This window comes from Ambystoma mexicanum, chromosome 9 (assembly GCF_040938575.1).
Source record: "Ambystoma mexicanum isolate Mex_15411 chromosome 9, UKY_AmexF1_1, whole genome shotgun sequence".
Taxonomy (NCBI): domain Eukaryota; kingdom Metazoa; phylum Chordata; class Amphibia; order Caudata; family Ambystomatidae; genus Ambystoma; species Ambystoma mexicanum.
The window spans coordinates 1,321,824,370-1,322,906,327 of NC_090931.1; the positions used below are offsets into that span (position 1 = coordinate 1,321,824,370).

Genomic DNA, 1,081,958 nt, shown 5'->3' on the forward strand with positions numbered 1-1,081,958 from the left:
CAGAACAACGGTACTCCCACGTTGAGAAGGAGGCTATTGCCGTACTATGGGGGTGTCGTCATTTTCACCTATACCTCTATGGACGGAGATTTACGTCAGTTACAGATCACAAACCTCTATTACCCATCTTCATGGGCACGTCTTCACACCAGTCAGCAAGGATAACCAAATGGCTGTTGCACCTCCAGCAGTACAATTTTGAACTGGCCTACCAGCCCGGCGGACTTCCTCTCAAGACACCCTCGAGCAGCAACCCCACAAGAAGTCCAAGTAGCCGAGGAGACCGAGGAGCACATATGCCAGGTGGTGCGAGCCATGAGGCCAAAGGCCGTCAGCATCGAGGACATTGAGTCAGAGACCCACAAGGACCCATGTTGCAACCTGGTGAAGGACGCCATCATCTCAGGCGACTGGAAGTTTTTCATGAAGAACACCCACAACAGGACAGTGGAAGCAAAGGTGTTTCTCTCCGGGATATTCACCATAAGACAAGACCTGTCGATCACAGAGAGCGGATAGCTGCTCAGGGGCAATCGGATTGTCATCCCACCGAGCATCCAGGACAGAATAGTGGCACAAGCCCACGGAGGACACCAAGGGATGGCTCGGACCAAAGCTCGAATCAGGCACCGGGTGTGGTTCCCACAGATCGACGAGAAGGTGGAAAGTCTGATAAACACCTGCCTACACTGTCAGATAACCGGGGCTCTGCCAGAACCAGAACCCATTCAGTCAGCGGAACGTGGTCGTGGTCGATGGGATGCAATCAGCATCGATTTCTGCACTCTACAAGAAGGCCTCTACCTCCTGGTGGCCATTGACGACCACTCCCGATACCCTGAAGTCGAGATAGTGGAATCCACAGCAGCAGAGGTGGTTATCCCTGCCATGGAGAAGATGTTTGCAACACATGGTCTACCCATCACCATCAAAAGCGACAATGGTTCCCCCTTTCAAGGGGCGGAGTTCAAACAGTACCTGCACGAACTAAACATTAAGTGCCATCACATCATGCCGAGATGGCCCCAGGCGAACGGCGATGTGGAAAGTTTCATGAGGACCCTGAACAAAGTGCTAAGAGTGTCAAAGGCAAACGCTAGCCCGTGGAAAATTGACCTGTACCGTTTTCTGCGAAACTATCGGTTCACCCCCCACAGCTCGACGGGTGTCCCGCCAGCCGACCTCATGTATGGCACCGTAATAAAGTCCTCTATCCCACATCACCCCAGCAGGACCCCGGACGAAGTCGACAAGGAGCGCACTGAGAGAAGGAGAACGAGTGCCAACGCACACATGAGTGCCAAGAGGAGGGCGAGACCGTCCGACCACCAGGTGGGCGACCAGGTGGTCATGTTGTGAAATCCGACAAGATCTAAACTGGACACCAGATATGAAGAGCTCCCATGGGCTGTCAGTGGGAAGCAAGGGACCATGGTGACAGTAAAAAGAAGACGCCGACAGGTGACACGAAATGAGTTTTGGTTCAAGGCGGTACCACGCAACCTGTGGACCGATGACGAAGGCCACCATGAAGATGAAGAATCTCAGTCCAACGAAGGAGAACCCGCTCACCTCCAGGACGAGGTAGCAGTGGGTGACAGGACGTGGGAGCAGTGGAGCGAGCCGGACACGGGTGAGCCGGACAGAGAAGGTGAGACACCCAGTGGGACAGTGGAGATCAGCCCCAGAGGCGGGCGATATAGTTTGAGAACTGCCACGAGACCGCCCGCCAGGCTCAAAGACTATGTGTGGTAGCCAGCCTCCTGTGAACTGTGAGTAGGGAGGATCCATGGAGGTTTAGTAGTTTCAACTGTTTGAATCAGAGTTCACAATATGTTTTGTTTGATGTTAACCTCATTTGAAATAAAGGAGGAATGTTACATCCGCCCTGCATCCTGCTACGCGGTGACGCAGGGCGCTCTAATAAAAGCCCCGCCCCCGAGCACGGGAGGCAGTTCTGGGCCGACCTGATACCTGAGTGCTGCGTATTCTTTTCGCTCCCGCCGGAGCTGCGAGACACGGGCTGCGCGGCCTTGCTTCCTAATGTCTGATCTCCCCGCGCGCAGAGCCGCGGAGGCTGGATGCAACAGCAGGTTCCATATGATAATGTCCCAGCAAAAATGTCGTCTGACAAAAATGTCACCAAAAAATGGCTGTGGTTTGCCAGGGACATTATCACATTGAACATGCAGGGGACAACCCTGCAACCCCGAAAAACTTTTTTTTCCTTCAAGGGGAGTAGGTGACACCTCTGCAACACCTGCTGCCTTAGACCCCATACATATGGTTACCATATATAAAGTTGCCACAGCCTTTTCCGGCAACCACATGTAAGGCGACCATATATATGGGAATAATATTACCAGATACCGAGGCTGGACGCCCAGGAGCGGATTACGCTAGCCACAGTGTGACACCCCTAGTCAATGTGTCTTTTTTCCTTTTCCTTCTTTTTCCCTTTTCTACACATCGCTTGACCAAAGGTGCCGATTCATTCTGAAACATGTGTTGGCTGAATTATAGCCGATTGCCACAAGCTTTTGACTATGACAATAACAGGTGACATGCTTATGGTTTAATTGTAATGTATTTTGGATAAATCTTTTTGCGCACAAGGAAGGTGTTGTGTAGCAGGAAACCATATGGCGTGTTTTCGCTAAAGGTTGGGTTACTGTTAGGGAGCAAGAAGTGTTGAATTCTGCCCTCTGTGCCATCTTGCTTACATAGGTCACTATTTCTAAGTAACCCCAGTCCTAGGCAGAGGTTGGCGAAGAAAGGGGTGGACAAAGATATATTTGATCATATTCAGAAGGCACAGATTTAAGTTACGAGTGGCACTGGCCCCACAATGCTTAGGGAAATGTCAGGTGTGCACAATAAAAAGGTACGGTGACACACACACACACAGCACATGCGCGATTACCTCGTGGGGACCCCCCCCCCCCCTTGCGCAGGTCTGTGCGTCAGTGGGACAAGAGCGTATAAGTGGCTCTGTGATGTATTTATTTTTAAATCATTGGATTCTTTTCTGGTTATTGCCAGCTAGGAAGCCCTTTAAGAGCTGCATGTCCTGTCGGGGACCTTCTCCTGAGGTGGACTGTGGACATGCACCATCTTTGCCTCCTGTGCCTGGACCCTGATCGCTTTTTTCGAAGCATTGCAAAGGCTGGCTTTTCAATCAAGACTTTACAGGTGGGAAGGCATATTTCAGTGACAACCTCTGGCGATGGTAACAGTCTTTGTAGCAAACAGAAAGGTAAGGATGACTTTTTATTTACTTTGCGTTAGTCAGTGGACAGCCCGGTGCTAGGACTCTGTTCGAACCTGGTCAGGTGGGAGGGGCAACTTAGTAACCTTTCCTCTTTCACGCATGCTCTATTTCGCGGCATGCCCAAAGGGTCCTCAGATGTATACACAGGGCAGGTAAGGCTCCCAGTGTCATGAGTTTACCATTGGCTTCACAGCGCCCCTTCTCAATCTCATAGTCCATATGAATGGCCACTGACAAGAATGTGACTGAGGCCCTGCGATCCCCATAACTCTGGGTCTACTCAAAGTGCTCACATGGGTCTTGAATGCGCATTTTGTTTTCACTTAAGTTTGGACTCCTTAGAACGACTTGACATGAATGTTCAGGAAATAAAACATATATTTGAGGAGTTCGTAACTCAGATAACCGTTTATTGGTTCCATAATTAGGAGAGGGAGCTAATTAAGAAGCTGTTTAATTAACGCATGTGTATAAGTACACAAGAAAAAGCATGTGCTGTTATTGCCATTAAAAGTACAGAATAGAAATATACTGCTATAATATTCAGCAACAAAAACAAATGCAAAAGTTAATGCCATCTTAAAAGCAAGTCATCACATTTGTATTGCTGAAACACAGGCGGTTATAGTAGTATAGTATACGCAGCTGTAAAAATGACAATTACTCACTGGGGTTTAAACTAAAAAGAATATTTGCAGCCTTCCTGCCTGGCTTGAAACGTTCTCTTCTCTTGCTCTCCCTAGTTCCCCAAATGATGCTGTGGCTAGTCAGCCAGAGCCAGCTCAAGGGGGAGATCAAGGGGTGCGGCCAAACAGGGGCGCAGAAAATAAAGGACGCTGCCATCTCACACAATGTCAAGTGTCATGTAAGGTGTCAGTCAATGACTTTCTATTAGTAAGTGATAGTAGTAGATGGGGCCCCCTTTCCTCTTCAAGTACATTTTGACAGGTGGGAATGCCACCTTTGTGACGGCGGTCTCGCCCCCTTTTGATAGGCTTTTGATATGAATTTTAATATCAAAAATGTTTAATATCAAAATGATATCAAAATGCTATCAAATGTATATTTTAATAGGAAGTTTTAAATGTTTTGATATGGAAAGGGTATCATTTATATCAGTTCGACATAAAGTTTATATTAAAAGGATTTTAATATAAATATTAAAATGTTTTTAATATGGGAGCGTGCATGTGCGCTGTTACTTGGTCGAGGGCATAGTGAGGAGAAAGCCGGCGAGTGTGAGGTGTTGGTGACGCCGTGATGATGCGGGAGTGGGCTGTGGCCGTGATGGTATGACGTCATGATGTTATATAAAGCTGGCCTTTGATAAGCCTTTGAATAATTTTATGTAAACTTTATATTATTTATTTATAAAACCAAAGAAAAAATGTGCTATCAAAAAATTTGGTTTGATATAAAAAATATAGATAACATTTTTTTTAAATGTGATAACATTTTTGGGGATATCAAACATTTTTGATATCAGATTTTTTATATCAAAATTATATCTGATTTTTTTTATATCAAAGTAATTAAAAACGTCAATTTTTAATATCAAAATAAAAAAATATAAAATGTATATCAAAATTGAAAATAATTTTAATATAAATATGTTACAAAAGTTTTTATATCAACATTTAACAAAATTGATATCTAAATTATGTCGAATTTTTAATATCAAAATTATATTGATTTTCATATATCACTTTTTTTATATCAAAATGATATCAGAATGTTTTAAATCAAAAAAGTTTTTTGTATATCAAAATTAAAAAATGTGATATCAAAATGTTTTGATATCAAAATTATATCGGAGGGCATGCCCGGGCACGCAAGCGTTTTGAACATGTTATGGTAAAAGCTGCACTATTTTTTTTTTTAAAACAGCTGAGTTACAGGGCTTGTGAATATATAGTTTATATATGTTCTATTCACACAATTCTGCTGCTATATTCATCCAAGGTTGTTTCAGGTATGCTCTGTGTGCACAAATCTGGGCAAAACAGTACACAAATGAAATGACCAAATTTGAAGCAAAGATTTTAAACATTTTGTTTAGAATGCCTAAATCTGTTTCTATTGAATATATTGTTAAGACTGTTGGGGGTTGGTGGTCTCTCTGGTGCCGCTGGCGCAATTGGACTCATGTCAGGGCTTTCTTCTGCACTCCCTCCAAGATCGCGCCAGTGAATGCAGGTAGTGTGCTAGTGTCGAATGACTTCCCAAGATGGACTTTGCCCATGGTCTCTCACAGAAACACTTATCAAGGCTGGGATCCACACACTCCTCGCGTCACTTCTCCCCATTGAAGACGCATCGTAAGTTCCCCGAATACTAGGTACTGTTTCTATTCTCTAATTGCATGTACTTCGTTCACGATCTCTATCGGATCTCTCTCTTTTAGAACGCTAGCAGTAATAGTGTCAGCGTCCTCGCTGAATCCTCGTTTCAGCTCTCCCTTCCGGGAACACGATCACGTTGCTTAACAACGGTATGAAATCACTTCTCTTCGTTATATTTTCTACTCCCTATTGTATTTCAGAAATACTTACGGATCTTTCATCTTACAGAATATCGATACCTTTACATCATCCAACCCACTTCTTCAGAAGGAAGAGACCGCGCGTGTCAGTTCGGTCATTCTCTATGAAGACAGGACACACACGCTCTGCTTGTCTAGCGACAAGGATTATTTGAAGACCTTCGAATCCAAGCTACGGTAGCAACTCTCTCCTTATTCACTCTTTACTAACTCACACGTATTCCCAAACTTAACATTCTATTTCTGCCATACTGTAGGAAATCCAGATCTCAACCCTGTATGCTCAACCTAAATTACTGACTCCCTGCTAAAGAACGAACAGCTCCGCTATTCTGGTACTTACCTTCTTTTCTGAATAAATCATCCATGTCCGTTTCCACACAATCCTTAATCATGCATGTTCATTAAATCCTTTAGATCATCGCCATTTTAGGAAAACCTCCATGATACACGGAACCATGTTCTTGAAGAGCAGTGGTTAACCAGTCTCCTGAATTCCTGCAATTCTCCAGCCATTTGCAGACTTCATCGACCAGGGTTTTCTTCCCCCAAGGGTTTCCCTTGGGGTTCTGGGTCTTATCATGCTGTTTTACAGCAGAGGAGTCGTAGGGCCTTGAGGGGACTTCTCACTTGCTTCTGTTTGCGGTCTGATCCAGGTTAGTGCATTTAGCATTATTTGAATCCAGTTTCTTCTGTGAACTATACAGATTAACAGAAAGTGACGCCTAAAAAAGAATACGCGCTGCATCTAACATGGAACAGACAGTACAACAATGAGTAAATGCAGTCCAAAACCTTACTAGTGAAGTGAAAAATTTCAAACAGGAAAATACAGTCCTACGCCAACAGATGGGTAGGACTCCTCATAGCTCAGATTTTCTGCCGGGTCCTTTGCCCGGGGGTAAATTTGACGGCAATCCACACAAGTTGAAAGAAAATAATTTTTGGACTCCTGCACTGTCCAATTTGCCTTTAAAGGTTCATTTTTTTCTCACAGATCGAGACAAAGTGGGACATATGATTTCTCACCTATCAGGCGCTGCCTTAGCCTGTGCAACCCCATTGGTTACGACAAACAATACTATTCTCGATTCTTACCCGGCCTTTACTCACTGCTTTAAAACTATGTTTGAAAGGCAGGAGATCACCGTCCCCTCTCAAGAACAATTGTTAGATTTTCGTCAAGGTACGCAAGACCTCCTCACTTATATTACACGCTTTAAACAAATGGCCGCCAACACTGCATGGCCAGAGGGTGCTCTTATTACCTTGTTTAGGAGAGGCCTGTCTGAGGATTTAACAGATGAAGTGTCAAGGGTGCCACGGTCAGCCAATCTTGTGAAAATGATTGCCCCCACTATGCAGTTTGATTATCGTCTTCAAGAACGTCTTCACAAATGACGAAAGCATAGAGGGCATTGCTACCTTCCAGACACTTTCATACCTATTCCCAAATCCATTCCTACTGATAAACCAATGCAACTAGCGGTAGCTCGTGGTCCGTTGACCCAGGAGACCCTGATTCGCCATCGTACCAATGGGCTGTGTATGTACTGTGGTTCAAAGGATCATTTGGTCCATGCATGTCCAGTGGCTCCCCCTCGCAAGTCGGGAAATGCTGGAAATGCCGGAGAAGCAAGGAAAATAGTGTTGCAAAATCAATCTACCTATCTTCCCTACCCATATGCTCTTCCCTTGCTATTATGCCCTATCCTCCTCCACCCCCAGTCACCTTCCTTCAACTCCCATAGTCACCATTCCCATTTACCTCCACTGCCACCTGCCCCGACCAGCCCACAGCATGTCTTTCTTAGCCTGCCTGGGAAACATCGAGGGTGATGCATCCTCCACCTCATCTCAGAGGGCTGAGGAGTGGGGGGCCCCCCAGTCTTTGTTCCATCTGAGATGGTGTTCGCCCAACAATGCCTTCCTGATCACTGTTGTTACTCCCAAGAGGCCCCAGAGGTGGTGCTTGTGGTCCCTCCATCTTATGTGAAGGATAAACCCCCCCTCAGAATACTGAAGTAAGGAATAGGAGATTTTGTTTGTTAGAAAATGACATTGCATTTTTGCAGCACATTTGAATTGAGTTGAGGGTGTAAGGGAATGCTAGCATGTAGGAGAGAGTGCTATGGCTGGGAGAGCTGCCTGAGGAGGCAGACTGTGCAGGTTGATGGGATTCCGGCCACCAGGTATCACTCCTGGTGGGGTGTGGCAGGGAGGAAAAGGCCTTGCTCCCCTGCCATGCCCCTATGCATTATTGCTTGGTACATACTGGTTATAATATGCAATTGTCCATGATGACGTTTTGTTTGATGTGTTTACTTTGATTTGCTATTGAATAACACAATTTTGTTCAATAAATGCAGCCTGATATTTTCAAAGAAAGATGTGTGTGTGCTTACTCCTGGCGGGTTCCAATGCTTGTGCTGTTCTCTATTAAACCATGAGTGGGGCATTTGGAATAGCTTATAATGCAAAATGAATCACTTCTAGGGTCACCTCATTTTAGCAGGTACGTCATAGTGAAATTAAATGATTTGTACAAGATCACACACTTCTGTTAAGTGGTGTAGCCAGAATTTGAGCCGAGCCTGAAATTAAGATACTTGACCATGCATCTTCCAAGCTCAACTTGGTACACATATGTGTTGAAGTTTGGTTTTGAACACCTACAATAATACTTAATGTTATACAGATTACGCACAAGTCAAATGATAAATCAACCTGACAATGCATTCATCTTAGTAGAAATGTATTGATGAAGAAATGTATTGATAAAAGAGCATGAGGGGCATTTTGTTTTGAATCCTAAATTGCACAGGAAGGGACCACACATGTTTGCACTTTTTGCAAAAGGGCAAATTCTTTAATTGTTGCTCTACATTTCCACTACGTGTCTGGGAAAGTGTAAATCACTTTAACGATTGTGGGAACCAACCACAATGGATTCCTTTGAAATCTGCCTGCTTTTGACAGGTGTAAATGTCAGACGGATCCCAGAGGTATCCATTGGTGTTCTGCCAACGTAAAATACATGCTGGTAGAAAACCAATCTGATTTGGTCTCCAACCTCACATGCCAAATCATACAAAATGCATTTATCACCACTTATTGCACTCTGCTACGCTTGGAAAATGATCCCCTATGATTGTAGCTTTGTTTTCCCCATCCTGAATGGAAGCATAAAGGCTCCAGCATAGACATTAATGAGAATTTACAAGAAAACTCATACAGGCACAAAGTAAAATGAAATGCATGACAAGATCATTGTTTCACACCACTTGTTCTGTATACTAATCACCCAACAATCACACTTAGATAGCTTGTTAAAACCCTATATAATTTAAAGAAAAAAGTACTACTACCTGTTACCTTTTCTCATCCCTAACTACTTTCTGTTAATCACTTCCTGTTGTAAATAAGTTGCCTCTGTGACACGTTAAAAAGATACGACCTCAGTGGGAGGACCTGTGCATCCCTGGCTGTTTGTATTTGGGGGAGAGAGGCAGGGGTCATGGACATTTTTCCAAGGTCCAAATGTTAAATCCACCTCTGATTGCACTCTTTAGGAAATATTTAAATACTGCTTTTTAGTTTTAAAAGATGTACCCCTTTTTATACTTTGCACGCAACATTATAGGAAACACTCTTCTCTCGTGTTATTTTAAAGGTGCTCTTTATGGGATTCCGGCACTGCCTAAACATGCAGCACCCAGGATTTACATTATACTTTCGAAATAAGACCCACAATGCGCTGATGTATTCTGTTGCAATGCAAAATCTGTTAAGTTACTCAAACAGTATGAGCTTATCAAGTTGGTACTTAGTTTGAATCATGAAACATTCTGGCAGAATAGCCTAGGCTTCCACACATACAAAGATACATTCTATTTAGGTTGGAGCCCCAGTGTTAAGTATGCATGAGAAGATCTAAAACTGGTCCATACTTGCCATCCTAGCCTTATCATTTTCAGGTAGGGGCTTGTTGGACCAACTCAGTGAGGTGCATCTTGATTACCTAGGCGTAGCAAGCAAGGCACTCACATCTTGGCATATACATGTTCACTTCGGTAGACAAACTGAAACCAACATGCATTGACAAAGCCAACAGCTTGGACTTCTGATTAGGCATGGATAGACATTTGCCAGGCACTGGCATATGGGTACCATCTAGCCATAACATGGGATCAGCTGGAAAATGGTGCGAGTACCTGGGCATATGATGGCATTGCCTGGAAAATGTCTAATACCTATAGACAAGCAAAAACTGTTGGCTTTGCGATTGCTTGTTTAAGACAGTTCTTCAGGCAGAGGCATTGACAAAGATATTGCTTATAAAATCAACTAGCTGAAGAGACACATTTTTTTGTATCATACCAGGAGCACATTTACAGTGGCAGTGAAGTATTTAAACACTAAAAGAATGCTTAGATATAACACTGGCTTTCCCTATATAGCAACACGTTTGGTGTTACTTTGTGATAGAGCTTGCTCAAGGAGTTCCAGAAAGGTTACGTTTTGGTGGCGAGAGGCAGGTAGTTGGTGGTAATACCGTGGCTCTAACATAGCCATGGCTAATCATTGAGTGGGTCAATGACCAAATGCACACATACGATGTGTGTTTCTCCTCACATTATATCTCCATCCTATCTGTGTTCCACTGCATGAGTTCTGGCTTGAACCTAATAGGAAAAAGTCTGAATCAATTAGAATCACTGGCATTGCACTGGCCAGCCTTCTTTACCATTGTTTGCAAATCAGCCTTTGCCCATGCACCAATGCGAGAAGCCCTTCCCAAACTGCTAGACCACAAGGTCTAAAAATGCATGGGGTTGCCGTGTTCCACTGCAGAGGGGTCATGGCCTAGCAATTGAGATTGGACTGCACCTTTTGGTGGCAGCACCAAGAGTCATTTGCGAATGGCTTGTCCCCTTCTGTAATTGCACAGACATACTACAGAATTATGGCATGGAATGCTGCACAGAGCAACGGTAGTGGTAATGTTTAATTCAAAGCCTTGCATCCATCACTTTTTATTTTACTACACTGCAGAATTACATTAGCATTACTATCAACCTTATCTTTTTACTTATACACAAGTAGTTAATGCAGCAGAATAAATACTTTGAATGTAATTTGTAACTTCCCCCAGTCAGATGATGCACCTTCTTCAGAAATCTGTGTTCAAGCAACATCATCTGTCATTTATTGTTTGATATAGTTAATCATTTTATTAAGCATGATGTGAAAAACCGCTATATTCCCACAAAAGATAAACATGCTTTAAATTACAGAAAGCAAAACTGTGATTTTAGGTTTGAGAAAATAGTTGTAGGCAGCCTGCTTGAACAAGTGTGCTACCTCACTTATAGATGTGAATGGCCCTCCATCTCCCTGTCATTTCATGGCTGGTGGGGCATACATTTCTAATTCTATATATTTCTAGAGCGCGAACGCCCATAGGCATCAAGGTGCTATATCATTATCTAGGGCATGAAAACAAATTCTGGCCGACCTCTTGCAGTACAGCCTCTCAGAATGATATCTCTGTAGTTGCTGCTGCATGTGTATAGGAAAATCCACCCACACCCATATTTCATCAGGTCCCACTGGCACGGCCTAATCTCTAGGGGGGGCCAGCGGGAGGGTTTGGGGGGCTTGGCCCCCCTGCAAGCGTACCTGGGCAATAGAATTTCCCACTGATGTGAGCTTGGGTTTTAGATTGTCCCAAGTGTCCCCCTGTCAAATGAGAGTGTGCGATCTCTAGCACGATCTTGTGATGGGTTTAGGGTAATACTAACTGAGTTTTACTCAGGCCTTCCCTGGAGGTGTCCTTCTATATAGTAATCCCTGTTTCAGGAAGAAAAAGGGGCTCCCCTTCTCATGTCCTCCTCCCTCAGGAATAACTTGCAAGAAAGCCTCAGCGAGTGCTGGATCATTTCGCTGGGCAAAGGCTAGATCGGGAAGGATGTTAGGTTCCTCTTCTCTTTTTGTCTCAGTGATACGTGTCTCATCGGCCTCTCCAAAGCATAAGCTACCTCTCTGTTTCCTCCGGTTCACTTTCTTCCTCAAAACGGGGAAATAGAGCCTTCTCAAAAATTCCTTGTGCAATTTTGTCCCCAGGGCATATTTCAAACTGAGTTTTGGCATGGTTCTGTAGGAGAACCTTTATGTCTCCCCGAAAGTCTGGATCTATAACGCCTGCTAGGACATCTAAACCAAACTTCCAGGCCATGCCAGATTTTGGGGCCAATCTTATATAACAACCCCCGGGGGGGATTAGAACTAAGTCAGTGGGAATCATCCTTCTTTTCCCAGGAGGGATAGTGGCTTCTCTGCTGCTGCAAATATCAAAGCCTATGGATTTGTTTGTGGCGGAAGAGGGGTCTGAGGCTCTGTGATTACGTTTCTAGAATTTTAGGGTCCCCCAATTTGTCTCAATTGAATCGTATCCCACGCTGACACCATATCTAAGGGAGGCATGGTATCACAAGTATGACACTGACAAAAAAGGTACAATTTGTAAAACCTTTATTGACGTTTCAATGGGGTTTTCCCTATAGCTACGATGGGAGTAGTCTCAGCCATCAAATAATAAATAAAACAGGCCTATTTGAGTCTGTCAAATCAAAATGGCCTATACTAACAGAAATCTAATGCTGCCTTATATTGTGTACACAAAGTGTGAAAAGGAGAATATGAATGCAAAGGAAAGTCGTTGTTCAAATATAAAGAATAAATGTGGCTGAGTCAGTTCTCCTCCCCACGCTGGACAGCACAGAGTAAGGCGGTCCCTGTAGGCAAGATGACACACTTGGCTCCTGCTCTTAACACAAAGGCAGTTCAAGATGTGGATCGAGGCCCGCCTAGCCTTCCACGCCAAAGTCTTACTTTCCAATGTCCAAAACACAGTTCACCAAAATGTTCATGTCAGTCCCCCTCGGTTGGGCTCAGACCTCTTAAAGCAAAAATTCACACCAGTCTCCCGCAGACGGGCTCAGATCTTTCCCAGCAAATGTTCACATCGGTTTCCCCCAGTCGGGCTCAGACCTCTCAAAGCAAACGTTTACAATAGGTCTCCCTCAGTCGAGCTCTGACCTCCTACAGAAAAACCAAACACTTGTAGGGGTTTCCTTCCCCAAGCTTAATTCACCTCCTTTAGGGGTTCCCTTCCCCTAACTTACCTTGTACACCATTGGTCTCCCTCTGTCGGGCTCAGACTATTTACTGATGCCGAAGACTTTAGAATGTGTGTAACTTTTTTCTACAGACCTCTGCAGACCACTTTGACTTTCCAGCGATCAACTTGTACTCTTTTATTATTTGCCCCAGTGCTTTCTGGTCTGGGTAGTTCAATGTATTCTGCAATGTTCACAGTTTACTTTCCCCTTTCTTTCTCTGGGTCAATTGCAATCACTTTGCTTTTACAGTTCATTCACTTTTTTCCCACAAACTTTTCACCTTTTACTGAGACTTTTGAGTGGGCTACTTCCTTTCACCGGACCACTCCATTACTCAGTATCGCTGACTTTACAGCTATCGTTATTTCAAAATTCATTTGCAGGTCTGCCTTTCTTTTGCGTCTCATCCACATGCATGCAAGCTTCAATTGTGTGATATAATGTTGCCACTTCAATCTTTCTTTAACACACCGGTCTCTCGCGTTGCTTGCCAACTCATTGGCTGTGTGCGTTACTTTCATTGTCTTTACTGTCAAATCAGTTTACGAGTCAAGGTTAGTTCCACAGGCTTGGCCTTGCCTCCCCAACTCTGTTGATCACCCGAGAAGGTCGCTGGTGTCCTTGAAACACAATGCAGCTTTCTTGTTTGGTACACGTCCTTCTCCATGTATTTTACGCAGCCTTTTGGAGGCAACGACCTCCTGCAGGGAACTCCTCTGGTTCTCCACCCGTGGCTCTAGTCCCTCAGCCTGTTTCTCTGCTCCATTAAGTTCGCCTTCACCCTCAAAGTTCTGCTCTTACTTGTATTCCACCTTGCTCTGAGTGTGTCTCTATGTGCAGCCTTTTATCCGTTTGAGGCGAGCTAATTAGTATCAGATGTATGCACTTAGAGCCAGGTGCCTGACTTTGCCTGACCCAATTAGCAGGACACGTCCAATGGAATGTATAAGAGTTAGCATTATTACTCTGTCACCCTCTTCCTCGACCCAGTGTTTGTGTGGAAAGGGGGGAGTTGGGACACTGAGAGAATCCTATCAAATAGGAGGGATCATGGGTACGGGAAAGGGAGGAATACCGTGTTTCACCACTGGCTGTCTCACCCCCACTCCCTGAAGTCAACTCACCCAGGTGATCTGCACTAGTCCACCCCCAGGGTCTGGATCCAAAGGCGATGGCCGTGCCCTGGCCACCTGTGAGAGAGATCCCCGGGGACTAGCAGGTGGGACACCCTTTGGTTTCTCACAAGGGCAAGAAGTGATTGCCCATAGAAACCTGGTGAAAGGATAAGCCAGGTAGTAGAAGGTGCAAGTGCTAAAGAGTGGTACTAATAGAAAACAACATGTTGAGTTGTGACATTTGAGGAAGAATTGTGAAAGCTGGTTGAGGAAGAGTTACAATTCTTCCTGTAGTTGATATTGTGATGAACCATCCTGACCAAACTATTTGTTGTTGCCACAAAATATGGTGCTGTTCTCATTCCAGGAGTAGTGAGAGTTTGTGACCTTTCTAAGGTACTTTAATGAAGCAACAGAACTTTGTGAATTTGAGTACAAGAACTTAAGAAATGTTCTGAAATTGTTGTTCAATCGGAAGGGAAAGTCACCAAGGACACGGCAAGCGACATTTATCATATTGTGAAACAAGTCATATGTTCTTTCTTGTTGATTTGAATTGCCATATATTTCCTTTTTTTGTATTTATTGTGCATTAGTTACATTTAAACTTTAAGCACATAAAACCAATTTTCACACAGAATCAAAAATCATCACAAATTCATAAAATATAGATCACAGTTTCCTAATCATCATAAACCCATACGATACAATAAAACCACTATCACTATATAATCCTAACATTTAAAATCCAAAAACCCTTTTACCCTAAGAGGAAAAAACAGATGACAATATAAAATGTATTTTCTTTTTGCTTTGATTGTTGTATAAGTGTGAGGGTTAGATATCCTTTGGTTAGTGTTCCCTCTAGTTTATATTAGACAGGGAAATCCTCGTCAGAGTAGGGATAGTGAGGCGTTTATCCAACCTGTTAATTTAATAAAATGGCAAAAGTTGAAAACTCTCTACAAAGTTGTCCGACACACATTTCTGACCCTTCACATCACATATGGTGTTAGGGTGGGATTGGAATCGGTTGATACAAACTGGGGATCTAATGTATATATGGTAGATTCTGCTCAGACAGAAAATGGGTCGGAAGAAGATTGGCATAGTCATACTCCCTCCTTTCTTAAAGCACAGACTTCCCCTAAGGTCCCCGGTTCAAATACCTCTCTTGTTAGGGAGGAGTTGAATTCTAATTATTTTTTCATCAAGGGGACCGAGCGACTGCGAGAGATTCCCTATAATCAATGGCCCCTTAAGGTGAATATGCGACTACATTTTGTTAAACCCTCAGGGCAAGCCATTACCCCAAAAAGACAGTCATCCAAGGAAAAGATAAACTTCTGATATCCCTTATGTTAGAGATAGAGTTTCCTGTAAATATATTTGCTTACATCATGCCTGATCAAGGACCCCAATTCAAAATACATCCCTCGGTTTCTAGTGGTAAGGAGTTAAAGTTCATGATATTGAATCTTTCATCTCAACCCCAGGAGATACTTAGAGGAGATCGGGTTGGGAGATTAATTTATGTTGTTGCCTGAGATCCTGGAATCAGGAAATGATTAGGCCCTTAAAAACTTCTTATGGGTGGAAATCTAGTATTACTGGCTCTGAAACTGATTAAACAAAATGAATGTCAGTTAAACAGGAAAATATGTTGTACTGTTTTAAAAAGGGAGAAGATCCTTGTCCACCTCTTGAACACCTTAACGGAGAAAGCTCAGATAACTCATGGAGTTCATAATCTGATAAATAAATTGATATTAAGTGTCTGCAGTCCAGTGCTTTGCAGCTTGAGTGTAACAAAGGTGTGCACTCAAGTAGCCCGAACATTTTTTGTCTACTGATTGTTGTAATGTATTGCCCCCACCTTTAAAAACATCTCAAGGAACCCGAACTGATACTTTTGAAGTCCTTACAAAGTATTAACAGATTTGGAGTTTTCTGACGATCATGACCCCCAACGCTTAAATTGTTAACGGTGTGGGAGTTTTGAACACCCTGTATATAGACATTCTTCCCAATTCTTTTCTGTTCTGAAAGACAAATGGAGTAAAGAAAAATGTGAGGTTTCTAGTCAAGATGTCATACACACGCTTTATTAATGTGACAACAAGCCTGGAACAATGCGTTGTACTGGTGAAACAGAAAGGTTATCCAATCTCTGTAGTCATGCAGGATAAAATTATCTGGCCCCAGCTAAATACCGCATATAAAGCTTTTTTTTAAAAAAAACACTTTTTTGCTTTATTATCACAACAACCGTCCTAAATGCTTTTTTTTAAAAAAGAAATCTTCAAGAACCTAGTCAGACAGGAACAAAACTGGGCTCAGGTTTATTGTTGGGTGCTTCCGTAACAGCTTCCATTACAGCTATATTTTTTTTTGTAAACTGTTTTTATTTGATATTCACCCACAACAAATACAAGTGTTGACTTCAGAATAAGGATGTTCGCACAGTTATAGTTATCCGTATAGTACTCAAAAACACAAAACACAGAGGGAGATCAGCAGCCTGAATCAAGAATTGAAGCACAACCAAAACAAAGCCAAAAAACAACAAGAAAACTAACACACAAAAACAAAATAAACCCTGCACAGTCAGTCCCAATCTACTACTCGAACTGATCAATACCGGGGCCTGCCTGCCTCTGCATTGCTGGTGGGCACATGGATGTGAGTGAAGGCTCTGTAAGTATATGCAATACCTGTTTGGTCTTGCATATACTTGGTCAGACGTCTCAGCAATCGCCCACCTATGAAAGTCACACCGCCATGGGTCAACACTGGGTCTTTCCTTCGAATTCCAGGCCATGGCAATCCAGTGTTTGGCAAGCATGCAAATCAGATATTTCGTTCTGGTAATATGTATCATATGTTTACTCCCCGCAGAAACATCCACAAGAGGCAAGCCTCAGGAGGCCACAAGTGCATCTAAATTCCACCATGTGCCACTTTCCCTGCAATTGTCTCCCAGAATCTCTGAATCTCCAGACAACTCCAGTACATACGCAGCATATCGGCCTTATCCGCGCATCAAGGGCAAACGTGCTGTACAGCCCCAGGAAACTGAGTTATTTTGTGTGGGGTCAGCTACGCCCTGTGTGTGACATGCTGATGTGAGAATTTAAAGTGGGCCTTTTAATATGAATCAAATCTGCACCCATTCTGCATCTGTGAAAGGCCTTCCCAGGTCAACTTCCCATTGCAAGTGCACTTTCATAACCGGCCCGCTTAATTTATTTAAAACTAATTCATACTCTCTTGTGACAATATGACCTCCCTCTGAAATATCATACAAAGCTTCTAAGACCGGGCCAGGCTCCAGACTTTTGCAAAAGTTAGGCAAACTTTTCCCAATCTCCTTCAAACGGCCCGAGTGTAATAAGAATTGTCCCTCTTGTATTCCCGATGTCTGGACTCGAGAATTCAAATCCAAAACCTTCCCCCTCCTCCAACAGATCGCTCACCGTAGGCACCACATTGACCTCCCAGCATCTCCCAACCTCCCGTACTGAATGGAATCTTGCGCCTGACAACACCACAGAGGGATATTAGAGGAGTATGGGTCCACAGTGCCCATAAGCCTCCGCACTCTGCACCACAAAGCCCTCCCCACCATTAGATGATGAGGCAAGTTTGAGAGTGCTCTTTCATGTACCCACAGTGCCTCCTTCAAAAAATATTGATTAAAAGAAGGCAGTAAGAGACTGGTGTCTAAAAAAAGCCCATCTGCTAGCCAGCCAAGCTAAGTAGTACAGCTTGAAGTTAGGCAGCCTGCCGCTTCCCCCCCCCACTCCTTCAGCATAGTCATTTTGCAACAGGATTAACATGATCCTGCTTCTCAGTCCTCCCAGGCAAAATCCCTAATGATATTGTCCAATTTAAGAAACATTTTTTTGGGGGTGTTAAAAGGTATATTGACAAAATGGTACAGCAACCGATGGAGCACCACCATTTTCAAGACGGCACTCTGCCCACCGACAACAGAAGGAGCCTTTTCCCTACGGCCCTCTGTGTACTGTGTTCATGCAATGTGAGAAAGGAGTGCCACACATTCACCCCAGGTATCTAAAGGTGTATGTCTCCCAAGGCAACTCCAAATTGGGCAGATGGTGCCGCTGAAGGCCCTGCACACTAGCCAGCGGGAACAAACAGGATTTTGTCCGGCTAACATGTATGCCCGAGAGCTCAGCAAAGCGTTCAATCACGTCCAAGAGATACTGTAGGTTAACCTTGGGATATGTGACACAGAGGACCATGTTGTCGGCATACAATGAAAGGAGATGTGGAACCTCATCCACCAGGACGCCCACCTCCGAATACTATGATCTAAGGTACACTCTGAGGATCTCCTAAGTGAGAATAAACCGCATCGGGGAGAGCGGTCAGCCCTGTCTAATTACTTTCCCCAGCCCCCACCCATTAGAAATCTTCCCCCCGCCCGAGCTCTAGCCACAGGTTCAGTGTACATGAGATGCCCCCATCGCAAGAATCCCTCCCCAATACCAAAATAATGCAGGGTCTCATACAACCAGGCTCATCTGACTGAATCAAATGCTTTAACAGCATCTAAAGAGGCAACTGCACAGTCCAAGTCCAAATACTGGGTACTGTCTATGATATGGTGAAGCGTCCTCAGGTGCCACGAGGTGCTTCTGCCAGGGACATACCCGGTCTGGGACGTGTGTACCAGGGCATCAAACACACTTATGTCTGCCCGCTAGCAGAGCCGTAAGGATCTTACAGTCCTTGTTAACCATGGAGAGGGGTCTATATGAACTGCATTACAATGGTGGTTTGTCCGGTTTAAGCACCGGGACTATGATTGATTCTCGCAGGCTGCAAGGCAATATCCCAGTGTCATATGCCTCATCCAATATTTCCAGGAGCCTAGGGGCAAGCGTTTCAGCATACTCCTTGTAGAATTCCCCTGGTAGGCCATCAGCTCCAGGGTCTACCCAGATGATAGCACTCTTATAGTGGCCAGCAGGTCCTCAGTTGAGAGCGGGGCATCAAGCATTTCCCTAAGGTCTACATCAAGGCTCTGGAACCCTATATGGGACAAGGCTTTGCCAATATCAGGACTGCACATCACCGCACCAGAAGCATACATGGCTTCATAATATTTAGAAAAGACCCTATTAATCTCCTCTTGAATGTGTCTAATGATACCCTTCCCGTCCCGTATGGCGCTAATCATCCCTGCTTATCCTCTCTCCTGCACAGCCACCCCAACAGCCTTGCAGGTTTGTCGCCTTCCGCATGTAACTTCTGCATATATTCTGCAAAATCGAATCTACCCAGCCGATCCCATGCCACAAGAGACTGCTGTCGCAGTGCAGTCAGGCTGCCAGCCTCCACTCCCAGCACCCCCACCCTGCACTCCTCTGATTCATTTTCCTCCTCCATTCTCGTGGGGGAGTCAAATAACTCTGCCTGAAGCCGTCCTATCTTACCTATCGCTTCTCCCCACACCACCGTCTTGTAGGCTTCCCAGAGAGTACCAGTCCTGTTCACACTGCCAGTATTAGCTTCAAAGAAATTGTCCATCACCTTGCCGAGATATCCTCTAAAAGTATCATCTAGCAAGGCCTATGCTCCTAACCTCCATATGGAGGTCTGCCCAGTCTCCTCCGCCATGTAACCATCAGAGGGGCATGGTCAGCAGCATCCGTAAATTCCCCCAATATTTCCTGGCCTCTGAAGATATAATCAGTGCGAGTGTGCACCCCATGGGGGGCGGAGAGGTGCAAGTAAGAGCACTCTCCCTTGTGTGTCACCCTCCATAAGTCTACCAGATACATGAGTCTAGGTAAGATGGTCATCTTTACTGCCATTATCCGGCTCCACCATGATATTGATAATAGATTCCACCTCATTAGATCCCCTTTGATTTTATCTAGTAGTTGGGGATAATTTTGGGCATCTAGTTAGTCTATCCTTCCTGTCAGGGTAATCCCCAGGTACTTAACCCCGCTTTTAGCTACCTTCAATTGTAAGGCCGATGATTGGATGTGCCTTTTATTCCCCGCTAGTATAAGGAATTCGGATTTTTTTCTATTGATTTTCAACCCTGAAAGGGATCCACAAGTCTCAATCTCCTGCGTAAGGATCGGGAGAGACCTTTCTGGGTCTCCCAGGGCCACTAACATGTCATCCACGTATGCGTCAATTTTATGAGTGTGCCCTGCCATATCTATGCCTTTTATTTCTGGCATGTCTCTTATTCTTGCCAGTAGAGGCTACAAAAATATTGGGTATAGGAGGGGGTGAAAGCGGCACCCTTGTTTGGTCCCTCTCTCAATCTGGACTTTCTTTGATAACCCTCCATTCACTGCTACGCGTATTGTTGGGGAGTTATAGTTGGCCCGGTTCATATCTATGAAGGTTTCCCCAATGCCCATTTTTGGCAGTATGTGGAAGAGAAGTGTCCATTCTACGCAATCAAACACTTTCCCTGCGTCTAGAGCCAGCACAATGGCTGGGGATTGTTATCCCTATTTTTTACACCAGATGGATTACTCTCCTGATGTTATCGTGAGTCTGTCTGTTCGGGACAAACCCGGATTGGTCCTGGTGGATCAGCTTCAGAAGGATTTTAGCAAGTCTATTTGCTAGGATTTTGGTGTATAGCTTTGCGCCTAGATTGATTAGCACTATCGGGCGGTATGAGCTTGGAAATAGCGGATCATGTACCCTGGTCGCACCAGCCAAATCGCGTGGAAAGCACTTCTGCACCCCAGCGTAATTGCGTACCCTGGTCGCACCAGCCAAATCATGTGTGAAGGGCCACGCGTACTCCATCCGCACCCCAGCCAAATCGCGTACCCCGGTCGCACCAGCCAAATTGCGTGCAAAGGCCTGCGCATACCTCGGTCACACCAGCCAAATCGCGTGGAAAGGCCCGCGCATAGCCCTTCCATGCCCCAACATAATGGCGTACCCCGGTGGCACCAGCCAAATCGCGTGGAAAGGCCAGTGCGTGCAGCCATCAACCGCAAACACACCACGCAGGCAGCCCACATCGCATGGCCCCCCATCACCCGTGACCATACCCCGCAGGCAGCCCACACCATATGGGACCCACCCATCAACCATCACCATACCCCGCAGGCTCCCACACCACATGGGACCCCCATCCCTGTCCCAATACCCCGCAGGCAGCCCACACCACATGGGACCCCGCCATCACCCGTGACCATATCCCGCAGGCAGCCCACACCACATAGGACCCCCATCACCCGTCACCATACCCTGCAAGCAGCCCACACCACATGGGACCCGCCATCACCCGTGACCATACCCCACAGGCAGCCCACACCACATGGCCCCCCATCACACGTGACCTTACCCCCCAGACAGCCCACACCACATGGCCCCCCATCACACGTGACCATGCCACGGAGGCAGCCCATACCACATGGCCCCCCATCACCCATGACCATACCCCGCAGGCAGCCCACACCACATGGGACCCCCATCACTCGTGACCATACCCCGCAAGCAGCCCACACCACATGGGATCCCCCCATGACCCCTGACCATACCCCGCAAGCAGCCCACACCACATGGGATCCCCCCATGACCCCTGACCATACCCCGCAAGCAGCCCACACCACATGGGACCCCCCCATCACCCATGACCATACCTCACAGGCAGCCCATACCACATACCCCCCATCACCCATGACCATACCCCGCAGGCAGCCCACACCATGTGGGACCCCCCAACACCCGTCACCATACCCCGCAATCAGCCCACACCACATGGGACCCCCCCATCACCCGTGACCATACCCTGCAGGCAGCCCACACCACATGGCCCCCATCACCTGTGACCATACCCTGCAGAAAGCCCGCACCACATGGGACCATCCCATCACCTGTGACCATACCCCGCAGGCAGCCCACACCCCATGGGACCCCCAATCACCCGTCACCATACCCCGCAGGCAGCCCACACCAGATGGGACCCCATCACCCGTGACCATACCCTGCAGGCAGCCCACACCACATGGAACCCCCCATCACCTGTCACCATAACCCGCAGGCAGCCCACACCACATGGTCCCCCCCATCACCCGTGACCATACCCCGCAGGCAGCCCACACCACATGGGATGCCCCCATCACCTGTCACCATACCCTGCAGGCAGCCCACACCACATGGCCCCCTATCACCCGTGACGGCAACCTGCAGGCAGGCCCCGACTCATGTCCCCCCACCAACACCTGTGACAGCAACCTGCAGGCAGGTCCCGTCTCATGGGACACCCCCAATCCCACCTGTGGCGACAATCTGCAGACAGGCCCTGTCTCATGGGAAACCTCCCAACACCTGTGACGGCAACCCGCAGGCAGGCAACGCCTCATGGGACACCCCCCACCCCAAAAACACTTTGGACCAATATACATTAAAGCAGCACCTGTGAAACCGAAAGCCACCACACGCTGCACACTCCCGATGCACCTCAACACCCATCCATTGGTCATTCTCCCCAGTACATGCCCCATGTCATCGGAATCCTAAAATCACACATGCATGCACATTGGTCAACAGCAGGGACACAGAACTGAGTCAAGGAAGAGTGAAACTTGCACTAAACCATCGAGACCAGACACCACTTTGATTCCAACGGGTAAAAATATATTAAAAAATCAGTATTAAAATCATACTCAGTCAAAACAACACATAAAACCAGCATGAATTCAATTAAAAAGCAAAAGAACGAGAAAACCGAAATAAAATGGATGTTGAAAATGAAAAACTATTTACAAACCACCAGGGTCCATTGTCCCAAAACATGTCTTAAAATCCTAACAAATTAAATTTAAAAAGAACTATGTACAGAATGTGGAGAAAAGTCCAGGAACTCCAAAGTAAATAAAACCTACACCTAAAGAACTATATACAATGGCAGCGGGCTAGTCTTCCTCCTCGCCATGCTCCCTCTCAGTCTCTGCCAGGGCATCATTGAACACTGCGTCCACTTCGACTATGCGGGCCTCTGCTTCCCCCTCGAGGGCTTGCAGGGACACCACCATGCTCCTCTCAAACTCCCTGCAAGTCTCCTCGAGGACCTCCGCCCGCCTCTCTGCCCGACGCAGTGAATTCACCGCCCTGGCCACGACGAGTCGTGCCACCTGTGTCCGCTTTCGCTCTGCCCCGATTTGCTGGCCCAACTGCTCCAACGCGGAAGAGATCCTTGTTGTAAGGTCCACGTTTGCCTCCTGCCTGATGGCCGGTACCAGCCCCTCTGCTGTTGAAAGCCCCAAGTACTGTCGCCTCCTACTCTGAGCCTGCTGCTGCCAATATGCCCGGTGCCTACACATCAAGGACAGCCTCCGGGATGATGACAACCCCCGGGGCTGTTGTGCACGTGCCCTTCTCCTTGGTGCCTGCTCTTCCTCCATTGCCATAGCTCCTGTTGCTGTGGTGACCACATCTGCTGTATCCACCTTGACTCCCGACTCTGGCAGGGATGTGATCTCCACCACATGCCCCAGTACAGACACATGCATGCAAACATGTGCATGTCGCTACATGCTTGCACGCATCACGCATTGGAACCCAAGCACCATTGCTGTCACCCATGTTTGAACAGACTCACATGCAGCACTGTCTGGAACATGTACACAGACATCTGTACAAGAGGCATGCCAGACATGAGGCCAAGGTGCACACTCCAACCACACATCAACATGCACATGTACCATGGTGTACGAGAACACATGGACCCTTACCAGTCGACTCCAGACGGAGCTCCAAATCCTGGACCTGGGTGTACAGCGCTGGATAGAATCTCTTCCGGCCCTGATAGTTGTCATTGGTCAACCGGCCCTGGTGCCTCACTTGGTCGTCACCAGCCTTGAGGAAGTGCCTGGCCTTGTTGTGGGTCCTGGCCTTGAAGTCCTCCTAGTGCTTGTGGACATTTGTGTAGTCGCTGGGTGCCACCCCCTCCGCGTTGATGGCACCCACAATGTCCACCCAGATCCTCCTCCGCCCCTCCTTGCCGACTTGCGATGGTCCATGGAAGAGGGCATTATAATGCCCCAGGACTTGTTCCACCAGGATGTCAACTTCCCTAGCTGAGAGGCAGACACCCATCTGCCTCGCTGCCGGGGGGTTGCCAATTGCCTCATGTGAAGTTGAGTCAGACAAGGCAACCCCCGAGGCAGGTGTGGGTGGGCAAGGTGGTCCTGGGGCTGGGCTGTAGAGTGGTGGTAGGGCATGTCGTCGGGATTCTTCAGGATCAGCAGATGTGGTCACAGTGACGGGAGCACTGACAATGGCTGTTCAGCAGGCACCAAATTGCAGGGCACGTAGGCAGCAGGCACACAGAGTGGGCAGGCAGCAGCAGATGGCTTGTAGGAGGCAGCTTGGGGCCCTTGGAGGCAGGTAAATTGGCTGGCAGGCAGGAGTGTGGGTCTTCCGTGTTACTCGTGTGGCCAGCCGGAAACAGAGTGACTCCACACATGCGGAACCAGTGCGTTAGCATGGATTCAGAGGAAAGGCCCTAAGCGCCTAACTTACATGACATGCGCTGAATGTTGAGAGTGGCATTCAGGATCGGGATAAAGTAGTGCGTAGGAGAGCATCACATGCTTGCCGAGTTATAGAGGACGGACGTGTGGACTTCGTTTCCATGCAATCTCTTCACTGCATGCGAGCCTCTTCTTTTGGTGGGGGATTGCCTCTACGCACACACGCGTGTACTTTTGAGGCTGACGGTGAGTTGCGCACACATTTTGCAATCTGTGGGTGCCCCTGTGTGTCACGTAACCCCTTATTTAACATCATTGTAGCTTACGTGTCCCTCGCGTACGTATTTTCTGTGTTGCTGGGTGCCACAGCGTACTGCGTTAGGTTTTTTCTTTACACGTGGGCTGCTGAGGAGTCGTGTACACATTATTTTTAATATTTGGGGTGCCTGTGCGTTATGCGGCCCATTTATTGTTTCCCTAGGGGTGACATTGAGCCTTTCTGGGACACACTGGTACGTTTGACATCACGTACACTGCCCCGTCACTCAAATTGCCCAGGACAATCGATAGCTGCACCTCCCATTGCACCAATCCATCTGTGCCATGACTGGGAGGGCAACTACTGGGAAGGGAGGCAAAGGTGACCGGGGTGGCGGAGGCACCTGAGGTGGCGGAGGCCCCGAGGTGGCGGAGGCGCCTGAAGTGGCGGAGGAGCCCGATGTGGCAGAGGTGTGCGAGGTGGCGAAGGTGCCCGAGGTGGTGGAGATGTCCGGCTCCGTAGAGGGAGAGCCATGCCCCCAACAGGGTTAGGAAGCTGCAGGGGCAGCTGTAGCAACCACCACCCAGCCTCCAGGTCACTCTGGCATGTCCGTGGTGCTCCCCACCCGGTCCACGGAGACTCAGGGGCAGATGCTATCCATGCATCAAAGGGAAAGGGACATGCTGTGCAGCGTCATGGTACCGGCACCCATGGTCCAGATGCAGCAGTGTCACCTGCTGTACGCACCCGCCAGGGTCAGGTAGCTGCAGGGGCAGCTGCAGCAACCACCACCCAGCCTCCGGGTCACTAAGCCATGCCTGTGGTGCTCCCTGCCCCGGTCCACGGAGACGCAGCGGTAGATGCTATCCATGCATCAAAGGGGAAGGGAAATGCTGTGCAGCGTCATGGCACCAGCACCCAGGTACAGCCACCTGCAAGGGGCCCTACAGTCACACCATCAGTGTGTGATGCCACAGCCCAGGCCACCAGTGCTCCAGCCTCTACTGACCCAAGTGGTCTCAACCACTCGGGGTCTGCACAGCCTCATAAGAAGGCATAGCGTGCAGTAGGCAAACAGGCTCAGTCCCAAGGCATGGCACAGGAGACCTGCACGTCGAGGAAGAGGAGGTTTAGTGATGAGGAGCTCCAGGTACTCGTAGACTACATGCAGGTACACTAACATGACATGCTTGTGCAGGCCGGGAGCACATACGCCTGCCCAGTGTATGGCCCACTGGCAGTGTGTCGCTGACCTTATTAAAGCCTTGGGCCATGAGAGGCGCTCAGCTACTGACGGAGTGAAGCGTTGGTATGACATCCGGCACCGAGCCAAAGGTAAGATGGGTGCCAACTACGCCTCTACTCTGGTTACTGGAGGTGGGTTACCACAAGAGGATGAAGAACTCACTGCACAGGAGGAGATCATAGGTGTTATGATTGATGTGGAGCAGATCCAAGGCATGGCAGACCTGCCAATTTATGAGGGAATGTTTGGTAAGTGGTGACGCGTGTGTATCCAGGTCATGTGTATGTTGCTTTGATGACGTGTGTTGGTTGTCTGGCAGTTCTGGCTGCATTTTCATGACTGCAATGGGTGAACTATGTCATGGTTGACTGACACGTGCTTGTTGACCTACACACTGCATATGCACAATGTTCTGCACACCGTGACGAACCCCATCACCACACCTGCTCACTCCTTCCATGTCACTCCGTCCAGGCTCTCTTGGCTCTCTTCCTGCTCCAACCTGTGATGGCGGATAGCCTGTGACAATCTTGCACTCCACACTGGCTTTCTCTCCACACATCTCTGACGTCTCTGAGAGGTCACCCTGCCAGCTGCACCTCCTCAGGGGGATTCCTCCTTTCCTCTCATTCCCCCAGTAGCTCAGTGTCTCTAGAGGACTGGTCATACTTATGGTGGGGTACTGCAACGGCCTATACCCAGATATATTTGCCTCTACCTTCTTCACTCTGCAACTCATCCTGACCTGGACAGTGGGGAGTGTCCTTTTGTCTTGGTGCCAGGTATTGTGTCTCCCTAGGATTGTGATGATGGCACTGGCTCCCAGTGGCTACGACTGTTCATTTTCAATCGCTCTGCATTGTCCACAGGGCCTTATGTGTCCTGGTGCCGCTGTTCCTTCAACTCCATCTTCCCAATTTGCTTCCTTCTCATGGCATTTGATCATCCCTTTCCTACTCCCTCAGGATCAGTTACTTCTCAGAGCAATTAGTTGGTTGTTGATGTATATCTTCGGCTGGGGACTCCCCCGCTACAGCCTCCCTGCCTCAATGGCACTGGAGGTGAACCTTCTCTGGGTCTGGGGGCTCTTATGATCCTTCCTCATGTGTTCTGTTTTCTCTGCCTCCTCTCCCCTGCTGGAGTCCTGGATGACTGAGAGAATGCACTAGTCACCTGCCCACACTATGATCTCCGACACGGCCTCTGAGCCACCAGTTGTACCCATGCACTGCCTCCTTGCCATACTCCACACTCGGTGGCTGTTTCCTGTATCCCTACAACCCTCTAGCAGCTATTGACAGCTGATGTCTGCACATACACTTCCACCAGCCCACTGCATTTACATTGATGATAATGTAGTTGTATTTAATTGGTATGCCATTCCCATGTACTACACTGTCCACTCCCACTTCCAACCCCAGTCTCGCATTCACCAAGCCTATTCACTCGCGTTATGTCAATGTGAGCTGGCCTCATGGGATGGGTGTGTCTGTCTTCACTCTATTACACCACCCTTGCATTGTTGCACCGTGTGAAACCTGTGTGTGTTGAGTTTGCGATTTACATGTCATGTCATGTCACATCCATTGTACGTGGCTCTGGGACAGTAGTCAGCAAGTCACATATCATGCGGTATTACAGATCAGGTACGTGGCATATGTGTTTTTGCATCTGTGATGTTGGTGGCTGAACTATGCCAGTCAGGTGCTCATGTGTGTACCAGGTGCTATGAACCATGCACTACGGGTTGTATTTAGCCCTCCGACACAGGTCCATGGCTGCTTTCATGCTATCCTTCACTTGCATTGGCACTGTGTAGGTGCAGGAGTTTGTGACATGGCAGGTTGATGTGTTACGTGACGGCATTGTGATACCTATGTGTGTGGTCTATGGTATTTACATGGCTCTTCATTTATTTTTCTGTCCATGTGCAGGTGTTGAGGCACTGGATGCAGAGGAGGAGATGGAGGAGGAACAGGTTAGTGGGGCACGACCATCCACCAGTGAAGGACGTGGTGTGGTAGCCCATGAAGTTCCACTGGTGCTACAGACCATCCTGGCCCAAACTCAGTCTGAGTCCGCATCCGAGAAAGCCTTCGGTTCTGGTGGTGAATCAGATATGGATCCCTCTGTAGTGTCGCAGGTGAGTGCATCAACTGTGGGTGCTGTTGCATCCCAAATGTCTGGAGTGGGGGGAATTAGGGGGAAGTCAGTGTCACAGATCAGTCAGGGCCAGTCAGTGCCGGGACGTCCGTCTGTGGTGGTTACGGTTGCAGGGTCACGGTCCACAGTATTGACTCCTGGGGCAGCAGATCAAGGGAGCGATGCATCCTGACATTTGCTTTTAATAAATTATCTTATTTTGATCTTCAAGTCTGTTGTCTGTGTCTTGCTTTGTGATGCCTTTACACTAAATAGATGTTGAACAGGATTTAGGAGTGGAGTTGGCCCTAATCTTAATGGTTACTTAAATGACGAAAGTCAGAGGCTTTCTTGGAATAAGCAGTTGGGCCTGGTCTTTATGGCCAGTATTGACGTATCCTTGGCATTTAATACAGTAAATCAGAATAGACTTTGGGGAACACTCAAAAAATTGGGGTTGCCAAACCATCTGCTAAATATATTGATATATATTCATTCGAACACCAATTTACAAGTGAGGCTTTATATGCAAGGCAATATCTCTGAACCTATTCTGATGAGCAGGGGTTTGCAACAAGGATGCATACTTGCACCAATCCTCTTTAACCTCTATATTTGCAGACATAGGCAAGGTACTAGCAGAATCTGTCTTTATTGCTCCTAAATGTAATGGGTTGAAGCTCTTTTTGTGATGACATTATCCTGTTGGATGCTACTCGAATTGGGCTGCAAAGACATGAACAATGAACTTAATGTAATTAATAGTGGGAATTCTAAAATTATCCAATTCTCAAGTACAAAAAAAGTGAGTCTTTTAACTGGTGGTTAAATAACCAAAAATGTGACTTTAACGATTTAACTTACTTGGGCTTTACTGTTACTGCAATTCCAAATCGGACACCTTTGTTGAACATCGTAGAAAAGAAGGCTATTCAGTTAAGAGCACCAATGAAGTATCTACAGAATCGTTATGGGACATTTTCCATTAGTCCCCTGATTACATTTTATGAATGGAAAATGATCCAGTTGTTGATGTATGTTTTGGAGTCCTATCATCCTTAGACGATTATGATCTCTCTAGATCTGAAGGTCTGATGTGGAGAAAAGTGCTAATGTGTACCAGCAGTATTGATATGCTTTTCAGTTGGGTCTGCGTTCGCTCAATTTTGACCATTTATGGAGAAGATTGACTCTTTGTTGGAGCATGAACACACCACCGCAGAATATCCTTTAGGAGCTGCTTGGTAATAGTCAACAGACACTCAGGGTCGGATTGGCCCCTCTGCCTTTCAGTCCCTGGGTAGTGGGGGCCAGTTTCTGGCCATGCCTGGAAGAAACAAAAAATAGAAAAAAATATATATATATTTTTTTTTTTCAAAAAGCCTTTCATCCTTCTTAGGTCGATAAATGAGTACCAACACAGGGTGGGTGATATTGTAAGCATATTTGTTCTATAAAAAAGGGCTTAAGCGTAAGTGCTATACAGTAACACATTATCATTTGGCCTTGGACGTCTGCTTGGATATGACAATAATTTAGTTGACTTAGGAACAATGCTATTTGATGCCACTTCCTGTTTTGTCAAGGGGTGAAAGGTCGTTTTTCATGATATGTTATGATCGTTTATTTATATAGCGCCTATACACAATGTGTTTCAAAGCGCTTCAAGGCAAGGGAGGGAACAAGGGAAAATACAACCACATTCTTACAGGCCAGGAACAGTAAGGATGTGAAAACATCTCTTACGGGATGTCACTTTCGGTGGCGTCAAATTACATCACTTCCGGTGATGTCATCAGAGGTCAAGGGTCGTGAGGCAAGGGGTGGGCCATTTTTTTGAGGCAAGGGGTGGGCCACTTTTTTTGGGTGACCAGGCCTATTTCTTGTCCCAGTCCAACCATGAACAGAGTACCACTCTTTGCTGCGTAACCAAATGGGAAAATGTTTTGCTGGCGAAAGGCAAAATCTAGGCCGTGCAAAAATCTTTTGCTGAAGCAAAATTGGTGGGAGAACTGTGATGCAGTGAATAGATTAAACACTACTATAACATCCAAAATGAATATAAAAATACTTGGGGACAGAAGTATGTCACCGTATTTGAGGAAGATGGTGATGCGATTTCAGTTTAATATGTTGAAGAAGAGAGAACTGTTATGCATTAGAAAGAAATTAGATCTAGGTGCAGAGCTATGTAGGTTTTGTGCATTACAACAGGAAAATCGTAAACATTTAGCTATGCAATGTAGTGTATTCATGAAGTTGCGTATGTTGTGTTTCAGCCATTTTATTCATGATCCGTTTATTTTAAAGGAGTGTTTGTGGGCTCGGATTGTCCAGGGAAATTCCTTGACTCTTATCTATGGGGAGTGATAATGGGAACATTGCTCTAGTAAACAAATTATGGTGACTCATATGTGATGAACAACTTTTTGGGAGAAATGAACTATAAGAAGACTCTATGGAGTCTTACTATCGATACGATGAGCCATCTTTTCAAAATTAATTGATTATTAACTAAACTTCTAACATTTATATCCGTCATTTTATGACAGTTTGACAGATATTTGTTTGCATTTGAAGACGATTTTGTGGTTGTATGTGTAAGGTTTTTTTAAACCATGAACACACACACACACACAAATAATTCACTCTGTGCTTTTAAAGTGTAGACAAAAATGTATCTTTTATAGCTGTGTGTATGATGCATAATTCCTTCAAGCAAACAACTCACAGATTATGCTGATTGCAGTGCTTTGTATTCTTGGACTTGTAGCCCTGAATTTATAATGGGAAAGGAAAACCACACATTCAAAAATGCAAAGAATCAAATAAGGATGTGACAGGCTCCAGTGGCCTGACATGGGGCAATGCAAGTATTTTTTTTTAATGTGAGCAAAAAAAATATGCACTATCCAAAATATGGCTTTCACCCCCGCGCCAGTGGGCGGACATGGCCGGTAACGGCCCATCAGCCCGAGCAAAGATAGGCCAGAGCAAAGCGAGGGTCTTGGTGAGGGCTGGGGGCCATTACTGGCCATGTCCACCTGCCAATGCGGGGGTGAAAGCCATTCGCACCCCAGGGTTTATCCGGGGTGCAAATGGTTTATTTGTATTTCTCTGGAGATAGGCTGCATTTATTGTGTGATGCCAATCTTCGTGAGGAAAACAAAAAAAGATGGCCACCGCCATAGGGAAAGGTTTTCCATTTCTATGGCGGCGTAGTCTAGGATTGGGAGGAGTGTGGGGCCCGGAGCACAAAACTCTGGTCAAGGAGGTGAGTGAGGGGGGAGGGATGGAGGGAGAGGGTGGAGAAGGGGTATGGATTGTTTTTGGGTGGTGGAAGGTGGGGAGGCAATAGGGAGAGCCTCCCATTACTAAAATGCCACCACCCGGGGAAGGGCCTGGGGTGGCTGGAAACAGCCGGCAGAGAATTAATATTCTCATATGCTGTTCGAGCCACCTGATTGGCTGAGCACCCTTCTCCAGGAGTGAAGTTAAAATAAATCATGGTGTTTAAGAGTGGAAAGGGGAGGCTCATGAGGGCCAGAGAAATGTTTATCTGTATATTCAGTTTCAAAGGAGCATAAAGACAAAGACTTCAGCAACCTTTTTAAAAGAACACTTGTGTGGAAGCAATCTTCTGAGCACACAGCTTACAGTGGAGCTCTTGCTAAACATATAAAGTTTGCATATTTACTTAGTGATGGTTAAATAGTTTCTGGAACCATAAACAACAGCTGGCTATTTAATTTGACATGAAGTAGGGATTCCCAATCCTAGTTGTAACCCTGTTATTCTTTAATTGAAATGTACAATAACATTTTGCTGAAAACATTTGCAATATGAGAATAGAAGGGACCATTCCTTGTCCCATTTCTCCAAAAGCACTTGAATGCACTAGCGTTTCATGGAGGATATTTGGAATAAAAGCCACCAATTGAGCAAGTGGTCCATTTGGATCTTCTCTGATAAATCACTAACTGAACTTATTCGGCCTTATAGCTTCGGGAATCCAATAATTAACTCCAAATTGCTATATTTTTTAAACAAACACATGGCCTATACAATAACTAATTTTTAAGGGAAACATATTATATGGCTTATTTCAGTTTAGATCATTTTTAGTACGAAATTGTCTGAAAATGTCTACTAGATGGCAGTGCTGACTTTGCTTTTGATTTTAATCACTTGAATTCAGGAATCCATGTGTAGCAAGGTGAGCTGTGATCTAATGAACATTTTTGGATAAAACCCATAAAGGCAAAATTACTTTTGGGGGGCAAAAATCAGATGAACTATTATTTAGCTAAACTATGTAGGTCCTCATTCCCCTGTGTCACGATTTAGGATATATATACCAGGCAAGCGACATCAGATCAATTTATGTTGCAGTTACATGATATGATCTTACAGAACTCTCTTCTCAAATAGAAAGGACCTCGTAAAGTGATCATCTCCCCCATGCGACTCACTTTAACTCACCTCAGTATTAGTGAACTGGCCCTGAGAGAGAGCTTGTGCATGTATGGCTCTTGGAGGGATGATTTCACCTCTTTGTCCATATTCCCTTTCTCCAGCTTTTGTCTTCCATTCACCTTTTACACAGGCAATTCGTGGCTCTGTCCATTTGCAGTCTACAGGAGGCATAGCCAGAAGCCCAACGCAAAAAAGGTTGCAAACAGACGCGAGATGTGAAATACATTGGGCTTCCCGGTAAGCAGCCTGCAGAGCAGGTAAGTGGATGGGGCAGGGGTTTGTGGCTAGTGGGGCCATGCAGTAGAGGAGGGGTGCGGTGGGGGTCACCCTGAAAAGGACTGGGGGGGGGGGGGCAGGGACAAAAGACCAACCTTGCGGAGACGGCTTTCACGGGCTGGATTCCACAAAGTTGGTATTTTGTTCACCGATCCCGCGGTCACCTTTGACAGTTGGCATGGCAGTCGCAGTTTATATCCCTGTGGTTGCAGGGTTACCTAAATATGTTGCCCGACCTTCTACCTCAGTGGTCGAAGTGTAAAAAAGAAGTAGTGGACCTATATTCCCTGCTGGCCTGCACGGCTGCCCACACACCCCATCACCACACAACTCCCACATGCAATCCAAACCCCTGAATAAATACACCTGCTGTTTAAGGGAATGTTCAGTGCAGTGCACTGAAGTGCAAGTTTGAACTACTTCCTACACTTTTACTTTAAAACAAAACCATTCTGGAACATAAAAGAAGATGTATGGGAACAGTAAAACCTAAAACAAAAAAAGTAGAGGAGTATCGCTCCCAACCACTCCCGTCCACTTCGACCATTGATCTACCTCCACAATTCAAAGGCATGTCTGAGCACATTTTAGGTCCATCAGGCAACCATGTTTTCATTAATTCTAGTAGCCCACTCCAATGTATTAGAAACAGGGACAAGGTTCTCAATGTGTCACAAGACCCGTCCAATACGTTTTCAATTTTTATTATAAAAATATATTTTTAAAAGACAATTGGGGGGTCCAGATCTGGGATGGTCCTTCTATTCTTTTCATCTTTCTTGAAGGGGAATCCCAATTTTCTAGCCGGCGCTCCCTACTCAAAAAGTTCTGGTGACGGTACGAATTATCTTTGTAGCCAAATGTTCCCTAGCCCTGTCTAGCCTAGCCCTATTATAGGGAGGCCTAAAGGCCATAGCCTTATCTATCTAACTCCCACTCTGACTTTTGCCTTAGTTCCTTCCATTGGATGACCGTCTCTCAACCTTTTTGTCAGTCTCGCCGGTCACCTCTCTCTCCTCACACCATCTTTCTTCTCTCTTTTTCTCCCTCCTGTCTCTAATCTCCAGCTCCATCCTGATCTCATCCACTTCCCTCTTGATCTCACTCCTTCCCACGCTACTTCTGCCTCTTCTCTCCTCTACTGCCTCCCACCTCACTCCTAATACTCCCTCTACTGTCCTCCATCCTCATGCCTCTCGCTCCCTCCTGATCTTTCCTCTCTCTCCCTCCCTCTCAATCTCCCTCTCACTCTCTATCACTCTCTCTCACACATACACTCCTACTCTCAACGCTCTCCTGCTCGCAGTCCAAAATTATATTCAATTGCTCTATCACTCACACACAGACATCCAAATTGGTACCACCCTCTAACATGTGAATAGTTCTCTCCAAATGCACATTTCCCTCTGGTTTCGTGGCCCGCCTTTCCCTTCCCTGACTTCATCTGTACTCCTCTCATTGCAGGCTTACTCTGCTGACCTTTCATACCCCTCCTCCCTGACTGCATGGAAGCTTCTTTCCACTCCCATTGCCTACCTAAATCAGCTTCTGTCCAATCCCTGTCTAAGCTACTCCCTGCCTAGCAAAATGGGTGACTGCAGCCCCAAATTTCAAGTAGCGCTTTCTCTGAACGAAGGTTCTTGCCTTCCATTACCCTTAGCTGCATTTTATGGTAATTGACTGGAGTTTACAGACTGCTCCTTCCCCCTCATCTGCCAACTCGCACATGCTTGTTTTCATGCACATGGGATACAATGGGCCTCATTATAACCCATGCGGGATAGGTTAATGGGTTCTGCTAATGGATGCGGACCCGTTAACACCATTCCGCACGATTACGAGGTCCCCTCCCGGAACCCGGTAAGGAAACCTGGCAAAACCAGGCTTCGCTACCGGGTCCCGCGAGGGGACCAGGGAGCTAACAACGGGCCGGTCGTAATTGGCCCATTGTTTGCGCCCTCTCCCATTCCCATTGAGCCCTATGGGGACTCAAATGGGAATAGGGAAGGTACGGTCCGGGTTCCCTGAGGGAGGAATTACCGGGCCCTCCGAACTCGGAATGGCCCGGTAATTCCCCATTCAGGGAACCCAGTAAAGGAGCCCGGTTTGGCGGAAGTGTGGGATGTCTTAACCCACTAATCCAAGCCCTGCAACATCACTGTGCATTGCTGGCAGCAGAAACATCATAATGGCCGCCGGAAAGCATGCTGCTCTCCAGAAATCACCAGAAAGTGCATAGTGAAAACCTGAAAAATAGGCCACCATCTACTTTTGCCTATGTCAGTGGTAACACAGGAGACGACTGCCAAAACCCATCATTTGGCTGCTCACAGAGCAAAATTTGTAGAAATAATGGCTTACAAACCACCCAAAAAGATCCAACCTCCTTGTTGGGTGGTCAAGATCATTCTCCTTCTAGAATCTACATAAATATAAGGTCCACAGAAGTATATCTATATTTGAACAAAGTATACTTTTGAGGATTGCTTGTTGGAAGAAATCTGTCAAAAATGGGTGTAATACCGTTACTCACCTCTACCAGAAGCTGGCGTTTTAAAACCATTTTGGGTAAAGTTGACATGGAAACTCAAACTATGCCAAAGAAAGACTTGCTAAGAGGTGGATACAATTTAAAACTATATCCTGAAAAGGCTTGAAGGAAGAAATTGTTTAATCTATGTGTTAAAAATGTGAGTTATATTATAAGCAAAGACAATTTATAGACATTGGGTTAAGAGTTAAAGTTTCCCACACTGTGTTCAAACGAATTCCACACCGTCTCCCTGGACAAAGGAACTTCCCCCTGCCCTTGGCTAAGAGATTGACAGGCTGGTGTCAAAAGGAACTGGGAGTGGCACCCTGGCCTGTTGCTCTCAGTGCAGACAAAGGAATCCTTGAGCTCAATAGAAAATGCTAATTCGGGTGTGACTGACAACAAACTGCTAGCAGGAAGAAGGACATGTGACCTCTGAGCCAGCCCAGACTTTGGAGGCAGAGACAAACCATTGTGTGGATTCAGAAAGCACAGCAAATTTATGTTTTAGGAAAATGCTCATCAAATATCGTACCAAACTGACAAAAATGTGAAACTTTGAGATTGTTAAAATGAAAAATTTGCTCACAGTTTAAGACTAAGCTGGACTCCGTGCAATGTTCTGAGACCAAACCCCAGAATTATTCATATTGTAGCTACTGTGTTTATGCCAGGAACCTGACAAATTACAGAAATGTGCCCAGATGGGGGGGTGCATGCATCTATAAAAATTGGTGCAGAAATAATTTTGAGAAACCCACCAAAAGCGCAAAAAGTGGTCATTTCTGAACCAAAGCTCTTAGATTAATTAAGGTACATTTCTGTTCAACTCTCATCTTCCTGTCATGTGATTTATGTGGTATTAACAAGTTGTGTATATTGTAAATATGTGTTTTATGAAAAATAAGATATACTGTACAGAGACCAAGGGGAGTGTTTTTCTCCAAGCCATAAAGATGACACAGGATGACACGCTGATCCTTTCTCCAATCAGGGGACAGGGAATCCTCTAACCTATCAGATCCTTAGAGGGTTGGGCATTGTAGAATGAGCCTCCCCACCCACTTTGGAAATACATTAATAGGGACTGCTGAGGACAGATAGGACACAATTTTCCACTTCTCAACTGATTTCTTGGTGAAGCACCCTGCAGGAAGATCCAGGCTCCAGACATAGATCAGAACTTAGAATCCCTTCCAGAACTTGAAGCAGAAAGGCCCAATCTCAAAAGCTGAACCCTTTTCAGCAGGCCTTCAGAATCTTTTGCAACCTGATTCTAACCCCTAAACTTCCAAGGGGCTCTCACATTCAAGAGCCGGGCTATGCTGTTTTGCTATTCTAGCCAAGAACCCTGTGCTAGAACCAAGATCCAGACCCAAAAAACAGAGCTGTATCCAGAACCCATCAGATCCAGTCCAAGAAGCCGCGCAGACCGCAGTGCAGTGCTGAGAGCAGAACTGAGACCTGTCCGGTGGCGAGAGAATCCCAGCCAAACCCTTGACCAGATCTTGGACGGGGCCCACTCCATTCCAAAGCCATAGGCGTGAGTATCCAGTCTAGAACTGTATATAACCTATCTCTTAGTTTAAAGTAATACTATTCCATCCATTTCAATCTGTACAGAACTGCATTACAGAACCTCTGTTGTCTGTCCTTAATTCTTCTCTCCTCCACATAATTCTTGATAATTGTAGCAATAATCATCTTGGCGCTAATATATATTTTCTGGAGAAAGGCAATCATCTCGTTCAGACAGAAACCATCCGGAGGCGCCTCTGGATAGGAAGCTGGGCTGTTGTCTGGTTTGCGGCTCCATAGACTCTTTAGTGTTAAGAAATCTTTGTTTCAAATCTTCAATAGCGCATCTTTCATTTTGAAATCTTAACTTTGTTTCTGAAAAATCTACCTTCACAAAAACCTCTAACTTTTGAACCGCATGTCCATTTTCAAGCTAAGATCCTAAGCTTTCCAACGAACCCAAAACGATATTCCAGTTCCTGATAGTTTTTCTGTAATCGCGTTTCACGCACGTGGAAAAGTTGCGTTTGCAATCTGATAATCATTCATGAATCATTGCTAGTGTTGACCTGAACCAATCCAAAGTAACTCTCACTTATCCTGAATCTCCTTTAAGTGAAGTAAAATCATTCTAGCCTATTTATTACATTCATTGCAATCACATTCATGAGCCTATTGACCTGCTTTAAAATCATACCTGTTCTCTCTAAGCTTGCTGGGGGAACTGGGATTGAACTGCATTATTGATTGTATTCTTGAAACCTGTGTGCCCTCATTTCCATCTCTTCATATTACATAATAGTGGGGGGGTGAGTAATAACAGGGGGGAAAGTGAATATATTGTCTTTTGATTGAAACTATATCAAGTTTATTTCTGTGTTGCATTGCATTTCCTTGAACCATACAAAGTATTCTCTGCTACATTATTCTCCTATTCCTAACTGATTAAAGAGATTGTTGATATTGTAATATTACTCATTGCTGATTACCGTTCATATGCATAAGTGTGCTATTCAGATATTATTCTATTCATAAAAGTGTGATATATATTGTTCAATTCTTCAAATAAACCTTTTAATTTGCAAAACAAACCTATTTCTTGGCTCAGTGAGGTCGGGGAGATTCAAAGAGAGGGGTGTTATATAAGGGTTCATCATCCAGATTTAAAGAACTTTGACATGAAAATATATAAATAAGGGCTTCCATTGGGCATCCCATACTAAGCATTGACTTGGTTGGAGTGCTGGATTGAAGTCACCTACAGATTGGGGGCTCGGGCGCGGGACATCTGAATTAGGTCTACCACGTGTGCAGCTTAATACAGTGTGCTAACTAATAGGATACATCCTGTTGGGTTACCACGCTGTGTTACGCTTTAAAAGCACCCCTCAAAAAGGAATGCTCTCAGGAAACGGTCTGTTTTGCAAAATAAAATAATAAACATCTGTAAGTCAGGAAGGAAATCAATTTCCAGAATGGCAACATTGGTAGACATCAAGATAGCTAAAGAGCACCTTTTACATAAGCCATTTTTGAGAGGTGAGTGGACTGAGCAGGACCAGAATGCGTGGTTGCAGGCGATCACGCAACAGGTCACTGCAACTGGGTTAGATACCTGGAGTGATCAGGGTCCCTTACATGTGGCCCTGAGTGAACTATGTATGGCCCCTAAGGCCAAGGATGAGCACAACAAGATTGCCAGGGAAGCGGCATATTTATATTTATCTATGAGAGCCATACAGGACAAATATGCTGAAGGCCAAGATCTGGCAAGTAGGCAACTGATGGCATTAGAGAAGGCCCAATCTGATCTGTACTATTCTGAGAAGAGGCTGCAGAGGAGCCAGGAGTCAGAAAACGAAAGTAGGCAGTATCTAATTAAAATAAAAGAGGACATGGGTATCCTGCAACAGGAAAAGGCAGACCAGGATACCATAATTCTGGCCTTGCAGAAGGAGTATCAAGAAGGTTTGGACTCCCTACTGCAGAGCCAGAAAAAGCTGGAGCACCAACTAGATTTCAATAGGGCATGCACAGAGCAGGTAGTCACCCTGCAAAGCCACCTAGATAGAGAGAGGGCAGAGAGCAATACATTATTTCTGAAAGACCTGGACACCCAGGCAGAATTTGAGGAAGAGCGCCAGAAAGTGGGTGCCCTTCAAAGACAGAGGGACGACCTGGCGGCGCAGAGGCAGGCTCTTGCTCAGGAAAGGGATACCTTAGGCCAGGAAGTCTGTAACTTAAAAGGGAAGCTGGAAGAAAATCACCTGGCCATCCAGGGACTGGGTGACCTCCAAAAAGAGCATCAAAACTTGTTAGAGCACACCAGGAGGGTGGAAGATGCTTTGGCAAGGAATGAACAGGCCAGTAGGGACGGGACTCAGGAGCTAAACCTCCTGCAGCAAAGACTGGCCCAGCACTCCAAGACAAACCAGGAAGCACAGAGAGAAAATTAGGCTCTCTGCCAGAACAATGATAGGCTCCAGCGACAGGTAGCCATGCAAGAGAGACTGATAGAGTCTAGTAAGGCCATGATTGAGGAACAGAAAGCTCAGGCTCTTGCATGGCAACAGGGAACAGGGACTGATAGAGATGAGGTTCGCTAGGAAAGGGAAACACCTGAGCATAACCTCAGCAGCCCTAGTACCAGAGGCCTTCATCTCTCCCAGTCCCGGGACTCTGCCACCCCCATGTCCCCTAGCGCACATGAGCCCAAGGCCACGGGGATGGCAGATTACTATCCAGTCAGAAGTATGGGGCTCATAGGCCAGTACCTCCCAGGAATGGATAGGCGGGCATCTGGGTATGAGCACCCAAGTACTGTGAAGTTTAGTGGGGAACCCTAGGAGAGTAGGCCCACCTAGGGCATCCTGAAAACCTCTGCCCAGTTAGGTCAGTGGGGGGGATACCCATCAAATCCTGGGAGCAAGGAGGAATCAGAAGACTCCTCTGAGCGTCCAAGGACACAGGAGACTAGGTCCCCACATTCTGCCAGCCATTCCCAGGCTCGCAGAATCCAGGAGATCCTAGAAGATCAGACGGGCACCTCTGGGAGCAGTGCCTCTGAGTCAGAAGATGAATGGACCAGGGTTACCCGAACCAAAAAGGCCAATAAGGCAAAAAGGGCCTTGCTTAAGAACCCCTTAAAACAGATTAAGGCAATAAGGAGTGTCATAACGCCTTATCACAAGAACGCCAAGTATTCTGTGTGGGAACACTTAGAGCTCTTTGAGCAAATGATGGAGACTTTCCATTTGAAAGACAGCAGTAGCTGCATTCAGTACGTAAAATGGGCATTCTCCCCAGAATACTCCAGTTTCTTTGTGGGGCTGGTGGACCAAAATCATTCAAGATGGTCCGCATATAGGGCGGCTATCTTAAAGCACTTTTCTGTTCACAGAAATCCCCAAGAGACTTGCAAGGCAGCCTACAATTTACAATGTGGGGAGGATCAGGCCCCACATGAATTTGTGCAGGAGTTGAAGCGTGCCTTTGCACAGACTACCAAAAGGCTGCGCACAGACAGTAAAGAATTTGTTAATACGTTTTTCCATGCACTGCCAAAATACATCATGACCGAGCAAGTGAGAGATTTTCATGAGAAAAGGTCACTAGACTGGGTCATTGAACAGGCCACCCGAATCTATGAGGTGCAGAAGCCCATATAAAATACAAATAATGCTCACAAAAGCCCCAAACCGACCAGCACCCCTGCCGCTGTTAAGGTGGCAGAGGTAAAGTTTGCCCCCATTTTAGATTTGGAGATGGGGGGGCCTAAAAACCTGCCTGCACAGAATAATTCCAAGCCCAGAAGGCCCACGGGCCAGTCACAGACAGGGAGCCAAGGAGGTAGTCCCACAAATGGGGTCCCTCACTCCCATGACTATGTAAGTCCCCGCTACAAGGGAAACAGACCCATCCTGGGTTATGTGTGGACTCCTCCAGCCCAAGGGGGGGGATCCAACCAAGCACCTTACCCAGGGAACTTCCCTCCTAACTTCCCCCAGGAGGGCAGAAATTCCCCAAATCCTGGGCAGAACTTTTTCCCCAGGTACCCACAGAACTTCCAACCCCAAAATTATCCATCCTTCTTTCCCCACTTTCCTTAGCCCAGACAACCTAATCCGGGAGAGGGGAGGCCAAGGGTGGAGGGGTACCCACATCTTCCCAACCCGGGGTATTACCAGAGAAGGGATAGCTACCCTTCCCGGGATCAGCCCAGGGGAGAAAACAGAACCCCGTATCAGCCTGAGCGGGTTTCACAGCTTGAGCGCCAGGTCCAAAACATGGCACAGGATCTGGGTCACATGCTGAGGGCTCAGCAGAACCCTCAGATGAGCATGCCGGCGAAGAATGCCTCCAACTCTGGACCTGGTGCTCCGGAACAATGACGGGGGCAGCACCCCGACAACCCACCAATTCCCAGGGAGGAGGCACAAGGGGAAGGGGGGTGTAAAGCCTTGGAGGAAACTTCCTTCCCCACTTATAAACAGCCCCTGGAAACCTAGGAACCGGAAACAAAATCTCCTACCCCTGAAAGTCTGCCACCCAAGGAGCAGAGGGGGGGGAGGGTAGGAGAAACAAAGGACCCAAACAGACCCATTTTGAGGAGGAGGTACAGATCTTCCAATTTGAAGGAGAGGGATCCTCGGAGGATCCTGGGAAAAGGATCTTCTCCTTCAGAGATGGGGGAACTCCTCCCAAAGAAAAATGGGTCCCAAGGGATTCAAGTCCCGACTGGGTAGATTTGGGGACTGAGCTAGCGCCGCCCATCATCCCATCCCAGAACCAACAGCATCAAAACCCATCCTGGTGACTGCCTCCAAAAAGGGGGGGCGGCCCAGAACCAGAACCAGGGGAACTCAAACCTTCTCCCATCTCTAGCTGTCAGATTCCCAAGACTCCCCACAGAATTCTGCCCAAATCTCTTCTCTCTCCATGTCCAAAACTAAAAAACTAGCCCACCAGTTGCAAAAAAATGTGCATTATCTGTGCCCCCTTGCGGAGAAGGAGGGAAGATTCCATGCCCCGGTTCAAGTACAGGGGCAGGGTACAATTTTGGCACTGGTGGAAACTGGATCCCAAGCTACCCGTCTGTCCAAAAAGGCCTTTGATGAGCTAAATTCAGGAAGGGGGGAGAATTACCAAATTCCTCTCACCCCTCTTCCTGGACAACTTCAGAACTTTGACGGGAAGGAAATTCCCGTCGAGGGGACTGCGGATTTGGACATTAAAATTGGGTGACACAAGGAGAAACACCCGGTCATAGTTGTAACTCCAGAGGGCACCCCTTGTTTACTAGGGAATGACCTCCTGCGAAGGTTGTCACCCCTAATAGATTGCGTAAACAAGGTCCTGTGGACCCAGACTAGCCGACCAATAAAATTGAAACAGAGTGTCAACCATGTTAGTTTAAACGGCACATGTCACATGGTTGAACAAAAATCCGACCAAGTAGAATTTCACTTCCAGAACAACCAAATTCCAGACGTGACAGTAATAGCAGTAGGACAACAGACTGGTGATGGGGGGTCCTCTCTATTTCTGAAAATCAACCTTCCTTCCAGTCTAAGGTGGTATTCCACACTGGAAGGAAACACTCTGAAATTCTTTAGCAATCCAAAATCAGACATTCCCACTCCTATAGTCCAGAAAGATGAGCAATCAGCTCAGAGCCTGGCTGATGTTCAGCAAATTGGAGAGCAGATGTTCATCCCAATTCAGTTAAATGAAGGGAAGGACTCGGTTCTCACCCGAGTGTGTGTGAACAACGGTAAGAGCTTCATCAGCAAAGCCATGTTCCACCAACTCCTAAAAGATCCAGCCATTCCCACATTTAGACTCATAGACAAAGGGGAAATGGATCTGGAAGCACCCAATTCCAAACATCTCCTGCCAAGCAGGTGTATGCTCAAAATCTCCATTGGCAACAAGAGCATAGTCCATAATTGTTGGGTCGTGCGAGACGTCACTGCCGCCTTTTACTTAGGCAGTGATATTCTCAATCGCTTTGCCATTAGTTTGGACCTAATAAACTTCAAAGCTTGGTCCCGATTAGCGGATAATCCCATGGGCTTTGATGATCCAGAGAAAGCATTTAGGTCTGCTCAATTGCTACATTATGCAGTTGAAATTCAGATTGGAGAGGAAGTCACCATCCCAGAAAGGGCCCGACAATTCTCCCTGGAAGTGAAAGTAAAGAGGACAGAAACTGAAAAACCCTGATGCTTATATTCATCTCAATGCTTCTCTCCAACAGCAAAGGTTGGGGGTAAACTCAACACCACTAGTCAATATAGAACATGACACCATTCCAATAGTGGTGGATAACAGCGACTTAAAGAGTATCAATCTAGCCGCAGGCACCATTATTGGAATGGCGGTTAATGACCGACATTTCTCCATAGATTTAGGAAATTAACTGTTAGGACCAATCCCCAAGTACTGTTTTGACAGTGACAGTGATGACAACACAACACCAGACAGGATCTTTGCCCGGCATGGGGGGAACTTCCTGGTGTACACTTCCTGCCCTTATGGTAAGGAAGATGTGACTTGTGACTTCAGAAGCGATGTGGTGATTTTCCAGGTCCATGAGGACTGCCCTTCCAACCTGAAGCCACCAGTCCAAATCAGCACTTTGACTAGGGACTTCTCCACCCATCTGGAGGAGGCTGCTGAGATAGCAAAACCAGAAGTCTTTCCAGGCTTCAGGCAGATGGTTGAAGAGAGAGTCAACCTAGCTGATGCCTGTAAGACTCTGGAGCAGAAGCAAAAGTTGAAACAAGTTTGCTTGGATTTTCAAGATCTCTTTACGGTGGACTCATATGACAGTGGTTGCACTGACATCCACACAACAACAATTCCCACGGACCCTGGTATGACTCCAGTGTTTGTGAAGCAATATCGCTTGCCTCTCGCATCAATGGAGTTCCTTACTGAAATAATTAAGAACCTTGAATCCCGTGGGATAATCCGTCCAGTCCACAGCACATTCAATAATCCGGTGCTGGGGATATTGAAGCCAAACGGCCAGTGGAGACTCTGCGCTGACCTTAGGGAGCTCAACAAACGGGTCCATACTTTCTGATGGCCTCTTCCCTACATTGACCAAGGGCTGGCCCAGATCCAGGGGTCACAGGTATTCACTGCAATAGACCTGACCAATGGATACTGGACTGTACCTGTCAGTAGGGAGGACCAATACAAGCTGGCTTTTACCTTTGGGGGCCAGCAGTACACATGGACCCAGACTCCGTTCGGATACCTCAACTCCGGCAATGAATTCAACATTTTCCTACATAAGGCCATGCCGACCTGGGTGAAAGGGGTAACCTGGCTTATGTAGATGATGTCCTCATCAAAAGCTCAACTGTGGAGGAACACATAGCGGAGATCCGTTACGTTCTGACACAGTTGAGGGCAGCCGGAGCAAAACTTTCCTTTCAGGAAGCACAGTGGTGTAGAACCCGTGTTAATTTCTTGGGGCATGCGATTACTCCTCAGGTTCTCTGTCCCCAGGAAAAGAAAGTGGAAGCACTCCAGAAACTGAAGGACCCCACAACTCTGCAGGAACTAAGGAGCCTCCTTGGACTGACTAATTATAGTAGAAAGTTCATTGAGGGCTATGCAGAGATAACCAGACCCCTGATTCATCTTTTGAAGGGGGGGGTCAAGTGGGAATGGGGTCCAGAACAAGCCGAGGCAGTAAGACAACTCAAAAGAAGCATCTCACAAGCGCCGTGCCTAGCTTACCCTGTCAGAAACAAGGAGTTCTTCTTGGAGACAGGGTTCTCTAATACATGCTTGACTGCAGTATTATACCAAAAGCATGACAAGGTCAATAAAGTAATCTCCTATGCGAGCAAAACTTTATCCTCTGTGGAGGAAAAATTCAACGATTGTGAGAAGGCACTCCTGGCAACGGTGTGGGCATTGAAGAATTACCGCCCGTTTATCCAGGGGGAACACATCATAGTGGAGACTCCACACTAGCCTCTGCAATATCTCCACGGTCACAGAATCCGGGCCGGAAATGTGAGTAATTTCAGAATTACTTCCTGGATTCTGTCAATGCAAGGCTTTCCTGTGGAGGTCAGATATGGCCAAAACAAGAAGAGTCCCATCACGCAAGGTCTGGCTGACTGGCACGATTGGCCAGAGAAAACTGTCTCGAGGACGAAAGTCTAAAAATCAAGGACAACATCGAGGCATACCTCAATACCCCACACAAAGTCTTTGAAGAAGACAAGTGTGAGGGAATTCCCACTGTCTATGTGGATGGATGCTCTTACCATGCTGACAACAACGGGGAAAAAGAACTTGTGGCCGGCGTAGGGAATGCATGGGTGAATGAGTCCCCAGAACCTTTCGCTGGGTACAAGATTGGTCCCCGAAGTAGTCAAGTGGCAGAGTTGATGGCTGTGCATCAAGCCATCCTCACTGCTGTCTAACATCAACTCCACAAACTGGTCATAATCACTGATTCAGATTATGTACGGAACAGGTTTGTGGAGCACCTGGTTAATTGGAAAACCAGAGGCATGCTATGTGCTAATAACAAACCCTTGAAACATGGGAAGTTAATTCAAAATATTGATGATCTGGTCACCTCGAATGGGATGACCATCTACTGGAAAAAGATAAAGGGTCATTCCAAAGTAGTGGGACCAGACAAAACTGGAAATGACTTAGCTGATCAGCTGGCCAAAACCGGGGCCATCCAAGGGGATCTAATAGAGATCGAGTCCCTGTTGGGGGAAATCCAGGTCACTCCTATCACTAGGTCCCAGACAAATGCTCACAATGATCTTTCAACTGCACAATGGAGTAAGGAGCCCCCAGATGCTGATTTGATTATGGCTCAAAAAGGGGATCCGATAACTGATAAGTTTTATCAACACATTGAGGACCCTCAGAACTTTTCCCTGACGAATACCAATTTCATTGGGAAAGAGGACCTCAGAGTGTTGATGAAATGTCCAAATTTTGTTCCGAATCCAAGACGGTTTGTTGAAGAGGAAATCCCTAGCTGGCCATGATCAGTGGGTGGTTCCTACCTCATTCCGAAGCCTGATGTTAAGTCACGCCCATGATGCGGCCACAGCTGGTCATAGGGGGTTTCATACAACACTTGAAATCTTAAGAGAGGTTGCATACTGGCCACACATGGGGCAGGACCTCGACCAATACTTGAAGGGGTGTCTTGTGTGTGCACAATTTCAGCCAACATCCCTCACACACCATGCGCCTCTCCAAAAGAGGGGGTTGACACTGCCATGGTCAGATTTACAAGTCGACTTTATTGGGCCAGTGATTCGCTCCTCTAGGGGGAACAAGTACATGTTGACCGTGACATGCTTGTTTACTAAATGGGTGGAATGTCTCCCGGCCCCAAACTGCAAGGCAGAAACAGCAGCTGCCCTGATGATCAATCACATCTTTTCGCATTTTGGACTACCCCAAAGGTTCGAGTCAGACAGAGGAAGCCATTTCACCAGCAAAGTAATGACAAAGAAGTGGGAGATACTTGGGGTTAAAAGGAATCTACATATTGCATACCGGCTAGCCTCTACTGGTGCAGTAGGGCGATACAACAAAACCATTATGAGCATTTTAAAAAAGTTTGTGGCAGATTCTGGGCCAAGTTGGGATATCCAATTACCTCTTGTCCTAATGGCGATCAGATCTACCCCTTCATCTGCAACTAAAATGTCACAGTTTGAGCTGATGACTGGATGCAGGATTGTGCTTCCCCAGGATCTGCTCTACAGGACCCAAGAGCAGACACTGATCAATGCCTCCACAACTCATGCGTATGTTGAAAATTTAAGAAAACACCTTCAGCATGCTTTTGCCTATGCTCAGCGAAATCTAGAAAGATCAGCCGACAGCATGAAGACCCACTATGACTTAAAGACTACCAGGAAAGTATACAATGTAGGAGACCGGGTTTATCTATACAATTTCCAAAGGAACCGGGCTAAACAGCAGACATTTCTGCCTACCTGGAAGGGACCTTTTTGAAATTGTAGACAAGATCTCACCAGTCGCCTACAAGATCCGCATCCCCAAAGGCAGTTTGGCAGAAGGGGAAGATAAGTGGGTCCATATTAATCAGCTAAAGTGTTGCCATCCTAGGCACACTCTGCAGCAACTGGAGGAGTCTTCTGGAACCCCAGAGGGGGCCACTCCAGATCCATAAAATTCCAACCCTAAAATATTCCACATATAGTCTATAAAATACAATAATGCAAATGTCTCCTGATTTATAAAATGTATATGTCCACCCCACTACATTAATAGTGGTGGGGAAATGTCTACAAATATGTTTTCTTTGCTTTGTCATCCTAGGAGAAAGAGAGAGAGAGAGAGAGAGAGAAAGAGAGAGAGAGAGAGAGAGAGAGAGAGAGAGAGAGAGAGAGAGAGAGAGAGAGAGAGAGAGAGACACAAACCATGGAGACTAACCAAGGAGGATAACCCGGGGAGCAAAGATCTGAGGGGCCCGGAGTATCGCTCAATACTCCCATCAGGACTGGTGAGGAGAACCAAGCGATCCACCCCTGATGGAGGAAAAGATGCTGAACGTTGCCATTTGTGGAATCCGGAGAGATGAGGCTGACATCCCAGTCTTGCGAATTTCCATTGATGGAAGATCAATGGCCATCGCAAGAGGGGGGCTCGTGGGATGTCTTAACCCACTAATCCAAGCCCTGCAACATCACTGTGCATTGCTGGCAGCAGAAACATCATAATGGCTGCCGGAAAGCATGCAGCTCGCCAGAAATCACCAGAAAGTGCGCAGTGAAAACCTGAAAAATTGGCCACCATCTCCTTTTGCCTATGTCAGTGGTAACACAGGAGACCACTGCCAAAACCCATCATTTGGCTGCTCACAGAGCAAAATCATTGCAAAAGAAACCCAGCTGGTTTCAAAAATCTGTTTTTATTTGGCGTCAAATTTGTGTAAGTCATGGCTTACAAACCACCCAAAAAAACTCCAACCTCCTTGTTGGGTGGTCAACATCATTCTCCTTCTAGAATCTACATAAATATAAGGTCCACAGAAGTGTATCTATATCTGAACAAAGTATACTTTTGAGGATTGCTTGCTGGAAGAAATCTGTCAAAAATGGGTGTAATACTGTTACTCACCTCTACCAGAAGCCGGCGTTTTAAAACCATTTTGTGTAAAGTTGAACATGGAAACTCAAACTATGCCAAAGAAAGACTTGCTAAGAGGTGGATACAATTTAAAACTATATTCTGAAAAGGCTTGAAGGAAGAAATTGTTTAATGTATGTGTTAAAAATGTGAGTTATATTATTAGAAAAGACAATGGGCCTCATTCCGAGTACGGCGCTAACCAATGGCGCTATTAACGCCTTGGTTGACGCCGTACCCGGACCGGCAGCGCCTTGGTGGATGGCGGAATCACCGCCCCATTCCAAGGTTGGCGGGGCGGTAATTCCCCATTCACCAAGGCTCTTCCCCATTCCCAAATGAGCCCCCATAGGGCTCAATGGGAATGGGGAAGATGCAAATAACGGTGACCGTTCATTACATCAAAGCAGGCGTTAAGGGCGAGGGCGCAGAGGGAACTCGGAGTATGGCGGTAAGGGATTACTGCCACCGGTCTCGTTACCGGTGGCCGCTATCCCTTACCGCCATACTCGGAATGAGGCCCAATGTGTAGACATTGGGTTAAGAGTTAAAGTTTCCCACACTGTGTTCAAATGAATTCCACACCTTCTCCCTGGACAAAGGAACTTCCCCCTGCCCTTGGCTAAGAGATTGACAGGCTGGTATCAAAAGGAACTGGGAGTGGCACCCTGGTCTGTTGCTCTCGGTGCAGACAAACGAATCCTTGGGCTGAATAGAAAATGCTAATTCGAGTGTGACTGACAACAAACTGCTAGCAGGAAGAAGGACATGTGACCTCTGAGCCAGCCCAGACCTTGGAGGCGGAGACAAACCATTGTGTGGATTCAGAAAGCACAGCACATTTATATTTTAGGAAAATGCTTATCAAATATTGTACCAAACTGACAAAATTGTGAAACTTTGAGATTGTTAAAATGGAAAATGTGCTCACAGTTTAAGACTAAGCTGGACTCTGTGCGATGTTCTGAGACCAAACCCCGGAATTATTCATATTGTAGCTACTGTGTTTATGCCAGGAACCTGACAAATTACAGAAATGTGCACAGATGGGAGGTGCATGCATGTATAAAAATTGGTGCAGAAATAATATTGAGAAACCCACCAAAAGCGCAAAAAGTGGTCATTTCTGAACCAAAGTTCTTAGGAAGATGAGAGTTGAACAGAAATGTACCTTAATTAATCTGTCATGTGATTTATGTGGTATTAACAAGTTGTGTATATTGTAAATATGTGTTTTATGAAAAATAAGATATGCTGTACAGAGACCAAGGGGAGTGTTTTTCCCCAAGCCATAAAGATGACACAGGATGACAAGCTGATCCTTTCTCCAATCAGGGGACAGGGAATCCTCTAACCTATCAGATCCTTAGAGGGTTGGGCATTGTAGAATCAGCCTTCCCACCCTTTTTGGAAATACATAAATAGGGACTGCTGAGGACAGATAGGACACCATTTTCCACTTCTCAACTGATTTCTTGGCGAAGCACCCTGCAGGAAGATCCAGGTTCCAGACATAGACCAGAACTTAGAATCCAGATTACAGAACTTGAAGCAGAAAGGCCCAATCTCACAAGCTGAACCCTTTTCAGCAGGCCTTCAGAATCTTTTGCAACCTGATTCTAACCCCTAAACTTCCAAGGGGCTCTCACATTCAACAGCCGGGCTATGCTGTTTTGCTATTCTAGCCAAGAACCCTGTGCTAGAACCAAGATCCAGACCCACAAGCGGAGCTGTATCCAGAACCCGTCAGATCCAGTCCAAGAGGCCGCGCAGACCGCAGTGCAGTGCTGAGTGCAGAACTGAGACCTGTCCGGTGGCGAGAGAATCCCAGCCAAACCCATGACCAGATCTTTGACGGGGCTTGCTCCATTCCAAGGCCATAGGTGTGAGTATCCAGTCTAGAAATGTACATAACCAATCTCTTAGTTTAAACTAATACTATTCCATCCATTTCAATCTGTCCAGAACTGCATTACAGAACCTCTGTTGTCTATCCTTAATTCTTCTCTCCTGCACATAATTCTTGATAATTGTAGCAATAATCATCTTGGCGCTAATATATATTTTCTGTAGAAAGGCAATCGTCTCGTTCAGACAGAAACCATCCGGAGGCGCCTCTGGATAGGTGACTGGGCTGTTGTGTAGTTTGCGGCTCCATAGACTCTTTAGTGTTAGGAAATCTTTGTTTCAAATCTTCAATAGCGCATCTTTCTTTTTGAAATCTTGACTTTGTTTCTGAAAAATCTACCTTCACAAAAACCTCTGTAACTTTTGAACCGCACGTCCATTTTGAAGCTAAGATACTAAGCTATCCAACAAACCCAAAACGATATTCCAATTCCTGATAGTTTTTCTGTAATCGCGTTTCACGCACGCGGAAAAGTTGCAGTGAATTGCAATTTAGCTCAATTTCACCACACATCAAAATAGCTGTTTCTTGTTTTCAACTGCTGAAATTCGTTTTCAATCTGATAATCATTCATGAATCATTGCTAGTGTTGACCTGAACCAATCCAAAGTAACTCTCACTTATCCTGAATCTCCTTTAAGTGAAGTAAAATCATTTTAGCCTATTTTTCACATTCATTGCAATCATATTCATAAGCCTAATGACCTGCTTTAAAATCATACTTGTTCTCTCTAAGCTTGCTGGGGGAACTGGGATTGAACTGCATTATTGATTGTATTCTTGAAACCTGTGTACCCTCATTTACATCTCTTCATATTGCATAATAGCGGGGGGAGTGAGTAATAACAGGGGGAAAAAGTGATTATATTGTCTTTTGATTGAAACTATATCAAGTTTATTTCTGTGTTGCATTCTTTCCCATCATTACATTTCCTTGAACCATACAAAGTATTCTCTGCTACATTATTCTCCTATTCCTACTCCTAACTGATTAAAGAGATTGTTGGTATTGTAATAGTACCCATTGCTGATTACCGTTCATATGCATAAGTGTGCTATTCAGATATTATTCTATTCATAAAAGTGTGATATATATTGTTCAATTCTTCAAATAAACCTTTTAATTTGCAAAACAAACCTACTTCTTGGCTCAGTGAGGTCGGGGAGATTCAAAGAGAGGGGCGTTATATAAGGGTTTATCATACAGATTTAAAGAACTTGGACATAAAAATATATAAATAAGGGCTTCCATTGGGCATCCCATACTAAGCATTGACTTGATTGGAGTGCTGGATTGAAGTCACTTAGAGCAGCCAAGGAGCTAATAACTCCATGGCTACCACCAAACTCGTAATGAGGCCCAATGTATCGGAGAGAGAGAGAGAGAGAGACAGTGTGAGCTAGTGAAATGGGACCTGTATCAAGAGGCCAGTGGTGGGAGTGAAGGGTTGCAGGTTGTTTTACATTATAAGTCCTATTCCCCGTTACCCTGTCTAACTGTCTCCTCTCGAAGGTATCCTACCACCTTACACTGCACACACAACCCCCCCACAGCAACACAAACCGAATGATTTAGCTCTCCTCTTTAGCCCTGTCACACTTACCCACATCAGTGGCTAGCCAGACCCACAGTGCTGTAGTCTATCAGACCGTGTGCTCTTCCCTATTGATAACATACACTCAAGTTTCCCCGCCAAACCCATAGAAAGCAAATAGGCACTCAGGAATCGGGTACTTCCGACCTGCACCCATCAACACCACAGGTTTCGCATCTGCCTTTACCACTGCCCCACTAATGAACCCCACGCCCTTTTTTTCTTAGTCGAGTGCAGCAAGGCCACCAATAGTGGCAGACAGGTGCTATACAAAACCACTTATATCATAATATATCTCGTGGCTGGCATTTACTTTTTAGGATGGGTCCTTAACCCTGCCCACTTTCCACTTTCCATTTACCTCCAGAAAGTCATGAGATCACTATGGTATACCAGGCTGTTCATCTTGGAATGATAACCTATCAGAAAATAATGTATATGGTTATTCTAGGTTTTGATCATTTATTTTAATTTATAAATGTACTTTGCTTAGTGATAAAAGTCTAACCTTCTTTTATCAGTAGAATGTATAATAGAAGTGAACAGTAGAAATAAACATTACATTATTTTTTTTAATGTAAATTTGTAATGTTGGTTCAATTTAATTATTTCTTTTCTAAATAGCTGCGCTTGCAAAAGAAATAAACCCGTCAGCCCCCCGAAAATTCTGGTTTTATTCTCTAGTCGCACAGTTCCCAGCAGCGGCTAGGGTGGATTTTTTTCGCAAGCGAGCACCTGACTAATCTATTCTCACCCACAAAGAAAGAAACAGAGCGATAGGGAAAAAACACAGAGATAGAGAGAGAGAGAAAGAGAACGGAGAGCAGTAGATTACTGTATAAACTAGCATTTATTTGTTTATTTATTGTGCATTTGTAAGGCGCTTATACATCAAGTAAATTGTGTTTCAGAGCGCCCAATAATAGGCTTCAAGGAGAGCTTTTGAACTTTAACAGACTGGAGATTATAACTTTGCAACTTGGGCTGTTAATGTTAACTGGCATCTTTTTAGCTAGGCACATGGCTTTAAGTGAGCTGGTGCCTTCCAGACCAGACCCAGGTAAAGTTGTACATTCTTCCTGGAGACTGGATCCTGCATGGTCCTCCGACTATGTACCACGCCTGAGACGCGGCTGCCTCTAGTCTAGAGCAACATGGACTAACCTTCAATGCCTTAGAGACACCGAAACACACACTTCCACAACTCACTTCTGGCTACAGACTGCTGCTAAAAGGAACCCCTTCTTGTGGTAGAACGCACCTTTCACCTAAGGAAAGACCGTATTGTGGAATTCATGTTTCACTTTTGAGGGTAGTTAGTGGACTGGTTAAATGATACTGGGAGCACAGCTCTCTCATTGTTTTGGTGGCGGGGTCTGCATGTTATACAGTGCTCTATGCAGCAGCCCGAAATTTCTCATTTGCTATCATTCTGGCGTGAATAATTGTCGCGTGCAGAGTTCACGCATATCTCTGCCGCAGGCCCTTTTAACCCCTTGAGCTATCTCTCAGTGATTAGATATTGCACTGTCATGGTTTGTTTTCGTTTCGTGTTTTTTTTTTATTTTGTCCGTTTTTGGACAGTTTGTTACTTATATTTAACACGACTTTGTTAACGAGATGTTGCTCGCTTGCGCGCGAGGAATGAAAATGCGTCTGTTTATTGGGCCACTCCTTTATTTACACAGGACACACCTCTTGCCTTGCGATTCTTATTCCGCGCCAGGCACCTTTTAGGTCCTGTCTTCGTATATTATTATTATTATATTAGTTTAGGCCCCCTTCAGTTCTTCGTCCCCATGCAGCACTCTCTGGCTGGGCGGGACTGTATAATGCCGGCAGCAATGCTTGTGACACGCACTTGTTTAATAGATTCCTCTAGAAAGCCGCCCGCATGAACTAGCAGGGCTGCAAGGAAGAGATCTTCCAGCAGCCTCTGTGACAGCTTGATCCGGGTTGGCAGTATGTCCTGGGACACGCCCACGCAGGCTTCAACCTGGAGCCTGACTTTAATTTACCATTATGCAATATAAAAGCCTTGGCACGTGTTACCCAGAGCACGAGGCGGGCAACTGGGGGATGAGCAGGGAAGGCCAGGCCTCATACCTGCTTTCATGACTCTCCCATCATTATTAGAATGATCTCAGCTTAAGCAATGCACACTTTGTCTAGGCGTCTGTAGCTCCCTGCCACCACGAACATTAAGCCAGAAGAATGCTTGAAACCTTGGAGATGCAAATTCATTCTGGGGGTGGGGGGAGGGAGGGGTGGAAGGGGGAGGGTGACACAAGTCTAAGCTCCAATGATTGGAACCGAAAGTTCTTCATAACATTATTATTGTCACCTTAACTGTGGCAATTGTTCAGCCCATACTCAACGATGTTCAACAATCACAGCCTGTTGTCCACTTCTTAGGGTCTACGCCTCAGCAGTGCAATGTAGGTTACAGACTTTGGAGCTCATATTGGGCTACGCTTACCTGAAACGAAATGTGTAAAAGTTTCGCATTTCTTTTCCGGTGCGCCACATTTTCACTGATTTGTATGGCAGGGAGGAGGGGCGGAACGTAACTTACCTTTCAAATGGATTGTGTCCTCCAACCTATTCCACATCTTGGACATGTAATGTCCAGCTTCAGCTGTTTCGGAAAACGTTTTTCAGCAGAGGGTGCTGTGCGTCGATGGCATCGAGTCGATGTCCCTAGAGGGCCTATGTGGAGGGTGATGTCATCGAAGGGCAGGTATAGCATGCGCAGCGCCCGTTGGCCTCAGTTCTGTTTTTCCGTGACAGTATTTGATTCAATACGAAATTCGGCGCACCTCATTTTGTGACGGCTTGTTACAAGATTCTTCGACTATAATGAGCCTCATTACGAGGTTGGAGGTAGCCATGGTGCTATTAGCGCCATGGCTGCCTCCAAACTCGTTCCGACTTCGCCCTGGTGAATGGAGCAATTACCGGTCCATTCCAAGGTTGGCAGGACCGGTAATTCCCCATTCACCAGGGCCATTTCCCATTCCCATTTGAGCCCCCATAGGGCTCAATGGGAATGGGGAAGGCACTAATAACGGTACCGCAAATTGCGGTACCGTTATTAGCTCCAGAGTCCCTTTACGGGTCCCGTCCGTAACGCCTGGAAAAACCAAGCGTTAAGGGAGGACCAGCAAAGGGAACTCGTAGTAGGGCTGTAACGGATTACCGATACCGGCGCCCTTACCGGTGCCGGTAATCCCTTACCGCCCTCCTCGTAATGATGCCCAATGTCTTCTTCATCGACTCTGTCGACACCCAAGTCCGGCTTCAAAAAATGCCCAAACCACAGGTCCAAGTTGTCTCTTACTGACCTGCACTGTATCTGCTTGGGTGCCTCGGAGAGGACCACGATACGTCCAGTTGTTCCAAGTGTCAGTCCATGACAGGAAAGGCCTTGAGGAAACAGAAGGGGAAATTCAAACTAGGGAAAATCCCCAAATTCCCTAAGCCCCGACCCGCTAGGCCTTCGACAGACCAGTCGTGGGGCGAATCTCCTTAGAGGAAGAAGGCCAAGCGTTCTAGGTAGAGGAGTGGCTCCCACCACTCTTCTTTGTCTTCGGAGAAGTCAAAGAGAAGGCACCGGAGGTCACCTTCATCGACTTCTTCGTCCGACGTCTCCCCCAAAAGGGTAGCTTGCCCTACAAAAAAATCCACCCCAGCTGAATGGGAAGCTTTTCAGTCGGAAATGTTAAACATTTTCATAAAGCAAGGTCATGCTCCTACCGAGCCTTCGAAGGAAGCCGCTAAGTATATGTATCGCCCAAAATCCTGCACGCCCTTGAGCCTGGGAAAACAGCCTGACAAGCATCGGGAGCCCTCAAGGCCTTCATCCGATGATAAGCACAAGAAAGAAAAGTCGAGGTCGAGGTCCTCGACGCCATCGAGACCTTTGACACCGGCGGCGCCTTCGACGCACACCAGACCGTCGACGCCATCGAAGTCGAGCGCCCTGCCTCTGCCAGCACCAATATAGAAACCGTCGACGTCTTCGAAGCCTACGACTTACAAACCTGCAAAAGTGTATGCTCATCTTCCCAAGAAGGAGTTTTTCAAATCGCTCACTTCAATTTTTGAAGAAGAGGAACACTCTGATGAGGAAGATGTTCCTTTTGGGTTACAATATGATACACCCAATGTACCAGAGTGTTTCATATCAGAGGAGTCCAGAATTAAGGACTTGTATGATAATTTACAGTCTGCAAGTGGAGTAGATACTTCACTCAAACTGGAGTTTGGAAGACTTGAGTCTGGCGAACATGTTGACGCTTCATACAGGCACTGAATGTCAAATGTAGTGGAGAACATGGGGTGGAGTAGGCCAACACTCCCTTATGAACAAGATGATCTCACCAATATTTTGGATAAGAGTGCTCAGACTGACCCTGTTTTGCCTTTTCATGTGGCATTCCAAAAAAGGGTGGCTAGAAACTGGGAAACTCCGGAGGCCAATCCGGCAGTTAAAAAGAATCTGACAAAGAAATACCACCCCTGCACTAGTGACCCTGACTACCTGTCGAAACACCCCACTCCAGAGAGTCTGGTGGTGCAGGCGGCTACAGCTACTTTAGAACAAGCAGCGTACTCTACCATCCCTCTTGATGGGGACGATAAGCGTGTAGATGGATGGGCGAGAAAAGTATTTTCCGCAGGGAGCATGGCAAAGAAATCAGCCAACTCCTCCTGTGACCTGGAAAATGTTTGTGTACTCTGTGGGATTGCAATTCTGTGGCGGCAGAGCACTTTCCCGAAGGGGACGAAATGTATGGCTTCTTAGCTATTATTAAGGACGGCAAGGAAGCTAATTGTGAATCCCTTCAATCAGGATTGGATACTGCGGATAGCATCAGCAGATCCATGGCTACCAGCACTGTTATGCACAGATTTGCGTGGTCTAGGCTTCTCAACATGCGTTTTGACGGGTCTCATCTTTTTGGCAGCAAGGCTGACAAGAGCTTTGAGAAGTTGCAGACCTCGAAGGCAGCAGCCAAATCTTTAGACGCCGCTCTTAGGCAACCTCAGCCTTTTCGTCCTAGTAGACAACCTTGGAGAGATAGATCTTTTTGCTACTACTCCTCAGTTGGAAGAGCAAGAGGAAGGGCCAGTTAAAGAGACCAGAGAAGATTTCCCCATGGTGGACGAGGTAGAGGTGCTAAACCAGCTCATGCAGCAGCCTCCTTACCATCGGCCTCTGCAGCAGCTGCCACAAAACCACTCTGAGGTCTTGAGTCACAGTTCACCAGTGGGGGGCAGGCGGTCTCTGCATCTAGAAGAATGGCGGGACATTAATTCGGATGCTTGGTCTTTGGAAACCATAGCCCATGGTTACTGCCTTCCTTTTGCTCCTTGTGCAGGAAATGTTAACCCTGCTAGAGAAAGGTGCTATAGAACCAGTACCCATAGCAGAGAGGAACAATGGATGGTACTCCCCATATTGTTTGATCCCCAAAAACGATGGAGGACTAAGACCCATCTTGGACTTGAGATACTTGAACAAGTTCCTCAGGAAGGACAAGTTCAAGATGGTCACACTTTCTCAGATCCTTCAGGCCCTCCAACTCCAGGATTAGTTGGTGTCATTGGACCTTCAGGATGCTTATTTCCATGTGCCAATCCATCTCAAGAGCAGAAAATACCTGAGGTTCGCAGTTGGCGGTTCTCATTATCAGTTTTGAGTTCTGCCTTTCGGGCTGACCTCCGCCCCTAGGGTTTTCACCAAACTAATGTCAATAGTGGCAGCAAATCTCAGGAGAGGGGGGATTCATGTCTATCCCTACCTGGACGATTGGCTGATCAGGGCGTGTTCTCCCGAACAAGTCTTGGATCATCTCAAAGTCACCTGCCACTCTCTTCACAGACTGGGCTTCTCTCTCAATTACAAGAAGTCCCACATGACACCTTCCCAACAGCTCTAGTACATCGGAGCTGTGCTAAACACATTCTTGGGAAAGAGCTCGCCACCCAAGGTGAGTGCTCAAGACATTCTTCAGATGGTTACCAAATTTCAGAGTGCCCAAAGGCCGTTGGAACAAGTTCTGCAACTGGTGCAAGGAAAATAATGTAGATCCTTTTCTGTGTAAAACACCGGATGTTTTATCCTCCCTTCTATCCTTAGCTAATCTGAGGATCCAGATTGGTACCATTAAAGACTATTTGGCGGTGCTGTCCATTTTTAAGTGCTCATCAGAGGAATGTTCCTATTTCAAAATCCCACTGATGACTCAATTTCTGAAAGGGCTCACTAATTGTTACACTCACCTGGTCTCTGCGCAGGTGTTGGTGTCTGGTGGTAATAGGTGATGCTGCTCGGGACTGCTCGGGACTGCTCCTGCATGGAGAATAGGGGGCGTGAGTATGCCAGCTTGTGCGCCTGATCTCCTTCTCCCAAATAATAATAATAATACATTTATTGTGAATTAGTTCAAATTGAACTTTACACAAACAATATAAAATACAGCATGCATCTAATAAATTAAATTAATACCTACATTCAATCTACACATTACACTTATAGGTAAACATAACATTTAAACATATAACATATAAATTGGAATGCAATGCAATACATGACTGCCTGAATCAGTGATAAAGGTCTCACTTATTATACATCCCATGCAAACCATGCGTACATTGAGGTACCTGAGGCTAAAAGAACTAGCAGCAAGCGACAGGCATGTAAGCCAGGCCCTAGGTGACCACTCTAGTGTCCACTATGGCCAGTTGGTTTGGAAATAGACTTTTGACTCTGCCCCAGAACCTATATAATGCCAGTTGGGTCCCAATAGAGTCCGAATTTAAACAGTAATCCCAGAAGGACTTTCCCTTGATGGTGTCGTAGTTGCTTACCAACTTTCCCAACAGGCACATATATAATGGCCCTAATTGAGGGCACAATGTTAAAACGTGCCTGGTGCTTTCAAGATGTTCCTCCTTCATACAAATACGACAATACCTGTCCTTTACTGGAATACCCAGCCGAGGCCCCGTAACCACTAGTAACCACTAGTACTTGGAGTTGGTTTGTTGTCCTTAACCTTAGTATGAATTGCCGTACCTCCGGGTCAGGGCATAATAACAGGTATTGTTGGTGATTTCTGTATCAATGTATTACATGTGTTACCGCTTCATACCCCTTCAGGGTGGACAAATGGATGTAATTCTGGGTCCAATCCCATCTGTTGATTTTATGTAAAAAGGATTTTTTTAAATGTATGAATGTCATTGGGCACTTCTTGTTATAAGACCAGTCTATTTCGGTTAAAAAAAGACTCATTTAGCTGCTTATAACTGTTACCCTGGGGCGACTTTTCATTATCAAGATTAGTACTGGCCAAGCTAAGTAATCTACATGTAGAAGTAGAAACAGTTTTCAAGTAGAACACACCTCGGGCTCACAAGGCCATATTTTTCAATGAGGTTAAGCCTAGCTCCAACCTCAAATACTGGACAGAACAGGCAGGACCCATACCCAGTACTGCGCGCCAATACTGGCCCTCTAACACATTGAGCCAGTTCAAATCCTTCTCCCAAATTGTGGTACCCGTGGGATGCGCTGTCCCTGGAAAGCTCACCTGTTGATTAGTTTTGGCGAGCACTCTGTCCTGCTGCTTCTGGCAGGGGCGCTTGTATGATCTGGACCGAGTTCCTTCACTGGTCCCTTGCGCGTGGTAGTCCAGTCCTGCTGCGACTAAGCCACTATACTTCAGGTAAGTGTTCCTGTTTGCCTTTGTCTTTCCTCGTCTGTTTTTGTTGTATTGTAAAGTTTGTTGTCTTGTATTACTGTCCGTTCCACTTTTGATGTTTGCTCTTTTGCTTTCTTCCCTTGCAGGTTATGTTGCCGGCCCGGCAGAAGCTGCGGAGCTCGAGGTGACAGCCGGAGGGAATGAAGAACGAAGCTTCAGCGGTATAGTAGACGGTAAATTGTTAACTAGGGGGCACGCAGGGTTCAAATGCGGCACGGCCCTAGGACGGATGTTCTAACCTTGTCTTTCTTCTTCTTCACAGTGTCCGAGTTCGTGGATGCGGAGGGCGGTGCTGCGGCATCGGGATCAAGATCACTGGATGTCAGGAGATGAGTCTGCAGATGAAGCGATGAAGCACCGGTTTCCTGTAGGTGAGTATGCAGGAGAACGCCTGGTTTCAAAGGTAAGTAGGAGGGGCCCCACTGGAGAAAAAGAAATATTATTTTTTTTTCTTTTGAATTCAGTCTTCATTCATAAAGAAATTATTTCTATAACAGAAACAATTTCTTTATGACGGCAGAGTGACTATAAAAAGAAAATTTATTTTTGAAGTCCGAGGGCTCCGCCCTCCCCATGGCATGGAAGACGCTGTGGTGTTGCACCAATACTTGTGTTTAATGTCTTGATTACTCATTACTCCTAGCTCTATTCTTCCTCGTCCCAGTGTGCATGAGAAAGTACTTGTGTATAAGGAACTCTGCCTCATACACAAGTACTGGGATGTGGTAGAGGTACATAGAGGTAATGCCTGACTTATCTACCTGTACTCTTCATTACTCCTAGTCCCACTCTTCCTCATCTCAGTACTTACCTATGAGGCAAGGAACATCATACGTTAGTTGTGGGACAAGGAAGAGTGACATGGAGGTAATTCTGGGCAAAGTAGATGATTTTGGAGGTTGGGATAGGGGTGGTAGGAAGAGCGGATGTGTGGGGGTGGGCAGGATTGTGCAACAAATCATAATGCTGTCCATGTCCAGGTTAAGCAGGCATGATATGTGGTATTAGTGGCTAGAGAGGCATTTTGGTGCAGCCAGTCTAGTCATTCCTCAGTTTGGTATGACTTTTTTTTAACTGGGCATTTCTGATAAAGCAGTCCTGCTAAGTGAATTACCTGGCTAGGCTGCCATTTGGGTGCTGCCAGTCTAGCCGTTTCTTACTGCGGCATTGTATATTTTTCTGGGCATCTGTGATCAAATGATATGATATAAGTCATTTATAATGCGCCGGTACACAAGTGTTTCTAGGTGCGACAAGAAAAGGGAGGGAAGATAGAGGGAGGACAAGACAAACGATCTTACTAAGCCTTGTGTCATTCAGATCGTGCAAGTGCGAGAACGAGAAGTGCAAGGGGAAAGGAAGGGGGGAAGTGCAAGGGAGAGGGGAGGGAAAAACAGGGCAGCAATGCTCGGAGTAAGTGCAGCCAGGGCAGCGTGGCTCTGGGTATTGCAAGGCGAACAAAGGACTGTAGGGTTACAGTTTCAGCCCCTAAGTGCTTGGTAGGCCCAGAGGCTGTGCAAGGGTGACTGATCAAGAAAGAGTCTGGACTCAGTGAGACTCTGAGGGTAGCCAAGCAACCAGTCGGTACAGCGGACAGGTAGGTCAGGTAGGCCAGCAGGGGAGGGAGAGGGAGAAAGCAGAGGAGAAGGGGAAAGTTGTGAGCTGCTTCCGGAACTTCAGGTGGTCCAGCTCAAGTTTGAGAGGGGCAGGGAGGCTATTCCAGAGGGGGCATCTGCAGAGGAGAGAGATCTACCCCACTCTCTGCCTGGAGAAGTGTTTAACCCTTAGAGAGTTGTAGGAAGGGCTTAAGAAGGAAGATATTTTGGAAGAGAGCGTTGGATGTAGTGTGGGCCCCAGGCCCAGAAAGCCTTGTGGACAATGCAAAGGGTGTTGAACTTGATACTTGCAGCAACTAGGAGCCAGTGGAGAGATTTCAAGGCTGGAGAGATAGGATCCCTGGGCTTGAGGCCAAGGATAAGTCTTGCAGTCCTGTTCTAGATTAGTTGCAGAGGGTGGAGAGTAAAGGAAGGCAGATTGAGAAAGAGGCTGTTGCAGTAGTCCAGCCTAGAGAGAGCCAGGGCTCTGGAGACAGTGAGCTTCTGGGGGAAAGTGAGAAAGGGAAGAGTTTCTTTGAGGAGGAGCAGCTGGTAGTGAGACTTCTTGGCGACGTCCGAGATGTGAGGATAGAAAGAGAAAGAGAGAGTGGATTCAAAGATGACACCAAGGTTGTTTGCCTCACAGGAAGGGCCCAAGGCGGACAGCCAGAGTGAGAGAGGGAAAGCGGGGCAGGAGTCCAAATTAGAAGGATCGCCATCTTACTGACATTAAGGCAGAGATCATTGGAGGCACACCAATCCTGAATGGCGGATAGACAGTCAGGAATGAGCGAGAGCGTGGAGGAGTCTGAGGGGAGCCTGAAGGAAAGCGGAGTGTCAGCCGCATAACACTGAAAGTTAGAGGAGAAGTTAGAGTTCAGGTGGGCCAAAGGGGCCTAGTAGAGGTTGAAAAACCATGGTGAGAGGATGGAGCGGAGAGAAAGGACCAAGTTGGTCCTGGGAGGGGCTGTCCAAGAGGAAGGAGGTCAGCCACTGCAGGGCCTGATCCATGATGCCCAGGTTCTCATGGAGTCGATTGATCAGGAAGGCGTGGTTGACTGTGTCTAAAGCAGAGGAAAGATGACTGAGGATGCAGAGTGAAGGAATGCTGGAATCAAGGTTAGAGAGCAGATCTTCACAGGTGTTCAGGAGAGCAGTTTCCATGCCTCTGGCAGTTCTGAAGTCAGACTGATGGTCATGGAGACAACCAACAGATTCAGTGTGGAGAGTAAGCTGGGAGATGGCCCGCTTTTCCAACAGTTTGCCCAGGAAAGGGGTGATGGAGATTGGGCGATAGTTTGCTGGGCAGGCAGAATCGGCAGATGGCTTCTTGAGGAGTGGGTGCATAAGGGAGTGGTTAAGGGGAGAGGGGAACGTTCCAGTGGCAAAAGAGTGATTACAGAAATCGGCCAAGGCTGGAGCGAGGTTGTCAAGATGGTCCTTGATGGTTTTGGAGGAGCAGGGGAGCACCTGTTTGGATGACACTTTCATAGATAGGGCTTGTCTAGAAACCTTATCAGGTGTTGTCAGAGAGAAAGAGGAGAAAGGAGGAAGAGAGGTAGATGGGCCGAGAGAGGAAGAGGGAGAGGAAGAGGAGATGAAAAACAGGAGTTTTAGCAGAGAAGTGAGATGACAGAGCCATACAGAGGGCCTGGGACAGAACAGGAGAGGTAAAGACCGCAACAGGATTGCCCAGTTCCTTGCAGATTTTAAAGAGTTTGCCCGTGTTGTTAGAGGCCACAGGCTGGAATGTGTGTTCTCTTCTTGATGAGTGTTAATGCTTCGACTGGCATTTTGGCGCAACCACTCTAGGTATGTCTAAATGTGGCCTGGCATGCTTTACTGTAACGATATTACGTGTCTACACTGGTCTACATTGTGTATTCAGTTGGACATGTTTTCATTGTGGCATGGCATTTTTAATAGCAAAGTATTAATGTTCCTGTGCACTGTTTGTGACTTGCATCTATTGGATTGGTGTTACCCTACAAAACAATTGCAAACACTCTGGCTTTTTAGGCAAATTTTCTCAGAAAGTGTGCTGTGTATTGCATTAAAACACATATTTACATCTTTCTCCTAGTGCAGTGTGTGGCATATCCCTTCAGCAGCACGTTTGTGCGTATTTCGCAAGCGTGATAAATAATCTATGCCGGCCCAGAGTTTGGTGCGACCAGTGATTTGTTGCTGAGTTGGTGGGGGCCCCCCAGCATGGCTCGCAGGGGGGCCCCCACATTTTGTGTTACGCCACTGTAGGGAGCCAAACCCGATGAGTCCGTTCAGCTCCTGGAAAGTTCTTGTAAAATAAAAGCACTCCTGCACTGAAATAAAGTAAAAGCACTCCTGCACTGAAATACAGTGTTCCTGCTCACATCTCTATATGAGCCTGGCGCCATTTGAGCCAGAAAATTGTTCTGCCTTCCTTCTATTCTCTGCCTCATCCTGGTAAGGAGGAGGAAAGACTTCATAGGTTAGATCCTAGAAGAGCGCTAAACTTTTACATTTTGAGAACATCCAAATATACGGTTTGATGATCCGCTTTTCATAGGGTATACAGGACACAAAGTAGGTCAGGCTGTTACCAAACAGACCTTATCTAGGTGGATAATTTTGGCAATTTCTGAGTGCTACAGGCTGGCAGGGAAAGACCCTCCTAAAGGTTTGCAAGTTCATTCCACCAGGGGCATGGCTACATCTGCAGCCCTTCAAAGGGGTGTTCCTATTAGAAACATCTGTGAAGCAGCAACGTACTCTTCAATCCACACATTTACAAAACATAACTGCCCGGATTCTTCCCATGGTCAGGATGGGGTTTTTGGCAAGGCAGTTCTCTGCTCTGCCCATGAAAATGTATAGACTGTAATTCTACATCCTCCTCCTACATAATACTGCTTTGGGGGTCTATCAAAGATGAGGAATACATTGGAGGACACAATCCATTCAGAGAACGAGTTACTTACCCCTTGCAAAGTTCTTTCGATTGGATGTTCTGGCAAGGCAGTTCTCTGCTCTGCCCATGAAAATGTGTAGACTGTAATTCTACATCCTTCTCCTACATAATACTGCTTTGAGGGTCTATCAAAGATGAGGAATACATTGGAGGACACAATCCATTCAAAGAACAAGTTACTTACCCCTTGCAACGTTCTTTCGATTGAATGTTCCTCCAACGTTTTCCTCATCACCCTCCCAAACTACCCCTCTGTAGAATTTCCCATGCTATTACAGCTTCCGTTCCACCAAGGCTGAGTACTGTCATGCCTGTATTTATGGGAATCTCTGCTGCAAGAGGAGGGGAAAAACAGAACTGAGGCCAACGGGCGCTGCGCATGCTATACATGCACTTCGATGACATCAACCTTGATGGAGGTCCTCGAGGGACATCAACTCAACGCCACTGACGCACAGCGTCCTCTGCCGTAAATATATTATCGAAGCAGTTGAAGCTGGACATTACATGTCAAAGATGAGGAATACATTTGAGGAACATCCAGTCGAAAGAACGTTACCAGGGGTAAGTAACTTGTTCTTCTGCCACTCCCTTGGCCTCGCCCTTTGCATATGCCATAAAAATACTCCAGCATTTGCGCTGGCATGGATTTTCATGCCGGTGCAAATTCCTGAGATTCCTGTATAGCTCACTGGCTTTTTGCAACAGCAAAAAGCCGGCAGACTCCATATGAGGACCAAAGGCGGTGTACATGCTTGAACGCTGCATTTTGCCCTCCCATTTTGAACTCCGCCGTGCATTGCATATACATGAAGGTGCACACGTAACGGGTTCCTGCCGTCAAATTACGGGGCTCTCAAAAATGTGCAGTAAACTTGAGGAATGGCTAATGCCACAAAGCTTCCATGGAATCGCACATATTGCCCTGGCAAAAAAGAATGAGCCCACAATAAAAGAACTAATGGGGTAATTACAGGTTGGGTGGATTTTTGGGTAAAAAAAACATTGGTTGCATTTACCTCCTCCGATGGCAGTATTTCTAAAAAAGACACCAAATTTGCATTAGTCCCAATGCTAACAGTGGTATCGTTGGAATCCTGCTTGTGTTGTTACAGGGATATCATTTGCTTTGATTCTTTATTTTTTTCTTAAATGTGATCGATTTCCACCATCAATGGAAACCGATAATGTACAGCAGTGGTTCATACCACTACTCTATATTTCCACAAAAAGGTCAGTTCTGATCTTTTCATGCAATGCATGCTTATTGTGGCGAGAGGGCGGCATTAGTGACGCCTGTCTTTTCACCCCAAGCCCTTCCCTTCTGTACAGTAAAACATATTTAAAAAATGAACTATTTTTGGGGCTAATTTAACATTTTACTCCCACCTCCGAGGTTCTACAGAACACTACAACAGGATGTTCAAATACGTCCAACAAGTCACTACATGATGTACATTGATACATTTGTTTAAAAAGTTATATAAAAGGTTTCAACAGAGAAATGAACTATCATCAGAAAGCACTATCAACTCTGCAGCAGAGGCATATTTTTCTAATGATGTGTTAATATCATAACCAATGATGACCTTATTTAAATGTCATTTTTCATGTTAGATATATTACAGGGCCTGTTAAAGGGCCTATTGTGTAGTTATGGTCAAGTTGCTCAACTCATAGAAAGAACACTTTTTGGGCGGCTTATAACTTTGGCGTTGTTTGATGAATCCTCACCAAATTTAGGAAAAACCCTATATGGGCACCTCAGAATGATTTTTCGAAGTTTGGTTTGGTTTCATCCATGGGGGGCAAAGTTATAAGGGGTCCAAACATCATTTAAATCCTCTTAGAAACAATGGAAAGAAATGTTGCTTGCGCCTACAGCCCAAACCGCTGGACGGATGTGCACCAAACCTGCGCGAGGAGCAGTGGCTTGGTCCCAAAAGCACGCTTTTGCATTTGGTGTAGTTTTTTTTAATGGCCAAAAAGTAGGTAAAAAACATGTGTGATATATGGGTCCGGTCTAATTTCCTGATTCAGAGTCCGCGGATGCCTCTGGACCAATCAGAGAGCAGCGTGACGTTTGCGTACATCATACACGCCCGATAATTGGTCAATTAAAAACATGAGGTGTGTCAAAACATTTGAAACAGACGCCATGTTGGATTCGCAAACTGTGCCCGCAGTCCAAGGACATCATGGGAAAAACATTAAAAAACACAACATTGCACTTGTCAAACTAATGAAACAATCTCTGGTGAGGTGAATGGGTGATAAGGATGGGATATGGCCATACAAAGCAAAAAAACCAGGCGTTTTTTCATCTCTGAAGTCCCGAACATAGCTGATGTTCGGGGGCATCCATGCATATTTCTGCATTACAGGGTCAGTGAAAAGCAGTTTTTCGATGGCTTATAACTTTGACGCCATTCAATGAAACTGCATGAAATTTTATTTTGCAATAGCATTTTAGACCTGCCCCTGAATAGTTCTGCATAGTTTGATACTGTTTCGCCAGGAGGGGGCAAAATTAGATGAGGGAGTCCCAAAATATTTGAATGGCTTATACATTTGGTGCCGTTTGACAAATCTGATAAGATGATATGATATGGCATTGATAACGCGCCTATACGCAAGTATTTTAAGGCGCGACAAGGCAAGGGAGGGGCAACAGAGGGAAGACAAAGACAACGATCTTACTAGGCCAGGTGACATTGAGATCACGCAAGTGCAGGGGAGGGGGGAAAGGGAAAGTGCAGGGGTATGGGGGATGGGGCAGTGCAATACATAAGATCAACAGTAAAGAATAAATAAAAACAATGGGTAACAGTGCGGCCAGCTAGTGGCAAGTGCAGGAGTAAGTGCAGACATCAAGTGTCAAGAGCTGGTGGGGACTGTAGGATACAGAAACAGCCCATGAGGCAGTGCAGGTGTGCAGCTGGCAGGGGGGGGACCTGGGCCTGAGATCAGAGGGTAGCCAGGTGACCAGTGCAGTTTCAGTCAGGAGTGCAGCAGGGGAGAGGAGGAGAGAAAGCAGAAGCGAAGAGGAACGTCTTGACTTGCTTCTGGAACCAGAGATGGTTCTCCTTAAGTTTCAGAGAGGCAGGGAGGCTGTTCCAGAGAGAGGCCCCAGCCGATGAAAGAGATCTACCACCAACTCGTTGCTTGGAGAAGCGACTGACCCTGAGGGAGTTGGAGGCGTGAGCGAAGAGCTCGAGAAGGAAGATATTTAGGAAGAGAGAGTTGGAGGTATTGGGGCCCCAGGTCCCAGAAGGCCTTGTGGACCATGCAGAGGGTTTTGACCTTAACCCTCACAGCTACTTGGAGCCTGTGCAGAAAGCTCAGTCCTCGAGAGATACGATCCTTGGGATTGAGGCCAAGTACAAGTCTTGCAGTCTTGTTCTGGATGAGTTGCAGAGGGCAGAGAGTAGAAGCAGGCAGATTTAGAAATAGGCTGTTGCAGTAGTCCAGCCTAGAGAGAACCAGAGCTCTGGAGACAGTGAGCTTCTGGGGGAAGGAGAGGAAAGGAAGAATACCTCTGAGGAGGTGCAGCTGGTAGTCTGACTTCTAAGAGACGTCAGAGATGTGAGGAGAGAAGGAGAGAGTGGAGTCGAAGATGACCCCGAGGTTTTTAGCCTCACGGGTGGGAGGAGAGGTTGCACAAAAGTTTGCACACAGATTTAAGACCCATTTCTGAATGTTTTTGCAAAATGTGGGATTTTGTCAAGAGGGGGCAAAATTAGACGGGGGGTTTCAACATTTTTAGATGGCTTATAACTTTTTTGCTGTTTGACGAATCTGCACAATATTTTTCAGAAAGATTATAGGTCCAACCTTGAATGTTTGTGCACATTTTGTGTAGTGGGTGCTAAGTTATATGACTATTTTATGTACGTACAGTTTGACAATTTAAAAATAAATAAAACATGGACGGATTTGCAGCAAACTCATGCAAGGAGCACTGGCAAGTACCCGAAAGCATGGTTTTGCAAATGTGTCAGTGTTTTATTTTTTGAAAAGTGTCATAATGTAGGTACAACAAATTGTGATATACCTTTGGTGACTAAGGTATAGCCTGTGACCATGGGCAGTGGCCAAATTTTCCAGTTCATGGCATTGACCCAGACAATCTGGCTACTGGCCATGACCACAAGGGACCAACAATGGGGTTAAAGTGGACATGGCCACCAGGGAGCAGCTATGTGGTCAAGTTTTTCGAAATTGGGATAGGTTTGAATGAGAAAGAAATGCCAAAGCCCATGCTGTAAGAAAGGCATGGCATCAAAGTAAGACAGATAGTACTGTGATCACAGTTCAAGGGTGTTCATTAAACTGTAAAATGGGTGGGATAAACACCTACTCTAAACCTAAATCTAAGATGGGAGCAAGTTACAACCATCAAATAATAATAATACAGTCCTAGTGGAGTCTAGTCAAATAAAAAGGGCCTATACTAAGAAAACCTATTGTCAATCCTTACCGCTAAGCTACAAAATAGTATGGGATATGTTTACAAGAAAAGAAAGAAGTGTTCACAAAATGATAAGTCAGGATGTTATGGCTGGGTCTCCCTACCCCACGATCTTAGCACGGTACAAGGTGGGACTCTTGAGCACAGCACACTCCTGGGCTTCTCTGGCACAAGCTCACAGCTCCTTTCCTCTATATCAGGGCCTTCTGTGCCCAAGTCTCTTCTTATGCAAAGTCTCTTGCTTCAGAGGGCCTGATGTGTTCAAAAATAACAAAACAAAAGTTCTTTCTGATAACCTTCACGGCAAGTGATTATGCTTCAGCCAAAACAACAACATAAAAGTTCCTTCTGTTAACCTTCATGTAGGGTAATACCTCTTCACCCTTAGACCCCCTAAACCGGGCTCTGATCCTCCTCTTAGGGGTTAGCCTCCTTCAATCGGGCTCATACTAACCATTCATTGTGGACATCCCTGAGTCGGGTTCATACTTGTCACAATGTTGTTCAGTTAGCTTCTTTACCCTTTTCTCTTGACGTCCCTCAGTCGGGTTCACTATTGTCTTTCAATAAAGTTCCGTATTTGTAATATTCAAAAGTCTCAATGTTTTTTTAAACAACCATCTTTTTGTTAGATCCCCCTCATCTGGGCTCTGACCTTCCACTGCACATGGCAACTTTACACAAAGACTTCCGAAGGGCGATCACATCTCGCTGGGTCACTTTGTTAGCCTACAGCAAGGGCGTATTTATATACAATAACCAGTTCGCACAATGTTCCCCTCTGCCGGGCGCAAACTCCTTTATTACAATTCCCTCAGTCGGGTTCACACTTTCTACAGTTCACAATTTCTAGAACGTGCCAAGGACTTTCGAGTGTACAAGTGGTTTGGCTTGACGCTTGTATGACCACCTTGACACCTCACGCCGGCCTTCTCTATGGCTTCTTGGTACTTGTAGTTCCACTATCTTTCAGTTCAATACCTTCCTTGTTCATTAGAGGGGTACCAGCCTGAGACCTTCGTATGAGCGCCCACGTGCTGCCGGATCACTCTATCTCTGGTACCAAGTTCATTCACAAAAGACCTCTGTCTCTTAATCTTCTTGATGTTGCCACGGCAACCTTGAGTCTAACAAAGTCCGGCCCACTATCAGGTTCTTTCGACTCACCGGCTGTGCTGAACTTGTTGGTGGTTCTTTTGCCGCTGGAGTCAAGGATGGTACCACAATGGCAACCGTGTCTCCCCGCCGTGGCCATCAGTGCAGGGGGGTTCCATGCACCGCTGACATCCATAACACCATTCGCCAGCTGCGATTCCCGGTCTTATGCTTCTTTTGTCAGAGGCTTCGTGGGTCTGGGTTAAAAAGGGCAAGGGCAACTCCCTCCTTGACGTCCTTCCAGGTCTTGCTGCCTTTCTCCTCCATTTGAACTGCCGACCTGGAATATCTGCTTCGTTGTGCATTCAGCCTTGCTCAGAGTGTGTTCTTGTGCTATGCCTTTTATCCCAGAGGGAAGGGAAAGGGCAGTCAGGTGTGTGTAGTTGTCGGCAATTGCCTGACTCTGCCTGACCCTTGTGTTGGGACATGTCTGGTAAACGGCTCTGGTATTAGTCCGATGTCATTCACGGTGTGAGAAAGTGTTTGTGTTAGAAAAGGGGGGCACAGTTTCTAATTATCCTACTGGACAGGATGGGGAAAAGGTGTCAAAAGGAAGGGGATACCATGTTTCACCCTTTGGTGTCCCAATTCCACTCTCTGAAGACCCCCCATCCAGGTGACCCTCCCGCACTGGTCCACCCCCAGGAACTGGATCCAATAGCGATGGTCATGTCCTGGCCACCTGGAAGATCCCCAGGGACAAGTAAGTGAGACTCCTTCAGGTTTCTCACATACCCTTCCCCTATGTGAGGTGGATATGCCTCTTTTCTGTCCAGGTTGTACTCTGTTAGGACCGGGAAGAGAACAGGGACGAGAGATGTCCAAGAACTTGTCATGGCCACAGGGCAAGAACCACAACTGACATCACTTAAAGGGTCCAGTTGGACCCAGTCCTGCCTCGTCATGATGCCTACCCCTGGGGACCCAGACCAAGTCCAGCAACCCCGGAAGCAGGCATCAAGTTACTCCAAGCAAGCCCAACAACCCCTGCTAGGGGCTATTTGGGTGCAGTCCTGGCGTCTATGGCGCCAGGCTCATATGGAGAGTCAGTCCTGGTGCCATAGGCAGCAGGCTCATAGATTAAAACTTACCTGATGCAGACCATGCTGCAAACTTACCTGATGCAGACCATGCTGCAAGAGCTCCAAGCCAAAAGAGGCTTGGAAGGGACTACTTTACCTAGGGACTATTTTTTACTTGGGTGGGGCTGGGGAGGAATACATACCTGGGACTACTTTGGAGGCTATTTAAACCACGCCCGAAGAGCAGCACACGCTTCGCGTTATTCTGCATCCAGCAGCGTAACGCTCATCGTGCCTGCAAGTCTGCATCCAGTCTTCTGCCAAGCCCGCCTCGAGTCTGGAGCTCCTAGAAAAAGGGAGAAAGAAGGAGAAAAGGTTAGAACAAGAGCAATACCTTTGATCCTTACCTGTATTCCCGATCCATCGCGCCTTCAAGCTGGAAGAAAGAAGTTATTTTATGAGCGTCGCCTCGCCTGGTGCAGCGCCGCGCTGATCTCACCGGCCTTCGCAGCATCTTTACATTCCACCGCATCCTTCTGCATGTTCCTGCCGCACTCCGGCACCTAAGGGGAAGACAAGAACAGCAAGGTGAGCCAAGGGAATACACAGAGGCAATATTAGTTACCCCCCATAAACTTACCTGATTTTACCACCGGGGGTACTATTCCTCTTCACGGGTCGGCGCAGCTTCCACTGCATCCTCGCCGAACCCCGGCCCCTAAGGGGAAACAAAAGGACAGCAAGGTGAAACAAAGGGACAGACAAGGGGAAACCTCCTCACCACAATAGACTTACCGGATATTACCTTCAGAGGCATTATTCCCCGAGACTTCATACTTTTTCTCAGCGCCTGAATAAGGGAGAAAGCAACAGGTTACATATGGACATTATTTTATCGAACTGTGTTGGTTAATACAAATCCTTACCTGAATATTACCGGTTGCCACGAGGAACTCTTCGCTAGGGTCAAGCTGCAACCTGCAAGGAATCGGACAGAGTGAAAGTCAGACATTTGAACTCTTATGAACTACATACTTACGGTGTCTTGCCGGGAATCTCAGAGTCAATATTGTTCTGGAACTCACCAATTCCTTCGAGCCAGTGAAGCAACTGGTTATCTACGCGCCCCTGCACTCAATGCAGGATGGAGAGCTCGTCTTTCCAAACCATCAGGTGAGACTATAAGAGGTGATATCAAAGGTGATCAGTGGGGAGAACAGCGGGAGTGGGGGGGGGTTAACGCTCAACTCCACGGGTGGTTAATTCCCTTTCTCCATTTGCAGAAGAATATTCCTACGGGCCAAGCAAACGAAGCTAGGTGGGCCAGTCCAGTCCGTCATCTCGGCACTACGTGTCACATTGGTGGAGACCGCAGCTGTCCAGTTCAGATCGACGCCCCTGTGGGAGCCAGGTGAGCGTAACAGAATGCGAAGCCTACCCACAAATTCCCACCCGGGCGTTATGGATACCTCAGAAACTGACCAATTGGCCCAATTACTAGGGGAACTGAGGCCTGAAGTGCATTCCGCCCATCAAGAAACCAATGCTCTTAGGAGAGAACTGATTTTGTCAAAGGAGCGAACTGATGACCTTGCTAGGCAACTACTGCAAAGCCAGACTGGACAAGCACCCCTACCAGGTCCCGGGGGGAAATCCAGCTCCTGTGTCATCGAGTAACCCTGTGCAAATAAACCTACCAGGAAATATTCCATTAGCTCCGCCCGAACGCTTTACCGGAGATCCCAAAAGGTTTGCCGTGTTTATGAACCAATGCCGCTTGCACTTTTTATGCAGACCTATAGCCTTCCCAAACGATCAAGCTAAGGTAGCCTTCGTATTGTCATATCTCAGCGGCAGTGCAGCTGATTGGTCAATTCCACTAGTTACTCAGGATGACCCAATTCTTCGGGATTTTCACAGCTTTCAAATGAGCATGGAAAGACGATTTGCCCGGCACTCCCAAGGACAGGCCCTGGATAATGAACTTTTGTCCCTACGACAGGGTAACCAGGACCTTCTATCCTACATCGCGACCTTTAGTAGGTTGATAGTGGAAACTGGATGGCCTGAGGTAAAACGAATCACGTTATTTCATCGAGGGCTTCGAGGAGAACTCAAGGATGTCTTGGCTCAAGTTGTGAACCCACCTCAAGACTGCGCTGAATATATAGTCTTAGTGGTCCAGTTAGATCACAGACTTCAGAACAGAAAGGCTGATCGAGCCAAGTTTGAGAATCGGGTGTTGGTCAAAACCCACGCTAACCCCAAAGGAGCAGATGCTTCAGAACCCATGCAAATCGGAGGGGTTAAAGGACCCTTAACCCAGAAGGAAAGGGAAAGGAGACGGCAAATGCAATTGTGTCTACATTGTGGAACTTCTGGGCATTTTCTACGGGATTGCCCTGTAAAACCACCCAAGAAGGTGGTAGGAGCTGCTGATAAAAGCCATATGGAGTCATACTCGGGAAACGACCACGCCCGACAAGCGTAGAGGTCCGCTTGCCGAGCTTGAAGAAGGATACTCAGACCTCGCATTTCATCATACCAATGGTCCTCGTAGATCCAAGGCAGCCATCGCGTATGCACGCAGTAAGGGCATACATTGATAGCGGGGCCATAGGAAACTATGTGGACTACGAATTGGCTTCTAGGATGGATCTACCTCTCTGCCGAAAAACCACCTCAGATGTCATCACCACAGTCGATCGAACTGAAATTGCCTCTGGGCCTGTAACTCATTCCACTGCAGAGATGACACTATTGGGTCAAGATGGGCATCGAGAGACTATTGTATTTGATCTAATCAAAGCCCCACAGTTCCAAATAATACTGGGGATACCTTGGTTGGAAACACATAATCCTTGTATTGATTGGCGAGAGAAGAGAATAACCTTCCCGGATTGTTCACAAACCTGTTACCCAAAGAACAATCTGAACGTAGGCCTGGCCACAGTTACCACAGCAGTCGTGCAACTACCTCCAGAATACCAAGAATTCCAGGATGTCTTCCAAAAAGAACAGGCAAACACCTTACCACCTCACAGATTGTACGATTGTCAAATCGCTCTCATACCCGGTGCACAACCCCCTTGTAGCAGGAACTACGCCCTTACGGAACCTGAGAACCTTCACCTACGACAATACTTTAACCGATACCCATTGCCTCTGATCCCTGAACTACTAGACCAAGTGAAGGACGCTTGCATATACACTAAGTTGGATCTCCGGGGGGCATACCATCTGGTACGTGTAAAAGAGGGCGACGAATGGAAGACGGCGTTTCGCACTAAGTATGGGTTATTCGAATACCAGGTGATGCCTTTCGGGTTGTGCAATGCACCAGCAGCCTTCCAATACTTCATGAACGATGTCCTTCGTGAACTCATTGACGTTTGTGTTGTCGTATATATCGATGATATTCTAGTATACTCCTCTTCAGAATCCGACCATGTGAAGCACGTCCGAGCAGTCCTTGAGAAATTGCGCCAGCACAAACTATATGCAAAACTGGAAAAATGCGTTTTTCATGCCACAGAAGTTTAATTCCTTGGGTTTATCCTGACCCCAAGAGGAGTCCGAATGGACTCACGAAAGGTGGACGCAATCCTTAAGTGGCCATCACCAGGTTCAGTTAAAGGAGTACAAAGCATGCTCGGCTTTGCCAACTTCTACCGCAGATTCATCACGGATTTTTCACATGTTGTACATCCCATCACAGCACTCTTGCGAAAAAATAAACGCTTTATGTGGACGGAAGAAGCTGAAAATGCCTTCCAAGAGCTGAAAGCGAAATTCACGTCTGCACCTGTATTAAAGCACCCGCGCCCTGAACTTCAATACATAGTGGAAACTGATGCATCCAGTCTAGCCATGGGAGCTGTCCTGTCTCAAAAGGACCCTGAAACTGGCCAGCTTCACCCAGTAGCATTTTGGTCCAGAAAGTTCTCAGCACCCGAGTTAAACTATGCGGTTACCGACAAGGAGTTATTAGCCATTAAATCTGCCTTCAAGGCTTGGCGACACTATCTTCTCGGTGCCAGGCATGCCATTACTGTGATCACCGATCACCGGAACTTACAGTATTTAAAGACAGCCATGGCCCAATCGTCACACCAACTCCGATGGGCATTGTTCTTTGCCGAGTTCGATTTCGTGATAACCTATCGACCAGGTTGTAAGAATGGTAAAGCAGACGCCTTATCCTGAATAGGGATGGGAGAGGCAGACGTGAACCCAGAACCAGTACCTATAATTTCCGAACAAAGGATTCTTGGCATGACTACTCTACAGACACTAGAGGACATTCAGGTAAAGATCCAGCAACTCTTTGATCCTACAGCCCTGCAGGACTGGGTAAAGAAAGGCCCGGACTACTCTGTCACCAATGACCTGCCTTATTACCAAGGGTGGCTATTTCTGCCACACAAGGAACTACAAAAGCTTGTCATTTCCCGTTATCATGATACCCTAATGGAGGGGCATCCACGTATTGCAAAAACTGAAGCTAAAATTAAGAGACAATTCTGGTGGCCCACCTGGCGAAAGGATATTAAAACATTTGTGATGTCTTGTGGCATTTGCGCCCAAAACAAAAGTTAAAAGAAAAAACCAGCTGGATTCTTACAACCTTTAGACATTCCGCCTACACCATGGCACACATTATCGTTAGACTTTATTACTGATCTACCTCCATGCAATGGTTTTAACACCATTCTAGTTATTGTGGATCTTTTTTCCAAGATGGCCCACTTTATTCCTTTAAAGGGATTACCTTCAGCTTCAATCCTGGCCAAGAAGTTCCTCAAAAACATTGTTCGCATACACGGATTTCGGAAAAAAAATGTTGTCAATTGGCACAAATCGATGTGAGGTTATCGACCAGTCACCACCCCCAAACCGACGGTTAAATGGAGAGGACCAACCAGACTCTCGACCTGCGTTGTATGTTACATCAGACTGAGAGTAATTGGAAAGACATTCTTTGGATTGCCGAATATGCATACAATAATTCAGTACATTCTGGAACTGGACAAAGCCCCTTTTATACCGTATATGGGCACCATCGTCAAACCTCAGACCTTGACTCACCCAAACACTTAGAAATGCCCGCAGTGGACCATCTGCACGCAATGATTACACAGCCTTTAAGGAAGCACCTGCACATTTAAAACAGGCGAAAGAAAAATACAAGGAAGATGCTGATCGGCATAGAAGTGATACTCCACAATACCAGATAGGGGACCAAGTATGGTTAGCCACAAAACATATACCTCTAAAGGGAACACGGACCTTTAACCCCAGATATTTGGGACCTTACTCTATTAAGGCCATTATCAACCCAGTGGCTGTCAAGTTGGACTTACTTGCTAATATGCGAATTCGCCCCGTCTTTCATGTGTCACTTTTGAAGCCAGTGCAACCAGGGAGAAGACTAACCAAGCCACCAGACCCCATCCTTGTAGACGGGGAACCCGAATTTGAAGTGAAGAACATCCTGGACTCCAAGCTGATAAAGTCAAAACTTTTTTATTTAATCGACTGGAAAGGTTACGGACTACAGGAAAGGTCATGGGAACCTTGTGACCACGTTCATGCACCCCGATTGGTGAAAACATTCCACCGAAATGTCCCAGACAAACCGAAACTACAGGGAAGAACGACTTTAGGAGGGGCCTTGGGGGGAGTGCTGTCATGATGCCTACCCCCGGGGACCCAGACCAAGTCCAGCATCCCCGGAAGCAGGCATCAAGTTATTCCAAGCAAGCCCAACAACCCCTGCTAGGGGCTATTTGGGTGCAGTCCTGGCGTCTGTGGCGCCAGGCTCATATGGAGAGTCAGTCCTGGCGCCACAGGCGCCAGGCTCATAGATTAAAACTTACCTGATGCAGACCATGCTGCAAACTTACCTGATGCAGACCATGCTGCAAGAGCTCCAAGCCAAAAGAGGCTTGGAAGGGACTACTTTACCTAGGAACTATTTTTTACTTGGGTGGGGCTACGGAGGAATACTTACCTGGGACTACTTTGGAGGCTATTTAAACCACGCCCGAAGAGCAGCACACGCTTCGCGTTATTCTGAATCCAGCAGCGTAACGCTCACCGTGCCTGCAAGTCTGCATCCAGTCTTCTGCCACGCCCGCCTCGAGTCTGGAGCTCCTAGAAAAAGGGAGAAAGAAGGAGAAAAGGTTAGAACAAGAGCAATACCTTTGATCCTTACCTGAATTCCCGATCCATCGCGCCTTCGAGCTGGAAGAAAGACGTTATTTTATGCGCGTCGCCTCACCTGCTGCAGCACCGCGCTGAACTCACCGGCCTTCGCAGCATCTTCACATTCCACTGCATCCTTCTGCATGTTCCCGCCGCACTCCGGCACCTAAGGGGAAGACAAGAACAGCAAGGTGAGCCAAGGGAATACACAGAGGCAATATTAGTTACCCCCCATAGACTTACCTGATTTTACCGCCGGGGGTACTATTCCTCTTCACGGGTCGGCGCAGCTTCCACTGCATCCTCGCCGAACCCCGGCCCCTAAGGGGAAACAAAAGGACAGCGAGGTGAAACAAAGGGACAAACAAGGGGAAACCTCCTCACCACAATAGACTTACCTGATTTTAACCGCCGGAGGTATTATTCCCCGAGACTTCATACTTTCTCTCAGCGCCTGAATAAGGGAGAAAGCAACAGGTTACATATGGACATTATTTTATCGAACTGTTTTGGATAATACAAATCCTTACCTGAATATTACCAGTTGCCACGAGGAACTCTTCGCTAGGGTCAAGCTGCAACCTGCAAGGAATCGGACAGAGTGAATGTCAGACATTTGAACTCTTACGAACTACATACTTACGGCGTCTTGCCAGGAGTCAATATTGTTCTGGAACTCACCAATTCCTTCGAGCCAGTGAAGCAACTGGTTATCTACGCGCCCCTGCTGCTCAATGCAGGATGGAGAGCTCATCTTTCCAAACCATCAGGTGAGACTATAAGAGGGGACATCAAAGGTGATCAGTGGGGAGAACAGCGGGAGCGGGGGTGGGGGTTAACGCTCAACTCCACGGGTGGTTAATTCCCTTTCTCCATTTGCATAAGAATATTCCTACGGGCCTTCATCTTCTACTGGGGAGAAAGAGAGACATTACTAGGGATATGAACACTAATCATGTGGAAAAGACATTGCTAACTAATACAAACAATAATCATTGTTGAAGAGCACTTACCTTAGAAGTGGATCAGTCACAGCCGGTCTGGGCTACCACGCACATGGGCCAGGGAAGGAACTAGGCTCATATTAAGCGCCCCTGCACTTGAGAAGCAGGATGGCAAGCTCATCCTCATCTTCGCAGGTGAGACTATATGGGCAAACGCATGCTCACCACGTTCTGGGAAGAAGGTTTGAAAACTACAGCCATATCACAGTATCCTCATGACCTCTCGTATCCTTTACAGGAGCAGTGCCAACCATCTGAGCAGTTCGTAACACAGGAGCAGGGGAAGAAGCCTGATCCAGGGGAGTCGGATCCTGGGTTGGCTGCAACCGTGCTGCAACGTCCCTGCAGAGACCAGGTGAACGTAACAGAATGCAAAGCCTCTCTGAATCTCTGCCTGGGCATTATGGAGACCTCGGAAACTGACCAGTTGGCCCAATTACTGGGGGAATTGTGGGCCGAAGTTCATGCTTCTAGACAAGAAACCAATGCCTTGCGAAGGGACCTAGTTGGCCCGTTTACTGGGGGAATTGCGGGCCAAAGTTCATGCTTCTAGACAAGAAACCAATGCCTTGCGAAGGGACCGAATTGTAGCCCGAGAACGAACTGATGACTTGGCAAGGCAGATGCTTCAGACACATGCAGGTCAGGTTCCATTACCGGGGATTGTACAACCTCCCATGCCGCAGCCATCACCGCCAGTCCAGGTGGTGCTTCCAGGGGCAGTGCCACTGGCCCCGCCTGAACGTTTCACCGGCAACCCAAACAAATATGCTATATTTATGAACTAATGTCGTCTTCACTTTCTGTGCCGGCCTGCAACCTTTCCTAACGATAGCGCACAAGTTGCTTTTGTTCTTTCTTATTTAGGAGGTAGAGCAGCAGACTGGTCGATAACATTAGTGAACCAGGATGATCCTCTGCTCCGAAACTTTGGGGACTTCCAACTAGAAATGGAAAGGTTGTTTGCTAGGCACACCCAAGGCCAGGCCTTGGATATCGAACTATTGTCCCTCAGATCTGTTGACTTATACTGCCACCTTTAATCACCTCGTGGCACAGAAAAATTGTCCGGAAAAGAAGAGGACAACGCTCTTTTATCAGGGATTGCGTGGGGAACTAAGACGTGCTAGCCCAAGTGGTCAATCCTCCTGAAGGTTGTGCTGAGTACATTAATCTGACAGTACAATTAGATCAAAGGTTGCAGAATCGAAGAATGGATCGCACAAGGACTGAAGGGAGGTCAGTCTATATGCGACCCCGGAACAATTCAAGCAAAACCCACGAACCAACCGAACCAATGCAGATCGGAGGATTACGAGCCCCTATCTCCAAGGCAGAGCGAGTAATTAGGAGACAACAACAACTTTGTTTATATTGCGGAAAAGCAGGACATTTCCTCCAGGATTGCCCAGTCAAACCCCCCAAAAGAATTTTAGGTGCAACAGACAATGGTAACGAGGAAAAAGAACAAAACCCGGAAATCTCCAGCCCCCGGCATGCGTAGGAGTCCACTTGTCGAGCAAAAAGAAGGACCTCACACCTGGTCATCCCGGTACTTTTGGTCAACCATCAGCAACCAACAAAGGTACGTGCCTTGGAGGCATATATTGATAGCGGTGCGATGGGAAATTATATTGATCAAAATCTGGCCACACAAATAGGCCTTCCTCTTCAGCAAATGTTCAAGTCAGAAATCGTCACAGCAGTGGATGGTTCTCAGCTGTCATCCGGCCCAGTGACGCAGCATACCGACAAAGTCATGTTGAAATGTCAGGATGGTCATCAAGAAGACATCTCCATCGACCTTATTGGGGCTCCCCAGTTTCAGATGATTTTAGGAATGCCGTGGCTGGAAACACACAACCCAAGGATCGATTGGCGAACACGAGTGCTGACCTTTCCTCCAGAATGCACTAACATCTGCTACCACAAAGCAAGGAACTCAAAACGAAATGTATCTTGGGACTCTTTGGCTCCCTACCCCCAGAATATCTGGATTACCAGGATGTGTTCCAGAAGGAGCAAGCAAACACCCTACCTCCTCACAGACCTTACGATTGCCAAATTGATTTGGTGTCCAGAGCACAAATTCCCTGCAGTCGAATTTACGCTCTAACAGAGCAAGAAAACCAGCATCTGAATTCTTACTTGGATCAGTACCTTATTAATGGTTTTATCCGCCCGTCTAAGTCCCCTACCTCCTCAGCTCTTTTCTTCGTACCAAAGAAGGAAGGTGAGTTAGGAACTTGTATAGACTATAGAGCACTGAACCAAATCACCGTGAAATACAGGTACCCCCTACCACTCATCCCGAGCTGCTAGATCAAGTAAAGAATGGCCAAATCTACACTAAACTGGACCTACAAGGGGCCTACCATCTTTTGACGGTTAAAAAGGGCGATGAATGGAAAACGGCATTACAAACCAAATATGGGCTTTTCGAATATCAGGTCATGCCCTTCGGATTATGCAATGCACCAGCTGCGTTCCAATTCTTCATGAACGATGTCCTTCACAAATTATTGGACGTTTGTGTACTTGTGTACATTGATGACATTCTTATTTACTCTACGTCCATGGAGGATCACGTCGGCCATGTAAGAGCAGTTCTTAAAAAGGTTCGTCAACGCCGGCTGTTTGCCAAATTAGAAAAATTATCCTTCCACGTCATAGAAGTCGAATTTTTGGGCATCATGCTTACCCCACGAGGTGTTCACATGGATACCTGCAAGGTGGACACAATCCTTCAGTGGCTGCAACCAACATCCACAAAAGCGTGCTTGGATTTGCCAACTTTTACCAATGGTTTATTTCCAGATTCTCGCAGATAGTCCATCCAATCACTTCCTTATTGAGAAAGAATAAGACATTTCTTTGGTTCCGCCAAGGCAGAAAAGCCTTTCCAGGAACTGAAACAGGCCTTCACCTCAGCACCAGTTCTTCGGCACCCCCGTCCCGACCTGCCATATGTGGTCGAAACAGATGCCTCCAGTATAGCCATGGAAGCCGTTTTATCACATAGAGATCCGGATACAGGACAACTACATCCAATAGCATTTTGGTCCCGTAAGTTTTCAGCGCCGGAGTCAAACTATGCAATTACCGACAAGGAGCCTTCAAGACATGGAGACACTATCTTCTGGGAGCCAGGCACACAGACAAGGTTATTACAGATCATCGTAATCTACAGTATTTAAAGACAGCCAGGGCCCAATCCTCACGCCAGCTCCGCTGGGCTCTTTTCTTTGCAGAATACGATTTCGTTACTACGTACAGACCAGGAGTGTGCAATGGGAAAGCCGATGCCCTATCCTGTATGGGAGAAGACAAGGAAGCCTTTGCAACATCTGAGCCTGTGGTCATTATTCCCCATGAACGAATTCAGAACCAAATCGCTGCAACCACCTCTTTGGAAGACTTAAAAACTGATCTTCGATCTCGGATGAACCAAACTGCACAAAAGGAATGGCTAGCGCAGGGAGACCAATACTCCATCAAGGATGATTTACCCTATTTTCAAGGAAGGCTATATATGCAGGACAAAACATTGCAAAATCAGATAATAGCAAATTACCACGAATCGTTAGTGGAAGGACATCCTGGAATCGCCAAGACTTGGGCCAAGATCCGAAAAGGGCTATTGGTGGCCAACCTGGAGACGGGACGTTGCCCAATTCATCGCCACCTCTGGTTTGTGCGCACAAAATAAATCTCAGAAGCAAAGTCCTGCAGGGCTATTACATCCTTTGGCTGTACCACCTGGACCATGGCATACACTGTCAATGGACTTTATTACTGATCTTCCCCCCTGCAACGGATTTAATACAATCTTGGTTATTGTTGACTTATACTCTAAAATGGCCCACTTTATCCCATTAAAGGGGCTTCCTACTGCTTCTGCCCTTGCCACTGTGTTTTTGGAGCAAGTTGTCAAATTACATGGTTTTCCGTTGGTACTAATTTCAGATCGTGGAACACAATTCGTCTCGGCTCTCTGGAGGAGATGCTGCAAAATAGCCAAGATTGACCTCTGGCTGTCCACGAGTCATCGTCCCCAAACCGATGGTCAAACCGAGAGGACCAACCAGACCTTGGAGCAATACCTAAGGTGCATGCTGCAACAAACTGAAGAGCCCTGGAACCTCCTCTGGTTGACCGAATTTGCCTACAATAACTCAGTCCACACTAGCACCGGACAGACCCTGTTCTATACAGTGCAAGGTCATCATCCTTGAACATCCATCTTTGATTCACTTGACGAATTGGAAATGCCAGCCGTCTCATTGTTGCACAAGACTATAGGGCCTCATTCCGAGGTAAAGGAATACCGGCATCGTTTCCCGTTACGGCCCATTCTGACCCACCAGACTGTTATTTACGGCCTCGTAAAGTACAATGCCGTAAATAGCGGTTTAGTGGCACGCGCCCGACACGCCATGCCGTAATTAGCGGCATGGCGTAAACCGGCGCTGATCCCAAGTAAAGCGGACAAGGAAAAAACGGCCTCCACAAGACCGCAAAGTACCTTAACGCCATGGAGTAAATACTGGCATCGCTGAGACGGTGTTAAGGACCCTGAGCAGTGTTTCCAAGAGGAACAGGTGCACTCAATCAGCACAGGTGGAGGCAATGGAGTCTGGCACAGCACAAAAGGAGCACACACCACACCCCCTCCCATACCAAGATGATACCAATTGTAGCAGCATTCCTGGAGCTGGAGGCCCTGCTTGCAAGGCAGCAACTACAACAACAGCAACTACAACAACCTCAACCCCCACCACAGAGGATACACAGGAGGAGAAGGAGGGTGAGACAGGCCCAGCATGCCCTACCGGTGCAGCCACCATTACCATGCCGGCAGCCCCCAATCCCCCGCATCAGAGCCACCCCCTTCAACCTCACACCAGAGCAGATCCGCACCCTGTACCGGCTTGACTGGGACACCATTACCAGCATAGTGGACATGATACATGATGATACAGTGAGCCGCATAGAAATCCGCACTGCCATCCCCCCTCTACTGAAGGTAGTGTCTGTGCTCCACTTCCTCGCCACAGGCAGCTACCAGCATACAGTGGGGCACATGCACGGCATTTCACAGCCCATATTTTCACGGATACTCAAACAAGTGCTGGATGCCCTCCTCACCCACACAAGGGAATACATATCCCTACCCCGTACTCCCCAAGAGATATATGACACCAAAGCTGCCTTCCATGCACTGGCAGGCATGCCAAATTGCATAGGTGCCATCGACTGCACCCACGTGGAATTAGTGGTCCCGCATGCCATGGAGGTGCCGTATCGCAACCTCAAGCAATACCACTCCACCAACGTCCAGATGGTGTGTAATGCCAGTAAAGCCATCACACATTGCAATGCCCGATACCCCGGATCAACTCATGACTCCTTGGTCCTGCGGAACTCAACACTACCACGCTACATGGAGCGACATGCCGGACGACGTGCCTGGCTGCTTGGTGAGTAACCTGAATGGGCCATGGCAGTGCTTTGGGGCTGTGAGTAGGTCGCCTGCATGCCCCACCTGGGTGGGAAAGGGGGGGGATGCATACCCCACCTGGGTGGGAAGGGGGGGGTTGCATACCCCACCTGTGTGGGGAAGGGAGGGGGATGCATACCCCACCTGGGTGGGAAAGGGGGTGGGGGATGCATACCCCACCTGGGTGGGAAAGGGGGGGATGCATACCCCACCTGGGTGGGAACTGGGGGGGATGCATACCCCACCTGGGTGGGAAAGGGGGGATGCATACCCCACTTGGGTGGGAAAGGGGGGGATGCACACTCATCCCAGTAATCATCTGCGGCCATGTAAGACTAGTACAATTCTCCACCATGAATGCACACACAATGACCTCCTTTCCACTTCCATGCAGGTGATGCTGGCTACCCTCTAAAGCCGTGGCTCATGACCCCGGTCCGCAACCCACAGAACAGGCACGAGGAGGACTACAATAGATCCCATACCCGTACACGGGTGGTGATAGAGCAGACCTTCGGCCTGTTGAAGGCACGATTTCGTTGCCTCAGCCGGTCTGGTGGGGCACTCATCTACAGCCACGAGAAGGTGTCCAAGATCACCATGGCATGTGTAATGCTACACAACATGTGCATCCGTCGGAGCGTGCCACTGCCCCCTGACGTGGAACTGCTACCACCAGATGATGATGAGGGGGAGGAGGAAGGAATGGCAGGACAGCAGCACGGTGCCGATGCACAGGAGGGACGTTCAGTGCGTCAATCATTGATTGGACAATATTTCTGACTCACAAGTCAGCTGAGGGTGTGAGGGTGAGAGGACATTGGGCACTGGGTGTGGGGATACATTTACACCATGCAATGTGCGACATCAAAAGACACAAGCAAAATGAGCAATGTCCACTCTGTTTTTTGGGAATGAACAACCAGTGTATTCAACATTTATGTATGAACGTGTACAACAAAACCACCACCCTCACCCCCCTCCCCCTTCCCCCCAACTCCCACACACACCCTCCCCCCCTCCCCCCAACTCCCACACACACCCTCACCCCCCTCCCCCTCCCCCCAAGTCCCACACACATCCTCCCCCCCCCTCCACCTACCCCTCCCCCCACAACACCCCCACAATAGTCCCATCAGTGCAACATAGGCCACTTGTGTGTGGCAGTATGGTCATTGTGTGCTTCCAGAGCCAGGGGTATCCATGTTCTGCCGGCGGAGTGTGCGCATTGACCGACGGACAGGGCTGGTCTGCGTGGAGGAGCACTGTGAGGGTGGGCACTCCCACTGGGGCTGTGGTCTGGGGGGTGCTGCCTCCAGGGCATCAGCGATCCGGCCCAGCACCTCACAGAGCCGGTTTGTGTTGGCAGTGATGACTTCGCCCAGGGCCTGCAGGTCATTGTGCCACTCCGACCTGGATTCACGGTTGTCCCGGATGAAGTCCTCAATCAGGCCCGTGAGGCGCTGGGAGTGCAATCCATCCATGGCCGGTGTGGCAGATGTGCTAGGCAGCCGTGGTGTTGAGCCTGCAGCCCTTTCGGGGCTTTCTGCCGGGGAGGTGCATCCAGGATTGGCAGGTGGTGCTCCTTGGCCTGTGAGGCCTGGGGTGTCACCCTCCCCGGAGTCGCTGTGTGCAACTTGACTGTAGGATGGGGTGTCTGGGCTGTGCACGATGTCATGGGGCTCCTCCACGTCGGATACGGGAACTGATGTCGAGCTATCTGGCTCCTCAGGGAGGCACATGGCAGCATTCTCCCCTGCCACACTGGACTCCTCTGAGTGCACTGTGGGGCATGTCTCCGTCGGCAGTGCAGGCATGGGTAGGGGTGTGGGTGTGGGTTGTTCACCCTCCATGGGGTTTGCTGGTGCAGTTGGTGTTACCTGTGCCTTCTTCCTTCCTGCAGGTTTACGCTGTCCCCTGGCTGCGCCCCTGGAGGTACAGGGCTGTGTGGCTTCCTGGCCCTCACTTTCATGGCCGCTGCCTGTGGGGGGGAAGAGAGAGATGGCATGAGCTATGATTTGGGGGTCAGCATTTCTTCAAGCCTATGGTATGACAATGGGATTGCAGCGTTTTGTTGACATTTCGGTTGGGAGTCGGACAGTGATCTGGGCTTGGACGGTAAATGCATGCAGGTGTCTGGGTCACTCATGTTGGTGGAGTACTGTGCTGACTCACATTGACTGCCTCTTTGTGTGCTCTGGCCAATATGGGTTGGAGCCTTGCACCTGGCATCAGCCTGGGTCTTACTTGTGACGGCATGATTTGATGGGGGAGGTGGGGGGTTCCCATACGTGATGTGACTGCTTGCCCAGCCCTTGGCGGTGCCTTACATTGGGAATGCATTTACTATCTTCACTCATGACACTCACCTCCATCTGCGGATGACGGGGCACCGCACTCCATCTCGCCGACCCCCTCTATGGCTTCAGTGCCCATCATGTCCGCGCACGTTTGCTCCCAGGGCATCATCTTGATTGGAGAAGCTGGGCCTCCTCCTGTCTCCAGGGCCTGTGTTCGGTTGGCCGATAGGATGGCCCGCACCCTGAGACGGAGGTCATCCCACCGTTGCCTGCAGTCCCTCGTCGTACGGGGTGTTCCCTACGGCGCTCACCCTCTGTGCCATCAAGTCCCAGATCTCCTTCTTCCTGGCAATGGTCGGCCTACGCATGTCGCTGCTGAATACTGTCTCAGCATTTGCGTGCAGGGTGTCCACCAGGCCCTGGAGCTCGTCCTGCGTGAAACGCTCCTTCCTGATGCGGGCGGCACCTTTCTTCAGTGCTTTTGGCATGATACTGGTCACTGATGGCTTTTTTGAGGGTCGGAATATACCTCCGGGTACTGTATTAAGAGGATGGCAGTGGATTGTGTTTTTAAAGATGGCCGCCGCGCTCCTTCCCGTTCCTGTGCGATGACGTAATTTCCGTATCCGTTAATTAGCGGTGACCGTAATTTACGGATACCGTAAATTACGGTCACCGCTAATAACGGACAGCGGAGCTTCGGTGGCGGTGTTGTAATGACCGTCTCGCTTCATGCCGCTAAGGGGTTTTACGGGCCCTTTAGCGGTATGCCGCTAGGGGATTTACCGACATGGCGGAAAGCTTGTGCCCGCGAAGTCGGAATGGTCTGTAAATTGTGGCGTTGTACCAGACCGGACTCGGTCTTTCCGCCATGCCGGTAAAAACCCATACTTACCGTAAACCTCGGAATGAGGCCCAATCTCTCGAACTCTTAAAGAGGCAGCAGAGACTCTGACCTGGGCCAAAGTACAACAGAAAAAGTTTGCGGACGGACACCGAAGGAAGGCCCGCATTATCAAGTCGGGGATAAGGTTTGGTTGGCGTCCAAGAACATTCCATTGAAAGGGCCCCGAGCCTTCCGTCCTAGGTACCTGGGAACTTATCCCATCAAGGCTGTTATTATCCCTGCTGCCATGAAATTGGATTTGCCAGCTAAGATGCAGATCCATCCGGTATTCCATGTCTCTCTCTTGAAACCAATGAGGCCAGATACTCGAGTCGAAACACCACCTGAGCCAGACATCACAGAAGGGGATCCGGAATATGAAGTCAAAGACATTTTGCATTCCAAGGTAGTATATGTATTTGTATTTAGTTTATTTGTAAAGGGCAGCCAGGCCTGTGGGCAACCGGGTGCATAGTCTTACATACACAGATAAAGTACATTACATTAAAGGTTAATGGCATGGGATTAAAGCTCCCAGGTTTACAGGAAGGTGCGAGTGAGTAGACGTCTCTTTGACACTTCAAAGTCATGAATCCCGTGATATACAGACATAGGCAGAGTAAGCAAATAAATATATAGAAAATACAGACATATTCACTAAAATAAGCAGGAACGTAGCATGGAAACAAAGTGAACCTAGAGTTATTGTGCCTGATCGTAAAGAAGTGCATTGTGTGTATTGTGTAAGGAGCCAGGAATTTGGTTTAATCTTGAGAATTTGAAAGGAAGGCTCAGTTCTGATGTGGACAGGAAGGGAGTTCCAGAGTTTTGAGGCAAGGACAGGGAAGCTCGCACCACCTGCTTTTTGCAGTTTGAATCTGGGCAGGATGAGGGTGTGAATTTGTGTAGTACTAGTGGGACGTGTGGAGGTATGAAGAGTGAGAGGGGAGGAGAGGTAAGGTGGGGCCTTGTTGTCCAGGCATTTGTGTGTCAAGGCTAAGGTTTTCAGGGCAATTCTTTGTTTTACTGAGAGCCAGCGAAGTTCTGATCTGACGTTAGAGATATGAGAGTGCCTATGGATATTGAGAGCCGACCTGATGGCATTATTTTGGGTTGTTTGCAGTTTCTTGAGGTTAGATTGACTAGTCCCCAAATACAGTGCATTGCAATAGTCGATTTTGGACATAATAAGTGTTCTAGCGAGGGTAATGCAATTGTGGGAGTTCAGGAAACGTCTGCAGGCAGTGATGAGTTTGCAAGTGTGGGCCGCGGCTGACCTTACTGCATTGTTTTGTCTGTTTAGAGAGAGAGCAGAGTCCAGATAGATGCCGAGAGTTTTGGTATCCTTGGAGACCTTAATGTCATTGCCATCGATGATGAAGGACTTGAAGGTTTGGTGAAGTTTGTTAAGACGTTGAGTTGAGCCTAGTAGTAGGAGCTCCGTCTTGTCATCATTGAGGCAAAGTTCGTGTTGTGCCATCCAAGCTTGAATAACCAGGTAGACGTCATGCACAGCTTTAGTGTCGGCTGTGTGATCACCAGTAATGGGGATGAGTATCTGGGTGTCATCCTCATAGTTAGTGTAGGAGACACCCAGATAGTCGAGCACATCAAAGAGTGGTTTGGTGAACACATTGTAAAGGGTCGGCGACACACAAGAGCCTTGTGGGACACCAAAGTGAATTGGGGAAGGGTCAGCAGAGGCTAAGGGAGAGAAAACCCTCATGGATCTATTGCTTAAGAAAGAGTGGATCCACGCATCGGCTGAGTCTGAGAAATGAGCCACAGTTTTGAGATGTTGGCAGAGTATTTGGTGATCGACCAAATCAAATGCCGCCGAGAGGTCGAGAAGTAGGAGTAGCGCTAATTTCCCATTATCTTTTAGTATCTCCATTTGAGTTTTCAAATCGATCAGGGCTGTTTCGGTTCCGTGTTTGGGGCGGAAGCCTGATTGTCTTAGCCCAAGGAGATTGTTGGATTCAAGATATTCTTGGATCTGCAAGTAGGCTGCACGATCTAGAATCTTGAGCAGGAAAGGGACTGTGGTGATAGGTCTGAAATTGGTCGGAATATTAGGGTCAAGGGAAGGTTTTTTAAGTAGAGGGATCACCCAGGCGTCCTTGAGGTTGTCAGGGACTATGCCTGTTTTAAAAGAGGCGTTAATGAAGGCCGTGATGAAGGGGGCTAAATCGTGCGAGGCTTCATTGATGGTAGGGGCAAGGCATGGGTCGCCTTGGCAGTTGGACGGTATAAGATTTTTTATAATACCTTCTACTTCTGCAATAGTAAGAGGAGAGAAAGCAAATGGTTTGTGGTTCGAGTTGGTCTGGCAAGCACCGACTGTTGGAATGCAAAGGGGATTGTCTGATTGTAGTGAGTTTTGTTTACCTCTAATTTTAGTTTGGAGGGATGCAATTTTGTCCAAAAGAGCTGTCTGTATGTTGGTACACCAATTACTGTCTTTGACGCATGAGTCAGGGGGTGTTGCAAGAGACTCAAGTTCCTTCAGAATTTTGAATAATTCTTTGGTATTGGATTGTGCTGACAGGATGCGATTATTGTAGGATTCCTTTTTTGCGTGGACTATGGCTTCTTTGTAGTTAAGAGTGGCTAAGAAGAGTCCATCCATGTGGGCATCAGATGGGTGACTTTTCCAGCGTGTTTCCGCGCTACGTTTCTCTTTACGAAGCACTCTTAGCTGTGGTGTGAACCACGAATTAAGGTGCGCATGCTGTGTAGGTTTCCTGAGTTTAAGAGGGGCGATGGCGTTGATAGCTGAGAGCACGGCCTGATTATAGGTGTCAGCTAAGGTGGTGGGGTCCAGGCAAGAATCAATGACATTGTTCAAGGTAGGAAGGATGAGGGGGAGTAACTTCTCAGCAGTAATATCCTTTTTGTTACTGGTGGGGATGGCAGGTGCGACAGAGGGCGCGGGTATGTGAGCTGCTTCAATGTTAAAGGTGATGACATGGTGATCTGACCATGCGCATGGTGAATTAGAGCGAAGGCTAATGTTACAGTTGGTGTCGCATAGCCAGTCTAAGGACCTCCTTTTGATGTGGGTAGGTTTTTGTATATGGTGAGAAAATTCTAAGTCATATAGGGAGTTGGCAAGGTCAATGGCAATGGGGTCATTGGGATCTTGGTAACCAAGGTTAAAGTCTCCAAGGAGGATGGTTTGTGAGTTAATTTTAGCTTTGTCGAGGACTAAGGTGGTAATGTTGTCCACAAATGATGTGGAAAGACCGGGTGGTCTGTAAATAAGGTTTATCGTGGCAGTTTGGTTAGCAGATATAGGGAGTTTGATGGAGAGTAGCTTGGCTGATTCCATGTGTGTACTAGGTAGTTCTCTGAGTCCTAGTGAGTTTCTATGGATGAAAGCGACTCCACCTCCTCTAGTAGTGCGGTCGCATCGAGAAATAGAGTAATCTGGAGGAATTGCGAAGGAGAGTGCTGGGCCCGAGGCGTCATGCAGCCATGTCTCAGAGATGGCAATGAGGTCAAGATCCTGTGTCTTGATAAGGTCAGAGATGTCAAGTGTGTGAGCTGCTAGGGACCTTGCGTTGACCAAGGCAGCCTTGATCTGTGAAGCTTTGCCTGGTGAGACTGGGGTAGGCTGAGGCTTAGGTGTGTGTGTAGTAGGAGTCTGGAGGGGCAGGGTAGGCGTCCGGCGTTTCAGGCATGAACTGGGACACTTAGTGTGCCCAGTCAAGCCCAAGAATCTGGTTCCTAGTCTTTTGTTTCTTATGTGGGCGGGGCATGGTTGGTTGGGTGTAGGTTTTTCGGTGAAGTGATCTAACCATAAGGCAGGGCGTTGATAGATGTTAGTAGGCTCAGCGCACAAATGTGGCCGGCGATTGTGAGGAGCAGGTGCAGTACTAAGTCTCAGGTCATTATGCGAGGCTATAGTCGGTTTAGGCTGGTGATAGGCTAGAGGCCTACCAGTGGGGGCCATAGTTCCAAGGCGCAAATTGAGGGCTGCAACTAAGCTAACTGATATGAGGAGGATTGCAAAGGTAGAGGCCCACAGCAGGAGAGATAGTCTTCGTAGAGGGGGCATGAGCCTCAAGTAGGCGCAAAGGTGTAGGGGCATGATACCGATACATAGAGGTAGGTGAGGACCTGGCAAGTATTGATAGTCAGATGTGGTACACCTAGGCTAGATTCAGCAGATAGGTGAGATGCACAGATGGGCTGGGTTGTGCTAATGAGTATCATGCACAAATGGGCTGGGTTGCGCTATTAAATATCATGCAAAAATGGGCTAGGTTGCACAGTCAAATACAGTGCACAAGTGGGCTAAGTTCCACAGTCAAATACAATGCACAAGTGGGATAAATTCCACAGTCAAATACAATGCACAAGTGGGCTAAGTTCCACAATCAAATACAATGCACAAACTAAGATGCACAATCAAGTCCATCGGTCACAATTAATCGCAGCACATATAAGTTAGGATTGACAGCATAATTTTTAGTGAGTACATTCAGAAGCATACAGTAGGTGAGGCATTGAGTATGTAGATCAGAAATCAAATGTGAGTGTGCATATGTAGCGATATTGTGCCTTAGATACTGACAACGAGTGTGGACACAAGTTTAAGTACACCGCAATTAAAGTGTAAGTTTGCTGGAAGCGTGTGTTTAGAAGGCAGTGGTAAACAAGGCTTGAGGCAGTATTATTGATAAACGCGATGAGAGCAAGGCGCGAACATGTGAAGATGAATGAACGCAGACTACGGGTGACCCAGGTGCCAATTGTTAACACGCGGAGAGTCTCCAATAGTGAGAAGGACACAAGGTATGGTGCAGAAATTGTCGTAGCGTCCTAAATGTGTGGATAACAGTGTTTACGGGTGCAGATTGATGGGCAAACTGCAAAGTGATAGGCCTAGGATCTAGAGTTACAGGCGAGTGAGACAGGTGCACGGGTAAGCTCGGGAATCGAATTATGTGGACATGCAGGAAGTATGGGTCTGCATGGAATCTCTACAGTTAAACAAATGCAAGCAGGTTTGGAAGTAGAGAAGTACAATTATGTCTGCACGTTACTTTACATGCCTTTATTGCCGCAATGACATGGGAGATTTGACGTGTGTGCATAGGAATAAGTTGGAGAGATAATGCTACCGTTTGGGGTGTTGTCCAATGGGTAGGGCAGTCTGTTGTACATGGAGCAGGGTAGCTGGCCCCTTGGTCCCGGCAAGCCACTGACATGCAAAAGACAGGCCCTACCCTTAAGAAGCTGGCCTTTAGACGAAGTGGCCGGCTAAAGCCTTCCGGTCGCTTCCTGCATTGAATATCGAACGAGCAGCCAATCAGGTTGTTCCAGGGCACACGCCCACAGTTGCTTAGCAACAGATCAACAGCAGACGGGCGGCAGCCATCTTAGGTGCTCTGCACGTGTTTTCACGGCAGAGCGTGAGGAAATTCAGCGGCATCAACGAGTGGGGCAAGCAGGCAGCAAAGGCTAGTAGAGATGGGGGGCTCAGCTGCAGGCAGCATAAAATGTGGTATGTACTTACCAGTGAGCCAGATGACGTCGGCAGAATAGCGATGTGGCCCGCTTCTCCTGAAGCGGCCTGGATTGCTGGGGGAAGGCTCCTGCCCTCCAGGGAAGGATCGAGAACTGTGACTGTATGATCCAAACTGTACTAACTAATAGATTGGAAGGGTTATGGACCGCAAGACCGAACATGGGAGTCCAGTGAATTTGTCCATGCCCCACGGCTAGTCAGACAATTTCATCGTAATAATCCCACCAAACCAAGACTGGGAGGGAAGATGCCCGTGAGAGGGACCTTGAGGGGAGTGATGTCATGGCCACAGGGCAAGAACCACAACTGACATCACTTAAAGGGTCCAGTTGGACCCAGTCCTGGTGCCTTTGGTGCCATGCTCACGAGAAAGTGTGCTTTGCACACTTATTTCCTAGTGCACATGCTTTTCCATCTCTTAATGAGCCCTCACGTGCACCCAGGCCGGGCGTGGCCATAGGAATGCATGGGGCTACACGTGCAGCATCTTCTGGGAGTGGCAAGGTGGAGCCATCTAGCACATCAAAGAGACGTGGCCGGGACCAGGCTATTTAAGTCTGCCCCACCCGCATGCCAGCGCTTTGTGTTAATCTGCTCATGCAGCATAACCCTCACTGCCGCCTGAAGAAGCATCTTACCTGTTTCCCAGCAACTCCATCGCTGGAGCGCATCTTACCTGATTTCCAGCAAAACCATTGCTGAAGCGCATTTTACCTGATTTCCAGCAAAACCATCGCTGAAGCGCAACTTGCCTGGTTTCCAGCACAACCATTGCTGAAGCGCAACTTACCTGATTTCCAGCAAAACCATTGCTGAAGCTCATTTTACCTGTTTCCAGCAAAATCATTTCCCGGAGCGCATCCTACATACGCATGAAGCGCCTCTTACCTGCTTTCAACAACACCATCTACCATCGCCTAGAGAGCACCTACCTGACTCCAGCAATACTACCACCGGCAGGGCTCCTTACCTGTTCCGCAGTTTGAACACTTACGCTGGAGTTCTTCTTGGCCATCATCCTCGCGGTTACAGGCATCCATCACCCGCCGACAGATCTTCGGACCGCTGCACCTCGTCAGGCGTTGCCAGGCCGTACCTGCAGGAGGAAAAGGATAATTAAGGTCAGAAACCACATAAAGACCATTCACTAAGGTTGCACGCTACATAACCTTCACCCTAACCTTATGGCTCCAAGTTACCATCTATTTGGGGAAATTTCGGGCTCAACACCAGCATCGCAGCTGTGCTGGGCCTTCATCATCTATTGTGTAGAAAGAGAGACATTACTAGGGATATGAACACTAATCATGTGGAAAAGACATTGTTAACTAATACGGACAATAATCATTGTTGAAGAACACTTACCTTAGAAGTGGATCAGTCACAGCCGGTCTGGGCTACCACCACATGGGCCAGTGAAGGAACTAGGCTCATATTAAGCGCCCCTGCACTTGAGAAGCAGGACGGAGAGCTCATCCTCATATATTCGCAGGTGAGACTATATGGGCAAACGCATGCTCACCACGTTCTGGGAAGAAGGGTTCAAAAACTACAGCCATATCACAGCATCCTCACGACCTCTCGTATCCTTACAGGAGCATTGCCAACCATCTGAGCAGTTTGCAACACCGGAGCAGGGGAAGAAGCCTGATCCAGGGGAGTCGGATACTGGGAGGTCTGCAACCTTGCCCCAATGTCCCTGCAGAGACCAGGTGAGCGTAACAGAACTCTTGCATATTCCATTGGTTTGTTGTGACTGATATTGGTAGAGGTGAAGTGATTTTACTGGGTGCTCTACAGTTGCCTATGAATTGGTTTTTAAGGGCTGTTTCGGGTCTCCTGGGCCCAGGGTTTTCACAGTCCCATAGTGGAGAGTTTTTGCAGTAGTATTCTGCTTGCCAAGAACTCAGGGGTAGAAAATCTCCAAATGGAGGTGGAGTTTCCTGTAAGAGAGTAGAGGAGGTAGGGGAATCCCACCCCAGGATGACTTCTTCGGGGAGTCCAGGAATTATGGCTGACGATATTTCACAGGATTCACCCCAGATATTAATGTGTACAGGTATTTTGGGGTTTACTTCATTGTCGCTGTGTACACATGTAACTCAAACTAGGGCCGCATTTGCTCCATATAGCAGTTTGCTTACTACCTGAGTCAATCAAGGCCCTTACTTGCCTCACATTTACCCAGGCCTTTTCGTATCTTGAGTCGGTAGAAGATTGACATACAAAGATACAAAAGGTCTCCAGCTCTTCTTCGGGTTCTTCCCATTCTTAGCCCTTTAGACAACCTATTTCCATAGGTTTGTCCCTTAGATTCTTTGGACAGTGTCTAGCTACATGTCCCATTTCCCTACAAGAAAAACAGACAGGAGGAGGTGGTCTGCTTTCTTTTATTTCCTCCCCTTTGCTTTCATCTTTGGTTCTAGTGTCAGTTCTTCTGATTTATACTTTGTCTCATGGCATTAGCTGTGTAATACCCTGGATTCAGGGTTTGTTTGTCCATTTTCGCCCTGGGGTCTGTGTGGCTGGCCCTTTGCCAACTCATTGAGGAGCTATCCCATCAGAATCCTGCCAGGGGCACAATGTATATTTGTGGATTGGAATAGATGATTCCATTTTCTTTTACACGCCTTTATAATGAGCATCCTTAACAGGGTGCAGTTTGGGTGCTCATCATTCTTATGCTTGAAACACCCATTATCAAGGGCATCTGTGCCCATGTACTCACATGTGTTTTTTGTGGCTGGCAGCCACGGCAGATAGATAGATCTATCACCCAATTTATCCTTCGCCTTCCTTTTTAGGAGTTACCCCCATAAGAACTATGTTGGTGTTACATGCTGCATATTTATAATGGATCGGAATAGGTGATTTCCTTGTAAGCTCACCCTGAGCCTTTCTAAATGAGCGCCCGTTATTGGGCGCACACCGGATATTTAATATATTGATCTGCCTGATCAGAACCACTGAACTCCTGGAGGAGTAAGAACTGTCTCACATTTGTCTCCTCCAAGTAAACAACAACAATTGTCTTTGCCTGGATGATTTGCCACAACTTTGGTTTCAAAAAGACATAGGGGTCTATGATGAGCTCGGCGGTATCCCGGCGATGACTCCGCCGGGATACTGCGAACGCTAATATCCTTACCGGAACTTGGTCTGGGACAATAAGCAATGGATCCCGAGTATGTGGGGGGTGAGGCGAGGCAGGAAGTCCCCATTCCCAGTGGGTCCATTGGAGCCAATGGGACAATTTGGGCATTGTTAGCGCAGCACAATTTGCACTGCAGTAATGGCGCCGCAAATGGTCGGAAAGTGGAGATTTTAAGGTAAACCTCAAACCTCAAACTTCCCGCCCAAACCCGGGATTGGGCAGAGCGGTAATGCTGCAGTTATAGCATTACCTCCACATTTTTACTGCTCCACCCAACCCCTGATTACCCTGTATATTCCAACTCCTCCTGGAGCAAGAACAGGTTTCACCTGTGTATTCTTTAGATGATGACAACTGTCCTTGTCAGGATGTTTTGCCACAACATTGTTTTCACAAGAATTGCCGGAACCAAGGGGCCTTTTCCCCAATCAGCTTTCACAATTCTTTTTCAAATGTCACAATTTAACATGAGTTGTCTCTTTTAGAACCAACCACAGTTCAGCACTTGTATCAACTACTACCTGGTTTATTAATTTGCCAGGCCTTTTTAGGCAACAACTTCTTGCATACAGGTTCACGCGCCTGCCCGTCTACTTCTTCACCAAAAAGAACAGAAAGTCCTTCAGCGGTAACTTCCAACTTAGAATAACAACAACTTCACAAGACTTTTTTAACATCAAACGTAACACTAGTTTCGGGTAAACCAGAAATCACTTTAGTATTCTTTAAGACTACTTGGCAACTATGCTCCTCTCCCTCTGGATAACCTTCTCCAGAAGAGCAGCCTGTTTGCCGCCTTTCTCTCCCCTCTGCACCAACAACCAAATAAGGTCCAAAAGACAGTCTCACTTTTCTTCTATTTTGGCTTTGGCAATGTAGGTTTCTGTCACCTGATGATCTGTGTTTCATAGCACTTAAGCAGCAAGTCTGCAACCATTAAGTCTCCCAGTATTCCCCTCTTGCCTTGAGCAATGTTTGTTATATTGGTATTTCTGGTTGTTAATACACTCTTGGCTTGGGTATTGCTTGTAAGCTTTTAGATCTCCTAAAGTTCCCCCACGGGGTTGATGGGCTTTCCACTGTCTCATACGCTTATTTACACAGTCACCTTGATTCAACAGGTATAACCTTTGTTGGTTTTGTATAGTTTGGTATTCATAAATACTGTTACTGTTGCTTTCACTCATACATGTGAGCACACGGACAGTGTTGGAGTGCTCCAGTATCACTTGCAAGATGTTAACTCACCTAATAAGTCGCCTGATCATGCACTGCTTGGTATTCACAGGTCTTCTGTACTTGTGGCTCCTTATGGGCGGTCAGACAGTTTCCTCTGGACGTCCTCCGCTCAAGCCACTGGGAAATGGAGCTTCTTCTGCTCCGGAGAGGGCAGGTGTAACCCAGCCACCTGGAACCTCTGAAGAGGGCATACTCGATTCACTACTTCTGCATTCTGCTGCACAAACGCTGCATAACGGTTCTTCATCGGGTATGCGTCTCTTGCTTACACTTCCCGCTGCACAACCTCTGCAAAAAAGAGAGTTCAAGGCAAAGACTCTCTCACGACCCACCACCGCTTCAGGCGTTTCAGTGGTCCGGGCGTCTTCTCTCGCCTCAGGCTTCACTCTCAGCTGACACCACAGCCTGCCAGGGTCGGATTGGCCCCTCGGCCTTTCGGCCCGTGGCAGGGCCGAAATCATCCATGGGGAGTGGGGGCTGGTTTCTGGCCATGCCTGGGCCGGTTTGAAAGAAAATAAAATAATAAAAAAATATAGGGTTTTTTCGAATTATTTATTTATTTATTTTTTTTCAAAAAGCCTTTCATTTCAATGAGTGCCAACACAGGTTGGGTGATATTGTATGCATATTTGTTCTACAAAAAAGAACTTAAGCATAAGTGTTATGCAATAACATATCATTTGGCCTTGGACATCTGCTTGGATTCACAGTAATTTAGTGTACTTAGGAACAATGCTATTTGATGCCACTTTCTGTTTTGTCAAGGGGTGAAAGGTCGTGTTTCATCACTTCCCGGGATGTCACTTTGGGGTGGGGTCAAATGACATCACTTCTGGTGATGTCATCACAGGTCAAGGGTCGTGAGGCGAGGGGTGGGCCACTTTTATTTGGGTAACCGGGCCTATTTCTTGTCTCAGCCCGACCCTGCCACAGTCTGGCTGAGCCTGCGCTGCTTCTTCCTCTTCCGCTGCTTTACTCCTTCTGCTGCCTGCACCTGAGGGGGCTTTTTAAGCCTCTCAATCATCCATGATATATAGAAATCTATTCATGGTTGTTAAAAAATCACTTGTGTTACTAACATCATACACCTTTGAATGAATAAAGCCATATGTTCACTTGCCATATTAGTGGTGGCTTACAGCACAACTTATATGTGTTTCTTTCTGTTTCTTCAAAAGCGTTGACTGAATACATGGCCTGTAGGAGGCCTTTTACTGATTTGACCATATGTCTTGTATGATGTATGTTTTATATATAATGTATACTCATTAAAATATGTTTTGATACCAAAATTCATGGTCACACACAGAGTTGAGTGAAAGCTGTCTTCACTTAAGGAGTAGTCACCATACGGCCTAGGTGTTGGGAAGGTGGGTAGCTAGTGGTGAATGTGCTACTATATACCCTTTAGGTGTAGGTCAACTACACTAATTAGTTGACCGCTCCCCCACTATTGATCCTCTGCACCTCTCTTCCTCGTCCCAGTACTGAGGGAATCATGGGACTGGAAGTCCCTGTCAACAAAGTTAGTTATTCTAACTCGTTCTGCTTTGCAATAAGCCATTAAAAGACTAGGTTTCAGGGAAAGATAAATATGGGAGTTCCCCTACCTCCTGAACTGTTTCATCCTCCATGTGAACCTCCTGCAGAACACCACCCACCGGGTCAGGAGTAGGAAGTGTCTGCCTTCCCCTGGCCACATGAGGAAGGTCCCATGTTGAGGTTTTGGGGAGAATCACTACTGTTTCATCACAGAAGATCCTGCTGAGGCAGACATGACTTAACTTCACTACACTCCCCATAGTTATTCCCCAGTTTCTGAGTTAGTGCTGAGCCCATGAGGGAACTGTCATGAATTATGGAGATCGCCACCTCTCCCCAAGGGGGAGGCACCCCCTTTGGGAATAGGGAGGTCAGCCTGCTATGCTTAACCCTCCATAGGGGACAGTGTAAGTGGGATCCCTCTGAAGGTGACACCCCCTTTGTGGACTGGAAAACCTCAGAGAGGGATTTAAGTCACCATCCCTCGCCCCAGACACTAACATCTTCATGGGGTGTGTACGAGCCAAGGGTTATGAAAACCCTATAAACCCTTTAATATAGACTGGCTTGGCTTCTGACCCAACCTTTCCTGAGTCCTCCTCATGGAAAATAGCAGAACAGTGAAAAGACCAGCCCCCTAAAGGCGCGTCATGGGATGAGCCAATCGGGAAGCAGTATCCACGAGGCCCGCAGAGTTCAATTGTGCGGCATAGCACATAGGACGTGTGGCCAGTAGAAGAGAGATAACGCCAGGCATGGAGTCCCGCTCAGTGACCTGCACTGGGAGAGTGTGAAGAGGCCCTGCGGACGAGTAACCACACCTGTGCTGTGCGGCAGCCATAGTGAGAACGGAACACCTCAAAGGACTGAAGCAGAGCTCTGAGAAGGAGCCACCCACAGGATCTCCCACTGGGAACAAATAGGAAACGCTGGCTGATGCAGAGTCCAGTTGACAAGTCGTGTAAGCAGCTCCATGGCAAAGGAGGGCCGGGCACACTACATACCCCTCCCAGGAAGCACAGCTCATGAGAAACAAGTGTGCAGTGGCTCCAGAGGAATGGGAGGCTGGCGGCAACATGCATGTCTATTTTCTCTGTCTCCCTCCTAAAATAATTCTAACCCCAATGCAATGGGGAAATTCAGTTCTCCCGATTTCTGTGAGAGAATATCCCTCTCAGCCCCAGCCACGGTTGAGCACTATATGAAATATTAAACTGGAACTGTGCAAATAGGCAAGGGCCTATAATAAAGAGACATGGGGCGTGGCTCAGAAGCCAGCAGCCATCTCTTTCCTTGGGCAATTACCCAAAAGCCTGTCTTGATTGTTTTGTGTTTCCTTTTATTGAGAGACAGGGAAAGAACATAGGCCAGAATAGGATTTCGGACTGAAGAGCTTTCATAGCCCACACTTGCCCTTCCATGCAACTGTGCCTCCACTGAGCCTCCTGGCCTGTGCAAATCACTGTCCCGAGCGGGAGGAGACACTGACATTGCAAAATGGGGCTGCCCACCATGGTGGGCCCAACACTGCTTCTCTAGGCCTGTGTCACATCAACGCCCCGATCACAGCGCCTCTGCCACTAGTGTAGGGTGTTGCAGCGCAGGAGCTTCTGGGACAAGCTCTGGTGATAAGATCCCGTTACACAGAGACCACACTGATGACAAAGTGCCAGGCTCCAGACCTCTCCAATAATCGCCATTCTGGGCTGTGGGGGTGATGCAGCCTGGAGCTCCACCTTCTCCCGCGTCGCACCACTGATGCAGCCCAGGTCACGGCCAATCCCCAGCCCTCCCAGATCCTGATTTACCCGGAATGGGGTTACCATTAATGCCAGCAGTGTCTCTCTTCTCATTGGGCTGCGCTTCTCAAGTGGCCCAGGTCACCATCTTCTCCCTGTGCTGCGCTGTTCATGTGACTTGGGTTGCCATCTTCTTCACAGATTGCAGTGTTCACCGAGCCGGGATGTTTGGTTAGCTGACCCCATTAATCCTGTCTGACATATGCCATACGAGTACGAGAGCTCTCTCAGACCTCTGGGCACCCTCCTACACACCACATGCATACATGCCACCATTCTCGACCACCTGGGAGGGATATTGTGCCCCAGAAAGCGGGAGAAAGGAATTTCCCCATCGGATTGCATTGGAGATTGAATTATTTTAGGCAGGATTGAGAAAAAATCGGGACTATACTGCCTAAAAAGGGTCGGTTGGCAAGCATGTACTCCCGTGTGCTGCCCAAGGCTACAGCCCCTCTGCAGTCCCTCTCTTGAGTTCTTGCTGTAACTGTCTTCATGCTTTTTCTCTCTCTTGCCCTTCATCCCAAGAGCCATTCCAGTCCACTGATCTGGGTTACCAAAGGGATATCTGCCTATTGTTCCCAGGTGTGTTACATACCTTAAATAAACTGGCCCTCATTACGACCCTGGCGGAAAGTAACTGACCTGACCGCCATAGCGTAAATAGCGTTTCCGCCATTGCACGATGGAGTAAAGTGCGGCTAATTCCGACCCATCGGGCACGAGCATTACGCCATGGCGGAAGTGCAAAGTCCGCGATGGCGGAAATGTCCCCAAAACGCCCCTCACCACCGTCGTACGGCGCCCTAGGTGCAATTCCGCCACCGATCATAGCGGTCACCGTAATGAGCGGTAATCGCAAAATACGGTGACCGTAAATATACGGAAACGGAAGTAAAAACATGGGGCCGGAACGGGAATCAGCACGCCGTACACCTACAAAATCAGAATCCCAACACAACCATTACAAATCCGACCCTGAGACACATCCCAACCCGTAAGCCACCCTAGTTAAAACAATCAAAATGGGAAAAGTTGCTAAAAAAGCGTGCGACCGCAAGCGGCAGGTCCACTTCTCCCATGAGGAACTCACCGTGCTCACAGAGACCCTCCAGGAGAATGCTGCCGTCGTCTTCTCGACGCAAATGACCAGGACGGCACTTGCGAACAAGAAGGCCATATGGGCCCTGGTGGCACAGCGGGTAAGTGCGGTGGGGACCGCACCCCGCAACCCACAGCAATGCAGAAAGCGATGGGACGCCTTGCGGATACGCGTACGGAGCATACTATCAGCCAACCGTAACATTGCCACAGCTACCGGGGGAGGATCGGAATCACCCATCAAGTTGACCCCCTGGGAAGAAATCTGTGCCTCCACCATTGGAATGGAGAGTATAGAGGGAGTCGGAGGGATGGAGAAAGGAGTGCAGACATCCGAAGAATCAGGTAGGTGGGCCAAATAAAACAATGCTAAATCCACAATGTCCAATCATGTGAAGTACCATGTGTCCACATAGTGCAACAGAAACACATGTCCAGGAGAACGTCCACATACATTGGCCTGATAGCGCACTTTAAAAGTCACATTAAATACATAAATAATTAAAAATCCTAAAAACACCCTCTACACGTGCAGCATGCACACCCTAACTGCAGGCTGCAAAACAACTGCATCCTCAATCCACACAAAAATGAAACCACCTCCAAGGCCCTGACCCAAATCACCCTCAGGTACCACCCCAATGCATGTGATACATTGCCATTCCAATTTCCACAGACCCATAAATAACGCTCGCCCTCCTTTACTCCACCACAGGGTCCGATTCAAACGACGAGCTCCAGGACACCCCTACCAGCACACCTGCAAAGAGGGCCAAGACCAACGGCCAAAGACCCTCCACCTCAGCTGCACGGATCAAGACACGGCAGCAGCACAAATCAAGTGGCAGCACACAGGAGGGGACTTCAACAGGCACCCCAGCAGCCAGCATGCCCACAACAGCAGCACCACAGGTCCCCCCAATGGATGCCACAGAAGGCACTGCTTCTGGTGGCAGCAGCACCATAGGTGACACTGCATTAATGGCAGCATGCTCCGACACAGAAAACGGTGCTGTCGATGTAGGACCCATCCATGACCTGTCTCAATCCCCCTGTTCGTTTCATCCCGTACACCATGAGGATACCACGCAGGGGCACCCACAAGACGACGACTGGCCATCCCCCACAAGCCCTGTGGCAAGGCAACATGAGTTGATCAGCCCCTCTGTGACACCACCGCAAATGGCCATGGCCCAGCAGAGGCAACAGTCCCTCGACCAGGTGATCGTGCAACAGCAGCAACTGGCCACGCTCCTCAAGGAGCATGCTGATGAATGTGGGGGTTCTAAGGCAGTCATAGAAACATCTACTGAGACACTTAGGGCACAAATGGAGAGAAGTACAGAGACACTAAGGGTACAAATGGAGAGAAGCACCGAGAGCCTGAGGGGGGAACTGCATGCGACGTCCAAAGACGTATGTGGTGAACTTGCCGCTGTGCGCCGTGTGCTCACTGAGCTCTCACAAACCCTTAGGGACATGCATGGACGTGAGCAGGCAGAGACATCATCCGTTGCAAGTTCCGTCCAGGGCAGCCCCCAACGTAGATCTGGGAGGAACCTGCGCTCCACAGGCAGGGGTGCCCCTGATACCCGGAGAGGGGGCTTGCAATAGCGTCTGCCCACTGACAATGAGCATCTTTGGACACTGGTGTTCGGGGGGGAGGTAGGAGGGTGGAGGGGAGTTTGTTGGGCTTTCTTGGGTGGCGGGTCGATGGGGTGTGTAATATAATTTCACATATGCTATAAACATTACATAATCATCCAATGAGATGTGTGGACATTGATCTTTGTGTACGAGGCCTTTATTGGCGTACAGTCCACATTGTGCATGTTCCAGACACACACAGTGCCACAAGTCCCGTGTCCATGTATCAGCCACCAGGCGTGAGTGCTAGAAGCATGAATCTATGATATTCTGACGAATTTCATGGGCCTCCTGTGCCTCGCGGACTCCTTGAGGTGCTGCCACATCCCCACCCTCATCATGACCATCTTCAGGTGCTTGCAGTTCTGCGTCAGGGGGCATGGGCACATTTCTACGTACGCACATGTTGTGTAGCATGACACATGCCATGACCATCTTTGCAACCTTCTCATGGCGGTACAGGAGTGCCCCGCCAGACCTGCTGAGGCAGCGGAAACGAGCCTTCAGTAGGCCGAATGCCTGTTCAATGACTACACGGGTAAGTGAGTGGGCATGGTTGTAGTCCTCCTCATGCTGGTTCTGTGGGTTCCGGAGTGGTGTAAGGAGCCATCTCTTCAGTGGATACCCGGCATCACCTGTATGTGGACAATAAAGGATGTTTGTGGAATGACATTGCTACGTACGCATCCCCCCCCCTTCCTGCCAGGTCATTGCCGCATCACATACCCCACATTATCATGCATGAAATGAGACTCACCGAGTAGCCAGGATCTGTTCCCTGCGTGTCGCTCCATGTAGCGTGGTATTGTCGAGTTCCTCAAGACATTGAATCATGGGTTGATCCAGGAAATCGGGCACAACAATGTGTAAAGATCCTGTTGGAGTCACACACCATCTGTACATTAAGAGAATGATATTGTTTCCGGTTGCGGTACTGGGCCTCCATGGCATGTGGGACAACCAATTCCACATGGGTGCAGTCGATGGCACCAATGCAACCCGGTATGCCGGCCAGTGCATGGAATCCCACTTTTGTGTTTGTAATCTCCTGCTCCGAGCGTGGTAAAGAGATGTAGTCGTCTGCGTGCTTCAGGAGGGCATCGAGCACTTGCGATAGTGTCCGTGACAACAGTGGCTGTGAAATGCCATGCAACTGTCCGACTGTGTGCTGGTAGGTGCCTGTGGCCAGGAAGTGGAGTACAGACACCACCTTCAGTAGGGGTGGGATGGCGGTTGGGCTATCTATCATGCTGACAAGGTCAGCGTGTGTCATGTTCACAATGGCGGTTATGGTGTCCCCGTCCAAACGGTAGAGGGTGTGGATCTGCTCAGCAGTGAGGTTGAACGGATGAGCTCGGAGGCGTGGGATTGCGGGCTGCCTGCGTGGTGGTAGTGGCTGTGCTGGTGGCCCTTGCTGGCCCTGCCTTGCCCTCCTCCTCCTCCTGCGTCTCCTCTGTGCGGCCGGTTGTTGTAGTAGTTGGTGTTCGTCTTCTTCTTGAAGTTGGAGTACTTGCAGTGCTATCAGGTCCCCCAGGGCCAACATCGCTAGTCCTGCCGGTAGCATTTTGGTGTGGGTGTGGTTGTGGGAGGGGGTTGGGTGTGCAATTTATGTGTTTTCAGGCTGTATAGCCTCCACCTGTGGTGATTCATTCCACCTGTGCCAGCTGCAATCCCCTTTGGGCGGGCACGTCCCGCACACAACGCTGCAATGTGACGCATGGCATCTTGCTATCACAATCATGTATTTAATCCCGATGGCAGTGAAATATTGGTTTATATGTTCATTCTGCTATGGTCCCATTGTTTCACATACTATCTTTGCAGTCGCGAACAAATTTGTGAAGGGTCAGTGGAATGTAGTACTCGATTAACGGTGGACCCTCATGCAGCACTGTACCGAGGTTCACCGACGGGCGGGGCGTCCCATTTGTGAGTGAAGCCAGTTGCCATTTTCACACACTGCCGCACTACATGGATGAATTTGTGATTTCAAGCGGTCACAGATGCCTTATCGACGTGATGTTGCAAATGAGGAATTCGAAGGACAGCGCTTTCGGTTTTCAGCTAGCGGCGAGGAGACGCCCACAGGTCTGACTGCAAATATAACGTTCTATTGTTTAATGTCCTTGGGACAGGGGCCATGGCGAGAATGCAATGATTGATATGAATAGTATGGGATGCGCAATAGCGTAGTGGACGATAAAGCAGGACGTTCCCAAATACATGTTACTTCACAACACTAGAATTCCGGGCTGGAGCACAGTGGATTTTGCAGACTGCATTACGCACAGACTCAATGGAAATTTCAAATGTGATGTGAGTAAATAATCAGGCGTTTTCATACCGGGATGAGGGAATGATGTATGGATGCATGGACAGATGATTTAATTGAGAGTTTGCCATGTACATGGCTTTTCGGAATCTATCCCCTTCCCCTGCGCTATGTGATGCAGAGCTGCCATAGTGGGACCATCGTCTATCTGCCCTTGTTGAACCCTCCCTGTCTCGACGCGCCTTCAAACACTTGTGTCTATGCACGTTACTAATCCCATCTAATGGATTCTGTCTTAACAGACGCATGCACACAAACACTCGTTTGTAATAGTGTTTTCACCTCGATTTATATAGTTATGATTCGCAAGTGATTTTTGGGTGGAAATAATCCTTTTGAGTGGGCTAGCATGCATATGGCTGTAGATTTAGTGTGATCATTGAAGTGAGTAATACAAATGAAGTTCTGATGCCCATACTATTCTTTTTCATTTCATTTGGGTGACAGGTATCTCCTCCCCTTTTGCCGCTGCCATCTGTATGCCACTCCTGCAGATGGCTTTTACTCCCGACACCTGCTGCTTCGAGTTAATCAGTGGAGCACCATTACGATCTTATGGGACGATCGCCAATGGGCCACATGCCCTTACGCAGTACTAGTGGCTAGGAGCTACATATCAACCTTTCAGCTGGACTAGTGCCTACCTAATGGGACGGCCCTGCGGTTCTCGGCGCTTCCATGTTGCCTTTTTGAACGTGAATGTAGCCCCTGTGTACCATGAAGGAACAGGGCGTCACACAAGAAGAAGCTGGTCATTTATTGCGGATGCAGCCCACAGTAATGAAAAATATTTTTGAGTTTATGACCTAATAGCTGTATGGGCTTGGTGAATTTGATGTGCATTAAAATTTGATTCTGATTTCAACCGTGTAGCGTTATTCTTTGCAAGTAATGTAGCATATTCCTATTTGTGGAGCGGTGTATTGTGAGGAGATCTGCATTGGGTTCCGGCTTCTGAGTATAGTTGCGTGGTACTGTACTGGCCGCGTTTGCCTACGAAGCCCAGTAAGGTCAGGGATGGGGCCTGCCATTATGACTGTTTTAATGATGTCATGCTCAGGGGCGGGGGATTAGCTTTTGTGTAACAGATGCCGGTCAGCCAGGTGGATTGGTGGAATGATGTGATTATCAGAAAATGGCTGGTCACAGGTGCCTGTGTTTGCGTGCGTTTCTTGGAGGGAGACTGAGGTCATGTCCATTGGAATAGCTTCTGTATTCGTGCCATCTGTGCCCTGCAGCTCCCATTGGCCCCTCTTGAGATGAGCCTGGCTGCTCAGTCACTCTGCCAACTTGTGTGGTACATGCTTATGCTGATGGTTGGTTTGTTTACTGGAAAGGGTACAGGGCTGGTGCAGTCTCCCTCAGGATACTGCTTTGAATGTTGCCTTACACTGGTGTCAAGCGATGGGGGCCTGTTGTTGTTTTGTCTCATGTTTCAGTTCATATTGCTGTACTTGAACCTTCACATGCCTGTGCTGCATCAGTACGGCAATGGTGCCATGCCAAATATGGATGGCCACTCACAAGGCACTTGGAGCCCCTACATTCATTTGTTCGTTGGCATGCATGGGTGACTTGTACATTTCACTGGTTGCATTGTGTAACTTCATTGCACCTACGAGGTGTTGTGCAATGTGGGCAGGGAGTGGTGTACAGGCACTCAGTAGGGCCATTTACGGTTGGTTCACGATGCCGTAATTCTCACCATTGCGGAATGGTACTTTCCGCCATGCTTGATGGCGTTAAGTAAATGTCCGCTAGGGTCAGCATTCGCGTACCGTTGCGCCATGCTGGTAATTACGGTTTTGCATGGCGCGCGTGCGCGCACTTGGTGCAGTTAGCGTTGGCGTTCACTACGGTGTCGCTGATGGCATCGTACTTTACGGTGACGGGTCATAATCGCACCGAGCGGTATTCGATGGCGGTATTACATTTCCGCCATCGTTTTTCGATTTCCGCCAGGGTCGTAATGAGGGCCACTGTGTTTTAACAACTAATTCCTTTTTTTTTTGCTTATAGATGTTGTATATATGTATAATTCAAGTGTGTTTGAGCCTCGTTGGTGCCAGAGGTTACATTATTTCCTCTCTTTGCGAATATCTGTGTCACTACAGCGTCACTCCCTAGGACACTTAGGGGTGTGGCCAGCTTGGCAGCTGCTCCAATGTAGCCCAGTGTATTTGTTCCCTAGCCTTTGCCAACTGTTCTCCCACCCGCATTACCTCCATTTAGACAGTGAACCGGGCCCAGATGATAATAATAATAATTTAGCATTTATATAGTGCTACGAAACCTCAGGCATCTGAGCGCTGCTTATTATTACCCACGGCGTGTGGGGCTCATTTATCCAGCTCTATTATTATCCACAGTGTTTGGTGCTCATTTATCGAGCTCGGAAGGATGATAGGCTGAGTTATATAAAGAAAGGGACGCAAAGGGGAGAGCCCTTTGAAACAGTGGAACATTATTTGACCCTTTTTCTAGAAGGGCCAGACAGGCAATGAAAGACCTGAAGAAACATAGGGGAAGGGAGGAGCCCTTCCTCTCGTGTGTCTTTAAGTCCTTTGTTTTCGACACATTAGAACTTTATGTTTTGATCTCTGAAAGACATCTACAAGTTTATAGATTACAGAAATCCTCTTGTACATATTGTTTTGAGGGTCACATTAGGGTTTTTGGACACAGGATGGAGGATATTCTTTGGTTTAACATCCTGACCCAGAGGTTCATTCGTTTTGTTGAGGAAGGGAACCCCATCATAGACATAGAGACAGGTAGAATGTTCCCAACCCCTCTTATTATTTTGACAATAAAGGTCCTATTTCATACAGAAACTTGTTAGTGTGTCCGAGTCTTACTCTTGATTCCTTACAGGGCGTAGAAGTAGGAGACTGACACACTGGTGCCATATTTCTGGTCATAACCTTTTGTTGTGCTAAAGTAAAAGGGGAAACCCCTACTTGTCCCTATTACTAAGAAGGGTTTCCCTGCCTCAACTAAATACTAAAGACTCTGTCAGGATGTCCGTCAAACACACGCAGTTCACCGTTGTGTGTCAAAACCTACTTCCTTCCCTTATATTCTAAAACAAAACTAAATAAGGTGGTGTTCTTGCTAATCCAGAACAATGGCTTTGTTGTTCTGGATGAGAAACAAAAGTTCACTTTGAGGCGATGAAAACGAGAAGTTCTTTGAAAAAAAAGGTCAAAACGAAAAAGTCTCAAAAGCTTTCTTGACTTGGCGTTCCACTAATGCATATTGGTCTCGGCAGGATAGCTCAGGGGCAACGCGCTTGCCTTGGAAGCAAGATGACATGGAGCAACACAAGTTCAATCACCGGGTCCGCGCTTAGAAACTGCAGGGTATTAAGCGCGTTATAAATAACCAATTATAATTATGGTAAAAGAAAGACTTGTATCTTCAAAATGTAAGTGGGGTGGCTTCCTCGTCCCCTGACCTTTCTCGGGTTTCGTAATACCTTTCACAGCACCAGGATGAACAAATTCTTTCTTCTGGATTTTACCATGCAGTTCACAATATTAGGGGTGAGGGTGACTCCCTTCCCCTGCTCTCTCGTGTGTCTCTTACAATGCTGAGAGGATGGCTCCCTTACCTGGATTTCTCACACAATGTTCACAACCACCAGAATGGGACAATTACCTTTCCTTGGCCCTCCTCAGGCTCTGCACAATGCCAAGAGAATGGCTCCCTTCTCTTGGCCTTTAACAATGTTCATCAATACCATGGGGGAATGTCTCCCTTCCCCTGACCTTTCTCAGGCTCTTCACAATGCCAGGAGATTGACTCCATTCTCTTGGCTCCTCCCACAATGTTCATCAAGCACCAGGGGGAATGACTCCCTTCCCCTGACCTTTCTCAGGCTCTTCACAATGCCAAGAGATTAACGCCATTCTCTCGGCTCCTCCCACAATGTTCATCAAGCACCAGGGGGAATGACTCCCTTCCCCTGACCTTTCTCAGGCTCTTCACAATGCCAAGAAATTGACTCCATTCTCTTGGCTCTTCTCACAATGTTCATCAAGCACCAGGGGGAATGACTCCCTTCCCCTGACCTTTCTCAGGCTCTTCACAATGCCAAGAGATTGACGCCCTTCTCTCGGCTCTTCTCACAATGTTCAATAAGCACCAGGGGGAAAGACTCCCTTCCCTTGGCTTTTCTCACAATGTTCCCAATACTAGGCAGTATTACTATTTCGCTTTGGGTCCCAGGCCCTGTTTTCCCTTCTGAACACACCTGGTATACTCTCCTGCCAAGTACTGTGTTGTTGGGGATGAGAAGCTTCTTGCTTTCATTATTTGTATTCAGGTCCCAGACCCTAGTTTCTCATCTGCACAGACTTGGTACATTATCCTGGCAAGTACTGTGTTTAGTCTGTTGAGCTGTACTATTTCTGGTCAGGTCCCAAACCCAGGTTTCTCATCTGTACAGATATGGTATACTCCACTGCCAAGTACTATGTTTAGCTTCTTGATTGGTACTATTTCTATTTGTGTCCCATATCCTGGTTTCTCTTCTACACAGACTTGGTATACTCTCCTGCCACGTACTGTGTCTAGCTTCTTGATATGTACTATTTCTATTCAGGTCCAGGACCCTGGTTTCTGTTCTCTATGGACTTGGGATATTCTTCTGCCAAGTACTGTGACGAAGGAGTGGGTATTTTGATTTTAATTTTACCCATACTGCATCATCGCCTTCTGTGCTAGCTTGCCCCTGCCGGTCTCTGAGCATCGCCCGTTACCTTCATTATGTCAGGTGCTTGGCCGGTTGTTGCTGGGGTCCTCTTCCGCTCTTCCTTTGTCGTGTGGCGTCTCCACCTCCCGTTGCCTGTCCTTGTGGGTTCTCAGGATCCGTTTAGTTCTGGATGGTGTAGGAGTTACTCTCGCATGGAGCACCGTTGTTCCGCAGCTTCCCTTCCTCTGCGTTCAACAGTGCCTTCGGGGAAAGGAGTCCCGGTATTCCTGCAATTCCCGGGAGCAGACTTCTCTCGGCTCTCTGTTGGCCTTGCCAGCTTCTCCTTTGCACTTCCTGAGTTTCCCTGCATCTCAAACCGATTGGTTGCTGCTTCTTCTCCCTCTTCTGTTGTCCTTCCTTAGTTTTAATACTCTTACACTGTCCATATAGACTGGAATGCTCACTTTGGTTCCACTGAGCGCTCCTCATGGCTCTGTACATCTTCTCCCTCACAGTATAATAATGATCACTCTCTATTGAGTTTGCTGGACTCTTCCGCATCCCAGTTTTCCTGCATACTTCAGGTAAGTAGTCCCTGCTCTTCCCTGTCTCAGTGGTCCTCACAAGGTTTGGACTAACTACTTTACACAAGTAGATGGAAGTGTGGGGGACTAATACATGCCTAGAAACACTTGTGTACAGGCGCGTTATAAATACCATATCATATCATATTATATTGTGTCCAAGGAATGAGGGTGAGGGAGGTTGGGATGTGTTACAATCATACCACGTTCTCCTTGAGAAGTCATCCCTAGTCCCATAGGGGGGATCCCTCCCCATGAGATCCTCCCACTGAGTACCACCCCCAGGGGGACTACTGGGCAGTGGCCCCAACTACCTGGCCTCAAGGGAAGTGGCTCTCCCAGGGGAGAAGGGAAGACAGATGATTTGTCACAACATATTCTGAAACCCAGCTCTGGAAAGAATACTATTGGCTCAGTTGAGCTACAGTTTAGGAGACCCCTCCTGGTTGGGAAGAATATGGAGTTCGCAGGCAAGACCTTGTCTGAGAGTGAGTCTCCCAGGGCAGGGAAGGGCCCTCGGCACACGTGGTGTTGGCTGGGCTGGGGCCACTGACAAAGAAGCAAGAAACAGGCAATATCTTGCCGATAAATGTGGAGGAGGAGAAGACTCAGACGGAACGTAGTTATTAATGCGACGTGTACCCAATGTGTAAAGATGTTCAATAAATGTAACGATAACACTGCACTTTTCAAGATATGATGATGTAACCTGTGCAAGTTTAAATAAAAATGTTAAAAAGTAAAAATAAAAACAAATAAAAACAAATAAAAGACTTCATAGAAGACTGACTGGATCTCCTTCTCTCAGGACCCAAGAGCTTTCAGGCCCTCAAATGGGAAGGAGCGAAGTTGATCGCAGGGGCAGGAACACATCAGCAGATGGAGCACTTGTAGGGACAGATGAGCCCTGAAACTCTTGGTTCCCATCCCAGAACACTCACACTCAAACAAGCAGCTGATGTGGTCCAAAAGGGAACATACCCTCCAGTCTGGAAGACGACCAACAGGGCAAAGAGTCCAATGGGACTCCTTGCTACAATGACGATTAGGACTCAGTACTGTCCGTAAGATCCACGGCTACCCCCGTCCCTGGAGTCGAGAGGGGCCAGCAGGAAGCAAAAGAGGAGCACAAAGAGCCCCAATGAAACTTCAGAGGATAGGTTCGACCCAGACGTATTGGTTCACCCTAAGTCTTCAGGGTGGCGGCCTCCCGCCAAAGTGACGAGTTACTTGAGCAAACGCCTTTGGATGCTCCTGATCAAGGAGGCCAGAAATTTGCTCAGGGTGGGCTGCCCCATCTACCGATAAGGTGGCAGAGATGCCGGCAATAGACCTGAGGATGTTCACCTTCATGGCCAAGTACTCCAGAGACATAAGGAAGTGTATAGACATGTCGTAGCGCGCCTGTCATGACAAACTCCTAGATGCCATGGGGCCTTTGGGGAAAATCCTATAGATGGCAGAGGAAGCTAGAGAAGGAAATTGACCCGCATGTGCTGTCAGGGTGGGCCCAACGAGTTGTCTGCTTGATTGGAAATGTGAACTGTGCTATCGCAGTGGAACGCCGGAGGTCCATCCTCATAAAGATTGACCGGAAGCTGGAGGAACTGGATTCATCTGAAGCAGCCGCTTCTGCAAAGGGATCACTCTTCGGGGACACCTTTCGTCAAAGACATGGCTACATTTGTGCACACCTTTGTGGCACTGGACAAGTCACAGGCGTCGCTAAAGAGAGCCTTCACTTCTAGACTTTTTGGGCAGGCTGGCAGAGGAAGCAGACGGAGGCCTTACGGCAGAGGCTCTTGGTGGAACTAGGAGGACAGAAAGCTCAATCCTTTCTTCCACACGCGAGGGAGAGGTAGAGACAGAGGATGGAGAGGTGCCAGTAGACATCAGGTCACCACTACAGGGGAGAGCAAAAGCACATACTACCATCGCAAGCGCTCCCAGTGATAGGCGGCAGATTAGCTACATGCCGAGAAAGGTGGCAAGGGATTACTGGGGATGCCTGGGTCCTAGAGACTTTACAGGGCTTCCGGCTGGAATTTTACCAAGACGCCAGACAGGACAGCCCAAGACAAATCTACCTCTCGTAACAAGACCAGCTACTTATGGAAAAAGAGGTTTTAGAGCTTTTAAAGAAAGGTCTTATAAGACCGGCCGACCACAGAGCAGCAGGCTTCGTGAGCAAGCTTTTCCTGGTAAAAAGGAAAAAAAAAGTCAGGCTGGTCATCAACCTCAGGGCACTCAATGCCTCCCTTATTTATTGGCATTTCAAGTTGGAGGGCATCCACCTCTTGCAAGACATTCGGCAAGAGGGAGACAGGCTAGCTCGCATAGACCTGCAGGACTCCTGCCTAGCGTTGCCCATCCATGAGCCCCATCAGCAGTTACTCCAATTTTTCCGGGGAGGTCGGCGATGGGAATTCACCTGCTTTCCATTCTGTCTGTCCTCAGCTCCCTGGTGTTTCACCAAGTTCTTGAAGCTAGTGGTGATAAAGCTGAGCGAGAAAAGTGTCAGGCTAATCATGTACCTGGACGATATGTGCCTGTTGGCGCAGGACGCGCAGCTCCTGCAGGCACAGGTGTCGTAAGTGACAAGTCTGCTAGAAGATATAGGATTTCTGGTGAATTGGGAAGAATCCAAGATCAAGCCTGCATAGATGATGGAATTTCTGGGTTTTGTAATAGACTCAGTGCAGGGGACCCTGGGTCTGCCATTGCAGAAAGTCATTGACTTCAGGAAAGTGATCAGGGCTGTCCTAGCCAAGGACCAGATATCCCTGAGAGAGCTAACGAGGATAGTAGGGCGTCTAACTTCCTCCATCCAGGTGCTCTACCCAAGACTGCTACACTATCGGGCCCTGCAACGCCTAAAGATACAGTATCTCAGAGAGGGATTGTACTACGAACAGAAGATTCCATTGACGCAGGAAGCGAGAACAGAGTTGTCCTGGTGGGCACAGCACATGGAGGCTTGGAATGGAAAGGACATCTTTGGTTCTAGCCTGGATCTGGTGATTGAACTGGACACCAGTTGTAGGGACTGGGGAGCCCGCTGCGGTATGATGTCGACCAGAGGACACTAATCTCCCGTGGAGAGCAGTTTACATATCAACTGCCTGGAGTGTCTTGCAGGCTCCTTTGCAATCAGGAGCCTGACCCAGGACAGAATGCAGTTTCGCATTCTCCTAAAGATGGGCAATGTGTCTGTTGTCCGTTATATCAACCGGCTGGGGGTAACAAGGTCCAGAGTGTTAGCAGAAGTAGCCAAGAATTTCTGACACCTTTGCATGCACAAGGCCTCAGCGTCACCGCGGAATACCGTCCCAAACAGGTGGCAGACTGGAATTCCTGGTAGGTCAGGGACTCCTGTGAATAGCAATTGGACAGGGTGATTTCTCCTCAAACTGATGAACCTCAAGGGGCCGTGTGCAACGGACCTCTTCACTTCCAGGCTGAACTGGCAGTTGCCTCGGTTCTTCATTTGGAGACCGGATCTGGAGGCTGCTTCCACAGATGTCTCTGCAACGCTGGGGGTCCAACACAGATTATGCCTTTCCGCTCTTAGCGATGATCACCAGGACACTGGCAAGGCGTGATGCGGTAGCAGGCGAGGCTGGTTATAGTGACCCCAGCTTGGAGGAGTCAGGCATGGTTTGCCGATCTCCTGGATCTGTACTGCGACAGTTCAGTCCTGCTTCTGGACCGGAAATAGATTGTGCAAGATCCAATGGGGCTGCCGCACTTGCTGGCCCGTCAGGGGTGCTCAAGCTGATAGCATGAGTGATTTCGGGATCACCCATACGCTCCAAGGGGGGAAGCAAATTAAATTAGAATCTTATATAAATTGATCAGACTTTATAACATGGAAACAAAGAAATATATTTTGATAAAATCCTTAGTTTTCTTGGAAAGCAACTATATTCCTTATGAAGTGAGTAAGTGCATAGAGCATCAATAGTCGCACAACAATCTTGGTCAAAAAGCTTCCTCTTAACCAATTCCGGATTCTTCAAAAGATTGTCTTCATCCAAACGCATGGTTTTTAGTATAGATAGCAAATCTGACACAAATGTATTTAGCAAAGAGATACCCTTCTTTTTCCATAATAGCTGGAGAGACTCAAAAAGAGAATTGGGAGGGGGGACTAGCAATTTATAGAACAGATGCATTTTGGCCCATATAGTTTGAGCGGCCAATGATACAGACCAAACTCATGGCGAATAATGCCATTAGGGATAGAAAGAGGGAGACTGAGACTCCACTTCCAAATGTAACCCTCAAGAGAATTAAAAAAAGAACTAAAATAATATAAAGAGCATTTTAAGCCATATATTAAACACGGCACTATTTTAGCCAGATAAAACTTCTAAAGAGTAAGTAACGTAAAACTACATATGGATAAATGTAGGCTCTTCAGCTGAGTTATGTTATGAACAGTTGGGGCTTAACTCTCAATAGACCTTCAGTAGCTCCACAGGGCTCCCTATAAGTAAGGTTAAAACCAAGATATCTGATAGAATGACTAAGTTCCAAACGTGCTTTGTCCACTCTCCAACCCATGACCTTCAACTTCCATTTCTGTCACAATGTTACTATTCCAGACTTGTTCCCATTGACTATAAGATTGTTGTCATCTGCATATAAAGCAAAGGCTGTCAACTTGCGTTGCAATCCCAATGCAGTCAGGTCAAAGAATAGTAAATCGTCAGCAAAAGCCAACCAATTTAATTTCACTGAGTCGAGTCTACCAGGAAAGGAAATGATAGAGTCCCACAAATCCTCCAAATCCGAGAGATAGATATTAAAAAGAAGAGAGGATAAAAGGCAGCCCTGTCTTAGACCCACAGAGGTTTTGATTGGCCTCCATAAAGCGTGTCCTTCGGAATCCTGATCTTAACGTAAGTATTGTGATGAAATAAAAAGATATGATATGATATGAAATGATAGGTTATTTATAACGTGCTTAATACCCAGAGGTTTCTAAGCGCAAACCCGGGGATCAAACTTGTATTGCTCTGTGCCGTCTTGCTTCCAAGACGAGCACGTTGCCGCTGACCTATCCTCCCAAGACCTTTAACCTTTAATAACTTTACCAAGGGAGGGGGAACACCCCTGTCTGACATTTTGTGCCACATTTGTTTCTGTTGACTCTGTTGAAAGCACTAGTTAGATCCAAGTCGGCCATATAAACTTTACAAAGGGTTCACTTAGCAACCGAGGCCCGAATTTGGGTAAAGATGGTTGCATTTAGTGTATTACCAACTCGTATCTGGAAGCCAGTTTGGCTACATGCTAAGATATTAAGTTTTGTTACCCATAACTCGAGCTCCTTCAGGACACTAGCTGCGAAGATTTTACTGATAGCATTGGAAAGGGCGATAGTCTATAGTTTACTGGATCAGACCTATCGCCATTTATTTTTCTAAAGATTGGAATAATTTAAACCAGACTCCACAAAGAAGGAAAGTGTCAGTGGCAGGCTGGAGAGCTGGTTCGTAAGCAGAAAAAAAACCTCCAGGGGAAAAAACCTTAGTGGTTGATGCAGTACAATGCCGAGGAGCTGAATTCACAGCGATGATGGAACACCAATGAAGCAGCTAAACTAATGTCCAGATCAGAGGTACTTAAGCCCACAAGAAGTAAACAAAAACTAAAAGCAGAGCAAAAGGAGGTATGTAACGACTAAAATGAGGAGTTCCAGGAGGCAGGGTGACAAGGCACAGAAGGAGACTGAGTTGACAGAGCACAGAGTGCCGGACTGCAGGCAGATCAGTAGGGGGGAACTGGAATCGCGAGCAAGGCAGAGGAGAGCAAACAAGGCAGAAATGCACGACGGAGAACAACAAACTGCGTGTAGTGCAACCCTGAAGACAGTTGCAATACACAGCTTACCTTTCTCCGAGTGTTCTTATTTCCGGATCGAGGTTTCCTGAACCTCGACACTCGCGTAGTGACGTCACTGCGCTCCGTGCGCAAATGGGCGCCATCTTGATGTGGGAATTTCCATAGGGATACACGGCTGAAGAGGTTCCAAGGACGGTGGTGACAGGTAGTCAGCATTACATCAAGTCCCCCATTTCCAATATCTCTCTGAAAGGATGGCATAAAATAGAGGCCCACAAGTCAGGGTCATGTTTCAGTGTTATTGACACAACTAGACGGTATTACACTTGGAATCTGATCCACACAGAAATCAGGATCAGTGTGGAAAACTTCTTCCCCCTCCTCCTCCTCCTCACCTGTTTCAGTAATAGAGTCCAGGACCTTCTTCCCACCTTTCTTCTTGCTCTTGTGTTTTCATTCGAAGAGGTAGGGTCTCCTTCGGGTTGAAGCCACTCTGCTGCCTGTCAGATAATGGCACGCAAGAGGGACTCCTTCCCACTGGAGTCCAAACAGAGGAAAAAGCCCAAAGGCAGAAAAAAGCTCTGGATGTTTGGCAGGCCGGTGGAATAATGCGACGGAAGGTATTTCCGGCAGGCAACGGATGCAGTGGTTGTCTTTAAAGGCAGGGCGAGTCTCGGGCGGTATGGCAGCAAACAACGTTGGGAAGAATTCCCAAAATAAACCACAGAAGCACCAGAGGGGCGCCGAGAGACAAGAATAGCCCCTTTACTCCTTGGGGTGACACAAGTGCCAGTGATCCGGAATGCTCTGGTAAGAGGAAAGGAAGAAGGGAAACCCAGAGCGCAAAAGCAAGAAGGGTAGCGAATAGCTGGCAAGTATGCAAGGGAATGAAAGAGGAGACGGAACCCAGAGCGGGTAGAAAAACCGGAATGAAGAGGACCAGTGCAGCGAGAGGGGAAAAACAGAGCAGAGGATACGGAGAATGAAGGAGAAGGCAACGGTAAGCGAACCGGGGGGGAAAGAGAGAGCAAAGGAAAAAATAAAGGGCCGAAGGTAGGCAAGCAAAAGTAGCGTCTTACACGCTGGAAAGCAGAACAAGCGTTAACCTCACGAAAACAGAGAAAAACAGTGAGTTGCAACGCAACGCTAGTGAGGAAGGGGAGGAGTTAAAAAGGCGTAAGAAAGAACGTAGTTAGAAAGACTAGACCGGTAAACCGGGAAGGGAAGAACAAGTGAAAGAGAAACCCTAACGGCGAGACAATCGCCTGGCCGGCCAAATGCGCCAGGAGAATCGGCGCGTGACAGTTATTGGTGCTAAATTGTCGGGGCCAGGTGCCCCCTACTATTCCGTATTAACTGGCTAATGTCTTAAAGTTCACAAAGTGTCCAAGACACAGCCTCAGATATCTATAGGAAGAAAGGGTGACCAACTATTTGTAGTTTCCATAAAAGTTTTGACGTAATGCGCAATTCATATATCTTTACTAATTATACTCAATTCATCCACTCTCTCTTTCTCCACACACTTATTTGTCAGTTTCCAAAACTGGGATACGTCTTGTCTTATCAAGTATTCCTTCTATTTCGTAATGCACAGGGCAGAATTGTAACTTACACCGAAAATGTAATATTATCTTTGCCAAGGCTGTACCGGATTGATCTATTAAGTAGATTAAACAATAGTACTGCACCAAGAAAATTAGTACTTTACCATCATGTAAGGTCACAGAGTTTGCACCCCATCTTGCATTTCTAGGCCTGCAAGCCCATTATTTGGTCGGGGTTTATGTAAATCACTGTATTGTCCCATCTCAGTGTATACAAATATAATTAACAGGAATGTAATATTGAAAAGCAATGTGCATAACTTCAGTACATACACCCTTGGATTTTTAGCGCTGTATGGCCTACCACAGTAGTGGATAACGATCAAAAGTTAATTCACTTATACTTGTAATTGTTCCATTGGTCACTAATTATATTGCTAACTACTCTGGTTGGGTTGTGATAGATAAACTAACTAGCTTATAAACTATAGAATAATTAATGTACATGCTTTTACAATGTGATTAGTGATTGACAGAGAAATGCAACACAGATAATTAATCCGTATTGTTCAATTGCAGTGTGGGGTCATATAATGATTAAAGCTCGCACTTTTCTACTGGTATACCTTGAGACTAAATACCTAAAATCTGCATATGATGGTTGGAACTAGTGATGACACCCTGTACCTTGTTTCCGAACAACAAACATGCCAAACAATACTATGAAGGTTCATTAATGAAACTTACTAGTAAATGTCATATTGTAATATGGGGAATATGCTAAAGGAAACAAGCTGGGGTTCAATGGGGGGACTGAGGAGCACTGGATGATGGAAATGAATTTGTGAGATAAATGTGGGTCTCTGTTTAGTTATGGATTGAACAACGTAACCGCCTAAGTATGGACTTGGTCTGATAGAGATCTTGTATAGGTTTGAATCCAGTTCTGAAGGTTTCAAATTTTATAGGTATTGTTTACGGGGTGATGTACTAAAGTGTCACTTTAATGATCTGTGCGATTCTATAGTACTTTTGGTTATGAGGAAGTTTTTTAAAGAGGTGTTAGAGATTGGTCTAGCATCTATAATTTGGCTATCAGGCAAATGGAATAAATGTGAGCATATATTGCTACTGCATGGAAGGGTGTGTGAATATGGGTAACGAACACTATTTTTAAAATAGGCATACCAGGATTACATTGGTATAAATACTGTGAAAGATAAGACCTGAAAACATATGCTTGAAATGCATAGCATTCTAATAAGCTCTAACTGGGTGTGGAGCATGCCTTTTTGAGATCGTTTTATTTTTTGTTTGTTTGTTTAGACTTACTATTACCTATAATCTATCTTTGAATCAATAAAAACATCTTTTTGGCATCTGTGATGGGGATAGGTGGTCAGGAAATAATTGACTTTAATAAAGCTTAAGCACCAGGGGAAGGGGAATGGGAATTCACCTTTAGAATGTTTCAAATTATTTACAGTATTCAAGTTTGAGGAGAGGAGCTTGGAGTATAGGAACATTTGAAATGTTTCCATTGTATAAGGAGTGGAAGTTGAAGCCTGATGCTAGCATTTACTTAGGAGGGTGTGGTGTGTGGGGTTCTTTATTTATTTTAGTACTGGGACTGATAGATTTCCATGAATGTGAGATTCTGAGCTGGAAGATGATGACAAAGACTGACAAAGACTGGAGACGAAATGTGTATAGTGTAATGGAATGTGAATGGAATTAATAATCAATTAAAAAAGAAGATTTTTAATTATCTAAATGATTTGAAGGTGGTAATTTGTTTCTTGAAACTCATTTAATACAGGACGAATTAACAAGCATTAAAAAGGAATGGGTTGGGAATGTATATGGTTCCTCGAGATCAAGAGGTGTTGCTGTTTTGATATGTAAGAATGTTCCAATCCTAATAATGAAAGAATATTCAGATAAAGAGGGTAGAATAATTGCTATGCTCGTGAGTATTCAAGGGGAACTATTGACACTATGACACTATGTAATATTTATGTGCCAACAGTGGACGATGGTTCATTTGATAGGCGTGTGGCACAAACTTTACAAGTCATGAATACACCGAATGTTCTGTTGGGTGGGGACTTTAATGAAGTTCTGGATCCACTACTGGATAAAAGTAAATATAGGGTACAGAAAAGTAGGAATAACCAATTCTTATCACTTCATGCTTTGCTGGAGGAACATAACCTGAAAGATACATGGAGATTAGAACAGCCATCCTTACGGGAATATAGTTTCTACTCTAATGCTCATGATACATATTCAAGATTAGACATGATGCTTACAGTGGGTAAAGTTGCTGAGAATTATAGGACAGGAAGGATAGGAAACATACTTTTTTTAAATGCCCCAGTAGAAATGTACAGGATCTTGCATTTTGAGCTTAAGAGGTCATTCATATGGAGGATGAATACTTCATTATTGAGTGAGGAGGTGTTGCTGGAGAAGATAATTTCTGAAGCAGAACACTTTGTAGAGGAAAATCTGGGGAGTTGGATGCAAAATCAGTGGGGGAAGCCTTCAGATGTACAATGCGAGGCCCGTAGCTACGTTTATCAAGCAGTAGGAAGAAAAGACTAGAAAGAGAGAGGCATGATACGGATACACAGATCAAAAACTATTGCATGAGGTGATGGGGGATCCGAAGGAACCAGAGAAAATGAAGGAGCTATGGAAGCTAAAAACTGAACTGAATAAAATATTGACAGAAAGAGCAGAATGTAGTTTATACCCATTAAAGGGTACCTACTTTGAGAAAGGGGAAACATTTGACCGCTGGCTGGCACACCGTTTGAGGAAATTAGAGTTGGACAAGGCAATAAGATCAATATGGGGTCCTGATAGTTCAGTCACGTTTAGACCCACAGAGATAAACAGAGTTTTCATGAAATACTATGACCATCTGTACTGCAATGAATATTCAGTGTCAGGGGAACTGGAACATTGTGTGGCAAATTTGGAGATCCCGAAATTATTGGAGAAGGAACAAAAAATACTAGAAGAAGAGCTGACGATTGAAGAAATAAGGAAATCAATTGCAGAATTGAATACAGGGAAATCACATGGACCCGATTGTCTACCGCCTGAGTTTTATAAGATTTTGCCAAATTTTGTCCTGAACCTACTGAAAGATATGTTTATGGCGTCACTAAAGGATGGTATCCTACCGCAAACGACTAGGCACGCCATGATAACATTATTTAAAAAGAAGGGAAAGGACGAGATTTTACCATCGAGTTATCGTCCAATCAGCTTAATAAATACGGACAACAAGGTCTTATCTACGATTTTGACCATGGGATTAGGGAGCACCATTACCAAAGTTAATGCACGAAAATCAATCAGGATTCATCCAGAAAAGACATGCTTCTTGTAACATGCAAAGGCTTCTACAAACAATGTCACAAGCCTCAGATGCTTGTGATGATATCGCGGTACTATCTTTGGACACTGAGAAAGTGTTCAATCAAGTTAATTGACATTATTTATGTGCTGTGTTACATAAAAGGGGTAAAGGTGTGAGATTTATATCCTGGATAAAGTTATTGTACTCCAAGCTTGCTTGAGATCTGGCAAATCAAATTTTTACTAGAAAGAGGAACTAGACAGGGGTGCCCTTTATCCCCACTTTTGTTTGTCATCGTGATAGAACCACTGGCTATTGCAATCAGACATGAGAGAATGATAAATGGGGTGAGCTTCTGGGGTGTGGAACAAAAACTGTGGCTTTATACCAACGACTTATTGTTGGTCTTTAAAGATTTAGAGAATTCGTTGCCCACCTTGATGAGAATTCTTTCAAATGTTAATACATGTTCAGGATATAAGGTTAATTGGGTAAAGTCAGAGGTGCTACCATTGACATTAACCTGTAATAAGTAGTGGGTTACTTCGCTTGGTTTTAGATGGTGCTTGGATAGGATGAGATATTTAGGAGTCTGGTTAACCCCAAAGATAGAGGAAATGGTAAAACATGAAAGAATTGCGTGGTGGTTTAAGACAGGATTTGGAGAGATGGAAAGTACTAAACCTCTCCTTATGGGGGAAAGTGAACGCTTTACAAATGAATTCCACGCCAAAGATAAACTTTGTACTCAGTATGTTACCATTGAAAATAGGCACACGATGTTGGTAAGAGTTTGATGGGCTTCTACAGAATTTTCTTTGGGATAACAAACCTCAGAGACTAAAGCTGTGGAAGTTACAGTTATCACTTGAAAAAGGTGGAGTTGGTGTCCCAAACTTTTATGCTTATCATCTAGCGTTCATGGCGCAATTCTTTATTTCGTTCATAGAGAAAGTACCAAATGATTGGACGACAGCAGAAGCTAGTTTTGTAGGGCCTTTAATACCAAGGGCAATTTTGTTAACAACATCAAGACCTGGAAGTAAGGTGAATCCCACCACTGAGTTTCTGAGGAGCTCTTCAGGATTCCCTTCTTGGTATGCATTGACTTTGCCAATACTTGTATTCCATCCAATAGATTTTGCAGTATCTGCCCCATGCACTACCTTTCTTTCACTCCATTCATGAGGGCTCAACACTTGCCTTTAATCTTTTCGGCATTGAAAATTGCTTATTGTAATTTTCTGTTTATTCAGTGTTCAAAAGTACTTGTTTCTGCATTTGAAAGTACTTTAAATAAGTTTTAGTTTGTTCGGTATTCAAAAGCACTTATTTCAGCATTCAAAATACTTGTAATGACTTTCAGTTTGTTCAGTATTCAAAAGTAATTGTTTTGGCATTACAAAAGTACTAGGAATAACTGAGTTTGGTCGGTATCTAAAACAACAATGTTCAATGCGCATTCGCCTGCCAGCCTGGTGCTTCCCATTCACTCACCAGCTGGAGTTTATGGCGTTGCAAGGTCTCTACCATTCTGGTTTCTCGCCTGCTTGAGTAGGATCTTGCTCCTCTCCCAGTAGTTCTCCATGGCATTTCTGCCCAGCAATGCTCTGCATGCAGCCCAGGACTTCTGTGACCACTTTACTTGGTCATGCCGGTCTTCCACACACAATCTGCTACCGGCCTCCTGCTTTCCTTAGCTTTGCTTCCTGCTGCATAAACTGCATTGGTCACCGAGTCTCGAGCGCTCCACTTGCCACGCCACTTCTGGGGAGTTGCTTCCCCGGCTGCAGCCTCGGCCTCCTCTACTCACACCTCCACAGCTAACTCTATTCCAGAGTGGAGGTCGGGTTTTAAAGTGCCCGCCACCATAATGATTCCAGGAAAGACTAGACCGCTCACCATCAGAATGGTAGTTCAGCCTTATTTGTGTTGCCCTTCTCGTCCCAGTACAAAGCTGAGGCTGATACATGTTTGTATTAACAACAGGAGGCTGACATGTGCCTCGATTAACAAAAGGGGGCTGATATGTGGTTGTCTCCTTTGAATGAGGATATGTCTTCCTAGTTGGTCTCTTCCTCTTCCCAGTGTTGAAGTGATGTTTCTGAGGGCTAGTTTGAAGGGAGGAAGGGGTAAAGGGCTGACAGTAGCCTACTGGCTTGAGCGGTACAGGGTTCAGAGTGAAAATGGCCAAAGAAGACAAAGATCCCAAATCTTGAACACAATCACACCAAGCATGCCTCCCCCAATCCCTGAGTCTGGACACAGAGTTTGTTTTTGTCATAGGCCTGCCTCTTTGTTGGACAATAGTAGTCAGCCACACACTCAGCGTTAAAATCTCCCCCAATTATACTATTAGTGGCGTGTCCGGCCCCCAACCAAGCTTCCATTACCTTAGCCAGCTCCTCTTGCGATTTGCCACGGTGACTTTTGTCCAGATTCCAATAAAGGTTTAACAGTAGTATTTCCAGGTTACTCTCTAACAATTTAAGGACCATCGCCAAAATTCCTGGGGATCTATTCTCAAACACGTGGGCCCGATAGTCACTCAATATCGAAGACTATGGCCAATCCCCCAATGGGTCTCCCAAAGGATGCCCTCATGGCAACTTGTGAAAAAGCCTGGAAACCATTCATGGACAAAGTTGAGGAGACAGAGGGCCTCATTACGAATCCGGCGGTAGCCGTGCCGGTAAAACCGGCAGGCTGGCCGCCGGACTCGTGATTTTTCCAACGCCTGGCTTCCCAGAATTACTGGGGTATTACGACTTTGGCGTTCCGGGAAGTCAGGCGCTGGAAAAATTGTATTCCCCATTCCGATTTGAGTTCCATTGGACTCAATGGGAATGGTGATGATGGTAGCACCAGCACCGTTTATAATGGTGCTACCGTGAAAGTCTGCGAGCGGGTGCCGGGCGGGAGGGAATCCGGCCCGCAAACTTGTACTCTGCCGGTAACAACAGTGCCGGTAAACCAGCTTACTGGCACCGTTGTTACCGGACCGGCAGGGTCGTAATGACCCCCATAGTCTCCTGGAACAAATACACATCATACTCCCATATTGACAAATTATTGAAGCCACAACAATTCCAAGACACAACCCTAAAAGGATTAGTGTTAAAGACTATCGTTCATTCATGATTCTATTAAAGAGACAGAGATGAAGTATTATCCCACCCGCGCAATCGCTAGATGTATAGAGAGAGCATGTCTGTCGAGGCAAGGGTGGCATGACAATATGGCAGGCGCAAGCAACGTGGCTAAAGGGATTGCTAGGAGGAATAGCTTTATGACTGCCCACCCAGCAAGTTAACTAGTTCTTGGTATCTGTCATCTATCTCCCCAGGTATGGAGGCTCCTGAAACCACTGAATGGCACCAGCAGGTCGGTGTGAGCCATGTTGACAGTAGGTTGTTATGATTATGTTCCGGTTCTACCATCGTTTGGACATTCAGTTATTACAGAAGACTGCAAGGGAGCAGCGTGAGAAAGAGGAAGGTCTGGGGAGGACACTAAGGGCTATAGGGGTGTCACCCTCCCGATTGGTGGATGGCATCACATGGAGTCAAGAGCAGTCAAGCTTCAACTTAAAACAGACTGACAGTTTCAAGTGTAGTTCTGTTTTTTCTTTCGTTGAAACTTTATTTGTTACATTTGCTGCTCGAGTTGTGCACTAAAAGAGAAAGCATAATATGAGCCTCCTGGTCTTGACATAGAACAAGGCCTAAAATAGGCGGTATTGCATCGCAATTCACTCGACAACCATGATTAATAGCTTTTCATATTATCAATCATGAGCCACTAACTGCAATGTGATTTCAGAGAAGATGAGCATGCTTATGATTCTGTGCACCAGGCTCCAGAACAGCACGGGGCTTATACAAAGGAAAGCAGAGATCCAGGCTACAGGCCCACCCCAATGCTTCCTTTTAATGAGCACTTTGGCAGCAGATGGAATCTGCAGATAGCTGTGACAGCTGTGTGGGAGCGTGTCTCAGTCTTCCACTCTAAATATTGGGAGGGAGCTGTTGTCAGGATGGTACTAAATCGGTTAACCCTATGAGTTCTTCCTTCCTCATCAGCATTTTCCTATTTCATTACTTTTTTGCTAAATTTTGCACACTTTGATTTTGGACGTCCTTTTTTGTTCACTTTTCTCTCTCATTTATTCCCTAGACACTATAACTTTCAATTTTGTCCATTGCCCCTCATCTCTTCTCAGTTGCTCATCTATTCCTTTCTCACACCTCTTGCTTCCTAAATCGATTGTCTTCCAATGTGCTTCTCTTCTCTGCCCACCTTTGCTGTGCTCTGCATTCCGCTCAGACTGTAATGTCCTTAGATTTGATAGGCGTTCATGTGCGCATGCAAAAGTCTATTGTGTGCACACATATGAAAGCATGTGAAGTGCATGTATGTGAAAATCAGAATGTGCAAATGTGAATCTTTGGTGTGCATGCATGTGAAAGGTTATAGTGTGTGTGTGTGTGTGTGAAAATCTATGCTACATGTGAAAGGCTGGGTGTGCACATGTAAGGCTGAGGTCTGTGTGTGTGTGAAAGACTACATTGTGTGTGCAACGCTGCATTGCCCTGGTTTGTGTTGCTGTGGTTATTGTGCATGTTACCATTTTGGCACCATCTTAATTCAATGACACACCCAAAAACTAAGGTCATGGTTAACCCTGCTATTGCCAGGTTATATAGGTCAGACCAAGAGTGCAAGGAATGGGCTAGTCTTTTTTTAAATTAATGTACATGCCAAATGGTGTGCATGCTGACATCAGACTTTCATGCCATATGTGAACTTTGCTTACCATTGAAAGTTATACCATAGAAAAGGACTTCCTATGTGGTCTTTGACACTCAATGGGATGATGGTAAATTGCATTACAAAAATGTTCTATAAACAAGTCGAAAGACAAATAACTTTTGATGTGCATAATAACAAGGGTCATTTTTTCATTATTATATATGAAGCAGTACCTTGAGTGAGCTTTTTTGTGTAGTGTACACAAGTGAACTGAATATCTTGTGGGCACTTCTCATTTTGACAGATTACACACAGTGAAATAAAATTAATTGCCATGGGTCACACGCTTTAGTTAATTGTGAAGCTAGGATTTGAGACCGGTCTGCAACATAAGGCACTTAACTAAATATCTTCCCAGCTTTATTTGGTTTTAAAGAATACTCTGTTGTGTAGTAAAGGCCTGACACTTACAAAAAATCCTCACCCAAGCTGAAAAATATATAAATATGTTAAGAACAAATACTATGGTCATAGCTTTATTTTTCTATTCTTGAATGGAAAACTACAAGAACTAGAATGCAAAGCAATGTGAAGCTAAAAAACACATCCTCTGAGTTTGAGAAATGCACATTTAAGACTTAGACACACATCAAAAGGTATTGTATGATAAGGTCACCTTCTTGTAGTCATTGTTTGACAGACTCATGCTTGCTACTGCATATCATGTGGAGGGAATGTGAAGTGAACACTTGTCAGAAACAATGGTTCATCAGTGAACCATCACTGATAAGGAGATTCCCATTTAAATGTTCTGCAGATAAGATAGTGTGTTAACTATTTGTGAGGCCCTAGTGACAGCCCTGTGAATTTGTAAGGGCAGTGGTGTCCAATCACATGTCCAACAAAAGGCATCCTCTCTTCATGGCACCAGTGGCAAAGCAAGCCTGCAAAGCCCCTAAGCCTCTACTGCTGGACAGTGGGAACATGTCTTGAACTAGCCCTGATTGAAAGGATGGCTATGCAAATTTGCTAATCATACACATTGGATTGCTAATCAAAATATGTGTATTTAGCAGTCTTGACTAATCAATTTGTGTATGCATTGTAGAATCTCTTAACATGTTTCACAATATTTTAAATACATGGTTGTTTGGCTATGAGATATGTCGTTTTATATATCTCTAGTGTGTTTCATTTCAATGCTTAAGGACACCAAATAGAAACAAGTGTTTGGACCGGTCCCCTGGTGCACGTCGGCGTCTTGGGAAAGTCACACCATTCCCACCAGTAAGAATCCATGGACAATACTATAGAAATTCTGAAAAATTATATAAGCTACACTACAGCATGTGGCCATTTGCTCTTCCTGGCAAACAATACGACTGAGAAATGACTCAGAACGTGTGTAATCATTATTTTCAAATGTATCTTTTATTATGGTTATACGAATTATCTTTTAAGTCAATTGACTGTTAAAGAGTTTAGAGAAAAATATCTTCATTTCCGTCGAACAAAGTTAAATATATTGACGTCAATATCCCATATCAATTGCTCATAGTTAAGTGTACTGCTAATATTATGAGTGTCTGTCATTCTAAGATGGCTACATTGTTTACATATGCCGATAGTGGCCCCGGTCTTGCAAGTCCTATTCACGTGACCACACAGGAACCAATGAACACGCCAACTGCGCGTCCACACACCCTAGTTTCTATAGCAATGGACTAAACCAATTGTGCCTGTCTGTGTTGTGCGAAGCCCGGTGGGATGGAGACGCTCGCATCTCCTCCCCCTGCCCTGGCAGGCGAGGTGCTGTCAGCCGGCACACACACAAAGAGCTGCAGCAGGCAGTGTCAGGGGGGCGGCATGTCCTGCGCTGGCAGTGGAGCCGGGGGGCTGACACCGGGAGTCTGGTAGTAGGAGGATGTCTTGTCCTGGATGGGGTTTTTGCATTCGGGAGAATGGCAGCGACTGGAAAACTCGGGACAAGACGCAGAGGAGCAGGAGCTGATACTGGTAAACACTGCAATGGAGCTTGCATTTCTCGTCGCAGCCCTTTCGCCGCAGGTGCTGTCCTGAACGCCCATACATGTTAAGGGGCATTTTCTTTATTTTTGTGCCGAATGCCTTGCTCAGGGGCTACTCAAAACGCCCCTCGTTTGAGTGCCCTCTATTGGCTACCCACAAAAATGTTAGGTAGATGTCCTTAATTTGGGACAACCAATCCACAACATTTCCGAACGAGACCTCACAAAAATGCTTTTCATTAGTAAACCCCCTCCTAAAATTCCACTCGCTGTGACTGCGCACAATCTGCTATATTTTCGCTAATTTGACCACTCAAATGGACTTCTCGTGTGGGACACACAATTCCAAAATACTCCTCTTTGGAATTGGCACACATGGTAATTTTAGACTCCTCTATATATCATGTTATGGGGTTCTCCCCATAAATTCACCTCTCGTCGATCTCATGCTCCCCATTACAAATTATCTTTATTTAAGCCTCCCAACCCCGCTCATTTAGAACCGCCTAGAAATGTTCCTAATCTGCGCCCTGCCGCCCCCCACCCCACAATGTATATGTGCCTGCTGAAATCCAGGCATGCCTCTTTTGTCCACCGAAAGTGCCCTTCACGCGACCAGCATAATAACCCACCTGCCATTTGGACTCGCGTTGCAAGTGTTTTATGTGAAAGATGGCTGGCCTGTGTCTGTGGGTCTGTGCATGTGTGGTTATCAGAGGGAAGGTCTGCTCTGGCCGTTCCCGCTGACTCGTGCTAAAACTTCAGCGCAAACCTGTGCCGTATAATGAGAAGCCTTGACCCAACCCAATAGCTTTGGCTTTTTCACCGCTAGTATATGGGCATTTCCCAGCAGTTTGTGTCAGATGCCAAAGTGTCTGCCATGGAGCCCACCTTGCTCTCACATTCCAGAAATGGCCAGCCACAACCCTGATAATCGCACCGTTCTGTCCTGACCCAGGAGTAGGCACTCGCCAGAATTCCACGCAGGGCAGGCGCGTGGCGTATTCTGTGCACACTTGCAGCACGCTGCTTTGCATGCAGAACTATATGGCAAGTAAGGTGAATGCCGGGAACTTACGTCAGTTGATCTCCTTAGTCCGTGTAACATGTGTATATAACAATAGTTCTGGATATGCCACAACTAATAAACGAGCGTTGGCAATGCCGACATTTTGGGCTTTTGTGCAGACGTGGGAAAGGCACTTTGCATGCGCTGCCGTAATGGTATTAACTGGCCATGAATGGTAACGGATGCAAAATGGTGCGAGTCAGGGGCGTTGCTAGGGTCGGGGGCTAAAGGGGTTATAGCCCCTGATCTTTTGTTGTTGCCCCGGATAGAATCTCGGGAGCTACAGCCAAAAGACTAGCTAGCCCCCCAGTCCCAACAGTTCCGACATCAGCGTAGCCCCGGGTCTTTTCCATACCTAGCAACTCCCCTGGTGCGAGTTCCTGCATATCTAATAGCAGTGCCTGGCAAAGGCCGAATACTTATACACAAGTCAAAACTGTTGACTTTGCCAATGCTTGTTTTCACCAGGAAGGACATGCATAGTGCTTATAAATCGAGTGGCTGAACGCAGACCTGGTTAAGACCTTTTAATTACAGCAGTAGCCTGTTTACAACCCCAATCAAGTAACTCTCAGACTGCTTTGAAAAAACACTGGTAGGCTCTTTGAGTGCAAAGTTTGATGGTAAGGCTTGATTAAAGAGAGCGGAAAGAGTTTCCATGTGTATCTGTTTTGGGAGGGCAGGAACTGGCTGGGAATAACCATTGGGATTACCATGGGTGGGCAAAAAAACAAACACCTTCAAATGCCATTTCTCCCTAGATGTACTCTAAAACACTAGTTTTGCTTATAGGTGGCTAATAGCCCAAACTAACGAGTATGGAGCAGCAAGCCTTCACAGAAATAATACCTCGGCAAACTCGTATGCGAACTGCGGCATCAGTGTCCATCATAGCATGCCTTGGTGAAAGTGGTGGAGGGGTATGCTAATAGGGCTTGGGCTGGTCTATAGGGCAATGCCTGGACCCAAAATGCTAGTGTGGGCCCCCTTTTTTATTTATTTTTTTTGCCAATGTGGCACAGTTTGATGAGTTTCTTCACCATGCGGCTAGTTGTTTTGACCATTGTTACTGAATACATATTCTTCAAAATGCACAACTTGCTTCACATTTTATCAACAAACTCCCCCTTGTGTACTGGCAACAGTCTGTCACAAAATGAATGAATTGCCATTTGCAACAGTGGGCCACTTTTTAATTGGTGCCCGAGTCCGACCCTAATAATATCTCTTATTCTGGGAAACATTGAATATATTTCCCTGTGCTGTCAGAACTTGTCAAGCTCTGCCTAATACAATTCCCACATGTTCCAATGAATTACTATTCAAATGTGACAGCTTGAAAGCGAAGATTGAAATGCATCTTTTTTCTCCGTAAATTACGCCTTTTTGTGCCTATGTAGTGACAGTGTTCTGTCTTGTGAAGTTGTGATGCATAAATGTAGTGGTTTTTTTCCATACATGTTTTGACGGCAGTTGACAGGCACACATGGCACAGTAGACATCCCTGGAAGTTGGCCTCTAGTTCGGAACCACCAGCAATTGCATTGTGGTTATGCAAACTCTCTGAAAATCATACGTTTGCTTCACGTGAGGGAAGGCGTTTGTGTTTTATAAGGAAGCTGCTCTTTTATGCATAGCTTCATCAACACAAGAAGGACAGCTCTTAAGGTTGCACATCATTTTTTTTCCCCCACTGGCTTTCGGGATCAACCGTGTGGTGTAGTTTGGCTACTTAATGACAGCAGCATGTTTCCCATGGGGCATGGTTTGTTTAACAATAAGAAATTTAAAACCAGTTTGCAAAATCTTGTAACAGAAATGTGAGAGACTAAGTCATTTTCAGTAAACGAGCCCACGTGCCTCAGGACTACCCAGTAGTCATTCTGGGTGTGCAAATTAGCTTAAGGTATATGTTGCTACTTCTGAGAAACAGATCAGGGAAAAGTCTGGCACCATTTTGATTGGGGTATGTTTACCAAACGGCATTGTTAAGGGCACAGTGTCTGGTTGTCTTTCATTTCAGTCACCTCATGGCCAACATTGTCTGAAGTATAGACCTCCTGGATGTTATGTCTGAACCTCCCATGTGTATTACCCCTATAAGGGGATGTGCCCCTCCCACGTGTATTGCCCTTTTAAGATGGTCCAGGCTAATAAAAGGAGCCCCTGCAGGTACTCCAACTATGTAACTCCTGTTGTGTGTCTCTCATTGTGGGCCCACAGGCCTGCACCGTGTGATAACCGTCCTGCGGCCCTGGCCCACAGGCACCACGCTGTGTGACCACGGCCCTGCAGGTTCTTGCTGGTCCAGACCAGCCTGGTGCCCATCCCAGGCACCCACCATCCAGGATGTTCCAAGCATCCCCCCCACTCCCGCACCCATGCTGTGCCCCACAACCTCTCGGGGTCCTACCCTGCATCAGTGTCTAGTCAAAGGATCGAATTTTTTTTTTAATTAGATTTTTTTTAGGTTTTCATATTAGTAAAAAAAACGGGTTGGGTGCCCCCCCCCCCCCAAAAAAAAATCAATAAAAATGTTTGATCCTTTGGTTTTCGGTCCTTTGGTGTCGATCCTTTGGCCATTTGACCCTTTGGTTGTCGATCCTTTGCCCTGCAACACCTGTTGACCCCGGCCTATCAGCATGCTGCTGGGCCACCCAGCACAATGAGGCCGGCCGCGTGACAGTTATCGTGTTGTTGTTTGCATGCCCGTGTGCTTGCACCAGCCTTGGGAGGGATGTCGCTTCTTTTATAGTTGGGACTTATATTGTTCATTCGTTATCCCGGGTGTAGGAACAGAAGTGCAGATAAACGGCTGGAACCGCGACATTGCCTTGCTTTTGTTAAATCTACCCTCGCTTTGTGGTATGTCTCACGTAGCAGCAGGGGAGTCGACTTATGAATTTCCCAGGGGGGGCCCAAATACAGGAAGTGACATCACTGGCAGTTATATGACTGCAAATTTGCATGTAGTCGCAAACTTAGTGCAACGGCACGCGGGTTGTCGGGTGTTGGCGCGCGCAGCGCAGAACAGTGGAAAGATTGGCTAGCATGCGCTGCATATACTAAAGTCAAGAAAGGAGATGTAAGCCTTCGAGTTGCATTCCAGTAAGACATCACTGCCCCTACTCCACTGCTCTATAATCGTCCAGCAACACAACTAGGATGGGAGAATGAAATGCTTGCTAAACAGAAGGTACAGCTGCAAGGTGGAGTACCACCACCACCACCAAAAAGAAAAGTTCACAATTCAAGGGAAACGAGAAGTAAAGACGTTTCCCGATTAAAAACTACCAAGCAAGACGTTTGTGTGGTGCCATAGTTCAGTAAAACATCAACAATTCCAACTTGCAATAGTGCTGCTGTAGATTGGCCAGCCACAAGTGAAATTTGCTAAGACGTCACCTCTGGGTAACCAGATAGAGTTAGGGATGTAGCTTAATCTTAAACCTTTCAGTGGACACATCAGATGTGCTGCTGAAGTATAATGCAATCCTGGCTGAAGTATAATGCAAACAGGTGTGGTTTCAGACCTGGGGGGGGGGGTAAAGTAGCGTACAATGTTAAAAAGCAGTTACCCAGGCTCACCCTGCACCCAGGTGATGTTTGAGACTGATGGAAGCACTCGCGTCTAAATGTTGTAGCCATGGTTGTCTCCATGTTTTAAAAACTCCCACTTTCCGGGTTTTCAACATTCATTTGAAACACCGCTTATTCAAAAAATGAAGGAGTCAGTAAAAAAGCCAATGCTGAAAAGCCTATTTCGCACAAGTAGTAAGACCCAAAGGGTAAGAGTGACTGTATAGCAGACCATGCCAATGTAGGATACTCCAGGATTACCTTCAGTCAAAATTCACCCACTGCAATGTTCCTAAATTCAGATTGCAGAGTAGTGTCCGACTGAACCTCAATCAGCTCTTCCTGGGCATCAAATGGATGATGCACCACTTCCTCTGCCAGAAAAGTCTGCATCACCCAGTTATTAATGCCAGCATTTACTTCAGGGAAGTATTCATCAAAGCTGGACCTTAATGTTGCTAGGCGGCTTGCCCAGCTCCAACTGTTCTTTTGCAAAGGTCTAGCTTCCACTTGAAGGCAAATACTTTTTTATTCATTCTTTCCTTTGTGTTCTCATGTCCACAGGAATGCCCCCAAAGGTGGGATTGGGAGTTTCTGGGGTGGTGAGTTCTAGTGGTCTTAGTTTCCTTTATAAAATACACAAATCACATAGTATGTCAACCAGACAATGTATCATTGTGTACAGCTTAAAAAGGGCCACCTGACCCAAAGCAGCACACTAGGAGATGTATTTTGGAACAATCAACATTGTAAACACATCTCTAGTTTAGATTGTAAAGAGTGCTTGTGCTGCAATTACAACCACCCAGTTAATAAAGTCCAGACTTAAAACACTTGATCAGCATTCAGTGAGTAAAATAACCTTATAAAAATAAAATGCAGCTTTGCATAAAATTAGAGAATTTTGGGATTATCAGGCACTGGCAAGCGGGCTCTGCTGTTGCTGTGGGAGAATTGAGACTTGCAATGGCGACAAATTTAAGGTTAATAACTGCCGTTTATCACAAGATGGCAGGCCAGCATAGATCTTAACCACTGAATGCCCACTGAACAGCTATAAACCCTTCTATGTCAGCAAGAGGCTGATGTAGAGGAACTAGTGATAGAAAGCAATGAGGTAATTGTACTGTACCATATCCCGTGGGAGGTGATGCCCCCCCAAGACTCAGTGAAGGCCCGTCGTGTCAAAAGGTTGAAAAGTCCTGCCGTCTCAGTCCCCACAGTCCTAACTTCTCCCCCGCTTAGAGTGGAAACAGTCTGCGGCACACAGCTTGTAATGCAAATCGCACATTTTAAGTGTCAGGACAAAAAACGGAGAACTGAATACATTGCTGAGGTAAATGAGTTCTGACTGGCAACACTGGTAATACCATATAGAGCCACATTATCGCACTGCCCAACTATGAGTTTGAGGGCAAAGGAGGAGGAAAATCCTCCAGCAAGAAGCTGGAGGTATTTCCTCCACCATACCGCCCAAAATAGAACAATTTGGGATATTACCACCAGCAAAATTACTACCAGCAGTAATACCGCTGAAATCCACCATTGAGTCCTATGGACTCCAATTAATGGGGACTTACACTGCCTACCACCACTTGTAATCCGACAGTAATACCGCCAGACCAAGTGGCAGTAATGGTAGTACAGTTTGGTGCATCTCGGCAGATTTACAGGTCACACAGAGACATCACCTCTCTCCATGTTGTCTTTTATTGTAAAGTGGATTACCAGGTTTCAGACCTGTAAGATACCCCTGTCTCCTCAGGTGACTCAGACCCCTACCATTCCATCCTACATAAACTTGATGCCCCCAGACTGTTCTTCTAGTCTACTTTTATTCTACCCATGTAGATCTAGGACCGTCATACTCCTGTTACTTTCATGGATAATTTTACTTCCTGTTCCTTAAAGCCAGGGGTCTTAAACATGTGGCTCTCCAGATGTTTTGGACTATGACTCTTATGATCCATCACCATTGACTATGCTGGCTGGGGCTGATGAGCATTGTAGTCCAACACATCTGCAGAGCTAAAGGTTGCAGAACCCGGCGTCCAAGCAGAGGCCTGGAACTCCATACTGCCACAAGCACCTTATCATTTGACTCTGAAAAAGATACTTTATGCCGGCCCTTTACCCACAAACACTGGTTGTACCTTGGAGCTGCACGCGTTAATAGCACTAGTGCAAGAAACGTTCAGGACGGGCGGTAAAAAGACTTATGTGGGTTTTATGCGGCCTATGAGTTCACAGGGTTTGTTTGACCAGGGAATAGCACACGAGGCATGGAGTTGGGACAGGATGGCAGGTTAGCTGCTGGCAACCTTTCAGGTGGCAACCGTAAACCCATGAAGAGGGAGCGGAGATGTGCAGTGCTTCTTTGCCCCCCTGATTCTCTGATTTGTCAGAGGTACATTTTCAAAGCCTCTCTCTGAATGGAGCATGAGTGCATTCATCTCTCAGTTGACTCACACAGTTATTGTTCTGTCTGCGTCTTTCATTTGTTATAAAACAGCACCCAAGGTTGGTGGCTCTTGGGGGGGGGGGGGGGGCGGGGGGTAGGGAGCCTGGGACGCTCCAAGGACAATGAACTGGCAGCCAGGGGGGTTTAGCAATGCGCTTCTTTTGTAAACAAAATGATCCCCCAAAAAATCTTTTTTTTGTGACTGCACCAGTAAATATCAAGAATCGACTGGGAGAGAGGCTGCAGGAGAGCGATTTCCCCCTAATTTGTATGGTAAAGTAGCACAGATAGGAGAAAGAGGTTGTTTGGCTCTCGACTTACATCTACCTGTTCAGTAGCACACCTGGGAGTGGGTAGTTGAACTGGCTTTGGGGTCCCCGTTTCTCTGTGATAGCATACTCTTGAGGGCATACTTTTTTAATGAACATTTAATTGCAACTGCATGTGTATACCAAGTGCTTAATTTGTAAAACAGTACGTGCCTGTGCCCAAATATGTTCTAGCACTTCTGTGACACTTGGGCAGTTCCACACCAGTGCTGCCACCCAGGGTCAGACTGGGACAAGAAATAGGCCTGGTCACCCAAAAAAAAAGTGGCCCACCCCTCGCCTCAAAAAAGTAGCCCACCCCTCGCCTCACGACACTTGACCTGATATCATCACCGGAAGTGATGTAATTTGACCCCACACCAAGTGACATCCCGGGAAGCGATGAAACATAACCTTTCACCCCTGACAAAATAGAAAGTGGCATCAAATAGCATTGTTCCTAAGTAAACTACACTACGAAAAATATGGTTATGATTTCACTAAGGTGATATACATTTCATACAAGAATGGATCACCATACGTATCATTAATATCTGTGTATAGATCCATATTGTCAAAATACTGTGACTCCAAGCAGACGTCCAAGGCCACATGATAATATGGTATTATATAGCACTTACCGTTGAGCTCTTTTTTTTTATAGAACAAATATGCATACAATGTCACCCAACCTGTGTTGGTACTTATATCGACCCAAGAAGGATGAAAGGTTTTTGAAGAATAAAAAAATGAAAAAATAAATTTGAAAAAAATGAAATTTTCCGATTTTCAAACCGGCCCTTACGCCCCAGGTACGACTTCGGCCCGGCCAGGGGCCAATCCGACCCTGCTGCCACCACCCATCGTGTGACAGAGGCCGGGCCTTTGTGGGGCCTCAGGTTCCATTAGGAGCCTATTCATGAAGACAAAAAAAAACACACACATTCTTTTGCCAGGATGACCATCATCAAGGCAAAAGAAGGTGTGTGCTTTTTCTTTTGTCTTCATTAAAAGGCTCCTAATGGAGCCCGAGGCCTCACAAAGGCCCGGCCTCTGTCACACTAAGCATGTGTGGCAGGGGTTGTGGATCGGGCTGCTGCTTGTTAATGAAGCAAACAGCCCGACCCTTTGGTCATTTATCCTCGTTTATTTTTATTTTTTTTATTTTTTTCAAACTGGATGCGCGCCCCCCCTGGGCATGAGGCTGCGGCCCACCAGAGGGGCGCGCCCCACAGTTTGAATACCGCTGCGCCTAAGCCCTCCCCTCCAGGACCATACACCAATATCCGCGAGAGAAGTGATGCAGTATCGATGGAAAGGGCCATCGATGCTGCATCGCTTCTCTCCGGCGTGGGGGGGGGGGGGGGGCTCAGCCCCGACTTGATTTTGCCCGGAGGGGGGCTCGGGCTCCGGAGCCCCCTGTACTTGGCGCCCCTGCGTGGGAGTGAAGGGAACGCGGTCAGGTGCAATCCCGCATACTCGACAGTGCGCGTGCGCAGGTCGCATGACTTCATCACTTTACTGACAGCTTCTTGGCCAGGCTCCGCACGTGCCCTCGCTCTAGGGCTGCAGGCGGTACTGTCCGGAAAAGAACATGACTTCTGCTGCACTAGAAACCTCACCTCAATATCGCATTATCCACCAATAAGGACCTTGGAGTGTGGCATAGCCCAGAAGGGGAGTCAGTTGGGTGTTCCACCGTCTAGTGTGCCATGCTTCCCACGCTCTTCTTTCAGTTATTGAGCATGACTTCGCCATGCACCTTCAGTGGGCAGGAAATGGGTGGCTGCCGAGTGAGTGTTCCTGGAGGCAAGCTGAGGAATCCAGCACAGAGCTGCGACTCCCCAAATGTCACACAGAAAAGCGAGAGTCCGCGCTTACTCGTCAGCTTTCTGCGCCTGCTCTTTTGGGAGTTATGGCCGCGTGTTGCTTTATGCTGGTGTTGGGCCGAAGGCACGCACTGTCTGTGTGGTGGAGTAACACATGAGAGGGGGGAGGGGGGCGCTGTTATTGTGCGGCACGCTCTGTGTGTCCTACTCCTGCTCGTGACACGTGGAAAGCTCCAGTCACCTGCAACCTATTTCATGATGTGTTTTGTCGTCAAGAATGCAGCAAAGATGGCGCCACTCCTTCAAGCAGAAGCCATGGCAGTGTGGTATTTTTGCCTGTTTCTGAAAAGGGACCGTTTCCATCTTGGTAGACTTGGGCCCCGGGTATGATTTTAGCTTTCCTTGCGGACAGCTGTATTTATTTCTTCAGTCATTGAGACTGCGCGTGTACAGCAATATCTTGTCTCCTTTTCTCTTCTTTTTACCCACACGCGGGGGTGCGCACGACCCCTCCCCCGCCCCCCATCCACATCAGAGGTGCTCTCTGCTCTGCTTGACGGGGTGCAGTAGTCGCTGCTGTGCCCAAATGAAGGATTGCTCTGCAGTGAAAAACAAGGGCCCTGTCGTGCCTTGAAACAGCCGACACCTCCCGCTCCTGTTTCCTGGTGCTTGGAGCCTTGTCGCCCCCCCAGTGGGGAAACCGTGTGCGTCTGACTACACTCTTTAATTAGATTCGTAATGGTGGTTATTATGACGGCAAAGAAGAGACTATAGAATACTGCGGCTCGTGTGAGTTTTTTTTCTCCCTCCCATATTTTGACACCAGCTTCATTGTACTTCTTTTTAAAGCATATATTTAAATGCCGCACTGTTGTGCATTTCGACTGTCTGTGTTTTTGTGTTTAGATAAGATTTGACAAATGGGTGTTGCTCATGTAAACAACTATAGTGTTACTCTTTCTCTGGTACCTGGTGGTTTATGTATGGTCTCGCTATTATGCTGAGCAGAAAAAAGAAATCTCTGGTTTTAATCGCTCAGGGATGAAGACTCGTGAAGCGAGGGGCATTTGCTCAACTTGTTAAATTATTCGGAAATATCTGCAGTATTGACGATGCATTTCTGTTTGATGTTGGCACTGAAATACTTTGCCCGTATATATGTGTGTATGTATATATATATATATATATATATATATATATACACACACATACACTGCCTTAGTTTTGTAGACCTTTTCAGAACAAGGTTCACGAAAACAGAGGCTGAAAGCATGCAAGCTGTAGTTATTTGCCGTCTCTCTCCCTATTTCTGAGTTCACGGCTTTCCCCCTCTGTGGGCCATCTGCTCGGGCGTGGATCTGGCAGGATCCAGGCTGCAAAGCACTTAGCGCCCATTATTAGTTTCCTTTTGGCAGAGCCCTGCTCTGCTCCCGCAGGCTGTGTTGGTAATTTAAATACACCAGTGAGTTATTTGTAAACACAATGCTGCCAGGAGAGGCCTGGACGCACTGATGACACCCGAGTGCTCATAGAATGGTGGTTACTGCCCTCCAGGGCAGCTGGAACCGAAACCCTCCAATCATTAATTTAATAGTAGTTAATGCTGCTCTTGTTTGTTGAATGGTCAGGATGGCGCTGTGGCACTAGACACCGAAGCTGGTCGAGATAAAAACATAAAGTGCAGCCATTGGTACAAGAATCCACTCTCGCTGCCACACCCTTGGGTTTTAAGTGGTTCGGGGCAGCTCTTGCAGGGCAGGGAGACTTTGACTGTGGCTTGAAAGAAGACTTTAATTCCCATGCTCCCCGGAGGTAGAAGGCCCATGGGAGGTGAGTATGTAGTGAGGAAGGTTTCCCCCCACAAGGAAATGAGCGACACCAAAAAGGAGCATTTCCTTTGGCACCCCAGCATGGCGCTTTGGAGGGGTAAAACAAAGGCGACCCAGGCTACTGGATGCCAGAGCCTGGTGAAGGTGGCTGGAGCAGCTAACACACACCTGATAAACAGGTGGTGCCAGCCCCTGACACCAAAGATCTAGGACCCCTCCCATCCCTCCTGGGTACGACATCCTTTCATCCTTTATTTTATTTTTTTTACCGCACATTTTTTTTAGAAAATAATAAAGATTTGATGGGTTTTTTCGTTAAAAAAAAAGCATTGCAGTAAAAAATCCCACAATGAAATGACATGGAACCCCCTGACGGTTGGAAGGGCAGCGGTCCTTTGAAGTAGCAAGAAGTGCTACCTGCGCAGCCGATTTTGGCCTATATCTGGGGGAGGCAGGATAGCCCCTCTTGACATCTTCCTCGTGGCACGGTGAACGGCTTTAGCGAGGACAAGTGCACAGGTACACAAGAAAAACCTCCCACCCACCCCGAAGAGGGGCAGGGGCAATTAGACCCTATCTAAAAGGGCTAAGTGGACACGTAAAAAAAATGGAAATGCGACACAGCCCTAAACGCCTCAAAAAGGGACAAAGGAAAGAAGGTCTAAAATGCATAAGGAATGGGTAAAAATGCGACAGAGTTAACACCTCGGCAAGTGGCAATGCAAAAGAAAATTGAGGGACGAAAGTACGGAAGCAAGTGACACAGATAGTATAACATGGCTCAATGCTGGATCTCACGGTATACCGTTATAGATCCGTGTATAGCTTAATTGAACTAGAATAACCGTCACGTTATTTATACCGTTTTAGGGCCTGCAGCTATTAAGTGAGCTTTTCGATCTGATTGGAAAGGCTGCAGTAAGCAAGTGCTGCACAGTCTGGATCTTGTATTGTGGGATGTGGCGTCTTCCAAGGGGGCCTTGTTTGGCAGACAAGAGCACAGGGAAAGTGAGGCCTCATTAGTAAATGCAGCTTTGATGCTGTGACCGCTCTTTCTCTGTGATCAGTAGTCGGGTAAAAGATCAGTCGATTTGTAGCTTTGGCACCAATTTGAAAGATGGGGAACTACACATCCCAGAATTCAAAGGGGGGAATGAACTGGATGCCCTTCTGATGCATGTCCACAAAAAAGTTGGTTCTGTATACTGTATGAACACTGGCCTATCAGTGCTTTGTGTTAGTATAATAAATTGTCCCCTCCACTGTCCTCCCTGTAGATTTGCACATTGGCACTAGAGTTGTTGCTTCGCTTGATCCTTCACCTGCCTTCGGCATATTGCACTGGTCTCAAGGAGGCTGGACAGATTCTACATTACATTTGAAGTATCCAGAGCAATGGGGTGAGATATTTCTCAGGTCTATCTTCGATTTGTGACACCAACCATGAAAGCATTCCTCTGTCTCAACTCGCATGACAAGGGTCCTAATGCACTCAGACCTGGGGAAAATACTAATGATGGGGCTGTGGTGAGGTGCTGGTCTAGGCCATACTTGTGCCGATATGTATCTTAACTTTGTCAAATGTATTTGTGCCACTATCTTTAAGAAGGTAAAGGAACATGTATCGAAATAAATCAACAGTGGCCATTTAATGCTGTCCTCTTAGATTCGCCACTGACCATGTAATCCTAACATCAGACCTTTATAACACACCAGGAAGATGGTAAACAAGCTATAGTGATTTGATCAATATGCAACCTTTCGGTGAGTGTGTGTTGGCTATAACATTTTGACAAAAGGAACACAATGACTTGGGCTTTCAGACCTCACATGAGTGACTTTTATCCCTTTTAATGGGATAAAGCGTTATCAAAACAAACTTTTATGACTGATCGCAGCGAGGGGTCAGGTGGCCCATGTCATGTGGTTCCAAAATAATGTAGGTCGAGGCCGATTTTCTAAGCAAGGACCTGTGACTGAGCAGCAAGCTCATTGCTCAAAATGTGCATTAACACTTCCACTAGTCACTCTTTCATTCAAAGTGATCAACGAGTGAGCGCCATGAAATACCAAATCTGCAGCAGCCTTAGATTCCTGGAGGATCAGCTAAAAATGTGCAGAGACAAGTTTTAAAATGCTGACAATTTATGATTTTTTAAGAAAATATTTGTTAAGATTAGTAAACTCCACCTGTTATACCGCGATAACCATGATATACAGTAATTTGGCAAGAAGGTTATCTTACCCCCATAAAATCAATACCGTGACACCTAGCCTGGGTCTAATGAAAGTCGTGAACTTGGTTTTGAAGGGCGGCAGGGATCGGCCTCGAGTTGGCCCTACGATGGAGTAGTGTCCCCTTCCACCTGATCCCATGTTCCCCAAATTGTTTATACCACTACTGTTTTTTATGCATAGCTTATTGTCTAATAAAGCTTGTGACCAAATTTTCTACCTTATTTGGCTTGGGACTCATTATTGTTCACGATGATCAGGTAGGAGGGAGGGGCGTCCGAAAAAAAGATGGTTTGTTCTTTTTATCTGACACACCTGCACAGCTTCCTTGCACTATAACACTTTGAGGCTTATTCAGAGCAAGCGCCAAGTGACCATGCGACTCCCTATTACCAGGGCACCACTTTCATAGAGCTCAGTACTCAAGAAGCGCGTTAGTTTCACTCGAGCATACCAGGCTGAAGCAATTATAACAAATTATTTCTAACATTAACTCCAATACCAAAAAAGAGACGATTGGATGGTGCAAGTGGGCCAGGTCCTTTGATACCTCTGGTCAGTGCCAACTTTTTACCATCAGTAATTTGCACCCCCTCGTATAAAGGGAAACCAAAACTAAAGGTCACAGAAAGGCATCCATTATCTTGGACCATGTGGGGCGGCTATAGTTGCCTATTTTTAGCATTTTGGTAATTGTAGTTTTTTCTTTTGCGTTCTAAATGCTGCAATGCAAGTCAGACTGCAAAGAACAAGCTTTGACAAGTAAATCGGTTTGCCTGATGTACAGACCATCGACTAGATACTACTAAAATAAATGGATGGTATTTGGCATTTACTTGTGTAGCATGAGGGCGTGACATGACTGAGAAGGTAAAACCTCTACAGAGGCCATTTTCCAATGATGAGAGGGATGGTACGCTGTGTATGTAGGAGGATGGGGACAGAAATAGGATTTAAAGAGAGGGGTACCCACACCCCACACTCCATAGGGAGGGGGAAAAGCAATTGGGGGAACAAATAAACGCATGCTGGCAGGCTTCTAACCCTACAGCATTTAGACCAAGAACTGACGAAAACAAAAAGCCAAGCCAAGCCGGTGCTCTAGAAGCGGCATTCATGCACCAGCATTAATTGCACAACTGTTTGAAGCAACCAGCGGATTCCTAGCCATTTGCAAAATACTGCTATCAAGCACCCATAGAGTACCAACATTCTCCTCTATTTTATATTGCTTATCTTGCCATTTAAGGGCGAGGTACTCTTATAATTGGTTGCTTTCTCTATGCCCAGTTAGTATTGCAGTTGCAGTTTCAATAATGCACGCATCCTTCTCTTATACCCAAAGGAACACATGCATTTCAATGGAAGGGTGGTCCAGAGAGGGCAAGGAGTCGTACTAAAACTATGTTGCAAGCAGGGAACAAATCCCCACTATACAAGCCTTTTTATACCAGCTGCGTTCTAACATGTTAGACAGTGTTATGAGGGAGGACAACATAATGTGATACATTTAGTGAAGTTGAATATACTCCTTAAATATTCACACCCACTCTGAGGCATGCGAGAATGCTTGGAGTATGATGACTGCTGCCTATTACAGCTGCTTTTCTTTAGAAAGCGGAAGCCTAAAACTCCCTTACATATGCTAAAAGGAAAAGGGGAAACCCGTCAGAAGTGAGAGTTGTGAAGGCGAGCACATCTGCACACTAGGAGAAGAGCCACCATTGCAAAGTCATGCACAGTAAAGCCTCCCCTCGCACAAGCAAGATACAACAGTTGTTTAAACATGGCAGTTTTCAGTATGTGCTCCATATTCTAATGCAGCAGAATGCTAGGGGGGAGTACATACATTTTCAATTCCTAACTTTCCCCCACAATCCCCACCTATGAGACCTTCACTGCAGTCTCGTTCCATACATCTCTAGGGGAAAAACATTGCATGCTGGAATGTCATAGCATAACTATTCCGTAGCTTGACAGTAAAGCACTTGAGCAGTTTGAGAGATCTCCAAACATGTTTTGCATACCTGATGATGATGATGATGATGATGATGATGATGATAGAGCCACTTAAAACCATTGCGAGACAGGTCAGACTTAGAATTATGACTAGCGCTATGAGTAAAATCTGACCAATACGCGCACTCAGGGGTCCCAATGGACCTACAGTACAAGATCCAAAGGTCCTGGCAGTTTTTGGACTGGTGTAAAGGATGCTTACAGTGTGACGAATGTGGGTGATGTTAGTAATGTTTCTTGAGTAACTAGGTATGACAGTACAGCACGCGCTCTTTACGATTGTGCAAATGCCTCCTTATGATATCTACAACATTACGATTCTGAAGCACCATGATTTGGATGGCTACTTGTTCTCGGGATAATAGTCAAGGAGGACACAGTGGCATTTGTAATATCCTCCACTAACAGTGACAATTGGGTCAAGATGGTCTCTATTTATCTGAATACCAAGGACTGGTAAACAAGATTTCTCCCCCACAACAATGTTTTCCCGGGCAATAATTATTCTGAAATGGGACTGGGCAGGGAAGGTGGGAGTGTGTCTCACTGTGGGCAGGATATACTCTATATAGCCACCCCCACCCTCAATGGGTAGCAAGGGATAAGCTTTGTCCCCACAGATGAAATGGGTTCCGGAGTACATAGTGTACATGTTCTGGGAGAATTAAACATTTTGAACAAAGCCAAATGTAACCTTCTTGATCTCTACACTGGAATTGGTGGTCACAAAATTACATTTGCTAGTTACCATGAACAGAGGCCCTGGGTTGGTTTAGCATACAAGACCAATTGCTGGGGAAGAAAGGTGGAGTGTTTCTGGCATAGTGCATACCTGGTCTGGGGAGAGAACATTCAGAGAGGGCAAAAAGGGCATCCCTACATGGTCCTGGGCCTCAGGGCTGGGTAACTACGTTGATATCCAAACAGATATCCCCCCCCCTCCCCAGTAAAAGGGGATGAGTGCGATAGGGATCCTGGAGGATAAGTCGTGTGGTAAATGGGCACAGACCCAGCTAAAGGAAAGCTTAAAAATGCAGGCATACTTCCAGGAGACATGCAAATAAGTGTTTTTCACTGTGATCCCAGGGATGCATAGAGGGACTGTCATTTTAAGGTGCGAGACACAAGTAACTAAGTTCACCAGACCAATACATCAAGTTCAAAGTTTATAGGCTCTGTGAAGTTGCTGCATGTACATATCAAAGTTCACCAGGAATCAGTTACTGACCAAAGAATTCCTTTGTCCACAGTTTACAATCAAACGTTCTAGCTAAAAGTCTAAACTACAAGTATCCAATGTACCAGAGCCACGTGCATTTAAGGGTCATTGTAACAAAAAGAATGACCAACACATGATACCATCAGGGGCCTTAATTTGCAGTTATTGGTGAATCCACCGCAGTGGCCTCTCCTTTATGCCAGTGCACGGCCACCTAAGCGTGATTAATTGTCATTGAGTGGGCAAACCAAGGAGCGAATGAGTTGGCCAGTTGCCACTTTATTTAGAACTATTTGAGTTTTGGGAGCTCTTCGACGGAGTCGGAAAGCGTACTTTTTGAAGGTTGCGTTGTGAGGTCCAGAGGGATTAGATATTGAAGATGGTTGGCCAACAGCGAGATCTGAATTGGAGTTGTTTACTCTGGGATTTCGACCGCCTGATGAATGAGCCTTAGCAATAGCTCCCGCGTGGACTTTACTGTTTGGAAGAGGTTCAGAAGCTGAAGATCCTTCCTCACTACTGAGCATATTGGCTGATCGAGTGCTGCGCTGTCCGCAACAAAGGAAGAGTCTGAAATTGGCAAACTACTGGTGATGTCACTGGTGGTGGTGTTTGTGGTCGTGGCTGGAGCCAAGCCGAGTAAGATGGATCGTCACGAAGGTGATGTCCTCTGAGGAGGCCCTTGCGGTAGTGCGCCGCATGGAGCCGGCATTCCAGAACACTTCACTGTGGAGTTTGTAGTTAAGACAACCTGATATGGGCCACTCCACATAGGCTGGAGTGCAGATTTCTGCTGGTGGACCTTCACCATGACAGTGTCCCGGCTGTAGAGTTTGTAGGGTTCTGTAGCCAGTTCAGGCAAGGCTTTTTGGACCGGAGCATGGAGAGATCGGACAGTTTTAATTAACATGCAACAAGATTGTATCATCCTTCAACAGAAGACTTTGAATGTGGGGGAACTGCTTGAGGTGCAGTTCCCATTTTCATGGGCAGACAGTATGTGTTTACGCTGTGGATTATTGCACATGGTGAACATGGGGCAAGGCTTGGGGCCATTTCAACCCAGTCTCTTTACACACTTTAGACTTAAGGTCCCTATTCCAGCATTCTACATGTGCTCTAGATCGTGGGTGATGAGCGCAATGGAACTGTTGAGTTATTTCTAAAGTTTTGCATACTTCTCTGATAACTTGACCAGCAAGATTGGTACTTCAGTCTCTGTCTATACAGAGGGGCAGTCCAAACCGAGGTATGAGGTATGACGTTTAACAACTGTTTAGCCACAGTGACCGTGTCTGCTTTTCTGCATGGGTTTGCCTCCACACACCCAGAAAATACATCAGTCGAAACCAGACAATAGACCTAATTCATGCAAGTGGGGAGGGGTCTGTGTGCACATGGAACAAGCATTGGCAATGGCAACAGTTTTGGCTTTTGTGTAGGCATGTGAAAAGTATTTGCCAGGCACTGCCTTAGTGGTATTAACTGGTCAGAGATGGTTGCAGGTGCAAAAAGGTGCGAGTACCTGTGCATATAATAGCAGTGCTAGCTAGTTGCCTAATATTTATACACAAGCCAAACTGTTGGCTTTCCCAGTGCTTGTTTTTAACCGGACTTCAGTGAAGGACCGCATAGTGCTTATAAATAGTGGTTGAAGGCAGAACTGGTTAAGATATTTTTATTATACCAGTATCCAGTTAACCGCTCTAATTAAATCTGTATCCAGTGATTGCCTTGACAACCATACCCGTGAAAAAAAGGCATTTAAAAAAACCCCATCAAATGCATTTTTTTCAATGGTTAAGGGTTTAGTTTAGCAAAAATGGGTTCTAAATGTTAAAAAAGGGGGGGTTGGGAGGGGACCCCCATTAAAAAGAAGAGAGAAAATGCATTCAATATTTTGTTTTTTTGTCAATGCTTTTTTTTCAAGGGTATGGTTGTCGATGGTTTGACTGTCGAGGCAATCCCTATAAACCATTAAATCATTAACTCTCAAACACTGGCATGCATTTCCAGCACAAAGTTTGATGGGAATGTTAGATTAAAGTTAGCGCAAAGAGATGCAAGGTGGATGTCTTTTTGGCGGGGAGGGGCATAAAGTGGGTGGGAATTACCATAGGGATTAGCGCATCCATGGGCAGTCAATGGGTGGGTAAAAAAAAAACGAACATCTACAAGCTTTGAGTACCTCGTATGCAATTTTTCCTTAGCTGTATTCCAGTGCATCAGCTTATATGTGGCATATTAGAGCAACCTAATAGCCAAAACTAAAAAGGGGGCACGTTTATTGACTAGCCACACAATTAGTTTGGCCGCAAAGCAAGATTGGGTCATCACACCCTGCTTTAAAGCCCATGGGGGATTAACCCAAACAGATCTGAAAAGCTGGTACAAGTAGACTTGCTATGCATGTTGTTTATATTTGCACTGGGCCATTCACCCAAGCCATGGGCAAAAGAAGATTCTGACTAGGAGGGCAGATCAGCCGGATGGTTATAGGTTTTAAAGGCAGGCTTTTTGGGGTTTTCAGGCTGAGAATGGTAGCTAGCTGAATGCTCCTCATCTTCCACACGAACGGTGGCAAGATCTTCCGTGAAACGAGAAGGGTGGAAAATAAAATCGGACCGGGCAGGTGTTCAGTTATCTTGTAGGAGTTATTCGGTAGTAATGCCAGCACTGGAAGCATAATATAAAGTGATGTATTATGGATAAACTCTTGTATACTAACTTTCAGAAACATTTGGAAAAATTGGTGGGGGGGGGGGTGGGGGTGAGGTGGGTGTCCTCCAACCAAGTTTTAGCTCACTGTACCATTCACAGAAGAGAACTATCAATTTGCAGATCAGCCCGGATCGCCCGAAATGATAGTGGCATCTGAAATGCTAAGCAGTTCCCCTGTAAATAATGGTACCACCAGCAACCTCTAGACATGACCACTCCTAAAATATGGCAACAGAGGGTAAACTGTGTGTCACCTGAATTCAAGTGATATGTTATTAAAGAGCCTGTAGCTGTGACAGCGGCACATGATGTTAAGATGCAGGATTTTAAAGGGTCTAAAAAAAAAAACGAGATGAGCCCTTTGAGTATCAGTGCTAATATGCACAGAAGTACATCACATATTAGAATGGGGAGAGCAAAGCCGGAGTGAAACGCAATCTCTTTGGTAACCCATAAATGCCTATTGTGTAACATGAATGACCCAATACACACATTGTATTGCCAGATCATGAATGTATGTACTTTTGTTGCAGGATGTGCACTTGAAGTTTTGACACTTCATGACCCAGCGCAGGAGCAGTGAATGGCCGCCCTAGGAGGAGCAGTGAATGGCCGCCCTAGGAGGAGCAGTGAATGGCCGCCCTAGGAGGAGCAATGAATGGCCGCCCTAGGAGGAGCAATGAATAGTTTATCGGAATGTGACAAGTAGAATCCTGACCACTGCAACAAATAGCATATGACCCCAATGCTCACGCATGTCCCGGGTCTGGTGCATCAATTCGTGTAAAACCGCCCCTCCCCCTGTATTGTTCTAAGATGGCGACTTAACAATTTCAGTATAATGTGCAGCAAGCACATACCAATAACATGTCCATTATTTCCTGAGAACACAGGTTAAAATAAAGTTTCTTACATTCTACAGAACACGTTAAAGAAAACCATACAAAAGTTCTCAACTTAGGGAGAGAGGTGTAAACTCAAAGACGGATAGCTGCTACAAGGGGCAGCGGGAGACATTCCATTACAGTCAATGCCAATGACATGGATGTGCACAGGTTCATTGTCCGTTTTCAATAGTTAAATACAGGTACATTGTCCGTTTTCAATAGTTAAATATGCCCTAGAATTATTCTGTCCGAGTTATACTATTTTATGGGCTCCGTTCTCACAACACTTGAAAAGAAAGCCTGGATATAATTGCCCTAGGCCTGCAGTATCTGCTTTAGGAAAGCCGAAATTGAACATAGGCATTGCCCTCCAGTAAAAACCCAACCTCTAGACAGCAGGTGGTGTTACCAGTGGCGTAGGCGCATTCCTTGCAATGCTGAAGCTTCCTCATCTGCTCCTCGGGTAGTCTGTTGCAGCAACTTGAATAGCCAAGCCTCCTCGTTTGCTCGTCGGGTAGTCGTACTCTGTTGCAGCAACTTCAATGGTCAAGCCTCCTCGTTTGCTCGTCGGGTAGTAGTACTCTGTTGCAGCGATGTGATTAGAACTAAGCACGACTTCCATTTATCTTCATCAGGGTAGGTGAACGCATACAAAGCGCTGTGCTGCACACTCGCACATCCCCTCCAGCGCCTTTGGCCCAACAATACGATATACGTCAGTGAGTCAGTCATTTCTGAATGGACTATTGCGTTGTAATATATACACCCTATAATATTTGTGATGCTGGTGTATGCAACAGACAAATCCTCATTAGTGTTGTAATTATTACTCTTGCAAATAAGTATATATTTAATCAAATCTTAACATTTTGTATACTTAATATCACTCACAAATTTGCATATTATGTTAATGTGTAAAAAGTTAACGGTCGTGCCTAAACATACATAACTCTTGCATTCTTTTGTCCATACAAACCGTCAATCCCTTTTGCACCCACGCTGAAAAATGCTCCTCCCTTTTCGCGCATGCTCTGTGAAACTGTTGCTGCAATAACGTTTCCTTGCCGGCATTAAATTCATTTCACTAACGTGCAAATCTGTGCAAGCCATGAAACATCTCAATGACCAAACGTGTTACCAAAAGCTACACACAGATCCACTACCAAGGATAAAGGCAGATTGGATGCTAATGAGCCAACACTGGAGAAATCAAGGTCTGCTCACAGATGAAGAATACGACTATCTCAACCCAGTTTCCAATTATCTCAACCATTTACTTAGTACCGAAAATCCATAAGACATACCTCCGCTTGCCCAATAGCAGACCTATAATCAACAGTATAGGATCTTTCACAGAACACATCTCTGAATATATAGATCACCAACTTCAACCTCTAATAACATCACTTGCCTCCTATGTCCGTGATACCAAACATATCATTCAGCAACTCGCAAACCTATATTGGGAACCAGAATTTGTTAGTCACCATGGATGTATCCTCACTATACACCAGCATTCTGCATGACAAAGGACTCCATACCACCAACTATTTCCTCAAGACAAGATCTATTTTCTACCATGACCAAAATATGATCCTAGACATGTTCACTTTGGAAAACAATATTTTCATTTTCAATAAGCAACTCTACAGGCAAACTTGAGGGACCGCCATGGGTGCTAAGTTCGCCCCATCGTATGCCAACCTATACATGGGGCACTTAGAACTTGAGCATGCATGGCAGCACCCATCATTTACGGAAGACATCACCTTCTGGGCAAGGTACATGGGCGACATCATACTCATATGGAATGGCAATAAACACAAATTGGATCAATACTTGCACCATCTCAATACCAATACCTCCAATCTTACCCTAACGATGCAAAGCAGCAAAACAAGTATCAACTTTCTGGACCTCAATCTATATATTCAAAACAATAGGATCTTGACCACACTTTTCGTCAAACCCACAGCAGTCAACAGTACCTTACATGCCACAAGTAATCATACAGCACATGTCATCAACAATATTCTGTTTGGAGAAATGTTATGCATCAAAAGGAATTGTTCCACACAAAAAGAATTTGAAAACCACATACTATATCCTCTTTCCTTAAAGTTGCTTTTTTGTAAGAGACTAGTAAATAGAAGCTACATCAAAACCTCAACAAGAACACAATTGCTACAGGACAAACCAACAGCTCAGGCACGTCTTCACTTTCCCAAGACCAGGTTCATCACCACATACAGTTTGAATAACCATTCAATTAAAAAAATCTTGTCACAAAATGGGAGTATCTTACAAACAGATCAGGACCTACATGACACAGTGGATGAGTATCCAACAATAACCTTCAGGAAAGCCCCAAGCCTAAAAGACAAACCAAGTCCGTCTCACTATCAAGCACCATCTAATACATCAAGCATAAAGACGTCAACTTGGCTACAGGCACCCCTCAAAGGCAACTATAAATGTGGAAACTGCCAGATATGCAACTATTCAGATAATGGAAATAAAATGGTCCAATTGCCTACAGGCAAAACTAAAATCAAGCAACTCATAAACTGTAACTGCACATATGTAATCTATGGAATCAAATGCCAATGCACAAAAATCTACATTGGAAGCACAACCAGGAAACTTAAAATTCGGATTGGTGAACATCTCGGAGCGATTAAAAACAAAGACATTCGATCCCCGATAGCAACCCATTTCCATCACCATGAAGAAGCAGACCTCAACAATATATAATTCTTTGGCCTTGAGAAAGTGAAACCATCACCAAGAGGAGGAAATCATGAACGTTTGCTACGCCAATGAGAAGCTAAATGGATATGCAATATGGATACATGCCACACAGGTCTAAACTCAGACCAAGAACTACATCACTTCCTATAACCAATAATTCTCTCACTTTATCATGATCAGTTAAGATCAGCTGCCCCAGCAATGGATTATACAGGCAATCATCTGCCTCCTATCCCGCAGACAATATATCACACAAACTGTAGCTTTTGTCTCAGTTTACAATACACATAACCTTCACAACTAAACAAATCACTTGGGGAGATAACACAAATCATAACAGGACATAAATCCAAAAAAGCTTGTTTTCACAAAATAACAGCAATTTCCTCAGACATTACAACATAATTAAAATGTTAGGCCTAAAGAAGCCAAATCGGAGAAATAAACAAAATTTGTTAAATTCGAAATGTGTATATATAATTGTAGTACATTTTAGCCCAAACAAATATGGTGGCCGCTATAAACACACGCGCATATTAATGAAATCTAATTAAGCCCAAACCGAAATGGTGGTCGTAATCCAGACGCGCCAATAGGGCATCACGTGAACAACGCGATGACGTCACAACAAGACGCAATCGCATTCAAGAAAGTAAATATTGCAAATCCAACGCTCGTAACATAAGGTGAGTCCCACCAGAGACAGCGAACGAGCATAAACAAAGATCACAAGGTAAGCAAGTAGCGGACTAGGAAAGAATCAGGTACCCTCCTTATCCCTTAAAACAAACACTCAAGTAGAACTTTATATTTAGACTGGGTACCATCCCTAATTTTTCAATTTAAGCATTCAAATCAAGCTCTTTTTGATTGAAATGTTGGATATAAAGTAAAGTACACCACACTAAGCTAAAAACTGATGGCAGCTTACTTTTCTTGCAGGGCAACAACCATCCATAGAATTCTATCAGATAAGCAGAGACCAATAGAATACTTTTCAAAGCTTTACCTCAGACCATGAGTAAGTACCATTATAGCTATACAAACAGCAAATTGCAATTTACCATACAAATGTCTGTATCGTTAAACCCAGTGTCAAACCTAACACATCACACCCATCTCTTCTCCACAAGGTACCCCATCCAGTGATCTTTACATCAACCTTAAGGATACTACAAAATTAAGTACCTAGAGCAAAACGAATAGGGAAACGAAATTCCCTCCCCTGAGGAACCGCCCCCAAAAGGACGGGGAAACGCGTGTTGGGAAATAAGGGAAACAAAATGTCCCAGTGAGAAATCTGGGACCAACAGATGGGGAAACAGAATGTCCCAGCCAAAAAAATAAACTGGGACCAACACAATTGAAATTACTGAGCACCATGCCATCTTCAAGATAAAAGGAAACAGAACCAGTCTCCAATGCATTTATTTTTGAACAACTAATATCCAATTTGGTTCATTATTAACTTAACTCATAACAAAGCTCCAGTAAGGAAACTGGGACCAACAAAACTGCAATTCTTGAGCATCTAGCTCCCTCTACAAAACACTACAAGCCTAATTTGGAACAAGAGTCCCAGTGATGTAACTGCGACTATCCAGTATACAAACTCAGCTTGGAACAATTGGAACAAAAGTCCCAGTGATGTAACTGCGACTACCCAACAAAGTTCACAAAAGAACAATGAGAAATTAACTTATGTACAAACTAAAGGACACAAGTAACATTCAGGTGGAACTATCAGGCTGAAACATGTTTGACATTACTTTGACTTGCATTTTCTTGAAATCTAAATGTATTAAAATATATACTGAACTAAGTCATAATTTGGTAATAGAGTTCTTCATTTCCCAGTGGCAAAAGCGCCAACCAGGGCTGAAACCCTAGCATTAACTTAAAATCTGTGCAGGCGGCGGCACATATTTTCAACGTTAGTAAAGCAAATTTGATGGTGGCGGCGGCTTAAAGCCACCAACACAGATTTCAATGCACATGAAGAAAACCAGTTGAGTGCCAGTGGTGGCTTAATAACATTGTGCAAACCAAGCTGCTGGTGGCATTAAATTAGTTTCACAAATGTTGTACACCATTAATCAATGGATTTACACTTGCATGATTTACTTTTAGAACTGTGTACCTAATACAGGTAAACACAAACCCCATAAATTGACACCGTGCATGGTCAATCTCTTCTGTCTGGGATAAACCTAGTCTGTAAATAAGAAGAGAGATCGATGTTCCTAATTCAAGACAACTCTCTCATAATTGGTGATAGGTCCCCTTAGTCTTTGGCTGCCTGCCCTGAAAAAAGGGACACAGTAACCCTACAAAATTATATAGAACATAATTTATTTTATCAACATCAAATAATTAAATTGTTAAAACCTCAATTACACCTCCATAATAACACAAAGCACCACATAAATCAATACGAAGTCTCCAAAACAATGAAACAGATATCAACAATCGGAATACAACAGACAGAGTTTAACAAAAATGTTGACTACAACACAAATAAAGTGTCCCTAAATCAAACTCCCAACATGTTTTTGTTCATCGCACCACGCTGGTTGAACATTCACCAGGGAATGTCCTTTCGTGTAACATTTCTGTTATTTCCAACACTTTTTTTGATGTGGGTGACTTGCAAGAAACAACTGTACAATTTAAAAACTCTGTATGTTATACTTTTTCCGCCATGTGGAAAGATTACCACAAACTTCTATTTAATGGGATTTTTTTCATATATGCTTGCTCTCATGTAAGCTCCTCTGCCACTTTTGATCAGTAGCCGACCACATGCACTCGGTTCCGTCTAATTCTATTATAGGTAGTATTTCTTCCAATGAAAGACCCGTATTCTATCTAAGGCCGACTGAAAGACAGATACATTTTAGACCTCTGATGTATAAAAGGTCTTGTTCAAACACAATACTACTTCCAATGTATGTACATGAACCAACCTGATTCACAAAGCTGCACGGCATACTGACCATACATTCTGCAATAGCTTCTTACTGTAGAACTGGCCATTTTAAGTAAAGCACATTGCTGTATCAACGATAACAAATAAACAAAACACACAGCTTTTGCCTAACAAAAGGGCTTACTTGTACAAACACACACTGCCCATCATTCACACCATTAACTGCACAGCCAATCGGGTGCTCCTTGCATCAAAAACACTAGACCAATTCTCCCCACAAATCACTAAATTAACATTTTTCAGAGACATTTTAAACCAAAACATAACTATTACAGTACCTTGTTTATTTTAAATACAAAATACAGTAAAATGTGTAACATAACTTGAAAGCTGCAGTAAATATATTTTAAAGCATCAATCAAGTCAAATCATTTTAAAATAACATTAACACATGGTGTGGTGACCGCTATTTTGGAAGTAAAAATGGCTGACAAATTCGCCACACCATACAAATGCAGCCAAAGTGTGCAAAAAGGGGCGTGGTTGGAGTGAAGATGGGTGGGAATGGGAGGGACATCATATAGATTTCACTTTGAGATGGGCGTTAAATGGGTGGGACACGGAGCCAAACTACACAAATCTATCCTCCTATGTCATCTGCATTGAAAAGTGTTAGAAACCTTCATTCAAAGCCCCTTATTTCAAGCTCTTGTGTTAAAGCTCTTATTTTAATGATGATAGTCTCGGCTTAAAGTTAGCGCTTTCAGGGCCACCTATTAGCCACAACTAAAATCGTTGAGTCGAGGTCACCTTTTCGGCTTATGGGGCTTGATCTTGGGGGGGGGGGGGTGGGGGGGGGGGGAGTGGGGGTGGATTGCCAGATGTGAAAGGGAAGTGATTGGTGACTGTGGATCTGCAACACAAACAAGAAATTCATTAGGAACCAGGGGCCCATTTAAGGCTGCTGAGTGAGCTGCACCATCTGTGTATTTCCTTGCGCTGTGAATGACTGAGGGATCATGTCCTTTGCATTTAACTATAGTTGCAGGAAGTAACAATGTAACCATGCATTCAATAAAGCTGATGCATATTTTCCATTTAATAATGGTGTGTCCGTGGTAGTTGAATATCTATGCTGCTTCCAGAGAACTCCCTGAAGTTGTGGACCACCCTGTGGGCGTGGCTGGAGTTGGTGTAGATCGTAGCTGATATAGCTCGGGCCAGAGCACAAGCACAGGTGAGGGCCACAAGTTCAGCGGGCATTGCTGGTTTCGCCATAGGTAATCAATATGCTTTTTAAACCGCATGGGGGCACGGGGGGTTCATCCTGAATAACCAGAGGCCAATTACCTTTCTGAGACACGGTACAAGACCCCTCAACAAAGGATCAGGCCAGGATTCGACAGAGGTACATCAGATAAATCAACCCAAGGTGACAAGAGTGTCTCCACGACAACCTGACAGTCATGCGGCCCCCCCATCTTCTGGGTTTCCTAGCAAAGAGGCAGGATTCAGAACTGAACATTGATTCAAAGTTACATTGGTGGCAGAAAAAAGCAATTTTTCATATCTGGTGAGACGACAATTTGACATATGCTGTTGCAGGAGGCCCCTGCACCAGGGTGTCAGTCTTCTCTATCAGCAGGCCAGTGGCGACAACTCACAGACAAGTGGGGGATCCCGCAGCTACCGGATATGAAGCTATGCTGTCGGAGGGTGCAGGCCTGTTCTCATCACGTACAACCGAGTAAACTCACCTTGAGCGAACCTGTCGTGCTCATCGCAGAACAGTGCAAAGGTCCTTATTGTAATCCGGCAAACCTAAAGCCGGAGCAATTGTGAGTGCTTGCTTAATGCAGCCAAAGGCATCTTCTGACTCTAAGACCATGCCAGTGGGTCAAATAATGTGTGAGGTTCTGAAGGGGCTTAGCTATGGTTCTATAATCCCGGGACCCATTGTCTACAGTAATTTACTATCCCGAGGAACCCTCTCATCTGCTTCCTAGTCTGGGTCTTAGGGACTTTCTGGATCAATGCATTCAGTTCCTGGGACAAATGTCTTTCTGTATTTGGAGAGGAACGCAGGCCAACGGGTATTACCTGAGCCTCTGATTAGATGTGGCAGAGCGATCAGCTGTGAGCTGTACCCATGCCACCAGCCAAGGGACACGATAGCGCTCCGATGCAGACGAAGTTAAGAATGGACCTGGATATACCCCCGTGAGAATGGGTTAAGGGCAGTCTAGGCAAGTGCTACTTCCTCCCAATGGAAGTCAGCACACTTCAGGTTTAGTCGCCATTCGCCCAAAGCATGCGAGTACATGGATAAATGGGACGAATATACACTGAGTGAGTCACCTAGACACTTCCACCAGGAAGGCACATTTGACTTAGACAGAAATATGAATTTCCACCAGGCTTTAGAAATGAAAGGAGCACATGTACACCAATGGCAATGGGACAGTTATCTAGATTGGTATACCAAAGCTACTAAGACAGACTGATCCAGGCATCGAAAGACACTCATGAAAAGCTCCAGGAGCATGTTAAATCCCTGAAAACCGAGCACTCAAACCTGCAGTTACCGGCCCATAAAGCTGGGTACAAAAGATTACCACCTGTAATTAAAGGGGAGCCCACGTTAGAGGAAAGTCCTGAATATATTTTGGACATGCACAGCCCTGTCATGTTAAATGTTCTATCCGGCTAGCCAGACTCTACTCAACCGCCAACCTATCATCAGTCCATCCCAAAAAATCCTAAGGTCGGCCCATTCACCCCGCAATACAAGCTCAGATCTCTAAACTGTTTTCGCCTCCCTCAACCAAGTTTGTATAGTTCCAGAATCAGAGAGTTAATACTAGTACTGGTGCATTTTCGCTTAGACTGCTCGTGGGAGGAGGTAATACTTTATTTATTGTAAATGCCCCTTGGAGCGCTAGGATTTATTTCATATTCAGAGAATTCAAGAAGATCCCATAAGTTCCAGGAGGAGCTTCAGGTCATAACTGATTGCTATCGCCCTACTTTTGTAGATTTTAATCAATTGTTGCAAGCAGTGCTGCCCACAGATACATTTACTTTGCTCAAAGTGGGCGCTAATTGGCCAGCTGAAGAACCTGCCACCACTAGGGATTTGGAAACTTTCACTGATAGACTGGTCAGACTAAGAAGAGTTGCATATGAGCCAAGCAGCCAGAATGTACGTTATGGGTTCTCTGGGACGATGTGAGACTTGGACTGGAGCCAGCGAGAAATGAGGGACGATATGCAGTCTCGTATACAGGGAAACTGAATTGATTAGGTTCTGTGATGAAGGATCAGAAATGTGCTCTGGGGGAGGGGGGGCGAGATGTGTATTGAAGACGGATCTCTGCACAGAACTGTCACATTTGAATAAGCCTCAGAGCAATGCAAAGTGGTTGCACAGAATAGTGTGGTCCCAGTTTCTTCTAAGCAAGAAGCGAGATGAATCGTACATGAGAAGGTTTCTTCTAGAAGACATGGATTCTCATTTGTAAAGGCAATTAATTGAATCTTTAAAATTATCATTTTCTAGAGAAGTGTGACAACTTCATCCGCATAGTGAAGGACTCAATTGATCTTATCAAAACCTTCGGCACAGCTACTAATTGACTTCTGATGAATATACTTCCTGAAAGAGCTCTCCCTCAACCAGCTGGTGAGTGAGCATACCCACTCTTTAGGCAATACGTTAGACCTGATCTTCTCATCAGGTACCGGGGTTGCTGTTTTCCCGGCTATTCGCGTCCTGTGGTCAGACCACTTTGTGTTCCCCTTTACTTGCAACATAGTGTGCCCGGTATCTGCCCCGCAGGCCAAAATAATCTGGTGACGTGGGAGGCATTCAGTTTCCAACTGATATGGTTTCTATTATAAATGCCCATCACTCAGTGCTGTCTCCCGTGGATATGAGTTCACTTGCGGCTACTCTGGGCAAAGTGGCTGACACTCTTCCCTCCCCCTTAAAAAATCGAGGGTGTCCTCACGTCCCTCCCAGCAGTGGTTTACAGACGAGCTGCGGGCCCTTTGCCTGCAACGCAGGCAGATGGAGCGTAAGTGGAGGCAGTTCTATGCGCCCAGGGACAAGCTTGCTTATTCACAGGTTGCCTCCAGTATCACCTTGCTATCCTCTACGCCAACCGCATCTATTTTGCATCCCTAATTTCAACTTCTGTGAACGATTCCAGGGATGGTTTAAGGTGGTTCGAAATCTTTCTATCACCTCTCTGGTTCCTACCTCTCAGGGTCTCTGTAATTCCCTGTCCTTATTCTTTATGGACAAAATTGCTCTATTCGGTCTCGCATTGCGGCTTCTCACTCACCTCCCGTTGTTGATCTAAGGTCATCTGAACCTTCTTCTATTGCATCTTGGTCTGTGTTCCCTACTTTTTCTGCTTCAGAGGTCACTACAGCAATTATTAGTCTTGGGCCATCCTCCCCTCTTGATCCCATCTTATTAAGGACCTCCTTCCCCATCGTGTACATCTGCTGTTGGAAGCAGTTAGCGCGTCTTTCGACCAAGTGATCCCGGCTCCTCAGAAGCTGGCTACAGTTAGCCCGCTTCTAAAGAAGCCTTTGCTGGATCCGCTGGTCCCTTCCAGTGTTCAGCCTATCTCTCTTTCCTTTCCTGATGTAACATATGGAATCTTTGGTCCGGCCTTTACTCAGCATCTTTCTTGAGGAATCTTCTTTCTTTCACCCATCAGTCTGGATCCACCTCGCAAAGCTCTTAAAACGCTCCTCTTCTACGCTCTTTCTTTCGCTGTCTTACAGGGAGCGACAAGGAGCCTCTGGGCGATCGTTGCGCTTTATAAATAAAATCCAATTCAGTATGCTAATGAACAGAAACATGCAGAGAAGATGATGATGATGATGATGATGATGATGATGATATATATGAAGTGCGTATATGTCATGATATGATATATTTTATTTATATCGCGCTCGTACACGGGTGTTTCAGAGCGCGACCAGGCAAAAGGAGGGGAACAGGGGAGAGAACAGAAACAACGATCTTACTAGGCCCAGTGACATTGAGAACATGCAAGTGCATGGGGAAGGGAAAAGGGGTAAAGTGCATGGGAGGGGTGAGAAATTGGAAAGTGCAGAGCATAAGAGAGGATAAAATAAATAAGTAAATTAATAAATATATAAATAAGGTGATCCAAAAACAGTGGTGGTGCAGCCTGTGCGTGGCCAAGTGCGTGGCCAAGTGCAAGGTTAGTCAGATAGGGGAAACTGCTAAGTGCGGAAAAAGAGTGGGGGGGCCTGTATCGGTACAAATACAGGCCCCAGTGCAAGGGGAGGCCAGGAGGCAGTACAGGAGGGTGGCAGGGTGAGCAGGTACCTGGGCCCATAGGGCAGAGGGTGGCCAGGTGCAGCTTTGCTGAGAGAGAAAGCAGATCAGCAGGGGAGAAGAGGGGCAGAGGTGAAGAGGATGAGCTTCTGGGACCGTAGGTGGTGCTCCTCAAGTTTCAAGGTGGCAGGTAGGCAGTTCCAGAGGGAGACCCCCACAGAAGACAGAGATCTACCAAATGCTTGTTTCTTTGAAAAACGACTCACCCTGAGGGAGTTGGAGGAGTGAAGGGCTCTAGAGGGGAGATATTTGCGGAGGGATAGTTGAAGGTAATTTTTTTTTTTTTTTAACTTTGTTTATTTTCAATCAAGGCAGAATGATAATTACAAACAGTATCGGCAGTGATTCTTTAGGTATATAGATCCCCAGTCTCTTATCCCCCCCCCTGGGTTTCCTCCCTCTCCTCGTTCTTCGGCCTTTTTGCTCCTCAGTCTCTGGAGGTGGTATCTTCCCTCCTAGGTTGTCCACTTCTTGCCTCAGCGTCTATGGTTCTGCCTCGGGGGTCCCTTGGTTTTCCAGGATCCAGCGGGCTCGGGTCGGTTTGTAAGTTAGGGCGGGGAAGCGCTGGTCGTATTCTAGCACTGGGGCCCAAATATTCCGGAACCTGTGGAGTATACCCGCTTGTGCCGCCGTCACTTTCTCCGCGATCAGGATGTCCCATAGTTTGGTCCACCATTGGGCTACGTGAGGGCCAGTTGAAGGTAATTTTTAAAGGTAATGATTAAGCTATAAATGAAAGTATGAGATAATGGAAATTAAAACACAAGGCTTAACGGTATTGTTCAATTGGATATCGTTGTACTGTTGACCTAGTGCTCAACGATCCTAAGGATACCCCTGCTAAATCCCTCAAGAATGCGCTTTCCAACCTGGCCTTCACGCAATCTATATCTGACCCTACTCGTATTAAAGGGCGCACCCTCAACTGGATCAGTCATCACAACTGCTCCATACTCATCACCGCCAACACCCATATCCCTTGGTCCGACCACCACTACATCCAATTCAACATGGGAACCAAGAAAGGGCCCCTCTCACCTCCCCCACCGTGCCCAGCCACTTAGGCAAGGAGCTCACGTCTACTCAGTCGAGAAATTAGCACCTTATCTTCTCAAACCCGCCTTGCAGGCCCTGTCCTCCAATAACCCTGAAACCTTAGCTAACACCTTCAAGGATGTCATCACTTCAGCAGTGGACGCCATCGCACCACTGACCCTTCAAAAAGCCAAACAAGCTAACTCGTGGTTCTCCAAAGAACTTCTCGACCAACGTGCTCAAATGAGGTTTGCCAGCTCCACATGGAAAGCCAACCCTTCTGAAGCCACCAAACAGATGTTCAAAGCCATTTCAAAATCCTACAAATCAAACATTACCTCAGCCAAAGCTGCCTTGTTCAATGCCAGGATTTATGACGCCAAGTCGGGTTCTAAGGAGCTATTCACCATCTTTCGGGAACTAGAAAAACCATCTGCTCCCCCCATCAGTCATCAAAGACGACAAGTGGTGCAATAGTATTCAATCTGCCATGCTAGAGAAGCTTAACACTCTCCAAACCAAAATTTGCGGCCACCCAAAAGCCCTCTCTAACCTCATAGCGAACTTGCGCACCATGACCACCTCCTCCCCACTATTTGACTTCAAAGATATCACCGAGCTAGAGGTCATCGCTCTGCTCAACTCCATCAAACCATCTAACTGCAAGGGTGATACCTGCCCAGCTAGCCTCATCAAAGACTCTGCAACTACCCTAGCCCCCTTCCTAACGGCATTTATCAACTCCTTCCAGGCAGGCCATGTTCCGTCTGGACTCAAGGAAGCATGGGTACGCCCACTCCTCAAACCCTCGCTCGACCCATCAGTCCCTGGGGAACTACAGACCCATCACCACTGTACCATTTCTGCTCAAAATCTTGGACAACGCAGCATACCTGCAAGTCCAAAAGTTCTTGCAAGAAAACCGTCTCCTCCGTCTCCTCGGCCTGCGGCATTCTGGCTGCCGACCACGACACGGCACCGAAACGGCCCTCCTAGACTTAAAAGAACCAAATGGACGATCTTAGAGACGCAGGCAAACCTGCTCTCCTATTGCTTCTGGATCTATCCGCTGCCTTTGACTTGGTTGACCACAACACTCTATGCCACCATCTAGCCACCCGAGCTAACTTCTCCACCAAAGCCTGTCAATGGATCACTGCCTTTCTCCAAGAAAGGGCCATGAAAGTCTTCTCTGACTCCGCCTCCACCACTCCCAGCCTCATCACCTGTGGTGTCCCACAGGGTTATTGTATCGCGCCCAAGCTTGACAACCTCTTTACGAGGCCCCTGTTCAGTATCCTTGACTCCCTTGGCATCTCATATACTAACTATGCGGATAACACACAGGTACTTATCCCACTCACGGGCGATTACCTAGCAGATGCCAAAACACTTGCCTCTGTTTACTCTACCATCCAATCCTGGGTGGCAGAGAACTGGCTCTGCCTCAACACTGAAAAAACTGAACTCCTCCTCATAGGGTCACCTTTCACACTGGGTAACCTTGGAGATCGGTACGCCTCGTTCACCATCGACAACCTTCCCATCAAGGTTTCGAACCATGTGAAGACACTCGCAGTCTACCTGGATTTGTCCATGGACCAACAGTTCAATGCTATCGCCGCCTCCTCAGCCTATTACTCTAAAGTCCTCAACGCCGCCCGGCCCTTCCTGTCGCACAATAACTGCCTCACCATTGCCAGGGCAATTATCGGGTCAAGGCTTGACTACTGCAATGCCCTTCTTGTTGGGACCTCCAACAAAAACATTGCCAAATTGCAGCTAGTCCAAAACAACGCACTGAGGGCAGCCACAGAAGACAGGCACACTGGCTCCCTGTCAAAGAGAGAATTGTCTTCAAAACACTTGCCCTCACTCACAAATGCCTTCATAAACTTGCCCCTCCCTACCTGACACACAGAATTACCAAGCACACTGCCACAAGACCCTTAGGATTGTGTTATGCCAACACGATTGTCACACCCAAAACGTGAAAAGTGCATGCTGGTGGCTCCTGCTTCCCCACCCAGGCAGCCATGCACTGGAACGCACTGCCACCCCACTTAAGATTGATCGAGTCACACCAAGCTTTTCGCAAAGCTATCAAAACCAGACTCTTTGTTTAAACTGCCTCTTGCCTTACTATGAATCTGCATAAGTAATACCTGTATCTTTGCTTGTTTCTGTGCAACCATGAGACCTCGGGTCACCTGTCTGTAAATCATAAGTTCTTCTTTTTCTGTAAGAGCGCCTCAATGCCTTATGGGCTGCAAGCGTGCTTTACAAATGCAAATAAATAAATAAAATAATATACATTAGATGAATTTGTTAGAAATAACGAGTTGAATTCATGAAATATTGTGTAGTTGAATTACTGTTTCTCTATAAGGAGGCGGTTAAACATATGCACGGATTTTAATGGGTTTTTATGAGTGATATATTTTTTTAATACAATTGGTAATATGTAAAAACAAAAGGAAATGTTTGTAATTTGTAGACGGATGCTTACCATGTTTTGTTAAGTTACCTGCAGAGACCCAATGTTCCCCATGGTAGGCGCTTGTTTAAAGAAGGCGAGCAAAGCTACACTCTAGGCGACGAGCCTTCTTTGCAAAGTCATGCACAGTAAAGCCTACAAGCTTCACCTCGCACAAGCAAACTTTTGTTTTAACATGGCAGTTTGAGTAGATCCTGCAATCTTCCAATGCAGCAGTATGCTATGAGAGTAAATCCAATTGTCAATTCCAAACTTTTCCCCCACAGCGCAAACCGATATGAAGTCTCATGATTTTCCACACCTAACGTTAACGCAGCAGAGCCAAATTACTTTGAGCAGTTGGTATAGCTGTGCCAGGTCCAGTAGTCTCGGTTAACACAGTAACATTGTATTCAGTTATGTACAGGAAGGCGAGAACGATCCTCTCGGATAGTCTAATTACAAAAAAAAGGGGCCACGCATAGGCGCCAACCAGAGCGCGAGGTTTTGCCACGACTGTCCCAGAATCAGGCCCTCTGACCCATGTAAAACCCCCGTCATGGTTCAAGGGTGGGAGATTCCCAACTGTGAGTGTATAAATCTTCACATTTCGCCTTTACCAATTCATTAAACATTATAAACCAAGCAAACTTTGTTACAGTTGGGCTACTTTATATTTACACGCAAGCCATCAGTTAACGCCCAAATGTGTAGGACTCTGCGATGCTCTCCTGAACTAGCAGACAAGGGTACTGAAATACCAGGGGAATTTATTATTATTATTATAATTATTATTATTATTAACCGGTAGCTCTTGAAAGATGTCTGAAATTGAATGAATCTGAGGATTTGTGCAAGATTACCCACAGTTAAGATGAACGTTCTTTTGCAAATCGTATCCCTCTATGCACACCACTGGGCACACAGCTAAAGTCAAGTGCTTGCAGACATTTGTGTGGGTTGGGTGCTGTACTGTAAAACGATTTCAATTTTCTAGCAAAGTTGAGATGCTTATTGAAAGGCACTTGTGAAATCTGTCTTGAAATACAGTTGGTATGTCCCTTACCGATTGTAGTACCGTTGACTTGTACTTATTCTCTTTATATTCAACAATCATAGTTTGTTATGTAATTAACTTAACATTTTGTTTTTAAATCGTGTTTTGTATTCAAAGTAGTTGAGGTAGGTAGGACTCTGAATAAATGTCAGTCTCCAGTTTCAAGGCACGTCTAAGGGAAAAGGCAGGTAAAGGCCCGCCTGCTCATTTGGGTTAAGGGGAGAAATGTGTTTTGTGTGTGTAAATCGTGCTTAGCCAGTGGTTGGCAGTATACCAGCCTGGTACCTGGTCCTAGACCCCCCCCCCCCCCCGATTACACAGCATTGCTCCTGGGTGATTCGCAATCATTGCAGCCTCCTAGAGAGATTTCAAGAAGGATGTTACCTTGCAAGTACCTTCTCGCACACGTCCTTGTGCCATTTGTGCAGTTAAATGCGAAGCTCTTTAGGTGCACAGAAGCATACAGTGAGCAAGGAATGGATCATTCTCGATGACAGGCCAAGTATGCTCATTCGCTAATGAGAACTGGACGGGAGTATGTGTACCTGAACCCGCCACCCCTGACGGCTCAAGTAAACTACCCAATGTGTGCATTCTTGCAAGACAAACTGAGTCCCAACACAAAGCCTGCTCCACCCCCCTTTTAAACTCTAGTTTATTTTCAAAATGTCAGCTGATTCTACACACAAAAAAGGGTTGCATTTTTTGGGACTTGACGTTTTCTTCATATGATGAATGCCTGCAAAACAATGACTGGAAGTGTGTGTACTTGTCACAGAATGTCAGTGTTTGTTGTGTCTTTAAGTCTTGAAAGAACAGTTGTAAAACCAAGAGGATATGATTTAGGCTGACATTACTTCGCATTCTGTTGTTTGTAGATATCCATCCTGAAAGTTGAAAACAAAACCATACTCCTTTTTTTAGTTTTGGCTATAATGCAGCACGTGGCCCCAACAATAAGCCAATGCTTTTGCATTAGAGTACTGTTACGGAGAAATGGTAAATGAGGAGGGAGGGACACAAAGTTGGTAGCTGTTTGGTTATTTACCCACCCATTGACTGTCCATGGCCATGCTAATCCCTATGGCCATTCACACCCACTTCCTGCCCCTCCACGCCCAAAAACACATATTCCTGGGATTTCTTTGAGCTACCTTTCTCAAGCCTTAGCATCAAACTTTGCTCTCGAAGTGCTTGCCAGTGTTTTTATTGCCTCTTCAAAGCAGTCTTCTGAGAGGTAATGTCTTAACCTAGTCCGCCTTCAGCCACTCGATTTATAGGGACAATGCCTTTATAAATAGGACACGTCCTATTAAGAACAAGCATTGGCAAAGCCGGCGGTTTTGTTGTCCAGTTAATACCACTATGGCAGTGCCTGGCAAATGCCTTTACTCTGCCTACACAAAAGCCAAAACTGTTGGCATTGCCAATGCGTGTTTGTTGTTTTGGCTAAGGTAGGGATTTATATATTTGCGAGCTTGCTTAATGTGAATTGTGTAAGCCTTTTCCGTAGATCAGTATTATTTTGCTCTTTAAAGCGATACACGAATACATTTGTCAGCTAGAGCCCAGAAGGTATGTGGTCAATTGCATAATGTACAGACTGGACTCCAATCTCCGCTTCACCACATTTTGTTTTTAACTAGAAAAAGTACTTGTTCTACGAATGGGTTCTGTAGACAGACATGATAACAGTGATCCTGTAGTTCGCCGTTCTGATTTGCTTATCGCTTGATGTGCTATGCACCTTGACGTGTGTGTGTGTGTGTGTGTGTGTGTGTGTGATACCCCAGAACAGATGTTGGGGGGAGGTGGGGTGAGAGCTGGTTAGACGCTGCATACTGTGACCTTCTGTGCTCTCTCCCAACCTTTCACCGCACCCTGGCGTGGTGCAGTTTGTTGCGGTGCAGATATAACTATGTAACCTAGGGTCTGGACCTCAAGTTTTGTTCCTTGTCTGGTCCGGCCCTTCTACGACAACATTGATGATTCGCTGATTTCAGGCAACCGTCTCATGTGTGAAGATGCTGAAATCCGGTGAAAGGGTTGGGGTGTCCAAATGTAATGTAGCCAGTAATGTCTGGAGTGTCCTAATGGGCAAATATGCAAAATGTGGTGCAGATTAGTGAAACAGTATGGAATTGTATAGGGAACAAAGCTTTGCCACAAACAAATTGTGATTTATATATACCCAACACAACATAACATCAAAACCAAACGCGCAATGGTCACAGCACAGTTGATTACCACATAAGCTGAAAGGCTAATGACCTCGAATGTTCGCCCCCGGACCATAGTAAAGATAATCCCACACCCGCTATAAGGTGAGACCCCATTACAAACTAAAAACTTGGAAATGGCAAACCCCCCCCCACTCACCCCCCCCACTGGGACCTGTTTTCTCGGTCTTTCCTTGCTCTGCAATTGGCCATATCCAGCACCCATTTGGAGAATTTGTGAACCTCCCTCGTCCCCTAATACATAGCAATGATCCGCTTGACCAATGTTGGCACATTTGTGATAGTTTCTCGTAACGAGAATAGGCCGCGTGCTCCCTAGCCCCCCCATGTGTCCAACAACCGATTCGGAACCCATCAATAGAGATTTTATCAAAAATGCCATGTTCCAGAACCTTTTGAATCTTACAACACGCCCAGATGGTGTGGTAAATGTTCCCTGAGCAACACGGCACTGCACAGAACTATCAGCTTCGCCTCTTAACTAAAGTGTTTGTTTCTGGACAAATCATTTAATCTCACTGTGTAATGTTTGCCAAAAGTGGGACCCCGAGTTGTGTGAAGGGAGGGTTCTTGTATTGTGGGAAGAAGGGACAGAATATATAGGTCTTGTGTTATGGGAGTGGGCAGGAAGGATGCGTGGTATGGGTCTTTTGCCTACTTTGCTTGTATCTGGCTCTTATGTGTAGACCGACTCGCTGGCTTGACTCTACCCATGAACCGTCTGGCCGTCCTCACTGCTAATTGTATGTGGTACAGCACTGTTTCCTTTTATTGATTTCGAAAGATTAAATGGCAGAGATCCTGCACACATATTTGAGCTGGTCACGCAGAGATCTCTGCAACAGGCACTCGACTCACTGGCCCGTTGAATAGAAACACATGAAATGGCACTTTTTTCACTGCAGAATAGTTGTAGCACAATTGGACTCGGTACACTGCATATTAATGCTCTATTAATGTTCCTCTCTACCATATTACGTTCAAGCTTTACTGCAGGACATCATAAAAACACCACAATTCTACCGTCACCACCTTCCTTAGATGAGGTAGAAATATGAAGTTGCAGGGCAGTAGATGCTATCAAAGCAGCACTCCAATACCTGATACTTTTACACAAGCCAAAACGGTTGGCATTGCCAATGCTGGTTTTTAACAGGACTTCAGTGAAGGACGCTCTGAGTGCTTATAAATCGAGTGGCTGGAGGCAGACCTGGTTAAGACCTGTTGTAATTACACCAGTAGTGGGTTTACAACTCCAATTCATTAATTCACTCTCCAAAGACTGCTTTAAAAAAAAAAAACCTTGTCGGGCACTACCATTGCAAAGCTTGATTGTGAGACTTGATTAAAGCAAGCTGAAAGAGTTCCCATGGGGAGGCGTTTTGGGGAAGGGGGGGGAAGCAGGAACTGGGTGGGAATGGCCATAGGGATTAGCATGGCCATGGGCAGTCAAAGGGTGGGCACATAACCAAACACCACCTACAAGCTGCATGTCCCTCCTCATAGGCCATTCCTCCCCATCTGTACTCTAATGCAATAGTTGTGGCTTACCGATCCTTTGTCTTGTTCTGAACCACAGCCCATCCTAGTGAATGTCTATGCAAGACTCCCCGGTCACCCGAACACATTAAAAACAGCTTTCTTAAATGCATATTTAAATGATCTGTACCTCAAAACTACTTCCAAGTTCTCAGAAGTGTCTAAAATAAGCAGAGACTTTGATGGCACAGAGCTTCACGAAGCCCACGCGGAATGAAAAGAGAAAGAACACTGCTACTACTCCAAAACCTAACATCAAGAAATAATCACCAACTCCCTCCAACCCGTAGATGTGCATTCTAATATTACACAAGCCACGCAAACTAGAAAGATAGTCGCTGTCTTAGACGGATGTACGTTAAAAGAACATATACCCAAAAACAGAATAGCAAAATTACAGAGCTCACTTGCCCGCATTCTGGATTTCGTTCTTTTGGGATTTTAAGTTTTTCCCCTGCGCTGCCTTTAAGGTGTGTGGGGGACACCCCCACAACCCATAACACTGACCTGGGGGAACGGAGGACACCCCTGCAACCCTCGCTCCCATGTTCGATATTATGGGCTTCGATTTAATCTATGCCGAATGCACACTAATTGTGCATTCGGCATTTTAGATACGATACTTTCGTCCATTTCCGCAATATCAGATTGACAGTGGGTTGTGATTTACAAATATAGGTGGAAGGGGTTAAGATTTATTTTCGTTTACTACTGATAAACTTCCTCTGTTGGAGCAGTCTTAAACCCCTACTCGACAACTGAAACGCACTTGAAAATGTTTGCCTACACCACTTCCTCCAAAGCTTCGCTAGCCCCCAATGCATGTGGTAATTCATATCTGCTGTACTGGGTGACTTCCATTGGGTAGTGAATCACTCGCTCATCAGGTCTGTCTCCCTCCCACACACCGGTATCCAGACAATCGCCCAAAATACTAAAAGGAACAGAAGTTCCCAGGCACAGTCCTTTTTGCAACTTGGTCCCATCTTGACATTCCAAAAAACGTACTTTGCATCCCACAGAAGCATAGACAGGATAGGGATTGAGCGGGCAATGCCCTCCCGGCAGCGCTGTGGGCATTTACTGTTGCCTATGCCGCTGTGGTGGGCCCAACTACATTAGTTTCAGGCCCCACTCATTAGACAATCCTGGCTACGCCCCTGCATCCAGGTACAAGATTCTTCATTGCGAGGCATCGGTAGTCAAACTTGCCGTGGCACGATTTCTTGTAGTTCGAAACGCACCAATACTGCTTTCTTCTTTTTTTTTTTTTAATATATATATTTCCTACTTGTCTTTTGTAACAGCTAATGTGGGGTCTTGCAATGGTTCCAGGGTTGAACATACAGTTTCATGGTTCAAAAAGGGTAAAGCAGCTCTGTGCATAAGGCAGGGCAATCCTACAGGTTGGTACAATATATTTTATCTGGAGACATGTTCTACCTTTTTTGAAGGCATTTCAAGCACCAACAAGGGAAAGCATGATGCTGTTGGTCAACTACGTTGCGTTATGGTCATTGTAGTACTTTGCATCGATTGTCATGAGCCCCATTTGAAGACAGTTTGTACTCACAAGACCAATTTCGAACTGCTCTACAAGCGAATTATTTGCAAGGAATAATTCCTACTGATGCGAGAATAGTTTAATGGCTCTTGGGGAAAGTTTTTATACTGATAGGGTGTTTATTTGATGAGTTATGTTGGATTTTCAAATACTTTTTAGCCATTGTAAAGTTGGAATGAAACCTTTTTTAAAATAATTTTGTTTGATCTAAAATTATCTCTGCTTCCTAATGCCTTAGGGATGCTGGCCCCCTCCTCTACAACCATACACTCCACTTTGTAGGATGTTAAGCCTTATGTTGTAAACTACACTTTTTTTCTTTTCTTTTTCTGGCGGATGTGGAAAACCTCCCAGCCCTTTGATTTAATGATAGTCGCAGCTACCATTGAATCTTGTGGGGTGAGGGTGGATTCCGTTTTTGAGGAGACAGTGTATCAGCTGGGGTGACCATGTAGGGGCTGCTGTGGGCCCTTGAAATTCATGTCGAACAAAGAGTACTCTGCCATATTATACCACATTCCTAGGCAGTGATGCCACCATCTCTGAATGCGCTGTGTATAAAAAAAAAAAAAAAAAAAAAAGTATAAGCCCGTGTACCTAGAAAATACCTTTTGCGTTGAAAAATGTGTGCAAGTTTGAGTTTGCACACTGTTATGCTAAGGTTAGATATAGTGAAAAGAATGTCTTTCTTTCAGGTGAATGTTAGTCTTTCTAATATGTCTATTCTCAGGGGAGGTCGGGGTGGGATTTCAAGTTGCAAGCTATTAGCTGGCCATAGTCTCTCACCTCCTCCATTCTACGCATAAACACGACACCATTTCTTTCTCCCAAAGAGTCAAATCTCACAAGACAATGGCTAGTACAAATGTTGCATGCACCCTGCGTATGTTTATTGTAAGACTCAATATATTTATGTGGCCATGTTGGGGTAAAGCCATCAGGTGTATTTATTACACGGGCTAATGCTGGTAATATTTTTTTCTCTGTATGGTGTAAGACGTCATGAGTGTGTTATTACAATGGCAATACTGACTTTTTTTCTGTCCATACTGTATATTTGCAAAACGTTCAAGCAGCCGGGTATCTATTCTGTTTTTGTGCGTTCGTAGTGAATGTTTTTATTCCTATGCGCAGTTGCCTGTTTCTATTTGCCCTTGTTTTGTCGCACTGACTTGCACACTAATGGAAGTCCCTGCACTTTATCAACGACCAGTAACAATAAAAAGCTATTAAGAGACACATTTCTGAATGAAATGACTTGCCACGTATTAATTGAGTTGCCACAGACCGCAGACGTATGGTGTTGCTGTCACAGCAACCATTCAGAGTGGTTGTGTGTGTGATAATGCCAGGCTTTCGATATGCCTGAGGTGGCATTTTCTTTCGTTTTTTTTCTTTCTTTTTTTTTTCTAACAGCGGATTACCTCCATTAATCATCCCTTCCCACCACGTAAGCGACTGCACTTGCCCTGCCTCCATAAATGGGGGAGGGTGAAAGTAATTATCACTAGTGTTCATAGACCGTGGAGTGCTCTAATATGTCTGAGGCTTCCTCCTCAGAACCACTTTCTCCGTTTCCTCCAATTTTCCCTACTTGTTCCTTTTGGACTTGATAGTACTCTTGCAAGGATGCAAGGCAGACTGGGGGCATTGGGACTCGCTGATAATGTTACCCCTTCAGTTATACACGCCCGAAAATCCAACATGTTGCGGCGTCCATTGCTCTACATCATCCTGACCTCGCAGCACCAGACAAGCAGCTTGCTGTGGAGAGGGAGCTGCGTTCTCCCAGAAAATTGGTGGCTTCACAAAACAAGAACGTATCATTGATGGCCTACTGGTAAACTTTCCAGAAAGATTTACAATGTTGCAGTCACAGTTCTGGCTCTGGAGGCTTGCCTTATGGAGTATTATAACAGATGGAATGCTGTAGAAAGGAAAATTGCAGGCCTGGAGCAAATTTACTCTTTGGACAATTAAAGTGTAATTAAACCTGTAGAAACATCAGTTTTTGGATTGTTTGACAAATATGTTTCGAAACTGTGCCATATTCTTACAGATTTTCAAATGCCACCAATCTGGTCAAATATAACCTACATGGCCAAGTTTCGGATATTCCGGCTGCCACTGAAGATCAAAGGGGAAAACATTCAAATTGTATACCATATTTTCGTAGCAACTCTGCTAATCCTGAACCACTCGGGCCTCAGGGTTCCATCAAGAAATCCTTTGATGTCCATCTGTGGAAGCCTCAAAGCTGCAGATGAGCGTGCTTCGCACTTGTGACACTTAATCATGCAGCTTGTGGAGTTGAGATTCTAACAGCGGCCTCTTGCAGAAGAGGTAATCTTCTCTTAAACCAGAAGTGTATTCCTTTTTTTTTTAGTTCTGGAAAATGAACCTCAAACGAAGTAGGGTGTAGCGCAACTTATCAAGAAAACCTTACTTGAGGTGGTAATGTCTGTACCTGTCTGACAGCCGGTTAGGTTCGATGTGCAGCTCAGTCACTCTAAAATGTTACCATAACTCCCTCCTAAAGAAACCTAACATTGACCATTTGAAATACCTCCCCATGGCAAATTTCCTTTTGTGGGAAATAAACTAGAGGTGGTAACAAGCAACTCCAGATGTATAGTGAATAACGCCTATTCCTCTAGTCTATATTCAGACCAACCAGAGGGACGTATCTGTCCCCCCTAAAGAGAAGGGGGGGTGGAACAATCCTGAAATTACCGGACGATAATCCTGTTGTACCTCTCAGCCGCCTAGAAGTTTCCAGAAGTGGGAAATCTATAACTATTGTCATGAGAAGCGATGATGGAAGTTGGATGGGGTGTGAGGTGGGAGACCTAGCTTCTTCGTATTGTTTGGATTTCCACCCGTTGACTGCCCAGGGCCATGCTAGTCAGACATTCATCCAGTACGATTCCGGCTTATTTTGTTCTTGAATAGTAGAACAGGCCAACTCGAGGTGGATGAATTCCGCTCAAAACCCCATACACTTGCATTCACATTGGCTATTCAATGCTTCATGAAATTGCTCTCTCCTATTTTGATAATGAGCCTCATTACAAATCGGCACAACACCCAAATTATCTTCACTCTCAGCCCTGATGAAGAGGCTCACAAATGCATAATTTATCGATCGCCTTGCGATAATGCAAGACTAGATGAAGGGTGACGACCTCTGCCTAAACTCATCTAAGCCAGAAATAATTTTATTTCGGATTGACAAATGGAAATGTTTCCCTTTTTACTTTGACAACCACACTTATCCCCAGTGTGTCAGAAATAAGAAGCCTGGGGATGATCTTTGATGACAACCTGTTCGCTCTGATTGAGATCATTGCAAGAGCCACTATGAATGAACTCCTCTGTGCAGGGTCATACTGCTTTTACTGGGCATAGCCAACAAGGAATATCTGATGAGGGCTTATTCTGGCCAGGCTGGGCTACTGCAATACCCTTTACCTGGAACTCATGTAGAAACCGATGTACAAAATACAAGAGCCACAAGAATGACCCCGGGCCTCTGTGCCTGAGACCATCTCGCCCAACCTCCTCCCTCTCCATTGGGAGCGAGAAGGAATCCTATTCAAAGTTTTCTGCACAGTCTTTGAGATATCTATCAGAATGACCATGACTACCTACGCCTGGATATCTACAAACCTAGCACCACGAGAAACCAAAGGACTGGGACTAGCCTGATGCTTCAAAACGCCCCACCCCCCACTGCACACTATGCCACAGGGGTAAGAGCCAGCTTTGGAACAACCTTCCCCCCCCCACCATCCGAATAGCAGAGGACCCCAAGAAATTCAGGGAGCTGCTAAAGACTGTTCAAACACTTCAAAAGAGCTTTAAGACTTCAGGCAGTTCTTCACTGGCACTTACACTTACACTCTACTCGACATGCTTGCACGTTTGCTCTGTACTGGGGATACCACTCCTTATATGAACTTATGCGCTTGGATCACTTGGAATGTGCCTTGGTGCAGTGAACAGCCATCTCCCCTCCCCCACCTAATCTTACGCCCCCTGCTCTCCTCTCCCTTCCATGTTTCACCCCCTTCCATCCTCATTCAGCGCTTTGAACTGCCTTGCCCACAATAAGCGTCTGATAAATTCCCCCAATGAAAATATATCCATTTTTTTTTCAAGTGAAGGTTCACCAAACATTTATAGACAACCTCAGAGAAAAACCTTGTTGTCACTGCCCACCCTAAAAAGAGACATTTAAACAGATTTCTAATCCTTGTGGATTATAAACCCTCCACTGTTTTGAGTTCCTGCCTCCCGCAGAATTCCCAGAAATGGACAATATAAAGTTTTACAGGCTAGAGGCATTCTTTTCCACCTCTTTTAGTTTACCAGTTAGGTGGTGCTGCAAGCACTGGCTATAGTCCTAAACTAGCGGCATGGGAAGTGAAATGGGAGGGAGCTGGGATGTGAGCAGCGGGACACAGACTGTAGATATTGTTTGGGTTCCTGCTGATGGCCATGCTAGGCCCAATGGTCCTTCCCACCCAATACTTGCTCCTCTGTGTACAATAACCCCCGCCAGATAACTTTGAGTTAGCTATCTGCTTTTTAGTGATGGTAGTGTTATTTCTAGGTAGCCTTTTAAACGGGAATAGCTTAATTGCAGCTGTTAACCAGCTTCTGGTGCAATCTAAATGGCTCAACGAAGTGTTCCTTCCGCCACTTGATTTATAACCAATATGGGTATTCTTGGGCTGTTCGTTGTACTAAAATGCTGTTAAAAAAAAAAAAAAAAAAAAAAAACGATTTGGTCTATAGTACAGGGATTATTGCATGCACTGCCGCAATATGCTGCGGTACTAACACCATTTTGATAGCTTTTGCCATCTTATGGGCCGGTAGTAAGTACCATTAGGGCAGTGTTCCTCTCACCCAAAAGGTCCGCCCAACTGAGCATGTTCGCCTTTCTATATAGGAAGGCGTTTTCGTGGCCACCAGTGGTTTACAGAAACGGAATCGTTCTCTTTCTCAAAAATTGTTTTCGTGTATTAGAGCAGTGGATGGTAATATGTTCACTTTTCATATAGAATGCTGGAAAAACTCCTAAAAATCATAAGATCTAAACAAACCTGCTTCTTTTATAACGTGGCTACAAATGTCTAATCGGGGCGGTACCCTTGAAAATGCGATGCACACAATCGGCAAATGTTTTAGTATTCTAGCCACAGCCTGCATTATGGCAGAACAGTTTCAGACTACAAACGTTTGCCAACTTTTCTAAAAAGATGGACGTCAAGACAAAGAAACTATGATCGTAATGGTGTGGGTTTAAACATGCTTGCATTACAAAATAATATGTAGTGTACACGTCCAATAACCCAATTGTAAAAATCTTCTCACTTTTCTGTTGGTGCCAGAGGCTGAATACTTGGACATTGTCAAAATAAAATACAAACACGAGGTCTGGAGCCAGAGTGAGCGTTGATATGGGCATCAGAATGTAGGTTACATTGCATGAATTTGAGTCGCTCACAATCGTCCCAGAAAGGGGAAGAAACCGGTCTTGTTGGGTTCACAGACATGTAGTGTAACTGCTTGCCGGTAATTCTCCTCACGCTGGGTCTAGTCGTCTTCCTCGCTGTTCTAAATGAATGGGGCCTCTCTCTGCCCTAAGACGGGGACCAACTCATCGTGCTCCGTTGTCTACCAAGCAATATACTTTATTTATTGTTTGCTTGTTAGGCTCTTATACAGCAAGTAAAATACTGTTTCAAAGCGCCCACAGGGCGAAGGGAGAGAACAAGGGAGTGAAACACCTTACAAAAAACAATATTTAAGAGCGGTGGGAGGAAAAAGGATGAACCTACTATGCCCTGTGAGTATTCAGTGTGTGTGCGTAAGTGCTGGGGAGTCCGAGCTCATGGGTGAGCCACAGATTAAGTGCTATGATCGTGCTACATGGCCAGAGCCTCCGGGGCTGAGGGTGTGCCAATGCAAGTGCTGAGGGTAGACAGGAGCTGGGCCGATTGGGTGTGGGAGGTCAGGGGTCCCGGGGGTGCATAAAGGCCATGGACACCAATCACAGAAACTGTGGGATTTGCCGAGGAGAGTGGAAGGGAAGGAGGAGGTAGAGGAGTCTTGAGGAGCTTTCAGAAGTTAAAGTCCTGCTCATGCCACAGTAGTTGATCACCTTAATGGAATAGGTGAGGCAGGTAGGCGGGGCTGATATGACAGGTGCCAGGAAGATTACACCTGTTAAGTTAAGTTATCCCGACTGTGCCACTTGTGACAGTCGGATCGCTGGCTCTGAGCCAAGTCCTGGCAGCGGCTCTGCAGTACAATAAAGCCAGGCTATCTGGGTAATCTCGCCAGAGCCATGAGCTACCTGGAGGCAGGAGCTGCCAAGTTTCACCTCAAAGTCCCTGGCTTTACCCTGATGTGGGCGATATAGACTAAAATGCTTAGCTGGTGAGGTTACGCTGCTGTCGGATTGTCAAAGCCCAGTTCCTATATGTCTGTCGGGGAAATTCATTACAAACTCAGACAGACAAGGAAGCTAGGCAAGACTTCTAATTGAAGCTATAAGTTTGACCCAAGACCCGGAAGTCTCTTTAGTGCAGGGCCATATGGATTCTAGGAGACAAACCACCAGATTGGCTATTGTGGCGAAACTGATTCATATTCAAAGTGCTGTTGCCAGGAAACAAATACAGTGGGATCCCATATGCCTTGTGAACAGGGATTCCTGCAGACAAATTTGTGCCAGTTGAAGAACTTCCAATGCACACAGCAATGTGTAGTGGTGTTGGGGGATCACTCCCAGGTATACAAGGCCGATACTTGGGGTCCGGACTTGCAGGGCACAACGCCCTCCCCAGGACAAACCAAGGACTCAGTCAGATGGTGAGTACAAACTGTGGTTTATTGCCAATAAAAGCAATGGGGATCAATACAAGAACACAGAAAGATTCCAGTACCTCACATCGTTTCATGGCACGTATGCCAGTTTTGTTTGATTTCCACGTCCTAGTCTGGGCCCGTCTTCAGAAACCTATCGGGCCGAAGGATTGGGTATCGAGAGTGCTATAACCTATACAATCACTGATACCTGTTATTCTACTGGCTCTTACATGTCAGGTGGCTGGCCTGTACCATCCCCAAAAACGATTCTATTACATTGCTGCAGAGTAGTGGCTTCACCATTGGTTCATGCCCCTTGTCATTCACCCCTGGAATACTGAACTGTGACTGGTCAAAGCTGCTAACCCCCCCCCCCCCCTTGCCACCCCAGGCCTGGGACACGATCGAGTGCTCAGCGCACTGTGCACCTCTTCAAGGTGATGTGAACGATTGTGTCTGTATTGACTTGTGTACACCACCTTGCCATACAAGAATATTCTCCTTACGGTAGCAACACTTTGTTGCGATCTGCATCTGGGTTGCTGAGACCGGCTCCCCTTTCTCACCATAGATGACTATCCATTGTATTGCTTGGCTGCATCATGTGTTTAGAGACCACGAATTTGAGCTCTGCAGCTTCCATTTATGAGGATTTATTCAGTTTCCCTGGAGCTGTTCCCTTTGTCTGGGGATTAGAATGTGTCTTCATATCTCTGACCTTGGCTTTGGGCCTGTCTCGCGCGTCTTGCTCTCTGCACAGCCTGTAGAGGAGAAGTTACATGCCTCTGCAGGAAATCCTGGCACCCTACCTCCTCTATGTTGGAAGCCTGAGATTGTGCCATGCTTGATAGCAGCAGTTGTGACCATACCACAGCGAATATTCGAAAGAAGATGCCCACTAAGAAAACCCTGCCAGATCTATTCCCGAAGAGACGACAATCTGAGGGAGGAACTCCCCGAAGGAATATGAAAAAGAGCGAAAGAGAGGCTAGTGGCGTCACAAGAGATGAACGTGACAAACTGATGATACTGGCTGAAGAGAATGTATGGACCATATAGCAACTGTTGGCGAAGTAAACAATCTAAACTTTTATATGCGAAAAGAAGATTGCATGTGTGTGACGCACTGCAGAAAATGCAAGCTGTTCAATAACTGTACAGATGCAGCAACGCAAGTAGAGTAATCTTAGAAGCTGGCTACACGTAGTGAATAGACTGCAGGCAAAGCCGCCATTGTATAGAAGCTGGACATCGGTGTCATGAATTTAGTAAGCATGGAACCATGGAGAGGAAAGGCCGAGAACTGTGTCGTAGCAAGAATTAGGTGAGATTGTGGATCTGAATGGAGAGGCTGTCCGGCCTAGTACCAAAGCTGAAGCAAGCAAAGGCCAGTTGATCTATTCTCAAAGGCAGTGAACGTGAGAAGCTGAATCAGCCCTTATTGAGGTGCAAAGAAAGCACACCAAGCGTGCCAAGTTTTATTCATTTAAGACATTTAAATGCTGCAAAATGGACCAAATCGTAGTCTCCGGTCACGTGAGTGAAGGGTGGAGATAGAGTTGAGCATGGAGTCCTAGAACGATGATAGTGCGTGCTTGCACGCCTTTATATTCCCAGAGACAAGAATACTCTGCAAGGCCAAGTTCAAAGATAATCTTATGGCAGAAGGCATGGGTGATGAGACGTTGGGCTAATTGGGCGGGGAGGTAAAGTGGAGGCCACCTCCTGGCACCAGGGTTTGAGCTTACGTACTGCTAAGTGAGCCAAATGTTCCAGACCTGGCGCGAGCGTGCCAACCAATTGTAGAGGGCCCTATATCGAAGGGCTTTCTAGTTTTGAGAGCCAATGATATACCGTGTACTTAATAGTGTTGAAGATGACGTGTTTTAGAGGTAGACCATGAGTTGTCCACCTGACAGTAGATTGCCAATCAAATTCAAGCCCTTATAGAAAGCATAATTGGATGTTCCCCTTGAGCCTATCGCAACCCCTTGTAGGTTTTTCTCATTTGCCACGTAGTACGACATCCCGTATGACAAATAATTAGTATATAAATGTGTTTGTATGTGATATTTACTAGGAGAAAACTCTAGCAAACGTCCATTGTGAATGTCCATTGTAACTCCCTGTTTTAGACAATTGATATTAAAATAGTAAAACTTTGCCATCTTCCTGAGTCGGTTTGATTATTTGTGTCAGTTATTCTGCGTTCCCATCCATTGCATGCGTGTTATCCAAAGGTCCTTATGCTCAAGCCTTAGACAACTCAGTTTGCCTTTTGTTCATGGCTTCGTGCGGTTTCAACATTGTCCATATAATACTGCGTTCCCTATGGATTACCTATAAGTGGTTCGATCAGGTGTCATATATACTCCTGTATGTCCATGCAAATATTGGGGTTAAGCATCAGAAAGCTTGCTCAGTATCTTTCGTGCCTTGCGGTTCTGCGTTACTGCATTTGGCTAATGACAAAATAATAAAAGCATTGACAGCATGTATTTGTATCTGTCCTCTAGCTATAGAACTGTGCGCTCATGTTCTTTATGCATACGAGTGTGCGTTTATGTGGTCAGTGCGGACTGCATATGTTGTTCATGTCTAAGGCTGCTATGCTGTGGTGTCACGGATGACGTCAGTACCATGCCTTCTTGGGGTTTAGTCGAGGCTGTCCATATAGGTCTCTGTCCACAATCACTGGCTCTTCTCCCACACGTGGGAAGACTTGCATTGTATTTGGTCTTTATGGCTGGCTGAGAGGATATCTTTCAGTGTCCTTATTGATCATTGGTGCACTCGGGATTCGTCCAACATAAAATGAATGTCGGCGAGCGTTCCTAACTCTTTGTTCTGAAAAGAACTTGGGGGGCACGGAGGGGTGGTCTTGGGACTCCCTCATTTTGTCGTTTCCATAATGGAAGTGTGAAGACCATGGGCAGTTCAAGCTTAGAACTGCAAAATGTGGATTTCTGCCTGACGCCAAGAGAGCTGCCTGTGGAAGCTGATAACCCACAGTAAGTTGGGGAACCTAACCCGATCGAACGACTGAACCCTTCTGAGAGCCCCATACAGCTAGAGAAGTATCAAATCCAATTAGGCAAATGGAGCAAGTTCATGCCGTTTTTTAATTTTTTTTTATAAAAGACAAGGTAATGGGAGACCGTCTTCCATGACCCAGCAGTGCAGAAAGGGAGAGTGCTTGATCCCAGGTTAGGGAGACATGGAACCACAGACTCCTGAGGCGAGCAGTCATCCAGAGATTGGTCCACTTGAGTGGGGATGTGTCAAACCCTGATTTTGAGGTTGAAAACTTACTTCTTTAGCCATGTGCTCTATCAGCCTTCAACTCTCCTCATCTAGCTCCATCATCCGATTCCTAACCTTATGCTGATATTGCGAGCAGTAATTGTAAAGTAATTGGTTTTATATATAACACGCTTAATACCCAGAGGTTTCTAAGCGCAGACCCGGGGATCAAACATGTGTTGCCCATGTCGTCTAGCCTCCAAGATGAGCGTGTTGCCCCTGAGCTATCCTCCCAGCAGTAATAAGACAACTGGCTTCTTATAACTTTGATGTATAAAAACATCCAAAGATTTTGTAAGGCCGTGCTGACCAAGACTTGTTAGTGGAAAATTAATTAGAGTATGATTCTCTAAGCAGGAGGTTGTATGCATAGCTGCATTGCAAATTTCTGTCTGAGAAGCCTCCTCTCACTTCTGAATAGGTAATCACCAGGTCAATGGTAGACATGGCCTGAATCATAGGCAGGACAGCCACACCCATTGCATCTAAAATTGTTAGGTTTGACAGATGGATCTAATGGATTATACTTCCAAAAATCTCTTCATGCAGCCTGGGTGAACTCTAAAAGTAATACTAAAACAATAACCAACTCAGACGCTTCCTTTCTTTTTAAGCATATGCCTAATGTCTGATCAACATTCCAACTTTGCAGACATTGCTTTTCAACCAAGGTTGGTAGGAGGAAAAATGTTGTAGGCTGAATGTTGTTCGGGATCAAGTCAAATGATTGAGCTGGAGAGAGACCAACAGGGCGCACGGTAAAGATGGACTCCTAAGGACGATGCTCTCTAAGCTACTCTTGGTTTATATTGTATTTTCCTTGTCCCAGAGTCAGATCCCCATACTCCGGTTTCAATTTTGAGTGAAATGTCTGCCTAGCCTCATTGTTGATCTCCAGAGAACACTCCGATACAGGGGACACAAGAGAAGGGGGAACCTCAGTGGTTTCATATGGGTGTGGAGAAGTCACAGCGCCTCAATGCCCCTGGGCTGCTTGCACGCTATATACATAAATGTAAATAAATAAATAAATGTGCTCCAGTGACAACGCCCAATGAAAAGACTTTTGGTATTTTCAAATGTGCCTTCACAAGTGGCAATGAAAAACCAAATGAAATCTGGGAAATCCGTGGGTCAGGAGGCGACTGGAGTACTGAGCAAGAACAAGGTGCTGTCTTGGCAGTTTCTCTTTTTGATCCTTTTTGTGCCTAAACTGTACATTTGGTGCAGATGGATAATTTCTGAGTTAGACAATGGTCAATTATTTTGGATTTGAGAGAGATCTCTTCAGGAATGTATGGATTAAAGGGTCCACATATTCTATCTTGCCAATATCGGAGAGTTAGTTTGGTTATTGTGGAGTACTTTAGAATTGTGAGTCTCTATATTCCAGAACAGGACACCTTGTCCTCAACACAGATTGGTGAATTTATGTTGGTGCTGAACCTGGCAAGCTTTCTAGGGAAGCTTTGGTATGTTTGGAAGTGTCTGTAACAGAGGGAAGTAGTACAGGCTAAACAGGGGATGCATAAGGGCAAACTGTTAGGGCCCTGACTTTACAGTTTTATTTTTATAAGAGATTTCTGGATGTCTTGGGATCTGAGTTACAGAAAGTTTTTAACGTAATAGTAAACGGTAATGAAATTCAGATCTTTTTGGAGGCCACCTCCAATTAAAGTAATCCCAAAAGAAGGCAGAAATTCAGTAAGAGTTTGTTTATATTAGACCCTTATCTCTATCAAACGTAGATGCCGAAATCTTTACTACACTGTTTGCCATGAGATTAAAACAATATCCCCAAGTCTTACGACTCAGATCAGGTGGGTCACCTTAAGGGTAGGTAAGGAGCGGACAATGTATGGAGGACCATAGACCTTATTAATGTGGTTAAGGCCATCACCTGATGACCTAGTCTTGCTTTCCCTAGACACTGAGAAGGTACTCTGGTCAGCAGTAGGTGCTGAAGGGATATGGATTTGGCCTGCATGGCCCATGCGACAAGCTCTCTTCCGCTCCTACTGCCTTGGGCGGGCAGAATGGGTAATGCAAGTGGTTTTATAGGTTCGCCCTTCTGCCAACCATGTTGGCCTCACTGTGCATGACTCTGTAAGAAAGGAGTGCAGGGTGTCTTAGTTGGATAGTGAGAAGGCAGAAGCAGAAACCTTCAGTGTTGATTGATGCAGGTCGGAAATGCCCGATACCTATGCGTCGATATGAAAATCTGTTTGTACTGACCAGGCAGGTTAGGCATATGGGCAGCCCCCGGATTGTGGCATACAGAAATTAACGGCACGAAAAGATGAACAAAGCAGGGGTGCCCCCCTCTTCTCTTAGCTCTTAATATTGGCATCAAAGATGAGGCAGAATGGGCTTATGAAAGGCGAGCATGAATACAAATTGGGTTTATTTGACAAAGGTAACCTTTGTCTATTTACCCTAGCTAAAGGCCTCCATACCTGAGCTAATGATTGACTTACATAATTTTGGGAACCTATTGGTATATGTGAGGAGCCAGAAATGAGACTCGGATACAAGGGGTTCATAGTTTTGGTCAAAGACTTTTATTAAAATAAAAGGGGGTTGGAAAATGCCTCTGTCCCTGCTCTAGAGGTGTTTCCCTGCCTAAAACAAAACTAAGGGTTTGCCAATTGGCAGAATGGTCAAAGGAAAAAAAATCCTGTATTCAGGTACTATTCTGACCCTCACAATCTAACAAATTTAAACTCCAAGGTGAAAAGGGTAATGGCTTTGGCCTTGAGTGGATTATAAATGTTCAAGTTCAAAAGGAAAATGCGTAACTCCAACGCAAGTTCCAAATGGATAGTTCCTTGTTCCAGAGGGTGGTTTCTCTTCCCCTGGATTTCTCTTCCCTTTTTTTTTGTTTATTCAAAAATGTCAGTTGATTGAGTTTCTCTCAATCAACACAACTGGTTCACAACACAACTTGATTCTTTGCCTTTCTCTTGCTAGGATACCTGTTTTACTCTCCTCCCAGGTTTTCACTCCTCTTCCCTTTTGGTTTCACACAGCCTTCTCAGGACCCCTGTAGGTGTTGTATTTCTTATACATTGTTCAGTTTGTCATTGCCTGGTGTGTTTCCCTACCAGGACTTTCTCACATGAACACTCTTGCAATTGTTGGTATATTCTCCTGCTAGGGCCTTCTTAATCTGCCTATTTTCTCAGTCTTTTCATTCATTATTCCAACTTGTTTTCTCATTTCATTAAGTACTGAGACTATGAAGGTTGTTGATATACAATGGGGTTTTATCATTCCCCTTTTCCAAATATCAAATTTACCATTCCCTGGTGTTCCAATCCTCCACTGCAGGCTTACTGGTATTATGCTTTATATTCCACTTCACCTGGCCTTGCACTGTCTTTTCTCATCTCCTGTGGTATTTTCCCCCCCACACCCAGAAGCGATAGTGCCTCACCAGCAGAGCGGCTTCCCGCGGTTTCTGTATCTTTCTTTCTCTGTTTCTCTCTCTCTCTCTCCCTCTCCTTCTCCCGCTCCTCCTTGCTCCCTCTCCCCCTCTTGCTCCCTCCCCCTTGCCCCCTCTCCCTCCCCCTTGCTCCCTCTCCCTCCCCCTTGCCCCCTCTCCCTCCCCCTTGCCCCCTCTCCCTCCCCCTTGCTCCCTCTCTCTCCCCCTTGCTCCCTCCCCCTTGCTCCCTCTCTCTCCCCCTTGCTCCCTCTCCCTCCCCCTTGCTCCCTCTCCCTCCCCCTTGCTCCCTCTCCCTCCCCCTTGCTCCCTCTCCCTCCCCCTTGCTCCCTCTCCCTCCCCCTTGCTCCCTCTCCCTCCCCCTTGCTCCCTCTCCCTCCCCCTTGCTCCTTCCCCCCCTCCCCCTTGCTCTCTCCCCCCCTCCCCCTTGCTCTCTCCCCCCCTCCCCCTTGCTCTCTCCCCCCCTCCCCCTTGCTCTCTTCCCCCCCCTCCCCCTTGCTCTCTTCCCCCCCCCTCCCCCTTGCTCTCTCCCCCCCCCTCCCCCTTGCTCTTGCCCTCGCTCCCTCGTTCCCTCACTAGCACCCACATCCGGGCTCACACCTCTAACTCCCTCCCTCACTCCACCCCCCAACTTCACCTTGTCCCACACTTCATGAACACTCTTCCCACATACCTTAAGAACTCTCAGAGCCTCCACTCGCCATCTTCACCCCCCACCATCTCACCTACACACCCCACAGGCCCCCACGCGGCCTCTACTGGGGGATGCCCTCACAACCCAACCGGCCCCCTTCTTGCGACCCTAGGGGCCAACCCTCCCCACCCTTATGTCCCACTCTCATTCATACTAGTCAACGCCATATCTGTCGCCAAAAACAGACACGCATTCGTGACTTCATCTACATTGAAAACTCAGATATCATGTTCATCACAGAAACCTGGTTGTCCGACTTCTGACCCATCGCACACGAGGCATTCTCCCCTCTGACTACACGTTATCACAACCGAGATAGGAGAGCAGGCAGGATTACCATCCTCTATAGACACCCCCTAACCATCTCGCACTCGAGGCACAGACGTGCAAGGCAGACTAAATCACTCCTAGTGACATTTCTCCTCAGCCCTTTAGACCCCCATAGCTCTTGCTCATCTACAGACCCACCCCCCCGGCTACAACAGACACTTTGGTAACTCCCCTAGCAACTCCTTAGTGGCCATCCTGATCCTCCCCCCCCCCCCCCCCCCCCCCCCCCCCACCACTCTTAGACAACCTGCAAGCCCTCAACATGACTCAGCAGGTAGGTGTCACTCACACAGCAGGACATGGTCTTGATGCAGTCTTCAGTTCCACCAATCTTATTTCCATGCTCGCCCCTCGACCGCACACGTGGACATACCATTCAGCCATCCCTTTCTCACTCCTGCCATCCTCACCGCATGGTTAACAGTCTACCACCCACACGCATCTTGATCTGGAACAAGATGGTGGTAAACCCAGACATGGCTGACTCCCGGCTCTTCTCTCTTCACAACCAACTACCGGTCAAAGACCTACTGACACTGACACTGACACTGACACTGACACTGACACTGACACTGACACTGACACTGACACTGACACTGACACTGACACTGACACTGACACTGACACTGACACTGACACTGACACTGACACAGAGACACACACCACCCCCCCCCCCCCCCCCTGCCTTTCACCTCTTCAATCTCTACATGAGCCCTCTACCCGCACTTATCTGATCACACAACCTCACATGCTACAACTACACAAACGACACGCAAATAATTTTTGAAGATTCCCAAGTCCGTCTTCACCCCCCGGCCCCCCATCCTGACCTTGCATCCTGTCTCACTGACATTGACCAGTGGATGACCACCCCCCTCCCCCGCTGCATCCATCGCAGTTACCCAGGGGTTGCACCCTGAACACGGACCTGACACTCACTACCCACATTAACACTGTGTTGTGTCTAAGACTTGCTACCTAAACCGCTGCACTCTCCGAGTCATCTTCCCGTACCTCTCCAACCCTTAGAGTCACCGTAGTCTTGTCCATTGTCCTCTCCCTCCTAGACTACACCAACTCATTCTACTTTGTGCCCCTGCCTACCAACTCCAGAAGCTCCAAAGGGACCAGAACTCTGTAGCTAGGCTTCTCCTTGCCCTCTGCCCCAGAGAGCACCCGCCCTCTGTTTCCTCCTTTGGTTCCCGGTCCGACAACGTGCCGCTTTCAGAGCCATGTGCATTGCTCACTGTGCCCAACACAAGACGGCCCCAGAAAATCACCCGCTACAACCCAAAAGACACTGGTGATTCCCCCCATCTTCAAATAAACTAGACTAGGAGGCTCTACCTTCTCCGTCCAAGCCCCCACTATTTGGAATTCAAAGCCGCTTGACATCTGACGTATTGAGAACCACTTGGCATTCGGCAGGGCCCTCAAGACATATCTATTCCCCTTAGCACCATGACAAAGCCTGCCCTTTTGAGCTACCCACTGACAATAGGCAGGCAAGGGCAGCAAGGAACTTCAGTCCATTTACCGAATGATGGTAAGAACAAGCTAATAACCTCCAGGAAAAGAAAGGAGAAAGTCTGTGTCACATCTACGAAAACAAGAAGCCAGCCTCAGCAGATGGTTGCGTATCACACGCCATGCTTATGGAAGAGAGCTTGGATCAGCAACACCGAAGGTGCCATCAGAGCCTGAGAAGGGCCGAAAGAGAGCATACCTCATGGAGAGTGATTGTAAATGAACAAGCAAAGGGGGTCAGAGAAGCCCATAGCCCACAAGGGGCTGACCAAGAGCATATCCCTAGACTGGGTGAATGAGAGCGAACAAACGAAGGGGCCGAGCCCGGAGGATAGCTCAGGGGCAATGTGCTTGCCTTAGAAGCAAGGTGACACAGAGCAACACAGTTTCGATCCCCAGGTCCTCTGATGGCATACCCTTGGACTGGGCAACCAAAACGGCACAATGCCAGGGGCTAGAGAAGCCTGTATTCCGCCAGAGACCAACCCTAAGCCTACCGGAAGACCGGGTGAACGAAACCGCAGCAGGAGAAGTCTGTGAGGGCCAAACAGAGAACATGTCCCTGGATGGGGTGACCTAAACTGAACAGCCAACCGAGCCAGAACCACCCAGGGCTAAGAACAGTATAAATCACGAAAAGGTGAAGAAACCAAGAACCGGATCAGGGAAGCTTGGTATCTATCTGGTAACATCAGGTGTGAGAGGCTGGAAGGGCCCAGGAAATCAACATTCTTGGATTTGGGGTTACTGAGACACCCACTGTTAAATGCACCTATCCCTGGAGAAGAGAAACTCCGAGAGCTGGATGAGGTCATTGTGTTATTTATTTATTAACACCACAGGAACTTTGAGAGACACTTTTTTTGCTTCATCCTTCCTTTGATTTTTGCAATTCAATAAACTTTCCGAACACTGGGCTTGAATGTCGAAAATCAGCGACCACTACTTTCTTCTCCCTCTGCCTTTTTTCCTTCCCTTATTTGTGAGACATCCTGACGAGCACCTTTTTGTTGTTTTATAGGATAGTGGACTCATCTTGGAGGTAGGGATTAGAAGAGGTTTTCTTTATTTTTCGTCAATAAACTAGAGTTGAACTATGCCTTTTGTGTCCTCCTCTGTCTGACCTACCACAGGTAGTAAAGGGGCTGAGCTATAATACTTCTGCAGTCTGGCCTGACGAGCTAGCCTATGCCACATTCTTATTATGCAGTGGAGCAGATTGTCTTCAATCTGCATATGCACAGCAGCCCTTATGAGTTTCTTCACAAGCACCATCTTTGTGGCTGATAGCATTTTGACTTTGACATAAGGCCTGTTTTCCGGTTGGCTTAAACGGGAGATGTATATTGCTCCTTGTGGGGTGAGACAATGTCGTTCTGGATTATTAATAATAATAATATCTGGCACACCCATCCTTTTTTAGCATATGGATGGATCAGTGTCTCCCATTTAGCATGTACATACTACCTTGCTTGCATGTTAAGGAAAAGGTAAACATATCTAGGTAATACCACTATTTGTATCGGAGGTACCCACCCTACCTCTGATCAATAAGGTAAGGTTGCACATCGGTCAACCTGCTCCTATAGGCGTTTGATGGATGTTCTGAAGTGTGTTTGATCTAGCTTTGTCCCTACTGTCAAATGCACCATGATATCGAACTCCCTTTTCCTTCCATTCCCTATCAAAATCAACTCAGTCACTGGGCAAAATCTAATGGAAACCACCTCAATGAGGAAGCATATTCTAATGAAAATGAACAGCCAAAATGTTGCCCATATAAGGGGGACGCATACACCATCTTTAGTAGAGTCTAGTAGTACACTGGTATTATTGCTGCCACATCGCTTTTTGTTTTTTCTTATTCTGTCTTCGTTGCTCAGCACTAAAACTTTTGTAACATTCTATGGTAGGCCATCTGGCCCATGGTCATTGAAAACAATGAGGAAGTATCCTGTCAATGGCCACCTTGTGCACATCTAACCAGAATGTTTAATGAACCAATAGGTGGACCCCCTTTATTGCACAGAAAAAGAGAATATCTTTGTTTATCTTATTGCTTCCCAAGTTTCCATGTTGGGCATTCACCAAGTGCCCCTTGCAGCACTGACAGATTGCAACCTTCTAGGTAAGCAAATTCATTATACAACTTGATGCCTCCAGAAGAACAAGTTGGGAAAATGATTTACCAATTTAGGTCCACGTCACCTCTGGATCCTATTACCCTGAAAGTCTTAAAGATCGGAAGAGATTTATTATACACTCTTACTGTTGCTTTGAATCACTCTGAGTGCGCGCTCTATTCCATCAGCCTGGAAAAGTGCTCTAGTGACCCCACTTCTGAAAAAGTCTTCTTTGGAATCCTACACATCCAGCTAATTCTCGCCCTATTTCGCTCCTTAGATTTCTTATGAAAGTCTTAGAAGCCATAGTCCTGCCTCAATTAAGACATTTCCCGGAGGAGGCTATGATTTTGGATCCTTTGCAGTCTGGTATTCGGCCTGCAATGGGCACCAAGTTTGTATTGGTGTCGGTTGTTGACCTCACAGGGGCGCTGGAAGAGGGTGCGGTAGGATTTCTTATTCAGTTGGATTTATCTTTTCTTTCAGAATGGTTACAATCCCTCCCCCCCCCCCCTCCCTATAGGTCCACCTCTACTATCCTCACTTGTGGAGTTCCCCAGGGTTTATCCCACAGGCATTACGCGGACCCCGTGGTTGCTTTGTCTAGAATAGTGATAATGGACTATTGCAACTCCACCCTTTTTCACTGCGGACCCGTGAACGTCATCGTGGAGGCTCTCCGGCTCCCTGTCCTGATCGTGCAGCTCGCCATGACTACTGGGGTAAGCCTGGTTGTCACCTCATGTGTGCACTACAATTCGGAACGTTTTTGGGGGCTAATGCACAATGAAAACATCTGCGCTTGTAAATTCACCAGCACCAAAAATCGCGCAATGCTTGTGTGTCCCACGCCCGCTGGCCCCCAGGATTTGTGTTGCTGCCCCCCCCCCCCTCTGTTCCCCTGTGTTGTTGCTGTGTGCCCCTCCTCCCTTCTGCCTCCCCACCCCCTTTTTTACATTGCTGGAGTTGTCTTGATTCACAAAGGATTCACCACCAATGACTTTTTGCCCATGTGTGGATTGACTTTGGACACCTTGACTTGCAGGGCTTCAGCCACTCAACTCTCATGCTGGTCCTTCCCTGGATCTCCCATTCAGGTTGGTCCTGAATCATGCTGTGCCTTTTTGGCTTTGTGAATTCCTTGCCTACATTTTGTTCCCTTGCAACATTATGTGCCTTACTGACCCCTGCAATCTGTTTTTGCTCTCCCCTCTGCTTCTCTGCTCTTTTCACTGTTTATTCTGTTCTCTTCTTTTCTCCCTATCTGCCTCTCCCTCTCTCCCTTCTTACTTCAATGCACTTACTCTATCTCAATGGTCCCTGCACCTAGCATGATAGTATCTGTTGGTCTCCTCCCCCTCTCCTCCTCCAGCACTATCTGAAATGTCGTCAAGCCTAGTATGATAGCTGCTCGTTTTGACCACTCCCTCTTTATCCCCTTCCCCCCCACTCCCCTCCCTCACATTGTGTAATTCTCGGGCTCTACCAGAAATGTTGTCTGGCCTAGTACGGTAGTCGCCTGTCTGTTTCCCATTACCTTTCTATTTGTAGCTTAGCACTTTCACTATATGAATTGTCGCTAGGCCGAGTATGAGTTTATTTTTTCTTCACATTCTTGTTGTTCATGGCCTTTAAGAATGTTTGTATTTTCCCTTGTTCCCTCCCTTGTCGTGAAGCGCTTTGAAAGACATTGTGTATAGGTGCTATATAAATATACCATCATATCATACTGGCTCACCAAAATATCACCTGAACATTTTTGCAGACGTCGCAAGCCCGGCTACCAAAGTAGGCTCCTGTTTCTGCTACGCTTCGCAATTTTCACTGGCTCCCGGTTGAGAGCAGATTGAAGTTTAGGGCTCTGTTTGATTCCTATAGCCCTACATAAACTGAGTGTGCTATATCTACAGGAGATGATTATAGCCTATGTGCCTACCAGAGATCTTTGATCTGCTAATCTCCATCCGCTGCGGGTTCCAAGGTTTTGTAAGGTTACTTGGTGGCAGAACCTTTTCAGTGGCTGCCCCTATTCTACGGAACACTCATCCACTTGATGTAATACAGATGGAAGACTACACCAATTTCCAGAAGGCTCTTTAAACCTCCCTCTTCCCTGTTTAAATGAGAATGTGAGGTTACCACATTGACATTCTCATTTACCCTTTACCAGCCGATCCTTCTGTGGCTCTATATTAATTCTTGGACTGGCTCCCTCAGGTACTAGAATCTCAGTGCCAGGATACCTTTGGGCGGTAGAGCGATTGACAAGTACCCAATAACATAACATGCCTCTCATTACAAGTAATTACATTTAGCCTGACTCGCAGCCCCAGCTCCTAGCTTGTTCATTTCGCCTGTAGATATACCATTGTATGCCAATCACTGGAACTACTCTCCCTCACTAGAACTGGGCCAAAGTAACTGAAAAACCCCTGACCCTGCCAACTGTTGGGCAGAATTATATGCAGTACCCTTTGGGAACACTACACACAGTTAAGACTACAAGTGACAGTACAATTTCACCTTTGGTACAAGCCTGTACTACAGTTGTAGTGGTAGCAGTAGCAGAGCAGCAAGACTCATCTCAAGAGAAGTGAGCAGTGCAAATAGTTACACAAAGGACAGCAATTACTATGATTCAGGCAAACACTGACACAAGGTTTCTAAGTAAAAGAATATATATTTATTTACTCAACAGTTGTATAACATTTCACTTTTCTAAGCAAGTTAAAAATCACAATCATAAATAGACCACACCACTTCCCTTAAATTCCAGACAAGTTAAGCTCACAAAATGAAGTGGGAGCAAAATGGCACTCCAGCAATTTAAAAGGGAGGGAAAAACAAAGTTATTAGAAATTTGGCAACACCAACAGGTAAGTAATCGGAGTAATAGAACAAGAGAGGCTACAAGGTTAAAATCTGATAGAAAAGGCTTAGGGCCAACGTCAATGGTTCAAAAGTCTTTTGCTCAAGATAATAGGTTCAATGTAGTTTGCAGTAAAGTTTGTGGCACAGATTCCGGACGAGGTTGGTTGGTTCAAAGAGAAGAGGACAAGCCCTCGGATTGGAGAAAGATTTCAAACACTTTCACCGCTGCTGATCGAAACGGACAACCGGATTTGCACAGTACCTTAAAACGGGCGGGGAGCTGAGGTGGATGTTCCCGGTGGTTCCTGCAGGCTCACGGTTCCTGAAGTGACTGTCGGACTGACAAGAAGTAGGAAGACTGGAGGGTCCTGCGTCACCCAGGGAAGAAACCAGCAGCAGAGCAAAACAACAAATAAAAGGTGTGCTCCTTAAAACCCAAGCACGGTCTGACCTTCCTGGCTATCCGGCCCACTGTAGCTCTGTACAGCGAACTCGACCAGAGGAGGGGTCCTGGCTTGTAGTTTGGGCAAACTGGTTGGTCCCACCAGCTCAAGGGAAAAGTTTCCTGGAGGATCTTCTGTCGTCGGATTCGGACCTGCAGCAGGGCTTCACCGGGCGGTTCAGTCGTGGTAGGGGTCCTCTTCTTCCAGTTCCTCATTGGTTCTTTCATTCCAGTGGCGACTCTGCTCTTCCAGTCCCAGAGACCTGCTTTTTATGCAGTTTTCCCCCATTCATACAGCCTGGCTGTCAATCACACAGCAGGGTGGCTGGCCTGGCAAGGCCAGTCCCCTTAGCCAATCAGACAAGAGTGTGACTTGGGTTACTAAGGCAACCCATGGCAGGGGTCCGAAGATCCCTCCCTCACATCCTGCCCACCTAGATGATCAGGCGCCTTAAGGAGGGCTTCTGTGCAGAAGCCCGCAAAAAGACAGCGAACAAAGGAGTCATCCCCAGTTTGGCGCGCAGAGTAAAACACGAGAAAGACTTTAACAAAAAGAAATGGTGAATAAACCCAGCCGGTACCAAAATAAAATGTATTTGGTCAAGCGGGTTTATACAATACCACGTTTATATAATATAATCGCGGTAGGAAAGTTAGGGTAGATACCACTGCCAGCAGCCAAGTCTTGGTGTTAAGGGAGCGAAACAAGGCTCCAAGAGGCACAGACAAAAAGGGATAATAATTAACCCTTTCCAGTACTCCATGTAAGATGGGGTGTACTGGGTCTGCAGTTTAAAGTGACTATATAAAGTTAATGGCAAGTTTACCTGTTTCTGGGGGACAGTAGTCAGCCCCAGAAAAATGGAGTCAGTGGGAAGTCTCAGACACCCCTGTGTCGCTGCACTGAAGGTGCTGTGTAACGCACACAAAAAGTGGTGCACATGGTGTAGGTGAGGTTCCAGTGCCCAAGATCACACACACAGTGAAAATACATACAGCAAAACACATGTAAGAGTGGAAAAAAGGCTCACCCTCTTACCAGCTGAAAAAGATAAATCCTAGAAATCCAGCAAAGCGGCTGGGGGACTCTTTAGGTAAGGGAAATCAGCCATTTATGAGAATTCTCCCTAACACCAACCATCGACCATTGCCCATAACAACCAAAGCATCTTCAATAGAGTGATAACAACCATCCACTGAGAGTATCCCAAAGCACTTCAGCAAACCTCTGTGAAAAACCTGAAGGTGTCTCACCCGCTAGTCCCGGGGATCTGTCCTCCAGGTGGCCATGACACGGTCATCGCTTTTGGGTCCAGTTCCTGGGCGTGGACTACTCCAGGAGGAACACCTGGATGAGGGGGGGCTACAGGGAGTGAAAGTGGGACACCAGATGGCAAGACGCAGTATCCCCTTCCCTCTGTGGGATGTATTGACCCACTCCGCTATGCGGCATCACCCTGCCAGTTATGGTGAAAGAAACGGCAACAATGGCGGCAAAACCCTTGTGCACGCCAAAAACCTATAAAAAAACCATGTGCTTGGCACACAAAAATGAGGGATGCACAACCTGCGACCCATGGTGCATGTGCAGTGGAATAGAGCACCCCCCGCAGAAAATGTGCCATTGGGCTCCATGACCAGCAAACGGAGTGCAGAGAGAGAAGCAGCACTTTGTAAGTGAAACCCCAAAATGTGCCCACAAATGACACCTGCTTTGTTGCTAAAAACTCCAAAATGCTAATCACAACACTTCTCAACATTCAAAATCTTGCCTGGTGCTAAAAGTCATGTATCTAATGAAGTATTGTGAACATACAAAGTCGTAATGTGAAGAGCAAAACATTCTTCAGACAAACTGGATTGTCTGAAAACTGACAGCCTATGCCAAAATCTGGGTGCAGTACCCTGGGCTACCTGAATGACAGCTGTCAGATGAGTTACCGATGAAACTTTAAAGTGAGCTAAAACTAAAAGTCTGCTGGATTAGGAAACATAAAAAGGATTGTTGCCAAAAAGGAATACAGATTTTAGTTGTGTTTTTGATCCCACAGATTTTAAGGCTAAGAAAGTAATGGATTTGTTTGATGCAACAAATGTGGTTTTGGCTGGATTTAAGAAGTTAATTAGCCTGGTTGAGCTGCAAGAACTGGAAAAGCAGGTTTTTTTTCTCCTAGGAGGAGGGCCTTCCTCTCAGCAGAAACTCACTGGGAGATGATAATTGCGGGTTAGAACAGACTCTTGTCTACAGAAAGAGAAGGAACAATGACGAGCCTTGCAGCCCAGGAACTGGAGGTGTGAAGGTGGTCGTAAACTCTCCTGGAAGGAGCTTCCCCCAAGGAGGGTGATGCACTGGACTCCCAGCAGAGACAAAGTGGTGGAGCCAAGCAACCATCTGCTGTTAAGAATGAACAATTTTTAAAAGACTCATAACTTGTTATTCAAAGGGGTGAAATATATAAAGGACAGAGTTGAATTTTTGGCTGCACGTGTGAAGAGGCGGTAGAACTGTGTGACATGTTCTGGACACGAATGGCAATATATGTGGTTTTGAGCGAAATGTATTCATGTTAGAATTGTGAAAATTCACACGCACACACATTTGTGGAAAGTTGCATAACATTTGGAAATTGTGTTCATAGCGAAAAGGACAACATTCTGTAGAAAGTTGAAACAAGATTCCACCGCTGCAGGGTTTTGAGGAATAGCTGCTACATAAAATGTGACCTCTTTGTGTGTGTGATTTGTATAAAGGTGACCAATGTAGAAATGTACATTTAGTATCAAATATGATTTTGAGACCAGTGGCTAAAGGGAGGTCTCTGAGGACTGTAAAGCAAACCGTAAAATGTGACATCCTCCGGCCTTTATTCAATCACTCAAATTGCAAGGCAGAGATGAATTTTGATCCTATCCCAGCTCACAGGGTCAAGTTTAGCTTTTTCATGTCATTGTAAAGCATAAATAGAGACAGCTGACAGCACATAGGGACTCACAGATCCACTCACTTTCCACTCACTTTCCTGATTCCCGCAAAGCACTCTGGTCCAACATTCTACATCCAGCTTTAACATTATTCCAGATCCAGAGGCCAAGACTCTTGTCAGCAATAGAGAACTATCGATTTCCAGCAAGGCCCAAATCCTCAAATTTATTCTCTCCACCCAGTGAAGCGCTGTGTTGTGTGAGAAGGCCTTCTGAACCAGTATCCAGAAATTCTCTGGCTTCCCACCACTAGGCTTGCCTGAGGAACTCTCTATCCTGCTGATGAAAATACCCACAGACTAGGAGGTCCGATCCTGTGCAAACCGGGTGACCGGCCTAGCTGATCCAGTACCGTGCTTGATGTGCTGTCTTTCCTAGACCAGACCCAATCCAATGACCAGAGCTGACGGTCCAATTTAAAACATTTCCTGTGAGTATCAATAGGAAGAACTGTGGCCTATAGTATATTTGCATTGTTTTATCCTTATCTCAAACCCATCCTATCTTTCATTCAGAACCAGTATTTTTAGAACTATCTTTGCGCTGACCCTTTTCTCATCTGAAAAAGTAGCATTTCCACAGTAGGCAGGTTACATTGATCACGTGACTGTAAGATCCCTCTGTGGTATTCGCTTTTTCATAGTCATCCTCTAGTGTGAACAAATCCATCTTTCATTTTCTAAGTGCATTTCTGTTTTCCATTCTTGCGCCTATTTTACAAAACGACCTTTACTAAAACCTCTAACTCCCTCAGTTTTTATGATAGAAACCTCAACTCCTACTTGTACCTGACATCTGTAGCTATTCATAGAACCCACAACCGCGTTGCAAAACAGTGTGATTCTCCCGTTCTCATGAATATCGCGCATGGGAAAGTTTGCTGCGAATTACAATTCTGAGAAATTTTTACACGTGTGTGTTAAGACGGATTTCTGAACTCCGTCCTGGTGGCGCAGAAGTTCAGAAGGCCAACCTAATTACTTGGAACAGGGTAACCTCTGGACGAGCCAGACCAATCAAGGTAGCGATCGCGGCGGTCAAGACTAGGTCTCAAGAGGGGTGAGGGTGACTGAAAGCCCGCAATGAGCACACAAAGCAAGATCACTTACAAACTACTCCAAACAGGTGTTATATAAAAATATATACACATTTAACTTAAGGCCTTTAAAACAATGACCGTAGCGAGAAAATCACACTATCACGATATTAAACCAACACATACCATATCAACACAATATATATACAAATATGACAGTCGCAAGCGTTATATGCACGAAATGTGTAGTCCACCTGAAAGGGAAGGAAAACAGGCAGTGCGATACAATGCTTAGACTCAGTTCGCCTTCAGAGGCACCTAACTAGATGGAAGTCCGAGCCCTGCGAAGAGTGGAGCCTTGTGCTCAAAGTACCTGCACGCGCTGGCGCCAACAGGCAAAAGGAGAAGCTCTTCAAAGGAAGTCAGGCAGTTCAGTTTAGTGTATAAAGAAGAACAAGTTCCGCGACTCAAGTGCAGCCTCCACAGTGGGCAGAAGCAGAGCGCGAGTACGGACAAGGGTGCTGTTTTACACAGCGGGGAAAAGCAATGGGCTCCTGCAGGAGGGCGACCAGATCCTAGCTATGCTACTCACCGGTCCCCGATGCAAGCAGACCCATGCCCGATGCAAGCAGACCCAGGCTTCTGCGCGTCAGTTTCAGCAGATGGCAGGTTCAGAAGAGCAGGGAACGCCTCGTCGTCGTGTTGAGTAAAAAGACGTCCCAATCGAAGAAACCCGCACAGTTTTGTCACCACAGCAGGGCAACGGAGCGGCCGTGTGTATCTGAGACAAATGTACACTACTCACTTCAGACCTGGGAACGCCAAGTGTACGAAGCGTGTGAGAGTGACAAGGACTCGAAATACTACACAACCTGGCGGCGGTTACAGAGCAAGACTCCCGTGTAAGCTGGTCAGTCAACTGGATGGCCCAGAGACGCTTCCGAAGGCTTACTGGCAGGAGATGGTGTAGATGCCGAGAATAGCTGTCCCCGCTATTCCAAGGGTCGAAGTACCAGTACAGGCCTTCTGGTTCGATCAAAGGTGAAAAGGGTTTCACAAGGCGACAGCAGTGCAGAGGAGGAGTTCTTCAGCGGGTCACCAGCGATTCCTCGGTCCAGCCTCTTGGTTGCAGGATACTTGGCTCCTGTATTCCTTCGTTCGTGAGAACTCAGGAGATCGACATGGTAGTGGTGTTTCCAGCCCCCTCTTATCCACGGTTCCCTTCGCGCCAAAACGGAGGGGACCCAATGGGAGATCCGCTCATCAACACTCACACCATTCGTGGACCAATCACAGACCACGGTGGTCCCAGGCATTCACACCACCCTAGACTCTCTGGCACCCAGGATGTGTATTGGGACCAGACAGCCCAGCCCACACTCTGGAGGCACACACAAGACATGTAGAAGCCCGCGAAAGCATCCGTGTTTCGCGGGAAAGTACATGCCCAAATAAGGAAGGCCCCGGGTCGGCTCGACCTGGGGAAGGTGAAGGGAGCAAGACGTTCAGCGGACAGGACAAAGGAGTCTCGTGGTCTGGCCATTTTGGGAGCCAGGCCACCATTTTGGGTTAAGCGCAGAAAACGCGCTTAGAATGCCAAAAGGAGCTCAAAATACAAAGAAACGATCGCTGCCACCATTCCCGTCCCTGAATTACTTGCACCGATCAGATACAATCCTAAACGAGTATCTATGGCCTGTAGAAGGCTAGAGACCCAAGAGAGCTATAACTTAGCTTACAGTGCCCTCTTGTGTCATGTTGCACGAAAGCCGCAACATGATAAAAGAAACTACGGGAAACAGCGTTCCCCGGTACTGACTGTCTTAAGGGCATGTCAGTTTCCCCGTAAGAAAGGAGCGAAAGCCCAGAGGAGTGCGGCAGAAGGCTGCACTTCTCTGGCAAAGTCAAGAACAAGGTGAAAAACAACAGCAAAAAGTTTAGGGGTTGCCACATGGAAGGAAAATTACCTACAATTACGTAATCTTTCCTAACAGTGTGGAATAGCTTTAATTTGTTAACGACTTGGACTTTAAGATTTCAAATGCTTTCTTTAGACTAAATCATTGCTTGTGATTGTGTGCAACTGTTCAAAGCGGCTCCCATAGGAGTTTATAACAATTTAAGTATTTTTGGCCATATTTGGTGTTTTTGCCCAATCAATTCTAAAGATAATTTTAAAGCCATGCCGATAGCTGAAAAGTCACTTCGTTTTCTCTTGTGTTTTACGGGGGAAGGTGGGATTAATATTCTGTTTTGATTTGTGCTATTACTGAATACCTGCTCTCTCCTCCCATCTCTTCTCTTTACATTGCCTATTGGAGGGGGGCGGGGGGTGGTTGAGGGGTGTTGCAGGGGGAACCTCTAACCATAGTGCTACCTGATCTGAACCAACGCAAGTATTTTCTGTGCTGCATTTGTTTGCTCATTACTCATTCCTAGTGTATTAAAGACATTATTCAGTGTTCAGTCACTCCATTGGTGATTGTTGTTTATCTATTAAAACATATTGTGATTACATTTTAAACACATAAATATTTTACTTTGCAAACTAGCCTGATTCCTGGCTCAGTGTGACCGGGGGGCGGGTGGGTCTCAGGAGAGGGGTGTGATATGAGTGGTATATCGTTCAGGATATTGAACTTATAGACAAAAAGAAATGAGGGTTTCAGTTGTGCACTACATGCTGGGCTTTGACTTGGGTGTATCCCGGTTTGAAATCACTTAAACCTGTAACGCCTTTACCCCATCCTACCTGGTAGGATACTTAGGAATTCAGCCCCACACACCCCTTTCCAACATAAACACTTTCCCATGGATAGCTCACTGTGAAAGAAAACCGACTTAACACTTGAGCCGTATACCTGACGTGCCCCACTGCAATGATCAGGAAATGACTGGTCATTGCACACACCTGACTTCCATCATACTTCCCCACACAGATAAAAGGTGAAGCAGGAAAGCCCACTCTGAGCAAGCCGAAGCACATGAGGAAGCGGCAGTTCCAAGATGGCAGTTTAATACAAGGTGGAAGATGACAAGACCGAAGAGGATTGCAAGGAGGGAAGTTCCTTGACCTTTTCACCGAAAGCCTGCATCTTTCCGGAGCCTTCGTGAGTAAGAAATGTAAGACCCGGAATCAAAGATGAAGAATCCTGTATAGTGTCGCAAGTACCTGGGGCTCTCCTGCGTCGACAGTCAAGGCGGTGAGAATTGATTGCCGCCGTGGTACTGTCTTTGGCTCCTACAACAAAGCGGTTCCACTGAAGCCAGCACAGCCTGTGAGTTGGGGAGACTGATACCAAACCGGTCTGTGTGGAAACCAAGGTTGCAAGCAGCAACATTGTTTAAAGAATATTGAAGAGAACAGTGCATGAAGCGTATGTAGCGAGCGCCACGAATGTAATTAAAACAGATGTGTGATGGAACTTTGAAGCTAGGATACAATACCATACACAGCGGTCCAGCACCACATGGGTGCTCATTCGAATGTCTGTTAGGTATCCAACGAAAAGGTAAGGTGACAAAGGTTAAAACAAGTGGAATCGTGAAATCGTAATGGTCCTACAACGGGTCAAGCCCAAACCCTGTGCACATTCGAAAGTCTTCGATATTTGATGTAAAAATGACATTGGCCCGAGCCCGACTAAGGGAGACTAACTGTATGAAAAAGGATCTGAGGGGGATGCGGGATGAATAGTGAGTCACCCAAAGTGAATACTTGTGCAAACCTGAAGGCAGGGAAGAACTGTGCTACGCCAAAGTGTACCACCTTGTCCCGTGCTCTAAGAACGTGGGCAAGGGACGCCAACTGCCCGAACATCCTGACATATCATTTGGTGAACACTTCTTTTTTTTTTTTTCTTCTTTCATGAGCACTGCCCCACATTATTTGTATTTAGTGGCAAGGATTGGCAATAGTATTTTTTTTGGTATAGGCCCTTTTATTTTTTTGACGTGACTGCATTATTTGTTTGTCGTAGCTTGCTCCCATCAGTAGATTTAGGCTTAGATGGGTGTTTATCAAACTCTTTATTGAAGTTCAACAAACACCCTTGAACTGTGGTCCCTTTATGTCTGTTTTATTGTTGATGCCATGCCTTCCTTACACCTCCCACCCATCTCGTCACTCAGTGACTTCCTTAGCCTGCCAGTGAAATCGCTATCCATACCAATTCAGTCAGAGGCCAGCTCTGCTCCAGTGGCCCCCTTCCGAGACTGATTCCTAGACCCTTTTCAAAAATAATCAAAGTAAACCAAATGCTTCTGACACATTAGGGTAGCCTGACAACCAATGCATCACACTTTTCCATAGTATCTGATGTCCAAACACTAGAATCACTAACTTGCAGAAATCAATCAAGTGATAATGACAACAGCTAAGGGTGTATGGTGACCAAGACCCTAGTGGGGTGCAGACTACAAATAGCCTGTGGCTAGGAGTTACTTGTGATTTGGTCAGCAAGGAGCATGATCCCTGGAAGTGGGTGTCTTTTGAGGATCAACACAAGGGTGTTGGGTCCCCCATAAGCTAGCCACGTACATGGTTTTCTGTTACCACTCCATCCGGATAAGGTTGGAAAAGAATTCTTGCACGTTTTTGTTAAAGCCAAAACTCCATAGATCTTTTAGGAGTTCATCCGACCCATGCCTTTCCGGATTCAGGTGTGACAATAATGCCAAGAAACCTTCCTTTGGTGGGAGCAGGCAGACCAGAAGTGACCCCTACAGTCTTTAATTCTTGCACCAATATTTTGATTCTTACCCATCATGTGCACCATTGTGATAGGGTGTCCCTAGTGTCTAAGTTTTGTTGATTCATTTTTCCATTGGCTTTCTAAAACTTCTTCTGTAGACAGATGAAACACACTGAACCTTATTTTCTCATGTGGAGTGTGGTCTGTTTTCTTTCCTGTGGTGCCAGTATCCAATACATTTGATAAGATGATGGCACTAGATTGGTGAATGCAGCTCATATCCCTCAAGTCTAGGTAGTCCCCTGTGCGAGACGACTGTCTCTTCAGAATAACTATTAATGTTTATTATTATTATTCAAGATTTCAGCCATCCCTTTTTAACATAAAATCAATACAAACCGTAATTGGCAGACACATTATGCCAGAAAATCTGGCAAGGTCCTATATAGTGACTAGAACATCATTCAAAGTGGCCTAGGAGAACAGCTCGCTCCTCAGAGATCTCCTTACTTGGGGCTGCTGTTCAAAATGTCAATAGCTTTGTCAAAAGACGCTTGGAAATGAAACTTGTGGTAGATAATCTTGAGTTTAACTGGGAAGCACATAGTGCAGCTAACCCCCTTGTTAATCTTTTTACCATAAACAAAATCTACCCTAGTTGACCGGACAGACTTAATGTAGTTGGGGAACATCAGAATCTTAGATGAGAAATGGAATGAGTTTTTCCAGGTCTCTTGCTGACTTCAGGATCAAGCCACGGTTCCTCTAGTTGTTGCTAGGGTTTATGGATCTGGGTTGACATCCGGGAGTAGCTCGTTAGCCAGCAAAGTGTAAGGTTTCTCTAACTGAAATTGTAAAGAAAACACAGGCTTTCCCAGCTTTTTTGGGTAGGATTATCTTAAGAAAATGTCCATCTGCCCAAATGTGTAGGATTCTGGAATGCCAAGGATTTGGATATTCTTGCCTTTGTCATTTTTGGCCTTGACCGCAGCAGGGTCTGACTTGAGTTTTTTTTTTGCTTTCCCAATTCTCTGCTTCACATCTATTCTGTCAAATAGTTGTTGGATCTTGCTGTTTAAGACCTAAACTTTGCCGCCAATACGTGGATCTTCTTCTCAATTCTTGATTTACTTTTCTGACTCTCCAACCTCATTGCCTTTAGGTCACCAGGGCCCTCTCCTTTTTGACCCTTGGTTATAGCTGTTCAACTTTCTTTTACACTCTGAGATTGTTACAGGCTAGTTGGATGGAAGGTCTCCAGCCAGGCCTGCCCTTTCTGTGAACCCTGCATGTTGCCCTGTGTTGAGCAGGTACAGCCTCCATGTGCGCGAGATCCGGCATCCAACCCCCGCATCTCTCGGACCTCTCAGATTGCACTTCGAGAGTCTTGTGCTATCATATCCACTAAGGATAACTGGGTGGTGAAGGGGTGGCAGCAGAGTGCAAAGGTGTGCCCTTTAGTGGAGTCATTCTTAATAATGATCCAAGGGCATTTTGTCATGATGGGAGCAGAGACGGAGATTTCAAGGTCCCTAGCCATAGTGCCACCCCCACTGGGTGAGACGCCACCAAGTATGGATCCAAGTGGCAGTGAGGGGGAGGAGAGTAAATCGTAGTGGAGAGCTGCCACTGGCATTGCCTCAAGGCCGACCACTGGGGTGCACCAAGATCCACAGGGCACCCTTAGACAGTAAGAAACCTCTGGGGCTACTACTAATTATGCCTGCACCCTTTACTGTCCACCAAGTAGTATGTAACGTTCACTCCTCAAAATGCTCCCCCTCTGCAGTGACTCAGCTCTGGGGAAGCCTGAGGTTTGCTGGCTCCTGAGTGTTTTCTTGAAGACAGCTCTTCAGCTTCACATGGTTTGCTCAGTTGCAGAGAAGAAAGCGATTTTATTTCCTCACTACTATACCCACATCTGAGTGCTGCAGCACCTCTAAACTCCTTTGTGCCCATACCAACTAGCCTTCACAAGGTATGTGGGGTACATTTAACCGTCCAGCAGAACTCCCCAACATCACCAAATCACATCTCAGCAGTCCCCAGCAGAATGGCTGTGCTGTCTCAGTTGAGCACGATCGCTTTGCATTAAATCTGCGCTTTGCAGTCTCCAAAATGATGGCTGTGCCGTTTTACCAGCCACACATGGGGCAAGATGAAACCCAGAACACCCCGAGAATTTCTGCCAGTATTTTCTTCAATTGCACCAAAGAAAAGAATTCAAAGGCAGCACTGCTATGCTGCCAGCTCAAAAACCTTTCACTGAGAGAAAATATACTGCCTTTTAAAATGACTCCGCCCTGATACTTTCATCTGTTCAACAGTAGACAGTTCTGATCCAGTGAGACCCAGCTAGGTCCCTCCATATTCAGGTTGAGCTCCAGCAAAAAGGGGGCATTTCTCATTGAATGACAAGCTGTGTCAGGCAAGATCAGTGAAATAACAAAGAACTTCACTCCAAGCCTATGGAAAAACGCTTGACTTTTTGAAACAAAATATCACAGCTAAACTCTTCACAAGAAGCCCCATCTCTCTGTGCTTATGTCAGTTTTAGTGGACCCTTGCCTTTAACAGATTCCTGTGTATGAGAAATTGACTAGGGCTACAAATAATGTTTAGAATCTAGATGTAAGAGAAAACTGCATCGTGAAGTGACAGCAAAGGAAAATTAACCACGTGTAAAATGGTGCTTTTTACAAACAAGGAAATGCCAGTTTAAAAGTACATTTTTGAATTAAGGTCCTGTCCTTGCATAGAAAGGTGAGGGGGGGGGAGTTTGTTTTGAAACATATGTAGGATATTTAATTCCAACAGTTTTGCTTTCTGGTTCAGGAAATCAATACATTGGCTGAAGTCACAGAACAGGTTTTTTCCTGGCCTGGCTTCAAAGGACTTTCCTTCCTGGGAACAGGATCTGCCTCCCTTCCAGGGGACAGCCCCCGGGGCATATGAATAGGCAAGGGTGGTGGATCTGGCACCCTTGTCAGTCTCTGTGGCAGTGCTCCAGCCTGGTACAATGGATTTCTGGGACACATAGGTGTGACTTTTTAGCAGAACCTCCCCTCAACTCAAACTTGCGAGCTTCTAAGGCAAATCCATTGCAGCATTGGACTGAGGCTGGCTAAAGCCTGACCTTTGACAGGGGGTTGGTAAGTATGCCCTTATTTGGAAGACATTGCTGGTCCATTTGGGGCAAAAGACTGTTCTGAATTAATAAACTTTAAGACTTTTATTTCTGCAACCGGAAAAGGCAGGAATACGACAGTTTAACAGTTTAAATGTAATTTTGGTGGCATTACAACAAGACATTGTGGCTTTCCCCAGCATGTGGGGGACGCAAACGGCAGAAAAATGTAAATCATGGGAAAAATATACATGGTACAACTTTAATGCAAACCTGCTTTGTGATAATTGGTACACATCTAAAATTGTAAAATTTTAGATGAAGCTGTTCCCACTAGAAATGGCGAAAGATTAGAACGGCGAAAGCAATATCGTACAAATGTGGGAATTGGAATGACATGTTCAGTGTAAAAGCCTGGAATCTGCCTATGTGATTTTCAAAAGTGCTATAACTGTACAAATGTGCAATTTATGTCATAACTGATTTAGGCTGAACAAACTGTGGGAGGGCCATTGGCCTTGTAAGCACACCCCATAAAACGGATGTCATGTCCCTAAAGTCCAACCGGCTGAAAGGAAGGCGGTAACCGTAACCCCTGACCAATCCAGTTGTTAAAGGCATGTCGAGCCAAAGGGCTGCCCCATTAGTAAATCCTGGTATGTCATCCGCTTTATAAAAGGTGGAAGCTCGGAGACAAAGGACACACTCTTCTGAATTTTCCAGCTCCTGCGCATCCAGATATTCCATATTCGCGCTACAAGATTCCAGATTCCACTGCAAGGCCAGAGCATAGCTGACCATATCCAGGCAGGACCATTGATCCAGAAAAACCCCACACAAAATCCCAATAACTCTGGGAGAAAGGGGAAAGGTGGCCGAATCCTCATTGAAATTATCCAGTACTACCTGCTTCCCTGCTACCCGCTTTATCCAGCTGAAGTGTCGCTGTGCTGTGGCCAGACCTTTGCCAAGCTGTTTTCTTCTAGGAGAGCACGCCGCTGTGACCAGTGGCCAGATATTGCCTCGCTGACCAGACACTCAGCTCGCTGTCCAAAATACCCCATTCAAGTGCTTGTTGGGAGTATTTCCCTTCCCCAACAACCACAAACTGCATCCTTTGCTCTGTTACCTTGTAATAGGTCTAATCCCGTAGAAATCCCCTAACTTTCTTAGCAGAAAACCTTAAAATTGTCAGAATCCTTTGTGCAACTGTCCTTGATTTCCAAGTGTTCATGCCATTCTTCCACTCATTTCTGTCCTTGTGTAAGTCCTTAGTACGATTTTGATTAAATAAATTAATTCTCCCTAAAAGAGGCACACAGCGTGAAGGGGTTAAAACTCCAGCTTAACCTTCTTTGTCCACGGCTTTTATTTTTAAAACCAAATTTTCTTTCCTTTTGAGAATCTCATCCTGTCAGTAATTTAGTCACTCTTTCACTTTCATATTATCCCTGTGATGTGCATCTGTCACTCAGCATAAAAAAAACGCATTCCAATTTTGTCTATTCAACCCGTTTTTCAAACCGTTTTGATATTTAAACCTGTGTAAATTAGCAAATGCAATTTCTACGCATTTGATTTTGCTGCACTGTTTTTCACTTCAAAGTTGATTTTTTGAACTGTATGCCCGTTGTTGGTACCTTGCCTTGTAGTTTTCTAGTGTTCTTACATCCCTGATACTGTTATAACTCATATTTACCACATTCAGTCAACCACACATGTAAATGTAATATTTAGTAATTCCGAGTGCTATTTTGTGCAATTGCAAGGGTCTTTAAATCCCTTCTCAATGCCATCTCAATCTGAATTCTTAGGAAATAAAGTGTAGGTGCTTTTAATTGTGCGCTGCAACCTAGGCCAGTGGCAAGAGTCCTGGGCTGGTGTGTGACGTCCGATTGGAATCCTTAACAGTACTTTCAAGCCACGGTGTAAGCACAGGCAGGTGTAAGGTAGGCATGTTATCAACAGTAAGACAGACCCAAGTGACCCCACAGTTCAAGGGTGTTTATTGAACTTAAAAAAGGGTTTGAAAAAAAAAATGCCTATCTAATCTAAATCTACAGATGGGAGCAAGGTGGTGTTCTCCCTTCACCACGTTTTTCAGCACAGGATAAGGCGCTACACTCTAGCTTAGCCCAGTCTCTGGCTTCTCTAGCACTAGGATACAGTTCAATCATTCACAACAGGGCCTTCTGTGCCAAAGTCTCTGTCTTTCAAAGTCTCTTCATTCAGAGGGCCTGATATGACCAACAATAAGTTATTTTCAGATTTTCACACGTACTCTTCACTATTCAGCCCGGATTCCCTCAGCCAGGCTCAGATCAACTTCATATACTTTTTCCTCCATTATCAAATACTTTAGAATGTGCACAGGGCTTTGTTTGAACCATTGCAGCACCACTTCCTTTTCACAATTCTTTATCACTTTTCACATTTGCCACCTTCCAGCTGGATACCTAACAGACTCTCGAATGAGCACCCATGTGGTACCGGACCGTATCTTGGCTTCAAAATTCAATCACTCATCTGCTGTTTAATTATGTTTGCATCGCTTGCCACATATGCCTCATACACTGGTCTCTTCAGTTTTCACTGTACAATGTTGCCGCTTACAACCTTGGCTTCAACACAGACTGATCTGGTATGAGACTCCCCAACTTCAGTTGTTGACTTCACTGGCACTGCTTTGTTGTAGGAGCCAAGGACTGTCCCACGGCGGAAAACGATTCTCCCCGCCTTGACCATCGACGCAGGATAGCCCCGGATACCTCTGACACACAATGCAGGATTCTTCACCCTTGATTCCTGGTCTTACGTTTCCGATTCTCGAAGGTTCATGAAAGTAACAGTCTTTCGTTGAAAGGGTCAAGGGCACTTCTCTCCTTGCACTCCTCTTCGATCTTGCCATCTTTCACCTTATATTAATGTGTCATCTTGGAACTTCTGCTTCATCATGTGGTTTGCCTCGCTCAGTGTGCTTTCGTGCTCCGCCTTTTATTGGTGTGGGGAAGTGTGATGCAAGTCAGTTGTGTAATGATCAGTAATTGCCTGACCCTGCCTGATCATTGTATTGGAACATGTCAGGTATACGGCTTGGGTGTTAGTCCGTTTTCTCTTACAGTGAGCTGTCCGTGAGAATGTGTTTGTGTTGGAAAAGGGGGAGGTGTGAGGTTGAGTTCCTAAGTATCCTACCTGGTAGGATGGGGTAAAGGTGTTACAGGGAAGGGGATACCGTGTCTCGCTATCTTGTGTCCCACTTCCACTCCCCGAAGACTTCGCCCAGGGGATCCTCCTCCACTGGTCCATCCCCAGGAACTGGATCCAAAAACCATGGCCGTGTCTCGACCACCTGGATGACAGATCCCCGGGGACCAGCGGTTGTGACACCTTCAGGTTTCTCACATAGGGCAGGATGATGGTTTGGTGTTGATGATCACCCTTAGCATGGCAGTAACTTCGAGGGCTTTTAGTCAAGGGATCTCAAGTTATGGGGGAATCGCCAGCATTGGCACCCTCTCCTCTTGCACCAATCACCCCAGGGGTCTCACTCCCCACCCCCAGTCCACTTTGGTTGGCATGGCAGTTTGCCCTGTAAGGAGATTGCCAAGGATTACCGGCAACCATGCCGGGAGTCCCGTAAGGCTGTGGCTCTCTTTGTTGCTACCCTCTAGCGTTCCCCCTTTAGGCGCATCTAAACCAAACTATAACCTCTACACTGGCTCGGACATGCCCTTCTTCTCAGATGTATTAATCTCCCACGTTTCACAACTGTAGACCCTTCCTCAGAGAACCCAAAAACACCCACTTCCTCCTTTGCCTTCCCCATCACATGTTCCTTATTTCTAACCGTGCCTCTGGGTAAAGTGCTTTTGTAATTTAAGGCGTAAAGAAAAAGGCAGATAATAAAAAAAAAAAAAAAGCCACAATGAATGGCAATTCGGCATGAGTTATAGAAAACGATTAAACTTCCAATCAAAGTACAGCGGGAAAAGAAATGAGGCTGCGGCTCAGTCCATGGCAGGAAATTAAAATCTGACCGATAACAAAACATGGTTTTCTAAATGTATGGGTGAAATCTACATTCTGGATTTTATTCCTACTTGATATTAAAATGACTTGAGATGGGGCCTCCTCTGAAGAGTGTAGATCAATTATTGCCTTCCATAATTGGTGCTACGCTATTGAGGGATGCCGTGCCGAGGAATCAATTTTGCCAATGGAGGGAGGGATGACTTTTCACCATTACTCTGCAGAACATGACCAGAGTGCTCTTTGACATTGAACTGGCAGCACCAGATTACCCACAGTTCTGCATTACAAAAAGTTCACCCTGCCTCCAGGAAGGGTGTTTCGAATGTATCCTTAAATTAAAATAGAAATGGAAATGTGTATTGTAATTTCAAGTCGGAGCGGACAGGGTTGTGCAAGGAAAATGGTATACCTGCCCTTTTAATCTTTATATCTAAACATTGAAGCGGCTTTACTGTCAATGGCTGTTTATAGGCCTCCAACGCATTTGACATCTCTGTAGCTCTGAAGCAAGATGGGTAGGTTCAGGCTTTACTCATGTTATCCCCCTGAGTTGAAGGCCATATGGATGAAGCGGCTTTCACCATCAGCACATGCAAGGGTATCTCCATGTATGTGCAGTGATATTATTGACCTCCAGTCCACATGCTCCTTCGTATTGGGGGGGGGGGGGGCTGGGGGTTGAATGCTTCTCTGCCTGTGGCCAGTGCACATCATGAAGTATCCATCCACCTTGCTTGGGTTGAGTTACGGCTCTGCCCTGGCATAGTTTTCCACAACCAAGAAGGGCATGAGCATAGTAAGGCAAAACCAGGGAGAGAGCTGGTGATAACCAGCCTCCCCAGTAATTGTGTGCCTCTTGTATGGCCGGTGTGGTTTCTGCATCCCTCATGAGTGGGAGGCTCAATATGGACACTTAACACTGTGGGGACTGGCGGATGCACTTGAGCCGAGTTCTTAATAGACCAGTGAGGTAAGCAAAGCCACTCCATGTCACTAACTTTGTATCCGTTGACTGCAGTTGGTCTCCCTATGGGGGGTCTTTTGCTAAAACAAATTGACCCTCTCTTTTAATATACTGATTGCAGCCATGTTTTTAGCCAAGGTAAGTCGTACTGTCTTATTTGCCTCAGTATTAAGTTTTGTTTGTGGGAAATTAATTATAAGCATATTAATGGGGTATGAACTGGGCTAGAGGAACAGCCTGGTGGGCTGCCTCTCTCCACGATGTCTACCAATGACTGCTGACAGTTTTGCAGGGTTTATTCCCCCTATTTTGACCATTTTTGAAGCCTGCAGAGTCATCCTCCCATTGGTAAATTGCTCTAAGTGCAGTGTAGGGGGAGCAAGCCAATTTAAGGTAAAGATCAGAAAAGTAACAAGGGCAGAGCAATAGGACAAAAGTGCACAGCTCGAGAGTGGGTCATGAATGCCTGTCAGGCTAGCAAGAGCCTTGGAGTTCCCTATTCCACAGCTAGGTCCTAGACATATAGGGGAGCATTTATTAACATGGTCCTCTTCCGGCTGCAATGCAGTGCCGTCAAGGAAGACCCGGACTACATAATGTAATGTGTATAAAATGGGTTCTATGTGAAAATGTCCCTAGGAAAATGTGTGAAAGTCAGTAAGAAAATCATTCAGTTAAAGCAATGCAAAGTCCGAAAATGCTGTCGGTCATATGTTTGCCAAAAAAGCTATATTTAAATGCTCAAAACCTCAAGGCTGCAATCCTAGCAATGACTCAACCCTCTATTAAACCTCCATAATCGCCCTAAATCCATTCCTAACCCTTACCTTAACTCTAATTACAACCTCTATTCTATGCTGAACTCTTGCCTAACACCTTAAACGCAACTCTTAATGCTTACCCTATGCTAACCCCTATGTTTATTCGAACCCCTGTCCTATGCCAATTTCACTCGACATCTCCAAAGGCCCTATCCCTGTAATACTTACAGAAACCATTACTCTATTAGCCCTAGCCTTACCATAACGCATACCCTAACATTTACACTGAGACTTAATCTACCCTAACCAAACCCCTACATCAACAGCCCTCAAACAACCACCCTGACCCTAACCCTTATGCTATTTTCAACTCAAAATGTTTAACGCTAAACCAGGCAAGCCCTTCTTAAACCCAACTTTTACCCTAGAAGCACTGCATTTCTTTGACAATTATTTTGCTTTTTGTGTTTTTCACTGCAGTGGTATCATTGCCACAATGTTTTCACAGTCTACATTTTTGTTGGAAACCTTTTCACTGTATACCATTAAATGATTCGACCATGGAAATGTACTTCTAATTATTTAGATTCTTAAAAATTCAGACATATAGCTCTCGGTTGAGTTGGATGGATGATTATACGTGCTACATGAACATCTACATCTATTCTCTCAATCTATAGCAACCGGAGACTGACCGCCAGTTACACTTAACGTGTGAACATGTTTTCCTGTTAATCGCACAGCCCGCCCCCTCACGCACCGAAAATTTATCATGTAATGTTCACACTATGGCCTACTGAATTCCTTGACCAGCCACAAAGCTTCTAGGCCAGGACAAGGGTAGTCTGGGGCTTTACGAATGTCACATAACATGACTGGCCCTACAACATTCCTCATTAATACCCAACCAAATGTGTGATAAATAGACTAGCTTTTGCTAACTGTGCCCCTTCAGACTTTTCCACTCATTCCTTCCATAAATTCTTGAAATAATGTCCTTTTACAACATTGGCCATGGTTGGCCCATCTGGACGTAACCTCATGTTCCCATCAGTGCAAATCAAAGTAAATTTAGAGATGCCAATACTTTAAGCTCCAGCATGTTCATGACACGAGTTAATGGGGACGATTATGCTGTATGCTTATTGGTGCAATAGTTACAGCGATTCAACTCTGAAAGGGACATACACAGCATGCAGTGGGGAAATGCGGAATGGCTGCCTAGGTAGCAGTGCAGTGAGAGGTGTATGGAGCTGTTGCAGGAGGTTGGGCGGCTTAAGGCTGCATGTTTCAGATGCGATCTATGTCCTATTTTCATAAGTGTTACGGATTTTTGTCATACCCTTTATAGGTTTGCAAGGACAAATGATGACGGTGGGCACCTCCGCTGTATCATGTTGTATTCTGACATGTTATTGTCCTTTAGCATTTATATTACCCTAATCACTACTGGAGAGCTGTTATTGTCCAGGCTTTTCTGGACAGTAGTGCATTGTTCACCCAACAGGGAGGATAGTTCGGGGGCAACGTGCTCGCCTTGGAAGCAAGATGGCATGGAGCAATACAGGTTTGATCCCCGTGTCCGTGCTTGGAACCCTCAGGTTATTTATTACGCGCTCAAAACCCAATCATATCACCTGGTGGGGGAAATGGTTGGTATGAGAAGCAGGAGTTTGATAGAAATGGACAGAAAGCTGGGTAGGTACATGAGGACTCTCGTAGGATAATGTAGGGCTACGGCTGTAATCCTGGTCACTACCAAAAACGTGTTTATCTGTTACAACAGCATTAAAACCTGCCTGCGGTGGCAAGTCACTCTCTGTGATGGCAGTTTCTAGTACATTTGTTGTGTGGTACTAGAGCTGGTCAATGCATGTTGTATGATGAATTCGAGGGCTGCTTAAGCGGCCCTTGAAGTGTGTTAAAGGTTCACGTTCCTGTTGATGGCGCCTGGCTGGGGCATGTACATTGTGAACATCCAGTTTCATTTCGTATAGGCATGTTGTTGATGGTGGGTCTTTTCTGCCTATAAACCTTCCCAACTTGCTTCATAAGGAAATTAATTCTGAAGGGTAGCATTGACTAAAACCTGTATGAATTGAAACTTATAGACAAGGCACTAATTATAACCCCCTCGTGTTGTAACCATGGTTTGTGATCATGCAACATTGTCATGTTGGGAATCCCTCTGTTTAATAAAATTTAAAATTTTCCTTTCAATACTCACACTGACATATAGATATATCTTCTTTTTCAGTGTTTGGCGTATTAAGTCACGTGACGACGTGCATGTTCTTGCATTCTCTGTAGAGATCAAGGTTAGGTTTTACAGCTGCATGGAGCACTCTACATGCTCCCATCCACCACCCCCATCTATGGGACCTCACTGTATTAAGGGGAATTGAGTTACACGTTCCATGGCGGTACTGAACTAGTGTTACTCACCACTCCGTGGTAGGTCAATGACGTGGATGACTGCCCTTGGAGATGATGGGTGTACAGGAATCGATATTAAGCCTTCCGTCCCAGCTCTCCTGAGTACAAACTCAGGCTTCCTCAAAGAGGAGCTCTTTTCTACAATGTACCTCTCTGCTATTTCGATTGGAACAGACGGAGGTGTCAATTGAATAAAAGAGCGGGGAGAACACGCACCGCCAATACCAATGCTGTAAAGAAATACAAGAGATGTTATAGGATGCAGAGAAAACAACCAACCAATCAATACAACAATATTATACAGGTATTGGAGTGGATCTTCCCTGGGATGATCAACAAAATGAAAGAAATAACCTTAGTGAGTAAACGCAATCTAAAGGAGGTTACCTAAAGTATTGAACCCAAAACAACAGACCTGAACTGTGGGTAATTTCTAGGATTGATATGGTCCAGGAATGGAAACGACAGGTGAAAACAACAAACGGGAAGGTTGGTATAGGGAAGTAAACCCGGGCGGCACGAGGGTCGCACTAGTTATGGGTTGGTGCAGAGTCAGCAAAGCGTTAATATGCACTGGATGGAGAGTCACCAATTATGGAATTGTAATCAGAGTCCCAAAGTTCAGCCAAGGAAATGCCCAATCTGTTCAGACAGAAGATGAAGTGACAGGGGAGCATAGACCGGGCTCACCCTAAATAGAACAACTATGTGTTACCTGAGAACACCTTTATCCAAATGGAGCGCGGAGCAGCTGAGGAGTCCCGGGAGGAGGGTTGCGGGAATCGAAGTGGAGCGCGGAGCAGCTGAGGAGTCCTGGTGGTTCGCGGGTAACCTATGAGGAGGAGCTCGCACCGTGGAATGAGTCCCGCGTCAGTTGTCAGCAGACTGGAGTTGAGGTACTGCGAGGGCCCCAGGAAGCGGCGGAAACAATTCCAGAGAGAAAACTGAAGCAGTCCGGGTCAGAGCCGTTACGAGCAATGGAAGTGCCAGAAAGGGAGGAGACTAAGCAATCCGGGAGCCAAGCGAGGGTCAGAACCAGGAAGTCAAATTAGAGGTTTGTGAGGGGTTCTTACGAAGGGAAAAAAGACAGACAAAGCCGCAGTAGTTAGCAGCGGCGAACCTCTTGAAAGATGGTGAATTTAAAGCCGTTGCGGCGGCGTGTCTTGCCATACGTCTCCCACGTACAGAACGTGTCAGCTGACACAAACTCTGCTGTAGTTTGTACAGGCGCCATGGCAACCTGTATCTGCTCCAGAATGGAGCCTGCAGACATGCCGTATTAATCCAGGAAGCCCGAAGTGTAACAACTAGAACGGTTGTCACATATCTGGCACAAAGTGATGGCAGTGGTGCAGGTGCTTTCTCTAGTATGGGGTCGACTGCACTTGGTGTACCTCCTCTTAGGAAGGAGGTTGGACTTGCCTGTGTACACCAATAATGACATTTTGCTCTTGTTTAGTAAACCCCAGATGGTATAATCATTTTTATAAAACCTCACACACTTTTTAGTGATGTATATGATCGTGAATTGAACTAAGACGGATTTATTTCCCACATCTTCCAGCTTGAAAAAACAATATAAATGTTATGTTTATATTGCAGAACAACGAGAAGTTCGCCAACCTATATTGACATTTGTTGTCATGAATAAACAAATAAATCCTATCATCCACCCCTGAAGAATGTTCCAGAACAAACAGAGCAGAAACATGTTGGGTTTTTGGATGGCAACAATCTTGTAGTCGCTCAGTCCATCTTTTTAGATTTTGTGATTGATTGCACTTATATATATTTTTATCAAGTTTGTGTGGGCACTGTTTAGTGTTTTTTTTTTTTATTTGTGATATATGAAAATGTTTTGTACTTGGTAGGTCTAGCATCTTTGTCACATGGTAAAGGTTTAGCTTTGATTTTTGTAGCATTAATTTGGTAGTGTATGTCTTGTATGTTATGTTGGTTTTTGGTGACTTTCTCTTTGTATATGGGAGACAGTAAATGTACACATTTTTGTTTTCAGTGATGATGCTCTCTAAATACATTTTTACATTTATTTAAATTAAGTCCTTTATATATTTTGTGAATTAAGTTTCTACATTTATTTACAGAACATCTTTGTGCTCTTGTCTGGAAGTAGCTTTTTTTTTTAACCACTTTTTGTTTTGAGCAACACACAAAAGACAGAAAAGCAAAGACATCTTACAATCTTAACAATGCAACCAGATTGCAAAAATCATAACATTGTCAAGAGATATACAGTACTATACTCAACTTCATGAACACAAAGAAATTAATAGCAATCACAAAGTACCAATTTACAACCGGTTTATCAACTTTTGACGCTTCACAAACAAGACAAGACAACATCGACGTGCACAACAGACAACTCCAAATAACCATTAAACCAACCCGCCAAATGATGTAACCAGACTAATATAATATAAGTGGTATTGGACCTTCAACTGTACAATTCATCAAAAGACCCCCAAAGTCGGGAATAAGAACCCTCCCTACCCTGTTTCAAAAACATGACTTTTTCATAGTGTGACAGGGTTTGTACATCCAATAACCATTCTTCCATTTTTGTTTTCTTTCTTGACTTCCAGACACGTAATATTTGTTTTGCCGCTATTACCAAAACTCTATTGATCCAGTCTGTTCATTCCCTAGCCCTACCCCACCCTTCCTCTATTTGATAACAAAATTGTCGAAGAGAAAGTACGTGGAAGTTGCTCCCCCACCACAATGTCCAATCTATCTAATATATCCGACCAAAAGTCAGACACTCTTGAGCATACCCACATCAAATGCAACAAAGTACCACCGCCACATCCACATCCCCAACAAGAATCGGTTTCCAAAAGACCCAATCTCGCCATCCTAGACGGCATCCAATACAACCTGTAAAGAATCCTCTGCCTAATGTATCGTAGTCCCAGATCCATTTTTGCCTGTACCCCCACGTGAATCAGATATTCCCACTCCTTCATAGGGATAACTATGTCAAGATCCTCCATCCAAGCCTGGCGAAGCTTGTCCCAGGCCTCCACTTCCGACCTATCCATCAGCATCAAATTAGTATACGTGGAAGTAGCTTTTTGATATGACTATATAAGGATAATATATTGCAGGAAAAGGATTTTTGTGTTATGTATAATGTTTCGTCACCAGATTTATTTTTAATTTACCTTTCCATTAATCTGAGGGTGCCAAGCCAAGTTACAGAAATGCCAGAACCCAGAGTTGGCTGTGTGCATGAGAATTTTGGTATCACAAAGGGCAAGTGGGGATGTGGAAGAAGGGGATTGTCCACATCCGCCTTTTGCCATACCCTCTTGGCCGCATAAGGCATGACTCCCTCTGTAGCTCTGTCCAACATGTTGATTCCTAAATTTGAACAGGTGGTTGAAACCATCAAATCAGTTAGAATAATTAAACGGAACTATAAGTCTAATAGTGAACGATGGAACTCATTGCATGGGCAAAACTGTATCTTTGATATTGAAATGCATGCAGCGAAAAAACTGCTTAGATCTAGTATAAGAGAGCTCCAAGCACAGATGCTGCTGCTAAGATACGTATATCCAAACCGCAATATAAATGATTGCTTAGACGCAATCGTAAAAGCAAAGAGGAAGAGATTTGGCATAACCTTGCATTTCAGGCAAAAATAGTCAAGTAATGTGGCCTACTGTAAACAATACTAAAAAGAAAACGCTGTCTATTGACAGTATGTCCGAGTGTGATTGGGTAGCATACGTAGAAAAGTCACAAGGTACAATAGTGAATGATGAAGTAAGTGGTCCTAGTGATGTAACTGTATGAAGTCGCACATACACGCTTGAAACTCTAACAAAACTAATTCGCAATCTACCCAATTTGAGAGCAGTAGGCCCAGATGGCACGTTCGACTATCACCTGACAAATGGGCTGAGCACTAAATATTCTATTCCAATGGATCGGAATTAATACGCAGATCCCGGAACCATGGCAAAGAAGTATAATTTTACCGGTTATAAAAAAAAGTGGAACGAACCAACCAACTATAGGATGTTGGCGATGCTTGAAATCCCTGCTAAAATATTTGCCAACATTCTACTTAGAATTAAATCAGTGGATTACCATTCACCATATCCTGCTACCATATCGGGTTTTAGATCAGGTTCATCTACTTTCTATAATATTGCGATCATAGTGGCTGCAATTGAATACTAGTGGATGTTTCGTAAATTGGCATTATATGTAGCTTTCATAGACTTTACTGCAGCTTTTGACACAATTGTGCATAGTCGACTCTGGGTTAAATTAAAAGCCTGGGAAATTCCATCAGTGTTACTATACATGATATAACTATTATATAGCGATACCTCTGTAACAGTGCGTCTCGATGCAGTAGGCACATTGTCTGAATCAATCGCAACATTGTGTGGAGTCAAGCAAGGCTGCATATTAGCAGCCACGCTTTTTAACCTCTACCTTGCTGATTTCATGAGATGACTTGGAGACTCATATAAACAACATCAAGATCGGAACATCAACATTAGGCTGGCTAGGGTATGCTGACAACCTCCTGCTGCTAGATTATACACCTAAGGGACTTCAAGTAAAGCTTGATGCACTTGAAAGATTTGCTGCTATGAATCATGTTATCATCAACATAGGAAAAACTAAGATAATGAAGTTTCATGGCAAAGTAAAATCCATTAATAAGACCGGCAAGTGGTCTATTAACAGACAACCGTGGTCTATTAACAGACAACCGTGGTCTATTAACAGACAACCGATTGAGATTGTTGACCATTATAAATTCTTGGGTGTTATTATTGATGAGCTTTGTTGGAACTCGCACTGGCAAGAAATAAAGAGGAGAAACATGAAAGCGACGATGGCGTTGTCATTTTATAGGCTGTCAAGGACATTTTTCTATAAGCACTAATTTTAATGTTCTATTCTGCAAAGATTGTTTCAGGTTTATTATATGGTGCTGAAATTTGGGGATGCTACTTTTTTAGGAGAATTGAATTTGAAGCCAAAATGTTAAGGATACTGCTACGAATGCCTAAATACATACTTCGAGAGTACATATTATTGGAATGCAATATAAGTAGTGTAAGCAGCATAGTAGAATATAAGATAGCTACACTATTTGTGCAATTGATTAGACTAGACAACGATATGTTTATTGTTGATCTGATAAAACAGTATGAAAAATTAAACCACCAACAGGACTTAATAACAATCCATATATGGTGTTTTACATACAGTAAATGGGCCAATGAAGATATCCATAGCTGGCCATTATATTCTATTGCTAAGATCAAAGGCGGATTGAAACAGTCAATTTATGGCCACAATAGAGAACAAAACAAGGTCAATCGTGCAACCAAAACTAATAGCGGCATGTATCTAGAATTTTGGTCTGAGATAATGTGTAAACCAACCTATAAAATTGCTTTTCCCGACTGCAAAACGATCAGATGCTATCGGTTTAAATTCAATATGTGTAATACCTTGGAAATCTTAGGAGCAAAAGTGGGAATTCAAAAATAATTTAGATATTGCAGGCTATGTAGAGTGAAACTCATTCAATCAGCCAAACACATTTTATGTGGCTGTGAATGTTTGCTTTCTCTGTGGGTAAAATATGTATTAGCATGTTATAATTCGAAGACTAATGGAAGCATAACTGATATATGGGAAACACTGCTGAAGGGTAATGACATGAACTAGATTTTTTTATATGATGAAATTTTATGATGTAGTTTTATCCATTTTAAAAGAATTGTCATCTGGCATTTTGTTAATATGAATAAGTTTTATTATGAGACATTTTAGATTACTGTTAAAGATTTGAATTGATGGAATGTATGTATATGTTTGTATATGTAAAGCCTTGTAAGCTGTGTGCTTATTATCAATAAATAAACAATATCATTGCCCGACCACCAAACCTTTATCAAAGTCACCACTGGTGAGAGGAGCGAATCAAGCTCCCAATCTCTGGCACCAATTGCTTCAAACAACTGCAGCTGCCTACACTCAACTTCTATCATACAGATTACTGCATCCTCTTGTGCAAGCATGAACCAATCCACCATATGTTGGAGCAGAGTAGTAGAATTGGAAAATTAGGGGCACCCACCCCCCACTCCTTGCCGGGACCTGCAATGTCCTCAGAGCAACCTTAGGGTGACTTCCACAACAATTTCCGCAAGATCATATGCCTCCTGCAGAAGTGCCCACCGGGTATTGGCATAATTTGAAAAACCTACTACAACTGTGGCAGATCTATCATTTTAACAGCGATCCGCCCTACAATAGCAATCTGCTAAGTTCATCCAGAACTTAGCTGATCTATCGAAAGTCACCATACCCTGTTCCACATTATATTCATACACACATTCCCAGTCACTTCTCACTTGTAACCCCAGATACTTTAACCCATTACTAGGGGTATCCATGCCCAAGAGCATCAACTGCGCCCCACATTTTCGTTACTGTATAGAGGACCGATTTAGAACGATTAATCACTAGTCCAGACAGTTGGCCAAACTCCCTGATCATGTCCAAAACCACCTCCCAGGTTAAGTACCGGATCCCGAACGTATAGTAACATGTTTTTATACAATGAAATACAGTGCCTTTCAGTCCCCATAAGCAGTTGCACGGACATTGGACTTCTACGTTTAACCCTTGCCATTGGTTCAATAACTAGTGCAAAGAGCAGTAGTGATGGCATGCACCCCTGACACATGCCCCTTTGCAACGGCCATGTGGCTGACCCCACGCTTTCCAAGACCATTCATTGACACGTCCAACAAATGGACTGGAATGCTTTATATGAATCTAAGCTGACTGCAATTTCCTCCTTTGAGTCTCTATATCTACAATTAATAACGAACTCCTTGGATTATGCACTGTGCTCCATTCGGGGGTAGAACCAGTCTGGTCAAGCTGCACTAGCTCTTGTATCAACAGCTTCATATGGTCCACCAATATCATACACAAGATCTTTATATTGATGTTAATCATGTACAACGAGCTGCACTCTACATCTCTACCAGCCTTGGGTAAAACAACCACCAGGGCCTCTAGTAAGGGACCTGGGAACCTGTCCAGTGCCACAACCTCCAAAAAGACTTCCAAAAGCATGGGGGCAAGAAGATCCTTGTAAGCTTTGTAGACTTCCACTGCAGTACCATCAATCCCAGGTGTCTTGCAGAAACCCAATGTAACAATCGTGCGTTCCACGTTCTGCTAATTAATCGAAGCGCCCAGTGCCTCTCCCTGCTCCTCAGCCAATCTGTGAAGCCCCGCCTCTGCCAACCATTCAGCGGTCTGTCAGCCCCAAACCCAAACCGTTCAACACAATAAAGACTCCTGCAAAGCCCTGAACACTTTTTATATGTCTTCCTGATCTGGTAACCTTGGAACCAGTTGCGAACCGTACACCGCAACATGAGCGTCAACCACCCTCCCTATTCACCAGCCAGGCAAGATGCCTCCCCATTCTATCACCTTCAGTGTTTTCTCTTGCCAAATATCCAGCGTAATCAAAAGCACCAAACTTCTCACACACTTCATTATGTTCACCCACCGCCTTCACCTTCAGAGCTTGTACAACCCCCCCACCTTAACATTTATTGCAACTGTATTATGTCCTGCTCCAATGGAGCCATTGTGCCACTTAACGCCCTATGGACTGTCACCTTAGCCGAAATATAGAGGCATCTGATCAACACCTTCAACGACTCCCATTCTGTAGATCTAGCGGTTCACCCCCAGTTGCATTCCAGAATAATATAAGCTCATCCGAGAGTCCGTACAAAAGCCCCATCCAACAACGCATCATTCCTCACACAGTATTATCTCGATCTGCTGGAGGAGACCTGTAGAGGACTCCTCCAGAAGACCTGTCAAATTGTCCAATTCCATATTGTCCCGGCTATATTGGGTCTAACATTGAACACCTCCAACAAGGGTTCAGGATCCCTGCATACCAGCAGCCTGAAGACAAAAGTCTGGTTTATCACTTGGACACTCAAGCTAGGTTGGATGGCCCCTATTACTGGAACTGTTGTAATAAAGTATGATTTATGACAAACGCATGAATGTAGTATTCCTTCATATTGCGGATGTCAAATAAAACCCTGTTACTCATACCTACCCGTGTGTAAGCCTTTTGTGTTTTGCAACCGGCTACCCAGGCACACAAGTTACTTTAAAGGATGAACATGGATTTCGAAGATGCAGGAGGAAACCAACTTTGAGGGAGTTGGGTCAGTGGTCATGGAAGGAAAGAACAGCTCAATGGAGAGGGAAAGTGGGAAAAACCACAACGTACTGAGTACTATAGCTCAGTTCCTGATCAAAGTCTTACTCCAAGATGACGCCCGCCAAGAGTCAACTGGGGAATTTAGTTAAAGTTGTTCTTGAAGGATAAGTTCCAAAAATAGCACCGTAGCTCTAGAACTCTTGAAATGTATGTAGTTTTAAGAATTTTGAAAGAGCCCAGAATATGTCAATTTTTGATGCCACTTCAATAATCCTATCACAACAATGTTTTTAAAGGCACCGCTGGTCAATGGCTTCTCGGCCTTTCATGTCTTTGCTAGGAAATCAGACGGGGGTTGGCCTAGTGGTGGTCTGGCCGTTTTGATAATGGCAAAATCGACTTTAGAGCCACTGCGAAATATGAAGCTGACTTTGTTAGTGGTAGAAATTGATGTGACGGATTCCCCTGTAGATGTATTATTGGGGATCTGTATTTGTTAATTATCAAATCAATAACATAGATGAGGTAATGGATTTGTTGGATCTGGTGTTGGAAAATGCTTTTTTGTCCAATCCAAATTATAATTGTTGGGGGTGACTTTAATAGTCCTTGCCATAGTCAACCTAGCAATGATCGTCCATCTCGCAAAGGGGCAATGGGAAGGCAACGGTGTCAATATTTTGCCAGTTGGAATTTAGGTCTGAGTAATTTTGCAGAGGATGCAATCCAATACACTTGGCATCGGATGCATGGTGAGTCTATGATTGATTTTATTTTTTTATTTTTTTGTGTCCCTAAATGAGGGTAATCATGATTCAAAATGTGTCATCAAAGATGCAGGCCTTAGTGACCATTGTATTATTTCTACCTTAATATCTACATCTAATCATATTGGAGTGTGAAACCGTCCCAGAATTGAGCTTGCTTGATACAAAACATAAAATTCTCTGTTTGCTAGAACAAGTCTTTGGGCCTTCTTTTGATCTACTCTTTGTCAGATATACAAATCTTTGAGGAGAATAGATACTATTCAAGGGCTGATCTTATTTGGCTTGGAGCTCATAATTATATTATTAGAGAAGAACTGGCCAAGCTTACCGCCCGCTTTGCAAATAATAAGTCTGGGCTATTGTATGCATATTCTGCAGAAGTTGCTTATCTAAAACGTAAAAAGAATAAGGATATCTGCTCACTTATAAAGACTATGAACTCAACTGAGAATCTTTTGAGAGGTAAAAAATATTTACTGTTCTCTTATAAAAATGTGATTATAATTCTTAGACATAAGGCATATTTAGCTACCAATCATGCTATGATCCGACATCTATGCAAGAGAGACACAAAAAGTATACGGCGATTGTTTAATGAACGGCTAGTGCAAGCGAATGATGGTACGGATTATGCTATTCCCGCTCAGTCATGGTTGAATCATATATCGCATGCATTTCATCTCCCTCAAATATTTTCTCATGTGTACTTTGAGTTCACTAAGCTGGAATCGTTCACACAAATTTCTTGGTCAAATGATGACTTTGTATGGGCTGTTAGACAATTAAACCATTTGTATGCCTCTGGCCCTGATGGGATCCCTGTATGTAAAATGCTAGAAATCAGGATGGGAGATCCATAGACAGCTGTCTTGTTTTGAAGCTATTTTATTTTGCCTTCAAAACGATTTTGCACAGATAAATCGAATTAACCATTTACAGGACTTTCGATAAGCACAAAAGTATGGACAGATGTTTTTTCTTAAGGGAAATACAGGTGAGTATAGTCCTCCAATTATCGAGAGACAATTTCCACAGTGGTACATGAGTATACAATACAGGTAGGTAGTGACATAGAACTTGTGCAGGGTGTGACCCAGGACTGTAGTAGCTCCAACACTATCCATCAACACATATATACAAAGGTTGTGCCACAAAACCTCGACAGGCGTTTCAGCCAAACAGGGCTGGGTAAGGGCCCGTGGTGGTAGTGGTGGTGGCCTTCATCAGGATGATCACTGGTAGTGGTGCTGTCCGTATAGGTAATCGTCTGCAGTGGTGCAGCGGGGACGCTGTGCTTGGAGTCCTGTTATGGGTACTGGACTCTGGGAACCATGTGTTCAGTGAGCATGGGAAGACTTGTATGATTCGGGTCTCCTTGGCCAATAAATACAGCCTTAGGCCTCTAGGAGCGAATACAAAAAATGGCGTCTGCACTCCTTGTGGCTCTGGATTCACAAAGAGTGAGTGACAAATTATTTGATTCACAAATACATGATCATAACGTGCTATCCATCTACCAAACAGGTTTTAGAAAACACATGGGCACCTCCATTAAATGCAATGATTTTGGCACAACTATTGGCCAAGGTTCAGATATCTCGGCAGGATCCTGTGTACTATTGATCTTAGCTCTGCTTTTGATTGTGTTATCCGAAATATATTGTGGGTAAAGATGCTCAAAGTGGGCTTTTCGGCCCATTTGGTTCAATTGATTGCATTACTCCATCAAAATACTTGTTATCGAGTAAGGCTAAATCGAGAAGGCTCTCCTACTTCTGAGATCCCTACTTGTTCTGGGTTAAAGCAGGGGTGTAATCTCGTGGTTACTCTTTTAAATTTATATCTTGTGGACATTGAGGAGATCTGGCAGCATATAATTTCCTTCCCAGTAAAAATGGGGCTTTTTTGTATTAATTGGCTTGGTTACGCTGATATTCTTTTTTCTGATAGAACACCATTTGGCCTACATAATAAGCCAAATGCATTTGCAGAATACGCGGGTAAGAATAATTTACGAGCTAATACTGTAAAATCTAATACATTTTTTTTCCACCAGCAAAAATTAATATATCGCTTCACCTGGTCCCTCAATGGGAATCCCATTGTACAAGTTTTTTTCCACTAAATATTTAGGGTACGACATTTCAACAGAGCTTACGTTTGATAATTGGAAAAAGATGATTAAGAGGAAGGTTCGCCCCCTGACTTCTCAACTGTCAATAATCTATAAAAAAATTCTGTAAATTCTCTTTTGAACCTCCTTTACAATTTTATATACTTAAAGTTGAAGCTATCCTTTTGTATGGCTCGATCTTGCTTATATGATATTAACATCTATTTGAATACAATACAAGGTGGTATCTGGAAGCAGGTGCTGAGATTGGCAAAATCTATTCCTAATTCTTGTATCCAAATAGAACTGGGTTTGCTAAGCTTGGCATCAAGATTACAATGGAGGCAACTTAATTTCTATACTAAAATGATTGATTCTCCTCAGAATTCTTTATATCAAGAGTTTGCAAGAATGGCTGTAAATTCTAACCTAGTCTCGGTGGTCCTTTTTCAAAAAAGAATGGAGTAGCGATTATTGAATGTCGGGATTACCAAGGAAGATCTTTGCATGCGTCCAGCTTTCTGCAAAAAAGAAATGTATGAACATGACTGGTGTATGGCTGTAGGTAAGACTTGCACATATTCTTTATAAGAAATGTTCTAGCTTCATCCACAAAAGAACCCCGGGAGCTAGCTATATTCTCTTTTTTCCATGTAATAAAACAAGCGAATTATACATGCAGTTTAGACTAAACCAACTCTATACTCTTGAGCGTATACAAAATTGGGCTAACACTGGGGCAATAAGTTGCAGATTTTGTTTAATTGTATTGCAACCAGAGACCATAAAACACTTGGTAATTTACTGCCCCTTCTTTGAACAATTTAGGGTGGCATCTTTGGGGGCCACCTTGGTCAGAGATACTGTTAGCGAGAGAATTTCTATGGGCAAAATGTATGTCCCATCCGAATAACTCCTTCATGATTAAACTGTGTGGCTTCATTGCTACTATTGAGACACAGCTATGGAATTGGTATCGGAAGAGAATTTAGTGACTGATTGAAGATGAGGGCGGGGGCTAGGCCAACAAAAAAAAACCTCATCCTGCACTGTATTAAAATCAGATAAAGTGTTGTTAAACTGAGATAATGTTAACAATTTCACTTGAAACTCACACATTTATTCCATGATATGATTTTTTTTCTTTTGATTTGATGTAAAAAATAGATACTGGCTGTGTAAGTTAGACTTGAAAAAGCTATATGATCTGTGGATTTTATTCTATAAACTGCTAAAGACTGTCTAGAGGACGGTGATCTTGTTTGTCTGTTTTATAATTGTTTTTGTTTTTAATGAACGTTTGATGCATGTACAAAATGGACATTTTAAAGGTAAAAGTTGCTTAAAAATGTGTTAGATAATATGGAAGCAACTAGTTTCCATAATACCCCGCATACAATTGTGTTTAAATGTGAAAAAAGACATTTTCGAAATTTGCTTTTTTTTTCACGCAGTGAACACAGTTTTGGGGCCAGAACATTAGCAGATGATCCAATAAGGTCTTGATCAGTTTCTGGCATGAGCAAAAGATCCCCAAAGGAGAAGTCCAGCCTGTTCAAGGTAGCCCTTGGATGGTGGGTGAAAGTTCAGTCCATCAAGGACTAAGGCAAGAGGTGGGGTGCCTGCTCGCCCAAACTCCAGGGGGGGGAAATGCCTACATGCTGGTAGGCATGTGCTGAAGCTACCTTCAAGCACTTGGGAAGGTGGCCTGCAGTGAGAGGGTGACAATATCTTAACGAAGAAGCAACCTGAGAAGAACCAAAGAGGTGAACTGTCCGCTCGCTCCATGTCATGAACTGTGCAAGAGTAGGCAGCTATGAGATTGTCCTGTTTGTCAATAACCGCTGCATGCAGTTGAATGTAATTGGGTATTTATAACGCGCTTAATACCCGGAGGATTCTAAGCGCAGACCGGGGATCGAACCTGGGTTGCTCCACTTTGTCCTGCTTCCAAGGCGAGCACGTTGCCACTGAGCTATCCTCCCAAGTCAATTTAACAGGACATCTTTTTATAATGGGTACACTTAGACTTCGAAATCTAATTATCATAAAAGTGAATTACTATTAATCAGTTTAATGAGTACATGAAGAGGAAGGCAATATAAACACTATACAAGAAACATTCATACATGTATAAACATTTCTGAAATCAAATTACTATAAAAGATACCCAGTAATTTTACCGAAAGCAAAACTGATGCATTTCACCAAAGTACATATCGAAAAACAATGAAAATATTAATTAAATATATATGGGGTTAAAATGGGTCAGGATGGGGTTGCGGTGGCGTTATAAGGGTAAAAATAAAATGGGTGACTGGTTGGTGGGGGAACGCCCCCGAATTTAAAAAAAATTGTGGTGTTTTTCGGTTTTATGTTTGCGGTTAAATGTACCACTCTGAAATCTGGGCCTGTAAAATCACATTTAACCCTATAAAATTGGAATCAGAAACTTAAGTGCGACAACGCTGTAGTAAAAGGACGAATACTACGATTCATGCTTCTACAAACCAGCCCAGTGATGATAAATCATCGATCCCTTTGACTCACAGGAACTGCGCCACTTCGGCGCTGCCGGGTCTCTGACCTTCTTGTTATGAATGTTTTCCTAATCTGCTGACTCATATGTTGCAGCAGCAAATCAAAGGGGCAGCTCTTCTCTAGTCAAGCGCACGCTGCACAAACGAATGATTTCCAACACATGGCGCACATGGCCAGACACGCATGGATTTGTGCGAACATGGCGGCGAGCTGAGGGGTTTGGGGACGTGCGCGCGCAGCGCAGTCAAGGTTTGGAGATGGCCCTCCATTTTATTTACATTCTAGATTGACGCATCCATCTACAAACGTTGAAGTCGCTCACTGTGGTTGTCAGCTTTGCTTAAATCCCCTGGATAAAGGGGTTTCTTCCATTGTGTACTTCCACTCTACCCAACCAACCTATGCGTTTTCCCTTTTTGGGGGTAAACCTTTTTATTGACGGCACCTTATCTCTATACAGCTCAAGAATCTTTATTTATTTAGGGGGCCTCGAGGGGCAATGCTTTTTTAAAAATGTTTTGTATTGCACCATTCTATCATTAGCCAAGATGATATAGCCACCATATCGTATCATAATGCAAAACATTTTTTAAAAACCTTTCTGTGGAGGCCTGATTCAGAGAGTGGTGTTGTGGTCCGGCCAAGGACATTAGGCCACCACTTCCATCAACCTAAGGCAATCACAAATTGAAGAATTACTGGTAATGGTGTGTGGCATGTGACCCACATCTTTCACCTGGAGAGATGCTGCAGAGTTAATCTGGGCTGTGGGGACAGGCAGGGGCGTTGCTAGGGGGGGGGCTAAGGGGGCTATAACCCCTGATCTTTTGGTTGTAGCCCCGGATAGAATCTCAGGAGATGCATCCAAAAGACTAGCCAGCCCCCAGTCCCAACAGTTCCGACAGCAGCGTAGCCCCGGGTCTTTTCCAGACCTAGCAACTCCCCTGGGGACAGGGGAGCGGCAAAGAATGACAAAAAGAAAACTTTACTCTTACTGTACCCACAAATGGGGTACAGCTTTGAACGGGGCTCAATTGCTTTCATTTATGAATCTTTGATTCTGTTTGGCAGTCACGGGTCACTGCCCACACTCCACCGTCAAGCTGACATGGTGTCCGCTTTTATTTTGGGTCACACCTACAACAACAAACGCCTTCCCATCCCCCTCGGCTCCCACAGACAGCCAACAGTCTTTGCTGCCCATTCTCCGCCTTTCCTGATTACCTGTAATGTGTTCATGCATGCAGAAACATGGGCATCCTCTCTTTAGGACAAGGGGTGCAGTCATTGGACAGTCTTCTTTTGTGAGATTACAAGGTGACGTGATTTACTTCGGGACCATTGTGAAAGTGGGGCCTTTCTCTCTAAACAAGTTCAGAATCGACTAACTGTGCAGTCATAACTATACAAATAGTGATCGAAATTAATTGAGATTGTAGACTGTTTTATATTTTCATGTTTCGATTCATGAATATTATTATTGGATTAAATACTTACTTTGTATTGGATTATGTATGTCAATATGGCATTCGATAACTATCCCCCCCTCCCCCCATCCCCGTAGTATGAAGTCAGCACTCATTTATGTCTGGGATGACTTTCTAAAATCCGCTGGCCAAGGAGCGCGCTCTATGCTCATTTTACTCAGTTTCTTTGTCTCCTCAGACGCAGTGAACCTCGACGTTCTGCACCAGTGTCTTAAATCAGCAGCCTTGGGTCTCAGATCATGCCCTGAAGTGGTTCTCCTTATTTCGACCCGAACATGAATACAGCTTCTGATTAGGTGATCTTATGCCCTCCATTGGAGCTGTCACTAATGGTATTCCGCAGGGTTCTCTTGTTTTTTTAATGTTTAATGTCTCTATGAATCTGATGGGATAATCTGTGTCCTTCCTATGCCGATGACCACTGCATTTAAGGCTCAGATGATCAATTCACAACCAGCTCTCTCATCAGTTGGAAGCTGTTGTAGAGTGGCTGTTAAGTTGAAGATCTCTGACTAAACACCACCAGAAAATAATGAATACTTTCTTCTCCTGCCGCCACTTATGTTGGAGAAACTGATTCCATGTCTGTAAGGGACATTTGCAACCATGATAGGGACTTTGTTCAGATAAGCTCTGTTGTCAGCAACTGTCCCCTCTCCATCCCCATCTCAAACACCCCTCCCTTTCATCCCGAAAACTCATCCATGGTCATCTGTTTTAACCTACTCTGATTTGATGTTTGGGAGTGCCGTTTATGCCAGTCTCCCAAATAGCAAATCTGCTGTCTGCACTCTCCAAAGAGTACAGAATATGCCAGTTCATTTTACATCTAGTTTAGAAATGTAGCAGTCTGTTGCCTCACAGTTTAAGAGGCGACGCTGTTTCCAGTTTGGTTCAGTGTGCCTTTACATTATCTGCCTCGTTTTAAAATGCCTCAGCAACGCACCAAAATGTGCAAGCGGAGTGCAGCAGTGAGTGTGGTTTGCTGTGGTGCTCATCAAGTTGGAGGTGTTCCCTAACCAACATTGCTTAAAAACTGCCTCCAGTGCTTAAAAACTGCCTCCAGCGCGACAGCGTGGAGTGCAGCAGTGAGTGTGGTTCGCCGCGTGGAGTCAAGGTCACTGTTATTCTTTGCTTCTTATTTCCTATTTTACCCCTGGACACTTGATCTCCACCTAGTGTGCCAGCCTAAGTGATAGTTATTGGCATATACTGCGCAGCAACTGTGGGCTAGACTGCTTTTTGAGCTGCTCGGCTGAGTAATATCCTCTGTCATTTCTTTATGCTAAGTAGCAACTGCGGGCTAGACTGGCCTTTGAGCTGCCGTACGTATTTTCATTTGCAAACTTTCGCCAGTGTGTCTCATTCATAATATGATTCACATTTACAACTTAAGTGGGGCGTTGGGGGACGACTTGAGAGCGCCGGAAGTGGAAGAGATTACGTGTCCTGGCAATAGACCAGTCAACCATTCAAAGTCCATTTTCAAGCCATTGCTCACTGCATAGTCTCGAGTGCTAATCTTAGATGAAAATTTCATCAAAGATGATCAAGTCCCTTCGTTCTCAGGGTTAAATGGAAAGGTGGAAAGTGAAAATGAAGTAATGACGGTCTCCACACTAAACTATTTAGCTGTGGCAGACGTCTTGGCTACAAACATTGAACGCACTCACGGCCACCACCCTAAAAAAGACTATCTGATTTCTTCCTAGTGTGGAAGAGCCGTAGCCTGAATGATGATGCTCAGATCAAAATCACGCAGTTCCCTCAACCAGGGAGGCAAGGTGATAGACTCAATAAAGGTCATCTATCTACGCCGACAGCGTGGCGTGGGGTGGGTGGGAGGTGATGCTGATTTGCAAATCGTATACAACATGTAATTGGTTATTTATAACATGCTTCATACCCAGAGGTTTCTAAGTGCGGACCCAGGGATCCAACCTGTATTGCTCTGTGCTGTCTTGCTTCTGAGGCGAGCACATTGCCCCTGGGCTATCTTCTCTCCAGACACGTCTTTTGAGCTAAATGCCATTTCAGTTTCCAGGATGGACTCTGTAGAGATGAATCAGAAATCCAGGAAAGGTGGAGACGACTGAGCAGCGCCCCAAAGGACTCCTGTAGGATCAGTGTTGATGTGGATACGACCCTCGCACTTTCTGCTTTACATTTCGTACTAACTTCTCTGGTGAAGGTTTTTGAATCATTGAGAAGTGAAGTACACCAGCATACAGGAATCCTCATGGAATTGACAAAAGACATGGAGGAAAGTGAAAGCACCTTAGTGGGCTAAATAAACTGCTATAAATTTGACCGTTGAGGATGCCCTGTTATAGATCAAATTGGACTCCAAACAACAATCAAAAATCTTGACGACTTTGCTGGGTAATTGGGAAGAATGGTGATCTAAGATCTCTGAATGAGATGAGGAAAGATATGAAACTGGAGTCTCCCTTCCAACACGAGTCATTCTAGACATGGAATCGACAAAGTAACCCAAGAGGAAATTGTTTACTTTTTGGACCATAAGCCCCTGTCCGTGTCAACCATGGAGGAATTTGTGCGATTGGCACAGATATGGGAGGAGAATTACCAAAAGAATTTAAAAACTGCATCACAGCGTATAGGGGGAAGTAATCCAGGGAATAAATCAACAGTCAAGTTCCAAGCTGAATGGTAAAACCAGGAAGAAATGGAGAAGACAGCAGGGTCAGTTATAAAACGGAAATAAAATGATCTTTGTGAGTTTGGTTCTCAAGAGTTGTAGAAGTGGGCAGAACAGAAGGGAATTCTATCAAAACATCAAGTGGGTTTTCAAAGGGGTCTCTCTACCTCATTAAATGGTTTGGTAATGAGCACAGTCATTTTTAAAGGGTGGCCTGACACTCAACAGTGCTTGGATTGATCCATCCCAAGCCTTCCATACCGTTAAACATCTGTGGGGTAAATTGAGGAGCTGGGGTTTACCTGAACCCCTTTAGCTACATAAGGATTCCCAACTCCAGGTAAGGCTTGACAAAAAGGGTAGACTGTCCAGTGCTATCAAGATGGAGGGGGGGGGGGTAAGACAGGGATGTATTGTGGCTCCTTTTCTCTTTAACTTCTACCTATCAGACCTGGCAAAGAAGCTAGAGGCTTCATATCGGCAAGTCTTAAGATTGGGAATGAGAGAATTAACTTGATTGCCTATGCAGACAACATTGTGTTATTGGAATATACCCAGATTGGGTTGCAAAGCATGCTAAATGCTATAGAGGTTTATGCGAGGTTGAAGTACTTGATTATCAACCCTCCTAAAGTCTAAAATTGTGGTATTCAGTGTCCACTTAAAGTTCTATTCTAGAGGACATGTCGTGCACCATAGAGTAATATGTGAAGTCGGGTGCACAGGGTGTAGTGTTCTCCACACATCACCCAGTGCCAACCTGCCCATGTGGTCTAGGGTGATTCGTGCCACTCTTGTCAGTGGTCTAGATACCTTGCCCAGCCTTGTATGTGAAGTATGGTGTTGAAATCACCTCCCCATAAACGGGGATGAGTGGATACCGCTCCAATATAGCTGCAATTGCCGCATAAAAGCCTGGGTAGTCCAGGGTTGGGGGCCATATGTGCTCACAAGGCGAGTTTCTGTAGCAAGTAATCTGCAATGAGTGATCACATATTGTCCATCTTGGTCCACATGGAGCCCCAACAAGTGAAATTTGAGTCACTTGTGTAGGTGTGAGAACCTTTTACCACAAACGCAGCAGTCTTGAGCACCGGCCCTATTATGTAGATCTTTGACCAACACCTTCATGGTTCCCTGTCCAAACTGCTCCAGAAGACCTGAAGTTATTACCTCTGTAACACGGTTGAAGGCCGTCGCATTTTGGGAGGACACGTTTGAGAGCCTTAGTTGTTGCTGCCATCTGAGCCTTGAGCATGTTAATGTCATCTTCCGCCATACTTATTCGGTATTCCACCTCCTTCATCCTAGCACTCAGACGTTCCATCTTGGCATTCAGAGTCCCAATAGTGGTCGTAATGTAGTACAATTTATTCATGGAGATTAATCCAGATTGCATACTCTCCCATATCAGGTGAAGGTCAGGGGCATCTTGGCCACACATGTTCAAGGGTCCGCTGGCCTTTGCCTCTGGGACCGTGCGAGTTTTGGGCGTCTGGCGAGTCAACGCCTCCATGTTGCTGTTTTTTCGCATCCAGCTTCTCCTGATGAGGAACCAGTGTGTGGCCCAGGGGTTTTGAGGGGTCCTGCGTCAGTGGATCTCATAGGCGTGCGGGACCCAATCCGTCCAGGGGTGATCAGGAACAGACAATACTCCTACAGCAGCAAGGGGAAACTGGAGCGAAGAAGGCACAGCTTAATGTAGGTCAGTACAGGCAGGGTATTTCAACCGCAGCTCTCCAGCGGTAGCAATAATCGCTGGCCAGCCGCTGCTGCTGTGCAGCTTTAACAGCAAGCCACAACACTTTCATGGCCCTGCAGCTCAGGCTTCAGAAAGGGGTTACTGCGCAGTGGTTGGGGTGCAGTTTGACAGTCCTGTATAATGCAGAATATTGGACTAATCCAAGGTCCTCTCCCTCTCCCCAGCTTCGTATGTGGCTGCCACAAGCTTTGGGGGCTGTAGTTGGAAGTCTCCTTTGGAGCCAGTGTGTAGATTGAAGGCTTACCTTCATGCAAGAGGGTTTGGGGGGAGGGTAGACTTGCAGCGAAAGGCCCTCTGTTGTCTGCAAGTGGCCGGATTCTACCAATTCTAGGGTTTGGATACTGCTGGGGCCGCGGGGCCTGCCGTGGTGGATAGAGGCAAGGAAATGTGAGGCAACTCTACCTTAGCGGCTCACGCAGCAAGGCAGGAATTAGTCCAGCCATGCCGTGCATATGATTCCATGCAGTCACAGCGATAGACCACGATCAGCTGCATAGAGAAGCTGTGCCACGGATGGGAGAGTCCGGGAGGTCAATGCAGACGGTGCCCCCCGGTCGACAGCAGACCACACGGCAGGTGCCAAACAGAGGGATATCTCCATAAGTAATTCCTCCATGCACTTCAAATTTCACCAGCACGCTGCTGGAGGGTTCCGACCGCTAAATTAATGAATTGCAGCAGTCACTTTTGCTGGTGAGCGGATGCACAAAAGCACCCCCCTCTTAACACCTCTGTTTTTGATTGATTAATTAAAACAAAGGTAGCTTTCTTATAGCCAGTGGTGGATGCGTTTCAGGCATTTCGATGTTGCTGTTTTTAAACTGGGCAAGTGATTGAGTATACACATGGATTAGCAATGGATATGGAGAAGATTCTTTAGTGAAAGCAAGTGAGACCGAATATGTTGGGTTATGTGGAGTCTAATCTAATTTACCAGCCTGTTTGAAAGAAAGTATAATTCCTGGCCATTCTCTGAGGAGTATGAAGAGGATCTGCTGGTCCACCATGTGCTAGTCCGTAGACCGCTAAAGGAGTAGTTTGACTGTATGGGCTTCTTCATTCCAAGTGCGTCACAGTCCAGACCCCCTAGACTCGAGCATTTCATTAACGGGCAGTGCCCACACCTCACTCACCGAACTGCTCAATTCTTTTCTGGTGTCACTGCCCACACTCTCCTATGAGTATGTCTTCACAGATGTGATCAGTACTTACTTGGCCCTCCAAGATTGTTTGAGCCTGACCGTCATGAAGGTATTTACGCCTATTTCCTGTAGTTGCTTGGTTACCCTTTCTGTAGGATTTTGCTTCTGAATGGCAGGTTAGGTATAGGGCACTAGTCTGGGTCCAAAGGGACATTTTTCAATCATGAATTGAGTTTCCTATTGGAGTATTTGGCACAGTGCCTTTTTGAAACTGAGGCATTGTCTAAAGAAGAGACATCTGGAGTGAGTGAACTTATACGTTCCTTGATCCAGGCAGCGTTGCATGACTTTAAAAGTCTGTTAAATGCTTTGCTTTTCATTTATTTAATTTCTTTTCATTTGTAAAGTTCCTCAGCCTACGGGCATCGGGCGCTGTTGCGGAACCAGTTACATATACGCATCAAAAGCAACCAAGATTATGTACACACAGAACTCATAGTACAACAGACACGGGTCGCCGATCTCCCTTCGGCTAAGGTACTTAGCCGGCTGAAGTTCGATCTTGGCCAGAGTTCTGCTCGATGGGAATCATTTTACGCCAGCATTTTAGGGCTTTGTGGAATGGCCAATATGATGTTTTGCTCTTAGTGCAGTTGGGAGGGCGTTCCAGTTGATCGTTGCCACAGTAGGGAAGCTAGAGCCTCCTCCTCTGACTCTTTTCACTTTTGGTAGGGACATTTGGTGAGCATTGTTGCTTCTGACTGGTCTGTTGGATTTGGATCTCACAATCTTTTGTGACGGGAATTGGGGTGCCGTTTTAGAGGGGCATTTGTGTGTGATTGATAGGATTTTAAAGATGATCCTTTCCCAAATTGGGAGACAGTGCACTTCTTTCCTCATGGCCGAGATGTGGTCTCTTTTCGGGATGTTGAGCGTAGCCCGTAGGGCATTGTCCTGGATTGTCTGTAGTTTTAGTTCTGTTTGGATGTTCCTGCAAATGGTGCCAGTGATTGGTATAGCAATTATTAGGCAGCTAGATGGAGACAGTGTCTGGCATTGTTGATGAGCTTGGATATGTATGCTGCTGACAAGGCGATCACGTTCATTTGTTTGGTGAGGGAGAGAAGGGCATCTAGGTGGAGGCCTAGAGTTTTTATTGATGTTAAGATCGGCATCTGAATCCCGTCAATGATGAAGGTGGAGAATTGGGGGGGTGGGGGGGTCGAGATTCTTGAGAAGGGATGAAGAACGCACTAGTAGGATCTCTGTCTTGTCATTTAGGCACAAAAATGTTCTGCCATCCAACCTTGGTTTGAGTATGCGCTGTTAACAATACGGGAGTCTTCCTCCTATCTACCGGACAGGGGATGAAGATTTGGTTGTCATCGGCATAGCTCATGTAGGATATGTCGATGTTATCTAAGAGGTCGAAGAGGGACTTGGTGAATATGTTGTATGGGGACGGCGGAGATGCAGGAAATTTGTGGGACTCTACACAGGGTGGGTATGGAAGGTGCGCTGGCCAGGTCAGAGCGCACGCTCTAGTGGATCTACCCTCCAGGAAGGATGCTACCCAAGATGACGCTTCAGGCGAGAAGTTGGCTGCGTATGTGAAGTGGTGGCATAAGGTTTTGTGATTTACTAAGTAAGTCGAAGGCAGCTGATAGCTCAAGTAGGAGGAGCAGCATGGGATTTCCCTCGCATTTGAAGACGTCTAGCTGGTTTAAGTCAAGGAACACTGTTTCTGTGCCGTGGCCCGGTCTGAAAACTGTTTAGTGCATTCCAAGGATGTGGTTGTCTTCTAGATAGAATTTCATTTGGGCATATGCTGTCCTGTCTAGAATTTTTAGTAGGAATGCTACTGTGGTGATGGGACGGTAGTTGTTAGGGATAGACGGGTCGAGTTGTTTTTTATTATTTTTAGCAGTGGGAGGACCCAGGATTCTTTAAGGCTGGCTGGGACTCAGCTACTTGTGAAAGAGGCGTTGAGGAATTTGGTGAGGAAGAGTATTAAGTTTCTGCGCAATCCTTAATAATGTTAGCTGGGCACATGTCCCCTTAACACTTGGACAGTTTTAAGTTTGACTGTATCACCTGGGTGCGGCTCACTCATTTGAAGGTCAGGAAGGAGGAATCTAGAAGTGGTGGCAAGATGGAGTGAAACCGTGAGGAAATAAAATTTTCGTTTACCTTGGTGAGGAGCAGCTCTGGTTTTGGTGTCTCCTCTTCCACATTGTGTAGGCTTTACTCCTAGAGGGGGCTACGACAGCCTTGTTCTTAATGCCATCCTTTGCTCCTTTGCTACAGGAGGGTCAAAACTGCAATTAAGCCTGTCCTAAAGGTAAACCGTGAGGTTAATAATGCACTCATTCGACTGCGTATGCGCAACACGCTTATGAGGATGTGAGCTATCTTGTTCCTGAGTGGCTGCTAGCATCCTGCTGTAATATCCTGGTTCCCTGAGGTTTTCCAGGGTGGAAAGTCCCACGCACCAACGGTGGAACAGTGTGGTAGCAATTTGATACCTTCCTGACACAAATCTGTGCCAGGAGGCCTGCGGGGTGTCGATCGTCTCTGCCGGAGGGACGGCGGGCGCCATTTTAGCCACGCAGCCTGGCCCGGGTGCACAGAGGACTGCCCTTTTCTGTCACTGCAGGCACTGCCGCACCGGCCGCCCACCCCGTGGCCAATTTTGGCGGTGAGGGCTGTGGGGAGTGCGAGATCCACGGGCCCTGGCGCACTCACTGGAGATGATGGCTACATCCTGCACCCCCACACACCTCCCCGGTGGACCAGTGACGATCGACGGCCCCTTACTGGCTGGCAACTACTCGGACTGTGGTCTGCTCTGGATCCACCAGAGACTTGACCTTCATGAAGGATCGTTGGGCCGGGACCACCGGCATGATGCACAACTGCCTGGGTTCCGCTCCCTCTGCTTGCTAGAAGACCAAGCCACATCTCTTTGTGCATCGCTTCGCCCACTGGATTGGGGTCAATCACAACTGGGGACTTGCCGGTTTGCGGTCTGGAGCTGGGGCAGGCCATAGAAACCCACGCCCCTGGAAGGGCAGCAGACAGAAGGTGAGGGAGAGAGGGGACATTGAATGGTCATCATCTGAAGGAGTTGGAGGATAGTTTTTGAAGCCTTATACATCCTGGGAGAACCACGGGAGACCCGACAGAGCGTCGGGCTGTGGTGGGTAAGCTCGCTGACCCAGCAATGCAATAACTACATTTGGGAAATTAACTGGAAATAGGCGCCGATTGTAGGAAGCATTGGACCCAAAAAGGGAGACCACCGCTGTGGAGGGTGTGCTGTCTAGGCTGTGTGATATCCTGTCTTCCACACCAGACCAGGTCAGGTCCCAAGAGTTAGCGCCACAACCCCATTTCCTTCCAGGAGTGAGCATTTGGTCAACTTTGCTAGAAAGCGCTCTGGGGCCCGGAGAAAGAAACACAATAACGCCCAAGATTCGCTGCCGGTGGGCATGTTGGGGAACAGCTGAACTAACTGCACCACTGCTATCACCAAGAGAATGACTGAGTGGGGTTATCGCATGAAACCGTGGGAGCCAGCAAGGGACATCGCTGTAGTGAGCCCTCACTCTGTTTCGACTCGTCCGCAGCCGGAATCAGGGGCTGGAATCAGGCTCACACAATGGTCAAGGACAAAGTCAAATGGCAGGCCCTACAGAGCAAAATGGACCACTTCACAGTGGGCGCCCTCCAAAGGCCCATAGCCTAAGCCTCGGAGACCGCAGATATGAGAGACTAGATGCAGGCCCCGCCGATCTCTTGCACTGATGTCATGATAGCCATTGGTGGATGGAGGTCATCGGGGAGGTATAAAAGGCTCACCAATCCTTCGACTCAGTGAAAAAGAAGCTACAGTCTTTGTCTATAAAATACACACTGTTCTTTCCAGAACAGCTTAAGGTCCACCATGAGGGGGTCACCCACCTGTTCTACTCGCTGAAAGAGGCATGGGAATGGCTGGAAACTCAAAATTCTTAATGGATCCGTGCTACCACGGTCACCGAGGGGGCTACAGGGGCAGAAACCAAGAGGCGACCGATCCCTTCCCCTGTTGGACTCCCAAGTCGCCAAACCATCAATGGCTGTACAGACTGGGGAAGACTGGGATGAAAACGGAGGACCAACACCGCCATCCAGGATTCCGAAGTAGACTGGCGCCATATGGGGATCCTAATATTAGCGGCCGCTGACCAATGTGTGATTTGTATTTGCAGTCAGGTGGATAGCCCACAAATGTATTATTTCGTTGTTTGGTGCCGAGATGGCGCACCTTCCAGTTACAGGTTCTTTAGGGAAGTACAGAGAGGGCTGCAGGGACTGTTGGTTTACTCAATTGTTCATGATTGGGATAAGGCTACAAAGGGGGAAGGTTCTGGGTGTTTGCACTTAGTTTGTTTTGGTTGGTCGCATAGCTTGGTGGAGGGGTTGAAAGCAGGGTGCAGACAGGCATTTTGCCAGCTCCAAGTGAACTAATGTCCAGGTCCAACAATCCTGGGATCTGTGGGTCAGGCACTGTTTTAGATGCCACCGGGGGGCCCTTGGGAAGAAAGCAACTGAGCTGGGTGTGGGGGGAGGGACCTATCCCATGACCCAACATTTCCCCGGACTCCACTGGCACATGAGGTACCACTAACCCTGCTCACATGGAATGTCAATGGACTGCGCTTCAGTATTAAACACAGACTGGTACTCAAATTCCTAAATTGAAATTCACACCTGACATTGCCCTCCTCACAGAGATGCAATTAATTTGCACAGATTTCATTTTTTTTTTTTTTTTTTTAGAAGATCCAACTATGCAACGGCCTTTCATGCGGGATTCTCTAGAGGGGAAAGAGGGACAATGATCCTCCTACATAAGTGTCCCATTTCAGTTGCGTGGGTCTAGTTGGATCCGAGAGGGCGTTTTGCGGCGGTAACTGGAGACATGGGGGGCAACATCTGGGTTATTGTAGCAGTATATGCGCCCCCACCACTCACACTCTTGAATGATCTCCAAGTGGCAATGCTTGATAAACAAGCAGATTTCTGGTGCTGGGGGGAGACTTCAATGAGGTGATGAAGTGGATAGAGACAGAACTTCTAAGGGTACTAGGAACACCGATCTCTCGACTAAATTAAACTCCTTCGCGAAGGCGCTTGGGCTGGCTGACGCACTGGCAAATATTGCACCATACGGACTCTGGGTTCTCCTTTTCTAATGCACATAAGTCCCTGTCTCCTCTAGACTACTTCTTTGTCCTGCAAGACGTGACGCAGACTGGTGACTGTTAAGTATCTTGTTAGGGGCATCTCGGTCCACTCCACCTCCATTATAGCACTAAAACACAACCAAACCCACCTGGCGTCTCAATGCATATTACCTTGGCATTCCTGGGGTGGTAGATGGACTCTCCTAAAAAAAACAGCTGAATATTTCTCCCTAAACGAAGGCTCTAACGACGGTCTGATTACGCTGTGGGAAGGCCATAAAGCGGTACTCTGTGGGGAAGCTCTCTCCCTGATGTCGGCCCACCACCGGCAACAAACCTGCAAAACCACAGAGGGAGAGGAGAGCGCGCAGCTAGGGTAGAAGAGTGGTTCCTCGCATCAGGGCCGTGTACCTCATGTGAAGCCCTCATTACAGCTCAGGAGGTCCTAAGAAATTTGGGGTTGGACAACGCGAGGACTGCTCAATGGACAGTACGCAGTCAGATGCATGAAACGGGAGACAAAGCTGGGAAATCGCTGGTGTGGCTAGAAAGGAGAGACAGGAACAGGGGGCATGTGCGGGCCATACAGGAGACCAGGTCAGGACTATTGATTGATGACGGTGAGATTGCAGAGGCATTTGCCACCTTCTGTGAACATCTCTATTCCCCCCCAGACCACCCCCCCCCGATGTCGTCACTGGGAACAGAGGGCTCACACTTCCTAGACTCAATTACGATTGCCAGGCTCTCAGAGCACCAGATACACTAACTGGAAGCAGAGATCACAGAGGAGGAGGAGGAGGAGGAGGAGGAGGAGGAGGAGGAGGAGATGATGAGCCACATGCACTGCATGTTCGTATGCTGCCGGGAGGAAGGGCGACTCCTCCAAGATCTCATGAAGGCAACCATTGTGGTGATTACCAAACTGGGGAAACCACCAGAATTCTGTGCCTCCTACAGGCCAATATCGCTAATCAACGGAGAAGTCCAGGTTCTCGCCCCCGGATCTTAGCCAACAGACTGTTTAGGGGTTAGACACTCCCTTGTGCATCCAGACCAATGTGGATTCATGCCATCTAGGTCCACTCGCATGGATTTACAAAGGGTACAGTTCGCTATTGATCAAGCAACCGTGATGGAAGACCCACTTGTACTCTTGTCTGTAGATTTTGAAAAAGTCTTTGACTTGGTGGGATGGGCTGCCTTTATGGGATATTATGGGTCAGAAGGGGTTTTGGGACCAGCTACATGTTCTGGTTCCAATTACTATGACTCCCCCGAAGTGATGGTACAGGTTAATGGGACTTCTTCCAGGGCTTTTGTGCTGGGGTGGGGAACTAGGCAGAGTTGCCTCTTCGCCCCCCCCCTGCGATTCAGTGGCCATAGAACTGCTTGCAATCAAACTCGGGACGGCAGGAGAATGGACAGGATTTGTGTGGCCACAGGGAGGTGAAGACCGGGTCTCACTTCATGCTGATGACCTGCTCATTTATATGAGTAATCTAAGGACCTCCTTCCAGGCAGCATCTAATATCCTCATGGAATACCAGGAATTCTGTGGCATCAGGGTGAGTAACCAGAAAACTGTACTCTTTCCCCTTCCGGCTGGGGGCGAGGCGATCCCACGGCACTGCCCATATTCTGGCTCCATCCAGAGCTTCGAATATCTGGGCATCCACGTAAGCCCTAACTCTGAAGAGTTCCTCCATCTTAACCTGAAACTGGTAATAGACAGACTTGGCATTGACGTGACCCATTGGCAATCCCTCCCACTAACGCTAATGGGAAAAGCGTCCCTCTTCAAAATGCTGTCACTCCCGAGATTCTTATGTTCTCCAGAATGCCCTACTCCATATCCCCCACACGATCTTTACATTTGTGGATATCCTCCTTCAGAGACTCCTATGGGGAAGGAAGCAACCCTGCATAGCCCTCAAAACCATACAGCGCTCTGTCTGGGAAGGGGCAATTGGTCTTCCCTGCCTCCGTACTTACTACTGGGCTACACAGCTGGGAGTGGTGAATGACTGGCTTCACATGGACCCGGGGCTCCCACACTTAGGGTTAGGGACTAGGAACATGGGCACAAATCCACCCCTCCAAGTGTTATATGGGATGGAAAGAGATGCCAGATATGCCGAGGATGACAAAGCACGTCCGCCAAATCTGGATAGACTCATCACATTGGTTGGGGCAGGAGACCAACAATGGACCAACCCCTATGGAACATGCACATCCCAGAAGTCCTAAAAATGGGGCACTTTACAAGGTGGGAAGAGTTGGGGATACAAACCCTCGCTGATGCGGTACAAGATGGGCACCTCTTGCCATTTGGGGTCATGCGGGAAATGTTTGTGCTGCACACTGGAGAATTCTATACACACCTACAATTAACACATGCCATCTGTGCCCAGTTCTCCGTGTTGAGTGAGATCCCAAAGTGCTCCCCCTTGGAAGCCAACATTCTTCATGCTAGAATCCCGACAAAGGTTACATCTACACACTACCAAGTACTTACCGCCTTCAGGGCACAGGAACTATCCTGGCTCTGTGAGAAATGGGAGAGGGTGGTGGGCCCGCTGGAATAGGAAGAATGTGTAGAGGCACTAATGTTCCCAGGCGATATAGGTTTAGATGCCAGACTCCGTTTATACCGTATAACATATTGCATCAGGCCTACCACTCCAGTGCAGCGATGGCAAGATGGCGGGGGCTAGTAGATAATGGAGACTGCCTGAGATGCTGAAGGTTAGAAGGAACTTTCTACCATATGGTATGGGAGTGCGATATAATACATGACTTCTGTCGGAGATGCATCCTCGGGCTGGGAGGATAGCCCTGGGGCAATGCGCGTGCCTTGCGACGATACAGAGCAGCACAGGTTCAATCCCCAGGTCCGCGCTTAGAAACCTCTGGGTATAAAGCGCGTTATGAATAACCAATTACAAATGACAAGATCTCTAGTGTTTTGGTGTCCCCAGTTCCGCAGGACCCGAAGCTAGTAATACTGGGGCTCTGGGGGGAAGCGGAGTACACCAAACATAAAGACATTCCTCTCGGTGGCGTTGGGACTGGGGAAGAGACTTACGGCTGCTACGTGGGGATCTTCAGACAGACTGAGCTTTGGCCGCAGGGTCAATGAAATGGACCGATGTGCATCCTTGGAGAAACGCATTTACAAAGCCAGGGGTTGCCCTGGGAAGTTTCAGAAGGTCTTGGGGAAATGGACAGGGACTGTGTGAATACTCGGTACGACAATGCCCTATGGGGCTGAATCTATTGGGCCCTGGGTGCGCGGTGACGTAGGGCATTCCTCGCCCCTCCCGCCCCCCCAACCCCTTTACCCTGAGCCATGATCATACTACTGTCTTACAAATGTGGATATACTGTATTTTAGCAATGCAAACTTGTTTTGGTTCATGCTGTAAACCAATGAACAGGTTTATAAAAAATAAAAATAATGCACTCATCCTTTTTGTATCCGATTTGTGTACAGTGAGCGTGCTTAACAGCATCAAAATGGGAGCTGAACTATTAATAATGTAGCGTGGCCATTCGGTTGTCTTGTTGCTTATATCATTGGACGCAGTGCTCTTTTCCCAAGGCTGCCTGCTGAGCCTTTCAATAGTCGCCTCACACCCACATAATGTGATGTCACGTCACCTGCTATGCATATTGACTGTGATCAATTTCACCTCTACTTAACTCTTTGTAAACTTCGCCTCTGAATGACACACTTGATAGCGAAATGTATCGACTGCTCACGATCTCCTTTGTTTGGCTTATTAGTGTGAAGAGGTGTTGGTTATGAGAGCGCATGAATCACCAGGAAGGCAATGAATGCTGCGCATAATCACTTTGACATTTCCAAAGTATTGCAGCATGTACTCTAAATTCATGAATGCAGCCTGTACCTGTTTTTTTGTTATTTCGTTCACTGGGAAAAATAGAAAAGCAGGTGACAATCCTATGGTTTTTTTGTCTCCTTGCCTAATGACTGGCATTTTTTAGACCCCACTAGCCCTCAATCTTTGTGTGTGCGCTTGAGCATCTCCTGTTATTGGTGGACTAGTTGTTGCCTACAAGGATTCACTGATGTCTGCTCTCGTTGATGTTACTCGCTGTACACCTGTCTGCCTGCACTGGATAGAATGGTCTAAAATATCGGACATCTATTTTTTAAATTCTTTTAAACGTGTATGTATGTTGAATTTTCCCATAATTATCATTTGTGTTCACATTGAGATGAATCTGGTGATCTTCCCTGGCATGGTCTCTCCCGATGTGGCTAGGGAATGTGCGGCCGCTCCCTGACCCAGGGGGTTGCTGCCTGTGTCATGACCCACAGAACGTGCCCCTTTTGGACTTCATGGTCCTTATCACAACGGGGTTTGCACTCCTTGGTACTCCAACATGGCCGTCTAACGTGAAACGCCTTCCTTGGTCTTCATGTCGGATGTAGCGTAATCCACAAATAGACCGCGGCCCCGCGTGTCTCAATGCAATTGCAAGTAGCGACTAGACATGTGCTCCGTAGTTCGCTGAACTGTTATCCTGGTTCCTGGACCTTCTAATACTATTCCCTTACCCCTCTTCCTTCTTCCTTGCTTCCTGGACCCATGTGCCGTACTTGCGCACCTTCTTCGTTTCCTGGATCCCCGGAGTATCTGAATCCCGGAACTCTGAACGCACGCTGGAACCAGAAGATTCTCGCGCTGGCTTATACAAGACCAGGTCCGTGCGTAAGAAGACACCGCCCAAGAAATCCTGCAAGGATCGCTCTCAGGTGAGAAAGGGCGAATTCTGTGACAGCCTGAGGGTGGACCATGTGGGGGTGAGACAATCCTAAGGGGAGTAAGGTGGACTCGCCAGATGGAACGCAGTATTTCCGCCAATCAAGGGACCCAGCACTTCCTTCTTATGACCCTCAGAGCAATCCTTCTGCTAAAAGTCTCTTAAGTTGTCCTCTTACCAGTGCCCTAAAAAGTACTGGCATGAGGAAGAGTGAGTCACCTAAATGAAGATCACTTCCCAGTACTGAGATGAGGGAGAGGAGTAAAGTAACAATGGTGATCATTCCCCTTGAGAACCGCTGTCAGTGGTCTAGTCTTTCCCCCAACAACTGAGACTAAGAAGAGGAAGGACCTAGCAATGTGGAGCACGAGAGACTGAATCCAGTGAGCGTTCTAGTGTTTCCCGGAAACGCACCTGTACCTGGGAAATTTAAACAACTTGGGCAGAAAATTAGCGACAGGTACTGTGGCAACTGGTGAGAGAGAGTTGCACTGTTCAGCAGGGAGTCGGCAAGCCAGTACTGGTGTGGTGGAGTAATTTGGCTCGCTGCCGAGTGAAGGAGGAACTGTGGAAATGAGGTGCTGCTGGAATGCCAGGAGCAGATAGAGAACTCGTGTGCGTTCGCAGAAGCAAGGGAGAAGCAGTTTGCTAACCAAAGCCAGCAGGACAACAGGCGTGTCTGGAGAAAGCCACAGAGGACCGGTGAGCGAGGGAAACAAGATTGTGAAAGAGGGAGAGAAGCAGGAAACCTTCCTTGACCGACCACCAGAGAAGAAACCAACACCTGCAGAAGCCGGTGAGTCCTCCTGAGAGCAATGGGGTCAACGGAACAGATCAACAAACGTGCCAAGGGAATGTACTTGAATGTTACCTTCATGTAACTGATGGACGCAGAAAAAGGGAATTTGAATTGAAAATTAACACTTTGCTTGTACACAGTGTCAATACGAAGCAAGCAGAAGAGAGGTAATCTATCGAGGATACATGATCAAACCAAATATGCAAACAAGTTTGGGAGCTGGTGAAAATCCCATGAGTGAAACGGAAGTCCTGACAAGAGAGTACACCAAGCAAACCTCAAGTGTGTAATACGGCAGAGGTCTTGGCAGGGCAATATACCAGGCAATTGAAGAATATTGCAAGAAGATAGTGTGGTGTGCTTGGCCAAGAGGGGCCCAAAGAATGTAAAATCAAAGGACTATTGTGCAATTGTTCTGTTTGGCCAGAATAGGCCCCAAAGCACTACGGTGTATGGACATTTCAAGGAGTGAAGACAAATGCAGGGGATTGGACTAACCGCTGGACTCGAGAACTTTTATCCTTGAGGAAACCTTGGTTTAAATTTATTTTTCCTTTTTGATCACTTTTTCCAAACCGCTCAAGGTTAAAGACGAATCCCCTTTCCACTTTGTAGTGTGAGGGTCAGAGTAGAACGTTGGAGACAGGACCATTTTTTGTTTTTGACATCCTGACGCGGACAGAGCCTTAGTTTTTGTTTAGGTAGGGAAATCCTCTTAGAGTATGGTCAGAGCGACCTTCCCCTAACCCCTTATTATGTTATAAAGTCTCCAACCAAAAACATGCCATGCCTAACTTGTGTCCACCTCTCATTTCTGACTCCTCACAACATATAGCACTTCATGCCATATCGCGCCCTTTTCTAAACACTGCAATAACCAGAGTGATTCCTTACTTTAGTGGTACTCTGTTTTATTGGCCTTGAAAGAATTAAAGGCTGAGTCGACACTGTCTGCAGGATTCGAACTTGCAAAGTGCAGTTTAGGCCCAGGCCGCTTAACTGGTGAGCTGTCCGCCTGGATCTACGTGGAAATAGGTTACAGAGTTGCATATGAGGTAATGGACATTGGGGTTTCACTGTAGTGCCAAACCATTGTTGATCTTTTGGGTGCTTCCGTCCAAGCATCTGTAAAATGTATTCCATAGATGTGTGCCGTGGCAAACCATTTTTTACAAGATTCTTCTCCTGTAAAATGGTGAAAAAATATTGTCTGGTTTGGGATTTTTCGTGCCCCTTCTTTTTGTTTTTTGTGGCCATTCAGATTCTTGAAAATGGCTTTTAATTGTATCTTTGTTTGCGCTTCCTTGGGTAGATGACTGCACTGGATTAGTGATTCTGGGCAAGAAATGTTGGACCCTATAAAAAGCTAAATAAAAAATCTGAAGCATCCACTTTCCAATTTACCATGAAAGTTCTCTTCGCCAAGCTTAACCGAGAATTCAAAAGAACATTTCATAAGTGAACAATATGAAGTGGCTGCGCCTGTATTTCTATGCCATCAGTCGGTAAACTGATATAATAGGTCAGCCGGTTGGGCACTCGCTCCGGAAATCTGTATAAACTGCAGGTCGTAGGTTCGTATCCCGGCAAGACAAACAACCTTTCATTCTTCCGAGGTTCATAAGAGTACCAACTTGAGTTGGGTGATAATAATTGTATGTAAATGTACAGCGCATTGGCGAAAACTCTATATGATTATCAAATCATTAAGTTCTTGTATATTTCCCAACTCTTGGGTTTATAAAGAATCCATGTTCAGTGTTTGTGTGGGCCCAAAAACCTACTACAAAAAGGCAGGCCTTCGATTGACTTTTCTTGGCATACTAACCACGTTATTTTAATTATTGTTTAAAGTGCGGGCCTAGCTCGAGAGCAGAGAAGGGCTGTACGGGGTGTGGGCAGCCAGTGCTTGGGCTGGCATCTATTAACAGTAGCGCAGTAATGTGCGTTACAGTCTGTGCGTCGATTGGGATTAGTATTTGGTCAATTGTTGAAAAAGCCACGTTTTGATAGATTTTTGAAACTGGAATATTGTCGGGCATTCCGAGCTGATACCAGGATTGAGTTCCAAAGGGTGGGTGCATGACCAGACAAGGATTGTTTGTGGGTCAACTTTGCAGACGAGTTGATTCAAGACAGTTGGTAGTTTGCTGTGTGAGGAGCATGTGCCACCAGATATGTGGAGCTTAGTCACTACATATTTGTGTAACTTTCAATTTGCTTACAAAGAAATGGGGAAATAACTCCAGAGATAGCTTGCAAAGTGAGCTATTAACCTTGTTTTATGGGAGCGAAGAGCAGTTAAGGGGGAAATACTTTTTTCATATTTCCGTGTGAAAATATTCATAAAATCTTAGAGAAATCAAGGGCAAAGAAAGTCGTGGCTGTTGCATTCCGACACTCCTCAATGTGATTATACCACACTTTTAATGTAATAAAACCCAATCTATCCTGTAGCATCTCTTAATCCCTTTCTGTTTCCAATAACTGTCTGGATTTTAAGCGTAATAGAGGCCTTGGTGCTGCATTACAGCCTGTGAATTATCCACATAAATCAGGCGGTTGACCAACGCTTTTTACAACACAAATTTGATTGAGCATTTGGAAGATCAGGGAGTAAATAATGCACGTCGGAGGCCTGCGTGCGTCCTCTGGGCTAACTTCCGTGATTCACGCCTTCTTTCGCATTATATGTCCTGTGTTGCCCACACAGAGTGGGAGCTGCCAGGGCGTTGCGTCATGATGGCCCTGCATGCTGCCTCAGCCCTGCAACACACACGTGGAGGCTGCGTAAATTTGCCTATAGTTCGATCAGTAGGAAAATGAAGAAGTGAGGGTACGCTTTAGTTAGATTAGATGCTGAGCTATTCACATCACCCAATAGCACTTAATCCTTTACATTAATCTCTTCAGACTCTAGTCCGTGAGCAAACCTCATGTTATTGGTTTGAAAGTGAATTGTGTGGGCACGGGTTTCCACGTGATCAATCCTGCGGTTTAATTCCCAGGGATTTATCAAAGATTTAGTTTTTTAAGTGACATTTACATGGTAGCGTTTTTGGACAACCAAGACGTAACAATGCATGTTATAAAATGCCCATAAATTGGAAATAAAACGTAAATAGATTGCACTAAAATGACTAATAGGTGAACGTTATATTTATTACTCCTTCTCCAGTTTGAAAGGAAATTAGTGGTACCTTTTTAATGACCAATCTGCCCTGAAAATATTTAAGTATTTTTGGAACTATCGAGGGGACTCGGTCATGCAGAAATGAAACATTACCTGAAGGATGAGTGATGTTTATTTGTTGTTTGGTGTCTTTGATTTATCGTTGGCAGTGGGAAGTTGGCACAACGCTTTCCTCTAAACTGTGCTATCACTTAACGCGCGCACACACATTACATGTGGCTGCAATACAACCTTAATCACTTATTTTTCACAATAGTCACGATTTATTACCACGCCGGTATGCACATGCACTCCATTGAAGTGTTCTTGTTTAAAGTCACCAAAGCAAAGAATGCTCTTTATCCTGAATGTGTAGGTTTTCACCCTCACTTGGCACTGGACACGATCTGGTAAAGCTTTGGCAGTTTAGGTACAGAAAACAAATTCAACTTGACTGCTATCTCTCTCGGATAAGGCGGTCACGAGCTAGCAAGCCTAGGAGAACTAAATATGCCAAAAATAGTCCGTAGGCGCCCTATGGACTATTTGTATATTGTTTAAGGTACTTACAAGGTACTTACATAGGATGGAGTAAGGCCTAACTTGCCCTATGCTAAGGTGGGATTTCCCTACCTAAAGAAGACTAAGGATTCTGTGTCAGGTAGTCCAAAGCAAAATGCCTGTGTCCAAAACCTATACTCTCGTCTAACTGTATACAATGTGTAGGTGTCCGCATCAACATGAATAGTGTTCAGAGTAAAGTTCAGAGCTTCCAGCCCTTGGCTTGCAAACAGATTGCTCTTCCCCAAGTTCAAAACATTTCACTAAGCATAGGGGTTCCGTTCCCCAGGAGTTAAAATCTTCCAGCTTTTCAAAACAATTCAAATCTTCCGGGCACTACCCAGCTCTTGTACTATTGGTACTTTTCACAAGTTCACAAAGGCAGTTCAGTTTCTTAACATCAAAAGTTACATCCGAGTTTATTGTAGTATAACCACAATCTTCTGCCTGGGTATTTTCAGTGGCCTTTCTACACAGGAGTGCATTCGATCTGGGCGCAGTTGTTGGACTACACGGCCCACCCGTTACAGGTCACTCAACCGGTTCCCCCTTCCTTGCTGGATTTACATCAACCGAGGCCACTGTGCCAGCTTGACCGTGCTCTGTGATTTCTCCACCTTTTGTCACACTCTCCAGACACTGCACAGTGGTTTTGTTCATCACAATGCACCTAATAGACTTTCTTACACTCCCCTGGCTCTTGCCTATATGGCTTCATAACATGCAGTTCCTTTAGTTCTCCTTTTGGCTTTTGTCCATGCCTGGTTTCTCATTTATTGCAGTTCACTGTATTTAGGCAGATTGCCACACTTTCTTTCGCTCAGTTTAATGTTCAACATTTCTCAAAACTTGGTTTCTCTGTTCGTTTTTCAAATGTTTCTCATTTCTTTCACTTTTTTCAGCATACAAACAGTACTTGTCTTTCACTTTGTTTGGCGCTCACAAATGCTTATATTTACTTTCACTTCACTCGGCATTCATAGAAATGCTTGGTTCTACTTAAATCAATGTTCGTTGCTTGCATTACAGATTAGCCTGCCGACCTATGTATTCCCAGTCTGGAATCAATCAACCTGTCGGAGTTTACGGCTTTGTTGCAAGGTCCTTGACCACCACATGTTTTCTTCCTCCTGCACCAGCCCTAGTCTCTTTTCCCAGCGACTCTGTGGCTTTGCACACCTGGCGATGCTCCTGCTGCAGCTCGTGGCTTGCTTGACCGCTTTGCTCAGTCACGCCGGTCTTCTTCCTTCGGTCTGCCACTGACCTCCATTGTCCTACAGCTCTGCTTCCTGCTGCATAAATTCTGCATTCTTTTTTGGGTATCGAGCGCTGTGCTGGCCACACCGCTGCCGCCTGCATCCAGCTTCTTCCACAGCGGCCTCTGCCTTCCAAGCTCCCTCTCCTTCCTCAGCTGACTCCATTTACCAAAGGGTGTCAGGTTTTGAGGCCAGGAAAGACTAGACTGCTCACCATTAGAACAGTAGTTCTGCTTTACTCGTGCTGCGATCCTCCTCGTCCCAGTATATAACTGAGGCTGATATGTGTCTGTATTAACAAAATGAGGATGTCTTTTGTAGTTGGTCTCTTCTTAGTCCCAGTATTGAGCTGGTGTATCCTGGGACCAGTTTGGAGGGAAGTACAGGGAAAATGCTGGCAAAAATCGACAAAGGCTTGAGGGATGGAGGGTTCATTATGAAAAAGAAATGGGGGGGGGGGGAATACAATGTTTCACTTAAGGACATCCTCTCACCAAGTCTCCTCCACCCAGGTGATCCTCCCTCGCATATCCACCCCAGGACTGGGATCCAAGAGCGATGGCCTTTCCCTGGCCACCCGAGAGGAGGATACGGCGGGGGAAAAGTGAGGATGCCCTCAAGTTCCTCACAGCCCCAAATTATGTGCCTGTGTTTAGGAATGCCTCATTGCCGAAGCTTATCCAGATCTTCATCGGGTATGTGTGGCCTGGCGAAGATCCAGACCAAGTAGCCAAGGGGAACTGTATTTAGAAAGCTGTGGACTGTGAGATGGAGATTCTAGCACACGTAGCTGGGGGCAACTGCATGTTCAGGTATGAGTGACAACAACCATGGCATTTTTGGAATCTGGCAGTGCCAAATTGCTGACAGCTGATTTGGTATTCCCACTCAAATTCTTTACCCAGAGACAAGTACAGATTACACATGTAAACTAAGAGCGGGAAGTGTATCCAAAGAACAATCTGGTCCTAGAAATGGAGTGGACCAACTTTCCTGTGAAAGTGACTGTAATGCCAGAGCTTTCTAAGGGTTCGTACTGGGAACAGATCAAAAAAATTAATTCCTGTTTGTTAAAATCGACTGGAGGCCAAAAGGATAAGTCTCTGCTGAAGGAATGCCTCAGCCCCGAATTAGGTGTTTTATTCCTCCTCAGTGATGGAATGCCCTGAAGATCCGGGGAAGAGCTCAGAATGGCCCTACAATTTCCTTTCCAAAACCACGGAAAAGAGAGAAGCTCTTGCCCACCAGGGGGCAGCATCCCATCCCATGGGTATGCAGTGTTAATAACGAAAAATAAGTAACGACAAACCTTTTTAGTGACGCCTGAATAATGACAAGTCCAATGTTTTAGTAAAAGTATATTTTGGGGGAGTCGGGTAAGGGATTAGAAGGGGTGGGGGTTGTTGGGGGAGGGTAAGAAAGCTGTAGAAACAGAGGGCGTGGGGGCACCCCCCAAATTAAAACGAATAAATGAATAATAAAATGACTTTTCGTTATTCAAGTGTCACTGAAAATGTATGTCGTTAATTTGGTTGTCGTTATTACCACATGGAACCCATCCCATGTACTTCTGCTCCGGAAGAAGAATCACTTCTCTGAGGAGAACCCCAGGAGGGAGGAGCCATAAATCTAGGGGGAACCAACAGAAGGGCAGGAGATGTCTGACGGTCTCTGCGGGCCACCTAGAAACAAGGACTTGGGCACTCTGAGGGCCAGTGGAGCAGTGCTTGGAGCTGGTAAATTGGGATTCCTCATAGCTCCCTCCCAGCACTGGCAAGAAAGATCAAGAACAGATATACCCCCTATACATCTGGTGAGGATCTGGCCGGCTCCAGAGAGAGTCTGATTGAAAAGGTGGTGACTTCTCTTCTGTCTATGACTTTATGCTAGAGCATTGCTGCTTTTTTGGCAGTTTCCCAAGTTGACGTGCTCCAGTTCAGCCTCTAAGGGTTTCAACAGTGGAACAAACAGTTCCTTTTGTCCCCCAACTTATGTTCTGACCCCAACCGATTTGACTTCAGATTTCTCCTAAAAGCCCATGTCGTGTTTATCTATTTCAGCCATACTGGGTCCAGGTCTGAAAACAAAAGCACCAAGAGGCATTTGAGTCGACTCTACAGTCTGCTATATATGGTCACACTCCCTCGTGTTGTCAGATGCCTGCAATACCCATGTTGCATTAAATGCAATTGCATTGGGGTTGCATTAATGTCCTTGGCAACATTTTGTAGGATCTGCCACCTTAAAAAATATAAAAATATTGTGTAACTTAAGACCTTGATAAGAACAAATATTACACCTAAAAGCCTAATTCGTACCGAAAGGGCCTGGCCCTATTTCCTTTTCACATTTTAATCACAGAATGACGAACGGTATAAGGAGACTTTCCGAATCCTGTTATTGAAGTTTGGAAATGCAGAATGTAAATTGGCTTGTCCCATTGAGAAGGAAAAACAAATTGGATGTTTTAGTTCTCTTTAAAGATGATCTGGGATATGTCTTTAGGGTATTGTAGTTATATCATGCACTACCATTGCAGACTGCATCGTTTGAGGGATCTATTAGCAGTCTAAATGAATGTCTTGTCAGACTTAATAATGGTGCATAATTGCTCATGGAATAAATTGTAATGAGACTATTAACTACTAAACAGCGCTGTCTAGTTGCCAAGGAAAATGATCTGCGATGAAATGTGTTTTTCCTTAGCGAAACTAAAGTCTGTTTTCAATTAAAAGCAGTCCTCAAATAATCCCTAAATGAGTATTTGATAAGGATGTAGTAATAAGTGGATCAAAGACATTTTGTATTGAACAAGCTCAAAATGTGTCAGATTGTTTCAGACTGGTTTTTCAAGGGCCCTCCTGTCCAAAATGGTGCATGTTTTCTCCTTTGGGAAAGCTTGACTTTGCTACCTTAGAACTACTTGGAGTTAAATCAAGACTTGAATGTGAGTGGGAAGATGTTCCAGTGCCTGTATCCCACCAGGAGAAAACACCTCTGAAACTAATAAGCATGTCTGTTTGTTGAACAAGGGCCTTGCATACAGCTTTGCAGAGACCCATCCATAACTTATAATATAAAATTATATTTTAGGCAAATGGGTTGTGTAGTACATACTTTGCTTTTAAAGGAAGACAATGGGGAATCTGGCAAAGTAAATGTTATGTAACTGGTGTATGCAAGGTATAAAATAAGCAGTCACATAGCAATTTGCTATGCAATTCTGTAGGTGGGCTAATCAAATTGACACTCGAGTAGCAAAGTTAGCTATTTAAGTTACCCTGTTCAATGACCGCACAGCTCACCCTGCAATCCTCTCTTGCCCCTCAGGGCTCCCTTCACCATCTTATCTCTGTTCTCTGCAAGTTCAAAGGGGCTAATGGAGAGAGTGCAGCAGTAATCTTCTTATCCACTCTTAAGTACCAAAGACATGTTTGGGAGTGCTAGGCAAGAATTTATTTTTCAAATAATTGCAAACCAGAAGTAATTTGGATGATAATTCTAATCTGATTATCATGCCTGGCAAAGACCAGTATGTGTCATCTTTATTTTTTTAAATGACAGTCATGCAATTCCATTCCTAAAAATGTAAGTTGTTACATAAGGCATACTTACAGTATTGATGCTGTAAAACACTGCTTTGTCTCCATGCTTTAAAGTAAAGTTTAGGTTAGTGTACCTAAATCTCAGTGTCAAACTATTCATTTTGTTGGGTAAAATGCATCACCTGGACGAGTGAACACTTGAAAATGTACATGATCACATGCTTTTTAAAGACAAACCTAGTTCTGAAAATTGCTGGTTGTAAACATCTGTGCAACTGGTGCTCAACTCATGAGCTGCCCCCTTACGCCTTGACATTCTATCTTATCACCCGGCTGCTTTATACCAGCTAACATGAAAGTGAGATGGCTGCAAACTACAATATTCCCTGTAGTTTGCCCAGTTCTCTGCCTGCTACGCCACCCATTCTGCTTAGTGTCTTTCTTTTCTCTTACATAATGAATGCACAAAGCTAGCTAGATGTTTATGCCAAGTAGGGATCAAGTTCCATCAAGTCTGTACTTCGACAGATCCACGACATTACCATACACTGATTTGCCTCCCGAGCTTGCTTTGCTCTAATTATGATTGCATTATATATTAGCACCTGCAGGAGCACGCTGGCCAAACAGTTATCCGAGCCTTTTTATCTATTTGTGACCATTCATGAAGCTAATCTTTTACATTATACAGACACTCAAGCAGGGCTCACAAAATATTTTTGACCACTTGAATGATCAAGTATATTTTATGATGGGTGAGTACGTTTTGCAAGGGATGTTTGAAATCTTTATTTAACATTCAGTTTGTTTGCACTAAATGCCAAATAAAACTTTCACTGTGAATGGCTAGCCTCTGGGTGGCAGCAGTGTGCCAAACATGAAGTGGCTTTGCGGTGACATGCACCATTTTACAGAAAGTGCATTTATATTTGTTGTCATCCGTTGCTGTGGGTCGAGTGCATGTCTCTTGGGTCGAGTAGGTTAACTAAGTTGCTTGACCTGCAGGTCTAGATGAATTTTACAGCATTTGCAAGGCCTGACTCCTCTCATTAATATCTTACTTCAGTGGTACACAAGACTGCTGTATTGTTGCTCATTTTATGTCTTGGGTACAAATAACTTCTGGTGATACTAAACATATTAGTACAACATTGCTAATCAAATTGGTTTGTTTGCTAACTAAGAAAACTTTATTTACTTTAATTGGCACACTCTGCTAATCAATTTTTGAAAACAAATTTAAGCCTTCGGTATGTGTGTGTTAGAGTTGTATTATCTTTTAAAGAATATATGGTATCCCTCATAGCTTCTCTGCCCTCATTATGAGGGTAACATTCCCAAGAATACACTCAAATGATTGTCTATGGCCTGAAGGGATTAGTTTTGTTTGTCAAATCTTATTGTTATAATCTTCCATTTACAAAGCATGACTCTCCTGTCTCATTTTGTTTCCTCTTTAACTGAAACTCAATATGAGTACTCCGTCCTAATATCCTAATTTTCTGTCTGTCGAGGTCTGTCTTCCTTGCATACTTTCTCATTCAAGCATGATGGAGGTTTATTAAAAGTGTTAAAGTCCTTTCATAACCCCTGGCTTTCCTAATGGTGGCTGCAAGGAGACCACTCATTCTTATAGGCTGGTCAAAGTGGCTCCCCATTCATGTAGGGTTGCAAAGATCACAAGAACAGCGCTGTGGTCAAGCCAAGCCCGTTTTTGCTAAAACCAAATGCCTCACATTTAAGAATTGATGCACTTCCAGGCATTTCCTGGGCAACTGAGCACGTTTGAGACAAATCTATGTATGCCCCTACCCGTAATGCCACGCGGAGAGCAATCACACTCCCAATACACCATATTTTGACTAACCAACCTCGATGAATGCTGACAAAAAGAATGTCGTGGCTGCCTTGGTTTGCTGTCATCTGACAGATGGGCCTCCACAGGAGCAGACCCTAACCAACACACTTACCCCAGAACCCCCAGAGCTTTCAGCATATGACCAAAGGTCAGCATGGTGGAAGAGAGTTGTGCCAGATCAGCGGTGGGCTTGCATGAGGCTGGTAAAGACCGGAGGACATGTTCAAAGATGAGAGCAAGGGACAAAACCCCTAATCGTTCCCACTTGGTTGATGGATGCGTTCGGGTTCATTTTGGTTCGAACTACAGGCGATGGTCCAGTATTAAACCATATTGCAATTATGACTTCAGTCTGGTGTCCTAGATCTGACCAAAAGGGTCTATTGTAGTTGCAAGCAAAATTGACCTAAAGAGTCAAGATTCACAATCCAGGAAAGGAGCAACTATTCGGGAACGTTATGGCGAACCTTAGATTCAACTAGAGACAAGATATGGAGAATGGGATTACCAATTGGCCCAGAGCATGCCAGGAAACTCTATCCTGTCCCAACTGTCCCAAGAGAAGGCCAGGGTCAGGGTCAGGGAACAAAGTACTGTATAGTGGAAAGTGGAACACAACAACTTCTGAGAGGACTGTTGTGAAACATAATTTCCTAGACCATCAGGATTTTCATACCCCAGTTCCGCCATTGGTCCTTACGAGAGCTCCGTGAGTGGGTGACCCAAGTGAATCAAGAAGTACTACCAAGAATGGTGAAGCAGCATCCCTGGCCTCCCATCGGCATGCATTCTTCAGCCCTCTGCACCCGGGCCATGGTTCCTGACATGGTCACGTGCCGTCGTTCCACATGTGATCCCATTGCTTTAGAAGAGTGCAGGGGCTGTCTCTTCTACCATTGCCCCATGGTGAAAGGCTGGTGGTTTAGATGTACCCTCCAATCCCGGCCCTCACCCTCAATGTCTGGCATATCTGTGACAGTCGGCCCACCAGCACTGGGAGAACCACAAGAACCATGCCCCCTCCGATCTAAGATGAGTGCCCACATTGTGCCAGGAAACCCCTGTGGACAAGGCTGTGATATAGTATGGACTTTTTGTTTTTGTTTTCTTTAAGGTGCCACGTTTAAGCAGTCAAAGATAAAAACAAGTCTCCGAAGTGCTATGCTGTGTGTTCCTTCTGTTCAAAAAGGTTTCATATTCCGTATTGCTGGAGTAATTAGCCAAATAATGTCCTGTACTGTGCACAGTAGGTTCCATTGTGGATCGATTCAGATACGGTATCTTATTAGCAGGCCGAGCTATGATATAATAAACACAAAACCCTCAACGTGACCTTTCCATGAGTGACAGTGAAAAGGGGGTCTAGCATGGGTGGGTACAGTGGTAGGGATAGTGAGTACAAAAATGTTAAATAAAAATAGTGTTGGCTAAAGAAGATCCACTACTAAAAAAGGGAGCGCTGTTGGCTGACAGTCTAGTCCTGCCTCTTCCACGCTTTTGTCTGCCTCACAGGCCTCCTCTAACATCTCCACTTGTCCATATATGCGTTATTGCCTAAAATGAAAATCAAGGCCTTCTGTTCTGTGCTCATGAGGGATCAGGATTGTTTTTTCATGGGAAGCGATGGTCAGGGTTTGCTGGGAACTTTCCTCCTCGGGAGTTTTGAGGCACAGGACCGCAAGACTTGACTGTTTTGGGGATGCAAACAAAAAGCTGGTAGATGTCTGACCATTTCCAGGTCCAGTGCTCGGATACCCTGCACAATGCACTTGGCACGTCTCTGCTTATCACGTGAGAATCGACACAATTATTGCCTGTAACAAGAGCTCTGGTGGTGGTGTCACAGAATGTGCCCACACATTTGCTGATTTGAAGCCAGCCTCTGACCTGCCAAAGTTGTTAGCAGATTCTGATCGATGGTTCCTGTGGTGGCCCGCCTCCAGTCACCGGGGCGGGCCACATCCAGTGTCGGGGGATCACCCGAGGACACACGTGCGCTGCAATCACGCAGCGGATTGAAGGCAGGGGACACCCTGCGACGTCCGGGTCACCGGACCAATTGGTACCCCAGCGTTAGCAGCCTCGGCACAGGGGGCACCCAGTCCGGTGCTGCAAGCACAGGCCGGACCTGCTTACATAGACAGCTAGTTTGCAGGACATGGGTTTTCGAGACTGAAGGCGCAGGAGTAGGAAATGCAACATTTCGAGACCTGGTCTGCGTACCCAATACGATCCCTGTGCCACCCCCTGCCCCTCACCCCCCTCACCTCCCTCACTGCACACGCAACCTACCTTTCCTTATTTGCGCATGCACTTTTCTGGTGTCTGAGAATGTATTGGGTGGCAGACCTTCACTTTTGCTCTTTCACTTGACTTGTGCCCAAACATTGAGGTACTTGGGCAAATGGGAGGAAAGTGGGCAGGAGTGGTTTGGTTGCACTGTGCTGGTGAGGCTCAGTACAGAGCTTTTACCCATTGCCATGATTGAGAGTGCAAAATTTGCACTCGCCACTAGCCATCGGCTAGTAATAGTGGACTCTTGGCGAGTATAAAAATGCTGTGTTGTGCGTATGTATGGAATTGAGATGGCCAGGGACTTTTTATGGCTGGCTCTATAGCTTGCTGCATGATTAAAAGGCAGTAACCTATGTTGGAAGGGAGGGCATTGATGTCAGAAGCCAGGACTGACTAGTGTAGCTAGTAAGGAGGGCTGGGCTGTTCACAATGTACATTGCTTGTGTCTATAATCTGGACATCAAGGACTACGGTTGCCAAAAGAGACCAGTCTTGAATTGCGATTATTTGCCCACCGATTGAGTGCATTTTTACTATCTCCTTTTCCCAAACTCCCTTTCATCTGTCAGTAGTGGGTGGGTGGCACCGCTCGCTCCCGTCACCCCCACACCACACTCTTCCCTTCCGTCTGTACTGCACTTCATGCCACACTTGGGTCAGGCTCGGTAGCCAGCTACGCAGTCAGTGAGCCTGAGTTACAACGCGTTTTTCAATGGGTTTTCCCATTGAAAGACACTTTTGTAAATCAGGCCCATCATCTCTCTATAGCACTAAGGCTGAGAGAACCTCAGGAGAAATCTGCTGTAGAGAACATCTTAAGTCATGGTAGGACTTGCGTCCCCTATTAACTTGCTGTGTTTAGTCACCTTTATGCATTAAACAAGATGCTTGATCGCCTCTGTGGCCAGAGTCCTTGGGTTGCAATGCTATACTTCACCCCTCATCCTCCCCCATTACACGGGGATCCAGTAACTAGGAAATAAATTAGGGTGCAGGGCCTACACCCACGTCTTCAGTTTACCCTAGGAATATAGGGGAAATCCCGGCTATTGGATGGTATAGATCCCTTTTTCACTAAGCAGAGTAAAACATTGCAGTCAATCAAATCTTACTACTAAGTGATGGGCAGTTACATTGTAATTTCTTTGCTTTCCCTCCTTTTTCTGACCGACTCAGTAATGGTCAAAATTTCTTAATGTACAGGACGCATGGGCGTTTAACGAGATCTTCAGGGTCCATAGCTTCCGTTGCGTCCCGAGGGCATGGTCTATAAAGATATTACGTCCCTAAAAAATTAAACAAAGGTTGAACAAAAAATCAAAAGGACACCTGTCTGAAGTGGTTTCTGGGAACTGTAAAGTTCCCAGCAACTGCGTCCAAACGTGATGAGGTGGAAGGAGCATGAATGAATGAGTAGCTGGGCCACGTATGTCGGGTATAGCCTGGCAAAGGCTGCAGGGAAAAGGGGGAAGGGGGAATCCACCCACCCTACACCCTAGCAAGGTAAGTAGTGGTGGGGGGGGGAGGGCAGTTGATTTCACATTCCCGGGCTGTGTCTGTGAGGTGCACCCTGTACACAATGAGAGCAGTGCTGGTAGGTGGTGTCATTTTTCCAGTCCGGACCGTATCTGTAAGTTAAGGTCCAGGTAATGTGGATAGCCGTGCTGACAGCAAAGTTGTCGGCACAGTGCTTCCTCATAGCTGTAGCACTGTGCTGACAACCATGGCTGCATGGCTCTCAGCGCAGCACTCCCGCAATGCGAGGGAATGGCTGCTGAGAGCCATGCTGTCTGGCAGCGAGCCTCCCCCCCCCCCCATCGGCCAATCTCCAGGCTATACGGCATTTCAGAGCCGTAACAGCTCGTATATCCTGGAAATTGGCCAATGGGGGCGTGCCATGTCACGTTCTCGGGACTTAATACCAATTAATGATTTTTCTCTTCTTCTGGATGATGTAGAAACATTGATCTATCCTTTCCCCTACATATGCTTGTTTTAGTTCTTCACTGCACCATTTGCAAGTTTTTACATTCAAGTAACTTTCTCCTAGGTTACACTTAAGTCTCCTTGATGCTTAAACCCATCCGGAGTCTTCTACTCTAAGCAACAGAAGGCCCGGTATTGTCCTAACTGATGCACGCTGTGCAGTGCCATTTGGACTTTGCATAAGAACTCCTCTAAGTCCATGCCCCGCTCTATCCCACTTGTGTGGTGACCCTATGAGCCAATGTCTGCTTCAAGTTCCTTGCAGTCAGTGTCCGTCTACTTTTCAAGTTCCTTCCCACCCATCTTCACCACCAGAGGCTCAATGCTGAACAGCCATCACCATCTTTGTCTTTGTAGAACTATAGCAGGAATGTCAAATCTATGCAGGTCTATGAAAATGAATGTGATCAGTTTGCAGTCTAAGCCCCGGATTACATGGTTTCAGTCCTGTGGAGTGGCCCATAACGTAAGCCCTTTGGCAAAGGTCAGTTGGCCAGGCATCTCTGATCTCATGCCCACTTCCATGTGATCCTTGATGCTGTGTGCCTGTTGTAGCCTTGAAGCTCAGATGGTTTTGGTTACCTCAGCAGTGTGTAGTGAAGGCATGGTATCAACAGTAAGCGGGACACAAGTGACCACATTTCAAGGGTGTTTATTGAACTTCACTTGGGTTTGAATAACGTCTATCTAATCCTGAATCTAAAGATGGGAGCAAGCTACGACCATCGAATAATAACGCGGTCCTGGTGGTGTCTTGTCAAAATAAAAGGGCCTATACTAATAAACCTATTGCCAATCCTTACCTCTAAATACAAAGTGTGGGAAACAATGTTATGCTAAAGAAAAGTGTTCAAGAAATGATATGTCTGGATATTCAATCCGTTGGCTTCACTTCTCCATGTTTTCAGCACGGGACATTGCGGCACATTCGAGCTTAGCACAGTCTCTGGCTTCTCCAGCGCAAGGGTGCAGTCCAAAACTTCAACTTCATGGCCTTCTGTGCCAAAGTCTCTATGCCATTCATAGTCTCTTCTTTCAGAGGGCCTGATGCAACAAATTTCCTTTCCTTTTTGTGTTTCACACATACACAATTTTGTTAGGGTGATTTACTATTCACCTCAGATCCCCCTTTGCCGAGCTCAGATCCGATTTGACACAAAATCTTTAATCGGTCTCCCTCTGCTGGGCTCAGACCAATTTATCTGTGGTAACACAAAACTTGCGTTAACCCAAAGCTTGCAATTGATCTCCCTCTGCCGTGGTCGGTCCAACTTTATCTACTTTCTTCTAAACTTTCTTTACAGTATCAATATCGAACACTTTTGATTGTGTGCAGGATTTTGCTTGACTCGTCACAGGACACCTTCGATTCACAATCCTTTGCCACTCTCACTATGGTCAACTCTCAGTTGGATACCTTACAGAGACCTTCAATTGAGCACCTATGCGGTGCCGGATTACTCTGTCAAAGGTATAGTATCTTGGTTTCAAAGTTCAATCGCTCCTCTCCAGTTCAACTTTACTTGCAATGGTTATCACAAACATTTCATAAAATGTTCTTTCTGACGTTTGCAATACAATGTTGCCGCTTGCAACCTTGGCTTCAACACAGAGCAGTCTTGTATCGCTCTTAGCACCTCACCGGCTGTGTTGATTTCACTGATGCTGCTTTGTTGTTGGAGCCAAGCATAGTATCATGGCAGCTGGGGATTCTCCCTGCCTTGATGATCGACGTGGGAGGGCCCCAGGTACCTCCGACAAATAATGCAGGATTCCTCAGCCTAGTTTCCTGGTCTTATGCTTTCTATTCTCGAGGCTTCGGGAAAGTAATGATTCCTTGTCAAAAAGGTCAAGGGAACTTTCCTCCTTGCGATCCCCTTCTGTTTCGCCATCTTTCTCTTCTTGTTAACCTGCCATCTTTAAACGTCTGTTTTCCTGGTGTGCTTTGCCTCGCTCAATGTGCTCTTGTGCTCTGCCTTTTATCCGTGTCGGGAAGTGTAATGGACGTCGGGTGTGTGTGATGGTCAGTAATTGCCTGACCATTGTATTTGGACACGTCCGGTATACGGCTTCGGTTTTAGTCTGTTTTCTCTCATAGCGGCTGTCTGTGAGAAAGTGCTCATATTGTAAAAGGGGGAGGGGTTGAGTTCCTAAATATCCTACCTGGTAGGATGGGAGTAAAGGTGTTGTAGTAAAGGGGATACTGCATCTCACCATCCAGCATCCCACTCCCCGAAAACCCCTCAACCAGGTGATCCTCCCGGACCAGTCCATCCCCAGGAACAGGATCCAAAAGCGATGGCTGTGTCCTGGCCAGCTGGATGACAGATCTTTGGGGACTAGTGGGTGAGACACTGTCTGGTTTCTCACAACTGTGATTTGACAAATATTCTGCTGCACTGCTTTCTGCATGTTTCTCACTGTCGTATTGGTATTAGAGTATTTGTCCCCCCATATGTGTTGTACACCACCCTTTTTAGATTGTGATGTAAACGTCTCTAACCTAGTTGTTTGGAAATTGTATTCCAACAGCTCCTTAAAGATGTAACATGCTAGGAAAGTAATTTGGAATGCTTTTAGGTCACTAGCAGACACTCTGAGATTCCACAACCCAATCAATGCTTTATCCGCCTATCAAAATTAAACCTCGCACCTCAATAGCGACACATTTTTTGGCGCAACAAAAGCAGAATCCTATAATTCTTCCTTTTGGACTCGCCTCTTGTTTTAAATTAAACAACTTTCTGCCGGTAATCCCTTACCGCCCTACTACGAGTTCCCTTTGCGGGTCCTCCCGTAACGCCTGGTTTTTCCAGGCGTTAAGGACGGGACCCGCAAAGGGACTCTGGAGCTAACGGTACCGCAATTTGCGGTGCCGTTATTAGCGCCTTCCCCATTCCCATTGAGCCCTATAGGGGAAGGGCCCTGGTGAATAGGGAATTACCGGTCCCGCCAACCTTGGAATGGACCGGTAATTGCTCCATTCACCAGGGCGGAGTCGGAACGAGTTTAGAGGCAGCCATGGCGCTAATAGCACCATGGCTACCTCCAACCTCGTAATGAGGTCCCATGTCATTGTTTTTCAATTTTGTATAGCTTTCACTATGAATCAAACCGTCCTAAACACTGTAGTGCCCTCCTAGAGTCTGACACAATATGTAAAATCTCTAATTCTATCCATGTAAGGACCGCTTAGGTTGTTGATGCTCGGTGGTCTGAAATGCAACTACACTCCTGTGGGTCCCTGTCAGAACCCAATAGCTATGATAACTATATTTACCCATTGTCTTTCTTCAAACCGTATGTCTAACCCCATTAAAGGCCGCTTTGGTGGGATCTGTGATGGGGCACACTTTACTTATTTGTATCCCTCAGCCTCTACAAATATGCTGTGTGCCTTAGCATAACTAGCCTAGGCCATGAGGCCATATTGGGCACATCTCTTGAAAGCAATGGCCTATACATGTTCTCTTTCACAGTTTTCTCTATTAAGCAATTTTGTTCTTGAACTCTGCAGAGAAGTGAAGTATTCAGGGTGTCCATCTCGTAGGCTCTGACCCAAAAGGGCCTTTTTAGAGGAACTTTTGTAGAGAGGCAGATGTACTTGTCAGCTATAGTGCCTGCCCCTTCACCTACGTCATATTGGAAGAACAACAAAAAGACACTGTGCATGACACCTGATATCGTCACAATACTGCATCAAACGTATGAGAGACTGTATGCGCTCAGACAACCGCATCGAATGTACCCTCGAACTGATGTGGTCGAAGGATGTCTACATGCACCATTGAACATAGAAGAACTATGAGTGAAGTCTGACGAGAGTAAACTGACGTCCTAAAGAGGAGACATGAGGACACACTGAAATTAAATGCAAATCATATACACTGAGAAGATAGGTGGGAAGAGATGCAGTAGATGTAAATGCCCAGAAACTCAATGTAGATGAGACCTATATAGAGGCTTGCTGCAGTAGAAAATATAACCTAGGTAAAGCGGCCATGTTGAAAAGCTGGATGTCAAGACTGTATAAATAGTAAGCAAGAAGCCTGAAGGAGAGAGGCAGAGGCTGTAGAAGCTGATAGGCTCAGGGAAACAGCTTTTCGGAGGGAACGACGAATATCTGTTTGGCTTGGGATTAAGGATGCCACATCGGGAAGTAATTGCAAGGCGTAAGAGCAGTTGACGGGGATAAACTACATATTCACAACATATTTTTTTCTTAGATTAAGTAAAAGAATGATCTATGCAAGATGGATCAACCAAGTGTCCAGAGGCTAAGAGTAATGGCACCCAGTATAATTGAATCAGATGGCACTAAATCAAAGGTCAGAATGGACATAATCGTGGTCGCCTCACATGTGGTGCAAGAATTGAAAACGAGGCCTATTCATTAAGCTCCAGACAAAGTTAGAAATGTACCGTTCTTCCCTTAAAAGTCCAGAGGAAGAGAACAGTCAGCAAGGTCAACTACAAAGAATCAGCTTTGGCTTAGGGCCTAACTCAAGAGAGCTGGTAGGCTAATTGGCCAAGTGGGCAGTGGTTGGACGTTGTTCCCCTCACCTGGGTTTCGTTTTGCTTATGTGCTGCTAACGAGTCGACTGTCCAAGGTTGAGAGAGAATGCCAACCAATCCGGAGGGCCTATGTAGCAATGGACCATACGTTATTGCAGACTCCAATCCGCTGCTGTTATTTTGCTGTTAATCTGTAATATACGTAGTGTAGGGAAGGCATGGTATCAAACATTGAATATAGACACAAGTGATCAGTTCAAGGGTGTTTATTGAACTTCAGTGGGTTGGTTGACTGCCTATCTAAACCTAAATGTAAGAATGGAAGCAAGTTACGACCATTAAATAATAACGCAGTGCTAGTCGAGTGTCAAAATAAAAGGGCCTATACTTATAAACCTATTGCCAATCCTTATTTCTAAATACAAAATGGTTTGGGACAATCGTGTATGCAAAAGAAAGTTGTTCAAATATGTCGGGATGGTTGAGCAGTTGACTTCCCTCGCCCATGTTTTCAGCTCAGCTCCAAAGAATCTCCTACATCGGGGATCAGTCATTGGACTAATCACCAACCGTAGGAGATTCTTTGGAGACTAGGCCACCAGCGTCTGCAAAAGCACTACTCAGTGCAGTATGTACAGAACAGCAATGGGCATCACACCTTCAACTCCCAGACCTTTTAGAACTACTAAATTCCCTTTAAAAAGGCCCTTATGTGGTTGAAACACTTGTCAGCACCCCAAGTAACAATAAAAGACCCAATGACATAAAACTTGGAGCGAGAGTGCTCTTCATTTACATATTGAAACCAAGCTTTGTGCCGAAACGACAGATTGTGACAAACTGTACGCAGCGCCGCTATCTCTTACTGTAGAGGCCCTGTCGCACCAAACAAACACCAAAGTTCCTTTCTTATCAGGATTTTCACATTCACAAGTTCTCGCTCCCAGTGTTAATCTTTGAAGCACTTCACGCTTTGAAACACTTGTGTATAGGCACATTATGAATTCCATATCATATATCATGATGGGTCTCCCTCCCCCGGGCTCTGACCCCTTTTTACCACAATGTTCACAATTGGTCTCACACGTTCGGGCTCGGACCATGGAATCTCACTTCCTAAATTTTGCTCTTGATATCAAAAATTGAAGACTTTCGATTGTGCAATGGGTTTTGCTTAAACCGTTGCAGGACCACTTTGGCAAGAATATTGTATGAAATGAATCAATCTTCTACTTTCGCTTCTGCCACTTCTTGGATGAATACTTTACAGAGACATTCGATCTAGCACCCTTGTGGTGCCGGACCACTGTGTCATTGGTATTGTATCTTTCTCCTTTAATATTTAAACATTCATCTGCAATTAAGCAATTTTCAGGTCTTTCGTCACACTCTTTTCAATCTTCGTTCTTGCACTCATTATTCAAAGTTGCCGCTTGCAACCTTGACTTCAACACAGAACCGTCTACCCAACTCACTGGCTGTGTGGATCTCTGTGGTGCTGCTTTGATCTTCGAGCCAAGGACGATACCACACTGAATGCTGTTCCTACTCGACTCGGTCAGCCTTGTGGGAGGGCCCCATGTTTCTCCTACACACAATACAGGATTCTTCAGTCTGGTTTCCTGACCATATGCTTTCTAATCGGAAGGGTTCTGCAAAGTAACGGCTTCTCGCCAAAAAGGTCAAAAGTATCTCCCTCCTTGCGTACCCCTCTTGGTTTGCCGTCTTCTTTCCTTCTTTCAGCTGCTGTCAGGAAAGTACTGTTCCTTCGTGTGCTTTGCCTTGCGCAGCGTGTGCTCTCATGCTCTGCCTTTTTTATCTATGTGGGGAAGTTTAATGGAAGTCGAGTGCGAGTGATTACCAGCAATTGCCGGACCTTGCCTGACCATTGTAGTGGGACTTGTCAGATACAATGCTCGGGTGTGAGTCTGTCTTCTCCCAGAACGAGCTGTCTGTGTGAAAGTGTTCGTGAAGGGAAAGTGCGGGCGGTTGGGGGAGAGTTTCTAAATATCCTATCAGGTAGGATGGGGTAAAGGTGTTACAGGCAGGGGGATACTGCGTTTCGCCATCAGGTGTCCCACTCCCCGAAGACCGCTCACCCAGGTGATCCTCCCTCACTTGTCCACCCCCAAGAACTGGATCCAAAAGCGATGGCCGTGTCCTGGCCACCTGGATGACAGATGCCTTGAGGACTAGCGGGTGAGACACATTCTGGTTTCTCACATTAGTCTGAGGTGGTTGAAGGCCTCCCTGCCAGATAAGGGTCAGCCAACTAACACCTAAACGAAGTATAGGTATATGTTCCCCTAACCAATCCCTCCTTTCAAAAGGTTTTTACTATTTGCCATGTAGGATGACGTCCTAGCTGACTTACATTGAGGTATAAAGTTTTTGTGTAATTTAAATGTACCCGAGAATGAGTGAGCTGCAATCTGTTTGGTCACCAGGTTTCCCTACTTTATTGAGCTGATGATAAAGTAGAATTGTGCCATATTCTTTGAGTCTGTCTGGTTATTTGGGTCTGAGATCGTTTATTGGCATCAGTGTCCTTGAAGGGAGCCACAATGCCCCACCTCTGGTAAATGACACTTTCCAAAAGCCTCCTTCTCTCGGCCGTCATTTGCGCGTTTGCCGTTTGTTTGCTCAGCCAGATTTTTTATCTTCGGGCCTGAAAGGGACACCACAGGAATTCATGGGCCATGACTATCACTGGGGCGGGGGCCATCCCTGCTAAGAACAGGCTACCTTCAAGCTGGAAACACGATTGTTTTCCAAATGTGCATCTTAAACTTGTCTAGAAAGACATTTCCAAACTAAAGCATGCTCTTAAATGTACATAATTTTAAAGAAAAGTAGTGAATGTGTTTATTTTTTCCGTCCGACTGCCACACAAATACCTTGTACATTTGTGTGCCCCCTTCCTTTTGTGTTTTGTCACAGGATATATTTCTAAAGCTGTTATACGCTTGCCAATCTGCTAAATCACAAATAAATGCTTCTATTGTGCTGACAGCAGTTATAAGGAAATTGAACTGTGAGTTCAATTGGATGCCAGCTTTTGATTTTCACCATGGTGGCAGAAATTACCCCACCGTCACCCTGAATATAAGCAAACTACCACCTCAACCCATCCTCTAGCTGATACCATTTTATAGCACTTGTTAATTTGTTTTTAAGGAATTGCAAAAAGTCTTAAGATTTACAGCCAGTTTTAAATATATAACATCTTAGCAACAGTCACTCAACCTGCTGAGCTATCCTTGTAGCTTTCTATTGTAGGACATGTCTATGGGTCTCTTAATGTGTTCAAAAGCGCTGCATTAACAGTGCAGTTTATGTACATGACTTCAAAGTCAGCAATATTTAGTCTCCATCTACACTGACCCTGTGCATAGATTCATGTATGGTGTACCAGTGGCAGCTTCTCCATTATGGGAGAGAGGTGCGGACCCATGGGCACCCTCGCTTATTATGGAGGAGCCAAGGAGCCAGCCCAGTGTAAACACTGAGCACTCCCTCAGCTGCTTTTTCAGTTGAGGGAGTGCTCCTCGGCTGGCATGAACTGTTAAAGGAAAACGCAGTTTCCGTTTGACACTTCTGTTCCCCAGCCTTGCATATCTAATGAGCCATGCAAAGCCAGGGGTGTTTCGCTTCCCCCCAGCATTGCTAGGCCCCCTGAGGATGCTAGCTGAGCAACTGCATGTTTGTATGTGCGATGGGAAGCGCTATTGGGTCTACCCGCACATACAAACAGATTGGGGTCACTTCGTCATCAGTGCTCCGGCTCTTGCGTGCATGTGCATGAGCCGGGAAGTGCTCTTTGCTTCCTGTTGATACTACGCAGAAGGTGGAGCGCTGGGAGGCAACATCAGGACCGGGGCATAAGGTATGTTAATTTAAATGTTTATGCTTGTGTTGTGTGTAATGAATGAGTGTATGATGATGGGTGTCGTGTGAATGAGCGACGCATGCTGCGTGTGAAGGTTGTGTGAAGGTGCGTGCATGTGTTTGTACTATGATGTGAAGCTTATTTTGGCCAGTCTAGCCATTTCTTACTGTGGCATGCCTTTTTGTATTGGGCATCTTTGAAAAAGTACACATACTAAGTTTTTTTTTTTATTGCTATAATGGCATTTTAATGCAATCAGTTTGGACATGTTTTCAAACTGTGGCACAGCATTTTTAATGGTAACGCTAACTGCAGTATGTTCTTACGCGGGGGTACTGCTATATTTTGGCAGAACAAGCGTGGACATGATTTCTTATAGTATCATTAGTGGCATTATGCATGAATCGAACATGAATGCGCTTAAATGGAAATACTGGCTTATATTGGTGCAGCCAGCCTGGAAATGTATGGGCGAAGCCAGTGTGAATATTTTTCATACTTGCATATATTGTGGGCAAAAGAAACCTGAAAATGTGTTGATGAAATGCTGCCCTGACTGTTGGTGACTTGCATCTATTGGATTTTGCATGCTTTACAGTACAAAACTAATTGCAAAACAAGTGTTGCACCATTTTAATGCATTATAAAAATATTATATATATATGTGTGTATATATATATATATATATAAAATCTGGGTGGGGAGCTCCCAACTCCTCTTAATTGGTTCGGGCTCCCTCCATCGGTCCGTCACACTGGCATATTTGGGGGACTTTTTGATGCCCCTCCCATTCAAAAAGTCACCAGCCACCACTGGGATGTACAGCCAGAAACTGAAAACTATGAACAATTCTTCTGGGGCAAAGTGAGATTCCTGCAACCATTGCATTTTAGGCCGGGAGGATAGCTCAGGGGCCACACGTTTGTCTTGGAAGCCAGACAATGCATAGCAACACAGGTTCCAATCCCAGTCGCGCTTAAACTGTTCTCTGGTATTAAGCGCCTTGTAAAATAACTATTATAGAGAACCAAGGGAGCAGTTGCCTCCTTTCTCTGTACTTTGTGATATTTCATATGTTAAACAGACAGTCCTGGACTATCATTTGAAACTGAGGTATAAGGGATATCTCTTCTGTTAAACTGACTAGTTTTGACTTGCTATTATTTAAAGCTGAGACGGAAGTGATGTCTCTTCTGCTAAATGCCCCTTCGAACTACACATTATGTGAAGCTGTGCTGGGAGTGATGTCTGCTTGAAGTAAATAATGCAGTAGCTTGCTGACTGCAAGGGCATTTTTGCAACTGTTGAACATGAGTTGACTTTTTAGGATGTATATCAACTTGATGCAAACATTTTATTGCATTAAGCCTACTCTGAACATGCTTAATGACACGTTTTGTTTTCAACCAGATTGGTAAACTATAGGTATACTTAAACCAGTTTGGCCTATTGACCCTTATTTGGTGTGCCACCACCCCGCCGCGCCATGTTGCATTTTTGCCCCCCACCAATACTGATTTCTAGTCCCACCACTGTTTAGTGGTAATTCCATCTGGCACTTGGAACGTTCCAGGTGCTACTGCACACTTTCTTAGCCATATGCTGTGTCTGCAACCGTTTACTCTCCAGGTGTTTTTGGACTACAGCTTCCATCAGCCCCAGTCAGTATAGTGAATTGGGAGGGATCATGGGCGGTATAGTCCAGATATCTAGAGAGCTGCATGACTCAGTCCTACACAATCTTTTATGTACTGAGCTGTTTTATGTACTGTGCAGCCTGTTAGGTTTTGGTTCAAGCTGTTTGAAGCCACAGCATAAACGTTTAAACTAACAAGCAGCATGTTGGTGAGGTAACCGATTAGTTGCTGTTAGCAGCATTGTACTTGCAACCCTTTGGGGGCATTTAGGGAATGGCCGCTTTTCAGAGGATCCGTGGAGCCCCCCCGTATTAGCACGCCTTTCATGGAAGCTGGACGCGCACATGCGTGTATAATCCCCTGGCCCCAGTAAGATTGCGTACAGAAGGCACCTCGTCTGCAGATGTGGCGTAGTGCATTACCGTGATTGATGGCTACGAGATGGCCACGGCTAACGGGAATTAGCAGTTGGGAGAGATTTAGTGCATCGGCCGAGGGGAGGCAGGAGGCGATTGACATGAAATATGTTTTTCTACCGTGTGCTTATTGTATTGTGTTGCAAATGTGCCGCGTAAATGGCATGCGTGTAGAGCCGGGCTGCTCGAGAGAGCCGGGCACAGAATTCATTGGAATCCGTCATATTATGCTTTTTCTACAATGTGTATCATCTTTTGTATTTCTTTTATAATCTATGGCGGGTAATGTCCACATTCTGATCTTAATACACGAGCACTTCATTTCTAAACACCTTTTTAGATGGAGAATCCACTCATGTAAAGACTGAAATGGAAAAAGGACATTTCGTAACATTCAGCAAAAAGAATCATTTTAACTTGCCCGCTGTTAATTATTCTAAACGAATACAGCTGGACATGAGCAAGTCAGCTGCTGTGTGAGAACGAGCAAGGGTGCGGAATCGATCACCCCCCGTTGGAATATACAGCACTCTGCTTTCTTTGCATATGGCTTCCTGCTCCGAGGCGTATCCCCCAAATGTGTTTTTTTGGGGGGGGGGGCTTTTTCATAGTCTCATCTCCAGGTCAGCGGCAAAGGTGTTCGGCTAATCTTGAGCAATGGGAAGTGGTGAGGGGGGCTTTTGTGGTGGGGATCCATTGCACCCCGGCTTCTGCTTCCCTGCATGACAGATTTCCAAATATGAGCAAGTGGATTACAGGAAGCTTCAATTAAAAGAAAGTATATTTCATACTCTTGATTGGCAATAGCATGTTCTGGTATGCATCCCACTTGTCCACGTGCACATGATTGGTCCGCTGCGGCTGGGGTGCCATGTTTTGCATTTACAGCGTGCCCGCAGCAGCACATTGGGCATTTTGCCATGGCTGCCAGCCAATGGACTAATTTGTCCGCCTGGGCCCGGGTGCCGTCTGATTTGCATAGAGGAATAGCTCTCCCTGAACGTCATTCCCCAGCACAAAGGAAGCCGGGGGATGGATGATGCTGGCAGGCCTGGAGCCATCTGCGGCGCCAATGTTTGGCTTCTGGACTCTGGCGGCGCCACTTGCCTGGAGTCGCCCTGGCCGGCAGCAGAGTGGCCGCTGTGGGTCAGAGCTCCTGTCCGTGAATATCTTAAACCGTCAGTGGCCGCCCTCAGTGGCTCCTTAAATCAAAACGCGGATGGCGGATGCTTATGAAATATTCAAGGAGTTGTTATACTTGCGCTTACTGCCAACATTGATCGAGGTCGGGTGGCTGAAACTCGGCCTGGATAGGATCTGGGCTAATCATTTCTCCAGCTGGCACGGCTTCTGCCAGTGTTATTCTAGTCTTCTAATTTGTTTTCTGTAAATGGAATATCCAGCACCCAGTGAATCACTGAGTGGCGAATTCTGACAGCTGTTCACTGCCGCCTTCCCATCTTTCTACAATCTTGCAACCTGCTTCAAGTCATTATTTCTGGGATAGTAAACCTTTTAATTACACACGTGCTCTGCGTATTACTTGATGTCTTGTTCATGGTTTGTATGCTATTGTCACTCTAAGCATGGCTCAAAAAACGGTAGGTCAAAAGAAAAGGAAGGGGATAGGAAAGGTGTGGCAGGGTGTATGGGGAGTGCTGTGTGTTAGACCTTGCGGTCTAAAAACTGCAAGTTTTAAAACTTGCGGTCATTCAAAATGAAAGGACGCACACCAGCTAAGTTACATGCAACCTCTTTATTTAACATACAAACGGATACTGAAATGTCCTCCCTCGATCCCACTTTTCTCTGTCACATCCGCTGGTGACGTGCTGGGGGAAAGCATTGTCTTAAAGGGCCAGCTTCCCATAACAACACTCCCGGACGAATGTCTTTGCGAGGGTTAACTGCAAACTCATCAACTGTGGCTTAACATCCTTCCGCTAGTCTTGGTGGTCTGTTAATGACCCTTTGGGGGTGTCCTCGTGGCTCTTGAACCAAGCCACCGTCGGTGTCGTCAATTGGGTTCATCTGAGTATAACCTGAGGTTCGAGGGGGACCCACTCTTCATCGTGTCTGTCAGTGTTCAGGGTCCGGGTCAGGAGGCGGAGGTCTCTCCTTCTCCTCTTCTCTTTTGGCATCCTTGAACAAAGAACTGTTACTGGTTACCTCCTTTGTGTCATTGGCTGCTGTTATCATTGTCCCTTTTACGGCAATCACGTGCAAGGGCTCGGGGCAAACTGTGAGTCTGTTTTCTTGTTCCTGCTTTGTTGGACCCACACTTCGTCTCCTACCTGGAACTCCTTTGTCTGGACTCTTCTTCTTTCGTCTGTCTCAGCTCTGGTCTTTTCCTTGCGTTCAGCATCCCTTTGGATGACCTCTCGATCTGGTTCAGGCTGGATTGCTGACGATTCTGGTGCGAACTTGGTACTTCATCATGAGTTCCGCTGGGGTTTTGTTGGTGACTTTATGGGGTGTGTTGCAGTAATCTCTCGGCATTCGACATAACGCCTGATGCGGGGTCTAAGCCATCAATGCATGCTCTTTGCAATTGTACTGGGGAGACCCGCGGCCGGCCCATAGAGTCAGGGTTTGCTCCGAAGTACTTTAAGACGAGCTAGCTGCACCTTGAGATGGATGGGGGTGTAGATTTATTACTCCAACACCAATCAATAAGGACAACTCGGTGGTTTGGCAAAGGGAGTCAGTTTAATGACCAGTACAAAAAAATGGAGTCGTGGCCATCAGCAGTGATGCGATAGTACGTCTCGCTTCAACTCCAACGAACTTCATACAAAACCTAATTTAGATACTCAAAACGCATCGTAATCTGATGTGTAACACTCAAAAGTTAACATGCAATTCTATTGGTTAGGAAAAGGTAACTTTAATATAGGCGCCATATCTGTATATGGTAACGGAGTGAGGGGATTGGGTGAACACTATCAGGTGGGCAACTAAGCCCTTCCTTCAAAAATGACTACTGTAGACGTCACTAAAGGTACGACGTCCCATTGGTTCTAACTATAGGACCCTAGATTATTTGGTCCATTGTGATTGGGTTGGCATCAACTCCATGCATACATTTCCTTCCACTTTGCTTAGCAGCATGCAGAACGGTCGGCCAGGTGCAGGGTGTCCCCCAATTCACACTGCCTTCCTTCAATCCATCATCACTTTATGGGCTGTCAATTAGTTCACTGTGGTTGGTCTCGAAACTGCATCTTCTTGTCTCAAAAGTTCCAATATCTGTCTGGGCGGATGCCAAGCATAGGTGTGAACCCGTGCTCCTTCTTGTTTGGATGGTCACTTGCCACCACTCCTTGAATTTGCCTCGTTTCTCTCAATTTTGTGTATTTGATTTTTCGTTTCACCCGGTACCTGCCTACGCCACCTTATCTCGATCCTTCAGAGGCAGGATATTCTGTTATTAGCTTAATTTAAAAGTAGCTACTGTTCATAGCTTCCATTGGTATGACCTTGACTTCCCGGGGACAAGCTGCCTCTGCCGAGTTTCGATTCAACCTTCTTTTCCTCGTGCTGCTAGAATATGAAACTTTTTGCGTTGGGCCTATAGTAACCTGGGTTGGTTCTGCTTTTCATGCAAAGTGGACTCGCACTTATATAATGTGCTTTGTTTTTGAGGTAGATTGTGTACTATGGCGCTTGCCCCTCTATTCTTCTACTTGGCATAGCAAGCCGCACTGTTTTCTTAGCTTTCTTGCGGTTACAAGCATATGTACAGGCGTTAGCTGATTGATAATTTTCATCCTGCTTACAGTTAGTTTCCTTGTATTTTAACATTGCTTTCTTCTTCTAGGTTCACGATATCCTTATTCATGGCGTTTGTCCTTTTAAATTTTTTTAAAATTTTTAAAAAAAGATTTTTATTAAATTTTACAAACAAACAATAAACCAAACAAATAGTGCATGTTCCAACAGTTTCAATACACTTTAACTTCCTAACCACTACTCCCTCTACCCCACACCCCCTTGCGAGTCTATTGCATTGAACCTTCAGTTTCCACACCCTGTGGTTCAGTCACCTCCTCCACAGGCTCAGTCGAGTCGTCCAATGACCCAAACAGTCCGGCTATCATTGATTTCCAGGCCATCAGGGACTCATTCTCTCCCCCCCCCCATTGCTACACGCTTCTTGCCATGCCGTGGTTTCGGCTTCTGCCCATTTTTGCAAGTCTTTCCACCACACCTCTATCCTTGGCACTTGGCATGACTTCCACCCCATGGCAATCCTCCTTTTTGCTAGCACATAAGCCAGGTCCCTTAGTTTGCTTACGTGCCTGAGTTTCTGTGGTCATGGGAACCACCGTAGCAGACAGGCCCACACCGTATCCACTACTATCTTGACCCCTCTTCCTTCTAGTTTCTCCTTTACACCCCTCCAGAACCTCTCTCTGATCGGGCATGACCAGAACATATGCACCATGCCTGCGTTCTCTTCGTCACATTTGGGGCATGCTTGCCGACCTGCATTCTCGAACCTAGATATCCTCCAAGGCATCATGTAAGCCCTGTGTGTTATGTACAACTGTATCTGTTTGAGCCTCACGTTTCTAGACACCTTCTTATGATACCCCTGCGCCCTTTCCCACATCCCATCTCCCATTTGGGCCCCAACCTCCGTTTCCCAGTCCATTCTCAACTGCGTGACCTCCTTCCCCACTTTAGAAATCAACACCTCATACAGTCTGGAAATCTCATGACCCCCCCTCAGCTATATCATATATCACGTCTATGGTGGCATCCAATTCTCCCTCCAGCACAGTTTCAGGCCATGTTCTCTTAATCCTCTGTACTATTCTGTGGTACGTAATGTACTGGCCTTCATGCAACCTAGCTACTTCCCGCAGCCCCTCAAAAGTAACACTAGAGCCCTCCTGCCAGATATCCCCCATCGTTGCCACTCCAGCCGGTTCCCAGTGGGTCCGGAGTATCAGTCGCAGCTGAGCGTCCGCCCCTGTCAATACTACCAATGGCATCTGCGTTGAGCATGGGGACGGGTCCCCCATCATTTGGCATGCCCTGCGCCACACCTTCCACCCTAGTAGCATCATTTTAGGGCGCCCCCCCATTTCCGCTCTTGGTGCCCACATGACTTCTTTCAAATACAAAGGTGCACAATCACGCCCAAACAACCTGTGTTCGGAGGTCTCTTCATCAGATAGCCATTTGGCAACATACTGCAACTGGCTTGCCACATAGTACGCCTCGTAGTTGGGCAGCTTAATTCCCCCTTTGTCATGGAAGTTCTGAAGCTTCCACAACGCCACTCTGTTTCGCGTGCCGTGCCACAGAAAGTCCCTACACATGCTATTTAGTTTGGTAAAAAAAAAACTAGGAATCAGGTACAGTATATTCCCAAAGTAATGTAGGAGCCTCGGCAGGACCACCATCTTTAGCATTGCTTCCCGTCCCATCATCACCAGAGGCAGCTTTGCCCAAAACCGCATGCACTTCTCGATGTTTCTAATGGCTACTTCTGTGTTACTTATGCTCCTCTTCCAGTGTGGTATATATTAATCCCCAAGTACTGAAACGTGCGAACCGCCCATGGTGCTTGCAATACAGGTAATCGCTCCGATGGAATCCCCTTGTACCCCCCCAATGGGAACATGCTGGACTTCTGGGGATTCACTGCTATACCAGACAACACAGCATATCTCTCCATCACTTCTAGGATGTACTGGAGATTTTCTTCTGGGAATGGTAGGTACAGTAGCATGTCATCTGCGTATAGGGAAATCGGGTGCCGCTCCCCTTTCACTTCAATGCCTCTAGTGTCATATTGTTGCCTCAGATAGATCGCAAGAGGTTCCAGGGCCAGTATGTAGAGCATAGGAGACCACGGGCATCCCTATCTAGTACCCCTGCTAAGATGCCACCTCTCTGATATCACAGATCCTGTCTTAACTCTAGCCAGCGGTTCACTGTACAAAATCTTCGCCCACCTCACATAGCCAGGCCCTAACCATAGTGTTTTAGGGCCGCCAGCAGCCACGGACACTAGACGGAGTCAAAGCCCTTGATCGCATCCAAGGACCCGATTGCCATTTCCTCATCCATTCCACTGCCAAACTGAATGATCCTCTGGAGTCGCCTATGATTATTGGTGATGTTTCTATGGGGGACATAGCCCGTTTGATCCGGATGTATTAACTTGCTAATGACCCTCTTCAGTCTATTCGCCGAGACTGCAGTTAATATCTTGCCGTCTTGGTTCAGCATTGACTCAGGTCTAAAGGAACCACAGCTACGCCCAGGTTTATTTGGTTGAGGGAGAGGTACTATGACAGCCTCTCTCAGTGACTCCGGTAAGCGGCCCATCTTGAATGCTTCGTTTATCATTTCTAGCAGCGGGGGGAGGACCTCTTCTATACATACCTTATAAAATTCGCTTGGGAGACCATCTGTCCCCGGGGTCTTACTAGTAGGCAACTGCCTCACCACCTCCCCCAGTTCTTTCAGGGTAATCGGGGAGTCCAATTCCTCTCTTTCCTCTTCGCTTATCTTGGGCATCCCCATATCCTCCTCGTTTCCTCTATCATTACATGGCTGCTTTCCCCATCTTCCCCGTATAACCCTTTATAGTAATCCACAAACGCTTGATTAACTCCCTCCTGGGTATCCTCTACGTTACCATCTTCCCTCTCTATAGTTCGAATTGTGGCTCTGGGGGTCTCGCTCTTATATAACCAGGCAAAAAGTCTCCCCGGTTTATCGCCTCCCGCATGCTCTCTCTATGTACCTTTTATAATTAAGGTTACACAACCTCTCCCAGTATTCCGCACATTTTTGCTGTAGCTTAAGTATCAAATCTAGTTTCTCCGCTGTATCGTCACCGGCTTTTAAGGCCTCTTCCAATTTTGCTTCTGTCTCCCTCATTTCAGCCGAAACCCCCCCTGTAGGCCCTTGGATTTCGCCATTGCCACCCCCCCTCATGGCAACCTTAAAGCACTCCGATAATGTCCCCGCCGAGTCCACACTCCCAGTGTTGGTTTCAAAATAGTTTACTATCTCCTCCCACAAGTCCACTCTAAAGAAGGGGTCCCTCAACGCCTCCGCTCGTAGGTGCCATGTCGGGATCCTCGCCCTCGGGGAGGGGGGGGGGCAATATTGCCATGCAAGAATCGGGGGCGAGTGGTCCGAGAGGACCCTGGCCCTGTACTCTGTGTGCCATCTCCGCTATCATTTCAGGTGATGCAAAGACATAGTCCAGCCTCGTTGATAACTGCTGTGGAGCCGAGTAATGCAAATATTGTCTTTCCCCAGGGTGCCACTCTCAATGCATCTTCCAGCCCAAAGTCATCAAGCAGTGTCTGTAGCGCCCTGGCTGCAGGGGCCGGTCTATCTAATTTCCCATCCGATCTATCCACCCTCGGGTTCAGTATGCAGTTGAAGTCCCCTCCCCAGATCACCGCGCTACCCACACACACACTCTCAGATTCGCACTCTGTGTCCTAATGTACGCCACTGTGTTTTGGTTTGGGGCGTACATGTGAACAATACTTCTCTCCCTGTTCTCTACCAATCCCCTCAGCATAACCATCCTCCCGTCTGTCTCAGCCACCACTTGCAACCGCTGAAACGGGACATGTGGAGCTACCCATATAAGTACTCCTCTTGCATAGGCCGAGTAAGATGAGCCCACCAACACCCCTTTCCACTTTCCCGCAATCATGTCCATCCTCTCACATGTGAGGTGGGTTTCCAGCAGCAATGCAATATCTATTTTCTGCCTGCGCAGATACAGCATAACCTTGTTCCTTTTTAAATAGCTATTACGCCCCTGCACATTCCATGTGAGTATTTTAAGGTCCCCCATGGCCTGGTATGGTCCCGTTCCCTCCCCCCCAGGTATCGTTTAGCATCAAGTTCCAATCCATATAGGCTTGCATCCCATTCTAGAACCCATTTAACCAAAAACACACCAAACTTCCTGTTTCCTCTACCCCCGACCTCCCATCCCTTCCCCAACACTCTTCCCCCCCCCCCCCCAACTGTTGCCCAGCTCCATCCCTGGATCTCAGGCTCCCCCGCATCTAGCTCTTTCCGGCTTTCACCTGTACTCTAAGCTCCGCAGGGTGAGGCCACCCTAGTGGCCAACCTACTACAACTATAATTCGGGGGGGGGGGGGGTAGGGTACTTCCGCCCTGCGCTCCAATAGCACATCAATTAACTACACATTGCCAAACAATTTAAATATATGCAACTGCCACTATATTCCAGTCTATCAAGTCTCACACAATCAGCAATATGTAATCGAACATCAGCCTCATACGGCCAGGCCCAGCGTTCTCAGCCTTCGCCTAGGTGCGCTCGGGATGTTCGCTCGCCGCCCTAGCAGTATGCATACCATATCTGAGTCACTTTTCGCGTCCATTGTGTCTCTTCCGTGTCTTGATCCAGGCAGCCCTGCAGATCCAGCCATGTTGTTGCTTCTTCTGGAGTGTTAAAAAAATGCAATTTGCTCTTATGTACGACCTTCAGTTTCGCAGGGTACAGCAGCATATATTTTAACCCAGCTGCCCATAGCCTCCTTTTGATAGTTACATAGCTGTACCGCTGCCTTTGGACCAGCATAGTATAATCCGGGTATGCCGTGATAGTGCTCGAGGACCTCTCAATTGTTCCGCCTTTCCTGAAAATATTCCAATATTTTCTTGCGGTCTTTATAGTTCAGTATTTTAGCAATTATTGCTCGTGGAGGGGCCCCTGGTCTCGGCTTCCTCATAAGGGCCCTATGTGCGCGCTCCACCGCAAAACCCTGCGACAGGGCCCCGATTGCTTGTAGGAGTAAGTTCTCAATGTAATCAGTCGGGTCCTGGCCTTCTTCACCTTCCGGCAAGCCCACCACGCGAATATTGTTTCTCCTCGCTCTCCCCTCTGCTTATTCGGCTCGAGACTCTAAGTTGGCCACTTGTTGTTCAAGGACATGGATCTCCTTTGCATTGTTGGTGCTGGTGTCCGTGTTAGATTTCACCGCACCCTCGAGGCAGCTTGTGCGTTCCGCCAGTCCCCTGACATCTTGTCTCAGCAGGGAGACTTCGATGCCCACTGCTTCAATTTTAGCTTCCAGGGAAGTGCGTAGGTCCATCATCGCAACCCCCCAAGATTCCTTCAGCTCCGTGATGGCTTCTAAAATCTGATGATTATCAGCCGCCGTGGCGCCCTCAGCCTGTGCCACCGGGCCTTTGGTTGCGCTGGCCGCAGGAGACTGCTGTGTTTTCGCAAAAATATCCATCGTGGGTTGTTTGTTCTTATTCTTACCCACGGCCCCTCGCACCGCCATATTCCAGTCTCCGTTGGGTCTCCCTAGCGTCTGAGTGTCTTCCCAACCGTAATTTCTGCTCTTTACCGACCATCGTGGTGATCTCCAGGCAGTCGCGACATCCTCTCCACGCTGCTAGTTGCTGATCAATGCCGAGCGAGCGCCGCTCGTGCTTGTCGTGGTGCGGCCTGCATTTTCACACCTCTGTTGCCCTCGGGCCCCTGCTGTCTGGGCCAGACCACAAGCCTCCACGACCCAAGGCCCACAGCCCCCAGGGGTTTTGTTCCGTCTTCACCTCGCCATTGCCGTTCTTTCCCCGTGGCCGCCGCCGCCTCTATTCGTCCTCTTCAGGTACCCCAGTGTCGTTTCCTTTGTTGTCGGCCATCTTGTGTAACAATGGACCGAACTGCCACCGTCGTTCGTCGAGCAATTCCTCTAGACTCCCGCTTACGATTCTCTCGATCTTTACACAATGAGCAGAGCATACATTCCCGTGCGTGTGTGATCAATTCTGGAACCAATGGCGCATTTTCAAAGGTAGTTTTTTCGGATCATCTGTCGGATCCTCCAGAGCTACACGGAAAGCACATCCTACTCCATGGCTACTCAAGCCACCCATGGCGTTTCTTTTCACATCATCCTTTGGTCGTCATTTCTTCTATGGGTGCGTTAGTCCAGGCCCTCGTGACGTCAACATTCATCTTCCCTTAAGGATTTTTTGGTTTCTTCCTGGACAGTATTTAAGCAATCTTCATTTCGTCTCATCTGCTGGTAGGGGTTTCTCAATGGATACCTTACTGTCCATGGTTGTCTGGTTATTGGTACAACAGGTATTGTTCTTCTGATGGGTACTGGGCAGAGCCCTACTGCGGCTCTCTGCTGGTTTATCTGCTCATCATACGTCACATATTTTGGTGTGAATGTTCCTAGTACTCCAAAATGGTCAACTGGAGTGCAGGCTTTATTTGGGACCTCCTCTACAGTCTTCTTGATCAAGGCCATGAACCTTTCTGCCATCCCGTTAGCTTGGGGCCAGCGTGGCATGATCTTTTGATGAGTAAACCCCACCTGTCTTGCAAATACTCCGAATTCATGTCCACTGAAAGGCGGACCATTGTCAAACTTTATGGTGTTTGGGATCCCCCATTTGCTGATGACTTCATCGAAGATGGCAGCTACGTGGGTGAATGCTGTGGATTGCACATTCTTTACTATGGGGAATCTGGAGTGTTCATCAATGAAGAGCAATAGGAATTCGCCTGTTTGAAGCGGCCCATAGAAATCCACTGCTACTCGCTCCCAAGGGGGTTCCGGGATTTTGTTCGCCCTGAGTGGCACTGGAGGTTCTGCCTTGGCCGTGCACTGACAGGCTACAGTTTTTTTACCCTCCGATTGACCATGTCATCCAAGAATGGGAACCAGATGTGACATCTGAGCTGTCGTTTGATATTGTCAGCGCCCCGATGGTCTTCATGGGCGGTCTTGATTCCTGACAAGAGTATCGCCGGAATGACTATTCTGCAACCCCTTAGCAGGATTGACTTGTCCTGGACAGCCATTTGTGTGTGTACCTTGGTTAACCTTTCAAGTTAATCCCTGCAGGCACCAGGGTGTCTGAGCACTGCACGACGAAAGTGTTTCCACCTGTTATTTTCCGTCAGGCTTATTGCTAAGGCCATGGAGGGGCCTGCTGATGAAGCCGAGGCTATGGTCTTAATCGAGATGGCTGGGGCAGTGCGTTGGCAGTTACATAGCTGATGTACTCGGCGTCACCAGGCCTGGGGACTGGTTTGCCGGTCGGGTGCTGCGACAGGTAGTCGGCCGGGTTGTTCTCACCGCCCGTTCAATGGACGATCTCGAAGTCTTATTCCTGCAGGCGAATGCCCAAGCACTCTATCTTTGGGGGCATTTTTGTTCGTGGGTTCCCAAAGAGGGACAGCAGAGCATGATGGTCCGTGATGATGGTGAACCTTTTCCCGATTTTATAAAATTGTGGAAATGTTTGCAAGCCCAGACGGCTGCCAAACTTTCTTTCTCTGCCTGAGAGTTAGCGGACTCTGGGGGAGCCAGTGCTCTGCTGGCGTAGGCTACTATGTGTCTCGGGTTGGTATCAGGGCCACTGGTTTGTGCTAGAATGGCACCTAGGCCCACCGGGCTGGCATCTATGACAATTTCAGTGTGCCAGTCTGGATCGAAATAGGCAAGCTTCCGGGCCTCAGCTGAAGCCTGTTTGATCGTATCATAAGCCGCCTGGCACTCGTAGGGCCAGACAAATGGGACCTCTTTTTGTAACGGGTGCCTCAGAGGTTCCGTGATGGTGGCAAAGTGGGGAACATATCGGGTGCAGTACCCCGCCATCTTCAGGAATTATCTTACGTTGGCAACTTGGTTGGGTTTCCGCAAGTTGACAATGGTGGAAACTTTGTCTGGATCAGGGGTCATGCCATCAGCTGAGAAAATATGCCTGAAGAATTTGAGCTTGGACTTACTGAATTGACACTTTTCGAGATTGAAGGTCAGTCCTGCATCCTGCACAGTGGCACAGGCAGCACGGAGGGCTTCGTCATGTTCTTCGCGAGTCTTCCCAAAAACGAGGATGTCATTGCTATAATTTAGTGTCCCTTTTACAGGTCTGATGACCTGCCTAACGGCTTCATGGAAAATTTCAGCCGCCGATGAAATTCCAAAGTTCAGACATTAATAGCGGAACGGTCCATCATGAGACGCAAATGTGGTTATCACTCTTGATTTGGGATGGAGTACCATCTGATGGTAGCCTTGGTTCAGATTAAGTTTTGAAAAGAGATCCTGGGTCCTGGATGCCGTTCCCTTTGAATGGCCGTGTTGGCCACCCTCATGTCCACACAGTTGTAAGCAACCTCCTTCCTTCACAAGTGGAGAGACCCATGGTGTCGGGCCAGTGGCCGGTTCATGGATGTCATCCCATAGGAGCTGATTAAGTTTGTTGGCCACTGCAGACTAGAGGTGGAATCCAACCCTGCCCGATTGTTGCGGACCGGGTGGATTGCCTTGTCAATGTGTAACTTGACTGGAGGACCCTTCATCTTGCCCAGGCCTTGGCACAGAAGTGGGAATTCCCTCAGAATGTCGTCTTTCGTAATGGTTGGACTCATGGGTGGTTTGTGATCCATGTTGTAGATGTGTCCTTGTGTTTCGCATCCGGGTGCTGTTGAGCGGATGGTGTCTCCTTCTTGGATATGGATGTTGAAGAGGCCTAGGCATGAGGCTGTCTTATAAATCGGTAGGCATCACTCCTTGGTCAGGCTTCTTATTACGTGGATGATGGTTGTTGTTGACTTGTCGCTGTGCATGAGCCGTCACTTGAATGACCCAACTTTGTGCAGAGGGGTGTCGGCAACACATTGAAATATTCTGGAGGACGTCTGTACAGTGTGGGTTTTCTATGGATTTGTTGAAACTCCTTCCCTCCGTGGCCCCTGAGTCAATGAGGAAGCAAAATTCTCTGTTGCAAATGTCTACCGGTATTCGTGGTGCTTCTCTTGCCTCACTGTCGTCCATGAGATTCCCGAACTTGTCCTGGGACTATAGATAGTATTGTTCACTTTAGTAGTCCTGGCTAAATTGTGGCACGGCATGGTGGCTTGGTCGTGATGGAGGTGCACTGTCATATTCGTCGTGAATACGTGGGTTCAGATCTTGTGGCTCATATTCCTGGGGGTCATCTTCTGGATAGAGTTCTTCAACAACTCGCATACCTTCTTGGTCCTTGTTGGAATGGGCGCACCTGGTATGACTGACTTTGTGGTGCTCTTAGAAGTGATCTGTATTGCGGAGATGAGGGTGTCCATGGTGTGGGAAAAGGTCTGCCTTCTCTGCAGACAGTTTGGAAATGTCCTTCCTGCCTGCAGTTTCCACACTTTTGGGTGAGTGCGGGGCATGAACCAGCATGGGGGGGAAGGCCATGCCGCACCTGTAGCACTGCGTTGCATCCTCGGGACTGATGAATAGGTGGGTTCACTGGTCCTTTTCACCCCCTCTTGCATTACTTGTGTGAACTGCTGCTATCACATCACCTATGTCCTACTCAAGCGTCGCCGTGCTAGTCATTTGCGTTGCTTCTTTGTCCACCCTTTCGAGGAGTCTGGCCATTTCGCTAACTTGTTCAATGGTGATGAGTTTCTTGAGAAGCTGTTTCTTCAGTGTGGGCAAGAGACACCCTTCTATTACTCTTACGCGAATGGCCTCCTCTAGGGAAAATGCGTGAAATTGGCAGTGTGCCCCTTTAATTTGTAGTCTGGTGATGAATGAATCCACGGTTTCATCTATGCGTTGGTACATTGGTTGAACATGTACCTTTCATAGTCTGTTAGGTTCTATTAGCAGTCTCTTGTTGAGGGCTGTGATTAATGACACAAAATCAGGGTGTTCAGCCGCCGGGATGGGTTTGATCAATGTTTTATTTCAGTTCCAGCAGTATTGATGAACATGCTGCGTAGGTGTGGGGACGTCTCTTCGCCTGCAGCTGCTATAAAGTTGTTGAAATCCTCAAGCCATTCCACCCACAGGGGGCGTTAATCTGCCTGTGGGGTCAGTGAAAACGGTGGGGGCATGTGCCATGCAGTGGCCGTCGACCTCGTTGGTGGCGGGGCCTGCCCAGCATGATCAGGGGACGAGCTCATGATGGTTGGGTCCTGGGGTGGCCCTGGGATGTTACTTGGCCAGGCGTCCCTTTCATGTGACAGGTGTCACCTCTCACTGTGAATGTTTCCTCTTGTCCTCTGGTTTCCTCTTGTCTGAGAGACCGAAAAAGGGTGGCGTGCGTGCGTTTGGCCTTCCACACGCTTTAGGCTGAGTAGCGCATGTTTTGAGGCAGGACTAGTGGGGGATGGGCAGCACCCACCTCGGACCACTTTGAAGACAGTCTGATGGCTCCTGCCACTGTCAATGGGATGGGGAAGCGTCACCTGCAGGGCCCTGTGTCCTGCTAATTCCGTGCGTCATCCAAGTAGACGGGGGGGGGGGGGGGATAGCGCACGCCCCTTCCTGGTTAGTCCTGGCCTTGTGCTGTGCGTATGAAGCAGCTGGTAGAAAGGGGGGGGTGTGGTCTGGGGTCACACCTCTGCAAACGGGCGTCGGAGGAGAAGGAAGCAGGCCGTGTGCCGGACTGGCTCGTCAGGACAGCAGGATCCCTGGTGGGAGTTCAAAGGAAGGCCAGAATGGTCCGACGCCTGATGCGCAGTGGGATTACTGGCGTTGAGGGGGAGACGCGTGGCAGGATTGCCGGCGCGTGAAGGAGGATGATGCCGGTGTGCTGGACTCACCTCATCGCCAGCTGTTAGACCCTGCGGTCATCCAAAATGAAAGGACGCACACCAGCTAAGTTACATGCAACCTCTTTATTTAACATACAAATGGATACTGAAACTCCTTCTCTCCGTCACATCCGCTGGTGATATGCTGGGGGAAAGCATTATTTTAAAGGGCCAGCTTCCTGTAACACTGTTCTTTTGATTGCTTGTATAGCACTTGTACTGCCCTTTAGGCTTATTCAAAGCACTGCTCCCAAGAAGAGGGAAAGGGATGACTGGGGAGGAAAGGAAGTAGCAGGAAGAGGGATGGAAAACAAGGCAGGGTTTGGGGGTTGGGGGGGAAGAGGGGATCATGGAGGAAATATGAAATGTACTGGGGTTTTAGAGACGCTGATAGGAACTTTAGTTAGTTGATACAGTGCTGCCAATCAAGAAGTAGAGGGAAGAGCCGGATATGAAGGGTATATCTGAGAGATAATGACATGTGCCACTTGGTACTTTTTAAAAACAATCCAGCTGCAATAGGTTTATAAGGATGTATAGGGTACATAACTTTTATTCTACAGTGTGCATTTCTGAACTCTTTGCTTTTGCATTTTTACTTTTTCCATGACATAGCTTTGAACATGTAAACAATCATTTTGTTTACTACCTCAGGGGTCCTCTTTTCCTTTTGGAAAAAGCTTCATGTAACATAACTGCTGTATAATGACGAAGGAAGCGATGTCCACCACTAGCCTAAGAGCAAAGGCAATGGAAAATGAATGGCAAGAACCCATTTTAGCAAAAAGGCTTTTTCTTTTTAAATACAAAAACATAATTTTCTGTTAAGGAGAATTTTCATTTCAGTGTTAAATTCCTCCGACCTTAGAGACCCCCAGCTCTTTTGCTGGACTTGGGCCTTTTTAATTTTAACACTGGAGGGAATGAGACCTTTTTCTCACTCATGTGTTTTTACCTGATTTGGATTTTGTGTTTTCACTGTTGTGGAGTTTGACAAACTCCACAGGCATTTGCTTTTTGTATGTTGACACACAGCCCCTTCAGTGCAGTGTCACTAATTCATCCTTTGAGTTTCTCTTAGGGTTTAAATACCTTTTTCTTGGGAGAACTACAGTTCCCAAGAACAGTAAAGTGAAATCGACTTCACTTAGCTTTTCTCTTTGTAGGTCCAGCACACACCATTTTATGTGGAGTGCTTGGGGGTTACTTAGTAGCCCCTTATCCTACACTATCATGTAACATTTTTTGTTAACCTCACTACTTTGAATGGCTGGTGGTAGTGGTTTAATTTTTCCTACCATTGATCTTTTCAGCCGCAGGCTGAACCCTCGGCTTCAGTACAGCACCCATGGGTGACAATTTTGTCAAAATGCCCCTGTCTTCTTTTTTCGCCATTTTCTGTTTGTGAGGTCTTTCTTGGCTTTTCTCTGTGCGTTGAGACAGGTTTGATCCCTTTGTTTGTTCTGCCTTTGGTGCGCTTCATCCCTGATGCCGGTGTCTGGAAGGACAGGATGTGAGGGAGGAGCCTGAAACTCTGCGGTCCTTTGTCTCTAGGAATGCCTGAATGAAACTAGTCCTGTTTGGCTGGCTGGCTGTCCTAAAAGTACAGCCACCGTGCTGTGTGATCGACGGCCTAGGCTGTGCATTAATGGGAGAAACCTGCTTAAAAGGCGAGGGTTTTGGGACTACAGGCAGAGTCGACCACTGGAAGAAACATCCGACGAAGAAACTGAGAATCCGCTGCAACCTCCTGGACATATAATTGCCTGGTGAAGCCCTGCTGCTGTGCTGACCTCCTTTTCACCTTTGACGGAGAAGCTCCAGACAGAACGATTTCTCCTGTTGGGTTAGTGGGACCAACTAATCCCAAGACTAACTCCCGTTGGGCACCATCCCCGACTTGCTGTGCCTCTGTTTCTGCAGAAGCCCAATTCACGGTGTCGAGTGTCCCTAGTCAAGTGCAACGTCTGCCGCAGAACAAATCTGGCTAAAAGCTCCAGGAGCCTCATAAGGACCCTCCAGAAGCAAGACCTCCAGATCCAGTGTCCCCTCACCAGAGTGCAGGACTGAGGGAGGGCGGAAAGTCCAACTGGTGTCCATTGTTCTGCATCAGTCCTGTTTAGGAAGTGCTGAAACCGCAAAGTGCTGCTGACCCGAAGAAAACCCGTAGCTGCAGACAACGATCCTGAGTACCGCCGTAGGAGCCCTCCAGCCATCCTCCCTCTTGTCCCCATGACCGAGGCTCCATAACCAGGGCCTGCTTGGCTGTAGTGAGATGAAATCGAGCTGGACTCCTTTCTTCTAACCAAAGGTACTTTTTCATGCTTGGGGTACTTACTTTCTCACCTTAAGTCGTGTGGTCACCTGCTTAACTTTTTTGAGTTGATTTCAACTCCCTTTGCAAAGGCTTAACAACCTGTGTTCCTACAAGTGATTTATCTGAACTCTCTAACTTTGGCAGGACTATTAACCAAGAAGTGCATCAGAATCATAGACTTTGTCCGAATGACTTTGGCTGTCCTGGCTCCCTGAAGGCACTCTTCTAAATCCATTGACTTTGATATTGCTTGTCCCTCATAGGTTGTATACTGTTACTTCTGGGATATGCTTATCTAGGCTTCAATGGAGGATTCAGTGGTCCTCATATGCTCTGAGAAACTGTTCTAACCTTTTTTTTTTAACTTCCTTAACCCTTCCTTTCTGCAACTCAGAAGTTACAAAAGTATTGGTGTGATATATAAATGCAAATACTATCCTTGTGATTGAAGTCACCTCAGGGTGTAGAAATGTATGAAGCATATTCAAAGATTATCCACTAGCTTGAATAATTCTGGAAAGTAATTTCAAAGTTTACTTGCATTATTACTAGCAATTGCCTTTTTAAAGAATGCTTATTTAAAACTGATGATTAACTATTTATAACTGAAACCTTGAGTAGAAGTGCTACTTGGCTACTTAAATTGACTGATTCCATCTGTACAGCTCTACAACTCACATGTACCCCTCTTGAGATAGGCCTGGCTTCTCAGTCACTCTACCAACTTGTGTAGTACAGACCTCTACCAAAAGGTGGGTTACCTAATACTAAACAGATAAGTCTTGTGTAGTCTTACAGTGTGACTGCACCAATTCTTACCTAACGCATTCCAAAGGGTACAATTCATGTAACCACACTTTGATAACTGGTTACTTATGCTTTGCACACACTGACGTCAGTAAAGCTATGAAATGAACAAAACACAAGATGGCTGCTGCACATTATTCTGTCTGTGATTTCTGTGCTTTCGAAGTTGCATGCTAAAATGGCCTGGGTTGGCATGCCATGCCAGTGCCACTATGGGCAAATTATTGCATTATTTCGGACATGCCTGAGAGCACATCAGAGTACAAGCAAGACGGTGTAAGTATGGCGTATTGGTCCTGCATTAGGTGACATGACCCTGTACCTGCCACTTAAACGCTGCACAACGTCTTCAGTGGACCTTCCATGGTCCTCTGTCTAAAGTGCAGCGACATGGTGTATATACCTTGACGGAAGCATTGAGGTCTAGTATGGGGCTGTTCCTGCAGAACTCTTTGGCCACAACATTGGGGAACTACTTTTCCCATCTCAATCCTCTGAGTGCATACGCTCAATTGTCTGAGACGCGTAAAGGCTTGTAAGACTAGAACCTTCAATATGCAGAAGTATCACCAAACCCATGCTCAACCAAGAAGTGTTTGCTTTTGTTGCTCTGCGTCTTAGTTTAGTTTTCCTGGAATTCGTGCATGGTAATTGGCCTGGCCATCGGCTACTATTGGATTACCCCCTTGTCTGTCTGCCAGTTTTAATATCGGACCTCAGTGTAGACCCCAGATTCCCACTGGATCAACTCCTCCTTGGTTTGATTTTGCACATTTCCTTGACCCACTCTCAGCCCCGGTTGCTCCCAAACTAGTCTCCTTGCTCAATTTTTCCCAAGGCATCCTGCTTCTTGCTGCCCCCTCATTGGTTCCTTCTGGATCTGGTTGTTTTCTCTGGGAATTTAATCCCCACTGATTCTCTCCTGGTGCTTCTTTCTCTCCAAAATCTGGTGTTTCCAACTTGTCTGTGGTGTCTTCCTGCTTCCGCGTGCCATCTTTTTGGCCTCTTATCTTGCGCCAGTCTGTCTGGTTGGGACTCTGCCCCCTGCGTCCTTGTGCCTTCGGCTACAGACCAGTTGCCAGTGCTCCTCCTCTTCAGGAGGACACCTACGTAAGTATCACTCCAGCCGGAGCGTTGTGCGATTCCTTGGGGTTTTTCCTACTCTTTTCAGTTTGGCACGACTCGCCCTTCTGTCTATTCACCTTGCAGAAAGGGAATTGGTGATCCGATGTTTTTTATTCTGCCAGCTTTACTTCCGCCACTGTGCATGCTCTCTCTCATGAAGTTCTGGGAAAGGGCTTTGAGGTTAGGGCGGTCCCAGAGGACTATCAGGTGGATCCGGGAGCGGGGGGGGGGGGGCTGCAGTCAACTTCGATCCTTTGGAATGTTCCCTGCCTGTCGAACCCTAAATGTGGTGCACATTGTGGCACTGTAACATCCGCAGAGCAACACAGAGGTGTGGGTGCCCAGCATGGGTGCGGGGGGCTCGGGCACCTGCGCTTGGAGGGCAGTTGGAGCTGTACCCTTCCAATCATGAAGCTGTGCTGCTCCGACATGCTGGAGGATCCGTCATCTTGCCTGTGTAATCCCGGGATGGTGCTCTGCTGCTGTCATGGGGAGACCTGGCAGCACATTGCTGCACATGTTCAGGTTCTCCTGTATTTCCCACCTCCCAATCTCCTACATACCGCAGAGCCATTGCCCATCACTGTGATGTCTTTGTCTGATAAATTATGCCATTTTTGATATTTTGTGCGCTAGCGTCATTGCTTTTTGTATGCTGAGTTAGTTTAGTTACGTTTCCAAACCATTTTTTTGTATTGATATTTCTGAAACCTGTGAATCCGCTTTGACGTGTATGTTGTGCACGTTTTGCCATCTATTGATTGGTCCTGAGAATTGTAAGTTACTTCCAAAATACAAGTGGGCGCCAAAAATGGGGAAATTAGTAGATCCTCTTCAAAGTCACGGGATCAGGTTGTATCCCTCAGAGAATGACTGATCTACTGATTGTTTGGGCCTCATTCCCCAACACCAATTTATTTCATGGAGAGAACCCCTTTAAGTTTTGCCTGCAGCAATCGATGTCTGCCTCGATCATGCTGAAAAATCTTGCCCAGCATGCAAAGGGTTTATGGAAAAAACTTTGAAGAATATGCATATGCTATGCCGGGCAGCACTTGCTATGGATGCCAACCAACCCAAGGCAATAGGGTAACTCGAGGATGTAATCGGGGCAGATTCTGTGGGGGAGGGATTTAAGTTGCACTCCAGAGAAACAGAGCCAACTCAGACTTTGAAAAGAAGACCCCATAATGGTGCAAATGCAGACGACCCCATTTGCAGACCACTCGCTTCGCAGCGTGCTCAGGAGGCTTCCCTTGCTGTTCTGTTGGCTGGAGGGCTACTAAACCCAAGGTACCTGAAGATGTCCAAGGCCCTAGAATACAGCCTGTGACCAAATGACGTGCCAAGGAGAAAAAGCCCGTACACAAATATGCTGAAGGTTCAAAACACCATAATCGTACAACCACTAAAAACACAGATGAAGAGCATGGGGCAGTTATACCTGAACATGGTTCCCAATGAAATTACCCTGAAAAACGACTGTTCATACAATGCGCCGACCAGCACGCATCGAAAATCCGCTTTCCAAACATGGTGCCCAAGTAGGCCTTCTAAATCATGACCACCCAAAAAGGGGATCAGAAAATCAAAAGCATGTACAAGCAGCACGCTTCGAAAAACCCGTCCACCAAAAGCACAGCTCTAGATAATTAATTCAAGTAGAGCGACCTCAAAAATAAGTCTCCCTATGGCCGCACATTCTATACGCGCAGCGTGGTTCCATAGACCAACCAGGTGACCGTTTCAAAACACTTTTTGTCAACGCCATTAGGGCAACCCACTGCACTACACACTTTGAAGACTGTAATCCAGCTGAGGACTCGCTGCCATGCACAGCCCTGGAAGGGAGAGGTAGACGCCAAGAGGGGTGGGAGGACGTTGGCGAGGAGGGATTTAAGGAAGAGTCGGCAAAGGGGATATAGAACCTAGATGAGGAGAGCTCGCCCGCACCCCTGAGCAAGCTCAGCAAAGGATCGGCCCCATTTCAGCGAGGACACCCAACCTTCTTCTTTAATAAACATGCAATGCTCTGATGACTACTATACAGGTATGTACGCTCCAAAGGCACTCCCACCCGATGACCAAGAACCAGAGAATTACCCAATGGTGTTTCCAGAGGACACAAACTGCACCGTCCGATTCACAAACTGAGGATCAAGCAACCTATGGCATTATCCAAATGTGTGGCTGCATGCTTGGTGCAGAGAAAACATGAGAAAGGGACTTTATTTAATATATACTTGAGGGTCCTATGTCAGTTGCAAAGCATATCCCAATGATGCAATCTTTGGAAAAGCAACTGAAATCTGCTATGGAATCGCCGACCACTACAAGGACCTAAATGGCAGACTAACAAATGAATACAAACCATGGTCCTCTCGCCCAAGCACCATTCAGGGCCAGGCAATTACACATTCAAGGGTCATAGCTCCTACAAGAAATAACTATACAATGTGTTAATGGCAAAGATGGCAGCCCTTGCATTCCCATTGGGATGCTAAGGGGAACTCCTTAAAGACCTATCTGACAATCTACAGCGATCGGCAGAAGCTATAACTGCAAGAGGACAGTCGGCTGTAGGCACGTTTACTAAAAGCAGCCTTGATGCGGCAACGACTGTTGGCTGCCAGGCAGACAGTGCAGTGGTTTTAAAGTGCTGCTCTTGGTTACAGATAACTGGCTGCAAACCTGGAACCCCAAGAAATCCATAACCATTTAGAAGGCCATAAAATATCAAGACCCTCTCAAAGCACTAGGTCAACTCTCAGGGCATGGATCTTTCTTCAAGGTTTGACCAATTACAGGAAAGGGCGACCATTCATAAGACTGCCTGTGCTAATGACAGTTGCACCAGATACCACCCTCCAAGGTTAGGTGAGCACACCATCACCAAATTACAACTCGGCGGAAGTGAACAACGCAGTAAGCACAATTGCACATGAATGTATCCGAGCAGCGCAAACGCAAGTTCACAAAAAGAGGGTCCTCCATAAGAATTGATAACATAACCGCAATGTTTTATCTGAACAAATGAGACCCATTCTCTGACACTATCCCAAACAGCGCAGAAGATTTGGCTTTTGTGCACCCAGAGGAACATGGCTCAAAGAATAGCATGTCTGAGGGGTGGCCAATTTACTGGTCGACAGTCTCTGTAGAAATGTCCAGGGACACAAGGGAGAGCTGAACACAAGAGTACTCCAACACATTTTTGACAGGTGTGGTACTCCTGGCCTTGATCTATTTACAGTACAAACGCGAAACACCACCACTTTTCCTCCAGGTTCCCAGCAAAGGGGTCCTTGGGGGCAATGCTCTTTGGATGGTATAGTCATCCGGAACATTTGCAGATCTTTCCCTTGCACCCTTGTCAAATATTGCATAAAATACCACCGGACAGCATGACTATCATCCAAATTGTACTAACATGGGCTTGACGGGTGTGATATCCCTACCTATTGCACATGGTGGTAGAACCAATGCATGCTGTTAATAGAACATCTGACCCCTCCGAGCGCACACAGCCACCGCTTGGCTGTCTGGCTTCTCAGGTCATAGAGATTGGACACTTAAATCTATGGGAATGTGCATGGACAACCTCGGGGAACACACAAACCTAATCCTTACACATGTTGTTTTAACAAGTGGAAAAGGTTTGTCGTTTAGACATTAAATCAATCTTGTTGATTGCATACCAAAAGACTTTATGGCGTTGCTGCTATACCTCCCAGACCCCTGGTTCGTGTTCTTCTCTCTTAATGTCCACCTTGCAGCATTTGCTGCATGCAGTACTTTTCAGCACAGCGTTTATGGTGGATGGTAACTGTAGTTAGTCTTCATGGAAGGAGTTAAAAGAATACTCCTGCCAGCCATCCGGCCAATGGAAGCTGGGACTTAAGCGTGTTCTTCTACAGAATAATGCTGCTGCCTTATGAACTAATCCAGGAATGCTTGATGAAGCATCTTGCAAACAAAGTCGTTTTCTTAATTGCTGTTCATATCCAAATTTCACTACAGCCAACCCTTAGCGCTCCTTCCTTTCTCCCAGAAACGCCTGCAGAAAAATCTTTCCACACACTGGGCATACAAAGAGCAGTCCTACTTACGTGGGCAGAACAAAACAAATCTGTAACGTGACCTCGTTTTCTGTTTCCTTTGCCATAGTGCAGGAAGGCAGCCTGGTAACCACATCCAGTAATGCCAAATGAATGGTACAATGTAATTTAGAGTGCTTAACTCTTGCACAAAAGACACTTAACAGCAACCCCAAGGGCACACCATCAGAGGAGCTGTAGCAACACTTGTGTTCCTATCCAAGAATCTGCTAGGTATTACTTGCAAAGTGGCAACAGAGTTCAGTGCACACATTTACCAAACTCTACTGCATAGATACACACAGGAAAAAATGTGCAGGTGGGTCAAACAATGCTATGTAACTTGTTTCTTGCTATATCTTTACCTTGTCCACCTTGACACACAAACACTGTTTCCTAGTCTATGCAAAGCGGGAGGCTCTAAACAGATTCACAAGCCCCAAAAGACCAACATTACTTAGAGTAATTGTCTTTCTGGTGCTTATAGCTGTTAAGTCACATGTGCCCACCTAGCCTCCCAATGGTAGTAACACAGGCATGCTACAAACCGGATTACTCTCATGCAAACACAACCTGCTCTCAGTCCAACACAATAACCTAAAACATCTGCGGGCATAGGCACTGTGGGGGATTCTGGAAACCTACACATGTACAAGATGGATAACCTGAGGAGAAGAACCCTGTCAATGTCTGCTTTTAATGTGGAAGTAAACAATTTTAGACTCCAGACTATCCCCTAAATGATGTCATATAATATGAAAAGCATGCGCCTCGAAACAGATGCAAGCACCAGACGGTCTATTATTGGGTAAGTAATAGTTATATTTTTCACAAACACACAAATGCATATAAAACGCACACAATTGCCGTTATTAACTAGATTTCCATTTCTCTTAACTCTCCGGTCAAGCAGGATGCTGTTGTCCGATCAAGCAGGATGCTGTTGGTTGAAGGTTTTTAGGCACTGTTGGTTGAAGGGATGCTTCTAAATATTTTACCACTGTAAGCTCGGACACCGCCACTTAGCTTTGTAAGCCCGAGCAAAGCAATGAGAATCAGATAAACATACTTGAACAAACATCCTAAAGCCATCAAATATTTAAATGCTGATGGCATCTAGACACACAGGTTTTTCCCTTTTTGGAACGATCAGCATTGCAACACTATATTAAAATTATCTGAATTTACCCCACGCTCTGCAGTGGTTATAGCATCAAATTACAACTTTAAACAAAGTAACTGTGTGTTTGCAGTCTATTTGATTGAATCCTCCTGCAGATTATACTATAAGCAAAGTTACTCGATCTGCAACATAAACACTGAATGAACATGAATCATAATTTAGGACACATTTTCCTAAATCTTTTGTTTCTAGACGTTTTACATCATGAAGACGCAATGACTCTTGACTACAATTTATATTCGGTGTACCTATTACGGGAAAGCCAAGGGGTGGTGACTGCTCATATTAAAAACAAGCAGTCTTTTTGGTTTGGTTTTTACAATTGCTTTGCCCTTTTAACCTCAGTGAAAAATGTCCTTTGTATGTATTTAATGGCTGGTTTCCAATCCTAGAATTCTTCACGTATAATACGTTAGCACTGTCCATCAGTCCACTTAGTGAAGGTAAGCAGTGTCAGCTTTGACTGGTGGCCGGATGAACATTGCATGCAACGTTTAGTTTACACATTTGCAACTGCCTGGTATACTCTCCCGTCAGGCTTTCTGAACTCACACATTTCCAATTGCCTGGTATACTCTCCTGCCAGGGCTTCTTGAAAACACACACTTGTAGCTCCCTGGGATTCTTTCAAATGTGAGCTCCTGCTCAATCTCCCACATTTGATTCTGCTTTTTAGCCTCATTGGCAAATATACTGGATTTCTTATATATGGCCTCTTTAGTGCCTCCATATGCTTGCAACATGCATTGCCAAATTTGAGTCTCTCCTTTTAGAAAACTGCTCTTTTAGTCTTTCTCTTTCCGGGTTTAGAAACCGTTCCATTTCTCTCTCTCTCTCTGGTATCAGTCTCAGGCGTTATTTCAGTTTGGCGCGGCCGCCAATTCCCCCTGGTGTTCCCTCTGTCCATTGGTGGACTTGCCGGTTCTCGAGGGTGTCTGTCGCTGCTTCTGCGTTCTACCGGTGATGGTCTCCTGCTGCTTTCTGCTTTGCAATTGTTTCTTCACTGTTTTCCTGCTTCCTGAGGCTGTGCTTTTCTGCTTCGTATGGGTTTCCGGTGAGCAAAGCGCTGTTCTCAGACACTGGCAAACGCCCAAGAGCCCTCCCTGGCTTTTGGCGTTATCGCTGTGTCATCCGCTGTCAACCGCCTTCTCCTTTCAGGTTCTCAAGCCGGTTTGCTCCACCGACTGACTTCCAGATATCACTTCACACGAAGGGGAGCAACTCCCTCCTGCCAGCAGCCTGCCTGCGTTTCTTACTTCGGCAGTTTAAATGTCCCGTACACAGGTGTTCGCTCTTTGCCACTAGAGCACTGCCTGTGCTCGTGGATACCTGTGCTCTGCATTACTCCACTCTTCTTCCTCGTCCAGTGTTTTGGGGATTGTGGGAATAGTAGTCCCTTCCTGAAAACACTGTATGAATGTTTGCAATGGGGTTTAAAGGCAAACTAGGTTTGGAAGAAGAGTAGGTGGAATTGGAAAACCTGTGTTTCATAATTTTACAAGTCCAGTTACATTTTGAGAGTTGGACTTTGCGGTGTAACAAAATATTGTTACTACTCTCTCTGGGGGGGGGGGGGCGCGAGTGTAACCATAAGTTTACGAGTTACTACTCCAACATTGGCCTCATAGATACGATTCCCTAACCTCAGCCTGCCCTTTTACAGCACAGGGTCATGGTTTGCTTAAAAAGAGAATAACCAAACCAGTGATTGAAGTGAGCGGTAATGGTCGGGAGCGGTGTTCCACAACATTTATTTTTTTCTTTTTACCATTCCTCTACTTTTTACAACCATATTCACCATTCTATACAGAGGATTTGTCCATTCATGTCCCTTTTGGAATAGGAGCCTTAGTTACTAGTCACTTAGACTAATGCCCCAGCTGCAACACCTGGTCACATGTTCCACTGTGATTCCGCCTACGCTCTCCTCTGCCGAGACCACAGTTCCACTACTTTTTTTGGTACACTTCTACCACTGCACCAAATATGTCACCCATTCCCCCCCCCCCCCCCCCTCTCTCCTTTTCCCGTTTCCCTCCCTGCCCCTTCTCAACAGTGGCAGCCTTTTATTGGAATTCTACAACATCACAAAAGGGACAACATGCATCTGGCTAGACTGTCTCTTTCCGGGTAACTCCCCAGCATTTTAGCCTTGTACCTTTGCTTCGCTTTGTGGATGGCTCTCTTGGTTTCGTGGTAACTGCAGTTGAATAAGGTCTTTATGCTGTTGCAAAGACTCTCCTTGCAGTTCCAGACTGTCTTATAAAGAATTGCAGGCTTTCCAAGAGGAGAGGTGGCTCAGCAGGGTTTCTAAGTGATGGTTTCATTTCCTGTATCGGGGACTGGTGCTTCCTCCCATGCAAGTCCTACTCTCCTCCCTTTAACCATTGCTCACTCATAACTGGGGGCCTAGTTAAAAGGCTTTGGTTTGTCGCTGGGGGTAGCTGCTAGCTGATTTCACCACTTTTCCAGCGCAAACCCCTTCCTCCTCCCACTGTCTCAGACAGGAGTGGACTGGGAACCATAAGAAGCCCTGGAAATAAAGTCCAAAGTGGCCCCATATTACACATTTTCAGCAAGCTCAACCATTTTCCTAAGGGAACATTAGGAAATGGTACAAAAGAGGCCCATGGTGCAGAGGCCTACCGGTAAATCGCCAGAGTTCCCTATAGGCCAGCCCACCCCTGATCTCACAGATAGGTGATCAATGTCCTGCTTGCTCTTTTTCACTGGGTCTTTATCGCCAAGACAATACTCACTGGTGTTCTACTTTGTCTTGTACTTAACCTAGACTTTCCCCAACTATGTGGTTCTCCGCCTCCACTAGTCTTTCTTCCTTTCTGCAGATGTTAGTTTTCCCTTTCGTCGTCACCTTTCCTCTGGAAAGTTTGTCCTCCACCCTGATCTTTGCTCCTCCACTCGCCTCTCAACCTTCCCTTTTTATGATTACCTTCTTAACTCTTCAGCACTCTCCCCTCCTACTTCCTATTTGGCCCGCACTGCCATCTTCCCACCTCCTTCGTCTTCAGCACCCCTGTCTCTTTATCTTTGATCGCCTGTTTCTCTTTTGACTTTCCTCACTTGTCCTCACAGCCTACCTCTACCTCCTTTTACCTATTCACTTCATTTTACTCCTCCAATTCCTTCTGCGCTCTCTCCTCCTTTTCCCCTAGATCCCTATGCACCTTCACCTCCTACCCTTGGTTTTTCCTGCACCATTCCCTCTTAGCAGCTCTGCCTCATCCTTCTTTTCTAACTCCTTCAGCATCGTCACTTCCTCCTGCACCTTCCGCTTCATCTCTTCACCTCCTCTCCACTACTGCAACTCCTTACATCTCTTCTTTCTGCACTTGGAATTTTCTAGCCGTGATTTCCTCTCCCTGGGCTAAGTCATTCCCAAAGGCCTGCAACTGGGACTCCTGATTAGCTTCCATGGGCTTGGCAGGTGCCCAATACATTCCCCTGTTTAGATTTGATGAATTGGTTTGTATGTGTGGCTATGCTTTCGGACCAAACCTTCAAGAACCGGGTCTGCCATCTTCACGTCTTTCAAGAGGCTCATGCGCAGTCAGAGACGGGCACAGGGGCAGGGTGCCAGCCTGCTTCTTGCACGTCTTTCTATTTACTACAGTAGGCTTAAGCAGGTTGTTGAGGCAGAGGGGGCCCCAACACTCCCCAGACACACATGTAGTGGATGCTGGGGCCTGGTCCCCCTAGGTTTTCCACTCCAGACCCTCAAGGTCGGGCAGGAGATTTTGTCACAGGTGGCCCTTTAAGTGACACTGATTCAAATGGGAATATGGTGACACTGGCATTGTAACGAGATTGGTCTGGCACGCTAAATGGCACCGAAGTGTGGGCTGATGGACTGGGCATGCGCTTTGACACTGATGTGATAGCTGATGGTTAGTTAGTATTTGGTTCTCACACAACAGTGGGGGGGGGGGGTTGCATACCAGCCAAAACTATCCAATCCCACCTTAGTATACAAGGTGTGTTCCCATATAAAGTGATCAACAAGAAAGTCCATTATATATTGTATAGTTGGGTAGAAAGCTAGCTAAGCCTTTGGGAGAAAGTTATTTTCCTTGGATCATCTGGCTGTACACCGATTCTATAAAGGAATGAAAGGACTGAATGACACTACATTGACCATGAGAAAAGTGAGTGAAACGCCCCCCTGAAAGCTTATGTTGTCTCTGGCAAACCATTGCATGCAACTCTCTGATATTTATAAAGTGTTTACCTAGGTAGACAGCAATAGGAGCCTGGTACGTAGAGATCTGTTCTACACAAGGCAAATGATTTGCCCGTCTGGATGCATGGTGGACATGAGCGGATCTGCCTCCTGGTGCATTGTGGGTCACAGTGCTGTGAGATATTCCTTGAACATTAAGGTCTTGAGGACATTCTTGAACTGCAAGTGGATTGTGTTTTCCAAAGTGCAGATGCATAACGGGAAAAGACTGATTTTTCAGTTATTTTTTGCCTTCCAAACATTATTTTCGGTTCTAATTCTGTGACGTTGCAGCTTCTGCAATTGCGCTGGCCTCCTGAGATAATTATTTTATCGGTGAGGTGATGCCTGATTTGTATGTGATACAAGCTGTCTTAAGAATATCTGGGCTATGGGTAGCCAATCTACCTCCCTCGGACGTTTTTTGATGGAGAAACTTTGTCTGACTGTGGCATGATGTATTTTGATTGGTGCGGGGCTGGTGTCGGGGATGCCAGAGAGGAGATTTTCTGAACCCAGGGTGTCGCTGCAAGGGGTTTTTGCACCATGATCATGGTTGGTATTAGGCCAGGAGTTCCTTTTTGGCGATGTGGTGATTGATGGACAAGTTGCATTTAATGCTGACTTCTCCTGATTTCGCTAGCCATGTTTTAGTTCATTTTGACTTTCTGAATTGCTGGAGAGCACTAACACAGTTTTGATGAGGTTCAGCTTCAGATATGGGCTAGATATGCAGGATTCAAAAAGCGTGAAAAAGCATTTTAGCCTAAAAATTTCTACAATGCGGCTGACCTTCATGTGTAATTGTCATTTGCGTATTGATTCGTAGCGATGCTCGGTTCACTTAGTTCTAAAAGCTCCATATAATAGTCTGCTTGGTAAGTCTAAAATGCCATGGACTTGAGCTTTAATCAAGACCATGTTTACTGTGTGAATTTACTCCATATTTGTGACCAAAGATGTGTGTGCTGTTCTGTTGGGCACACCAAGTGGAATTCTCTGTGATCATAAATATGTGGGGCAGCCTTCTAGTGATGTCGGGGGATTTATGGAGGGTGGGGGGATTCCCCAGTAGCCCTCTGATGTATCGGCATGGTGGGCAGCTCTGATGTGGGAGCTCCGAAAATGCGTGAATTGCATTCTAATATAGTGCCCCTGGAAAAGGAATTGATTTGAGCTTCTTGTGATGGCAACACAGTGTTGCTACCTGACGATTTGGAAATCTGCCATGGTCAGATTGAATTGCACTTAAAATGAAATGGAACAGGCCGGAAAGCCTGTTTGCTATTTGCTGGCATTCCTTCTGCTCCATAAACTCTAGCCAGATGACAATTCTCGTATATCCTTTTGCAATCTAATAAAGGCAGGGGTACTTCCCAGTAGTGCATTTATTCAGACTGGACTGTTTGAACAAGTGACCCAGGCCCAACATGGAGACTTGGACATGATCGATAGTTACCCTTTCCGTGTTTCCTGATCCAGTCTGCATCACCTGCAGGCAGCTAAGCAAAATTATTTTTATTCACGATGATTTCACATGTGCGAGCAGGTTTATAAAATTGGTTGGTCGGGGACCATATAAATTGAGTCCAAGAGCATCCTACTTAGTCATTTCTTTTCCCTAGATCTTCCAGGTGATGCATCACTGCTAGTCTCTTGTTGACGATGCATTGAATATAAAGTGAGATTTCAAATAGGATGTAAATAGGAATATCCAGAGCTTTGCAAATACTCCTGTTCATAGAATGTAAATGAGAATTCAGAATATTAAATGCTGGTTTTTGTGTGCAAGGTTTGTAGATGGAGTGTGATCCCTATCGTTTAACAATATTTCAATACAGGCTGGGCTCCAGCATCCAATAGTGTGCAGTTGGTTGTGAGTAAATGTTGATGATATCATCTTGCTATTCTCAATTTAGAAACCACTTGCTGCATTCACGAAATGAGAGCGTATTTAGATAAAACCATTTGGTATGATGTCTTATCATGCGTCCGTCAGTCATGAGTATCACATTTATTTTCTTGGGTTGGAAAGAAGCAAATCACTTGACTTCTGCCTTCCAAACATTGTGCCATTGCTGTCTCCACACCTCTCCCGTTCACACATTCGTATGTGAAAAGCGCAACGCGGTCCCCCTTGTGATGAGTTTGTTGCCAGTGACCTTTCAGACTACATCCATCAACAAGATTCTGTAGTAAATCTTGTCCTCGATAGATGTGTGTCCTTCTTTTTTTATTTTCTTCTGAAAGACCTCCGCTGAGGATCAATGTCAAACACAAGAGGGGCGTTCCACAAAATGATATCAAATTGGACTCTAAGGAAGAAACCGAGGAGAGTCGATTTGGCGTTCCTCGTGAGTTTGTTCTGCTTTTTAGCAAAAGCCATGTCCTGTTTCTCGAGCCGAATCTTCTAACTTGAAGATGTTAAAGCACTGACCTTTTCGGAATCGTTCGGGGTGTTCCTTGCTTTCATGCCTGATGTCTCTTGAATGTCCCCATTATCCTTCTCCCAAATGGCGCCAAGTGCAGGGGCCAATTTTAAAGGTCATTTGGAATGGTTTATCTGCATGTCAGTGCTGAGCTGGGAATCTTGCAGATCTTTGATCTTCCCGTCACTGTCGAGTGCCTTTAGAAATGGGTTTACTGTTCTAAAAAAAAAGGCTTAATGACATGGTGGCTGAATGGCTTCAATGGGAAATTGCAGTAATTGCATGTACTGCGTGATAAGGTTGCGACACACTTAACCAGCAGGGATGGGGACAGATGGCATGACTGTCCAGGTCTGCAGACTGCATATACCGTGAGAGCCAAAAGCAGTGTATTGTAACAAGGGTGTCATTTGGGGCCAGCAATTGCTAACCCTGAGGTGCTTGTTGCACATAGTGTGCACCACTTTTCAGCCCCTGCATATACCAAATACAGCCAAGTTACATCCAGATGCATGCTGGTTACAGATGCAGGCGCTGATGTTTTCATGGGTCCAGGAGTGACGTCTCGTAAGGTCTTGGAAAGGTTCTACAGGTCCGGAGAGGAGTTACGGTGTTAACAATGCATTTCACTAATGTGGAGAATTTGCAACTGCCTAAAATGGCACCCCCTGAATTTAGGTTTTTGATTATGCCCTATATGGTGTTGGCCAAACATAGAGAACCCCTTTCACCTAAACTTGCTGTATTCAACTACTTCATTTTTTGGTTTTTTGCTATATTCTGCCCACCACAAAAACCCACTAAACTCTGTCCTCTGGGTGACACTTCTCCCATGACTCCCACTTTCATGGCAGTGAAGTCATGAACACACTATCACATGGCAACGTCCCATGCCTGTAGCTAGTTTAGCTAAAGTTATTTCTTCCTTCTCTACTATAGTAGCCTCCACCTGAGTCTGAATAGCAGTCACGTCTCAGATATGATCCTTGGCTACATCAAATACTAAACCCTCCGGTCTGGGGTTTCATAATGATGACAAATATTTGTATTCAAGCTCCATTGAAAGTTATTAAATGCATTTTAACTTTGTCATGCAAAATCACTGTGGATATCCTCAAACCTCGCCCTCCCCCCCTGCTACTTCCCAGTGGGCCCATGAGCTCAAACCTTAGCTAAGTGTGCCATGTTATTGGGTTCATTGTGGGAATTGTAGCCACTGCGTACATCTGTACTTTTGGGCATGAAGTAACATTGCATTTCAATAACTAAACTCCAGGGTGTTTTTGTACAACCTGTGGACGTTTCTAAGCGTTTCTTTTCCCTATTGTGGTTGCTGAAGAGTCGCGCACTGTGAGATCCTAGCAAAGCAAACACTATTCCTTAAACCGAACCCAAAATGTTTCCCAGTTTTAAAAAAAATCTTTCATAATGCCAGGGTATCACCAGAACCCTCGAGTCATCACAATACATTATGTAAAAATGAAGTTAAGCCAGAAAACCCAGGTAGAAGGAACACCATAAAGCCAACCAGAAGCATTTCCAAACTCGGGGCCCAAACGGAAAATTTACAAGAGAATAACGCCAAGATATTTTCTTAATGGGCGTTTCTTCACTTTACCATTGATGAACAAGAGAGGACGCAAATCTCGTTCCTCAGGTGAAGCATCCAAAGGAGCCAAAGACATGGTCTGTGTTTCGCCTTTTTGTTAGGGTGATTGCGTAGACCACATTTCTTACTATTGCTTAAGTAGGAGGGATGGCCCACTCCGACTGCCTTATGTGCAGTTCAGCAAGGTTCTAACTTGATGTTATGTTACTGCTCTTTGCACCATGATCTGCTGCCATTTGCATGGTTTTGAGTTGCTCTGTGAGATCTGAAAGCGAGCGGGGGAGGGGGTGTTGGGTACCTTGGGGGTGAGGTAAAATGCAAGGTAGCTTTCCTGTTCTGTTGTTGCGTGTGCATACCAGAGTACCCTGGGCTGTGTGTGTATTGGTCTGTTTCTGTTTCTCGGTGTTCCTTGTCGAAAGCATAGAAGCATGTGTCCAGAGGAGATCCGCGTGAGTCTGTGGTGCCTGTATGTTTTTGTAATTTTTTTTTTATTGTATATGGTTAAAAACACAAAACATTTCGACCTTTTACAATAGGAAAACACCAATTCAATATCACAAAGATACAGTACATAACATTTCTCAATATTAAAATGGACCAAATTCCTTCGAATTCACATATAAAACCACATAATATGTTACAGAAACAAAAGCAAGAAGAAAACAAAACGGCAAAAAACAAGAAAGCCTATCCCCAAGTATAATGAAACTAGATGTTCTTATATGGATTATCTCGGAAAAGTAAAATCTCACACGGCTACAGCTACGGAAATGTGCTTTAATCCGAACAATCGTTCCCATAGTGTCATTATTAATAAAATTCACAGAGAAAATGTCATCTAAAATATAAAATGCGATTATATAGAAGTGGGGGGACACAAACATCATTTGTTTCCAGTTTACTTAAGTCCCCACAATTACAATTCTGAATGTAAGATCAGATGTCGGAAACCCTACAGCTTAGAGAATAGATTGACAATATTCTGCATACTGCCTCATCGCTGTTTCTTTATTTTGCTCATACAGGGCGGCAAGATCACCATACAAAGATTGTTCCAGGGGATCCACTATTTTTTGCATGAGATTTCCATTTACCTTTAGGGATCAACGAATTCATGACAAATTGAAAACTAATTGCCACCACAAGGGTGCAATTCGGAAGCTTAAACTTCCTCCTCCAAATTGGTGCCTAAAGATCATTTGATTTCTCGAACACCCAGGGCTGCATAATGTTGATGCTGTAAAGCAACTTCGGGATCACTTTTCCTTCATAAAATGTAAGTAGGGGCCATGGTGAGCATTTCCCATATTTGCAATTTATTTTACAGGGGGTGTGCGACAAAGTCCTACTATAGCAAACATTATTTTGGGACACTAAGAGACAGAACTGCTGTGAGACACTAGGCATCAAAATGAGTGCAACACAAGATAGGGTGGGACACACTGGAAGGCTTTGTCTCTTAACCTAGTAATGGGCCGGTTTCCATCTGGCCAAGGGAATGTGGGAAGGGTGACATAGCAAGCAGGCATCACCCATGCATTTGTCATCTGGGCAGTGTGCATAATGCTAAAGTTTTCCCATTAACTCGTACTAGGATGCCCGCAGAGCATGGCCATAGCATCTCGGACAGATCTATGCCCTGAGAAGAGACCTTGGCTCAAGCCAGGATTCTGAGGAAGTGACAGGTCTGCCCCTGGGCTTCCCTGGGTCCTGCAGATGTGAGACACAAATGATGAATCCAAAGCATAGCCCTATGAGGAGGGAAGTGTGCAATTGAGAGTATGCCCAAACATTCTTCTTCACTGGGATTTCTCACTTGTAGGGAATGTAGGCAATCCCATGCTGACGTAGCACAATCACTTGCAGTGTAATCCAAGATTGTACAGACAAGGATAGGATGGGACTTTATCTGATGTTTGGAGACTTTTAAAAGCCAGGAATTTTGCTAGCAGTTTTCTCTTGATTCCATCCATTGGATTCCTTTTGAAGATGTCCAACTATCTTGGAGAGACTAATCACCCCTGTAGGCTGGCTTCAGTAGTGAGAACCAACGGTTGTGCAGTATCTAGATCCACACCTACGAGTAGGTGATCCACCATTGTAATCCTTAGTATCAGGGTGTCATACTGAATAGACTCTGAGGGCCAGTGGCAGAGAACATGGCTGAACAAAAGATTCAGATAAAGTCTCGCCTATGCCACTCTGAAAATATGGATGTCGCCATATCGCCCAACACCTGAAGACAGAAACTTAAGATTCTGACCATCAAGGAGTGTTGATTGACGACTCTGGAGCTTGTGGTCTGGACAAAGATGACCGCATCCTAACCATGCGAATATCGCATCCAGGCCTATAAACTCTAGCAACGTGAGTGGGTACCTGCTGTGACTCCTTCGAATTGATGATCCTCTCATTGCGACGTAGTTAATTATGAACTCTTGAGTGTTTTCCAGTGCCTACCAGTAGGATGAGCCTGTCACCCAAGTAGGGACCCTTTAGTGTATATAAGGGGGGACATCGGAGGTGCCAACAGCTTTTGTGAATACTGTCCAATTCTTCTTTAGGCCTAAAAAGAAGACCAGAAAATGAATATGCTAGCCATTCATTGCAAAGTGTACGAACTTTTGATCTAAAGGATGGATTGGAAAGTGGAAATCTGCATTATCAAGATCTATAGGTGCCAACGCAAAATTTGGAAAACAGCATTGCAATGGCATCTTTGGACAAATCAGGAAAAATGTGTTTATATTCTTGAGATCCAGAACCAGATGAAACAGTTTCCAACAGTATTTATTTATTTGTATAGTCCTGGGAGCCCTTGGGCATCAGGGCGCACAAATACACGGAAGGACTTTTGATAGACGGGATAGAACATACAAGCATAAGATTTCAGAGTTTTCCTAGTTGGTGCATACTAACCCATTTTAAACAGTAACGTTTTCAATTGAGGCTGTTAGTCGAGGTTTGCGTGGCAGCGCATTCCACATCTGTGCAGCCCTCGTGGGGAAGGCTCTGCCGAGTTCCCAGGCCTTTCTGAATCTGAACGTTTTTATTGTTCCCAAGTTAGCTTATCTTAGAGCCTGGTTGAGAACGTAGGCAAACATCCGGGTCTTTAGATAATTAGCGGCATCCCCATAAAGATATTTATGGACATTGTTGGTTGTTTTGAAGTGGAAACGAGACACAATGGGCAACCAATGAAGGAATTCTCTCCCAGCAGACACATGTTCCCGTCTGGGAATGCCCTTCTTGATCCTGACTGCATCGCTTTGGAGCCTTTGCAGCCATTGGATGCATTTTATTTTTTGGCCCAACCAGCAGGGAGTTACAGTAATCAATTTGTGATAGAATAATGGCTCTACCAATCGAGGCACTGTTTTCTTCTGAGATGAATGGTCGCATATTCCTCATCAGTTTCAGGTAGTAGTTGCACTTTTTTACTGTGTCGGTAGTCTGTGCCTCCGTGTTAATGTCTGCATTGAAGAATACCCCTAGGGTCTAACTTTGTGCGCCACTGTGATAACGGCATCTTTGATACACCAATGTCTGTATTTGTGACCCAGTTTTGCTCTGGCCGCTGGGCTCCCAAATTATAGCAGTTCGGTCTTTGATTCATTGAGGCAGAGCCAATGCTTTGTGTCATCCAACTCTCTATTGCATCAAAGAGCCTGGCCAGGTTCTCAATGTCCTTTCCATGATCTCCACTGATCTCTAGAATCAGTTGGGTGTCATCAGCATCGTTTTTAAACATAACTCCATATGACTCAAGCAAGTCACAGAAAGGCCTGATGTTGAGATTAAACAGGTTTGATGAGATGCAAGCACCGTGTGGAACTCTGCGCCAAATGGGGGCTGACTGCGAAGAGACCCCATCCCATGAGATTGTGGATTGCCTATTGCATAGAAAAGATTTAAACCAGTTCGTAGCCTGGGACTCGCACTGCCCTACCTTCACGAGTTTGTCTATGAGGTGGTTGTGGTCTAACAGATCAAACGCTGCTGATAGGTCGAGAAGGATCAGAAGTCCATTCTTTTCCCTGATCAGCTAGTTCTATCATGTGTGTCTGCAGGTCTAGCAGGGTGGTCTCCGTACTAAAATGGGCCCTAAAACCTGATTGTTCATTATGAAGTATTTGTGCTGTCGCCAGGTATCCCTGAAATTTGTTTTTGTGGCCATTTCATCAAGAATCTTCAACAGGATGGGCCTTCGATTCTACACATCCTTTGGATCCAAGCCTGCCTTCTTTACTAGTGGCGAGACAGTAACTATTTTTATTTTGTCTGGTACTGAGGCATAGTCAAAGGATGAGTTGATCAGTCTTGTGAGAAAGGGTGCAAATTCCTTGCTATGCTCTAGGATGAACGTGGAATGCATACTTGACAAGGTGGAGTCCATTTCCAGGATAGTCACGTGTTTGAATACAAAACTTGGTTAATCGCATGGCCCATTCAGGGTGTCTACTGCCTGGGGCTGTTTAAGTGCTCTATTGTCTAAGTCCTTTTCAATTTTATCCCGAGCAAATTTGATTTTGTTTGCAAAAGCCATTTGCACATCATTAGTCCTTTTCTGTGGGATGAAAGGGGTGGGATAGGGAACAGTAAGAGTAATGAAGAGAAAGCTTGCCCGTCAATGTGCACTTTGGAGATGGTGCATTTCTGCATGAGAAATATCTCAGCCTGGCAACATCCTGAAGCAAGGGCAGTGGCTGGGAAGAAATACTTGCTGGTAGAAAAGTGTTGCAAGGTATTTTACTGACCCCGGAGGGCATGCTGAGATTAGAAGCTGAGAATATCTACACCTGACACGAAATTCAAGCAAAGGAGGAGAAATAATTTCTGGTAGGAGATTTCGTCAATGAGTGATCAAGGTGTTGTGTTCCTAGGGCAGAAGCTGCCAAGAATTGGCTGGACACTATCTCTAAAGCTTTCTATTGGAAGCAAGAGGCGTACTGGCCACTGTAATCCTGAGACTATACCTTCGCTTTGATTGGGGAATTCTGGGAAGATTAGTATTCCCATAGTTGCAGTGCTTTGAATTAACCCATCTTGGCACTGTTTTGCTTAGATTGTTATCATGGAATAATATCCTGTTTTTTTGTTTGTTTAAAGACCACACTTCGTAAGTTGATCAGAACCTTATCCAGACCAAAAACAGAAAGCTTGTTTCAAGTTTAGTTATGACTCTGTTAATCCTACACCAGATATCGTGGAGATTTTTTTTTTCATGATCCCATGATTGTGCTAATTTTTTTACACGTACCGTTGGGTCCAGCACAGAAAGGAGCAAGATGTTTATTTTTTTTCTATTTTTGTATCTTTGCTACCTGTTTGTATTGACAATTCATTTAATTTCAAGAAATGCTTACTGCAGCAATTCATCATGAGGCTACTGCAGGAAAGGAATGTTTCTATTTCTGCAATGTTTAAACAACATGCTTTTGAAAGTGTATATTCAGGGCCTGATTTGTGGAACGTTTTCCTATGCGATTGCGCCATTATAAAATACTTCCATGAATCAGGCCATCAGTGTAAATATCACTTCTATAGTTAGTAGAAAAATGTGTTGTGCAGGATTATTTTGAATGGGCATCTGTGCCGAGTGGCTGCAGTGCCCATTTCCGTAGTTCCTGGCTGCTCAAGGACGTTTGAGTCATTACCACATAGAGATCGCGAACATGCACTCAGACAATGCGAGTGTTTGGAGTGCAGTTAATAACAACTGGTATTGACTGCATTCGGACTAAAAAAGGAGACAGGGAAACCATGCAATTTCCACACAAGAATTATTTTTGCACGACGCTCACTTTCTGGGGCCATCTTTTTCCAATTACAACATTCAATTTAACACACCAGAGAAACATTGTGACAAGTCCTTGAATGGTGTCACTTCTCCCCTAGGCGGAGCCGCTTCACATGAGGCCGGGGAGGTGAGGCCACTACCCAATAGTCCCCTTGGGGGTGTTACTCAGCATGGGACTAGGGACGACTATCCGTGGAGAACGCAGTATATCCAGACTATACCACAACCTACCTAATCCTCCTACCCTATACAGTTATACAGGGTATCCTAGTTCCCCACACGTCCATGTACTTGTGTAAGGTAGGTAATCCAACCTCCTTAAACGGTATTGAGGCGAGTAAGAGTAGGGACTACATATGTGAGTCATGAAAGACTGGGACGAAGAAGAACTCAAGTAACCCAGTTTAGAATAACAACAGTACCAAGATGAAGATGAGGCACAGAGTAATGAATGCTCTGCAGAACCAAAAACAGCATTCAAGTCAATATGGACAATCTGTGAGTAACTGGAACATAAAAAGGGAAGGACTAAAAATAGCATTCAGGCCCTCCCTCAAGGAGCCGCAGGTAGTTGGCGGTGCAGCGAAGGGAGACTGAGATGCGAGGTGAGAAGATAAAGCCTCTGAAAAGGGTCCGAAGAAAAAGGAGCCTTCTCCCGACTGGAAGCAGGCTGTTGATCCTGAAAGAAGAAAACGGACTACACGGTCCACATCGGAAAGGCAGGCCAGCAGGAGCTATGGCGATGCTGCAGCGGACCACGTGGAGAGCATGGGATGGAAGAGATAGTCCTGGGACCGGCCAGAGCCCTACGGAAGCTCCCTGGAGGTAGGGGCTTGCCAGGGCTAGCTGGTGGGGACAGAAGGGTCTGTGGACCTATAATGGATGGTCGTACCCTAGAGAACATGGCTGAGAATAGAGCGTAGTTAAGAGACTTTGAACAAGCAATTGCACCTGAAGTTAAGGGTCTGGGACCCCCAAGTACAAAAAAGAAGGTATAGCAGTTCTATGGACAATAGCAGTACCTGGCAGGATAGTGAAACAGGTCTGCTATACAATCAGCAGAGAAGCCTAAGAAAGACCAGGGGACGGGAATCACTCCCTTCTGGTGTTGCGAGAAGCTGCAGAAAAGCCAGTGGAAAGGGAGTCATTTCACCTGGAATTTTGAGAAGCCTGAAAGGAACCAGGGAAGGGAGTCATTCCCCATGGTGCTTAAAAGACATGACATCTGGTATTACGCAAAAGACACCTCACAGACGGAAGTCTGAATAAGATCCATGGGAAGAGAGTCATACCCCCTAGGATAGAAGCGGAACACCTGGAGAGGGGGGGGAGATACTCTCCAGGGATACAACAGTAAAATCAGAAATCATGGTCAATAAGGAATACTGATGTTTTGGGAGTTGAACCAAGAACCTGTAGTCCTCTTTAAGACATTTTACTTGGAACTTTTTCACCTTGGAAAAGGATCGTGACCTGGGGAAGGGAGGCATTCCCTCGGAACAGTCCCTTGTTTCACTGGAACCAGAGCTCGCTCTCCAGAAGAAGGGAGCTATTCTTCTGCACAAAGAAGACTCACCAATCCTTTAGTTAAAAAGTGTAAGGGAAGGAAATAGGTTTCTGTCAAAGGACGGTGAACTTTTTATTTCCTGGACATCCTGACCGTATCCTTAGTCTATCTTATAGAGAAAATGTTTACTTTTACATCGCACCTAATCATGTTACCGTTCCTGTTCAACCAAATTTGCAATTAAAATGCTCATTTTATGAGGCAAACCTGTTATTTAAATACTACAAAATATAACCAGGTTTAATTTACTAGCTCACTTTGTGTATTTCCTTTACTCAATATTAAACATTTATTTACCTCAACTCCAAAACATGTTTTGCTTTTACCACTGTGTGCTAATAGCCTTGTAGACTTCGAGAGGGCTCCCTATCCTTAAGGATAATGACCCTTAACCATCTTTTGGCCCTCGGCTTCCTTTTCGGGGCATAACATAGGGCCTGGGTCACCACCCTGCAAAAAATTACCTCACCCTCTGTATATAAGGCATGTTGTAACCTCCTTTATCAAGAGGGTGTCAACTACAGAAGGGTGCAGTTTTCATATAAATATTTAAAAGGTCTGTTTTGTTTTGTGATGGGCACTATTGGTTTACACCGTTCTTTTTTTAAATTTTTATAGCAAGGCAAACCGGAGCTCACAAGTGCATTTAGGAAAAGATTAACGGGTGCTCCAAATTGTTTGATCCCTCAAATGGTGGGGTCTATTGTAAGATTCTGTAGAGGCTGGCAAATCATTGCTGAAATCCGTTTCGAGGAATCCTGACTGAGGAAACCAAGCCGTTAGGCATTTTAAAAGCTCACTTGAGACTCACATTCACATTTCCATCTGCAGGTCTGACCGTGACGATTAGAACTTACCTTCACGCCCATGTGGGAGCTCATGGGTAGGAACCTAAATATTTTGTGCTCGGCTTCTTTGAATCCAAGTTTCAGCCTACCCTCTTATATTGTGTTAATATCTGCCTAAACAGCTTTAAGAAAACACCTATAAATCACTAAAACGTTATGACCTGCCAACCACAGAAGCCTGTTACCAGAGACTAGAGAAGACACACCAGTATATTAATGGAGAAATAACAATACAGCGAAGATCCTTGAAAGAGAACAAAAACTTCTAATATCAATTAAGGAAATAAATTGAGACACAAGGGAAATTAATGGACAGTACCACCCTTCTTCAGACTGAAAAACAAAGAATGGGGCAGATTGTTCAAATTAAGGGAGAGGTATGGGCTGATTTCTTTCTTATGCCTGCGCTTGTCACACGAGTTAACACTTTGTTATGGTAGTCATAATGGGTAAAAGATGTGGATATCATGATAATATAATCTAACTTTATTTTATGTGCAATTATCTGCAAAATCTTTTCTTCTGTCCCTTTTCTCCTGGCCCCACTTTCCTCTCCTCCTCTGTTTGCTCTTAACATTCTCTCTAGCGCTCCATCCCCTCAATTCCCCTTTTTCCTATCTTCTCGTTGGTGTCTTGGACAGATATACCAGCACTTTCCCAAGGGACCTTGGATTATGTACACCACCCCTGCCATACCCTCAGTTGTTGCCACTGCTGCAGAAGTCAGGGTCTTCTATGAGTGCTCTGTGTAATGCAGACTGAGGAACACGACCGAAGCACCTGCTATCCTGCATTATCTAATTCATTCCTGGATCTCTACTGGTGCAAATTGAGGGTTGGTCTGCCTGTAGAGAGGGTCACTGTCAAGCCCATCGTGTTGTCCTGACCTCATAACTTTTATGAAACAATCAGTCTTTGCTGCCAACATATCTACCACCTGTCATCTCTGGCGGAAAAACCGAAGATATGATTTAGCTAGTTGTCTTCTGGGATCCGAGGGACCCTAAGGACCAGATACTCCACAGGAAGCTCCTGTGCTCGCAGTTGTTTTGGTATCAGGGCATCTGAATAGCATACTGATCCCACCAGACAACTCGCTCCTCCATTCTGCAGGGAGACCGATTCGTTGTTCCTGTTGCCACAGTGCATGAGGCCTTGAATGATTTCTCATGCAAAGCCCCGCAGAGAGAATCCTGTTTGGGACTAGCACCTGCTCATTCAGACTCTGCCGGCTATACTCGTTATAGCAGCCTCCATCCTCTGGCTGAATTGAAGTTAGAGGGTGCATGCGCTTAACGTTCCTGCAAAGGACTGCAGATTGCCCCACGTTCGGCACAGGCAGATTGCCCCATATTCGGCACGGGAAGATCACACTGTGAAGTGGTTTGCCACACATTTGCAGGATGGTGAGGGACCACACTGTGAGGTGGAGCTGCCATTACCCTTCTGCTTGACTTCCAAAAGACATTAAGGCTCTATAAACCGTCTGTCTCTGCTAATCCAGGTCCAATTGCTTTCAGTTACTAGCAGGAGATTAAGGATTGGCACCTCGTAGAGGGCCAGGGAAATTCCAGACCACCCAAACATTATTATAGGTATCACATTAATGAAGTGTCCTATAAAAGAACCTGGGCTCTGCAGAGAGTGTGGCAGACAGGTACAGAGACTAGGGAGTGGATGAGCACCCACCGAAAAGAGATCAAATCATATATTTGGGGGGAATAAAGGCTGGCTAGGAAAACTGCTAAAGGGAAGGCCTATGTGTTACTTGGGTCAGTGTCTGAAAAGCATTGTGAGCCGGGTATGGAAACATAGTGAGAAATAGCTGTAAGACTGGCCCAGGAGGACAAGTCATAGCTGGTGGATAACTCATGGCATGACAAAATCCTAAGGAAGGAAAGTGTGACAAGGTATCCTACTGGCTCAGTAGGGCATCTGAGCTTAGAGGGTGGAACAGTTTACCCCTCACATGAACCCCAAGCAAAGGGGGAGAAATGCTTGCTGGTATGAGATTTGGACAATACGTCTGCAGGATTCTGCCGCCCTAGGACAGTCGCTGTCAAACACGTGGCTGAACACTAGATCCCAGGTCTGTGTGTCTGACGAAATAAGTGTACTGGATGTATCATAGAAGTTTATCCCAACACTATACACACAAAATGAATGAAATTAATACCATGTTTCCTTTTGATCCTACGCCAGATATCTTTTAATCTATGTGCTCTCTCACCTTCTTTTGTAACTGTTTTACATGGAAAACACATGTGCTAAACTCACTGGAGCTGCAGTTGAAGCCTCATGAAGAATGTGCACTCTTCTGCCTTTTTCCAGCATTCCCCTGCAGGATTTCTCATTTGGAGCGCTTCCGAACCCCTTGCCCTATTCCTGTTGGCTGACCCTTTAACACTGAGATCCTCCGCAAGCCTTGCAATATTCTTCCCTGTTTCACCCATGCATTCTACCACCTCTTGAGTATTTTTGTATGGTACGAGGGCTTCTGGGATGGAGGGCTGAGAGCAGCACAGATGGTTTTGTGATGTTAAAGCAGCTGTAGAAGACAAAGGGTAACTCTGTCCCTCCCCTTTTTCTAGCAATCATCAGAACAGCAGAAAATACAACTCCTCCCTGCACTTGAAGCCTCTGAGCGCTTAAGAGGGCCACGGCATACAACTTCATTAAAGGATTAAACGTTACTGGGCACAAGGACACCTAGCAAGAGCGAAAGATGAAGATGCAGTGAAAAGGTAAGAAAAGACTCTGTAATGAGAACGTATGCAGAGGTTGGAGATGGGGCCAAGTGGTTAAGGTACTACAGTACAATCCTTGTTTTGGAAAATTATCCCAAATTGTGTGATGCTGGACAAAAGTTATGACCCACTAAATTGAAGGAAACTGGTGTGTTGTGTGGAAAGAAGGAATTATTCTCATTATAAATTACATTTTTCACACTATAGTCACACCTGTAGCTTTATGGGGTGCAATTAAAGGCCCCAAACCAACAGAACTGCAGGGCCATGTCATTACCAAAGGAAAAGCAGCATTTTAATTGACAAAGGCAGAAGAAATTGAAAGGTTCCTTTCTAATTAAAAACTGGATTTTTAAACACTGACACCAAAACGGCTTTTCATGTGTGTTTGCAAGTTAAAGCAAGACATGAGAAAAATGTTCCCCTGCCAACATAAAGATGTCAGTGAAAAGACATGGTGTTGACAGAAAGTAATGTATGTTATGCTTCATGTGCAAAATACAGATAAACATTTGAAAAGAAAGGTCCACTTGGTTGACATGAAATGTTCCTGTAGGCCTGAGGCAGACTATACATGTCTTTCTGCAGTGGATATCTAGAGAAAGCTAAAACAAAAATCTAATCTGAGTGCAAAGTGGAAAAACACATCACTTTGCTGGCTGAGAAATAAATGCAGCATTTTCACTGAAACTGCCACCCATTGAAAGGGGGTTTACTGTGACAATTCAGACCCACTTTGCAGCAGAAAAACAGCTGATTATTAAAAGTGTACTTTATTAAGGACTGAAACAGCCCTGTACTTTCAGCTGTCACCTTTAAATAGAAAAACAATGCAGTGTGAAAAAGAAGAAAGTCATCGATGCAAAAGCAAAGTGAACCCTGATCAGTAAAACACACAGTATGTCAAAGAATAAAGGCTGATATTAGAAAATACAATATGTGAGTTCCTCTCAGGAAAAGACACATGCTGGGACTCTAGGCAAACTTCACAAACGACTCCCACCCCCCGGCAACTCCCAACTGAAAGCCTGGTTTGTGCATCCCAACTGTTTACAGCTGCAATAAAGTGTGGCTGTTAAGACTGTTGAAAACCAAGTGTCTCCCAGGCTTGCTGTCTCTAAGCCCAGCTCTTGGTAGGACAAATGGCCTTAGCCAGTGCAGGACAGGAATGTAGAAAGGAGTTGCAAAAACGGGGGCTGCAAGCAAGGTGGAACTCTGAAAGAAATAGAAGCTTTTCAGATCAAAATAGGTGTTCCCTTCAGATAAGGGGACAGGAGGCCATATGTCTGCAGTGGGGGATCTCTACGTTGGCCAGCGCATTCCAGGTATTTACGATCTGTAACGAACTTCAAACAACAAAGAGACTAATTAAAAAAAACACTGGTCAAGAGTGAAAAATGGCCTGGAGGATGGGAATATCATATTTGCACATATGAAGATTCCCCCTTGAGTATAAAAGGCCTATTATAACTTGGGCCTTTTTCCCAGCAACCACAAGTCGTGCTGCATTGATTTGTGTCATTTTTTTAGATGATTTCCAGGCGATTTTGTTGACATAAAATTCAACCACCTGTGACTCGGGGAACTGTAATGTCCATCTAAAATGGGGATCTGGCTGATATGAAACCATCCCGAAATTAAGAGTTGACAAACTGGTGGGGGTAGAATTAGGTATGTGGGAAATAAATTGCATGTTCCTAACGATTAAGCTTTTTGTAAAAACATCAGAAAATTGCCAAACTGCCATGCAACATCGCGAGTACCCGGTTGCTTTTCTTTTTTTTTTTTTTATTCCCCAGGATTAGCTGAAACAGAATATATACATATATACAGTTACTAGTAAAATGATGACGTTTTGCCAAATATTTCACATGAGATCAAAACCAATCCTTAGAGAGGGGATGGATTTGGGAGCAGAGAGAAGGGTAACTGTCCAGTCCTACTGGCGAAAACTCTTGCAGAGAACTGCCCAAGATTGTAAACTTGATGGTGTCATCACTGGTATATAAAGTGGATGCGCTATGAGGAAGGAACGGGGCTGCTGAAATGTACCATCTGACAGCTGCAAGGAAACAGGAGAATGCTGAGCATTGCATCTTGGTAAAGCTATCTATTGCTGGTGATGCCTAAATAATCTGACTGGGCCCTATTGTGAAGATTGGGAGACCATCCTTGAGAATTGAGTGACCAGAACCATGCCCTGTCCTCTATGAGGGTACTGAAATGCAGTTGGCTTGCCTTGATTTTAAACGGAGGCTTTCAATTTGAGTACAATTGAGCCAATTGAAACCAAAGGTGGGGGAATCTGCTTGCCTTAAATCCTTTCCTTCCATATTGAGCAAGGGGCAAAACTGGGTAGATCCTTAACCTATTAAACTAATATGAATATAATTAATTCCCCTTGCCAGAACACCACAGGTGTTTTTGTCAAAATTAACAAAGCTCATTTCCAGTGTAAGCTGAAAACTATAGACTGTAATTTAATTTGGCAATCTTTCTGTTCAGCTTCCAATTTAAGTGGACGGGGGGTCTGAAATCCAAAATTCTTCAATCATCCCAATTTTTCTGTAAGACTTCCCCAGCACTGACTAATGTGGGGGATCTGAAAATCCCACTGCTAAATCACCCTGCCTTTATTTTTAGCAAAGGTGTGGGTGAAATAATAATTATGCATTTGTCCAAATGTGTACACCAGCCTTTTAAGCGCAGGAAAATCGAAATTGCACAGCACGATATCTGTAAATTGATTGTGTTCACTGAACAGCACTAATTATTTCTTGAAGTGAAATCTGTAGAAAGAAAAGTATTGTAATGTTTGTCTTTCCCAACCTATTGGCGTGATTTTTATTTGTATGACAAGAGGTTAATTGTGAGCCACAAAGAAGGTGGCATATGTATTTTAGTGTGATTTCTATTACCTATGATTCAAAAAAATGGAAATATATTTTCCATGCACCGGCCTGGTTCTTGACTCATTGGTAGCTCAGGGGGAGGGACCCAAGGGGAGTGATATGAGGCTGAAATAGTGCTGAATAAAAGAACTGACATTAACCGTTTTGTGTGTCACACCTAGTTTAGGGAGGGAAGGAGCTCCATGTGTTGCGGGTGGCCTCTGAATAAACCGTTGCAGCTTTTATTCTACAGAATTCTAATCCAGGAGGTGTAATCTGATCAATATATTGAACACATTAATATATGCTGCAACAATAAATGGATGTTCCGCAAGTTCACTGTGAAGAGCCATCACTGCGTTGTACAATGTTCAAATGTACTCGGTTTCATTTACTTGTAAAGGTGTTACAGTACGTAATCTAAATATGTACACAACGTTAATTCGGAAACCGCTGTCAAGATAGCTCACTTAGGTGAGTGCTCACCTTGGATTTGTCCTTTCCCTACATGAGACAATTTTTCTGGCTGCAAGACTATACCTACCATTTTCTTAACCAGAATGGTACTATTACCGGCAATGACAGGTGAGGGTTAGTACATTGTTCCAGTGAATTGAGTTCCAGATAACAGAACGTGCACTGTATTATTATTATTGTAATGAGAACAATACTAGACAGCACGATGTACTGTTAATAATTAGCGCATGTCCGACATTATTGACCTCCTCTGAGCCAATCTGACTGTTCCGAATGTAGTCAATATTTACTATTATGGACTGCATTCTGATCATTCTGATTTGAGTAGTGTACTGTTAAACATTAAAGTATTTTTCTGTATTTAAGAAACAGGCATGCAAAAACATAGCAAGATTTACTCCAGCAAAACACTCCCTCTCTGCAAGTATCTTTGTTTCACTGTGCCTTGAATGCGACAGACAGGCAATTTTGATGCACCAAAGTGAAAGGTAAAACGTGGAAAAATGCTTTCACTTTCATATACCTTAACCAACGCACTGCACTTAGAAGATCTAGCCGAGGGACCTAGATGAATTTTGCGGGTAGCCAATGTACTAACAAACCCTGCTCCCCTCCCGCAAACTGGCCAAGTTCTACATACGCCCAGGGGCCAGCCAAACCACACACTTAACACACATCCAACATAACAACACACTCCCAGACACTAGGCCTTACCCCACTGGATACGATCAGCCAGTGCACACAATCAACTCACTTATAAAGTGGATACGCACAGATGCCAGTTTCTCCTGGTTCAGCAAAGATCAGCAGAAGAGCACAACCTCTAGCCTATCGCTCTCCCTTACCCTCTATCCCCCCTCTTTCTTACATTATCCCATGAGCACCTGGAGCCAATGACGGTGGTAACGGTGCACAGTCTAAGACAACATATAGAAAAACAGTTGATCTGGAAAAAGTACATTAAGTGTAATAAAGAGGCGAGGCGTGCAAATGGATTACAGAGCTTTATTTCCGCGGCCCCCAGAGGTCGGACCACAGCAACCGAAATAGAACGGGGAGGTGGGAAGGTTCGGTCAGGATGGGGCTGGAACACTGGGCTCGTGGGAGCGGAGTCCCACGAGCTAGATTAAGCATAACATAACATCTCCGCTGTTAGGAAAACAGAAAAAGGGGGGGGGGAAGGAGAAGGGGTTTATGCATATGGAAACTGTTAATAATATAAGAAGTCTTGATTGAAGTTTTGTATGATCTTCCGATTCCTCTTCGATAGTCTGCTGTTGAGGTTTTTCTCAGTGTCCATGTGAGAGCTGTTGTCTTCGCGTTGGCTAATTTGAGATGCTCCGGTGGAAGGAGGATTTGACTGATGGATTTCCCAATGGTGTGTGCTTGGAGGTACTAGGTCTGTGAACATCTGTTATCTTTACTATGTTGTCTCCTGACCACTTCTTTCCATCATCAAGTGTGACGGATTTGCCGTGACATTGGATGACCTTCTGAGGAGGTCTGAACTTACTTTCGGACTTGGATGTTTTTTTTGGTTCTTTGACGCAGACCCAGTCTCCTGCTTGCACTCGCACTTCTTTTACTGCATTTTTGGAGTCGTAATGTGTTTTGTATTTTGTCTGTTTCTCGATTGTCCTCTTCTGGATTTTATCCATGTTAATCTTCACTTCTCCACCATTCATGAATATCCAAACTGGTCTTAGACGATTGGTTGCAGCTCTACCACGCATCAGGGTAAGTGGCTCGATGTTAGTGGTGGTGTGGGGTGTTGTTCTGTACGCACACAAGGCTTCCTTGAGGGTTTCTCTCCATGGAAGAGTGTTGGCGATGGCCAGCTGTATTATGCTCTTTATAAGTCTGTTCATCCTCTCCACCAATCCATTTGATATAGGATGGTATAGGGATGTTGTTAGGTGTTTGATGCATCTGTGCTTGAGGAATTCTTGAAATTCAGACGATATAAACTGGGATCCGTTGTCTGAAACCAGTTCCTTGGGATCCCCTTCTCTGTTGAATATTTCTGTCAGGAATTGTGTTACTTTCTTGGATGACACGTTTGTTTCAGCTATTCCCCATTCAGTCCACTTTGAGGTATAATCTATGAGCACTATTATATATATTTTCTCACTTTCAATGTTTTCGAAGGGGCCCATAATGTCTATAGCAACTTTTGACCAGACTTCTTGGGGTGGTTCTATTATTTGGAGAGGGGTCTTCCTTACAGTTTTTGATTTGTCGCTTGAGGCACATGCGACGCAACTTTTTACAGTTTCTTCTGCTTCTTTCCACATGTGCGGCCACCAGTAATTGCTCCTGAGACTATTTTTCGTCAAACTTCTTCCCAAATGACCTTCATGGGCTAGTTCAAGTAGTTTCTCTCTAGGCATTACAGGTGGAATTTCTTTGTCTCCTCTGAATGTGTTTTTCATTCATACTTATTTCGTCCTTGAACGGTATGAAGTTTGTTAGGATGTCGTTTGGTTTGATCCAGTCATTAATTATGGCTTTTCTCATTTCTTGTTGTTCTGTGTCATTGTTGGTGATGTTCAGCCAATCTTCTTTGGAAATGGCAGGATTGATAGTAGCTATGATGTCTTCTTGAGGTTGATTGGTCTCTTCTTCCTGGTTGGTAGAGAGTCTAGAGAGGCAATCTGCTACTGCATTTGATGAGCCGGGAGTGTAGCAGACTTGGAGGTTGTATTGCATGATATCGAGAAACCAACGCCTGATTCTTGGCGAAATGAGATGTGGTGTCTTGCATTGAAGGATGTTTACTAACGGTTTGTGATCAGTTTTGAGTAGTATAGGTAAGCCCCATATTAAGTTCCTGAAATGTTGTAAAATCCATTTCACCCCCAGGGCTTCTCTCTCTATCGTTGAATAATTCAGTTCGGCGCCTCGCAAGACTCTTGAGGCAAAGGCAACGGTCACAATGTTTCCCTTTTGCTGTTGTTCTAGGACATCACCAAGTTCATATTTGCTGGCATCGACGGAGATGATGGTCTTAGCCTTACAGTCGAACATTGCTAGAGCAGAAGCCTTGTTAATGTCGCACTTGACTTCCTCAAACTCCTTCTTACATTCCGTGGACCATACAAACTTGGTGGCTTTCTTTAAGAGGTTCCTCATGTGTTTCGTCTTGTTGGCATAGTCGTTTACAAACTTTGAGTAATATTCGGTCATGCCGAGAAAACTCCTGAGTTGATCCTTATTTTCGGGTTCGGCGATGTTTATTATGACATCCATGAGTTTTTTCTTGGGGCTGATTCCCTCGGCGTTTATGGAGTGGCCAAGATAGGATACTTGGTTGCATTTTATGTTGCACTTTTCCAATTTGAGGGTGAGTCCACTTTTTTGGATTACTTGGAGGACACATGAGCTTGGCATCATGTTCTCTTTCGTTTTCGGCAGATATGAGTATGTCATCCTGAAAACAGTGGACACCGTCGAGACCTCCAAACAGGTGCAACATTAACCGTTGAAAGACAGCTGCGGCTGATGCGAGGCCAAAAGGCATCCTATTAAACATGAATGCCCCCAGAGGTGTCACGAAGGAAGTGAGATTTTTTGAGTTCTCCTCCAATGCAATCTGATGGTATGCCGACGAGAGGTCGAGGGTGCTGAAGTATGTGGCTGGTTTCATGGTTGCGAGGAGTTCTGATATGTTAGGGAGAGGGTGTCTGTCCACCCATATGTTCTTGTTCAAGTCACGTAGGTCAACACACATCCTTATCGAATTGTCTGGTTTGCCGACAAGGACAATTGGTGCGAGCCACTCGGAACTCTCAATGGGTTGGATGATGTTTTCCTCACAAAGTCGGTTGAGCTCTTTCCTCAAGGCGTCTTTGGTGCCAAAGGGGATTCCACGAACACGATGGGCTACAGGAACGGCGTCCTTCTTCAAAACTATCTTATGTTGAAAGCCTCGGAGGAGTCCCACCTTGTTGTTGAATACCTTTGGAAACATCTTGGCTAAAGTGGACTTTATGTTGGTGGGCTCCAAGCTGGTTGTAGCATTGGTGTCGCTCAGCACACTCAGGACTGGAACTTCTTCTCCAGGGTGGATCTTTATTCGTAAGGCAGCTTGCTCCTCCCAACCAACAACTGAAGAGCCATTTTTTGCCACGAAGAGTTTACAATATGTCTCTCTCTCAAAAAATTTGAGTTTGACCCAGGTATACCCAATTATTTCGATGGGAGTCTTGCCATAACCTGTGGCCTTTATTGGCGTGCAGCGTAGGTCCTGTATCTTCCTAGAGAGAGTTCCCAAAAATGTTTGGACATCTACCATTGTATAGGGGGAACCTGTATCTACCATTACTTGAAGAAGTGTCCCATCTACATGCATGTCGACCCACGGGCCCTTGGCGTCACGTGAGGAAGTGATGGTGAGTATTTGTATTGGAGGGGAGTCTCGGTCGATGAGCAGCATGTTATCGTAACTGGGATCATCTTCTATGTATCTCACCGAGGCAGATCTGATGGATGGGCCTCTATTGTATCTGGGAGGTCTGGTTGTTCTACCCCTGTTACTGTTGCAAACCTTGGCGAAATGTCCGCGGCGGCCACACTTGTAACACTCAGCATTGTTTGCGGGACACGTCTTCTCAGGGTCTTCGTGTTTGAACCATCCACATCGTTGGCAATGGGCAGGGTCCCTGAAGTCGTTGGATGGACCCTTTCCTCTCCTGGAATTGGTTCTTGAGCCTCGGAAGGCTGGGGCCTTCCTGACCAAGGCGAACATATTCTCAGTGTTGTCAGCATCTGGATGGGTTCCAACGGATTTCACCTCAACACAATCTTTTTGGGCGAGTCTCTCCTTCAGGCAGTGGTCACCAAACTCCTTGCTGCCTCTATGGCTTGGTCCAGGGAGGGATTCTTTATCTGCCATAGTTTCTGCTGAATACGAGGGTCCACTACATTGAGGACAAGCTGGTCCCTCAGATACTCATCGCTGACGCCAGTGAATTCACACGTTGACATCAGTACTCTCAAGGATGCAATGTAAGAGTCGATCGACTCACTCTTTTGTTGCTTCCTGGTAAAGAACTTGTACCTCTCTAGTACAATGTTGGTTTTGTTACCAAAATGTTTGGTGAGCTTGGCTAAGGCCGTGTCGAATTTGTGGTTGTGGTTGCCATCACCTCCAACGTCGTCCGGTTCTGGTAGTGCCCTAAACAGTCTTAGTGCCTCAGCTCCTATGCAGTTCAATAGTGTTGCTTCCTTGAGGTCATCGTTGAATTTGTTGCCCCCAATGGCTCTCAGGTAGATGTGGAACCCGTCGATCCATTGTTCCCAGGGAGAGGCTGGTGTCCCAGGGCACGGGAGAAATTTGGCCGGATGGGGGATGTTTTGCATGATGGAAGATGTGAAGCTGTGTTAAAACTGTGCTGAAAACTATGTTAAGAAGCAGGCTGGGAAGGAAACATTTTTTTTTAATTTTTTTTTATTGCAAAAGTCACTGGGTAAGAGAAGGCGTTATTTGTTTTCTTTTTGTGGAAAGTGTTTTTTTTTTTTTTTTTTTTTTTTTTTTTTAGAATCTGGTTTGAGTCTTGCTCTTGGCTTTTATTAAAAGCAGATGGGACTTTTGTGTAGACAAGGATTTGTTGGTGGCTGTGGAGGAACGAGAAATGCTCGATAATGTTGTCAATATGACAACAGGGACAACAACATGGCTGCCGTAATGTCACTATGGTAACGGGGACAACAAAATGGCTGCACGTGATGTGCTTTGCGGTCCTTTCTTTTTTTTTTTTTTGTTGGAGCTGCGCGTGGGCGTGATGGCACGTGACGAGGTGTCTGGTGCCCAAAACCCCAGTTAAATCGTACCTTGTTTGCTGAGAGGGTACCTGTTCTGCGGCTGCGCCGCCCTCTACCCGGAATCGGGGAGGAGCGCGGCCGACTGTGTCTGCGCCGACCTCGACCCGGATCGGGGAGGGGCGCGGCCGTATGTGTACAGCGGCGGCAACGGAGACGGGACGAGGCTGGTAGCTGAGGCAGTCCGCTGCGCTCCGGGGGCCGGTTCACCTTCTCGTCGCCAATGTAATAAAGAGGCGAGGTGTGCAAATGGATTACGGAGCTTTATTTCCGCAGCCCCCAGAGGTCGGACCACAGCAACCGAAATAGAACGGGGAGGTGGGAAGGTTCGGTCAGGATGGGGCTGGAACACTGGGCTCGTGGGAGCGGAGTCCCACGAGCTAGATTAAGCATAACATAACACTAAGCTTACAGATAAAATGCTTACCTTCCAAAAACAACCTTTTTAATTAAATACTACAAAATATAACCACAATTTACAAACACTGTCCATTCACTTCACTCATGATTTAAACCTAGGTGTTTTTACATCACCATCACAACTCCAATAGCCTTCTAGACCTCAAAGGGGCCATTAGTAATTGGGATACTGACACAACCATAAGTTGGGGCCGTTGCCTTTGTCTAGGGCCATAATTAGTTGGGGGCGATAATTCCAGAATAATGAACCCTCCCTGGTTCTAGAAGGCTATATAGTATGTTCTCAAGCCACCTTCCAAGCACTCGCAGATTTCTGTAATCTTGCTTCAACATGGTCCCATAAACCAGAGCGTCCCTTGTGCAGCGTCCAGTGTTCCCGCCGCTCTGTCTGGAGTTATTCTGCTCTTTTAAGTGCTCTGTGGAGGTATACCTTCGCTATATCCAAGTGCCCAGAGGGTGCCCTCGACACCCACTTTCCGAGAGTGCCCGCTTTGCTCTTAAAATGCAAGTAAGATGGCGAACGAATACCCACTGCAGGGATCTTTGTACAGCTTGAATGTCAAAGACTCGATTCCTGGCGGGTCCACTAGACCCCATTATCCTTTCAAGATGGTGCCATACAACACACGTGTTCGTGTCTGTTTGTCTGGTCTATTATGCTGACAGTTCCCTCCGTTTTGTGATGTTCCACACTTGCTCACCTTCACTGTGAATAGCCTATGCTTCCTCAAAACTACTACACGGGGAAATGGTGCCGTTATATTCCAAGGCCAGCGCCCAACGCATCATCGAGCCCCTTGATTCCCCTCCGCCCCCCCCCCCTCTCCAGTCCCTGCTATTCTTTGTGGCTACGTCTGCCTCTTTCTGGGTACGCATTGGTGAGAGACTGCCTGCTTGTGTTTATCCCTGGTAGGGTGAGTGGCTGCCCGCGCGTTCAATGCCGCGGGTGTGCGCGACACCTGTCAATGTCTCTCGTTTACACATCAGTTGGCACCTTTTCAGGAAAAAAAACAAATATAGGGACTGCTGAACAGCTGCACTGCTGGGTGGATTCTCATTAGTGGATGCTAAATGTACCCAACTAGGGATGGAGCCTGAAACATGCACTCAAACCTGTTACATGTTTAACTCCTCAAAAACCGTGTGCTGATGGGTACGAGTGGGGTGTTGGAGGTGGTGCGCCCGATGGTGTGCTTTATGGAATAAACCTAGCACTCCTAGTGCTGTGGCATGATCGAGAAGCCGCCCACCTCCGGTGCTGGATCAGGGACTTAAAAGGGTCCTGCGCCAGTCAAGAGTGTGGTGCGGATTATTTAGATGGGGGGGGTTGGTGGAGAAGGCCTAGGTGGTAGATTTTGTGCAAGTTGCCTTGGAGTCGAAAGTAGCTCTCCATCGTTAAGCAAACCAGCCTCCTTCAAGCTGCAAGCGGGAGACAAGTGGATCTCAAATGGCAGCTATGCCTTCCTTTCTGGGTACAATAACTGCAGGGGGAGAACTCCTTCATCTTTTATAACCCGCTTAATGGCGGAGAGCAGTCTCTAGGCGCAGGCCCGGGATTCGAATTCGTGTTGCTCTGCATTGTCTTGCTTTCTAGACAAACGTGTTGCCCCTGAGCTATCCTCCAGGCACATTAACCACAGAGGTGCGCCAGGTCCAGATAGTGCTATTACAGAAAAGACCTGCTGCTGGAGGACTACGTCATGTACAAACCTCTACTACTGTTAGACATAGAGACGCCCCATGGCAGTGGTTATTGGGGGTTATGGTGTGGGCGGTGCAGTCGCACTAATTGGGATTCATGCACACAGGAGATCACAGGCAGGCTGTGTAGTGCCTTGGACTCTGTGGATTGGGAGGAGGCTAAGTAGACTTCCTAGGCTTGGTACACCGAACAGCTCAGTTACTCCTGTCCCTGAGTGGGCATCATCTTGGCCTTCGGGCATTAGTTGCCAGCTGCTACCCTTCAGGACTTCTTGTTCATCGCAGCACAAGGCGCAGGCACTCCTGCCAGCATTTCAGGCAGAACAGAAAGGCAGAGTTGTGCAGACAGATCGATAAAATGGGGGGGGGTGTGGGGGGTGTGTGTGTGTGTGTGTGTGTGTCAGTGACAATCTTTTAAAAATATACATATAACTGGATTAATTTGTAATTCTAGTCCTACATTTAAAAGCAGATTAGGAGCAAGACGTTTAAACTTTATAGACTATGCCCGAGGGCTGTACAAGGGCCCTGAAGACCGAGTTAAAGGCCCGACCGCAGTGGGGGGCAGCTGAGGGGTTGGGGGAGAGGTGCGGCCTGATGCAGAACTTGTTGGCGGGGGGCAGAGCCATCCCCCTGAAGGTAAAAGCGCAGGGGTTGGTGGTGGGGGGGGGTTTAGTGACCAGCAATGTCTGCCATGTGCAGCCTAGGTGAGGAATGTGGGCGAGGAGGCGGGTGCGGGGCTCTCATTAGGGTGCTGCCGTAATGAGAGAGTGCCACACTGAGAGCTCTCCCAGCTGCGTTGTTTGAGAAAGTCACTGCTCTCCTCCTCCTCATTTGCTAATTTGCAGGGCATTTAATAGATTTCTGAGCGATACTGGCTCTTATTGCCTGGAAAATGGCCAATGGAGGAGTGCCATGCCACTCCCCAGGATTATAATCTAGATTATTAATCCATACGAGTGAGACTTTCTCTAAAATTCAAACTGAAATAAATTACTGCTGGGTGATTGTAGTTTTGGTTGTTAATGGAAATGAGGCACATGTAAGTGGGGAGGCTTGGATTAGACCCTAGGTTTCCATCCATATTTTGCAATTTAGACCACATAGTATACCTCATCTCCTGATCCAACAAGTCCATCTTGTATACTGTCAATAAATCTGAATTGCAAAGCACCAACTCACAAAATCAAGCAACCTGACAATATATTGAAAATCTTTAAAAAGGAACAGGTTTGTGAAAGCTCACTTGTTCATATAAAAGAAAGGGGCAGAACCGCCTCGGCACTGTCCAATTTAGGTATAGATTTCAGCATCAGTCACTCAGGCTGGTAAACTACCTTTCCAGTCTTGCACTCCACTTATCAAATAACTTCAGAATGATATGCGGACTGAGCCTCAGATACTGCCCAGTAGCGTATCAGTATATTTGGCGTTTCAAGGTCTTCAACTACTTAAATTTAAGTACAGAATATTCGAGAGCTCGCTGATCTGAATGCAGAGGAATGATAGGAAAAGTGTGAGAGCAGGAGAGACGAAAGGAAGAGTTGATGAAGTGAGAAGGGTGAGAGCCATTTAGAGATCAGGAGAGGGGGCAGCAAGCACTAAGAAGGACTCTGGCTACAGTAGCGTTGCTTGCATGCAATACGTGTATTTCATGACCCGCAGCCAAGTGGGAGTTTACAGTGACGGCTGAGAGGCCCACACAAACTGGGGAAATGTGTGCCAGTGTGCTGAGCCCTACTGCCTCCGAGGTGGGTCAAGAAGGATCCTAAGCAAACGCAAAAGTGATTGTTGGATGGCGTTCGAATCAGAGGTCAAATGAAGGGCCCCTGCTTAGCACCTCAAGACTTTTTGAGCCTTCCTTCACACCCCAAACCTCTAACACACCAAGATTTAACATGCACGTTTGCATGGGTTCATGGTGCTTTATTAATAGCTTGCACAGGGGAGTTGTGTGTGTGTGTGTGTGGTGTTCCAGTGGCGTGCACAAATAGTAAATGTGTTCTCTGCCATCCTTACTGGTGGCACAGAATTACCGGAGGGTGGGCAGACTATCTGCTGTAGACCCAGGGTAGTCATGGCGAGGCACAGAACCGTTGGGAGTCGCTGCTGAACCAGGAAACTGGTGGAGATCATCGGTGGGGCTTAGGCTCGGATGGAGGGACGTACCCCGAGTGGATGGAGCGGGAAGGGTTCTGGCCCCTTTGTGTCGATTTATCAGAGTTGTACGCAGAACTGCACGGAGATCAGGAACTATGAAAGACACTACCGGGCAGTGCAGAGAAGGTGGTGTTGGAACCCAAAGCCATCCTCGACAGTGCAGACATTCTGCATCCATGTATATGCGGAGAGGAAAAGCCACATTGCCAAACTTATGTAAAAGGGTCTTCTTTGACCCATATAGTAAGAACTCTAAATGGGAAGAGCAGAGCGATATTGTCAGGGCTGATGGTAGCAAAGATGCCTGACCTCACGGAAGGCAAACCTATCCCTCTAGTATGAGAGTTGCATAAGGAGTTTCACTACCTCCAAACCAAGGTGTCTACACTGGAGAAAGAGCTTGACACCATCAGCTCCAGGGTTACTCCAATGCTGGCTGACATTGAGGTACTAGAGGTGAACAGCAAAGAGATTGATGTTGGAGTGAGTCGGATTGAGAGAGTTCAGGAGAGCTTCAAGGAATTTCAAAATTGTGCAGCCAGCTCCATTCTGCATCTGGAGAAGAAACTTGAACCGCTGTTGAATCTGAACTGAGCAGCTAATCCGAGACCTCTTGGGGCTCTTGCACAAAGGGAACGATTTGTTTAAGGGTTATATGGTGAACCGATTTGCACACATTATTCAGTCCAAAGTTGCTTTTGGGGATCGTGCCTTCATTAAGAAGCCACAATGTCTGGTATTGAGGAGGAAAAGGGAGCGTGACTGGCAGGAAGGGAATGGTTCTGGTGAGGCTTCAGGCCCCCAAAGAGTGGGAGCAAGTAATGCATTCCACAAATAGAAAGACCCCGTCCACTCACTGATCAAGTAGCTCCAAAATCTCTGGTAGGAATTGGTGGGTCTGAAGGTCCAAGGCTCAGTAGGGCAGCTGGCCATACTGAGGGTCACCTAGAAGGACCAGCTCTTCTCCCAGGTTAACACTTGTGACAGGTTTTATTGGTAAACCCAAGTCTGGAATTCGTGTCCGGAAATGTTAGCGTTGTGTCATACCTCTCTGTGCACTTGGGTATTTGGTTGATGTTTTCATGAGGTACCTCTCTGGCTCCATGGCGGTTTTTAAATACTGGCGACTTGCCACTTTCTCTTACAGGTGTCAGGTGGTTCCTGCTGCTATTAATGTTGGTGACAACAGCAAACTTTGAGTATAATACCAGAGTTCCGATGCAGGGTTTATTTTGTAGGTGGTATGTATTTGATAATAAATATCTGGTGATTGTAGATTTTGCTTTTAAAGCCTAGTAAAATATATATATTTTTTTAAATAGGATTTGAAACATTTGGTATAGCGAAGGCCCAAAATCAAGTATGTTATATCCATTGAGGCCGTGTCCCAAACAGAACAGATCTGTGAATTCTTCAAGCCTCTCCCCGGCTCGAAGAAAAGGTTTTGTGATTTTCTTTAATGCACCCGAGTGCCAGGGCCTCTCCTGCCTTTGGGTTCTGGTAACCATTGCAGCCGGTGTTTCATGTGCCATTTAATGCTTTCCGACTTTTCCTGGAATGTTCGACTTCTGCACGTGTCTGTCTAGCCTGCCCTCCTTCCGGTGTGCTTGTGATTGATTACTACTGTCTTTCTGGTTTCTGGGAAAGAGAAGGAATCTGCAATGGTGCAGTTTTGTTGAATAGTTTGTTGGGGCAATGTGATCAATGGGCCATCTAGGTCTTGAAGAACACAAGCCTATTGCAAAAGCTAAATCTGGGAATGAATTATTTATAATGCATTTGACTTGTTAGTAAATCGTTGTAAAGTTGAACATTTGTCAGAAATGGCAGAGATGGTCGCCGCCACTTTGGAAGGGGAGTATTGGTTGCAGTAATGCTGTAACATTTTCTCCATGCCCATATTCAGTCCACTTTTTGAGATGCACAGCCTTTATTTTTATATGTATTTTATTCGTGTAAGTGTGCCATTTACATGTAAAAGAAATGGGCCAATACCACAAATGTTGTTTTAAATATATTCACGCATTTCACATTTTTTTTTCCCTTAAGCCCCTTTTGAAGTCTAAAGGGTGTTGGGCACGTTTTTAAGGATAAATAGTGTCCTGGCGAATGTATAGCAGATTATGTAAATGCCAGAGTTGGGGTCTGCTGAAAAACTCCTCCTACATTTCTTTACTAGACTGTGGCCATTGGATTTTCTTGAATTTCCCGCCAAGTTTTAGACTGGTTTGTTAGTACTGCTAAAGCTGTGATCAGGCTCGGACTGGCCAATAGGGAAATAGGCCCATGGCCAAACAAAAACGCAAAATTCTGGTGTAGGTAATATTTTTTTTGGGGTCAAACTGGGCCACTTTTTTGGCCAATGTGGGCCAGTTTGAGTTACTTCACTATGCAGCTAGTACTTATGACCAGTTTTGCTGATTAAATAGTCTTTAAAATGCACAATGTGCATCACCTTTTAACAAGAAATTCCCCGTTGGGTACTATATAAACAGTGCCACAAAAGGAATGAATTGCCATTTGCAACTGTGGGCCACTTTTTCATTAGTGCCCGAGACCATTTTATGGCCCAGTGCGACCCTGGCTGTGATGTGGTCATACCTGTTGAAGCAGTAAGTAGTCCCAGTACGTAACCGGCGGAGACAATTGCTCATGCAAATATATTTGCAACACTTGCTGGAAAAAAGGTCGCCACAATAATTCCTGGAATCCTTTCATAGGTCCAATTAAAGTGTGACATTTAATAGGTGATTTACGCAAACCGTAGAGTAGCGTGCTGCCTTCTAATTGGCTCACACCATTAAATTGATAGCGTGGAGCTGGTGGCTTTTACTCCTCGCCTCATTCTGTGTCTTAAGTCAGATGTGCTAGTCCGGACCATGCTCGTTGATCGATGAGAAAAAAAAAAAACATTGCAGCCGCTACATACTTTCTTGCAAAACACTATCGTTTTAACACACTACAAATATCTACCAAGTTACAGAAAAGAGATTCAGAATGAAATCTTGACACACAATTTGTAGAAACAGAAAAAAACTAGTGATTAGATGTAAAGGGGGAAAAAGATGCAAAAAAGATTGGTGGACAGAAGGTCTTACCTGAATTTCTTGCTTGATTGGTGTATTTGTATTTTGTTTATATAGCTCGCCTGGCCCAAAGGCCTCTGGCCCTCTGGGTGTAATTTAGATGATACAGGTGGGAGCGAGCCAAAGAACAAAGCAATGAACGTGAAATTTGGAAGCTGCAAGAAATGGACCAGCTGCGTTGCCAAACCAAATTTGGAGAACTGTAAAGCTAGCCCTATATTAGAAATGGACTTCTGGAAATAGCATATCTGTGCGGGGAAGACCTAAATGGGGATTACTACAAAGAAAGAACAACAAACGCTAGTGCAAGCGACCAATCGGGTGCTAGAATCTACAGTAACATTTTGAGTTTTTGAAAGGGTAGTAGTAAAGGGCAACATTTTTAAAGTCAATTTAACATAATCACACAACTGATTGGATTTATTGCTGAATGATGGTCAGTGGTTGTATTAAAAACCAAGATTATGGATCACAGATGGAGGAGGAATGTAAGAAGGTGGAAAATCCATCTTGAAAAATAAGTAAGTCGCACACTAAGATGCCCATTATTTCATGTAAAGGTTGTAAGGCCACAATTCGAGTAGAACTGGTTAATTTTGTCTCTTCAGGTCTTGGCTTTATGTATGTCATTGAGTCTCAGACTCGTATCAATTAGAATTACTAACTCTTCATGTTCCAGCATGCTTTGCAGGGTTCAAAATTAAGATTCGATGAGCAGGAGCTAAAGCCAGATCCTGGGTGTCGGGCATCACCCCAAAGCTACTACCGGGGAACCAGAAGCTACCAGGTAGCTGCTACTTTAACTTGTATGAGCCATTGTGCTGAAATGGGTATTCCATGTTCTGTAATTCTTCTTTATAAATCTTCTCAGAACTCCAAGTTGATGTCACATACACATGTTTGTATATCACGAGTTTGCCTGAGGAGGCAAAAGTAGTTCCTGGTAGCTGTTGGTTTCAAGTTAGCCAGGCTCCTGTAGGGTAGAAGCTAAATAGCTCCCCGCAAATTCGACACTCTGCTTTGTCTCTTCTTTTAGCCACGCCCTCAATTGGTGCTTGAAACTTTGTCTTCAGGTTCCAGGATTCAGCTTTTCACTTAAGTGTCTCAATTTGCTACAAGAACATTGGCTCAGAGTTTCACCATACAGCGTCACTCCTTCAGTTGAACTCCTGGTGAACTTCAGGAACTTTTATCTTTTCACTCATATGCTCAGCTGGCTCTAGGATTGTTGCTACAGCGTTTTAATTGGCAGCATTTCCTATTGCAATCACTTTGATCAATGCTGCACCATTTACAGTCCCTCCTGCCTTTAGGAACTTTCCCACCAGATTCTCAATTGTTTTGAACAGGTTTCAGCCTGGCTTTCTTCTGTTTTTTGCTCTCTGCAATAGTGTGCTTTTGCAGCCATCCCCGACCTGTGCTCCGCTTGCCGTGCCTCGGTTTTGTTGTATGCTAACTCAGAGACGTCTTCTGCTCATAATTCATCAGCATCTAGTTATCCAACTCTGCCCCTCTCTCCATCTACCTTGGCAGAGCTCCAGACTTCTTCTAATTGCGAGTGAGAATTCTCATCCTTACTGCTATTTTTGGGCCTTGTGTCCAATATCTGTTAAGGCTTCAGGAGTAATAGACTAGTATGAAGATGTTTCAATGGATTGGGAGGGCATTGGAGCACTTAACGTGGGTCCTGAATATGAATCTCCCTCTGGCTTGCATTCCCTCAATCTGGCTTGCGTTCCCTCCCTCCCTCTGGTTCGCGTTCCCTCCCTCCCTCTGGTTCGCATTCCCTCCCTCCCTCCCTCTGGTTCGCATTCCCTCCCTCCCTCTGGTTCGTGTTCCCTCCCTTCTAGCTATGCCCCCACCTTCCCTCCTTCTATGTGCCCCCCCTCCTTCTGGCTCGCCCCTCCTACTCCTTCTGGCTCGCCCCCTTTCTCCTTTTCTCCTTCTGGCTCGCCCCCCCCCCCTCCTTCTCCTTCCCGCCCTCTGGCTCGCCCTCCCTCCCCCTCGCTTGCCATCCCTCTGGCTCGCTCACCCCCCCTCCTTCCCTCCCTCTGGCTTGCCCTGCCTCACCCTGCCTCCCCTCGGGATAACCCTCCCTCCCTTGGGCTAGCCCTCACTCCATCCCGCTCACACTCCCTCCCTCTGGCTCGCCCTCCTTCCCTCCCTCTGGCTCGACTTCCTGCTCCCTCCCTCCCTCGCCATTCCTCCGGCTTGCTCGCCCTCTTGCCCGCCTGCTTGTCCTTCCTCCCTCCCTTTCTCTCTCATTGCAGAGAGTGGACTTTGGTAAGCGTCTGAGTCCTGGCAAAACTTTAAATTCGATGTCCCTCCTGCTCACTCTCAAACTCCTCGTTGGGACTGTTTTGTGAACATGTTACTTACTGGAAACGGCTGTTTCTCTGTAGGTCCCTTTTGCTCACAATACACATTTAAGGGTGTTTGTGGATGAATAGATTTGTATCTATTTACCGGATCCTCGCTGCAGTTGTGCTACCAGTTTTACTTTGTCTTCACGCTCCGGCATGACGCGTCTTTCCTTTTAATCTATCTGACTCTAGAATCGTGTTCTTCGGGTTCCAGAATTCAGTGTTTCTCTTTTCTATCAGTTTCTCTGTTGGATTTAGGAACTCTGCTGCCTCCAAGTGCTCCTCCATCCACCTAAAGTGCTAAATATGTGAGGTTCCCTCAACTCAAAGGAAGACCATGCCCATGAGGAGGCCATTTGAGGATCCTCTGATTCCCTCGGGTTCCTCCAACAATTTGCTTCTGAGACCCCATGCCCCAGCCTTCACCCGAGTGCCTCTTTGGGTAACACCCATTCATACCAGAGTGTCTTCTGTACACATTCTCGCCTATGCCACCTACTTTAAATTTGTGAATCCGTGGCGTGGTTGATCATCATGACAACCTGTGCCAGTAGACTCATGGTTTTGACTGGTGCCTCCCCCGGTTCAAAGATAACCTGCACTCTAGAGCCATAAAGACCTGTTTCCAAGACCTTGGGATGAGGCCATGAGAATACAAGGAGCTCCGTCGCCATCTATTGTAGCTAGGAACCCTGATCAAGCTCCAACATGAAGCATTTTCAGTCAGTCACTCTTTAAATTGACTCTGGACTTTAACTTCAGGGTCCAGCATGTAGTGTTTGTCCTTTAAGTTTACCATTTGATGAGTTGGCTCTAGGAACATTACCTTCAAGTTGGTTCATGCTGCCTTTCTCCTCTTGGTCAGTTTCTCAGTTGTCTTTATTATGTTTTGCCTTAGTCAACCTCTTCCGATCCTGTAGCCCACCCCTCGATTCCCTCTTTACAATGGTGGACATCCACAGACCTTTCTCCAACTGGGATTTTGCTGACTTCTGCATTACTGTCTTCAATGCAGTTCGCTTGCTGAGACCTCCTCAGCAAGGAATCCTCAAAGCTCTGTGGGGTTCGAGTAGCTGGTGTTCCGCCTCCCCCTTTAACTTGCTTGCCATAGCAGTGGTTTACAGGACTTTGTTTATTTATTTGCATTTGTATAGCGCACTTGCAGCCCGGGGGCATCGAGGCGCTGTTACAAGAATTTGTAGGAATTTTGATTCATAGGTTAGATAGGTGACCAGAGGTCTCTTGGTTACACAAACAGAACTATAGTTACATACAGATGCATGATAGGAAGCTTACTTTTACAGATTGATGGCATTTACATTTCAAACAAAAAGCTTAGTTTTAATAGCTTTGCAGAATGCTTGGGGGGACTCGATCATTCTTAAGTGAGTGGGTAGTGCGTTCCAGTGGGTGGCGGTCAGAGTGGGGAAAACTGGAGCCCCCACCGCGGACTTTACGTGTTTTTGGTGTGAAAATCATGTTGGAGTAGCACTTCCTTAGGGGTCTTGTGGCAGTGTGCTTGGTGATTCTTTGGGTCGAGTACGGGGGAGCAAGTTAAGGGAGGCATTTGTGAGTGAGGCCAAGGGTTTTGAAGACAATTCTCTCTTTGACCGGGAGCCAGTGGCCCTGTCTTCTCACTTCGGAAATGTGGTCTTTTCTTGAAGTCCCTGTGGCCACCCTTAGTGCGTTATTTTTGACTAACTGGAGTTTGGCCAAGTTTTTGTTGGAGGTCTCAACGAGTAGGGCATTGCAGTAGTCCAGCCTCGATCCAATTAATGCCCTGGCAATAGTGATGCAGTTCGGGCGTGATAGGAAGGGTCTGGCAGTGTTGATAACTTTAGAGTAGTAGGCTGACAAGGAGGCAATGGCATTAACCTGTCTATCCATGGTCAGATGGGAGTCCAGGTAGACTCTGTGTCTTAACGTTGTTGGAGACCTTGATGGGAATATTGGCAATAGTGAAAGATGTGTACTGTTCACCGAGGTTACCCAGGGTAGAGGGTGACCCTATGAGCAGAAGTTCTGTTTTTTCACTGTTGTGGCAGAGCCAATTATCTGCCATCCAAGATTGGATGGTGGAGTAGATGGTGGTGAGTGTATTTGTATCCACTATGTAATCCCCCGTGAGCGGGATGAGCACCTGTGCATCATCCGCATAGTTGGTATACAATATGCACAGGGAGTCAAGGATGCTGAACTGGGGCCCTGTAAAGAGGTTGTAGAGCGTGGGTGCGATACATGAACCTTGTGGAACTCCGCATTTGAAGTGGCTAGGTGTAGCAAAGGTGGAGTCAGAGAAGACTTTCTTGGCCCTCTCTTGGAGAAAGGAGGTAATCCATTCACATGCTTTGGGGGAGAAGTTAGCCTGGGTTGCTAGATGGTGGCACAGAGTGTTGTGATCCACCAAGTCAAAGGCTGCGGATAGGTCCAGGAGCAGAAGGAGAGCAGGTTTACCTGTGTCTCTCAGATCGTCCATTTGGTTCTTTAAATCCGGGAGAGCCGTTTCGGTGCCATGTCATGGGCGGAAGCCAGATAGCCGCAGGCCGAGGAGACGGTTGTCTTCCAGGAACTTTTGGACTTGCAGGTAGGCTGCTTTGTCCAAAATTTTATGTACCAATGGTACAGTGGTAATGGGCCTATAGTTCCCAGGCACCATTGGGTCCATGGATGGTTTTTTGAGGAGTGGGCATACCCACGCCTCCTTAAGTCCAGTAGGAAAGTGGCCAGCCTGGAAGGATGAGTTGATAAATGCGGTTAGGAAGGGAGCTAGGATATGTGCAGAGTCTTTGAGTTTGGCTGGACAGGCATCTCCCTTGCAGTTAGAAGGTTTGATGGATTTGAGCAGGGCGATGACCTCCAACTCAGTCATATCTTTGAAGTCAAACAGTGGGGAGGACTTGGTCTTTGTGGGCATGGGGGATTTACTGTGCAAGTTGGCTATGAGGCTGGAGAGGGCTCTTTGATGGCCGCAAATTTTGGTTTGAAGAGAGTTTAGCTTGTCTAGCATGGCAGATTGAATACTGTTGCACCAGTTTTCATCTTTGATGAGAGAGGGAGGAGGAGAGGATGGTTTTTCCAATTCCCTAAAGATGGTGAAGATTTCTTTGGACCCTGATTTGGCATCATAGATCTTTGAATTGAAGGAAGCAGCTTTGGCTAGGGTGATGTTGGCTTTGTATGATTTGGAAATGGCTTTCATGACATTTCTGGTGGCTTCCGATGGGTTGGCTTTCCATGCGGAAATGGCAATCCTATTCTGAGAGCGTTGGTCAATGAGTTCTTTTGAGAACCATGTGTTAGAATTTTTGGCTTTTTTTAAGGGTGAGTGGCGCAATGGCATCAACTGCTTGGGTGAAGATATCTTCAAAGGTATTAGCTAGGATTTTTGGGTTGTTAGAGAATGGGGCCTGCAGGGCAGGAATGAGAAAATAAGGTGCTATGTTCTCAGCTGTCAATTGGCGCAAGCTCCTCGCGAGGGCTGCTGGGCAGGGGGAGATAGGCTTATGGGGCCCTTTTTTAGTATTGAGGTTGAATTGAATGTAGTGATGGTCAGACCATGGGATGGGAGTGTTGGCGGTGATTTGGATGGAGCAATTATGGTGGCTGATCAAGTCGAGTGTGCGCCCTTTGAGGTGGGTATGGTCAGATTGCGAGAAGCCCACAGTGGATAGGGCTTTCTTGAGGGGGTTGGCGTGGGAGTCCTTGGGGTCATTGAGCCCTAGGCTTAGATCGCCCATGAGCATGACTTGAGACGTCTTTTTGATGTTGTCAGACAATGAGACACTTTGTGTGCTTGTGCCATGTCATCCCCGCTGTTCCTTATGGGTTCAGTGTCGTACATTCACTGATCACTCCCATGGTTAGCTGACCTTCTTGTTTTGTCCTCCGCTTCCTCATCTGCATCAGGGTTCCCTCTTTACTCGCAACATATCTCACTGATTCCTGCCCGTTCTCTGGCCCCACAGTACCACAGACCTCATAGGACAATGACCAGTGAAGGAATCTCACAATTGCATGCCAATCTCTTTTATGAATGGTACTGCACCACATCAGACAAAATGAGATGTATAGAATTACATGACACTTGAACACTGAAGAGTGCTAGATGTAAAAGCTTTGAACTAATCATAATGGCTGGGAATTTGCCTGGAAAACTTTGTTTATTCCATCATTTTTCAGTGTGTCTTGTACCATTAACTCTGAGTGACTTTAGGACCTGTACACATGCGCCCTCAAATGTGGTCTGTTTTGTGCTAATTAATTGGGCAGGGCTCATTAAGCCCTGAAAGCCAAATTCCTGGGAACCCTGTCGCAGAACATTTTTAGGCCAACAATCTAAACGAGGGAGAAACTACATGAAAATCCGGCTTGGTCCCACCCTAACAGCTAGTTGCATCTCCTCCACCCGAAACCACAAGCAAACCCAGATATGAATCTTAGGGATGTGGGTTTGCGGAGGTGGAGAGATGCCATCCATGCTTCCATGTTAGATAGAAGAGAGCTTGGACTATACAGCACTTAGTGTCATTCACCTTTAGGTGTGATTTAAATTTAAATAAACAAATTATAGAACGGAGGGGTATAGTTCAGAGCGATAAGAGCAAATTACCAAGAGCAGAACATTGCCAAACCTCAAAAGAGATTGACGCAGGGAAAGATAAAGAACCCTTTACGAGCGAGGGGAAAAAGTAATATGAACATTCTGAACAAACCGTATGTAAAATCTTAAGAGCATGTAAATAACCGAGAAGAGTAGGATGAAATCCAATCTGTAAAAAATAAGAGATCAAAGGGCGCGAGTATGGCAGGGCATGTGCCTTCCCCACTGCAGCAGGAATTGGGGAAATGTAGCGAACAAGCAACTTTTATCTGCCATGACGCTGACATGGTGGCTTTGGCACCTTCTAGGCCTCCTGCATGTCCCGTCAAGGTATGGCCGGACGTACCGGAAGATCTTTGTGGTGGGGGTGATATGAAGTGGGAACCATAGGTGTCTGCCACTGTACGTTACCCACTGGAAAAATCGAGAAGGCTCATGGGTCCCTAGGTGGCTGCCAGACGAGGGAGAAAAAAAAACTTAGAAGCGGGGTCAAAAACATGAAGTCTAGCAGTCCAAAGACATGGCAGTTGACCCGAGGGAAAAGGGACTGGATAATGGTGAAGGCAACAAGGTCCAAGCAAAATAACAGGAATACTGGCGGAGGCAGCAGGGTACAGGGAAGGAGAAACCGAAAAGGACTGGAGGTTAGGCATGGGGTAACGGAGGAAGAGGAAGAGAAGCACGGTTAACAGAAGTGTTGGTAACATGCGAGGAAACCTTGATGTTGCAATTTTTTTTTTTTTTTTTTTTAACCAAAGTTCGGATCTGTTTTAAGGCAAGGAGATGTCCTCCTCTTTTGATGAGGTCATGCCGTTCCGTGTGTTGTTGCAAGGGGCCAGACTGCATCTTGGGAAGGTTGTTGATCCCTTATGGTGGCCATCTTGGAATGGGACTGTCTGGGATGTCGGCAGCGCTGGGGGTAAGTATACAAAGCAACTGTGGTGTGGGTACCAGAGAGACGAGTCTCCCCCACCCCGAGTCATGACACGCCCTGGCAGCATGCCTAGCGAGTTAAAAAATGCACAAATCTCAGCTTTACTTTAGCAGACCATAGGAATCGCACTATATGTTGTTTTAATCGGGATACATCGAGTTAGGGTGAATTTTCCACCAACCCCATATCTGGTGCGCAGTTTTTTTTTTTTGTGGAAAATGTTACTTACAAAAAAATATACATCCGAAAACTTAAACAAGAACAAACAATATTATCCATTTTAACAACCATTGAAATATATACATTACATCGTCCCACCCCCCAAGGAGTCGCTACAGTCATTGTTCAAACCTAATATAACAAAAGAAATGTACCCCAGATCTTTTCGAATAAAGCGTTTTTCTTCTCCCTCCGATAAAACACCTTTTCAATCCCTGCCAACATATGCATCGCTTCTATCCACGTCTCAATAGTAACAGGATCAGATGATTTCCAAAGTTTTAATCGGTTTCTTCCCCACCATTGCACCCGAAAAGATCCTTTTTTTTCTGTGATGTAGCCAAATTTTCCAACATGTCATGGTGCGCACAGTTCTTATTTATCAAACAAATGTATATTTATGAACCTGGGACACCACTTTATCAGTATTTATTGCTTATAGCCTTCCTCCCCTTTCAAGACAAATGCACAGGTTTGCGCAGAAGATCTATTTATGAATGAAATAAAAATAAAATAACCAATTTAAAATATAAACAAATTGTACCGCTTTTCCATTCTCTATGAATTCACAATGTCAATGATGAGTGATAATGCCCTAATTGAATTGTCAAGCCTGCATTTAACTTGAATGTAGACTTTTTAAAGCACACACCTCACCATATGTACATTTGGTTTACTGTAAGCGCACATTCACCATATGTTGAAAAGGGACTGAGGATTCAGGACAAAGACTTCATTTTCCAGAAAACTAAATTAAATCTGATCTTTCTTGCCTATGTAAATTGCTCTAATTCTCATTTATTGAACATAAACACCTCCCCATGTGTCAGTATTTCAAAAAGCATTCATGAAAACTCAGTTTAAGGGTAGACTACTTGACTTCCTGCATGTAAATCGCTTGCAAAAAGCAAAATGTGTATTTAACATGTTTGCTTGGTTTCCTTCAGTGGTGTTTCTATTGCATTAATATGTAAAAATGCACATTTGTCATTTTTAATGGACAACTTAAAGTGGGGAAAAATGGGTGGCAGTTAAAAACTGTTGCTCTTTTTCCATGAATGGTTCAGAGCTAGAAAGGGGGCCCTGTTCAGTGATCTAACCTGGGAATTACTACTATTACATTATTCTTCTAGACCTGCACAAAGTCAGATATTATGTTGTTCCCATTCTGTACTTTGACAATGGGGCCCATAGTTACAGGCCTGAGCATAGTGGGGGCATTAACGAAGGCCCTGGGGGCATTACCTTATGCAGTAATGGCCCACAGGGGAGGGGCTTATTGCCATTAGTACCCTGGCCCGTTAGACCGGGGTACCAAAATCATTTTTTTTCTGTTCTGAAACTGGAAAGGGACTACACATAATCCGTTCGCCCTTTCCATGGCGGCCATTCAAAAAATAGGAAAAAATGTAAACAAATAAAATGGCCGCCATGGAAAGGAAAGAAGGCACTACTTCCCTCGTCCCTTTCCATGACGGCCTGTCTCAGATCAGGAGTGGACGTGCTGGGGACAGAAGTGTTCCCAGGCCATCTGCTCTCGAAATGGCCAGAAAAGGTAAATGGGGTGGCGAGGGAGGGCAGGGAGGGAATTCTGTGGAAGGGGGTGGGAAAGATTTACCGGATTCCCTGGTGAGGAGATATGGGGGCCGCCAGCCCTAAGGAGGCTCGGGGCAGCGGGATTACTGTGTGGTGATGCCCGCATTCTGAGTATCCCCATGAGCTTGGAGGCCGCCACCCCCCACCCCCACCCCTCTCTCGCCAGGTACTAATTGGCCATTACACAGGAAAGGAGTTGGGGATCTCCCAATATAAACACCTATTGGGTCTATTTGATCAAATCCAACGTTTCCAGAAGCACTTCTGAAATATTTACTTATGTCCCATGATGTGCAGTCAATTGGCTATGCAGAGAGTGAACTGTGCGTACCACTTCCCGGTATAGGTAAAGGTTAAGTTTAAGGTGATGGGTTATATGTGGGTCACATTAGAACTTTAAAGCACCAAAAGAGTCTAATTAGCACCAATCTTTCCTGCCAGGTGCCTGTCAGAAAACGAGTGAACCCAGGCGGTTACTACAGCAAGATGGCTTTATCAAGTATTATACTACATATTTGTATGAAGTAACACACTTTGGAAATGCTGTTGGGTGTGTTTTTAATAGCAGGCACAAACATTTAATTTATCGTCCAATGCATTTCTGATAATGTATTCTGAAACATTAGAATAGATAAGACAAGTAGGAGATGAGGAGGGGGAAAAAAAAACAATCCTCTCATTCCACTGTTTTTTCAAGTATTGATAACGTATTCTGATTCTCTAATCCAGTCTTACTTGCCTTGCTTGTGTTCAAGTTTAAAATAACAAGCTGACAAAATATAATGCAGAGGTACATAGATGATATTTTCGGAATGTTTTATGTTTTTCATTTGGGGGCATTGTAGCATTTTTACTATCCAGCTCCTATTGATAAAATCTACACGTAGTCTCACTGTTTCATGAAGAAAGCAGAAATAAGTTAGGCCTCAATGTGTTTTTTACTGTTCTATCAAATGCTGTGCTGTTCATCACAGATGGACTGTTCTCCATTTATCGCATATTGCTGTATTCTTCCTTGTAAATGAACAGATTTATTTTTTGGACCTTGTCATTTACTGTGAACGTTCACACTTAAGTTCTAGCTTGTCTGCTGACATCACAACGTTTCCGATGATGCGGTTTCTTTCAAATGCTGTATGTAGGATGCAGTTCATATATTTATTTTACAATGGATTCTCATTTTTATCCAAAATTTCCCTACACCTCCAGTCTGCTAACTTTTTGGATCTCTGTTCCTCTTACTATCAAAGTTAATATCCACTGACGCCCTCCCAACCCCAGACCATTATAACCAAGTCGTGCCTACTTCGTCGCAGGCCACTTAAGAGGCTGCAGGTTCATAATGTGTCGTTCTTTCAAGACCGCAACACACCCATTTTCTGGAGTTGAAAGAAATGTTCTTCCACTGTGATACAGACCAAGCTACTGATTCCGACAGCCACTGCTAGTGTAAGGCTCTACATAAACAATAAGGGCAGCAAACTATAATCTAGTGACAGTGAGCATTAAGCCACAGCATAACCATGCAAGCAACCCATCTGGTGTGTAGAGTATTCAGAAGCAGGCTTTCTCAGAGTAACGTAACAGAACCACATCTGAAAGTTGGATGAGGGTTATGGCTATGGTGCTTGGCTGGGGTCTGCAGTTTGACTGGGTTACCACGCGAGCCAATGCAAAATGCGCACACAACACCATTGAGCAGATTGGGCTCTTGTCCACCCTCTGAAATTCTGGGCTATGTTGACTAGACCTGGCTGACCTACAGAGCAGTGGCCGGACAGAATAGGACACAGACATTAAATGGCGCCTGGGCTTTGCTGTTACTAACGTAAAGCATTTAATTATTTGCACCTGCATTCATATGCATACATCTTTAGACAAGTGAAATCGTGATGTGGTGGTAGAACTTGCATGCCAGGGGAGTGATTGGGGGCGGAGGAGGCAGGAGACAGCTAATTCTCACAGCAGTTCTTAAGTGTGGTGTTTCAGACTAAAAGGAGAGAGTTAACTGCTTGTAACATTGAAGCTGCACTAGAATAGTCTCAAGTTTGCCCCTCCTCCACAGTCTCTGAAGTTTGCATCTCTCCCAACATTTTAAGGGTTAGCTCCCCCCTCCCCCCTGACGTTTGCATCTAACTTCACCCCTGCCTAGGGTATGCTTCTCTCGGGGCCTGTGCCGGGTCTTTGGGGGGCGTTTTTGATGCCTCAGCTTAAGCTTTATGCCACACCTCCCCACCCGCCCCCCCCTCCTCAAATGATGAGTGGATGCCTTTACAGTTCAGGCTGTCTCCAGATTGCTCGCTCATTCTGGTTGCCGCTTACGGGCTGGCGAGGTGCTGCTCCCTCTACTTATGTAGTATTCTAAAGCTTGCAACATTTTGTATTGCCTGTTGGCACTTCGTCGGCCCACTCGCACGTTTGTCGACATGGTTAACGTTCCCGAAATCGGCAGTTTTTCGCTAGCGCTCCCAGAGCGGTGCAGTGGTCCTCTATTGGTTCATTGTGTCCCTGCCCCCACCCCCCGCACCCCCACAGCCCAACCCTCCTAATAATGCAACCTCGGTCTTAATGTGTTGCTTTTGCTGTCGAAACTTTTACTCGGTCTTTTCAGCATTTCTTATCGGCACTCGTGGTACACAGATGTGGCTGTCTGCTCTCCTATCCCCAGTGCATTCTGCAATGCTGCTGCTTTCCTTTTTCCACTGGGCCCTTGTAGTCATGGCGCCTCCATGTATACTCTGTATACTCTGAAGCTTTGCAGCTATTGCTTTCATGGTATGCTGAGCAGTGCTGGAAATGAACAGCATTTACCGGGGGAACTCCCCCCCCCGTCCCCCCCCCCGTCCCCCACCCTTCCTGTGCAGGGGATGGGGGTAATGGGTGGGAGGAGGGGGGCAATTTGTCGGTATTGTGGGCGGGACTGATGCGCAGGTGTTGAATATTGTGGGTGCATTGAATATAGGAGCCTGGCTGCTTTGCATAAAGGCAAAGTCCATTTTGGGAAGGTAACAATGGCCTCCAATTTATCAAACATTTCTGTAATAGACTATAGTAATTCAAACATTCATTCCTTCTGAGAATGCAATGCACACTTGGTATGGTGCTAATTTCATCTGTCAGAATAGTCACCCTGACAGTAAAATGTGTGCAACGCATGAGACAAATATACAGCTTTGGGTTGCATATCGCCTTTGCATTGGGAGTCGAAATTCGTGCAGATTTCAAACGCACAGCAGACTTCAGAACGCCAGCATTAAGGAGATTTGCGCTGTGGTAGAAGTGTACCAAAAAAAGTTGTGGAACTGCAGGGAAGAGGGTAGGCGGAATCATAGTGCAACATTTCACAAGGTGTTGCGCCTGGGCATTGCAATAGTTTAACTAATAACGAAGGCTGAAAGCTCGTAATACAACTTTACACTTGCACACACAGGGCCATGAATGCACAAATCATCTAAGTAGAATGGTGAATATGGTTCTAAAAAGTAGAGGAATGGCAAACCGATCGAAATAAAAGTAGTGGAACACCGCTCCCGCTCACTTCGATCACTGCATTTGCGGAACTGCGGTGTAGAATGCTTCATCAACTTGGAAGGGTGGGTTTGAGCCTAGGGTCTACACAGAACGTCGCTGCAGCACTGACCTGTGTCCGGTGACTAAACCTTTGCTCGCTGTTACGAAGTGGGTTGGGACGGGTGCTAATTTTATGCCAGACATGTAAAAAGTATTTCAATGGCCTCGTACCCATGTTTTCTATGAAACGAGATGGAGGGAGATGCTCATGCAAATAAGGGAGCCAATTTCACTGCATTGAGCAGATACTGAGCAGTGACTTATCCTGCGGCGAAACTGCCTGAAGTGTGGGAAGATGTGTGCATAGAAACGAACATCCATAGATTTGATTTTATGCAGCGCATCATACACCGAACGCCACGGTCTTTTTTTAATTCGATTTTTACTTGCTTTGAATAGTTTTCAAAAATGGGCTTCATTTGAATCTGCAGGCTTTTTACTGAAAAGCTCAGCAGATTTGTGGCAAACTAATCGCGGAGGAATACATTCCCACCAAATGTAATTTGTCAGCCAGGCGCGAGTCGGCGTGGCCGCCAGCGAGGAGTTGCTAGCCTGGAGAGGAGTCAGATAACCGCAGAAATACACAGACGTTCACGCTCCAGCGAACACTTCCATTTCAGGGCTGCCTGCAGCCGTCATCGCACGCTTGCTGTCTGGCGGCCGCCGCTGGGATTTGCAAGTATTACAAGACGTGAAAAGAGTGCGTTTAAGTGAAAGGTGGAATAAACGACGACAGTGCACTGGGAGGCAGTGCGGGGGCGCGAAGCTGAAGATGGATTTTTTCTTTTTTATGGGAGAGTCCTCCTTTTGTTTGCATCTCGCGTGTATTATTTGAATTACCAATGATGCGTTTGTCCTGTGGAAAGATTTCGCACGGGTAAAGATGCAAGAGGAAAGAAAACAGTACTGCGCCACTCTGAAGAACATGTAGCAAGTGTTGAGACAGTAGAAAGGCGCCATTGCTGTACAACTAATCTGCCACTACTCGCTTGTCCATCCTCCTGCCCTAGTCCTCGTTTTATGGCGCCATCCCGCATCTGATATGATATGATATGGTATTTGTAACGCGCCTATACACAAGTGTTTCAAGGCGCGACGAGGCGGGGGGGGGGGGGAAACAAGGGAAAGACAGACAAACGATCCTACTAGGCCAGGTGTCATTCAGATCGCGCAAGTGCCGAGGTAAGGGGAAAAAGGAGAAAGTGCAAGGGGAGGAGGTGGGGGGGAAAGTGCAGTACAAGGTAAGTAGCGTAAAATAAATAATGAATAAAAAGGGCCAGCTGGTGGCAAGTGCGAGGTAAGTGCATAGCAAGTGCTGGGAAGGGGGCTGTAGGGATACAGTGACAGTCCCACGGTGCAGGGGGGGGCCAAGGGAGGCAGTGCAGGTGGAGAGTGGCTGGGCCCTGGACCGAGGTCGCTGAGAGTGGCCCAGATGCAGGTTAAGTGCAGAATTCAGTGGGGAGTTAAGCAGGTTTAGCAGGGGAGAGGGAGAGAGAAGGCAGAAGCGAAGAGGAAGGTTTTGAGGTGCTTCCGGAACCGGAGATGGTTCTCCTCAAGTTTCAGGGAGGCAGGAAGGCTGTTCCAGAGGGAGGCCCCTGCTGCGGAGAGAGATCTACCCCCATCTGGGGACCTCCCTCCTGCAAGACGTAGCTTTAAAACAATTAGAAATTCCTCCTGACAGGAGGCAGACATCCTGACAACCTCTCTCCCCTAGGTAGTTATTAATTCGGCCTCTGGATAATTCAGTCTGTAGCTATTGGTGGTTATGTAGCCCCCTTAGCTGCTGAATCGGCAAGGGTGGAGTCTGGGTAAGACCCCATAATAAAATGTGCATTCTAGATGTGATCACAGGAAGAGCCAGCAAAGGTGGTCTGGAGATCCTGTGGTTCCTTGTTGAATACACCCGCCAGGAGGCCTAGGGATGGTTAGACTGCTGAAGCACCTCAGAATCTAGCGCACCGGGCAGTGGTAGCGATACGCTGCAGCGGCTCACTCATACCGACAAGAGAACACCAGGGAGTGCAGCAGGTGTAAAAGCAAGCACTGCTTGCTTGCTGGAGGAATCTGGGGCAAAGGAGTCTGTTGTTGTCGAAGATGGTACTTCAGGGATGAGGCCATGAGTATATTTCATGCAAGCCTTTATTGACAGTTAATCAGTTCAAGTGTCTCGCACACCTCCAAGCACATGCATGATACAAGACACCCACGGGCACCTCACTCCTCCCACGATCAACATCCATTCAAGTGCACACACTCCACGTTCTCGGAGCCTGTATCCACAAAGCGTTCATCAACATTCTGCCTTCAGTCAGCGTGGCAACCAGAGGCGTCGCTGGGGGGGGCGGTATTTAAGCGCTATAGCCCCGGCTCTTTTGGTTGTAGCCCCGGATAGAAGCTCTGGGGCTACAACCAAAAGGCCAGCTAGCCCCGAGTCCCGACAGTCCCCACATTAGCATAGCCCCATATCTTTTCCAGACCTAGCAGCACCCCTGGTGGCAACCAGAGCACAACAAGCATAAAAAGCATAGCATGCGATCTTTTCTTTTCATGTGCCTACATAGCCGGTGCACCCAATTGATCTCTCGTGCACTCCCCACCTCCCATTTTGTTTTCCTAGATCCAAGGTTTGATTAAGAAGTCAATTTAAAGACCATTTTGGGTAACCATTAGCAGAGCCACCATACAAATGCTCGAGATGGTATTTTATTTGTATCGCGCTCATACACAAGTGTTTCAGAGCACGGAATAATAATGACGATGTCGGCTGCCTTTCTATTCACAAACAGGGCGCGGAAGAAGTTTATTTATTTTTACCATATTAAAATATGAGTTTGTTTTCCTTAAAGTGCACAGCCATTCAATGCAGAAAAATGTCGCCTACAGCAGTTTCAGGTGACATCTGTGTACAGTGTCACTATCCTTGAGCAGGTAGAAACATTCTCCCTTGAGAATGGAGGGCACCCAGCAAAATAAACCTGCCTGGAATCCTAATAGTAATGTCACCGCCCCCCCACCCCCCCTGGCTCCCCCACCAAGGCATTTGACGATCACTACCCATCTATATTGAAAGTGTGTGGTCCGGTTTCTGCAGCACCTGCCTCAAAAGTTGTTAGCAGATGGTGCAATGGATAGACATTGGTGTCAGACTTTCATTTTTACAAAGAGTACATGTCGCCTGCATTCATACCTGGGTCTTTTGTTGATCAAGACATTTCCACATATACGTATAGCTCGAGTGGTCATTTATATCCAGTGAAGACTGCCTTTTTTTCTGAGGCTCTGGGTTTTGTTTGTACCACTAGTTTAAGTAGATGGGTGAAAAGTGTAACATTTTCACATATGAACAGATGGGCACCTGGGACGTAGTAAAGAATTGAGTAATATGCAGACATAAGCAGAGGCATTTACACAAGGAATCTGGATGCCTGTTGGTTTTAATGGATCGAACCTTTAGAGAGATTTTTCTTGGTGGTGGGGGGAACGTTGGGGGTATGGCAATGAATATTAATACTGAAAATCCTAACTACCCATGTTCTGCCTGGAGTTTCACTACTCCCATTATTTGAGACCAATGGGGTCTGGCGTAATGAGTGTTCTGCTGTTCTACAGCTCAACTTCTTATCCAGGCAGTGCAGATTTACTCTCCTAGTGCTGGCTGCAGATTAGAGAGGGGGCACCCGTTTGAACGTTACCCCAGTAACCTACAAAACACGGACTATTTTGCTTATTAGCGGCTTGAAAAGATATTTCAAAAGTGAGGTCCCTGGTCTTGTACTAATCTGGACCATGTAGATACCATTTTTCTGTGCTGCATCCTCACACATAGTACTTACAGGGGCAACAGGTCCTGCACTGCCTTGTGGGGCATTGGATGGATGTAAGAAGCAGGCCCTGAATTCTTGCCGATTCCAATATCTGACTCTGTAATAAATAGCCTAAATTAGCCGTCACAGCACAAGAACCTTGGGATCTGTATTTCATTCACGATTGTGGACTCTTCGGTGTAAGATTAAAAAAGCCAGTGGATCCCTTGGGAGTTCCCCAATGTTGGCACCAAGAAGATAAGAACTAAGATAATGGGGGGGGGGTTGATTTGCTTAGCAGTAGTTAATGGGGTTTGTTCCCAAGCACTAGTGTATAACACGAAAGGGGGGCAGTCAATCCCAATAAATGCGCTCAAACGAGCAAAGGTGGTGCTCATGAGCCATTATGTGGCCTGTGAAGTCTCAGGAGGTAAAACAAAGGCTGGTGTTGTCCTGTTATCTCGCAAAGCAAAAAGATTCTTCCTAAACCATATGTAGATTTAGACTAATACCTGGGCTTGTCGTAACAAGGATAAAAAAGGACAGAGAAGGCTCTATTTATCTGTCCTACACGAAGGGGGCGATTCATGGAATTAATGTGCGCCGAAAATTCCCGCGCAGAGGTGCCAAAAGGTGCGATTCGCAGTAAAAGTGCGAAAATTGCAGGGAAACCAGCGCACATCGATTCATGGAAGTCCGTGCGCGAGAAAAACATTGGATGTGCGCTGAAAGTGCGCCGCGCACGCCGGCGCACAGGCCATCCAACAGCGTGCGCCACGGCCACTGCGAAATCGCACATAGCGCGGCGCACATCACAAAAGTAGGCGGAACACGGGGCGTAACACTCGGAATGGGGATTACGCGTGAAAATATGGGCGTCACGGGGGAAGTACAGGAGGCAAGTGTGCGGAACGCCCACACGTTCGCCTACAACCCGTATTCATGGAATCGCATAGGGCAAACCAGCGCACGGTGAAAGACGCGCACAGGGCCAAAGAAGTACGCCACAAGAAAGCAGGCGGTAGCGTCCCTGCGCCTGAAATAAATGTGCGCCAAAATGTGCGCTAACAAAGCACCCATATACAGCCATGATGAATGGTCCAGACAGTGGCCCTCTAGGACAAATGAGGTGCAAAGGGGTACCGACAAACACGGACACCCGCTGTGTGAAAAATGGCGTGTGTGTGTGTGTGTGTGTTTTTCTGGGTGCGCGGGAAGTTCCACACGCAATTAGCCTGGGTACGTGTTTCGGGGTGCGTGGGAAGTTCCACACGCGATTGGCCTGGGTACGTGTACTTCGGGGTGCGCGGGAAGTTCCACACGCGATTGGCCTGGGTACGTGTACTTCGGGTGCGCGGGAAGTTCCACACGCGATTGGCCTGGGTACGTGTATTCCGAGGTGCGCGGGAAGGTTCACACGCGATTTCAGCAGGGTACGTGTATTTCGGTGGTGCCGGGGAATGCTACACGTGATTTGGCTGTGTGGGTCCTCCCAGGTGTTCCCTCTAAACCCTCCACGGCCCCTGCAGGCAGCCCACACCACAGGGGACTACCCTGCACCCATGCTCATGTCCCACAAGCAACCCATCCACCATGGCCATGCCCCCCCGCCAACCCACATGTCACCTTGCACTACTGATCACCAACACATGTCTCCCATCACCCCCATGCCCCCAGCATCCAGGGGCACCCTCCACCAGGCCCCCACACATGTCTCCCTGCACCCCAACCCCCAGCAGTGCAGGGCACCCTCCACCAGGCCCCCACACATGTCCCCCTGCACCCCCACCCCCAGCAGTGCAGGGCACCCTCCACCAGGCCCCCACACATGTCCCCCTGCACCCCCACCCCCCAGCAGTGCAGGGGCAGCCTCCACCAGGCCCCCACTCATGTCTCCCTGCACCCCCAGCAGTGCAGGGCACCCTCCACCAGGCCCCCACTCATGTCCAACTCATGTCTCCCTGCACCTCCACCCCCCAGCAGTGCAGGGGCAGCCTCCACCAGGCCCCCACTCATGTCCCCCTGCACCCCCACTCCCCAGCCGTGCGATTTGCCTGGGTACGTGTATTCCTGGGGTGCGCGAGTAGTCTCCCATGCGATACCATCAGGGTACGTGTATTATGGGTCCGCATGAACGTCCACACGCGATACCAGCAGGCTACGTGTATTACGGGGTTCGCGGGAAGTTTCACACGTGATTTTGCAGGGTACGTGTATTTCGGGGTGCGCGTGAACTTGCACACGCGACTGGGCATGTGAGAGTGGGGTACGTGTATTCCAGGGGTGGGCGGGAATATGTACTCGCGACTGGGCCTGGGAGAGCGTGTTGCGTGTATTCCTGGGGTGGGCGGGAAGATTCACACGGTCGCCTACAACGCGCCGAAAAATAAATGGTCCAATCCTGAAACACGTACGCCAGCATGAAGCAGGCGTACGTCGACCCGCGCAGCATAAAAGTGCATGCAAGCAACAAACTAGCTCAGACACCAGGATGAATATACCGTTCCTAGCAGCAGTGGCCGTGGGTTACCAAAGGAGGAGGAGGAGGAGGAGGATAGTGAGGGCCCGAATTTTCACTCCCAGAACCAGCCTTTTTGGGATGCCTGATGACCAGGTGTATGGGAGGTACAGGTTTCCACCACACATAATACTGGACCTGGTCAGTGAGTGGGAGGATGACTTCACATCACCCACCCTGTACTCCCAAGCACTCAGCCCCCTGGAGAAGGTCCTTAATGTACTGCACTTCTTGGCCACAGGATCATTTCAGCGGACAAGTGCCATAGTGGGTGGGGTGTCACAGGCCACGCAGTCATGCTGCCTACACTAGGTCTTGAACATCATCACTGCACACCCATCAGTCCGCAGGCACATATACCTGCCCAGGACACCTGCAGAAAGGCAGGCTGCCGCCCTGGATTTCTACGGTGTGGCACAATTCCCCAAAGTGCTAGGTGCCATTGACTGCACCCATGTGGCACTACGTCCCCCCAGGACATCTGAGCACATCTATAGGAACCGCAAGCACTGGCATTCCATCAACGTGCAGGTAGTATGTAATGCCAAGGGAACCATCACCTCAGTATATGCCAACTATCCAGGGTCCACCCACGACAGCTTCATTTACCGAATGTCTACCCTAAGCCGGGACCTAGAAGCTGGGCGGCATGGCGATACATGGCTGATTGGTGAGTATGAATGCCACTGCACATGCATGCATGTCAGATGCAGAGTTATGTCACTACCCCACTAATTATACCCATCACCTCCTCACCAGGGGACAGTGCCTACCCTCTGAGCACCCACATGATGACGCCAATTCGGAACCCCATCACGCCTCCTGAGGTAAGATACAACACAGCCCATATTGTAACCCGGGGTATAGTGGAGCGCACATTCGGAGTGCTCAAGTCACGCTTTCGCGCCCTTGACCGTTCTGGCGGGCAGCTGTTATATGCGCCCCCAGTAGTGTGCAGGATCATAGTGGCAGCATGTGTCCTGCACAATGTTGCAACACGCCGGGGCCTGGCTGTGGACATGGTGGTGCCCCCACATCCCCAACCACATGCACGCCCGCTGCGCATGGGAGGGGAAAGGGCACGGGGTGAGGCAGCCCGTACGCAGCTGGTGGCAAATTACTTCACATAGAAATCGCACCCCTGTGGAGTGCACACAGCCCTGGCACATACCATCTGATAAGCAATGATGACTCGACCTGACAATTATGACGAACAAAGGGACAATCAACTGTCAGAAGCATAGCAGCCTGAGATTGTTCATGTGGAAGTGTCACAATGTGTGCATCCCTACCTACACAAACACCACCAATGCAGTGTCATCAAAAGACACACTTCCATGCTGCAGAAATGAATACCCACTTGCAAAATACTACATGAGAACAGTGCCATGTCACCCAACCCCTCCCGGCACGGCCACACAACACACCATGGCATGTCATGCAATGTGAGAGCAAACAAATTAATCCCCACAACATGCCCCAAGTGTCACCAACTACAGTGTCCCTAATGGAAACATGGCCACACATGAAATGCTCTCAGTAATGAAGGACCTACAACACACATTACCAAATACTTACCAAGAATACCAATCACCTACACAACCTCCAACCTACCTTAAACATGACATTACAGTCTTAAAAAATTGGTAGCCTCACTACCTGATAATGCCAGCACTTCGAACACTTCCAAGTATACAGTGTTAGCGCCACGCAAGAGTGTAGGTGCACTGCTTACAACATAGACTCCAGTTCCAAGGTGGACCGCCTTGTGAAGACATGAGAAATGGACCTGCAAATTAGGAGGATGAAAGGGTGCAGAGGCACATATCAATACACCATGCAGTGTACAATACAACAACAATATGCACTATGAATGTATACACAGTATTGACTACAGACTGCCCACACATCAAATCGGAGTCCAACGTCACCATGTACGTCAATGTCACTTGGGCACACCCTTTGCAAGCCCATGGAAACAGGAAGCAGGAGGGGTGTGTCACACAAACCCAAGCATCTGAACCAAATTCACGACAAGCCTGCATGTGCCCAGCCACAATACAGCGTATGCCCACGGGAGCCACACAAGGCAACACGCTGTCCAAAAAAAAAAATGTTTAAATCAAAAATGCCCATTAATGGGCCCGGTGGGTGGGGGAGGCCACCCAGGAGGTCCGAGGACAGGATGCACACCAAAACCCACCTGTGTGGATCTTGCGAAAAGAAAAAAAAAACACCTCCATGGGCTCATGGCCTGCACGGCTACCCTATTGTGAGAGAATCACTGCTGTCGCTCTCCTCACCCTCTGCAGCTGGAGGTGGTGGCACTATGGGAGGCAGCCCACGCAAAGCCCTGGTCTGTTCCTCCATGGCAGCAAGCATGCAGGTGTGGAAGGTCTCGTTCTGGAGGATAATTGTGCGTAGGTCCCCATGCAACAACTCACGGGATGTCCGGACCTCCGCCCTAGTTGCCTGCATCTCAGCTGAGAGCGTACTTGTGAGACGCTCCAGCTGCTGTTCTGTCCTTCTGTTTGTTGAAGCCTCAAGCTCAACAAGAGTCGTCCTGAGGTGAAGGAGTTCCACCCTCAGGGCTTCCCTGTGGCCCTGGGACTTTATGGAAATGGCTTCCCGCAGAGTCGCCAGTGCCGCCCGCCTGTCCCTGTCGGACGCCAACATGTCCTCCCTGTGTGACTGGCAGATGGAGTCTGTTGCCTGCTGTAGTCGCTCCATCAGCCTTTTCGGGGGGGACAATGGAAGTGGCCACCCTATCCATGGCCTGAGCCATCTTTGATGATGCTGCCTGTTGGGTTGCCATACCGTATATGGATTGCTCCCATGCGGTATTGCCAGGTGGCGGACGGCCACCACGTTGGCGGGCACCACACCTGTCTGGGGCAAGGCGAACTGCGCCTTGCTGTGCCGGCACTGCCTGAGGCTCCAGGACTGCATTCCCCCTCTGATCTGCTGGCCCAGGAACAGGATCAGATGTTGCAGTGTGTGACCCTGCATCCATAACCACCAAAGGCGTACCTGCCAACACTGACATCCCCATTGAGGGTTCTAACCCTGGTGCAGGTGGGTCAGACAGAACAGAATCCCTCCCAGGAACACTCACCTGCGACGGCACATAGGTCTCATCATCCGAATCGACACCTGAATACAGCTCGGGGGAGGTGCAGCCAGAGACACCCCTTGAGAGCACGACCTGCAGCAGCTGTGGGGTCTCACCCACCACCACACCACGTCCCTCACTGGTGGTCGGTCGGGCCTGAGACCCCTCCTGGGTCTGCACCATCTCCACAACCCCAGCAGTATCAAGTGCGTCATCCCCTGCAAAGACATAAAAGAAAACAAATGGAAACAGGCATTAGCACTATGGCACACAATTAGGGCTGAGAAGCTACAGAAACAGTACTTGATTGACACATGTCCCACATAACTAAAACCCTCCCATGCATGCACCGTCACTGCGTGTGAAGGGGAGGCAGATGGCACACATTGATGACACCAAGATGGAAGATGAACACATTTGCTGCATGCTGCCTAGCAGTGGCATCACACATTGGCCTGTGATTGGCAGGTCAAATACATATGCCATCACACAGATGGCATGTACCCTAGCCATAAAGTGAAGAGGGAGAGGAGGGCACCAATTGTTCATTCAGTCTAGTTTGCTCAAGAAATGGATTTTTTCATTGAAATGGTTCAAATGTTTAACCTGGAGCTGCCAGTCCAAAATGGTCCTATAGCACAGGGACATGTCTAAACAAATCATTTCCAGGGAACAAAGTCAGTCCACTGTACCATAGCCATGTCAGACATGGAACAATAGGACTGAGAAATGCCTAGTAAAAGTGGTGGTATGCAAACAATCTGCCTGAACGAACAGAGGAAAATAAGCAACAATGTTGTGGCAAGATGACACTTCAAGGGCAACTGGCGTGGTGTTGGGCTGGATGTCTAATGTTGGCAGAAGGGATACTGCTATACCCAAATGCTGGTGCGCAGAATGTATTGGATGAGGCACATGGGTGACCCAAACCACTCGGGCACACACACCCTCACCTGGCACCCAAACAGAAGCCCTCACACACACACACACACACACCATGTACATGGATGACACACACATGCATGTGCACTCACCGGACAATGCCTTGTAATCTGCCAGTTCTCCCACGCCTTGGATCTGTTCCTCCGTGACGTAGGTCCCAGCAACCTGCTCATGTGGAGTGAGTTCTATGTCCTCTGCTGGAGACCCACCTCCAGTCACTAGAGTAGCGGCATGACTTGAGGCCAGCTTATTCTTTGTCCTGCGCTTCAGGTCATTCCAGCGCTTGTAGCAGTCAGTAGCTGTGCGCCTCACGATTCCAAGGGCACTTATGATTTCCGCAATGGTCTGCCAGTGTGCCTGACGTTGTGCAGGTGTGGTCTTGGATCCTGCAACAATCACCATTTCGCGGTCATGTGCGGACACATACTCTACAAGTGCATTCAGTTCGGCCTCATTGAAGCTGGGCTTCCTTGACAGGCCGGACTGTGTAGCCGTGTCTGGGGCATCAGCCTGTACTGGACGAGCACTCTTCCTCTTCCGCTTGGAAGGTGGTGGGGATCCTGAGTGTCCTACGCCGCTCTGGACACTAGGGGCAGGAGCCCCGGTGGACTCTGTACTAGGAGTGTGGGATTGCACACTCAGCATGGGAGTTGGTGCAGGCATTAGCTCAAGTGTGATGGTGTCAGGGGGAATGTCAGCATGATGGACTTGGACCGACACTGTCCTGGCTGGGTGTGTGAGAGGTGGGGTGGATGGAGCCGCAGCTGCCCCTGCAGCCTCCCCAGCCTGCCTACACGGGGCAGCAGATGACCTAGCTGCCCCTGATCCACGTGGCCTGATGACACCAACGTGCACCGGCGCACGTGGCTTAGACCGGCTGACCTTGAAGTCAGCCATAGGGTCACCCTGTGCCAGGTCTGGTTCCAGTGGGCTGTTCCAACAAGGGCTGAGCATGGATGGTGTCAGCCACATTACCCTCAACCGGGGGGGGGGGGGCATGGGTGTCCCTGACTGCTCCTCCACACATGGGGGGGCTAGGGGCACCCTGCAAGTCACGGCCACGTCCCCTACCGGATCCACCACGGCCACCATTTGGGGCTCAGCCACCTTTGCCACCCTTACGGCTTGTTCGCCTCCCAGCCTTGGCACTGATGTTATTGTGCGTATGGGAGTCGATGTGAACTATTGTCCTGGGCAATTGGGGGTCAAAGGGGTTGGGTACCAGATGGTAATCGTATCCTAGTGCTCTAGAAAGGCTGTATGTCACCCCTGGGGAAAGATGACGGGTCACGCAACGCACAGGCACCCCAAAAAAGGGAAGTAAGGTGCACGCAACCCCTCCTAGACCACGTGTGTGGAAAAATAAACCTGCACTACGCTGTGGCACCCAGAAACACAAGAATGAACGTATGCGTGTCACACGCAGCATAGAATGACCTCTGAAGGGGTATACGACACACGGGGCAAGCACAGATGTTAAATACGTGCGCGACTCACCGTCTGCCAGGAACAAAAGCGTGAAAAATATGCGCGTGTGCGCGTTGGTAACACCCCCGCCAAAAGAATTGTATGCTGTCTGAGGAGACAGGACAACAGTAGAAGGGAACGCTGTTTGAGGAAACAGGCCCAGGAAAAAGAGAAAAAGCTGTCAGAGGTAACGAACTTGAAACGCCGTGAAGTAAATCGCGTGTGAACCGACAAGAAGTACAGATTTCACCCACTCGCTCTCCACGAAAAGCACGTACAAGGAAATGGCGTTCTACACGTACCTTTTATACACACGTCAGACGCGCATACGCGATGAGGCCATTTCCACCAATTACACGCTTTGACACTCGGACGTGTATATTTTTTTTACACGCGCCATTCTCTACGGCCATGCGCGTAACGCCATAGCTGCGCATGGGGGCCTTTGGGCCAATGAAATCGGGTATGCGTGCAGACGCGCTTACGCGCTAAGGGCCTTTCCTCGAATTACACGCAGACGTGCCTGATTTTCACGTGCCAAATCACTCCGTATCAAGCTGGTCACGCGTAAGCACACGGAAGACCACGCTCCTGCCCAGAAAGCCGATTTACTGCCCCCCAGAGCCCTGAGCACGCTCCCACCTGCCATCTGCTGCTGCCTGACTGCCTGCTGCCCACGTGCCCTGCCATTTGCTGCCTGCACATCAGCCAGGGGTGCTGTTGCTGTGACCACCCCTGCTGGAACCGGAGACTCCCGACTGGGCTTCCATTGCTCCACAGCCCAGCCCCAGGACCCAGTTGCCCACCCACTCCTGCCTCTGGGGTTGTCATGTCGGGCACTGCAACATCTGGCACCACTGACAACCCCCGGCCAGAGAGGCAGCGGGGCACCAGCTTCAGTGCCAGGGAAGTTGGTGTCCTGCTGGAGCAAGTCCTGGGGCATTATGATGCCCTCTTCGGAAGTGTGCGTGCCGACAAGGAAGGACGGACTCGGATCTGGACGGACATCGTGACTGCCATCAACGCGGAGGGGGTGGCAGTCCGACTATTCCATCATGTCAAGAAGCGCTGGGAGGACTTCAGGTCCAGGACCCTCAACAAGGCCTGGCGCCTCTTGAAGGCAGCGGATGCTAAGGGCCGCCGGGGCCACTTGACGGAAGATCAGATGAGGGTCCTGGAACGCATATCCCCAGCGCTCCACATCCAGGTCCTTGAGAGGCAGACCCGTCTGGAGTCGAGCGGTAAGTGTACATGCATCATGATTGTAAGTTGTGCGTATGGTGATGTGCCAGTAGTGTGCCGGTTGCACATCTGTTTGTATGGGGCCGAGTATGGGTGGGGGTGTACAGGGCCGTGAGGCTAACACATGCGAGGGCTGTCATGTGTGAGACATGGATGGTGCTTGTGTGTGTAGGCTTGCATGCCAAATTCAGTTGTGTGGGCACACATGTTTGGATGAATGTGTATGTAAGTAGGCATGTTCGTGATGTCACGCATGTATGTTGTTTTCTGCTGCATGTATCAGCACTGTGTACATGTGCATGTGTGTGTATTTGAAAAGGGTGCAACAGTGATGCAACATGGATGCATGTGACAGCGGGATGTGGAAGCCTGATTGGCAGATGTGACATGGATGCCCATCTGAACACTGTGACAGTTGGCTGAGGTGTACACATGCATGCAAGTGTGGTGTGCGTGCATGTGTAGTGCACTCCCTGTGTTGCATGTGATGTCTGGCTCACCTTTGCCTGCTCATGCTGTTGTATGTGTATGGATGGTGCTGGCAGTTGCGATGTGGCTGTGGTATGGCTCATGTGTGCAAGTTGAAATGACGTGTGTTGCCAATTGTGATGCCATGTCTGAGGTTTACCAATGCCACTCATGTGCAACTGTCATGTGTGTATGTGTCCATTGTACAGTGCCCTGATGCCTGTTTTATTTCTCCCTGTCTGCAGCGTCAACTGATGAAGAGGGCGGAGAAGGTGCTGTGGAGCACAGCGGCGGGGATCGCACCGCCAGCCGAAGATGCAAGGCCCGGCTCCCCTCCCAGGTTGTGATCTCGTCGGGGAGTGAGGAGTCCGGGGCCGCGTCCCAGGCCGCAGCTGCCAGGGGGAGGTCCAAGAGGCGGAGGTCGGAGTTGGACTCCTCGGCAGCAGAAGGGGCAGCTGGGACCCCACAGGGCCCAACGGGGGAAGATGGCACGGAGTCATCCAGGTTGGTGGGGGGATTTGGTGGAGGAGGAGGCCATGCAAGCAACGGAGACGGGGTCTGGAGGTGGGGATTCCACTGGTGCTAATGGTGCAGTGCAGGTCCAGGGACAGGAGGCAGCACAGGTCGCCGCGGAGGCGCCTGTGTGCAATCCTGTCCCTGATCCTGTCACTGCATCATCTTGCACCAGCAGGGATGCCTATGTCCAGACCCGTTTTCAGGCAGGGGATGCACTCACGACAACTGGCCTTCCTCTGCCTGCGGACGTGGCTATCCGTGTCCGGATTGATCCTGTCCTGACTGGTGTGGCGTTGCGTCATTGGGCCATGCGAGGTGACCTGCAGTCTTTTCATGAGGAGACTGCACGTCATCTCGAATGGCTCGTTGACCGCGTCGGCCTACTGGGACAGGTCACCCAGGCCGGATTCCTCCGTTTGATGGGGCTTGCTCAGACCCCCTCCTCAACTGAACCCCCTATGCGCCAGTCGTCCTCCGTGCCATCTTCCCACCCATTAGTCACCTGGGTGCCCTGTGGAGCTGCCTCTGACGGTGCGGCCAGGCTGGTTGGAGGAGGCATCCCTGCCACAGTCGGGAGTCGAACGTCCAGCAGGGGTGGCCACATCAACGACTGCACCCCAGCCAGCGGAGGATGTGCAGGCAGCAGGAGGCAGTGCACGGGCAGAGGCACAGCAGCAGAAGCAACGTGGTGGGAGCCATGATGGCTCAGGGCCTTCGACATCGGAGGGGCAGGCATCGGCCGGAGGGCAGGAGGACCCAGGACGGGTAGTGTCTTCCGTGTGGCAGCGGTTGGGCCACGCCATAGATGCAGAGCGGCAACGGGCGGAAGAGGCACGGCTCACGATGGTCAGGGCGGAGAACTCCATACAGAGGCCCCTGAGGCGGGCCGAGTGCCTCGAGGCAATCCGCAGGGAGTTTGGGGTGAACATGTGGACGGCCCTGCGGGCCCTCGGGGCCATGGAGGAGGACCGCCTCTGGGACATTGAGCAGGAGTTCGATGATGCCCTGTCCCGGAACATCCCGAAGTGAGCCGTCGGACTAGCCCGCTGCCCTTGTAAATAGTTATATAGTTAGTGTTAGGTTTCCTTTGGTTTTGCATTTTTTTTGGACCTTTGGGAGAATGGGCCACATTTTTGTATATATTTTTTGTTTTTAGGTAGTGTTATTAGATGGGTTTCATTTCTTCTGTTGGGATCATGGACCCTGGTTTGTTTATCTGTATATAGTTGACTTTTGGATTTTCATTTTTTTTTTATGATTTACCAATGGAGCAATGGTTTTCGATTTTAATTTTCCATTGGATTTACTTTTGTGGACTGTCACTTTGGACACCTTTCCTTTGGATTTTGATTTGTGGTTTTGCATTATTTCACAGACCTGCTTTTTTATTTTTAAATTTCCATTGTTTATTTTTGATTCAATTTATGTTGCTTTTAATACATGTTTTTTCTTCAAACTTCAATGTGTAGTATCATCTCATTGGTTTCATGCATATCATGATATGGGTTTTGACATTCACTGACACCCATTGGGTGTATGTGAGGGACATGTGTTCATTTCCAAACTTGCAATTGGGGTTCTATCATGTTATTGCCATTTCTAAGTGGGTGGATGCAATACTCGGGTGGGTGTTTGGCATTTGGAGGCTGACCATAAGGGCCGGGGATCTAGATTGTGATGACATGTTGGCTGGGGGACATGAGTGGGGGCCTGGTGGAGGGTCCCCTGCACTGCTGGGGGTTGAGGGTGCAGGGAGACATGAGTGGGGGCCTGTTGGAGGCTGCCCCTGCACTGCTGGGGGGTGGGGGTGATGGGAGACATGAGTGGGGGCCTGGTGGAGGCTGCCACTGCACTGCTGGTGGGTGGGGGTGATGGGAGACATGAGTGGGGGCCTGGTGGAGGCTGCCCCTGCACTGCTGGGGGATGGGGCTGATGGGAGACATGAGTGGGGGCCTGGTGGAGGCTGCCCCTGCACTGCTGGGGGATGAGGGTGATGGGAGACATGAGTGGGGCCTGGTGGAGGGTGCCCTGCACTGCTGGGGGGTGGGGGTGATGGGAGACATGAGTTGGACATGAGTGGGGGCCTGGTGGAGGGTGCCCTACACTGCTGGGGGGTGGGGTGATGGGAGACATGAGTGGGGGCCTGGTGGAGGGTGCCCCTGCACTGCTGGGGCGTGGGGGTGCAGGGGGACATGAGTGGGGGGCTGGTGGAGGGTGCCCCTGGTTGCTGGGGGGTGGGGGTGATGGGAGACATGAGTGGGGGCCTGGTGGAGGGTGCCCCTGCACTGCTGGGGGGTGGGGGTGGTGGGAGACATGAGTGGGGACCTGGTGGAGGGTGCCCCTGCACTGCTGGGGGGTGGGGGTGATGGGAGACATGTGTGGGGGCCTGGTGGAGGGTGCCCCTGGGGGCTGGGGGTGCAGGGGGGGACATGCGTTGGTGGGCAGTAGTGCAAGGTGACATGTGGGTTGGCTGGGGGGCATGGGCATGGTGGATGGGCTGCCAGCCGGACATGTGCAGGGTAGGCCCCTGTGGTGTGGGCTGCCTGCAGGGGCCGTGGAGGGTGTAGAGGGAACACCTGGGAGGACCCACACGTGCAATTCACGTGTGGTGCTCCCCGTGCACCCCTGGAATACACGTACCCTGATGGAATTGCGTGTGATACTTCCTGCGCACCCCTGAAATACACGTACCCTGCTGCTTTTGCGTGTGATACTTCCCGCGCACCCCTGGAATACACGTGCCCTGATGGAATCGCGTGTGTTACTTCCCATGCACCCCTGATGTACATGTACCCAGGACAATCGCGTGTGAAACTTCCTGCGGACCACTGAAATACACGTTCCCCACTTGCCGTTTGCTGTTTGGCAGCCCTGTGAACTGGTCCAGGGTTAGCGCAGCCCTTTGCGATGGTTTGGAAATTTTGAAGGCTTTTCCTTGCGCAAGGGCGTTCTTGGGGGCGTAACTGGCGCTGCTGCAGGGTCGCTGCGCCACTCTGCGCCACGGCTGGTTTCGGAGGCTAAAATCCATGAATACGCTGTGCGATGAAAAGGATTTTTTCGCACGCGGCTGGCGCAGTGTATCGTACGGGGACACTGTGCGCCAGCCGCGTGCGCCACTTTTGTGCGTATTTCTATGAATTACCCTGGAAATCCCTAGTCAACCCTGGTGTGCTGCCTGTCTAACAGTGGGCAGAATAAGAAGTGATAAGTAACTGTATTTTTAGGTATATTTTTCTCCTAATTCGTCGACCGTCCGCTTTATTAGAACATACTGAGGGTGAATGTTTCCCCAATTGAAAGCTTAACTCCTAGTTAAGAATTAAAACCAGCTATAAAGACTAAGCCACCGGGTTAGACGTTATGGTTTTTAAGTCTCCCTGTTGCTATAGCGTTGTTTGTGGCAGAAAGCCTCCCACCATCTCCAGTGTGTGTATAAACCAGTTTCGGTGGTCTATGTGGTTAATGCCACCTTCTTCAGGACTGTTCTCTCTAGTAACTGCAAGGCTTATCTGCTTTCAGTGGTTTCAACTCAATTAGCAACTACTGATATGTATCCAAACTCAAGGTATCGTACAAAAATGTCGCCCTCATTTGTCCGTCCCCCGCAGTCGCTGCGACTTTGGAGGCGCACAAAATGAGGGTGATATTTACTGTGCCCAAGCAGAGCAGGGGTTGCGGGGTTGTCCCCCGCTCTTCCTGGGCACAGTAACGGGGGTCTGGGGTGTGCCCCGCTTACCAATTCGAAAAGCTGGGGACACGTTAAAAAATAAAAAAACAAACAAATGAAAAGCACTCTGCTGCGTCAGCTTCAACCCACGTTAGTGTGAGGAGCTGACACTGCAGGGATCGCAGAGAGCGGGCAGCACACACAGAAGTGTGCCGCCCTAAAGGTAAGTGTGTTTGTGTTGGGAGGGGGCACAGTGATCCATATGATCACTGCGCCGCGCCGTAACTGCCGTCGGCATTTTCGGCGTCACAGTTGGGCGGCGCAATGATAACATAGATCCCAAACTCAATTGTATAATTGGAACGATCTCGCATTCAATTGTTTAGGGAGACCTTCGATCGAAACCTAGAAAAAAATAAAAAGAGAACAGAATCCCTACTTGTGTTTACAAACTAGCACACAATTGGTTTTGCAGACTATTGGGTAAATACACATGAAAGAGATACTCACAGGTCACGGTTGTGATTATGGTTCAAATTGGTTAAAAGTAAATAACCAAGTAGTTTGGAAGTGGTTAGTCGCACAATTTGCTGTGCTGCGGACCACCTAGGAGGGAAGTGACATAATGCACCACATTAAGCCATAGGCCTGTACAAATATATGTAGAGTTATGCTATGGTGCACTCTTTAAAAATAAAATACAAATAGTTTTATGCGTAATGGATGTTACAGCTATCTATAGATAGTGAGCAGTAGCTATCTCGCATAGCCCATATGGTGGCATAAAGAGAGAGTGGCTGTCAGGTTCTGGCCTGGTTACTTGTTTCTTTGCGTTCTTTTCCTCGTAAGAATAAACAGAACGTGGATCAGCACTCTCTCCATACCCGATTCCATAGGTTTCATGGATATGGGTTGCCATGGCGACTTTGGCATCCTTTGCGTCCCCCGCGTTACGGGCGACGTTAGGAACGCGTTTACTTGGCAACCTACTTAAAGACTTCCGGGTTGCCTGCTCTTTGCTTCTGATTTTGAAATCAGCCGCGACTACATCTTGTGCTTCGTGTTTCTCCTTGCCCTTTGCCCTTCCTTGCTCCTTTACCTTTTCCTTGGTATTTAATGTGCACCGAACCCAGAATGCTCACTTACCAGTCTCTGCCTGCCGCTTGGAATCTGCTTGTCTACATGTGTACCGAACCCGGAACGCTCACTTACCAGTCTCTGCCCGCCAGTGGAATCCGCTTGTCTACACGTGTACCGAACCCGGAACGCTCACTCACCAGTCTCTACCTGCCGCTTGGAACCTGCTGGTCTACACATGTACCGGACCCGGAACGCTCCCTTACAAATCTCTGCCTGCCGCTTGGAATCTGCTTGCCTCCACTTGCATCTAACTTGGAACTCGAATTTACAATCTGTCCATTGGATTGCTGGCATATTTACCTCTTCAAGGAACACCTCATCTTGGTTCTGAAAACCTACCAATTACACCCAAGTGTACGAAAAGCGTGGAACTTGAGACTGCCATCCTGCTCTAGTCGTTAGGCGTCCTCGTGCCGGCGGGATAGAGTTTGGACTAGAGACTGCCTCCTTCCGCTTAGGCATCCTTGTGTCGTCGGTTCAGGTACTACTAAACTGGGTGTTGCTTTGGTACGCCATCTACGTCAGGACCAGTGGTAAGCATTCAATTTCATTCTGTCAACTACTGCCCTTTTCCCACTGCTTTTTTTATTGTTTCTAACGAGTAACATCACTCTCTCTCTCTTGTGCTTTCTCCTAGTCCACATCTTGGCTCAGCCTTGTTATTTACTTCGACCAGAACATCCTGGTAGAACCCTTAGTCTGGTCAGTTCTAATCAACTGCTTTCCCTTCTACTGTATCTTGGTTATAATCCGTGATCTAATTTATTCCTCTTGTTTTCCTGCAGCGCCTGGTCGTTCGTGTGGTGTCCCTTATCTTTCGGCTAATAGATCCCTCTGTAATTACCTTTGGTGTTCAGAGGGTTATATTTGCAGAACGAATTCTACTGCTACACTACGGGTCCAAGTCTGGTTCCATCTCTACGGATTCTGAGAAACCTTACAGTGGCCCGTAGTATGAATGCTCAACATTTCTGTAAATGGCTCCCATCAAAGGCTTGTCTCTGTACACATGAACCGCCAGGTTTTATAAATAATTTGGAAATTGTCAGTGTGGGATTAGGACAGCATCAAAGCTTCCTATACTAATAAAGCCCTTGGAATTAGATCAGCAACTAGCTATTCTCCGTAGGGTGAAAGAGTATATTTCTGTGCCAGGATTTCCTTACATTACATTACTGCCACAGTAATACAGAGTGCAACACGGAACAGGGTTCTTCGTTACCAATGTAGTCTGCTACAATTGTAGCAAGTGTCCGAAATGTACTGGTAGTTGAACATAACAAACGACCCCAATATTGAATAAGTCAATAAATGTGTATAGACTTACCCGCAAACAGCGGATTACTTATTTGCCTAGCAGTGCATGTCAGAAACTTTCCACAAGGGTGCACAGCGTTACTTTGTTACTTCCGTTTCCATGGTCACTGTGCCTGCAAGATGTCTCGTAGAAGCACAAAATGGCAGAACGTGGTTATACACCATGGGTGCCATCTTGGAAAAGGATCAGTCCAGAGTTTACAAATGGAAAGGGCATAACATGTGGGTTTGTGTCACGTTCTCAATGAACCAGGTATGGTCTGATGGGGGGGGGGTGGATCTCGTTCTTGATCACGTCAGGCTGATCAATCGTGTGAATGTGGAGCCATAAAAACATAGTATTACATGGCAAATATCAGTTAAGCGTTCCATAGCAAGCAGTTGTACTTCCTTTGTGTTCCGTTTCACAGTAGTGGATGTAGCGCATGGTCTCGTGTGAGCAACGAGATGGAAAGGCAGGATATGCCAGAGTCGGTGGGCCGACCCTTTCGGTAGTGGCACCTCCACCCTCGTTAAGGGACCCTCACTGCGCTCCAGCCCTTAAATTGGGCAGCAGGCCGTTACCTACAGGGTCAGCCCACCGCGTCAGTGCATATCGTCTCCATACAAAGTCCTATGTGCTTGAGAGTCGGGGCCTCTGTGATAAAGCGAGGAGCTGCAGCAACGAGCTACCGCGACTTTAAGTGGAGTCCCCTCCCTACAAATAGTGACTCCAGGCGCGAAGCGCCGCGCGGAGTCCCGAGTAGAGTCCAGTCTGCTCCAGTCTACTCTGTTTCTTTCATTTAGCGAGGAGCTGCAGCAACGAGCTACTGCGACTTTAAGTGGAGTCCCCTCCCTACAAATAGTGACTCCAGGCGTGAAGCGCCGCGCGGAGTCCCGAGTAGAGTCCAGTCTGCTCCAGTCCGCTACAGGACGCGAAAGAGAGGGGCTCATGGAGAAATTCATGGCAGTGGTTCCTGGCCCGCTGACCCGCCAAAAGACCTCACAACAGCGGCGGCAGCTAGATACTGCAAAGCCCCATGAAGAAAGCAAGGTAAGCGGTCATAACGAACATTCTCAAAGTAATAAGGCAAGCACACAAGTAGTGCTCCCGCTAACTATATCGGCCGCTAGATGCCGGGCGGGAGTATCTGAGACTAGCTTCAGGCCGCTGCCACTGTCCTTGTCATTTACTAAACGCAGTGAAAGTAACAAGACATTCTTTGAAGATCGACAAATAGAAGAAAACAATGCTTCATTTGCATCCCCGTTTGATATCACTGGTACGGAATTACTCGAGGTTAGAAATCCAGAGCATGACATTGACACTCGATCAAAATCGCCACAAATTGCATCAAGCGATAGAAATCGAATAAATAACCTGCTTAATAGCTTCAAAGAAGCTGTACATCCATTTGCGCAAATATCACTGCAGACAGATGGGCTAGAAACAATCACAAGTATCTGATACGCCAGTGGTGCAATTCAATAAGCCAATAAATGTAACGGATTCAAGTAGCGAGTTACAAAATGGCGCAAACGACAGTCTAATTGACCTCACTTCAAATAACTGCGTCTCGTCTGCTTGCATTGACTTGCCTGTAGCTGAGATTGAACTGTGCAATAAAGCAGCCATAACAAATAGCACAAGCTGCATTTCCAAGCAGTGGGAGAAAACGCAGGTTGAGGCTTTAGAACTCCCATCTAAGAAATCCAACTTGAACACGAAAATACCAGCTGGTCCTAACCTGCTCTCAAATGAATTAGCAGCACGTGAACTCCGTGAACTCCGGTCAACAGAGCGATTAAAAACGGACTTTGAAGCAATGAAGGAAAGGCTAGATGAGAGTTTTGCAAAAAACTTTCCATCTCCCTCCACTGCACAGTCTCAGAGACATGGAAAGCTAAAGGAATTGCAATCAACGAGAAACACAAATGACGTTCACTTTAACAACACGAAAGAACGCACAAGTACACCATATAGGAAACCAGATACGCCATTGTTCGCAAAGAGCATACTAACAATATCAAAAAATCTGGAAGAGAACTTAACAGAAAATGACAGTGCAGCAATGCCGAATCTAAGGAGTGCAGTGGGTCATGTTTCCTCAGGTACTGGTACAAAAACACAGCTAGAGATGGAAAATGGAAATAGCCTCGAATGTAATCTTTCCACTGCGGCAACTTTACAAATACATAATAATGTATTGGCGGCCACAACAATAGCCCTTACACCATTCACAAAATTATATGAAGCCTTGTATGAAGCAATAAAGGACCAAGGCGCGATGATCGGAAATCTGGAAACAAAACTAACGACAATGGAATCTGTTAATCAGCATCTTCAACATCGATTAGACATAGAAGCAGAAGCATCCCTAAAATGGCAAAATCGCTTGAGTGACATTGCAATCAAAGAACTGACGGATAAATCTGAACTGATAGAGGCAGTATTAGAATGCACAAAGTGGATCCGTCATAATGCAAGAAAATCTACTGCAACAGAGCTGCTAACGTGCAACCACAATACTAAGTGTGAGATGAACCATGTCCCAGTATCACTCACTTCAGAGAAAGAGTCCTCACAGATCACGGAAAAAAAGACCAGTCAGCTGATTGCAACGAGTAACTCGCTACAGGGCTCTTTAGAGTCTATTCAGCAGGCCTCTGAAATAGCAATGTCAAACAAACTCCAAGATTTACAAGGGATGGCAAAAGTACCACCTGCGACTGCTTCTCCTCTCCAGCAAGAAAAGTCTCTATCGCTAAGTCCTTCACAGTCTGGTAACGAACCAGCTCAAAGACTATTAGAAACTGATAATTCTCAAATAGCTGGTGTTAACAATGAGCAAGTTCCAAGTTCAACTTTGGACGCAAAAAAAAAAAGCAAATTTCCTATGACATATTTACCGGTCCTGCCAAAACCTTGGTGTCTGATGAGAAGGTAGTCCCACAAGTGCAACAAAAGAACATAGTAAAAACTAAGCCAACTAAATCGAATGGCATCCAAATGAGAAAGTCCAACAGCTCTAAGAAATTTATAAGGAACTTATCAACACCTCCGAAGGTGGGACTCTTTGAACGCAATGGAAAGGCTCCATCACAAGCTTTATCAAATTTTAATAGCGAAACGAAGACTATTAATCATGAGTACCACACAGATGCACAAAAGAAAAATCCCAATAAACGTCCAAGAGTTGAATTGGAAGATGGAATAGACTCTCTATCAAATGTGTCTGTTGAGCTATGCGATCTATCAACTTATTCAGTAGAAGGAGAAGAGTCAAAGTTAGCTGACTGTATTGAAGACCAGTCAATTACATCTAGAAGACAATCATTGGGGATTGTGAGTAATCCAAATTCACGATCAAATGAAGGAAGAAATGATTATAAGCTATGTACGTTAAATCCAAAATTGACGCAAGCTCAGCAAAAGAAACTAGCTAAAAACTCTTCAAGCGAGGTGCATCAGAATAAGAACGAGTGTCAGACATCTGTTTGGAAATTAGAACTTGAAAACATATTGAGTAATAAAAATGAAGTAAATCTCAATCGAAGAAATGTAATGAAACTCCTACACTGTATTCCCTCACTTAGGACAATAACCTCGGAAGACATCTTGATTGTCGAATATGTGACTGAAAAACGCTCTGATTGGGTGAGACTGCACATAGTCGCAAATAATTAAAAAAACGTTATTGGCAGCAAAGGATGAATTACTCTTCTTTGGATTTGAGCTGTCATCTGAGATTGAAATTGAATTAACTGACAATGAAAAGGTAACTCATGAGCATGATAATGTCCATTGGAAAGGAGAGAGACGAACAATTGAACAGAATTCAAGAAAATCAAAGTCACCAATAAAAAAATCTACAAGAATGGACGTCATGCACAAGAGAAGATCAGAGAACTCTAAATCGAGGCAACTCAATCATCATTAACAGCAAATAAAACACAAGGAGGTTCGTTCATCTCTGATTTCATGGAATACAAGGGGTTTCATACATTTATTTAATGAATTGCCCTTTACACTTCGAGAAAATCTAGCAATTTGTTTGCAGGAAACATGGTTACGAGAAGTGCCTGTCAGAGATGGATATGAAATCTTGTTAAATCCTGCCGGAAAAAACTCTAAAGGCCGTCCGTACTCGGGGCTAGTGACGATGATAAAAATCAATAACGCATGGAAGGTGATCAGAAGTGAAAATCCAAATCTATTCGTGCAGAGCACACTATTGCAAAGCACGCAAAAGAAAGATATGAAGATCTCTCGACTATTGATCATAAACACATACTGGAATCCGGCCATGATCTCGACCAAAGCATTTATAACATCAGTAACAGCAATAATTGATATCTGTATGGCTGACCCAATAGATCTGACAGTCATTATTTGTGGAGACCTGAATTTTTCATGGCTTGAAAACCCAGAATGGCCATCGCCCCACACGTCTAATTCAAAGTCACAAAAGATAGCCCGTGGGCAACGCTGGAAAACCGAACTGGAACTAAGAAATTGTCAAATGCTAAATGGAAATGTTAGAGGAGACATCCCCCCGAGTTATACTTGGCACCGGAATAATTCATTTAAAACATTAGACTACATTTGGTCTACAAAACATTTGTTATGCAAAATTGATCAGCTGAGAATTATAAGAACGGAAAATAGCGATCATGATGCTCTTAAGCTAACCTGGAGGATGCCCTCCGAAACCTTGGCAGCATCACAAACAGGGAACCTGGAGATTAACAATGGGGCGAACAGATTGAGAATCAGCAATCAACAAATAAATACTCTAAAGAAAACCTTAATGTCTGATGTGAGAACGACAAGAAGTAAAATAAATTATGCGCCTTTGCTTCAGCAATTTAAAATCAAGACACAAGGGAATAAAATCATCTCGCGATCGAATAAACATGTCTACAGTGCAACAATTAGTGCAGCAAAAAAAGCACTGCACAGAGACATCAGAAGCCTGAAAAAAAAGCTAGGCACGCAATCATTCAATGCTATTAAAAAAAGAAAACAAAAATATCGAAATTGGCTGAAGTCCTTTGCTCTAATTCGAGATCAAGAAAGAGTGGAAACGATACTAAACCTCATTAAGAAACACAACACCAGAGAGATATGGACAATTCTAAATCAAGGATTGCTAAATCAAAACGCTATGATGGCAAATGGAATTAACTCAAAGATGTGGGAGATCCACTTTAGACTCGTCTTCAAAAAATCATCTAAAAATGTGATGCCAATAACATCAATGAAGAAGACTAAATGGAATGTGTGTGAATCAGCGGAAGATATCCTGGTGGCAATTGAAAGTTTAAACAACTCGAGAGCAGCTGGCCCAGACGGCCTAACTAATATCATGCTTAAAGAGAACAAGGTAGCATGGTCTCAATATATTGAAGAAATCTTCGCAAGAATTGCCAATATAGGAGAATTGCCAAATTCATGGAGATCTGCGATTGTGGTTCCGATTTTTAAGAAGGGTAATCTGGACGATCCTGCTAACTATCGCCCGATTGCCCTTCTAGATACTATCGGAAAGATTTTCGCAACCTTTCTACAAAAAAAACTGTCTAAATGGGCTTCTAATGTTGGGATAGTGGACCCCCGTCAGACGGGATTTACACAAGGTGTTGGTACAGAATTAAATCTAACCCTACTAAATATACTAAAATTGGAAGCCTTACAAAAATCAAAAAATGTATTCCTTGCTTTTGTGGACTTACGACAAGCATTCGATAGTATTAATCGGAACCTACTGTGGGACAAACTTCAGAAATGGTCGTGCCCAGCCGAATTACTCGATCCTATAATGGCTTTACACGAGAACACAAGAATCAGCGTTCGTATCAACACACAAGGAGGTCTCACAAATGAAATTGAAACTTAGAAAGGTGTAAAGCAGGGATGTCCTTTAGCAGCCACGCTCTTCAAACTATTTATGGCAGACCTACCTATATCATTACAGGGAACAAAATGCTTTCCCCCGAAAATAAACGGGCAACAGATCAGCTGGGCCATCTATGCTGACGATTTGGTGCTGATAGATTCAACTCCGATCGGAATGCAAAGACTTCTAAATTCGCTTCAATCGTATCTCCAAAAAAATGATCTTGAAGTGAATGTAGCGAAAACAAAAATCATCGTATTTGGCCCTCAGCAAGGACACCGAAATAAAAATTTCAAATGGTTAATCGACGGTGAACAAATTGAAATTACTTCCACCATTCGATATCTAGGAGTCCTATTCAATAAATCCATTCGTGAATGGGACTGGGCTCAACAACTAATTGATCGTATGCGAAAACTGTCTCTCCAAGGAGCAAAGATACACGCCGAATATGGAAAATTCTCACTGATTCCAGTTTTGACCTTCTATCAACAAAAAGTGGTGCCGACGATAACTTTTGGGAGTGAATCCGCCTGGAATTTGAATCAAGACATTTGGCCACGATTGGAAGGAATTTTTTGGCGAAAAATACTAAAATTACCGTCAAACATTTCTGTGTTGGCTATCCGTTATGAGCTGTCAATAGAATCCTTATACGGAATAGTTCTGTGGAGATAGGCAGCACTATTGAGAAAAATGTATCTACCTACATCCGCTATTCCATATCATATCTTGGCTCCAACCAAAGAATTCCCTCACGATGGTCTGGTTAAGAGCTGGGCAGATAAAATAAGAGCGATTTTGCATCACGCCGGCATTAAGCTAGAAATACTTTTAAAGCTACCGCAGATTGCTAAGAAAAAGCTAAGATTGTGGATCTGGATTCAAGATGAAGAAAAACGAAATTGCCTCGCTTCTTCTTTATATAATGGTCCAGTAACTCATGGTATTGATTTAACAGCAAAATATCTAAAACTATTCCCATCACGATACCATCGTGATCAGTTTTTAAGATTAAAACTAAATCTCTATAAAACAAAGGAGATGCTATGGCTGAAACGTGATAAAGAAACTGTTTCCAATTCATGCAGATTCTGTAAGACACACATTGAATCCTCCAAACATTTGATAATTGAATGCACGGAATTAAAAGACATAAGATCTCTCTTTCTAAATAACTTCATCCCGATAACCGGAAATATGGAAGAGTGGTGGTGGACACTGTTATCTGGAAATAATACCCATTTAATTTGTGCGGCAATTAACTTTATGGATAAGATTCTAATAATGCCCTAATATGTAGCAGCTAAGGATTTGAACTGCACAAAGACCGAGGCTCTATGATTGTATTGTCTTCTTTTGTTGGAATCAATATCGTTTTTTATAGATTTAAGAATGAATGTGGTAAAAAAAAAAAAAAGAATGTTTCTACTAAGGGAAAACGTGTTTGATGTGAATTGTGATAAAAGTTTAGTTAAACTATATGTTACAATAAAAAAAAAAAAAAAAAAAAAAACACACAAGCAACGTATGGAAGAATGAGGACATAGTGAGTGTAGAAAGCTTGAGGAAACGTTGTCAGATAGGGTACGCTGATCAGTTTAGATTACGTTGCTTATCACAGAAGCATTCTTTAGCTTTGAAATCTTGGCAAGGGGAATTGGAGACACAGCCTTGATCTAGTATTTTCCAAAGACATCAGGTCTTTGGGAAGGTTAATAGTCTTATAAATGCCTCTGTGAATGGCTGATTTTGAGATCACCTGTATGCCTAGAAGCACCATTCGGACATTTTCTTTGGCGGCGGGGGGGGTGTGGTGGTGGTGGTGGTGGTGGTGGTGTGTGTGGTCATCGAGACCCAAAATACCATGCATGTATAGTCCTCTTACCTCTAGTACTTAGTTCTACAAATGTAAACCCATATACTTTACATATAGCACGTTAAGGGATGAAAGGGGGTTAATACTTTAACAGCCAAATCGAGAGGGCCACCAAAAATGAGGATTAGATTATTTTTATAATACCGTTTACATATGTTTCCATTAAACTCCTAAAAATACACTAATCCAAAATAACCTACTGTTCGAAATGATAACCCACATTTCCACAGATGGCAGGCTCATTCAGAGACTTAAAAATAAAATACAGATACAATGGGGAGTACAAGCTGAAATTCCAACCTCTTGTAGGAAACTTCACGGACCCTTATGGGACCCGGAAAAAGGCCAAATGTGTAGGTAAGTAATACATTATTTAAGTGACGTTTTTCAATGCAGTAAAAGTTCCTCACAGGAAATGATGGGACAAAATCTGTAGACACAGCAGTGGTTATGGAGAGAAGACTGGTAAGTGAGAGTTACCTCACACATGTGGAGAAGGCAGCAATCTACCCAAGGGAATGCCAGAGGGGGGCCCCCCTCTTCAAGAGTTTCAGGTTCGAAAACCAGAAGCACCAGGAAGAATAGAAGCAAAGCGGGATTCAGGCCATTGTTCACCGATGGCAAACCATGTAGAAGATGGCCTGAGGAAACCCACAACTACTGATCAAGAATAGCCCACCAGCCCAAAGGTAAGTACCCCACAGTGCCAGTTTTGGAGAACACTGCTCAGGATCGGCGGAACAACCCATTGAGTAGAGATCTTCCGTTTACAGGTCCAGTTATGCCACCTAGGCTTGTGAACCCCAAACCAACGACGACTGAGATAACCCGAAAGAACAATCGGCCTTCCCAGAAGGGTGGCTCATCATCCAGGAGGGAAGGCAACCGCATTTATGGAACCCACACTGCAGAGGAACCCAGCAATGAGTTACAGATGGCAAAGAGTAGGATTTAAAAAAATAAATCGGTAACATATAATGGCTTCAAAAAAGCATATTGGACACCCAGTGTGGAAAAATAGGCTGCATTCCAGCTGCCACCTGTCTTCTCACTAAAGCCAATGTGGCTTGACAAAATCACACTAGGGCCCAAATCGGGTGCTTACAAAGCACCCCATTTCTAGGAGCTATATGGGATACCATAGGACCATATACTAAAAAGAGGTGGCAGCGGGACTTAAATAGAAGTTCCCCTGACAAAAATGTTAGAGATCCTAGAAAACCTAAGTGGAAAAAGCAAATAGTTTAGGGGGTCTCATAAAATGGAACCGCATAACACCTAAAAATGGAATTCTGCCCTAACGGTACCCCAGCTCTGGAATTCAGTTTTTTCTGGTTGTGTAAAGATGTGCTGGTACTTTGTCAGGCTGAGTGCTTTCTGTGATGTTTAATCCACTGTGGGGGGCGTCTTTACTGAGTGGGTGCAGGCAGTCCTATGGAGCAATTTGCACGGGATGAAGCATGCATTATGAGACGAAATCATGGTGGTAGGTGGCTGGGGGGGGCATTGTGTCAGATGACAGTGCATTGTGGGTTATGTAGTCCTATATTGTTTCCTATAATATGTAATGGGGGTAGTGCATTCTACGACATGTACTCCTGTACCTTTGCAAAGGGTTAGAGAGAGTGTACTGTTGGGGTGGCGCACAAAGTGTGGTAGTGGCTTTTGGGATGTGTGCTCTTGTTGCGTCTTCTGCTTTTAAAAAGGCTGCATGAATGATGGGAATGTTTAGTTATTTCTAGCATGTGTTGGGGAGTACCTTGACACATGATGCATTTGAATGGAGGGCAAGAGCATGTGATGTGCTTTACCTTTCATATTTAGGTTGTCCATGGGCACCTGATGGTTCTACCGACATAAAAAGTATCTGTGCCTATGAGGATGGGCTGGAAAGTGCGCTTGCAGTAGTTGGGCAAATCTTTCTCTCCCAGGCCTTTTATGTCATTTGAGACTGCATTGGAAATTTACTGATCGTTCCTGGCGTACCATGCCAGTATATGGACTTATGGGGCTATAAGTGGCGTCAAAGAAAGCTAACCTTTTTTGACTTTGTCAATGCTTGTTTACGATCGTGCAAAACCCTATTCTAACGCTGACATTCTTTCGATGCTCCCAGCTCCTGTGTCTACTTCCGGGTCAGTCCGTTCCTTGCCACTTATTCAAGTGAAGTAGACCAGCAAGAAATCCCATACGCTGCTGCCATGGTAAGTGTTCATGATATTATGAATCGACAATTACTTGTTTCAATCTTTAAACGTTTGAATTACAGCCCCCTGCCCACTAATAGAATGTACATTCCCCATAAAACAAAACCAATCCATATTTGCGCTTGCTCATTGTGTCATGGAAGTTTTCATCTCAACCTTGTTTGGGATACTCCTCACGTAATTTGCTCCTTTAATAACGCGCACAGGATCATTCTGAAAGGATGGTTTTATCTTTAGTACAAGCACCATAAAATTGGGACAAGGTGAGCAGAATGGCTACTTGTAAAGCATTGTGTACTCCTTGATCTGTCCGGAAACCGCACCTTGGTCTGTGGATCCCAACTCGATCCTCATTTTGCACGGTCTCCAGGGCCTGCCCCTTTTTGGACATCCCGCCTGTTGCACAGATTTGAAGTGCATTCTAATATACTCCTCTAAAATATCTACATCTGTTCGTAGAAGTGTACGGAAGCGTGAAGTGCTAACCTTGAAGATGCTGTGGCACTCATGGAATGGAAATGGAGCGCAAAGGGTGCAGAGGTCCCCGTCATCCAGCTAAGCGGACCCTGCTGGACCACTCCTTGGAATGCTAAATGGAAGTGGTAAAGCTTTATGGGAGAGCACTTTTTTTTTTTGGGAACAAAAAGATGGCACACCATTTTGACCCCCTCATTTGGCAGGGTACCCCTTTCTTTTGTGTCCTGTCCCCACAGCAGTTTCAGCGAAGTTACTCCGCAGATCTAATAGAATAAGCATATATTCCGTGACGGTTACAAAACCAAAGGGGCAAAATAATAGATGGGAGGGGGGGGGGAGGTGAACGTAAAGCATAGTTATGACCGCTCCTTCGCTCTCAGTTCCATTCCCAGGGTATCTTCCCTAACCCATAACGAGCATCAATGCCTAGGGTGGGCCCGCCACAAGCTCCAGTACGAACAAGCTAAAGCAAAGTTCTTCTCTTAAAGTGGGTTTACCAGTCTTGAAGGTCTGGGCCCCTCTCATGGCGGTGTTGGTAGTGCGGCTGGGGAAGTGACACCATCACTCACACTCTTGGATGTCCAAGTGTCCTCTGTATTTATATCCAAAATGGCTGTTCGTCTTCTTCCTCCTCCATCTTCCCGGTAGGATTCTGTATAAAAGGGTTGCACACGCTGACATCCAGATCTGGGCGACCACTGGAATGAGGATAAGGGATCTCGCTTGCCCCGCGTCGTATTTTTAAAAAAAATAATATGGTGCACTTATTTAGCAATTTAACAGAACATTTTCTGTTTGGCTTTATGGTGCAAAATGGCATGTCAAACCTCGTACCACAGTACATGGCCTCTAAATAGGATATCGCCTTGCATCTCTTCGGGAGACCACTGGCCCAGCTACACCTTCACTGTTTTGTCAGCTGCACTCTGTACAGCACTCTGTTGCACCCCAGCTACGGTTGCATTGTAAACTTGCATACAGAGGATGATGTGCGTGCTGTATGTGGTAGACCTCATGCCTCTCAGCGGGGGTCATTTTTTATTCTCCCTCCCCCCATGAGCATTGAAGAAGGTTCTAAAGACGGGCATAATGTGCTATATCTATTAACACCTTTTTAGCGATCTGGGTGGGGGGATATGAATAGTTTTTGCAGGTGGGACCAGGGCATGCAACAGGATGTGTGCCTGCTGTTCATTCGTGCACCGCCTGCAAAAACGTTTGGTTATATGTTGGCATGACGTTTTCATGCTGGAGTAAAACCAATGGATTCTTAGGAACACCATCTGTTATCAATTGCTAAAAGCGGGCAGATTATATAGGAATTCTCTGTGCGGGCATTTACACTTTTTTCGAAAGAAAGTGGGGGGGAAAAGGCGTAACTGAGATTTCTCCTGTTTTACCACTGTTTTCCACTATGTCTTTGAAGCTATTATAATTGCACAGAGGGAATCCATTTGCAAGTAAGTGCAAATGAAGACAGCCCACTCTGTTCAATTAGAACTTTATGCAAAATGAGGCCCTGTCACCTGCCCACGCAGTGCCATCCATTTGCAGAGAACTTTGGTGCAGCATAGCCATCACTGTAGCACAGTGATCCTTCTGAACTAATGCCCAGTACTTGGTGCCTTTGTGATTCCACTTCTCATACCAGCTTCGTTCTCTTACAGGTTCTCTTACAGGCTGCTACTGGGACTCAAATCCCCCTGGTTCTATAGAGATGAAGTCCCACAAATTGGGTTATATAGCGTTATAGCGTTCTCCTCACGCTACCACTCTTTCCTCCTCTATCTCTGCCTGGCATATCTCTTTTCAATGTTTGGGAATCGTGGGAGTTCCAGCACAGCAAGTTTGATGTAATTCCCTGAAGGCCCTACCACGGCCTTCCTCCTCCTTGCCCTTGAGTAGTCTTTTTCAGGCTGAAGAAAGACACTGTTAAGAGGGTTTTTCAGAAGGTACTCTGATGCAGGGTTCTGAGAGGCCAACTCCATTTTTTTAAAGGTGGACAAAAAACGTGGTTCTCTTCCTCGCTACCTTCAAAAGTTTCCAGACAAGGGAATAATAACTTTTTAAGCCTCGGGCTAAATCTAGCCCACACTGGGGAAATTTCGGCCAGAAGAAACTTGGGGGGGACCAATCAAAAAAACTCTGTAGACAATGCGACTCTCCAAGCCTACAATCCCTAAAACACCTTCTATTGGACTGCAAAGGAACTTGGGAAACAAGACTGTTGTTGCTTAGGAGATTTGTGGCTAAGGAAGAGTCTAATATCAGAGTTTTTCTGGGACAGGCTGATTGTCGGTCTGGAGACCATGTTGACGGCAACAATAGTAGAAGTAATGGAAAAATGCTCTTTTCTATCATAAAGGAAATCATCCGCCCCCGGAAAGAGCATTGCCAGGTTGTGATCGGTCCCCTTCGTTGCCCCTGGGCTCTTCTTGTATTTTTATTTTTTTTTCCTTTTTATTTTTTGCGTTCTTCCCTCGGTCTGCCCGCTGTAGTTTTAATTCTTTAATTCTTCTATTTCATTGAGCTCAACTGTGAAAAATGTCTTTCTATTTTTTCAAAACCAAAACAAATAATTTAAAAAAGAGAGGCCAACTTGGGGGTCCAATCAAGGTTTTACAAATAAAATATCATATTGTTAAAGTCTAAATAAACTCTCAATGGTTGAGAGGCAGATCTTTAAGGGTAAAACACTGGAGGAGGTATACTTGGTGAAGAGTACAGCTGACATCGACAAGACTGGGAAGTAACTGAGATCCCAACAGGAAGGATAAAAAAAATGCTCGAGTTATCAACGGGTTGCATCAAGTTAGAGACGTCTAAAAGTAAGTAAATATTAACATCCGTGTGGGGTGGCGATGAAGATCCACCCACCTCACAATAGATGAACACTGTTAAATTGCAAGCCAATGCAAAGTAATGTTTCAGTCTTGGAACTCTTGATTGATTCTGGGAGCTATCTGGAATAGTTAACCAGAAAAAGAACCCTTGTGTCCGTGATGTGCACAGGTTTCCTGGCAAGGATCCTGCCGTACAGCCCAGAACTGCCACTACAGTATATGTTACAAGTGAAAGAAACTGAATTGATGGGATAATAATCCTAGACCAGGATTGTGCTCTGGACATTGCATTAAAAAAGTGACGAAAGCAAGTGTAAAATGGCCCAGTCAACATGAACGCTTGAAGCCTGCCCAGAATGGAGCACTCTAAGAACATTAGGGTGAGGGGCAGCACCTATGGGGCTTTGCTTTCTACAAAGGTCACCTTTTCTGAGAATAACCCTTGGCAGGAATGCATTGGAGGAAAGTGGTTGCAGGCCTGGGGCGTTGTTTTGCTTTGAAGTCTGTCATACCTCAGAGGTTTGAAATAAGTAACCCGAAGAGCTCTACTCGTGAAGTGCCTGTTTCCTTCATGCACACCTCACTCATTACCCACATTTTATTGTAGCACCATTGTACATTTTAAATATTAAAGAATTTCAGAGGGATACTTGGACGGATGCTGTCTTACTGAAGACAATAGCCTTTATGTCCCCATGATTCCCATCCAGTGACACGGACTGGTCCTTAATGAGAAGCAACATTTGACAATTCGTCATGAAGATATTACTGCCTTTTTTTGATTTTTTTTGTTGTTGACAGATTGAGTCCCCACCCCTTGTTTAACTCTCTGAACATCGGCCAACTGCCATTGCTCTTACCCTCTGCATTTATTTGGTGCCCTGAAGCGGATCTTTTTATGCTTGACTCTCTCTGTGCACATTTAATGAATAAATGATGTTCTGTAGCCATTAGGCTTGTAAGTCTAAAGTGGGGATATGCTCAATGTTGGCTACTTTTACAGGCAGTGGATCATTGTGGCGAACCAGAAGAAGGATTTAGACGCATAGAGTACAGTCACAAAAACGACCTGTTGGCGAATCGGACTCCTTGTATTTGTTTCAGTTGTCTGCACAGGTGTATGCCTCTAGTTTGACTGTACAATACAATAGTAAAGGATGATTTGTTGATGGTATTATCTTTGTTGTGCCAACTGGTTAAAATCCTCTGTTCAATTCTTTCCATTTTTATCCTGTTTTATGCCAAGTTTTCAATAGGGTGCCTCCGAGGTGAGAGCCAAATGATTATTTTACACACTTAATAGTTTGCAATAGTTATTTATTTAATGATTTCCATTTTTTGACTCTCAACACGTGTTTCACCTCTATAGTTATAGAAGGCTCATCCGGAGTGTATCTAAGGGTATTCCACAATAATATTTCAAGATGTTTCAAAGTGAGTAGTTCTATTTGCCTGTTTTTCTTTTTAAACAGTTCTGTTTGAGATCCCTATCCTCCAAATTTTTGTTTTTAGTAAGGAATTGCTTAAATTAAGCCACACAAGTGGGGATTAAATTGCCCCCAGACAGGTACAGCCCATCCGATGCACATCATAGATATTCATGTCGTTTTTATTAAAAAATAAGGCAAACTGCATATCTTGCCCTACTGCTATCTGGAATACTCCCTACCTAACAAAACTAAATAAGGGTGCTCATCTGTCAGTGAGTCCAAAATGAAATGTTCCCATTCCAAAATCTTCCTTTGTACTTGCCCTATCACTAAAAGTAATAACTAAAGACTGCCATTTTATATACTCTCTGGCACGCCACCTTTTGGCCTGCGGGGTGTGAGGCCTTTCCACAAGGGCTTTCTCCAGAACCAACATTTGTTATCTTTGTATTTTTGAAATCCGTCAATAATTAATATTGGTCTGAACTGAAAGGTTACTCGTGAGCACCTGTAGTTAGTAGTACACATTTCCTATTAATGTTTCCTGCTATTTGCCAGACTTTCTAAGGACCTTACTGTCTGTCTCATTTTCTTTCTGAAAATAGTCTTTTATGATGATTCTTCTTTATTTTCATGTCTAGTTTGTCCTTCTACCGAGGTCTGCCTCTGTTAGGACTTGGTTTCTTTTGTTCCTTCTTTTCTATATAGTGTTTCCACTTATCCTGGTGCCTTTCCACTGGTTTACTCCTCTTGTTCTCTTCTAATGCTGGGCTTTGTACTGAAACATTATCAGTTGACTTCCGCAGCCTTTTCTTAAAATGTTCCAGTGTTCAACAAATGTAAAACTTGGTAACTTCCTGGGTTCCTCCCAGTACACACTCTTGTAGTTTCTCAGCATTCCACATTAATTAATTTCATAGTTATTCTGTAGTCTCTGTTGCCTCCCCCTCTCTCGTTCCACCCAGGTACTTTCATTCCTGGGGTCTAGGTTCCAGGGTCGGGCGTCAAACCCTAGCAGCTTTGCTCAGGTTCTGCTACCATCTTCCGGACTCTGCCGCAGAGTTGCTCTTTGCATCTGAGAAACGCAGGCTGTTCAGCGTCGCTCCTACGGCGGGACATTTCATTTCTCCTGCTCCTTTTGGTTTTGGCGTCATTTGCTCGGCTGTAGGCCCACCATGGATCTCCCATGGTTATACCACCACGATGGACTCGCCCCTGCCTGCAACATCTGTCTTCTGGCGTTCTAGGCTGGCATTCTTTCCTTTGCTGACCACTGCAGAATTGACAGTTCCTCATTGCTCCACCACTCCAAGGCGTATCTCTTTCTCTTTCTTTCTCTTTCTTTCTCTTTCTTTCTCTTTTTCTCTTTCTCTTTCTCTTCTCTCTTTCTTTCTCTTTCTCTCCTCTCACTCTCTTCTCTTTCTCTCTTTCTCTTTCTCTTTCTCTTTTTCTCTCTCTCTTTCCTTTCTCTCTTTCCTTTCTCTCTTTCTCTCTCTTTCTCTCTCTCTCTCTCTTTCTCTCTCTCTTTCTCTCTCTTTCTCTCTCTCTTTCTCTCTCTCTTTCTCTCTCTCTTTCTCTCTCTCTTTCTCTCTCTCTCTCTCTCTCTTTCGCTCTTTCTTTCTCTTTCTTTCTCTCTCTTTCGCTCTTTCTTTCTCTCTCTCTCCCTTTCTTTCTCTCTTTCGCTCTTTCTCTCTCTCTCCTCATCACAGTTACATATACGTCAGAATGAAAATGGGCATTCCATTTGGCTTCAGATATCATAGTTGATCCAGCATTACCTGAAGTCAATGGAAAAGAAGACTTTTGACTTGGTATTGAAGATAATCCCACATAAGCAGATATTGTTGCAGGTATAGGGAGCTCGTCATGGGAATGAGTTCTTGTACCCTAGAGGGGAGTCACTCCCAGTGAGGTCCCATTTGCCCAGACTACCTGGGAGGGTCTTGCGGAGCAGGCTCACCTCCCTAGACTCACAGCGGGTGGCTTTTTTTTTATAGCATCCTTGCCAGTGTAACCCTTTTTCACTCACTTAAGTTATTGGTCTGGTCGCCCGTAAAGGCTTCCAAACCCAGAGGGAGTTCTTAAGCACCCTATTTGTGTCCTAGAGTAGTTGTCACCGGGCATTGGTTTTAGCGGGTAGGCTGGTGGCAACTGTTGTTTGTTTCATCAGGAGTGCAAGCAGATTTACATCATTGATACCCCAATGTACCTTTTTGGTAGCCATTGGGATACTAATGCATAAGTCCTACTAGTGGGCCATTTTGTTTATAGGTCTTCCTTTGTTCAGGCAAATCTCAAATCAGGCTAAAAATGGCCGCTGTGCACACGTGAGCTCTGTGGCGGGTCAGAAGAAGCAGGCTGACACAAGGACATGTTTAGTGTTCTTTATTGGTATTATACGAATAAGGCCTATTTTTCCCTATCGCTATAGCGGGTTTTGCTGCCTACTAGGAATTCTGAAATGAAGATGACCTCCTTCCAAATGTATTCTAACTGACCCTACCGCTATTTGACTAATTTAAATAATGCTAGGAAAATGTCTCTTCCTTCTGGTTGTTCTCTTATGGCAATGTCTTTGTGTTTGATATGATATTTTATTTGTATTGCGCTCGTACACAAGTGTTTCAGAGCGTGACTAGGCAAGGGAGGGGAACAAGGGAGAACCCAGCACAACATAAAAACGATCTTACTAGGCCCAGTGACATTGAGAACGCGCAAGTGCAATGGAAAGGGAAAAGGGGGAAAAAGTGCATGGAAGTACTCATAGTACTCATTAATAAAATCCCTTCAGATAGCCTCTTGTCACCTTCTGGACAAGGTCCTGTAGTTCCTTTATAATGTACTTAGGTTTGCTGTCCCCTCTTGCGATAGTTATTTCACAGGGCTTTATAATTCTTTCTTATATTCTCTTCCAGGTGTATATGCCTTTCTGATCTCTGTAGCTCTGGTCTTTAAGTTGGCTATATGTTGCAGCCATGTGAGCCTTCCCGTTTCTTGGTGTGGCTCAGTTTGATCACTTCTTCACTCTCCTATTTCACTTGACTTCAGTTCCCATTTAGATTCCCACCCCTCTTCCCCTTCCCAGGGTGTTTGTCTCCAGTTCTTAACACGTTCTCTTTCAGGCTTACTCACTATTCTTGGGATCACCTTAATACAGTTCAACTTTGCAGGCTTTATATTTAGGGACTTGTCACTTTCACTGGGATGGGTTTCTCTTGGTATCCATTGCTTGATACCTTCCCTCTTAGGCTTATTTGTTGTTCTCATAGTCACATTTATACAGTGCCACTTTATTGGCATTCATTTCAGTATCTCATCGATGCACCATCCACATCAGCAGAACCCACCAAAACCAGATAACCGAGATACCACAAAGACGCACTGGAGCCTGTGCTCCAGTTAAAGATGGCCGCCGCCATCCCGCTTTCTGAGTACTCGGCAAGCTCAGCTTAGCTACCGGAATCTTGCAGCAGCGCTTCAGCATTCCAGGGAGGCCAACCACCCAAGATACCTTGTCAGAAATTTGGGGAATATTCAGGCCTCGGACTGAACACTAACAAAACTGAGATATTCCCCTTGACAGAAAAGACTATTGAAACTGTCGAACTCTATGGTCTAAAATGGGCGCCCCAACAGGTGAAGTATTTGGGCGTAGAAATAGCACGCAAGCCCAGAGTGGGTCCGCTCCCTTAATTACGTAGATCTTGCCGATGCACTCTGTGCCAAGATTGACCGCTGGAATCAACTCCCTATATTGCTTATGGGTAGGGTAGCCTTAGTGAAAATGCTCATACAACAGAAACTCTTATCTCTTCAGCACAGTACTGCTGTTGTCCGGTAGGCCCTTCCTCTTGAGAATACAAAGTGCATGCTCGACATTTGTGTGGAAGGGGCAGGTGCGCGTCATTTGGAAGCCCCTCAAAATGCCGTATGAGCAGGGAGGGCTGACGACTCCTGAGTTCGAGCTATACTTCTTGGCTGCGCAGGCTTATTATGCGATATATTGGACGAAGTGAGGGCCCGGTTCGTCACATGTGGCATTGGAAACACAAGGGGGTGACCCGCCCTCTTACTTCATGGGTTGGTTGAGGGGAAGGCAAGGAGTGACGGTCTTGGTCGTGCAGCAGGCATGGGCTAGGTTGGTAGGCCTCTCTAAAGGTTCCATATTGTATAACACGGACATTCCTATTTGGAGCCCACCATATTTACAGCCAGCACGTGATGGGGACCTAGCCAAACACTGGCGAGACGGGGGGCATATCACACTTTAGAGATTTGTTCCACAAGGGTCAATTTATTACCTGGGATGAAATCAGGGCAATCATTGGCGACACTCCACTGCAGAAATTACAATAGCTTAGACTCTGCTCTGTACTAGCAATAGTGTGGAATGAATTTCCTAATGAACCGCCCTCACATCCGAGCCTGAGATACGCACTAGCTCCCGGCACAGCAAAAAAGACGGCCTCAGCACTATATAAAGTGACAGTCCTGGTCATAAAAGCGTAAACACCAGACATAAAAGGGAAATGGGAAAGAGACCTAGGGATCACTCTCACAGAAGTGCACTGGATGCAATTATGTAGGTTGACAAAACAAATTTCCTATAACTCCAGGTACAGTCTAAACCAGTTCAAGATATTGAATAGTCCATCTCACCCCTGCACGTCTTATGAAAATGTACACTGCGGCTGAGGGGAAATACCCAAGATGTGGGAATGAGGATAGGGATACAGTTCACATGCTATGGTCTTGTGGTGCATTGAATGAGTATTGGACGAAGGTGTGCGCAGCGCTAGAAAACATGATTGACCAACATGTCATGTAGGACCCAGGGTCCTGTCTACTGAGCTATGTGGGTAGGATGAACCCCATCCAGCGTAGGCTCCTCAAATTGGGTCTGTTGTTGGCTAAGCACGCCATTCTGATGAGATGGAAGAGTAAGGTAGCCCCCCCACCCCCCACCCCCCTCGGTGGAAGACTGGGTGAATGTCATGGGCAAATGACAATGAAGTTTATTCTGGCTTGCTCTCCTTGACGAACCAGCCTAAGGACATTTGGGGAAGATTTAGGCAATATCTACTAGATAAAAGTGAAGAACAAACTGGTCACAACGCAATGCTATGTACCTAAATTGAGACTGTTCGAATATGAGCGTCATACATTAATCTACCATGTAAGTCATGTATGGCATGTTTTGTTGTAACTCTGTGCTATGTTAAATAAAGGTTTAAAAAAATAAGACTGCAATCTCTCCTTCCAGCAACATATCAAAAAAAAAGCACAAGCCCCTGGAAAAAACTAGGATTCTTCTGGGCGATCAACCTTTCCTCCCACCTGAGGATATCAACCACGGTCATGGCCCTGGTAAACCTCCACCTTGAAGGGGGGAACACTCTGCTCAGTGGTGTCTTGGCCCAGTGGTTCTCTTCTATATTCTTCTCACTAAACCATACAGGTTGAGTCCTTGATAAACATTCATTCCTCTTATCAGTCTTTGTAGGATTCTCATTCTTCTCACAAGTTTGCCAGGCACTGAGGCAAGTAGGATTACTGGGTTGCACTTCGGGCATTGCCCTATAGGCTAGTGCGAGCCAGCTGATGAGCATTAGGACTACCACCAGTTTTTCGACCTTCAGCAACCTGTAAAATGTGTGTTTATCAAAGTTCACTAAATGTTTTTATCTTTCTCTGCCACTTGTCAAGCATCCTGAAACTGTCTCGAATACAAAAACCTCTATTGACTGCCATTTTCCAACTAAACCAGCATAGATGCAAAGAATAGTGTTGCAAATAAGGATTCTGAAACAAGGTTTACTTCTGGTGAATGCTTCAAAACTCTGTTAGTAGCAGAAGTGATGACATGCACACGGGTGCCTCACATTCCATCTACGAAAGTCACACAAAGGGTATCCAGGAGATTACAAAAAATTAGAGACACAGAAATCCTTTTTGGTAAATTTTATGTTCGCTGTCCACGAACATAGGCCCACAGCCATGCACCGATTCTTACACCCCTTGCAAACAAGCAGCCTGACCTAGGTCTTTCCCAGAGAACAATAGCCTTAAATACCTCCTTGTTAAGGATACTTGACTGAAGAATGCTGCAAGTCATCCCTCCAGAGTGAAAGAATGTGGAATGAGAGACACTTCTGGTTGGGCAAGTCTGTCAAGTGTGCTCCTTGAAGCCAGAACATTTTTTTACAAGTTTAAATGTATTGAAAATATCAGACTGGAAATAAACAAACTTCTCCAGCATGGGGTCTGGCATGGATTCACATGCTCATGAATATTCCCCGTCAGGCTGGGAATCCTCGGTAAAGAAAAAACCAGTATCAGTTTCGTTTCTGATCTGTCTTTCGTAGTAATAACCAATCACTGATCTCTGCGTCATACTGACCACAGCCAATGACTGCCCTCTACCTAAGCCCCGCCTCTGGCAGCCATCTTCAGATTTTTACCGCACGTTCATGTGTTGGGATCCTCGTGCTATTGCTCTCGAGCGTTAGTGCTATTTTTTCACGTTTTTTTCTCAAAAACTTCATTTTTTCGGTCAAAAGAGCCTCAAGCTCCACCGACTCTCTATCCGATCAACGGGGACCCGTGTCGGATTCGTCTGCGCCCCTCAAGGGTGAAGATTCATCGAGCTACGCTTTTGGACGACTCCAGAAGTTTCTCAGGCCCAGTCATGGCCCAGGAGAAGGGAAGCTCGACGCCCGGAAAGCTGTTCAGGGTCTGCCCTGGATGCCAGCTTCAGAACGTCTTCAAGGAGGACGAACACTCCTTTTGTCTCTACTGCCTACATGAGGACAAGACGCACGTGGAGAAGGACTGTGCGTTTTGCGGCAACATGTCGGAGCGGACCATGAAGGACCGCCATCAACGTCTCGCCAACTGGCTAGAAGGGAAGAGCCCGTCCGGCGAGAAGAAGAAGAAGAAAACCGAGCGGTCTTCTAAGACCTTTGAGGACGCCCCGGCGACGGGGGTCCAACATAAGGCCAAGCACCGCGAGTCCGCTGGCACCGGGAGCGCCGAACGGTCGGGCTCTACGGGCGCCAGGCAGGGCACACCCTCCCCGGCACCATCAACCACGAGCCAACGCTCTGGGTCGGGTAAGAGGAAGGCCGAGCACCCGGCGAAGCTCCTGGAGAGGCCCTGGTCGAGCTCGAAGGCGGAGGGGGAGCGAGGCGGTGTCCCCCCCTCAAGGATAAGGCGGTGAGCGCACCTAAGGTGGTGAAGGCCTTAATCCATCCGGCCAAGCCCTCTATCGAAACTGTCGCGGCGGCCCTGGCTCAGCCTGTGCAGGCTACACCAGTGGTGGCGACCTCGGGGCTCAGAGTCTCCCTGCCACCTCGGAGGGAGTCCTCTTTTGTGCCCATCGATAGGACCCCCGTGAAATCCCCCGAGGGGAAGAGAAAGGGGGGGCAGGGCGTCGTCGTAGATTCGGCTTCAACCTCGGAGGAGGAATTGGTCGAGGTCTTAAGCCACGGGCTCGGCGTGGAAGAAGACCGGCCCGTCGGGATGGATCCCGACGCAGGTGACGACGACATGTCGAGGGTACCGACGGGGCCCCTGATCGCCCGTCGGATTCCCCTCTGCCAGCACCGCAAGACAACTCGGCGGCCATTTTGTTGGCTATACAGTCCTTATGTTCAGAGATAAGGACGAGACTACCGTTGCCGACGGAGGAACCTCTCCCGTCTGGGGACCCAGAACCGGGACCTTCTGGTGTCCCCCCTACTAAGAAAAGAAGGATCCACCCTCCACCTCCTTTTCAGCCGTCGCGCCCCGTCCAGCCCTCCTCCCCGTCCACCCGAGGGGATGATACGGGGACTGACACGGCAGCGACGGGTACGGACGACGAGGTATACGACGAGGATTTACCGTCGTCGCCTCCCACCAGGGCTTCTCCGCCCGACGAGATTGGATCGTTCCACTCCATGATCACCAGGGCATCCGAGCTTTTCCAACTCTGCCCTGAGGAGAAGAAGGAAGGTTTCCTTTATCAGCGGCGCGAGGCCAAGAGGAAGACGGTCCTCTCAGTGCCTCTATTGGACGACATTTGGGATGAGGGCCTCACCCTCCTCAAGAACCCTTCCACGACGCCAGCTAGAAGAGACCGGTACGAGAAGAAGTACCGGGTCCCGGACACGGCCCCCCTGTGCCTCCGGGCGCAGCCTACCCCGGACTCCGTCGTCTCCGCGGCGGCCAGGAAGAAAGCGGGGGGAGGTGCGGCCTCCACATCGACTTCCCCACCGGACGGTGAGGGAAAGAAATTGGACGCTATGGGACGCAGAGTCATCTCGTCGGCAGCGACGACGATTAAAGCGGCCAACGCCTTGGCTATCGTGGCCCGCTACGATAGGGAGCTCTGGTACAAACTGGCTCCCCTGCTGGACTTCCTGCCGGACGACAAGAGGACAGAGGCCCTGGAGATCCTGCAGGAAGGTGAGGTGGCTTCGGACCACGCCATTACCGTTGCGACGGACATCGCCGACACTGGGTTCCGCCAGTTGGGCAACGGCGTTTGCCTTAGGCGGCGTGGATGGCTCAAGGCTACGGACTTCCGTCAAGACGTTCAGACCAGAGTCCTGGACATGCCCTTCGATGGGAACAACCTGTTTGGGAAAACAGTGGACGATTCCCTTCAGGCCATTAAAGCGGACACTGAGACGGCCCGGGCCCTGGGAGTTCTGCAACAACGACGGACGCCCTTTCGGAGCAGCGGAGGCAAGGGCGCCTCCAAAGGTTCCGGCGGCGGTTTCTCCACCTACCGTCAAGCGGCCCGCTCATCGTCTCAGGAGGCCTACAGAGGACGAGGCAAGTCTGGCGGACCCCGCCGTCGTCGCCAAGGAGGTCAAGGCGGCAAAGCCTCGTCGAAGCAGGATTGAACCGGCCGTGGGGTCCGGCCCCCACCGAAGCACCCCGGTGGGAGGCCGGCTGGCGAGCTTCGTCAGCGTGTGGGAGTCCATCTCCACCGACCGTTGGGTGCTGGACGCCTTGGCCCGGGGCCACGCGCTCGAGTTCCAGAGAAGGTGCCCGCGCGTCCCCCCCGTGGCCAGGAAAGAACTTCACGTCCCTCAACTTCTCCTGGAGGTAAAAGCGATGCTCAGGAAGGGCGCCATCGAACTCGTCCCAAAGAGGCTTCGGGGCTCCGGAGTTTACTCGAGATACTTCCTCGTGAAGAAGAAGACAGGGGGATGGCGCCCCATCCTGGACCTGCGACGTCTGAACAAGTTCATCAAGGCGCAGACGTTCCGGATGGTCACCCTCCAGCACGTCCTGGGTCAGCTGGAGGAAGGAGACTTCCTGTCATCGTTGGATTTGGAGGATGCCTACTTCCATATTCCCATCCTAAAGGGGCACCGAAAATTCCTCAGGTTTGTGGTCCAAGGGCGTCATTACCAGTTCAAAGCCCTCCCCTTCGGACTACGGTCGGCACCCAGGGTATTCACCAAGTGCCTCGCACCGGTGGCGGCGCAGCTGCGCCGCGAGGGGGTCCACGTCTACCCCTACCTGGACGACTGGCTCATCCGAGCCAAGACTAGGGAGCTCGCCGTGGTTCACACGGCAAGGACCGTCCAACTTCTCACGGACCTGGGATTCTCCGTGAACTACGCCAAATCCCACCTGGTACCCGCGCAAGACGCTCTGGTTCTGGGAGCGAGGCTCAACACAGTGTCTCTTCTGGCCTCCCCGTCGGAGGAGAGGACCAGGACCATCCTGGGCAAGGTGCAGCGGATGTTGGTGGCCGACGCGGCCAAGGTGAGGTCCATCAAGTCCCTCCTCGGAATGTCTTCCTGCATCTACCTCATTCCCATGTGCAGGCTCCGGATGCGCCCGTTGCAGGAGTTCCTGGACGCGCGCTGGATCCAAACGACGGGCAGCTTCGAGGAAAGGATCACACTCGACGAGAGTTTCCGACGAGCGATCCGGTGGTGGGGCACCCGCGCGCATCTGACGGCGGGCTTGGACTTCCAGACCCCAGCCCACCAGGAGACAGTGACCACGGATGCCTCCCTGGAAGGGTGGGGAGCGCACACCGAAAATCTGCACGCAAGAGGCCTTTGGCTCCCGACGGAGAAATTCCTACATATCAACGTCCTGGAGCTCCGTGCAGTGTTTTGGGCCCTCAGGTCCTTCCTTCCGTCCCTCAAGGGCAAGGTGGTGAGGATCTTCACCGACAACACCACCACCATGTTTTACATCAGGAAATAGGGCGGAACCAGGTCCCCAGCACTGTCCAAGGAGGCGCAGGACCTGTGGCATTGGGCCATCGCCCAAAGGATATTTCTGGTGCCGTTTCATCTGGCAGGGATAAAAACACCATCGCCAACTCACTCAGCAGGGAGCTGCGCTCGTGCCACGAGTGGGAGCTACGGCAGGATCTAGTGGATCGCCTCTTCCGACGGTGGGGCACACCCCAGATCGACCTGTTCGCGACGGCGACGAACTCCAAGTGCCGGAGGTTCGCCAGCAGGTTTCCCCAGGCGAGGAGCATGGGCGATGCTTTCTCGTTCCCCTGGGAGGGCCTGTTCCTCTACACGTTCCCTCCCTTGCCACTGCTAATCCGGCTCGTCAACCAGCTCAAGAGGTCACGGTGCAGGATGATCCTCGTCGCACCTGCGTGGCCGAGGCAGATATGGTTCCCGGACCTTCTGGACTTGTCAGCGTCCCCGCCAATCAAGCTGCCAGTGGACGCGGATCTACTCTCCAGAGAAGGAGGCGCCATCCTCCACCACGACCCGAAATCGCTGAACTTGCAGGCCTGGCTCCTGCAGCGCTAGAGTTTGGAGGATACGACATACCGGCCGACTGCAGAGAGGTTCTTGCAAAGGCCAGGGCGTCCTCGACTCTTAAATGCTACGGACACAAATGGAAGAGGTTCTCTGTCTGGTGCCACGCACAGAAGATTAACCCTCTACGGATTACGGCCCCCCAAGTACTGCCGTACCTGCTGACGCTGGCCAAAGCTGGACTGGCACACGCGTCCATCAAGATTCATCTTGCTGCGATCTCCCGATACACCAGAACCACGGGGCGGACGTCCTTGTGGTCTCATCGTCTGGTGAAAGAGTTCATGAAGGGACTGTTCAGATCGTTCCCGCCGGTGAAGGCTCCGGCCCCGGCGTGGGAGCTCAACGTGGTGCTGACCAAGCTCATGGGACCTCCGTTCGAGCCTCTGCACTCAGCTCCGTTGAAATTTCTGTCGTGGAAAACAGCGTTTCTTGTGGCCATCACCTCCGCACGACGAGTGGGAGAGATCCAGGCCCTTTCCTGCAAGGCCCCGTACTTGACTTTTCACGCAACGAGGGTAGTGCTCAGGACGCACCCCTCCTTCATGCCCAAGGTACCGTCGGACTTCCATCTCAACGAACCCTTGGTGTTGCCTGTGTTCTTCCCGCCGCCTTCGTCGCCGGCTGAGAGGACTTTGCACTCGCTGGATGTGGCTAGAGCGCTAAAGTTCTACGTGGACCGCACGAAGTGTTTTCGGAAGACGTCACAACTCTTTGTGAACTTTGGACCTGTCAATCAGGGGAAGGCTCTCTCGAAGGCTTCCATTTCCAGATGGCTCTCCGGCTGTATCATGTACTGTCACCGGTTGGCAAACCGACCGCTGCCTGGCCGTCCGAGAGCCCATTCCACCAGAGCAATCGCAGCTACCACGGCGTTCCTATCTGGTGTGCCCCTGCTGGACATATGCAGGGCTGCTACGTGGAGGTCGACGCACACCTTCACGAAATTCTACTGCGTCGACCGGGATTCCAGGGAGGAGTCCAGGGTCGGCCAAGCAGTGCTGCGCAACCTGTTCGCCTGAGGTGAGCCTGGTGAGGAGGTAAGATGCTTAATGTTGAGTTTGATGTGATGCTTAATGTTGAGCCTTTGCCACCTCCTGTGGTTGTACATGCGTGTACTGCTATGTATTCTTTATTCATGAGCATGTGAATCCATGCCAGACCCCATGCTGGAGAAGGAACAAGTTACTTACCTGTAACTGTTGTTCTCCAGCATGGGTCTGGCATGGATACACATGCGAACCCTCCCGCCTACCCCTCTGCGGCTCTTCACTTGGTCATACTGCCACTTCACGTGCTTCCAAATCTGAAGATGGCTGCCAGAGGCGGGGCTTAGGTAGAGGGCAGTCATTGGCTGTGGTCAGTATGACGCAGAGATCAGTGATTGGTTATTACTACGAAAGACAGATCAGAAACGAAACTGATACTGGTTTTTTCTTTACCGAGGATTCCCAGCCTGACGACGGGGAATATTCATGAGCATGTGAATCCATGCCAGACCCATGCTGGAGAACAACAGTTACAGGTAAGTAACTTGTTCCAACTCCATATATGAGCAATAAGAATTCACAACAACACATCTTTGAACTTTGAACAGTCACTTTCAAGGCTCCATCAAACACCCTGTCCCTCCCTCCCCTTCACCCCCTGACACATGAGCAGTTGGTTGCACAAGTAAATCACACAGAGGAAACCTCCCAAAATCCACTGCCATGGGCCATATAGATCCTTTAGTCCCTTACCTTTGTACTGTGCCCTCTCTCGACATCGTCCCCACCCCGGTTGTCCCGAGGTAACTGCAGGCATGTATTTCATGGTAAACGGCAGCCATTTTTGTTGTTCCACAGTGCCACTTCCATTGGTCAACTCTGTAAGCACTTCCATCTCATATCTATGCCTGGCTGCCGACACCCCCTCCCTCCTACCCGAAATCGTCTTGTTCTTGCATGCCCTAGTCACCACCACTCTAGCTACTATTAAGAGGTTACGCACCATGTGACTCGTCCTTGCTTACTTCCCATCCTCTTCGTGTAGACTAAAACAAACCACAAGGGGCGCTAAGAGCTTGTCTATGCCATCCAGATCACAAACCCAGGACAAGACCTTGCACCAAAACAGCTGCATTTTCGGACCGGACCACCATGCGTGCCAATAAGTGCTCTGCGATCCACACCCCTTCCAAAAACGTGGGTCCACCACACCTCTCTCCCCCTCACCGAGTACATTCGCGGCAGTTTAGCTGGCAGCAGCTGCCATCTATGGATTGTCTTAATAGCATAACATTTATGCTGAGAGGATATGGAGATGGTCTTTGTGGATCTACACATTGTCCTCCACACTTCATCCTTCAGTTCCACCCTGTGGTGAATCTAGTGATACTGCTACTGACTCTCTGCAGGGAAGCTTCTCCTACCTGGCCAGGGAAAGGCAGTAGCTACCCGACTCTGAACCTGGGGGGTGGCTATCTGCAGGAAGACTGCAAGGGGGACGGCCTACTTTAGAGAGGCAAGGGATTATTAAAACAGAATGACCCTTCAAGTGTACTTTTGAGCAACACTCGTGCACCTTTGCAACATGTCTGCATGGTTTACTGTAACATAGATGAAGAATTCCCAAGTCTGCTTAATCAACCTCCCTCTTTACCTTCCCCTCTCCTTTTTAGTACTAAGACAAGGAAGAGGGATAGAAGAATGATGACTAGAAGTGGGAAGAAAACATTGTGCTCTCGTCTTTGGAAAGTATTCACGAAGGCCGAAAAGTTTAAAACACACACGAGCAGAGGCTGCAGGAGAACGCAGCTTCTGCTGACACTTTCTGGAACGCTGAGCTCAAGTGTTTTATACATAGCTCCACAGAGGCTGATGAGAGGGACGAGGGACGAGCGAAGAGAGTGGAGAAGTGTGCCTCTTTGTTGCGAGAGGCAGCCCGAGCTGTCATTAGCGATGGAGAGGAAACGGTTCATACCCCCAGTCAGTGCGAAGAAGTAAGAACTAAGAACGTGAGGTACACTGCAGGTGCCCGGTAAGCCCAAAGAGAGTGGGTTACCATAGCGCTTCGAAGTGAGGCTCTCGTGTCCCTGAAAACACGAGAAAGAGTGATTGAAACTAGTGGAGAAACTAATGTGACCTGTGATATGAAAAGGACAGTGACCCAGTGTTTGGGGATACAACATAATACAAATATGGACAATCTTATGAAAGGATCAATGATCCGGTGCTTGGGAAAATGAGACTGATAACCTGAACAGTTTGCAAAAAGTGTCCGAGAAACCCAGTACTTGAAAAAGGTGATTGATATAATTAGGAACTTGGAGGAGAAAGGGTCGGTGACCCAGTATTAAAAATACATTATTTTGTGGAGGCAAGAGTGATTGAAGAGTGGAAAAGCACTGGCAGGTTAGTGAACCAGGCCAACAGTACGTCTGGGACTCACCCCGAGGTTAAGAGTGGAACATTCTGGTAGGAGGGTAAACCAGGAATAAGGAAAGAAGTGAACTTTATGAAACATTGTGGCAGTAGAGTAAACAAGAACAAGAAGCGAAATATTGTGAAACGGTGAAAAATAATTGTAAAAGGGAAGAACACAACCCGTTTGGAAACTGAGAAAGTTGCAAGCACCCTGGCAGGAGAGTACACCAGGGTAAAAAGGAGGAACTATCAAAGGACAGGAGAATAGTCCTACCCCTTTTAAGCTTTAGACCTACAGACAGACCCTCCAGGATATTGCGGCATGAAATGGTAAATTTTGCGGTACAAACCTTTATTTATTGCAGCATTTTCGTGGCACATTTTTTATTCACATTGACTGGAGGGTGTAAGATTAGCACATTGCAGGAAAGAGGCAGTGTGCAAGTCTACACGAGAGCCAGGGTTTCATTCTTTGTACATTTTGTATCAATTTAATAGGAAGAGTCATAGATATCTCTTGCTTGGCAGAAAATTGTTTGGATTTGTGTCGGGTTTAATGTGCATGCTTATTTAACATTGACAGTATTGATCATTATCCATTGTAATGCTGAAAATATTCCTCTAATCCCCAAACCACCACACACCTCTCTCACCAACACACTTTGCAGGCCTCACCAATTCCCCATCACAACTTGCATTCCCGAACCTCTCACTCTGTCATACACCTACTCAGTTGCTCCGTCACACTGCCAAGTCACAATTTGCATCCCCAGTCCCTGTCTCACTCCAAGTTATACTCCCAACTCACACCTTACGCTCCCCAATTCATCCAGCAGTACATAGTCCTTCATTCTTTAATGCTACTTCTGCATCGTGCATCCTTTGTCCCATTGTATCGCACTCTTCCCTCATCCTTTCTCCCAATCTGCAGTTCAATGCCACTTTCCGGCTAACCACTCCCTCTGTGCTTTTTTGGCAAACTGCTCCCCCTGAGGCCACTCTATCTCTATTTTCTGTACTTCCGCTCCCTCTCTGATTTCTGGTGTGCTGCCCGACTGCTTCCTCTCTGCCCTCTTGCTCACTGTTTCCCCCTCTGACCCACTGCTCTGCCTCTGCTTTCTTGCCTACTGCTTCACATCTCACCCATCACCCGCCTCTCTCTCTCCTGTCCATCTCATATTGTGTAAAAGAAAAAAAGAAAATGTAAAAAGAAATTGCATTACAAAGTAAGGAAAGTCCCGATCATGCAGTGACACCCACCGCGTGCCTATTCGAACAGGCGTATAGGGTTGACTACAATTTCTGCACATTTAAAAGCACATCTTGTTTGTAAATTTGGGATGCGCTTTTAAATGTGCAGAAAAAAACCCCGATTTGCGCTGGGGAGACAATGTATAGCCCTGCCCCATGCACCTCCCGAGCGGTAACTCTCCCAGGTGAGCTCCATTCACCTGAACACTGGCTTTTGGCCCGGAATACAACTTTCCCACCCACTCCAGCACAAAGCCTAACTTGTCCAGGACCTGCATTACAAATGCCCACTTGACTCAGTCGAAGGCTTTTCCTGCATGCATTGCCAGCAGAAAGTGTCCCCCCTTTTGTCCCATGGTAGCAACATCAAGTCCAGGGTCTTTCTCAAGTGTTTAGTGCTTATAACGCACCGCAGCCCGTAAGTATTGGGGCGCAAACCGAACATGAGGCAGAAAAAACTGATAACAACATAACGCACAATGGAAAAGCAAGCAGCAATGGATTGTGAGTCAAATGAGCCAAGTCTAGATCATTATTCGGCAGGGAGTTAACTGTGCCTCACATAGCCCACTTGGTCGGGGTGGATATGTCGCGGCAATACCATCTCCAAGCTTGATGCGAGAATCTTAGTGAAGATCTTTGCATCTATGTTTAACAAGGACATTGGTCAATATGAAGAACACTGCACAGGGTCCTTACCTTCTTTTTAAGATTACCACAATAAATGCCCTTAAAAAGGAGGATGGCAGGTTGTGAGCCCCCTTAAAATCATTAAAAAGCTTGGTTAGAAATAGGGCAGAATATCCAAGTATGTTTTTTAGGAAAAGGATGAAAAGCCCGTCTCCCCTGGCACCTTCCCAGGCTTCAGGCCCTTGAAAGACTGAGCCACCTCCTGCCTGGATATTGGGCGATCTAGATCTGTCACCTCCTCCTCCGTCAAACTGAGTATCCACCCCAGCTAGGTACCCAGCCATCTCAACCCCCCCCCCCCCGACCACCCGAAGATATTTCTGGTGTATATAGGGCCCTATAGTATGCAGCAAAACTAGCAGCTATATCTTCCGTTTGATAGAACACCCAACCTCCAGCTTCTCTAATCTGCTTGAGCGTTCTATCCAACTTTTGTCTCGTGATCTTGTTCGTCAACATGGCCCCAGCCTGATGACTATGTCCGTAATACTTTTGCTGTACCCCCTTTAACATTTTATGAACCGTGTTGTACCCCACCCAGTTCTTGCTGTTTATCCCTTGTTTCGGCCACTATTACCTCCTGATCCCCCTCCCCACGCTACATTTCCTCCCTAGGGGCCACAGTCTTTTCCCCCGTCTTTGCCTCTGCAAGTCTTCTAATCCCCCTCTGCAATCAACAGACCCCTGGTAGTAGCCTTGGCCGCCTACCAGATCACACCCAAATCAACTTCCCCATATCATTAATGCAAAAAAAGTGTTGCAATTCATCCTGAAGGAAATCACGAAAGAGACTGTCCTTCAAAAGTCTGTCATTACATAACCATCTCTTCCTCCCGCCCCTTCGGTCGACACCTACCTCAGGTAATTTCCATCTGCATGATCTGACCACCTCACCACCATGACTTGCACTCCCCGTATCAGATAGCTGTGCCCCTACTCATTAATAACTAGTCATTCTTTGTAAAGAATCCATGCAGGTGAGAATAAAGTGTAGCCCCCTGGCTCCTAATGAAACCCTCCAAGTGTCGCACCACCCGAGGTATCTAACCCTTCGTGCAGAAGACACTCACCCTTAGTCTGCATCTGTCGCCCTTGCCCTGTCCCTGCGCTCCACTCCAAGTCTGGGCCTCGTATAGAATTGAAATCCCGCTCCACCGCCCCTCCCCCAAGATGTGGATACCCTCCGCCCACCCCTAGATTGTGTCCAACGCCGCTTCTATTAAGTCCCAGGATCCCTGATTTCATGCATATATGTAGCCACGGTCATTACCCTCCTCTGGAGCTTGCCTTTCCCCATCAGGCGCCTCCACTCCAAGTCTGGTTTCACCTGGACCTCCTCCAAGTAGACTCCTGGGTGAAATATGACTAGTAGCCCTGGCCTAAGGATCTCCCCCAGATGCTAGCTTCCTCACCTCGACAGAAGTGCATCTCCTGGGCCATCAGTGTGAAAAGCCCTTGTGACCTAATTTCCCTTCCCACTAGTGACCGCTTAGTGGGGGAGTTCCATCTCTGGGATCACAGCCCACTACCACCACATACTTCGTACCTCCCCCTAGTGTGTCTGCCCCATCCTGCAACCTCGGTCATTCCCCCCCCATTCTTTTCCCCCAGGTACGGGCCCACCCCTCCTCCTGAGCTTCCCCCTTCCCATCACCTATCGGGGAAACCCGTCATAGCAGGCGTTCTCAGGAGGGCCACCCATGTAGACGCCTGGAAGCCTCCAGGCCGTCAAAGTGTAGCGGACCCTCTGCCCTGGTGCAAACTCTATTTCCCTTCCTGAGTTAAACCCTTACAAACATGCAAACAAACCAATCCCTGAATACCCTCTCCACTCATGCCCCCATTTTTTGTTAGGCAACCAACAATGCATCCAGACCTTAATCTCCATCCCTGAGTGACGTGCTGCAGCTCTTGGGCCTGTCAACTTCCTGAATTTCCTGGATCCCGACAGCCTGTCCCTTGTCCACTTGTTATTAAAAGCCTTCTCTGTCCTGTTTCTCTTTTTTCCCCCCTGTGATTGTGGGTGAGACAGTCCCGCCTTCAGTCCCTCCAAGACGTCCGGGATCTCTGCTGCATCCGTTAGCCTGTGTGCAACCCCCTGATGCTCAAAGGACAGGGAAAAGGGGAACTCCCACCTGTAGCTAATGTCCCGCAATGTTGTGAGGCGCCTATAATCCCTGCTGCGGAAGAACCTGCCCCTCGATCGGTCTTTGAATATATGGACCGTGGAACCCTCAAAGCTGATTTTCTTCTGTTGCTTAGCCCTCTTCAAGATCTCCATCCTTTCTTGGGGTATTAATGACACTTGGCCAGGGCCGATCTGGGGCACTCCCCTGGCTCTGTGAATGCAGTCAAACTGAATCTTCCTCTGTGGTTCCCCTCTAAGGATGTGAAACATCAGTCGTTCCACTTTCCACTCCAACTCCCTTACTGACTCGCCTTCTCTGCCTGACAGGCCCCAGATCTGTATGCTATTGCAGCTCTACCGGTTTTCCATATCATCTATTCGGAGTGCTGTCCCCTTGTCCCTCTCCTCCAAGGTCCGTAGGCGAGTCTCCATCTATACCTCGAATGTCCACAGAGAACTGGTTGTGCTCCACTTTTTTCCACCCTGGTCTCTATAGAGTCCACCCACCCCCTGAGTTCAGCAAGGGATATTTGTAGGGTTTTTATTTATTGTAAAACACTCAATATGTCTGCTTTTGTGAGGGCTTTGCCTCCTCCCATGCTCGCTGACTGTGAGAGCACCTCCATGGATTCAACCATTGATATAGAACAAGCAGGTCTCCAGGCCTCACCTTCCCAGTGTCACTGAAGAGTCTCACCAATGCTCTCCGTCCGGGGGAGCCTGAATCCCCGGTATCCTCTGCTATTCTTAATTTCCCACCCTGGGAGTAGAACAGCTGCCGGTTTCTGCAGCCTCTCACCCCCTAATGGCACCCCGACATGCGTATACATTGCTCCTCAGCCACTCGCTGATGGCTCCTCTTGGGCAGCCCCACCAGGGAGGCCACCTTTCCGGCTCGGCTCACCATACTATCGCTCTCTCCTTGCAGCATCCCACACAACCAGCTTGCCTACACCTGGGCCCCTGATGCCTGCTGCTGTCCTCTGGAGCCTTACCTTCTCCACCTCAAAGGGGATTGGCTGCAGTCTCTCCTGGCCGCTGTTTCTCGCGGCTCTGCTTTGGTACTTCTTCCTTTGACATAGCCGTACCCCCTTCAGAGGGTCCAGCCTCCTCATGTCTCCTGACAGCGACCACTCCAGCCTGCTCCGTTCCACCTTCCTGAATGCTCGGTCCTCCCTGGGCCCGACACTGCGTCCCGGTGGCATCTGCACTCCCAGCTATTTCCTTGGTCGTCTTCGCACTGTGCAGCACCCTCCCTTATTACTGCAGGCCTATCAGCCTTTGGCCCGCTCAGCTCATACTCCACAGGTATAGCTGCCAGGGCTCCCATCAATAGGCCGATCCAGCCATTTCTTGCTTTCCCTGGGGCTCTCACCCCTGGGGGAGGGTCTTGCACGCTACCCCATGGTTAGGACTGCACTCTCCTACGCTTCAGGTCCCTGTTCTTCTCTTTGGGGACGGTCTACAAAGGTACGCCTTGTGGGGGAGACCGGGGCATGGCGTTCAGGCTGCCATCTTCTCCGCGCCCCCTGCAGGTCTTCCATCCAGAACATTTAACGCAAAACCTTTCACTGTCCCTACAGGGCAGTTTGTGTCATGCTAAATATGTAATTGCTTTAAAATGATACTGTGGAAGTATCAAGGCTTCTTAACAGAGGACTGCTGTTCACCGACTTCAGGCTAGGATTCCTGATAATCTGTGAAACACATTTGGGGGAAACCCCCACAATGATTGGATAAAGAAGATTGCAGAATGGAGATAGAAATGCCTTTTACAACGAATGGCAATTTCTGAGCAAATTATACAATGATGGAGGACGGGCCAGATAAGTTCGGAGTCTAGTCGGATCAAGCCGATCTGTTCTCGGGCCTTACTAGGGAAATATTGCAAAAATCCCAGTTCGGTAATGACCGTGCATCTAAACAGAGCTGTTGTCAGTGCCCATAAGAGTAACTTGAATTTGTCGTGAGAGATATTGTCTTAGTTGGTTAGTAGGTGGTTATCTTTGCACCATAAGTGCTGGGGGCAAAGGTGCCAACTTCCCACTCTGGTTTTTAGAAACAAGTGCAATTGCCTTGCTTTGCCCACACGCATCACTGAGGCTGCAGTTTAGCATCGTTGCATGTCCGAGTCCCACACGGTCAACCTTTGCGCCACCACTGTCCCACTGGAGGATACCAAGTGAAATTTGACATACAAGCCAATGAGCTGTAGGGCCTATCGCTTTGGTTTTGAGTGTGGATGACGGCGGAGTGCTAGCGGTAAATCGAAAATCTTTGATGTTCCAGAGTGCCCCAGTCATCGCCTATACTTTGTTGGGACTAAACAGGAAGAGTAGCTCAGTAGGTTGTGACATTTGCTGAGATGTGTATGCAACTTTACTGCATTGGACCTGTTTGAGCCCTTGTGTACCCAATGCCATCCTTTATTTTTTTGGGGGAAGTGAATTATACTTGTTTTTATAAAATCACTCTATGATGTCTTCAGGTTGATATATCATATAAGTTGGCGCTTTGATAGCAGTTTGTAAGTTCTAAAACTAAAGTGTAGACTAATCTGCTGTCTAAATTGTAAACTTTGGATCCAGGAATTCAGAACTCTAATCCTTGCTCCCCTACTTGACATTATATGATCCTGTGCTAGCAGCTTTACCTAATTGTCCCTTATCTTACTTAAATGCCAAAATTGGGTATCCCCAAGCAGTGCTTCTGTTCAGTGCGAGTTTTGTGTCTCACTCCTACGTTAGTTCATTGTGGAAAGTGTTGATCCATACATAACATTTATATAGTGCACACTCTAAGCAGAAATTACTCTTTGCTCATATGTGGTAACATCACTTGTACATCGTGGCTCTGAAAGAAATTGAAAATAAAGTCAATTTTACAACTGAATGGCACGTGTTCTAAATGTTACGTACACTTCAAAATAGGCAAATATTGTATTATTTTGCATTAGGCCACCTGCTATGTTATCTAGCAACATCCCTGCTAGGAACTTCACCGCTACACTTGGCATTTGAAGGTGTGGCATAGTTCACGTATTCCATGGAACTGCCCTTAAATAATATGTTATGCCTCCAATTTCTCCTGAGAAATGTGCACTAAAATAACCTTGATTCAGGTGTTTGTTGTTGAACCGAACTGCACACAAACCTCCTAGGAGTGGTCTGGTTCATTCCATCCGTCGCTTGCTTCTATTTGAAAGGGGATTTCTGGCATTTTACCCTTTTCTACCGAAATGACCCCTCACGGATTCCCCCCCCCCCCCAGCCCTGACAAAGAAAGCATACTAGCTTTACTTAAGTGGTCATTTAGGGTTTCAGCTCCACCGCTGGCCGTCTTTCTTTGTTCTCTAGTGCAGTGGACAATAAACATGCCCCCGTCTCCTTGCATTGCTTCAGCTATGTTTTTGTTTCCACATAAGCAAGAGACAAACTGAAACGCAGCTGAGGGCATGCACACATTCCCCAAGGCAGGGGTCTGCAACATGTGGCTCTCCAGATGTTTTGGACTACAACTCCCATGATACTTCACCATCAGCTAGCCTGGCTAACATTTCTGGGAGTTGTAGTGAAGAACATTTAGAGATCCAAAGGTCCCCTGCCCTACGGGAAGCATTGGTCTCCACCAACTCCACAAACACTCTGAATGGTGCTCGGGGATCCGACGTGCTTGACCTTGCTTTCAGATCTTGGGTGTTCAGCAGGGCATGTGTTTGGGGAGTAATGGAGTTAAAGGTGTGGCTCCTGTTATGCAGCCCCAATAATAAAACTAGGGAAATCGTCCATGTGCCAGAAAGACACCCTACAGGGATGGACTGGCTTATAGGGAACTCCTGGGTATTTCCCGTTAGGTCTCTGCACTCTGGGCCTCTTTTGTGTGGTAACCGACTTTATTTCCAAATGTTCACATAGGAAAGAGGTCGGGTTTGTTGTTTTATAATTATTTCCAGGGTCTATTTTGGTTCCCAGTCAACCTATCACTTCAATCTAATCCATAAACCACATGGCCAACAAAAGTCCTTTACCTATGTTATACCTTTCATGTGATCAGGTGCGCGTGTCGGGGTTACATCCGTACCAACAAACTGCGTGTACCTCAAATAACTAACTTTGTATTTCCATTTCCCTTTTGCATCAGAAAACCTCAAACTGCACCGCATCCTACTTGTGTTTTTGTTCTTAACATGTGCAGGCAGAGCTGCAGGCAACGGGGCTAGCAAACCTCATTTTGAAATGCCTCGCACCCATCTTCAGCTGGCTAGGTCTGTCCCTGACTGTACTGAAAATGAAATGTTACGAGCGGAATCTCTTGTTCCGTGGTTCCCTCGCCGACGTCCTGAGACTGGGTTCCCGTTAAAGTTCCCCTCTTTAGGAAGGGTCAACCCAATCTCCCGAACGGCAGGGTCATGAGCCCTTTATCATGGGCCCTGTAGTCGTGTGAAGAAGAAGCACAAGAGGATGCTGCGCAGGCACCGAGCAGGCCTTGAATTGCCTCATCCTCTGCTTCTAACATGCCCCTGGCACCGGTCCTGCGGAAGGATGCCATGCTGTCAATCTCCAACTGCCAGCATATTGGGATGGCTGTGGCTGTCCATACAAAGGAGGCATTCTGTTTCCCAGGACCTCACCCTTAGATGCAGTATGCCATCCCTCACACAGTAGTGTGAGTGGTTCCCTAAGCAGGGCCATCTTAAGCACTTTGGGGGCCTGGGGCACGGACACCTCTGGGGCCCCCCTCCAAAAGCCCAAAAGAATTAAGGGATATAGAATATCTAGTGTGCCCCGCCCCGTCTCACTGTAACAACCCATAGCTTGATATGCTGCCTCGCAGAGATCAAAATAAGCATGGTAAACCTCCTTTCAGATACCTTGCACTCTTCATTCATGTTGTGATCAGAGTGATTAACAAGTAGCATTTCAAGGGCAACATTAGCAGTCTATGCGAGGGTACTTGTGTTCAAGCATAGGTACAGCAAACATTTAATCAATAGCAGCCACGTGGAAGGTATACTGGATATAGTATACCTGCAGGGCACAGATTTTATGACAAAGGTACACATAATTCAGAATAGTCCGAGATTAGCTGCCTCAGAGACAGCAAAAGTGCTCAAGCATGGATACAGATGAACAATGGGAAGCAAGGATCAAACTACACATAGCATACCATAGCATAGAGAGTGGATGACGATTTGAAGATACCAGGAAGGTCTGTGTATCCAGACAAACTGAGATTAGTAGTGGGACATGGTTTTCAAGCAGTGTCGCCGTTCGAGAGCAAAGAAACAGGTGGGTCTGGTGTGCAATATATTAATGCTCACTATCATTATAGAGCAAGCAACTCTATATATAGTCAGTGAAACCATGAATGAGTCTTTTTTAAAGATCGTACCGTGAGAACGAAATCACTCTGAAGGGCTGACAATTTTGAAAGGTTTAGGGACTTGCAATTTTAACAAGTGAGGAAATACAAGATTAAATGAGATAACCAGGATCACACATTGATTAAGAGGTGAATCTGGGATTCGTACCCACAATTTCTGGTCTTACCAATTTATTTTTCTAGTATTCACAGAACTGAATTGGAAAATATGAAAATCACATAACCAATATAAACATTTAAAAAACAAAACGTTCTAGAAACATATTATTCAAAATGGGATTGATTCTAGCTTCATTGTCATCAAGGAAAGTATATAAAAATACCAGCATACTAATGGATGCGATCTTAAAAGATTTCAAATAGGTTTCTCTTTTGTGTTGTAAAGCTTTAAATACACCCTAAACACGGGATTGTGCAATGGTATTTAAAAATATGCAGAAAAACCGTTTTGTTGTCACATAGGCAGACCTTAAAATATGCTGGTAAGAAGTCTTCAATATCTGGTCTGCTCTCTTCTCTTCTGTCTAGAACTCCTTCCACTCAAATGGCCTACATGATAGGAAAGATCACGTTATTGGCCAAACAATGCCACCAGTATGTGAGAAGAAAACCTTTTCATAGAAGGCAGTACAGTACTGTCAGTGATATAAGATTTGTCAAGGATCACTGTATCGTCTGCTGGCAAAGCCAGGATCCAAGCATGAACGCTTTGGTTCCACAGTCTGGAATTCGGATACTTAAACACCTCAAACTTTATTGTCATCATTGGAGGTGCCTGCCTAAGTTTTACAACTCCCCATCTAAAAAAAACACTTTCTAGACCATCACCATATTGATGGTATGTTAGTTTCTATAGCAACCACTATCTTGTGCAGGTACATTGGTGATGGTAACACCTGGGATGCTATAGAACAATGTACATTTACATGCAGGCTTAACAACTTCTTACATTGGGAAGGCTGAGTCGGCCCTTGCTGGAATTTGGTATTGTAATCTTGCATGTGAAAGCATATCTCTGCAATGAGTGCTTAACACACTGAGCTATCCTCAGAAACATCGGGACACTCAACTGTATCAATATGTATTTCAACTTTGGCTATTTCACATGATCAATATAATACCCAAAGGAAGGTGAGAGTGCTACAGTTGTTGTGCCACACAAACTATGTATACCACAGTGAACATAGCATTACAGGATGAAAAGATCTGAACAAAATGTACTTGTCAACAACAGACAAATAGGTTTAGCCTTAGCAACACACCATAGAAAATCCTGATGTGGGATACTTAATGTTGTCGACTTAGGGAAACTGACTTTATTTTTTTTAATAACTCTTTCTTGGGGCCCCCTCCCAGGTGGGGGTCCGGGGCAAGTGCCCCTGTTGCCCTCCCATAAAGACGTCTCTGTTCCTAACACTAAAAGCCAGTTGTATTATCACACAGCTGGAATCAACGGGACGGGCCCAGGCATGCACGGGCCAGCCCAGCTAAGCACAACAACTGAATCTGTGAAATTATGTCAGGCGTCTGGTGATTTATTTCTGCGTCGTGGTGTAATGGCAGTGCTTGGAAGGCCTATCTCCCTCTTACAACAACAACTGGTGAAAGGGCCGCAACAAAACCGAAATTTCGGGGGGGGGGCTAACCCTTTGAATATTGGGAGAGGCAAACTTATTTGTGTGTGGGGGGGCAATATCTTATTTATGCCTTCTAATGAGACTATTCTAGTGCTGCTTCAATGTTAGAACCAGTTAATGGTCTCCTTTATTTAACATTTGTATGACGCCTATACAGCAGAAAGTGTTTCCAGGTGCAACAAGACTAAGGGGGGAATGAGGCAGAGGAGGATAAAACAAGAAACAGTCCCACTAGGCCTTTAAGTCTGAAAGCACCCACTTATGGACTGCTGTGAGAACGAGCGGTCTCCTGTCCGCTCTCTACCCTTCTAATCACTCACCTGGCATGCGAGTACTAACCCCACATCACAATTTCAATTGCCTAAAAACATATGACTATGAATGCAGGTGCTAACAGTGAAATGCTTTACGTTAATAATTACAGGGCCTTTGTTAACAGCAAAGCCCAGGTGCAGTTTAACATGTGTCCTGTTATTTTCGGCCAAATGTTCTGTAGGCCAGCCATGTCAAATCAACATAGCCCAACATTGTTTTTGGGGAGGGGGCTGATGCCTGGTCAGCTCAATGGTGTTGCGCCACTGACTGGTGATGAGGGGCTGGCTGAGGTCCGCTGTGGTGTACCGCCCACATTCCTTCGGAAGGCCTTCCTCTGTTTCAACAATCTGGTTTGAGCATCTGTACAGAGTCCCCATGCACCCACTGCTCTGCATGCAATTTGGACCTGTAAAATGTGGCATAACACAAAATGTGTGGGGCCCCTGTGAGCCATCCTGATGGGCCCTCGCCAAGCTCTGCAGCAAAGCACCAGCCGCCCCACACTCTGGGCTGGCCTGGACCACCACACACATGCGCAATACACACAGTGATCATGTTGCTGTATGGGCACACTGCACTAGGTGAAAGAAGTATGTGTTTTAATCAAACCTTAAATCTTTCACTTAACATAGAAACAAAAGGGTTGTGCCTGGCTCCGGGTACACAAATGTGTCAGCCAACTCTGTGCATGTTCAGTAATGTTACACAGTAATGGTTTCATAAGAAAGCATGTTCATGCTGTCTCTGACAGTGTATTCCAGTATCCCATGTACACATATTTTCTTGTTGGCTTTGCTCTTAACGTAAAAATCTCCTGTAACAGGAAGAAAACATGGTGACTGGACCGTTTGCAGCAGGCTTGCTTTGGACCAATTTCCTGTGGCATTTTGACTTTAAAAGGAGAGGTGTGCCCTCTCATTCTTTGATTCGTCTTTCGACCACCACAAGGATACATTTTTGGGTCTTTGCTGGGAGTGTATTTCATTCCAAAGCCCTCTGCCATAGAGCTGAAGACGGAAGGCATCCAACGCAGAGGGGAGCTCTGCTCCGTAACCACCCGCATAGAACAGTGGGCGGGACTGCTGTTGTAACAAGGACTCGCTGCTGGCTGCCCTGGAACCAGCCTCCTGTTCACTGGTGGTGAAGGATTCCTTGTAGGTGCCAGCCAAGATCCCTGGAGTGGATGTGCATGTCGGGTGGACTCCCCTTGGCCCTGGAGACCCTGGATTGGGCCTCGCAGTTGAGCCCAGAGCCCGGATTCCCGCTTTAACCCCCCCACCCCCGTGAGCTACACTGACCCACATTTCGCTGGTCTGTCGAAAGCATTTGTGCAATTTCTCATTGCAGCTTTTATCGCACTATTTTGGATCAAGTCGAAACGCTCACCCACCCGATGCTAAATCACTGCTGCATGAAGCTCCTAGAAGCCTGTCTCACCGTGACCCCCTCCCCCGACCACAATAAGGTCCTAGGAAGAGGTCCCATCCCCAGCTCCACATTTGGGACCATAGTGACTTTTAACCGCCCCAGCCCCGCTGTATGCCTTTTTATTTATTATTATTTTTTTTTCTTTGAAGATATTTTTGGACTTTGACATTGTGCCAATTAAGAGCCCGAACAGTCCTGATCATGTACCCAGATTGCCATTTTGCAACATTCTACATTGTCCCTGTTTTCTTTTAAGGGGTGGGTTTTAGGTAGTGTTTTAGTTGGTTGATGGCATTTTGTTTGATTATAGGTCTCTTTTGTTTGTAGGGCTTGAGACGACATTTTTATTTTGTAGTCTTTGTACTTAATTTGTTTTGGGTTGCCAATGATCAGTTCACAACCCACCTGAAGATCTAGAAAGTCCTCGGCCTGCACTGCCACATGAGGTTGTAGAGGAAGTCCCAAATAAGGCCTGCACTCCCATTGCCTATTTCGAAGTACCAGGAACGTTCACACCAAAATGTGACGTATGATGAGCAAATAAACCAGCAGAGAGCTGCAGTAGGGCTCTGCCCAGTACCTATCAGGAGAACAACACCTGTTGAAAAACCGATACCCAGAAAACCATGGACGGTAAGGTATCCATTGAGAAAACCCTACCAGCAAATAAGAGGAAATGAAGCTAGCCTAAACACTGTCCCGGAAGAAACCCAAAAGGCCTTAATGGAAGACGAATGGTGACGCCACAAGGGCCCAGACTAACGTGCAGAACCAAAAAATGACAGACGAAACGCCATGAATAAGGATATCGTGAACCTAGAAGTGGAGACGATGTTGAAATATAAAGTAACTTAAGGTGTAAAGCAGGATGAAGTTATTCAACCAGCTAACGCCTCTACATATGCTTGAAACCACAAGAAAGCTAGGAAAACAGTGCAGCTTATTATGCTTAGTAGAAGATAGACTGTGGCAAGCGCCACCTATACATATCTACCTCAAAGCACATTATATAAGTGCGGGTCCACTTTACCCAAAAGCAGAATCAACTCTGGTTACTAGAGGCCAAATAGGACAGGATTCGTAGTCCAGCTAAAACGAGAAGAGATGGCTGAATCGAAACTCGGCAGAGGCAACGTGCACCAGGAAAGAGCCAAGGTCAGACCAATAGAAGGAGCAAACAGTAGCTTCGCGGAATCGAAACTTAATAACAGAATAGCATATCTCAGGAAGGCCGAGATAAGGAGGCATAGGCAGGTGGCAAGCCGTATAAGAACTAAATGCACAAATTGAGGGAAACTAGGCAGATTCACGGTGTGAGTAGCACGTGACCATCCGAGCAAGAAGAGGCACAGGTCCACACCTACGCCTGGCAGTCGCCCAGACAGAGAGATCATAACTTTTCCTGACAAGAAGATACAGTTTCGAGGCCAACCACAGCCAACTAATTGACACATAAGGCCAGATGAATCGTGGGGCATCCTGCACCTGGCTGACCATTCTACGTGCTGCTAAGTAAAGTGGAGATTTATGCATGGGGTTGAAGCTAACCCAATCACAATGGACCAAATAATCTAGGGTCCTATAGATAGTAGAACCAATGGGATGTCATAATCTTAGTGACGTCTACAAGAGTAATGTTATAAGGAAGGACCTAGACGGCCACCTGATGGGGTTTATCCAATCCTCTCACTGCGTTACTATATACAGATATAGTACCTATATTAAAGTTACCTTTTCCTAACCAATAGAATTGCATGTTAACTTTTAAGTGTTAAACGTCAATTATGACGAGTTTTGAGTATAAATGTTGTTTGAATGAAGTTCGTCGGAGTTGAAGCGAGATGGACTATCGCATCACTGTTGATTTCCATGACTCCCTGTTTTTTGTACTTGTCATTAAACGGACTCCCTTTGCCAAACCATTGAGGTGTCCTTATTGATTGGTGTTGGAGTAGAAAACCTGCACCCCATCCATCTCAAAGGTGCAGCTATCTTGTCTTAAAGTACTCTGGAGCAATCCCTGACTCTATGGGCTGGCTGGGGGTCTCCCCAGTACAAGGTGAAGGAGGTACACCTTTCGGTATGTGGCAGTTTCATATTTGATTGGGATCACTTCTCGTTTAGCAGTCTTATGGCGCTGAGTAGGATGTTTAGCCACTATTTATCCTTGTACTCCTGCAAATCAATAGTCATTTTATCAGTGCTGGCCAGGAGAATAGGAGGAAACTGAAAAGACAGAGGAGAAATAAGTTGTGTGAACTCAAATGCAGCAGAGACGAGTCAGTGACCTAGCAAAGCGTGCTAGAATGCCTGCAAAGAAATGTATAGAAAACCGTGTGCAGAGTGAATACCGAAAAGAAAGAAGCAGAGGAAGTCCTAAACAATTGTAGACTAGTCAGAACCATAAGAAGGGGAGGGGTAACAGGTCGACAAAGAAAATAAGAAAAGGCGGAAACTCCTGAGACTAAAGTCAAGTGGGGGGAAAAAAAGGAGGAACAGTCGCTAAAATGGCAGAGGTTAAACTGAACCTCGAGGAGTCCAAGACTAGGGAGGACCAGGATCGAGAGATCGAGCTGCAGGATCTGGTATAAGAGCCTGGGAAAGCTGACCTGGAGCACAGCTGAAAAGTGTCAATAGGAGAGCTGACCTGACTCAATGTCTCTTGTGGAACACCGCTCAAGGATGTCAGGTATGCAAAGGCTCCAGTGGAAAGGGATTGTCCCAGAGTGAGGAGCCTGAGAACAACTCGGAGCGGGGAGTGAGATTAAAAAGAGCCCCAAAGTGGGGAGAGCGTGCAACCACCCCAGAGTGGGAAGGATGCAAGATTGAAAGAATCTGAGTGGGAAGAGACAGGCTTGTACTAGAGCACCTGGATAACGTTCCAGCACACTATGACCTGTAGTTTTTGGAACTGAAACTACAGGTTAACGCCTTTACTAAAAGGGACAGGGTTGGGGCAAGCGGCCATCCCTGCCTAAGTCTTTCTTTGTTGTTTTTGAGCTTTTCTTTTCAAATAAGGGAAGTAAGCTGGTTAGGGGAGGATTTAGGACTTTCTTTCATAGAATAGGGACCAAACTTGCACACTTGGGGAAATATTATTTTGAAATTGAACAAATAAAACCTTTAAAACTGTCTCATTGTCTGCATCCTGATGCTGACCTTCTGTAAAACCCACTAGGGGGAAGCATGGCAAAGTAAGAAATACACTGAGAAAGAAAATATCCCGAAGAAAAAGAAAAAAAAGAGAAAGCATGAGGGGGAGAGCCCAGAATTAAGAAGCGGGGAAAATGAACAAGAGAACTAAGCACAGAGACCCTGTGGATAAGGAATAAGGGAAAGGCCTTGCGACTAGAGGAATCAAGAAGGCTGTTAAGGAGCTGATGCTATTCCTCAGCCGGGAAAGACAAAAGACCCTACAGAGGGAAGGGAGCAAGACCCCCGTGGAGTGTCGGAAAGAGAAAACTTCCAACAAAGGAAGAGAGAGTGGGTGGGGGCGGCATGAAGCTGCTCAAGATTGCCAGGAAAAGGACAGGAGAAAGAATGTGGCACACCGTAACAAGGACATTGACCCAACACCTGGACGAAAGGGTAAGCCAAAGAATTTCTTTAAGATTCATCAACCGATTGGAATCCAGGTGACGACTCAAGAACTTATAACCCTTTTTCTGGAAAGGGCAGTTCTGTATAGGAACCGTGCCAACAAAACCAGGAGGAGGAAGCCTGAAAATGGATCAGAAAATTAGAATCCTTAATTAAGAAAATATTAACTCCTTTGTTTGAAATACTGGTGATCCTGAAACATACAATGAAGACTGTATGAACCAATATCATGTATGTCTTGTGTGACCTCATCTCGGTGCCTTCACAGTGTACTTTAAGCACAGACAGACGCCAGAGAGGTCCTGCTTTTAAGTGACTAAGATATATAGACATGTCTCAGGGTTGAGGGTGCAACAAGGAACATTCAGCCTCTATGTGCAAGACATCTCGAGGCTCTACCTCGCGCCTAATCATTATTCCAAGGCATAGGATGTCTAAAAGGGCCAACATGTCAGATCAGATTGACAATACCAATCACCTTATGGTGCTGAAACTCCAAAGAGTCGCTTTTTACCTCCAGTGAACATGAGCAAACAAAGATATCTGGCCCATCCCCACGGTTCCATGAAACCTAAACCTCCATCCTCTGTCAGGATTTGCTTGGACATGCATCTCCAGAATAAAGCAATTGTGACAACACCATCCAGCACCCGCAAAAGATGACATCATGGAAGGCCTTCACAGTGCAAAACTGTTCTTCCAATTGGATTTAAACACTGGATATCGTAAAATTCTCCAGCATGGTCTCCCTTAACTCCACCCCTGGAGGCCATCTTCAGATTCTTTACTGCACGTTGAGAGTCCTCTCCACAGTTCTTACTCTATGTGCCGACTTCTTTCTACAGCTACAACTGTGATATAATTTTGAAGAATCAGATGAGTACTTTCTTATTGCAGGATCTGGGAGCTCATGGGTTCACTAGGTACTCCACTAGAGGGGAGCACAATGTAACTGTTTCCTCGGTTATAGTCCTTTGAGGTGTTCAACCCCTCTCCCCACCATGAAGCAGAAAAGCCTTTCAAAAACCTGCTCTGAATGCAAATTGAATAACATCTATGTGGCGGGCAGTCATGAAGAATGTCTTTACTGGCTGTATCATTCCACAAATTGGACTCCTGTCACATTTGTAAACTTTCAAATAAAACCCTGAAAAACACAGTGGATGCTAGTGGCCTGGCTTGATGAAGGCATTTTAGCCTCAGACTCTTCTTCATTGAGGAGCGCTGTTTCACTGTGTCGTAGCAGATAACCGGACAGAACCACCTATTCTAAGAGATCAAGATTCCATGAAGGCACCAGAGGGAAAGGGGTGAAGAGGGATGATTCCACCCGAACTCAGAGGGGTCTTGATGAGTCCTCGGTTTCTCCCAAGCCTGCACCTTCCTCGTCTGCAAAACAGTCAGTCCACTTAATCGATGAAAAATCCATCTACAATGACAACTACTATGGGCCTGTCCTTCAATTTTATAGCCCCGTCAACTGTAGAGGAGCAGATGTGTAAGTCACTGATAGAGCCCACCCCCTCACCTCCGTCATATTGGATGAAAGACAAGAAGACACTGTATGACACCAGTTATTATCCCAATACCGTATTGAGTGGATGAGAGATGGTATGCACTTTGACAACCGTACCGAATATACCCTGAACTGAAGTAGTAGCAGGAGATTTGCTGATACCACTGAATATTGAAGAACTGTAAAGAAAACCTGACGGGTGCAAAATGACGTTATAAGGAGAAGATAAAACACAGTGAAACTATATAAAAATACAATGAAGATAGAACTGAAGAAGCAAAGTAACATGCATACAAGTGAGGAGAATTCATATATACAAAGAAGATAAGTAACCAGATGAGTAATACACGTATATACGCAGGTTTGTTGAGTCATATAGACGCTTGCAGTAGAAAATAAAACACAGGTAAAGTGGCCATATTGAAAAGATGGACACTGGCTCTGAATAATAGTAAGCAAAGATCTCGAAGGAGAGACCAGGGCTGCAGAGCTGGCAGACGCTGGAAATACAAATCTGTGCATGAACAAGGAATGGCTGTTGGCTGGAGATCATGGATGCCACAGCAAGAAGTAACTGAAGTGTACAAAGGGAGTCAACGAGGATAAGCAATGTACGCCAGACATATTTCTCTTGGATTAAGTAAATGAGCGAACATTTGTCAATGCCAAGTATGTCCTAATTTACTAGGACTATGAAAAGCATATGTGGCACGGAGCAACCAAGTCTCCAGAGGCCGAAGAAGTAATGACACCTGACCTAATTGAATCAAATAGCACTAAATAAAAGGTGAAATGGACAAAATCATGGTCTTTTCACACGTGGTGCAAGACCAGAAAGCAAGGCCTATTCATGAGCCCCAGATGAAGATGGAGATGTACCTTAACTCCCCTTTAAAGTTCCAGAGAAGAGAACATCCAGCAAGGTCAAGCACAAAGGAGAAGCCTTGGCTGAAGGCTTGGATGATGAGATGGTAGACTAATTGGGCAGTACTCTGACTTTGTTCTCTGCACCTGGGTTTTCGTTTTGATTACGTGGTGCTAGTGAGCAGAGTGTCCATGGTTTAGAGAAGATACCAACCTATCATGAGGGCCTATGCAATAATGAGCATACAAGGTTGCAGGGGCCAATCTGCTGCTGTCGTGCTGCTATAATCTGTATTATATGTAGTCGGAGGGAAGTTCGAGGCTAGCCTGCCTGATGAGGGGCAGCCAATAATGTTACTAAGACTTAACAAACATATAGGTAAATATGTTCCCCCTAACCATCCCTCTGTCTGATGGGTTTTATTATTTGCCACATTGGATGATATCGCTGATGCACATCGATTTAAAGCCTGTGTACCTGAAATGTAAGTGATGGTGTGGACTACGATTTGTTGTTTGCCAGGTTTCCCTACTTTATTGAGCTGATAATAAAGTAGTAGTGTGCCATATTCTTTGTCTGTTTGGTTATTTGGGTCCAAGATTGTTTATTATGGTAATCCTGTTCTGCGCATGAGAACGCTCCGAAGTGTTAATGCACACAACGATGGTCTTTGCTGACTGCTTTGTTCATGACGTATAGTCCTAAGCTGTCCAGCCACCGTTGACTACCACACTGTTGGTGGCTAAAAATATGGTGACTCCACAGTGCACTTGTAGACGACCTTGTCCACGACCACTTCATTCACAGGTTCTGGGATGGTCCTATTGACAACCTCATTGACTACCATTACTTCATCATCATCCGCCATAGACTAGTCTACCTATAGAGACGACAGAACAACTTATTTTTTTTTGTTAAATTTTATTTATTAAGCTTGACAACACCGAGAGGAAGCGAGCAACATAGTATGACATGTGATGACATATACAACAATTGCAGTCAAAATTCAGCATTTTATACATGCAAGGTGGCAATAACCAGGTAGCCCCAGGGCCCGGCGTGGACTGTAAGCAATACACCAAATCAAGAGATGGCAACGGTGGGAGAGGAGGGTGCGGATGATGCATCCTCAGAGTCCGCAGAAAGAGTTCATATAGGAGCAGAACTGTGATCATATGTTCCTGGGCCTGGAAAGCAGTGGCTGCTGACTGGACAATGTTTCCTCCATGTCTGATGCCCACGTTACAGATCTGAGCCATTGAATGTGTGAGGGTGCTCCAGGACGGAGCCAGCATAGCAGGCTACGTCGTGTATCGAGGAGCATGCAGAGACCTGCACGCTTTTTAGAGTCACGGCCCAGATCAGGAAAATCGTAAACGGGCAACGTAGCAGAGATGGGCTAATCGTGTGGTTTAGGACTGCAGATATAGTAGAGCAAACCTCTTCCCAAAACTGAGCTAGGTGAGGGCAGGACCAGCAAGACCCCTTTCCAAAATCTATGACCATCATGGTCTACATCCAGCAGGACGTTCATTGCAAAAAACGTGGTCCCCAAAAATATGCGCGATGGAGGTGTCGTAGTTCCAGCCCCACCATAGGGAGGATGGGACTGATCATTACCACTCTCTGAAAGCAAATGGAAAGAGCACTTGTAAAATAGGGTAGGGTCAGGAGGGATAATTCTCACCTCTTTGCCATTAATGGAATCATGACTGTCCTAATTTACTAGGACTAATCTGTATTCTATCAGAGAAAGGTACCTATTATGCACTGTAAGCTATCAGAAGTAAGGCTGAGACACAACGGTGGCATTCATTTGGGTATAGACTTTTATTGATCAAGAAATGGTTGGGGAAATGCCCCTCTGTCCCTAAAACTAAGAGGGGGTTCCCTGCCTCAAAACTAGTGTAATTGCCAGGATGTCCAAAATAAAACATTTGTTACTGTCGTGTCTGAGAACCTACCTCTATCTCCAACACTAATAACCTAAAACATCTGTGCAAGGATGGTATCTTCTCAAAGGGACAGTGTCCGTTGTGACTTAAACCAACAGAAAAGGTCCCAGCCTTTCTGTTAGTAAAAAGGGATGAGAAAACAAACAACATTTAGATATGCAAGATTCCAACACTAGGGTAGTGCTCTTTTCCCCTAGATTTCTTAACTTAGTTCCCTTTCTTTAGGGCTCCTGAGCTTGTTTGCCCCTTTTGGTAAAATGTCACTGGGCTACTCAGAAGGATATACTTCTTGGATTCACAGTCCTTTATCCCACCAACTTGGCACACTCTGCTATCGAGCATAGGATTCATTTAATCAGTTACAGGGTTTTTGACCCTCTTATTCGCAACCTTGCATGTTGGTGCGGGTCCTGGGCTCTCAATACTTTATATGACTTGGTTCACTCTCCTGCCAAGCAAGTGTCCTCTCTGGAACGGTCTCCCCTTCTCTCACAGGGTCCAGTACCCTCTTAATCTTCGTCACTTTAAACTTTGGTTTGCCATTTGGTTACAGTTTCTACACTCGCACTGAAAGCGTAATGTCGGCTTGTTTCACTTCCCTGCCAAGTGTATAACTCTTCCTGCTTATCTACTTTCACATTCAGGCCCCCAGACCCTGTTGTATTAAACTTCTTATCCTTTTCATGGTCCACAACACACTCCTTCCATTTTCTATGTACAGCCTGTTGCTCCCCCGAACCTCTGGGACCTCCTAGATAACCTGGGTACCTGTCTGTTTCTTTGGCACAGGTACCAGTGTTTCCCATATGGCTGCGTCCCTTCTCGAGCCTCCGGTAGTGATCGGGTGACCGGTGGGATCTACACCGGCTCTGCATACATCTGACACTTCCAGGTGGGGCACACTCTCTGTCGTGCATCACCGGGTCTTGGGATGTCCAGAGGGTTCGCTCAGATTCAGCCAGAGTAGTTGTCCCGTCCCGGACCAAACTCTGCTATTCCCGTTCCTGCGGTCACGTCTGCCTTCGGTTCGCATCTGCCGCGCCGGCACACAGCTCCTGCGGTTCCTCCTCCAGAGGTTCCTTCTTTCTAGTGTCCCAGCTGAGCTCCATTCAAACTCGCCTTGAGAAGCTAAACCGCTCACACTGGTTCACGAGCGTGATCCTTGCACTCCTGGTCATTTTCTTCACAATAAAAGTTCCAAAACTAAATTCATGATACTTTGTACTTTTCAGTTTTGTCTGGTTTATTGGATTGACTGACTTGGCAAAATTGGCTTTATCTAAAGAGGGGGAGGAGGATTTCTAGTTTCAGACTGGTTGAGCTTATTAACGCAGGGTCCTACCACGTTCTCCGATAATGGTTGTCCCTAATCCCATTCCTTACCCATGTGATCTTCCCTCATGCACCACACCAGGGGGATTATTGCAGTGTGGATGCACCACCCTGGTTGCATAGGAAAGATCTCCCCCCTAGGGGAGAAGGGACGATATCCTCTGATTCACCAGAGCACACTTAAAAGCCATGGCAAAACCACAGCTGAAGCATACATAACAGGTTTGCAATAGAACATAGAAAGTAGATTCAACCAATCAGCAGGCTTGAGAGCATCTTCCAATGTAGTCCCAAACCAAAAGACTTTGAATGCCATTCATTTTATTAATTTATTGTGCATTTGTAAGGCGCTTATACTTCAAGTAAATTGTGTTTCAAAGCACCCACAGGGCAACAGGGAGGGAACATGGGAAAGAAAATCAATATAAGATAGAGGCGGACCTACTAGCCCTTGTGAGAAATTCAGCATAGCCTCCCGTATTGCCCATTTAAGCCACCTAGACAATTTAGGGGAAGACACTGGATCATAACGCCTACGAAATTAAACAAATCTGGTCTAGATGTTCTCACATTTGCTGTTTCATATTGTTTCAAATAAGATAAAATACAGAGCTCCGTATTGTCCGGGAAGGTTGGAAATGCAATGACATTTGAACCTGATTTGGTGTGTTTAGTAATATGAAAAGAAACCCCTCATGGATTGATCTTACAGATGTTGGTGTTTAAAGGCTTGAACATGTGAGACCCATCAAAAGGCTACCAGACAATGCAGTATAAGAAATGTGGCCGCCAAATATGCAAGTATTGACATGTAAATATGAGGCCAATTCTGAAATGCTGGCAATACTAAATCCATATCACAGAAAATAGAAGATCTATGTAGTGGGAAAAACGTAACCTTAATGCCCTGTGACAATCTTGTAACCAATGGATGTTCACCTGCCAGAGAAACCTCAAATCAAGTCATAAGTAGAAATGCCTGATCTAAATAGGTCCTCTGTCCAATAGGAGTCTTGTGTGACAGCACTGTTGAAAAATGTGCAATCTGAGTTTACACCAGCCAACCCAGTTTGTACAGGCCTAACTATGATCTGGTTGCCCATGGTTTTTGGAGGAATGCCAAAGTTGTGTTCAAAATGCCTGCAGGTTGTAAGCTATCCCTGAAAAGAGCCATGCCATGAGATTCATTTTGTCGTGTCATATTGTATTTTATTTAATATAGTGCCTTATGCCAAAGCGCTGTACATAAGAACAGTACAAACCATGAAGTCAATATTAAGAGTATTTCAGCAATTGCAAAAAACCTTCACTAACCAGAGAAGAGAAGGTAGGATCATAGAGAGACCCGAAAGGATGAATAAACAGTAATGGAACAAAGAGAGAGGGAGTGTATTCCGGTGTAAGGGTGCTAGAAGAGAGAAAGACCGAAAGCGAGATTGAGCAAAGGGTGTGCGGGGGCCTACAAGAAGATAGTGAGAAGTAGACTGAAGCGAGCGAGTGGGTAGATGGAATGAAACAATCAAAGAAAGATGGGGAGGAGCAAGACCATGGAGAGCTTTAAAAACTAAACATAAAAAATACATTTTAAACGGTGATGAGGAGGCATCCAAGTTGAGCCAAAGAAGAAGAAATAGAATCACGAGGAGCCATCAAACAAAGAACACAAATAGAAACATTAAATACAGATATCGGCAGAGCGAAGCGAGATAGGAAGTCCAAAGAGGGCAAAGGAGCAGTAGAAAAGCTGTGAAAAGATTAAATCAGTAACTTTGTGACTTTAAACGTCATAAACAGACAGGCTTTCCGAATGTTGTACAGATGAAATCGACAGGAATGAGAAGATGGAGAAATATGATGACTGAAAGAAAGATCTGAGTCAAAGAAAAGACCTAGGTTACAGGCCACTGATGAAATGGGTAACTGAGCTGGATGAAATGAAATAGAAGAGGGTGAAAGGGGAGAAGAAATAGTTCTAAATGCTGCACAAACTGAGGTTATTTTCTTTCCTTCTACTACTAAGAAGTTATCTGACATCCATGATTAGATGAGATGTAAACAAGCACTAAGTTTGGTGAATGTCATTGGTGAAATGTAGAAATGAAAGAAAAAGCTGTGTCGTCAGCGTAGAAGTGATGTGAGAACCCAAGAGAAGAAATGACCACAGCTAACGGAAGTATAGAGAGAGAAAATAAAAGGACAAAGGACAGAGCCTTGAGGAGCACACTGAGCCTTGAGCCTTATTTTGTGTGCTCTTTCAGAAGCATCCCAAATGGCGGTAAAAGAATGAGCAGGTTTAGGGATGGGTCTAATGTTATGTGGTACCAAGTGGTGGTTGGTCAAAAGGGTGTAATCAAGATAATTGTCACTTGGAACTGGACTTGTTGGAGGACCGGAGGAATCATCACCGGATTTAAAACTTTTGGAAGTGATTTAGCTCCTGCTGTTGCCTAGGCGAGCTTGGCTAGCTTGACACCAACAGAAAAAAGGAGCTAGTCTTGATATCCCAGGTCAACATGTGCCATACACAAATGTCTACGTAATAGTGATTCTGTATGTTTGGGAAACTATACATAGGAGACTAAATCAGACAGCTAAGGGACATTTGAAGCATGGTAGATCATACATAATGCACAAAACATTTAGAGTTTGTATTTAAGGCACAAGTTAGATTTGTGCAGAGCTATGAATTAGCTCTTGGACATCAAATGATCAATGTATTGCACATGGTGCACATTCATAATGTATCCTTTGTCCTCATATATCAAAGAACAGACCTGTGACTAGGGCTAGCCAACTGAAGATGCATGGACATTTAACCTTGGCCTTGAGGTCTAGTATGAATGGACCTCGTAACTTCTGAAAGTTCTGAATTGGTTCTTTCCAGGAGTAGGAACAGCAATCTGCAATTGTGTTCATATTGGCAAATATGATGTGTGGACCCTCGGTTTCCTGAGAAGACCAATTCTCAGACAGCTGTTGCTAGCTTTCTAAATTTTTTGTATCTGTTACCCCTACTTTAGTTTTATCTGTCTGAGCGTGGAAAGGTTGTCCATTCTCAGTCTGATTTTGTACTGCAACATGTTCTTTGTGATCATTTATCACAAGGATCTCCAGTTTTTATGCAATTGGAATTCCCTCTGAGAGCGTTTCCCTCCAGTGAAGTCCTCACCATGTCAAGACCCCCATCTGATGTAACTGGTATCGAACTCTAATGAAAAAGGAAAATGTTACCCAATCTGAATAGTCTGAATTAACTTTTAAGTGCTGGCTTTTTAACCTCTAAGTTCTCTGTAATGAAGGGGTCCAGGGAATGTCTTGAATGGATGTTGACAGCAAGCCTGCTACCCTTGCTAACTGTTTCAATGTTACCATTTGTGCCGCTATGTAAAATCTCCCTCCTGGAGGACACCCATCGGGGCATGTGGAAGCTGAAGGGTGAAATTGTCCGTCTTTTTTGGTGCTCGTAGAATAGTTGGATGTGAGTCACTGAGATCCAGACGTATTGACTTGTTGCCTGGCCTCAACACTGCAACTGTCCTCATCTTGAAGTGCCAGGACACAATATATTCATTCAGAAACGTCAAGTCTATGCCTGGTAACGATCTCTTGTCTGTCTTCTTTACCAAGAACTTATTGCTGAACTTTTTTTTTTAGTCTCACCGTGTTCGATTGCTTCCTCCTGCCACAACCTCTAAAGCAGTAAGTGCACCTGTGTTTGAACTAATAGAGATGGACATGATGAACGCTTTTGGGTTGGATTCCTGACACATTTTACACAATGGCCTTGAACTGTGTCCAGATATTCAATACTTCTTTTGGTAAAAATCTACCCCCTCCACTCCCCACACACAGCCAATTATGTAAGAAACTTGTACATACTTATTCCTTAACTGTTGTGTCTCCACTTATGCAACCACTGCCCATTTGCTTCCCTCCCTTCTGATAACAGAATGTTGGTCCACTCCACGTGTAACTATAGGGGAATCTTTCTTGGGACCACAGATTTTCTGGAGTATAGTGCTCAGCTGGTCGCGTGGCCAAATAGTTTAAAACCGCTTTCTTAAGGATGTCTGGGCCTTATCAAGTGTGGAGAAGTTTGAAACAAATTTGATGATTTGCTTCACTGTCAAGTCACCAAAAAAAAACCTAATCGGAGCCCCCCAGCCTCTCACTAACTCCCAAAAGTTTAAGATTTCTTAATTAAAATCCCTTTTAGTTCCTGAGTTAGTTTTGTTGGTATCCTCAATTGGAGGTATACGCTACTCTGCTCCTAGCGTTGCACTGACTTACCGTACAACGGCAGGATCGAATAGTCACAAATATGCATCTATATTGACTATCATTGTCTTGGTATTTATATTCATTTCCTTCGCCATGAGATCCCCATTTCCATTATTGTATAGCGCTGCTATAGTATGCCATCACCTCACTAGGACGAATTAGCCACACATACTCATTACACCATAGATTATACTAATTACCACCGAGGTGGGGTTATACTGTTCGCCATTACCTAGCACGAAGGAAGTTTTGTACTATAGTGCGAAAAACTATAGTAGCCACGGTATTCCCAGTTGGATCTATAGATAATCACCTAGCTAACTAGACGCCTAGCTCACTCAGTCCAGAATTGCCCTACTACCCATGTATCCTACTACACTACACTGCACGTAGTACTCAATCGAATGGCCCTTTTTTGCACAACCGTTCCTATAATGGCCACTCTTCTACCCACGCCCCAGCTCAATCCTCAACCTGTGAGCTTGAAACTATCATCCACCCGTACAGACCTAGCACCTCTGTCCCCAGAGGAATGGATCAGCCGCTTTGCCACCCCACCTACGCCACTGATTCCGTGTCCACTTACTACCAGGAATGCTAGACTAGGATCTCGGTTCCTCCCAAAGGAACCAAAAAACAGGCTATTCAGGCCTAAGGTCACCATCAAGCACCCCACTGCCCACTCACCCATCAACATAGTGCCAGACATTACTGCTCCCTCAGCACTCCAACAAAATGCACTTGTCTTCCCAGGCATGAAAGGAGCCCTTATCAACGCTCGATCCTTAGCAGCCCATGCCCTGGATATCGCTGACTTCATCACATCCAACCAACTGGATTTTGTAGCCATATCCGAAACATGGCTTAACCCAACTTCTGGACCCGCTGTAACATTAGCGCTCCCTGACAACTACACTATCATCAGAGCCGATAGAGCCACAGGTAAAGGGGGCGGCATTGCATTTATTGCCAAAACCCACCTCGGCTTGAGAGATTTCTCCAGCACACCACTACTGTCTGCCAAGCTACTCTGTTAAACTACCTCTCACCCCCAACCAGACCCTACTTTTACATCTCATCTACCGGCCGCCCGGCCCCATATCCTCCTTCAAAGATGACATCGCCAATCTCCTAACACAACACACTAAACCAAACTCGCAGATCATCCTACTAGGTGACCTACACCTTGCACTCCACGACCCAAAATATGCAAACGCATCCACCCTTGGGAATACCATCTCCCAACTCGGATTCAAACTTAACATTACCGAACCAACCCACAATAAAGGTAGGACCCTAGATTGGTTGGCAGGCCTCAACTGCCCTACCACTATCCTAAGAAATCAACCACTTGCCTCGTCAGACGACCACGGCATCACATTCTCTATACAGGAGAAACCATCCATCAACACAGAGGTAAACAGTGCCCCTTCCACCATGTCCTGGAAAAAGCGCAACTTAACTATAGAACACCTGCTGCCACTGCTACAGCCCATCAACTCGCCCAACGTTGACAAGGACCCCACCCTTCTAGTGGAAAGGTACAATAAGACTCTGGAACAAGCAATAAATAAGATCGCTCCCCTCAAGCCCTGAAAAGCCAAACCTACAGCCCACCCAAACAATTGGTTTACAGCAGAACTAAAATCACTCCGTAACAAAAAAGAGCAGCCAAAACCATCTGGAGAAAATCTCCATCCACCACCAACAAAGAACTTTGTCGCTGCAGCCACTACCTATAAAACTGCTATTCATAACACCAAAAGGGAAATCTACAATGAAAGAATCCAGAATGCTAAATCTAATACTAAGGAACTTTTTACTATACTTGGGGGAACTAGAGTCACCGGCTTATCCTGCTGACACGTGCCTGAAAGATACCGACTGGTGTGCAAATATACAGAAGACTCGATCAGATAAGATAGCACTATTACAAAATAAAATTGAAACAAACAACAAAAAGTACCTACTAACACAAACATTGTCACAGATTCCCACGTCCACCAAAGCCCACTGTGTACCCCCTTCCAATTTACACCAGTTTCCATCAAGGAAGTAGAAAACATAATTCTTGGGATAAAACCCTCCAACTGCCAAGGTGATCTCTGCCCAGCTTCGATCATCACGGATGGCGCTAGAGAACTAGCACCATTCATTACAGCGCTGATAAACTCATCCTTCAAAAACTGTTCAGTACCCGATAATTTCAAAGAAGCATGGGTCAGACCGCTTCTAAACAATCCTAACCTAGATCCTAGCATCCCCACCATTTATAGGCCTATAACTACCGTCCCCTTCCTTCTAAAAACGCTAGACCGTGCAGCCTACCTCCAAATTCAGAAACATTTGGAAGACAATGATTTACTAGGTCTACGTCAGTCTGGTTTCAGACCCAGACATGGCACTGAGACAGCTCTCCTAGATCTAAAGATACAGATGGATGAATCAAAGGACAAGGGCAAACTAGCTATCCTCCTACTCTTGTACCTCTCAGCAGACTTCGACCTTGTCGACCATAAAATCTTGACTAAACACCTAACCTCAGCAGCATCCTTCTCACTGAATGCTGCTAGCTGGATACAATCATACCTTTCAAACAGAACCACTAGGGTCTTTTCCCCCTCAGCATCTGCTCCGCCAGAGCCCATCAACTGTGGAGTTCCGCAAGGATCTTGCATCTCCCCCACACTCTATAATATATTTACTAAGCCTCTTTGATCGTCTTGACAATCTGGGTGTCACCTACACTAATTAAGCGGACGACACCCAGATCCTCATCACGCACACTGGTTGCTATATAAATGACACAAAAATTATCAACATCTACCTAGAGATCCAAGCATGGATGGCCACCCACAGTCTTTTATTTAAACAATGGCAAGACTGAACTCCTTATCGGCTCCCAAGCCAGGCCTAACAAACTAGACGAAAGCTATTCTGCCTTCATCATTATCGGAAACACTATAAAAGTCTCTAGTGACGTCAAAACACTTGGTGTGTGCTTGGACTCCACTTTATCCCTCAAAAAACAAGTGAACACCACAGCATCCACCACGGCCTACACCAACAAACTTATAAATGCATGTAAACCTTACCGATCAACCAATAGCCTCTTAACACTAGCCAGAGCATTAATCCTCTCCAAGTTGGACTATTGTAACACTCTATTCCTCGATTCCTCCTTACAGAACTTAAACTCAAAGTCCTGCAGAACAACGCCTTAAGATCAGCTCTAAATATTCCACGCTCCAGCCACATCTCTTCCTCCAGGAGGGATGCACTTTGGTTACCCGTACATGACAGAATCCCATTACAATTCCTAGTCATCACGCACAAATGTCTCTCGAACACAGCACCGAAATACCTCACAAGCACCATACCTACCTACAACCTAAAAACGGCTGGAGGATCCAGCTTCCCAGTGCTTGCTGCCAAGTGCTGGAATTCAGTAACGCCAGCCATTAGATCTGAAACCCCATTCTGGGCCTTCTTAGCCAAGACCAAATCTTGGCTCTTTTCCCAATCCACCAACTAGCACACCAGACTAGTTCCCACATTGTACACTGTATACATTGTATATAATATGGGTCTGATTCATGGAACGTTTTCCTATGGGATTGCGCCATTATAAAACACTTCATGAATCAGGCCCTAAATATGCTGCACACACAAACGGAACATCCTTTCATGATTGTATACCCCAGCTACTGATGACTGTAATTTCCTTTGCTAAAAGGTCAGAACCTGCCTGACTTAAGCTACCTGTAAATACATTATCTACTGTGTTGTGACGCTGTAACTATGTAGTTGTAAATATTTATCAATTGTATTCTATTTTGTAACCTACTATGTATTCAAGTACAAGCGCCCAGTTACCCTCAGGTTAGGTGCGCTATATAAGTAATAAACTAAACTCTATTTTTAGTGCTTGTTAAAAACCTGCACAGTTTCTGACCGCCAGTGCATGGAGGTGTGAGAAACCTGAAGGTGTCTCACCCGCTACTCCCCGGAAATCTGTCGTCCAGGTGATCAGGACACAGCCATCGCTATTGCATCCAGTTCCTGGGGGTGGACCAGTGAGAGAGGATCACCTGCCGAGGTGGGGGCGAGGGGTCTTGGGGGAGTGGAAGTGGGACACCAAGGGTTGAGAAGCGGTATCCCTTTCTGTGTAACACCTTTTCCCCATCCTACTCTGTAGGATATTTGGAGGCTCTACCCACCCCACCCCCCCTTTATCCATACGAACATTTTCTTGCACTGTGACAGACAACAGACTAACACCAGAGCCGTTTACCTGACGTGTCCCAACACACGGGTCCGGCAGAGTCCGGCAATTGACAATAACCATGCACACCTGACAGCCCTTTACCTTGCCCACAGGGATAAAAGGTAGAGCACGAACATACGCTTGAAGCAAGGCCGAACGCACGAGGAGACTGCTACACCAAATCGGTAGTTCAAACAGAGAAGAAAGGCAATGAGACCTGTAAGGACGCCGAAGGGGGGATTGCTCTTGCCCTTTTCAACTCCTGTCTGCGAAATCTCTGAAAGAGAAATCCTAAGACCGGGAGATACAGCAGACGTGTGGAGCAGCAGATGACAATGGTACATTTGGGGGGGGGGGGCCCTCTCGCATTGATAATGCAGGCGGAGAGACAAGCTGGCTACCGTGGTACTATCCTTTACTCCAGATATCAAAGAAGCCAATGGGTTCGGAGGAACCTGAAAGCAGGCCGAACTGTGTTGAGCCCAAGGTTGCAAGTAGCAGCATTTATGAACGCGAGGCATACACAAGACAAAGAGCTTGTGTGTATGTTTTGAACGGTGGTCGGTCATTTTTTCGAAAAAATGTCAGAAAAAAAAATGTCGAATTCCGGTTTTTAAAATTATATATTTATTTTGGGGTTCGGGATAAAAAAAATGGGTAAAACAAAAAAAATTTAAAAAGGGGGGTTGGGGGAACCCCCCCCATTTCGAAAAAAAAATGCATTAAAAAAAAATTCAACATTTTTTTTTCGACATTTCTTTTCGGAAAAATGACTTTCGACATTATTGGTTTCGAAATTATGACCATAAACCGTTTTGAACTTTAAAGAAAACAGTTGAAGTTCAGGTGCAGAGGGGTCCGTCGCCACGTGAGCACTCATTCGAAAGGCTCTGACGGGGACCTGTTTTGAAACCACAAGAACCAGAAGGCCCTAGGAAAGGGTGGCACGAGGCGTCAGAGTGGTCCTATGAGGGTTGCACCAAATACCTTATACAATCGAAAAAGTCACTGACCCGTTGCCAAAGTAAAGCTAGGAGAACGGAACCCCGCTTTCCAATAAGGTTGTGAATTGTGGCAAGTGTGAACCTGACAGATATGCTAAGAGCAGGTTTTTCTTCTCATAGCTTTCTATCTGATGAACATTAGCAATGCATGAACTGTGTTAAAATACATGAACTGTGTTAATGAAAAGCCGTAGTGAACCCGACGGAGGGAGGTCCCACACTGCGAGAAGGACACCAGCCCGACGCAGGGAGATCCTGGGGCAGAGAGCAATCGCCCGTGGTGTAAGATCACCAAGAGAACTTTGTTATTGTGAAACACCACAGGCCTTCTAAGGCAAGAGACTTTTGCAAGAAGGAGACTTAGCTTCTGAAGGTTTTTGATATCGCCGAACGGAACTGTGAACCTCATGCTGACGAGGCCAAGGAGTGTGCTGTGCTCGAGAGTCCAGCCTTGTCCCATGTTTCAAACGTGGGGAAGGGCGACCCAGTCATACTATCCTGACTTATCATTTGGTGAACACTTCTTTCTTTTCGGGTGAACATTATCCCAGACTCTTTTGGTAGTTTAGTGGTAAGGATTGGCAATAGTTTTCTTTTGTATATGCACTTTTTATTTGACTAGACGCCACTAGGACTGCCTTATTATTTGATGGTCGTAGCTTGCTCCCATCTTCGATTTAGGTTTAGATTAGGTGTTTATCTCACCCATTATAAACACCCTTGAACTGTGATCAATTGTCTGTCTTTACTGTTGCCACCATGAGTTCCTTAGAGGGGTCTGAATGTTGATGCTGTGCGAGCAACTGCTGGTAAAAAGGAACGCGTGTTGCTGCAATATTGGTGTGTGCATGCAAACAATATTCAGATTAGATGACATACGTCTCCGACCACAAGGAATGATGCTGTGCATATCTCGCATTCCATCACTTTCAGTGAAGGCAATAATCCATTAAAGCCCTGTGTTATGTAGAATGAAGACCTAGAGACTCCATACTATAAGAAAACACACATGGTAAAACTGTTTTTATGCAGAGATCCTTATCTTAAAGGTGTTGGAACAGCGAGAAAAGAGGACTTGCTGCTGCAGTGAAAAGTGACATATACCTCCCTCATGGGCAGGATTGGATTGCCTACAAAGGGGAATTGACTCTGAGGAGGGGATTTGTGGTTTTCTTTGTGCAAAATATTTTCTTGCTGCTGTGTAAAATAAAGGAGAGTGCATAATAGCTGCCTCTGGCCCATGCCATATAATCGGAAGTTCATGCCCCCTTTCAGCTGGATCGTGTCTCTGAAAAATATTAGTTAAGTAGAAGATTCCATTCAAATTCCAGTCCTGTTCCTTGAATAATCCTGATAATGTAATCAAGAGCGAAATCTAAGATGGATCCCACTGGCCTGGGATCCATCTGGCCTGACCACTTAGCAAAACATAGAAGAAAGTAGGTGGAGGGCCGTGCACTCTTGGTTCACCCCAAAGGTGTGTCTGGTTGTACCAGGAATCACTTGGTTCAGATATTGAATACCTTCGTGCTCTCCTCGCATCCTTCTTCGCTTGTTGGGTCATCTGGCTCCCTTGGTTTTTCTCTGTACCAATAACTCACTTAGTTCTCAGTAACGCCACTCTTCTTGTGGCTTTCTTAGTTCATGTGGGTTTCTGTGACCCCTCTGGCTATTTATTCTATTCAGGTTTCACTGGCTCCTGTAACCCTTCTTCTCTCATTCAGTCTCCCTCTCTGGGATCCTGGTTCAGGGTTAGGACACCTTCTTCCCAACTTGCTCTTTCTACTCTGTCTCCCTCCCATCTTGGCAACCCTCGTACCTTTGGCGTTGCAGGGTCTGCTCCAGTGAGGGTGTCTCTCTTTGGCAGCAGTGGCATTCGCCATGGCTTGTTACTCTGAGTTCTTTTCCGATTCCTCTCGTCCTGCTCTCTCGGTGGGAGTGGAAGACTCACGCCTCCCTTGGTTCCTGGTTTCGGCACCAGGCCCCAGAGGCGTAGACAGGGTAGGGCCTGAGCGGGAAAGGCCCACCCACAATCTGTAAATGCCCACTCAGCAGAGCTGAGTGGGCATTTACAGATGTTAATTACACTGTGATGGGTCCAACTAAATTAGCTTCAGGCCCCACTTGTTAGACCATCCTGGGTACGCCTCTGCTGGGCCCACCATATCCTCTGCATGGTTGCGCCTCCAGGTAGGCTTCTCAGGCCCTACAGGTCTTTCTCTGCACCACAGCTGGCTCCGCTGTTCAATGCGTCTCCGCCTGTCGCCGACGTACTCTCGTCTGAGGCCCGCATCCGAGTATGGTTTATCCTCCTCCACTCGAGGTTCGTTGGCTCTTTATTTTTGCTCCTGTAATGGAGAGGGGGCGTATTGTTTAACACAGGCTGTCAAACATGTGGATAGTTCAGAATTCCTTTGAGACGAACGCATAGATGTATTGTCAGCATTACCTTGAGCCAAAAACATACATATATTGTCCGTATTTCTTATTCCCACCTGTGTATAGGGAGTTCCCCATAGGAATGGGCGTCCCTGTGCCCTAAAGATGCCTCACTCCCAGTGAGGTCCTGGTTTCCCAAAAACCTAGGGAAGGTTTGGTTGAGCGGGCTCACCACCCTAGTCTCAAAGGGGGTGGCTCCCCCTTGGGAAGAAGGGATGAATACCCTGGATGTGTCCCTCTTAGCAGTGTCTGAATGCTTTGTCCATTCCTAATGAGATAATCCAGTTTCGAAGTGGCCTGGCCCACCTTCACCTGACATAATGCAAAAAATATCACAATCCTCTTAATCCCAACATGATCAGAAAGGATGTCTGACAGGCGGAAACTATTGGCCAATCTATATTTAACGTACAAAGGCTTTCTGTATAAACTCCTAACAAATGTTAGCGATGGTGGTACGTGCAACCTGTGTGGTAACCATCTTGAATTATAAAAAGATTTCTGCTTCGTTTTAACACATCACCAGCCTGGAAGAAATACAAATGACCTCCAATATTTTTAGATACTTTTACTACCTTTCCATCCAAATGTTTGTCCTGGCTAACTCTCCTCTAACTTCTATGGCCAAATGTGTTTACAACCCTGGGGAATATCTCACATTTTAAATATCAGTAGACGGCCTGACCACAGTGCAATAAGTGTTTCCTAGAATGTGCTGTAGTTCCTGCAAGCCAGTCTGATTCCTTATATACAGCATACTTGAGATTGGTTTAGTCTTGATTTCTGCCCAGTTTAGGTTTGTTTCCGTGAACTTTGCCCTAAGACCCTCACATATTGGGTCATTCTTCATCAGGACCATACACCCAGAGATCTTTCATATGAGGCAGAAATGTCCACAAGTGACAAGTGAAGAATTGTTTCTTTAAAGGTATTTTCGACATGTGTGTACTGTGAGAAACCTGACGGTATTCTCCCACCTACTCCCTGGGATCTTCCATTCAGGTGGCATGGGAAGGGCCATTGCTTTTAGAGCCTGACACTAGAGTGGAGGTCACAGGGATTGGGAGTAAGAGTACCCGAGGACGAGATATGGTATCCCCCTCTGTCCCCATTACACATCAATCCCCTCTCCCTCAGCCCTAATGGGGCATTTTCAATCGCACCCCATCTCCCCCTCCCCATTTCCAACAAGTACTGTGGCGAGGAAGAGGCGACAGAGAATGATGATTACCCGTACTCACAACATAGGGCTACAAAGTGAGGCCTACCATATAACACCTTTGAATGGTCCCACTAATGGAGTCAGACAAGGGCAGGCACCTTTCTCCAACTGTGCTCAACTGACTCCCATTTACTCTCACCTACAATATATAAAGGGTGATTCTGCCAGGATCATTGAGCAAGCTAGGATTGCTGACTAGAACCAGAAGGCCAAGGAGCAGAAGGCAGCAAGGAGAGGAGCCCGGACTAACCGGTGGAGTGTGTGAAGACACGCCTCCAGTGTGTGTGAAGATGGAGCGGGATTATAGGCAGCCTATTGCAGGTGGTGAGACCCTGGCCTTGACCCAAACCTCGACCCAAACCCATGTGAACTTAATTGAACTGCTCGCTGCGCTACTGTGGATGAGTTTTGCGACGCAGAGAGAGAAACTCGGTAGAGTGCAGGTGGCCACAGCAGGAGCATTGTGAGAGGAAGAGCTTGGTGAAGTGAAAGCGGGAATACAGAAACGCGGAAAAAAGGTAATGGCAAAGCGAAGCAAGCGAAAGCTGAAAAGCAGCAAGAGAAAGAAAATGTAAGAAAAGGTGCGCTAGAGGCACGGATGGAAAGACAGACTGCTGGTGGAGTGAAAGCAGCTAAGAGGGGGTGCGAGTGACCCAAGGAGAGGAGCACAGGTGACGCGAAACGGAGAGAGACAGTGAAAGGAAAATGGACAGTCATTAGAGGGCGAGATCAACATGAAACTGAGAAAGGAGTGCAAGCGACCTAAAGGAAATGGAGGGTGCCAGAGAGCATAGTGAAAAGTAAAGAAAGTGTGCAAGAGGCACTGAAGGGTGAAAAGCAGGTGCAAGGGTGCACGACAGGAAACAAAGGTGTGCACGGTACAGAACAAAGTAGAAAAAGGACAGAGGGAAAGTAGTGGGGAAAGAGGTCAAAGAGGTTGCACCTGGGAGGAGCAAAGAACCTGGCGTTCTCAAAAGGCTGCAATACTACCCCCATGTAAGAACGTACAGTGAAAGGTACATCCTGACAAGAGAAACCTTTTGTTTGCGACCAGGGGGACCTAGGCTTGGGGAAGGGGACCCTAAGAGGCCCACAAGGGGCTTTGTTGAACTTTGGGAGGAGGGGCCTACGCTTGGGGAAGGGAACCCTGGGAGGCCTAAATGGAACTGTGAATCCTCAGTTGACTTGCAAAGTAAAACTGTGAATCCTTTGACCCAGAGGAGCCTAGGCTTGGGGAAGGGGGGATCCCGAGAAGCCTAACAGGAACTGTCTTTTTGTTTGGAACTGAAAAGATCGAAGATTGGGGAAGGAAACTCCAAGAGACCCAGCGACCCTGTGAACTGTATTGGTTTGCTGCAAGAGCCCTACGTGGAAGGTTCCAAGGGCGACCCTTTTGAGTCGAGCTATTCTGAACTGGCAGAATCACACCGATTGGTAAGACTACTTAAAACCAGCTGTGGTGTATGTTTTCTTTTTAATCGCCATTTTCTACCTTTTAAGAAGACCCCCTATCACATTTGGTTTAAGATTGAGAGCAAGCATAGGTTTGGACACAGACTAACTTTGGTTTTGACTTACGGACATCGATGGCCCTTAGAAACATCAGTTGAGGGAACAACCCCCTTCGAGTTGGGGCCAGATGGGCATTACACCAACCCCACAAAGTTTGATGATATAGGTTTTCAAACTGTTACTTTTGTGTTTGTGTCTCTCTTGATACCATGCCTGTCTCACAGTACCCAGAGATGCACCGCTTTGCTTACAAGGATAATGCACAACTTTACTCTGTGCTGTATTACGATGGTTTAGGGTTGTTTAGACCTGCAAGTGTAAGCACAGCTGCCTTCAAATGTGATTTTCCTTTATGCCTTCCCCATGTCCTTTTAATTGGCGTGGTAGTCTGCAAGATCTTGTCTGCGAAGGTCTATACAATTCTGATAGCCTCATCCTTTGTCCATCTGGTATGGCCCTCAGAACCTCACCAGGTGTTTATCTCCTGATGGAATGACTATGTACAGTAGTTGTATATCTTGTACTGATCAATATGCAGAGTTCTGCATCCTCATCAGAATTTCCAGCAGTTTCAAAGGTATCCAATTGAGGAAGTAGACCTTTCAAATGATTAGATATGATGGGTTACAACAGCCCTCCACTAAGAAAAAAAATCTGATAATGGAGTTTATTATTATTATTATTGTATTGAGTGCGGATCTAGCTCCGGGAAGCAACAGACTGCTTTACAGATGTATACAACAATACAGATACACAACAGAGCGCTTTACAGATGTATACAACAGTACAGAGCCAAAACGGAGTGCTTTTCAGAGGACAGTTGATTCTCCATCGCTGGATAAAGTGCAATGATGTTTTACTTCACAAGGGGGTGCCTTAAAATGTAATGCAGTGTGCCATACCATGCCACAGGATGACATTCGTTCAAGTGTGTTTTGTTTGCTATATTTGCTACTCTTGATTATTGCCAGTTACTCACCAGACCACATTAGACCAGGCATAATGTTTTTTTAAAGGTTTTATTTAGTACAGTGTTGATGGTGATCTGTGTGTCCCAATTCTTTCAGTCTCTTGTTTGCACTGGTCTGGGAACTTTGTCAATACTCCCCATATAATAATTTGCTTCATATTTTCATCCTTGAAAGTCTGAGTATGGACTTTAATTCCCACCAGGCAATGCTTCTCCTCAGTCTCCTTCATAGACGTCTCTGTGAATGTAGACTTTGAAGGCACGTCCCTGCACGCTCACACCAGACAAAATAAAGCCTGCTTGGGGGGGGGGGGGGGGGGGGGAAGCCCTATACACTTTTGCAAGGTTACCAAGTATTAATTTCTTCCAAAATAGGAATGCATCAGCAAAGAACTCTGCTGCTGCAGAACTTTCTGAGGTCCGTTAGCATGTGCAGTACATTATAAGCACAAAAAGCATCACTAATGATATCGTATACAATACAATTCTACAATACAGATTGGTAGAGGCCTATAGATGTAGGGCTTGCTCCATATAGGATGCAAGGCCATTGGTCCATCTTTAACTGTCCATCTCTGTTCACGTGGGTACTACTGGGCTCGTCGTCCATGGTGAGCTGACCTAACAATGAATGGGCTACTCTAACACACAATGTTCTTCTTACGATTGTAACAATGCACTTGGAAGATACAGGGATGGGCTGGAGGGAGAACAGAGGTCACACTAACTCGCATACACTTCACTTGTTCCAAGACAGATCAGCAACTCCCAAGGTCCTCCACCTTAGTTTTGAGCTTTAATTCTGATGCCACCCTGCCCTTTGCTGCACAAATCACGTGACCCTTTCCTGAAGGCGCGATAGCCTTGTTTTCAGATCTTAATGATCAATCGAGGGGGTCTAAGGGTTTTATGGTCGGTGGTCTGGGCTTGGATGGTACTGTGGCATGTGGGAGTCATGGGATGAAAGCATGGCAAAGCCATATTTGTCATATGGGGATCAATTATTTGTTTGCTTGCTAGGCGCTTATACAGCAAGTACATGTTTCTAAGCGCCCACAGGGCAAGGGGGGGGGCACAAGGGATAGATACATATTGAATACTCAACAGAGGAGGGGAAAGTAGGACGAACCTGCTATGCCTTGTGAGTAATTCAGAACATGGAAGTGCAGCAAGGAAAGGGCAGAGGGGGAAGGTGCTGGAGTGTTCGTGCTCGTGAGTGAGCAACAGATGAAGTGCATGGAGAGGTAAGTGCTCCACGGCCAGGAGCTGTGTTGGGTGTAAGTGCGAGCCTCCCGGCAGAGGGAGTGCCAGGGCAAGTGCTGAGAGAAGACAGAAACTTTGGCGATTGGGTGTGGGAGGTCCGGGCCCAAGGATGCATAAGAGCCCAGGATACCAATCATAGAAACTGTGAGCCTAGCAGAGGAGTGGAGATGGGAAGGAGGAGGTAAAGAGGAAGGTCTTTAGGAGCTTCTGGACTTTAAGTCCTGCTCAAGGCATAGAGGTACAGGGAGGATTTTCCATAGAAGGGAGCCAGCTGAGCAAAGTGATCAACCTCCTGCCCTCTGTTTAGCAAAGCACTTTACACACAGAGTTGGTGCCAGAGGAACGTAGAGGTCTGGAGGGGGAGGATTTAGTGAGATAAAGTTGACGATAGTAAGGATCCCGAGCCCAGACAGCCTTGTGGATGATGCATAAGGATTTGAATTTAATACGTGCAGCAACCGGGAGCCAGTGATGACTTTTTAGGGCAGGAGAGATGAAGTCCCTGGACTTAAGGCCAAAGAAAAGCCTTGCTGCCCTATTCTGGATTAGATGGAGAGGTGGAAAAAGGTAGATTCGGGAGGGGGCTTTTGCAATAATCAAGCCTAGAGAGAACCTGGGCTCGGGTAACTTTGAGCTTCTGGAGGAAAGTGAGAAAAGGGAAAATTCCTCTGAGAAGGAATAGCTGAAAGTGAGACTTCTTGGCAATGTCCTGAGTGTGAGGGAGGAAGGAGGGAGAGGAGTCGAAGATGACTCCAAGGTTTCTGACTTCAAAAGAAGGAGCAGAGGGGAGAGCCAATGGAGGGAAGGCCAAAGTGAAGGGAAGAAACAGGGTGTAGGGGTCCCGATGGGAAGGATCTCAGTTTTACAGGCGTTGTGGGCAGGATGGCCTTGCTTTCTGTTCTGTGGGATGGTACTGCCAAGAGGCGCTTCGCTCCCTTATGAACTTGCAGGGCACATTCTTCCCAGGCGCGAGGGCCTGTAACTTTCTGAACAATGGAGGGGGTTGTGGATCTCTCGGATGTGGGCATGGCGTTCACGCTCATGCAAGGGGCCCAATACTGATGCACAAATTATTGTTGCCGCGCCTCTGCCTAACTTCTAAGATGGCTGCCATTTGCCAAGATGGCGCTCCCACCCGCATCTACCATATAGCTTGTAATGCATGCAATAAGGTGATCTTGCAACCCCCTTTATGCGTATCCCCCGCCCCCTCTGGATGCGCTCTATTAGCATCTAGTTCTTGTTCGGTATCGCCTAGGAGGGTGGGAAGACACTCTCTCCTTAACGACTTCAATTCCCAGCACATGATGGTTTTCCTCAGCCTCTTTGTTTTTTTCTCAGAGCTGTGGACTACATTTCCCAATAGGCAATTTTGTTTCAATTCATCTTTCTTATAGGGCCCGGGGTGCATATGTTTCAATCCCGACCCCCACATCGCAACACTTCTCTCATTTGATTCTTTGCTGACAGCCTCATCCTCAAACAGATGGACAAGTTCAGATTCCAAGTCCCATAATGCTACCATTCTTCACTTTAACATGATCATCTCCTGGACTGGCTTGTGGCGTTATTACTCTACACCTGCTCTCGATCTCGCCACTCTGTTTATCTCACCTCCCCTTCTCCTTCAGTTATCTGCTTCTTGCACCTCAATTCTCACCATATCTTTCATTGTGAGTCAACTGTGTGTGCGCTCCTCACTGTAGCAGACCTCCATCCAAATCCTTGTTCGCACCACGTCACTGTCTGTGCCAGCAGCACTTTCCCCACTATCAGCCTTGAGTCCACGACTCATTATACAAGTCTCACTCCTGGGTATTGTGATGAATTAAGCGGGTTCGTCCAAAGGGAAACCCACCCAACCCCCTCTCCGTGCGGCTAGGAAGGTGAGCCCTCTCCGCAACACCCCCCCCCTCCTAAGGGTAGAGGCAAATGGGATCTCACTAAGGACTACATGGGAATGGCACATGAACAAAACAGCATACATTCCAGAGACCTGAGTGAAGAGAAATCTAAAACCTACTATTTCCAGTCAAAAAGAGGATCTGCCCCTTTTAAACAGAAACCCCCATTTAACTGGGATGAGGAGACTGGAAGAGGAGGCGAAGCCGGCGCGAGTCGAGGCAGAGAGACTCCTACGCATATTATATATGCTAAGGAACTGGGAGGTGTTAAAAATGTGAAGCGGTCAACTTTGTAAAGGTTTTACGTAAGATCCATTTTATTAACTTAAAAGGGTTTAATAAATGCACCCTATCCCTACCCTGAATAGGATTTCCCTGCCTATCAAAATAAACTAAAGAAAACACTCTAACAAAAGGAATTTGTCCCTCACATGTATACATGCAACAAACATATGAACGAAATATATGGCAAGTCAAATATAATAATAAAAATCAGTTCTATCCAACATAAACTTAATAACTGTATCCTTGAAACTTGGGCAATGTTCCTTTCCCCAGATTCAAAGCAGGAATTTGTATCAACAGTTCAGAATTAGGAAAGTTCTGGTGATGAGGTTCTTCTTGCTCCAGATCTCTCACTTAGACTTTCCAACAGTTCAATAGGAATAACTCTTTGTCTCTCCACTTTAGCAAAGAGTTCAACGCTACTCCTTCTTAAGAAACAAAAAATACTTCCATATATTTAGCAACAGCGGTGTGTTGTCGAGATGATTTCACAATGATTCACAAGATTTTGTAGTGGCCTTGCCACTACTTCAGTCTTAAGCCACAACACAGTACTTCAACAACTTCTTCCTGGTCCACCACTAACCTGCCAGGTCTACTACTACAAAGTCCCTTGCCCTTGTATACTCGCCTGTCAGGACTAAAAGCTCCTAACAATACTAAAAGTACTTCTGTTGAACTGTTCACTTCACACAACCTAGTAAAGTCTTTTGACTTTCAACAACTTCAGCAATGAATAGTTCTTCTGAAAGACATAAAATGCATTGGTGCTGTTTATGCCATATGCCACGCAGGTTATGCTCCTCTCCTCCTGAATACATTGTCAGGGGGAGGGGGCAGGGGGGATAAAGACAGTCTTTTGGCTTTTATCCACATCCCAGAACTACGGGCTGAACTATTAGCTATTCTATTCTCTAAAGTCTGTGCGGATGGCATAATGCCGATCTCGTGGAAAACCTCTGGCACTATACATTGCCTATGACTATTGAATACATTGATTATGCAGTCGAAAGTAAAAGGGAATCCCTATCTGTACGTAGCAATGGTTGACACTGTGGAGCATGATCGACTATTGTCAAAATTGAAGGCCTATTGCTGCCTGGACAGCCTTTTACCTGCAGTCCGAGGATTGCATGAAGATACCTTAGTACAGGTCAGATTGGAGAGCAGAGGCACCTTCACACCACCGATAACGACTAGTAGAGGGGTAAAACAGGGCTGCGTGTTGGCACCTCTGCTGTTCAATATCTATCTTGCTGACCTACCTACTACATTGGGGAATGTGAATAATTGCCCTCCCAGACGTGGTGGGGAGAGGGTGGTGTGCATATCATATGCGGATGCTGTGGTGGTTTGTGACCAGACTCTCCGGCTTTCATAGATCTTTAGGGGAATTGCAACGCTATGCGAATCAAAATGGCTCGGTAATCAACTATGAGAAAACCAAGGTGATGCATTTGGCACATAAAGAAATGAGTATACCTATACCTAAGGAGTATATGCTGGGAAATCATGTTGAAGAGGCGAATTATTTTAAATATGTTGGTGTAGAATTAAATACCAAAGGTGACTATGCCTGAATAATAACTAAAGAGGCAAAGATTAGCATTAACAGTGATGATTGGTATGCATGTTGGTGAGAGTTCAGGTTACAGCTTCCATGGAACACTTTTACTCAATAAGCAATGATTTTGCGCCACTATTTTATATGGACGTGAGGCCTTATGCTTGTGTCATATGGCTTGGTTGAAGGTTAAAGAGGGAACGTTCTGGAAAACGATTTTAGGACTGGGTCGCAGTGTACCTATTGAACTGATCAGACTGGAACTAGGACTAATCTCTTTACCAGCGCAGGCATTAAAGAGAGGATGCTTATATATAAAAGCTAGAACCAGGCCAATATGTCCGCTATTAAGTCTACGATGAACTATTGCCAGTGCGGAAAAGAGGGATAGATTCAGAGTTGGTGAAAGCCACATTTGGCAACATTGATTGGAGCCCTGATTGGGATAAAGAATTCCATATTCTGCAAACGAAATGTGTGGTTAAATTGAAAGAATGGGATTGGGCTGCAAACTATACTCATCTTGCCAAATTGAAATGTATGGTGAGACGGTTAAACTTTTGCAGACATTGAAGGTCCCTCAGAATTACCTTAAGCTCTGCTCATCACCAGCTTTACGTAGATTTCTTCTGTTATTAAGAATGAACAAACTACATGTGCTGGTGAACTTAGGCCCAGAACTGGTATTAGTATACGAAGATAGGATTTGCCGTATGTGTGGCCTTGGGGTCAATATTGAAACTGTTTTGGCATGCATTAACTGAATGTCGCACGAATGGTCCATTGTATATGAATATGCTGGGAAAGATTGCCAGTAGTTATGAGAGCACCAAGAGCAAGGCATTTTGGGCCTATTGCTTGAATACCGAAAAATAAATCTGTGCACATCGCGTTATACCATGTGTGGCCTAAGGTAAAGGAACTTATGAAATAGATCAATAATAGCAATATTGTATGGATGTGAATGCTGATTAGGGAATAGTGCATTAATGTTAAGGTATGTAATATTTAAATTATTACATTATAGTCATTTTCGTATGTGATGTTTTGAAATTAGTTCCTAATATCGTTTTTAGGAATATTTTTAGAATAACTATGTGATATGTTGGAACTTAATTGAAATTTTCATTAGGGAAACTCTTAAGGTGTTAAATGAGTGTCATCTTGAAAATGACTATATGTAACACTTGTAATAGTGTTCATATGTATGTTTCAATATGTATGTACATATGACATGGACTTTATGTGGAAAGTTCTTTGGAACTCGTCACATTAATAAAATAATAGTTCATCTTAAGCAACAGCAGTGTTTTGTCAGGATGATTTCACAATGATTCACAAGACTTTGTAGTGGCCTTGCCACTACCTCTTCTCCAGTCTTAAGCCACAACACAGTACTTCAATAACTTCTTCCTGGTCCACCACTAACCTGGCAGGTCTACTAATACAAAGTCCCATGCCCTGGTATACTCGCTTGCCAGGGCTAAAAGCTCCTAACACTGCTACAAGTAATTCTGTGGTAAATTTCAGTTCACACAACTTAGTAAGGTCTTTTGACTCAACAACCTCAGCAATGAATATTTCTTCTGAAAGACATGAAACACATTGCTGCTGTTTATGCCACATGCAACACAGGTTATGCTCCTCTCCTCCTGAATACTTTATCTGGGGGGCTGCTCTCCTGCCACAACAAAGTCTTATGGCTTTCAACCACATCAGTATCAACATTTTCAGTATGGGCTGCTGCTTCTGGGAAAACATAAAACACATTGGCACCATTTGTTACACCGTTGTGATTGCCACATGCAATGCAGATTATGCTACTCTCCTCCTGAATGGTTTCCATCAGAAAGGCAGCTCTTCTGCCACTCTTGTTTTCCCACTCTTGCATCGTCCACAAGGCCTTCTGGGGCCTCAATACCTTCAACTCTCTCTTCCTAAATATCTTCCTTCTCGACTTCTTCACTCATCCGCCTCCAACTCCCTCAGGGTCAGTTGCTTCTCCAAGCAACGAGTTGGTGGTAGATCGCACTCTTCGGCTGGGGCCTCCTTCTGGAACAGCCTCCCTGCCTCCCTGAAACTTGAGGAGGACCACCTTCGGTTCCGGAAGCACCTTAAAACCCTTCTCTTTGCTTCTGCTTTCTCTCCCCCCTCTCCCCTGCTGAATTCCTGGCTGATGCTGAGACTGCACTGGTTACCTGGCCACCCTTCTGTTCTTGGGCCCAATCCCTGCCAGTTGCACGCCTGCGCTGCCTCCCTGGCAACCCCTGCACCCGGGGACTGTTTTCTGTATCCCTACAGTTCCCCCACCAGCACTTATGTCTGCACTTGCCACCAACTGGCCTCTTTTTATTTATCTTGTTTATTTTATCATCCCATGTACTGCACTTTCCCCTCCGCCACCCCCCAGACTTTTTCCCTTTTCGCCCTTTCCCTTGCACCTGCGCAATCTGAATGACACCTGGCCTAGTAGGATCGTTGTCTGTCTTCCCTCTGTTCCCCCTCCCTTGCCTCGTCGCGCCTTGAAACACTTGTGTATAGGCGCGTTATAAAGGCCATACCCTATCCAAATGCTGATAATGGCTTTTTTATCACACTTGCTCTTCTTTGGCTTACACAATTCTTGTTTGATTTTTTTTTATCAACTATTGCCTCTTCTCATAGGCAATAGGGGATATCATTGGTTTGCTTCTTAATTGCCCTCTTTTGGCCTTGGCAATATTGGTTCTTATTAACTTGCTTTTGCTTTGCCCTCGTTGGTTTTGCTTACATTGGTTGTTGTCTATTTCTTTCACTATTGCATATTTTAGTTTTGGCAATTACTTTGATCTTTGTAATTATAAAAATAACCTTCTAATCTGTTCCCAAGGTGGGTATACTGCTTCACTAGCCGCTTTGTATCAGATTGGTATGCAATGTTATTCTCAATCTGCCACTATAGCTTCTGTTCTTTAGTTCAGTATTCTATATTATTAATATTGGCCAGTGGGCGATTACAGTGCGTTCCCGGGTCACGCAATTCTAGTGAACTCACTGGGTGCTGCATACACGTATGCTTGCTCCGCTGCCACTTCTGCTTCCTCTGCTTTCTGGTGCAAGGTAATCTGCTTCTTTTTGCTTCCTGTGGTCCCTGCCTGTCGGGAGAGGAGCATTCCTCCCTCCGCGAGCACTCTGGTGCTCGCCGGCAACCAAAATACAAGTTACTTTGGGGAAAGCTTTTTGACCACGCTTCCCGCCGCACAACCTCTGCATTCAGGGCCCCCAGGGTAAAGGCTTGCTGAAACAATGCTTCCCACTGCGCAGCCTCTGCATAGAGGGTCATTAAGGGTAGAGACCCTCATGAAGCCGGCATCCACTTCACAAGCAGCAGTGACTCTCGGCTTCCCTTCAACTTCTGCTGCCACTGCAACGTGGAGTCTCCACAATTACTCCACCTTTTGCTTCTCCCAATGGCCTGCACCAGTCCCTCTCAGATGTGGGTCATTAGAATCACTAGACTGCCCCTTGCAGTCTAGTGCCTCCAAATCCCTCTTCCTGTCCCAGTATTGTGGGACCTGAAGTCCCCAATGTTCAAATTATATTTTTCTTTCTGCAGTGTTTTTAAATACACTTTCTTCACTTCCATTATTGATTATATTTTCAGGAGGAATGCTAAAACGAGTCTGTGATTGGTTTGGAATCAACAGAATTATCTTTCTCAGAACTTAAGATGGTAATGTTCTGATGTCCACATTTAACTTTTTCTTGGGGACTACAAGAGTTCTTACCCTTATAGATGTGGGCATTAGGAGCGGGAGCTTTACGACTGATAAATGATTGTTAAGAAACGAACTATCAATGTTGGCCAGTTCCCACATTCACAATCTCCTAAGGACAACGAAGTTGTCCGTGCTGATACGTTCAGGGTTCGCTGCTCCCGACAATGCCCTGTATCACTGGCGCATTGGGTCTTTGTTACAGCCCGGACCCGTTTCTCTGAACGTGTGCGGTTGACTTGGAAACTAGGATGCTTTTCGTCCTCCCGTGGTCACGTGCAGCGTGGTACGCGATCATGTGACGCACGGCTCATAAGCTGTTTCAGGAAGAAGCCCGGCGCTTCTAGTTTAGTCAATTTTCGTTGCGAGAAGCTGCTCTTGGTTACGTTTCCTGGTTTCTTGATTATGGTTCTGTCTTACGGATTCTGCCCCTGTCTTGCGCTTTGATTTGTTGTTCCAAAATTTTCGCTTACGAATCACATTCTTGCCTGGGATTATTGAACCCTGCCTGCCGTACGGACCTTCCTTCGGATTGCCCTCGTCTGTTTGGATTCGACAGCCAGTTGCCGACCTAATTTTCTGCTGTACGGACATTCTTTGGCTGCTATTTGCCTGCTCACGTTGCTCATTCATCTGGCTGCTGAATTGCCGGGAGGCTTGCATTTCCATTATACTCGGCGACCCAAAACGTACCGTGTATACACCTCAATCAGCGGAAGACATCATATAATTTCGAGTGTATCTAACTCCATATTTGAACATTGATTCCTCCGTAACACCTGCTGATTGGCTTCCCACTATTCCGTCTGGGCTTCAAGGATAAGTCTCTCTTTCTCTCTGGTCGGAGGTGCATGTGATTAAGGCGTCTTCGTGCCGTCAGGTCCGGTGACATATTGGGACTAGAGACTAGTCACCTTAGCAGTAGGCGTCCTCGTGTCGTCGGTCCAGTGGCTATTTGGGACTAGAGATTGGCCATCCTAGGGCTGAGGCATCCGCGTGTCGTCGGGTTTAGCTTTTCCTCCTCTGGCCAGAGAAGAACGTTTGCATCTCTACACGGCGGTAAGCCTTCATTTCCTCCATTTATTCCTTTTCTGAATGTCTGCTAGTTCCTCATTCTTTCTACCTGCATTCTTGCCTCTTATCATCCTGTATATCCACAGGACAGATTTTGTGTTGTTTATAAGTTATCCTTTGTTTGTGTGCTAACTTTGTAGTGACCTCCTTAAATATCTCTATAGGTCAAAGCTACGCTTGGAATAATTTTGGCTCATCGCTTAAGTCCGAACACCCTGCACTTGGAATATTGCTGGTACGTCGCGCAGGCCCAGATGTCCCGCTGATCTCCTTCTGGTCAATCTCCCAATTGGTGTGTGTGTGGTTTTGTTTACACCCAACTGGTACATTGTCTTGAGGAATTCCACGGCTGCACAACGAGGTCAAGGCTGTTGGAATCCTAACAATGATTGATTACTACAGTTTTCGCAACCCCCATAATTAATAGCTTTGGAACAGAAAACCTCACTCCGACAACAAGCAATTACATATTCTGTCATCAGTGACATCTCTTCCTCTTAGGAAGACAGATACTGCAGCTCACCCAACAGTCTTCCTATTCCCTTGCGACCCTTCTTCTCCCAGGTGACTGTCCCAGCTAATGCCACCCGCAGGGTTAGGATCAGGTAGTGGCTGCCTTCCCCATGCCATGTGGGAGGAGACTTTTGGTAGGGTTTCTGTGAGCACTCTGCAGGATTCATCAAAGAACAGACTGTAAACAAGGAGAATCCTTTAATGGGAAGGAAAGGGAGATCCCCGAGAGGCAAGATAAGACTAGCAAAAGATCCCATCTATTACCTCCAACTTTCTCTTCCAAAACATCTTCCTTCTTGAGCTCTCCGCTCATCCACCTCCAACTCTCTGAGGGGCAAATGCTGCTCTAAGCAGAGAGTTGCAGGCAGATCCATCTCCTCAGCTGAGGCCTCCCTTTAGAACAGCCTCCCTGCTTCTCTCAAACTTGAGCAGAACCACCTACGGTTCTGGAAGCAACTCAAGACCTTACTTTTCGCTTTCTCTATTCCTCTTCCCTGCTGATGCACTGGACTGCTCCGCGAACTGGTCACCCTCTGATCTCTGTCCCAGGCTCCTGCATGTCCTGTTGCCCTCGCACTGCCTCCGGGCTCCCTTGCACTTAAGGGTCTGTATCTGCAACCCTACGTCCCTTCTCTTTGCACTTATGAGCCACCCGCTGGCTGCACTTGCAAATTAACTGAACGTCCCCTGTCCCCACCCCCGGCACTTCTCCCCGATCTGTATGACACAAGGCCTAGTAAGATCGCTATTTTGTCCTCCCTTTGTTTCCCCCCTCCTTGTCTTGTCGCGCCTAGAAACACTTGTGTACAGGTGCGTTATAAATGCCACATCATATATCATATCATATGAGAGGGGGAACCTTAACTATCAGTAAAGAATATCACAGCTAAGGAGACCTGTGCTACCAAGTACAGAAGGTACTTACTTGCAAAGGAAAAGATGAGAGACACAAGTGACTCATGGAAAGCAATCCATAAAGAGGAGATAAACCTCAGAGCTTGTGAAGGAATTACAAGAAAAGATAACAAGAGTGACAAGAGATTATTTTAAAATAACCCACTAGTAAGAAGCTGGAAGCCAAAGAACATCTTGAGAGACAAGACAATCAGGAGAATGGAGACCTTCTCCTGACCTTATTTTTGTTAGAATAGTGGTAGGGTCAGTTAGGATTCTTTATTTGGACAGCGGACCTATTCTGTATTTTATCTTCCCGACGATGGAAGAGCACCGTAGTTGTTTACATAGACAAGGTAAACCCACATAGTGATAAGGAAAGTTAGGCCTCTTTCTTAACATTTAAGAAACTGCCAATCATAATTTCAATACCGTGTCTCTGGCCTGCTTCTGATCCTCCACAGTAACCAGCTGTACTCGCTCTTGTGGCTCTGCATCTCCGCATTTCACAGGGTGAGGTTGCTTTTCTGCATTCTTGCCCCTGTTCACTGCTTCTTTCTCAGACATGTCCATCATTCCATGACTTTTGTTCCCTGGAGTGAACCTCATAGGATTCTGTCATGTTCAGGACTCCACCTTATCCAGCCGACTTCCTCTCACTCGTTTGTCTGCCTTTTGACATTACTTGTGTTCGGGTGTCATCACACGAAAAAAGCCATGAAGAAAAGACTCATAGCTGTTGATGATTCACTGTGTAACTGGTTCAGAGGGCTCATCCTGTCAAGGGGAGGGGTGGGTACCCCTCTCTACCTGGGGAAGGAGAACTACCCTGGTGCTTGACGGAGCCAGTATGAGGGAGGTGGGAGGGCCTCAGTATCACCTTTATTTGCCTGGTTACAAGTAATTGCCCCGTGACTGTCATACAAAAGGCTTGCCAAGGTCTTTTCTCTTCTAGGACCCCAACATCCAGAAGTCCTTGTGACAGAGGAGGGAATAGGTAACTGAGAGTGAAAGGGGCATCTGAGAACGCCAAGGCAGCACAACGCGCTACCGACCAGCAACCAGGGAACTCCATTCCAAACCAAGCACTGAGGAACTTGGAGACCGTGTGTGTTTGAGGGCCACAGTTGCAGAACTACAGTAGACTTGCATTCAAAGACCATGCGCATACGAACGTTAAAACTGCTTGTAATATTTACTGGCCACCATTGCACAGGTCCGCCGGACCAGTGTTGGTGGAGGGGCTGGGGCTTCAGGGGGATTTTAAGCCCTTGCACATTTATGAGATGACTGCGGGCACAGAACAAGGAGCAATGGGTCTAGGAAACCAGGTTGGCCCCAGGACAAATGGGAGGGGAAGAAAGAGTATAAAGTGGTCCCAAATGAGACAGCAGTGTGGATTGTTCGGGTGAGAATAAGGGAGAACAAGTCAGACGGAGTAACCAGGTGTCGAAAGGGCGGTGCAAGCAGAGCATGGAGAAGATTTTAGTGTGTGTGCAAGGTGCGTTATTGGTTGGTGAGACGAAATGGTACGTGTGTGTGTGTATGGTGAGTTGGTGGGACCGAGTGTCCCACAGCTTCTTATGCACTTCAGCTCCTGTCTGATGTCTCTTATGGGCAGAACTGACTAATCAGATTCTGAAGCCCGCATACAAATGGTAAATGGTGACAAGTGCATGTTGCAGTATGTCGCATATTTCTGATGCCAGCAGTCATGGGCATCCTTCTATAAATGGTAACGTTTATTTGTGGGTGTAATTTCAGCGAGTTTTTATTTACAAAGAGTATAGCACACTTTTTGCCATTTGAAAATGTTAGAAACGTTTCGATTGTAATGGCTCTCTACCATGAAACTGCAGCCAAAAAAGCGTTTACGAAATGGAACATCTAGAGCACAGGAATGGTATGTATTATTTAGTTCAACTGTAGTTTTTGTCAGTCACTGCAACCTGTTGCAAAATACCGTTTTGCATATGTAATGTAATGGGCATTTGTATAGCGCCTTTCACCATTGGTATGGTGTATGTCCAAGTATAGGAAAATCGTCAGTGGGTCATAGAATTCATGTGTGCATTTTAGGCAATAGGAGAGTAGGTAGGGGTGGCCATGCCCTTGCTAGTCACCCATGTTGAGGAGGCATGTGGATGGGTGTAGAGAGGTATTCTGGAGAGTATGCGCAAGAGAGATTATCTTTTTTAATTTTTTGTATTTGGATTGGCTGATAGAATCAACATTTTAAATTTACATGGTTAATATACAGTTATTACAAATGAAGAGAATAAAACTTTCATAAAATTGATATGACATTGTTTTTTTTTTAAAGTAAGTTTTTATTAGCAGTTTCATCAAAATACAGAAAATACCAAAAACCAACAAACAAACCCCCCCCCGCCGCCTCAGCCACCCCCCCTTCCCACCCGACCCTTCCAAGAGCAACAGCAATTACAAGTTAGCATATAAACCAGTTGCGACTAATGTAGGGTATATCAGCTTCACAGGGCCCGATAGTTGGCTCCTTGCTCCAGTCCCTCACAAGTCCGATTCATCTTGCGGAGCAATTATGCCAAGAAGCTCCATAGCCTTGGGACACCAAGCACGGCGAGCCCCTGCCTTTAGGTAGGACAGCAAATTTGACCAGTCAGAAATGAATCGCAGGTGGTCTCCCTGGATAGAATAGGTAAGCCATTCTAGAGCTACAAGCGACCAGAGTTTGACCATCCATTCATGTTCCTTTGGCGGCTCTTTGGATTTCCGTTTCCGCACCAAAACCAGGGCTGCCGACATCAGCATCACGTAGAGCTTCCAATCTGCCTTCGCTGTGAGGGTTGCTAAGATCCCATTTAAGCCTATCGAGTCCAACCCTCTATTTTGACCAACCCTAACTCCCAAGACCTGCCTGGACCCAGAAATTATCGATTTTCGGAGACATTCCCACCAGATCTGGGCGCAGGAGCCCTCTGACCCGCACTCCCTCCAGCACATCCTAGACGCATTGGGAGATATTTTATTTAACCTGACCGGAGTCAGGTGCCATTGGAACATCAATTTCAGCCACATTTCCCAAATTTGGATCGACCTTGTGATATTACATTGTTTTGTTCTTACATTAATGTTTAAAACTCAAAATTCACATTTTAGCTTTACCTAATTTCATGAATCTTAAAACTTTTCATATTTAAAACACTTCAAAATAGAAGGCTAAATCTTAAAATATATGCTCTCTACTATACTATAACAATCAATGCATTTGTTAGTCTGAACCTTGCCATTAAAATATCAAATTTCTAAAATATCATTCTGTATTTTACTAATTTCATGAATGTTTCATCCCTTATTTGACTACATCTGGAATTACTGCATCAAGGTAGTGTACAATAGCTTTCATAACAGCAAGCCTTGTGCTGGAGAAAATGAGTGGCCATCTTTCATCACTTTCTACCATATTATGTAGGCAAAACAATTTATCAAAATGTAAATTAGGTTGTGCACAGAGTTGCGGGCAGAGTTTACCACACAATGTTCTAGAGCAAGGTTGTCCAACGTATGGCCCGCGGGCCACAATGCGGCCCGCCAGGCCGTATGTTGGACAATGCTTGAGTTAAAAAAAAAAAATTGTGTTTTTTTTTTTTATTAAATGTGCCTGTGCGCAAAACTACTCTGTGCTCTGTTCGGGACACATAAAAGAACAAGACGAATGAGAATTCCTTTTTTATGGCGAATGCCAATTTCGCCACATTCATTTGGGTCAATTTTATTGCTTTTTTTACCACAAAAACCGGTGGCAGAACCCCTGCACCCTCACTTTCTATATACCTTACCCAAAATTACCATCTATATTTTTTTGGTAAAAAAGCGTAAAACAATGCGGCAAAAAAATGTTTTGTCGAAATTGCCATTCAGCAAAAGTGGGCAATAGCAAATAATCTACACACTCAAGAACAACCTTTTAAAAAAATGCTCTCCAGAAATGTATAGAAAGGAATCCAAATCAATGGGAACCAAAGTTTTCGTTTGTTAGTGGATTGAGTTTGTTCACAAAATGGATCGGAGTACACTTCGAATAGTTGCTGCAGCTCTGTAGAAAAAACGAGTGGTATGATAGGTTATTTATAACGCGCTTAATACCCATGCAGCAGTGATCCCAATCATAAAAGTGAAACAGGCAAGCCCAACAGGTATAACTTATTTTCACTCTTTTGGTAGCGCAGTCTGAGGGCAGCCTATAACCTTCAGGAGAGGTGTGAGCTGATACAGTTGCAACACAAAAAACAATAGTACTATCTTCCCAAAATACCTTAGTTCTTGTCTTTCGGATCTCAGCAGAGCCAGGCTTTTCAGCATCAGACCAGAAGCATGGGTGCCTTTGCGCTGGGCTGGGGTCAAGTCGGAGAGCAGCAGCGATGGGCCCCAATGATGCAGTTCTGTTTGGCAGTGGTGCTGATTTGTGGGTAGAAAACGCTGGGAACAGTAGGCCGTGCCAAGTGGATGGCACTGGAAGACTCGGTGACCTCTGGGCCCTGACAAGGGAATACTTGCCTTTGGCGCTGTGCAGGCTCGGCTGACACAACACGGCATATGGTTATGGCAAAGATGTCAAAGCTTCAGCATTGTCATTGAGCAGAACTCTGAGATTCAGGGGTGGTGGAGCGTCGAGGTCCAGGATGATTATGATGGTGTGAATGGGGCCAGCGCTGAGCGGCTACGCTCAGGAGGGCCATGGGCCCGTGTGGGGCTGACAGGCCAGTGGGCAGACTGCAACAGGCCTGCTCAAGCCATCCTGCTATTTATACAAATCTCGGGCCGAGCAGGGCCTGATGGGAGAAAGAAACTGTGCTACAATCTGCTCTTCTGCTGGGCTCTGCCTGCTGGAGCTTCCCCCTACACGCGGGACAGGCAGCTCTGCAGACGCTCAGAGCTTCCAGGGATTGGAGGCTTGGGGCTGGGTCAGGGCCTGCCTTCTCACCCTTGCTTAGCGGGGCTTCCCAGAACTGACCCAACCCCTGCCCTCTTGCATGCAACTCATACTTAGCTGGCAGGGGAGAATGTGATCTCGATGGCATATCTCCCAGGGTGAGGCTTACCCATTGCACATCGGATTTGCTGACCCCTGCTATGTTCCCAAATGCGGGATACACGACTGCATTATTTCTGGTAGTGGGGGACTGCGTTCGCGCTCTCCCCCCCCCCCCCTTGATTTATTGGTGAAAGAAAAGGTAAAGTGTGCACTAGGCCTGCTAGGTTGCATACTTTTAGATTGTGCTCACATTGCGTTTCTTCAATTAGGTTCACCTTTGGGTGATCGCTTTTCCACATTTTATCTGTTGAATTGAATTATGCTTCTTTCATCACCACAGAAGTAATGTGTATTACAGAGATAAGCTGCCATATGTATTGGGCACACTGCACATGCTCAGGCAGCATCAATCATGCTTTGTACAGGACAATGCTGGCCTAAATTGGGAACAGCCAGCATAGACATGTTGCTACAGAGGCATATTTTGGGTACAACCAGCATGACGATGTGTTACATCAGTGACAGTGCTGTCTTACACTGTGGACACATAGATCATTAAAATGTGTTGTGTTGTAAAATGTTCTTTTCTGCTGTTGGTGACATGGAATTTTCATGTTCCCCTTTAGAACTGACTGTACACTTATGGCTTTTTGGTCACCTTTTCTGCTGTAAAATGCACCATTTCAACCCCTTATTTGAAAAAAAATTCTTGGGGGGGGGGGGGGGGAACCCCCCAAACCCTCCCTAGAACCTTGTAGCTCCCTCGCTACGCTCGGTCGCCCCCACTATTTCAGAAAAATATGAACACAGACACTGAAAGAAATCACAAGCAACTAACCTTTGATCACTGCCCATGACACCAAAAGCTATCCTTGGGGCTGCATGGCTATCACTGCCTGTGATGCTATTGTGTCAAAGGTCACACAATATCGCTTTTTAATATACTGCTTTGGGTGAGGTTGTTGACTTTTGGCTCGCCAGCCCACTGGGTGACAAAAAGTTAATGCTTCGGCCCCACATTCAAAAAGGTTGGACAAGCCTGTTCTAGAGTCTCTTTTTCTAAAGTAATATTACAATAGCGGCAAACATTGGTTTCTTTAGGCATTACATTTCTTCAAGCCAAAATGTCCCTTGTAGGCCACAAATTTAATCTAAACCGTAAATATTTATTTTTGAATTTGTGGCGACGGGCATTTCAATAAATAGCCCGACATTTGTCTGAGTTTTTTAAAACCAAATGTGGGTGTATTAAAATCTTTATACCTTTAAACATTTTCCTCGATTTGTTTATCCAATCACACTGGTACAATTTCACCTTAGCACAAGTTGGATTTTCTATTAAAAGAGTTAGAGTAATATCTGCTTCAGACAAGGCATTAAACACACAATTACGCCATGTCAAAGTAAGAGTGAGATACTATCAAATAATGCGCTATAACACTCAAGAAATTATTTGTTTCCAGGCCTAACAAGCATTTTCGAAATAAACTGCACATTCTGCACAAAACATGTACTGCCAATGACACCAAACCTAATTCAAAGCGCAAAATCGGCATTTCCAAAAAAGTGCTTCTAGTGTATTCCACGTATGTTGATGGTTAAGCAGCATGGTTCCAACTCCATAAATCAGTACAGGGACAACTTTTTGTTCATAAAATAGCATTATGTGCTTAAATGTAAATTTCTCATATTTAAAAACTAGGATTTCTGCCTGCGAAATCAAGGCTGTTAGCTTGTTATCCAAGTTTCTCAAATGAGATGAATTAGATATGCTATTTTATTTTGTACAGTCGTACCCACATATTTGTACTCTAAACAATCTTCAGTTCAACATTTTGCAGAGTCCACTTATAATTAAAAGATTTGCTCTTTCTGGAGTTTTTGCATACCAAAATGTGCGATTTGTCTAAGTTTATAGTTGGCTTGTTTATTTCAACATATTTGGCCAGACAAGTCAAAAGATTTTGTAATCCTATTGGAGACTGAGATAAAAGAACTAGGTCATCAGCGTATAGCAGCCAGGCTATACGCTGATTCCCAAGCATTGGAGCATCAGACCCGATGGGGGGGAAAAAGGATTCTCCGATGTCCAGAATGAAAAAGTTGAACAAAATCGTAGCCATTATGCAACCCTGCTTTAGGCCGCGATAAGTATTAAAAGGAGCTGATAAAAGACCCTCAGTTGTCAATCGCACCTGCATAGTTGTATCAGTGTGAAGCTCTTTGATCAAAGCTATTAGGGAAGAAGGGCATCCAGAGATTTGTAATTTTTTAAATAACAAATCTCTGTCTATAGAATCAAATGCCATCCGGAAATCAATAAGCGTTAAATACAGTGGTTGTTTCCGGATGGCGCTTTGTGATTTCATCATATTCAGAGTAATCATTTTCGGGGCTGTACCAAGCCCAATAACAAAACCCGACTGGAAGGGATCTCTTAAGATTTCTAGCAGACCAAACATTTAGTTCTTTGAAGATGATGCGGCTAAATATCTTCCCAGGAGCATCTAATGAGATTGGTCTGTAGCTTGCTGGTTTCGCCCAGTAACTTTTTTTATATAGCGGAATGGTGATCGAGTGCTTCCATGATTTTGGGATTGTTTGAGTATGTATTATGTTATTGAACATGATTAGTAAAATATCTGCCCACAGTTCAGGAAATTGTTTCAAAGCCAGTTTAGATAAACCCTCCGGCCCAGGAGCTTTCGATCGACTGGCCTTATTAATGTAATACAAAATATCATCTCTATCAAAATCCAATTGGAATGCTGCAGGTTTAGAAGTGACTGCTAAGCACACAGATAAACCAGATTGTGAATAAATATTTTTGTAGTAATCAATCCAGTCCTGTTCACTAACACAATTTGATTGTATTGCTATCTGGTGACCAGCTGTAGACTGATTTATAATACTCCAAGTTTGTGAGGTATTTTTATTACACAAATTTCTTAACATGCAGCTTCCATCATTTTGGTATAATGATTTCATTCCCTGTAACCAGTTCTTGTATTTGGTTTGAATGCGTGTTAGAGTCCTGGCTCTGTGCTCATAAGGGCCTTTTAATGCTTCCCGTTTTTCTTTGCGCACTTGAATTTTCTTGCTCTTAACTTCATAGCTAAAAGTGTGTAGAGTTGACATTTGTTTTTTCCTGTGTCGAATGGACTTTGGCTGAAACATTTGCATGAGATCAGGGTAAACTACATTGGCCTTTTGTCTTGAGTTGCCTGATTGATTTATCTGTATATCATAATGATTTCTAAAATCCTATGTTTCCGTCCAGATGAATCTATTACGTGCAGTGTTTATAATTATCTTACCTTGCATATAATCACGAGAAGGTTTTGTGGGCAAACATTTAGATTCCCATATCATATTCAGTATATTATGGTCGCTCAGATCTGTGTGTAGGGCTTGAAAATATAGCGTTTGTGACATGAGCACCAAATCTACATAAATATAATCGATGATGCCAGCACTAGACTCTCTATGCCATGTTGGTTTTGGATCTGATGAGGGCTCCATTTACTACAAAAAGATTTCTTGATTTAACCAAATGAGACAATTTTTCCAGCCGTGACCGTTCATGGTGGAGATCTGAATCCAAGCAATATAAATTTAAATCACCAGCTATTAATATGTGCCTAATGCTGAGGTCATATGATATTAGATCTAATGTATCATTCATTGTTTCTAGGAACTTGTCGTCAGATATTCCATTAGGGTTCCAGTAAACATTAATAAGCGCGTTAGAGATATTGTTTATGGACAGTTTTATCATTTGGATATACGGGTTTGGTGAAAACCAATTTTCAGATTGAAGTGAAGAGCTCTGCTTGATAGCAATTAAAAGGCCAGATGTAGGTCTACCAAAGCAAGCTTTGTTCGCTGGAACCAGATGTATTTGAACATTATTCCATGAAGGAGTAGTCATAAGACAGTTCTCCTGAAGCATGACCATGTCATGTGATTCTAAAGAAGAAGATTCATTATGTATCATGTGCTTCAAACCTCTTGAGTTCCAGCTAACTAGTGAAATCAAATCATTTTTCTCTTTAGCTAGCTAATATTGATTGGCTTTCTGATTGCAACTGCAGGCTCCATTGGATTTTAACACTTGGTTTCTTGTGGTTTGATTTATCAGATTGCTAGAAGAATTTGATGTACCGGACCTACTTTTCTCCAATTGATTAGATCCTGCGAGAATTACAAAGCCCAAATCAAAAAGTTGCGATTTTACCACCCAGATGGTGTTTAAAACCACCCTGGAGTTTATCCACAGAGTTACTGACGTTCTATTGATTGCATTAGTAAATTCAACTTGCTCAATGTCTATTGTACAAATGTCATCTAAAGCAGAGATCTCTGCCAAGATTGACAAAACCGATGATTGATTTCGGTTATATTGGATTGCAGGGGACGGCCGGCACAACATAGTAAGCGAGTGTATGGCCGGGCGTTTTTTTTACTTGACCCAATGCTTTTTGAGTTTGCACATCAGCAGGTTGGAGTTGTTTCGGCTGACCATTTGGTGCAACTCTCCCATCCAGAACATGAGAAATTGTGGACTCTATCAGTTGTCTTATTTCGGAGCCTGTTAGTGATTGAGCGACTGGACTTTTGCTCAGATAAGTCTTTATTAGAGCTTATTTCTATTTTTCTCATGTCACATAATTGACTGGACGTGTTTTATTTTGTGACTGATGATTTGTTATATTATTGCAACACCCATCCTCAACGGCAATAACATCTGCGTCTTGCGATTTTTCTGTTTTTTTAATCATTCATGCTAAATTTCAAACATTTCTGAGCCGGGTGTGCAGCCATATAATCATCGACTGCTCGTCTGATCTCACTTCGCTGGTTTTCAGCTGTATCTTTTTCAGTGACGGGTTTGCCAGTCTGCATGGGATTTTGTATATTTTTATTTACAGTTGAACCATGCGCTTGGGAAACTCCACTTTGAGTGGATGCAGTCAAAGCCGCTTCCACTAAGTCATCAAGGGTGGCGTAAGCTTTTACATTATCATTCTTGTTTATTGTTGCATTTTGCCTTTTATTCTGTGTCTGTAGCATATATTTCTTATTGCTTTTAAAGAAATCGCAGCATCAGTTCTGGGTTGCTGCAAAATTTTAATAAATTGTTTTGTTTGTGATCAGGAAATAGTTTTAACATTTTTGATATTTGGAGGTTTCTTCTTTGCTGCAACCATTTTTTTTGTTTTCACTACCACTTTCCCCCTTCAAATTTTTCACTCCCTCCAGAGAATAGGGCATAGTTTGGTTTATTCAGAAGTGTATTCTCCAACTAATTTTTCTTCTTGGAGTTTCTGCCTTTTTACTTCTAAATTTCCAGGGACAGTCAGTGATGAGCTCTGGAATGTAAGGTACGGAGAGATTATATAATTTACTTTTATTACATACTCCGTTTTGCAGTTCTGTTTGACAAGCAGCCGATACCCTAAGTATCTTACTACATAAAGGTTTTGTATGAATCTCTAGACTTTTAGAAACCATTTGTTGCAAAACTGTTTTTGTCAATTTGAGTAGATTGCTGCGTTAATTTTTTTTATTTAATTATTCAAAAAGCTTCATCAGTAATTGTATGGCAGAGTTCATTGAGTTCAATGCTATCTCAGTTAATCCATCTGCATCTTTCAAGTACCCTCCAGATCAGACAGAATGTTTATTTCCTGTGGTTTGCGTAGAGTGGGAGCCGCAAAAGAAAGTTCCCTAACAGAGTCCAAAAATAAGTCGGTGACTTCGACAGGTTTTCAGAAAGCCCGTGTGACGAAAAACAAGAGGTATCTAGGTCAATATCTATTACAGCTAAATCTGCAGGCACATTTACCAGTGATCCTTTTCCCAATTAAGGCTGCAGGTGCAGTTTACACATTACAATACATCACGCTGTCTGTGAGTGAAACATTTTCATTCGCAAATATGACATGAGGAGATTTTACAACACTTCTTACCAGTGTCGTTTGTACAGCCAGTTCAACAGGTTCTTGTTGTTTATTCAGGACAATACATGAGGGTTTATTTATCTCATTTCCTGTCGAGTCTGCTATAGCCATTTCACTGTATTTGCTGATTCGGGCAGCATATGTTGCAGGGAGTCTGGAGTTAATTGAGTCAGAAAAGAAGGAGCGCATGTCCGTGTGTTTTGTTGTTTTCAAAGTCGGACAAACGTTAGATGAATTTTTCGTTGCTATGGGAGTTGAACAACTCCGGCTCCTTTTTCGAGCACTCTCTGGAGTGTTCATAAGAGTAGCATTGTAGGAGTTTGTGTGAGCTGCTGTCACGGGGGCATACCAGATTTCAATGATAATATAAACACTTGAAATTGTCACCTCTAAATGATTGCGCAGCCCTGAGCAAATGGTAAATGTCCTATTCAAATTGAGTGTGTAACTGGACAACAGATACGGTGAAACAAAGAGTCCAAAGCAAGTAGATTCTTCAGTAAAAATACGCTGTTGAAACAGATTTTATGAAATGATGCAAAAACAAGACTGCCGACACGTGTTTCGACCCAGAACAACGGGTCCTTTTCAAGGCAAGACGTATGTTATTCAAACTGCGTTGGAAAACCCAAAGCCCTCCTGGGGGGGCAGATATATGGGCCAATTCTAAAGTAGTTGATTCTCCTCAAGAAAATAAGCGGCAAATAACTGAAGCAGTCTCTGTTACTGATACAGTGTGGTACATTCCCAGAACATGGGAGTTTGTTCAAACATTGCAACTGTGAGTTCAGGGGCTGGTTCCCCACTGTGGCCAAAGTCCAAACGCTTCTGACTTTGGCCACAGTGGGGAACCAGCCCCTGAACTCACAGTTGCAATGTTTGAACAAACTCCCATGTTCTGGGAATGTACCACACTGTATCAGTAACAGAGACTGCTTCAGTTATTTGCCGCTTATTTTCTTGAGGAGAATCAACTACTTTAGAATTGGCCCATATATCTGCCCCCCCAGGAGGGCTTTGGGTTTTCCAACGCAGTTTGAATAACATACGTCTTGCCTTGAAAAGGACCCGTTGTTCTGGGTCGAAACACGTGTCGGCAGTCTTGTTTTTGCATCATTTCATAAAATCTGTTTCAACAGCGTATTTTTACTGAAGAATCTACTTGCTTTGGACTCTTTGTTTCACCGTATCTGTTGTCCAGTTACACACTCAATTTGAATAGGACATTTACCATTTGCTCAGGGCTGCGCAATCATTTAGAGGTGACAATTTCAAGTGTTTGTATCTATTAGCAGTTTATGAGGTGACTGCTGGTGCCTCTTTCGTGCAGCAACCCAATCTTATTTGGTTTGTAAGGGTCTCATTGACTTTAGTTTGTCTTCTCAAATTCAGTTCTAACCCTGCGCCTCACCACACCGGCACACCTCAATTTTGTTTTTCAATGATAATATGCCACGTTTCATTATTCACCCCCTAGCACGGTTACTTAGCGGAACTCAACTCCTCCCAAATAGAAGCAAGTACCGGGAAGCACCGACTCAAGAACGCAAACGCACGACAAGCGCGGCAAAGCAGCCAATCGGTACTTCCAGGTACTTGCTTCGGGGCGCGTTCGCCCTTTTGTAATCCCGCCTCCACACGGACGTGAACAGCCTTCAACAACAAAATTTGAGTTTTTGAGGATTCATTGGTTTTCTCTTTATCTTCATGGGGTACTATGAAGAGGTGGCTATTTAAAAGTTCACCTTGTGGGCAATGCAGTCCCTGATACAGTCCACGAGTAAAAGGAAGAAGCAATCCTTAGTCTTTGCACAAGAGTATTGCAGCAATTATCACAATTATCGCGATATTATCTGTGCAGCTAGACTGAATTTTTATTGCGGGGGTAGCCGCATCCTAAGACTTGGGGTGTTGTGCAAAGTATTAGAAATGGAAGACCCATTATGTGTGCATCTAGACAATTTGAACTTGTGTGTAACAAAAGCTGATATCTGGATAAATTAGTATTGGGGCTATTCTCCAAACTAAGGTGTCACTGTAGCTCTTCTTGTATACAGGCCATGAAGCCTAACACGGATGCAATTTATATTGACCGCTTTTTATTATTTTGACATGCTTTCATATGGAGAGAGGGATTCAGCCGGGTGTTGGGGGGGGGGGGGGGAAGGGGAAGAATGTTTAGTGATGGCATTGATGGATCATAGTTCAGCAAAACGGAGGAGGCAGTTATGTCCTAAAGTGTTGTGATAATTGGGTTGTGTTTACAAGGCAGATTTGGAGAACTTCGGGCGCTGGAGAGTGTGGTTGGGTGAATGCTATTGGTAACAGAAAGCAAGGGAATGGAGTAGTCGAACTGCTACTATCAAATGTAAAAATGTGTGGCACCCTTATGTCAAAATGTTAAGAGTTTGTTCTGTCATGTCATGCGAGACTTGAAATAAAGTCACTGAGAGACAGGGTGGTGCCTTACTTGGGAGTACGCTGTTAAAGTATAGTAATAAATACTTCCTCTGTAGTGTAGGAATATACCCGGAGCTCCCTATGCAGACTGTGAAAGGCAGATGTAGATGTACAACAAACAGGGTGGGTATGGAAAGAGATGGCATGTCTTTCTGTATGCAGTGACAGTCTGGCACCCTTTTGTTATTTTATGTTACTATGATTTGACTGTTCTCATGAGGCTATGCAAGTTTTGTTGCTTGTGTAGTGCTTTGATATGATATGACATTTGTAACGCGCCTATACACAAGTGTTTCAAGGCGCGACGAGGCAGGGTGGGGGGGGAACAAGGGGAAGACAGACAACGATCCTACTAGGCCAGGTGTCATTCAGACCGCGCAAGTGCAGGGGGAAGGGAAAAGTGCAAGGGGAAGGGGGGGAAAGTGCAGTACAAGTAAGTAGAATAAGTAAATAAATAGGGCCAGCTGGTGGCAAGTGCAAGGTAAGTGCAGACAAGTGCTGGGAAAGGGGGGGGCTGTAGGGATACAGAGACAGTCCCTCAGTGCAGGGGTTGCCAGGGAGGCAGTGCAAGAGGAGAGTGGCTGGGACCAGGACCGAGGTCGGTGAGAGTGGCCCAGTTGCAGATTCGGTGCAGATTCAGTCGAGACTTTAGCAGGGGAGAGGGAGAGAGAAAGCAGAAGCAAAGAGGAAGGTTTTGAGGTGCTTCCGGAACCGGAGATGGTTCTCCTGAAGTTTCAGGGAGGCAGGAAGGCTGTTCCAGAGGGAGGCCCCTGCCACGGCGAGAGATCGACCCCCGACTTGTTGCTTCGAGAAGCGGCTGACCCTGAGGGAGTTGAAGATGGATGAGCGAAGGGCTCGGGAAGGAAGATATTTAGGAAGAGCGAGTTGAAGGTATTTAGGCCCCAGGCCCCAGAAGGCCTTGTGGACAATGCAGAGGGTTTTGAACTTAATCCTCGCAGCCACTGGGAGCCAGTGTAGAGATTTCAGTCCTGGAGAGATACGGTCCCTGGACTTGAGGCCAAGGACAAGTCTCGCAGTTCTGTTCTGGATGAGTTGCAGGGGGCGGAGAGTGGAGGCAGGCAGATTAAGATAGAGGCTGTTACAGTAGTCCAGCTTCGAGAGAACCAGGGCTCGGGAGACAGTGAGCTTCTGGGGGAAGGAGAGGAAGGGAAGAATACCTCTGAGGAGGTGCAGCTGGTAGTGTGACTTCTTAGAGACGTCAGATATATGAGGAGAGAAGGAGAGTGTGGAGTCGAAGATGACCCCGAGGTTTTTTGCCTTGCAGGTAGGAGCAGGAGGAGGGCCAAGCGAGGATGGCCAGAGAGCTACAGGGAAGGAGGGAGTGGGTGTGCCGATGAGTAGAATCTCAGTCTTACTAGCATTAAGGCAGAGGTCATTGGCGGCACACCATTCATGGATGGCAGACAGTCAGAGATGAGGGAAGGAAAGGAGGAGGCCGAGGGCAGCCTGAAAATGAGCTGGGTGTCGTCCGCATAGCACTGAAAGTAGGGGCACAGAGCGGCGATGCGGTGGGCAAGGAGTGCCAGATACTGGTTGAACAGCCAGGGAGAGAGATTAGATCCCTGGGGAACACCACAGGTGGAGAAAAAGATGTCAGAGAGGAAGGACCCAAGTTGGACCTGGGAGGGTCGATTGGAAAGGAAAGAGGTCAGCCACGCCAGAGCCTGACCAGTGATACCCAGGTCATCACGGAGACGGTTGAGCAGGATGGCATGGTTGACAGTGTCAAAGGCAGAAGAGAGATCGAGCAGAATGAGAACACACGGAGTGTTGGAGTCGAGGTTCAAGAGCAGGTCCTCACGGATATTCAGGAGAGCAGTTTCCGTGCTTCTGGCCGCTCTGAAGCCAGATTGATGGTCATGGAGACTACCAACAGTTTCAGCATGGAGGTTAAGCTGGGAGATGGCCAGTTTCTCCAGGAGCTTGCCTAGGAAGGGAGTGATGGAGAATGGGCGATAGTTAGCCGGGCAGGAGGGGTCGGAGGAGGGTTTCTTAAGAAGAGGGTGCACAAGGGAGTGCTTGAGGGGGGATGGGAAGACTCCAGAGGCGAAGGAGTGGTTGCAAAAGTCAGCCAGGGCAGGAGCCAGGGAGTCGATGTGGTCCTTGATGGTTTTGGAGGAACAGGGGCGAACCTGTTTAGACAAGACTTTCATAGATCGGACTTGTCTGGAAACCTCGTCAGCAGAAAAAAGTGGAAAGGCAGAGAAGGAGGGAGGAGGGGTGGCTGCAGAAGGGCCAGAGGAAGAGTCGGGAAGAGACAGAGGGAGGTGATAGGAGGAGAGTGAGGACAGGATGTCCTGAGTTTTATGCCATAGTAAGGTAACTGCACCAGACTGAGCAGCAGGGAGAATGCAAACCAACAATGTGAACACCAGCAGGCCCAAAGCTCCGCCATCCTTTTGTGCAAACTCTTTAAGGAAATTAACACTTAGTTGTCTTAACAGGGATTGTGCTTGTAAGCCTTCCACTGTGCACGGGTGTCATTGTGAGCCTGAGCATGTTGGAATCATACACAAGAAAACAGGAGAACAAAGCCCTGGGGCTTTCTCCTGCTAAGCCCCGAACGTCAGGGTTCTATAAACAGGAAATGTAGCCCCTTTTTAAATGTGCAAGGTTTTTGAACCATGGTTCCTCTGGGAGCAAAGCACTGGGCCGGGTTTCCCGGAAGTTCTTGATGCCTGCTAGCAACTTTATGGGGATTGTTAAAATGGCGCGTGAGGCAGGATTCCTCTTGGGTTGGCCTCTTCTGGGAGTTAATTTGCATAAGCCAGCCTTGTCCATCTTCCTCAACATGGACTGCAATTACTTTGTCCTGTTAATGGAGGGCAGTATGTGTGCGGTTCTTATGGCCAAACAGGGTCTACTTACCAGATTACATATGAGTCTGCTTTGGGCGTTATGACACTCATAGACGCAGTCCTGTGCATTATTTATCTATTTGTGTTTTGGGGAGTGCCACCTGCCATCTGGTGCTTGCATTAAAGCTCTTGTGATTAGACATTATGTGAAATGACAAAATGACATAATTTTTTGGGGTTTTTTTTTTGTTTTATTTGTGTGTTCAAAAAGAACTTTACAAAAGAAGAAAAAGCTGAAAAGGCTGAATTCCGAAGTAGCTAACCAGGGTGGGACCCTGAATCTGTTACCATTTTCAATGTGTGTTCCAAAATCTTTATAGTTGCCAAGAGGCAGGTTATTCGGTCGCCGCCGATCAATCTCTTCCACCATTTTTCTTCGTCTCACCCTCGATCGTCCACTGTTTTTTTTTTAAAACTTTGTTTTATTGGCATTTTTAATAATACAACAAACAGGCTAAAAAAAAACTGAATCAAAAGGAAGTACAGATTGCTGGCCCAACGACCCGACCCCCCCCCCCCCCCACACCCCCCCCCAACCCCCCCCCTGTAGCTTCGCCCGGATAGATCCCCTTCGTTGGGGGGACACTGCCGTCATTTTATTTGTCTATAGCACGCAAGAAAAGTGGTACGTTGGCTGTCTTTGTGGCTGCAACTCATCCGCCTGTTCCCGGGCCGTTGGCTCCCGGTCCCATCCTTTCTCTCCTCTTAGCTCAATGCACATCCCATCCCCAGGACTGCTGTACACCAAACCAGTTCGCCTGGAAAATACCCAGTTTATTGTTAATCATTGCAGTCAGTTTGTCCATTAGAAACATGTGTTTGACCTTTTTCAACCAGACCTCCTTCGTTGGGGTCTCTGGGCTCTTCCACTTTTGTGCCAGGGCCACCCTCCCCGCCCTCAGCATGGTTTCCCACATCCTTGGGTATCTAAGTATCTCTGTGTTCTCCGGGGGGAGGCCCAGCAGCATTGTCAAAGGGTTCTGGGGGAGCATGTCTTCAGTGATTTCAGCGATCCAGCCCCGTACCTCCGCCCAATATGCCTGGACTTTCGGGCAGTGCCACCACATGTGAGCTCTCGTGCCAACCTGATCACACCCTCTCGGGCACGCGGGAGACACTCCCGTGAACATTTTCGCTAGTTTCGCAGGATCTCTATGCCATCCCTGCAGGATCTTAAAGTTATGCTCCATGTCCGCCGTGAACAAATTCCCATGGAAAGCAATCTTAAATATCCTTGCCCAAGCGTCCTCCGAAATCTCCTCGCCCGCCAGATCGTCCCAGAAAATACGAAACCTCCTCCTCTCCCCTAGGTTGACAGTGTTTAGTATTTTGTACATCCCTGATACCGCCCCCTTCCTAGAGGTTGCTGTGTCCACAAATTTTCCGAAGGGAGTCAGCTGCCTATTCAGGTTCTGTCCCCAGGCTTGGTCGCACAAGATCCCCTTCAAGCGGAGATAATCAAAGATGGAGAGGGCTCCCCGACCCAGGGCTTCTTTCACTTCCTCGTATGGGCGAATTTCCCCCTCCTTGAACATTTGCCCCGCCCATTCCATCCCCGAGTCCGACCAGGCCTGAGCGTTACGGAACCCCCTGCTTCCCAGTCTGAAGGGGTGTCCCCATAGTGATGATAGCGGGGACGGCCAAGTCGTTAGGTGTGCTGTCTGAGGGCCTTCCCGCCAGATCGCCCAGAGGACACCCAGCGTTGGGTGTGATCTTAGTCTATTGGGAATGAATTTACTAGGGGCCCACAGGAGGTCCCTAACTTTGAGTGGGTGAGCGTCCATATCCTCCAGGTACGTCCAGTACGTGCCTAGCCCCTCCTTCGTGTGTTCAAGAAACACTCGCAGCTGGGCCGCACGAAAATAAAGTCGGAAGTCCGGTAGCCCGAACCCTCCCTCCTCCTTCGGAAGGGTCAGGACCGCTCTCGCTGTCCTCGGGGTCCTACCTTGCCATATGAACTCCCTCACTGCATTCTGGAGGACCCTGAACGTGTGTTCGGGTACGTTAGTGGGGAGGGCGGTGAAGAGGTACAATAAGCGTGGGAGTACGTTCATCTTCACGGCCGTCATTCGGCCGTACCAGGACAGGATCATCGTCCCCCATCTCCTCAAGTCCGCGGTGACCCTTGCCATGACAGGATCGTAGTTCGCTGGGGCGAGGTTGGACAGGTTCCGAGTGATGAGGACGCCCAGGTACCGGATGGAGGATTTGCCCACCCTAATCCCCTCCAAGCTGGACATAGGATCCAAGACCGAGTCCACCGTTCTCATGGGGAGCAGGACTGATTTTGAGGCGTTTATCTTGAGCTTCGAGAGGCGCCCATATACCGCCATCAAGGACATAAGGGGGGGGGGGAGCGAGGTTCTCGGGTCCACCAGATAGGCCAGAATATCATCGGCGAACAGGGAGAGTTTAAATTCTACCTCCCCTCTCTGGATCCCCCTGATATCTGGGTGTGTTCTGACCGCTATGGCCAGGGGTTCCATTGCAAGGACATAGATGAGGGGGGAGAGCGGGCAACCCTGCCGTGTTCCCCGCGTAAGGGGGAAGGACTCCGTCAGCCTGCCGTTCACCTGGACCCTAGCCCTCGGGGCCCTATACAGGGCCGATATCCAGCTCATTATATGTGCCCCAAAGCCCATTTTCCTGAGGGTGAGGTCCATAAACCTCCACTCCACTCTGTCAAACGCCTTTTCCGAGTCAAGCGATAAGACGCACGCGTCGAGATCTGACTCCTGGGCGTAATGGAGCAAGTCTATAGTTTTTCGGATGTTATCCGAGCCCTGTCTCCCCCTAATGAACCCCACCTGATCTCCGTGAACCAGCTTCGGGAGGACCCCTTCCACTCGTCCCCCGATCACCTTCGCTAAGATCTTTACATCAGTGTTCAATAAAGAAATTGGGCGGTAGGAGGAGCACTCCAAGGGGTCTCTACCGTCCTTGGGAAGCACCACTATTATCGCCTCCATCATGGAGTCCGGGAGGGTACCTCCTTCCAGCACTGCGTTGAATACCCTGGCCAAATAGGGGGACAGAGCGGAGCAGAACCTCTTATAGAAATAGGTTGTGTAACCATCCTCCCCGGGTGATGTGCCCCCTTTCATACCCCTAATCGCCCGCTCCACCTCCTCCTCCGTGACTGGGCCCTCCAACCCTTCCGCCATTTCTTCTGACAAGGCCGGAACCCGCATTGAGTCCAAGAACCCCTCCATCTCCGCCTCCCTCCCCTTAAATTCGGACGAGTATAATTTCTCGTAGTATTGGCGGAAGGCCTCTCCAATGTGGGTTGAGTCATACCCTATCACCCCCTCTTCACTCCTAACCGCTTTCACCAGTCTGCTCCTCTGTTCCTCCCTCAGCTTCCAGGCTAAAATCCTGTCTGCCTTATCCCCTTTTTCATAATACTTTTGCTTTACTAATTGGAGGTTCCTCTCTGTCTGGTGGAGGAGGAGGTCCCTCAGCTGGAGCCTACAGTCCTCCAAGGCGGTTATCTGGCCACGCTCCAAGGGGGCTGAGGGGAGCCCCCCCGGTTGAAGCCGGGCTATTTTGTCCCTCAGTCGTCTCTCTTGAACCTCCCTTTCCCTCTTTTTCTGGGCACCCATTTTAATCAGGACTCCTCGTAAGGTGGCTTTAAAGGCATCCCACAGGGTGTGCACCCCCACCTCCCCATTGTCGTTCATGTCAAAGAAATCTTTAATGGCCTCGAGTATTTCCTGGGCTCGTACCTCGTCTTTCAGCAAAGAGTCGTTACATTTCCACCTCCCCCTTCGATCGTTTAGACCTCCCCTCGCTATCGTGATACGGACCAGGTCATGGTCGGACCAGAGAACAGGGTCAACCCTATGGCCTGAGGTGAAAGGGTGCAGGATCTCGTCCACCAAAATGTAATCGATCCTAGAGAACGATGCATGAGTGCCCGAATAGAAGGTGAAGTGGGGGGTGTCCGTTCTGGGGGTCGGGATCGTGTCCAGCAGTCCCAGGTCGTGATTGACCCCCTGGAAGTTGCGTGCCATGATCTCGTCCGCCGCCCTAGCGTGCTGCGGGCCTATTCGTTTTCTATCCCGGTTAGGGTCTAAGACCATATTAAAGTCCCCACCCACCACCACAGAGCCATGGGAGAATTGTTTGAGTTTGTCCCCTACCTTTGCCCAGAATAGGGACTGGCCTTCATTTGGAGCATAAATCACCACTAGGGTAATTGGGGCCCCCTGAAGGGACCCCCGTAACATCAAGTAGCGACCCTCCGGGTCCTTCAACATGGCCTCGTTCTCAAACCCTATATTCCTCGATACCAGGATGGCAACTCCCCTCTTTTTGCCTCTGTGAGAGGCACTGAAGACCTCCCCTATTCCCCCCCCCCCGCATTTTGGGCTCCTTACCCCGCGGCCAGTGCGTCTCCTGCACAAGAAGGAAGTCAAGTTTGGACCTCCTGAACTCCCTGCAGACCAGGGACCTCTTCGTGGGGGTATTTAAGCCCTGTACATTTAGGGAACCCACGCCCAGAGAGGGCAGACTGTCAGCCATGATCTAGAACCTCCTCACTGTCGGCCAACGCACATATCACGTTCTTCCTAGCGTGCTCTGTTAAATCAGTATTTTGTCCCCCGTCTCCCCCCTCCCCTTCCCCCCGGGCGGGCCAAAAACAAAACCCTAACTGCCCCCCTTCCCCAAACTGAACAACCCCAACTACGTGACCCCCCCCCCCTTCCCCGGCGTCCGGCCAAGTAGATCCGCCATCTCTGGCTACTGGCCGAACCACCAGCTTACCCGCCGCAGCCGGGCATTCATTCTGAAGCTTGTCCCTATGAGCCCCCCCTCCCCCCCGCTTTGCTGTCCCCCTCCCTGGTTCCATCATACTTGCTGTTCGTATGGGGGCTGGTAGCGGTGAATCCGCTGGTTATTCCCAACGTCCCCCGTGACTCTGCAGGCCTCCCCTGGGTCTCAGCCTTCAGGATCGTTCCGCTCTCCCTCCTTGGACGGCGAGGGGGTATTAATTTTTCTGAATTTTCTCGCTCCGGTTTTGCGTCTCCTGTCCCTGGATGGGCCCGGGCTCCCGAGGCTTCTCTCCCGGGCCCCGACGGGGCCCTCCTGGGGTACGGGTCCCCCACATAGTCCTGGATGGCCATCCGTATGTCGTCCTCCGTGGTCAGGGTCGACCGCTGGCCCATGTATTCAAAGGACAATGAGAAGGGGTATCCCCAGCGGTAGCGGACCCCCTTATCTTTCAACAGGATCGTTAGTGGGCGACACATCCTGCGTTTGGCCAGGGTATAGGCCGAGAGATCCTGGTAAATCGTGATCTGGGCATTGTTATAAGTGATCTCCCGGGCCTTCCTGGCTTCTTCCAGTACCTTGGTTTTTTCAGTGTAGTAGTGGAACCGGACCAATACAGAGCGGGGGCCCCCCGCTCTGTGCACTCTATCGAACGTGGGTTCCGTGGTCATCTCACCGGCGAAGAGGAGGGTGATGATGTCCCTCACCGTGTGCGTGATGTCTCTCTCCGTTTCCCCTTCCTGTTATGGAATCCCGAAGAATCTAAGATTGTTCCTCCTCTCCCTATTTTCAAAGTCATCCATTTGGCTGGACCTTTCCTCTTCTCTCTTTTCCAGGGCCGTTATTCTCATTCCCAGGTCCATCTCCAGGGTCGTCGCTGATGTTTGGTTGGCCTCCACTTGCAATAATCTGTCCTCGACCTTGTCCACCCTCTGGTCTATTTTTTCAAATTTTTGGGCGATGTCCGAGCGCATATCCCTGATCTCCTGTAATACAGAGGCGAAGCCTCTCTCCATGGCAGATACGGGGGGACCCGAGGCCTGTTCTGCCTGTTCAGGTCTCTGGAGGGGACTCTGGCTTCTACTGCTGGACGCCATTTCCTTAAAGCGAAATCCCTGTAGGGTCAGCCGCCAGTCCGTTGGGCCTTCCCCCCCGTCCGTCCGTCGATCTTTGTGGGCCAGAATGCCTGGGCCGCCCCCCTCGGGCCTCCGCGGCCCCCAACGAGGGGGGATAATTCTGTCTTCCCGGGCGGGCACTCGCCCCACCGAGGTCCGGCGGGGGCCTCGCACCCGGGGACTGCCCGTCGTCGCCGAAGTAACTCACGGGAGGGTGGCGTAGTTTCGAATTCCGCACGTGTGGAAAGCCGCGCTTGTCCGCTTGTCCTCCTGCTCCGGGCCAAGCCTTGTCCGAGCTCCGCCCGTCTTGGTGCGGGGCAGGCTATCCCGCTGGTTCCCGGACCTCGGGGGTGCGGAAGCCGAGGGGGGGAGGGACGCGGCTCCGCCCTGGAGGTTCCTCCGGTCCCCGCGCTTATCCGGCGTGCGGCCGCCGAGGCCTAGCACCGCCCCGTATCTGCCCGAAACCACGGGTCTCGTTCTCCTCGATCCCGGGGGCTCCGAGCGTCGCTCTTTCGCTCGCTAGACGCCCGGGGGTTCACCACACCTTTCCGTCCTGTCTCATCCGCCTGGGGGGCTCCGGGGGGGGCTCAATTCTCTGATACGGCCCAGCTACGGCGGGAGCGACACACTCAGGCAGCCATTGCCTGCGCGCCCCCTGGTGGCCTCCGATCGTCCACTGTTAAGTGTTTGAGGTAGACCAGTCTCGGATTCAAGTTTTTCGGGCATGACAAGAGGAGATGACGGATGGATTTAGTTTCATTCTCACACAAAATTACATAATATAACCTGACCTAGCTAGCTACTATAACAAAACCGGAATCCTGTTCCAAAAAATAAAAAGGAGTGAAGAAATACATAAAAAATTTAAAAAACAAGTAAAACTCCATTTAAAACTGAGAAATACGAATCGGGTTACAAGATCTCAATGGGGAGTGGAGAATTAAAAAAAGAAATGCCGGGGTGGAGCAGGGTTAGGTTTAGATGCAAAAATGGGGGAAGTGGAAACAGTGGTGGGGGTGTAAGGGGCACCTACGCAAGAGCAATAGAAAGTGTACACCAGAAACATACATTCAAGTTAACGCACGTTTAAATTTGGGCGCAAAACACACAGATCGTAACAGAACATAATTGCGCAGTATGCCCGTGCAGCTTAAGCATGGCATTGCCTGGCATAACGTGGCACTGTAGCATACCAAGCCTTCGTGAGCATAGCATTTGAAAACACGGCAGAGCATATTGAAGATGGCATAACTCAGTGACGTGCCAGAGCGTAGCAGATCAAACCAATAATAATGGAACCCAGCTTAACAGCAATGCCAAGGTAGCATGCCCCAAATAAGACTTGAGTGGGTGACGCACACCTTTGCACCCCTGCTTCCGACTTGCTGCTTCTAGATTTGGAGTCTACTGCTCTCTAGGTTGAATGGCAGGTCGGAACCCAATGATTACCATGAGGTGGATGGAATATGCAAACCCGCTATTGCACAGCACAGCGACATTGTTATTGCCCCAACCTCTGAATCGGGGCCTCTAAACCCTTGCCTTGGCAGTTGAAGGGGCACTGACGTGAAATTCCAGGTAATTGTGCTATTTTTTGACTGACTAGATCCTGACATTAGGTAAATTAGTCCATTGTGGATCAGCTGTGAAATTAATGATGTTTTGATTGTATACATAATCGCAGGTTCCTCTTTTCCATCCGTTTCTACTTTAGTTGTATTCTGCCTCCGTTGAAACTCATTACGATCTTTCAATTATGCATGCAGCAGTTTAAACCACTTCCTAGCAGCTTTCATGTGTTGTGCCTGCTGCAGTTCTTTACAGTGCTTACATTCACACAGTTAAATATTTATTGCCGCCTGCGATGACCGCATGCTCCTCCACTTTTCACTGAGGGGTCGTTTCTCATCTAGGCGCAGGGAGTGTGCTAAAAAACATGCTTCACGGCGCCTTTTCCAGACGCCCAGGCGCCATGCTTATTCTGGAGTGGGCCTGTCGGCGCAGTGCACTGCACTGCGCAAAACGCCGATTTTTATAGATAACAGGCAGATCGCAAGTCTCGGCAGCATTTTCGTTAAATAGCGGGGTTAATCACAATTTAATGAAAGTGCTGCAGCGAACACCTCGTGGCACCCGTAGTTTACCCTGTATTTGCTTTGCAACTTAAGCATTGGCTTGACATTTCAAATCTGCATTTAGGCATTACTTAACAGCCCTACATTTTTCCGTAAATAACACATGATTAACAGTAAAATGTCATGCGTGATGTAAGCATCAGTAAAAGATATATCACACGTGATATGCATGCATATATTTCTTGCTGCATATATACATACATGTGTGTGCGCTACACACACCACGCACAATGATGTGTGGGTATTCTTACCAGTGCTATCCGTGGCACTCCTCCACACCACCACAAAAGAGGGACTGTGTATGTCTGCCACTTTTTGGCTGACGCTTTAGTGGAGGACTGCCACGAGAATAGGCATGGTAAATAGCCCATAATTGCTAGGTTGGTTTACGGGCCGTTCTAGCAACCGGCACACATATTCCGAAAGTGGCACATTTATTCCGACTTCGGCACAATGCACCAACTTCAGAATAGGTGTTAAATACCGAAAATGTTGCAAATGCTTTCTATGTTTTCAGCACTTAACAGCGTGATGAGAATCGGGGCCTGAATCTCATTTATGTGCGTTGTCGGATTGCTTGGAAATGCTGTTCCTTTCAAAAGACTCCTGGCTGCTCTTAGAATTTGGCACTCAGCACCTTTCAAACATAGCTCATTGAAGACTCTTTCCACTCCACCGTATGCCTTTTTTTCATTGAATCTAGCTTCGGCATGCAGTGGGGAGGCTGTTTCTAAGATACTTTAAGTTTAACATCTACAACACACCAACAAAATGCAAAGCTGAAAAAGATTGCCAAGTGGACGAACGAGGCGCAAATGTATACGTATTAGTACATATCCAATTTTTGCAAACCCAATTTATTATCCATTCATACACACATTTTCAAGAGACTTTCAACGTGTTGTAATCCCTTTTCCCCCTTATGATTTCTTTTGACCGACACTGACACCACGCACCACTGTGGAGCTAATGCAGTCACATGTGTGGCTGCAACACGAGTGCTTATCACACACCCTATCTGCTGAGCTTGCCAGTCCAGTGGGCGCAGAGACAAAAGTTACATCTAACTTTTTGTGTTCCCTTACAATTCATTGAAACGTCTTTTATTTCATGATGCACATAAATCATTCTCTTAACTGTAAGTTTTCTAGAATGTTATGAACATCCATGCATGATGTTGGTGTAAGAAAACAAGTCAGTGCAGCACAGTGTTCATCAATCGCTTGTCATGGCCAAGCTGAGAACGTCACTTTCTCATTTTATGAGAATAGTCCAAACCTAATTGACCTTACTCCTGGCGCATCCAAGGCAGTGAGAAGGTCCACACAAACAAAAAAGCAATAAAAACAAAGTTGCAAGTTATGGTACAGCAAGGCAGAACCCGCTCAGATTTGGTGTACCCTCAATTACAGTCTACGTTGTTGACCAGAATCCTGGGGCTGCTCAATAATGCCATGGCACCATGCCCATTCAGAGGACACCCTGGTGATGGTGACCCTGGCTAATCGAGCAGGAAAGGGGATTGCTGCCATGCGTTTGTGGAATAGATTTAAAACTGGAATTTATGATGGCTTGTTAGGTTTTTAGTTGGTAGGAATATTGATGTTACCCTCGTACATTACATTTGTAATGTTTTTTTCTTTCGGTAAAGGGGTAATGTGCAGTAACTTTTTCAGTCTTTCATGTTACACGCATGTTGGGCAAGTAAAGACCAATCTCGAGGTAAACCATTTTGTCCCTTTTGCTGCAAAAAACCTCCTGGGTTTTATTCTATATTTCAAATTTAAAATTGCGAATTCCTCTGCAAATTAGGGATTTTGGGTAGCAAGGCAGTCTTTTTCGTGTATTTTACCTTCTGGAATGAAAATAATCTAGAACAATAAAAGGAAATGCTATATGAAAGGAACAGGATCGAGGTTTGAATGAGAACACCTCCTCTTTGGCAATAGTGTGCCATAATCATAGTTTGCTCTATATAGCGTTCTCACATAGGTTATCCATCTGATCTCATTTCTGAACAGTGTCAGTTCCCGTTACCTATAACTGATGAGGCTTTCAAGGACAGTGGTCCGATAATGGCTACTTGAGACGTTTATGCCATATACATGTCTGCGTAAGGTTTCCGAAGAGCAATCCCCTCCCGCCTCTCCCGGCAGAGACCTCATTGCACATGCAGGAGCTGTTTTCTCTGCAGTGGGACTGCACAACTAAAATCTAATTTGTGCAGCTTGACAAACTGCCTTGTATACATAAAGGCTGCATCAGCACAAAACGGGCCAGTGTATGTTAATCGCTGGCCACGCCGCGCGAGATCCCGGCCCTTGATCTCGTGCCATTGTAGCTATCCTGCATTTCTCTTTCATTGAGGTGATGATTTCATTGTTCTTCGCTGCCTCGAGAGCTCGTTACAACCTCAAATCAAGGGGACTCTTATTTTGTTTGTGGTTCTTTAACTCTTGGGGATGTATGAACATACTGTTTTAAGTGTGTCCAAGTTGATGAATACTTGATCACTGTCCAATTTTCTTTCCGTTTACAGATTCCTATAACCATTATTCTGGTAATCCTAATCATGTTCTGCTCTCCTTCTAGAGCACTCCCATCACCACCTCTTCCTCTCCCAGGTTCCCTTCTTGCCTGTGCCTCTCCCACTCTGTTTTCTTTGGGGGTTGTCACTTGGACGCCTGCACGCATCGTGGTGTACGTTTCATTAACAGGCTGGTGCCGTGTGATTGATGGAGGAGACACCAATGGAGAGGGATTTGTCTCTGCAGTTCTTGCTTTGCCACATCAAAGGCAAATAAATCCAGCCCGCTACCTGTACACAATTTCTGACAAGCAGTGGTGGTAATACACGCCGCTGCTACCCATCAGGGTGCGAGAGGGGCCAATTGTGTGGATTATCCTGGACAATGAGGTGACTACCATTGTCTTTGAAGAGGTGGCAGCCCAGCCATACATATAATTTGTGCAGCGCATCTAGGGCGTCATGGGGTGGTTGAGAGACTCCCTCTTGTATCGCACTACAATCTTGCACAGATGTATCCAGGGAATACACTGGATGACAGACCCCCTTCCACAAAAGTCTTGCAGTTCTGGTGGGTGCTTCCCGCACGCTGTGGAATAATCTCATCACAGGGTATTTCAAGTGACAGTGTCGTAAGTGCTACCCGCACCCCCAACCTGGTCACGGAAGCTGCATGTACACGAGACTCCCACCTTGGTTGGCAAGAGAGGCCTGCTTGAGATACATGGGCCACCTCAAGGCAACCAATGGGGGAGGGGGAGGGTTAGGGAGAGGTTGTGAATAGGTCAGGGGATTTAGGGAGACTGGAAAGAGGTTGAGGAAGGATGTAATGGATAGGAAGGGGGGCGGGGGGGGGTAAATATGCACAGTATTCCTGAAACTTTCCGCTCTTTTCCAGAATTAACTTTGTTAAAGTTCTCTCTTGTACCCTGTAGTTCACACTCTGTTCCTATAACCTGTGTACATCAATTGCCTCATACTCTCGTTGTACCCAAAATAAACAGTTGCTTGTCGTTGGCCCTTGTGTCCATTTATTGTCCAACCTGACACTGAACATCCATAATCTCAATGGATAACTTGGCTCCTGGTTCCTGACACAAACATTTATGTACTTCATCTGCTCAGTCCAAAACAACACTTCATAGTCCCACACTTCTCATACGTTTGAGGATAAGAGCTGTCTTCATCAGTTCAAGTTGTACTTATTGCCACACTGAAAACAAAAATAAGCTATAAACTCCTTTCTCTTGGAAGACAAAACAAACACTGAGGCGGCACTTATCTGATGTCCCTGAACCTGCATGCGAGTTTATAGGCAGCCACCTAGGAGCAGGAGCTACTGCAGGGGAAGCTGGAGCTACCAGAGATGCTCCTTTAAAGTTTTTGTTCATTTTTGATGAACCATTCGGTTTAAATGTGCATTAGATGTGTTCTAATTCTTCTTTATTCACATTCTCAAATACTCAAAGGTAATGTCAAATGTACATGTTTGGAAAGCACCAGTTGGCCCTAGGAGACAAGCGTATCTCCTGGTAGCTTTTGTTTTCAAGCTAACTAGGCTCTACTATGCTAGAAGCAGGAGCTAAATGGCTCCCCTCAATTTCGAACCCTGTGTTCCATACCATAGTCTTTGCTGAGTTCCTGGTCTTGCTCTGAGCGATTGGAGTGAATATGAATGGCCAGAGTCCTACGACTTACCTTGCTGGCAGACAAACCAAACTCTGGCGTTCGTGTTACACCCATGCAAGCGTTAGATGCCACTGGTGTTCCTTCTAATCAGAAGACCAGATGGACCCTCTGCCTAGGACGTATTGAGATATATTTTGTGTCTTTGAGGGAGACTGATGAAACGGTTAAGAAATCGCTGTTTCGGCACTCCACTAAACTGATGGTTCTTACACTATCGACTACGGCTCTTTTGGCATATTTCAATCTGTTAGTAAATGCTGATATGAACGTTTTCAGATGCGACAGGATCAAAACAAATCACTGGGTGGCCACAATGTCCGACTGTGTCAACTGGTGCCCACTTGCACTCTGCTCGATGAGCTGGGCTGCAATTGATAAAGGGTGCCTCCTAGATGTGTCTTTAACATAAGTTGGAGAAACCAAGAATCCAATAGCAATGGATTCTGTAGTTTGGTTGCTCCTTTGTGCTGATAGAGCCAAGTGGCTACCCATATGGAAGAGGCTTTACACACTTTTTTAAAGTGGAAGAAGTCAATGTGCTTGTAGATGCGCCTTAATCCAAAGCGTAGAGTACTTCGTTACCTGCCAGATATACTACCATCACCTGCATCTGGCCTCGTCGAATACTGTAATGGACCTGTCCCGCAAAGGATAATGCCCCTCCTGATGTCCAATGTGCAGCCACTGTGGAAAGATGAATTGCTATATGGTGTGAAATGCTCAGAATTCTACATTTCATGCATCTTTGGTGTGTATGTCGAAGACATTGAAGTCTTGCTACAGTGTTATAATGCAAACTTCCAAGTGGTGGGTTGCCTAAAGGATCATCATGTTTATTTATGTATTCTTTGCTTGTTAGATGCATATACAGGAAGTAAATACTGCTTCAAAGCGCCCACAGGGCAACAGGGAGGTGACAAGGGAATGTAAAAACGATTGAAATACGTAACAATATTAAATACAGGGGGAGGAGAGACGAACCCACTATGCCTTGTGATTGTTCAGAATGTGCAAGTGCAGAAGGGAGGGGGGGATGGGATAGGTGCTGTGGTGCTCATGGGTGAGCAACAGGGGAAGTGCAATGTAAGGTAAGTGCGAGCCTCCAGGGTGGCGGGTGAGCCGAGGCAAGAGCTGAGGATAGACAGAAGCGTGGGGGGATTCAGTGTTCACCTTTATAATGATGTCCTAGTGCAGCCCATTACCCTATGTCACCTCAAAGTTCCTTTTCATTTGACCAAACAGGTGAAGCAGAAACTCGGCATGCCGAAAGAGGTTAAATCATAGAGACTGTCGGGCACTGCACCCTTGGCCTCCCCAGTAGACAAAACCGAAGGTACCGGATGACGTGCCTATATGCATCGAATGCCCCTTCCTAACAAAGCACTAAAGAGGGAACTCAATATCCTAACAATTTGTGATGTTATTGTTGTCCTGCAAGGGGCCTCAATGCGGGGTATCATGTGATTTACCCCTGCACCTGGAATCGAGGTACATTGTCACTTTATCTTTGCACAGAGGGCTCGAGCATTTCTAGCAGCAGAGTCAAAGCAGCATAAATAAGGTATTTGCTGAACTACAACAGGTTTTGGATGTCAGCCAGGATATTTTGATATAGGTCATCTCTGAGTTGGAGCATCCTAAGACTGTTAGTGGGGTGGCGGGGAGAGGTGTACAAGGGTTATCGCTAAGCAGGAGAAATTTTGACTTGAAGTCAAAGATCACATTCATTTGGTATGTGTTTCAAGTGCCTGGCCTCTCAGCTGACCCCAAGAAGGTGGCATACATTCAGTCTGTACAGGCTACCATCAACCCGTGAATTCTGAAGTTATGGCTGGGTTAACTCCAATTTGCCCAAAATCTTAGAATCTCGCAAAAAGGACTGACCAGGGACATCACTTGAGGACCCTGCCTTCCGGGCTACCAAGCAGGCTTTTGCAGAGGAGACCACAATGGCACATTTCACACCTTCACTTCACATGTGGTATATGCCAGTCCGTACAGTTTGGGTATTGTGATGGTGCAGAAGTACAGGCGGGACAAAATGTGACTAACGCCTGCCAATATACAGCGCTCACAGATACGTAGGAAAAAGATTTGCAAATTGAGTGGCGAGCCTTAGCGCTCCTGACGGATGTTGCCCTTTCCACCTGATCATACCTAGGCACCACATACATGTCATTACGGAACACAAGACCATGACCACAATTATGCATGTAATGGCACCTAGTCGTTCTGCTCTCATTTAAAGATGGCTCTTGCAATGATGGGAAAGGGGAATCACTTTTTTGTACTAAGCACTGAGAATCCAGCGTACCATCTGTCCTGACCCCCAGGAGCTGAGCACATAATTAAAGGTGTGAAGGACATCCTGGTGGAGGACCATGTCAGAATTATCAAAGGATCTGCATAGCTGATCTTCGTTAAAGTGGTTGAACTTGTGGAGGCAACCAAAGTGGATGAATGCTTCCAATTGGTGGTGAGGTGATCTAGTCAGGGTGCTGAAAAGACTTGCCAAGGCAACAAGGACACAGAACAGCTATGGCTCCAATCCAAGAGCTGTGGATAGTGAAGGCTGAACTAATGGTCTTGCAGGAAAGACTGATATTTCATGACACGCACACAGGAGGCTGAACTTCTCTACTGGCAGAATAATTGGTTTTGCACATGTTGGCCCCAAGGAATGACCGAGACAAACTGTGGTAAGGTTTGTTTACCGAGTCTGGAGGCAAGAGAGGAAGTGACAGACGGTTGCGGTTTTTATTAATGGACTAAACAATCCCCCATGATTGAAAAGCCCCCAACAAATTATCCTCCATCAAAGGGAAAGCACCATCTTCCACACTATCTTTTCGGACAGATGAGGATTCCAGTTGGTGGTGGATGGATGCTACCTGGAAATGGAATGTGTACCGTCCATGGCGGTAAGGGTAGTAATCCCTGCACTCAAGAAGATCTTGGCCACTCTTCGATTCCCTGAGTGGATACATTTGGACAGTGGTCCCCTGTTTCAAGGCTTTCTAGGGAGCTAGAAAATATGACTGACTACCCCTGGATGGTGCAGGGACAATGGGGATGTTGAATGGATTCTCTTCTCGGATGGCCAGGCAAAGGCCATCGGTCTTGGATCCTGACCATGGAGATGGAGAAGCGAGGGAGGATCACCTAGGTGGAGAGTCCTTAGGGATTGGGGAGAGGATGGCCCTGAGGGAGACTCAGTACTTCCCCCTTCTCGTTCCATAATGAACCCATAGTCCCAGAAGCCTTTGTGGGATATTGTTACCCCATTTCCTGTGGTCAGAGAATAAGCCTCAAACGCATGAGTGAGAAAGAGGAAGGGGTCCACAGACGAGACATGGTATCCCCCTTTCCTTATTGATGACCAACCTAACCTTTCTCCAACCTTTTTGGGTTATTATAAGTCAGCGCCCCCCCTTTCCCTTCATGTGACACTTGACAGTACTGAGACGAGGTAGAGGCAGCTGAGAGTAATGGACACTATGCCATTTCACCACTTAAGTACTGGGGAAAAAAGATTCCTGCAAAGTGTTGTGAAGGTCAGGCAACCCTTCATGGTCAGGCAAACTTAATTGGTAAAGCACACCTGCAACCTGTTAAAGGGTTGCAGGTGTATAAAATGAGGGAGAAAGCAACAGAGAGAAGCAGCAGGGACGCCTGTGTGACCCGCTTGGAGCCTTGCTTTGGGAGAGGCGAGCCACCGGAGGGAACTGCTGCGAGTCGGTCCGCCATGTGAAGCATGCTGAGACTCTGGTGACTGCAAAGAGAGGTGGTCACGTGAAGCGTGGCGTGGGAGCTGGGGCTCCATGGAGCGGACTGCGGGCAGAGAAGGGAGCCGTGTGGAGAGGCTCTCCCTTTGAACAGAACTGCTCATTACCCTGTGTCAATGAACTGACACAGAAGTGTCTGAGGGACAGGAGTTGAACTCTTGGCAGCAGAAGTATGTGTGCTCCGCGTGGCGGTGAAAGTTATCACTGAGGCCAGTGAGTTTCTGGCAGACGAGAAACCCGGGATAACGGGTTGCGCAAGTGCCCAAACATTTCAATTGTTGAAGTATACTTTGTATCGGAGTGGTTGCATGTCTAATGAAGAAACTTTTTGAAAGTCTTGAGTGCAGAGTATTTTAACTGAAGTAAAACAAATGAAAATTAAACATCGGGCTGAATAGAAATGTAACTTTAAGCAAAACAAATGCACATTGAATACCGAACTGAATAAAAACTTTACAGTTAAGCAAAATCACTAAATGCGGATTTCCGAACAGAATGGAACTGTAAAATTAAGTAAAATAAAGGTACATTGAAGATCGAATTGAATGAAACTTTAAAATTAAGCAAAAGAAAAGCTTATTGAATACCAAATTGAATGAAAGCTTCAAATGGCATGAATACATAATGAGAGCAGAATTAAGAGAAACCCTGAAGTTACACATGTTGTATAAAGACAGAAAATAAAGCTTTATGGGCCAAGGAAATCAAGAGAACAGCCAAGATACCCGCATGAAAACAGTTGATGGAAAAGGGCGTAAGTGTGACAGTCATAAGAAGGCAAGGACATTGTGATGGCGAAGTTAAAACCTTGGGGAAGGGAACCCTGACTGGCTTGAGGAACTAAATTGGTGTCTTGAGGGTAGAGCCTCTGTGTTGCTTGGAGGGCTTCAAGACCCTTTTTGTGTTGGAACTGTGGGAAGGGAACCCCGAGGAATGTTTAAAACTGTCTCACCTTGAACCTAAGAAAGGTAACTTTGAGACTTTGTGGAACTGTTTTACACTAGGGAAGGGAGCTGAAAAGCTGAAAGAAAGCTGCGAGCTGGAAGAAGCTCAGAACTTTATTTTGAACATTTGTTCTTTGTTTACTGACATCCTTATATATTGTGTAGATATAGTTGTGTGGGCAAGTATAGGTGTTGGACACAGACTTTTAAGTTGAACACTTTGACTCAGACCTTCCTTAGTTTCATTTAGGTAGGGAAATCCCACCTTAGCAAAGAGCAAGTTAGGCCTTTTTCCATCCTGACATTAAGTTAATAAAGTGTTTTATTTAGAACTTTTAAACTGTTGTCTGTGTCTTGCTTCATGATGCCTTCACAATAGATTATCGTTTGACATATCCTGAAGGCCGAATTTACTACTTTTCCAATGATTTAAGTTTGCAAGTTACTAGAAATGGCTTTAGGAACAGTGAGATTCAAATCAAATAACTGCACTATAATTTCTTTAAATATCCAACTCAGGACTGTTAAACATCTGATGGATAAAATGTGACATAAATTAGAAGTACGAGTGTGTAGATGTCTAATAAGCACTTGAATCCCTCGAATTGTGAAGGTTTTTTTGTTTAAACATTGCATCTCTCTCCCTGTCACTTGTAATTTGCGCTGTCAGTTATGCGATCAATAATAAGTGATGGCATAAGTGAGATCAATGGTGTAATTGCTGATGTCATTAACATGCTCTAGTTTCAAGTGATGATGCAAGGGATGCCAAAATTGGTGTAATTTGTGATATCAATGTGCTCTAATTTCCAGTGATGTTAAAAGTGATGTTGTCCGTGTGCCCATGGGCTGTGCAATCGGGTGGCTCGGAGTTAAGTTGGCATAACTTCCAACACCTGCTGGATTTCAGGGGGTTTGTTGCATTAAACTGGCACCATGACATCACTTCAACTAAAGTTTTTTTTTTCACTGTCCATGTTTTTCTCTCTCTCTCACACATCCCCCAGTGGGTTAGTCAACTGGGCTGGGTTGGTGGATGCTAGACCTGGAGGACGTATATGAGGGATCACTCGGATCACCCCAACTGCAAAGGGCAATTACAGGAATATTTACACCCCCACTACCCCTGTAGACATGCAACTTCATCCAGGGGATAATGACGGGGACAACTATAAACCCCCTACTCTAAAACTATCCGTAGTCGCCCCCATGAAATGTACCCTTAGAGCAGTTCCTTCCACAAAGTAAGTCCACCCAGAGAGCTATTCCAGATCCTTGTCTAGACCCAAACATCTAGTTTTAGGAAAGAAACCTCTCCATTTAAGTGTACAACATTGCAACATTTGCGCCACTGACGAGCAATCATATCAATGTGTTCCTCTGGCATTGATGCTGTAGGAACCAATTCTCTTTGACGCGCACTCGTGTGGCCCAGCTTTTACAAAGTTGCGCTCCAACACATACAAGCTAACCCATGTGGAGCACGTGAGCAAGGAAAGAAACGCATCTTATTTTACCATTGTTATAGGGGATACAAGCTTGCAAGTTTCCCATGATGAAAGAAGGTTGAAAGTAACAGGTTTCCATGCTTAACAAGGAAAAACTGAATACCAGAGCCTCTAGAGGGAGAATGCGCATCTAGTCCTAGATCTTGTGAAATCCAAAATGGAAGCAGGCCGTCATATAGACTTGGGCTAGCCCCTTCTAAAGTCCCATGCCCCCCAGATACATGCCCCCATGTATGGCTCAGACCTTTTAGACATATGCGTCATCAATAGCCTTAGGCACTGCCCCAGGGGATGGGGGGGGCGTACTATATAAGGCAGATTAGTCTGGCAGTTTGAATTGTAGGAGTTAGAGGAAGGAGTTTTGCCACGAGTGGTGAGGGTAAGGAGTAGCTAGAGGAGAGCATGGCAGAAAGCTTGAGGTTGGAGTTGGTGGTTTGGAGTAGGTTGGACTACGATTTAGGTATCTGGGGAGAAGCGGTGGAGGAGATTAGAGAAGGCGAACGTTGTCAGGGGGAGGAGTGGACGATTTGGTGGAGAGTGGAGGATGCAGACTATTTACAGGAGACTGGGAAGATGTTTCTTCAAGAAGCCAAGGCCCCAGGAGAAAAAAAGGTCTAGGCCCTTAACACCTTTGGCAGAGCAGAACATCCTAAATGGGGAGATCTCATCACTTGGCCTGAGGAGGTGAGAGGAGGCCAGGTAACACTTCTAGCACGAGAGTATCTGGCAGACAAGGTCAGTCAAGGGCAGAACTGTGAGGAAGCTGGATGAAGTACGAGATGGTGCAATATCATCAGGGGACAGGGAGCTTACGCTACAAGGTGTCAGAAGGGGGGCTTTGGGGACTTATGACCCATGTTACAGGTAGGTGGTCAACTGACCAAGAACATCCCAGGCGGCAGCCGCTAGGACTGACCTCCTAGATGTGTGACCCAGAGACTGACGCAAGACCAGAGTGTACTGGCCACGAGAGGCCCTTCTGCTTACTCATTCGACAAGGGTTTGGGAGCCACAGACCTACAGCCGAAGACAAAGATCAGGACTGATTGTTGGATATTCAAGCCAGGGTGATGGACCCATGAACTGTTGAGACACTTTTCGTAACATTTTGCCAAAAGTCGTTCTTATTAGTTCTGTTACCTGTTTGGAAATACACCCAAGTCTAGTTTCAGGTGGCGGATTGGGAAGGAGCCATTGTGACCTATATACATCTGGGGGTTCGTATCACCCCGTGTCCCTGCCTCACCTTCTATGAAACTTAAATAACACAAAAATCCCTTACGAAATGGTCTGCAGTCTGTTAGTTCATTCTGAGGAAGGGTGGCAATAGTATTGAGGGCTTCATAGAAATTTACAAAATTAGTGTTGTCCCTGCAGTCATATATGGCATTGAAACTTTACCCTCAACCTATCTTAAGTGGTTAGTTACATTTGGGGGGAAATTCTTGCGCTACATCTTGCCGGTGGAGGTGCTCAGATGTGAGCTGGGTGTAACCTCACTTAAGACACTTTGGTAGCATAGGTGAAGCAATCTTGGGACAATTACCAGATTGGGCCCATTTAAGCTTGATTCCATGTTAAGCTTGATTGCCTCGGCCATTGACGCTAGCCTGCAAAATAAACTACTCCGATCTGGAGGTAACCATGCAGTCGCATTTAAAAGTCATCTGATTATTTCCTCTTCCAAACGAGTATTGTCCCACTTATCTCCGCCAGCGAAAAGTAAAAACTGCGGATTGGGATTGCTCTATAAATCTGGATAGCCTGCATAACAAAAAGCGATATGCGGAATATGCCAAATCTTGCTTTCCTATTGGGAGCCCTCTGCAGTATCTTTTAAAGCTGTGCTCCTCTTTTGAGACTTTTGAATACTATGGTGCATGGGCTGGCATGCCAAAAAAACTGGTTCCATGGGTTAAAATCGCGGCAAAAAAGGCCTTGAACACAAAATATTGTGGGAAAATTGATGTGGTTTTGACGGCTCAATCCATGTAAAGGATGCAGTGGAAACGCCTGCAACCCCAAGGACCCATTATACCATTTAAGGGGAGAGGGGGACGCCCCCTCCCCTTAAATGAAATAATGAGGTACAGCTTTAACGGGTCAAACCACAGCATTTTGGCGCGATTGTTTTAACACGCAATATTTTTGCTGCAATTTTATCACTGCATACCAAAAAACTTGGAATATGCCGACATATGCAGTGAAGCGGTTGAGACAAGCAGGCATTTCCTATTCGAATGTCCTACTCTGGGCGACCATTACTGCAGAGCATATCAAAAGCTAGTTTCATCCTTAGATGAACTCCACACAGATCAATTTTGGAGAACTATATCGGCTGCATCTTCAGTGGTGATGAGTGGGGCTGCAGCATATGTTTGGAAAGAGGTCCTTTTAAAGCTAGAAAAAAAACATAACATTCTCTTGAAACATTTTGCACTGTCATTATTTACTTATAACTGTCTGGCAAGTGATCGTGATATGCCAAATATGTTGATGAAATAAGTTCTTATTTTAATTGATGCTTTTAATCCATTGCATGTTATTGATTTTAATTAATTGGTTATTGTCATTTAAATTATTTTGTATCTGTGTTTTTCTATAGTGCAAATGTTGAATTAAACTATAAGCACTTAATAAAAAAAATGAAGAAATAAATCTATCACCAAAAGCTACTGGGGTGTCGGATGTTTTTGCGTCCCTATCCTGCTACCCTGTCATTATGATATATATCTCAACAATCACATTCATATCACATCAAATATTCATAATTGCATACAAAGAAATGTGTGTGCATTACAGCGTTGTGTGCATTACAGCGTTAATCTGAATGCATGCACCCTGTATTAATGCATCAAACTCCCTGAACCTTTCCTTGGTCATAGTTGCAGGGCTCAGAATTTGCACTAGCTATTGGCAAGTGGTAATGGACCGTTGGGGAGCAAGAAATGGTTTGCTTTGTTGTGCATGCTGAGTGACGTTTAAAGGATAGTTAGTAGCTTGCAACTTGAAATGTTTACCCCTGATTTTAGTGCTTTCTGTTTTAATATATCCAAAGTAAGTATGGTAAGGGCCTAACTGTTTTGGCATGTCACCCCTGATAGATTTCAACCAGGGAAAACCTTCATCAGGCCTTGAATACTGTTCAATGAGTGGTGGCACTGTTCCTTACTCATAGATCAAACTGGTACAATGCAACTCTCTTGCCAATAAACTAGATTTATAAAGCTAGCAAGGGTGTCGTTTGTGTATGGCTTTTAAATGTCGGGCAAGCAATCTAGAGTCAAATTCTTTCTGGAACCAATGCAGAGCCCCACAGACATCAACACAATTGTGATTTGTAAAACAAATTATTCCCACACCAGCTAACCCAAGAGTCCTACATCAAGGCTATTAAAATAATCCAGTCTGAAACCCTTTACGCTTCACCTTCCTACCACATATGTAAATAGTGAGTATTGATTTGTAAGATATGGTACACCATCTTGCAACTTTCATTACTACCCCTGTGAGCTATTAATCTGCTTCAGGATGCAATCGGATGTATTGACTGAATTTATGAGTTGGATCTCTTCCAAGCAGCCTTTTAAAATACGGTTTGGTGGAAGGACATGAAGCAGTCATTTCCAGTTTTGAATGCTCTTGCACATTACACTATATATTTATAGAGCTTCTATAACGCTAGTCATAAAAACAATCTGTGTCAGCCTAAAGATAATCCCTGGTATATTATATCTACGACAATCCTAGAAAAGTGTTACTGTTTATTTGATCCGCCTTCACCCAGTGGCTTGATCTACAAATTGCCTTTCTGCATATTCCCAAACAAACATGATGACTGAGTGTGCTTGGCATTATGTTTGGGCTTTTGGGGTAGGTGTTTCAAATGTGTCAAAGCTCATTCTGCCCTGCTCAACGAGAACTGCTAGCACAAGAATGCCTGCTAATATATTTTTCGCTGTCTCACTTCGCTTGACTAGGGCGTTGTACTTGCATCCCAATAGCTGACACACGTGTGATATCAGATGGAATGTGGCTGCATTGATGAGTAGTGGCATGCACCACGCCTTAACTCGGGCATGGCTTATATTTAGAGTTTACCCTGCCACTAGCTTGGGCTACTTATGATCATCGTAGTTTTGGTACAGCGGTGCATACCTTAAATGCAGCCCCTCTGCTGCAATTACTTTGCTGCCAAATGGGCAGCTCTGACCTCTGAACCTGCTTGGTGCCACTGGTAGAGCACACGCAGCAAATCAGGATACTGATGCAGCAGGACACAGATTCACACTTTGCTTTTGTCATGGAGCTTATGAAAGGGGAATCTGATCAGGAGATTACCATTTCTGAGACTGAATTACCTGCACACTTTTATTTATTACAAATCAAAAAGGCCAGGGCTTTCACACCCTTGCCAGGTCGCAATTCATTAGTCACAATGAAAAACCTTGAGTGACATTAACAGCAACCTGAGAGGATGGTTAAACCCGAGAAGTATCAGAAAACGCAAGGACCAGGCGGGAGTGGGATGTCGTGGGGCAAGGGACGGAAGGGAGGAGACTACTGGCGAGTACCTGTTACAAGAGCTTAATTAGCATTTTGTACTTATCCAGACTCCTGTGTCATAGGTTTAGGTAATTGTTGAGCTAATCTGCTGAACGTTGTTATTCAGACTAGGGTAGTATGCAGGGCTTAAGACTAGGTTTGAAGTTGGCCTTTTGATAGACTTATGATGAAGAATAGGAATCAAGACTTATAAGTTATAAGAATAGGGTATTTATTTCCATTCCCGGTGAGGGGAAATACTGCATGTACTGACATACAGCCGAAACCCCACTTTGTGTTGTCCCTACCTGGGATATTGGTTGTTCTTTTAATCCTAAACCCAGTAGGAGTTCATCCATTTCCCACTTGTGGGAAGCTCTTAATAAATTGTGAGTGTCAAAACAGAACTACCACAACTTCAATGTAGTGATGAACTGCAGTGCACTCAATAACATTGGATTGTTTGATATTATGGAATGTCCTTTGAGCGAAATTATGCTTTCATATTTGTTTGTCTACTGTCGTATGCACAACTGACAGGTGAAAGATCTTCTGTGGAGCAGAAACAAAGGTATGATATGTCCCTCAAATGAGAAAAACACAGCCTTGAGAGGGGAGATGCACCTTATTAGTCAAGGCATAAACTCAACCGAGCAATAAAGCACATGATGGTGTGTTGGTTTGCTTTCTGAGATAGAGATGATAGCACGCTAGCTCATAGCATAGTTAAGGTTAATACGAATCGTTTATGGAGTTTCCAAAATTAACATTTCCAAATGACTTTTGAATTGCCAAAGTACTTTTTGAAGGCATCTGCACCAACACAGTAAGTTTCAGAATTTGTAACGGATGGTTTCATAGTTTGAATAAAAGTTGTTTTAATTAAGTTTTGAACAGCTTTTAACATGGGTTTTCCCTAGGGAAAAATTCCTAGGGAAAAGAAAATGTTCTTGCCTGCTTCAATTTTCAAGTATTTGGCATGTACCTTCATCTGGCTTCTGTAGTAAACACTCCAGTGACCCTGCCCTGTGCATGTCTCCAACTTTTTTCTCTGATTCTCGCCACTCTAAACTCTTCTATAGTCATCCTTTTGGAGACCTCTGCTGCTTTCGACATTGTCAACCACTCCTCTCTCCGGGACCTTGGTTTTAGCAAATCTGCTTCACCTGGATCATCTACCTAGACGGTAAAGCATTTAAATCTCCTGGAACTCGCAAACCTCTAACCCCAACCCTCTGTCAGCATTGGTGAACCTCTGCTCTTCACCCTCTATACTGATGCCCTAGGAAGACTTATGTCATCCTTTTGGCTTTCATTATCATTTTTTTCCTGATGACACTCAAATGTTGTTCTCCTTTCCTTCACCCTAGCTATCGCACTGAATGGCTCTCGGCTGCCACATGCTGAACTCTTCAAAAACAGAAGTCCTCTTTCTCATGGATTCCAGTGCCACCCACTCCTATCTTCTTCTCACCTGAACTTCTTGCTCCCTAGCCCAAGGATCTGTCTTGGTTTCCTCTTTGATAGCAACCTGCGACACCAAATATTCATCACTACCACTGCTGCTCGTAATAACCTCCAACATTCAGAAAATTCATCTACTCCTTCCTCCCCCTGTACAAAGTCCTCCACTTTGCTAACCGCACAATCTAAAACCTATCCAGATCCTCCATTGCGTCTACTTGCTGACAACATGCTGGCTAGTGTGACAAATTGCTAGGCGACGTCATTCCCTAGGATAAGGCTCTCCAAATGAGATAGGGATGTGGCTGTCTTAACCTCACCACTCCTCAAGCCCCCTATATACAATACTTCACAGGAGACTGCTCTGTCAGGTTAAAGGAGTTGCCCCTTTAAGCCAGACTGAGACAAGAAAGAAGGAGACCTATTTAAGAAAAACCATGTGTTCAAAGACCAAATACTGGGGCGAGGAAGAGATGATGAATACCTCTTCAGACCATGGGGCACAATCTAGTTGTCAAAGCCCCCTGTTGGTTATGGGGAATATACAATGGAGACAGACTTTTTTTGAAACGCAAAGTCCTCCTCAGGAGGTACATAGCAGCAGGAGCAGACCGGAGATTGAAAGCGGCAGGAGCTGTGGTACAGAGAATGCTGGAGAACAAAGAAGGCGAAACAAGGCATTACGGAATGACCCACAAACTATGAGCACCACCAGAGGCCGACATAAGAGCGTGAGAGGTGGTCCCAAATGGACTTCGCTGGGTGGTGTTGGTGCCACCGTCCCGAAGCAAGGTAAAGACCACTACGGGGTACTATCCCGTAGCCAGAGCGATGCAGTACCTGAGGCTGGGGGAAAGATGTACAATGCTTTCTCCGGTACGGCTTGGCCATGAGGATTCTTACCATCCGAGGGGAGTGCAGTGGAGCTCCATTGGTCTCGGGCGCACAGAGCATCAGCGAGAGACCAAGCAGGACCAGGAAAATAGGTATTTACTTGGGCGCAAGGGTCTCAACCGCCAGAAGGAGCGAGTGGGGTGGGAGGGTGTAGCAGACGCGAGAGAGAGACGGCAAGAGCTCTTCTTATTTCCTCCCCAATAAGCCCCACACAGTCATGTACGACAGATCATCAAAGACTGCATTAATAATAACTGTTGATTGTGGGAAGAGAGTGAAACAGTTCCACCCAACTGAAATACTTGATGGGTAAGTGAACCAAGTATGCCTGGCCAATGAATGGCATGCATAGACTTTGGCAGTAGAGTAAAGCAAGGCTATGAATTGGCGTGAAGTTAAATAAAGAGGTATATGTGAGAGAAAGGTATTGGATCTTTCATTTGATTTGAGACTGAGCCAGGTGTGTACTACAATTCCTGGAAACCAGGATTGCTCATCAGGATCGGAGACCCGTTTTCTTCAACCAAACGAAGAGAGACACTTGTATGGACTATAATGAAACTCAAAAGGAAGGCAACACGCCATTTTGAGCTGTCTGCAACTAGGTTTTGAACACCATGATTTGGGAACTTTTGTTAGAGAATTGCAAAGCAAGGCTGCAGGTGGCGAGCCAAGAGACATTTTCGCCTTTCCATGTATGAAGTATAGCTTGTAAGGGACAGATTAGGATTTGAACACAGGACTGTGTATGTAATTTGGACATTCCGACAAGACAGTTTTCACTAGTTTGTTGTGTTGAGGTAGGCACATCCCTCTTACAGACAGGACAAGTTAGGACCTCCTCCAATCCCTGTTTTTGTTAAATAGGCCTTTGCCAATTACCCCTGTGTCCTAGTCTTACTTCGTGACATTAGCCATTTGTAAAAGTGGTGCAAGTCATTTCTGATGAAAATTGACATCCCTGTTCTTCAAATAAATGCAAATATCATGAAAGAAAACAGTTGGTGCACACATATTTTTAAATACAATCTGGCAAATTTTGAGATATTTATGTTGACGGCTGGACCACATTTTTAATGGGACTGCTGTATTATATGGGGCACAGCAATAAGGGTGGAGTGGGAGCAGAGTATAAGGAGTCCATCAAACCAAAGTGCAACTGTCTACAATTGAGGGTTCTGAAATGTTACATGCAAATCACATGCATAGTTGGTAGATGTGTTGGAACATACACTTAGCGCCCATTTCTAATGTAGCCTTCTAATTATTGGTGGGCAATTTAGAAATGACTGCATCTGCATCAAGAAACCATTTGAATTGGGTCATCTGCTCTTACTGCAAAGTTAACAGTAATGTCTTCCTTTCTGTGTCTACACAATGTGCATTTTGCTTTGATGCGTCTTGCTATTGATCGATGCTACAGTTGGCATAATATTTAACTGCTATAGATTTCTGATTAAGAAAATATATTTCTGAAATCTTATATTTGTTTCTTTCCTTAATTTATCAGGTTTTCATGCCATCATTTGGATTGACGTCATTTGAAGCTCTTGCAATAAGGAACCGAGAAACCAAAAATGGAATACCTCAGTAACCACCCTGCTAGTAAGAGCTTTGGGCTCCATCATTAGACCTACCAACCTCCTCTTCAGCTCTAAGATATCAAGTTGTCACACCCATGATCATCTGCTATGACATACATTAGTGTTGACGACCGGCAGGAACACAGCAGACTCATTTTAAGTGTCCAGAATAACCAACTGCATGCAAAGCATGGCATAAGTAACTGTCCTCAGAGTACAATGCACCCATTAAAAAGTATGGATCCCCACGGAATGACTGGGGACATGGCGTCATCTAGCAACGCAGAAACCAGGCTGTATCGCAGCCTGGAGAATATACATTGGGCTACTCTGGCAGATTCCAATTTGTACACTCACTGTCGAAGTGTGGACAGTGAATTCATCTTGCACTGTAAAAGCACCAGCCATTGGTCCGAAGGATCCCCAGGCAGGCCCCCAGTCCAACGCATAGTGGAAGCATGCAGACACATGCCTTTTGAATCCGGCAGAATCCCAATGCAGAGAGATATGCCTGCTCGTCCTTTTGCCAAAGTTTCACAGTGGCTTTTTCCATCGACGGATGAAAGGGTCCTGCACCGAAATGCCAAAAGAGAACTGAAGGAAAAACTCCGGCTCCATAGCGCAAAGGCAGCTGAGCCCAGCAAACCTCTCCGACCACAGGCTTTCTTGAACGATTTTGTCAGCAGCGAAGTTTCCCAACGCAGGACATGCCAACAGTGTAAAAACGGAGGTGCTGTGAACTGTGGCAATGTGCTTGTAGAACCTGCTACCCTTTCTCCAAGTCACGTGCCACTCCTACGGCAGCGGCCTAGTTTTTGCCACCGGATAACCTGCCCGGAGGACATCAAACAAGAGGCAATGAGGCGCTTGAAGCTCAGGCGGCAGAATAGCTCCCCCAACCTCAGCCTCCATATGGCAGAGGTCAGCAAGCAGGTGACTAAATCCAGAACTGAGGAGTCTTTAAGAGAATGCGGGCACCTGAATGCCACACCCGAACCATCCAGTCCAGACCAGAGTAAGAGAGGATGCTGTAAAGGTAGATTATACATCCCCACTTTTGAGGAATTTAAGCGAATGAGAAACAAAGACCCCTCTTCGAACAGAGAAGAGGCGCAACCTACCAACCAGACGAGCACCAACGGTCTAGTGCTCAACATAGAAATCAATCAAAACACCTGTTCAGCTGCGGCACAAGACATTGAAAAGCACAACCTGGATGACCGAGCCAAGCTAAGGATTGCGGCACCTGACGTTGACAATGCTGGCCGGCGCTCCCCCGGTCTGTTCCAATTGCAAGACAATCAGGGTTCTAGTGACAGTATTAACTGCAACTTGACATCCCTTGATCTAAACCAAGGGTTGTTTGAGGACTGCAGAAATCAAAATTTGGAAACTGACAAAGCAGTGGCTCCTATTTGTTCCAGCCCAATTCCAAGGTCACCTCTACAGGCGTTAGCTGTCCACCGGGAGAGCGAGGAAGGCATTTTGCACGAGCTGACAGCGGCGGATGCAAAGATCGCTAGCGGAATCCTTAATGCCGCAGATCGCCGCCTGGTTTCAGAAGCACAGTCCTCCTGCTGCCCATCACTGCTGCTGGAGGCGACTGATCTTTCCGGCTATGGCGCCAAGCTGCAGAAAATGAAGAACGAGTTTCTGGGCTCTGCAATGGATCTCCTCAAGAAAAGGTAATGTTTTATGGCAAAGACAGTTTTATATGCATTGTTCTGGAGGTCCATGGGGGCATTTTCTTGGTTGCAACTTTCTACACAATTGCTGATAGTCTCGAAGATGATTGCCGCTATTTTGCTCAGGGAATTCGTGCCGGTCTGGCTTTAAGCTCACCTGTTTAAATCCAGCTTTGACCAATAGGAATTCGGTAGCTAAATGTGTGGTTTCTTTGATGGCCTCCATGAAAGAGTTGGACTTGTTTCTCTGATCAGCTGCCATTCCAGCTGCTTTTCACAGTCAGTTGTCAATAATTGATATTCCTCTTGGTGACCCCTGAAAAGCCAGAAATGGAGTGGGCCTGAAGACTGAACTGGCCTCTCTTCCTCCATTACTAGCTCAGGTCTCATTGGTGGGGCATTGATGGGAAGCATGTTCTGCCACTGTAATATGTTCTATAGAAACATCAGCGTACCTTTTGGTGTTCTGAACACTCAAAAAGGCCTACATTTACTTACGTGCCCCCAATAAGTGCCCAAAACAGCCTACAGACAGATGCACCCTCATAAAAGTGAGTGGTAGACCATTGCTTTACAACAATATTTATTTATTGCATTTATACAGCTCACACAAGCCCTCAGGCATCGGGGCACTATGGTCCAGTTGCATGTAGCCCATAAGCAGGGAAAGGTCCTTAGTCCATCGGTACATATGTATAGGTAGGGTACAGAAAGAATAGGTAGATACAGGAACAAACATGACAATGCTATGTTCGTTCATTGTTTACGGTGGTGATGGCAGGGCAATATTGTCCTGGAAAGAAATTCGTGAAACCTCCTTTATGATAGGTTTCTCCTCCAACCTTAGTAAATGGAATGCAAGTGTACAGCTGGAAGCCAGATTCGTTGCTTGGCTGTCTTGATTTTATTCATTGTAAAAATTGTGGGTTTTTTCAGCAGTGGCCAGTAGCTGGTTGTCAACATTTCACAGCTGAATTGATCAGGTCGGTCAGTGATGGACGCGTTACCAAATTACCAAATTCCTAGCACATTTGTCAACGGAGGAAATCCATGTCCGCCCCACAACTGCAGAATCCTATTTCATGGGTAAAGTCATGACATAGGATGTCTCTCGCCACAGTGCATGATGGCTCATAATTATAGGATGTCTCTCGCCACAGTGCATGATGGGCCATAACTATAGGATGTCTCTCGCCACAGTGCATGATGGTCCATAACTATAGCATGTCTCTCGCCACAGTGCATGATGGGCCATAACTATAGCATGTCTCTCGCCACAGGTCATGATGGGCCATAACTATAGCATGTCTCTCGCCACAGTGCATGATGGGCCATAACTATAGGATTTCTCTCGCCACAGTCCATGCTGGGCCATAACTATAGCATGTCTCTCGCCATAGTGCAGGATCGGCCATAACTATAGCATGTCTCTCGCCACAGTGCATGATGGGCCATAACTATAGCATGTCTCTCGCCACAGTGCAAGATGGTCCATAACTATAGCATGTCTCTCGCCACAGTGCATGATGGTCCATAACTATAGGATGTCTCTCGCCACAGTGCATGATGGTCCATAACTATAGCATGTCTCTCGCCACAGGTCATGATGGGCCATAACTATAGCATGTCTCTCGCCACAGTGCATGATGGGCCATAACTATAGGATTTCTCTCGCCACAGTCCATGCTGGGCCATAACTATAGCATGTCTCTCGCCATAGTGCAGGATCGGCCATAACTATAGCATGTCTCTCGCCACAGTGCATGATGGGCCATAACTATAGCATGTCTCTCGCCACAGTGCAAGATGGTCCATAACTATAGCATGTCTCTCGCCACAGTGCATGATGGTCCATAACTATAGGATGTCTCTCGCCACAGTGCATGATGGTCCATAACTATAGCATGTCTCTCGCCACAGTGCATGATGGGCCATAACTATAGGATGTCTCTCGCCACAGTGCATGATGGTCCATAACTATAGCATGTCTCTCGCCACAGTGCATGATGGGCCATAACTATAGCATGTCTCTCGCCACAGGTCATGATGGGCCATAACTATAGCATGTCTCTCGCCACAGTGCATGATGGGCCATAACTATAGGATTTCTCTCGCCACAGTCCATGCTGGGCCATAACTATAGCATGTCTCTCGCCATAGTGCAGGATCGGCCATAACTATAGCATGTCTCTCGCCACAGTGCATGATGGGCCATAACTATAGCATGTCTCTCGCCACAGTGCAAGATGGTCCATAACTATAGCATGTCTCTCGCCACAGTGCATGATGGTCCATAACTATAGCATGTCTCTCGCCACAGTGCATGATGGTCCATAACTATAGCATGTCTCTCGCCACGGTGCATGATGGTCCATAACTGCCGCACTGTTGATTATTTCCATTATCCTGGTGAGGTGTTTCTACTTAATTGTATGTAAGGTTCCTAAAATAGACTGTTTTGATAGTCAATAAATACTCCTGACACCATTCAACCTAGGAAAATTGATATTTTTGTTTCATTTATTTGATATTTTTATTTGTATCCTCATTATTTTAATCCCCATGTTGTGCAGTTTTTCTCTTTTGAGATGTTTCCTAGCTCCAAAATTGCATTTGTTCGAGGCTCCCATTAGGCATGAACACATTGCAACACGTGTTAGGTTCGCGTTGGGTATTTAAAATTCCTCCCTGGAAAACCTATCAAGAAATGGGCTGCCCTGCCTCCGCTAAACCTTTGCAGAAAACTTACTTGGTGGGTCAGTGCACCTGCTGCAGAGCACCTGAAGTTTACAGGTTTGAATGCTGGCAGAGCGGATAGTGTCTTCATTTCAAGGCATAACATTAGTTTTATTAAGTTGGGTAATAGTAATATTAGTTGGCCATAAAAAATAATCATTAAGTGTGATATTTAAATGTCCTTTATATTTTGTACTCTCAATTTTAGCGGGTTATCTCCTCCATTCAAGATAAGATGGAAAGTAGTATCAGTCCAGAATCATGGTATTTTGCAATGCTATGCATACGTCCAGGAAGGACTTCCTTAAACTGTGCTCCATCCTAACTTGGCCGAGTCTGTGACTCGGGATTGAGTGAGGATTATTGACATGGAGATGGTCGATGTGCTTGCAGAACCGATGACGGAAGGGTTATGGTAACTAGCTACAGTGGCTGTCAGCGGAACATTAGCGTTGTGCAATAGCAACATGTCACTATGTGATGGATTGATGCAATGTCTTTCCTGCACTTATGAATGCCAAAACACTTGGACCTCATTTGTCAATGTGATCAGGTAAAAGAACGCAAGCTCCATTGGGGCCATGCAACCTTCACCTGTATTTTACTGATAAGTCTTTCAGTTCCCTCCTTTTTGTAGCTGTGATAAAGTTAGTAGCTGGAATGAGAGATTTAAGCCATAAAACACTTTACCAATTCTCTGACCTCACCTGGCCTTGGATATTCAGACAGAGGTTTGAACCAGAACTCCTTGTATGGCCCATACACCGTTTGGTAGTTTGGCTGAGTTCAAGACTTAAGTCCTGCAAGAGTTGATGGGGATACAAAATGCAACATTGCACAATAGTCTTTTAGGTCAAACTGTACCATCCAGAGAAAATAATTTTAAGAGGCCATGGGGCTTCACCATTGCACCATCACTGCCATCTGTTCTCCCTAAAGCAGGGCATCAAGGTAATCACTATTCTGCCTTTTCCTGGCTAGTACGTTAGTTGAGCTACAAGTTGAGCTTGGGTAGAACTAATGCAACCATGTGTATACATGACGCCAGGCCAAGGGCCTTTTAAAAAAGAGTAATTTTGAACCCCTTTTGGTGTTGAGGTTTGACTCTGGTCAGGTTTTGTGTGGGCTCTAGGCCTGACGGTGGGGAGTCCATAAGTAATTTTGAGACTTGAGAAGTGTAGAGGCCATCATAAGTGAACTGTTAAGTATGGGTGGAAATGGAAAACATCCTTATGAGGACATAAATAGGTTACTACAAGAACCTTGGCAAACGATCAGGGGTTGAGTGAATGACTACATATTGTTAAGCAGACTATAACCAACCAGGGTTTTTATGGGGTGTGATGAAGACATGTTAGGACCATCTACGGAGGTGGGAGGTACTCTGGCGGGACCATGGCGTGTCCATGTTATTTCGAAAACCTCAAAGAAGCCCTATTTAGATATGCATAGATATGTGTTGTAACCCTGTATTACCCATACCACAGTGAGGTGTAAGGACGGTTCAAGGGTGTTTGTTCTAATTTTGTGGGCCCGATGTCTGTCCCTCTCTAGTCTTCCTTGGCATTCCTCCTGAACTTGGGAATCCATGACCCCAGGTTAGTTCTACTGACCGGTAACCCTACTGTCTACTGCGGCCTTAGGCTGCTGATGACTCTCTTAGACAATGGTTCTCTAGACTCCCTTAGGGATTTCCTAGCTGTCCCTATCCTAGCCAGTTGTTGATGTTCTGATGGAGTGCCTTGCAATTTATCAGTTGGACACAGGCTTGTTCAGTCACACCCACCCTTACCTCTTCCCTTCTCCATTCTTAGTATCACAGTCCCTGTTCTTGCTCCACCCACCACTCTTCTGTCCATCTGATGTTTTACTCCTCCTATGCCTTACCTCCACCTTTAGTGTTCCGTCCATTTCTTCCTGTTGCTACCACTCCTCCTCCTCTTTGTACTGCAGCTCCCCCTCCTGCAACTACCACTCCTCCTGCAACGTCCACTTCTCCTCCCGCCACTCCCCCCCCTCCTCCTACTACTTCTCATGCTACTACCACCACTTCTCATTCTGCAACTACTACAATTCTACTACCACCACTTCTCGTTCTGCAACTACTACAATTCCCATGGTACCAATCCCCCACTCCACTATCCAGTCACCCGCCTTTCACTCTTTATCTGCCTTTTTCCTGTCACTCCTTAAATTATCTCTTCTACCCACATGTCTCACACATGTCTCGCACGCACGCACTGCAGAATCCTTGTGCTCACTGAAGCAACATCTCACCTTTTCCATTAAACATCTGTGCTCTACTGCTTCCTGCTCTGTCCTGCTAGTATCTTGGTTCTCCACCAGCAACTCCACTGATCTCACCTGGGTAACACGCACAGTGACGCACTTCTTATTTCCTGTCCCATGTTGAAACATCCATCCCCTGTTCTGATTGGCCAGCTCTCCCTTGCCAGTCTTGTTCTATCTTTTTGTTTTTGGAGGTGTATACGTGGTGGAAAGTCATTGACAGGGCGCTAAGACCTACCCACTTCCTCTGCGTGAGCTTGCAACCTCAGATACATGCTGACTAAGCAACTTTCCTGTGCCTGTTAGTATCGGCTCTGGGGCCCAACCACCTTCATGGTGAGTATCTCTACCCTGGGGTTAGGGCCCCGCTTTTAAGTCTCTAGTGGTCTAGGGTGAACCCCATCACTTGCGGTTGGTTGTGGATGGGGAAGATGAACATTGGGTTGCTTCCAGCACTGTATGTATTTGTTTTTGGGATTGTACCAAGTGATGCACGTGCACAAAAAAACATCATGACAGACGGGCTTGAGTTGGGGATCGGGTCCCTCTCTATTGGTACCTGCCCAGTGTCACACTGTGAATCCTCTCCCTCCCCCTTTTAACAAGGTCCGAGTACTATGTTACACATGGCACTTCAGCATGGATATAGTCTACGCGTGTTTCATGCCTGTGATGGCATTTCATCAGGACCGTCAAACCTATGATTACTTACCTGTAATCTTCATTACTCCTAGTCCTACTCTTCCTTGTGACAGTACTTACCTATGAGGAGGCTCTGCCTCCCATACAGGACCGCTTTTCTTTTCTTTTCCTTTGGAGGTATATACTCCCTACTTACCCATAATCCCCAGTTCATTCCAATTCCAGTCAGATCATGGGACCATCCACACCATGGGAGCGCACAGAGGGTTGGCAGTACTGGGACAAGGATGGGTAGGGCTAGGAGTAATGAAGATTACTGGTAAGTAAACGCAACATTATATCCACGTTCCTCTTCCTCGTCGCAGTACTTGACTGAGATATACTAAAGCCAGTATGAAGTGGAAGGGCCCGATGATAGACACCAATCCAATTGATAAATGCAGCAATACCACCAATGTATTGTGCAAAGGAAACAACAGTGATTTCGGCCCCACCCCCACTCCAAAGGAACCATCCATGGGGTTACCAATATTGAGCCGGTAGTAAGTGATAAAGGTATTGGGATCCGCTTAAGTAGCAGACCTGCATATCACGTGCAGCGGGACACCCGGAGCATCCGCACAGGAGGCTGCAATGCCCCAAGTGGAACGACCTTGACCCTCCGAGGAACTAGTAGCCCAGAAACCTGGTATGCCATGGAGATAACGGTCTTTATCCAGTGACTGATAGAAACTACAGACTCACTCGTACCCGCCCCAGCAGCACCAAAGGTCCCCAGGAGGCAGTTGGACCTTCAGAATGCCTCCTTCCTGGCAAGATACGCCAGGACAGCCAGCCGGACATAAACGGCATCACAAGCCATCTCCTCTGGGTTAGGGGGGGGGGTCCAGAAAGAAGGCAGGAAGGACCACATCTTGAATTAAACAACATTTCAAGGACTATTTAGGCAAAAACCGGGGATCAAAACGTAAAACAAGAGAATCTGGGAGAACCCGAAGAAACAAGGGACGACAGAGTAGAGCCCTGATTTCCCCCAAACAACGAGCCAAATTAATAGCAGCCAGTAAAGTGGTCTTGAGTGTGAGGTGTTTGATATCAATGGGATCAAGAGGCTCAAAGGGAGCCGACTTCAACAACCGCAAAACCAGGGGCAAACACTGGGAATGGCTGGAGGAAGTTAAGCTCTTAAGGAACCGGCCCAACAACTCCTCATCCTGCAGGGGAAACCCAGAGCCCCTCTTAAGAGCATTCAGTGCCGCTCACTGGGTGTGAAGAGTAGCAACAACCAGTCTCTTGTTGAACCCACCCTGCAGGAACTGTAGAACCCCTGTGGGCAGCCCTGCCGAGGGGAGCGGGAGGGGCAGGGTACCCGTCTCCTTGCACAAGCGCAGGAAATAAGCCCATTGTTTATCAAAGGCTTTCAGACTAATAGGCCGCTTAGAGTGCCAAACAGTTTCAGCCACCTGGGCGGAAAGGCCCAAGGCTAACATCCTTTCCCTTTCAATAGCCAGACTGGCCAGCGGATCACATGGAGTCCTGACCCCTACCATGTCTGCAGAGAGCAAGGCCACTCCGGAATCCTCCAGACCTCATGAACCCCGAGTTCCAGAAGGGAGGTGAACCACCCTCTGCAGGTCCAGAAGCGAACCTCCAGGATCACAGACAAGGAGCTTTGCCTTTTCTTCTGCACCATCCTGGGGATGAGGGGAATGGGAGGAAAGGCATACAGGAGACCCTGAGGTCACTCCAGGTTCAAGGCATCTACCCCAAGCCTGCACCGCTGGGTACCGGGGAACCTTGGCAGAGGAGGGTGAAGCAAAGAGGTCAAACACAGGAGTCCTGAACCGCTGGCAGATCTGAGTATGTCCTGTTAGACAACACTAACTCCAGTTAGCCCAGGCCCGATGCACCCCACCAGAGAATTCAAGGACTGCAACCCCACCCCCCCAATCAATTCCAGCACCGACGGTGCCCCTCCTGATCCCACTGTTCCTGAACTGTCAGAGAAGCCCCCAGCCATGGCGGTGCCCCGCTCTCCATCAAAGGAGAGATCCGAAAGCATTTACACTTGCTTTTACATGTCATCGAGGACAGGTGCACAATCCAGTACTTTCAGAGACTCACAGGTCCCAAGCTTTCCTCGCCAGTCTCCTGCACTGCCCATGGTCCTTGCGCTTGTTGCAGCATTACTGCACTTTGTTTACGACCCTAGAGAGTGGTATCTCTCTGCACTTAACTCATGTTCCAACAGGACTGGGTGCACTTGATCCCTATTGCCCCCTACCCCCTCTTCCTATTCTGTGCACTGCATGATCTGAATATAACATGCCTAGCAAGATTGATTGTTTTGTCGGTACCTGCCCACCCTGCCACCCTCACACACTGCCCCCGGGCCACCCTTTGCACTGGGGTCTGTATCTGTACCCATTCAGTTCTCTCCCCCTTTTTCTTCCTGCACTTATCAGACTTACCCTATCTGCTGCCTTAAACCCAGCACTTACACTTGCTGGCTGCCCTACCACTGTTTGTTGCCTTTATTATTTATCTGTTTCTCCTTTGCCCTGCACTTTCCACTTCTCCCCCCTTCCGTGCACTTTCCCCCTCTCCCATGCGCTTGCGCGTTCTCAATGTCACTGGGCCTAGTAAGATCGTTTTGTTCTCCCCTATTCCCCTCCCTTGCCTTGTCTCGCTCTAGAACACTAGTGTACGAGCGCAATAGAAATAGAATATCAGTTCAATTCAATACTCCTTCTATTTTCCCCTCCCATGCATGGTTGCGCTTTGAAACACTTTTGTGTATAAGCGCATAATAAATCTGTCAATCTCTGGCCAGGTCCTTCCCCCTCGGCTTCATCATCAGAGTGGTTGGGATCCACTGAGGAAGGAACAGACTCGGAGGAGGAAAAGGAGGAGGAGCAGGAAGAAGATGCAGAAGGACTGAACCGGATTCTTCTTCCTGGTCCCTTCATGCTCTTCAATAGCTTTCCGCATGAGGCACTCCAGCTCCTTTTGAGAAAGAGAACTTCAATTCCATCCTCTTCCCATGGCATCGTTCTGCACTAAAGTCTTCTTAAGTGGCAACATGATTTCGATTTTCAGTGCGTTTCCCCATCTGGAGAAGACGGCAGGTTGTACAGACCGCGAGAACACAACACTCAGTGCTCTGGAATACAAAAGAAATGCTGGAACTGCTGCCCAGCAACTGAGGCTGCCCTAAGAAAGGCCCCCAACCATTCCACCGGCAGCAGGAGGAGCACAAGGGGGCGGGAACCAATCCGCATAGCTAACCTCCAGTCGGGTACAGCCACCACTGCCAGGCACTTAGTATACTGTAAAGCGGGGGGGGGCGCTCACCAGCCCCCTCCCTGCACAGTCGGAAAGTCTGGTGTGCCTGCAGCAGGACTTTGAGAAGCGAGGAGGGCCAAGCAACCCCCCACTTCCCGCACTGTCGAAGGGCTGTGAAAGGAGTGGCCAGTGGTAGACTCTGAGACTGTGGTAGCATCTGGCCGCCCAAAGGACCAGCAAGCCCTGCAGCAGGCCCGAGGGTGCCGCAGGCCCCCAAGTTCAACCGGATCCCAAGCCGCCCCACAGGGAGACCAGGAGTTGCCAAATCTCAAGAGGACCGCCACCGCCTGTTGGAGAAATTGTCCAGGATGGCACTGCTTGTCGCTCCCAAGAGCTCTGCTCCAAGGAAATTAAGTCCCTTTCGGAGACGGGTGGAGGGGGGGGATTGGGGATTATGGGTGTGTAGGGGGCTATATGACTCCAAAGGAAAAAAGTTCCTGTATGAGAGGCAGAGCCTTCTCATAGGTAAGTACTGGGATGAGGAAGAGGAACGTGGAGCTAATGCGAAGTGCTGGTGTAGTGAGATGGGATGGTTGCTGGAAACTGGCCTTACACACCATCCCACCTCGCTGCAACAACATTGAGCTGACCGGGCTTCAGTTCCCGCCCCCACCCCACCTTCCCCCAAAAATGTCAGGCTATGTTGACTGGTCCTGGCTGACCTACAGAGCTGTGGCCGGACCAAACAAGACAGATGTTAAACAGCGCCTGGGCTTCTCTGTTAACAAAGACCGGACAATGTAAACCATTTCATTGTTAGCACCTGTATTCTTATGCATACATTTGTAGGCAATTTTTGTGGGGTTGTACTTGCATGCCCGGGGAGTGATTGGAAGGGTAGAGAGGGGACAGGTGACCGCTCATTCTCACAGCAGTCCTTCAGTGGGTGCTTTCAGACTTAACAGAGTTAACTGCTTGCAACATTGAAGCGGGACTAGAATAGTCTCATTAGAATGCGTAAAGAAGTTAGATGCCCCCCACACAAATACATTTGCCCCTCGGATGGTTGCACCTCTCCCAACATTTGAAGGGTCAGCCCCCTGAAATGTAGGTATCGCGTTGCGCCCCTGCCTACACATCATATTGCTGCAGTGCCGATGACTTGCCTGAGAGGCTTGGAACATGTGTAGATCAGACCTGCCCACCCTCTGAGACGGTACTGGAAATAGGAAAAATGTATTGGGGGGAACCCCTTCCCTCCGTGGGACGGGGGGGCATGGCCCCAGGCCAGATCACCCAATACAATATCTCTTCATAGAACCCAATTCTGACGATGTGCATAAAAGCAAAGAGCATTATGGGAAGGTATGAAGTCACAAGAATCAAAATGGATGTATTTATTCATTTCAAACTACATAGTGTCGGCTCCCATCTCCTGGTACTCCCCTTTTCAGTCGGGAACACCACATAACTTTGTCCCTATTGCCCATCATTTCTGATAAAGCTGTGCCTGGTAAGGCTGGCAGAGCCTGATGAGGCTGTAGGCAAAACGCAGGCTCTAGCATGACCCTCATTTCCGGTCCGTGCCTACCCAAGCAAGGGGTCGCACTCCTTATCCGATGCCTGGCAACATGTTTACACTGGCACAACCAGAGGTGGAAGCAGAATGTGGTAAATCGTCAAGGTGCATACCTTTCCAGGCACCCGAAGAGTGTCCTGGATTCCTTTTCTTTCTCCCTTTTAGCGTTAGCATGGCTTGATAACAGTCCAGTGTACGGTGGTTGGCTGTGTGCATATGTGTCCTAGTGTGTGCTTGGAATTGAGCTTATTCACTTTCAAGCAATGCCCATCACCTGTGTCGCGGCCAGGCTAACGCACAAACGGCCTGGGCTCCAGGGCCAGCACCTTAATCTCGCAATTACTTGGGGAGAATGCATTTCTTTTCTTCTCCTCAGCGCCCTTCCTATGTGTGGACGTTTAGGCAATTAGCGCTGTGATGAGACATTTCCAACTGAACGCCTCCACACAGCTCTAGTTACCCAGCAAATCTGTGCACACTCCCAAGACCGCCTAAGTGAGAAACCCTAGAAAGCTCCCTTATTAAAGTGTAGTTTAGATCCATGATGTCTACTTGCATGCCATGCAAAAAGAAAGGGTTACTAGTTTTGCCTTCTGTCAAAGCATCATTCATGTGAACAAAGCTGGTGGTTTGTGACAAGGTCACCTGCCTGATACTAGTCAGGAAAGGGAAGAGAAGGGAAGCTTATACCACCCAGTAGACTACTGACAGTAAATAGATAGAAAGAAGCTGTGTCATGATGATAAAACACCACTATCGATTTAAGGACTATGCTCACTGAACCTGAAGTAATATGCCAATGAATCTATTGAACCAGCCACAGTATCGCCTCAGAAACTACATACTCAGTAAACCCAGAGAGAGAGAGATACCAACCCATTTTGAATACCGATACATGAACTAAACTACAGGGAGACATACAACCCACTAACCAAAACCTCCCATTTCTGCTTACTTAATTTACAAAAAACCCAAACAGCCACCTCTCTCGCAGCTTACCGCACGGACTTCACCACACTGCAACAAACAACCAACACATAGATCGCAAAAACAGCACGCTAGGACCCGCTTCGATCCTATATGCACACCCAAGCTCAGCGCACAGTGAAAACCAAACTGAAGCTGCCAACAGTACACCACCTCTCCCTTTCCCACGCACTCTTCACCCACTAACCCACCCTGTCCACCTTTTGTTTACAGATCCGCCTCAGTGCCTGGAGACCAACTCCGTTGGTGACGGTGCACTTTATAAATACCTTTAACATTAACTTCTATATAGTGATTCTTTATTCAACTTATTTTAGTGTGTCTTAGAATGTGAAAGTACAGTGGTGTATGTAAAACAGGACATTTTTCAGGTTCAGATTATTTTGCATTCTGGGACTTATAGTTTTCAATTGAAGATGGGAATGGGTCTCGCCATTTGCATCTTGCTGTTTTACACTGCCATGCTTGCATTTTCTTGACTTTGGGTCCAGGGTATGAGTCTCACAATTGAATTTTGCTGCTGCTTATCTGCAGCATAAACATACACTCTAAAGGTCTATCAAAAAACTCTTCTCGTCATTCCAATGGCAAAATCAACCAGAAGAGGGGGCTCGTCTTTCTCAATCCAAGCCCCCAATCTCATTTACCATCCGCTGCATAGATCACCTCGCCTTCAGGAAGGCTCTCCAAACCTTGCTCTTCCCTTCAGCATCCTCACAAACTTAGTCCATCTCCCGGATGAACCATTACCCACCCTGCCAGGAATGCGGGGGCACTCGAGGATTCGACATAGCCCCCCATGGAAGGCATCTCAGTGTTTTTATGATAAGCTCAGCAAGAACACGTCCAACTAAATGTCAGCCTTTCTTCATTGGATCGTCAAGCACTGCATCACAATGGAATATAGCTCTATCCTGCCTGGGGCATGGCCCACTCACCTACATACATCCGCAATAAGCACTGCTCGACTTCACCCACGCAAACCCGCATCACCACCTCACAACACAACTGAGTCCCATGAAAAAATGTGGTCCAGCTGTTCACATAATCTGTTTCCTTTGACTCTCCTACTCTCCGGATAATTTGTCACGGCACCCATCCTCTCATCTGAGATCTTTGGGCTGCTTTTCAGGACCTAGCTACTTCCTACCTACCTTTTGTGCTGGGTAAAATGCACACACACATTTTAGAGATCCTTCCTCACTTCTCTGACTACGGTCTTCCAAAGGGCGTTCATCCCCACAATGCTTCGATGCAGTAGGCGCTATACACATGCCATATAACATAACATGTGGACAATCAAGCTAGATCAAGACGAACAGTTTGTGAGCAATTCACTCTGAAAATAATGCTAGTCAGTCTTAAGGCCATAATGGCTGGTGTTGCTTTTAACACACGGCACAAGATAAGGCAACATGATCTAGCCCTACCGATTGACGTGCAGGGACCACATGGATGTCGGCCAGCAGCAAACCCTCCACAGGACAGTGTTTCTACTATCCTATTAACTCAACATTGTTTAATTGCATTTCAGATATCTTTTCAATGTATTAGCAAATTGAATCACTTCTAGGGACTCCCAATGTTGTCAGATAAGAGATTCAATAATTTCCCAGGGTCACATGTGTTGGTTAAGCAATGACGCCAGGATTTGAGCCTAGTCTCACAGGACTAGCTCTGGTTTGTGCAAATGTGTGTGCTTTGCAAAATAATCCAGCCGTTTTATGCGGCCACTCTCTTGGCTCAGCTTGTGTTTGCCCCTTAGGCTCTAGCCAGACCCCTAGCTCGACCCTGGTTCCCACACCTCTACCCCCTTATGACTTGTGGGCAGTGCTCCAGATAAGATTTTGCAGTCGAAGTATTTCACTTGCTATTTTTTTAACGTTAGAAATAAAGTGATTTTTTTAGGGAGGAAAAAGGTGCCATTCCCAATGGGAGTATTTAATAAGCAAGTAAAATGTTTTTGTAATAAACATTTATTTTCACCTAGTTATTTATGCACATTAAATGATCGTGTTACCACTTCTCAGCAAGCAGTAATAATCGTTTCTTCCTCTGGCACTATGCATATTACTAAAGTTCCAAACATATCCATGGAGCAGCTGGCTCCTATGTGTACATTCCCTATTTTTCTGGGAGTATTTGTCTATTTTTAGGGAGTAAAAATGGCTGATGCAACCCTTATCTGTAGGTCTGCTTGTGGGTAAAGCCCAGAACACTGCATGAGTTCTCTTGTTTGGCACTTTGAAGATTCCACAAACCTTCCATGAAAATGTCATTGTGAAATCTTTGTAGGTTGCTGCACGCACCCATCCGGTGCTGCCTTTCTCTGGGCATCAGTGGGAGTAGGCCAATGCAAGGCCACCGCGGGATTGGCTAGTCTGACTGGAAGCAGGATAGACGTACAGGAGTAGAGCATGAAGTTCCAGGATTGAATGTTACAGCTTTTGCTCTACTTGAGGTGAAGTATGTGGATTTCACTCCGAGTAACATTCCATGAGTCTGTGAGATCTCTTCCGAAAATCCATCTTTCCAGAAGATGTCTGTTGCTAAACAATGCGAGCAAGCATAATCCTGCCTGTTTAAGCCTTCCCTCTGTGGTTTTAAGAAGGACCATCCATTATGTTAATGGCTGCTACTCTTACTTTCAAAGTTGGTTACTCCTGGGTATTGTGTGCTTATGCTTTATTTATTTATTTACTGACTCTGTGACGCTTGTGATTGGTCTGCTTACTTAGTGCTTTTCCCGTTTCCCTTACATCATTTCTTCCATATTTACATTTCACATACATGGTTAAATGTATCTAGGTAATTCCCAGAACTATATTTAACTGAATTGGACTTTTGTATATTCTTTATGTAGATAACCCCTCAATCCATTCCACCGTTTTTATGTGAACTAATGTTTTTTTAGATTTCCTAAAATAATCCATTTCCCTAATCCTCCGTTTGCCCCCTACTTCTCTCCTTTCATTCCTTAACGTTACCCACTGCAACATTTGCGTCTTTGCGTTTCCCCTTTCTCCATGATGTTATTCCCTTGCTATTTATTTATTTATTCACTTATCCTTTTAATTTCAATATGCATCTTTTCTTTACCTTCTTTCTTTGGCAGAAATGTCACCGAGTTTTGCGTTTATCCCTGCAAGTACATGTTCAGGTTTGTTTTTCATTGCAATGTGTTTCATGGAAATATTTTATATTGAAACAATGAGTTGAGACTGTAGGATACCGCATGTTCATGTGGCATTGATGGACGTTCGTTTCTCTTTTTATTTTTTGTATAAACATGTCCTGCTGTAAACTAATTCTAGCTGCAATTTTTTTCGTTTTGCATACAAGCCAAAACTCTTGCATTATAATACAGATATATGGGACATGGGGTGTAAAGAGTGACACGTGGCTTGTGGGTGTTTGGTTATTTACCCACCCATTCACTGCACATGTCTATGCTACTCCCAAGGGCATTATTATCAATGAACAAATTAAAGAATGAAGGCAGCAATGCAAATTCCCAGAAATTGTTCAACTGTGGGGACAAGAATATGTGGAGGAGCGACCACAGACCACATTGACTTCGCCACATCGGCCTGGGTATAGTATTCCCAGGTCCACAACAGAAGCTGTGGGTAAAGAAAACAATATCCCAAGGCGTAGACCAATCCATTTGGAAAACAAACCAGCCAAAAAACTGCATGTCCCATAATTCCCCTTTTGAACAAAACCAAAACCCAGATTGGATACAGGGAGTACAATTTTGGCCCGGGAGGGGTTAAACCATATAGCGGAGCCTGTCAGATCACCTAGGCCAGGAGGAATGCTGGAAAAGACATCCCTGGGCCAGACAGCCCGAACAATGCCAACAAACCAGACAACAAACCAGAAAGGAGCTACATCTACCATAATCCCTTGTTCTCAACAGAGAAACTTCGGGACTGGATTCACAAAACGTGCTTACAGATTTTGACTCAAAATGCTAATGAGGAAGACCGGGCCAACCACAGAAAAGCTTAACACCCTCTCCTTCCCCAAAGGGGGCAGTTTTGGGGAACATGCACCTCTCCCCCATCTGAGATCCAGAGAGGCAGCAAGAAGCCCAGTCCTCCCCCTACAGTTAATGGACACACACACACACAGCCACACTTCCTTCCCACACTACCGGTCACACTGGGGAGGAGGCAACTCATGTCTCCCTCACAACTGTCAACACAACTGAGATGGCATCCCCTGCAGCGATACTGAGAATACAATCACTGCACCACACAAAGGAAACCTGTTTTTTTCCAGATGTCAAACCCACAGGAGTAATGTTTAATACATACCCAGAGATGTTAGACACAAGAGGACACCAAAACAAAGTTCAGAGACAGAAACTCCCCAGCCTGAGATGGGGGACCAAACCATCTGGTCCTTCCTAGCCACAACAAACCCAGACTAATGTTGCATCCAAGATGGCGCCTCCCTTATTTAAAGAGTTTACCTTGAACTCGGGGTTAAAAAGCATCTCTTCCTTGGAGCATGCATAGAGTGGACATGTGGACCCTCTGGCCAATCGGCAAGAGGCTAGTCGGTTTAAGCACTATATAGGGGCCACTCCTATGACCAGAGTGGAAGGGAGTAGGGTGGTAAAACCCCAGGAAAGAAGACCTATAGTATCGTTGTGACGTGTCAGTAACACTTATGTGTAAAAGAAAGCAAACAAAAAGCCATCTGGACACCTAAAATAAAAAAGCTTAAACTTTAATAACCTTGCGGCATCATTTGTTATAACGTGTGACAATTACGACTGTACCTTCTGAGCAAAGTGTCCTGTCAGCAGAAAGAGAGGTGCAGTATTCAGTCTTGTTCTTTCTGACCATGCTGAACCCCCCCACCAAAGTCTTCATTACTGTGAGGCAGTACAGGAATAGCGTTTTCAGATTTGCTTAGAAGTGGAAACTGAATGTGGCCTGTTGCAGAACTTTTGAATTTGGACATCCAGTCCCAAAACAGATCCTCTCTATCGCTTTGCAATTGCTCCTCGCAGAGGTACGTAAGCTGATGCTCTCTTAATTCTGTAGTTGGACTACCTCACTAGTCTCCAAGAGGTTTGGGAAGTGGCTCACCCTTTCTTCTGGATAGTCATCTTCACAACTTTGCCTTTGAGTGGGCTCAATGAGACTGCATGATTTGGTCTTCCCATGCAAGCTTTTTTCTGATATAAGTGATGCATTGCATATAGCGCGTTCTTGCATCTGAATAGAACCTTTGCACTCTAGATAGTAACCACTGCTGTAACGGGGGGCCCTGTGCATGACCTGGGAGGTGGCACCACTACAAAAAAATAATAAAAAAAAAATTCAAAAACAGAAAAAGAAAGTTTCTTTTTGAAGTCACTCTTCCTTCATAAAGAAATAATTTCTATCCATATATATATATATATATATATATATATATATATATATATATATATATATATATATATATATATATATATATATATATAAAAATCAAAAGGCGAAAGAACCACCATTCCTTCAAGTAGCACTTCCCTAGCGTGGATCAATAGTAGCTTTTAAAAAATATATATATTTTAAATAATATATATACATATATATGTGAACAAGCAGTGTGTTTGCCGCAAAACGTGTCGTTTTCGTGTTTTCTTTCGTGTCCTGGACATTTAATAAATTAAAGAATTATTTTTTGCCTGGCAATTCCTGGTTTCCTGCCTCTGTTTGGTGAAGATTACCTGCTCTAAACTGACTGCTTCCTGGAGTGCACTCCATCCTACTTGCACTGTGGTACAAGGGTTTCAAAAGATATATATATATATTTTGCATTAATGAGTGCATGCATGATGCGGCCTGGATATGCATGTGAGTGTATGGTGAAAGGGTGCACACTTAAATGCATGGATGGCTGCCTGGGTGTGCCTGTCTGGTGAAGGGGTGCATACTCAAATGTATGGGTGGCTGTGTGTGTGTATGTGTGCATGTGTGTGTATGTGTGTCCGGGCTCAACAAAACCTACATTTTGGGGGAGGTGGGGCTAACCCTTCAAATTTTGGGAGAGGTGCTAACTCTTCTACAAAATGAGTCTGGAGGGTATTTCATCAAACGGATCCTCATGGCCAGCCCCTCTTACATACCTTCACAACTAACAATAATGCTCTGGGATCTGGATCCTTTCAGAGGAGTAAGGGTCACTTAATTCAATGGAATACGTTTCATAGGGTCTCAAACAAAACATTTGAACGTATCTCTTCATGATTTAAATAACATTTTATTGGTTTTTGATCTTGTTAAAACACTAAAACACATAGGAAACAGCCACAATTATGAAGCACGCCTGTAGTTGATTCAGTGCTGTACAGTTTACTACAAGAAATTGCACATACTAATCATTTGCTCTCAAGACTCCATGTCACCCCTTCATAGTACCCAAACGAACCCAACATGTTTCATTCCTCTGTTTGATAATGCAATCAGATTCTTGGAATTTCATCAGGGGCTAACTGTCTCCTTTTTCAATTAGCAGCAATTACTCGGACCTTCTATTCCATTCTTGTACTGGTGGAATGGCCCGATTTTCTTCATTGTGATGTAACAAGCTTTCATTGCTTCTGTATGACCCAAGTTAACCTGAAACTACAAGAACATTGGTTTCAATTTACCATATGTTCATGTGGTGAACAATATCTTGATGATTGTTACACGATTTTATGTGGTTGCATATTTGCAACTTAATAAAAATCAAAGAACTAAACAAAAAATGCTCTGTGCGCTTTAATCTGTCTTCATCTCTCTTCTTTGCTACCTCCATAGGGAAGACTATCTGTATTAGAGTGAAAGGTAGAGGCGATAACTTCATGGGCTGGGGACAAACCTGTTTGTGTAGGGGCATCTAACTTCTTTACGCATTCTAATGAGACTATTCTAGTGCAGCTACGATGTTACAAGCAGTAAACTCTCTCCTTTTAAGTCTGAAAGCACTAACTTATTTACTGCTGTGAGAATGAGCGGTCTCCTGTCCCCTCTCTACCCATCTAATCACTCCCCTGGCATGCAAGTACTAAACCCACATCACGATTTCAACTGCCTAAAATCTAACGGTGAAATTCTTTTCGTTAGTAATTGCTTGGCTTTTGTTAACAGTGAAACACAGGCGCTGTTTAACACAGGTGTCCTGTTCTGCAACCTAGAAAGTAGCACTATTGCGGTGAATAATCTGTGTGATCAGATTGTGAGAGTATACGTTTTCAGAAAGGAGACGGTGTGAGACCACAAAAGTTAAAAGTTCCATTTTCGGATCACAAAAGTTTTCCCACAAATGTTGTGCCCTCATATTTTTCTCGCAGTCTTCAGAGTAAAACAATTGTTTGATCAGTGGGATCTCTTGATCAAGAGCTTTGCCCAAGGACAATGATTTTGTAGGGACATGTTTTAAAAGCGTTCCTTACTCTACCTCTGCCAGGTCAAAGTGTGTCAACATTCCTTTCCATTTAGAGCCACATGTAAGGTATGTATGCGTTGAAGCCATAACACTATTAACATGTACACTGTGTGCTGCACAGCCCTTGTTTGCTGTCAAGTGGAGGAGATGGCATGGGCTTCCAAGTACAAATATATGAGAACGTTTTGCACTAATGGAGTCCTCAAGGAGTGATTTCTTTTTTCCTCCCATATTCATTGAGGTGTTGCCCACAAACAAACCAGGAAGCCTGTCCGGAATCATTTTTTGACGACCTATGGATTTGAAAACCTCCTCCGTTTGGTGTATGCAGTAAGGAGACAACAACTCACAACGCAAAGTGTCAAAGTACCTCAGCAGCAGGTGGAAGAGTTGGTCATGTGTCATTGCTGCCATCTAAGGATAGCGTGAGTGGCTGGCCTACTGAGACTTCAGCAACGACGTCACGATATCTGGGGCAAACAGGGTATTGATAATGGCAGTGGTCTTGCTCCTAGCAACTGCACACTGTGGGAGCATCTCCCGCAAGGGAGGCCTGCATGATCAGAGGTGGCGATTGGGCGATTAGGCTCCGAAATAAAAGCGGTAAAAAAGGCCCTCACCATTGGCAACTTCGTCTTCACCACCCTGACTGGATGTGCCCTCAAACAGGCTGTTGGCAGGGACCATTTGCTGCCTTTTCAGCAGTCACATGTTTTATATGTAGCACATGTGCTGCACAGTCCCCAAGGCCTTTCTGTGTGTCTCACTGACGCGTCACAGATGCAAGCCTTGCTATATGCAAAATGTGCTCCCTTTCAAGAGGATGCAGACACCGGATACGTATATGCATATCTTTCTGACCACTTGCATGAATACTTATTTTTTTTCTTAATGTGGCTAATTGTTTTGGCACCTTCTCTTTCCTCCATAGTTCAGGAACAAACTCTGGCTGATACTAAGGTCCTGGTTCCTGGGTTCTGTCAAGGTTCAATCCCCTTGCGGCCTTATGCACTTAAAGCCTATTACTGGAAGCCATGGAAATGAATCGGCACAAATATCAATTACATTGTCCCATTTTGGCAAAACCACATTATTATTATTGCTTCCAATACCAAATAAAATGTCTTACTGGTACGGGTAGGGCATGCTGTGTTTTTGTTTGGGTTGTTGGCATCCCATGTGCTTGTCAGCCTGGTTAATGCGTGCACAATCCACTCCCATTCTCCCCATTGCACTCTTAAAATTCAAAACATTCCCTAAGCAAGGATCTGCAACCTCTGGCCCCCCAGAAGTTTTGACGACAACTCCCATCATTATGGGAGTTGTAGTCCAAAACAAGTGCAGAGCCAAAGGTTGTAAACCCTACTGCCATATAAACAGCCGCTAACAAATACACAATTAACTCCGGTAGAATTAATAAATATGCTATTACTGAACAGTGTTGTGCAAGCCCCTTCCTTAACTGGAAACTGGCCGGATGCAAACCCCTGCTACCCCTTTCCATATAAACGCCAGCTAAGAAAAACACAAGTAATCTGGGCTTGAATTGGAGGAATTAAAGGTTTCTGGTCTGCTTTGCTTGCTCTCGTGCGGGCCACGGCCGGCGTTTACGCGGTTGCTGGCTGATCCGGTAAGCGAGGGGCGGCACACAGCACAAGAGGTGAACTCTCAGGCTGCTACAGGCAGGTTAGGTGAACTTTAGCCGGGCGTAACTTTAATTAATGGCCTCGAACAACCTTTTTTTCCTTTCCTTTTTTTTTCAAAAACACCAGTGTAAGACCCTGCGTGCACTTGCTGAAAAAAGTGGGCAGACTGCATCCACCTGCATGTTCACTCTACTTGTGCCCTGATGAGTATCAAGAGTCCACATGGACAAATGATCATACCTTACAACCCCATAGAGGATAAGAATGCCCATTCAGTGTTTCCCAGGTGTTTGTTGCACCTCAACAAATGAAGCCTCCGGAGGTTAGCAGGAAAGGGAGTATGAGGTGTTTAGCAGCTAACAATGACCGCATAGTGAAGCATGGCCCATTGGGGTGCCATTCATTGGCCATCCAATGCCCGGACCAGATCTGTCGGGGACAACAAGTTCTCAAATATTTTCCCAACAACTTATTTATTATTCAACCAACAAAAACCCCTCGAGGGTGATGTGTGTTACAGACTTGAGCATGATCTCCTTAATGGTCAGTAGTGTGTATCAGCTTAGATAATGATGGGGGACTGCAAGCAGTGGTGATATGAGCATTGATCAGCTGTATGGCGCGTTATGCTACTATTTCGTGAGTGAACGGTTTGTAAGAAAAGGGGAGGTTGTGGCTGGCTTCAAAGCCCGTCTTGTCCTACTGTGCCATCTATAAATGCGGATACATTGCTGTGTATCTGGGAGCATGTGGATGACTGCTTGGTGTACGCAGGGTGTCAAGTCCCAAAAATTAAAGTGGGGGGGACTCATCAACAAATGCAATGGGATGTGATGTCGCCAGAAATTAGCATATCCAGGTGAAATAGGCACATTTCATTAAATTTGGCTTTGCATAACCACCCAAATTGCACAGGACGATTGGCATTTGCCTTTCATAAAAACAACACGCACACATAACCAAGAGAGGATATTTTCTTATAATAGTGTTTTTGGAAACGCTAAAAGATGCGCATGTTTTGAACTCCAAGAACCATACAAATGTTTTCCCTGGGACTTGCAGTACAGAAATGCGACATTTTACCTTTAGTTTATTTTTCATCAGGTTATATAGTGCAGTGGTGAGGTGTCCATTTTACAAACCTGCCGACTGTGGTTCAATCCCTGTGGTCGGCTTTAATGCATAAATTCAAAGAGGACATTCATTGTTTCCCATTTCAGCTGGGGGAGGAGGGTGGACTCCGTCTCCGCCCCCCTGTGTACCCTTGACTTGAGCCCTGGGTGCATTAATGTTCAAGTGTCAGCCGGGGCCTGAGCTGGACTACATGAGAATTACTGGTGGGTGGTCTTTTAGTCTAGCATAAGAGTAACTGGAACCATTAGAGCCTGTACAGGACTTCTAAGAGGCTCATCGCTGGCCTGTGTCTGAAGTGAATGCATCGGCTTCTGGAATCAGCCTGCCCTGAGGCACTTGGTCCACTACCTTGCTGGGAAAGTGATTGTATCAGTGTTCCACTTTATGTGCCTGTCCTTGCAAGTTGGTCCTTGTTGTGATGCCCTTCCGTTTGACCTCGAGCTCATTGACTTTGATATGATGTGGCATTTATAACGCACCTATACACATGTTTTGAGGGCGCGATGAGGCAAGGGAGGGGGAACAGAGGGAAGACCGACAACGATCTTACTAGGCCAGGTGTCATTCAGATTGCGCAAGTGCCTGGGAAGGTGGAAAGGGAAAAGTGCAGGGAGAGGGGGGAAGTGCAGTACATGGGATAATAGAATAAATAAGATAAATAAAAAAGAATTTCAAAATAAAAAAAAGGATGTCACAGAAGCTCTAGTATGCAGGAATGGGGAAATCTGTGGCCTTTACCTGTGTCCCCTGGTTTTTCAATAGTGACTCCTGATGCGTGACTTCACCTGCCCAAGGGGTCCTTTTTTCCGGAACCCTCTCAGCAGCTCTTGTTGATGGCAGACAGTGGGCTCTGCAACCTTGTTGTAATGATACAGTTCCACACGGCGGGTGTCTGCTGGATATTCTAGGTGCTAGCTGACGTTCGTATAATGCAACTTTTGGAATTGGGCCACAGCTTAGCAGTGCCTTTTAGCAACTGGTGGGGGGTCTCATGCTAAGGCGGTATGGTTTACTTTTCAACATAACGTACAATGGAAGGTTTTTGCCAAAGAAGCAACTTGGGCCACACCATCAGCCTTTTGCAAGCACTACTTGTCTGGACGGAATCTTCTGATCAGATGCACAGTTGTGCCAGTCAGTTATGTGTTTGGCAAAGTTGGGTTCGCTCCATCCAAGTGCTTTGGATTCTCCCAGAAGTATGGAGGGAAGGGGATGGGATTGTAAGAGTAAAAGTGATTCCAAGTCGAGAGTCCCCTTTCCTCCATATTCCAGCAACCCCTTCCAATCTAAAGCATGGCCATGGGTCAGTAAATCACCTAGGTGGCTAGAAAAGGGGGCTGATGGTTGAGGACTGGGGCGGGGCCTTGTGAGGCAGGCTTTGGCCGTGAATGTGCTACGCTCGCATTATAATAAAAGGACACATTTATTTTTGTGCTGCAAAAAGTTGCTGGCCCCATCCCAGAAGACATAATGGCCCAAAAGTATGGTTGGAAGGGAACTGGGAGTGTAGTAGTCCTTATGGTGATTTTTCTAACTCAAATAATGGTGTGTTTGAGAGCATATGTCTAATTTGTACTATTCTATTTTCATGAAGGTTGTAAGACCTCATGTTAGTGAGAGGAACAGAGTACCTCAGAGTTGATACATTTTTATATACATGTAAGCAGACGGTGCTCTTAAGCAAGCGGTGTTCTCAACAGCTGACGATTTTGCCACCCATCCTGCTGCTGTGCTGAATAGGCCACTGCCCAGACGAAATAAAAACCCTGTCAACAGAAAATGTACTGCCCGCCACTCGGATTGCGAGAGAGATGCCCTCATATCTTGTTTCATTCTATGTGGGTGCCGCCAGTGGGTGGAGTAGGAAGGTAAAATCTTCTGCCCTCTGCCCCTCTTCTCCCCACCCCACACACCGTCCAGGACACTGTATTACTGTGCATTACACAAATAAATACATGAACTGATTCTACAAAACCTGTATTTAGCAGTCATTTAAAATGTGTCTGGGCGTTCATTACATTTTGGGGTTTGTTTTAATAACTACAGTACTTGCATGGAAGTAAATACCTCGCATATATCAAGAACTGCTTCAGCACAATGAAATATGATGTGGATTAAAGGTGAAGGAGGGTAACTGCTTCAACGCAGCATGTGTGCTTTCTGGAGTAAATGGCTTGGCAGCTGCAGGTGACCACACCACTGTGGAATGGGGGGGGGTGGAGCTGTGTTGCTATGTGGCAAATCAAAGATCATCGCTGCATTAAACAGCAGCTGATACTGAAGCCCCTCTAAGATACTCATGCAAGAGCCCAAGCAAAGAGCGAAGTCTCTCTAGCCAGACCCAAAAATGTGCATGCATTGGCACCACATGGGCAACAAAGAAACGGACCACTCGGTTGGTGAAGGTTGTGCTACTACATCGTAATTTGAAAATTGTGTGTAAGAAATGCTGAAATGTGGCCTAGTGAAACATGGTTTTAACACGTACAAGAGATTGATAGCCACGTCCCCTAATGCACATTCTTTTACCATCCATGGGAACAAGACAATATGGCAAAACCTGGAGGCAGACAAATCTGTGTTGAGCCCACCTGCAAGGTTCAATACACTGTTCCCCATGTCTTTGATGGTCACATGTATTTTCCCATGAAGCCCCAGCCCTGGCATGTTTTACATATGCATCAGACTTTTACTGAAATTCTCATATCCTCTGGATGTTGTGATTGTAAAATGTGAGAGATTTCATTATTTAAACCTTTCTGTTGTCACGAAGAACCCAGAAATGGCTGCTCAGAGATTAGACACATAGCAAATGGGATGGTGTTTATTTTCCAAATTTGAAACTTAATTGCATAACGAGAAAAGGGTCCCATTCAAGGTTCATGCATATCTGTTAGGATTGCATAGAGGGAGAAATGTGGATTGATCTTCCTAAAATGAGAGTTCAACTCAAAAGTGGAAACCTTTAATGTAGCCAATACTGGACCTTTGTCATTACTGGGGATTATGATATGCCAGGTTACTAATAAATCACTCCCACAGAAGCCCTTGAGGATTAAGACATTCCTGACGTTAAATGCTTGGGTGCAAACATTTAGCACTCCAATATAAGATAATTGTCAGTTTTGGGAGGTGTAAGATATTCAAGATCTGATGCAACTCTTCGCTTCATCGTGCTTTTCAGACTACTAAATGATCAAACTTAAAAGTTAAAGGAAGTAGATTGACATAGGAATCTCTTTTGCATTGCCCCAGAGGTAACTGCTCAGATCTTATCTTCACATCGCTCAAATAAGGGCATCAAGACATCTCCTTTTTCGCTGCCTTTCTAAAAGTGTGAAATACCTGGATAACTGACATGTGATCTTCATTGCTGCAATCCATCTTCCTCATCCTAGTGATCTCAATGAAATGAGTGCCCCCCCTGAGGCCAGAACCCTTCTGACTCCCACAAAAAATAAATTTTCATTTATGTAATCCTTCCCTTTCTGTGGAAGTATGCTTAAAGGATTATCTCTGACTCCTTTATAGTTACTAAAGCAACCATCCTTAAAAGCATAGGGCATCTTCAGGTGTCACGAGCAGGTGCAAGTACTGGACAAGCACAATGGAAGCAGGGTGTTCTAAATTATCGCTAAGTAGTAGAAGCATTACCTCTTCATTCTCATTAATGGCTTTAGAAATCATCAGACTATACATCATTGTGCTTCTTTCATTTTCTTTCTTTGAACTATCATTTGAATTTTAAATTTTTGAAAAATTATGAAAGTTCTCATGTTACAACAAGTAAATTGGTGCATTACCACATGAGTTTGTATGTAACATAAATCAGTATGCAGACTCAGCAAGCAGATCACACCGGAGCTTTATTCAGGAAGATCAGGGTACAGTTAGGGTTTAAATGGCCCCAGAGCAGTAGAGGCCCTGCGGGCTAGATTCCCTAACACCAGTCACTTCCCACAGAATATCCAGCCCCAGCCTCCAAAGCACACCCCTTAGTTCATGACAGCTAGTACTGCTGGCGTGATTGGAATAAGTACAACATGTGAATGACGTACAGCGACATAAGATATGTTGCTTTTATGTAACAAAAACCTTGGTATGACCTCTGACCTTCCTTGTTGTTGCTGAACAACCTTTGTCACCAGCATCAAACAAGAAACATTCACAATCAGGTCCTCACCTTTCAGGGGTCCTCCATGGTCTTGGCTGTCAGAGGATTTTTTTCCCTAACGCCCAGACAGAATGCACGTTGAATCTTGGCAGCTACCCACAGTACTAGAGCAAGAGCTCAACCAGGCCTGTGTTGCCCGAAGAACTGGAGCCCTAGTGGGGGGCTGCCTTTTAGAGCCAAATAGGAGAGCAGTTGAAATAAGCATCTGTTATGTTATTTTGCACTTATATAGCGCCTTATATAGCATTGGTATGGTCTGAAGGCGCTGGTAGGTTGAACGCCCTTGGGAACCGAAGTTCAGATCAGTAGAGGGAGTAGGGAGAGTCAAAAGGTGCGTGTGAGCACGGGGTATGTGTGCAGCTCGTGCGGTACTCGTGTAATAGCTGCTTCTTAACGGTAGGTGTGGTGGTTGAGAGATCAGGAGAATGTGTTCGTTCTGGCGGGATTTATCCGGAACAGATGTGGCTGCGTTAGGCCTGAGGAAAACGCCTGGCTGGGGGTGTGAAACCAGCAGTGTTTACATAGAGTGATGTGGATTAAGCGGCGGAATGTTGGTATGAGAACAGTTATACCGAATGGTGTCATAGTATCTCTGTGTTCTAGTTGAGTGGTGATGTAAAGGAGAGAGTAAGCGTGGTGGTGTGATATGATGGTTGTGCTCTTTCAACGAGCACACTTCTAAATGTAATTTTCCCAGAAAGGGTACTGGGCGAACTTCTAAATACAATTTTCCACAGAGAGGCTATTGGGCACACTTCTAAATTCAATTTACCAGAGAGGCTCTTGGGCAGAGGGCTATTGGGTACACTTCTAAATGCCGCTTTCCAGAGTGTCTATTGGATACGCTTCTATAATCATTTTTCAGAGATGCTATTGGGAACACTTCTAGATGCAACTTTCACAGCGTGGCTATTGGGGACATTTCTAAATGCAGCTTTCACAAAGGATATTGGGCACTCTAAGTATCCAGGATTCGTGGCACTTCCGTTGATTAGGAGACACTTGCAAAAGTCAATTGATGAGGGAGACGGGCCTGGCAGGGCCGTACACCACCAATGAAGATGCATCCTTGAATTACGGTTCGGCCCACAGCCAGAAGACACTTTGGGGTACGATTGGGCCCCATGATTGCAAAAGAACCAGAATTTCTGTATTCTCTTCGGATTGTCAAGTATCATAGGTGAAAAATATGGTGCAAGAGACGGGACCGCACTTGAACAAAGGATGATAATCGTAGTGTTTGTAAATAAGGGAGCCTGCTTAGGACAGCACAGATGCAGCCATATAGAATGGTATTCAAGCCTACCTAGAGACTCTTGATTGACGTAGAGCCTGCATTAAAAACTGCACATCTAACCAGATAAACCAGAAAATTGCTGACTGAAGCACTGGAAAATTATTGAGGTACACGAGGCATCACAAGTGACTAAATCACCTTGCAATTGGAATCTGGAAATCGGCCATGACTTCGTACTGTTTTATTAAAAGCGCAATGCTCTAAGAAATGCAAGAAATCTCCACCAAAAGCCATGAGGTGACCTGAGAAGGTTCCTAGCAATAGTAGGTTGTAAACCAGAAATGCCCCAAGTACTAATCGCACAAGGACAAAATCAAACCGAGATGGAGATGCCACTAATGGGCTAGACAAAAAAAAGAAAAACAATCCTGACGGAAAGTAGCAAATAGAATTGTGGCATACATTTAAAAAAAATCCTTGTTGTTGTACGTCACCCCTCCTGGGGAGCATGGTAGCTCCCAGGATCTGTCATGGTCACATGGGGCTAACCATGTGACCAAGCTAATAAAAAGGACTAGCCACTTCCGGCTTGTCAGTCGATCAAAGCTGACTCCGGTGTCGTTATTGCAGGCACCATGCTGCTGCCACACCGTGTGCAGGAGGCCCAATGGCGGGGCCCTGCACGTGGACAGTGGCCCTGCTGGGCAACAACGCCCCCCCCCCCCTGAAGGTCCTGGCTGCGCGACCATGGCTGGCTGTGCAACCCCCGCCTGGGTGCCCCCAGAGCCGGGGCTGCAGTGAGCTGGGTGCACCCAACCCACGTGTCCGTCTCTGGTGATCCGGAGAATACAGGGTGCCCCCTGTGGAAAGTCTGCTGCGTGACCGCAGCCCAAAGGTCCATGTTGGGTGACCCCGACATACGCTGTGGCCCGCCCCGGTGATCCAGTAGCAGGCCCCACCACACTTGTGACATTTACTGCGCAGGGTAAGTATCCAATCCGCCAGACATAAAGACAATATTTTAAAGGGCTTCTTATTTTGCAGTTCCCTTAAAACAACTCTCACATCGAGGATTTTGACAATTGTTACATTAAAAAACGTTTTACCTACACAAATGTGATGGGTAATGTTGCAGCTTATTTTTTAGAAACAATTATCAGACTTCATGCTGAGATCTCTTTAAAAATGGACTCACAGGGGTGTGTGGCTAGGCGCGTCATCGACCAGCTGTCTCCCTGAGAGCCTCCAACGGGGAAAAGGAGTATAATGCGTAAAACCCCTCTCCTGGCTACCCAATCTTGATTAAAAAGGCAGCTGTGTGAAGCACGGGGCCCAGAGCTGCTGCCCCGTGTCTCTCCGACCTCTGACAACCCCCTGGAGCCCAAAGATCCAGCAGATTGACTGTGGGGCGCTTGCCTAAGAAATGGCGCCTCCTGGTCTGCCGCCGGAATGAAGGTGTGAGCCATGACCGTGAATTACTCCAGTGAAAGAACAGGGCTGGATGTGGCCGCTTTTCGCTCCTGGCCCGCTCTTCAGCAGTGGCGCTTCGCAGGGTGGCATGGGTGTGCGCCTGTAATGTCATGTCATGTGAGGTGAGGCGGCCGGGGCCCAACCGTCAGAATGTATCAGCAGGCGGCAGTCTGGTGACTGCGAGGTGGAGGGGATCAACCGGTGCCTGACACGACTCTCCAGCCCATCCAGCGGTGCAGGCATGCCCGCTTGAAGTTTCCCCCGGCAGGGACAGCGCAGCGTTTCACTCTGGAGCGGCTGCTGCTGCCCGCCTGTATTTCTGGATCTGGGCCACTCTGAGGCAAACAAGGTGCGTGGAGGGCCACAGTGGTGAAGCTCATGCAGGGGTCACCTCTGAAGCGCTTATGGCATTTGGGGAGATTGTGCCCTCAAAGGAGGTGTATTTTTTTTTTTTGTTTTTGTTTTTTTTGGGTGTGCTCCCAGCACTACATACTGGCAGGGGACGGTGAGCACATGTGTAGCCCTCTACACATGTGCAGCCTCTTACTAAATCTACTTGCCTCTACTCTCTGCCCTCTGCAACTAATCCAGAACAGGACTGCGTGACTTGTCCTTGGCCTCAAGCCCTGGGATCATATCTCTCCAGCTCTGAAATCTCTCCACTGGCTCCCAGTGCATGCAAGGATTAAATTCAAAACCCTCTGCATTGTCCACAAGGCTTTCTGGGGCCTGGGTCCAAAATACCTTCAGCTATCCCTCCGCAAATACCTCCCCTCTCGAGCTCTTCGCTCCTCTACCTCCAACTCACTCAGGGTCAGTCGTTTTTCTAAAAAACAAGCTGGGGGTAGATCTCTGTCTTTGGCTGGGGCCTTCCTCTGGAACAGCCTCCCTGCCACTCTAAAACTTGTGGAGAACCATCTCCGGTTCCGGAAGCACCTCGAGACCTTCCTCTTTTCTTCCACCTTCACTCCCCCTCTCCCCTGCTGATCTATTCTCTCTTGGCACCGTGCACCTGGCCACCCTCTGTCTTTTGGGCCCAGGTACCTGCTCATCCTGCCACCCTCCCGCACTGCCTCCGGGCCACCCCTTGCAGTGGGGTCTGTATCTGTACCCATACAGCACCCCCTTTTTATTCCTGCACTTATCAGACCTACCCTGTCTGCTGCCTTAAACCCTATCACTTGCAAATTGCTGGCTGCATTACCACTGTTTGTTGCTTTTATTATTTATTTATTATTTATCTATTTCTTCTCTGCTTCGCACTTTCCACCTCTCCCCCTTCCATGCACTTTTCCCCTCTCCCATGCACTTGCGCGTTCTCAATGTCACTGGGCCTAGTAAGATTGCTATTTTGTTCCCCCCTGTTCCCCTCCCTTGCCTCGTCGCGCTCAAACACTTTTGTACGAGCGCGATAGAAATAAAATATCAATCAATATAGTTAGACTGCTCCTGTCAGCCACGCAGGACGCTTCTCTCAGCTGTGCCATCTCCTTGTCCGACCTGACTGGGGGTGGTTTTACTACTGGCACGCACTATACGTGAAAAGCCAAGTCTCCGGACACACGTTCTTTCTGGGCCACATCTCATGAGCCCGACAGCCTAAAGTGAAGGTACAGCAGCACAACAGTTTTGACCACCCCATTATGCAACAGCGCCTGGGTGATGTGGCGACCACTCCTCCTATCGTATATCGGTGCATGTTAAAGGCCTGTGACTGCCTCGCATCTGGCAGTGGCATAGCTCCACCAGCACCCTCTCTGTGTCCCATGCTGTATGTAGCCATAGCCTTATCGAGTGTGGCCCGCTGAAAGCTATATTTGGGTTGTGGGGGGGGGGGGAGGTGCGAGGACTTGAGCTAGCAATAAATGGGGCAAACCCTGCCATGGTGAGCCTCCAGTGGAACCACGTCTAAACTCTTCCTCCACCTGTAGCCACGATGGCCAAAACACCCAAATCGGGCAAACATGTAGCTAAACCAACAATGCTGCAGCTTGCTGACAAGACCAAATACAGTCAATTGGTGACGGCAAAAGTTCATGGGGCTGATCCACTCCCAGTAATGCTCCCGCAGATGTCCATCAAATCAGATTAGCAAGAATTACTAGCGGAAATTGCCAAGGAAATCCACAAAAACACAAATGAACTCTCCCACAAGATGTTGGCATTAGATAAGAGGGTCTCGGAAGCAGAGCATCGGGTTTCAGAAGTGGAGGACATGTTATGCGAACGGTCCTACGAGGTGGGCGAGTGCTCTAAAAGATTGGAGGCCCGCTGCGATGCCCTGGAAGATAAGCCGGAGGATGGGGAGAATCGCTCCCGCAGGAATAAGTCAGATTTGCAGCATCTCCTCAGGGGTGAGACGACAAACTCCCTGATTTCCTGACGGACCTCTTTTGATTTATCTTGGAGCTACCGGATGGCTGGGCTATCGAATTTGATAAGACCTTTAGCACCAGGACCCAGACTTCTTCAGCGCAGGGTAGACCCGCGGACGTGCTCTCGCATGTCTACTTCAAATTGAATGAACGCATAATGACTGTGGCTCGACCCTAGTCGACCATCTCCTTCTGTAACAGGTCAGTTTCATTATGCCAAGATCTGGCCTCCACGACTCTGGTGAAACGGAGGGCGCTCCGACTGCTGACTGGTTACGAAGTAGAGGTGACCTACAGGTGGGATTTTTCTACCACCCTTCATTTTGCTTACCAAGGTAAGTGGTGGAATATTCAGACGCTCAAGGAAGCAGGAGGCCTGCTGAATACTGGGGGGTGGGTGGCGGTGGCTGTGAGTCGGTGGTGGAGGGGCTGGGTTCAGTGGGTTACACATGTTTACTGTCAGACTGACATTGGATTTACATTTCGTACGAAGGCGTGTCTTGAGCTGTGATGAAGGGGTGGGGTAATAGTTGGTTATACGAGGTGTTATGAATAAGGTTGCGGTTATCTCGGGTGGGGAAGTTCTATTTGTGATATACAAGGGTTAAACTCCCGGAAGGAAAAGGAAATCTATCCTAAGCAAACTGGGTGATCTGTCTCTCTCAATAGCCTTCTTGCAAGAGACTAATTTGCTAAGCAGCTTGAAAAGCGATTACGCACTTGAGCGTTCCCGAGACTTTTTTCACCTCTGGGGGTGAGAAGAAGCAGGGGGGTAGTGCTACTAATTGGTGAGCAGATCCTGATATCCAAGGTTAAATTCCTACAAGCTTCCCATGGACTTTCTGTGTGTGAGCGGCCTGCTCTGGGAACGCTTCTTCAGTTCAGTTTATTTGCATTCCCCGAACGATGGGCAAGATGGGTTCCTAGAAAAGGTTTTCCTTCATCTATTTCCATTTGCAGAGGGGCAGATTTTTATAGCGGGTGATTTCCACCTGGTGCCCAATCCTCTGGTGGACAGAGCCCTGCCCACTACCAAATTAGATTTCAAGCATGCATTGTCCTTTGGGTCTCTTCTCCGGGAATTGGGGGTGGCAGATGACTGGAGACAATTTCATAGTGAGGAGAAAGATTACTCTTTTCATTCACACGTGCATGGGGGTTTCTCCAGACTCCATCTCTTCCTGATTCATAGCGCATGTATCCATGTGTCTGTGGGGTGGAAATTAGCACCCGGACGCTGTCGGATCATGCCCCGGTGTCGATTACTCTGTTCAGTGGAGTAACTTTGCTGAAAATGTTGGGGGGGGACATGACATCTGAAGAAAAGTTGGCTCACCCAAATGAATAGGGATAAAATGGTGTGCCATGAAAGTTGGGGACACGCACACACCCCAGTTCCCTCTAAAATTACGCCCTTGACTCTGTTCATTATGGGTAGGCCTGACAGACTCCGGCGACCATGAAAACTGTACAACCCAGTACTGAAAGACCCAGTAGTCTGCCGTGCGATGGGTGGGGTAATAGCCAATTATTTTTAGGAAAACAGTAACTCGGGTCCTTGCCCGGGGATTGTCTGGAACACCATGAAGGCAGTGGTTCGGGGTGAACTAATAAGTAAATCTGCAGCGTATACTAGAGAGCAGCAACTTAAGTGGCTGGCCCTTGAGAGAGGAGGTTAAACAGGCCAAGCATGAGCATAAAAGTACGGGATCGTGGATTGCTCTACGTGCGCTGAGGGTAGTGCGTAAGAAGCTTGAGGAGCAACTTGCTGACAGGATGGGCCAGGCAGTGTTAAAGACTAGGCAATTTTATTACGCAAATGGAAATCGGACCAATCGTCTGCTGGTAGCTAAATTAAAGAAATGTCAGAATCGAAACACATTGTTAGCACTGCATGATGATCAGGGTGTGTTGCAGTGTGGCAACGCTGATAAACTGAAGATATTTGAGGCTCGTTTTGGGGGTGGGGGGTGTTTTGAGGTGAGGCTGGGCGGGCTGAAGTTCAGGCCCAATATTTGAGAGATGCAGACCTGCCGAGGTTAACGGCTGAGGAGCGCAAGGCTTTGGAAGCCCCGAATGCAGGTGGGGAAGTGGAATGGGCTATTAAAATGCTGAAAAACAAAGCCCCCGGTCCTGATGTATTTATGGCCTCCTACAAAAGTTTTCGCTCTCTTTTGGTCCCCCCCCCTTGGTGGATCTCTTCAACACATTTTTAGTGTCTGGGAGGGTGACCCCTTCTATGGGTACATCCACGGCTGTACTGATCCCCAAGCTGGGGATGGATCCAACTCTGTGCAATTCCCATCACCCATACCAATATAGACTCGAAGCTCTTCTCCAAGATTCTGGCATGCCGCATGATGGATGTCCTCCTGAGGATTGTAGATGGCGACCAGACAGGGTCCATTTTGGGTTGCAGCATCCATGAAAATGTAGGCAGGTTCTTGATCTACTGGTGGTGGGGCAACTCTTGCGGGCGGACATGTGAATCATTGCGCTAGACGCCCACAAAGCCTTTGACTGGGTGGCTTTGTGTTACCTATGGTGGGGTTCTTGAACATTATGGGTTTGGTCCGGGGTTTATCACATGGGTTATAGCCATCTATCAGAACCAATCACCCTCTCTCTGTGTTAATGGGTGGCTGTTGTCCAGCTTGCCAATAACTAGGGACACAAGGCAGGGCTGCCCGCTATCCCCACTGATGTTTGCGCTGAGCTGCTTGCCTGCCATATAGTAGCCAATGCGGGTGTAGAGGGGATTGGTCTTGGGGGGGAGTAAGCTATAAGGTCTCACTCTACGCAGATGACATCCTGCTCACTCTGCAAAACCCCCATGCCTCATTGACTGAGTTACTATGGGAACTCGCAGATTTTGGTCGGGTCTATGGCTTCAAAATTAACTTTGACAATTCGCATGGGTTGGTTGTTTCCTTGAGACCCCAAGACTGGTCTCTGATTGGCACTCTGGCTCTGATACAATGGTCCCGGGATTCCATCCCCTACTTAGGTTTACTTCTTCCCAGTAGGATTTCAGAGATTTTTCGGTGTAATTTCCTGCTTTGGTTCCAGGAGTTGTCTGATTTAAGTGGATGTGGTCGGCAGGAAATGCCCTGGTTTGGCAGGATGACTGCTGTTTAAATTAATCTTATCCTTTGGTTACTTTATCTCTGTTTAGTGCTGCCTGTTCGTATCCCTGATTCGGAGCTTTGCACACTGCAGGGGAGGATTCTCAAATTCATATGGGGGAATAAGCGGGCAAGAATTTCCAGGAAGGTGTTGATGAAACCCACAGGCATGGGTGGCCTAGGAGAACCCGACTTATTCCGCTATAAGTTGGCGGTGCAGGTCTCGCGCATGTGGTCACCTTGGGTGATGCCGGTCTGCAGCCAAAATGGAAAAGAATCGAGCAAGCTCATTCGGCAGTGGAGTTGATTCATCTCCTGTACGTAGAGAAAAGATGCCTGACATTGGACTGCAGATTTTCACTCCTAACCACATCTAGGAACACACTTTCCTCTGAGGAGGGCACTCCATAGACGAGGAGTGGCTCTGAGGATGGGCCTGCTGGCACCTGTTGGGAACAACATTGGCTTTCAACCAGGGTGTGACAGTAGGAGATTTGAGGCATGGGTACCTGGTTGGTTGATGACCCTTCAGCAATTATACAGGGATGGGCGCCCACTAACCTTTCAAGAGTGTAAGGAAGCCTTTGCCCTGCCCGAAACGGAGAGATTTCGATATGCGTAGTTGAGACACTGGCCTCTCGCTCACCTACTAAACGTGGGAGCCACTAGGCCGCTGTATACTCTTAAGTTAGTTGTTCAGGGGGGGGGGTTCTCTTGGGCCGGGTCTCACAACTATATAAACTGTTGGACACAGGTGATCCGGTGGTGGGCATGCCATCTATGACTAAGTGGGAGGATGATCTTGGAGGGCTAATAGAAGATGAAGCGTGGTTACGGCTCTGGGCGAGAATGCATAAATCCTCCAGATGTGTCACAGATAGGGAATGTTCCTACAAATTCTGTAACAGATGGTACCTCACACCGTAGAGACTTCACCGCATGTCAGCTGATTACTCAGAGAATTGCTGGCGTGACTGTGCAGCATTTTGTTCTCTTTCACATGATATGGACTTGTGGGAAGGTGAGTCTCTTCTGGAAGGAGGTGCTGTCCAAAATCAAGGAGGTCACATGGGTTGCCTTTTCCCATGGAACCCCGGGTGGCTCTACCAAGCAGCGAGTTGGTGGTAGATCTTTCTTCGGCTGGGGCTTTCTCTCTGGAACAGCCTCCTTGCCTCCCTGAAATGTGAGGAGAATCATCTCCGGTTCCGGAGGCACCTCAAAACCTTTCTCTTTGCTTCTGCTTTTTCTCCTCCTCTCCCCTGCCGACTTCCTGGCGGAAACTGATACTGCACTGGTTACATGGCCACCTACTGATCTCGGGTCCAGGTCCCCTCTCCCTGCCAGTTGTACACCTGCACTGCCTTCCTGGCAACTCCCACACTTGGGGACTGTTTCTGTATTCCTACAGTCCCACTACCAGCACATGACACCTGGTGCCTGCACTTACCCTTGCACTTGACACCTGCAGGCTGTACTTTTACTTATTGTTTATTATTCTATTATCCCATGTACCGCACTGTCCACTAGACCCACCCCCCCACCCCAGTACTTTCCCACTTCTCCATTCCCATGCACTTGCGCGATCTGAATGACACCTGGCCATATCATATACGGGCGATGGGATATTCCCCCTGACGGAACCGATGGCCACCCTGATCGAACACTTCCTATTGGCAGCTAAACTATCGCCCCGGACTGGATATCTGTTGAAGGCCTGGTGGTCCAGATGTGCTGGGTAAAAATCTGGGACATCCTGGTGGCGGACAAAATTACTACATTGTGTGAGGGGATGTACAGCAAGTGTGTGTCCATCTGGAAGCTCTTCATTGATTTCGCAGAACATTGCCCAGCAATTGTTGCCAAACCACCACTTATGCAACACTTTTTATTGTTGTAATGAGCCTGGTATGCAAGACCGTGCTAGGATCGAAGGACTATATGGTTTTATGGTGCTGTGGTGCTCCGGGTTGTGGGTTTTATCCTGATGCACAGAAAGTATGGCATTTTGTACCCTCTGTCATTGTGTCTTTTTCAAATGTGATTTTTGTGTTCCCGCATATGTCATTTCCCACAGTATTTTAAATGTTTTTAGAAGTATTGACGGTAGAGTTGAAGGCAAGATGAACCCTAAAGATCAGTACTTTGATCATTGAATTGAGCAAATGTTCAGGATATCCAGTAGCCATCTGTGCTCCCTCCATCTTCAAAGAATTGGCAACTCTCCATCCATTTTACAGTTTCACATCAAACTCCGATATGAAGTGTGTTTCCTATAGATCTATGTTCTCACGTTTTAGAATCTAAAATTCTATTGGAGCAAGCGGCCATACACCTCTCATGCATAAGTAAACCATTAAAACACTTTTTGATTGATGTCCGCTTGAATGCGGTGAGGCGTTAAACTGACCCCCAATTTGTGTTTACTTGTTTGAATCTGCTGCCTTAATTTGATTAGTGTTTTTCTCGAATTCACTATTGCCAAGCAGTAAGGGCTGCTCTATACCTGACAAGATACTTAATTTAACATTGTGACATCTCACGGTAAGGACATTCCTGTTACTATTGTGACCTTGCGCGTTCTTCTGTGCTAGATTTTGATTACTTCTGCAGCTTACCGCTTCTCTGCGCATACAGTAGTTCTATTGAACTACAGATCCCAGCATAACCTGGTCTTCAAAAGCATGTCGGCGGCACGTCGGTGAGGCCGGTTATTGCTGGGCTTCAAAAGGAACTGCATTGTGCCTCGCGTCCATGTATGCTTCCCAGCATAACCTGGTCCTCAAACAAGTGTGCCCACTGTCTCCCATGTTACCCATCTTAGCCTTGGAGCCCCTTACGGTTTTCCTGAGGAGGGAATTTGAAGACACAGGGATTAAAGTAAACTGGGTGCACCATGTTTTATTGTTATATGCAGACGACCTACTATTGGATATGCAAAACCCAGAGGACACGTTGCAGTCATACCTGGAGGTGTTAACAAACTTTGCCAACTCAACCGGTATATCAGTTAGTAGGGAGAAGTATATTTCCCTTGAGAGGTTGGGTTGGAGTGGATGAGTCGCGACTTCTGTGTCTGGGCCTGCAGTGGAAAAACAAAGAATTCAGGTACCTGGGTATAGATATCCACCACGGCGTAGCAGAGACCCACAAGCGGAACACACTACAAGCGCGAGCTGGACTTGAAGCTTCGATTAGATTCTGGGAAAAGCTGCCTCTCTGTGACAGGCAGGGTTGCAGTTCTAAAAAATGGTGGCCCTCCCTTTTTTGCTATACTACTTTGTGAATGTCCCTTAACTCATACCACGGTCCTTCTTTAGGGATTAAACTCTTTGATAGGAGGGTTAATCAGGGAAGGGGGTTGATGGAAAATTGCCCTAGACACTGTACAAAGAGAATATGTGGATGGAGGAATGAGACAGCTAAATTTACTATACAGCGGGACAACTACAACATGTGGTGGGATGGTTGGCAGACCACGAAAATATAGCACACCCTATCCGCAGCAGCCCTGTATCTATTGAAGGTACTATGGCTGTGAAAAAGTAGGATCCATGACCCTCCCATTATTTTGCGACTAGGCAGGAAAATCTGGGCCAAAACCGGGGCAGTACTCAAACTGGGAGAACCCTTTTACATCAGATACAGCTGACAGCCATCTGCGGGAATAACACTGAAGACCTAGTGCAGATTAGGACGTATTGGCAAAGGAAGGGGATAGCAATAGTGGGAGAACTACTGTCCCAGGGCAGGCTGTTGGGACTCCCGGAGATAGTGGATGAATTTGGGGTGCAGTAACGGGCAGTTCCTGACATATTCCAGGATGACGCACACAATACATAGGAGATGGCCAAGCCCCCCAGACGCGGACAGAGCATTGGGGCTCCTATATGGTGTGTCAGAAGGGGGACATGGGGTGTCAAGGTTGTATCCGGGTTTACTGGAGGCCATGCCGACAGAAGTGATCAAGAGAAAGAGTGCATGGGAATCGGATACGGGTAAAATGATAACAGACAGCGAGTGGTCCAGAGCCCTACCATACCAGAAAATAATTTCAAGAAATGCTAGATTGAAGCTTACCCAATTCTACTTCTTAAACAGGGCATACATGACGCTGCAGCTACTGTCACACTTTCTGGCCTCTGAGGTGAGGAGATGTCGGAGATGTGGAACAAGAAGTGGGAATGGGACACATGTTTTGGGGCTGTCCAGTGGTGCAGGTGTTTTGGCAAGAAATTGAACTACAAATAGGAAGGGGGACATAACTAGATCAACATAGTCTGGAAGCTTGGCTATTGGGCATATTCACATGTCCGAAAGCATGCAAGTTATAGAACAGGCTGATAGACCTAGCCTTTGTGCTGGCGAAGAGAAGGATCGCCACGAAATGGAAGTCAAAAGAGGGCCCATTTATAATTGGGTGGTGGGAGGATCTGAAAATGTGTGTGACAGGGGCGGCAGTGTGGTAAAAAGCCATCCAACTAGGGAGGGTAGAATCTTCAGAGAATATAACGACCTGGAATACTTTGCTGCAAAAACTGTTTGGCTCACCAGATGATAGAAGCCCCTGAACCCCCACAGACACCAGCAGTTGGAAATTGACAAATATGGACAATAAGGAAATGCAACCATTGGTAGCTACTAATAACACCCTCTGCAGATCTGAGAAAGTCACAAGCTGTGTTTTATGTTGTTCAGTTGGGGTTAGGGTTGGTAGTAGAGGAAGGAGAGGGTTGGGGCGGGTGAGATTTGGGTTATTAGATGAGTCGAGTGAATAACGAAGGTGTCTAATGACATAATTGTAATGTTAAAGGACATTTGTACCGCGCAATATCACCACCGGAGTGGTCCCCTGGCGCTCTGGCGGCTCTGAAAGAGGGTGGTGGGTGGAGGCTGGAAAAGTGCAAGATTGCAGTGATGTGCTGTTGGCAGCCTCAGCCCGGTGGTTCCGTCGGCTGGGCCTGGGTTGTATGCGGCCGGTAGTCGTCGTGTGCTGATGTGCGAGTCTGTGTTTTTGTTTTGTTGTTGCAGTGTAGTTTGTTGTGCTGGAGGTTTGTGGTTGTTTGGTTTGGAGTTTGAGAGGTATATGCAGAGAAGGAAATTGTTAGTGGTATTGGCTAGTTGGTATCTCTACCCTGGATTGACCAGTTGGATTCGTGTAATCATACACGACTGGGTGCTTGCGCACCTTGTGCCTCAGAAGGTACGTGGCCGTTTGCATTCGAGGCCCCTTGAGCATTTAGCTGTCCTCTCCGTCAGCTCCCTCAGTAACTTTGCATGCTCCTCACCCCCACCCACATGACCAGCGCACCTGCTAGTGTTCATACTTCAGATTGTGTGGTGATTGGGGGTATCTCGTCCGTTCCACAGCCCCGTGGTACCTAGTTGTAGCTGTACGGGCGGTGGGGGATGGTAGGGATTGCCTGGGGTTGTTGCCTCCGTCTCCCTGGGTCTCGCAGGTGGACCCCTGTGTTCAGCGTCAGCCCTACTAGTGCTCAGAGTACTTCAGTCGGTTCTAGGGGCTTGTAAATGTCCTTTCCAGTTGAGTCATTTGTCTTACTGTTTCGGTTTTTAGTCTCTGGTGTTGAAGAGCCAGGTTTTTAGTAATTTTCTGAATTTAAGGTGATCTTTGGTGTTCCTTATTACTTTTGGGATGTTGTTCCAGGTTTTCGCGGCTAAGTGGTAGAAGGCGGTGCCTCCGAGTTTTTTCTTGATGTAAGGTTTTAGTTCCAGTCTGGTTTCGTTGTTTGACCTGAGCGGTCTCGTTGGCTCGTAGATTATTTTCTTTTGTAGGAATTCTGCTCCTTGTCCGCAGATTGCCCTGTGCGTTATGCACATTGTTTTGAAGGTGATAGTGTTTTACTGGGAGCCAGTGTAGTGTTTTTAGGGCCGGGGTGATGTGGTCTCTTCTGGATAGTTTGAGGAGTAGTCTGGCTGCTGGGTTTTGGATCCGTTGGAATAAAACTAATAAAAAATAAAAAACCTGTTCATCAAAAGCATGTCGGCGGCGCTTCAGTGAGGCCGGTTATTGCTGGCTTTAAAAGGAACTCCATTGTGCCTCGCATCTATGTATGCTTGAATGTGGTGAGGTGTTAAACTGACCCCAATTTGGGTTTGCTTGTTTGAATCTGCTACCTTAATTTGATTTGTGTTCGCTCGACTTCACTATTGCCAAGCAGTAAGTTAATATTGTGACCTCACGCATTCTTCTGTGCTAGATATTGATTGATTCTGCAGCTTCCTGCTGCTCTGCGCATTCAGTAGTTATATTGAACTACAGATCCCAGCATAACCTGGTCTTCAAAAGCACGTTGGTGGTGCGTTGGCGAGGCCGTTCATTGCCGGTTTGCGTCCAGGCTTCGAGGACTAAAGCTCTGAAGGTAAGCTTTGTGGATTATGACATCCGCATTGACACCATTGTCCACAGTAACCACAACCATCCCGAGAAGAAATCAAACAATGAATAAATGTATTCAACACGGCCTGATGCCGAGTGTGAATACAACAAAACCAGAACCACCAAGGGACGGTCCCCTCATACAGATTAGTGATTTGTCTGATATGCCTGACTACTTATCGGCCGGTCCGGCTCCCGCTCCCTCATATTCTACATCCCCTAGGTTCATACCGATAATGCCACCTTATGGGTCTTATGAGACACTTAATTCCAACACGTGCCTATTCAATGTTACTGAAGAATCATATCCTAATACTAAGGAAAATGTAGTGATCACAACACATACAGACCCACATATTGTAACCGTCTCTCAGAGGGCCTCTACTTTAATGAAATCTCCTGAAGTATTTGGCCATGGCGGTTCTATGGTCCCTTCTGGAAATTCAATCAGGCCTGACGAGGTTGTACATGACCCCCCCCCTCCCCCCCCCCCCACCCCCAATCTCTTCTCTAGAGATCCATACACAGGAAAGGTTTCTATGCTTGCCCTCTGAGGCAGCCTCAGACCAGCTCACTGCTAGTAGTGTCAACAGTGATAGCTGTCAACTCAGTACTGTGGAAAACACTGGAATCTCATCAGTCATTTCACCTGGGCTGGGTCAGTTGGACTCCCCCCACATTTAATCATATAGGGTATCAGGAATAAGATACACAGGTACAAGTGCTAAAATATGTACTACTTCACACCAGATCTCTGCTGAAACACTGAACTGAAGTTGCTGTTTTCCTGATTGAGCATAGAATTGATATCTGTGCAATAACGGAATCATGGCTTCACGATGCAGCAGGATCTGCTTCAACACTAGCCATTCTTCAGAACTATACGATCCTGAGAGCAGACAGGCCCTCGGGAAAGGGAGGAGGGTTGGCGCTTGTTCGCAAGTCCCTGAACATTCACCCTGCGAGCACCATGGGCATTGATGATTGTGTGACCTTGCATGCCAAGTTGTTGCTTTACCCTAATACCACAGTGAATATCAATCCAAGGTGCTTGTACTAGGAAACCTGAATATAGAGTTCAATGACCTTGAGGATTCTTTAGCAAGATCCACGCAAGCAATATTGGAGGGACTGGATTTTCAGCAACATATTCAGAAGCCAACTCACAATGGTGGCAGAATTCTTGATTGGGTGGCTTCCCATGGTCTATTGATATTTTATTCTATCGTGCCCGTACACAAGTGTTTCCGAGCGCGACAAGGCAAGGGAGGGGAACAGGGAAGAACAAAACAACGATCTTACTAGGCCCAGTAACATTGAGACCGCGCAAGTGCATGGGAGAGGGGGAGGGGAAAAGTGCATGGAAGGGGGGAGAAGTGGAAAGTGTGGAGCAAAGGAGAAACGGATAAATAATAATAAATTTAAAAAATAATCGAGGCAACAAACAGTGGTAGTGCAGCCAGCAAGTGGCAAGTGCTGGGTTTAAGGCAGCAGACAGGGTAGGTCTGATAAGTACAGGAAGAAAAACGGGGGTCTGTATGGGTACAGATATAGATCCCAGTGCAAGGGGTGGCCCGAAGGCAATGTGGCAGGGTGAACAGGTACCTGAGAACAGAGGCTGGCCAGGTGCACGGTGCCAAGAGAGAACAGATCAGCAGGGGAGAGGCGGAGCGAAAGAAGAAGCAAAGTGGAAGGTCTTGAGGTGCTTCCGGAACCAGAGATGGTTCTCCTCAAGATTTAGAGTGGCAGGAAGGCTGTTCCAGATGGAGGCCCCAGACGAAGACAGAGATGTACCCCAGCTTATTTCTTTGAAAATGACTGACCCTGAGGGAGTTAGAGGTAGAGGAGCAAAGAGCTCGAAAGGGGAGGTATTTGCGCAGTGATAGCTGAAAGTATTTTGGACCCAAGCCCCAGAAAGCCTTGTGGACAATGCAGAGGGTTTTGAATGTAATCCTTGCATCCAGTGGGAGCCCATGGAAAGATTTCAGAGCTGGAGAGATACGATCCCAGGGCTTGAGGCCGAGGACAAATCTCGCAGTCCTGTTTTGGATTAGTTGCAGAGGGCGGAGAGTAGAGGCAGATTTAGAAAGAGGCTGTTAGAATAGTCCAACCTAGAGAGAACCAGAACTTGGGAGACCATGAGCTTCTGGGGGAAGGAGAGGAAAGGCAGAATACCTCTGAGGAGGTGCAGTGGAAGTTTACAATGAACAATTCCACTGTAACCCCTTGTCCCTGGTCGGACCATTGTTTCATCCTTTTTCACATTGCCCAAGACACTGCCTCCTTTAAAGAAAAGTACACAAGTAAAGACTCTGTGCCATAAGTTGCGCAAACTGACACCAGCCTCACTGTGTCCATTCTTCTCAACTGTTGACAACCTTTCCTGTCTAGACTAACCAAACTAGCAGTTGCTTATGAAAATAATGACACTGACAGTGAACGACCTGCCACCATTAAAAGAAAGGCTGGTAAAGACTCAGCCTTCCAAACCGTGGTACCCGGGGGACATCCACAAATTAAAATCTGTGAAAGATGAAGAATTTAAAAGCTGGCAAAAGTCTCTCTCTATAGGATAAGGTTAGATACTCAGCAGCTGCCAAAATGTATAAACTGGCCATCTGTGAAGCAAAAACGTTTTACGAGAAACGGATTAAAGGTGCATCTTCAAACTCTAGGGAGCGGTTTAAGATCCTGAATAAACTAAAGGGTCCTTGCCCTCTTTCCGCCGACGCAATCAAGAAAGCCGCTCAATGGTGTCGGAGTATACAAAACTCTATGCGTCTTAAAGTTGAAAACATTAAACTGCCCTTGCCACTAATTTGACCTCCCTATTGAGTAGCATTCTGGTAAGCAGTACAGAGAAATCCACCACATACACACCTAGTTTTGTCTTTTCTGAAGTAACCTAGGCTGTAGTCATAGATGCACTGGAAAAATGGAAACCAACCAACTGCAAGGGTGACATCTGTCCAGCAACAATTGTCAAATCATGTGCCAGTCTTCTTGCTCCCATGATTGCCAAATTTTTCAACCTATAACTTAGAGAATGAAATCTATTAAACAGGCCTGGATTGCCCCTCTGTTAAAGAAAACCCTTGCAGGACTTCAGCAGTGGCAGGCAACTACCTCCCGATAACTAACACACCCTTCCTGCTAAAGATCCTGGATGAAATTGCCCATCAACAAATCCAGGACTCTTTGAATAGTAGGAACATCTAAGCCCAAAACAGTCTGGGTTCAGAAGTCATCACAGTACGGGATCAACCTTGCTGGACCTGAAAACAAACATCCTTAAACATCTTGATAAGGGACAGACTTCTCGTCTGATGCTCTGGACCTGATTGCGAACTTTGATCTGGTTGATCACGCCACAATAGTAACCAGGCTTCAAGATTCTGCTGCCTTTTCCATGGAAGCTGAAAAATGGGTCATGTCCTTCCTGTCGAAATGTACAGCCAAAGTGTACAGTTATGAGGGCGTGGCAGAAGGCTTTGTATTGCCCTGTGGTGTTCCACAGGGATCATGTATATCACCTACGCTCTTCAACATCTTCGCCCTGTCTCTATTCGAAATGCTAGACTTAAAAGGCGTAATATACGCAAATTACGCTGATGACACCCAGTGTCTTATTCCCCTTACAGGCGACTATGCTAAAGACACCGAGACAATCAATACGATCTACAATTATACATATATTTGGTTGTTGTCGAACGGACTTGCACTGAACAACGCAAAAACTGAAATGATGATCATGGGCACATCACAACGGCTTCACAAACTTGGCCCTCTATACCAATTCTTCAAAGTGGCAGATTGTTCATTTAAAACCCTACTTAAGTTAAAACCTTGGGTGTCATACTTGATCAAGAGCCAAGTATGAAAGCTCTTGAGAACCATCTAGTCTCAAGCTCGTCTTACCAACTGAAGCTCCTAGCTCTTATTCGCCCTTTTCTCAACCAAAATAGCTGTGCTACTGTAGCTCGGGCTATTATTGGGTCACATCTGGACTACTGTTCGGACAAAGATAACTTAATCGCCTTCAGGTGGTCCAGGACAACGCAGTCCGTGATGTCTGTGGATTACAGAAACACGATCCTGTATCATCAGCCAGGCAATCTTTACATTGGCTCCCGATTGGGAAACCTATTGTGTTCCATACCCTTTGTATTGCGCACAAAGTTCTCTTTTGGGGAAGAGTCTGGCCTATCTTTCATCACTGCTTGGATGGCTTCCAGCCAGACGTAGACTGAGATCCAACAATACTGGCTTGCTGGCCACCCCCAAGGCCAAACTTTCACTTGTCCTAGAAGGCTGATTTCCTATGACAGCTTCTCGCCTCTGGAATCCTTCACCTCCTAATGTAAGGTCCTGCCCTTCACTAGTGTCCTAAGTGCCAGGCTATTATGCAAGTCTGTGTAAAAAGGATGAGCATACTCGTCCTTGGCACTTAAGGGGTTAAACACTGCTGTAAGACATTATTCGAATAATCTGCTATTCTCTCTTCCTTCTCTAAAATCTGACCCAATTATATTTTCTATATTGTTCGTTGTATGTCCTGTTTGCTCTGTCATGCCCAAGGGCTCTGTTTCACCGCATTTACAAACTAAATAAATAAAATCTGTTATTTCAATAATGAAAGTCCAAAATGCTGCACATATGGCTCATTTTTTTAAATGCGCTTTTTTTTAGGTGATGACTAAAAGGATTTTGAAAGTGCTTCAGCTGTAGGGATCTTCCTGTATGCAATGGGGACAATTATCACTGTGGTAGTATGGGCAAGAACATTCTAGGAAGTCATATAGCCTAGGATGAAAGCACTTTCTATATGTTTTTTTTAAAATCCAGATTGAATTTAAAGAAAAACGTGCCATTGATACTTTGCAAGTATATTTGAATAAGGAAATTGCTAAATTAAGAGGTGATTTAAAAAAAAAAGACATGAAGCCATCATTCCTTACATGTTGGATCATTTTTATTAAGTGTTGGTGTATTCCTTGCTGTTGGAAAGCTGGATTACTACACTGGTTTTTCAGCCTGCTTGCTTGCTTGCTTGCTTGCTTGCTTGCTTTGCTTGCTTGTCTTTCTTCAGAGGTTGTACAGAAGGTAGGGCACTTTGAAAACACATTCTCTAACCTACTGCATTCGCAAAGCCTACCTCAGAGTGTTAGGATAGATTTGCACCTTTTCATAAAATGTGGCATTGGTAGCATCCCTGAAGACCATCGATTGTGTAATAACTTTCCAGACACATCCTACAAGGATTCATTGAAGTGAGCCTAACGCTAGTAAATCTAGTTATGCCATAGATATTCGTGCACAGTACATGTATCCGTTTTGCTTTGAGCGGCTGCTGCCCCCAATGCAGTTTTGCCATCGCCCTTCATCCTTTTAGTAAGCCACTTTCTGCACTCGATGCTCTGATCATTTTTGCTTTTGAGGGGCCGCTATCTAGGATATACTTTGTCTGTTATAGCTTTAATGTAGGATTTTAAGTCGCACCAATTCTTCGCTCCCTCCTGGCTCACGAGGTCTCGACTGTCTTGCTCAGAGATCCTTTCATCAAACTGGCCCAACCTTCCTGATATCCTTTTTAAACAAAAATACCCCTAACCCAGTCTGTCCGCTCCCCACAACTTCAGATTTTTCCAATGCATGGCTTCGAATGGATTGTGTCCTCCCACGTATTCCTCATCTTAGATATCTTGCAAAGCTGGGAGACAAGATCTCTAAGATGAGGAATACGTGGGAGGAATATCCAATCGAAAGAACACTACAGCTGCTAAGTATCTTGTCCTTCTGCAGCTTTCTAACTTTTTCTGTGCTTGCTGCCCAAGAATGGCGCAAGCTTCCATTCCACCTTCATTCTCTTTCACATCTGTCTTTCCGCTGCCATCTCAAAACCCATCTCGTCTCCTGTGCTTTCTAGTCTTTCCTCTCTCCCACACTGTAAGACCTCCTGTTAAGTGTGCGCTTTATCAGTTTATATAGCCTATTGTTAGTTTTGCAGACATTTTTCCATCCTTATCCATAGTGAGGTCTGAGGGCGGGGCCAAGGAGGAGGATCCCCATACGATACCCAGTCCTTTTACCTCAGTCACTGATTTTCTTTACCACACGTTTTAAACCTAATTTTCGCCACAGGTTTGTTTAAGTAATATGGATTGGGGAAGAGGTGGTGTATTGGAGGGTGCGAGGAGTTTCCGGCCACATTTTGCTGCAAAAATCAGTAAAATGCCTGCCGTAAAAAAAAAAGAAACTGCATAGGAACCCCCTATATATTGCAGCAGGTGTGTGTGGCCTGTACAAGGCATGTAGTTTTCTGGGTTGTATGAAATTAGTGATAGCTTGCAGTGCAGGGTCTGAACAAACCTATTGTTACTGGGAATAACGGGTCAACCGATAATGTAAAATATTGTCCAGACAATCGGTAGAGCAATGCAGTCCTCTTCTCCCAGAGCAGGTCAATAGCCAGGTGTTAGGGTTTTCTTTGTAGGTGAGGTACTCCTTGGGTTTGTGGCTAGTCTGTGGTAGAGTGAGTGAGCTTGGTAGTTTGGACTGAAATTTAAGAAACACTCTGGCAAGACCTGTTTTTATGAAAGTGCGATTTAGATTCATAGTTGAGGGTTTGGAACGGAGGACCAATCTTGGTCAGTAGCTTTCATGTTTGCCGCTGAAATCGACAGTCTCTGGATTATTTTAAACTGGGGCTCCTACAACGGTGGTTATTGGCTTATTAAAGACCATCAACAGTAATTGTCCAGGAAGGTGCCCATCGGAACCCTGAGAAGGTGAAATGTGGATGTGTCCATTGAGTTGATTTAGGGAGCCTGCGATGGAGATTATAGGAGAACACTAATATTTTTCACCATCTTGGAAGGTTTGCTTGGGGTTTCCGACCCTGTGGGATATAAAACGCAAATGCCCCCCAAACCCTCATCCCCTGTGGAGTTCCACAAGGGTCATGCATCTCCCCCACCCTCTACAACATTTTTACTAGGGCCCTTTTTGACATTCTGGACACACGTGGCATAGCCTACACTAACTATGCTGACAATACCCAAATCACAATCCCTCTCGCAGGCAATTATGCCGAAGATTCAAACACCCGCAACAATATTTACTTGCGGTTTCAGTCTTGCATGGTGGAGAACCACCTCTGTCTAAACGGTGACAAAACGGAAATCCTACAAGTCGGACCCCAGAAAGCCCTAAATCTGTCCACACTCTACTCTGCATTCCTGATTGATAACAGAGGATGAGACCAGAATGGAAATGTTAAAACCCTAGGAGTGCACCTCGATCCCTCCCTAACCATGTCCCGCCATGTGAATAATAATAATAATTTCTCATTTATATAGCACTAAGAACCCTCTGGTATCTGAGCGCTGCTTATTTCCCACGGTGTGTGGTGCTCATTTATCGACCTCGGAAGGATGAAAGGCTGAGTTTGGCCCTGTCGGGATTCGAGCCTGTATTAGCAGGCTCTGCACGGATGTTAAAGCGAGCGCTCTACTCGCTGTGCCACTTGACCGGCATAAATGCCATCGCCTCATCAGCAACCTACTCAACCAAAGTTCTAAAGGCTGCCAGACCCTTCCTATCAAGAAACAGCTTCTTGACGGGGGCCTGAGCCATCATAGGCTCAAAGCTAGACTACTGCACTGTACTCTTTGCTGGCACCTCCTCTAATAACATTACGAAACTCCAAACAACGCTCTAAGAGCAGCCCTGAACATCCTGAGAAGAGAACACATGTCCGAAACAAGAAAGGAGGCCCACTGGCTTCCCATCCAGGCCTGTATCACCTTCAAAACCCTCTCAGTCACACACAAATGCCTCTCCGCCACAGCCCCCCTGTATCTCTCCCAGAAACTAGTCAAAGCACACTCAACAAAACCTACTAGAACACCTTACACTGACCGCCTAGTCCTACCCATGGTTAAATGCACCAAAGCAGGCAGAGCTTGCTTCCCCTTTCTAACAGCCACACAATGGAAGACACTTCCCCCCTGCTCGCAGAGCAGAAAGATCTTACTTGGTATTCAGAAAAGCACTCAAAACACAGTAGTTCTTCTAATCACAAACTACCGCCACTATCCAGAAAGGCCTGTGCACCCTCATAGACTGTACGGGTAACCTAATCATTCCAATTTTCTTGTATGTATTGTAATGACTTGTACCTCCAACAGCGCCACAGCGCCTCCAAGCTGTTTTGTGCGCTATACAAATAAAATAAATAATAATGGGACAGGTTGGGTATAGGTCATAATCTCAGAGTTTGAATTGGTTGAGCGTTATCCATCGTGCAGTTTAAGTAGGCACTTTGTGAGATTGCTGATGTCTGAATATGGTAAATTGTGGATTTTGAGGATGATTTGCACGTCGCATAGTGTAGAAGATGAAGCCAATAGATCATTTTGAGTCAATGAGAGAGGGCTTAAGTAGAGGTTCAATCGAAGAGGAGAAAGGGTGCAATCCTTTGGAAACCCGGATGGAGTAGGGTGCTAGAGAGGAATAGCGATTAAGTTAACTCGATCAGAGGAAAGAGGAGGTCCTTTAAAGGACTCATTATTGAATATCCATCTGTGCTAGTTGGTTGGTCAGTGCTGCATGGTTCCCTGGGTCAAAGGTGCTGGCAACATCCCACAGTAAAATGGATGCTGCTCGTGGGTGTCTGCCTTGTTCCATCTGTCCAGCCAGGTACTGATGAAGTGTAATTCTGTTCCCCCAGACTGGCCGGAAGCATGTCTGACTTTTCCCAGGCTGTGGTTTATTTCTGAGCTGTCCAGAAGCTATCACCATAAGCTTGGTCAGAAAGTGGCTGTTGGCTATCTGTCTGTAGATGTTTGTCAGGGTCAAGACCTAGTTGCTTCAGGAAAGTTTTAATGAAGGAGATTTTAAATACAGCCGGGTGAGAATATAAATCAAAGGAGGCAATGAATACTGCAAGAGCCACTCCTGATTGCAAAGCATTAAAATGTGTTATACGGCCCTGGGAAGGCGATGCCTGTTGTGACGAATCGTGTGTTTCAGTCCCTTGGGTAGGGAGCCTTTCCTTGTGAGACTAGTGAGGTGAGCCCGCTACATGACATCCTCCCTAGGGGTAGAGGTAAACAGGACCTCGCCGGGAGAGTCTCCCTCCTTGGGGACAAGGACTCTGATTCATAGAGGAAATCCCTAAAACATTCCCTCACAATCCACCAGCTATAGTACAACAACCAAGGGACCTTAAAGACCACACCACTTTTTGGTATTGTGAAATAACACCATTAATCCAAGTAAAAGACTGGTATCACAAATACTGAGAAGAAGAGTGATCGAGCAATACTGAAAATGCAACGGAGAGTGAAGAAAGACTATACCACTACGCCCAGCTGTCTGTCATAAAAAGAGAAGGCAGTGTCAAGACAGGCAGAGAAGCGTGGGAGATTCAAAACTGGGTGGCTGCAGAAGCGAAGTAAAGCAGAGAAGTGCAGCATGCGGAGAGCGACCTGGCGTGGAAACGGGATGCGAGAACGGCTGATAACTAGGGAAACTGGGGAAAGAGAAACCCAGAGAATAAGCCCAAGAGTGTGTGGTGGCATGACCATGACGCAGTGGACTGTTCAGTCCAGCAACAGCTCTGAGACCACGGACTCTCCCTATCAGAGAGTGGATGCCGAGGGAGAGAGCAAGAGGGACAGAAGAGTGAAGCCAACCTGGCAGAGCGAGGAGAGATTCCTGTCCTGCGCACATGCCCTGTGACGCTAACCCCAAGGAAAGGAGCTAACTGCATAGCAGAGATAGAGTACATAAATCATACTTGTCCCAGTGAAAGGAAGAGTGGAATTTAAGTGTGAATCATTACTGGAACAATTGTACTCAACCCAGTAACACTGAAGAGTGGAATTCAGGTGTAAATCCAAGTGTGACTTGTTGCTGGCACAATCATACTCGTCCCAGTAACTGTGCAGAGAAGAATACATTTTAGAATAATTATTGGAACTGCCAAGCTCATTCCAGTAATAGAGAAGAGTGGGAAATAAACTGTCCAAGCCAGGAAAGAGAGTGGACATTAAGAGGAACGAGCATTACTTCTAAAGACACAAGACCGAGACAGAAGGCGCACGAAAGATAAAAGCAATGTGTCAAAGACACATCAGGAAAGCTGAAGAAACCTATTTTTGAACTACCTTAAGATTAAATATTGTAGTGACTTTGCCGAGAAGCAGAACAGAGGAGAAGGGATTCATTCTCCTGTGCCAAAGTTTGCTTTTTGAATAGTGGTGGGGGCAGAGTAGACTAGATTTGGACAGAGGACAGTTCTTCCTTTGAGGACTCACGACGACTGATAAGCAACCGAGTTAAGTTTTGGTTAGGTTGGGGAAAACCCATAGCTTAGGGACAGATATGAGTTTATTTTAAAGGATAACTAGCAAAAGTACCCATTCTCCGAACGGGTTCTGGAGACAGACATGTTAACACTCATTAATTGTTAAAAATTAATCATCCTGCAGGTCTCTGTTCTGCCTATCCCCGGCGTGGTGCAGTTTGTTGCGGTGCAAATATCTCGAAAATCGTGCATCCTAGTACCTTGAAACATGGTTGGACCTTGAGTTTTGTTCCTTGTGTCGGGACCGGTTGAGAAACATGTTTTCTTTCCCTTCCCGGTGAACATGGTTTATGCTTCGTCGGCAGGCCACAAGCCCACAGATTTTATCTTTTGCTGAAATGCAGGGAAAGGGGTTGGTGGTCCAGATGTCATGTAGACAGTAGTGTTCGCAGGGTCCTAACGGGTAACTATGCAAAATGTGGTGCAGATTGGTGAAACGGTGTGGAAATTTATAAGGAACAATGCTTCGCTAAGCCACAAATCCACAAACACATTTTGACTTTTGCTGAAATCCGTGGGAAAGGGGTGGAGTGTCCAAATATCATGTAGCCAGTAATGTCTGGAGGGTCCGAACGGGTAACTATGCAAAATGTGGTGCAGATTGGTGAAACCGTATGGAATTGTATAAGGAACAACGCTTTGCGCTACAAACCCACACACACCTTTTGTCTTTTATATTGCACTGCCTGCGGTAGCGGCCGTGTAGTTATGGTTAAGTTGCTCAACCCATAGGAAGAACACTTTTGGGGCAGTTTGTAACTTTAATGAATATATAGATAAAAACATTTTGAAATGGAAGATACTTGTCTCTGTCCTTCTTCTGAACCGCCACACTGTACACAAAGTGGAATTGCAGGTTGCATCTCGTTTACCTCCAGGGGCTGAGGCTTTGATCCCCGGCATGCCACTTCATGCATCTCTGCTCTTCACTTCATACTGCAGTATGGTTTTGTATTGCAATCGATGTCCCTCTGACACCTGTCTCTTTAGGTAACAGTGGCTTGCATTATATATGCAGAACCTGAGGCCTATTGTCCATGCATTCCTTCATGCCTGTGTCAGCTACTTTGCAAAATGAGGTTGCCAACAAAAGCACCCTCGCTGTACTTCATGAGACAGCTGTACTGCATCTTGATTCTATCCCATTGCCATGCACAGCAGAAGTGGCAATGGCTACCTTTATAAGAAACCAAGTGTGTGTCGGAAGCATCTTGCGGAGTCCCCTGGCCTTAGCCATACTTTTGCTAATTATTGAAGTTTAAAATTATTTATTGACATCCTTCCCCACCCCAACGTCGACCCTCGACACTCGACGACGGCTGGAGAAGACATCGACCGTCGGCTGCTGCACGACGGATCTGGGCCTCGGAAGGCCGCTGGCCTCGGCCCGGGCCTAGTAGGCCGCTGGCCTCGGCCCTGCAAGTAGGGAGAGTGGGGGGTGGTACATACTCTTCACTCTTGGTATATCGGTACACCTTATCTATTTCCTACACTTACCAGCCCGCTGCCTCAAGGTGCATATGGAGGGTACCCCTTTCCAATTCTGCCCCAAGTGCAACCGCAAATACCCTTGGGTCGACAGGCACGCCACGTGCAACCTCTGCTTGCCGAGGGACCACCCCGAAGCGAACTGCAGAGCGTGTAGTAGGTTTAAGCCTAAGACACTTAAGGACCGTTCGACAAAGCGTTGGGCCCACCACGCCAGGCAGGCGGCCATGGCAGCGGAGGGCGCCTTCAACGATGGCAGCGACGCCGTACTTTCGGACGGCGAGGGCATTACGGCGTCGAAAGACTGCCGAGCGCAGGTCCCCGACCTTGGAAGGTTGTCCGGCAGGGCGGCTATGGGGAAGACCCCCGGCGACGCAAGCGCTACACACCCTACACACACTAAGCACACTAAGTCCAACCGAACCTCGACGACGTCGACTTCTCGGAAAGAGGCACAGATAGAACGGTCCGACTCGGTGTCCTCTGGGCGCTCTCGATCGAGATCGCCTCATGACGCAAGGCAATCATCCACTCTTGCCAAGAGTGCCTCGCTCCCTAGATTAACGGAAGTTCGATCGTCGGAAGACGAAGACGACTTCCACCCCCAGGCCGCGCTCCAGGAGACCGAGGCCACAGTTAACACCAGCGAGGCCCCACGCTCGAAACACACAGATACCTCTCCCGACCCTCGACGCCAGGCGTCGAAAGTCTCTGGGGCCTCCAAGGGGCAGGGAAAACATTTTTCCACGCACGGGGAGGGGGGGGAAACAGCGGAAAGCACAGCCTTCCACTCCTGTAAGACCATCCTTCCACCCTAAGCAGACAGACACAAACAAATCTACTGGGACATCAACATCCAGCAAGGGTACCCTTGATAAGTCCCCTAAGTTGCCTACTAAAGTCATACCCTGTTCCAAAGAATGGTCCAGTGAAGACATAGACAGGGTCATGTCAAGGATGTCTTCCTTGGCTGATTTTTATGACAAAAACCCAGAACATTTCGTTTCGTATGACCCTCAAGGGGCCACACCCTCAGGCTCCTCTGATCCTATCCCCCTAAGTAAAAAGGCCCGGTTCGAAAGACCTGAACCCTTCGAGGTGCAGCCTTACTCTACTCCATACTCTACACCCCAGATACCAAGGACAGCCTTTCCCTGAAGGGGACCAGGAGTTTGAAATTATGGAGGAACAAACCGGGACTGAATACTATGCGGATGATGAGGACCTGGAGGAGGTAGAAGATGAGCAGGAAATTTACAGAGTAGATTCCCCGGTAGAGAGCGAAGCCCCAGTTACCGACTCGCCAGTTGATAACCAGCCCCTACTGAATGAAGTTCTCGCTCGCGCAGCAGAACAATTTCACATCGACACCCACGGTGTACAGGAGGAAAGGGACTTCGCAGAAGAGTTGGTGGGAGAGAGGAGGCCGGTCGCTCAGACCATCCCTATCCTTAAATCCATCCAACGTAGAATAGATCCATCCCTGGTGAATCCTAACCTCACCAGAGCCGTCAACCCCAGAGTTGAAAAACTTTTTCGGGCAGCCCAGTCTGACCCTCTTTATATAAGAGGACATCTTAAACCAGACTCCCTAGTGGTTACCAACACTCGGAAGAGGGCTGGGACACCCTTATCGTCGTCGGAAGCTCCTCCCGACAAGGAGAGCAAAAAACTGTACGGGTTTGGCAGGAAGGTAGCCTCAACGTCCGCCTACCAAGCAAGGATTGCAAACTCCACCACCCTGTTGGCAAGTTACAACTGCCATCAATGGAAAGAGGTCGCGGCGCTCATAGCCTCTGCTCCTGAACCGTTAAAGGGCCAGTTGGCTCGGATCTCGGCAGAAGGGAGAGCCGTGTCTGGTTGCATATTAAAAGCAACTTTCGACGCCGCGGACAACGCAGGAAGATTGATAGCAGAAGGTACGGTTATCAAGAGACATGCGTGGTTACGGCAGTCGGGGTTCAAAACAGAAACCCAGGCTTCATTAATAGACAAGCCGGTGGAACCCGATCTATTGTTTGGGAAAGCGGTCGAAGACGCACTTAAGAATGCCAAGGACGAATACGAGACTCTCAAATCCCTTGGCCAGCTTACCAACAAACCCCCTAACCAGAGGGGGAATAGTAATTTTCGTCGCCCACGCGGCCAAAATTCACAAAGAGGCAACTATGCCCAAGGACAGGGTACACAATGGGACAACAACCAGCAGTCTACCCAAAGTTACGGCAGGGGTAACAAGAGAGGTCGTGGAAGAGGCAGAGGCAGCCCCAACAAGGGAGGTGGCACGCCTCCACCAAAGCAGTGACGCTCAGTTCAGGGTCCCTTCTCACGCAACCCCAGTAGGGGGACGCATTTCCAACTTCACCCAGGCTTGGGAAGGGATCACCTCAGACAGATGGGTGCTGTCAACAGTGTCCACAGGATATTGTATAGAATTACTGCAGCGTCCCCGGAACCACCCTCCACGACAAAGAATACACACCTTAGAACATCAGAAGATCCTTCTCGAGGAGATCGCCATTCTGCTAGAAAAGGACGCGATAGAACTCGTCCCAGGACACCAGGTAAACAAGGGTATCTATTCAACTTACTTCCTTGTGCCAAAGAAAGATTTGACAATGCGCCCAGTATTGGACTTACGGCCTGCCAACAAGTATGTCAAGCCCCAAAAATTCCGTATGACCACGCTACAAGAGGTAATCCCCCTCATAAAAAAGGGGGATTACATGGCAACCTTGGATATGAAAGATGCTTATTTTCATATTTCCATGCTCCCAGCGCACAGAAAATACTTGCGCTTCAAGGTGGACAGTCGCCACTACCAATTCAAGGTACTGCCCTTTGGGATAGCTTCAGCACCAAGGGTATTCACCAAGGTACTGGTGGTGGCAGCTGCACACCTATGCAGGGAGGCAATCCCAGTGTACCCTTATCTGGACGACTGGCTCATAACTGGGGAAACCCCAGGAATTTGCAGGTCAAACATTCAGAGGACCATCAACCTCCTCCACGAATTAGGCTTCTCTATCAACGAGAAGAAGTCAAGTCTGGTGCCAAGCACCTCAAAACAGTTCCTAGGAGCAATCCTAGATACTCAGAAAGGGTTGACCTTCCCTTCGGAAGAGAGAATTCGGAATATACTACTGCAAATTCCACATTATCAGTCAGGTCAACAAATAACGGTACGCAAAGCAATGCGGTTACTGGGCATGATGGCGTCATGCATTTACCTGGTCCCCCACGCGCGTCTGCGCATGCGTCCCATGCAGGAATGGTTGGCGAAACAGTGGTCTCAGGCAAGTGGTCAGTGGGACGATCTAGTGGTCGTTTCGCCAACACTCGTACAGAGCTTACACTGGTGGACCAGAGAGAATCTCGCAAGGGGAAAACCCTTTTACGATCCCGAAGTACAGGCAGTGGTGACTACAGATGCATGCCTAACTGGGTGGGGAGCTCACCATCTCCACCACACAGCTCAGGGTCTCTGGTCTCACTCAGTAGCCAAGAACCACATCAACCTGCTAGAGCTTCTGGCAGTATTCCCAGCGCTTCAGGCGTTCAAGTCCCATCTGCTAAACTTGTCGGTGCAGATCCGGACGGACAGCACGACAGCCATGTTCTATCTGAACAAACAAGGAGGGACTCGTTCGCCAAATCTGTCCAAGCTTGCCCAGAAAATCTGGATATGGGCACTCAGACGGAACATCTTCCTGTCATCACATGTTCCAGGGGAGCTCAATTCCCTAGCGGATGCCCTAAGCAGAGACTCCCTTCCAGAAGAACACGAATGGGTCCTTCACAGAGATATCGTAGAAGATCTCTTCTCTCAGTGGGGTTTCCCCACCATAGACCTATTCGCCACAAGCGAAAACAAACAATGCCCAGGATTTGCATCCAGGTTCCCCCAGCCAGACTCCCAAGGGAACGCCCTGTGGATGAACTGGTCAGGGATGTTTGCGTACGCTTTTCCACCAACTCCTCATCAGGAAGGTGGTGTACAAGATGAACAAGGAATCGATGACGCTCATCCTAGTTGCTCCCATGTGGGCGAGACAACCATGGTTTCCACACCTACGCAGGATGGCGGTGTGCGAGCCCATCAAACTCCCAGCCTGGTACAACCTACTGTCCCAGCAACAAGGTCAAACAGTGCACCAGAAACCCAACTCAATGAACCTGGCAGCATGGCTCCTGAGGTCATAGAGTTTGGCCATCTCAATTTACCACAGAGGTGTATTGACATCCTAAAAGAATCCAGGAAACCAAACACAAGGCACTGTTACTTTGACAAGTGGAAGAGGTTCGTTATTTGGTGCCAGAATAGACAAATCAACCCGGTTGATTGCACTCCTTCTAACGTTGTAACATACATGCTCCACCTGCTGGACGCAGGTTTGGTTTTTAACTCTCTGAAGGTACACCTGGCAGCCCTCTCGGCTTACACCACATCCCATAACAGAGTATCGTGGTGGAAAGTACCAGTAGTTAAAGCCTTCATGGAAGGAGTAAAGAGACTTCACCCTCCTATTTCGAACCCACCGCCAGGATGGGACCTCAATGTGGTGCTAGCTAAGCTCATGGGCCCCCCTTTTGAACCCATGCATAAAAGTAGTCTCAAACACCTGACTTATAAAACGGCCTTCTTAGTAGCCATTACCTCTATAAGAAGGGTCAGTGAAATTCAGGCTCTGTCAGTGCAGGATCCTTTCTTTACTATCCACAAAGACAAACTGGTTTTACGCACACACCCTAGGTTCTCACCTAAATTTATATCTAAGTTCCATGTAAACCAGTCCATCGAGCTTCCGGCTTTCTTCCAGAACCCGCAAAGCTCAGCTGAGGTGAAACTACACACCCTTGATGTGCGTAGGGCGGTCCTCTACTATGTAAATAAAACCAGACCGCTAAGGAAAACAGATCAACTGTTTGTCTCCGTAGCTACAGGCAGAGAGGGGGATCGCGTCTCTAAAGGCGCGATCTCGAAGTGGATTATCAACTGTATACAGCTGTGTTACTCTCTTTCTGAAAAAACTCTGCCTTTTACACCAAGGGCCCATTCTACTAGAGGCATTGGGGCCACTCTGGCTTTCATTGCAAATGTTCCCCTCGACACCATTTGCAAAGCAGCTACTTGGAGCTCTATTCACACTTTTACTCAGCATTACTGCATTGACACTCATTCCACGACAGATACACAAGTGGGACAAGCGGTTTTAAGACACCTGTTTGCTCATGACCCTTCTCACATCCCACCTCCATCTTATGGTACTGCTCGCTAATCTATGCACAGCATGTGATCTAAGCAGATTCCACAAGCCTCAGAAGGGATACATTACTCACCGTAATCGTATTTCTGATGCTTGTATCTGCTTAGATTCACATGCGACCCACCCTTCCTCCCCTCCGAGAGAAGGCGCATGATTGCTTGTAGTCTTACCTTTCTGTCTATCTGCTTGGATTATCTGTACTCACGCTACTCCTCATGCTTCCTCATGTCAGAAAAAATACAATCTGAGGATCCTAGACGCGTGAGGGATCTTGGGTACAGTGGACGTCACACTAGGGATAGTATTACTGGCACGCCTGTGTCGACGCCCATTTTCGAGTTTCGAAAAACAAACTGTAATACTCCGCAGCTTCCACTAGATGTCGGCCTATGCACAGCATGTGAATCTAAGCAGATACAAGCATCAGAAATACGATTACGGTGAGTAATGTATCCCATATATATATATATGTGTGTGTGTATATATATATATATATATATATATATATATATATATATATATATATATATAGGCTTGCCATTGTTTTTTCTGGCTTAATTAAATGTTCACATTTGTGATTTTAAATTTGTGATTTAAAACCTAATGTTCTAGCCATGAAAGCATTTGCCTGAAAGGCAATAATGGGTTAATTGCATCTATGAGGCAGTTTCTGGTGTAATAAACTTCTTCACCAAGCGTGCTTTCAGCCAATTGATTTCTAAGCAAATTTGTAGCCTATGCCTGAACGCAGCCCACAATTAAAGTGCGTTGCTTTTTTCATTTTTGTTCTTTGTATATACCTGTAGAGATTAGTATTAATAAGTAGTTATTGTTTTGCATTGAAACAAGAAGCAAAGTCCAGCAATAACATTAATTGTATTGTGGTGATTTCTAGACAGTGGCATAGCCAGGAACTAGCGTGGGAGGGCGTAAGCCCCCTCGCTCCCAAATTGCGCAAGTTTGATGGCTAAAATGCAGCACTCTGACATAACTCTCAGCCTGGGATGTTGATGGGAAAGACAGGCTGCAACAAGAGCCTGCCAACCTCTTCTGAGAGCAAAGTGTTTACATTAAAAATCCTGTGCCAGCCACAAACGCTCAGTGGCACAGGACAGAAGCTTATCGTGCCCATATCCAGTGATTAAGTGGGATGCTAAATCGAGCCGTGGGGGGGTTCTCATTAGGGTGTGTGGCCGGAGTGTGTATTTCGGCCACGCCCCCTTACGAGAGCCCCACCTCGCCAGTGGGGTGCAGAGGCGCACTGGCATTATTACCTTTTGTTGCGCCCAGGCATTTCAGGCTGGGCACACCGAAGGTGTGACACTAGTGTGCCCCAGCTCTCTCACGCAGCAGGCAGCCCTTTCATTCAAGTAGTCGCGTGATTAAAAACCACAGGCTCCTTGAATGAAAGGGCTGCCTGCTGCGTGATGACTCTGTACTCTGAAAAAAAGGAGTAGGGCTGGAGGGCTCAGTCTCTCCCTTTTTCGGAGTACAGAGTCGCGTGGAAGCCGTGTAGCCAAAGCCACCGCTGCACTGGCTGTCTGCAGATGTCAGTACTTCCGAAGTGCTGACACCTGCAGGCAGTCTGCTACACGGCTGCCCGAGGTGTGGTGTGGCTGGGGCTGGTCGGTGTGGGCCCCGGGCCAAGTCCTGCCCATATCCTTATATGCCCCGTGATGAAGCGAAAGACTTAACTGCTCTGCTGATTTTATTAGATGACTCTCACCGCCCAAAGATTATAATTTCTTAGTGAAACTTTGCCTCAAATGGCTGGGTGGGGGGGGGGGGGGGGGTACGGGTCGGGGGAGTGAGAAGGTGGATCTAATGTGCCAATTTACTCTCCTGGTCTCAGGATGGGACAGGGGGTCGACGGCACAATGGGTTAATGCACCTACTGCAGCTAGTTGTGTGGCCTGGGGGCTGGTTCCACCCTCTTTGTAGAACAATGAAATGTATACATCAATGTTAACACTATCTGAATGGGGATCATGGTTTCCCGCAGAAAAGCCAAAACAGTTTGCTTTGATAATGCTTCTTACATTAGGACTGACCTAAAGGCAGCCTGGCAGCACTTTAGTCAGGCTAGTAACCAGTAAGACGGGCCCTTGGTGTGTGGGCAGCTGTTGCAAATAGCCGTAGGTTTGCTGCTGGTCTGTCACTACTGCCCACAGCTGGCCTGGTCTGAACCTCGAGACAATGAATTCTGACAGCACCGAGACTATTGCGAATTGACCAAAGCGGGCCCACTTTCGAGGTCACGTGGCTCTGCGCGGCTCTGCTGTTAATTGGGTTGCTTTCCTTTCTCCCGCAGCTGCAGCGCTGAACCCGATGCCGAGCCGGCGGCCGACGGATCATGCGACACCTGGAAAGCCGATACCCCCTCTGGAGAGGACAACAATCGATCTCCTGCAATGCCCATGGCAACCCCGAGCTACAGCAACCAGCCCGATAATGAGCCGCCCGCCGACCTGCAGCCTGCCAGCCCCAGCGTAAGTAAAACAGCAGCCGCTCTCTGTCGCATGTCTGTCTCTATATGCAATGTTACCCAGGCAGGCGGCCATTGCTGGCAAAGCTATGAGGATACCCATTGGGGTTTAGCTTCCTTTGTAATGACCAGAGAAGTGATTGCAGGATCGCACTTAACAGTTCTGGAAATTTACAAAGAATGGCCCGTTTATTCTATCTGCCCGGTTTCCTGACACGTTTTCCTTCACTGCATGTTTTTACTTCCCGGTTATTGCTTTCCCACTCGCTTTGCCATTTGGGACCTATTCCCGTGAAGTATAGTACTGGGCTATTTAACGCACATATCTGGAAGTCCAGGGCCTTGTCATAGGATGGCCATGAAGGGCTAAAACTTCTGGAATGCACCAGGGTAAGAGTTGGCAAAACTCCAGGAATGGAACCACTTCTCCCTGGAGAGGCCAGTGTTCGAGCCCCAGGTTCCAGTGGGTCTTTCAGAAGTGGATAACATTTTAATAATTCTACTCCACTGGGTTGGGAGTATTAAAGTAAAGAAAAAGTCCAGTGGGAAGTAAGTAATACTGGTGTAATGTAACATCTTTAAAGGTTATTGGATTTGGAGAGGGTGTCCATATAATTAATGCCCACGGTGGCTCCAGCTTGGTTTCAGGAAGCAGACCAGACCGCAAAGAGCCATGGGAGGAGTTACTCCCTCAGGTCAAGATGTTCCCTTGAGTGAGAATGTAAAACCTGAGAGCAGGAGATATATACACAGGTGTTACCAACAGGCAATCGAATGGCTTTCAATCCATTTATCTTCGAAGAATGCTGCCTTTCTGGGACCTGAGCCCCCGAATTGACAGACTTTAGCAGCAAGCTCTTAACTCTGAGAAATCCTGAAAACAACACCTATTGCATATGTTTTTTGTGATTCATGAAATATGAAATAATAAAAAGTCGTTTAGAATCCATTACTAAAAAAGGATAGACTAAGCATATGTTGCTGAGAGCCAAATCTGTGTCCTGTAGGCCAGATCCAAACTCCCAGAGTGAAAACTCAACTCCACAGTCCAACCGAGTGCTTAATTTAACAGACTAATGAGCGGAATAGCTATTTGGGCTAGCCACCTTAGGTTCCAGAAATATTTGGATTAGTGCAACTCTGGTTTGTTTGTTTCTAGGAGCCATCTTTGAGGCTAAACAGGAAACTGGTAACTGGGGTAAGGCCCTCTTGAGTTGCTGTAATGCTCAATGCTCTCTCAGCCCACAAATCCCTTTCCAGTACAGATTTCTCCTTTTCAGGGCCTTGCATGATCTTTACTCTATGCCATAAAGCTTCCACCTATGGCATTTGGGCGGACAAGGACCCATGTATTTGTGGGGCATTTTTCACAACCTTTTCATATGCATGTTATTAGTCGCACAATTTACATTTACTCTTTCACAGGCAAACTAATACCAATATGAATATAGGAACTCCAATATAGAACTGTATGTCATGATTTTTTGGTTTTTGGATGTCTTTGGTCACAGTTGTCATCTCTGTTCAACATTGCATTCAGCAGCCCTTTTTATTGAACACCTGGAGATCTATCATTAGATTTTTGTTAAACTCTAATAACATATCTTGGGTAATATCTGGTCATCTATACGGGAGATTCATTCCACTGTGGTCACACACGAGGAACAGGACTTCCAGCTTTCAGCACCACCACATCCTACCTGGGTCTGTGGGCTGCCCGAATCCTTGACGAGCAGAAACTACTAGCCACTGTAAAAGCTCAGACACAGAAATGGTGCTAAAACTGCGCGTGCTAATCTGCATGCACAGCTCAGAGGGCTGCCACTTTGAGCGCTACAGGTGGACTGGCCTTCAGTATGGGTTTAATACATGGGATCACCATTGTATGCTGTTATTTCTGACATATAACAAACGTGCCTTGCTAAGGAAGACATGTAACACAAGCCAGTCAAAATTTAATCAAGAACCGTAGCAGACTGGCCCAGAAAGGAACACTGGGAATTCTCTTACCACTTTCTACTTTCAGTCATCGTCCTGTTGTCTGTCCCTGGACCCCAATGGAGCCCCAATCCCTCCAGAGTCTATTTCCTTTTTTTTCCTCCATTTTTATTGGCAGTTGTCACATAGCACAAATCACAAATATACATAGTACAATCCCATATTTTCGCTTTCGACAACCAGACTTTTTTCACTTTAAATTTACCCCAATGAAAACCCTCACCGGCAATTCACCCCTCTTCCCCGAGCAGCGTATAATGCGGGTGATACGGAAAATGTCCCAGGTACGAGACACCACGACCCATTCTTTGCAATGGAGTCTACACCACCCTCAAGTTGGACGTCTGGCCCACGCGCTCCAGTCACCTATACCCTCCACCTCCTCAAGGGCGCCATGAGAATACTTTCCCCTCCTCCTCCTCCTCCCCCATGTCACTCACATTCACCTAAGGTGTCCTCAGTCATGACCATACTTATCAAGAAAGGGTGTCCACTCCAGCGCACACGTCGGCCACTTACCACGTAGCTGACCAGTCAGCAGTTCCATCTCATAAATATCCCGGGCTTTCGGGGCCCATTGTCGCTCAGTGGGGAGCAAAGCCCTCTTCCATCCCACTGCAGGCAGGCAGGCACGCACGCGTGGCTAGCAAAAGAAAATAAACCATATGGGGGAGCCTCCTCCACTCCCTTTCGCGCTCCTCAACGCTGAATAGCACCAACTTGGGGACGAGAGTTCTCTCAACGCCATCCAGGGATTTTATCCACCCCAGGACTTCCTTCCAATAATCCTGTACCTTCGCACACCCCCACCCAATATGCCAATAATCTGCCCTTTGATCACAACCCCTTCAACATTTAGGGTCTATTCCTGCAAACATCTTTGATAACCTCACCGGGTAACACTGAGAACTATACAATAGCTTAATTCTGTACAATTTGTATTAACAGGCAATCAATATCCTGTGTGCTTTCTTACATAACACTTCCCACTGCTCAACATCCAACTCAACCCCCATGTGCTTTTCCTATCTTCTCTTGTACATTGTGCCAGCAACGCCCGATATAATTTGTAAATCAAACCCTTCATGGAGACCTCTGTTCCCAATATCTCGTCCGTGGCCGTCGGGCTCCTCTGTGGGGTCCCCTCAGATCCTGGCTTCATTAACGCCCCTTTTAATTGCAAGTATTTAAACACTAACAGTGACCCTATGCCCAAACCCTCCTCCAGTACAGGCAAGCCTTTAAACTCCTCTCTCTTCACAACCTGACCCACCCTTTCCAGCCCTGCTTCGTATCAGTCTTGAAACCGGGCATGGTCCGGAATGCCATCCCGTATCTGGGGTGCCCATATGTGGCTCAACATCCAGGGCCATGTCGGAACTCCCGCCATTTCTCTTTAATCTCCACAATGCCCACAATGGACCCAAGATGCGATGCTCATGTACCTTCTGCAGAATCGCTGTTGGGGGCGCCCATAACCACTCCTACGTTACTGGCCTCGGTCAATAATTTTTGATATGCACCCACTTCCTTTGAGTATCTGCTCTCAGGAGGGTGTGGGGGGGATCAGTGCTCTAAATTGTGCTGATCTATAATAAAGATGCATGTCTGGCAACCCCACCCCCCTCCCTTTGGTTGTATCAGCAGCCTGTAGGGCACCCTTTGTGTCTGCCTCTGCCATATACATTTCTTCAGCTTATGCTTTGTTTACATAAAGTGGACCTCCGGCATTGCAATGGGCAGTGCCTGATAAAGGAAGACTACTTTGGGAAGGAACGTCATTTTGATGGCATTCAACCTACCCAACCACGACAGGGTGAGCCTAAACCATCTTTCCATATCCTCAAAGAGCGTGCTCAATGTCTGGGGGGGGTAATTAATTTGATTATTGTTATTATAAAGATCAATGAAGGGGAAGTGCACTCAAAAATGTTATTGTCCCAAAAGATGGGCAATAATCGAAATCTATATAACACATTTTTAAAGAAAGTTCCTATGTAAAATTAGGAGCAAATGAGGCTCAAAGTGTTTACATGGGAGCATCCCTTTTGTCATTTCAAGCAGCCTCCACTGTGCATTTTAAGCTCTGCTCTGGCGGCAATAATCAAGCAGCAAAAGCCCCCTACTGGGAGCTTTTGCTTCCTGCAGCCAGAGCAGAGTTTAACATGGAGAGGAGGCTGCCTTCACTTTCATTTTACGTTGTCTGTGCTCCCCAAGCCCAGGGAAGCACAGAAAACATAAAATGAAGGGCAGAGCAATTATAAATACTTCGCTGGCTGCTGGCAGAATTTTCAAAATTGCTGTGACTTTCTTTTCTAGTTTCCTGTGCTCAGTATGACACTCAGTATGCCCCATAGCGGAGGGGCTTACCTGGAAGAAAGTGCTGTGTTTTCCAAGATCAACAACAATACAGTTGATCAGGTGGCAATTTTGTTTGATCGCGTTGAAGGCAATAGTGGAATGGAAGTCCTTGTCCCTGTGTAGGAAGTGTCTTTTGGACTCGCCTTCTCCAATTCTTCAGCTCCTAAACGGAACAATACTACGGGGCACGGTGGAAACTTTATTGTGGGGAGCTATTGGAGATCTACGGAAGAAGATCTGAGACTAAATCCACTGAGAGTTTAAAAGAACCTGTGGAGAGATGATTGGATTGTGACATTTTAGGAGGCAAATCTGTTCACATTGTTTTATAACCTAAGAAATAAAGCATGGGCCAATGGTAGTCTCAAGTTATCAGACCAAATCTCCAAACGGCTTCGTTGCAGCTCAGTTTGAGGCTAAGGTTCAACGTATTCCCTACAAGAGGTTCTGTCTGTGCGGCCTTGAAAGAAATAGTCACGTCCAGTGTAGTTTTTGTAAACGACCTGGGTCTATGGAAAACATCAGCCATGTACTGCTATTCTGCACCTCCCTCAGAGTTGAGAACTAGGTTCTTTACAATGGTGCAATCTTTTACTGAGTGGGGAAAGTTTTTCATTGGCCTTATTGAGGATCTATGTGATTATTGCAACCCTCACAATTCCGACAGATGAAAAATGGCAACTTTTTTTTAACCCCTTTACACCACATATACATGCGGGGGGGAGACCCCGCCCCATCCCCCGCATATTATTATATTCTATACCCCCAACAAATATTTGTGATGTAAGGGGAGTGGGGTCTAAAAAAAAAAGTCGTCATTTCTGGCCGTCGTAATTGTGAGGGCTACATTTTGGTACGATTCCCCTTATTGGCAGTATCCTTTTTGGAAAGTGTTTTTAAGTAATGTTATCACTGCGCCGCCCGTAACTGCGCTGGCGAAAATATTGATGCCAATTACGACGTGGCGCAGTGATCAGATAGATCACTGTGCCCGCATTTCCCTTTCTGACCCCCTACCCCACTTACCTTTACGACGGCACAATTCTGTGTGCCTCCTACACCCTCCTATCTCTGCGGTGTCAGTTGCTCCCACTAACGTGTGTTCCAGCTGACGCCGCAAGGTGCTTTTCATTTTTTTTTTCCCTGTACCCCGCTTAACACAATGGTAAGCGGGGGGGCATCCCTGCAACCCCCGTCTCCCGTTACTGCACCCAAGTAGAGCGGGGTACACCTCTGCAACCCCAGTTCTGCTTGGGTGCAGTAAATGTCGCCCCCATTTTGTGCACCCCCAAAGTCACAGTGACTGCGGGGGCGCACTAATGAGGGTGACATTTCGTTACTTTCCTGTTTTTAAGAAATGCTGAGGGTCTTTTGGCTTAGATGCCAAGGGCTTTAATGAGGCTTCTGCACTTTAGGTACGAAGAAGTTGGGGGAGAAGTGTAATGGTTTATTTTTACTCGTGGTGGTGTGCGTTGGGTCCTCACATAGCCTCTGGGCCTTGAAATTGTGGGGAAAAATCGATAAATAGTATGTTGATGAATTTTAATATTTCTTTTTAGATGCTGGACTTTTCAAAGCTATTGAGAATGGTGGAATTGGTTATGTCTGTTTTCTTTGTAAAAAGGTTTTGTAATAAGCCAATAATGCAAAATAAAATAAAAATCCGGCAAGACACGGCCAATGTCATCCTTTGTGGCAAAATTTGAAACGTGGACCCCTGCCAGCATCCTCCCCTCCTGTGATCCACTCGCTACTCTGACTGGTTCTCCAGTCGACATTGTCCCCAGGTTCGATGCCCTTTCCCTCATGGGGGTCCGGGTCCTTTCTGCACAGCTTTTCCGAGCCCCTTTGCGGGCCCCTCCTTCAGCCTTCACATCTGCGTCCACAATCCCCACCCCGATGTGTCCTTGAGGGAAGATGGCGACCTCTGCAACTGCTCCTCACGCACTACAGCAAGGCCGCAGCGCACAGTGGCCAGCTCAAGCCTCACACACAGAATGCAAGGGATGGATCGGTACCCCTCCCTCCTTCAATTCTTACTGGCTACCTGTGGCCGTCTGCACCAGAGTCCGCAGCTGAAGCCGCAGTCTCTGATAAGTTCCCCTCTGCCGGGCAAGGTCCTCTCCTGTAGGTGGTCCACCTTTCGCACCTAGGCTCTGACACTCCTCTCTGTGCTGAGGCAGCCCAACCACGGTTGGTGAGGAACGGCCCCACCACTCCCTCCTCACTCAGGCCTCCTCACTGCCGGGTCTGGCAACTGTCCCCACTCTGCTGTAGGCCCCCACCAGCAGGACAGTGTGCCTGTGAGACCTCCTATTGTTGCCACCACCTCATCCAGTTCTAGTGTGGTGGAGATTCCAGTTACATATCTCTGGCACTTGTATTCAGACTGTGTGTGATACTTGAACAGTCCCTTCTGAGAGCACCTTCCAATACCCATATGGGAGTCTGACTGGCCCCCCCCAACACTAACCTCTTTGGGGAGGCACTCAGCATAAACTGAGCCTGCTCCACTTCTCCCAGTCTCCTTTGTCACCGCAACTGCGCTCTGGGAAGGCTTCTGTGTGAGGAAGGGCCTCCCAGAGCCCGTTTCTGGCTCTGTCACAGCTGCGGGCCCCAAGCTGCAGGTGCTCCTTTCCTTCTTTGATGTCACAGCCGCACTCTGGGCTTGCTACTGTGTGCAGGACCTACCCCCCACCCTCCTGCCACCTCTCGCTGCTCCTCTGCGGTGCAGGCTGGGTTCCCCACCTGCTCACTGCGCTGCCATGGACCCTCTCCCTTCTGGGTCCATCAATTCTCACTTTTGGCCTTACAGCCTCCGAGGCGCTGCATCAACGGACGGCTCCTGCCTGGCAGGGGGTCCTCTGGGACTCCACCTCTTCCTTCTCTGAGTGCTGCAGACAGGCCAGGCCCCACCAGGAGCACTCCGACCCTCTCCAGGGGAGTCGCATGTTCGCTCACCGAACAGGGAAGGGCCTTCTCTCCGGCACTCTGCTGACAGTCGGGTCCGGGCGGGCCCACTCACCAAACACTGCTCCCGCTTGGGCTCTGCCTACAATATTTGCTTGGGGGGGTATAGCACCCCTTTCGCCGTTCTTCAGCACCCATTAATCACTTCAAAACGGTGTAATAAGGCTCCTTATCGCATTGATGCCGGAGGGAGCGGGAGCTGGGTGTTATGCGGCCATGTTTCCCCGTGCCCCCTGGTGGTCTCTCCCCTTCAAAGGTTTAGCTAAAGCCAACCTCTACCCATTTCTTACTCTATCTCAAGTGGCTCACCATAGTTGCTCACGTCTGCTTCATGTTTTACAGAAGCATGAATGGGGACCCATCTCTGTGGTTCCCTGGAGGCTCGCAGTCGCATACTTTGCATTGGTCTCTCGTAAACTCTGCCATCCACCACTCTCTCCAGCTCAGGTCAAGTTTCCAGACCTGATCTTTGCTTTAGTTTGTATCTCTCCAGGTAATCCACCTCCAGGGTTTAAGCAGTCCCAACTTCTTAAACGCTCCAGGCCCGGTACCTTCTTATCTTTCTGATTGTTTTTGGGGCAAATGTAACCATTTACAATCTGAAAAACAAGAAGCCCCATGGGGCACAATCGGCATGTCTTAACCTGCATATTTAAACTTAATTTCTACTCCAAAATCATGCAAACCTGCTGAAAGTTAACTGTTGCACACCATACTCCTTAACACAAGTAGCTAAAGGTTAGGCTCAGATATGTCATGTAGCCTTACACACAGGGTCTTGCAATATTCCTCTGGATTCTAGTCTGCTTGGGAACGAAGCAAGGTCTGAAAACATTAGGTACACTAGGAGAGAGCAGCCAATATCGTGCACACCCAGAATTCCCTGAATGCTAGCAGTGGGAAACAAATCAATTTCAACAGAGACTGCAACAACCTCTGGAAAACCATTAACCGCATTATCCGGGGCAACAATTGGTCATGTTCTGTAGCACCAACAGCGAGTTGGTCAATCCCTGCAGAACCACCCAAAAATGACCAAAAGGTGGAGGGGGCTCAGTTAAGCCCCCACAGGACTGTCGGATAATCAGAGGCTTTGGGATGACCACCCAGACCCATTGGGATTGCCTTGGGCGACCAATTCTCAACATATGCAGTCAGCACAACCCCAAAAGACCACCCTGCGAAATCCAGAAATGTTCAAATCATTCTGCCCAGGAAGCGGCCCCAGCGCTGTCCCTAACAAAATGCAGCTCCACTATGTAGGATTCTTCCCTTAGAGTGAAGATGCCCATGGCTGCCTGCCAGGTGTACTGTGATCAGGTAAGTGAAACAAAAGCCTGAAGAATGTGTGTTAATTTCCAAGGCAAGGCCGATTACATAGCATAGCATAGCATAGCATAGCATAGCATGGCATGTGCATGTATTATTCCTGTTGTGTTTGTATCAAATGTAGCATCCATAAGTGCAGTATGTTTTATTCAGAAGGCTGTGTCCCTTTGTCTTTGTTCTGTAGCACGCAAGTCAAAGTTGCCGCAGGTCAAGCTCTGACATTACCCATGAAACGGCAGACGCCCCCAAAGCTCCAAAGTGCCGCCTGAGACCCCATTTCAGTGACCCAATGCCCACCGATGCCGTGAAGCGGAAGCAGCTGGAGTTGAAGATCGCTGCCGCAGCGCGACTCCATGCGCACCGGCGGCGACAGGATCGGGATGGCGGTAAGGCGCTCTGCAAAGCCAGGGTTATTTTGCATGTCCGATTTCTCTGTGCAGACTAGGGCAGCCATTTTGAGTATGACGATGGTTTTTACCGCCCACCAGATTATGGGACTCGGGTATTTACTGCGTGTGTTACTGAATAGTAAATCGGTTTGCAGTAAATGTCACCAAGTAATGAGTTGTATGTAATTCCTCATAAAAATCCATCAATTTGTGCCACCGCCAAAAAGTGGAGGGAAGAATATGAAAAGACCCCAACCACACATTTGATTTTTTTTTTCCACTTATGTTCATGGAGTGCACACTTGCTCATAAGTGAAACGTGTGCAGAGGAACACTTGGGGGTGCCCACCTACTCGCCCCATATCCAATGTAAAGCGCCGAAGGGTTATTACTGACCCTTCTGAGCACCCGCAGTACATGGTATAGTAGTCGGATGTGCCCCTTGTGTGTACCTGACCCATTCTCATCCCCAAATAGGGCATGGGAACATGTAGATGCAGCTTTTCAGAAGTACAGCATGCGATTTCTGAAAATCTCCATTCTTCACCTCAGTTTACCACCCCCTTTGCCCCCAGCCGCCCCACCCCTTGGGGCAGTAAACTCATATCGGCACACCTGAGCTTTTTCCAAGTGGTAATGCTAGTTCACACATGTGGACATTGGGGTAACCCATGTTTAAACTCATAACGACCTGCTGGGACAATGGGTGTACTTTCTTGAAACCAGAGACGGAAGCCTCCTGCAGTGCGCTCCTGTAGGTGATTCTTGAAAGAATTAATACTCTGAGCAAACATGCCTTTTATTGAATAGAGGGTAGAACTAAGATGGTCACAAAATGTGGCATTTAAAAACAAAGACTTCATGGATCGCGTCTTAGGTCTGGTTGAAGTCAGCCGGAGCTATTGCAATAGAAGGAAAACATCTGAAAAGGGCTCCGGCGTGCTAAAAAGCTGTTGCATGATGCCAGCAGAAGATCGACCCGTTCTTATTGGTGGTTACGTCTCATTCCTTCCATCAGAGTTCCTGTGGCAAGATTGGAAGGCAGAAGGACAAAGCCAAACCATCCCCTCACCCCCACCGTAGCTAGCCGCCACCTTCTGCCTTCTCTGAAAATCCTATTCATGCCCCTCTTCAAACATTGGGAGTCTGTGTGGGTGGACGCATTGGTAGGAGTGGTCAGGCATGAGGATGGTCACGAGAGCGTGCTGGTGCAAGCAATTCATTATGTGTCCAGCTAGACCGAATATTGTCCTAGGTTTTCGCTGCATTCTAATGGCAGAGGTGTTGAGGCAAGTCTGGTTTAAGGAGACAAAGATATTTCGTGTCTTGCTAGACTGAATTTGTCATAGTCGTTGCTGCATTCTAATGTGTGTGGATGGACAGCCGTGCCTGCTGCAGATGCCCACCGAAGTGATGTGTTTATACGTACCCATAAACTCAGATGGAGCTTATCTTTGATCTCGTTGTGTGATCAGATTGTCTGTTTATGGTATGGTAAGGTAATGTTTGTTTGTAAAGCGCCTATACAAAAGGCAAGTGTTTCAAGGCACTCAAGGAGGGAGGGAACGGGGGGGGGGAAACAAGTCATTCAGAGCCCCTGAGTTTCTGAACGATAACCAGTCTGCCAGGCAGAGTAAGTGCATATAATACAATTCAGAGATCATAGATAAGCCAGATAACTCCACTCTATTATCGTTAGTTTGGCTTATGATGTTTTGACCTTTCTGGGTTCTCCGCGCCCTGATGCCCGGGGGCTATCAGTGTGTTACAAGCATACATAAACATAAACAATTAACAGTGTAGATAACAACAAATAGGTCTGATGACGATTCTGCAGTTTTTCCAAGAGCATATAGGCGACACCATGCAGGAGGGGAGACAGGGAGGGAAAGAGAGGATCTTCAAGGCATGATACGTTCAGATCATGCAAGTGCACAGATGATACAGGAGAGGAGAAGGGGAGGACAAGTGCAGGGGGGAATCCAGATACGCCCAGTTGGTCAGAAACTGGGTACTTGCTGAGAGATGTCATTCTCAATGGGTAATTGCCCCAGTGTAGTAGCAGTGAAGCAAGTGCAGGCCCTGAGGCAAGTGCTGGAGGACTGGCGAGGGTGCCGTGCACATGTGAGACTCTGAGGAACTCCCGGCGGACAGTCGACATGCTGTGTGTAAAAGGAGGGAGAGAGGGATAGAGCAGAGCGAGAGGTTAGCAGGTTAGATGGGGAGAGAGAAGGCAGAGGAGAAGAGGAATTTCTTAAGTAGTTTCCGAAATTTAAGGAGATCCACTGAAGATGGAGGGTGGCAGGGAGGCTATTCCAGAGGGAGGCTAAAGATCTCCCTCCAAATCTCTGCTTGGAGAACCAACTCCCTCACAGAAGGTTGGAGGTAGATGAGCGGAGGGCTCGGGAGGGACAGTATTTAGGACGGCATCAGTGAACATAGGTGGTCCCAGGCCCCAGAAAGCCTTGTGGACAATGCAGTGTGAAAAGACAAGCTACCCTCCTGGGCTCTGCTCGGCTCTATAGACAAGCTATGCTCAAAGTTTTCTAAGCACAGATAGACGGGCTATCTTAGTATATTTTCTAGACGTGACAGTCAGGCTACCTTAAGATATCAGGGTCATATGCTTCTCTAAACGCGATAGGCCGGCTGCCTTTATAGCCTTACTATATATCTTCTAAATTCCATAATAGACTACCATCAGGCATCTGCAATATCAAGGATACCTGCATATATCTTTGTGGGACAATGGCTAACTTATAGATCTTCTTAAGTTTAATGGACAGGTTACCATCATATATCTTCAAGCGCAATCGCAAGCTAACATTATGGTGCAACACAAAGTGCCCACTAACAGATCCATTCAAGTGCAGCACACTGCCCACCTCAAATCGATCTAACCTTCACAGATCTTCTAAGTGAAATGTGCTAACCATCACAATTTCATCTAGAGCAGTACATGTGCTAACCTTCCCAGTTCTTAATGTGCTATGCATGTGCTAGCTTTCAGTTATTCATGTGCAATACATCTGCTAACTGTGATGAATGTGATGTCATCCTTCCTTTCCCGGAGGTAGCCTCTCCTCACGTGGCCAGGGGGGGGATGGCAGCTGCTACCTGAGGGTGGCTATGAGGAAGGATCACCTGAGGCGAGGCGACCCTCAGGGAAGTGAACCAACATCATTGGGTGAGACATGGTATCCCCCTTCCCTTTTAGGGATACCCCTTCAGTACCTCATGGCATACTGGGATTAACATCCCTCAATATCCCATGACATCTGGGAATAGAACTTTTAAACATCCTGTACAATAGACCAGAAAAGACTGACACGAGCAAGAAGGCAACCAGAATGAAGGTTGCTTGACTGAAGTGAAGCGAGCAGTGTGGCAGTTGCAGAAATCCAATTGGCTCTGTACGACTCCCTTCTTCAAAGAGGGAGTTCAAAGATGGAACAGCTGAGCAATGCAGGGAGATCCCACCGGCTAGTCCCTGCCGAAGAAGCCTAAGCTGTCAGGTGGACAGGCAAGCAAGGAGCCATGGGAGAAGTGTGGAGGAAAATTCCCAGCTCGGGCTGGGAATTCAGGAGGCAGTGAGCAAGGCAGAGAAGCGGCACGAAGGGGGAGGCGGCGTCTGGAGCATAGCTGAATTCCAGCAGGCAGGAGAGACGATGAAACGGGACGCGAGGCAAAGGAGGAGCTTCATGCTGGCAAGTGAAGCCGGAACGACACACAGACCAGCTCCAGAGATGCTCCACCCGAAGCGCAGAGAGAGGGCGGATGCGGAAAAGGACCTGAGCGGGGTTGGAGAAGTCAAGGGGGGAGTCCTAAAGTCTGCAAGCCCCCAGTAGAAGTTCTGGCCTCGGGAGGGAGCTGGAGAAGGCAGTCCCTAATTGGAATAGGAGGCCAATTTCCTACGATTTACCTCACAAACTGATTTTCATGATCCCAGTATTTGGGGAGATACAAATACACTAGTGGTAAGAGGAACTTGCGGTTCGGAGGCGGGGGCTGAGCATATGCCCTTCCATCCTGAAAGTCCATGAACAAAGTAAAGGAACCTGGCAGGAGAGTATACCAGGTGTTTTTGCAAGTCTGTGACCTGCACCCAAGTTGTGGTATTTGGAAAGAGAATCCCAAGGAAGACTCATGCCCTTAGGATTTTATTTATTTTATTTATTATTAATGTGATACAGTTTTATACAAAATGTAAAAACTTTACACATAAATTACATTAAACACTTAAACTGTAAAATAAGTTGAGATATACAAAAAGAAATCATTATAGACACTATAAAATTCATCACAGATCGATCGTTCAATCGAGGCAGAAAAGAAACAATTATACAGATCAGATCCATAATAAAGTTTTAAATAAATATTATAAGACTATTTGCTAAAGGTAAAACCCCTTATGCATATGGATGGCCACCCTTGTGCTTGCTTTCAAATATGTAGTAGCCTCACGCCACACCTGGAAAAGTGCTAGGTGCAGTTTAGGGTTTAGGGAATTGGTACATTGATTCCAAAAATCTGGGTGTGTGATTTGATCATTGTCATGGACAAATTCCTTCAGATATTTCATATGCCTCGTTTTTAGCCTACTACATTTTGTTAGTACGTGGCATGCCGTCTCCGGCGTAGATATAGACTCACATATTCTGCAGTATCTAGCTGTGGTAGGCAGGCCCATTGATGCGCCACGGGCTGTCAAAACTGGTAAATAATTGAAGCGTAAGAGTAGTATAAAGCGCCTCAATTGGTCCGACGGGCATAGATTTAAATATATCTGAGGCTTCATATAGGTATAGAGTATGAATGTGATGAAGCCATAGCTTTTCAGACGTCCCAGATGAATAAAATTACTCTGCCAATCCCATAGTTTTAAGCGATTTCGCATACTAATAATCAGGTGTTCATTTTCCCTACCCCACTCCGGGGACCAACTGATTTCTTCAATCAGAGTATTAATCTGGGTTTCAAATTTTATCTGTTTGCCCGCAGAAGTATCCTCTTTAAAGGTCCTGAGGAGGTTGTTTGTAGGTCTGTTGTTAAACCTGATGTAGAATTCCAACCTTTTCCTCAGAACCATAGCCTTAAGAGAAAGAATGCCCAGCTCAAGCCTAATCGTAGCCATGGGAATGCATCGAGGGAGACTAAGAACTTTTCTCCAGAACTTCCCCTCCACAAGTTGTAACCAACCAAGGTCCATATTGGTCAGGGACTCTAAACCATATATGACCATGGGGGCCAGACATTGCAGATAAAGTTGGCGAGCTGCCCATATAGAGAAGCCGCATTGCTCACATGTAAATCTATAAATTAATGCTGAAAGTTGGGCAGCCTTTGTTCTACGTTCCTGAATACACCTATGGTAGTTTCCTTTATAATCAAACTCTACCCCTAAATATTTATATGAAAATGTGTATTCAATTTCGATTGGGCCCACCATCATACGAGGCCTGGCGACCCTTCCTGCTGCATATAGCATTAATTTGGTTTTACTGTGGTTAATGGTGAGTTCGTTGGATTCTGCATATCTCCATAACTGATTGGTTGACCTGAGCATTCCACTGAAAGTGTGGTCTAATATCACCAGGTCATCCGCATAGGCCAGTATGGGGCAATGGTGAGAACCTATCTTAGGGGGACAATTGTTTATCCCCAAAAAGCAATTAGGCACATCAGATACAAATATATTATATAAAATGGGGGCCGTCACACATCCCTGTTTTACCCCTCGCTTCAAGGGGATAGGTTTAGTCACTGCTCCCTGGTTATCCAGCCTAACTTGTACGGTGTTATTAGTATGTAGCAGCTCAAGGTAATATAGCAGAGATGCGGGGCAGCCGAAATTCTTTAATTTGTCCCATAAGAGAGATCGATTAACTGAGTCGAAGGCGACCCTAAAATCTACAAAAAGTGCATATAGTGGAGGATTAGTACGTATCAAAGCCTTGTTGCTTAGGGTATTCATGATAAAAAGATTGTGATGTGGAATGGCCAGCCCTAAAACCACATTGGAATTGATCCAAAATGCCCGTCTCCTCAGTCCATTTTTGAAGTTCATTAAGAATGAGAGCAGCAAACATCTTCCCGGTACAATCTAGCATAGATAGTAATCGATAATTCTCAGGATCGTTCCTGCTGCCCTTTTTGAAGACAGGTATAATGATGGCCTCTTGCCAAGATGTTGGTATAGGTCCATCGGACATGATTTTGTCAAACAGAATTTTTAGCAGATTGGCCCAGAACATTGAGTTGTTTCTCATCACTACATTCGAGAGACCATTAGGACCTGGAGCTCGTGAGGAATTTAATTCCTTAATTCTGCATTGTAGGTCCTTAATGGTGACATGAAAAGGAGGAGTAGGAGGATTAGGAGAGGTGGGAGAGTAAGGCTTATTGCTAATCCCGGCATTTCGTTTTTCCAGATGAGATATCCATTTGTCACTGCAAATGGGGTTCACCATATTGGTGATCTTCTTGCCTTTTACCTCTCCTAGAATGGACCATATTTTACGGGAGTTCTTACTACATAAAGATTTAACTGTAGATTGCCATCTCTCCAATTTCCTATGCCTTTTATGAATTTTTAACCATTTTTGATAAGCAGCCTTCAGCTTTCTTATTATAGATGCTTTATCATTGAAGGAATGCAGGTCCTTTCTAGTGGCACGGATTTCACCTCTAAGCTTGCGCTTCTGATCTCTGATGGCACGGTCATAAATTAACTCTTGCGGCAACTTTCCTGCCATCATCCGTATTTTATAGGAACCATGCAAGCCAGAGAAATAGCTGATCCATCCTTCGATTTGTTCAGGCGACATCTGTGAGAATAGTTTAGACTGTTCAAGTCCCCAATCACCGGATGCCATAGATGCCTTCATCACATTTTGTGCTGACCAGGATATGCGATTTAAAGAATGGTTGGCTATCAGCTCTCCTAGATTTGCCATTCTCTCAGTTGGTATATGGGATCCCAAATTAAGTGTCAAGGGATCATGGTCGCTCCAGATACATTCCCTTACTGCCATATCTTCGATGATGTTTGCAATTTCCGCACTCGTGTAGATATAGTCGAGGGTACTTCCACTCCTTCCATTTTTCCAAGTGAATTTTGCGGGTCTGTCATTCTTTGTCCTGCCGTTAATTACTTCAAGATCCCAGCATTCAAAGAAACTACTCCAACATTCTCCCTCGTTATCGGTGTATCTCTGTTTCCAGTAGCTTTTGCTGGCTAGGTTCCGATTATTGGTGGTGCCGCCTCCATAGTTTATCCGGCAGTTTAAGTCCCCTGCGACAATGACAAGATATTTATCATTTGATAACCTCCAATTGCTGAGAAGGTCATTTAAAACGTCTTGTATATGCTCTCTATATGTTGCCCCCGGGGGATTATAGATATTTATTAATAATGTTTCTTCCCAGACCTCTCTTATCCTAAGGGATAAAGCCACGGCACAAATATAATTACTCTCTACTGAAATCATTTTACTTTTGATTTTATTTGACACACCAATGGCTAAACCCCCATAGGGGCGCCCCCTTTGTCCTTTCTTAGCCAGGGTGTGATGGGTTGTGTATCCATCCATGGCCGTGGGCCGTAATAGCCAAGTTTCTTGCAGCAATATAATGGGGTAACTGTTGATGAGTGATAAAGACCCCTTGTCAGTAAGAAAATGTTGGTGGCCATGGGTGTTCCAGCTCAGTAGGGAATAATCTCATGATTGTTGTAGTACCATTGGTAATGAATCGGCCAGCCATTTCAGCGTGTTTTGAATATCCGCCATCTGGACTTTCTTCCCCAAAGGTTGGGCGGGTTTGCAACCATTAGCCTTAGATGGAGCAGGCTCGTCACTTGGGAGACAGGGGTCCTCCTTCTCTTTACAGGCATCCACCTCTATCCCAACTCGCATAAGGCTTTTTTTGTGGGAGCGGATTAATTTAGCTGATGCCATAACACAGCAATGAAGGGCTGTGACATTAGGGTTTCGTACTGTAAGTGGTTCCACAAAAGAAAAATCTTCCGAGCGTATAACACGCAATTGGGGGATCTGATGAAGTTTTATCAGAAGTTCGGATCTTGTGAGCCACTTATCCCTTTTCTTCTGGTTTAGATTTTTAATAACACAAATTTTACTGGCATTAAAGTCCTCATTGTCTGTTGTCTCTATGGGATCATGATGTTCATCTTCCTCATTTCTCGCGTTCCCAGATGAGGAAGAGCAATTTGAGGAATCATCCATTGAGTTATTACTCATATCGTAGTCTTGCTCTTCCAGAATCGTACTGGTAGCTTCCTGAGGTATGTCTGGGATGATCCAGCTTGTTAGAGTTCCTGCTCCTTTATTCGTACGCTTCTTTGTTTTTCGATTCCTTTTTTTTGCTTTTTTGGATCGTACAGCAGGAGCAATAGTGGCTGGCAAGGGGGAGGCTATCTCGACTGCTACATTTTTTGCTGCCTCTCGTCTTAGTTGTCGATGTTGTTTTTTGGTTAGGGGTACTTCAGCTGCAATCTCCTTAGGTTCCCCCAAGTTTGCCTCTTCTGGCTGGATCGTTAACTCCCGACCCCCCTTCGGTATAGGTGCTTTTAGCGGTATTTGGTCCGTACTTTCAATAAAGTTAATGTTTCCTGGTTGAGCTAAAAAATTACTGTGAATTTTCCCACATAGCTTTAACAGAATTTTCAGAGCAAATTGGACGGAGGCCATAGAGGCTTGAAGTTCTGCAATTGCTACATTATTTAAGCTTTCGATAACATTGCTCAAATCTCTACCGGAATGTTCCCGATCTTCCGTGTCAATATAGAGGTCTGGAGAAGCCGATAAACGTCCTGCTACAGGTGCAGTGGGAGTAAGATGAATAGGGTGTATTCCAGACAAATTTGAAGTAGAATTGCCTGTGTGTTTAGGGCTACTTGAGGGTGAAAGTTTCCGGTGATCATTATGAGCCTCAGTCAAAATTTGTGCTTCTACCACTATTGGAGTGAGCTTCTGGGGAATATAAGGTTGATTAAAAGAGGCCATTGATTTTTGGATAGATAGACAAAGGTCAAGAAGTGAGTTATTATCAATATCGTTATAGTTTGTTAAATCAAGAGCCTCATTATTGTTTTGAGGGGGCAAGAGAGGTGGATAGTGTTCATCAACTGTCGGTTTGTCAATGGAAGATGGTACTTTAGGATTATCTTTAGCAAAAAAAGCCGGAATCGTGCCTTTTGCCGCTGCGCCATCTGTTCCAGTTTGTTTATCAATCTTAGGGCTTTCAAGTGGTAAATTATCCAGTTTCCCAGCATTCCCTTTGCGCAAATCGTACCGCGATTTGGCAGGCTTTGATTTACCCATGGTGCTATGAATGCCCTTGATCTGCACTATGGTTTTATGGCGACAATCAGGTTCTATAGAGTGATATGTACACTGTTATGTTTTTTCTCACCTGAGTGACCAATATGCGTACACGAATCTTCTGAGTGGTCCGCACCTTCAGCACGCAACAGTCACGTAACAGTAGTCGGCCTTTACCCCTACCGGGCTTAACGCCGCAAGGGTGATCCGCTCTGTCCTTTGAGGACGTTCGAGATCACGTGATGAGTCACGTGTGGCGAGCAAGCCCCGCCTCCTCCAGGAAGCGCTCAGCCACCAGCAAGAGCCCCTTGTCGGCTCGCAATGCTGGTCTTTAGGTTCGAAGCAGCAGTGTCCGGCCAGAAAGCAGCTTCACACAAATATCACGCCGCTCGGCCGCTCCGCTCTGTCCTTTGAGGACGTTCGAGATCACGTGATGAGTCACGTGTGGCGAGCAAGCCCCGCCTCCTCCAGGAAGCGCTCAGCCACCAGCAAGAGCCCCTTGTCGGCTCGCAATGCTGGTCTTTAGGTTCGAAGCAGCAGTGTCCGGCCAGAAAGCAGCTTCACACAAATATCACGCCGCTCGGCCGCTCCGCTCTGTCCTTTGAGGACGTTCGAGATCACGTGATGAGTCACGTGTGGCGAGCAAGCCCCGCCTCCTCCAGGAAGCGCTCAGCCACCAGCAAGAGCCCCTTGTCGGCTCGCAATGCTGGTCTTTAGGTTCGAAGCAGCAGTGTCCGGGCAGAAAGCAGCTTCACACAAATATCACAAATATTAGGATTTTGAATTGTATTGAATGTTGAAAAGACCTGGGGAAGGGAGTGATTTCCCCTGGAGTCTATGGCAACTCCAAGAGGGGGTTTATACTCCTGCACCATAAACAACTAGGTTATTCCTTTGAACTTTTGTTTTGCTGGAGAGAAACCTGGGGGTGGGAGCCATTCCCTGGAACTGTAAACATTATCCATTTTGTTGTTGTTGGATTTATACCTTTTTTGTTGAATTTGAACATTTGTGCACTTTCCAAGCCAAAGACAATACCCTTAACACCTTACAGTTACTTTTAGAATGAGAGGGCTAGGATAGAATTTCGGGCACATGACATTTTTTGCTATGGACATCTTGACACAGGACAGGCGCTTAGTTTTTGGTTGAGGTAGGGAAACTACCTCCTAGATTAGGGGCAGTGAGCCATTTTCCAACCCCCTTTATTATTTAATAAAGGTTTATACCAATCACCATGAGTCCTCTGCGTCTTCGTCTCTTTCCTGGTTCCTCAGATAACCTACACAATTTCTTCTAAGTGCAATATATGTGCTAACCTACCCAATTCCTTCTTAATGCATGTGCTAGCCTGCACAGTTCACGTGCAATACACCTGCTAACCTACGCAATTTCTTCTGAGTGCAACACATGTGCTAACCTACATGTACTAATCTTCTAGGTGCCATATTGGGCTCCCCGCGTATCGTTGTGCAAGCCGTAGGCTATCCTCACAAGTTTTAGCGCAAAAGACGGGCTAACATCAAGAAACATCCTGGTCCAATACCAAGGCTTAGTGCAATAAGTGGGGTATCCTGACATTTATTTATTAATCGCACTAAACCCAGAGGCATCAAGGCGCTGGATACAGTCTTACTGGATGATCAGCATGGGTTACAGGTTACTGGGTAAGTCAAACAAAGACATAATGAGTCACTTAGTTGGGAAAAAGCGAGGTCTTTCCTGAAGGTCCAGTAAGATTGTTCTGATCAGAGATAAATCTGTTCAGTGCAAAAGAGAGCTGTCCTAATACAGCTTCTAAGTGCAAATCTATCCTCATATCGTCTAAGTGAAATATCAGGGCTACCGGCATACATCTTTGTTCAAATAATCATCTATCCTCAGTTATTCTAATAGCAAAGACAGTCCAACATCATGAATCTTCCAGGTGCTATGCCATGGCCAATTGCAATAGACTGGCTGTTCTAGTACACCTATTGAGCAGAAGAAACTCTGCCCTAATACATCTTCTAGGTGCATTAACAGACGATTATAGGGAGAACCACTCCAATGCACCTTCAAGATATACAGACTGAGTGCTCTGATCAGGATACCATCATAAATCTTCTTCGCATAATGGGCAGGCTAATGTTGAGTCCACACATTGTCCGCCTTCCAAATGCTTCCAGGAGCAACACATTTCCCGCCCCCACAACACTTCCAAGTGCGACACGTTTTCTGTCCCCAAAATACAACTAGGTTCAACCCATTACCTGCCCCCAATATACATCTAAATGTGACAGATTTCCTGCCCCCAAATACATCTAGGAGCGTCACATTTCCTGCCCACAAAATACAACTAGGTGCGTCATATTTACTGCCCCAAAATACAACTAAATGTGACACATTTCCTACCCTCAAATACATCTAGGTGCAACCCATTTCCAGCCCCCAAAATACATCCAAGTGTGACAGTTAGCTCCCAATACATCTAACTGGCTATCTAGGGGGTGCAGTAGGTAATCTGCACAGTGTTCTAGTTTGATGGTGGTAGTAATGGAGAAGTGGCAGCGTGTTTTAATTGAGCACTGTAATGGCTTTGTGTTACCCCCTGTACCAATTTACCTTTGTTGTAGCTGTAGGAGGCTTTGCCAGGTGTCCAATGGCGAACAGGGACCAACAGGGATTGGAGGCTGCCCTAGGAGGGAGGTTGAAATGATGCTCTTCTAGTCACGTGCGTCAGGCTGCAGGCCAATCACGGCCTCCGATCCGGCAAAGATGTGGGGGGAGGCTGGAATGGGGAAGCTGGCCACAGGAAGCTTGGAAAAGGAGAGTAAGGAAACGGGACTGTGCGGCAGGATTAAACAAAGTGAAAATAAAGAATAACCAACCAAAAGGGGGGCACTTGCTAGGGGAAGGAAGCACACATGTGTATGCTGTCCTCAGAATGGAACGAGCTTAACATTGATCAAAATCCATAAGGCGGGTCTCGACCTCCAACCCAAATATGCAGTTTTGAACTTTTCAGATGTTCGATATTATGTAGCCAAAAAAAATGTCTTCGACATTGATTGTTGCTGATCATTTGGGAGGCCTGAGATTGCAGGAGTATTTTCTAACCTTCCTGATACTGTTTTGGTGAATACCATGCAGTCAAACGCTGTTCCAAGACGATACTTGCTCTTGGATCATTCTGTGCCTGCTGAACCTGAGCTCACCACCAGCAACCTCCTTCCTTTACTGCAGTATACTGTACCCTTGATTCCTCACAAAAGAAACTTTGGGATTGAGTGTTTTATTTGTTTTTGTGAAACTGCTCACAGCACTGGCCTCTTCTTAAGCTTTTGTTTGCTGGCTGCTTTCTTCTAAAATGGTTTTGGAAACTGCTGTTGGATTTTCTAGGCTGGGTAGCTGAATTCTGCCTTCTCAAGTCTAGAAGCTGCATTTTATTGCCATTTTGATACAACCAGCTGCTGGTTTGCTGTCCACAATTCTTGCTGGTGCCTTGTGATCTGCTGGCCAATTAGTCACTGTGTCCCTGGATTCTAGTAAGGGCCAAACTACAAGTACCAGAATGCCGCTTCAAAACCAGAACTGGCTGAGAAGGATAGGTGACAAGCTACACATCCTTGGGGCAGACTTAGTGTATTCTCAAGAGGTTCATTATGTAGTTGAGCATTGATTGGGAAGACGATGGATGCAAATATACTAGTTGGTATTCGGTATCTATGGGTTTCAGATGCACTCTGCTACTACATAAAGCTTAGAAAATCAAAATCCATCAACATATTTTGATTCACATCTTTCAGTTTCCAGATTCCATCCATTTCTCTGTTGATAATTGAATCTGTGTATCGTGGTCTGACCACTTTACTATCCCCTGCACGCTCACATTACCACACAAAATCCCACCACCTGCCACACTCCCTCCCCACCCCCCTCACTCTCCACCCAGGCAAACTAAATACATTGCAGACATAGCCTTAGCACCACTCATACCCCCATACCCACCCACACACGCATCCCTCCATCCTTCTCACCAATACAACACCATCATCACACAGACACTTGACAAAATTGCACCCCTCAAATTACAATAACTCTACAACAACCAGCACACACAATGGTCCAACAGTTCCATCTTCTCTATCAAGCAGGAAGCCAGATGCCTAGACACAGCCTGGCATATGAACCCATACTCCTCAACCAGAACACCCCTCTCGGACACTGCTGCAACAAATATATAAAAGCCATATGCAATGCCCAAACCACCCATTACTTCCAAGAACTCCAATCCGCCATCAGTCATACCCAGAAACTATTCAACATGGTCAAGTCACTCTCTAAACCACCACTCACAACCCATCCCCTGCAGTATGCAACGCCCTCGTAAACTACTTCAGCTCCAAAATGCACATCATCAGGTCAGCCCTCCCCTCAGCTTCTCCACTCACCCCCGACTCCCAAAGGTTCCAACCCATGGGACACCTTCAACCCCTCGTCGGCCTCACCCTGGATGATGCATGCCTACCTCAAAATGCATCCAATTGCATCACTACCAACTACCCAACTGCAACTTCACATCACCACAAACAACCTACTCAACCCCCTCAAATGGGGCTTGCGACCTGGACACAGCAAACAGACTATTACGCTGCACTCCCTCAATGACCTCCACAGCATCACAAAGGACACACAACACTACTCGTACTCCTCGACCTCTCTGCAGCCATCGACACCTTTTGCCACACCATTCTACTAGACATCTTATCCGACAGGATAAAACTCTCTGGCACCGTACTCGACTGCTTTACCTCCTTTCTCACTGACCGGAGACGCATTGTCTCCATGACCCTTTATCGACCAGATCCCACCCCTGTCAAGTATGGGGTCCTGCAAGGCTGCTGCCCATTTCCACTCCTCATCAACTTATATGTTGAATCCCTTGGACAGACCCTTGACAAACGCAACATACATTTCCACCAATATTCAGATGACGCACAAATATACCTCCACATTTCATCCCCTTCACAACTCCACACCCTCAAAACCTGTCATCACCGTCACCAGCTGGATGGCCACCCACTTCCTCAAACGCAACCCTTCCAAAACAGGATACCTCCTAATGTGCCACCTGAGGCACAAACCCAACATCACCCCCTGAACCCAAGAACTTGCCACGGGCAACCCACACATTCCTTTCTACATTTGTTAAATCCCTTGATATGATGATATGTTAGGTTATTTATAACTTGCTTAATACGTAGAGGTTTCGAAGCGCGGAGCCGGGGATCGAACCGGTGGTGCTCCGTGTTGTCTTGCTTCCAAGGCCAGCACATTGCCGCTGAGCTATCCTCCCGAGACCTTAGCTTCACCATCAACCCCCACCTTTCTTTCACCCACCACATAGCCAATGTCACCAAAAAATGCAATCTACAACTACACCTCCTATGCAAAATCAGACGCATCCCTCCTCCTGACAGCTTCCGCACTGCAGCCCAAGCACTGGCCATCTCTAAGCTGCACTATGGAAATGCTCTCCTCACTGGATTTACCAACACCACCCTTGCCCCACCCTGCAAGCCGTACAAACCACAGCTGCTAGACTCATCCTCCACCTACCCAAACATTCACACATCACCCCAGGTCTTGGCCAGCTCCACTGGCTCACCGTACCCCAGAGAATTGCCTTGAAAGGACTCTGCATTGTAGTCTGAGCCATCCACCTCAAACTTCCTTCATGACAAACTCAAGCCCATCACCCACACAAACACCATACAAGTCAGCCAACACCTTCTGCACATTCCACTTTGCAAACTCACGTGCACACAAAAACAATAATTTATCCACTTGGCACACAGGACTTGGAACAGCCAACCTCTTCACATACGCACTGTATCCCCCATCATCACCTTCAGAAAGAGCCTCAAAACATACCTGTTTGCCCACACATAACCAGGTGCTCCTCCACGGCTTTCACTTGTCTATGCTAATCTTCCTATCCTTTCCTGAAAACCTTTTGTAACTTATTTATTCAACCCCCACCTTTTCAATATTTGAAACCATGTAAGGCACTCCTAGACCCTCTGGGTAGGGCCAGCGCTAAACAATTCCAATACAATAGCTTTAGGTTCTTTTTTTTTTTTTTTTTTTTTTTGAACGATTCCCCACAGTTCCCAGAAACAGTTGCTGTTGATTGCGCCATCTAGCTGAGCCAGTTTGCTTGTTAGGAATTTAATTTATCTTCCCTGACTATGCAGAGGTAACTTTAGGGTTTTGCTTCAGTTTTTTACTGTCCCTTTCAAACTGGTATCACGTTGGTCATTAGAGTTCACATTTCTTGGGGGGGGCTTATAACTTGAGTAATTCTGATGCTTCCTTGATGAGTAATTTTAAACTGTGACAGTTTGGTTTGTGTGGGCTGGGTTCAGGTTGTAGGTTATATTGAGGAAGGTACTGGTCAAATGTCTTTATTTATTGGAATGGAAAGTAGACATGATTGTGTTACATACTCTTCTGTCCGAAGAAATGTTGTGGGTCGTTTGCAAAGGTTCTTTGGTGGAGCTTTTTTATTTGGTTAGTTAGGGCTGTTTTAATGTATCGAACCTGTTTGGAGGGGGCTTGATCAGTAATGGTATAATTCATGAACCTATTTCAAAACATCAACCATAAGAAACATTAGCCCCCTGTGACAATCGGGGTTCAGGGTGCTCGGAATGTGGGCTGTATTCTATTGTACAAGCCTGAGTTCTGAGCAGCATGGGTAGCCGGCGCCCTTTCCCTTCCACACCCATCCCCGCCCCATCAATTCTTAGCACCCGTGCAGTTCCCTACAGGGGTGCAAATGGTCTTTCTTTTTAAATTAAAAAAAAAATCTACCTTTACGTCGTCACACAGTGCTGGCGGGCCAAAGTCTGTTTTCAAAGTTGAGGAGTCATCAACATTGAAAACAGACTTCATGGGACAGCGTTTTGCGGCTGCGTGCCATGCAGCAAAGGTACGTTTCTGTGGTTTTTTTAATCACCTGTGTTGGGAAATACATGGGTGCTAATGGTGATATGCCCCTCGGTGGCAGTGCAACCCTGTTTGTAACGCCACCGCTGCCATCGTAAATGGACCCTCACTTCGCTCGGGCCCTTAACTTGGGCAGCAGGCTGACCGGGTTGGCCCACCGACTCGGGGCATACCGCCTAGATATTAATCCAATGTAGGTTGAGCTAAGGTTACATCATTAGTTGGTTTTAAAGTTACATTTTATTTTCTTGTTGGTATCCCGCTAGACTTTTTTTCTATTGATGAGCTTCTTTAAAAGTTGATCTCAGTATTCCCTATGCCTGTAGGTATTACAGTTTTGAAGTATTGTCTTTGGCTTGATTGTACACAAATTGTGACATGACCTGGTCACTGTCCGTTCTATTTGGCAGTGAAAACCTTTGGAGCTCCACCTTGCCATGTTATCGATCTGATATGCTTATGCCTCATAGTATTGCAGGTTCCGATTGCTGTTCCCATTTGTTTCCTTATTTTTTTGCTGCAATGCTACACATTAAACGCGTTGTGCTTATTCGTGTGCTTGCTCGTATCGCCCGTTATGAGCGGTATGCGCATGTACACAATATATATTCCTCATTTTTGGACTTCTTAACATCTCGCGTTTGGCTGATGCAATATTGCAGTCATTTTAAGCATCAATAACTCCATAGTAAAAGTGTTCATGGGGCCAAAGATCTCGAAAATCTATCTTTCAGTCAGCATAATGATGCACACGCTAATAAGGAGTCTGGGGTGAGGATACGGGCAGTGATGAGCGAGAGGCACAAGGATTTACATGTGAATAGCAATGATGGACTCGGACATGGATGAGTGATGCAGGGCTAATGACACTGTGACAAGTATGAGGGAAGCCGGGGTAAGGACAATGAGGGTCTGTGATAAGCATGAGGGATGACTGGGTAAGGTTGATATGGAACTGTGACGAGGATGAGATGCCTGAGTAAAGGTAACGAGGGATGCCGAGTGTTAGGATTGTGATGAGGATGAAGGATGCAGGGGGAGGAGAGGGGTTATGAGGGACTGTTAGAAGGGCTGACAGCTGTAATGAAGTACAGTGGCGAGGAGACGAAGGCCGAGGTTAGTGTAAAGGGACTGCAACAAGGATGAGGGATTCTTGGTTAAAGATAATGAGGTCATGACTGACTTTGAGGAGGAGGAATGGCGGTGGATAATGAGACAATGTGACGGGGATGAGGGATGCCGGGGGGGGGGGGGGTGTAATCCATGTCTGAGAAAGACGAGGGATGCTAGAGAAAGGGTAATGAGGATCAGCGACAGAGATGATGGATGCCGGGTTAAGAGTAATAAGTAACTGTGATGAGGAGGGATTCCAGGGGTAATAAGGTACTCTGACTGGGATGAGGGGGTAGGGTAGCAGGATTATGAGGGACTCTAATGAGGATTAGGGATTTCAGTGTAGGGCTAATGAGGTACTGTGGTGAGGATGGGGGATGCTGTGGTTAGTGTAATTAGAAACTGTGAAATGGATGGGGAATGCCGGGGGTAAGCAGTGACTGTGGCAAAGATGAGGGATGCTCGAGTAAGGGTATTGATGATTCGTGACGAGGTTGAGGGATGCCAGAGTAAGGATGAGGAGGGACCGTGACAATGATGAGAAATGCAATTGTAATAAGGGACTGTAATGAGGGTGCAGGAGTAATGAAGGACTGATTATTAGGATTGAGGGATACCAAGGGTATTGAGGGATTGTGACAAGAATAGAGGATGCTGGGTTAAGGGATGACTGTGACGAGGATGACGTTTGCCGGGATTGTGCCAAGATCGAGGGAGGTGGTGACAATAAGGGACCGACTAGGGGTTGGCAAAATTACTGCAGGTGAAATGTAATTGATTAAGTCCTCTTTCAATTTTCATCTTTGCCATCGGTGCAGATTTCTAACGGTAGCCACTTTTAGGTGATAATATTGTGCCCTAAATTTGGGACATTTAAGGCTCCAAAAAGGTTTTGTGGTCCCCTAACAGGCGGAACCTTTGAGTAAAAAAAAAATTCAGGCAAATAACATTTCAGGCAGGAATACGCCAGAATTGGCCACTTTAATTTTATGTTCGAAATTGATGAAGTGGCTCCATTTTCCTGAGAATTTGCCGATTTCTCTGCCGAGCCAATTACAGCTATTTTGCCCAAACCGCATGACCAGGATGGGGGATGCAGTTGTAGTGAGGGACTGTGACAAGGATGGACGATGCCAGAGTAATGAAGGCCTTTTCATTTTTCCACTGTAATGATGTCAAGTTAAACTGGACACTCCCTGGACCCATGTCTAGCCTTGTCCCATGAAGGGTATTTTTGGGGGGGCGAACTAGTTGGAACTTCAGCTCTCAGACCACAGTGATCACCAATCTTGCATGGGGTATGTTGTCACTCAGATGCTTTGTGAAGCAGAAACTACTTTAGATTCGATTTTTTACTTTCATTGTTCTCCAGTTCTCCTTTCTCCATGGCATGTTGGAGCAGCCAGGCCTGCTGAGAAAAGTGGGAGGGGAAAGGGTGCAGTATGTGTCCTCTCCAGTGCTCCCCCACCGCTCCTGTCTCTTTGAGGCTGCTTTGCCTACCTCTGATTGCTTCCTTCGTCCTGTGTGCTGAGGCCCAGCTGCCATGTATGCCCATCAACCTGCTGGCAGCAGTGCTCTGCATAATGCTGGACTTGGCATTTGGGGGTCATTTGACCTGGGGCTTCAGGTCTCTAATGCTCCCTTTGCTCCTGCGCTCCTTACACCTGCTTCTGTGCCTTACATCCACGCCATGCTTTTTTTGCCAACCAAGTGGTCTTTACCATCATACATGCTTTTTGCACCCCTAGTGCTCCTTTTTCAACCATGTGGTCAATTCAAAACATTGTCTGCATACAGTGATATTATTTTAGGTCTTTCAGCACTATGAATACATCTATTGGAGTTTCTTGGCCTAATTTATTTGGCTGATAACTGAACAGCTATTGCAAATAATAGGGGGGCGGGGGGTATAGTGAGCATCCCTATTGCATGCCTCTTTCTAAATATACTGTCTCGTAGAGTAACCCATTAGCTCGTACTTTGGCTGGTAGGGGTGTAAACAATAATTTAATATACTCAATAAATGTGGGGCCAAAAGTGCATTTATATAGCACTCTGAATAGACCTTTCCAGGAGACTGTCAAAGGTCTTGTGCGCATCTATAGAAAACCGTAACAACCTTGCCTGTAGTGTTAATTTGTGACATGCTATTTAATGTTCTGCACATATTTATTGCTGTGCGTCGCCCTGGTGCATATCCAGTTTAGGCTGGATGTATAATCTATTGCATTAAAGGTAGTGGCCTATTAGGTTTGAGTTTGCTGCCAAGAAGCTTGTTAGCATACTACCTAGTATTTGCATTTGTCTGAGGTTCCTGGCGTATTCTCTGGATTATCTTCACCTCCAGCATTGCCATTTGCCAAACTGCTCTTTGGGAGCTGTTGGGTGAAGGTATCCAAATTGCCCTGCAATAAGTTATCGACTCTATGCTCATTGTGGAGTACAGCCTGCGGCTATGATAGAACTTCAATCTTATTGTTGAGCACATTTTTCAGCTGTGTCCTTTATGGTTCTATGTCCCTACAGTTTTTTTTCGAAATCATTTTTTCGAATGGATTGTGTCCGCCAACGTATTCCTCATCTTAGATGTATTCCATCCAGCTTTAGCTGCTTCAGAAATTTTTTCTCGGCAGAGGGCGCCGTGCGTTGATATCGTTGAGTCGATGGTCCCTTGAAGGCCTCCATCGAGGGTGACGTTATCGGGTATACAAGTAGCACACCCAGCGCTCGTTGGCCTCAGTTCCGTTTTTCTGCAGGACGTGTTACTTCGGAGAGTCGGCGCGCCTCGAGTAGTTCTGTGACGCAGTAAATACTGAAGAAGATATTCAATATGTCCTCGTCATGGATCCAGACTACGCCCCCGCGATCGGGATTCAAAGTGTAAATCCTGCGGTTCGAAAATGTCCATCACGGACCCGCACCGGGAATGTCTGTGGTGTCTCAGGGAAGGCCACGACATGGAGGCCTGTACGAAGTGTCAGGCGATGACAGGGAAGGCCTTGCGAGAGAGGAAAGGAAAACTGCAGATAGGTCGTAAACCCGACTGAAAAGCCTCTAGCGTCAAGTCGAGGTCCCTTCAGGAGAAATCTCCTCGACGCGAAAGGCATCGGTCTAGTACCAAAGCGATTCTCATCGCTCTTCATCTTCGATGAAAAAGTCCAAGAAAAGACGCCACTGGTCCCCTTCCACCTCATCCTCGGATGAATCCCCAAAAAGGCTTAAATGGCCCACAAAACATTCTCCCTCAGAGTGGGAAGCATTCAGGGTTAAAATGATGGAGGTGTTTGAAAAAGCTAAGCCTCGGTTCGCGCCTTCTTTGGAAGCCGGCCGGGAGCGTCATCGTTCTGACACTCGTGCGCCCTCGAGCATGGGTGATCGAAGGAGGAAGGATCGGGAAACTTCCAGACGCTGAGCGAAAAAGACAGCTCGAGTCGACCGTTCAAGGTCACCGACGCTCTGAAACCCGATGCACCTCAAAGGGGAAGTCTTCGAAGAGCACCTCGAAGCCGGCTCTGTCGACGACCACTATTTCGTCAGCACCATCAACTCCATCGACGCCTTTGTCGATGTCGACCCGAAGCCCTTGGCGCCAAATGTTCCAAAGGCTCCAGTTCAGCCAACTCAGCCAGAAGCTGTTAAAAATAACAGCAAAAGAGAAGGCTGCAAAGGCTGTAATGCCTTCAGGTTCCACTGATATACCTCTCCCACATCTCCCAGAAAAGGTTTTTAAACCTCTTCCAAGGAAATAATTTTTCAAATCCTTGACTTCAATATTTGTCCCAGAATGCCTGATTTCTGAGGAAAGCAGGATGAGGGACCTGGTGGAAACCTTACATAATGCAAGTGGCATTGATGCTTCGCCTAAAACAGATTTTGGCAGGCCAGAACCAGGGGAACATACCAGTCCCTCATACCATCAACTAATGACAAAGGTGATCGATTATTTAGGATGGGCTAGACCACCAACTCAATTCATCCAGGATGATCTGACCGATATATTGGATCATGGTCCCACCGAAGATCCAATCCTACCCTTCCAAGTAGCCTTGCAAAATAGAGTGGCCAAAAATTGGGAGACTCCGGATTCTATTCCTCCGGTGAATAAATCCCTTACTTCAAAATATCGTCCTTCCAGTAGAGACCCCGGCTATCTGTCTAAACACCCTATTCCCGAGAATCTGGTGGTCCAGGTAGCCACAGCTTCAAATAAGGTGGCGTACCCTTCTGTCCCTCCGGATAGGGACGACAAGCGTGTGGATGGTTTGGCACGCAAGGTATTTTCAGCTGGGAGTATGGCGTTAAAATCAGCCAACTCTGTGGGAGCGCATTGCAATGGCGGCGGAGCACATACCAGAAGGGGATAAAAGGGAAGGATTCCTAGCCATTGTTAAAGATGGAAAGGAGGCCATGCAGGAATCCCTTCAATCTGGATTGGACACTGCAGATAGTTGAGCAGGTCCATGGGCACTAGCACAGTAATGCGCAGATTTGCGTGGTTACGGAAATCGGGTTTCGCACCAGATGTGCAAAACAGTCTTCTGAACATGCCTTTTGACGGGTCTCACCTTTTTGGCAACTAGGCTGACGAGAGCCTTGAGAGGTTGCAGACCTCAAAAGCAGCTGCCAAGTCTTTAGGAGCTGCTATTAGACAACCTCAGCCTTTTCGTGTGTCAGGACAATCTTGGAGGAGACAATCCTATCATTACTACTCCTCATATGGAAAGTGAGATGAATGGCCAGTCAAAGGGGCCAGAGAAGGGCCACTCGCGGTGGACGAGGAAAACGTGCAAAGCCAGCTCCAGCTGCAGCCTCTTTGCCATCAGCGGCCGCAGCAACCGCCACAAAACCACTTTGAGGACTTGCATCACAAGACACCTGTGTGAGGCAGGCTGTCACAACATCTGCGAGCATGGCGAGCCATTACTTCAGATGTTTGGGCTCTAGAAATAATAGACCAAGGTTACTGCCTTCCTTTTCTAACGCAACCTCAAAGCAATCCACCAGGGAGACACCCTTTTGAAGTTTTCAGACACGCTCCTACAGCAGGAAGTTCTAACCCTGCTGGAGAAAGGTGCTATAGAGCCAGTACCTGTAGCGGAGAGGAACAAAGGATGGTACTCCCCTTACTTTTTGATCCCCAAAAAGGACGGAGGACTGAGACCCATCTTGGACTAAGAGGTTTGAACAAGCTCCTCACTCAGGAAGGACAAGTTCAAGATGGTTACTCTTTCTGAGATCCTTCAGTCCCTGCAACTTCAGGATTGGTTGGTGTCATTGGACCTCCAGGATGCTCATTTTCATGTGCCAATTCATCTCAAGCACAGAAAATACCTGAGGTTCATAGTTGGCGACTCACACCATCAGTTTCGAGTCCTGCCATTCGGATTGACCTCCGCCCCGAGGGTCTTCACCAAGTTAATGGTAGTGGTGGCAGCGCACCTCAGGAGAGGGGGATTCACGTCTACCCCAACCTGGACAATTGGTTGATCAGGGCACTTTCTGCCGAACAAGCACTGGATCATCTGAAAGTCACCTGCCACTTCCTCCACAGACTGGGCTTCTCCCTCAATTTCAAGAAGTCACAAATGACACCTTCCCAACAGCTCCAGTACATAGGGGCTGTATTAGACACATCCTTGGGAAAGAGCTCGCCTCCCAAGTCGAGGGCTCAAGACATTCTTCAGATGGTTTCCAAATTCCAAAATACCCAAAATCTCCAGGCCTACGACTTCTTAAGGTTGCTCGGCCTCATGGCATCCTGCATCTTCCTAGTGCCAGAGGCACGCCGGAGGATGAGATCCCTTCAATGGGCTCTAAAGACTCCATGGTCCCAGTTCTCAGGTCAAATGACGAATTTTCTTCAGATTCCGAACAAGGTTCGGCAGGATCTTCTGTGGTGGACTTGCACAGAGACTATCCTAAAAGGTGAACAGTTTTGGCAACCATGGCCGGAGATTACAGTAGTAAAGGACGCCTCACTCATGGGGTGGGGAGCTCATGCCAACGATCTGACAATCGGCGGTCGTTGGTCTCCATCGGAGTCCAAACTACACATAAACCTTTTAGAGCTGAGAGCACTCAGACTAGCGCTGAAGGCCTTCCTGCCCTCAGTCAGGGGAAAGAATGCCCTGATAATGACTGACAACACAGTGGCCATGCATTATCTAAACAAAAGAGGAGGTGTAGGGTCACTACCTCTGTGCAGAGAGGCAATGCGGCTCTGGTATTGGGCAATTCAAGAAGCAATCTCCTTAACGGCAGTTCATCTAGCCAGGGAGGAGAATATGACAGCGGACGCTCTGAGCAGGCAGAGCACGGTGTCCCACGAGTGGGAACTGGCTCAGAAAGTCATTCAAGAGATCTTCGCCCTTTGGGGAACCCCTCAAGTAGACCTATTTGCGACCGGAATCAACCAGAAGTGCGAAAGGTATTGCTCAAGGTAATTTCCCCCGAGAGGAGCCCTAGGGTACGCGTTCGTGGTGGAGTGGAACTTCCCACTATTATACACGTTCACTCTGATTCCCGTCATTCCTCCGGCTGAGATACAAGGATTGGGACCTTCCAGATGATGTCATGGAAGTGTTGCTTTCAGCAAGAAGGCCAGCAACAAAATCTCTATACCGTTGCCGTTGGAAAAAGTTTTGCAACTGGTGCAGAGAAAAGAATGTTGATCCTTTTCTATGTTCCATTCCGGAAGTGTTGTCCTTCCTCTTATCCCTAGCACATAGAGGTCTAAATGTTGGGACCATTAAAGGTTATCTTGCAGCGCTTCCCATTTTCAAGCGCTCGTCGGAAGAATACTCCTATTTCAAAATTCCTTTAATAGTACAATTCTTAAAAGGACTCACCAATGTGTTTCCTCCTTACCCTTTCCAAGTACCAATTTGGGTCCTTAATCTGGTTCTGAAATTCTTAATGTGTGCCCCTTTTGAACCCTTGCACACTTGTCCATTAAGATTACTGACATGGAAAACTGCTTTCCTAGTTGCTTTAACATTTGCAAGAAGAGTGAGCGAATTGCAGGCACTGTCTTCTGGGCCACCCTATACTGTGTTCCATAGGGCTAGAGTGGTATTAAGGGTTAAACCCTCATTTTTACCTAAAGTTGTATCCGATTTACATTTAAATCAGAAAATTGTTCTACCCGCATTCTACCCTCCACCTCATCTTAGTAAGGAGGAGGAAAGATTGCACAGGTTGGCCCCAAAAAGAGCTCTAAGCTTTTACATTTCTCGGCTTTCGAAGCTTAGAGTGGATAATCAACTTTTCATAGGCTACACCGGAGGGAAATTGGGTCAGTTGGTGTCAAAACAAAACCTATCACATTGGATTGTGCTTTGCATTTCAGAATGCTACAGATTGGCGGAAAAAGACCCACCAGAAGGCTTAAGGGGCCATTCCGCCAGAGGCATTGCCTCTTCGACAGCCCTTCAAAGAGGTATTCCCAAAAAATCCATTTTTGAAGCAGCAACTTGGTCATCGCTGCACACTTTTTTCAAAATTCTATAGTCTGGATGCTTCCCAGTGTAAGGAGCTGAATTTTGGTAAAGCAGTTCTATATTCTGCCATATAATGGTATCAAAAATCTACTCCCTCCTCCAGAGAATTTTCTATACTGCTTTGGGAGTCTATCTAAGATGAGGAATACGTTGGAGGACACAATGCATTCGAAGAACTAGTTACTTACCAACTGGTAACACTATTTCGATTGAATGTTCCTCCAACGTATTCCTCATCGCCCTCCCATCCTACCCCTCCGTAGATTTTCCAGGTTATTGCCACTTCAACTCTTGCAAGGCTAATACCCGACTACCGGCCAAGCTATACAGTAGAGCAAGAGGGGGAAAAACAGAACTGAGACCAACGGGCGCCGCGCGTGCTACTGGCTACTTGTATACGACGGAGGCCTTTGAGGGAGCATCGACTTGACGACATCGACGTATGGCGCCCTCTGCCGAGAAAAACTTTCCAAAGCAGCTAAAGCTGGATGGAATACATCTAAGATGAGGGATACGTTGGAGGAACATCCAATCGAAAGAACGTTACCAGTTGGTAAGTAACTTGTTCTTCTGACTAAATTATTTTTGAAAACATTGTTTTTCTTTTTTTATATTTGGGGTATCCCCCTAAAACCTCCTTCCCTATATTATAAACCTTCCCTTGACCCTCCTCCCCAACCTCCCATATTTCAGTGAGTTTTTTTGAAATAATTTAATCCCCAAAAATGATTTTGAAAAAACTGTTGCATCAACACAATACCGTCCTTTATGCTGTTTGGGTCCACCAGGTATGGCGCGTGCACACGCTAATATTAATTTATAGCAATGTTTATAAAGCATAGCTCTGATGCAGGACCAAAGCCTTGCCTATGCAAAACAGCCCGTTTCTCGCCTTTTCCTACGACAGTCCTGTATGGATAAACACTTCTCACTCCACCGGGTCAGTGGCCATAACTACAGGCCTCAGAGAGGTGCAACCCACCCCCTCGATGTCTGTGGCACGCCACGATGCCCGTAGCACCTGGGGCTTCAACGGCACGCCACAGGCCCGGCACCAGCGGCCCTTGTAACGGAGGACCCAGAGCCTCACCTCTGTTGCTCCCCAGAAGCGGACCCCAAAGGAGGCAGTCTGTTTTGCCAACACCGGCGGCCAACGATGGCAACCCTCAAGTTCTGCCAACACCTGCTTGGAAGTTGGCACACCACAACAAGGAACCTCGATAGAGGTCTCCAGGCCAATGGTGCATGTCTCCGGGAGTCAGTGGTACGTCCACCTCTCTCCACCGGCCTGCAACTAGACCTGCAGGGAACTAAATGCTGTTTCCACTTCCTCCATTCTTAGAAGGGCATGTTCATTGTCAGATGCACCAAGGAGGTGGGGCGCTTCAGCAGGAAGCTGCCATCTGACTGGCTGCTCAACAGCGCCTCCTGCAACTGAGTAGTCTCTTCAAAGCTGTGATATCTCGGATTCCCAAAATCTGGAGAAAAAGTAGATTAGTACTATTGCTCAAAAAGGATGTGTGGTTGACCCTAGAAATTATCGACTGATGGCACTGCTCGACTCAGCCTGAAAAATGTATGTAAAAAGTTTGTTAATTCAACTAAATAGATGGGTAGAAGCATCCCAGATGGTCTCCATAGGAGAGGCTGGGTTTAGGACAGGAGCGTGCACGGTTTTCAAAATGTGCTCATTATATTTAATGCAAAAGAAATGCATCTTTTATAGAGCTCTCTGCAGCTTTCGACAGACTATGGTTGAGTTTAGGAACTGCAGCGTTACGTCTACTGTTCTGCAGAACATCGGAATGATGCATGAGAAGGTATTGGTGCAGATCTGCTGTTTACAATGCCCGGATTACAGCCTGTGCACTCGCTGCATCACACAGGGGCATCATGCAGACATCGTGTGCTCTGTGGCACAGTGATCATGTTTCAGCAACAGCTGCGGCGTCTAGCAAGTGTTGCCTGGAAGTATAGTGGAATATAGAATGGGGTAGGGGATCTAAAATGGTGACGGGATTGGAGGGAGTTCAGTTGGAGTATGTTAATAAATGCATGAACATAATAAACGTCGGTGTTTGCAATATTATTATTAATTTTAAACATAACAGCAAGTAAAGCAGGCGTGTCCTTGTTAATCAAGGCATGCTGGCACGATTTTGCGAGGTTCCAACCGAATGTTGAGTGATTTACCAGCTGACTGTCCAGTTCATTTTTCACAATCCCGGGCAGCAGTAGCAAAATTACGACTGAACTATTGCAGTATTGGTTCTGTGTATAGGCTAACCGGGAACGCTACTACCCATACATGCTTGCATTAAAATAAAAAGGACACTACTTCAAACTGAATAAAAACGGTTGCAGTGCATCCCCTAAGCCTATGACTGTGCTAGTCAAGTTGATTGCAGTGGTCGAAGTGCACGAAAAGAAGTAATGGAACTATGTTCCCTGCTGGCCAGCACCCTCTCTCCACAAACCCCATCACCACGCCTCCTCCCACACACAATACAAACCCCCAGACACATGCGCCTGCTGTTTAAGAGAATAAGTACAATACATTGAAAGTGCAAGTTTCAACTTCTTCCTAAACTTTTATTTTAAAAGGAAAACATTCCGGAAAGGTTTCTTTTTAAAATAAAAGTTTAGGAACAGTAAAAACGTAATTTAAAAAAATTAGAGGAGCACCGCTCCGACTGCTCCCCCTCACGTCGACCACTGGTTGACTGACTAAAGGACAAGCTAACTGGAAGGCTGTTAGTTAATCATGAAAAAGGGAAAAACAGATTGTCTCAAGCGAACAGTACAAGAAATGGGTGCCAAGATACTGACGACCTAGTAGGCGGTGTAGAGGACCTGCATGCTTCCCTCGGATAACACCACTGTCCTCCACCCTGGCTGGCCTCATCACATGCCGTTCAATTGAGGCTGAGGACGCTGGTATTTCTGTATCACATATACTTTCTGAGCTCGGTTTGGTATAAACATTTAAGTTTTGGTTTTTAATCCCTTCAATGCCGTTTCATATAGACTACAAGCAAAGTAAACGGATCGCATAGTAAAGTACCCTGCCAGTACATAAATCCTTTTAGAAATGTTAAGACAAAAGAGTATGGTTGTAGCTTTATTTAACAAGCCCTGAATGGGAAGACTGTGGTCCCAGGATGCAAAGTAATGCGAGCCTGAAAATGCAGTCTATTTTACACCACTCTACTTTCAGAAATTAGACTGGCAATAAATGAGACCCCCCCTGAAAAAAGGCAGACTTGGAAGGTAACTGGGGCTCTTGCAGACCCAAATGTTCACACAAGACCGATCCCTGTGGAAGTTACTGCTTGTAGCTGTCAGCGTTATATGCACTGTTGTTCCCAGGTGAATGTAACTGTTTTATTACAATTTTAACCAATTTAATAGCGTGGTCATGTTATGAAGGAAAAATAATTTCTATTTAAATTTACAACTTGATCTATAAGTCGTGGCGTGTTCGACTTAGTAGGGAAATTTACTTTTTAGGCACATTTAGCCAGTGTTATCGAAGTTCTCAGTTGGCATCCTGGACTCTCTGCACTTCATCTCCCATCAGGACTGGTGCTCCCGCACCGGTGCTGATGCGTCTCCTGGGCCATACAGGGCATATCATGCCGTTCAGCGAGAAACCCTGCATGATATTCGGCGTGTACAGTATGGTAATGCATTGAGTGAAATTGTATTTGAATATTATTTGGGTGATTTTAAACTTGACAACACAGTACCTATTGGATCTGGAGAATGTTAACTTTCTCGGATGCCGTGCTGAGGGAGTTTGATTACAATAAAGGCCATCTCTCTCTTCGGACTCTAGATAAAATTGGGTGTTTAAGCCTAGAGAAAAAATCTAATATTAAAGTTCCATCTAAAACTCAAGAAATAATGGAAGGCCGCCTTACTGAACGTTAGGTCAGCAGTAAAACATGCACTTCCGATTCATGATTTGGATTGCCTGTTTATTACAGAAACATGGATTCATGATTTGTTGCAGGCCATGTTTCATTTATTGGTCCCTCAAGATTATTCCATTCAGTTTATAAATAGAATGGCTAGGAAAAGGGGAAGGGTGGCTGTAATTCTTAAAATCTCACTTAAGTTGTCCCATCTAGAAGTGTTAGAATAGGAAACCTCCATACAGATATGAGATGGCTGTATTTGGTGTTCACAAACAAAAGCCATACAAATAATTTTGGATATCAACCACCGGGGGTCAGCAAAAATGTTTTTGAGAAAACTAGACCAGTTTCTCCTAGATATTGGAAGCATATTTAAGGAGTTGCTGTGCGTGGGTGACTTTAATATTTGGTTGGAGGATGTTACATCTCCTGATGCTAGAAAGCTACTGGATGTTTTATCTATTCATGAGTTAATACCATTAGTAACATCTTCCTCACATAGTCTGGGACATTGCCTTGATGTTTTTCTATATAGAGGAGAGTTTATAGAATTCTCAGGTAAACTTAGTTCCTTGCTCCAACCACGCTGCTAGATTGTTTAGTCTTAAGCAGGCTCGAGGAGGGTCTTTGAGGAAGCCTAACCCCACTTCTGTCCAATTTCGGAGGCCCAATGATTTGTTAGAGATATCTGGTAGTGAATTAAAAAATGTATTTAAGCTAGTTAATGCCTCTTGGGCTTGTAATACGTTTTTCAATGCAGGGATGGCGATTATGGATAACATCCGCAATCGAGTCACCCCTCTGCGACAGGGTAAATTTAAGAAAATGTCCAAGTCTTGCTTCACACAAGAACTGCTCACTCTACGTCAACATCTTAGATCGGTGGAAAAGAAATGGAGGAGGGGGTGGGGGGCATGTAACCTTATTGAGATGTTTAAGGTAGCTCACACTGCATACAAAAAAGCTATCTTTAAAGCTAAATCAAATTTTTTGGCAAATAAAATTGATCAGGCAACTAATAGACCAAGAGAATTATACTAAATTCAAAGGTTTAAACGCTCCACCGCGGGAGGAACTAGCTTTCCTATCAAAGCTGCTCACTGCTGGAACAAATTACCCCTTGACCTCAGAACAGAACAACCGTACTTGAAATTCAGGCATAAGATAATCAATTGGCTGCGCGCCAATGACACATAACTTACACCTGCCTCCGACCTAGCCACGACCTACCCTTTGACCGGACACCCCAAGACATGCCCTGTGCGGGGTATATATCTGCACATACTCCTGTATATATTTGCTTTTTGCCACTGTTTCATATGTATATGCTTGTATATAGTCTCACATATATTTGCTCTTCTTGCCGCTGCGTTGTATATATTCATGCAAAATACTGTAACAAGCTTAAGTCTTCATGTAACTCTTGCGCCCGGCTACCCATGGGTTTGGCGCGCATTAACAAATAAATAAACAAACTATGTCATCACAAATTTTGTTGTACCGAGATGTGCATCATCAGCGCTACAAGGTTCCCAGATTCAGATGGATGCGTTCAACTTCTTTTTAAAAAAAAAAAATTGAGGTGATTCAGGAAAAGATTACACAATCATCTTTTAATAAATCTGAGTCTAGAAAGGATTGCAGTAGATCTGTGGAATCTGGTGGCTTACCGGTTGGAGAACCTTTCGGTTTTCCAAGGCAAAGGAAGAGACAGTACGATCTCTTCTTCTGAATTTGAAGCCCACTAAAGATACTCAATTTCCTATGCCATCCTGTGTGGCCAAAAGGCTTGCATCAGATATATCAACTTTTCTGACTGATTTTGTGAACAAATCCTTATCTTTAGGCTTCGTACCGACAATGCTGAAAAAATCAGTGGTTACTCCTCTTCTAAAAATAAATCTAAGTTAGATCCTCAGATCTGCAGAACTATTGGCCAGTGGCAGGACTACCCTGGCCAGATATGATTAACATCTCAATTGCAGGAGTACGTGGAGAGGGAGGCTTTGTTGGACCTTCAGTCAGGCTTCCAGCTTGGCTTTGGTACAGAGACGGCTCTGCTGACTGTGTGGGATGACCTCCGTCAGGTGGTAGATCAGGGAGTGGAGGGGTTATCTCTTCTGATTATGTTAGATCTGTCAGCGGCGTTTGATACGGTGGACCATGGTAGTATGTTGCAACGCCTCAGTGAGATCGGCAATGTCTCTGGACAAGTATTGGGGTGGTTTAGGTCCTTTTTGACAGATCAGGAACAGTTTAGACTTAGGGGCTATCTTTCAGATTCCCTTCCACAGACCTGTGGTGTCCCACAGGGCGCTTCTCTTTTTCCCCTTATTTTTAACTTATACGTGAGACCTCTTATAGAAATCCTGAGGAAACACAAAGTGAAATTTCACTCGTATGCGGATGATACCCAGGCATTAATAAAAATTGGGAGGACAGGGGAGACTTTTGAAATAGTTGAATGTTGCGTGCTTGAAGGAAGTTCAAACATGGAAGTGTTCTAACTGGCTTTTGCTGAATGCTGGGAAACCTGAGGTGGCACTGTTTGGTCCAAAACATCGACTTGAAAATTGTAGGCACCCTCCGTCCCCCTGCTTTTTGGGCTCACATCTGGCTTTAGCAACCTAGATCAAAAAATCTAGGTTGCATTTGGGAGGAGGACCAGGGGAGCAAAGCGCAGCTGAGTGTGAAGGTTCAATCTGTTTTTTGCACCTTACGTTTGTTAAGACAGGTCCTTCCTTTTATATCTTCTAAGGACTATGCAGCAGTTATAGGTACCCTTAAAAACTCACGTTTGGACTTTTGCAATGCTCTGTTGACAGGTATTTCCGATTACTCGAGTCCAGAGACTGCAAATAGCCCAAAATGCAGCCATAAGACATATCTTTGGGGTATCTAAATCTTCTCCAATTTCAGACTTGGGGCGTCACTGGCTTGCAGTGAAGGAGCGGATCAATTTAAAAATCCTTTGCATGGTATTAAAATCATCTGTTAATCAGTTGGCTCCCAGCTATCTTGTTGATAAAAATTAATTCGTTTACGCCGTCTCGCCAGCCGCACTCTGGTCATAAGCTGCTGCTGCAGGTCCCGCCTTCCAAATATGTGTTTAGTGGTGACCGAAGTTTTGGAATATACGGTCCAAAGCTGTGGAATAAGCTCTGAATATTAAAAACATGAACTGCTTTTCTTAAAGCTCAACATCTTTTTTGTTAAACCTGGGAAACTTGGTAAACTGGTTGGTTTGCTTGGGTATCGCTTGTGGAACCTCGTAAGATGCTTCTAGATGATTGACCTCTGGTTCACCCCTTCATGTTCCAGCTGCGCCCAGATACGATTGGGTTCATTCGGTGCACGTTATAAATGGTTCAACTGAATAAGAAAATGCTGTGCGGATACAGATGTAAAAAAGGCAATTACCAGGCCCTTAAGATTCTGACCAGCCAGTCGGTGGACAGGGGGGTCTCTGATGCTTTGTATTTTTTTGCAGCCTCTCCTCAAGAATGCGGTGGAATTAAGGGAGGTTGATCGTGGCGTAAAGGCAACTGGAACATTATGCCTACCATAACAGAGATGCGCTGTGCGTCTCTGCCCTGCAGCTGCTGCCCCCTGAGGCACGCTCATGTCCGGGTTATAAGCGGCTGCTCCTCTGCTTTTGCTGCATTTGGAGAGGATACACAGAGCAACGCTGTTGTGCTGTTCCTCTCTTGCACACAGCAATACTGAAGTCCTCGGGTGTGCTGGGACATTGGTATTTCCCTCTGCTGGAACTCCCTTCACATTTCTGTTCCCTTTGCCACACTTGCACCTACCTCTGTAGGAACATGCGTTGGCTGCATGATTATTGCTGAACACATGTATTTCTAATCCTGTGACTTAGAACAGTGCTGAGCATCTCATTTGTTTAATTTCTTTCTTTCCGTCTTTCTATCTTTGTCACCTTGTTACTTCCTAGCCTCAGTATAAGTGTTTAGCGTAGATGTACTTCATTTTTGAGCTATGTAAAACTCTGTTGTCCAAAATGTCCTTTAAAAATAATGCTGATTACAAAAATGGCGGGGCGCAGTGATCATAGTTCACTTTTGACTGCATCCACATTTCCCTCCCTACTTATCTTTTGGTGCCCCCCGCCCCCCGCAATCCCCCTGCAACCCCTGAGCCCATCACACCGAACAAGGGAAGCAGGGGACACCCCGCAACCCCTGCTCCCCTTGTTCGGTGTAATGGGAGTCGCCATGTTTAGTACCTCTTTTGGTGGGGTTCCCTTCATTTCAACGGTGCATAGTATATTCTATATTTGCACTACTCCCTTTTAGATTGTCATCCCATCACCTTTGGCAGCGCTCTCAGGCTTCTCCTTGCTATGTGGGAGAAGGCCATTCGGTTCTGGTTTCCCCTTTTCCAATCCACCCGTTTTTGGGATGTTTGACCCTTCTGTCTTGCAGCTTCTTAAGCTCAAGTGTGTCAGATTTGGTGGTCATTACTTTGCTTTACCGCTCAAGAAGGGACAGACCTGCCCTGCCTCTTTGTACTGTTTTTTTTCCAGCCCATAAATGAACAGCATTTCATGGATTACTTATTATGCACCATACCATTATTAGCTGCAGCTGCATTGGTTGTGTTGGACAAGAGACCGAATTGGAAGATGGCAAGAAAATCGGACTAATTTACTGGCAGCCTCGGAATGGACTCTGCTCTCATTGCTCTGCTACCTCGGGGACTCTACGAGGGGCTGGCAGGCCTGTTGCAACCAGCCAGAGTGCTTCCCCTGCTCTGTGCAGTCTCTTGTGCCCCAAATGGAGGCAGATTATATATTAGTTTGCCTATTAAACTAAGGTCATCCCTGCAGGCCCAACAGCTGTTCCAGCCTGGAGAGCTTTTGCCCCCATCCCCGCAGTCCAATCCGCTGCTGGTCAGGAAATTCTTTTTAATGTGCATCAGTCTTACCTTGGTTGAACATCCATGAATCAAACACATTAGACTAAGGGGTACAGGATGTCTTCTTCTCAAATCAAGCAATCGTATCAAATATAAAGAGGCCTTTTCCTTGGGGTTAGCGCATTGATGCTAGACTTCTATGTTTGGTGCTAATGTAGGTTGAGCTAAAGCCGGTAATCCTGGAGTCTGCTTCTACACCCCACATAAGATCTTGGAATTCGCACAATCTCTTTCGAGTGCCCTCCTAGGTCCGGTTCGACATTGTGACTGGATCTAGGTTTCATACAATGGTATAACCAAGATGGGTGGCCTAGACAACCCATATGGCCTCATAGGAGCTGTATTTTGAAATGCCTGCCATGTTCTCTTTTTGCCTGGAACAGCCTATGATCCATACCATCTTTATTTACCCGATCTACCGTACAGGACATAGGCCCTCCTTACGAGTTCAGAGTGGTAAAAAGTGGAGGTAGCAGAATTACTGCCACTTTTACCGCTCCACCATATTCCGAATTTGGCCTTGGAGTGGAGGATTTACCTCCAACATAATGCTGGAGGTATATCGCCCAGCTTTCTGCAGAAAAAGCAGCCAAATTACCGCTGGCAGTAATTCCGCCGAAATCCCCGTGGAGTCCTTCAGACTCCAAAAAATGGGAACTAACTTAGCCTACCACCATTTATAATCCAGCAATAAATCTGCCAGACCAACTAACGTAATTCTGTTTGGTGTTATTCCGGTGGATTTGCCACCGGAATATCGCCAAACTCGTAATGAGGGCCCTAATGATGATGGATGCTGACAGATATCCCTGGAGTTACCATTATGCAGGGTGCTCTAGATGGTGTTGCTAGTTATTGGCTGCTACAGTACAGTGTGTGCTGGGTGTCCTCGAGGTTGTTGGGGTCCTACTTTGCAGGGCCTCTGCCGTTCGCCAGATATTTAGCCGGAAACATGGCACTCGCTGCCACATGTCATCGTATTTTTCCTCAAACCTTTCTCTTGCTACTAAAAGAAGTTTGATTGGAAAGGTCTCATGTTAGTTTATATAGCTCTCTCCTTCTCATTTCAAAATGCAAAACCCATTATTGTCAATTCATTTTAAAAGTGACAGTGCCTCTGTTGAATAGTGTACACAGCCATGATCATAAACATTGAATAAAATGCACTCCGTTATATTCAAATGTGGAGTGCTAATCCCTCAAACAGTGTGTACTGTGCCGGAGGGAGCACCGCCCCTCGAGATGAAACCCCATGAAGAGGGCACAATTTAAAATTATACTTTCCTAAAAGTATTTGGGTATGATGTATGGTCAAAGGACCGTCATCTTCCTCTCTGGTATTCCCTCATGAATGTGTCTATTGATCTCCTCTGCCCCCTAATTTCTGTGCACAGGTCACAACCTTTGTTTGGAATGGTGGTAGGGGCTCTGGCATCTTTAAATTAATAATTAAATATAATAATTAAATTAGTTTCACAATACTTTCAGGAATCACAACGCACTTCCAATTAATTGATACTTAAATAAGCTCGCCCTGATAAATCATGTGATCCATTTCCGTCCCAGAGAGGTCATGGTACCCTTCCCTCATATAATTGAAATGGGATTTAACTATTAAGTTCATAGAGGATATTTTCCTTTTCTGGTTGCTTAGAAAATCAGCTGTTGATGTATCGGCAGGAATTTCGAGGCATCACCATGCCCTTACATGTCTGTCAGGACTCTAATGTAAATTGCTTGATTGATGTTTCCTTAACTTTAGTAAGTACACAAAGGTGGGTGGAACAGGATATTCTCTCATGTAAGCCTTGATTTTACCCCTCCCCACATCCAGCCCATTTATCAATCTCTCCATCTGCATTTATTAAGTCCAGAACATGTCTAAGTAACACCTTCTTATCCACCAGCATTACCCCATTTGCACCAGAACCATCATCTCCTGCTTTCATTGTCAATCATGCTTTATCCATGATTTTAACCAACCATGCTTTATCCATGATTTTAACCAACCATGCTTTATCCATAATCCATGATAAGGTTAACCATTGAAAAAGTGGTAAATGGCTTAGGGATATGACCCTTAATTGGTTGAGTTTTCTCTCTGATCGAACACAAATGGTCAATATTAGTCCTTATACGTCAGAACCCATTGTTTGGTTGAGGTGTGCCACAGGGTTAGCACGGTCACTTTTACTGTTCAATCTGTATTTGCAGCCTTTGATGAGGATCTTACAAATGTTTCAGTTAAAATCACACTTGTATGCATGTACACATATATACAGATTTCTGTCAATGTTTCTGGCCCCTCCCTGTCTTGCTAAAAGGTTTAACAAAGGTTCATAAGGGGCTGACTAATAATGTCCTCCAACTCAACCCAAGGAAAACCAAGGTCTTATTGCTTGCGCTAAGATTGTTTCTAGATAACCCACACTTTGTGCTAGCCCTCTTTTACTCTTTGGGCTTCCAACTTCATATGCATCAAAGGTGAGACATCTGTGGATTATATGGGATTCAGAATTCTAATTCTCATCACAGATTAATTAAGTCGCTTGAACTGCCTTCTTTTGCTTTTGCCTACTGAAAAGCGCTCTGCCATCCCCAAACAATATTGGCAAGCGGTTAACGGTACCCTAATCAACTCGTACATTGATTATGGTAACGCTTTATATGCTGGTCTTCCAAACTATCAAGTGTCAAGGCTTCAAAAGAATACAAATGCAGCAGTGCCTCTCATTTTTCAGCTTCCTAAAGTTAACTTCATTGGTTTCCGTTGGAGCAGAGGATGCAGCTTAAAAACCTCTACTGGGCCTGTAAGGGCAATCGCATTGCGCTGCTAAAGTGGCATCAGCAAGTAAGGTGTTTAAGGTCACCGCACAGCAACCTCCTAGCAATTCCTTGCACTCACTGTTTCAGGGGCGATAGACACTTTGCGGTAATTGGTCCCACATTGTGGAATAAGCTCCCTGTGAAGCTACGCAAGGCTGACACGCTATTGACTTTTTTGAGGAAAAAAAAATCTAATTCTCTTTTCTGCTGATCTCTTCATGGTTGCGTTGTCTGCTTCTTGTGTTTTGAAATCTACACCGATCTACAGGGTGTCCTGTCCAGTTCCCTACGTATTAGCGTGTGATAAATATACAAATATAAAATAATTTAAGTGCCCATGCCTATCCCTGATGGTTCATGGTTAGCCAAGCTCTAAAGGATCTGGGAGAACAAATCAAGTCCATGATACTATGGACAACATTTGACCATGGCTGGTTATCCATGGCCTGTCCCTCACTTCAAAACAGACCGCAACGTACATTTTTTCAAAAAGAATAGAAATACAGTTAAAACACCATCAGTTTCAAATAGGTCTTGAGCTATGAAAAAATGTAAGAAAATATCTATACATTGCTACAACCAAATCAAATGTTTGTGACACAGAGGTTAAAATGTGTGTAGAGATATTAGATGATCAGTCGTCATGTTTGTTTATTCCATGTTCATTTTACCTAGTGTGATTTTCTTGGATGATGACCATGGTTAATGATAGTCATCCCGAAAGTGCACAGTTCCAAATACTATTGTGTGGCTGAAAAAGCCCCCTTCCCGCCCCTCCCCACCCCGAAAAGGGATGTCAGCAATATCGTAGTATTCATTGCACACAGCCAACCACTAGGAAATAGGACACCATACAAAAACATGGAAAACATACCTTTCATTGTGCATCAGGGTTTCCTGTTAGGAAAGAAGTGGCTCTAGGGGCAGGTCCATCCTTCAGAGGTACTTAACAATAGCAAGATGATTTAATAGTATAGTAAAACGATCTCAATGGTGCTATATGTTAGACATTTATGTGTGTGCTGAAAACTGTTAGAAATATATTTATTCATGATGGAATTTAATCCTAACTCTTTGTAAATGTGTGTAGGATGGTGGATATGTAAAGATGATCTGCACTGGGCAACAAAATGTGCAGTTCTCTATTCTGGTGGTAGAGGTCTATGATATGCCCTGCATGGCATACGAGTTATGCAACCTGCTCCTTTCACATTGATTGTGTTAATAAAATGATTTAGATTAACTCAATTTTAGGGGATGCATGGAAAGGGGATCATTGGAGTTGGACTAAAATTAATTCTGATGTTAGTCTAGAATCTAGCAATAAGAAGTGCTTAACAATATTAACTAATTGTAAAAGAAATACACAATTTCCTTCCAAACATGAACATCCCTCTTCTTAATTAACCACACCACCATGGACAACCGAAGAACTAAGCAAGGGCCAAATCCCAATTCATCCCAAATATTTATTATTTTCAAACGTTTGTTGCATCTCGTATGCCTTTTGCTACGTCTTACTATTCCCGCACAGTTTATCAGAGGATGATGAAGTGTACCTCTGTGTCTCCCATGAGCATGCCCATCTTTCAAAAGAGCTACAACTAAAATTAATGGTTGGTGTGTATCCTTGGTGGTCAAATTTGAAACATAAGAATGGGTAGTAGAGGGTTGAGCTGCAGTAATACTTAAGCGTACTAGAGAACTGTAAACCTAAGCCTGTGATTTACTGTATTTACAGCAAAAGCATGGGCAAAATTAAGTTGAATTAAATATGCTATACAGAGTAGATCTAAAGAAGTAACGAGTCCTCTTTGTGCTGTGTTGATGAGCTAAAATGTGTAAATACAATGTTCAGTTTGGGCGGACACAGAATGAATATAAAATTATAAAAGGCTACTGTTTTAGATTTCAAATGTTTGACGTAGAAATCATAACTCTTCATAAATGGTGGGAGATATCTACAAGAAAAACAATAACTTCTCTGTTTATCAATAAAAGAGCCAACGGTGTGCAACGAGAAATGATCTAAAGTTGGGTATTTTAGGAAGACATGGTAATTACCCCAGTGAATTCTGAGGTTATATGATTGTAATGGAATAGCCGTTCACCTGAGTAGGTGGGACGCTCACCAGGCTTCCAAAATTAGTGGCTGAAATGATGAATATGAAGGATGTCTCTTGCCCAACAGCATTTTAGCCCTTAGGCACTCGTTCATTGGGTTCCATCAGACCTGGAAGTTATAGGCTTCGGTATGTGCCATGGTCTCTACCACTCCTATAGAAAGTGCCATAACTGAGATGGAACTTGCATGTATTGTCCAATTATGGGCTCAGTGTTTGTCAAATGTTTTTGGATTTCATGCCTTCCGGCGCGATAAAACTGTGCTACATGTTTGCTCTGATGATGGCGGTGTGTACGGTTATACTGGTGTACTGCAAGGATATGTAAACAAGGAGACTGATGGTACTCTTACGTCCCGTCCCCTTGCCTCCATACTGTATGGGCATCCCTTGCGAGGGACGGGTGACGGAACCGTTTTCACCAGAAAAAATCTTCTTCCCCTTTAAATTTAGAGGCACGGACCCGGGAGCATGTGCTCGGCTGACTCGCTCACTGCCGCCACTCCTCAGTCCCCTTTTCTGCGTTGACAGGAACGGGCCGAATTCACCAGCGCTCCTGGGTTTGGCTCCGGCCATGTAATACCACACGCTCTTCCCCGGATATTCTTCTATCTTTGTCTTTTTCTTCTTAATAGGTACTTGGTCCTCCGACGCCACGCTCCTCCCTGGCGCATGTCGACTTCAGCGGGCTTCAGCAGGTGTCCAACCTGCGAGGGGCTCCCCCTACATCCGACCCTCACACCCTTTGCCTCTGCTGCCTTGGCCCAGACCACGGCTGGGAAGGTAGTTCCACATGCAACGCACTGACTGCACGGGCACTGAAGAACATGCTAGCTAGGTGGAGGGAGCTCCTCGAAAGAGCCGGGGAGGGCCCAAAGGACTTTGTCAAACATTGCTCGAGGCCGAAGGAAAGGCTTCTATTCACCATTGCACCCCATAAGGGTGACTCCTGCCCAAGGAAGAGCCGGACCGGGAGGGACCCTTTGGGTTCTAACACTGGCACATGCACCGAGGCTAGTCCAACTACCAGCCTCAGGGCCGAGGGGGTCTCCGGATCCTTCCTGTGCCGAGGGACTGCAAGGTTCTTCTACCTCCCGAGGGGCAACACCCTAATACTGGCATCACATCCAAGGGGGCGCCATCACGCAGCACTACCGGCAGTTCAGCCGGGGGCGATACGCCTTCCAGGCCTAGGCCTGATGTGCGGGATAGGCCTTATGTTGCAATACTAAGCGTCTTGGGCTGTGCTGGGTCCGATGAGCTAGGCACCTCTACTTTGGCACGTGGCACGCAGCTCCACAATATGGCCTCCGCGCCAAATAAAATGGCAGCTTGCCCGATACCCCCCCTCTGGCAGAGCAGGTGGAGGAACAAGTCATAATGTGGGACTAACGTCAACCAGGTATGTGGCCTACGGCTCCCATCAGCAGCGCAGGGCAGATTCCCCCTGTACCCCTGGCAGTGTGTGCCCTGGCTTCAGCAGCCTGTGACCAGCCCATCAATATCTCCTGCCACCTCTGTGGCCTCAGAGTACCGGCTCTTCGAAAGGTTCCTAGGGCTGATGTGAACCTCCCGGATGGGGGCCATCCTCTGGAATGGCATCAGGGACAGAATCCCTCAGGCCACCCCACCAGTACCCATAGTCCTTCCTCCGAGGGCTCCGGGACCACAGTCCCCGGCGCAGATGCCCTGCCCCAGCCGGCTCCTCAGATACCGGCTTCCCCACCTCCCACAGCTCAAGCAGTTACACACCGGCCTCCGCAGCAGCACTGGCTCTGGTCTCCACTCCGCAGGCCACAGTGCCCCGCAGTCCGCCACCAGCTCCAGACCCCCCCCGGCCGAGCCTGGCGGACACAGACCCCGACATGCCATATTCAGCCAGGGCCTTCCACTAACGCCTTGCAGGTTTGGCAGAGTATTTGGGCCTTCCTTAGCTTTAGCTAGAGCAACCCAAGGAGGGGCTCTTAGCAGAGGTCCTCACCCTATGACCCCCCCCCTCCAAGACGGGGATCCCGATGCAGAGAGATATAGTTGCCTTGGCCAAGAAGGGGTGGCTCAAGCCACACTCTGCCCAGCATGTCTACCGGTGCCTCGACGCCAAGTACAGGCAGATAGGGGTGGGGGGGGCGACAGTCTTGCCTTCGGCGCATCATCAACTGCACCCTACAAAGCCAAGCGTGCTTTAGGACGGGACTAGGAGAAGCTAGGCTGGCAGCGCCTGTCATTGTGGAATCCTCCTTGGCCCACATCAATACCTTTGCCCGGGCCAGCCGAGTTGTCATACATGTAAAGGACGGCCTGGCTCTGGGCTACTAAGCTTAATTCTAGTGTCCAGGAAATGCTTACTGGACCTTCCCTTCGAGGGCAGAGACCTATTTCACTCCACCAGAGTGGAGGACTTTGATAAAAGGAGGAACAGCTTGCAAACTGCGAGGTCTTTATCGAGCCTTACGAAGGCCACACTCAAAACCTCACCCAGTCGCAGCCACGCTCTGACAGGGGTGGGCGTTTGACAGGTTCCGAAGCTTCCTAGGGCATAGGTCCAGACGGCCTGAAACGTGCTCCGAGGCAGCATCAGAGGAGACAACAAAAAGGGGGGAGGAAGCAAGGGATTCTTCCAATCTCCCTCCTCTGCAACAGCCTCAGATGAAAAAAGGGCTTGACCTGCCCCTTTGGGTCCACGTGTCTCCGGTTGGGTCAGCCTTGCCCCTCACATGCATTTTTGGCACCAGAAGTGTTCGGACCCGTGGACCCTCTCTGTAGTTTCCACAGGGTACCACCTACCTGTCCCTTCCTCTCGTCCCACAGAGTGGGACAGCAACTCTGTTGGCAGAGATCTGTGCCCTCGTCGAGAGCCAGGTGGTGGAAGAAGTCCCAGCCTCCCAGCGAGTTTGGGGTTTCTATTCCAGGACTTTGCCATACAGAAGAAAAACCAGGCTGGCTTGAGAGTTGTGTTGGACCTTTCCAACCTCAACCTCTCCCTTCCTCTGCAAGAATTCAAGATGGTTATGCCAGGTCTCATCGCGCAGACCCTGGACAGGGGTGACTGGATGTGCTCCCTGGGTCTGAAGGACGCTTATCCACAGGTCCCGATCTGGCAACCTCATTGGCCCTTACTGTGGTTCAGGATCATGAGTTGCCATTTCCAATACAAGGTGCTTCCCTTCGGCCTCAACTCAGCCCGAGGGTTTTCACCAGATTAATGAACACAGTGGCAGCCTCCTCCGGGCCCAGGGCCACCACGTCTACCCATACCTGAACGACTGGCTCGTCCAAGCCACATCCCGGGAGGCGGTCCTGCATACCTCCTCCGCATTGATGAACACACTCCACCACCTTGTGTTCAATATCAAGAAGCTGCAGCCTACGCAGAGCCAGACCTTCCTGGGCCTCATCTGGGACACAAGCTCCGAGAGAGCCTTTCCCACGTAGGACAACGTCAGGGGCCATTAAGAGGGCCGCTACTCACTTCCTCTCCAGGACAGTGACCTCGGCCGGGTGGTACCAACACTTGCTGCGGATCATGGTCGGCGGTCCTGCTGGCCGTACCCCACACAAGACTCAGGGTGTGGAGATTGCAGCTGCACTTCGCAGCCTCATGGAATCAGGAGAAGGGCTCCCAGGTAGAGGCAGTTAGAATTCCTCCGTTCTCCGCTCGGACTGAAACCTGCGGATGGGCAAGCCCTTCCGGCAGCCTACTCCTCACGTCACCGTCACTACGAATTTTCCCTGGAGGGCCGGGGCGCTACCCTTGGCAGCCACGGAGTCCATGGAGTCTGAACTGGGCAGGAGCAGAAGTCTTGCATCAATTGGCTGGAGCTGTGGGCCATTTGGGTGGCCCTCAAGGCCTTTCATCCTCTCTTTGGGGTAAGGCAGTACTTATCCATATGGACAACTCCACCAGCATGTACTATGGCAACAAGCAGGGGGGTACCAAGTCCCCTCCACTATGCAACCTAGTGATCAGACTGTGGGAATGGCCACTGGAGAACATCTACCTCATGGCTGTTCACCTCCAGGGGGAGTCCAACCGGGAGGCGAACAGGCTCAGAATACTGGGAGTGGACAATTACGAGTGGCAATTGAATGACCAGGTGCTGAAGGAGATCTTCCTCAGATGGGGGCTCCCTGAGTGGCTGTTTGCCTCCCTGAACAGGAGATGCCAGCTATTCACCTTGTGGCAGAGTTGGGGCCCCGGCTCTCTGGGCGACGCATTTCAGATACAGTGGAATGGCATTAGGGCGTACGACTTCCCGTCCGCACCCCTGGTCCACCCGGTGGCCTGCAAGATAGAGGAGCCTCGTCACCTCAGCATAGCTCCCTGGTGGCCGGCGAGACCGTGGTTCTCTGAACGGCTCAGCCTATCGGACAGACCTCCCATTCACCTACCGCTGGGCCCAGCTCCTCTCCTGGCACAGCAGGGGGGCAGAGTAGTCCACCTTGCACCTCACAAACTGGCCCTCACAGCGTGGTTCCTGAACAGGTCACCCTGAAACACTGGAGTCTTTCTCAGGCTAACCTAGATATCATTTGGGTTCCAGAAGAAAGGCTAACCGGACCCAGTGCAAGAACAAATGATCTAGATTCTGCCATTAGTCCGACTCTGAAGAGATCGACCCCCTTAAGTGCACTTTGGATGACGTACTTTCATTCTCGGCACACCTTGCCTACGGTGGCATAAGGTGGACACATGCCACACTTTTTTGGCAGCCATCGTGGCTTTCAGGAACTGAGGAGGGAATATTCCCCTCCTCCAACCCGGACATCAAGCGACATCTGGCGGGCCTCCACAGGCTGTACCCACTTATAAAGAAACAACACCCTGTGTGGGACCTCAATGCAGTGTGGAGCGCCTTGGCGCACAATCCATTCGAGCCACTGGCGTTCGCGGACATCAGGCTGGTCACCATTAAGACAGCTCTACTGGTGGGCCTCACCACTGCTCGCAGGGTCGGCGAGATACAGGCTCTGGTGGCATCAGAGCTATACATGACTTTTCACAAGGACAAGGTAGTCTACGGACACACCCGGCTTTCCTACCCAAGGTAACCTCCTCTTTATATCTTAACGAGGAGATCGCCTTACCCACATTCTTCGCTGATCCCTCAGAAGGTCTTGCACTGTCTGGATATCAGGCGCGCTCTTAGGTACTATCCAGACAAGACCAAGGACTTCTGCAATTCAGATGCCCTATTTGTCTCATTCGGTGGGTCAAGGCCTGGCCATCAGGCTTCCAAGGCTTCCATAGCAAAGTGGATGGTTTAATGGCTTGTGCTGCCTACGAGAGGCAGCACAAGCCTTTGCCCTGCGAACATGCATGCCCACGCTGTCAGGGCCAAGGCCACGGCCATTGAATTCCAACGGCATGTCCCGTTGCAGGTCATCAGCAGGGGGGGCCACCTCGGCCTCCCCCTCAGCTTTCTGTAAACACTACTGTTTGGACGCCGCCTTAGATCAGATGCGGCCTTCGGACAGGTGGTTCTAAGGAACTTGCTTGATTAAGGAGGCTCTCCTCTCCACCCTCAGGCTGCATTCAATTGTAATCGTCCATACAGTATGGAGGAAAGGGGATGGGACGTAGGAGTAATTAATAGTAAGTCACTGTAGTGACTAACATGCTCTTAGTCCATAGTCCCCTTTCCTCTATACGTCCCATCATCCTCCCCCTAATAATACTGGAGTTATTAGACAGTGTTGACTGTTGTCGACACGTCACTGGGGACTGAGCAGTGGTGGGAGTGGGCGGAGTCAGGCAAGCGCATGCAAGGGCCGCGCCCCTGTGCGCTTCTAAATTTAAAAGGGAAGATTTTTTCTAGTGAAAAAGGTTCAGTCTCCCGTCCCTCGCGATGGGCGCCTCTAGGGTATGGAGTAAAGGGGAATATGGACTAAGAGTACGTTAGTCACTATGGTGAGTAACTAACTATTAATTTTTATTTATTGAATGTATGTTCAGCGCATGTATTTTTGTTAGCCCATATTCATAGTGCACGCTGTCACTGCAGAGAGGCCTCACGACGCTAAAGGCAGATAAAGGAAAAAGAAAGATTGTATTTGTGCTACGATAATGGTATAAGTATTCTATCTTTCAAGGTGTTTTTTCTTTTTGAAAATGAAATGGTCATTCATTTTTCTTAATGTTTGTAGGCAATTCCATAAATTAGTTGCCTAGTATAAAAGGGTCCTCCTCCGAGCTTTCCTGTATTGATTTTTAGCAAGACTTACAAGTTACCATTTTACAAGCGCATTTGTTTCACATAGTGCGACAGTGGCATTGCCATTAGTGTTTGTAGACTTTGTCATTGATGAAATAGTAACCTATAACATTAAAAGACAGACTGTTTAATAAAAATGGTATGAAAGCATATGAAGTAAAAACCTTGTTTTTCATTGGGTGCATTTAGGTCCAGTTTTGGTTAAAGCCAGCAGTACCCATGGACGGAGCTTCGATAAAGACAACAGCCACATGGCTAGCTATTCCCAGAGGTCCCGGAATCGTTGGAGTAACCTCAGTAGTCTCAGCACAGACAGTGGTATAGTGGGTACAAGTGATGAAAAAGATGACATTGAAATTAGTAGTCCGAGGAGCCCAAAATCTGCAGAGGTGGAGAGGACAGACAGTGGCATTGGCCATGCGCTTGCCAAGAAGTGGAGGAATCGGGCCGCTGAAACGTTGGCATCCTTGCAGGCCTGGGAGGCTCATAGGCCATGCACAGACTGTGGCGAGAGAGAATTTACCTCTGAAATCGAAGCGCAAAGCAGAATCAAGAGAAGGGAAAACTTGTGTGACAAATGCCTGAAGCGCAGGACCGAGCGCAAGGAAGCGGTCCTGGAGTTCATTAACACCGAGTCTAGCTATGGGGAGGATCTGCGGATCATCAAGGAAGAGTTCTACCTTCCAATGCAGACTGCCGGGTTACTAACGCAAGAGCAGCTGTCGGTGGTGTTCAGCAATATACAAGAGCTGATTGACCTCAATGAGAAGTTTTTGGAGTGCCTCCAGGAGGAAATCGACCAAGCGTTTGATCAGGTACGGATCTCTTACATAGCTTTACACTGAACCGTTAATACTAATGGCTAATGCACACTCTACTTTAAAACTGATTACAACATTAATGCTTCATGCTGGGAAATGTAACAAGTAGCGGAAGCCACTTCAAGCACTCTTAAGACCTTAATTACCTAATTAATTTGACTCATTTAGCTCGCAAACAATCGTGAATCTGTGAGAGGCTGGCTGATCTTCCTAGAGTGTAGCCGTAGTACGGGCATGCCTTGTATTATTGCAAATTAAGTCATTTAATATCGTCCTATAAAAAATAAATCTATGGCAGTATTATTAAGAAGGTGCTCCATGCTACAGAGGAGAGAATTTGTGGAGGAACTGTTGAACGTAATTTGAGTGATTTTTATCCCCCCCCCTCTCCACAGGTCTCTGAGCGGATCTGTGGCAGCTCCCCCAGGAGAATCCATGCTTGGAGGACCTTTCTGATTCACACATTAAGGGCAATTGAACCCCACCCACCAAAAGTTATCCTTGTATAAATTGCAATGGTATTTTCCCCCTTCACTCCCCCCCCCCCCCCTCCTTTCTCCTATACTTTCATATGTAGAGGGTGAGCGCAAGCTGATAGGTACTATAGATACTATAGAGAACAGACTGCTGATTGGATACAGGAAGACCATGTAAGTGTCTATCCTCCGCCATCATTTTTGGCAGGAAGATGTTTTTAAATCTTGGGACAGTAAACTAAACAAATGGTCTCAGGATTTAAAAAAGGTGTGTAAAATGATCTTTAGTCTTTGCTACCAAGCTGAGGTTTCTTGCAGCGCTCACTGTTACAGAAGTAATTTAAGCACATTTTACCAAAGCAGCATCCATGGTGTTGCATCGCTAGCATTGTAGTCTGTAGTCTGTAGCCTGTAGCAGTGGTCCCTGCCTTTTTAGGATGGTTGTGTACTGCACCACCTCTCTTTATCCAGATTTTAAAGAGACCATCTCCATGAGTGACAGGAGGCCTTATTCAGCTTCCCTATAACATAAACCTTCTCACTACTATCGATGTGCACTGGCGATGATTGAGCTATCCCTAGCCCACATCCACAGTACAGATTTGTACCCGGCCTCTGGAGCAAAAGCCCCGAAGATGGGCACAAACTGAAGTGCTCTTCTTGGCCTTGTCCCCTCCTCCACCCTATCTTTCACGCAGGCTGGGGGTCCGAAAACAGTACAAATCACTTGACAATTCCCTTTCAAGGTAGAGCTGGTATTCTACTACTTCAAATGAGGGCACAAGCCTAGAACCAGGTACCACGTGGTGTTTTCCTTCCGCAATATCACCGTGCTGAGGAGGAGAGCTAGAACCAGGAGGGCCTCTTTGCTGGTGTATGCAGGAAAGTGGATTGAAAATTGTGTCTGTCTGTCTGTCCCTGTCCCTGTCCCTGTCCCTGTCGCTGTCCGCGCCAGGCAGGACGACTGAGCCCACGAACATCTGTTTTGCAAGTCTGTGCTGGCATGAAATTTGTGCACCATTATAAGCAACAGGAAAAAGTTGGACTGTGCCACTGGCATATATTGTCACTACAAGCAGAATAAAACACATTTTATTCTGCCAATCATGGCAAGTCTGTGTACACAGTATCATATAGGTTTTATAGTGGCATGCTGGCATATATCTGGGCACAGACAGCATGTAAATAGTTGGCCAATACTGGCATCTATTGGCCAGATTGAGCTTGACAATGTTTTTACAGTGGCATGCATTTATAAGCATAGCCAAAAATAAAATGCATTATTGTAGTGGCATGCAGGCATATATTGGTCAGTAGGCATGAAAATATGTTTCTGAAGTGGTAATATAGTACTGGCATATATTGGGTGCAGGCAGCATGGCCACTTACTTTACAGGGCATGACTATTATCCATTGTTGGGCACTGGCAGCATAAACATGTGTTTAGAGGGCAATATTGGCATATATTGTTGACACCGGCCTCATAATACTTTGAACACAGCCAGAATGAAGATATGCTGCAAAATGCAGATGCTTCTATGCCTCATCGATGTCGTGATCTGTCATCTATTGGAGGTTTGCATGGGTTCTCCAGCAAAGGAGATTTGTAGATTGTATTGCTTTATTTAACCAATCTATCTGAAATTTGTACTGTAAAATGCACCATTTGACACTAATATTTTCAGTAATGTTTTGCAGAGGGGCATTCTCTTAAATGGTTCCGACTCGCTCTGTTTGATTTGGGGCAAATGCTTGACCCTCCATTAGTTGTATTCAACTGCTGTCTCTGGCCTATGGTACAGAAACATGGGTTATTTTAATGCATTTTTCAAACACTTCGCTTGCTAGTAATTCAACAGTAGATTAGCAATTTTCATTGATTAATTTATTGTTTGATAGACGTTTACTAACTGTTTTTACTTTATTACTTGGAGATGCAATTATATACAGTATAACAACATGAGCATAACAAGTCCTAACCACCCTTTATATCATATTAATCAATGCTGGCAGTGTATTTCAAGTATCTTGGCTATGCTCTGTCCAGTTTTACAATCATTGATCAATGAATCTGAAAGCGATTCAAGGTCATAAAGGTGTTTACGCTTGAAATGACTAAGTTGCGGGTCATCTGTGGATTCAACATTGTTATTTATCTTCTGCTCTAAATCAATGAAGTGCCCTTTGTGAGTTAGCTAGTGATAATTTGATAATTAGATTGCAGCAGCATACCACTGAGTTTGGTGCACAAAGTACAGGCATACACACATTTTGTAGGCCAATGTTTTTGCTGTCTGCTTGATATTTCTGGGATGTATGTGAACTTACTAATTTCTCCACTAAGGCTGATCTTTACTGCCAGCAAGATCTGCCCTTCAACAGTTCATAGTTTCAAGGAGTAACTCCAGGGCTACATCTCCGTGCAAGGATCTTAGTTCATCTATTTATTCTCTGTATCTCCTTCATTGAGATGGTTATTAAAAATTATAAAATGACACTAAATGTAAAAAAGATTTAAAAAATGCAACAACTTGAGTTATCACTTCTTCAGAAGTTGATCCCGCAGGTTAGGCTCTGATGAACCCATCCGTATCTCTGTGCAGATAGTCAAAGTTCTGTTTTTCCTCAAGAACCCCTTTATTTTGGGTTTGCTGGTCTTTCTTCGAGCTTCAAGTAAGATAATGCTGGCTCCAGGCTTCCTTTGGGGCCTTTTCCGTTAGGAGCCTATGAGGAACTTGGTGATATCTAGTGTCCAGAGAAGGTTGTCTGCCCATAAAGTCCTTATTTCATGGCCCTTGATGAGCTGATTTTTCTGCATACTGTCAGAACTTTGGTTACGTTTTATATCCACTTGCTAGAATAGATGTGTATTGGTTTTTGTTTGAGATTATCCTTCTTTAGTCCTGAGCCTTCATTAATGAGATGACTGTGTTCGCTACTTCTAACATGGACCGACCATGGCCCTTTGAAGTCTTCTTTATTTCACCTGTCAATTTTGACCTTTGAGACAACTGAGATTTGTTTTGTTTGGCTTGGCAAATCCAATCCTTGCCATTGCATAAACATGGTACACACGATGGAGTGAATCCCTTGAGAGGGGTGCTGAGGGGGTGAACATTACAGTGAATGATAAGAGAACTATTCTTTGAATGCTTTGGAGAAAGCAGAGTCTCTTATAAATTGGAGACAAGACTGGGTGTTTAAGATGAGAACATTGAACATGTTGTAGTATGAAGAGGTCACTCTGTTTGAATCCTGTTTGTTCTGGCTAATACTTGCATCATTTATTTGCTCCCAGATGGGCTGGGAAAATTCCTCAACCGTAAAGGCATACCATATCCTGCATCTTTCTCTGATCTCTTATTCGGTTGCAATCTCAGTAGTAGTTGAAAGCATATAGTCCTCAAATCTTAACATTCAGCATGTGAACTATAGTAGTGAAAGGATGCTTGAGTATGCCTGGGTTTCCCAGCTGTGGAGTCAAATGTGTCCAACATCTCCAACAAAAGCCGCAGAGTCCCACATTTTAAGGTAGCATCGCTGAACTTGCGGGTCTATACCATGTAAAGTTCCTCGTTAGGCGACATGTGGGTCACATATGGTCCACCAAACCATTTGCTGCTCCCCTAACTAACCTTTGCCCTGCTGACACAGGGGCTTGCCTTTAGAGTTTAGCTCTTATCTTAACCTTTGTAGTGGTCTTAATTGTACCCAACACTTGACTTTAGAAGGCAAGAAACAGCATCTAAAATCCTACTAAATATCCTTTTGTGGGGGAATTGTTGGCTGCAGCAGAGCATGTGAAAGTACTTGGAAGGAGTCGTAGCTGAAGATACGAGGAGCAACACACATATTGGGTGAGAATAAGGCCGAACTGCAGCAGCTTTGTGGCTGCGACAACCATCTTGAGTTGGTGCCGGCGCCGCAAGATGTCTGATGGATGGCAGCACTGCTGAAGAAGCCCCGACGGCCGTTGCAGTGAAAACTTTGCTTCAGTGTAAGAGGGCCACCCAAGCAAAGCGGAAAGCAAAAGTCTAGAAGATGACAACCTGGGGAGAATTTCCAAGACCCCTTTGGGAATGGGAAGGCTGATAAGCTGAGCGGAAAAATTAAGTAGCCAATAGTGCCCACTTTTTAAAATTGCGCTGAATGGAAAAAAAAGGGCAGTTATTAAAGACTGGCAAAGTGGGTCTGAAAAGTATCTGACGTGAATTGGTGAGATCTTTGTCTCGACGGTGGAGCAGAGAGCTGCTCCGGGTGCTTTACGCTGGTCTGTATTGTTTGGTCAGAGAGGATAAGGGAGAAGTGGCACCATGCCTAAGATGGATGGATGGAGAGCAGCCCTTTTGTATTGCCTACAAAGCAGTCTGGAACAGGACACCAAAATACTTGACAGTTAAACACTACACCTCCGGAGCCTCCTTCACCTCACATAGCAAAACTATCAAAAGGTTGGGGTCTAAGCTAGCCCGTAATGTTAAGACTTGCAAGCAGTCATTCTCCTGCCACGCCAGTGCAAAACACTAAAAACATGGCTACTTTAACAATACCTGCCATACGAATTAAAATCCCCCTCTCCACCAGCAGAGCGATTTGTATTCGGCTTAACAGCCTGGATGGGCTCGACCCTGCTGCCCGTTAAGTTACGCAGGATACCGTGGTTAGTTTGTGTATGGGAGACGTGCACTGGTGTTGTGACAAGGGGCGTAAGCTTCTAATGATGTCAATATTAGGGGCGGCCTTATGATTTACCGCCGCAAGGGCACTTGAGCTTAGGGCAATGGATCAATGGATCAGATTAGCACAAGATGGTGGCTTCCAACGCGTAAGTTTTGCATGTGTAAATGTGAGAAAATCGAAGGTAAGACGCATAGGAAACATTTTTCAGATGGATCAAGATATGCTAAAAAAAAATAATACATGTCCTATCGTATCCATTGCGCCAATACAATTTCGGAGTGAACGTCCCCTTTAAACATTTGTCAAGTTAAAACTCGGGGACTCCTGCATGGGAACCCCTGACAATGCCTGGTTGGGAGACTGAGTCATGTGGTGTCAACATTTGAATGTACATAATAATACTGCAGCATGAACCCTTATTGATAGGTCCTTTGACAGAGGTCTGACATTTAGTGTGTGTGTGTGTGTGTGTGTGTGTGTGCTGCAGTCGCAAAGGTCAGTGGTAGGAGTGTTGGAAGTGACCAGGTTGTTGTGCCTTTATTAGGCTGTTTTCAGACTCTACTACAAGTTTACATGCTTTGCTTTGGCTTTCATGCCTTGTCATACTCTCGCTAGGCCATATTTTGCCATTCTACATGTGGCTTGATTTTATTTTCTTTTTTTTTCTTTTTTTTTATATTGCCGCTCACCCATTCTACTTGCTCACCAAGTGCCCCACTGTAATTTGCTCCCATTTGTCCCACTGTGATTCTGCTCCTTTGTGTCTCACTGTAGTTTTGCTGCTAAGTGTTGCTGCTTTGATGTTTTACTCCCTGTATCTAACTGATTTTTTCTCACTTGTGCCGATTGCTATTAATGCCACGATTTTGTTCCTTGATAGCCAATGTAAGTTGCTTGACTGACTCTTAGATATTGACCATGTGCCATGGTGAATTGTGCCTAGAGACCCCACCAGGACACTGCCCTCTATGTAATCCATACTCTAGGGGTGGGCATACGTCCCAAGGTGATTTGTCTGCTGAGTACCCACTGATGTACACACCCTATGCCTTCCATTCCTCCCTGGGTGCCTCTGGACATCTCTTCACAAGAGCTTTCCCCCGAAGGGAACCACTACTGAAATGTTGCCCAAGGGACCCTTCCAAATCATCGCCATGGGGACACCGGATAGATGCTCCAAGTTGCTCATAAAGTTCTCCACTAACCTCCCCACTATTCTTCTCGCTCTCTATGCTCACACTGTACTCCTAGCAACTAAGTCTTACACATGGCAGTTGAGTAACTTTCCCAACAGACCTCAAACAACACAACGCTACACCCCTACAATCAATTTCCAAGTCACAGTCCCGGCCATTACATCCTAGCACCATGGCCACATAAGGCTACTCTCTGGGCATAATGCCTCTTTGCTCTCAACATAGAACCACCTGCACAAAGAGTTCGAGGTACCTATGGTCTGCAGGCACAGTGAAGCTATCTTGCATTTTCCTTCACCCCACTAACCTATCCCATTCTCTGCCAGAGCATGTGGAGACCATGAACATGGCAGCAGTGAGCATCCTATACCCCAGTAACACAACCTAACATGATAGGGTGGTTTGGGTTGGGTTCATTACGTTTTTTGAAAAGACCACTTCCAAAGTGTTTGTGTTTTGTCTCCGTCAAATTGAATCGAAGGTGGAAAAGACCCGTTGACCTGTAGTGCTTGCCCTACTTCTGCAGGTCTTATTCTTCCAATATTTGTACTTGATTGCAAAGTTGTTTTCAAGACTTCTCCCTTATTTCTTGTCAAAGTCGGTGACATGCTTGCACTCCATGCATCAGCTACTCTGCCTGAATTTTTTATTCTCATGCTTTTGTAGCCCTTGTTTTTCTGGGTCTGGGGCAAGGGTGGACCTTCCTTACCCCAGACCATGGATGAACCACCCTGTAACCACCCCCACCGACCAGCTAGCACATTACACAGAAGAAGAATATTACTTGGTAATTTAAGCATAATAGGAACAAGAGGTTATCACTTTACGTTACGCAAGTCTTAAAAACCTTTCTTTGATCAATAACCTAAGCGCTAATATAGGGGGCATTCATAAGAAACTCCTTCTCACACTTTGTGCACGATAGCATGTGGCTGAAAGCCTTGACTTTGATTATCTCGGTGCTGAAGCTGGAAGGCAGCTTTGGGATTAGACCAAGACAGGATTAATTCCTGCTGAAGTAGTAATGTGTGTATGCATTTCGTAATGAAACTCTTGAATGTGAACTGCTCATGTAAGTTTAGAGAAGCATGTGGACACATTTTCGAGAACTAGTCGAACTAGAGCTGTAAGGGGAACTGTGAATATATCTTGTAGCTTTATGGTAGGCAAGTGCATGCATTTAACTTGGGTGTGCAGTTGCTGGAGCCGTTCTGAGGGTTTTAATGGTCAGTGTCTATTGGTCATCTGTTAGGGGTTGCTCAGAAATAAGGCAGCTTTTTTTAATGTGGCTCTTCTTTCGAAGTGGCCTCTAACATGGAACCAACCCCTCATCAATGGGTCGGGTTCACTCCCTGCAAATCCCCTAACTTCCCTGCCCCAGTCGTTGCTTGCCCATGCCTGCGCGAACCGCTCTATTCCTAACCGGTGCCCATGTCTCCCACCTGCCCGTATCCTCCTTTTGCTCCAAGTCCTCTGCTTACTTGTCCCATGCTGCATCCTACTGGGTGTTGGTCTTCTGCGGGCAGCATTACCTGTGCAGCGCTTCTTTTGTGGGCGCACAGGAAACTCACTCATGAGATCCCACTTGGATGTGTTTAAGCAACATACATGCAGTATTTGTTCCTACAATTTACGAAGCGATAAATTGTTTAGCCCATTATCTGTTCATAGCTTCAGAGAAACACATTCTCGTGGAGAAAGACTGACCCCATATAGAAAAGTGCCTACAATGTAGGTTGTCTGCCATAGGTGGAATTGCTTGTTTATGCAGTAAAATAATGCTACCATTTGAGAGATTACACAGACCACCTTAAATGTTTCCTTCAGGATGAATCTTACATGCAACTGCTCTCAAAATTTCTTTTGGCTAAAGTCATCCTGTGCATTTTGAAGTGAAGAAATAAAAGATGTCCACTAGCGTGGTCCGTAAGCTCCTGCTACTCCTACTGCAAGTTGACAACCTATGATTGCAGTCGAATATCTCGCATGTTCTGATAACTGCTATGAAATAAGACACATTCTGAACTAAACTGCTCCTATGAGGCAACTCTTTGGTTCCCACAGCTATGTTTTGTTAAATACTCTCACGTGACCCTACTTTGGTATGCCTCCAACTGCAACACTGAAATCCTATCTTTCCTGCTCTATTGCTAATTGGCTGTTCACGTGGAAACCTTTTGACTCATGGGTGCTATTTCTGATTGTCCCCATTTCCTGATCATTTACCATCCATTCACGTTCCAGGTCTCAACCAGGTAGTTTAAATGGAGATTCTTCTCTAATTCCTACTAGTATTTTCTCCCTGACTAGTTTGCACAGTTGTTAATTTCTCAAGAAAAAGCAGGCTACGATGTACCGCAGAAAAGGTTGGATGGTAGATAGCCAAATCTTGTTTTTAGTTTAACATAATGGTACTCAACAAACGTTTTGCCACTTGAGCAGGCAGATAAAAAAAAAGATTCCACACGTGACATTTAGATAGATTTCTAAAGATTAGCCATGCGTCACATTTAGATAGAATTGTGGAGATTAGACTGTTGCCATGGGCTGCCCCTTTAAGGCAGACCCACACTGAAGGGACGTCACGGAGGAAGTGACGTTCCGGGACAAAGGAAGAAGGGGGATACGGCAGTTAATGTGTGGAGTTTAAATAAAGCACATGTACCATACCCGCTGGCTCCTGTGTTTCATTTGAAACCGCATCCGTGGTTAACATAGACATACATCACATTTAGATAGAATTGTAAAGATTAGGCATGCGTCACATTTAGAAAGAATCGTGGAGATTAGCCACTGAGAAGACCTTCGAGGAGTGTACCCAATGTACTAACCACCCTGCTCCCCTCATATACACATCCCTTGTACTATACAAACCCCCTGGCTTGCCAAACTACACACAAATGCACACCCAACATAACGAACACTCGCATAAAACAACAAACCCAGGCCCTGGACCTTACCCCTACAGACACAGCAAGCCAGTGCGTACAACCATAACCTTAAATACCATTGAATTTACACACAACACACACCTAACATAACAGACAGACATAAACAAGCAAGCCAGGCACTGCGCGTAACCCTTACGGATACACAAGACAGGCTCAACCACAATCTTAAATACCGGCCAATTTACACATAAAACAGACACACCCGCATCTTAACAGACATTTGCATACTACAGACAACCCGGGCACTGGGCCTCACCCTTACGTATACAAGTCAGTGCACACAATCAACGCATCTGCAACCCAACACACACAGAAGCTAGTTTCTCCTGGTTCTGGATCTATCCTATCCCCTCACTAACCCACGAGTCCTCTTTCTTGCAGAGCTACGTTAGTGCCTCGAGACTGCCCCTGGGTGGTGGCGGTGCACAGTAGAAGTCAACTTGGCATAATATAACATAACGTAACCTCTGGTCACTGACTATTGCAAAACTAAAGACACAAGATTTGCCATAATCTGTAATATGGTTGCACTGTTGACTGCTGCTTGGTGTAGGAAGTGAGGAATCCCTATACAAAAAGTCTGCCTCCCACTTTGTGGACAATATTCGGTATCTGGTCATACCATCGACAACCAAAGCATCGACAGCCATACCATCTAAAAAAAAAAAAAAAAAAAAACATCTAATGCATTTTTTTTTTTAGATGATAAAGGGTTTAATTTAATAAAAATGGGGGTTGAAGGCTAAAAAAAGGGGGATTGGGGAGGGACCACCGATTTTTAGATGCTTTTTTTTAGATGGTATGGCATTGGATGCTTTGGCTGTCGATGGAATGACTATAAACCCAAAATTCCAATATTGATGCAAACCTTGAATGTCTGTCTTGTAATTTGAAACTTAAAATGACCTCATTTTGAGTTTGGATGGACAGCACCCCTGTAGGTAAATATCTGCCCTCATATGCAAAACATATTCTTAATGAACAATCTTATCCATACAGCAAGCAAAAATAAAATGTAAGAAGAAATCCACTATTGTGCATGTATTGTTCACTTAGTGGTTGGAATAGCTAAGTCATCTTCAAGTAGCACTTGAATAGCTAGGAAGCCTGTTAATATCACATTGTTCCTGGTATGATTTCCATTTGCAGAATGCTTTGCAAGTGCTCTTTCGTTGCTACACTACTGATGTTCATGTTTCTGTTCTTAATGCAGGGCGACGACGACCTAATTACTGTCTGCATTGGGGAGATTTTCTTGGAGTTTGTCAACATGCTGCCTTCCTTTCAGACCTACTGCTTGCAACAGTCTGCATCAGTCAACATGCTCAATACCATTGAAAAAGAGAAGGAACTTCTGAGGTAGCTATGCCTAATGTTCATTCAGTCTCAGGAAAGTGTATGTGTGATCTATGCTGATGAAAGCCCATACTCCGAATGCACATGCTTTGTCCCCTTCACTTCTATCAAAGACCGAGGTTAGCCAGATTGAATTCAGCAAATCTTGTCCTCTCACTTATCTCTTTTATGGACTTTGTCTGATACCATGGCCCCAATGTCTGTGATAGGCAACTCTTCTTGCTCCTTTGCTCTATATAGACTAAGTAATAATGTGATTTCCCCCCCTCACCTTTCCCCACCCATGCCGCATCTGAGTATTAGTAGATGTTGGTATTGAAGACTGATTGGACATGGACTAACGGGTTTCAGAATATTTGGGCTACTACATTTTAAAAAACCCCTCATGTAGCCTATGGGTGCTTTCTTTCCAATAGGGGCACTCAAAGTTCTATCTTGATTTGATGGCCCTTATTTCATCTTGCAGCAACTACTGATGTGATCCTTGTTTTACAGTCTGTCTTTCCTGCATTAGAGACCTTGAAAACTGGCCTGCGGCTGACTGGGCTCATTCACTGCATTGTTCTCTAGCACTCTGCCTCCTGTTTAGCTTGCCTACACCCCAGAAATCCTATAGGACAGGAGAATTGAGCAGCAATCTTTTGCACAGAAACAGGAAGAGTTGCCATAGAGCCACATGCACCCCCTAGTGCTTTCTTTTTCGATCTTTTTTATGGCATACCTTCATATGCCACACCGATTTGTAGCCCGAAACATAACAGTAGTAGTTCTGTATCTTTTAAAGCTTTCAATAATGATAGGGTGGTATAAATGGACATGAGGAAGTGCGGCATCTAGTTCTCATTGCTGGTTGTCAGACAATGCTTGGTTAGGTTTCATGCTGATAAACTCTGTGATCTTCAGCCCACAAACACCGTAATGAGGCAGCAAGGTGGCACATAGAGTGGCTGCAGCCCTATAGATAATTTTCTCTAACCCCCTGCTGTGCCACAATAGCCCTCACTCTTTTGTCAAGCCTTTATCTGAATCCCTTTAATGATGACATGCATAGCCTCTGCCCTGTGAGTGGGCTGTGTTGCACTAGGGATAGCTAGAATCCTTTACTCTAATCTAAATTTACTGTTTTCTGGTTTACCTTCGTATTGGTTTTTGTCATCGTCAGTAAATCATCCCTTTTTATTGATCATTTAACCGTATATCATTTTTTAAAAAGTATATATGCATTTTTTAATTTATTAATAATGTGATAGTTTATAAATGAACTTTACACATCATTTCACAAAGAAAGAAAGAAAAAAGATCATGGTAAAACATGCAATTAAGAACATATCATTTCTACATACTTCGTAATCAGAATATAAAAGAACAGTAAAGAAAGTTAAAACTAAGATAATGCTATAATTTTTCCACTTCTCTAGATGTTATTAGCATTTAGCAGAGCACAATTTACCTACCAGGGTTACATTGTTCGCAACTGGTGTTGCTCATTCACAAGTGCAATTATTAAAGCCAACTTCGAGGCGGAGCGCAAAGCAATATTTCCATCCTGAAATGGCCTATGACCCAGCAATTAACGCACTTTTCTACCTCGGATCTTACAGATGGTCAATGTTGTCAATTGGTCTTAGATGGCGATTCCCCCAAAAGATTTTCAATTTTAAGCCAAACGTTAAACATAGCGATTAGACCTTAATGCTTGCGAGCGCGGAACCAAAACATGGGTTCTCTTATGAACTCCAAATCATGTACGTAACTTTCATAACATAAATGGTACATTTTTGTCATGGCAGCACATTCTGTGAGAATATGTTTTGCCAGTTCTCTAATCACTCCATGTTTACATATTCGACAGTATCTTTCCAGGGAGGATTATGCATTATGTAAAATGTGCGAGGCTCCCCATCTGACCATATTGAGCGCCCACTTCAACCCAGACTTATGACCGCCAGAAAAAAATATATCCTATGCCCCATACACCTGGCAGCCTGAATAGAAGCCAAAGACTTAATAAACTGAGTACATTTATGTTCGGCTCAGCCCCAAACCCATAAGTGGAAAATAGCCAACCCCCGAAAGGAAGCCTGTTAGGAAGAAGACTGGAAAGGGGCCCCACATTGAGAACCTAAATATAGTAATAATTCACACAAGTTAGGGGGGATCGAAATGGAGCGAACATCTGCATTAATGTTCCTTTTGAAATTGCTTTAGTTGCTTTTTGTAAAAAAACAAGCCGTGAAATGAACAGCATTTTACCAATCGAAATAATATGAGATCGTATCCTTTAAATAACTTTTCTTTCTTCTGACACGTCTTCTCCCTCAAAAATGAAATCTTTTTTCAATGTAGCGCTTTTTGTTGATCAGAGCACATAGATGGATTACATGTGCAAAAATAATCATTCAAGGTAATATTAAGGCTTATATGTCGGGAACAGTAATGTCACTTCCAATTGGAGTATATCTGGTAGGCCATGAGTAGCAGAGGCTGCAGTCAGTCAGATTTATGGAGGCGCACCGGTCGACAGTAGCATAACGTGACATTTTAATGATTGATGCCCCATAGGTGAATCGGTCCCACACCAATAGAGTGGGACTGAGGACCTCTGGGGGGCGGGGGGTCAGGAAAAGGCACTAGCTACATGTGACCCCTGGAGCAGTAGGATCCCCACTCTTCCTGCAGCATCCCCATACCCTGCAGTCACTCAACCAATGTGCTGTCCCTCAACACCCAATAGGAGAACCCCAGGAAAAGGGTGTAAGGACTCACATGTACAGACTTGCTTGACTCTGCCTTTTTCCTCGGGTCCGCTTGCACGCTAATAGTCTGCACACAGAGCACCTGGGCCATGCAAACTCTGCAGCAGATCAAATTGCGGCCAAGGAAAGCAAACTTCGGTAAAGAGAGGAAGGCAAAAAAGGGGAGGATTCCTCCCTTGAATCTCCTTTAAGGACACAGTTCTTTTGGATATTCAATCTCTCACTCTCTGGACCTCCATTATCCTTCAAACGTGTATGGTTCTTCCCTTTTGCATTGTTTGTCATTGTTTCATAATTTCAAGGAGGGGTTTTTACCCCTGAACTTTCTCAATCCTTTTCCTACCCTTGGGTGTGAGTCCCAGATTTGCTGTTTGCCTTATCGAGGAAAAAATGTATTGGGTCACCGACCCTTTCTTAACAATGTTTATATTGCATCAATTATTCCAGTTCCTTTAATTGTGCTCTCTCGCGCTGTCAGTGGTACGTGGTATTTTCGCTCTCCCTGGGTTTACCTGTCTTTGCTGGCGGCTTCAGCATCCCTCGCATCTTGCCATCATCTTTGCTCTCGGCCCGCTGACTCAGAGTGCGTTTCGCCAAGCCGCTTGAATCTTGCTTTCCCTACCTCTTCATTTGGCGGCTCCAGCTGCCACTGGCAGTGATGCAGTGAACTCCTCTCGACTTGACCCATCTGCATTCGATTCTCATCAGCCTCTGTGCTGTGTCCTGCAGTCTGCTTGCCTCCAGTGTTCCAACCAGCGTCAGAGCAAGACAGACTCAGCCGCAATTTGTCTGTCTCTCGCTCGTTCTGATCAGCTGTCAGTTTTGAATGTCCCAGCATTGGTTAGCATTTTCCAACGACTAGAACGCAGCTTTGGCTTACCACTTTTGGTCATCCTCATTACTGCATCCCTCTTCCTCATCTCAGTACTATGAAAGGGGAGGGGTGTTAATAAGGTTGCTGGTTAGGAAAACCTGGGAATTCTCTGTCTACATTACAATACGCCATACAAGAATGTTTCATAGGCACATGGGTGTCGCTAAGAAATACAGCTGAAGGATTATTCTGATCCAGTGTTTTTGTTCTGTGTCCCTGGAGTTTGCTTTCCCTTACGTGGTCCTCCTGCAGTTAGAATCCCCAGGATCAGTCAAGTAACCCCTTTGTTCATGAGCGCTGCTCGGCTCACACACCGCATTCTCACAGCTGGAGGATGATGACCACAATTTCTTCTCCAGGCTGTCTTTTCAGAAGGCTACAGTGCTAGTCACGTGCCTGTTAATAGGGATGACAAAATGTGGAAGGCTGTTCTTTCTGGTCAAGGATAATGTCATCATAGGTCTTAAAGTGGATTCACAAACTCCTTACACAGTGTCGGGCACAGTTGGGCAGCGCACCTTGCTACAGTTATTCTGGTCAGAACAAGTTCTCATTTCCTGTAAATACATGCTCTTCCTCCTGACCATTCATTAAGGTGGAATGTGATCTCTGGCATACTGAAGGTACATGAGCCTTGTATCATGAATGTATGGCAGTATATGAAAAAATGTACTTTACATCTGCCTTCCTCAGTTAACGTGGTATTGCAGGCCAAAAATGTCTAATCGAACATATTTATTTTCAACATTTGATTTGCCATTTACTGCAAACAAACTTTGTTTGCAGTAAATGGCAACTACATATTACTGTACATGGCTGGCCTTTGGGTGGCAGCATTGCACCAAATATGAACTGTGCTTATGGTGGCATGCACTATTTTACAGAAAGCACTGGTAAATATTGTCACCAGTCACCATGCAGTGAGTGCATTTCTCTTAAATCGAGTATGTGAACTAAGGAACTGACCCTGCAGGTCTAGTGGGATTAAAAAAGAATTGGTGAGACTGGTCATAGTCTGTATACATTGAGCTAAGCCCCAAATATTATGTACGGGGTGGATCCATTTCTTTCCAGGTTAAAGATTTAGCTCCATGTTTCATCATAAATACATGAAAATGATGAATCCCCATTCCACATGGCTCAGGGTTTTCTAGGTGTTATCAGTCTGGGTTTTTTATGTATGCTAAATCTGAAAAGGCTAAATTAATTGGTATTTGCATAAGCACAGAACGGCTTTGTTTAATATTTTCTGCTATGGGATGTCTAATCTAAAATTTGAAACAAACGCTAGAACACTAGACAGCTCTTTGAACTATCATCTACCTTCTAGCATTGTTCATAAACTTGATGAATTCACTCTTCTTTCAGAGACAAATGACTGGCCCATAGGTTCCTTATCTCTGTCCCTTTTTAATTCTTCATTAGAACAGGGAATATTGACACGTTTTTTAATAGGTTTTTCTGGTGTATCCCCTTATGAAAAAGGGCTGCTAGGATTCTTCAGATTTTGCTAATTTTAGGCCTTCTACCACCTTGACATTTTTGGGAAAGTCTCTCGGACTGCATGTGCCCAATTGACTGGGGAACCATCTTTCTACTAATTCTGTACTGAAGCCTTACCAACACTGGGTCCATCCAGGCCCTGGCACAGAAACAGTGATACTCATATTGTCAATGGATCTTCATGTGCTGCCTGAGGGAGGTGCCTGTTTGTTTGTGCACCTGGGTTTATCTGTCTTGTGACATGGACAGATATGAGGCCCTTCTGAACACCTTGGCCACATATATGGGGGTGGGGAAATAATTGTCTGTGACTGGTTTCATACTTCCTCTATAGGTACTTTCAATTTGTTCAGGGCCCCCTACTCTCCTGCTCTGGTTGTGTGTGGTGTGGCCCAGGGTGTTGGTCCTGTCACTGTTGCTATTTAATACCTACTAGCGGCCTTTGCAGTATCTGATTGACTGTTTGACCATCTCCATCCACTAGTACACCAATGATACTCCATTGTATCTTAAGATCCAACTTACTTTGCTGCTTGTGGTAATTTTTTGAACAATTTGAAACTGTTGGGCCATTGCTTTGGTCTGGCCTTCGTTCTCTCCATCATGGCCACTGCCTCCACTGAGCACCGGAGTGCTCTGATTCCGGCCCTGCCGTCGTCATGATTGGTCTGCCCTTGTATCATCTGGGCCAATCACAGGCCGGCAGGTGGTAGCTGGCCCACATCACGAAGACCCTCACTAAGGCTCCCTGTCTGGCCCTGTCCGGGCCTGGTTGGACTCCTTGTCCTCTTACACTTCCCCCAGCAGATCCCTCTGAAAGTCATCTGGGGTTGTGAATGTCAGTGACCTGTTGCCTGGTCTGGCGTCAAGGCACACTTGCATTCGCTTCCGTGAGCAGCCAACTCAACTTCTTCCTGTTTCCCCCTGACTTTTATATTTTGCCACTGCTGATCCATGTGTTTGTAGTCTGCCTTCCCCGAATTTTAATCTAGGTGTTTTTTCATCTGCAGCAACTTTTATTCTGTGTCCAGTTGTGTAGAGTGCCTCCCCCCGCCTCTCGCTCCCCCGCCTTTCACTCCCGCTCCCCTCCATCTTTTTATTATTTCTTGCACTTATTTCTGTTTTTGCGCGTCTTACTCCACACCCTCCCCCTCCCCTTGCTCCTTTCTTCATGTTTAGCTTTTGCATTTTGTAACGATCGTCGGGCACGTGCAATACTCCTGTCATATGTTGTAACAGTTTTGTATTCCTCCTGTATTATGCTAATCCTTGTCTAGCTTCTTGTCCTCCCTGCTTTGGAGCGCTTTGAAACGTTAGTGTATAGGCTCTTTAAATGACCAATAAATAAATAAGAATTCCTAGTCTGATACTCTTCATTTACAAAAGTGTCTGCTCTAGTACACGGGGTCTCTTTATTTTCTTTAATGCTTAATACTTTGAAAACAGATTTTGTGTTTTTATTTTATAGTCTTGTTTATTCTTCTCTGGTTCAGAATTGGCTTGGCGTTCTTTCTTCATTGGGAATGTTGTTGTGGCCAATAAAGATCATACACGCTCTGGTGCATGGAACACAGGGGCTTTATTGCCAACAGGTACACAACCTAAGTCGCAGTGCCTCACTGTGATCTGTGCTGGTAAGTCATAGGCTTACTTGGTGCTGCAGGGGATGTAGTGAGGGATGACATGCCGTGGAATGGCTGGGCCGGTGTCGGGAGCACCGAGGCTGCAGTGGCATCTCTCAGCCACCAGCGCTCAGTCGTGTTGTGCCCCGCCTTCCCTTAGTCTGTCATCTCGCGAGCGGTCAGGTGAAACTTCTCGCGAGCATGTCATCTCTACAAATGTCTCCTAATTTGGGGTTTGTTCACGTTGTGCTGCACTCTTAAATTTCTGCAGTCATATTCCCAAAATAGTTCAAACCTGTCTACATGCGAAGCCCTTGCCAAGTCTCAGACGTTAGGGCTGCTGTTCATGCCCAGGTTATCCCAAGAGTGGACGGCGGGAATGGATTACTTTTGGGTTTCCATGCTGCCACTCTGGCTCCTGCTAAATCCCTCAATTTGTTGCCAGATCAGTGACTGGTAATTGGACATTTGATCATATTTCCCCAGTGTTCCGTGAGCTGCACTGCCTTACATTAACAGATTGAATTTAAGATCTGTTCTTTAGTTTATAAAGCGCTTCATCAGGATGCTCCCTCATTTCCATACCTCTCTGTATAACTAGAATCCGTGACCTTAAAAGGCTTCAGACCCCAAATGTAAGAACTCAAACTTGGAAATCAGGATTTTTCTGTTACTGCTCCCAGGATTTGGGACGCAATGTCAGTTGGAGTGCATACCTGTTCTACCCTTCAGAAAAATGGTTCCATGCAATAATGTCGCCACAAAAATCTCGCCATGCAAAAATATTGCCGAAAAATGGCCATTTTTTGTGGCGACATTATTGCATGGAACATGCGAGGGGCACCCCCGCAACCCCCAAACTTTATTTTTTTTCTTTTTTCTTTTTTTTGCCCTTGTCCCCATATATATGGTCACCCATATAATATCGCCACAACCTTTTCCCGGCGATATTATTTACGGCGACCATATATATGGGGATAATATTAGCAGATATCAGAAATGCTCTGAAAACCTTCTTGTTTAACCAAGTGTTGATGCTTTAATGATATGGTTTGTTGCTGCTGTATAGTTCTGTTATTTTACAGTTGTTTATGAATATATAATATTGTAAGGTCCTTTTGGGTTGGAGTGTGCTCTATCAGTGCAATGAATAGTCATTATTTTAGATTTTTGATTTTTGGATAGCATCACACGAATAGAAAACTGTGGTGGGAAAGAAAAAAAGCAAGTTAGTCCGTAGATGGTTTTGTATTGACACTTCTACCGTACCTCTCTCGTTCTTCTGGTGCAACTTGGCACCCTTTCAATCCCATTTCGATCCGCCTGATTCAGTATTTAGTAAGGCACCAGAACCAACATTGCATTCCCTTCAGCTGCTTGTCGCTGTCTGTATATCCGTCTTCAAGTCTGGTATTATGTTTTTGGTGCTCCTCTGTGTGCTCTTTTATGACCTTACTCATCTATTGGGCTGTAAGATAACTGTTATCCCCCAACTCTACAATTTGAGTGCTTTTTTGACTACTTTAACTTTGGCACCAAAATAGTTTCTCAGGGATTGTCTTTGGGCCAGGGAAGTAGGGTGGTGCTCGTAAAATTCAGTTATTACTTTGAACATTTCTGATACTTTTTTTTTTAAACATCTTTTTATTAGTATGTCAATAAATAAACTTCATCACATTGCAATACAGAGGTGTTTACCAAAACCATAAATTATCATGTCAGTTACAATTTGTCAATACAAGTTACAATTTGTCAATAACAAATAACAGCTAAGAAAAAAAAACACCCACTCCTCATTTTAACTCACAACTTATACACTTAGTCATATAAGGCATTCAATGGTCTCCAAATTAAAGCATAATCTTCCTCTTTATCTTTCGCCTTGATTTCTGATGCATTGGAACTATGAGGTACTCAAAGTTTCAGTTTATCCCTTTTGACTGATTCAATTTCAGAAAAAGCCAATGTTCTGACAAACAAGCCAGGAAGTCAAATATTACCACGGGTTGCACTGTTAATATGGGGCTTCTTGTTGCAGAGCCTCAGACGTGTTCTTAGACTTGCTGGCGATTTTCTTTTGTGCTCATGTCCCTTCCTGGCTGTTGCCAGATTAAGACTTCTACAAATGCTCTTTAGTCCTTCCTCTGCTAAGACCTGGAAAAACTGTATTCAAGAGAAGTCTACAGCCAGTTATTTCCATTTTTTTCATGATTCATTTACTCCCAAAATTTGAGCATGTGAGTATTTTTAGTCTTTGAATTGTGGGGCTTCCTCTCCCGAAAACGTAACTGAAACTGCATGGTTTGGTTTTCTGCATAAGGGTTTGTTTCATCTTTGGTATGATCCCATTTTAATGCGTTCTCTGCGGTCAGCCCCTTATCTACCTGGTAGGTGGAGGCACTATTTTATTAGGTTAATGAAGCACTTAGTTCCACTCTGAGGGTCAACCGGGTACCCCCGGTTATGCTCCCTCATACTTTGCTGGAGCTATGCCAGTGTTGAATATGCACATAAAAGGTGTCGCACTTTAGGCTATAGAGTACAATGAGGCAAACCAAGAGCCTGAGAATCTGAGAGGAATACCAATCGACCCATCTTCAATTTATGATACAGTTGGGACCTCAAGGTGGTAATCCACAGACTTCAGAAAACAATGTGGCTGCATAGATGGATATAACCCTCTCTGACAGACACTCCACCAAACTGGGTTACGTCCTATTGTCTCCCAACCTTCTCAGCTGTGGAGTTCCCCAGGGCTCAGCTCTGTCATTTTGGCTTTTTAATACATATATGTGCTCTTTTGCATCTTTCATTCTGACTGTTTTCAGCTATATACTCGTGAGACAAAACAAATTTATTTTCCAAGATGATTTTGAGGGACTGTACTTCAAAGTTTGCAAAGCTGAAGTTTTACTTTTTAGCACAGCCCGCTTAAGTCTCATACCTTGCATCCAAATATGTCATTCACCCTCCTATAAATTCTCTGGCTAGGAACAGAACGTCAACCACTACATTGATCAGGGTTACTGAAAAGATTTTAAAGTTGGGAATGAATCGTTTTATATTTTAGGGATTAAAGAAAGTCATTACGATTCCAATGTTGCTCATTTTTAGTAGAGTAAAATATATTACAACTTCTAAATAGGTATCGTTTTGTACTGCATACATCTTTGCACCTAGTAATTCATTCAAATGAAAACATGCACATTTCAAATTTTACCTTAGTTACAATGAAACTCCTTCTTTCCTCTGACACTTCTGTGTGTGGATAACTGCAGGGTAACATAAATAGGTGTCCAACACTTGTGGACACTCCAGTCCTATGCACACCTATTATACTGTCAAAACTTATAAGAAAACTGTTTTGGAATTCTAGAATAAACGGTTAGTTTGCAACTTTCTAGAAAGATACTGAATCAAGTCAGTATTTTATTAACAATTCATATAAATAAGGTAATCACATTTCCATTCATGAGTACATTTCCATTTATAAAACATCATGAGAGCAACCTACAAATGAAGAAAAAATGCAAATGATACAAAATAATTTCAATTGAGCTCTACGCATTTCGAGATAACAATCTCTTCTTCAGGAGCTACAAATCAACTCTTCTCTAATTTTTGACAATTTCAATCTATAAACAAATATGAAAGTAGAATGTCAGGTACCTCAGCTTTCTAATGCTTAAATCTTTTGTGACAAGGGATAGTAAACTATGTAATACTTCTCCTCATAATTTCATGTGGTGTGAAGCATAAGTCATCTGAGTGCCTAGTGCAGCTGCGCAGTGGGAATGAGTTAATATATATATATGTCACCTGTAAATGACATGGTAGAGAATTCTGAATCTAAATTGTACTAAAGTTGACTGATGTCAGGAAAAATAAAAAGGATTTACCTTTTTACGCCTCATTATTCGAGCATGTAATAACAATTTTGTGATTGTGGTCATCTCTAGTATGTAATCCTCACTGAATTGTAGTTCATCGTGATTCCATCTACATCGTTCGGCCTGTGGGGAGCATTAATCTCTGAGTGGACATATTAGCATGCTGTAAGTGTCTTCAAATTTAGAGTACAATACTACTTACACATTTCTGTGGCTTTGTTCTAGTCACTGTGCGATTGCAATTAATGGCTGTCAAAGACGGTTATTGGACCGTAGTTTCGGCGTTGCCACATGAGGTGTCGATGAAATACAGAAATCTCGCGAAGTATGTTTAACCTGGTGTATCAGGTTAATTATTGTAAACCTTATTGGAAGAAGCTTACATAATATGATCTGGCCGGCAGTGTACAGCCGAACCCTCTTGATTGTCTGTCTGGCTGTTCATGCTGCTCGATGCTTGGCAGTAGTAACAAAACCGTTCCTAAGCAATGTTGGACGTTATAAAGGACGTGATGTAGTCATGACCATTACGTTCTGTGAAACATGGAAAATGTAGTTATTAGAGTGTGAACCGTTCACACATGTTTGCAATAGGCAATTTCAATCGAGATGTTGAGGCATGGATGATAAATGATTGTATGGATTCAAATAAATAATCACTTTATCAGTTACGTGATATTGTGAAACACCCCCATAAAAATAAGGGGATTTGTTTGAAGATACAGCCTCCTAATCTATCACTGATATTAGGCCATAGATCGAGATTTGTTCATTCATAGGAACTATGTCAAGGAAAATTCCTCATTCATCCAGGATGGTTCTAGGGAGTCAAGTTTATGGATCTAAAACATCTCTCTGCGTGTGATCAAATTGCTGATATTTCCCCCACGTGGTAATTGTCTCTAGAATTACAAATTTGAGCTGTGCTATGGTGTGTTTTCTGAGTTCACAGTGTCGATACACTGGTGACTTGACGTTCTTCGTTCTGATGTTTGATTTGTTTTCGGACAGTCTTTAATTTTTTTGTGTCGTCTGGCCCACGTAGTAATAGCCACATGGGCAGATGAGACCATATTTGCTATCGCAGGTGGCATACTGTTGAAGATTTACTTTTTGTTCTGTATGAGGATGTCTTATGAAATCTCCTTTTTGTACGTTTTTGCAATGGCAACAGTGGAGTCAAGGGAACGTGTCGTATTTCGGTTTATGCATAAACAGTTGTATTCTGTTGTCAAACCTTTCTGCTTTAACAAGGCTGTCCTTAAAATTTTGTGCTCTCGTATATTCCGTTAAAGGTGGTTTCGGAAATAACTTGCATAGTTGAGGGTCTAGTTGGGTGATTTTCCAATTCCTTTAAGTATGCTTGTGATCTGAGTACTTTGTTTTGAAAATTTCATCCGTTAGATCAGTGGAGCATCTTCACTCTTTTTGTTTTCATCAATAGGCTTGCTCGATCTTGCTCATTGCTCTTGAGCATTGCATTATTCAGCACATGTTCAGGAAAACCTCTGTCTAAATCTTTGTATTTGTTCCCCCGCTGCTTCACTGTATTGGGTCTCATCAGAGATGATTCTTTTTAATCTAAGTAATTGATTGAAAGACATAAAGCCCATCCGAGCTGGATCAATCCGGCCATGGAAACATTGAAATAGCATCATATTACATTTAGGGACAGCACTGTCCTCCATTGATTGCCACCAAAGTACTTGTCAAGCTCAAAATGTTAAATGGCAAAATCACTACCTTATGGTTTACTAGGGTTTGGGAAAGTATCTTGGTTTAAAAACACAGCTGATACATTTACAGAGATCCCAGCTCACTGGGGGCAAGCTCACCATACCTTCCTTCTGTGCCCCCTTCAAAACAACACAAGTCATTTGAGTGAGGGTTTGTTGCTTGCAGAGCTTTAAGGGTGCCTTATAACCAGGCTGTGGCCTGATCCTATGGGATGCCATGCTGCATGCTCAATCCTCCAACCATGGGATCATCTCATATGGGTCTCTCCCCTGGCTCCTGCCCTTGCTCACTACCTACTCCCTAGCCCGTTACATTGTCTGCTGACTTCCAAACTCCTCTGTCTTCCTCCTACTGCCACCTCCTGAAGTCTCTTCTCATCCTTTTGTGTCTTGCCACCTTTACTCTTCCCCGTCTCTTGCCAAACTCTTTCCTGGACGGCCTACTTGCTCCAAACACCTATTACATCATCCTCCAAACACCCAAAATCTCCCCTTGCTGGGAAATTCCATTTATACTATAGCTATTCGTCTTTTGGGGCTGGTCTGGGGTTAAAGAACTGCACATGCGTTTCATTATTGCAGCGCTGTAAATTGTTATTGGGAAATCAGTAGCTTCTGCCAATTATGCATTGGCTGCATTCCTCATATAGGAGCTTGTGAATACCTGGCGAAGGTAAGTGTGTTTTGCCCACACACCTCAACTCCCACTGGTGTAGCCTATATCCCTGTGCAAGATCTGTGTTGAGGCTAGATTGTGACTTTAAAACATGAGTTTGTACATGCACTTCAGAATCCGTGGAGCTGCTTTTGAATTGAGACTCATGGTAAGCAATGTTAGTACTTCAGAAATGTCACCATATAACCTTTGAGGCAGCCGGCCCGTCCATTTCGCTGAGCAGACCTTGGAAGGGTGTAGACTTCCCTCTGCAATGTTATGGGTTGTTAAGCAAGGCCCTTAAACGGCTCGTATCTCAGTCTGGTATTGGATAGTCCCCTGCCCAGTGATGGGCGTTGGATGCATGTGCAGGGGAGGATTCCCATACAACCAGTGCCATCATCCATTAACCTGTGGAGGCCCCAGCTCTTTGGTCACCCCACTAAATTTCCCCAGAATAAGACGGGGCACTTTGTCACAGTACCTTGCATCAGTTATCCGTTTGTCATTGAGGCGTAGTGTGAGTCCTGTGATGACCTTCAAACCAGTGGAGGATGGTGTCTTTGAAGGTGATGGCTGGTCAGTTGGTCTGTATTAATTGTCCGGAATTCTGTCCATCATGGTATGTTACAGGCTGGTATGGGCTGGACATCTGTGGTATGTTGGGTGCGGTCAATGTGTTACCTTTATATTGTCCATCGTTCCTGTGGAGAAGTGGATTGATCAAGTTCTGGGAGGGCAGATGATGCAGTGGTTTCTCGGGGCGAGGAGGTGCTCTTCCTTTTGGATGGATTTTGTTCAGAATATTTGTGCCAATGGCACATTTGCAGTTAGCAAGATCCTGTGTATACCAAGGTGTGGAAAGCTTATATTTTTTTAGTACAAATGTCAGGTGTGCAGGGTTGTTGATCGACTGATTTATGGTATGGTTGAGTGTGCTGAGCTGAATGTTGATGATCTCTGAGTGGACGTTCAAGGGGGCCATGGCGATTGTTTCCGATCAGTCCGTCCATGGGGAAGTTATTGAAGGAGTGGAGGGGTGTCGTGGTTGATTTGGGTTGACCTGGATAGTGGGGGCGACGGGGTGTGGCTGCTGCAGTATTGGTGTGGCTGTGTGGTCTGTACATTTCAAGGTGGAAGGAAGGCAGTCAATGGCTGGTGATATGAGTACTAGGTCAGGTATATTGACTTTGTTGTGGGATGGTTCTGACATGAGCTACTTAATGCCTAATGGTGTTGGCCAATTCAAGTAGTCTCATCTATGGTTTTCGTGGTGTCTCGTCTTCGGGCAGATTCTGGTCCCAGAGGAAGATGTTGATTGTATTCACAGATGCTGTTGTGAGGAGGCCTGTGGCTTAGTTGGAATGGTGAGATTGTTGAAGTGGTCCATAGATCAGGTGGAACATGACTGACTGTGATGGAAATGGCAGGTTAAGAGTCTTATGGACGTGGTTGTGTTGTGCTCCTGGCATGCCTAAGTTCTTGTGGATGACTGCAAGCCACCCTCTAGTCTTCTCTGCAGTCCCTGTGTTGAATGCAGTAACCTCTGGGAATCGGGCCAGCCAGGATGTTTGTTTGTTTGTTTTTGTTTGTTTATTAATTTGTATAGCGCACCTGACCCAAAGGTATATGGGCGCTTAATCTTCGAGTTACAGGCAAGGTAGGGTACAATTATACAGTGATGAAGCAAAGGTATACAAGACAGGATAGCAATTCGTGCATAGACAGTAATATAGCAATTCGTGCATAGACAGTAATATGCTGGCATGGTGCAAAATACAATCAAGCAGGAGGTATGCATTCAGTCGTGGTAGGTTAATTGTTGAGTAACCAGGTGATGACCTTAGTTCTGAAAGGTTGGAAGGTGGGTGTAGATTTGATATCCAGTGGAATGGTATTCCAAAGTTGTGAAGCCAGAACTGGGAAGCTGGAACCACCACTTTTGAGGGAGAATTTGGGCACAGTCAATTGTAGTGTATTAGAGGATCTAGTGGTTCTAGTGTTCTGTCTTAGTGTGAATTTGTTGGTGAGATAGGGCGGGGCAAGGCCGTTGAGTGCTTTATAGGTGAGGCAGATAGTTTTTAGATCTATTTTTTGTTGGATGGATAGCCATTTGCATGCGATTCTGGTAGCCGAAATATGTTCTCTTCTGGGAATATTCAGGGCGGCACGGAGTGCATTATTTTGTATAACTTGCAGTTTATTGATTACCGTTTTGTTGGCACCTACGTAGAGACTATTGCAGTAATCTAGTTTAGATTGTATAAGTGCTCTGGCTAAGCTGAGGCAGTTGTTAGGGGAGATCAGCGGTCTACAGGCCCTGATTAGTTTGCCTGTGTAGGCCGTGGCTGAGGCAGTCATATTAATTTGTTTGGCTAGGTTAGTGTTCGTGTCGAGGTAAAAGCCAAGGGTTTTTACACTCTTGGCGATAGTGATGGTGTTGCCGTCAATGGTAAGGCTAGTGTAGCTAGGACTAAGTTTCCGAATGGTGTTGGGTGAGCCGACAAGGAGCAGTTCAGTCTTGTCATCATTCAGGCAGAGGCCATGTGTGGCCATCCATGCCTGAATGATGGAGAAGACTTCATTGATCCAAATGGCGTCCGAATTATAGTTGCCGGTTAAGGTGAGGAGTATCTGGGTGTCGTCTGCTTAGTTGGTATAGGTGACACCCAGATGGTCCAGCTTGTCGAATAGGGGCTTTGTAAAAATGTTATACAAAGTGGGTGATACACACGATCCTTGTGGGACACCACAAGTAATAGGAATAGGGTCGGCCGCTGCTAGGGGTGAGAAGACCCGCATGGTCCTATTGTCCAGGAAGGATTGGATCCATGAAATTGCGGAGTGGGAGAAGTGTACTGCCGATGACAGATGGTTGCACAGGATTTTGTGATCAACCTGATCAAAGGCAGCGGATAGGTCAAGAAGAAGGATGCCAGCTTTACCTTTGTCTTTGAGGTCGTCTATCTGGCACTTGAGATCGACCAGGGCCGTTTCTGTCCCGTGTTGTGGACGAAAGCCGGACTGGCGAATTCCTAGTAGATGGTTTGTCTCAAGGTAATCCTGGATTTGTAGATAGGCCACTCTATCAAGAATTTTTAGTAGGAATGGGACAGTGGTGATGGGTCTGTAATTTGTGGGTAAATCTGGGTCGAGGGTAGTTTTTTTTTAGTAGTGGTAGGACCCAGGATTGTTTTAGATTACTAGGGACCGAGTTATCAGAGAAAGACAGGTTTATTAATTTTGTGATGAATGGGGAGAGATCCCTTGCAGCATCTTTTATAATCTGAGCGGGGACAGCTGTCCCCCTTGCAGTGTGAAGACTGGGGTGAGCTGTCCCCCTTGTGTGTGAAGACTGGGGTGAGACCGTTCTCTGTGACCACGTTTGTATATAGGAGGGAGTTCTGGTGGTGCTGTTGCCAGTGTTTTATGAATGTACTATTGTGGCGTTGGTGTGCATTGAGGTTGAGTGTGGTTGTAAGGTTTGTTAACGGTAGACCCATTGCTGTTAAATAATAAATAATAAAATATAAAAAACTAAAAGAAAGCTGATGCTAGAATTAGAATGCCAGGATAATCCCATGTCACATTCTGGCATTTTGATGAATTAACATCCCTACCTACATTAGTAAAAAAAAAAAGGGACTAGGAGGAACCATCCGACATATAAAGATAATGCTCACGGCAGTCACGGTTTGGTAAATGCAATTGGACGAAAAGTAAATTATGTGTAATTAAGTACTCGTGTGTTGTCAACCCCTCTCGTCTGCCACAGGTTGAATGTAGGAATTGTATAATATCTATGGTTATTAGTTTGGTTTCTTAAATAGCGTTTTTAATGTTTTATAATATAACCACGAAAGACATTTTTATATTAAACATATGCATCTTCCTTAAATTGACATTGTTAGTCTATTGCAAACATGGATTAATAGCTTTCTGCAGATTTTCAGAGTGAACATTGTTCGTCTTGATGATTTCTAGTGCAGTTAATGTCCTGGAGCAACACAAAACAAACCTTGCGTAAATGTTCCGTACTGAGGCCCAGTAGATCTGAATGTGAAACTACCTGGATTGACTGTTCCTGATTGCCCGATATAGCCTGGCAAAGTGGTAAATCAAACCTAATACCACTGCGCCCTTCTGGACACGTGAAAGGGCCAAGAAGGTCACTTTGACGGGACTGCCTCCAATGAGTTCTGGGGCCATGTGATAACCTGAGGGTGGAGCAGTGTGTGCCCACACCCTCCTCTGTCTTAATCCGGGTCCCTTGGTATCCCCCACACTCCATGAGTATTAGAGACCGACATCGATCAGCTGAGAAAGCTGCACCACCAGCATGTCAGTGTTTTTTGCCCTGGCTTCAAAGTACCAATCAATTTGCCATACGCCATATATACATGGGGCACACCCCATGTGTATGCTGCCCCACCCACTTGCTGCGTGCCTGCGCTTTGTGCGCAGGCTCCTGCCCGTGATATTTCTACACCGATGGGAACCTCCACTTACGCTATTGTGTTTCTACATATGACAGTCCTGTCGATTGGCATCCTCCTAGGGAAAATAACAACGAGGAACTATTTTTCAACGTGTTGCCTGCAGCATCCAAAGACATTTGGACACAAGTTTTTGGTAAATTTGGATCCGGCTCGATGAGCCATGCTATATGGTATTCCTCGATATATTTGATAACTGATGCGTACGCATATATGAATTGGCAATGTGTACATACTAGAGTGTATTGCTAATGAATTATTTTTAAATGTAAAATGATCAGCTACAACCTAAAAATGATAATTGAATTTTGGAATAAACACGTCTATTTTGTTTCTCCTTTAGGATATTTCTCAACGTCTCGCAGAATGACAACACTGCTCTCCGTCGCATGAACCTGAGGTCCTTCTTAATGGCCCCGCTGCAGAGGGTGACCAAGTATCCCCTTCTGCTAAGCCGTATCCTCAAAAGTACCATCGAGTACCACCCAGATCATAGCAGTCTATGGGAAGCGAAGAGCCGGATCGAGTCCCATCTAGAGCACATAAACATGAAAACAAAGCAGGAGGGAAACACGTGGACGCTACGTTCCTTCCGTAGAGAAAGCAGGAAGAACCGAGAGGTCCTAAACATTGAGATTCGAGAGACCGCTATCAAGACAGTTGGCTGGTTGAGAGAAGAGACCAGATTCATTATGGAAGGGGCACTGCAACTCGCGCAACCCACCGACGGCCAGTGGGTCCGGAAGGGAAGCAAGGTCTTAAAATTCCAAAATCTGCAGGTCTTGCTCATGGCAAACATGAGGCGACACTCCGAATCCAGCCTAGAGGGCCCATCTCCAGATAGTAGCCCCCACCAGGGACCGGTGAAGGATGCCGTGCTTGTGCTGATCCGGGACAAGAGTAATGGCAAGTTCAGCCTTCTCAGGGAACCTTTGCGGCTCAGTAACTGTGTGGTTTCGGCAGACCCGGACTGCGATGACACTTTCGAACTCCTTGAAATCAGACGGGAGGCATTTGTCTTCCGGGATGGCGACAAAGCACGGACACATCATTGGTTCCGGCAAATAAAGAGGTATTCCAGAGAGCTGGGCTCTTGGAAGAAGCGACGCAATGCCCTACCCAACATAATGATAAGCACAACCCAGGGCAGATTTTGAACATCAGACAAGGGCCTGGTTGTGGGAGACATTATTGTCCAAACACTGAAATCCTGTTTTAGCACAAAAAGGACATGTTAAAAAAGCACTGGATATTGTAACTGTACATGGCTTTAATCATTAATTTATTCAGCTTCTCAGTGATGAAACTGCGAAGGTTCTATAGGGACACAAAACATTAACAATGTGAGTATTACAGTGAATGAAATGGCACGTTGGTAGTTCTTATAAGCACTAACCATGTTGAAAAAAGGTTACTCGAGAACACTATGGAAATGTGATCGATGGGCGCAGCTCATCAGTGTTAATTAGCTGCTGCCATCTAATGTGTTCATGAATTCAAGGTCAAATCTGTCTCTATCTGATGAAGGGCAGTGTAATTAACTTAATTACGGTCTTCTGCTTGACTGATTTAAACCCCCCCTCCCTCTTCCCTTGCAAGTGTCTGTTATTGAAGAGGATCTATGTGTGCAAAGTAAATAAAGCCTGCCCTGCTATACAATCGGACCCGTTTAGGAACATTTTAGGACGAGGGGAAGCAGCAGCCACGGCCAGCGACAGCAGGAGAGACTGTTCTGAACTGGCAACGCCGCTCCACTATGTGTGTAGCTCTGCAAGACCTTATTTTTGCCCACCAAACTTTGTACACTTCCCATCATTTTCATTTTGCAACCCGTTTATGGAAAGAAATGCACAATAGCTTAGTATGTCTTTGGTATCGGGACCCCTAGACTCATCAACAATGCTTAATACACCTTTGTACATGACCCACTCAAATGTGGACGCCGCTGTTCATAGGATGCTAGCCGGTGTCCGTCAAACATTTTTCTTTCTTTTTTTAAAAGGAGCAAATTTAAATTGTATTGTAATTTATTATCATAAACCTTTTTTTTCAATGATGTGAGATGCAGTGTTGGTTCTTGGAAAATACTGTCTTATCTAAAAACAATCGTTAGCAACGTTGGAGTGGTGGATTTTCAATTCATTGTGTGAAGCAAAGAGTCTGACACTTAGTATAAAAAAATATGTTTTACTTTCGTTTTCCATACTAGCCTTGTGCCAAAATAAATTCAATGTCCCCCTGGTTCGGAAGCCGGGATTATAGTAGCTCCAAATGCCTTGCTGAGTAAGGACACAGATTGGGAATTATTTTCATATTTCATTACAATGTGAACTGGAAGACCTTGATGAAATGTGTTTTGCACCTTGGATATGGCTTTGAAGGATTTGGAGACCAGGTAGCCAATTGGTGTATATTTTCAGTGTGCCTGTCCTACTAGGACTTTGCTTCTGAAGGACATAGACATGTTGCTGTCTCCAAACTCAGAATTTATCAAATGTAAAACAACCTTTTCAATCTTTAGTTTTTCGAAGCAATACGGATGGCTATCTCAATTTATGGAATTAGAGTTCCAGGCCAGTGTGTTCTGAAGATTCCTAGTGACATTGTGACAATTCCTAGTGACAGCCTTCTATTTAGAATAGTTGTAACTGTTCCAATGCATAGTAACGTTAGAACTTCGGAGTAAGGCGTAGCCTTCATAAATCTGGAGCGTGGACATAGGGAGATTACAACATGCAAACCGAATTAATATTTCAGGCTTGCAGAGAATAAACACAACATGCACTAAGCGCAAAGCTAATACGTTAACAAGGTCAATGGTAATTGGTGGCCACTAAATAAAATCCCTGATATCAGTTACTTTGCTCCAGAATGTAAGAGAACTGGTTAAAGCAATGCTCCGCTGGCAGCTTGAGACCTAGGAGACTGCTTGTCCTGCACCATATTCACTGCACATTCTTCTCATCACCTTGAGGTGCATGCATTGGAGGGAAGGCGCGATTCGGTTTAGTGGTGGGAATCTAGGGACATCTCTTTATTTTTTTTTATTTTTATTTTTTTTAATTTAATTTAAGTAGTTGAATTATTCTTAGTTTACAAATGAATATTTCACTACAGTAATTTAACTTATTTACAATAAAAATATCATCGTATTCATACACCAATTACAAATGTATACAATGCAAATATAACAAAAGTATTAAAATTCTGATTTCATTCCCAGACATTTTCAGGATTATATAATCCTCAACAAAAATAGAGGACGAATAACAAAACATGTTTTCCATTTATTTCCCCTAATGAATCCGGTCCTCAATCAAAATCATTGCAGAGTTTGTTGCACATTGAAGATGGTAAAACAATATTCAATAATTGAACAATTGCAATTTGTATTGTAATTCTAGCATTAGAAAATAGCATTTGCCATTTTTCAAATGATTCTGAAATACTACTTGGCCCTTGAAGCATCTGCTTTCACGCTATTTAATGCCTCAGTCAACTAATAGATGTTTCAAAGTTTCAGTTTGGGTGATGTTTAAACAATAACGGCAATAATTTTGCTCACAGAAGATAACTTTTCTCCGAAATAGCACGTCACGAGTTTCCCACAGGTTCAGTCCAAATCTAATATATTCCCTGCAGAATACTATACAAGGATATTTGACTAAATAATCAGCCGTTATCCCATGTCTTTTATTTCCAAACAAATGGATATCAAAATCTTTGTGTGATGAGCATTTCATAAAATGTTCTGCCCAGTCGTGTTGGAATATTTTGGTTTTTGCTCAGTCGGGATTTTCCATCAGTAATTGGATTATGATGCTTACATTGCTTAAGACATCCACAGTGTAATCACGCCATTTTTGCGGGTATTTGCTTTTTGATGTTAGTAGATTATGGGCTGTGATTTGCATTATAGATGGTTTACCTAGATTTTCCAGGGACTTGCGAAAATAGGCACACCTCTTCCAATATACGTGTGAGTTGAGTCCTAATTCATAACGAATTATCGCAAGTGGCGTGCTATTTGGTAGTTGTAAAACTTGTTTCCAATATGACGCCTCGATACAGTCCCAAAACTTGCGTTCTTTTGACAAGATGGCTTCAATGCGATATAACAATATTGGAGTGACTTTCATTTTATCATACATAATTTGTTTCATTGAAAACGTACCAAATGTTTTGATTAGTATCTTAGATTGAGCCACCAATGATTGTAACTTAGTTTTCAATTCACACATATATTGCATCAATGTTTTATTGTTTTGGATTGATACTCCAAGATATTTGTATAGGAATGTATTTGTTAATTTGTGCTGCTGCAGATGCCATTCACTTCTGCATGCTTTAGAACCTCGACTGGGATTACAGCTAATGGGTCTTAAAATTGATACTGAGATTATTTGCTTGGGCATACGCATCTAATCGATCCAGCATATTTTGTAGCCCCATTGGCGTCTGTGACGGGAGGACCAGATCGTCCGCGTAAAGCAGGTATGGTACTTGCTGTGTCCCAATTTTTGGTGAATCTCCCACACAATCTGTGAGATGATCACCAATATCCAAAATGTAAAAGTTAAACAGAAATGAAGCTAAGGCACAGCCTTGCTTCAGGCCTCTGTGCGTGGCGATCGGTGGTGTAAACGTGCCATCTAATGAAACTCGCACGCGCATTAATGTATTGGTGTGAAAAAGGGCAATTAATGCTAGTAGGGAGGAGGGATAATTTTGTTTTCTTAATTTTGTCAAAAGTGCAGCTCGGTCAATCGAGTCGAACGCGGCTCTAAAATCAACGAATCCTAAATAAAGTGGTTGTGATGACTGATGAGCTTGGATCATTGAAAGTGCAAGTATGTTAGGAATTGTGCCCAGGCCCTTCACGAAACCCGCTTGAAATGGATCTAATGGTGAGTATTCTTCAGCCCATATTTTCAATTCCTTGAGTATTATTCTGCAGAATATTTTTCCCGGAGCATCTAACAATGAGATTGTCTTCCACCACCATGTCTAGCAGGCCGTTTAGATCTTTAAAGAAACACTCATCACTTATGGCCACAGGATTCCAATACACGTTCAATACAGCATATTTGTCCATACCCACATCTACTCTCACCAACATCATAAAATCATTCGGCATTGCCCATAACTTAGATGTGAGACCATGTTTGATTTTAACAGCAGTTACAAGTCCTGACATGGGCCTCCCGAATGTTGACTTGATGGCAGGATTCAAGAATACTTCATACCCAACCCAGATTGGGGCAGTAAGTAACCAGGTTTCCTGCAAAAGTACTTGTTCAGTTGATGCTGATTGGTATTCATCAGGTGCTTGAACCCTCGTGAGTTCCAACTAACGAGGGAAAAAGGTTGAATGCTTCCAGCATGGCTTAGTTACATCTGTTGCATATTACATTGGCAAACACACTGGCCATTTGAAATGGCATAACCTCCTGTTTTATCTGTTTTGGAATTTGTTTGGGCTGACTCTTAATAGAGGCGGACACTTGTGAAGAGATTTGATCACTACTCAGATGGAAACCTAATTAGACAGAGGTTCCTTAGCACTCCAAATTAGACTCTGTACTACTCTAGAATCCATCCAGAGTTTGATTACATTCAGATTTTTTTTATCAGGAAATTCAACCAAAGCCAGGTCATTCGATCTGATATCTTTTAATATTTGAATTTCCGAGAATATGGCCATTGCCGCCGTACGATTTAAGTCATATTGGGTGGATGGAGGAGGGTTGCAAAACACTAAAGAAAACTGGGCTGGATTGCTTTTGACTTTTTCTTTTTTCAGAGTATTGCTCTTTGGTATTTCAGTTTTTGGCACGCTTTGCTCTGCCAAATTGGAGGTCTTCTAATTTCCCAGCGCATTCTCAATTAGGCGAGTGAATAATCCTGAGAGCTCATTCATCGTTCTTGTGTCGTTTGCTAATGACCCAATTGACTTACTTTCTTGGTGCACACTTTGCTTGAATATTTCTGGTTCTGATGTATTTTGACTCTCAGGGGTGGAGTTGTGTGACTGGCAGAGCTCAACCGCAGAGAGTGGTGTATACTCAGGTACTTTGTTGTATATTTCAATACAGGGTTGCGCATACCCCGACATATAGGCATCAATTGCCTTTCTCATTTCGCCTTTTTCTTGATTATTAGTAGGCGCAGCCTTTCTGTTATTTTGTTGGGACATCCCTTGAGTAAAACTACAAGATTTCCCATTGTCATCCACAGTTGATGCGTCAACTTGGTTTGGTTTCCTCAGCATTATCAGAAGTTTCTCTGATGGGGGGGTAGTCTAGCGCATGGTAGGTTGGAAAAATCCCAAGCAAGTTTTCTTTTTATTGAGCGTTTGTAAGGAATATTTCTTCTTGATAGCTTGAGATACTGCTATATTATTTTTTTGGGGTAATGATATCATTAATGAAGCGTTTCGTTGACCCATTCCCCTGTTGTTTTGGGGTGCTCCTATTTTTTTTTGTTAATTTTGATTAAAAATTTTGACTATTTTTTGGCAACTTTTGCTTTTTGCTTTCTCTTTAAGATCTATTTTCGGTGACTGATTTTCGTCACCTGTTTTAGTTTGATTTCTTTTTTTTAGAAGTCTTGGAAGTTGCCAAATTGAAGATAGAATAACGTTTTCCCTAGGTGGTTGCTGCATGTTCCTTAGGTACCTTCGCATTTGGATCTTGTGACAATGATTCAGCGTTCCATAAGGGATCATATGTAATGGTACTGATACATGGTAGGATACTTGTAAACTCAGTACTTGCTCCACTTTTTGGGGGTAAGGGAGTTTGCAACCTTTCCTCATTCTGATTATGCGTTTGGCATACAATAGATCTCATGGGTGCGTTATGTGACAGCGCTAAATGATTGGACGCCACATGTGGATGTGTTCCTGATTTCGTCAAACCTTGTATGGCAAATATTTTGTACATGAAGGCTTCTTGTACTATCAATCGAATTATATATTTTACCAAGTGTTTGGATGGCTAGATTCATTGCTTGTAAAGTAACCTCTATTGTCCACTCAGGTTTGTGTGTCCCTATAGATGTATTAGTTGCATGTGTATTTGTTTGAGTCCTACTGATCTCAATGCTTGCGGTCGTAGTGACTGTTTCTGATGTTTAGTGCGAGACTTCGGTGAACATTAGAGGAGATTTTGAGAGAGTTTCAGATAGCATTTTGTCAGAGAATACAGAATCATTAAGATCTAAATCAATAATTGCAACGTCCTTTGCGGACAGCGTTAAATAGATGGACTCTGTTGTTTGTGCTGTGACTGGTATATTCTCTAGCATTTCTGTGTCAGATATTGATTGATGGGCACCTGATTTCTTCATGGAGCAATCGTGTTCAATTATTTTTGGCATTTTTTGTTTAATCAAAGGCCTGTCAGGCAGTTCAATTTGTTGGGCAGATGGCAGAATCATTTCCAATCTACTTTTGGCTCTGTGGGCCGATAAGGAACCACTGCAAAACATTCTAATATCCATGTTGGGCGAACCCCCTCTAACTGCTTTGTTTCTAGCTGGCGTAGAATTCAGAAGCATAGACGCATGAGGGGGATGCAAAGGGTTCATTGAGTTAAATGGATTTTGAAGGTTAGATGGCATACCTGTTTTCAGGGAGAGAACCTTTGTGCTGTTATAACACAAATCAGTCGCCTTGTTCATAACCGTCAATGGTTGTTTCACTCACCCTCAATACTATGCAAAAGTATCCAGGAAGCCCCTCCCACCGCCTCCGCCACGAAGAGGCAAAGAGGTACTTGCAGGTACTTCGCTTGGTGCGTGCGCACAGCTGTTTTTGTAGTCAGCAAAGATGAGGGCGTGGCTTCAAACATTGCGAGAATATAAATAAGCAGTTATTACTATGTTTCTCTAATTATTTAAACGTTTTAACGTTTAGAGTCTCTAGTCAATTGCGAATGTTTTTTTACCGTCATTCCATTAAGGACAGCACACACAGGACGATACAGCAGACAAAAATGACGGCTGATCCTGAGTCCCGAAAGCAGCGTCCCGAAGCACATAGGTACTTGCAGGTACTTCGCTTGGTACGCGCACATCTCTTCAGGGCCTGCACAGCACCTTAAGTAGCTTGAGTGATTTGTTGTCCTGTGGGATGATCTAGCTTGCTCCGTTGCCCCTTTCCTTGTACCCATTGAGTGATTTGTTGTCCTCTGGGATTATCTAGCTTGCTTTGTTGCTCCTTTCCTTGTACCCATAGTGCAGTCTCCATGAACTAGTAGGACCCATATTTAATCTAAGTCACTATAATTAAGGTAAGCATTGTGTCCAGACGGGGCTAGTAGCCGTAACCAATATACAGACATCAGAACACCTCAGGAAAGTGCTTTTCAGCTTCTTTTTTAATAAATAATGAGGCAGGTACACCCTCAGAAATTAAATTGTGTGTCCAGGATAGCAAGGTTTAGTGGCTGCACTAGTTGAATGATTATCTTGTACAAAGCTAAGTTTAAACTTTGTGAATTCTTGAAAGCTACAAACTGTTTAATTTCTGAATAAGATGCATTTCTAACAAACTATTTAATAATCGCCACGAATTGCTAACTTCTTGCAAAATACACACACACATATATATAAACTTTACGATTTCTTTCGGGTTAATGGGGGTTTGCATGTACAGAACGTTGCTCTTGGATAGTGGTGTGGCCAGAGTATCCACACTCGGACCCCTCACACCATTATCTGTTTTACAACTGTAGCAACACCGCAACAGTCACTTTAGCTCCCATATTCACTGGCAAGGCAACCATGTAAACCTAGTCTCCAACTGTGTTTTATTTCGTACAGTTCTACCATACATGTCAACTTCTGCCTCCTCGCACTCTAACATAAAAAACAGTTTGGATGGAGGTCATATGTGTATGCATACCCCGTTTGCCAAGTATTCATGTTATATGCTTATGTTATCATGCAGTTAGCCATCTATGACCATCATATGTGTAGGAACACCGTTTGACAGACATTGCCATCGTATGCTTAGGTACTGAAGACAGGTATCCCCTTTGTTCGCAGAGGTATTCATTTGCCAGTGTTGCCAGACATTACCATAATTTGTCATGTATTGCCATGACGTACTTAGCAAACCATGGTTAATAATGGCAATATCTGAGCTAGTATGCATGTAGGTATCACTTAGCAAAGTATTTACACAATTTCCCAGCTGCTGCCATCACATTCCTAATTTGTCAGTTACTAGACATTAACATTAAAGGACAATGGGGCTCATTATGAGTACAGAGGTGTGGAAAAAATTGGCGGTGACAGAGTGGTAACTCTGTTCCATCACCTCACGCTCACTACAAGTTAGGCGGTGAATCGGTAGATTAACCTCCAGTGAAAATCGGCAGAATTACCGCTGGTGGCAATTCAGCTGCAATCCCCATGGAGTCCTATGGACTCCAATAAATGAACAGTAACACTGCTTAAATCCGCTGGACCAGGGTAACAGTAATTCTGTCTGGTGGATTCACCACCAGAATATCGCCAAAATTGTAATGAGGCCCTATGTTATCGTATCATTTGTCAAAATTGAACAGGTGTTTGACGACACAAACCTGGCTCCCCATTTGAAAACCACTATACCATCTATAACTTAACTCCCTCAACCCTCTGACCCGAGCAGAAGTGCAAATCCTGCACCCCACCACTCCTTACTGTGTTTAAGGAGGCTCTCCTAATACCTACTAAGAATATGCACACCGCCAAGCCCAACTACTATGTCAACGTCATTTGCTTTTCTACTCCCGCCATCACAAACTCTCCTTTACATGCCACGCCAGGCTGACCTCAACCCGCCCTTGATCTACTTGCTCCACCCGATTAGCTAATGCCTTTGCCCTCTGTCTAATCCAAGATCTTTATCGTCTGCAATACACTGTCCGCCTTCCTGTCTCTCCCTCCTGCTTCATTCTTTTTCATTCCCCAGGCACCTCTACATTCTATGCATGGGATTTATCCTGGCTATGCTCTTTCTCATGTACCTTGCCCACTGAGTTGGCCCTAATCATGTACACAACCAACGCGGTGCACTCTGTTGCCTCGCAAACAATCAAAGAATTCTCACCATTAACTTGTTCCTAGTTCCCCTCCTGCTTCAAGATAGCCACTGTTTATGGTATCCTCAAAAAGCCCTCTCCTGACACGACAGCCATGCAAACCTTTGGCATCTCTTTTTTGTCTGCCACTAATCCTGGAGCATGTGGTTTTTCAACAGTTATTTGGACATTAACAAAGACTATGAACATCTCTAACCTGCGTTCCACAGTAGTCCATCCATAGAATGGCCGCAACCCATGTCTCCAACTCTTACCTCTGCTCATCGTTTCCAGCTCTCGCCTGTTCCCGTCCTTCATGACATCTCTGCAGGCTTCAACATGGTTAACAATCGCTCACCCCTTCTGACCATGTCTAACCTTGAAATCCAAGACACTGCTCTTGCTTGGTTGGAGTGCCCGCAGCTCCATTTTTGATGCATCACCATTTACCTTGTACACCTCCTTTTATGGAAACCTCCCCTCCTTCTACATTCAAATCTTCTCTTTTTTTCCTGCATCCATGGACATTTGCTTAGGGTCTCTGACTCTTCAAAGAATGAAGTCCTCTGTCACCTGACCCATAATGCCCCACCCCACCTTTTGCCAATATATCCAACCCAGCTTCTGCTCCCCTGTCACCCATAGCTTGCTGTCCTGGGGTTCTCTTTGAAAGCGATCTGATGTTCTCCTCCAATATGTCATCACTGCTACTGCCACTGCTGCAAGTATGAACCTGTGAAACATCAGGAGAATGTTTCCACTCACCTAACATGTCATTAAAACTCTTAACACCACTTTGGTACTCAGTCTTTTGGGCCACCCTTGCTACTCCTTTGCACCACTCAACACAATTCTCAGCTTTGCCACTTGCACTAATTATAACACCCCCCCCACCAACCCACCCATCACCCATGTCTCCATGCCTCCTACATGCTGGCCATCTCTCTATGCACAACCAGTTTTGTTACAAAATTGTGATGCTAGTCTTCAAATTTTATCATGTCAGTGTCCCAGCCCTCAACCTGACTGTCTCTCTTGCTGCTCTCCTCCTTGCTCAATCTTCGTGGCTCACTCACCTTGTGCATTCTGTCAATTGCCCCACTCAGCCTCCACCACTGCAACTCCCTACCCCCTAATATCAAAAACATCTCCAACTTGTACGGATTGAAGTCTGCCCTGAATCTCCATCTCTTACACTGGGAAAGGAGCCTCTCACAATGTGCGAATACATTCGTGCACCCTACATGAGCTCCCCTTTCCAACATTCACTGTATATAAGCTGACATCTCCCAGTAGGTGGTCCTCTTTTACACTTTTTTTTTTTCTGTCCCCAGTTCTTGTTCTGTCCTTCACCTGTCATCTCCCAAATTGTCTTGGGTCAAGTAAGTTTGATTGCAAAGCATCCACTTGAGAAACTGCCCTAGGTACTGCATGCATCACTGTGCAGATTTCTTGTCGAAATACCATGTAATTAATATATAAATACTCACACCATTGGCGATGCTAAGTATTGTCCTAGCGTGCTGAGGTACTTGCAAAATTTGTCAGGTACTGCTATATGCCCATGTACACTTTTTCCAAGTATCTCCATCATAGACCTAGATCCTCACACCATTTGACGGATATTGCCATGCTAGGCTCATGTGCAATAGTTGATTGGTATTTCCATCTTATGTCTCGGTATTTGCTCTATATGCCAGATATTGCCATCACAACATAACATGGACTACCTTTGAATGGAAGACACAACAAACAAACTAGCATCCCTGAAAGCAACATCTTACTCAAATGAACTCTTGCTATCTTACATCCTCAAGGAAACCCAAATTCCCCACACTTGCACTCATCAATGCATGCCTGATTCTTACCCTTTCCGCACTACACTACACAAATAGTTGACTCCTCCCCCTAATCAAGAAACGAACTGTGTAGCCTGATTGCCTCACCATGTACCATCCCATCACATTCTGGCCTGTTTTAGGCAAGATCCTGTTTCCATCCTACTTCAAGCCTGCATCAAAGGCAATCACTTCCATCAGTCAAGCATCAGATGCAGCACAGATACAGCCACCATCCAAATGGTAGACTATGCATTCTACTTACTCGATGACCAACGCTGCTGCCTCCTGGTACTCCTTGATCTCGTTGCAGCCTTCAATGCAGTAGCCCATTGAGCTGCTGCCAACAAGATGCACACAACCATCAGGGCATCTCAGAGAATATCCTCAGTTGGTTCAACTTCTTCCTAGAAAATCATAATCAGTTTGTCCAAATGGATACCTTCAGATCACTACCTAACCAATCCCCTCTGGTGGGCCACAAGTATCCATCCTCTACTTTCAACCTGTACATTGATGCCCTGGAAACCCTCCTCCCCAGCCACAATATCCACATCCATCAATATGTAGACGATGCACAACTGCAACTATAAATATCATCTGTCAGACATCCGCCAACTCAAGGCCTCCCTCTTCCTGATCCAGGCTTGGATGGTCATTGCCTATCTCAAACTGAACCTCACAAGTAAGCAATCCTTCTCTTCTCCTCGCCAAATAAAAAGAAAAGAAATGTGAACACCCCCACATTGAGACTCGGCTATTCATCAAGAATCTTGAAGGCTTCATCTTGCTCCACACCTGATATTGCCCATGGACAGCCACCGCTTCATCAAAACAAACGGGGAAAAACCTAGCATCGGGTCAACTATCCCTGCTGTGAAAAAAGCAGGCCCTTCTTACCAGACATCAACTCTGCAGGCCGTGCTGCTTTCTCACCCAGATGGAGTAAATGACCTGCTGTCCAACCTATTCACGATCACGCTTGTCCAGCTTCATTGCTACCATTACAAGCACACATCGCTTTCATAGCCATCTGCATCAAATACAAAGTCGTGATCATGCATGCTCCCTCACACCTGGAAGACCTCACCATTTCTAGTTCTCAGTGCAACACCAGACCACCGAACCTGAACAGACTACAGTAGTACAAATGCAAAAAAGAAACAAACGGGAAACAGGCATTCTTTATCTATGCCTAGTCTCTTGAACTGCATACACATCACCCTTAATAGCTCCTACTCTCATGCAATTCAGAAGGGTAATCAAGAGCCTTCTCTTCAAGGGGTGCCTTTTACACAACCTTTAAGATGCAGCCTCCAAACCCATCCAGCCCAGTATCCATCCTGACAACAATCCTTTACTAACCTCCACCCAGTTCCACCCCAAACCACCTATCGGCACTGAAACATATTCACAATTAATTTAGAATGATCCCTACATTGGGGGCGTGGCCTGGAGCGCCACCGATGAGGCAGCTCCATTGATGGCCTATGCGTGGGTCCACGGCTTTTACTGAAACTTTTCTGGTTCCTGCTATGCCTGCTGCCAGCGATTCATGAGATGAGGCAGAGGAACTTCCCCTGCATCCCCGGCTGCAACCTGGGAGCTTAACGCCCCCAGGTTCATAAAAAACGCGGCGTGGAAAGCTCCCCCGGGGCCTCGCTCTGCAACCTAAGATGGGGGCCGCAACTGCGAGTCCCCACCCCTGCAGCCTGCCAGCCTCGTCCTGCTTGCCTGGGTCCAGCTCTGGGGATCGGATCCCCTCCAATGCACACCATCGGTGCGCTGTCATCGCCTGCTCCCTCCCGCTCGCCAGCTACATCTAGCACCCAAGTGGGAGCCGCCCGCACTTCCATCTGGCACTGATCCCTGGAGCTGCGGGAGCTGCTGGAGGAGCTCCGCATTGCCAGCGCTCCCCACCTGGACTCGCTTGCCTGCAGGAGCCGCAGGAGGGGCCCTGCTTTATCAGCGCTCCCCACCCGAGTTCGTCTGCCTACAGGGGCCACTGGATGGGCCCCACCTCATTGGCGCTCCCCATCTGGTCTCGCTTGCCTGCTTGAGCTGGGACGCTCCGACCCTTCTTCCCGTTGGGACCTCCCAGCCCGAGGGATCTCGCTGTGGCTCCTCCAGGCCCCCTGCCTCCTTGGAAGTAAGTCTCCCTATTGAAGCCTGAGCTTGCCGGGCCCTGCTAACGAGGCCACTGTGCCTTCCCCGCTGGTAGTGGGGGCGGCAACTTTGCGACCACTGGGCGCCCACCTGGAGGGGGGCTCCTGGCCAGTATCTACAACGTGCCCCGGAGCCTGGAAGGGGGGGGGACTTGCTCCACTTGGGTGGGCCCAAGGGTTTTGACTCCTGCATCGCTTTGCTGCGGGGTCCCCCTGCTCCCTGCCACGGCCCAATCTGCCACCGGCCTCCACCCGGGGGCCCCTGCTGCTGAGTGAACTGGTCTCTCCGGGGCCCGCTGGAGCGGCCCCTCCCTCCTGCTAACTAAGCAACGCCATCGGCTTCCTGGGGCACCCCTGCCCATCTCCTACTGTCACCTGCCGGAGAGAGCCTGCCCGCAGCACCTGCAACCTGGAGTCCTATAGCAGAGGGCGAGTAACGTGTCCGCAGTCTTTCTACCCTGCGTTTCTTCTCCACTTGGGTAACTTCATCTCCCCTTGAAGGAGTGGACCACTCCCCGCTCGCACAACCTCCTGGGGCGCCCCGGCATACCCAGCCGCGCCGTCCACTGTCATCTCCGGATCCCGCAGATACTGGCCGGAATCACCGCACGCTGACACTGGGCCATCTCCCCAGGAGCCGCCCCCCCCACCTTAGAGCCATGACCAAAGCACTGAAACCCTCTAAATCTGCAGACATCTCCACCATGCTGCTAGCCCCGGAGAAGGGGAAGAAAACTGACCCCCCCCCCCTAAACTCACACCTCAGAAAACCACAGAAGACAGAGGGACGCTCACAACCAAGGAGGACCTCCAGGCCTTCATGGCCGATATCAAATCGGAATTTAGACCCTGTATGACTGAACTTGCGGCCAAACTAGAGCCAACGGAGCAACAAGTCAGCAGTATCGAGCAAAGGATGGGAGAGACCAAGGACCTAGTCATGGATCATACCAACTCACTAACAGAGATGCAACGCACCGTCCAGACACTAATGGAGAGTACCGAAATCCTTCAATTGAAACAGGAAGACATGGAAAATCGCTCACGACGCAATAACCTGCGCATCCGAGGGGTGCCCTCTTCAATCTCTAAGGAGCTCCCCGAATACATAAGCACCTTCTTCCAGTCTCTGCTGCCGGATCTGGATGAGGCTCAGCTCCTACTTGATCGTACCCACAGATTGCACCCCCGCCGGGGAACTGACACAGACCCCCCTCCAGACGTAATTACAAGAGTCCACTTTTACACCACCAAGGAGGCCATTTCAGCAATAAGCCGCTCAAGAAATGGACTCACTTTCCAGAGCTCCCCACTACAGATCTTCCAGGACCTCTTAACACTCCAGAAGCACAGAATTCTCTGTCCACTCACGCTCCTCCTCCAAGATCAGCAGATCCGCTACCGGTGGCTGTTTCTCACGGCACTACAATTTTCATACAAGGGTACCCCCCCGCACCATCAGCCACCTTGACGACGCAGTATCAATTCTGCATCCGAACTCCCCCGAGGGCACAAACCCGCCCTTCCCGGGCCGAACAAGCCCTGCTTCGAACATGACCTCCCCAAGCTGAAATGGGCCCCCTGGTCAAGGGTGCAAAGGAGCTGCAAACCCAAATGACGAGTGAGGACTCTCATGATGAACACATAGCGTTGGAACCACCTAAAATCCTTTAAGCTTGCCGCGGACCCCATGCGGTCCATACCCTCCTCCAAGGTGGATGTCACCATGTTACCCTTGGAGAGATTTTCAACCATGCTGGTTATGCTGTTGGATGGCAGCCTGGGTGGCTAGGGGAGGTGCCGATAGTTCAAAATTGGTCCCCCTGGTCACGGTTTGGACCTCCCGTTGGAGACCGATGTTGGAAGTTCACATCTCCTGTTGGAGACTACTTTTAAAACCTTCAGCCACAGGAGAGCCCAAAGCACCAAATCCCACACGGCTATGGCTGACTTAACTCCCCCCGCCCCCCACAGCAAAAGTGCTCGGTGAGCCAGCCCCCACATCTAAAACTGAAGTTCACCAGTCTGAATGTTAGGGGCTTGAGCCCCCCCCCCCTTCTCCCCCCAAAGAGAAAATCCATTCTGCAAAGGCTACAAAATGATGGGACCTCAATCGCTTTCCTGCAGGAAAGGCATTTAATCCCAGCAGACTTTTCTCGCCTACGAAACAGACTCTTCCCTCTTCAATTCTTGGCATCCAACGGAACCAAAAAGGGAGACACCGCTATTTTCTTTGCAAAAGACTTGAAACTCCAGATCCTGGACTCACTACGATGCCAGGAGGGACGCTTTATTGCTATCAAATGCATCATTTTTGGCCAACTTTATACCCTCATCTCAGCCTACGCTCCGAACGAGCACCAGGAAGGGTTCTATCAAGACCTAGAAGACTCCCTCCTTCCATTCATTGAGGTACAAGTCGTCATCAGAGGAGACTTTAATGGGGTCCCGGACCCCCTCAAGGATAGATCCCTACCCCCCAATGTCCAGGGATCTGAAGTTAGCTACAGTCCTGCTTCATCTGTTCCGCACGCTGAAAATCGTGGACACCTGGAGGGTGTTGTCTCCGGAAGAGAAAGATTTCACCTCCTATTCGGACGTGCACCGTACCTTCTCTAGGATCAACCTGCTGCTGGCCTCCCCTCAGATCCTGGCCTTCACAGACGACATGACTATTGGCCCCGGATCCTCTCGGACCACGATCCAGTCATGCTAAACATGCGGTCCCATGACCCAGACCCTCACCGCCAGTGGAGCCTGTATGACCCAATTTTGGGGGACATGACAGTGAGAGACTCGATCGCCAGAACAATTAAAAAAAAATGTTTCGGAAAACCATGACAAGGACACCTCCCCGGCTAATACCTGGGACGCCATGAAAGCAGTGCTTAGAGGGGAACTGATCGCCCAAGACGCTGCATTCCACTAAAAGAAACAGGTGACCTGCGCTATTTTGGAAGCTGAAGCCACTCATAAACGGAAGGGCTGGTCCCCGAAATGCTAAAGGGTTTTACAGATGGCAAGGAAGAGGCTCAAGGCATACTACGCTGATGCCACAGCGAACCTGCTAACCAGAACCAAACAATGGTATTACGTCCATAACAACAAGGCTAACAAGCTGCTGGTCAATAAGCTGGCTAAAGAGAAGAGCAGAAATACCATCTTGGGCTTTCGCGATTCACAAGGGGTGGTCCGGTATGCGGACCACGAGAAACTATGTCTAGCGGTCGCCCACCAGTCGGAGATGACGGCAGTCCCGAGAGACCTGGACGAGCAGCAGTCATACATCCAAGAAGCGGCCCTCCCGCTCCTGACTCCGACGGCGAGAGAAGAACCTGAAGCGCCTATTACAAATGAGGAAGTGGAGGTAGCCATTAAAAGCTTGAAGCCTAGAGCCCCAGGCCCGGACGGATTCTCCACCCTCTTCTATAAACTCTTCCGGCCCCAATTAGTGGCCCCCCCTGACACGCCTCTTCAACTCATTCGCAGCCACTGTAACGGTTACCCCAACGATGCAGGAATCAATCACGGTTCTCATTCTCAAGCCTGGAAAGGATCCCCAGGATAATAGTTCATATAGACCCATCTCTTTGTTGAACTTTGATGCCAATATATACTCTAAGGTCCTGGCCAATCGCATCGCATCGCACCTATCCTGCCGAGCATCATAGACCCGGATCAAAATGGGTTTATAAACCACAGGTCAATAAAAGATAACATTTGCAGGGCACTGGACCTAATAGAGGTCGCCAGTCGGGACTCCCAACAACTGGCCCTGCTGGCGCTGGACGCAACCAAAGCTTTCGACAAGGTGGACTGGTCTTACCTGCACCTCACTCTTGAGGCCTTCAGCTTTGGCCCGACCTTCAGGAAAATGATCCTTGCGAACTATCAGGCCCCTAAAACCAGGCTGAGAGTTAACGGCCGCCTATCGGACCCAATCCCTCTTACATGCAGGACGAGACAGGGATGCCCACTATCCCCCCTGCTCTTCGCTTTGGCCATGGAACCGTTGGCCCAGCGAGTTCGCAAAAACCCGCAGCCCGAGGATCGGTGCCGCGCAACATAAAATCGCCCTCTACGCAGACTATGTATTGCTAACCATTACAAACATCAAAGCTTCCATGAGGACGGCCCTGACCGAAATCCACGGCTTCGGGAGGGTAGTGGGATTCGCAATTAATTTTCAGAAATCACTGGCTCTTGGGGTGGGTCTGAGCCCAGCCGAGAGGGAGGCTCTGGAGAAGCAAAGCCCGTTCCATTGGAGCACCCAATCAATCCCATACCTGGGGGTGCAGATCCCCACTCGCCCAACAAAAGTTTACCAGACTAACTTTCCCCAACTCTTCGAAGAACTGGAAAAGGACCTCACCCGTTGGCAGTCGCAGGAAATCTTTGTTGTGTCGCATCACAACATGCAAGATGAACCTCCTCCCTCGCTTTCTCTACGCCTGCGCCTCTCTCCCAATTTTAATCCCACTTCCTCCCCCCCCTACAGCGGCTCCAAAGGAAGATGGTCGACTTCATCTGGAAGGGCAGGAAAGCACGGATCCCTCGAAGAACAATGATGGCCAGCATGAGACTGGGTGGACTAGGGGTTCCAGATCTCCGAAAATACCAAATGGCAGCACAACAGGCCCACCTTTAGGCATGGGGGCTCGCCGCAGGACGCCCAAAGTGGGTAGAGATCGAACAATCCTGCCTCCCTCTCCCCCTTCGCTTCCTCCCGTTCATTCCCGCCCCCCTACGCAGGAGTTGGCCAGGAGTATTGACTGCTACGAAATAATCGATAAAGGCATGGGAGTGGGCCCGCAGATGGGGAGGTATTCCGGGAGACCTGAGTGCATTATCCCCAATCTTCCTCAACCCAACTTTCTCCCCAGGAGCATATCCAAAGAACTTGAGTCACAGGAGGTCTTGAAACGCTGGGGCAGCTCTTTGAAAGGGACAGCCCCCTAACCTTTGAACGCTGTAAATTGACATTCCAGCTAGCGGAAACAGACAGATTTACCTACGCCCAACTAAGGCACTGGTGCTCCCAGACCCGAGCGGCAGCAATGCGACCCATCACCCCACTAGAGCTAACAGTGAATGACCTGGCAGCCCGGGGAAAGATTTTGGCCCTCTATAAACTATTGCAAGAAGACCCCTTTCAGGCTAAGCCCTCCTATATGTCCTAATAGGCGATGGACCTGGGTCATGCCATAGAGGATCACACATGGGTGGACATTTGGACAAGAACGCGCACAGCATCCCGCTTGCATCACTAATCGAGAATGGTCCACCAACTGCTCCTGCACTGGTACTACCCACCCCTACGCCTTCACCACTTCCAGCAGGCCCTGGATCCTCGCTGCTGGCGTCTCTGCGGCCTCCCAGGATCTTACTTCCACATGTGGTGGACCTGCCCCAGGGTAAAGGAGTTCTGGATCCAATGCTTGGCCACAATAAAGGATGTTACTTGGGTGTCCATTCCGCTAACGCCCAACAGGTCCTCCTAGGGAGCCCGCTCCCAGACGCTTACCCGAGATCAGGGAGGAGGGCGATGCTAATATCCCAATTTTTACTGTGCAGCCAAAATCACGGTGGCCCGCACCTAGAAATCTGCAGAGGGGCCCTTGATGACCCTCTGCTGGGTTAAGCTCTGGGACATTCTGATAGCCGAAAAGGTCACGGCAGCTAAAGCGGGACTGCTTCACTGGTTTACCGATATTTGGCCACCTGTGCTAGACTATGATCAGATCTACCCGGCCCTGACATATAAACCACACCTGATTGCAAGAGCCCTCCACTCTGAGTGATCCCCCGATGCCGGATCAGGCCGAATGAGGCCCGAGAACAATGCCCACGGGGGAACACAAGAGGTGGGAGGAGGGGATATTGTGCCTTGCATGTTGTGGGAAGCTACAAGCAATGTTAATGTATATGCTCCCCTGTGTGCTGATTAATAAAGAAACAAATTAAAAAAAAATCCCTACATTATATGCCGATAATAAATCTTATTTTGTGAGGACTGTTACCCAACCCACCTCTGTTTAATGTATGACTGCAACACCCTACTGTTGAGCAACTATCCATTGCTTCCCACAGCTAGATTTATGCGCAATATATACCAAACATTAAATATGTAAAACAGTGCTCAGGTAGTCCTATAATTTAACAGATATTGGCAATATACTTCCAAATACTCCTGCCAAAATGCGTTGTCAATTAACAAGGTACTGCAGTCATAAAGTAGGTAATGTCTTTTACCAGGCGGGCAAGCCTGCGGAATGGCAGAGTTACAGTGCCAATTTCCACTCCTTTCTGCCACAATGGGAGAAATGCATGATTTGCTCTGCCAATCCATAGCAGCTTTTCAGATATCCAAGCGTGTTCAGCAATCCTGTTTTCCCCCCATTGGACAGCAATCCTCTGTGCCTGTGCCTCAGTCCTACATGCTTTTCAGAAGGAGCAATGTGTTGAAAAATCTTTTGTTTTCCATACAGGCGAGAAAACCTCTCCGTGGGAAGATGAGACCACCGTTTCCGGTGATATTGGTACTTTTTTGTGTTCAGATTGGATTTTGTATTGGTTTTGAGCATAGTTGTTATACTTGGCACGTATTAAAAAAGTAATGAGTAATTACATGTAACTACACTAATTTAGTAGAAGTAAGGAAAAGAAAACTAAATAAAAGTGAAGTCACCCTGTATTTTAAAATGATCTAAACTCTTTCATACTCTTAGTATAAATGGATGTAGTTAACAACAGATGGCAAGAACAGAACTGAACTACAATTCTGTTGGTGGTTTTGGTTCCAATGCTGAATCCCCACTTGGGGACATTTTGAGATCCTAGACAATCGTTTCACCTCCCAGCACTTCAGTTCTCGTATCTATTGAGTTGTGAAACACATGTAACGCATAGATACAGTGCCTAAGTCCAGAGACTATGCCAGCCATGAGGTTCCTGGAAGCCCAACGTATCAGCCTGAGCAAAGCGGTCCTGGAAGCCCTCATCGAGGGTGCTAAAGCGTTTAGCATCAGTCTGTCGCCCAAAAAAGTAGTTGTAAACTGCAGCCTGCGCTTTAGTAAGTGCAGGGTTTCTATGGCACTGTCGCAGTAGTGCTGGCGATGACCATCAAGACTGGAGAGGTAGAGGTGGTGGGAGACATGCATTGAAGTGGTGAAAAGAAGGGAATGTCAACTCGATGGGTGCCTTATCCATAATGTGTGAGGGGACGACGACCTGCCGTGCCCTCGTACATCATAGTGGAGCCACATCAGGACAGCGTAGTGGAGCACAGTCCAAACCGGAGCTGCAAGTAAGTTGCCTTTTTTATGAATTATGATTATGTAATGTGTGAAAGAGTTGAGTGTAGGGTGTATGGGTGCGTGTGTGAATGATGTGTGGGTATGTTTGCATGTGTGTTTGTGCTGGGTCAGGAATTTTATTTTGTTTTGTGGGTGGTGGGTGATTGGAGAGCGGGTAGTGCGGCAACAATGGTCTTTTTTACTAGGCATTTATCATAGATGCCAAATAAAAAAAATGCCATTGCAATAAAGCAAGGATATTTATTATTGCGTGGCTAGCCTGACATTTTGGTGCAGCCAGTATGGCCATTTCGTATCTTGTCATGTCATTTTATTCTGAGTATCTTTAATAAGGTAAGCTTGATGGGTGTTGTGTCTAGACTGGCCTACATTGCGCAGCCGTTTTAGTAATTTTTTTTTTTTACATGATTTCTTATTGTGGCATGGCATTTTTAAAGGCAAAGCCAGCAGGAGTATGTTCTTATGTGGGAATACTGTCAAATATTGGCAGAGCCAGCATGAACATTTTCTTATTGCAGGGTTCTGCAGACTTTTACTGTCCAGATGTGCCGGACTACAACTCCAATCATAGTCAAAGAGAGGTATCATGGACGTCCCAGTCCAATACATCTGGAGAGTCACAGGTTGCAGACCCCTGCATTATTGCATTATAGTATAAATACTGGCATAATGTTCAAAGCAAACAGGAGTATGTTTTTATATTGGAATACTGTCCTATATAGCTGCAGCCAGCATGGCAATGTATGAGCAAAGCTGCTGTGAACATGTTTTCTGCTGGCATATATTGTGGGCAAAGGCATTGTGAAAATGCATTGTGAAATGCTTTTGTGCACTGTTGCTGATTTGCACCTATTGGATTTTTAGATTGGAGTTACCCTACAAAACCAATCTCACACTGTCAGGCTTTTACCTAATGTTTCACAGAAAACGTGCTGTGTAATAAACCATTTTAACCCCTAACTCCACCCCGCCAACCCCCAAACTTGCTTGGGTTGGTTCGGGGCACTTGCTACGCTCGGTCGCTCTGGCATGTTTTTGTGCAATATTGACTTCCTTCAAAGGAAAGGTAGGCATATGGGTAGTGAGCATGGTGTGGGCAGGCACCAGAATGGCGCAGTTCCGGAGAATGGGACCAGCTCTCGGATATGACAAACAGTGACAAAAGAAACCCAGGAGATCTGCAAGAAAGAGACAGAGCCTTGCCACTCACCACCAGACAGCACCAACATTCTCGGTGGTTCAGCAATGCAAAAAGAGGAATTTAGGGCAACTACCTGCTGTTATTGTCTGGCATTCCCCAATCTCAATTGACTGAACTGCCATTATCATTTGGAAAGAGAGTGCTTCGTATTACAAATATTCACAGAAAAGACTAACGGAATCAGAGCTATTTAATGTGTTCCATTTGGTGTACATTGGAAAAGTTCTTTAATTAAATTAGTTCATTTCGAAATGCTGCAAATTCTGTTTGCCGACAAGGGAAGCTGGGCACAAGGAAGTAAACTGATTTGCCTAGGACGTTATGGTTAATGTGCACTACTACACACCTAGCCCCTTTACTGAAAAAACTAAGCTAAAGGAAGGGTCTGTTTACAGCGGCCTACTAAAAACCTATCACCTTCAGTGCAAACACGTTGGTGAAGGGACGTTATGCTTCAGTTGCCCTTAGAACAGCCTAGAAACTTCAGTGCAAAAACCTTTGTTTCAGGAACGTTACAGCTACTTTGCACTAACAACAACCTATTCATACGATAATTACAAGTAAAACCCCAGAAAATCGGCAGTTATGGTAAGCTAAACAACAACCAATGTGCACTCATACTACACACATATGCATGCACGCATCAGAGCAAATTTGACTACCAGACATTATGTCTAGGCCAGGGCACACACAATGTTGTATCTGTAATGCAGCACAGGACACTAACTGCATGCACATCTCACCCTAACGGGCACATCCTCTGAAAGTGACAATGCTGGATCCTTCACTGCACGGACAAGCTCACGCACGACTGCACCACCACAATCCCCCACCACATCCCTGCCAACACCAGCTGAACCACCACAGCCTGCCGCCTTGGCCGCACAGCCAGTTGCACCACAACAGCCTGCTGCCCAACCAACGCAACCTTTCCACATGCCCATTCCACACCAGGCACTGGCCCATCCTGGCACCTTCTCTGATGAGGATTAGGTGGCAGATGGAGGCAATGGCACTGATGACTCACAGGATCACAACCCTTGTCCCACGCCTACCTTCAGCCCCTCAACCTTGCACAGCCCCCCTCCACCACCTATACCCAACATAAGGGAAATGCACGCCCATATTCGTGGGATGGAGGCGAGGCAGACTGAGATGGTGGACTTGGTCCAGCAGCAGCTGGTGGACTCCCGACTGATGTGGGAGTGCCTGCAGGCTTGCAGCCAGTGCTGTTCACATGCTCTGGGCCGCACCACCTTTGCCCTAGTGCTGCTGGCACAAAGGGTTTGGGAGGGCAATGAGGGTGTGTCTGCAGTTGTAGAGTCCCTAACACACACCCTGCAGGCCACACTGGAGTTCATTGGGGACCCAGGGATCTGACCCCCCCGCCCCCCTTCCAGTGCAACCACCTCGACAAGCTCTCACCAGGGCACCCCAAGGCACCGCTACCAGCGGCTTATGGGCTCACCTGCCCATGGCGAGGGCTGTAACATCAAAAAGCAAAGTAAATGACACTGATGCCCTGCATATGTTACACTATGTTTTTAGGTGTGTGGGGTCAGTGTGTGTGGGAGGAGGGGGGACAGGATGATTGTGTCGGGAGGGGGGATTTGCAGGGGGAGGCTCTGGGGAGGGGAGGGTCTGTATGGGGAGGGGGTTGTTTGGAGAGGGGGCACAGGGTGTTAATAGTAGACCGGACATGTGAATCAATGCATCTTGTTTGACACTTGCAGCAATGAGGGGCCATTACTTATTCATGTACCAGAATGTACTGAGTGTGTGCATCAGATGCAGTTAAGGGCATGGGTAGCGCATTGTGGAGGGGGACTCAGAGGAAGTTGTCAATGAGTTCTGGTGGCGAAATACACCCATCCCTGGCATCCATGCGCACGTGCCTGCGCCTGGCTGGGGCTTCCTCGCCTTCTTCATCTTCACCTTCTGGCGGTGGCATTTCCAGAACTGGGGGCATGCATATGTTGCATCTGATGCAGATAATATGCAACCTTGCACAGGCCAGGAATATCTGCCCCACCTTCTCTGGCCTGCACATGAGTGCACCCCCAGACTGTTGTTGGCATTTGAGTCATGCTTTCAATAGCCTGAAGGTCTGCTCAATGGTTCTCCTGGTTCGCACATGCACACGATTGTAGGCCATCTCCTCCTACATCTAAGGATCTCTCAGAGCGGTCATCAGCCATGGAAGCAGCGTATATCCAGAATCACCTGCAAGGGGGCGAACACAAGGTCAGCCATGTCATGCATGTGGCAGGGCAGTGTCTTTCACTTAGCCCGTCTATATCTGTTGTCAAAATCATGCATCTGTTACTGCGGTATGGCCGTGCCTTAATGCACCCTGCTGCACCATGGAACAGCCGCTGTGTGACATCCATTCTGTGCTGTGTTCTGCTCCCTGGGATGGATTGCTGGGGGTCGGAGATGACTTGCCACTGACTGGCCCTAGTGAGCGCTCACCAGTCTGCATAAATATCTTCATGGTCTGGTGTAGACATCACTGTGCCCCTACCACACCATTGACTGCACACACTGCATGACACCCGCAGTGCAGACTAAACATTATTTGACATGCATCAATGCTGTTTGACAGCTTACATGCACAGAAGGCCTGGAGAACCAATTACCAGTTTGGCCACACTGAAGCTGGCAATGGTATAGCATGGACTTCATGCCCCTCTCCCTTGCAATCCTACTGACTTTCAACCTCTACACTACTCACAAAGCAGACCTACCTGAGAGCCAGGAGTCTATGCAAGTGGAAACAATGCGCTATATGAGAACTATTGATGGTCACATTGACGATTACTTTGACATGTGTGAGTGATGGTGCACAACTGTGGTGTTGCCTGTGACTGCAAATTCTACACAGTCAGTGTGTGCATGTATGCACCATGTCCCACCAGGCCATGCGTTCCATGGGCTTAGGTGGCACAGTTTACTGGAACACTTTATTATGTGTAGTGGCGGTGTTAGATTCTGGTATCTGTAATGCATTGCATGTTAATATCCTAATGGGTTGGGGATGGATTGGTCATTGAATAATACTACCATTCTCATGATACTCATGTGAGTTGTCGCCTGTCAATTGGGCATGTGCGCTGGTTGGTCCTGCATATACAGGGAACTTTGGGACATTCATTTGGGCCATCACCCCCCTTCAGCCTCTGACCCGTGCAGCAATTTGTGTGTAGTCGTACATGTATTCACCCAGCATCCTGATCCAGCTGGCAGGGTGCTTTCCACAGGAACATGGAGTCATGGGTTGATCCTGGGTCGCAGGCACAGTAGTGCATGATGGTCAAGTCGGCATTACAGGTCACCTGGACATTGAGTGAATAGTACTGCTTCCGGTTCCTGTACACCACCTCTGAGGCATGGGGGACGAACACCAGCTCCACATGTGTGCAGTCCAATGCTGCCAACACATTGGGCATGTACGCAATTTCATGGAAGCGGGCCTTGGTGGCATTTACCTGTGCCTGGGTGGTTGGGAGGGCGATGTGCTGGCCCACATAGCACAGGAGGGCCTCCAGTACCTGACCAGCACTCTGGAGAATGCTATGCCATGCAGCTGGCTCAGAGTGCTGGAACGTGCCTGTGGTGAGGAGGTGCAGGACCAACACCAGCTTCAACAGTGGTGATATGGCTGTCCTGATGCCAATCCTGCTCCAAATGTCATCCTGGATAAGGTTTATGAGTTCAAGTATTGTCTCCCTGTTGAGGCGGTACAAGCTGTGTATCTGTCTGCCTGTCAGGGCCCAGGGTGTAGCCCTTGTGCAGGGAATCACAGCATGACTCAGCCTCACCACTTGCATCCCAATCATCCTCCTGCTCCTCCTCCACTCCCTGTCCTCCTGTTCCCACTGTTTCAGCTCCAGCTCAATCAGCTGCACGCCAGCGTGCAGCGCCTCATGTCCATAGCTACAACAATGAGTGGCAGCATTGTTGTGTTAGGGAGTGTTTTTGGGATGGGTGTGGATCTTTAGTACTGTTCCTGTGTGTATTGGGTGCACCTGGGTGTATTGGGTGCATCTGTGGCCTTATTTCCCCCACCTGGGCCAATTTACTGGCTGCTACGCAGTGCCAGTGTTTCCAACATGAATTTGCCAGTAGTACAGGCATTGTTTTGTGTGTATCACTGGCAAGTCTTTGCTCATAATGTGTCTGTGTTTCCGTAATGCCGGTGTTACCAGCAGGTGCCAGGAGAGTTGACGCTGCTACCTTTGCCTGTGTTACCGGCAGCGATAGTGCAGTGTTACCAGTGCAGGTGTTTCCAGCTATATGAATCTAGATACGCTGATCCAGTAATAGTGCCGGAATACGGTGCTACCAGCACTTTATTACTGAACCGGCACACTTGTAATTGGCCCCATTGTCTTCAAATTGGGAAGGTGCAGACATGTGTGCTTGCCTGCTGTTAATGATTGCCCTATTGTTTGCAAAGCATTTCTTAAAATCCAGCTGGAGAATTTCATCAGGCCTAGCTTAAAGTTCAAATCTTTACTATTCCTTTGACCCTTATGACTTTTGTATTTCAGGGCTCCTACCAAAGGATGAAGGCTGATTCCTATCAGCTCAGAACACCATGCCTGAGCTTTTGCTGCAATTCATTTGAATGTATTTATGAGTAATGTTAATATTAACTCAATGGGTGTGTGTGTGTGATGAACAATAAACAAGCATGTTCCTCTACAGATGGCTGAACTAATCTCTGGGGACTTTTAAGCCTCCCCCTATTACAATATGTTCAGGGTTCACAAAACTTAACTTGTTGCTAGGTCCACTGGAGATTCAGCAAGAAAACTTCTAAAAACCTGGTTTTGCAGCTCAGTCATTTTCATTCTTGTCGGAACAACTTCCATGCACCATGAAACAAACACACAACATAAAAGGAGTGGGGAACAGGCTGGGCCGCAGCCGAGGGCTGGGGAGAAGAGAGACATCTGACTGAGAAGGGTGGTTTTGGGACCTGAAGTGTACCCATCCTGATAGCGGCCAAAGGTGGAAACGGGAGGAAGATGTGTCGCACTTAATCGGACCAATGAGGGTGAAACTTGTCACACATAAAGGAATAGGGCTGGATGCAGAAATCGGGCAGCCCACAGCCTGACCACGGGGGTACAGGGAACACATTACCCACTGAAGGAACTCATGGGGTCAGTAATTGCTACACTCTGGAATGATTGACAGGAGAAGGGTTATGGATCGCATTTAGTCAGAATAGCGGAAGTAGAAAGTGTACTGCCACTAACACACCATACTAAAAGCTTAACCTTCTGCATACACCTCTCAAACTCTGAACTAAACACAGCCATACATCTACAGCACTACAAACCACATGTACTTCACAACACCATAATAATGAATGAAACAAAGCACACATATCCTTGCCGAGCACCACATGGTGGCCACCAACCGAAAAGCACACCTACCCTCAGTGAACCGTGTATCCGAACCAAAGCTGCCAACTGCACATCACAGCTCGCTTGTTTTTTCTCCCACTCAATCCTACTATCCACCCCTCCACCCCCTTGCATTACAGATCTGCCAGAGCGCCAAGAGACTGCTGAGGTGGCAACAGTTAGCGGTATAAGAACCTTTAACATGACATATTCAACATATCCTGAATAATAATCACATTGTAATTTAAACACTACCATATTTCCATTTCTTCATATTTAAGTACAGATGTGCTCCATTTGAAACACTTAATTTAAGCTTCTAAAATGACAAGAGGGCTTTATTTTACAAGTGCAGTTTCATGTTCCTTTCAATAATGCAAACTAAGTTTTCTTCTGCTTTGAAAAACATTTCTCACATATGTGAGGAACGCATGGTGGTAACAGTAAAGACAGATACAAGTGATCACAGTTCAAGGGTGTTTATTAAACTGTATGCAGGTTGGAAAAACACCTAATCTAAACTGAAATCTAAGATGGGAGCAAGCATCATCCATCGAATGAAAATAAGGCATTTCTAGTGGTGTGGTGTCAAATAAAAGGGCCTATACTAAGAAACCTATTGCCAATCCTTACAACTAATACAAAAAGAGTGTTGGATAGTATTCAGGAGAAAGAAAGAAGTGTTCACAAAAATTGTCAGGATGCAGTAGGGGCCCACTCCCCAATGTTTTGATCATGGGACAAGGTGAGATTGTGGAGCACAATACACTCTCAAGCTCTTCCAGCACAAGATGACAGTTCCATTTCAGATATCAGAGTCTTCGATGGACAAGTCTTGTCTCCCTTCGAGGACCTGACGTATTCAAATAACCAAACCAAATGTTCCTTCAACAAAATGAAAGTTTGTTTCCTTGCTTTACTTGGGGTGAGGATTCTTCACCCCTCGGTCCCCCTCTTCTGGGCGCTGACCCCTGGTTACTTTCAGCCTCCCTCCACCGAGTTTACTATGGCTTTTCTGCAGTTCTCAAATCTCAATGTCTTTTTAAACAGATCGCCATGGACATCCCTCTGCTGGATTCTCGTTTGTCAACACTGTTTCTTGGGACCTTACTCTTCGCCTCTCTTTATTGGCATCCCTCTATTGGCATCCCTCTGTCAGGTTCACTCTTGCCGTTTCACTATTCTCTTTTTGCTTTCAATGTTGGCAGTATTCTCTTCCCTTGCTTTCTCTCAATACAAGATTCACTTTTCTTGCTTTTCTTATTAGTTTGTCGTTCAAAGACTTTCGATTGTACTGGGATTTTTCTAGACCTCCTGTAGGACCACTGAGACTTGTCTTGGTGGCTCTCTTTCGGCCTTCTGGTATCTGTAGTTTCAATTAGCCTGGGATCGACCAGAGTCTCTCGAGTCAGCACCCACGTGGTGCCGGTGCCCCCCTGCAAATAGTCTTCCCTTAACAATTTGTACAGTTCTTTGAACTTCTCTCATTATGCGACTTTCATTCACCACAGCCTAGCTCTTATCGGTTCTCCCTTCGACTCACCGGCTGTGATGAACCGCTTGGCTTTCCTCGTAACTGGACTCAAGGCCAGTACCAGGAGCCTCCCTCGCTCTGGCTTATCTGCGTCGACATGCTCTGTGTACCGTTGACATCTGCTGCAACACACTCTGGCTTTGTCCTCAGTCTTACGATTCACTCTACAGAGATTTCTCAGGTTTGATTCAAAAAGGGCAAGGTCCCATCTTTCCTTGTCAGCCTCTCGATGTCAACCGCCTTTGTCCTCCTCTTGAACTGCCGGCCTGGATAGCTGTCTCTTTGTGCGGTCTGCCTTGCTCGTGCTGTGCTCTCTTGCTCCACCTTTTATCCTCGTGGGGAAGAGAAAGAGCCGTCAGATGTGTGTGATTCTGCTCAATTGCGTGACTTTGCCTGACCCTTGTATTGGGACATGTCAGGTAAACGGCTCTGGTGTTAGTCCCTCGTGTTGTGCAAAAGTGTTTGTGTCCGAAATGGGGGCAATGTTTTTGAATGTCCTACGGAAGACTATGGGGGAAAAGGTGTTGAAGGAAGGGGGATACCGAATTTCACCCGTTGGTGTCCCACTCCCACACCCTGAGGACCCCCATCCAGGTGATCCTCTCTCACTGGTCCACCCCCAGGAACTGGATCCAATAGCGATGGCCATGTTCAGGCCACCTGGATGATAGATCCCCAGGAACTAGCCAGAGAGACACCTTCGGGTTTCTCACACAATGGAAGTGTTAAAGTTCTAACATGCACACCCGTTTCTTCATTTGTAGCAGGAAGCAGAAATGTAAAGATGATCGAAACCAGTCCTTGGGCCTTAAATACGTTTTCACACAAGCAGTTCAATGGAATATTCCTGGTGTTGGCACATTGTGCATCATCGCTATCCCTCAGGTAAGTAGGTAACTATCTGCATCCTCCAGGTTCACGGTTCCCGATGTAGTTTTAGAAAAGCACATTATTCCAGTGCCCCTTCATTTAGATTCAGGCAGTTTAATTTCTCTTTTATGTCTATGTCTGTGTTTATTGAGAGCCAAAGCCCGTAGGCATCAGGGTGCTACATGGAGACAAAATCAGGACAAACTAGACAAAGAAAGAAATGGAGAGGGCAAGAGAGGCCGGCCTAAGCAAATCTAGTTTTCAGATTTTTCGTAAAAGCAAGATGTTTTTTCTTTCCCGCACACATTCAGGCAGTTCATTCCAGGCTTGAGCCATCAGAACTGGGAAGGATCAACCTTTTCCCCTACTTCTATTGACACGCGGGATGGTAAGGCAGTGGGTGTCAGAGGACCGAAGGCAGCGCGTAGGTTTGTAAACTTCAAGTTTCTCCAAGTATGATGGGGCATTTCCAAACAGACATTTATGGCCCAAATATAGTATTTTAAACTGGATTCTGGCAGTGACAAGGAGCCAAAGGTCTCTGTGCCCATGATAACGGATCCTTCCAAGCAATATTTAAAACTGCTCAGAACGCATCATTTTGATTTTTTTGCAACTTGCCTAAGCAATCCTTGTTTACACCGCCCAGTAAGGAGTTGCAGTAATCTAGTCTGGGTAGGACAATTGCGTGGACTCATTTCTCAGTTTTTCTGGGTTACCAGGGAGCAGACCTGTCTCAGAACCCTCAGGTAGTAGTTAGAGTTTTTAACTACATAGTTGACTCGTGCATCCGCATTATGAAAAGCCTCCATATATATGCCCATAGTTTTAACTTGGTCAACAGAGATACAACCCCATCTATATTGAAGCTTTTATAAACTGGGCCCAATTCTTTTCTGGCCTGTTTGGATCCGTAGACCATAAATTCGACCTTGGCCGCATTCTAGCTTGGTCAATTTGTGGTCATCCACTCTTTGATGAGGGTGTGAATTTTGTCCAAGTTCCCCATATCTGCTTTGTAATTTCCACTCAACGCCATAGCTAGCTGGAAGTCATCAGTGTAGTTAACAAAAAAAGCCCCCAATTTTTCTATTTCAACACATAGAGGTTTGATATATAGGTTGAACAAGGACGAAGACAAACAAGCCCCTTGTGGCACCCTACAGAAAATAGGAGCAGAGTCGGATGTCACATCTCCCAACATACCGCATATGGTTATATGTATGTCCAATAGAGTTATGATAAATACTCTTTTTGATATCTTCAGTTACACCTCCTATGGACCGCACAAGTTGATTAATGAATTGGAGATTTGCTCTCTTCCTCTCCTTTTCTTTCGTTTGGATTTACTAATTGTTCATGATTTATGAATGTATTTATTGTACTGATCAATTGTCCCCTTTTTTTCTTTTTCTTTTTGTATGCTTCTCTGTGAATGTGATTTTAAGTTCTCTGTATTTTTACCAAAATTCTGAACCTGTTTGAATAAAGAAAGATGATTTCAAAATTACAACTCGAGTTTGAAATCCTACATGACTGTGTTCTTAGACTTTAAGGATACTAGACGCAATATCATGGTTAGATACAAGTTCTTTATGAAAATAATCATACATTGAAAATTGAAGTCGCTACACAGCATGGACTACATATACCATTTGTGATTATATTTTACCCCCACCACGGCTATCCACGTGGCACCCCTAATTTTGTTAATACATCCCTGAACATGCCCTGGAGTTGCGACCGCAAAGAAAGGACTCCATCCATACTTTGGCTTCATCAAAGAAGCGGCCAACGTGAGTCAGTGTCTTTAACAGCTGTTTATGATCTAAAAGGTCAAAAGCTGCTGATAGATCTAAAGCTATCAGCAAGCCTGACCCGCTCCTTTCCAGGACAGTTAACATATGGGTACGTAGATTGAGAAAAACACTCTTGGTACCATAAGATGTACGAAAGCCATATTGCTTCTTATGGAGGAACGCCATGGTCTGCAAATGATGCTGCATCTGAAAGGTGTCCATTTGTCGATAAACATCAATAGGAAGGGAATGTTTGTTATTGGCCTGAGGTTGGTGTACTCCTTGGAGTCTAGACCCCAGAACAGCTGGTTGGATGCATGCTTTTCAACAAATCCGTTACTTCACCATTGGTCCCAGGGAGGACATTGAAAAGCACATGTGGTTTGTGAGCCCGTTCCTGGTCTATCTTTGTGGGGGGTCCGACTGGGGTTGTATTTGTAGAGAGGAACAAATTCTGGTACAAGCTGCAGTGATTTTCTCCGCAAAGGCATTCTGGATATCAGTGCAGGCCTCTCTATCGGGATTGGAGTCAAAACATTCGGTTTTTCCCAGGATTTGAATAGTTAGACTAATTCCGTTGTTTCATTTCCTGCTTTTGTTGTTTTTTCATTGTAGAAGGACTTTTTGGCTTCTGTAATTTTACATTTGTATTCCTTCTCAATGAGTTTCCAGGCATTTTTGTTTTCCTGGGTTTTCGCCTTGATCCAGTTACGCTTTGCTTTTATTTTTTCCTCTTTAGTGACATTTAGGTCCGGTGTGAACCAATTTTGATGGTTAGGACGCTCTCTAACGATTCTAATTTTAACTGGTGCTGATTTGTTTATGGAAGATTCCAAATGTTAATTGTAACACTTCACTAAATGGTCCGGACAGTTGTTGTAAACATGAGTTCCTCCAAACAGTTAGCTAAGTCCCTCTTTTCGATTTTTTGAAAGTTCCTACCATAGGGCTGACTAGGGAATGTTTACTCAGATAGGGTAGAGGGATCTCCATCTTGGCCATGACAATAAAGTGGTCCGACCACATACAATGTGACGTTGTCACGTGAACTATGTTCATGTTACGGCCACATCAACAATCTAACGTTTGTGTGCGAAGTCGCAATATTATGTACTTGGATATCCATATTATTTAGTGAACGCTCAAAGTCCAAAGCTGCTTTATCTACAGGATCTCCTTTCCAGCGATTTGATTTAAGTCACCCAAAAAAATGGTGGAGCAATTTGAAATGTGTAAAGGAGAAAGCAGCTGAACAATATGCTCATTAAAAAGAGGCATCTCAGTGGGGGGCCTGTAGATCAGAATTAAGTTTATGCTAGGACTGTGATTTGGGGGTGATCTTAGTATGTAAGGTTCTGCACCTGTCGCTGTCTATTCTGCTCTTGTACATTCCAGTATTCTTTTTACAGATAATGGTGACACCACCACAATACCCTCAGTCCCTTTTTCCCCCCCAAAAACATGTAGTCTTGGGGGGGGGGGGAGGGTCGCTTGCTCAATCACAGGCCCATGTGAGTCCAAAAGCCATGTCTCTGAAAGGCACATAATATCAACTTGGTTACTGACAATGTAATCATGGATGTCGGTAACGTGTTTAGGTAGCGACCTGGTGATAAAGAGGGCAAGTTTTAGTGGGAGTGGCTGTGATTCATCCACCTCCATGTTTGGTAAAGACTTTTGCAGGGCTATTGAGTCTTGAAAAATTGCACTGCTTTCTATTCCTCTGAAGTGGGAGGTGTTAGGATGAAGGATTCAAAGAGTTTCAGGTGGAGGGAGAATGGGAGCATTGAATTGGACGAGGGGTGCACTGTCTTCCGCAACTGGTAGGTCATGAGCATTAAGCGCAGCCTTCGGTGCGGAACATACCCCGCAGTCGTTCATATAACGCTGCACATTACTCTCCCGGTGAACCTTCCGGGAGGCTTGCCGGCATTCGAGAAGATGTGCTGCAGTTTCCAAATTAGCTTGTTGCGCCGCCAACACAACCTCAATTTTCTGAGTTATATCCATATTCCACCCCTTGCGTACTAACGGTTAGGAGGAAGAATGCCAGATGATGCCAGGAAATTTACAGCAAGTCTGTGCGTCCTCCCACGGACTTGCTAGACCGTGCGTGCCGGTGCTGATGTGCCTGATAATATCCTAAATACGCACACGAACTTCAATCCTTATATTCCCCTACATTACAGAGAGCTGCCCAAGACGAGCCTACGGACTAGAAAACACTGTCGGGAATGATCTTACGATGGAGTCCATAAAAAATATATTCCCATTAGAAAAACGTGAGCCATGGTTTCATAGGTGTATCCTGCACTATTAGGAACATCCCATATGTGAGGGTCAGCATTGGATACTAAACCCCATATCTACAACCCATTGGAGCCTTCTGCAAGACAGTCATCTGTCCCATTTATGCCAAGCTGGGCCTGCTTTGGGTAGAGCCTGGTGGTTGCTTGGTTTCATGCAGAAGTCCCCAGACCTAATCCAGAACCACCATAAGTCTGCAAATTCGGATTCCAGAAGTCCACAATCGCAGAAATTATTAGATGGAACCTGCTCATTCACCTATGAGCAAGGCTGAGACATGGCCATAGTAAATTGTCTTTGCAAAGACTTTCATTTGTTTATGCCTGCATCCTTGTGTTAGACAACCTTTTCTTGTTCCCAGGGTATCCACTGGCTCTTTTGTTCTGTGAATCCTGCTCTTCATGTGCACTCCCAAATACAGCCAGGTGCCTATTTCTATGATCTTCCTCCCCTGACTTTCTTCTGCAGTACCTTCATTTCACCTGATGCTACCCTCTGAATGTTTGTCTTAAGGTGGGGGCCAGGGCGAGTGCAGTCGCTAAACGTCTTCACCAACCCCCAAAGGTTAGTCAAGGGGTCATCATGGGAATAGGGGGTAGGAAGAGTGGACCAAGATGCTCTGTCTATTCATGTATGTGTGTCTGTCTCCCTCTGCCTCAGTCACAGCTCCCATTTTTGTGTGGGAGTCTGCATGTCATCCACTGGCGTAACAGGGTCCCCTGCACATGGCCTGGGAGTGGGCCCCACTTGGAAAAAAAAAAGATATATTTTTTCTCAACAAAAAAAAGTTTCGTTTTGAATTCACTCTACATTAATAACGAAATTATTTCTGTAACAGAAATCATTTCTTTATGAAGGCAGAGTGACCACAAAAATAAACTTTCTTTTTGAAGGCGGAGGGCTCCCCCCCAACCCATGACATGGAAGACCCTAGGCTGGAGAGCTCCATGACATCGGGTGGGGGGAGCCCTATGACGTCAAAAATAGTTTATTTTTGAAGTCACTTTGCCTTCATAAAGAAATTATTTCCGTTATGTTTCGGTGCTTAGCTGAATAATTTCTTAATGAAGTTAGTGACTTCAAAAAGAAACAATGGGGCTCATTCTGATCATGCTGGGCCGGAAACAACGGTGCTGGTAATCTTACCCGCACTGTTTCTGGACTGGCATATACCTGCTGGGGCCGCTGTACCCGACAGGTCTGACCCTGTCCGGCACAGCGGCCAATATAGGCAGACCCGTCACGGAAGCACCGGCACCGTTAACAACGATGCCGGTGCTTCCTTGTCCCCAATCCCATGGAGTCCACGGGAATGGGGATTACCAAAATTACCGGCACCTGACTTCCCGGCCGCTGTACTTGGAAGAGCCCGGTGGCACCGGGAAGTCAAGCGCCGGTAATTTTTACGGGTCTGGCGGCAACCCGCAGGTAGTACAGGCACAGTTACTACTGGACCCGTAATGAGCCCCAATTTCTTTTTGAAGTAATGGGGCTGCCCTCAACCCCATGATGTGTGTGCGTGTTCGGTGAAAGGGTGCACACTTAAATGTATGGATGGCTGCCTGGATGTGCCTGTATGGTGAAACAGTGCACACTTAAATGTATGGCTGGCCGGGTGTGTATATGGTGAATGGTGTGTGTGCTTGTGTACAGGGGCACAATGAAAAATACATTTCTAGGGGCTAACCCTTCAAATGTTAGGCGAGGCGCTAACTTCACAGGTGGTGGGGAGGGGCAAACTTATTTGTGTGGGGGCATCTAACTTCTTTACGCGTTTTAATGAGACTATTCTAGTGCAGCTTCAATGTTACAAGCAGTTAACTCTCTCCTTTAAGTCTCCTATTCCCTCTCTACCCTTCCAATCACTCCCCTGGCATGCAAGTACTAGACCCACATCGCGATTTCAATTGCCTAAAAAATGTGGCATTTGAATGCAAGTACTAGCAGTGAAATGCTTTACGTTGGTAATTGCTAGGCCCTTATTAACAGAAAAACCCAGGTACCGTTTAACATCTGTGTCCTGTTCTGTCCGGCAACTGCTCCAAAGGTCAGCCAGGTCGAGTCAACATAGCCCAAAATGTCAGTGGTGGGGAGTGCTGAAGCCCAGTCAACTCAATGGTGTTGCTCCACTACTTGTGTTTAATGCCTTGATTACTCCTAGCCCTATTCTTCCTCGTCCCAGTACTTATGTATGAGGCAGTACTTGTGTACTCTGCCTCATACACAAGTACTGGGATGAGGTAGAGGTACATGAAGGTAATCCCTGATTTAGCTAGCTGTAATCGCCATTACTCCTAGTCCCACTCTTCCTCGTGCCAGTACTTACCTATGTTAATGTTAAAGGACATTTGTACCGCGCACTATCACCACAGGAGTGGTCCCATGGCGCTCTGGCGGCTCTGAAAGAGGAGGGGAGGTTGAGTTAATGGGAGGAAGCAGGAAAAGTGCAAGAGAGCAGTGATGTGCTGTTGGCGGCCTCAGCCCGATGGGTCCGTTGGCTGGGCCTGGGGTGTTTGCGGCCGGTAATCGTCGTGTATTATTGTGCGAGTATATGTGCATTTATGTTTTGTTGTTGCAATGTAGTGAAGTTTGTGCTTTTTGTTGTGCTGTAGGTTTTGGTTGCGTTTGGTTTGGAGTTTGAGAGGTGTATTCAGAAGGGGAAATTGTTAGTGGGGTTGGTTGGTTTGCATCTCTGTCCTGAATTGAGGCGCTCGGCTTGCGTAGTCTCCCCTGATGCGTCTCTGTCCTGATCTGGGTCCGTCTGGCAAGGAGTCTCATACGTAAGCTCTGGGCCAAGGAGCTGATTTTGGAGGTTGGGGTAGGGGGTGGGAGGGAGAGGGGATGTGTCTAGGGCGGGATTGTGCGATAAATCATAATGGTTGTCCTTGTCCAGGCTAAGCAGGCATGATATGTGGTATTAGTGGCTAGAGAGGCAGTTTGGTATGACTTTCTTTTAACTGGGAATTTCTGATAAAGCAGTCCTTCTAAGTGCAATTACCTGGCTAGATTGGCATTTGTGTGCTGCCAGTCTAGCAATTTCTTACTGCGGCATTGTATCTTTTTCAGGGCATCTGTGATAAAATTATATGATAAAAGTCATTTAAAACGTGCCTGTACGCATGTATTTATATGTGCCACAAGACAAGGGAGGGAGGACAAGACAAGCGATCTCACTAGGCCTTGTATCATTGTGAGAACAAGAGGTGCAAGAGGAAAGGGAGGGGGGAAGTGCAAGGGAGAGGGGAGAGGAAACCAGGGCTACAATGCTCTGAGTAAGTGCAGCCAGGGCAGCGCGGCTATCGGTAGTGCAAGGCGAACAAGGGGCTGTAGGGCTACAGTTACAGCCCCTAAGTGCATGGTAGGCATGGAGACAGTGCAAGGGTGACCGATCAAGAAAGAGCCTGGACTCAGAGAGACTCTGAAGGTATCCAAGCAACCGGTCGGTACAGCAAACAGGTAGATCAGCATTGGAGGGAGAGGGAGAAATCGGAGGAGAAAGGGAACGTCTTGAGCTGCTTCCGAAACTTCAGATTGTCCGGCTCAAGTTTGAAAGGTCAGGGAGGCCATTCCAGAGGGAGGCACCAGCAGAGGAGAGTAATCTACCCCCACTCTCTGCCTGGAGAAGCGTCTAACACTTAAAGAGTTGGAGGTAGCTGGGTGAAGGGCTCAAGAAGGATGTATTGCGGGCCCCGGGCCCAGAAAACCTTGTGGACAATGCAAAGGGTCTTGAACTTGATACTTGCAGCAACTGGGAGCCAGTGGAGAGATTTCAGGGTTGGAGAGATATGATCCCTGGCATTGAGGCCAAGGATCAGTCTTGCAGCCCTGTTATGGATTAGTTGCAGATGACGGAGAGTAGAGGAAGGCAGAATGAGAAAGAGGCTGTTGCAGTAGTCCAGCCTAGGGAGAACCAGGGCTCTGGAGACAGTGAGCCTCTGGTGGAAAGTGAGAAAAGGAAGAGTCCCTTTGAGGAGGAGCAGCTGGTAGTGGAACTTCTTGGTGACATCCGAGATGTGAGGAGAGTAAGAGACAGTGGCAGGAAGGTGAAGGAAGAGGGCCCAAGGCGGACGGCCAGAGAGAGGGAAAGCTGGTGCCAGGGTCCCATTGAGAAGGATCTCCGTTTTACTGGCATTAAGGCAGAGTTCGTTGGAGGCGCACCAATCCTGAATCGCGGATAGACAGTCAGGAATGAGCGAGAGAGGAGAGGAGGCTGAGGGGAGCATGAAGGAAAGCTGAGTCATCCGCATAACACTGAAAGTTCGAGGAGAAGGTAGAGATCAGGTGGGCCAAAGGGGCCAAGTAGAGGCTGAAAAACCAGGGTGAGAGTATAGAGCCCTGGGGAGCGCCACAGCTAGAGAGAGGTGGCAGAGAGATTGGGACCAGGTGGGACCTGGGAGGGGGAGGCGGTCCAAGAGGAAGGCGGTCAGTCACTCCAGGGCCTGATTCGTCACGTGCAGGGTCTCCCAGAGTCGATTAATCAGGATGGCGGCGTTGACTGTGTCGCAAGCAGAGGAAAGAAGGAGGGTGAGGACAGAAGGAATGCTGGAATCAAGGTTAGAGAGCAGATCTTCATGGGTGTTCAGGAGAGAAGTTTCCATGCCTCTGGCATCTTTGAAGCAAGACTGATGGTCATGGAGACAACTAACAGATTCAGTGTGGAGAGTAAGCTGGGAGATGGCAAGCTTTTCCAAGAGTTTGCCCAAGAAAGTGGTGGTGGAGATTGGGCAATAGTTTGCCGGGCAGGTAGGATCAGCAGATGGCTTCTTGAGGAGTGGGTGCACAAGGGTGTGCTTAAGGGGAGAGGGAAACGTTCCAGTGGCTAAAGAGTGATTACAAAAATTGGCCAAGGCTGGAGCGAGGGTGTCAATCCGGTCCTTGATGGTTCTCGAGGAGCAGGGGAGCACCTGTTTGGACGACGCTTTCATAGATCAGACTTAACTAGAAACCTTGTCAAGTGTTGTCAGAGAGAAAGAGGAAAAAGGAGGGGGAGAGGTAGAGATGGCCAAAGGGGGCCGAGAGAGGAAGAGGAAGAGGGAGAGGAAGAGGAGATGAAGGACAGGATGTCCTGAGATTTAGCGGAGAAGTGAGAGGCCAGAGCCATACAGAGGGCCTTGGATGGAACAGGAGAGGTAGAGACCGCAACAGGATTGACCAGTACCTTGCAGTTTTTAAAGAGTTCGCCCATGTTGGTAGAGGCCGCAGAGATGCAGGCTTTAATTTGTGCTCTCTTCTTGATGAGTGTTATTGCTTTGACTGGCATTTTGGTGCAACCAGTCTAGGTATGTCTACAGATTTTCTACAATGATCCGAGGTGAGTGCGAGGCGCATTGGGAGCCATCCGACCCCGTCGGTAAAACAAATTAGGCCCCCCAGCCCCTGCCTAGCTCCTTCTTGCCCTTCTCCCCCTCTGCATGCCATCCTGGTTCCTTGGCCCCCCCTTCCTTCCGCCCCGCCCACCGTGCCGTGATTGGTTTCTGCAGCGTGTGCATTTGAGCTCAAAAGATTGTGCAGGCCCCGGCCCCCTCATTTTCTACAGTGATCCGAGGTGAGTGCGAGGCGCATTGGGAGCCATCCAACCCCATTGGTAACACAAATTAGCCCCCCCCCCAGCCCCCCTGCCTAGCTTCTTCTTTCCCTTCTCCCCCTCTGCATCCCTTCCTGGTTCCTTGGCCCTTCCTCCTTCCTCCCCACCCACCCACTCTGATTGGTCCTGACAAGAGGACTCCCATTCATTGCCAGTCCTCCCAGGGCAGCCCTCTGCCGGCAGCCCATCGGCTAAGGTCCCAAGGCAAAGGACGGCTCCTTCAGTGACGGCTCCTGGTTGTATCTGCAGGTATCGGCAGGAGAAGCAAGAAGCCGACAACAAGTAAGTGTGGCAAGGGTGGGGACAGAAGCAGTTACTTCACGCCTTACTACCCTACCACTCAACCCTAGAAACTAAACTACTGTAATAATCGTCATACTGTGGTGCCATTGCATTTAGAAAGCCCGCCTAACAGCATTGCTGTGATATTGTTGCTTTGAGAAAGTATGCCGAATAGCATATCTGTGTTGTAGTTGCGCATAGAAAGGGGGAATTCACTGTGGAATTCAGAAGAGTGCCTAATATCCTCTCTGTGCAAAGTTGAATTTAGAAGTGTGCCTAATATCCTCTCTGTGCAAAGTTGATTTTAGAAGTGCACCTAATAGCGTGCCCTGATTGAATTTAGAAGGGTGCCTAATATCCTCTCTGTACAAAGTTGAATTTAGAAATGTACATAACAACATCACTTTGGCATAGTGGAATTTAGACAGTGTCTCTAATAACGTCACTGTGCCAAAGTCTAGAAAGTCTTCCCTACAGCTTATCTGTGGCACAATTGCATTTACAAAATCTGCCCTATAGCTCATCCATGTCATAATTTCAATCAGAAACTCTGCCCTATAGCATACCTGTGTCATAATTGCATTTGAAAGTTGCATCTAGAAAGTCTACCCTACAGCGTATCAGTATCATAATTGCACATAAAATCCACCTAAAAGCATATCTGTGGCGTTGTTACACTCAAACTTCTCCCTAATAACATACCTGTATTCCAGCTTGCTAGAAGAAAGTCTACCCAACAGCGTAACTGTGCTGTAGTTGCAACTAGATAGGCCGCCTATCCTAAGGTCTAGCTATACTTCAAAACCGCCTAAAGGCATATCTGCAGCCTAGTTTACAATTAGGACATTAAAACTTAGAATAAGTGAATAATATCACCCTGTTTAGTTGAACCCAGAAACCATGAATAATCTCACCCAGTGATATAGCTGAACTTATAAAGTCCAAATATAAAGTTTAATTTGCATCTGAAACTGTACCTAATGGCATGTACTGCCATGGTACTGTTAATCACAGAAAGAGTCAACAATTAACATCCGGTGTTATGGCTAAAGTGGGATGGTGTGAACACTATCTTCCAACCTATCTATATCACAGTTACTAACCATGAGTGCACCCACTCCACCAAGGTCTGCCGGAAACGACCCCGTGCACCGCCTCTGCCCTCCGGCCAGCCCTGCCTCCCATCCCTCCCTCCCCAAATCATCCCACCCTCCACCAAATCCCCTTTCCAAACACCAACCCATAGGGGCATGATGGCGAGCCAACCACCCTAAAACCACTGCTCCTCCGAACCCCTCCACCGATCAGCTTACTTTGATCATACCCGCTCCAGCATACCGGGCACACCCTGCCCAGCAATCATGCACCACCCGCTTTTCCCATTAACCCCCACCATCATCCCCCCCGACCACACCCCTTCCCGTCCCTAAAAACTGCATGCCTAGCCCTAGCAAGAACCAAAGCCTCATCCCTCTCCCCCTCTCACCCCCCTACCCTCTTGCACACATCAATCACAACAAAGACACTAAAGAGGAAACGTACCTGGTCCCCCTCAATTTCTCAGCACTCTTCGCCTCCCCTGTCTCGACCCACCACCTCCTCCCCCCTCAATCACCACCCTCCCCCACGCCTCACCCTCCCTGAAACCCCTCTCCCTTGATTTCTCACTGACCGCAACTGAAACTCCTAACCCCCCACACCCTACCTTCAAATCCCCTGTGCCAAACCCAATCACCCTAACACACGCGTCCATCCACTCCCAACCGAAACCCGCCAACTTTTCTGCTCGCCCACTCTTCCCATCGATCATCAACCACCCCACCCCTCTTGCTCTCCAGTTTCCACCCTCCCCCCCAGCCCCCATCACTGCAGCTCCGACACCAACCTCACCTACCGAAGTGAATTGCATCCTATTTAATGCACGATCCGTAGCAAAAAACAGACACCGCATCTTTGACCTCCTCGCCTCTGACAAACCAGACCTGGTGTTCATCACCGAAACCTAGTTCTCTGACTACTTTGCCCCTATCGCCAATGAAGCCCCCCCACCCCTGGCTACTCCCTCATCCCACTGAACCGTCCCTCTAGAGGAAGAGGAATAGCATTCGTCTTCAAGTCTCACTTCCACGCCTCAATCATCGACAACCAACCTTCCATTCCTTCCTGCAAATCACTCCTTGTTAAACTATCCCTTTCCCCTTCGTTCTCACACAGCTTCCTAATAATCTACAGACCACCTGTCTACGATAGACAATTCTCAAACAACCTCTGCGACTCTATTGCCACCATTCAACTAAACCATCCCAACCTCACCCTTCTAGGAGATTTCAACATATGGCTCGACATCCCCACCAACCCTATGACACACTCTCTGGTTGACGGCCTAGACGTGATCAACCTCCAACCCCACATAAACGGCCCGACTCACTATAAAGGACACACTCTTGATGCCATCTTCAGCTCCCACAACTGGATACATCTAAACCCCCCTCCACCCCTATCATCTGGTCCGATCCCTTCATTGTTTCTTTCTCCATTCCCTCACCCGACCCGCTTCCCGTACCCAAACCTGAACCACTGAATCTACGCGAATGCTGGAAAAAACTAATAATCCTTCCTGACCTAGCCGACGCACTCCTCCAGTCTCCTCCACCTACCTGCCAACTCAATAATTGACTAAAACCCGATGCCTTTGACTCATGGCTCAACACCTCACTAATGCGGCTCACACCCTCTTGCAAATCATCAGCCCACCGTGGCCTTTTCCCTAGATGGTTCACTCCTGAATTGAAGACCACTAAACAACTATATAAATACCTAGAACGCAAATGGCGGAAAGACAAAGCCCCCCTGAGCAGATCCACCTTGGCCCGGCACCTTCATCAGTACAAGGCCGAAATACCGAAAGCAAAAAAAGCCCATTACAACTCCCGAATCCTAAACTATAAAAACCCCAGCAAAGAACTTCACAAAACCATCACCGAATTCACCAAACCATCATGCACTACCACCGTCCCGACCCCCTCACAATCGCTGTGCGACTCACTCTCTCTCCACTTTTACACCACAGCTCTCAAAAGAAAAAACACTCTAACCAACAGACTAGCTCTCTTACACCCACCAGGCAACCCACCGCCTGCGACCACTACCCAACCAACGTTCGACTCCTTTAGTCCAATATCACCCAATCAATTTCTCAAACTTCTCTCTGCCCGCAAACCATCCGGCTCTCTGCTAGACCCTTGCCCGGCCACAACCCTGTGCAGGAGAACACACAAGATTCATCATAAATGACTCCCTTTCCTCAGGAATTTTTCCCGACTCATTCAAAACGGTTCATGTCAAACCTCTAATAAGAAAACCTTCCCTCAGCCCTCTCGGGCCCAAAAACTACCGCCCCATCTCACACACACCAGGTTCCTTGCCAAGCTCATCGACCAAACCACCTACTCCCAACTAAATGCCTTAGTCGAAGCCAACAATCTCCTAGACCCCACACAGTCAGGTTTCAGAGCCCGACATGGAACTGAAACCACCCTAACCTCAATCTGGGATGACCTTAAAAACACGGCAGACTCCGCGGGAATGCGCGCATTAATCCTTCTTGATCTATCCGCCGCCTACGAAACAATCAATCACTCAATCCTCCTTGACCGCCTCCACTCCCTAGGACTTCATGGAACCGCTCTCAAATGGATAGCTTCGTTCCTCAAAAATAGGTACCAAATAACGCTACTCTCCACCTATTCCTCCCAAGCCCGACCAGTCAACACGTGAGTTCCACAAGGAGCATGCCTATCAGCCCTCCTGTTCAATCTCTACATGGCCACCCTCCCACAAATAATTCGTTCACACAACATCCTGTGTTACAACTACGCTGATGACACTCAACTAATTCTAAAACGCCTGAACTCAAAACCCAACTGCCGACCTGACCTCGCTTCCTGCCTCCTCGACATGGAGCTCTGGATGACCACAAACCACCTCTTGCCAAACCCCTCCAAAACTGAAATCATGGTATGTGGCAACTCCGAACTTCTTCCACACCCACTACCCAGGCCATCTGCCATGGGCAACTCACCGACTCCCTCTAACTCAGTAAAAAACCTTGGATGCACCCTTGACTCTGACTTAACACTCTCGCACCAAGTCAACATCATCTCAAAGTCCTGCCACTACCACCTTAAAACTCTTAGGCGCATCTTTTCATACCTCTCCTTTCCCAACAGACTCTCCGCGGTCCAATCAATTGTTATATCAAGACTGGACTACGCTAACCCCCTCTACCTCAGAGTCCACGCATACCAACTGAATAAACTACAAAGAGAACAAAACGCTGCAGTCAAACTGCTACTAGTGCTCGGCCCGAGAGACCACATCTCCCCAGCCCTCAAAACTCTGCACTGGCTTCCGGTTGCCCAAAGGGTGACCTTCAAAACCTTATGCATTTCTCACCGATCACTGCATAAAACCGGACCTCAATATCTTCAAGACAAACTAAAACCCTATCACCCTCCTCGTACTCTAAGATCAAGCTCAGACGGCCTCCTAGTCATACCTAAAACAAACTCAGTCAGGTTAGGCGGATCATCATTCTCAGCCTTGGCCCCCACGCTGTGGAATGCACTCCCACCCCAAATCCGCCTCACTGAAGACGTCATGTCATGTGGATGGAACGGGTGAAGTATGTGGATGGAACGGGTGAAGTATGTGGACGGAACGGGTAAAGTATGTGGACAGAACTGGTGAAACATGTGGAAGGTACGGGTGAAACATGTGGAAGGTACGGGTGAAACATGTGGAAGGAACGGGTGAAACATGTGGAAGGAACGGGTGAAACATGTGGAAGGAACGGGTGAAACATGTGGAAGGAATGGGTGAAATATGTGAAGGAACGGGTGAAATATGTCGATGGAAGGGATTAACGGGTGTAGAATGGGTGAAGTGAATGGAACGGGTGAAATGGTAGAACGGATGAAGCAGGTAGATGAACCGGTGAAGTGGGTGGAACAGGTGAAGTGGATGGAACGTGTGAAATGGGTGGAACCAGTGAAGTGGATGGAGCATGTGAAGATGACGTATGTGGATGGGCGATGCATGGAGAAAGGATAACCTGGGTAGAACGCTTGAAAGAAGCATTGCATAAAATAGTTGTAATGCATAAAATGATTGGAGTGCATAAAATAGCTTAGAGTGCATGGAATGGTATGGAGTGCATGGAACGTCTGAAAGAGCATGGAAAAGAGCAGTTTTGAGTGCTTGAAACGGCCATAATGCATGGAACAGTCGGAGTATATGGAACGAAAGGAATACATGGAACTATTCTAGTGTTCCTGATTTCAAACACTTAAGGTAAACCACCATATCACATCTCTACGCTTACTCTCTTCTTTACACCACCACTCAACTAGAACACAGCGATACTATGACACCATTCGGTATAGCTGTTCTCATACCATCATCTGCCTCATACTGCCCATCATCCTAACTAAACACAGCTGGTTACACACCCTCCAGCCTAGGCGTTCTCCTCCGGCATAACGCAGCCAGACACGGTCTGGATGAAAACCTGCCAGAACGAACCACCACACCTACCGCTAAGAAGCAGCTATCACACGAATGCCACACCAGCTGCACACATATCCGGTGCTCACATGCACCTTTGACTCTCTCTATTCTCTCTACTGACTTGAACTTTGGTTCCTGAGGGCGTTCAACCTACCACTGCCTTGAGACCATACCAATGGTACATAAGGCGCTATATAAATGCAAGTAACATAACATGTCTAAATGTGGCCTGGCATGCTTTACTGTAATGTTATTACGTGTCTACACTGGCCTACATTGTGCAGCCAGTTAGACATGTTTTCATTGTGGCATGGCATTTTTAATAGCAAAGCATTCATGGTCATGTGCACTGCTGGTGACTTGCATGTATTGGATTGGTGTTACCCTACAAAACAATTGCAAACACTGTGGCTTTATAGCCAATTTTTCTCAGAAAGTTTGCTGTATATTGCATTAAATTACATATTTATATCTATCTCCTAGTGCAGTGTGCGGCATACCCCTTCAGCAGCACGTTCGGTTATATTGCGCAAGTGTGACAATCTAGACTGGGCCAGAGTGTGGCGCCACCTGTGATTTGGTGCAGAGTTTAGGGGAGGGGGGGCCTAAGCATGGCTCGCAGGGGGGCCCCCACATTGTGTTACGCCACTGATGTCATCAGCAGGGATAAGAAGCTGGAGAATCCAGAGAGACTGCGTAGAGTGGGTTCACAGAGCAGGGTGGGAGCTGCCCTCCAGTGGTCTGTGATGCCTTCGGGACCTGATAGAACGCGACACGTGCCAGCTTCTGAGAAGAGATAGATCCGTGATTAAGTCCATTGAAAGCTGAAGTCAGGGAGCAGACGTCATCTCCAGCGGCCGCAAAAGGACCACAGGATGGATCCTAGGCGTCTAATCTTGACTTGTGCACATAGAGGCCAGGCGTTAACATACGCTTTCACATGACTGTCAATAGAAGGCCACCAAATAGCGGCGCAGGAGGTCTCTTGATAGGCCGTTTTCTGAAGCTTGGCGGAAGGTAGGATTAAACGGCTTTTATTGTAGAAATGTTATCTCTGTTCCGCCTTTCGAAATCCAGGGTCCCTTTCTAGAGAATGGCTTGCCTTATTCACCAGTTCCAGAAAGGTTTTTACTATCAGAAAACGATCAGAAGCGATCAGAGTCTAAGTAGAGCCGATAGGTCCTCATCAGAAGAATACCTCTGGGACAGTAACCGGAGTTCGCGGGTGGCACCCGTTCATAGTTGACTATTGGTTCTCTGTCGTGTTATTCCAGAAATGTCCTATAGATGGCGCTGCATGACAGCAAAACCGCATGTTCCATATCATTCTAAAAGGAAAGGAAACGCAGAAATCAGATGACATGTCTCGAATGAGTATAAAAGCTTAATCTTTAGCATCGAAATCTAGTAATCGTTCAGATTTAATTAAAAATACTTTTCCCGCGCTTATAGCCAAATTTGAGCCGCCAGTCTCCAAAATGAATGGTTTACTGTTATCAGGGTGGCAGAGAAGGGGTGCACAAGTAAAGGCCTCCTTTAAGTTAATTTCTCAGGGGTGCTGCTTTACCTTGAATTCGCTTAAAATGGGGCAGTACTTGGATTTTTCACAGATTCGCTATACTTTTAATTGGACATTACCAGCACGTCCGAGTGGGGTTGCTGGATTTTTAAGGGCACAGTACATATTTCCCTAGGACTAAGAAGCATTGTTGTGATAGTACCTACATTTTGTAAAAGAGCTGCCATGCGTTTAATGGCACCAGATCAGCAAATGTTGGCGGTCCCCGCAGTCAGTCAAACAGTGTGGGCATTGTGGCTCGATGCTCTCAGCCAATCAGCTCCTACAAGATATTTAGTCCTTACCGACCTATATTAGGATGCACCAATAATTCCAACAACAAGAAAAATCCACACTTCTTTGTTTTCAATAAAGCATTTAGTCTCTGCCATAAATCACCTCATAAAGGGATTGTCTCGTACACAGACCCACTAATTAGTCAATTGTGTATTAATGACTTCATTCCCTAACACAAACTGATCATAATCATATTGACAGAGCTTCCTGGGTATGGCACCTTCCCCAGGTGTGTGGTGTAATTGAGAGACCTAATCACACACATAAATCACTTGCTTGAAGGCTACCTACTGTATTGGCAAAAAGGTAGACGTGTGCTGGAGTCGCTAATAAATCCAACACACTTTTTCCAAGTGGTTGGCAGCGGTTGGGAGTGGTTCTCCTCTGTTAAAATTAAGTTTAAAAAAGAAACAGTTTTATTTTAAAACTAAGCCAATCCAGAACTAAGTGTAGCAGGAAGTTGGAACTTGCACTGCACTGAACGTTTCTTTAAATAGCAGGCATTGTTGTTTGGATTGCACCTGGGAGGGGCATGGCAATGGGGTTTGTGGGGAGCTGGTGCAGGCCATACACTTCGACCACTGCTTTTTCCTCTCAGTAGAGGAATTCACAAGGAATATTCCTAATCCCCTTCCCTCTCCTTCAACATTCACATGTCCCCCTCTCCTATCAGTAAATGCAGCAAGCCCGGCACTACCGAACAACTCAGCTCCTCTCACCACCACCAAGCCTCAATCCTCCAGCCATTCGCACCCAACCAAACCGCCCATCCCATGCCACTACTCTGTCGAAGACCTGCAGCCTCCCGCCCTCTCTTGCCAGTCCCGAAACACCCGCAGCCTTCTATGCACCCACCAACAGTATCCCTCCCTTTAGCCTCCTCAGTTCGTCGAATTTCACTGTCCGACCCAATCAACCCTTTTCCCGCCACCACCACCATCCTACCGGCGTCTCCGAGCACACCAGCCGTGCCAACCCTGGACACCCGGAAAAACACTGCCCCCACTATCTCCCACAAAGTCATCTGCCTCCTTTTCAATGCACGCTCCGTGGCCAAAAACAGAAACAGCATCTATGACCCCCTAACCTCAGAGAATCTCGATCTTATCTACATCACAGAAACCTGGACGACCTCAAGCCTATCGCTCATGAAGCATTCCCACCGACTATTCACTCATCACCCACAGCAGACCTTCCAGAGGAGGCGAATTGGCCTTCCTCCACAAACCACACATCTCTATCACCTCCACTAAAACACAACCCAGGACAGCTAATTGTGAATCCCTCCTAGTCAAACTCTATGATATGATATGTGATATGGCATTTATAACGTGCCTATACACAAGTGTTTCAAGGCGCGACAAGGGAAGGGAGGGAAACGGTGGGAGGACAAAAACAACAATCTTACTAAGCCAATGCACATTTAGATCGCACTTGCAAGGGAACGAGGAGGGGGGGAAGTGTCAGGGGGGAATGGGAGGATGGAGAAGTGCAGGACAAGGAAAATTGAAACAAATAGTGCAGCCAACAGGTGGCAAGTGCGGGTCCTCAGAAGGGCAGACGAGTGTCTAATAAGTGCAGGAGCAGGGACTGTAGGTTTACAGATCCAGACCACAAGTGCAGGGGGTGCCAAGAGGCAGTGCAGGTTTGCAGCAGGGCAGACAGGGACCTGGAACTGAGTTCAGAAGGTGGCCAGGAGCCCAGTGCGTGTATCAGGCAGGAGATTAGCAGGGGAGAGGAACAGAGAAGGCAGAAGCAAAGAGGAAGGTCTTGAGGTGCTTCCAGAACCAGAGATGGTCCTGCTCAAGTTTCAGAGAGGCAGGGAGGCTGTTTAAAAGGGAGACACCAGCCGAAGAAAGAGATCTGCCACCAACTCTTTGCTTGGAGAAGCAACTGACCCTCAGGGATTTGGAGGTGTAGAAGTGGAGGGCCTGAGTACGAAGATATCTCGGGAGAGAGAATTGAAGATAGTGCGGTCCCTAGTCCCAGAAAGTCTTGTGAACAATGCAGAGGGTCTTGAACTTGATCCTTGTGGCCACTGGGAGCCAATGAAGAGATTTCAGTGCTGGAGAGAATTGATCCCTGGGCTTGAGGCCAAGGACAAGTCTTGCAGTCCTCTTTTGGATGAGTTGTAGAGGATGGAGAGTAGAAGCAGGTGGATTTAGAAAGAGGCTGTTGCAGTAGTCCAGACTAGAGAGAACCAGCGCTCTGGAGACATCAGCTTCTGGGGGAAGTGAGAAAAGGAAGAATACCTCTCAGGAGGTGCAGCTGGTAGTTTGATTTCTTAGAGACATCAGAGATGTGAGGAGAGAAGGAGAGTGTGGAGTCGAAGATGACCCTGAGGTACAGGTAGGAGCAGGAAGAGGGCCCAGGTTTGGCGGCCACAGAGTGAGAGGAAAGGAGGGAACTGGTGATCCGATGAGGATCTCAGTCTTACTGGCATTAAGGCAGAGATCATTGGCAGCACACCACTCCTGGATTGCGGACAGACAATCCGGGATGAGAGAGGGAGAAGAGGCAGCTGAAGGGAGCCTGAAAGAGGGTGGAGTATCATCTGCATAGCGCTGGAAGTTGGAGCAGAGAGCAGCTATGCAGTGGGTGAGAGGTGCCATGTATTGGTTGAGCAGCCAATGAGAAAGATTAGAACCCTCGGGAACACCACATGTAGAGAGAGAGATAGAAGAGAGGAAGGACCCAAGTTGGACCTGGGAGGGTTGGTGAGAGAGAAAGGTCAGCCAGACCAGGGCTTGATCAGTGATACTCAAGTTATCACGGAGCCGATTGAGCAGGATAGCATAGTTGACGGTACAAAAGCAGGAGAGAGATTGAGGAGGATAAGGACAGAAGGATGGTTAGTGTTGAGGTTGGAGAGAAGGTCTTCACAGATGTTCAGGAGGGCAGTTTCTGTGCTTCCCCTGCTATCTCCTGCCTACTCTTTCACACAGCTTCCTACTCATCTACAGACCTCCCGAATGTGACAGACAATTTCCCAACAGCCTATGTGACTCACTGGCGGCCACTTTAGTTAACCACCATGTTCCCCCCATACTGGGGGACTTCAATATCTGGCTTCACGTACCAAACTACTTCATGATTTTACCCCTGGTCGACAGCCTAGAGGTACTCAATCTCAGCCATTATATCACAGGACCCAGGAACACTGCTGGCCACACCCTCAATGCCATTTTCAGATCTTCACAACTCATCTCCACGTACACCCCTAAACCACTCTTCTGTACAGCCCACTCTGCCATACCTTTCTCTCTCCTCACACCGCCGCCACCCCCAAGGCCTCCTCTACCCCTGCATCTCAACTCAAGTGCTCGAACAAGGTCAAGGTAATACCGGACATGGCTGACCCATAGAGCTCTTGAACTCCTGACTAAATGACTCACTAATTCCCCTGACCACTTCCAAGTCTGCTCCCTCCTGCAAAGGACCTGCCCCCAAATGGTTCAGCCCCCACCGAAATTACAAATCAGAGATCTGAAAGGCCAAAAAAGCCTATTATAATAAAGGATAACGAACTGCCATAGCAACAGCAAATAACTCCACATGATCATCACAGAATTCCTGAACCCATCCTGCACCCACCGCAGCCCTTACTGCCTCCTCACAAACGCTCTGCAATTACCTCTCTGAACATTTCTACAAAACAGCCTTAGAAAGGACAGCCAAGCCACCCTCAACACTAAACTCTCCAACCTGTCTGCCCACCCAACACCCACACTACAAGAAGCAACCGTCCTCCCCCAGAGAACCCTTCATTCTGCTCCTGCAACCCTATCTCGAGCAAAGAGTTTGTCAAACTAATATATCAGCTGACCCTCCGGCTCCCCCCTACTCCCTCAACCCTTGTCCCGCCTCTCTCCTCAAAGAAATCTTCACCTCTGCTTGTGCAGGAGAACTGGTGAATTCCATTCTTAATGACTTCCTCACCTCCGGCCACTTCTCAGAACCCTTCAAAACTGCACATGTAAAACCTCTTCTCAAAAAATCATCTGTCGACCCTCCCCTATCAATTACCTGCAGGCCCATTTCCAACACCAATTCTTGGCAAAGCTCATCGACCGCACTGCGTCCTCAAAGCTGAATGGTTTAGTGGAATCAATCTCCTAGATCTGGCGCAATCAGGGTTCCCTCTGTACCATGGAACAGAAACTACACTGATCTCTATCTGGGATGACCTCAAAGTCACAGCAGATTCAGAAGCATGCGCAGCACTTGTTCTTCTTGACCTCCCGGCAGCGTTTGACACCATTAACCACATGATCCTCCTTGACAGACTGCACTCCCTAGGAATACGACATTCAGCGCTCACCTGGATCGGCTCTTTCCTCACTACTAGACAGCAAATCACTCTTCTCCCCTCTTTCCACTCCACTGCACATCCAGTGAACACTTGAGTACCACAAAGTGCCTGCCTCTCACTTCTTCACTTCAAGCTTTACATGACCCCTCTGCCCAGGATAATCTGCTCACACAACCTCACGTGCTATAACTATGCAGATGACACACAAATCACCTTGAGAATTTCCAAATCAACCTTTGACCCTTGCCCTGACGTAGCTGTATTTTATTTATTATTTATTTATTTGCATTTGTATCGCGCAACTTGCAGCCCGGGGGCATCGAGGCGCTTTTACAAGAATATGTAAGCGGTTTGTCATAAAGGTTCATGCGCCCAAGGCTTCTTCGTTAGTTACACATTACAGGAAACACATTTCATGAAATACAGAGTGATAAGCATGATGGGCAAAGAAAGAGTAACAGTGTGGTAGTGGTACCTCAGAGGAGTGGTACCAGGCTTTTAGTTGAATAGCTTGGTTTTGAAGGCTTTGCAGAAAACTTGGTGGGATTCGATCTGTCTTAGGTGAGAGGGGAGTGCGTTCCAGTGGGTGGCGGCCAATGTAGGAAAGCTGGAGCCGCCTGCACGGGCTCTACGGATTCTTGGCGTGAGGATCGTGCTAGAGTAGCCTTCTCTGAGCGGCCTCGTGGCAGTATGTCTGGTGATTCTGTGGGAAAGGTATGGGGGTGCGAGCTCATGGAGGCATTTCTGGGTGATGGCAAGGGTTTTAAAGACAATTCTTTCTTTGACCGGGAGCCAGTGAACCTGTCTTCTCACTTCAGAGATGTGGTCTCTTCTGGATGTTCCTGTGGCTGCCCTAAGTGCGTTATTTTGTACCAGCTGAAGTTTGCTGATGGTTTTTTGGGACGTTCCAATGAAGAGAGCATTGCAGTAATCAAGCCTTGAGCCGATTATAGCCCTAGCAATGGTGAGGCAGTTCTGGCGTGATAGGAAGGGTCTGGCTGCGTTAAGCACTTTAGTGTAATACGCAGAAGATGAAGCAATGGCGTTGACCTGTCTATCCATAGTAAAACAAGTGTGTTGAGCTAAAGAAGTCCTCTTTTTTTTAAGGGGCTGTGTGGCTGAGGACCAAATGTAAGGGAATATAACAAAAATGCCACTAAAAACAGCTACCTGCCTCTACAGATACTAGGTGTGCCTGGTTGCACTAATTGTTTACAATCATATTGGTCAAAATGATCCAAATAGGAAATGGGAAAGAGATAGAGATCAACATATTTTAATTAATCCGTAGAAAATTAACATATTAAAAAACATAATGCATTTTGTTTAAAGAACATAAAAACAATTAGTGAGAAAAACACCATTTTTCTAGTCAAACAACAACTGCAGGCATCGTCATTGTTTTTGAAAAAGCATGCAGTTGAGTGGGGTTAGTATAAATGTGATGTTGACATTGCATATATCCTCGGTTTATATTTTATTGGACAGAGCCAAGGACCAATAAAATATAAACCGAGGATATATGCAATGTCAACATCACATTTATACTAACCCCACTCAACTGCATGCTTTTTCAAAAACAATGACGATGCCTGCAGTTGCTGTTTGACTAGAAAAATGGTGTTTTTCTCACTAATTGTTTTTATGTTCTTTAAACAAAATGCATTATGTTTTTTAATATGTTAATTTTCTACGGATTAATTAAAATATGTTGATCTCTATCTCTTTCCCATTTCCTATTTGGATCATTTTGACCAATATGATTGTAAACATTTAGTGCAACCAGGCACACCTAGTATCTGTAGAGGCAGGTAGCTGTTTTTAGTGGCATTTTTGTTATATTCCCTGTCTATCCATAGTCAAGTTGGCATCTAGGTAGACTCCTAGGGTCTTGACATGGTTGGAGACTTTGATTGGGATGTTATCAATGGAAAATGATGAGTATTGCTTATCGAGATTGCCCAGGGTGTTGGGTGTCCCTATGAGCAAGAGGTCAGTTTTTTCACTGTTGAGGCAGCGCCAATTGTCTGCCATCCAGGATTGGATGGTGGAGTAGATGGTGGTGAGTGTGTTTAGATCTGCATCATAGTCCCCTGTGAGTGGGATAATCACCTGCGTGTCATCCACATAATTCGTATATGAGATGTGCATGGCGTCGAGGATGCAGAACAAGGGTCTTGTAAAGAGGTTGTAGAGGGTAGGTGCAATGCACGATCCCTGTGGAACGCCACATTTGATGTGGCTAGGGGTGGCACAGGCAGAGTCAGAGAATACTTTCATGACTCTCTGCTGGAGAAAGGAGGTGATCCAGTCACAAGCCTTGGGGGAAAAGTTGGCTTCAGTAGCTAAATGGCGACACAGAGTGTTGTGATCGACCAGATCAAAGGCTGCTGATAGGTCTAGGAGCAGAAGGAGCGCAGGTTTGCCTGAGTCTCTGATATCATCCATTTGGTTCTTTAAGTCTAATAGGGCCGTCTCAGTGCCATGACGTGGGTGAAAGCCAGATTGCCTCAGGCCAAGGAGACGATTCTCTTCCAGGTATTCTTGGACTTGCAAGTAAGCTGCTTTGTCGAGGATTTTAAGTAAAAATGGGAGGGTGGTGATGGGCCTATAGTTCCCTGGAACCGTGGGGTCAAGGGAAGGTTTTTTGAGGAGTGGGCGCACCCATGCTTCCTTGAGACTCGATGGAACGTGTCCAGTCTGGAATGATGCATTAATGAATGCAGTAAGGAAGGGCGCTAGAGTGTGTGCTGAATCTTTGACGAGTTGGGCAGGAGAGGCGTCTCCTTTGCAGTTAGAGGGTTTGATAGATTTGAGCAGGGTGATTACTTCCAGCTCGGACATTTGTCTAAAATGGAACGGAGGGGAGGATTTGGTTGTGGGAGATTTAGGCATATCCTTATGTAGATTAGCTATGAGGTTATTCAGAGCTTTTTGGTGACCGCGGATTTTTGTTTGGAGTAGGTTAAGTTTGTCTAGCATGGCTGACTGAATACTATTGCACCATTTCTCATCTTTAAGGATAGAGGGAGGGGGAGCGGAGGGCTTTTCTAGTTCCCTAAAGATAGTAAATAATTCTTTGGACCCTGATTTGGCGTCATTGATCCTTGAGTTGAACGAAGAGGATTCGGCTAGGGTGATGTTGGCTTTGTAGGAAATGGAAATATCTTTGAAGGCTTTTCTAGTGGCTTCTGAGGGGTTAGCTTTCCAGGCGGAGAGTGCAGCCCTCTTCCGTGAGCGTTGATCAAGCAGTTCTTTGGAGAACCACGTATTGGAATGCTTAATTTTCTTGGCTTTTTGTAGGGTAAGTGGGGCTATGGAGTCAACTGCTTTGGTGACGATTTCCTTGAAGGTGTTGGCTAGGGTTTCTGGATCTTTGGAGAAGGGGGCTTGAAGGTTAGGCACCTGTAGGAACGGGGCTAGGTTTTCGGCAATGAGTTGGCGCAAGCTCCTTGCGAGTGCTGCCGGGAGGGGGGTGATGGGTCCAAGAGGTCCTTTTTTAGTGTCGATGTTGAATTGAAGATAGTGGTGATCAGACCAAGGGATGGGGCTATTAGCGATGATTTGGATGGCGCAGTTATGGTGGCAGATCCAGTCTAGAGTGCGTCCTTTGACATGGGTAGGGTCTGTGATGGCTTGCATGAAGCCCAAGGTGGAGAGGGCCTTCTTGAGGGATCTGGCGTGGGAGTCCTTTGGGTCATTGAGCCCTAAGTTAAGATCACCCAGGAGGATGACTTAGGACTTGTTTTTGATATTGTCGGACAATGAGTGGATGAGGGTGTCCTGAAAGTCTAAGGAAGGACCAGGAGGTCTGTAAACAACATGCATGTTGATAGTGCAATTGTGGGACACATTAATTTTTAGTGGGAGGTAGTCAGAGTTGTGGACCAGTTTCCCTTCCACTTCTCTAATGGCCAGGGTTTCCCATGTCTCACTGTCATTGACAATTAGACGACGATTAACCATCTCCTTCTAAACCCAGGGAAAATGGAGATCATGGTATGCAGCAAAACTGCTCTATTCCCCCAACCGACTCTCTGGCCACCCTCACTCGGTTCTCTACCCCCACCACCACCAACCACCACTTTTAAAACCCTCGGCTGCACAATGGACTCTGACCTAGCTCTGTCTCACCACATCAACAATGCATCCAAATCCTGTCATTTCCACCTGATGTTCCTGAATCATATCTTCCTTTACCTCACCTACCCCCAAATAGACTGACTACAATTATGTCGATTGTCATGTCCACACTTGATTATGCATTCTCCCTCTACCTGGGTATACCGGCCTACCAACTAAACAAACTCCAAAGAGTCCAAAACTCAGCTGCCAGATTGCTTCTGGCACTGGGATGAAGGGACCACATCTCACCTGCTCTCTGCACCCTACACTGGCTCCAAATTGAACGTAGAGCCACCTTCAAAATCCTGTGCATTACTCACTGAGCAGTGCACAAAGCAGGCCCGAAATACCTACAAGAGAAAATTACACCTTACCACCCAACTAGCACCCTAAGGTCAAGCATAACCTTCCTTCTAATGGTCCCCGCCTCCATTTCTGCCAGGATCAGAGGATCTGCTTACTCAACCCTGGGGCCAGCTTTGTGGAACTCACTGCCTGCACGCATTAGACACAGCCAAGATTACATGGTTTTCCGGAACGCACTCAAAACCTGGCTCTTCTCCTAAAACTCAAGGGACATCCCTGACCGTCGACTTACCGACACGTCCAAGAAATGGCTGGGTAACGCTCATTATGGGCCCTTCAACAAGCTCTCAGGCGAAGAGATATCTATCTCCAATTATCTTGATCAACTGTACCAAACCCGTAACCCAAGCACTAATAGCACTTCTGTACCTATCTAGGACTGACCTTGATCTTCACCTGCTCCAGATATGTACTACGCTATCAGTGATGCCCAGCATCGCTAATCCTTCCCATCTGCAAACTGTAGCAGCACTTATGTCCCTTTGTCATGACGGAGGTGTTTTCATTGGCTTCCTCGATCAAGTATACAGTACACTATGCGGGCAAATGATATTTGTCTCCAATTATATGGACCAACAGTGCTAGACTTGTAACCCAAGCACTAATAGCACTTATGTACCAAAGCGATGGCTGGGCTTGATCACTACTCTCTCCAAATATGCACTACTCTATCAGTCCAGGTGATGCCCATCCTTGCAGATCTTACCTATCTGGAAATCTTGGAGCAAAACTTCACACCAAGGGCCTACTAGCACTTATATCTTTGCTAATCCTACCTATCTGGGAATGTATCTAGCAAAACTACTGACGGAGGGCCTCTCCAGGACCTATATTGAAATGATATGATTTGGGTCAGATCTGGCTATCATCATCCAACAGACAATGCTAATAGGCAATTGCAGTCACAACAAAACACACAGAGGACCTAGCCTAATAGCCAAACCCAAAGGGAGATACTATCCCATCGGCAGGCACTGGAAACTCGTCAGGAACAAGGGCCCCCTTAAATCCACACAAATTCAACAATATGCTAAATCTTCCCCCTGCACCAACAACTAAAAGAATGCAGCTATACCCTTGATTAATTTGGCCTAGCTGCACACATACTTATACACCTCCATGATCACCTGGACAGTCTTTCAAGCCCCGGTATACCTTCCCAAAACCGGCGTAGCTGCACACATAATCCCATTCACAAACTCAGTCGCTGCCAGAATGCAGCCACCCAAGTCCAAATGGCCTCGATGCACACATTCTACTGATCTCACACAACCACTGCACCACGCCTAGCTCTAGAATGCAGGTGCACACCACTTAATCTGCAGTGGTGAATGCACCCAAACACGTTACTACACTTCTCTCTCCACTGACCTGGACTGCGGTACCCAAGGGCGTTCAACCCACAGCGCTTTGGAATCATACCAATGGTCAAAGCTGATATACAAATGCCAATGCCCAATTACATAACATAACTTAATATTATGGCTGCCAATCACAGGGATGTCATTTAGGGGTCGCCAGAGGTCGCAACTATGACCTCTGAGGTCTCCCTGGCAACCTCTAAAAACGTTTTTTTTTTGTGTGTAATGCAAGCTCCTGGGCTGTGGCCAGCACCATGTGGCTCTTTATTTCTCGCGTGGTTGGCTTTCTTGTTCAGGCCCTTTAAAAAAAGTCTTAACACTTTCAGCACTGACCCTAAATAAGAAAGAATAGGAATAACAAATAATGTGTCTTTCTGGAATTCTATACAATAATTTCTAGACTCATTAAATGTTCAGGCACACTTGAGGGGGTGAGTCACTGATTTAGTCTGTTCATAAACACCTCAACAATTTTTTCTATATAAAGAGCTTAAGCGTAAGTGCTATATAATAATACATCATTATCATTTGGTCATGGACGTCTGCTTGGACGTCTGCTTGCATGCACAGTAATTTGGTAATATGGGCCTATACACACTGATCTTAACTATACATATCGCGATCCATTCTTGTATGAAATGCACATCACATTATAGTGATATTGTAACCGTATTTTTTTGTAGTGTAGAATGCTATGTGATGCCACTTCCTGTTTTGTCAACAGGTGAAAGGCCGTGTTCCATCGCGTCCCGCGATATCACTTCGGGGTGGGGTCAAATGACATCACTGCCTGTGATGTCATCGGGGTGTCAAGGGCTGTGTGATGTCACTTCCGCTACCCCTGGCATTTTGGTGAAATGACGTCCCTGGCCAATCCTCTAAAAGAGTTACAGACCTGGGGGTAGTGTGGTTACGTTGCCATAGTGAAATGTTACTAAGTGATGCCAGTGGTATGAAAAAAATATATGAGGGCACTGACCTGGGGAAACTCATGCAAACGTAAAAGATGACCAGCCCAAGATATTTCAAGGCTAATATTATTGTTTCCCATTACAAAAGCACATCATCATTGCCAGGCAAAAGTCAGCGAGCACAAACCCCCTCACTGGTTTCATTTCATTCTGACATTTGCAGGAATTGGTTTCAAAACAAGAGCAGAAATGTACAGGACTCGTGCGTCCTTTTTCTATTTTCACCAATATGTCATGATCTAATGGAAGAAGGATTTAGTTTGGCCATTTTAACATACAGAACATTAGCTCTAGTAATGCATTACTGCCATAACAAAAGCGTGTATTTCTTATGCGACATAAGTGAAATTAATCTTGAATTCAGATTTCATAATATAAACAATTTAAATGATTATGACCAATGATAATTTCTTAAATATAGCATATGGCATAATTTTAAATACAAATGGCAACATGATTGGGCAATCTGCAAGAAAAAAATATGATCCCAGGTTCTCAGTCAAGAACAGAACATTAAATAGATGGATGAAGTATACACATGAACGTACAGATCTCTGGTGTATCATGTAACAATCAACTGCACACATAGGGGGTAATTCATAGAATTTAGCGCACGTGTGCCAAACCCCATTTTGACGCACAGCTTATTCATGGATACTAACATCCATAATCAGCCGTGGCGCAGAGTGGCGCAGTGACCCTGCAGCAGTGCCAGTTACGCCCCCAACCCCGCCCCGTGCGCCAAAAACATTGCTCAAATCCATTACATGACGCAAAGGCCAGTGGACCAGCATACAGCCCCCAACCACGAAAACGTGTGGAAAACTCCCGTGCACCACTCGGAACATGCGTACCCAACTTGCGCCAGCGAAATCACGTGTAAAACAACCCACGCACCGCTCGGAATACGCTTACCTCGCTTGCGCCAGTGAAAACACGTGGTAAAAGTCACCCCTTTGGTGTGGGCTGCCTGCGGAGCATGCCCATGGTGGATGGGCTGCCTGCGGGGCATGGTCAGGGGTGATGGGCTGCCTGCGGGGCATGCCCAGGGTGGATGGGCTGCCTGCGGGGCATGCCCAGGGTGGATGGGCTGCTTGCGTGTATACTGGGGGTGCGCGGGGAGTTTTACACGCAATTTCACTTGCGTGAGAGGGTACGTGTATTCCGAGGGGTGCGCGGGGGGTTTCACACGCGATTTCACTGCCGCGAGCGGGATACGCGTATTCAGAGGGGTGCGCCGGGAGTTGTCCACGCGATTGGGCAGTGTGGTCCCTCCCCCATGCCCCGCAGGCAGCCCTTCACCCCTGACCATGCCCTGCAGGCAGACCACATGTCACCATGTACTTGGTAGGCCCAACTCATGTACCCCCTCCTCCCATTGCCAGGCACCTGCCAGCAGGTCCCGACTCATGTCCCCCCACCCAGCCACCCACCCCCCATTGACGGGCACCTGCCAGCAGGCCCTGACTCATGTCCACCCACCCAGCCACCCACCCCCCATTGACGGGCACCTGCCAGCAGGCCCTGACTCATGTCCACCCACCCCCCATTGACGGGTACCTTCCAGCGGCCCCGACTCATGTCCCCCCAACCAACCACCCACCCCGCATTTACGGGCACCTGCCAGCAGGCCCCGACTCATGTCTCCCCCACCCACCCCCCATTGATGGGCACCTGCCAGCAGGCCCGACTCATGTCTGTCCTCCCACTCACCCACGCCCCATTGACGGACACCTGCCAGCAGGCCCCGACTCATGTCCCCCCCAACACCCACCCCCCCATTGACGGGCACCGACACATGGCCCACCAAACAAAATGTCCTAACAAAACAGACCCATGGCCCTAACGCCAACCCAAATCCCCCTTGGCCCCCAGTACAAGCATGCAACCATCTACTGCACCAGCTCCCAAATTACCCATGCCATGAGAGTCTTAAAAGAATCACCATGGCCATGCATAAATGTGCAATAGAGCCACACAGTGGAAACACATGACTGAGGCAATGTTCATTGAGACATGCACAAAACCAATGACAGTACACAACACCAATCATGAAGTAATATGAAATGTATTAAAAAAACATAATGAAGTAACATAATGAAAATCAAACTTGCAAATTAAGAAATAATGAAAGCAATTCCAAAACAAACAAAAAAATCCAATGAAAAACAAAAATCCACAACATGAAAAAAGAAAGGTGGTCCATCGCCAATGTCAATATGAATTAAATAATAAAAAAAATAAAACCATTGATGCATGGGAATTATAAAAAATGAAAGTATGTACAAGTCTTGAACTATATACAATGCAAGTCCAAAGGGTCCATGATCCCAAAACAAAAGGAAACCTACAAAAAAGTCCTATGATAAAAAAACTATATACATAAAGTGGAGCAAAGTCCATGAACTCCAAAGAAAAAAAAACAAAGGAAACCTAAGCCTAAAGAACTATGTACAAAGGCGGTGGGCAAGTCCTACGGCTCGCTTTTTGATGTCCCGGGCCAGGGCATCATCGAACTCCACATCAATGTTCCGGACGCGGGCCTCTTCCCTGGCCTCGAGGTCTCGCAGGGATATAGCCACGGTCTCCTCCAACTCCCTGCGCGTGCCATGCTTGATGATGCCTGTACGTCATCCATCTGCTGGGGTCCAGTTGGTGGGGTGGCCACCCCTGCTGGACCTCCAACTCCCGACTGTGGCAGGGATGTGTCCTCCACCAGGCTGGCTGCTGGCTCAGGGGCAGCTCCATAGGGGGCCCAGGTGATACTTGGGCGGGAAGATGGCACGGACGATGACTGGCGCATAGGGGGTTCTGTTGAGGAGGGGTCACAAGGAGTTCCAGTACACGGATGAACCCAGTGCCGACGACCTGTCCTAGTTGGTTGAGGCGGCCAATGAGGGATCCGAAATGACGTGCATTGTCCTGACAAGAACCCTGCACGTCATCCCGAATCCCACGTTGGCACAACACCCCCCAACTAGGACAGGCTCAATACGGTCACGGCTTGCAGCACTCGCAGGGAGAGGAAGGCCAGTTGTTGTACGTGCATCCCCTCCATGAAAACGGGTCTGGACGGAGGCATCCCTGCTGGTGCCGGATGATGCAGTCACAGGATCACGGACAGGATTACACACAGGCACTTTTGCTGCAACCTGTGCTGCCTCCTGTCCCTGGACTGCACCACTAGCACCAGTGGAATCCGCCTTTCATGGCCTCCTCCTCAACCAAACCCACCACCAACCTGGATGACTCTGTGCCATCTTCCTCCATAGGCCCCTGTGGGGGCTCAGCTGCCCCTACTGCTGCCGAGGAGTCCACCTCAAAACGCCGCCTCTTGGACGTGCCCTTGGCAGCTGCGGCTACGGACGCGGCACCAGGGGGAGTCGCCCATATCCTAGAGTCCACCATGCTCCATAGAAGCTAAGTTATTAGCGCAGTAGCGTTCCTAGCCACAAACTGATATAGCGCAAGGGTGGGCACCCAACGACGCACAAACTCGAGTGCAGTGCATATCATTAGCATATGCAAATTGCCACGTGCTCTACCTATAGGAATCCGCGGCTGGCAGAACGCGACTTGTACTGAAGTCGCACCTCGCCACACGCGTCTAGAAACTCACCCAAGGCCCATTCTATCATGTGTGTTTCTTAACAAATGGTCTTGCATTTACCACGGGGCCGCATGCGGCTGCCTTACCGCATTAACAGTGTATGAACCATCATGGGGACAAGCAAAAGTATACGAAGACAGCAGCAGACAAGAGTGCTTGATTGGGGAGGAGTCACAAAGTTCACGGCATGAATGGTGTTGTGTGTGTGGGGAAAACACACACACAATAGTAACTCACACTCTCTTTGCAGTATTGAACTGCTCATTTTACCAGACCTGAGAGGAGGCCAGCACTCACACCAGAGATAAGTCTCTTTGGCTCTCCTTTGAGCCATTTTGTACAATGTGCATGAAGTACATTGTTTCTCTGATTGAGTATGTGTAATTGTCAATAGTTGTATTTTGTATTTTCACTTCTTTCCCTTGCCCATCCGCCTCCCTTCTCCTGACCCTCTTTCCGGTTGTCCTAAATACCGATGCCTATCCAACCAACGGATCCCTAACCCTCTTTCCCCGCTGGGGTCTCGGAGGCCTGTGTAAGTTTTACCTTGCAGGCACCCAGACTGCAGAGGGGGTGGTTGGTTCATGCCACTCCTGCACCTGGAGACCGGAGCTGTGACACTACCCATCAGTTGTTGCATCCTCATTGACTGTTGTGTACTGAAATGGCTCCCCATCCTGTTGAACCATAGTTCAACTGTGCTACCTTGGTAGTTATTCTATCATTCTGCTTGGACATGTGCTTGGCCATATTCAGCAACTTCAAGTCATCTATTGGAGTCTCTTCCAGGTTTTTTTTGTGGCTACAGGCTTTTTCCCAGGTTTGGGGGTTTGGCTCCTTGGAGTTCTCTGCGATTTGGTAGTTTTACCAGTCAAGGTGGCCTCTGAGGGGGCTGGACCCTATTTCCACGCAGGGTAGAACAAGGAAACCAAGGGGTAGGGGGAATCTGAAGCCAGGTAGACTAGAAGGAAGAAGCCAACAGACCCCAGACACAGTTCTTCTGATGGTCATGGTGATGAGTAAATGAGGGAGGGCCTTTTGTTGTTGGACAGTACCCTTGGGCTACAGTGTTTGGGCACTCTGACATTGTCATTGTGGGGTACTATGTACATGATGTGTTCTGCTGGTCAATGGCTGTTCCTGTGTTGTGTTTACTTTTCAGGTGTCAAGGGATTGTTGAAGTTTGACATTCTGGGGTGGACACATGGCCAATGTTCACATGTGATGTGTACAGGACACTGAGGGTAACTTGATTTCACATGCATGTATTGAGTGCATGTCCCTACTGACACACACTCACACAATGCTCCACCACACATACAACCACCTAATTTTCACGCGTTGTTCCCCATTCCGCGTGTTCCGCCCCCTTTTTGGTGTGTGCGCTACATGTTGTGTGCGTTCGCTGCGCACGGCGTTCGGGGTGTTGAAGTGACGTGTGCGCCACCCACAGATTTGGCGCACATCCCGAGGAAAACATGCGCAGGGCCTTCCATGAATCGCATGTGCGCTTGCTTTTTCACGCTTGCGCCGCAAATTTCGGCGCACATTTGTTCCATGAATCAGCCCCATAGTCTCAATCAGGCAGATCCTGGACTCAACATCGAAATACAAATTTTGCTTAACAATTGAAAAATTGACATACAGTAATCTTAGACTTGGCGGATGAACACACATCCTTAATGTAGGACATCCACAGGTCTGTTTATTTTCAAGATCAGACATTGTTCTGCAGCTAAAGATTTCCATTCACCAAAATGTATTCTCATCAGCACAGACCATGAAGTCATTTTCTCTATATATCCCATGGTGATATAATGACTAAAGAAGCTGGTGGGTTATTTGTGGGACTACAGCTCTGATGGGTAATAATAACAATAATGTATGTAAATATGTGCTATGTAAAGCGCTTTGGATCAAAGCGCTATATAAATATCAAACTATTATTATTCATGTTCTAATATTATGCATGGTCATACGGATGCACTTTTTGTTACATGGGAACATTCTGAGGTAAACTACCCACTTGTGTTGAAATGAAATTATATTTTATTTATATCGCGCTCATACACAAGTGTTTTAGAGCGCAACCAGGCAAAAAGGGAGGAGAACAAGGGAGAACAAAAAAAAAGAAAACAGCGATCTTACTAAGCCCAGTGACATTAGGAAAGGGCAAGTGCATGGAAAAAGGAAAAAGTGTATGGAAGGGGGGGAGTGGAAGGTGCGGAGCAGAGGAGAGAATAGAATAAATATTAAATAAAACAAATAAATAAGGGTAATAAACCATGGTAGTGCAGCCAGCAAGAGGCAGGTGGAAGTTTATCTGATAAGTGCAGAAGAAAAGTGGGAGGGGGACTGTGTGGGTACAGATACAGAACCCTAGTGCAGGGGGTGGCCTGGAGGCAGTGTAGGAGGGTGGCAGGGTGAGCAGGTACAGGGGCCCGAATGACAGAGGGCGGCCAGGTGCACAATGCCAAGAGAAGAAACAGATTGTTGCATCTGAGAATGTCTTTTCCGCCCATAGATGGGTGAGCCCTAGGTCTGGTTCATGACTTCCCTTTTCTTATTTACACAGTGAGCAATTGCCACATGGATAATGCCCACCACGGCTATAAACAGGGCTGGTTGGGAGGAAATCTCAAGGGTATGCAGGTCTGTATGGACCAGTCTGTCCCGAATGGTTGTACTCTTTAAGACAAAAAGTGGCGCTTGTGAATTTGAGAAGGTCCTGATTCTAAAAGATTTTAATACTTCCCAATTGTTTTAGTCTGGTTAGACAACTGTGTAAAAGTATCCACACAAACTAGGTTATCAATCTGCAGATGTATCTTTGTTTTCCTGTAATCCCTAACAGATTGTTGAACACACTTGGGTGGATAACCTTCTTAGACAAGCGTTTCAGCGAGGACAGGTGCTCTCTTTTTAAAGTCTGTTCTGTCTGTACAGTTGTAAATAGACATAAAATGTAGCGTATGGTAAATTGCCTAGAAGGGAAATCGATTCTAAGGAAACTTGGATGGGAACAATCATTCGTCAGCAAAGTACTGCTAACTGTGGGTTTGGAGCAGGGCCGAACTTTCAGGCCCACTGAATCTGAAAATATGGTACTGTCCAAAAAGCAAATTTCATTTTTTAATGATGTTGGCGTGAACTTCGTCAGGTATATTGAGCCTCGCTATGGATGAGTTTGCTTATCCAGAAAAGATGTCACCAATATACCCATGCCAGAACAATGTATGATGGAAAAAGTTGTTCTCTATTGTATATGAATGCTGTTCTTCAAATAAGTCGATGTTGAGGTTTGCTATAATGGGAGCCATGGTGGGTTCCGTGGCTGTCTCGTCTACCTGCTGAAAAAGCTGAGCCTTAAACCAGAATAAATTCTCTGTTAATGTCCGATCTGTGCCGCAATTAGCAAAGGAGCGAATGTCTTCATGCTGATCACTCTGAAAACTTCCGTATGGTTCTTCACTGTTTCCGCTGCTGCTCTCTGCGGAAAATTTGGTTGAACAAAGATTCAATGTCTAATTTAATCAAAAGATTACTAGTGCCATCATATGGAAAAACTTCCACAATAGTAATGATATGTGTATCTCATGTATGATGACATAGGTGAACATGTTCTGTCAAATCAAAATCTGCGAATTTAGAAAGAATTTCCAGAGCGGAGTTGACCCCTAAAACAATGGAGTGACCAGATCGATTCTCTAGATCCTTGTGTGTTTTGGGTAGTTTGTTTATTTATTTGATAATGCGCACCGAACCCTTAGGTAGCTGGGCACAACAGTACAAGAAGACTTAAAGCTTAGTTACAACATATACAGTCAGTGTAACAGCAACATACATGTATACCCTCTGCTCAAATAATAATAATTAGGCATTTATATAGCGCTACGAACCCTGAGGTATCTGAGCGAGCGCCACGGTGTGAGGTGCTCATTTATCGACCTCGAAAGGATGTAAGGCTGAGTTTGGCCCTGCCGGGATAACATTAACATCTTTAATAACCCCCCCCCCCTCCAATATGCCCAACAAGTGACTGTCACTGCCACAGGTGGTAGGTACCCATGTGTTTATATATTTCACGATTAGGATACTTCATATGGACTGCGATAGGACTGTGGTGGGTCCAGTCCTGCCAAGCTCTGCGGTAGGTGCAGTAAATGACTGTGCTATGTGTTTAATATGCAAGTCCCATGAGCAGTACCTGATCTAGTATCTAGCAATGTTAATGTTGCTGATCAAAGGTATGTCTGTAACCTGCAGGTTACTGATTTAAGTCAAAGCTTCCACTTCCCAGCAGGGCATTTATTTAGCTAGAACAATCCGTTCTTAAGATGGATGACTGCTTACCTTGAAGACTAGATCTAGCGTTATCACTCCAACAGAGGCCTCCTTTCCACTGATTATCTGCTGCCAAATGTCTCTACACCCAGACACTACAGCAGAGGTGGCAGAAGGCTTTCAGTAGTTCCACTGACTCTTTGGAACACTCGTACTGTGACAAAAAAAGCTGCTAAACATTGATTGATTGATATTGGGGTGGTCAAAGTGGCAGGGGGCTGCCGTAAACTAATGAGCACTAGACTCAGCAGAGCTACACAGGGAATCCCCAGATGACCCCCAACTGAGTCCCTGAGCTAAGTGAGAGGGCAGTCGCCGGAGCATACCTACTCCTACAAATACAAATGACCATCCTGAAAAGAGGCCCCATGAACATAAGGATACCACTACTCCATTTTTTATTGTGATATTGGTTGTACTATTACAACCTCACACAAACATACACAACAATATTACAAAATTCATAAACTTTAACACATTCCTACAATACAAACATATATATCAATCTAAAAATTCATAGTCTCATTTAAAACAATCATTTAGAAAAAACAGCTGCATTCCAATTATTTCTTAGGCTGTCATTAAATGGCTGTGAATGTCAATCAATTCAAAGTTTACTTTTTAACACCCCAGCACAATGTAAAAGCTGAACCACTGCAATTGTCAGGCTTGTTTCTTCCGCATTCGAAAGACGATAACAAATTCCCATGTGATGAAGATATGGGGGGTTATGTACAGAATGTCCCAGCAATGGCTGCCTGTGAGTTTGTAACTGGACACAGTCCACGAGGATATGCTCGCGAGTTTGCAACACGCCTTCCGCTTGGCAGCTACTACCTGCCCCAGTCTCCTCATTTGTCACGGTAGATCTTACACTTCAGATCTCCCCTGTCGGGAGCAGGGTCAGTCTTTAGCTTAAAAAACAGGTACGGTATTTGGACATTCTTTAAGATCTGCTTGTATGCTACATAAAGGCTTATTCAGAAATGATAAACCTTTATATAATTTAAGGGACAGACCATCCCAATGGTCTTTGTCCATTCGCATTCAAACAACTTTTTTTTTACTCGACTTGGGTTACATATTGGATCCCCCACCACTTGAACCCTCTCCACTAAGATAACATCTGCATGGCGTTTGAAGTTAATTAGGGGGCATGACACATCTGTATCATCATATTCATAAAATCCTCCTATAGTGTATCTCTGGGGAGATCTAATATTTTTTTTTACTATAAAGCCATTATTTTCCAGTCAAGAATACACTGCATGGAAACGAGGCCCAGCTCAAATCAAAGAGCAACTATAGGTGAGCAATCGGGAAGATTAAGGGACCGTTTCCAAATTCCCGCTTCCATGTTATCCCTGTCTAGTGTTCTAGTTATACGGCCAGTTTCCATGCCATATAATACAGCGGGAACAACCTTCATTTTGTAGAAATCGATCATCGGAATGATCGTAAAAATTGGCAGAATTCCCTACAAGTTCTTCTCATCTGTGAGGAAAGCTGTCTGGCTTTAGCTGTTAGACTGCAAACGATTGGCCTTTATTTGGGGGAAACCCAAGTGAATGATGCTTGGCACTGGCTCCGGTGCTTGGTTACCCACCTTCTACGAGAAACCCATCTTTTCTTGCTATTCTTTCTGCAGCGGAAAACATTTGTCTTTTTCGCATCAATTAGTAACGCGTTTCTTTGCAAGTTTATCCTTATGGCCTCGATCAGTCTCTGCAAAACTATCTGAGTTTTATCAAATGAAAGTACGTCATCGGCATACGTAAGGTACGTGGTGGTGCAGAGCCGACCTGGCTCGGACTATTTCCCAAATCTGACAAGTACAGATTGAACAGACATGGAGCCAATACTCTGAAATGTTGCTGTCAGGGCTCCAAGCCTGTTCTGTCTCACCTGCAACGAGCTCTCCTCGTGCAGATATACCAGAATTGACAACAAAGCAGGAGGAATCTGCCAATCACTGAGTTTGGCCCACAGTAATGAGCGATTCACAGAATCAAAGGCTTGTGTGAAATCTATCGTCGCTGTATATATTGGTGTACCGTCTATCCCCCAGGTGTTCTCCTGTGAGCATCCAGTAATGGGCCCTTTCAGAGCAGTCGACCGTCCTCTATGAAATCCCTGTCTAATACCTTTGCAGCCTTTCCATTTGGGTGGCCCAGGTCTCCTGTTCCCTCAGCACTAATGCAGCAAACACCTTGCATTCACTGTCTAATAAGAAGATCTGGAGATAGTTCAGGAGGTCATTCCTGTGTCCCTTCTTATAAATGGGGATCACCATTGAATCCTTCCAGGTGAAGTCTTAGAAGAAATCACGGATGAAAACAAAATATAAAGTATGTGATCATTGTTGATAATGCTAGAGAGCCATTCTAGCATGCTAGCCTGATCCAAATACCCAGCAGAGGAATTAATTCCCTTCACTTTAAAGGAACAAAGTTACAACATTCTGAATTCACCAGCGGTGCCGAAACGTTTCTTTCTTCAGCATCGCTGCTGCCCATAGCGCAGATACAACGCTGTATTAGAATAAATGAAAGTTACAGCCATTATCTGTGTGAGGAACAAAATAAACCAACATTGTTCTAAGGCTCTCACTGGTGTTGCAAAGGTTACAAAATTGCAATTTCTCCACAGTGGGTAAGTCATATTGACACCAAGCAGCCCTCGCCAAAGGATTTTCATGCTGGAAAAACAGAGGGCCCAGTTCAAAGCAGGCAATTTCCATAGGAGTCTAAAGGTGAGGGAAGAAAGACTCACATATGTCCAGGATAGTTATGGAATCCATGATGGGGCCAGGGTTTAACGTAGGTTTAGGCCCGCTCCCTCCCAATCCACATGAACACAGGCACATGACCCGAGAAGACCAGGCCACACTACATGGGTGCAATCCATGTCTCCAAGCACCACCCAGAGGAGGAGAGACCTGGTGGTGGCACTTAAACTGCTCTCTGGTGCGCATCCTCGTCCCCAAAAACGTGGAAAGGGGTGCTTTTTTTAAGTGCAACCACGCAGGTCTGCTTCTTTGAAAACTTAACAAAAGTTTTTATTTTTTTATTTTTACATACTGCAGGTTGGCAGTAGCCAAGGCTTTGAAGTACCATGATGGTAAAAGCCATAGCTGGGCTTCACAGGCTCCAGGTCATTCCCAAAAATAGTGCTAATGGCCCCTTTTCCCTGACAAGTCACAGCTCACTGGGAAAGGGCCATTAGCATTCCAAAGCCCATCGTTCTGTGTATTCCCCACTGGAAATGCCTGCATCGCAAAAACCTGAAACAGTGTAATGCATGCACACTTGCACATGCTATTCAGAAGATGCTTGTGGGAAAGAATTCTGTGATGTGAATACAAGTACACAGATAATTCTGGTCATCTTGTGCAGGGAAGAAATGTTCATGCATCAGGGTGTTGTCATTGTTTACAAAAATCCTTGATTTCAGCAAAAAGGGGTGTTTCAAATGAATGTTGAAAACAAGGAAAGGGGGTGTTTTATAAAAAATGGGGACGAGCCTGGGTACACTTTTAAACGTGAGTGCCACCACCAGGAGGAGAGACCAGACTACAAGAGCCAGCTGGCAAAGTGCGTGGGAAGCTCAAGGAGGATCTGGGGGAAGGTGGTTGGAGAACATTGTCATTGGCGAGCTAGAAGGGGAAATCTGGGAGGAGAGAGTTGGAGATCGGGGGGAGGAAGTCACTGGAAGGAGACGGGGTACCATTTGGGGCGCGAGCTATTGAGGAAGTTTGGTAAGGAGGAGGAGTTGAGGAGGAAGGAGCCATCATTAACAAGGAAAGAGCATGTGTAAAAGATAGGTAGGGAGATAAAGTTGCACAACCCAAGGGGGTGGAATGGGAACAAGCAGACCAATCAGCCAGCGATACCAGGGAGGTTTCAGAAGATCGGGTAATTTCAAGGCCAGCTTTGGAGGCAGGAGGAGGTACAAGACGATGCAAACTCACCCAGGGTCAGGGAGGCTATGATAGGGGCAGTCAGGAGGGAAGGGACCCTAGAAAAGGGAGGTGGTCAGGTGACCATGAACTCTACAAGCCAGGCCTGAAAATGTGGGAGCGCAAACCAGTGTTAAGAAATATACCGCTTTATCTCAGACTGCTGAAATAGAATTGCAGACTGTGCCACGCACGGGTCGTGTTGTCCTGGCTAACACCCCTATCAAGAACTTGGGCGGAAGTGATTTCAGCAACGCCAAAAATCTGCAAACCAAAGAAAGACAAGCCAACCCAACCCAGGAACTCTGTAAAATGCATGTTCTTTCATCACAATGCCTTGTTTCAGAACTCACTATTTTCCTTTTGGAATATCATTCCCACCCTGGGGGACTGTCTTCCCTGTCCAGGGTTGAGGTTGAGAACACTCAACCCTACTTTTAGTTTTTCATTCTCATGACTGGTAGAGGTATTTCAGGTCTTGCAAATGCTTCACAATCAAACTAGACTTGTAGGTCGAGTTCCTTAATTTACATAGCCGACCTAAGAGAAATGTAGTCACCCCATGGTAAAGGGAGACAAAAAATGTTTCTAGTGCATGTCTCCATAATCACTCACTAAATAATAGGCGCAATGCTGCCACCCGGAGGCCAGCCATGCACAGTGCAACATTTATTTGCATTTTCTGCAAGCACAGGTTCGATTCCTGAACTGATTCTTAGAGGCTGGTCTCCGGCATGAAGCGTGATATAAAAACTCAATTTATTCTTATTTTTGTATATAGCAGTCAATGCTATATAAAAACCTCTGTGGGCATAGCTGTCCCACTTGGGGTGACTAAGAAAAACAAAAGGTTAAGATTACATTTAAACCTTCTAGCCCTCACCTATTTTATTTTGCTTTAGACACACTGGGCCTCATTACCCGGTAGGCGGTGAGCCGTGGCGCTATTAGCGCCATGGCTCATGCCGGTAAAATACCGGCACCGCCTTGGCGGAAAGGGGATTTACCGCCCCATTCCAAGGTTGGAGGGGTGGTAAATCCCCTTTCCGCCATTGCCCTTCCCCATTCCCATTTCTGCCCCATAGGGCTCTATGGGAATGGGGAAGGCGCTAATTACGGCACCGCAATTTTGCGGTGCCGTAATTAGCTCCGAGGTCCCTTAGCGGGTTGGATTTTAACGCCTGCAAAAAGCAGGCGTTAAATCCCCAAATCCCCAAACCCGCAAAGGGACCTCGTAGTAAGGCGGTAGGGATTTACCGGTACCAGTAAATCCCTACCGCCATCCGTGTAATGAGGCCCACTGAGTGGGGAGGGTATGCCCAGATGTGGGCCCCAAGCCTGCTTGGCTTAGAGAACAAAGCTGCACCTCACTGCATATGGGCTTTCACCTCTCTGTAATAGCTAGGCAGGCTGAGGAACCACAGTCTGGAGGACTTGCCTAGAGTGATGCCAGAGGTTAGCATTAAGTTTGCAACCTTGTTGGGGAGCCAGCCAATTAGGAGGCATGAAACTTGGGTGGCATCTCCCGATGTTAGCCCGCGTTCCAAGCCACCTGTTGGCCGCCGCCCCTGCCCACCATCTTCCGCCCACCCCCGGATCCCTTTTAAAATCATCCCCCCTCCTCACTTACCTCATTGCAGTGGCGGCACTCGCAGCGGCCGCTGTTCCTTCTTCCTTTGCTCATGCGTGAGGCTGCCATGGAAAATGAAGATGGTGTACAGAGCTCCGCCTTCCCTTGCCATGGCAGTCATCTTTGAACAGTCTTTTCGTTCTGTGAACGGGATGCTGCGAGGTAACCAGTTCACGGAACAAAAATACTTTAAATTATCCCTGTCCCAGCCCACATATCGTTGGGCTGGGACAGGGATAATTTAAACTATTTTCCAAGGCTTGGAATACGTGGAACGTCCTGGGCCCCTCCTTTAAAGTCCTTGCTTCGCTAAGGCCTTTGACTTGTGCCGCTGGGCCATTACCAACCGTTACAGTCCTTGGAACGGGTGCTTAACGCCACATTATAAACCTTCCAGATATCACCTTTTTTTGTTTAGCTTTAGTCACCCCGAGTGGGACAGGTATGCCTGGTCCTGCTGGGCATAGAGACCCAAACTATACCATATCGATTGAGTCCTATGAGGCTGAAACATGTCTGGGGTTCCTTGTGGACTCATGCAGAAGGGATGTGGCCAAGCAGTTTGGGATGAACTGCCCCTTTTAGGGTGGGATCATGCCTTATTTGCATATGCTCTTTCCCCTGAATGTTTTTGATTGGTAAGCTGAAGAACGATGTTCTGGAGGGTTGAACACAGCAATGCCAGAGGATAAGATTATTTCTAAACTTTCAAGCTATCACCTCTTTTGTTTTGCTTTGGACCCCTCTAATGCAGTCACCCTTTTCCCTTTTTAAAGAGCCTCACGTCCCCATACGGCGGCCAGATCCATAGTTTGAAGAACACTGCCCTAGGAACTTTAAACTAATAGTGGGAACATCTTTTTTTGTATTGGTTTTTTTCCTCCATGCTATTGTAGGCAAATTATGTTATGCCTCCCAGTAAAATCTTTGCAATCCGGGACTGCCGTTCTGGATTCCAGACCCGCAATATTCCAAGTCGGCAAAGAAAAAATATTTGCCTGATCAGGTGTGTGCACTTATCATTTTAGTGTTTGCTTGTGTGTGGCATTTCCTAACCATGAACACCTGCTTTTGCGGGCTACTCAAAAAAATGATTCAATGGTAGGCTGTTGTAATGTAAGTCTGGCTTGTGGCTTGTGGGTGACATCACTGGCTCTCTGAATGTGGTGATGTCAGTATGGAGTGCACGTGTGCTGTGAGGTTACTATGGGGTGTCAGTGTTGTTATCTGAACTGGTGTTCCATGTGGGACAGTTGGAAGACATTTGCTGGCGCTAAGGGACGTGCCAGTGTCTCTGTGAACTATCTTACATAATAAACCCACAGTAACTTACCTGCTGGCTCAGGTGTGTCTGTTTGTGGGACCACGTCATTTCATAGGCCTCAAAATCCAGCCAGACATCATCAAACAAACATACATTCTGGATTCTGTATCCTTGGTGATTCTGTTGTGTGCATGATTCGGGTATGAGTAAAGAACTATCATTTATCCTTACACTAGATGTCCCCTTTGACATGGGTGTAATTATGGTTGTGGTTGGGTGGCAGAGGTGTCTGCCCCCCCCCCCAACTTTGGTGGCACTTCAGATGTCCCCCACCCCCATTATTTAGCATATTTGCCATCTGAACAAAACACGCAAGCAGGGCAAGCTGAGGAAACGTTACCAAAGGGATGATTCTCTTAAGATGCAAAGTGAACCTCTCTTCAGTTTATGGTGTCTTTAATGAGGTCTGCTTCTGTAAAGTCACAGGGCTTTGACCTCCGGTGACATCCTTTGTTCATAGCTACCTCTGTGGTCGCCCAGGCCCTCGCTCTTCAGGGGGGTCTTGCAGCCCGCACTCACCTCTGAACTATGAATCGGAGATTGCTGTGTCCCTAGTGGCCCTCCCTGGCATTAGGTTCCATGCAAATTCCTTCACTTGTCTACACGTTGAATGTCAGAAAGACCTCTAATTTAACATCAACAGTTGAGTAATAAGAGCTGACGGGGGCTTTTGTTTAAAAAAAAAACCACACTTCTTTCACCCATAAATCTCCATCCACTCTCAGGACACTTACATGTAGTAAATAAATCACCCCTTACCCATTTTAAACTAATTTATTCCCATGATGTCATGGAGAAAAACAATGTTTTCCCCTCTTTTGGAACTTCACATTTGCTTTATATTGTGCATAATCACAAGCTGCAAGTGATGTTTCTTTAAGCCTTCACATTTTTCTATTTTTTATTTTTTTATTGTGCGCATAGTTTATTTAAACTTTTTTGCACAGATTACAAATATGAACAAGAGAAATTAAAACATCTCCTTTAGAACATATACAATTCCAAAATCAATTCATCAATAAAACAATACAGTAATTAAAACAAAATATTACCAAATAAACGGAATCATTAAAATAACAATTAAACTGACTTGTCACTTCTCTTGAAATCTATTTCATATCAAAAAACGTAAAACCTATCTATTAGGAATCACACATTCCTGCTACATCTTTCATGGCTCGCTTTCATATATAGAAAGCGGCTGCATTCATAACAGCAGACTCTACCCCCATCAGACTAGACCAGAATTGATCGCCTCTTATGTTGTCGGGATGGCTAGCAAGTACTCCATACCCTCTCATGTAGAGATCTGTCAACACTGTACAAGGTCAATATATGTCTCCTCGTTTTGACTGCAGCTAAACAATGTCTGCAGGTCATATCCTGGTTATCTGCATTCCTCAATCTACTAGTAAGGTCCTTGGTTTGCAATATATTAATGCGCAGCTGCATTGTAAATCTCCTAAGCTCTGGATTTGACCATTTGGGTAAGTAACTACGCATTTGACCACGCTTAAAACCCTGAGTAGCAAATTCCCTGTATCTCTCGAGGGTATATAATTTGTCAATGCATGTGATCAAATCATGTTCTTGTGCCTTTCTCTTTAAGATTATTTCCAGGTCAGGCTGATTGAAGGCCCAATTTGGTCAAATATTGTATAGTAAACGCATGAAGATCCTTACGGCGTGGTTCTGGGAGGACGTCTGTTGTTCCTTACCCAGCAGTGGTAATAGATTATTAGATCTACTGCTTGCTTTACCCAGTTTAAAGTGCAACAGCACCTTCTTTACCGACCACAGCAAAGTTAATGATTGCAAGCCATATTCTGATCTGAGTGCTTCCACTGGGACTCCCTGGGGCAGGTGATAGAGCGGAATAACTTGCCCTCAGGTTTATCTAGCCATCTCATATGGGCAGGTGGAAGAACCTCTAAGCCTTCAAATTAAAATGCAGAACAAAGTGCGGAATGATTAGTCTTTAACTACTTAGCATTCCGTTTACTTGTATACTTCCATTCTGGGGGCGTGGCTTGAGCTCATGCTGTGAGGACGCTTTCACCCACGGCTCCTGCCCAGATCCTGAAAAGATACTGCGTTCTTCGAATAAAAGACACAACCGAGTGGCTTTGCCCGTACCGGCGGCCTCGACAAGCATTTCCCCAGCCCCCGGACCGCGGACCGCGGACCGCACAAAACACAAAATCGGAGTGCGGGTGGGTGAGGAGACGACGGCAAAGCGGGGACCCCCCAGGCTTCAAGATGGCCAACGCGACATCGGCTTGGCAGTGAGGGGAAGGAGCGGCTGGGACGTTCGGCGCCATGCAGGCCCGCCGGGGATGTGCGCTCTGGCACACTGAGAAGGTCTGCAGAGGACGCAGGGGGACACAGAGACCTGCTGTGGTGGCTGCCCGGACTCTCCCATGCACTAAGGCGAGGCTGCGGACTCGCGAGCGGAGGCGGGCCGTCTCCTACTGCAGGTCGCCGGGGCTGCCCATAATATGCGCCTGCTGCCTTGGAGCACGGCCATGCGGCCCCCCTGGAGGTGGGCCGCGAAGGGGCACCCGGCCCTGACTGAGGACCGGTGGGTGCAGGCTGGAAGGATCTGGCACCCCCCGCACACGTGTGCAGTGAAAACACCGAAGGGGACAGCAGGTACGTGGCGCACCTGCGCCTCCGCGGCCCACCGGGATAGACTCACACTGCAAGGGGGATGGGGCCTGGTGATACCTGGACACAAACCCCTGTGGTCCCCCACAGGTTGCGGGCGACAAGGGCCATAGCTTGGTGGGGACACGCAACAACGGATGACCCAGAGCTGGGGTACCACTTGCTGCAGAAGCGCTAGGTGGGTTGAGAACAAGGCTTTGGGCAGGGTGCTGAAGCCTACTACCTGCCATATCACGCTGGGGAAACCTCATCTTGCGCTGATCTAAGGGCACCAGAGCACAGATCCTGGGGCAACAAACCACAGCCTCCACAAACCACAGAGGGCTGAGCGGGCTGGGAACCACAACAGAGCACGCTGTGACAGGGATGGCGTGCGACACAACACTCTGAGGGACCCCCACACACGAGGGTCTGATGCATAAACGATACGGAGTGCCCTGGATCTGCTAAGGTGTCTATGACCGACGGCACGGACCCCGGCCCCCTGGGGTGAATATCATATCCAGCCCTGGAGACGGTTTCCAGCACTCGACAATGACGGAGCCCACCAAGGGGGGTGCCTGACACAAAGCGACACCTACCAGCCGCGTGGCCTCAATCCACTGGGGGCACATATTGAGGCTGAAATACAAGGCCCCACGTGGAGGCGATAGTACGTTACGGGCAGTGCTGGGCAGAATCAGAGCACTGCATGAACCGAACAGTGAGGACCACGGCCTGCAGGGCAGGGGTGGAACACAGCATCGCCAACACTGCACCAGGGCACCATACATACACTGCTGCATCCTTGCCGACTGTGCGGCCAGTGAAAAACCCGGAACCCTAGACACAAAACTACGACGAGGGGAACCACCAGATGGAACCAACCTGAGGACCCCCACACGAGTGATACACCGCTGCACGACCGGCAAGGGGCACGTCGGCAGAGAAGAACCGATACCCCCCGCATTCTCAACCGTCACTGGGGACATGCCGTCCACGAAACAGAAAAAGGAATCAACGATCATGGACTCCTTCAATGTCGCCAGACAAAAGGGGCAACCACAAACCGCCCCAGAAACACAGGCATCACAGCCTGCAGAGAGCTCTGTTACAAGGATAATCAGGTGCTCCAGGCAATCGCAGCCCTAGGCACTTTCATCGACACCAAGATCAAGGAGATCAAGTCGGATGTACAATTGATGAGACAAGACATGAGAAACCTCATGGAAAGAGTCAGAATGGCCGAAACGACCCTGAAGGCGACAGCAGAAACCACTAGCGATCTGGGGAGGCGACTGACGGAGCTTGAAAAGAAGAACGCAATGCTGGAAGCCCGAGCAGAAGATGCAGGAGGGCGTGCCCGGCGCAATAATATACCCGTTTTGGGGGTTCCAGAGGGTATGGAAGGGCCCAACCCAACAGACTTCGTTGAAAACATGATACTTCAGGAGATTGAAGCAGAGAAACTGTTGCAGGGGTTCACGGTGGAACAGGCCCACAGATCGCTGCAAGAAAGGCCACCCCCGGGCTCACATCCTCGACCCATGATAGCTAAAATACTGAACTTTCACGACAGGGAAACAATTCTGAAGTTCTCCAGAGAAGGAGAGATCCGCCGGGACAATGCCAACCATAGACCCGGATTACACCCCTGCAGTGCAGAGGGCCCGGAACTCTTTCGTGCCTGTCAAGCTGAAACTCAGGAAATTGAACCTCAAGTACATGCTCATGTACCCGTACCGCCTGAAGGTCCTCTATAAAGGGCGCGCCGTTTTTGCGGCCAACATGTGGCTGGAGCACAACAACCTAGATGATGGCCGGGAAGCAGTCACATGAGGAACGATGGCCCAGTAAGCTACGGGGAGGCGGGTGGAACGTAATAAAGGAAGCTCTCGTGGGCGCAAGCGCAAACCAAGAAGGCCGCCACAGTTTGCTATGAGGCAGGAGCGAGGCAGGAGCGAGGCGGGAGCATCCGAAAGCATACACCCCACGAACCGTTCAGTGTCGGCCGGTTGCTGGCACATCACAGCCCGCACGCCTTGGCCCTGGAGGGCCAGTCAGTTGCAGGGGGCGCTCGAGCGCCACGGACACAAGGTGGCTGCTGAGCGCAGTTATCTAGTTTTGGTATGGTTACAAGTTTGTTTGGTTTTTGTTTGTTTCGATCATGCAAGCGGTGAGATCTCAACAAAAAATGGGGCATGTAACATGAGGAACGGGAGTGCTGTTGAAAGTTATGGGGTCGGGGGTGGACTCAGCCGGAGCAATGGACTAGCTCACCAGTTGGGGCGAGATCAATGGCTGGATGACCCCGGAGCCAACCAGCGGGGTCGCACATACCAAAATGGCCGACATTAGAATCCGAACATGGAATGTCCAGGGTTGGGCACCTACATACGCAGTAACAGAATTAAGTCTTTCTTTAATAGGAAGAAGGTGTCCATAGCTCTGCTTCAGGAGACCCACTTGATGCAACAAACCCTGGGGGTGCTGAGAGATCACTGGGACGGGCAGTGTTACGGGGCTCCCTATTCCAAATATGCCCGGGGAGTGCTTATCTGGATTAGCCCATTGGTCCCGTTCAAGGTGTCGAGCTGGGAGGCAGACCAGGAGGGACGTTATCTGTTGGTGAGGGGATGGATTGAACAGACTGAAATCAGCATAATAAACTCATATTTCCCCAATTACGGAATCCCAAACACCCACTGGGAGCCAAACTAGCCAGCTGCCAAGACAGCCTCTGCATCGGGGGGTGGGGTGGGTTTAACTGTTAGGGACTGGGAACTGGACAGCTCCAAATCACCAGTAACCAAAAACGACGCAGCGACCGGGGAACTTAACGCGCTGATAGAAACCTTGGACCTGGTCGACGTGTGGCGAGCGCTCCACCCACTGGACAGAGAGTACTCGTACTTCTCCCCTCACGCCCCGCGCACCAGAATAGACTATATATTTGTACCCAAACATTACCAGCCACAAATGGACTCAGCTCAATACTTGGGCAGGTCAATATCAGACCACTCCCTGCTGCAGGTGACGTGGAAAGTGAGGGGCCCCAGACCACCCATACCATTATGGCGCATGTCACCAGATGCCCTGACAGACCAGGCTTTTGGGGAGGGGTTACGGGACAAACTGGAAGAGTACATGGAAATAAACGTGGGCTGTGTTGAACAATGGGGCACAGAATGGGAAGCAATGAAAGTGGTTGTCAAAGGGGAGGCCATCCCGGGAGCTGGTGGCATACGGAGAACACTAAAAGCTGAACTGGAAAAATCTGAAGAGGAGATAAAACACAAGGAAGCCAACACCAAAGGGACACAGGGGGAGGAGGAAGAACTAGCCTTGCTGCGAGGAAATTTCTTAGAGGCATGGGGTAGGCTCTCCAAATTTGACTTCACTGTGAAAACAGCCAAATCACACGCTGAAGGTGACAGACCAGGCAGACTGCTAGCATGGTTATGTAGAAGGGAACACCCACGACACCAAATAACTGAAATCAAGGACGAAACAGGCACGTCACATAAAACGCAACAAGACATAAACGACACATTCTGGGATTTCTACTCCCACTTATACAGCCACAACCACCAAGTGACACACTCGGACATATTAGACACACTGGAAGAAATAGGCCTTCCCGAAATAGAGGAAACACATAGAGAGGCCCTAGACGCCGAGATAACTGGTGAAGATATCACTGAGGCAATCAGGTCCCTTGCCTCTGGCAAAACACCGGGTAGCGACGGACTCCCCCCCCAGAGTTCTACAAAACATATGTCGATGTCATCACACCGGTACTGCTTGAGGTCTATCAAGAAGCATTCACCAACAGGGTACTACCGGGGTCTATGAGGGAAACACTAATTGTCCCAATACCTAAACCAACGGAAAGCTGCGACTCATATCGCCCCTTGGCGATGCTAAACTATGATGTTAAAATTCTCACCCCAATCCTTGCCAAAAACCTGAATAGAATAATTGGGGACATAATACACAGCGATCAAACAGGGTTTATACCTGGGCGGAGCACCTCCTTAAATATGCGCAGACTGCAACACATTCTGGCGCAGACCGAGGGATCCCAAAAGGAATATGCTATACTCTCCCTGGACGCTATAAAAGCGTTTGATCAGTCTATTGTGAGTGGTTGCTGGCGGCACTGAGGGGGTATGGATTTGGAGAGGTCTTTATTTGCTCGGTTCGCATCCTGTACACTAATCCCAAGGCCAGGGTGAAAACAGAGAGGTTGGTGTCTTCGATCTGGGACATTGAGAGGGGGACTAAGCAGGGCTGCCCGCTCTCCCCGATGCTGTACGTCCTGGGTCTTGAACGCATAGCGATATATCTTAGGAAACAGTATTTAGATGCGGGCATCTCGATCGGGGGAACGGGGCACCTACTATCACTCTACGCGGATGACGTGCTTCTATATGTCAGGGACCCACATTTAAACGTCCCAGTAATCCTAGATATACTGGACAATTACACCACGGTATCCGGAATCAGCTTTAGCAGATCCAAAACCTGCATATTCCCAATAGCCGGACTGAGAGGGAGAGACCCCAGCACGTTGCCAGCGGATAGCCACAGATGGGAAACTGTCTCGTTTAAGTACCTGGGGGTCAACATTAAACACACGCCTGAACAGATACACGAACATAACACGGCTAGAGTGCTGCATGGCATGATGAACTCCATGAAGTTCTGGGCCAAGCTACCGTTATCATTACTAGGCAGGGTAGCCATCACCAAGATGATCATCCTCCCGAGGTTCCTATACTTCTTTAACAATGTGCATTATTACATCAAGGCTTCCTTCTTTCGCACACTGGAAAAGCTGATCTGGGGGTTCCTATTGGGCGCTGCCACAGACTCACTAAAAACACTATACCTGCCATACGACCAGGGGGCGTGAAACTGCCAAATCTAGAAAAGTACTACCTGGCAGCCCAACATAAACACGTGGGCAAATGGCTGTCCGATGACCCCACCTCGGAGACTATCTTGCTACAATAGTTGGTTGCGCCCACCATACTAAAAGAGGTACTCTGGGTAACTCTTGGGGCAACAGAACACACTCCAATGGTGGTAACTCTGGGGCAAAAGATATGGAAGAGGACACGAACTGTACTAAAAGTCATGCACCCTAAGTCTCCAGAAATACCAGTAGCCGCAGGTACATGCCAGGACAGCGCAGGCTTGCCGGCGCTGCGAAAATGGGAGGGGTACGGGTTATACATGTGGGGAGACATGTATGACGAAGAGGCCTTCAGGGAGTTCAGCTCAATACAAGAATGGGAAGGGGTCCCCGGCAGGCAGTTCCTGTGGTACCAACGGGTCCGAAAGGTGGCCAGAGATGGCTTGGAGGGCTGGCCGGACGAGCCACAGGTCGACCCAATCCTCACCCTGATGTACAACCTTGGTGATGGCTGGCGCCCAGTCTCTAGCCTATATAGCATGCTCATAGATACACCCAACCCCAAGAGCGCAGCGCTAAAAGAACAATTGGAGGAAGACCTGGGCACGACTTTAACGGAACAGGACTGGGAGAGGGCGCTGCGTTACCCCAAAGCAGTGTCACGAAACCACTGGTTCAGACTGATACAGCTAAATGTGCTGTACCGCACTTACATGACCCCACACAGGATAGCTACCTTCAATAAGAACGCTAGCTTGCGATGTCCATGGTGCGGAAGGGAGGAAGCCGACATGATACACATGTTCTGGGGCTGTGAGCAGTTGAGGGACTTCTGGTCACTAATAGAACAAGCATGCAGAGCAGCTTGTTTTGTCCAGTACGAGTGGTCACCAAGAGAGTGCCTGCTTGGAACTTACCCCAGGATCAGCAAGCATAAACATGTGCTCAGATTCATGGACCTCGCATGTATCATGGCCAAGAGAACCATTGCCATGTCATGGAAGAGGGCCGGGGGGCCACAATACCAACACTGGCACAGGGAATTCGAGAGATGGGCGGAGGCCGAACCTAAGGTATGGATGGAGGCGGTTAACAGATCAGGGCCGGATGGTAATGACAATTGGGTTGCCTGGAAAATACTGGTATGGGCTATGTTCCACCCATCCGACGACAAACCCCCATGAACGAACTGCACACCATGAAGTGCCCCCCGCACACCCAGGAGGCAAACTGCCCACCCCCACCATGCAAGAACAAGGGGGGATGCCTCGAAGAAAGGTGCAAGAACTGCACCCCGGACGCCGCTCGATCCCATGTCCCCATATGCCAAGATTGGAGTAAAGAACCGCCTGTCTTGTTTTGTTCTGTTTGTTCGACGGTTATTATCTAAAACTGGCATTACTGCACGATCCTAATCAACCTCATGTAATGCAAAATGTTTTTTACTAAATGCCAATAAAAATATTTAAAAATAAATAAATACTTCCATTCTGAATGGGGGAATATGAAGCCACGATAATGCACCTTTTGCTCAATGTATTTCAACAAGGATTAATATTATTAAATGTCAGATCTGTTTATTTATTTTTGCAAACCAGAGCTAAGATGTGATGTGGTCAGCCAAGGGCCCACAATGCAGACTAGGCTCAAATCCTAGTTTTCAACATAAAGCGTGTGATCTTGGGTAAACAATGTTCTCTTATTGCACCGTATCTGCCAACATTCTTAGTCCATAGAAGTGATTCAATTTATAGTCTACGCCTTTCAAGAAAGCCTCAATCACAGTTTAATAGACAATAACTATTGCTCCACTTATAATATTAGCGACCAATCATATGCACTTCAAAATGTAGAGTGGGACGAAATGATATCCTTTTTTTTGTCAATGTGCTTTGGACATTTTAACAGTTTTTAATGGAAAGGTTGTTTGTTTCTATAATATCTATGAGGAATTGCTAATCCCACTGCCCGCTCTAAACGCTGCGCTGCAGCTCCTCACACTGCCTTACCCACCAGTGCAGGCACCACACGCTGTCCAGCAGTGACAGCCCCTTACATGTTCCATCAGTGCACTAGTGTTACCTTATCCCAAAGATTACTGGAGGTCTAATACTACCACAGCACCAGAGACCTTGACCTAAAAACGCACTACTTTAAACTCTTTATTGTAAACTTTCCTGCAAAATATGCCCGTTCTTCTGCCTTTGCCCCTCCTTTCGCCAGGCTCATTTTCTCCCCTTTTTTCCACCTGCCTCCAACTCCCCTTCAGCTATCGCATCCCCAAACGTTTTCCCCAAAATGACTCCTCTGCCCTTTGATAATGTATTTGCGCATTCAGCGTAGTAGGTGAGATGTTATCAGAGTTGCTAAATACATCTGCGCTGCGTAGGCACTCTTTTTCTTTTTTAAAGTCGCCACTACATGATGCCAAAGTGAGGTCGACCGATTGCAACGATGCTCCCACCAGCAGAGACACTAAATGCCAGAGACAGAGAGCTAGTTGTCTTTTTCAGAAAGAACAGTGATACAAATACAGGCACTGACAAAGCAAACCGCTGTTTTCACATACACATGTGCAGTGGCCCTGGAACTAGGGGTTCTGGGGGTGCTGCAGCACCTCCTGGATTTATGGAGAAAGGTCAAAAGGTAGCAGAATAAAATGCTCCCTTTGAAAGGCATTTCAATAATATGTTTGTTTAAAGACAATGAGCTGCAAAGTGGCTGTAACAAGAATTAATAAATGGTGTCTTCTGGCAAATGACTGTCACTTCGTGTTTATCTTTCAGCTCACTCTCTGGATTTGAAGCAAAATGGGGGCATTTGGAACTTGATTCTAGGGCACTCTTTCAAGGCCCTGAGGAGGGTGTAAAAAAAATGCTGTTTAACAGGTTCTTAATGCATGCTGCCCGGTACAACCACTGACAAAGGCAGCCATCTCTTTTTATATTGAACATATTTTCTTAATATGAAAATGTACTCTCACTATAGTTTTAAAATGTTACTTGCCTTAAAGGGTAAATACGCTCTTTCTGAGTCTCAGCTGAGAGGGCAAGGACTGACTGAGCATACAATCCATACTCACATTTTTTCATGGCAGTGTAAGTTTACCATCTCTACTTAGAAAGGAAACTATGCATTTTATGTGAGAACACCTACAATGGAATTTATAACAAGGCTCCCAAAGTGTGTGTGGCACAATAACCACATTTTCAATAAGCCCGCCATAATACATTTTGCACCTGTCCCCTTCCACTCCAATGGCCTATCTCCGCCTTGACTTAGGACTAGTTTCACTGAAGAGTCAGGTCTTAATACGCAGAGACTTCCTCTATATTAAATCTCGTAGTTCCCCCAATGCCTGTCGTTACATTTTATGGGTGTAAACTATGATATGAAACATTTCAATAACTTTGTAAAACTAAATGAATGGTTTAAAGACATGAGTTGGGGTCGCGATCATACACGTGGTACAAAATGTGTAGTATTGACAGCTATTTTTTTTTTTTAAAGTTTTTATTTTTGGCGGCAGAGGTACAAAGGCACACACAAAGGACAACAAATGTATGCAGCAGTTACATCGTAGAGCAGCACAACAATTACGATACAGCAATCACAGCATATACAACATGGCAGTACCTGAGGAGGAGCAACAGTGGGGCTTCATCCAGTGGGGTCAGAGCCCGGTGGGGCAGGGGACATACCGGACACGGGGGTGTCCTCGCTGAGGTTGTTAAGGTAGATGTTAAATTCACCCCAAATATTTTGGGGGTGAGATTGGGCGGGGAGCGTAGTCAGATAATCTTCCTCACAATTCCGTGCCCAGGTGAGTAAGCGGAGCCACTTGTGATAGGTCGGGGGAGAAGGGCATTTCCAACTCTGGAGTATACACTTTTTAGCGATCATGCAATTTATATTCAGAAATTTGGCCAGTCGTCTGGAGCCATCGGTTTTCCAGGCCCCGAACAAAACCGCCAGGGGGTCAGGATCAACCACGGTGTCAGTTATTGCGGAAAGCGTTTTCAATATGCTATCCCAAAACCCCAACAGCTCCCTGCAGGCCCAAAACATATGCAAATGGTCAGCTTCCTCCGCACCACACCGGGGGCACAAGGCAGCCGTGGTGTGGATGAACCTCGTGGTCCTTCGTGGGGTGTAGTAAAGCCTGTTGAGGAGTTTGTACTGCATGGCGCGGAAGCGAAAGTTGAGGGAGACCTTTTTGGTGTGTAGACACATTTCACCCCAGGCAGCATCGGATATCTCTAGACCGAGTTCGCCCGCCCAATCGTCCCGCGCTCGGAGAACTGCGATAGAGGCATTCTCCTGCAGGATCTTGTATAGTGAGGAGACGACGCCGCAGGCGCCGCCAGAGTTGGCAATGTAAGCAATTGTCGGGTTATCTGGGGGCCTCATCTGGGAATGAGGGCCATGTAGTGCGAAACGCTGCCCGTAGTCTATAGTATTGGAGAGTCTCTAAGGCGGATCTGGTGTGGCCATGTTTCCATGTTTGGGGGTCTGTAAATCTGCCTTTGGGGTAAAAGTCGGACAGTGCCTGGTATCCCAGGGCCCCCCAGTGTTGGGCTAATGCAGTGTCACGTGTGGGTTATAGGCTGGGGAAATCCCACACCGGGAGCCATTTGTAGTAAGGGGAGGAATCGGAAGTTGGATCCAGCAGACGTTTCCAGGCCCTAATGGTCGTACCAACAGGGTCAATAGGAGAGTCAGGTGTGTAACGATGATGTAATATAAGGGACATCATGTTGGTGTCGATAGCCGCAAGTCGCTCCAATTTGACATGCGGCTGTGTCGGGGAGCCGGGGTACCAGTGGGTGGCATGTTGGGCCTGGGCCGCGGTCCAGTAGAGAACCAGGTCTGGAGCCGTGAGACCCCCCTGCTTATATGGGAGCGCCATGTCCGTCCACTTCTTGCGCACTGCGCCGGAATGCCATAGGAACTGCGCGTATAGTGTGTGTAGTTTGGTGAAGTATCCCTTCCCAGGCCATACAGGAACGTTACCGAAAGTGTAAAGGAGCTTAGGGAGCAAGATCATTTTGATGAGAGAGAGTCGACCCGCCATGGACAATGGGAGAGAGCGCCACCTCAACATTTTGGCCTCAGCCGACTATGCTACGGTCCCATAATCGTCGGTCAGTAGGGTAGGTTTAGTTAAGGATATCTGCACACCTAGATATCTGATGCCGTTCGGGGACCAGCAGAGGGGGTACTCAGTGGTAGGTCGGTGGGTAGATTTGGTAAGCGGGAAGATCTCAGACTTTGAATAATTGATCGTGAAACCGGAGTACGTGCCGATGCGCGTGATATCCCTTAGTATGGGATCCATGTGGGTTGTGGGCTCTCTGATGTACAATAGCACATCATCCGCGTATAAGGAAATTATTTCGGGGTCATCTTGGAGCCTAATTCCCTTGCGGGCGTGGCGTGCACGCACATAGTCCGCCATTGGCTCTATTGCGAGTGCAAAGAGAATGGGGAGAAGGGGCAACCCTGTCGGGTGCCCCTAAAAAGCGTGAAAGGGTCAGATGTCAGAGTATTGGCCCTTACACGTGCTACAGGGGAGGCGTATAGCAATTTGATAAACCCGATCGTGTTTGGGCCAACGCCCATTGTCTCCAGCACCAACCACATGTAGCTCCACAAGACCATGTCAAAGGCCTTCTGGGCATCCAGGGTGACCGCCACAGCCTGGGCATCCTAATCTATACGGGACAAAACGTTGAACAGTCTCCTGATGTTATGGGAGGTGGACCTGCCGGGGACAAAGCCTGCTTGATCCTCGTGGACTAAGTGTGGCATGATAGGCAGAAAACGGTTTGCTGTGATCTTTGCAAAGATTTTGGTGTCGAGGTTCATAAGGGAAAGGGGTCGATAGGATCCGCACTCGTCTTCCGGTTTGCCAGACTTGAGCAGGACCGTGATAACAGCTTCACGCATGGAAGGAGGAAGGATGGAGACCCGGAGTGCTTCGTCCCAGACCTCGTGTAGTCTGGGGGCCAGTATGGCCATGTGCTCTTGATAGAACTCGGCAGTGAGGCCGTCAGGCCCCGGCGCCTTGCCCTTGGGCAGATTTGAGATGGCCGTCACTATCTCGTCAAGTATGATCGGGGAATCCAACTGGTCGCGGGTGGCAGGGGATATTTCAGTAGTGGGAATCTGTGCAAGCAACTCTCGCATGTGTTGTTCAGTGTGTTCGGCAGGTTGGGAATACAGGGACCTATAGAACTTTGTGAATACCTCCAAGATCTGTTGATCCGCCCATTGTACATTGTCGAAACGATCCTTGATGGAGGTGATCTGAGTGCGGCCGAATTCCCCCCTCACCAACGCTGCCAGTGTCTTCCCCGGCCTATCCCCTTCGCCGTATTTCCTGGTGGCCAGTGGCCGGCTGAAGTACTGGATTTCACGGATGGCGAGTGCGTTACATGCTTGCAATTCCTCGCTGATTTGGGACAGTATGGCGGGGTCAGCCCTGTGGAGCATTGTTGCTCCAACTGCTTCAATTTGGCTTCGGAGCGGCCGAGGGCCGCGCGAATTGTTTTCAGTAACCCAGCCTCCCGTGAGATGGACATTCCCCTAATATACACCTTAAAGGCATCCCACCGGATCGCAGCCGAAGTGCCCTGAAGAGAGTTGCGCTCAAAGAAGGATTCGATGTCAGCCAGAATTTCAGCTCTGAACACAATGTCCCTGAGGGCCTCGGATTTGAATCGCCAGGTGCTAAGTGTTGGGACGGGCATGCTTAGCTTCACCGAGAGAGTAACTGGAGCGTGGTCCGATAGAGTACGGGGGAGGATCTGGGACCCCTCCACCCTGCCCATGGTTTCACTGGACACGAAGAACAGGTCTATTCTGGACGAGCTGTCGTGCACCGACGAATAATAAGTGTACTCCCGGCCCTGGGGGTGTAATGTCCTCCAAACATCGCGTATGTTAAGTGTCCGCATGTGGCCGTGAAGCCTACGTGCAGCACTGGATAGGGCGCGGGGGGCTGTGCTAGTTCTGTCCAGGACAGTGTCCAGAATGAGGTTCATGTCTCCCCCCCCCATATAGTCTGGATACCTACATAGCCCAGCAGTATATTGGTCACCACATCGAAGAACTCAGGAGAGTCGACATTGGGGCAATATGTATTGACAAGTAAGTATTCTTTGTTCACCAGGGTGCAGTGAAGTATGACGTAGCGGCCCTCAGGGTCTATGTAGCTCTTATGTAGTATAAATTTGATCGATTTATGTACCATCGTGAGGACACCCCTGGATTGGGAGAAATAAGAGGTGAAGAATCTAGCGGGGCCCCATGACGGGGCCATGGTGCCTGGGATATGGGCGTTGGAGTGTGTCTCCTGTAGGAGTAGTACCTTGCAGCCATGCCTGCTTGCAAAGGCCATGATCTTACGAGCCTTGGTGTGATTGCTCAATCCGCGGACGTTCCAAGACATTATGACGGCGGACATTTCAATAGCAGATATATAAACTCACAGTGCACATGTCAGTGAACATCCCAGGTCCAGCAGTGGTGTGTGTACCCGAGGTCTAAGACGGGAGTGCACACGTGGTTTACCTTCGTGCGTGCCGAGGGTCCTCGGTTGCCTTTTTTGTGTAACGTCCCATACCCACCCTCCACCCTCACCACCAACCCAAACTCAGCAGTGTAAACAAAACCCACCCCGACAATGCAGAGCTGGGCCGACCCCAACATGGCCCAGTCTGCCAATAAGCCCAACCGGGGCTGGCCCGCAACAAGGGCATAACCAAGAGCAGTGCAATCGCAGTGGGGTGCGCTATTGCCGTGTAGTAGCACGCTGGGAACCAGCTGGTTCCGTTACAAAGCAAACAGTGTTAGCGGTCATATTGTAAATGTCCCTGTTTTGCTCAATCAAGTACGGGGGTCAACAGAAGGAACATAGTGATTCGGCAGCCCGGCAACCAGGTGTAACCATAGAAAAGTTCAAAAGGCAGCCAGATTGAATGCAATCAATTAAGCAGAGCGAAAAGCATTTGGTCCATGGCAGGAGTGTGAACAAGGCAAAAATGAAACAAGCATTAAGGGGCGTTGTACCGGAGGGGATACAAAGCGCAACCGACCATGGATGCGAGCAAACAGTGGTATGAAACAAACAGTATGTGGTCATAGCAGAGAAATAGCACAGATCATCATGGTATTCAGTCATTGTTCATAGAGTCATCGACAGGAGGTTGCAGGGGAACATGTGCCTCAATTAATTTTACTGCTTCGGACGGCACAGTGAAGAAATGTAACTTGTTGTTGAACGTGAACTTCAAGCGTGCCGGGAAAAGTATGGCATAGGGAACGTTTCTTTCTCTGAGGAGTTTCTTCACTCCAAGGAACTGGCGGCGCTCCTGCTGGACACCAGTTGAAAAGTCTGGGAAAATTCTGATCACTTGCGAGTCCATACGTAGCTCGCCCTTTTCCCGAGCGAGGCGGAGAATTAGGTCGCGGTCCTTGAAGATCAAAACTTTCGCAATGATGGGCCTCGGGAAGTCGCCAGGCTTTGCCCGCGGTGAGAGCGTCCGGTGTGCCCTTTCAATGGTGAAGAAGGGTGACATGTCTGGATTGCCCAGTAGCTCCTTCAAAAGATTTTTGACTGCCGGTTCCAGTCTGCCCCCCAGCGCATTCTCCGGGACACCAATGATGCGTATATTATTTCTGCGCGACCTAGATTCAAGGTCTGTAACGCTCACCTGATTCCCGTAGAGGCGCCGGTCTTGACTGGGTGTATACCGTATCTTCAAAGGTGATGTGTAACACACGGCTGGCTCTTTGGGCTGGACCTCTGTGTACTGTATGTCTGACGCGAAGGGTAAGATGTCTGCAGATAGAAAATATGGGATTAAGGAACTGGGTTATTGAATGTCTCTCTCTTCTTCCCTTTCTCTTCTCCTGTAGAACCCCAAAGGTTAACGCTCTCACCTTAGGTAAGTGAACGCCGTGCTCTCCATCTGCCTCGGGGCAGGGTGCTGTAACCAGTTTCTTCACTGGATAAGGGGAGCAGGCCTCTTGACTTCAGAGGACTGCTGTCCGTCGTTTACTGCACGAACGGTAAGTTTCGAGTAATTCTAATGTCTTTAAAGTCTTTAGTAATGATGTTTCTTGTTTTGCAGGGTTCCGGCGATGGCGGATGACGGGCTGAAGTGAGTTGAAGATGGAGCCCGTGTGATGAATAGAAGCGCCTGGAAGCACGTAAGTAAGCGCTTGTTGCATGCTTCACGATGCGCTCTAACTGTCTTTTTATTTTGCAGGTACAAGTTCGGAGCGGCTGCAGGGTGCCGGAATACCCACTGGGTTAGATGTGGAAAGGAGTAATGGCACGTGAGTATTAAAGATCCCCAATGTCTTTAAACGCACCTTGTTTTGTCTTTCCGATGCGGGATGCAGCGCCGAAGGCCTCCGGAGCGTGCGAAGAGTTGGTAAGCTTTTGTCTTTCAGATGCCGGAATGCAGTGTGAAGACCTCCGGAGAGCACGAAGAGTAGGTAAGCCTTTGTCTTTCAGATGCCGGAATGCAGCGCGAGGCGTTGGTGACAGCCGATGGACCAGGTAAGTGAAGAGTTGTCACTGAAGGCCGTAATGCTAACCTGTTCTTTCTTGTCTTTATAGGTGTTGCTGAAGACTGGATTCAGGATGGTAAGCCTTTTTCCTTAGGCCCAGGATCAGATGCAGAAGACACGATGAGCGTTCTGCTGCAGAGGATGCAGAATAACGCAAAGCAAGATTCATCCATCGGGTGTGGTTTAAATAGCCTCCTGTAGTGCTTAGGTGTCTCCTTCCACAGCCACGCCTAGGTAAGAAAAGAGTTCCTGCTTTCCAGAAGAGTTCCAGTGTTCTGAATCTAGGGCGTGGCTCCTGCCCCACCCAACAGGAAAAGTAGTTCCAAACAGAAGAGGATCAGAGGCTCAACTGGCAGGCAAGTAAGCAGCATGGTCTGCTGCAGGTAAGTCCACCCAAGCATTATGAGCCCGGCGCTTCCAGCGCTGGGACTGGGCATATTTATGAGCCTGGTGCCACTGGACCCAGGACTGGGTCCAAAAGATCCCAATTGGGACTGGTTGGCACTGGGAACCTGGGTTATGGATCTGCTTCCAAGGGAGTTGGGAAAACCCTGACCTTTTGGAAGCAGAGATCATGACAGTACCCCCCCTCAAGTCCCTCCCAAACCGGGCTTCTCCGGGGGTTTTGGCTTGTCAGGAAATGTTCGGTGAAATCTTTTGATTAGGCGAGGAGCGTGGACATATTCAGCAGGTTCCCAGGATCTCTCTTGGGGGCCGTAGCCTTTCCAGTCAATTAGGTAAAATAGTTTAGATTTGGAGATCTTGGAGTCCAGAATGCTTTTGACTTCAAACTCGAGTTCTCCATCAACTAGGATAGGTTTTGGAGATTTAGTTAGTCGGGTTTGAGGTTGCACGGGTTTTAATAGAGAGACGTGGAAGACCGGATGTATCTTCATGTGCGGGGGCAAGTCCAACTTGACCGCTACTGGGTTTACTATGGTAGTGATGGAATAGGGACCAAGGTATCTTGGGTTGAATGTGTGTGGCCCCTTTAGAGGTAGATATTTGGTGGATAACCAGACTTGATCCCCTACTTGATATTGAGGGGCTTCCTTCCGATGTTGATCTGCTCCTTTCTTGTATTGTTCTTTAGCCCTTTGAAGGTGAGAAACAGCTTCCTTAAAGGCTTGGGTGATTGTAGAATGCAGGTAGTCTACTGCTGGTGTTTCAAGATCTTGGAGGGGATCCAACTCCGAGGTTCGAGGGTGACTGCCGTACAAAAGAAAAAACGGGGTTTTCCCAGTTCCCGAATGGACAGAGTTATTGTAGGCATATTCGGCTATCCAAAGGATGTCTTTCCAAGTTTTTTCAGTTTGTTGCAGCATGCAGCGTAAATACTGTTCCAGAGTTTGATTGGTCCTCTCGGTTTGTCCGTCGGTCTGAGGGTGGTGACTGGTCGATAGTCTCACATCAATTTAAGCCGACCGACAGCAACTTCGCCAAAAATGAGAAATAAATTGACTACCTCGATCCGAAATTAGAACCGAAGGAAAACCGTGCAGTCGGACGATGTTTATGAGAAATTCTCGGGCCAGAGTTGCTGCTGTTGGCAAGCCTTTGAGCGGAATGAAATGCGCCATCTTGGAGAATAAGTCCACGATTACTAGAATCGTATTGTATCCGGAGCATGGAGGTAGATCGGTGATGAAGTCCATAGAAAGCGTATGCCAAGGGCGAGGTGGGATGTCAATAGGGCGTAAGAGGCCTGCTGGTCTTTCCTTTTGACTCTTGTTTTGGGCGCATACTCCACAGGACATTATAAAGTCTCTGATATCTTTTTTCCAAGACGGCCACCAGAAGTAGCGCTTGATCTTTTCTGAGGTCTTGGCCATACCGGGATGTCCTTCCATTAAAGAATCGTGATAACAAGAGATTACTTTTTTCTGTAAATCTGTGCTGGGTAGGTATAATCGTTCTTGGAAATACAATAAGTTGTCCTTTACTGCAAAGTCCTTTCCCTGCAGATGCCAATTCTGTATGTCTGCTGGAGTTACAAGTTGCCTGGCTTTATCCTTAACTTCCTCTATGGATTCTGTGGCGATTACACCCAGAATTCTTTGTTCGGGAATGATTGGTACAGGTTTAGGGTTGATCAAGTGTTCTTCCACTCCCATCCGAGAAAGGGCATCAGCTTTACCGTTCTTTGTACCAGGTCGATAGGTAATTATGAAGTCAAACTCGGCAAAGAATAATGCCCAACGGAGTTGTCTAGAGGATTGGGCTTTTGCGGTTTTCAAATATTGCAGGTTTCGGTGATCCGTAATCACAGTAACGGTGTGTCGGGCCCCCAGCAGATAATGCCGCCAAGCCTTAAAGGCAGACTTGATAGCCAGAAGTTCCTCGTCAGTAATCGTGTAATTGATTTCAGGAGGCGAGAATTTGCGGGACCAAAATGCCACGGGATGCAACTGATTGGTTATCGGGTCCTTTTGTGATAGAACTGCCCCCATGGCAAGGCTTGAAGCATCAGTTTCCACGATGTAGGGGAGTTCGGGGCGAGGGTGTTTTAAGATTGGTGCAGAGATAAATTTAGTCTTCAAATCCTGGAAAGCTTGTTCCGCCTCGGTAGACCATTCAAAACGTTTGTTTTTCTTTAACAAGGCAGTGATGGGCTGGACTATTCGAGAGAATTCGGGGATAAACCTGCGATAAAAGTTAGCGAAGCCTAACATGCTTTGCACACCTTTTACGGAGGATGGTGATGGCCATTTGAGAACTGCATCGACCTTCTTTGAATCCATACGCACTCCGCCAGGTGATAATATGAATCCCAAGAATTCAACTTCAGTCACGTTGAAAACACATTTTTCCAACTTAGCGAAAAGTTTGTGTTGACGCAATCTTTCGAGGACCATTTTCACGTGTTTCCGATGTTCAGATTCCGATGAAGAATAAACGAGGATGTCGTCAATGTAAACAACAACACACACATCTATGAGCTCTCTGAGGACATCGTTCATAAAATATTGAAAGGCGGCCGGGGCATTGCAAAGTCCGAAGGGCATGACCTGATATTCAAATAGCCCATACTTGGTGCGGAAGGCCGTCTTCCATTCATCGCCCTCTTTTACTCGTACCAAGTGGTAAGCTCCTCTAAGATCCAGCTTTGTATATATGCATGCTTTTCTGACTTGGACCAGGAGTTCAGGGATCAAAGGTAACGGATATCTATTCTTAACGGTGATCTGGTTCAGGGAGCGATAATCTATACAAGTTCTAAGGTCTCCTTCCTTTTTTGGAACGAAGAACAAAGCTGAAGAAGCAGGGGACTTGGAAGGACGAATAAACCCATTTGCCAGGTATTGATCCAGGTATTGTCGAAGGTGAAGGTTCTCAGGCTCGGTGAGGGCATAAATTCTACTACAAGGAGGAGTAGATCCAGGTATCAGGTCTATCTGGCAGTCATAAGACCTATGAGGAGGTAGAGAGTTAGCCTGATCCTTCCGGAAAACATCTTGGTATTCTAGGTATTCGGCAGGTAACTGGGGAGTCTCTGAAGAAATTGCTGCCAGTGCAACACCAGGTGGAGGGTGACAAGTAGAGACACATTCTGGAAACTGGACCGTTCTTGCTCGCCAATCGATCAGAGGATTGTGTTTCTCTAACCAAGGTATTCCTAGAATAATCTGAAACTGAGGGGCCTTGATCACATCGAACACGATCTTCTCATGGTGTCCATCTTGACTTACTAGCGTCACCTCTTGAGTGGTATGCGTTACTGGCCCGGAGGCTATCTCCGTACCATCCACCGTAGTAATGACGTCCTTTACAGCCTTGGGACAAAGAGTTAGATTCATCCTCAAAACCATTTCATGATCCACATAATTGCCGATGGCACCGCTGTCGACGTAAGCTTCAATTGCATGTAATCGATCCGGATTATCAGGGCTAATGAGGACCATAGGTATCACGAAATGCGAGGTCACGGAACTGGTTTTCTCTCTCGGCAAGAGGACCTCTATTCTTGTCGGGCGAGGTCGTTTCCCTGCTCAGAGTTTGTAACTTTGGTAACTGCAGCTCCTACTGCCTTCTTGGCAGGTTTCACCGGACAGTCTCGAAGAAAGTGCCCTGAGTTTCCGCAATAGAGGCATAATTGCAACTGTTTTCTCCTTTCCCGCTCCTTTTGTGTTAGAGGACCTTTCAGACCCCCTATTTGCATGGGTTCCCCGGAGTCTACTCCTTTGGAAGGAGTTGGCGGTTTGGAAAATACTCGAGCATCAAACTTGGAACGATCGGCCTTCCTGTTCTGCAGTCTGTGATCTATTTGAACGACTAAGTCTACATAGTCCGAACAATCTTGTGGGGGATTCACTACTTGGGCTAACACATCTTTGAGCTCTCCACGTAGACCTCTATAAAACAGCGTAATCCTTTTGTCCTCAGGCCATTGAGTTTCCACTATTAGTCTGTTGAAAGACGCAATATAAGCCAAAAGGTCTTGATTACCTTGTCGCAACGAAAGAAGCTCATTGTCCAAGGCCTGCCCCTGTGAATGTCTTGCGAACAGTTTTTCCATACTGAGCTGAAAAGCTTGAAAATCATGGAGGACCGGATCATCTTGATTTACTAGAGGGATCGACCAGTCTGCCGCATTGCCACTAAGGTACGAAAGCACGAAAGCTACTTTAGCTTGATCAGTTGGAAAGGCTGCTGGCTGGCATAAGAAATGCAACCGGCACTGATTGATAAATACTGCAAACCTCTTTGGGTCACCAGAAAATCGTTCGGGCGGAGCCAGAGGTACATTCCCAGGTAGGTTGATCTGCACTGGATTCATAGAGGATGTAGACGGAAGATTTCCCCCAGATGCGGGTAACGGGGTCTGTCCGGCTTGTGACTGTAGCAATTGTCTAGCGAGATCATCTGTTCGCTCCTTGGAAATAATCAGTTCGCTTCTTAGAGCGTTCGTTTCCTGACGGGCTGCATGCACTTCTGCCCTTAGTTCCCCAAGTAACTGGGCTAGCTGGTCGGTATCCGAGGTTTCCATAGCGCCTGGACGGGAGTTTTGTGGTGGGCTTTGCGTTCTGTAACGCTCACCTGATTCCCGTAGAGGCGCCGGTCTTGAATGGGCATATACCGTATCTTCAAAGGTGATGTGTAACACACGGCTGGCTCTTTGGGCTGGACCTCTGTGCACTGTATGTCTGACGCGAAGGGTAAGATGTCTGCAGATAGAAAATATGGGATTAAGGAACTGGGTTATTGAATGTCTCTCTCTTCTTCCCTTTCTCTTCTCCTGTAGAACCCCAAAGGTTAACGCTCTCACCTTAGGTAAGTGAACGCCGTGCTCTCCATCTGCCTCGGGGCAGGGTGCTGTAACCAGTTTCTTCACTGGATAAGGGGAGCAGGCCTCTTGACTTCAGAGGACTGCTGTCCGTCGTTTACTGCACGAACGGTAAGTTTCGAGTAATTCTAATGTCTTTAAAGTCTTTAGTAATGATGTTTCTTGTTTTGCAGGGTTCCGGCGATGGCGGATGACGGGCTGAAGTGAGTTGAAGATGGAGCCCGTGTGATGAATAGAAGCGCCTGGAAGCACGTAAGTAAGCGCTTGTTGCCTGCTTCACGATGCGCTCTAACTGTCTTTTTATTTTGCAGGTACAAGTTCGGAGCGGCTGCAGGGTGCCGGAATACCCACTGGGTTAGATGTGGAAAGGAGTAATGGCACGTGAGTATTAAAGATCCCCAATGTCTTTAAACGCACCTTGTTTTGTCTTTCCGATGCGGGATGCAGCGCCGAAGGCCTCCGGAGCGTGTGAAGAGTTGGTAAGCTTTTGTCTTTCAGATGCCGGAATGCAGTGTGAAGACCTCCGGAGAGCACGAAGAGTAGGTAAGCCTTTGTCTTTCAGATGCTGGAATGCAGCGCGAGGCGTTGGTGACAGCCGATGGACCAGGTAAGTGAAGAGCTGTCACTGAAGACCGTAATGCTAACCTGTTCTTTCTTGTCTTTATAGGTGTTGCTGAAGACTGGATTCAGGATGGTAAGCCTTTTTCCTTAGGCCCAGGATCAGATGCAGAAGACACGATGAGCGTTCTGCTGCAGAGGATGCAGAATAACGCAAAGCAAGATTCTTCCATCGGGTGTGGTTTAAATAGCCTCCTGTAGTGCTTAGGTGTCTCCTTCCACAGCCACGCCTAGGTAAGAAAAGAGTTCCTGCTTTCCAGAAGAGTTCCAGTGTTCTAAATCTAGGGAGTGGCTCCTGCCCCACCCAACAGGAAAAGTAGTTCCAAACAGAAGAGGATCAGGGGCTCAACTGGCAGGCAAGTAAGCAGCATGGTCTGCTGCAGGTAAGTCCACCCAAGCATTATGAGCCCGGCGCTTCCAGCGCTGGGACTGGGCATATTTATGAGCCTGGTGCCACTGGCGCCAGGACTGGGTCCAAAAGGTCCCAATTGGGACTGGTTGGCACTCGGAACCTGGGTTATGGATCTGCTTCCAAGGGAGTTGGGAAAACCCTGACCTTTTGGAAGCAGAGATCATGACAAGGTCATCACACTTGGCCCCGACCGCCTTCATGTCCGTAACCAGGGTAGACACGGTGCCCTGGAGCGTGGCTATGTTGTCTTCGTTGGTTCCAATTCTGTTCTCCGCCTCCATGATTCTCGACCCCTGCTGGTCCAATTTGGCTCTGAGCGATGCCACATTGGCATTGATGTCATCGAGCTTTTCGTGGAACGCTGCAAAGTTTCTAGCCATGGATTCCATGATTGAGGTGAGGTCTGTGGTGGGTGCCTCAGCAGGGAGCATATCGGATACCTGGTCGTCTGACGTGTGGGCCGAGTCGGACCTCGGGGTGGGCTTGGCGAATTTGTCCATGGCCCCGGCTTTATTGGTGTTCCTAGATCTGTTGGACATCGTAGCAGATGATCTTAGGGCGTCGAGAGCTCAGAGTGGGGACCAGGGCGAGCGTGTTAAGGAGGCGCGCCGCAAGCCCCGCAGTCAATTGCACATATGGAACGTGGGTGGAGGCGGCAGAGTCCGCGACTTCAGGATGGCGCGCAGCAGCCGCAACGACACTCTGATGAAAGGCCTGTGTCTGGTCCGCGGTGGCGGGAATGGGCGCTCCACGGGGGCGGCCCCGGGGTGAACAGCACGGAAAAAAGGCTCCAGCCGGGGGAGGCAGATGGATAATGTCGTATGCTGCGCGCAGCAGGCGGAGCAGCGCCTCACCTGGAGCCCTGTCAGCGAAGGGATGAATCTGCAGTTCTCCGGAAGTCTCACAGTCGAGCGAGGCAGGTCCAAGTATGGCGCCGAGGGCCGCACCAGGCGCACCCGCCGGAGGGTCCGTGCGTGGCTCAGCGAGGCGGTCTCGGGTATGGCACGGGCAGGTCGGAGCAGAGCAGTGAAGGGCCCAACCCAGGCCGCAGCGCCAGGCCAGCGGGAGCGCCGCCCGACCCATGGCGCACTCAGTGCGGGTCGCGGGCAGTGCGAGGCGGACACCCCACAGGGCCCGGGCGCACGAGCCCGAGGGCGCAGCCGGCGGATCTAGCGGGCGGTTGGGCGGGCAGCAGCAGCGAGACAGCCAGGCCAAGGAGAATGTCGTGGCGGGCAGCCACGCGCCACCGCATGCCCGATGGCGTCACACACGCCGAACTCCGGCTCCAGGGGTCCGATCCGAGCCCAGATTGCAGTGGCACGTAGCCCTAGTTGTGGAGGGTGCAGGGGATCAGGAATCCAGGCGCGGGGAAGGAGCAGATGTCGTCGGATATGCAGCGGCAACACACGGAGCTAACAAGCTAGGCAGCCATCTTGACGGCTGCTCAACAGCGCCCCCCTATTGACGGCTATTTTTAAACATAAACTTGAACAGTGGGACTAGATCAACAACGATTTGCATCTCCAGACACTGCATCATTTTAAATATATATTTACTATTAGCCATCAATACCTCAGAACTCAACAGTATCTCCTGAAATGTCCATGTCCAGCTGTTCGTAACTTCATGAGGAGACTGCAAGCAAAACGAATACCAGTGCTTGCACTTCAGGGTAGTTATAGCAATATTCCTATAGAACAAAGAATATGCTGACTCGGCAAACAGTTGAACATTGAATCCCTAAGAGATGTCCTGACAGCATGCCCTAAGATGGGAACACTCTACACGACCAACCTAGGTCGCTTTGTAAGCAATTACGATGCCATAAAAAAAACTGATGAGTTTTGGAATTTTTGTATAAACTCCGATCTCAAATCGGTCCATGTTTGCACTATACAAGATCTGGAGTGACATTTCAAAGTATTTAAACACCACTAGTACACATAATTGAGAAAAATGGCTGTTGTATTGTCTTGTTTGGTTCTGTTGATTGATTGATAGATATTTTATTTCTATCGCGCTCGTACACAAGTGTTTCAGAGCGCGACAAGGCAAGGGAGGGGAACAGGGGAGAACAAAACAGCGATCTTACTAGGCCCAGTGACATTGAGAACGTGCAAGTGCATGGGAGAGTGGGGAGGGGAAAAGTGCATGGAAGGGGGAGAGGTGGAAAGTGCGAAGCAGAGGAGAAACAGATAAATGGCAATAAATAAATAATAAAGGCAACAAACAGTGGTAATGCAGCCAGCAATTTGCAAGTGCTAGGTAAAGTGTTAAATAAGACCATTGGAAAATGCCAAATGCCAGATGAAATGGAACGAAATGAATAGCTAAATTAATTATTGATGATTTAAGGTTTTATAACTAATTGTAATTGAATTAGTAGTATGGATTTCTAGCGTCTAGCGGTCTAAAAAGAGGCTGTGGATTAACTGAAAAGTTACATCAGTGACAATGATCTTTATTTGCGATATGTTGAAAGACAGGTGAGGTCGCTATGCAATCCGAGATGAAGAATCGCTATATGTTAAATGTATATGTCTTTCCGTGTCAGATGTTTTAGAAGCTTATGCAGGTTTTATATAAGGTTTACACTATATATGTTCTATATAATTCACATGTTTTGTAAAGGTACATAATGAATCAATACAAATAAATAATTAAGAAGGTTTTGCCAGAACCAGCTACACTACTTACACTACTTACATACAAGAGCAGAGGTTTGAAATGTTTACAAATGCAAGAATTATTTCCATGTTTTAATCCATGTTCAATTTTTAATATGTAATGAAGTGACCTTCTTATGCTTCTTTAAGTTACTTCGAATTTATTAACAGTTTCATAAATTACAGTTACATAAATAAGTTACTTAGAACAATACACTGGCCCCCATCACTCAGGCAGGGGCTCTCTAACTGGCTGAGATTGGAACCCTCACTCACACACATTCTCTCATCCACAACCTAACATTCTATATGACATTCTAGACTTCCACATACACTCAGAGGCACTATACAACACATCTCCTTTCATTATAAATACACCACACACACACACAGTGGGACATCACAACACATCACTGCACTCACCCAAACATACACAGCGCCTTGTTTCGAGAGTAGGCAATTCTGTCAAACAAACGGAGGTGTCCCTCCTTCTCTACCCAAACTGTATCTCCAAAACAACACAAATCATGGCGTGGCCTCACACACACCACTCTTACTGACCTGGCGCGACTCACACACACCACTCATACTGACCTGGCGTGACTCACTCACACTCACTTCTACAACCGGAGGCACGACCATCCAGACCCTGTAGCACAAACAGCCACACTCATACTCACTTCTACAACCGGAGGCACGACCATCCAGACCCTATGGCACACACAGCACTTCCATTTCATTAACCTAAAAGTCCATGTCGCATTCTTGCAAACTTATGCTGTAAATCCTGAAATGGTTAAAGTCTACTTTGCAGAATACCGTAGCCATCACTTCTACTTCTCCTCAATCATGCCGCTCAACTACTACCATTCTCTCCATTCACGCACTTTACATGCAGGACTAATTCTACATACATTCCTGCATGCTAGCAAACACAGTAGCATTTAAATTAAACCTTGTCATAAATTATTCAAATGAATAGCTGTATATTTAAAAGGATACAACTCTCCCACTTGATGCATCCTCTTATACATCCCTTTTTCATCCCTTTTTCATCCTTCGGTGCAGCACTTCTATTTTCTTACTGTGACGTATCAGGTCTAATTCTCGGGTTATTCATAACTCGCCTTCCTTTCCAACCGTCCCTTTGTTAGATGTATAGTGAGTCCCACTGTTTCCACACAAACGCTGAACCAATCAAAATATCGGCGGCCTCAATGCCTTTGATGCTACTTCTTCATATCCCATGCTCCAAAATCTTTACGACCATAGCCACACTTTTGTGAACTCCCAATTCACTTCACTCATTTCCACCATAGCCCAGCGGGAAATGGTCCAAACCTTTATTTGCAGTGTGCCACTGCACACTTGCTGGGAATTGTCCCTCCAGGGTCCCGTAGCACTTTTATTGGAATATTTTTGTTTATCGCTGTGATTACGCTCTTTTCTAAGGAGCGCTCTCCCTTTTGTCCATCTGTATGTTCCAACGTCTCCCTTTCACTTCCTGGTCCCGATGTAGGTAACCATGGAACATCACGCAGCTGAAGGTTATTTCCTCAGACACTGCATTCACTGTCTGATTGTGCCGTATAACGGCGCAACTCACTACAATAACATACGTACTGCAGCGTTCGGAACCGCTGTTCTGGCAACACTGCGCATTCGCGCAGCTCCCTTACTTCAGGGTTCTCAATGTCGTTCCACTTCTCCCAATCTCCCTCTGCTCCCTATGTGACGTCACCAGTCACAAACCAAAGTGGAGCACAGCATATCTCCTGCTTCCAGCCGTCAACCAGTGCCTGGCAAAGTGATTCAGACTTCACACCATCTGCCTCAGTCACTAACCACTCACCAGGTGACATTTCATTTCATCTGGCAAACGTACCATACTTCACTAAGCAGCGGCTTTAAGTATGTAAATATCACATCAACTTGGAACTGTTATTGTAGGTGCTTATTTACCAGCTATCAGCACTGTGATCCCCATGCACATGTCTGTCCAGACAGCTCCTGCTTACACATGCGTTTCTTCCATGGGCTCCATATTAGGGCTCTGTATTGAGCATCTGTTCCCCTTGCCAGACAACGTCCCTTTATCTCTGGACTTTCCCTTTCAGGATAGCATCTGAAAACTACCTTCTACTGGCCCCTCTCCCTTCTTCACAGCTGAGGGGCCAAACTCCTCCTGGCTTATCCTGAAGTCCTCCCTCTGTTCAGCCCTGGGTGATGGGTCTTACTTGTGTGGGGGCAGTGTGTTCTCTTCCTTCTTCTTTCTGCACCCCCCGCAGCAGATTCAACGCATAGATTCTTCTTTTGAACCACTCATTGCCAATGTAATGAAGTGACCTTCTTAGGCTTCTTTAGGTTACTTCAAGTTTATTAACAATTTCTTAAGTTACAGTTACAAAAGTAAGTAACTTAGAACAATACACTGGCACCCATCACCCAGGCAGGGGCTCTCTAACTGCCTGAGCTTAGAACCCTCACTCACACACATTCTCTCCTCCACAACATAACATTCTGCATGACATCATAGACTTCCACATACACTCAAAGGCACTATACAACATAATCCATGTTCAATTTTTAATCCATGTTCAATTTCTTCAGTGGCATCTTCTAGGTAAATGGTCATCCTTTACTGTGAGTTGAGCGATGACAAATCTTTACGAAAGATTTCTACTTCATTCATTGATATTTCTGCTTCATTTTGAATGAGTGGTTCTTGGCTTTCTGTGAGAGATGGACGGGAGTGTCTAGTTTCTAGTTGTTTTTCTATTTCTTCTTCTTGTTGGCATTCATTGTCTAAAATGTCTTTGTACTGTTTAAAATTGTGATGTGTTATGCTGCTTTCATTGGCTTTGAATGCAACTTCAAATGTGTCAATAACAATTCTTCCTCTTTTCTCCAAGGTTTGAATAGTTGCTGTATGTCCATATAATAATGTTCTCTATGCTCTGCAGATTTAAATGATCATTTTGTACATGGTTAACTAGACTGGGTTTTGAAAGTCTTACTAGACGTCCTTCACAATTTAATACAGAGTGTTTTCCAGTTGCCTCATTTAGTATGACATTTTTGTCTGTATACTTTTGGGCTATATCATACAAGCACATATTTTCCAAAGCAGTACTTCGGTTTGGATAGTATGTGTCAATCAGACTATTTTTTTTAAGATGTCTTGGCTGTTGGGATTTTCCGTAGCTATAGACTCAATTTCGTGGTAGGATTTTAGTACTCTTTCTCACTATGAAGGTAGGCCAAGGTTGAGTTAGAGAATGTTTTCAGATTTCCCATACAAAGCTGTACCTCTTAAATGGTCTGCAGCTTTGTAGGATCCACACTATCTATGACAGATTTTTGATGCCAAAGTTGTACATTTTTTATGAAAGAGTTTTGTCAGGTGATACATCATCCCCAACGTCTTTTAACTCCATTTTGTCAGCTTTGGTGAGATAGGATGTGGTATATCTTGCAACTGCAGTTGAATTGTCTGCAATGTATTGAATTGCTAGGTTAGTATTCCACAAGAGTGCAATGATAGGATTGTAATCATTGATGTACTTGGATGATTCATCTCATTCAATGATGTATGTTTTTTCGGTTGAAGATTTGCCTTCCACGCTCTGCTTAACAGAAGACATGAAACTATTTACTTGACCTTTGGTATAAACTAGTCTAGGGAATCCAAAATGACATTTGGTGAAGTGTTTACCTTTGATTTTGTGTCGACAACAGCAATATTTGCCACACTTAAGTTGTTGGAAAAGTAGGATTTGTGTCCGTTGGTCATTATGTAGGTCTTCTGAAGGGATGTATCAGATAATGTACTTTTCAATATATTTTATAACAGTGTTTTGGCCACATTTGGGAGAATTGTTCATTCACAAAAGCATGTGGATGTGTGGTGCCCCTCTGGACTGATATCCTTTCTCCAAAAGAAGTGTTCTACTTCTCCAAGTGAAGGACACTTCATTACAGATGAAGTCTAACATGGCAATGAAACAATGGTAAAAGTATCTTGAGTCATTTACAGGAGAGGACAGAGTTCTCCTGCACTTTTTAAGTCTTTTCCTTCTTTATTTTGGTTTGCAGTACATAGAAAGTCATGCAAGTCACCCCATGCCTATTCTGCACAACTGAGAGTGACACACATGTTTGGGGGCCTAGGTTCGTTAACATAGAGCACACATCAGCATGACATCGGAACCTGTATTCTTTCATACCACGCATATTTGCCAGGAGTTTGGTAATATTGGACTCCAACACTTTATCTTTTATCGTTTGAAGGAGTTCAGTAACTGACATGTTTAGAAAGTGGCTGCCTCTTTGTAGTGTGTGCGTAACTCAATAACACAGAGTTGCCAGTTTGCTTTCAAACAAGAGATGTAAAATCTATGCAACATTTTGCCGGGATCTTGGATCCTCAAAATACATTCATAGAGAACGATATTCTGATCTACTGATTTTGATGGTTCTTTCATCGGGTCTTCTTCCTTTTCCTGTAGAGAAGAGTGGTGGAAAACAACGTGCTTCTAAACCTTTTCCCCATATACTCATTGCCACTCGAAACCATTTGGCTTGACGCATTGGATAGGTTTATAATGCATCCTCCATGGTATCTCTAGAAATGTATTGGATTAATTGTATAATGGTCGAGAATGTTGACTGTAGTGATCGGATCAACACGTTCAAATTTAACAGTTTGTGGTGTTTTTTGTAAGCTGTCTTCTATGATTATTTGTTTGTCGTATTCATTGTTTAAGATACTCTAGGGCTTCTCTAACTTTGTTCAAGTCAACTAGTTTTTTTTCCCAAATGTTTTTGTCTTTTGTTAGAACACCATTAAATAATACAATCAAAGATTGATGCACAGGTCGTCCTAGTGTTTGCACATTTTCATTAAGGTCTAATAGCAAATATACTAGCTTGCCACAAATGCCTTATACTGATGGAAGCAGTTTGCCAGTTTTTGGCTGCACACGTATTATAGCTTGGAATTGATGTACTGTTTGAATTGTGCTACTATCATATAGATTAAGCTGCTGGAGAGCATTTAGAAGTGGAAATATTTTTACGTTATTATTGATGGCACGAGATGGAATTTGGTTATCATTGAGCTTATTATTGCAGTATTTGCAATCTATTAAGGGATTCATTGTTTTATTTATTTTCTCCTGTTAGAAACAAGGCCAGTTGGAACCATTGTGATTCCCCATTGTCTTCTATCTTGTGGGACATACCTACAATTTTTGTACTTTTCTTACAGAAAGTTCTGAGACAACAGATACATACTTTGTCTGGAATTCAGCAGATGTGTTTTCAATCTTTGCCTTTTCTTGTTTGTATGCGTTTCTAAGAAGGTTAGTGTTTGAAAGGTATTGGTTAATATTTTCTACACTAACTGTGTTTTCCAATTCTTCTTCAGGTACAAACTATTTACTTTGTATGTGTTCTCTTGGACTCAGCACTTCATGGGCTGTTTGTTACGTTTTTGTAGTTCTAGAGCATGGCTTTTACCACTGTACAATTTATGCACAAGGTTACACATTTTAGAATTATGTATTTCTAACATTTTCTTGTGATTGAAGGTGCTCTCCCTTGCTACGTCTGTGGCAAACTCCTAAAAAAACAAAAATGGAAGCTCCTCGGCTGTGACCAGGCCGATGTGGCTCTTTGTTTCTAGAGTGGCTAGCTTTCTTGTTCAGGACTCTTAAAAACATTTTTTTTTAAAACACTAAAAAAGAACAGGGGTTGCACAAGTCTAACACTTTCAGCAGTGACCCTAGATAAGAAAGAATATGAATACCAAATAATGTGTCTTTCTGGAATTCTATAAAATAATTGCTAGACTTATTAAAGGTTTATTTCAGGCACACTTCAGGGGGTGAGTCATTGATTTAGTCTGTTCTTAAACACCTCAACTTAGTCTTTCATCCTTCTGAGGTCGATAAATGAGTACCAACACAGTTTGGGTGATATTGTATGTATATTCTTTCTATATAAAGTGTTTAAGCATACGTGCTATATAATAGCACATCATTATCATTTGGCCATGGACGTCTGCTTTCATTCACAGTAATTTGGTAATATGGGCCTACACACACTGATCTTAACGATACATATGGCAATCCATTCTTGTATGAAATGTATATCACATTATAGTGATATCTTAACCATATTTTTCATAGTGTACTTAGGAACAATGTTATGTGATGCCACTTTCTGTTTTATCAAGAGGTGAAAGGTCGTGTTCCATCGCTTCCTGCAATGTCACTTCGGAGTAGGGTCAAATGACATCACTTACTGTGATGTCATCAGAGGTCAAGGGTCGTGTGATGTCACTTCCGCTACCCCTGGCATTTTGGTTAAATGACGTCCCTGGGTGCTTTTACAAGTGGTTCCTGAAATGCAGGATAATGAGGTCTTCCATGTTCATTGTGGATGTGCACTTGACAGGAGTGAATGTTTTGTACAATTTTGATTCTACTTTTATCTTGTATTCTAACATATTGATTGAGGAATTGTAAACATTTGAGTCACTGTTGGCATATTGAGCTGCATGTCCATTTGGACTGTGTGTATATGAGGAACATTTGGTTGAAAGTTTGTTGGGGAAGAATTTTAAATTGTTTGTTTTTTGTCATAGCCTTGTTCGTTAGTATCTATGGAAATTGGGGGTTGTTTGTTTGTGGCTAGTTGGTTGTTTGTTGTTTTGGAAGGCCTTCAAGTGACTACCCTAACACCCCCAAAATGTGTCCTGCATGCTGCAGCAAGACTCATTAATGGACAGAGCAAATTTGTCCACATTACCCTTACCCTTCGTACTGCACTGGCTCCCACTGCAAGCCAGTATCATATTCAAGTCCTGTTGCATCTTCTACAAGGCTGTTACTCTGAAGTCCCCAAGCTACCTCACTGAGAAACATAACATCTCTGGAGGCCTGTGATCCACAAGGAGTAAGGAAATGGGCAGACTTGAATTACAAAGGTGCAGTAAAGAAAGAACCAGAAGACAGGCCTTCTCTGTCTACACTCGAAGACTCTGGGCCCTCCTCCCCGCCAACATCCGACTTGCCCCATCACTTCTACAGTTCAGAAAAGAGCTCAAACCCTTCCTTTTCAAAGAATGGCTCATCCGTAACACATAGGTCCACACACACCATGCACTCCCTCCCTACCTGAGACTCTGTGATCTGCCCACCACTGTCTACCCCACGGTTATGTGTAGATCCCTTGCTGCCAATTGCCCACCCTTGCCCTTCCAGTTATCTCCCTGTTCCTTTTTTCTCGGCTTCCATCACTGTGTTCCTCCCCCTATGATTGTAAAGCACTCCGTTGGTTCCCAAACCTAGGTCTGTGCTCAATAAATACCCTAATAATAATTGGTTGTATACTTTTCATGGAAATACGGTTCTGAGCCACTGGTGTGAAACCATTCACCTGCAAAGAACTTACAAAAACTATCTATGTCTATGTTGACATTTTAGTTTTTTTTAAATTAGGTTAGTGGTTTCCTTTTGTTTAAAACTGCTATAGTTTTCTTTTTAGTTTGAATGCGCCGTCAATCGTTTCAAGTATCGGTTTTCTTTTGTAATCTTGAAGTGCGGAACGTGACTTCTCAGATTTTTGGTGAGATTGCGAAGAACGCTGCCATCCTATCTGTATAAGTTTGCAAGTTTCCCATGGAGACACCAATTGCTGTTTCTGCGATTAAACTTATTCCCGACAAGAGAAGTTTTTGGAGCGTGGGAGAGAGTTGAGCGCAGGCTTAGAACACAAAGGTTTTGTAACTCTACGTCCATGGTCGAAACACTTGTGCATGTGTTATTGGAATTTGACTCCCTGAAAGAGCAACGCACTTTGACTCTCTCCTTTGTGATATTGTCTGTTGGGTATTCATGGCAGCTAATAATGACATCTGGGAGAAACTGTTTGGCACTGGCAGAATAGCATTTTCAGAAAGATTTGTTTCCTTATTCTAGTAGGATTTTAAACATTAATATAATTTTTCCTTTTGTTTTAAACTGAAGTATAATAATGGATTAAAATAATATGTTTTTAGGCATGATGTTGGGTGCATTGTATTGAACATGTTTTTATTGTGAAAATATGTATTTTATGAATGTAGTTCACATTAAACACATTTGTTTTAAAGAACTGGGCACTGGATTTCTTTTGTAGAATTGATTTTTTTGAATGTTTCATTGTGACTACAGTGATACTGCTAGATCTGATAGATGTAATTATTTTACTATATATCTGGTTACTTTTCTTTTTTGATGCAGGAGCAACACTTTTGTCAGTGGGGACTTGTGCTTTGCAGTTACTTTTTCTCTTGCTTGTAAGATGTCAATACATTGTTTTAGTGGCAGGTTAGTATATGACTTTCCCTTCTTTGTTACTGCTGGATCGTTTCTTTGCTTTCTATGGAGCAGAGCTTTAGTACGCATTCTTTTCTATCTGTTGGAGAAAATAAAAAGTGAGTACTTTAAAGTTGTAGAAAGGCTGTGTGGGTAAAGAAGTATTAATATGAAATAGTGAATAAGGGAGATCGATGTTGAGATATTGATATGGATCACTATAGAGTAATAGGATGAAGAATGCTTAATGTGCGGGTAATCTTTTTGATTGGTGCTACTGTTTTGATATGAGGAAGAGTGGTGTATGAATAAGGATATGGATTAATAGTGGGTAGTGGGATAAGGAAGAGTGGGGTTGAAGTAATATAGATCATAATTGCAATATAGGGATGTGAAAGAGGAATGTGTAGGTAATGGGAGCTGTGGGCCAACGTATTTGTAGACCTCTGGTGTAGTGGTATGAGGAACAGTGGTGTGGGGATAATGCAAAATAGTCCCATTTCTGTAATGTTATGATGAGGAGGGGAATGTTGCAATGAATTCATTGTTGTTAGTGATGTCACATGAGGGACAGGGGTCAAGCATACTGATAAAGATTAATGTTGGGGACTGGGATGAGATGGAGACTGTTGGGGAAATGATATATGTTCAATTCTGGAATAAACATGAGGCAGAGAGATGTGTGGGTGATAGCAGGTGTGGTAGAAATGATTTGTAGAGTGAGATTGTATAACTGTGGTGGACTGGGACAAGAAACAGGGGTGTTGGGTAAATGATATGGATTGTAATTGGAAATTGGTTTGCGGGAGAAGGCTGTATAGGTGATGGGAGTTGTGTGATAAAATGCTTGTAGTGTTCTGGGTAGGAGAGTGGTTGTGTTCTAGGATGAGGAAGAGTGGTGTGGCTGTAATGGAAAAGATTGATTGCAGTAATGGAATGAGGAAGTGGGAAGTATAGAGTATAATATGAATGGATAGTTTAGGATAATACACAGTATGGTTATGTTATTAACATTTGGATGACTTGCGTGCCACATCAATATACTTACGTTTTATAAATGGAAGAGTTTGCTTTCTTGAGTAGCTTTCTTTGGTAATCTTTTTTTCTGGAAATGTAAAGAAAGATTGTTGGCAATTCTAAAAATGTTGCACTGCTATGGCCAGTAGGACAACTATTGGGATGGTTGTTGCAGTGAAGCATGTTTTGTAGCATAGAAACCATGTATAGTTGAAGTGAAAGGGGAGGTTGTATAATATGTTGTAATATGATACAACTGTGCTACAGTTTTGACAGAAGGCAAGTCATTTTTTAGAAAGATGTCATTTTTTGCACTCTAGCTTGGCAATTGAGATATTTTTAATGATGGAATTGTGCACTGCACTGCTACAATATGGACCACATGGAGCCATCACTATACAAGCAGAAGTACCTTTAAACACACTAATGAACTATTGGGATAGATGCTGAAGTGAAGCATGTTTTGTAGTGCATAAAAGCAGTTATTCTTGAAGTTATATTATAAAAAAGGGTGGAATATGATATTGCTTTTAAAGATTAAAAGATACCTGTTGTATGTCTTCTGGAATGTAGATCCTGGAAATAGAAATCAGTCATAGTTTGGAAAGTAGGTTGTGATAGAGCAGGCTCTGAATCACAGCACAAATGCCCTCTTTGTTAAAAGATACATCTGAACTGTTCATCTAAGGTGGGAGGGTTAGCTGTAAGGTTTTTGGATGCGATTGGTGGATGAGTCTGGGACTGTTTGAATGCAGCCTATCAGGGAGTGTTGTAGAGCTAAGGATTACAAGGGAAGAAGGGCTGCCCTGTGCCCAGATGTCAGCGGACATACACAACTGTGCTCGGATGTACTGCACGTGCCATCAGGGTTCTTTTACCACGCCCTGCAGGGAAAGACTACAGCAGAGGCCGCAGATATCGGGAGGGTCAACCAATCAGGCATTCTCTTTGTGGTGGAGGAGTTGAACTGGAGAGGAGGACAGGGCAGCAAGTGCTTCATTTCTTGTTTGAATTGCTGAAAGCAAGGAACTCAACAATAAGGCTCTTTGGATTATAGGAGAATTGTGGTTTAATTGGCTGCAAATATATGCAGTAGTAATCTGATCTGGGAGACACGCAGTAAGGAACACTCCCAGCCTGTACCCTTTTCTACTTTTTATATTATTGCTTGAAATTTCCTAATTCACCCAGTGTGTAAAGGGCAGCTCCTCTGTGTTGGTTTCTCACACTTTAGGTAACACTAGTCTCGAAAGTTCCTTTTTTTTGTCAGGTAAATGCACTCTCCCACCAAGCTACATTCAGGTAACTTGGCTTTTCTACCATTTTGGGCCCCTTTTCCTTGTAGTTGCTAGGTGTGCACCCATCCAATAAACTGCACCCCGATACCCATTTCTATTTTTCACCACTGCACACTGGTGGGCCCATATGATGTAGAAGCCATCTCTGTAATCAAGAGTCCTAGATGTGAGAAAAAGTGGCCCTTCTACTTTTATCGATGGCAAGTTTCCTTCACTGCATGTTTTTAATCACTATGGCAATCACTTGTCTCTCATGAAGTGGTCTTTTAACAATATATATACCTATATCTTTCTGGACAGTGTCTCCCACTACACATGGTCCTGATGAAGGCATTAACAAACATCTCAACAGCCAAAACATCCTATATCATCTACCTTGTCGTGTATGCTCACCCCTACACTTGATATCGACCCTGCTAGCCATCGAGGTCCAAGGCAATTCTTTAGCACATCAACTAGGATTGGTCTGTAAGCGAAACCTTCCCCAATACTGTTGGTCTGCTTAGATTCATTCACTAGAACAGCAAAACTGTCTGTTATATTGCCATTTGATTTACCCTTGGCTTCAGTACTTTTGATGTTTATATGTGTATATGTCACCCTGTCTCTCTTCACTTATTTAGAGGCCTACTGTATACCATGTGTGTGTGTAATGTTCACACTACGCCCTGCTGATTACATTTCGATTTACCCATTAACTTTGTAGTAGGATTGATTCAACCTATACCCGGGTGTCATGTATGAATTAAGTTATACAAATTGAAAAATCAATCGACATTTAGATTGCTCTTCAGTTACATCTTTTCAATGGACACCTTCTGTGTTATGGTGCAAATATATGCAGAGCAGCTTATCTCACATAGGGCCTCATTACGACCCTGGCGGTAGAGTGATAATGGCGCCGGTAGTGCTGCCTGCGCCGTTATCACTCTACCGCCACATGTTCTGCTTGCGGGGCTGCTCTGTACACCTGGTCAGACCAGACGTGCAGAGCGGCACCCGCTAGCAGAATAGGTAGCTAACAACGACCCTGTTATTAACGGGACCGTTGTTAGCATCCTCCCCATTCCCATTGAGCCCTATGTGGGCTCAAATTGGAATGGGGATGTACCGGGTCCGGGTCCCGTGAATGGGAATTACCGGGCCTACAAAAGGTCAGAATGGCCCGGTAATTCCCATTTTTCGGGACCCGGACCAGAGTTTGGGGGTAGCCATGCCGGTAAAAACGGCATGGCTACCTCCAAACTCGTAATGAGGCCCATAACATTGGCTTGGAAAAAATGGAAGTGGTACGGCATGGAGTTTGTGCTATGAAATGGAATCAACTATTAACCATGTGTGAAGATATGGTGCATTTTAAAAATCCAGCGATGATTTTAGTACATTCTGGAGGTAATAGATTTAGGGTATCTAACTAGTGTAATTTGCAGTTTGCCATGAAAGATAATTTGACAAGTCTGATAAAGCTTTTTCCATAAACCAGGTTTACTTTTTCATAAGGGTGGAAATGATCCAAGCTGTTTTGTCCACAAAAAGGAAAAGCAAGGTGAAATGTGAACAAAGCTGTATGTGCATTTCTTGAAGATTTTGGAATGTCATCTTTTGAAAATGATAATATATGACATGATGGAGTAAGCATTTTTTTAGAAAAGATCTTGGAAATGAGCGTTTTCTTTTCAATATTCGGAATACAGTGAACATTTTGTTGTGAAAGAAATTTAATTGGAAGAGGAGGAGAATGTAATGTAAAAGTGCTTGAGTACACATTGCATGTGTACAGGTTAAGGTTACAAGAACAAAAAGGCTATTTTAAGAGCCAACTTAAATGACTATAAAATAAAAAAGAAGTCAAGTTGATACAGGTTCCATTCCACTATTTATTTTTAAACTGTTTTTATTGGCATTTTGAACAGAACTCAAACACATTACAACTGTAAGGGAAATCATCTCCTCAACTTTATTCCAGAAAGCCTGCACGCAGGGGCAAGACCAGGCCACGTGATAGATATCTGCCGGGTTCTCACTGCATCTTTTACAACTAGGGGACTTTTCCGGGTAAAAACTATGCAGGCGGGCTGGGGAATAATACATCTGGTGTAAACTTTGAAAATGTATCAAACGAAACCGGTTATTTATCGATATGGATCAGGTTTATGTGCATACAATTTTCCACTGTTTGGTGGTAAGTGTCTTTCCTAGGGTGGTTTTGCACTTGCTCATGTAATTGCTTGCATGGGTGCGTTGCTGTAACCCGATAATTTTATATAAAAGAGGAGACCAGCTTGCTTGTGGTTGGAGGAGAGGTGGCATACAGCATTATGAGGGGGGTTGTAGGCGCGTTTGGAAAGTCGGGCCATTTGGATCAAAGTACCTCACAGAGCCGGAAGTACAAAAGCATAGTAATTGGCGTCCATTCTCTCCTATCCTTTAGTTCCCCCCATGAGATAAACTTCTTGTTAGGAGCCAAGTTCCCTAGAGTGTGGACCTTCAGTTTTACAAAATGCTGCCGGAAAATCTCTTCAAAGGCAAGTGATATACCGCTGACTTAGTATATAGCCATCAGAGGAAAGTACCATTGCGCCAATCCCTCCCAGCATCTCAGTTGATCCCAGGCTCTGTGTGTGGCAGCAAGGGGATGTACCTCAGTTCTTGAATGTCTCTCTGGAGTGCCCCACACCAGCCATTTTACATCATTGGGTTGTAAGGTCTCCTTCTCGTGGAGGGTGTGCGGGAGGTCCTCTGAGTGGGGGCCACCACCAGATTGCATATTGAATCTGCGCTGCCCTGAAGTACATATATAGGTCTAGGAAATCTAGTCCCCCTTGTTCATAAGGTCGAGTCATTGTGTCATACGATATCCGGGCCTGTCCGCCGGCCCATATTAACTGTGTCATCAGGTTCCTGAGCCGTGACAAGAAGCCTGGCGGGGGCCAAATCGGGACGTTACTGAAAATATATAAAATGTTGGTAGGATCACCATCTTAGCAAGTGAGATCCTGGCTGCCTGGGAAATGGGCAAGCAGATCCATGTGTCCACCCTGTGCTCCAGCTTCTCCGGCACGACCGCATGATTGTCCTCGTATAATGCCACTGGGGATGAGAACACTCGTATACCGAATACCCAGTGGGCATTATCCGAAGGCCTCACCAATGTCATACCGATCGACGCTGGGCATCAGGGGGAGGACCGCCGATTTAGCCCAGTTGATCCGGAAAGCCGAGAGTTGTCAGAAAATCAGAAATCTCTTCCACCATAGGTTGTAAATTCCTTTTTGGGTATTTGACAGATAGCAACATGTCATCCAAGTACAGGGAAATAATGGAGTTGTGGGAATTAATCTTTACTCCTCTATGGGCGTGGTATTCACGCAGTGCGCAGGTCAAGGGTTCAGCCTCTAGAGCAAACTGTATGGGGAGAAGAGGCAGCCCTGTCGGGTGCCTCATGATGGATATATATCATATGATTGCATACGGTTGGTGTAGACTAAGGCGGTGTATAGGGGACTTATCCACTGTAGGTAGGAGGTACCTATAACGGTCGGACGAAGGACTTCGAATAGGAATGGCCATTCCACTGAGTCAAAGGCCTTCTCGGCGTCCAATCCGGCCACTACAATCGGAATCTCTGGGATGGCATCATGCATTAGCATGAACAGTCTACGTAGATTATTTTGGGTGGAGCGCCCAGGAATAAAGCCGGCCTGATCGGGGAGGACCAGGCTGTGCATATAAGGGAGAAGCCTGTCAGCCAGGATTTTAGCTAGGATCTTATGATCTGTGTTAATTAAAGAAAGGAGCCTATAGGAGGAACATTTACGAGAGTCCTTGTCGGGTTTCAACAGTACTGTCACTAGGGCAGGCCTAGTGGATTCTGGAGGTCCTAGCTGCCTCGTACAGGTCTCGTAGAGGGGGGGGGGATTAGGCAATAGGGGTACGCTTTGTATAGTTCGGCTGAGATCCCATCAATACCCAGGGTTTTACAATTGGGGAGGGAAAGGATCACTCTGCGGAACTACTTGTTGGTGGGGTGGGGTCATTCAGAGATGCACCCTAGCCGCGTCCAGGTACCCCAGGACAATTCTGTCCAGGTATTGGGTTATTGAATAGTGGCCTGCAGTTGTCTGGGTGGTGTATAGCCGGGCATAGAATTCAGGAAAGATTGTGTGATCTTTTCGCTGTTCCTGGTGAGGTCACCACTCTCGTCTTCAACCTCCACTTTAGTGTCTAATTGTCATTCTTGTTTAATGGCCCAGCCCAGTGTCTGGCTTGGGCGGTCTCCCTCCCCTTATGTAGCTGTCGCTATGGGGTCCCCCAGAAATCGCTGCTCCCTGGCAGTTAGTAGGCCCATTTCTTCCCATTTTTCCCATAGTAGGGTCTGTACTTCCGGGGAATCCTGGAGGCCATGTTGAACCGCCAACATCTTGATGTCACGTTCTAGGGTAGAGATGGACCGACGGGTGCATTTAAGGACCCCTCCTTCTTTAGCCTTGCAGCAACCCTGAATGTAAACCTTAAAGGTTTCCCTGGGGTCGGGGACTGATCCCACATTAATTTGGAAGGAAGTTGAAATGTCTTGTCGGATATCTTCCCGAAAGACAGCGTCCTCAAGAGCACAGGCTCTAAATCGCCATTGCAGCTGCCTAGCTGGACGGTCCACGCCTCTAAAGTATACTAAATCTGGGGAGTGATTGGATAAGGTCCTAGGGAGGATCTGGGCACTTATAGTGACGCGGGCCAACTCGGGGGACAGCATGACCATCTATTCTGGAATAAAATGTGTATTCCCTGCAAGTGGGATGTAGGAAGCACCAGGTGTCAATGAGATCATGATACTCAGCTATGGCTGCCCACTTCAGGGCCGCCCTCGAAAGAGCAAGCTGGGTGGAGGAGGATCTATTCAGATCTAACGAGAGAACCATGTTAAAGTCACTACCTCATAATTCAGGAAGGGGTGCCGCTGGTCGGAGCAGTGCTGGAAGAAGTCCGGACAATCGATATTCGGAGCATACACGTTGACAAAAAGAACCTGCAATCCCGCTATTTCCCCTGCCACCATGAGATACCGCCCGTCAGCAAACCCAATGTGGTCATGGAGCATGACCTCCAGAGAGCGATGTATATACAAAGCCACCCCTCGGGAGTGTGTAGAATAGGAGGAGCAATATCTATGTATCCCCACCCCCTCTGAGGTTGGGGAGCCTGCCACCCTTGTTCAAGTGCGTTTCCTGCAGGCACAGAACATTTACCTTACAATTCCTAGCATAGTTCGAGATCAGGCATGCCTTTTTACCATTTGTGAACCACCGTATGCTCTAAGTTAACAGTGTGATGCCTCCATCCAGATGATTCACCCGACCCCGCGAGCCCATTGCGTATTGCAGTAGTCATTTCTGGAAAAAGTACTTGTGGTATCCATGGTGACCGTGTTGTATCCTGTGTGGGACAGAGACGCCGCCCTGCAAGGCCTTGGTGTGTGATATCTGAGCCTATTGTGTCTTGACATAACAGTAACCCCTGAACCCAAACAACATTTCGGACACCCTTGACCCCAACAGTCCTATATATTGCTTCCCCCCCACCCACGCCAGAAACCATAACATACCGACCACATAGGCCTCCCACCTCCCTTTAATTCCACTAAACAGTGACACCAAGCAGTGTCTTTGTAGCCACTGGGCACGGGGGCTGTTGGTGGCTGCGTGATCTCTGTATAGCGGAAGGCATTACCATATGTACTGGTTTGAGTCCAAATGAATTATAGTAAGGCATATCTTTAGGACTGTTATTGGAGGACCGACTGGCACCCCTATAACAGGGGGCCTAAATCAGACATGGCAAAGTACCCATAAATAAACCATCAGGGCGGTCAGCAAGGGTGGCGGGCCCGGGCTCTGGGATATCCGTGGCAAACTGTTCCGCAGTCTCTGGCGCCGTGAAGAATGAGACCCTGCCCTCGTATGGCACCCCGAGCTTGGACGGGTACAGCACCAAAAGACGGACCCCCTTCCTCCGGAGTATGTTTTTGACTGTCTGAAATGTTTTCCTCTGATCCTAGACCCAAGGACTGAAGTCAGGGAATAGGCGTATGCTCGCATACTCCCATCTTAGGATTTAGTTCTTCCTGGCAACTCAAAGCAGAATATATCGATCTCGATAACTGAAGATCAGGGCTATGATGGCACTTTCAGGTGCCATGGGAGGTGGTTTAGACACCAGGGATCTGCGTGTGCGTTCCACCATGAACATGTTTGTGACCGGGGGGTTCTCCGGGACTTCCAGGAGCAGTTTCTCCGCAAATGTCTCCATATTGTCTATAGGGGTGGACTCCGGGACCCCTGTTATCCGAATATTATTTCTTCCGAACCACCCTTCGAGATCGTCATTTTACGCCACCACCCTTTTGATCGTTTGCCGAAGGATAGCGACTTCTGCTGTGGAACTGCAACCTTATCTTCCCCCTCGCCTATTCTTTGTTCAGCCTCGGTCATGTGGCTGCAGAGCACGGCGGACATGTCTACCTTACATGTTACTGTGTCTAGCTGAGTTGGTTCCTGCATCAACCCAGGTGGGCTAGGATTCTGGTCGGTCTTTGCGAACTGGTCTACCTTGGCTTGCTTTTTAGGGGTTGCCCATGAGGGTGGGGGGGGTCATAGATGGTAAAAACGCATGTTTCCCTGGTGTTGTAGCATGCCTCAAGGGAGTCTCCATTAATGTGGGTTCAATGCTAGTTAGTAAGGTGCCCTATATGAGCCGCAGAGTGCTGGGTAAGAGGCCCTGCAGAGAGTGGACAATCCTGTGTCTTCCCCAGTGGGTGTCAGCAGACAGGCCTCCTCATCATTAGCATCAGGCGAAGCTCCTCGGTGGTCAGTATGTTCCTGTGGGGGCCCCGGGGCCCAGTCATGGCATGCCAATGTCAGCAGGAGGGGGGCGCACCAGGTTACCCCACTGTGCTGACTCCCCTGTTGGGGGGGGGACACAGCCCCGTTAATACTCCACTGAAGACGGGGGGGCCACCACCAGTATGGCTATGAAGATGTCTGGACCAGTAGCAGGATGCATTTGGGGCCAGTCACGGCCGTCGGTCTTTGTCCCGTGTTCAGGACACAGCTGGGCGTTGATGGTAGTGAGCGGAGTGGGGGGGCTAATGTATCCAAGATAAGGTTGCAGGTGTTAGGGAGGCACACTTCCCTCCACCCCCGGTACTCATTATTTGTCATCTTCCGTCCTCCTCCGGGGCCGATGGCGGCCTGCAGCCAGCACAGCAAGAGCACCCGGACGAGGGTGAAGCCTCCCCGCACCCGGCACCGGGTAATCCAGGCCAGCGCTTCCGCACAGCAAGATCACCCAGGCCACAGGTGTCCAGGCAGTCACTTTGTCGCTGAGTCTCAGGCGAACGCCCTCCGCCCTCCGCCCTGGAGGATTTTCGTAGTGCTGCATGGATCACGGGCCAGGAGAGCCAGCTTGCCGTGCAATGCGCCCCCAGGTTTAGGATTCGGCCTGGGGGTTGCCGCCGCCTTCCGCTGCCAACTTTACTGTGTTTTGGGGCAAAAAGACCCACCAGAAGCAGGATCCACATGTAGGATATCTTTCCCTTGTATGGAGCCCTTTCATGCAGCAGCCATTCTCCAACAGCGCCCCGGTCTCATTGCACTATTTTTGATCTTCTAGTTTACAGACATAGGGCCTCATTACAACCCAGGCGTTAAGGGTTTACCAGCGCTGTTAACCCTTAACGCCTGATTATCATTTTAACGCCTGCTTTTAGCAGGCGTTAAAATGCAAGGCGCTAACCCGCCTTGGTGCTAATTACGGCACCGTAATTTACGGTGCCGTAATTAGCGCCTTCCCCACTCCCATTATGCCCTATGGGGCAAAAATGGGAATGGGGATTTACCGCCCCACTCACCTTGGAATGGGGGTGGTAAATCCGCCATCCACCATGGTGTAAACAGAGTTTACACCATGGTGGTAAAGTAGGGAACTTACCGCCTGGGTTGTAACGAGGCCCATTGTCGCGTGTCTGTGGACATCAAGGACGGAAATACCCAGAAAGGGAGCTTATGTTCCTTTGTGGTGTAATAATAATAATTTGGCATTTATATAGCTGCTCCGAACCTTCAGGTATCTGAGGGTTGCTTATTATTACCCACAGTGTGTGGTGCTCATTTATCGACCTCGGAAGGATGAAAGGCTGAGTTTGGCCCCGCCGGGATTCGAACCTGCATTAGCAGGCTCTACACAGATGTCAAAGGCGCGCTCTGCGTTAGCAGGCTCTGCACAGATGTCAAAGGCGCGCTCTACCCGCTGTGCCACTTGACCGTAATGTGAATGGAAGGTGTAAATGTCTGGAGTATGGCTTTAAAGCCTTCTATTCATGCCACATTTTCAATTCTTTGTAAAGCAGAGATGAGGGGTGGAACGGAACTTCCTTTCCCCCACCGTTTTTTCTTTGTGCTAAACAAATGCTCCAGTATTTGCGCCGGCATGGATTTTCATGCTGGTGGAAAAGCTGGAGAGTCCTATGGACTCTGCCTGCTTCATGCGTTCACATAATAAAACAGAAACGGGGAGGTCACCCACCATATTTAATCATACAAGCAGCAACCCCAAGTGTGGTCAATTGAGAGAACAACAAGGGAAAAGGGGGTAGCTGCCAATTTGATATGGTGCTATCAATGCTGCAAATCTTGAATCAATTAAGGAAATAAAATATAAAGATGTAAACAGAGGAAAATCAATTTCTTTTAAAGAAATAAATATTATACAAATTAACCAAAAAAAGAAGTATAAATAAGGTGCCCAAACATATGAGCAGCAGAACATTAGACAAAAATAAATATCCTACATAAAAGAAGGTGTGCATACATTACTGCCATCAACAAAAGGTAAAAAGAAAAACGTCCCTGTGTAAACCCAACTCAGTTGGGCCATAACTGTGCAGAAAAATCATCCCTAAGCAACTGCCAATGGCACACAACTAAAAAGTAAAGATAACAAAGCAAAAAAGGATAAAGGGCAGACCAAGGATATCCCACTTATAACCCTAGAGTTGGACTGCCTTATCAACTCCTGCATCCCAAGGTCGACACAGGTATGGAGACAAAAGTGAATTCCATACACAGTTGTGTCAACATATAAGCAATGAATGCTTATTTGATCATGTGAATTACATAAGGAACAGAAGGAAACATTTCTCGGCTAAGCATAATATTGGTAGACATTGCCAACATGTGTTTAGGCTGCAATTTCCCGTGGAGTTGAAAAGTTGCCCAGCCTTCTTCAGGGCAAGAGAAATTTTCAAACAGCAAAGCCAAAATAACACACCTATAAAATATGCAATATTCATATTTAGAAAGACGCATAGAGGCAAAAACATCATTCACAGACATACTGTCAGAATTTGTCGACATAAGGAAAAAAAACATACCATATTTGCACTGTTCATCTATTTAGTGTGATCCATAATTTTAAACTTCATCTTAATTAGAGCACACAACCCTCCCCCTGCTGTGTCCTGCGTCCCCATCGGCAAACAAAGCCTGTGAAAAGGACCAAAAAGTCCCGAAGAACAAACCTACTGGCACGGTGGATGCTTGTTAAATGTAAAGTGGAGACTGTACTTCCATGCCAAAATTCAAAACCACGAACTAACCTCAAGCGTGAGGTAACCATTACCTGGTGCAGTAATAGGGGGCAAAGTGAGAACTCCAATCCCAACCAACACTGCAATGAAGGCAAAATAGGCTTAATTCCCAAGCACATCTCATAAAAGCCTCATAACTCACGGCCGACCGCCAAACACACCACCCTTACCGGAAACCTCGACCGGGAGAAACAAATTCAGACACTGTTGAAAAGCCAAACACCTAGTTGGTCCTCAAACAGGATCAGCCACGAGAGACCCACTGGGTCCCTGACAATAAAACATCTGAAGTTGCCAACAGTCATGTGACCCAGTGTGAAGTGATTGCTGCACGGACAGCTACAGCCACGACCATCTTGAACTGTTGTCAAAGTGTGTCCAAACACTGTAAAAAAAATTGCCATTCCCAAATGAAGGGAAATGGCAAGAATAAAGCAATTTGTCATCTATATGTTCAAAGACATTCACAGCTGAGTCAAAGGATTGCTATGGTCGTACAGACGACCTCTGAATGTGCACTAAGCAACTCGGATATATGGGCCAATTCGTACAGTCACTGATGCACCCAACACCACATTAGACTGTAGGGGATGAAGGTAACCTAGTGCATAGTTAACCAGGCACAAAGACCAATGTGGCAAGATAGTTGAATAGGGAAATTGTTGTGTGTGAACCAAATGCTCATGATGTTAAAAGAGCGACTGTGGGTCAAACCAAATTACACAGATGACCTCTGGATGTAGGCAGGGCAACTGAGATTTATGGGGCAATACTTGCAGACACTACTGCGACAAACACCACCTTGGACTGTTGGAGAAGAATGTAACCTACAGCATAGTTAACCAGGGACAAGGACTAGTGTGGCATAATAGTTGGATAAGAAAATTCGTCAGGTGTGAACAATAGGCTCACAGTTCAAAGAGCGACTGTGGTCAACCCAAATCAATGCGCAGAGTCTATAACAGAGAGGCCCAGTGTAGCTTTTCATCCAGTCCCAACATGTGCATTTTTAAGCAAAATATCCACTGCTGCTCAAGCCTGAAAAGGCAGTTACTGGTGCTATAATACCTCAAATCCGGTTTAACCAAGCCTACCATCATCCATTGAATATCTAAATCTGTGTAATGATTGGACATGAAGTGTTGCACCAAAGGTGCGGTCAAGTTGCCATTCCTGATTCTGGACCTGTGTTCCCCTATCCGGATAGATACCTTCCTGGTAGTCATGCCGACGTAAGCTCATTCACATAAAGCAGGTGGACTCTATCGGGATCTACTGTACACCTTTTTTAAAATAATATTATTAGACTTTGAAAGGTGGTTCCCCACATAACCTATTCTTTTCTTTTGTTTTCAATGTTTTTTCAGGAGGCATGGAGTGCCACTGGTAGGATGGGAGAGGGGTACCCACCAACCACTATAAAGGAGGGACTCGCATGCAAAACCAGTAATGAATTGTTTTGGTGAAACAAAAGATTTTGGTGGTGCAGAAAAATTGTTGGAGGTGGTGGCCATGATCACAGGCGGTGGGCACTAGAGGCAGATTGTCTGGCTCTGTGATGCAACACCCCACCTGCTTGAGCACACAGAGAAGTAGGCCAGAGGAGGAATTTGCATTCCGCCCGTTTGTTTGAACTGGAACACTCGCATAAAAGCTAAGAGTTTAATTGTTTTGTGGGAACAAAAAGGAATTTGGGGGTGCTAAAAAAAATTGAGTTACTAACAGGCAGTGGCAAACAGTACTACCTTCTTTTGTAAAAGGGGCTACCAGTGATTGAGATAAAAAAAAAAAAAGGCACCATAAATTAAGATAACCTGAGGAAATGTTGCAGGGTTTTAATGCAGAAACAGCTGCTGCAATTGCTAGGGATGAATGCATCTCTGGTAGTAGAATTGTAGTGTCAGCGAATAACCAGAAGTTGTACACCCACTACTGTTACAAAAAGCACTGCAATCATGCAACCTATTTGTGGAGGTGGCTACTAGCTCTTCCAATGCCATCACTGGCCTAGCCCTTTCTGCCACTTCAGTGCTGCCAGACTAAACCCGTATGGCACAACTGAGGATGTATCCTGTTATCTTTTCTTGCAAACGATGAGCAAGCACATCCAGGTTCTGCAAGGGTCTGTTGAGGTGCTAGCTGAAAAGATTGCCACTGAATCTGTGGCAGAAGAGCATATGTTATTTTGGGCTGGGGGGAGGGGTGGAATTGCATCTCTCAGCAGTAGATCAGAGACAGGAGAGTCCTTCTCATTTACCCAAGTTAAAGGAGAAGGATGTTTCTCGGCCTAGTACATCCATTGCATTTTGCAACCCTTCCACTCCTTTGGCCTCTAATTTTGATGATGGCAATCGTAGTGGTAACAGTGATAACGATGACCCGGAAATGGACTACACCGGGAGAGGTTTTTGTGTCTAGGAGCAGTGGTATGGACTCGAACCCCAGAACAGGCCCACAGGGAGGGTGGGGCAAACAAACAGCCTGCAAGACACCTACTACCACCCACACCACAATCCCCATAAGGTATAAGAGCACACAACTGAGACCACAAATCAAAACCAGCCCCTGACCTCTTTCATTTGGCATCCCCTAAAGTGCTGTCTTTACACCATCCACCTGTCTGCTCTTATTACTTCACTCAATCTCTCCTGTCATTTGTATGCTGATGACGGACATCTTTTTTTTACCGATACTGTCACTACTGTCTCTCTGCCATCCAGTCTTGGATGAATTCTCATTGTCTTCACCTTACCACCATTAATTCCGCTTGTGTTCTGCCACCTGCGTTCCCATCCTTCCATACATCCTACTACTTTTTGTTCCTCCTCCTTTTCTCTGCTTCCACACACAACCTTAGTGTCACATTTCGCTCTTCACCCTGTTCCTCTTCACTTATTTCAACACCGCCCTTCAACACCTAGCATTCCAGAAGCTATTAAAATTCTCGATTTCTTCTGTTCTCTTGTCTAGACTACTGCTCTTCACTTTAGATTGGACTCCCTGCCTTTCATCTGACTCCCCTCCATTCAGTCAATTGTGCGATCGTCTCCTTTTCTCTTTGTCTTTGCCCTTTTATTACTTCTTCCCATTTACCTTCTTTCTGACGCTCGCCTACTATTTCGCTTTCACTGCTCTGCTCATCCATGGTCTCACTCAAGCGGTCCTCCTTAATCTCTCAGATTGACCTCCCTGCACCCAATCACTAAATCTCCTTTCTCTCCCCAAACACCGAGTGAATTCTCTCGATGTCGCACCTTTTCTCTTCTTGCGCCTAACCACTGGAACCCCCTCTCTAATTATTCGTTCCTTAACCCTACTTGCATATTTTTTTGCTCCCCCCTCAAATGTCATCATCTTTCTGCTCTTTAGACTCTTTCATATACTTGGACTTGCTTATTTGCACTTATTTTTTGTACCTTTTATTGTTGAACTGTACAGCACTTTTGCAAAAGTGATTTAAAAATAACACAAAGCACTAATTCTGTGTACCCCTCTTTTTGCAACAACTCAGAAATTCCAAGGTCGCAGTGGTGTACGTCCATCAACAACTGCACCTACCAGACAAACACAACACCCAGTACCACCTCTTGCAGCCATGCTCCCTCTTCTTCCACTGAACAGCCAATGACACCTACTGCTAGTCCAAAGCACATATCTACAGTGTGTAATTTCTATGTACAGGGTTAAGTGGAGCATCTTGCCGCCTGCACTCTGTGCACAAACTTTGTGTACCTTTGCAAAGGCAGGAACCAACTGGAGCATGCCATAATAGTTAGGGCATATGAAGCGACATCATGCACACGAATGGGACCAACATATTACACAATATACCCTCAGGAGCCAACAAACTCAGTAGCATGCTGGCAGTGCTCCCACATGAACTGGGAGGTGTGCCAGTCCCATAGCAAAGCAGTGCCGTCAGCAGCACCCAAACACAATGTAGTGATCGGGTAATAATGTGTTACGCTCACCTGTTATCCACGGGGACGCCACCCAGCCGTAGGGACTCTGGTATCCTTCGCTGCGGTTCCCAGGTGTGACCAGCGGGGAAGTTCTGCCTGGAATACAGGTGGGCAATGTTCAAGACTGGGCAACTGGGGTAAGCAACCCCCCACCACCCCGTATGCCCACAGCCCCTCTGGACCTCTCCTCACCTTGTTGTTAATTCAGGTGTGCTCTCGGTCCTACCTTCTTGGCAGGGGCGTGTTGTCCTTTGTGGGGGAATGCGATCTAGTTACTTCGCTGATGCCGGCCCGTTTTGAGTCTTTCAGGTAGGTCTTATTGCTGTTGTATATTGTTGTTATTCTTGCATGCCTTTCTTGGGTTAAATAATGTCTTTTTCTCTTCCTTAGGTGCGCAGAAGTCCAATGTGATGCATTGGCTGAATTGGGTCTCGCCGGTAAATTATGGCGTATTAAGAGCGCCTTGTTGCAGTAAGTAGGCGCTATGCGCAGCACTATGCGCAGCGCTATGATGCCTTGCCTTTGCTAATCTGTTGTCTTTTCTTTCCCATAGATTGCGGTGCTCACCCGGTGTATGAAATCCCGAGGCGATGCTGGTCGAGGGGTGACTTGCGAGGTAAGCTTATGGGCACAATTCGTTATGTTGTAAAAGTGTCTTATGCCATGTTTCTTCCTTTTTTGCAGATCCGCCGGTCTGGGAGACGCCCTGATCCTAGGATGCTGTTCGCAGGAGCTGTGTGCAGCTAACAATGAAATTACAGGTAAGCTGCTGCTGTTAACGATGTCCTTTTGTCTCTTTACAGATGCTGTTCTTCCGAGGTTCGCGGGTACAGCTGAACACGATGAGCGTCACGTTGCAGGATTGCAAAGTAACGCAAAGCATGTTATCCAAGTCGGGTGTGGTTTAAATAGCTTCAAGAAAGTAGTCCAGGTAAAGTAGTTCCTAGGCTACCACACCCAAAACACTATACCGCATAGCTTGGCTCCAAGGAGCCAAGCTATGTGGATGCCTCCATGTTGGCTGGCACTTGAAATAAAGTAGTTCCCTAAATGCAAGTCTTTATTAAGTATGAGCCTGGCGCCAAAGGCTCCAGGACTGGCCCCAAGAGGGCCTAGGCGAAGGATGCCTACGTTTGTTGGAGACCCGAGCCAAGACCCCTCCTGGCCCATGGGCTTGCCAGGGGGGTTTCTGGATGTGGGTTGACACAGCACTCCCCCCCCCCCCAAGGTGTTCCTTCTGTCCGGCCCAGGTTTAGTTGGAAAGTTTTGATGATAGTTTTTCATCAGACGTGGTGCATGAATGTTTTCACAGGGTTCCTAGGATCTATCGTAGGGTCCAAATCCTTTCTAATCAACTAGATACTATAGCTTGCCTCTTGAATACTTGGAATCCAGGATGCCTCTGACTTCGAATTCTGGTTCTCTGTCAATAAGTATGGGTTTTGGTGGTATCCCAATCCGTTTACCGGGCTGCATTGGTTTTAAAAGGGACACATGAAATACCGGATGGATTTGTAGGTTAGGTGGTAAATCTAGTTTGACGGCCGCTGGATTGATAATTGCCTTGATGGTGTAAGGCCCCAAGAACCTGGGTTGAATGGTCCGGGTTCCCTTGATGGGTACAAATCTGGTGGCCAGCCAAACCTTGTCTCCTACACGATAGTCAGGGGCTTTTCTCCGGTGTTGGTCGGCAAATTGCTTTTGCTTCTCTTTGGCGAGAATAAGATGTTCTTTGGCCTTTTTGAAAGCTTGAATGATGTTGCTGTGAAAGGTTTTTACTGCTGGCATTTCCAAACTGGTTGGGAGACCCAGTTCTGAGGTACGTGGGTGTCTACCATAAAGGGTATAAAAGGGTGTTTGTCCGGTACTGGAATGGAAGGAATTATTATATGCGTACTCGGCTATTCATAGTAAGTCTTTCCAGTCTCTTAGTTCATGGTGCAACATGCACCGTAGGTATTGCTCGAGGGTCTGATTGGTCCTCTTGGTCTGACCATCCATTTGGGGATGATGGCTAGCGGATAGTCGGACGTCAATTTGCGCCATTGCACAACACTTTCTCCAGAAGTTGGAGTCGAACTGGCTACCTCGATCGGAGATCAGGACTAATGGGAAGCCATGTAGTTTAACAATACCATCCAGGAACACTTTGGCTAAAGTGGATGCGTCAGGGAGGCCTTTGAGTGGAATGAAGTATGCCATCTTTGAGAATAAGTCCACGACTACAAGAATGGTGTTAAACCCTTGACTGGGAGATAGGTCAGTGATGAAGTCGAGGGAAAGAGTGTGCCATGGAGTGGGAGGAATGTCCAAATGTTGCAGAAGACCGGATGGTTTTTGTTTTTGTGACTTATTTTGTGCACAGACTCTGCAGGATTGAATATATTGGATGACATCTTTACGCCAGGCAGGCCACCAGAAGTTCATTTTTACCTTGGCTAGAGTCTTGGTGATTCCAGGGTGCCCTTCGATCAGAGAATCGTGATAACCTGAAATGATTTGTTGTTGTAAGTCCTTAGTGGGTACGTACAGACGATCCTTAAAAACGGGTAAGTGGTCTTTGATGGAATATTGTTCCCCCTGCGCTTGCCATGCAAGGAAAGTATCTGGATTCATGAATCGTTGAATCTCGTTTCTCAGTTCTACTTGGCCATAGTGAGGCCCAAGAGTTTGTCCTCCGGTATGATGGGGACTGGGTCTGGGGTCGTATATACTATGTCATCAGTGCCTGTATGAGAGAGTGCGTCAGCTTTTCCATTCTTGACCCCTGGGCGAAATGTGATGACAATCATATTCGGCGAAGAAAAGGGCCCACCGCAATTGGCGTGAAGACTGGGCTTTAGCTTTTTTAAGATATTGCAGGTTTCGGTGGTCCGTGATAACTTTAATGGTGTCTCTGGCCCACAGAAGGTAGTGCCGCCAGGCTTTAAAGGCGGATTTGATCGCCAAGAGTTCTTTGTCCGAGATGGCGTAATTAATCTCCGGAGGTGAGAATGTTTTCGACCATAAGGCCACTGGATGTAGCTGGCCGGTTTCTGGATCTCTTTGTGAGAGGACAGTTCCCATTGCTATACTCGAAGCGTCCGTTTCCACGATATAAGGAAGATCTGGACGAGGATGTCGCAGGATTTGCGCAGAGGTGAACCTTTTCTTCAGTTCCTGAAAAGCTTTTTCTGCTTCTTCAGTCCAGGCAAATTTTTTGTTGTTTTTTCGTAGCAATACGGTGATCGGGTGTATGACCTGAGAGAAGTCTAGTATGAAGCGGCGATAGAAGTTCGCAAAGCGCAAAATACTTTGTACCCTTTTTACTGACGTTGGCGCTGGCCATTTCAAAACGGCGTCTACTTTGTGCAGGTCCATTCTGATGCCTCCTGGAGTAAGAATAAAACCCAGAAACTCAACTTCGGTGACGTGAAAAAAACACTTTTCAAGTTTTGCATATAAACGATGTTCACGGAGCTTGGGGAGGACTTAACGGACGTGCTTGATATGATCCTGTTTTGAGGTTGAATACACTAGGACATCATCTATGTACACTAGGGCACAGACATCAATTAATTCTCTCAAAACGTCATTCATGAAATATTGAAATGCTGCGGGAGTGTTGCATAACCCAAAGGGCATGACTTGATATTCGTACAAACCGTATTTGGTACGGAAAGCAGTTTTCCATTCGTCTCCGCTTCTGACCCAGACCAGGTGGTATGCTCCTCGAAGGTCCAATTTGGTATAAATCTGGGCATCTTTGACCTGGTCCAGCATTTCAAGGATAAGTGACAAGGGATAACGGTTATTCACGGTGATCTGGTTTAATGCGCAGTAGTCAATTCAGGTTCTTAAATCCCCTTCTTTTTTCGGTACGAAGAATAAAGGACTGGCTGCAGGGGACTTTGATGGACGGATGAATCAGTTTGCAAGGTACTGGTCTAAATAAGACTTCAGATGAAGGTTTTCAGGTTCCGTAAGAGCATAGATTCTACCGCAAGGGAGTTGAGCACCTGGAACAAGGTTGATCTGACCGTCATAGGGCCTGTGCGGCGGCAGCGTGTCTGCTTGGTCCTTCTGGAATACATCCTGGATATCATGGTATGCCTCAGGCAAGGTATTAGTTACTCCCAGGGTTGATGCTGTCGCTCCGGGAGTCGTAGAGATACTGAAAGCAGGTTTCTGTTCTTGATAATAACAGGCAGGGGAGCAGTCGCTGGGGAAGGTTAATTTCTTTGCCTGCCAATCAAAGGGTTGTGAGCAACTAACCATGCCATCCCTAGTATGAGCCGGAATTGAGGTGCCTTGATGAGATCGAACGAAATAAGTTCCCGATGTCCGTCCTGGCACAGCAAGGTTATCTCGGCTGTGCATTGGGTTACGGGTCCAGAAGCGATTTCTGTCCCATCCACCGTAGTCACCTTGTCTGTAGTCAGCTTGGAACATAGGGGAAGCCCCATCTCTGCAGCCAGGTCTTGATCTATATCATTCCCAACTGCTCTGCTGTCGATGTATGCTTCAACGGCATGCATTCTTGACGACCGTTGGTTATTAATTAAGATCACCGGTATTGCAAAGTGTGAGGTCAGTGGCTCTTTTCTCTCACTCGACAAACTGACCTCTACGTACCCCTCCGATTTGCATGGGCTCCAAAGTATTTTCTTGCACTCGAGTTACGTTGTCTCTAGATCGAAAGTACACAGCCGAGGGTCCATTTTGGAACGGTCTGCTTTTCGGTCTTGCAACCGGTGGTCTAGTTGTACGACCAAATCTATGAATTCAGAACACTCTCTAGGAGGATCAACCACTTGAGCTAGAACGTCTTTTAACTCTCCTCGTAAGCCATGATGAAACAACGTGGTTCTTTTGTTTTCAGGCCACCTAGCTTCAGCAACCAATCTGTTGAAAGTAGCAATGTACGTTAACAAGTCTTGATTCCCCTGTCGGAGGGAAAGGAGTTCATTGTCCACTGCTTGTTCTCGGGTATGGCGAGCAAAAAGTTTTTCCATTTCCCTCTGAAATCCCCCAAAGTCATGTAATAAAGGATCGTCATGGGTCACCAATGGTACCGACCAATCTGCTGCGCTACCACTCAGATAAAACAAAGGCAACCCGAGCTTGGTCATTTGGGAATGCTCCAGGTCTGCAAAGAAAGTGAAGGCGGCACTGATTCATAAAAGCTATGTATTTCCGTGGATCACCTGCAAATCTCTCCGGGGGAGCCAAAGGAACTGTCCCCGGTAACATGATTTGTACTGGAGTAGAGGTTGTGGACGGCATGGTAGGATTTTGCATCGTTGGGTTGTTTCAAGGTAGAGGCGTCTGTCCTGCTTGTGATTGCAAGTATTGCCTGCTAATTTCTTCAGTGTGCTCTTTAGTCACTAGTAAGTCTCTCCGGAGAGCGTTAGTCTCTTGTCGGGCAGAATGAACCTCGGCACAAAGTTCTCCTAACAATTGGGCCAATTGGTCTAATTCTGATGTCTCCATGACGCCCAGGCGGATTGGTTTGGCAGGCTTCGCGTTCTGTTACGCTCACCTGGTATCCACAGGGACCAGCGGGGAAGTTCTGCCTGGAATACAGGTGGGCAATGTTCAAGACTGGGCAACTGGGGTAAGCAACCCCCCACCACCCCGTATGCCTGCAGCCCCTCTGGACCTCTCCTCACCTTGTTGTTAATTCAGGTGTGCTCTCCGTCCTGCCTTCTTGGCAGGGGCGCGTTGTCCTTTGTGGGCGAATGCAATCTAGTTACTTCACTGATGCCGGCCCGTTTTGAGTCTTTCAGGTAGGTCTTATTGCTGTTGTATATTGTTGTTATTCTTGCATGCCTTTCTTGGTTTAAATAATGTCTTTTTCTCTTCCTTAGGTGCGCGGAAGTCCAATGTGATGCATTGGCTGAATTGGGTCTCGCCAGTAAATGATGGCGTATTAAGAGCGCCTTGATGTGGTAAGTAGGCGCTATGCGCAGCGCTATAATGCCTTGCCTTTGCTAACCTGTTGTCTTTTCTTTCCCATAGATTGCGGTGCTCACCCGGTGTATGAAATCCCGAGGCAATGCTGGTCGAGGGGCGATTTGCGAGGTAAGCTTTTCGGCACAATTCGTTATATTGTAAAAGTGTCTAATGTCTTGTTTCTTCCTTTTTTGCAGATCCGCCGGTCTGGGAGACACGCTGATCCTAGGATGCTGTTCGCAGGAGCTGTGTGCAGCTAACGATGTAAGCTGTTGTTGTTAACGATGTCCTTTTGTCTCTTTACAGATGCTGTTCTTCCGAGGTTTGCGGGTACAGCTGAACACGATGAGCGTCACGTTGCAGGATTGCAAAGTAACGCGAAGCGTTTTATCCAAGTCGGGTGTGGTTTAAATAGCTTCAAGAAAGTAGTCCAGGTAAAGTAGTTCCTTGTCTACCACACCCAAAACACTATACCGCATAGCTTGGTTCCAAGGAGCCAAGCTATGTGGATGCCTCCATGTTGGCTGGCACTTGAAATAAAGTAGTTCCCTAAACACACGTCTTTATTAAGTATGAGCTTGGCCCCAAGAGGGACTAGGCAAAGGATGCCTAAGTTTGTTGGAGACCCGAGCCAAGACCCCTCCTGGCCCATGGGCTTGCCAGGGGGGGGTTCTGGATGTGGGTCGTGACATAATGTCTAGGCACCAGCCCAGCCAGTCATTTGACCTCAGTCGGAAATATTGTAACGATCCAGGACTACAGCCACTCAATACTAAATTGGTGCAAATAGACCTTCTGCCATACATCCTTGCTGAAAACAAAGGTTTCAGACAGCTGATGGCAAGTGTGGTTGCCTGCTGGTAAATTGCATGCTTGTCTTTTCACTCAAGGCTTTACCTGCGTTGCATGATGCATTAGTTCTTGCAGTGAGAAAGGCCTTGGACAGATCAGAAGGTGGAAAGGTCTGCTTTACTATGAATGTTTGGACATGTAGGCAAAGCTCGGATTGAATGAATGTAACACATTGATTCTCTTCTCCCTCTAGTGGCAGGCAAGGAAACTCGACCGATGTGCTGCATGTTCTGCATGAATAAGTGCATTGGTGTATGCATGGTTTTGACAGTAAGCATCACACAGGAGCAGGCTTGGCAGCACAGTGGCAACTAGAATTGAGCTCTGCGGCGCCAATGTGATTGCTGCACTGAGGCTCACAATACGTGTGCCGTTCTACGCACATGTTTTTCACCTTGTGGAGACATGTTTTGTCAGCGATTACCTGCAGTTTAGAATATGCTTGCTGTGGTACAGAAGATCTGCTCTAATTTCAAACGGGCATATAGTACCAAAAATGCTTGAGTTGATTGTAGGTGCAGCACAAACTACCACACCACCAGAAAACAAGCACTGGTAATGCTAACAGTTTGGGCTTTTGTGTAGATATGGGAAAGGTATTTCCCAAGCATTGCCGTAATAGTACTAACTGGCCATTGATGACATATGCTTGAAAATGGTGCACATACCTGGGCATATGATAGCAGTGCCTGTCAAATCTAATACCTATACCCAAGCCAACAAACTGTTGGCTTTACTAATGCTTGTTTTTAACAGAAATTCAGTGAAGGACATGCATAATGCTTATAAACAAGTGGCTAAAGGCAGACCAGATTAAGGCACTTTCATGAACGCAGTAGCACGTTTCCAGCATCAATTAAACCATAAGCTTTCTGGGAGACTGCTTTGAAAAAAACCTTGGCAGACATTTCGCGTGCAAAGTTTGATGTTAAGGCTTGACAAAGTTATCTCAAAGAGTTTCCCCAGAGGGTGTGTTTTGGGCAGAAAGTTGGTGGGAATGGCCTTAGGGATTAGCATAGCCATGGGCAGTCAATGGGTGGGCAGATAGTCAAACAACACATACAATCATTGTGTCCCTCCTCATATGCCATCTCTCCCCAGCTGCACTCCAATGCATTCGTTTTGTCTTATGGGTGGTGCTAAAGTACCACCTTAAAGCTAAACCTAAAGTCTGATTGAACCCACTACAATTCAACATTGCACATGCTTGACCTGCTGTGTGAGCAAAGCAATGCTGTGACTATAGCTACAGTTACAGTAGAGTAACAGATGGAGGCCTTCATGCAGCTAAAGTAGGAGCTCATGCGGAATGGGTTCAGTTCGCTACACCCCTTTGATGAACCCACAGAGCATGTAAGTCAAAGCTCGGCATCACTCAGTGAGGTGCATTAATATACTTGCTTGTAATTGACCTGTCCAGAAGAGCAACAGAACAGGACAACCAGGCAACTCAAACATTGCGCAGATGGCGACAGAACTGCTGGCAATATTTCACAATAACCCATATATATATTTTTTTTTATTGCATAGTTGGTTCATTACAAACGTTTAGCAAATAGTACACCATTTAACACAATTCCTTTCTCCTAAAACATTCTTAAACACCTTGAGGTTCCCTACCTAAACAGAATTTAAAAATGTCACTGTAGCTAAAACCAGGGATACTCTTTCCTCACTCTGTAAAATCGTAAACCATTCCTCAGGTGATAAACGTGCTTAATCCATCTAAAAACACCTTAAAATGCTTTGTTTTTTCTTCAAAACAAGTGCAGGATAGTAGTACATGATGCAAGGAATCTACCATTCCCCTTCATCTTTCAATAATGACATTGGGAATCTCTCCTCGTTCTAACTCGAGATCTAACAGATAATACTCTTTAGTATGTAGTAAGTTCCATTGGATTCTCATCAACTGATTTCTATACGAGCTGTTGGGAAACAGAGGTGTTTCAGGACTGAGCCAAAAGCCTGTACTTCATGGCGCAGTTTGTAATTACCTGCTTCCTCTAGAGTTGTAATCCAATCGGTTCTCTAGAACTTCGTTTTTACCATGTTTGGGTTGGTCTTTAAGTTCACCTCAGAAACATCTATCATTCCCAACAGTTCACAGCAAGATAAAGCCCAGGCCCTCAGTGTCATATCCGCCCTTTCTGCATTTCTATTTTCAAGATTCCAAAAATGGCTGGGGTAGCTTGCAAAATACCTTTCCTGTAGAGTGATAATCTCTTCCACTGTACCAAAGCCCCTAATGATATCAACCCTAACTCGTCCCAAGACCTGAATAGGTGTTGAAATCGGGACCCGCAGGACCCTCTTCCAGAATTACCTTCTAAAACAGACCACAGGTTTTCAGGTATACAAAACAGAGCTTCGGCGCCATATGTCAGGGCCGCAGTCACTTTCAGCTTGTAAAACTCCAACCAGGCAACCAGGAAAAACAGCAAAACTTCCCATCAATCATTCTAGCCCGGTTAGCCAGCATTGAAGCTTTACTTTGTAGAGCTCTATCATTAGGAACTTCTACCCCACTCATGTTCCCAGATACTCTGAGGTATTTATCTATCTACCCAAATCAGTCCTAGATGCAGGCAAAGCACCTTGTCTGCCTGCTCTTGGCCTGTTCAAGGATGACAATGTTTGTTTTTGGAGTATTTATGTCCCATATTCCTCCAATCTGCTCAGCTGCTGCTGCAGTCAGCCCGCAGTTTGGTCTATCTGCATACAGTAGCCAGCTAATTGGCCTGGCTCCCAACTCTAGGGGATGTGGGGGCACTCTTTGCTTGACTTACTGTATTTGCCAAGTCAGACAAAAACAGATTATTAAGTGCAAGAGCGAAGAGGCAACCCTACTTAAGCCCCTGGAAAGTGAGTAGTGCTTGTGACAATAACCGGCTAACATTCATTCTTACCCAGGGGCTTGCACCTGTATGGAAGGCTTTCAATGGCTCTAATAAGGAAGCTGGGCAGTCACATTTTTCCAGCTCCCCCCACAGCTGAGGTCTACCAACACGGTCAAAAGCCAGAACTAGGTCCACAAAGGCCAGGTATGGCTTAGATTTTCTTTCCAGGTCTCCACCTTTAAGTATGTTTAAAAGCATGATGTTTGCACTTGTTCCCAAGCCCTGCACAAACCCAGTTTGGAAGATATCATTACGGCCTTCTCTTACAGATCACTAATTCAACTTGGTCAAGAGCAGGGACCCGAAGGTTTTACCAATCACATCCAAAAGGGCACTAGGGCAATAGCTCTTTGGATTGTCGCTATTGTGCCTTTTGAATATTGGAATTATCTTAGCTCTCCTCCATGAAGCAGGAATAGTTCTAGTTTTCGCTATTTGACCAAACAAAAAGTTAAAAAAACGACCCCAGGCCTCGGATTCCTCCTTCAACATGGCATTAGTTATACCATCGGGACCTGGAGCTCGAGGACCACTGGCTTTCTTTATCCTTAACATGATATCTTCCACGCTATGAGGAATGTGCCACTTCATAGGCTCATCTTCTGGGCTCTCACTATCCCAAGTGCTGCTTCTGAACACACGTGTTTAAAATAATCCACCCAGGCTGCTGCAGAAACACTGTTTATCCTCATCACCATCAGTGATGTATCAATACTTTTTAGTAGCTCCCAAATCACCCCCATTTTCTTTTTGAACAGATTGATTTCAGCATGTTTTCAGCATTTTGCTGAAGCATCTTGGACTTGTACCAGCGAAGCCAAGCTTTATAATTTTTTTGTTATCCGGATAACTGCAGCAGTAGTCGTTTTTTCCTACCTCTTTTCCACAAGAACACTATCATACACATGGCAGTGACTCTGTGGGCCCACACCCTGGCCTGGTATCTTAACCCCAAAACTGCACAGCATTGGTGTATACTCTACCGTTTTTCCCTAACCCCCAGGTCTTTTAAGGCTACCCATTTAAGGCATTGTACCGTCAATGTTTCTATATTGTTTTTGGACATTTTAAGGCAGGTTCCGCCACTGCCTATCACAACACGCAAACTCGTTGCAGCGCCTGAACTTTCTAACCCAGTCTGCTAGCACATTCTTCACAAATCATGGTCGCTGGACGAAGTCCGCACCACCTTAAAGTTCGATATAATGTTTAATAGGGCCCTTGAGACGAAAGTATAGTCAATTAATGCAGTTTGCCCATCACAATACCAGGTTGGGCACCTCGGTATGTCTCCCTTCGAGTGACCATTCAAAATATGTAGGTTTCTTGACACTGTGAGTGACATCCAAGCCAACCTTCTTCTCTTTGGTGGTTTTAAGTAGCCAGACTCGTCTCAAATTATTCTGCCCCTTCTATTCAAACACGTGATATTTAAATCATCACATAAAATAATATAACCAGAGTCATCTTCCTAATATGCCTCGTCGATTAAAGCTGCCGCTCTTTCAATGAAATCATCTGACATCGCTACTGGATTCCAATAAAGATTGATGGCAGCTAAATAATCCTTCATAGCATTCCCCGGGGGCCCACCTGGGGGAGTCCAGCGTACCACTACTCGCTGGGTGTAGAAGTCGGAAAGGTTGGCCTTTATAAAATCCAAACCACTTCCATTCTTAAAGGCTGTTAATAATCCAGACAATGGACACTGGCCTTCCCCTTGTGCCTCTTTTTGCCAGACTAAGAAGTACTATGAAGTAGTCCAGAGATGGTGTTTGGCACAGCCATGTCTCTTGAAAACACACAGATCAAAGTTGCCCAATCTAACATCATTACTAGTCATCAAACATTTGAAACCTCGGGTGTTCCATGATGCCAGTACCAAACCTCCTAGATTGTTGGTAGCCTTCAGCCATTTCGAAGGGCCACCCGCCAAGACTCCAGGTAGCCAATCCCAGGAATTACCTTCAAGAGCGTTTGAAGGTTTGTTCCGAGGCTCTTAACCGTTCTCTCCACTACACAATCTCTTTGGCGGGACACTGTCATAAGGAGATTTGATTTACTGAGCTTGATCTCTCTACCACCTTTCTCAATGATCACGATTAGAGACCGCTTAAGGCATTGGCGACCTTCCGCCCCATCAAATGCGAACCCCTGCTTTGCATCTTGACTAATTCCTGAGAAGGTGTCAAGTATTCTTAGTGCTAACTGTTGCTCCCCAACTCCAAGTGATCTTTGACGGTTGTCAGGTCAAACCCTAAAAGTTGAAAGCTAGCCGCCACTTCGGGTAACAGACTTGACAATTGGAGAATGCACATGAAGATACATATGGTCTGTCTGGAATTCGTCCACAAATTCGATCACGTGTAAATCATTAGAACTGATTTGTCGAAGGCTAGGGATACAGTGTAAAAGTTCTAGGACATTTTTTCTATTTAAAAATGTATTTATACTCTCTGTCCACTAACCTTTCCAACTGCAGACATCTTGAGTTATCTCTAGGTTTAAGGGCCCCTTGGATCGAAGTCGTTCCTTATCGGATTTTTTAGGCAAGACGTTTTCCCTATTCTTGGGGGATGGTAAAGATGGCCCGGATTTGTTGTATGGTGGGACTGAGAAATGCAGGTTACTCAAAATGAGGCCTTTGTCTACCTTTGCGGTTCATGTTTTGCCAAGGTTTCCACTGGATGACATGACCAATGGTGGAAAGCTATTGCAGGGCTCAGGGGCAAGGACATTGTCTTTACTTACTCGATCCAGATGGGTGGTCGTTTGTCTTTGTTTGAATTTTTCATCCACTGCTTGTCTGTTCTCCGCCAGCATTAGAAATCTTATCTCGGGCTTCTCCAAGCTGCCTTTAACACAGTTAGGCGTTTCATCCTCAGGTTCTTCCTAATTCCTGGAGATTTTCAAAGTCTTGTTAGTTGAGCCCCACTGATCCCCGGTGTCTTCCATTGAACACTGACAATATAACCCATATATTAAATGCATGAAAGAAAACATTAAGTCTCCTTTGGTGTCATTCATTGTCCCCAATTGGAAGGTTAAAGTGGCTACCCTCCAGTCTGTAGGAAGTAGGAGAACACATATAGAAGGCATAGATGGAATTTGCAAGACTGTATGCGTGAGGTGTTTGCAGGAATCCTTCCTTGAAGGACAGGCAACAACAAATACTGAGCATCCTCAATAGCCAGTACAAAGCCGGTCTACATATGACAGCGCCCTCTCCACTGCAACGGTGTGAGGGGCCATGTAGGGACTACAACTCTCACATACACCACTTTGGGACTTGCTTCCAGATTCTACATTCTTCAATGTGTCTGGGGCTGAGAGACCAACATAGTGATATTGGGCCCTACTGCTACACAGACGGATGTGTATTTGAGTGGCACATGCCAACTTGGCAAGAACTATGACCAACTGGAGCATTGGTTATACAAGTAGTTTGTGTGGGCAACAGCCGTTGTCTGTGTAGCCATTGACAACTGCCCTGGCTAGTGTACAGTCGGCGTTCTGTTTTTAGTGCTGCTGGAGCTTTTGTCTCAGACCATAGGAGAAGCCACTCTGTAACTCATATAGAACAACCAACACTCAAAAAAATGAACACACCATATCCCAGTAGACTATGGCAAGATACCGTTGCTTTGGCGAGAACAGCGACAGGAACCTCAAAGTAAGCAGCAGATCATAGTGGAGTCAGAGGATGACCTGCTGAGTCCCAGTGTACAGGGCAGTGTAGTGGGGGGGAGAGGTCACAGCTACTGTGTTTCCATTTGTACTACTAGCTCAATCTCTTGAATAAATTGTATTGTAGAGGTGATGAATGGTGGTGATAACAATTTTGATGGCACAACTTCCCAAAGTGTGAACTACCAATCCGCTGCATTGTATACGTCTGTCAGCGCAGAACACAAGTGTGTTTCGTCACCTTACCATAGATACTCCAATAATTGAACAGTGATTCACGCTCAATCTCTACGCTTCTTCTACCTTGCAGAGGTGGGCTGGTGCAGACTCAATGTTTAAAACTCTATGGACTTGCATGACTGGGGCAGACTCAATGTGTACGTCTCTCCTGTCTCACAGGAGTGAAGGGGAAAAGTGTCCAACCCATCACAGATCACTTTAAGGCCCTTCAGCTCATAAAAACAATATAAGGAGGCAGAAAGACACGTGCCGTGGGAGTTAGGGCGACATTTCAAAGCGATGGCGTGCTAGCAGAGAATACGCAAGGGGTGAAGATCATCATGTGGCCAAGACAGCTAACCCAGTCCTTGAGAGGGATCAGGCAAGTAGGACTTGGTGCAAAGACCCTGATTGGAGCTAGTCTCAAAAGGACAAAATAAATTACTTCTATTTATTTATGTTCCCATTTATAAAGCGCACAAAGGCGCTTTATAAATGGGAACATAAATAAATAGAAGTAATTGAGGCATCAAGGTGCTGTTAGATAGTAATTGAGGCATCAAGGTGCTGTTAGATAAGCAGTTACTCACAAGCCAGCACATGCACATAAAATCAGTAGATCAGGCAGTTTCTTGATCAAAATGTAAGCAAAAAACAATGTCTTTATTGATTTCCGGAAGGCCCAGTAGTACTGCTCGGCTCGCAAGGTCGGCAGGAGTAGCTTCTATTGTTTGGCTGCGATGGTTGGGAAGCTCGAGCCTCCAGCTTTGGCCCGTTAAAATTTGGGCTGGATGAGGCGATGTGCATAGGCCGATCTAGTAGGCCTGGATGAGTTAGCTTTCATTATTTTTTGAGATTGGGGGGGCCTCATTGGAGAGACATCTAGGCATGATAGACCGTGTTTTAAATAGCATCCGCTCGCAAATGCGGAGCCAATGTAACTTTCTTCTTGCTGAGGTGATGTGCTCCATTTTGGGTATATACAGAGCAGCTGGAAGGGGCATTATTTTTAATCACCTGCATCTTTCGGATGTTGTGCTCTGAAGTGCCTGTAAAGAGTGCATTACAGTAATCAAGCATCGAACCGATAATAGCTCGATCGATGGTAATGCGGCTGTCCGGGGAGAGGAAAGCTCTGGATGCATTAATCAATTTTGTCGTGTAAGCTGCAGAGGGTGTGATGGCATTCACTTGTCATGTGTACAAAAGTGTAGCGCCCAGAGAAACTCCCAAAGTCTTCGCTGAGGGCTAGACAGGGATCAGCATACCATCAATGTTGAACAAGGAATATTGGGTATCAAGCTTCTTGATTATTGCTGAAGGACCTACCAAGAGGATCTCTGTATTTTCGTCATTCAGGCAAAGTTGGCATGTGGCCATCCAGGCCTGGATGGACATGTAGACAGCATTTAGAGAGGAGTCGTCATTGAGGTAGTTACCAGAGAGGGGTAATAACATTTGTGCATTATCAACATAATTAGTGTAGGATATGTCGATAGAGTCTAGAAGGTCAAATAGGGGTTTCTTGTAGATGTTATATAGAGTTGGATATGAACAAGACCCTTGTAGTACGCCACAGGTGATGGCTGTCGGGGGAGCACTACCTTTCTCTGTGAATATTCAAATGGATCTATCCCATAGGAAGGAGGCAATCCAGGTCGAGGCCTCAGGTGAAGTTAGCTGCAGAGGTTAGATGGTGGCATAGGATCTTGTGGTCCACCAGATCAAATGCAGCCGATAGATAAAGGATTAGCAGTAGGGCAGGCATGCCCTCGTCCCAGTCTCACTCAGCCGATCTTAAGGTCAAGTAGTGTTGATTCTGTGCTATGGCCTGGGCAGAACCCTGACTGGCACATACCCAGGACGCAGTTGGCTCCCAAATAATGTTAAATTTGCAGATAAGCTGCTCTGTCCAAGATAGAAAAAGGGACCGTTGTGATTGAGCTGCAGTTTGTTGGGATTGTAGGGGCAAGTGAGGGTTTTTTAAATGTGTGGGAGTACCCAGATTTCCTTAAAGGAATGGTTCGGTCAAACATTTGTATTGCCCCTACGGGTCGGCCATGTGTTTTTAAGCCTAAGTCGCTCGATTTTAGAAAAATGTGCTATGGACCTTACCCGAGTTTTCGTCCATTAAACGCACGCGAAAACAGGCACCAGGGAGCTGCCATTTTGTGATAATCCTATCATTTCCCCCATCGCCCTGGCTGACCTGCTTTTGCGGCACTAAATCATATCCCCTGCCCCTGAGCCTGACATTATCAAAACATTCATATTCCCCGCCTCTCTCCATGACGTTACTGTGCTGCGTAGGCAAACGCGCCCAGTCGTCTTCTACGCGACTTCACACAGAACCCAGAAACCAACACAGATCAGCTCACAACACAGCACGCCACAATTCGGAATATGAAACTGTACTTTAAAATCAAACAGCAACACAGTAAATTTGGTAAAGTACATTTATTTGACATTAAATGTTTATAGAATATTCTGCAATTGCCATATGAACTCCGAAAGTCATTTATTTTCTTTTATCTCTATCCGCAAATCCGTAAACTTTTATCGTGAGTCACGCGCTGTTCCTTTATGGTACACAGGGTGTTGGTTTTCGTTCAAAGAAGCACTTTTGTCGCACGTTGAACCGCAAGGCTGTTCCATCAAGTAGGCACTAGGCCAGCGTAAAGGTTGATATGTTGCTTCTAGCCGCTAGTACCGCGTAAGGGCATATGGGCCCTTGGCGATCGTCCCATAAGATCATCAGAATGGTGCAGTTGTTTACATTAAGCTGCAGCTGGCGGCTGAAGAAACCATCCGCCGGTGTCTGAAACTGGTGGCAGGGGCAAAAGGGAAGGAAATACCTATTTTGAAAACATAAAATTTATAATTAGTCTCGCCAGCCGATCTTTATTAACATTATTCATTTTATTTATTACGGCCAAGCTGAAACAATTTGCTTTCAAGGATAGTGCAATGGAGTATGTTCGGCTCTAAAATCAATGCGTAATGCAGTCCGTAAATCCCACTGTGCTCTCGACAACGATTTTTCGTATACTGAACTAACATGAAACTCGGCCTAGTTTAAGAATTTTCTGCCTTATCGTCTCTTAAATTATTGCACCCTCCAAACCCCCCCTTCAAATGAAGTTCTTTCTGCATGGTCCCTCTCTCTCAAGGTCAAAAAACAATAGAACCTTATACTGCCAGTGCGAGTTCTGGGCCTCTTCAGGGCGCGAGCTGAAAATCAAAGCCGCTGACCTTCACTAGAAATGAGCATACATTCTTTCTTTCTTTGCAACATCCCGTAGTAAAGCCATCTGTGAGAACTTGAAGTTTCAAATCCATCTATGTAGTGCACCTCAATGTGCAAATGCGAACTGACTTCTCTCCCATCTGCAACGGCTCGCTTGGCGCGTTCTAAGGCCCCAATTTTGTCCTCGTTGTCTGCGAGCTTTGAAGCCCCAAAGAACCATAACTATTGAGACTTAATTTTTTGGGGAAGGTCAGGGAAAGTATAAAGTACCCGAGGAGTGGATTTGAAAGTGAGATTTATTGTTTGTTTGTTTTATTATTTGCAATACGCAAGCCTCCCCTCGGTTAACAGTGCGCAACATTTACATGAGATTGCAAAAATTAGTTACATCAAATTAAAAATGTATACATACAGATATAGACAAGGTCAGCAATATGAGGTGAATAGAGAGAGAATTCAAAGATGACACCCAGGTAGTTCGGCACCCAGGATGGTGAAGGTAGGGGTTAGGGTTAGCATACTTTGTATGCACACTGTACAATAACATTTATTTACAAAAAGACAATCGTATTACAATTATTTAAACCAGGATTTGTACTTCACAACCAACTCTCCTTGGGGTGGACATGGCACAGTGGTAATGGATCAGTGCTCTGCACAGAAATGTTCAAATTTCCATATCTGTGCTTCTCTAATACAGCAACAATAAGGCTTTTGACAAAGTCGAACTCCATTTCCTCATAGACTGGTTTGATCACCCATTGCTTACTTCTTTTTGAAAAGGCCTTAGTGTAGCGAGGCATACTTACATTACCCCTAGTCCTAGATTGTTCACGGCCGAGATTCTTTATGGGCCAAGGCGGCAAGTAGAGTTCTATGTCTCATGCCCTGTATGCTGAAATGCAAGCGCTTTGGCCTGTACTTTAGGCACATATTGTGGAACACCTACAAACCTCCTGTGTGACAGAATTCTGTCAGTCCACTCAAATCTCTTGATAGAGTTTTATCGAAAACAATCTTCTCAATGGCTTTGTGTGTCAGTGAAGATGGATTCAACCACTTCTTCTTCCGTGCCTCCACTGGGGATAAAGGGCCATGTTCACATTGGTGGAAATGTAGGTTTTCTGACCAGCGGTGCACGTTGGTACAGTGGTGCATCAGTGACCGCCATTTTTCAAGTAGTATTTCCACTGACCCTTCACAAGTTTTGGAGCTCCAAAGATGGTTGCTGATAGACTGGGACCACTCTGAAATACTTTCCAAACCTTTTTTTTCCCCTGCAGCTGAGATTTTCTTATTGATTGATTTAGCAAGATGCCATACGTCAAATTGATGTTTAGTATGTGGGAACTGCTCTCTCATTGTCTTGGCAATTGAAACGTGTCTGTCCGTGGCTCTGAGGTCGATGTGCATTCCCCTTGATTGTAGATATTCCACTGATTTTATAAATCCTAGTTTCTCCATGGCCACTTAGGATGTACATTGTGTTACCTGCACGACCAACGAACTCACAATTTTACTATCCATGTCCTGAAAGTGGTAGGTGCAGTACTTGGCAGAAAATCCAGGGCTGTCGCACTGTCCATCGCCAGCTAGCCTGAATCGTTTACCTTCGAATGTACTTGCTAGGGACAATTGTTCAATTTTCCAAGCATCACTAATGGCCAGAAACAGATAATCATGTTGGTATTTGTAGTACTGCGTTTTTGAAATGAAATGGAGTCCCACAAACTGAAAGAAAGACTCTAACTTTCTAAAACTGGAGCCACTAAAAAGTGATGCAGCTGCACACAGTAGATTGCCTGCTGGCAGTTTCCCCGGCATCAGTTGTGCAGACCATGAGAACGTATGATGTAATCTACAGGCGGCATGTATTGTGACGTTATTGCCTTGTTTTTGACAAGTCACATGAATCAATGGCTTCCCACATACTTTCCCTCTGACGGAATGCCCACATTTCAGCATACTTATAACATCCATCAAACAACTGTTGAATACTATGTATTTGGCCTCTTTCATTAGACTGTCATCCTGCGTCAAAGTTGTTTCGGCCTGTGACGTTGAGGACATATCACCACATTTGAAAGAAATACCGCTGCTGTCAAGTTCTGATGCGTCGGTGAATGCTGCTGCTGGTTCATTCTCTGTCATTTCAACATCTGCTACCTCAACATTGATGGGAGAACACAACAATGTCGACAGCTTTTTTGGTGGCAATTTTTTGGCGGGTGTAGATTGTGTGAATTGATCTGCGACTACTTCAGAGCTATCTTCAATACATCCAGTATCATGTTGTTGCGGCGGTGCGGTCGTACTGTAGCAATGGTCCAATACAAATTTGCTGGATTCTTCCAGACACATTCATTTCATGTTCTGGCCATTGGACATGAGCATCCCGAGTCTCAACATGCCACGTCTGAATTAATAGTTCCTCCATAGTGTAAATGGTCTGGCAAGCAACATCTCTCATTCGCTTCACTGTCTGTGTATGTATAGTTCGTAGACCCACGGGTAACTAGAGGACAGATTGGAAAAGGGATGTTCAGTTTAAACACAAGATAAAGTATAGTACAATTGACTGGAAAAAACATAAAATAGTCCCCAGCACAAAAAAATTTCTAAAGTTATGAACTGTTTGTAACTAACCTTATTTTTGTTTCTTTTCTTTGCAACTTTTTTGACTCGACCTTCAACATCTGCACGCTGTTGCTCTGATACGTATCCGCATGTCTCCCCTTCCGCTGCAACAACTATATTTTCTGTATCCGCATAGACAGCACGGAATGAGGCTCCATCGACTCCCTGAAACATAGTATTTTCATTACTGTGCATCAAAATATTGTTAGCGTAAAACGCACGTGAGGGCGAACACACATGTACATCTCAATAGCCAAACACGATTTAAACATTGTGTGGAACAATCAAACGACAAGTATTTGAGCTCTGATGACCTAGTTCGATGGTGATGTCAGTATCCATACCTCTGGCTCTACATGGACTGCCACGAATGATTGTATTGAAGAGGAGGCATCAGCAACTCCCTGAAACAGTACTTGCGTTAGTATGGTTTTCAATATCGTAAACATAACACACACTTGGGGTCGATGGCACAGGTACATATAAAGAGATAACCACAAATGTTGCATTGTCTAAAAGAATCAAGGAATATTTAAAAATGATCAGATTTAATCGACTTATTTCTCCGATTTCTTTACATCTGCATCATCTAAATGGGATCTTGTGATTGTAGTGGAAGCTCCATCAGCTCACTGAAACACAGTACTTGCGTTAATAGGGAAGAAAGTATAGCAAATGGAATCACGTTATATGATCACGCTCGATGGGGTTGTCAGTATCCATACCTCATGCTGCTGAAGAATATCTAGGGCTGTTGTCAATATGGTGCGCACTTCCGAAAGCTGTTGTGCCGATTCGTATCCGCATGGTCCAGCTTCCACCGGAATTACTTGAATGTCAGGCTCTGCATCAAGTGAGTGGGTTGAAGATTCAACAACTGCCTGAAACATAGTATTTGCATTAGTAAGGATTACAATATTGAAAACACAACACACGCTTGGGGTCGACCGCACAGGTACATATCAACGGCTAACCACAAGTGAAACATGGTGTAGAACAATCAAACGACAAGTGTTCCAGTCCTGATGATCACGGTCAGTTGAGCTGTCAGTATCCATACCTCGGGCAGCTGAAGAACATCTAGGGCTGTTGTCAATGTGGTGGACGCTTCAGAATCTCCCTGAAAGACAGTACTTGCATTAGTATGGATAACACTATTAACTGAAAACAAACACCAGGGAACGACAACTAAGGTGTATATCAATTGGAAAGCACTAACCAAACAATTGGTAAAATAATCACACGATACATACAAACTATTACTTGACATGCATAAAACAAGTCTGTAGCGGAATAGCCAAGTATGATTACCTGATACGTGCTAGAAGTGGTTGATAACTGCGAGCACATGACGGAAGTAGAATGTTCTTGCTTCAGATTCAAGGGATAGTCAAGAAGTTGTAAAGGTAAATTATTGTTTGATAATGAAATGCCAATATTTAAAATTGCCATGTAAGGAGACAGAATACTTGAGTAATGCGCAATATAGCACAGTTCCCTGTGCCCATATATAGATTTCGTTTGTGGGTTATGAAATCTAAAAATAATATATTGATAAATGTCATTATTCAAAAAGCTACACACATATCAGTGTCGAAAGTATTACAATTTGTATAAACACCTAAAATATCAATGAATCCATTTGGCTATCTACACACTACCGCAAGGCCTAAAGCTAAAAACGGACACTTGACTCACCAGTGGCGGATTGTGGATGAATAGAGTGGGAATAGCGTTTGCGAGCAATTTTCATGTCGATCGCCGTTTGTTCTTCTTTGTTACCCAAGATATGGTGTACATGTTCGAGGGAAAGTGCAGGCTGCAGATGCGGTATCGATCACCCCTCTTGTCCTCAAAGACTTGGTGGACTCTACTTTCCAGCTCATCCAGTGGATATCCGCAATGTCTGACCCATTCTCTTATTCGATCAACAGTTTTCGGGAATACATGCATTGTAGTGCCTTCAGATTTAGCATGGGTCTTCGGAGGGCAACCACTAATCAAACAGGCAGGCATTGTTGAAAATTCAGAAAAGTAAATATCAAGATTATTATAAAACCTTGATGAATAAAAATGTCATAAAAAAGTAAATGAACCATACCATGCTCAATGCAAGGTTTGTTTTGGTCGCCGGAACTATACCAGTTCATCATGTGCGGCTTAGTATTTGCATAAGTTACAGAAATTTCTGTTGTCTTGCACGAAAAGGAACCATGCTTACATTATAGACTGGACCCCCGAAGGATGCAATTCGATGACAATTGACACAGATGAAAATAAATAGATCTATTGATAGCATAACAATTGAAACTCAAGTCAATAGCAATGAGACCAATGACCATAGCTCTATTGGGTACTGTAATAGCAAATAGATTTAAATGTAAAAATGACCGAAATATGACTAGGATACATGGCCTTACCTTGACCAACAAACAGTTGGATTCAGCAGGCCGAGCACTATGTTGCAGGAGAACAGGTAGATGGCCACAGGTAGAACACTGACGAGTTTGCTCGAAGCGGTCACAGATAGCACAGCGACGAGCAGATTAGCATAGATCTCAGTGCTTCTCAGGTAGACGGTTCAGGAGTTAACTTGCAAAGCACAAAGATGTTCTCATGAGACATATCAAGTGGTTTATAAAGTATTAGAAACAGGGGTGTGATTGTGACTGAATGACGTGTGTATGTCGTGGTATTATGTTTATTGCAGGGGGGCGGCCTGCCTCAGGGGAGGCCTGCCTGGAGACACGGGGTCTGAGGAGCCCATGTGAGCGATGGCCCCTGGGCATGGGATACCTTTTGAAGTGTACATGCTGTTTGGCACCTTGGCTGTTTGCGCCCGTCAGAGCCCCCCATATGATGTTAACTTTGCAGGAAATTCGCGTAGATGGGAACACTAAGCAGGACACGGGGCATCAATTTTTGTACCCCCTTTCTACTCCATTTTGGTGACCAGGCTTCACTGCGATAGTACAGCGCGTAGAGCACATGGCCCACAGCCTCGTTCCCACTCTGACTGGAAAACTCCAGGAGGTATTTGAAACAGCTAATAAATGTAACACATCACTCTCTGAGATCACGGTCCTGCATGTGAACCGGCCTGAACCAAGCACATGGCTCATTCATCTCCACAAAGGTGTCCTTGCCCACGCACCATCGCCAGTGGAAAGTTACTGCATTCTGACCCTGTGTCCCTGCAAGGTATTCTCTTCATGTGCCAGACCACTGACCATGCCATGATGGCCACCTAGCAGATCCCCAACTAACATTAGACCCCTACTGCAGTATATCGTTGCCTATCAATAACAAATGCCACATATCAGAGACAAACAGTGTATTATAGTGGTCAAGACCCTTGACCTAAGGCCTGTATAATCCAATGTTAATTGATAGTATTGATATATGTGTGACTTTTATAGAGACATAACCGACTGAAACACTTTGAACAAGTGTTATTTAGTGCATGCATTATTGATAATATGTTAGCTTAGATAGTGACCACCCCGCTTCACAGCGACCTGAACTTCACCCATTCCGAGGACAGGTGTCTGACGTCCATCCTTGAATGGAGACACACTTGATTGATTTAAAAAAATCGAAACAACCGTTGTTAAAATATATGTGGTGTTTTATTTGGTTTCTTTTTTTACAAAACTTTACACATTGCACAGTTCAGATTGCAGCACAGCGAGAGAAAATCCCCTGTACTGACCGCTGTCACTCGGGAACGTTTCTCTTATGGCACGAACGGCACAGGCGGGTATCACTCTTCGAACGCGGTGTCCAAGCCTCCCGTGAAGCCACCATGTAAAGGAACGATAGGCCACCAGCCTGTACCACCTGTGAAAAGGAATGAAACAAACTGTTTTTAAATAACCAAGATAAGTTTAATAAACGTTCGTTGTCAATGACAATTCTTGTAACTAATGGCATTCTGCTCGGACAAATGCTATCTAGACACTGCACACCATTGAACGACTTTCGTGCGTTACAATGATATGTATATTTAATTTTGGATATAGTAGAAGATGTGGCGTTGCCCGCAGTGACGGGCTTATGCGGCGGCGTGACGTAGCACGCCGCCGCCGAATGTATAAATAAAGGGGCGTTCCCGGCCGCGAGGAGAGCGACCGGGAAGCCCGAACCGAAAGGCTGTGTCCGTGTCTCCTTTCGGGGCTGGGGCTTACGGGACCGCAGCGGGGGGGCTCAGGACCGCCCCCCAACAGTGGCGACGAGCGAGTGCGGATGTCCGGGCCCGGCGGTGCAGGCTTCTGAATTTTTCTGCATACACGGAGCACCTGGATGCTCCGTGTTACGCCGTGGCTGCGGCTCGTACACGCGGCTGACGGCCATTTTGTGTGACAGGCCGCGGATGTTCTCCGAGCTCCGGTTGAAAAGGGGAAGTGAATCCGGGCCTAATTTTTGGCAATTCTGCTTGCAGGCAGCTTGATCTGCACACCCATGGTTGGACTGTGGATTTTTATGTAGTTTTGGTGTAACTACGTCGTGTGAAAGCCAGGAGAAGGGTTAATATGGCTGGACCTGCTTAGCCTACTCCATGCTTATGGCTTAATTTTTGGAACTACTAAGATATTGGTGGATACCAGTGGATGGAGACTGCAATCTTCTTCGTCCCTTTCATCATCAAGTCGCTGTGGCTTCTTCTTCGTCCTCTTCATCATCGGGGAAGGCTAAGTTTGGGAGCCATTCACATCTGTATGCTGTGGTAGTGGTCTTGGGAGCTGGTCCCCGTCCCAGGTGTGTACTTGACATCGGATGTGACTGTTGAAGGCATTCATACTGTGGGTGGTGAAGCGAGGCTGAGTTGCGACCCCCAGGGTAACTGGTGGGGGTGCCTGTGCGCTCAGACCTATGAGTGACTCTGGAGACTCGGATGACGGGGCAGGGGCTGCGCCAACTCAACTGCTTGGGCAGCCTCCAGTGAGTACATTGCAACAGCCGCCACCGGTTCCACAGTTGCCCCTGCCAGGACCTCCCGCAGTGCTGCCAGCGGCCCAACCTGGAATCCCCATCATGGCTCAGGCGAGAGCTCCTACGGCCCACGCTGCTCTGCAGCCCATTCCCGAGTTTGATGCATCAGGGCCACCGTCGAGCATGGGTCCCCGGTGGAGAAGGTGGGTGAGTCGCCTGGACATGTATTTCAGAGCCTCTCAGGTGACGGATGATGACAGCAGAGTGGCCACCATGCTGTATTCCGCAGGACCTGTGGTCCAGGAGATATTTGAATCCCTCACACCTGCTAATGCCTCCTATGATGCGGCTAAGGCGGCGCTCCTTGCACATTTCCTCCCCCTTGCTAATGTGGACTATGAGAGATTTGTCATGCTGTCGGCCAAACAGAAGGACGATGAGACACTGGACACCTTTTATGGCCGTTTGCGCCGCCTCTCCCTTGGATGTGCATGGACGGACGCAGAAGACATGATGCACACGATGCTTATCCAGGCATGCTCATCCGGCAAACTCAGAAGGCAGGTCCTCAGAGAGCCAGGCATCACTCTGCCCCGCATACTGGAGCTCGGCCGGTGCCATGAGGTGGCAGATGCTCGGGCCAACAAGATGGAGGCAGGGTCCCGGTCAGTGCGGTCGGAGGAGGTGTGTGCTGTGTGGCGAGGCGGCAGAGGCATGAGACGTCCTGGTGGAGGACCCCGTGACAGGGCAGGCAGAGCCGCAGAGTCGTGCCAGAAGTGTGGATACGACCTCCCTCACCCGACAGAGTGTTCGGCGGTTGGAAAAACCTGTGGTAGATGTGGATTGGCCGACCACTTTTCGAGGGTATGCCGTGCAGCCCTGCCCGTGATGGTGCCGAGAGGCCAGCCAAGGACGTGGACTCCACGCCAGAACCCGCCGCCAAATGTGGCACAGGTGGATCAGGGAGAAGTGGATCCCCAGGTGGAGGATGCCGAGGAGGACGAGGAGAACATCTTCTTCGTCTCGAGTGTGGAGGTTCTGAAAAGGAAGAGCCGGAGACAGCCCAGATGTGTGGTGGAGGTCAACCACTCCCCAGTCCGCGTGCTCGTGGATACGGGTGCCTCCGTGAATGTAATGGCCAGAGGACATTATGACAAGCTTGATCCCCTCCCGGGTCTGGACGCACCGTAAGCTCGCATCTTTGCGTTTGGAGGGCTGGAACCGATACCACTGGATGGTGCCTTTGTAGCCCGTGTGGAGCATGACAGCGCACAGATTAAGGCTCGCTTCTATGTTACCCCGGTGAGTGACAACACCCTGCTCAGCTGTGCGGCCGCCGAAGCCCTGGGGATCGTCAGCTTCGCCTATTCAGTATACTTGGAAGACATCAATGATCTCCTGGACAAGTACGCAACACTCTTCAGTGGGATCGGGAAGATGACCGGCGAACCGGTTAGGCTTCACATTGATGAGTCGGTCCAACCGATCGCCCTGAAACATCGCAGGGTACCGTTTCATCTGAGAGAGCAAGTGGACAAGGAGTTGGACAGTTTGGTAAACCTAGACATTATCGAAAAGGTGGAGGGCCCAACCCCCTGGGTGTCTCCGATCGTGGTGGCCAGAAAGCCAAAGCAGCCTGATTCGGTCCGCATCTGTGTCGACATGAGGCTCCCCAACAAGGCAATAAAGAGGGAGCGGCATCTCACCTCCACGATCGACGACATAATTGCGGAAGTGCAGGGGGCGAGGTTGTTCTCGAAACTGGACCTCCGAGCTGGTTACCACCAGGTCGTTCTTCACCCGGAGTCCAGGTACATAATGACGTTTACCACCCACCGGGGGTTGTACCGGTACAAAAGGTTGAGTTTTGGAGTGTCATCTGCAGCGGAGGTGTTCCAGAATATCATCAGGGGAGCCCTGGCAGATCTCGAGGGCGTCCTCAACATCAGCGATGACATCCTGGTGTTTGCTAAAACGGAAGTTGCTCACATGAGGAGGCTGGGTAAGACACTGGAACGACTCCAGTCTCTGGGCCTTACCCTGCATAAGGAGAAATGCGAGTTCATGCGTACTTCCATCGAATTCTTTGGGTTCGTGTTTAAGGAAGGAGGGGTATCGCCTGATCCGAGAAAGGTCCAGGACATCAAGTCGGCACAGCCCCCAGAGTCCGTGTCAGATGCGAGGAGTTTTCTGTGGATGGTGACCTACTGTGGACGTTTCATTCAAAACCTCGCCTCCAGGTCGGAACCACTCCGGGCACTGACAAAGAAGGAGTCAGCGTGGCACTGGGGCCCACTTGAGCAGGCCGCTTTCGAGGACATTAAAGCAGCCCTCACAACGGAAGACACCATGGCGTTCTTCGACCCAGCCCTGGAGTCGGAGATCGTTGTTGACGCCAGTCCTTTTGGCCTGGGGGCCATGCCGACTCAGGTGGACAGCAACGGGGGAGTTTGACAGTGCTTTACTGGCATATGCCACTGGTCGGAGACTGAGCAGAGGTACTCCCAGATCGAGCGGGAGGCCCTGGCGGTGCTGTGGGGCTGCAGACATTTTCGACTATGTCCTGGGTCGTCCGGTGACGGTGGTAACCGATCACAAGCCGCTGCTCCCGATCCTGGTGGGGTCTTCGTCAAAGCCGCCGGCAAGGATTGAGAGATGGATGCTTGCCCTCCTTGAATATTCTGTCACCCTGGTGTACCGGCCTGGGGCCAATAATGTGGCAGACTACCTGTCCCGCCACCCGGGGGTGCGCGGGGGAGAGGGGCACGATGCCTGTGAGGAGGAGGCTGATAGCCATGTGCAGATGGTGGTGGAGGCGGCCACACCAAACGCGATGCCGCTGGAGGAGCTGGAGGCCGCGGCGGCCCAGGATGAGTGCTTTCAAGTATTAAGGCACTCGATGCAACACGGCTCCTGGAAGTCCGTCCTTGAGGCGGTGGCCGAGCGGACACATGAGGCCAAAACAACGCTTGAGCAGCTGTGGAAGGTCAAGGATGAGTTGTCGTTTTCGGAGTCGGGCCTTCTGCTCCGCGGTGACCGGATTGTCGTCCCCCTGTCAAAAGTGAGGGAGGTAATCACGCTGGCACATCATGGACACCAAGGCGCGGCCAAGACCAAGGCGCGACTCTGCCTGAAGGTCTGGTTTCCCGAACTAGAAAGGAAGGTTGATGACTTTGTAGCGGCATGCGTGTGGTGCCAGGCAGCCTCTCCTCTGCAACGGGAGCCTGAAATAGAAGTGATGCCTCGAGGCACCCGGCCCTGGGAGGTCGTCCACGCGGATTTTGGATCGTCGTCGGTGGGCACCCACTTCCTGGCCATTGTCGATGAATACTCTAGATATCCAGAGGTGGAGTTCGTCGAATCTGTGGCGTTTGAGCATGTGGTGGTGGCGGTGGAGAAGATCTTTGCAGCCCACGGGTTTCCCCACACCCTGTGCTCAGACAATGGGGCTCCTTTTCAAAGTGAGCGGTTCTCCGAGCTAATGGAGAGCTGTGGGGTGCAGCACAGGAAGGTGTCCCCGCTGTGGCCCCGAGCCAATGGCGACGCAGAGAGACTCATGCGGACTCTTAATAAGACATTCCGGATCGCCCAGGGACAGGGTCATCCCCTTCAATGGGCCCTGTACCAATTCCTGCGGGTGTATCGAACCACCCCGCATGCGTCAACTGGAGTGGCTCCCGCGGAAGCGCTGTTCAAAAGATGTCCCCGAGGTCTGCTCCCTGAGGTTGGGGAGAAGGAACCGGGAGTGATTGACGATCAGCGGATTGCGACGGAGAGGAGAATAAGGACTGACCAGGAAAACCTACGACGGGGTCTCCGGCCTCAACGGCTGGAGCCGGGAGACGAAGTTCTGGTCCGCAACCGACACCCCCACGGAAGCTCTCGCTCCCCTATGAACCCGAGCCTTTGGATGTGGTGGCTGTCAAGGGGTCCATGGTGACGGCCTCGGATGGGCGGTCTGCCGTCACCCGGAATGTGAGTTTTTTCAAGAAACTGGGTGATCCCCGGACTGACACTCCGCCGGAACCACACCCACCAGAGGACCCCGGCGCCAGAGACTTCTGGGACGAGGTCCCGGACTCCCCAATCCGGGGAGCCACAGCTGAGGGACACCACGGGCCGGAGGTAGGCAGGAGGTACCCCCAGAGGGCTGGGCGAGGGAAACCTGCTTACCTCAACGAGTATGTTCTTGGACATTTAGTGTGTAAATTGTGAAGCAGGGATCCGGGTGGTTGACAATAAAGGGGCGTTGGGTGTGCAGTGGAGTTTTATAGCATAGTTGTGTGTCGAAACATAATGATCATTAAAAGGACTGTTTTGTGGTTCCTCCCGAAAAAGGAGGAGTGTGGCGTTGCCCGCAGTGACGGGCTTACGCGGCGGCGTGACGTAGCACGCTGCCGCCGAATGTATAAATAAAGGGGCGTTCCCGGCCGCGAGGAGAGCGACCGGGAAGCCCGAACCGAAAGGCTGTGTCCGTGTCTCCTTTCGGGGCTGGGGCTTACGGGACCGACCCCCAACAGAAGACCATGAAATAGGAGTGGCATGACAAGCAGAGTGTACTTACTCGTTACTCGGATTACGAGGACGAACAGTTGCGCGAAGTTTGTGCATAAACACCATCATTATCCTCAACACGGACCGTGTGAGGCAGGCTGCCCTGAAGTCTGGCAGCTCGGTGATGCATTGCAGTCGTGGCTCGCCTTCCGAAATGTAGGCCACGCATCCCGAGTTTTCACAGCAGCAGCAGTTCTCGTCCTCGGTTGGCATCAGCTCGCACCGATTGCATGTGCACCAGGTGGAAACACCATCCATGCGACTAGGTCCAGGCCCTTCAGCTGTTGAATCGTCCTCCCAACTGCCGTCCGAAGACGCATCGTTTTCGCACGTTTCCCTTTCCAGTAGTTCCTCCTCGGTATACTCGGGCTTGTACAAGTAGGGCATTATTGTATCCATTGTGTGTTGCACAAACTAAAATAATTGATAGCGGTGGTACTGGTATCTGTCCACACGGGCTACAAGCAACGAAGGTAGCTGACCAGAGCATAGAAACGAGTCACAGAATACTCAAAGTAACACAGAGAGAGGAATGGAATCGAAAATCTGCTGCTTTGTGTTGTGAAACGGTCTGTTTATACTTATTGAGGAAAGAGGCGTCCTGCCATTTCCATGGCAACAGGTCATTAGCTGAAGCGCAGCGAATGTTGAAACAAGACGTGCTTTGGCGTTGTGAAATGGGCGGTACGCGTCTGCTGATGACAGGCTCAGGGGTGGGGGATATGATTTAGTGCTGCAAAAGCAGGTCAGCCAGGGCGATGGGGGAAATGATAGGATTATCACAAAATGGCAGCTCCCTGGTGCCTGTTTTCGCATGTGTTTAATGGACGAAAACTCGGGTAAGGTCCATAGGAAATTTTTCTAAAATCGAGCGACTTAGGCTTAAAAACACATGGCCGACCCGTAGGGGCAATACAAATTTTTGACCAAACCATTCCTTTAAGGCTAGTGGAACAACAGACACATGAGGGTTTCCTCCCCATCAGCAGCCGCTGCCCCGCCGCTATCCAATGTGTGGTCCCTCAAGGCTCGTGTGCGTCACCTACACTTTACAATGTGTTCACCAAACCACTCTTTGATGTTCTTGATTATCTGGGTGTCTCAAACTAATTATGCTGATGACACCCAGATACTCATCCCCATCACAGGTGACCACATTGCGGACACCAACGCACTGAATGAAGTATATCTGGTAATCCAGACTTGGATGGCCCAACACGAACTTTGCCTCAATGATGATAAAACGGAGCTCCTCATCTTGGGCTCCTCTCAACGGCCTAATACATTAGATCACTTGCATCGGTCCTTCATCATTGATGGCAATGTCATTAAAGTGTCCAAGGATACTAAAACCTTGGGCATCTATCTCGACTCCATTCTGTCCCTGACAAAACAAACCAATGCCGTCAGGATCAGCGTCAGCATATGCCTGCAAACTCATCGCGGCTTGCAGGCAGACCTTTTCTGACCACCCCTAATAGTATCACTCTAGCTAGAACACTTATCATGTCTATGATAGACTACTGTAGTGCCCTTTATCTGGGGAGCAGCCAGGCCAACCTCAACAAACTACAAATCACCCAGAATAACGCCATTAGAGCGGCCTTAAAAATTCCAAGAAACCAACATATTTCCGATATCAGGAGTAACCTGCATTGGCTCCCGGTCAAACAGAGGATTGCGCTGAAAACACTTGGCCTTACTCACAAATGGTTGACTAACAAGGCCCCCCTCTACCTATCCAACCGCCTTTCCCGCCATACCTCCTCTTGACCCCAAAGAACTGCTCAGACACCCAGCCTATCTCTGCCGAGATTTAAACTCCAAAAAGCCAGGGACGCGAGCTTCCCTGTTCTGGCCACTAAGCTTTGGAACTCTCCCGTCCACTATCAGATATGAGCCCTCATTCAATTCCTTCAAACTGAAAAAGAAATCATGGCTTCTTGCTCAAATCTGACGCAGCCTTCTGCCTGTAGCATTCACTTAGAGTTATCTGCCTCCACTAACTCTGTCTCGCTTAATTTATGTTCCTATGATAAACTGCCCAATATGATTGTCTATGTAACACTATGGTTTTACTTACCTCTGTAATTATGTCTATTATAATATACCTTATATATACAATTTCTTGTACTATACTGTAATTTACGCTACGTTGTATATTTTGTATATGTTGTTCAGTTCTGTAACTTTGCCTATTAAGTTTTCGCGCCCGGATGCCTCTGGGCCTGGTGCGCGCTACAAATAAAATAAATACAAATACAATATTTTCCAGAGATGCAGGAGCCCTGTTAGGGGGCGTGTGTGCTCTGTAGCCAAGGTGAGTCAGTAAGGCAAGTATTTGGGCAGCAGGTGAGCGTACCAGGAAACAGTATAGGAAAATGTGTGAGAGGGCCGGCAGGAGGGGGTGGGGAAGGAAGGGACTGGGTTCCAGGATGGGGATAACTTGTGCACAAGAGAGGCGTAGCATTTTACATGGTGGCACACATGTCGGCAAATAATAGCAATACATGCACACTGATGTAGGCTTACCTATGTTAGAATGTTAGAATACGTATCAATGTTTGTAGGTGCTCTTAATGAGGGTGGGGTGAAAAGCACTGGAGCAACATGGGATGGTAAATAAATAAATAAAAATAAATAATGTTCAGGAAAATCAGACTTGCCTTCCATACACCATGAACATTGTTACTGGGAAGAAGAGGACTAGGAATAGGAAAATTACTCCAATGAACTATGGTGAGCGGTCTAGTCTTTGGACCAAAGAGATACAAAATAGATGAGGGAAACCAGGTAGAATAGAACCATCCTCCAGAGAAGTGCTGTCGGAGTAGCCAAGCCAGATACTGTGAAACCGGAAGGGAAGGTGCTGTGCAAGCAGAAGGAAGAGAGACCATCCGTAGCCCAGGAAGGGGGAACTAGGAGTCTCACTCCCCAAACAGACTGTGGGGAATCTCACAATACCCGAAACAGCAAGTTGAGAAGAAATTCCAGGAAAGACGCAGCAGTCTGCAGAGCCCCGACCAACGCCTGGAAGAGCCCATACTCTACCAGAGCCTTGTGAGGAAGTCACACTCCCTGGAAGACCAGACCACAAGCAAAGGTACACGGGCAGATTGGAAGGGGCAGGAGGTCCAGGAACACCAGGAGAAGCTGACAGAGAACTGATTGAGAGGGTAGGGAACCCGGAAAGCCAGAGAATAAGACAGGCAGGCACCCTAAGTGAGAAACAAGGGTCTGTGACCCGAATAATGAGAACCTGTGAAGGCAGTACGTCTAGCTTGGCAGCAGAGTAAAACAAGCTACCCGAGAACAGCAGAGCAAGTCTGGGACCCACACCCACATTTGAAAGGGAAGCCTGAAAGCCAGAGAATAAGACATCCTCACATTCTGAGACAAAAAGATAGCTAATACGAGGGTTTGGGACGCTAGCCATGAGAGAAACCTTGAAGGGAGAACACCTAACTAGAGTGAACCAAGCTTCCAACGAACTATACTGCAAGTCGGGGACTCGCACCCATATTTGAAACAGAGGATGGGTGGTCAGGAACCCTGAAAGAAAGAAGGAAATACTTAAGAAATCCATGCTTGGCAGGAGTCTAAACCAAGCTGGTTGCAGACAGCATGGCGAGTCTGGGACCCGCACTCATATTAGAGTACTAGTGTCTTATTTACTCATTTTATTTATTTTGACACTTATATAGCGCACAAAACCCTGAGGTATCTAGGCGCTTTTAACTTTAAAATTCAGTTGCAGTAAGTGCTTTGGGTTACAAAAAGGGAAGCGTAAGAGGTGAATTACATCGTGGAACGTGCAGAAGGTAATGCATCATACGCCCATAATGATCACTTCTATGGGCCTGTCCCAGGATGCCGGGCGGCAGCAACCAAATGATGCAAAGTCAAACCAGAAAGCAAGTACATGGTCCCTACCCAGAGTTGCAAAGAGGCAGCAGCACACAGATGCAGTGTCAAATCAAAGGGCAAATACATGGTGCCCAGTGTGACTGGTACCTAAAGGAGGAGACTCTTAGAAACTGTAATTTTTCCCTGCATAGTATTTGGCAGGAGATGTGGGGGTATGCATGTACAGCTCCCATACACGGCCAAACAATTTAGGTTAGAAAAATCCATTTGCACATGAAAAAATTAAGGTGCGCGGCTGCAGTGATGGGGAGCACAGTTGGGAGCAACAAATGTATTCCTAAAGTAGTTAGAGACTTAGGCAGGCCCAGATATAGGGCACGGTTGAAATTGTGTAGCAGTATCGAAATATGACATGCATTACTTACCGTAATAGAATTTCCGATGATTGTATCTGCTTAGATTAACATGCTGTGCATATGGTCAGACATCTAGTGGTAACCACAGAGTATTGCATCTTGTCTTTCGAGGATCAAAAGGGGACATCAACATGGGCGTGCCTGTAACACTATCCCTAACATGACGTGTAGTGTACCCAAAATCCCTCACGTGTCAAGGTCCCTCCGAATTGTATTATTTCTGCTGTGTGGGAGCCTTATGACTATCGTGGGTGTGTACAGAAAGAGAGAAGAAGTAGTAAGATGTCCATGTTCCTTCCATCCGAGCCGGGAGGAAGGGTGGGCGCAGGTGAATTTAAGCAGATACAATCATCAGAAATGTTATTACGGTAAGTAATGCATGTCTTCTGATGCTTGTGAATCTGCTTAGAATCACATTCTGTGCATAAACTAGCAAGCAGCACCCAGAGTTGGAGGTGGGATGTGAGAAGGAACAATAGTGAAACGATGTCCTAGTACCGCTTGTCCCACCTGAGAATCAGACCTATAGTGAGTGTCTAGGCAATAGTGTTTTGTAACGGTGTGTACAGAACTCCAGGTTGCTGCTTTACAGATGGACTCGAGCGGAACATTTGCAATAAATGCTACGGAAGCCCCAGTGCCCCGAGTAGAGTGTGCGCTAGGCTTAAAGGGCAGAACTCTCTTGGCAAGAGTGTAGCAGAGTGTGATGCAATTGGCAATCCACCTTGAGATGACTGATTTAGAGACAGGGTCCCCTTCTCTACCAGCCGCCACTGAAACAAAAAACTGGTTTGTTTTCCTTAGTGGTTTAGTTCTTTCCAGATAGTACATGACTTCCCTGCGCACATCCGTGTGTGTAGGCTTCTCTCTGCCATCGGGTTCTGGAAGAATGTGGGTAGTTCTATTGACTGGTTCACGTGGAACTTAGAAATAAATTTGGCCACAAACCACGGGTGAGTGCGCAGAACCACCTTCTCTTTGTGAATTGTAATGAAAGGGCCTAGAATTGAAAGGGCCTGTAGTTCACCGACTCTTCTTATTGAAGTGACTGCTACTAGGAAGACAGTCTTGTAAGTGAGTGCTTTGAGGCTTGCCTTGTACATAGGTTCAAGAGGAGACCCCATAAGTCTGGTTAATACCACATTTAGGTCTCATCCGGGAGCCGGGTTAGAAATAGGGGGATGAATTCTTTTAACCCCTTCCATGAAAGCTTTAATTACTAGGATCTTCCACCACGACACCTTTCGCTGGGACGTGGTATAGGCTGAAAGTGCAGCTAAGTGGACCCTCAGGGAATTAAAAACTAGACCCGATTCTAGTAGGTGAGTTAGGTAGGAGAGCAGTTAATGGGATTGATGCTCTTGGAATTGCACCAGATGATGAAGCGTTTCCATTTATTGGAGTCAATGTCTGATTTTAGGTTTTCTTACTTCTCCAAGTATATCCATGCTTCTCTGAGGAAGTTGGAGATGCCCCAACTCTATGATCTCAGGAGCCAGACCGCCAACTTGAGAGTCCGCGGTTATGGATGAAGTCGTTCCCCCTTGTCCCGAGATAGCATGTTGTAAGGGCAAGGTAGTTTCATCGGAGAAGAGACACATCTCCATCAGATGGAAGAACCAGGGTTGGTGTGCCCACAACACATTGGGGCACCAATATCATGGCGACGGGTTCCTGGTGCATCTTGTGCACAATCTTGTTGAGTAGGGGAGTCGGGGGTGGGGGAATAAACAAATTTCCCTGACCATGTTGTTATCCAGAGACCGTTTGCCTTGGATCGGGTCTGAGGATACCTGGAGACGTAATCTGGGCATTGGGAGTTCTCCAGCGTTGCGAACAAGTCAATCTCCGAGAAGCCCCATTCTGCAAAATCGTTGGAGACAATGTCATCATGTAGTCACCATTCATACTCCAAGGGCAATGGGAAGTCTCTGCTGAGCACATCTGCCAGAAGACTGAGTTCCCCAGGAACGTATTGAGACAATAGAAACATCTTGTGTTTGAGGGCCCATTTCCAAATGCTCTGCGACAGCTTGGACAGCCCTGGAGATTGAGTGCCCCCTTGCTTGTTCAGGTAGTACATGGCCGTGGTGCTGTCCGCGAATGATCAGTACTGTCTTTCCCTGTAACTGCGTCTGAAAGGCCTTCAATGCTTTGAATACCGCTAACAGCTCCAACAGGATTATCTGGTTGGATGCTACTGCTGGGGACCAAACGGTGTGCGCCATCTGTTGAAGGAGGTGAGCCCCCCACCCAGTGAGCGATGCATCCGTCGTGAGAGTGACTTCGACTGCAGGGGAGGTGAAGGTTTTCCCCTTCAAGAGGTTTTCCCTCAACCACCACTGCAGAGAGAGAACGAGGGCTGCTGAGACAACCGCTAGATCGTTCCATTGTCCGGCCTGACACCGCTGGCTGTTCAGCCACTCTTGCATGGGGCGCATGCGCAAACGTGTGTGAGGAACCAAGTAAATGCAGGATGCCATCATCCCTAACAGTTGCATGGCCTTGCATACAGTCACCTCTCGACTGGCTACATACTGAGGGGTCTGAAACAGCATGTTTTGAACCCTCTCGTTGGAGGGGAAGACAAGACCATCTTCTGCCCAAATTAGAGCCCCCAGAAACTACATGACTTGGCTGGGGTCGAGGCTGGATTTCTTCTCGTTTATGGAGAATCCCATATTGAATAAGAGGTCTATCGTCTTTTGAGTGTTTGACAGGCATGCTCCGTAGGAGTCCTCTGTTATGAGCCAGTCGTCAAGGTAAGGATAAACTGGGATAGTTCACCTGCGCAGGTGAGCTGCAGGAACTGCAGTACCTTTATAAATATCCTTGGGGCTGAGGCAATGCCGAAGGGAAGGACCTTGAACTGATAGTGTTTGTCCTCTATCTTGGACCTTAGGTATTTCCTGCGTGCCAGCAACATTGAAATATGAAAGTATGCTTCTCCATGTAATCCCCCTGCGTTAGTAGAGGAATTACTTCTTGCAGCATTACCATATGAAACATTTGGGGTTTGACAAATTTGTTCGCTGGGCGCACGTCTAGCACAGGGCACATGGTGAGATCCTTTTTGGGTACAAGGAAGTACACTGAATAAATACCCTTGTTTACATGCAAAACAGGGATGACTGATTGCGTCCTTTTCCTGCAGGATCTCAACCTCTTGCAGCAGGATCTTCAGGTGTTCTGGTGTTAGACACCTGAACTTTGGAGGTCTGAATCGAGGAGGCCGGCTGAACTCAATACAATAACCGTGGGTGACAGTCTTGAGCACCCACTGGTCTGTAGTAATTCCCTGCCATGCTTGTAGGAATGATGTTATAGGTCTCCCGACCGGGAGGAATTGGAGGGGACCCGGATTTGAGGGTAATTTCTGACTGGAGGCCAGGGAGCCTCTGGGGCAGTGGTCGAAGTGTACGAAAAGAAGTAGTGTAACTATGTTCCCCGCTCGCCTGCCCCCGCTCCCCATAAACCCCATCACCATGCCCCTCCCGCGCGTAATCCCAATCCCCAAACAAACACACTTGCTCTTTAAGGGAATGTTCAGTGCAGTGTACTGAAGTGCAAGCTTCAACTTCTTCCTACACTTATTTTAAAATTAAACCATTCCGGAACGCTTTCTTTATAAAATTAAAGTATGGGAACAGTGAAACATAAGTATAGGAGCACCGCTCCCGACCACTTCGACCTCTGCTCTGGGGTTGGCATTGCAACCCCTTCCTTTCCTACAGCGTTGTCCTCTGGGTGGATAGGGATTAGAGGCAGTAGACCCCTGTCCTGAGCACCAATTATTACCCATTCCATATTGGTTATGTGGGGAATGAGAATAGGACTGTCCGCGAAAGGAGCAGCGAGAGCGTCCCCCTATTTTATGAAAGGGTCTTTGAGTAATCTGATTCAAAGATTTCAGAGTCTCATATTCTATCTTGGCAGTTTCCAGCGCTGCATCAACAGCCTTGCCAAATAGGTTCGAGTTTTCCACCAGTTTGTTGATTAGCGACGCTTGTGTCTCAGGTTTGAACCCTGAGTTCTTTAACCAGGCATGACATTTCAAAAGGGTACCCTTGGCTAAGGTTCTTCCTGCTGTTTCAGCAGCACCTAAGGTGTTTTTGAGGAGGTTATGGTTTACTTGCTTACCCTCTGACAATTGTAAGCAGGAGAGAAGGCCCTCCTGCAGCAGGTTCCACTGGACATCAGAATAGCTGGCCAACAAAAGTGGTTTTGTTGGCTATCCGGGTGGAATATGCTGCCGCAGTAGTGATTCTCTTCCCCAGAGCATACCATTTTTTACATTCCTTGTCCAGTGGAGCCTCACCTGTGGACAAGGGGACCCCTACCCTTTTCCTTGTCGCCGTGACCACAAGAGAATCCAGGGTGGCATGACCCCTAATATAGAGGGGGTCAAAGGAGGAGGGGTGAAAAAGGTTTTCCAACCGTGGGTTTACAGCCCTGGTTTGTGAAGGTGTTAATAAGGAAGGGGCGATGCCCCTTTTGATGGAGGTAAGTAAAGGGATAGCCTGGCTGGCAGGAGGCTTCTCCTTTCAAATGTCCTCTACAAAATCTGAATCTAGCACTGCCTCTTGCGTGGCTATCTGGAAGTGTTTGGCTGCTTTTTTCAGAATGGCGTTAAAACGCCATCTGGTCATCTACAGGAGATGCCTGACGCAGAGAGGTGGGGAGGAGGGTGGGTCCATGCATATAGTATCGGGATCCGGGGTATGTTTAGGAGACAGCCAAGGCAAGTTATCCACTGGCTGTTCACCTCCCCCACCCCCTCAGTCTGGGGTCTGATCAGTGGGATCCTCAGAGGGATCATCCTCCTGTCAATAAGGGTCAAGAGGAATTTCTTCTTGCTCTGTAAGGTCAAAGACCTCCTCATGAAGTGGGCAAGAAGTTCTTTGGAATTTGGCCACTGTAGGATAAGGGTCTTCTTCACTAGGCCTTTTAGGAGTGAATTCCTCAGAGAAGTCCACAAATTCAGTCAGCCTGTCCACACACCCTTCTAATGTTTCCCTGGTCCATGGAGATGAGCCAGAGGGGTCCAGAGGGGGGAAAAGGGCTCCTCCTGGGGATCCCCTTGCCTAGAAAGCCAGGATGTGTCAAGGAGAGTCCTAGATAAGGACTAGGGACTCTCAGAATAATCCTCCCGCCCTTCTGGGCATTTAGACGTGTCTTTCGGCATATCTTTATAATTATCCCTTGTTCTGAGGCGAACCTCTTGCTGATGTTCGGAGTCACCGGGAGGGATTTAGGCTGTTTAGACAGTTGTGCCGTAGATTTCAACGCAACTGGAACTTTATGCATCAGTGCGCTCTTAGGAGGCGTCTCAACGGCCTTGTTGCTTTTGGTACTGGCACCCTTGCTTGCAGAATGCCCAGACGCATGGCACTGACGCGGTTACGGGGAGGGCTGCCGATCACGCAAATTAACTGGTGTCATCGAGGAATTCGACATACCCGTTGGCACCTTGGACCACTTTGACTGATCCGTCAAGGCAGTACCGGGGGTTGTGTGCTTGCCACTATGAATAACGGGTGCGTCCCTGTCACTGAGGTTTACATTCCCCATAGAAGGACTATTGTCGTGCCTGGTGGGGCCTGGGACAGACGTTGGGGAGCGCAAGCGCGCCGATGAGAGGTCAATGTCATCCGGATCGAAGCCATTGCTTAGATCATCACCTTCGGCAGCAACGGGGGAGCTACCCTCGGCCTTCGACACGGCGTAGGCCATCCACCGTTTCACTCGATGCTCCTTGATCGTTTTAGGACGCAGGACCTGACAATACCGAGAGGACGCTTTGTCGTGATTGAGAGGGAGACACTTATTGCACCGCCAGTGCTAGTCTTTCCAGGGGTATTTTCCCTTACAGGAAGTGCAAAATTTAAATGGTGTCCTGTCCCGAGTTCAGGTCTATTAAAGCGATGGCAAAACCAAAAGGGCAAAGAGAGGGGAGAAGGAAAGACATTCTTGAAAAGAACAGAAACCCCTAGACCCCACTCTCACTTACTGTATAGGCTGGCCAGAAGGCCCAGCCACGCGTTAGACAGTGTCGACCGGAGCACCAGCCGTCGATGTCTGTTCTTTCGCCGTCTTCAACAGTGGTAATGGAGTAATCATTGAAGAGGGGACGAATAATATATAAATGACCAGAGGTCGGGAAGTATAACAATTTTGCAATAAGTAAGAGCACTGCATAAGGCGACCAGCTAGCTGGACGGAAAAAAACAATCTGAGGGACCTCGACAAGTGATGGATTTGGGTACACTACACATCACGTTAAGGATAGTGTTAGAGGCACGCCCATGTCAACGTCCCCTTTTGATCCTCGAAAGGCAAGATTCAATACTCTGCGGTTACCACTAGATGTCGGACAATACGCACACAATGTGATTCTAAGCAGATTCACAAGCATCAGAAAATGTTTTACAATAAGGATGTAGACACAGCGCCGGTGTGTGGGAAATATTGAAGCATCGCCATATTGGAAGTGAGGCCTAGCATTTTATATTCCCTGTTGAAGGTGTAGTAGCATGTCATAATGACACATTTTAATCATTTTCCCTTTCCCAAGCCCCAGGAGTGAAGTGGTGAATAGCAGAATTGTTTTATTGCAACAAGCTGCAGGCCTGTGGAACAAGATTGGAATGTGAACAACTGAGTGAGGGTAGGGCTTTGCCTATCCAGAAGGACAGATCCGTGGGAGCCAAGTTAGAGGTCTCGAGCTGCCAAAATGCTCGGTTTAGATTTAGGGCACTAGTGTACCCGGAACAATGGCCATCCTATTCAAACTGCAAGGCAGCTGGAAAGAAGAGTACGTAAATTCATCAGAACTGGGACAATTAATGTGGTTCTCTAGAGAGCAAGGAGGTGTACCACGGGTTTACAAGTGATAAAAAGGGAGTGCAAGGAGCAGAACATCCCAAGATTTGTGATACGAAGAGCAAGAGTTAATGCCAACAAATTTAGTCCAAAGCTGGGGAGGCATGGCTGGGGCACGTGTGTGTGGTATTAAGAGAAGCGCACTACTATTTCAAAGGGCCAATTTGACCTCAGAGTTGTCCACTGAGCTCATGCTAACGACCAGGTGCACATCATGAGACTAGGTCGATGGTGCGGGTTGCAAAGGAACCTCACGAACCTGAGGTTGGAGATGAAAACCTAGAGAAATTAATCAGACTCAAGACCAGGCACTTGGCAGGGGAGAAGAACCTGATCAATGGGGGTTAGGGGAATTACTGATGGTAATCCTGGTGTGTATCCCCTAAGGCCAGGGGCCTATGTGTTCTGGATGGTAGGCGTTTGCCAATTTTGCAACTACAGAGACCAGAAGGGCAACTCAAACTGCGGACCGCCATGTCTACTTCTGGAGCAATTATCAAAATCAAAGGGAAAGCATGCTGGGGCAACTGAAACACTGACACTGAGCGAACATTAGAAAGCGCTCGTGCATCAACCACAGGGGTCCTCTCATTAAGGGTTGTGAATTTAACTTAATCTGACATAGAAGGTACTTTTAGCATAGACACTTGCATTTTGTTTGTTTGTTTATTGGGTAATGCGCACCAAACCCTTAGGTAACTGGGCGCAGCAAATACAAGTATATTTAAGGCTTAGTTGCAATAAATACGAGTACATTATGTGGAAAGACAGCCATAGTTACCACTTGCGGGTTACATTGATGAAGTGGTGCTATGGGTTACAGATTGATGGTCACGAATTGCAGTGAAGATTGATAATTTGGTTACAGTAGGTACAGTAATTACAGTAGAGCCTTAGCCTAGCGTTACCGTATGACAGCAGATTTGCAATGAAGCAGGGGTAGGGTATCCAGGTCCGGGAAGCGGTCAGGGCCGGATTAGGGTCCAGAGTTAGTGATCATTTAGTCGTAGCCAGTTTAGCATATTGCATCTGAATTTTGGGTTCTCAAAGCTGGGGGGAGTGCATTCCAAAGTAAGGCCGCTTTGACCGGGAAGCTGGAGCCGCCTGCTTTGGTTCGTTTGAATCTAGGAATCTCTAGAAGGTGGGCATTGGTTGATTTAATTGGACGTGTTGAGGTACTCCTGTTTATTCTTTCTATAAGATATGGGGTTGCTATGTTATTCAGACACTTGCGAGGTGAGTGATACTGTTTTGAGAAGAATCCTGTCATTCCTTTTTAGCCAGTGGAAGTCTCTTCTGAATTTGGAGATGTGTTCTATATTGGGGATATTCAGGGCTGCTCTTAGGGCGTTATTTTGTAGCCTTTGAATTTTGTCTGGGGTGTATTTATTGGCACCCAAGTACAGAGCATTGCAGTAGTCCAATTTCAACATTATTAATGCATTAGCGAGAGTGATGCAACTGGTTTTGGAGAGAAATGGTCTACAGGCTCTGATGAGTTTGCAGGTATATGGGGTCGAGGAGGCTAGGGAGTTTACTTGTTTCTTGAGTGTTAAGGTGGAGTCAAGGTAGAAACGTAACGTTTTCACTACGGGCATCTTCTTGATTGTGTTACTGTCAATATTGAAAAAGGCGTAACTGGGGCTAAGTTTTTTTAGGTTCGCCTCAGAACCTAGGATCAGTATCTCAGTTTTATCGTCGTTTAGGCAGAGGCCATGGGTAGCCATCCATGCCTGAATGAGGAGGTATATCTTGTTTACCAAAGCCGTATCCTCGACAAAGTTGCCCTAAAGGGGGGTGAGGATCTAGGTTTTGAGTGCATAATTTGTATAGGTGACACCCAGTTTGTCCAATTAGTCAAAGAGGGGGCTTGGTAAAGATGTTACATAGTAGGTGAGACACAGGATCCCTGATGCAAACTGCAGGACGTTTGGATAGGGTCTGCAGAGGCTGACGGGGGAGAAGACTCATCGTGCAGTTTGCAAGGAAGGACTGAACCCAGATTATGGCATCACTTGAGAAATGGGCAGCCGACTCGAGGGGTTTGCATAATACTGCATGATCCACCAGGTTGAAGGCCGCGGACAGGTCAAGGAGGAGGAGTAGCATAGCGGTTTTCCCCATTGTCCTTCAGATCAATTTGGGTCTTGAGGTCTATTAATGCTGTTTCTGTGCCATGTTGAGGGCGAAAGCCGGGCTGGCGGGACCCTAGTAAGTGGTTTGCTTCAAGGTAATCCTGAATTTGGAGGTAAGCTACTCTATCAATTATTTTGAGGAGGAAGGGGACAGTAGTAATGGGTCTGTAGTTAGTCGGGATAGAGGGGTCTAGTGTTTGCTTTTTTAACAGTGGGAGAACCCAGGATTCTTTGAGGTTATTTGGTACTGTTTGTGTCTTGAAGGAGGCATTAATAAGCTTGGAGATGAACGTGGCTAAGTCTCTAGCTGCGTCCTTTATAATTTGAACCGAGCAACTGTCTCCCTGGCATTTCGATGGCTTTAAGGAGAGTATGATTTTCTCAGTCTTTGGAATAGAGATTTTTGTGAATTTGAAAGGTATGGTAGTTCTCTCGGTTGTAGAAAGAAGTGTAGGTTGCGGCTCAGTCGGTAGCAGTGAGGCTTTTTTATTGGCTATTTTGCTATTTTGAGTTGGAGGGATGTGATTTTATTAGACAAGGCATTTTGGATGTCGGTGCACCATTGCTTGTCTTTAGGGACATTGTCAGTAAATGGGATGGGGGCTTCCATTTCACACAGGATGGTGAATAATTCCTTGGTATTGGAATTGGCCTTTGAGATTCTGTCGTTGAACGTATTTTTTTTTGTACAAATTATTTCTTTTTTGTACATGTTGGCAAAGTTAGTTAGCTTGGCTTTGTTCTCGTCCGTAGGAGAGTGATGCCAGGTGGCTTGGAGTTTTCTTTTTTGGAGTCCTAATTCTTTAAGGTGTGGTGTAAACCAAGCATTAAAGGTGTGATTTCTGCCTGCTTTTGCAGAGTTTGACAGGTGCAATGGTGTCCAGGGCATTGGTTATGGAGTTGTTAAAGACCTCCACTAGGATGTTGGGGTCTGTGTTGCTGGTGAGGGCATTGATAGAGGGGAGGAGGCGAGGTAGTAGTTTTTCTGCTGTGATATCCTTCTTGCTTCTGGTTGGGAGTGGGGGTGCCATGGCAATGGTTTTAGGACTATGAGTTCTAAGGTGGAGGAGAAGCCGATTAGATGGTGGTCCGTCCATGATTGCGGGGCAATATTGGTAATTGAGATATTACAGTTCAAATGGGCCACCCAGTCAAGGGTCCTTGCTTTGATATGGTTGGGGGGTAAGAACTTTTTGTGTGAGACCATGATCCTTAAATATGGCTGCTACTGATTGGGCATGTTTATTTTCAAGGTCATTAAAGCCCAGATTGAAATCTTCCTTTGCTTTATTCATCCTTCACATCTTGGTGCCGTTTGCAATGGTTTTCCCTCTAGTGTTCTAGCTACATCCCTCAGACCATACAGAAGTTCCTACAACTCCTGTCCCTTAACGCCAGTCCCTAGGGTGATGTTAACTCAACGGTTAGACATAAGAGCCCTTGCTAGATAAGTTCAAACCACATTTAGGGGAAAAGGAAGTTCACACACTTTTATTTATTCCCCCCTTCTAGTCACAGAGTGCATCACACACAGGCGAGTAGAATATTGTAATTTGTGCTCTACAGATTACTGTACACAGTGACTTGGTTTCACTCCAGTAACAAACCACAGTTGACAGGGTTGTGAAGCCCCATAGCCCTGCGCTAATTTCCCCACAACAGGGTCCTTCAATGATTGATCTTTACCACACTGACTACAGGTGTTGAATGGTTTCTTTCATTGTAAAAGAGAAAAACAAGAGGTCATCCAGAAAGGCAGCATTGAGTAGGCCCATAAACTCTGAAACACACTTTTAAAAAATTGTTGGAATGTAGCTGGAAGAGGCAAAAGGTCAGAAGGGCTAGAACTGATCTTCATAGAGCTTAGACATGGCCATCAATACCATTTTAATTTATTTTGTAGCTATTCTATTAGTTATTTGTAGGCACCTATGCAACAGATGGTGTTTCAAGGCACCACAGGACAAAAGGGGTAAGGGAGAAAGATAACAATAACGGTCCTATTAGGCCTTGTGACATTCGGTTTGTGCAAGTGCAGTAACATGAAGTGCGAGGGTGGAGATGTGGGGGGGGGGGGTAGTACCGGTCTGTGCAAAATGCTTGGGTGGCAAGGGAAGTAAAGAGGAGAGAGTGAAAGTGACGGAGGAGGAGTGGAAGTGGGGAGAGGTAAACAGGGGCTAGGCAAGTGCTAAGGGGGACAGGAGGGCAAGTGCTAAGGGGCGAGGAGGGCAAGTGCCAGGTAATGCATGGGAATTGGGCAGTGACCCCATGCTAATTTCTTGAGGGTGGGGGGGGAATTGTGTCCTGTAGAACTCAGAGGGAACATAACTGCTATTCACTGTGGCAGATGGGGGTGTTAGCAGGGGAAGAAGAGAGGGAAAGAGGAGCTTCCAGAACTTAAGGAGATTTGGCTCAAGCCTGAGAGGGGAAGGGAGACCATTCCAAAGGGAGGCTTCTGTAGAGGAGAGAGCGAGATCTACCCCCCACTCTCTGCCATGCGTCTGATCAGCAGAGACTTGGAGCTAGTGGACCGGAGAGCTCTTGCATGGAGGTATTTTGGGATAGAGAGAGTTGGATGTGCCCCAGAAACCCTTGTGGATGATGCAGTGTGTCTTGAACCTGATCGTAGCAGCAACCAGGATCCAGTGGAGAGATTGTAGGGCTAAGAGATGCGGTCCCTAGGCTTGAGGCCAAGGATAAGTTGCGCAGTCCTATTCTGGATTAGTTGGAGGGTGAGAAGAGAGGATAAAGGATGATTGAGGAAGAGGCTGTTGCAGTAGTCCAGCCTAGAGAGGACCACAGCTCTGGAGAAACAGTTTCTGGGGGGAAGGCGAGGAAAGTGAGAATGCCCCTGAGGATGTGCAGCAGATAGTGGACCTTCTTGGCAAGGTCCGCAATGTGAGGCAAGAAGGAGAGGGAGGAGTCAAAGACGACACCAAGGTTTTTTAACTCACAAGGGGGTGAGGGGACGAGACCCTAAGAGGGCGGCCAGAGGGTAGGAGGGGGCGGTTTCCCAATGAGAAGGATCTCAGTCTTACTGGCATTAAGGCAGAGATCATTGGCAGCATGCCATGCCTCAATAGCAGTCAATCAGGGATGAGAGACGACGACGTAGAGGGAAGCTTGAAGGAAAGCCGAGTGTCATCTGCATAGCACGAAGTGAGAGAAGGAGATCAGGTGGGACAGAGGGGCAAGGTAGATGTTGAAGAGCCATGGCAAAAGGATAGAACCTTGAGGGGCACCGCAGGTGGAGAGTGTGACAGGGGAGAGAAAAGGGCCCAGTTGAAGGTTGGTCGGAGAGTAAAGAGGTCAGCCAGTGCAGAGCCAGGCTCATGAGGCCAAGGGTGTCGCAGAGCCGATTTGTCAGGGTGGCCTGGTTGACCGTGTAAAAGGCAGAGGAAAGATCCACAAGGATAAAAACAGAGTTGGAATCGAGATTTGAGAGCAAGTCTTCATAGGTATTCAGAAGGCCGCTCTGAAGCCAGACCTGTGGTCATGGAGACAACCAACAGATTCAGTGTGTTGGATCAGTTGGGAGATAGACAGCTTCTCCAGGGGTTTGCCCAGGAAGGGGGTAATGGAGATGTAGATAGGGCGGTATTTAGCCACGCAGGAGGCGTTGGCAGAGGGCTTTATGATGAGGATACACAAGGGAGTTTTCAGTGGTAGCGGGAAGAAATCGGGGGACAAACAACCAAAATACGAAAAGCTTGAGTCACAAAATGCAAACAAGTGGTCTTCACAATTTTGTAACTCGTGCTTTTCGTAGTCAGTATTGTAACATAGATCCGAGGAAGGGTGGTAGAGGAGAGCGAGGACAGGATGTGATTAAGAAGTGGGAGGCAAGTGAAGTACAGAGGGTCAGGGATGGCAGGGCAGAAGTGGAGATGGCAGTAGGATTGGCAAGTTCCTTGCAGATTTTAAACAGTTTGCCTGTGTTAGAGGCCACAGAGATGCAGGCTTGGATATGAGCCTTCTTAAAGCGGATGGAGAGTCTGTAATGCCTTTGAAACAGGCGGCTGGCCAGTTTGTCAGAGGATGTGCCAGAGCCCGCCACTTCCACTCAGCAACTATGCACATGAGTTTGAGTGGCTAGGTCAGAATCATACCAGGTGCTGCGCTTGAAGGAAGGCTTCATGCGGATCCTCATGGGGCAAGAATATTCAGGATGTTGGTGATAGAGAGGTTAAGGTTAGCAAGGGCAGAGTCAGAGTGGGAGTCAGTGGCATGGGGAATGAAAGTGGCAGCAACTGACACTCGCTTCATTGGTTGAATGAAAGAGAAGGAGACCGGGAGACCAGGCAGGGGATTAGCCAGGGAACCTTTGAGATCCAGGTGAGATGACAGTAGAGCATAGTCAGACCAGGAGTGAGGTGTAGTGAGAGGGTAGGAGATGGGGATGTCAGCAGAGATTAGAGCATCCAAGGTATGTCCGCCTGAGTGCGTCAGGCCAGAGGGATGAATGGTGAGGGATAGAAAGTCACAGAGGATTGAGAAGAGACCAGTGGACGAATCAGGAGAGTACAGGTGAATATTGAAGTCTTCGAGGAGGAGAAGCGGCAAGTAGAGAAGAGGTGAAGCTGGTCAACTCCGAGAGGGAGCCTGGACCAGGGGTCCTGTAGATAGTGGCAAGTCAGTGAGAGGGTTGGGGAGACAGCAAGCCTGCAGACATGGCATTCAAAAGAAGAATAGGTCCGAGTTGGAATGATAGTAGCAGGGACCCATTCAGACAAGTTCAAGGCCACTCCACCTCCAGAACGGTAAGGCCTGGGTTTAGAGGGGATCTTGAATCCCTCAGGTGGGAGTGTGTCAAAAGCAGTGAGAGATGGCAGTGAAGTGTTAAGGATTTCAATCAGGCGACACACACCTTAGTCTCAGCCCAGTATGCAGCGCGCAAATGAAATGCTTATGTTAGATTAGATTCAATATTGAGATGATACACCACTCATATTACACCCCTTTTTCAAATACCCTGGATCACAAAGGACCAGGAACCAGGCTGGTTGGTAAAGGTAATATTTATTTATCTATTTAAAAATTTAAAGCAATCATACACTTTTTAACATGGGGCAGCAATCACCAATGTGGTGACAGTAACAATAGGAATGTGAACAATGCACTTAAATTAACCCTTTGGCAACACAGATAGAAAAACACCAGAGAATATAAACACTTTTGATTTTTGGAAAGATAACACTCAAGTTAGGATTTCCGCCTGCAATGTTCCCTCAACCCACATATAATCAAATCTGAATGTATATATAGAAGCAGCAGGTAATCAGGAATAAGGAATAGGAAACAAAAATGGAATCCAACCTTCCCTCCCTAAATGAGAGTGAAAAACAGATTTGAAACCCTTGCAATGTTAAAATGACATTCGGAAATGGCTGAACAAAACAATGACTGTGTGCAAAAATCCTTAAATAAGTACAGTTCTTTACTGGAGCAACATTGGAAAGATGCAATCATAAGCAATAGATTGAGCAAAATCATACAATTTGAAATTGAATGGAAGGTTTAAAACAATTTATAATCGAAATAACACGTGTAAATCTTTACAAAAATGTTAATTCCCGCCTGAAATTAACCAGATGGTTTTTGATAAAAACAGGTGAAATTCACCAATTTTTAGTAGGGGGATAGCTATGGATCTTAAGTACAATCTGGAAGTGAAATTAAGTCTCTAGCTATTAAACTGAGGGAGATATGCAAGATATAGAAAAAATATGATAGAAAAAATCAGGCAGTGAAAAAGGAAGGACCCAGTGTGGACAAGTTCAATACAATTAGAGTTGTGTGGGTTGCTGGATTCTGTCTCCACCCCTGTAACTTCCAACACATCACGGGCAGAATCTATTTTATTTAAACAAATGATGCCTATCGCTTTAGTTGTTAGCGCTAGTTATATGTCCCTATAAGGGGAAACTCTCTATCCCTCGAAATGGCTGTCCCTGGTAAGGCGCTAGTGTATCGCCTATAAATGTGCAAGGGACAGTCAGAAAACTCGCCCTATCCTAGCTCACTACTTTCCTACTACTTAAAAAGGTGCACAGCGTGTGGGAGTCAACAGTACTCTTTATTTGTGTTGCTACCACTTGGTGCGATTTATCATAAAATCACAATAATATGTGGTCCAATATTTATTGGTCTCATTACCATTGTGTGTTATAAAAACAAAGATGTCCAATCTTTGTCTTTTACAAAGATTTATTTAGGGTGATGATCTGATCCACCTGAATCATAACAAGGAATATACAAGCATGGCTACAGGACATCCTTTGTTTTTATAACACACAACGGTAATGGGACCAATAAATATTGGACCACTCAGTGTGGACAAGAACAAATTTACTCTATACTAGAGCATTCAGGCTAGAATACCAAAGAGGGACACAGTAAGCTCTAGGGTTGATTCATGAATTCAACCCTAGTACCCCAGCGTCCGCCCTGGCGAAACCAGTCCGATCACTCGAAATAGGATCGATAGCTTAGGATTTACACAAGATAGAATTATTACAGAGGTGGTGCTAGCAATATAAATCAATGATAGGGTTTCAATAATGATTCTGACAATTTTACAAGTTACCAAGGTCAGGACAGGATGGCTTAGAGATTGGGATAAGGCAAGGCATGAAATGGTTTTCTATGGATCCTATAGATACAGTCCACTTTAGTTTAGGATATTGGACAGTCAATGGTTCTGGTCACAAGATAAAGCTCCTGGCGAGACAGCTGGGCAGCACAGTCACTGGAGGGCACTGGACTGGCACTTCTGGTTACTGGATACTACAGAGCAGCCGGACGGCAGGGTTGCAGCAGGCATGCATTTAGAGAGCAGCAAGCCAGGTTAAATTCAGGATGCTTTCCCAAAACACCACAGCTTCCCTTTGGTTATTGGGATAATTAAAAATTGAGGCCTAGCTGAAGCAGGATCAACAAGGTTGGGATCTGTATTCTAGATGGATAATTGCAAGAAGACAGACAGGATGCCGGGCAGGAAATTAGGACTCAGTCAGCAATCAGTGTGTCCCTGTGTGTTGTCAGGGGCTCCTATTTATAATGCCAGCTGACATCACAGTATATTACAGGGGCAGGGTTTACTATGCACGCCCGTAACAATAGGATTGGGCAAGGTTAGTAATCTCTGCCTTGTACTCTGCTGGTTGGATTTCTAAAGGGATGATGTCAAGTTTATGAGGTGAAGTATACAATGTCCCAACACTCCCACATTTACTTTACTTAAAATCCGATTTTGCCAAAAACCTACATTTCTTTACTTGCAATCTCTTGCCAAATTATACACACAGGTTATATATGATGTGCAGCACAGATTAGTCCAAACCTCCAGTCTGTGAGACCTTGTTTCACCTTTCTGATACATTTTGGTAATTTTAAACATGAAAGATTTGGCCAAAAATTCCCCAACTTTGTACACAGATGCAAATTATCCCCATGGATGTACGTACAAAATTTCATGTTTGCAACATGGATGCTTTTCTTGTAATACAACATATATCATAATTTCTGTACCAAGTGTGTGTCAAGACATTCTACCAAGTTTTAAAAAACAGGCCGGAATTCCACTTTTACGCTGTGAAAATTCAAAATTTTTATCAATTTTGGCAGCTGAGATACAACTCTTTTAAAGTTCTTTATAAAATAGTCTTGAGAACAAACGGGAGTCATTGTCTCATTTTTTTCTTCCCAGCTGACACCAACTGGCATTTCCTTTCAAGCAGAAGAGGGGGTTGCTTCAGCCTGAGTGAAGTTTTATGGTCTTTAACACCTCCGGCTTCCTTTCCTGGGAAGAGGCATTGTCCTGAATTCCAACAGAGATGAAAGTCTGCTCCACCCTATAAATATCAGTGGGTTGGCAAGATCTGCTGGGAGAGATAGCCCTTTTGGCAGAAAACCTGTTTTTCAACTTGGTAACTCAAGCCACCCTGGGTTTAACATCTTTCACTTTTGACCTTAAATCCAGAATTAAATAAGCCTGTTACATCAAATAACACATGTGATATATTCTCCCCAGTAACAAACCCCTTTATATTTCTAAAGACAAGTAAAACTTATTTACCAGTGTACTGTTTTAAAACACGTAGTCAAGTTTCTTCAAGTATATTTTCTTAATTTATTTGATATATGTTCTGCCCATATGGATGACACGTGTTTCGGCGTGACACGTGTTTCGGCGTTTCATTGGCGCCTTTTTCAAATCCGGGCTGAATGTAAGCGTAACATTTAATAAAACAAAACACAAAATATAACATATGAAATAGCATTTTAGCATATTTTGTAACACATTTAGTAGTTAGAATAGTGACTTAGGCTGTGTAGTATATCCTTTTAGCATTCTCAAATTGCATGAACACCTAAAAGTGCAGCACCTCTTAGTTACCTCAAATGGTTAAAAATAAATCCATTACAGTGACTATGTTAGTTTTTTTAAATTAAATTTGTGCAATCCGAAAAAGAAGTAAGTATGGTATGGCATGGACCTAACAATTTTTGGCTGTCAGAAAAGCATGTAAATTTGTTTTCTTACCCTTATTAAATGTAATGCGTATCTCCCTTTCCTTATTTCCGGGAATTAGTTTTTAGTTGAAGTGTATCATGGTAGTTCCAGGGTTAAATCCCACCTAGAACAAATTTGGTTGTTCTATTATGCTAACATTAGCCTTTTAACCTTGTATCGGATTGATTCTTTATGCATGATTCCCTGGCATATATTTAGACACATTTTAAACTCTAGTAAGCATGACTAGTAACATCTTTCTCATTGCATTTATGTAAAAAGTGCTATTCATATTTGCAATCCTCCAATCGCATTACATATCCTTGGTCTCATGCATTCTGTTACTCTAGCGGTCACTAGGAATTACTTTTTCAGTTACAATGACTGGTAACCGATTTGCTCCCCATTTGTGTTTACCAAAACACCCTTTCGCGTGAGTTTGAAATCCCAACCAAAATATATTTTGTTTATGCCACTCGGCATCAAGCGTGCTGAATTCTACATTGAGCATGCTTGTAGCGGTGGTCTTTCCACCCCTTAAAAGCGCTTACCTACAAAATTCTCTTGCTCATGCCTCAAGCATCGGGGGTCCTGTTTTGGTTCTGGCAAATCCTTGTTCATAAAGAGTTACAGATTGCTAGTCCCTCTTTCCTTTTGTTCATTTACAAAATTCGGCGGCCATACTTTGGGCTGAGTTTTAGTACGTAAGTCCTTTTTTCCTAATTTTTCCTAATTTTTCACTATGTTTATTAGTATTTCCCCCCCCCCCGCAATCTCTTTATATTATGTATACCTAAGACAGTTTCCTGTTGGGAATGGTGCATTATGGTAACTTTAGTTTTCTTCATTGACCATTATTTTCTCACTATATTTTATTAGCATTCTTTTCACAATTTCAGAATGGTGCATTGTGGTACCTGTGGTTTGATGTAGATTTCGCCTCTCTCATCTGTTTAACTTTCATCTGATTAGCGGTTTTGCCCATATATAGGATCTCCCCATGTGTATATCTGAAGCATATGTTTTAACATTGCAGTATTCAATAATGTTTTTCTATGCAACAAATTATAATTGAACAAAATAGAAAACAGGAAATTAATGAAAACGTTTGCAATATTCATAATAAGAGTCCTGTATATTATCATTTTTTTGGTTTTGTTTCTGCTATTTCTCTGCTACTTCTCCAGCATCACAAAAAAGTGAATCATTTCATTGTCTGAATTTAATCCATGTTCCAATGTTTGAAAATGACAGATTAATCTGGCTTCTTCTTGCCTTAAGCAAAGTTCTTGATTTCCTCCTCGTTTGCCCATTTTGATTCTTTTCAGTCCAATAAATCTAATGTCTTTTTTATTTTGCATTTGGTGTTGGTTTTGCCAATGAACAGATAACGGGAGGTTTTTGTCTTGACTTCCTATGGCTGAAATATGTTCTCTAATTCTAGTTCTTAACTCCCGAATGGTGCTCCCAATGTAGAGCAGATTACAGACACATATCACTGCGTAGACCACATGTTTGGATCTACAATTAATTTGTTCCCTAATCTTTGTTTTGACACCTTCTTGGTTCGTAAAAGTAACTGTTTCTTGTAGTGCATAGTGGCACAAAGAGGTGTAGGCACAAACAAACTACTGCTTACTTTACAAACGGAGCTGAGGGACTCTATGTCTCCGTGTTGACCTACATCCTTGCGACACAAGAATAAAATAATAAAATAAGAAAACCATTGCCAACCTTAATAGCACTAACATACGGGTCGCGAGAGTACACCTTATGAGATGCCCACTCAAGAAGTTCCTCACTCAGTAGACTGTTTTAAAACACGGGCATTCGTTTTTCCTTATTTTGTAAGCAGCCTATTTTCACACGTGGTGCAAACTGACATTTTTTTCTTTCATTCGGTTTTGGGCCGCTCACTCAGATTTCCACAATGTCCTTGAAGCTAAAGTCATTTCTCTTTGAACACATGAGTTTTATATGAACACTGGTATATGAAACTGACCAGGCTCAGATAGTTAAAGTTCTTTTGAAGACAGCTGGTGTTTGATACATTGTGGCGAAATAAGTGCACTTTCCCATGCGAACAAAAGCAGAGTTCCTGGTTACATTATCAAAGTTACTTTTGACAAGGGCGGTCATTCAGGAATTAGGCCCGGTTTTGCTGAGACACAATGGATGATCCTGCTCATGGCATGGCCTTTTTAAATCACAGTGGTTTCAAAATTAATGGATGGAATTAGCGTCAAAGCAGCTTTTACAAAGAGTGAAAAAGTTTCATTTAAAGAGGGAATTTTAGGGTTTTTCAGCAAGGCAATGCTGCCCGTTTACTTAATTTCATGTTAAATGTTGCAGAGCACACAGGCACATTCCTGCAGTGTGTACTCCGCTCCCCCCGCCTGAAGTGTGTGGCAGGGTGGTGCAGCCATTTCTTTGGTAGTTGTAAAAATGCAATTTTGAGATCCTGGCTCGCACAGGAGTCAGCGCAGCCATTTTGCTGTTTCTTGCTCCAATGCAGCAAAGTGATGTGGTGAAGCACAGCTGAGTGGGTCAATATATCCCACAGAAGTACGTCTCAGTGAGATGGAGAAGGTCAAAGTCTTCAAGGAGACAGCAGAGCGAGAGTTGAGGGAAGCTAGAAGTTGGTTGCCACCTTTGAAGGTCTTACGAGGAGGGGTACAGGGAAGTGGTATGCCCGTCTGTGGTGAAGGAGTAAGTAGGGAAGCAGATGGAGGGGAGAGGAGGAAGTTGATAAGAGACGGAAGATGCCTATCAAGAAGGAGGCGGGTTGGGCTGAGAGCCCTGGGCCATGACAGTGCCATTCAGATAGATATTAATGATGCACCCAGAAGATGAGAAGCCTGCCAAGGACATCCATCCGGTGCCACCGTTGATGGGCGACAAAGAGTAAGGGGAGAAGACCGAGACCATGTGGTGAGTCCATAGTTCTGGAGAGGGAGCGACAAAGTGGATGTCAGTGACAGTCTGCCTGGAAGAAGCATTTACGTAGGTATCCATGATAGGCAGGCCTGGATTGGAGACCAGGAGATCTTTTTATGCTCAACTCCTCCCTCGCTACACTCTCCAGAGGTTACTCACAGCTTTGAAATCCAGCAATGTCTGTAAGTTACTGGGCCCAGTTGGATTTTGGTGCCACTGATTGGAGATGGGTGGGAGAATTTAATTTGTATGGCTTTATATTAACTGCTATGTAATAATTTGTTATGCATATATTACTAGTACTTTAAAAAAAAGAAATTACATGGTTGAGTTCACCATTTAGTGTTGGATGAAGCCTGATCCAAACGAGTACTCCATTAGACAATTTCTGTGAATATCAGTCAGACAGCGCACAAGCATACCCACTTGCTTTGTAGCATCAGGAATCAATGCTATCATGACTGTACAGGGGAGAAAATTGTTCTGCCTTCGTTTTTAACACGTTTTTGAATTCACAATACACCTCAATGGAGACAGCCTGAGGCAGTCACAGCAAGTACAAATAAGTAGAAATGTCAGACAAGCCAATGATACTTTTTATGGTCACCCATTTGAACAAAAGGCCTGCTTTTAGAGAACACGTAAGACTAGTAAGCACCATGTGCTCACCAGGGGTTGTTCGTGGTTAATTAAAGTAGATTATGTTCGGTTAACCAATAATTATATTGCACCTATCACCACCTTATTAGTCTTGCAGCACACCTGGCATTGTCCAAAAGGTGACATTGCGACTACCGCGGTGTCACCAGACTTTAGTCTGTGGAAAGGAAGGCAAAGGTTGGGGAGGATGTATGAAGGGAGTTTTCTTAAAGTCCCACTTGGAGGTAAGACTTTAGTAAACTATCCCAGTGGTTTGTAGATCCCCAACTCTTAGTATCAGTCTGTACTACTCGGGAACCTTGGTAGAGTGGCAGAGCAGCCAGGCTCATCATTGGAGGAAGATCTGAGCTGTAGGTAAGTACACTGAATCTAGTTAGTAATACACATTAAAGAAATGTTTACACATACATTTATATAATTATATTTACACAAGAATCACTTTTAACTACTTAGCACAATAAACCAAAACACTTAAGAATACTTTAGAATACGTTTCAAAGGCCACTGCTTAGGGTGTAGTTGCTTACAGTTGCATGCGTTACAGCTTTTGACAGTAATGACAATTCTATTCTGTTATCGGTTATAACGCGCACTCGTGAATCTGGACAGAAATACAGTAAAAACATTTACTCTGCATACACATATGATAGTGACTTTTGGAAAGCAAAATAGATGGTTAATGTTATACTAGAAAGGCTTAAGGTTCTAGAGGCAGTTTCTTCACATAGCAAGTCTTAAGTTCCAAAATGCAAGCCTAGCTAAAGGCAGTTGGGGGGGGGGCTTACAATCTTGACAAACAGCAGAACACAAAAAGAGTCTATGGATACTTTAGAGTGTCTAGTCTTTAAGAAGTGGTAAGGTTAAACCAATGTCGAAGACCCTGTTAAGGACTCTCTAAAGGGACACAAGCAGCAGCTTGAGACAGAGGTAAGGGGTGGGGGTTACCCTGGACACCTCTACATGCACTCCAACGATCTGGAAAGACTTCACGATCAAGGTAAGCAATACCTTTCTCCCCACGGTATCTTAGGTTAGAAGACAAGATTGTGGCTGGATTCTCCTCGACGTGGCAGCGCTGAAACCGACCTCTGGATTATGTAGGGAGGCAGGACAATGCATGGGATCTCTCAACAGCTGTCTCGAGGGAGGACCTCGGGCACGGCTTTCATTAACTTCTCTGGTTACTCTGCAGTTTTGGTGCCTTGTCTGCAGCTCCATCAAAGGAGGCAATTCGCCTCGAAATCTTCTTTGTTTCCAAGTCCCGCACTCTGCCGAGGGGGACTTGGACAGGTCGGATTGTGTCTCTGGAGGTTCACCTGGAGCTCCCACCAGTCAAAGGGGAAGGAGTCATCCTCTTCAGATTTCCTCTGAAGCACGTAAAACGGGGTCAGGACAGCAGTGGTCGCTTTACAGTGTTGCAAAGGGTCTGCAGGCATCTCTGGTCGTCGTCTTCTTCGGTTACTTCAGTTTCCAGTGGTAGACCTTCCTTTCAACTCAGGAGCCTCATCCTTTATGCAGTTCAGGCACACACTCCTCTGCAATCTCTCTCAAAAATTTACATAAAAGGGCTGAGTGGCTGTCCAATCAGGACATTCAGCCCCCAGTGGGAGCTGGTTCCATTCAGGCAGACAAAGGGCAGGGAGTGAAAAACTCCTCCGCCACTTCCAGCCTGCCCAGACATACTGGCGCCTGGGCGGAGACACCTGAGGGTTCCCACCAAAGGCGAAATACACACACAGGCCTCCCCCCTCCCAAAACAGTAGAAGGGCTGACAAAGAATAACCACACTAGTAACGGCAAAAATATAAAAGGAGCCACCAAGTTAGTACATGGGTGACCCTATTGTGTATAACCGGGGCTATTGACATAGCTGCGGTAGAAAATTCACACAATAGTTGGTAGAAAACGTCCACTGCCACCAGCCATAACTAGTAGATTGTCTATGTGACATAAAAGTCACAGGAGTAGAGAGATGGAGGATTCCAAGTATCCCCTTGGCACTCCACTTAAACTGGAGGCCATCAGACTAACATTTTTGGAGAGATAACAAGTAGCTCTCCATCCTTAAGAACTGTAGTTACTCTAGGATATGAAAATCTCAAAGGAGGACCCAAGAGTCCCGAGCAACACTGCCCATGAGGAGCTGTTTGCTGCAATAGTAAAATATATACCTAAAAAGAGATATGGAGGAAAGTAAACTCAATAGGACAGTAAAACACAAAGGAAAAAGTTCCAAAAGAGAGCCCATAAGAAAGAAGGAGTGGAAAAAGGCTCCACTCATTCAGGATTAAAGAAAAAGTTCCAGGAGTCCAGCAAAAAGTGCTGGGGATCTCACTAGGAGAGGGGATTAAGCAGAACAATAATAAATCTCCCTTAACAGGAGTTTATAGAAAAGAGAATGTATTACATGAATGACCAAAATCAGAGACAAAAACCAATTGGGATTAGATTATAGTGGGAGCGTGTCTGGTTGTTGAAGTTGGGATTAGTGTTTCCTAAATGGCATTAGTTATTGATAAACATGAGTGAAGGACTCCAGAAAGTACAGCTCGGTTTAGAGCGGTTTTCTTGTGATGGCAATACTGACACCCTACAAAGCATGGTACTAGGAGTAGTTAGTTGGTGAGTGATTGCGTGGTGGACTTGAGACGTGCTCAAGCGGGCTCCAGTAAATTGGAAGCTGAAGAGGGAAGGCCAAAATCTACTCCTGCTCCTCCTTCCCCCAGACACATGAACAGGAAGAAGAGCAGAAAGGATAAGGAACACACTTTCCATTCTGCACCAATCCCACGTGCATCCATGGGTAACAGGTATGCTGCAAGACACCCACTCCACCTGCCTTTCAGCCCAAAATCAACACAGACCTTGTCCAGAGCCGATGAAGAGCTTTTGGATGCTGTCAGAGAGACTTCAGTTGACAGTCTGGTCTAAAGCGCTAAGAATACATGCTCAGTGCAATTAGGGCCCTCATGGCATAGCCACGTTAGACATGAAAAACACATGCCATCCACACACTGAACCAGTCACACATGTGATTACATGATGCGCAGTTCTGTAGTTACAGGACAGTAACACGTACACACGGTCATTCCTTTTATTATTTTGTCACTAGGTTAAATGTATACTGCCATGCAGAAACTGCAAAACGCAAGAGTTGCAGTTCTTAGGCTTGCAGATGCTTACATGCAAATCACTCCATGGGAATGTAGAAGTATTTGGACCACCGAACAGGGCTACAACTAATTAATGAATGCATTATAAAATGGCACAGCAGAACCCATGCCTGGCTTTAGGAAATTACAGCCAAATAAACTTGTCTCAGTGAAGTGACGCTGGGACTGCGCGAACAATGGAATGCACCTTGCAAATCCAGGCTCTCAGCCAAGGTCGTGTGCGGAGAACATTCCCCATGTTGAACAACGGCGAACTCTGGCAGACAAACATTATTAACTTTTCAATAAAATAGAGTAATTCAGAGCTGGTAAGCCCATTGTGTGAAGCAGCACACGTGGTTCAGCAGAGCCGACAGCAAACCAAAACCCAGTCTCTGGGAACGAAAGCCAGTTTTGCAAAACCCAGGCATGATCTGAAACACAAATGTAACAGAAAGCCTATATATTGCATTAGAAGCAAGTGCACTCAAACGCAGTGGTGGTTCACACATAATTATGATGCAGGAGAGACAGTTACTTTTCGGTGTGGCAAGACACACTTCGAGCTGGGAACAAAATTTGTCTCAGGCCTGGAGACCTCAGCTCTAGCCAATCACTGTTCAGATCCCAGGGGTGGGGAGTTCTGAGATCTAAACCGATGGGAAGACATTCACGCTGCAACATTGTAGAAACTAGATAATTGGCAGCCTAGCCTCTGACACAGTAGGACCAATGAAAGTAACCTCAGCACCCAATCACCGGGTGAGATAGGTTTCTGGGAACTGGCCCAAGCTGTGATGACCTTTCTTCCATGCACAGATCCCTGTGTGTTTTTGGCCAAAATAAAACACAGTTTGAACTTGCTGTTTGTTTGGACTTCTGCAATCCTTTTTGGCAAAAGACGAAGTGTTGGGCCTCCCATGAGTTCTGGATCCATGGACTCCCAGGAGCCCTACCCTACCTGGGTTTTTTCTCATACCCAACAAAGCTTTCACCAGATTAGTTTGTAAGACAACCCCAGTATCAAGGGAGAGCACTGGGTTCGCCAAACCAACTGAATAAAATAACATTCATAACAAAAAAGAGCTCAAGTGACCATCTACTCAAGCTTGGAAAACCATTATGATTCGAAGCGGATCCTTTATAGCCTCTTGCTGGATGAACTCCAACACACTGGATATCAGCCAGCACCATGGTCCAGATCAGGCAGCAACCACAAGGCGAGTTGCCTTCTTGTTAATGGCCATTCCATGTCCAAACGACAACCGCATCTATTTTACTTTTACAGTGCAACCTTGGACCCTTAGGCGTTAAAGCGCAAAGACACAAAAAAAACAAAAAACAGCCAGTATCATGCAAACAGACTTGGACAGAAATTGAAGTTCAGAGTCTTGTCAAAAAAAATTAAGAGAACCAGCATTAACTACTAATTAGTGCAGCACATGCGTACTGTTTTTTTTTTAACCTCACCAGCAAGAGAGGCAGTATCAACCATATAAACAAGATTACCTTCACATTACCCTCCAGCATCCCAATTATGAATCCAGTCTGATTTTTATGTCATGGTTACCACAAGGGTTTTGTTCTGGACCAAGCCCTAGGCTTGTGCTTCTTTGTAAAGTACATAAGGACCGTCTTTAGCTCAGCAGTGGTCAGGCTTTTGAGCCTGTCGTGGTGAGCTTGGCCATGTTGAAATGATGCACAAGAATGAACAGAGAGCAAAGCCATTCTACTTACAGCCCTATACCTCCAACAACAGGTGGGAGGAGTTTTAGGTCAGAAATGTGAGATTCATTCTAAACCTTCCATCAATCACCCTTTTTTTTTGGCTACAGTCACCCAGAGTGGGTCGGTGTGCGCAGACATGGGTCCTAGTGGACCTAGAGACCCAAGCTACTCCTCACAGATGAAGCCCAACTAGGCCAAAACATGTTTTGGGATGTGACCAAGCATTTCGGGCTGGACTGCCAATTTTGGGGTGGGGCCAGGCCTGATTAGCATATGGTCTTTCCCCTTTTGTAAAGGCTTGGCAGGCAAATAACGATAGTCTGGGGTGTTTCCCAGAGCAATGCCAGAGGTTTAGATTAATGCTAAACCTTCCAGCCATCACCCCTTTCGTTTTTCTACAGAAATGCAAGTTTGCCATATTTGCAACTCCATCCCTGAAACGCGAGCAAAACAACCACCCCAAGCGGAGGCCAAAACACAAAGCAATGTAAGAATGAACAAGTCTTCTGGGTGAGTATTATGTCAAGTGATCCTCTTTTCGAATGTGTGCATATCCATAGGGCCTAAGAAATAGTGTGACCCATCAACATCCTAAATGGCTTCTTAACCATGGTCTATATACACAGAACAATGTTCATGAACTACAGCATCTAGGTGCAATATGCTGCTTGGATTCCAAAGTGTATTTGGATTCAAGAATACCATTCAGACAACAGTATCACCTGTGACAAAGTTCCATATTTTAGGCTGAGTGATGGGATTGGGATGGGATTGGGATGACCTTAGGGGCCAGATGTGGCCACATGCTATGTCATGCAAGACCCAGAAGATGTAAACCAAGGACCTCCCCAGTCCATCACCAGCCTTAGAAGAAAAACCTTCTCACCGGAGCCTAGTGGACTCCAAGAAAGTATGAAAACGCCACCAAGTGGAATTATATGATATTTTATTTATAGCGCGCCTATACACAAGTGTTTCAAGGCGCGACGGGGCATGGGAAGGGAACAGGGGGGAACAGGGGGGAACAAGACAACGATCTTACTAGGCCCACTGTCATTGAGATTGCGCAAGTGCATGGAGGAGAAGAGGGAGAAGTGCAGGACATATGAAGAACAAAACACAGACAAATCAAGAAAAGGAAGTGCGGCCCCCTGGCAAAACGTTCAAGGGATATCGAGGGTATTAGCTTGTTTTCAGCAAAAAATCCATTTGTTAAGCCCAGGCCTACCTTAGCCACATCCATACTAAAACATTGCAGACAGGGGGAAAATTCAACTACCCCTTGTTCCTACGATTGTCCAACAAAGGGTTATAGCACTCTCGGGCCCATAGAATCTACCTATTATGTTCCTTTCCTTAGTGCCAAAGGTCGATCTAACGCATCCACTATAGAAACTAAGGCTGAGGCCTCTTCACCCAATCCCAATCTGTCCTCTACTTCTGGAACTCATGAACTGGATCATTTTCCCGTGATCATTCACAACTTAGATCTACTCGATAAAGGGCACGATGTTACCCACCTCGAGATGAGGGACATTACATTTTACATCTCTGAAATCCTTTCTAAAATCAATCAGCTAGAAGGCTTTATTATGGCAAGAGAAACTTGTAGACTTACTGATCAGGAATCAGGCTCCTTAAACATTGGACGTCGCTCAGTGCACTCACCAACACCACAAATCATAACTAGACATAAAGCTTGCCAGATATTATCTGACGGGTCAGAAGTATTAGCCAAGCCCCTGCCAAGGTATAGGGTTCGATCGAACTACAGAGAAATGTCCACTCTGGATCATTCTCTGGAGCTCCAACATAGTCTAGCTTTGATCTGTGGTAGTATCAAAGAAATAAAGTCTGCAGTGAAATTGCTGAGCATTCAGGAGCGAGCAAATGCAAAGTGGCTCCAAATCACACGTTGGGAGCTGATCCAGCTGGCAAATGATACTGAAGAAGGGTTTAACGTAATAAAAGTGGAACTGCGAGCACTACGGCTAATGACCATGCAAAACAGGTATGTCTTGGACCTGTTCACAGCGATGGACGGAGGTGTTTGCCGAAAAATTGGAAGTGCCTGCTGCACTTTCGTACCTTCCGAAGACGCAGACAACGGCTCCCTGTCCCATGTGATAGAAGCAGTACATAACTTAGGAGAAAGGATGAGAATGGAAGGTGGAGCAGAAGAAAGCACCTGGTTCGACGATATCTTCTCCTGGGTTCCATCGTGGCTGGGAATGACTGAAATTGTTGATGCCGGCTGTAGTGTTCCTCCTTTTAATTTTTTGCCTGTGCCAGGTGGGTCTTCGATGTTGTGCTCACGCAGTGCCGAATGGTGCAATGATGGTGACAATGGGCAACGCCTGCGGTACAATACAAACTATGCAGGAAGTACAGGTACAAACAGGAACAGATGACAAGCCAAGATACCAGATAGTGCCCAGGTACCACAACAAAGATATAGTAGATAAATTGTGGCATACTACCATTAAAGAGCCCCGTATACTGGAATGGTACGAGGAGGTGTGGGTGGACTTGGAAGGGGAGAGCGGATGTATATACCTGACCTGCACCCCAGATGAATATGCTAGGAGAGGTGAGAGCCTGCGAGGGGTGTGCAGAGCATGGAAGCCTATAAAAGGCACACCTGCATGGGATGACGCAATAATTGACGAGGAAGAGTGCAGGAGATTGGAGGATTTAAAGAATTTGTTACTTAAGTAACGAAAGGGGGGAAATGTAGGGGAGGATTGGTCCAAGAGACCCCTCTCCCCTGCATCCTCTCCCCCGGTGAGGTCCATGGCTCGTTAGGGGTCCCCCCTTGCCACCAGGGCCCAGGTGGTGGATGGGACAATGGTTGAAGACATTGACCAAACCTGCTGAATTTAGCTAGGCCTTGGAAACCATTTTGTCTAATATAGATGGTTTGAGCCCTGTGCACCACAGCTCGGCCCCCACCCTTGGAGAGTTTCAATTATCCCTGTGGCCACAGCTCTCTGGCAGATCCGCTGAGAGCCCGTTCCCACGAACAGACGGACATGAGCTAGTGTTAGATACCAACACTAACATTTCACCTTCCGCAGTGTATCGCTGTTTCCAGCATGACCCGGCCAGCAGGGCCTGGGTGGAAAAGAACTGTAAAATGGTCCCCTGACAAAAGCAGAGTCCCCAAATACTAATGAGCAAACCACCTGTGATGGAAGAGTTCTCTCCACAACCTCTCTGACTAAAACAACCTGTAAAACATATAAAAATGGCAGAATGGGTGCTCATATGACATTAGGGATGAAGCACCCACATCCCTGTAGCTATGCGCAAATGGTAAAAGCGTCCCGGGGGTTTTTCATGTTATGTGTTTCATCGAAAAAACTGCACCCCACGGTCCCGCGCCAAAACTGAACTAAGGCTGCTAGCGTGCAAAGGAAGACAAATGCAACCATATTGAGGGTTCATATAAGGGGTGAAAGAAAATGCACCATATGTGTGTCCAAGCCCACTATGTGCCACTGCCGCCAGTCTCGTTGGCGGGTTGTTCCTGCGTGCTCCACCAACCTCACTACTACCTCACATGTATAAGCATATAACAAAATGTTGTAGTTGTTAAAACTTAGTGTACAAGTAATGTGCTCAAATTGTCCATATGGATGGCACTAGCAATGTCAAAAACGTGAGCTTTGGAAAGACTCAATGAGTATTGTATATTATATGAATGTTTATGTCTCTTCCACCTAAAATCCGCAACACACGAGGAAAATACCTTTGTGAGCACATGCAAGGCCATTCCCCCTTCCTCCCAGTGAAGCCTGCCAGACGAAAAAGCAGAGGCCTGTGCCGCGCTGCTCCACCTCCCCCAATTCGGCTGGAGTCGCTTCAAGCATTCACATTCCCCCCGCAGCACCCAAGGCCACGGCCTGCCACCTGAATTATTTACAACTCAGCAGTAAACCCCGGCCTTAAAACACAGATCCAAAGGTGCCCTTTCTTAGGCTCCACGACCCACCGGCTCACCTTAGGTTAATGGCCCCTGTAAAATTAGGACACCCAATATTATGGCAACACTACAGGAACACATCCATAATGACTTCTAACAAGACGGGACAACTTGGACCGCCTGTCCCATGCCCCGAGACCCAACCCGCGACCTATGATACCCGGTCAACAGGACGATGGTAACCATGTATTTATGAATCGCCAGCAGACCCCACTCTAGGTGCATTCCTCCTGTGTTGCATTAACCTGTAGAATAACCTATTGAAAGATTTACATGGGAAGATAATATTGCAAGGTTGAATGACTGCGGTGTGCGTGGCCCTAGGGCAGAAAGTCAGGAAAGACATACATCTCCGACACTGGTCACGGTTGGCACAACACCGGCCGGATGAGCCCAGCTGACCTGCCAGGCCCAGGCCAACCCACGAGGGTAACCAGTGACGTCCTCCAGCCACGGCAAACCACATCGCAGCAGCACCTATAGCTAGTCGTCGCCACCCAATCCCCACGAACTTGTGCCCCCTATATAGCATGTAGGTTCTTATGACGGTTTTTGTAAATATATACGCCTGTATTTGCTAGTGTCAGACAGAGCGCTCTCTGAGTTTGCAGAGTTCTTTGCATGCCCTATTCTGATTGATAAACTCCCATTTACGCTCACCCGCACTTTGTCCTGGCCTTATTCCCATCCTGGGAGAGTCCATTATTTTCTCTCATTGTGGGGAAGATCGTGCTATCTGGGGACGCTCGCCTTCAACTCATTTCAGATTTTAGTGACCTAGGGTTAACTTTACATTAATTTAAATCGGAAAAAGAGGCACAGGAGTTTTTACAATATCAGGAGGTCCAAAAGTGGACCGAGGAAAGGCAAAACCACTGAGGGTAATAGAGGTCAAGCAGCTGAAAAGAATAGTATCTCTCAATTATTATCTATAGCTGGCACTATCAAGGACTGGTCATGGGTTGAGCCAATGATGAATTCTATCTCCTTAACAAAGCCTGCCATGAAAAATGCATAGCATGATCAGTGCAACAAATGTACTATTCAATCATGGAGCTCTTGTGGCTTCCACAACCTGACCAATGTGGTTTGCCTCTCTTCAACCTGAAAAATGCCTTGTGTGATTTTGATCCAGGAAACTATAAAAATAGACCAATTGCACTTGGAAAGCTTTATGACCTACTGCTCTCTAGCCTCTATGGTAAAAGGGGGGCATCCCTCTGGGGGTCTAGCGATAGCCATTAACAATGCAATCGATGGCACTACCAGACTAATATTTTGTTTACAGTATTTTATCCATGCAAGAGCTTAGTGCGGATACAGTGATGAGTTTATTGAAAATAGATCGACTCCCGACATCAGTGAGATGGAGCTCTAGGCTGTGCCACCAAATTACTGCTTTGGTCTCGCTGGAAATGGAAAAAGTGGGCAAGTCGGTTTTTGTAAATGGCAATCTAAGTAAAAGATGAAATCATTACCAACATTGTCTCCAAATCACTTCAAATACTAACCAGCCAACTAAAACAAGGGTATCTCCCACACAAGTATGCATTTGATCTAAAACTAAAGATGCTAAAACGCTGTAAAAATAGGGAATTAAGAAAATTGAGGATCAATTGCATTCACTCTTTCCAGTATAATAGAAATAAAAGATCTATCCTTCAAACTTATAAAAACGAAGTGAAATCCATTAAGTTTGAAAATCATAACTTCGAAAATCAAAACATGATAAAATATATGTCAGCATGATACAAAATTCATTTGGACTCTAATTAAACAGATCAATCCCCAGCATAGAGAGGATAATTACTCTTCAATCTCAGCAGAGGTATGGAAAGACCATATCGAATTAAAGTTTCAAATCCCCTCCTGCTTTAGCGAGATTCAATACCCTAGACCTCCGAATTCGTGTATGCACAAATTTGATTGAAGCATACAAGATATAGAGTGGGCCTTTAGGAAACTCAATCCTTCCAGAGATGCTGGCATGGACAGCGTTCCTGCTTGTGTGTACAAAACAGACCCTGGTATACGGGCTACGATATTAAAACCCAAGTTTGATCTCATTGCTGCCACATTGACCTTCCCTGATATCTAGGTATCCTTGATAATTGTACAAGTTTACTACCATCCAATAGATCTTACTGATGCTGTTCCGAAGATCTTCTCAATCCTAATCTTACATGAACTTCAGAATTATATTTCAGTTCATGATATCTATTCAAAATACCAGATTGGATTCCAAAAAAAGGGATGAGCACGTCATTAAATGCCACTATAATATTTCACTTGCTAGCTCAAACTAACAAAGGCTCCACTCAGGTATACATGGCCTCACTGGATATATCTTCTATGGAATAGTATAACTAGCCTGGAGATACCGCAATCTTTAAATCTACCTTGTTTCACTACTACATGTTAACACCTCCTATAAAGTCAGAATAAATCGAGAAGGGGTGATGACTGATTCTATTTTGACACATGTAGGTTTGAAACAAGGATGACTTATGGAAAGACGAACATTTTTTTGGCTAAAATGGGGCTGATTCGTCTGCATTGGATTGCCTTTGCAGACGATATTATATTGTTCGATATAGCCCCTTTGGACTCGAAAAGAAATTATAGATTTTTAAAAGATTCGCTCACAAACACAACCTTAAACTTAACTCATCTAAATCTAAGATCATGATATTTACTGGGGGCAGTAAATTGAAACCCTATAGATGGATGATTGAAGGAGCATTTATTGAACAACCTTTGAAAATCACTTACCACTTTTGTCTCAGATGAAGGTGATCGCTGCAGAAGGTATCAAGGAATGGCACAAATTAAGGCATCCTGCGAATATGCCCACCACTTACTCCACGAAAAGCAAACTCACGGACAGGGTGGGACCATAACAATTTACTCCAGACAGTGCTGTAAGCGAATTAGACAAGGCATGCAGACTGGCGCCTTTTTCTAGCCCTGAAGAAAGTGGTACATTTGCACCAACCCACTGAAATCGGTCGGCTTTTATGCGACCGAGTCTAGTGAAATACAAATAATCTCACAGAAAAAAAGGTTGCAACATCTTCTCTCCTATAACCAAGAAAAAAGATACCACGAATTTGTGTAAAACACAACACAGAGAGATCCAACGACCTGAAGGAGTCTCTTTTAGATATGTGGGGTTTCACTCTACTCTCTAAAGTAAAACTTCAAACCTGCAAGCAAGTCACACAGCAGTGAGTCCTCCCCAACAGTGTGCCCAGAACACACATAGCACCTGACAAGAGGAAGATTTCTTTTTTTTTTTAAAATGTCCAACTCCTTTATTTTTTAAACTACTTTTTGCTAGACAAAGAATCCAAATACATTTTCAAAAAATTAATTTGAATAGCAGACAACACATGCCTGGTCCCTGATTTGGCATGTGCCTTTTAGCACAATAGTTTTTCTATCTTCGGACAAGGTAGTCTGTATGTAGATTAGTGAAAGGGCAAGTTTTTTTTCTCTCTGCAGATCCTGCCACTACCCAGACCTTGAACATTCCTCCCGCCAACTTACCTCGCCAACATCCTGGAAGGCGGCACTTTCATGTCAGAACCAAAAAGGTGCATCAGTTTTACGGTAATATGCATAAGTCGTACTTGTTGTGTATTGTTTTGTTATGTTATGTAAACAATAAACCGATGATACAAAAAACACGCCCCATTCTATTCGGGATATGCTACTCCAGTCCAGGGTTTAACTTTGCTTTATTGGACTTGTAGCCCTCAATGGAAAGTTAAAGCCAGGGACTGGACCAGCATCTCTTGAATGAAATCGGGCATTTTGGCATGTATGGTAGAAAGAAAGGAGAGAAGATGAAGGGCGGAACAGGAGAGGAACTTGAGAGGAGAGTCTGGTACCCGCCACTCTAGCCACATGACCCAAGGAACCAGGGGTGGTGGTACCAGGTAAAAGTCCAGGAGCACCAACCTGGCATCCTGATGGTTCCAGAATCATCCAGGTAAAGCAAACTCAAATCCAATGAAGATGTGTGGGACACTATAAATCCTACTGATTGAGTTACTGTTTACCACCAAGAAGGCGTACCTCTTTCAGTGCGGGGAGGGCAATGGAAGGATTGAGGAAATGGCGTTCTTGACAGTTGTGGGTTGTAATCAAAGGCCCCAAACAAATGGAACTGAAAGGCCAGGTGAAAAAGACCTACCTGTCATCACCAAAAAAAAATCAGCATTTTAATTCACAAAGGAAGAAGCAATTCAAAAGTCCTTTTCACATGAAAAATAGGATTTTAAACTTTGTAAACATCGACACAAAAATGGCTTTGCATGTGTGCTTGCAAGTTAAAGCAAGACACGAGAAACATGTTCCCCTACCAACATAAAGAGGTTGGGGAAAAGACATGGTATGTGTGTTACAAAGAGAAAGTTAGATTATGTGTCAATTGCAAAATACTGTCAAAACATTTGAAAAGAAAAGCCTGCTTGGTTGCCATGAAAAGTTCCTATAAGTGTATTTAGGCGGACTATGTGGGCGTCTTTCTGCAAGTGAAATCCAGAGACAGCTAAAACAAAAATGCAATCCGGGTGTAGATTGGAAAAGCACATCACATAGGGGTCTGAGAAATAAATGCATCATTTTTCAATGAAATTGTCACCCATCAAAAAGGGGTACACAGGCTATTCAGACCCACTTTTCAGCAGAAAAACAAACAGCAGATAATAAAAAAGTATATTATTGACTGAAAGAAACAGCCCTGTACTTCAGCACAAAAGCAAAGTAAACCCTGATCAGTAAAACACAACATATGTCAAAGAATAAAGGCAGAGTTTAGAAATTGCAATCAGTGACTTCCATTTCAGCCAACGACAAACGAGGAGGCTCTTGGCAAACTTCAAAGAATTCCTCCACTACAAGCCTGGCGTTTACACCCCCTTCCACCCCAGTTATTTACAACTGCAATAAAGTGTGGCTGCTAAGAGGCGTTTAAAACAGACTTTTCCTAGATCTGGTGTTTTGGTACAAATCTGTAACCCAACTGCTAGCCTTTTAAGCATGCAGAAAAATCGAAATTGTACAGCATTGCAAACGTAAGGTGAGTTTATGCATGGACCAGTATTGAGGATTAACAAGAAGTTAATTGTGAGCCACAAAAAAGGTGGCATGTGTAGTCGAGTGTGATTTCTATTACCTATAATTAAAATAAATACAAATATTTCCTATACCCGTCCTGGTTCTTGGCTCACTGTGGGCACAGGGGGAAGGGGGATTTGTGTGACTCTTTAGTAAGGCCAGCACTAAACAACATAAGCGAGTATTGCAGGGCTTCTTGATTGGAGGTGGGAAATAACCCCCCAGGTTAAGGGCGGTCTCAATATAACACAACACTGTGGATTTAAGTTGGCCATTGTTCCTTTGGATGAGATTAAACAAGAGTATAACCCTTATCCTGCAGATGTATGAGGGAGAGGAGAGTTTGTGGATCTTAGACTGAACCTGTAGCCCAAAACTACTAACTTGGAACCATTGCTTTATTTACAATTGGATTCAATGTTTTACTAATTGTATAACTTTAATGCAAACCGAGAAAACATTCAAATTAAAACAATGAAAAACAAGCAGTCACCAGTTTTCCTTACGTCAAAAGCTTATAAAGGATTTTATTGCTTAAAACAAATCCAGCGATTCTCGCTGAATGGCTTAACACAGGCAACAAATATGTTTGTTGATCTACATCAATGCTTGTCATCAATTATTTAAACAGTATTTAAAAAAAAACAGTTTGTGTTTGGTAACATCTATCCCAAAGTTGCAAGACAACACAAGTTAAACCAGCAGAACATGACTGAAGATATGTCCATGCACAATCTAACAAAACTTGAGCAAAAGCAAACACTAACATGCTAACTTTGATCTTTGCTTAGCAGGACTAACAGAATAGGATGGGCACAATGTAGGCCAAAATCCACAGCAAGTGTTTTCTGGAAAGAGTACATATAATATCTGGAAGCACACCCACAATTGCTTCCTTGACTAACGGTCTGAAATATGTCAATGTCAACATTCAGTACCTTTTTAGTATTAGCAATGGACAATTAAATAGTTCTAAATTCAGATCCCCTGGTTTGTAAAGGTCAACCATTGAGCAAATTGAAACTTTTCTTCTTGTTATGATGCAAACTTTATAAATAACTGGATGCGTAAGGCCTCAGGGAAAGACCTGTATAATTATTAGGCACCAGTTATAGAAGGAGACTTTGGGGCAAAATGAACCGTTGCATTTCTAGATACGTGCAGTACATCAGGAGACGTACTAACTGAAGAATGTTCATGCTTTAAAAGGACGTTCTTTACATTTCATTGGTTTCCCAGACAAGAAAAGCATGAAGATCTGAGCAAGCAGAATGTTTCCTTTGGTTCAAGAGCCTTTCACATATTTTAAACAGGTTATATCTTGTTTTTTTACTGCTCAAACAACCACATTTACCCACACAAAATGCACTACACTATCATTAAGTGGTTGCTGAACCATTCAAATGTAAGTAAATTCTGGAAGGCCTTGTTTTAGCTACGCCATTATAGGAGGTGGCCCATATTTATGACACTAGTGGGTACAAATTGCAGTACCTTACACCAGCAAAAAGAGACTCTACATTGTTTAAATGGAACAAGCACTAAGCATTACTAAACACTGACATGCTGCTTTACAAGCCTGCACACAAAGCTGTGCACCCATTAGCATGTAGTTTAGCAAAAAGGCACACAGACAATACAAAACTGAGCAAGATTAAGCCACTCCGCTAATATTTTGCTGATGGACCAGTACATTTATAGAGAAAACCTAACCACAAGATATCAGCTGACCTGGAGAGTAAATGTGCAGCCGTTCTAAATAGAAAACAGTGGCCAAAGAAAAATGTTCTAAACGTTAAAGTGTGACAGCAGCCTGTGAAGAACTTCATACAGGAATGTGCGTGTCACAGATTCTCTCATGAACATCTGGGATAGCTCTGAGGGTTTTGTTCAGAGTAGTCCACTCATGGAGCAGGTAGTAACTGTAATTTACAGTGGTGGGAGAGCGACCGTCACCAAGTGTGACCTCAGAAATGCAGCGATTGTAAAAACTAGGCAAAGTAGCACTTACAGTCAACCTGGTAAAGAAAAAACAATTTCAAATGTATACAGTTTTCATACAAAATCCAACAAAAAAAGGGGACTTCTAACACCTACTATATGCGTTGCTACTAATTGAAACATCAATTGTTTATAGGTGTTTGTCTTTCCAAAGACAAGAGTAAAGAGGCTGGACTTATGCCTCCTGGCCACCTACACTTGTGGCAACTCTGTAGGGTAAGTGAAGACCCACAGCCACAATCATCTATTTCTCTTCTGCACCAGCTTCAGATGTCTTTTCCTTGCTGAGTCCTCGGATGGAAAGGTCATAAACCACCTCCTCAATCTTCTTCACGTCGTACTTGAGGCCGTCGTACCGCTTCCTCAAGGAATCGTTCTTTAAATTAAGGAGACGAAAACCGGCATCCAACTCGTTGATGAAAGTGGAAATGCGGAGGGGCCGGGAATAGTCCCCGGCAGTGACACTATTCACAGCCAGCCTCGACTATGTAAGAAAAGGAGAAAGGAACATAATTTGAAATTAGGAACACTTTACTAGAGATTAAATGTGCAGAACTTTGGTAGTGTTTCACTCAAGACAAAAAACAAGAAAAGCCTGCATGTTCTTCCAAAAGATGAAACAGGCAGTTTTTAAGTGTATGTGTCTTTTTTTTATATATAGCCATACAAGCTGCAATACTACGCTTCAGCAAGCTTCAAGTCAAGAAAGCAGTGAATAAGAAGACACTCAACCTGCAAAACATATCCTACTGGACTGTGTTCCTTTAAGCCAAGTGCCAGTGTAACCTATTTGTTGAACACCCATGTTAGCAGCCTCAAAATAGGCAGCATACCAGCCACATAAAAGCCACCTACCGCTGCTTCCACCCACAAAATCCACCTACCCCTGCTTCCATCCACACAACTCTGCTGATATATTTGAATCAGTGGCATGAGATCAGCCCCACAGCCAGCGGCTCTAATATTGCTGCCTGAAAAACCCCATCTTTAAATTTGCATTATTTTCTAGGTGCAAAGTATGGATTATAAAATGAGCCTGTTCAGTAAGCCCTCCATACAATGCCATCTTAAAGTGCAGTCAAACCAAGATGCCATTGTTGTACAATAGTGCGCACCAAATCGTTTGAGAAAAGGAGACTACTTTAATGCCCCATGTCAAATAAACTAATGATCCAAGTCCACATTCCAATGCAGAGGTGTCCACTACAAATATGCACCAATGACATTCCTAATCTTCTGTACTCTAACTAAAAGATAGTCACCCATTCACCAGCTTGTGGTGCCCTAAACATGGGCAGATGTGGGTGCCACTATACCACTGTGAATGTTGCCCTTAACTACGGATACACGAAGAGTGTCGGTTTCTGATGTGAAGACACTGCAGACTGTTAGAAGCAAGGCACACAAAACAAATCTAAATAAATTACTATTCAGGGCCATTATACCTACCCAACTGCTCCCCTTTGAAGGGGTAAGAATGGACAGATGAAGGAGGCAAGTTAGTATACAACAGAGGTTACACATAAACTCACATGGAAGACATTTCACAAAAAAATAGACAAAAAGGAACAAGTTACTTACCTGTAACTGTTGTTCTCCAGCATGGGTCTGGCATGGATTCACATGCTCATGAATATTCCCCGTCGTCAGGCCGGGAATCCTCGGTAAAGAAAAAATCAGTATCAGTTCGTTTCTGATTGGTCTTGCGTAGTTGTAACCAATCACTGATCTCTGCGTCATACTGACCACAGCCAATGACTGCCCTCTACCTAAGCCCCGCCTCTGGCAGCCATCTTCAGATTTGGTAGCACGTGAAGAGGCAGTATGACCAAGTGAAGAGCCGCAGAGGGGTAGGCGGGAGGGTTCGCATGTGAATCCATGCCAGACTCATGCTGGAGAACAACAGTTACAGGTAAGTAACTTGTTCCTTCTCCAGCATGGGGTCTGGCATGGATTCACATGCTCATGAATATAAGAATAAATAGCAGTACACACATGCACAACCACGGGGGGTGGCAAAAGGCTCAACATTAAGCAATACAAAAAACTCAACATTAAGCATCTCTTACCTCCTCACCAGGCTCACCTTAAGCGAACAGGTTGCGCAGCACTGCTTGGCCGACCCTGGACTCCTCCCTGGAATCCCGATCGACGCAGTAGAATCTCGTGAAGGTGTGCGTCGACCTCCACGTAGCAGCCCTGCAGATGTCCAGCAAGGGCACACCAGATAAGAACGCCGTAGTAGCAGCGATCTCTCTGGTCGAATGGGCTCTCGGACGGCCTGGCAGCGGTCGGTTAGCCAACCGGTGGCAGTGCATGATGCAGCCGGAGAGCCATCTGGAAATAGAAGACTTCGAGAGAGCCTTCCCTTGATTCACAGGTCCAAAGTTCACGAACAGCTGTGATGTCCTCCGGAAACTCTTCGTGCGGTCCACGTAGAACTTCAGCGCTCTAGCCACATCCAGCGAGTGCAAAGTCCTCTCGGCCGGCGACGAAGGAGACGGGAAGAAAACAGGTAACACCAAGGGCTCGTTAAGATGGAAGTCCGACGGCACTTTGGGCATAAAGGAGGGGTGCGTCCTAAGCACCACCCTCGAGGCATGGAAAGTCAAGTACAGTGCTTTGCAGGATAGGGCCTGGATCTCTCCCACTCGTCGTGAGGAGGTAATGGCCACCAGGAATGCAGTCTTCCACGACACAAACTTCATTGGTGCGGAGTGCATCGGCTCGAATGGGGGCCCCCATGAGCCTGGTCAGCACCACGTTAAGTTCCCACGCCGGGGCCGGGGCCTTCACCGGCGGGAACGACCGGAACAGTCCTTTCATAAACTCTTTCACCAGTCGATGGGACCACAGGGACGTCCGTCCTGTGGTTCTGGTATATCTGGAGATCGCCGCCAGATGAATCTTAATGGAGGCATGGGCTAGCCCAGCGTTTGCCAGCGATAGCAGGTACGGCAGTACTTGAGGGGCCGTAATCCGTAGGGGGTTGATCTTCTGTGCTCGGCACCAGATAGAGAACCTCTTCCACTTATGACCGTAGCATTTGAGAATCGAGGACGCCCTGGCCTTTGCAAGAACCTCTCTGCAATCGGCCGGTATATCGTAGCCTCCAAACTCTAGCGCTGCAGGAGCCAGGCCTGCAGGTTCAGCGACGCCGGGTCGTGGTGGAAGATGGCGCCTCCTCCTCTGGAGAGAAGGTCTGCGTCCGCCGACAGTTTGATGGGAGGGGACGTTGACAAGTCCAGAAGGTCCGGGAACCAGATCTGCCTCGGCCACGCCGGTGCGACGAGGATCATCCTGCACCGGGACCTCTTGAGTTGGCTGATGAGTCGAAGCAGCAACGGAGGGAACGCATACAGGTATAGGCCGTCCCAGGGGAACGAGAACGCATCGCCCATGCTTCTCGGCTGGGGAAACCTGCTGGTGAACCTCTTGCACTTCGAGTTCGTCGCTGTTGCGAACAGGTCGATTTGGGGTTTGCCCCATCGTCGGAAGAGTTGATCCACCTGATCCTGGCGCAGTTCCCACTCGTGACACGCGCGCAGCTCCCTGCTGAGCGAGTCAGCGATGGTGTTGCTTTCTCCTGCCAGATGGAAGGGAACCAGGAACATCCCCTGGGCGACCGCCCAGTGCCACAGATCCTGTGCCTCCTTGGATAGGGCTTGGGATCTGGTGCCTCCCGGCTTCCGTATGGAAAACATTGTCGTGGTGTTGTCCGTGAAGATCCGCACCACCTTGCCCTTGAGCGACGGGAGGAACGATTTGAGAGCCCAGAAGACGGCTCGGAGTTCCAGGATGTTGATGTGCAGGAGCCTCTCCTCCGGGAGCCAGAGGCCTCTTGCGTGGAGATCTCCGGTGTGGGCGCCCCAACCTTCCAGGGAGGCGTCCGTCGTCACCGTCTCCAGGTACGCCGGCGTCTGAAAGTCCTTGCCCGCCGTGAGGTGCGCTCGAACGCCCCACCACTGAATCGCCCGCCGGAACACCTCGTTGAGGGGGACCCTGTCTTCGAAGGTGCCCGCCGCCTGCATCCAACGGGCGTCGAGAAATTCTTGAAGAGGGCGCATCCGTAGTCTGCAGAGGCGCACCAGGTAGATGCAAGAGGACATCATCCCCAGGAGGGACTTGATGGACCTCACCCTGGCCACGTCCGTGGCTAGCAGGCGCCGCACTCTGCCTAGAATCGTCTTCGTCCGTTCTTCCAACGGGGCCGCCAGGCGCCTCACTGTATCGAGCTTTGCTCCCAGAAACAGGGCCACCTGCGACGGCACCAGGTGGGACTTTGGGTAGTTTATGGCGAATCCCAGGTCTGTGAGTAGCTGGACGGTCCTCGCAGTGTGTTCGACGGCGAGTTCCCTCGTCCTTGAGCGGATGAGCCAGTCGTCCAGGTAGGGGTAGATGTGAATCCCCTGCAGGCGCAGCTGCGCCACCACTGGTGCTAGGCACTTGGTAAAGACCCTGGGGGCCGACTTCAATCCGAACGGCCGTGCTCTGAATTGGTAGTGGCGTCCCTGGACGACGAACCTGAGGAACTTTCGGTGACTTTTGAGGATGGGAACGTGGAAGTATGCATCCTCCAGGTCCAACGACGATAGAAAGTCGCCTTCCTCCAGCTGTCCCAGTACGTGCTGGAGGGTGACCATCCTGAACTTTTGTGATCTGATGTATTTTTTCAAACGACGAAGGTCCAGGATGTGGCGCCAGCCGCCCGTCTTCTTCCTGACGAGGAAGTACCTTGAGTACACCCCGGAGCCTCTTCGGGACAAGCTCGATGGCGCCTTTCCTGAGCATCGCCCGTACTTCCAACAGCAGTTGCGGGACGTGATTTTCCTTCCTGGCCACAGGTGGAACGTGAGGGCACTTCTTCAGGAATTCCATAGAGTGTCCTCTTGCCAGGGTATCCAGCACCCAACGGTCGGTGGAGATGGACTTCCACACGGCGACGAAATTCGTCAGCCGGCCTCCCACCGGGGTGCTTCGGTGGGGGCCCGAGACCACGGCTGGTTCAGTCCTGCTTGGAGGTGGTGGCCTTGCCGCCCTGGCCACCTTGCCGACGGCGGCGAGGCTCTCCCTGCTTGCTGCGACCCCTGTAGGCCTCCTGAGACGAGGAGCGTGCCGCCTGGCGGTAGGACGACGAGCCACCGCTGGATCCCTTGGAGGTACCCGGTCTGCCTCCGGAGCTCCGAAAGGGCCGTCGTTGCTGAAGGGTTCCTAGGGCGCGGGCCGTCTCCGTTTTTATGGCTTGGAGGGATTCGTCCACCGCCTTCCCGAACAAGTTGCTGCCGTCGAACGGCATGTCCAACACCCTGGTCTGGACGTCCTGACGGAAGTCAGTCGCCCGGAGCCAACCCCGTCGTCATAGGCAAACACCGTTGCCCAGCTGGCGGAACCCAGTATCGGCCATATCGGTTGCCACCGTTATGGCGTGGTCCGACGCCATCTCGCCCTCTTGCAGTATTTCCAGGGCCTCGGACCGCTTGTCGTCTGGCAGGAAGTCCAATATGGGGGCCAGCTTAAACCAGAGCTCCCTGTCGTAACGGGCCACGATCGCCAGGGCGTTGGCCGCTTTGATCGTCATCGCCGACGATATGACCCGCCGCCCCATGGCGTCCAACTTCTTTCCCTCGCCGCCCGGCGGGGAATTCAACGTCGAGGCTCCTGACCCCGCCGCTTTCTTCTTCGCCGCCGCCGAGACGACCGAGTCTGGCGTTGGCTGGGCCCTGAGGCACAGGGGAGCGGTTTCGGGGACCCGGTACTTCTTCTCGTACCGGTCCCGTTTGGCTGGTGCTGTGGAGGGATTTTTGAGAACCGACAGGCCCTCCTCCCAGATGTCATCGATTAGAGGCACCGCGATGACAGGCTTCCTCTTGGCCTCCCGGCGCTGATAGAGGAAACCTTCCTTTTTCTGCTCCTCCGGGCAGAGCTGGAACAATTCGGACGCCCTGGCGATCATGGCGTGGAATGAGCCAATCTCGTCGGGCGGCGAGGCCCGTGCGACGGGAGACGAGAGACCCGTTCCGTCGCCCTCAGAACCCATCGTCGAGCCCAACGCACCGTCATCTCCCGACTCCTGGGAGGAAGAGGAGGGAACTGTAGGCCTTACGGGGGCGAGCGGAGGAGAGGGTTGGGTCCTCCGTCGTTTGTTCTGAGGACTTCCCGACGGGCCAGGTTGCGGGTCCTCCGGCCTGGGCCGTGGGAATCTCGTCCTTATCTCAGAGCATAAGGACTGGATCGCAGACAAAATGGCCACCGTCCATCCTGAGGCCTAGGTTCCGGCCGCGCCGGAAGGGAAGGCTGCTCTTCCACGCCATCGTCGTCTTCCTCGGTTATCTCCCGAGGATCTTCCTTACGGGATCGAACCTTCTCGAATTGAACTTCGAGGCTCCTCACGGCCTCGGTCAGTTCCTCCTCCGAGGCTGACTCCGAGCTCAAGGAGGCTACCGTGCCCCCCCTCGCTTCTTCCACCATGGCGGCCACGACGATGGGCTGAAAAGAGGATTCCCTCCTTGGCGGCAGGGAAACTCTAGTCCCGGAGGCAGTCTCCGCTGGCGGGGTCTCTGCCGGCTTGGCCAGAGTCGCTGCGATCGCCTCGATAGAGGCCTTTGCCTGCTGGGTATGGGCCTTCACCACCTTAGGTGCGTCCCGGGCGTTCTCCTTCGGGGAAGGGGCGACGCCTCGCTCCCCCTCTTCCGAGATCGGACGGGGCTTCTCCCGAAGCTTACCCGGGGTCTCGGACTTCCTCTTCCCCGAACCGGAGCGCTGGCTCGTGGTTGACGGTGCCGGGGAAGGTGCGCCCTGCCTGGCGACCGAAGAGCCCAACCTTTCGGCGCTCCCGGAGCCAGCGGACTCGCGGCGCTTGGCCTGGTGTTGGGCCCCCATCGCCGGGGCGCCCGCAGAGGACTTAGAAGCCCGCTCGGACCCTTTCTTCTTCTTCTCACCCGTTGAGCCCTTCTCCAACCAGCTGGCGAGACGGGATCGACAGTCCCTCATGGTCCGCTTCGACAAGTTCTTGCAGAACTGGCAGTCCTTCTCTACATGAGGCTTGTCCCCATGAAGACAGTAGAGGCATCACGAATGTTCGTCTTCCTTAAACACATTCTGCAGCCCGCATCCAGGGCAGCTGCAAAACAGTTTGGGTCCGGGCGACGAACTCACATCCTGGGCCATCTCGAACTAGGCCGCGAATCTTCTGGAATCCTCCAAGAAGTTGATTCGACGAAATCTTCACCCTTGAGGGGCCTAGGAAAATCCTGCAACGGGTAGCCGTTAACGGGAGTAGAAACGGTGGAGCTTGAGGCTCGATTAACCGAAAAAATGTGAAAATTCACCTGAAAAAGCGCGAAACACGCAGTAAAAGCTCGAGAGCTAAGCACGAGGACTCCCAACACTTGAACGTGCGGTAAAAATCTGAAGATGGCTGCCAGAGGCGTGGCTTAGGTAGAGGGCAGTCATTGGATGTGGTCAGTATGACGCAGAGATCAGTGATTGGTTACTACTACGAAAGACAGAAACGAAACTGATACTGATTTTTTCTTTACCGAGGATTCCCGGCCTGACGACGGGGAATATTCATGAGCATGTGAATCCATGCCAGACCCCATGCTGGAGAAGCTTATTTAACACGTAGACACATTTTGAGGAAATACGATTTAAACATACTCTTGGTTGTATATTTCATTAATCACTAAAAGTCAAAACAATAAACTTAATTAAATTTCATCATGCATTTGCTTGGCTCTTACCAATTCACTTGCAAGTGTCAAAACTCCAGACAAGTAATCTTCAATATCGAGATGAAATCCTTTTTCTCTATCAGACTCAACTAAAAGTTAAGAGAAGCCGCAGTTACTTCATCAGTGTTTGATCATCTATGACACATTACACCACTACTGTTTCAAAAACAACCTGAGAAAACCCCTCCCTCTTCTGTTAATCTCTCTTCCAGAACGTTCTCTTTACTCTTTAAGTGCTTGTTCCAAATTCTTTCGAAGCCATACTGTTCCTTGAGGTGGTCAGGATTGTGATTTGCAGAGTTTAGAAAAATACCCACCCCTTCATTGAAATCACAATGGGGCATTTTTAAGTAACTGTACTATACAATCTTTTTCAAACAGTTTAAAATGCCATTACTTATTGGAATGCTAGCACCAATACGCATTGACAACGAAGAGCACTTAAAGAGGCTCAGAATGGAACAAAGACACTACAGTGGACCACATAAATGACAGACATTTGAGGAATTGAAAATGGCCATATGTACCGCACCAGTGTTGGGGACCCCAGACTACAAAAGGGAACTCTTCCTATTTTCCCACACCAACGGTGTAGTGATGAGAGCAGTTCTGACTCAGAAGACAAGCATGGCCCGTAAGCCAATTGCTTACTACAGTGGACAGCTTGACCCAGTGATGACTGGACATTCTCTGTACGATCAATCATTGGCTGCTGCAACCTTCGCAATGGAGAAGAGAGCATCAGTAGTGACAATGGGGTGCACCTCCACTCTTTAGTGGCGCACGCCCCGTTTGCGATACTGCACAAGCCAAACAGCACACTGACCACGCAGGGATCATCAGGGTATGAAGTCATACTATCCAAGTCAGGATTGAGGATTGTAAGGTGCAAGACTGTAAACCCAACATTATTTTTGGCAGATTTCTACCAACCAGGAGACTATGCCCATGACTGCGCAAAGAACATAGAACTGTTCAGTGAGACACGCAAGGTGGAGGAGGATGCACTTGAAGGGGGTATTGGGGGGAGGGGGTGGGGAAAGAGGGGCAGATATGCTTTACATGACGGTTCATCGACCATTAACCAGACTAATGGGGTCAGGAGGACAGGAACTGCTGTAGTGAGATTAAAAGAGGACGGGACAAGTGAGGTGGTTGTGGATGCACGATTACCATCTCATTACTCAGCACAAGCAGCAGAAGTAGTGCTCTCATATTGACACTAGAACACAGCAAAAGGGTGACAATTTACTCTGATAGCGCGTACATATCATCAACAGTACATTCAGGATTGGTGCGATGGCTATGGGGAGGGTTGAGAAGGGCAGATGGGACCCCAGTGCAACATGTGCTCTTGTTAGGCAAACTAATTGATGTGATCACCTATCTCAGAGAACTAGCATTGGTGAAGTGCCAGGCATACACCAAAGGGGGAAGACTCAATATCAAGGAGAAATGAGGCAAGAGACTGAGGCCAAGTGCGCAGCCTATTTTGGGGACCTGTGGGAACTGACAGAGACCCAACGCCCTGGGAGGAGTGAGACACATGTTGATGAGGGAAGGGTACAACCATCTACCAGAAAAACAAATTGTGGAACTACAGGGAGCTGCACCACGAGAGAAGAGAACTCTGGGTAAAGAGAGGATGTTCTATGTCCCCTACAGATGCCTTGTGGCGACAGAATAACAAAGGGAACGTGGTAATGCCATTGGCCTTACTGAAAAAAGCACTGGCACAGCTACATTATCCAACACACACAGGGAAAGAGGTCATTGCTGCACGAATTGGACAATCATGGTTCTGTCCAAATTTGAATGAGCATGTAGAAAATGTCATTAGTACCGGTTTAATGTGCCAGCAGTTCACTGCTGCGCACACCCTGAGAGTTGTGAGAGGAGCCATACCAAGACCGGAAGGGCCATTTTTGCATCTCCACGTGGATATGATCCAAGTGTGTCAAGGATACACTACATGATAGTGGTTGTCTGACCATTCTCCAGGTGGATTGAGGCTGGGGTCTGTTCACATGCTGACGCTCTTAGAGCAGCAAAGTGTTGGTCCGGGAGGTTTTTCCAAGATGGGGAGTGTGTGAGGTCCTGCAGTCTGACAACAGCCTTCACTTTGCCAATTAACTGTTTCAACATATCACCACCCTGCTACGAATCAAACACAAATTTGCCTGTGCGTACTACCCGCAAGCAAATGGGGTGTGTGAACACCTCAATTGACTCCTGAAGGAGTGCATTGCCAAAACTCGGCACAGCACCAAAAATAACTGGCTACACTGCCTACCTACCATTGGCACTGTTTGAACTGTGCAATAAGCCAGGGTCCGACCTCCATTTAACACCCCACGAGGTGGTGACAGGACAGCGCATGAATCTACCCCTGGCTCCTCCCACTAGGACACTCAAAGATTGTGAGAGTAGTGCAGAGATACTTGGGCAAGAGATGTATGATTCTGTTAATTACCTGGTTTCAAGTGCGTCTTTTCTCTCTCGCCAGATATAGCAGATCCGGGGCACGCCTGAAGACAACGAAGAAAACAACTGCAGCGATACAGATTCTGATATTAACTTTGAACATTCAGTAAGAGTGGGAGACTTGGTGCTCCTAAGAAACTTTGTGAGGTCCTATGAATCTAGGAAGTTCCATTTCTTTTTTACAGAGTGCAGGCCTTGACGGACAAAGCTGTTAGACTTGAAGGGAGAAACGCCTGGAATCACATCCAAGATATCAAGCCTTACAAAGTGGCGGCCACACCTGGCAACGAGGGAGGAGCGATCGACAGGGCCAATGCAAAAGATCTCCAACTACAAGAGCGCACAAACATTCCTGATTTAGGGAAACCTGGCCATCCTATGGTCCAACGCTCCCAAGCAGCGAGAGTACAAACAGACACTTGTGTGCGTAGATGTCATGATGCCTACCTCCAAGGAGCCAGGTCCGACCCAGCAACACCAGAGGCAGGCATCATTTCCCCCAGGGGAGTGCCAGCGGGCCCAAACTGGGGCCCTTTGGACGCAGTCCTGGCGCCTTAGGCGCCAGGCTCATGTTGGACCTCTGTCCTGGCGCCTTAGGCGCCAGGCTCATAAAGCTAGACATGTGTTCAAGTGTTTTAATGTGCACTTACCTGATGCAGACCATGCTGCCACATCCAGGCCCTCTTGAGGCCTGAATAGGAACTACTTTACCTGTGGGACTACTTTCCACCCGGGTGTGGTCGGGGAAGGATACATACCTGATCGGAGGAAGGATACACACTTGGAACTTCTTCCAAAGCTATTTAAACCACACCCGATCAGCAACTCACGCTTCGCGTTGTTCTGCTCCTCGCAGCTGGACGCTCACCGTGTCAGCTCCTGCATCTGGACTTCAGCCATGCCTGTCAGCATCCTGGGTCACCTGCAAAGAGAGACAAGAGACCTACCAGCTAATCTGCACCACGGAGACATCACTGACGATCCTGAAAGGGAAGACATCATTTTTAAAACCATTTTGTTACGATCGCTGCAGCGCTGCATTTCACTCACCTTTCCTGGGTTCCTCCATCTTCAGCAGCGATCATCCGGATACACAGCCACTTCCCAGAGCCTAGAGAAAAAGACAAGAATAAGAGGTGAGAGAAGGAAGGGAATAGGAAAAGCTCAGTTTCCTTCTAAGACTTACCTGTTGCGTCATTCCCATTTCATTTCGGGTCTTGCTGCTTCCAAGCGGGACCCCGGCCCCTATGGGGAAAAAAGACAAAGACATTAGATGAGCGAATGCAAAAACATTACCCGAGCGCTCATCTTTGACTTACCAGATCTTTACTGGAACTGCACGTTTCACTTCGGGTCGGCGCCATATCTCCGGCATTCCGAACCCCGGCCCCTATGGGGAAAAGACATCAACATCAGCGCTTTGTTGCAAGAAGTCTCCAAAGGAATCTTCATTCATCACCTGAAAAAGACAATGAACATTATTATTTAAAGCTTGAACTTTTGAACTTGCAACAGAACTTTTACAGCGCCTTACCAGTATAATCAAGCTTACCTGAACCCCCATCCAACCTCAATCCAGTGAAGTAACTGGGTTCAACGCGCCCCTGCGTCAGAAGCAGGATGGAGAGCTCGTCCTTTCAGACCCTAAGGTGAGACTTCACGGGGAATCGTGGAAGGGTATCGTGGAGGGTTGGAAGAGAGTGGGAGGCTTGAGCATAACTCAGTCAGTAGGTAATACTCCCTTTTCACGCATAGGGGAATATTCCTGTGAGCCGGAGAAGCCAGAGTACAGGGGCCCTTCCTGTCCATCTTCAGAGTCCTGCGCTTCACCATTGAAGAAGCATCAGCACTCGAAGCCAGACCAATGCCTCCGTGGGAATCAGGTGAGCGTTACAGAACGCGAAGCCTACCCACAATTTCCCACCCGGGCGCTATGGAGACTTCCGAGACTGACCAGCTGGCCCAGCTTTTGGGGGAATTACGGGCAGAGGTGCACTCAGCCCGCCAGGAGACTAACGCTCTCAAAAGAGAACTGATCTTATCTAAGGAAAGAACTGATGACCTAGCCAAAAGGTTATTACAGGCCCAGGCAGGGCACACTCCTTTACCTAATTCCGGAGACATTTCCACATCAATGGGTTTGAGTAACCCGGTACAAATGAATCTACCTGGACACATGCCTTTGGCCCCACCTGAAAGTTTTGCGGGGGATCCCAAGAAATATGCCGTCTTTATGAACCAATGTCGTTTACACTTTCTATGCAGACCCGGAGCCTTCCCTAACGACCAGACCAAGGTAGCCTTTATACTATCTTACCTCAGTGGCAGCGCTGCCGATTGGTCTATTCCATTGGTAAATCAGGATGATCCCATTCTCCAGAATTTTCAGGGCTTCCAGGCCAGCATGGAAAGATTGTTCGCTCGACACTCTCAAGCACTTTCTTCGAAATTGTCCAGTTAAACCGCTTAAGAAGGTGGTTGGAGCTACTGATAATGAATTAGTGACACCTGATTCGGGAAACGACCTAGCCCGGCAAGCGTAGGGGTCCGCTTGCCGAGCTTGAAAACTAACTCTTTGACCTCGCATTTCGTCATGCCAATGGTGCTCGTGGACCCAAAACAGCCTCAGCAGTTGCATGCTATAAAAGCATACATCGACAGTGGAGCTATTGGAAATTACATAGACCGTGAATTGGCTTCCAGGATTAAGCTTCCTCTCCGCCCGAAAGTAACCCAAGGTGTCATTACTACAGTAGATGGAACCGAAATAGCCTCAGGGCCTGTAACGCATTCCACTGTTGAAGTGACACTGGTGGGTCAGGATGGACATCGGGAAGCAATCGTGTTTGATGTGATCAAGGCCCCACAATTTCAAGTAATTCTTGGAATTCCTTGGTTAGAAACACATAATCCCAGAATTGACTGGCGAGCAAAGAAGATAAGTTTTCCTGATTGTGAACCAACTTGTTATCCAAGAAATCCAGCTATGGGTCTAGCCACAGCAACTTCCACCCCTGTACAGCTACCGTCAGAATACCAAGAATTCCAAGACGTTTTTCAGAAAGAACAGGCTAACACGTTACCTCCCCATCGGTCTTATGATTGCCAGATCGATCTGGTACCCAATGCTCAACTACCTTGTAGTAGGATTTATGCTCTTACGGAACCTGAGAACCTGCATTTGCGTCAGTATTTAGATCAGTACCTAGCCAATGGTTTTATTCGCCCATCCAAGTCTCCTGTCTCTTCAGCTCTGTTCTTCGTGCCAAAAAAAGAAGGCGACCTTAGAACGTGTATAGACTATCGCGCCCTAAATCAAATAACGATTAAGAATCGTTATCCTCTGCCCTTGATCCCTGAGCTTATCGACCAGGTGAAAGACGCTTGTGTGTACACCAAGTTAGATCTCCGAGGAGCTTATCACCTGGTGCGCATAAAAGAAGGTGACGAATGGAAGACTGCATTCCGCACCAAATTTGGGCTCTTCGAATATCAGGTGATGCCCTTCGGTTTGTGCAATGCACCTGCCGCCTTTCAGTACTTTATGGATGATGTTCTTCGGGAACTTATCGATGTCTGCGTCATTGTTTACATTGACGACATCCTGGTGTACTCTTCTTCAGAATCTGATCACAGAAAACAGGTTAGGGCAGTTCTTGAGAAACTGCGCCAGCACAGACTATTTGCAAAACTCGAAAAATGCGTTTTTCATACCACAGAAGTTGAGTTTCTCGGATTCATCCGGACACCGCAAGGAGTCCGAATGGACTCGCGAAAGGTGGACGCCATCCTGAAATGGCCATCTCCAAGCTCGGTGAAGCGAGTTCAGAGCATGCTCGGCTTTGCCAATTTCTATCGAAGATTCATCCCGGAATTTTCCCGAACAGTCCAACCCATCACCGCTCTCCTAAAGAAAAACAAATGCTTCGAATGGACTGTTGAGGCCGAACAAGACTTCCAGGACCTGAAAACCAAATTCACCTCTGCACCTGTATTGAAGCACCCGCACCCAGATCTCCCGTACATAGTGGAAACCGATGCTTCCAGTTCGGCCATGGGAGCTGTCCTGTCGCAAAGAGACCCAAAAACTAACCAACTACACCCAGTGGCCTTTTGGTCCAGAAAATGTTCTCCTCCTGAAATCAACTACGCAATTACCGATAAAGAGTTACTGGCCATCAAATCTGCTTTCAAGGCTTGGCGTCACTACCTTCTCGGGGCAAGACACACCATCACCGTAATTACGGACCACAGAAACTTACAGTATTTAAAGACGGCCAAAGCTCAATCTTCACGACAACTCTGATGGGCTCTATTCTTTGCGGAATTTGATTTTGTAATTACCTATCGCCCTGGCTGCAAGAATGGAAAAGCAGAAGCCTTATCCCGGATTGGCATGGAAGAACCTAATTCGAGCTTAGAACCTGTGCCCATCATACCTGAGCAAAGAATCTTAGGCTTAACTTCATTGCAATCTATTGAGGACATCCAAACGCAAGTAAAACAACTTCTAGACTCTTCAACCTTACTGGAATGGAGTCAAAAGGGTCCTCATTACACCGTTAAGGATGACTTACCCTACTTCCAGGAGCGGTTGTTTCTGCCAAGTAAAGAATTGCAAGAACTTGTTATTGCCCATCATCATGAATCTTTAATGGAAGGACACCCTGGTATCGCTAAAACGGAGGAAAAAATCAAACGCCACTTCTGGTGGCCTTCTTGGAGAAAAGAAAGTCTTTTGTACTGTCTTGTGGAATTTGCGCCCAAAACAAGGCTCAAAAGAAAAGGCCAGCCGGCCTACTTCAACCCTTGGATATTCCACCGGCACCATGGCACACCCTGTCAATGGACTTTATAACAGATCTGCCTCCTTGTGCTGGTTACAACACAATCCTTGTAATTGTGGACCTATTCTCCAAAATGGCCCACTTTATCCCTTTAAAGGGTTTGCCTTCAGCTTCCACCTTGGCCAAGGAATTCCTGGAGAATATAGTTTGCATACATGGTTTCCCTTCCATTTTAGTCTCGGATCGTGGAAGTCAATTTATCTCACATTTTTGGAAGAAGTGTTGCCAACTAGCACAAATAGATGTGCGGTTATCCACCAGCCACCACCCCCAGACCGACGGACAAACCGAGAGAACCAATCAGACTCTCGAGCAATATCTTCGGTGCATGTTACACCAATCCGAGTTAAATTGGAAAGACATCCTTTGGATCGCAGAATATGCATACAACAATTCAGTGCATTCTGGAACCGGACAAACCCCCTTTTATACTTTGTATGGTCACCATCCTCGGACCTCTGATCTAGATCCACCTCTGACCCTGGAAATGCCCGCAGTAAATCATCTGCATTCCACAATAACCCGAGCCTTCAAAGAAGCTGCAACTCATTTACAGCAAGCCAAGAAAAAGTATAAAGAAAACGCTGATTTGCACCGAAGTAAAACTCCTCCTTACCAAGTAGGAGACCAGGTATGGCTAGCAACTAAACATTTACCCCTCAAGGGCCCGCGAACCTTCAATCCCAGATTCATAGGACCTTATCCCATCAAAGCTATAATCAACCCAGTGGCCTTTAAACTGGATCTACCGTCCAACATGCGTATTCATCCAGTTTTTCATGCATCACTTTTGAAGCCAGTACAACCAGGAACCCGATTGTCCAAGCCTCCAGATCCAGTTCAAATTGAAGGGGAATTAGAATTCGAAGTTAAAGACATTTTAGACTCCAAGGTGGTAAAGTCGAAACTCTTCTATCTTGTTGACTGGAAGGGATATGGACCTCAGGAGAGATCGTGGGAGCCTAGTAACCATGTCCACACACCTCGATTAGTACAAAGGTTTCACCGGAGATTTCCGAACAAGCCCAAACCCCCGGAGGGAAGAACCTTGGGAGGGGCCTTGAGGAGGGGGGGGGGCGTTACTGTCATGATGCCTACCTCCAAGGATCCAGGTCCGACCCAGCAACCCCAGAGGCAGGCATCATTTCCCCCAGGGGAGTGCCAGCGGGCCCAAGCTGGGGCCCTTTGGACGCAGTCCTGGCGCCTTAGGCGCCAGGCTCATGTTGGACCTCTCTCCTGGCACCTTAGGCACCAGGCTCATAAAGCTAGACATGTGTTCATGTAGCTAGACATGTGTGCAAGTGTTTTAATGTGCACTTACCTGATGCAGACCATGCTGCCACATCCAGGCCCTCTTGAGGCCTGAATAGGAACTACTTTACCTGTGGGACTACTTTCCACCCAGGTGTGGTCGGGGAAGGATACACACCTGATCGGAGGAAGGATACACACTTGGAACTTCCTCCAAAGCTATTTAAACCACACCCGATCAGCAACTCACGCTTCGCGTTGTTCTGCTCCTCGCAGCTGGACGCTCACCGTGTCAGCTCCTGCATCTGGACTTCAGCCACGCCTGTCAGCATCCTGGGTCACCTGCAAAGAGAGACAAGAGACCTACCAGCTAATCTGCACCACGGAGACATCACCGACGATCCTGAAAGGGAAGACATCATTTTTAAAAGCATTTCATTACGATCGCTGCAGCGCTGCATTTCACTCACCTTTCCTGGGTTCCTCCATCTTCAGCAGCGATCATCCGGATACACAGCCACTTCCCAGAGCCTAGAGAAAAAGACAAGAATAAGAGGTGAGAGAAGGAAGGGAATAGGAAAAGCTCAGTTTCCTTCTAAGACTTACCTGTTGGGTCATTCCCATTTCATTTCGGGTCTTGCTGCTTCCAAGCAGGACCCCGGCCCCTATGGGGAAAAAAGACAGACATTAGATGAGCGAATGCAAAAACATTACCTGAGCGCTCATCTAGGACTTACCAGATCTTTACTGGAACTGCACGTTTCACTTCGGGTCGGCGCCATATCTTCAGCATTCCGAACCCCGGCCCCTATGGGGAAAAGACATCAACATCAGCGCTTTGTTGCAAGAAGTCTCCAAAGGAATCTTCATTCATCACCTGAAAAAGACAATGAACATTATTATTTAAAGCTTGAACTTTTGAACTTGCAACAGAACTTTTACAGCGCCTTACCAGTATAATCAAGCTTACCTGAACTCCCATCCAACCTCAATCCAGTGAAGTAACTGGGTTCAACGCGCCCCTGCGTCAGAAGCAGGATGGAGAGCTCGTCCTTTCAGACCCTAAGGTGAGACTTCACAGGGAATCGTGGAAGGGTATCGTGGAGGGTTGGAAGAGAGTGGGAGGCTTGAGCATAACTCAGTCAGTAGGTAATACTCCCTTTTCACGCACAGGGGAATATTCCTGCGAGCCGGAGAAGCCAGAGTAGAGGGCCCTTCCTGTCCATCTTCAGAGTCCTGCGCTTCACCATTGAAGAAGCATCAGCACTCGAAGCCAGACCTTCGCCTCCGTGGGAATCAGGTGAGCGTTACAGTAGACAGCAGAAATAAATTTACATGACATAACCCTTTTTCCGCACACACATGTTGTGAAGAAGTAATTGATATTTTGTGCACCCGACAGCTGTTGTCAGAATTGTGTATGGAATTTCCTTGATGTTTCCTCCCATTAATCACCCCGAAGCATTTTGCAACCAGTTTGTCCACTCTATCAGAAGACCCAGACGCTTTAGAGCACGATCCCCTGAAGTACATTTCCTTGCTTTCATTGACTACCTAGCACAAACTCTTCCCCAACTTGAATTCAGTGCATACCCCGTCCTACCCACATTGAGAAACCCTCAGTAAGAAAGGTCTGGGAGGAGGTTTTTATTTTTGCCCTTAGTGATTTAGTTCACGGAGCTTGAGGGTACTGACGAGTACTAACCTATTAACGCATTTCTTGCGATTTTCAGGCGGGCAACTTTATTGTCTCATCACCTGCAAGGATCTAGCAGCCTAAGTGGTTATGGGTGGGCTAATAAAGACGGTTGTCATCGTGATGAAACTATTAATACCCAGTGGAATAATGGGGGTGGTCCTGTAGCAATTATTTGTAATGATGAGCATTACCGCTGTACCCCCTACTAACATTTCCCAGACCCAAGCAGGAAGGCCTACCGTGTCAGAGGGACGGGGAGACACTGCTGCCAAGGTAAGAAGAGGTAAACACAGTGTTAATGCAGACATGAAGGGAGTAAACATATCTCTCAGACGCAGCATGGGTAACCAACAACATGTGGTGTAAACACATGTACAAGGTTGGTAGAGACACCACCGGTGAGAGCTGCTATGTCTGCTCTTTAATCCTCTATGCCTTGCGTGCCTCGAGAACATTAATTTGCACTGAAATACCTTCGGCAAAAGCGCAATGCTTGATGCATCTCGAAATGTTCCAAACACGAGGAAGATTCCAAAGGAAGACAGCAACATTGAGATGGATGTCAAAAGGGACGTTCCCCTAAGAAGACAGTTAAATGAAGACATTAGCCATGATGAACAATTACTGTAGCTCAGTGAGGAGTTGCAATACATAACAGAAGGGCCAGAAAAAGGGGAAACCAAGGCTATCACACTGAAGGAGTTGCCATGCCCATGGACAAGAGTAAAGAAGATAGGACGAGAGCCTGGTTGCTGGGAAAGACCACAGATATGATCTATGGACGTGTATACACTAACAATGGCTGGGAAGATGGAGTGGAAGGAAGCAAAGCACTGACCCTCGCCAATGCACCAGTAAGCAAGGTGTAAGAGGAAAATTACAAGTGCCTTAAGGAGTGGGACATTAGTGTGAAGTTAGCGACTTGGGTGGAGAATGAAGCTGGACCACCGCCAATAATTCCCCTGAAGACACCGGCCCTGTGTTACCAGCACAACAGTGATGAAGAAGTTGATGAAAATGTACGATGTAAGGCGGTTGAGATCATTCCAGCGATTACAGCAGGAACAGCAGTACTCGTGGACCACTATTGGGCGTGTGGATCTAAAGCATATGAGAAACTGCAACCGAATTGGGGAGGAGTATGTTCATTGGTGCACATCAACATGCCTTCTTTGGTGGTACCCAAGAAAGACGTGAAGCTTGACGACTTCCCGAAGATGGAAAACAACAGAAGGAAGAAATCACTGAATATAGCACCAACAGCCCACACAAATGAAGAAGAGAAACGGACAGCACCGAGACGAGTGAAAAGAGGGGGGGATGGGCTACCTCAAGAAAATCAGAAGCAGCCTTGGACGAAGTACCAGCACACCACAGATTGTTTAGCAGGACACAGATGTTCTTTGCATCACTAATACCAGGAATACAGACATAGACAAATGCCAAATTTTTACAAATAACACGCTGGGAGTTAATGAGTTCAACGCCATAAAAGAGCTCCGAGCACCAAGGTTTGTGGCGCTCCAGAATAGATATGTTCTGGACCTCCTCACGGCAATGGAAGGAGGAGTTGGCGCAAAGATCGGGAGTTCAAGTTGCACGTTCAGACCTGGTAACAAAGATAACAGAACTCTCTCAGATGCAGTTGCACAGCTGGCACAGATGCATGTAAAGATGGAGGACGAGGAACGGGGAAGGACAAGAGCTGGCTAGCATATCTATGGTCATGGACGCAATCATGGCTGGCGGATGGACTGAAGGTGATAACTGGAGTACTAAGAGTAGCATCACTGTGAGGGATCAAGATCTGCATTGCAAGATGCAAAAGAACAGCAGAAGCAGCGTTCGGAATGCAAGTACGGATGGACATGAGCATAGGAGGAACGATGGATGACATTGTGAAAGAAAGACAGACAGACTAAGGGAGAAGATAGCGATGTGTGACCTGTTTCCAGCAGGAATAAAGGTGGAGAATCCCTGTGATCCAAGGAAGTACGAAGGGAAGTGTGTTTGGTGCAACCCGGAAGGAGCATGCACCTACATGTACTGCTCCATTGATGATCAAGTAAACTGGCCAAAAGAAGACGAATGGTTCTTTCGTGGTGTGTTCAACAAGTCGATCAGAGGGAAAACTGAAGAGAAATCTACCCCTGGCCCCCTCCTCCCCCCAAACGCATTAACAGGAAGAAGAGCAGAAACAATAATGAACACACTCACCATTCAGCACCAGTCCCCAGTGCACCCATGGGTGACAAATATGCTGAAGGGTACCCACTCCGTCAACCCTACAACCGAAAAGCAACACAAACCTTGCCCAGAGTAGATGAAGAGACACTGATCGCTGTCAAATTGAAAGTCTCGACTAAAGCACTAAGAAGACGTGCATGAAGAACATGTGCCATCCGCACACTAAATCACCCACAGACATGATTACATGAAGTACAGGGATGCACAGATCTGTAGTTGGAGGACAGCTACACATGCATATTGTAATTTATTTTATTATTTTGTCACTAGGTTACACGTATACCTCCATGCAGAAAACGGCAAAGTGAAAGATTCAGAGCTTGCAGATGCTTACATGTGAATATCTCTGGAATTGTAAAAGTATTTGGACCACCTGACAACGCTATAACTAATTAATTCATGCATTATAAAATGGCGCACTGTGGAAGCCATGCATGGCTTCAGGAAAATCACAGCAAAGTACAGCTCTCAGTGAAACAAGTGGCGCTGAGACTCCACGCAAACAATGGAAGTGCACCTTGAAATCCAGGCTCTTAGCCAAGGTCTTTTGCTGAAGGTAAAATTCCCTGTGTTGAACGACCGTAAACCCAGGCGCAGACAGCATTATTACTTCTTCATAATATATGACTAATTCAGAGCAGAGAAGGCCAGGAGCACAGTGGCATCACACGTGGTTCAGCAGAGCTGACAGGAAGCCAAGACCTGCCTCTGGGAACGAAGGACAATTTCGCAAAAACCCAGACATCATAACAGAAGGCCTGCATGTTGCATTGGAAGCAAGTGCAGTCTGACCCAGTGGTGGTTCACACACAATTATGATGCAGAAGAGACAGTTACTTTTTTACCTTGAAAAGGTTCATTTCGGGCTGATAAATTCTATCCCAGGACTGGGGGGGCATCAGCTCTAACCAATTACCATTCAGGACCCTGGAAGTGGGGAGCTATGCACACTAAACCAATCCTCCGACACTAAGACCAATGAGAATAACCTCTATAAGGGAGCTATATGTGGCCTATTACTGAACACCCAATTACAGGGCGAGATGGGTTTCTGGGAACTGGCCCAAGCTGTGATGTCAGCATGGTACTGTGTGATACAAAACTGTCCTGCAAGCCAGTTTGAGAGCGTGCTAGGATTTTTCTTCCCTGCGCACATCCCTGTGATTTTTTGGCCATAATAAACTACAGTTGAATTTGCTGCTTGTTTGGACCTGCATTCCTTTTTGGCAAAGGGGGGGGGGGGGTGTTGGGCCTCCCATGAGTTCTGGTCCCAAGGGACTCCTAGCAGCCCCCACTCAACCTGGGAGTTCCCTCCAACCCAACAACAGTTAAAAATGGGAGCACACATTCTGCATGGACTCTGGAATCGTAATGGAGTCCTTAGGAACAGACTCCCAAAACAGATCACTGTTAATACAGTTTGTCAGATAAAAAGCACATTAGGGATATTTTTACACAGCCCTCTGTTGAGGGGCGTAAACGTGTCTATTCTAAGGGAAAGACAGAGTTCCAACCAAAACCTATACCAAACTATAGGTAGCAATTGCAGAGCATTCATGTCACACCCAAAAGAAAGGGGAAGGGAGATGGATAGGTACATTTTGTGGCTAATACATAACGCAAAAGAGGAAACTACACACAATATACTGAAAAATAATCTTTATCATAAGGTTACACATAATTCACACAAGGTTCAAATAAGGACTTTGAACTAGATCTTACACACTTTCATTTTCAGTGGAAAAAAACTTTAGTTGAAGTGATTGTTAAGGTGATAGTTTAATGTAACAAACCCTTAAAATTCACTTCTGAAATTATCATTGAAATCACAGAAAACTAAAGCACAGTTTTCACAGTCGTGGGCCGTCGACACATTGGAAGGCGGGCAAGGGCACTGTGAAAGGCCATCCCCCAGGCAAAGTAGCCACTGGGCCTGTCCTGTGGCCGAGCCCATTGGCAACTTTACCCCCATAAACAGGCCCATGGGTAAATTACATACACTAAGCATTCGTCTACAATATGTTTGGTAGAGGTCTTCAATATACCAAGAGATTTTTGTAGTCTGATAGGTTGTTTTCTATGATGTATGCAAGTCATATGCAAGGTCATCATTGTTCTCTAGCTTGCAAGGCTCTCTGGATGACAGCTTTTCAAAAACACATTGCTTTGCTGGGGTTCTCTTAGTGTTGGTGTTCCTTGGAACAGAAAGTACAAACAGGTCACTTATTCAAATCCCAAAAATGTTTATTAAGTTTATAATTGTTCCTTTTCTGTACCCAAATATGTGTCAGCCCACACACATGAAATACCCTTACTGGGAAGATTGCAGGATCGCTGTTGGTGATGGTTTCAATGTTTGTATGAAATACATTGCAGTTTGAAGAAAAAGGTTTAGAAAATTCTTTGCCAATCAATAGACGAAACTTATAAAGTGCAGGCTCGCCCCATGTCGGAGGCAAGCATTTAACACGTGAGCTATCCACTGATTAACTATTGACATGTATTTTCCAGGTTTAGCCATGCTTAAGGGCACGTTATTTGAGTGATATTCCCAAGCCGTGAATGCTCGATGCAAGTGCAAATTCATATTTATTAAAAGGCAAGAACCATTTTAGAAAGCATTCAGAGTGGCAACGAGAAAGAATTCACAATGCACAATGAAGGACAGAGAAATGTGTTCGCTTGGAAGACTTGGATGGGCCCCATGTTATGGAACACAGCGGCCACATAGCATAAATAAACTCTCCGATTGCATGCCAGACTTTCTGGGAATGCCAAGTGTCCTGGTAATAGTAAACAAAACTGAAATAGCAATTATTAAAAGAACTACAGCACTTCCTTCAACTCATAAGTGGGTGAAAGGGTGAATTAAGTCGCTGCTGGTCTTGATGGCTCTTGCCAAATGAGGACAGTAAAAAATTACCTATGCTGTGTCCTGCTGCTGGTGCCGAATTCTATAAAGTGACCCTAGTATCGATTTACTCCTTATGCTGACTGGTAGAAGGTGGGCTGTGACTAGAAAATTGAGACTGGTTTTGAGAGAGAAGGAGCTGTTCTTAACCAGGGCTGGAAGAAGACAGGAGGCAGTCAAACGAAGGCTCGTGGACGCCCACAGGCTGGAACCCCTTTCAATGCAAAACCCCTCCTTTTTTCTGCCCAACCTTTTAAAGCCTCAAACTGGACTTCATGGTTTTTTGAGTAGCAAGAAGACTTTCTATTTGCTGTTTAGATGTACCACTATTTTTGACCAAGCTGTATGGGGAATATCACTACACCTGGCGACCAGCTGCGCACCTATTCAACAGGCTTCCGCCTCCATTCAGCTCCCTACGGTGATAAACCAGGAATGAGATACGGACACAGAACTAATTGTGGCCATAAACTTTTATTTTAAAATAATAAAAGGGGTTGGAAAATGCCTCACTCTCCCTAATCTAGGAGGTATTTCCCTACCTGAACAAAACTAATGGATCTGTATTTTGTCAAGAGGTTCAAGAAGTTGTGAAGGAGATAGTCTCTGGTTCTCAAAGTGCACAAATGTTTGGATTGAACACAAAAAGGTAAATCCAATCAAAAGGATCCAAGAGGACAATGTTCATAGTTCCAGGGAATGGCTCCCTTCCCCAAATTCACTTGAACAAAATGCAAAGTTCCAACAAAGAATGACCCAAGTTCCTTGCAACCCCAAGCTGTTACCTCTTGGTGGGTTCACAGTTCTTGGGGAAATGGCTCCCACCCACAGGTTTCTCTTTACATTCACAACATTTAAAATTCCCTAGGACATGCATCTTCCTTCCTTTGGATTCTCTTTTCACGGTGTTACAATTTGGGTACAGGTCACAGACTCGCACATCACCTGGTATACTCTCCTGCAAGGCTATTTTCCACCTTTAAAACCATTCACAAGGGCATGAATCTTCCTTGAGATTCTTCTCTTCCTGTAGTGCATTACACACACTTGACTTTGCCTGGTATACTCTCCTGCCAGGTCTTAGATGAGGTATTTTCCTACACTTGGCTTTGCCTGGAATACTCTCCTGCCAGGTCTTAGATGCAGTCTCTTTCACTTTCGCTTTCTTACCCATACTTGGCTTTGCCTGGTATACTCTCCTGCCAGGATTTATATCTGCCCAATGTTGGCTTATCGAAGTTCGTTTAACAAAATCTGTTTTAATATTTGCTTCTTCCACACACTGGGTCTATGCCCGTTCCTTAAGACCATTCACATTTACTTTGTAGTTCACTTTGGAATATGGACTCAGCAGTCCGTTCATGGCACGATTCACAAATATGTTAATCTCTTCAGGCTTCCTTTTTCCTCTCTTGCGTTCCTTTCATGAAACGGTGCACACTTTCAGGCAACCCGGTAAACCGTACATCCCTTCTGCATGAGACCGCAGGCATCCCCCAAATATTTTTTGCCATCAGTGAGGAGTAGCCTGGGTCTCTAGGCCCAAGAGGCACGGGACCCACGTCTGGGCATACCCGTCCCACTTGGGGTGACTTACGCAAAACAAAAGAGGTGATGGCTGGAAGTACCTTCCAGCCATCACCTCTGTTTTTGCTTTGTCCAGATTGGATAGCCACCAGCCCCTTTCTGTAAAACGCTTACAGAGTTTGCAGAGGAGTGTCTGGGAACATGGAATGAAAGGTTCCTGGAGGTGAAAGGCAAGTCAACCAATGAAACTGAAGTAACCGAAGCTGAAGATGACCAGAGACGCCTTCAGACCCTTCCAAGCACTGTGAAGCGACCACTGCTGTCCTTTTCTACTCCTTCCCTTTGGCAGGAGGGACCAACCAGCCCTGAGACGAACTACCAATTGAGCCATCTCCAGAGGTGCTGTGCCTCTCCAGAGCTGCAGACCGGGAATATCAGGAGACCTCTGATCCATTTAAAGTGTGTTGTCTTTGCAAGGCCAAATCCATTCAGTCTTTGCTGAGCTCCAGGTGAACCTGCAGAGACACGATCCGACTCATCCAAGTCCCCTCACCAGAGTGCAGGACTCAAGAATTGAAGAAGATCGACCATGCGAATACTGTCCTTTGTTGGTGCTGAGAAAAAAGGTGCCAAAACCGCAGACAGGCCAAAGAGACTGAAGAAATCCATGCCAAGGGTCCTCTCTCGAGACAGCTGCTGAGACATCCCATTCAGAGTCCTTCCTTTAGTCACCAGAACAAGGAATCAGGAGACCGGGTCTGTCGCTGCTACAGAGCGGAGAAACCAGCTACCAGCATGTCTTCTAACCTAAGGTACTGTGGGGTGAAAGGTATAACTTCCCTTGAACCAAGAAGACGCTCCAGAGTGACTGGAGTGCGTGAAGAGATATCCAGGGTGTCCACTCTACCTCTGACCCAAGCTTGCCAGCATGTGTCCATTTAGGGAGTCCTTTTGCAGGGTCTCCATTGTTGTTTGAATTGCCAAGTAACTCATCCTAGAGACAAAGTATTGTGAGGAACCTTTGATGTTCTGCTGCTGAATCCACTCCAAACTGACTTTCTCGTATAGTTGGGGACTGGAATTTTAAAGCATTCATTTGTCCGAAAAGGATCTCAAGAACGTTAGGCTCTGCAGCTGTGTGATTCACAAGCCGTTTTCCCTTCCTTAAAGACTTTATCTTATGTGCTTTTTATGTACAATTACTGTATATCCTTGTCTTTACGGGGGTGCACGGTCATACTCATAATACGGTAGAACTGTCAGTGTCAAACCCTGTAAAAAGTGTACAGCGAGCAACTATCATTGAAGCAATGGCCTTTGAAAAGTGTTATTAAGTGTTCCTAAGCGTGTAGGTTAATTGAACTAAGTATTTATCTACCTTCCTTGTGTAAATATAATAGATATTTTAATATAACATTGTATGTGCAAGTGTTTTTTTGGACTATTGTATTTACTAGGTTCAGTGTACTTACATACAGCTTACATCTTCCTTCTATGATAAGACTGACTGCTCTGACACTTAACCCTCTGACACTTTACCAAGGTTCCTTGAGTAGTACAGACTTATACTAAGAGTTGGGGACCTGTATGCCAAAGGGTAGTTTTATGAGGTCTTACCTCAAGTGAACTTTAGGAAAACCTCACTAACAGTAGAGGCTGCCGTCCTCTGGCCACATGAACAGAGACTACCTCAGGTAAAGGAGTGATGACAATCCTAATGGGAGTAAGGTGGACTCGCTAGATGGAATGTGGTATTCCCGCCAGTCATAGGTCCTTAAACCACCATCCTATAACCCCAAGAACAATCCCTCCCCTAAAAGAATCGACATTTTACCCCTCTTACCATTCCCCTAAAAAGTACTGGGACGAGGAAGAATAAGAGTCACCTCAATGAAGATCACTTTCTCAGTACTGTAACAAAGCAAAGGAATGGAGGAACGATGATTGCTTCTAACGGGAAGTGCTGCCAGCAGTCTAGTCTCTTTGCAAAAACAGACGAGAAAAAGGAGAGGAACGATAACCACTACGAATGAGAACCACTATTAGCAGTCTAGTCTTTCCCCAAATCCTACTGGCCAGAGCAAATATAAAAGCAAGGAAAGACTCAGGATGTGTGAGAAGAGCCCTCCCTGGGCAAACCATGTGGAAGGAGTGAGGCAAGGAGGAGAGACTGGCCCAGCAGAAGGATAAGGAGCTGCCCAGCTAACCAGGAAATCTGTGGATCACAGTCAGCTGAACCGGCACAGACTCCAGGAGAGACTGGCCCCGCAAAGGGAGAGATAGCCAGCTAGCAGAGGAGGGAAACTGGGGCTCACAGTCTACTGGGTTCACCAGACTGGCAGAAGAGTTTGTTTCATTACCCTGCAGGACCGAGGCCCATTAGAGTTTACAAAGAGAAGGAAGCAGCAGGAATAGAGAAAGCTGCAGATCTGCCTGCAAGTCGGCAACACAGCTGAATACCACACTCGGTAAGACGCGCTGCGGCAGGCAGCAGAGAGGCCGATCCAACCTCACCAAAGCGAGGAGGAGATGCCAGTGGTTTACCGCGAGCAAGGGAATCTCGCAATGAGGAGAGAGGCACAGTGTGTCATGATGCCTACCCCCGGGCATCCGGATCGTGTCCATCAGCCCCAGGAGCAGGCATCCAGATACTCATTAAAACCCCAACAGGCCCGGCTGGGGGCTGTTTGGGTTCAGTCATGGCGCCTTAGGCGCCAGGCTCATCATAGAAAACAGTCCTGGCGCCATAGGCGCCAGGCTCAGACTGTCTTACCTTATGCAGACCATGCTGCAAATGAGTCCAAGCCAACGTGAGGCCTGGATGGGACTATTTTTCACTTGGGTGTGGTTCTGGGGAACTTCTTACCTGGGGCTACTTTGCAGGCTATTTAAACCACGCCCGAACAGCAGCCCATGCTTCGCGTTATTCTGCATCCAGCAGCGTGACGCTCACCGTGTCTGCAAGTCAGCATCCAGTTTTCTGCCACGCCCGCCTCGAATCTGGAGCTCCTAGACAAAAGGAAAAGAAAGGAGAAGAGGTTACATCACGGACATTATTTGATTCCTTACCTGATTCTGGACCCAGCACATCTCCGAGCCTGGAAAGGACATTATTTCAGCACGCGTCGCTTCGCCAGCAGCAGCGCTGCGTTATACTCACCAGTCCACCGCATCTTTCGACTCGGCGCTGCCTCCATCATTTTCTTCGTCGAAATCCAGCACCTGGGGGGAAAACAAAAGGAATAACAAGGTGAGCCGAGAAAACCGACAAAGACAATCTCTTTGCCACCATAGGCTTACCTGCTTTACCACCGGAGGTGGTATTCTTTAATTCGCCGCATCTTCCTATGCCGCACCTATAAAAGGGAGAGAAAACAGCAAGTTAAACTCATGCAACTTTTACCGGACAGTGTTTGGTAATACAGACTCTTACCTGAACGCCATCAGCTGCCTCCAGGCAATATTCTTTTGGACCCAGCTGCAACCTAACAAGGGAATGGAACAAGAGTGAACATTGGACATATTGAACTCTTTGAACTTTATAGACAGTGGAGTTAAAATTCCTCCGGAACTCCTCCAGTACCTTCAACCCAGTGAAGTAACTGGTATCTACGCGCCCCTGCATGCCATGCAGGATGGAGAGCTCATCATTTAAAAATATAAGGTGAGATTACCAAAAGGGGATATCGGAGGTGATTAATGGGGAGAACGAGAACTGTTGGGGGGCCATCACTAAAGTCCACGGGTGGCTAAATCCCTTTCTCCACTTGCAGGAGAATACTTCTACGAGTCCAGCAGACAAGATTAGGCGGGCCAGTCCAGACTGTCATCTCTTCACTACGCATCACGTTGGTGGAGACCGCAGCTGTCCGGGTCCGATCGATGCCCCTGTGGGAACCAGGTGAGCGTAACAGTGTCAGGCTGTGTTTAGCCAGGTACCCATCCAAGCAGACGGATAACAGGCAACGCCAAAGGCTACCGGTAGCCCAGGGGAAGTGAACAGGTTACTGCATGGCTGGCACACCGATGCCGTTACTTAAAAACGGAACAAAAGAAAAGAAATATGCACAAGGGGAAACTTAACTGGTGAGAAAAACAAAATACATGAAGGGTGAAGACAAAGCCTGTGAGAGGCGAAGGGAAGAAAAAGATCACATTTAGCTTTGTGAAATGTTGTCAAGACAAGTGATGGTGTTGGGAAGGTTAGTGAACCCAGCCTGTCAAACATCAGGGGAAGGGAGTAATTTCCCCCCGATACTACAAAGTGTTGAATGTTTTAGATATAAAAGTCCTGGCAGGAACCAGGTGAAGACACAGGTGTCTGTTGTATAAACTGTGGAAAGGAACTATAATGATGTGGCTCAAGGGAAAAATCATGTCTTGGAAACCTTGAGCTATGGTTGTGACGTATAACAGAAGAAGTTGCTCTCTTCCCCAAGGTTTCTTTTTACTCCTAGTTTCAATGGCACCTTTCTCCCCAGGGCACTTTCCTTCTCTTTCTACACTTTTGTTCACAGTCCCAATGTTATTATTTTGTTATGTTATGTTATCTGAACTTGTAGAGCGCACGGTCGCCCGGGGGCATCATGGCGCTCCTCACCAGCGCCATGATGCCCCCGGGCGACCGTGCGCTCTACAAGTTCAGGTAACATAACATAACATAACAAAATAATAACATTGGGACTGTGAACAAAAGTGTAGAAAGAGAAGGAAAGTGCCCTGGGGAGAAAGGTGCCATTGAAACTAGGAGTAAAAAGAAACCTTGGGGAAGAGAGCAAGATCCTCAAGCTATGTGAACACTAAGGGGAGAGGGGGAAGTCCTCCTGGATACTTGGCGATTCTTTTGAAACTGGAGGTTAAATGCAAATAACTTAGTGAAAGAGATTCTCCCTAGAACTGTGAACATTTGTCCAGGAGGAAAATACCCTTTTGTTGGATTTTGAACTTTTATGTTGAACAAGCAACCAAGGGAAGAGAAATCCAGGGGAAGGGAACCAGTCAGGTCCAGGAGCGTATCTGGACACAGCCTCCAGGACCAGAGCATCCCCCCTTTTTTATTTTTTTTTTTTTTTTTTTTTTTAAGACTAACACCAACATTTTGAGATCAAGCTCTCGAGTTACCGCTGCTTGCTTTGCAGCTGTGTTCTGGGGCATTCAGCTCGGTGGAGCCGACATACCTCTTCAACCTCAACTCCAGGGAAATACCTGGTCTTCTGCTTTTTGAACCACTGTTCCTCCTCTGACAAGGACAACTGTCGCTTGAACAGGGTGTCCATTTCCAGAAAGGAAATCCAGTCCTGAACTGAGATACCTGTGGCCCTTGTATTACCAACTACTTGGAGGTGCGTTGTGTGGCTGGGCACTTTGTGCATGAGATGCACAGGGCTTAATGTCTCATAACACGTTCTCTACCTCCAAAAGGCATGCTTTCCTCTTGTCCCAGTCCAGTGGTTCAGAGAGACACGGAACTCCAGATATCCCTCACGCTCTATTCCAGGAGAGGTCGAGATGCCATTGGTCTTTTTCCTAGATCACTTTCCACATCTTCTCTGGGCCTTTTATCACTGATCCCTGTAAACAGGAACTCGACAATTTTGTGTTTTCTGGATCACCTGACTCCCATTAGTACCACCACTCGGAGTTCCCAAGCACACTATGATCAGAGTCTGGATATTCATACGCCCCTTCCTAAAACTCCACCTGGTCCTTGTAAATCAACTTGCTCAGGCAACTGAATGGGAAATATATATTAGTATTTTGTATTTGTATTTATATAGTGCCTTAATCCAAGGCGCTTTAAAGTTTAGTAACAAGAATACATCAAACATGGAACAGTAGAAGCAACAATATACATGAATCAAACCAAAAAGAAAAAAACGGTATATAGAACAATTTGCATATGAGAAGGAGGAGAAGAGGAGGGGGATGGGGAATGAAGGATGAGGGAGAGATATTAGGGAGTAAAGTAAATATTAGGAAGAGAGGTCATAGGAAAGAAAGGGGGAAGATGAAGAAAACTAAGATGGGGTACTAGAGGGAGAGAGAGAAAGGGAAAAGGGGGAATAGGGTGTCAGGGAGGGGAATGAAGACGGAGTGATTTGAAGGAGGAACAGAATAAAGAATAGGTAGGGATGGAGCGGATAGAAAGAGGCAGGGAGTTCCGGTGTGAAGGGGCAAGGAGCTGAAAGGAGCGGAAACGAGAAGAGGCACAAGGGTGTGGGGGAACAGAAAGTAAGAAGAGATCAGCAGAGCTAGGTGAGCGAGAGGGAGTGTGGAATGAGATAAGAGGAGAGATATGGAGGGGCAAGGTCATGGAGAGATTTAAAGACAAGACAAAGGAAGTGAAATTTAAGTGGAGAGTGGAAAGGAAGCCAGCCTAGGTTAGTGAGTTAGAGATGGAGTCAAAGAGAGCGAGAAGGCAGAGGGTACGGATAGCAGAGTGGTAGAGGGATTTGAGGGGGGCAAGGTGGGAGGCAGGGAGACCAAGGAAGAGGGAAGAACAATAGAAGAGGCAAGAGAACATGAGGGAGGAGATTAAAAGTTTGGTAGCATGAAAGGTGAGAGAGGAACAGACTTTGTGGATAATAAAGAGGTGGTAGGGACATGCGCAAGAATGATGTGAAAAAGAGGGAAGGATCGAAGTAAATGCCTAGATTACGAGCATGGGTGGAAATAGGAAGGTTAGAAGGGGGAAAATTAGTGGAAGGAGGGAGAGTGGGGGAAGGAAGTGTGTTAGAGGGAAAGAATAATACTTCAGTTTTATCAGTGTTAAGAGAAAGATAGTGAGATGACATCCAGTATTTAATGGCAGTAAGACGAGAAAAGAGCTTTAGATGCAGGTCAGAGGTAAAGGAAGAAAAGGAGAGATATAGTTGGGTGTCATCAGCATAGAAATGGTGAGAGTTTCCGAAGGAGGAGATGATGGAACGAGGATTGAAGTGTAAGGAGAGAATAAGAAGGGACCCAGGACACAGCCTTGGGGAACGCCATAGTCCAGAGGGAAGGTAGGCGAGGATCGACCACCCCAAGAGACAGCAAAAGAACGTTGGAAGAGGTAAGAGGAGAGCCCGTTAAGGACAGAGCCTTTGAAGCCAAAGGAGGAAAGAGTATTGAGAAGTAAAGGGTGATAGAAGAGAATGAGGATTGAAGCTTGCTTAGAGTAGCGAGCGGTGAGGAGGGAGTCAAGGACATAGGTGAGAGCGGTCTCAGTGGAATGTTTGGGGCGGAAGCCAGATTGAGAAGGGGGAAGGAGAGAGATGTTAGTGACAAAGGTCGAGAGCTGAGAGTAGGCTAAGCGTTCGAGTAATTTAGAGAGAAAAGGTAGAAGCAGGGAGGAGAAGAGTTACTTTTTTGGTGAAGAGAAAGAATTCTAGCAGAGAAGAATTCAGCAAAGTCAGAAGGACAGAGAGGAGAGGAAGAGGAGGTGTCAGGGGTAGGAGGAGAGAGCAGATGAGACAGTTTGAAAGATAAGACGAGGGTGAGAGGCTTGTGAGTGAAGGAGGTTAGAAAAGTAGGAGCGTTTAGCAGAGTTAAGACAGGAATCATAGAGAGTGATAAGAGAAGTAGGAGGTTTGGTGGGAATGAGTGGGGGATTTGAGCCAGCGTCGCTCAAGTTGACGAAGGAGACGACGCCTGGACAAGAGGTGAGGAGAGAGCCATGGCTGGGAAGGCTTTCGGGTAGGACGGAAAGAGGAGAGGGGGTAGAGTGGATCAAGTCTAGAGGAGGAAGACAGAGCATAGGGCACGATCAGGTGGGAGAGTGGAGAACTCAGAGAGAGGAGGAAGAGAGGAAGAGCAGGTTTCAAGGAAGAGAGAGGGGTTAACGTTCAAGGTCATGTTGAGTAAAAGAGTTGACAGGGGGTAAGGGAATGGGAGGAGAGGAGCCGTGGTAAGGGAGAAAGAAGAGCATGATCAGATAGATAGATGGGTAGTGAAGAAACGGGAGGAGTAGGTTGAGTTAAAAATGAGGTCAAGAGTGGAGCCAGAAGAGTGAGTAGGAGGGGAGAGGAGAGAGAGAAGGCAAGTGTTGTCATGAGTACCAGGCATGTAGTCGGGGCAAGCTGGGTGGAGGCTTGGCAGGCCTGACATTGGCACACAAAAAAACCCATAGCAGAAACCTTCTTTTAATTCCTTCCTGGTGTTTGTAGTAACATTCTGGTTATCACTTCCTGTTGCCAAACAGGCAGTGCATGAAAGTCCATTAGCTCTCTAGTGTTCGGGTGTGGCTGGCTATATAAGCCACACCCAAGATTCTACCAGTGCTTCATGTTGCTTTCTGTAAAATGCATCAGCAACACACTCACTGTGCTCCTGCTTACCTGCTCCGGATCATCCTGCTTCTGCTTACCTGCTCCGGATCATCCTGCTTCTGCTTACCTGCTTCGGATCATCCTGCTTCTGCTTACCTGCTTCGGATCAACCTTCGTGCTTTCTCCATGCCGCAGCTGTCCCCGGACTCGAGGTGAAACCTACACCGGCACCTGTAAGCACAAAGAAGAACTTTCATTAGTGCACTCGCTCCAGTAACGCTGTGCATACTCACCGAATCTTCCCGCTACGCTGGAATCCAGGTTCGAAGTCCGAGCGCCCAAATTCCTACAAAAGAAAGCAGAGCCATTACTTACTGCGCTCGCTCTAGTAACGCTGTGCATACTTACCGAAGCCTCTGCATACTTACCGGACCTCCGAGGCTCTCCAGTAGCACTGAACCCAGACTTGTGGCGCAAGCACTCCATAATCCACTCCTGCAAGGGAAAGTAGAGACATTACTAGGTGCGCTCGAAACTATATCGCTGCGCATACCTACCGGCGGTTCTGAGTTCTACACGCAGCGATACTCACCCAAGATACCTTTGGCAAAATAAAGACAATTCGGACAATACCAGACTCTCAGCGTTCGCCTTGTGGAAAGGACTTTCTTGCTAGTGAAGAAACTAGCACATTGAACACTCTGCTTCACTTTGAAGGCATATAACAGCATGTGGCATCAGAACTCGGCAAACAGACATTAGCATCATCTCTACGAGTGTAGGGCTGTGAATCTCCCATTGAATCATGCCCCTGCGAATGCAGGATGGAGTGCACCCCCCACTAAAAACCAAGGTAAGCCCTTAGGGGACATCACAGCACATAGTAGAGGGAAGGGGCCCAGGGGAATCTGGTGAACCCAGGTCTGAGTGTGCATCTTATATTTGACAGGTGTTCCTCCGGGTGAAATAGGGGAAGTGAGAACTCGGGGTCAAAGGAGGCTCATCCATCGCTCCTGCAGAGACACAGGTGAGTGTGACAAGAGTCGAGAATAGAGAAAAGAGGTGAGGATTGAGGGGGAGTGGGAAGGTTAATGTTTAAGTCACCGAGTACTGTAAGGGGAGAGGAGGAGGGGGAGATAAGGCAAAGGAGGTGGTCAAGATAGTCGTAGGAAGAAAGGGGACCAGGAGGTCTATAGATAATTAGGAAGGAGACGGGGTAAGGGGAGATGAAGGATTTAAATAAGTATTCAAAAGAAGGTAAGTTAGGAAGGGACAGTGAGAAGGTAGATGAAAGGTATTTAGGATGGAAGAGGAGACCAACGCCTCCGCCACGACCAGTGGGACGAGAGATGATAAAAGGAAGAGGATGGGGGTTGTAAGAGAGGCAGGGACCATAGAGTTGTGAGGTGGGATCTAAGTTTCGGTCAGAAGGAGGAAGTGAAGGTTAAGACGGAGGAACATATCCAAAACAGCTGCAGTTTTACTGCAAAGAGATCCGACATTCCAAAGGGCAATGTTGATTAGGCTGGAGGGTTGTAGTGGGGGGTAGATGAGGTTACGATGATATGGAAGGGAGTGTACGGGGAAGGGGGGTGACCAAGGGAATACACATGAGAAATAGGGGAAGGAAAAGGAGGAGAGGTAGGAGGGAGAGGGGAGGAAGGGAAGGAGGGGGCGAAGAGCAAGGAGGGTGAAAAGGGTGGAATCTGGCAATGCGCATGACAAGGAGGAAAGAATGCAATGTTAAAGGAATTGCAATTGAAGGTCAGGTGGTGGTGGAGGGTTATTAGTGGTAGAGTGGATCAGGCAGTGGTAAGGGCTCAGAGATAAGGGCTGGAGGGGGCAGAGGAAATGCTGTTACTAGTTGCCTGATCGTGGACAATAGCAGATCAGTAGGAAAATAGGAGGGTGGAGATGGGTGCTGGGAGTCTGTAGGGTACCACTCTTGGAAGGCCTAAGAGTTAGGATCCAGGGCAGTGAAGTCACGGTAACTAAACAAGAAAAGGGGTTTTGGAGGGAAGATTCTACAGGAAACTAAGCAGTCATGGAGAGGAGAGAGGTGATGAAGATGCAGACTAGTGGAGGTGAGCGGTGAATCCAGAGGAGAGCAGTTTAATCAGTGGATAGCACTTTTAAGAGCAGAGCACAGAGTCAGTGGGGGCAATCCCGTCACCAGGGGAGAAGGCGTCCAGGTGAAAGGGTCCATAAACTCTCCACAGATGGCAGGTCCTGTGCTCCAACAGCAGGAGATGCAGCGGCACTCCGGATGGCGCAGAGGAGGCGCGGGAACTCACTGCCCAAGAGCCACGCTCAGGAGATGTGGGCCGTCGCAGCAGGCTGGAGGAAGAGGGGCGAGATCTCGAAGAGGGACCTTGCTGTAGGAGGGATGGCCAGGAGAGAGCGGGACCCAGAGGAGATTACACCAGCCAGCCAACATAAGTAGCAGGAGGCAGATGGTGGCTGCAGCCGGAAGTTGTAGCTGCAGGCTGGAGGGATGGCCAGGAGGAAGCGGGACCCAGAAGCAGCAGGAGTCCGATGGTGTCCGCGGGTGGAAGCTGTCCCTGCAGGCTGGCGGGATGGCCCGGAGGAAGCGAGACCCAGAGGCAGCAGGAGTCCGATGGTGGCCATAGGCAGGAGCTGACCCTGCAGGTTGGAGGGATGGCCAGGAGGAAGCAGGACCCAGAAGCAGCAGGAGTCCGATGGTGGGAGCTGTCCCTGTAGGCTGGAGAGATGGTCAGGAGGAAGCGGGACCCAGAGGCAGCAGGAGTCCGATGGTGATGGTCCGGGGCCCTTAGCCCAGAAGCCCATTGAGGAGGCTCAGGAGAAGCGGCCACGGCATCCAGCAAAGTGGCACGGCGGGGGCAGGAGTAACTCTGAACACAGTGAGAAAGCAGCAGCACGCAGACACCGAAGAAGACGCAGAGCCGGGAGAGGCCCAGGTTGAAGGGGGCGCTCACAATGAAGAGGACCCCGGGGCTCTCAGCCCAGAAGCTGGTCGAGGAGGCGGAGGAGAGGCGGCCACGTTATCCAGCAAAGCGGCGATGCGGGAGTGACTCCGATCACAGTGGGAAAGCAGCAGCCGGCAGACATCGAAGGAGCCTCGCAGCTGGGAGAGGCCCAGTGCGCTCACACAGGGATGGAAGCAGGAGGGCCAACAATCAAGAGGCGGCTGCTGAATTTTGATGAAGGGTCCGAACTTCAGTGAAACTTGCTCCAGTGATACTTCAAGGTAAGAGAGAGAGCGTAGAGTGGAGCAGTTAGAAATTGTTGTAGATACTGATTTAAAAGGTTTAATTTGGCCTGAAATTAGGGAGACGTCGGATCAGGCAACCGAGCTTCTGCACCCCCTGGTGAGATATATATTTTTTTTAATACGGTTTTTACAACCTTTAAAAAAAAGATTAAAAAAAAGATAAAATCAAGACACAGAACACAAAACCAATTCCACAATCCCCCCTTCCTAACTTATTATGTATATATCTCTGAAAAGAATCCAGCTGAGCAGTCTAGGAGGTCCCTTGATAGACCGTCTTCACCTACTTTTGAGACTTCCCATTGACGGAGACTAAAAATGTATTTCGGACAGAAGAGCAGAATAGAATGGCATTCTACTGGCTGCTATACCTACAGGCACTATAGTCACCACTCGCTGGACCTGCAACCCTCACTGAAACAGCAGCAGTCCTCAGCCTGCCCCCCTAAGCTGCACAGTTTTAGGGCTGCCAGGTGACTGGGAGTGTGTCCTGTACTACTTGTAAACCTTGGCCGGCTGGCATTGCAAACCTTGCCAGAATTGTCCAGCAACGTTAAACCATAGGGGTGTCATATGCCATGTCACATTTGCCATACAGTGTGTCATCATGCATGATTGTTTGTCATCAGAGGGATAAAAAGTTCTTGCATCACCAAATTCCATTCTAGTATTTAATCTGTGTGATCTTCACCAATGTGTATGTTGGTACAACACATTGGTCTCTGGCAGGGTCAATCTTTTTTAGATTGAATTTTGGCACTTTGTCTCTCCATGTATCACAATTCTGCAATTCGGAAGGATATATTTAATATGTTACTAGGTTTTCTTCCTGGGAAACATCTCCAGCAAGGTCAAGGCATATCTCAGTTATCCCCATCTCCTCTAGCTTGTGGAATATTACTTCCCATTATTCTTGTACTGTTGGGCTGTACCAAAATACATGTAGTAAGTCTGCATTTGGGAGGTTGCATTTACAGCGCAGTGTCCACTACGGGAAGATCTTGGATAGCCCAGCCGGAGTAGGGAGTTCCTACAGAGTAAACTGAATTGTACCGATTGGAAGCAAGCATTGCAGAACACCATCTGTACATATAGAAGAACCGGCATCCATTGTGACTCCGTGAAGCAGTTGTGAATAGTCTGTCTTTATCGAAAGATCAGATGTTTATGAATGTGAAATGCTTCCGATAGGTTTCTGAAACGATTTTAGGTCCTTCTGTAATGTTGTATACTGTATTTAGTGAGGATTCCCATTAGATTGTGTGCAACTGCCAGTACATCTGTGCTCTACTCACCAGAGTGGCATGCGTGAGGAACAGATCTCCAAGTTCATAAATGGAAACCACATTCTTTTGAAAAGGTACTCCTACCCCCAAGACCCCAAATAAATAGATTACTTCTGGGTGTCGGAGAGAGAAATGGAATCAGGGAGGTGTACCAGAGAAAAGGAAGAAATAGTGACAGAAGAGAGAGTAGAATGACTGCAAGACTCATCGGAGGAAAGGCACGACAAGGCGAACAGGCCACCACATTTAGGCCACCTAGGAAGTACTGAAGGGGTTTGAAGGATAAGGCTTATAGCCTTTAGGCCCCACCTCTTGATTAGGGCAAGCTAGGGAGATGAGAGCACCCTTCAAGGTTAAGGAAAATAGTACAGGGACTACCAGTAGACTTGGAGCCACAATTGCCTTTTGTTGTATGGTGTTTTACAACAAAAACTGGAAATTGATTTACGTTCTCACAACCCCCTCCCCAAACCGCCCCCCCCCCCCCCCCCCCCCCCGAGTCTTATTGAGAATATCTCCGTACCAAAAGTGGATTGGTGATCGATGCTTGTTGTTCTAATAAGCGCTTGGACATTGAGTGTGCACACACAGAAAAAAAGGGCTCCATTCTGAATTAGTTTTTCTTTTTTTTTTTTTTTTTTTTTTTTAAAGAGTTTTCTTCAGAATGGAACTTTAAGGTTTCTGAGCCATCATAGGGTTAAGTTCCAGTCAGAGGTCATAGAGATAAAGAGAAGACTTCAGATCTACAAAAAAAGTGGAAGGGCTTGGTGGAAGCGGTGGGTTGTAGGGCTTCTGGGAGGTGGGATTCTGGGAGGTGGCTTAGATTTCGGATTTGAAGAAAGTCTAACATGAACAAACCTACTCAAACCATAAAAAAGGGGGCGGGGTCATTGGGCAAGTACTTTTTCAATTCTGCAAGTTTAAAAATGTTATACATTTACAGCTGCATAACAGTTTTATTAAAGATGGAAAAGCAGAATTCTTGCCCATTTGTCTTTAATACAATCAAGACTCTGCACTATTCAAGTCTGGGTAAACTTGATTCATCATGAGGATTTGTTGTTCCAATGTAGGCACTGGCCATTGTAGTGGATTTATTTTAGTAGTAGACTAGTTGCTGTCCAACAGACCGTTTACTTTTTTTAAAATTCGATTGTGCATGTATGAAATCAGTCTAATGTTAAGGCCTTGTGTACATTGTCCAATAGCAAAAGCAGAATTTCAGAATTCATTGGCAGCCTTGGAGCCCCATGATGATTATGCACCATGTCAGACAATGATAAAGTAGAACCTGCGAGAATATTGCTACAAAGAAGAGCACTAGAGATGGTCAGTTGTAAAGCTGAGGTTAATGGAATGGGACTGACCATGTTTGGGAGCACAGTGCCATGTCTCATGCAAGTTGCTTTTAGAGTTACTTGTAAGCCGAAACTTTTAATTACAAATCCTGAATTTGAAGATTTTCATAGCAATGATAAAACATCCTGACCTGGGTCAACCCCAGAACATTTTGCTTTACTGGTGGATTAATTTTCCTTATACCTCAGCGAGTGGAAACCTTTTTCCAACCCCACAGAATCTTACTCTTTTTATGGGTGTCATTTTTAAGACTCTCCATAGTGTCTTTTTTTTTTTTAAACCTGTTTTTATTAACGGTTTCAACAGTTGCATTGGTACACAGTGAACACAATATACAGTCACATACATAGCAATATCTTCGTTAAATGATTAACAGTTGTCATTCAAATATTCGTTTCAGTGTCTGAAAGCATATCGCAGAGGTACGCCCTGAATGGGCCCCAGATGTCTTTTGGTCTGCTCATGCTCGGTTGGGTCAGTACATATTGCTCCTCGCATTCATTTATATAAGTTAACTCCCGTAGGAAGGTCTCCATTGTGGGGGCAGCCGGGCTTTTCCATGCCTTCAATATGCATTGCTTAGCTATGACACATGACACATTAAATAGCCTTCTGAGTTTTTTGGGAACATTTACCAATATCACCGAACAAGTATTTTTGTGGGGTCAAGTGCGGGGGGATCTGTGTAATTTCATTTAGCATATTCGCAACCCCCCTCCCAAAATCGTGCCACGGCTGGATACTCCCAGTACATATGGTAGGATCCCGCTGCTAGGGACCCACACTTGGGACACTTGCCTGGGTCGTCGGGCGTGAATGTAGCTATCCTAGCAGGGGTATAGTGCAGCCTGTTTAGAATTGTAAACTGTATTTGCCGAAGCCCGGCATTAAGGGAGACTCTTTTCGTAAGCGCACAATATCTTGCCCACTTTTCTTCAGGTATTGGCATTTTCATGTCGGCTTCCCATTTCTCCCTCACTTGGTTTACCACGACGGAGTGCGTCTGTATTGCCCTGTAGAGTTTGGAAATTCCCAGCCCGCCCTGTGTAGTGGCCAGCCGCAGGCACGGGTGAGCAGGGGGTTCGTCTGGGAATGACGGCCAGCGCCTTTGATATGCAGATCTTATACGGTAGTACTGCAATGTCTTAAGCTGCCCTCTTCCCACGCCTCTAGTGAACTCCGCAAGGGTCGCAAACTTCCCCTCTATGTACATGTCACCTATTTTCATCTCCATGCCCGGGTCCCAAGTTTCCTGTATGTCGGTATCAAACGTGGGGGTGGGGGGCCAGGGTATTTCGGGGTTATACGGGGTCTCAATTTTCAGTCTTTTGTGTATTGCTCCCCAGGCTTTCACCGTACAGCTCACAGGGTCAAATTCGCAGGAGTCTTTGTGCCCAGTATTAAAAATCACTGACCTAATGTTCGTGGGTCCGGTGGTGCATTCTTCTATTTGCGTGTGAGGGGAGTTGTCACATTCATCGTACCAGTACTTTGCAAATTGTGCTTGTGACACAGTGTAATAGAGCTCAAAGTCTGGTGCAGTTATTCCCCCCTTCTCATACGGCTCTGTCATCTTTTCCCAGCTGATTCTGGCCGTCTTCTCGTTCCACAGAAAGGACACCGCCATGGATCGAAGTCTAGAGAAGAACTCCCTCCCCGGCCATATAGGGATATTTACAAATAGGTATAATAGTTTCGGAAGTACAATCATTTTAAGAATGGCAATTCTACCGGGTAGTGAAATTGGGAGACGTCTCCAGACCTGTAATTTGATGTTAAGCGTGTGCAGCACCTGGTCATAGTTATCAATATACAATGTTTGTTTATTACAAGAGACCAGCACCCCAAGGTACCTGATGTGTTGTTCAGCCCATTTAAGGCCCCACATGTGGGCTGGGCATTTTGTGGAGGGGGTGAGCGGGAATACTTCTGATTTGGAGCTATTGACCATGTATCCCGAGTATTCTGCAAACTCGTAGATGTCTGTCATGATGGGGACAATGTTTTTTTCGGGTTCTCGAACATAGAGTAATGTATCATCTGCATATAGTGATATTATTTGGGTAGCTCCCTTCAGTGATATGCCCTTGTTGCCATGTCTCGACCGTATCGCCGCTGCCATGGGTTCAATCGTTAAAGCAAAAAGAATAGGAGAGAAGGGGCACCCTTGCCTGGTACCTCTGCCCAGTTCAAACCCTTGAGACATAGTTCTGTTCGTGTATACTTTCGCACACGGAGCAGTATAAAGCAATTTGACGTATTAAATGAAATATGGGCCAACCCCAAATGCCTCCAATACCAAGAACAAATACTCCCAGGAAACCGAATCAACCGCTTTCTCGGCGTCGAGGGAGATTGCCACTGCTTGTTTGTTCGGATTGATCTGTGACATTATGCTGAATAGTCTGCGCAGATTTAGGGCGGTGGACCTTTGGGGAATGAATCCACTTTGATCTGTGTGTACTAGCAGTGGCGTGATGGGCAGCATACGGTTTGCCAGCACTTTCGCAAAGATTTTTGCATCCACATTTATCAGGGACAGGGGTCTGTAGGATGACATATCTTGCGGTGGACTCCGAGGTTTGGGCAACACCGTGATTATGGCCTCGCGCATTGTTTGCGGCAGCGTTCGTTTACCCAGGGCTTCCCCCCAGAACCTCCAACAAAACAGGGATCAGTTCTTCCCGGAATTCCTTGTAGAATTCCACTCCCAGGCCGTCCGAGCCCAGCGCCTTACCAGACGCGAGCCCTTTGATCGCCTCAGTGAGCTCCTCCGCCGTGACAGGTTGCTTTGATCTCGTCAGGGGATTTCCTATCTTTATTTGCATATAATGTTTTGTAAAACTCTACAAATTCATCATTTATTCCCTGTTCGCTTGTTACCATCACATTTGCCGCTGTGTGTATCGATGCAATTGGGGCCACATGATATTCCTGCTTAACCAGGTTGGCCAGCATTTTCCCTGCCTTGTTCCCCTCCCCGTACCTCCGAGCTCTTGAGGGGGCTGCTATATAATGTACTTGCCTTACCGCCAGTTTGTCAAATTCCCTGAGGGATTTGTGTATTTCAGCAAGGGTGTCTCCCCCATGTGTCTGACCATATGTCTCCTCCAGTACATTCAGATCTCTCTCCACCCTCTCCATGTCTCGGCGTACCTCCTTCAGGAGGCCCGTTGTTTTGGACATTAGGACCCCTCTTACCCACACCTTAAAAGTTTCCCAGACTGTCGAAACATGATCAACAGACCCTATGTTGTCTGCGAAGAAATTGGCGATGTCTGTGTGCAGGCCTTCCGCCACGTTTGGGTCTTTTAATATACCAATGGGCATTCTCCACCTTCTAGCCTGCCTGGGGACGTGCCCGAGGGAAATTTCCATGGTCACGGGGGAGTGATCAGATAATGTACGGGGGAGGATTTCGCAACTCTGTAGGGCATGTGTCATGTTTGAGGGGACAAACCAATAGTCTATGCGTGATTCACTGTCATGTACGGATGAATAGAACGTGTAGCGCTTGCTTGTTGGGTGGAACACTCTCCAAGCATCTGACAGGAACAGCTGCTGTATTATCTGTTTCAAAGCGAGTGCCGTCCTAGACGGTGGCCTGGGCGTCTTGGCGGACCTGTCCAAGGTCTTGTCCAGCACAACATTAAAGTCCCCCCCCCCCATAGTGTGGTTGTCGCTTCATGTTTAACAATGATTTCAAATAAGTGTAAGTAAAAGTCTGGATCTTCAAGATTGGGACCATAAGTATTTACCAGGGTTTGTCTGTTCTCCAGCAATTTCCCCCCCAGACAATCACATATCTGCCCGTCGAGTCCACCAGGTGGCCTTTCTCGATGAACCCTAACGATTTATGAATCAAAATGCTTACCCCCCCTGGATTGTGAGGAGTAGTTTGTATAATAGCGCTGCTTGCCCCATTTTACCAGCATTTGATCATTGATGGAGCCCTGCGCATGTGTTTCCTGTAGCATTAAGATTTGGGGCCCGTGCCTGCTAACATAATTGCCCACTTTTCTGGCTTTCATTGGATTGTTTAGACCCCGGACATTCCATGTCATAAGTTTAACCTTTAACCCTTCACCCATTTCCTACGTGTACGCATTGTATTGTATTATGACAACCGTAAATGTATGTGCAATCAAAGCTGAATTGTTGGCTGCATCTGTGAGACCTTTTTTCAACAAACCTGCAATCATCAACTGTGCAAACATTCCTCCCAGCCTCAAACTCGACTGGGCTGTAATCGCAACAAGAAAACTTCCCCTTTTGCCCCTTCCCGCCCTCCACCCACATCATCTGCCCCAACTTGACGAAGAACCCAAGTAACTGATTGGAACTTTCCTGAGGGAGCTTCGTCACAGAGCAATGCCTAGCCGTCTGGCCGCCCACGCGGGAGACTCTACGGCTCGGTTATACCGGGTTTTGGTCCAGTCCGGCTGTGTCGACTGTTTAGCAGCATGTTTTCAGTTAGCAGGGGGGGTGCATCATCCGTCAGCCGGATCTCCTCTGCCTTCACCTGGGCAGGGTCTCGTATTTGGGTCTCTTGCACGATCTCTAGGGGGCAGCGGAATGGAGGCCTCAATATATGCCATCGCCTCCGCAGGGTTTTCAAAAAAGTGGGCTCTGCCCCCATGCTGGATTCTCATTTTCGCAGGAAAAATCAAGGCATAGGGAGTATTGCGGAGCCGTAGCTGTTTTTTGACCAGTTCGTAGGATCTGCGCTGTGCTTGTATATTTGCAGAAAAGTCCGGGTAAATGTTTATCCTGTTGTCTTCATGTTGTAGTGTCCCTTTTTCTCTTGCTAGTCGAAGGATCGTGTCTCTCTCCCTATAGTTCAGGAGACGTGCAATGATGGTTCGAGGCGGAGCGCCCGGTTTGGGGGTTGGTGCCAGGATACGATGGGCCCTTTCGAAGAGGAAGTGGCTTGACAGGGAGTCTTCCCCCAATACAGATTTCAATAAATCTTCCACACTCCTTTCCATGCAGCCCTTGCCAAACGACTCCGCCATTCCAACAATCCGGATGTTATTCCTGCGGGACCTGGATTCAAGTTCCTCGCATGTATTTTGCGTCTTACGGAGCTCCGTCTGGAGTAGGGCGATATCACGACCGTGTTGTGTAAGCACATCCTCGTTCACACCTATCTTGTTCTCTGCCTCTGAGATGCGTGCACTTTCCTTTTCCACTCGCGCTTTCAAGGAGCCAATTGTCGCCACTATGTCGTCTAGTTTCACGTTGACGGCCATGAACCCATTTTGCACAATTGTTGCCAAACGGTCCAAGGATCTACGTTTGAGCCTTCAGAAGTTTGTGTTGCACCCCCTGGTGTCTCCTGTTGTTGGGAGCTTGTGTAGGAATCCATTGGGCCGCTCTTTCTTACCCCTGCAGCTTTTCTCTCAGTGCGGCCCATTAGGCGACGCCGCGAGCCTCAGGATGGGCCGTGCTTTCCCACGTGTGTGCGTTGCTGGCTGTCGCCGACTGCCCGCAGCGGTTTGCTTAAGAGTAGGATTTCCACTTGGGAAGCGCTTCTATATTAGGGTCTATAGTAGGGTCTCGCCCCCAGATTTGCACCGCTCGTCCCCACTTCCGTAGCAGTGTACAGTGTCGACCCTCGGTGTCTCCGCCACCCCGGTCGGCCCACTTACTTCATCATCTAGTCCTAGCTGGGCTCAGCCGCGGGGGGGACCGAGATCCAATGGGGCAAGCGTCGTCTTCTCGTCGGGCTTCTCCTGCCGCCCAAGGTCCGGTGTGGGGAGGTCTGCGCTCCTTCCTCCGCGCAGGCTAAAGGAGAGGAAGCGGAGTGTCGCCGCCCACGGGCAGTGCTTGTGTTTCGTTGGTCTGCACCTCCCCCACCAGACCGATCTGTCGTTACGAGCCTCGGGCTTGAGTGAGAATCGCCTGGAGCCCGCAGGCGGCCGCGTCACGGCACGCCAGGCGCTGCAGATGTAGGCGATGATATCTCCGCCATCCAGGGGTCTTCGCGCACCGCCTTTGCAGGGTGTCTGCCGAGGTCCTTCCCTCGCACTATTCTGTAGCAGCACGACGGCCAGCACAAGCCTGGAAGGATTTAGAAGTTAAAGGATTTCGATCGAGCCGGAGCTCTTCACCTAGGCGGCCATCTTAGCTATGCGCAACAGCGCCCCCCATAGTGTCTTTTTAATATTATCCTCTTTGACAACTTTTGGCACCTCCTGCCATTGATGCTGGGTTGCCCTTGGGCCTCCCCTTTTAACTTTCTCTGGCTATCCTTGAGAGAACTACAGTTCCCAAGGGTAAAAAGGATCTGTGGATCCCTTTTACATTGTGTTTGGTGAAACCAGCACATCCCACCTTATGTGGAGTGCTGGGAAGTTTTAAAGTATCGCCTTTCTCCTTTTAACTGCAACATTTATGTTAAATGGACAAGCTTACCTTTAATGGCTGGTGGCAGTGAACCTTTTAACTAAGTCGGTGCACCTTTACCGCAGGCTGTTTCCACCCAATGGTGCTCATTTTACCAAAATGGCACTAGCCTTTTTTCTGCCATTTCATTGTTCCCGTTCATTTCTTGTTCCTTCCCCAGACAACCAGGGCAGGATAATCCTTTGTGTTAACTTTATCTTCGGCAGGAATCCCGTGGATTCCCAGCCCAGGCTCCAGAGTGTCTGTGAAGGCAGGAAGCGAGGGAGGAGTCCAAAACTCTGCAGCCCTTAGTCTTCCAGCCTGACTGTGAAAATCCAGTTCAAACTGGTGGCTGGCTGTTTGATTGGCTGAGTTCCTGCATAAAAGTCTGATCCTGAAAGCTGAAGAGGTAGTCGACCACTGGAACCGAAACCTAAGAGAAAGAAAACGCGTCTGAGACTATTTCCCGCGACCGGGGAGCCCGCTGTGTTAACCAGAGCCTGCCATTACCCTTCCTTCCATTCGACCTGGGTACTCCGAAAACGACAACCCCGACCCAGAGCCTGGCGAGACCCACTAGACTAAAGACCTGCATTTTGAGCCATCCTACATCCTGCTGCGACCTTGCGGGGCTGCAATACCCTGGGACCTCGAGCCATTGTGCGGTGCAAAGGCCTACGAATTTCAAATCTTGCTGAAACTTTGTGGGCGTTGTTAGGACAGTTTTTGTGAAGTCCAACGAAAGCCATTCAACTGAGACAGTACAAGACTCCATCCTTAGTATGAGGCTGTACCACCTGAGTTCATGGTAGCACAGACAGAGCAGCCAGGCTCATTTTAGGAGGGAGAGAGGGCTGTAGAATCAGTACAAATGAAATTTCATTATACATATGGCCCAAGGAAACACTGAAACTCTATGTATTGTAAAAATAAATGGTTTATTTAAAAAAAAAGTAGGCCCAGCTAGAGTTTGGGGGGGAATAAGTACGATCACCTTATATATAACCAGAATTATAAAAACACTATGCTTTCAAGTTCACAGACCAAAGCATAGACCTTATTTAGAGAACTAACAGTAGTCTAGGTAAGTCAAACCTTGTCGTACACATTCAGTATAGGGCACACCTATTCTTGGGGAGTAAAAAATCAATAGTTACTTTTGGATTACCTTCAGTAATACAAGGGTAGTAGACCCCATCAGTTGTATTGCGACGCTCAGCTAGCAATCACATAGTAAGTCAACTGGACAATATACTTTTCAGAATATTGGAACACTTATTCAAGGAACAGTAAAACGCCTACAACTCTGATTCAGGATAACAGTTATTCTAGGGGAATTGGACCATGGGGTATAATATTCAATTACAGTCGCTTTTCAGTTCACAGACTAAAGGAAGCAATAACTCCGTTACACTTTATGAATGATTCAAAGTTATTCTAGATTGGTAAAACCTAATGCAGACTTATTCTGCACAGGCTAACAGGAATTCAGGGGAAGCAAGAACCAGTTAGGACAATTGTACACCTATTTTCTGAGAGAAATAGTTATTGAAGCAAACAGCATTACTTTTGGTTAAAGAGGCCCATCAAATTTACAGGCAAGTAAAATAACCTTACATCTATTTTCTATTAGAAAGGCGAAATAGTTTCTAGGAAAGAAAGAGGTTCCATATACTTTTCAGAATGGCAGAACATTTCTAAGGTAAGTAATACATTTTGTAACTGTTCGCTCTCAGAGTTACAGTTACCAACCAACATCTTTTGCAAGTAAGTAACTTTTAAACACGCATTCTCTTTCCTAGTCAAAAGGCCCAATCCTTAGAAGTCTTTCCCTTATTCTTGCAGCATGAGTGTTCTCAGTTGCAGAAGGGAGGAAGGGGGGTCATTCGGGTCTAGTGTCCAACAGGCAGTTCAGGATAGGTTCTTAAGAAGCAAAAGTCCTAATTAAAACTGTTAGAACAAGTAAGTACTTTACTTTTAGAGTTAGATGAAGGTCCAGGGGTTTCAGAGAAGATACCCTAGAAGTACTCCAGCAGGGGCCTGGGTGCACTGGACGAGAGGAGTCCCAATCACAGAAGACACCCCAAAACTACACAGGAATCACAAGAGACTAAGTTGTGTAAATACCCAAGCTAGTGCAGTACTTCAGCACAGAAGATTTTGCAACAGGACTACTTCAGGATCTGCAGCCAAAAACCCGGTAGTGGAATTCCTTCATTAAGAAGACAGAAGACTGGACACTAGAAGGACTTTCGTAGCAAGGATCACGGGAAAGGCTCTAGGAAAGGTTTTCCTCGCGGCTGGATACGGTTCTGTGGATTTGGTGCCTTTTTCAGGAGCACAGTGGACAGAACATTGTTGGTCTAATTCTCGTTGTTTGCCAGCACTCTGGTGAGGGGACTTTTTGGACTGGAATTGCGCTTCTTGGTGGTCCAGCAGGATGCCCACAAAGTTTCAGCGAGATTCGGAATTCTGAAGACCGTGCACTGCACAATGGCTCGAGGTCGCAGAGTATTGGGGTACTGCAGACCCGCAAGGATGCAGTACCGCGTGGGATGGCTCCAAATGTAGGTCTTCTTGAGTGTAGTGGGTCTCACCAGGATCTGGGTCGGGGTTGTTGCTTTCGGAGTCCCCAGGTCGATTGGAAGGAAGGGCTACAGCAGGCTCTGGTTAGACAGCAGGCTCTCTGGAAATCGCTTCAGCTGCAGATTCTTTAACTTCCTCTTCGGTTTTGGTTCCAGTGGTCCCCTACCTCTTCAGCTTCCAGGATCTGACTTTTATGCAGGAACCCAGCCAATCAAGCAGCCTTGTAACATTCAAACTTGGGGGTGGGAGGGGGTGTTGGCAATCCTTTCAGGACAGCCACCCTCCCAGTTTGAACTGGATTCTCACACTTAGGCTGGAAGACAAAGGACTGTGGAGCTTTGGACTCCTCCCTCGCTCCCTGCCTTCACAGACACCCTGGATTCTGGGTGGGGAGTCCACAATGCTCCTGCCAAAGATAAAAATCACACAAAGAAATTTCCCGCCCTGGATGTCAGGAGAAGGAACAAGAAAGGACAAGAAACCCTAAAATGGTGAAAAAAAAAAAAGACAGGGGCCATTTTGGTCAAATGAGCACCCATGGGTGCCTTTACTTGGGCTGTGCAAACAGCCCACGGTAAAGGTGCACCGAATAAATAAAAAAGGTTCACTGCCACCAGCCATTAAAGGCAAGTGTGTCCTTGAAACAGAAATGTTACATTTAAAATGAGAAAGGATTCTCAGCATCTCCCCAGCACTACACATGCTGGTCTCATCTAATAAAATGTGAAAGGGATCCAAATATTGTTTCTACCCTTGGGAACTGCAGTTCTCACAAGGTTAGCCATAGAAAGTTAAAAGGGGACCCCCCTAGGGCAAACCAGCAACAATAGGCACTTATTGCCAAAATGTTGTCAGTGGATAACTTTTAAAAGACACTATGGCGAGTCTTAAAAAGGACACCCCTAGAGTAAAAGATACTGTGAGTGTGGAAAAAGGTTCACACTCAGAGGTATAAGGAAAAATAATAACCCAGTAAAAGCATTAAGTTCTGCGGTTGACCCAGGTCAGGAATATCATTGCTATGAAAATCTTCAAATTCAGGATTTGTATTAAAAGTTTGGGCTTGCATTTAGCTCATTACTATGAAAATCTTACCTAACAGGAATTCTGCTAGACCTCCAGAGACGTGAATAGAGTCCGAAAAGTCCCCTCACCTGAGTGCTGTACCTTGCAAACGATGAGAATCCGACCTGCGATATTCAGTCTTCTGGCTCCTGAAAAGTTTGCCAAAACCACATCGAGCAGCCATAAAACTCTTGCCCGGAGCCTTCACCATTGATCCTTGCTTCAAAAGTCCTTTCAGGGTCCTGTCTTCAGTCTTCATGACAAGGAATCCAGTGTCTGGATTTTTGGCTACAGACCCTGAAGTCCTCCAGCTGTAAAACTCTTCTTCTGTGTTGAGGTACTGTGTTGGCTTGGGTATTACTTACCTTACGTCTCTGGTGATTCCCGTGTAGCTTTGGGGTGTTTTCTGAGATTGGGAGTCCCCGCGTCCATTGCACCCAGGCCCCTGCTGGAATCCTCCTAAGGTGTCTTTTCTGAAGTCCCTGTACCCTCAACTATTTTTGAAAGTAGAATACTTACTCGTTTGAACAGCCTCTGCTGGAACTCTGACTTTGCCTGCAACTGAGCCCTATCTCACCCTCCTTACAACTGGCTCCTAGACCACAAGGGTCCCTATTCTGCCTCCGAGATAACTCATGTAACAGACTTGGGAAGGGATGCATACTTTAAGGGGTCTGCCTTGAAAAGTAAAACAAGAGTTGAAAAGTTTACTTACTTATACGAGAGTTAGATGGTAACTGCCCTCTGAGAGTGAACAGTTACAAACATTCTAACTTGAAAGTGTTCTGTCACTTGTAAAAGTATATGTAAAGTTATTACTTACCTTAGATATGTTCTGCCATTCTGAAAAGTATGACATGCATTACTTACCGTAATAGCATTTCTGATGATTGTATCTGCTTCGACTCACATGCTGTGCATATGGTCCGACATCCAGTGGTAACCGTGGAGTATTGCATCTTATCTTTCGGGGACCGAAAGGGGACGTCAGCAGAGGCGTGTCTGTAACACTATCCCTATCGTGCCATGTAGTGTACCCAAAAACCCTCACGCGCTGAGGTCCCTCCGATTGCATTTTTTCTGCCAAGAGGGAGCCCAAGGCTACTGTGAGGGAGTACATGAAGAGAAAAAGTAATAAGACGTCTATGTTAGCAGGGAACCTACGCAGGCTGCAACACATTACAGCACAGACAACAGATGATCAGGGAAGTTATGCAGTGATCTCGTTAGACGCTATAAAAGTGTTCTACTCCATATATTGGGACTGGTTGATCGCTACTCTGAGACAATTTGGGCTGGGAGATCAGCTCATAAGGTGGATCAGGTTGCTCTACAAAGCACCTGTGGCAATAGTGAAAACAGGCAGGGTAGTATCGGCGTTATGGGACATCCAAAGAGGCACTAGACAGGAAGCAGTTCTTTAATGCGGGCATAAAAGTGGGAGGGGAAGACCATGTTGTATCACTGTATGCCGGCGACGTACTACTTTACGTAAGGGACCCGAACCTCAATATGCCGATGATCTTAGATGTTTTGCGGAATTTCGCACGAATAACTGGAATACCCTTCAGCACGGAAAAATCGTGCATATTCCCGATGGCGGGGTTGGCAAAAATGAGCAAAGGGGACCTCCCGGAGGTTGGAATCAGGTGCAAAACATGTGTTTAGATACTTGGGGGTGAATATTTGGCATGCGCCTGAACAGACACACGGGGGCAACACAATGCTAGCGATACAAGGGCAGAAGAACTCTATGAAGTTCTGGGCCAGGTTACTTTTGTCATTAATGGGGAGGGTGGCAGAGGATAAAATGATCGTCCTTCCAAGGTTCCTATACCTCTTCCTTAATATTCACTATTACATACCTGCCTCCTTCTTCAAACTGCTGGAAAAGCGGTTGAGGGACTTACTGTGGGAACCTGCCAGACACAAACTGTCCTTAGACATACTTACGCTGCCATACAAAGCAGGTGGGGTTCAATTACCGGACTTTGAGAGATACATCCTAGCAGCACAACTTAGTTATGTGGCAAAATGGTTGGCTGATGAAATAACCTCAGAATCGAGATTGCTCAAACAGCTAATTACCCCAGTGCGCTTACAAAAGGTGTTAGGGGTACGGGCGAAGTGCCTCGGCACTCAACCAACGATTGTGCAATTAGGCAAGAAGGTCTGCGGCAGAGTTCTGAAACGAACAGGGCTGAACTACCCCTATTCACCCGATACCCTGATAGAGGCAGATTTATGAACAACTAAAGCAGACTTGATGAGGTCCAGACAACGGGAGAGACACACCATCTATACGTGGGGAGATGTGTATGATTTTTTTATTTTAAAATTTGTTTATTGGCATTTAACCTTTTTACATATACATGGCATTACCTATGCCCTCGATTAAAGGATAATGAGCATTTCATAACAACAGTAATACTTTAACAATTCAACCTTAACTGTCTCCAAGCATCTCTTTAGGCATAACAGATCTTACGTCGATTGGGTTAGGGGGGGTATAGCCAGGCAGGTGAGGGGGGAGGGTTCTGGACCAACAAGGTCACCACATGGCTGCGATCTGTTGCCTCGGTGGGTCTGAAACTTTGGTTGCAGATCTATTTTCCGTAACGTTGTCCATATTCATGGAGGCTTGTCTTCTGAGGGATGAAATAGTGACCCTATAAGTTCTTTCCACGCTTCCAGGGAGATGTGTATGATGAGGGCTCTTTTAGAGAGTTTGACTCCCTGGTGGAAAATGAAGGACTGCCCAGGGGCCAGTTTCTATGGTACCAGAGGATCAGGAGAGTAGCGAGGAACATCTGGAAGGGCTGGCCTGAAGAGCCGACAGCGGCACCAATACTAACACTGTTGCACAACTTGGGGGACGGATGGAGGCATATATCTAGGATATACGAACAGCTTGCAGATAGACCGAACCCCAGGGGCAGCGGGCTAAAGCAGGGGTGGGAGCTGGATTTGGGTGTTGACACATCTGAAAGAGAGTGGGAAAGGATACTAGAATATCCCCGGGAGATGTCGAGAAATGCTAGGTTTCGACTGATCCAGGTGAATGTTCTCTACAAAACATATACGACACCCGGCAGAATTGCTAAATTTCATGGTGCCATAGACCCGTTGTGCCCCTGGTGTAAGTCAGAGGGAGCGGGCATGATGAACAAGTTACTCTCTTACCTGGTAACGTTCTTTCGATGGGATGGTCCGACGACGTATTCCATATCTATGACAGTAATCACCACAGCTGTGCTGTTTCGGAAAATCTTTCGGCGTCTGCGTCCTGCGTCGATAGGCTGTCCTCGAGGGCCTCCGTCGAGCCGACGTCACCGGATGTTATAAGTAGGACGCACGACGCCCGTAGCCTCAGTTGTAGTTTTCTCCCAGAACGTGTGGCACCATTCTTCTGCCAGTATGACCACAGAAAGCCTTGGGGAAACGTGAGCTGCAATCGCATAAGAAATTCTGTAGCGGGGAAGGCAGGGAGGAAGCAATATGGAATACGTCGTCGGACCATCCCCTCGAAAGAAGGTTACCAGGTAAGAGAGTTACTTGTTCATCGAGGGGATTGGATCCTCCGACATATTCCATATCTATGACAGACTCCCAAAGCAGTACCAACGTAAGGAGATGGGAAAATAATTTAGAATATACAAATTTAGAATGCCCAATCAAATTGCAGAGTAAAGGATCGCCTTGAAGAAGAAGCCCAAGTGGCTGCTTCACAGATGTTACGAATAGGAACACCCCTCTGCAGAGCAGTAGAGGCAGCCATACCCCTAGTCAAATGGGCCCGTAAGCCTACCGGAGGGTTCTTACCCACCAGGCGGTAACATAATCCATCTAGACAAAGTCTGCTTAGTCACAGCTTGTCCCAAACGCCTTCCAGCGTAACCAATAAAGAGCTGATCGTCCACTCTGACCCGGGACATGCGTGAAATGTAGAAACTTAAAGCTCTCCTAGGATCCAGCTTATGGACCCTCTCCTCTTCCTTACCAGGATGTGGAGCAGGATAAAACACCGGAAGAATAACCTTCTGGCTTAAATGAAATTCCGACACCACCTTCGGAAGAAAGGAAGGGCGAACTCGAAACACAGTGAAGGGTGCCTTACCTGAACTCACTCACTCACTCTGCGAGCGGAAGTGACCGCAACTAAAAATACAGTTTTAAGGGTTAACAGTCTCAAAGGGCAAGAATGTAAAGGCTCAAATGGAGCACCCATTAGAAACTTGAGAACAAGGTTCAAATCCCAACCGGGCACCTGGAAAGGTGACAGAGGGAACACATTAGCGAGCCCTTTCAGAAACTGAGAAATTAAAGGAATTTTAAAATAAGAACACTCCTCAGACGAGCGCTTAAATATGGACAGCGCCGCCAGGTAACCTTTAATGGTACCCACATGCAAGCCCCTGTGGGCTAAATAAAGCAAAAAAGACAGAACCACAGGAATGTCACATGAAAAAGCATCCACATTCTTAACCCTGCACCAGTCGCAGAACTTTCTCCAATGGCAACGGTACAGGGACTTAGTTGCCGGCTGCCTGGCCGAAAGCAACACCTCCATTACGTCTTCAGGGAGGTCCCAATCCTTATACCTCAACCTTTCAGAAGCCAAGCATGAAGGTTGAGGGATCTGACCTCTGGATGGAGAACCTGACCCCCCTCCCGTGAGAGCAGATCGTCTCGGTAGGGAAGACGACGTGGAGGGCAGATGGACAAGTCGAGAAGGTCCAGGTACCACGTCCTCCGGGCCCATGCCAGAGCAATGAGGATCATCTGGGAACCGAACCTCCGTAACCTCAGCAGTACTTGCGGGATGACGGGGACGGGAGGAAACGCGTATAGCAGTGGGAAGGACCACTCCACTATGAACGCTTCTCCTAAGGCTTCTCTTGGAGGAAATTCCCGCAAGCAGAACCTTTCGCACTTCCGGTTGACACTGGAGGCGAAGAGATCCACTTGAGGGGTCCCCCAAAGGGCGGAGATCTCCAGGAGAATCTCCTGAGCCAACTCCCACTCGTGAGAGATCACGCTCTGCCTGCTCAGAGTGTCCGCCATCTCATTTTTGTCTCCCGCCAGATGAACTGTTGAGATCGAAATTTCCTGCTGGATGGCCCAGAACCAGAGCTGCATCGCCTCCCTGCACAGAGGAAGTGACCCTGCCCCCCCCCCTTTTTGTTGAGGTAGTGCATGGCCACTGTGTTGTCCGTCAGAATCATGACATTCTTTCCTCGCACAGTCTGCAGAAAAGCCTTCAGGGCAAGCCCGACGGCCCTCAGCTCCAACAGATTGATATGGAGTCTGGACTCCAACAGAGACCAGCGACCGCTGACTGTCAGCTTGTTGGCATGAGCTCCCCATCCCGTGAGGGACACGTCCGTCATGATCGTCACCTCTGGCCAGCGTAGCCAAAACAGAGCCCCCCTCATCAGATTGCCTTCGACAGCCCACCACAGAAGGTCCTGGGCGACCGAGGGCGGCACCTGAACGGGGTCCGACATCCTGCCGGAGGACTGTGACCACTGGAGCTTGAGGGCCCATTGCAGAGATCTTATCCGCAACCTGGTCTCTGGCACCAGAAGAATGTAGGATGCCATGAGGCCGAGCAACCTCAAGAACTCGAACGCTGGGAGACTCTGGGCATGTTGAAACTTGTGCACCATCTGCTGAATGTGGTGAGCCCTCACCTGGGGAGGAAAACACTGCCCCAGGGACGTGTCGAGCACTGCTCCGATGTACTGGAGCCGCTGAGTTGGCATCAAGTGGGACTTCTTTAAGTTGAGGGAGAAGCCCAGCTTGTGAAGGGAGTGGCAGGTGACGGACAGATGATCCAGGACTTGCTCGGGAGAGCCCGCCCTGATCAACCAATCATCCAGGTAGGGGTAGACGTGAATCCCCCTTTCCTGATATACGCTGCCACCACCACCATGAGCTTGGTAAAGACCCTTGGGGTGGAGGTCAATCCGAACGGCAGGACCCGAAACTGAAAGTGCGAGACGCCAACCGCGAACCTCAGGTACTTCTTGTGCTTGGGATGGATCGGCACATGAAAATAAGCGTCCTTGAGGTCGAGTGACACCAACCAGTCCTGAAGTTGAAGGGCCTGGAGGACTTGAGAAAGAGTAACCATCTTGAACTTGTCCTTCCTGAGGAGCTTGTTCAAACCGCGCAAGTCCATGATGGGTCTCAATCCCCCGTCTTTCTTCGAAATCAAAAAATAAGGGGAATACCATCCGTTGTTCCTTTCCGCTACCGGCACCAGTTCTATGGCGCCTTTCTCCAGCAGTGATTGAATTTTCTGCACAAGGAGCAGATCCGGACTCTTCAAAGAGAGATTCCCTGGTGGATTGCCGTGAGGCCTCTGCCGGAAAGGAAGACAGTAGCCGTGGGCTATGATCTCCAGAACCCACACATCTGAAGTAAAGGCACGCCATTCTACCAGATGCTGCGCCAGCCTTGCCCCAACCGGAGAAGCATGGGCCTCATGACTGAGCTGCTGCGGCGGTGCCTGAGGGCAAAGAGGCAACTGCTCGTGTGGCCTTGGCATCTCGAGTACCTGGTTTTCCACCTCTGGCATTCCTACGGTTGCCCCTTTGACTTGCAGCTCCTCTCGATTTACTAAAGGACGAGTAATATCGAAAGGAACCTCCCCTCCATTCCTGTCCCCTAGGACGAAAAGGCAGAGGTTGGAGAACTGCAGCACCCAGCGACTTTGCTGCAGCTTTGGAGGTCTGCAACCTCTCAAGACTCTCGTCAGTCTTGCTGCCAAAAAGATGTTCACCATCAAAGGGCATGTTGAGGAGGCGGGCTTGCACATCAGGAGCAAAACCTGACTTGCGCAACCACGCAAACCTGCATATTACGGTGCTCGCCGCCATGGACCTGCTGACGCAAATCAATCATGTCCAGACCCGACTGAACGGATTCACACATGGCATCCTTGCCATCCTGCACAATAGCAAGGAAACCATACCATTCCTCCCCTTCGGGAATATGATCAGCCGCTAGGGAAAAACATTTCCACAGAGTGTGTGTGAAACAAGACAAGGCACAAACTGAGTTGGCAGCCTGAAGCGCCATACCCCCAGAAGAAAAACACCTTCCTCAGACCCCTCAGAAATATAATCCAGAGGCTGGAAAGAGGGTACAGAAAAAGACAGACATGTGTAGCCTTGGCCAGCGCCTTACTGGGGGGTGCCACCGTGCCACAGGGGACCGCCAACAAAGCGACCTCGAAAGGCATCGAGGGCTTCTATGGAATCGGCGTCGAGCGTGGCCCCGACAGCGTCGACACAGGCCTCGAGGGCGGAGCCCCAGTCGTGTCTCGACAGCCTGGGCACCGATGGCGTCGACGACTTCCTCGGAGGCGGGGCCTCGAGAGTCCGTTGACGACCTTGGCGTCGCCGATGTCTTCCTCAAAGACTTCACAGGTTCTCGCGGTCTCGAGGGCGTTGAGGACCGGGACCTGGAACGGGCATGTCTAGAGCGACCATCCTTGTCCGACTGGGACTGCGAAGGCACCCGGTGGTCGCGACGACTGCTCGAGCCCGAAGGCGGACAAGCGGTGTCTCTAGCACGGCCACGACCTGCGTCCTCAGACAGTGCGGAAGGACCAGAGCCCTGCGATTGAAAAATCACCAACATCTCCTTTCGGAAGGAATCTCATTCCTCAGGACTGGAATGCTTATGGGCAGAATCCTCAGAAGAGGACGGGGAAGGCGACCTGTGACGGCGCTTACTGGAGTGCCTCGAAGAGGCAGAGGAATGGCGGGACCGACTCCCAGACCGAGAACCCCCGGACTCACGACGACGATGTGGCCACCTTACCGACCGGCAGCTGCTTCTTCTTACCCTCCCGCTTCTTCTTACGCTCCCGCAAGGTCTTCGATGTGTGCGATTGGCAGTCGACACAGTCGTCCGTATCATGGTCCTCTCCAAGGCACCAGAATCAAGCGTCGTGCGTATCCGTCAGCGACATCTTGGACCCGCACACCCGACACTTCTTAAACCCGGACCGCGGGGTGGAAGAAGCCGAAGATATCATATAATAGCAATGAAGAAAACAGGTTCGAAGAACCGAAAGAACAGGATTCAGTAGAAACGAGGTGTGCCGAGATCGCCGAAGCGAACACGTTCGTGGAAAAAACGGAATTGAGACTACGGGTGTCGTGCGTCCTACTTATAACATCCGGTGACGTCGGCTCAACTGAGGCCCTCGAGGACAGCATATCGACGCCTGAGCCAAAAGATTTTCCCAAGCAGCACAGCTGTGGTGATTACCGTCATAGGTATGGAATACGTCGGAGGACCCAATCCCCTCGAAACACATGTTCTGGGAGTGTTGCAGGGTACGAAACCTTTGGCGCAAAGTAGAACAAGCATGCGGAGGGGCTGGGCTGTCAAGATATGAATGGTCACCAAAAGAATGCCTATTAGATGCTTACCCGAGAGTTAGTAAGATCTGACACCTCATTAAATTAATGGATATGGCATGCGTGCTGGCAAAAAGGACCATTGCAATGGCGTGGAAGAAACCTGGAGGCCCGCAATACACTAGGTAGTATAATGAGTTGGAACGCTGGACAGGAGCGGAGACAAAGGTGTGGGGCGAGGGTGTTGCAAGGGCAGGTGGGCCCGGTGTATGAGGCGTGGAAGACAAACCCCCCTGAAAAAGATAGCTTATACTAAATATACTGAACATGCATAAACTTACCTACCGAAATGTGAAATGTGATTGAACTCTCTGGCCCTAGCGGCACTGGACAGCCCCATATGCTGATACCCCAGGTACTCGGGGGGGCTACCCCACAAAAAGTATTACACACTGAAGACCACATATTATAATTGGTTATCTTGTTATTGTGTACTATAAATGCTAATAAAAACATTTTAAAATAAAATAAATAAGACGTCCATGTTCATTCCACCCCGAGCGGGAAGGTAGGGAGGGCGCATGCGAGTCCAAGCAGATACAATCATCAGAAATGCTATTACTGTAAGTAATGCATGTCTGATGCTTGTTAATCTGTTTAGAATCACATGCTATGCATAGACTAGCGAGCAGTACCCGGAGTTGGAGGTGGGTTGTGAGAAGGAACAGTAGTGAAAAGATGTCTTAATACTGCTCGTCATACCTGAGAATCAGATCTAGAATGCGTGTCTAGGCAATAGTGTTTTGTAAAGGTGTGTACAGAACTCCAGGTTGCCGCTTTGCAAATGGACTCAAGGGGAACATTTGCAATGAAAGCTATGGAAGCCCCAGTGCCTCGAGTAGAGTGTGCTCTAGGCTTGAAGGGCAGTTCTCTCTTAGCAAGAGTATAGCAAAGTGTGATGCATTTGACAATACACCTTGAGATAGCTGATTTAGAGACAGGATCCCCTTCTCTACCAGCAGCCACTGAAACGAAAAACCGGTCTGTCTTCCTCAGTGGTTTCGTTCTTTCCAGGTAAAACATGACTGCCCTGCGCACATCTAGTGTGTGCAGGCTTCTTTTTGCCGTGCTAGTGGGATTCTGGAAGAAAGTGGGTAGTTCAATTGATTGGGTCACATGGAACTTTGAAATGTTTTTAGGCGCAAATCTGGGATGAGTGTGCAGAACCACCTTATCCATGTGGACTGTAACAAAAGGGTCTAGGACTGAGAGGGCCTGTAGTTCGCTAACCCTTCTAATAGAAGTAATAGCTACTAGGAAGGCTGTTTTGTAAGTAAGGTCTTTTAGACTTGCTTTATGCATTGGCTCAAAGAGAGATCCCATGAGCCTGGTTAAAAGCACATTTAGGTCGCATCCGGGAGCTGGGTGAGAAATGGGGGGGGCGAATTCTCTTAACCCCCTCCATAAAAGCCTTAATAATAGGCATCTTTCACCACAACACCTTCAGTTGTGACGTAGTGTAGGCTGAGAGCAGCTAGATGGACCTTTAGAGAATTAAAAACCAGTCCTGAGTCTAACAAACGAGTTAGGTAGAACACAATGTGTGTAGGCGAGCAGTCAATGGGATTGATGCCCTTAGTATTACACCAGATGACAAAGCATTTCCATTTACTGGAATAGCAATAACGAGTTATGTTTTCTAGTTTCCCTGAGTACATCCATGCATCTCTGAGGGAGCTGAAGGGGTCCAAACTCTATGACCTCACGAGGCAGGCCTCTAAGTTCAGAGTTTGCGGACATGGGTGTAGCAACCCCGCCCCCCCCCCCCACCCCCTGTCCTGAGACATGTTGTACGGGCAGGGTAGTCTCACAGGGGGAGTGGGGGTGGGGGGAGAGGGACATTTCCATTAGATGGGCGAACCAGAGTTGGCAGGCCCACATGGGGGCCACCAATATCATGGTGACTGGTTCCTGGCGCATCTTGTTGAGTAGGGGCATCGGGCGGGGGGGGTAGCGTAAACAAATTTCCCAGACGACGCTATCCAGAGTCTGTGACCCTTGGAGCAGTTCTGGGGATACCTGGATGCGTAATCTTGGCATTGGGCGTTCTCCTGAGTTGCTAACAGGTCGATCTCTGGGAGGCCCCATTCTGCAAAGACGTTGAAGACGATTTCTTCGTGTAGACGTCAATCGTATTCTAAGAGCAATGGGAAATCTCAGCTGAGCACGTCCGCTAGCAGATGAGTTCTCCTGGAACGTGTTGGGACAGCAGGAACATTTTGCCCACATCCAAATATTCTGGGACAGCTTGGATAGCCCTTGAGTGTGTGCCCCCCTGTTTGTTTAGGTAATACATGGCTGTGATGCTGTCTGTCAGGGCCAGAACTGTTTCCCCCCTGTAGCTGAGTCTGAAAGGCCTTTAGTGCTTTGAATACTGCTAATAGCTCTAACAGATTAATATGGTTGGATGCTACTTGAGGGGACCATACTCCAGGCGCTGTCTGATGTAGCAGTTGAGCCCCCCCCCGCCCACCCTGTGAGCGAAGCGTCTGTCGTGAGAGTGGCTTCTACTACGGGGTGGTGAAGGTCTTCCACTTCAAGAGGTTTTCCCTTGACCACCACTGCAGAGAGAGAATGAGGGCTGGCGAGACAACTACCAGATCTTCCAATTGTCCGCTGGCCTGACACCACTGGCTGTTGAGCCACTCTTGTATGGGACGCATGCGCGGCTGCGCATGCGGAACTAAGTAAATGCATAACACCATCATACCTAGCAAGCGCATGGCCTTGCGTACCGTCACTTCCGGACTGGCTACAAAATGAGGGATCTGAGAAAGCATGTTCTGAACCCTGTCATTGGGGTGGGGAGACGAGACCGTCCTTTGTCCGAATCAGAGCCCCTAGAAATTGCTGGACTTGGCTGAGGTCTAAACTGGATTTCTTCTTGTTGATGGAGCATCCCAGACAGAACAGGAGGTCTATTGTCTTCTGTGTACTCCCTAGTCATGTTTCGTAAGAGTCCCCTGTTATGAGCCAGTCGTCGAGGTAAGGGTAAAAAGGGACGGATAGTCTGCGCAGGTGTGCTGCTGAAACTGCCAGGACCTTCATAAACACCCCTGGTGCTGAGGCAATGCCGAAGGGGAATACTTTGAATTGATAGTTCCTGTCCTCTATCATGAACCTTAGATATTTTCTGTGCGCTGGCAACATTGAAATATGAAAGTATGCATCTTTCATGTCCAATGTTGCCATGTAATCCCCCTGTTTCAACAATGGGATTGCTTCCTGTAGAGTTACCATACAGAACTTTTGAGGTTTAAGAAATTTGTTTGCTGGCGCAAGTCTAACACAGGGCGCACGGTGAGGTCCTTTTTGGGTACAAGGAAGTACACTGAATAAATACCCTAGTTTACCTGAAGAATCGGGACAGCTTCTATGGCGTCCTTTCCCAAAAGTGCCTCCAATTCTTGTATTAGGATTCGCAGATGGTCTGGCGTCAGGTGGTCTGAATTGTGGGGGTCGGGCGAATTCCACACAGTAGCCGTGGGCGACCGTTTTTAGAACCCACGCCCCGCCCCGACCGGGGTGACATGGGAGGGGACCTGGATCCGTAGGTCATTTCTGACCACAGGCTGTGGCTCCCCTGGAGTTGGGGCCTCTGCCTTTCCCATGCCTCTGACCCCTATATGGATAGTTGGCAGGGATGCTGGATGTTTGTTCCGAGTTCCAGTTCTTACCCGTGTTGCACATGTTTTGGGCGGAACGTGATTGGCCTCGAAAGGACCAGCGGGATCCGCTTCCCGTCTGGGGGGAGGGTTTTTGTGTGATTTTCTGCAAGGACTTGAGAGTTTCGTGCTCTTTTTTGGCAGTCTCCAGAGCATCGTCGACTGCTTTACCAAAGAGATTCGACTCCTTGATAGGTTTCTTAATAGGAGCTGCTTGAGTCTCTGACTTGAAGCCTGAGTTTCGGAGCCAAGCGTGCCGTTTAAGCAGAGTGCCCTGAGCTAGGGATCTCCCTGCAGTTTCTGCGGTATCCAGAGTGTTTAATACATTTTGGTTGACCTGCCTGCCCTCGGCCACGATGGCGAGTAATTCAGTTCTTGCAGGTTCAGGTACCTCCTGGAGACGACCTTGTATAAGGTTCCATTGGGCATCGGCATAACTGGCAAGCAACGTAGTGTTTGCTATGCGCGTGGTAAAAGCAGCTGCCGTGGTAATACGCTTACCAAAGGCATACAATCTTTATGACTCTTTATCGGGAGGTGCCTCTCCCATAACAAGGGGTACTCCCGTCAGTTTCCAGGCGGTGGTAACCACTAGGGAAATCAGGGGTGGCGTGGCTCTTAATATATTGAGGGTCAGTAGGCGATGGCCAAAATAATTTCTCCACCCTTGGATTAACTGCCCTGGGCTGGTGTGACCAGAGAAGGCGCCAATCTCCTTTTAATGGAATTTAGGAGAGGAATGGCTTGACTGGAGGTTTTTTTTTTTCCTTTAAGAATGTCCTCCACAAAATCTTGTTCAGGTATGACCTCTTGGGTGGCGATCTGAAAATGATTGGCTGCCTTCCTTAAGATGGCAATAAAAGCCATCTGATCGTCTACTGGTGAAGCCTGGCGGGCCGGGGTGGAGGGAGGGGAGTCCAAACATAGGACATCTGTGTCCTGATCATGAGTAGGAAGGGCCCATGGCTCTGGCTCAACCTGATGAGTGTCCTCCCAGTTGTCCGTGGCATCCGCCTGGTCATCTGCAGTGTAGTCCTGTTGAAAGGTAGTATCTTCTTCCTCATCATAGATGTATTGATATGTATCAATCTGAATTTCATCTTCAGGGTGGATAGAAGTGAAAGGTTCCTGAGAAGGTTCTAAATTTCCAGGAAATCTTAGAGTTGACACAGAGAGAGGGTCCTCCCGAGTTCTCTTGGGGGTAGGGTGCTCTGAAAGCGAGACAATCCTTTCCAAGCGGTCCATGCACCCTCTGAATTTTTCCCTGGTCCGTTTAGACGAACCAGAAGGGGAATAAGATCTTCATTTTCTTCCCTTTGACGCCGAAATTTGTTACCAATAGTGTTGGACAAAGGCTTGTCTTTGTAGTCTTCGCGAACATCGGGGTGCTGTGGCTCCTTTTTCCGACGTATCCGTGGCACGCTCCTTGCGTTTCGTCGACTCTCTAGGCATCAGCCCCACTGCCGAAGTAATCCTTGCGATGCTTTCAGCGATGCCTGGCGAATCGGGGCGTGCCGTATGACTAGGAGGCCTAATGGTAGATTGTTCACCTACTGAGAGGCTAGGAAGCCTAGCGGTAGATTTTTTCCTACCGGGGCCTTAGGGGGCGTCGGAGCGGCAGCGGAGCGCGCTTCGCCAGCCAAATGTGATTTTGAGGTAGTGCCCTTATTTTTCGAAGGCCCAGTCGCAAGACACTGCTGCAGATGCAGGGAAGGCTGTTGATCTTCAAGATCAGAGGATTCCGTTGAAATCTTTGGCGGTCCTGTTGGCGCTGTCACCCGTTTTGACGGAACCGTAGAAACCGGGGACAGGGTTGTGTGCTTAGTGTGGGCTTTTCGTACACCCTGTCGCCAGGTGTGGTCCCCGTAGCGTGACTTGCATCAGGCCTAGAAGGGTCGGGGACGGGCGTGGCAGACCTAGAAGTGTCCGTCATAAGGTCTATGGCATCCGATACGGATGCTTGGCCATCACTAGTGCCCCAGTCACTTTCGGCGGGTGCGGCGGTGGGGGAAGAAGACGCAGCCCACGACATGCTTAACGCGGCGCTCCTTAAGTGTTTTAGGTCAAAGGAGTCTACAGGCCGTGGATGGCTCTGCCGCCGATCTTAGGTGTGGAGGTCCACTGCCGTCAAAAGTTCCTGCAGTCTTCGTCGTAGTATTTGAAGCACCAAAGTGATTTTAGGGGAAATAACCGACAAAGTCGGTAAACAAGTATACACAATGTCTCTTATGAAGAGCTCCTCAATGAGGCGATCAGTTATCTGGGCGGAAAAAAACAATCTGAGTGACCTTGGCGCGTGAGGAATTTTGGGTACACTACACGTCACGATAGGGATAGTGTTACAGCCACGCCTATGCCGACGTCCCTTTTCGGTCCCCGAAAGACAAGATGCAATACTCTGCGGTTACCACTGGATGTCAGACCATGTGCACAGCATGCGATTCTAAGCAGATTAACAAGCATCAGAAATACAGGTTTTACCTACCTGGAATAGCTGTGTATCAAATTCTGAGTAAGTGTACAAAGTCTTACTTTCCATTCTAAAAGAAAGTAGACAGTAGGTTGATTTACTTGCCTGTTAATTGGGCCACCCTCTTTCCAAAAAGTAATGCTGTTGGTTCCACTGCACTATCCCCGTTAGGACATAAATGTATGAGTGTCCCCGATTGGGTTTTGCTTCCCCAGACTTGCTGTTAGCCTGTCTAGAATAAGTCTGCCTTAGGTTATACTTACCTCTAAGTTGCCGATAGCTCCTTTTGAACGGTATATAGATTTTATTTACCTTGTGTTAGCTGTGTGCCATCCTAAAACAAGTTAGAGTCATTGCTTGCCTTAATTTCTGTTGAACTGATCTAAAAAGCAAACTGTAATAGTATATTACAACATTAGGTTGTACCTGCCGAGAATAGCTGTGTGCCATTCCTAAAAAGTGTTCTTAGGTGCAGCTAACCTTGGTCTGCCTTGAGCCATCCAAAAATAGCGTAATATGTTCTTACTGATCTTAGACTGTGTTCCACTGAGCTGAAAAGTAAGTGTAATTGTACATTACACCCTGACGACCAACTCCCCTAGAATAACTTACCCTTTTACTGTAGGTGTTGCACTATTCAGAAAAAGTATATTGCCAAGTTGGTTTACTATGATGTCTTGCTGAGCGTCACAGCACAACTGCTATGGTCTTCTATTCTTGCATTATTGTAAGTAATCCAAAAACTCAAGTGGTACAGCCTTATACTATGAGTGGAGTCGTGTACCGTCTCAGTTGAAGGGTTTTACTAAGCCATCAGAAGAACTGTCTTAACAAAGGGGGTTGCAATATTCTGCATAGCAAACTACATTTATTGAAGGTTATAGCGGATTATCAATGTTCATTTTGGTCAGTGGTGAAAATCACTCAAATTTAAGTCTGCTTGTACCACTTACCATTTTGGTGGATCTGGTAGTACTGCCATTAAACGTCTACCGACTACATAAAAAGAATTGAGCCTTTGAAACAGTTGCAGAAATTGTTGGTAAATGTGACCCTTGTTTGAACAATGGCAGTGTTTGCAAATGTTGCCACACTGATATTGAAGATCTTTCCACAACTCTTGTAGTTTTCTTCTTCGGCATACAATTCAAAAAAAGTGGTTAGTATTTTTCGGCTGAAAACATCCATGGATTCATGTAGGCTTGTTCAAAAAGACAGATTTATTAGGATGCAAATTAACACACAATCAGGCGTTGTGTTTGAGACTTAGTAAAAGAAGATTATAGATGTGTGTCAATCTTTGCAAAAAGACCAACCAGCCTTGAAACATGATTTGCTCTTTAAAAAGAAACAAAGCAAGAGGTGAAAAGGGAATCCACCAGATGGAAAAGGATCCCAAAAGGTTATTTCCTGGAAAACATGAAAGTGAGTCACAGATGACACATGGGTCACCAGAGAGGCGTCCAATCAAAGAGTGATGGATTAGGACTGGGATAGAAAGGCAAAACAGATGAAGAGTACGGTCAAGATTCGACACACATCTCGTGAACTTGCCTATTCAGTTGCTAGTGTGCTATAGTGCTTATTTGGCCTAGAGCTGCAGAGATCCAATCAAGTATAGGGAGATGAGACATTGGAGAATTTAGGTTTAGAAAGAAGAGGTAACAATTTTCAAAGATAGAACTGTAAAAAAATTAAATGCTACAACAATATATTTGAATAGTAAACACATTTAGACGAATGACACAATCATACTAGTCTCAGATCAGTAAAGTACAGAATACTTTGCAAAGACAAAGGATGTGTGAGGGGAATGGCACAAACGGTGTGAGTGAAATGTAACATTGCATGAGAAAGTTAGAGTGCCAATCACACTTAATTGGTTTGTGAACATTTTTTAAAGTTCTCTAAAGTAATCCACAAGTCTCCCACACCCTGAAGAGCCAACATTATCTTAACACCAGAGAGGACAATTTACCAGAAACCTGCAGGAAAGTGAACTTACTACCAAGAACTTCTGCAACTGCTTCTCGAGTTACCAATTCTTCGGTTTCGAGGTAAACGAGAAATGCTGCCAGGAAAACCAAGCGCTGCAAAACGAACCTCCAGTGTTCATGAAATCTATGTTAAAACAAGAACACAGATTACAGGCGTCATTAGATACAAAAGTTTACGACCTTGAATGCACAAATGTTTAAAGGTTTATGAAGGATATAAACCTTCCTTCTGCTAAACTACCTAAAATATAGACTTAACCAGTGCAGCATCTAGGTACTTCACACTGAACATTTTTAAAACTGGCCCCACAAAACATTTATTTGAATCCAAACACTTCCATATAAAGGTTAGGGAGGCCAATAACCTTAGATTAAAACAGAACTTGTTATATCGAAAAATAGGAGCAAGTGTTTGGAAGTCTACATCGCTGCTTATCGCCTTTTCAGGATAGACAACACTGCATATTCCTTATGAAAGTTAATTAAAACAAACTGTTTTGCTGCATGCTTGTCGGGTGTAAAAAATGTACAACAGCTTTGCTCTAATACCTTCCCCAGAGGACATTTTGCAGCTAAATACTCTCCAGCGTAAAACGGGTTTAAAACATACAGTGAGGGAATGTCACTAGCACAAAGAGGCAAGGACAGAACTTCTAGTGGTGTAGCAGAGCCAATTGAGGATTGACCTTGTGAGGTGGTGGAGGAAGTCCTGCATCAGTAAATCAGAATATAAAAATGAGAGACAAGACCAATCAAAACCAGTTGGAATTTCAATACAATGTAATATACAATTCAAGACTTTGGAACCTATCAAATATATCAGGAGGCAGACAGCTCTGTGGTCCCATATCCCCCCCCTACCCCAGTCCAGAGAATCCACAGGCGGATGTTCTTTTTTTCTGTGGGCATTAGGAGAAACTGAGGGGCGGGGGGGGGGGGGGGGCAGTTTCAGTTTCCTATGCACAGTCATTACATTTTAAAATAATTAACAAGCATTAGGAAAGTTTGGCCTAGAACTCAAATCAATTTGTGTAACTGGGGAATGGGTAAACATGTCTACAGGGGAACATGGCATGGGAAATCATCACGTAGTAAAGCAGGCACAAAGATGAATGTGGCATAGTGTTGGTGAAACAAAGTCTTGGCAACAAAAATGACAAAGCCACTAATCGAACGGAGCAGGTGGCATTACCAAGTTAGCAGGATGATTGCTTTTTCAAGTCTTTAGCTTGAATTCTTATTTCAATGCCTACCATAAAAGGGATCATAAATAAAACAATAATCCAGCATGAAAAAACACCAATATATCATAATCAACGTGCAAAAATAATTTTAAATTGAAGTTTGTTAACTTACAAATCACTAGAAGTTTTTAAAATTCCACATTGCACTAATAGATACTTTGGTATGCCCATGACTCCGTCATGTAAGAACTAGTTTCAAATAAACACTTGTCTTCATCCTCTTCTCTTTAAAATTCTTTTGAGTATTCTTTAAAATAACCATATATTTGGGGAAAATGAAAGTGGAGTATTGTTTCTTTGGCGTCAGAGCAAAAAGAACATAGCACAAGATTTACCACTCAAGGAGGCTATTACTTGGGTGACTGGAAGCAGATGAAATTTGAAACAGAAAGGCAAAAATGTGTCCCTTTTCGGTAAACCTTAATACAGAGAGGACATAATCTAGCATAAGCTATTTTTAGTCAGTGTAGGTCCTCCAAGTGGGAATTTCAAACATTTCTCAAAATATCAGCCAAAACGCTTTATATTTTTGGACCATCAAACATTGATTAGTAAAATACAATGAGTGAGTTATTGTCATTAAAGTCTTTTTAATATAGTTAAACGAAGGGATCTTAGTCAGTTGGTCCCAAATAACTATATCTAGTAAACTTTGCTTCATCAGAGGGGCATTAGAATTACACGTCTGACTGATTTAGTTAATTGAGAAATGAAGTGGAGCAAAAATAGCCAGTGTCAAGATGCTCCTCAGTCTCTCTTCAGGATGCTTCCAACAACCTCAGATGTCAGTGCCATAGAGCACAATTGCTTTTGGTTTTGCTTGATTTGATTCAAACACTTTACTGGTTCAATGGATGGGTGACGCATAACATTTCTTAGACTGAGATTTGCGCCGCAAGATAGTGCAATTACTTGGCTTCATTTAGCAATATGTTGCCCAAGGTCTTGGCCTCTACCATCAGGACCTTGGAAATTGTATAATATAGAACAAGTATAATATAGGACAAGATCTCTTGCATTCATAAAGTCTGTTTATTTGTTGATTAGGGCCAAAGGGATCTGGGAGTGCATGCAAGCATGTTCATGTAGCTAAACAGAGGGTCTGGATTCCTGGCCATGGCAGCACATACAACCTTAACCCCACAGGATTAGTGTGCAGCTTAAAAGGGAAGCCAGGGAGGCCCCCAGGGGGCACATGGGGAATGGCTTGCTAATCGACCAGCTCCTGATCAAGAGAACGTAAAGGGGCTCTGAGACCCCCCCACATCCCCTCCCCAGCAGCGTGCTGCTGCGCCCCCTGGCGGGTGAAGGTCAGGGCACCCCCGCTCAAAATTTGGGAAGAACCCGCGGCAGGACGAAGAAGTTAGCCATGTGCTAACCCCCGGCAGTAGTAACTGCTGGAATGCCGGGCTGTGGAGTACAGCCACGCAAAGCCCGCAATAGGAAGGGGCACCCCTCCCCCCATATGAGGTGGGCCTGTACCAGAGGAGCGCCCAACCAGGCTGTCGTGCAGTGGAGGCAACGACTCTGAGGCCCAGCAGACAGCGGGCAGCTGAGGCTGCCCGCACCACATTGCTTAACTTGATGTAGGAGGAGCGGAGCGGCAGCGAGGTAGAAGTGGGTGAGACGGCCTCTGGCCGACGTTTCCCCCCTATGTCCGGCTGGGGAAGCACTAAAGCAGGAGGAGGGGCCAGCGCCAAAAAAACAGAGAAGTCCCAACACTGAGGGATAATGCACAAGGGGAGTAGACCTGCCAGGTGTGGGGGGAGAGGACACCCCCTGAAGTGCTGAGAGACAGTCACCAGCAGCCCTGGGGGTGGGGGGAGCCATGGAGAAGTCATGGTGGGCTGCACCCAGGGCAAGCACCCCCCCCTCTTACGAGAGGGGTATCACTGCCTGTCCTGGTGGCCTGCCCCCGTGAGGGGCTGAGAGCGTAAGACAAGGGGGTGGCCCTGACCGGAGTTGGAGGACCCCTCCCAGCAGACTGAAGACCACCAGAAGGGGAGCGCTGTCGGCCACAGGGCAGTCAAGGCCCACTCGGGAGGAGAGACTCAGCCGGAGGTACCAGATTAGCAGCCCAGAGGGAGAACAGTGTGGTCCCACAAAGCTTTGGTCACCCCGTCTTGACCACCCCCACCCCCCGGCCCATAAACTGAAGAGACTCCTTGCAGAGGTTCCAATTTGCAGGCAGGAGCGGTCCTTGTACCCCCAGGGGCCTGTATGTAAGGAGACCCAGCAGCCACAAAGTCAGTCATGGCAGCCCTGATAGAGGAGATCAGGGGCATCAGGTCAGGACTTGAGGATTTGTTTTTGAGGTTCTGCTATGAGGGGAGCTCATCTCAGAAAGGAGTGAGGAGTTTTTGAAGTGTGTTCTGTTGACTCAGGACCTTCTTGGTGATCCCATCCTGGATGGTGGTGGGTAAATGGTTAGGACTCGATGCTTGGTGGGAGGATGTTGGGACATGTGGGTGGGGGGGGGGATATGAGAGGGGGTCGGGATGCCGTATGTTAAGCCATAGGGGAAGGGCAAGTTTGGTTCATTGTTTAGGGGTGGGGGATGCCATTCACGGGGCTCAAGTTGTTCACCAGTATGGTTTGGATCTTCTCAGCGGGGGATGGTGTCAAGGTGAGGAATACAAACGGGAGAAGCGGGAGGGCCTGGGGCAGGACAGGACAGGATCACGATCTTTTAGCACTTAACGTTAAAAGGGATATTCAGACTCTGCCCAGGTGTTCCGGGATCTTACCCCGTTTGAGAAATGGTTGGACGGCTCTTCCTCCCAGAGGGGTTCCCTTTCAAGCATGTATAACATGTTTGTTCTCTACCCAGGAGGTGGGGAGATGCACCTTTAAAAAGGTATTGGGTGGATCTCGCAGGGAAGGAGATTATGGAGGAGGACTGGGCTAGAATTTTTAGGGTTACCTTCCATTGCAACCTATTCACCTCCACCATGGAAGACAACTATAGGATGCTTCAAGGGTGGCATAGGGACCCATTGAAGATCTCACAAATGTTTCTGGGGACCTCTCCCATCTGCCCCAGGGGCTGTGGCTGTGTGGGTTCCGCCTACCACATGTGGCGGCATTGTCCTAAGATACGCATCATTTGGCAGGAACTCCTTAGCTGAATTAAAGCATACTCGGGACTAGAGCTGAGAATGAACCCACTCCAGATGTTGTTGGGGAACCCGACCAGAGATCAGTAAGAATACAGGTTGCCTAGGATAGGTGAGGCTATGCGGAGGGCTGGGAGACTGGCGATAGCGCAAAAGTGGAGGGCAGGGCAAGCACCTACAAAACGGGAGTGGGAACAAACTGTGTAATATCATGGTAATGGAGAAGCTAACTGCTATGGTTAACGACTACATGGGGTCCTTTCGAGAGAAATGGGAGCCCTCTGATGGGTAAGATGGAGGGCAACAGAGCCTAACCGATGGGGAAAGAGTAGACAACAGGTTATCATTATACCCTGCCCATATAAGAAAGCCAACCCAAATCCGGATCTGTGCTTAATCGGACAAATTCTTTTGGATTCATGTATCACTACTCCCCCACCCCCGAGACTGTCCATTATATTATTGTTTGATGTTGTCTGAATACCCTGACAAGGAGAATTTGGGGAGGAGGAAGGGGAGGGAGTGGGGATATTCAGCTATGAGGTGTTCGAAGGCGTTTATTGTTGATACTGACTGTTTAAATGCCAATAAAAACTAAAGTTTAAAAAAAAAAAAGAAAGCCAAGAGCCTTACACACGCTCTTAACACCTGGAAATTCTGGATGCATTCTTTAACCAGGCCAAACTGTGGCATGCATACTGGTGGGACCTCATCGGTAGGGTGGAGCTGTGCCTCTCTAGAATAGTGAGCAAGGGGTCCACGTCTGGATTCCCCTAGTAACTTAGGGTGAGACCCAAAACTTACATGAATATGCAATAAACAAGGGGGGTGCTGGGAGTCTATTCTTAGAGAGGCACAGCTCCACATGTCTGGGGTTGCTGTTGGTACTCTTGTTCAGAGGAGAATTGCTAAGCATTTCGGTGCTGGACTGCCCTAGGGCAAGACAAAGACTGATATGTTTTAGATATTTCTCCTCTGTGAAAGACAGTGAACTAAAGAATCTGGTAAGTTTCTCGTAACTGGGACTAATGTCCGGCAGAGGGACTCCCAGGACCCCCCTTGTTTTATGAGGAGGAGTGGTGGTGTAAAAAGCCATTATGGCCTGAGCAATGGAGGGAACATCCCCGCGGGGGGGAGGGAGGCAAAGAGGGGGGGAAGGGGTTTGTGACTTTTACCAATGGCGCCCTCCCCTCTTCCCAATGATTGCTTCCCCCAAGGTGGTCCTCCCTCATACCTGCCCCAATGGTCAGGATCAGGTAGGGGCTGCAGTCCCCTGGCCACATAGGGAGAGACTACATCAGGGAAAGGAGTGAGGATATCATTAGATTCATCACAATACACAAATTCACACCTCACCTCTTAAATCCCTCTTACTATTGCTACGTTGTTCTGTAATTGACTTTGATGACTGTTCCTGTGTATTTTTGTGCCTCTTGCCATTCCTCATTGCATTCCTTTCTCTCATTTCGTTTTAAACCTCTTTCCTGCTACCTCTTGTTTAATCATTAGCTATCATTAGTCATCCTGTCTGGCCCTGTAGGATGCGGGAGCCTAACATCGTGCAGCTGACTTCATTCGATGTTCAGCTGTATGTTTGTGTTCTGATGGAAGAACCCAGCGCCACCACTGAGGTAAGTCCTCTTGGGCTAAGCAAAGAAATGACTGCCAAAATGTCATCTATGTCCCCCAGCACCACCACAGAGGCAAGCCCTGAAAGGCTTTTAAATGAAGTCACTGAACTAAGGAATGCCATGGAGCAACAGCTCCAATCATGGCACGACGAGGCGAGCCCTGCGAGAAGTGGAGCAGCAGCTCCATTCTAAAATGGTTGCCGCCATTTCGTCTTAAGTCGCTGCTCGGAGCTGCCTGGTCTCCAACATGCCCCTGCAGATTGGCAGCAGCACTGTACAATTGGTCCAATCTAGTGGAGCCAGCAGAAGAAGCCAGACCACTCCAAAGGCCCACACATCTGTCTAGCCCTGTCTGGCCCGACAACGCCCACTGCATGCTGTGAAATTAAGGTATGTGCTACAATACTGTGCATGCTACCCCCATTTCTGCCTTCCAACAGACTTCCTCCTAAAGATACACACTTCAGCTCTGCCATCCAAGATCTGTTGTGCCGCTATTTGCCCTCTCGGACACCATTCTATGGGCATGCACATGATAAATCTGTAACCCTCACCACGAATCCCACTACAGCTAATAGGCTCCCGTTATCTCAGGAAAAGAACATTGTTCCAACCACGTCACGCCCCAGTGCCTCCTATGTATCTCAGTTGCCGTACCCATCACACCCATTACCCTGGCCCAAACTACAAACCCTGTGCATGCACAGCGCCCTGGTCATTCTCTTCCCCTCCTCACTGCACCCTTAAAGTAAAGCAGGAGCCCAGCGGCCTGACACAATACCTCCCGCTGCCATCTAGCACTCTTGCAGCAGTGCCCACGCCTCTATCCACTGACTGTGGTATCATGCAACAAACAGTCTTTTCTCTCATGGCCATGCCATCTTGGCCGAACTGACCCTGCTCCACTTCTCCCAAAAAGTCCCTTGCACTGTCGCCAATCCTCTCTCCTTCAAGGCATGTTAAGACGGATTTCTGAACTCTGTCCTGGCGGCGCAGAAGTTCAGAAGGCCAACCTAATTACTTGGAACAGGGTAACCTCTGGACAAGCCAGACCAATCAGGGTAGCGATCGCGGCGGTCAAGACTAGGTCTCAAGAGGGGTGAGGGTGACTGAAAGCCCGCAATGAGCACACAAAGCAAGGACACTTACAAATTATCCAAACAGTTGTTATATTAAAAATATATACACATTTATTCCAAGGCCTTTGCAACAATGACCGTAGCGAGAAATCACAATAAAACTCTAGTAACCCAACACATACCAAACCAATACAATATATATACAAATACAAACAAGTCTAAAGCGTTAGATGCACGAAATGTGTAGTCCACCTAGAAGGGGAGGAAAACAGGCAGTGCGAAATAATGATTAGACCCAGTCCGCATTCAGAGGCACCTAACTAAAAGGAAGTCCACGCCCTACGGAGAGTGGACCCTTGTGCTCAAAAGTACCTGCACACGCTGGTGCCAACGGGCAAAAAGGGGAGTCTCTTCGAGGGAATCGGGCAGTTCAGTTCGGGGCACAAATGAAGAAGAACAGAGTTCCGCGATTCAAGCGCAGCCTCGACTGTGGGCAGAAGCAGAGCGCGAGTACGGAAAGGCGTGCTGTTTGGGCTCCTGCAGGAGGACGACCAGTTCCTAGCTATGCTACTCACCGGTCCCCGATGCAAGCAGACCCAGGCTTCTCCGCGTCAGTTTCAGTGCTGGCAGGTTCAGGGGAGCAGGGGACGTCTCGTCGTCGTGTAGATTCTGCAGCAGCAGAGTTGAGTTAAAGATATCCCAAACGAAGTGAACCCGCACAGTTTGTTACCACAGCAGGGCAACGGAGCGGCCGTGTGTATCTCAGCCAAATGTACACTACTCACTTCAGACCTGGGAATGCCAAGTGTACGAATCGTGTGAGAGTGATAAGGACTCGAAATACAACACAACCTGGCGGCGGTAACAGAGCAAGACTCCTGTGTAGGCTGGTCAGTCTGCTGGTTGGCCCAGAGACACTTCCGAAGGCTTACGTGCAGGAGATGGTGAAGATGCCGAGAATAGCGGTCCCCGCTATTCCAAGGGTCGAAGTACCAGTACAGGCCTTCTGGTTCGATCAGAGGTAGAAAGGGTTTCACAAAGCGACAGCAGTGCAGAGGAGTAGTCCTTCAGCGGGTCACCAGCGATTCCTCGGTTCAGCCTCTTGGTTGCAGGATACTTGGCTCCTGTATTCCTTTGTTCGTGAGAACTCAGGAGATCGACATGGTAGTGGCGTTTCCAGCCCCCTCTTATCCACGGTTCCCTTTGTGCCAAAACGGAGGGGACCCGATGGGAGATCCGCTCATAAAACACTCACACCATACGTGGACCTATCACAGACCACGGTGGTCCCAGGCATTCATACCACACTAGACTCTCTGGCACCCAGGATGTGTATTGGGACCAGACATCCCAGCCCACATCCTGGAGGCACACATAAGGCCTGTAGAAGCCCGCGAAAGCATCTGTGTTTCGCGGGAAAGTACATGCCCAAATAAGGAAGGCCCCGGGTCGACTTGACCTGGGGAAGGTGAAGGGGGCAAGACGGTCAGCGGACAGGACAAAGAGCCTCGTGGTCTGGCCATTTTGGGAGCCAGGCCACCATTTTGGGCTAAGCGCGAGAAACACGCTTAAAACGCCAAAAGGAGCTCAAAAACACAAGAAACGATCGCTGCCACCATTCCCGTCCGTGATTCACTTGCACCGATCAGTTACAATCCAAACAGAGTATCTAGGGCCTGTAGAAGACTAGAGACCCAAGAGAGCAGTAACTTAGCTTACAGTGCCCTCTTGTGTCATGTTGCACGAAAGCTGCAACATGATAAAGAAACTACGGAAAACAGCGTTTCCCGGTACTGACTGTCTTAAGGGCATGTCAGTTTCCCTGTAAGAATGGAGCGAAAGCCCAGGAGTGCGGCAGAAGGCTGCACTTCTCTGGCAAAGTCTAGATCATGGTAAAAACAGCAAAAAGTTTAGGGGTTGCCACATGGAAGGAAAATTACTCACAATTAAGAAATCTTTCCTAACACTCGCCCCTCCCAGACTATGGACAGGGGGAACTAATCCACCCCTGGATGAGTCTTGTTCAGGTCGGTTAAACATTCTGGACAACCCATCAGCATTGCTATGTTGGACACCTGGCCTATGCTCAATAGTGAAGTCGAAGCCTTGTAGACTTATGGACCACCTAAGCAACTTTGGATTCTCTCCCTTCATGTTCATTAGCCACTTTAAGGGCTTCTGGGCAGTTTGCACAGTGAAGTGGGTCCCATAGACGTAGGGCCTCAGCTTCCGTAGGGCCCACACAACAGAGAAACATTCTTTCTCCACTGTGGACCATCTGAGCTCTGTCCTTAAGCTGGCGACTAATAAAACCAATAGGGTGTTCCTTACACTTCTCATCTACTTGCGATAGTACAGCGCCTATCCCAGTGTCAGAGGCGTCCGTCTGCACAATAAAAGGTCTTTGATAATCAGGGGCCCTGAGGACAGGGGCCTGGCACAAGGAGTCTTAAGCCGTTGAAGGCCTTCTCACACTCGTCGGTCCAAGTTACCTTCTTGGGTTTCTTCAGAGTGGTGAGGGCAATCAGAGGGGCAGCTATGGTGCCATAGTCTGCCACAAAGTTGCGGTAATACCCCGTGAGTCCTAAGAAGGCTCTCACTTGGGTCTGTGTAGTGGGGGTAGGCCAGTCTTGTACTGCTTGTACTTTACTGGGAAGAGGCTGTATCCTCCCTCCACCTACTTCATGTCCAAGGTAAACCACTGAGCCTTGTCCAATCTGGCATTTACTAGCCTTTATGGTCAAGTGTGCTTTCTGAAGAGCCTGGAGCACAATCCCGAGGTGTTTCACATGGTCTTCCCAGGTGGCACTGAAAACTGCTATATCGTCCAGATATGCAAGACAGAATTCGCCCAACCCATTCAACACATGATTCACAAGCCTCTGGAAAGTGGCAGGTGCATTTTTCAACCCGAACGGCATTACCCTGAATTGGTAAAGGCCGTCTGGAGTAGAAAACGCTGTCTTCTCCTTGGCATGTTCTGCTAAAGCTATTTGCCAATAGCCAGCAGTGAGGTCAAACGTGCTGAGGTACTTGGAGGCACCCAAAGTATCCACCAGCTCATCTGTTCGAGGCAAGGGGTGTGCATCTGTCTTGGTGACAGCATTCAGAGCCCTGTAATCCACGCAGAACCTCAATTCAGAAGTGCCTGCCTTTGGAACCAAAACCACAGGGCTGGACCAAGGACTACTAGAGGGTTCAATCACCCCAAGGTCTAACATCTTGTTGACCTTGGTCTTAATATAAGACCGTACTTTGTCTGACATCCTGTATCCCCTACTTTTGGTAGGTACACTGTCTCCTGTGTCTATGTTATGTTTGCACCAAGGTGTCAAACCAGGCGACTGTGAAAACAGGGGGGAAAACTGCCTAAGCAAACTTTTCACCTCAGCCTGCTGATTAGAAGTCAGCTGAGGGGCCACTCGGACACCCTCAAAGGAGCTATCTGAAGGACCGCTTTGGAACAGGTCGGGGAGAGGTTCAGACTCCTCTTCCTCAACATCTGAAGCCAGTAGCAGTGCTGCGATTTCGACTCTTGGGACGAAAGCCTTCAGCCTATTTACGTGAAACACTTTTGGAGCCTGTCCAGGCCTTCCAAGGTCCACTAAATAGTTAACCTCACCCAGGGGCTCCACCATTGTGTAAGGGCCTGACCATTTGTCCTGTAAAGCTCAAGGCCTTATGGGATTCATGATCAGGAATTGCTGACCAGGTGTAAAGTTGATGAGGGAAGCTTTCTGGTCGTACCAATGTTTCACCAGCGCTTGTCCTGCCTTCAATTTATCACTAGCCCATCAGAAGTACCATCCGTTTTCTGAGCCCCAGCACATAATCTACTACGTTGGTAGTAACAGGGGGAGTGGGCATCTCCCATCCCTCTTTGACTATGGCTAAGGGTCCCCGTACAGGATGACCGAACAGAAGTTCGAAGGGGCTGAAGCCAACACCCTCCTGTGGTACCTCTCGGTAGGCAAACAGTAAGCATGGTAAAAGAAGATCCCATTTTCTTCTCGGAGGTTCTTCCAGAGCCCCAATCATGCTCTTTAACTTTCTGTTGAAACGTTCCACCAGACCATTGGTCTGGGGGTGGTATGCAGAAGAGAACTTGTAGGTGACCCCACATTCTTTCCACATAGCCTGCATATACTTCGACATAAGGTTGCTGTCACGATCCGACACAACTTCTTTAGGGAAGCCAACCCTAGTAAATATGCCAAGTAACGCTTTTGCAACTGACTTGGCAGTTACAGTTTTCAATGGGATGGCCTCAGGATATCTGGTGGCATGGTCGACCAGCACCAGGATAAACCTATTGCCTGAGGATGTTTGCGGGTCAAGGGGACCAACGATGTCGATCCCTACCCTTTCGAATGGTATTCCCACAACTGGGAGTGGTACCAATGGAGCTTGGATTGTCGAGCCAACCTTCGCAGATAACTGGAAGGAGGCACAACTCCTGCAGTGACTTTCTACTTGCACCCCCATCTTGGGCCAGTAGAAGTGCATGGATAACCTTTGCTTGGTCCTCTTACTACCAAGGTGACCAGCAAGGGGCACTTCATGCGCCAACTGCAGGAGGAAGGGTCTTACAGCAAGGGGAACCACCTATGGTAGTCTTCTGTTGACTCTGTGGGCTCACTATACAGGAGGCCACCCTCCCAATAAATCTGATGCGTCCCAGGAGGTTCACCCTCAAGCTGGGAGCAGGCCTGTCTCCTTAGGCCTTCCAGAGATGGGCACTCACGTTGGCCTTTACTGAATTCTTCCCGGTCAGGACCACCTTCTACTAACAAGTCTTTTAGTTCAGGATGGTCGTTGGGGTCAAATACTTCAGGCATCGCCACCTCCTCGTCAGGCCCGGGTGATTGACCAACTTCCTCCACCGCAGTTGTAGGCGAGCTCGGGGGAATGTTCTCTTTCCCTCGTCTTGACTTGTTTACTCCTTTCGCCTTGGGTTTCCCCTTCGGCTGGGGCGGCGTATTGATCTTGGCCACTGCTGCCCGTGTTTGAGACCATGTGCAGGGTCTGTCGGCAGTGTCTCCTACGAGCCCTAAAGCTCTGAGATCATTGCCTAACAAGACCTTTCCTGGGACGTTTCTCTGAATGCTCACTGGAATCCTGACTGCTGTACCATTCAAAGTAAGATTTACAGGTATTACTGGAAACATGCGGAGTGGGCCGTCAGCCAACTTAGTGGGCATCAGAGTAGCTCTGGCAACTTCCTCTGAGTCTACCCAGGTAGAATCCACTACAGTTCGACTGCACCCACTATCCCTAAGAGCTGGAGTATCTACTTCATTGATCAGCACACGGTCTTTAAAGTAGTGCTTGGTATTATCTGGAATCCTAGCATAAGCCTCTATGACTTTAGGCTTCCAGGAACCGAGGGAAACAAACTACCTCAGCTTCTATCCCACTGGGGAATGAGTCTGAGGAGAAGGATGCTCCTGTAATCTCTTCTTCCTCGTAGGAGGAGAAAGCCAGATTAGCGGAGTGGACCCCCAAAGGTTTAACCTTACACCGGGGATCCCCCTTCACGTGGTCAGTTGCTCCACAAGCAAAACAAGATCCATTGGGTCTATTTACATAGGGAGGCTTATTGTAACCAGAGTTCTGTTTCGGAGGCTGACCTCCACTACCCTGTGAGTTCTCTTGTGTCTTACCCTTATTTTTCTTTTTGTGGCCCTTTTGAGAAGAAGATTTATCAGATTCTCCACCCTCCTTATCTTTGGACTTTTTCCCTTCCTCCTGCTTACAAGGATGAGTTTTGTCCTTATGGGACACTCGATGTGACACCCATAAGTCTGCTGCAATGGCGAGCTTCTTAGGATCTATCTCCTTCGAATCGGCCAAATGCTGCTTAAGCTCCGGGGAAGAAGATGCAAAAATGTGTTCCAGCATGACCAGATTTATCATGCCTTCAAAGGTAGAAACCTTATAACCTTCGACCCAGCCAGTCAAGTTTTTTAAGGATTCGGTTACATAAGATACCCAAGTACCACCTTCTTTTTTCTTGTACTCTCGGAATCGTTTTAAATATTGGGCAGGAGTCTTTCCAAACTTTAAAATGAGAGTTTGCTTTAACATTGCGAAATCAGCTCGCTCAGCCTTCGACATTTCCATAATGGCACTACAGCCAGAATGGGGCAGTCTGCTGAGTAACCAGGCAATCTTATCAGCATTGTCAACTTCTTGAACTTCACATGCATACTCAAACGTATTCAGCCAGTCCATAATGTCATTCCTTTCCTCGTACACACTGAGCAGATCTTTCGGAAACCGTGGATGAGAGGAGGCCCCAGACCCATGTCCAGGACCCTTGGACCCATTTGCAACCTGAAGCTTGGCCAGTTCCAACTGGTGATCCCTGTCTTTCTGCCTGTTCGATTTTTAGCTTGACCCTATTGAACTCAAGCTCTTCCTGTAGTTTGGCCATATTGAACTCAAGCTCCTTCTGCCTAAACAGCAGCTCTTGCTTCTTGAATTCAAGCATGGCCTCCCCATCGACACTGGCAGAGGAAACATTAGACATCACATCCTCCCTGTCCTCGTGATCGCGATGGATCAGTGCAGCGGCAGAACCGTCGGTTCTACCAGTGAGAGCAGCCCCACCTCCTTCCGCACTGTCCTCAGAAGTTATAGCGTCAAGCTACGCTTCTTGCCACGCCACTATTCTTTGGATCATATCCAATTTGGTGCCTTGAGAGGAAACACCTCTCTCCGCACACATCTTTTTCAATGTTTTAGATTTGGAAGCATTTAAAGTTAACAAGGTATTTGTTTCCATACTGTTAGATAGGACTATGGCCTTTTTAAAGTTATACTACGACAATTCACTACGTGTCCTGGTAGGAATAACTTGAAATGCCTTAGTTCGTGCGCAACACTGGATACCTTCAGTCGTATCCCACCGCTGTACACCAATTTGTTAAGACGGATTTCTGAACTCTGTCCTGGCGGCGCAGAAGTTCAGAAGGCCAACCTAATTACTTGGAACAGGGTAACCTCTGGACAAGCCAGACCAATCAGGGTAGCGATCGCGGCGGTCAAGACTAGGTCTCAAGAGGGGTGAGGGTGACAGAAAGCCCGCAATGAGCACACAAAGCAAGGACACTTACAAATTACTCCAAACAGGTGTTATATTAAAAATATATACACATTTATTCCAAGGCCTTTGCAACAATGACCGTAGCGAGAAATCATAATAAAACTCTAGTAGACCAACACATACCAAACCAATACAATATATATACAAATACAAACGAGTCTAAAGCGTTAGATGCACGAAATGTGTAGTCCACCTAGAAGGGGAGGAAAACAGGCAGTGCGAAATAATGATTAGACCCAGTCCGCCTTCAGATGCACCTAACTAAAAGGAAGTCCACGCCCTACGAAGAGTGGAGCCTTGTGCTCAAAGTACCTGCACACGCTGGTGCCAACGGGCAAAAAGGGGAGTCTCTTCGAGGGAATCGGGCAGTTCAGTTCGGGGCACAAATGAAGAAGAACAGAGTTCCGCGACTCAAGCGCAGCCTCCACTGTGGGCAGAAGCAGAGCGCGAGTACGGAAAGGCGTGCTGTTTGACACAGCGGGGAAAAGCTATGGGCTCCTGCAGGAGGGCGACCAGTTCCTACCTATGCTACTCTCCGGTCCCCGATGCAAGCAGACCCAGGCTTCTCCGCGTCAGTTTCAGTGCTGGCAGGTTCAGGGGAGCAGGGGACGTCTCGTCGTCGTGTAGATTCTGCAGCAGCAGAGTTGAGTTAAAGATATCCCAAACGAAGTGAAGCCGCACAGTTTGTTACCACAGCAGGGCAACGGAGCGGCCGTGTGTATCTCAGCCAAATGTACACTACTCACTTCAGACCTGGGAATGCCAAGTGTACGAATCGTGTGACAGTGATAAGGACTCGAAATACAACACAACCTGGCGGCGGTTACAGAGCAAGACTCCTGTGTAGGCTGGTCAGTCTGCTGGATGGCCCAGAGACACTTCCGAAGGCTTACTTTCAGGAGATGGTGAAGATGCCGAGAATAGCTGTCCCCGCTATTCCAAGGGTCGAAGTACCAGTACAGGCCTTCTGGTTCGATCAGAGGTAGAAAGGGTTTCACAAAGCGACATCAGTCCTTCAGCGGGTCACCAGCGGGTCACCAGCGATTCCTCGGTTCAGCCTCGTCGTTGCAGGATACTTGGCTCCTGTATTCCTTTGTTCGTGAGAACTCAGGAGATCGACATGGTAGTGGTGTTTCCAGCCCCCTCTTATCCACGGTTCCCTTTGCGCCAAAACGGAGGGGACCCAATGGGAGATCCGCTCATAAAACACTCACACCATACGTGGACCTTACACGGACCACGGTGGTCCCAGGCATTCATACCACACTAGACTCTCTGGCACCCAGGATGTGTATTGGGACCAGACATCCCAGCCCACATCCTGGAGGCACACACAAGGCCTGTAGATGCCCACGAAAGCATCTGTGTTTCGCGGGAAAGTACATGCCCAAATAAGGAAGGCCCCGGGTCGACTCGACCTGGGGAAGGTGAAGGCGGCAAGACGATCAGCGGACAGGACAAAGAGTCTCGTGGTCTGGCCATTTTGGGAGCCAGACCACCATTTTGGGCTAAGCGCGAGAAACGCGCTTAAAATGCCAAAAGGAGCTCAAAAACACAAGAAACGATCGCTGCCACCATTCCCGTCCGTGATTCACTTGCACCGATCAGTTACAATCCAAACAGAGTATCTAGGGCCTGTAGAAGACTAGAGACCCAAGAGAGCAGTAACTTAGCTTACAGTGCCCTCTTGTGTCATGTTGCACGAAAGCTGCAACATGATAAAGAAACTACGGAAAACAGCGTTTCCCGGTACTGACTGTTTTAAGGGCATGTCAGTTTCCCTGTAAGAATGGAGCGAAAGCCCAGAGGAGTGCGGCAGAAGGCTGCACTTCTCTGGCAAAGTCTAGATAATGGTGAAAACAACAGCAACAAGTTTAGGGGTTGCCACATGGAAGGAAAATTACCCACAATTAAGAAATCTTTCCTAACAAGGCAGAACACTGCAATACTCACCTCGAGCTCGGAGCACTGCAAAAATTATGCCTACCAGGGTGAGCCACCCTCCAGCCCTCTAAGCCTGAACCCACGCATAAACTGCCCACAACCTTAGCCAAATCAAACAGTACTACAGCACATACACTTGCCCAGAGCATTCCCTCGTGCTCACACACCAAGGATACCCACAGCCTGCTTGCTCGCCATTGCCCAACACCCATCACTCATACAGCTCCACTTCCTTACCGCCATCCTCAAATGCAGATTCATCTTCCAAAGAAACCCATGTGAATGCCTCACAACTACCCGACCAAAAATACCTTGTAACCCAGCTGCAATTTTACTAAACTGACTACAGAAGCCCCCTCGGCTACTTTGTTCGCTCGTCAACACCAGATCCATTCAAGCACACTCCCTCGACATTCTGAAGCTCATCACTTGCTGTCTCCGAAACCTGGCTCCACTCAACACCTCAGGCCCCTGTCTATCTATTGCCACCACCTCAACCCCCAACTATACCATCTTTTGTTTTGACAGACTCGATGCCAGAAGTGGGAGGGTCGGGGGTCACCCGAATAGCTAAAGATACCCTCTCCCCAAGACTAATTAGTTCCACTAAGATGGATAAGCTACTCTCCATCAAAATACCCGAGACCTCTAAACATCTTTGAGGAGAACATTCTTCACCTGCTGAACACCAACATCGAACCATTCTCCAAAACCATTCTCATGGGCGATTTCAACTTGGGTCTCAACGACCCGAATGCTGCCTTAGTAGCAAACACACTCAACACCCTAGGCTTTCAACAGTGCATCTTAGCACCTACCCACCAGAAAGGCCACACCTTGGACTGGCTCACTGTCCTCAATTGCCAGATCTCTGTACTCTCCAACCCCCCCCCTCTGTTCTTGGACCGACCACCACATCATTACCTTCTCAATTGCCACCAGCTGCCCACTGCACTATCCAGATGCCACCCACTATTGCCAGCAGCACTCTGACACTCACAAAAGACTGTCTTGCCCCTGCTCGACAACCTACAGCCAAATTCAAGGATTGCCTACTTGGCAGCATTTGTATGCTATGTAGCGAGGAGTTAAGTGATCAGAATGCAATCTTAATTATGAGTCGTGCTAGTTTAAAATGTGCTGGATCATTTCGTAAATCCAAGTTTTCAGACGAAGGCTACGAGTAATGGGGTTGGATCCCCTGTGGAGCAAAGGCAAATTCAAATCCTTGAATTTGCCTTTATTTGCATCGCCGCGACACGCCTCACATTGCCTAACCTAGACAATCTACCACACGTTTTGCCTTGAAAACGATCCCTTGTTAAGGGCCGAAACACGTGTCGGCAGCTCGGTTTCACATTGACTCATAAAACCACTTCAAATAGCTATTTGGCTTACGATTTTTCGGAACTACATAACGTGTTGCATTGTGCTTTACTGCGACATTGATCTAGTATATCTGTTTATTAGCTTACTAGTGTTAGGGCTGCGCAACGTCTCAAAGGTGACAAACCAGAGTCTGTATTTCCACCAAGTAAATGTGGTTGATGGAATCACATAGAACCCTTCAGTGTTCTATTGGAGTAGGTTATTTATTTTATTTTCATTTTTCAAATAAGGCAGAGTCACCAAGATAACCCCACATCCCTCATATGTAGTCCCCTGGTATCCGCACCATTAACATTAATCTAAGGTTGATTAACATCTTCAATCCGTCAAGATTGTATATCCTTGTCCCAGACAGGTCACGTTACTGCAGCCATCCCGATATTTAAGTCCACATTGATCCATCGGTCCTGACATAACCATGAGTTGCACCTGTAATGCATTAACCAAGACTCTGGCAACTCCCTGTTCCTCATACTGTAATTAACATTATCTTCCCATGTCTTGTACATTCCAATTGTTATAAAACAGGAGTCTCCAATGCTGACAGAAAGACACCCTATGTATTATTCCTCTTTTCACCTCTGTTCTGCATCACACACTCTATTGCCATAGATCTATATGCTGGATCTCTGGTCTTGGTGGAGTCTTTCAGCTCCACTAAGCTGCTATGAGCCTTTTAGCTAAAAGAAGGACAAGCAAAATATATCCATTTGCCCCACAACTCTTCAGGGCCAAGGGAATTGGTCTACCAAACACCCTATTCATCTATTGCATAACTTCATACCAAAAAGTGTGCGTCATCAGAAAATGCAAAATAATTCAGATCTAGGCCCCCATACCTCTTACAATTTACCAGGTAATCATCACAGAACCCATGTATTTGTTTAGGAGAAAAATAACTTCTATGTAAAATGTGGAACTGTAGGAGCTTAAATCTAGGGTGTGACACCTCTCGAACACACATACAAGCTCTGTTCCATTCCACACCAGTGCTATTTCTTGCAGATGCATTTCCCATTTTAGTCTGTTGTCAGCAGAATCATACAGTTAGTGTTAGTAATCTTTTATATATATCTGTATGGTTTTCACTTCGCACCCCTTTAGATCGCTCAAGTACAATGTAGAACTTGGCGATTCCACCAGAAAACTCCAACAATTTCTCTGAGTGCTTGAATCTATTGTATGCCAGGAATTGACCTGCCGGTACTGGCTTTCATTCCCTTGTGATATATGACATGACATTTATAAACCACCTGTACGCAAGTGTTTCTAGGCGCAAAAAGTTCAAGCTATCAAATACTTTAAACTGGTCCTATAAAAACGGATCTCTTGCCCTATGTTTTACAACCAGCTTTCAACCAGATCTCAATCCCCCTCCTTGATAGATTCCTGCTCACATCCATACGCCCGATCAGCTCCCCCCTTGCAATTACAAAAGTTAACACCAACCATGCTTACGCATTCACAAAATAACCCTTACTCCTTAGGCACCTCTTCACGTCTATCAGCTGCTCCTTCCAATAGCCTTCGTGCTGAAATCAAAGCGGTTCAAATTCCCACATCCTCTCCTCATAAACCCAATTAACACATTCCTTAGCTGCAAGGTATAGAATAGTGTTCAAATGAGGACGCGCCCAGCCAGCCCTTACCTACTGGGAGTTTGAGAGATTTATTCTAGAATTCTTCCCGCCCACAGCAGTTAGGAGAGTATACAATTCAATTTCTTAAAACTATTGTATTGTAGGGAGACTAACCCTGGCAGTGATTGGAATGCAGAAGTCAGTCTCAGTAACAAGACCATCTTGGGGGGCGTGGCTTGGAAGCTGAAACATGCAGCGTCTGCCCCCAGATAACTGAGATCCTGAGTGGACATCCGCTGAAGCAGGTATCCGTCCCTGCATGATGTGGGAATTCTTAGTGCACATTTTCAGTGCGGAACAGAGTAGGTCGACTCCATGACAGTGGAGGGGCAAAAGAAGTGCATCTCCTCCTGTCCAGACATGGCACGCCAACCAAGACGGCCATGCCTGTGAAGCAGATTGACCCGCTTTGGGTGGAAGGGTTGATGAGAGAGCTTTTAAATTGGAAGTCGAAACTGTTGGAGATCTGCTCCAGTGCATTCCTGTGTCCAATGACAGGGTCATACGCCTAAATGAGCTCAGAGCAGTAGAGTCTGGAACCGTTGAGGGGAGCCATCTGTAGCAGTCCATGGGGCTGGGAAGGAGCAGTAAGGCGGGGTAATAGTCCTTTGAGAATTAATATAAGGGCCTGGGTGTGAGGACCGTAGGTACAGTGGTACCGACAGGCATGCTGTGAGCCATTGGTACATAAGTATGACTGGAGATCTATTCTTCCAGCTGGGAAGCTTCCTGGCATTGGTACCATATAAAATATCCCTTGAAGGGAGTGTAACCCCTAGAGCAAGAGGCGAAGTTGGGACTAGAGTGGTGGCTCCGGAACAAGGAGGCCTGGAACGGTCGAGCGATTTTTGGTGATGTTCCAGAAGTAGTCATAAAGTCCGATGCCAGCAGAACAAGCTGGGGAGCCAGGTTCGGTCACCTGGAAACAAGTGGCAGGTGGTTCCGAGAGGAGCGGTCGCTCCACATCAACTGCTTATAACCGCTTGCATGCTCTTTTGTGATGAAAGCCTTCACCACAGACAAAGCAGAGTGTTGCATCCTAAACAGTATGGAAATCATTTCAGCAGTCATGTACATCAACCACCCAGAAGGAACGCGATCACGGATGCTAGTAGAGATGGCAAAGGACTTCTGGCACTACTGCCTAGAACGGGAGATCTCTGTGACAGCAGAGTATCTTCCGGGTGTGCAAAACGCAGTAGCAGACTAACTCCCGTTACAGGCACGATTTCAGCAATTGGATGCTAAACAAAGAGGTGTTTGAGCAGATGGCGAGCCTCTGGGGCCCCTAAACACCGACCTCTTCGTGTCCAGGTTGAACAAACAGTTAGCAAAGTTTTTCAGCTGGAAACTAGACCCAGAACCGCAAAGGGCAGACGCTTTTCTGCACACGTGGTCAGGCGCAGTGCACTACGGCTTCGCCCAGTTTATGATGCTAGCAAGAATCCTAACAAATATCAGGAGGAAGAAGAAAGAAATAGTCATTGTAGCCCCAAACTGGAAATCGCAAGCATGTTTTCCAGTTCTGATGGAACTTTCGTTGGATTTCCCGCAAGTACTCCAATAGGAGAACACCATGCAGTGATCAGGCTAATGCACAGAATTAAGGTGGACGCTCCACCCGTCCACAAGTACACGCAGCTATGGGACGTCTCGGCAGAACGGTGGTTTCTTGTAAGCTTGCCACGGAACAGGGATCCATCGATTCAACAGCTTTCAGGAAAATTGGCAATTCCTTTATGCCTTGTGTCCTGTAGGAGAGTGTCAGATGTGAAATGTGACAAACATGAAGGTGTCTCACCTGTTAGTCCCTGGGGATCTGTCATCCAGGTGGCCAGGACACAGCCATCACTTTTGGATCCAGTTCCTTGGGGGTGGACCAGTGCAGGAGGATCACCTGGATGAGGGGTCTTCGGGAAGTTGGACACCGGAAGGTGAGATGCGGTATCCCCTTTCCTTTAACACCTTTTCCCCATCCTACCAGTTAAGATAACTAGGAACTCAACTCCCCCCACCCCCAAACACTTTCCGACACAAATACTTTCTCCTAGGCAGCTCACTGTGAGCGAAAACAGACTAGCATCAGAGTCGTGTACCTGGCATATTCCAATACAATGGTCAGGCAACGTCAGCCAACGTCATTACACACACCTGTCTCCCATCACACTTCCTCATACGGATAAAAAGCGGACCACGAAAGTACACTCTGAGCAAGGCAAAGCACACGAGGAAACCGTGGTTCCAAGATGGCAGCATAATACAACGAGAAAGACGGCGAGACCAGAGATGGTTGCAAGGAAGAAAGTGCCCTTGTCCTTTTCAGAATCGCGACCCTAGGAAAGAAAGAAACCTCTACGACTGGGAACTAAAGCTGAACAAACCTGCATTGTGTGCCAGAGGTACCCGGGGCTCTCCCGTGTAGATAACCAAGGTGGGGAGGAGCGGCTGCCGCTGTGGTACTGTCCTTGGCATCTACAAGAAAGCAGCACCAGTAAAGACAACACAGACGGTGAGACCAACTGATACCAAACCAGCCTGTATTAGAACCAAGGTTGCAAGCAACAACATTGTATGAAGAAATCTAAAGAGAATAGCGTGTGAAACATATGTGACGAACGATGTGAATATAATTACGATGTGAATATAATTGAAAACCAGAGGAGTGACTGAACTTTGGGGAGGCCAAAAAAGATACCATAGACAGAGTGGGCCGGCACCACGTGGGTGCTCACTCGAAGATCTCCGTCATGTATCCAACTAATTGGCAACATTTGAAAATGGAATTTTGAGATCAAAGTGGTCCTGCAACAGGTCAACTGTCAGGATCCCATGGCACACTTACACATGTTCAAAGAGACACTATACTAGAAAATCCTCATTTAAGAGATTACACCATCACAAACATATGTAGAAGTATGGTAGCATGAGGTATGGATGTTGATTCTGAATTTTACATCAGATTATTTAAATAAATTTCCTTAATGTTAATCTAATCAGGAAGTGTCTAATTTCCCAAGCCAAGATGGTGGGTCTGTTCCACAACAGTGATTGGATGAGAAGTGCTGTGAGGTAACTTGGAACTTTCACCAAGATTCTAAACTGCCTTTCATTCCAGTTTCCTTAGAGGAAGGTTGCAGTTATATTAGTTCTGAAGAAAATTAAACTTAGTGAATTATAGAAAACAATATTTTAAAGAAAAACCTACTGAGGAGATAAAGAAACTTCAAGAAGAGTTCATTCAGTGTTCAAAGAACAATCTCGTTACAGATGAAGCAAGCTAAATCATTCTGAGAAATCGTCAAAGATATTATTATCTACTATTTGTGCCAAGAAGTTATTTTTGAAAAGAACTTTGAAAAAACTGTAATTTTATTAAGCTATGAACTTTCATGCACTCATTTTTCTCGTGTTGTTTACCGGCTGGTAAAATTAACATTTGTTTTTGCTGAAAATAGCGGTTACTTAGTATTTTATCTTTATTAGACTTTGAGTTTAGAATATATATAAATATTCTGTGTTTTCTAAACGTTTAACAAAACTAACCTTTCTAGATCCAGATTAACAGTTTGCGGGCGCATGAATTCGTTATAGTTACTTTAGAGTAAAGGACCTGTTGGCGTGTATCGTGCGTCCTTCAGTGTATTCCTTCTTCCTGGTTGTGTCGTATTCGCGTCTCAATTGGTGTGAATTTACCAGGGAAGTAATATTAGAGTTGGAGTTTTGAGTTTTCCGTGGCGTCGTGTAAACTTAGTAGTGCGCAGTCTTTGTTTTGAGAGCGCGGTTCCTCCGTATGTAAGCGCGGTCCATCTATTGCGCGGTTCGTCTCTTGTGTGCGCGGTTCTTCGGAGAACGTGGTTCATCTGAAAGTAAGAACACGGTTCATCTGAAAGTAAGTGCGCGGTTCTTCTATTGCGCGGTTCATCTCCTGTGTGCGCGGATTTCTGAGAGCGCCGTTCGTCTGCGCGCGGTTCTCCTTAAAGAGAGTGCTGATCATCTGTTGAGCGCAGTTCTTTCGTGTGCGCTGTTTTTTCATTTAGTGCACAAATTTTCAACAATTAATCATAAAGAGTCATTCAAGAATTCAAGAACTCATTTTTGAAGCATTTATTTTTACTAATAATTCTTTACCATAACAAATTTTCGTGTGTGTTAGTAATAGAATTCCAAAAGGCTACTTAAAGTTTCAGTAAGAAAGAGACTGAACAATAATTATTTTTAGCCTATCAGCTATCAAGCATAGGCTGCAGGTTTTTACCTTTCTACAATTGAAAACATATAAAGATTTAGAAGTTAAATATTGTATAAAGATATAATTATATATTATTTGTGTTTAGATTTTCACAGACAAGACACTGACGAAAACAATTCCAATAATCCAGTTCCAGATGGAAAACCATTAGTCGAGAGGTCAACATAGAAACCAGTGAAAATCTGCTTTTGTTTTGTTATCCATTCCCCTTTCCCCTTGGGTTTGCCAATTTGGTAATTATATCTTTTGAGAGATTGTTGAGTTGGCACACTTGGGGGGTCTGGTGGGCCAGCATCACTCCTGCAGGAAGTTTTCAAGATTGGACCTTGACATCAACCTAAATCCTGTGCACATTCGAAAGTCTTCGGTAGTTGAATGCATGCTAAAATTGGTCCGAGCGCGGTTAAGGGAGACTAATTGTGATGGAGAAAGGATCGGCTGAGGGGCTTTGGGGGTGAACCGTGCGTCACCCGAGAAAGAGCATTCTCTGAACAGTATAAAAGGGGGAGCTGAGCCCAGAAGAGGGGGATCCACAATACTGACTGATATAAAAAAGTGATCCGAGTCCAGCTGAGGGAGATCCAGGGTGAGTCACCCGAATTGAACACTTGAGAGAGGAAAGAAACTCATGTTTATTTTGTTCTTGTACATCAGGCCCTCTGAGTCGAGAGACCTTTGGAAAGAAAAGAGACTTGCCTCACAGAAGGCCCTGATGCTGGTAATGGAACTATGCCCTTGTGCCAAAGACGCCAGAGTGTGTGTTTTGATCAAGTGAACAGTCTTGTCCCATACAGAAAATGTGGGCAACGGAGGCCAATGGCCTGAACATCCCTACAAATCATTTTGTGAACACTTTTCTTTTTCATGGATAACACCCCTCACGATGTACGTTTAGCGAGAAGGATTGGCAATAGGTTTTTTCAGTATAGAAAAAACCTATTTTGACGAGACTCCACTAGGACTGCATTATTATCATTTGATGGTAGTAGATTGCTCCCATCTGTAGAGTTCGGTTTAGATAGGCGTTTATCACAAACCGTGTTAATTTATTTATTTTGAAATTTGTTTATTGGCATTTTTAGTAATATCTCTTACAAGTTTTGCAAAACGCGTCTTGTGCGTAATCTTTTACAGTGCTTTTCGGTTTAGCCTTAACAATATAACAAACAACAAATAACAGGTAACAGTAACTGTCTCCTTGCCATGTCCGTGTGTTTCCGCTTCTTTTGTTTCAGGGAGGAGGGGATGTAGGGAAGTTGGGTAGCATACTCAGGGGGTGTGCAGGGGGGACACCTTCCCAGGGCCATCCTCATTTCCAGTCGCACGTCTGGGCTTGCCCTTTCTTGTCTTGTAGGCGGGTTCGTTTCGGGTCATGGGTTCATGGGGGCTTGTCGTCCGAGGGGAGGAACATATGCCTAGTGAGTTCTTTCCATGCCTCGAGAGCTCTGCTGGACTCATCCGTAGATCTAGTGACACTTTCAACCCAGGCCTTGGTCTCGGCCGACACCCATCGCTCTGCTTCACTATGCCATGCTTTGTATTGCGGACCTGCGGGTCGTTTCCAGGACATGGCTATGGTTCTTTTGGCCAGGATGCACGCTATGTCCATGAGTCTGACTGTGTGTTTCAGTTTAGCTAGCCTAGGATAGGTTCCGAGTAGGCATTCCTCAGGTGCCCATTTGTAGTTGGTCATGCCTGCTTTCTCACATGTCTGTTTTACCCTATCCCACAGTGTCCTGGACTTGGGGCATTCCCACATCATGTGGATTAGATCCGCTTCCTCCCTCATGCACCAGGTGCAGTGTGACTGCGATTGTTTGTTAAACTTAGCTATTCGTTTCAGGGTTAGCTAGGTTCGGTGCAGCACATTAATTTGTATTTGTCTGAATCTATGATTCCTGGACACCTCCTTGGGAAATGTAAGTGCCCTGTTCCATTCCCCCTCTGTCATTTCTCTGCCTACGTCTGTTTCCCATTTTCTTTTCATTTCCGCGCTCCGGGGGTTGGGTATGTCGCTCAGGTGTCTATATATTTGAGATATTGGTCTACTGCCTTCCCCCATATTATATAACAGCGTGAGTAGTGGCTCCGGATCCGGTTCCTCCGGCCACGCTTCCCATTTGCTTCGTGCTGTGGAGCGGACCTTCTGGTACCAGAGGAACTGGCCCGTGTGGATGCCCTCCCTTTCTTGTAATATGGCGAATTCTTTAAAGGTGCCCTCTTCATAAAGATCTCCCCAGGTGTAAACCCCTCCGCTTTCCCACAATCTAATTTGTTTTAGATCAGTGACCGTTGTGTACAGGTCTGCGAGTAGGGGTATTTCAGGTGCGTAAGCGTTCTGTGTGCGGGTGAGTGTCCTTGTTCTGCGCCAGATCTCCCTCCCCAAGGTGACTATGTGGGGTGCCGTACCTAGCAGTTTCGTGGGTACCCAGACCAGTTCCTTCAGGGCGAATGGGAGGCTCATGGACTGTAGCAGGGGTGTTTCATCTGTGGGCTCATCGGATAGCCATTTGAGTACAAAGCTAAGCTGTGCTGCTAGGTAGTACTTTTCTAGGTTTGGGAGTTGGATGCCACCTTGTGTGTATGGCAGGGTCAGTGTCGACAGCGCTATCTTATGTCTGTTTTCCCCCCAGATGAACTCTCTTATTAGCGTCTCGAGCAGCCGGAAGAGGGGTTTATTAATATAGTAGTGTACATTCTGGAACCCATATAGGAATCGCGGTAAGACAATCATCTTAATTATGGATGCCCTTCCCATCATAGACAAGGGGAGTCTCTACCAAAAGTTCATGGATCTGCGCAGGGCCGGGATCGCTGCTTTTGTGTTATGTTCGTGCATCAGTGCTGGGGTGTGCATTATTTGGATTCCTAGGTATCGGAATGTGGTGGTCTGCCATCTTATCCCTACCTCCGGGAGTGTTTCTACGTCCTCATTTTTTAGGGCCGCTAGTGGGAACAAGCAGGATTTTGTCTTGCTAAATTGGATCCCAGAGACTCTGGAATAGTTGTCCAGGACTTCTAGTATGGTTGGCACGTTGATGTGTGGGTCCCTGACATATATAAGAACGTCATCTGCATAGAGCGAAATGATGTGGTCCACCCCTCCCAGTCTTATGCCGGCATCAAAAAACTGTTTCCGGAAATAAATAGCTATGGGTTCCAGCCCCAATACGTACAACATTGGGGATAATGGGCAGCCTTGTCTAGTCCCTCTTTGTATGTTCCAGGCGTCTGACACATGTTTCCCTGACTTTACTCTTGCGCTTGGTTTGGTGTATAGTATCTCGACCCATCTGATAAATCCGGGTCCGAAGCCAAATTCCTTGAGTACCGCCACAAGCCACTCCCAATAAATGGAGTCGAAAGCTTTTATGGCATCGAGGGATAGTAATGCACTGGGGCTCTCGTCTTCACTAGTTTGCGCTATAATGTGTTGCAGCCTGCGCAGGTTCATTGACGTATTGCGCCCTGGTATAAAACCATTCTGATCGGGATGTATTATGTCGCCTATTATTTTAGATAGGCGCTTGGCCAGTATGGTGGTTAGAATTTTTACATCATAATTTAGCATTGCCAGCGGGCGATATGAGTCGCACAGGTCTGCCGGTTTGTTTGGCTTCAGGATTGGGACCACAAGTGTTTCTCTCATGCTTTCTGGTAGTATCCCCCTCTCATATGCCTCTTGGTATACTTTATGTAGCAGGGGTGTGAGGGAGGATTCATAGGCTTTATAAAACTCTGAGGGCAACCCATCAGTGCCAGGTGCCTTACACGTGGCTAGGGACCTAATTGCTTCGGTTATGTCCTCAGGTGTGATTTCTGTATCTAGTGCCATGGCCTGTTCAGTTGACATTCTATTGAGTCCAATCTCATCCAGCGTGCCCATGATCAGTTCCTGGGGGACCTCCTCCGCGTGTGAGTATAGGCATGTATAGTATTCTTTGAAGACTTCATTGACGCCCTGCTGCGTGTGGTGTATGTTCCCTGCTTCGTCTCGCAATGATGTGGTGGGGTGTCTGGGGTGTTCCCTGCTGCATAGCCAGGCCAGTAGCCTGCCCGGTCTATCCGCTTCCGTATGTGATCTGTTCGTTTTGGCCGTGTGGTCAAACTTTTCTAGTCTGCGCCACGCTGTTTCATTCTCCCCCCTTAGCCTTTGAAGTTCTGGTTCCCTTTCCCGGGTGTCTATGGGGGCCGCTTCCAGTTCTCCGATCTCCCTTTCTAGTTGGTCTAAGTCCTTCCTGAGCAGTTTCCTGATTCCACCAGCCTTTGCAATGGTCTCCCCCCTTATCACCGTTTTTAGGGCATCCCATACCGTGCTACTGTGTTCCACGCTTCCCACGTTGATTTCTATGTAACTATCTATGGATTCTTGCAGTTCTTCTCTGAAGGCAGGGTCTTTAAGAGCCTCTGCCGGCATTTTCCACATGGGAATTGGGGGTCTGGGGCCTTTGTGGTTCCATGTTACTAGGAGCGGGGAGTGGTCAGAGATGGTCCTTCCTAGGTACTGCGCTCCCTCCACCTGAGGTAAGTGTTCCCTGCCGATGAGGATGTGATCTAACCTCGTGTATAGGTTGTGCGGGGATGAATAGTATGAGTATCCTCTTACGGCTGGGTGCATTTCTCGCCATATGTCTGCCAGGTCCAGTCTATCTATCATTGCAGTCAGAGCGGTTGTTGCTGCTGACGGACCTTTCGGGAGGGGGATGGATCTATCTAGGTTTGGGTCGCATATGCAATTGAGGTCGCCCCCCCAGATAAACAGACCGTCTCTGTGCTGTGCAATTTTGGGGTATAGCGAGTTCAAGTGGGCCGGTATGTTGCTATTAGGAAAGTAGGAGTTCAGGATGCACACCTCCGTCTGCTCTATGTGTCCCCATAGCATTACATATCTGCCTTCCGGGTCTATTTCTGATTTGGTCAAGCGGAAGGGGAGCTGTGGGTGTATCCAGGTATATACTCCCCTAGCATATCTGGAATAAGCTGTGCCGAATCCCTGCCCTCCCCAGTGTGTTTGGAGTTTGGCCATTGATTCCGCGGAGCAGTGGGTCTCCTGTAAGAGTGCTATCATCACCCCCTTCCTGTGCAGGTAGGTCTTGACTCTGTTTCTGCGGAGGTATGTCCCCAGGCCCCTCACGTTCCATGTCAGTATTTTAATTGCCGTAGTGGTCATGGTGGTCTAAAGTGGGTATGGTAGTCATTCTGCTTCATCCTCTTAAATGCCCGTGGTTGCGGGCCTGTTGTGGGAGGTTCCCTCCCTGTGTGGGCCAAGGCACTGGTTTCCCTTTCCCTTCGGTCGGCCCCTCCTCCCCCTCTCTTCTTTCCCCTTGGAGACTTACCAACAGTAATAACGTTCATTCTGGTGAATGTGAACAGTAAACAGTGGAACTTTGAACTGCCCCCAGCAGTTGCTTCCAACTTGCAACGCTCAGGGGCTCCCGAGCCTTCTGGGCCTTTCCAGGCCTCCCGGTGCGGGTGTTGTGTCGGCGGTATGCCTACACGTGCCTTGAGGGGGTGTGTTGACGTCTTGTCGTGTAGGTTGGTGCGCTCCTGCCCTTTATTGCTTCTTTGATGCTGTATTTTGTCGTGCCAGTCTTTGGTTTGTCCATCAACCTGTTTTGCTGTCATCGGTCCTTCCCACCCGGTTCTTCGGGCGTTCAACGTCCTGCGGTTCCTCTTGCCATTCCTTCCTTGCCGTCTGCAAGGTTGTTGTGTTCAAGCCACATGTTTGCCGCCTCCGGGGTGTCCAGGAAGACCGCTTTACCTCTGTGTATCACTTTAAGGCGCGATGGGTACATCAGCATATACTTCAAGTTGAGCTCACGTAGTCTTGCCTTCACCGGGATAAAGGAATTTCTCGTGCGTTGTACAGTGGGGGTGTAGTCCGGGTACACCACTATTTTGGCATCTTGTCTCCTAATTTCCCCTCCTTCTCTGGAGAATCTTAGTATAGTCTCTCTGTCTCTAAAGTTTAGGACTTTGGCAATCATTGGGCGTGGATGTGAGCCCGGCGGAGGTCTTTTTTGTAGGGACCTGTGGGCTCGCTCTATAGAGAATCCCTGGGACAGATTGCCGGCGCCGATTTCCTGTTGCAACATCGTCTCTATAAATTCGGTTGGGTCCGGGCCTTCCATGCCTTCCGGGACTCCGAGGATTCGGACGTTGTTGCGGCGGGCCCTCCCCTCCGCATCCTCCGACCTTGCCTCCAGCCTTGCCACCTTTAGCTCGAGGTCCTGTACCCTGGATTTGAGTTCCGTTGTGTTGTCTACGTTGTCCTGCAGTGTGGCTTCCACCGAGGTCACTCTTTCAGTGAGGTTGCGGGCATCTTGTCTGATCAATTGTATGTCCGTTTTGACCTCATCGATTCTGGTTTCGAGCGATGTTCGTAGCGCTGTTATTGCCTGTAGTAGCTGCATGTTTGTTGGGTCTCCCTCTTGGGTCGTTTGCGCTGCTGCTGCCCCTGTTTCTCGTTGCTGCTTGGGCATAACTGTTGTAAAGGAGTCCATTGTTGCAGCTTTCGATTTTCCTTTGGGAGGTGACATCCCCCGCTCTCGGGTACCCGGTCCTGCACTCTTCCTCAGGACTCGCTCGCTTGTTCTCAGACCGTGGGGTGAGTGGCTTTCTTCGTTGGAGTCCACGGCGGCGCAGCCCCTCCAGGCAGTCTTATTCTCCCGCGCCGCTGGCGCCGGGCCTCCAGCGGCCCCTATTGTTTGGTAGTTGTGCAGTCGCGGCGACTCCTGGGCGCTCAGTTGTCGCCGCGCCCCACGCTCCGCAGCGCCTCTTTTCCTGGACCTCTATTAGTCCGGATTGCAGGGTGTCCTCGCCTATCTTGGGCTGTTCAGGCCGTTCCCGACGGCTGCGTGGGCCCGGGGAGCTGGTCCGCCCCCGGGGCCCCCAGCCGTGTTATGTGGAGGGGTTTAGGGCGTTAGTGCTTTTCGGGTGTCGCCTTCCCGCCTGCCGCAGGGACCTCGCGCTGCTCACCCCGTTCTCGTGGTGTGTTGATGCGGTGTTTCCAGGGGGCTGTGTCCGAGGACAGGGGTCAGCTCCCCCTCCCAGCGCCGCAGGACTTATGGTGCTGTGCTGTCTGTCCCCCCCGCAGGCAGGAGGCGGGGAGATGTCGTGTGCTTGTTCCAGGTCGCCCGGACCGGGTCGCCGCGGACCGAATCATCCGCCGAGGATGTACGCCGCCGCCGGACTCCAGGTAGGATCTCAGTGTCCCGGAGTGCTCGATGTGCCGCTCCGGGGGCCCACAGCAGTCCAGGCCCCCAGTCCCCGCCCGCTCCCCCTCGCCACTCAGCAGCGGGGCACCCCCGGCGCCCGTCGGGGGTCGGAGGCGGTCCGGGTCGCCCAAGTCAGGCCACCGCGGACCGAAATGTCCGCCGAGGATGGAGGTAGGGCCCCCGACACCCCCAGGGGCACACCGCAGCCCAGGTCCTCTGTCCCGGCCCGCTCCCCCCCACCGCTCGATGGTCTCCGCGCGTGGGGTGGGGGGCCTCAGGTGTCTAGAGGCTCCGCTTTCTCCGGGGACGCGGGCGCCGCCTCCCTCAGTTCTCAGCCGCCTCTCACCTCGAGGCTCCCGACGAGGCCGCCATCTTTGATTCCGGGGGGTTCGGGCGCGGAGGTCGCGTTAGTGCGCTGCCGGTTTCCGTTTTGTCCAGATATCACCCGCGGGCAATGCAGGATCGCTTGGGGCAGCTGGGCATGTGTTGTATGCCTCGGCAGGTCAGGCTGGGTGTATTTTCGGAGGATCTACTTCAGGATCGGGGCAGGAGCTCAGGGCAAGCACGTCTTCAGTCCATGGACTTAGGCCACGCCCCCTCGTCACAAACCGTGTTAAAGTTCAATAAACACCCTTGAACTGTGGTCAGTTGCGTCTGTCAGTGTTGATACCATGCTTTCCTTACAGAAAGCATTAGCGTTAGATTGAAAGCCATTCGGGCAGAAGGGGAATCTTTCTCTGTAGCGAAGAGAACTAAGTGCCACTCGACAGTCATATCGTATTCCTATTTCCAAGACCAACCAAAGTTGTGCGTAGCCAACTATATTAAGGAGTATACACTTAACATTGTACCACCATCTTTTAATATGTTGAATCTCTTATGTTACACACACAAATCTTTTGTTTTTGGTTTTTGAATGCGATTAATTTGGGACATTTCTGAATATAACTTATATGATTTGTATCAGCCTCAGCGGAAGAGCAAGGACTGCTCGAAACACGTTTCAGGCTGTTCATTGGTTTTTGCAATAAATCTGCAACTTAAGCAGTATCTGACTGATTATTGTGTTGGCGCAGTGAGACTAGAAAATCCATCTCATTTCTGTTTTACCGTGTAGTGCCAGGGCAAGGCACTCTCACTCTCTGGTTGCCTACTGCCTTCCCACCATTAACTTCAAGCAAGCGCAAGGTTCCTTATTTGGCTTTTCTGTGCCCCTCATCTGTTCATACATTTATAATTGGGTTATTTAATGTGTTAGCCCTCTGTGACATTGGCTAGCTAATATATGATAGAATTGCTCCGAGTGCTGTAAGCTAATTAGCTTGCAAACTATACTGATAAGACTGTATGCTGCATTTTGATCTACTAAACATACCTAAACTCACACCAGAACTTGATGAGCCTGTATAATTACTTGAGGCTAAAGTAGTCATACTGAAGCTTTCTAAGTGAATGACCCAGGTCCAGATGGGTTACCATAAGGGGAAAGATTGTTTCAGGTATTCCAACATGCCTTTAATTGTGGAATCTTGCCCAAGTCAACGAAGGAAGCCCTCGTAGTCCTGATTGAAAAATGTTTTTTTAGCCCCTTTCGCCAATTTAGCAGTATTTCTAAAGTAGATTACATGTGTTAACTTACATTTTGATATCTACACAGCTGTGTGTATTCTCAAACAGGAAGAGAGGGTGTTTGTAACTTCTTGCATGTAGTTGGCAGCTTACAACTGAGCATTTAACCCACATCAACAATATCGTATTGCCCAGCCCTATGTAACATGCATGCTGATTGGCTGGGTTCCTGCATAAAAGGTGAGGGTCTTGATGCCGATAACAGAATCGACCACTGGAAGATCCATTCCGAAGAAGAAAGAAGGACGCCTGCAGCCATCTCCAGCAACCGCCAAAGCCAACTGAGTGAGTGACCACTGTAGCTCCAGCCCTTTTCTTCAGTGTGACTTGGAAGATCCAGACCGGACAACTTCCTCCCTTGGACTGGTGGGCCTAACCAGTCTCAAGACCAACTACAGTTTGAGCCATCTCACAATGAGCTGCGACCTTGCAGGGTTGCAATATCAGAAAACCCTGGGACCTCTGCCACATAGTCTCATCAAGCATGGATTTAGCTGCAAACATGCAGGCATCTGTCTTAGCCTACAGAGACTCCATCCGATCGTAGAAGTCCCCTCAGCCGAGTTGTTGACAGAGAGAAGGAAGAAAGTCTGCCTGGTGACAGTCGCTGCTACACAAATCCTGTGCCGAGCCTCCACAACCAAGTGCGGCAAAGATAGTCTGCTGGCCAACCCAGTGACCGAGTCAGACTGCCTGCTGCAGCCAAAAGTAGTTCTTCCAGACGTCAAGGGCAGAAACTAGAACCGGAGCTGCTGTCATCTTACCTTGGGGACCCACCGGTGACATTGCTGTTCTTCAAAGAAGGCACTGTAACTCCTGGGTACTTACCTGGGTAGTTTTTGTGTTGCTGCTCCTGATATTTATGAGTCACGTTGGGGTGGACGACCCAAACGTGTTCTCCATTGCCTAAGGACATCCGTACTAGAGGCTAAAATCCTTCAGATGGCCTAACTAGCCCCCCTGTACTCGTTGAATTCAATGTTGTTACTTGCTACAAAAAGAATCATCTGTGAATCTGACAACGTCTGACATGCATTTTTCTGCCGCCCACAGGTCACTGGTCCCCAAGTGCCTCATCTGACTTTTGAGACCCTCCAATTCCCAAGAAGGGGTTGGACTTCTAAGGTTTAAGCCGACACAAAATTATTTAACTTATCAGTACTGCTATTTAGTTAATGTTGGCTGATGAATGATTTGCTAACCTAAAGCTCGATACTGGTTTCTCATCTAAGGGTCTACAATTGAATTGAGTATTGCTACAGCAAATGTCCTACTGTACATATGTGTGAAACATTGCTTACTTACCTGAATTGCATTTTGAATTTAACATTGCCTTAGTGTATATAATAAATATCCTAGGTTTATATAACTACAGTGTGCAAGTGTTTCCTTGACTAGAAGTGTACACAAAAGGTCTTTGTACTCAACTACAGCCCTCCTCCCTCCTAGATGAAGCCTGGCTGCTCGACCATAGTTACCAAACCTTTTGGGTAGTTCAGGCCAAACCCAAGAGTTGGAGCCCTGTACACCTAAGAGTGAGTCTTCTACAGTCCTAGCACAGGTGGACTTTAGTAAAACTCTCTAATAATGTTTCTGCAGTGTTACAAGCCTAACATCAGCATAACTGATGTCCAGATCATAGAGCCCCAGAGTTCCTGCTATTGTTTTTTTCCCATGCTGGCTGGTTTGGGTGTTACAAAGCCATCCAAGTCCAATGGATGGAGGGACCAGGTTACTTGTGCAAGGACCTGGTCATAGCTCCTTTTTAAGTTTGAGGTCCAGTTGTTCCAATTTAGAGTCTATACTGGCTATGATCCAGGATAAAATGTACAAGTACACTATGCTGGGGACAGCAGAAAGCATTTACCAGGAACTAAACCCACTCCAGCCCCTTCAGGTCAATCAAGGTCTATAATCAGGAGCACATGGTACCTATTTTGTGTTTCCACCACCGGTAAAGTCCTATATTGTGGGATTTTTACTCTATGTGTTGCTATTCCATTACCTGATGTAAATTATGACCCTCCCTTGATAACCAGATCTCAGACTGCCTAGAGCATAGTTGCACTTGCCATTTTTCTCTTTTCTCCCCACCCTCAGAGACCAGGGTTGTTGTTCTTTATGGGTTCACAGTCTGGCTCGTTATTCACAAATTCAAAAGCATGTATTACTGCTTTGGGATATAATGTGCCCAATGACCAGACTTGAATTTCAGTGTCTCTGGTCCCAGCATGTCATATGCATTCCTAATGAACTTTACTTTTGATGTTGAACGAAAGGACAATACAACAGCATCATCCCAGTTTTTCCTTCTTCAAATGGCGGATTCAACTTATTCTACTTGCCACTAGAATATAAAGTGGTAAAACTGCACAACGGACCTCTACAAAGAAGATGCAATAACTATTTTTGTGTACATGGTAGAGCATCACATTCACTTGCAAAACCAAGCTCCACTAGAAGCAAACAATTGGCTTATGTTTTCCTCCAGATGGAGAGCATAGCCCCTAATCATTCTTTAACATTATTTTAACATTCTTAGCGGTATCCAGCTCCTTTATCCTCCTCAGAATCTGGGTTTTACCCATCTGTCTCTTAGTTATTGAACAACACCCACCCCTTGTTACACTGCCATGCTCCCAGTTTTCTACATGGGTACCAATTGACCATCTTATGTGTGTCACTGGGAATCAGTTTCAACGATAAAGTGTAGCACATAAGCTGTTCCGGGGCATACACTATTTCACCTGCATTTGAGTGATTCTTCGATAGTGGCCAGGAGTGTATAAGAATGTCATTCTATTCAATTGTGGGTAACTAGAGGTTTTGCCAGAGTTGGTCGCTTTGTAATGCGTTTTGTCAACATATCTATGGCGGAACCTCATTCCTGGAGAGACCAAAGCATCCTTTAGACAATTCCTTGCCCTTTTAGCCTTTACGGAATTGTTGCCAAGTTTAACATACATTTTTCTTTTAATTATGTTGCTACCGTTATGATTCAGCAGTTGCCCTACTTTATTCATTTCCAAGGGCCTGCCATTTCCCAACCGTATGTACAACCCCATTGCTTAACTCTTGTTTGTGGTAGAGGGGGGAGGAGGACAGGGGGCATCTGTCAAAATGAGAGTAATCCACAATATTACATACAGGAAAGACTACATGGGCCAGTTTCTTGGCTGTTAATTTAGTCTAGCCTTTGAAGATGGGGTTCATTAGAAGGCAATGCAACATTTATCACTGGATACCCCTCCACCTTATCTGAGGCATAAATTACTATTGTTGTTTGCAGATCTTACAATAACAGTTAAGAAGGGCTTATTCAACAGCGGGTTCCTCACTATACCTTTCCTTCTATTCACCCCCAAAAGCTGGAGCTGCAAACTATTGTCCATTTGGCTGATTTTAACCTAGAATTCCAAAATCACCTTCTTTAAATAGGCCTCAATGGAATTCAAGTCTGGAGGTTGTTTTATAATTATGCACACTTTTTGTCATGGAAGCCAACTACTTTTCTTTTAGCCATACTTTAAGGGCTAGCTTTAATTATGCCAAGCAGTGTTAAACAGTGTTGTGTATAATCTCAAAAACGCCACCATGCTCAATTACCACATTCAAATAGTATAAAACATTCCAGAGAACACTCCAAAAGGTAAATGAGATGTGCAACAAAAATACAATAAAATGCAAGATATTGCATTTTTTTTTATTATCAAATGTTTTCAGTTTATTACGAACGTACCTAAAATTACGCAATATCGCTCCATTAGTGCTTCAACAATTAGTTTTAAATTCATTTGCTTCTACGTATAAACAGACAAACACATAATTTCATAAGACTTATTAAATTTGCAATATTTCTGTTAGAAAGTTTTTTACTGCAGTGTTCCCACCAAACTTCCACAGACAAGTGATTTCCCATGATCAATTTCCCCATGTGTTTCGTTCATTGCGTTTTTAATTTGTTGCAGAATAGCATCAGGTGGATTAGAGATTGTTCTTGATATTTGCACAATCTACAGCAAGAATCACTTGTTTCAGCATCATGTCTTGAAAAGAGGACCTCTTGTTGGGATGTTCAGTCTGGTTCTTAGGAATAATTCTCTATGGCGTACACTTGGGAATTGTGTAAGATACTTTGGCAAATTAACAAGGGGGGGTCATGGGAGTCTCTCTGCCAGACATTAGTCCTGGTTACAAGAGCCTTGCCCAGATTCTTTAGGTCACCATCTTTCACAGACGAGAAATATCCAGAACATATCAGTCTTTCTCCTGCCCTGGGGCAGTCCAGCACCGAAATGCTAGGCAATTCTCCTTGAGCTAAAGAATCTGTAAGGCTCTCGTAACCAGGACTAATGTCTGGAAAAGAGCCTCCAGGACCCCCTTGTTGATATATAAGATACTTCAGCACACTGTTAAAAAACTAGATAGGTTTTTGTAAATGAAAGTTGCTGTTGTGCCTTTTTGCTTTTTTTCTGTTTCTTCCCAATTGAGACGCCATCGTTTTTTTTTTTAACCCCTTCTGGGTCATTTACGAGAGTCTATTCAGTTACATCAATGTTAATTAGAAGCCATTTACATCCGGATGTCCACAATTTTAAGGGCCAATCTCTTAATTGTCCCAGATTTCCTTTTAAGACACTAAACTTTGTTGGACTTTCATTCATAATCATTTTCCGAAATAATGCTAGCGAATTCCATACTACTCAGGAGTACAAAGATAGTAGGCCCAATTCGTATTGTATCAGGGCTATGGGTAGACAGTTAGGGAGGGACAAGATATTTTTCCAAAAAGATCCCTCCAGCAGGTCCCATATTCCCCACGCTGTTGACAGAGTAGTCTCTGCACCGTAAGTTAAGATAGGGGTAACTTTTTGTTTATAAAACTTAATGACAGGTATCATTCAGAATTTTCCATATTTCTTAGAGAAATTGCCCTTGAGCTCTTAAATTCTTGGTTTTCCATTTAAGCGCCATAATTCGGGGTTCGGCATCCATGCTAGTGTTGACATGCAAACCTAGATATTTTGTTGTGCCGACTACGCGAACAGGCCCTTTTCTCGTGTCCATTTGAAGATCTGCTTCTTGCTAATTCTGCCACGCAAGTTTCTAAGCATTAAGATTTCAGATTTGTCTACGTTTATAGTTGAGCCATTCTGGTAGACGTATTCTTGCTGACCTGTAAGACTTCATTGTAACCCTATTGGGGTTTGGTCTAGAATGACTAAATCATCAGCATAGACCATTAAAGCAATAGGTGAGTCATAGTTTTGGGGGATATGCCGTCGGCAAGTTTAAAGTGATCTTCAGGTCAGCGATGAAAAGGCTAAATAGTGCCGAAGCCAAGGGCCAGCCCTGTTTCAGCCCTCTAGCTGTTTTAATCTCTTGTCAATGTACCTGCGAGTTAAATCATATTTGGATAGATGTTCATTCATGCACGGCCACGATTGCAGCTAGTAAATCTCAGGGTCATTTCCATTTTACCAATTTGGCCCATAGTCAATCTCGGTCAACACAGTCAAAGGCTTGCTTGATGTCTATGAAGAGGAGTTACAGTCGTCTTTTAGTACTTGTACACCTTTGTTTCAGTATGTTTAGAATAAAGAGATGCACATTGCACCCTACAGCTTTAACAAAACCAGTTTGACGTGGGTCCGAGATTGTATGATCAAATGACCATGAAAATAGCCCAACAGCAGTGTTTACAAATATCAAATAAAATCACCTAACAAAAGGATAAGACTTTCCTAAAGGTATTACAGGGAGGGGGGTGTAGGCCAGTTCCGAAACCTTCAAATGTTTAGTTGTGTTCGTGTGTACCATCTATCCGCCAGCACTTCCCCCGCCCTCCTATTAAATTAGGAAGTCAGGAGATACTGCTCATGCAGTCACAACAGAGGGTCTTACAGATGCTAGCTTGGGAAAAGGACAACTCTTAAACATTAAAGTGTTATGTCAGCATTGTAGCCGCCGGAGATACGGAAAGTAAGCAAAAGGCAACAGAAATGGATAAAAGATCCATCTCGCGGTGGGCAGAAAAAGCATAAAAAACGCTCACCAGTTTGACACAGCCGCACATTAAATGGGTCTGAAACGGATTCCAAAATTCTGGATAAAATTGAAACCGAAACTTGAAACATTTCTCTTCAGAATACAGTATATTAAGGGGGCACCAAATATCTGTTTGAGTGACCCTGTACCTTCACAGACTGCAGCAGACTGATTTTAGGTGCTGCGCTTTGCGTTTGCATGAGCGCCATCTCTTTCTCATCAGGGCTCTTCCAGCACCTCCCTAGCCACTCAAACAAGTCTATGGCCCTGCAACCTGTTACAGACTGCCCTTAGCTACCGCCAGACTCTCCATGGACAGACATAAGCACTTAGAAAATCATAACCAAAAACATCTAACATTTTGAAAAAGTTTAAAGATAAAGCCATTTGACCACGCAATCCCTCCTTTTTAGTCTGCCTGAGTAATGGGTGGAGGAGTGGGTGAATGAATAGGCAGCCATGGGACTAATATGTTGCTAGTCAAGAGTTGAGGTCCATATAAGGGTACTGGCCCCAGTTAGGCTGGCTAGAAGGAATTTGAGAAATAGGGGAAAACGAAGGTGTGCTCAGTACATGGATGATAGTGTGCTGCAATAGGTTGTTCATGAATTTTTCTGGAAGTTCCAAGTGCAACGTACTATTTCCCTTGTAGGCGCCTCCATCAAGGTATTCAGGGTACCAGCTCAGATGGGATGAAGATATCACTTTGATGACTGCGAGCGTCAGAAATAACGGTTGATCGTTGCATCCCCGCACACAAGAATGCAAGGATCCAGGCAGGACTGGCTTCACTTGGGCTGTAGCAAAGATTTGGAAATGAACAAGGAGTGCTCCATACCCCTTAGCAAATAGTAAGAGACGGTGCTTGAGGGCAGCCATTTTCTTGGCTCTCCAGGCTAGCACACAAATCCTGGATCAACTTGGGCGAGGATGTTAAATAGGCGCCTCAGACTGAGGGCCATGGAGTGGCAAGGCAGAAATCCAGACGGGTCAGGGTGTATGAGATGTGGCATATAGGGGGCGAGCCTTTGCAAATATCTTAATGTCACTGTTGATGAGTGAAAGGGGGGCCATATGAGCAGCAGTGCATAGCAGGCTTGCCAGGTTTAAGGAGCACAGTTATCACCACCTCTGAGTGTGGAGGGTAGCCCCCCCCCTCTCGCACAAGATGCGCCCCAAAGAGCAGACAAATGGGGCACAAGGCAGGATATATAGCATTTATAAAAGTCCATAGTGAGACCACCCGGCCCGGGGGCCTTACCAGAGGGCAGAGCTTCGATGGCACGTGTAATTTCCTTGACCCCCATCGGACCGTCAAGAGCTTCCCTAGCCTCTTCAGATAGCATCGAGAGTGGGAGTCTGCCTAGAAACGCATCTATGTCTAGTAGAGCACTACATAGTTATTGGCGTAGAGCGTCGCGTACAAGGAACGCCTTGTTTACGTCTGATACAGTGTGGACCAAGGCTTCACCAGAGTTCCCAATAAGCGGGGTGTGGCGGTCACCCTCCTCCTGTGGCACGACTCTGGCCAGCAGTTTGCCTGAGCGTTCCTCTTCACCATACTGCCTCGCTGCACCCGAGTTATCTAAGAACTTTCGTTCCCCGTCAGCGTGGCCCCTGAAGCTGTCCAGTGCCTCTTATTTCAACTAGAGTGGTGGCAGCCGGATTCGCTGCATATTGTGTTCAGAGTAGCTTAAGGGAGGCTTCACTGTCTCAGATGTTTCAGCGGATAGCCTTAATAATCCCAGATTCTCTAGCAAGGGCCATGCCGCAGAGGTGGGCCTTCAAAGACATCCCAAAGGGTAGCAAGGGAATCCACCATGCCCACGTTAATTTGAAAATAGTCGTCAACAGATTTCCCCCCAAATCGGCCTTGAATACCGGATCTAGTCGTGCCTGAGGTTTAATCCTCCAGAGGCGGCCCGTGGCCCGTCTCTCGCCCCAAGCCAGGGTCAGGGTGACCTGTGAGTGGTCCGAGTATGTCCTAGGTAGTATGTTTGAGCGGTGTCCAGTTAAAGGGTCGAAAGCAAAAGGGTCAAATGCAAAAGGGTCGAGTACATTCGACCGATACCAAAGGATCGAGATATATATATATTATATTTATTTTTGCTCTACTGCAGCTTTAAAAGGGTGTTTTTACCCCAAAAACAGGGGTTTGGGGGGTGGATCCCCCCCCCCAAAAAAAATCCAAAAAATTTAAAAAAATGTTTAAAAAATCAATCCTTTTTTTCGGTCGAATTGCCTCGACCCTTTTGTCATTTGACCCTTTTTTTTTATCCTTTGACCTATAACCTGTTTGAGCCCTGCCACCCAGTTTATTAGTGTCCCAGACACCAGCCACCGGTCGATTCTAGAGTGTGAATCATGCACTGTTGAGAAAAATGAGAACCAGCGGGACTGTGGGTGTAACAATCTCCAGGCGTCCTCCACCCCTAGTCTGATCTGTCCTTCAAGTATTGTCCGGGAGCCTCTAGACAGCTGCCGGGCTCTATTCCCAGATCTATCCAAATTAAGATCTACAATGGTGTTAACGTCCCCACCACACATGATGGGCACAAGGGGGTACATTGCCGGTAAGTATCATCTGAGAGTAAAAGTCGGAGTCATCAACGTTGGTCCCGTATATGTTGAGCATTACCACCTCTAGACCAAATAGCATGCCGTGCACCAGTACATATACGCGTGTGGCCTTAGGTACATAGTGCAATGATTTGTGAATGAAAATCATGACGCTGCGGCTTAGGGTGGAATATTGTGTATAGAAACGATGTGTACCCCCCCAGCTTTTAGCGAAACCATCACAGCCAGCAGCCAATGTATGCGTTTCCTGTAAGAGAATGCGGGCCTTGTGCCGTTCAGCGTGAAGATGCAGCTTCCGAATGTCTTAACATGATTACCCAGACCTCTGATATTCCAGCTCATGCACATCAGTGTGTCAGACGCCATCAGGCCATTGTAGACAGTAGGTCTTGAGCGGGCCTGTGAGAAGCACCTTGCCAGAATGGCTTCAAAGAGTAGATGCCCACTGATAGCCCTATTACAAATCTGAAGCATTTTTCATTTACATTTTCCCATCCCACCTCGTCCCTCCCCCACCCACCTCCCAATCAGGAGTGAAACACCCATACCAGAAAAACCATTTGCAATTTAGCATGGAGGACGGTTCACTTCGTACAGCCCGGACCTCAACACAGCAGTGTAGTATATAGCAATTGATATATGCACCATACCATATGGTTAGTACGAGCGCAGGGGGGGGGGCACAGTAACAAATACTGGGTAATACCCGGGTACCAGATTGTGAAGAAGTAAACTTTTTCAGAGTGCTGAACCCTGAGCTTGGCAGGAAACAGCATGGCATACTTAACCCTACTCTTCACTCCCATAAAGGACTTCCGTTCCTGCTGCACGATGATGGAGACATCCGGATAAAGATGTAGTCTTGTTAGGGCCCAGCAAAAGCTCCCCTTTGGCCCTGGCAGCACATCTCTGCAATTCAGGACTCTGGCAATAATTGGGCAAGGAGGGGCTCCTGGTCTAGGTTTTGTGGTCAGTGAGCGTTGAGCATGTTCTAGAACAAACTGAGGTGACAGCTTGGGCAGTCTAGCAAGGAGAGGAGAATGCGTTCTACATAGTCCTCCATGGTCCCCACAATGTTGTCCTCAGGGACCCCCGATTATGCGTAGGTTATTGCGCCGAGATCGGGTCTCCAAATCCTAATTTTCTTGCTGACAGCTTGAACCTGCTAGGTAAGTGATGTTAAGTCGGCTCTGAGCGTGGTGATGTCGTCCTGTTCTAGCCAGATTCTGGACTCAGCCTCGGTGACACAGTGTCAGTATTTTCCATGCAGGCTTTTATGGCACTAATCGTGCCAATTATGTCGTCGAGTCCATCATACTGTGGGCTCCCCAGTTGCAGGAGTGGAAGGACCCACCCCAGCTTCCTCAGCCTCTCCCGGTTCTTTGGGGGTAGTTTTAGTGAACATATGAAGGGAGCATTGTTATTTTCCCCCCACCTTTGGTCATGGCCGTTCCTCGCACTGGGATGGCAGGCAGATGGGCAAAGGCAAAGCGATGCAATAGTTAAAGTTTGGGGGGAAGCTTCAGGTATGGTGGGCGCAGTGACCAGGCTCGCACCCTCAGCCCGGGATACAGTAGAAATGTCCTGTAGTATCACGGTCTGAAGTGATGTGTTCAACGTCTTGCCCACTGCACAGGGAGGTCACACAGAGTTGACCCCCCTGAGGGCTCACTGCTCCTGCAGTATGTTGTGGGTTCAGCACCACCAGCGGTACAGTGCAGCAAGATAAAGGGTTACAAAAAAAAAGAAATCTCCGCCGGGCGCGAGCAGAACAGGAAGAGCTCTGGGGTGCTCAGCACCGTTGTTCCGGTCATGCCAGAGGAGGGACAGTCTCCAACCGTGGAGGAGGAGCGGAAACAAGCACAAACCCAGAGATCAGGCAGTGAGGGATCAGGGTTCAGTGATCGGGGATCAGGGTGCTGCAGCAAGTGGCCACTCACTGCAACTGCGCTTGCACTCTGAGGCGGACCGAACAGCCGATTCCGGTTTGCTTGGTCGTCGGACGCTGTGGTAACCTGGTGATTAAGGGTGCACCAGCACCAACAGATGCCAGCTGCAGCAGGCAACCTCCAGTGGCCCTCGCTTGTGACGATCCCCTCGCTTTGATGTGATCCAGGCACCTCCGTGGGGTGCCGCGATGTAGGCATGCCAAGCACTGTGGCCGCAACGCCATCAGGACGGCTGACAACACAGAGGCCGGTTGCATAATGACGGGCTTACAGAGCCCAGAATCTGCAAAGGAGGTGGTATACACCTCTGAATCAGCAATCCGCCGTATTCACTTTGTTCGGTGCGCGGCAAGGATCTGTATCGGGCTGTGCGGAGGTCTCCGTCTGATCCGGTGGCTCTGCAGTCTGACATCCTACTTCGTGCACAACAGCACCCCCCAGCATTGCACATTTCCAACATGGAGAACTAGTGTTTGGGTGAGAGGGGGGGGGGGGATTTAATGTGGCACTAGATGGCAGGCTAGGGGAGTACGATAGGTCTGGTCCTGTGGCCCCCAACTGACAACTCCAAGGCAATCTACCTTAAACAGGCAATGACCGACATGCAGCATTTGATAACATATAGAGACATCTTTACCCCCAACTTCACGATTACTCTCATTTCTCACATGTTCACCAGACCTACTCCAAGATATATAATTTCCTGGTATCTCAGTGATTACATCAACCCCATGGGAATAGTGCTGGTCTAAGACCACTCTCCCGTTACTTAACAAGATGGGTATGGACTGGGCGGAAGGAAGTCCACGGGATGGAAATTAAAAGATTCATTGCTGGCTGATCAAGCCATATGCGCTTCCATCACAGACAGGATCACCCAATGTACTTTCAAGAAAACCTCATGGGGGACGTACCTGCATCAGGAGATGGGAGGCCCTTAACCCCAAGTTGAAGGGTTAGTTGATCAGTGTAGCCTGAGCACGAAAGAAGATTCTCTCAGCCCAACATACTCAAGTCGAAGAGAAAGTCAGAGAGCGGGAAACCAAATACTAGTGGGACGGGGTCAGAAAGACCTTTAGACAACTTCAGGTGGCTAGGGCGGTTTTAAAGGCTTTGTGGGCTCATGATATTTCTCACAATCTGCTTAGAACCAAACACTTTCATGATAGTACATCTAACAAGGCGTCTCGAATTTCAGCTTACAAACTCCAGGCCCAAAAGAACAGCTCCTTAATCGGGGGTTTGAAAGATAGATAAACACGGTCTCCTACAAGATGACGAACCTGAAAAAGGTATGTATTTTGTCGTAATATTATAGAGAACTATTTGCGGCAGATTCCTTTAATGGCCCGCAGCAGCAAGAGGCGCAGCTCCCCTGCAGATCGAAAAACCAGGGCAATCGATGGAAGCGCCTATAATCACAGAGGAGGTTGCACAAGCCATTCGGCTCCCTTCCAGGCAATAACGCTCTAGGCCCAGATGGGTTCACAGCCGTTTAATAAAATATTGTCGGGGGAACTCTCTTCTCATATGGCGGAGCGGTTTCATTCCTTTACCGAAACAGGGTCTATTACGCCAACAATGGGGGAAATCTACGTTAACGCTAATTGCTAAACCTGATAAAGACTGTGCTTTGTTCTCCTCCTTCTGACCAATTGCAGTCCTTAACTATGACTCCCGAATATACTCAAAATCTTAGCCACGCAGTTATCTGCAATATTGCCTGAATTGGTAACAGCAGATCAGACAGGGTTTGTTCAGGGACGTCAGGCGTTCGACAATACACAACGTACAATAGACATCTTGGCCGGGGCAAAAACACACAAACCCGCAATGGCTCTGCTTTTGATGAATGCTGATAAAGCGTTTGATCGTGTTGGCTGGACATACTTGTTCAAGGGATTAGAAGGGTTTGGTTTCCGTCCAAGGTTTCTCAGGTTGGTGATTACCAACTTTGTCCTTCCATCCACCCCGATTAAGGTGAATGGGGTCCTCAAGGACCCAGTGAGTTTGCATAGACTGTCTAGACAAGGGTGCCCTTTGTCCCCACTCCTGTTTGTTCGGTCTATGGAATCTCTATCCGGGCAACTGCGTTCATCAGGGGATATCCGCAGGCTTGCAACACAAACTGGTGCTCTGCGCAGACAACCTCCTGTTTTATATGCAGGATTGTAGGGTCACATTGCCCCATATTGTGTTGTTGTTGGAACGATTCCATAAGGTATCGGCCTTCAAGATTCATTTCACAAAATGATCAATACTTAACATATTGGAAACACTGGAGGCAATGAGATGTTTGAGAACACTTTCTTTCTCGTGGGCTTCGCGGTCCCTGAAATACTTGGGGGTTTACTTAACAGCGCACTACACTGATTTATACGCAGCCAATATTTGCTAAGGCCAAGCAACACCTAGCATGGTGGCGAGAGTCTGATATTTCTTGGCTGGGGATTATAACAGCAGTCAAGATTACTGGGTCTACTGTATGCATTTCAGGTTTTACCAATCTGGATTCCCAAGGCGGTACTGAAAGACCTGCAGTCACACGTATTCAGATTAATCTGGTCCAAGAAGTCCCTGAGGGTAGCTAGGCACACACTGATGGCAGCCAAGGCCGCGGGGGGATTAAAAATGCCCGATATTGAAAGTTACCTCTATGTAGCCCAATTGGCACCCATTCTGGAAAGCCAGGCAAGAACACAGTCCAAAACACTGGATAACTATCGAGCGAGACACCTTGGAACCCCCAGTCCCCCTACAGCGTTGCTGTTGGCATTCCCTGGGGGGACAGAAACTGGGTGAGCAGGGGCTCCAGACATCCAGGGTCGCATTAGAGTTTTGGTATAAAGCGACACGCAGATATGCAACCACTTTCCCCTCGCCCAGGATGGATCTTTGGAATAATACTGAGTTCCCTCCGGGGATGGACACGGGGCGGTTTGCCCGATGGAAGGAGGGAGGGTTAAATAGGCTGGGCCAGATGTATTGGCATAGCCGTCCTCTCACATCTGAACAGTGCAGACAGGCCTATATGGTTGAAGATTCGGATAGGTTGGAGTACATGCAGGTCTGACATTGGTTGGCCCGAACGACTGTAGCAGCTCAGGGGAAACGGGAAACAACCCACTTGGATCCTCCCCCACCCCCCGCAGCCAGACTTGCATCCCTTTATAAGGTATTGAATGCGACCAGGTTCAAGCCCCCACATGGGTATATGACTAAATGGGAAGAGGACGTGGGGAGGCCCATAGACGAACTGACCTGGTATAACATTTGGACAAGGTCAAGCAGAACATCCCAGGCTGTGTAGCTCAGGGAAGCTCAGGGAAAATAGCTTTAAGCTGCTGTGTCGATGGTACCTCACTCCAGAACAATTATCCAAAATGAATCCCACGCTCGCCTTCGAACACCACCCACCCTCCCCCCTCGACACCCCCAGTGGTGGAGATGCAGGACATTTCATAGGCTCCTTCTTTCACATGTGATGGAAATGTCCACAAAACCAGGAATTCTGGCGGGAAGTGATTGTTCAAATCAGGGAAATCTGTGGGCTTGCACTGGAAATTGACCCCTTAGTTTTGCTCTTGGGGAATGAAGACTTTCAGGGCCACTACAAGCTGAATACCACAAGCTCTAGTCTGGTTACTCATTTCTGTTAGCTGCACACTTAGTGATAGCCAAGCACTGGAAGTCCCAGTTGGCGACTGACATGAAGGTGTGGTGGGCACTTGTGTGCGGTACGTGGCTGCCATGTCTAAAATTGATGGCGCATGGAGGGGGGAAATGGCACAATTCCTGTCTGACTGGAGCCAGTTAATAACTTTTGTGCAAGATCATGATAACACCCACATTCACCATAAGCCATACAAGATGTCATCTTTTTCTTTAATATAATCGGCTATGCAAACTCTATGAACTAACTGTACTAGAAAGAGCACTACACACTGTATTTTGCACATGTGTATGTCCTGGTTATGGCTGATTTTGGATATGTTTTATTTAAGTTCGAATTTGATGTTTAACATTTTCTTCTCTACAGGACTGTACCAGATACCCTTTTGTGATTCCTATCGAGTGTAATGTGATCGTAAGGTCTTGATGCCCTTTCTTTTGCATGGGAATATGCATCGTTGTTCTTTTTGGTACAATGTTGAATATGTTCTAAAACTTTCAATTGCACAAAAAAAGTGACCTAACCAATTTCTGATTGCCTTGCATTATGGCTTCAGGTTCCAAGAAGGGGGCAGATAATATTTGGCAGTAGTGTAGATGTAAATATGGGATGGTGAAAAAGAGAAATTAAACATCAAACCAAGTGGCTTTTTACTGACACTCCCCAAATGAGATGGTACTTCAGAAGGCGAAATGGCAAAATGTAATATAAATAGGGTTTCTCGTTTTCAGTGTTTATTTTTCAGATTCTGGTGGCGTTTACCCTTTATTTCCCTAAAACAAAAAACGGATAACTAGGTTTTCCAGTGTTGACAAAAATGTATGTTTTATTACTACGTGTATTTTATGCATCATTATTGTAAGCAAACAATGTGATGCAGTCTTTAGTTACTTATTTGCATTCTTAGACATGCAGTCCTGAATTTATAATGGCAAATTAAAACTACACATACAAAAATGCAAAGACTCAAAATAAGGACTGGACAGACTCCAGTTGCCCAACATGGGGCCAGGCAAGAGCGTATTAATTTTACAGTACACCTTAAGATTTGCACTAATCAAAGTTTATATGAATCGTGGTGTACAAGAGATGAAGGGGAAGATGCATAAGGGACAGAAGTAGGTTTATTTGAATATTAAGTTTTAAGGCTGCATGCTGATCACACAGATTAAAATGCCGATTCAAATTAAACCCTTGGTAAAAATGTAAAGTTAGTATAAGCGGTTGGTTAAATAGTTTCTGGAACTGTAAAAAGGGGAAAAAAAGGTGGTATTTAATTTGCTGGGAATTAAGGATTCCAAATCACAGACATAACTCTGCTACTTTAACTGGACTGTACAATCATATTTTGCTGAAATATTTGCATTGTGGGACTAGAAGTGGCCTTTCCTTGGTCCATTTCACCAAAATAAGTTGAACAGGCAGACTAGTGTTTGATGACGGGTCATTGACAAGTAGCCCATTTGGATCTTCTCTGACAAGCCACTAACTTAGGTATCCAATAATTAACTCCAAACTGCTACTTTAAAAGAATACAATGACCAGACAAAACATTATTAAGGAGAACGTACATATGTTGTGGCTTATTTCTATTTCAAATCATATTCAGCACATAAATGACGAAACATTTTCACTAGGTGGCAGCACTGACTTTGCATTTGATTTTCACTTTAATACTTGGATGCATGAGTAGTAAGGTCGATGCTGCCATCTACTTCATATTTTCAGATAAACCCCTAAAAGGGAACATTTTCAGGGGCAGAAATCGGATTTTACTGAAATCCAAAAAGCCCAGGTATAAATCATGTCAATCACAAAATAAATTGCAACAGTAAACACATGCGTTTTATTCTCTCCTACCTGTAATACTGCTCTGGAGGGAACTTAGTCTTCAGAGTGTCCAACTGTGTTTTTACAGTGCTGAAATGTTCTCTGGCTTTCAAACATTTAGTGGGTACTTAAAGACAGGAAGACAGAGACAAATACATTTAAAAACGTAATGGCATAGCTCACATAGAAAGCAGGGCGATAAGATTTTGTTTGCAGAGTATTATTTATAAAAAAATAGTGAATCCATCAGGTTTACAAATACCATTTTGAATATGTACGCCGAATAATTGAAGAATTGTATCAGAACTAATAAGTAATGCAATCATGGTAGCTACTTTGTGCTGCAAAAAAATGCAGCATTTAATTTAACGTCACTCAAATGTAAATCCACACCCTGTTAACATTGTGTAAGTAGCGCACACCAAAATACGTCTCAAAGATGGACAAAGTTACCCAGTTAGCGGTTTGCATTATGGTAAGGTTTACTTTAACAAGCGTCTCTCAAAATATTCAACAGTTGTTGGATGGATACCAATCAGTAAATAAATGTGTGTTGCCATTGGGCACGTGGAAACACGACAACTATTTTGATCCAATTCATAATGAAGGAATTTGGTGGGGGTTGAGGGAACCGGAACCGCAAATTCCTCAGACTAGAGCAATACAGTATTTGTGCCCTTAACATCAAGGCGCTTTCACCATGGTCAGGCCATTGATTTGTTAGTTCTGAATGGTAGAGGTAAGCTGTTGGAAAGGCATAAATGGCCGTCGGCATGGGAAGAAAAAGGAATCACCAATCTTCCAATAGGATGGAGAAGGGTGGCTAGGGACAGAACCAGTAACCAGTGAGTAGGGGCTGACACAGCTCTATGGGACTAGGCAATGTGTGCTCATCAGAATCAACTGACCAAGTTTGATCGCACCACTACATTTTGATACCCCTGTGAAGACTACCCAAATATGCCTGTTCTAGTTCAGACGGCGTGTGTTCCGTACAAAGCCATACTTTATTTAGCTAAACCTATTTACCTTGCAGGCAGGCCAACTTTCTCTGAAGGTTGTAGTAATCATCTGAATTCAAGAAATTGTGAAAGGCATTCTTGGGCTGTGCATTCTGTTTTTTATCAACTTTATCAGAAATATAAACGTTTTATTTTTCAAAAAACACACTTGTTGGCTTTATTTCTGTAGTTGATGATTTTGTAAGATTTGTCCCAAAATTGTATTAATATAAGTTCGATTTCCAATATTGTGTTCAGTTTTACCTTTTTGGTGTGAGACTCTACACCTATGTTGTTATCGTTCGAGCAATTGGGTACACATTAGTACTTTAGAAATAGAATAAAAATGAATTGTGTGATTCCCAAATGACCGCCGTATGGGGGAGCACCCTCAAGGCAGAGCCCCCGCACCCACGTGAGTAAAACTACAGAGTGTGCAACCCCTCCCCGGGCACATATCAGTTGAAATTCACAGGTGCCGAGCGAATCAATAGTTTCAAGTGGCCAGGAGCGGAAAAGACATGTAAACTACGAGATTGAGTTGCGGTCCAGTGGGACTGCGTTGCCCAGGCCCAGAGAAGCTAACCCAGCCCGGCGAGGGAGACGCGCGCAAGGCCGGACAGGCGTCGTCTTTCCGGCAGACACGACATAGGGAGGCAGAGGCAATCTCGGAGGGGAGAAGGCAGCGGAACACACCCCAACCCCACCCCCATTCCTACCAGAGACGGCACGCGCCAGTGAATCCAGCAGTCACAGAGACTATCGATGGAAAGGGCCATCAATGCTGCATCACTTCTCTCTGGCCCGGGGGGGTAGGGGGGTGGCTCAGCCCTGACTGGATTTTGCCGGGGGGGGGCGCCCCTGAAAGAGAGGGCTGCATCCAATCCCGACGAGGAGACCGGCCAAGAGCCAGAGTGCGGGCGAAGGAGAGAGTTGCGAGAGGAGCCAGCGGTATCAGCCAACTGGTCCAAACAGGGAACGTTCTTAACGGCGACATGAGGAGGAGCCCTATCCCCTTGCCCAGGTTCGGGCCCAACCAAGAGGAACTAACCCGGCAGAGAGGAGCTAGGAATCGGGAGACCAGGAACAGCATGAGCACCTAAGCAGCTGGAACGAAAGCTACGCACAGAGGCACTGGAACGGCAGAGGGGAATGCTCCAGCGAAAGTAGAGCGAAGCCCTTGGAGTGCTGCAATATCCTGTCGGATCCAACGAAACCCACATGTGAGAACTGGTCCGCGCCCCGCCCCCCACCCCGTCCTCTCCCCTCCCGTCAATCTATATGAAACCAGGGGGAGAACCATGTAACTGCTCAAGGAGCCGTTAAGGCAGTTCAGGAGCCCAGTGAAGCTCCCCTCAAATGGGGGAAAAAGTATCTCTCTGCCCTTTAACCACCCTAGGAGGGAGCAAAGCTCCAGGGGGGGGGGGGAAGGCCTCAGGACCCACTGGGCCAGACATATTGGAGCTAGGCTCCCCACAAGCAACGTAGCCAATACCACAGCTAACAGGCTGAACTAAGGACAGGCGTAGTGAAAGACCCAAAGGGAGGGGGGGTCAAACCTACCCCCCCTGCTCGGGATAGGTACCAAAGAGACCACAGAGTACACCCCACCCCCCCTGTCCCACCTCCCTACCCCCACCAAATCAAGGGGGGGGGGGGGCACCCCGGGCCCGAGTCTGGAAGAACCACTGAATTACTCGGCATACAGAGATGGGGACAGAGTGAGACGCTGCCCCCTACGGAGACAGCCCCGGAAAAGAGAGAAAGGGGGTCCCTCCGCAGGGCCTAACCATCAAGACTCCCACCAGAAGTGGAAAAACAAACCTCGGAGAAGGACTAAGCAAGTGGAAGGCAAGGAACGTGAGACAAGGGACCTTCAGAATCACATTATAAGCAGATTGGGAGCTGGGTGGTCACCAAGGACAATAAAGATAAATGGGCTTCCCCACCTAAGGGGTTTGGAAGAGGATGTCAAAGAGCAAGGGGGCAAGGAACAGCATATGCCCCCAAAGGGCCCAAAGACATGGTCAGAAGGCCCCATTCAAAAAGAAAAAAAAAAAGAAAATCAGGAATGAGATGGTGATCCAGGCTGAAGAGGAAAGGAACCCAGAAAATCAGGAACCCATGTCTGATCAAGAAGCGGCAGAGACAGGCCAACCAATCACACAGCACATCCTCAGAAAGTACTTTCAAGACTTTGGGGACAATATTGCAGGAACGGTCCAAACGCAACTGGACAAGAGCAGAGAAGACTGGGCAACGGCCCTGCATGAAGTGAAAGCTGACATAAGCAAATTGCAGCAAAGGGCCGACACGAATGAGATCGCACTGCACAAACTAGCGGAGGACGCAGGGAAGACTGAGGACCTGGTGGAGAAGCTAGCGGCTGCCATGCACAACCTGGAACTGCAGGTCAAGGACCTGAACAATAGGTCCAGGAGATCTAATATCAGGATAAAAGGCCTCTCGGAAGACGTCCAAGACAACGATCTTAGAGCAGCGGTCAGGCAAATAGTTGCAGATCTGATAGACATTGAGCGAGATTCTGAACTAAAAATTGACAGTCCACAGGGTGGGCCCACTGAGAAGGGAACCAGGCCCAGAGACACCCTCTATGAATACAGCCAAAAAGAAGAGATCCTTCGAGCAGCAAGGCGGGCGAAACAAATAAAATACAACAGCGCTGAGGTTCAACTCTACCAGTACCTCTCCTACACAACACTACTAAGGAGGAGGATGGGCCCAATGAGAAAGAAGTCAGATATTGATGGATCTTTCCATTCGGCCTAGTGTTCGAGTGGGAGGGAAAACACCACAGCATCACGACCTGCAAAGAGGGAGCGCACATCCTGGGAATCGAGGAGGAAGACCTAGAGACCAGCACACGAGGTACTAGGAACCCAGAAACAAAGAAAGCGTGGGAATGGACAAAAGTGCAATGCAAACTTCTAAGAGGGGCCCAAGAGGAACCAAATATGGGCTGGGGAGGGCCAGCAATTCGCAGGACTGGGGTAAGGAAAGGACTCAATATCCGCAACTCCACAGCAGGAGGGGCCAGAGGCCGATTGAGTCCACCCAGCGGGGAAGGAGAGAACAGGAGGGGGCCGAGGAAGGTGGCAGGGAGGGGGGATTCCATCCAAACCACGAACAAACTACAATGAGACCCAAGATACACAATGGGGCAGGATAAGAACAAGCTGTCAATAATGACGCTAAACGTCAGGGGTCTGAACTCCCCTTTAAAAAAAGAAAAAAACTGGAGAGGTTTTTACAGGGAGAAAAACCAGATGTACTGACTCTCCAGGAAACACGCATACAATCAAGAGACACACACAGGATTAGAATCCAAGGCTATAACAAGGTAATCCAAGCAAACGATTGGGGTGGTTAGGGGGGGGGGGGGGTGTTCTCCTGGCAGTAAGGTCATCCTTCAAAACAACAGTGACAGATTGGGAAAAGGACAATAGTGGAAGGTACCTAGCAGCCAGGATACGAATAGAGGGAGAGGGAGAGCTACACAATAGCTACCATTTACGCACCCAACTACGGCCAGGACAAGTTTATACAGCAGAAACTGAACAAGCTAGAGGGATTTGCCAGAGGCCCCATTATCTTAACAGGTGACTTCAATTTAGCCTGGGTGCCGAGCGAAGGCAGAACGGGACCCCAGGGGGGACTCTCAAAGGAGCTGAAGGAAAAGGTAGACAGGCTAGCATTAGTGGATGCCCAGAGCGAGAAGAGGGGGGACGCAAAGGGGTTCACTTTCTTCGCCCATGTACATAGGTCCTCCTCAAGGATGGACTACATATGGGTCTCACAGGGCCTACTAGGATCTGTAGCAGAATCGGAAGTAGGGGCTATAGCTCTGCGGACCACACCCCTGTAAAAGTTACACTAATGAGAGGGAAGAGCCTCCGGGGATCTGGCTGAGGACACTCCCATCATATATACTCAAAGACTGGCTAATTAGGGGGTAAATAAAGAAAGCTGTGGAAGAATTATTCCTATTCAATAAGCTTGACGACACAAGCCATAACTCGAGGTGGGATGCGTTTAAAGCCACGATCATGGGCCAACTTATTGCAGTGAAAGCTAGAAGGGACAAGGAGAGGAGACAGCTTGAAAGGGACCTAGAAGACAAACTGAAACAGGTCATTTCACAGATGGGTGTGGGGGCTAGTGGAGAAACCAGGAGAGAATACAGGGCTATAAGGGGCCAATTGGAGATCCTGCAATCAAGGGAAGCAGAACGTGCCTTGCTACATCTCAAACACAAATAATATGTAAAGGCCAACAAAGCTGATGGGATGTTAGCAAGGCTTCTGAGGAGGGAAGAAAGACAGAACGATCACAAAAATCAAGCTAAGAAATGACAGAGTGAGTACCAAACAGTGAGGGATACAAGGAGAATGTAGAGTTCTTTATAGAACTCTACAAATCAGAAGACCCTTATGAATCTGCTCGAATAAAATATCTCGAAAACCTCCCCCTCAACCATAACTACCCAAGAAACTCAGGCCCTAGATCCAGACATACGAGCTGAAGAGGTGCGCAGAGCAATCTCCTCGTTGCTCAGTAATAAAGCCCCAGGGCCCCATGGTTTTACTGCGGACTTCTATAAAACTTTTAGAGAAGAGCTGATCCCACACCTAATCAAAGTTATTTAACGAATTTGTGAAAGGTGGGAGAATAAGTCACTCAGACTATGGCGGAAGCTAAGGCTGTCCTCATCCTAAAACCGGCTAAGGACCCTGAATGCTGTAAATCCTATAGGTCGATAGCCCTAATCAATTTAGATGCTACGATTTACACGAAAGTTCCGGCCGCCAGATTAGATTCCCCCCCCCCTCCTACCAAAACTCATGGGAGTAGACCAATCAGGCTTTATACGAGGCAGACAGACCAGGGACACTAGCACATCTGGTAGAATAGGTGATGTTAAAAAAGGTCCCAACGCTCCTCTTGGAACTTGACGCAGAGAAAGCGTTTGATAGGGTGAAATGGCAGTTCCTGTTCTATATCATAAAGAAGATGGGATTCGAGGAACATTTCTTGAGTAAAATGGGGGCTTATTATTCTAATCCATCTCTCCGGCTACTGACAAATGGGCAGCTAATAGTTCCGATCAGGGTGACAAGAGGGACAAAACAGGGCTGCCCCATCTCCCCCCCCCGCTATATGCGATCTTTTTAGAACCCCTATTGGCTATGATTAGAGCCACTGAAGATATAGCAGACATCCTGTTTGGAGGGCAGTCCCATAAAATAACAGCCTTTGCAGACGACATGCTGCTAACGATTACAGACCCAGAGAACTCAGTCAGGGCACTGGAAAGAGAATAAGTAAAGTTTAGACTGGTCGCAGGGTGAAAAATAAACACTGTTAGGCAAGATTGTATGCAGTACCCTATGGGTGCACTACAATAACTTTGACCTCCTGGCAATAGGAACCCAACCTTTGATAGAAGTCTGAGCTACACAGGTTGGTAGTGTGGCTGAGCAGCCAGGCTGATCTCAAGAGGGGTCAATGTGAGCAGTGATGTGACACAGAGTTTCACGGTAGCAGTTATTCAAATAAACACACTCAATGTTTCTTGATAAAAACAAGTATTAATTTATTTCAGTCAGTTGTATACGCCTTCAGACGGGAGCAATATATAGATAACACACACTTCAAAACACACTCAGATGATACCCATTGGGGATGGCACACAGACACTTTCTACACCCTCAGGTGACTTAAATAGCTAGGACACTGTGGACATGATTTATTACTGGTATATTTAGAGCAATACTGAGTCGGGTGTAAAAGATAGAATAGATGAATAAAACAAAAGTTAACAAATAATTCATGAACAGATAAAGAACCTTCCAAAGCAGAGTAAATTAACACTTTCCTGGGGTAAAGGCCAAAGCACAAAGTCAGAGGTAAAGAGGAGTCTCTCAGGGAGCCAGGCAGCCAATGTTAATTTCACAATGTCAAGGGGAGCGGAAGATCTTTGCAGGTAGGTAAAAATTCTTGCAATGTTTTTAGAAATGTTTGTAGAAAATAGAACAGTTGAAGGGCCAGAAGCTGGGAGGCTTGTGAGGGGCAAAGCTTTAGCAACGCTGCAAGGTAACCAAGACCGTTCTCAACTGAGAGCAAATAAGGCTACACAACAAGAGGTAAGTTCTCTTAGACTTTACAGTACCTCTGGTTAGAAGAAAAAAAGATAGTTCCAGCTGGCTTCTGTTCCTGTGCAGCTCTTCAGATCCTGTTGTTCCCGAGTCTCAGTCGTGGGGACAAAAGGGAGGACGTCTGGGGACTTCTGATCTGCAATGGGAAGGTCAGAGGCAGCAATGGGCTAATTTCAATTCAGCGGTTCGTCAGCGTTTCCAGTTCCTCGCGTCTGACAGCAAATAGCAACACTGCGGTTCTCGGATACCACTTCAGACTTTCCTCGCATCTGGAGTACAGCACTCTGTTGAGGTGGCTCAGGCTTGGTCAGTCCTGCATCAGGGAAGTCCGGAGGATCTTCCTAGTGCTCGGATCCGACTCAAAAGCAATGCACCCAATCTGGTGTTCCTCTCCCTGGCACTTCGGTTCCAGCAGCAACAGCAGTGGAAGTACAGCCAGCCCCAAGAGGATGTCGAGACGGGCTTACTTTGGAGTTGATTGGTCCCTCCAACTCAAAGGGAGAAGTCGTCCTTGCAGGGATTCTCTAGTCGAGGCGAAATCGGAGCTTCAGCACAGCAGCAGGGCTTCACCGGGAAAACCAACGGTCCAGGAGTTGCAGCAGGCGTCTCTTCCAAGTTCTTCTTTGGATTCCTTCATCCAAAGGTCGACTGGCTTCCAAACCAAAAAGCATCGCCTTTATGCAGGTTTCTCCCATTCATTCCAGCCTAGCTGTCAATCACACAGCAGAGTGGCTGTCCTTGCCGGACAGCCAGCCAGCCAATCACCTTTGGGTACATTCCTGTAACCAAGGGGATTAAGCACAGGGAGTTTCAGGCATCTCCCTCACTTCCTGCCCCTGCCAGACATACTGGAGCCAGAGGCGGGCTTCACTCGTGAATCCCGCCAAAGACAACACGAATAAAGGGGCCAAACCTGGTTTGGCACGTAGAGTAAATCTCAAGGACGACGTTCCCAATAAGAAATGGCAAAAAAAGAAGACTGCAGCCATTTTGACGAAATAGGCATCCATGGGTGCCTTACTGCAGCTGCGAACGCAGCACGCGGTAAAAACCCACAATGGTAGTAAAAAGTAAACCACCCCCACCAGCCATTAATTGTAGAAAGGGTAACATAAAAATGTTACATGAGAAATTAGACAAAGGGGATACCAAGTAACCCCTTCAGCACCCTTTTGTAAGATAGTGTGTGCTGGGTCTAGAAAGTTACAAATGTAAGTAAAGTCAATTTCACTTCACTGCTCTTGGTAACAGTAGTTTCACCAAGAGAAGGTTTCTAAACCTCTGGGAAATCTAAGACTTGCCTGCGTCACTGCACCGAAGGTGGTGTTTGACACAATGTAAAGATGATGCCTATGGAGTTTGTCAGATTCCAAAGTCAAAAGAAATACAGGGAATAAATCACATTCAAATTAAATGAGAGATAAAAAGTCCTAAAGTCCAGCAAAAAGAGCTGGGGGTCTCTAAGGTAGAAGGGAAATAACACATTTCGGAGAATTAACCTTAACAAACACTGACAAGTCTGAAGCCCTGAACTTAATGCCACTGATAGAGATGGAACAGGATATAAAAAAAAGCATTCCAATATAGCTCGGAGCCCACAGCGATAAAGTACCTAGGGATTAACATCCCCAAGGATATTGACTCACTATACCAAGAAAACTACCCCTCCCCGATTGCCCGCATCAAAAACCTTCTACAGGAATGGAGCCCACTCGGGATCTCATGGCCGGGTAGGATCAATGTAATAAAGATGGTCATACTCCCTAAAATTCTAGATTATTTCACAACAATACCAACGAAAGTCCCCAAAACATCCTTTAGAAACCTCCAGGAGCCCATAGGGAAATTCATCTGGAACAATAAAAAGCTGAGTAACCTAATGCAAAGGCCAAGAAAAGGGGGTGGTTCTGGGGGCACCAGACTTCAGAGCATACTGCCTGGTGGTCCAGATCAGAGTAATTAGAGACTGGTCTAAAAACGATAGAAACACAGGGTGGAGACACATGGAGAAAGCACTAGTGGGAGGGCCCTTGGAGTCAGTCCTGTGGATGCCCAAGAGAGACAGATCCCAAAACCTTTACAAGAGCACGATAGTCTCACTCGTGGGAGAAGTATGGGACAAACTGGGAGCTAGATTGGATCTCGTTTCCCACCCCTCGCCATTTGCCCCAATTCTCTATAATCCACCATTCACACCTGGGCAAGGAGGAAAAGGGTTTCTTAGTTGGGAAAGGGGATGATGCCGGATGATAAGAGATGTTTGAGGGAGGGGACATCAAATAATTTAACCAATGCAAGGCGTACTTCTCCCTGGAGTAAGAGGAGAGGTTCTGATTCATGCAAAAACGCCACTGGCTATTCCGTCCAGAGATAAAGACAGCAGCGCTGAGAACCCTCCCTCCGCCCTCCCCCCCACGCCTTTTGAAAAATTGCTTACAGTAACCACAGGAGACAAAAACCTTATAGGCACTCAATTCATAAAACAAAAACTAGGATACTGGGTCTGCCCGATACAGGAAGCTGTGGGAAGATGAATTGGGCTGCCTGATAGAAGAGGAGTGGGAAAAGAATGTGGGGCAACATTCCAAAGCTTGCGAAATCAATTGAAATACAAGAATTCTGGACCAAACTAATGTGCCAATGGCATGTCAACCCAAGCACCCAGAACAAAGTGTACCCGCAGGTGCTGAAAGAATGCTGATGGGGCTGTGGGGAGAAGGGAACCTAGGGCCAAGTGCATTGGAGTTGCCCCCTCATCCAGGAATACTGGGACACGATAACAGCCGCAGTCACAGAAATGACTGGGATCAAAGACCAAGGTAACTGGGGTGAAGCTATTTTGGGTCTGGGAGGCACGCTTGAAGATCTCCCCTCAAAGGCACAAAGGAAATTATATGCGATACTAATGCTCTCGGGAGCCGTAGTAATTGCCCAGCATTGGAAGTCGAGAGAAATGCTGAAGGAGCACAAATGGGTAAGCAAAATATGGCAGTTTGCCTCCATGAAATGGGGGAGGTACTCCTTACAGGGAAATGAACAGGGCTTTGTTGCAGACTGAGACTTAGTGATGAAGTTCCTCAAGAAGACTCATGTGGAGCAGGTGCCCGAGGAGAATTAAGTTGCTGGGACTGGTATAGGAAAGACCTCACATAAATCAGGAGAACCTGTTGAAAGAAACCATAGGAGCAGGAGGAATTAGTTTCCCAGTTCTTACAACCAAAGGTTGGAACTCTCTCCCTCTAACCCTCGGAATGGAAACCTTCTTCTGGCCCTTTAGAGGCAAAGTAAAGTGCTGGCTCTTTGACGTAAAACACTGACTACCACCTCTACCTTCACTACCCACACAACTATGACCTGCTTAGATGCGCTTGCCTATATCTTCTATCCAAGATGTCTATATACACATCTCGATCCACTTGTACTCCCGTCCAAGATGCATCTACGGACGACCCCGTTATGCACTTTATTGCAAAATCGACTTACTCTGTAACCCCTGGTTGATGAGCACCTCTGCTGCTGTAAAATTTGTATGCCTGCAACATTGACTTAAGGTCCAGCGCCTAGATGCCCCAGGGCTTGGTGTACTATATAAATAATAAACTAAACTAGGAAAATTGAGACTTCTGGTCAGGGAAGACCGAACGCATACTAAGCTCACGGAAGAAGCACAGGAAATTTGGATGGAAATCAGGGGCGGGAGGCGGGAGGGGTAAGTGTTGCGTTTTGTTTGTTTATATAAATGCCAATAAAAATGTAAGTGAAAAAAAACAAATGAAGTGAGACAGGCCAAAGCATGCAAGTTGTCAGCTAGAAAAACCACTTGACTTTTCTAGAAATGTCTGGAAAAAAGTGAATGGGTGGATTCAAAGTCAAGTTGAAAACCTCTTTGGTTAGGAATTGTAGGATCCCACTCACTGCATCAAGGGATGTACTGCAGGATAGGTGCCAGCTACCAGTGGGGCGTTGTGATCGAGCAATTGGAGTTCTTGGACTGTAGCATTTTTGAACCTGCATTCAATAAGTGCACATCAACTTCTCCGGTGCTAGGGTGAGGACCACACCCTTCCTGGTCCCTCATGATGTTACTGTGCCGCTCCTCCCCTAACCCCTATGATATACTTGTGCCCCCCTCCCACCGTATCCTCCCCCTGCCCCTTTCATGCCCTCATTATGTTTGCCAGCTATCTTCTTCCCTCTTCCCTTATCCTTTCTGCCACCCCCCCTACACCTCTTTCACTACAGGAGTTGTCTCAATTCACTATTGTCTCACCATCACCGACCTGTTGCCAACGCATGGATTTGACTTGATGGACACAATGACTTGGTGTTTCACCTTCTCAACTCTCATGCTGGACCTCCCCGGGATCTTGCACTCAGGGTGGCCCTGAATCGTGCTGTGCCCTTCTCGATTCCTTGCCTACATTGTCTGTTCTCTGCAACATTATGTGTTTTACTGACCTCTGAAACTGTATTCACTCTCCCCTCTGCTTCTCTGCTCTTTTTCACTGTTTACCCTGTGTTCTCTCCTCCTCTCGCGCCCTCCCTTCTATGCACTTTATCTATCAGAATTGTCCCTTGACCTAGTATGATAGCAACAACATTGGTCTCCCCTCCCCCCCACACTTGTTCTCCTCCTCACCCCCCCCCCCTTCAAGCACTATCTGAAATGTCATCAGGCCTAGTACGATAGGCGCTTGTGATTGTTCCTCTCCCTCCTTCTCCCTCTCCTCTTGTAAAATTCCGGTTCTACCAGAAATGGCGTCAGGCCTAGTACGTTAGTCACCAGTCTGTTTCCCATGTCACCAGGCCGAGTACAATAGTTAATTTCACATTCTTGTTGTTCATGGCCTGTCGTCGTATTTTTCCCTTGTTCCCTCCGTTGCCGTGAAGCACTTTGAAACACATTGTGTATAGGCACTATATAAATAAACTATCATACCACAAAGGATTATGAAGAGAACCGTGCAGCTATTCTCAAATATGGTTCTGACCACATGCTATGGGACCAAGAGATAAAGAGGTTTAAAATAAGATACCACACTGCCATCGATCATGTGCAAACACTTATTTTAAGAATATATACGAACACCCATCAATAATAAAACGGGCCCTCTCACGATTCTCACAAATAGGCCTTTAAGAGCGGGCTAAACCAACAAGCACAAAACAGAGGCAGCACTGAAAACACGTTCCCTTTCATCATACAAATCCGAACAGTCCAAGAACAGTGCGAGTCCAATATAAACAAAGCACAAAATGCATTTTAAAAAAAAGAGCAGGATTTGAAATAGCTGGGAGCGATTTTTGAAGGCTAGCTCCTGCTTCTAGCCTAGGAAAACCTGGTTACCTTGACACCAACAGGCTATGTGACATTAACTTTGTGTATTGGGGAATGTTTATATAGAAGCATTAGGGCACATCTAGAACACATTTATAGTACAACTAATCATACATAAAGGGCAAAAATGTTTATAGTTGCATCTCATGGACACTTAGACTTGCGGCATGCTATTATACCCCAGAAGTAACTCCTTCATACCAGGAGATGCCAGATAACCAGGAGCTAGTTTTAGCCTCCACTCATGAAATCTTAATATCGAACAGCAAAGAGCTAACTGGCACAGATAGAAAAGTTAAAGCGTAAATACAGTAGCACTTACTGTCTTTAAAGCCTACACCTTGATGAACACCCTGCAACAAGGTCAGAATCTCTCTTGCAGTTTGCTCCAAATTCTGTACAACTTTTCTTATTTCCTACAACAAAGTAGAAAGGTTTAAGAGGGACAAAAATACCACAAATATTGACAGAATCTGCGCATTTTACCATGTGTTACTTTTAATGAATGGTTTATCATCATATAGGGCAAGACACAGGATTTTAATCTGTTCTGCTGGCAGACCATTGCTCATTCCAAAACTCTGTAGACTCAGATTGAATTATGTGCTTACACAGCTCTGTTCCAGGGACTAACTTTGCAAAGCATTGCTCACCTTCAATGATAGGAATTTGGATTGTACGCATTATTTAAAATTCAAGAGCCAGGTTTGGCGATGTTTTGCTTGGGTAATTCTCATGTTAGTTCTTTTTTTTAACCTTGAATGTAGTGGTGATCCCTTAGTTCCTGGTGGAGTATGTCTGGAAGCCATGGGCCTGGAACATATAGGAAGTCTTACGCAGATGGGTTTTCTCCCCATCTGGGCTGCTGGTCAGTCATGAACCTTAAGAATCTCAGTGCACGGGGGCCGGATGCAGGGGAGAGGAAGGGCTTAGGGGAAGACTATGAATTTGATATTCTACGCCTTGTAAGGATCTCATGGTGGCAACAGTAAAGACAGACAAGTCATCACAGTTCAAGGGTGTTTATTAAAAACTATATAGGTAGTTTGGAAAAACACCTAATCTAAACCTAAATCTAAGATGGGAGCAAGCTACGACCATCAAATAATAAGGCAGTTCTAGTGGCATCTGGTCAAATAAAAGGGCCTAAACCAAAAAAAAAAAAAAAACTATTGTCAATCCTTACAACTAAACACAAAAAGAGTGTGGGATAGTGTTCACAAGAAAGAAGGAAGTGTTCACAAATGCGAAGTCATGATGTTAAAGCCAGGGGTACCACACATTTTGAGCACGGGACAAGGCGGGACTCCCGAGAGTATCACACTCTCAAGCTTTCCCAGCACAAGACTACATGTCCGTTGTCGGGCATCAGGATCTTCGCTAGTTAAGTCTCTTTTCTACAAAAAAAAGTCTCGCCTCCAAGCATCTGATGTGTTCAAAATAACAAAACAAAAAGTTCCTTTCTGTATGGTGGGTGATGCCTTTTCACCCCTGTATCCCCCTCTTCCGGGCTCAGATCCCTCTCGGATAGCAGCCTCCCTCTGCCGGGTTCACTACGGCTTTTATTCACAACAATTCATCTATTTCTTACGTTGATGGTTTTCACCTCTGGGTTCTCGTCTTCCGGGTTCAGAAGCACGCCCCCCACAACCCGAATGTCAGCCACTTTCCGTCAGGTTCACTATGGCTTTTATTCACAAGATTTCACCTGCTGCATTTATGAGTCGTTGGGTGATTACTTTTCACCCTTGGACCTCCCTCTTCTAGAATCAGACCCTTCTCAGATGTTAGCATCCCTCCGTCGGGTTCACTATTGTGAACCCACAGACCTAGGGCCGTTTAAAACAAGGTAGCAATACTTAGAGATGGATGGAGATGCAGGTTTTAACTCAAACATCAATATTCAAACTGACTCAGGAAGTTGGCAAAACTTGGTGTCGTTCTATTTGCAATTGTCTAAAACGGGGAGTTACAACGGACATCAACGTACGTCCCTCGATTTCTCTCAGCACATTTTATACTTTTATAGTCAAAACGCATTATCAATGACTTCACACTACGTGGCAAACTACAAAAACCTACTAGGGGATGTGATAGACTTACAGGCAACATCTAGGTATACATTCCACGCCGATGGGGGAAGTGATTGGGTTTCTACTGTCAGATGGGCAACTAAGCCCATCCCAAATGCAAGTCATCTTCTGTGTCATACCAATACTTGACACTTTATTGGTTATAAAAACTATAGGGCTCTTTGATACATGGCCCTCTAAAATTCGTTGGCACCCGTGTACCCGTCTGGAATATTCCACAAGCTAGCAGCACGCAGGCTGCCATGCCAGGTGCAGGGAGGGTCTGCGTGCTCATGCCTCCCCTCCCAATTAGCCCAACATCCATCATCACCCTTGCAGTCTGCCAGTCAATTAAGGCTTTGAACTTGGCCTTGCAGAACCTTTCTGTGCCTGAGAATAAAAGGGAGTATCTTCTTGGTTTAGCATGACCCAATGTCTATTTTGATCTGACCATGTGACTGGAGACCGAGTTTTCAATCCCTTTGTAGCATTTAATAATATTAAATGATGAACTCTTGATGCCTTCAGTGTTTTTTCATTCCACTGCAAAACAGAAGTTTGTTTCTTTCTCACGTTTATGTAACTATTGGATGGACAACCAGGCTCACGGTGGCCTCAACTTCTTGGTGCTGGGCCAGCCAAGTCTTTCTTGAATTCTCCTTCGCCATTAGTTATTTTCCAACTGCGCCACACTGAAAACCCCTCTCTCAATCACAGGGTTTTGAGCCTTGCTAAATTGCACCGTGGAACGTCCAGATTCTGTACATTCCTATGTATATACATTGGTGCATGGCTGCAACTAGTCACTACGTAGCCAGCCTCAAGATCACTTTGTCTACTTGCGTTACTGCGCCTGTACAAGTGTAAACTGATTTTGCATCTTTTTCAGCGTTTCTGTAGAATGAGCAGCGTTTCTGTAGCATGAGCATCTTCATCTAGAGCCCGAAATGTTGCTCATCTTTACCACCTCCTCTTCAGATCCTATAGAATGTCTATGTTCTTTTACCTTGCGCATCCTTTCTGGGTGCGTCAGCTCTGCTTCGCATGACATCACCAGTCTTCTTCACTCGTTTTCACACTTCCTCCGGGACTTTGTCCAACAGGACCATTATTTCTTCGTGAATGCATATAGGATTTTCTCAATGGATACCTTGTTTCCATAATTCTCTGCAGTACAGACATCCTCATTGGTACTGCATGTGTCCCAATGTCTGGCTCCCAACAGATAGGCAACATGGGGGCGGACCTTTTGGTGGGGGTACTCGTCTTCTCCTCTACACTCCCCACTCTGGGCGATTCATTGACCACTCTCACATCAAGAAATCCTTGTCTGAAGAAGTGCTTCTTTGGGACTCATATCTTTATGACTCCCTTCAGGCATCCTGCTGATTTCACATGCTCAACACACCCAGTCATGAGCATGCATTGTGCGACTGCAATAGATCCATCTCCCTACATACTTCTTGTGGTTCTTTGGGTAAAAGAACTTCGTTCCCTCAGATGCATGAATGCTGGCCTTCATGTAGTCTCTGATTTCTTCCTCCGTCAGCTCTTTTGGTTCCATTCCTGATTCGACAGCGATCACAATCTTCATTCCTACTGCTTTCTTTGCAGTCTTCTTGCATTGTGGGATTTTTATCCTGATAACACAAAAAGCAAACATGATCACCACCAACAGCGCTCCAAGCAACTTGAAAATGTTCCGTCATCCATTGTGGAACCCATGAAAAGATTCACCCAAACCAACTGTCATCATCAATGTCTTCCACTTAGTCTTCCATCTTGATGTGTAGGTTTGTCAGCATCGTTATGGCCTCTGTCAAGGTGCCATTCTCTTCATCGTGAGAAGGTATGAATGTGCAACATGATTCAGCGATTTTGGCACAAACACCTCAATCCACAGCTATAATCATGTCCAGGACATATCTGTTCTGCAGTCGGTCGTATGGCTCTCAGCTCCACTTTGATAGTATTAAATCATTTTATAGTGGTGTTGATGGTCTGCAAAAGCTCCCATCTGGTTTTCTGTAACCATTTGTATTCGCCATCGTCTGCAACCCAGGCATAAAGATAATAGTAAACACTGAAGAAGTCTTACTGAACAATCTATGTTCATATGGAATGGCATCAAAGGCTTCTATCGATTTGGCTGAGAAATAATTTCGCTATTCATTCGATTCAGGAGTTCAGCAGATCTCTTATTCTTCAGGCGAGCATCTGCTTTCGGAAACTCTCCAATGTTCAAGTCACTTTTTCGGATCACCAATGCTGGAACATGAACAATCATTACAGAACATAGTCCTCCCGAATCTCTGGGCAGCTTCATGTAAGCTCTGGACCCAGAGGCCCAATAGTGATCCATTATCACTACAGTCCCGTCCTTCATTCCTGGTACATCGAAGATCCATCCGCACCGTTGATGCTCTCCAACTTTTCTCGTGCTATTGTTTCTGAAACATAACATTGCACTAGCCAGAGGCACTATCTGCAATGGGCCTCCTTTGTCTTTGACCCACGTCAATAACTTTGCAAGCCTAGGCCATAGAGGCTAACAGCCAGCCATTTTCCACTCGTTCAATAACTGGTTTGCAATGACCAGCTACTGCCACAGCTCTGCATACGCCTACCCCTTCCTTCCCACCAGTCTGGAGAAAGCACTGTTCCCCAGACCTGCATCTGTCCTCTTTCCTTGCAGCTTAAAACCTCTTTCATCAGTTTTTCCTTGACAACTGAGTATTTTGTTGACTTCCCATCCGATTCCTGCTACCTTCATGCCATGCTGTTCATATCTTATCACATGATTTCTAGTGTGTTCTCTCGCTCTGGTCTTCAAATCGTGGACATAATCATCTTCATCTGGTGCTGTCCATTCTGATGCTGTTTGGCCCTGAAACTGACCTCTTCTATGGCAGAGTGCAAGGTGAGTAAGGCAATGAGCCGTTTGAACATCTATTTCAATAGCTATGAATATTTTGGACTTAGCCATAGCATAAGGCAGGAGTGCATAGGCATAGCAATCCTCCTCAGAAGTCCCTTTGCCACCTCTTTCATGTGCTGATACCACATGTTGTTCCCCAAATGTGCTTTACTGTCCAAATAATTATTCAATTCACAATCATCCTCCCTTGCATTTCTCTTAGGTCTCTGTTTCATTCTTGCCAAATAATTCTCCCTATAATGACCATAAAGTAAATAAAAAATGGATCTCACTCCAAAGGGAAGCTTTGGGTCTTTTGTCACAGGCATATACCACTACATGAGCTACTGGAGTAGGGACAATCGCATAAGCCTTGGCTGTCTCACAACGTTTAGTTCTGCCAAGGTAACTGGAGTGGGAAGGATCAAAGGGACCAATTAAATACACAGTGTGGATTAGCAGAACCAGAAAAACGATGATAAACGTAGAACAGGCATATATTATGCACCAATACATGAGGCTCCACCATCGATGCCTCTCCCCTCATCGTTGACTCTGCTCACTCTCTAGACCTGCAATAAGCTCTATGGACCGCATGTGTGCCTGGAATTACTTTAAAGGATGGAAAAACTTTTTTTTTTTATTCAGGCAAACTTGTCAGAGGCTCCGGTAGTTGTCAAATTGTTTCTACGATTTCCACAAGTAACTGGCTGATTGCTGGACAGTGTACAGGATCGCGCATGAACACAAATGTGTTGGTGTTCCTCCAAACAAGGTAAGGATGAACTTGAAGCAAATAGTAAAAGATCATAACAAGTAGTTTGTGGGCATCGTCACCAGTGCTCCAGATAAGATTTTGAGGTCGATGTATTTTACCCCCTATTTTTAAACTTTGAGAGTGAATGTGATTTTAAGAGAGTAAAAATTACTTTTCTCCTTTGCAAGAGAGTAAAATGTATGTGACATCCTGCTGACGTGTGCAAAAACTGTATGGAAATCATTACTAGGCAGCAGCTTTCTGCATTGTGACGGAATACACCTTTCATTATTTCTCGAAGGCATGGCCATTTGATCTCTCCTGTATATGTTTAAATGTTGAAAACTCAAAAACCTAGCCAATTACACAGTAAACCAAGCATGAATTGTATTGTGTGTTTTGAGAATCAATAGCAAAATTGTCTTTTGATGTTTAATGGAAGTCATAATTCCCTGTAGCTATTACTACCTGATGGTATGCCAATGTTATGATAAAACGGTGCAGAGAGGCAAGGACTCCATGCTAAATTCTATGGCTAATCTCATGGTAAAATGGTTATTTATAGAGGGCTTTTGGCAAAGCGCACCACCAGTACCACCAAAGTACTTGACTGGTGGGTTGTTGCTGGGAACCTGCTCCAGATCCATAAAGAAATTGCTGCAGGCATTCTGGACGGCGTCTAAGCTTAATGCGCAAGGTGAAGCGTATATTCAAGGAAACGCGTGCTTGTGTTAGGATTTACAAATGTCCCCTCCCTTGCCGAACGTAGCAGTAGTTAACACCCCCTTCCCAGCATTCCATATTACCAAGGTGCATGCGCGCGCACACCATAAGTACCACAAAAGTACTTGACTGTTGGGCTTTTCGTGTGAGAGTGTCGTCATCAAGGACTTAAATGCATATGATACGTTGTGTACTTGGTGGTAAGTTAAATCAGCATTGTACTCTTGAACGCGCAACTTCCAAAAGCGCTGTAATCTTACTTTCTCTAAATATAAGAATTCATTTAGTGACGTGCAACGGCCACTTGCGATTGTGATGTCAGCATGGTTGCGTAGTGGACATATTGAGACCAAACCCACAATTAAAATACGTAAAACTAATTCCTACAGAGAAAAATATTGTGTAACCTCTCAGAGCACGATGTTGCTTGCAAGGAATCAGGTACATAATGCACTCTCACAAAGTGTGACTCAAAACAAAATATACCCTGATGTAACATCTAATCCGGATACAATTTGTAACAAAGTGTTACTTGCTTATCTGTCTCAATATGCCGCCTAGCGTGGATGGGGAATTAGATTCTCCTATGGCTAAATGAAAATGTTTCCACATACAATCCAAGGAAATGTTTTCCAAGTATGCAAGAGAGTGTAGAGACGACAAGCTTGGGAAAGGTTGAAGACACTTCCCTTGGGCCCCCTTCTAATAGATCTATCCTGGCCCCGGCAGTGCTAATAGATCTGGAAAAAAGGGTAACACTCTCTGCCGGACCATCTCGCCCTGGCCGTATGTCCAAGGTACACCTACATTGTGAGAAACATGGTCTACCTATCTCTGCATTAAACCTGCTCGAAGACCAGACGGAATTGCCGTCTACTGTAGCAATGACAATGCACGAGGAAAATGAAGCGATACCTCAGAATATACCTGTCCAGGATTGTTCATCCCCCCCCCCCCCCCCGAGGAAGGAAATGGTTTGCCTTCCATCCCTTCAAATGGAGAAAACAATCCAGCCTCGGAAATTAACCCTCCATCTCTAGTAGAAGATTTGCAAATATTCGAATCCACCTACCCGGTGATTTCCAGAATTCTTAATCTTTTAGATCAAGGGCACGATTACACACACTACGAGCTTCGGGATACTAAAGCTGCTCAGTCATTGATGCTCTCTAAATTAAACAAATTGGAGGGGTTTATCTTTGCTGAGAAGTACAAAAAGGAAGGCGGTTGTATCTCACCTCTGCAAACTACTAGGCAATACTACTCTATAGCCACCCAAACCATGAAACCTACTGAAAAAGCATCAGTGGACAACAACCCTTCAGAGGGACCCCCAGTTTTTGCATTTCCTCAATCCTTTGCACAAATAGTACACAAACCCAAACCTAGTGAGGTAATTCAAATCTACACTCATGCGCAATTATGTCAAATGGTCACCACTCATGCAGAAAAAAATTGATCAACTGATCTTTTTTAACCAACCCGACGAGGGGGGGGGGGGGTTTGGGGCATTTGGTACTCAAGGGGCTGATCCACCGCAAACGATGAATCTGGATCATCCAGACAGTCCATCTGACCTTCCTGTACTCCTGGACAGGAGCATAACAAAATAGATTCAGGGGACTGTGAGGTGTCCCCTAAGGACTTGCACGAGATCACGCATCAAAAGCACTTTGCCTCACGAAAAGAAAAGAGACTATACATGCGCGCAATTAATAGACTTAATGTGTGCAAGGCTACTCAAGTTGAGGCAGACAATAAAAAAAAAGAAAAGAAAAAAAAAGGCAAACGGTTACAAAGTGTCCCAAAAACTAAAAATGAAATTACTAATCCAAAGAGAGATATGTCAAAGAAGGCTGTTGCCTTGAATAAATCCACAAACCAGGTTTCATCAGAACTGGGGATCGATGTAGAGGGGCTTACATTAGAAAGTAGACTAGCTCTTCAGCCCCCATCTTCGGGTCGGGGAACCTACTGTAAAGAAGCAAATGGTTGAAGGACGCAACACAACCCTCGACAAACAAATCAAGTTTTCATCTTCCCTTACGGTTCCACAGTAAACATCGCTATCCACATACTACAAACCCATACAGAACAAAATAAGTATTGTGGGGAAAAGTGAAGGTGTTGATATTAAAAGCAGTTATTCTGTGGGACGGTGCACAGAAACAGATGGTAATCGCACTGTGAAGAAAGTCGTTGAGGAAAATATGCCACTCTGAACTGGTCAGGAAGATGCACTGGCAGTGCACCCGGTGGAGGACTCATCAGGATATGGAGGTTGCTCCCGCGAATGGGAGCATGGAAAAATCCATGCTGAACCTGCCCAATGCTTTGGTAAAGTCTCCCTCAATTGAGGGTGCCACCACCAAAATGGAAAAAGATCTAATGGCCCCTCAGGATGATAAACGGACCATTAGTATAAACGAAGATCCAGTCAATCATCCTCAGATCTCAAGCACTTTGGGCTGGATCAGTAACTCCTGAGACCAATGGGGACAAAAGCCTGAATCGCTCATTTATGCTCCAAGTGTTCCAGAAAATCCCTGCACTAAGAACACCAATATCTAGAGATATTGTATGGATCACACTTCCTCCTGTCAACAACTATAGGATGGTGTTCCAAGTGCAATCTACTATAATTGCAGAACTAATATGGACAAATAGAAGAGAGTTGACAATGCTAGGACTATCACTGTATTTATTGCAATCTATTGAGGAAGCAAAAGCATTTAATGAGATTCCTATAGAGACTCCAAAACCATCTAACTCGGAAGCCTTGGGGATCAACATCTTCCCAACCTCCAGAGGCAGCGGTGATTGCACAACTAGCGGCCATTTCTACTAACACTAAAGATTGGTTGTGGTTATCTTTATTATTAAGGACTGCAAAAGATGGACAAGAAATAACCTCTACATAGTAGCAAAAGACTGCTCAGGATGATGTCCTGGAATTCTTGTGGTAGTAAAAATCTTTTACTATGGGCAACTACTTTTCTTCTGCACGAACAAATGGACATCATGCTGCGTCAGGAAACTATATGTACGGGTCAATTTCAGATAAAGCATTTGTTGCTTTCCACATGGAGGCAACTCATGGCCTCCAAGGAAGGCCCTCGGGTGGGAACGGTGATATTTCTCAATAATGAACTCTCATTTTCCCTCTTAAAGTTAAATCGAACCCAGCCCTTTGTGGCCATTGTCATTAAAATGGGAGTAAGTAATCAGAACTGTCATCTAATAATATCAGTATACTTTAACCCTCTCAAAATTTCGATTTAAAATACACTAGACAAACTGGGAGCATTGTTTGATGAGGTCTTCGACCAGTGGCCACATTGCAAAGTAATACTTGGAGGCGATTTCAACTCAGATTGTACGGGGCATATACGCCCTGAGGGGGATGTAGAACAGTTGCCTAAAATTTCGATATCCAAAAAGAGGTGCGTTATGGTATTCTTTTTTGACTCAATGGAATATTTTTCTCATCCCCTTTGAGACAAAGGGATGTACAGATACCTGGAAACGTAATAACATGAAATCATGCATTGATTATTTTACGGCTTCAGCAGATATATGCCAGATGTGTAATGAAGTTGAGATTACTTCGCCTGGGCTTAGTGATCACAGGATATTGAACCTGATGGTTCAACTTGAGATCCTGGTTATAGTGATCCCCTTCACACCTTTATTGAAAGTGATCGGCCGGGGGCCTCATTACGGTGGAGTATTCACTTCTGTGACAGGATTAATGCTCTGATCACTAAGGATATGGCAACAAGAGCGGGGTCGTGTCACCCCAACAGTAACATTCTAGTAAATGCAGAAGAAATTGCTGATATAATCAAGGCTGCAATTGCAGTCTTGGTCAAAAGCAGCAATCAGTCTATCGAGTCTAAAAAAGCTTCACAAATGTTCAATTTGAACTAAAAATGCAGAAAAAAACAAAAATGTGGAGATTAGGCAGCCAAAATAATTATCACTCAATGAGATGGAATATCAACTTCAAAAAAAAATATGCAATTGATATTGCAATAAAGACAAAAACTATAGAGTGTACCAACATCATACTACTAATCAGGCAATGATTACCAGTTTATGTCGGAATGATAGACGGTCAACTTGGGCCTTACTACGGAGGAATGATGCTAAATATAATTGTGAACAAACCTCTAATATATCTGAAGAAGTGTGGACATCGTTTTTTAAAGAGAAGTTCTCGCTTCCCGAAAGATTAAAGAACATGTTCTCCAAATGTACAACTGCCAGGGTAGAGGATTTTCAGGGTTGGTCTCTTGATGACATCATCTGGGCAATAGGCAAACTCAACAATTCCAAAGCCACGGGACCCGACTGTATTCCACCATGTGTTATAAAAAGGAATCCACTCTTATGGGCCCCCATGTTAAATACTCAATTTGAAGAGATCGGAATGTCCTCCCAAATTCCACCTTCATGGATGAAATCCATTATAGTACCCATTCACAAAAAGGGTATAAAAACCGACCATGAAAACTTTCGACCTATTGCCCTTATAGACGCAGGAGCCAAAGTATATATGCGACTGTTACTCCAACAATTACAGGCCCACTTACATCAGCATAATGTACTTGTGTGCTTTAGATTGGCTTTCGTTCCCTGATGGGCACGGCTTTGAATGCGACAGTCTTGGCACATTTGCTGACAAAATCTAAAATTCCCAATGCAGGTCCACTATATATGGCGTCAGTGAATCTCTCTGCAGCATTCTAATGCATAATTCATGCCATGTTATGGGACAAACTTGAAAGCCAGGGGGTGCCTGCACATTTAATATCACTGATTGCGAAACTCCATCACGGTACAAATTATCTGGTCAGAATTGGCAACTTGGGTGCCACCACTAAGCCAATACCAATGGGGTGGGGGTTAAACAGGGATGTAAGGTGGCAGTGACCCTGTTCAACCTCTACCTCTGTGACATTGACCAAAAATGGCTGAGTGAAATCTGATATCTCGCAAGGTTGGGTCACTTGAAAATCCAATGGATTGCCTTTGCAGATGATGTATTGATATTTGATTGATCGTACTCCTTATGGTCTACAAAAAAAGCTTTGTATATGTTCAGACTATTTGTACAATCACAATTTGAAGTGCAACGTGAACAAATCAAGAATCTTTATTTTTAAGAAGATGAAAAAGAAAGCTCACGTTGCTAAATGGACCATAGATTGTGTTACGATTCCTGTGGACATAAATCTGAAGTATTTGGGATATATTGTACGGCATTCTAATTACAGAAAAATTTTGAAAATTAATTTGAATGCGAAAATCTGTCTATTGGGCACCCAAATGAAGATGGTATATGCCAAAATCTGTAAATTTTCTATGGGTCCCCTGCTAGAGTTCTATCTGCTAAAAGTAGAAGCGATTATTCTGTATGGTTTAGACTTGTGTCTTGTTAACATTGACTCCACTCTTGACCAGATACAAGGTCAACTATGGAAGAGCACTCTACGGATGTCTAACTCACTTCCAAATTGTGTCTTGCGACAGGAACTTGGCTTAACTGCTTTGTCTGCAAGATTCCATTGGCGCCAACTATCCAATGTAGCAAAGACGCTTTTTCCGCCAGATAATTCACTTTATGTCGAGTTTCGTATTATGATTAACAAAGTGGTATCCTTCTATGAAAACATGGTAAAATTGCTTGATGAGTTTGCTTTACGACCAAGTTATTTGGAATCTCGCTATGCTTATGTAAAGAAACGTCTCTGAGCATGACTGGGCAAAAACGCTAAATGAGATGTACACCAAGAAATTGTACACTGAAGCATCCATGCTTTCGACAGAGAGGCTACCTCGTACATTGCACCTGTTAAAATGTCCTTGTAGTGCACTACGAGATCTATACTTAAGATTCAAGCTCAATCAATGGCACTCTCTGGAGAAAAAAACAGTTAGATGGGACAAAGGAACCCCCTTGGACGACAATATATTATGTCATTTCTGTAGTGATAAGTCTCAAAGGGAAACCATAAAGCACTTGACAATTTTTTTGTAGTTACTTTGAAGCTTGTCGCATTTCCATTTTGGGAGTGGAATTGCTTGGTACAACACAAAGCTCAGGAGAATGGTGTTATGATGTTTACGTGGGGTTATTCGTGTAAATGATTGTAGCATTAACAACATTTCTTTGTGTTTTAGTTACAGAATTGGATAATAAGCTCAGTTTTACAAAGGTGCAATGAAATCATGTATTTTGTGTATGAGAGAGAAAGAAAAAAAAAAAAGGAGCTTGCACTTCCTGGAAAGTCATGTTTTGGATGTTTTAATTGTAATCCAGAAGATTTGAGATTCTAGAACACCTGTGAGTGGTGTAATGACGCTCACCCTTGAGCAAAATCTCTGCTGCCACTGGCAATTTATAATAATGTACCCCATTGACTGCAAGGATGAATGGATGTACACTAGACCGTGCATAGTCATCATTTTACACACTGTTTTTATAATTACAGTGTAAATTAAATTATAAGTGTAAAAATGATATGCCTCCACATGATTATGCACACAGCACCGGACTTGTGCAATACTTTTTTGCTTTCACTACAAAATATGAATTCTCAATTGCATCTTTGTTTTCCATTTTATTAAATATACAATCATTAAATTCTAGGAAAATAAATATGCACAGTGCTTACACACCACAGCAGAAGCTGAATGGAAAGAAACCATTGCTTTTATCACAGTGTGCAGTTTCTTTTTTTTTTAAAGGCTTCAGAGAAAATCATTCTGTTTCAGAGGCTTTTATCCATGGCTTGAATTACATCCATGTAGATAAAAATCAAAAGAAGCATTCTGGTTTCTGTCAAGTAACCGGACCTTTGCCCTGCCTTCTACTCTAAACTTGTGTGTAGATGTACACAGGAAAATTATAAAGCCGTTGTATTTACAAAATTGTCATGCGTAAAAAGACCGGTTACGCACCTTATCTGGAGGCATGATCGTCGCTAGACCGGTTCATCTGTACCTCCGGAAAGATGCTCAGGCAATAGTCTGATCTGTTGTAGAACTGCTGCCAGTAAACATCTAATAGTCAGGCCATTCTTAGGGTCCTGGATGAAAGTATGTATATCAGTGCTCCTACCAACAAGAGCAAGGTAAGCTTTGAGTCTAAATATGAAGACAGCAAGAAGTAGTCTGTGTATATCAGCATCAGAGAGCACTATTGGCACTGCCAAAGAGAAATATTTGAGTAATGAGTCAGGGAACTGTTCCCTCTTCCAGTTGTCAAACAAAGTCCAAATCTGGCATATTTTGGATACGTCCACACTCCACAGTCCAATGTCAGCAAAACTCCTGTGGCTCAAGGACAGTAACTTGCTGACTCCTTACTTAGCGGCTACAAAGAGTGTTTCAGGGAAGCCACGGTACAAATGTACACTTTACCTGTCTACTTGACAGTCGCTGCGTCCTTCTTCCTTGATCGAGTCTGCACGTGCTGAACTTCTTCCCCTTGACTTGCTTCCGACTGGGTTGGAGGTTCGTCGGCCTCTCCAGCATAGACTTTCATGTCACCTTGGTGGATCCAAGCTAGTCTTCCTAAGACTTCAACTGCTGACGAAGTGATGTCCTCCACAACAAAATGGCTGCTAAATCTGGGCTCGTTCCACTTTCGTGTGAAATCTCTGATTAAAACTCCAGCAAATAATCTTGGTAAACATAGTTCTTTAGCTATAGTTGCTGTATGGTCTTCATCTGTGTTCTGAGACAGACACCCCGTCCGCTTGACTTGATCCGAAATGACAGATACGAGTCGTCATACATTTTAAGTATGCACGTAGCACATCTAACAATTCTGCAGTAGTCTGGGCATCACTTTGAGACCTCGATGGAGGCATTCTCATTGGCCTCCCTGTGACTAATTTGTGGGTGCAAGGTGGTGGTCAGAGCCGGGCTGATTTCTTAATGCATATAATGCAAGGGGCAAGCAATGCAGCCCACCCCTTTTTTCAGTGTTAATGGCTATTCTCTCTTTGAGCAGAGCATTGAGTCGCTCACATTTGCGGTTCGCTTGAGGGTGATATAAGCTAATTTGATCGAATACCACATTCACAAAATGGGGGCCATTTTCTGATCTTCGCACCTCGCACCCTCCGCATCTAGGAAATACTTCTTGGACTAAATACAGCGCAAGTGGCGTCATGATGTGTGCATGGACCAGCCTCAATCCATCTTCAGAAGGGTCACACCACCACCATCATATACCTGTATCCATTATAGACCTGCAGCATATCAACATAATCGATATGTAAACATATCAAAATGTCGTCATCTACGTATTGCAGCATGACATTTGGCAAATCAATATTGCTTACGTCCATCTGGAGGACCATACTGAAAATCGAGGGAGTCACAGTACCCTTGGGGCAAACGTGTGCTTTTCAGCTTAGTCTGACGAAATGTAAATGACGTTGGAGATCGAGAGTCCTTATGCAATGGGATTGAGAAAAACGCATTTTTCAAGTCAATCACTGTGAAATATCGCACCTCAATAGGAATGCTACAGAGTATTGTGGCCGGATTTGGAACTAGAGGAAACTCTGCCTCTACAATCTGGATAATTGGGCTCATATCTTGAATTAAACGCCACAACTCCCCCTTTAGATTTTTTGATAGGATACACCGCAGTATTGCATGGTGACTCTGACGTCACTATGATGCCTTGGTTCATCATGGCTGTTATAGTATTAAAATTACCCTCATCTGCCTTTCGACACATAGGATACTGCCTTGCTCGAGGTAAAATTGCTCCCGGTTTCAACTTAATCTCAACTTCTCCCACCTCCTTCAACAGGCATACGTAATAGGGGCCAGTAGTCCGTAATGAAATTGGCACTTTCTCCATATCTTCATCATAAAATGTGGGACGCTGCCTCACTATTAGCATTTTCTGTGGGATTTCTCACCTTTCTGCTCTGATCCAATATGTAATGCTCATCTCGAATACTACTTTGTCATCGGACGGGTCATCTCCAAACATATCCTCGTCAGTGACGTCAGTCAATCTATATCCTACCCCGATAGCAATCACTGTTCTCCATGGCCTGCCTTGATCCCAACCTTCGAGCATGACCAATTCCCCTTGTACTATGGCAATTCCAAGGGAAAAACCCGTCCCCCCCCCTCTTCGTCCATAGAAATCTGTGGCCTGAACAGAAATTCATCAGGTATTCTCATAATCTTGTCCACTATACCGGGTAGCCACGTTAACAAAATACACACCCCATAGTGAAACCTCTGGCTCCAATGGCGTTTCTCGCAGGGCTATTTGCCCTGTAAATGCCATGATAAATTCGTCCACGTTCAAATAATGTATTCCTGGCGTTGAACACACTATACCTCCATCAGTGAAGGAGAACGTCATATTTAGCTGCGTCATTAAATCTCTGTCCAGTATATTAACTGGTGTCTGTGTTGAATACAACAATGAGACAGACATGTCACATTCACCTAGAGACTGGCAATTTCTCAGTAAAAGGAACTCTACTTGTAGCTCCAGAGAAACCTTGAGCATTCATGGCATTCCCCGATAACTAAAATGTTCCCTCTCGTATACAGGAGCGAGTTGCACCAGTGTCTACTAAAAAAGAAAAGGATTTGCCTCCTATGGTGACGTCAACCCTCGGTTCCTCTTGAGGATTGGGTGTCACAGATAGTACTGAACACATCAAGTCACCCTGTGAGCTGTCCTATTGTGGATACATACTTATTCCGTACCTGTAAAAGGATTTCCTCCTGCGACAGTGACACCCCCTACTCAAGGAGTCAATAGCTGTCCGGTTTTTGCGCTCTGTTATTTCTGCATGGGTGCGTGCTGTGACTGCCCTTGCAGCGGATTCTATGATGCTTGCTGTGGTTGCGGTACATGTGCTTGATACACTGTCTGATCTTGGGCAAACCCGTCCCTGCTTTGTAGGCTACATGTTGGAGGATAAACTGTTCCCCTCCACCCCCGCTTGAGAATTGCCCATTCTGCGCATACCCTTGGCTCCCACATGTCCAACATACAGGAGGGAATCTCCCGACTAGCCCTTCCTGAATGCCTGGATTACCACATTGGTTACTCTGAAAGTTTCCCTGATTATTCTGAAAGCCTCCTCTGCCTCTCGGCATGAATCGTTCCCTCCTTGATCCAACTGGTTATTTACCTGCAGCATACATGTTACTTGCTGTGATCCTGGCCCTTCTCCACTAGTCAGCATCGCCCCTTCTATAGCATACTACGACAATTTCTTCTGCACTAACTTAGCTTCCTCAATCTTCCTAGCATCCTCTTTCTTTCACTTGCAACAATTGTCAAGGGTGCGCGATGGTCCGCGGCATTTCTACCCATGGCTTTGCTTTCAAACCCACCAGCTTCTTCAGCGGTCTCTGTACCTGGTCTGGCAACCCCTGAGATAGTATATGATAGCATACAGGTATCGATTTTCCCCACGGCTCTTAAGTTTCCAAAGACCACTGATCTTGAAAATCCTGAATGTAAGCAAGTGGATCTTCGCCTTCCTGCTTCTTATGTGCCATTACAGCATCCATATCCGACGTATGAGGATATTGTACTCCAAGCGTTTTCCAGACTGCCGCTCTACAATTATTAAACAGCGCCCCACTGTGCACTGTGTTCTGGGCTGTGACACTTTCGTATCTTGCTCTCGTCCAAATGTCGTCAGCTCTTTCCCAAGGACAGCTGCTAGAAGACCTTTAATGTACCCCATAGCCAAAGTGTTTCCTCCTGTCATTTTTTTTATCTCATAGATCCATTTCCCAGCGCCCAAAGTTAAACTCTGGAGCTTACACCTTAAATTATCCTTATACACCTGGGGACACTGGACATATAGTGGTCTGACCGCTTCTAACAAGGGAAACGGCAAAATCCCAAAGTCACAATTAGCTTCCATCGTCTGCCTATCCATAGTAGGGACAATGGTTCCTGATCACTGTCTTCCTGGTAATGACCTTTGTCTGCTCACGTAAGGTGGCGAGTTCCCCCTCTCACTAAGAGGGTGCCTTTTAGGTTGCTCTAGCCGCACTATAGGCTCTGGCATCCTTTTGTTAAGCAGTTCCAAATCTGACCACCTCATTTCCTGGTCTATCTGAAAACACACCTCAGGACCACACGCACCACTCTCCTCCCCACGGAAGGTCTTCCTTTCTTCGTCTGACATATCTTGTCCCTAACTAGTATGACTGTCATCCTTCTCATCTCCGTTTAGGGTCAGCCTGTCTAAAGACAAGGCTCTATGCTCGAGGCTGAACAAGCCTCCCTCCTGTCCCTGTGACTGGGCAATTTCAGATCGATCATCTTTCCCTTTGTTTCTTGATTCGCCTTTTGCCCTCATCTCTCGATAGGAAATATTGGAGAGAATCGAAAAAGCCTAGCCCGAAATTCTCCTCTAAATTTACTCTAGAGGGTCCTGGCATAGGTTCCTGTGACGGGAGGAACTCTTCTATGTCTTCCCATGCTACTACTGGATTTGGTTCCATTAACTCTCTTTCAATGCAATCAATGTCGCGCGTCCTTCGTCTTCTCTTTCATTCCATTTCTTCAAATTCTCTGTTTCTTCGCTTCCTCTCTAATCCCTTTCTTGTCTTTTTGCTTCTCTTCTCTCGTTTGCCCTACGCACCTAATCGTCTCTTCGTCTTTGCATTCTTTTCTCTATTTCTGTACAACTCTTTTCTAGCCCGTCTCATTCTTCGATTGCTCTCTGCCTGTTGTCTTTGCTCTTTCCTCCTTTCTCAACTGTTCTTCCTGATACATTTGCTTTCGTCTTAGTCGGCTCTTTCTGTTAACCTCATCTTCCTTCAAACGTTTCTCTCGTTCCATGTCTTTTTTTATCTTGCTCGTCTTGATCTTCCTTTTGCCGTACTCCCTCAATGCTCTTCCCATCATGTTTGAGCAATATCTGACCGCCCATCCATTTGTTCTGTATGAGCGCCATCTCGTCAACTTTATCCATTTCTCCTTCCCATCTCTTAATTTCTCGTTCTATATCTAAAACCATAATCGGTCGTTCACTCCTCTCCCTGTACCGTGGGACTATCAAATCGCTTTCTGGACTCTAGTGACTATTATACACAGGCGGCTCATGCGTCGGATTACTGTATCCTGCTGCTGTTTTAAGCTCTCTTAATGGATACACTCCCTCGTCTTTCGTACTATTGTCATTTACTTCAGGCACGCTAGGGGGAGCAGAAGGCTTGATAACCCCTCTTTACACTGGTTAAGCATCCAGGCTTCACGATCTTCCAGTTCTTCCCGGTACCTTTTCCAAAGCTCTAGGCAAGCTAGCCTTTTTTACAATTTCTTTCCCATGTACGCAGCGTGCAGGCATGTAGTCATGTGTTGCAAAACTGCTTTTGACAGTGATTTCCCCTTGTGGCCATGGCATGAACATTTCATATGCCGTGCCCTTGACCCATTCTGCACTACTACTTATGCTTGGGTGCGTGTTTTGGCAGCTGTTTGCACAGGTACAGCGGAGTTACATCCTCCACCATTACTAGTCACACTCGACTGTCATTACTTAGCGTAATTTTACACGAAAAATGTTTTTCAGAAAAACAATACAATATGAGCGTGCACCAAACCGTCACAGCTCCAAACCTCTATGTCTCACTTTACTTCAGTCTACCTGAACAGTCAATACCTTTGACAACTAAATAAATAATAATCTACTCTCAGCTTTTTAACCACAGTCTGTTAGCTGTCGCTCTTCGACATTTCATCATTTCCTTAACACATACAACACATAAAATATACAGACAGACTGGCCGGCCAACATATATCTCTGCCAACACTCCTCGTGGCTACTCTCTCGCCCCTAAAATGTGTTATGGTCACCTGGTCTCTGTGGAGGCTTTGGGGCACCGTTGCAGCCCTCCCTTAACTTGAATTTCCCCCTTCAGGCATCTCCCTCAGTAGAATAGCTGTGAGCGGTGGTACGTGGTGTTGCTGCTCCTGCTTGGAGAGAAGAGTGTGTGAGTGCGCCAATCTGTGTTTGTTGTACCTCTCGAACCCTTCACCCAAAAGTATGGTTTCTGTGAGCATACGCCAGCCCATAAAGCTCACCTGTGAATTATGGAAGGGCTCTCCGTCCTGCTACTTCCGGCAGGTGCGTGTCGAATGGGATGTAGTTCCTTCACTGATCTCTGATAAGGATTAGTCCAGTCCAGCTGCGACTATGCTTCTCCTTATGATTGGTTAGTCTTTCTTGAGCTCTTGTGATGCTGTTCGTTCTGTTTAATGTCTTTATATGTTGCTCCTATTTATGCCCGCAATAATGTCTCTTCTGTTTTCTTCCCTTAGATGGGAATGCGGCCTCAATGCAGCTGTGAGACGCAAGACGCGGCCGGATGGAAGATGGATGCTACCGCATTGTTCGATAGCAGGTAAGTGATGCTTTAAGGAAAGCGCAAAGTATGGCGAAGCGCAACCTTATACTGACCGTTTTTTCGATGTCTAGTCTTGTCTTCTGTCTTTCCTTGCATACGCTACTTTCGACGATGGAGCAGGACGTGCTGCGGTGCCAAGATGAAGATTTTGGCCTTTCAAAAAGTGTAAAGATTAATACTTGGTTCGCCGAAGAGATGTACAGGAAAGAACAGCTTCCCCCCAGTTGGTAAGTAAGCTGGCAGGAAGCAGGATGTCCAGGAAGCAGGATCTTCAAAAGGTAAGTCTGACCTCAGGCGACGGTGAGCGTTACGCTGCTTGCAAGTGCAGAATAACGCAAAGCGTCAGTCTTGAGGATTGGGGCAGCTTATATAGCTGAGATTGTGGGCACGCCTATTAGGGACGGCTTACCAGCCACACCCTGCCACTCCTAGAGAGTGAGCACATACAAAGGCAATCCATTAGCAGCCACACCAAAGAATACACTTGGGACTGCTTGGATGGAATGTTCAAGGTTAATGCATCTAAAGTGCTATATCCATAATAAAAGCTTTTTGGTGTTAAATGGATGTTCTCGTTTACTTTTGTTCATGAGCCTGGTGCCAAAGGTGCCAGGACAGTGTCCACCCAGTTCTCCTATGCATGCGACCCCTGCATGCCTGTGCCTCTGACTTCATGACCACGACAAATTGACTCAGATCAGAGTGTGAATGGTTTCCTTTAACAGATCCATCTGTTTGCAGTCTCGGTATATCCACTGGTATTTTAAAACCACTCCATCTAGACGTCCCTGGATGTAGGATTCTGGGCTTATCTGATGGATCGCTCCTCGTCCATATATCTTTACCCGACGCTCATCGTCGTTTAATTCAAAATACCCAACCAACCCTCCGTTACTTTCTCCCCATTATTACTTTCCACATTTAATACAGAATTATTTTGCCACCTTTCTCAATCTACAGACTATTCGCTTTTTAGCTCCTGACCCTCAGGATCGTTTCCTCCTCAACAGCCACCTTAGCCTTTGGTCCGCTCAGCTGCCTGAAGAAACCAGGAGAAACCAGGAGGGGAATTCCGTGAAAGAGGGACCCCGTCCCACCTGCTTCGTTTGTCTTGCAAGATTTTGTTGCGGCCGCTATCCACAGGAAGCCTTGCGGTCCTCCACCTAACTGGCAGAGTACATCTGATATTTCTGAGACCCTTAAAAGCCTACTGCGTCAACGGATCTTGAACCATCCTACTTCTGCTACCATGTGAACCCATAGACCTAGGGTCCTTTAAGACGTGGTAACAATACTTAGAGATGGATGGAGATGCAGATTTTACTCAAACATCAATAATCAAACTGACTCAGGAAGATGGAAAAACGTGGTGCTGTTTTATTTGCAATCGTCTAAAACAGGGAGTTACAAAGTACATCAACAGACATTCACTCGATTTCTCTCAGCACATTTTATAAAGAACACAACTTTTATAGTCAAAACCCGTCATCAATGATGTCACACTGCGTGGCAAACTACAAAAATCTACTTGGGGATGTGATAGGCTTACAAGGAACATCTAGGTATACGTTCCATACTGACGGGGGAAGTGATTGGGTTTCTACTGTCAGGTGGGCAACTAAGCCCATCCCAAGTGCAAGTCATCTTCCGTGTCATACTAATACTCGACACTTTATAGGTTATACAAACTATAGGGCTCTTTGATACGTGGCCGTCTATAATTGGTTGGCACCCATGTACCCTTCTGGAATATTCCAGAAGCTAGCAGCACGCAGGCTACCATACCAGGTGCAGGGAGGGTCAGCGTGCTCATGCCTCACCTCTTAATTTGACCAACATCTATCAACACCCTTGCAGTTTGCAGGTCAATTAAGGCTTTGAACTTGGCCTTACAGAACCTTTATGTGCCTGAGAATAAAAGGGAGGATCTTCTTGGTTTCGGTATAGCTCGACCCAATGTCTAGTTTGATCTGACCATGTGACTGGAGACCGCGTTTTCAAGCCCTTTGAAGCATTTAATATTATTAAATGATGAACTCTCGACACCTTCAGTGTTTTTCCATTCCACCTCAAAAGTTTGTTTCTTTCTCACATTTATTTAACTATTGAATGGACAACCAAGCTCACAGTGGCCTCGACTTCTTGGTGCTGAGCCAGCAAAGCCTTTCTTGAATTCTGCTTCACCATTAGTTATTTTCCAACTGCGCCACACTGAAAAACCCTTTCTCAATCACAGGGTTTTGAGCCTTGCTAAAGTGCATCGTGGAACATTCAGATTCTGTACATTCCTATGTATATACATTGGCGCATCGCCGCAACTATTCATTACGTAGACAGCCTCAAGATCACTTTGTCTACTTGCGTTACTGCGTCTGCACAAGTGTAAACTGATTTTGCATCTTCAGCGTTTCTGTAGCATGAGCATCTTCATCTCGAGCCCGAAATGTTGCTCATCTTTACCACCTCCTCTTCGGGTCCTATTGAATGTCTAGGTTAGTTCACCTCATGCATCCTTTCTGGGTGCGTCAGCTCTGCTTTGCATGACATCACCAGTCTTCGTTGTCACTTCTTTTCACACTTCCTCCAGGACTTTGTCCAAAAGGCCATTATTTCTTCGTGAATGCATAGACGGTTTTCTCAATGGACACCTTGTTTCCAGAATTCTCTGCAGTACAGGCATCTTCACTGGTACTGCAGTCGTCTCAATTTCTGGCTCCCGACATATAGCCAACATGGGGGGCGGAGCTTTTAGTGGGGGTACTGGACGCCTCCTCTACAATTGTCAACACAATGTTCAATGGGGCATCATACTACCCATTTCTGTCGGCATCCCTCTGTTGGGTTCACCCTTGCCAACCACACAGTTCCTTCTCCTTTCTCACTATGCAGGACTCGTCTCCCTTTGCTTTCCAACTATGTGACGGTCAAAGACTTTCGACTGTACAGGGGGTTTTGCTAGACCACTGTATGAACACTTTGACCTTTTCCTTGCGTCTCGTCTAGGGCTTTCTGGTATTGGTAGTTTCAACAATAAGGGAATAAACCAGAGTCGATCGAGTGAGCACCCACTTGGTACTGGACCCCTTTGCAGCTGGTTTTCCCCTTAATTTGCCATTTGCAACTTTCGCTCAACACAGTTCGGTTTCTTATTGATTCTCCCTTCAACTCACCGGCTGTGATGAACCACTTGGCTTTTCTTATCTCTGGAGTCAAGGCCAGTACCAAGAGTCTCTCCCTGTCCCGATTATCAATGTAGGAGGGCTCTGTGTACCGTTGGCATCTGCTGCCACACATGCTCGGTATTGTTTGCAGTCTTAGGATTCCTTTCACGGAGGCTTCATGGGTCTATGTCGAGAAGGGCAAGGACGCTTCTCGATGCTTTTCTCCTCTTCTTGACCCGCCGCCCTGTAATAGCCGTCTCGACATGCGGTTTGCACTGCTTGTAGTGTGCTCTCCTGCTCCACCTTTTATCCCTGTGGGGAAAGGAAAGAGCCATCAGGTGTGTTATGCACATATTGTTGATGCACTTGCACTTTATCTGAATGGCTGCTATTCTGCCAGTTTGCACAGTCAAACGTGTTGATGCATTTGCACTTTATGACATACTCTATTTTGAGGTGGGCTATGCATATTCTTGTCTGGCCGTTCGTTTTGCTTTTTTGCACTGAACATAGACATTTCATGGTCCAGCTGCTATTTTTTGCACTTTGCATATAATAACTTGCCTTTTGCACAGCTATGCCGACATCTTTATTCTTGTTGGCTTAGCTCCAACTTTTGACCATTTTCTCCATCTTTACTTGGCTGGCTTGTTTTTATCATAATTTTAGCTGATTGTTGGGATTAATATCTAATGGGACATATTGAACATTTGCGGGTTTTATTCTGTATGCTTAGGCCTTCGTATTATTGCTCATATATGCTGGTGATTCCCATGTGACTTGATTCTACTGCTGATGGTAATTGTTTCTCCACAGGGGGTTCATGGGTCACCCATAGTGTATAAGTTTACTTGATTGCCATATGATAGATCTGGCCGTTTTATCATCTATGCAACTGCAGGTACACTGTCATTCCGAGTGGGGTATTTCAAGTTTACTACACCATAGTGGTCTGGCCAATTCCGGTTATTACACTGCTTATAATGCACTGTGCATTTATATTTAGTATGTCCCTCATATTAATATTTTTTTGAGGATTCAGACTTAATGTTGGGACTATTATGGCCCACACAGTGTTTTGCATCCTGGTCAGGACCACTTTCAACCTGCAATTAAATTGTTTATGCACTGTGCTTTTACTTCTCTGACTTTACCTGTATTTTTAACCCTTTTCAATATGGCCGCTTTGTTTCCTCATGTTTTCCAAACAAATTGTTGCCATTGACATAGTTAAGGGACTGCACCTCAGAAGGGTATTTACCTTTGCTAATCTCGCTCCCCCTTATGTGATCAAGCGCTCAGTATAGCGTAAAACGCGTTGTTTGCAGGCTGTTACCCTTAGAAAACAAAACAACAGCAGGACACCTATGTGCTGCTTGTGTGTTGTGCATTCGGTTTTGCACGATGCATTTTTAAAATCCTTTTGTAAACATTAAAGACACCAGTATTCTTTCTACTGTGTCCGTTGTGTTTTGTCCGACTTTTTTCTAAACCTGGCACTAGTTTTTGTGCCTGCGGGAGTGCGGTTCGCCTCTTCCTCCTTGTTTTGCAATATAATACATTACTCACCGTAATCGTATTTCTGATGCTTGTATCTGCTTAGATTCACATGCTGTGCATAGGCCAACATCTAGTGGAAGCTGCAAAGTATTACAGTTTGTTTTTCGAAACTCAAAAAGGGGCGTCGAACGAGGGCGAGCCAGTAATACTATCCTTAGTGTGACGTCCACTGTACCCATGATCCCTCACGCGTGTAGGACCCTCAGATTGTATTTTTTCTGACATGAGGTAGCATGAGGAGTAGCGCGATTACAGAGTATCCAAGCAGATAGATAAGACTACAAGCATCCATGCGCCTTCTCTGAGGGGAGGAAGGGCGGGCGCATGTGAATCTAAGCAGATACAAGCATCAGAAATACGATAAATGAGTAATGTATCCCTTCTGAGGCTTGTGGAATCTGCTTAGATCACATGCTGTGCATAAATTAGCGAGCAGTGTTAGAAGAAGGAGGTGGTGGGATGTGAGAAGGGCCATGAGCAAATAAATGTCTTAGAACCCCTTGCCCCACTTGAGTATCTGTCTTGGAATGAGTGTCAATGCAGTAGTGCTAAGTAAAAGTGTGAATAGAGCTCCATGTAGCTGCTTTGCAAATGGTGTCAAGGGGTACATTTGCAATGAAAGCCAGAGTGGCCCCAGTACCTCTTGTAGAGTGGGCCATTGGCGTAAAAGGCAGTTTTTTTTCTGAAAGGGAGTAACAAAGCTGGATACATTTGACTATCCATTTAGAGATGGCACCTTTAGAGACGCGATCTCCTTCTCTGCCTGTAGCTACGGAGACGAACAGTTGATCTGTATTTCTTAACGGTCTGGTCTTGTCTACGTAGTAGAGGACCGCTCTTCTCACATCTATTGTGTGTAGAGCAGAGCTTTTACGTTCTTGGAAAAAGGCTGGTAGCTCAATGGACTGGTTAACATGGAATTTAGAAATAAACTTAGGTGAGAACCTAGGGTGAGTTCGTAGAACCAGTTTATCCTTATGGACAGTAAAGAAAGGATTCTGCACTGTCAGAGCTTGAATTTCACTGGCCCTTCTTATGGATGTAATGGCTACTAAGAAGGCAGTTTTATAAGTCAGGTGTTTGAGACTAGCTTTATGCATGGGTTCAAAGGGGGGGGGGGGGGTCCCATGAGTTTAGCAAGCACCACATTAAGGTCCCAACGTAACCTGGGTTAGAAATTGGAGGGTGGAGTCTCTTCACCCCTTCCATAAAGGCTTTGACAACTGGCATCTTCCACCATGACACCTTGTTATGGGAGGTGGTGTAGGCCGACAACGCTGCCAGGTGTACTTTGAGTGAATTAAACACCAACCATGCGTCCAGTAAGTGGAGCATGTAGGTGACCATGTTGGAAGGAGTGCAATCAACTGGGTTGATCTGTTTATTCTGGCACCAAATAACAAATCTTTTTCACTTATCAAAATAACAGTGCCTTGTGTTAGGGTTACTGGATTCTTTTAAGATATCCATACATCTGTGGGGTAAATTGAGATGGCCGAACTCTACGACTTCAGGAGCCATGCTGCCCAGTTCAACGAGTTCGGCTGAGGATGCACGGTTTGTCCTTCGTGCTGGGAGAGTAGGTTGTACCAGCACGGGAGTCTGATGGGGTCGCACACCGCCAGTCTGCGTAGGTGTGGGAACCATGGTTGTCTCACTCACATAGGAGCAACTAGGATGAGCGTCATCGATTCCCTGTGTTTTTGTTTGTTTTATTTGTATAGCACTCCGGACCCGTGGGCAGAAGGGCGCTTAAGAATATGGTTACAGGCATGAGATATACAATTACATATTACAACAAATTACATGGTACAACAATTTACATAAACAATTACATAATGCAACAAATTACTTGGTGCAACAATTTACATAAATACATGCTATTCTTTGTTCAGTAACCAGCTGATAACATGTTTCCTAAAGATCGGAAAAGATTCAATAGTTCTGATGTCAAGTGGTAGTGTGTATCTTGTTGACCACCTTCCTCGTCAGAGGGGTTGGTGGAAAAGCATAGGCACACCTCCCTGACCAGTTCATCCATAGACCGTTCCCCTTGGAGCCTGGCTGGGGGAACCTGGATGTGAATTCTGGGCATGGTCTGTTTTCGCTTGGGGTGAATAGGTCTATAGTGGGGAAACCCCACTGAGAGAAGAGATCTTCTACAATTTCTTCGTGTAGATGCCATTCGTGTTCTTCTGGGAGGGATCTCTGCTCAAAGCATCCGCTAGTAAATTGAGATCCCCTGGACATGTTGAGACGACAGGTAAATGTTCCGTCTGAGTGCCATATCCTAATTTTCTGGGCAAGCCTGGACAGATTTGGCGAACAAGTGCCGCCTTGTTTGTTTATGTAAAACATAGCCGTCGTGCTGTCTGTTAGGATCTGCACTGACAGGTTGGATAGGTGGGGTTCGAATGCCCGAAGCGCTGAGAAGACTGCCAGAAGTTCTAGCACGTTGATGTGATTCTGAGCCACTGTGTGAGACCAGAGACCCTGAGCTGTGTGGTGAAGGAGGTGTGCTCCCCACCCCGACAGGGACGCTTCTGTTGTGACTACGGCCTGTATTTCTGGATCATAAAAGGGTTTCCCCTTTGCAAGATTCTCTCTTGTCCACCAGCGAAGATTCTGTACTAGTGTTGGTGAAACGGCCACTAGATTGTCCCACTGACCACTGTTTCACCAACCATTCCTGCATGGGTCGCATGCGCAGGCGCGCGTGGGGAACCAGGTAAATGCATGATGCCATCATCCCTAGTAAACACATCGCTTTGCTCACCCTTATCTGGCGACCGGACTGATATTGAGGAATTTGTAGTAACACAGATTCCGAATTCTTTCCTCTGATGGAAAGGCCAGCCCCTCTTTGGTGTCTAGGACAACTCCTAGGAACCGTTTGGAGGTGCTTGCCACCAGGCTTGATTTCTTTCTCGTTGATTGAGAAGCCCAATTGGAACAGGAGGTCGATTGTTCTTTGAATGTTTGATCTGCAAATTACAGGGGTTTCTCCTGTGATGAGCCAGTCGTCCAGGTAAGGGTACACTGGGATTGGAGCCGAGGCTATTCCGAAGGGCAGCACCTTGAACTGGTAATGCTGGCTGTCTACCTTGAAGGGCAAGAATCTACTGTGCGCTGGGAGCATGGGAATATGAAAATAAGCATCTTTCATATCCAATGTTGCCATGTAATCTCCTCTTTTTAGTATGGGGATTACTTCCTGGAGTGTAGTCATGCGAAATGTTTGTGGCTTGACATACTTGTTTGCAGGGCGCAAATCTAATACTGGGCGCATCGTTAGATTTTTTTTGGCACAAGTAAGTAAGTTGCATAAATACCCTTGTTTACCTGGTTGCCCAGGACGACTTCTATTGCATCCTTTGCAAGAAGAATGGCGATCTCCTCGAGGAGGATTCTTTGGTGCTCCAAGGAGTATCTTCTGTCTTGGAGGATGGTCGCGGGGGCATTCCAGTAGCTCTATACAGTATCCCGCGGACACTGTGGACAGCACCCATCTGTCCGAAGTGATCCCTTCCCATGTGTGGGTGAAGATGGAAATGTGCCTCCCCTACTGGGGATGCATGGGAAGGGACCCGGAGCCGAACGTCACTTGTTTATTGGGAGGCGTAGCACCTCTACCTGGGCTGCCTCTCCCCCTACCGCGGCCCCTCTTTTGACCTCTGGCAAAGCCTTGGGTAGCCTGTTGGTTGCCACCCCACAAGGATCCTTGGTTCTGGTAGTAATTGGACCCTCTCTGGGAGTTTTGGTTGCGAGAGCGACAAAAAATTGTTATTTCCCCCGCTGGTTTGTGGGCTTATTTTTTAATTGGCCAAGGGACTTAAAGTGTCATATTCGTCCTTAGCAGTTTTCAGCGCTTCCTCCACTGCTTTCCCAAACAGGACATTAGGTTCTACCGGCATGTCTATGAGGGTGGCTTGGGTCTCGGGTTTAAACCCAGACTGCCTCAGCCAAGCGTGTCGTTTAATTACAGTGCTTTCTGCCATCAGCCTCCCTGCATTGTCTGCTGCATCGAATGTAGCCTTGAAAATGCATCCGGACACTGATCTTCCTTCCATCGCAATCTGGGCCAAGTGGCTCTTTAGAGGTTCTGGTGCGGAGGCAATGAGGGCAGCTACCTGTTCCCATTGGTGGCAGTTGTAGCTTGCTAGCAGAGTGGTGGTATTGGCAATGTGTGCTTGGTATGCCGACGTGGATGCCACCTTCCTACCTAGAGCGTATATTCTCTTGCTCTCTTTGTCCGGGGGAGCTTCTGAAGATGCGAATGGTGTTCCCGCTCTTTTCCTGGTGATTTTAACCACTAATGAGTCGTGGGTATGTATGTACAGTGGGTCGGAAGGAGCGGCCCTGAATAATTTTTCTACTTTTGGGTTAACTGCCCGAGTAAGATTAGGGGTCCCCAGAGAAGGATCGATTCTACTTTGAATAGATTTTAGAATGGGGATAGCCTGGGCAATGGATTTTTTTTATCCCCTAGAATTTGCTCTGCAAAATCTCACTCTTCCTGGGCACCCAGAGTGTCAATTTGAAAATGGGCTGCCGCCTTGGCTAAAGCTTCATTAAGCAAGGGGTGATTGTCAATAGGCGAGTCATTCACAGGGGGGTCCTTGGGAATAGGGGAGTCGAGACTATGGGCCTCCGCCTCGTCTTCCTCCTCTTCCTGGTTCTCATCTCCATAGTAATCGACCCCGGCCTAGTTGTCTAGCATTTGTACTTCCGAATCCTCACCATACTGTTGGTAAGGTTCAACAATGAAAGTGTCTGATATCAGCCCCTGAACTGGAGTCTCAGTACGGAGTCTCTTAGTAGGAGGTTGAGGGTCTTTGGATCCCAAAGGGGCAGGAGTACTCCGATAACTATGGAAGTAATTTGGGTCTTTTTCGTAGAAATCTACAAAAAAAAAAAAAAAACGACGTTTTCCTCATTACTCTGTCCATTCCTTGGAACTTGGAATGACCCTTCCCTGCTGTGGTTCCTCATCCATGCCCTTATCCTGAGGAGTGGGAGGGACAATTTTTGGTCTAGTGGCAGGGTCAGGGGCCTTGGACTTTTCTAAAGGACGTTTGTGTTTCTCCTTCTGAACCTGATGTTCAGAGGCTTTCTTATGTTGTTTTTCCCCTTTCCCATGTGTAGAGGAATGTTTTCCTGACCCCTTGGACTTCCCTGAATCTTTCGACGCTTGGCGTCAAGATTCAGAGGATGGATCACGAGATTCGGGAGTGTTGGAAGATGGGTGTTGAATCTCGGAAGCATATGTCGAATGAACTACCGGAGTAGCCTTCGAACATGCTGCTTGGGGGTAGAGGTTGGATTAGTCTTCCGACAACCATACCTCTGTGACTTTAGGTAATGTGGCACTTTTAGCAATCGTAGATGGTTGCTGTGTGTCATGGGGCGACCGTGACCTGGAACGTCCAAAGGACACAGATTCTGCTGACCACTCTCTCTGTGCCTTCTTCTGCCGATCAGTCGACACGCGTGTCGAATCTCGAGGGGGGCGAGTGTGTTTAGTGGAAGATGTGTGGGTAGCGCTCTCGCCGCCGGGTGTTGTCGCCATTACTGATCCGCAGGTCAGTCCTCCGAGGTCGGGAGCTTGCGCTTGCCTGGCGTAGTGGGCCCAACGCTTGGTCGAGCGGTCCTTAAGTGTCTTGGCTTTGAAGAGCTTACAAGCTCTACAATTTGCCTCGGGGTGGTCCTTTGGAAGACACAGATTACAGGTATTAGGTTTATCTACCCAAGGGAACTTGCGGTTGCACTTCGGGCAGAATTTAAATGGAGTACTCTCCATATGTCAATACCTGGCAGCGGGCGGGTATATGTAGGAAAACGAGTTTGTGTGTATATCCACCCCCCCACTCTCCCTACTTGGCTAGGGTTGGAGAACGGGGATTTTTTGATTATTATATGATAAATGGGTAAAATCCAGGGAACTCTGCGATTATTTAAAAAAATGTTTTTTTTTCTAGTCAATTGCCTGACCCTTGTGTTGGGACATGTTAGGTAAATGGCTCAAGTGTTAGTCCGTTGTCTTTTGTGGTGTAAGAAAGTGTGTGTCGGAAAAGGTGGAGGTGCGGTTCGGGGGGAGGTGGGGGAAGAGTGTCGGATAGGGAAAAGGTGTTATAAGTAGGGGGTACCTAATCTCACCCGTCGGTGTCCCACCTCCACTCCCCGAGGACCCCTCATCTAGGTGATCCTCCCGCAATGGTCCAACCCCAGGAACGGGATCCAATAGCGATGGATGTGTCCTGGCCACCTGGATGACAGATTCCTGGGGACTAATAAGTGAGACACCTTCAGGTTTCCCACAGCTTGCATTTCAAAAATGTTTGCGTCGAAGCGTCCCATGGGCCATCTACTCCTTTTCTGGTCCTGCCCTTCCTTCACCATAAACTCCATGCTGGTTCCTTGACCTCCCTTGGGTTCAACACCTTCAGGTCTTTCCCCTACACCCTTTGGGCCCTTTGCCCTAACCCCTTTGGGACAGACTTGCCCTCTGGACCCTTCCCCTTCTATCCATCCGATGTTTCCCTGCTGTATCATTGGACTCGGGTACTTCATCCTCTCATCACTTACTTCTGATGATTCTCTCCTGCCAACTCCTTCCGATATGAAACCTCTACCCACTTCCTTTTGACTCGGCAGCCTCCTCCAGAAGTTTCACTCCTTCTCTCCTTGAAGATCCTTCTTTCCAACATACACTTCTGCATGGAACTACTTCCAACAGCTCTTTCTCCAATCACCCAACCTGACAGACCTGGCCAGTGTGATTTTATATAGCCATCTCGCATCTCCTTGGGGTAGGGTCTTTGTGAGGGTTTTCATCTGGGAACTGGAATTAGTGAGGGGTGATAGGCGGCCACCAATTGGCTCGCTTGACCTGGATTTTAGGGGCTAGACCAAGTCTTTATTTGGTTTGTCCGCCATCTACCAATCCATTCCATGCTGAAGCTGCTCAATCATTTAAAATGGTGATTCTGTAGTCTATGCGTGTAAAAACGCTGGATCAGTTTTGTGTCACTCACATTTGAAAACACCATTGGGAGACAACGGGTTGGTAACATTACATCACTCTGCATCAAATCATGACTAAATGCAATGTGGAAAAAGCCTCTCAGGGCCTTTGATGTGGGTTCTGCTTTATTGCGAGGACACTGGGAACACAGTTTCTCCTTTTATGAAGCTGAATGCTGAGTGAATGTATTTTCTGTGGGTCTGAGGATCTTTTTTATTAGGAGGGGAGGCACTTATCTTCTTCATGTGACAGACACTAAGTTGGGATGATGAGTGGGTTCCCTCCACCTCACCTCTCAGTCCATCATCCACCAGTTCTTTGGCGAGTGAATACATCAAATGAAACTCCAAGTTTCTAGCTTTCTTGGATCTTTGCACAGAGCGTCAGATTAAAAAGGGATATGTGAAATTATAATAGGTGTGAAGTTAAGAATTTATATTCGGTTGGCTTTGAAGCACAGCTTTTTAGATTGAACCTGGTTGTGGATTGTTTGCAGGCTCTCAGCAATGAGATTGTTGAAGGTTGAAAAGGAGCATCAATTGAGGTCACCAAGATAGAAATGGAAGCAGTCAGAAAAGAGGTCAAGTAAGTTTGCCAAAAGGTGTATGTAGGCATTAAAGAGCCAGGAAGTAGGGTAGACCCTTGTTAGGGAGAATTCTCTGTTTAGGCTGAATTTCCTAACCTAGCGAGTCCCCCAGCAGCTTTGCTGGATTTCTGGAGTTGGTTTTTTTCCATCCTGCCAAGAGTGAGACTCTTTTCTCCCACTCTTGGACATGTACGTATGTAATTCCTTTGAAATGTCAATGGGCCTCATTACGACCCTGGCGGAGTGGGTTTACGCCAGCGTTAATCGCGGCGGACCCGTCCGCCCTACTACGAGTTCCCGTAGCGCCATGGAGCCGTTTTCCGCCTGGTTTTTCCGGGCGGAGAAATCCATGGCGCTACGGGACCTTGATGTTAATTACGCCACCGTATTTTACGGTGGCGTAATTAACGCCTCCCCCACTCCCATTATACCCTATGGGGCAAAAATGGGAATGGGGAAGGGTAAAATGGGGATTGGGGGATTGGGGATTTACCGCCCCGCCAAGGTCGGAATGGGGCGGAAAATCCGCCAACCCCCATGGCGCTATCGGCAGCTTTCCGCCGTGCTCCATGGTGCATTTTGCACCGCGATTTCCGCCAGGGTCGTAATGAGGGCCAATGTGTTCGATGGGCTATGGGGTCTTTTACTCCATAGGGTCTCATATGTTTTTCTATGTGCGTTACACCACACCCTACGTGCCGTAACACGGGGGCGCCCTAGCGGGTCCCCCACCATAGACTCCATACCCAGGGACTGACTACTGTCTCCCCGGGCATGTAAAGTCACCATTGGCTTTACTAGACCTAAATTTACTAACAGAACTTTTACCAACCATCTTATTGTAGACGTACTAGTAGGGGTAATTCGATTACTCCTGGATCTGTTACTCGAGGGGGCACTGTCCCGTCCCCCCTCGTCGAGTTGTGGCTGGTGGCAGTGGAAACTACTTGTTATGTTCGACCCCGAACATAACCCTATGGGATTCGTCCCATTGTTGGAGATCGATACTTTTTCTCATTCATCTCTGACGTACCACCGATCTACTTATCTTAAATAAGTTTATCGAGTGGTACTTTCTGCCAGAACTCGGTTTTTAAAATGGCGTCTGTGTTCGTCTCTGTGACTCCTAAACCAAAGGTCGAGCCCTTTGTTCCACTTTTGGCGGGCTCTGTACAGAGACCCTCCAAAGTGGTGCCATTCTGTCTGGGTTACCACAGGGGTGTGGGAGGGGGTTTAGGCACCCTGGACCGAGTTGCCTTGCCAACTCCGGTCGCACTCTGGAGTGATTGACCCAGGTGGTGAGCCTTCCCGCTCACCACTTAGCATGTGTTGATTGACAGCTAGGCTGAATGAATGGGGGTCTTCTGCATAAAAGCAGGGCTTTTGGGACTGGATCTTCAGAAGTCGCCACAGGACCTAAGAATCCGACGAGGGTAACGCTGAGCCGACCTGCAACGACGACACCTCCGGTGGAGCCCTGCTGAGCCGACTCACCACTTCCCGACGACAGAGGAGATCTCCCTGCCGGAGAGTCTCTTCCCCTGACTGGTGGGAACAACCAGTCCCCTTTGCTTTTTATTCGCCTCAGGACGCAGTGGTCGAATTGCCCGTGCAGAGCACCTCGGCAACCGGATAGCCACTACCCCTGTACCGCGACCAAAAGGTGGTGCCTTGTGACAGAGCACTTCGCGGCTGGTCTCTTCCCTGGTGGTGCACAGGACTTCACTTTCCTTCGATGACGAGATCATCTCTACTCTTAGCCAAGACCCGACGTGCATCCACCACCAGGAACAACTGCCCCCGCCGAAGCTGCCCTCCACAACAAGGTACCGTGTCCGCCTGGCTTCCCTTTCGTTCGAGTGAGGTGTCTTAATCCTCTCCGTTCCGCTGGGTCGCCTCCAAGCTTTGCTCATTCTTTGTTCTGAACTGGTTCAATCTGCCGATAACAATTTGCTATAAAGACTTGAATGCATCTCCACTAGAGACTTTTTTGGGACATCGCACCTTGCCCCTCTCCGAGTGGGCCTGGCCTCTGAACTTCATGATCTATGGTGATTCATGCCTTCCTGCCTTGCATTTTATCCACGTAGGATTGAACTGTGTTGATTTGATAACCTGCCTATCTTTTTCTCTCCCTTCCTAACTAATATTCGAGTGTCATCTAGGTTGAGGTATACACCTCTGTCTGAAAATAAGTGATACCAGTAGAACCTAGAGTTAACGATCAATCCCCCTAGCAAAATATCGACATCTACTTCGTAGAGTAATTGCGTTTGATTTGTTTGCCGTGATTTGCTTTAGTGTTTTCCATAGATGTTGTGTTATAAATAAATACCTTGATATCTTTACACTAAGCCTTGTTGCGTGTTTGCTTGTCTTGCTGTGAAGAATTGCCCTATTTTGTATACTCCACATACTGCTCAACTTTTCTTGAGAGAAGTCTGACTGCTCAGCCACAGCTACCAAGTGAATCTGTGTGGTACAGACTGCTACCAAGTGGGTTCACCGCCAACGCCTGTAGTCCTAAATCTTTTGCAGTGGTCCCAGAGGGAACTGCACAGGTTTCCGCCTAACAACCCTGGTAACTAGTGATCATTTGTTCAGGAAGAATTCAATTGTTTGAAAGAGTTGGCCAATCAATCCCACATAGTTTAGTCTTTTGAGAAGGATCTTGTGGTCTACTGTGATAGGGCAAGGAGTATTAGAAGCAGGCTCTGTTTTTTTGTCCATTATCTTTCTGGTGGATTCCTTCATGTCCAAAAGTGTGGTATCTGTGTTTTCATTTGGTCAGAAATTAGTATTGCTATTCTCTGGAACTGCTTAAATTCTTCACAATATCCTGGCTAGGAAGGGACGGTTGGATATTGGGAACGTTGGCGAGAGATCGCATTTGTCTATTTTGAGAAAGGCGTTGTCAATTTAAACTCTGTGGCTCTGTACCGGATTAAAGTGATGTGTTGCAGATTTGAGAGATGTGGGTAGTTAGCCGGATGATTTTTTTATTTTTATTTCAATAGAAGCTGAGCGCTGGCAGCATAGTTTGGGTAGTTTCATGTTCCTCTCTGAACTTCACACTGATGCTCTTTAGTACGAGCCTTTGAATTATAGTGGTCACTGGTTTGTTGGGGATCCTTTAACTTTACCGCATTGAATTCTCCATTAGAAATTACTTGAAAGTGGGATTTGATGGGCACAAGGTGTTAATTTCAACCTAAAATTAGAGCAAAATGAAGTGAGGCCCATCCGAAAAGGCCCAAATACACAGAATGTTGAAATATTTTAGAAATAGACCAAAGGCAGCACCACGACTATATAAAATGAATGCTGAAAACAGAGATCCAAAATAAATACTTTTAAATAGGCTGTCTGGGTCACTTATGTATGAGAGAGCTACAACAATGGGTGGAATTGGGCAGGCCACATAGGTAGAATGCAGTAACAAGTGTTTGAGAGGACCTGCGTCCTTAAGTGTTAAGCATAGCGCAAGAGGTTGGCCTGTGAAAAAAAAGCCATAAAGCTGTTGAAAATCACTGCAATGCAGCCACCGCTCCATTACATTAATTAAACAGGCTCTCTTATATTTTAAAACTGCATCTTCCATACTCTACAAAATCATATTTAACAACAGCAGTGCTGTGTCTATAAGCAATAACGAGCTGGGGGAACCCACAAAATCTGACTTGCTGGCTAAAAAGCAACTTTTGAGTGTACATGAAGGCATTTCACCATGGCACAAAGGGGTTCAGGCAGAAAGCTTGTGCCAAAAGGGAAGGGCTGTTTCCTACACTGTATGGGCTCTTAAGATGGACAGCCAGCTGAGGCATCCGGTAACCAGAAAATGACGCCTTGTGCGTCAAACAGCATAGACTTAAGCACAATGGTGCAATCTTACATTTATCTGGGAAAGGTAAGGAGTTAAGCTTTAGATTGCAGTAACAAAATAATTGTTAAAAGTGTTATAGCTTAATATTCATGAAATTATCATCATGTGTACTAATCACTTGTTCAGAACCAAAAAACGAGATTTGCTTTTAGAGCCAATTGCTAACATTTAAGTAAAGATATAAACCAGATTTGTGGTTATTTTCTAGGTAAGATTAGCTATCATTGATGTAGTGAAACAAGGGTCTGGTTCTATTAAATATAATTTTGTAGGCTATGCAAGATTAAGTTTAAGAGTACGAGAGCTTATTGATCGGTTTAATGGGGGGGGTGGTATGCATGACTAATCTGGGCAGTTAAGCCAGACTCGCAGTGAGAAATAGGTCAGGCAGCCCTAGTAAGGGCAGGGCTGCAATTTAGGTCTCAAAAGCGGCCTTTAAAGGGACACTGGAATCTACATGGAAAGAATACTTCAGGTCATTGGTTAATTAAAACCCTCAATTAAAAAGTAATTAGGCACACTGAAGGGCTGCGAAGTGAGCAGAAGCGTGAACCAGTTTCTAAAGAGAATCAATTGCAGACCAGCACTAACAAACTATCACAGTAAGAATACACTGTAAATTGGTGGGTTTCAATTAGAGTAGCATCCATTAGGAGACACAGGCCAGGCAAGCAACTAACACACACAGGCAAGCGGCTCAGCTATTTCGGTGTCTACTTTAGTTTTAAGCCCTCTGGGACAAAACGTATCAAGAGCACACACCTTCATGGTGGAAAGAATTGACGGCAGATTTTGTCAAGACTGCCAAATTATCATCAAATGACAAAGCAAAGACCTTTGATCAACAGCAGCTCTCAAAGCACACACTGACAAGTAACATACCTTTTCACAGTGTTATGGGAGCTTTCCTAAAGTCCACTGTGAGGTAAGGAAAACTATCTCAGTGGTGGTTAGATCCCCAACTCTTGGTATCAGTCTGTACTACTCATGGAACCTTGGTAGAGTGGCCAAGCAGTCAGGTTTATCATAAGAGGAAAATGTGAGCTGTAGGTAAGTACACTCTAGTTAGTTAGTAATGTAATTCAAAGAAACACACAAATGTACATTAAAATATATAATGTATTATATTTACACAAGATATGCTTTAAAATAATTAGTACAATTAACCAAAACAAAAATAAATACTTGCAGCTACTTTTCAAAGGCCACTGCTTGGTTTGAAGTTGCTTGCGGTTACATTTGTTACAGCGTTTGACACTAATGACAGTTCTACCGTATTATCGGTTCTCCCGCGCACTCCGTAAGACAAAGGAAATCTACCAATTACATTTAGTTGGCAAAACCCATAAGATATAGGCCCTTATTCACAGAATGTTTTCCAACTAGGTTTTGCCATTATAAAACGCTTCTGTGAATTAGGGCCATAATCTTTTTGGAAGGAAAAGGTTGCTTGGGTAAATACTAGCAAAGCTTAAGATTATAGATGCAACCCTAGTTCAAAGGCAGTGCCAAGAGGCTCAAAGTCTTGTAGAGCAGCAGAATACAAAAAGGTTCCTGTGGATACTTTCTAGTCTCTAGTCTTTAAGATGCAGGAAGATTAAACCAACGTAGGAGACCCTAGAAAAGAACTCGCTAAAGTGACACAAGCAGCAGATTATGTTGGAGGTTAAAGGGGGGGGGGTACCTCAGACAGCTCCATGTGCACTCCAATGCTCTGAAGAGACTTCACGGATCAAGTTAAGCAATATCCTTTTCCCCAAAGTAACTTAGGTTTGAAAAAATGCTTGTGGCCGAATTCTCCTCGATGTGGCAGCACTAGACCTGACCCGACAGATTCCTTGGTCTGGTGACGAAAGGCAGGACAATGGACGGGATCTCTCAGCATCAGTCTCGAGACAGGACCTCTGGCACGGATTTCTTCAGCTCAATCTGCGGTTTTGGTGCTTTTTCTTCAGCACCAACAAAGGACACGATTCGCTGGCAATTGTTCCCACCAGTCTAAAGGGAAGGAGTTGTCCTCTTCGGAGTTCCTCTGTCACACAGAAAAACTGTTTCTGGACATCAGTGGTCGCTTCACAGTGTTGCAAAGGGTCTGGAGGTTGTCTTTGGTCATCATCTTCAGTTACTTCAGTTTTCGGTGGTCGACTTGCCTTTCACCTCAGGAACCTCACCTTCTATACAGTTTCAGCACACACTCCTCTGCAATCTCTCAGAAGTTTACAGAAACGGGCGAGAGGCTGTCCACTGGCCGGACCCCCAGTGGGAACTGGTTCCATTCAGGCAGACAGGGAGTGAATAACTACTCCCCCCACTTGATGCCTGCCCAAACACACTGGAGACTAGGCGGGGACATCCAAAGGTTCCCGCCGAAGCCAAAATGCCCACACAGACCTCCCCCTCCCAGAAGGGTAGAAGAAGGGCTAACAAAAAATAACCACGCTAGAAATGGCAAAACTAAAAAGGAGCCACCAAGTTAGAACATAGGTAGCCCTATCGTGCACAACCGGGGATATGAGCATACCCTGCGGTAAATAACACAATAGTTGGTCGAACACGTCCACTGCCACCAGCCATAACTAGAAGACTTTCTATGTAACTAAAAAGTCACAGGAGCAGAGAGAAGGGGGATACCAAGTATCCCCTTGGCACTTCACATAAGGTGGTGTGTGCCAATCTCTCAGAACATAAAGCTTTTAGGAGAGATACAGAGTAACTCTATTCTTAAGAACAGTAGAAAGTAAGGATGCATAAAGAATCTCAAAGGAGAACTCAAAGGGTTCCCAGAAACTCTGCCCATAAGTAGCTGTGTGCTGCAAAAGTAAAATACAGATGCCTTAAAAGAGATCTGAGGGAAGGTAGACTCCATAGGACAGGTAAAACACAGAACAGGGTTCCAAAAGACAGAGCCCATAAGAATGAATGAGTGGAAAAAGGCTCCACTGATTCAGGATATAAGGAAAAAGGCCCAGCTGTCCAGCAAAAAACGCTGGCGGTCTCACAATGAGAAGGGATGAAGCATAAAAATGATAATCTTCCCAACAAGCAGCACGCTTAAGAAAGCAGGTTAAACACCATCTGTGTGACTTTTGATCGAAATATAAATATCGGGGTCCAAAGAACGGACTCATTCAGATGAACAGCTAAGGAACAAAATGGGGTTTCATGGTGGGTTTAGTACACACAAAGGTCTGCTGTAAGCTTTCCTTCGCTCAGCAGTTAGTAGATATGGTCATGAAATCTAGGCCAGCTTCTCAGGAACACAGGGAGGTTTTTCAAGCTACAGGGCAACACTATCACACAGAATAACAAATTCACAGATTCGAAAACTTACAAGAACATGCTGTATTTTCTGGTGGAAACGCCAAGTCTCACAGCCAAAGAAGTCAAAAATGTCTAATCACAAAACAGATCAATTCCAGGGGCACAATGGGGCTAGACACTTACCAGGATTCAAAAAGGGTCCAGCACTATGTGTAGTTATGGATTAGCTCAGGTGTCATGGTCGAGGTCAACTGCGGGCATATTGGAGGGGTATGTAGCTGACCCCTGTTACATGCGAATCAACAGTAGGCCGTGAAGTCAGCTCTTTCAACTACTGTGCATCTTTGTGAGGGTCTGCCCTTACATAAAAGTGGTTTATGGTGCCCGAAAAGAAATTAGAGTTAAAGGTCAAGACATGGAGGAAAAAATAAACAACAGTTTGGGCTAAAAGCAGAACACACTTTCATAGTCAACCTTTGCACGATGGGTCTTTGGTGCTTCAGAGTTGGAGTGGCTCGGTTGGCACCCACATGCATTGCAGTCAGAGTGCTTCAATGTTGGTGCCACCATAGAGTTTGCCCTGAGTCAAAGCAGTTGTGGGGCCAATGGAGTGTTGTTCACTACTGCTGGGGTATGGTCTGTATCTTCTAATCCAAAGAGGACACAGGATGTTTTAATGGTGTGCCGGAATGAAGGGAAGCAACTCCCAGTGAAGCTCAAGTACGTAGGTAGCAATGGGTGAAAAAATAAAACATACATTACAAGGGCAGGGAGGGCACTGCAACCTGGTGAACATGCAGCCTGGGGCCAGACCTTGGGCACAGCTGAAGATCTCTGGTTCCGTCCGCTTTGGGGCCTCTTGATTCTGGTCTTAGCCTCTCTTCCAGAAACAAAAGCTCTGTCTGTTCTTTGGCATTTATATAGTGCTCTATATATCAGTGGTATGACCTCAAAGCGCTGGTATGTTGAATGCCCTCGGGGACCGTAGTCCATGTCAGTTGAGAGAGGAAGGTGTAGCAGGGTGTATGGGTGCACCAGTTATGTGTGCAGCTGATGGAATTGCCTGATGGCAGCTGCATCCTAGGGTTAGGTGTGGTGGTTTTGATATCAGTTGAATGTGTGCAGTCTGGCGGGTGGACATCCAGACTACCTCTGGTTGCGTTAGGCCTGAAGGATGCTTATGCCATGGGGTATAGCTGCGTTTTATTAGTGATAGTTGTCCATGGGGTAGTGTTCGTATGTGAGCAGCTAGGCAGAATTTATCGAGGGGTGTAGCTGCACTCTAAATGTGTGATGGTGTAGAGCAGAGAGTAAGCATAGTGGTATGCGGAAGAAAGTGTTTGGGTAGAGATATGATCCAAGGAGATCGATATTCCAGATTTCAGGCGAGGGTCGCTTGTAGCAAGTTAATAGGTGTATAATAACACCATTCTTAAAGTGTTAGAAAACCAGCACAAGGAAACATAAATGCAAACTTATTATTGCATTTCAAAGTCTGTGATGGCAGTACACAGTATGGAAGCCACATTCATGGTATCTCCTAGTGATAAACTAGAAGAATGACATAAATGCATATGATTTCTATTTATTTTTGATACAATAAAAAGGCTTGGGAGTGCACAGGGACTGCAACTAGTCAGCAACACACTGATGGTTAGCTTCGCATTATGGACATTGTTATTAGAAGAAACCCTACACTGGAGGATCCTGAATGGAGCTGCTAGCATGAATTGTGAATAAACTATTAAAAAAGTCCCAAAAACGAAAGTCCAGAAAGTGAAAAATAATACAATGATGTGGATGGAACGCAGCAGAGACTTAAGTACCCAAGGGTCTTGGTACAGCTATGTCATTATAGGGTCTTAGAGATATGTTGCAATTACACCAACCGATTTTCACACCTAGCCTTCAGGTCAGGATCTTCTTCCACATAACAATCTAACAAGTGGCTACTGGGAGGTTTTCCTCGTCCTTTGCCCTACCCAAGCAACCGTCTAAAAGTTCTTAAGAATAATGGGGTAAAATTCATCATTTTACATCACAGTTTCTGTGAATAGTTAGGTAAAGAGCTACACAGTTTACACTCGATTCTGAAGGATAACGCACAAAAAAATCCAGTAGATGCCAAGTCTTCAACAGAGCAAAAGATTATTTTTTTCAAGATGCTTTTGCACATAGTATATGTCACTATGCAAAATATTTTGTGCTGGCTGCGCCGATACACATCCATCTGGCTGGACCAATATGTGCCAGTATTCCCAAATAAGAGCATACTCTGGTTTGATTTGTTCATAATCCCAGTTAAAACTGCAGCGCCAATAAAAACATGCCCTCACCGGCTGCAACACTGTAGGCCAGTATGGCCACCGAAGAACAACTTATATCCCTGGTTTTGGCCATAAAGCCAGTAAAGTAAAATGCCATGCCAATGTAAGAAAACCGGTCCATGCTGGCTACACCAATATATGCCAGTACACCAAATAAGCCTTGCTTATGTTGAGTATTGACATATTGGCTAGGTATATACTTGGCTCCCAGAGCTTTGCCCACTTCCATAGTAAAACGTTGTGATACGTTTCAGTGTCCGCACCTCCCTCCTCCAACCCTTCACCCATCAAAATCATCAGCCCTCGTCTCGCCATTACTCCCACCTGCCGGCACCACAATGCACATACACAGTACAAATAAAAAGGTGAAGTGTGTACAGTACACTTCCCCCATACACACATTCACACACCGACACATTCATACATACGCAGACAAGCCCCTGAATGCATGCAAACATACATATATAACTAGCACACTTACCTTCTTGCACCCTCAGCTCAATGCCACCACACAACACACAGAGATGGTTGCCCCCGCCATTGCCTCTGAAAGTGAGACGTCCCTAAAAATGCACTGAATTCTCTCAATTAGAGTCAAATAGGACACCCCCCGAAGGGAATGATACCAGGACTAAGTGCGTGTGAAATCAAAAATCTTTTATCTAAAATAGGGTAAGCAAAAGCTACTCTGCTCATGCCGAGAATGCTCTGCAGAAAACATGTTACACATCATTTTTATACAGCTTTTGTGTCATCCAGGAGAGGGGAGGCCTAGGGGGCACATGAAGGATTGGGATTGGTCACTGGGGACGGGCACCTAAAGGTGCTATAGGGTCGGCGTGGTGCAGATTCACGTGGTGCTGTGATGATGCTGTTCAGGTCAATCGGTCAGCTGGGCTCATCAGTTTGGCATGCAGTGTCAGGCAACTTTCATGTTACATATTGATAAACGCTTGACATTTGCCCTTGTGGCCACACATTCCCATTCATCCAATACTGCACTCTATCTTGTCCGGCGGATTCGAAGACTTGTGAATCTTAACACTAAAGAAAAGACATTTCTCAAATTCAGGTTAACTATCATTGGGCATAGGTCATAGTGCATTTCTTAAGCTCAGTGTTAGATCTATTAATGGGCAGCTTAACAGTGTATTAGTATAATACAAGATATACCGTTTACGGGGCCAAGGCTTTGAAATTACTGTGTGGTCAGGGATGTCCATCTGGTACACAACAAAGAAGGCACTAAATTTATCGGCTATATTACACATTGAAAGGATGGGCCACAAAAAGGCACATACCACAATGGTCATAAGTCTTGCTTTGGAGGTTAGAGGCAAGTTGTATAAACATCATTAAGTAGAGGGGTGGGGGGAGGAGTTGAAACACCTTCAAGGTGCAGTCCTGCGTTGCATGAGGGCACGGGGTCTCCTGAGACGTTCTTTGCATAAAGGCTTTTTGTACATCATTATTACATTGCAATTATGATTGTCGAAAACGTGTTATCTTTACATGGCTAGGTGCCCTCATCATTATAAAAACTCACAATGATAACTTGTGTGTGCATATTTTCCATACTATATTTAACAGTCCATTACTAGATTCTTTTCATGCAGGCCTGAACACATTATCATAGTGGGGTCACACTGGTTATGGCATATGACTGCTAGGTTGCTTTTACATAACGTTGTGCATATATTTACATTGTGCTCAAACTGAGGTAGCTTTGTGCTGGCATGTGCAATAACGTGTTACACTGTACACAGCCTACCAGTTAACGTGCGTAGCTTGCCCTTTTACGGATGTAAATGTGGCAAATACGGACCATTTAATTTTGTACTGCGTACCGTGTACGCTTTGATTTATTCATTAAAAAAAAACATACTTTCAGCCGCCTCCTCTCCTCTCCTCTCCAGCCCCATGGCCTCCCTCTGCCTTGGACACACTCCTACACCACGCATCTGCTTCCTGAAAAAACACCCCATAAAATATCTGCAACAAATATCCGGTCTGGCAATGCCTAACTATTCTTGGGTGTATATAGTTTTGCCTTCTGAAACAGGTAAGACCAAAGATTCTGGCTTTCCCAACACCCTTCCCGCCAACTCCCCCTATGCAGAGCCACGGTCGAAATCTTCACAGATGCTGGTCACCATCCTCAAAGTAAATTTTTAGAACATGCGTGGAGAGGCCAACAGAGTAAAGCTACACATTCCAGCAAGCATCACTCGATAGTGGACAAGGCTCATTAAGTTGGAGGTCTCTTGGGTGTAGCAGTTTGCATGCATAGAATTAGCATTTCTGTCACTGCTCCTGGGCTTCTCCAATCTCCAAGCCTCCCAAACTCGTTTATCTACGTTAGATGAACCAGGTGCTGCTCTCCTCTTCAGGATGCTTGGCATTTTCTATACAAGGTTTTAAGATTGCCCTACTATGACTGTCCTAATGGGTTGGGAGGTGAGGTGGGGGTGTGGATCTCACAAATGCAGGACAAGACACGGCCTGGGGACCACTATACCAAGGGAGGAGTGTTTAAAGGGTCTGTGCAGATCCTCACTCAAGGGCAGGGCCATGTTTTTACTCCTAGCAAAAAGCCCCAGACACCTGGATGGGGCACAGTGGGCTACATCAGATGACCCTCCTTGCAGCACCCAGAGGCCCAGCATTGCTTAGGAGGTGGTGACATCCAGATCCAATGATTACTGCACCATTCACTCCAAGAGTCAGAGTCAGGCAGGGGACTTTGGCGGAAATCCCCAAGTTGCATCCTTTTACATTCTGGTGGCTGCCCAATCAGTGTGGTCATCAACCTCAAACTTAACAGCCTTTTTCCAGTGAGAAAATGAATACAAAACCCAGGCAAACTCCAATACCCTCGGAACATATGCTCAACAATTACGTGGAAGCATTGAAAAAAAACAGCACAGCAAGAAAAAGAGCAATGCTGGTAAATGCACGTGCCATACTATTTCAATGCCTCCCTACACAAACTACCTGATGACAAGCTAACAAAATGAAAACAAAAAGAAACATTTGACAGCACAACTGATCTAATCACAGCACCAATGACCAGTTTTCTTTCAACTCCATCAGCTAAAACATTATTCTGTATCCCTAACAAAGGGAGCACAGGTGAACAGTGCACTCACAAACTCACGAGATTACTGCAACACTCTACATGCAGCTTTAGGCAAATGTATTGTGTAGATTCTAACAGGTCTCACAGAATGTTGTGGGCAAGACTTTTAAGTGGCCCGAGAAGGAAATGTCGCATTTCATTGCTTAGGAATCCACTCCATTGGGCTCCCTTTCAAACCCCATTTTGCAATTTTCTTTTCTTTTGGGCAACAAGTGTATCTATGGCAAGGCCCCCTGCTACCTGACGAAGAAAATCCTTTATATTCTTCTGCATGTTTACTTCGGTCAGAGGGACATGGTTTGCTACGATGCCCCCCTGGAAAAAAGACCAGCTGGAACGTAGAGGATTTCAAGCCTGCTGTGGAACAGACTCCCATGTAAAGAACAAGACATGTCAGACACATAGCAACACTTACTTTCCAGATGAGTAATCACATGTGGCCAAGGGTACAAGAAACAACTGTGTGTAGAAAAGGGCACTGTTCCAGTGAAACAAAGAATTGTTCCCGTCACTGCTCGGCATGGCCACCGTTTCTACTTGGCTTACTAACTAATGAAGGCACCCTTGGTTAAAATCTCCGAATGGCTTAGCCGGATAGATTCCTGTTCATTTTGAGTCCTATCAAGTTCAAATTGTGTGCAGATTTAAGAAATGGAGAATAAAAGGGAAGTGAAAATTCCTACATAAGGAAGTGGACTATATCAAATACAATGTATCTGATGCAGGCATCAAGCCCAACAGACTTGAGTGGATGCTATACTGAAAGGACATCACCCTGAAAAGGAGGCCCAACGCAAATCATCAGGAGGTTTGCGTATTACACAAAATTTCTTGAGAACTTTTTCAGCAAGACGGAACACTCGAGATATCCGCTAAAAAAGGGAGTGGCATATACATGGACCAAATTTGAAGATGTGAAATAAGTCATAGCACATGTTCGTGTCCGACGCTTCCATCCAAATCTCTCTACATACATTAGAGTTGATGCTAGTGTGCATGAAGTAGGAGCTACATGTATGCAATGAGAGCTGGCATCGAACTGTGAGGAAAAAGAAAATAACCTTTTTGTATGATGAATACAGTTTCCAAGGTGAGTAACATTTTGTCAGAATAAAACAAACAGGCTACAGAAATCGTATGGTTAAAGAATGTCCTCAGTCTTCATCACGAAACTGGAATCATATGCAACTAACGGATGGCCTAATCAAAAGTAACTGAACCAATAACTCCCTTTGGAATCAAATAGAAAAAAAAGTCACTGAGGCAGCCCCCCACATGGATGAAGGCAGGGGTGAAAATTTCAAGTGGCACGCTACTAGCCAGCCATTAACATTCATGTTCCACCTCAATTCTATATGTAGAGACAACACACCAATGGCTAGTGGCAAGTGCAAATTGTCATCTTATATGAATGCATATCAATGCTGCAGCGGCACACAAAGGTTATCTTGGAGTCAATCTTACAAAAAAAGGTGTATGTGAAACGCACAGGTGATGGCCTTGCATGTACACTACAGATATTTAATTAGCCTTCTCAAATTGCGAAAATTCAAACAATTAAATCTTTATTTTGGATTAAAATCAAATCCATATAATTTTAGACAACGAAAAAGCAATAACAGACACATTAAAAATACTACATTTTGTACAGCATTTATGACTAAACAATTGATCAGAATATAATTGCAATAACAATCACTTACTACCACCAAATATCCTTCAGGTGATTTACAGATCCCTTACATCTTTAAAACATCAGATAAGAACATTCCAAAAATAAGGACCACGCCTATATCTTGTAAACTTAAAAGCGACTCCATATTGCACAAAACCCTTATTTTTTTATTTCTTTATTTCTTTATTTATTTATTTTTAAAATCAAGACCTAAGCTACTCATATATTGGACCAAACATTAATGCAATTACTGCGGTCTCCTGTTCCACAAAAACATTTCATGAATATGCTTCTCTTTCCAGCTACTGTTAGAAGTGGCAGTATACCAAACAAAAAACAAGTTAGCAAAGATCTTCAGATTGTCAAGGAGAAATGGGTAAATACAATCTTACTGTAGGTCTACAAAATTCAATCTCTGCCCACATTTACTCTTCGTTTCACAGCAAGGAACGCATAGTCTGCAAAGAAGCTAGTTTGTCCCCAGATTGTAAGACTTACCGAATTGCAATAAGTGGATAACTACAAGACGAGCACCACTACAAAGCATCGAGATACTAGGAGGAACTACACAACATCGAGAGACCAGGAGGAGACTGGGAGAAGAACAAGTACTTCCCCATGGTAACGTTCTTTCGACTGGATGTTCCTCCCACATATTCCTCATCTTATGTTATTTCCATATCTAGCCTCAGCTGCTTCAGACATTTTTTCCAGTAGATGGCGCTGCGCGTCGATGTCAGTCGACTCAATGTCCCACGGAGGTCTCTGTCTCGATGGCATGAAGTGCATGCAGCGACCGTTGGCTTCAGTTCCATTTTTAAAGCATGTACATGATATCCTACACCGACAGTTACTCCTCCTGACAGAGCGAAGACTGCAATAACATGGAAAAATTCTTCTGTGGGGTAGGTTGGGAGGGGCAATGAGGAATACGTGGGAGGAACATCCAGTCGAAAGAAGGTTACCATGGGTAAGTAACTTGTTCTTAAAATGGATTGTGTCCTCCCACGTATTCCTCCTCTTATGATCTCCCAAGCAGTGAATGTATACCTGGAGGAGAGAGTCAGAATTTTCATACTCATAATAATGATCATAGGTCTGTGTGCACAAAATGTAGCACTGCCTTTCCAAATATACCTTCCCGGCTTGAGGAAGAGTCCAGATTACAGTGTTTGGTAAGAGTGTGTACGGACGACCATGTGGCTGCCGCACAAATATCTTTAATTGGGACACCCCTCTGTAATGCAGAGGAGGTAGCCATACCCCTGGTCGAATGAGCTCTAGGACCCTTACGGGGCATCCTTTCCTGCTAATCTGTAGCATTCAGATAACCTAAAATGATCCAGCTTGACAAAGTTTGTTTTCAAATTGCCATGTCAAACTTGTGGGCCGTCTAAGCTACAAAAAGTTGGTCATAGCATTTTAGACATCTTGGAGATGCTGAAATGTCAGTGCACGCCTTGGATCAAGCCTGTGTAACCTCATCTTCCTTTCCAGGATGAGGAAGAGAAAGAGAAAGAGAAAAAAATGAAGGTATCATTTTCTGAGTTAAATTGAACTCAGGCACAATCATAGGCAAGAAGGTCGGCTTCACCTTAAGGACCTCCTTGTCCTTATAGAAGATTGTATAAGGAGGCTTGCAGGACAGGTTCACTCACTTTTCGGACTGATGTAATGGCCACTAAAAGGATGGTATTTAAAATTAACAACCTTAAAAGGGACGGTATGGATAGGCTCAAAAGGAGCACACATTAGAAATCTCAACACCAAGTTGAGGTCCAAGTTGGGACTTCAAATGGGGGGGGGTGGGGGGAGGGGGGGGGGAGTATTTGTCAGTCCCCTTAAGAATTATATCACAAGAGGGACCTTGAAGAAAGATACCTCTTCAGAGGAGCACTTAAATACACAGAGCTCTGCAAGATGCCCCTTAATTGTACCAACCTGGAGCCCCAAGTAAGCTAAGTGTAATAAAAATTATAACACCCAAGGCATAAAATAAGCGGTATCGCATCGCAATTTGCGATAAGATACCGCTGGTTTGCCTTTTAATTTTGAAATCATGTCGCAGCAACTGCAATTTGATATATGGCACCAAGCGCAAAGCTTAAAGGCACAGATTACTGTGCCTTTTTATTTAAACTCTGCACTCAGTGCACCGACAGTGTGCAGGCAGAAGCTCCCAGGCTGGGCTAATTACACTGTATCAAATGTATGAGCCCAGCCCGGGTGCGGCGTTAAAGTCACGTGGATACGAGACTATGAGACTACAGCAGGCGCACCCGAGCTCCACTCACAGACCCGGCTTCAATCCAAGGTAAGGAGTCATGCTGGGGTGCTTGGCTGTGCCTTCTGCAAGCCCCTTGATTGCGGGCGGGGTGCAGGGGGGGTCTTTGCTCACTATCAGGGTCACACAAGAAACGCTGCACTTATTTAGATAACAGCGTCTGCGGTTTAAGGGCTGGGGCCTCCAGCTGGGGTCCACGGAGGGTGATAGAGGCCCAGTGTTGCTAGCGTGGTGCCCAGACAGCAGAGCTGCTATTGAAGCAGCCAGTTTGGGGCCTAAGCCAGAGTGTGCGGCAGGAGGCCGCCCCAACGCGCCTCTTAAGCCTTCCGAAGTGTTTGATCATGGCTGCCCCATGTGAAGGGCACGGGGCCGGCTTGCGGTGCATGGGTACACCGCCAGCTCTCTCTGCGGCAGCTTCAGGCGGTGTGCGGCTGTCCTTCTCAACTCCGCCCCTCTCCTGTGCAGTGCTTTGCAGTGGTCCAGGAGAGATAGTATGCACTACTCAAATGGCCTGACGTAATGAATAAAGTGTGACCCCCGGGCTCCTTCCCATTCTCACATGACGTCTTCCTTTCTTCCCCTACAGTGCTTTGAACGTGCCTCTGTGGGGGCTTAAGCGGCAAGGAGTACATTTAAAATATATTCACACAAACATTCCGCAGTATTGGTAAAAGCCGAAGCAAATAGGTCGTAGCACACTGTAGGGTGGTGACAGCCACAATACTGATACGTACTTGTGACAAAGGGTCGTAATGTGACAGACAGATTTCATTGGTGGATGAAGGCAATTTGGCATTGGGCAATTTTATGCGGCAGTAGACAGTGTAAAGTCAGATTAATATCACTGTCCAGTTAAGGGAGTGTCAGTATGACTCATACATGGCCAGCCACTCAAGGCCCTGCAGTCACTGAGCAGCGAATATGCAGACCGGTGGAGTTAAGCATCCCTCGGCCTAAGCAGTGTCATTCCTCCATTTAATACCACAATTGTGAAATTAAAAACATTGTTCCCACAAAACCAAACAAGATTACCTTGTTAAAACCAAGCAAAGCACAGGTCATCTTAATGTCGCCACAAGTTTACTGCACTAAAAAAAGTGCATTACTAAGAGAGCTGCAACTTAGCTGCAATGGAAAACGAGCTGCAAAGCAAAGGGCCCGACTCAACGTGTTTTTCAAATGGATGCACCCATTGAAAAAAACGCCTTGCGAGTCAGGCCCAAAGTTTGCTCTTTTTCAAAGGCAGCTGTGGTGCAAACTGGCTCCAGTGCAACTGTGCTGTGATGCAGAATTTGCGATTGAATGCATGGTGGGCAGAACTGGAAGTGAGGGAATCGCAAGGCTTGCTGAAAAGTGAAGCGTGCTTCGGTGCAAAGTGAGATGCGGTCAGATGTGTACTGCGATAGGAACTGTGCTGCCATGCCAAAGTTATCCCTAATGTAGTGCTATGCAAAGTGTGGTTTTGAGCACATTGGGGAGCAAAGCAAGCTGCCCTGCATTGCAAGTGGCACTGCAATGCAAACGGTGCTGCTGTGCAAACTCCACTGCAATGCAAGCGATGCTGCTGTGCCGCCAATGGCTGCTGACGGGCGGGGCTGTTCGACAGCTAGGTGACCTCTACAGAGAGGGAGTCTTTGCATCGCCTGTGCTCGGGGTTGTAGTGGTGACGAGTGGGGTGTCACTGGTCCCAGTGGATGGACTGCAGAAGCCCACGGCGTGAATGATGTGTGCGAGGAGGCCACTGGATCCCATAGTCCCATAACTTCTGGGTAGAGGACACTAGAAAGATGGACTTTCTCTGCCTTGATCATATCTTAATCCCTTTTCAGAGGTAAACCCACTTACTCTGCAACTCGCGACTAATAAATGTGTGGTGTGTGCCATATGAATGGTTCATATTATTTGCACGATGGGTAGCACCTAGATCGGTGAAGCCTCTTCTCCATCCATCTTATAAAGTTAGTGCCCCAATGCCGTAGGCAGGGGAGAAATGGGCGAATGAGGGTCTGACTCAGTAAGGGCCCTCTGCCATGCACAGAAGGGGACTGTGGAGCACATATGTGTTACAAGAGAAAGCTAGCGCCTAGGATGTGGAGAGAAAAGCAAGCACCCCACGTGCCAAGATGGTGCATTCAGCATTACGCTTTGCATATTTAGACTGCATATTTAGCATTTTGTGAACATTAGAATGCGTCACACGCACTCTGCAGGACTCTCAAACCTAGGTGTAGCCTCCACCTTTGTCTGTTGTATGTTGAAACGCACTCATTGCGGAACCTAGGCCTTTCTCCCACTGTACAGGACTCTCAATTCTAGGTATATCCCCCCCCTTCTCCGTCTACTGTACGGGAAATGTAATGTATTGTGAAACCTGGGCCTCTCCCCCATTCTACAGGATTCTCGAATCTAGGCGCTTAGCCAAACTGCGAAGGTCAGCTGTGAGACATACAACCCACTAATCAAAAATGCTCAAAATGTCTGCATACTTAACTCATACAAAAACCCACACAACTACCTCTCGCACAGCAAGCCGTACGCACTTCACCACACTGCAACAACACATAAGCCGCACAAACAGCACACAAGGACTGACATCTATCCGTTACTCTTACCGAAGCTCAGCACATGGTGCATACCCAACGGACCAATTCCGTTGATGACAGTGCGCGGTACAAATACCTTTAACATTATATAACACTGCAAACTGGCAACATGGGGCAGTTGGTGGGGACATCCATGAGGCTCATGACAGTTATCAACTGAAAAGGTTGAAAGGCCCCCCCCCAACGCTGTCCCTGATTGCAGGGCTAGTTAGCAAGTGGCTGGCAGTAATATTTCTCCTACCCATTCCGATCGGACACATATTTCCAGCCACTTAAACACATTGCTGTAGGTAATCAGTTGCTCTTCGTCCGTTTTGTATACATTTGAATGCGTCTGTAGAGGAAGATAGCAGGCAAGAGGCCTTCACATTGACTTTTACAACAAAGGAAGAGTTACCTGAGAGGTATGAAAAGCCTAGCCCATCTTTTTATACAAAAAAAAAACAGCTTTTGTGTTTGGTGCCATGGCAGCGCTTTATGAGAATGGAACAATATTTAAAAGGCTTTTTGCAAGCAGGCTGTGTTATGGGGCTGTCACTTGTAGTCTTATATTCATGGTGTACCAAATACTCCCCGAAAGGCGCTTGCTTCGAGTGATTTGTGTTCTTTGCAAATAAACATCCATTTTGTGGTTCTTGAAACACAAAACAAATGTGTACTAATTAGAGTTTGGAAGGTATGTGGTAAGTTGCTTAAATGGCTGGCAAATTCTTGCTTCACTGCTTAACCAAACTGTGATCCTGAGCAAATCATTTGACCCAACCCAGCCACACCAGTGTGCTGGCAAGAACAGAAATGTGCATTATTTTTCCATAGGCAGTGTGGGTGGCCTGTTGGGCATTACATTGCACAATGTGCTGCTAACTTGCCACTACCACAATGCCGGCGAGTCATAAAAGATGTGGTGCCTGTGTGCCATAGGTTTAGAGAAGAGATTTGACCTCTTGGGCATCCTGATGATTTTTCTGTCGGCTTTTAGGTGTCTGGGACGGCACTCCCCCTTTAGATCATTTATTTTGATCTTTTAAATCATCTCCATTTTTGTTGACTTGCAATAAGCCAGACCACAAATGGATGATTACATGTTAACTTGCTGGGCCCATTTGTCTCACAGATGAGACTTTACAGCACTAGTAACTGGTAGGTGCTGCATAAGGGCCTCACTGACCTGGGAAGACCAAGAGACTGGCATCTGGGCATTTGGTTCTGCAGAATAAGATAACTAATGTCGCCATTTGTCACAAACTCCTTGTAGCGGCCGTCTTCATCTTGACAGTTGCTTGCAACCGTTTTATGCCAAACACTAGTTAAATGAAACTCGATAATAAAATAAAAATGAAACACGCACAATTGCATCTCTGTTGATGTCTTGTTGACAATTTGATGGACATTGCACTATGCACCACTGACTGCTGCATGACACCGCTGCACAGAGCCTTCAATTGAAAAATGTTTTCAGAGCTTTTTTTTTTTATCAGATCTATTGATGTGGTCCATTCATGCAGCGAACCTTTACATTTTACAGAAACTCATTGCACTAATGTATTACTTCATAAAGGTACATATAAATGCTGTATTGTTGCTAATTTTATGTCTTGGGGTAAAACTAACTTCTGGTGACATTTAAAATAGGAGTACAAAATTGCTAATCAAATAAGTTTATTTGCTAATCAAAAAAAAATGTATTAGCAAATTCTGCTATTCAATTTTTGAAAACGAATTTATGCCTTGAACAGCATACGTGTATTGCATGTAAATGGATCTTCATTATCCCTGCACCAGCTGCAAGCTTTGTTCCAACGGCAGCGGTCAAAAGACTTTGTTGCTGGCCTTCTGGCCCAAAGCAAACACGTTGAGTCTTCCGGGAGGTCCCAATCCTTGGATCTCAACCCCTCAGAAACCACGCATTTGTATTTTGTATTACTTTATTTGTATAGCGCGCCTGGCCCAAAGGCATCTGGGCGCTTATCTTGAGTTACAATGACAAAAATTACATATTAAAGAGTATAGAAGGACAGGCATGGTAAAGAATACAGAAAATATGTACAGTACATAATAAACAAAATAAGGGTGTAGAATATATATACAGTCAATGTTACAGAATTAGATACAGGTTATATGCACATTATTACAAACAAGGTGTAGGGCGGACAATGGCCGCAGGAAGGTGCAGAGTCATTCAGTGGGAGGATTGCCGAGAACTATGGTTTGGCTTTATGCTTGAAGGTGTGGAAGGAGGGTAAGGAGGGTTCCGATCTAAGCGGGTTGGGCAGATTATTCCACAGTTTGGTGGCTAGGACCAGGAAACTAATCCCGCCAGCTTTCTGAAGCTTGAACCTGGGAAGGTAGAGGCAGTAGGCTTGGGCGGATCTCTGTGGTTGTGTAGAGGTGTGGGGTGTAAATTGGCTAGCCAAGTAGTTGGTGAGACACTTGTGGGTGTGAGCGAGCGTTTTCAGGGAGATTCTCTGAGCTACTGAGAGCCAGCGTAAATTACATCTGGTGTCAGAGATAAGCTGATTCCTGGGAATGTTTAGGGCTGCCCTGATGGTGTTATTCTGTGTGACCTGAAGTTCCTTTAGGTCACGTTGGCTCGTCCCTAAATAGAGGGCATTACAATGGTCAATCTTAGACATAAATGAGTGTTCTAGCTGGGATGGTGCAATTAGCAGAGGTGAGCAATGGTTGGAATCTGTAATAAGTTTGCACATGTAAGCGGAGGCTGAGATTATAACATTAGTTTGTCTGGACAGGGATAGGGTAGAGTCGAGGTAGATGCATAATGTTTTAGTGTCATTCGAAACCTTGATGGTATTGCTATCGATGGTGAACGACTTGAATGAGGGATCAAGTTTATTGAGACGATAATGGGTGCACAGGATGAGGAGCTCCATCTGATCGTCGTTGAGGCAAAGTTCATGTCGAGCTATCCAAGCCTGAATGACCAGATAGACGTCATTCAAGAATTTTGTGTCTGCTGTATGGTCTCTGGTGATAGGGATGAGTATCTGGGTGTCATTGGCGTAGTTCGTATAGGAGACACCCAGATAGTCGAGAACATCGAAGAGTAGTTTAATAAACACATTGTATAGTGTCGGCGAAACAAGATCCCTGAGGGACGCCGCAGAGAACGGGTGAAGGCTCAGCAAAGGCTGAAGAGGAGAAGACCCGCATAGATCTATTATCCAGCAAGGATCTAATCCAGGAGGTGGCAGAATCCGAGAAGTGGGCAGCTGATTTGAGATGCTGGAGGAGGATTTGGTGGTTGACCAAGTCGAAAGCTGCCGCTAAATCAAGTAGTAGTAGAAGGGCCAATTTCCCCTTGTCTTTCAGATCTTCAATTTGAGTCTTCAAATCAATGAGGGCAGTTTCGGTACCGTGCCTAGGCCGGAAGCCAGATTGCCTGAGGCCCAGGAGTCTTCGATTCCAAGTGCTGCTGGATCTGTAGATAGGTGGCACAATCCAATATTTTGAGCAAAAAAAAAAAGAAAAACAAACAAAAAAAAGTACAGTTGTAATGGGTCTGTAGTTGGTGCGTATGCTCAGGTCAAGGGTGAGTTTCTTGAGAAGGGGGATGACCCAAGCATCCTTAAGGTTATACGGGATGATGCCTGTGTCGAATGACAAATTTATGAGGGCAGTGATGAAGGAGGCTAGTTCGTAAGTGGCCTCCTTGATAACAGGGGCTGGGCACATATCACCTTGGCAGGGTTTGAGTTTGTTGATGATGTTTTCAACCTCTGTGATGGTAAGTGGTGAGAAACTGAAGGATTTGTGAGGGATATGGGTGGTTGTGCGAGCAGAGGGGTTAGATAGATAGTTAATCTGAAGGCTATTTTGTTTGGCGTTAATTTTGGATTGAGTGTAGCGATTTTGCCGAGGGGCGCTTTACACCATGTGCTGTCTTTATTGCAGGTGCCAGGAGGAGTTACGGGCGATTCAAGTTCTTTCAAAATCGAGCTCTTTGGTGTTGGACTCTGCTTGAATAATACACTTGTTAGAGGTATGTTTTTTCACTCGGAAGATAGCGTCTTTATAGTTGAGGGAAGCTATAGTGAGGCTGTCCTTGTTGGCGTCAGAAGGATGGCTTTTCCAACGGGCTTCAGCGGTTTGCTTTTCTTTACATAACACTCTCAAGTGTGGCATGAACCACAAGCTGAGGTGTGCGTGTGGTTTAGGTTTCCTTAGCTTGATTCAGGCAATAGCATTCATGGCTTGGAGCATGGTGTGGTTGAAGAGGTCAACTAACACTGTGGGGTCCGAGCACGACAACGATACATTGTTCAAGATAGGTAGGATAAGTGAGAGTAGCTTTTCGCTCGTCATCTCCCTTTTGTTTCTAGTATGAATGGGGGGAGCAATGTCCCGTTTGAGGCATTGGTCGTTGGCTTTGATATTGAAGGTAATCGTATGATGGTCTGACCAAGCGCAGGGTAGGTCAGACTGTAGATAAATACTACAGTTTAAGTCGACTAGCCAGTCGAGAGTTCTCCCCTTTGAATGGGTGGGTTCCTGGATGCGGTGGGAGAAACCCAAATCGGTTAGAGAGTGTAGGCAATATCCATTGCTTTGGGGTCGTTAGAAGCCAAGGTTGAAGTCACCAAGTAGAATAATTTGAGATTTAGTCTTAGTCAGTGAAGGTAGTGACAGGTCCAGGTGGCCTATAGATGAGGTGCAGGGTAGCGGTTTGTTTGGGTTGGGTGAGATGGGAAGATTGACTGATAGTAACTCGGCTGATGGGATCTGTCGATTAGGGTGACTAAGGCCGATGGAGTTTTTGTGAATAAAGGCGACACCACCACCTTTTGACTGATTGGTGTTGCCTCGCATCCGATGATAGTGTAGCCAGTGGGTATGGCGACGGCTAGTAAAGGTCCAGAGGCTGCATGTAACCAGGTCTGTGTTATGGCCAGGAAGTCAAGATCTTGAGTTGTGATAAAGTCACCGATGTCCAAGGCATGAGCAGAGAGGGACTTGGCGATGACCAAGGCACCCGTGACCAGCGTTTCTTTGGGGCTATGAGAGGTGAGGTCAGGCATAGTCGGGGAGAGGTGTATCTGTGCGGGTAGTGGTGATTTCGATGTGGTAATGAGCTTCAGTGAATGGTGGACTGTAGGAAGGAATGTAGAACCTAGTCCGATGGTCCTTAGGTGCAAGGTGCATGGTTGATTGGGTGTGGGCTTGGTAGCAAAGTGTTCCAGCCATAAGGCGGGGGAATTCATATATGGGTTGGTGGGTAGAGGTGTGTAAGTTGTCAATGTATCGCTGCTGTGGTGCGAACCGGTGGCAGAGGCAGGGGTGGGCGCTCTCTGGAAGAAAGCGCAATTGTAGTTAGGGCAGCTGGCCGGATTAGACATGGTGAGATTCAATATCTTAAAGGAGGTGGGCTGGGGTGGAAGGGCGCTTTGGCTGTGGGCGAGTGTCTAGGCTAGGGGGGGTTGTCATGACGAATAACAGTGCAGTGTTAGGTGGTGCATACACATAGTGAGCTGCGGTATGGGAAGGAAGTAGGCATGAAAAAGAGGACGCAGTACAGAGTTAACAGTGGGGACAATTACAAAGTATACGCGCGAAAGTGTAAGAGAAGTAGTGCTCCGACGTCTAATAGTGCACATACAGCAAACAGAACTCGGTAGGATTGTGGCAGGAAGCGGAACAGTATAATCTAGTAGACATGTGGGGTGACTATGGGTTAGCAATATGTAGCAACGTGGAAACAGGTAGCTAGGTCTGTTCACATTAGCGCACAGAACACAAAGGAAGGGGCAGCCAGATGCATTTGCAATACTACAAATATGCGCATCAGTGGCAACAGTTTTACAACGCAATGAGGTTATTGTTCAAAATAGTGTGAAGTAGTACTGCAGTAGTATATGCATCAGTGGCAGCGGATATACATCGCGATGAAGTCATTATTCAAAATAGTGCAGAGTAGGCCAATGCAGGGTAGCAGCAAGAAGCCAAGTCTGTTCAAATTCGCACAGGGTAATCAGATACGAGTATTCATAATATTGGAAATGCATTTGAAGCAGTGGTTATAAAGCACATATGTTAATGTTCATAATTTTGCAGATGCAGCACAGGCAGAGGGTGTACAACGCTGTAAAATTGCTAATTCGAAATGGTGCAAAGGCCACGAAATGCAGTGGTTATTCGGTCAGTAAGATCACAGATAATTGAGAGCAGCGTTGCGGCGGCAAAGGTCATACAAAGTGGTAAAGGCAACAGGTAAATGTAACAGGTCTCACGGTAAGGTAGTATTACAAGACAGCTCTCCTGCGGAGGACTAGTCAGACTAGAAGGAACAAATCGCACTAGGCAGTCAATATGAGGGCGTGCAAGTACAAAGTCGAGACGGGGGCAGGTCACAAATAATGCCCACATTATTAGCCATGATGTAATGATTATACACAGAGATAGAGTACCAGAGAGAAGTTGGATATCGTGCGTTACGCACTGCGGGACCGACTTTGAAGGTCCTCTTTGTAGAAGACGTATTGGAGGGAAGATTAACATGTCCAGTAGGTCCGGGTACCATGTCCTATTGGCCCAATCCGGAGCAATTACGGTCATGGATTTCCTGAACCTACTGATGACTTGAGGAATGACAGGGATTGGAGGAAACACGTACAAGAGTGGAAACTCCCAACCCACTATGAACGCGTCTCCTAGAGCTCCTCTTAGAAGAAATTCCCTTTACAAGTACCGCTCGCACTTCCAGTTGACACCGGTTGCAAACAGATCCACTTCCTGAGCTAGTTCCCACTTGTGGAAGACTGTGCTCTGCCTGCTCAGAGCGTCCACCGCCGTATTCTCCACTCCGGCTAGGGGAACTGCTGATAGGGAGATACATTCTTGAATTGGCCAGTACCAGAGCTGCATTGCTTCTCTGCACAGTGGTAGTGAACCTACACCTCCTCTCTTGTTGAGATAGTACATGGCCACTGTGTTGTCCATCATTATCAGGACATTCTTTCCCTGCACAGAGGGCAGAAAGGCCTTCAGCGCTAGTCTGATTGCCCTCAGCCCCAAAAGGTTGATATGTAGTTTGGACTCAAATAAATGAATAAATAAAGGCAATGCAAAAGTGGTAGTGCAGCCAGCAAGTGGCAAGTGCAAGATTAGTCACATAGGGTATATCTGATAAGTGCAGAGGAAGAGTGGGGGACTGTATGGGTACAGATACAGAACACAGTGCAATGAGAGGCCCAGAGACAGTGCAGGAGGGAGGCAGGGTGAGCAGGTACCTGGGCCCAAAAGGACAGAGGGTGTCCAGGTGCACAGTGCCAAGAGAGAAAAACAGGTCAGCAGGGGAGAAGAGGGGCAAAGGCAGAAGCAAAGAGTTAGGTCTTGAGGTGCTTCCGGAAACGGATATGGTTCTCCTCAAGTTTCAAGTGGCCGGTAGGCTGTTCCAAAGGGAGGCTCCAGCCGAAGACAGAGATCTGCCCCCAGCTTGTTTCTTTGAAAAACGACTGACCCTGAGGGAGTTAGAGGTAGAGGAGCAAAGGGCTCGAGAGGGGAGGTATTTGGGGAGGGATAGTTGAAGGTGTTTTGGACCCATGCCCCAGAAAGCCTTCTGGACAATGCAGAGGGTTTTAAATTTAATCCTTGCATCCACTGGATTGGATAGGTTTTACTTACCGTGAGGTAGTCGATTGCCATCCTAAAATAAGAGTTATTGGTTATCTCAATCTGTGTTTTGCTGATCTGAAAAGCACCTGTAATAGAATATTATATCCTTAGGTTTTACTCACCTAGTACAACTGTGGTTTATCACAAAAAGAAGTTATAGGTTTTTACTGTATCTAGAATAAAAGTGTTCCGAAAAGTATACTGTCCAGTAGGTTTACTAAGTGATTTCTTGCTGAGCCTCACAATACAACTGCTAGGGTTTACTACCCTTATATTACTGAAAGCAATCTAAAAAATAACTATTGCTTTTACTTCCCTATAACTCCTGTTAGGTGTTCCAAATTAGGTTATATGCTTAGGTGTGTGTACCTTCAAGCATAGTGTGTTTTTCTATAATGTGTTTATATTATATGTGATAGTACTCATTTCCCCACAAGATTTAAATAAACCATTTATTTTTACAATACATAGTGTTTCAGTGTTTCTTTGGACCATATGTATTACAATTTCTTTGTACTGATTCTACAGCTCTCTCGCCCTCCTAAAATAAGCCTTGCTGCTCTGTCTACACTACCATGAACTCTGGTGGCACAGCCTTATACTAAGAGTGGAGTCTTGTACTATCTCAGTTGAATGGCTTTACTAAGCCCTTAGTTGGACTTCAGAAAAACTGTCCTAGCAGTAACAAGTGCCCTCTACCTTTTGACATCACATCCAAAGTGCATTGCTTGCAGGAAAAGGAGGGGACAGGGAAAGGAAGAGAACCCCAACAGAAATCAAGTTAGCATGACCCCTCTCCAGGCATGCCTTGTCTCACCGGCTATTTTAACTCCACTCTTCTCATGCTGGCTGGCTTCAAAGGCATTCCAGTTATCAGCACCCTGGTGTGAGGCTGGCTTTGTTATGGTTAGTGTTGCCTTTGAAGCCCCACATCTAGGAGTCCTCTTGGGGGAACTTCCAATGCCCTGGGGAAAGGGGTGTCCCTCCTTTCTCGGGAATCAAAGGAGGCAGCATCCAAGCTATTGTTCTACAAGGCAGCTATGGAACATTTAGCCTAGCCGCCAATATACATCAGTATGGTCAGATGTGAGACCCGCTCACAGAGTTGGCACTGGTATATCAGATTGTTGTGGCTTAATAATTGTGCACTGTTATCAGTCACCATACCACAACCAGGTGTGGCGTATATGTAGAGATTTACACACCACCAGACTGATTAAGGCAGACAATTATACAATTTAGAACCGAGGTGACGAAGTTAAATTGCTACCTTTGCCTGCAGATACTATGTGTCCCAGCAGCTTTCAGGATGCACATGTGACTTCTGATCCTGCTCTGTACCACTGCAGAACTGGCACAATGACATCAAAACACCTAGAAACACTTGCATACAGGGGCATTATAAATGACTTATCATATCAGCCAACTGGTTGCAGCATGGAACCACTATAATTTTGATTACCTGCATCATTTTATATTTATTTTAAAAAAGCTTGGGCTTTCACACCTGCACCAGATGGCATTCTGTCACACTTCCTTACCGTAATTTTACAAAGTTTACTTCAATTACCTGGGAGTCCATGTTTCCCAAAAGGAAGGTGGCGAATCCAAGTAGAGATGAATATCATAGTCCTATCCAAGAAAGGGGTCAGGAAGGACAAACTGTTTTTTCAAAAAGATCTGGTGGCCTCACCCTTTCGGCCGCACCCTTTCTGCCAACTTAGAAGTTCATCATTGCAAAACTCTTTTTGCAGCCTTCTCTGGGGTCGAGATAAGGGTGCTAAGATATAACTGCTAAAAATGTTATTGCCACTTCCCAACCAGTGCACCCAATGTCCCAATGAGATTGTAACTGGGCAATTATGGCAGAGGGGCTGGGCCTAGGTTGAAACCAGTATTGTACTGGGTTAAATTATGGGGCTCTCCATCTTTAAGCAAATAAAAAGCAGCCATGCATGGAAGATGAATGCGACTATTTGGGGGAGCTGGGGGGGGGGGGGGGGGGGCACACTCCCATTATGTGAACAAATTCGAGAAAGGAGTTCAACCGTGGGTATATACTAAGTAAGAATTATCAGAAAGTACTAACAAAGCAAGTAAACTTGCTATTAAAAAGCAGTAACTTATGATTAAATCTCGGGTATTATGAACAATTCTTCTGGCAGAATGTACAGCAAAGTGGAAAAACACAGATACTAGAGGAAATTGCTGCAAGTTGTGCCCAGACACCAAAGAAAACATGACCCATTTCCTAATATTTTGTCAGAAATTCATTGAGAACATAGCTTGTTCTGCTGTTTCGTAGCTGCAACCTAACCACCAGAGTTACAATTTTTGTTTGTTGCATGGTTAATTTAAGCATCGTCAAGCATGGACAATTATATTGTTCTCCAAATGTTATGTATGCACCAGTCACTTTGAGTTAAACTGTTCAGCTTCCTAGTGGAGATATGCTTATGTAAATCTGCCTGAAGCAGATCTTTTTTTTAATGATGTATGGATATTTTTTATGCTCAAAATAAAGCTTGTATGTACTACTGGAAGGTATAAAATAAGCAGTGTTGCATAGCAATTTGCTATGCAATTCCATAGGTTTGATAATTGTTAGGCAGAAACCTGTGCAGTTCCCTCTGGGACCACTGCAAACGATTTAAGACTACAGGCGTTTGGCAGTAAACCCACTTGGTAGCAGTCTGTACCACACAGATTCACTTAGTAGCTGTGGCTGAGCAGTCAGACTTCCCTCAAGAAGAGTTAGGCAGTATACAGAGTATTCACAATAGGTCAAAAGAACTCAGTAGAACAAGCAAACACTGACCAGAGCTTGGTGTAAAAGAGATATAACACACTGGCACTAATATCAAGCAGTCCAAAGACACGGTCACTAAAAGATATACACTCCCTTCAACGATTAGTTAGACAAGTCTTAAGTAAAGCAACACTTATTTTCAGATATCGGTGAGCGCTTAACGAAGATGGCACTCTAATCAATCGTTTTAAAAGGGAGAGAAAGGCAGAGCAAAGATAGAAACAGATCCCAACACTTTCGGAAGAACACAGTAGGAGAAGAAGGCAGGTTAAAACCATAAAGTCAAAGTTAACAAGGCCGGACCCACTTTAAGAGGCTCCGGTCGAAATGTGTCTAAGGTCACACGGTTCAAAGTGCCCAAAAGTCTCGCAAATCGGTTCAGAAAGAGTTGGACCAAAAGAAAGGGACCAGTTAGATGGTCAAGGCGGCCAGCCCAGTCCAGAAAGTTAAGGGATTATTATTACCTTGTAGCAATCTTTAGAAAGGGAGGCCTGGCGGACACGGTACCTTAAAGTGGTGAGAATACTCCAGCGGGGGCAGTTGTTCCTGGCAGCGGATGCAAGTCGGTGCTTCGTCCGGGGGAAGAGGGGATCTCGTCGGGGAGGAAGACAGGAGTCCGTTGCACTGCCAGGGAAGAAACCAGCCGCAGAGTTCTCAGTTAAAAGGAGCGGTCCTTTTATTCGCGGTCCAGGGGTAAGTGGCTATCCGGTTGCCGGGGTGCTTGGCACGGGCAATTCGACCACAAGATGTCTTGGGATGCGAGGAAAAGAAGGTAAACTGGTTGTGCCCACCAGTCAGGGGAAGAAGACTCTCCAGCCGGGAGATCTTCTCTGTCGTTGGGAAGTGGTGAGTCGGTTCCGCAGGGCTCCACCGGTGGTGTCGTCGTAGCAGGTCGGCTCAGCTTCTCCCTCGTCGGATTTTCAGGTCCTGTGGCGACTTCTAAAGTTCCAGTCCCAAAAGCCCTGCTTTTATGCAGCACACCCCCATTCACTCAGCCTAGCTGTCAATCAAACATGCTAAGTGGTGTCACACAAGATTGCGACTTGAGTTACCAAGGTAACTCAGTCGAGGGTGCCTAAACCCCATCCCACACCCCCTGTGGTACCCAGACGGAGTGGCACCACTTTTGGAGGCTTCTGTGGAGAAGCCCGCCAAAAAGTGGAACAAAGGGCTCGACTTGGGTTGGAGTCACAGAAGAGAACACAAACGCCATTTTAAAATCAAGTTCTGGCAAAAAATACCAACCGGCGAATTAATATTAAATAAATAAACCGGCGGTATGTTCGAGGCTATGAGAATTAAATAATTAAAGTTGGTAGCCTCGAACAATGGGAAAATCCCCTAGAGATATATTTGCGGTCGAATATAAAAAGTAGTATCTACTGCCACCAGGCAAAACTCGATCAGGGCGGACGGAGACGTGCCCCCTCGAATAACAGACAATCGAATTGCCCCGACCAGTACGTCCACAATATGATGGTTTGTACTGGTTTCTGTTCATAATTTGGGACTAGTAAAGCCAATGGTGACTTTACATGCCCTGGGAGACAGTAGTCAGTCCCAGGGTATGGAGTCTATGATGGGGTGTCACTATGACACCCCTGTGTCACTGCACTGAGGGTGCTGTGTAACACATATAGTAAAAACACGAGACCCTATGGAGTAAAAGACCCCATAGACCATAAAACACATTAACAGTCAAAGGAACCCCTCAAATCATGTACAAGAGTGTGAGGAAAAGAGACTCACTCTTGGCAGGAGAAAAAAAAAACTCCAGAAATCCAGCAAAGTTGCTGGGGGACTCACTAGGTTAGGAAATTCAGCCTAAACAGAATTCTCCCTAACAATAATTAAATTGACACTGGTGTAGCAAAGCTAGCTATTTAAGTTACCTCATTTAATGAAAGCAGAGCTGATGATATATGTCATTTATAACGCGTCTGCACATGTGTTTCTAGACGCAATAGAGAGACAGTGCAGCAGTAGCCCACTCTTAAGTGCCAAAAGCCTGTAGGGGAGTGCTCGGCAAGATTCATTTTTCTTTTTCAAACAATTGGAAACTAGAAGAAGGTACTTTTATTTAAACCAACTATATCCTGTCTGGCAAAGACCAGTATGTGTTAACTATATATTTTTTAAAAGACAGTTATGCAATTCCATTCCTAAAAATGTAAGCTGTTGCATAATGCACAAGTACAGTATTTCTACTGCAAAACACTGCATTGTCTCCATGCTTTACATTAAGGTTTAGATTGGTGTATCTAAATCTCACAGTGTCAACTAGATTTTAAATTTGTGTTGGGGAAGATGCAACATATTGACAACTGAACACCTTTGAAAAAAATACATCACCACAAAGTCAAATGCTTAGCCTTAGCTTACAAGCCTACTTCTGTTACCTCTCATGCACCTGTGCAACTGGTCCTCAATCCATGATCAGATGCCATAACATTCTCTCTCATCACCCTGTTGCTTTAGACCAGCTAACCTGAAAGTGAGATGGCCGCAAACTACAATATTCCACCTCGTTTGCCCAATTCCCTTGCTTGCTACACCATCCAATCTCCTTAGTCCCTTACTTGATTCCCGCTTACATAACGAATACACAAATCCAACTAGATGTTTAAGCAAAGTAGTAATCAATAGTTCTATCCAGTCTAGACATATACTGCAATACCATACTTGCAGGTAGATCCCAAAGCTCGCTTTACTCTATGATTATATTATATATTAGCTCCTGCAGGAAGAGCTGGCCAAACTGTTTTCAGAGCCTTTTTATCACATCTATTTATTTGTGTCCATTCATGTAGCCAACGTTCTACATTTTACAGACACTCATCCAGGGCGTGCAAAGTCTTTTTTCTCACTCGCACAGTCAAGTAGATTTTATAAAGGGCGAGTACCATTTGCAGGGGAGCTTTGAAACGTACATAACATATAGTTTGCAATAAAATGTCAAATAAACATTTCAGTGTGCATTAGTGGCTTCTGGGTAGCAGCATTGTGCCAAACGTGAAGCGGGTTTGTGGTGACATGCACCATTTTACAGAAAGCACATTTACATGTTTTGTCATCTGTTGCCATGTGTCGAGGTCATTTCCCTTACATCGAGTAGGTAAACTAAGTTACTTGACCTACAGCTATAGTAGACATTTTTAAAGAATGTGCAAGGCCCAACTCACTAAATGTCTTACTTCAGCGGTTCACAAAACTGCTTGTTTTATGTCTTGGGTACAGGTAACTTCTGTTGACATTAAAAATTATAGTACAACATTGCTAATCAAATGGATTTGTTTGCTAATCAAGAAACATTTCATTAGCAAACTCTGCTAATCCACGTTTGAAAACCCATGTGTGCCTTCCTACTGCCATCAAGACCGTTGAAAAAATGGGTTCCATTGCTGGTCCATTGCAAAGTTCTACCTAACGGCTGCAAAAACGTTGCTACCCTCATGGACAACATATGTGTGAAGTGACCACCAGTAGCGCAAGGAATTGGAAACAGCCTTTGCGAGTGTTGGGTTGTCAGAAGAAGTTTTCGACAACGGAGTTCACATAAAAGCTTGCTATATCGTGCACAAACACATTTCACTATAGGAATGGTAGTATAGAGATTTAAGATAAGTCTGAAAAATCAAGTGCAATGAGTGTTCAAAGTGGAATTTTAATCAAGAGTTTGTCGTTTTCCTTTTGTCCTGTCACATCACACAGCACAACAAGGACCATTACCCTTTCAAATGTATGCGGGGAGGGCTTCCCTCCACTGACATGTCGGATGGTTCAGTTCCAAAGGACAAACCTTTGAGAGTGATAAGAATAAGTAGCAGAGTCTTGACGGTAAGGTTAGTCAAAAAACAGGATAGCAAAATGTACACCAATGTAAAAAGCGAGGGAGGGGGCCCAAACCTAACCTTATTATTGGAGATGCCTGGGTTTGTTGTGTCAGACTGCCAAGTGTCATAACGGCGCGTGTTGTGCGTGTGTCTGTGAGGGTCAAGGTGGACTCCGTTGTGATTGTTGGAGGTGGCCTCAAGGGGTGTGGGGAGCCCGGTGTCTGGCATGGTAACTGTTGTGTGTCTTGCCATCCTACCCTGTTAATCCGTGTGGGTACCAAACCAAGGAACAATAAAGCTTACTGTACAATTTACCTATAGAGGACGCCTCTCCTTCCATTACAAAACCCAGCATGGTGGCAACAGATTTTCTAAACTCTGGTGGGTGAAGAAGTGCAGGATCAGCAATAGCAAACTAAATATTAGTGACAGGTAGAATGCGGGTCGGAAATGTGCATGCCTGAAGCACAATTATGTTTGTGCCACAGGAGAGCAGACCATGGTCTGACCTTACTTGCAGGGAGCCTTTGCAAAATCAGATAGGTGGTGGTAACCCTGCAGCGTCACCCTCTGTTTGGAACTCGCCTATTTCTGTTTATGGGAACAGGGGCAACATACTTGAACGCGCTCCCAGACCCAGGTTCAGGAACTGCATTAGGGCAGCGCTGGCAGGATTCACAGGCTATATAGCGTACGGATATATCTTAACGTTATCCTTATAAATGGATGAGATGTTGTACTCTTAGTTTGAGCGTAGGTTCAGTGACACATTATTTCATCGTTTGCTACCATGTCGGACACTTTGTCTTCTTAAAAGTTACATTGAATGAAAATGAGAATATCACCTCAGTGCTCTATATCTGCATATAACAAGGATTGCATATCCACCAACATGGATTCCAACATGCTCATTCAATTGGAGAAATGATTGTTCAGTCCTAGTTTTTACTTTGCATTCTGGTGCTTGTCGTTCTGGAATTCCTTATTATAAATGTAAGACTATGCGTCCAAGAAATACATTTAAAAAAGGGGAACATAGGCATGTATGTATGTACCGGCAAGATCTACAGTCTATCTGTGGGACATGGGGGTTCTTGTACCCACATCTAGAACGCCTCTGACAGGTGATTATATTTACACACGTGTGTATAGTTGGTTTTGTTTTTTAATATACTAGGTCCCGTCAGCAGGTGTCCTCATCGGAGGTCATTCAAGCGGGTCAAGTAAATAGGTGAACAGCCTTAGTTGGCGCAAGTAGGTGGCCCTGTAAGCAGCCATGATTGCAGAGGGACTACGGCCAGATTTAATGGATGGGACAGTTAGGCCCGATTAGAGTGAGGGAAAAAAATGGAATAAGGAATGGCTGAGAACGGTACAGATAAAGTGATAAATTAAAAAAACACAACCCCAGCTCACCTCTCTGATGTCTTGATCCACAGTGAGGGAGCTGTGCAAAGTGATGAACATGTCACTGACAGACATGATGACAGAAGAAAGAGTGGCAATGCCTCATGCACGATGGCGGAACAGCACAATTTCTGCCTAGTTTCAGCAGGGTAATCTCTAGCTCCCAACTGAGAAACGGACCTTAGCAACGCCCGGCTTCCTCCTCGTCACGTGAGCTGCACGTTACGCTCAGGCAATGTGCGTCCTATGTTAACCCACTGTGCGGTTAATGCACAGAACCTAACTCCGCCTCCACCCATGGCCTTCAGCACCGCGTGATCATTGCATGAGCGGGAACATAGGAGCTGCAGCTAATGCCATGCACAAGAGCTTTCGAGAGGACATTCTTACACTATTGCCGACGGCAGTGGCAACAAGTAAGTTCCCGGGCGATTTTGATAAACCTTGGAACTTCAAGTCCACTGCAGAAAGCTGAAATCAGTGCTTTGAGTAGATGAGAAATAGAGGGGACTCTAACAAGGAGGGCGCTGGGAGTGGCCTGGCCATCTTAAAGACCAGCAGTCAGACGTAACAATCAAAACTTTAGAAAGGTGTGTGTTTATAACATGTTTTAGTATCATGTTTGTGTGATATTTCTTAGTGTTCCTATTTATTTTGCCTTTAAACATTTCAAGTTGCATATATATGCTCTGTACAGTATCCTTGCCCTGTCCTGTTTTTTTTTTTTTTTTGCATTCTGGGACTTCTAGTTCTAGATGCTCCACTATAAATCCAGAAAGGCCAATCCCAGAGAGCACTAAAAAGGACTTTACTAGCAATCATCTGTTGAAAGGAACATGGCACATAGGAAGGAACAGGGCACTAACTTATAAGCGATCCCTTGCAATGCATCGCGCAAAGGCATCTCCACTGACCCCCAGTTCATCAGTCACTGTATTCCTGTGTCTCTTACAAATGAATGTATTTTGACATCTTTCTGCAACAATAGTCACAAGAGTGTTATTGGAAATATTTTCTCACATGCACAGAACAGACAGTTGATAAGCTCTGCTTGAAGTCCTCATTGCTTCACAATTTATTAAAACACCAACATGCATTTTGTTTTAAAATGCAACCATTTAACGGCAGAAAACACTAAAATGTCCGTAAATAATAGAGGGATGACAGAGATGCGAGATGCCGTAGATGTCTACTGGGACACTGGTTTGAGAATGAGGAAGGGTGTAGGAGCCACAGGCCTTGGGTCCTGCATTATGGGGCTCAGTAAGGCCGGACGACCACCCGCATACACTCAATAACCTGACACGGAAGCCAGAGATGGAGGGTCAGAACTGGCGCACAGGGAGTCGTGTCCTGACTTTTGTTAACCGTGTCACATGGTACTCTATGTGACACAACCCACATCTCACACTGGCGGAAATCATAACGTCCCATGTGTTAGAATGGATTTCTGAACTCTGCTCTGGTGAACAGAGGAGGCCACCCTTGTTAGTGAAACAGGGAACACTTCTGAGAAGTTAGCCAGGGCAATTCAGGGTAGCTTGGAGAGCAGTCAAGGCTAAGTCTCAGGAGCAGTGGGGGTGATCTGAGGTCTTGGATGAGCACACACGTTAGGATGACAAAAATTACCCTTAGACAGGAGTATATCAAACATACCCAAGTTATTAATTAGACCCAGAACAAACACAAGTGAATAATTGAAAAACACAGTAATATCACTACTTAAACACACACTATCTAAAATATATGTACAGTACATTTTCGGTCAATGCAGTAAAGTGCGGATTTCTGCCAAAACGTGTGAGGAGGGAACACAGACAAACTTTATCACAATGGCCAACTCCAGCAATGGATATCCCTAACTTTATAAGTCCAGCCCTACAAAGATTGGAGCCTTGTGCCATTGTCAAGTTTGTGCGTAAAAGCACTTGGTGATGCGTAAAGCTACAAAGTACAATATTCAAGGGGGAGAAAAAGTTAGAAGAGGATACTGGAGTGTGGAAAATTTGGTTCCGTGAGTCGGAGGAGGATCTGCTGTGGAGAACAAAGCTGTTCCCAACTTTCGGACGGCTTTAGGAAGCAGAGGCCACTCAAGCCACGGCAAGGACCACAATGGATCCTTCGTGCCTAAAAAGGGATTGGATGAAGTAGGAGCCACCAGTAAGTGGTATGATTACTCACCACTCTTTTAGCTCACTCCGCCGTCAAATGTGGCAGGTTTGAAGAAGGGTGCCTGGAGTACGAAATCCCCTCTGGATCTCTCATCTGGAACAATGGAAGAAAGGCAGCAAAATCACTAGCAGTGACAACTACTGTCGCACAGTGATGCAGGGGCACCTAAGTCTCACGGACTGATGCACGCTTCTCTCTCGCGGCGCAAAAGCAGCTGGGACAACAAGATTTGGCAAGAAGATGGTTTGCATTGCAAACTAGGATTTCCCCAAAGCTTGTGCCGAAACTCGATGGAACAACGCTCCAGCACGGGTGCCAAGTTACAAGCTGCTCAGTCCACTGGAGGGCCCAGGGACACTTCCGAGAAGGCTTGTTTGCAGGGCACCAAGGAGGTGTCGAGTGTGATTGGTCCCACCACTCCAAGGGGTTGAAGCACCTTTGCAGGTCTTCGGAGATTGAGCGCAAAGCAGGGCTCTACCGGGACAACAGCGGGCTCAGGGTGCCAAACCTTCTCTGCGCAGTTCTGGATAGTCCTTGGATCAGCTTCGCTTCTCTGGCTACTTGGCTCCATATATATGTCAATTCGGACCTGTGGGTGATCTGCGGGTCTGCACTCAGGACCACTCCTCATATCCCAAAGTCAAGGGGCTTGCTCGCACACAGCTGTTCAATAAAGGAGATCTGCCCCACTCAGCACGCCATCACTGGTCCAATCTGGGACCACTGCGGCTCCCGGGCTCTTGTGCACACCAGACATTCTGGCACCAGTAGTGTGGATTCAGACCCGACAGTCCCAGCTCACTTCCTGGGCACCCACACACGTGACATGCATTAGACCACGAAAATTGACGGCTTTTGTGGGTGAATGCATGCCCAAATAAAGACTGCCAGGTCGCGAAGATCAGGAGGAAGGCCAACGGACAAAATGGCCAAAGGAGAAGACGAAAGACCTTGTGGCATGGCCATGACAGACACTAACCACAGTCATGAGCCAAGCGTGGTATGGCTCGGTAAAAGTTAATAAAAATACATGAAAATGCATTTGCTGCCACCAGTGTACTCCCAGGCACTTTTTCCAGTTACCAAAAAATCCTTAGTGGATGACCTGGGCACGAAAACACAAGCAGGGTAATTCATAGAATTTCGCAGAAAAGTGTCGCAAGCGGCTGGCGCAGAGTGTCCGCGTGCGATTGACTGCGCCAGGCACGTGCGCTAAAACCGATTTCTGCGCACAGCGTATTCATGGATTTTAGGCTCCCAAACCAGCCGTGGCGCAGAGTATCGCAGCGACCCTGCAGCAGCGCCAGTAACGCCCCCAAGAACGCCCTCGCGCAAGGAAAAGCCATCAAAATCGCTAAATCATCGCAAAGGGCTGCGCTAACCCTGGACCAGTTTACAGGGCTGCCAAACAAGGAACGCAAAGCGGGTAATGTGCATATCAGGGGTACGCGTGAAGTTATACACGCGATTAGCCAGGGTACGTGTATTACAGGGGTACGCGGGAAGTTTAACACGCGATTGGCCAGGGTACGTGTATTACAGGGGTACGCGGGAAGTTTAACACGCGATTAGCCAGGGTACGTGTATTACAGGGGTACGCGGGAAGTTTAACACGCGATTGGCCAGGGTACGTGTATTACAGGGGTATGCGGGAAGTTTAACACGCGATTAGCCAGGGTACGTGTATTACAGGGGTACGCGGGAAGTTTAACACGCGATTGGCCAGGGTACGTGTATTACAGGGGTATGCGGGAAGTTTAACATGCGATTAGCCAGGGTACGTGTATTACAGGGGTACGCGGGAAGTTTAACACGCGATTAGCCAGGGTACGTGTATTACAGGGGTACGCGGGAAGTTTAACACGCGATTGGCCAGGGTACGTGTATTACAGGGGTATGCGGGAAGTTTAACATGCGATTAGCCAGGGTACGTGTATTACAGGGGTACGCGGGAAGTTTAACACGCGATTAGCCAGGGTACGTGTATTAGAGGGGTACGCGGGAAGTTTAACACGCGATTGGCCAGGGTACGTGTATTACAGGGGTATGCGGGAAGTTTAACACGCGATTGGCCAGGGTACGTGTATTACAGGGGTACGCGGGAAGTTTAACACGCGATTGGCCAGGGTACGTGTATTACAGGGGTATGCGGGAAGTTTAACATGCGATTAGCCAGGGTACGTGTATTACAGGGGTACGCGGGAAGTTTAACACGCGATTGGCCAGGGTACGTGTATTACAGGGGTACGCGGGAAGTTTAACACGCGATTAGCCAGGGTACGTGTATTACAGGGGTACGCGGGAAGTTTTACATGCGATCAGCCAGGGTACGTGTATTACAGGGGTACGCGGGAAGTTTAACACGAGATTGGCCAGGGTACGTGTATTACAGGGGTAGGCGGGAAGTTTCACACGCGATTAGCCAGGGCACGTGTATCACAGGGGTACGCGGGAATTATCACATGCGATTTGGCTGTGTACGTGTATTACAGGGGTACACGGGAAGTTTTACACGCGATTCGGCTGGGTACGTGTATTACAGGGATGCGATTTGGCCAGGTACGTGTATTACAGGGGTGCGCAGGAATTATCACACGCGATTTGGCTGGGTACGTGTATTACAGGGGTGCGTGGGAATCATCACACGCGATTTGGCTGGGTACGTGTATTACAGGGGTGCGTGGGAAGTCACACGCGATTAGGCTGGGTGGGTCCTCACAGGTGTTCCCTGTACACCCTCCACGGCCCCTGCAGGCAGCCTACAAAACAGGGGACTACCCTGCACACCTGCTCATGTCCCCCTGCACCCCCACCCCCCAGCAGTGCAGGGGCAGCCTCCACCAGGCCCCCACTCATGTCTCCCACCACCCCCACCCTCCCGCCACCAGGGGCAGCCTCCACCAGGCCCCCACCCATGTCTCCCACCACCCCCACCCTCCCGCCACCAGGGGCAGCCTCCACCAGGCCCCCACCCATGCCTCCCACCACCCCCAACCCCCAGCAGTGCAGGGGCAGCCTCCACCAGGCCCCCACCCATGTCTCCCACCACCCCCACCCCCCCGCCACCAGGGGCAGCCTCCACCAGGCCCCCACCCATGCCTCCCACCACCCCCAACCCCCAGCAGTGCAGGGGCAGCCTCCACCAGGCCCCCACCCATGCCTCCCACCACCCCCAACCCCCAGCAGTGCAGGGGCAGCCTCCACCAGGCCCCCACCCATGTCTCCCACCACCCCCACCCCCCCGCCACCAGGGGCACCCTCCACCAGGCCCCCACCCATGTCTCCCACCACCCCCAACCCCCAGCAGTGCAGGGGCAGCCTCCACCAGGCCCCCACCCATGTCTCCCACCACCCCCACCCCCCCGCCACCAGGGGCAGCCTCCACCAGGCCCCCACCCATGCCTCCCACCACCCCCAACCCCCAGCAGTGCAGGGGCAGCCTCCACCAGGCCCCCACCCATGCCTCCCACCACCCCCAACCCCCAGCAGTGCAGGGGCAGCCTCCACCAGGCCCCCACCCATGTCTCCCACCACCCCCCCGCCACCAGGGGCAGCCTCCACCAGGCCCCCACCCATGCCTCCCACCACCCCCAACCCCCAGCAGTGCAGGGGCAGCCTCCACCAGGCCCCCACCCATGCCTCCCACCACCCCCAACCCCCAGCAGTGCAGGGGCAGCCTCCACCAGGCCCCCACCCATGCCTCCCACCACCCCCAACCCCCAGCAGTGCAGGGGCAGCCTCCACCAGGCCCCCACCCATGCCTCCCACCACCCCCAACCCCCAGCAGTGCAGGGGCAGCCTCCACCAGGCCCCCACCCATGTCTCCCACCACCCCCACCCCCCCGCCACCAGGGGCACTCTCCACCAGGCCCCCACCCATGTCTCCCAACACCCCCACCCACCAGCACTGTGGGGCACGTGGCCAGCAGGCAGTCAGGCAGCAGCAGATGGCAGGTGGGAGCGTGCTCAGGGCTCTGGGGGGCAGTAATTTGGCCTCCTGGCCAGGAGCGTGGTCTCTCGTGTGTGAACGCGTGGACAGCCTGATAGGGAGTGAAATCCCACACGTCAGCAAAGGCCCTTAGCGCGTAAACCCGTCAACAGCATATGCGCGCCTATAGTCACCTGCACGTGCAGGAAATTGTTGCGTGACACGTCCCAGTGTCAAAGCGTGTGATTGGTGAAAATGGATCTACACGTAGAAGTGACAAAGCGTGTGATTGGTGAAAATGGATCTACACGCAGAAGTGACAAAGCGTGTGATTGGTGAAAATGGATCTACACGCAGGAGTGACAAAGCGTGTGATTGGTGAACGTACACGCCGCGTAAGTGACGCTGTACGTGTGGGCCTGTATATAAGGTACATGTAGAACACCATTTCCTTGTACGTGCTTTTCGTGGAGAGCGAGTGGGTGAATTCTGTACTTCTTGTCGTTTCACACGCGATTTACTTCACGGCGTTTCCAGTTCGTATTCCCTGTTACCTCTGACAGCTTTTTCTCTTTTTTCTCTTTTACTGGTTTACCTGGGCCTGTTCCCTCAAACAGTGTCCCCTTCTACTGTTGTCCTGTCTTCTCAGACAGCGTACACATCTTCTTTTGGCGGGGGTTTAGCCAGCCAAACGCGCTCATTTTTCACGCTCTTTTACCTGGCAGACGGTGAGTCACGCACGTATCCAACTTCTGTGCTTGCCCCGTGTGTAGCCTACCCCTTCAGAGGTCATTCTAGGCTGCGTGTGACACGCATACGTTCATTCTTGTGTTACTGGGTGCCACAGCGTAGTGCAGGTTTTTCTTTCTGCACACGTGGTCTAGGAGGGGTTGCGTGCACGTCATCTCCCTTTTTTGGGCCTCCTGTGCGTTGCGTGACCCGTCATCTTTCCCCAGGGGTTACAATCAGCCGTGCTAGAGCACTAGGGTACAATTACCATCTGGTACCCAACCCCTTTGACCCCCAATTGCCCAGGACAATTGTCTACAGCCACTCCCATACGCACATTAATATCAGTGCCATGGCTGGGAGGCGAGGATTCCGTAAGGGTGGCAAAGGTGGAAGAGCCACAAGTGGTGGCCGTGGTGGATCCGGTAGGGGACGTGGTCGTAACTTGCAGGGTGAGCCTGTCCCCCCATGTGTGGAGGACCAGTCAAGGGCACCCATCATCCTCCCCCCCTCCCCCCCTCCCGTTGAGGCTGAAGTGGCTGACACCATCCATGCTCAGCCCTTGTTGGACCAGCCCATTGTGGCACCAGACCTGGCTGACTCCATGGCTGACTTCCAGGTCAGCAGGGCTACGACACGTGCGCTGGTGCACGTTGATGCCATCATGCCACGTGGATCTGGGGCAGCAAGGTCATCTGCTGCACCAAGGAGGCAGGGCGGAGAGGCTGCAGGGGCAGCTGCGGCTCCATCCACCCCAGCCCTCACACACCCAGCCAGGACAGTGTCGGTCCTAGTCCATGCTGCTGACATTCCCCCTGACACCATCACACTAGAGCCAATGCCTGCACCAACTCCCATGCTGAGTGTGCAATCCCACACTCCTGATACAGAGTCCACCAGGGCTCCTGCCCCTAGTGTCCAGAGCGGCGCAGGACACTCAGGATCACCACCACCTTCCAAGCGGAAGAGGAAGAGTGCTCGTCCGGCACAGGCTGATGCCCCAGACACGGCTACACAGTCCGGCCCGTCCAGGAAGCCCAGCTTCACGGATGACGAACTGAATGCACTTGTCGAGTATGTGTCCGGACATGACAACGAGATGGTCATTGTTGCAGGATCCAAGACCACACCTGCACAACGCCAGGCACACTGGCAGACCGTTGCGGACATCGTAAGTGCCCTTGGAATCGTGAGGCGCACAGCCAATGATTGCTATAAGCGCTGGAATGACCTAAAGCGCAGGGCAAAGAGTAAGCTGGCCTCAAGTCATGCCGCAACTCTAGTGACAGGAGGTGGGTCTCCAGTAGTAGACATGGAACTCACTCCACATGAGTCAGTCGCTGGGACCTACGTCACGGAGGAACAGATCCAAGGCGTGGGAGATCTGGCAGATTACGAGGCATTGTCCGGTGAGTGCACATGCATGTGTGTGTCATCCATGTGCATGGTGTGTGTGTGAGGGCTTCTGTTCGGGTGCCAGGTGAGAGTGTGTGCGCCTGAGTCGTATGGGTCAGCCATGTGCTTCATGCAATCCTTCCTGCGCAGCTGCATTTGGCCATAGCAGTATCCCTTCTGCCAACAGTAGCCATCTAGCACAACTGCACGCCAGTTGCCCTTGACACAACATATTTGCTTCTTTTTCACTGTTCATTCAGTCAGTTGGTTTGCATTCCACCACTTTCACTAGGCATGTCGCTGTCCACTAGTCACATGTCTGACATGGGTATGGTAAAGTGGAGTGACTTTGTTACCTGGATATCATTTGTACACACATGTCCCTGTGCAATTTGACCATTTCAGACTGGCAGCTCCAGGTGAAAAATCTGACCTGTTAGAATTAGAAAAGCTATTACATGCGGGAACTGGACTGAATGAATAGGTGCTGCCCTCCTCTCCATCTTCACTCAATAGCAATGGTACATGCCATCTGTGTGATGGCATGTGTGTTTCACCTGCCAATCACAGGCCAATGTGTGATGCCACTGCCAGGCAGCATGCAGAAAATTTGTTCATCTTCCATCTTGGTGTCATCAGTGTGTGCCATTTGCCTGCACTTCATACGCAGTGAGGGTGCATGCATGGGAGGGTTTTAGTCATGTGGGACATGTGTCAATCAAGTACTGGTTCTCTTGCTTCTCAGCCCTCAATGTGTGCCATGGTGCTAATGCCTGTTTCCATTTCTTTGTTTTCATGTCTTTGCAGGGGAAGACGCACATGATACTGCTGGGGTTGTGGAGATGGTGCAGACCCAGGAGGTGTCCCAGGGCCGACCAACCACCAGTGAGGGACGTGGTGTGGTGGTGGGGGAGAACCCACAAGTGCTGCAGGTCGTGCTCTCAAGGGGTGTCTCTGGCTGCACCTCCCCCGAGCTGTACTCAGGTGTTGATTCGGATGAGACCTACGTGCCGTCGCAGGTGAGTGTTCCAGGGAGGGATTCTGTTCTGTCTCACCCACCTGCACCAGGGTCAGTACCCTCCATGGGGATGTCAGTGTTGGCAGCTACGCCTTCGGTGGTTACGGATGCAGGGTCACACTCCGCGACATCTGATCCTGTTCCTGGGCCAGCAGATCAGAGGGGGAATGCAGTCCTGCAGCCTCAGGCAGTGCCGGCACAGCAAGGCGCAGTTCGCCTTGCCCCAGACAGGTGTGGTGCCCGCCGACGTGGTGGCCGTACGCCACCCGGCAATACCGCATGGGAGCAATCCATTTACGGTATGGCTACCCAACAGGCTGCATCATCCGAGATGATGGCTCAGGCCATGGATAGGGTGGCCACTTCCATTGTCCCCCCAGAAAGGCTGATGGAGCGACTAGAGCAGGCAACCGACTCCATCTGCCAGTCACACAGGGAGGACATGTTGGGGTCCAACAGGGACAGGCGGGCGGCACTGGCGACTCTGCAGGAGGCCATCTCCATTGAGTCCCAGGGCCACAGGGAAGCCCTGAGGCAGGAGCTCCTACACCTCAGGACGACTCTTGTTGAGCTTGAGGCTTCAACACACCAAAGGACAGAACAGCAGCTGGAGCGTCTCACCCGTACGCTCTCAGCTGAGATGCAGGCAACGAGGGCGGAGGTCCGGGCATCCCGTGAGTTGTTGCATGGGGACCTCCGCACACTCATCCTCCAGAACCAGACCTACCACACCCGCATGCTTGCTGCCATGGAGGAGCAGACTAGGGCCTTGCGTGGGCTGCCTCCCATAGTGCAACCACCTCCGGATGCAGCTGCACAGGGTGATAATAGCGACAGCAGTGATACTCCCACAATAGGGTAGCCGTGTGGGCCATGAGCCCATGGAGGTGTTTTATCTTCCCAGGATCCACGCAGGTGGGTTCTGGTGTGCATCCTGTCCTCGGACCTCCTGGGTGGCCTCCCCAACCCCCCCGGGCCCATCAATGGCCATTTTTGATTGTTTCTTATTTTTATTTTTATTTCTTTTATTCCCAATTTTTTTGGGACGATCTGTTGGCTTCGATCTGTTGGCTTCGATGTGTTGGCTTCGATCTGTTGGCTTCGATCTGTTGGCTTCGATCTGTTGGCTTCCGTGATTCCTGTGGGCATACGCTGCATTGTGGCTGGGCACATGCAGGCTTGTAATGTATTTGGTTCAGATGCTTGGGTTTGAGTCACACACACCCCTCCTGCTTCCCGTTTCCATGGGCTTGCAAAGGGTGTACCCAAGTGACAGTGAATTACACAGTGACGTTGGACTCCCCTGAGCTGTGTGGCCAGTCTGTAGTCAATACTGTGTATACATTCATAGTGCATATTGCTGTTGTGTTGTACACTGCATGTTGCATTGATGTGTAACTCTTCTTCTGTGTCTACCTCCCAATTTGCAGGTCCCTTCCTCATGTCCACACAAGGACCTCTAGTCTGGAGATGGGGACCATGTTGGCAGCAGTGCACCTACAACTCTACATGGCGACAACACTGCACAGTTGGTAGTGGTGGGAGTGCAGGCATTTCCAGGTGGTGAGACTACCAATATGTAACATTTGTGATGTCATGTTAATGGTACTACGTGCTCAAGTATGTTGTTGGTCCGGCATTGCTGTGAGCATTTCAGGTGTTGCAGGTTTCTAATAGTGCCACTGTACATAGTGAGACTGATGTCATGTTGTGGGGATTACTTTGTTTACCTGCAATTAGCATGACATGGCACGGTGTGTCGTGTGGCGGTGCTGGGGTTGGGTTGGCTGACATGGCACTGTCCTCTTGTTGCATTTTGCAAGTGGGTATTCATTTTAGCTGCTTCAATGTGTAACTTCACAAAACTGCATTGGTGGTGTCTGTGTGGGTAGGGATGCACACATTGTGACACTTCCAGGTGAACAATCTCAGGCTGACATGGTATTCCCGGTTCATTCTCCAGACATTCAGGATCAGTGTCAGGTTGAGTCATCATTGATTGTCAGATGGAATGTGCCAGGGCAGTGTGCACTCCACAGGGGTGTGATTTCTATGTGAAGTAATTAGCCACTAGCTGTGTACGGGCTGCCTCCCCCCGTGCCCTTTCCCCTCCCATGCGCAGCGGCTGTGCATGTGGTTGGGGATGTGGGGCCACCACCATGTCCACGGCCAGGCCCCGGCGTGTTGCAACGTTGTGCAGGACACATGCTGCCACTATGATCCTGCACACTACTGGGGGAGCGTATAACAGCTGCCCGCCAGAACGGTCAAGGGAGCGAAAGCGTGACTTTAGCACTCCGAATGTGCGCTCCACTATGCCCCTGGTTGTAATGTGGGCTGTGTTATATCTTACCTGGGGTGGCGTGGTGGGGTTCCGAATTGGCGTCATCATGTGGGGGCTGAGAGGGTAGGCACTGTCCCCTGTGGAGGTGGTGATTGGTATCATTGGTGGGGTTGTGACCTTGCTCAGTATCCAACATGCATGCATGTGCAGTGGCATACATACTCACCAAGCAGCCATGTATCGCCATGCCGCCCAGCATCTATGTCCCGGCATAGGGTGGACATTCGGTAAATGAAGCTGTCGTGGGTGGACCCGGGATAGTTGGCATATACTGAGGTGATGATTCCCTTGGCATTACATACTACCTGCACGTTGATGGAATGCCAGTGCTTGCGGTTCCTATAGATGTGCTCTGATGCCCTGGGGGGACGTAGAGCCACATGGGTGCAGTCGATGGCACCTAGCACTTTGGGGAATCGTGCCACTCCGTAAAAATCCAGGGCGGCAGCATGCCTTTCTGCAGGTGTTCTGGGCAGGTATATGTGCCTGCGGACTGATGGGCGTGCAGTCATGATGTTCAAGACCTGGTGTAGGCAGCGTGACTGGGTGGCCTGTGACACCCCACCCACTATGGCACTTGTCCGCTGAAATGATCCAGTGGCTAAGAAGTGCAGTACATTGAGGACCTTCTCCAGGGGGCTGAGTGCTTGGGAGCACAGGGTGGGTGATGTGAGGTCATCCTCCCACTCAGTCACCAGGTCCAGTATGATGTGTGGTGGAAACCTGTACCTCCCATACACCTGGTCATCAGGCATCCCGAAAAGGCTGGTTCTGGGTGTGAATATTCTGGCCCTGACTATCCTCCTCCTCCTCCTTTGGTAGCCCACTGCCACTGCTGCTAGGAACGGTATGTTCATCCTGGCGTCTGAGCTTGTTATTGTTAAAGTCCGCAATTTTATGCTTTGCGCGTGTTCTAAGCGAGCGTGTGACCCGCGCACCCCTGGAATCCAGTTCCCAGTCCAATAGCGTGTGGAAATTCACACGCACCACGGGATACAGCGTGTGACCCGCGCACCCCTGGAATCCAGTTCCCAGTCCAATAGCGTGTGGAAATTCACACGCACCACGGGATACAGCGTGTGACCCGCGCACCCCTGGAATCCAGTTCCCAGTCCAATAGCGTGTGGAAATTCACACGCACCACGGGATACAGCGTGTGACCCGCGCACCCCTGGAATCCAGTTCCCAGTCCAATAGCGTGTGGAAATTCACACGCACCACGGGATACAGGTTCGCTGACGTACTTGCGTGTGTAAGTGGCCGCGCACCCATTAAATACACGTACATAGGCCAATCGCGTGTACGCGCACTTTTGTCCAATTACACGCAATGAAATACACGTACATAGGCCAATCACGCGATGACACTCTGACGTGCAGTATTTCCACGTGTGTTCCGTCATCACGTGCTGAGTGGGGAACGCCCGTGCGGGTCACGTCAGACGCGCTTACGCGCTGAGGGACTCTGGTCCAATAGAATCGCGTATGCGTGCTGACGCGCTAAGGGCCTTTCCTCGGATTTCACGCTGACGTGCAGGATTTTCACGTGCCAAATCACTCCGTATCAAGCTGGCCACCCGAAAACACACGGAACACCACGCTCCTGCCCAGAAGGCCGAGTTACTGCCCCCCAGTGCCCCGAGCAGCCTCCCACGTGCTATCTGCTGCTGCCTGCCTGCCTGCTGCCACCGTGCCCTGCCATTTGGTGCCTGCACATCAGCCATCTGCAGGGGTCCAGTTGCTGTGTCCCCCCCTGCTGGAACTGAAGACTCCCAACTGGGATTACATCGCTCCACAGCCCAGCCCCAGGACCCAGTTGCCCACCCACACCTGCCTCTGGGGTTGCCATGTCGGGCACTTCCACATCTGGCACCAGTGGCAACCCCAGGCCAGAGGGGCAGAGGGGCACCAGCTTCACTGCCACCAAAGTTGGTGTCCTGGTGGAGCATGTCCTGGGGCAGTATGATGCCCTCTTTGGATCGTCCCGCGCCAGCAAGGAAGGACGGGAGAGGATCTGGGCCGACTGTGTGGTTGCCATCAACGCGGAGGGGGTGGCAACCCGCAACGTCCAGAAGATCAAGAAGCGCTGGGAGGACTTGAGGTCCAGGACCCTTGTGAAGGCCCGGCGCCTCGTGGAGGGGGGCCGGGGCCGCATGAGTTCCATCCAGAAGAGGGTCCTGGAACGCGTACGCCCAGCGCTCCACGCCCAGGTCCTTGAGAGGGAGGCCCGTCTGGAGTTGAGCGGTATGTGTCCAAGCATTACTGTGTGAGACAGGGCATGTTGCGGTGTGCTGGTTCTATGATACTTGCCTGTATGTGTGCCATGGGCCATGTATGCATGTATGTGTGCAGGGACATCATGGTAATGCATGTGCGACCAGTGATGTGTGACCCACATGGTTGTTGCATGTGTTGAAATGCGGCATGGGGAGCCCTATGCAGATTTTGGACATGAGAGCATGCCAGTCTCTGTACCTGGACATGGATGGGGTGAAGGATGGGTGCTGATGCCAGGTACATATATGGTAGCCATGTATGTGTGCCTGACCTGCGTGTCTGTGACTTGTGCATGCCATGGATGCATGACACATGTGTGTGACAATGCACAGATTCAGTGACGCACCCAACTTACCCTTGTTTCGCCTGTGTTCGGTGTGTTTGGGGCCAGATGGATGTGACTGAGGTGAAGTGTGTGCATGTGATATGCATGAGCCATGATGCATGTGAGTTACATATCATTGAATGTTTCTAGAGTCCATTGGACATGCATGGAAATGTCCATGGCATGCACCATGCCTGTTACTGTGTGTGTTTTGCCTGGACTGACCCATGTGTTGTGGAGGGACATGATGGAAGTGTACTTTGACAGTGGTGCTCATCTGCTATTGCTTCCTGTCTAGGGGACCATTGTACAGTAGCCTGATGCTTGTGTCCTTTGTCTCCCTCTACGCAGCGGCTAGTGAAGAAGAGGGCGGAGACGGCGCTGTGGAGCAAGGCGGCGGGGATGCCCCCACGGCTGCAGCGGAAGGGGTGGGTGAGCCCCCACAGGGGCCTGCTACGGCGGGAGACGGTGAGGAGCCATCCAGGTTGGTGGTTTGCACAGAGGAGGAGGAGGCAGACACTGGTGCACACATGGGGCCTGGTGGGAGCATCCCTGCTGGTGCAAGTGGTGCAGTCCAGGGCCAGGGGCAGGAGGCAGCACAGGTCACCGTGGAGGGGCCTGTGCATGTCACTGTCCCTGACCCTGTGAGTGCACCACCATGCACCAGCAGGGATGCCCCGCCCCAGGCCCGTCCGCAGGTAGAGGGGATGTCCATGTCACCTGACTCCCCTCCACCTGCGGACGTGGTAACCCCTGGCCGCGTGGAGAAGGTCCTGATTGGGGTCGCGATGCGCACGGCTGTGATTCGTGATGACGTGCGTGCTTCCCGGGAGGAGCACGCACGTCATCACGAAGTGCACCGTGCCGACGTGGCCCAATTGGGATCGGCCATGTTCGGGGGTTTCCTGCATGTGTTGGCCAATCTGACGGCCCTCTCCTCCTCTGTGCAGGCTATCCACCGGTCGTTCTCCTTGCCGTCTTCCGGCCCAGATGCCACCAGGGCCCCCTGTGGACCTGCCCCGACCAATGCAGCCAGCTCGGTGGGGATCCCATCCCTGCCACAGTTGGGAGTCGGAGGTCCAGCAGGGGTGGACAACACAGCAAGTGGACCCCAGCAGATGGAAGATGTGACGGCATCATCGGGCAGGGCACGTGCACGACGGCGTCGGTGGTTTCCATCAGCCTGGATGCCGTCGTGCTGGCAGAGGCAGTGGCGTCGGAGGCAGCAGCGGGCTCGACGTGGGAGGCATCATGGCTCGGGGCCATCAAGATCAGAGGGGCAGGCATCGGCCGGAGGGCAGGGCAACCCTGGGATGGTGGTGTGTTCCGTGTGGGAGGAGTTTGGCCAGCGGATAGGTGCGGAGCGGCAGCGGGCGGAAGAGGAGCGGCTCGCCATGGTCAGGGCGGAGTTCTCCATGCGTCGGGCATTGAGGCGGGCTGAGTGCCTCGAGGAAGCTCGCAGGGAGTTTGAGGTGGACATGGGGTTGTCCCTGCGAGACCTCGGGGCCAGGACAGAGTCCCGCCTCCAGGACATCGACATGGAGTTCGATGATGCCCTGGCCAGCAACATCACCAAGTGAGCCGCAGGACTTGCCCGCTGCCTTTGTATATAGTTATTTAGTTAGTTAGTGCTAGGTTTCCTTTATTTATTTTTATTATTTTGGACCGCTCGGACAATGGCCACTTTTTTGTACATATATTTTTCATTAGTTAGTGGTAGGTTTCATTTTTGGTGTTGGGCTCATGGACCCTGGAACATTCCTGTATATAGTTTGTTTTTTTGGGAGATACATTTTTTTAATTTCTTATTGTTTTCACCATGACGTAATGGTTTTTCATTAATTTCCTATTACATGATATTGCTTTGGACAAATTCATTTTAATTTTTTTTTCCTTTGTTTTTTTGTTTATCACTTTTGTTCTCGGACATGGACCATTTATTTACTTAGCCACATCGTTGTATGTTTGAAAATTTCACTTATTTTTGGTATTTAATACATTTTTTATATTTTCTTACACTTGTGTTATTTTCTCATTGGTTTGTTACATGTCATGATATGGGTTTTGACATTCACTTGCACCCATTGTGTATGTGTGTGTGACGGACATGTGTTCTTTTGCATACTTGGCATTGGGGTTGTGTCATGTGATTGCATTCACTGTGTGGGTGGATGCAATCCTTGCCTGGGTGTTTGTGCTGGGTATGCTGGCCATTACTGCCATGATTGTGTATCGTCAGGACCTGGGGACATGTGTGGGGGCCTGCTGGCAGGTTCCACACAGTGCTGGGGGGTGGGGGTGGTGGGAGACATGAGTGTGGGCCTGGTGGAGGCTGCCCCTGCACTGCTGGGGGGTGGGGGTGGTGGGAGACATGAGTGGGGGCCTGGTGGAGGGTGCCCCTGGTGGCGGGGGGGTGGGGGTGGTGGGAGACATGGGTGGGGGCCTGGTGGAGCCTGCCCCTGCACTGCTGGGGGGTGGGGGTGGTGGGAGACATGGGTGGGGGCCTGGTGGAGGCTGCCCCTGCACTGCTGGGGGGTGGGGGTGGTGGGAGACATGAGTGGGGGCCTGGTGGAGGGTGCCCCTGGATGGTGGGGGGTGGGGGTGGTGGGAGACATGAGTGGGGGCCTGGTGGAGGGTGCCCCTGGATGGTGGGGGGTGGGGGTGGTGGGAGACATGAGTGGGGGCCTGGTGGAGGGTGCCCCTGGTGACTGGGGGGGTGGGGGTGGTGGGAGGCATGAGTGTGGGCCTGGTGGAGGCTGCCCCTGCACTGCTGGGGGGTGGGGGTGGTGGGAGACATGAGTGTGGGCCTGGTGGAGGGTGCCCCTGGTGACTGGGGGGGTGGGGGTGGTGGGTGACATGAGTGGGGGCCTGGTGGAGGGTGCCCCTGGTGGCGGGGGGGTGGTGGGTGACATGAGTGGGGGCCTGGTGGAGGGTGCCCCTGGTGACTGGGGGGGTGGGGGTGGTGGGTGACATGAGTGGGGGCCTGGTGGAGGGTGCCCCTGGTGGCGGGGGGGTGGGGGTGGTGGGAGACATGAGTGTGGGCCTGGTGGAGGCTGCCCCTGCACTGCTGGGGGGTGGGGGTGGTGGGAGACATGAGTGGGGGCCTGGTGGAGGGTGCCCCTGGTGGCGGGGGGTGGGGGTGGTGGGAGGCATGGGTGGGGGCCTGGTGGAGCATGCCCCTGCACTGCTGGGGGGTGGGGGTGGTGGGAGACATGAGTGTGGGCCTGGTGGAGGGTGCCCCTGGTGACTGGGGGGGTGGGGGTGGTGGGTGACATGAGTGGGGGCCTGGTGGAGGGTGCCCCTGGTGGCGGGGGGGTGGGGGTGGTGGGTGACATGAGTGGGGGCCTGGTGGAGGGTGCCCCTGGTGACTGGGGGGGTGGGGGTGGTGGGTGACATGAGTGGGCTTGGTGGAGGGTGCCCATGGTGGCAGGGGGGGTGGGGGTGGTGGGTGACATGAGTGGGGGCCTGGTGGAGGGTGCCCCTGGTGGCGGGGGGGTGGGGGTGGTGGGAGACATGAGTGTGGGCCTGGTGGAGGCTGCCCCTGCACTGCTGGGGGGTGGGGGTGGTGGGAGACATGAGTGGGGGCCTGGTGGAGGGTGCCCCTGGTGGCGGGGGGGGGTGGGGGTGGTGGGAGGCATGGGTGGGGGCCTGGTGGAGCCTGCCCCTGCACTGCTGGGGGGTGGGGGTGGTGGGAGACATGAGTGTGGGCCTGGTGGAGGCTGCCCCTGCACTGCTGGGGGGTGGGGGTGGTGGGAGACATGAGTGGGGGCCTGGTGGAGGGTGCCCCTGGTGGCGGGGGGTGGGGGTGGTGGAGCCTGCCCCTGCACTGCTGGGGGGTGGGGGTGGTGGGAGACTTGAGTGGGGGCCTGGTGGAGGGTGCCCCTGGTGACTGGGGGGGTGGGGGTGGTGGGTGACATGAGTGGGGGCCTGGTGGAGGGTGCCCCTGGTGGCGGGGGGGTGGGGTGGTGGGTGACATGAGTGGGGGCCTGGTGGAGGGTGCCCCTGGTGACTGGGGGGGTGGGGGTGGTGGGTGACATGAGTGGGGGCCTGGTGGAGGGTGCCCCTGGTGGCGGGGGGGTGGTGGGTGACATGAGTGGGGGCCTGGTGGAGGGTGCCCCTGGTGGCGGGGGGGTGGGGGTGGTGGGAGACATGAGTGTGGGCCTGGTGGAGGCTGCCCCTGCACTGCTGGGGGGTGGGGGTGGTGGGAGACATGAGTGGGGGCCTGGTGGAGGGTGCCCCTGGTGGCGGGGGGGTGGGGGTGGTGGGAGGCATGGGTGGGGGCCTGGTGGAGCCTGCCCCTGCACTGCTGGGGGGTGGGGGTGGTGGGAGACATGGGTGTGGGCCTGGTGGAGGCTGCCCCTGCACTGCTGGGGGGTGGGGGTGGTGGGAGACATGAGTGGGGGCCTGGTGGAGGGTGCCCCTGGTGGCGGGGGGGTGGGGGTGGTGGGAGGCATGGGTGGGGGCCTGGTGGAGCCTGCCCCTGCACTGCTGGGGGGTGGGGGTGGTGGGAGGCATGGGTGGGGGCCTGGTGGAGCCTGCCCCTGCACTGCTGGGGGGTGGGGGTGGTGGGAGACATGGGTGGGGGCCTGGTGGAGGCTGCCCCTGCACTGCTGGGGGGTGGGGGTGGTGGGAGACATGAGTGGGGGCCTGGTGGAGGGTGCCCCTGGATGGTGGGGGGTGGGGGTGGTGGGAGACATGGTTGGGGGCCTGGTGGAGGGTGCCCCTGGTGACTGGGGGGGTGGGGGTGCTGGGAGGCATGAGTGTGGGCCTGGTGGAGGCTGCCCCTGCACTGCTGGGGGTGGGGGTGGTGGGAGACATGAGTGTGGGCCTGGTGGAGGGTGCCCCTGGTGACCGGGGGGGTGGGGGTGGTGGGAGGCATGAGTGTGGGCCTGGTGGAGGCTGCCCCTGCACTGCTGGGGGGTGGGGGTGGTGGGAGACATGAGTGTGGGCCTGGTGGAGGGTGCCCCTGGTGACTGGGGGGGTGGGGGTGGTGGGTGACATGAGTGGGGGCCTGGTGGAGGGTGCCCCTGGTGGCGGGGGGGTGGGGGTGGTGGGTGACATGAGTGGGGGCCTGGTGGAGGGTGCCCCTGGTGACTGGGGGGGTGGGGGTGGTGGGTGACATGAGTGGGGGCCTGGTGGAGGGTGCCCCTGGTGGCGGAGGGGTGGGGGTGGTGGGTGACATGAGTGGGGGCCTGGTGGAGGGTGCCCCTGGTGGCGGGGGGGTGGGGGTGGTGGGAGACATGAGTGTGGGCCTGGTGGAGGCTGCCCCTGCACTGCTGGGGGGTGGGGGTGGTGGGAGACATGAGTGGGGGCCTGGTGGAGGGTGCCCCTGGTGGCGGGGGGGTGGGGGTGGTGGGAGGCATGGGTGGGGGCCTGGTGGAGCCTGCCCCTGCACTGCTGGGGGGTGGGGGTGGTGGGAGACATGAGTGTGGGCCTGGTGGAGGCTGCCCCTGCACTGCTGGGGGGTGGGGGTGGTGGGAGACATGAGTGGGGGCCTGGTGGAGGGTGCCCCTGGTGACTGGGGGGGTGGGGGTGGTGGGAGACATGAGCAGGTGTGCAGGGTAGTCCCCTGTTTTGTGGGCTGCCTGCAGGGGCCGTCGAGGGTGACAGGACCCACCCAGCCTAATCGCGTGTGTAACTTCGCACGCACCCCTGTAATACACGTACCAAGCCAAATCGCGTGTGATAATTCCCGCGCACCCCTGAAATACACGCGCCCAGGCTATTCGCGTGTGGAAATTCCCGCGTACCCCTGAAATACACGTACCCTGCTGTAAACGCGTGTGGGACTTCCCGCGCACCCCTGTAATACACGTACCAAGCCAAATAGCGTGTGATAATTCCCGCGCACCCCTGAAATACACGCGCCCAGGCTATTCGCGTGTGGAACTTCCCGCGCACCCCTGAAATACACGCGCCCAGGCTATTCGCGTGTGGAACTTCCCGCGCACCCCTGAAATACACGTACCCTGCTGTAATCGCGTGTGGGACTTCCCGCGCACCCCTGAAATACACGCGCCCAGGCTATTCGCGTGTGGAAATTCCCGCGCACCCCTGAAATACACGTACCCTGCTGTAATCGCGTGTGGGACTTCCCGCGCACCCCTGTAATACACGCGCCCAGCCTATTCGCGTGTGGAAATTCCCGCGCACCCCTGAAATACACGCGCCCAGGCTATTCGCGTGTGGAACTTCCCGCGCACCCCTGAAATACACGCGCCCAGCCTATTCGCGTGTGGACCTTCCCGCGCACCCCTGAAATCCACGTACCCGGCCAAATCGCGTGTGAGACTTCCCGCGCACACGTATTTTTTGTCAGCGTGTCCGTGTTTGTGGGTACCCCTTTGCACGTCATTTGTCCTGGAGGGCCACAGTATAGGACATTCATCATGGCAGTATATGGGTGCTATTTGTTGGCGCACCTTTTGGCGCACATTTCTTACAGCCGCTGAGACGCTACCGCCTGCTTTCTTGTGGCGGTCGTGTTTGTGCCTGTGCGCTGGTTTGAGCGTGCGCTTTTTTGACCTATTCTATTCCATGAATACGTGTTGTAGGCGAGCGTGTGGGCGTTCTGCGCACTTTTACCCTGTGCTTCCCCCGTGACGCCCACATTTTGGCAAGTTGTTCCCCATTCCGAGTGTTACGCCCGGTGTTCCGCCTACTTTTGTTGCGTGCGCCGCGCTATGTGTGATTTTCGCTGTGGACTGTGCGATTTTCGCTGTGACCTGGCGCATGCCGTTAGATGGCCTGTGCGCCAACGTGCGCCGCGCACTTTCTTATCGCACGTCCGATGGTTTTCTCGCGCACGGCCTTCCATGAATCGATGTGCGCTGCTTTTCGTGCGATTTTCGCTATTCCACTGCGATTTTCGCTATTCCACTGCGAATCGCACGTTTTTGGCCACTTGCGCCGCGCTAATTATTCCATGAATCGGCCTGAAGGACTCTGGTGCGCCGGTCAGTAATGTACTTTGCGCACTGAAATACAGTTGCCAAAAGTGGCAACAAAGTCGTGACTGTCAGTTTCTCATGAACAATGACCGAAAGCCAAGTGAAGGCTGTCCTCCACTGGCAGAAGTTGGGTCAGGAGGTTGAAACAAAAGCAAAAAGTTTGGAGGGTTTACAAATATACAGGTAAAATAGCAGTAACTGAATTTTTACGTTACACTATGCCAGTTGTAACAACAAACAAAACCATGAGCAACTTTATAAACACCACAATGAACTGCTGCTTCAAACCCCATCACCTGTGGTCATCCTTGTCCTTTGGCATTCTTCTGTAGCTGGGCCACCACTTTGTTTCGCAATCTTCTCTTGACTGCAGCATCAGCACTGCTCGGCGGGGCTGCCTGTACCGCAGTACCTAGGAAAACACATCCTCCCCTTCTTGCTCGCACACGGCCGCCACGCCACTCTCTAGAACAGTGGTCTTCAAACTTGTTATCCCATGGCCCCCCTGAGCAGAAAATAAATTGTTCGGGACCCCCCTGCCCCTCTGTGTTGGTGTTATTTTGTTTTTATAGAGAGGGCTGCAGAATGTGTGGTGCCATAATTATGAAGGGATATGCTGTTGGGGAGACATTCCAAGACACTAGGACAATCACATCCAATCCAAACATAGAAACCGTGCAAGTGAACACAAAATTCTCCAGTAGGGCTTTTATTTTCTCAAAATACATTCCTATTAGTATATTCAGCAGAAGGCAATTTAATTTTACATAGCACGCACTAATGGGAAGGGTGGGCCTGTCTCTCTGCAGAAAGTGAGTCAATGTGTGGATTTGTTTTTGAGACCGCCACTGAGGTTGTCCTCCACTTCCAGCCTTGTGCGGTATTTAGTTTTCAGTACAGCTAATGCTGAAAAGCTTATTTCGCACAAGTAGGAAGACCCAAAGGATAAGAGAGACTGTATAGCAGACCTTGCCAATGTAGGATACTCCGGGATTACCTTCACCCAAAAGTCACCCACTGCAATGTTCCTAAATTCAGATTGCAGAATAGTGTCCGACTGAACCTCAATCAGCTCCTCCTGGGCATCAAATGGAAGGTGCACCACCTCCTGCCAGAAAAGGCTGCATCACCCAGTCATTAATGCCAGCATTTTCTTCAGGGAAGTATTTATCAAAGCTGGACCTTAATGTTGTTAGGTGACTTGTGATAGTTTCTAGGACATGTAGCAGGTTGTACTCTGTTTCCTCAATTGCTTCTGCAAGCAATGGCAACTGAACTGCTACCCCAGCTCCAATTGTTCGTTTCCAGAGGTCTAGCTTCCTCTTGAGGGCAAATACTTTTGTATTCATTGTAAATGAATTGGCATTGGCTCCTTGCAAAGACATATTGAGTATTTAGCTTATCGAAAATATCAGCAAGGTATGCCAAGAGCACAAACCCGCGGGGATCACACAGATGGTTTGCTTTGCCAGTGTCCACATCCAAAAGGAATTGCTGCACTTCATTTCGGAGTTGAAACACACACTGCAGCACTCTTCCCCTGGACAGCCATCTGCCTTCTGTGTAAAAGAGCAAACCATCATGTTCTGACCCCATTTCTGCACACAGAATTGCAAACAGACGTGCTCTTCTTAGCTGTGCTTTGATGGCATTAACTATTTTTACAGCTGAGCCGAGTACATCAGAAAGTTCATTGTCCATATTCTGAGCAGCAAGCGCTTCACAGTGAATTATGCAGTGTGTCCATGCAATATGTGGAGTGACTGCCAACGCTTTGGCCTTCAACCCCGATCTATCTCCACACATTGAAAGGGCACCATCTGTGCAGATTCCGACGCAGGCTTCCCATCTCAAACAGTGGCTGCTCATAAAATCATTTAAAATGTCAAACAGTTCTGATGCTGTTGCCCTGGTATTAGTGTCCTTACAAAACAATAAAGTCTTCCAATATTGTGGTTGCCCCACAGTACCTTACATAGGCTATTAAATGAGCCTCTCGGGATATATCTGTTGCCTCATCCAGCTGTAAGGCAAAGAGACTCGTTTGCAGCTGTGTGATTAATTGAGCAGTGATATTTTCTGCCATCTCAGACACACGTCGGCTGATTGTGGTGTCAGACAGAGGAATCATTTTTGGCTTGTCCGCTACACTTTCAGCACCCATTCTCCTGCACATTGCGATTGGCTGCTGGTAGAACGACTTTCTCAGCATCGGTGAACGTTTTTTTATTTTTGGCAAGGAGGTAGGCAACATCATAAAATGCCTTCAGTGCACTGGCTGGAGTAGAAGCAATATTTTGCACTGTACATTTCTGCTGACTGATGACTTGTAAGTTGTGAGCAAAGAAGTCTCTGCTCTTGCCAATGAGATCCCCATGTTTTGTTTCCAAGTGGTGTCTTAATTTGGTTGGTTTCATGCTCTCATTGGCTAAAGTCAGTGGTCGAAGTGGGCGGGTGCGGTGCTCCTCTATTTCTTTTAATTAAGTTTTAGCGTTCCTATACTTTTATTTTTAAAAGAAACCGTTCCGGAATGGTTTTGTTTTAAAATAAAAGTGTAGAAAGCAGTTGAAACTTGTACTTGCAGTGCAGTGCACTGGACGTTGCCTTAAAAAGCAGCTGCATGTGTTTTGTATTTTGAATGGGAGGGGGTATGGCGATGGGGTTTGTGGGGAGTGGTGCAGGCCAGTAGGGAACATAGTTACACTACTTCTTTTCGTACACTTCGTCCACTGGCTAAAGTTGCTCCTCTCACCACACCCCGCGGCCTCGTCTCACCTCCGATCACATGGTCTAAATATGTGCCATCATACTTCCTGGCTTTTGCAGGTTTTTTTAGTTTGTCAATGTCTGCGTCCTTCCTTTTCACAATACCGTTTTTGGGCAAAAAGAAGTGCTCCATTTCAAAATGGGTTCCTCACCTATGAAAAAATGTAAACTCCCATATTAATGCCTTTTCATATGCTTTGTTGATAACTTCATTTACGTACCCAATGAGGTACAGTAGGATTTGAAAACGATAATTCAAAAACAAAAATGCAAAACATGTAGCTGTGACAAAATCGCACATGCACAAGAAGGCTTTGGAGCAAAAAATTAGGGGCTGAAAAAAACATGGTCCTCCAATAGTGCACCACATGTGTTGTGGTGTTCTACATGTCCCATGGGTCCCGGTTTGAAGATCTGGTTAGTTTGCAGAATCCAAAGAATGGCAAGAGACATTGCTATCTGCTTGTGCTAGCCACAAACCATTGGGGCACTATGTGGTGGTCCTCTAAGAAAGAAATTCTACCTTTGCCTCCAATAAGCCTTCAGACAACTATAGCCGCTTTACCCATCCCTTCACTATTCACTACAGAGACCTAATTTCTCCCCCGCTTAGAGTGGAACCAGTCTGCGGCACACAGCTTGTAATGCAAAGCACACGTTTTAAGAAGCAGCACAAAAAAACTGAGAACTAAATACATCACTGAGATAAATGAATTCTGACCGGAAACATGGGGGCAGTTGCTTTGGAAGCATTTTATTTTCTTAATTATTATTAATAATAAAAAATAAAAATAAATCTTCCAAAGCACATGAGTAAAAAAGAGAAAAGGACCCTGCGGCGCTGGTTCCCGATCACGGTAGTGAAAGGGAACTGGCGTTGCAGGGACCAGCAAGACAGAAGGAAAGGTAAGTAGGAAGTTGGGGTGTGGGTGGGTGGGTGATGTAAGGAGGTTAGGGTTTCTATAGATTTGGGGTTGTTTTACCTTGGATGACCGAATGGGAAATGTTCGAACAATTTTGTATTACGTACATTTCTCATGCAGTCATTTCCGTTGCAAACTTTTCAGTCATGGTAAAACAACCCCAAATAATGCCTTACAGGGAAGGTCTCCCTCTTGGGGACAAGTGGCGTCAGCCAATGATTCATCACAATACCTTTTGCCCAATACCTTGGGGAGAGAGAGAGACAGCTTATGTAGGATGCTGTTGCATACATAGGTGGGCTGTGTCTTCTTGTTGATAGCTGAGCTTGAGCAAACAAACTTTAAAATATTGACCCCAGTCAAGTAAAGGAAATACACGAGTGGACAGCATCCACTCCCTTGTTTAAAGGGTGGTTGCTGACCCCTCTCTATGCTTGAGGGATTACAAAAATCATTGGCCGCCTTATGTTTTCAGCCTGCTACACACAGTGCCGAAGCCAGATTCGAAGCCAAGATCGTCTGAATTAGGGGTGAGACACTTGTCCACAAGACCCCATGATGATCTGTTTACAACCCCTGAGAAACATCTCATCGGGATTTTACTCTGCAGGAAACATTATAATACAGCAATTTAGGTCTAAAAAATTATGCACCTTTTAAATTTTGACAGCAACAATATCGGAACCACGCCTTTATTTTGGTAGTCATGTTTAATCTTCTGAGAGATAATTACTTATTTGTTCTGTGCACTTTCTTTGAATGGGAAAGACCAATTGAATGAAACATGAATATTCAACTTTCACATCTGTTCACTTCCTGTGACGTCACTTGCTATTACCTATTACCACATATGTTAATGAGTCTCCCACTTTTTATTTATTTATTTATTATAGATCTTTTGCCCTGGCTTACTCCTGCGGTACGTCCAGCAAGCACTGATGCCTGTGGAGCCAGTGGTCTGTGAGAAGACCCACGCTGATTCCTGACAGAAAGTTCCCTGTAGTGGTGCATTCAGAAGGGAACGGTGCCAGAGGGAAAACTCCTTGAGAAAATTGGCCTCATGAATTGTTGCCCAGAGTACCTTGTAAATGGGTGATCAACCATCCACACTGGTTACTTTCCTCGTGTCCACTAGCGCAGTGGCAGACTTCATTGCGCGCATAAACCCTGAATTGGATTGTGCAGCAGAGTCCAAAGCAGGATGAGTATCCGGAAGGAAAGAAATTCAGACGGGGTGTATGTTTATAGCAAAATCCTGATTTCTGTGAGTGAGTTCTATCCCCAAAGGCACTGGAATGCAAGGTCGCCATACTGTTGAGCCTTACCACAAGATGGTGGACACCCTATTGAGACTTGAGGACTCCAGGGATGGCACCTGATCCAGATTGAAATGAGTGAGACCAAACACATCGGGTCGAGGCACAAACACAGGGAGGAGATGTAAACAATTAGTCTACAATTAGTCTACACTAATCACATGACCCTGAGCTAATGGGGAAACAAACCCACCAATTAGAAATCCTAATAATTAGTGCCCAAGCTACAGTATAAATAGTGGCACAGACCACTAGGTTGGGTGGGAGTCAGCAAAGAGTAGGACAGGAGAAGCAGAGTGAGTGAGGGAGAAGGAGGTGGCCAAGCCAAATGTGTCACATTGTGAAATGGTTATGGAACAGGAGATAAGCTATACAGTAACAAAGTTAAGACTCACAGAAGAGAATAGAGCAAGGAGCCTGCTTGGGGCCATGACTCGGAAGCCAGGAAGAACCAGAGGCTAGTGAAGAGAAGTAGAAGGTAAATAGCCTGCTGGGAGCTCTAGCCCAGATCCTGGTGGTAGCTGCTAGTACCACCATAGTTGAGGGTATGTTTGTAACCTCGCCACCCTGGGAAGAGCATGTGGCTCAGGCCTAGGAGGGTGCCCCTGGCCTGGGGTGTTATAACAGGGTAGCAAATCCTACGGAAGGAGACCCCTAGGGCGAGATGGGAAAAGTTGCCTAGACCTGACCCTAAAGGAGTATGTGTAAAGCAACCGTGCACTGGGGGCGGGCATCTCTACGCCTACTCTCTATATGGCAGAGAAGAGGGACAGAGGACCCCAGCCAAGATTCTGTATAAGGTAGCTTTGGTCGAGCAATTAAGGCTTAGCTTCTCAGGAGGTGATGCGGGCTGGTTCTTAAGTACAGTGTAGTCCCCAAGCACCCTCAAAGGAATGTCCACACACTGTATTAGTTAAAACACAGTCTTTGTATAAATAAGGTTCAATGTTATATACTCTATCACGATAATACACTTTGTGCTCCGACCATTCTAAAATGGTAAATATATACAGTTCTAGGTGGTACCACTATTACTCTGATTCCATTCAAATGTATCAACTATACTCAGTTCAAATAGCATACGAATCAACACAGCAAAATTATATCAACCATAGACACTGGAGGAAGATAAGTTGGTTAGACAATTGGCAGAATACCGATTCCCCTACCGTCAGGCACAGTTCTGTATGAGGATCCCCCCCACCTGGGCAACCTTTAAATGAAGATGCACCACAAGCCCAGTCCAGATATTGTCTATAAGAGTCTTATCTTCTTCTATAGTTCTGCAACCCAAATGTACCTTGTGTTGTAGAGTTCTTTGTCGGTGGAATCAACGGGCCCTTCTTGAGTGAGCTCCCTTTCAAGCGGGAGCCACGGGACGTCGAACTTCCCACATGAAGAAAATGTGAATGTTGTTCTTGAGGCAGCAGCTTTGGTCCTTGCAGTGCTCGTAAACAAGTGATCGAAAACATCCTGCAACAGGGGAGGCAGGCGGTGCACCTCGATGACAATGGTTTGTTGCCGCAAAGAGGTAGTGAAGAACTTTGGCTGAGCAAGGGCATCAAGTCGTCGGCGAACGTGACGTGACCACGGCTGGCTTCAGTAGCTTCGTCGGTGTCTCTGAGGTCTTCGGATGATGGGAAACCCACCGGCGGATTCTCCTCGGTCGTTGGCGGCCTTGACTTTCTCTGGCAGGACGAAAGTGGTTGATGATGATGAACAAGGGAGTCCTTGGATCAAATGTTCTTAGGCAAACGGGAGCATGGTGGCTTTTGTTCGTTCTCCTCGGCGATCCCCTTCTCCGGTTGGCAGCCTTTCGTAGGTCTGTCTACCAGGGAGCTTTGGCAAAGATCAGCTAGTGCACGATGGTCCCTCGTAGCTCGGGAAGAGGTCTCCTTACCAGGTCCTCTCTTGGATCAGTTCTTGAAGACACAGCAGCTTTCAGATTACACGAAAGGGACTACCGGTTCACCTTCTTCCGGCTCTGCTTTGAGAGTAAGCATCAAGTATCAACTTCAGCAGTGAGAGGCCCCCAGATATACTGTTGATCTCCCATTCACTCTACTGGGTCACACTCAGGCAACCAATCACTCGGAAGGGCCTTCAGGCAGTCAGTCAGCCAATCGAGGGCACAGTGCATTCAGGCCATTCTTCTCCATCCAGACACTCGCAACACAGACTGTGGATTCGGACAAGTACTCTGCCATTCAGCACTACACACTGCATTCATACCAGTTTCAGGCAGGGCTGTCTCAGTCATTGTGTCAAACACCACCAGATAGTAGACACCCATAACACAGAATGCGTGTTTGTCACACACTCCATTCACCCAGGTCCCACCCCACGGGCGTACCCACAACATACGGTTGTTGGGAAGGCTCCAGCTAGTCTGGTCGGCACTTCCCCCACACTACCATATATGGAACTTCCACCCAACAGGCAGTCGGGGGGAAGGAACAGATTCAGGGCTTCCTGGGACTTTGGGAAAACCAAGGTAACAGGCGATGGACGGCAAGAGGCCACAGGGGCCATCTTGTCTCCATCAGGCATCTACTGATTCCAAAGACAGGGCCTGGGCATCCCAAAATGGAGGCTGCGCAGGGCACATGTCAATTCAGCACGGAGCTGCCACCAACCCGTACCCTGCTCTGTAAGCCACACACAGGTGCCCAAAAACATACACTAGGAGTACAGGGTCTTACTCCCACTTATGGGTTCCATAAGGGTATCCCAAGGGTCTTTTCACCAAACCAAATACAGGAAGAGCCGCACCGCCAGGAGTCCCATATGAACTCCTGCGTGGAAAACAAGTCAGAACATACTTGATAAAGCAATAAAGGACAAGGATACAGAGGCCCTGTCCTCCTGGTGCATTTCCAGCATCACAGTGTGTCACGCAGCAGAATCTTGGAGGGTTGCTCACCTTCTAGATTATCTGTCAAAACCAAGGAAAGAAGTGTGTTGGTGCACGTCAATGCATCGAAGACAGTGAGTGCATTGATGATGCATTCCCCAGAGCCGTCACCTGGAAGTGTGTGTGGATTAGAATAGGGATTGGACCAAGGGTATTAGATCCACCTCGCTTAGTCCCTGAAAATGGAATTTGTTTTATTCTTCCATCCTGGCACTGGCACTTGTGAATCTCCATTTTTTCTGATGGTTACTGTACTCTGATAGTTATTTCTTCAATTCCTTCCTAGAGAACAAATAAAAGGTTTGAACAACCCAGTGTGTTGCATGATCTGTTTTAGCTGCCCCGCCCACCCATAAAAATATTAGTATATCTTAGCGACTGTATTAGACAGAAAATGCACTTCTTCTTAAGGAAATAAACAGGTCTGCTTTGTATGTTAATTAGAATTTACTGAATTCACGCCATTGCTTACATCTGTCACGGGATGACACCCTGTAAGAGTGGCACAGGACACCCAGGAAGGGTTTTGGGTGGTTGTGCCGAAGTAAGGTGGACAGATAAGTACACACAAAGCTGAAAGCAATGAGAACGAAGAGTAGACAAGTGTAGCAAGGAATAAGGTACAACAGAATGGATTCCCTCTAGGGGTGTATGCAGATAAAGTAAAAGAGTATTCCACGGACCTTAGGAAAAACTCTAGCCTTCTGCACAGTTTGCTATAACAGAGGCCCACGCTGTTTGCTCATGGCTTGGAACAACAGCTATGGGTGTCTGTAACGTAGAAACGAGACAAGGGAAGGGGCAGAGATTGCCTGACGGAAACCAACAGACAAGCTCTGTACAAAAGTTCTACAAACAGTACAAGAGAAGATACTAACAGACAAATCCAGGAAAAGGAAGGCGATCGCAAACTAGCAGAAGGAAATGAAGGGAAAGTCATATAACAGGGAAAAAGGTTGAGAGCTCAGAGGAGCAGGAAAGCAATGAGCTAGCCCACAGGAGCAGGGCTGTAAGGTAGGGAGCCCAGAAGGAAAGGGCTTAGGGCAGTGGAGTAAACCAGGCTGCAAGGCAAGGAGCCCAGAAGGGCCGGGCAGCAAGGAGTGAGCCCTGGGGGGCTGGGCCGCTGACCGTAGAAGGCTGCAGAGGACTTTAGAGGGCTGCTAGTCTGAGAACCCAGCGGACAAAGGCTGTAGGTAGCCAGCAGCGGAGCGTGATGGGCTGCAAGGCAGGAGCCTGGAAGACAATGGCAGAAGGTAGCAGCTGAACGTGATCGGCTGCAGTGTAGAGAGCCCGGCAGGGCACTGGAGGAGGCTGGAAAGCAGCAGAGCGTGATCGGCTGCAAAGCAGAGAGCCCGGCAGGGCACTGGATCCAAAGCCGGAGTAAGGAGGAACCGCATACAAGATCCGTAGCTCAAAGCAAAAAGGTGCCGAAAAGACTCTTAATGCAAGAGACTGAGCTACTGCAGGCAGCAGCTTTTATACCGCCCAGCCCAGCACAGAGACAGGGTAATTGGTTGCACCTGGATCAGCACACCTGCAGACGATCGGCCACCTCCCTCTCTATTCCTGAGTTGGTGGAAGCAGAGCAGATCCCTAGGGCTTCTGGGGATAGCAGTTCCGAAGATGACAAATCGGAATGGCCAGGAATAGATGGTTATAGCCAAGTGCATTGTGGTAAGTGTAGTTTGATGGGAAAAATAGAAAAGCACCAAAGTCTCGCAAATGGGAAATAAGGTCCATATTGATCGCAAATATATGCGCCCATGGCGCAGGCATGACAACATCGCATTCCCCATGCTGTGTGTACAGTACTGTGTTTCATTAGATTTACCATGTAACTAGGATGAGTCGTATCATGTGGTAAATTGCAGTAGCAGAGCCTCTCGTGTCTCACATCACTGTGGTGATTTACCAAGTATCAACATGTAGCGAGAACCTTAACAAATTAATAAAATCTTTGAATTATTAAAAATTGACACGATACCTCCACATATAAAACATCACACATACAAAATACATGTTCTCGTGCAAGCAGCAATCTTAAAATAAAATGGTTTTGTGACTGTAACAAGCCTAGTTTTAGGCCTGTCGATTCTTAATAACAGATCAAGTGACGTTTAATAGATGTTTGGCACATAGAACTTTCTAAGGCCTCCTGCTCCACATGTTTCTGTTTATATAAACTATTAATAGTGAACCTTCATCAGAAGCTAGATTTGGAGCAACTACACCCATTAGTATATTTCTTTTGATACAAAAGTTTTCCATGCATGGATAGTACAGCCACAATTTTCACTGGACACTCAAACTCCACACTGTAAAAAACAAAACATTAAAAATACCCATTAGTGGTATATACTTTATGGATTGGATATTCTTACCCCTCCCTAACCCAATGACTGGGGAAGATTACCTCTCAGAGTGCATTTGGCGGTTTCTCATGGATTCTGCACATTAGTTGAAGCTTTTGGAAACATCACACCACCATCTGTGAACAATACACCAAAATGTGGGTTAGGAAACCATTTCCTTGAACGTTGTACACAACTATGAGGGCCCTCCCTGTTCCATAGAAAAATTGCTCACCATCCAAGCTGCTTCTAGTTCTGGAGTCCAGTTATTAGTAAGCAATCAAAAGTGTTCCTGTCTGATTATCAGGGAAATCACCAACTAGTGTGTGGCGTGCTGCATGCTCCCCAAATCTGTAATAATTATGAGAACTCTTGGTCCTCCTGGCATTCTGACCCATAGTCCTATGTCGGAAACCAATTCAAAATGTCATCTCATAATAAGCCAAAGGTGGTTTTCACTCACCTATCCAGATAAGGTAATGCATTTGAATCGCCACGTCCTTGCGGACCCTGGTCGAGTTATGCTCTGTCGATTAGTACAGATTACATGGCACTTCACGGGTGTCCGGTGCCTGCAAGATATTGTTAAGCTGTGCGTCTCTGGAGCGCTGCGTACCTGAAGTTTCAGTTGCTGGTCTCGCCGGTGACGCCAGACTGGTAAACCTCCAAACTGAATGCAGAAATTGTAACGCTAGGAAGCGACCCCGACCCAACCCTAATGAAACAGGGATGGATTGGAATCACCTCCCAACGCCACTGGCTCACCTCCCTGCGGATTAAAGTGACGTCGGGACAGTGCAAGCACTGACAGGGAGGTGATGAGGTGTTGAGCTGGTATGATCCGGTAGAGGTTCACAACTGGAGGATGAGAGGTCTTCAAAGACGTCCAGGCACGATCCACCAAGGCAGTTGATAATCAGGAGGGCTGGCACCCAGAGCCAATATGACAAGAAAGATCCAGGCAAACAAGGAGATCAGGAAGAGAGTGGACCCAGGGAACAGGGAGGCCCAAGGAGAGGGAGAAGGCCAAGATGGGAACCCCACAACTTCCTAAGAGCCACAGAGCCAAGGGAAACTAATCACGATAGAAATGAACCCAGGGAGGGGAGAGGAAACTGGAAGGCAGGAACCACAAGGAAGGGACCCAACAGGAGCTAAGGCAGCCCGAAGGCCATAGAATTGGACAAGGAAGCAGGAACCAAGGAGCAGGAACCTGATGCAAGGCACCAAGCGACGGTAAGTGAGGAACAAACCGCGTTAAGACGCGATCTGTAGAGGGCTGGACGCTATTTACAGCGTCCGGCACGAAAGCGAGGCGTGGAACGCTAGCGGGGCTGCACATGCGTAATGGCCGAGCGGGCACCAGAACGAGGCTTGGAACACAAGCTTGTCTGCCCGTTCCTGGTTACCCGCGAGGTTCGCGCATGCAAGCGAGCGCCGGCCCGCTGCCTACAGCCACGCTTCCCAAGCCGGTAATATGGGTACAATTGCCACGTCCGGGAACGGATGCGACGAGAAGGCCAGGTAAGTGTCCTAACAGATATCCAACATGGACCTAATAAGCCCTTGCAATAACGTTTCACAATATAGTAATTATGCCCCTTAGAGCCTAAATCGGACTGCTAACTGAGCTGTTTTCGGGCGCTTCTCAAGTGTGGCGCTTACCATAATCGTCTGCCTCGTTTATTTCTGACCTTGTCTCCGGCCTAAGCAGTGGGTTACCATTACGCAGTGTTTATGCAGATTCTATAAAACCTGCACGCGCATAACTGGTCCATTGTCACTGTGTGCTTTACCTGAGAGCTTCACCTAAAACAGGCGACCATTTTAAAGTGGTCTGTCTGTTTTTTCTTTGTATATGAGGGTGCAGGAATCCTTCCTCGCTACTTTGGCTAGAAAATTAAACCTGGCGCACACGCGTCTTGTTCCTCTTCATAACGTTTCATATTCCATTACATTTAAATGTGGATTGGGGGCACATTTAAAACTGTAATGTGCCCACTACTGACAAACTATTTAAAGTTATCAGTGCATGGGGTGTAGCAGGGGTACCAATTAGTAGCTACCGCTTTGGTGGCACAATCCACAGTGTGGCTTACGTGAAGAATCCTGCGGATCCCTCACTGAATCCCTGCTTAAAGTCTCCTCCCAGTTGGCCAGGGGAAGGCAGACGCTTCCTGATCCCAACCCTGAGGGTTGTGTTCTGCGGGAGGATCGCCTGAGTGGAGGCAGGTCCCAGGGTAGTGATGAGACACAGTATTTTTACTCCAATAGGGAGATTCTTCCCACTGCCAAATGAGATTATGGCTTATTGTCATTTTAATGTCTCTCAACCTCATATTAAATCTAAGGTTGTGAACCCTAAGGTTGAAACATCAAGGCATACTATACCGAAAGAAAGACCCTTTCTGGTATTTAAAACTAAATGCCTTCCTCAATCCCAACGGAGCAATCCAAAGGATTGTCGAAATGTTGTCTTCTTTAAACCATCTTCCTCTGTAAAAGTGGAAACTCACAGCCCCTCTGTTAAAAAATATGAAGGGAATTAAATCTACCCTTTATAAAGAATCAAAAAGTAGAAAAAACAAAGTGCATGTCCCAGAATCCTAGAAGAACTAAGACAAGGAAGAGAGCTGAAGAGGTATGTAGATGTAGTGGTCAGGCAATTAAGCCTAGTAGCCATTACAGGAGTCAGGCAAGTGAAGCTAATGGCCTGTGAGGCATAAAATGCCCCAGCAGGAACGCAGGAGAGGGAGAAGTAGCAGGAGTTGGAATGCTGACAGTAGTCCTGCCCTGCCTTCTTCTAGGTTTTCCTGCCTCCCTACCTTTACCTGCCTTCCTTTGCTGGCATTCCTCCTGCTTGTCAGACTTTGCCTGCTCCTGCCTTTCCTTGCCTGCCTGCCTGGTGGTATACCTCGTCTCCTAGCCACGGATTTTCCCGCTGTGGACTGTGCCTGGAAGTATCCAGCTATAGGACCATGCTACTCTTTCTGTGCCTCCCCTGTCAGTGCGTGCACTGTCCCTATACCAAGAAAATACAGGGGAGGTAACCATGTAGTGTGGGGAGTTGGGTTGGCAACACTAAGTTTCATATTCCTAGAGTTTTGTCAAGCCAATTTCCTGCATCGCAGTTGCAACCTGTCTGACAACACTTTGTCGCAACGGATCACGTAGAGTCATACCTTTATCTTCATGCGTGAGAGAGATGATCCTTATAGTTGCACTCACCCCACTTAATTCGCTCTACTGATCCAGAATTTTGGAAGGGGAAGAACAGAGGACAAATGCCTGGGTTACTATGGCCGGTTGATTTATTGTTGCAAATGTCTAAACGCAGAGAGCAATATCCGTTCAGGAGCGGATGCAGAAGGGTATGTTTTTTTCTTATTATTAGTCTGTGTGTAAATCATGGCATGTAGCACAACAGATTATGTCCCACATATAGTGGTCGAAACTCACCCATGCTCAAGCATACAGCGTACCTCAAAAATGATGTTGTAATCCCCTGGGGTCGGTTGCATTTGCTTGGAACGCTGATGCGCTTGTGTTACTCGAGCTGTATCATTTACTGAGTGTGTCTACCGGGTTGTGTATACGTTTGCTTTGCCAGTACCAGACCACTGCCGGTAGTGTATAGTAGCTGACTACAGTTACCAGAGTGTGCATTACTAAACAGTAGTAAGTGTGGCTGCTGTGGTATGTTAGTAAATGTCACAGATCACTGCTTAGTAATCAGAATTCTATTCTTCAAAGATATTGTCCCGAAGCGTGTTGTAAATTGAAAACCACATTGTTGTCAACATGGATGGAAAAAAAGACAATATGGGCCTCATTACAAGTATGGCGGTAAGGCAACAACGGCGCCGGTATCGCTACCGGCACCATTGCTACCGTACCGCCCTACGAGTTCTGCTTGCGGGTGCCTCTGCAGCCACCTGGCCTGACCTGGTGGCCGTACCGTCACCCTCGAGCAGAACATGATGGTAGCACCGGTACCGTTATTAACGGTACCGGTGCTACCACCCTCCCCATTCCCATTCAGCCCTATGGGGCCTAATGGGGATGGAGAGTCCCTTATTACCGTCACCCACGAATGGGCAATTACCAGGTCCGCCAAATTCGGAATGACCCGGTAATTGCCCATTCGCGGTTGCCGGATTTTTCCGCAAGTTTGGAGGTAGCCTGCCTGCATTACAGGCATGGCTACCTCCAAACTTGTAATGAGGCCCAATGGGCCTTATGCTTGTGCCGGTCCAGAAACAATAGTGCTGGTAAGCTTAACGGCACCATTGTTTCCGGACCGGCACATTACAACTGCGGTTGGGTGCCGTATGGCCCGCCAGGGTCAGACCTGCCGGGCGGGATGGCACCCGCTCGCAGAGTTCTCACGGGAGCACTGGTACCATTATTAACGGTGCTGGTGCTCCCGTGTCCCCATTCCCATGGAGTCCTATGAGATTCCATGGGGACTAACAAAATTACAGGCGCCTGACTTCCCAGCCACCGGATTTGGAATAGCCCGGTGGCACCGGGAAGTCAGGCGCTAGTAATTTTTTACGGGTCCTGTGGCAACCCGCCGGTATCACCGACAGGGTTACCACCTGACCCGTATTGAGGCCCATTGTGTATAATTCATGGTGTGCATTTCAGAAATGCGGATGTCTGGAATGCGATGCAGATGTTAGGATGTATTGCAGGAGCTGAATGTTAATGAATGGTGGCATAAGGTACCTTCTGGTTCAGCAAGAAGGGCCTGCCTCTGTCCTTAAATCATAAACCCATGTTCTTTCAAAATGGAAGTGCTTGGATAAATATTGCATCCTTGCTGTCAGACCGTTGCCTACCGAGGTTACAGAGATGTATATGTTGCTGGGCAGATCTCTAGTGTAATACTTAAAAAAATAGAATTTCGGTTTATTATCATTTTTTTATCTTATCGCTATGGCCTGTCTTTTTTGGTGCTCTATACAGATTGTGAGAGCACAATTGTACACGGAGGTGGGCATGACAACTAGAGAAATTGTGGACCAGAATATGAGTCTGTGGACCACTAGAGGCTTTTTGTTTGCTCATGGATGTAAGTGGTACAAGGGGCTCTTGTGTAGGTCATGGTCTTGGTTTCATAGTGTTGCCAAAGTATACCAACTGGTGTGTTTGTTCAGGCCTGTGGCGTCAGTCTTTAGCCGGAAAATCTACAGTTGCTACCTTTGAAGATGAGTGGCCCTATATCACCTCTGTGTGAGGGGACTTTGATGTATTCCAATACTGTCCACTTGAAATCTACGTACACATGCTTTTGTGTTACAAAATGTTCGCCCAGCGGGGCAGTCAGTTTTTTCATGCGGATGCACGATCTGGGTTCCCCTATTCTGATTTTAATGGGGCATGTGGTCATACCCACGTATCTGAGCCCACAGGGGCATGTGATGAGGTATATCACATTGTTGGTGTTACAGTTAGTCTATTGATGTGCTGCGTTGGTTTTGAGGGCATGCCATGCAGTGTCCACATGAAGCGTGTCCTATGGGTCCAGGTTGTTTCCATAAAGTATTTTGAGAGTCGTTGGTGCTGTCTCTGTATGTGGAGATAAGGCAGTCTGTGTCTGCACTTGATGGGAAACTTTGGGTTCGGACATTGGAGGTGCCGACATTTAGAATCGGCCATAGTCTCAAAAGGTTTGTCAAAGGCGAGTAACTTAGTACAGCAGTGAAAACTAGAAGAATTGGAATCCAGCTAAGAACAGGTTTTTTCTACACCCAGAGAGACAAAACTGCTTTATCCTCATTAATAGGCGATACAAGCATCATGATAAAACCAGCAGATAAGGGAGGAGCCACAGTTATGAAGGATATCGAAGACTACCCCTAGATGGCCAAGACCTTACTGGATGATCCAACTAGCTTCAGGCGACTTGGCAGTGACCCACCATGGATAAAACAGCTCATCGATCGATAGATCGATCATGGATGAAGCCCTATATGAAGGATATATCAACCAGAAAGAATACGATTTTCTAACTCCCTGTTAGCCCAAATGCTACGCATTTTATGTACTACCAAAAGTGCACAAGGGTCTGCAACCCCCTCCAGGACGAGCCATCGTCACCGGCATAGGATCTATTTTAGAGACACACTCACAATTTGTGGACTTCTTCCTCAAGCATGAAGTATTAAAAATGTGATCATACCTCAAGGACACCAGTCCTTCAAATGATAAAAGATCTCTGCTTTGAACCTGTAACACATTTTTGGTGAGCCTCGACAATGAGGCATTATACACAAAAATACCCCAGGAAGAAACCCTCTGAGTGATCTATCGCATCCTAAGGGAAAAGAACCCCCCATTAAGCATTCCAGTTACCTTCAAAATGCATCTAGCTGAAGTGGCCCTCACCAAGAACATTTTCTTCCACGAGGAAGAGTTTTATGAACCGATCTCAGGCACAGCCACGGGGTCCACTTGTGCCCCAAGCTTTGCTAACCTATATGTGGCAATATTTGAAAGAGTCACGATCTAGAACAATGAAACCCCCTTCAAAGACAGCATACACTTATGGACAAGCTATATCGACAATGTCCTCATGATTTTCAGCTGCACAGAAGAACTCCTAGAATCGTTCTTACTATGACTGAACAATTAAAATGCTTTTCTTAACTTCTCAATGCTCTGGAGCCATTGCCATTCATTTCTTAGTCCTAGCCCTGAAGGAAAAGGATGGTGGGATCAGCTCTAGAGTATATCACAAACCAAAAGATAGCTTTCAAAATTCAGAAGCAAGTTCCTATCACCCAAAAACCCTCAAGCACAATCTCCATTTTGGGCAATTACTCCGGTACAGATGAGACTGCTCATCCCTACAAGACTATGACACACAAGCAACAGACCTTGCGACAAAACTATGCTTCTGGCTGCCCCAAAAAGGTAGTCTGACATGACCACAAACGAGCAAGACACATTCCAAGAGAAAAAACACTGGAACAACACCCTGCGAGACGGAACACTTTTGACAACATCACGGCTGTACCAAGTTACTCGCCTTTGACAAACTGCATCAAGTGGGAGATTTCGAGACAATGGCTTATTCTAAATGTCAGCGCCTACAATGTCCCAAGCCCAAAGTTTGCCATCAAACCAGATGACACATTAGGGACTCCCTTATCTACACATACAGAGGCAGCACCCGCAATACTTTATGGAATCAACCTGGACCCACAGGACATGCTCCATGTGGATACTGCGTGCCATGCCCTCAAACCCAACGCAGCATATCAATAGACATAGGATGGCATTTCCTGTGGAAACAGAAATATTTCACTAACACCAACAATGTGCTATACCTCATCACATGACCCTGTGGACTGTGAGAAATGGAAGGGGGTCCTCACATCTACATTAAGAAAGGCATGGTATCAAAGTAAGACAGACACAAGTGACCAAGTTCAAGGGTGTTTATTGAACTTCATCAAGGTTGTGATAAACGCCTTTCTAAACCTAAATCTAAGATGGGAGCAAGCTACGACCATCAAATAATAATAATGCAGTCCTAGTGGAGTCTCATCAAAATAAAAGGGCCTACACTAAAACTATTGTCAATCCTTATCGCTAAGTTACAAATAGTGTGGGGTAATATTCATGAAAAACGTGTTCACAAAATGATAAGTCAGGATCAGTGAGTATGGCGGGAAGGTGTATTTATATATAACTGTTTATAATATAGAAAATGATGCTAAACGAGCTACAATGTATTCCTGCAGAGGCAGCAGTATGTTAAGTAGGTTGGTCTTCTAAATGTAAACCTGGCCATGCAAGAAGGAAGATTGCAGAATCCCTTGAAAGGCAAGAAGGACAATTTCTGATGAGCTATGCCAGTATCCAGTGACCAAGTTGAACAGTATAGAAAGGCGCCTGCTTGCCATTAGTCTGCAGGAGCCAGCCACGGAAGACAGAATGCTGGTCGGGGGGGCATAGTCCTCTGCCCTTCCCCCCCCCAATCCTCATTTTTGTACAGGTTAAATTTGTTATTCTTGCAAGATAGACTCATGGCCTTAATTCCCTAGAGGGGTGCATTTACTGTGGTGGGAGCGGAATCAGGGGTACCCCAATACATTTAAGGGGTGCCCCTGTAAATTGGGGTTCACTTTCACTGCTAAGTTACAAATAGTGTGGGGGTAATGTTCATGAAAAAGAAAGATGTGTTCACAAAATGATGAGTCAAGATGTTCAGGCCGTTGGCCTCCCTTTCCCATGTTTTCAGCATGGGACGAGGCAGATCACTCTGGCAAAGCAGACTCTTGGGCTTCTTCGGCATGAGGACACAGTTCCATTACAAGTATCGGGGCCTTCTATGCCCAAGTCTCTTAAGTTATCAAAGGTCTCTTGCTTCAGAGGGCCTGATGTATCAAACAAACGAAAAGTTAATTTGCAAGTATTCACGTAGGGCGATTCACTCGTTATCCTGGATGCTCCTCAGCCGGGCTCAGATCCCTTTTGCTTCCACAATCCCTTCTCAGGTGAGTCACGGTTCACCCCGGATCTCCCTCAGTCGGGCTCAGATCCCCTTTTCACAATTAGTTTCCCTCAGCCGGGCTAGAACCAAACAGTTCGTATTAGCTATCGAAGATTTCCGAATGTGCACAGGGTTTGGGTTGACCCATTGCAGGACCACTTCGAAGTCACAGTTCACAATTTTACACTCTCAGTTAGATACCTAACAGAGACCTTTGAATGAGCACCCATGTGATGCTGGACCCCTCTGTATATGGTATTTTAGGTTGCCTCCCAAAGTTCAATCAAGGTTCAATTACTTCTTTAGTTCCAATTCTACTTGCTTCGCTCATCACCAACGCCTCACAAACATTTTCTTTTTATACAATGTTGCTGCTTGCAACCTTGGTTCTAACACAGACGGGTCTGCTATCAGTCTCTCCAAATCACCGGCTGTGCTGACTTTACTGGCGATGCTTTGTTATGGGAGCCAAGGACTGTATCATGGCGACAAACATTCTTCACCACCTCGGCTATCGATGCGGGAGAGCCACGGGTACCTTCGACAAATAATGCACTTTCTTCAGCTTTACTCCCCGTTCTTATGTTTCTTATTCCCAAGGGCTTGTGAAAGTAGCAGTTTTCCTCTGAAAAGGCCAAGGGCAATTTCCTTCTTGTCATTCTTTCTGGTCTTGCCGTCTTTGTATTAAACTGCTATAGCTGAACTGCTGCTTCCTTGTGTGTTTTGCCTTGCTCAGAGAGTGCTTTCGTGCTCTGCCATTTATCCATGTGGGAAAGTGCAATGGAAATTAGGTGTGTGCAATTATCAGTAAGTGCCCGACTCTGCCTGACCTTTGTGTTGGGACAGGTATACAGCTCGGTGTTAGTCTGTTGTCGCTCACGGTGAACTGTCAGTGAGAAAGTGAACTGTCAGTGAGAAAGTGTTTATGTCAGAAAAGGGGGGGGTTGAATTCCTAGGTATCCTACCTGGCAGGGTAGGGAAAAGGTATTATTGGGAAGGGTATACAGTTTCTCATCCTCGGGTGTCCGACTTCCACTCGCCAAGGACCCCTCATCCAGGTGATCCTCCCGCATTAATCCACCCCCAGGAACTGGATCCAAAAGCGATGGCCGTGTCCTGGCCACCTGGCTGACAGATCCCCAGGGACTGGCGGGTGCGAGACCTTCAGGTTTCTCACACTACTACTTCAGGTTTCTCACACTACCCATGGGTCCTCTTCTCAGGTGGCCAGGGAAAGGACATCACTTTTGGATCCTAACCCTGGGGGCTGAGAAGCAAGGGGGGGATCACCTGGGTGGGGGGTCCTTTGGGATTGGGGAAAGTAAATCCCTGGGGGAGGCGCAGTATTCCCCTTCCTGCCCCCCCCCATCCCATTCCATGATGAACCCATAATCTCAGGCGGATTTATGGGTTATTGTTACCCCTTTCCCTCTAGCCCGGATAACATCAGAAGATATCAATTTAGAAGCCACAGAAAGAGGATGAAAGGAAGGGGGTTAATGGTGGGACATATCCCCCGTTCCCTTATGAGAACCAACCTAACCCTCTGCCAGCCTTTATGGGCTATTGCAAGACATCTCCCCTCATTTCGCCTCATTCATCCTACTATAGTACTGGGATGAGGACTGAGGAAGAGGTGACTAGGAGTAGTGAACACTAGTAAGTAATTTCACCACTCCAGTACTGAGACGAAGAAAAGGCCTGCAGAGTGTTGCAAATGCCAGACATGTCACACGTCCTCTAATTGCAACCAGGCAATTACAATTGGGAACTCACACCTGCAACCTGTCAAGTGGTTGCAGATGTATAAGAAGGGAGGAGACCAACAGAAAAGAGACATGCAGGTAATCCTGTGTATGAGGAGGCACTGTGGTGGGTCATGCAGGAGAGCCAGTACACTGGCAGACGACCACAGAGAACTGTTGACCCCAGGCCCAAATGGGCCGTGATAAGACCACAGGTGTGGGAGCCTCCATGGTCGGAGATCGCAGCCAGAGCTGCAAGCAAGGAATAGGAAGCAAACAGCGTCCATGGAGAGGAAGCGGAGCTGCCGGCAAGAACGGATGGGAAACCGAAGTGCAAGCGAGGCTCGCAGGTGAAGGAAAACAAGCAGGCGGAGCTGACAAGCAAAAGGACAGCTGCCCTGAAGTACCGCCACAGACCGGTGAGTGATGAGTGAAAGTCACTCGAGCCAGGGTGGTCCTGGAGTCTGTCGGGAAGCGAGGAGAATGCTGAATGAATGAAACGTGTGCATGATGAAAGAAAAACCCAAAGCCACGGGTTGGGAGCAAATTAGGGAGAATGTAATAGGCAAGAGGCAAAATAAACAGTTACAATATTGAATACCGAACTCTATGGGAACTTTTTGGCAAAAATACGATCTGATATTGCCTCTTTGAAAGCAAAGTACGAAACAAGAACGCAAGTATGTAAGATTGTGAGAGAGCATGACAGCAAGGTGGTGAAGGAACATAACCACCACTAAGTTAACTATATGTATGAATACAGTGTGCAATGTCAAAGACTGACAGAGGATATGTGAGACATTGTGGCAAAGCCAAGAGGCTGACAAAGAAAAACCAGGTGAGTGTGAACTTTCACACAATGCCAAGAAGCTGATAAGGAGAAGCCAAGTGAGTGTGAACATTCATCCAGGGGCATATATCGAAGAGCATGTGTGATATAGAAAGCCTAGGGTTCCTGGCTACGCGACTTGTAGTGGATCGACCGTGTGGTCTGACAAATGCGCATAGACTAAGGGACCCTCAAGTGTGAAAGCCAAAGACATTGCTGATGTGAACTAAGAAGAAGTAATCTGATTGAACTGTCAACCAAATCCAGAAGGAGTGTTAAGTTGGCTTGGGGTTGTTTTGAACATCGAAAGATTTAGAATAAGTGCAAATTGACTGTCTTGAACTTGGAGAAAGGAACCCTGAGGATTTGTGGAACTGTCTTGAGCTTGGGGAAGGGAAACACAAGGATTTGTGGAACTATCTTGAACTTGGGAAAGGTAATCACAAGACTTTCTTGAACTAGGGGACGGGGAGCTGAAAAGAAAGCTAAGAGCTGGAAGAAGCTCAGTACTTTATTTCAATCACTATTTCTGTTGTTGCTGACATTCCTACACCTTGTTTAGGTTTAGTTGTGAGGGCAAGTATAGGTTTTGGACACACACAGACTTTTAAGTTGAACTTTCTGACTCAGACTTTCCTTAGTTTGTTTAAGGTAGGGAAATCCCACCTTAGTATAGGGCAAGTTAGGTCTTTATGGTGTCCAGTCAATTGGTCGAAAAAAAACTGGTCGACTGCAATTTGGTCGACGCAATTTGGTCGAAAACCAAATGGTCGAAATTTGTCTGGTCGACCAATTTTTTTCGACCAAATGTCTGGCAACCGTCTTTATCCATACTGACATTTGATTTAATAAAGCAATTATGTTGGAACTTTGAATCTGTTGTCTGTGTCTTGCTTCACAATGCCTTCACAGGGCTAAGATACATGGGCATGACCACACGCCCCATTAAATTCAGGATCGGGAACACAGTTCGTGCAGCCGCATGAAGAAACTTGACTGCCCTGCTGGTTGGACATTTTGTACCACAAAAACATGTGTACACAGATTTCAAGTGGACAGTATTGGAAATAATCAAAATCCGCTGCAGAGGTGACATAGGGTCACTCCTCTTCAAAAGGGAGCCACTGTGGATTTTCCAGCTAAAGACTGATGCCAAAGACCTGAACGAACACACCAGTTGTCAGACTTTGGCAACACTATGAAACCCAGACTGTGACCCACACAAGCGCCCCCTGTACCACTTATATCCATAAGCAAACAAAAAGCACCCTGCTGGTCCAGAGACTCATATTCTCGTCCACAATTGCTCTAGTTCTCATGCCCACCTCTGTGTAGAATTCTGCTCTCACAATCTGTATAGAGCGCCAAAAAAGACGGGCCATAGCAAAAATAGAAAAATAATAACTACAAACAGAAATTGGATTTTTTAAGTATTACACTAGAGATCTGCCCAGCAACATATACATCTCCGTACGCTTGGTAGGCAATGGTCTGGTAGCAAGGATGCAATATTTATCTATACAATATTTATCTATACACTTCCATTTTAAAAGAACATGTGTCCCTCTTACTGAACCAGAAGGTACCTTACGCCACCATTCTTTAACATTCAGCTCCTGCAATATATCCCGACATCTGTGCATTCCAGACATCCGCAGATTTCAGAAATGCACACCATGAATTATTCAAATAGTATTTTTTTAATATTGCAGTAAAGATGGGTGATACTCCACTGAGCTTCCTCTCCAATTATATTTTCTGGTTCTCTCTAATTTCGACCATCTACTATTTCTAAGTTTCAAGGGAAAGGCCAGCACTGGTCCAGACAGTGGCACTAACCCTATGTTACTATATTGACAGAACTACCACTGAACACTAGACCAACTGCGCCACACCCTATTACCATTACTTATATTTTACATAAATCTGAACAAAATCCGAAGAAATTCAGGTTTGGCATATATTGTTTACTGGTTCACCACCACCATGTGTTTCGACCTCATCAAGGAGGTATTCCTCTGAGCTACAGTACCAACGCAACATATTTATTTTGGGACACACAATAACATACCACACAGGGCATGTGTTCATTCACATAACCACCATATTATATAAGTATTCCACATATGGTTTGTGAACAAGAACCCCAATTATTGAACATAATTATATGTGCCCAAAATCCAATGTTTATACATAATTTACATGTGTATGTTCAGCACATACAATATCACAAAAATAAAAGAATATGAAACAATACGAATTAAATGCCAGTCCACAAAATGGTTTGAGGTTTAGAAGCGAAACAAAGGAAAAAGAAAGAAATGCTAATGCAGTTGGTTACTACTCAAACACATTACAGAATTTCCAATGTGTTCTACACCTAGAAATTCAATGGTTCACCATTTCCGTCTTGTGTGTTATCGCACAGCTTCACCATTTAGTAAACTTGTTACCACCACCAAATCAACACAACTTGACACTATGTGAAAAAATGCTTCAGTTATAACCATAATAGTGATTTTGTATTCTACCTGTGAGAAATCAGACAGTGTCTCACCCGCTAGTCCCGGGGAGTCTCTCAGTTGGCCAGGGCACGGCCATCGCCATTGGATCCAGACCCTGGGAGTGGACCAGTCAGTGCGGGAGGATCACCTGGGTGAGGGGTCTTCGGGGAGTGGGATACCTGATGCGAGACGCGGTATCCCTCTCTTCCCTACAACGCCTTTAACCCATCCTACCTAGTAGGATATATGGAAACTTTACCCCCTGCTCCCTTTTCCTGCATGAACACTTTCCCACCAACTGCCCGCTCAGAGAGAAAACAGACTCACACCCGAGCCGTGTACCTGACAAGTCCCACTACTATGATTAGGCAATTAATGGTAATCATTCATACCTGACTTCTATTAAACATCCCCACATGGATAAAAGGCGAGCACGAGAGCACACGCTGAGCAAGGCAAAGCACATAAGGAACAGCAGTTTTTTGAGATAGCCGCTGAACAACGGAAGAAAGATGTCAAACCACAAAGGGTGCACAAGGAGGGAGATACCCTTGACCTTTCCAGCAGAAAGCTGTTACTTTCTAGACACCTTTGGATTTCAGAGCAGAAGACCAGGAAACCAGACTGGTGAATCCTGTTTTGTGTGTCAGAGATACCCAGTGTCCTCCTGCACAGCTGATCGAGTTGGAAAGAAGCAGCAGCCGCCATGGTACCGTCCTTGGCTCCAAGATCAAAGAAAGATATACACAGCCAGTGAGTTGGGAAACCGATGCAAGACCAGTCTGTGTTGCAAGCGGCAACATTGTATACAAATAGCAAGGATAAAGACTGCTGAACGCGTGTGATGAAAGATGCGAGGACAACCTAACATCTGATGGATGTTTGAACTGTAGCAAAGAAGATACAATATTCGTGCCAGAGTGGTCCGGCACCGCAAGTGTGCTCGATCGAAGGTCCTGTAATATATTCAGCCAAGAAGTGGCAGAAACGAAAGTAAAAGATAAATAATAAGAATTGGTATGAATCTAAGTGGTTATTACGATTCTGTACATTCGTAAAATTTACAAGGATAGTGAAACTAAAAATGAAAGGCTGACTCTCACTAACCTGAATTGATGACCTTGGAAATGAGGACAGTGAGAGTTCCCCTGAAAATGCTGCCACCCTCCTTCCTTGGAGAATGGATGAAGAGGAAAGAGTACTCCCAGGGAAACCCTCTGGGCAAAAAACCCTGCACTGGAACAGGAATGAAGCTTCGGAGGTTGGATGATCTTCAGATCTTGGAGTCGAAATCGATATGAAGTCGAGCACTATCTTCCAGGTGAATTGGAGGATTGTTGACGAACTGCACCACTCACTACAAGATAAGTGATAAGAAAGAAAGGGTTAACCAGTGAATACTAGACAGATAGAAAGTAGGAATCTACGTTAGGAGCCTCATACCCAAAAGGAAGTGGAAAGGATCAGCATTAATTTGTGAATGAGCAGGCTGTAGGACCACGAGGAAGTCCTCTGTCTGTTTGAAAGAGAAAGGACTCTGGTTATCAGAGGACGAAGAGGACTGATATGGGTTCAGATCAAAGAAAAGGATATAGCCTACTGGAGAGACTTGACAGAGGTTGAGGAATAAAATGGATCTGCCTGAGTGGTGGGTTGGCAGCTGGACAAACCCACTTACTGTCGGAAGGTAAGACAGATTAATACCGACAAACAGAGTTTGGACAACTAAGTAATGAATATAAGAAATTCCTACCTAAAGAAAGCGTGTGGTTTAGGGAAGCAGTGTTTCTGCTGGGGAGAGACTTGTATGAGATCAGCGAGAGGCGGCTCTCGGATTGAGAAGGAGCGGGAGTTAGCAAAAGTTCCGTTATTAGAATCAGGATGAAGTTTAGAAAGCGATGAGATGTGTTCTTCTGTTCTAAATTAAGAAAGGAAAAGGTTAGCAGGTAAGTTCAAAGAAATAGAATATCCCTAGGAAACGTAAACTTACGAAGCGTCTGTCTGAGGAGTAGCGACGCGTTGAGTTGCTGCTACGCAACCGCTAAATGCGGTCACGTGGCATCTCTCTGGCATCAGGAACATACGTGGAAAAGCTGCAACTACTGTTTCAAACCAACCAGAGAATGCCACGGCTATCTTAGGGGTAGTCAAAAGCAGGGAATTACAATATCTGTTACGATGCCCCAGTGACCATCGTCGATAGCAGGTTGTAACAGTGGTCCTGCGACGGTTTAAGCAAAACCCATTGCACAATCAAAAGTCTTTGGTTTTTTATACAAAGGTGTCTTAGCCTGAATGAGGGAGATCTGTGGTCCGAGTCCGAATGAGGAAGACCAATCGTCCCTGCCACCGGTCAAGGCAAGCAGAAGCAGCGGGAAGCTCCCGAGAGCGCTGTGACACCAAGAAGCCAGAGTGTGTGTGAAACTCAAATGTGCCGCCTTGTCCTGTGCTGAAAACGTGGGGAAGGGAAGCCAACTGGTCCACTATACTGACATATTTCTTGAACACTTTTTTATTTTTTGCCTACATTGTTGTCCCACACATTTTTTATTTAGAAGTAAGGATTGACGAGAGGTTTATTAGTATAGAGCCCTTTATTTTGACGGACTCCACTAGTACTGCGTTATTATTTGATGGTCGTAGCTTGCTCCCATCCTTAGATTTAGGATTAGATAGACGTTCAACCAACCCATTGAAGTTCAATTAACACTGTTTAACTGTGATCACTTGTGTATGTCTTCACTGTTTGATACCAGACCTTCCTTACATACCTAACCCAAGAATGATTTTGGAATGGAATTTACTAGTAACAGCCACCCAGAGTGCTTGACAAAAGGTTTCTAGAAAGAGGTTACACAGCAAGCATATTGGAACAGGCAAAAAGAAAGAGCATTATTATTAATCAAGAGAATTTGCTTAAATCCAATCAACCGTAAACAAGACTGTAATGTGGTTAGAATGATTACACACTACAATGCTAAAAGTAACAAATTGTACAAAATATTTCAAAAGCATTGCAAAATTTTAACTTTGGACTCAGGTTTGAACAACTGTATATCTGATGAACCGAACATGGTATATACCAGGGCACATACGATCAGAAATCAATTGAGTGCTTTATTTATGAAACTCTTGGAATTGAGGAAGACCTGGTTAAATCAAAATCTGTTAGGATTTTACAAATGCAGAACTTTTAGCATGTGTCCTTACACTAGAGAATTTAAAAGTATTAAGATCAACATCGATGAAGAGTCCAAGATTGCAGAGTTTGAGAACTGTTGGACCAAATTTGTGGTTTACTGTATAGCGTGTGTGTGTGGACTCAGCTATGTTGGGAGTACCATCCGTAAATTACGGATTTGGATCAGGGAACATCTGGGTGCTCTGAATAAGGAAGATCCAATATTACCCTTATCGGTCCATTGGCAGGAATGCCACCAAATGGACAGTAGGGAGGACCTACGTTTTATTGGATTAAAAACAATAACCGTGGATCCCAGATTAGGAAACTGTGAGAAGGTTTTGAGGCACGCTGAGGCTAAAATAATCTATAAATACAGAATGGTGAGTCAAGGATTTAACACAGATCACAAAATGGGAATCTTCCTTTGAAACAGAGTGGTTCTGTCAATCAGAGACATCTAGCCACTGAGGTTGGCACAAGATTGATATGCATAAGTTAAAAATGTGGTGATACTGATTGGGATGACAATTGAGTTGATTCATATATATGACATCAGGCCAAGGGACACCGAGAAACACAAGAGTCCAATTTCTGTTAGACAAATAGGTTCAACCAACAGAGAAGATGGTATATATTTTTATATATGCAAGAATGCTACGTTTATTGTAACATGTCTGGGTATGCCTGTGGAACTCCTCAGTAAACACAATGGGCTTCATTACAAGTATTCCGGTAAGTATTCCCAGTTACCGTCATGCCGGTGCCACTGTTTCAGGCAACGCGTGATTCTGGAATCACCAGATGATTACGTGTTTGCCGGAAACAGCGGTACAGGCATCACGGAAACACAATCAAAATACCCAAAAACTGACAACACTGTTGTCCTCAGTCCCGGACCCACCGGCACCAGTAACAGCGGTTTCACAATTACCGTGAACGGAAACAAAGTGATCGCCAGAACAGGAAATTGGCCGTTGACCATTATAAAAACCCAATCCATCGCAATGCTCAAAGCATAGGTGACATCCACCCTTCCTGACTCAACTGTCAGCATGTCGCCTAGAGTCTGTGAGACCGAGCTGAACATGCTAGCGGACACCCTGGTCCACCATGCCGCCAAGCTCTTCTGCAGCGACCAGCAGAGGCAAAGCCAGCTGCGCAAGAAGAGCATCTGCGAGGAGGTGGCCCAGAAGGTGTCGGCAGTTGGCACAACCCCCCGCAGTGCGAGACTGCCAGAAGCGAAGGGACGGCCTGCGCCTGATGGTACGCAACCTCCTCTCGGCCCAGCAGAGACAGGACAAGGCCACAGGTGGTGGGAGCGCATTCCCAATACACCTGATGCCCTGGGAGGAGACGTACAGCAGTGTGCTGCACCTAGAGTCCATTGAAAGGGTCAGTGCTGTGGAGACCGGAGCCGGCACCTCTGAAGAGGCTGGTGAGTACACGTAACCCCAATGTAATATCAACCTCCCTGGCCACCCTGCACCCACCAGTGTACCAACATATCACATAAATGGTAATTGCAGCGTCCACAACCCCAAAAACACCATGCATGCCCCCCTTCCCCAATAGAACAACAACCGGGGTGCATACATAGGCATACACCCTGGCCACCAAACTATGACACATCCCAGTAATACACGTAGAACCCAGCACCGGCAGACACCCTGTACTGCCACCGGAACATGTACCTGCTCCCATACAGACACACATCACCCTGCCACAGCGTACTACATGTGTGCCTGTGGTGCTTCCCCTGGCACAAAAATCACAGCAGTGCTAAGCCCCATCTCCACCCACAAATGGCCACCATTGCACAAAAAAGACAACATCTGACCCCCTCATCACAGCCAGCCCGAGCCCTTAGCATAAATGCACAACTGTCCCCGTAACTGGTACAGGCAGCAAGCCCATGATGAACCAATCCATAACACACCCCTTGCCACCGCAACATCCCACAGCGTGAGTGTCCCCCATAACACTGTACCCATCAATTGCCAGTACACCACAACAGTATACCCAGTGCACTACTCTACCATACTCTACCACGTACAAATATCAAACATCCTTCCGCTCAGTGCACATAGCACAAGCATGTGTGCACCATACCATCTCCCACGCCATGTCCCTGACGCAGCACAGCCACAACCAACATAATGCATGTATCGCTGCTTCATCAATCCACACTCTTCATTGACAACCTGCCTTTCTGCCTCCCTCAGGCACATCATCTGACAATGAAGTGGCCCAGGCAAGCACCTCAATGGGCACCAGCAGCTGCCACCAAAGGACACCACGGACCACCACCCAGGACACCACAGCCCCCACTGGCAAAACTGCCACATTCAGCACAGCTGCGCCCATCCCGGCAGCCCCAGCTGCTGTAGTACCACCACCACCAGAGCAGCCGCATGCACATGCCCATCTATCAAGTGCAAAGGATATCGCAGACTATGGTGGATTGGACACAGGGGAGACCAGCGACCACAGCCGCTAAGAGCCATTAGTATTCAGCCCCATGGACCTAATGAGCCCACAACGCCTACCCTTGCCCAGTGTCAGGGAAATTGGATATCAGACTCTGGCGCATCGAGGAACGTCAGGATGCCTTAACTGCCCTAGAGCAGCAGCACCTCCAGGAAGAGCAGTTGATGCGGGAGAGTGTCCATGCCAGTGGTCAGTGAAAATGCACGTGCCCTTGGACGTTGCACAACTGCCATTGTACAGATGGCCAGGAGGGTATGCGAGGGCAATAGTGTCATGGCCTCCATTGCTGAGACAATAGCAATGTGCCTTCAGGCCTTCCTCGACAGACGGCCCACAGAGCAGGCCCACACACCAGGCCCACAGAGCAGGCCCACACACCAGCCACAAGTTCCACGCCTGCAGGTTCTGTGCCCAGCAGCCTAAGGCAACGTTCGATGTGCCTGTCCACCTCTGCACACAGTCGCATGCCAGATAGCAAAAGGGGATGCAAATAGGCCCACAACAGACATGTGCCCTGTATGGGTCTTCTGCAAGGAATTACTTGTACAACATGACAGGAGTTGTGGACAGATAGGTGGGGAGGGGGAGTGGGGAGGAATAGTTGGGGAGGGGTACTGGGGAGGGATAGTGGGGAGGGATAGATTTGGTAGTTTTGGTAGTTGGTGTAGTTCCACATTTGTTATTCATTCAATAATATGCATTACACTTGGTGTTGCATTGAAATCATGACTGGACATTCATTTTTAGTGTGACTGAGTGATTTATTTCCTGTACAGTGCTAGTGTGTTAGCTTTCCTAGTCCATGTGCTGGTGTGATGTGCTCAGAAATAGTGGGTAATCAGTGCATTGCGTACCTCACGGCCATCCACGGCATGCTTGCGATGTGCCAATGGCAGTTCCTCATCACTGTCATTCTCATCCTCTGCATCAGGTGGGTGCATGTCCATGTCTGTGGGCAGTGGTATGTTGAACCTGATACACATGTTGTGCAACATGGCACAGGCCAGTACTATCTTGCCCACCTTCACAGGGCTCTACATCAGTGCCCCTCCCGATCTGCTCAGGCAGCAGACCCATGCCTTTAACATGCCCAATGTCTGCTCAATCGTACAACGTGTCCTGATGTGAGCACGGTTATATCCCCGCTCGTGCTGGTTCTGTGGTTGCCTCGCAGGGATAATCAGCCATGGCATCAAGGGGTATCCAGCATCACCTGCATGGGAGGGACAGAACTGGGGGGAAAATTAATTGTGGTGCCTGTATCATGTTGGTACAGTCTGTATATTGTTCACTCACCAATGCAAGTTATTACATGCAAATTGCAGAAGACGTAACATATGTCATAGATGAGCATGGTAACATACGCATTGTCCGTGGAAATTGATGTCTATGCATTGTACGGACAGTTTTGCGTAGAATCCGGGTGATCTTACGGATTTCTGACTGCATTCATGTAGGTCAATGTAATGACACAGGCGAACGGCAAATTTGGTGTGTCCAAGAGTAAGTGTGCCTGCCGGTGGCAGTACCAGGTGGCTTGTTTCTGGGCCTGCAAAATAGAAATCTGCCTGACAAAGCTGGTGTGCCCTTCAGGTCAGACTCTGCTGGGGGCCGCAGACCTGGTAGGCAGAGCTGTCACAGGTAATAAAGTTTCTTTATGTGAAAAAAAGATTTGCTATGTTTCAGAGATTGAGTACAAGCGTGAAGGCATACTTGCATTTTGATGTACATGATGTGTTGCATGGGAGTGGTTGACTAGCATCAATGAATCTGGGAAAATGATGGATGCGGGTATACACACAGGGGGACCATAGAAGGAATTGATTGGATTGGGAAGGCGATGACAGCCTAATGATTGCCAAGCAGCCAATCTGCTTCGTCACTATGCGTGGTGGATGGGTGGTTTGCTGTCACTTTTCCATAGCCCATTCATACCCACTTTGACCAATGAGCCCTTTCACTACGACAAACACAAATCAGACTAATGTGTGTTCTGATTTTGTTACGATTTGCATGTCCTATGATGATCACCCATCCATTGATATGTCCAACTATTTTAATGTCTTCTGGTCACATGCATAGGTGTATGTGCACTTGGAACAGCCAGGGGACCTGGTTACATGGTGTGGGATACGCTAGTGGTTTAGAGGTGGTCTCTTGTGCTGCGTTTGAATGATTAGTCTGTGCTGCAGGCTTTATGGATTGTGCCGAGTGTGTTTTTGCAGGGATTTGGGACATTGGTATGATGCATTCTGGTACCTGTAGTGCTTTTTATGTTGCAGCCCAGCTTTGATGTTATTATGCATGCGCATGCTCCGTCTGTCCATTTGACACATGTGAATCATGGCCTTCAACTCAGGCATGGTATTCATGTGTCGGACATTGCATTGCACACACACACACACACACTGCAGATAGTTTGATGCCCCCAATTCCACAGTGCACATGCTTTGATCGTTACACTCACTCAAATGCAAGGTGCGCTTGGTTGTATTATGCTCCACCCAATTCCACAGTGCACATGCTTTCATCATTACACTTACCCAACAGCCAGGTACGCTCTCCGCTGTTACATGCAATATACCCAGGCAGCGTGGAGTGCCTCAGCACCATGGAATCGTGGGTTGATCCCGGAAATCTTGCACAGCAATGGGTGATGAGGTGGTGTGCATCACACACCATCTACACATTGAGGGGGTGGTATAGTTTACGGTTCCTGTACACTGCCTCAACGGCATGCCTGGACACCAGCTCCACATGTGTGCAGCCCAATGCACCAATCAGATTGGGCATGCCGGCAAGGGCATGGAATGTGATTTTCGTCGCACTAACCCGGTCAGGTGTTCTGGGTAGGCCTATGTGATCACACACGTGCCGCAGGAGAGCATCAATGACCTGAAAGAGGACCTGTGAAAAACATGGTTGGCATAGCCCATGCCGTTCACCCACAGTGTGTTGGCATGTGCCGGTGTCAAGGAAGTGTAGCACAGACACTACTTTGAGCAAGGGGGGGTGGCAGTACGGATCTGGCTGAGACTGAAGAGGTCCTCGTGGATCAGGTCCACTATGGATATGATTGTGTTCCTGTTTAGCTGGTACAGTGTGTGGAACTGGGTTTGGCTGAGGTTTAAGGTTATGGCCCTTATGCGTGGTATGGGTGGCTGCTTGCAGGATGCAACCTGCTGGCTATTGTTATTTTGCATGGCCATGATTGCCCTCCTTCTCCTCATGCGCATCCGCCGCCTCCTCTGCCTCCTCAAGCTGTATCCCTGCATGCTGGCTCTCCAGCTCTATTACTGCTACTGCTGCTGCAAACATGGTAGTGTTGGAAAGGATGTGGGTGTGGTCCTTTTGTGCTTTTGTAGTGATCATGGTGGCCACCTGGGCTGATTTGGGCCACCTGTGGCCTGTCTCTACACACCTGACACTGTAAAAACGCCTGGTCTGCGATGCCGGTGTTTCCGGCGCAGTCGTCACAGTGCTACCGCCACTTTCATGCCGGTGTTTCTGTGTACGTAGTACTCGGAATGTGCACATACTATTGACATGTCGGTGTCTCGGGCACGGCCAACGCTTTATTCCGCAGATTCCGTTCACGGTGCTGCCAAATACGGTAGGTCACTTGCGGTGACTGTGTTAGCGGCATCCTGACTCGGTGTATGCTTGTCGGGGAAAAGGTACTGGTACGGAGCGACCAGCACTGCTATTTCCAGACCGGCATACTTGTAATGAGGCCCAATATATGTGATGGCTGAATTGATTAGCTTACATTGAGCATGGGTATATCTGGGTACAATAGTATATTGCTTTAAGTGTCATGTAACATGTTGCCACCAATAAACTATCCAGCTAAACTATCCTTTCTGATGTGAGAAACATAATTTGATGGGCAAGATTGGATATTGACCTAGTGGTTCAGATATTAAGTGTAGCTTCACCTTAGAAGGAAAGTGCAGCTAGAGGAGAGCCTAATACGAATTGTGCACATTAGGTTGTATTTAGGGTTGGACTTAAGGTTCACTGTGGCGCAATCACGGCATAGTTGTGTTTGACTTTACAAGATTTGATATGCATTTGAACACGGAACATCCCATTTTATAAGAGATCATGGATATGTGGTAGAGCCCAGTGGGGCATTGAGTGTGTTTATAATGTGGCGGAATCAGACTAAATTGTGTCTGATATAATAGTCCATGTTTGGTATTTGACCAGCATATCTAAGCTTATAGAAATGTACGTATTTGTGAGCAGAGCCCAATGTGGCATTGAGCAATTATGGTGAGGGATGAGGTTTGTGATAGCAAAGTAAGTGCAGCATTGTGTGTTGCTATCTAATGGCAATCGGGGGATATTTGAATTTGAATATGGAGTAGTTCATTGTTTGAAGAAGCATGCATATATGAGTGGCGCATGCTACTAATGAAGTTATTGGAAAGACACATGGTTACGCGTGCTCTGTCACCTTGATGGAAATAGGAATGGAGGTTTAATTTGGATGTGGAGTATTTTGTTGTTTGCAAGAACATACATATGTAAACTGAGCCTAGTGTGGCTTTTAGTGAATTGTCAGTAAAACGTGTGCTGCATTAGAGAGAGATGAGGTTGCGATTCCATTCTATGGTAAGTAATGATGAAGGAACATGTTTATTTTAGCCGGAATTTGGCACTTGATACACATGAGGCTGCGCGTGCTTTGAAACGTGTTTGTAAATAATGATGGTGTTTGGCACGTTAATATAGGTCATCAGTTTGCCAGTATTAATAAATGTATTTGATCACAGTCCTTTGAGGGGTTAAGTAATAGTTATTCAAAACATTTGCTGCAATTGTAAACACACGCGGTTGCGCGTGTTTTGTTATCGTATGGAAGTAAGGGATGATGTCAGACACCAGGCGTGTGGGTAGATGGGATGAGGACTTACTATTATGGTTATAAGTGAAGCATTTTTTCAAATAGTTTCAAGTTGTGTTGGTTTGGTGCTGGTAAGTTTACTAAATGGTGAAGGTGTGAGATAACACAAGACAGAAGTGATGAACGTTTGTATTTCTAGGTGTGGAACACATGTGTTTGAGCAGTAACCAATTTCATTTGCATTTTTTTCTTTCTTTTTGCTTTGTTTCCCTTCTAAACCTCAAACCATTGTGTGGACCGGCATTTGGATCGTATTGTTTCATTATTTTTGTGATAATGTATGTGCTGAACGAAAAAGAAATGTAAATTTTGTATAAACATGGGATTTTAAGCATATATAACTATGTTCAATGATTGGGGTTCTTAGTCACTAATCACATGTGGAATACTTACATAATATGGTGGTTATGTGAAAGTACACATGCCCTGTGTGGTGTGCTATTTTGTGTCACAATATGAATATGTTGGGATGGTACTGTAGCCCTGAGGAAGACCTCCCTGATAAGGTCAAAACATGTGTTGGCAGCTAAACCAGTGAAGTACATATGCCAAACACGATTTGTTTTCAAACGTATGTAAACTATAATTAATAACAACATAGATGTGCCTGCAGATTTTGTTTGAAGAGGTTGAGTCATAAAGATAATGCTGGTCCTGCAACTAGGCCACAGGGAGGCTGAACATGCAATTAATTCTAATGATGTTTCTATATGACTTGCATCTACTTGAAGGGGGTTAACCTTTTAAAAGAATAATAGGAGTTCAGCTTGATTAGTTAATCTGTTTTCTCCAATCTCATATATGGAGGAAGGAAAAAAGATACCTGGAAAAACAAAGTGTTTATTTAGAATTTACAAGACCCGGGAACTATTCCAGGAGGGGCAGGAATGAGTCATAAACCCCCCAGAAAGGTAAACTACAAGGGACTTGACTACGCCAGGACTCTGGGTCATAAATACTGTACTTCCAGACCTGGTTCACAGCTGAAATACCAGACGTTCTGCAGTGGGCAGAAAAACGAATGACTGCATGTAATACGTGTAACAAGAAAAGAAAGAAAAGTGTCTTTTAAATGGTACATTGTGATTTACTATTTTGCTCATAATTCGTACAGGGAATGCTGTATTTATTTATTTTATTTATTTATAGAAAGTAGAAAGTGATGTTTTCTCTAGAAATTTTCCGCTTGAGCTTCTCTATTTAGTGTTATAAAATGTGGGTGATGTTATTTTTTTCTGCAAATTAGGCAATTTTGTATGTCCTAGCATCCGCAGTGATGAGCCAGTTTCTTTGCGATGGGAAAATTATAATGTGTGTATATAAATGTAGAAGTGAGTTAAATGGAAAAATCTGCAAGTCAATAAACATTTGTCCTATTATGATAAAAATGTCAATTGTGAGGAATTTACTATTTCAGAATGCTACAATGTTTAATGCAAGAAATCTCTGAGACGGCATTTCACCAAATAGGAGGGAAACTGGGTTTAGAAGTTACTCCCAACACACTGCCCCTCTCAGTAATATGCCCAATGGCCACGCAGCAGCTGGCGTTTGTCTAGTATGATGTCACTTTTGGAACACTGTCCAATCACATACATTGACCAATTTAATTCGGGTAAATTTAAACACACGTCAAAAAGGTGAGGTTTTCGGTTTATAAAATATTCGATATGCACTAGAGGAGACTTGCTAGCTCATCCACTGACTGATGGAGAGGAAGAAGAAGAATTAATAACAACAGGAAGGAGAACAAACAGATTGCTCTCCTTTTGGACGCATTTTGTATTATTGCCAGAGCCCAGTAAGGGAGGCCTGGTAAGAGTTAAGGTCCCAGGCCTTCTTCAGAGGGAGAGACAGCAGACAGGCTGTGGAGGAAAGCTGATTCCATCTTGCTGACTGATGCCGACCTGTGGTACATAATTGAAATCAGTCCATTAGTGTGTGGCAGGCAAAATAAATTCAAATGCAAGTACAATATAAAAGGGGAAATAATCCTGAATGGAACGATACTATAAATGAAATTAGATTAAATCCTGGCCCTATTATTCGTAAGTACTGAGGGGCGGGGGTTTATAAATTGACTATTCACCCTGGAAAATAAGTAAATGTCTATTAAGCGTATGCGCTTATGGAATTATGGATTTGATTAAATAGATCCTATGGTGAGTAAATGGGGCGATCTCTTGACGCCTATTTTGTGCAATGGACAAGCACAGAAGCGTGTAGGACATATGTCTGTGTGCATACCTAGACAGAAAAGTTATTGAAGTCCCTTCCTGGATATGCCATCAAGCAGAATGATATTATTAATGCTGAGTTGCTCATGTTGATTTGGCTAGGGTGATTATTTGCTACCCATTTTTCAGTTTTACCTGCCCATTGAAAGTGAAAAAGGTACACTTTTACACAATAATTAAATGGAAACAACAATGAAGGTAATCTACCCTACATACATGTTGAACATACATTTACTTTTCTACAAGCCATATATATACAAAACGATCCAGTAGTTTGTTGCAATTGGGTCTTTAGAATGCTGTTGAAATACTGACATGCCTATTGAGTAAGGGGGTGGCATCTATTTGCAATAAAGGGGATGTAGACAGAATTTGATAGGCTGGGATGTTTTGAATGAATTCCCTTTTCATTTAGCAAACAAAAGCCTTATCCTAACTCCTAAAGCATTTTTAATGAATAGTGTCTGCACGCCTAGGTTAAACAAAACGTGTAAGTGGTGCGTTACAAAAGTCTCTATTTCTAGAACGGTGGCATTGAAAACTGAAGTTATAGTGTGTTGATTATTTTTCATCATTGCATTAGAATTAAATGGGAGTATAACTTATTTATCTAAATTGATTTGATTATTCCTAATTTGTTAATAAACAGACTGACTGTGCAACCCTTGGTGTTTCTTGTCTCAAAAGGGTAGTGAGGCTATAAGGAATTAATTCTGTTAAATTGGGGGTCCCAGATGTGATGCTGGAAATGCATCAGAGGGACGAGGCCTCTGAATCCTTGTCCTTTATTGCTTTTTATCATGTGTTCTGACTTGTTTTCCGCGCAGGAGTTCACGTGGGACTCCTGTCGGTGCGGCTCTTCCTATATTTGGTTTGATGAACAGACCCTTGGGATACCCTTTTGGCACCCATGGGTGGGAGTATGACCCTGTACTCCTAGTGTATGTTTTTGGGCACCTGTGTGTGGCCCACAGAGCAGGGTACGGGCTGGTGGCAGCTCTGTGCTGAATTGACATGTGCCATGCGCCTCCTCCATCTTGGGATGCCCAGGCCCTGCCATTGGAATCAATGGATTCCTGATAGGAAACAAGATGGTGTCCCCTGTGGGTTCTATGTGATTTCATCGATGGACTTTTCATCGCAGGGTTTTTTGCCGTGGATTTATTTTCGAAAAAAAACATTTTTTTTTTGGGGGGGGGTTATCCCCCTGCCCCATCCGTTTAATTATTTTAATATTCCCCTAGACACACACCAAATTTATTTAAGTTTTAACCCCAAAAAAAATCAATGTTTTTTTTTTTCGAAAAAAAAATCGCGGCAAAAAACCCTGCGATGAAATGCCCGTCGATTAAATGACGGTATACCCCCCTGTGGCCTCTTGCTTTCTATTGCCTGTTACCTTTTTCCAAAGTCCCGGGAAGGCCTGACTCTCTCCCTTCCCCCTGACTGGCTGTTGGGTGGAAGTTCCATATATGGTGTTGTGGGGAAGTCCAGGCCAGACTGGCTGGAGCCTTCCCAATTACTGTATGTTGTGGGTACGCCCGTGGGGTGGGACCTGGTGAAAATACGCCTTTTTGTTCACCCCAACCTGGTACAAGGGACTCCACCAATAAGTCAAATCATCCATTTATTCAATTCGAAAGGGCATGACTCCCTGCACACTCGGAGGACTTTGCAGGAGTGAGCTAATCATTCAAAGTTCATACAGCTTATAAACAATTTGGTTAGCATTGCATTCAATAGCTGGCACGTAGTCAAGACAAGAATCTGCGTAGTCATTGGCAGTTGGTTGCACGCCCTGTTTCACATCTTCGTTTGTGTGAAGGATTTCTTGCAAAGTCATTCCTGTAGCTTAGCAGTTATATCTGCAGCTGCACACACACCACACCTGTCTTATCTTCAGGTGGCCTAGTTAGGGGAATCGCTCGTGGTTTCATAATGAGTTCATATCTTCCATGACAGACATGCGTCCCACCCCTGCTCTGCTCTTCTTCTTGGAATAACAAGGGTCTTGGCCACAAGCTATCAGCCCTTCCTCCGAAAGCTTCTAAGGTTTCTGAGAAGGGTTTATCTTGCTAACAACATGAGCACCAACTGAAGCGACATGGCCGACCCTCCCACTCAGTATCTACAAAGCGGCCCTTTGCTCATGTTGAACAAGATTACTATACATCAATCTTATTTAATCCTTCCATTTCTTTCAACCACATTACCCACTTATTCGCTTCATTTGCAGCCACCTGGACTGGCCTTGTGTGGATTATTTTATTCACTGTTCTACTGCAGCAATCTACACAACACCCTACAAGCATTGGGAAACACTGCACACAAAAACACAAGAATAATATTATCCCAGCTACTACCAACAGCAGGGGCAACAATTTCCATCCCCAATCTTTCAACAATGACATCCACCAACTTTCCCCTGACCCAGTCTCGTAGTGAATGGTTTTGGCAATCTTATGCAGCTTTGATATACCAGACAACACCCTGCCCGTTGCGCCAGCCAAATACATGCAGTATTGTGATCCTACCATGGTGGAGTCTCCGCCCCTTTCTGCTGTCAACACATCCAAAGCATACCTGTTTTGTAATGCAACTAACCGTATGGCTTTCATCTCATACATAATGTTGGTAAGGATATCAGTTGTTTCGTTAATCATTGCGTCCACCACTCTACTCAGTTTGTGCACCTCCTGGGAGTTCAGAAATATCCCTACAGAGAGCGTCATTGCCTTTACTATGTCAATAAATATTTCCAAACTTGTATCTGACTGGTCCACCACCGGACCTCCTTCCTTTATTTCCCTCTTATGCCTGTACTTAGCATGCATTTCTTCTGGGTTATAGATCAGGGCTGCAGGCACCACCTTTGCAATATAACAGGTTCCTAAAAAATTCCGGGGAAGCCACAAATAAGCCTTTCCATTACACACATATGCATATCCATCAGCCTGGCCTATTCCACTCCTGAACTTGGTAAAGTCATAGGTAACATTGCAACCCATACCTATGTTTCCCCCGCCCTTCTAAAACAGATATTCTTCTTAAACAACTCCCTATTTAGCGGAAAAGGAGTTGGTAAGGACCAACCCATCGTGTGGCGACCAGATGTGTCTGCCCAGGTCACTCCTTCCTTCATTAATTCGTAAATATAAGTGGAGGTATTACTATTCTCAGGCCCTCTTCCCATTTGGCACACTCTGTCTTTCCCCATCAATCCCCTTAGATACAGAACCTTCATTGCTAGCACCGCACAACTTACATATTCCGTCATTGCTAAGGCATAGAAGGGTATCCCGTCTTCAGCACGGCGGGGTATATGGCTACATATCCAACATTTCGACACATTCAATGCCCTCTGTGTTTCATTCATCAGTTTCACATATGTGTTTTTGTTCAATTCATTATCTTCATGGACATCATGTTCATGTTTGTTCTTGCTATATACATAATCAATACCAGTGCTATTTTTGGGAGTAGGCATGGGAAGCATATTTTTGAATTCGTACATTGTCAGATGTTCTAAATACCACACAAAGGCACCCAACCCTGTTAACCCCACAATACCAATTGCACAAAATACAGCCTTTTCCTTTGTCGTACACCCATATTTGTCCACCTTCATCCATCCCTGTGGGTGGGCAGGTAGAGCTAAATTCTGCATTTCCATCTCAGTTGCCATTACTTCTGCCACCTTACCTGAGTTTACGTTAACACCTGCAGGTTAAGTTCCGTGGCTTGGCTGGGTCCTACCGCCTTGCGTTCTACCCTAATGAGCAGCCTCTCACTCTTAAGGCTTACGTTCCCAACCCTATTTAAAGCTCCAGTGTCTTTGTACCCTAAACGTACAGGGCGCACCAGCGGCCCTTTCACCGATCTGTCCCACGTCTCGTTGTGCCTTGTCCAGGAGGGACGCTGGAGGCCCTTCAGGCTATTTGCCCAATGTCTTTATTAAGACTGTGCCATGCTCTGACCAATGAATGAGTCCATATCTCTATCCTAACCAAAGTTCATTTCACAGTTCTTACCCTTTAGTACTGGGCATACACCTCTCGAGACCTTAGAGTATATTTTAGCACATCCGTTGGGGAAACATTCAAGTCAGTATCTTTCGATTCTGCTTCAACTTTTGGCAGGTTATTCACTGTAGGAGCGGGTGACCTTTTTACATGGTTTGCATGATACCATTGAGCTTTTCCATTCACCTTTAAAGCAGTTTGCATGGTTAGTAGGACCTGGTACCGTCCCTTCCATCTGGGTTGCAACCGTTGGCACGATCAAATGCCTTGGTGACAACCCACTCACCGGGTTTCAGATCATGGCCGGGCCCAACCAGTGGTACTGGGGCAGCTTCCTCAACCTGTGCATGTATAGAAAGCAATCTGTTAGTCAGGGCTATACAATATTGTTGCAATGCAGGCCATGTTTGATCAGACAGCCGGTCAGGACTAACAGGTGTGCCAATGCTTGGTGGGTGGCCCGTCACAATCTCGAATGGGGACAGGCCATGCGTACACTTTGGGGTCACCTTCATGCTCAACAATGCTAATGGTAACACCTCAGGCCATTTCAGGCCTGTTTCTGCACATGCCTTAGCCAGTTTGTCCTTCAGCACTCCGTTGGTTCGTTCAATTAGACCCGCTGACTGGGGGTGGTACACAGAATGGAACCTTTGATCAATTCCTCGGGCTCTACGCACCTTCTCCCCCACTTGCCCTGTAAAGTGTGGCCCGTTGTCAGACCATAGGTAGGTGGGAAATGTGTACAAAGGAACCCAATGCTTCAATATGCATTTTGCAGTAGATGTTGCTCCATTGTCTCTTAGTGGGAAAGCAGCCACCCAACCAGAATACCCACATTTCATCACCAAACAATATTTGAACTTGTTTACTGATTCCAGCTGTATGAAATCCATGTACACAACATCAAATGGCTTAGTGGGCATCCGGCTATGACCTTTTGGAGCCGGCACACCTTTCCCTGCATTGTACAAGATGCATATTTCACATTGTCTCGCCCACCTTCTACAATATTGGCCAATGTTTGTGTTATCCCATATGGCTTTCAGCATTCGCTCCATGGCGGCTCCATTCACATGTGTTTGCCCATGGCATATACTTACCACAACAGGGAGAAAAGCACTTGGTAACATCCATCTCCCCATTTTCTTGTTCACCCAAGCTCCTGAGTCTCTTTGGTGTATGTCACCGTTCATCTGCCAATTCTTCTTCTCTTCTTCTGTCGCTTCTTCCTGAATCCGGGCTACTTCAACTTCCTCTGTCCCACCTCCCTCTTTCCCTTTATATAAAAACATTCTCCCTTTGTCATTCACACAGTTTTCTGCCGCATATTTTGCAACCATGTCTGCCATATCATTCCCCTGAGACACACAATCTATTATTTTCCGATGAGCAGCGCATTTCACTATTGCCACCATTGCGGGCAGCACTAGGGCAGTCAATAGCTTTTGTATCAACACTGCATACTTTACTTTCGTCCCTTGTGATGTTAGGAACCCCCTTTCCACCCACAATTTCCCAAAGTTAGTTGCAACCCCATGGGCATAAGCAGAATCAGTATAGATTGTTATACACATGCCTTCACTCTTCCTCAATGCTGTATCAGAGACCGTTATTCAGCTGCTTGTGCTGAATTCTCTGGTACCTTTCCCATATAGAATATGTTGATCCCAGTTGTTACAGCATACCCTGCTACTGTTTCTCCTGTTTACAACCTATAGCAAGACCCGTCACAGAACAAGATCCCATCACCATCCTCTAAGGGCTGATCCTGCAAATCTATTCTCCCCCTCGTTTCGTTTTCTGTTATTATCACACAGTCATGCCTTGGGCCATCACCCTTGGTTGTAACCCTTGGTTGTAACAATGACGCTGGCTTAAGCACATTACATCTTTCAATTTTTACATTCCTGCTGAACGGATACATTTCATATTGGGTTAGTCTGGCAGCTGTCAAATGCTGCGTCTGTATGCTATTCAATAATACGTCCACAGCATGAGGCACTCGTACAATCACTTCATTTCCTAGTATAATGCCAGTGCTCTGCTTTAATGCTAGTGCCGCTGCTGCAACTGCTCTCATACAAGGGGGTAATGCCCTTGCTACCACGTCTAACCCTGTGGAAAAATAAGCGCATGGTCTTTGCTTCCTACCCTGTTCTTGCGTTAATACTGATACCGAACAGCCATCCACTTCATCAACAAATAGGTAAAATACCTTGTCATAATTGGGCGTACCCAGGGCTGGAGCGTTACATAAGGCACTCTTCAATGCAATGTACCCCTCTTTCATCTCTTTGTTCCATTCGAAGGGTACGTGGTGTTTCTCATCCTTCAACGTTTTTAACAGGGCCTTAGCTATTACTGAGAACTCTGGTATCCAGTGCCTAGAATATGACAAAATTCCCAACACCTTTCTCAATTCCTTATATGTTCTGGGAGTTGGCATAGCCTGAATCAACGCTACTCAGTCTGTTGACAATGACCGCCCTTCCTTTGACAAGACATAACCCAAATAGTCAACTCAACGCTGTACATACTGCATTTTTGCTAAACATACTTCATGATTATGTTTTGCCAGTTGAGACAGTACCATAACAGTCGCTTCTCTGCAACCTTCCTCCGTATTGGCACTTATTAATATCTCATCTACGTACTGGACCAAGGTTGTCCCTGTTGGTAGCATAAGTTCGTCCAATTGGGCTTTCAGTGCCTGGTTAAAGATGCCTGGACTTTCTTCGTATCCCTTTGGGACTCTGGTAAAGCGATACTGTCTCTGACCCAGTGTAAAGCTAAACAAATACCTGGACGTTAGTGCAATAGGTAGGCTGAAAAATGCATTCTTCAAGTCAATCACACTAAACCATTCGGTTGTACTGGGAATTAAGGTCAGAATACTAGCAATACTCGGTACGACTGGAAAGCGTGGTTCCACTATTTTGTTCATTTCTCTCAAATCAATAATAAAACAGTAGGGCACAGCCTCGTCGCCTTCTTATAGACTGGAAGCACCAGGGAGTTACAAGGGCTATCATCACATTCTTCCACAACACAAAATCAATCTCTAACAATCCTAATCAATGCTTCCTCCCCTTCCACTGAAATCCCGTACTGTTTTACGCAGGGGAGCCTTACCCCATCCTTCAACTTTATTACAATCTGGTCAACTGCTAGGGTCCCTTCATCATTACTGTGAGTAGCCCACAATTGTTCTGGTAATGCTTGTAGTTCTGCTGGCAATGGTCTGCCTAGGCACATCCTAATATCATCCTTTGAATCCATAATAGTCATCCGTACCCCACCCGAGGAGCAATAGATGGTGGCATTAAGTGCTTTCAGTGCATCAATGCCGAGCACATTTTCGGGACATTTTTCTGTCAACAACCATCTACCGTCCCACGTCACCCCCTCAATCTCTGCTTCCATTTCTTCACTTACCGGAGTAACTATGGGTTCCCCGCCAAATCCTACTGATGTCTTATTTGTTCCCGATAGTGGCATAGAGGGGACGGCTTTGGTATCAACGGAGCTGTGCCCATCCCCAGTATCAACCGAACATTTGATGGCGGGTTGTTGACCTATCTGTAAGGATACATACGGACCCTTCTGATTGATAGGTACAGGTACCGCTCCCTCAGATCCACCACGACCCCTTCCTAGCAGACTGTTGGTCGAATCTTGAAACATCGCTGGATCATTCCCAAACAGCACACACTCCTCTCCCTCACATTGACTAGTCTGTGTCCTCTGTCTTCCCTCATGATCAAAGAGGTTAATCTCTGGAGGGGCGAAGCTTGCTTTTGGAGTCGGCGGCATGCCGAACTGCCGAGGAGGTGGCCTGGGCCCTGTTTGCAGAGGGCTCGTTCTTCGAGCTATGCTTTCTGGACACTGGTTCTTCCAGTGGCCAGGTTTCTTGAAAAAGGCACATACATTCTGTGCAAGGCGATCCGGTCGTGCATAGGTATTCACCTGGGCCGGGTGGTTCCTGGTATTCTGGCCTCTCCATTGACTGGGGGGTACCTCTGGTTCCCTCCTTGCAGCTGTTGTCCTTGCTGCAATTGTTGCATTAGCACCCTAGTCTTCAACTCTTTTTCTGCCTTTACCTTTGTCTGCACCTGGGCCTGCTCGTTTTGTTAGTAATATTGTGCCATTTCTAGTAGTTCCCTGGGCGACCTAGATTGCCATGTACTCTCTGCTGCTCGCAAGTCCCTTTGTATAGGTTGATGCAAACCATCCACAAAACTTCCTGCAAAATATTGTTGACCTGTCTCACTTGTCAGGTCCAAACTGCTGTGAGCTTTAAATGTTGCTTCGTATCTTAAGAAATACGACGCAACATCCTCAGTTAGGCTTTGGGTCACAGCAGCCAGTTTTTCGATGTTGACATATATTGGCTTAAGGACCTTCTCCAACGCCCCTAACACATTCCTACCGTGTAGTTTCAGGGCGTCAGTCAATTTCTCAAGTGGTTTCCTATCATCACTCGCCTTCGTGACCGCTGCCCAGTTTATTCCCACTTCATTACTTACCCTAAATGGAATCCACACCTCTTCTGGAACCAGTGACATCATGATGTTATCCACATCCTCCACCGTATACTGACCAGGCCGGAACAGTTGTCTAATTTCCTTGTAGAAGCCTGCTGGGTCTATCCGTGGGGCAGGGATACTTTTGGTAATCTGCATCAGTTCTGTTCTCGTCAACGGGACATACACATACGTCCGGACGGGTTTGTTACTATCCCATGTCATGGGCTGACATTCTCGCAAGGGAAATGTGGCCGCCCCTCCTGATTCCCCTTTACTCTTTTTATCCAAGGTCTCTTTCCAATTTGTATACAGTTCTAACGCCCGCTTCAGCATCTTCTTTCTCCTCAACCTCGTTGTACCGTTTCCTTCTGGTACCCGTGGATCTAGATCCTCCTTTGAATAGTCTCTGAGCCCCTGTAACTGTGACTCCAGATTGCCATCAGCTTCGTCAATCAACGTGTCTAAAAGTTCTATCATATGGATCAAACACTGGGCTTGTTCCGCCCATCCGTGCGTCATTATGTCCTCAAGTACCTGGCTTACGTCCCTGGTTGCTAACTCCTCTACCTTTTTAACTGCCAAGTTCTCCCCAGTTATGACTGCTTCCGACATCTGTCGCTTTCTTATTTCTAATTCTTCGGCTAATTCTTGTTCCTTTTCCATCTGGGTCATATGTCCCTTTCGAATTTCTTCCATGATTATATCCATATATTCCCATAATGCTGATTTTGTTCTACCTACCTTTATTCCTGCTTCAGCATCCAGATAGGACTTTGAATACTTATCCTGCGCCTGCACCTGTTTTCTAAAATCATTGTAATTTCCCATCACTAGTTGTGCGATCTTTTTAAACTCCACTGGTCTTAATCTGCCCAATTTCCTCTTCACGTCTTCCCCCAACCTCTCCCCTTCCACTTATTTGCTAGGTTCTCTAAGTCTCTTA

At 46.5% G+C, this 1,081,958-nt stretch overlaps 2 protein-coding genes and 1 non-coding gene across 6 annotated transcripts; 2 read left to right on the forward strand and 1 right to left on the reverse strand.

The window, feature by feature from the left end:
- Positions 1-127,459: 127,459 nt before the first annotated feature.
- LOC138489101 (uncharacterized) lies at positions 127,460-628,747 on the forward strand. 4 transcript variants are annotated; one of them, XM_069616698.1, is made up of 9 exons: positions 127,460-127,803; positions 310,434-310,586; positions 370,493-370,580; positions 481,788-483,545; positions 543,491-543,668; positions 552,507-552,708; positions 597,869-598,494; positions 609,017-609,162; positions 627,035-628,747. In XM_069616698.1, the coding sequence occupies exons 4-9, from the start codon at positions 481,969-481,971 to the stop codon at positions 627,846-627,848; spliced, it is 3,543 nt and encodes a 1,180-aa protein (XP_069472799.1). In that variant the 5' UTR covers positions 127,460-127,803; positions 310,434-310,586; positions 370,493-370,580; positions 481,788-481,968; the 3' UTR covers positions 627,849-628,747. The 4 variants fall into 4 exon arrangements, with proteins under 4 accessions (XP_069472799.1, XP_069472796.1, XP_069472798.1 ...); XM_069616695.1 differs by having other exon boundaries at positions 127,460-127,752; XM_069616697.1 differs by lacking the exon at positions 370,493-370,580 and adding an exon at positions 448,950-448,980 and having other exon boundaries at positions 127,460-127,752.
- Positions 443,604-443,765, forward strand: LOC138490514 (U1 spliceosomal RNA). Its single transcript, XR_011275492.1, has one exon. It is a non-coding gene; the product is annotated as a U1 spliceosomal RNA (small nuclear RNA).
- Positions 628,748-819,772: 191,025 nt separating the features above from the next.
- TSN (translin) lies at positions 819,773-1,014,980 on the reverse strand. Its single transcript, XM_069616699.1, has 6 exons — positions 1,014,663-1,014,980; positions 947,895-947,988; positions 935,088-935,184; positions 886,740-886,855; positions 829,020-829,099; positions 819,773-821,761 (listed from the first exon to the last, which is right to left on the reverse strand). The coding sequence occupies exons 1-6, from the start codon at positions 1,014,726-1,014,728 to the stop codon at positions 821,522-821,524; spliced, it is 693 nt and encodes a 230-aa protein (XP_069472800.1). The 5' UTR covers positions 1,014,729-1,014,980; the 3' UTR covers positions 819,773-821,521.
- Between the last annotated feature and the right edge of the window lie 66,978 nt (positions 1,014,981-1,081,958).

Excerpts from the sequence above, each read along its gene's own strand:
- LOC138489101 (XM_069616698.1), top strand. The coding sequence starts at position 481,969 with ATGACATACATTAGTGTTGACGACCGGCAGGAACACAGCAGACTCATT. Across the intron at positions 483,546-543,490 it reads ATGGATCTCCTCAAGAAAAG|CTGCAGCGCTGAACCCGATG; the intron begins GTAATGTTTTAT and ends TTTCTCCCGCAG. Across the intron at positions 598,495-609,016 it reads TCGACCAAGCGTTTGATCAG|GGCGACGACGACCTAATTAC; the intron begins GTACGGATCTCT and ends TTCTTAATGCAG.
- TSN (XM_069616699.1), bottom strand. The coding sequence starts at position 1,014,728 with ATGTCTGTCAGTGACATGTTCATCACTTTGCACAGCTCCCTCACTGTG. Across the intron at positions 886,856-935,087 it reads CCTCCAGAGCAGTATTACAG|ATTTCATGAACACTGGAGGT; the intron begins GTAGGAGAGAAT and ends GTTTTAACATAG. Across the intron at positions 829,100-886,739 it reads AGTTGCAGAAGTTCTTGGTA|TTGAGTCTGATAGAGAAAAA; the intron begins GTAAGTTCACTT and ends CTTAACTTTTAG.